Genomic DNA, 1,153,433 nt, shown 5'->3' with positions numbered 1-1,153,433 from the left:
CCTGGAGGTAGCTCAAAGTGAGGGCAAGTTTTCAGAAGCCGCTATGCGAGGCCTATCAGGTCCTCTGGGAACAGATAGGGAAGTAAACATAGGCTTCTGCCTGTCAGGTCAGCTGTTTGGGCTTAAAATAGGAATAAGAGAGCCCAAGGAGGAGCTATTGATAGAGCCAGAAAAGAAATGCTGGGTGGAGAGCCCATGAACTATATAAGGCTACAGCAAATATTGGAAAGCTGGTTGAAAAGAGAAGGAGAAAAGTAGAGGAAGAAAAATAGAGTTGCGGATGTGAGAGACAATTCCCTATGGACAGAAAATGCTAGATGGAAAGGGAAAATCAGAAAACATGGGGACATTTATGTTAGATGTAAATGCCTTATTCTATAATGTGTAAATAATATATGAACGGGGTATCAGGGGTTAACTTATTCTTCACTTCTTAATGTATTCATGATTCACCACTCCCACATCTAGCTCCACCCATTGTATATATAAGGAGCTGTTTGCCCCCATTTACTTGCTTCTACCTAGGAATATTCAGTGAATATAGAATGCCTATTGTAAATAAAAGGAGATATATTTAAACCTTTAACTCTTACTAAATTTATTGAGTCTGATCCTGAAAAATATTGCAACAAGCTGGTAGCAGAGGATGGTTAATTGACTCAATAAAAATTAAAAATGTCTAAGAAAGATAGGCCCAACACCAGGGCATACAGCAAAGAAATAGAAACAGAACAAGAAATAATCAACGAATCCACAAATGCGATTTCGAGAGAATCTGAAGAATACACCACTGAAGACGAAGAAATAATAGATGAAAATGATGATGAGGAGGAAATCGAAATAGAGAATAACGAACTCAGGTCAGAAATATTAAAACTATTGAAAAGCCAGAAGAATGATGAAAGCCTCATCGCGAACCTCCAAGATATGCTGAAGAACAGCGGAGCAGCGAGAGAGAAGCACATCACTAATGAAAAATCAAAAGACACCAAAATAGTGAGTGATATGACTACAGAAAATATTGTTGTGAAGAAGAAAACCGGTGATCCCGCGCGAAATTTTGAATGGCAGCCATCTTGGTTTCAACAGACCTCCAGGGTGAGCGAAGCAGAGCCAATCAGAAAGCTCAATTCAAAATTTCTGGCGCGAAAAACATCAGACAACGAAAATGAAAAAGAAGACTCTAACACCTCTGAAGAATCAGAATCGGAAAGTGAAGAGGATTCAACAAACAATCAAATAAAATCAGCAATGAAAACGCTTTTTGCTGCCTTTGGACCAAAACTAAAAATAACAAAAAAACTAACAAAGAAGCGAGCGGTCAAGCCAATGCCTCAAGACCTGCCCGCTCCCATTCTGACTACGAGAGCGACGACGCCCGAACCCAGAGAGCCCTGCCGATACCGCCCCACGCCACAGACCGAAGCAAGCACCAACGCCGTCAAAGGAAGAAGAAGAGCAGCCGCCATCGTCAAGACTCCCAAAATCGAGCCAGAGACCAATTCGTCTGAGGAGGAGCAGAACGAGCGAGCCGCAACGAGGAGAACCTCTCACGACGACTCCGTGGAAGAAATGAACAACGCGCATGCGCAAGACTACGCAGACGGTCCGGGAAGACATGAACTGGCAAGGAGACCGTGCAGGCTCATTGCGAGCATCCCCACGCCGTTTTGTAACTTTCTGCATTTGCGAGACCACGGACTACCTCAGGTTGTAAGTAATGGACCTAATAATGTCGGAAATTTACCCAGTGACTTCCCAAAGCTAAGGGTAGATGGCATTAATTTGCAAGAATGGTATCAGCAGCTCCAGGTTGTCTTTATGAAGGAAAACTTACTGTTTTTTATCACTAGTCCCCCAAAAAGACCTTGGACTCTAAAAATAGACTGCTTACACCATAGAGCATTTTTCTTATTAATATCTAGCGTGTCTCCTGCAATGTATCATAGCATTAAGCAAAATATGACTGTGTCAGAAATTATTCAATGCATGTTCAATTTGTTTTACAGTGACAGTGTAGCTACCACCACAAGGATGTCTAAAGATTTCTTTTCATCTAGGATAAAACCAGGGGTTTCCATAAGTGAGCATTTAATATCTTTAAACAAAATAAGAGCTGAGCTGCATTTAAGGGGGGAGGTGATTTCAGATCAAACAATGAAAAGTGTTATTATCAACTCACTTGATCCATCATGGGACAATTATATGTCACATTTAGACACAATCAATCTAGGATACTTATCCATAGAAAGTCTATCCAATAAATTAATAGCAGAAGACAATTCAAAAAGGAATCGTTCTAACAATCACATAGAACACAAAACATATAGGAAAGTAGCTTTCCAAGAAAAATATAATGAAACATTTAAATGTCATAACTGTGGATCCAGGGAACACAATAGAAGGGATTGCCCCAAAATTTCAAAAGAAAGACATAGGTCAGAATATAGAAACAAATACAATTATAGACAGTCTTCCATGGATAGACATAGATACAGAAGCCCACCAAATTACAAAGACAATAGAGGGGGCAGAGATAATTCAAAGGATAGAAAATCTGGTTCATTGAATGGATTAAATAAACAAGACAACACTAACACACAGCAGAATGAAAATAGTAATTGGCTTATTGATTCTGGAGCAACTAATCACACCACTAATAACAAAGATATATTGTCTTCATTTGTAGAAGATAAATTTGTAATAAAGGTAGCTAACCAAGAAAAGGTTCAAGTATTAGGCAGAGGGAATGTAATACTGCCAGGTCTAGGAAAAATAGAGGGGGTATTGCTAATACCTGAAATACCTCATAACATACTAAGTGCCATAAAACTAAGTAGAGATTCTGATATTAACATAGTTTTTTCTAAAGGAAAGGCGACTTTAGAGAAAAATAAAATAGATATAGGCACTGTAATAATTAAAGGAGGCCTACCTTATCTGATAACAAAGGAAAAATGGTTACACAACATTGATTCAAATATGGAAGATTGTATTGAAGTAGATGATGAAAACATTAGCAACAGTGACAATGATGAATGTAAAACATCTCATGATCACAAAGATGTACACAATGAAAAAAAACCAAAAATAGGTAAGCCAATTCATGATGAGTGTGCTCACATCTTACATAGGAAGTTAGGACATGCCAGTTTTCCTGTAGTACAAAAAATGACTGAACACGCAGAAGGTGTCAAAATAAAAAATTGTGAAAACTATTTGGAATGCTCAGTATGTAAATCTACAAAACTAAAGACTAGCCCCAGACCAAGAAAATCCACCAGATCAACCAACCAAATTTTTGATTTAGTACACATGGACTTAGTTGGTCCACTAACTCCATCAATCACTTATAGAAAACGTTACTTCTTAACCATAGTAGACGATTATAGCCGTTATGGATTTGTCTATACATTAAAACACAAAGACGAAACCTTCCAAAAATTTAAAGAATTTTATAAACGCATAGAAACACAACACAATATCAGAATAAAACAAATTATGACAGATAGGGGATGTGAATTCATGTCTAAAGAATTCTCCCAATGGTTAAAGGACAGAGGAATGTTACATTACACGTCTAGTCCATTTTCTGCGTTCCAGAACGGGATTGTAGAGAGGAAGAACTCAACATTACAAACCATGATTAGATGCACATTGGAAGATGCTGGCTTAAGCAAACAATTCTGGTCAGAAGCCTTACATTATTCCAATTACACACAGAATAGAACCTGGTCCAGCATTGTAAATAAAACACCATATGAAGTAATGTATAATAGAAAACCAAAATTGGCACACATGCACATATTTGGGGTCACTGCAGACGTACACATACCTAAGCAACTGAGAAGAAAGGGAGAAAACGTGTCCAGAAGACTCAGATTTATGGGATATGAGACAGGTACTAAAGGGTACAGATTCATTGATAGTAATAACAAATTTATAGTCTCCAGAACAGCTGTATTCCATGAACAGGCCAACTGGTCTAAAATACATCTTAATGAAATATTTCCAAGTGACAACAAAGATACAAAATCTCAAAAGAAAGGGACCATAGAAAAGCAAAACATCAACAAATATAAAAACAAAACCAAAACATGGACAAATAGCCAACACAAAATAAAGACAGATACACTAACTAAAAAGGAAGCAAGATATTTGCATGATAACAATAGTAAACCTGAAAAAACAATTAGAAACACCAGAAATCAGATGCCAAATAAATATAAAGACTATATAATGCATATGGATGATGAGCCAAAGACACCTAATACATATGAGGAAGTGTTAAAACTCCCTCGTGAAGAAAAAGAAAAATGGGAATTAGCAATGAAAAAAGAAATGGAAAGCTTACAAGGACTAAATGTATTTACACCTGCAATCGCACCAAAGGATAAAACAATTATTGGTACCAGGTGGATATATAAAATTAAGAACTTAGAGGGAGGCAATACCCTATACAAAGCTAGACTAGTTGCACAAGGTTATGCACAGAAATATCCGGAGGATTACACTGACACGTATTCCCCCACAGTAAGAACCGAGAGTGTCAAAACAGCTCTAGTGGTAGCATCAGCACTTAATCTCGATGTATTCCAATATGACATACAGACAGCGTACCTACACGCAAAACTAGATAAGGAAATATATGTAAGAGCACCCCACAGTCAATACACAAACAGAAATGAGACTTGGTTGTTAAACAAGAGTTTATACGGGTTAAAACAATCTGGTAAACGATGGTATGATTGCTTAGTAAAAGTACTTAAAACCATGGACTTCAATGCCACCACTGCTGATAACTGTTTTTTCGTTAAAAAGGGTGATGATTACATGGAATTTGTATTGATCTATGTGGATGACATTTTATACATAGGAAAACATAAAGAGAGAAGAGAAACCTTTGTAACTAAGCTAAATGAACATTTCTCATTGAAATCTTTAGGCAAAGTAAACAAATATCTTGGTGTTCAAATTAATAAAACAAAAAGAGGATTCAAACTTACTCAGAGAGATAAGATCATAGAGCTTTTAAATAAATGCAATCTAAGTAATGCCAAACCTTGTGATACTCCTATGCAAACTGACTTTCTAAGAAATACTGATGAATCATCCCCTGAATTCAAAGATAACACATTTTATAGATCAGTCATAGGTTCACTTCTTTATATATCTAATTGGACAAGACCAGATATCGCTTTACCCCTCAATTTATTATCCAGACATGTCAGCAAGCCAACAATGTACCACTGGGAAGCTGTTAAAAGAATATTAAGATATCTGAAAAGTACACTAGACTTTTGTTTAATGTTGGAACCTAACGATAATAAAGAACCAAAGCTTACATGTTATGCAGATGCAGACTGGGCTGGAGACACATCATGTAGAAAAAGTACATCTGGTTATATATTCCTCTTAAATGACTGTCCAGTTTACTGGTACACTGGTAAACAAGAATAAGTGGCCACTTCAACGACAGAAGCAGAATATGTTTGTTTATCTAAAGCTGCAAATAACCTTGTATGGTTTAATGATTTGATTTCAGATGTTTGGAAAAAACCTGCTTTACCTTTTATTATGCATGAAGATAATAAAGCAGCTATTGAAATATCCAGATCTGACGCCATTGGACAAAGGTCCAGACACATAGATATAAAATTTAAACATGTGAGACAATTATCTCAGGATGGATTTATTAAAGCTGTGCATTGTGAAACTTCAGAACAATTAGCTGACATATTGACAAAGCCTTTACCTGCCAAGCAGCATAAATACTTAACTTCTAAATTGTATGTTTTGTACTGTCCTGAATCTGAATGTAATTGGTGTTGTGTAACGAATCGGCATTTAGAGGGGGATTTGTCAGATGTAAAAGCCTTATTCTATAATGTGTAAATAATATATGAACGGGGTATCAGGGGTTAACTTATTCTTCACTTCTTAATGTATTCATGATTCACCACTCCCACATCTAGCTCCACCCATTGTATATATAAGGAGCTGTTTGCCCCCATTTACTTGCTTCTACCTAGGAATATTCAGTGAATATAGAATGCCTATTGTAAATAAAAGGAGATATATTTAAACCTTTAACTCTTACTAAATTTATTGAGTCTGATCCTGAAAAATATTGCAACAATTTAGGTTAGAATAATGGGGAAGTTGCAACTTTCTTCTCTGGTACCTTCTGAACAAAAATTCTTCAGCGGTAAGGAATAGTGAGCATCTTGGCAGTATTTCCCAAGTCTCTGGAATTCTGTACTGCATACCTTAAAACAAGGATGATGATGATAATGATGTTGATGATGATAGTTAATCTTCAATTCGATTCACAGTCTGGGACTGGTAAAAACTGAACAGTCCAAGTCCTAACCAAGGACCTAAGAGCTGTTAAAGTAGCGTCTGAGTATATAGGCAGATCTGAGTAGGGTGGAGTTTGGGTTGGGTTGGTTTTTTTTTTTTGGTAAAGTCAGGATATTTAGGTCTAATAAGTTCAAAATTTCCATGTATCTCAGCAGCCCTTTGGGTATTGCTCCAAGGACTCCTATTACTATCAGTACAACCATTGATTTCTTCCTCCATAATTGCTCAACTTCAAATTGCAAATCATGATAGTTTGTTATTTTTTCTAGTTGTTTCGCCTCAATTTTGCATCACCTGATATTGCAATATCAATGAACCAGATTTTTTTTTTCTTTTCCGCAATAGTGATGTCAGGCATGTTGTGGACCAGAGGTCTGCCTGTTTGGATCTGAAAGTCCCAAAGGATCTTGACTTGCTCATTTTCAAGAACTTTCTCAATTTGGTATTCCCATTAATCTTTGCTGCATTCGAACCCAAACTTCTGGCAAAGCTTCCAGTGTATGATTGTGGCAACTCGATCATGATGTTGTAGATAGTCTATGAGATTTTGCTGCAGCCGCTGAGAAGGTGATCCACTTTTTCATCTTTCTCGTTGTATAAGCGACATTTGCTGTTGTTGCTGACATGTTGAATTTTTGCTTTTATTTAATTGGTCTGCAAGACTTGTTCTTGGGCAGCCAAAAACATATGCCATAATATATTGGTATAATATATATGCAGATCCAAGGATTTTGCAATTGACAGGTGGAAATTTTGTCAATGCTCATTTTCTAAATGCCATTCAAGATTTTTGCTATGGCACCTAGCGTGCCAATAGCCACTGGGACTACCACTGATAATTTATGCTATAATCTTTCAATTTTGATTTTAAGATCTTGATACTTTGTAACCTTCTCCAGTTCTTTGTGCTCTATTATCCTCTGGTATTGCTACATCAATTGTTCACAGTTTATTCTTTTCAACCTCAGCTAAATCTGGTGTGTTATGAGCCAAGACTTTATCAGTTTGTATTTGGTATTCCCACAATATTTTAACCTGTTCATTTTTTTTACTAGATTTCTAAATCTGTGTTCCCAGCAATTTCTCAATACTCACCCATGATAACTTTACAGATGTTCCAGGAAATCAGTTTGGTGACTATGTTATATTGAATTACCCCAGTGGTCTGAATCTCTCTCTCTTACATTCTCTCTGTCTGTCTGTCTCTGTCTTTGTCTTTCTCTCTGTCTCTGTCTCATACATGCAGGGACACACACACACACACACCTCCAGACTCTGAGAGAACATCATTTGTGAGAGACTAGTCTCAACTTGTGGTCTGTCCATAGTCTTACTTTTTAAAAAAAAATATGTTTCTTTCCACCAGATTCTCTGTTGTAATATAATGGGATCTAGGCAGTTCTGCACTTACCTTTTTACATTACCAATGGTGTCAGCCTTGCAAACCAGGAAGCTTACCTAGATGACCTACCGCATTTTTCGGAGTATAAGATGCACCTTTTTCTTCCCTAAAAGGGGGTGAAAATTTAGGTGCATCTTATACACTGAATGTAGCCCCACCCACCCACTGGCCCCCACCCTTTGGCCTCTGCCTCGCAGCAGTTACCTCCTTGCAAGCAAACAGCAAGAAAAAACAGCTCCTTTCAGCTTCAGACAGGCTAATTAGCACAAGTTTTTTTTATTTTATTTTATTTATATGCCGCCCTTCTCCGGAGACCCAGGGCGGCTTACAATGCGTTAAGCAATAGCCTTCATACTTTTGTATATTTATACAAAGTCAGCTTATTGCCCCCACAAACTGGGTCCTCATTTTACCTACCTTAGAAAGGATGGAAGGCTGAGTCAATCTTGAGCCTGGTAAGATTCAATTGGATCGAATCTTACCAGGTAAGTAAGACCGAATTGGTAAGTTGATTGGATCGGCCTCCGACTCTCAGCTGATTTGCTCTCAGCTGTTTTGCGCAGGGCTCTGCTGCTTGCTGCAAAGAAGTAAATTGCTGGAGCAGATTTTTTTTTCCCCTTGTGCTAATCAAGCTATGCTGAAAACAAAAATGAAAATAAAGCAGGCTGTTTGCTGTAACATCACAAAATTAGGCAGAGGCAGAGAAAGATTTCTTTTTCTTCTTTTTCCTCACCAAAAAAGGTAGGTGCAAACAATGGGAAATTTAGGGCAAAATAGGAGAGTTCAAGATTTTAAAACACAAAAGAAAAAAAGGAGAAAGAAAAAGGCAAAAATAAAAATGGGAAGGGAGAAAAAGAAAAAAATGAAAGAGAAAGATGTTATACATATTTAAAATTGAAATATGAATAGTAGTAAGAAATAAATGGGAAATCATGATTGTAAAAATGAATGAATAATAACTGGAATATTTGTCTTTGTATTTTTAAAATCTAGACAATGATAAGTTTTCATTTTATTATTTTTTTTAGAAATATGAATAAGTATAAACTGTAACAATTGAAATACCTTTAATGGTATATGGTGGTGAAAGTAAAAAGGATTAAGTTGTAGCTTGGATAACAGCTAGAACATTTTTAAATTTAATTAGGGAAATTGTAACAATTGAAATATTTTTAATTATATATTGTGATGAAAGTAGAAATGATTAAGTTGTGATTTGGAGAATTATATGGGCAAAACTATTTGGGTTATTGGGAGAGTTTAAGATGTGAAAATGAGTCACATAAGGGGAAAGCTCTATTTAACTAGGGAATTGTAATAATTGAGATACTATTGTATATTGTGTTGAAAGCAGAAATTGTTAAATTGTGGTTTGGAGGAATATATGGGGAAAATTATTTAATTTATTATTATTGGTAAATATAATTGATTTGTAAGAAATTGGATTGCATAGAAATAATTGGAATATTCATGTTCATATTGATTAATATACAAAAAAAATAGTTATATAACTAATTGATTTATATTAACATATTGAATTTGTATTAAACAATTGTAATATTACATAATTAACCAATGTGAGGAGGGATATAAAATAGATGACAATGGGAAGGGGTATAATATAGAATAGAAGGGAAAAATGGAATTTGATTAAGATTAGTAATGAGGATGAAGGGTAATATTGGTTTAAAAAAAATAGATGAGGAATAAATATGGCAAAAAGTAAATATAGAAATTGTAAATTTAATTGAAATGACTAAACACTGTTTAAATTTGTGAACTGACCAAATACTCTGTTCAAAGAAAATACATTGTATATTTGTATGTGTGTGTGTTTGTCTAAAAAATAAAAAAAAACACCTTTTTATAAAAAAAAGAAAACAAAAAAGGTAGGTGCGTCTTATACTCTGAAAAATACGGTAATTTTATTTTATTGCAAGGTATTAATAGAATCCTGCAAGTCCGAAAATACATTTTCCCCCCACCTTGTCTTTACAGCTCAAGCAACTAGGGAGGGTCCCTTCTGAGATGTTTGCTGCAATCACATTCCTCTACTGGTAAATTACTGGTAAATTACCACTTATCTGACCATTCCCCCGGCTGTGGTTTTTCCCCTGTCTCCTAAGGTCATTCCCACATACCATTACACCATCACTTTATGGCCTGGCCTGATACTGGGTTGAGTGTGGAGTGGGGGGGGGGCTACCCTCTCTGAAATATGCCACTGGAATTTTGAATGTCACACCAACTAGGACTCCAAGGTAGGGGTGGATGTGTAGCTGTTGTCTTCCACGAGCCTCTGCTGGACATTAGTGGTCCTGCCCCAGACATCATCAAGTACTGTAGGAGATCTTTTTTGTGAGGTTGGTCCATAGGGATCAGTGGGAATTACTATTCACTTATCTTATTCTCTGTAATGTAGTAGCATCCCTGCCCACATTCTTGGATTCTAAATCTGGGCTAGCAATGGAGTTCCCAAGATGTATGGTTCTATGGGACTTCTTGAGGAAGTGGACATGGCCACATGTGAGCTTGGCCACCTACATTCTGGACCCATGCCTCTTCTGGTTGGTTAAGGCCTCCAAAGAGGTGGCATGTGGTTTGATTCAAGCAGTGATTAATGCCTCTTTCCAGAAGAGGGTAGCACCTCCTGCCCTGAAGGACGCAGTGGTGCATCCTCCTTTTCAAGAGGCTCTCCTTCGAACCAATAGTATTAGGCAACGTTCATGTAGTCTTCAGTCTTCCCTTTTTAAGGAAAATTGTTGAGAAAGTGGTTGGTGCCCAGCTGCAAAGAACCCTGGATGAAACCGATTACCTGGACTCTTTTAGGTCTGGATTCAGATCAAAGCACAGCATTGAAATGGCATTGATGACACTTGGAGGGCTTGGGATGGGGTGATGAAACCAGTCTGGCCTTCCTGGTCCTCTCAGAGGGTTTTGATACTATTGACCTTGGTATCCTTTGAGACCGGCTTCAGAGGTTGGGAGTTGGAGGCACTGGGATACGATGGTTCTCCTCCTACTTCTGTAATTGGTTCCAGTTGGTGTTGGTACGAAAAGAGAGGTTGAGCTCTAGGATTCTACAATGTGGGATGCTCCAGGGCTTGAACCTTTCACCTTCCTTTTTTTAAAATCTACATGAAACACTGAGGGAGGTCATCCATCAGTATGGGGTCTAGTATCATCACTATGTGAATAACACCTAATTATATTTAACGTGACATGAAAGAAGGGACATGAAAGAAGACTCCAACTGGGCGTCCTCCTGGGCAATGATGATACTTTTCAATCCTTTAAACCCAGAAGTGCTTCAATGCTCCTGACATGACTGTAGTAGTACCTAATTTCATATCCCTTGCACCTATCCATACAGGTGATACTGTGGCAGTGCTGGTTTTGACTCAACCCTGGCAAGATGGAGTGGCTCTAAGTTTTGCCCACACCCCAGGCCCAAATGATATTTTCTTTTGACTTTAGGTGGGGAGGCAGTCTCCCAGACTGAGTTGGTGCACAAATTCAAGGTCCTCCTAGATTCATGGCTCCTGCTTGAGGAGCAGGTGGTAGCTGTACCTGGGGAGGGGTGGGGTGGGGGGCTTTCCATAGATTCATCTGGTGCACCAATTGCACCATTTCCTGGACTGAGAAGCCTGGCTCATGGTCACTCATGTCTTGGTAGTTCCCATTGGGATTATTGCAATGGGGGTGCCCTTCGAGACCATTCAGAAGCTACAACTGGTAAAGAATGTCGCAGCATGCGCAGTGATGGGTGTCTCTAGATTACGCATTTAATACTTCAGTTACATGAGCTGCACTGGCTTCCGGTTTCTTCTGGGGGCAATTCAAGGTGATGGTTATTACCTTTAAGATCCAACATGGCACAGCACCAGGTTATCTGTGGAACTGCCTTTCTCTAAAAACATCTACTGGTCTACATTAGATAGGTGGGTCTTTTCCTAGGCCAGGGGTTGGCAACCTTAAACACTCAAAGAACCACAAAGGTCCTAACAGGAAGCCCCCCGTTCAATTCTGGAGCCAACCGGAAGTCCGGTTCCTCCACCATAGAGTCTCCTCCTAGTGCGGCATCCTTTTTCCTCTACCTGTCCCAACTGAAAGCCCTATCAATTGTGGAGCTGACCAGAAAACCCACTCCTTGCCATAGAGTCTTTTCCTGGTCTGCTGTGCTTTTCCTCCCCATAACCGGAAGCTCCTTTCAAAATGTGGCGGCGACAGGGAGCCGCAGCAGAGTGACAAAAGAGCCACATGCAGCTCCAGAGCCGTAGGTTGCTGACCGCCGTCCTGGTCCTTCCTTTAAACATTGCCATCTTATTGGAAGGAGCCAGGAAGTATGGCTCTTCCATGGCAGCCCCTGCCCTATAGAAAACATTCTTAGCCCAAAGGTTCAAACCTCCTAGCTTTTAAAAAACACTGAAGATCTGGCTTTTCCAAGCCCTAGCACTGAAATAGGATGTGATGGCTGCATGTTGAACCTTTGACATGGCAACAGGTTTTTATTTTTAATGTTTATGGTTTTAATAGTTTTCATATGGTTTTTAATATTGTTTTAATTCTTGATTGGGAGCCATTCAGAGTTCTGTATAAGATGGACAGCTGAATAATGTTTTAAATAAATAAATAAAATGTTCCTCATTTATAGAAATAATTATTTGAATGTTAGTTTATTTATGTTAGATCCATTTCAAGCATACCAGTTATTCATTTTTTTAACATCATATTTTAACTATCTTGGGACTGGAGACAAAAGCAAATTGGTTAAGTTCGTGTATTGCTTTAATTTATTGGAACATAGTTTATGATGATGTGAGAATTCAGACAATTGTGGCTTATTTAATCAATTATAGTAAACTATGGCTTAACCTAAATGAGAATTCAGGAAATTAGGTCTCACATTGCATCTTACAAAGAAATGCATTCTTGTCCGAGGGTGCAGCTTGTAGTGCTTTAGAAGGCTGTTGAATATATTGTTTTAGAGAAAGTATTTAAATCTTTCAATACTGGCCAGAATCATATGAATACAGTACCAATCAGGGTGGGTTCTATTTACCTTTACTACCGGTTCGTAATGGGACTGCACGCGTGATCTCGCATTGCTCTCGCGCACGCTCTTCTGCACATGCACAGAAACTTCCTGATGACATCTGGGTTGGTGGGTGGAGCCTCCTGACAATTTTACTACCGGTTCTTCCAAACCAGTCCAAACCGGGGGCAACCCACCACTGTTACCGATGACTACAAATGTACAGTAGACTATGATCCAAGTTCACAATGGGTCATATTCCATGGTGTTCTTCCACAATTAGGAAGTCCATTAATGTACTGATGAATCAAATTTATTTCTACATCTACTTTAGATGCCTGGAGACTTTCTGGAGATTTGACATTCAGGGAATTAATCTCCTATTGTACAAAAACTAGGAATCAGTATATTCAGGGAGACAGTTGAGCACACAAGAACATACTGTAAGTAACATATGGAGCTGTCTTGAATTGAATTAACTTTGTCCATGGAACCTTGTATGGTCTATAGGACTCTGACCAGCAGCAGCTTTCCATAATCTCCAACAAAAATCTTTCCACTTGGGTTCTGGAAAATACAATGAGAGAGACTAAACATTGTGCTCAGCCCCACATCTGTCAATTTATTTAGTAGCAAGTGGCAAAGGAACCATGTCTGGAAACAGAATGTGTGAATTTATTTGAGGTCAGATGAAAATAGGGGCAACAGTGTCCTTTCACTTTTGGTAGCCTTTTTCCAACTGTTGCATTATTTTGTTGGTTTAAGATAGTCTTGTTGCCGTTTGTAATTCTTTGTTTCTCCTTTAAAGGTTAATAAAAGCAACTATTCTTTTATTAGGAATTGATATAGTCGGTTTAGCTTCAAAATAATTGCATTTAATTTAGGCTTAATTCTTCCTTTCCTCTCAAACGCAAAGTGCAAGTGAGAATTCTAAAATGATACTATCAATAAGTGCTGATTAAATTCATGCAGTCCTATGTTCAATCACCCATCATGACACTAGGTGTGAAGTGACTGATTATTATAATTTTTGCTGACAAAATAGAACGTCCTTTCTGATGCAAGACTCAGAGGCCTTTTGGTCTTCTCTACTCGGTGAGATGACCAAAAGTTCTCAGAGTCTTGCATGAGGTGCTCTGTTAAATGAACCCTGTCAGATGTAAATGCCTTATTCTCTAATGTGTAAATAGCATATGAACGGGGTATCAGGGGTTAATTTATTCTTCACTTCTTAATGTATTCATAATTCACCACTCCCACATCTAGCTCCACCCATTGTATATATAAGGAGCTGTATGCACCCATTTTCTTGCTTCTATCTGTGAATATTCAGTGAATATAGAATGCCTAATGTAAATAAAAGGAGAAATATTTAAACCTTTAACTCTTACTAAATTTATTGAGTCTGATCCTGAAAATATTGCAACAAGCTGGTAGCAGAGGATGGTTAATTGACTCAATAAAAATTTTTAAAAATGTCTAAGAGAGATAGGCCCAACACCAGGGCATACAGCAAAGAAATGGAAACGGACCAAGAAATAATCGACGAATCCACAAACGCGATTTCGAGAGAATCCGAAGAATACACCACTGAAGACGAAGAAATAATAGATGAAAATGATGATCGGGAGGAAATTGAAATAGAAAACAACGAACTCAGGTCAGAGATATTAAAACTATTAAAGAGCCAGAAGAATGATGAAAGCCTCATCGCGAACCTCCAAGATATGCTGAAGAACAGCGGAGCAGCGAGAGAGAAGCACATCACTAATGAGAAACCAAAAGACCCAAAAATAGTGAGTGATATGACTGCAGAAAAAATTACTGTGAAGAAGAAAAACGGTGATCCCGCGCGAAATTTTGAATGGCAGCCATCTTGGTTTCAACAGACCTCCAGGGTGAGCGAAGCAGAGCCAATCAGAAAACTCGATTCAAAATTTCTGGCGCGAAAAACATTACCAGACAACGAAAACGAAAAAGAAGATTCAAACACCTCAGAAGAATCGGAATCGGAAAGTGAAGATGATTCAACAGATAATCAGATAAAATCAGCAATGAAAACGCTTTTTGCTGCATTTGGGCCAAAACTAAAAATTACTAAAAAGCTAACCAAGAAGCGAGCGAGCAAGCCAATGCCTCAAGACCTACCCGCTCCCATCCTGACTACGAGAGCGCCGATGCCCGAACCCAGAGAGCCCTGCCGATACCGCCCCACGCCACAGACCGAAGCAAGCACCAACGCTCTCAAAAGAAGAGGAAGAGCAGCCACCATCGTCAGGACTCCCAAGATCGAGCCAGAGACCGATTCGTCTGAGGAGGAGCAGAACGAGCAAGCCGCAACGACGAGAACCTCTCACGACGACTCCAGGGACGAAATGGACAACGCGCATGCGCGAGACTACGCAGACGGTCCGGGAAGACATGAATTGCTGAGAAGACCGTGCAGGCTCGTTGCGAGCATCCCCACGCCGTTTTGTGACTTTCAGCACTTACGAGACCACGGACTACCTCAGGTTGTAAGTAATGGACCTAATAATGTCGGAAATTTACCCAGTGACTTCCCAAAGCTGAGGATAGATGGCATTAATTTACAAGAATGGTATCAGCAGCTCCAGGTTGTCTTTATGAAAGAAAACTTACTGTTTTTTATCACTAGTCCCCCAAAAAGACCTTGGACTTTAAAATTAGACTGTTTACACCATAGAGCATTTTTCTTATTAATTTCTAGTGTATCTCCTGCAATGTATCACAGCATTAAGCAAAATCTGACTGTTTCAGAAATTATTCAATGCATGTTCAATTTGTTTCACAGTGACAGTGTAGCTACTACCACAAGGATGTCTAAAGATTTCTTTTCATCTAGGATAAAACCAGGGGTTTCCATAAGTGAGCACTTAATATCTTTAAACAAAATAAGAGCTGAACTGCATTTAAGGGGGGAGGTGATTTCAGACCAAACAATGAAAAGTGTTATCATCAACTCACTTGACCCATCATGGGATAATTATATGTCACACTTAGACACAATCAATCTAGGATACTTATCCATAGAAAGTCTATCCAATAAGTTAATAGCAGAAGACAATTCAAGAAGGAATCGTTCTAACAATCACATAGAACACAAACCATATAGAAAAGTAGCTTTTCAAGAAAAATATAATGAGACATTTAGATGTCACAACTGTGGATCCAGGGAACACAATAGAAGAGATTGCCCCAAAATTTCAAAAGAAAGACATAGATCAGAATACAGAAACAAATACAATTATAGACAGTCTTCTATGGATAGACATAGATATAGAAGCCCACCAAATTACAAAGAGAATAGAGGGGGCAGAGATAATTCAAAGGATAGAAAATCTGGTTCACTGAATGGATTAAATAAACAAGACAACATTAACATACAGCAGAATGAGAACAACAATTGGCTTATTGATTCTGGAGCAACTAATCACACCACTAATAACAAAAATATACTATCTTCATTTGTAGAAGATAAATTTGTGATAAAGGTAGCTAACCAAGAAAAGGTTCAAGTATTAGGTAGAGGGAATGTAACCTTACCTGGCCTAGGAAAAATAGAGGGGGTATTATTAATACCCGAAATACCTCATAACATACTAAGTGCCATAAAACTAAGCAGGGATTCTGATATTAACATTGTTTTTTCTAAAGGAAAAGCGACTTTGGAGAAAAATAAAATAGATATAGGCACTGTGATGATTAAAGGAGGCCTACCTTATCTAATAACAAAGGAAAAATGGTTGCACAACATTGATTCAAATATGGAAGATTGTATTGAAGTAGATGATGAAAACATTAGCAACAGTGACAATGATGAATGTAAAATATCTCATGATCACAAAGATGCACATAATGAAAAAAAAACCAAAAATAGGTAAGCCAATTCATGATGAGTGTGCTCACATCTTACATAGGAAGTTAGGACATGCCAGTTTTCCTGTAGTACAAAAAATGACTGAACACGCAGAAGGTGTTAAAATAAAAAATTGTGAAAACTATTTGGAATGCTCAGTATGTAAATCTACAAAACTAAAAACTAGCCCCAGGCCAAGAAAATCAACTAGGTCAACCAACAAAATTTTTGATTTAGTACACATGGACTTAGTTGGTCCACTAACTCCATCAATCACATATAGAAAACGTTACTTCTTGACCATAGTGGACGATTATAGTCGCTATGGATTTGTTTATACATTAAAACACAAAGATGAAACCTTTCAGAAATTTAAAGAATTTTATAAACGCATAGAAACACAACACAATATCAAAATAAAACAAATCATGACAGATAGGGGATGTGAATTCATGTCTAAAGAATTCTCCCAATGGCTGAAGGACAAAGGAATGTTACATTACACATCTAGTCCATTTTCTGCGTTTCAGAATGGGATTGTAGAGAGGAAGAATTCAACATTACAAACCATGATTAGATGCACATTGGAAGATGCTGGCTTGGGCAGACAATTCTGGTCAGAGGCCCTACATTATTCCAATTACACACAGAATAGAACCTGGTCCAGCATTGTAAATAAGACACCATATGAAGTGATGTATAATAGGAAACCAAAATTGGCACACATGCACATATTTGGAGTCACTGCAGACGTACACATACCTAAGCAATTAAGAAGAAAGGGAGAAAACGTGTCCAGAAGACTCAGATTTATGGGATATGAGACAGGCACAAAAGGGTACAGATTCATTGATAATAATAACAAATTTATAGTTTCCAGAACAGCTGTGTTCCATGAGCAGGCCAACTGGTCTAAAATACATCTTAATGAAATATTTCCAAGTAACAACAAAGATACAAAATCTCAAGAGAAAGGGACTATAGAAAAGCAAAATAACAACAAACATAGAAACAAAACCAAAACATGGACAAATAGCCAACACAAAATAAAGACAGATACACTAACAAAAAAGGAAGCAAGATATTTGCATGATAATAATAGTAAACCTGAAAAAACAATTAGAAACACCAGAAATCAGATGCCAAATAAATACAAGGATTACATAATGCATATGGATGGTGAGTCAACGACACCTAATACATATGAGGAAGTGTTAAAGCTTCCTCGTAAAGAAAAAGAAAAATGGGAATTAGCAATGAAAAAAGAGATGGAAAGTTTACAAGGATTAAACGTATTTACACCTGCAATTGCACCAAAAGACAAAACAATTATTGGTACTAGGTGGATATATAAAATTAAAAACTTAGAGGGAGGCAATACTCTATACAAAGCTAGACTGGTTGCACAAGGTTATGCACAGAAATATCCGGAGGACTATACTGACACATATTCCCCCACAGTAAGAACTGAAAGTGTCAAAACAGCTCTAGTAGTAGCATCAGCACTCAATCTCGATGTATTCCAATATGACATACAGACAGCGTATCTACACGCAAAACTAGATAAGGAAATATATGTAAGAGCACCTCACAGTCAATACACAAACAAGAATGAGACTTGGTTGTTAAACAAGAGTTTATACGGGTTAAAACAATCTGGTAAACGATGGTATGATTGTTTAGTAAAAGTACTTAAAACTATGGACTTCAATGCTACTACTGCTGATAACTGTTTCTTTGTCAAAAAAGGTGATGATTACATAGAGTTTGTATTGATCTATGTGGATGACATTTTATACATAGGTAAACATAAAGAGAGAAGAGAAACATTTGTAACTAAGCTAAATGAACATTTCTCATTGAAATCTTTAGGCAAAGTAAATAAGTATCTTGGTGTTCAAATTAATAAGACTAAAAGAGGATTCAAACTTACTCAGAGAGATAAGATCATAGAGCTCTTAAACAAATGCAATCTAAGTGATGCCAAACCTTGTGATACTCCTATGCAGACTGACTTTCTAAGAAATGCTGATGAATCATCCCCTGAATTCAAAGATAACACGTTTTATAGATCAGTCATAGGTTCACTTCTTTATATCTCTAATTGGACAAGACCTGATATCGCTTTACCCCTCAATTTATTATCCAGACATGTCAGCAAGCCAACTATGTATCACTGGGAAGCTGTTAAAAGGATATTAAGATATCTGAAAAATACATTAGATTTTTGTTTAATGTTAGAACCTAACAATAATAAAGAACCAAACCTCACATGTTACGCAGATGCGGATTGGGCTGGAGACACCTCATGTAGAAAAAGTACATCTGGTTATATATTCCTCTTAAATGACTGTCCAGTTTACTGGTACACTGGTAAACAAGAATTAGTGGCCACTTCAACGACAGAAGCAGAATATGTTTGTTTATCTAAAGCTGCAAATAACCTTGTATGGTTTAATGATTTAATTTCAGATGTTTGGAAAAAACCTGCTCTACCTTTTGTTATGCATGAAGACAATAAAGCAGCTATTGAAATATCTAGATCTGACGCCATTGGACAAAGGTCCAGACACATAGATATAAAATTTAAACATGTGAGACAATTATCTCAGGATGGATTTATTAAAGCAGTGCATTGTGAAACTTCAGAACAATTAGCAGACATACTGACAAAGCCTTTACCTTCTAAGCAGCATAAATATTTGACTTCTAAGTTATATGTTTTGTACTGTCCTGAATCTGAATGTAATTGGTGTAGCATAACGAATCGGCATTTAGAGGGGGATTTGTCAGATGTAAATGCCTTATTCTCTAATGTGTAAATAGCATATGAATGGGGTATCAGGGGTTAATTTATTCTTCACTTCTTAATGTATTCATAATTCACCACTCCCACATCTAGCTCCACCCATTGTATATATAAGGAGCTGTATGCACCCATTTTCTTGCTTCTATCTGTGAATATTCAGTGAATATAGAATGCCTAATGTAAATAAAAGGAGAAATATTTAAACCTTTAACTCTTACTAAATTTATTGAGTCTGATCCTGAAAATATTGCAACAAACCCAATAAATAGTTTTGGAGAAAAATCCAACCTGACAATGGGGTGAGATGATGTGCTTTCAACCTACTTTGTTTGCATACAATTGTAAGGTGTGCTTTTGTGAAAGAGAGACAGAGAAAAATAATTATGACACAGCAGATGTGATACAGAGATCCACACATGCATCAAAAGCCAGTCTTACTGGGCAATTCATTTCCCCATCCTCTCTCTGTCATGTCCAGTAACATCAGAAAAGTAGAATTAAGTTACATTCCCTGCTAAATTAACTCTAATACAAATATAGCAAAAGACTTAAGCCTGTCTCCCTTAGGAACTGAGGCAAGATTAAGACATTGTCAAGGGAGTACAATTATTGCCAGGACATGTTCGTGCTAAGATTATTTATTTTATTTATTTATTATTTCAATTTGTATACCGCCCTACTCCCGAAGGACTCAGGGCGGTGAACAGCCATAGAATAAAACATATAAATACAAAATTTAAAATAAAGTAAAGCGAATTAAATAATTTGGCTGAAAATTTAAAACCCCAATAATTTAAAACCAAATTTAAAATTTCCATTTAAAAAGGGGGAAAAAAAACTTAGGTCAGGCCAGCTTGATGAAATAAGAACGTCTTGAGCACGCGACAGAAGGTACGCAGATCCGGGATCCTCCGTATCTCCGGGGGGAGCTCGTTCCAGATAGTAGGTGCCCCCACAGAGAAGGCTCTCCCCCTGGGGGCCGCCAGTCGACATTGTTTGGCCGACGGCACCCGGAGGAGCCCCTCTCTATGGGAGCGTACTGGTTGGTGGGAGGCTATTGGTGGTAGCAGGCGGTCCCGTAAATAACCAGGTCCTAAGCCATGGAGCGCTCTAAAGGTGATAACCAAGACCTTGAAGCGCACTCGGAAGACCACCGGGAGCCAGTGCAGCTCGCACAGGAGAGGTGTTACATGGGAGCGCCACGTCGCTCCCATTACCACCCGCGCGGCCACACTCTGCGCCAGTTGGAGCCTCCGAGTGCTCCTCAAGGGGAGCCCCATGTAGAGAGTGTTACAGTAGTCCAGACGGGAGGTGACGAGGGCATGAGTGACCGCGCATTGGGAGTCCCAATCTAGAAAGGGACGCAACTGGCGGATCAGGCGAACCTGATGAAAAATCCTCCCGGTCACGGCCGTCAAGTGCTCTTCTAAAGACAGCCATGAATCCAGGAGGACACCCAAGTTGCGAGCCCTTTCCGTGGGGGCCCCCAATAGTCAGCGATGGCACCAGCTGACTATATCGGGACGTCGGAAACCACAGCCACTCGGTCTTAGATGGGTTGAGTCTGAGCCTGTTTCTCCCCATCCAGATCCGTATGGCCTCCAGGCACCGGGACATTACTTCAAGGGCATTGTTAAATGTAAATAAAGACAATAGAGAGAAAATATGAGGTAAAAGAAAGGCAATTATCCAAATATAATTCAAGAATTCTGTCATTCTCTTCAAGTTATCAGGAAACATTCACTTCTTAGAACCTATCAAGATTCCTACTCAATAAAGTGCTGCTTTGGAGAAATCGTTATCTTTCTTTTTCTTTACCATAAATGGAGGTAGGACAGATATTTGATCCCAAATCAAAGTCACTATCATGAACTGCATCATATACATTGTTATAGTGTGAATCTTGGTTAGGTTTTGGTATCTCAAAGGGCTCTATCCTCTGTGGCCTCTCACAGTGGGTGCCAGCCCATTTTGGATAGCATTGACACTGAAAATGATCTTGCATTGACACATTTTGGTCTTGAAAATCTGTTATCCCAAAGTCCCCTTCCTGTAGCTGATGGTCCAGATGGAGAAAGGCTCCTAATTCACTCAGGTCACATCTCACACAACGTCCATTCCCATGACATAGCTGGCGACTACATCTGTTTGCTGCTGTAGTCACATTAGCGATGTAAGGTCCCAGTGTGGTGGTGATATAATGGTGAAGACTCTTGCAGCTCTCCTGGAGAACATTAAGATCAGAATTAGGATTTGGATTTTGAAGAACTCAAAAAGCAGCAGGGTGGATCAGGCCAAGAGAACCATCCATTCCAGCATTCTATTACTAGAGGGAGAAATCAGGGACTTCTACTCATAAGCAGAATATGGATCACATTAGTATTTTCCACGCCTGGTTCTCAGCAATTAGCATGGAAAGGTACACTGCCATCAATACTGGAAGGCAGTACATAGATTAATACTGTTTGATAGTCTTTTCTTCCATGAATTTGATTTAAAAACATCCAGCTTTGCAGTAAACATTATATATTGCAGTAGAAAATTCCATATTTTGATTTATGTGATATATAAAATATTGCCTCAACCTCCTATAATTTTTGTTTGATCATTGTGTGTTCTAATACTGTGACAGAAGAAGGCAATGTTTCCCTTTTTTTTCTCTAAACACAAATTGACTTTATTATTTTATTTATTATTTTTATTTATTTATTAAATTTATATTGCCGCCTATTTGCCCATGGCGACTCAAGGCGGCTTCAGAATATAAAACCACATTTAAAACAATAAAACTAATAAAAAGAATCAAATAAATTAATATAGTATAATAAAATCATAATAAAATCACCCCCCACCCCAGCGACAGCCGGTCACACGAGCCATTTAATGGGCTTCATCCCACTCTGGGTTCCCCAGGCCCGCTGGCAGAACCAGGTCTTCAGCACCTTCCAGAAGAGAATTAGAGTGAGGGCCATTTTAATCTCTGGGAGAATGAGAGGGAGCCACCACGGAGAAGGCCCTTCTTCTGGGTCCCACCAGGTGTATCTCCCTCGGGGATGGGACCCGCAGCATTCCCTGCTTCCCCGCTCTGATGGGTTGGGTAGATGTGACCGGTAAGAGACACTTCCTCAGATAACCTGGTCCCCAGCATGAAGGGCTTTAAAGGTGACAACCAGCACCTTGAATTGCACCCGGAAGCAAATCGGCAACCAATGCAGCTCCCACAGGAGAGGTGATACATGTGCACACCAGGGTCTGCACAAAACCATGTGGGCCGCTGCATTTGCACCAACTGGAACATCCGGATACTCTTCAAGGCAGCCCCATGTAGCACATGTTGCAATAGTCAAGACAGAAGTGACTAAGGCATGAGTGACTGTGAGTAGGAACTGTTGGTCCAGGAAAGGGTATAACTGGCGCACAACTCATTGTTGCACAAAGGCCCTCCTGGCCGCGACCATCACCTGCTCTTCGAGCAGGAGTTGTGAGTCCAGAAGAACCCCCGGATTACGCATAGGGTCTGTTTGGGGTAGTGCCACCCCATCTAAGATGGCAATTCTCCCTGAGCCAACGAACCCCAAACCCAGAGCCACTCAGTCTTGCCAGGGTTTAGTTTCAACCCGTTGCTCCTCATCCAACCCCTAACAGCCTCCAGGCACTGCGAGAGGGAGGACACGGAATCACTTAACTCACCACGGGCTGAGACATACAGCTGAGTATCATCAGCATATTGGTAATACTTCAGTCCATGATAACGGATGATCTCACCCAGCGGCTTCATATAAATGTTGAACAGAAGTGGAGAGAGTACCAAGCCCTGCGGAACCCCGCAAAGCAGTGGGCAAGGGCTGGATCTCTCCCCTCCTATCAACACTGACTGAGAGCAGCCACAGAAGAAGGAAGTGAACTAGGGTAGCACAAGGCCTCCCATCCCCCGAAGAGCTCCAGGAGAATACCATGGTTGATGGTATTGAAATTTACTGAGAGGTCAAGTACAGCAAGGATGGATAAATAAATAAAAATAAAAATAATAAATAATTTTATTTCTATACCGCCCTTCTCCCGAAGGACTCAGGGCGGTGTACAGCCTATTAAAAACACAAAGACAAACATCAGTTAAAAATAATTAAAATTATTACATAATTCAGCTGAAATTTAAAACCCCAAAAATTTAAAACCCAATCTAAAAATCATTAAATTGATAGCCCGGTTTGGCAGAACAGCAGGGTCTTGAGGGCACAGCGAAATACACAGAGGTTGGAGATCTTGCACATTTCTGGGGGCAGTTCATTCCACAGGGCAGGATGCACTACCCCCATTCCGCTCCCACCAGAGATCATCCAAAAGTGCCATTTGTGTCCCAAATCCAGGCCTGAATCATGACTGGTAGGGGTTGAGATAATCCATTTCATCCAGAAACCTCTGGAGCTGCCCTGCAACTATCTTCTCGACAACCTTCTCCAAAAAGGGAAGATTGGAGACAGGTCAGAAATTATCCAACTGGGTGGAATCCAGCAATGGAAGAGGGCAGACCGCAGCCTCCTTAAAGTGCTGGGGCACTGTCCACTCCTGTAGGGAAGCATTAATCACCTCCAGAGTCCACCCGCCTGTCACCTCCTGGGAAACTTTCACAAGCCATGGGTCTAATCCACAGATGCTTGTGCGCATACTCCCTAGGATTTTGTCCATTTCCTCGGGAGCAACAGGGTCAAACTGTTTCCAGATAGCAGGGCAAGAACCTGCTTCAGGGGCTTCCACTGGACCAGCAACCACGCTGGCATCTAACTGGGAATGAAGTTGAGTGATTTTGTCTTCCAGAAAATTTATATATTTTATTAGGTCCGCTCAAGCTGAAAATGTTACAGGTTTTGGCCTATTGGCACAAATAGATGAACAATGTCCTCTAAGAAGAACCAACCATAAAAGAATTATAGAGAATTAGTGAAATCTCACTGTTGGGAAAACATATTACTTCATGAATCTACAGTATCTTGCCTAAACCAGAGTTTAAAGCTGGATAGAATCTCCCCAACAGTTGCTAGGAATGCCATTGGTGCAGAGGAAGTGATATGGACCTGTGCTCAAGTTTCACCTTCACAGTACGGAGCATACAAATGTTTCAGAAATACTCACAAGTGACCGGGAGTAGGAGAGGTCGCCCCAGAGTACAACCCCAGCACTGCCAACTGCTGCACTTTCTCCAATTGTATTTATCAAGTCAGCCTGAATCAAACAAAAGAAAGAAGATAAAATGTAAGGACGTGTCCCAGCTGGTCCCTCAGGAAAGCAAAACTCTTGATTCCATTAAGTTGAATCAAAGGAACTTTTACTGAGAGAAAATGGTTGCAGTAAAGTCAGGCAGAATCTGAAAAACCCCCACAGAGCACAAAGCAATTCTCCTGGTTCCCCAAACCCAACCCCCCTGACCAGTCCACCAGCAGCCAATGTGATGCCGCAAGGTTATTTTGAGAACGCTGAGGTGCTAGGCAGATAACAGTGTAGTCTCAGGGCACGACGGCCTTGGAACCAGGCTGGAATTGGCTGGAAAGCAGTCTGCTCCATCTCCACTCCCACTCCCTAATTCCCAAGACAATTCCACTCCCTAATTCCCAAGCAGTTACAGCAAAAGCAAAAGTATGTGGAAAATGCCAGCAAGCCTTCCTTCCCTGCCCCCCTTTCAACAGACTGGCAGGACACGATAGTGGATAGTGCAGGGGTGAAATGCTCCTGGTTCGGATTGGATCACCCGATCTGGTAGCAATGGAGGAGGGTGGTTCGGAGAACCAATAGCAAAAATCCCCATTGCCCAGCTGAGGCTTTTTTTTTTTTAAACCATTTTTTCTACAACCTCTTTGGCTTTAAAAATGCTTTTAAAAGTAAAAAAAAAAAAGCCTCTGATGATCGCGCGGCTCAGCTGGGATCATCAGAGGCTTTAAAAGCATTTTTTTAACAACCTCTTCAGCCGAAGAGGTTGTAGAAAAAATGGTTTTAAAAGTAAAAAAAAAAAGTTGGCCATGCCCACTTAGTCATATTATGCCCCCACCAAGCCACACCCACAGAACCAGTAGTAATAAATTTTACATTTCACCACTGGGATAGTGAGTAACTCTGTATGAGATGTCTATGGAGATTCTCAGTCATCCAGGTCATGATTGTCCCAAATGTGTTTTTTCAAGAGGCAACTGGACTTTCTGTTTTTTCTTTGAAAACATTTCACTCCTTGGATGAAAAGCAAAACAACTTCAAAGAAAAAACAAAGACCAGTTGCCTCTTGAGAAAGCACCTTTGGGACTCTGATGAGAGGTTCACGTTATAATTTTAGTGATATAAAGTCTCTATTAAGCTGGTTTCAATGGAGCTTAAAGGTCTATTTTCAGAGACCTGGAGGTATAGCGTAATCTTTTTCCTTATAGATACCCCAAATCAGTACTTATGAGTTAGAAGAGTAATGAGATGAACTGGGCTTCAGCTACCATAATTGGGTATTGGAGTCTAAAACAGCTGGAGGATCACCAGCTTGGGATAAGTCATATAGCCAGCCAGAGACTTTATTATTCACGAGAGACACTTATGTTCTATTGAATTCACTGGTCAAACAAATCTTGCATGTGTCCTCATGGCTGAAGAGCCTGACAGATTTGTTTGACCATTGCACCAAAGACCAAGTGAATACCTATAATCCAAGCAATAATCATTTTTTAGTTCTGTATACACATTTTTGGAACACCGAAAGAAATTAAACTACCCGGTAATACTTTACATAACAGTAATGGTATGGAAAAATATTTTCTGTAAAAATTTCCCAACTCCTATTTTCCATTATGCATAGTGTTATTTATATGAGATTTTTTTCAATGCAAACTAAACATTTTCCATAGAATTGTTTTCTTTTAAAAAATTCCAATTCAAAATGTTCAGGAAAATCTACAACACTGAATAGCCCTATAGTCAGAATAAAAATTTAACAAGAGCAAACTCCTTTTGTTTAATTATTCAGTTTGAAAAACATGCAATTTGTCTCTACAGCTGTTGTTAATAAGTAGCTTTTTTCTTTCTATTAAAACAATAATCTGCAAAATTAATGAATGGACCTTACTTACTGCAGTTCCATTTTTAAACATAATATTTTTACTGCAATTGATGACTCAAGACTGAAATACTGTTTACTGAATGGCCATGAAGCAGGAAGTTTCTCCCCCATTTAATCTACTCCAAGAATAATTGGAAGAATGCAGTACAGGGCTGACAGTAGACTGTGTGGATGGGGAAACCATATATGTCATTCAGAACTACTATGGAAAAAAAGTGAGATAAATATAACAAAGGAATCATGTACTGTAGAAGTGAATACAGCTCAAAAAATGTTTTCCAGCCAAATAATAATGTAACTATGATTTGCAAACCCTGGATCTATCAATTCCCCGTACTCTGAGCGCCCCAGAGTGCTTACCTCAGTCAGATACTTTGAAGAACGCCTGTAGGAAACCCTGGAATATGGTAACACAGGAAGGGGATGCTCTGTGCCAAACTGTGCCACACGGAATGCCTCGCCGAGACGGTGATGTACATAATGCTGGCGGTACAAAACTGGTACTTTCAGTGGAAGGTAGATACTGGGATAGAGGGCTGAGGAGATCTTCCACAACCACATGAGCTGATCATTCCACAGGACCTCCTTCGGATTACATTGACCAGTATAGTTCTCCACTTTCCCCCATTTGTCATTGAAGCAATCAGGAAACCTATAGAAGCCCCAGAAACCATGTGGCCTCAGCTTCTTTCCCAGAGCTAGAGTAGTCTCCATCAGCACCCGTGCGGCCTTTTCAAACTCTACCTGAACTAAGTGAGTTTGCTCCTCAGGAGAGAGTCCATGAAATCTTTTCCTCACCCATTGTTTAGAGGCCTCCCTATAAGCCATTTTGGGGCCCCAGTTTCTTCTCCAGAGAGGTCGCCACTCTTCCCAGTCTACCACTGCCAGACCTTGGAAGTTATTGTTCAAGAGTTCTGTGATTTCCTTAGCGGCTTTCTCTAGATGTCTCTTCAGATTAACCTTCTGAGGGATCCCCCCATTATGCCAGTTACCCTGTGGAGATATGTAGGGATATAGTCCAAACTTGTTTTTGTAAAAAATAGTCATATTTTGTCCACGGAACACATTGCCTTTGTTCTCCACAATGCCATAGACTTCCAGAGGTAATCTGATCCCAAAATGCTCTTGACATCTGATTGTGGGTAAATTCCACACCACAACAAATGGTTTATGCTGGATGATGGGACTGGCAGCTGCCTGCTTCCAGCTATTCCCTGCCAGGGGTCTAACAGATGCAGTACAGAAGGTGATGCAGATCCAGATAATTCTCTCCAGGATCATGGTGGATGGAATAAGCTAGTATCTATTCTGGAACTCCTCAAGCTTTGTTCATAAATGTATCCCCTGACAAAGAGAAAGGGAGTGATGGATTAAATAAAATCTGTCTGCCTCTTATTTACTTCTAACTCAATAGCATATAATACACAGAAAATTAAAAAATAAATTGACTTAATTAAAGTTAAACCACTAGCTACAGAGAACCTTGTAATCATAACAGTTAAAATGTCAGATTAGAATTGGGGACACCCAGGTTTGCCTCCTCCCTCAGAATAACCAATGGTACTATGGACAGCGGGACAGCTTTAAAGTCATACTATTCATGAATCACTGTCCTGACTTCAGGATAGTCATTATTTCTCAAATTGTCACCTTCTCACAATGGTGTAGGGATGGGTGGAGAGACCCATAATCTATTCATTGTGGAAAACTAGAATAGAAATATAATCAATCAATTCATTCATTTAATCAAATTATCTGACACATTCATTGTACAAGCTGAATTTTAAACTGAGAATCCGGCTTCATAAGAGAAATGCTTTGTTTATTACAGAGTAGGAAGTATGAAGCTTCTGGCCTCAGGTTCTCTTGTTCAGATTTGTGAGGATTGCTTGCTGTTTTTCTAAAAGCCTGCTAGTGAAGAGGGAAAGAAAGGGTGTCAGGATTAAAACAGATGCCAAAAGAGCAAAAGAAAGCATCACCTCTAGATCAGGGGTGTCAAACTCGATTTCATTGAGGGCGGCATCAGGGTTGTGTTTGACCTTGGGGGGCCCACGGGGGGCGTGGTTGGGATGGGTGTGGCCAGCTCAACATCACTTGTGTCAGGGGCGCCTATGGTGGCCCGAGCGCTCCGCCAGCAAAAATGGGCTCCCAAGCTGTTTTCACTGGCAGAGGGTTGCAGGAGGCTGTTGCAGCCAAAAACTGAGCTCAGGAGCCCGTTTTTGCTGGCAGAGGCATCGCGGGTTGGTCCTTCACTGTTTCCAGGATGGGCCTATGGGCCAGATTTAAACACCCAGCGGGCCAGATCCAGCCCCCGGGCCTTGAGTTTGACACCCCTGCTGTAGATCATCAGGAATCAAGGTGCCTTACAGAATTACTACTATTAGATCAGCTTTATAAACATCTGTGATCTTAAGAGATAGTTCACTTGTTAGGCCCATGCCTTGCAAAATATCATTCTATGACAACTAGGAAACAGTCTTCCTTGTGGTGGGCATGTCCTGTGTGGATCAATCATCTTCCTTTTGCAACAAACCAAGACTTACAGTAGGTATGCGTTAGATAAATTTAAAAATATATCTTTTGCATTGAGCTTTCCCAATCCACTATTCGTCTCAACCAACCAATCAATCTTTATTCAGTCATAGATCATAGCAAATAAAACACAAAAATCACAATTAGAATAAAGAGGGAAATATATTCCTGCCGAACACCTGCCTAGAGGAGATATTACAGAATAATATATTCTACCATTTAAGTGATGCCTCTCCTTTTAGTAATGGCTGTTGGGAGGGCATTGAATCTGGCCAAGAATAAATCGCTTCTAAATTTTGGGATCATTATGCAACTAAGATATCTAGCTGATTGGAAAAAGTGTACCTCAAAAAGGTGCTTCTGGGTACCACAGGAAAGTCTGCTTGCAGCTCTAAATCAATGGCCTGCTGTTTGAGATCAGATAGTGCGTGTTCATAATCCATCTTAGTGATGGTTGGCTATAAAGTTGTACTTTGGCATATATCGTCCTGGTACCAGGAAAACTCAAGTTATCAAATCATAATTAAAGGAGCCAAACTAGCTGGGAAAAAAAGGAGAGCTAAAGCCAACAGGAGAAAATGAAAATCCAGGCAATAGTTTATATTTTAAATAGGCCAGTTTCACAGTGGAGGACCATGTTTGAAATGCATTGAGGTGCACCTGTCTCTAATATTTGTCTTTTTAAGTGATGCTTTTCATGTTTTATAGCTGCTATAAATAACTTAAGGACATTGATTATGATAAGTGGCCTTCAAATCATAAAAAGGATAAAATAAATAGGCTTTGGCATGTGGTTCCTAAGGAAACGCATAGGGGAGGAGGGACGAAGCAAAATTCTCCACAGCTTGACTGAGCACATCCAGACAGGTGAAGGAACTCCTCAGGAGATAAATCCAACGACTAAATTTTTAAGGTGGAAATGGTGAGAATATTTAGTGGGAACTGCCAGGCAAAGGCTGTTGTTAACTAGGTGACCTAAAATTAAATTCTGATGAGTAAAACATGTTTGGATCAACACAGAAAATGCTGGGAGGAATGACTCTATGGTAGTTATGCATCTTCCCAACCAAGATGTGCAAGTTCCTGTCTGGGCAGCTTCCACTTGGTGGTTTGGATTGTTTGCTTTGTTAATACCTAGTTGAAGAAACTGCAGACCAACCTCTTTCTACAATTTTAAAAACCTAGTTTGCATTGATGAGGCTTTTGACTTCTCCCACATTGAAAGAAACCAAGATAAGGTAAAATGCAATTTTCCCATTTTGCTGTCAAATAGATGTCAACTCTCATAAACCTCAGCCAGGAAAATTATGGGAACTGATCCCCCACCCCCCACCTTCACTTGGAAGGCACTATATTAGGGCAGGCTAGACCAGAGCATTTCTTCCAATCTTTCTGATTCAACTAAACTGGTTACAAATAAAAACTACAAACTTCCCATGTAGTTGATAAGTCAACATCAAACTCTTTTCCACACTTGTACCCTGGCAGAAGCGGCAGGCTTGAAATCCAAACTTCATTGCAGACCCAAAAAATTAATTCTCTGTACAATATTTTGCTCACACTTTGGGGTCTACATTAGTAACATGATCATCATGGGAATACTCCAACAGTCACCTCACCATTTTACAATATTTCCTGTTAGCAGTAAGGCAATAAGTCTTTTCTCCTAGCTGCTATTTCACAAGTTGTGCAATGCAACCTCCAAGCCTATAATTCTATAATATTTGTCAATAATATTCCTGCTTCTGTTTGTTGCTTTTGTTTGATCTGTGTTTTTGTATGAGAAATATACTAATGGAGATTATTTTAGTAAAATACAGTATACTCTTATTTAATATCTATCCATGCTTCTGTGTGTGAAAGTGAACAGAAAGAGAGTAGCTTTTATCTTGGGGAAGGTAGAAATAGCTCAAGGAATGTACTTGAAGACCAGAAACAGAATAGCATTGTGCTCTGAATAATAGGACACTTGAAAAGCCCTCTTTGATGTGCCATATTCATAGCTGAAATGAGAGGCATTGAATGTAAATTTGCTTAGGATAAATTATCTTTGAGAACCAGCTTGATAAAGTGGTTAAAAGCACCAGGCATGAAACGGGGAGACTGAGAATTCTAGCCCAGGGCTAACCGGGTGACCTTGGGCCAGCCATTCTCTCTGCCCTAGCAAAGCAAGGACCAACCCTTTCCAAAAACCTAGCCAATAAATCTTAGAGGCTTGTCCAAGAGTCAGGATAAATTCAAAGCCACCAAATACAAAACTTTATATTTTGAAAAGCACTAATTGGAAATAATTTGGGATTCAGTATTCAGTAATGAGGAGGGCAATATTTTGTAAAAGCCTACAAGAATGCTCCTTTCAATCCCTGTGTAGTGGCAATGCAAAAGACCCATCCTAATCCATCCAATGACTTCTGTCCTTTTTTCTCTCCCCCTTCCAATAAATGAATGCAAGCACCACATTTGGAGTTGAATCTCCAAATTAAGCCAATTTATTTATTTATTTTATTTATTTTATTATATTTCTATACCGCCCTTCTCCTGCGGGACTCAGGGCGGTGTACAGCCAGGATAAAACATAGCATATAAAATTTAAAACATTTTAAAAAACAATTAAATAATTTTGGCCCGAATTTAAAACAACCCAATTAAAACCGAATTTCGATTAAAAAACTGAGAGGATGGGATCAAGCCAGCCCAGCTAGATGGAACAAGTGTGTCTTCAGGGCCCGACAAAAAGTCCGGAGGTCTGATATCATGCGTATCTCAGGGGGCAGATCATTCCAGAGGGCAGGTGCTGCCACAGAGTTATGTTGCCACAGGTGGGGCAGTTTAATATTTGCGCCACTAGCCCCCAGACTTATTTGCTGGGCCAACCAGGAATATAATTCTGGCCACTATCACATTGCTTAGGACATTTTCTTCTTCAAAAGGGCAATGTGATTGGATCACACATTAGTCGCCAATTAAAGGTAAAGGTTCCCCTCGCGCATATATGCTAGTTGTTCCCAACTCTAGGGGACGGTGCTCATCTCCGTTTCAAAGCCAAAGAGCCAGTGCTGTCCGAAGACGTCTCCATGGTCATGTGGCCGGCACGACTAAACGCCAAAGGTGCACGGAACGCTGTTACCTTCCAACCAAAGGGGGTCCCTATTTTTCTACTTGCATTTTTTACTTGCTTTTGAACTGCTAGGTTGACAGAAGCTGGGACAAGTAACGGGAGCTCATCCCGTTACGCAGTGCTAGGGATTCGAACTGCTGACCTTTCGATCGACAAGCTAAGCATGTTAGCCATTGAGCCACTACATCCCCATAGTTGCCAATTATGTTTTGCCAAATATCAGGGCAGTGATCAGGTGCCCAGGCAATTGGTGTGTTTTGTTTTGTTTTTTTTGACCCAGAGGCAATGAACAGTAAATAAAAATCCAATAAAGGAAGGAATTTTAAGCTTTATTATTAGCTCAAACAAGCAGTTAAAAGCATAACATAAAAAAACATACCTACCAACAAGATAATACCCAAATATCTTACAAACTGCCAGGAGCTCCTTAATTACAACAGCAGAGATAATCCAAGGATAGCCAGTTTCCACAGTACCAATGCTAGATTCCATGCAGAAGCTCCCAACAAGCAACAATAATCCTGAGGTTTTTATCAAAACCTGGCGCCATGACTTCATAGCCCTGCTATGATGATAAGACTGCAAGACCTGGTCTTGACTGGCTGGCAAATGACACTGGCATGGGAACTGAAAGCCTGGAACTTTCACAGTGAGTAAAGCTTTGAAATTATGTGAAGCTTCACCACCCACCTTCTCCTTTATTCATTAAACAAGAGTACAAATCAAGCAGGTCAGCTCTGAATGAGTTCTAACCTTCTAGACTTTTCTCAATATGAAGGATAAATCAAAATATGTCACTAAATTCCTCAAAGTAACAATGGCCTCCTGCATTGCAACTACAGACTGCTTTTGAAAAGATCTAGTGGTTAAGGCACCAGGCTAAAAACAAGCGGATCATGAGTGCTAGTCCTGCCTTAGGCATAAAAACCTGGACAGTCACTGCCTCTCAGCCCAATCTACCTCACAAGCTTGTTGTGGGGAAAATAGGAGGAAGAAGGGGTATTACGTATGTTCCCCACCTTGAGTTATTTATAAAAGTAATAAAAACAGGACATGAATAAACACAATAATAAATAAAATCATTCAAAAGTACCATTGTAGTGGTGAAATGCTACTGGTTTGCACCGGTTCGAGCAAACCGGTAGTAAAAAAAAAGCTTCCGATTCCTCTGAACCAGTATTTCTGACGATCAGAAATAGAAATCCTGCTTTCTAGTGAATCTAAATTAAGTGGCACAGCTGTTACCCTCCCCTCACTGTTCTACTTACCTTCCCAAGACTTTTTTTGTGCGAAGTGCGAGTTTGGCGCGTACTGTGCATGCGTACATGAAGCGTGCATTTGGTACAGACTATGCATGCACACGCAGCATGCATTTGGCACGTAGTGCGCATGCACGGCCAGTGAACCGGTGGCAAACCGGTTCAGATTTCACCACTGTACCATTAGTCCATGGTATGCCCATGTAACCTCGCTGCAACATGATCCAGCAGGATGGGCATGTTCTGGTTCCTTTTCATGAACTACATTGTTCGGTGATACTGACGAGGCACATCTTATGACCAGTGACAGCTGCCTTTTGGAACAGCCTCCCCCTTGAGTCTTGGGAGGGACTCTTATTAGCTTTCCACAAAATCTGAAGACCTGTTTTTTCCTAGGTGCTGAGGCCAGGATGTCAGATTTGGGCATTTTTAATTATGTGATGCCTTATGGTTTTTACATTGTGTTATTTAAGTAACAGTTTTGTTAGATGGCCAGAGTTATTTGGTTAAGACGGGTGGTCATATAATTCCCCTAAATAAACAATTTGATCTAATCTAAGGAAATAACTTTTGAGCTGTCAAACTCTATTCTGTCTTTTAAACTCAGGGGAAACAGCCATACAGTGAGATAACATAGCAAAAGCTTTGGCTTTATTTACCCAAGTTCTGAAGTTTATGAAGTTACTCTTTAAAGAGTTTCATACTATAAAGAATTACATTGTTTTGTAATCTTCTGGGAAAAAGTTGACCTAAAAAAATTACTTGCTGAATTTTGATTACTTCTCCCACACACACATCCCGCTGTGACTTCTTTGAAGTACACATACCTATCACATAAATCACTTTTTCCATTCCATTCTTTTGCATGCCAAAAGAACCTGTGTTCCACTGAGGGGGACAATTCAGAGTAACATTTGGCTTTCATATGCTAAGCCATTGTTCTTTTCACCTGGCAAATCTAGAATGTCCTTTCTGCTGCCTGAACCATCACAGCACCTGCAGTACCTAATGGAAAAATGCCTGCTACCTCTTTTCACATTTCAGGTCAGGACTGTTTTTAAACGCAAATGCCGATTTCAGCAACCCCACTTTTCATCCGCCCCCTGCCCTTTGGCTTTACCAACTTTACCACAAAAAACAAAACAAAACAAAACTGAGAGCAAATTAAAGACTCTTTTCTTTAGACCAGGGGTCTCCAACCTTGGCAACTTTACGACTTGTGGACTTCGACTCCCAGAATTCCTCAGCCAGCATTGCACTGGCTGAGGGATTGTGGGAGTCGAACTCCACAAGTCGTAAAGTTGTCAAGGTTGGAGACTCCTGCTTTAGACCATTTCTTTTGGCCATTTGCAACTCCCTTCTCTGTTGTTTCAGCACAGATCAAGTACAAAATCCAGTAGGTCACATAATAAATATTATTTAAGCTGAAGAAACTCCTTTCATTTGTGGCTGTCTCCTCCATCTGATGGAAAAGTCTGAAGAACTTTGAAGCACGAATATTATTTTCTAATGTTTCAACTAACGATGAAAATATGTTTTAGGCATTCCTTTACATAAGTCAGTTTTTAAGAACAGGTTATTATTTGCACTGTTCTAAATGTTCTGCAAATTGTAGTACTTACGGTAATTCATTCTGTTGGCTAAATCTGAAAAAGCATTAATTTCACGTAAAATCCAAGTTGCTACTAGAAAAAAAATGAGCACTAACAGCTGGGCAGTATAGCAAATATTTCTTAGAAGCAAATCTATCATGTTTAGTGGAATGACTGGAAGAGTGCTTTTTATATTTCCATCTATAATAACTCAGCTCACAAAATTTTATGGGGCAATAGAAAACAATTTCAAATCAAGGCACACTTTTCACAGCTTCTTCTATTTATTCTCTATTTATCCTCTTTTCTCACCAACCTATATATTCGTAAAGGAGGAAAAGCATGTTGCAATATTCTGATTAGTAATTTGGATAGGAAAAGGACCAGATTGAGAATAGCTATATCAAACCTGAGGTACTGTATGTTGAGGGCAATGCAAATTTTTATAATTTTTTATAATTTTATAATTTTCATAATGCAGTACTAAGTTTTTTTAAATTAACAAGGACTCTCTCTTTTCAACTGCTTAAAAAAACTCAGACAAGCTTACCTTGAAAGCAAGTAAAACACCAGTTCTATATTAATCTGAAAGAAAGCATCATGAATAGAAATAATTCATAAAGCACGCTGCCTGGCTATCCTTTAATAAAACAGTGCAACCATGGGAAATGATGCTGTTATTTCAGAAGTAACCCAGCTATATATTTTTTTTACTTCCTGGAGTAACAGTCTATGTTGTTCTGACTTTCTTTTTCAAATACTATCTATGCTCCAGGGTTCAGTCCATGCTCATATGGAGACAAACATTTATGCTTGGTATAAAGAGGGGGATGTGATGTGATGCAAGATTTGCATTTAAGGAACTTAAAAAAACAAACCTTTTTTGATGAGAACTTCCAATTTGCTGAAAAAGGAAGCAATGCAAGATTCAGATGATCCTCCAAGCCACACTTGTGTCTTATCCCACTTGCAATTAACCACAGCATGTTCCCATAATCTTGCTTCCTCTTGTCTCCAACCCATAGGCATTGTGAAGTATTTAGATGTTTCAATGTCCAGTGTTCTCTCCCTTCAGTAGCCACCAAGCAATAGCAGTTTTTCTGATATGCCTCTGCAACGTTTTGTCAATAGCAGTGCCAGGTGATCTCTTGGGAATGGTACCAGCCTGGCACTTGCTGACCTGATCATGTTATCCAAGTCAATAGTGCAGCCACACCACACCATGCAACACCCTTCCTTTTCTGTCTCGTGGCGCTCTCCTGCAAGACCATTACGCTTAGGTCAGCAAGTCTGATTCTTCCAAAATGGAATTTCACTCAATTTCTGACTCAGAGACCTGGATCAGCCAAATTACAGAAGCCTAACCATGATGGGGAGAATTGGAGATACAGGGTGAAGCAGGAAAGATCCCATTCTCTCTGCCACTTCATAGTGCATTATGTACTGCAGCGGTGAAATCCACTTACCTTTGTTACCAGTTTAGGAACGGGAGTGCGCGGAAGCACAAGCATGCTATGCGCGCACCTGCCTCTTCTGTGCATGCACAGAGGGTCAAAAACGGGATGTAATGACTCCTGGGGGGGACAGAGCCTCCTGCCACCGGCACTACCAGTTTGCGCGAGCCAGATAGATCCAGCGGGATTTCACCGCTGATGTACTGCACATACAGAGAAGAGCAACAAAGATGATAAAGGGCCTGGAGCTAAATCATATGATGAATGGTTGATGGAGCAAGGTTATGTCACGCCTATTGGAGAAGTATTAGGGGGACATGATAACTGTACTTCGAGGGGCTGTCCCATAGGGGAGGGGATTGACCTTTTCCAAAGCACTAGAGGGCAGGACAAGAAATACAGGTAATCCTCAATTATAATACAATACAATCCTCAAATACAATAATCCTGCTGCTACCGACGACCTCCCATCGTCCCGTGTGCTCCCCCAGAGAGGGCCTCCTCAGGGTGCCATCAGCCAATCAATGTAGGCTGGTGACTCCTAGGGGGAGGGCCTTCTCTGTGGGGGCACCTACTCTCTGGAATCAGTTGCCCCCAGAGATAAGGAGAATCCAAGACCTTAGTGCCTTCCGCCGTGCCCTTAAAACCCACTTTTTCCAGCAAGCCGGGCTGGCTTAAGAACAAATTTTAAATGTTTTAATTGGTTTGTATTTTTAATTTTGGGCCAAATTTATATATATTTTAATTGTTTTTTAATATTTGTATTTCATGTTTTTTAATTCTGGCTGTACACCGCCCTGAGTCCTCAGGGAGAAGGGCGGTATATATATATAAAAAAAAATTACAACAATTTGTTTAGTGACCGTTCAAAATTATAACGGCACTGGAAAAAAGTGACTTATGACCGTTTTTCACACTTAGAACCATTGCGGCATCTCCATGGTCACATGATCAAAACTCAGATGCTTGGCAACTGATTCATATTTATGACGGTTGCAGTGTCTCAGGGTCATGTGATCACCATTGGCAAACTTCTGATAAGCAAAGTCAATGGGGAAGCCAGATTCACTTAACCATCACGTTACTAACTTAAGAACTGCAGTGATTCACTTGACAACTGAGATAAGAAAGGGCATAAAATCAGTCGAATTTAACGAATGTCTCACTTAGCACCATAAATTTTGGGCTCAATTGTGGTCGTATCTCAAGGATTACTTTAACAAGTGGAAGCTTGTTAAAGAGAGATCCAACCTAGAAGTGAAGAGAAATTTTCTGACAGAACAATTAATCAGCGGAATAGTTTGCCTCCTGGATTTGTGAATGCTCCATCACTGGAGCTTTTTAAAAATTAAACTGGACAAGCATTTGACCAGGATGTTATAAGGCAGGGGTGAAATGCTACTGGTTCAGCTGAACTGGTAGCGATGGTGGCGGGTGGTTCGGGGAACCGGTAGCAACGGCAGCGTGGGGCTCCGCCCACCCTCCGTTTTTCACCCTCTGCGCATGCGCAGAAGGGTTTGCACGTGATGCACAGCATGTGCACTTCCGAACCAGTAGGGAAGGTAAGTAGATTTCACCCCTGGTATAAGGTCTCACCAGGATGGTATAAGGTTTCCTGCCTTGAGCAGAGGATTGGATTAGAAGAACTCTGAGGTCCGTTTGATTCTGATTCTGTTTTCTGTCAGGGACATAATTGCTAAATTGGTCTTCTTCTAGAAGGTGGGTGCCTAATGATGCAGCGAAGAATCAGTTTATGCAGCCTCTTGTTATCCGTCAACCATTGTTCAAGCTAAAAGCTACCAGAACTAAATCAGATCTCTATGTCAGGGTTGGCTTAAAGACATCATAGATCAAAAGCCCCCCCTCCTATTATCACTATCGGCTATTAGTCACCTGTTATTACTATCACTCAATCAGCCAGCTGATGTAGGTTCCACCAAACTGGGAGAGGCGCCCCTCTGAAAGGGTGTGTGAATTCTGATCAATGGCTGAGCTTGTGGATGTTGTCAGGCATCACCTTGCTGATGAGCAAAAATCATCACAAGTACATGTCTACGGAGAGTCTCAGTCATCCAGTTGTCCCAAAGGTGCTTTTTCAAGAGAAAACTGGACTTTCTGTTTTTTCTTCGAAGACGTTTCACTTCTCATCCAAGATGAGAACTGAAACGTCTTCGAAGAAAAACCAGAAAGTCCAGTTGCTTCTTGAAAAAGCACCTTTGGGACATCACAAGTACAGCAGTACTAAGACTGAAAACTGGTTTCTCCATCAGCTGGGGGGGTTGAGAAGACAGACAGGCTTCCCCCGCATTGAAAATGGGAAGTGCATTCTCCAGCTATTATCTCAAGCCGGAAGAGATAATAATTAGGGCTGTTAAAGACGACAGCAAATGGCTAGTTGGTCTTCTAGCTCAGGCATGGAGGAAAGCACTTTGAGCTGTGAGGAAGAAACCTCTAGTCCAGTGTTTCTCAACCTTGGTAGCTTGAAAATGGGTGGACTTCAACTCCCAGAATCCCCCAGCCAGCGCTGCTGGCTGGAGGATTCTGGGAGTTGAAGTCCACCCATCTTCAAGCTACCAAGGTTGAGAAACACTGGACTAGTCTCTTCCATAGAATAGGGAGCAAGCAACTTTTGCCATCCCAAGCATTATATTGGAAAAATTACTAGTAAAAGTAGTCCTCAACTTACAACAGTTCATTTTGTGGCCGTTCAAAGTTACAATGGCATTATAAAAAGTGACATGACCATTTTTCCTACAACCGTTGCAGCATTCCCGTGGTCACATGATCAAAATTCAGAAGCGTGGCAACTCTTTCAATTTTGAACTCAAAACTTTTGGACTCAGTTGTGGTCATACGTTGAGAACTATGACCTTCCTCCTGTTTAAAATGAAAAACAATATTCTTTAGACCACTGTTTCTCAACCTTGGCAATTTAAAGACGCGTGAATTTGAGCTCTGATTTTCCGAGCCTGGCTGGGGGATTCTGGGAGTTGAAGCCCACACGTTTTAAAATTGGCAAAAATGAGAAATACTGCTTTAGACCAAAATGTTGCACATCTGCCAACACCTGGTATTCTGTATGCCCAACGTCACCTGTGCAGCTTTTAATATGAAAAGGAAATTTTTCATTTCAAGGACTTTAAGTATCAAGAAACATTAATGTACAACATTTAATGAAGAAATAATACCATTTCCTATACATCCCTCAAAAAATTGCATGCACATGCTGTTTTAATAGTTCCTTTACAGCTGTATCAAGGTTGCTGCTTCGTGAACGAATTCTGACGGGGTTTGCCCTCTTCATTTTCAAAAAGCAATTTAAAGAATTTGGAATTGTAAATCAAGTGTTAATTCTAAATACTGTAATAGAAGTATCACATTGCATTACTTCATGTATTTAAATTACTTATATCCATAAACTGTCTGAATATATCCAACACTTGGCTGCACAATATGCAATGCTCTTGCAGGTGGATTCACCAGGGAGCCAATATTAAGCTATCACAGCAACCTATACACAAACTTCTTTGGAAGGCACCAGGTTAGAGCTTCCAAAGCCCATAATTCCAGATTGTGTGGATTAGAAGTCCTGGGAGTCAATATAATTAAAGAGTTGTTTTTTCTTCAAACCAAACTTTAAACACAATCACAAAACTTTAAACACAATAACTTTATAAGTGTATGATGGCTAATGGGAAACTTTTATTACAGATGCCATTCAGGAGGTCCAAGTTAAGAATGGGACAAATTTATGAAGAAGCAAGCTTGCTCCACTATTACCCCACCAAAGCAGCACCATCTCTCAGTTCTATTCAATTCAAGTGAAGGCAATGACTCATCCATCGAAATCAAATATTAGATAAATATCTATGTATTTAGGTTTTGATCTTATGGATTCTTTTTTCTGGTCTTGTATACTCCGAGTTCATCGGAGTGGGACAGCTATAATACATGTAAATAAATATAGCTTGAGTTTGAACTGATGAGTTACAAGAAGCTGACTGCTATGGCTGTAAATCTAGCTTTATCACTTAGCAAGTTTGATAAACCAAATCAACTCAAATTTATTCAATAAAACGTAGTTAAACCCTGTATAAAGTCTAGCAGAAGGGATGGTGCTCTTTATGCATCAGCACCACAGACTTGCAAATTGTACATGTTCGTTTGAATGCTCCCTGCAAAGTCAGAAGGGACACCTTGCAGTTTTGAAGGTGCTCTGTTTATTGGGACATGCAATGCAGGAGAAGCACAGGAATCTATAGGGCAGCTCGGTATAGCCCCAACAGCACAACTTTGCCAATAATTACTGAAACTCAATGAGAATAAAGTGCTGGCCTTCAAAGTGTACCTAACATATATAGTCTTAGCATCTTGAACTTTCAACGAAAAGGAAACTGATAAGGAACAACAACAGAAAACCAAATACATTGTTTTATTCATTTTAAATGGCGATCTTTTGTCTCACAAAGCCAGGCTTTCCTTTTAAAACAAGAAAGGCTTCCCTTTTTCCTCCTTATTCATTTATTTCATCTTTATTTTACAGTCACATGACAGGGGAAAATCAAATATCCTTCTTCATCCAGAATATGGGCTGCCCTTTCAGATCCCGATAAGGTGTTTCTAAAAGCGTTTGTTCTTCAAATGTATTCTCCAAAACCCTGGAAGAGGCAGGTTTTCCGGAGCTTGGTTGGCCTACTAAAAAGGCTCTTGGTGGAGGCACTGGAAGTGGAAGGGGAGGAGGAGGAGGAGGAGAAGGTGGAAGAGCTGGGGCAGCAGAGGCAAATGGGGAAGCTGACAGTGAAGAGTGAACCAGAGCATGACTGGACTGGACAAAGGATGGGTGGGGACCTGGCAACGGAAGACGGGGAGAAATGGTAGCTATCCCTGAATGATAAGAACAAGGAGAAGGCAATGAAGGGGGGGCTACTGAGCAAAAAGGAGAAGAAGAAAGAGGTACAGCACATGGTGAAGGAGGAAAGTTTGCTCCAGATCTGCTTTGGTAAGATGCATTTGTATTATGCTTCCCAGATTGTGCAGGAAGCTCCATCTTATGTTGAGGGGTAGAGAAGTTCTCCAAAAATTCCATAGGTACCAGAGAACTGATGAATCCAGCCCACTGGACAGGCTTGGATAAGCGATAGCCCAGGTGGGCATAAAAATGCTGTTTGTCATGTGTGGTGAGATACAGATGCTGGTAGCTGTGGGCTTTGGCAAAGTTCTCAACAGCTTCCATCAGCTTCCTGCCATAGCCCTTTCCACGGAGGGCCTTGGCAACCACCACGGTCTCCACAAACAAACTGTTAGATTGGCCAACCACACGGGATAACCTGGCATGTCCTAGAAGTTGGCACTGGGTATTGGACGTCTTCCCTTCTGCAGTTTCCTCCGTTAGCCTCAAAGTTCTGATCAGTACCAGGCACATGGGAAAGTTGTCACTAGATTTTTGCAGGGAGTGGATACGGGAGGTCCGGCTCCGTTTCCACTCTTCGTTGATGAGGTCAGCACAGGCCTCCAGGAGATCAGGCCTCTTGTGAAGGGGGACTGCTGTGAGCATCTCTGAAACCGAACCCATTTTTCTCACCGCGATGAAACTTCACAAGCGTGAGAGAGAGTTTGGTGCACTCCTGAAAGCACAAACACAATGAAATGTGCTTGCAATCCATACTTACTTCCCAGAGAGTTAATCATCTCACTGACATTACAGGGAAACTTCAGCAGTTCCTTCTTTCTTTTGCCTAGGTTAAGCCCAAATTAGCGTCCTCTGAAATACACTCAGACCTAATGGACCTAATACAGAAATCCATTTAATAGCACATACTGTACATCGAAATAAACATTATTTTAACCACTACCATTCTATTATCCCAGTAATTTCCCCAACCTGCTCCAGTAGTTTCAAGAAAGATTGGAGTACAGCTTGCATTCGTGGGCCTGATATCTGAAGATGATAGGCATTCAAATAGAAAACAGGCAAATTCCTACAAGCTGCTACTTTGAAACTTTCTTTTCATTTTCTTTACTGTCCAAATATAAATTACCATGTGTTAACCAACAAGCAGAATGTCTGTATGGAATACCACCCTGAATAAGCTACGCAAATGCAATAGATTACATATAGTTGCATGAGATTAGGAGAAAACAGTCTGGTAACTCACTCTCCCCATTGGAAATAATATATAAATTCTATTGCTTTTAAACCTTTAACAAAAAAGAGGAACTGATTGTAGGTTTCCTCTTTATCCCACAAGCATAGAAGACCATTATTTTTCAAAAAATATATTACTCTCTGTAAAACCTTTGCTGAAATAGCTGGATCACCTGCTTATAGGCCACAAAAGACGATCTGTATGTAAAAAAGCAATCTACTTTAAAGGAACATCCAAGTCCAATTTGCTCTTTTATCTTCTCTCAACAGTCAAGGTGACTCTAGTTAAGTTTTATGTAGGAAGCAGCCTTGCATTTAAGATGCTGTAATATGACATCACTGATGGGTAATGTCATAATGACTTCACATCTCTGGTCCTCACCAGGAGATACGAGCTAAATATGGCTCTTATTATGCCTTCTCATTTCTGCCTGCCATAACTGTAAGGCCCAAGTCAACAGATGAGACAATGAAATCCAATCAAGTTAAATCCTTTATTTGCTTGCACCTAATGGACAGAAACCTACTAAACTAAAACTACCATATTACCTTTTCTCCTATCAGATATATCCTGAGAGATTCTAAGGTGAATTTAGTCCAGCTCAGGACTAAGCAGTTTCTTAATCCAGGCTTCTTGGCAAAGGCTCTAAATTAACAAAATACACCCCCTCTGATGCTGTGAGTACACATTCCATCACAATAGCCTAGATCACGTCTAGGTAACTAGGGCACACAGAGTTGCTTGCAGGTCTCATGTTGTCACAATAGTGTGGAATTAGTGGCAATCTCCTACCATTGTTTGGCAAGAACATGTAGTGTTAGTATACTAGAACAATCTTACGTGATCATTTGAGCTCTGGAAGGAACAGCTCAAGCCAATTGTGGGACTGTTCGAATGTTTCTCCAGAGCACAACGCAATACTTCCTCCAATGTCTCCCAGAGGCCATGGATGTGGCAAATTGCAAGAAGGCAGTATGTTGAAACATTCCCATAACCAGTCACAGATGAAGTATTGATGTTTCCAGTTAGACCACAGAGTTGCACATATGTGAACCAAGTATGAATATGGAGCAGTTTTGTTCAAGGGAGGCATTTTGGCGTGAGGATTTGAAAAGAGAGCATCACTCTGTACATTTGGTCCACTTGGGGAGGTATGGGGGACTTCCCCATTATTTATCAGTAACAAAGAAAAAGGGAGCTTATTTAAAAGAACTCAATCCCTCTAACCCATTTATTTTATTTACAACATTTTATATAGCTGTCCATCTCTCAAGCAACTCTGGGCAACTCCCCATTAAAAATCAAAAGACATAAAATTGTTTTCAAAACATTAATATTCAATCAATTAAAACATAAAATATTAAAATAACAATGCAGTTGTTAATAACATGACACAACTCTGTGATCATGTGCCATCATCTAATCTCCCAATTTTGGGGAGAAATGCTAGGTCTTTAAAACCTTACAGAAGGCTAAAAGGGTACAGGCCTGCCAAACTTCAGGGGGAAGAGTGGTCCACAGGGCAGGGGCTGCCATGGAAAAGTTTCCTAGCTCTCATCAGATGACAATTTTATGGAAAGAGACTAGGAATATACTCGTTCTATGTAACCTGGTAGGACAAGTAGATGTCCTTAGGGGAAGATGGTCTTGTATCTCTGTCCCTGTGCTATAAATGTTTAAAGGTGATGACCAGCACCTTGAATTGCACTAGAAAGAAACTGGAAACCAGTGCACCTCGTGCAACAGAGGTGTTACATAGAGGTCTCATTACTGTGTGTGGTGCTGCATTCTAGACCAGGTGAAGTTTCTGGCTGGTATTCAAGGGCAGCACCATGTGGAGCGCATTGTAGTCCAAACGGAAGGTGACCAAGGCGTGAATGACCACAAGCAAGGCCTCCCAGTCCAGGAAAGGACACAATTGGTGCACCAGACAAATCTATGCAAAGTTCCCCCCCCCACTTACCACAACTGCCATCTGCTCCTTCAGCAGGAGCTGTGAGTCCAGGAGGACCCCAGAATTGTGCTCCAGTTCAGTCCAGGAAAGTATCACCCCATCCAGAATCAAAGATGAAGAATCATCTGGTCCTGGGGGATCCTCCCCATCTAGACCCTTATAGCCTCCAGAGACACAGCCAGCACTGCCACTGCATCTGAGATACCATCTAACTCATATGAGATGCTCTGGGGGGATTGTCTCTCCATCTTGCCTAGTCAGGAATGGCCAGAAGGGATATCTACCATTCACATACTTCTAGGTAGAATACTACTTTTGTTCTCTTTCCTAGATGCCCATAAGCTAAGCAGGCATTAATACCAATCAAGCAGAACCCTAATTAAGGAACTACTAAGGAGAAAACCACACTTCCACCAATACTGACAGGAAGCTACTGAATATAACAGGGAGCAAGCTCTACATTCAGTAGCACCGGTGATGTAACCTAGTTGAGTAATGAAATGTCTGGAAGCAAACAATCAAGATCAGAGAATACTAAGAACTCCAAATCTTTATAATACCTCCTTAAAAATGGGTAAAATCTTAAGGCTGAGCCAACAATGTGCTATTTGAGTCTCCAACAGAAACAAAGATTGATATAAAATACTGAATTATTTTGCATGCTGATGTTTATATTTGATATGCATGATTCATGTTCTTTCAATAATACAATGCAATTTGTAAGCCACTTCGGCCATAGAATTTTGTGAGACAATTGCCTACTTAAGTACCTCATTTTCCTAGCTGCACAATATCTTAGTACCTTTAGAAACAGAGATGTCACTATGCCCACAGGCGTGACTTTTCACATTAATATATAAATGGAAGTGGTCATGCTACAAAGCAAAGCACCAGTATTACTTTAATGTCCACATTCTCGCCCCAAATGGCCCATGTGCCAGCTGGGGGTACAGGTCAGAGTTTTATTTGAAAGTATGTTCACCTGATCTGAAAGGACAAAAGTAAGTACAGATGGTAGGAAGCAATTAACAGGTAGCAGTTTAATAGAATTGATAACTGATGGTGTCTCTTTGGCAGACCAAACAGGTACGACCCTCTGTATCAAAACACCACCCAGATATGTCAAAAACTTACTTTTTAAGCATCTTCATTTTAGTAATAATGTATGTTATTATGGGAAGAAATTGAGAATTTGCCAACTGATTTACAGTAAAGTGTCCTGCAAACGACTTTTGAAGAATGTTTATTATCACTTACCCAAAAACAGGCACAAAAATACTAAGCCCATTATTCTATTGAAATTGTGCAATCTTATTATAATTGCACAATGTGTTGTGTTGAGAAACATGTAACTTGCCTTATAAAAATGTTTTAAAAATCACCCTTGGCAAAAAAATAAATAAATAAGAGAAACAAAATATATCATAATGCTAATGATAATGGCAGAACCACAAATGTTTTGGAAAATTATCCTAATACGGATTAGAACACTGAGCAGAAAGCATAATCGCAGGTAAATGTATTGTCCTTTTCACGAAGTGGAATTCTAACTATCACATCAATTCTAATCTACAGTAAATCAGGTATCCCTTCCTTGCTTAAATCCAGAATATTTGGCATACTGCATGGGACTGATTTTTATCAGAATTCTGGAGCTAGATTAGAAAAATACAGATAACACTATGATAATGGTATTGAGAGAAGAGAAAAAGAGAGTAGCTTTGAGATAGGAGAAAATATCAGTCATAGCAATGGCCAATGATCAACATCTCAAATTGCTTTGCTTTAAAATGGCAATAAAGCATTCAATCAGGTTTGAAAGCTCTAGTCAACCATATTTCTCTTCTTGGGTTCCCTGACTGGGTGAAGATTCTCATCCTCTCTGTTTTAACATTACTTAGGGAAAGGTACTTCTTCCTCATGAAACTCAAATACTTTGAGAAGGAAGGACTCGCTGGAGAAGAGCCTAATGCTGGGAAAGACTGAGGGCAAAAGAAGAAGGGGATGGCAGAGAATGAGGTGGCTGGATGGAGTCACTGAAGCAGTAGGCATGAGCTTAAATGGACTCCGGGGGATGGTAGAGGACAGGAAGGCCTGGAGGAATGTTGTCTATGAGGTCGCGATGGGTCAGACACGACTTCGCAACTAACAACAACTTCTTCCTCAGTTATAACTCTCAAAAATCAACCCAACTTATATGACAATGTGACCGTTATAGTTCCTGTTCCTTTACAGTGTAGGCAACAAGAGCATTTAGTTCACAGCCCTTCTTTCCAAGACTTAGACTGCCTAGTACTCTACAATATCTGATCAAGGAAGCCAAGAATATCCTTGTCCAAGTATTATGCATAAGAAAAGTACAAATAGGAAAAAAGCACCAAATACCTTCAATGAATGGGAGTTGCCTCAAGTAGCACCACCTTTCTCCTTAGAAATTTCTGCTTGCCAATTAACAACAGGTAGAAACAGTTTAGTTGCTTTCACAAGAGCACAGCAGGAACTAAACATGCTCTTCTTGTCCATTACTTCTTTTAAAGAAAGAAGAGGCTGCTAATTTGAATACTGGTAAAGGGGGAAGTATCTGAAATGTAAATTAAGTGTTGAACTGCCCAGCCCTTACAATCGAAGGCTGGCACCTTTCCCCAGCTCAACAATCAAAAGCAGCCAGCAAATTCTAAGGGGTTCTCAAGTGAATCTTTTAAAACTATCCTTGCTGGCAAGTCCAAATATAGGCAAAAGCATTCTGACAATCTGTTCTCTAATAAATGACCATCCAGTATACTTTAGCAAGCAACATCCGGTCCTATTATAAAGACAACAATCAGGGTTACCTAGGGTGGAACATTGGACAAAGTAGGGCAGGTTGAACAGGCAAACTAGATTGACAGCTTACCATGCCCTAATTCCTCCCCAACATTTCTGCATTCAGACAGACTATACCATTAAAGTGTGGACACAAACAATGCTGACTGTACAATGGGTACACTGCTTAGCTTAATTTATAGTGCCTTGTCACCTCCATCTCTTTGTTAGTGTGTTTAACCCAGTGTGGCATTGAGGCATGCTCTCAATTTCAGATATTTATTGACCAACTGAATGAACACGCAAGAGAGGCACAAATAACTTCTTTTCTGACAGAAGTCACTGTTTCAATGCTTACCTTCCAAAGCCATCACAGTCCCATCCCATATCTTTTAGCCATTTCTAACCATCTTGAGAGTGAAAGAACACTGGGCTGTGATTATCTTAAATTAAACTCACATGTCAATTTAAGGTCTTATAAATTCAGAGAGTCCTTGTCACACTCAGACATTCCATACATCCATGTATACAAATATAATGTGCCATTCTTTCCTTGTTTATTTTGTATCCTTTTTCTTTAATGTGTTCATGTTATCTCTCTCTCTCTCTCTCTCTCTCTCTCACACACACACACACACACACACACACACAGAGTGAATTACTCTACCTTTCCAACATTAAGAAACTATCATCTTTCTCCCGTAAGAATTCTATCCACTGGTATTAGCAGGAGAACACATAGTGAAGGAGAAGTGACAGATAAGTCACCAAGCATCTATCCAAGGGACACCTGGTTGATTTAACCATTGTGCTCTGAGCTGGGTCCTGGACTTCAGGCTGAAATTTATTGGCACTCTTTTTCTCTTTATAATAACTACTGAAAAAGTAAGGAAGTAATGCCCCCGGAAATGCGCAAGATCTCCGACCTCCGTATATTTCGCTGTGCCCTCAAGACCCTGCTGTTCCGCCAAGCCGGGCTATCAATTTAATAATTTTTAAATTGGATTTTAAATTTTTGGGGTTTTAAATTTCAGCCAAATTATGTAATAATTTTAATTATTTTTAACTGATGTTTGTCTTTGTGTTTTTTAATAGGCTGTACACTTCCCTGATTCCTTCGGGAGAAGGGCGGTATAGAAATAAAATTATTTATTTATTTATTTTTATTTAAGAGAAGATTCCTTGAGGGGATCATAAGCCATTGTGGCCCAAACAACAAATATTCAGGAATGTCCATTATCCAGAGTGGAGGATCTACCCAGAAAATGGAGCTTAGAAGAAACAACAAAAAGGTCTTTCAAGTCTGGCTCATGGTGTTTTCGTGAACACATCCATATAGTTTTCAAAGCATTGCTATTGTTGCCATGAACTTCTCTGGGAATTTTTCTTCACCTTCCTAACTTAAGTCTACAAAATTATATTTCCTGATGGTTCCCATTCAAATACTTAGCTTTCTGAGCTTAATCGAATGCCTAGATCACGGGTGTCAAACTCAAGGCCCGTGGGCTGGATCCGGCCCGCAGGGTGCTTAAATGTGGTCCGCGGGGTCGGCCTGGAAATATCAAAGGACCGGCCTCCAGAAGCACTCTGCCAGCCAAAAACAGGCAGCATGGAGGCCCCCATTTTCAGCTGGCAGAGTGCTGCAGGAGGACTGGATTGAACTGGATTACAATTATGTGGCCTCAAGTAAGTGCCTAAACTGGATAGAAAACAAGCAACATCCTATGTTAATACTACAGTTTAATGCCAGATTTTACATAATTACTCAACTTTGTATTTGCCAACAAAGAATAAACTGCAGAAAAGTCACAATCTGTTTCCTAAGAAATACATAGGAACTTAGAAATAAAAGGCCAGCTTACCCTGAAGGCAGTTTCACCCCAGAAAAAAATAGGAAGTAAGCTTCTTGTCCATAATGTTAGGAAGTGTCTGGTAGCACCTTTTGTGACTAACAAATGTTATTAAAAGGCATACCCTTATTCTTTTTTACTTACATTGTTAATTAGAAATGATGCTACCTGAATTTATTACCACTGTAAGACTAACACTGCTGTCCTCCTACATTGTCCAAACATTATCACACACACCCCAAAAGCAAAATCAGTTCTGTAACTGTAATATGCTGTGAGAATAACACCGAGATAGAAGGAAAAGTCAAACCCTAGGCCAGGGGTCTGCAAACACTGAAAGAGCCATTTGGACCCGTTTCACACAGAAAAGAAAACATCGGGAGCCACAAAACCCTTCCTGTGCCTGACTATTTCTTGAGTGGCTACAAAACTAGCATATGTAGTTGAATTAAATATTGTTTGCTTCTGAAACTTTTCTTTTCTTGGATTTATCCATGGTTGGCCTACGGGGGGTTGAAAAGTTCAATAAATCGCATGCTGGCGGGTGTCACACATTGTCCGTTGTGACGCATATTTTGAGTGACAGGGAGCTGGAGCAGAGGGGTGAAAGAGCCACATGCGGCTCCAGAGCCGCAGGTTGCTGACCCCTGGCCTAGGCAATAAATTCTGATAAATGAAATCTGAGCCCAAACCAGAAATTTGAGAAAGTGTTTCAGAACTGACCCACCCTAATAAAGGCAGGAGAATGGGGAAGCACTACTAAACTCGTTACTGTAATCTATAATAAAACTAGTATTCAGGAGGTTGCTTTTCTAATATGGACTATCTCAAAGGGCCAACAGTACAGTAACACAGTGAGCTCTCCTTCCCTTATATGTGAGGATGCAACTAGAGTATTATTTTTCAATTCCATGAGGAAAACCACCCCTGCAGCACCTTAATCTTCTAGTCCAGGAGCGCTGGCTCTCACTATCCAAGGATAGACCGAGAAATTGCCCTGTGCCACCCATCCCAAATTCGGGGCTTTCTTCCATTGAATCGCCCCCTCGCTTTTGCCAGCAGTCACCCGGGACTCTTTGTGGCGTTTTTCCAGAAGCCGTAAAAAAAAAAAAAAAAAGGCAGCTACGACTTTTCCCATTAAACGACGCGAGGTGTCAGCAAAGACCCGAGACTGCAAACGGTCCTCTCCAAACCGTACAAGGAGAGATAGGAGGAAATGCAGGGGAAGTTCCCTTCGTTGTTCTCCGCATTGCCGTTGCGCTTAACCAGAGGCTTCGTTTTGGAAGGAGCTACTTCTAGGACGTTTCACCTCCCACCCGACACCCCCCACCCCCGCTTCGTCTCCTTCCTGGGTGCAAAAAATAAAGAGGCTTTTAATAGGTTTGGAGAATCCCTCTCTTTGCCTTTAGAGGGATAAGCGTCTAAACCGGGATCCACCATTCACCCCCAGCGCTTCCCACGCTTCAGAGATTCCTATCCTTTTATGGGCACCCAACTCTTCTTCTTCTGGAGCAAGAGAAAGAAGAATCAAGCAGCTGTCAGTCAAACCTATTCGCACCCCACTCCCCACGCCCCCCCCCCTCGATTCCTGCTTTCTCTCCCAAATGAATATTCTCCTTACTCGATGCTTTTCCGATCTCCCGTCGGGCAAATGAGAGAGGATTCCGTTTGAACCTATCCTGCCCCTCTCTCCTTGCAAACCCTCATCCCTGCCCCAACCAACGTTAATGCCGAAAGCGGGTTTAATAATAAATACTAACATCGTGCTAGCAACCGTGGGAAACGCCGTGCGGACGCTCTGCCTTTTCAAGCCACCCGAGCTCGCCCGCGGTCCTGCACGCCGTATAAAGCGGCGAGGGCAGAAAAGTTCCGCACCCTCCTTTTTTTTCCCCCCCACGTCCCGAAAGCTACACTGCCCTCTAGCGGCTTGGAGGTTTTCCTTCTCTGGAGATTGTCCTTTTCTTACTAACTTTTGCGAATCGGTTTGTGTTTACGGTTCTCCTTTCGAGGTTCCGTTGCATCAAATGAAAGAAAACGGAGCCGTTAATTCATTTTGGGAAGGAGGAGAGGGGAAAAAGACAAACGTCTGGGCAGGAACGCAGGGCCGGCAAAGGAAGCGTAAGATGTGCGTGACTGGGTTGCGGAATCGAAGAACGTGGGGCTAGAAAGCGACAGATGGGTGCAGTGAAGGAGAGACGATTCGGTGCCCCGCGCGTGAAGTGTTGGAGTGTGTGTGTGTGTGAGAGAGAGAATCTCCGTAGATGTGTGTGTGTGTAGGGCAGAGGTCTTCAAACTTGGCAGCTTTAAGACTTGTGGACTTCAACTCCCAGAATTATGCTGGGATTAAATTAACGTGGAGAATTCTGGGAGTTGAAGTCCACAAGTTTTAAAGCTGCCAAATTTGGGGACCCTTGGTGTAAGGTGTGGAGTAAATTGAGGGAGGAAAAAGGAACGGATGAAAAGACAAAAAAAGCCTGGTTCCTTGCCTAGGCTCAAAAAATGGAAAACAAAAGCTGTTTTAACATTTTAAAAACACTGTGAGAAAGGAGGTTATCTATTTTTGCTTGGAAAGACTGGTTAAATTCAGGTTAGTACAGCTGGCCTGTACTATTATACAGTACTATGTATTATACTAACTCAGCTTTAAAAGGTTAGGCATTATTTTGTTATTAATATGAAAAAGAATCCTTTTTTTTTTTCTTACAGTAGAGTAAAATATTCAGGGCTCCTCCCTTTGCAGATTTACCAGGAATTAAGCTTCAGTAAACCTACCACACTTATAACAAGGTATTTTCCGGATGTTTTTGAATTATACTGTAATCTTCAGTTCGTTTGCCAAGAGCTTTGCTGCTTGGAGCTATTAATGGTGAAGATTCAAAAACAACTAGGAAGGAACGCTTTTAAGGCTATGTTTCTCAACCTTGAAAACTTTAATGTGTAGACTGCAACTCCCAGAACTCCTCTCTCCAACATGATAGCTGGGAAATTCTGGGAGTTGAAGTCCACCCATTTTGAAGTTACCAAGGTTCAGAAACAAAGTTTTAAGGAATTCCTTTAATTCCCTGGTCCTGCTTGACATCAAGACTTCCAAGTCATTTCAAAGCATACACAGCTATAGGGCATCGTTTTGCCCTTCACAAATTAAGGCATTTTTTTTCTTTCCTAGCATAAGATGTAAGGTAATTTAAGAATATGAAACATATATTTACCCAATGCTTAACAGTACAAAGAACTCGTAAATCCCCTCCTAAGGCTGAGAAGTCACAAGCTCATGACATCTCAAGGTATGGTTTTAAAAAAAAAGTCAAAATGGCAGCCCGTGCAATAGGTTTGTTATTTTTTTCCCACATTGTGTATCTTATGTGCCCAATGCAGAGCTTCAAACATGGCTGTGGCTATCTTGACTTTTTTGACTACACAAAATAAACCTGCCAAGTTCTCATGGCCAGCATTTTCTGTTATATACCCTGCTAGCATAGAGGTTAGAATGCAGTATTGCAGGCAAACTCTGCCCACAGCCTGGAGTTTGATCCTGACTGGGCTCAAGGTTGACTCAGCCTTCCATCTTTCCGAGGTTGGAAAAATCAGGACCCAGATTGTTGGGGGCAATATGCTGACATTGTAAACCATCCAGAGAGTGCTGTGGAGTGGTATATAAGTGCTAAGTGCTATAGATATATACCACTCTTCTGCAACTCTGTCTCAAGGAGTCACATGACGAGAGCTCCTACAGCAATTGTCACATGCCTGTGCCAAACCAGTTGGAGATGACTCACTTGTGTATTCTCTAGCACGCCAAACAAGGCAGGCAGGAGTATCCAGCCCAGGTGCCAGCCTGCTTCTGTGCTCCTAAGAGAACTGGCAAACATCCTCTCTACCTCTTGTCCCATTGAGGTGGAAGAAATCAGAATTTTCCAGGGTTAATTTTTCTAGAAAGAATGACTCTACCTCTCCTCCCCCCCCCCTTAAGTAAAGGAACCATCTCTCCCAGCTAAACTGGGATATTTGGCAAGTGTGGGTTTATATACATTGGGGATATAACACTTATTGGTATTATATGGAGTACTGGATATCATGCAGTTCAATATGTAAAATATGTGTAGTTGGCTCCTGCCTGGTAACAGTGATTTGTTAGCTTTTGGTTTAGCACAAAGTATGCATAAAGTGTCGAGGTGGCGCAGTGGTTAGAATGCAGTACTGCAGGCTACTTCAGCTGTTCAAATCTCACCGACTCATGGTTGACTCAGCCTTCCATCCTTCCAAAGTTGGTAAAATGAGGACCCAGATTGTTGGGGGCAATATGTTGATTCTGTAAAACCACTTAGAAGGGGCTGTAAAAGCACTATGAAGCCTAAGTGCTATTACTATTGCTATAACACTTCAATAAATTAATTGTCCTTTAATTATTAATTTAATAATTTAATAAAATAACAATCTTGTGATTTCAATAAACAATTGCTATATCAGCTCAGTTCCACAGTAACATGCCAGTATTGCCCTGCTTCCCTCTTCTCAAAGTCAGTGTCTAAGCTGTAGCAGAATAATGTAACGCACATAAAATTGAGATGGGATATCTAACTGGAGGTAGCCATAGCAGATATACATGCATGCAGTTCAATTACAGAAATCTGGTAACCGATTAGGCCTTTTACTTGAATCACAAAATCTCTGCATAAAAATAGTCATTCAACAACCTAGAAAAGCACCAGTGCAACAATAATATGCCAAAGTATTTGCACTTATTTTAAAGGCAATTGATGGCTGACAGAGCTGTCTTCCTTCAAAACCCTCATCATACAACTGTAAGAATAAACTCTGGGTATCCCAAAGAAATGAAGTGTGTCTTTTCTCCCGAGCATGCATCCCTTTGTGTGCATCGACATGTCATCACAAAGAACTGATGTTAACTCTTCAGATGGCAATGAAAGCAAATATAATATATTCATAAGAAAAGCACATTTGTTGTCAGTGCAGTATTCATATTATGATCAAGAGAAAAAGCATCCCAGCTTTTTTATGCTGCAAGGCAAAACTGTAATAGAAGCAAAGAGACTGCAGAAAACCATTTCTAGAAGGATTTTTGCTTACGCTCAACAGAGGAGGGAAAGGTTTGCCAATGCCTTTGAGTATCATTGCAAAAGGATGAAGCCCAATTTTCAGCCACTTCTGCCTTTCATAGGCGATGGGACTACAGCTGCCAGAATTCTGAACCAGCTTGGCTGACTGTAATGTAGCCTATAGTCTCTCAAATATTAATCAGATATTGATCAGATATTAATTTTATACAGACTAATTCTGCAGGTTGAGTTTTTCTTGTTGACATGTGTTACATATCATGAAAATGAGGACTGAATACCTCATTGTGGATTGACTCCTTCTCACAATGCAATCCTTTCCAGCCATCGTAGCACTGACATGTGAATTCTTGGGCCATCTTGATTTGATCTTTCACTGACATCTGGCCAATCAGAATAAAGCCAGGGGCGACATGATGCTTCTTAATAGTGAAGCTGGCAGAACTGAGATGCAGGAAGGCTTCTGGGTGATTCTCCTGCCGCACGCAGCGGCCATTCTTTGAGCAGAGTATTTCACTACAAAGCTTAGTACTACTGGTCACATTCATAATGTATGGGCCAAGGACTGTGTCCACATACTCCTTCACTTCAAGGCAAGCTTCCTGTAAGGTACAAAAAAACAGGCCCAGAAAAAAATGAGTTTTAAAAAATTGTCTGCAATGATCATATTACTTCAGAACACATTTCCCACAAGAGTTCCATCCATTATTGACTATTTTCCCTTAACTTGATAATATGTTTCCTTGGTGACGATGACAACACATATCTAATTCTATATAAAAGACAAGGCAGAGTGGAGGGGCGGGGGGCAGAGTTAAACATGTCATTAGCCTAGTCATTGCCACAAACAATTTAAGTCCAGCCCCACTTGAATTCCGTTGACCCTTATCTGGCACCAATTTAATATTGAACTTGTGGACTAGATTTTTGTGTATATATTTGAATAAACCTTCTGTGTTGCCATTTTATGTATGGTCCTGATCCTTTGCATCTGACATTCTAGTCATCATCAGTGTGGTTGACATGGTGATATAAAAGGACAAACATTACACAGGGTTTGTTTATTTAAAGGATTTATATGGCCATTATCTCAGGATAATCCTAGATACAACAATCCATTAAAAGTAGGCTAAAACTACAAGTACCCTTCCTCCCAGGCACCAGACTAAACTTCTTCCCAGTTCAATTCCCATCTTTGCTTAATGCTTAGGGAAAGGATCAGATCTTTACAACCTCTGAGAGGCTAAAACAACAGAACTCTTTAGATCTCAGGTGGGAGATACCTCTGAAGATGACTTAGAGGTGAAATGGGGCAACTGGACTTTTCTCAAGGAATTTTTTATATAATTATGATGATCTTGAGGCTGTTGTATTAACTATCAGTAAGACCCTGGACTCAATTTCAAATGCTATTAGGTTCCCAAAAAACCAAGAAAGACACACTGAGATTCTTCTAAGCAGGTTCCTTCATTGTCCTTCATCTATAGACAGAAATTTTGCCAAACTAAAGCAGACTATTTGCACCATTTAACATATTCTCAGAACTTCTGGGAGGAGCTGCCTTAACTCTTTCCACACAAACTATCTCAGCTGTCTTTTACTCCTCTGGAATACATTCTCTCCTGGGAATCCAGACTACATTCCACCACAAATGCTATTGTGACTTGTCTTAATTTAATTGGTTTACATGAATGGCAAACATGGTTATTATGGAAGTAAGTTGTGCCAACCTGATTCAGGTACATCTGCAAATGGTACATCAGTTGAAGCCAGGAAAAACTACCTGCTCACAGTTCCACTTGTCACTCAATTAGGAGCTGTATGGGTCTAAATTGTGCACCAGCCCATTCAGAGACAGGACAACTTCTTTAGAAGCAATTACAGGGGTCAATATTATCAGACAGCCCTGATGTTTACAGACATAGAATAACTCCATTTTGTTAGGCTTTAATCTCAGCTTCTTTCTGCCCATCCAAACCCTAACAACCTCCAGACAGCAGCTCAAATATAATTTATAGCATCTCCAATACAGCCTGATGTGACAATGTACAGCTGGGTGTCATTATAATTTTGATTATCCTGCTCAAGTAACCACAAATCAGGATACCTTAGTTGATCGTATCAAATGCTGCTGAGAAGTCCAGCAGTACATATTTGTTCATCAAAGTCCTGACAAAGGTCCTCTAGTGAAGCAACCACACCTTTTTTATCCTGTAACTGAATATATTATACATCCATAATGTATGGATTGAAAAAAATGTTGAAAAGGCCTTCGCCCAAATGATATATCTTACTAAAAACTGAACCTCTGAAATTCTCCTACCTAGCATCACATGGCCCTCTGACCAGCTCTGACTTCTTTGCCACACTCACCTGAGATTTACTGAAATTTGTACTACCCCACAAGATAACTCCAGCAGCACCTTGAGAAGCACTCTCACCAATGGTATAAACCAGGTCTTCCTACAAAACAAGGATATTAAGGGGTAATTTCAAACACATCATGTTTAAGATCTGAATTTTAGCACCCCTTCTCTGACACTATAGACACTATATAAAAGGACTGTATTGGCTCTACACTAACAGGACAACTTCTGTGTTATTGATGGAAAATTAAATATTATGGCACTTAGGCTTCAAGTCTACTCCCCACCCCCACCCCAAGAGATGGGAGGAAAGACAAAAATCTTCCATAAAAATTTCTTACCCCAAAACAAAAATAAAAACGCAATAAAAAGCCTCACTGATATGTCACATCTGACCTACATTAATTTTTGATCCTGTCTCATCTAAACGTGAAACGCTGTTAAGTCCAAAATCAAGCATAAAACTGAACTGCCAAAAAGAAAGATGTTAATTTTTCAAATTGATATGTTGGAAGTATTTACCAGGACAAGGGGGGAGGAAAAAGGCTTTTCAGTAAAAATTACAGCAACAGATATTTAATTGTGATGCCATATTGAGTCCAAAAACTTTAAGGATATTTATTGTATTATTATTTATTGGTTCGATTTATATGCCGCCCTTCTCCGGAGACTCAGGGCGGCTTACAATGCATTAAGCAATAGCCTTCATACTTTTGTATATACCTACTTAGTAGGGCTTTCAGCCCCCCCCCCCAAGTGGTGTTCTTTTTTATATTGATAAGGATATTCTATTAAAGTCCATGATTCTTATTTCTATGCAATGTTTTCTGGTGAATTCCCACTGGACAAGGCTTATCAAATCTTGCACTAGGCCAGACACGAAAATTGCTTACCTGTGTGAGGAAGTTATGAGTAAACTCATATACAATGGTAGTATAGGGTAAGACAGGGATGTCATTCTGTGTCCACTTCACAACCCTGAAGGCCTCCTGGATTCGATGACGAGCAAATTCAAGAGTTTTGTGAGTCAGTCTGAGAATTTGGGGGAGGTATATGCTGGGATAGAGAGCCCGGCTTTGGTTCCAGAGCCAGTACAATTTGTTGTTCCTCTGTTTCTCAATCTCTGGACATTCTCCAGTATAATTGGCATCTTGGTACTGATTGTTATAGCAATTGGGGAAACCATAAAATCCCCAGAAGCCCTTCGGTCTCAGGGTTTCACTACGGGCCAATGTCTGCTCCATAAATGCCGAAGCAGATTGCTGAAATTCTAACTGGGCCACTTTGATCACTTTGTCAGCAGGCCAATCAGGATGCTGCTCCTTAACTAACTTTATGGATTTATATTGGTAAATTTTCATAGAAGCCCAGTTCCGAATCCATAAGGGACGCCAGTGTTCCCAGTCCACAACTGCCAGACCTCTGAAGCCAACATCCAAAATGGTATTATTAATGTCTTGTTCAATCTTCTGGAGATGAGCTTTTAGACTAGCATTTTGAGGAAGACCGCCATAGATGGCAACTCCATCCTTAGTGTAATAGGGATAGTATCCAAATTTATTACTATAGAAGAGAGTAATGTCTTTCCCTATAAATGAGTCATGTGGGTTGACGATTAGATCAAAAATTCTCAGGTCAAGGGATATTCTGTATTTTTCTTCACATATTTGAGTTGGTGCATTCCAGACCGAGATGAATGGGTGGCCCAATATTGCTGGGGATCCTTCAGTCATGTTATGGTTCCAAACCATTAGAAATACATTTAGTAAGCAGAACCACAAAGTCAAATATTCCATGCGCATCTCCATTTTGCAACCTATTTTCCAGCTAAATGCTCAAGTCTTTTCTGCTTTTCAATGCCAGTGAATTGTGTAAAAGAATGATTGTAGTTCTTCCTGGTAAATGGAGAAAATAATTTCACCAACAAGAGGAGAAGGTAACTGTCAAAGGAAACAATATAGAATAAACCATAAATTCCTACCTATCCTTTTATTTTCTATCTATCCTTCAAGGTTCATCCAGAGCAAAATCAAATGACAGAGAAAGAGAAGTCCTTCTGGGATCTTTAATGTTGTTGGGATTCAATGTTAATTTTTAATCTTTGTTTTTCCAATGTTCTTGGTTAACAGTTCAAGTACAGGTAGTCCTTGACTTACGACCAAAATTGAGCCCAAAATTTCTGTTGTGAGACATTTATTAAATGAATTTTGCCCCATTTTATGACCTTTCTTGCCACAGTTAATTGAATCTGTTTTCCCCATTGACTTTGCTTGTGAGAAAGTCACAAAAGAGATCACATGACCTTGGGACACAGCAACGGTCATAAATATGAGTCAGTTGCCAACATCTGAATTTTCATCAGACGACCAAGGTCATAATGGCCATAAATTACATTTTTCAGTGCTGTTGTAATTTTGAACAGTCACTAAATGAACTATTGTAAGTCGAGGCCAACCTGTACTGCTTACTATTCCTAAAATAATAAATAATATCCCTCTTTGCTTTTATGTTCTCTCGCAAAGAAAGCTTCATTAATGACTTTCTGGAGGCAGTCACTTCTCATCTTGTGAAAAGTGCACCAATAGGAAAAGGTCATAACAGGGAGGCGTCAGTTGAAAGAAACGGTTAAATCAACTGAATATATATCGAAAGCTATCTCCTATGGAGAAAATAGGAAAGAGCTGAAATAGAAGTGCAGGACAGGGGAAGGATTAGATTATTTCAATTACTGTTTTGTTACAGCATGATTTATAACTGGCTGGGAACTATTAGTGTTGTGGTACAAAATAACTGGAGGGCATCAAATTGGAGAAGATGCAGCAAATGTTCCAAGAATATATCTGGCACACCTTGGCAAATCTTACAATATCTTCTTAAATATATTTCTATTTCCATACTGGGAGAGGAGACTTGGTTCAAATTATCTCCTAAGTTTGTGACCCAACTCAAATTTGAATAAATTACACCCTCTTTCATAATTCAATCTCTTAAAGCCATTTTGCTAAATCAGCAGAACCAATATCCAAAATATTAGATGAGATGGAATATCAAGCTGAATCCAGTTACAAGAATTGCATAAAATAGATCCCAGCTGCTGCCTTTTAATTACCCCAAATTTCCACATCTCCTTACAAACTTCTACCACTAAAATTTTGCCAAACCAAAATCTTTACACAACCCTTAGCTAAGCCTGATGTTCCTAAGTGATCAATTAATCAGACCTACAATTTCTCAATTCCCTATTGTTCCTTAGGCTTAGTAGTCACAATTTAGTTATGCAGTAACTTTAAAAGTGCTATAAATTTGATTCTGCCAGCATATGTAAGTTCAAGAAGGAAGAGATTTGCCCTTAGAAATGCATACATACTAACCTAAAGATAACACTGCTATGAACAAACATAGTACATTAGGCAGTGGCTGGCATTAGGAGATACTGTGATTAATAGAAAAACAGGTAGGCAAATAGTAAATCTGGCTGGATTTGCAAGTGGCCAAAGGCAACACAGCCACCTTGGTTTCAGATATTATCCCTATAATGCAACACTTCTGTCTGAATTGTAAGTAGCTATGAAAGAACAGCATTTCACATTAGGATTCAGAGAACAAATCAGAACAAGGCTATTCTGAAAGACATTTAGCCAATTATTCTTGCAGAATAGCCAATTTTTAAAAAAATCAGTACTGTGATTCTTCTTTAAACTTTGGCACAAATATAGAGAACCAGTTCAGTCTAGTGGTTAAGGCACCAGGCTAGAAACCAGAAAACTGTGAGTTCTAGTCCTACCTAGCCATGAAAACTAGCTGGATGACCTTGGGCTAGTTACTCTTTCTCAGCCAAACTCACCTCTCAGAGTTGCTGTTGCATGGAAAATGGGAAGAGAAAGGTGTGTCTGATATGTTTGCCACTTGAGATGTTTATAAAAATGAAAGTGGGATATGGGGATATCTATTGTATAGCAATTTCCAACTCTGGACATTTCCCTTTCCACCCCTCTATTCAGAAAGTATGTTGCCAAGGGAGAATCTGACACAGGAAAACTAGAGCCATCTGAGAATTAAAATGTCAGAACAAAGAATAGGGAAATGAGTTGCTTCAGTGTTCTCAGCATCTGATCTTTCAGCACAAAAAGATCCAACCATTAAATCCAATCACCATCCATAAAAAAATTAAGAATATGAATTAACGGGCCATTTTGTTTTACACATTTCAGTTTCATTTACATTTAAGGAGCAAAGTCTTTATCCTACAAATGTTGTAGGACTACAGTTTCCATAATTCAAAATGGGCTGATCAGAGTCGGAATTCAACAGCTTCTGTGAGCAACAAACTTTCCTAATTTAATCCACTTTTTCTCCTTTGGCGCTTGCAAGCTGTTCACATATTTAAATAATATTTAAACTCTTTGGCCCACATTAACAATCTTGCAGGATTTCCCAATTTATAGGAAACCATTGGATTATTTTCCTGCGAGCCACATAATGAACAACTGTATTTGCATCTTATTCGAATGGAAGAAGTGCTCATCAGGATATATCCATGGAGGCAAAATGATTCAGGATGTGTTGGTTTTAAATTTTCAATCTCACTAAACATGAAATAAAACACTTTGGAGCACAGCGGCAAAATCACCTAGAACCTCATGTACCTTTAATCAGTCCTTTTCATAAAGACACCTATGGAGACTATTAATTCTTTTGACCTGGATCTCTGCAGACTGATGTAACCATCATTGCTGCGGCTATGTTTATATTATAATATACTGCAGGGATAAAATCCAGCAGGTTCTGACAGGTTCTGGAGAACCAATAGCGGAAATTTTAAGCAGTTCAGAGAACCAGCAAATACCACCTCTGGCTGGTCCCAGAGTAGGGTGGGAATGGAGATTTTGCAATATCCTTCTCAGGACTGGATTTTCCTATAGGCTAACTAGGCTTCAGCCTAGGGCCTCAAGATCAAGAGGGGCCTACATTCAAATTGTTAGCAAAATTAAAATTACACTTTCACTATAGGTGAAAGGGCCTCATAAGTGGAATAGCCTAGGGCCTCTTTTCATCTAAATCCGGCCCTGATCCTTCTCCCAGGAGTGGGGAGGGAATGGGGATTTTGCAGTATCCTTCTGCTGCCAAACCAAGCCACACCACGCCCACCAAGCCATGCCCACAGAACCGGTAGTAAAAAAAGTTAGATTTCACCACTGATATACTGTATATTAACACCCACAATCTGAAAAACCCTAAATTATGTGCCAAGTCTCTTTTTTATATATCTTTAAACTATATACAGCATGACTGAAAAGTACCTGAGGCTTTATACAGCACAAGAGCTCCCTGCCTTACATGGGCTAAGAAATGCTATATTATTTAGATCTTATCTAAAGCTTTAAGTAAGTTACTAGCGAAGCTTAGCTCCTAAAAAGCGTTAATTACATCCTAGGCTCTCAGGTTGGGCTCCTGTAGCCGTGGTTTGGGAACCCAAACATTTGTACCTCGGTTTAAAGGTGGAATAGGGCGCGGGTGGGGTGGGCGCAATAAATTATCCCTCTCTCGAATTGCCTGGTGGAATTCCGAAATTCTTAGTAATCGGTCGGCCCCATCTAGAATAGCCTGCCAATTATTCGCCACTATTGCAAAGCTGTCTTGGCTTTCCCTACCACGGGGCAGGGAGTGGGGGGAGAGAGAGACTCCCAGGCGGAGGGAAGCAGCAGCTCACCTCCAGCCAGCAAATGCCTCGAGCGCACGCGAGCGACTCACCCGCCCCTCCAGCCGAGGAATGACGCGCGACTCTCCCGCTTGCCAAATTTATAAGGGCTAACAAGGGACGTCACTTCCAACACGAGTGGACGAGGCACGTGAATGCACGCTAATCTGGCATCTCCATGAGGCTGGAAAAGGTTCCAGGTTAATCTAATCAGCTCTATATCGCGGTTTGTCGGAGAAGCAGGCCCGCGAGGTCGTTCGTGGCGCTTCAAAATCCCACGCCTGTTTAGGGCAGGGAAGGACGCGAGAGCGGGGGACGTGGATCCGCAGGCGCTGCTGCTGCTGGCGGGTTCAGCCTTCCTGGCCCGCTCGGCGTACCGATTCGCTTTCCCCTCAGTGCGGAATCGATCTCGGCCCAGGCGGGAAGGATCCGCATTCTGCATCAAGGGCAACTTTTCAGAAAGTTTATACAGTAGGGCAGCGAAAATCCGGCGTTGGGGAGGAACAACAAACGGCAAAAACCGGTCCCACGTACGGGATATCTGCACCGCCCGCTTCTGGCTGGGCAAAGGAAAGCGAGCTCGCGTTGATCGGTAGAGGGCAGCACAAAGCTCTCGCCTCCTCCGTTCCCCGCATCCTGAGAAAAACAGCTGGCCAAGCACTTCGGGAGGGGGGGAGGCGGACAGTGGGGCGATGGCGGGGAAGAAATCTCCCTCTCTTTAGAAGTCTGGTTTCTATTACGCTCGACCCCCCCCCCCCCCAACCCTCGCTTTGGCGGAGAGGAGGGGGCAGGAGAGATTCTGTGCAAGGAAACAATTACGTTCCCCGGCTTCTGGAGACAGACTGGTGTGTGTGTGTGGGGGGGGATCAAGTACAGATGGGGAGGCTGAGTTTAACCTTTTCTTCTCTGGAATAGAGGCAGCCTTAGGAAGACGTTTGGCCGATTGAGGGAATGTTCCCGATTGTCCCGCCCCGTGGCTTGATGGGCCTGTCGCTTTTTAAAACTTGATCATAATTTATTAACAGGTTTTTCAGAAAGAAATAGAAAAACTATAAAGAGCGGAAAAGGGGAAAGCCATCATTATTATGTGTCACATTTTAAACAAATGTCAAACAGATGTCTAAATCGATCTTAGGGCATAATAATTGTCTTAACATTACAAAATAGCATAAAATTTGTACCGCAGAACTTTATTTCCTGAATCATTTTTGAATAATAGATAAAATTGCCTCCCTCAAACGGATGCCCATCTCTTGAATCCAGTCTCTATTAGGACTATTATAACTTGCAATTTGTCAAAATAATAAATGGTTCCAATGGTCTTTTGGGAAAACTACCCTTGGTAGTTGGATTTTATAGCACCGAAAGAAGCAGGGGAGGGTGGAAATTCAAAGGCATACAAGTTTCAATATTTTACTTCTTCAAAAACATAGCAATAGACAGAATTGTGACAGTGATTGTGCTGCACTTGAAATTACAAGTTGGTTAGTACAACATGCTATCCCGTATAAAGTGCTTAATTTGGGTTAACTTAGCATGAAATGCTAAACATGGTTGGCCTCATTTGTTGAGGGTTACAACAATCAGCTACTTAAAAATAATTGTGCGGAATGTGGCTCTAACCACCATCTTATCCTCAAGTGACAAGTCCCACTTAGATTTGGCTGCTGTTTTGTTTGGGATGGTGATCCTGTGTTGCTTTTAAGAGCACATTACAAGCCAAAGTTCAAGAGAAATCACAACTTGCACATCACTTTGTGAATCTGCATTGAAAAAGAGACAGATTAGCTCTTCCATTTCTTGTGTGGCTGGGTTAGAAATGGGGGGAAAAAGATAGTTGAAGCGACATGAGGTCAAGATTTGAAAAATGGTTTTTGTTGGCCCTATTTTTTAACAACAGGGTTAAATTTCAATAATGCGGAGGAAATTCAGGTCCTGAATCTCCATCCTAAAGATGGACCTTTCAGGAGAGATGATTTAAGCACAATCCAATCTACTTCCTTTTGAAAAAGAAGCTGGTTGCCTTCAGAATAAAAGTAACTCTACTTCCGCTGGGGTACCTTTTGGGCCTTTTAAGAAGGATGCTTTCCAAGGTTAGATCTACTGCATAATCAATCATCATCTATCTGGCTACCCCTCAAGTTACAAAAGTCATCCAGCCTAGGATTGTAGGAGTTGTAATCCAACACACCTAGAGGGCACCAAGTTGGGGAAGGCTCTTAAGTCTTGCTAATGAGAAACCGAAGCTGAGAAGCAGGCAAAGGGGAACAGCTGATTCAAGCCAGCTAGCTAGCATTCACTTGGATCAACTATACTATGCACAGCTGCCCTTAATTACCACAATTACTGCTGTTACAAATGGGATTCTTTTCTGTCCAGCTCTCCAAAAGCACACCAGATTAAATTTGCAATATGCTACCCTAGCTGGAATGTTAGGTAGCCAAGTACAAGCTGCTCAGTTCAGTATCATGATTCTGGTTCTTAAGATTCCAGTTTTAAAGATTCTAGCATTTCCCCCCAAAAGAGATGCCTGTGAATCTTGCCCCTTAAATCTCCTGAATGGCTTCTTCTCTGCCTTTGTGAGCTGCCAAATAAGAAGAAATCAGTTGAAGGTTTTCCCAGCCGGTATTTGCCTGCAGAAAGAAAGCATCTACCATCTCCAGATCCAACTGTCCTATCATTATTTTTAAATTATTTCTAACCCAGGAATAATATTTTGATCTATGTTCTATATAGAGAGACAAGAGAATTTGCAAAAGCTTTATTAGATTATTTTCTTTGGGAAGAAATATGACTGAAAATTCAATAGAAACTGTTTGTAGTAGAATGCCTGAGACTGTATATGTGGGTTTTTTTTCAGAAATGGCAACTATAAAATGATTTCAACTCCCAGAATTCTCCAAGCAACATACTGTCTACACATTTTAAAGCTTAAAAAAGTTTAAAAAAAACATTGCTATTCTGGGGATGGCACAGTGATTAGAATGCAAGATTTCAGGCAAACTCTGTCCACAGCCATGAGTTTGATCCTGACTGGCTCAAGGTTGACTCAGCCCTTCATCCTTCTGAGGTCGCTAAAATGAGGACCCAGATTGTTGGGGGAGATATGCTGACTCTGTAACCACTCAGAGAGGTCTGTAAAGCACTATGGAATGTTATATAGACCTAAGTGCTATTGCTATTCTAAGACTGAAGTCTCTGTTCTCTTCCAGGAGCCTTTGGGTCTTCATCAGTGGTGGGTTTCAAAATTTTTTACTACCAGTTCTGTGGGTGTGGCTTTGTGGAAGTGGCATGGCTTGGTGGGAGTGGCTTGGTAGGCATGGCAAGGGAAGGATACTGTAAAATCTCCATTCCTACCCCACTCCAGGGGAAGGATACTGTAAAATCATCATTCCCTCCCCAATCCAGGGGAAGGTTACTGCAAAATCCCCATTTCCTCCCGATCAGCTGGGACCTGGGAGGCAGAGAATAGATGGGGGTGGGGCTAGTCAGAATTTTTACTACTGATTCTCCGAACTACTCAAAATTTCCGCTACTGGTTCTCCAGAACTGATCAGAACCCGCTGAAACCCATCACTGATCTTCATACCCTGGCCCTGCCTCCTACTCTAGGGTAACTTCCTGGAGGTGCTCCACTTGGCATCTACCCCAACGTCTCTGTGGGTTCTCCCCCTGCATTGCCTTTTCTGAGGATTCAAAGGGTAAAAATACAAAAAGAGAAATATTCCCAGTGGCAAATATTCTTGGCCACATGGCATGGAGACAAATGACTAGATTATTCTGCTCCTCCTTCTTTGGCAATACACCACTTTTACCAGAGATAAACAAAATCAAACTTTATGTAAATTGATCAAATATAAATGTCATTAACTTTAAAAGTCAGATTGGAAAAGATCAGTTCTCAATGATGCAGTTGGCAACTTAAAAGGAAATTAAAAGGGGAAATACAGTATTCCTGGAAGATTACTGGTCTGCTTACATATGTCATATTTTCCTATAGTTGGAAGATGTTGCAATTTAATATTTGAGACCATAAAAAGATTATAAATAAAAATGTGGATAATCATGGTCAGGCTGAAAGATCTATAAGAACTGAATTGAACGCAACTCACTATTTTATTCAGAGAAATAAAAGACAATTTAGACAGCACCACATAAAAAAATCTGGTACTAATTCCTGGTTTTGACTGGTAAAACTATTTCTATCAAAGTAGCTATTTTTAAAGCAAAAATTCTCCTGGTTAATTTATGCAGACTTCCTCTAGATTTGGGAGAAGATTTCACTTTAACCAGATGCTTCTGAGGAGATGATAAACCCTACTGTTATCCAGCCCCAATTCACGCCCTGCTCCCTTAAAGCTGCCCTATTTTTTAAAAACAACAACAATGGACACTTTTCTACACTACTAGCAGAGGGCTCTGAATATGATCCAGATGGAATGGGGAATATGGATTGAGTGACCCAGCATATCTGGCAAGCATTCAGAATGTTGTGATAGTAGGAACAGAAAGAGGGTTGAATGTTGAGCTAGTACTGGAGAGATTCCCTGGGTGACTTTGGGCCCCTTGTTTCTCTCCCCCAGCCTACTTTGCAGGGTTGTAGTGGGATAAATAGGAAAGAGGAAAAACCATATACAGTGCATCAAGGAAAGCAACCCATACATCCCATATATTATTTTTTAAAATGTGTGTGGTTTTTTTTACACACTAAAGGCAACAGAGCAATACTTGACCTGTTCCAAGAAATAGGCAACAAGGGGATGATAAATTGGCCATGGCTAGGATAAAGTATTTGCATAAGTGAAGTAGTATTTCAGTTAAACAGATTACATTAGATAATTACAATTGCTTCCAATGCAATTTCCCCCCTTTTTTGCATATTAAAAATTGTAATTTGATGGCAGTTTTGGAAGGAATCAAGATTGTTTTGGGAGAATGGGGGAGGACAAAAGAAATCCAAGGCAGCATTATGCACCTTTAATGCCATAATTAAAGCATCCCAACTTGAGCCCATAGATCTGCTCTCCTTCTGGCCATTTTATAATAACCTTTCCATAAATGTGGATGGGAGGAAAGGGCTTAAAGACACTCTCCCAAAAGAATAGCATCTTGGCATTTTTCTGAGTTTTCTGAATTCTCCCTTTAAATGTTGGCAGGTGGGTGTAGCCCACTCCTGGAACTCGAGCGAGTTTGGGCAAACGCTTTAGCTGAATATCTTATTGTGTGCCCTTGCCTCTCCCATTGTTTCTTTTTGCTTGCTATTTAAGAACTAGCTACAGGATATTAAATGACCTCTCCCTTCCCAGTCCACCAAAACAGGCTCCCAGGAGAGTTATGCGTTAGTAACCAAAGGCTCCAAATCCTTCCCAGCAGGGGACTGTAAGTATCAGAGGTGTACTCTTTTATTACTAGGTCAATATTTAAAGTCCTTAGATTTTAGGGTTCCTGCCAGACTGAAGATAAAAAGGGCCCGGTTAGATTTACTCTTTTGTTGGTTGGCTGGGACTTCAAATAATCCAAATCAATGTTATTTTCAAACTTGGCAAATGTAGCATGTGGGGACTTCAAATTCTGAGAGTTGAAATTCACACATCTTAAAGTTGCCATGTTTGAAACACTGATATAAATTATACTGCATCTGTGGTTCATTGGATAAACTACAATTCCTTAATCCATGCATCACCCTAAACTATGACTTTCCAACTCACAGAGGCTCCCCTAACCATGAAGTTTGAACCCAACCTTTGGATGTGTATTCTACACTTGGGATAATCATTTTCTTCCAAAGTAGCTCACACCATTTTGTTTAAGAGAATACTGATCTATTTGCAGCCAATTTATCCAAATTATAGAAGCCTCTAACACACTCCCTTGTAGGATTGCAAATAATGCAACTACAGTTTTATGTTAAGCAGTTGCTACTATCAAGCGAAATAGCTCTTGTCTGGAATCTCTTATTTAACCACTGATGGACCTCCATGGTTTGATTAATTCTCATTACAAACCATCATGTGTCCTGGCATTCCACAATGCTACTGGAGTTGAGCTGTAAAGGCATAGATGTCCACTCGGTAGCAGCAAACAGATTAAAAAAACATTAACTCTACTTGTTTAATTGTTCAGTTGCTTCTGACTCCTTGTGATCCAATGGACATCAGTTTCCTTAGGATTGAATGCTAGGGATGACTTCTTTGAGTTCTGGAAATTTTGCAGTCCAGATTTGGTAGTTCTAGAATTCAATAATGTGTATGTTATTGATTATATACACTGCTCAAAAAAATAAAGGGAACATAAGCAGAAGACATCCGAGATCTGAATGAATGAAATAGCCTTATTAAATACTTTGTTCGTTACATACAGTAGTTTTGTGTTCCCTTTAGTTGTTTGAGCAGTGTATAAACTACTGTATGTAATGAACAAAGTATTTAATAAGGCTATTTCATTCATTCAGATCTCGGATGTCTTCTGCTTGTGTTCCCTTTATTTTTTTGAGCAGTATATATATTTTTGTTGCATCTACTACCCATCACATAGTGACTCTCAGTGGTAATAGCAGGAGAAAAGAAGAAACACTGATTCTGTTATTTTTCAGTAGTGCATATATCATACAGGTAAACCTTGACTTACAACAGTTTGTTTAGTGGCTTCGAAGCTACATCGGCATTGAAAAAAGTGACTTATTACCATTTTCTACAATTATTGTTGCAGCATCCCTGTGGCCATGTGATCAAAGTACAGCCACTTGCCATCGACTCATATTTATGACAGTTGCAGTGTCCTGGGGTTACATGATCATTTTTTGTGACCTTTTGACAAGCAAAGCCAAATGGGCAAGTCCGTTTCGCTTAACAACCGTGTTACTAACTTTAACAGCTGCAGTGATTCACTTAACAACTGTGGCAAGAAAAGTCATAAAGTGAGGCAAAACTCAACAAATGTTTCACTTAGCGTCAAAAATGTTAGGCTCCATTGTGGCTGTAGGCCTACCCGTATTATATTCTCTCTAAGCATGGGCAGGACTAAAATAAAACATAGATGAAATGTAAAACTGCAAATACCATGGAAGAAGAGATCATGTTATTTCTTAACATCTTGTGCCATTTTTTTTCCCCTAGATGGTTTTATAGGGTTGGGGCAGAAGGCCAGTTTCTGGTCCTGGAAAATTGAATTGGCCTTGGACTGTAAGCGTTGGGGATTTGCTTGCAGTTGGACGATGCTATGTAGCTGGATGATTCCTATGAATGATTTAAGTAGCGGGTATTTCAGAAGAGTCGAGAGTCACACAGATTTCAGTCAGTCTCCTGAGATGACACGGCTTATGGTAGTGATATGAAAGAAAGGAAACTTTAGAAGAGAGTTGATGTGGCTTTCTGCCAAGTCAGAGATGCACACAAATGTTATTCCAGGCACTAGACAAATTGAAAGCATTGTTCTCTGTCTGTTGCAAAAGCTCCTGATGTTGAAATAAGAGACACGGTATCCATTAGGCCATGAATGCAGGCACTAATTTCTGGGGTTATTAGGATTAGCCACCCATGGCCCCTTTTTCCATGCTAGAATCACAGCCCTGAGAGACTTAGACAATGGTAGACTGGCAGATATGTGACTGTATTAACATGATAAAAGGAAATGAAAGTAGAGGAGGAATTTCAATCCCTTTCCTTCCCTCTCTCTCCCCGGAAAAAAAAACCTATTAAAGCCCCCCATTCTTCTTTGTGGGGCCTCTGGAAGCATGGGCTTAAAAGCAGACAATGACATTTCTCACCATCTTGAGGTGGGAAACTTGCAAAATGAAATGTGAAGTTCTGAAAGAGGCCTATGATGTACACACAGACACCCAAAGCAATAAAGGCTCTTTCAGATCCATCTCAACCACACATGAGACACTTCTCCATCCCCTTTGCCACTCTCATCTCTTTAAAAAAAGTGAAGTGAGGCTCTTGGCTACAAAAGCTTGTCCACCTTTAAATCTCCCCCTGATTATGAAGTCTATGGCCGAAGAGAAGAGAGAGGGAGGGAGGGAGAGAAAGAGAGAGAGAGAGAGGGATGCAAGCATATCCATTTATTTTTCTGATTGTGCTCACTACATATTATTTTGTTTCCCTTGGTTGGGACAAGGAGAACGAATAAGGCAAAGACATTGTATACCATGCCTTGGTTATCAGCCTAACTTTATTATCAAATCTAACCCAATCTGTCTTCAGGGAAGTTAACAATTAGGTGCCTTTGCAGAATGCAGGAAAAGAGAGCAAATGCAACTCCACTATCTCCAGTACCATGAAATGAAAAGGTAGCAGCGTGAGGCCATCAAGGAAGGACAGAAACAAGAACAAAGCAAGCCTTAGGAAAAGAAACTCTGAAAGGGAACAAAAATCTGCTACAGGGCCTATCTTCCGATTGTCTACTTGTCCTTCAGACATGCCTTTTAGAAGGCAAGGGGAATAGCCTTGGAGGACAGGAGGAAGAGCTGCTACCAAGGTAATGATCAAATAAGAGGGGTTTGATCCTAGACCAAGAAAAGACCGCAGGCAAGCCCATTTCTAGTTCACATGAAGAAGCATATTCAGACTTGCAAACCTCTGTTACTGCTGTTACAATAAAGGTAGTCCTGGCTATATGGTATTTGCTTCTTTGTCTGGAGTGCCACATTGGGCTGACATACCTCAACTGGTTGCCCATTTTTAAAGACCCCTCTACTCAGAGCTATTTCATTTCTGTGGTATACATTTTACACAGTGGTGAAATTCAAATTTTTTTACTACTGGTTTTGGTGGGCGTGGTGTGGCTTGGTGGGCGTGGCTTGGTGGGCATGGCAGAGGAAGGATACTGCAAAATTTCCATTCCCACCCCACTCTGGGACTAGCCAGAGGTGTTATTTGCTGGTTCTCCGAACTACTCAAAATTTCTGATACCGTTTCTCCGAACTACTCAAAATGTCCACTACCGGTTCTCCAGAACCTGCTGGATTTCACCTGTTTTTACAGCAGAAAGGCAAAGACAGTGATAGACTCAGCTTGGAGCCATTGCACATCTCATGCTCTCTCTCTCTCCCTCTCCCCTCTCTCCCCTACAAGGTATTCTCCTACTGTTTCCATCATAGAAGCCACTAATTTCATCCCCTTCCTCCCTCAGTTTCTAACACTCTCCTTCCTTACTGTGTCCTGCACCTTCTGCATACCTGGCCTTCATTCTTCTAGTAGCAGGGAAATAGTCAAGGCTCCCAGAAGGTGACCTTCCCAATTTCTACCCCCAGGCCTGATTTCAGGGTAATGATCACTTGTGAGAGAAGGTTTTGCAACTCACCTTCTTCCTCATGGATTAAGCCAGCGAGTGTACGTCCTTCGACCTACCGCTCTTCCTCACAATTATTTCTTTGGGGCTCTTTCTTGTAGCTACAGAAAATTTGATCTCCCTAACATAAACATCTTGTAGCTCACCCAGCCATCTTTGGCATCTTAGTTGGGAAAGCCCAAAATTGCTTTACACTTTGTTCCCTTCTGTCTGCATACAGGCTGGAGTACTTATCTTGAATATCAGCAAGGACTAGAGTTGGGCAGAAAATAAGGTTTCTGGCCTCTTTCAAATGGAGGGATTTGGAATTATTTATATGACTCAGGGTTTGCTTTCTGCCAGATCCAGCAGGCACTAAGATTAGTGAATTCCTGATTGTTTGCTGAACGATATCAAGGCAATGTACAGCCTTCTGCCCCTTTACTGGCAGTCCACAGAACCCAGTCCATTTTCTTCTGCAGACTGGCTCAGCAAAAGGCAGTCATTTTGCCCTATTCCCTGCAGCTGGAAAATTGGGATCAGGAGCAGAATTCCTGAACAAAGCAAAAATGATGACACCCCCCCCCCCCTTGGCCTTGTGTTCCAGGAACCCATACACTTTGTCTCCCAAAGTGTGCAGCACAAATTGCCTGTCCTTGTAAGTAGTGGAAGTCTTTGTCTCTGTATATATTTAAATGTCACAAAGAAATGACATTTCTTTAATATTTGAAAGCTGGATTGCCTGGAAGCATCATTTAAGATTTTTAAAACATCTTTTTACAGACCTGTTTTTGTCACATTACATTGGCCCATCCCACCTGGTCAAGTAGAGTAGGTATACTGCAGACTCTGTTCCTTAAAGAACTCCAGCTGATGGGATTCAGGAAGAGAGCTTTCCCTGCCAAATATTGCAGAATATTCTCCCCCACCCCCAAGTTGAGACAAGCCCCCCCTCTCCTGGAATTCCCAATACAGTAGGAGTTAAAACATGGCTCTGCGGCCTTGTGAGGGGAGCCAGAGGAGCACACAGCTGTGGGCTGGTTGGTGCCCTGAGATTCTCTCTTCAGCTTTTAAACTAATTTTTAACAGTTTAATCATCCTTCTTCCTCCTTTTAAATATGATGTTTCTATATTTTAATATTTTATTGTACACTACCTCTCTGAGGGAGATGGGTGGTTCATAAATAAACAAATAATAAATAACTTTCAGTGCCAGTGCTATAACTGTTTTATCCGTCAACAGTGCAAAAATAGACACCTAGGATACTCCTTATTGAGAGAGGTTGTCATTGTAAGTGTAATGGGGACTCACTGGAGAAGAGCCTAATGCTGGGAAAGACTGAGGGCAAAAGAAGAATGGGATGATAGAGAATGAGGTGGCTGGATGGAGTCACTGAAGCAGTAGCCGTGAACTTAAATGGACTCAGAGGATGGTAGAGGACAGGAAGGCCTGGAGGAACATTGTCCATGGGGTCGCAATGGGTGGGACATGACTTCGCAACTAACAACAACGAGGATATCAATTTATCCCTTTCCATTGATAGATATTATAAATGCTGCTGAATGGGATGTTCCTTTCTTCCTTCTCTGTCACATTAGAACTGGTGTAAATATGTAGTTTAAACGTACTGCTGCACCAAAAAGAATAAAATAATACAAAGCTAATGTTTTAAAATCTATCGAATATAGGTCCTCTTGACATCGTTGTTATGATTAAGGCTTTATTCCTATCTACCTGTGTGAACTGCCATATTTCACGTGGTGCATAGCTTTCTTCCCAGCAGCTCAAGGTTTACAAGTTGACATTTCCCAACTGTATCATATTACGCAAAGTCACTTATCAAACTTTATGGCTGAGTAAGAATTGAAACCTGGTTCCCTCAAAGTCTTAGTTAGACCATGCTAACCATTACACCTCACCACCTTATATTTTGTCTTTGGTCAGTAGTCCTATCTGATTTTGTGCCCTCTATTCTAATGGATGGCTATACTCTTGGTTTTTCTCCCTCCGACTTTCTGAAACTTATTGGAGGCCTCTATTACAGGCAGTAACAGGGATTAAAAAAAACAACAACATTTTTTTTCCCTATGTTCTCCTACTGAGCAATGATTTCTCAATATTCCCTGTACAAAATTGGTCTGAGGTTGCAGTACATCTGCCTCAGGCAATCTACTATAATGTACTCCAGACACATTGAATTTCAGTACCCTAAGCCCATGCTGGAGAGATCTCTCCTGGAGAAAGCTGTAGATGGAACTGGTTTACACTGAGCCAAGTGGTTTATTTGGTTTTGGCTTTATGTGTTGTATGGATCCCACCAACTGTGAGATGTTCAGAAATCATGATTTGTCTAAAATGATCCGTCAACAATACAACTGCAGAAGACATAATTGTGACATCAATAATAACACTCTCGGAAACCATGTTTTAAGTTTAAATTATCATGGGTTTGCATGAAATACGTTTGTGTTCTGTTAAACTGAGCATCTATTCTATGTTGTAGCTCTGGAATGCTGAATTGCCAAATTTGTGAAATAGATTTTAAGCTATAGTTAATATTCTTTACTCGCTTCATGTCCTTATTCTAACTCATGTTTAATGATTAAATACTAAAATAATTTTTTGCTTAATTTCAAGAATCCAAAGATTAATTGTCTTAAACCAAGGCAAATGGTTGAACTACAGTGACAAAACAGATATAGAATCTGAGGGTATTCGGCATATTCCAGATCTCAAGGGAACCATGCAATCTATGTGATGAGATGGAATGAAATAATAAAAGATAGAAAATATGTTCTGATTTAGGGTCTTTACTACATATGAGTCTATGAGTCTTTTCTCAGGGGAATCATACAGGCCTACTTTGGGGGATAATATGCACTCAGGAGAAAACTGATGTTGATGGGCCTTACCGTAACCTGCCTGCCATCTGATAGGCAATGTTGCAGAATACATCCTAGAGAAATCACTGCCTGAGGCTCATAGATGTTTTTGTTTTAAAGGAAATGAGACATTACTACCCATGTAAACATAACTACAATCTCTATTGGTCTAGGCGGGAGATAATGGATTTGCTAGCTCTTTTGTGGCACCAGGGGGTGCCCTTCTACTAGAATGAGAAATACAAGGTCAACAATTACCAACTGCAATATGTCAATAGCCAATGAGTATCCTTATTAGGAATAGAATAGAATAGAATAGAATAGAATAGAATAGAATAGAATAGAATAGAATAGAATAGAATAGAATAGAATAGAATAGAATAACAGAGTTGGAAGGGACCTTGGAGGTCTTCTAGTCCAGCAGGAAACCCTATACCATTTCAGACAGGTGGTTGTCTGATCTCTTCTTAAAAACTTCAAATGTTGGAGCACTCACAACTTCTGGAGGCAAGTTGTTCCACTTATTGTTCTGTCAGGAAATTTCTTCTTAGTTCTAAATTGCATCTCTCCTTGATTAGTTTCCATCCATTGATTCTTGGTCCTGCCTTTAGGTGTTTTACCCTCCAGTCCCCTAATCATCTTTGTTACTCTTCTCTCCACTCTTTCTAGAGTCTTCAACATCTTTTTTATATCATGAGGACCAAAACAGGATACAGTATTCAAAGTGTGGTCTTACCAAGACATTACAAAGTGGTATTAACACTTCACGTGATCTTGACTCTATTCCTGTTAATGCAGCCTAGAACTCTGTTGGGTTTTTTGGCAGATACAGCACACTACTGATTCATATTTAAGTGATTGTCCACTAGGACTCCAAGATCCCTCTCACAGTTACTACTATTGAGCGAGGTACCACCTATACTGTACCTGTGCATTTGGTTTTCCTTGCCTAAATGTAGAACCTTACTTTTTTCACTACTGAATTTCATTTTGTTAGATACTGCTCAATGTTGAAATTTGTCAAAATCCTTCTGTATCTTAAGCCTATCTTCTGGAGTGTTGGCTATTCCTGCTAGCTTAGTGTCATCTGCAAATTTGATGAGTTCTCCATCTATACCCTCATCCAAATCATTGATGAAGATGTTGAAGAGTACTGGGCCTAAAACAGAGCTTGGGGTACCCCACTGCATACTTCATTCCATGTAGATGCAGTTCCATTGAGTGCAGTTGGTCATCCAGTTACAAATCCATCTGATGGTGATGCTGTCTGAAGGAGAATTAAGGAGAATGGATCTACTACCAGAACTAAAAAGCAGAGAGAAGCATATGGGTGCAAGTGGTTACAACAGCTGAATTTCATCCATTGGTTTACTTGAACAGAATCCTTGCCTGTAGCTACTTGTAGCAGTCTTTTGTTTCCTTCCTTCCAGCAGCTTCTTGCTGATTAGTCCATGTATTCAAACTTTATTTGAGCTTTTAATAAAAGCTGGAATTGTGAGGACAAATAGTAAAATCATGGCATGTTTAAGCAGACTCCAAATGTCAATAGGATTTGAATCTCAAAGGGCAAAAGTAGAGAAGCAAAAAAAAAAAAAAAAGCATTTTTCACCACCTACTAGTGTAGATCCCTTGATTCAGCATCAACCAACACAGTCATTTTTGAACTTCACCAGCAGAGGAATTCCAACAGAACAGCTACAAAAACATTCCTCTTTTTTTTCTGGCTTAGTCTTCTTATGTTCTTCCCACTGCTTTCTTAATTATCCAGCCAACTACGTTGTGCAGTAGCAACTATATTATCTCCAATGGCAGCTGCGTTTTTTTAAACTAGGGGTGGAAAACGTTTTGTGCAGCAGAACGTAAGTAGTGGGAGGCGGGAGAAACCAACCTTTTAGAATTGGAACAAAGGGATACAGACAGACAGACCACGTCACTGAATTCTAGCCATGTTCTCTGCTAAGGTGGTTGAGAGATTTTGCATTTGTGAACAGGTAACGTCATTTATAATTCAGTGGCCTTGATATTTTCACTAGTGCTAAAAGCTAGTGCTTTTAGGAGAACAATTCAGAAATGTGCAATGGGTTAGGCTCACAGTCCCTGAGCAACAATTTAAAATAAGAACTTGGCAATTTAACCACCTTGATCACTGTCATACCAGAGTCATACCTAGAAGATATACTTCCAAGGTTATATAGTAGACAGATTCATTCTGGGGGAGTAGCAAGGATTGGTATAAGCCACATCCCATTTCAAGGTAAAAGTGTAAAAGAATGGCACCTCCCCATCCTGAAAAACAATTGTATTTGTCCTTTGTACACAACTACATGCAATCTAACCTCATGAAACAAATGGCCACATGTGTACAAGGCTTCAAATTCCCAGTTCGATCATTGGAAGGTTAAAAATGGTTCTGATAAAGAAAACAAAACAAGTTACCAGTGCCAAGAATTTGACAAAAGGAGTTCAGTGCTTATTTATTTTGTCCTGCAAAATCAATGGAAGGGGGGGCGGTGTTAATTTTTTATATCTCTGCCTTTTGTTGATCAAGTTAAGCGTTTTAGATTTCTACCACATCTTTCTACTCTGGTAAAATTTCCATTAAGACTGAAGTCCATGAAGTATCAGAATTTCCTCGAGCATGATCCAAGAAGCCCTTTTATAATACTGAGATGTGTTTTACCAGTAAAGTATGCACAAAATTTTAAAAAGTTTTTTCCAAACCCAACTCATGTTTCATTGGAAATATTTTTCAATGGGTTTGTTCCCCCAGACAAAAAAGAATTCAAAATATTTGAAATGCTCACCATAAAGAACTTGAAATATACTCTCACTCCCTAGTAGTTATTATCTTAAAATTACCAAATAGATGTGGAAATAATCCATGTTGTTATTTGATATCTAACCTGCAGAAAGGTTGGCCAGGGAGATTTTAATCTGTAAAAGTCTCTTTGCAAAATGTTATCTATAGTGAAAAATAGAAATAGAATGGAATAAAATGGTCACTTGTTGCTTTAAATGTTTCAAGCTTGGAACATTTACTATACTGAAAAACAAAATATCTTGGCATGTCTTGGTTCATTCCTCCTTATAGGCTGGTTGTGGGAGCTTCTGCATTTTGTCAAATGGGAGGTCTGGCTCTGCTAAACTTTGGAGCCGATTTAAAAGACAGTAACAACAAAATGCCAGCTATTCTTCACAAGGAAGAAATAAGTAGGGCTTAATCTAGGGAATTCCCTCTCCTGTTTTTCTTGCACGAGATCCACAGACCCACGAAAGCAGCCTAGCTTTCGCTAAAGAGAGTGCACTGATTTCATGGCAAGGAACAGGAAGAACTGGGCAAAGGTTTTGTTAGCTAAGTGCTTGCTCCAGAAGAGGGCAAGTGAGCCTCCCCCGTCCTCACTCTGAATGAAAAAGACAACTGTTGCAATTGATCTTTATCCCTTTGGTCACAGCAGAGGCCAGGACCCTCTCTATCAAGCACAGGCTATATGGTATTCTCCCTAGCTTGAAATCGGCACCATCAAGGGACCACCTTCTGTGACAAAGGCAAATTTTGCCCTGGGGAAGTCATGCAAAGAGCAGGCCAAATCCATTATTGCATACTAGAGGTTGCTTTCAGCTGGAATGTCCCTCTTGGCAAAGAGCAAAGGGAAGAAAGAGTGCCAGGGCAAGCAGCAAGATTTCTTCACACAATACAAAACACACATGATTTTCTCTGTGTCTCTTTAATTCTGAGGTAAAACTTTTTGGTTTTCCTGTAAGAGGTGCAGGCTTCCAAGTTGACAGTGGCCACAGACAAACCAGGCATGTTTTTCCCTGTCATTTGCCTTATCTGGGCCATTAAAAACTGTGCTGCCCACCCCACAGTCAGCAAAGAGTGATTTCCAAGTTACTCTCCAAGGTAATCCCCCTGGACTCACCTCTTTCTCTACCACCTATCTAAAGAGATGGGGAACAGCAGCAATTTTCTTCATTACAGCAGCTCCATGAAACCTCCACACCTGTGCTTCAAGGCCTCTCATTGCTTGTGGCACCCTTCCCTAAAACAGAAGAGCCAAGCAGCCCCTTCCTAGTCCTTATCCAAAGCAAGGATGAAGGACTGGATGTAGGCACTGAGGCCCTGTGCTCTGGCCCCAGGTCCCTTGTGTGAGCCTCTCTTTTGGGTAGCTGACCTACAGCGTTGTTATGGGTTCCCGTGATAAAAAGAAGCTACCAGACAAACCAAGGCAAGGGCCACAGAGGTCATGCCCCGTGAAGCATCCTTCCTTTGCCAGTCTCTAAAGCACCCTTTCTTCCACTTGTCCAGTACTCTGAAGAGGCAATCTCAGTGGTTAGAAGGATCCTTTCTCTTTTGCTTCATGAAGGGCTGGGAGTGCTGAGGGGAGAGGTAGAGCCGTCTCTTTAAGAGGTCTGCTACTTTACTGCTAAATAAAGATATAAGGGCTCTGCCCCTACTTTTTCTTGGCCGCCTACCTTCCTTGCCTATTGCACCGCCTCTCCTATTGTTCCAAGCACCATGGATTCCCTTGCACCCTACAGATTCCACTGGAGAGGTGGCCTAGTGCAAACAGACCAGAAGGAAGACAGTCATCAGCAACTGGAGTCCAAGCGTGTAAGAAATAGAGGGGCCACCTCCGGGTGGATTCAGCTGCTTCTCGCACCCTTTTCCATGCCACCCCTGGTAACAATGGCATTGGAAGTTGGTTTGTAGGAAGGAAATGTCTGCCTGAGAGAGCTTCCCTTTGGCTCCCATGAGTGGCTTTGGATGCTTGGATTCATTCCGGTAGATCTGGAAGGTGTTTGGATTGAGATGCAGAAAGATGCTGGCCTCACTTTCTTGGCGGCGGCACCGGCCATGGCCCCTGCAAAGAGTCTGGCTACAGAGCTCAGCTGCGGTTGTCACATTGATGATGTAACGGCCAAGGGGCTCTTCTATGTATGTTTTAATCAGCTGGCAATTTTTCTGCAGAAGAAGAAAATCCGAATGAGTAAAATATGAGAAGGCAGGAAACGGGTCCAACATATAAAGGATTTGTTTCACAAATGCCATCAAAATGTTCGTGGATATAATGAAAATGAGAAGGATCAAGGGAAATTCACAACACCAGCAAAGTAAAACCCTGCCAACAATAGAAGAATTGAGACCAATATTGGAGAATACGCAGCGATGACAAAATATAGAAATTCTGAACAGACGTTGAACTCAATTCAAGCAGGAATAGCTAGCTCCCTTTCCATATGATACATCATATAGCGAGACAGGCATAGGCATTTGGAATATGGTTTTCAAGGAGAGAGCAATCAAAATATCAGATGAAATTATTCAAATAAATTTAAGCAACAACCTTCAATATTCCAAACAAAGTATCAATACTTAAGTAGAGATTAGAGGTTAGGGATATGAAAGGGAAAGGGGGGAAAAACAGTAATTGAAAGTTCATCCTTATGATGTTTTTGTTTTACTTTTTAAACTTTGCTTCAGTATCTCTCTTTTTTTTTGTATCTTTATTCTTTATTAACAACTTGAAGAATGTAAATTAGCTCTATGCTCATAAAAAAGTTACATATTTTAAAGATGTAAAGTATTTTTTTTTACTGTAACTCAAAATACCTATCATAATTCCTTTCTTACGTTTACATCCTTCCAGAAATGTGCAAAGCCCGCCTCTTAATAAGCTCTCTTACAACTTGTCCAAACAGCTCCACCTAACACCAATGAGACTGAGAACAGTCAGGGAGGCATTGTTGGGATAGTAGCCGTTTGATAAAGTGTACAGGACCTGACATGCTCCTAACAGAAGAGAGATCAAAAGGTTTGTTCAAGAGATCCACGGGAAAACTACTGTGTGTGAGGCTTAGCATGAGATCATATAAAGTAGGAATGAGGGAGGAGGGAGGGGAAATAATACATACCTTACTTCCAGTGTTTCCAGCGTCTCCCCAGAAGATAGCACCAGCTGCCCCCAAAGCAGCACTCTCACCTATGGTGGAGATCAGATCTGTCTGGAATGAGATAGCCAAAAAGAGTTACCGGTAGTCCTCCTCATCTTATGATCACAACTGAGCCCATAATTTCCACTGCTAAGCAAGAGAGTTGCTAAGTGAGTTTTGACCCATTTTACGACCGTTCTTGCCACAGTTGTCACTGCAGTTGTTAACTGAATCTGGCTTTCCCATTGACTTTGCTTAAGATTAAAAAAAAGGTGATCACTTGACCCCAGAACACTGCAACTGTCATAAATACATGCCAGTTTCCAAGTGTCTTGAATTTTGATCATGTGACCATGGGGATGCTGCAAGAGTCATGGAGTGAAAAACAGTCATAAATCCCTTTTCTCAGTGCCGTTGTAACTTAGAACAGTCACCAAATGAATGGTTATAAGTTGATGACAAGCTGTACAAGCATATAAGTACTAAAATTGGACATTAGCTGATTAGTAAAATGTTTTCCTGCTTAGAATGGATGCAAATAAGTTACTAATAATTACTATTAGTTATATAAAAACAAATAATATTTTAAACGTGGGTCTAAATCTTTAGCAAAAAGAGCTTTAAAAAGGTCCTTTTATTATTCAAAACCTTTGGGTATTGAAGTAATATATTTCTGGCAGAATCATAGCAGATGAATCATCTCCTGAATAGGAAATAGAAAAAACGTGCCTTTTCCCTTCATAAATTGCCTGGCCAAATTGCTTTACTAGACCGTAGTCCTACTCCATATCTTTGTCTGTCATCCTGTATTTTCAAATAATACAACTTTGGTGTAGTGCTTAAGGTGCTGGCCTAGAAACCAAAAGACTATGCGTTATAGTCCTGCCTTAGGTATAAAAGCCAGCTTGTAACTTTGGGCCAGTCACTATCTCTTGGCCCATCACACAGGGCTGTTGTTGTGAGGAAAATAGGGGGAAGGAGTATTGTGAATGTTTGCCACCTTGAGCTACTTATAAGTAAAGGTGGGGAAAATCAATAGAATGGGAATGGGAATGGGAATGGGGATAGAATAGAATAGAATAGAATAGAATAGAATAGAATAGAATAGAATAGAATAGAATAGAATAGAATAGAATAGAATAGAATAGAATAGAATAGTTCGCCATCACGGCCCTATACCATTTCAAACAAATAGTTATCCAATCTCATCTTAAAAACTTCCTGTGTTAGGAGCATTTACAACTTCTGGAGGCAAGTTGTTCCACTTATTATTATTCCACTTATTATTATTCCACAATAATCTAGCAAGTAGCTTTCTACATTAGCTGTGGCAAGCAAATTTTTTTCTTTTGTATTCTGACACAATTGCCAGGGGCCCTCAATCATTAACATCAACAGAACATTACTAATATAAATATTAAACTCTTAAGAACAGGAATACTTTATAACCCTCAATAGCATCAACCCGTCATCCTTCAGCACACTGGAAGTGTTCAGTTTGCTTCGGCATCCAGAAAAGATGAGCCTTGATTGGCTTCCTTAAAACAGGGGGCATTACTGAGAAATACTGTTTAACTATCCCATGTCTCCCAAATGGGGCACTATTCATCCTTTTTTGCATTACTGGGTGAGCTGATTTGTTGATCTTTCGCCCTGAAGATACTTAGGAATTGCCAAATTTTCAGGCACTTTACTGGCAGCCAACATAGAACTAACAGCCCAGGAGTCACATGGCTCTGGAGAGTCTCATTCACCAAGAAGTGAGCAACTAAATTTGGAACAAACTGTAATTTCTTCTGATCTTCAAAGGTAGCCTCATGTAGAGCACTTTACAGTAATTTAGAGTCACAGTTAGCAAAGCCTCAATTGCAACTGATACATCCAAAAAGGAAAGGCTGGAGACAAACTAACAGTTGTCCAAAATGAACTGCACCAGGGAAAGATTTTTAAAAGAAAGAATACAGTACCACCATCTTTTTCAGGGTAGCTGGCATCAGTCCTTCCCCAAAGACATACTGACTACCACTTGGGCCCATCTTGTTACATTCTTCCCTCATCCCAAAAGGAACCATGAGGAGCATAGATTTAACACTGGTGGAAGAACTCATGTCAAAGAGCATCTATCCACTTCATCATAGCAGAGACTAAAAGGAATTCCAGGAAATATCTCAAGATTGTCACCTCAGTCACCCAATTCTGCCCATGAAGAGTCAAGACTGTGAGAGACTTTATCAGCAAAATATTGTGCAAACACATCACAACAGCAAGGTGATCCTTCCCTAGTAGAGATCAGTTAACCTTAAACAAGGACACAGGAGTGCAACTGATATTTCATAGGCTCGCACACGAGCTTGTATCCATGCTAGGTGAAATTCATGTTTTATCATCCTTCACTAGTATTCCAAGCATCATTTTGTTTGTCTCCTAGAGATAAAGTGACCCCAAGGATTATGATGAGAGAGGAAAGTCATACCAAGTTCCTGGGTTCCTCTGTCTTCCAGATTCTAAGATACAGACCCCTCCACTTTGCAAAGTTTCAAAACTTATATAGAAGAGGTTTGACCACCGCAAAGAACCAAGCACATGTCCTCCATGTTTGGATTACAAACCAACTGCTTGCAAGCAAAGGTAAGATTAAATATATTTCTATAAGTGGGCCAGAGATTATCATAGATAAACCCATGGTTGCTGTAGAGAACACAAAGTCTTCCTCAAGGAATAGTCTCCAAGATGGATGAACCCCAAAATGTGTCTGACTTACTATTCTTATTCAACCCATACTTTCCTCTACAGTATATTCCTTTCTGGAGCACAACTTCTTTGTGGAGCACAACTCTCTCTCCAATGGACTAGTAAATCATCAGTGAACATCATGGTACCTCCACCCAACCAAGAAATCACTGTCAGGGCATTTGATCTAATAGCACCACTCTGGGCCCATTGGGTTTGCCAGGATAGGATGACAAGACTTATAGTGGCTGCAAAATAGGCTCTAGTTTGATTCTGATGCCTGGACTCTGCAAATGCTTACTATTTTAGCCTGACAACTTAAGAGTAGATCAAAGAAGCCCATCAGTAGAGGGGGTCAGAAGCAAAGCCAAGCAAAGAGAACTTCACCCAGATGAAAATAACATTTTTTCAGTCTTATGCCAATGAGTACATTAACCAGACACCCTTTCAACCTTTTGCTTTCATCCTTACTTCCACATCATAATTTACCTTTCTATTAAGCCAGATAATCAAGTAACTCTTCAAGGGGCTGAGCTACCCTGATCCTTTCACTGGTAACAGGAAGCCAGTTTTACTCCCAAGAAGGAAGTGATCATACTAGATTCATCAAATTCACCTTTTTAATATTAGGTGTGCTCATAATTGGTTCAGAAGCCAAAGGATAACTCTAAGGTAAGATTTATCCTTCAGGCTCAACATTCCACTCACTAATAACCGAACTCATCAGCTTTTCAATGGAAGGGCCAGCTACCATTGGAAATTAGAGGACAATGACCAATATATAGATCTGCCCACCTCCATATTTGCAGAGATGTTGATCTGAATGTGAACAGCTAGTAATATCCAGTAACCCAAGACTGGAAAGTAATGTGTGCTACTTTGCCATGACAGTTTATTACCTATGCAGATCAATCCGCAGAAAATGAGGTGGAGCAGGGAGTATGGATGGATCCAATAACTTATAGCAAAAATGTTTCTTTTGCTGTTACAATGGCCGCCCAATGTTCTTGAATGAATGAATGCAGTTTGGAACATAACTTGGGAACTGAGAAGAAGCCACTGCTCAAAAGTAGAAGCAAAATCAATAATTCAAACATTCATTTGAGTTTCAGCACTGGTTACCTGTTGATGCAGGTTTCAAACTGTAGGTATACAACTTGAATGTCCAATATTTTGTAAGAAGTGTAAAAGAAAAGATTCTAGGTTATGGATAGGGATAGTGGATAATAAATCCTTTCGGTACTACCGGTAACCCTTTAGCCACAAAATGCTTAAACTTCCAGTTTTATCACCAGCAACAACCCAGCTAATTAGACCTTGGATCAGACTAATTCAGCCTGACTGCACTCAACATATGAAACTGTACTTGTCAGAATTCAATGGTTCATATTCCTAATGTTGGTTGTTGTTATACTAACTGAAAAGGCAGCAAATTTGGAAAAAATGGCTGAGCTGCTAGTTATCTTTGTCTAGACATGTCTATATTCATTTTGATGCTTCATTGTACAGCTTATCTTCAAAGCACTCCTTAGTACATCTCAATGATTTTCTAGTTGCAGGGATTAAAAGCATCCTCTTACAAGCTTTTACTTCATAGAAGTAGCAGCCCCATAGAATGGTAGTTTGACGGCCTAGACACACTGCAGGCTTCAGTGCAAAATTGTACCATTGCTAAGCATGAGAGAAATATGAATTATAGTAATAAAGAAGTGCATTGAGATTACTATTACATATATCTCTTATTTTAAGATAACCATCAGCACTTTGCAAACACAAGGCATTTACAGAGAAAATCACAGCTCTTTTAAATCTACTAAGCTGCAGCTCCAGTTTGCTTCAGCACCTTCTACCACAAACTTCAAACATACTGAGAAAAAAGCAAAAATGATCCATATTCCAACAGTTGTCAAAAGCATTTTTATGCAACTTCCGAAAGGCTGGAAGGAAAGTGTCCCCAGCACTCAAGTACCCCAGTTGCCATTACTCATAATCGCAAGGAAGAGGGTATCAATTACTGCACTTCTAGATTTCCATCAACCCCTGTTCATGCCTGGGAATAACCATTTCTTCCTTTAGATTTGGAAATCCTAAAACAAGCTTAATGGGGTTCAAGATGAGAAACAAAGAAATTCCCAAACTGTCCCAAACACCCTAAGAGAGAGAGAGAGAAAAGAAAATCCTCTCTACCTCCTCAACATTTTCTGGCCATTAAAAGGCCATGTTTACTTCAATTACACCTGTTTAATGTAGAATCCCAATTAAAAGACCCACCTAGACCACGATGGCTGTTTTTTGCAGTGCTGTTTGAATTAGTTGGGATAGGGATCCAACTCAACGGCTTCCTTCTCTTTCTGGAATTTTAATAGAGTTTACAGTGCTTCAGTTTTGAAGGCAGAAATGTGCTTGAGAGCATGTTCAGCACTCCTAAAGCATCTTTTTGTAACTCCTGATGCATAAATGTTGTATGGCTTTTCCAGGAATTACATGGCAACATAGAGGGCAGTTTGGAGATTTCAGAAAAAGATTCTTTAAAGAAGTTGAAGATAGCAGATATTACATCATATATATCGTACCCACTTCAAATCACCTTTTTATCTTTCAATCTGGAGCGCTGCATAGATTTGTGCTTAACACATGATAGGTGAAATATACAAAGTATGTGTATATATATATTACACACAGAGAACTACATATAAGTATATAAAAATGAGACCTCATTCGTCCAGGCACTAGTAGAAGACAGCATGGGAAAATTCTGTTCAGCTGCTTGCGAACTGGCCAGTTGTCGGGGAAGGGGGCTCTAAGAACCATCAATTTTGATGACCCATATTTTGGGTCACTCTGAGAGATGGGTGGTACCTAAATTTGATAAATAAGTAAATACACAAACCTTCTGGGAAGGATAATGTGGTAACAGCCAGCTACATTTCTTTCCTGCAAACTCACAACTGAAAAGCTCCATGTCTCCAAGCCACAAAGGATTGGGTACAGAACAGATAGAATTTGGACAAGACAGGGTTGTTACCAATTTTAGGTTTGGATTTGACATATGCATACTCTCCACAGAGTTATTGTACCTTGAAGGACCAGATTTGTAGTTTGGTCTTGGATCCAGAATTGATCCAGATTATTTGCAAGACTTCCTAGGTCCATACCTCCCACCGCACAATCTTCAAACTTCTATGGGGGATCTTTTGCAGGTGTGCAACACTCTACTATTAATATCAACAGCCAATTCTGCCTTCTCCTGAAGTGGTATAGACTATGGAACAAATTGCCCTTGCAGTCGGCTCCCCTCAATTTAGGAGGAAATTTAAGCCATCCTTTTAGATGTTCAATTAAACCTCAATTATATCTACTGTGTATGAATATTTGTTAGCCCCTTTGGAGCCACAAATTGGAGTGAATGTTCCCTATCTAGATATTTACACAATTATTCTAAATCAGTGCAGTGCAGGTCCAACTGATAGACCAAAGCAGTTGTTCTCATCACATTGCTCCATAAACTTCTTAGAATTCTATTAGGCCAATATATTTCCAAAACAGTGCTTTTAAGTGCTGATGTGTTCTATTTTCCATAAAGGAGTAAAACATCAGGAGGTATATTAATCATATATCTGGTGGGGAAAGACCTGGATCTTGCTGAACTGTGGTATTATACCTACCAATAAGGTAACTTCCAAAATGTTAACTTTTCAAGAATTGCAAGGTTAAAAAAAACATCTTAGGGCTCCCTAAGGTACTAAAAATGGGTGTTGTAAAAAGCACATGGGTATGAACACATGGGTATTAAAATATCTACATCCTCTAGAAAGCTTAACCCACCTGCTTTGAAAGATTGAAAGATTATTTCCATTATGTATGTTCATGTATATGCATGCACAGCATTTTGATGGTGGTCCCAGACCACATACATAGGGATAATCTTCAAAGCGAATGCTTGGAGTCTAATGCAGAAAGTGGCTGTTTTAATGCTTTGATGCTTTCCTCATATTAACACTTTGCAAATTACTATTTCTAATGTTTTATATGAAACTAGTTTTAAATTAATAGACTAGGTTCTGCACAAAGACTGGGTTTATACATTACACTAAACCCTAATGTGATCTGATTTTTTCTTAACTTAGCATACTCGGGGTTAGCAAATTGTGGTTTATATACAGCAATAGTAATAGCATTTAGATTTATATACCGCTCTATAATGCTTTACAGCACTCACTGAGTGGTTTACAATGTCAGCATATTGCCACCAACGATCTGGGTCCTCATGTTACTAGACCTTGGAAAAATGGGAGGCTGAGTCAACCTTGAGTATGTCATGATCGAACTCCAGGTTGTGGGCAGAGTTAGCCTGCAATACTGCATTCTAACTCCTGCACCATCAGGGTTCCTATAATTTAGCATGATGTAGAAATGCACTTAATTATAATTTATTCAACACACAATAGTTAAGCAAATAATGGATTAATCAACTGAGATTGATACGGCAACCTAGTCACAGTGTAATTTATGAAATCAAAAGCAGACCATTAGTTAGATTTTGTGCCAGGCCAAGTGCTGGACCCAGTCCCCATTTTTGTCTGTGCAGAATGGCAGTAAAAGAGGCAGTACAGGGCACGGGAGTGCATTCTATACCAAGTAGGTAACCTTCCAATTGTATCAGGAGTTGGTTAGCCCTGAATTGGAGACTGTTGCTCAAGATCCCAATTTCTTGAATAATGTTTCTCAGTTCCAAGAAGAAAGTATTCTTACCTCACTCAAGAAAAGATCCTGCTGATTGCTATAAGTGGGCCTGGTGTAGACAAAGACAGGTAGAGCATAGTTATCATGATGTTGTTGAGAAATACGAAGGCCTTCTTTTACTCGAGACCTCACAAATTTGCGGCCATTCATGGTGTTGGCCAATTCACGTTCCAAGTAAATGGAAGGGAAAAGAGCAGTACTCTCCTTCCAGAGCCAGGCCAGGTGATCGTTCCGTGTCTTCTCTACATCAGGACAGTGACCAGTGTAGCTCTCTTGGTTGTTGCGATAGTCATGGTTATAGCAGTCTGGGAAGAGGTAGTAACCCCAGAGCTGTCGTGGACGAAAGCTCTTGGCATTTCGCAGAGTCTCCCTCATAAAATCACAAGCCGATGATTCAAATTCATACTGGGCCTCCTTCTTCAATTGATCTTCTTGCAATTTAGGACGCCGAGCTAGCACGAGTTTACGAGAGGCATTCCGGTAAATGTCTTTGGGCTGCCAGTTTCGGATCCAGATGGGTCTCCACTCTTCCCAGTCAATGACTGCCAATCCTTCCTTTGAATCGGACCGGATGTATTTTTGAATGCTCTCCGTTAACCGGATTAGATGTCTCTCCAAACTACTGTTTTGTGGGACACCCCCATTAATTGGCACTTTGTTCGCATCATAGTAGGGATAAAGGCCCAAGCGTTCTCTATAAAAAATGGTCAGGTTCTGGTCCACAAAGCCCTCATTAGGCGAGGCCTGAACATCAAAAACAGAGAAGTCCAACTGAACCTTGAAGCGAGGCTCACAATCCTGGGTTGGTGCATTCCAAGCCACAATAAAGGGCCTGCGGGTGAAGATGGGGGTGAAAGCAGGCTTGTCATACTGCCCAAGAGCACCAGCCACAGCTAGGAATATGAGCCATGGCACTGCCAGTGCATTGCCCCCCTGCATTCTCTCCAAGTCACTTAAAAACAGAATGATGGCAGATTAAAGCCTGCAGAGAAAAAGAAGAAGCGTTATTACGAGCCTTCCATAACCTGCAGTAAGGGAGTAGCATCCTTAAAACATCTGGAGATCTCGATGTTGGGCAAGATACTGTAGTTCTGGAACAAAGTAGAAACTCCATCCCTCTCAAGCAATGGAATGTCTAGTCTGTGCTATTAACCAGGCAATGTTTATTTTTATTTTTTAAGAATTCCTCAAATTTAACTTGAATCTGTTCTGCCAACAATAACCTTTTATTGTATTCAAAAGTTGGGAAAACCAGACCTTCTTAATTTGGGATGTAAAATGGAGACCTGAAATACCCTTATCAGGATGTACCTAACATTCTGATTTACTCTGATTAACAAAGTTTGTAGCAGAGCTGCGAAACGATTATTTATTCTTAGAATTCCTACTACAAAGTCTAGTGTTGCAAGACTGCGCCTATCCAGCAGCCAATATTCTTTTACTTTTTCAGCAATGCCAACAATTCAAACAGCTGCTAAGGTATAACCCTTATATGACCTGTCAAAATCTATTTGCTCTTCGCCTGAGACTGGAGCAATTCCTCCTACACGCTACAGAAATGAACAAAAGCAAACAATCAACAGTAAATACTACAGTCATATTCATTTTGCTTCCTCGAAGCCTTAAGACTCAAGAGTATATGACATGCATGTAATATATCTCCTGAACAATTCCAGGCTCACGAGTAATGCAACTACACTTCACAGGGAATATTCTTATTTTGCCTCCCAAAGGGACGTTGCCTGACTCAGTATGAACATCTAAATTGTATCAGAAGCACCATGGACTCTTGAGTCCATCAGAAGCACTCTGACACTCAGAGTGCAAAGAAACAAGTTAATCAATTTGACTGTGGAATAGGAAATGCTCCCTTCAGTGTGCTAGGGCTATGAGAAGTCTCCCAAAAGAATTCTATTTCAACAGAATCTGGGGCAGAGGGGTTTAAAGAATTCTATGGAATCTCTCCCCAAATAGGCTTAGTTCTTCTGAAGCAATAGTTTTCAAACTTTTTTAGGACCTGGAGCCTGTTTGGGTTTCAAAAAAAACCCCTAGAAACTCAATCAAGAGGCAAAATTCTGGTGAAAGAAAATTGGCTGAATTTCAGCAAACTCCCCCCTCCCCCACTCTCTCAAGCAACTTTAGGGTTCTGTGAAACAGTTTGAAGAACCCTACACGTCCCCCTCAAATTTCTGTAATGTCTAAAGATGTTTTAACTTCAGTTGAAAGAAAATGAGCTGGCTAGAAACCATCCCCCCCCTCCCAGCTCTTTCCACAACTTGTACTAGTGGAAGCCTTTCCTGTTGCAAGAAGTTCAGCTCCCACCCTCCTACTTGGTTAATGGGACTAAAGCTTTAAAGTTTTCAAGCAAAAGAGCTCTCTGAAAGTTGCTTTCTTTGGCGGAAAAACCCGAAAAGAAACCCCTATCAAATAACAAGGGAGAGAGGAAGGCGCAGGGGGAAAATGTGGATGTCAGCAACTGTTGAACTAACAAAGCCACACAAGAATGCTGGCCTTCAGGAGCGCCTCCTGAAGCAACCAGACGAGAGGCAGAAAAGCCTCAGCAGAGTGTGAAAAATCCGCAGCTGAAAGGAAATAGATCGCGGCGTGTGCAGGACCGGAGAAGCGCATCCCCACGTGCTACCACAACCCCTTAAAAAGGGGGCTACGCTCCGAGTGAGCGAAAGCGATCTAACGCGCCCTTAAATTCAGGAGTTTGAAATTGTTAGTTTAGCCAAGATACAAACCAGATTCCTCACCCCGAGAGATTCATAGGAGGTTTGGGGGGAAGGGGGGGGGGGCGCTGGAGAAAAGTTTACGGAGAAGTTATTTTTCCATTCAACGGCTCCGATCGAGCAGGCATTTCAATCAACTGGGTTAGGAGCTTTGCCAAACCAAGCACAGAAAGGGATCCGCAGCCTCGCAGGAAAACCGAGCCTTCCGCAGACGAGCTGAGGGATTCCCCGAATCAGGATCTCGGCTCTGCAGAAACAAAACACCTTAAAAGCGATCTCGGACAACCCGCATTAAACACCCCCCCCCCTTCCCCACGCGCCTCTTTCTTCCCAGCTTCAGCCATTCTTTGCCGATTCAAATTGTCAGCAAAGCTCTGGATTCTGCTTCCAAGTAGCTCGTCCATAAGTCCCACCCCCCTCATTTCAAACACCCGCAAACCCCCCCCCCCCGGGCTTCTCCTTGTAAGAACTCACCTGGCTACTTAACTCATCGAGCCCCTTGCCAGCTTTTAAGTACAATATCCTCGCGGGCACAGAGCGCTCGGCTCTTAAAGGGACCGTGAGCCCGGTACCACCCACTCTTCTTCCCCGGCGCCTCAACTTTTCCTTTAAAAGATCGGGGGGGGGGGGGGACGGAACGATGCTGAGTTAAAGACAGGGGGTAGTTTCCCCCATCGACGAAAAAGTTCGTTCCAGCAAAATGCTCTGGGAGAAATATTGGAAGCGAGAGAAAAAAAAATGACATAACATCCTCCAGAATCTTGATTTTTCGCCGTCGGCTATAAATACAGTATAATGCATATGTGTCTGCTGGATCTGAATGCTTCCCCCCACCTATGGCGGTCACTTGGTATAATCCAGCTACTTCTTGTGCGCCAAGCGTGGCTCGCCTCTTAAAGAAACAAGAATTAATTTCTTCCTAGACGGAGTAGTTTGTCGGTGAGCCGAGCCTCGCTTGGGGCACAAGAAGTAGCTGGATTCTTTTGTAGTCAGACAGGTACCCTTAAGCAACCCATCAGAAGAGCAACTGTAGGACTTGATGTCTTACTCTTGTTTTTGTTTTTTTTACAGAATCGGAGAATGTATTGTATTATATTGTTGTATTTGCCCTTCTCCGATTCTGTAAGGGGGGAATATCCATAGTAAGACATCAAGTCCTATAGTTGCTCTTCTCATGGGTTGCTTAGGAATATGTGTGACTACAAAATTGCCCAAGGCAGCTGACAAGCGCCTCTTCCACGTGCAAAACAGACTTCCAAATGGAATGAACAGAGTGGTCTTTATTCATATTTTCAACTAAGAAAAGTGGCTTCTAGATCAGGGGATGTCATATAATTTAGGGCTTAATGAATCCCTATCGGCAATTAAGATTTAGAAGGATATAGGATTTTAGCAATCCTATAAAGTTACTTTTCCCAAAAGTTGTTGGGCTGAAGATGCTGTCTTTTCCATTCACAGGTGAAAAAGTAGCTAGAACTGGAAGTTAACAACTTGGTCCCCAATACATTCACTCATCTGACCCAGCTTCTAATCCTACCTTCTGGTACAGTGACTTGTGCAAGCACAACTAGTGAGGTGGTGCTGGTCAGGTTGTGGATTTATGGTAAAGGAGAAATTTGGCTCTTAGACTTGCTGATTCATAATTATATCTGCTTCCAAGTACCTCCTCAACCTATGACCACAATTGAGCCCATTATTTCTGTTGCGAAATGAGACAGTAGTTAAATTGAGTTTTGCCCATTTTAATGACCTTTCTTGCCATGGTTGTTAAGTGAATCACTGCAGCTAAGTTAGTAACGTGGTTGTTAAGTGAATCTGGTTTCCCATTGACTTTGTCAGGAGGTCGCAAAAGGGGATTACATGACCTTGGGACACTGCAACCTTCATAAATGTGAGTCAGTTACCAAACATCCGAATTCTGATCACATGATCATGGGGATGCTGCAACTGTATTAAGTGTGCCATTGTTAACTTTGAACAGTCAATAAATGAATGGTTGTCAATTGAGAACTACCTTTATTATTTTTTCCTAACCTGGCATCCACTAGGTCAGGGGTCTGCAACCTTAAACACTCAAAGAGCCATTTGGACCCGTTTCACACAGAAAAGAAAACACCGGGAGCCACAAAACCCTTCCTGTGTCTGACTATTTCAGAAAACATTCTGTTTTCTTCTGAAACTTTTCTTGGATTTATCCATGGTTGGCCTACCAGGGGTTGAAAAGCTCAATAAATCACGTACCGGCGGGTGTCGCACATTGGCAGTTGTGACGCATATTTTGAGTGACAGCCACAGCAGAGGGGCGAAAGAGCCACATGTGGCTCGAGAGCTGCAGATTGCTGACCCCTGCATTAGGTCTATTGAATTATCCCAATGGTGCTTTTTCAAAAGGTAACTGGATTTTGTTTTTCTTTGAAAAGTTTTGCTTCTCATCGAAGAAGCTTCTTTAGTTCTCTTCTTGGATGAGAAGCAAAATGTCTTCAAAGAAAAACAAGGAAGTCCAGTTGCCTTTGGAAAAAGCATCTTTGGGACAACCGTGACCTGGATGACGGAGATTCTATGGATAGACACTATCATATCCATCATTTCCCCCTCCTTCTCTTTGTTGGAGCTAAAAGTTGTAGGCCAATTCATTGAGAAAGTGCTTGCACCTGGAAGAGAAAACAGATAATAATCTGTTTTGAAAAGCCTTCTGAAGTGGAGGAGTGGGTAGGTCTGGGCTTTGGAAAAGAAGAGAGGCTAACTAAAGTGTTTAGCTGTTTCTGCTTCTACCAGTTTTTCTGAGCCACCTCTAGCAAGAAGAGCTACGACAGCCTTGAAGAAGGTCCACTGGCAGGCCTCCCTCCTTTCTAACCGCATCTCTCGGTAGCAATTGGTATAAGGATGACCTTGGGAGCACTGGCTCTATTATTGAAGCACAAAGCGGTTGCTATGTCCAGAGGCTGAAGTCCCTCAGAGTATTCATTGATTATAGACTGCAGATAAATGGCTGCCACAGGAGCAATGCAGTTTTGACTGAATGGCCATTGTCTGGCAAAGGAGAGCCTTTTTCCCAGCAATGCGCCAGCCGCCTGACTGGGTGGGTTTTGGTTGAGCTCTCCCATGTCCTGGCAACGGGGAGGATTCTACTCTTGAAACAATTGACACATTCTGCCCAACCAGCATGCTGGAGATTTTCCAAAGTGCCACTAGAAATCAGGAAGAAAAATAGCTTCTGACAGCCAGAATGCCCAGTGCTTGAATAGGGTTCAGTACTGTTGTTTGGTTCTCTTTTGCACATGGATCCCGCTGTATAAACATACATCCCTAAAAAGCTTGTCTGGGAGTTGATGGGAACTTGAGAAACCGACATGTCCCTGGCTTTGATAAATGTCAGCTGCATTATAGAGCGTCCTAGACATCCAAAATGCTACTTGCAATTTTTGCCTTTTAATCTGACATGGAAAAACAGGTGGAAACTGTACTTCAATCTCAGGTGTGCCATTATCTTCTTGGCGTGAATAGAGAGGACTAAACGACCAGTAGTTTTGACACCATTTCCAGAACAACTCAGTTCTCTATCCCAACTTTTCCCAACTTGGTGTCTTCCAGCTGGGAACCATGGGAACATGATTATGAGCAGACTAGAGATTATGGGAGTTGATCCAACACAACTGGAGGGCATCAGGTTGGGAAATCCCAAAGGTGCTTTTTTCAAGAGGCAATTGCTCTCTTTATGTGTCCTTGAAGACGTTTCACTTCTCATCAAGAAGCTTCTTCAGTTCTCAATTGAAGAAGCTTTTTGGGTGAGAAGCAAAATGTCTTTTTGAGGAGGAACTTTCTGACAATAAGAACAATCAACCAATGGAACAGCTTGCCTTCGGAAGTTGTGGGAGCTTCATCACTTGAGACTTTCAAGAAAAGATTGGACTGCCATTTGTCAGAAATGGTGTAGGGTCTCCTGCTTGAAGGGGGGTTGGACTAGATGACCTATAAGGTCCCTTCCAACTCTGTTAATCTGTCTTCAAGAAAAAAGAAAGTCCAGTTGCCTCTTAAAAAAAGCAGCTTTGGGACAACCATGAGCTGGATGACTGAGAATCTCCAGACAGGTTGGGATATATTGTCCATACTATTTTGAAAGGTTTTCTTTGAGCTAATTATCTCTTGAGATTTTTTTTTGGCATTTGATTGGCTGAGGCACTGGCCATATTCCATGAGAGGAACATGACTGGCCTCCAGTCAAGTTTATTTCAGTGTTTGTGTGTGCATGGGAGAGAATGTGGGTGGGTGAGGAAGTGTAGCATTTCAGAAAAGTTTTTTCTTTCTCCCCCTTTTGGAATCTTCTGGGCTTCCCACAATTGCAAAGAGTTTAAACATCTTACTTTGAGCAATTAGCAGTGCAAAGGACTTCCCTTTCCTTCCTGTGTAGGAAATTATTCTGCCTAGGCCTCATATTTTAAGGGATCCTCCCAAGATTTCCCTCTGAATGAATCAATTTCATACGTCAAAAGTTCTACCTTTAGTGGAAATCTGCCTCAGCAGTATTGTTGGCAACATTCAGGACAGGAGAATGACATAAAAATCACCAGATGTCACCCAAAAAGGAAAATGTACCTGCCTAAAAGCACAGCATGTTCAGGAATCTGCTACAGCAGCTGCCAGGAGAGTTTCTGGAAGGGCATTCTTGTTGCACCATGATCCAGATTACTATTCTTGTCCCCTGCCTACTCCTGATTGCTTCTTGGGGAGCCACAGTTAGCCAGCTTCAAGTTTCTTACAAGAATCCAGCCTGTGTATTTCAGTGCTTTGCAATTTTCTCTTTCCTAGTGCTGAGAGTGTGTGGCCCAAGGTCATCCAGCTGACTTCATGCCTAAAGAGGGACTAGAACTCATAGTCTCCTGGTTTTCTAGTCTGATTACATCAATTACATCAAATTGGCTCTCTTCAGTATATCAAACCCAGACAGGAAACAGGTTACCTGAATAAACCATAACTAACTTAAGGAAGGATAGATATTTTATATATAGATACTGTGTTTCCCCGAAAATAAGACCTGTGTTATATTTTTTTAAACCCTGAAATAAGCGCTTGGCCTTATTGCCATGCACTCAAAAGCCCAATTGGGCTTATTATCAGGGGATATCTTATTTTGGAGAAAACAGGGTAGCATAAAGCAAGGGTGTCAAACTCACATCACAGCGATGTCACGTGATGTATCGGGACTTTTTTTCCCTTCCCGAAACCAGTCATGGACATGGTCCACGCATGAAGCATCCAGCCCGTGAATCAGGAGTTTGACAGCCCTTAAGATTTCCATTTCTCTTTTAGGGGAAATATAATATTCTGCCTTTTTAAATATTTCTCAAGATATTTCATTCTTCTAGGAGGAGTGACTTCCCTCATGACTGAGTGGGGGCTGCATAGCCCACCAAGTTGAGAAGAGGGTAAATGGATAAGTGGAGCCATAATTAAGGCATCCATCTTGAAAACTTAATCTCAGTTACACTCAGAGCAAGAACTTTACTCCTTTTTCAAATAGCAAAGCTATACTTTGGGAAGAAATAGGCTAGAACCCGTTATAGTTTGGCTGGAAAAGTTTCCAGTTGTGGTTGAAAACCTCTAAACCAAGAACTGCTGCTTCCCATTTGCAAAATTGCAGAGGGTGTTAGAGCAGATGGGTCCTTTAGATGCCCCCAAATGGTTGCAAGGGGCCTGATCAGCAAGATAGCAGAAAAGGGAGAACAAAGGACCCCACTCTCCCCCTCCTCCTTTCTCTGAGAGCAAGCTTTAGCAGAGGCCTCCTCAAAAGCAGGACTCTTTCCACTTAATCAAAGGATCAGCTCCCAGTGGGAGGGGTGGCAGGGAATGAATGCACTTGAGTAAGGCTGCAAATCTCTTGAGATAAAGGCCTTGCCACAGCTGCTCACAATGGGACTCTCAAAGGGGCTGACTAGACTGGGAAGGAGCACAGAGCTTGATCCCACACAAAGGGACTGGGAAGCTTCCAAATCCCAGCAGATAAATCCAAGAAAGGAGGTGGCAGAGATCTCTACAGACCTTAGGTTTAGAAAGGGCATAAAAAGTGATTTCCCATGTCATTATTTGAATGTAAACATTGTCTTTTGCTTTCGTTAAGGATATTCTTCCCTGGTCCATTGTTGCCTCAGATAAGACCAGTATATACGCATTATTCAAGGTTTTTGAAAGAGAGTCTAAAAACGTCCCGTCCAAAGCAAGCTCAGAGTTTCAAATGATCAGGGAATTAGATACTTTTTATTCAATGCAATGCAACTATTATTAAAATATGATCAGAAGTGTTTAAACAGGGACTGGAGAGCCACCGGTCAGCAATAGTTTAGTAAATTCCTGTTCAGGGCAGGGAGTTGGGCTAAACGTTCTTCCAGCCTATTTCCAACCCTCAGATTATTTGATTCTAAGTTATAGCATCCAAACCAGATATCTCAGATGGCACTTTGGCTACCAAAATAAGAGTGGCATGAACTATATTTTTGCAGCTAACATCCAGATTTTTGAAAACATGCACATCACCAGTATAGGGGTGATCATATTCAGAATTCTGCAGCTGGAACAAAGAGTTTAATCCTTTCCTTACTCACCGTGCTCCTGTTGAAAATCCTTTCACTCCATCTAACCCATAGCTGATAAATAGTGCCATTGAACTCAGCTGGGGGTTGCAGACGAGATCAGCCAGGGATTTTCTCCCAAATACAAATAATTCCCTAAAGGAAGGATTTTCCCTGGAGCCGACTGAGGAGAAAATCTCCAATCCACAATTCTCATCTCAATCATTATCAATTCCACCCCTTCCCGTATTTGAATCTGCAAATATGTATTTGGTTTTAAAGTTAGAGTACTGTTAGTCTAAGCCCTGTGCTCAATCTAGAGAATTTGCAATAGTCCCATGGTTAAAGTATGTCCCAGATTTTTATAAAATACAATATTGTGATGACTTCATTAAAGTCAGGTGGAAAAGTAGCATGTTTGCACTCTCAGTGGAAGATGTGGCTGTTACTCATTTCATTTAAAACAGTCTGGACAGATGGCCATACTTCAAGAGGTGAGGAAAGACTGGATAGTCCCTACAGAATGAAAGTAAAAGCCTTCCACAAAAGGATCCTGGAGTAGATAATTAGCATGTGTGTACATGTGTGTAGATGGGGGGGGGGCGGATTGTATAGCTTAGCTTTGCTGACCACATTCTACTCTCAGGCAGCAGCTGTTGAATACACTCGGCCTCCAAAATCTTCAAGCTACAACATAAATGCCCCAGTGGTGTATATTGTGGCATGTAGACACAGCTCACACAACCAGTTGCTAGAATTGTAACTACACAATCTGAGAAAAAAAACTGAATTTCTGTAATACAAACATTGTGATGTAGGTAATGGTTTAATGATACTATAATATTCTTTCAACAGAAATTTAATTTGGAAAAACACTGTGTGTCAGTTTTGCATACAAAGATTCCTTGACATTAAGCTCCATCTCTGGAGACTATATGGACTTTGGGCGTCAGTATGAAAGCAACTGGTTACTACTATTTTACATACTTATTAGAAAACAAAGACAATACTAGCTCTTTAAGTGTTGCTACATTTTGTTATACTATCTGAAAAGTTCACCCTACTATGAATTGCAATTGGTAATGATTACCAGTTGAGCAGTGGTGAAATCTAAATTTTTTTACTACTGGTTCTGTGGGTGTGGCTTGGTGGGCATGGTGTGGCTTAGTGGGTGTGGCTTAGTGGGCGTGGCAGGGGAAGGATACTGCAAAATCTTCATTCCCACCCCACTCCAGGGGAAGAATACTGCACAATCCCCATTCCCTCTCCACTCTGGGGCCAGCCAGAGGTGGTATTTGCCGGTTCTCCGAACTACTCAAAATTTCCGCTACCGGTTCTCCGAACTGCTCAAAATTTCCACTACCGGTTCTCCAGAACCTGTCAGAACTTGCTGGATTTCACCCCTGCAGTTGAGGGGTCCTTGGTGCTCTCTAATCTTGGTTGTTTTCTTGCAGATGTTTCATTCCCAAACTAGGTAACATCATTGGTGCTATTCCAAGGACCCCATCAAGGACTCCTCATTTCAACCCTGAGCTACAAATATTCTCCTTTATTGATTATCAATTGTTATTTATAGTAGGGTGAAGGTTTCAGAGAGCATAACAAAATTTGGTAACACTTAAGGACTAGAATTATCTTTTTCCATTCTTCCTTTTTGCCTTTTTCCTCTTTTCCTTTTGATCGATGACCATAATAAGATTCACCTATCCAAAGAACTCTAATGCAATCATTTAATTGAATTGTGTTGAACTAAATTAAATTAGGCAATATTCTTCCATCTACTCATCCATCCATGGCTAAACCTGAAACCAGAGTCTTTAGGGTTTTCGAACAACCCTTATTCAACAAAGATTGACTCTACATACCTACGGTAGCTCTGTCTTTTGAATGATCAGAAGCAGTAGTACAGTGGTTTAATGCACCCTGTAATTAACACAGCTGCCTGCAATTTCTGCAGGTTTGAATCTTACCAGGTTCAAGGTTGACTCAGCCTTCCATCCTTTCTAAGGTAGGTTAAATGAGGACCCAGTTTGTGGGGGCAATAAGCTGACTTTGTATAAATATACAAAAGTATGAAGGCTATTGCTTAACGCATTGTAAGCCGCCCTGAGTCTCCGGAGAAGGGCGGCATATAAATCAAATTTTTAAAAAAAAATCTATTTTTTTAGGATTAAATTTCAAATATTTTACCTGTGGAATCATAGAGAATTTGAAGTTAGAGGGAATCATCGAAGGCACCCCCTGGTTACCATCTGATTAGCCTCTGCTTGATTACATACAGTGATGGCGATGCTATTATTTCTCTGGAGTAACTGGTTCCACAGTCAAATTGTTCTTTCAGTTTCAGTCATGATCTGCCTTCCTGTAACTTAAATCCATTATTTTTCATCCCTAATCCTGCCCTGGAACAATGAAGAAAAACATCTTTTACACTAGGGATCCCCAACTCCCGGAGTGTGGTCCACTACTGAGCTGTGGCCTATTTGGAACTGGGCCATGCGAGTGGCAGGCTGGCAAGCATGCATGCATGCATGCAGCTCAACTCACACAAGTCGAGCTGCATGTGTGCACATTGGCCCGCTGCTCATTCAAGTCAAGCTGCACATGCACCAGGCCAGTGCTTGCACGGCCCTGTTCCCCTCTCGCCCCCAGCCGGGCCTCCAAGCCGTAAATGTTGAGGAGTCCTGCTGTTTTACAAAGTACATCAATAACACATAAGTACTATATGCAAACCAGGTAATATACAGCCTTCACATGGATTTGGAACTTGGCATCTGCCTCTGTAAAATGTCAATTTACAATTCTATTTCTCAATCCTAGGAAGAAAAAAAGAGAAACAAGATCCAATGGCAAATCAGGTTAACCACAGCTACGTACAATCCAGCAGGATCCCTAGGACCCTAGCCCAAGGACCGAGATCACAGTGGTACCTTTAGGTTTTTCCAGAATGCCAGTAGGGTGGAAGGCACATAGACATCATTTTGAATTTTCTTTTTTACCTCTAAGACAGTGGTCCCCAGCTTTTGCGGCTTGGTGGCCCAGCTTGGGAGGGAGAGGGGAACAGGGCCATGCATGCAGCTCAATGTGCGCATGTGGTGGGCCAACACACGCACACACTCAGTTCAATTTGTGTGAGTTGAGCTGAACATGCATGTGTGCATGCCAGCCTGCTGCTCACACGGCCCAATTTCAAATAAGCCACGGTCTGGTAGTGGGCTGTGGGCCAATGATTGGAGACCCTTCTTCTAGGATATTAGCTCTCACTTCTAATTTTGTATTGTCTGCAAATGTGTTAAGTATTCTCCCACCTCAGGGGAATATAATAAATAATGATGTAATAAATAAATACATGGAAAAGTCCAGGCTCCAGAATGACCTTTGGCAGTTCATTCTAGTTGAGAAACCATAGATGAGTCCTCTTGAACGTGATTTTGAGCCAGTACCTTGTCCACACACCTTGTTCATAAGAAAATGAGATTTTTTTTGGTCAAGTGTCTCACTGTAATCAAGATATATTCCATAGAATTCCACGATATATTAAGGAAGCTATTCAATCAAAGATGAGAGAATGTCAATCTGCATGATTAGTTTTGGACATATCCATGCTGAGTTGTGATCATTCTGAGATTGTTTTAGATCAATTTCATTTTGACCCATTGTGGAATCTTTCCAAGTACTGATGTCAGACCAATTGATCTGAGGTTTCCTAGATCCCCCCTTTTCTTCCCCTTGGCAGGCAGGAACAATACTTGCTCTTCCTCTGTCTGGAATATTACCCATTTTCCAGGATGTCTCACAAAATAACACAAATGTTCAGTTAGGTCACCTGCAAGTTCCTTTTGAATACAATAACTGTAGTATCCTTCAGAATGTGTCTGAAGAAACACATTCTATTTTTGGAGGAGACAGAGCCAAAATAAGAGTTGAATAGCTCATTTTTCCCCCTTTGTTACTTGTTAGAATTTTGCCATCTTCCCTGAGCAGCTGCTAAAATGATTCTGTTCTCTTCCTTTTATTCAGAAGCCCTTGTTATTGTTCACCAACCACAATTTATTCTGAGCTTCAACTTTCCTGACATTATCACTATAGTTCTGTCCAACTCTTTTGTTTCAGGCCTTTACAAAGCTTTTTGTATAGCTATATTGGCTTTTTTCTGATGTCTGCCATTTTCCCCTGGAATTGGATTGTTTACTCAGGTGCTCCTGTCGGAGGAACTTCTACCCATCTTGAGCTGTTATTTCCATTTGCTTTTCCTACCATGAAATCCTGCTTGGCATCATTGTAACATTTTTGATAAAGCAAAGAAATGTTTTTTACTGGTCTCAGTTATAATTTCTTTTTTTAAAAAAATCAACTCAGCACTACCTGATCACTTCCAGTTCAGGTCATTTGTGAGTTAAATTACTGTCAATCCATCCTTGAGATCACCAGAAACGCTAGAAACGCTGCCATAAATTTGCTGTTCCCATTGCCCATCTTATCCTCTTCTGAATCACTGCAAGATGGTCCTCATTGTCCTCATTTGTAAGTGCTCACCTCAGTATAAAAGGTAAAGGACCCCTCACACATAAGTGCTAGTCGTTCCGACTCTAAGGGGCAGTGCTCATCTCCATTTCAAAGCTGAAGAGCCAGCATTGTCTGAAGATGTCTCCATGGTCATGTGGTTGGCATGACTAAAAGCCAAAGGCGCATGGAACGCTGTTACCTTCCCACCAAAGGTGGTCCCTATTTTTCTACTTGCATTTTTTACAGGCTTTTGAACTGCTAGGTTGACAGAAGCTGGGACAAGTAACGGGAGCTCACCCCGTTACACGGCACCTCACTATAGGCAAGGTAATAATTCTTTTCCCTTGATGTTCCTGCTTCAGAAAGTCACTTAACAGCAGAGAAAACATCCACAAATCACAGCATTGCATCAGTCTGACTTTCAAGACTTTGCCATTCTTCTCTAGGTTGATTTATCTGCCTCCTCCAATACTCCAATCTGAGCATTTTCAAGTTTAAAAGAATTTTAAATAATTTTAAATAATTAAATTATTTTAATGAGTCTCAGACTGAGAGAAATTCTGGAATAATGGGGAATATGGATTTATTTATTATTTTATTTTTTAATTTTATATCATGCCTTTATTATTTTTATAAAACTCCAAATGATAAACATACCTAATACTCCCTTCTCCTCCTATTCTTTTTCCATAACAACAACCCTGTGAGGTATGTTGGCTGAGAGAGACACTGGCCCAAGGTTACCTAGTCAGCTTTCATGCCTAAAGTCTAGAACTTGTGGTCTCCCAGTTTCTAGTCTGGTGCCTTAACTATCAAACCAAACTGGTTCAAAATATATAAAGATAAAATATGCCTCAAGAGATATATCTCTGCACTCTATTGGGAAGACGACAGGAGACCAAGTTATATAACAATACTTCAACACCAAGTTAATTTGCTCGAAGAAAACATCTACATGAAGATTGCCTAGGAAATAATAGAAAGTATACTGGTTTGATAAAGGGTAAAATAATAAATATTTTCATAAAAAAATCAAAAACCCTTGATGGACTTTTTGCTGAAAATGGTTTAAAATGAACTGGGTGATTCTGGTTTTTGTTAATTAAAAAGTATTGAATATGGAAAGAGGGGAAATATGTATGAAATTTTAAAGAGTCAGGAAAGAGAGAAAATAGCTTGTTCATAACTGCTGTAAAGAAAATTGGAAGTTGCTTATATTTTCTTTTTTTCTCTCTTTTTTTCTTTTTAGGCACTTTTCCTTTTTTTTGTTCTTTTTTTCTTAAAATGTTTTCATGTTTCTTTCATTTATTTTTATTTTCAATAAAAAATATCCAAAAAACATACAAAATAAAGAAATACATGGAAAGACACCAGGGAACATTTATTCCCAAAGAGAAGGCCATCCTTACCATAATTCTGCAACCCCCTAGATCTTCTTGTTTGAGGGAACTGAAACTAGAAATTGAAACATGATTAGCTGGTGGGCCTGGTGGCTCAGCAGACTGATAGCATTGTGATTAACACCAGCTGTCTGCAATTACTGTAAGTTCGAATCTCACCAGGTTCAAGGTTGACTCAGCCTTCCATCCTTTCTAAGGTAGGTAAAATGAGGACCCAGATTGTGGGGGCAATAAGCTGACTTTGTATAAATATACAAAAGTATGAAGGCTATTGCTTAACGCATTGTAAGCTGCCCTGAGTCTCCGGAGAAGGGCGGCATATAAATCAAATAAAAAAAAAATTAGCTGCTGAGAAGCCACCCGCCCTCCTAATAGAAATTCCAGGAAAATTCTGGAAACTGATAAATACAGGGAAAGTGGCAAAGAGCACACAAATGTTTGGCCCTTCTTCCCCAAAGAGGAGGTTGAGGTCTGATTGTCTCCTCTCTACCTTGTTGGAAGCCTAGAGAGAAGATCATGTCAAAAACAAAGTGGGCAAATTGTACTGAATTATACCCAATTGGATATTATGGTTAAGGCACCAGGCTAGAAACCAGGAGACTGTAAGTTCTAGTTCTGCCTTAGGCACAAAGCCAGCTAGGTGACCTTGTGCCAGTCACTCTCAGCTCTGGGAGGGAGACAATGGCGAATTATTTCCAAAAAAAAAACTTGCCAAGAAAACTGCAGGGAAACTAATCTAAGCAGTTGCCAAGAATACAAAATTAAACTGAATACACAATATATAATAAACACACAATACACAATATAGTAATAAACTCAACATACCACATTGCCAGGCACTCCCAAAACATTCTTCTGATCACACCCACGCCTCTTTATCTGGCAGTCTCCAAGGGTGAAGAACAATAGATTTTACATGGTGTTATAGTAAGAGAGAAAATACTACTTACATAATGGTCCAGTTAATGACTCTGATTCAGTCCCAATGAGGACAGGTGTGTCTATAAATCTTCCTTGCTTATTAATACCAAGTTAAAGATACATAATCATGTTGTACTTCTTTTACCCTCTGAAGGAGAAAATTGTCAGGAATTTTCTGGTAAGACTGCTTGGCACAGATATCAGGATAATAATATCCGATTCATACTTCTTTGAAAGATCTGTAATTTATTTTTGAAGATGTATTTCACTTCTTATCCTTGGTCGGATATTTGACATTAGCCTCCAAAAACAGTGTTACTTTTATGATTCCTGTATTTGTTTTAATCCAGATATTTTTATTTTTATTTATTTTATTTAGTCAAGCATGTATTTTATGACAGATACAAGTGTAAACATAATTATAAATGCATGAAAAGGATAAGAATAAAAGAAAACATTAGGACAGGGATGGTAGGCACGCTGATACGCTTATGCACATCCCTTATGTATGTTGTTTACATATTGCCAAGCTCATTTATTTAAATTTTTCAGCAAATGTGGATATTTTTTATATATACTGCAACTCTTTCTCCCTTTTTCCTCCCATCTAATTTATTACTATACCAGGCACTCCTTTTCAGTGAAAATAAGACATAGCACCAAACTCCCAAATTCTGGAAGTCTTTCTCAACAGCTTCACATATGTGTTAAAGGACACAAGTGACAAAATGCAACTTTTTGAGAAGCACATGCCACAAACTTATCCTGAATTTTGACCTTTAGCATTGCTTCCTGAAGACAAAAGAAATTAAAACCTCTGTAGAACACTACCTCAAATCCCATTTCAGCCAGGAGGAGATTATAGTTGATGACATTGAAATCCATTGAGATGGCTAGAACAACCTGTGACCACATATTCCCTCCTGTTCATTTTCATCTTAGATCTGTGATTACAGACAGCAAAGCATTCCTGGCCTCATAATGAGGCCCGAGAACAGATTGAAATGAATCCTGATAATCAAATGGATCAGAGTGTATTATTAAATAAATGTTTTTCTCAAAATATATTAATCCTTTGATTGCCTGAAAGTAAACTCTGTTTGATGTGCCTCTGCAAAAGCCTTAATGGTAGAGAAGAATGATTTCTTGACCCTTTGAGGCAAGTGCAGTTTCTGGTGACAAACTGACACTTTCATGTAGTTTTCTTACAAACAAAATAAAAATGGTTGGTCATTTTCTTTTTCCAGGGCATTGTAGCAGGAGAGTCATATTAGACTGTAGTAGCTAATCGGTAAAAGCCAAAAATCAAAAGAACTAAATTTTCATCACAGTTTGACAATGTTGTAGACTAACAAACTTGATTAAAAGACATCTAATAAAGTGAGCTGTAGCTTACAAAAGCAAATTTGTTAGCCTGATATAAGTTCCACCAGATTCATTCGGATTCTTCTCTAGAATTTTTTTCCTGGCTTCCCAGCCTAACCTGCTATGATTTTATGGTGACTTCTCATCCAAGCACTAGTCAGATCTCACCCTTCTTAGGTTTTTTTTTTTTTATCAGCTTTCAAATTGGCTTATTTTAGAATCACTCTGAAGTTTCCACCAATGTCACTTTGGGTATCATTCTGGTTATTTAATTGCTATAAATTCCCTCAAAAAGACAAAACAAACCCAGGAAGCTAATTTGGTTCAATCCAGGAGATGAAGTAAGAAGGGAGATGATCTGATCTGAGAGAGTAAAAAGGGAGTGGACATCGTGAAGGGAGGATATGAAGTTAGAAGAAATACCAAGGATGAGGAAAGAAATGAGGGAGAAACAATGCTGGGGAAGAGGAAGGAAGCCTGTGAAGGAGGGATCCTAAAAAAGCATCTTAGCACCATTGCATTTGAAGCTACCTTTAAGCAAACCCCTTTTGCTGCAGCCACCAGTACAGTATATTGGCAAAAACTGCTTCTCAGTCTTTTCAGAAACCCCAATTTCTTATGTGTGGATACCATCCATGTTACTTGAGCACAACACAATTAATTTTCAATTTGAGTTTTCCAATTCCAACCTTCGAGCCTTCATCCAGTGTAAAATAAAGTGGCTGTAAAATATTGCAGCCAAGGACTAGGATCAACTAGCTAAAATATTTCTCCTTGACATCTAGTTTCTATGGCTCCAGACACATGTCTAGCCCAGGACCTTTCAAAGTGGACATCAAGAATTGCAAACAGCCCTGAAATACTTCCACACTTGCTTTCCAGTACAACCTCTTACATCAGACCACAGCAGTTTTTGTAATCAGTTTCCCACTGTGCTGTTGTCTATCTGCAGAGACTTTGTCCCTTTTACACCCAAGAGGTGCTCATCTTATAGGATGTGACCCATGTGTCAGCCCAGTGTGACTATTATAAAAGCCATCATTCCCTTTTCCTGTTAAAAGTGAAAAAAGGCACATCCTGTCAAAGAGATAACACACAGTTCCATCTGACTTCTTGATAGGGCAGGAAACTCATATGCCGCCTGAACTGAAGGAAACCACTGATGAAATATAGGAAGCTGGTCTCATAACAGGAAATCTGAAAACGCTTGCTGACATTCCAGAACAAGGAGTGCTAGGCTGCCTGCCTGATTGCTAGAATTGCTCTTCTCTCTCTCCTTGCCTAGGCTCACTGATAGCTTCCTAGTCATCCACCCAAAATTCCCTGATTGCCTCCCACTGGAAACACCATTCATTTCGGGCAATGGAAAGACCTTACAGATCACTTTTAACATTTCAGTGCATTTTGTAAAAAAAAAAAAAAATCTTGATTACAATATTGGACTGTGGAGAGATGCAAAAGGAATGAAATAGCTTAAATTACAAGTCCAGCCCAGCCTTCTACAACATTGCACCCAGCAGTTGTATTGGAACTAGAATTGGCCACATTGATTGGCACTTTTGGGAAATTTGCTTCCAAGACACTTGGAAAGCTATTGTATATGAGATTAATGTGACTCAGTATAAGGTAGTATTTGTTTGTTTGTTTGTTTACTGTTGCTGCCCACTCCAATAGCATTGACTGAGAAATTAATCATTCTGAATTTGATTGTAGATGGCCTAGTCCACACTCTTTGGACTAATGGCTACATATGGAGTTTGTATCCCAAAAACATTACAGATTTTTTACAGAGCAGCTCTTGGCAAAAAAAAAAAAAAAAAAAAAAATCCAGTGTGTATGTTTTATGGTAAGGTATATTTCTATTTGCATATTGTATAAGAAAATGTTTAAATTAAGATTTTGGATCTGTTTTTTAAGTGTAGATAAATGCAAAAACAGTACAAAATTGATGCATACACCTGGACTGATGACAAAAAGTAGAATGATACACATATGTCTATTGTATGGTAAAATTTAAATTGGAGGCCTGCCTTAGCACAGGTACTTTTTAGTTCTACCCAGCTCATAAACCTGATTTTGGGCTATATTACATCAGATAATAGATAAGGACTGATAATTTTCTTGAAAAAGTTATTTCCCCCCAAAATGCACAAATAATTTGATTGAACTCACACATTGCATTAAGCTATGATTTGTTTAAATACTTCCAAATAGTTTGTTGAATAAGCCACAGTAGCAAAATTAATGAATTGTACCAAAACTTTTAAATTCCAATGACTGACTTCAATGATTTCCTAAACCAAAATCAAACAAGCTATCTTAAAGCTTGGTGTGATATGTGGCTATGCCACAGTGGTTTAAATCTTCCCTTCTCCCTAACATTATAAAAGAGTTCAGGTCCTTAGCTGCTGCTTGTTAGGCTTAGTTCTTCTACTTAGACATCATCAAAGCATTTTGGATCCAGTAGCTTCACAAATTAAAAGTATCTGAAGATATATTAGTAAATCTAAATCACAAGCTGGAAAAGTGGAAGTCTATATTTGGTAGCTATAAGATGTAACATTCAGCAAAATCCTTCCAAGTTTAGAATTATTTTTGTTCTCACAACACTCCACCCTGCTGAAGCTCAGAACAAGAAGTTGCCCGAAGCAGCCAGGATCACAGAAGGTCTGGTTACAGAAAAGGCATACGAGCCCAGGACAAACCTACAAAGGAGCAGCAACTGAGATTTGACTAGTCACAAAGGCACTTTTTAATAGGAGCCATGCTGTCAAAGTGCAGACTGAGTTAAATTCTTGCAAGAGAATTGTTAATTAATTGCTGAAAAACAGCCATGCTGTTGGGATTGAAGCTGATGCTTTCAAGCAGTGACTCTTGAAACATCACGAGTACTAGCCTAAATGCCCTCGGCTACTCTAGCTTGCGTAATTAATTTCCAGTAGCTAATCTTCCTGAAACCGGATATATGTTCCTTCGTTCATATGGAAAGGAGTTCAAGTTGACTGGACTTTAAAACAATGAGCAATTTTGTCTATAAAGTGTATAACTATAGCAAGTTAGTTTAGTTGTTGAGGCAACTAAATGCAAATTCAGAACATAGAGAGAATCAAAGACAATCAGACAGAAAGAATTGGCAGGCTCTGGGTCCCAATAATCTAACAATGACACCTGACAGGAAGCAGGCCTTCCCAGTCACAGCACCAGAGATGAGGTTCTGACCAGTTCTGGAGAACCGGTAGCAGAAATTTTGAGTAGTTGAGAGAACCGGTAGTAAAAATTCTGACTGGCCCCGGCCCATATATTCTCTGCCTCTCAAGTCCCAGCTGATTGGGAGGAAATGGGGATTTAATTAATTAATTAATTAATTAATTAATTAATTAATTAAATTTATATCCCGCCCTTCTCCCTGAAGGGACTCAGGGCAGTGAACAGCCGAGAATTAAAATAACATACAATATAAAAGTTAAAAGAATTAAAAATAAATTAAATTAAACGGCCACCCCAATTTAAAACCCCTAGCAATACAATTAAAAAAAACCCCTAAAACCTATTCAGGCCAGGCCGGCTTGCTGAAATAAAAACGTCTTCAGGGCCTTACGGAAAGTGCGGAGATCCGGAATCAGCCGTATTCCAGGAGGTAGCTCGTTCCAGAGGGCGGGTGCTCCCACAGAGAAGGCTCTCCCCCTGGGGGCCACCAGCCGACATTGCTTGACTGACGGCACCCTGAGGAGGCCCTCTCTGTGAGAGTGTATTGGCCGGTGGGAGGTTATCGGTAGCAGCAGGCGGTCTCATAAATACCCTGGCCCTAAGCCATGGAGCGCTTTAAAGGTGAGAACCAACACCTTGAAGCGCACCCGGAAGACCACCGGGAGCCAGTGCAGCTCGTGCAGGAGAGGTGTTATATGGGAGCACCATGTCGCTCCTGTGATCACCCGCGCGGCCGCATTCTGGACCAGTTGGAGCCTCCGGGTGCTCCTCAAGGGGAGCCCCATGTAGAGAGTGTTAGCGTAGTCCAGGCGAGAAGTGACGAGAGCATGAGTGACTGTGCATAAGGAATCCCGACTCAGAAAGGGGCACAACTGGCGTATCAGGCGAACCTGATAAAAAGCCCCCCTGGCCACGGCCGTCATATGCTCTTCTAAAGACAGCCGTGTGTCCAGGAGGATGCCCAAGTTACGAGCCCCCTCTGTGGGGGTCAATTACTCGCCCCCAATAGCCAGCGATGGCGCCAGCTGGCTATATCGGGATGCCGGCATCCACAGCCACTCGGTCTTGGAAGGGTTGAGTCGAAGCCTGTTCCTCCCCATCCAGACCCTCACAGCCTCCAGACACTGGGACATCACTTCAAGGGCATCGTTGGGGTGGTACAGCTGAGTATCATCAGCGTACTGATGGAATTCCACCCCAAAACCACGGATGATCTCACCCAGTGGCTTCACATAAATGTTGAACAGGAGGGGTGAGAGGACTGACCCTTGTGGCACCCCACAAACAAGGCGCCTTGGGGTCAACCGCTGCCCCCCTGTCAACACAGATTGTGACCAGTCAGAGAGATAGAAGGAGAACCACTGCAAAACGGTGCCCCCCACTCCCAGTCAGGTCTTATTTTCGGGAGATGTCATCCACTGACTAACCTCACTTGTGCGCGTCACCCCCAGCCTCCTTTTCGCTGTCAGAGGCCTTCAGAAACTTCTTTTTCTATGGCTGGCAAGGCTTTCCTGAAGGCTCTGGATTGATCCAGAGCTTTGTTATCAGCTACAGAGGCCTTCAGGAAAGCCTTGCCAGTATTGCCGGCTGCAGAAAAAAATGGGCCGGCAAGGCAGGTGTCGGAGTATGCGAGGCCTGGCTGCAACTGTCCAAAGGTAAGTTGTAGGGCAGCTCCACCCCCCCATCCCCACCCTAGCTTAATATTTACCTGTGCACTCTGGAGTGGGTAGGATCTTAATTAGGGCTTATTTTGGGGGTAGGGCTTATATTGGCCACACATGTAAAAATCAAGCTAGGACTTAATTTCAGGGTAAGTCATATTTTCAGGGAAACAGGGTGGGAAGGAAGAAGGAAACAGAATGGGGACACTGTGGATCAAGCAGTTATTCAGTCTCTGCAATACTTGATAGGTCTTGGATTTCTCCCTTGTCTCCAGGGAGCTGAGGCAGCTATTGTTTTTATCATTCTGATGAGAGACAGAAAAGAAGTTAACAGTGATCACATCTACCAGCAAAGGAACCATCCATCTACAGACTTTCCTCATGAGAGCAAGGGCTTCCAGAAAATTCCAGATTCCACTCAAGCTCCCTGTTCAAGTCATTTGTGCATCACTGTGTATCCCAGATGACAAACTCTGTAAGCTGCTTATAGAAATATTTCCTGGGTATAAAAGAGGTCTGAGCTGAAAGACACAACCTTTCTTTTGCTAGGTGGCAGGGAATCTCTTTCCATTCCCTTCTGCTGCTAATTCACCCTTGGAAATTAAACAAGCCAGCAGATAAAGTGAATCCAGGGACAATTGATTCTGCCCAAAATATTTGCAGCGCAAAATTTTATTCAAGTAAACCAATCTTCACATGCACCTCTTCTCACCTTTCCCTGGTTACATAAATAATAGAGTATGTGTAAAGGAACATGATCTACTGTCCTTGGGACTATCTGGACAGTACTTACTCTTAACTTTGTCATGTCGGTTATTTTAATTTAGGCTTGAGAAGACATTTCAGGACTATGATAACAGGATTTCCTCCATTTGTTAAAGTGCTGATAATTGTGTTAGGACAATTGAGCCAGCATTTATGCCTGTGTTTCTTCCTGTCCTCAGACACCGTGGCTTTTCAGATCACAAGGAGACTCAGAGGAAACGGAAGACTTCCAGATGTTAGGGCTTTGTTTCCTGATCATGGTTATCTCCTGAACTGTAGACTCCCAAGTGTATCACCACAGTGATTCCTCAGTGCAATTAAATAGAAAATGGCAATGGAGAAAGTGCAAAAGAAAAAAACAACAACCGAGGACCAGAGGATAGAAGAGTATTTGGTATATGAGCAGAGGGAATTCTAATGAGAAAGACTTCCAATTGCATTTGTTTGTTTCATATTAGAGAAATTATGAAGAAATAGAACCTTGGGGAAACTGCTGGGAGCTACTTCATTATTATGGTTCTTTCACACAGCATTAATTTAATACAATACTAATGAATACTATTGAATTGTAAATGAAGATTTGCATTCAGCCCTATGTCCTGTTTGTGAATTTGTCTTACGAGCAACTTACTGTATTTGACTTCCTCTAGATCAAGGGTCTCCAACCTTGGTAACTTTAAGACTTGTGGACTTCAACTCCCAGAATTCCTCAGCCAGTATTCTGGGAGTTGAAGTCCAGAAGTCTTAAAGTTGCCAAGGTTGGAGAGCCCTGATCTAGATACCTGGACTTTCATCCATTCTCCAGAATGTTGGGCATGCAATACTTAAATATGCTGTAATTTCCCAGCTTATACTAATAAAATGAACTATGCCTTCTCGTGCTAGCTCCAGTTCTTTTCAATACTCATTAAACTCTTTTGAAAATTCTGAATGACACAGATAAAAAAAAACAATATTTCAGTTTCAGTTTCACGGAGAACAGAAATGAATGTAAGAAAATCTCTTTACTCATTTTGAATTATTCAAACATATATTGAATACAAGAAAGGCTAAATCGAAATGTGAGACATTGCAGTTACATTTCACATTAAGCACCGTTGAACCTTGTTAGCTGGGGTCATACTCCATGCTAAGCTGTTAATCGTGATTTATAAAACCACAATGGTTTTCTTCACACAACAACGTAAATCATAGATAAATAAACCACCCTTTGGCTTTGTGAAGCACAAACCCAGCCAAAAAAAAAATCTTGAAATTGCTCCTTACAACTAGCCATAATGAAGTTCACATAGCTTGATTATATTTTAGGGATGTATATGTTGATATGAGAAAAGTAAAATATTATCAGTGCTCAGAGTGTCAGAAAAAAAAGTAACATGAAGGAGAGCTTCTGGACATATGAGAATCTCCCATCCCTGCCTCATAATTTGAACATTGATATCTTACCTACATAAATATTAAGGGCATCAGGAAGGAAAGCTGGTTGCCCAGTCAGAGCCCTAAGGAGACCGGGCTTCAGGTGGAAAAGGAGGAAGGAGGAAAGAGAAGGAATTGTCTCATGGGGATGTAGAGGAAAAGAGAGGAAGAGGGCAGAAAAGGATACAGAATTAATTTCTAAACCCTTGGGCCGTCTAAACATTAGAGAATCTGAAGACCATATCTATATGGGGATGGAAGGAAAAAAGTGGCCAGTGAGTCCGACCTTCAGCAAATACAAGATGAAATAGAAGAAACAGTTGTGCAAATTTAACCTGGTGTTAAAGAAGTCTATCTGTCATCTGAGCAGCATGTACTAAAATAAGACAGTCAAAGAAGAGAGAAATTGCTGTGCCAGTACAACATCTGGAGGAGGAGCAATCAAATGTTAAAGTAGAGGATACATTCTTTGAGATACAGGGTAGATGGAGACGTTACTACTTTAAAAGGTAAAGATAGGGCAACACCAGGTAGTCCTCAACTTACAACCGTGTTTAATGACCGTTTGAAATTACAATGGCACTGAAAAAAAGTGACTTATGACTGTCTGTCACACTTACTAACTTAACAACTGCAGTGATTCACTTTACAACTGTGGCAAGAAAGGTTGTAAAATGGGGTAAAACTCACTTAACTGTCTCACTTAGCAACAGGCATTTGGGGCTCAATTGGGGTCATAAGTCAGGTTCTATCTGTAAAATATATCTCCCATAGTTATGAATGGATCAGGCAAGAAGAGATCAAACGTGGAGGGGGGTAGACCTGAAAACCTTTCAAAATGAAGCTGATTATTCAGGTCCTCTACTCGCCTTCCTTCTTCCACTTTCCAAATAATGAAAAATAAATTCTAGCACATCATTAGGAAGTTATGGTTTTATCTTCACATTCACACAGAGGACAAAATGAGACAGGATACAGAACTGACAAGGAAACACCCTTCTCCTTGATCAATCCTTCCTCTCCCTCTCTCCCCTCTCTGATATACATCCAATAGGCAATGAACAGCCTGCAAAAAGTTTTCTAGCTCACACAATTTCAGTAATTCTATTCTGTTCTGTTCTGTTCTGTTCTGTTCTGTTCTGTTCTGTTCTGTTCTGTTCTGTTCTAATGGGTTACAGAAAAATGTTGATGTGACCTGAAAAATAATTTGTTTGTTTGTTTGTTTGTTTGTTTATTTATTTATTTATTTATTTATTTATTTATTTATTTATTTATTTATTTATTTATTTATTTATTTATTTATTTATTTTTAAATTTGTATACCGCCCTTCTCCCTGAGGACTCAGGGCGGTGAACAGCCAAGTAAAAGCATAAACTACAAACATTAAAATACAATTAAAAAAGATATATATAAATTTGGCCCCATGATTAAAAACAATAACAAACAATTAAAAACATTTTAAAAAGTGTTAGGCCAGCACGGCTTGCTGGAAAAAGAAGGTTTTAAGGGCACGGCGGAAGGCACCGAGGTCTTGGATTCTCCTTATCTCTGGGGGCAGCTGATTCCAGAAAGTAGGTGCCCCCACAGAGAAGGCCCTCCCCCTTTGCTTTTATCATCATAGGAAATTTTATTATCTGTGTACTGATGATAAAATAGGGATGAGCCACAGTATCTTCTTCAGAACTGCTCTGAGGAATTCTTACTATTTGGCAGACAAAGTTGCTCAAATCCACCTGGAGTTAGATTCTGATTGAGCAAGGTTTTTTTTTTTTTTTAAAGGGAAAGTTATTGAAAAGGTGGTTGGGCTACAATTCCAGAAGGTCCTGGAGGAAAAAGATAATCTGAACATATTTTAGTTGCATTTAGGCCAGAACAAAGCATGGAAGCATCACCGATTGCGCATACTGATGATACTAAGAGAGCCAGAACAGGAATGGTGTGTCATATGTTATGAAGTTTTGGTTCTGGTACTATAAGCGTGCTGATTATGCCCAATTATACATCTTGACTCTGGGTTCCCCACGTAATGCTCTTGATGCCTTGTTCCACTGTCTGGAGGCTATAAGGGCCTGGATGAGGTGGAATAAGCTCAGTCCTAACACGACTGAGTGATTGTGGGTTTTCTCTCACTCCCTGGAAATTTTCCATCTTTAGTTCTGGATGGGGAAGCCCTTCTCCATTTGAAATTGGTGCAAGCTCTGGAGATTTTTCTTGGACACAGGCTCCTTCTCAAACAATATGCCATGAAAACCTTTGCAGAGATTCATCTTCCAATGGTTTGTGCTTTTCGCTTTTCGCTTTTCTCTCTTTCTTCTTTTTTAATGTTGTACATTGCACAGACACTTATGCAGTTGGATGGCCCTCCAAATCTAATGCATATATGTATAGATTATCTTGGCACCAACACAGTATTTTCGAGCACAAAGTATTTGCTGGACCATTTTCACATTCTAGCTTTTTTTGTGTATGTGTGGTTTTTGAAGGAATGTTTTACTGTAATTATATTTTGGCACATTGTTCTGGAATGGAAAGCACTGTTGTAAATGAAGAAACTATAAATTGGATAAGTACATCTTCAAAATGATGCTGATATGTAACTGAGACTAGAATCTATAATCTTTATCAGTACTGTTTGTGCATGTGGAAGCTTGGAACAACATGTGAAATTCCCATGTTGAGACGTCATGGTTTTTGCAAAGCCTTCTACTTCCAATTGTTTTGCCTTCTTTAAAATATAAGTTGTCACATTTCTCCTAGGATTACAATACAAATGTTTAAGCCACTTCCATAATTCAACATTAATATTGCTTTGGACACAGCAGAGATGAGAGGTATGATTTAAAAACTGAAGTAAAAAGAAAGTTCATTATAACATAGCCTTTATTGTCATTGTACATCATATATACAACAAAATTGGTTTAGCTTCTCTGGTGCAATCCATAACAGAAAATACAAAACAACATAAATAGTATAGAGAATAATCCCTATACAAGTAATTGGGGAAAAAAGATTAGTCATACGTTTCCGTATGTGCGTGGAGTGATTGTGATTGTGTTTAAGAGTCTGACAGCCCATGGGTAGAAGCTGTTTTTAAACCTGTTTGTCCGACTGGCTATGCTTTGATGTCTTCTGCCCGATGGTAGAAGCGAAAAGAGACACTGGCCAGGATGTGAATCATCCGTAACAAATTCATTAATTCATTAATTCATGAACACATTGTATTCCTGAAGGATAAACTTGAGAAGATAATTTAATTCCTGCCAAAATTAACCTTCTCCCACCTGTTATCCTCCAGATGTGGAGATATACAACTGCACAGGTCCCATCAGGCCAAGGAAACCTTGTTTAGTCACTACAATTCTTGGTTTTCACAAGGGAAAGAACTTTGTGCTTGCAAACAGCCATTGTATTATGGATGACATCATGGCTTCTCGAGAGAAAAGATAAGGCCTTATAGTCTTTCTGTGGCCCAAAATGAAGTAGCAGGAAGAGCTGAGAAAGAAAGGAAATGAGCTCATATGAGATGAGAAGGGGTGTGTGTGTGTGTGTGTGTGTGTGTATGTGTGTGTGTGTGTGCATATGTGTTGAGGAGCAGACAGTGCAAAGCATATGAGGAGAGGGAGCCCTGCAAGGGGAAATCTCATATGACTTCTACCCTTTCAAGTTCAGTGCAAATGGAATAGAATAACCAGAAAGGGGGAAGTAATATATTGCAAACATTTTGGAGATCAATTACAAAGCAGAACTCCATCAAGTCTGATTCAGTCCTGCTTGTTAGAGAAACAACAAGAACTAACAATCTATGCAAAGAAATTTTGCAAGGGATCAGCCCAGTGGTGAGTTGCTCCCAGTTCGGACCAGTTCGGAAGAACCGGTAGTAAAACTGGCGGGAGGCCCCGCCCACTGCCTCAGATGTTGCACAATCCCGTTGCGAACCAGTAGTAAAGGTAAGTAGAACCCACCCCTGGATCAGCCCAACCAAAAATATTTAGTATGTGAACTAGTTATGGTTGATCTTCCCAAATTGCAATCATTTGATTTCAAATCTTTGTTTTCAAATCTTTGGTTACACAAACAGCCATCCACTGAGATTCCTCTTACCATTTGCCCTATTCAACATTTCCCATTTCTGGTAGCTGAGAACGGCAATAATTGTATGTTATCTTGTATGCTATCTTTTATGATGCAATGGGGAATATGGATCTGACCAAGGTAGTTTGTCAGGGAAATGAAGTGAAAAATTGCAAGTTTCATTTATATGATTAAAAAAAAAACCTAGAGGATGATGATGGTGATGATGATGATGATGACGATGACTTTGGACTGAGATACTTAAAGGACTATCTCTCTTTTCTTCCAGTCCCACAGGAGGCACATGCTCCAGATGCTATTAGCTAAGGAGTGACAGCTGCCACAGCTCAGGAGGAAGGCAGCCATCCTGTGGAACATCATTCTACCTGAGATTAAATTAGCCCTGATCCGGCTGGCCTTTTGCAAGGCCTAAAAACTTGGTTTTGTGTTCAGGTTTGGGGCCCCCATTGTGCAATAAAGCCCTATTTTACTGATAGTTTATTTTATAATGCTAAGCTGCTAGGTTTTTTTTCTTTTATATTATATGTTTTCTTTGTTTTACCCACTTTATTGTGAGCTACCCAGAATTCATATGTGAGACAATTGACTATATCAAGTGACTGGGAATCAATCAAACAGTCAATCCATTATTAAATTCTTATACTGACAAGCTCTCAAAACTCTGGGCATCTCGCAACAATCAAATAAATCACAATAAAGTTAATAAAACATAAAATAGAAAAGATGACAAGCGTGACAGACCAGATGGAATGAAGCAAGGAGTCTCATTCTCCCCCACAAAAGCCGTGAATGAAGAGTCATGTCTTCACAGCTTTTTTAAACAATAGCAGAATAAAGGCCATCCAGAGCTTGGATGTACTTGATTTACTAACAATAGAAAAATAAGGAAATTTTAAGAAGTAGAATGGTAGTGGATAGTTTGCAGTCTTTTACACAGAATGAATGTTATTGAAAGAAGCAAAACAATGACAGTGTGTAAGAGTGCACTTCTGCCCATATTGTTATAAAGAAGTGAGAACTAGGTATGTCAAAAAACAAAACAAAACAAAACAAAACCCCACAAAGTAAGGAAGAAGCTACTTAAGAAGTTTATGGTCAGCAGTTGCAATTTTTAAAATTATCTGGCAGTTAAATTAATAATGGTCATTAAATTAATGACCGTCCCCATCCTGTCAAACCCACCTCCAAACCCATTCAAACCTTAGATTTCCCAATGGGCATCCTTTTAGTTTCTGGCCAAACTGGATGAAACATCCTTCCTTTGATTTCCCAACCCCTGCCCACAGTTCTGCAAAGTTCCTCTCTCAAACGACAATTTTTATATTGCAAGACAAACCCCACTGCAATGAAGCTGCAGAGTTAGGATGAATGCTATTTGGTTCTTCCTTGCTAAATTCCTTGTACTACCTGATCCTGTGGTTTCATCCCCAAACCCCCTTAGACTGTCTACTGTTGACCTCATGTCCTCACCCCATCCCTAAGAGGTCTGTAAGGGATGTGCATAAGCACACCAACGTGCCTACCGTCCCTATCCTAATATTCCTTTTTTACTCTTATTCTTTTCATGTATTCAAATTATGTTTATACTTTTATCTGTTATCTTATATATGCTTGACAAATAAATAAATAAATAAATAAATAAATAAAAATAGATTTCTATGGATCTGCAGTGAAATGAGAGATTGAATAGAGAACCTGTCTCTTTCCTTTAATCGTTACAGCACCAAAGGAACAAAGGTACAATAAAGGAAGGGGGATAGCTTGCATTAGTGTCAGAGAGCCTTGGAAGGCAGAATAAAGGCACGAGGGATCTGCCAACACAGAACTAGAGAGCCTTCCCTGTATGGAGGGGAAGAGAAATGACCAGTCAAGGTCTGTGGTGGTCATAGTCCAGTTGTACCATCAACCTGGCTCCATTGACAACTCACTCCTACCTGGACTGGAATTCCTTAAGCTGGCTCCAGGAACATCCAGAAGAACAAAACACTGTGCATGATCTGGTGTATGGCTGTTGGGAAAACAAGGATGAAGAGATAGAAAGCTAGAGTGAATGCTGTGAGCTTACATTAATTTGTCCTATGTTTCTTTTTTCATACTCCAAACTTTTAATTGGTTTTCTACTTCCTCCTTTTCTGAGTTGTGAATAATGCTGCTTGCACCCAAAGGAAATAAGTACGAGAAGTTACGTGTGTGTAGGTGTAGGTGGTTTTTAGCCAAGCCTAGCTGAAGAATGAATCCATTTGTTGTAAAAGGCAGAATAAACAAAGGAATCTTCAATAAGCAACAGAACACATGGATTTCTTTTTTTTTCTCATGTTTTATTTATTTTATTTATATAACATATAAAAATTCAATTTCCATCAAATAGTGTGCGATCTGGGTACAATTGTTTTTAAGCAGTCATAAACCAAATGTTTGCAATAGTATTCATCACAATAATATTAGTAATAATAATAATAATAATAATAATAATAATAATAATAATAATACTTTAACAACTCTCCATTTCCACATTTCCTCTTTTTATGTCTCCCCATTTCTAACTTCTGTTTCTCTTGTCTAACCATTGATAAAATAAGTCCCATATCAAAAAATATTCAGTTTCTCCTTTATCTTTAATATTAAGTGTTAGTCTATCCATTTCTGCACATTCTAATATTTTCTTAATTACACTCTCATCTGTCAGGATCTCATCATTCTTCCATTGTTGTGCAAATACAATTCTGGCTGCAGTTAATATACGTAAAACCAAATACATAGTTATTTTATCATATTTTTTCAGTAAAATGCCCAATAAAAATATCTCTGGTTTCAAGTCTATGTGCTGTTTTATCATTTTTTCCAATTAAGTATGTATTTTCATCCAGTATTTTTTAAGCTTTTGGGCATGTCCACCACATATGGTAATATGAACCAGGTATTTGATTGCACTTCCAACATTTAGTGGATCTATCTTTATACATTTTTGCCAGTCTTGCCGGTGGGAAATGCCATCTATAAAACATTTTTTACAAATTTTCAGAACACATGGATTTCTGAATCACATCTCCACAGACAATCCCTGAGAGAATGAATGAATTTTCATATCACACCAAGCCAGAACTTGCCTAACTGTGGCTTTTCAGTAAGGTACAATTCTCTGCGTTGGTATACCACACTAAGCCATAAAAACCAGATTCTACAAAACACAATAGCTAAGTTCAAACAATAAACTAAACCAAACCAAAGAAACTACCGTACTTAAAGGCTTAGTGCAATGTTTGAATTCAGGCAGGATGTATGTGGATTACATAAAGAATCCACACAGAGAAAATACTAGAATTAAGGACCCTACTCAGTTTTCAGTCACTTCACATGTTTTTATAAACAAAAGTTGTGGCTCTAAAGGGCTGCCATTCCCCATCCAAAGCACTGGCTCTCCTAGGAACTGGGAGCCAAGAGAATGCCTACAACTGAAGGGCAAGGCAGGCAAGAGATATCACGCTTGTTATGGTATTATCCTGCAGATGACATGCATTGTATAACTTGAGTCAGCTATGGGTGGTGCAATTTATTTTGTTTATGCCAGGGGTGAAATCTACTTACCCTCCCTACCAGTCTGGAATGTGTGCTCCATGCATGCGCGTCACGTGTGATTTTGGACCCTCTGTGCATGCGCAAAGCCTTCTGCGCATGCGCAGAGAGTAAAAAACAAGTTGCTTCCTGGTTTTAACGACATCCGGGTGGGTGGGCAGAGCCTCGTGCTGCCGCTACCAGTTCTCCGAACCACTATCTGCTGCCACTACCAGTTCAGCTTAACCGGTCCAAACTGGTAGCATCTCACCCCTGGTTTATGTCCTTTGAATGATAATATCATGCAATGTATTTGTAAACTGTGACTGACAGCTTAACATGCAGGGAGAAGCAAGGCATTATAGCTTGTTCAACAACATCACTAGCACTGATGATGTTACCCAGTTTCAGTAATGAAACATCTGCAAGAAAACAACCAAGCTCAGAGAGCACCAAGGATCCCTCAAAACAAACCTGGTTAACAGAAAGGGCTCAGGATTATGTGTGCTGACCATACTATGCCTTCATGTGGAGAGCATTTAGAGACATGATTCATTTCCGCAGAATTCTCCACAGCCTACTGACTTTCCTTCTGGTCATCACTCATGATGGATTTTACTGATACAGACAGTGTGTTGGGTCTTGCTGATCCGAAGTTAGTTAAATATTCTTGGCAGTGGCTTTGTTCATGCATTTGACCCCTCTACAGTATTAATAGGCCCTGTTTCATTCCGAAGTACATTTCTACTGTCATATATACCATTAAATCTTTCATTCAGGTTATGCTACTCAAGAGAATACTTGTGAATGGGAATAGGAACCACTCTCGACTTTAGTTTCTCAGAAAAGCCAGTCTTTAATTCTCCGTGAGCAAATAAAAAAGCAGCCAATCTATGAACCAACCCTTATGAAAACTGTAAAGGAGGTCAGTATAAACCAGCCCTTCCCAGATGTGTTGGGACTACGCAGGGGTGAAATCTGAACCGGTTTGCTTTTGGTTCGCTGGCCGCGCATGCGCATGTACACAAAACATGCATTGCGTGTTTTAAAAGCTACTGGTTCGGTCGAACTGGTAGTTTAAAAAAGCTACAATCTGACTATCACCTGTGCCGCACGGTTTAGCTTTGCTGGAAAGCAGGATTTCCTGCTTTCTAGCGAAGCTAAACCACACGGCACAGGTGAAAGTTGGATCATAGCTTTTTTAAACTACCGGTTCACCCAAACTGGTAGATTTTATCGCTACCGGTTCGCCCGAACTGGAGCAAACCGGTAGCATTTCACCCCTGGGACTACAATTCCCAACCAATATCTTGAGGGAAGCAAGAGGATCAGGGTGTTTGCAAAGAAACAATTGTATGAAGTTCTGAAAGAGGCCTGGAAAGGAATTGAAGAGCAATCAACAGTAACAAGTTTGATCATGTAGGAACTATCCACACTCTGGCAACTTATTTGAGCTGCAACTGAGACTGAGCAGAGGTGAGAAAATGAGATCCTGTGCCCAAGTATCATAAGCAGACATTTTGGACAAGCTCCAAGCAGAAGGATTAGCGTGCAGAAAGAGTGACTTAAAAGGCAAAAGGAAAAGGAAAAAACATGCAGAAAATGCCTGAATATTGAGTGCAAGGAGGAATATGAGTGTGAGTGTGTGTGTGTTTAGGAAAGAGGAGGAAGAAACCTGCCACTTTCCAGGCCCTTCTGGGTGTAAACGACAGCTGGGTAGGGTGTATTGGGAGGAACAAAAGGTGCAACTTGGCATAGTGCAGAGAAAGAAAAACAGTAGCTCAGTCTCAGGAAGACTTGCTGGACAATAAAGTGCTGGAGGCAAAGGAACCAAAATCACCCACAGGAAAAAGTAGGGGGGTGAGGGAGAGAAGGAGATTGCCTGATCTAAGGATGTTCACAGCCCTTGTAATGCAACCACTTCAAGATCATAAGACAGTTTTGCAAGGCAAAGAAATCGCCAGCCAAAGAATAAGAGGAAAATCTGTGAAGAGTAAGTGAGATCTGGGCCCACACAAGTCACCATCCCTCTTCTTCATTCAGTCTCTGGGACATCTGAAGAGAAGGGAATCAACCTCTGTTGTAGTGGGCTGGGGTAGGAAGAGGTGATTCCGCCTCAACTTACCCTGGCAAACATCATGCTGAGTCCTTCACTCTCTCCTGGGTGTGGACATCCTTTCTTCTGAGGTTCACCATGTTTTACCCCCACCATTGAGGCTAGAAGTAATAAGGGCCTTATCTCTGAAGAACAGGCCTGCACTTGGCCTTGGTTAATCTGGCAGCTGCTTTGAGAAAGAGTTTGGCCAAAGTGGGTTTTGGCTTTATTTATTTTGGGCTTTGAATGCAGAGTTTTTTATTTCCTCCCTGCTGCTTGCTTATCACTTCTTGGGGCCTGTTTTTTTTTTTTTTATTTCACTGAGCGGAATATCATATTTTCCAAGTATCTACTATGATCTCATTTTCTACCTGGAAAAATGAAATCTTTTTCCATTGAGAAAATGTATTTTCCTCTTGATGACTATGCAGCCCAGATTGCTTGAGAATCACAGTAATAATACATTGAGCATCATCTGCTGCTCCTAACTGTATAAAAATAAAACCTTGTAGAAATAATGTCAAGATAAAGAAGCAACTTCCTAATAATGTGACTGTTGCTTTGATTTTCTTTATAATTGGATTTCTCCGCTACAAAAAACTGGAAAAATCCAAATAGCACTTCTTCATTTTTGTAGAGGGCTACAAAAGTTGTTGTTGTTTTTAATCATAATGATGTACTGTACCAATTATAAACCTTGTGGATGTTTTGCTTCTTCTTATTTATTACATTAGATGTATTTATTGATTAGATTTTAATTCTGCCTTTATTATAGCATTGTCTTATGGGCAACCCGGCAGGTGCGCAAATGGATGGATAGATAATGATGTGCCCCTCATGCAAGTGGAGTTGCATGCGAGTTTGCCCTTGGCTCACATGACTGAATGGGCTGAGGCCTGGTAGTGGGATCAGGTTGGTACACATAATATATTTTCTTCGCTTCTTTTCCCTACAACAGCAACCCTGTGAGATGGGTTGGACCGACAGAGAGTGGCTGCTGATCCAAAGTCATCAAGCTGACTATCACGCCTCAGTTGGGACCAGAATTCACAATCTCCTGGATTCTAGGCCTGCACCTTAATCCAGGGGTGGAATTAAAAAATTTCCCCTACTGGTTCTGTGGGCATGGCTTGTTGGGGGGGAGAAGTCATGTGACTGGGTGGGTGTAGCCAACTTGACATCACTCACATCTAGGGGCTCCTCACCAGCCCTTTCCCTCCCAGCCACTCCTTGTCACGAATGGCAGGAAAATGGGGAGGGGAATATTCCTGCCTACCATCCTTCCCTCAGTCTGTGCTGAGATTGAGGAATGGATGACAGGCAGGAAAATCCCCTTCCCCATTTTCCTGCCTTTCACAAAAATGGCTCCATTCCAGCTGCTCCCCTCCATCCCCCTCCCTCCTGGGGACTACCTTAAAGGGACAGGCTGCAGCAGCTCCATTCCGAATGGAGGGAGAAAAGTTAGCATTCTCTCTGCTGCATTTAACATTGAATTCTGTGGAATATTGAGCGGCTGGAAGAGGTGAGCGGCGACTGGCTGGGCATGGGTGGGGCCAAGGAGGGGTAATTACAACCGGTTCGGTGAACTGATGCCCATAATTCCTAGCGGTTCGCCCGAACCAGTCTGAGCCGGCAGGATTTCACCCCTGCCTTAACCACTACACCAACCTGCCCCACTTCTTTTTACTGATGTTGTAGCTTGTAAAGACCCTTATCTTTTGTCTTGAAAGAATATCCATCAATCTGATTTATATTTATGTGAACTTATCTGATCCCCTCAAAACTACGTGTAATCAGACCCAATTAGCTTTTGGATGAGAGACTACTCCAAAATCTTCAAGCAATGGTAAACCACTTTCATATTTCTGTCAAAAACACCTATAGCAATAGCAATAGCACTTAGACTTATATACCACTTTACAGTGCTTTACAACCCTCTCTAAGCGGTTTACAGTGTCAGCATAATATTGCCCCCAACAATCTGGGTCCTTTTACCCACCTCGGAAGGCCAGAAGGCCAAATCAACCTTGAGCCTGGTGAGATTTGAACTGCCAAATTGCAGGCAGCTAGCAGTCAGCAGAAGTAGCCTGCAGTACTGCACTCTAGTCACTGTGCCACAGTTGGTCTATTTGGGGATCTCAGATAGCCTGAAGAAGGGAAATCAAGGCTTGGAGTAGAATGAGTCAATTCTGCTTGCTGGGGTCATTCTGAAGGCTAAAATCATCTGTACCATCTTATCAGCAATATCTTCCAAAGGATACCTGATACTATTGAAGTTAGAAGGAGTCCGGTAACAACTTTTTTTGAAATACATAACAAATTTTATTAAAAAGACAGACTTTTATGACTGACACTATTCTCCTCCTCCACTACTCCACTTCCTAACAGACAGGAAGCAGCAGGTGAAGCTAAGCAAAATAACATCAGATACCTGTACAATTAGCACCGCCCCCCCCCCAAGGATGTGTGCTTTCTCCATTTCTCTTCTCTCTATATACCAATGACTGCATCTCAAACGATCCATCTGTTAAACTACTGAAGTTTGCAGATGATACAACATTGATTGGTTTCATTCGAGACGATGAATCTGCATACAGATGGGAGGTTGAATAACTAGCCTTGTGGTACAACCGGAAGAATCTGGAACTGAATACACTCAAAACCATAGAAATGGTGTTAGACTTTAGGAGAAACCCTCCCATACTACCACCTCTTACAATACTAGACAACACAGTGTCAACAGTAGACACTGTTTTCAAATTTCTAGGTTCAAATTTCTAGGTTCTTTCATATCTCAAGACCTAACATGGACACCTAACATCAAAAACATCATCAGAAAAACACAACAGAGAATGTTCTTTCTGCGCCAACTCAGGAAGCTCAAATTTTCCAAGCAGCTGCTGATACAGTTCTATAGAGGAACTATTGAGTCTATCATCTGAACCTCTATAACTGTCTGGTTTGGTTCTGCAACCCAACAAGACAGACACAGACTTCAGAGGATAATTAGAACTGCAGAAAAAACAATTGCTACCAACCTGCCTTCCATTGATGATCTTTATACTGCACGAGTCAAAAAGAGGGCTTTGAAAATATTTACAGACCCCTTACATCCTGGACATAAACTGTTTCAACTCCTACCCTCAAAACGATGCTATAGAGCACTGCACACCAGAACAACTAGACACAAGAATTGTTTTTTCCCAAACACCATCATTCTGCTAAACAAATAATTCCCTCAACACTGTCAAAATATTCACATTAGGCTGCATTACTATTGCTATTGGTCTTCTCATAGTTACTGTCGCCCATCTCCTCCCATTTGTGACTGCATGACTGTAACTTTGTTGCTTGTATCCTTGCAATTTATATTGATATTGATTATTTCCTAGTATGATTCGATTGCTTATTGTACCATATGACTGTCACTGGGTGTTGTGCCCTGTGATTCCTGACGAGTGTATCTTGTCTTCTTATGTACACTGAGAGCATATGCACCAAAGACAAATTCCTTGTGTGTCCAATCACACTTGGCCAATAAAGAAGTCTATTCTAGTCTAGTCTACTGACAACAGAGCCTTTGGAGATCTCCTAGTTCAGCCTCTTGCTCAAGCAGAATACCAATCCAAATGGTTGTCTATTCTCTTCTTGAAAACTACAAGTGATGGAGCGCCCACAACTTCATAGTTTATAAGGCAACCTTTCTGTTTCTGATATACTGTCCCTCATTCTCAATCTTGGTTGCAAATGAGCTTGTGATCAAGGCTGTTTTGTAGGACTGGTGCTGATACAACTCCAGGGGCAGTGTGAGATCACCTCCTCCTTCCAGACTGAAAATGGTTTCTTTCTAGGCACAGGCAGCATTCACCAAAGTCCTATCAGCCGCTTCCTGTGATCTCACACACAGCATGTGGTATGAGCTGTGTGGAAGTGAATCACCTTTTGTCACTCGGGCTACAACTGCATAATCACCAAAGCCAGGGAGGCCTCTTTAATGCTTCAGGCAGGAATTGCCAAATTAGTTCAGTCTCTGGAGGCTACAGCTTGGAGGCCAGATGGATTTGGAAATGTATTCAGTAACTCTTGGAAAGTTTTGCTTTTTCACCCCTGCAAGTGTTTTCAGCTTTTGTTGTCTTCAAAGGAAAAGATTTCAGAAATTTAAAGCCAAAAGGTCTTTGCTGAATTATTGGAGAAGGCACATTTGGGAATGGATGCTGAACCTAGCCTCTAGATTTTCTTTCATATATGAGGCAACCCAGTTTGGTTGATAGTAATAGTAGCACAATTGCATCCTTTTCCTCAATTTATGGGGAAATGCTCTTAGATTTTTTTTTTTAAGCAGGAACTGAATTCTAGTGACACCTGGCATGGCTGCCCTGTATTTACTCTATGGGGTCATCCATATCTCGTACAAACCGCACTACCAAAATTTAGTAAAACCTGCGTCATGGCATTATGACACTAATCCTGACCTTAGTGCTTGCATCCTGAATTCAGATACCAGTATGTGAGTCACATAATGTGTGCTGTGATATCACATTACTTGTTTTATTACTTCCTCCCACTATTTCATAGAAACGTATAATTGAGGGAGGGGAGAAACAGACGAAATCTCATCAAGCCAGAATTACTGTTTAGGCAGATGCCTTCAGGGACCAAGGGGGTCCCATCTGTAGCTCTTGATGGGGTTGTACACCTTTTGAAGGTGCAGCTGCACAATCTAGGGATTCACCTGGATTCACAGCTTCTATCACAACAGCAGGTACATATCTTGCCTAGGAAAGCCTTCAACCAGCTTTGGCTACCCCAATGGTTGTGGCCTTTCCTAAGCCAGGAAGTTCTGACAAAGGCATAAGTCATCTTCTGGTTTGACTACTATAATTTGCTTGACATGGGGCTACCCATAAAATGGCCTAGACATTACAGCTGGCAGAAGACAACCTCCTGCCTGAAGGTTGGTTCAGTAGATGAAAAGCTATATTATAGGAAATGCACTGGACAGTGGACACTGTAGGATTCTGGACTTTTTATGTAAGGTGTTTATTTGGTGGCTTAGGTCCTTGTTATATTCCCAACCATCTGCTCTATGTAGGCTCTACCCTAACCAGGAGGTTACAGAGCAGAGCCTCAAAGAAAGGCATTATCATTTGCAGACACTTCATTCTGGAAGAACTTGGCCCTGAGGTTAGGGTGGTCCCCTGTCCTGTTAGATTTAGGAAACAGTGCTTTTGAATAAGAGGTAGACAATATTAGGAAGTGCCTGTCGCTTTCAAGCAGCATTTGTTATATTTTTGTGTTGTTTTTATCTGTCACATTTGCACATTCATAAGCTACATTCAAAATCCATGGAAGAGCCTGCATACAAGTATTTGCTTAAACAGCAAACCAATTGATGGATTATGAAGCTTGATGGTAACCAATATGTCAAATACACTGATGAGTTGGTTCTCTTGAAGCCCTCTGGAATATGATGGAGAAACCAGTTATAGAGCATTGTTTGTCTGGAGCTCCTCTTTACACTACTCTATATGTCTGACAAGGTGCAATTCAGATCAGGTGTATTCTGCTGGTATGTACACACACAGAGAGAAAACTTGTACTCACATAGTTATGTAGAAGTACTGAAAAGATTGCCATCTTTGCTTACTGGTAGGATTTCTTTACAGAACAGTGACTCTTATTTTAAAGTCACTTCATCAATGAAACTTACATATATTATTATAAGAGCATCCTTAGTACTTAATGTAGTTACTATGTCAGTGAAGTTCCCTACTGTATATGGGACAGAATGCCTATGGAGAATGGGATATTTAAAGATTAGTTGGAACTTGATTCCCCAGGCACAGCAGTGGCCATATTGATCCCTGATGGAAGAGCAAAAGTAGGGGAGTAGTTTTGAATTGTGTAACTATGTATGGGATTTGTTAAGCAATGAAGTCAGCTTTTAGTGCAGTGGTTCTCAACCTTCCTAATGCCGTGACCCTTTAATACAGTTCCTCATGTTGTGGTGACCCCCAACCAGGGGTGGGTTCTAAATTTCTTTTACTACCGGTTCTGTGGGCGTGGCTTATTTTGTGGGCGTGGCTTGGAGATCATGTGACCGAGTGGGCGTGGCTAGCTGGTCATGTGACCGGGTGGCCATGGCTATGTGTATAGGGACTACTCAGAGGGCTGAAAAAAAGTCATTTCTGACAGGTCCTCGCACTTTTGACTGGTCCTCACACTTATGACCATCCTCACATTTATGCCTGTGCAGCATTCTTAACAACCATGTCACTCATTTCACAACTGCTTCTCTTCAACATGGTATAAGATAGGTCAAAAACGTAAAATGTGAGGACAGTCGTAAGTTCGAGGACTGGTCAAAAGTGCGAGGACCAGTCAAAAATAACTTTTTCAGCCCTCTGAGTAGTCCATATGCACAAAAGGACTACCCAGAGGGCTGAAAAAAGTGATTTCTGACAGGTCCTCGCACTTTTGACCGGTCTTCGCACTTATGACTAGTCATCATTTATGCCCATTGTAGCATTCTTAACAACCATGTCACTCATTTCACAACTGCTTCTCTTCACCATGGTGACAAGATAGGGCAAAAACGTAAAATGTGAGGACAGTCGTAAATTCGAGGACTAGTCAAAAGTGCGAGGACCAGTCAAAAATAACTTTTTCAGCCCTCTGAGTAGTCCATATGCATAAAAGGATACAGCAATAGAGAGGGATGAAGGAAGGGAAGGGAAATTAGAATAGGAGTGAAGGTAAGAGAGGGAGGAAGAGAGGAGGAGAAGGAGAAAGAGGAAGTAGGGAGAAGAAGAAGAGGGGGGGAAGAGAAAGTAAGTAAGAAAGAAAAGACAAAGGTGGTAGGTTTGAGGAGAAAGATTGCTGTACAATAAAAAAGATGAAAGGGAAGAAAGCCAACCCCAAACAAATATAAAGATATTAAGATAAAGAATGAATTGTTAAACTTTAGAATAAAAGAGAACAAATAGGAATAAATAGCAATAATTAGAAACACACATACAAACATACAACATATTTTCTTTGAACAGAGTATTTGGCCGGTCCACAAATTTAAACAGTTGTAGGAGGTTAGCAGCCACCCCTTTCCTAGAAGAATGAAATATTTTGGGAAATATTAAAAAGGCAGAATATTATATTTCCCTGGATGAGAAATGGAGAAGCATATTTTACAGACAAAGCAGCTCCCACCTTCCTGCCCCCCACCCTTTGTTAATGGGCCAGAGGCAGAAAGTCAATCCTTTGTCAAAGGACATTTGCAACACAATAGCAACAGAAACTAACACAATGGGCCCCATCAAGCCATGTGATCCTGTCCACTATTAAAACATCTTTCCAAACAGTCTCCATGTTTCCAGTGTCTTTTTCCCCACTTGGAGCAGAACCCAGAAGGATATTTCTTCCAACACAGTATTTAGTCATTTCAATTAAATTTACAATTTCTATATTTCCTTTTTACCATATTTATTCCTCAACTATTTTTTTAAAAAAAACAATATTACCCTTCATCCTCATCTCTAATCTTAATCAAATTCAATTTTTCCCTTCTATTCTATATTATACCCCTTTGCATTGTCATCTATTTTTATATCCATCCTCACATTGGTTAATTATGTAATACAGTTGTTTAATACAAATTCAACATTTTAATATAAATCAATTAGTTATATAACTATATTTTTTGTATATTTATCAGTATGAACATGAATATTCCAATTATTTCCATGCAATCCAATTTCTTACAAATCAATTAATTATATTTACCAATAATAATAAACCAAATAATTTCCCCCATATATTCCTCCAAACCACAACTTAACCATTTCTGCTTTCAACACAATATACAATTAATAGTATCTCAATTATTACAATTCCCTAGTTAAATAGAGCTTTTTTTCTTTAGTGTTTTAAAATCTTGAACCTCCTCTTGCCCTAAATTCCCCACTGTTTGCAGTTTTGTACCTACCTTTTTTGGTGAGGAAAAAGAAAAAGAAACCTCTCTGCCTCATTTTGTCACGTTGCAGCTAAGACCCTGCTTTCTCTTTCTCTTTTCAGTATAGCTAGGGGGAAAAAAACTTGCTCCAGGAATTTACCTCTTTGCAGCTAGCTCTTTGAAGCCCCGCGGCAAGAATTTAAAGTTTTTTTCCCTCTAGCAATCAGCTGGGACTCCGGAGCAGCAATAGATTGGGAGTGGGCGGGGTAAGCGAACGGCGACCGGGTGATCCAGCAGAGGCAGAGGGTGAGTGAAGGCGGGGGCGGGGGGGGGGGGCGAGAGAGGGCTTTGGCGACCCCTGGGAAATGGCCGTTCGACCCCCAAAGGGGTCGCGACCCCCAGGTTGAGAACCGCTGTTTTAGTGGAATGTGGCTTTATTTACCTGGCCTTGCTTTTTATGGCTTAATACATAACATATTCTATTTTTTTTTTTTAAACCATCAGGTCTTCTTGGATAACTCATTTGTGACTTGTTTCTTAATGACATTTCAACTTTGTTGCATTTTACACACACTGCAGAAAAAGTTCTGTGATAAACAATTGTCACTTCCACAAAATTGTGACTTCAAGACACTTGTGATGCCAAATAATAGGTGAGCTATAGGGCATTTTCCCCCCATCCCTTAAGCCTTGCTATGTTGCCTCATTGTGGTGTAAAGGGGGGTATTCCTGGAAGTGATAAGCAAACACCAAGACTGTATATTCCCAACAGAGTCACCCAAGGCATGAAGATCATCCCAACTGCCCAGCCTAAAACAACCAGATACCTTCTATTGGACAATAGAGACATATGAAGAATCTGTTGGCTGTATACTCTCTCATTTATTCAGTCTATATGCTGAATCTGTATGGAGGGAGACTACATTGGAAGAACATGAATGTAGTCTTAAATTGGAGAAAGAAACCTAAATAATTTGTGTTATGCTGATGACACTACTCTGGTAGCTGCAAATGATCTGTAAGTTCTAATTATGCAAGTGAATGAGCATATTGTGAAAGTAGCATTAAGATTTAATGTAAAGAAGTGAAAATGAATGACAAAGCAGCCAGCTTTAAAACTGAAAATGAAGATATTGAGGATAGCTTCTACCTTTTAAGATTGATTATCAACAATAATAGCACCAACAGTCCAGAAATACATCACCGATTAGCACTTGGTACAGTAGCTATGAAGATCTTGGAAAATACAATATCTCTATCTACAAATATCAATAATTCTGCAGGAAATGGTTTTCCTTGTCATACTTTATGGAAGTGAACTCTGAAAAAACAGGTTAGAAAGAGTATGGACACTTCTGAACTTTGATATTGCAAAAGATTCTTGAGAATATCATGAAACGCCAAGAAAACAAACAAATGAATCATAAAACTAATCAATTCAAAGTTCTCATTTGAGGCACAAATTTCCAGGCTCAGATTATACTCTGGACTCAAACAGCCAGCTCCCTTGAGAAATCCATAATGCTGGCAAAGATTGAAGAAAAGAGGCAAGAATAACTAGCAGCAAGCTAGATGGTTACAACATTGGGAGACCAGGGTGGGGGCCAGATCATCCAGAAGATGTGGATGCTAAAAACTGACACTCTTATCAATTATGCAGGGCACTTGCCTATTTTAGTCATCAGTACAATTCTTGTGGGGTTTGTAAAGTACATATGCTTTGAAGACTCCCAGCCTAGAAGTCTACTGTCATGAATAAAAACATAAAACATTTTTAAAAAGAGCCAAGACTCTAAAATTCTGCAAAATACAAAATAACATTTCTGACAGATATAAAACTACACATTTTAAATGTTTTTAAAGCTTGATGATGTCATTTGCTTTTGACTTTTTTTGCCTAGCTGCCTTGTTGGAATGACCAATCGATCGATGTGATTTTTTAAATGGGAATTGGATAGAGAAATCAGAAGGATTTGTGACTCCTCCTTGCTCTGGTTCTTTTCAGTGTGCAATCATTTTGCACACACCAAAATCAGAAGAGAAATATAAAAGAGGGAATTCTTTGCCTCGGTGTTATAGTCACAAAACAGAATAATGTGCTTTGATTCAGCTTCCCTTCAGATGCTCTTAAAATGTAGAAGCTTACAATACATTTTAAGTTGCTTTTGGTGGTCTCCATACAGTTGTACTGAGGTCTCTCTCTCTCTTCCAGCCTTGTGCTTGCTGCATGTGAGCCTCTTTCCAGACATTTTCAATTCTCTCTCTCGCTGTAGCCTCATACTCCTCCTCCATTCCCTTCCTCCATGATTCTGTCCCCTCTGCAGGGTGAGTTGTCAGATGGTCAGAGCTTTGCATAGCATTCCTCCAGCCCTTATTGTTCCTCTTTTGAAAGGCAAATGCAGTGTGTTAATAGTATACTCAAATAATGTTCTGCAACTGTTCTCTTGCTTAACGCTTTATAGCACTGTTTCTCAACCTTACCAAATTTAAGATATTTCAACTTCAATTCCACAATGGCTGGGGAATTCTGGGAGTTTAAGTTCATACATCTTAAAATTGCCGAGGTTGCTCTAGAGACTTTTGCATCAAATTGGTATCTTGCAGCTGAAGGCTTTGCCAGAAAAGTATTCTGTCACGACCCCACCACTGGTTGCCTTGCAAGCCCTGTTTTGAGCGAAGATTTGTTAAGACATAATTTGTTTAACCCTGGTTAATTGAATGAACTTCAAGTGGTTACACTTATAAAACATTTACCGGTAAATCCAAATCAAATAAGCCATAATAATGCAACGTGTGAAACTGGCCACAGAATTAAAGCAGTCTCTCAAGTTCATCTGGACATTGCCACCACAGAAAACCCCATGACAGCATCTATGATGGTGGCCATATAGCCACTGCTTAAACAACCAAGAACGTAGAAGAGTTTTCATGACTGTCAATTACCTCATTACAACTAGTTTATAAATATCTTAAATAGTTAATATTTAAACAATAACCACTTACAATTATTTTTTAATAAATCTGTTATATAAACACTGCAGGTCCATAAAGAGACCCTGTTCAATTTAGTTGTATTTTTTATATATTTTTTATTTTTGGATATACATCAATATCATTATATGAACAGTGAGGGATCTGGGTATCATTCATTTAAATACAAATAATAAGAGTAATGTTAATAATATTTGTTATATTAATCATACTTATGTAATTGTGGTATTATTATTTATATTAGAGTGCGTTCCTTCATTGTTTAGTTGTTCAGTATTTTTGTGCGCCATTCTAATAACAATCACAATAGTATTTAAATGTATATAGTGCTACCATCTTTCAACATCTAATCTTTACATCTAACTATTACTTTTAGTATATTATATAAAAATATGTATAATAATATTCCCCCCTTGATCTTGTTTCTACCTCTATTCTAGCTCTCAATAAAGCCAATCTTATATTAAACAGCATTCCCTTTCTAACCATCTCTTGCCTGCTTTAGTATTTCAATTCTTATTCGTTTTTTGACTTGCCTCCCAAACTCCTCCCTTGGGTCTTTGTCTCTGTCTACATCTTTACTAGTTAGCCCAAATATTTCTTCCATCTCTACTATCTCTTGCTGCTGTACCTCTGGAGGTTCTGCCCAAGCCCCTATCTTCTCTTCAAAACTATCTTTCTTTTTATCCAATTCCATTTTTTTATCTCTTAATATATATTGTCCCTTATTTGATTTTTAAGTCTTGTCTTCTCCTTCTCGTTTTATTCATTGATTTATCTGTTTTGTCTTTTCCTCTAGTCTTTCTATTATCTCCTCTATTTCCTGTGATCTTTATTCATTGTCCCTTGTTGAACATTTTCTGATTTCCCCACAATGTCATGCATTAAGTCTTTTATCTCCCTGTGGTTATCAACATATCATCAGTACTTTGAAGCATCAACACCATTTCTTTTTGAAATCCACTCATCTCCCCCTGGTGCAACATCATGTCTTTTTTTGATAGGTCCAAATATTGCTCAATAGCCTGTCAGTAATCTGTCACCGCCCCAAAGTCTCAATTGTCTATGACCTCAGAAAGCCAGTTTAGAAACCATTTGCTCAATCCTAGCATTGCTCCTTGGGGGAATGCAATAGTTATAGTTCTTTGTGTTCCACAGTTAGTCAATTTCCATTTAGGTAATCCAGGAAGATTTCCAAATATCTCCTTAAATCCACTCTGTAAGTTCAGTTATAGATCCTGGCTTTTAAAAGTAGCTTTCTTTAGATGTCTTCCATAATCTCACAGTTAAATCTCCAATAACCATGAAGTAGACAGATATAGAACAGTAGATAGCACAGCAGTCCTCCAGATGTTATTTATTTCCACTTTTTTTTTGTTTTATCAGTACTTTCCAAGATTGTAAGTTTAGTACATATGCCATTAAAAACCAGTAGATGGCGCCTTAATTTTAAATTTCAATATTGCACAAAATCTAGCAAATATTTATTTCAGTTTTTGCAAATAGTCAATATTCAGACAAATATTTTAAAATACCTTACCAAAATATTGCCAATAAAGTTTGAAACGCCAATCTTTCTATATTTTAAAGATTTTGTGCTCTCCCTTTAATTCCTTTTCTTTCGGGTCTGTAATTTTTCTCTCTGTAATTATTCGCCGCTTAAACAAGCATTTCAAAGAGTCTTTTCCAGGGTTAGTTTCTAGGTAAAAAGAGAATCACTGCACCCAGTTCCAATCACTGTTCATCTACACCACTCCAGCACATTCTTTGTTTCTTCAGCTGCCCCAGCTTCACCTCAGCCATAATGGCTGCCTCTCCATTTCATCGTTGGCTGGGAGGGAATCCCTGGGTCCAGATGGAGACCTGCAGGGTGCCCTTCTTTCTTTGTCACCCCTACAGGGTGACTTTAGCCACTTGGGGGGGCCCTCCAACGAGGAGGATTCAATGCAAGTTCACGGAGCCCCGCTACTTGCATCCGATCTCACTGCAATGTCAAACCGGAAGTCCAATTTAGTTGTAATGTATTGAAGGGAGTGCAGAAGGTCAGAATGAAGTGGTGGTTAAGTGTGGGACTAGGAGTGGGGAACTCCAGTTCTAGTCTTTTTCTATGCACTTAACACAGTTGGGTGACCTTGAGCCAGTCATTCCTCTCAGCCCTGATCAGCCTCAGGCTGGCTGTAAAAGAAAATCCCTGGTCACACCTTGCTTTAATAATTTTGCTATGTGAATAGGTAAGTTTGGTGCAAAACAAGCAGACCCTGCAACTCAGTGGGACAAACACTAAGAACAACAACAAAATGTTGAAGGATGTCCATGTAAACTGGAATTGGCATAAATGCTGATATATTGCCTTCTACTTGATAAATGGTCAACATATCAGCTTGGACTCAACAGTTCATACTGTTATGTTCTGTTGGACATAAGGAGCATGTATTGTTCCTGTATTGTTGCTGTAACGTATTGAATTCAACAGCAGCTTTTATTAAGCCAAGGAGCCTTTTTCTGTGTAACTGGAAACTAACTGAATATGGGGCCTCCATCCCGTAAAGGGAATCCATCTGACATTTGACATCATAATGAGAGCTTGCAACTTCCATAAGGAAATACCTCAAAAGGCCTGTTTATTTGATAAAAGTGCTGTCCTGTTCACAACTTTGTTTTGATCACAACTCTCACTTCCAAGAACTATGTCCACAGTGAGATTCTCTAGGCAGCAGCCAGAAGCAGATGGCTTTGAGTCACTTTTTTTGCAATTCCAAATAAACCCTTCAGCAGAGGGTGAAATATCACAGGGCAAAGTTGGAACAAATCACTCATTGTCTAGGCTTGATGAGCCAAACCGCACTCCTTCTCGTAACCCTGAAATGAATCTGAAAAACTAAATGATCCTCTGTGAAATATGGAGGAAGGGCCTATTCAAAAGAAGCTAAACTCTGCCATCTGGTGGACACAGAAAGGACCCTATCTTTTAGCACCATGGAGACTGCACTTCCCCCCTCAGATCTGGATGATTTACATAATTTTCCTTAATGGGTCTACAAATGTAAATATATTGTGAAACAGAATGATGCCACCTTGCAGGGTGGATAAAAATCAATGGTTTTTTTTTTTAAAAAAATAAATAAAAAATCAGATTTTTTTTTATTTAAATCGGATTTTTTTTATTTAAATTGATTTTTTTTATTTTTATCGAATTTATTTTAATAAAAAAAATTGGGGTAAAAATCTATCGTAAGATAGTTTTCTATTTAAGATACATAAATAATTTAATTTATTCAGCATGAAATGGAGCTTAGTTATGTAGCATGAGGCTGTATATTCTGCAACACTGGGACTATCAGTGGGTCAAAGGAGTAGCACAGATGACAGTTGCTTTTTAAAAATTATGATTTAAATCGAGTTGATTTAAATCAAGCCTTTTTACTAGTGATTTAAATGATTTAAATTGTGATTTAAATCAACTCGATTTAAATCAAATCCACCCTGCCACCTTGTAAGGTAAACTTGTGCATAAGTTACTGCCGTTTAAAGGAAGTTCCTGGCCAATAAAGACAAACACAATTATTTAATTCTATTTATGCAACAAGAAAAGTGCCTTTACCACACATGATGAAGCAACTCATAGGGCCCAGTTCCTGTGTCTGCAGAATATTCCCATACTCTATAGGGCAGGGCTGTCAAACTCCCGGGCCGGATGCATCACGCTCTGGCCATGCCCATGCCTGGTTTAGCGAAGGGAATTAAAAGTCCCGATACATCATTCGACTCTGCCGTGACGCGAGTTTGACAACCCTGTTATAGGGGATTATCAATTGATAGTGGTTTTTTACCACATTTTTCCTCAATTTGTAACCACCTCATGGGTTGAAGCATTTAACCCATGTCACGTATGGCCCTATCTCTATTCAACTGTTGAATAGAGTGGAGCATTGAAAGACTTCAATTTGGTTGGTGGCCTGCTGATGACTCCTACAGTATTATGGGTAACTGGTCTCCTATAAGTTTATAGGTCACTTTTTATTGCAATAGGACATTTGGCTTCCTCTTATTTACATAGGAAGTCACAGCACAGAGGTTTAAATCTTATTAAGGAATTTTTAAAATCAGTTTCTAAACACAATAGAGAGCCATTTAGGTGTAGTGGTTCTGACACTGGGCTAGAAACCATACAACCATAAATCCTAGTCCTACCTTAGGTACAAAGCCAGCTAGGTAACTTTGGGCCACTTACTCTCATGCCTCTGAAGGAGGCAATGGCAAACTTGAAATCTTGTCAAGAAAACTGCAGAGATGCATTCAGGCAGTCCCTGAGAATTAACACTTACTCAAAGACACACACACACACACACACACACACACACACACACACACACACACACACACCATCGCACAACACAGACTTGAACTTGAATTTTTCCTTTCTGATCCTTTACTGTCACCATTACAATATTAGTACAATGACTCTAGAACTTTTGTTTTAACCTAACCCAACAACTCAAAGATAATAAATGATCAGTGTGCCAAGATTAGCAAGATCAATAAAAGTGGCAGTGGTGGCATTACTGGTAGAGATGTCCAAGGAAACCACCGTTAACTTTTACTTAGATCTCAAATGGCCAACCAGTAATGAAAAAGGCCATTACCATGGCTAATGGAAGACAGGGGACTAATATACTAGTGCCGATAATGCAAGCTGGAGCTTACCAGACTCAAAGAAGCAGTTACTGTCAGTCTTAATTAAATGATGCCTCGCAGGTCATAAAGAGTCAGAAGTAACTGAATCTCTGAACAAACAGAACCACAAGTATAGGCATATTCTGGGATATACAAACAATTTTATTGAAATTTAACAAAATTCAACAAATGCACTTCAAGGCAGAGGAAAGAGATATTGTACATGTTTGCCTCCAGGATTCCTTTCTGTGTGCTACAAGAACAGAAAGGGCAGTGCCAGTGGGTTCAGTTCTACACAACCACACGCACAGAAGGACCATTAAAATGAAATAGAGCTTTTTGCTTATTCCAAAGATAGTGATATATATCAATATTTTTGTCTATATACCATCATCTGCTTTCACAGTATCAGCATCCTATATAAAGTAGTCTCCACAAGCCCTCTCCCTCATCACAGCTGCCATTTGCACGAGGAGCTGAGGTGCTATAGAAAGCAAGATGAGAGGGATGGCAGAATCCCAGCAGAGCAACTGCACAGCTGGAGACACAGTGGACAGGCAAGGGGATGGCCTTGGAGAGTTGAAGAGATGTCAGCTGCCGATATTCTCCTAGGAATCTACTGCAGCTTAGGAGATGTCAAGCTCGGCAGAAATGAGACCTCCTTTGCACAGAGGCTCCATTTAGATGCCAGTCAAAACAACAGTGGGAGAAACTTGCTGTGCAAGTCACAAGGAAAATGAAATCCAACACAGCACAGTACTTTTCTGATCACAGGGCATTTGCTTGCTCAAAAAATAACCACTGGAAGAACATAAACCAGGTATTTTAGAAATGTAGATACGAGAAAGACTGTAACCAACATGCCTTCCACTGTCTCCCATGAAGAAAATCTCTAGATTGGGGAGTAGAATATTCCATTTTGAAGATAAAATGTGACCCAACACTAAGCAAACTGCTTCTTCCGACCTACTTTTGAGGTAAGCTTCTTAATAAGCAGCCTTCCGCTCAATTACTCAAGAAGTAGCATAGTTCAGCTCCTTGATGACAACCTATGATTCATTATGGACCATCGTGCTGAGATGGGAGCATTTGTTGGTCCAGCACGTTTGCAAACTCATCTCGATCCGCAGGATGCTCTTGTTTCACTGCAATGACATTTCTTTCCCTAATAAAGATCAGAAATGTCAGATTCTGATTATCACTTTACTCACTTTAAAAGTGAATCAAATTTCAGATTTCACAAGGGGGTGTTGGCTGTTTGTACACTTTCTATTGACAGGATCATACAACTGGTAAACTCATAACCTGATTATGCAAAGCAGTGGCAACTGAGGAAACAAATGGGAACTATGGTCCAAGTATCAATCCTAATATGTAACACAGACTTATAGCTAAGAGGAGCAAAGATAAGAAAGTGAATAGGTAGACCTCTGTCAGCATTGCTGTATGCAGTCTGTGGCCCTTTTACTTAGGCTTTTAATGCTTAAAAATGATTTCTTTGCATGAGCGGAGATGAAAGGATGCACATTAATTAATATTGCGATGCAACTGTGTACAAGCTAATTATACTGAACATTGAGGTAGCAATGCCTGAAGTGCTCAGAAAGGCAATGACACACTCTGGGAAAGAAATATGATGTGCAATGAACCCACCCATACTCCAGTTTTAAAGCTTAATACCAAGTCCGATGGGTGGGTAAAAAGGCAGGCAGGCAGGCAAGGATCGTTTGGCTGTACATTGCATATGAAAGCCTCTTTGTAAGAGTGCCTTTAATGGGGTTTGCCTGATCACCTCTCAGCAGCAGATAGCTGTACATCGTGAAAGCAAGAAGCCTGGGATGAAGAGGTAGGCATACTGCTTCAGTACTTGCTCAGCTATCAGTACCATAGCAAAACATTCCACATTCATACATCGGGGAGAAGGGTAAGGCCCTTCAAAATAGAAAAGATGTAACTCTCCTTCCAAGTGTGCTTGCATTCTCCCCCATCAGACACTACTTGGTCCAATCCAAGGAGTCTGCCAAAGGAAGATCACAGGATTTTGTTATTATTTGCCAGCAGAGGGAGATGAAGGGGAAAATGCACAAGCCAAATTAGGTGGCAAACATTTTGACCAAAGTACTATGGTCTTAGTAGAGACAATATAAACTAAGAAAGAGATGGAAACCTTTGGCTCTCCAGCAATCCCAGACAACATGGCCGATGGTGGAGGATGCTTGAATCTGCAATTCAGCAACACATGGAGGACCATAGATGGAGGCTCTCCATGTGCAACATGGGAAACCAATATGGGAACAAGTTATTCTACCACAAGAATGAAGAGAGAAGTCTGTTCTCCTGACATGGGGCTCTCCAGAGAAGATGCTGGATTATGAATCTCATCAGATCCAGTTAGCAAAATCCCTGCCCTACAGTCACTGTGCTCTAGCATTTATTGGAGGGCTCTAGGTGAGGGAAGGATGCCCTCTTGAAAGACAAATGCTTCCTAAGATGTAATCTATTTGGGGCGCTTTAACAGAAAAGCTTCATATCCGGATGCTACTTCACACCTTCTATCTTGCAAAGTTCAAAAAGATGAAACCTGCAAAGGAAATAGTGCAACTCCCAAGGGAAATATAACAAAGAGAGGACAACCTACTTGTCTGTTTCCTACGACCACTTCAAAAATGATTCTGTTTTGAACAGTTTATTAAGTGCAACATTACTCTCCCTGCCTCCACAAAGATATAGTCGAGTATTAAGTCTTTCGGCCTATGCTTATAAGGTAAGCGGGTAAGTGAGTGGACAAAGAAGCGTAAGAAGTTTTCTGCTCACCTTTACTCATCTTGGAATAGGCTGAAATGTCAGTTATCAACTTTTGTAAAAGCTGACTGGGGTAATCACGCGGAATATCTGTTCCCAAAAAAGTGCAAGTTGGCCCTCTAGTGTCAAGACATTTGATATCTGCTGCCCCCTAAGCATCAATGAGCAGCTGTTAGAAACGTTCTAGTTGACTCAGTGAAGGAAATTTTGAGTAGGCTCCTAATCAAGGCCTGACTTCCCATCTGACACAGGTCCCACTAATATACATCCTTAGACAATATTATGCCTGATAGTCAGAAGTGTGCCCAGTGCCGCAGGTGCTGTCACTGCCTCCAAGCAGAGAAGCCCGCTGTCTGTTCGTGCCCCCAATTCATCCTCTGCAGGGACATGTGGCTGCCTAGCATGGTTTACATGAGGTGCAGTAAAACTGGCCGAATAAGATGTACTGACAGCACACAGTAACTTTCTCTTGGCTCAGACCTCACAGATGATTACAGGGAAGTCCACATGAATCCGAGGGTGCTCCAGTTTCACCATGCCCTGGAACAACAAAGAATACAGCGTGAGTGAAATGTCACCAAAATTAACTTTCAAGAAGAGGGTTGCGATGATCTCCCCACCTAAGACAGATTGGTGCTAAAAAAAATGTCTTGCTCATAACCAAAAATCTGAAAACATTAGAAAAGCAAGTAGGCTATAAGACATGCCATACTGTTGGACTAAAGATGACTTAAAAGTGGTCATTTATCTGCAGAAAGAGACTGAGGAATAGGACCAGAAAGTAGTAAGACCCTTGAAATTTTCATCGAACAGCTTACTTCTATCACTAGAGGGACTAAACTGTTGTGATCAGACAAGCACAATTCTTTCTAATGTGACTTGCACTAGTGAAGTTCACCCCTGAGCTATTTGACTAATGAATCAGGTTGCAGAGCAAACAACAAATATTGTGGATTAGGGAAGAGAGTGATTATGTGCCATCAAGTCATTTTTTACTCCTGGCAACCACATAAAAGGAAAAGAGTAGGGCTAAAAAAAATATTAACAAAGAGGATTAATGTCTCTTATCAAGCTAAAGTTTGCTTAGCCCCCGATTCTCTTCAGCTGTGTTTATCATTTTTAACTACTTCAGAGGTTCTAATCACTGTTATCCTCATCATTCTGTAATTCAGCTATTTTCTACCCAAGAAAGACGTCCAGCTTTTTAAAGAAAACAAAAAACCCATTTGAAAAAAAGGAAGGCCAGTGAATAATTGAGGCAATGTCAGCTGGCGACCCCCAGGGGGAGGGCCTTCTCTGTGGCAGCTCCCGCCCTCTGGAACGATTTGCCCCCAGAGATAAGAAGGATATCGGATCTCCGGGTCTTTCGCCGTGCCCTGAAAACTCTTCTTTTCCAGCAAGCAGGGCTGGCGTGAACCCCGCCCCCTTTTTTAGTTTTTAATTGTTTTTAATTGTTTAGTTTTAATCTGTTAATGGGTTTTAATTCGCATTGTTTTAATTCGGGCCAAAGTATATAATTCTTTTAATTAATTTTAAATTTTGTATTGTTATGTATTTTAGTTCTGGCTGTGCACCGCCCTGAGTCCACTAGGAGAAGGGCGGTATATAAATTGAATGAATGAATGAATGAATGAATGAATGAATGAATGAATGAATGAATGAATAAATAAATAAATAAATAGTTGAATGAATGTGAATGAACACAGCTAAATAAAAGTGCATTAGAACCTGTCTGCAAGATTCTCCCATAGGAAACATATTATCTTCCAGCGCTGCCTCAGAAAATAGGCTTGAGAAAGCTTGATACAGTACAGGAAACAAAACTATTTTCTTATGCAAGTTTTATTCTAGAGATATAACAAACCATAGTACAAAACAAAAGAACCAGTTTGGTGTGCAGATAGTCCTTGCATTATAACCATTTGTTTAGCAATTGTTCAAAGTTACAGCAGCACTGAAAAAAGTAACTTACAACTGATCCTTGCACTTAAAACTATTGCAGCTCCCCTAAGACTAAAGGTGACCAAAATGTGGGCACTTGGCAACTGACATGCATTGACATGGTTCAAGCATCATGTGATTATTCTTTGTGACCTTCCCAGCCAGTTCTTGCAAGCAAAGACAAGGGGGGGAAGCTGGATTCCCTCAACAACCACAAGCTTCACTTCCTACTGCAGTGATTCTCTTAACAACCATAGCAAAAACAGTTGTAAAACTGGGCATGACTCACCAACCAGGCCCCAACTGTGTAAATTGAAGAATATCTGAGGTGCTTAAGCTGCTGGCCTAGAAACTAGGAGACTATGAGTTCTAGACTTGCCTTAGGAATTAAAAGGTGGCTGGTTGAGTTTAGATTAGTCACTCTCTCTCAGCTGAATCTACTTAACAGATGGTGGTGGTTGTTATGGGGAAAATAGGAGCAGGAAGAAGTATTATGTATGTTCACCACCTTGAGTTATTTATGGGGAAAAAAAACAACAGAACTAAAAAAAAATCTTTAAAAAAAGTTGTGCCATCATTATTTTAATATTATTTTTAAACTATAAATGGTAAGTTTCTGAAGTCCAAAATATCAAAATGTTATTCAAAGAACAAAACAGTTTTTCAAGATCTTGAGTTTGTATAGAGCATCAAAAGGAAAGCATTCACAGTTTCGGTGATAGAATTACTACACTGACAGGCCTTCAAAGGCTAGGTCTTCAGAGACAGCATTTCCAATTAACTACGCATTCCTCTGGGCATGCTAGCTAGAGACCAGGGAGAAAAATAAATATTTTATATATGCCATAGGTCACTACAAAAAGAAGAGCAATGTTTGGTCAAAGTAAAACCAAATCAAGTTACAAAAAAAAAAAAAAAAAAAAAAGTACTTTCAAGGATGACAAAGGCACTCTATTGTAATAATTGCCTATTCAGTATAGATGTATGTTCTCTGTTTTTAGTCTCTGGGGTTTCATTTGATTGTTTAAAAAACAAATATGGAATATTCTAAAGATCTGTTTATACTTAAGATTATGTGGTTTACCTTCATAAATGAGGCATTTATTCCTTCAAAGCAGGGGTGAAATGCTCCCGGTTCGGACCGGATCACCTGATCCGGTAGCAATAGAGGCGGGTGGTTCGGAGAACCGGTAGCAAAAATCCCCCCCACCATGCCCAGCTGAGCTGCACAATCATCAGAGGCTTTTTTTTTTTTTACTTTTAAAAGCATTTTTTCTACAACTACAGCCGAAAAAAACGCTTTTAAAAGTAAAAAAAAAAAAAAAAAAGGCCTCTGATGATCACGCGGCTCGTCAAAGGCATCTAAAAGAAAAAAATTCCCTTTTTTTTAAATGCTCTGAAGATCCAAGCTGAGTTCCCTGATCGGCAGCCCCTGCCGATCAGGGAACTCAGCTTGGATCGTCAGAGCATTTAAAAGAAAATAAAGGGGTTTTCTTTTAAATGCTATGGCGATCCCAGCTGAGTTTTAAAAAAGCTTCTGCCGATCAGGGAACTCAGCTGGGATCGTCAGAGCCTTTTGAAAACATTTTTTTACAACCTCTTAGCCAAAGAGGTTGTAGAAAAAATGGTTTTAAAAGTAAAATAAATAAATAAATTAATTAATTAATTAATTAATTAATTGGCCATGCCCACCCAGTCACATTACCCCACCACCACCAAGCTACAGAACCAGTAGTAAGAAATTTCTAGATTTCACCCCTGCTTCAAAGGAATAAATCAACATATCAAAGTTACAATATTTCATTTTGTAGAAATATTTTAAGTGTCAAGTATAGCAAAAATCCCTGATGAGGAAGCAGGCTGAAATAGACTCCTAACTGCAGCAGTTTCAAAATCTCTGCTGCAGAATCAAACATCTTTTCTCATATGGCAGAAAGCCATCTCAAAGGCTCTTATTTTCTTACAATAAATCCAATGGTATCAGCAATACAAAAAACAAGCTTTGCAACATACAGAAATTAATCAAGTTCTCCCTAATCTGGTGCATACTGGATCACAATCTGGGAGCTTCTATCAAGTGTGAAGATGACCAGATTGAAAAGTCTGGATCAAACCATCTTGTTTAGTGTTTTTGAGTCTTACCGTATTTTTCGGAGTATAAGACGCACCTTTCCCCCCCTAAAAGCGGGTGAAAATTTAGGTGCATCTTATACACTGAATGTAGCCCCACTCACCCACTGGCCCCCACCCTTTGGACTCTGCCTCCCAGCAGTTACCTCCTTGCAACAAGCAGCAAGAAGAAACAGCGTGTTTTAGCTTCAGCACAACCTAATTAGCAGAAGTTGATTGGATCGGCCTCCCGATCTCAGCTGTTTTGCGCAGGCCTCTGCTGCTTGCTGCAAGGAGGTAAATTGCTGGGAGCAGATTTTTTTTCTTGTGCTAATCAAACTATGCTGAAAACAAAAATGAAAGTAAAGCAGGCTATTTGCTGTTTGCTGCAACAAGGCAAAATTGCTGGGAGGCAGAGGCAGATTTCTTTTTCTTGTTTTCCTCACCAAAAAAGGTAGGTGCGTCTTATAGTCTAGTGCATCGTATACTCTGAAAAATACGGTAGTTTAAATCCAAAACACAATCATAAACATTACCTGAGGTATCAGGTTCTTGTGAATTCTTTTGAGCTTGGCACGCTTCCTCCCATTCTTGGTGATTATTGTCTCCTCATAAAACTCATGTGCAAGGTCACCATCCTCATCATAATACATAGAGCTGAAAGGAAATGAGAAAATTTGAAAAGGAAGTATCAACCAAAGGCAAAATGATGAAGCAGTGTACAGATCATGTTAACTGTCATTAGGAGGTAGAGAGATGGCATTTGCTGCTGCCAACAGGCCTCAGCTGAACCACGGCAAGACCGAATGGCTTTCAGTGCATGGAGCTTCAAGATCTGGGACTCTGACATCTTTTGACTTCTGGATGGGGTGGCACTATCCCAGGCAGACCTGATTCGCACCTTGGAGGTTCTTCCTGGACTCATGGCTCCTGCTTGAAAAAGAAGTGGCAGTCATGGCTAGGACAGCCTTTGTGTAACTTCAGGTTGTGTACAAGTTGCAGCCTTTCCTGGATCAGGAGTCCCTGTGCTCAACCATTCAAGCCCTGGTCATCTCATGTCTAGACTACTGCAATGTGCTCTACATGGGGCTACCCTTGAAGAGCATTTAGAAGCTACAACTGTATGTGGCAGTTTGGGGAGGGTCCTCTACTAAAATGGCCCACGTTATACCGCTGCTCTGAAAGTTGCTGCCAGTTTGCTTCTGGGTGCAATTCAAGGTGTTTGTTATTACCTTTAAAGCCCTTCATGGCATGGGTCCAGGTTACTTGAGGAACTCTCTTATCCCAATGGGATTGATCACCCATTGCTCACCCATGCCGGCAGAGGCATGCTGCGGACACCTGTCAGTCAGGGAGTTCCAGCTGGTGGAGTCCAGAGCAGCCTTCTCTGATGTGGGTCCTGCCCTTTGGAACATCGTGCCCCCTGGGATGAGGTCTGCTCCTACCCTCCTGACTTTTCCTAAGGGCCTGGAGACATGGCTCTGCCAGTTGATGGGGGTCTCAATTAGGGAGTTTCACGCCGGAAGTGCTGATGGACCAATAGCAGATCCCACCTACCTTCCATCCTGCTCCTTTTATCTCCATCTTTTAGTCATAAACTATTTTAATGTGTTATATATATGTATATGTATGTATGTATGTATATGTATATATGTATGTATTGTGTGTGTGTGTGTGTGTGTGTGTGTGTGTGTGTGTGTGTTTGTATGGTTTTATTGCTTTTAATGTTGTAAGCTGCCCAGAATCACTTTGCAGCGAGATGAAGAGCAAACAGATTTAATAATAAATAAATATTTGTATGATCGTTATTTTTTTCTTTTTAAAAAAATCTTGATTTTCTAAGCAGGACTGAAACATACTTTTAAAACAAACTTTATAGAGTGACATTGATTTCAAATCAAAAAGATGAAGTCCCAAATGGATTTTGCTGCACGTTGGAACAAACAACAATAGTTGTGCATCACTTCTGGCCATGTTCTATGATTTTTCATCATGTTCTAGTTCAATAAAACTTATGCAAATAACTGCCATTTTATATGACACTCATTAACAACACCTAAAATGAAAGAGGAGACTCCTCTTGAGGCTCAATCTATCATTTAAAACTTCAAATATATTTACAGAAATGTGAAATACTTCAAAGATACTTAAACTACACATATTTGTATTTGCTTAAAAAAAAGAAAAAGTAGAAAAACTGTTTAAGTGACAAGATATCACAAGTATGCATTAATATACCATAAATATCCAATATAATGGGGATTAATTCCAAATGGTCTCCTTATACAGGTAGTCCTCACAACAGTTTATTTAGTGACCGTAAAGTTACAACAGCACTGGAAAAAGTGACTTGACCATTTTTCAGAGTTATGATCTTTGCAGCATCCTCATAATCATGTGATTAAAATTCAGATGCTTGCAATTGGTTCATATTTATGACCATTGCTGTGTCCCAAGGTCATACGATCAACTTTTGTAATTTTCTAACAAGCAAAGTCAATGGGGAAACCAGATTCACTTAACAACCAGGTTACTAGCATATCAACTGCAGCGATTCACTTAACAAGTGTGACAAGGTCGTAAAATGGGGTAAAATTCACTTAACAAATGTCTCACTTAACAACAGAAATTTTGGACTGTATTGTGATTGTAAGTCGAGGACTACCTGTATTTCAGAGAAAGATTTAGATCATCATTTGCTACATACATGTAAATTACTTTTTCTGGTAACTGACTGCTTCAAACTGTACACTTAAACAGTTGAAAATATTGCCAAATTTAATTGTAGACACTCTTCACTAACAAACCTGGGTTCTGCAGAAAAACGATGTTCAGATAACTGAAGTTGTTTACATTTGTTTTTTCCATACTTGCAACTACAAATGAAACCAACTTGTATTTTGCTTTAATAATTAATGGAAGCAAAATGAATAAGAATTGGAGAAAGAAACTGGAACAGTCAAGCATATACAAATGAGAAGTAAAATGCTGCAGTCAGACTGCAATGACATTTCATTTAGGAACTCTCAGCCATAATTACACATATCTCAAAGTTGTGCATTTTGATAAATTTAATTTAATTTAATCAACAGGAAGACAGGCATGCCATTTTTGCCTATAATCTGACATGAATTGTCAGATTATAGAGTTGGAACGACTAACAAATCCAACAGCTGACTCAATGTACAAATCCTAAAGCATCCCTGATAGATGGCTGTCCAGGAAACACAACCAAGGAAAGGAAATTACTGAATCTCTGTGTTAAGTTTCACTCTTAAGCCCATTTAGTATCAGCAAAATTCAGCTCAGGAACTTGCTTTTCTGTACTATAATTTAAATTCCTTATTCTGATCTTCGGGATGATGAAGCACTGGACTTTTTTGTAATACGCATTCAGATAAGAGTTCTACTATATTTCTCCTCCCTACTTTCAGCTTTTTCTTTTCAGTGCTAAATATTTCTCAATCTTCTTTATTCATTAGATTTGATATATTGTCCTCTGATCGTCTTCATAACCCTTTTGGGCATTTGATCCCAATTTTTCCTAATATTCTTTAAGGAGTGTTGCTATCCGGATAATTTCCCCATCTGCTAACAGTTATAACTGATTTTGCTCCTGACAATTGAGCTAAATCTGGACTACAAAAACTACTGAATTATGAATGATGTGTTCTTCAAAGATTTTGCAAAATGGGCTGCAAAACAGTTCAGATGGTGAATCGATGTCAGAGTAAAAAGCCATTATCACAAGCAATCTGGAACAAGAGAGCTATAAACTGAGGCTTCTCACTCTCAATAAATGCAACTGATAATAGATCATCAAAATTCTCAAGGAGCTGTAATTATCCTGCAACAATATTCTAAATTAAAGTGCCCCTACCTCTTTCTCCTCCACTGAACTTTCATGGGGGATTTTTTTTTTTTTTACCATGCATATGAAGTGCACTATATATTTTGCAGAAAATAAATATCGAGGAAGCAAGGTCATTTGTTTCCTAGCTCCAGAACATTTCTGCCTTCTATCACAGCAAAATGATCGATTTATTATTTCTCCTGAGGCATTTCTAACAACTGAGAGAGACAGATCATATCTTCTGCCAGCACCTCTATGCTATTCTTTCACTGTTGAGTAAGCAAAAATCTCTAAGGTTGGGAAAGAGGGAAGGAAGAGAAGAAGTGGATGATCAGCAGCAGCCAGGTGGATGGATCCAGTCACAGTGGTAATGAATGCCCCCTTGAAAGGCCAAGTTAAGGACAGATGGTCACGGACAAAATCGATGTGGTCGCTAAGAGTCGGAAGCGACTTGGCACATCATCCCCATCATTCATGGAGTTTTATTTTATTTTTTTTATGTCAAACATGTATAAGATAACAGATATAAGTATAAACATGATTATGAATCATAAGTTAGTTACGAATAAAAGGGGACTTTAGGACAGGGATGGTTGGCACGTTGGTGCACTTATGCATGCCCTTTACAGACCTCTTAGGAATGGGGTGAGGTCAACAGTAGACAGTCTAAGGTTAAAGTTATGGGGGTTTGGGGATGTAACCACAGAGTCAGGTAGTGCATTCCCGAGAAACGAGCTGCCCAAGAACTGGTGGGCTCAAGGCCCTGGCCAGGTTTCCCGAAGTAGCATCTCAGGAGCGGCCCTGTCCGAAACGAGAGCCCCGATGATGGTCTCTGGGTCACCCCGAGGTCGTCGGATGAAGGAGGGAGAAGTACGGGGAGATCGGGCAGCTTCAATCTCCTCCCCCCCATCCCCCCCCACTGCGAGCGACCGAAGCAAGGAGGGCATCTGGAGGGAAGCGGCCGCCGCCCTCCTTACTTGAAGTCCGATGCTCGAAGCAGGCAGGGAAAAAGCCGAGCTTGCAAGACCGCCTTAGCCCATCCGCTCCCCCCACACCCGGCTTCCCTCTTACCCGCGGCGGGTGAAGACGAAGGGGGTAGCCGAGCAGAGTCCCCGAGCTCTTGCCAGCGTCTGATCGCCCGTTGACCTCTCGGAGCCGCCTGGCCCACCCGAGCCAAAGAGCCAGAGGCCTCGAGACTTGGAGCCGCTGGCGCCCATGGCTCAGAGCAGCAGGAGGAGCAGCATGACCGCGAAAGGAGGGACGAGGCGCCCGACGATCCCCGGAGGCCAGCAACGGATCCTTCCTCGCGCCGGAAATTCGCCCCTCCCACTGCGCAACTTCCGGCACCGCCCATTCCGAAAGTCCACTCTTGAGGGGGGAGGCGCCGAGTTATACGAAGGGCTCGAGCGCATATACGCCAATCGCCACTTCCGGTTGGCTCTGGAACTGATAACGCTGACCGCAAACCGGCTGCGAGCGGGCCGCATCGGAGGAATCGTGCTGAGGGATTTGTAGATGTCCCGTTACCCGCTCAAGCGAATTGCCTCTTTTGAAAGGCCCGCGGGGAACGGTTTGATACGGAGCGATCAGAATGCCGTATTTGTTTCTTAGCAGATATAGTATACAGTTCGACAGTCTTGGCAGAACACTGTATTTTCTAATGCTGCCCCATGCTATTAAAACACAAGCCATTTATAATTCAAAGTCATCTATTGTATTAGGGTGCTTTTGTTTTATCTTGAATGCTATTTTATTTCATATATTTTGGATAAAGGAATGATCATCCCACGAAGGTCATGCCAGCCATTTGAATCAAGCTGTTATAGGAGATATGGTTTATCAGCAGTCCATAATATAAGTACCAAGATAATTTTCATGTAAACTTCCTCTCTTCTACGGAGCTCCGGCGGGGATAGGCATTCCTTATTTTGTTGTCCTTATATCCTAGTGAGGTGAGTTGAAGTGAGAGTTAGATCCATAATTGAATCTGTGTTGGACTTAAACTAAACGTGGGTTGCCCCAGTCTATTGTTATACATCTACAGTAAACTGTGCTGGCCAGAAGGTAATTTTAGTAATGCCTGTAGTTGATAATTTGTTACTTGGTAATATGCTACATGTGATTTCACCAATATCTGCACATGAAATACTGCATATTGTTTATAATTGGCTTAAATTCCAGTTTGTTTAGTAGCCACACCACCATTTGCCCAAACCTTCAAGAGGGTACATGAAATAATTTTGTATAGTAGAACAATTAAAAATTTTATGCAATAAATTATGGACTTTAGGCCATGTTTGATATAGGCAAAATAGGATGATGGTGGGTATATAAATAAGTCTTAAGTAGCTTTACTCTTTCATAATGGGGAAGTGTGGCAAGGCAAATGATGAATATTGATAACCTTAAGATTGAGGATTTGAGGATTCTTTCACATTGGAAGATGTTCTCAGATCACAATTGCTATTTCTATATCCATGATGCCATGGGGGTTCCAGCTGAGCTGATTAATTCCACAACATAAGTATCTCAGATCCTTTTCCATGGTAAATATGGCAAAGAGGGTTTCCATTGGAAAGCATTTGTTAGCTATGTAGAAGTAGCCTACTGTATGTTTTGTACATGTATTTGCTATACCAAGTATTAATCTATTTAAAAACACTTGAAAGTTACAGGGTTTGGATAAAAGACCAAGATTTAGATCCACCATATAAAAGAAACATAATGCAGCAATGTAGAACAACATAGCACAGTAGTTTTGCTGCAAAATTGTATCTTAATTGGAAAAAGATAAGATGTAGTATTCATTTTATTTATTGTCTCTCAATAGTCCACAAAAGGCAATACTTCTTCAGCCAGAATCTAAACCGAGCTTTTTAAATGGCTTTTTCCGAAAGAAACAAACCTTGGTTAATACTACACAATAAGTCATTGATAAAATTATTCTGGTTTGTGTACCTAATAAAATCTTTGGCTGAACATATTACTTCAATCAAGCCAATTTTTAGGCACATCAATCAATTTTGGGTTTCAAGGATGGCAGAGGATCAGGATTAAAACACACAGTATGAATATGGTTTGTAGGAACTAATAGATGTGACACTACATGCAGATGCCATTTCTAGGCATAAACTTTGAGCAAGAAAGTAATATTACACCAAATATTTTTCATCCCTGAATCATTTATTGATTGGTATATAAGCAGTATCATTCATAACCTAATCAATCCCCCCAAATGTTTTATCCATTCAATTTTCAAAATAATGAACAATCCTAGTTAACCCATTCACTGTTCAAGACAGTTAACAATTTTAAACAGGATTCCTCAGACGTGGCAGAGGCCTAAGTTTTATTTTTTAAATATTTTTCAACATGCTGACAAATATACTCAACTACTAAATCCCAAAGAGACTTACTGTAGCAATACAAATGCTTCCCATACCACAGATGTTTTGAGCAGCAACTTAGGAAATTTCCTGCTAGGTTCTGCCCAAAACTAAGATGTTCCACAGCCATACATTAAGATCTCAGTCATGCATGTGCCCATATAAAAATAAGTACTCAAAGCTATGATTATAGCAGAAGAGAAGCCTGAGTTCTGAGATTTGTTAAGCAGCTAGCTCCAATCTTTCCATTAAGAGAGCAAAATAAAGGAGAGATATTGGCAGAATATTTTTCCCCACTATCAATGTTTCTGTCAACTGCTTTTCTATAGTTCTGAGAAGGCAAACTTTAGTCTCCATTTCTATGCATGATCAATCTTAGCAATGACTTCATCTGAGAGGCAGTGGATTTCACTTAATCAGACTGACCATGAAGTTCCTACTAAAGATGAGCTTAGACAGGGTTGAATGAATTAGACTAGTCCCTTAAAAGGAATCTTAATTACCTTATATAAAAATAAAAATATTTATATTTTAAAGAAAAGTGCCATGGATGCCTCTCTTCCTGGAATACTTCTAGATTCAAAGCTACTCTAGTTGTTTTTAAGTTAACCACAAATCTTGCCCAATTCCAATCCCAGAGAAACATAACTCAGCAAGTCTTTTACTGTAAAAGTGGCACTAGCTTTTTGGCACTTTTTTCAGTAACAGTGCTATAGTATTGCCCTAAAATCCCCATCTTCAGACACATTCTGCAAACACCTTTTTATTTTCTCACCTGATCCAAATGTGCCATGCATGCAACATTTACTATCCACTCACTCCAAGGGAGCACACATATGCACTGATCAAAGGCTCACAAAGAGATCCATACATCCCTGCTGTCCCTTCCCCACCACCTCCAGATACATTCATCCCACAGACAGTCGAAGGATCACTTCATTTGCAGTCTACTTGGCTTCACTGCTTTTGGCATCTGTTCTTTACTGGAGTGCTGGGTGTGGGATATAGCATTTTATCAGCCAGGGGTGCGAGCAGCTAGAGCCTCTTGCATTTTTTGGCGACAACGGGCATATTTCTGCAGAATCTGCCGAGTATGCTCCTCTTCTTCACGCTGCAGGATACGCAGAAAATTCTGCAATTCAGGCATGCTAAAGGCATCCCACTGCAAAAAGCAAGGAAATTGAAGTAATTATCACGTGTTTGTATCATAGTGATGAGCTTACGAGTACGACCACTAATAGAGATATATTTCATCACCTTTTACATTATTTTTCTAGAATCTAAAATAAAGGACTAATCCTAACAAAAGATTCTGGCACAGAAAAAGCAGGGGACCACTATATCTCTTATGCATAACACAAAATATACCCTTTGTCAATGGCTCATGTTTAAAAGAAACACACAAAAATAGTACAAGGGTATGATACGAATCAAAGTAGAAGGCAAATTGGTAATTTCCTGTTCTACAGTTTACAAAACAGCTTTGAGTATGGCTTTAAATAATGTCCAGTTTGGTGTTCGTTCTTAATGCAGAAAGAAGAAATATTTAGTAAATTTAAATACTTATGAATATCTCAGAAAGTGGCAGCACTTGAACAACGTTGTCTGGATTTGGAAACTACCATATTTTTCAAACTATAAGACGCTCCGGACTATAAGACGCACCTAGCTTTTGGGGAGGAAAACAAGAAAAAAAATCTGCCTCTGCCTCCCAGCAATTTGCCTCCTTGCAGCAAACAGCCTGGTCAGTTTCAGCACAGACTGATTTAGCAGAAACAGCTGCGGTTGGATCTGCCTCCCGGAATACCGTCTATCAGCTTTTCCAGGCTGCGGGGATCACCCATCACCACCGTTGCTGCCTATCGCCACCGTGTGCCCCATTTTCGGCATCTGCACATCGTTTTCAGCCTCCATGCGCCCCATTTTCTTTCTCTGCGCGTCCCGTTTTCAGCCTGTTTCAGGGGGCAGGGATAGGTGGCAGCGGCAATGGGCAGCGATGCCGACAATGGACAGTGGCGATCCCTGCAGCCTGGAACAGCTGATAGGCAGTATTCCAGGAGGCAGATCCAACTGCCAATCAGCTGCTTGTGCTAAATCAGGCTGTTTGCCTGCAAGGAAGCAAATTGCTGGGAGGCAGAGGCCAAATGGTGGGGGCCGGCGGGTAGGCGGGGCTTCTGCAACATTTGCTGTATAAGATGCAGAGATATTTCCACCCACTTCTTTTGGGGGGGGGAGTGCATCTTATACACTGAAAAATACGGTAAATAAGATTGGGTCTTGTTAGCATGTAGATGAGATTACTTAGGGGAAGATGAGGGTCATAGAAAGAGGAGAGTAACTTGGAATAGACTTCCTAGAAGAAAGCAATAGCAAAGCAATTCTGTGCTATTGCCAAGAAAACTATATGTCTACACCAGTGATGAAATTCAAAAAATTTTACTACTGGTTCTGTGGGCGTGGCGTGGCTTGATGGGCATGACAGGGCAAGGATACTGCAAAATATCCATTCTCATCCCATTCCAGGGGAAGGATACTGCAAAGTCCCTATTCCCTCCCCACTCTGCGGCCAGCCAGAGGTGGTATTTGCCGGTTCTCCGAACTACTCAAAGTTTCCGCTACCAGTTCTCCAGAACTTGCTGGATTTCACCCCCGTCTACATCCCTGAGTTCACCAGGAAATCAGCCTAACACAAAGGAAGCAGAGGTTGTCCTAATGCCAAGGTGATTAATTGTACTTAGTCACGCAGGTTCAACAATAAGCTTTAGACACATCAATATCTATACTCACATTGACTTCACCAGTCTCATTTTCCTTCAGAACAAAACTGAGTGCTTTTTCGTTAGGACCAGCAAGTAGTCGGAGACGCAGGGGTTGCTCCTCATCAGAAAGCTTACGGATATATACTGACACAAAGAAAGAAGAAGATGATGAATGATTGAGTCTTCCAGGTAGCACAGACTGAAGTAAAATAGACAAATCAATCTCTTCTGGGAAGAGGTTTTTAATACATCAGTTACAAACTTTCTCACAAGGAAATTCTGCAGCAGGAAAAAATTAAAGATTTGACTTCTTTTCCTCCCAGCTGACTTTCGGCCCTGATATATAATTAACAAGAACAAGAACACTCTTAAACGAACACTAAGTTTCATTAAAATTCTTTGTTCATTTTATCTTGAAGATAAATTTGCCCTGGGTCGTTTATGGTCTGTTTTCTCTCAACCTCATATTTTTTAAACTCGTTCAATATGAACTTAGTTCATAAGATAGTTCTCAACTTACATCAGTTCATTTACTGACTGGTCAAAGTAACAATGGCACTGAAAGTGACTTATGACCATTTTTCACACTTAAGACCCTTGCAACATCCCTGTGGTCACCTGATTAACATTCAGATGCTTGGCAACTGACTCATATTTATGATGGTTACAGTATCCCTGAGTCATGTGATCATCTTTTGTGATTTTCCGACAAACAAAACCAACAGGATCAAGTTATAAAACAGAATGAAAATCGACCAGTTGATACACAACTGGCAGGAAGGAAATCAGGATGGAGAGCCAACCCACAAAAAGAAAGGAAAAAAAGAAACAGGTCTCATAAAAATAAAAATTTCTAAACTAAGCAACAGTAAAGCCAGTTACTTTGAAAAAATACATGACTGAATATATGAAAAGATGGATGAGGCGAAGTAGTGGTTGATATCATCCTGAGGAGAGTGACAGACCTCTGCAATGCTGTAATTTTGGGATGTGAAAAGGGCCTATGAATTGTTGGATTGGAATTATCTATTTTTTGGGGTTTTTTTTTTTATTGATTAACGTATTATATTTATGTTGAGCTATAAGGCAAGAGAGTTATGCTGGGGCATGCAGAAGATCTGGATGTTACCCCATTATGAGAATGGGAATTAATAATCCTGGAGAAAGCCACTATTACAGATATGGATTACAATTATAAAGTCACTCGGGTGGTTGTTTTCTTTTTTTTATATATATGTGAAGATATTCATTACTGATGGGGGCAGATGATAACTGAGGATTTTGAATACTCTGTTGCAACTGGGATGTTATGTTACCCTAGTCCGGATGATGGAGTCAGCAATCCAGTGGAAAGACATCAAAGAAGATATTATATGGATTATAAGTTTAAAGTCATTGATTTTGTTTATATAAGGGAATATTTTTTAGTAGGATGGGCAGAAGAATAAAGATATTAAGAATTGTTGTGCATGGTAATCTTGTAGGAAAGTGGGTGGAGACAGGTTAGTGTATTGATTGTATAGATTAAAAAAAGGGATGCTTAAGAGACATATATATGGGAGTGGAGGAAATGGATAGAGTAGAATAAATGTAAAACTAGAATTCATGGGGAAGGCTGCTTTGAAATGTTATATTAATATACGCAGAAGATTAAATGTTAAAGTAGGATTTATTATATAGTTTTAAAGTGGAAGGTTGTTTTGAAATGTTATATTAATATACAGACATAAGTATGGGGAAGGGGGAAAAAAAGGGCAGACTATCGATAAATTGGGAGTTATAATAATATTACTGTGTTAAATCAGAAGTTATCATACAGTGTTATAATGGAATGTTATTTTGAAGTGTTTGGTAAGAGGGGGAAGTAATAATATTAATAATATCACTAGAAGTAAGGGTCAGTATTTGGAGGGGGAAGTAAGGGGATGGTAAAATATTATATAATCTGTTATGTACTAGGTTTTTATTTTGAAGAAGTCACAGGGGGGATGGGGTGGTGAGGGGGGGTTAGGGGGGGGAAAAGGGGGAAAAATTTGTAATTGAAAACTTTCAATAAAAAAAAAAAAAAGAAGAAGAAGAATAAGCTTAACAGTCTTGGGGAAGTCCCATAAGGAGGCTGCTATGTCTACCTTCATGTGGGGAAGCATTCCAGAAGGTGAGGGCTGTAACACAGAAGGATTCGTTTTGGTTCCATGGGCCCTTGACTTCTTATGCATCCTCTCACTGCATTTGTGTACTGACCAAGCAACTTCCCTGGTCAGTATGGTCCTTAAGATATATCCAATTTACAATGAGTTACATGTTAGTTTTTTTCAAGAAATTCAAAAGGAAAGATCGAATACCTTGGTCATCTTTTTCTGTTCTCTCAAAGAGGGCAAATTTGCGGGGATTGTCAACAACCATGAATTTCTTGAGCAGGGCTTCAATGACTTCACTGGCCCGTGTACGAGAAATTATATGCAGATGCTTGATTGTATCCTTTGGTAAGTAGAATGAAGTTCGGCGTTTTACAGACTGGTTGCGCACAGAACTCTTCCTAGTGTCCTGGATTGAGGGTGCTTTCTTATTGGCAGGTACTGACACAGGACGGATCAGCTTTAGTTGTACCTTAATGAAGCCAGTATAGGACCCATCTTTACTCTGCAGGAGTAGAAGAACAGCTGAGTTGCGCAAAGAAGCCAGCAAAAAATTATCTCGAAGAAAGTCATAGGTGCAACATTTGGGAAGAAAAGATTTGAATGGAATTTTTATTTTGTTTGCTAAAAACAGCTAGGAATTATAACTATGAAATAATTTCAATGTTCATATTTTAAATGACTAAGTTAGTGATTAAGGGAAGACACAGGGCTCTCTTGCCGAGATGTAGAAATATAATTGGGGCCTTGAGTTACAGTTGTTCTGAAACTTACCAAACTCATAAAGAGGTTACTATTTATCTGGCTATTATATTCTTTTATCTTTTGTTCAATGTCAGCTTGGGACAGAATGGGTTTCTCCCAGTCAATCTGTTCATCCTGCAGAAGAATCAATAAATTTAGATTAGTCTAGTTAGTCTATCAGTCTCAGAAAAAATAAAATGCAGAGGAGAAAAATAGCAATAGCACTTAGACTTCACAGTGCTTTACAGCCCACTCTAAGCAGTTTACAGAGTCAGCATATTGCCCTAACAAACCGGGTCATTTAATCGACCTCGGAAGGATAGAAGGCTGAGTCAACCTTGAGTTTGGTGAGATTCGAACTGCAAAATTGCAGGCAGCTGGCAGTCTGCAGAATTACTCTGCAGTACTACATTCTAACCACTGCGCCACCACAGCTCTTGAAAAGAAAGATTTCTTGGTAAGACTTTCTCATCCCGCTTTATTTTAGTAATGTAATGAGAATATTTTACTTGAAATTCACCAAAGAACTCCAAAAACTTCTTTGTCTATACAGTATCAATGGGGAACATCCTTTTCCCCCCACAGGTAAAGTATACATACATACATACACACACTTCAACTTTTCTTCCTGTTTCTTATATAACAGAGGCCTTTCCTCCAAGCGGAAGTTCCAATATCATTTTACAATTGTTTTTGTTATCACCTATGCCCAAGGAAACTTCCTTTACAGAGAAGAAAGCAGGTATACTTTCCCTTACACTGAGTTTATGTATTTGGAGGTAAACCACTGCTTTCAACTACTACAGCAATCTGCGTAAAGTCAAAAATCTTGTTATTACCTTTGGAAGGAGGGAGTATGTCTACCAAGGCAAAGCTGAAATACATAAGAGCCTCTCAATATAGGCATGTATATGTACTTTCTAGTGAGCATGCTATAATGTCCTTTATCGGTACCTTCATTTTAAAAAGTTATAAAGCTGCTTTTAATGCTTAGTTTTATACAATCTTATTTCAGGCTTCCTACAGACAGCTTCCCCTGCCTCATTTAACCAGGATAACCATTACAGATGAAATCTAAAGGGGAATTTAAATGATAAACATATGTCTGAATCTCTAAGAAGCTGTTGTTAATACTGAAATTGTTCTTTGAAACTTTCTGGATTCAAAATATAGTTTAGATACATGCTAATAAAGCCGTTTACAATGGAAATAGCATATGAACTAAGGCTCTGCCCTGTTAAAAACGCTTCTGGCAAAATCTAAGCTTCTCTTGGAAATCTAGACATGTAAACAATCGTTTTGTAGTACCAGTATACATTCCTCTCTGGACAATATAGCTGTTAACTACAATAGTATAAATAGTGAGGGATAGTATAATGAAATATGATATTGAGATCCAAACCCCAACCCCAGTTCCCCCAAACTTCAGGTGAAGTCATTATTCTATGTTTTATTCCACCAATTCTTTTATTCACTCAAGGCATGAGTGAGCTCATTGTGCTGAGCTGTAGTTCTTGAAGCAATCTCACATTTCCCAGCATCAGCTGTAAAAAGCAGAGGACAAAATCCTTTGGTATTATCATTGGGCGTAACAAGAGAAACTGAAATAATCACACACCACACCTTTGTTTGATGTTACACCAAACCCAATTATATGAAAGTTAATTAGTCTCATGATTAGTATGCAGCAAGCTGCCAGCCAGAGTTCTATTACCACAAGAAAGCCAGAAGAAATCGTTAAAATTACTCCTGAAATTTAAAGCATCTTGCTACCACCTGAAATTCCCAGCAGCTACAAACTGGCATTTAGTAAAGATAACCATGAACTAAAGAGGCTTATTTATGCAAAATTTGTTGGGACTATACTATTATAAAATAAATTTATGTTTTAATTACTACCTTACCATTATTTTTTTCTTATTTCTCTAATACCGTGCCATAAAAGGGATGGCAAAAGGCATGCTATAGGAACATTGCCTATAACATTAAGTCTTGTTTTGTGTTATTGCTGTATATAGCAAGACATTGGGAAAACAATGTCTCTGAATACATTTGTATATTATTGTTACAAACAGATGCTGTTTTGTTTTAAAGCAAGATAATTAATCTCTTAAGATTTTTTCACAATATTGTAATAATGGGGCAGGGAGTCATCAAAGGAGAGCAAAGTTCCAATATGGAGGCATACAATATTCATAAAAGTTAATCACTCAATTTGTGAAATAATTATATTTCTTTTAGGAGAGGAGGAGGGCAGTTCCCTCTTTGCCCAAGTACAGATGGCCCTTGTTTAACTAGTCATTCAGCAACCGCTCAAACTTACGAATGCTGAATGAGTGTTAGTTACAATGGTCCTCGTACTCACATCAGTCGCAGAGACCCTGTTGTCACATGGTTACTCGGCACCCAACTCACAATTATGACACTGCATAGTCCCATGACCATTGTGATTGTGAAGTTTCCAAAAGATGCCTCTTTCTGGCATCCTGCAAGCAAAGTCAATGAGACCTGTGGCAGGAGGTTGCAAATGGTCACCATATGAAGTCTTTGCTTAATGACGCATGGTGATTCACTTAACGACAATAACCAGGAGTGTCAGATTTTCTGTGGCTAAGCAGCAGTCATGTGACACTGTGCATTATGACTATGTCATTTAATGAAAGAAATTTCCCAGTCCCAACTTTAAGTGAGGACTTGTAGGCAGAAATGATATATATATATATTCCTGGGCAGAGGAACAATCTGCAGAAGGAACCATCTGAATCAGCCCATCCTGCAAGAACACTTAGACAAAGCACTTAAGGCCTGCATTGGCAGAAAATGACAAAAGCATAAACCAGAAAGTAAGATTTATTTTATGGCAGTCCCTACTTATGGAAGAGCTGCACTCAAGATGATAAAGATCTTCCTTTTTTAGACAAGCCTTGGTCCCTAAATCAGGGGGAGGGATTGATCATGTATTTAATTGTTGGGGATTAAATTGTATTTATTGAGATAATGGGATGTCTCATACATAGCTACAGCTACTGACTACAATCTTGTAATAGCAGGATGGATAAATAAATCTGTGTGTTGCAAGGTGCAACTATCTTGAGAAGCTCTTGGTCAGTCACCACTGAATAACTCTACCTTGTTTTGCTAATAATTGAACAATACATAATTTTATTGTTATAAAAAGATATTACTCAGAAAAACAAGATTCAGTAGACAAGCTTTTAAAAGTCTTTTTAAATTAAGAATTTAATACAGGAATTTCTATTCTATAAATTTAACACTTTAGGTTAACAAGAACATTTCAGGTTCCATGTTCACCTTTCACGCTAGAGAACAGCACAAGTAAAACAACTTTTGCCTACAAGTGTAACAAAACCCTACAGTTTCTCTTTCCAGCTTTTCAGTTATTTGCTTCTGATTGCATCAGCCTTCTTTCCTGCTGGCATTCTCTACTGGAGGATGGGAGTTTGTGGGGAATTCCAGATGAGATCATTAAAAACCAATCGGAAATCTCTAAGGATTACTGAAAATCATTTCCTATGTCACCACAATAGTAAGCACATGAGTCAATGATTTATGTGATTGGCTCCCATTTCCTCAGATAGAATCCTTCAGAGGCAAGACATGCATAGTTTTATGCTTAAAATTGTATTGTATACATATGAAAGAGACAACAGAAAAACTTTTTAACGATTTCTATATAATTAAATCAGTTTGATAAAGAGATTCAAATGCAATATTTGCATGTGGTAATCCTAAATTAAAATCCTTGTAGGTGGCTTTAGGCAAACCAGTTTAGTTTACTGCACAGCTGTTGAGATACAAAATTACGTAAAGTTCCTTGGAGGAAAGGTGGGATACAAAATTTTGGAAATAATGAAAAAACAAGCTGAAGTGTATACAGAGGAGCTGAAGAAGAAGAATTTGTTAGCAAGACATATATCTTAAGGATTTACTAGCAAAACATTGACAATCTTAAAATTATATGCCATTTTTCCAACTGAAACAAGAGTTTTACAATGTACGAGAGCAGCATAAAATAATGTAATCGAGACTCCCGAGAGGTCTATCTTTTAGGATTTCCAGTATTTTTAAAGGATTATCATCAATCTGTTTATTGCCAATTCCCTTATATTTGTAAAGTAAACATAGAAGGTGCCAAAACTATAGACTAACAAGGTTTATTTGAGAGAGGTTCTTTTTCTTAGCCTGATCATTATTAAGAAAATCACCAAAAAATTCACCCATATTAAATGGAATGAAGAACCGTGTTAAAAAACATCTAGATTGGTTATGCCTAAAAAGTATTTTTGGTGTCACAGATTTCAGGATAATATTCTGCCATGCAAAGAGTGAAAACAGAAGCACCACTTTTGCAGAGAAACTATCTTTCTCTGGCACTCTCTCAGGTGGCATCTAAGAACAACCATTTTATCAACATATCTGAACAGTTTCCATCCCGAGGATATGTTTTTGTTTTATGTGAATCCTTAAATTAAAATCATGAAAATATTTTAGAAGGTGAACATGAGGATAGTCTTCATATACTGCCCTGGGATATTTTTTTAGATAAGCAAATTAATTAAAAAAAAAAACCCTCTTTCAAGTCAGGAGTTCCAAAATATGTGTACATGTGAGAAGGATGGAGAATAGTTATTCCACCTAGTGGAACCTAATTATCAGTCAGGTAGGAAAATAAATAGCTTAAATGTCTGTCTTCTGCTGCATTTCCCCCCCTAATCAAACCATCTTTGATTTTAGAAAACAAGACTTAATGTCTTTAAGCAGGGAATGTACTAAAGTGGAGCAATCGCTTGCAGTGTTCTTGAGTATCAGATTTTGCAAGCTTCTGCCATCCTCACCTTTCCTGAAGGGGAAAAGTGCAGGAAAAGCCAACTAGAGCATCAGCTCTTGCAAGTGAGAGGGTATGGGATCTGAAATGTGCTTCAGACTGCACCCAGATGGTAGATTGGAGTGTCCCCATTCATATATAAAAGGTTCACTATATATTTAATCAACTTTGTTTTGGCTCATGTCCTTAATGTGACATTCTTATGCTACTAAAGCCAACCACGTGTTTTCTTGCAATTTTGCTCTTTTTTTTAAGCCTATTAATTAAACCAGTCTTGAAAACAGGGAACGGTTAGCTTTTTAATACATTTAATAAACTCAGTACCCTGCAGTGATTTTCATGAAGTATGAGAAGTCCACTAAAGCCTAAATCACAACTAACTTACAGGAAGCTGAGTATATAAGGGTAAAGAGGATTTCTCAAGTACAGTAATCTGATTTAATGAGCAAAATGTTGCATCCTGTGGAAAAGAGCAAGAGGAAATCCATAAGGGTGGGACAATGAAGTAAATTATGACCTGGATAGGATAGAGAATCCCACCCATCCACAAGAACAGCATGTCAGGGACATGGATATCCTGTTTACATGAGACAGAACTGCCTCTAGGACCCAAGATGGATAACTATAATTTTTTATGAAAATACTCATTGACCATGTTAATATGGCATGAATTAACTGCTCCTACTTATAGTACTTAAGTAAATTTTGTATAGCATATACAACCCTTATATCTAGCTTGTTCAAATACAGTAATCAGTGGCAAATCATGCTCCGTGATTACACTAGCATTAACATTCAAATCTTTGAATATAATTCTGAATTTTTTATTGATCAGGAACTTTTACTAATCACCATCCAAGAATCTGAATGTTTTGTGATACAGTAGAAACAAAATGCTATTATTTTAAAGACAAAACATTTACATTTTTACAGGTATTATTTTAAAAGCATTATTATTTACTGTGTTACATCTAAACTACTTTTGTATCTCAATGTAAGTGATATTCATGCCACTGATTGAGAACTACAAACTATAGTACCATTTCTAGTTCAAGAGAACTTGCCAGTTGTATTGTTCCAATTTTAGTATATTTGCTGCCAAAGCGAATACAATTATTATTCTTGAAATAAATACTGAAATATATTTATCACTATTCACTAGGGAGATGGCTCTCTCTGTGTGTGTGTATTCCACAAACATTATTCAGAACATTCTTCATCCTTTTCTATGTATATAATCTGATATAATATGAGCTCGAGACTCATGATTTAATTAGGGCATCCGTTGGAACCGACACTCAGCTTCCATCACATCAATAGCCCACTTCAAACACTGTCTCTTGTTCCATAAATTTCTCTTTCTTTTTGAGGATAGAAATAATTCTCCTGACCTATTCACTCTTCCTTCATATATTTATTTTATACAGGTAGTTCTCATGTTATAATGGCAATTGGGACCAGGATTGCCATCACTAAGTGATGAAATTGTAAAGTATAATATCAAGTGGCTGCATTACTTAGCACTGACAGTCCTAGCATTTCTGGTCACTCATATCTGTATTAAATCTATATTGATTCAACACCATATATTCTTGACCCGTGTGTGTGTGTGTGTGTGTGTGTGTGTGTGTGTGTGTGTGCGCGTGTATGCTAGACACCCCATTGATACCTCAGTTCATTTACTCTAATGTTTTTCCAGACATATATAATTCTCACTTCCATGTAACAAACCACTTACCACTGTATATGCAACTATGGCTTTCAGTCAAATACACTTCCAACAGCACCTTATAATAAAAAACCCACCCATTCTCCAATGTAATTGCTTCTCTTTCCAACTGGGAACTTGTTTACACTCTGCATTAAATATCTGGGTCATTTCTGATAATTTTCAGAGTTAAGCAAAATGGTTCCTTTTTTATAATCCAGGGTGAATTTTTACCATTTCTTCTCCCCATTCATTTCTGTTACCAGAAATCAACATTGGAGCTATTTGTAAAATATCCATTGGACTATATTTAGGACATATCAAATGAAATAATATAGTAGGCCAAGGCCTTCATTTATAATATTAGGAAACTCCTTTCTCATATGAGATAGAAGTGACAATCAGAATATGACATTAAGCAGACATTCACAAAGCAAGTTAGGATCAACTTCAGCCAGTTTTGCAGTACTTCCATATCACACATGAAAAGAGACATATTTTTAAATCTTCCTAAAATATACTAAGGCAGACTTGGCATATATCATCAATAATAGTTAACAAAGGGAGCAATTGGGACTAAGAACAATTTTGACTATTGGTTTTATTGCTTATGGGTTTTAATGTGTATATGAGATTTTCTTCTTGATTGTAAATTACCCAGAGTTTCATTTCAAATGAATTTCACTGGATTTGGGATGCTTGGAAGCATGTTATTAACATATCTACTATTTACTTACAATTATTTGTATGCTGCCTCTTCTTATTTATTTATTTATTGGTTCGATTTATATGCTGTCCTTCTCCGGAGACTCAGGGCAGCTTACAATGCGTTAAACAATAGCCTTCATACTTTTGTATATACCTGCTTAGTAGGGCTTTCGCGCCCCCCCCCAAGCAGTGTTCTTTTTTATACAAAGTCAGCTTATTGCCCCCACAATCCGGGTCCTCATTTTACCTACCTCGGAAGGATGGAAGGCTGAGTCAACCTTGAGCCTGGTGTGATTTGAACTCGCAGTAATTGCAGGCAGCTGGCAGCTAAGTGCTACTTAACAGCACTTTAGTGCGCTGCTCCACCAAGGCTCCTTGAACCTCTAGGCTCTTGAACCTCTAGGCAGCCTACAATAAATACTACAAAAAATAATAAAAGAGCCATACAATATTCAGAAAAATAGTAGACAATAAAACAATTATAACAGAAGTATTCATAAAAACTGCAAGCAAACTTGCTGCCAAAGGACAAGCCCTTTCCCTCCTCCAAAAAGAACTGTCTTTACCATTTTATGGAAAAATATCCTTGGGGGCAAGCTATTCAAGAGAGAGACTTCTACAGAGAATGCTATTCTCTGTATCCCAACACCATTCATCTCTTTCAGGATGGGTAAACAGAATTCATTATTTGATCTTAACAACCATACCCTTAAAAATAGGGATAGGGGCATGAATAAAAATCCCATTCATTCTTGTTCTTTGTCAGCCTACAGTTTTCAGACTCATTAGGGAAACTCTTTGTCAGCCTACAGTTTTTAGGCTTATTACACAGACTTCTCATTTATTACCTCTATCCAGTACAGGTCAAACAAGATAGACATGTTCTTTCTGGAAAGGAACAAGTCATGCTAGTGGAGATTTACAAAATTAAACCTCATATGGCACATTAGATCATGTGAGAACATCACACTGATTACAGATGCTTTATTGGTGGATTCAGAGTTGGTAATTCTACTTCTCAAGCCTGACTTGCTACTAGACCTGAACACTAATAGGTATTATATACTGTGTTACCAACTTCCTCTTTGTTAATTCAGGCAGGCTGTATTGCAACTCTGCTCTATCATATTTCCTTAATTATGATTGTCTTTTATCTTTCAATTAAATGTCTTTCGAATGTGCCTATTACCCATGATTTATGGTCTTGTAACAGATAATTTTGCTGCCTATTATTGATTGCCAATGCAATGAGATCTGCTGAAAGCTAAGCCAGAATTAAATGACTTTTTGCCTCCAGAAATAAGGAGCATTATCTTCCCTTATATGGAAGGCTCCAGTTACTATAATGGAAACAGCTCAGACTTGGTTCACATATTTTAAACCACAAGCCTGATTGAGCTAATGTATCACACATTAAGACATGAAGATGACCTTATCATGGGTTATTACAAATTAAAGATAAGCCATCTTTTTTTAACACTCCTTCAATTCAGATAATTGTAACATAACTGCTTTTGCTGGCTGTTTAGGTAAACTAGATACTATATTTTGTTTTGTGGCACAACAGCATAGCAAAGGAAAATTATTTGAAAGCTATTATTCTACAATATTTTCCTACCAAGTCCAAAAAAACCATTCTCTATTGTGTTGTCTCCCTTAGCCCCAGTTAATGTCCCTAAAGAAAGTGCAGCAAGAATATGTACTGCTTTATAATTATGTGAACATATGGTATCCTATAAAGACATTCCCTAAAACTTCTAAATTAAATAAACCACTACATTATATTTTCAAAGTATTCCCTACAATCTTAAGGACAAAACGAAACAGAACTATGCAAACAGCAACTATAGATTACAAATGGCAGTGTCAATAGCTTTCAAACCATTTTAATATCTGAATACAGAGATTAATCTCTGAAAGCCTACAGAACCTGTGAACTGCTTTCCAATAAGCTAGAAATACTCTAAAGGAATAATTTTTTTAATCTTCATTTGATGGCATCACATTATCAAAAGTACCTTCATTCCAGTCCTCCATCAACCAACAACCCATTAACAGAAAACATTTTACAAATGATCATTACACCACTACATTATAGCATCATGCTATAATTATAATTACATTTAGCCCTTACATAAGTACAGTACTGATTTATTATTGAAGCATAGTTCCTTATCTTCATGACTTTTAGTTTCCTTTTTCCTACTATTGATATCATATGAAAGATCAGAATAACTGTATTAGCATATAGAAAAGCAAAAACATGCAGACCAAACTAAGATACAGAATAAGATTCCCTAAATTTACTGCTGCGCATGTAACTTACAGGATAGGAAACAAATATATGTTTCCATTCAAAGAATAGAAAAAGGTAAGTTCATCCAACTAGCAGATACTAGGCGAAAGCAAATAAACACATACAGGCACTCCATGGCTATTACATATGCATATTATAGCATGGTTAAACAAATAACTGATTGAGTGTAATGCAGATATTCAAGCCATAAAATAAAATACCTTTAAAGAAACATGGTTGGATTCAGCTACTGGTTTTAGAGAGCAACTGTTGTCTAATATTGTGTTGTATGGATATACTGTGTATACACATACAATGACAATAAAGTTATATTATATTATATTTATTATTATATTATATTATATGCTATTATATTGTGCTGTTATAATTATATTATATTATATTATATGCTATTATATTGTGCTGTACAGCACAAAAGTCATTTTGTGGATAAATTAGATTAGGTGGATGGGGGGGGAATCAGGATCGGCAAAGTCCTTTTAACTGAATATGCCACATTACAGGCAAAGAATATAAATAAGCCAGTAAGAAATGTAATACTCTAGAAATTATCCACCCTACAAGCTAAAACAAGATCCAGGTGTTGCTCGATTCTCTTCACCGCAAACTACAGACTGTAACGGATAGCTAGAGCAACACACACTGTAAACCACCAGCTTTCCCGGAGATTCCCGGCTGGGAGAAAAGCCACATTTGGAAATAGAGAGAGGGGGGGGGAGGATGGCAGCGTGCGAGTCTTTCACCTTTTCCTTGTGGGGTTTGCGGATAAACGAGGTGCGGGCCGTGAAGTACTGCTCCAGCTCGGAGTCCGAGTCTTCCTGGCTGCAGTAGCCGCTGCTCGTCGTGCTGCTCCAAGTCATCTCGAAGGACGGAGTGGCCGCCTCCTCACTTTCCCTCATGCCCTATAATTAATCTACTTCGCCGGTGGAGGAAGAGCGGCAACTGGGCACGGCTGGACAGGGAGCTTCTTTTCGCACCGCCGCTGCTCCTCAAGAGGCTCCTATTCGACCCCACTGACTCGCCGCCTCCCTTTGTCCCCTGCCGGAGCTACGATCAACTCACAAAATTCCGCCACGCCACGAACAATTAAAACTCCCGAGAACTCGAGCCCCGGGAAAATTGATTCTCCTCTTCCTCTCGGCACTGGGGGATTAAAAGGAGCCCCTTTGAATCGACCCCGCCAAGGCTTGAGTGAGTCTCTGCGGCTTCCCCCTTTCGACCCCGGCTGGCTCAAACCGACGCTCCCGCTCGCCCTCTGCCACAAGCTTGGGACGGAGGAGGAGGAGGAGCCGGCGGCGAAGGAAGCTCCGCCTCTTTTTTGCACGCCCGCCTGCAGCCGTTGGGATTGAAAAGTAGACAGCGGCCGCGCCCGCCTGCTGATTGGACGAGTAAGAGAGCCCGTCTGCTGCTGCTTCTCAGGCCAGGAGCCCCGCCCGTTTCCTGCTTATGAGGGCGGCTGGGGGGGGTGATTTCATCGTCCAAGTAGCCAGCGCGCGAGTTGGCGTCACGGCTTTTGCTGGCTTTTGTCTTCAGCGCGTTTTTTCCAGCCCTCCCGGAATAGGAGTCATTTTTCCTCCGCGCCCCTCCCACCCCTCTTCCCTTTCCGATGGTCGGCAGCACGCTTGAGGAATAACAAAATTAATCTTGCTTGTTTTCTTTAACCGAATTGATTTTCCTTTCTGCTCGCTAGGAACAAGAATCAGAGCCGTAGGGCAATTTTTTTTTTTGGTCTACCAACTGTAGGATTCAGAAGGAAACTAGAAAGGAAAAGTAGAATTCAGAAGGAAACTCAAAAAGAAAAGTAGAAATTTTTGCAGTACCTCCTAGAGAGCTGTAATAATACACAAATCTTTGGCTGTTTTTCTGTAATAAGAGGAAGATGAACTAGCACTGTTGCTGCAATATATACATATTTAATACTTATTAGACTACCCGTGACCGCTTGGGTTATCCTTTCAAGAGATATTTCCTTACCAGATTCTTCAATGCCTTCAGAGCTGTGCCTGCCTTGAAACTAGCCCATGCTGAACCAGAATCATCGGCATAAGAAATGTTTTAGGATATTTTGTACTATGTCATAAACTTTTATAATCTTATGTCATAAAATGTTTCATAGGTAAAAGTAAAGGTTCTCCTCTCACATTTGTGCTAGTCGTTCCTGACTCTAGGGGGCAGTGCTCATCTCCATTTCAAAGCCGAAGAGCCAGCGCTGTCCGAAGACGTCTCCGTGGTCATGTGGCCAGCATGACTAAATGCCAAGGTGCACGGAACGCTGTTACCTTCCCACCAAAGGTGGTCCCTATTTTTCTACTTGCATTTTTTATGTACTTTCAAACTGCTAGGTTGGCAGAAGCTGGGACAAGTAACGGGAGATCACCCCGTTACGTGGCACTAGGGATTCGAACCGCTGGACTGCCGACTTTTCGATCGACAAGCTCAGCATCTTAGCCACCGAGCCAACGCGTCCCTTTTAAAATGTTTCATACAAGTTACTAAATTTCAATTCAATGGGAGTCCTGGGTCCCAGATTTTGGACTCATTCTGTAAATTAAGCCATTGGAGGTACCTTGGTTGAAAAATTATCCTATCATGTACTATTTTGCCCAGTTAAAAAGTTACATGAACAATAGTTTTAATAGCATATAAATGGATGGATGGTATTGTAATCCTACATCAATTTCATGCTTTCCACTGCATAGTGGAAATTTTGCTATTTTATTACTAGATTTTTTATGCCACTCTTTTTATATATATAACTCAATGTGGCAAACAATATTCCTAATATTCCTGTCTATTTTTCCCCACAACAATCCTGTGAGGTAGGTTGGGCCAAGTGTGACTGGTCCAGAGTTACCCTGCTGACTTTCATGCCTAAGGGAGGCTTGGAATTCATAATCTTTTGGTTTCTAAGCCAGCACCTCAACCACTATGATAATAAGAGCCAAGACAGGAAGAGTTGGTTGGATTACAACTAACAAACCACAAAACTGAATACAGGTAGTCTTTACCGTAAGACTAATTGACACCAGAATTAGGGTTATGAGTTGTGCCAGTTGTTAAGTGGATACCATGTGACCACACCTGATTTTTTAACTTCTTTTTGTGGCAGTTGTTAAACAAATGTGGTCATTAAGCAAATCCATTATCCACAATAGGCATTTTTTAAAATCAAAGAAGTAAATGTTAGTTTCTGGCAATAAGTGTTGTAAATTGCAGTCCTATAACTATAGGATACTACAAATGGCTGTAAATGCGGGCCGGTTGCCAACTGCCCCAATTGCAATCCTGATTGTTAGTAGCCTTGGGGAGGTCCATTGTAACTTTGAATGGTCATAAATCAAGGACTACTTGTCTCAATTTTAAGGCAAGAAAGAAGAGGGATCATTATTTCAGACTGCAGGCATTGATAGCATGTACGAATACTCCTTATGCTATAATTGTATAATAGTAATGCAAGAGCAAAAATCTAACACCTCTTGCCTGCTATGACAGTGTTCTTTAAAAGGAGGAGAATTTTAAAAAAGCAATTTCAAACCTGCATTCTGAAATGGCAGTGTTCCCCAAACAAATCTGAGTAAAGCAGTACTAAAAGGGAAAGAGACCAAGCCAGCTAGACTTTTAAGTAGTACAGTAACTTAAATTATACAGCAGTGCATAACAGAAATAGAAGAGCATTGGATATATATTTTGTAAGGGATGCTAGATAATCTGTTCTCCTCTGGGAACAGAGTATGAGTGATGTTGCTAAGTGGTATGGTTCTATAGCTCCATTAGATGGCAAAGTGTTAATTGCAGTGAACCTTTCCAGCTGATCTGATGGGGTATTGCCTATCTAGGTGCTTGTTTTTTGCAAATCCTGACCCCAGGGTCATTTTGGCAGCATCAAGCTCCAGCTGTAGAGAGCAGAAGCACCATTACAAGATGAAATTCAATCTTCCAAAACCACATTGACACATTTATGATCTTGTTTGCCTTCTGCCAAGTCTCATATTGTATTGAAAATAGAATATTATTGCTTGTGAGTGCAATAAAGCTTTCCCGTCTGTTTTAGGAAAATTCGGAGAGGAAAATTGGATTATTGACAGTCATCTAAAGGATAGTCCCGTCCCCCCACTTTTCTGGAATGATATTACTAAGCTTATTACTGGGAATGTTCATAAATGCTTATAAATCAGGTGTAATTTGTGATGTTGTAAAACTAGCAATCCCAGCAGCCCCAGACACTATGACCAGCAGTACTAGAGACCACCTAGTGCAATATATATTCACTTTATGTTGACTACAGACCCATTTGGTCTAGTGGTGGCTCTTAGTGAACTTTTCTAGTTCACTAGACAATTTTCTAGACAAAGGATTTCTTCTAAATTCACTTGCTGTGTGAAATCCTTTGTCTAGAAAATATTAAGATGGATTCTTGGATCTTTTGCTTCATTTTGGAATTTTCCTTGCCATTCCAATATTACCATGCAACCTCCTCCTTCTGTTGCATTATTATTTAAAACTGTTTCTTACCACATTAGTGTCTTTTTCTATTGTCTGCTCATTGCCTTCATCCTGCTCATTTTTATATCTGGGACCCCTGCAATCAAGTCGGATTAGAGCACGGCATCGGTAGTGACAGATGAACTTGCAGTCTATGGAAAATTTAAAAAAACAAGTTAAAGGGACAAAATAAGGTAGAGAAGAAATGTCACAAACAAGCAATCAGGCAGTTCATGTAACTTCAAAGATACCCTTTGATCATTCACTCATATTTTCACCCCGGAATTTTAATGAACATTTTCTTTTAATAATCTTTAGAATTTTCATTTCAACTTTCATATTTTTGTGTCATGCAGGCCTAATCTCTGGGGCACAGCCATTGACAATTATTGGCAGAAAAATAGCAGGCCAAATAAAGATTGAGATCTCCCATGCTTTAAATGAAAGGCCTGAAAGAGCTTCTGTATCCCAGTGCATCACCTTTCTTTGACAGCTGCTTTGCTGCCTGTAAAGATAAAAGCCTTATTTTTAAAGAAGGAGACTGCTTATTGAACTGTAACTGCTGCATGGGAGATATGCTCATTTGAAAGGAATGTCTAATGCCAATCATATGGTGCTGGGGCACAGTGCCATCCTCAACAGAGAAAATGCCTTCGTTGATTGCTTTTTTCCCTCAATATGTACCTTCCAAGTAGTTTGTGCTTGTATCTTAGACCGGCCAGAATGGACTGCAGTCAAACATCAAAATGTACTTGTTTAATTTTCTTCAGTTTTTCTATGCTCTTTATATGATGGTTTGCAACATCCTTTATAAACTGACTAGTTCAGACTTGTTCACAGTTAATTTTGGGGTGGAGAGACAGGTTATATAATGATAGAAAAATCTATGATCAGACATTGGTATTCAAGAATATAAGGGCAGAATTTACCTCATGATGTCATTTTTACATAGTTTTCTGCCTATGAACTTATGAGATATCTTCTATTATGAGGAAATATCAATACCTTCAGGAAAAAAAATTGACAATACTTGTGAAAACAAGCTGAAAGAAACTCATGCATAGCAGGTGTTTTAAGAAGTCAGTTAGATGAAAAATGTTCACAAATGTGAAAATTAAGTGTTTAAAAAAGGATGTTTCAGAATATCTCATTTTATTTCTAGGGTTATTTCTAGTTTCTTGAGCTTTGTTATCGGGTCCTTTAGTATTCTCTTTATAGACTCTCTGGCTCTCTGGTTTTGTATTCTAAATTTAACCACCACCACATATACGTTGACACTTTCCAGATGTTCTTACTCTGTATGACACAATGTGGCATAGTTTTCTGTTCATACACAGGATTGTATGTGTTAGATTGAACATAGATAAAATAGAGGCTATTCTGTTTCACCCTGGTCATCTTGTCTCATCTCTTCCTGTTTTTCACTTTGAGTTTCAGATCTGTGTGTTACAGATCTGCCCAGCTGTGAGGAGTTTAGGAGTCCAAATCAACAATAGGCTATCTTTAAGACCTTTAATTAATTTTATTTATTTAAATAATTTATAGTGCCAATCACCTCACAAAAGTGCCTATGGATGGCATATGGAAATTAAAAATCACAAATGAAATCCCTGATCCCCAAAATAAAATAATAAAACTCAAAAAAAAACCCACCAGCAGTAGAGTTCACCGAACCTTGTCACCCAAAGGCCTGGAAAAACAGGTACTATATAAAGCTGGTGCTGCCACCAAAAAGGAACAACTCTGGTATCCAACAAAAGGACACTGTTTGATGGAAAGGGCATGGAACATCCTCTCTGTTAGATCTCATGGGGTGAGCAGAAATAATGAAAGAGAAGCAGTCTCCCAAATAATCTGCCCTATGCTATTTAGGGATTTAGAGATGATAATCAGCAACTTGTGTGCAGCATGAAGAGCAATGTTGTTATATGATCATAACAAAAAATAGCAAGAATTGCTGTGCTGCTCTACTGCATCTAAATGCTCTTAAAGGATAGCCCCATGTGCAGTATTGTACATTACATTAATCCAAATGAAAAATGACTGAGATATGACTCTCCATTAGCAAGGCCTCCCAGTCCAAGAATGGGTGCAGTCTGGGCCCAACATGAGCAAAGACCTTCCTAGCTGTAGCTGCCATCTGCTCTTTGAGCAGGAGCAGTGAATCTAGGTGGACTTCCGAATTGCACACCAGTTCTGACTGGGAAATGCACCCACAGTCACAACCAAAGATGAAAAATGTCTGGAACAAGGGGACTTAAAAACCATAGTAACTCATCTTTCTGTGCTTGAGTCGAGGCCTGTTGTCCCCCTTCCAGATTCTCAGCCATTGTTTGGTCAGCCCAAGATGGATAAGTACAATTGGATACTAGCAGCACAGTGATGATAGTGCACCTTACGCTCTTAATCACTTCACTCAATGGCTTCGTGTAGATATTAAATAGGAGCCAGGAGAGTCTAAAGTGCTGAGAGCCCATTCAAAAGGGGCTTGTGCTTGACCTCTCCCCAACCCAACACGAATTGGCATCGACCATGGAGAGAGAAAGAGAATCATCATGATACTGTTCCTTCTCCTTCCATTCTCCAAAGCTGCCCCAGAAATATATTATCCATACTTTTCCATATGGATTCAGAAAAAATGGTGAAAAAATATGAAATTCTGTTATTTTTACAGAATGAATGCAGAATCCGGTGGTTTTTCACTACTAAGAGAGTCAAGGTCTTGGTTTGTACCCTGTTTGCGTCACACTTGAATTATTATAGCAGCCTGTTGGCTGGGTTCCAAGACTTTGTTCCATCCTTTGCTTCACGTCCAGAGTAGTCCTATTCTGTATCTTTCTTACTATGCCCCTACCTTTTAAAATTGCATTTGTTAAATTGGGATTTTAAGAAAGATACCACTACAAATTGATGGTGTTGACTGAGTGCACCCTGGATATATGCACACTGGTTATTGGAAAAACCTTGTGCTGATGATACCTGTGGTTTTGTCCCAGGATTATGCCAGGGTCATTTGAATCTATTACATACTAGAATAGCCACTTTTACACTTAGGAGCTCCATTTCACTGCAATAGATTCCTGCCAGGATTACACTTAAAATTTGATTACAGTGCTTAAAGTTTTTTTAAAAAGTCTTAAATTGCTTCTTTTACATTGGCTCCTGTGAAGTTGCTGTAAAATAAACAAATACTTATTTTTCTTTGAATACTTTGAATGTACAGTGATTAATAATATTATATGTCATGAACACTTTAATTTAGAGGTTTCTTATTTTATTTCTGTTATAATTAATTAATCAAGAACACAGGGCATGACCTCAAACTGACAGGAGGAAAGTTCAAAAATAATGTTAGAAAGAATTACTTCACAGAAAGAATAGTGGAAACTTGGAAACAACTTCCTCTGGAGATTGTGGGTCAATCATCAGTAACTGAGTTTAAACATGCTTGGGGTAAACTTGTTCATCATCCAACAAAAATAAACAAAACAAAATAAAACACAAAATTCAAAGGGCAGACTTGGTGAGCCACCAGGTCTTTTTTTACCGTCAGTTTTCTATGTATCTAATTAATGTATCAATTGTAGTTTTATTCTATACCTTTACTGGATTTATAACTGCATTATGAATAAAATTACTACCATTAAAATGTAGAATTTTATCCAATTACATTCATTTGCTTGTATATGAATGTCTTGTGTACAAAGGCTCCTTTAAAAAAAAATAACCTGGCCTATTAAGACCCACAGGTTATAACAGGGTCAGCTAGGTGCTGCCACCTGCTGTGGTATTTCATATATCTAGATTATACTACATTCTAATCTGAATCTATGTTAAACTGTTGGCTCGGTTGTTCTAAGCCAAAATCTTCTACTTTGCTTTTAATTGGAGTATCCAATATTACAAAATCAATGGGCTTAGATTTTAAAATGTGTATGGTTCTGATAATTTCAAACTAGCTAATCCAACCCCCAAAAAAATCATTTTTTAAAGACCTAGCGGACTCTTCAGTAGGATGTTCAGATGGCTTGGTTGTTAGATTTATATCCCATAGTTTCTTCAACAGCTCAAGGCAATGTATGAAGCACTCTTTCCTCCAATTTTTCACCACAACAAAACCTTATAAATTGGTTATGAGCATGCTGAATCCATTCGCAATTTCCTGCTCGTACACGTTATGGTTTTTCTATAGTTACTGTTATATAGAGTAAAGATGAATAGCTCCTGGAGAGAAAAATTAAGGAATTTCAGGAATTATGCAAAACTAGGGAAGCTAATCATTTCTACAAAAACTTTCTAAATTCAATTGTTTTTATTTCTAATGAAACAATTTTGATAAAATTATAACATCGTACTATTGTTTCATTTGTTTAATATGCAGAATAAATTTTAGTTATAAAAAGAAGTGGCATATATATTCCTTGCCGAGTCCTAACTCAAATTAAATTCATAGGCCTTAGAGCTCCAAGTATAGAGGAAATATTAATACATTAGTCAAGCCACTGCATGCATCTGATAAAGTGAGCAGCAGCTCATAAAAGCTTATACTTCAAATTATAAATATGCTATCACACTCATGATATTTGGCTTGCCACACAATACATATTTTATAAAAATGGCTAATGGGCACAATGCTGTCTAGACAATTACCTGTAGACAAATTAATAAAGGATAAAGCTATCAATATCATGTCATGATACTTATTATATTAGTATCAAAGATAGTTTGACTGTCAATGTTAGTTGCTGAGGAATATGAATGATATGAGAGGGTGATATTGTGACTCTAGGCTAGTTATACATTCTCCAGAAAAATCTGGTTGGATACTGAAGGAATAAAAAGTTGAATTCAATTAACATGGGCCTGATTAGTCACACTGTCTTTTAAAAAACAGATATCCCCTAATGACTTATTTACATCTGTTGATTTTACAACACAAGAAAATAGTCTTGAGTTAATATCTACTTTACTTAATTGGATATATGGAAAAATTACATCACTTCCATATGAGTAACTGTATTTCTCTCTTGCAACAAACATAACAAAGAGTCTGGTGGGTACTGTATGTTCTCTGCCAGTGATATTACATGACTTAATCCCATCATCCACCACATCAGAGGAACTTGCATACACTCTTTTTTCAATGTGGTAAATGTCATAATTGGTATGCTGAGTACATTTTATACTGGACTATGCCCTACTAACTACACAAACGAGCAATGGGATAAAAATCTTATATTAGAGGTGACTATATCATCAAGGCACTTTACTCACAATGTAAACACTGTCTTTGATTCTGCAAAACAATATTACTCTGTATATATATGTGAGATATAAATCTACATAGTAGTGCACCAGAGACAGAAAATGATTTCCCATATGACTAGGGAAGGAAGTCGGGGGGGGGGGTGGAATCAGGATAAAGTTCAGACTACACAAAGCAAACATCCTGAAAAATGACAGGCTCAGAATAAAATTCCTGCTAGTGAATACAGATACATTTTAAAGAACATGTGATTACCTTTTACTTGGCTGCTAGAAAGTTGAGGCCAATAAAGGTAAGTCAGCATCAACCAATACTTACACATGTTGCAAATACAGTTTAGAAAAGTGCATAAACCAGATCATACAATTATATCAGAGTTAATTCCTCCCTCCTTCCCCCACCTATTTTTTTTGCTTTAATTTATATGCCGCCCTTCTCCAGAGACTCAGGGCGGCTTATAATGTGTTAAGCAATAGCCTTCATACTTTTGTATATTTATACAAAGTCAGTTTATTGCCCCCACAATCTGGGTCCTCATTTTACCTACCTTTGAAAGGATGGAAGGCTGAGTCAACCTTGAGCCTGGTGAGATTTGAACTTGCAGTAATTGTAAGCAGCAGATGTTAATAACAGTGCTTTAGTCCACTGTACTATCAGGCTCTTCTTGTTCTATTGACATGTTTGGAGGATATGTTATAGGCGCTGGGACTATCAAGGACCAGATTTGTCAATTTTCACAAAATGGAAGGTATGGGGGCATGGCCAATTATTGTTGGCATGGCCAACAAAAAAAAAAACTAGAGAAAGGAAGAGGTCATAGGCAAATTAGGGACCCAGACAGTATGTCCATATTCATACTTTTTTTAAAATAAATAGAACCAGACAATATGCTATGTTATTCTTAGGAGAGGTTTTATGTATTAATAGTTCTCTATTAATGAAACTCTCCATTCACATATTGAAAAACTGCAACAGAATTGTTACTTATTTCATCATATTGTAACAAGACATGGATCATAACTTCCTTCTATCTTGGCCTGTCAAACAACAACAACTCTGTATGCTGCCTTGCCACCCAGTCCCAATCGGTGTGATTCAGTGATAATTTAAAGTCATTTTTCCTTATACATGCCTGATTCTGATATGGAATTGAGCACCAAAGTATAACACAATTATATTTCATTTCAGATTGGCTAGCAACTAATTTAATTAAACTTAGCTATACCCTGCTTCAGTTAATAGAGGAGGCTAGGCATGATTCAATGAATAGCCTAGTTTCAAGAAGAAATTGTAATCTGACAGAAAATGTGATACTGAAATTATGAAGGAGTTGTTCTCAAAAACTAGGGATGCCAACTATTTTCAAAGACTATCTTATTATAGTGACCACAAGTTTGCTTGCTTAAAAAAATATGAATCCTATTTTTTCAAAACAAATAATTTCTAGCCCATCAATGTGTTTTTGCACTGGCCCACGAGATACTTTTAAAGCCATCATCAATACATCAGTTCAAAAGTACCTTCCAATTCATGTTCCTTAATAGTCAGCAGACCTTTTTAAAGTACCAGTTGTCCACTAGCACAAGGAAACTTAACTTTTAAATTTTATATATCAACATTTATATTTATGATTTATTAATATAAATTGTACTGTACAGTATATATGATTATATATCAGCATTTATGTTTTATATTTAAATTATGCTTGCCACAACGTAAGTGATTATATATGAGAATTCCAAGCATGTGAATATACTGCAGGTATTCTGTCACTAAATGGTGCAGTAATGTAACATCACACTTTATGACATCACTTAGGATGGAAACTCTGGTTCCAATTAACAGTGTTAATTGATAAAAAGAACAAAGGAAAGAGTTTCCGGTTGAATGAATAGAATCAAGAAAACCGATCAAATAGTTTGGGATGAGCTGAGGCGAGGGAAGGAATATAGTAAACATTTATATGAGAATGAGAGAGATAGAATTAAGTTCAAACCAGTCCTATCAATAGTACTAGGCAAGATAGAAGATGCAAGGATAAGCAAATTAACTATGAGTACGCTTTACATATGGAATGGCTGTCAGGTGGCAATTAATCCCATTCTGCTTTTGGGTAATTGCACCTTGATTTAGAGAATGGATCGTGACCTTTCCTTGAAGTATACGTTAAGAAAATAAACCCGAAGATATATTTTCTAAGAAAAACTCATTTATTTGTTATAAAGAAAATAAAACATCTTACTAGCTAATTAATTACATCTTGGCAATGTTCCTGCCGGCCACCTCTCCTGGCCGGAGAACAAAGAAAGGATAGAAGAAAGTGAAAAAATGTGGACATGCGCAGTTAGCTTACTGATAAGAACTTGGCAAGCTATGGTAAGTCTGAAAGTTCAAAAATAAGAGCTCATCTGATAAATACAAAAACGCAGTGACAATGGCTATGCAATTTATGTAAATTATGTGTAAAGATTGCATAAATGCCTGATTGCTTAACCTGGGCAGGGGTTGTGCAGATCAGTTTTTTTGCTCTTCAATAAGTCACTGAGAAATTTATGAATGTTAGAAAGTGTAAAAAAAGAAGGGGCAGAGGGAGAAGGAGCAGGAGGAGGAAGAGGAAGAGGAGAACTTCTTTGGGTATGTACAGAACAAGAGGAAAATCATAAAAATGGTCAATCTGTTGGTTGGAGAGGATAGTGAGGTAGTAATGGGCAACAGGGAAAAAGCTGAATTCCTTAATTCCAAGTTTGTACCTGTCTTTTCACATAAAGAAAGTGGTCTAATCTGTCACACTGTGTGTGTGTGGGGGGGGGAAGAGATTAATGAGGTCAAAATAGATAAGGAACTAATGAGAGAATTCATACAACTTTGAATGAATTCAAATCCCCGAGTCTGGATCGATAATATTCTAGGATGCTAAAGTAACTAATGAATGTGGTCTTAGAACCAATGATGAGAATTCCTGAAGTTTAAGGGAAATGTGGGAAAATTGGAGAAGTCCCACTGCTGCTTTAAATCTTTAGAAAGAAGAGGAGGAGGAAGGAAGAGGACTTGGGAAAATATCAGCTTGACATCTTTATCTGGGAAAATCCTAGAAATGATAATCAAGCATACCGCTTATTTGCATACCGCACATGCCAAATAAATCTTCCTGTGTGTGGATTTTTTTAAACAAAATGACTAGATCCAATCTGGATCAATCACTTGGAGCCCATCTTCAGGGAGCTAGAGAGGAGTTCCCTGAAGATGGGCTCCAGCACGAGTCCAAAAGTTTGGAAGACAAAACCTCTGGTTCCACTGACTGACCCAGATTGGATCCTGCAACATTATCCTAGGACACATATATTTGCCTTCATTCTGGAAAATGACTAGAAAACCAAGGAAATGCTGTGCATGAAGGGTGCTTTAATGTAGCATTTGGTAAAGTTGATTTCAGCCTCCTTCTTTATAAAAGGAAACAATGTGGGATGAATGATCCTATTGCCAGATGCATTCACAGCTGGTTGATTAGTCTTATCCAATGTGTGTGACTTAACGATTCTATGTCATTAAGGATGGAAATATCCAATGGTGTATCCTGGAGTTCTGTCCTGGTTCGGCTCTTTAAAATTTTCATAAATGATTTAGATGCAGTTTCCAAAAAGAGCAATGGGTTGCATCAATAAAGGCAGTATCAAAATGATGGGAAATGATAGTTCAGTTTTATGCCTCATGAACAGACTGCACCTGAAATACTCTCTTCAATTCTGGTTCCCACAATTTAGGAAAGATGCTGAGAAATTTAAAAGAATGCAGAGAATGCTGATAAAAAGATGGTGGGATCGTGGATACTAAATCTTATGAAGAACAGTTTTAAAAATGGACTATATTTAGTTTTAAAAAAGAAAAGATGAAGGGGAGACCTAATAGAAGTTGTCTGATTCTTGAAGGGCTGCCATAGAGAAAGGGGTACAGATTAATTCTCCATAATGCCCAAAGGTAGGGCAAGAACCTTTGGATGGAAGCTTTATAGAGATTCAAATTGAAAACAAGGAGGCATTTCCTGGCCGAGTTAAACAACCTGCCCCTTGGACAGTCCCGGGTATTCCATCCCGGAAAATATTTCCAAGATCTCTGTTCTAGTGAAATGGGTGGATATAACCAAGAAGAGATGGCCCATCAGATAATGTGGTCCCAAGCCAGGAGGGCTTTAAAGGTGACAATCAGCACCTTGAATTGCACCTGGAAGCAAATCAGCAGCCAATGTAGCTCCTGAAGGAGGGGTGAACCATGTGCACACCTGGATCTGCACAAAACCATACAGGACACTGCATTTTGAACCAATTGGAGCTTCTGGATGCCTTTCAAGGGAAGCCCCATGTAGAACGCATTGCAGTTGTCAAGACAAGAGGTGACTAAAGCGACAGGCATGAGTGACTGTGAGCAGAGATTGTTGATCCAGGAAAGGGTATAACTGGCAAACAACCTGCAGTTTTGCAAAGGCCTCCTGGCCACAACTACCACCTGCTCCTTGAGCAGGAGTTGCAAGTCCAGGAGAACCCCCAGATTATGCACTGGGTCTGTTTGGGGCAGTGCCACCCCATTCAAGACCAATGGTGTCAATTCTCCATGGACCAAGGAATCCCATCCAGTCCTTAACAGCCTCCAAGCATTGAGAGAGGGAGCTCACATCATTGCTTAACTCACCATGAGCTGAGACATACAGCTGGGTGTCATCAGCATATCAGTCCATAGTGATGTATGATCTCATCCAGCAGCTTCATGCAGATGTTAAATAGAAGCAGAAAGAGCACCAACATCTGCAGGACTCAACAAAGCAGGGGAGGAAGGCTGGACCTTTCGCTTCCTTTCAACACTGAGAGTGGCCACAGAGGAAGGAAGTGAACCCGGACAACACAGAATCCCCCCACCATTCCCAACCTCTGAAACCACTCCTCAAGAATATTATGGCTGATGGTACTGAAAGTCGCTAAGAGGCAGGGGTGGGTTGTACTTACCTTTACTACCGTTTGCAATGGGGCTGCACTCATGCACACTTCTGCGCATGTGCAAAAGCTTCTGATGATGTCAGGGTTGGTGGGCAGAGCCTCCCACCAGTTTTATTACCGGTTCTTGTGAACCGGTCCGAACCTGGGGCAACCCACCACTGCTAAGAGGTCAAGTAGAGGAAGGATGGTTGCACTATCCCAGTGGTGAAATCTAAAATTTGTTACTACCGGTTCTGTGGGTGTGGCTTGGTTGGGGGGTGTAATGTGACTAGGTGGGCGTGGCCATTTTTTTTTTTACTTTTAAAACCATTTTTTCTACAACCTCTTCAGCGAAGAGGTTGTAAAAAATGCTTTCAAAAGGCTTTGACGATCCCAGCTGAATTGCCTGATTGGCAGAGGCTTTTTTTCTTTTAAATGCCTCTGACGATCAGGCAACTCAGCTTGGATCGTCAGAGGCATTTAAAAGAAAAAAAGCCTTTTTTTCTTTTAAATGCATCTGACGATCCAAGCTGAGTTGCCTGATCAGCAGAGGCTTTTTTTTCTTTTAAATGCCTCTGACGATCCAAACTGAGTTGCCTGATCGTCAGAGGCATTTAAAAGAAAAAAAGCCTCTGCCAATCAGGCAATTCAGCTGGGATCGTCAGAGCCTTTTGAAAGCATTTTTTCTACCACCTCTTCAGGTGTAAAAAAAAAAAGCCTCTGATGATTCTGCGGCTCAGCTGGGCATGGGGGGGGGGAGGGATTTTTGCTACTGGTTCTCCGAACCACCCGCCTCCATCGCTACCAGATCAGGTAATCCGGTCCGAACCAGGAGCATTTCATCCCTGCACTATCCCCATCTTGTTCCCGCCAGAGATAAAAAAAGCATGAACAATGCAGTTTCTGTTTATCTGTGGATCTGATCAAATTATAGTTATAAAACTATTTTGGAAGCAAGTGATTGCAGAATTCAGGAAACTGTTTTTATTTATAGAAAAATACAGAGTTCATTGGACTTTAAAAACTTTTGTTTTGCTGAACTGTACTTGATAGTATATAACAGTTCCAATTCTGTTCAAGTTTACACAAATCAGTTTTCAAATTACAACTTGTCCCAGTTTAAAAATATAGTAAATATATATACTGCCATGTACTCTTAGACTTAAATAGATTCCTATTTTACTAATTCACAGCAATTTCTAAACCCTAATTTGTAGTTGTAGTATAATAATGTCATATTTTTTCATTCATATGCTTTTACAGAGCAAAAGAGATATTTTTATTCTTTCTAATAAAAGAAAATGCTAGAAAGAAATTAGGTAAATAACCTAGAGACTACTTGTCTGTCAACAGGATTATTCTCCCTAATCCAAACAAAACTGGACCAAATTTTGTACAAAAAACCTACAAAAAGAAGACTGAGTTCAAATATGGGCCAGTTGTGGCCAGGAGTTGTGGCAAAACATTTCCAGAAAGGAAACCTCTATAGGAGAAACAGCTGGGCCGCGGCTCTGGAATGTTGCCGATTGCTCCATACTAAGCTCTTCTCTGGCTCTCTCCTAGTGAGTCCTATAGCACATAGCTATAGTCCACAGCACAGGGTATCCTACCCATCCTGGGCTTCCCAGTGCACAAATACACAAAAACACAATGGAAGAGCAGAAACAGCTCCACAGGGAACATGCACCTCAGTCCTCCCATTAGACCCTCACAGACAGACTGTGACACATCTGCCCACACCCTAATTAGCCCCCTTCTTTAGTATTCTCTTACACACAGCACACAGTCAGCTCGTATCACCAATGATGGTAAAGAAATTGAAAAGGAAAAAAAAGACCTAATTGTATTGCATGCCCATGTTCAATAGTTGCTCTGGATACAGAGTCTTTAGGAAATGCAATTTCCCCCAACACACAGCTTTCAAGGAAATCTTGAACCAATGCAAAATACCACTTTCAGAAGATCTGTCACTTTGGTTTTCTTGCACAGCTCTTAAACTGCACTTTCAATACAAGAGACTACTTTAAAAAAAAAAAAAAGAGTTAATCAGTTTTTCCCCTGCTGAATCTGTGCCTGCCTTACTCAGTTGTTATAAAAGTTCAGCCGGAAACAAGGTAACAACCGGAGGCGCTTTTTGCATGGAATAGGAGCAACGGTGCTAACTAAACCTACCCCAAACTGTAAAGCTGCTAACGGTACCCTAATTGGCCACTTTACGCATCCTCCACTAGGCATTACCTCCCGCCCTTCTGTTTCTCCCCGAAATTTACTCACAGATGCAGCGGAGACGCTTTTTGTAGACGCCCCAGATGAACTCCCCACACAGATCGCACCAAGTGGGTTGACTCTGAGTGCAGGATCTGAAGAGGTGTCCTTCGCCGAGCTCCTCGGTTAATTTAGGATCGGTCTGGCCGCCCAGGCGACGGATCTGGCGAACGCGGGTCAAAAGCTCGGGCACTTTCCCGGGCGAGATCCTCAAGGCGTTGGCGCGCTCTAAGCGGACGGGGCGGTCGGCCGCGCCTCGCGGGCCGCGCGTCAGGTCCAGCTGCTCCTCCAGCCCCAGGTTCTGCAGTTCGATCATCTCTTGGTGCGTGGGACGGTTCATGGCCCCTTCTTGCGCCGAGGGCGGAAGGGAAGCAAGAGCTTGGGAACCCGCATGGAGTCTTTCATCGGGGGCCCGGGGGCGTTCCCATCCTCACCCTCAGAGCTCGTCGGAATCCTTGCCCTCTCGTGCGGTTTCTTCGCTCCAGCTCTCCGCTTGCCTTCCCTCCGTTTTGAAGCGGTCCGAACAAAACCACAGGGGATCTTTCTTTGCCAGAGCTCAGTCAGCGGAGCCTTGTCATCCTCCTCCTCCTCTTCTCTCACCCCATTCTTCCCTACAACAAACGGGGTGGCTTTCTGGGCTTTACGGCAACGGCCTTCTTCTCCCGCGCGTAAAAGTCTGGGGAGGAAGGCGGCGACGGTTGTGTTAACTCGGGCTGCGTCTTTAAAAGGGCTGCTCAGAAACTTTGTTTTTTTTTAATGCGCTCAAGCGATCAGCGGAGAAGCCTCAGCTCGCCTCCTCTTTCATTCAGGTCCCCCTTCCCAGCAATGGGATGGAGGGGAGGGGGAGGGAGAGGGAGAGGGAGAGAGAGAGATGCGGGCGGTGCCCAAAGCTTCGGAAGCTTTGGAGCCGACGCTCCCCCTCCTCACTTCCCGCCTTAAGGCACCTCCGGAACAAGAAGTGACTGCACTGCACCCGCATAGGAACCGGCCCCACGCAGGTTCGAGGAGAGCGGTAGTCTCGCAGCGAGGCAACTCCCCCTTGAAGAGGCGGGAGGGTGGGGTAGATGCGCGAAGCAAGAATCCTGTAGAACAGCGCCGCGGTTTTTAGCGGAGGGGCGGCTGGCTTTGAAACAGAGAAAAAGTTTTAGTAGAGAAAGTTGAATAGAGAAAGTTGAAAGCTACAATCTCCCCCCTCCCCCCCTCCCCCCCCCCCCACACACACAATCCCACCCTGCCTGCTCTTTCTCTGCTGCTCACTAAGCTGGATTTTGGCTCGCCCTCTGCGTTCTGCTGCTGAGTGGAAGTTGAGAACCACAGCGTGGCTTGCAACGGGTGGGGCCTGATGTCTGGGTAGAGGGAGCCAGCAGTATGGCCCTGGGAGAAATAGGGATGGCAAAGTGCCCACCTGCTGTCTCCAAGCAGATACTGTTAAAAACAAACTCTACTATTGATTTGGACAAAAACTGACAGGAGCCACCTTTCTCCTAGGACAGCCGCTTAAGACCGCAAGTGGCTAGCCACCATGCTTGCTTTATGTGGAACACCTGAGCAGATTAGATGAAATATTGCTCTTTGTGTGCACACAACTTCTTCCAGGTGCAAAGGCTTTCCGAACCAGTCTTTCCTAAACTAGGGCCTTCCTGATGCTTGGAACTACAGCTTTCAGAATTGTCAGTTGGTACAGTAATTGGCTACATATGTAGCTGGAAACCCTATAAATCATATTTCCAACTTTTACATGTGAAGTAATGGATCTCAGTGGATTATTTGCAATCTGCATTTTAAAACAGATTATCATTCAGAATTACAGTGGTTTAGTTAGCTGCTTGCTTATTGAGGTAAGAAACCACAAGAGCATCTACTTCTAGAGATTAGCATTTCCAGCCTGCAAACAAAGCTTTGTCTTTGCTTAAAACAATTGCTCAAAAGTATTTTCCTTTTGTGCAAGTATTATTTTCCAGCCTCTCTTCAGTCTTCTAGGATCTCTACTGTATACTGTATATAAATAAGGTTTCCTATTAACTTCCTTCCCATTTTCCATTAAAGGTAAACTCTTCTTTGAATCCAGCTCAAATCTTAATGACTTCATAAAAACATCCGTATAGTTTTCTTGGTAACAATGGATTGCCATTGCCTTCTTCAGATATGTTTTCTCAATTTCTTAGTTTAGGCTACAGTCCTGAGATTTCCTCACCAGATTGGATTCCACTGACTTTTTTGAGACATTTTCTGTATGAAATATATTGTTCTTTTTGTACTGAAAATGCAGGAAAGCCTTGCCATCCTTTCCCCTTCATATGGTGATGTATTGGCAATGCACTTATATGACTCCCAACAATTGAGACAGAAGTAATAATTTTAAACTCCCATCCCAAATTGGATCAGAGTAATAAGTGTAGGCACACAGAAGAAGCAAGTTCATGGTCATGAAGAGTGCCTTTGATGGTATTCAGAAGCTGCAAGCAGATCCCCAATATTATATAGTATGTGAGATGCCGTAAGTTCTTCTCCAGACGTCTTGCTTTTCACCAACATTAAAGTCTGGAATGACTAGACAAGTGAGCCCTTCCATTTTAATTCCAAACTTGGGAAAAAGAATGGATTTGCCATTAGTGTAAGTATATAGTTTAGCCCTGCTCACTGGTGTAAATTGTAGTATGAGTTGGTTTGTGTGGCTTCATGATAGAGGAAATCACTCATGCTGATCTTACTAAATACAGCTTTTGTCAGCATTCATAGCAAAAGTCTTTCTGAAAATCTTGGCTAAGTCCTTAAGATTGTTGATGGTGGTTGCCATAGATTCATATTACTGAGCTTACTCTTTTTCTAAAATTATCTCCAAGTCAAAAGGAGGAAAAAGAATGAAGCTAGCATGAGGGTTGCAGGCCCTTCTGTTTGCTCCAGGCACTGCATTTTGAACTCTTATGAGAAACAGAATCCATTTGAACAAATCCAAAAATATCATTGGAAAAAACTGGAAATTGTCCTATTTTTGCTGTTTCCCTGGAATATTAAATTTAGAGAGGTCTCTGAAACAATAAATACTATTGGTATTTATCTTTATCCCGCCTGGAAACTTAAATCTGCAGCTGTTTGTAATCTCAAGATGCAGAGAGGATTTCCATGTCCTCACTCCAATCTTGCATTGTTCCTTATATTTAATACTAAAGCTTTTTAAACAGTTCACCTGATACACTGGTTATGATTATGTGATGTCAAAAAGTGGCTTACTTATAATAATGGTTAACTTTAGACTTTATAAACATAAAGCTATTTTCTTTTTTGAACACTCAACCAAAGAAAAGATTATGGTTTCTCCCAGGGGTGAAATCCAGCAGGTTCTACATGGGAGGAGCTTTTTAGGCATGGATAATAAGGAAGGGTCTATTGTCTAAAGTCAGCCAAGTTAACAATTGTTCAACATAAATTTAACTGCTGGAATATTTTCCCGTCTTGTGGCCAGCAGCTCATCTACCACTGCCAATTAGTTAAAAACCTATTAGCAAGACAATACTTATGGGTTTTTTTGTTTCCAGCTTTCCTGGAATGAGGCATGTAATCAGAATATGTTATGAAAAACTAAAATGGAAATTAATGAAGGAAATATTTGTAACGTGAGTTATGCATATGATTTAAGGATATCCTGATTGAAAACAATAATTGTTACAGAGATTATATCATTTGAAGACCTTGAGTTGATTCATTATTGAACAATTGATATTTCAGCTTCATAGTATAAAAAACATATAGAGACAGCCTGGAATATGTCAAATTGCTTATTTAAAGAATGTACTCGTTGTCTTTAATCAGGGTAGAAGGGAAGAAATAGTATGGCTGTTTTGAGGGAATTCCTGACATCTTTCCTCAAAATCACTGAGATTTCAGATTTTTTTTTCCAAAGGCACTTAAACCTTGGACTATATTATGGAGGCAGGAAAGAGAGAAAGCATACTGAAAATATATGGAACATAGAGCAAAAATGTAATTCCAAAATTCAAATTTAAGAGGATTCTGCATATTAAGAAATGCCTTTCTCAAAATCACAACTTTGGCTAGAAAGAAAGAAAAAGCTAGAGGGCTATAATTTTCAGAAATAAACTAAAGTTTGTAATTTATTAAAGATTTTAGAAATATTAAGAATAGATATTAAACATTTTCCATTTAGAATTGTATTCCATTTCCTGTGATTTTTTTTGCATAAGATTATTAGTTATTCAGCAGCACTAAAACTCATATATAGCAGATTATTAGTGTTCTTTTATTAACAAAATAAGTACTAAATAACAGAGTCAGCTTTCTCACTAGCTGGAAAATGTCATGTGATATACCATCAACTGTGAAACCATACAGCTCAGTAAACTGAAATTCTTAATTTACCACATCCTTTCCTCTTCTCTTCCCTCAAAGCCAGTTCTGACATGGAAAAAAATATAATCAAACACTTGTATAATTCAGAAACTGTGGTGTAGTCAACAATGCAACCTCTTGATCCTTCTCATTTTTCATTATATCTAAATTATTCAGACCAGACTTATGTATCAATGTGATTTCATAGAGCTGAAAGCAGAAGATTGAACTAGTATCTTAAAATTCTTGTCCTAATGAAAAAAATGATACAACAAAATCAGATTTTGAAAGTCTCCAACAGTGCAGAAATAGTTATGCTTAGGAGATCTGTGTCTTTTAACTTAGCAATATCATTAAACCAAAAAGGCCCTTTTAAAATTAAGACACAGATTTTTGTTCTCAAATGGTTGCAAGCTATTTCTGTTTTTAAGAAGGAAGAAGTCTTGCAAGTTACCTATGATGTTACTCACTGCTGCAGAAATACTAGTTAAGCATATATACCATAGGAAAGGTATGTAGCGTTAGGCAAACTACAAAATAGGCCTCAGAAGCTAAAGAAGCTTGAGTGACAAACAAAAAACAACCTCCATTTATAACCTTATAACCAAACTTAACTCTTCCAAATTTCTAAGGAACTCAGAGCTTGACACTAATGCTTGAGCATTCCAGCATATGCTCATCTAAAATCTAGGATACATAAATGATAATGATATTCATAAGGGAGCTAAATGACCCTAGAAATAGTTCTCTACTAAGGCTTATCTCCTAGAATTCAAGAATCATGTTTTTTTCTAAGATATTTGTCTGACATTTATTAAATCAAATGCTTTAAAAAAAGCTTTCTGTGTATTTTACTAATTATTAACCTGGTGGCCTTTTTTACTCTGTCATTCTGAATGTTGTATATTATTAAATGAGATCTTTTTTTTCTGACCATCAGAATTACTTAATGGATGTTGCTTGCATCTGTACATCTTCTTGTATTTTCTTCATCGTATCAGCAATCAAGTTGCAAGCTTTCTTGTGCTTTTGCCAGTGCTGCACTTGACACTCTCTAAAGAGAGTAAAAGATGAAAAAAATAGTAATGATAATGATGATTATGATAACTATAACAACTTTCTGAATTTTTTCTGACTACTGTTAATATCTGCATGAGGGTCAAATTATTTCTTTTATTCATAAAAATGATTTCATAAATGGTACAGTTGGGATATAGAATAGAATAGAATAGAATAGAATAGAATAGAATAGAATAGAATAGAATTAGAATAGAATAGAATAGAATAGAATAGAATAGAATAGAATAGAATAGAATAGAATAGAATAGAATAGAATAATTGGAAGAGACTTTGGAGATCTTCTAGTACAACCCCCTGCTTAGGCAGGAAACCCTATATAATTTCACAGAAATGGTTATCCAATCTCTTCTTTAAAGCTTCCAGTGTTGGAGCGTTCACAACTTCTGGAGGCAAGTTGTTCCACTGGTTAATTGTTCTAACTGTCAGGAGATTCCTCCTTAGTTCTAGGTTGCTTTTTTCCTTGATCTCTCCTCTCATCCATTGCTTCTTGTCCTGCCCTCAGGTGCTTTGGAGAACAGTTTGACTCCCTCTTCTTTGTGGCAGCCCCTGAGATATTGGAACACTACTATCATGTCACCCCTAGTCCTTCTTTTCATCAGACTAGACATATTCAGTATGCCTGCACAGGCACATATATGCTTGCACACAGATGTGTGGACACCTATTAAAGGCAACAGAAAGACATCACTTGGTTGTGTGTTGCTCTCCCAGAAATGCAGCAAAACAAAAATGCCTTGCAATATTGCTAGTTGCTCCAATTCCTTTAAAGCAGACATGAATGGAAGGAAAAATATATATATATATATATTTATGTACTTATATATATAAGTATATATATATATATACTTATATATATATAAGTATATATATATATATATATATATATATATACTTGAATATACATCATAACTTCTGAGGGACATTCAAGCCCCTTAGATGTCATTATTTAGTTAATGTTCTATTGTTACAGAGCAGTCAGATGATAACCAAAGAGAGAAAATAACTTTGGTAATATAGTAAAATAAATCTCAATCATATTACCTATAGAGGCAGCATTGAAACTTGTATAGGTTTCTCCATTGGAAGCTCAATAGAAACTTGAATAAATGCTTAAACTCTATTTTATAGCAACCAGAAAAAATAACCCAATTCTGGATAATCTCTACTCTTAGGAGTGTCCACGTTGTACTGAAGAGAAAATGTTCCATGTATCCTAATTATTAGTGATAATATTAATTACAAAACATACTATGGAGAAAGTGTAAGTCTGAGTTCTACTTTTTTTACAAACAAAACCAATGTAATAAAATATGGTTTTGTTTTAACTGGGAACTAAAATGTTAATGCATTAAAATATTTCTATGCATATATATACATGCATGTTTGTTTATAGAGCTCAAGCTAATGAGATATTTACAGTAAACGAATCATGAAAGTAAAAATCTGTTAAATGAAAATTAACATTTCAACCTTATAGTGTTCGTAATATTTTTAATTTTGGTATTATTTTTGTTTCTAAGTATCTATGTTACCGTAAGATTAGTGGAGGATTTAGGATAACATGAAAACTAGTTGTCTTAAACTTACCTTTTGCAATACCATTCATTCCTACAACGGGAACAGCGTTTTGTGGCCTCAGAGCCACACATTGCACACTTGGCTTTATCTGGAATTAGGGCTTCCATTACATCCAGGTTATATGTCTTTGCCCATCTGATTTAAGAAAGAAAGCAGCCTTCATAAAACATAACAACTGCAACAATTATCCAGTGGTATCAACAATAGAAATGTAACTCTCGTATTAATTTCATATTTGGTAAAACATTATTAAAAGTGAATTGATACCAATGAAATTGACTTTAGTGCCCTTTGAAGGCAAAGATTTTGGAATACAACATTAAGCAAATGATTTTTAAACTTGATTGAATTAGGAAAATGATTTTTTTATTTTTCAAATTGTGGACTATAGGATTAGTAGTTCTATGTATCTTCATAATCGTGATGATTACAATCTTTGACAGAGGAAGAAGCTGAATATGAATGAGTCTTACCCATAAGCCTGGCTTTTCAGCTCCTCTTCTGAAGGATTAAACATATTGTTTACTTGGTACTTGGCTATTGCTTGCCATTTTTCAGAGTTTTTTCTGACTACTTGATCCCAGATTTCAGGAACCTGTTAGGATAATAAAAGAAAAGAACACATTTCTTTCAAATACTATATCAAAAATATTTTGAAATTCTTATGTTCATCACAGCACTAAGATAAGAGATGATAAACATTAACTTGAAGAAAAAATATAATATTATAGTTTTTATATTGGGGAAAATTTATCCTAAAGAAAAAAAAGCAGGGACAAAACTAGATTAAATAGGAATCCCATTTTTATAGACGGGTATTAATATATGGGGGACCTGTTTTGTAAATCCCATTTGTAAAAAGAAGAAACTGTAATGTGGTTTGAATTAAGTCCTATCGTTCATGTTTAATAAGCTCTACAATTAGAATCCTAGCCTGTTTGAGGAATAACTAATATTAGCTTCATTAAAACTAACCAACAGCAACTTAATAAGAAAAAGTTTCACCATATACTTTCAATAAAGAGAAGATAAAAAACTATACATTTTATATCATGAAACTAGGAAAATCGTGAGAACTAGACGTTTTCCTCTGGTTTCATAGATTTTATTGTAGTGGCTGCAAAGTTAGTAAAAATAACATTGGTTATACATCTTCTGTTGATGAGAGAATAAAATACATATTTACAAGTAAAATGGCTACTATATCTAGACTCTATACATTGTTTTCCATTGCAATCCCAAATAGGTAATGCAGTACTTTAGTGTGTCATATAAGTATTCAGAATATAGAGATACATAAATGATATTCTCTGGGATTGTGGAACATAAGAATAGGACAAAAGTAGCAGTAATGCACATTACCTGCTCCAGTATGAGGTCCTTCTTGGGTGGAGCAGGATCTGTTACAGCCATATGGCTCAGGAATTTCTGCATCTCCAAAAGATTGGGAAATTGGTCAACAAGAACATCGGTCAGGAAGGCACGAAGCTAAACAGAGACAAGACGAAACTAAAATATATTGTAAAGCATTTTAAATGAGACATGCATATTTTATATTACAAAATTGGATTGTAAAAATGTTATGGGAACTTTAAGCAATCTCTCCTGTGCCAGACTCATTTCTTTGCCTCAAATCTCCATTTCATTTTTTTCTGTTTTTAGCAAAAAATCCTATAAAGGGTTTTCAAACACTAATAAATGTATCTGTTGTCTTCTCCCTAATAAAAAAGACCATTTTGCCATTTTTGCAAATTATGTCACTTCAATAAATTATATGTGTAAATTAATCATACAAGAACTAGACTGACAATATTGCTGTCAACACTGGGGCAGCGGTGAAATGCACTTACCTTTGCTACCGGTTCAGGAGTGTGAGTGTGCACGCACTCGTGCTCACTATGCTCGTGCGCGCCTCTTCTGCGCATGTGCAGAGGGTCAAAAATGAGACATAATGACATCCCAACGATTGGGCAGAGCCTCCCACTGCCGGCGCTACCGGTTCGCATGAGCTGGATAGATCTGGCTGGATTTCACCACTGCACTGGGGCCTCTAAGAAGTCATGCCCCCCAAAATGCATTTTTCCACCATTCTGACAATGTCCAGGCCACTGATTTGGGCATTAGGCCCCCTCTTTTATTTATTACATTTTAAATCTCATTTATTTTTTTGTACAATTTAAAGACAGCTTGATTCTATAAAACTTTGGGCAGCTAACAGCTTTAAAAGCAAGAAAACAATATTAATAAGAACATAGATAGTAGGCGACTGACAGAATGAGATAGACATTTCAAAAACAGATATTTGTTAAGACTTCAATAAAATTCAACTTATTTTTAAAGCAACTAATAAATATAGAATAGCCATTTTGTGCTTTAAGAGCAGAAATGAAATAAAATCTATACTATACTTTTAAAAAATCTTATAATTCCATTCCATACTTATTTTCTATTTCTGTAGTATAATAAAACAAAATTATGGTACCTAGGGACTCTTTTAAGTTAAAAAGCTTTTAACATTCTATTTCACAGTTAAAATTTGTTTGTTATTGATTATCTAAGAATGAACTATAATTTGACCTATTTATTAAGGCTTTCATCCCCAGATTTATTCTAATTTATTTATGTTGTTCATTGTATGTATGTATATCTGGGTGTGTGTATCTTTCCACATCCAATAGTGAGAAGGAATATTAAACAATCCCTTTCCTGTTCCCTGCTATATTGTTTAAAAATAGAATACAATATTAGGTCTAAACATGCTAAGGAAAACATAAAGTACACATAAAAGATTGGCCAGTTTTGCAATCCTGTACCTTGAGGAGCTGGCCTTTGTTAAAGTTATTGAATTCGTACTTGCGCTGGCATTCTGGGCTAAGGAGTAGGTTATAAAGAGCGAGCCACACTTGCCCATCCAATTTAGTCATCTTCATACGGTCTTCAGGGGCAACTTCATACCATGAACCGTTCTCAAATTTCTTCAATTTTCCTAAGGAAAAATATAAGAAAAAATACTTTTGGTATTGAATATTGTTTTATACATACAGAACATTGGTTTGCAATTGTACTGTTTAGCAACTGTTCAAGCTTATGAGAATAATGAACAAGTACTTTTATGACTGAACTTCAAATTTACAACAGTTGCAGCAATTCCATGATCAAGTGATCTGATTCGTATGCAGCATAAATTTACGAAGGTCATAGTGTCCCACATTCACATTATAGCAATTCAGGCACTTTGCAACCAATGTGCATTTATGACAATCACATCATCTATGGTCATGTGACTATAATTTGCAACTTTCATAGCCAGCCTCCTACAAGCAAAATCAATGGAAAAACCAGCAGTAAGCTGCAAATTGCAGTCACACAATGTCATTGTTAATGACCACATGTGATTCTTTTAATGACTGCAGCAGAATTGAGGTCATAAATCAGCTAGTCACATGATGTGTCACTTAATGAAAGTGTCAATTGTGACTAACAACTCACAATTGCAGTCATTAAATGAGGACTACCTATAACTTTATCATTATTTGAAAGGTGAAGAAGGTACTATAAATATGCCCTCATAGCAGGGGTGAAGTCCAGCAGGTTCTGACAGGTTCTGGAGAACTGGTAGCAGAAATTTTGAGCAGTTCGGAGAACCAGTAGTGGAAATTTTGAGTAGTTTGGAGAACTGGCAAATAACACCTCTGGCTGGCCCCAGAGTGGGGTGGGAATAGAGATTTTGCAATATCCTTCCCCCAGGAGTGGGGAGGGAATGGAGATTTTGCAGTATCCTTCCCCTGCCACGCCCACCAAGCCACACCATGCCCACCAAGCCACGCCCACAGAACCAGTAGTAAAAAAATTTGGATTTCACCACTGCCTCATAGTTTTATGCAAGTCCATATGTGTCATCTTTACACATGTGCAAAAATTCTTTTGCCAGAGCTGCACTGGTTGCTGACTTCACCTGTTTCTAGGTGCAATTTAAGGTGCTGGTTTAAAGCTCTACATGGCTAGGGGCCAGATTATTTGATGGACCACCTCTCCTCAATAACATCTACTAGAGTAGGAAGGCAGAGCATGTTACAAGTCCCAACAATCAAGGAAACACATCTGATGGGACATAGGAAAAGGGTCTTCTCTTTGATGGCTCCCTCCCTTTGGAACATCATTCCCAGAGATAAGATTTTCCGCAAAGCCTTGGAGACATGGGTTTGTCAGTGGACTTGGGGATCCCATTTGGAACTGGTAATATATTTCAATTGCATAAAATAATAAAAACTGCATTGGTCTGAATGCACAAGGCATGTGGTAGAGAGTTAGAGTCTGAATAATAATGGGATTTTCCTAGTAATCTTTTTTTTTAGCTTAGTGTCCTCCAGATGTGCTTGGCTTACAATTCTTAGAATTCCCGATCGGTGAGTCAAAACATATCTAGAGGATATAAATTGGAAAAAGGCTTCTCCACTGAAATGAAATAAAGTTTTCAGATATAACAATACATTGATTTCTTGATGAAACTTTAGAAAACATAAACTTTCATTAAGCTATTATTGGCAATTGTACCTACATAGGTTGCTGTTGGGTTTTTTGGGTGCATGTTTTTTTTTCAAGTCTAGCTAACCCTGAAATTCAGGCAGTCCTCCATCTGCATACAATACTAGGCAGGGCTGACCCTGCTTAATTTCTGAGGTCAGCCACATTTGGGTAGGTCCTATTTTCATCTGCTGAGGCTTTTGAACTGTAGAGTTCAATTAAAATCAATACCTCTTATGTATTTTATTTTGAGATGTCCTTAATATTTCTCTTGGATATATATCTTTCTCAAACAAAAGGAGTTCTCTGCTTGTAACATCAGACTAATGTATCAATTTATAGCAAATCCTTAATTTACAACTGTTTCTTTAAGAACAATTCAAAGTAGTGATGGCCTTGGAAAAAGTGACTTATGACCTGTCCTCGAAGATATGACCATTGTACCACCCCTGCAGTCACATGACTGTAATTCAGGTGCTTCACTACCAGCTCTAATTTATGATAGTTGCAGTGTCTTGTAGTCATGTGATCATGATTTGTGACCTTCCCAGATGGTTTCCAAGAAGCAGATAATTGGGGAATCTGGATTTGCATAAAAACTGAAGTGATTTGCTTAACGGCCATGTAATAATGATTCTAACATTGGGTCTAGTCACACGATGACAACTGCACTGCTTAGATTTTCTGAAATGAACATGAAATGAAATGATGCACAAATTGCATCAACTAAAGTTCAGAAAGTAATGAAAATAGATGTTGGGCAAAGCCTTCCAAAAATGATGAGAAATTATAGGGCAACACATTTTTTTGAAAGAAGCCTTTTGGGACATGTGAGTTACATCAGAAGCCTGTCTTTTTGAATAATTAAAGTAGCCATGTCTTTTTTCAACTATCTGTTTACATTTGTGTGTTATACAAACACCTGTGTACAGTAATAGCCGGGAAGAGTTTCCAAAGAAGACATCTAACCCATAAAAAGACATGACTGCTTTAAAGATTTGAAAAGATGCTTTGTATGTATTCCCACATTTCCAAAACCTCTGCTTTGAATGCGAGGCACAGTTTTAAAAATTAACAAAGGCATTTGTTATAGATACTGAAATATCATATGTGTTGATAGAAACACGGAGGACAAATGGCACTAAAAAGTCTTGGGGTTTGGAAGAATTTCCTAATTTATCTCAAAATCTTAAACTATATTCAGCAACAACCAAAAGCTTAATCAATAGGTGCCATGATAATCTTTTAGCCAATGGAAAAAGAAGTATCAACCAGAAAAAGTCAGATTTTTAAAAAATCTATTCTTTCCTAATAAAAAAAGAAAATAGAAATAAATGTTCACTATATTACTTTGGCACACATAGAGAGAATTTCTAAGACATGATACAGACCTCCTTCACGATTGATCCATGGACAATGCTCTAACAGCTGCACCAGAAGGCATGGAAAATTGTGGGTATTCAACATTCTTGTCACAGCACTTATTGGCAAACTGACAAAGTATATGAGAGAAAAAGGATATAGTGAACATGTGCATTTTATGCAATGAAGCCGTTTTCATTCTTCCTCAGGTTTGACAATGTCTTTATTAATTTGTAATAATGTGACAAAATTATAATCCCAATTACACTCATGTTAGAATACCTCCATAATATTTCAACAATTAAAAGAATTCACATGACAAAATATAAAGCTACGTTTTTATACCACAGAAATAGTACTTTCAACATTGCAGATTTTATATATAAGGTTTACTACTACTACCGGTAGGTAATTGACCCCTGAAAGGTTATCTTTACTTTAATAAGAATACCATTAAAATGTTCAAATTTGCTTTTATACCAATGTAAAGGTATGCATATTCAGACCTTTGTCACATTAAACAATAAAAAACAAGGCAGAAATTATGTCCCAGTTTTGGAAATGTTAAATGTCAAATATTTATTTTTAGGAGCTATTTCAAAACTGTGGGATAATTTGGTTGATCATAGCATATACTTTGTTCTACAAGCTGAAGTATATAGTTACATCCTAATTCTGTAACATTTTGGTCAGTATGAGAATCACTGCCAAAACTTATTATCAAATCCTGACCACCAGACCAGACATTGAGAGCAGTTCCCTTTAATGCAATTTTTAATAAAAAATAAGAAATAAAACACAATAACACCATGCTATGGAAATCAAATTATTTTGCTTTAGTAACAACCCCATCACCCACAAGAGGAACTATGTGAGAACATGATTCAGATGATCACAAATGCACTGCAGAAAACTGGAACACCAGACTGCCTACATAACATCTTCCAACAAAATAAAACTTTAGTAAAAAAAGCATCTGACCTCTCAAACCACTAGAGCACAACCAACACAAGGTATGAAATCACCAACAGATTATTACAAACCCATAGCATCTCTGTAGCATGTAAATCAACTAAAGCCCTGATGATGTTACCTAAATTGGGTAATGAAACATCTTCAAGAAAACAAGCAAGTTCAGAGAGCACCAAGGACTCCTCGTTTCAACCGAGCTACAAATATTATCCTTTATTGGCAATTAAAGCCCCCCAAAACAACTTAAACCATAACACCCAAGAGTCCAAGCACAAAAACTGGAATCATCTACACAGCAGTGGTCCCCTACCTTTTTGGCTCCATGGTCTGGCAGTGGTGGCAGCAGTGGCAGGGGAAAGGAATGGGTTTGTGCATGCAACCTAATCCTGTGCATGCATAAATAAAACTTCATGCACCACTTGCGTGGCTTGGTTCCCAATGGGCCTCAGAGCGGTACTAGTCTGTGTCTGGGAGTTGTGGATTCCTGATCTACAGCATATAGTTTAAAGATTGTAACAGCCAATATGTACGACACTCAGGCAGAAGACTAGCAGAGCATGTCCATGGATGTAAACTAGCAGTCAGAAGACATTATGAAAACTTAATCTCATATGGACAGACTCAACAACAATTTCAGCTGAGAAACTGTAAGCATCCTGAATCAAGCCAAATCCCAAAACACTAGGGAATTCCTAGAAGCTTGGCATTCAGACGAATCAGTTGTCAATAGATTTTATAAAATCTAGAATCAGCTGTCAATAAATTTTATAGAAATAAACCATATTTATATACCTTTCAAAAGATATGACAAAAAGTTAAAATGGGAAAAAAAGACCAGAACACATCCCTTGTAGCAGCCAACACTCAGATAAGCATGGATTAACGCCAGACAAACAATCAACCTACAAAGTTGATTCACACCTTCACCAACATTGGCAGGACAAACAACTGTATGTAAGTAGGGAATAAGCTCCACACTCACGAACAGTGATGATGTTAGCTTGTAGTGTAAAAAAACTCCACAAACAAACGATCAAGCTCAGAGAGTTCCAAGGACTCAATAGTTCAGCCCTGAGCTACAGTACATATAGTCTCTTCTATTGAAAAGATTATCTTTCCCAAGTGCCTTATTTCTTTTATGGAAAGTTAACATACCTCTCTATCACATCAGTAATGAAACGGAACACTGAAAGAGCTCTCAATGAGATCTCAAACTCCATCATTTCAGCTTGCTTCTTTAGTTCCTGAAAAGAGTAAAAGATCCTTAATACAATCCTATTAGATAGGAAAATCTGAGGTTCCTAAAATTTTAAGAAATGGCTGGACATTTGGAGGGCAGCCATGGCAGTGGCCTCTGAATTCTGAAAAGGTTTTCCTAGAAAAACTCTTTTAATGCCAATACTGTTATTCCATATCAATTTGCTCCCAAAATCTAAATGCCCAAGAGGTTGCATGGTAATAGGGTGACTGTTATTTTCATGAGAGTTAAAGAAATATATGATCTGATTTTGAGTTTAGATGGCTCCAAGCATGTTCTTACTTGTGAAAAAAATGTGTTGCTAAGAGTTTAAGAACCAGTCTGAAGTGTGATGACCCTCAACTGTGTTGCTAAAAGCCCTCAGTCCAAGATAATTTCATAAGAAAAATGTAAAGTGCTAGATAAATTGTATGAGGGAACAAATATTACTGCTTTTGATTGGCTATTTGTGGTAAACAAATATACAATACTTAACAATAGAGAAAAAATGAGGAAGAAAATATAATAAATGGAATAGTGACATTGTGTAATGTCTTTATTTGGGGTGTGATCCAAACATAAGATTTCTCTAGAAGAGTTCTCTATCTTGGGAGGGAAGATCAGAGCCAGAAAAATGCCAAGCAGAAACAGTATAATTGTGAGAAAAGCTAACAAAATGTATAAACAATTGGATGTAAATACAATGGATATGTTAGGAAATTGGACCCTAAAAGGTTTGAGGCCAACCAATTTCAATTGGTGGAAGATAAGACACAAGCAGATAATTATACTGTTAAACTGATGGAAGAGAGAGCGCTGTGTTACTCTCTCTTAAGAAGGCTAATTGTGACATTTCTGCGTACTCGCAGGTCACCACAGAATGAAGAAACTTGATTTAAACTTTCTTTCATGGCTAGCCAACATTTTGCAACTGTTTTCAATTATGATATCCTATATTTTTCCTTTACCTAGAGTGGCTGCCTAGGAGTAAGAGATAATTTTACTCACCTGCATTGATGAAAGACTGGCAAGATCCCCAGGTTGAAACTTTTGTTCAAATGGTATTTTCCCATTGGCACTTTGAGCTGCTAGCAGGGTCAATTTTCTATAGGTATAATCTATTAAATCCAGAATGGTATCCTCTGCTGATTCACAGATTTCCTATACAAAGACAACAAGCTATATTTTATGGAAACATCTTCCAAAATGAAGGCAAATACCAAGAACACTTAAATTGTTTTAATTTTGTCTCAGCTGGTAGATTAGTCTACTCATTAGTTGTCTCGAAAAATGTTCTCAGAGATTGTTTCTCAAACAATCTTTGTCAATTATAATTTTGTACCTTATGACTTGGTACAATAAATTCCTTCTCCATCTAAAATAGATTCCTACCTTGACAGGCATGCAAAATTTTGTATTCCCAACGGCCAGCAAAATACCTTATCTGGTTTTGTATTGCTAAGGAATGAATTGTGGATTCGCTCAAAGTAAAGAAAAATGGAATGGTATTGATACTGAAAGAGCAATTATTTGAGAAAGATTTGCAGGGGTGATCACAACAGTACAGAAAACAGCAAGAAACCTGGCCAGGGATGCATCCAGTTTGAGGATGAATCTTGTCCCTTTCTTCTAGATTATCATAGGATTTAGATAATTCAACAAAAAGAAGAGAAGTCAATTATTTTGAAATATTAATATTATCTAAAAGTTTCAACCTTTTTCTCACAGATGAGCTGAACTTTCTCTATCCATTCTTGGGTCAATGTGAAATGAATATTGCTGTCCCCATTACCAATCCTTGCCTCTTCTCTAAGGCTCTGTTTCTAAGCCACTGGAGGCATCTAATTTCCCTTGAAGTAACAGATATATTTTATACATGCTGCCTTTGCTATATCAGAACAATGGGAGAAATACTATTTTAATAGCAATATAGTTAAAAGGTACCTTATGCCTGTCTCATTCTTGTGCTGCAGATGGGATGAAGGCAATGGCAGAAAAAATAATGTCACGGGTATGTTTATGCCATGGTTAGGTGCAAATGAATAAAGCTGTTGAGTTTGAAATATGGTTTCCAAACAAATAAATGCCAGGCAAGTAAGCACCTGAGAGGAATTACCTTGCACATTAAATCAGTTTAGATCAGTTGATTCCAAAGGAGGGAAGTATATACTCATTGTTTCCCTTATTGTTTGGGTAGCACCAGATTAAAAATATAAAAAGTATAATTGGTTCTCCTGTTTATTAGGACTATTTATAGTATATTTGGGTCTCCAGAATGAAATTGTATGAAATATTATATGAATTTGTCCAGCCCAAAATCTCAAGATACAAATAGACATTTCAAAGTCATTCTATTTGAAAAGAAAGTACTAGTAGATGGACCTATTACTATTTAAAATAAGATGGAATCCAAGGTATATACATAACTAAGGCAATAGAAGAAAATATGTTTATACCAGCAGCTGTTTTCTAGATTGAAGTTCTAATTCTTACTGCACTAACAATTTAGTCAGATAATTGTGTTTCTTCTAGAATAGTCTAAATTATGAACTGAAATTTTTATTTTAAACTTTTATTTACATTGTGAAACTGTTGCCTACCTTGTGAAAAAATACTGTCTCCAAGAAATTAATAATTGAAGCTTCCTGTCGCAGCTGAATAAGAGAGACAGCAGAGAGAAATCAAAAATTAATACAAATATTACCATTCTGAGAAAACAAGGTAATACAGAATCAGAAATTAAAAATATTGCATTTGTGTGGCCTCTTGAGATACCAGGAAGCATAGAATTAAAAACAGTAAAAGTATTAGACAACCTAACAAGCTATAGCTGAACACAATGTGAATATAGTTATTTCTCCTTCCTCTTCTTTATCAAAGTGTGAGGAAGAATTCAGAACTGTTCCCTTGTTCTAAGCTTGTGCTATCCAAACAGACTGTACTGAATATTTTCTACTTTGTATAAAACAAGCCAACCTGTATTATATATTGAAATCCAATGTGTAAACTGATTTTCTATTATCTGAAGAGGTGCTCTCCTTCAATTTCTTACAGCTTCTGTTTTGACATTATCTTTTATATAAATTTACTGAAAATAATCTGCAATATAATGCAAAACTGTTTGTTTGTAAGATTCACATTCTTCTTTCTTTGAGAAACTCAACAGGAGTTATATTGCATTCCTTCCTCTATTTTTTCACAGTAAAAATTCTATGATAGGTTGAGAAAAAAAGAGGCAGAAAGTCAATGAACTTCCACAACTAAGAATGCCTTATGCCTTGACCCTCACTAGCTCTTACAAAAAATAAGATATACATTATTACTCTAACAAATAAATATCAGAAGCATTATTTGGTAAGTAGATCTTACAGGAAGCTTTGAAATGTTTTAATAGCAAGTATTATACAAAAGCTGATTCAAAGCATTTTTGAATACATACCACTAAATACAAAGGAAATGTGCTTTTTGGTTTGAAATCCTCCAGTTTGCATAGTATAGGGAAGATTTTTTGCTTCCAAATGGCCACAGTAATTAATTCTTCAATGAGAGTTGGGATCTATACAGAATGGATAAATTAAGTATACTGTTTGCAAGGTTGAGATCTTAAATAATAGGAAACGTATTACATAAACTTGGGAAACTTCTGTCTGATGCCTGAATTCATAGAGACAAATTAAATCCAAGCAGAAGACTTTCTTATTTTACTTCTATTTCGGTACTCAGAAAGACAAGAAATATTATTTGTAACAATAATGGAAACATATTTTGTTTTGTAAGGAATACGTACAGGGCCAGATTTAGATGAAAAGAGGCCCTAGGCTATTCCACTTATGAGGCCCTTTCACCTATAGTGAAAGTGTAATTTTAATTTTGCTAACAATTTGAATGTAGGCCCCTCTTGATCTTGAGGCCCTAGGCTGAAGCCTAGTTAGCCTATAGGAAAATCCGGCCCTGAATACGTATCTGTATCTTGCTCATGCGCTCATTCAATGCATGTCCTTAGTAGGTTTGCTTAGTCATGATGTTTCCTCCAGTAGGGTTATAGTTTATGTATACAGTTAAAACCATTCATTCCAGATGAATTATTTCCTCATAATTTAATCAAAGGGCTGTAGTTAAGTTATGAAATTTACAAAGTGCTAACGAAGCTTATTGTCCCAAAGGTGCTTTTTCAAAAGGCAACTGGACTTTGGTTTTCCTTGAAGATGTTTCGCTTCTCATCAGTTCAGAACTGAGGAAGCTTCTTGGATGAGAAGCAGAGCATCTTCAAAGAAAAACTAAATCCAGATGCCTATTGAAAAAGCACATTTGGGACAACCATGACCTGGTTGACTGAGAATCTCCACAGAGAAACGAAGCATATTGTTTCTATCCTGCCACTTAATTTGTATAACTAGAGCAAAGGTATCCTTCTGAGGTTGGTAAAATGAGGACCCAGATTGTTGGGGACAATATGCTGACACTGTAAACCACTTAGAGAGGGCTGTAAAATACTGTGAAGCGGTATATAAGTCTAAGTGCTATTGCTGTATATGTTTATATGATTACAGTAAGATTAAATTGATCCAGAAAGTAATTGTATAAAGCTATGCATTTCTAAATATAAATATTGCCAAACACATAAATAATAAAAGAGATTTTGATCCAAATCAAGTTCATATTTATTCAGGTTAATGTAGCCTTTGTCATAATATAATGATTTTCTTGTGACTAAGTGGCTAAATTCATTATACCTTGCCATTATTCACCAGAAGCTCAATAAGGATCTGCTCATGGCCAGCAGAAGCACTCAGTATGGCTTGCATGTTCAACTTTTCAATCATTTGCTGTTGCCGTAGCCACCTAGGAATTACAGTAAAATAATAATAATAACAACTTTATTGTCACTGTATGTTAGCTTTCAGTTCATGTCTATGGCTGGTATTCCAATACTTCCCTACAACCACTATTACAATCACAGTCTTACATAATTCACCCTACTGTATTTCCCTGCCAATGTTGTTTTTGATCACCTATACTTTCCAGTGTAATCCAATTTTGAGAAAAATCTCAAAGGTAACTCCTTGGCTTGCTAAAGTCAGACATTGAATTTTCCTAGTGGAAAACTAACAGAATTTGCCCTTCATTCACTTTGGAGGGTATTTTTCCACTAATAAATATACAACCCTTGTTTCAGAGTCATTCAATGATATTTCTCTGTCAAGGGAAAGGGCACTGGTTAGTCTAGTGCCCTCTCTACTCTGTAAATCCTTTTTCTCTAAACCTCTTTCTAAAGCTGATTTGGGAAATAATTACTGTAGAAGAAGACTGAGAAAGAAAGATCTCAGATCAAATAAAATATGGGATTGAAACATACTTTAGATAAATGCTAACAAAATTGTGAATAAGCAACAGTGATTGCAATAATGGGCAAGTAGAAGTTTTAGAGATGTTTCAATGAATACTTTTGTTGGTTGTGATATGTTATATAAGCAGGGAGTTGAACTAGAAGATCTCCAAGGTGCCTTCCAACTCTGTTATTCTATTCTATTGTTCATAATCTTCTTGTGTAATCTATATTTTGGTTTTTTATGCTTCTTTGCATGATCTGCTCTTTTAATGATTTTTCCCTCAATTCTGACCTTGACTACATTAATTCAAATAGCTTGCTTTTACTTAGCCAAAATCAAATCTTCAGTTTCTTTTTTTTAATGTTCCAGTTGTAAACCATTGCTAGGTTTTATCTTTATCCACTTTCCTCTGTATCTTTTGTAGAAACTGACCATGTAATGATTTTTGTTGCCAGCATATTGCTCCAGTTTTTATTACATTATTTTGATATTCACTTTTTGTTTCCTGTACTTTTAATAAGTTCCAAATTTTAACCTGCATCAATGTTCTTCTCCGCTGTCTTTTTCATCATCAGCCAATGCACGCTTTTCTTCTTCGGCAGTTGTTTCACTTGAAATAAACCTCTGCCTCCATTTCTGTGAGGCAGGTATAATTATCAATATCGCTAAGGGAATTAATGCATAGTGAATAGTCATCAGTTTTCTTGTTTTTCTTGTCCAGGCTATCCAGTTTAGCGTGTGTCCAGTAAACAATTCAAGAAATATATCGAACCAAAGGGATGGCCCAGGTATTGATGGCTTTGATGGTATTTCTTACCATTTTCTCTTCCATTAGAACAGGGGTCTCCAAACTTGGCAACTTTAAGACCTGTGGACTTCAACTCCCAGAGTTCCTCAGTCAGCAAAGCTGGCTGTTTGGAGTTTGGAGACCCCTGAATCAGAATATAAACATTGACATCTCTTTCATTGTCCACTCCTATTTCCAATTGCAGCAATGGAACTGATATAAAAGTGGGCTTGTCCCAACGTTTGGATCTTCCCTTTAGATGGAAGGGCAGTTCCAAGCAGAACGTCTTGCCAGCCTCCCTCCTATCTTCCACTTTCAAGGCTCCTAATACTTGTTTTTTCTTTTATCCCAGAAGTCTTCAAACTTGGCAGCTTTAAGACTTGTGGACTTCAACTCCCAGAATTCTCCAGCCAGCTATGCTGGCTGGAGAATTCTGGGAGTTAGAGTCCACAAGTCTTAAAGCTGCCAAGTTGGGAGACCCCTGCTTTATCCCATACGCTTAAATACATGGGAAAAAACGACTTGAGGTCTTTTGAAAATAATAACTGCCGGTCGTAACAAGTTATTTATTTGCAAATGGATTTGTCTTCCATTTCTGTATAAGAATAAGCAGGGGGCTGCTCGAGGAAAGGAAAGCCCGTAGCCCCGACTGACATTCAACCCTCGAGGCAAAGCCGAAACAAAGCCGTAGCGAGTTTCTCCCCTGCGAGGCTTCTGTCTCCCCTTCGCACCCCGCTCCCCATCCCCCTCCCGTACTCATGGCTTCCGATATCCCGCAGCTGGAAACTCCTGAGCGACTCCACCAAGATCTCGGCTTCTCCCGGCAGCAAAACCTCCGGCAACAGATCCTCCATGGCGCCGGCTGACAAAGCTCAAGGCCGACGCCGTTGCCGTGGTGACGAGCTCGCGCTCCCCAGGTGCCTCTCCCTCTAGCGGCGGCCCCCCCGTATGGCGGCTTCTTCCTGCCGGCTGGGATTTCATTGGCTGGTTCGCTCAACGTGCTAGCCCATAAATTAATAACAGAGACATTTGGGAGGAGGGGGTTACTTGGAAATCAACCAATGGACCAGTTATTACAATACTTCGGTTTGCAGAACACAAAGCCCCTCACAAATTTAGGCTCGTCTCGATTTCATGGAACACATCTGTTTCTATCTTTGGACTTCCCTGCTTAGTTTAGGCTGGTGTTTGTCAAACTTGGCAACGATAAGATGTGTGGACTTGCCTTCAACTCTCAGAATTCTCCAGGCTGTATGAAAGAGGCCAGGAAACCCTAGTGGTCCTCATCCATGCCCAGATTTATTTAGGGTTGGCTTTGTTTTAGTTAAATAAAGTAACAAATCTTGCACAACAGCAGTAAACTGCAGACTATTCAATCACATTCTACCCTGGCACATGATACTAATATGATCAGTGCTGACAGCTCACTGGTCGTAAACAAGGAGGAGAACTAATTTTGATCTGGAATCTCAGCAAATAAAAATATTGGCTGGATTTAAAGAGAGCATATGCAAATTCCTCCAGGAAATTACTTTGATCTTTTGGAACTATTTACTTGGGTACCTAACTTGCCTTACAGAATTGTGAACAATAACAACAAAATGCATCAAGAGGCAGACCCTTAAAGAAGAGATGAAAGTATAAATATGAATATAGCTGCAATCAGGACAAAACAGAAATGTGTCAGGTTTGATCTGAACTACCGGTAGAAGTTATACATCTTTAATCCCTGAAGTACACAGTAGCTTGTAATTATAATGCTAAAATATTCTTTTTATTCTCAAATGCAGTTTTTAAAAATCAGAATACTCCCTTGGTAATCTGAGGCTTTTCTCTTCTTGAAATGATGATACATTCAAAAATAATCTTTTATGTGCTCAACAGCTATTTACCCCCAAAACATAAATAATCAAACTGAGTTTTATCAAGCTGGCAGAGAAAAAAGTACAAAAAGGTCAATTTAAGATTCTATTTAAACTCAAATCTCTTTTCCCTCTCAAAAATTATGGAGCACCTCTCTAAAATAAAAATGAGATTCAGAAAATATACTTTTAAAACAATAATTTCCATTAGCTTAGATGCACTCAAGCAGCAAATCTATGTGGCTGCTAAGAGTTGAAATTCATGACACATAATCAATCAACATCAATTTAATAGAATGCAGCAGTAATAGAACGTAAAAAGTTTGTAAAACTGTTACAGGACTTTAGGTCAGCTAAGATGTATATATTTGCCAAATATATATACTTGCTACTGTATTCATAAATAGCATAGCACACGTGGACATTAACATACTTTATTTTTAAAGTAATGAGAAATTAGCATATTTCAAAAAAACATTTGCTCAAGTAACACTTTTATTTCCAGTAATGCCTCTGTATCCTCTATGTATGTTCATGTACATGTGTATATATGTATGTATACAGAATATTCTTAGAAAATGAAAATTACAGGGGAGATATAGTCCAGTGCTGTATTTGGAAATGACACACCACATAAAAAAGACAGTTTAATTAATGTGATTAAGTGTTTCTGGGAGGTCTTGCGAGAGAAATGTCCTCAGTATGGTTTCAAATGAATACAGGTAGTCCTGGCTTATCACTCATTCAGTAACCATTTGAAGTTACAATGGCACCGAAAAAGGAGATTGCAACTGGTCCCCCAAATTGTGGCCACTGCATTACCCTCCTCAGTTGATGTGATTTAAGATTTGGGTGCTTGGCAACCAGTGCACATTTATAACCATTGAAGAGTCCTGCGGTCATGTGACTTTATGATTTTCACAGCCAGTTCCTGACAAGCAAAATCAATGCGGAAGCCAGCAGGAAGTCACACTTGGTCATGTGACATCATGTTTCATAGCTGCAGCCGTAATTGTTGGGATTAGTCATGTGATGTTTCACTTTATAATCACATCGCTTCATGACAGAATTTTTGGTCCTAATTGTGATCGATAAGTGAGGACTTGTATTTGGCACCGTCTGCCTTTACTAAAGTAGTTAGTTTGTGGTAGCACTCACATTTTATCAAAATTCCACACATATACATCAAGTTGTCTTCAGATAGAAAAGCTTTAATCAATTTATAAGAGGAAGATATCAAATAATGAATTAGAGACTCTAAACAATTGTTTTTATTTTTGCTATGTTTAGTTTTCCTTTCAATTGCTGCATTTGCATTAAATTTCCACATAAAAATATTCTAGTTTATATGAACTATATAAAATAGAAGAGGCCCATAATTCTTTCTCACAACCAGTAGTTTTGAAAAGTATACAAGGTAAATAGGTTTAGCCCAATTATATTAAATATAACTATGCTGCAGCTGTATTTCCAGTTTTACTTCCCAAAAAGAGCGTGCATGCTTTTTATTAGCATGATTATCCATTATTTATAATCTGCAGATTTTTTTCAAAACTCAAAGGATTTCAAGTGGGTATGGGACATCCAGTTCCCTTTTGTTAAAGAAGAAGGCATATTATGATAGAGAAGCATATAGTTATTAGTTAGGGTGAAAAATCCAGAATGTAATAAGCAGAATAGATTTTTCTGCTGTTGCTGAGGAGCAGCAGATTAAGCAAGAGAATTTATGGTACAGCATTCCCTGCTAGGCATTTTTCCACTTCAGTTCCTTCCAAACTATTTTCAAACTATTTTATCCCTTGCTCAACACCATAGACTTTTGAAGTTTCTTTATACTGCTGTGTGTCTTTTAACACACCCTCCACAAAAAAAAAAGAAGCATGGTTCTGCATCTCTGCTGATCAAAGAGAGTCAAATCCATTTACCGCATTTTTTTCCAGGGACTACCACAGTTTAAGCCATGCTGTTTTTCATGAGCCAGAAGAGTCCTGGGGCCACCACAATGTCTCATGCAGTCCAATTGAAAGTTAACAGGGCATAATAATCATCCCATGTCTCAAAGAGTCTCATTTCCAACAAACAATTATATTGGGATCATTCTCTAATCTTTCATCCAATTCCCGATAGCTCATTCCTAGAGAGAAGTAAAAAAATAATGATGGAAGAGCATTAGTATAATTCTATTGCTTAGGCAAAATCAATTAGGAAATTGATTTATATTTCCAAATAATCTAAAGATTGTCCTGGCTTTAGAATTGTTTGGTATAATGTTATTCCTATTTATTTTTTAAAATATTTTGTTTCTGTTTTGTTATCTATTAATAAGTTACTGTATGTGTTCTGAGTAGATGAATACAGAGAATATAATTCCTTACCTGTTTTACAACAAATCTCATCATAGCTATGGCAGCCAGTGTATAGTCGAGCTGGATGACTTCTTTCGTCCCTAACTATTTTTACAGGATATTTCTGGAGCCGCCGAATAAGACCCTTCATCAACCCAAACTGGATAAGTTTTCTAAACAAGAGAAAGATGCAGAAATATTTAATAACAATAGCAATAGCACTTAGAATTATTTATCATTTCACAGTGCTTTTACAGCCCTCTCTAAGCGGTTTGCAGAGTCAGCATATTGCCCCCAACAATCTGGGTCCTCATACCACTGACCTCAGAAGGATGGAAGGCTGAGTCAATCCTTGAGCTGCTCAGAATTGAACTACTGAAGTGAGCAGTGAGTTAGCTAATAGCTACTGCATTCTAACCACTGAGCCACCATGGCTCTTAAGACACTGTGCAGTGTTTCTTTTTTTGCTATCTAGATGGATTTTGAGATCCACAGGAATGATATATGTGTATTTCTGGTACAGAAATGTGTTCTTTTGGACTGTTTTTTTTTCTGTACTGTACCAGACTGTTATAGTGCACACATGCATGGAAAATTTTGATATAAATATTGAAAGAGGTGAAAATATAAGAACCTTTTTCATACATTTCATACTCATGTATTTAATGAGTATTTGGAGAGGGAATTGCTCAAAGGACAATTTAAGATCAACCAACAGGCAAACAATTATCAAATTTCTGCCTGCCACAATTGACAAACAGTATATGACGTACATGTTACATGTTTGATGGACACAAACAGATCATGACAATTATTTCTCTTTCCAGACATCCCTAAGTTTCTAAATTTTCTAGAACAAACGAATGCTTTGCCCAGTTGATACTAAAAGACAAGTCTGAACACTTATGCAGCAAGAATGTCATTTTATGAGACTAAGTAATGCTACTGTTACTAATCAAATAACCAGACTCTTCTTACACACAGGTTTACTGAAAAGAATAGGATAGAAAACAAATTAAAATAAGGAACTTCATATTTTGATTTAGCTCATTATTATGTGATCTAGCAGCTGGAAAAAAGAAAAGGATGTATTTGTTCTGAAAATATATATCCATTGTTAAGTAAGCTGAGCTGTGCTGCTTCTACTTGTCTAGATAGAGCCCTAGGAATTGTAGTTTGATGAATACAGCTCTCAAGCAAAGTTCTCAGCCTTATAGATAAGACAACAGTGATTAGATTGAAACCACACATTTAACCTTTAATTGCTCTATGTGGCATATACTGTTGCTGAATTATGGTTTTTTGAAGGGAGGGGAAGCTTTCCTACCTTTCATCCACTCTCTGGAGTTGGAGGGTATAGCGGCAAATAAGGTCTCGAACAGTTGTCCCAGGGCTCAGTCCACAGTAGAGCTGGAAAACATCTCTCAAACTGGCTCGCTTATGTCCTATAGAAAATAGTCACAGAACAAAATTGGGAAAGCTGCTGAAGATGATGTCTACCAACAAAATAGCTAAAAATTAAATAAGAACAGCATTCAATATTACAATGTGGATTGCATTTAGCCTAAATAAGGACTAAAAATATCATTCCAAGGGTGGATGCAAATTAATCTGTACTGCCAAATATAGTTTATGGAACTGTTGCTGTCAGTGGCAATGCCAGCAATTAAATTGTTATAAGATTTTTATTTTGGACTGAAAGTCAGCCAAGAGCAAACTAATTAATTTTATCTGCTATACATTATTCATATGACTACTTCTGTCATGAAATGATTGTTTTATGGAACTATATGGTACAATAGCTTAGTAAATAGCTTATATTAATAATCTTTGATTTTACGCAATCTCTCCCAAATATTTTAACAGGAAGAACATACTTGATAAGTAGGAGGAAAAGAACCAATTTTATACTAGTTCCCCTGAATTAGATGGAAAATACACACTTTCCTGAAATTAAGTTCAACTCAACTCCCAAGGATGTAGTTTGAACAGATACAAACAGGACTGTATTTTCAGCCATCCATGCTTCTTTACCTGGTTTTGTGACATATGAGAGACATTCATCTTGCAAACACTTATCATCCACTAGATCCTGAACTTTAGGAGTTGTGCAGTAAACATTTGAGTACTGTGGGAGGGAAAAAAGAGATTTCAGTCAATAGTGGCAGAATTGCAGCGTTTTAGCTACTCCTGGGATTCCGATTAATTACTCATCAAAAGCGTTCCAACAGGGTTGATAGTGGCATATAATAATTTTAGCATTACATGAAATAATCAAATAGTATCAAGTAGCATTATAGTATAGTATATTACTTTATAGTAATAATTAACAAACTTTTGCCTTTTGGGTTATAGAACTTTCTCACTGAGATCATAGAACTTCTGCCGTACCTGCAGTCTAAAATCTGGAACTCTAGAATACAGTTTTCTGATGAAGGGACAGATCAATCTTAATTGATACAGAATGAGAGCTGGGAAGGTCTGGCTCATAGAAGAAATAAAGTGTCCCTTTGCCCTTTTCTGATGCTCAAAAGGCCTTGATATAGAGGATGAGCACCAAAGTCAATTTTCTCTTCTAACATCAGCAGCATCTCTGTTCCCTGGGCGAGGTGGGTTAGAATAGTGAATTCCTACAGCTTCTAAGACACCTTCCTTGACACCTCAAGATAGTAGCTGAACTCTTAACATTTTTGGCAATTAGCATACATATTCTTTCCATGGTAACCATTCTTTTTTCCCCTAAGACATGTACTTGAGATATATTGTTTTCAAATATCAGGGACTGCTCATTTCATTAATAACTATCAGATTTTTAAGCATCAAAATATCCTGTATGATAACTAGGGCTTCCCTTTTTATTTAAAATGGGACTAGATAATCTCAAATTTTCTGTTTTGGGGTTTCATTAAAGCCTAATTGAAAAAGATACAGGAGCTGTAGAAGACAGAGATCAACACTCTTTCCTGTGATAATGTAACAGATTATAAATGCATGCGTCTACGCATATCCTTTTATTTCTCATCAGTTTATTATGAGCTGAAGCAGGAAGGGATTATTGGAGAAACAATTGCTCTATATGCATAATCATGCCAATATATCAACTTGATATTTTATCATTTATTTATTTATTGGTTTGATTTATATGCCGCCCTTCTCCAGAAACTCAGGGCGGCTTACAATGCGTTAAGCAATAGCCTTCATACTTTGGTATATACCTGCTTAGTAGGGCTTTTGGCCCCCCCTAAGCGGTGTTCTTTTTTATACAAAGTCAGTTTATTGCCCCCATAATCCAGGTCCTCATTTTACCTACCTCAGAAGGATGGAAGGCTGAGTCAACCTTGAGCCTGGTGAGATTTGAACTCACAGTAATTGCAGGCAGCTGGCAGCTAAGAGCTACTTAACAGCACTTTAGACCGCTGCACCACCAAGGCTCATCTCAGTTCATCATACTGTATGCACATTCTACTCACCTGAAGTATTGAAACAAGAGTGACTACATTGTAGTATCTAACAATAAAAAGAAATACATTAGAAAGTAACAAACATAGAAAACTATATGTATATTAAAAGAAAAATCCAGAAAATAAATTATAGAGAAACCAGTATCACAAGTGATTGGATATGTGATATTAATTCAAGGTAACCTTCCACTTCTCCAATTTACAGTATGTGGAGAAAAGGTGTTAGTTAAATCCTATGAAAATATTAGGAAGATGATTAAAGTTGCAGAATTAGGGTAAAGAAAGAGCCTTCATGTATGATTTTTTAAAACTATGGTCAAAACGGTATCAGATGAATACACAATAAAAATTCTGCAGCCATCAAAAAAGAATCCAATGTAAAGAGGATGTTAAAGAGTGGTTGCTGAAATGTTATATGTTACATTACGTCACAATAATGTCATGTAAAGCACTCTCTTTCCTTTCCTGTAATCAATCCCAGTAGCTTTTTCTTTTGTGCACCTAGCACTTACAAAAGGTTTTGGATGGCAATTCGAACCAAATTGAGTTCCACATCTGCTTCAGCTGATATTTTCTGAACATGACGAAATCCATCAATATATGGCAGAATCTAATGTGAGAGAGGAAGCATGCAATGAATGTAAGGTTAACAATACATAAATATAAACATTTTTTTCCTCATAAGCTAAATCAGAAAGACAAAATAAGATGAGATGATGTTCATATAAAAAACCATTTGATTTCAGTGGAAGCGTGTCTTAAGCCCTTTCACTTTGTTTGTTTGCTTATCAAATGTATGTAGCTGCCCATCTCATGAAATATGACTGTTGCATGTGAACTACAGTTAAATGGGTGGCTGAGGCAAGTTAAGGTCTGCTGCCAACACTTTACTAATTGCTTAACTGATCAGAATTGACAGGTGTGAACATTAGTTCTTGGAATGTTTTAAAATTATTTATTTATTTAGTTTCTATAGCCACACATCTCAACCAATGATTCTGAGAGGCTTACAATTAAAAAAATATACTACAATCAAAACAATAAAAGCATTTTAAAACTCTAACTAAAATCCTCTAAAAACATCCCAAATAAAGGCAGCTGCTGCTTCAAGTTTGCTGAGATACATGGGCAGTTGACAATAACAGCCCTTAGCACATTCAGCACTGCAGGTTCAGGAACACAGCCTGATGCTTAGTTTTATGAAAGGCTAACAAGGTTGGAGCCATTCTAATTTCTGAAAGGATATTCCACAGAGCAGGAGCTACTGTAGAAAAGGTCTATCTTCTAGTCCCCACCAGTCAACACTGGCTGATCAGCAGCACGTCCAATCCCCAAGATTGGACTGGTACAGGCTATTGGAAAAAGGTGGTCCCTCAGGTATCACAGACGCAAGCCATGGTGGGCTATAAAAGGTGACAACTAGCACTTTGAATTGCACCCAGAAATATACTGGTAGCCAATGTAGCTCATGCAGTAGTGTCAATATCTGGGTACCATTTGCTACCTGTACAGCCATTTCCTTTTGTGCAGCAGGATTTGCGGACTCTTTAACAGCTGTTATCAGAATGGCAAAACAGCATTTTAGCATTGTGCCACAAGCCTTAGCCCCCTTGAATGTGTAATGTTACGATGCATACAGAAAATGGGCAAAGATAGTGCTGCTTGCGTCACTTTAACATTTCTCCCCCTTTGACCGTATGTAAGCATTGCTGCTTTTGTGCTGAACAAAGATCTTAGCAAATACCTAGTTTTAGAGAAGGAATGTGTGCATATTCATATCTACATCCACATGCTTCACTCGAGATTAACTCTCTTCACGTGCACACAAATAACTGCATAGGTAAATTTCATTTTCAATTAATCTGCCATTGATAACTAAAATACAGGTAGCCTTTGCTTAACATATGGTCAATTAATGACCAATTATGATGGATCTCAAAAAATATACTTACAACCCATCCTTGAAGTTACCTTCCTGCATCCCAATGCTGTCACATGATCCCATTTCAGCTGCTTGGAAATTGATTTGCTTTTAAGACCAGCTGCAGCATCCTGTGGACATGTGACCATGGGTGGGATTCAGCCGGTTTGGACTGGTTCGGGTGAACCGGATGCTAATTTTACATCTGGTTCGCCGAACTGGTAGATGGCCCCGCCCACTCCACCCTGCCCCTCCCTGGAGTCTCCATGAGGCCTGTTTTGGATGCCAGGTAAGTACAGTGCCCACGTGGAGGCTCTGAGAGGACAAAAAATGGGCCTTCCAGAACTCTGGAAACAGGCCTGTTTGCGGCCTACGGAGGGCCTCTGGAGCCCGGGGGAGACCGTTTTCACCCTCCCAGAGGCTTGAGGAAAGCCTCCGGAGCCTGGGGAGGGCGAAAAACAGGCCTACCAGAAATACCAGAAGTCTGGAAATGGGCCCGTTTCCAGCATCTGGAAGATCTCCGGAACCTGGGGAGAAATGGGCCTACTGGAAAAACCTAAACGGGCCTACTGGAAAAACAGGCTTATTGGAAGTCTGGAAACGGGCTCATTTCCGGAGGGTCTCCAGAGCCTGGGGGAGGCTGTTTTTGCCCTCCCGGAGGCTCGAAAAAAGCCTCCGGAGTCTGGGGAGGTGAAAATGCCCCCCCCCGTGGTGCAGGAGGCCGAGTAGGCCATGCCCACCATGGCCATGCCCACCCAGCAACCGGGCAGAGAACCGGTTGCTAAAATTTTTGAATCCCACCCCTGCATGTGACCATGATTTGCAATCTTTTTTGCCATTTATAAAGTTCATGGAATCCTGCTACCCTTCTTAATAAACTCCATTCTGATGAATAATTTTCTCACTGAATATGCAATTAAATAAATACAGAGGTATTAAGAACACAAAGTTGCAGTCTGAATCTCAAAGCAAGGAAACATTTAGCTAGAACCTCTTTCAATAGTGGGGACAGGCTGAATAAATTTGTACATATTCAACCTGCTTGGAGAAAAATTATGTTCAAGTCAATTTTTAATCCCTCAGATTAATTCGTGGTGGGCATGGAGGGGAAAATTGCAGGCAAGTTCTTCCTCCAATGTTGATATTATTGTGAAATCCATGATTGGGACTATTTCAAGCTTTATAATGCCTTGATAAGGCCACACTTGGAGTACTGCATTCAGTTTTGGTCGCCACGATGTAAAAAAGATATGGAGACTCTAGAAAGAGTGCAGAGAAGAGCAACAAAGATGATTAGGGGACTGGAGGCTATAACATATGAAGAATGGTTGCAGGAACTGGGTATGTCTCGTTTAATGAAAAGAAGGACTAGGGGAGACATGATAGCAGTGTTCCAATATCTCAGGGGCTGCCACAAAGAAGAGGGAGTCAAGCTATTTTCCAAAGCACCTGAGGGTGGGACAAGAAGCAATGGGTGGAGACTAATCAAGGAGAGAAGCAATTTAGAACTAAGGAGACAGCTAGAACAATTAATCAGTGGAACAACTTGCCTCCAGAAGTTGCGACTGCTCCAACACTGGAAGTTTTTAAGATGATGTTGGATAACCATTTGTCTGAAGTGGTGTAGGGTTTCCTACCTAAGCAGGGGGTTGGACTAGAAGACCTCTAAGGTCCCTTCCAACTCTGTTATTCTATGTTCATTCTATTCTATGTTCATTATAAGCTAATTTTTTGCACTAACCTGTTGAGTAGTGAGATCCCATTGGGAATTTAAAAAGTCATCTTTATCCTGGGTGAAGACAGGGACGTCATATTCTTGTACAATGGGGGGATCAGGACGTTGCTCAATCACTTTCAGGTGAATGGTGTTTGATTCATCTATGAAAAGGGGCAAAGCTTATCTCAATGCAAGATTATACCATCACAACATGCCTGCTGGAATTGAAATACATCGGACAACAATAACAGACCCTACTTTACAGGGCATAATTGGACTAGGTTGGAAGGTGAGTGCTCACATTACAACCACGATTAAATTTTAATGTTGAATGTACAGCAATTTTCAAACCAGTGAGTAATCGGATAACCCAAGTGAATGACACTCTCCAAACCAATAGGATAGTGTTACAGTATAGCCTATTCACCTTATTGTCTTACAGCATGTTGCACTTAGTACTAGAGGGAATATTCAAATTATGCAAAACCCCAAGGACAATTAGTGTCTTTTCCTTAATTATGTCAATTTAGAAGAGCCAGAGTATATTTGTAAAGAACAGTAAGAGCTTCCTTCAAAGAACCAACATGCAACACTTCTTGGTACTTTGTGGACCCTTGATCTAAACAATGGTTGTAGCTGAGAACTGTGGAGGTACTATGCTAGAGAATACTGCTTTGGAAGATGACACCTCCCTTACCACCCAACAAATAAATAGAAACTACAGTATACTGTATGCTCAAGAACATTGGTACATAATTCTTCCTGCTGTTGCGCAAAATCATATTCTTATCTACTTTTACCTGTTCATATTGAGACATATAGATGTGGAGAAGGCAGCACTAAATAATAAGTGTCCTTCTTTCTAAACGTGCTCCATAGGCTTATCTGCCCAAGAATCACAAGTCTGAATTTTAATATGCTTTGTTCCAAAATATATTTTATAACAATATGCTTGGTGAAAATACCAATAGGCAGAGTGCATTTGCCAGTAGCATTCAGTTCTTCAAGTAGAATGGTCATGATGGGTATCAATTTTTGCTTGCTCTCATCATTGGAAATGAAGCCACTTTCAAGCTAGGAAAGAGCACAGTTGATGATCAATTACAATCAAACTATTACTAGCAGCAGTAGCATGGACTGACTGTGTGCCCCACTAAAAGAAAATACAACTTCATTCAAATAAACCTGAGCATATTTTTCATAGCAATAATAAAATGGAAATTCAAAATTAGAATTAAGCTCTTAGAGTATCATGCATATCATTATTACAGTCACAGAGAGTGATAAAAGGGTAGGCATAAGAGATAGTGATTTGTAGATGAACGGTCTTGAAATAAGCTAAAAACTGTTTGACTTTTACAGCACACAAAGTACCCCAGGAAAGCAGCATAAGTGTTTGAAGAATACTTCTGGAATAGTACAACTTTGCTGCAGGAAATAGAGTAGCAGGTATAGAAAAACAAATGTGGTTATACTTTACAAGTTTTAATAAGACTATATAACCTTCTGCAAAAGTTTCCAGAGTGCAAAGGACTGGAAGTGAAATGCCTGTTGTGATCAGCTAAGAGGTAGCTATGACAGTCCATATTCATCACACAACTTCATCAGGTGTCACTCAAGGACTTAGAGGTCCTAAAAATATATCAAGTTTGCCACTAGCTAAGCATTAGAGAAAACAAAATGAAGAGTGAAGACAAGGGTGCATCTATGTTGCCTTTTCTGTCACACTGCTTCCTGTCTGCTTGGAAGATCATATCCCAAAGGTTAGACTGCCCTAACCCTGCTTGCATTTTATAAAGCACTGAAGACCTGGAATATGCTCCAGACTCTGGAGGTTGGGAGAATAGAAGCTGCACTGAGAGGATTTTGATGATACTTTTGTCTGGGTTTATCACTGGCATTCACTGTTGGTTTTTACCCACATTAATATTGTTTCTTGATGGTTTTAATGTGTTGTTAGATGCCCAGAGAGCAGGAATGAAGGATATCATATTTAGGCTATTTCTAACCTCCAGAGTAGTAAGATAACCTGCCAGTTTCTTCACAATCGGTTCCAGTGCACAGGTCTTAGCTCTAGCATCACAAACGAAGCCAAGGTTGAAGTGCAGGGCATTCCGGGTGTATTTCTTATGTTCAATGCAAACTGGGCATCCAATTAGCTTTTTTTCCATAGCTGTACTGGATTTTTGTGGAGCAGGGGAGAGAAACGAGAGAAAACAATTAACTTTCCAGCACTCAAAATACTGAGCAATTGTATTTCTTCATCAAGTAAGGCTTTTCTTACACTGCTCCTACATAATACTCACACTGTGATAAGCTTATTTTGGAGTTCAGGTTTGGTGATGATATATACTTGCACTGTATCAAACAACTCTCGGGAAATAAAATCCTCTGGTACCTGCAGGAACAAGACAGAGCTGCAAATAATTAATAGACAAACAAATCAATAAATAATTACCTTAACTTTTATGGCAAAGCTATTTTTAAACTATGGCAACATGCTTTTCAAACAAAGATGAAAAAACATTTTATACACCACTGCAAAAATAAAGTACCCAATCAGAAATAAAAATAGACAAGCAGATGCATTACACTTGATGAAAGACATCCTGACAAAAGGAGGGCCCCCCATGAATAGCAAGTGCTATGTTTTCCTAGGTCTCGGCTTCAACTCCAGTCAAGAATAATAAAGAGCAAATGTAAAATCTTGGACAACTGATGCCAACCAGAACATAACATAACATAACAAATGAGATAGGTAGCTTTTGCACAACTGACCTGATAAGTTATTTTAGGCCCCAGTGTTGGGTGGAATTCGCTGAAAAATATACACTCAATTCTGCTGCTGATTTCCATGGTTGTAACTAAAAAAAGATGAAATACACAGAAATTAATGAAGAGCTACATTTGGGAAAAATTAACTCTTATTTTCTTTGAATCCAATTTCAAGGCCTGACACCCCCCCCCCCCCCGATAAAATAACAAATAAAAAAGTAAAAAAGAAATCATGGCCAACTTTAAGGACAAAACACTCAAACGTAACTAAAGAGGACTCCAAAACTACTCTACCCAAGGCCTAAAAGAACAACCTGATTTTAAATAATTTGCTAAACATCATAAGCGTGGGAGTTGCATGAATCTCTGGGGAGATATAGTTCCAAAAGGCGCAGGCACTGCAACAACGTTTGCCTACCTTCTGAATCCTATAAAACGACATAGTTTAATCACACAGGTTCAATAGTCATCTGCGGCAGGCTGTTCAGGTAGTTTGGCACCAGTGAGCCAAAAAAAAAAAAAACATTCAAAAAATGATCTGACTGCAGCAATGGACTAATAATAATGTCCTCCAGAATCAGATGATATTTCATCTGCCCCAAGAGAAAATCCAGATCTAGAGCATGAGTTGTTATGCACGATGTTCATGATGACTTGGGACAGGTCTGCAGTTATCATGGTGGCCATAAACTCCTGAGTTGCCACAGACTCAATATCACCAGCTTGACATCCTCTGAATGGACATATGCTCCAAGCCTACTGACTCACATCTAGGAAAAGCTTTATGGCAAGAACATTCTTGAGGGTACGCAAAAACAAAACCATATGGAAAAATGGAGAAAGGAGACCACTGAAGAAGGCATAACGTTAAAGGAGGATATGGCTGAAGAATCCGATCTCCCTTATACTATTTGGAGGACCCTGCATAGGTTGAGGGCTGGAGTGTCTAGATGTAAGGTCAATATGCTTAAGTGGAGGCTTATGCTGGGTGAATGCGGAGAAGCACAGAGCCCACCCCATTTGCTGTTATGTTGGCTACTACCAGAAGCATATACTGATCATGCCCAATGACAAAACCAAGGTGATTTCATTCTGGCAGTCTAAAGTTTGATCTAGACAAAGAAAAAGAAGAAAATCACCAGCTGGTAAATTGATGTCCCAAGAACTAGTAGCCTCAGAGTCTCAATTACCAGCTTAGTAATGAAATCCAGCAGCTCAGCCAGGAGAGATGCTGTATAACATGGAGGGCAGTGCAACAGCAACAATTACATGTTGCTGTTGTACTGGTTTGGAGTGCAAACCAGTTGGAAGCCAACTTCAAACCAGAGATGGATTCACTTAGTGACCCACAATGCTTGCTTAACGAGGGCTGCAGAATATGCCAGGATTGCCATTGCTAAGCAGTGCAGTCACATATTTCACTTTACAACTGCATCACTTAGTGACAGAAATTCCAGTCTCAATTGCCATGAAAAGAAGAATGGAGCAGACCTAGTCATGGCCAGCATCTGTGATGCTGCAGGCCAGGCAGTAATTGGAAGAACTTGCCCTATTTCTATATGGAACAAATTCCACAAAAGTAGACTGATCACTAAATATTTCTGTAATCTTACCTCCTGCACTCTATACGTAACCTAAGTACTAAGTACTAAGCTTACATTCTGCATAATTTTATCTTATCACTGGAAGACTAGCACAACTATCGCACTGAGTGAATTCACTTACTAGTGTATGTAACTAATAAATCAGGATGTGAGTTGTCTGTGATTGATATACAATCTTGTACAAACCAGAATTCTGCTGAATTATTCTTGTTCATTGAAGACTAAATGAATCACAGATCAAACTGTCAAGATCTGAGTCACCCGTAGTAAAAAGAGCCAGAAGGAGTAATCAGTGCATTTTGTGAAATGCAATTCAAAACTGTTATTTTGAGCAACACAGAAGGCAGCCTCTAGCATTCTCACTCTTTGGTTCCCATTGACAGCATAGAAATACTATAAATACTATACTATAAAGAGTATCTACAAACAGACCTTCTATTTCCAAAGGCCCATATTTTCCAAAGGAAGGCAGGACAATATTCCATGATAGCAATAGTTATATGTCTACCCACTCTATCCATCACGTTGAGAATGGCTTTATACTGTACTTAGCAATCTTCTAAATCGGCTGAAAACAGGTGCCCTATTTTTCATTAGAACTTCTTTGTTAATCTTCCCATTTATGCATGCATACATTTGTAATCTACAGTACTTGGAGATTAATTTACCTACTGTAGTCCATCAATTTATTCAATGTTTTTCAGATTTGGCAACTTTTAAATGTGTGGACTTCAACTCCACAAAATTATGGGAGTTGAAATCCATGCCTCTTAAATTGCCAAATCACTGCTTTAGCTCATAAATTACAAGCCAATCCGCATTTATTTAAATATAACCGATTCCTACAATTCTGGCAGAGAGCGGTTTTTTTTCTTTTTAAGAGCTGACGGAAATGTCTTGGAAGAAACTTACAGATCAAGCGATATTCTTGCCTTTTTAATCAATAATCAAACTGCCTATGAAGTTACAGGGTATTATTGCTCAAGAAAGGCCTATTGAATGCCCGGTCCCCTGAACTAACAGAAAGCTGCCAAAACTTGGGGTTCACATAAACTAAAATCCCCGCCAGATAGTGTGCCTAGGGAGGGAGGGATCGGGAGCCTTCACACGCTCTCTCTCTCTCTCTCTCTCTCTCTCTCTCTCAGGTAGCCAAAGACCAGCCCACAGGCTCTGCACCTACCGGAAGAGCACGGCCAAAGCACGCATGTGCAAGGCTAACTCCAACTGGGCGAGCGAAAGAGCTTGTGGGGGGGGGGGAGCGATCTCACAGCGCCTGCGTCCTGGAGGAAACAGACAACCTTCCTGCAGATCTCCGTTCGCAAACGTGTTCCCCGACCTTGGCCGCCGGTAACCATACAGCACTAAAGATAAGACCCGGAGGGTAGTTACGAACGTGCGATGCTTGTCACGTGTCGCGCAGTTAGCTGTCTTGAAGAGGGTTTCCCTCCCCCCCGATGATGGGCAGCGCGGCTCAGCCTCTCAGACGCAGAGACCGGCCGCCAGGGTAGGAGGAACATATGACAAGCTGGGTGGACTTGCCCAATCAAAAGGCATCAGGTACTTCCTTGGCTTCCACCGGAGTTGATGCTCCTTTGCGATGCTGCTGTTCTCGGCGGAGGTGAGTTCTTTAGAATCTCCCCAAGCCAAGACGGTTGGGTTGGAGCTGGGAGAGGGATGCTTTTCTCAAAGCCTTCCGGGCGGGGGGCGGATTAGGGCAGATCTGGCGAAGGGGATGGGCTCTGCCTGGGGTTTCCAAAAAGCTTGGAATGCTTTTTGTGAAACAGCAGCCCGGGAACTCAACGCTTATCATTCTGGCAAAAAGAAACCCTAGGTGTAGTCCTTGACTGGTGGAGGCATCTCTCCACACCTCTTCTACTACAGACCTTATCGCCTACGCCAGTTGCAATGCAAGATGTAGGGTGGGCAAAGCTGAAGGCTGCTTTATCCGAGGAGAATGTGTGTCCTGGTGCTGACAGATCAGGTGAGGCGGAAGATTCTCGTGCCTCTCCCCGAAATGATTCTCGAAACTGTGCATCATCGTTTTGGACGGAGTCCTGAGAGTTGTGTGTCTCTAGAAAAGCTTAGCTTCTCGTGTTTCCTTCCTTCCTTTCTTCTAGCAGCCACCTCCACTTTCGATTGTGCCCCTAAGATACGCGGTGCAGAATCGAAGTGCAGGCTGCCCTCGTCTTCTTTTTCAAAATGCTCAAGAGGGAGCCTTGCCTTGCCACTGGAAGAAAAGAAAGAAAGACTATGACATCTGTTTCTTTGCCTTAATCCTGTATTACAGAGAACAGCCTAGGGCTAGGCTAAAAGACGGTTGTGTTATTTGTGGTTCAGCATCTTGTAGGAACCTAGCAAAATATGTTTTATTTGTTTAGGCATACCTGAACAAGGTATGATTTGAAAGCCTATTGGTAGGGTCAACCTGCCTTAAGGTCACTCAAATTTCTTCCAGTCTCATTTCTTTTTAATCCCATGGCTTTATTTAATTAAGGTTCTTACAAAGCTTGGAGTTTAATTCTCCACTCAGGTTGTTTTCATTTATTACCGCATCCCCATAGGTAAAGCAAATTTGTGGTAAATTGAATTTGCATATTATAAATTTATGATTCCAAAATAGCTGTTACAGGATATATAGAACTGTAATTCTCAGTTAGCAATGAGTTTCCACTATGAAAATTTGTAAGAAATTCATGCATGTATGATTATATATTTAAGTTGCTTGCCTATTTCTTCAGGTGCAAATAATTTAATGGATGGATTTTAAAATGTCAATAGAGGTCTCAGGATGATGCTCACTTGGTAGCCTTGGGCAAATTACCATTACTTAACAGTAAACATGAACAGGGGAAAATTATTTTCATGTTTATATTTATATAATCCTGACCAATAAAAATTGGGCAAACAGATTGGTAATACAGCTTGCAAGCTGTATAGTGCATAAAAATTAAAAACAATTCACTGGTGTTTTCTATTAGTGCTTGTGACTGAACAATTTTTCAAGAGTTTTATCTTGAAATGTTATTTTTCAAAGTTTCAAATGTTTGCCATCTACTTCTATGTTGCTCAGAGGACTGAAGATGGACAGCATGATAGATGTGAACATGAGCCCTGCTGTGTTCTTTAACTTGACACGTATTCAAACATACTCATAGCTTATGATTGAGATGCATTTCCACAGACACTTATAGTAAAGGTTGCATGTAATTCTGCAGGCTGTTCTTCAAGAAATCATAATTTCCTAGTGAAACAAAACAGTGATGTTTTAATTTTTTAGGGTTTCTATAGTGAAAGCTCTGATGGTGTACTAGCAGTGAAATGTAGTAGAGGATGATTTTTTTTTGGCTAATGATTCATAGAAAAGAGTGCTGCACAATATTTGTTTTGAAAAGGCCCCAGAAAGGAAGATCTTCAGGCCTGCATGACTGCTCAGTTCAATTTGAAGAGGTGGATATTTTGCTCCCCACAGATGCAACAAAAGTGATTCATGGCTATGTTCACATGACCCCTGCTGAACCATAAAGTAGCCATCCATATTTTAACTGTGATTTGTTGACATTGGGTTTCTTAAACTATGGTTAAATTAATCACAAGGAAGCCTACTGGGTTCATGTATCAACCATGGCTGTGTGGTTCCCTTCTTTTGCTTGTTTGCATTGGTTTGTGGTTTATTACCAATCCCTGTCAGGGGAGCTTCCCATACTTCTGAATGTCAGTTGAAGTTGACAGTGGGAGAAAATGATTACAACAGCTTGCTATACTTGCATTTTGCAATATTGACACCATCTCTCTCTGAATCTAAACAATGGAACTAAATCAGCATTAGTGGTGTAGTTAGGCTTTCTTCAGGCATATAGGTTTAGTTTGAGTGCTGTGTGTTTAGTCAATTTGATTCCTGGAGGGAACAAAAGCCTCTTTTAATCTGAAGCCCAAACTATATTAAAGCTTTAGAAAACCTTTTCCTCCACAGCAAAAAAAATCCATCCAACCCTCAAAAGTCAGCATATGCTTAATGCATACAAAATGAGAACAGGAAAAAGAAGAGGGAGAAATGAGATTAAATTGGAATTAAAACATTTTATGATATGACATTACATTAAAAGCCTAAAAATATCTAAAACTTAGTTCCTTGCTGGCAGAATCTCAGGTTTTGATGGCAAATCCTTGTTGGAAATGAAGACACTGCTTTGACAGTTTAGGATTTTCTTTGATTATACTTGAGGACTAAAGACTATTCTTGGGTTTTCCAGATGCTTTTATTTTGCTCCTTCTTTTCTTAATATCTCTTTATACAGGATAATTGACAGAAGCATGAGAAACCTGAAGCAATTTTTTTTTGTTTAAAGACAGTAGTGTTCGAGTTTTCCCTCACTTTGATGTTCTGGAACACTTAATAGGTTTTGCATGTAAACAAAGAAGATCGATAATTAGTGGACAGTGGAAGGCCAACGTCTTATTCATATTCCAGAAGACATGGCTCTGACAGTTGAAACGGAATCTCAGATTTACCACTCTCTCAGGACTGTCTTTGGTGCAGCCGCACACCTGGTTTCTCTTGGATTCACCATTGTCATGGTGGTACTCACCAGACCTGGATCAAGTAAGTAAAGAGCAAAGGGAGGACCATTTGGTGTTATTTGAAACATGGACAGGAATGCTTAAGATATATTGTACAGTACAGATCGTCCTGCTGGATGATGACTTTAGCTAGTAGGTCCAAGCTGGGCATGGGGGCTGGGGAGGAGGAAGGCAGGCTGAAAGTCAGTCCATAACCTCCCTCGTTGAGTTAGACTTAGATCTTGGCAATTCTAGTCACCCATTTTGACCAACACTCCACTCTGGATTTTCCAACCACAACTATACTGTATAATTAAAAGAATTAGTGGAGTGGAGAGGTAAGGTATTGTGCTAGTTAGATTCAAATCCCACTCAGTTATGAAGTTTTCTTGATAAATTTTGTCCAATCATGCCTTCAGTCCCACTTATCTTATAGGATCGTAGCTGTGATACAGTGTTGGGAAAAACCCCCTTCATAAATGCTACCTTGAGTTCTCAGAGGAAAAAAAGTTACGATATTTGTATTGCATGCCTTTGAGTCATTGTTTAATCCTGGTGACTGTCTGGGCAAGTCTGCAGTTTGCTTGGCAAGGTATGCAGAAGTGGCTTGCAATTGTCTTCCTAGGGAAAATAGAGAGAGAGTGACTGGTCCAAGGTCAGCTGGCTTCATACCTAAAGTGGGACTAGTAGTCATGGTTTCCCAATTTCTAGCCGTAAGGATGCTTAATGTATAATAGTCTGTGATTATGATTGGATTGCATCCATACTGCATTGCCTGTGCTGAATTTGGTCAGTGTGTGTAGCCTTTGCTTTTGTTTTATTGACTACAGGCTGAGCTTCTCCCACTAAATTCATCCATTCATTGCAGTGTCTTCTCCAATCTAGTTATAGTTCTGTATCTTCTGCGAAAAAAGGTAATCAATTTCTTTTAGTGAAAGGAAGATGACAGTGAAATAAGAGCCTTCAATGCAAAGGCTTAACATGGATTAAGCTCCATTTTCCATGGTGAATAAAGAATTTTGAGAATGGACATCATTTTGCAGGATCACAGGAAACAATTATGAATCAATATAACAATGTTTATTTTATTTGTACCCTGTCTTTATTATTTTTTATAAGTAACTGAGGAAACTAATAACGTTTCCTTCTCCTATTTTCCCTGCAACAACCATTCTGAAGTGAATTGGGCTGAGAGAATGACTGGCCCAAGGTCACCCAGCTGGCTCTCAATGATAAGGCAGGACTATGGAACTCATGACCTACTGGTTTCTAGCTTTGTATCTTAACCACTAGACCAAACTGACCAACATTTAATTCTGAGAATGTATGTTGTGTTACCTTATTATAAATATTATGTAGTATAAAGTTGCATGAATTAGTACTTAAAAATTTACTTCATAATAATATTTTTTTTTAAATTCTCCATGGACATGTTTTATTTCTTCCTCGACCTCAAGAGATTATTAGATTCATATTTGAAAGAACCTCAGAATTACTTATTTCACAAATAATGGACTTCCAATACTAGCATATTTAATATTGTTCTACTTGTAGTTTTTCAGTCAACATATTAATACTGTACTTCACAATCTGTGGACATGTCAGTTCTTCTGTCCTGGGCTACGCTTTAATTTCTTAGCTGCACAAATCTTATTAGAGATACAAGGATACAAGGGCAATAATTACTTATTGACCCTGTTTTGCTTAATTTGGGAGAATTTAGGAATGTGAATGAAAGCCTTGTGCTTCTATTTCTACCCTTAAAAGTACCCAGTCTGAAACAGGATGAAAATTGTCCCTAATTAGCTTCCAGATTTTGATGGCTCTACCTTTGGTGGCTCCAGGGGCTCCCAAATGCAATATCAGCATAGGCACAGCTATGATAGAAACCTTGGGTCAGATTATCGCACACAAGGATGTTTTAAGACTTCAACAAATGAATGTAAGGAACATACTTTATCTTTTCAGCCATGATTAGCCAGCAGACATTGATTTTGTCCTCATTCCTTTCCAGGTTTGTTCTCCTGGCATCCTTTCTTAATGTCTCTTGCGGTAAGCCAGACAAATGAGATTATGTTTTCTAGATTTTTTATCTTGCATTTATTGTTTTTATAAATAACTCAAAGCAGTAGATACATATATAATACTCCTTCCTCCTACTATTGGTTATTGTTTCTCAAATAACTAACTATGCAGGTAATCCTTGACCTATGACCACAATATAGTGTACCTATTACAGTCAAGAGAGCGCCTCGCTTAATGACCTTGAACCCCCTGCAGTTGTTAAAATGACTATGTGGATTGTTAAGCGGGAAAAAAGAGTGCCCATGGGGGGGGGGGAAGGTCCTGGAAGTCCTGGCTCATGCCCACCTGCCCTAGGCTTCCCAAGGCCTCCTTTACCTCATAAAACACTCTGTGCTCCGCTTTCCACCTTGGGGTCCACACAGCCCTCAGGCCTGTTTCTCCCTCCCTGCACTGGTTTCCCACAGGGCTTTGGCCTCCTGCCCATTCCCCATCACCCACTTGGCTTTTGAAGCTCTCCAGAGCTCTGTACTTCACATTGGGGAAGGAGGGCATGCCACACCATCCCTCAGAGTTCCTGGACTGTGTGGCCGCATCACAGATGCAGCTGCCATTTTAATGCAGCCACAATGTGGATTGCTTTGCTGCTGGGCTGTGTTGTCTAGCAACACAGTTCCTTGTGGCCACACTGAAATGGCAGCTGCGGCCCAGTAACAGAACGATCCATTATGGTTCCTTAACATGAACTGCGCAAAAGCTGTAGAAAGCTCTGGCATTTTCCACAGCACTGCACAGACCATGTTAGGAAACAGAACAAACTGCTTCATTGCTGGGCTGTGTGGCAGTCCCAAAAGCGGCTGCCAGTTTATGAACAACCCCATGTGGGACAATCCTGGAAATGTCTGCCATTTTATGAATGGCAATTCAATATGGCCGCTTGGAAGATATACTCCAACAACAAAACTGTGCTTCCCTAACTCAAGCTCTGGAGTTCTTGGAAAGTTAAGTAAGGAGGAAGATGGGAAGCAGATCCAAGGCCTGTGGGGACCCAGTGTGTGTGGAAAATAGGGAAACAGGCAGGAGTATCACTGTGTTGTTCATAAGGATGAATGACTGAAGGGTCACTGCAGCAGCTGTAACTTCAGGACTGGGTCATAAGTAGTCTTTGGGGGGTGGTCTGCTGTAACTTTGAACAGCTGCTAGGTGACTGATTGTAAGTTGAGGACTACCTGTACAATCTTCTCTTTTATAACAAGTTGTTCAATCTGCTGGCTCTTCATGCAAAAAGGCAGAATACTTTGTTGCACTTAATAGGGGGCAGGTGCGTATTCTTCACTATGGAAGCTGGGAAAAATAGCATAGCACTTCTGCTGCCCCTGTTTCAAGAATGAGTCTCTCTAAATCTGTATTTTCTCTTTTGCAGAACTTCATTTAAAAGTTATGTGCTGTATCTTCTTGAATAGGCCTCCCCCATTGACAAACTAGTGTCTCGCTAAATATCTGACGGTTTCCCAAATTTTTGCATGAAGTATTGCTAAATATTTTTTGCAGCTGACCTTTATGTGGGAAACTCTTATGTCTTTTTCTGTCTTCCCTTCTCCCAGTTTTCCTTCCTGATGACAGAGGCCCTGCTGACTTTCTCTCCAGAGAGCTCCCTCCTCCGGTCCTTCTCCCGCAAGGCCAAGGTCCGCTTCCACTGGGCTTTACAGCTGCTTGCTCTCATCTGTGCATTGCTGGGATTGGCCATTATCAGCTATAACAAGTACCTCAATGGGAAAGAGCATTTTGTCACCTGGCACGGCCAGACTGGCTTGCTGACAGTGGTATATGCTAGCCTGCAATGCATGGGTGGACTCGTCCTGCTCTATCCCAAGCTGATGAAGAACTGGACCCTAAGCAAACTGAAACTATACCATGCCACATCAGGACTGATTGGGTATCTCCTTGGTTGTGCCAGCTTGATGCTGGGCATGTGTTCCCTGTGGTTTTCCACAAGTGTGACTGGAATCTCCTGGTATCTAACTATGCTGTGCCCTATTCTCACCAGTTTGGTTATCATGAACCAAGTGAGCAATGCCTATCTCTACCGTAAAAGAATCCAGCCTTGAAAACAATTGTAAAACAATCTGTGTGGCATCCCAGAAGCATTTCTGCATTATCTGGAAGGAATCCATAGCTATATACAGGAGTACTGGAACTCAAGAATCTCTTTCTACCTGCCTCTAACTTTTTATGGATTTTTTTTAATTGCTTCAATTTTTTCATAGCAGAGATGCCTATGCTGTTGAACCAAGTTTCTTGCAATCCCATTGCTGGAACTATAATAATTATTAGTATTGTATAAGAGCCCAATTTTGCTCTACTGGTACTCCCTCACCCCCTAAATGAAATCAGTGGATATATTCTGGTTTAAATTATTCTTGATTGGCCATGTACATCTATGATTGTAAATCTAACTTGCTGTAACTTCTTTTTCATATTCATGCTCCGTTCTAAGGCATGGGCATTTTTAAACTTCCTCTTTGAAAGGATGGCTTTTATTTAATGTATTCAGTTTTTGTTTGCATTGATGGTCAATTCTTCCTCTTTTTTTAAAGTCACATGCTATGTGAAGGTACAGCATATCCAGCTATATTAGCTAAATCATATGTGCTGATCAAGGGCTAATAATATATTTTACATTTTTTTAAAAAAAGTAGAATTGCTTTGTGCAGATGGAAAATGCAGAAGAAAAAAAACTTCAGAAAATGAATATTCCTTTACCTGTTGTTTTTCTTACTCAAGCCTATCTGTCCTGCTCCCAAATACTGTCATCTCCGAAGGATTTCAAATGCATGTTAGCCTGTAAGATAGAGACAGCTCTTCAGCATAAAAGGTATCATTTAAAACCAATGTCCCTCCATTCTCTAGATACATTGGGATTATTGTAACTCAATTCCCAACCAATATTCTGACTTTCTGCTCTGCAGTTAAATGATGCTGAGCTATAAAAAGGCACTTTAATTTAAAGCAGAAAACAGGAACATACATTCCTGGATCCCTGCCAAAATTTAAATTATAGTCAACCATTTCTGCAGGTTGTATGCCCTGGCTTAATGGCATAATAGGAAGGTTAACAGAGCATATCAGTGAGTTGCTTACTTTGCTAACACTTTAATAAGTTTTCAAAAGATGTGTCCCCTGAAAGCATATGATATCCTTATCCAGGAGCAAGTTACCCATGAGAATCTAGATTATTCTTGATATGGCCATGTATGTCTATAATTGTAAATTGTAGTGCCGCTACAATTTTATAGACAAAAGATGGAATAAAGAAGGAAAGATCTAAGGCAGTGTTTCCAACTTTAATATTTTAAGATGTGTGGACTTCAGCTCCCAGAATACATCAGAATGTTGGCTAGAGCATTCTGAGACCCAAATCCCCACATCTTAAAATGACTAGGGTTGGAAACACCAGTCTAAGGGTAAGGAAGTAAGCACAAACTATTTTTAGAAAGATGAGAAAATGCAGGGTGAAGAATACTATTTTATCCCTATTATTATAAAAGAAATATCAAGGACACCCAGAGTTTTGAATGACTTTCACAATGCACATCTCTCCCTACCAATAGTAATAGGGAGTATCCAATTTCTCTTCTCCTGCTTGGCAGCTTCTGTCTTGTAATCTCTCGTATTTCTTCTCTAGCCTTCTCTCAAGTTATCTTGTTCTTCCTTGCTATGTACTATTATAAACGTTGAACGCTGATTAAAAAATACACATTTTTACTCAGAAGAAAATTCACTTGGTTTATATATGCAGGTGAAGATCTAATAAGGCTTATCCCACATGCAAAGAAGAGATGTGGCAAAAATTCAAGGGGCCATGAATCCAAAGAGATGTGCAAAAGATTGGGAAATAGAACTGTTTCAATCTCTCTCAACACTTTTAGTGCAGCTTCTGGGATGATCTTGTCCCAGAAGATGAGTTGAATCTGTCCCTTGGCAGTATGCATTGAATTTAGAGGTGATTAGCTGACAGCTTTGGTAGCCATGAAGTTTCAAAACATGCTGGCTAAGTTAAAGCTAAATTACAGTGTGATTGGTTTTTGTTTTGACTTAAGTTTGTTAATTAAACCATTATGGCATTTTTATGTACCAGGCCACCATAGTTTATTCTACAAGTCATGGTTAAAACTTAAAAGAAACCAAGGTTTAGCAGGATGGATGAACCCATCCCATAGCACTAACATAATGACTAACAAAGTGTGCTCCTTCAGGTTTCTTTTTAATTTCTTTTTAAACCACAAAAGGCAAGAACGAGTAACTCTCCTCTTGAGTTTCCACAATACTTAACTCCTGAACTTCTTTCTCCTATTGTATTATATAGTTTTCTGTTCTCTAAAGTGGGATCTTACGGCAAATTGATGATGGAGTGATGGGAACTGTAGTCCCAAAACTCAACAGGAACCTAGTTGGAGAATCTGTCACAAGTGACTGCAAACCTCATGTTTTAGATTTGTAAAGAAAAAAAAAAGGCTTATAATCTGCTCAATAAATCAGGCAAAGTATGCTTGATTTTGACTCAAACTTTTCAATATCTGAGTAGTAAGGAATAATAGTACTAGATAGTTTGATCCTGCAATTACAGACATAAATCTATTGGCTTGATTGACAAGGAAATCTCATTTCTCAAGACTTGGAATTGTTTCATATGCACAGTTCTTTCACAAAAATAAGATATATCATGCAAACAGAGCTTGAGAAAAGTTCATATGTGATTAAATATATGTGCATAAAAAGCATTTTCATTCATCTTTAATTCTTACATCAAAGCACTTCTCAAGCATCCTGAGGTTCTTAAAGAACTTAGAAAAAGATTATGCTTTTTCATTTGCTTTTCAAAATGGGGGACAATTCTAATTGCTTTTGTTTTTTTATCTTGGCTATCAGCAACAATTGACCTCCCATAATACGTTTTGTTTGTTAACAAACATTTTGTTAATGCTTGTTAAAACAATTTCGGTAACCATAGTTCCTGCTTATGTTACTTCCAGGAACTCCTTAAATAAGTATATATTTGTATTCTGCTATTGAGAAAGGATAACACCTGCTTTCCAAAGAGGGAGAAAAATAATCACAGAAAAGCTTCTTTAATGGGGAAATAATATTGTGTCACAGAGGAACTATTAATACTGATGTATTTAAAGACACTCATGTTGCAGTCAATGAAACAGACTAACTTAAGCCCTATAGTTTTCAAAGACATGGCCACAGGTAACTTTAGTTACAATGTAGGCTTTGATTGCATTCCCCTCCTGTCCCATTTTTAAAATTTAATTCATTTTCTATTGCAAAGGCAAGAACAAAGATTGATGATCTTGTTAAAATATTATCACATGGCATTGTGTAATGAGTATGAGATATGCTCTTTTCAAGCATCACCTAAATGCCTGTATTTCCAGTGGTACATAGTTTGGGTATCTAGCTGCTACTTGTGTTCCAACATATATTTTACCATACGGTATTATAGTTAAAAAAAACAAACACTAGGCTTAAAAAGTTTGTATTTGCACTGAAAGCAAAGGGGAGGATTAATCGTCTCATAGATAACATCAATGAACAGTTTATAACTGGTTCTAATGCTACTTTTTTGCCCAGTGTCTACTCATTAAACCGTCAAGTAATGATTGCTGCCTTGATAAGAGGGAACAGAGGTAATACTTGTTATCTGAAAACATCAAAAACAAAATATATGCCACCAAACTGTGTAACCAATGAACCTACCACTGAAACTCGGGAGTGGGAAAAAGCTTGTATTTATGAGCGCTGAAATAAATATTTTTTTAAAAATGCAGCAACTGTGACATACTGCCATCATGCTTGTTTTGCTTCCTTCAGATAGATTTTGCATTGTTCAGTCGTACAGAAATTATTGGAATCATAGCTCAAATTTTGTGAAAGCATAACAACTTCAGATATTTCTATTAACCTTATTCCCTTTAAGATTTCTGCCTGAATTTCAGAGGAACATTACTCATTATGGCCGCAATATTTTAAGAATAACTTCAGTTATTTTCAAGTCATTGAGCAATAATTTAATACAGCAGCCAGATTAGCTATGATTAGAATTAGAATCTGTTCATTAGAGCCTGTGTATGAATTCGCATATCATGTTCTGACCCAGCCTTCACAAGCAATGAGAAACTGCTTGCTCACAAGTAACACAAACCTTTTTTTTATTTAAGTCAGGGCAGGAACAGTTTTGTCCACATTGGCTGAGGCAAATTCACTCCCTATTATTTCCCAGCAGGGAGATTCTGTTGGCATCTCAAATACAGAGCAATTAGTCCGACAAACCTGGTTCTGGCAAAGGAATCCAACATGATTGATGTACATTGGAAAACAAATTGGCCACTCCCAAACCCCTACTATTTATTTTCCAGCCAGGTAGGGGCTAGCAAGCATCTATGTCTTATTTTCCCTGAGAGCCGGCTTATTGTTTTCCGTTGCTCACCTCTCCTCCCTATGCATATGTGCATCAGGGATGGGTCCCATCTGTTCCTCCCCCTCACTCAGCTCAGACTATAAAGACAGCTGCCTCTCCACCTGGGGGAGGACAGAAGGCCCTGGCTCTGCCTCTGCCTCTGATCCTGCTTCCTCATCAGAGCCTTCCAAAGGCTTTAAAGTTGGCCCAGGCTCCCCCTCCTCCTCATCTGACTCTGCTGCTAGCTCTGCTGGCAGCCAACAGGCCACAACATCAACTCCTGATGTTCATTTGAATTATAAGCAGAGCTGCCAACTATCAAGAATGTTCTATTTGACTACAACATATAAAAATATTGAACACATTTTATATAGACCTCTTCAATAGCAAAGTCTTCACACCATGGCTGAATATTTTAAAACCAGCAGACCTTATGAGATATCTTTATATGGACTGCTCTCGTTCCTGCTGAAATCTCTAGAATACTGTCTTCTGTCCTGATGTCCAGTTTCATTACCAGTTTAAGTAACTCAGTAAACTAGATGTTGATGAAGTAAAATGGGAAAGCGCAAAGGTAAAATCATTAAAATAATGATTGAAAGTAAGATGAGAATAACAAAATACAGATGTTTAAGGAACACAAACTCCAGTGTCATGGAAACTAATTCCCCAAATGCATTGCTGAAAACATTCATCTTTCAGAATGCAGATCTGGAATGAGGGAATTTATCTGATCTCAGCCAATATAGCAAAATTCACTAATAAAATTAGTACAATACACCTGGGAGGTAATGACATGCTGGAATTCAATCTAAGAAAAGCTAACCATGAACTTTATGTACTCCAAAATTCAGTTAAGTTGATATTAATAAAACCAGGGAGATGTTAATTAATGTTCTATGGCTAGGTATACTAGGAAAAGAAGCTCAAGATACTGTAGCTGGAAATTCCTGAGGAGGTTATAAATTGCACAATCATAATTTCCAATGATATATATGGGAGACATCTAAAAAAATCTATCTGGCTAATTAAAAATGTTAATAATTACTGAAAATAAAACAGAAGGAATGCAGCTAACTATACACATGAAGAAGCCCAGCCCTACAGAAGTGATGTCAGTGTGAACTAGACTGGCAAGTAACAATCGGAAGATGGTGAAATATTAATGGATGACGTTTCTTCCTTTCCCCTTTTTCCATACTGAGAAATATGTGCAAGCTTGTCAGAGAGGTATGACTGATAAACAGCTGTGGCTGCAATTCAAGGCTAAGAATTGGTGACTAGCTTTCTTAACAAATCTACATTTCAAAACCATCTTAAACTATCAAAGAAGTTGCTAATGCTAACAAATAAGGTTCCTATTATTCAAATAAGACCTTGAAAGCTTCATTGAAGATGCAATTATGCAGATAAAGAAATGACCTGAAAATGAATAAAGGCAGTTTAAAGTTACATTCTAGATCAAAAATCTTATTTCTTTTTATAGCAGCGTAACAAATAAGTGACAAAATAGCTATCTATTCATTTTACTGGATTTTCTCAATGGTTGTTACTACCAAAATACTTTACAAAACAGTGAGGGTACTACCAATTCATGTGAGTGTGTGTGCCATCAAATCACTGTTACCTCATGACTGCCTGAACTAGTCCTGGCAAGATTTTGGAAGTTTTTTCCCCCTTGGTAGTGAAAGTGATCTGATTTGGTTTATATCTTCATCGGACTACTGCAAGAATTTTGTATTTCATCAATTTTTAAAAGAACTTTGCTGCTTTATTTTGCTTGTGTATATTTTTGGCCTCTCTTTTTTTCTCTAAATAGAGGGTAATTCTCTTTCATTTCTATTTATTCTCTGGGAATAAACAGAATATTCCCTGTGAGGAATATTATCTTAATTTTTCCTGTGGACATTTTTGTAATGGAACATTTACTTCTTTTATCTTTGAGAGGAATTGCATACATTTTGCTGTGAAATCTGGCAATAAAAGAAATTTGGATTATATTTAAAATGAAAATAACAATAAATCAAGGATTAACATTATATATTATATATTCTTTACAATGCCCACAAAAATATAAAGGAAAGGAGTCAGAATAACTTAATTTCAAAGCCTTCTTGAATGCCTTTGGAAAAAAATGCTTTTAAACTTACAAGTTGTGAATAAAAATTTAGATTAAAAGTTTGATCATGTAACAAATTATAAATCAACTGATGGGCAATACTCAGATACAGATAATTACAGTCAAATCAGACTTGCAATTGGATGGATTGGAAGTCAATTTGTTGCTGACAGAATTGTAAGAGGAGCTTTGTTTGAGAATTGCAGGTTCATTGGAGAAGGCCAAAAGGGCCACAAATTTAAGTTGGCAGTATGAATCAGCAATAAACGGAACTTTTTAAAGAAAATAAATAGGGATTGTGGAATAGACATAGTATATTCCCTCCGAAGACAACTGTTAAAGACATGTTGTAGTCCAACTGGCACAAAATATCTCAGAACAAGTGCTGCAGAGATATTCACAAAAGAGACTATGACTTTGGGGAATGAGATGCAATTATTGAGAAAGATTCGAGTTAGAATTTTAAGAAAAAGCATCATATATTTTCAAGAATCAATCAAATTTGATCCTGGACAGATTAAAGATAATGATAGCAGTGGTCTATGGTAGATTAGAAGCCGTAGAGGACTTTCTGCATGTGAAATACAATAGATTGTTAACAGAGTTTTGAAGTTTAGTTTTGTTGTTGGTTTTACCTGTTAACTGATTTTTTTTTTACAGTAATTAAGAGGGTAGGTCAAATTAGTTGGGCAAATAGAGCTGTAGAAGTTTATAAATTGTAGACTTGTTTTGCAAGCAGAATACTATTATTGTTGAAATATATCAGTGTTCAACTGGGGGGACAATATATGGGTATGTTTTTATACACTTTGTCTCAGTTTTGTTTTGGGGGGTGACATTGGAAATAGAGGAATTATAATATTATTATTGAATTATTAATTATAACAGAGGAATTATTGAGTCTGTTATCTGAGCCTCTATAACTATCTGGTTTGGTTCTGCAACCCAACAAGACAGACACAGACTTCAGAGGATAATTAGAACTGCAGAAAAAACAATTACTACCAACCTGCTTTCCATTGAGGACCTGTATACTGCACGAGTCAAAAAGAGGGCTGTGAAAATATTTACAGACCCCTCACATCCTGGACATAAACTGTTTCAACTCCTACCCTCAAAACGACACTATAGAGCACTGCACACCAGAACAACTAGACACAAGAACAGTTTTTTCCCCAAACGCCATCACTCTGCTAAACAAATAATTTCAACACTGTCATACTATTTACTAAGTCTGCACTACTATTAATCTTGTCATCGTTCCTATCACCCATTTCCTCCCACTTATGACTGTATGACTGTAACCCTGTTGCTGGTATCCTTACGATTTATTGTTTCTTTCCTAATATGATTTGATTGCTTATTTGTACCCTATGACTATCATTAAGTGTTGTACCTTATGATTCTTGACGAATGTATCTTTTATGTACACTGATAGCATATGCACCAAGACAAATTCCTTGTGTGTCCAATAAAGAATTCCATTCCATTCCTTTGGAAACAAAATAATTAAAAACAGCTCATAGAGAGAAACTGGTCCAAGGTCATCCAGGTGCTTTGTGCTTAAGGTAGGACTAGAATTCAGTCTCTTGGTTTCTAGAGGGTTACCTTAACCACTTCACTAAACTGGCTCTCTATTTCTAATTCACAGTAGTCAACCTGTAACCAAAAGTCTTTCATTAAGAACTTATTTTTTATTAATGGTCTAAGACGGGTGTCAAACTTGCGGTGACACGTTGTCACGTGACATATGACAAATTCCCCACCTTCAGGGGTGGGCATGGCCAGCGCATGACACATCCGGCCCATGGGCCGCGAGTTTGATACCCCTGGTCTAAGATTTCATCCAGAACTACAGTGTTGTAAATACCAGGTTGTCTAAACCATCCAAAAAGTGATCCAGATTTTTAAAGTGATTTAGAAAATTAATCCATTTAGGATTTATAAATGGATTTAAAAATCTAAGTTGAAAAAGTCCTTTTATACGTGCACAAATCACTAGTTTTGAATCTTTTCAAATTAAATCCAATATTAATTATTCTAGTCAGAGATTGATACAGCAACTCAAACTGACTTCTTAGACTGCCTATGAACTCAAATTTCTGAATTTAATTTTCAGATGGTCAGTCCTAGCTTTTCACATATTTTTTGACTTTTCTAATATATAAGAAATATATTAGAAACAACTTTCTCACTTAACAACATAAATTTTAGGCTCAATTGTGGTCATACGTTGAGAATTACCTGTATACTTTTGAGAACTGCTTTTCCACCAAGAAGTTGGCAAATTTCTCCCTCATTACTAACCTTAAAGCATGATCAAGTCAACATGATACTATGATTACCCTGTTTTAATCAGCATCATTTCTAATTCAGCTGTTATAGGGATGCATTATACAAGGTGAATTTCTTCCACAGAAATAATTCCATGCAGATTACTTTTTACATTCAGTGGAAGGAAAACACAGCAGTATTTCAAAATATGTAAGGACAATTTAATTCTTTCTTCTCTGTTTTTATTTTTAGAACAAGTACACAATGATGGCAACTCATCAGTGGGGTTTTCTTATTGGTGCACATAAGAAATTCATATTGGGTAAAGAAGCATTAAGACCTAAGAAGTAGACAGGTATTCAATCCTGGAAATTTTAAAGATCAGATAAGCAAAACAATTAGGAGACAGCTACAGTTGGAAACACTGAACTTTAAGATATCATGGTTCAGTTTTTTACTCAAGCTTTCAAGTTCAAAATGGACAGTATTTATTATGCAGGATTTCTGTAGTGAAATGGGATGAGGAAGTGAACAAGGATGTACATCTTGATCAGACAGGGCTTAATTCTACAAAAGAAACAAGACTCTTAACATTCAGGAGTTTGCATGTTAAAGACTTCACAGACAACATTTGTTACTGCATTTTAACATCCCCTCATGTTAACAATACTGATTGCAATGAAAATGATTTTGTGAGCTCTTTTGCAACTAGGAGCTAACATGGTCAAATGATGAATGATGGGAGGTTTAGAAAGCCAATCAAGAGGCACTCTTTGAAAGAACTGTTTATTGATACTGAAATCTGTGTTTTACTTCTTGGTTGACAAAAAAAAATCATGGTCCTTTAAAAAATATCTTAACATTTTCACACATTCTCTTTCCATTCTTTTAAGTGCTACCTAACCCAGTTCTTCACCTTTAGTTGGCTATCAAGGCAAGAAATCTCAGAACTTGTTGCCCCACATAAAAAAATATCTCAGCCCAAAGGAAAGGAGGTTAATGATCTCACCAAACAGAAAAATTAGGCATCAAAGGAATTGTCAGTCTCCTGCACACACACACACACACACACACACAAAAAAAAAAAAAATAGAATAGTAGTAGTAGTATGCAACCTACTGTGGCAAAAATTTACCCGTGGTGTCTTGAATACATTGGTTGCCCATTAAAGACAAAAGCTGCTTTATACTTTGAACAATTGTAAATGGAAGTGAAGAAAAACAAATCAAATTTCCTTTTGGAGTCCTATGGAAAGTCTCAGACAATGCTTTCCTATCCAGTACAGTATTAACTGGCAATCTAGAAGCAAGCTGCAGCCTGCATCCTTTCACTTAAAAAAATCAGCAATGGCATTACTATTATTAAAAGGGTTTAACTGCTGCCTCTACAAGAGGGAACTTAACAGTTTTATTTGGCAGGATTTAAAATTATGAAACCCATGAATATTGGAAAATAAAAGTGAGTAACAAAGATCTTTTTTGCTTATTTAATCAATATTAAATTGCTTATTTCAATCAATAACTAATTCTGAAAGAAAAAAAAGACGACAAATAATCATTGACAACAATCACTGCCACCAAGTAAAACTGCAATCGATGAGAATGCTGTACATTCGAAGGGGTTGTTCTGTGATATTTTCGTTGGGTTTATGTGATAATTTAGCATTCAGAACTCAAAGAAGAGCAGATTCGTCAGATTGGAGAATACAAGACTCCATTCAGATTAACCAGAATTGCCATTAAAGGAACTAAACACAAGCATTGTGTTAATAGCCACAATGGCAGCTGTAGGCTGGGGCAAATTTTATAGGTCTTTTTAAGGAGATGCTCCTTATTGAGCTGTATCCTCCTTCCTCCCCTGCCAGTTCTGAGAAGTTCTTAATTTCAAAACCTTTTTGAAGAGATGAAACAACTTCTCAGGTCAGTTCGACAATTCAGTTTTCACCAAAAGAGTCCTAAGACCTGGCAAAACCACAGGTGGCTCACAAATGCTGGAGGAAGTAGCCGGGAGGCATAGTGTTTTGTTCCTGCAAAACAGGGAACGCTACAAGGGAGGGCAGGTAAAGGATCATTAGCAGCTCTGATATGCAGGAGCAGGCAGGAGATGTAAATGCTTCATGGTCACAATTGAGAAGGGGCATCATCAAAGGTAATGAGGCTGGATTCTTGGCTGGAAGCTTTTCCAACACTGGCAGAGTCCCGGCTTTTTTCAGGTAGCAAGGGAGTATCGGCCTTGGTATTTTCTTCATCTTCATCCTCCATACTGGGCCAGGCTGACTGATCTTCCACACGCTTCAATCGTTCATTCAGTGCCTTTAGAGCCAGTTGTCTACAGAATGAAAAAAATGGTGCAAAGTTTGAACAGTCTATCAGGCATTCCACGGAACAGGAATTTTCTAGTATTAGTTAGTGAAGAGACTAAAACCACTTTAAAACTCTGGGGATATAAACAGCTCAAGACTGAAAACAATTCTTCTTCCCCCCCATCACATCCATCTAATGCAGACGATGAGTGTTTTGTCACGTGCACTATATAGATTCCTCCACATTAATATCTACAGCAATATCCATTTAACATATATTATCTATTAATATCTTTAACTCTTCATTTGCCCACTCACTGATGACAACTATTAGTCAGGTCTCTAGTAATGTATCTGTCTTCATTCTTAACAGTATGAAAATAGATTGTCTTTCAATATAAAATGCTAACATTTAATATAGCCTTATTCAAGTTGACACTGTCCCGATGTGTGACACTTGACGTTTCTTAAGAGCATAACCCCTGGTGGAAAGCATGTTACAATAATGCAGTTACTAGTTCAGGTTGCAGTTTACATACAGTGTTGCTTCAAAGTATTTATAGTTTAAAGAAAATGCACTTATTAAATTATTAAAAAAATAAACAGTTCAATACGATAACTCAAGAACAAGAGTAACAGTGCAGTAGTATAACTCTTATTTTATTGATCTATTAAAGCAATCCCATTCATGGGCTACATGCTTCATTATATACTATATAAAATTTCAATCTATTCAATCTCATATAATTATAACAAAATGACTGATTTGTTTTATACATAAGGGTTCTACAGCTTTGCTAGACAATCAAGCATTCCATACTGATTTTTTTCAAGGAAAAGATGAAGTGAGAGAAAGTTTGCTCTGGTGGCCCTGCCATGCAATCTTGATCTTTCTCTCTTAAGGAAAGGACCAGAGAACATGATAAGTTTACAGTTATTTGGCAGCTTCCCCTCCCCAACCCCCTTTGTTTTGTTCTAAGGCAGGAAAGGTAAAGTTCATCAGTTTGGCTCTGCATTTCTGGGGTGTCTTTCTGTGCAGTTGTCCAAACTCTGCTTTCACAGTGGAATTCAGAAGATAGCAGGGATAATAATGAAGTAGTCCAGGGTGTTGTTACTGACTGAATCTACATGTGCTTTGTTAAGACTCTCACAAACAATCCAAAATAAAAGTTTTAATAGAAAATACAGTGTTAAATATCTACAAATGTTAATTTGATTGGGCTTGAGGTCTACTTGTTTCTACCCCACAGTGCTTAAGGTTTCAGTCAAAGAACATTCTTAGCCAAATTTGTGCTTAGTGCTCTTGTTATCATGTTACAAGTACATAAAATAATTCTGGTAACAAACTTGTCAACGTAGTAATTCACTTAATCATAAAAGGGATGACTAATTTGCTCGTATTTGCAAGTATTAGTTTGTGATTCACAAGTGCAAAGTATTCAGAATATATTGTTTTATAAAATCACAATGGAATAGAGGAGGAGAAAACAATTTTCTTTTAAAAAAATTAAAACCTAAGAAAATAATTCACTGTGCACTGAATATATTTGCTTTTAACTGAAATTTCTCTTAGGGTAATGAAAAGTAGTTTCCCCCTTTTCCCTTATGACACAGGAACAAGTACTCCAACTCTGTATTTATTCTGCATTTGTATTGACTGTTCAGAAACCACAGTAACAGCAGAAAGCATTTATACTACAGGCATAAGAGAATGTGAGTTGAAATATCTAAATTACAACAGATCAAATAGTTATGCAAGGGAGCTCAGAAGTGCCTGCAAAGGCAATTAACCGAAAGCACATCTACAAAATACACATTTTTAAACTTTTAAAAATAGATATAATAGTTTGGCCTTATAAATAAAAACTCTTAAAATTGAGCTTCACTTTACATAATTACATTTCCTATCCAGGTTATGTAATGTTTAATATTGTTAATACAATAAAACTATTAACTACTCCTCAAACTGATTCTGTCCTGTTTTGCTCCACTATATTCATATTAACTTCACAACATAATAATTTAAAGTAATGTTTTCTTTAATACAATTAACCTGCTGAGGTGAAAAACAGTATAATGTATAAGAGTTACTTAAACTTTTGAACAAGATCAAAACTTTCCAGATTTTAAACTCAAAATAATCAGAACTAAACAAAAAGGGCAGAGTTTTTAAATGCTTTAGATCAGGGATGTCAAACTTGCGTCATCACGGCATTGTCACATGATGTATCACAACTTTTCTCCCCTTCGCTAAACTGGGCGTGGCCAGTGCGTGATGCATCCAGCCAATGGGCCGAGAGTTTGACACTCCTGCTTTAGATGTACAGATAGTCCTCAACTCACGACCACAATTGAGCACAAAATTTCTGTTGCTAAGATAGTTAAATGAGTTTTGCTCAATTTTACGACCTTTCTTGTCACAGTTGTTAAGTGAATCATGCAGTTGTAAAGTCAGTAACACAGTTCTAGTTAAGTGAATTTGACTTCCCCATTGACTTTGTCAGGTCACAAAAGGGGTCACATGACCCAGGACACTGCAACCGTCATAAATACATGCCAGTTGCCAAGAACCTTGATCACATGACCAAGGGGATGCTGCAACAGACGTGTGAATAGTTATTTTTTTCAGTGCCATTGTAACTTTGAATGGTTGCTAAATGGATGTTTGTAAGTTGAAGACTACCTGTGTACCAGAAGTCTAACATATGTACTGTGAATTTCCAAGTCTACAATTCCCTTTACCAAGTATAAATTGCAAAGTAATGTCCTTTTGGCTCTTTTTAGACATTTTTTGGTGAATGCCATACTTAGACAAAAAAGGCCAGGTTTAAACTCTAAACAATGCATATATAGTTAGGATGCATTCACTTACTTGTGTGAAGTTCCCAGTTAATTCAATGGATCATTTTTAAGCGTTTAGACATAATTTTTATGGAAAAAGCAAACAATGTAGAGGCAACCTTTTGATTTCATACACACAATCATGTGAAATTTTCTTAGCAGTATTATAGAAGTAGCTTACAAATGCTTTCTCCTGAAATAGTTTATTTTCAAACCTAGTCCTTTGCAAGTTTAAATAATGCAATCAGTACTGTTAATAAACTGCAGAATCCATTGGCAAATTTTAACTACAGTGCTGTAAATAGTAATAATAAACTCACTGCATAGTATTCGATTCTGCTGACTACTGTGAGATTACCTTTATATAAATATGTAACCCCATAAAAGTCTGAAAAAGAATTATTTAAATCTATGTTTAAAAATAAACTTTCTTACAACTCACTTTTCCTAGTGTTGGCAATACTGACAATAGAAAGTCTAAAGAAGTAAGCTGGAGGCCTCATTAAAAGAATTCAGCTGGATTCACAGTTCTCTTGAATCTCAACTATAACTTCTTGTTCTGGTTTAAATATTCTCCCTCTCCTTTGCTGCAAAGAAAAGGAATTGTTTTAAAATGCACAGGAACAGGAGAGATTATCTTTTCACTCTTACTTTTGCTTTGCATGCATCAACTTGGAAGGGGATTGGTATCTTTGATAGAATATTCTGAAGACAGAGCTCTCAGTAGCAGTCGAACAAACAAGAAAGCTCAATAAATCAAAGGTATATTTTTTTTTCTCAAATACATAAGGCACATAAATATAAAACTTCAATTTAAAAAGGGACTATTTTCAATAGTTCTATCTTGGAAAAGTAGCAACAGTTCACTTAGTTCCTCCCTTTTCCTTTCCAACACAGATCACATAAAAGTTTAACCTAGATGTATTTCAAGAAAAATTACCTCCTTCGTTCAGCATCCTGAGGATCTGTTCCCGGCAAGCTGATAGTAATAGAAGAAGGGGCTCCAACATCATAACGTTTCACTGTTTTCCGGCAGACTTTCACTTTGACTAAGATGGTGTGCACAAGATTGGCCAGCAAACCAACCACAGGTTGTAGGATCTCAGGGAAGAATGTGGCAAATGCAAAATGGTCTGACATATCGCCACGCCCTCGGCTATGCCTCTGGTAAAAACGCAGGTATACCCAACTGGAAAGGACCCCAAAACCATACGAAGCCAAAATGTTGCTTTCAATAAGAGTGGTCAGTCTCAAAACTGAAAGAATGAGAAGCAAGAGCATGGGAACAACTTTCATTCGCACCTGAGGTATCTTTAAGACAGTACTGTCACCCATGGTTTGCTTGAGGGCCACCAAGACACCGCCAAGGAAACCCAGCATTCCATAAATGCGAACAGAAAACAAGTAAGGCAGACTGAAGGTCGCCATGTAAGTAAGAAGATAAGCAAAGGCCCCCAGAAGCCCAACTGAAATATTCACCACTGCAAAAAAGATCAAAAGTTCCAGGGCGCCCCAGAGCGGCTCCAGCAACCTCCCTGCCACCACTATAGTGGCCAGGCTTACGCCCACATCCCAAATATGCTTTTCCACCAGGCTGTGGGTTGCCAGCGTCCATATCCAAAAGTTGGGTGGGAAGAGATATCCGGGGGTCACACCAAGTCCAAAGACCGTGTCTACAGCAAAGGAGAGAAGGTAGAGCAAAATGACAATGGCACATATAGATTTGACGACTACACTGGTGCTGGCTAACACAGCCAGGAAATGCTGTCTTGCTACCGGCAGGTATCTGTTCATGTTTCCCCTTCGGAACCGCCGTCCCACCAGTCCAGAGAATTCGAGCCAAGAATCTGGCTTAGGGATGAAGATCCGGTGGCCCGGAAGCCTTTCTCTTTCCTTAGCGCAAACGCCTTCTCCGCTCCGTCATCTTTTGCCACATCGCACCCAAACGGAGTTGGGAGTCGGGTTCGAAATGGACGGCATCCGTTCCCCAGCGCCCAGCTTTCCTTCGCTTCTGGAGCCACGGAGCCGCTTTCCCCGCAGCACCTTTAGGCCACCTCGTCCCACCGAAAGAGCCAAAGCGGCTTCTCGGGAGAGAGGGGCTGGCCTTTTAGCGCCTAACAGACGGCCAAGGCTCCACTGGGCCGTTTTGAAGCAGCAGGAGATGGAAGCGCTCGCAGCCCCATTCAAGCCGACGGCAGGAGCGGAAGGTTGCCAAGGAAGGCCTCGCTTCGGCCTCTCTTCGCCGGAAGGAGAGATCTCCCCCCCCCCACCACCTGCCGAGTCGCTCTCTCGAGGCCGACGCCCGGCGGCCCCGCCCCACGGCGGCACGCTCGCTGCGTTCTTCCTGCCTCCGCCGCCTCTTCCTCCAGGACGGCCTCGCTCTCGCTCTCACCGCCCGCACTCCCAACGCAAACAAACGGTAGGGCTGCGCACGCGTGACTTGGTGGGTGAGCGTCTCCGGGTGCATGACGGGAAGTGGAAGCTCACCTATTGCGCAAGGGTGATTCCGGCATGCACTGGGACCCAAATTCTCGCGCGAGAGGTGGGGGGGGGTGGGGGAGGCTGGGGTGCAGCGCGCGAAAGAAGGGGGTCGATGAGGGTGGAAGGAAGGGAAGGTCCCCCGTAATGAAGCACACCTGGTCGTGCAGTCTTGTAACAAGTGTCCCGTGAAGTCCTATTTAAGTCCAAGTGGAATTGATCTCTATGAAGGGTTTTAGGGAAGGGTGGTTTATGAAGGAATTAGGCAACGCTGCTCTCTGCACGGGCAGATTTGGGCAAATTCAAGCTCTTTTTTCTTTCTTTTTTTTTTTTTGGAAGTGTTTCCAAACTTTGGTCATTTTCAAAAGTGTGAGCTTCAGCTCCCATTGTATTGTACAACCAGTATGGCCATTTCTATGAGTTGAAATCGGTGGTGAAATCCAATTTTTTTTACTACCGGTTCTGTGGGTGTGGCTTGGTGGGCGTGACAGGGGAAGGATACTGCAAAATCCCCTTCCCTCCCACTCCTGGAGGAAGGATATTGCAAAATCTCCATTCCCTCCCCACTCCTGGGGGAAGGATATTGCAAAATCCCCATTCCCTTCCCACTCCTGGGGGAAGGATACTGCAAAATCCCCATTCCCTCCCCATTCTGGGGCCAGCCAGAGGTGGTATTTGTCAGTTCTCCGAACTACTCAAAATTCCCGCTACTAGTTCTCCAACTGCTCAAAATTTCCTCCACCGGTTCTCCAGAACCTGTCAGAACCAGGGATTTCACCCCTGGTTCACACGCCTAGAAGTCGCCAAGCTGGGAAACCCTACTTACATGCAAAGGAACATAAAGAGCAATTTCAAGCAAGAAGTTTCTCTGTTAAAATGATTGTAACCCCCATCAGTATAAGCGGATGTGTGGCATATCCTCTTAGGATACTTGTAGCTCTTAAGCATTGGAACTGCTGGAAATGCCTAATTCAGAGAGTGCCACAGACCTGCTAGATGGATCTGGCTGAGAGAGAATGTCACAAAGTCAGTGTGAAACAGCTTTCATGCCTTATGAAGAACTAAAACTCACAGCCTCCCAGTTTCTGCATGGAGGCATCATGATAAGTGTTTCAGGGAGTGACTGTGTCTGTTGATGATGCCCAAATCGGTTATTTTAGAATCAGTCATCTGATTCTGCACCCAGTATTTTACTGTAAAAAAATTGGAAGGGAACTGGATATCAAGGACATTCTCTTTCATATTTGTAATGAAATGTCATAAGAAACATTGTAAATATTCCAGAAGTACCTACAGTTACTATGATGAAATAATATCCTCTGCTGGTTTGCATAGTGGATATTGAGAAGTTGGCTGAGCACTGCAGAATGGAATACAGAGCTCTTAAATTTCTTAAATTTGCTCACATTCTGTATCTTTGGGATGGCGATAGCATAATTATGGCTTTAAATTATCAAGTTGCTTGTTAGAAAGATTGGTTTTGTATTCATCAAAGAGATTTTAAAAATTCAATTTCTGGATTGTTGCTAGAACATCCAAACCATGAAGCTTGGTATTTATTTTTTTACAAACACAACATTGTCTTACTGGTCCTCTAACTATTGTATTGATATAGCCCAATAACTTTTTTCTACCTGAGATAACAGTTTACAGTTGTCCCTAAGTGTTTTAGTGTTCAGGTAATGTTTTCTCTCTCCTGTTACTTTTTCCCCTTAAGGTAGGGGTCCCCAAAACCTGGGCTGCAGCCCACTTCCGGGCCATGGCCTATTTGGAATTGGGCCACACACGTGGCTGGCTGAAGCATGCGTGCACAGCTCAACTTGCATGATTGATGGCCAGCAGTCAAGTTAGAATCTGCCAAGCTCCTACTGGCCTTTTAAAGTTGTTGTGGGCAAGCTCCTTGCTCCAGGGACTGGGTGCTGTAATGCTTGAAAGGAGCTTTCTGAACAGAAGCCTAATAACATGGGTTTAATGCTCTTTTGAAAGAGTGATAGTCGTGTGCCACACAGAAAGTTTATTTAAACTGGGAAAGAGCCAATTGCAGTTGCATATTGTGTTACCATTGAGTATAGGTTTTTTTTTTTTTTGCTTCTGCTGTTAAGGGTTTTTTCATGGCCATATATTTTACTTCTTATTTTTATTATGAAAAGCATTAGCTTGTGTATGGGTATTGCAATGACGAGTCTCTGCAGTTTCCATAGTTATTTGTGCAATTCTGTATGGTTACTTATGTCGCCTTAGTGGGCAGGAGGAATAGGTCAGTGGTGAAATCTAAAATTTGTTACTACTGGTTCTGTGGGTGTGGCTTGGTGGGGATGGGTAATGTGACTAGGTGGGCGTGGCCAATTTTTTTTTTTTTTACTTTTAAAACCATTTTTTCTACAACCTCTTTGGCGAAGAGGTTGTAAAAAAATGCTTTCAAAAGGCTCTGACGATCCCAGCTGAGTTGCCTGATCGGCAGAGGCTTTTTAAAAAAACCTCTGCCGATCAGTCAACTCAGCTTGGATCGTCAGAGGTATTTAAAAGGAAAAAAGGGTTTTTTTCTTTTAAAAGCTTTTTTTTTTTAAAAGCATTTTTTGGCCGAAGAGGTTGTAGAAAAAATGCTTTTAAAAGTAAAAAAAAAAGCCTCTGATGATTGTGTGGCTCAGCTGGGCATGGGGGGAGGGCAGGGATTTTTGCTACCGGTTCTCCAAACCACCCGGCTCCATCACTACTGGGTCAGGCAATCCGGTTCGAACTGGGGCATTTCACCCCTGGAATAGGTGCCATTTTGCTTCTGAAGTTAGCAATGATGATAGTGGTTATTACAAGTAGTTGAGCACAATTGTTGTCCCTAAATTCAGATTTGAGCCTGGTGCCAAAGCTGATGAAGAAGACCAGACATAGAGTTAATTTCCTTTTATTGAAGTGCTTCAGCAAAAGGGGTCCCAGCTAGCAAAATGGAAGGACCTCAAACAAAGGATTCATCAAGTTTTTATGCATTTTTCAGCACAAGATAAAGAAGTATTGTCTATAGCAACAAGTCACTAGCCAATTCAAGAGCAATTTAGTCCCCTTTATACATTTTTCTCTTGTATCAGCTCCCAAAAGTAAATCATTCACATATTGTAAAGCTGAATATTCCTTGACCATGATGGCTTGTAAAGGTCCTTAGTCAGGCATTGGCCAAAGATGTAGGACTGTTCTTAAATCATTGCAGTAGTCTGGTCCATGTATATTGTATGGGGGACACCTGATATTGGATCTTACTATTCAAAAGCAAAAATTGGTTGGCTCTCTTCTGCCAATAGGATGCAAAAGAAGGCATCCTTCAAATCCAATACTGTGAACCACTTATCTTTTTGGTCAATTTGTGCCCAGAAGGTATATGGGTTGGTACTACCAAATGGAGGGTAAGGGTATTCTTATTCACGCCTCTCAAATCCTGGACAAAATGGATGACCCATCTGGTTTCTTAATGAGTAGCACTGGGGTATTCCAAGGTGAAGATGATTGGGTCATAAGCCCCCATTCTAAGAGGTTCGTGAGGCGGCCTTCCCAACGGGGATCATCATGTTCTTTTTCTAATTTCTGCTCCATTGCGCCCCCCCTCCCCTCATCAGTCTGCATTCTTCCAGTGTTAGAACATCAATCAATGTCTGAATATCTGCCCAGTTGGAGTTATGTGTTCTAAAGATAGAAAGAAACAGAGAATACATTTTCTCTGGGTTTTCCCTGTAACTGGGTGCGGCTGACATATGCAGAAATACACAGTCCTGATCACTGATCGGGAATTTGTTTTAGACTATTAATATACCTTTCAGCCACTCTCACCCATCTGGGGACCCTCTGTTGGCCATTTGTACCCTCCAGTTGAATCCAGGCATGGTAGATCCCAGACGAACTCCCAGATTGTTGTCCCTAAATTTGGGTCTGAGCCTGGCACCAAAGCCAATGAAGATGATGACACAAGGTGCAGAGTTAATTTCCTTTTATTGAAGAGCTTCAGCAAAAGGGGTCCCAGCTAGCCAGGACCTCGAACAAAGGATTCACCAATGTTTTATACATTTTTCAGCGTGAGATAAAGAAATATTGTCTAATAGGCACTCTAGGAGTTATCTAAAAGGCACTCTATTGGCTCAGTTTCAACTCTATACCTTAACTCTATGCCTATTATGATATGCAAGACAGTCAATTCTTGTTATCAGCCTTTAATCAATTGGCATTTAGGCAGGCTTTGCATGTACACACTATCCCTTTTTCCTTTGAGTGCATGCTATAACGTAGCATTGTCACAACAGCTGACTCACCACAATTACATGAATCATCTGCTCTAATGTGCCTGTTCCTCCTAGCCATCTATCAGTTTCACCATCCTCTTGCAGCCCCAGTCAGAGATAAAGCTCATCTGTTATTTATCACTATCTGGTACTATACTTTCCCTCTGCTTTTTACCTCTCAGCCAGCCTATTACTGAACACTGATTTTTGCAGATGAATAGTTCTGTAGTTCTCTTTTAGAAGAGAACTATATCCATATTTAGAAATAGCCTGAAAGACAATTTGAAAGTGAAGAAGAGGGGTTATGCCAAGCACTTGGAGATCTCCTTGCTTCATCTTTTAGCCTTCTGGATTTATAACTTGTCAGCCAGGCTATTTCTGAACCCAGAGTTAGAAGACATTCAGAAGAGCGTTTATTGAGAAATAGCTTCAGTGACTGGCAACAGGTGAAGAGAAGGGGTTTTAAAGAGCATTGGGAAAGCTCCTTCTAATGTAAAGCTTTAGCATTTGCCACCTATTGGTCTGAAAGGTGGCAAACCTCACAATTCTCAGCACCCATTCAAACTTGCACCATCTGCTGGCAAATAGTATTTAGCTCAGCTGTAGCTGCTATAGTAAAAATTATTAATGATATGCTTGTTCAGATTTTGGAAATATAATATTCTAAACACTTTGAGGCCGGGGAATTTGACAGCCCTGCTCTAGAGGGATTCTATTCCAGACTGCAGGCAGCAGAGAAGATGTGCTTAGCTGTCATCAAATGGCATTTTTAATAGATAAAATACAATGTGTGCTCACCCTATCAAATCTTAACTGAATCAGAATCGGAATAGAGCTGGAACTTGGAGATCTTCTAGCCCAGCCTCCTGCTCAAGCAGGAAATCCTATACCATTTCAGACAAGTGACTGTCCAGTCTCTTCTTAAAAACCTCAGGTTCAATGATGAAGCACCCACAGTGTCTGAAGGCAAGCAGGATGGGCAGAAATAACGGGAGCCAGGTAATACTTCATGTAACCAAGCCTTATGCCATGAAAGGTGGTAACCATTTATAGATGGTAACTCAGCATCTGGGCCTTCACCAACCAGGAGTGGCATGGATCTAAAACACAGGATCAGGCTAACAGCCTAAAGACCTGTGATTTTCTTATGTTACAAGATGGGATCATGCTTTGGTCAACTCAGCAGGACATGCCCAATTCAAGCCTAACTCAGAGGAATCTGAGCAACTTTGTCCCCCAGAATAATTTTTATTTATTTATTTATTATTATTAAATTAATTATTTGCCAGAATAATCCTCAGAAGAGCCCGGCAGATACATTTGTGATCTGTCAGTTAAGCAGTTGGCTAGTTAATTATCTTTATTCTATCTTATTCTGACTGGCAATGATTTTGACAAATGCTTAAATACTGAATTTATACATTAGGACATAACTCATACATTGTTTGAATGCCAATTGTACAAGAAAGAGAAAGACTAATCTTTTGGATTATACATTAGACAAACAGCGTATTGGGATCAATTCATTAAAATGCCATATTTTGTGTGTGGCCAGAACCCAAATATTACAAAACGCAGTCCCTTATATGAACAAAACAGTGCAATTGAGAACTACAGTACATACATAGATCTGATTGAGGTAAATTGTAGAGGGACACAGAAATACGATTTATAATTCTTTTTAGTTCTGCCTTTTACTCTGTTTTATAACACATGGTCTCATCATTGTTCTGCATTTTATATTCTGGTATGCCCTAGTTTGCTAATCAAAAAAGTATTATTACAATATTAAAGGATAGGCATTAGGGAGAACAGGAGAGAAAAAAGTCACATACTTTACCATGCAATCTCCTTTCTATTGGTCAGCTGCTGATACTGCTCAGGCTGACCAGATTTCAGAGCTTTTGATATTTTTTAATTCAAGAGTGCTTTTTTAATGGTATCCCTGTGGCCCTTAAATAAGGAAGTCTTTAGATCCTAGTTAATTCCACAGCTATTTGGCACAGAACTATTGGTTCTTCCAACTGTCTGATCATCAGAATCCAATCCTGATTTAAAGTGGTATGCCACAGTATAGGCAATGGAGAGCATAGAGTGGAAATGACGTTCTTTTAGCAAGTGGTATCAAACGTTGCACTTTGACACTAGCCATATGGGTACATTTTGTTTTTAGCTTAGGCTTGACATTTTCTAAGTAATGGTTTGCTTGCAGGAGGATCAACACCCCCCCCCCCCCACACACACACAAATAGTGTTGCATACGTTACTTAAGGAAGTTGGATTTTTGCATGAGTGGAATAAATAGTTGAATTTTTGAAGCTTAGCATCAATACCTGTTTGGGCTATCGGTTACATTTGGCATTTTGATCAGGCCCAATCCATGGCAAAACACTGAAGTAACAAATAACTGTATGCAGCCCACCTTAACCTCCATTCAGCTTGCTCTCATCATTTCTGCCTTTGTCTTTTCCAGGCAGATGGGCTCCCTTCCAAATACTATAGCCAAGCATTCTGTTTGTTTTGTAAGAATGCTAATGGGTCTCAATTGTGGGCCATAGACATTCTGGGAAGCAGACATGAGGCTGACCCTTGAGTCTCCTATTTGAAAAACATTAGCATTTTTTAAAGTCCAGGGATCAAGCACGGGGGGGGGGGTACAATGACAGAGACAATAAAACTGAGTACTATGTTTTGGTTGTTAAGTGCATCTCATGACGTACTAGGGAGAAAAATGGCAGCCATATATAATATAGCTTGTCCTCGACTTACAACAGTTAGTTTATTGACTGTTCAAAGTTAAAATGGCACTGAAAAAAGTTATGACCATTTTTCACACTTCTGACCATTGTGACATTCCCCATGGTCACGTGATGAAAATTCAGATGCTTGGCAACTGATTCGTATTTATGATGTTTGCAGTGTTGTGGGATCATGTGATCACCTTTTGTGACCTTCTGACAAGCAAAGTCAATGGGGAAACTAGATTCACTTAACTGTGTTACTAATACTTATACTGCAGTGATTCACTTAACAAATGTGGCAAGAAAAGTCATAAAATGGGACAAAACTCATTTAAAAAATGTCTCACTTAGCAACAAAAATTCTGGGCTCATTTGTGATTGTAAGTCGGGGACTACCTGCATCAGACTTCCTGATCTTGCAGGAGTAGCATGCAATCACCAGAATGTTATTTACTCTATTATAAAACAGTTCTAAGGTAGAGGGCAGAACTGAAAAATATATAGTATGTAAGGTATTTTTATATAGTACAATATTCTTATGTTTATGCATTACCTGGTTCCTTTACTGGATCAGCTTCCTTATTTTTCTATTAGAGATATGTTTATCTCTCCCAGATCACATATACATGATATATTCTTTTGTTGGGTAAATGGAAGACGGAATAGTTAATGATTTAACAGAAGAGACTGCACAGTATATCTTGAGCCCTATTTGCATAATAACCTGAAGATTTTATACTGAAAGAAATATTCCAACAAGTCTAGATAAGGTTAATGTGTTATCTGTTTTAAGTCCCAAAGTTTTTAGTCTCTTCTTTATGGGAATCACTCTATACTTATTCAAGGCCCAATGACCATCGAGCTTGCCCAATACCAAAGTCAGAGTATCTTATGTTGGGGCTTATATGTAACAAGAGTTCTAGGATGTTTGAAGTCTACAAAAATAGAAGCTTTTAGGAATGCAAGAAGGCTGGTAACACAACCAAATCAAAAGAGCACAAGCAAGCAGGGAGCAAGAGAAGTCATAGGTATCTATGAAGGGGTGGATCAAATGCACTGTCTGATTCAGGTGTTCTGTGTTTCCCATCCATTATTTGTTTAGTTCATTATAATCTGTCAGCAGGAGAATTAATATAGATTTCAGAATTCCCAGAGCTTCTTTTCTTATACTTAGTTTTAAGTATTTTATTTAGATATTTTCTTTTCTCCATTTCTGTCTCTGTGACAACCAGACCAGGAAATTGTAAAATGGATAATAATTGCCATCTCCATCATGCCATCAATGCCTGTTCAGGACACTGGTATGTTAAAAATAACAAACAAGGTTGTTTAGGCATATATATTAGTCAAACATTTCCACATGCTTATCTGCAAAGCTGACGACAGTTTAACTCAAACTTTATAAAATGGCCTTTCTTTTGGGATATGTAAAAAAAAAAAATTAACCCCAGAGGTTCTGTTTTCTGAAAGTGTTTAATCATATGACGTATTTACATTATGAAACCATCCTTCTATATTCACCAGTGATATAATCAGCCATGTTTGGCAAATATATATAAATGGAAATGTACATTAAAAAAAGTTTGCTTATAAACAAAAGGCACAGACTTGCAAATATAACCTTCAGCATATGGCATAGTCTCTGGAAAAGACAGTAGGATGCTCTTATTTTCGAGAGAAATATCAAAGGAAAAAAAATTGAAGTTGCTTAAAGTCAACTCTTTCATTGCTTTTTATTATAGACTGATGGAGAATTGTTAGAAGATCATGTTATAATTCTATTGCCTATTTCTGTTTCTGTCTATGTTATTAGTAAGGGAAAAAAGCTATGGCTGCAAAACTTGCTGATGGTAAGAAAAACAGCTTTACAATTCTTGTTCAGATATGGAACTAACAGGATCATAGATTAAGCCCCATTTCAGAAATATGACAATAAACTTCAAATAGATTGCAAAACTATTGAGTCTTTTTGTTTCATTCAGTAAAATTATATCTTGAGAAACAGGAACACCAACTGTCAAATTATAGGAGAATTTTATCTGTCCATCTGTTTTTAACCATTTAATTAAGAAAAAACCCCACTGCATTTGAAGTGAAAATATGAACATTATTTAATAACTGATCCTCTGTAATAAACAATTTGAAAATATTTTACAAGGAATCACACACACAATATTTTACAAAGATTTTAGTCTTTTTTAAAATTGTTCAACTCTTCTGTACAAAACAAAATTAATGTAACAAAAAATGAATTATTGGAAGAAAGCTTTTTAAGTGAAGAATGATAGGAATAGGATTCAAGCAGCTATAAGAAGAGCAACTTGACGTTTTATTTTATTTTCTTAACTTAAAATATAATATATATTTATAGATATGTATATTTTTCATTTTTTTTCTCAGATGAGCAGCACCCAACTAGACTACAGATTTACATACACTCCTGGTAACACAGCCAGCCATCTGGTCAAAGCACAGTTCCCATATACATAACCAAACACACACTAAAAAGCTACAAGCAAAATGACCTTGTCATTATCAGTAATCGCCTCCTTGTCCCTTGACTTTGGAATCAAATTTTCAAGATCTTGTCAAGATCATGGATCTCCCCCTTCCTTTCCTACCTCTCTACCCTACTGCAAATTTTGTCCAAACTGATTTTAAAAGGAATTAGGCATGTTAGGTGGTTTGAAAAATGACTACATTTCACCTCTGCTAATATGTCTTTATATGAAGAAATCAGCACATAGGGCCAATGGAATTTATTTTTACACAGTCTTTTACTTTTTCTAGAAAAAAAGTTTCTAAATGGGATTGACAAGGTCGAAATAAGAGTCCCTTGCTCTCAAGAGACTGTTCTTTGAAGATTCATTTTCTCCAAAGCATTTTTCCTACTTCTCTGAATTCAGGAAATTGGCTTAATCCAAGTTCATAATTCTTTGCGTGGTTAATAATTACATGAGATTTTCTGTGCTGACGCTATCATGTCAACTGAATATTCATTTTAATTCTTCCAGTCTCATCATATTTTTCTTTTTTTAGAACTATATTTTCTGCTTTAACAGCTTTGGATAATATTCTGTTTCTTGCTTGGTTTTTTCGTACAGCCTGTGAAACGTCTGATTTCTTCAGGTGATTGAAGCAAAATGGTCATGCTCTTGGCTTCCTATTTCCCAACATATCTTCCCCTATCAGTCAATCAGCATCATCCATCATCAGTGGAAAAAAAAAAGACTGGAGGAAGACTTAATGACAATATACAAGTGATTCTGACTGGGACATAGCACCAACCATTCAGACTCTAAGATAAGCTGCAGATAACACAAATTATGTGAAATGGACATTCCAGTTTCTGTTTACACAACCATTTCAAAAGAGTTGGTTGTTGCCTAACTCAGCTTATATTTACATATACATCTGAAGAGCTCATTTTCAGAAGGCAAATTTTGCTACAATAGCAGGGAAAGAGCAAAGTATTTCTGTCCAGACCTGCACATATTGCAATATGATTAGCTCATGCACAAACATCGATCTCACCCACCCCAATACTTTCTCCCAAAATTGGAATCATCAACTTGGGTTGAAAAATGGACCATAGTTCCATCTTCCAAATGCTGATTCTCTAACTCTGGAAAAGTTTGCTCAGAACTTTGCTTCCTTTTTGTACTAGTTGTGAAAAATGTGAGAAAGGATTACTATTGAACATATAGGTAAATAACAGAAAATTCTTTTCTAATCAGTGGTTTTTGCATATATCACAACTGAAGTAATTGGAGACAGGGCAACCTTTCTCTGACATGGTACTCAGTGATTCCCTGACTGATAAATGAATCATGTTTGATATGTAGTAATCAAGGCAATATCTATACTCTGTTAAGTTCAATATGTCTTCTGCTGTGGATCTATTTTTATGTTTCACTTCCAGTATTGTCCATTCTGCTATCTCCCTTCCCTTCTGAACTTGAGTCTAGAATCAACTAATGGTGAGGGGGTTATTCGGCTAAAATTGCACCCAGACATTAAAAAAATGATGAGACTTTTACCAAGACTGAAGGTGAATGCACTCAAACTTAAGCTGAACAAATGCCATAATTATTAGAAAGGATAATACTGTTCCATAAGTGGTCATCCAGTTAGCTCTGTTATCAGCATTGCTCATATTTTTCTCTCCAAGAGCTTTGCATATCCAGAGAAACACTCGTTCTGAAAGTTGAGAGTCATTATCTCTCATGGCAACGGAGGTATATCAATTCAGTGATTTATCCAAACTGGACCAAGCTCAGGAGAAACCAGTTCTATATGTTTGTAACAAAAGCTGCCTGGGCATAGCAGCCATTGGCTAGAACCTATAATGTAACTAAACCATCTTTTCCCTGCTGTCTCCAGATTTCTTGGCATTTCAGACTTAGAACAACAATTATTATTTTAAAGATATGCATGACTGGAGTTTTAAAAATGTGTTTTAAAGCAAGCAATTCTAAATCTAGGATGAAAAAGAAAGAAGCCAGAGGACCCAAGCAGTGCTTTCATTTGCGACATTAATATCCTCTTAAAATAAGGATATCTAGAAACAGACTCACCTCAAGGAAGGAAAAAACAACAACCCATAGAATTACAAGATATACTTGCACCATTGCGAATCACTTAAGGTACGTTTTTTAATCTGTCTTTGGTTATTACATACATAAACACATCTGTATGTATATGTATGTAAACAACAAAATGTGCTTCATTGTGACTATAAAATTTCATTGGGTATGTCAAAACAAAACAAAACAACCCCAACATCTTGGAAGGCACCAGCCAAAAGTCAAGGATGAAAAGAATACCAATTCAACCCCAATAAATTTTAGTTTTGAGCTTGAATAATTGAACTAGAACAAAGAGTCTTGTGGCTGACCAAGAGGTGTGTCATGGCCATTAATAGTGGTGATACGGTAAGGTATTCAAAAGCAGGGAAAGGCCATGTTATCCAATCAGCTTCTTGTATGAATGAGAAGCACTTCAGGTCCAATATCATTTCTGTGTATACTTTTTGTGCTCTAAATATCTTTTCCTTCTCTGAATATCTGTTGCTGATGAATATATACTGGCTCCAGAGCACTAGCCAAACAGTCACAGACAAAGTGGCATAAGGAAGACAAGAGGTTTTACTCAGACTAATGTGGAATGAATTTGGGAGTTTTCAGCAAGCACACTACAGACAGTTGCCCACAACACAAAACAATCACACAATTTGGCACAATTTTGTAGTTTCTGCTCAGAAGAGACCAGGGAGATTCTGAGAGACTAGTCACAATCAGTACAATTGATTATCACTGGTAGTATACCCGAGGAATAATGGTGCTATCTTTACCATACATCAGAGTTAGTTAGATTTATAATAGTGATGTAGTTAGTTATGTCTTTATAATCTCCCAGTTTACTTCTGTAGAAATCTATACAAAGCCAATGAAGCAGAACTACTATCCTTAGCACCAGTGCAATTGTTGTGTATATAAGCAATCTGGAAAAAAAATGTAGACTTGGAAGTCTTTTTAGCTGCTTACTTGAAAACGAGGATTCACTTGGGGGAGAGTTATATGTACACAAAGGAATTTGAATGAAGTTAGCTTTTGAGAGATTAAGAATTTCCTAGTCTCAAGAGCAAAGTTTACTGAAAAGCAAGCAAGTGCACCCTTGGTTCTACTTCCAGATTTGTCAAGTATTTTTTTTTTCCACAATCGGTCCAAGCACCACATGTTTGCACTTTGCAGCCATAATTATTACAGCAATATTATGCTTTCGACTCTTTAGATGATATTATGAGGACCACAGAAATCTTACTTCTAAGAACATCAGTAAATAATTTTGTCTGATATGCCTCCAGTATTGTCTGAGGAATGGGTTGCATTCAGCAATTGTATACCTTCCAAGCTGCACTATTGTTTACAATTAAACAACTGGTGGGGCTACTGTAAATGGCAGAGGCTGAATTAACATGTAAATTGTGAGATCAGGAAGCTTTTCTCCAAAATTCTGGTTTAGTACTAAATCACAACACTAAGACCACAGGAAGTTTGATTCAAACATAATCTGAAATTGTTAATCAAACTGGGTTGTCTTCCTCTTTAGAAATCTTCAGGTTGAAGTAATGACTTACAGTTTGCTTTCCAGATTTTCTTGTAACAAAGCAAATGAAATTCATAGCACTTGAATAATTCATAACTGGTGGCATTTTTGGATTAAATGAAGTTTGGATTAAAGAACTGAGCATATGAAGTTGAAATGAGCGCATCACTGTGTATAATATTTTAGCAGGCTTTTGTAACAGCAATCAGCCTTGTGCCAGAGGGGGGGAAAAACCATGCAGTTCTTGGTGTGGCAATCAACAGTTTCTCCCTGATGAAGTTGCATCATACTGTTCTGCAGTTCCCCATATTGTTCAGAAGATTCTGGCTGTCCTATAACATCAAGCAGGAACAAAACAAACTAAACTAAACTAAACTAAACTAAACTAAACGAAACTAAACAGGATTCTTCTCACTTTGCTGGCTATTTCAAGTGTAGAGGCAGTGCAGTGGGTATATTTGGCTGATGAGAAGGATCTTCTGGAATTGTCAGGGGACTGCAGGCATTTCAGTTCATAATGTGAAGCAAGATGTATTTGTTACCATATGTGCACCAGTTAATAGGCAAAAGACCGGTAACCTGCTCAAGACAAATCCTAAAAACAGCCTCTTTTTAAATGATGCCAGTTGATGAATTATAGCATTATACTTTCTTTTAATTCCTCAATCATTGCAACCACTTAAAATAATTCCAGACATGAAATGTACGCTTGCAGAGTCATCAGAGGTGCTTTGTGGAGTCTGAGCTTAGTGGCAGATATTTTAACAGCCATCATTGTGAAGCAGAACATTTTCACTTCCCCCAGCTCAAGTACATAGACACTAAAGAGTGCAGTTAGGTTTCTGCACAAAGTCTATGAAGAAAAACTTTGGCTACCATCTTCATGGGTTGGTTTGGCACACAGTGCTGCCTCCACTGGGGTGGACAATATTCTTTAAAGTTTAGAAGAAAAGAAACTGAAGAAAAAAAACTTCATCTTTGTCTAAGCCATCTCAATAATTGGCTTACCTTAAAGATTGGATACTGCAGAGCTACCAACTGAAGATTTCATCGTGATTTGGGGAGTAGAACAGCTCTTAAAATAGCTCATATTGTTTTTTTCAATTGGTTCAAATGAGAAATGGGGAAGCAGGAAAATAATCAACGGGGGCTGCTGGATTTAAACCATAATTGCATTCTATCTTGCTATTCATTTTTTAAAGATTGTCTCAGTTGCTGCATCCTCCAACCATACATGGATTACTGGAATGGTATACAAAAGGATCTTCACACTCTTCTTTCTGCCCTGCTTGGTTTTCAAGTCATCTTTACAGAATAAGCAGTTAAAATGAATAATACTGACCTTAACATTCAAGTGATATCCTCTGCATTTGTGTATGTTTCTTTCTTGCTGATAATAAATACTGTAATCTCTCAGGGTAATTGCTTTGAAATCAGATGTTGAAAGATCTGGATTAAACTGTTTAGGATGAAAATAATTCACCATTGATTGGAGATGGGATCCACCTATTGAAAGGCAGAGATAACGGTGGCCTTGGAAAACTCATAGTGAATTGGGTGGAATGATATTGGGGTGATCTTGTAAGATTACTTTGAGTCTGAAAAGCTACTGGAATTGGTTGAAAGGTTTGCTAGGTTACAGAATCAATTTGGCAAGACTACTCCATTTTTTCGGTTATAGTGATCGGTGTTGTTTCTGCAGTTTTCATTATTGGAATGGGAAGGTACATTATTTCAGACAAAATAGTATCATCAGTATTGTTGATTAAATACTTTTAAAACCATAATAAAAGTCCTTCACAAGAAAACTAACAAAGGTCTCCCAGAATTCCACAGATTCAATGGAAAAATAAAATCATGGGGCCATGTTCTTTGTATTTGGCCAACAGCTCAGTGAGTGGAAAGGGGAATAATGAATCAAAGCTCAAGAATGTTCCCTGTGTGGAGAAGATCACGGTGGTCCATGCTTCCCCTTGTCATCTCAAAGCTCTCTTTAGCACAACCTGCTGTGCAGAGACACTGGAAAGGCAAGGATTGATGGAGGAAAAGGATAAAAAAAAAAAAACAAGAACAACTTCTGGATTTCTGAGTAAAGAAAGCAACAATCCTCATGAGTGAATGCCAAGGTGCAGCCAGAATTGATGGGACTAGGCAGAAGTCATCCTCTAGCAAGTCTGGAGGGGATGATGATGTGCATAAAATAAAAAGGATGGATTAAGCTAAATGGGCGTTTCAAAGGCAAAATGCCAAGGGCAGCGAATGGTGACTTGCAGTCAAATAGAGAAGAAGTAACTGCAAGCATAACAAGATATTCAAGGAAGGTCTAAAGGAGGCCCCTCTGCCACAATCCGAGGTGTCTTCCTAGAAAAGCAAGAGAGGAAGAGAGAGAGAAAGAAGTTTCTTTAAGGATACTTGCTTTTGCTGAAACTTATATACAGTGTATATACATACATATATACATATGTATGCATATATATGTATGTGTGTGTGTGTATGAATGTATGTATATATGTATGTGTATGTGTGTGTGTGTGTGTGTGTGTGTGTGTGTGTGTGTGTGTGTATTTCTTTTTCGTAGGCTTTTATGTGCATGTTCTTTCTAGCCAGAAAGGGCTGTAGAACATCTTAGCTTACGTAGGTAAAAGAAAGAATATGCATATATATATATATATATATGTATATATGTATATATATATATATATATATATATATATATATATATATATATATATATTTGTTTTCTTGCTGAAACTTGCTATATATATTTTTAAATTTTGTTTCTTTTAAGCAAAATGTTCATGCAAATAAATTTGTGCATTATCCAAGGCCTTGTCTCCTCTATTCCTTGTTCTATTAGAACAGCTTTGAATATTTAGGATTCTGGAATAAACTTAGTTTTATAGATTCATTAGCGGGAAAAGAATAAATTGTACTGTTTTCAGGATAAAGAACAAAGCACAATGAGGTTAAAAGGACATCCAGACCAATGTATACATACAATAACTCATCGAAATTGCATTGGGTGCAGACATTACTATGCCTCTTGTCATGCACACTTGTTTTCTCTTTTAGTCTATTATTTTCTTTAGAAAAAGAAACAATTCACAAGCAGACAAAAGAGAATAGCTGCATTAATGGTTTTCTAGAGTCCAATAACCTTTGTTCTGTCAGTTAAAAGTGAATATTTTCTAGAGGCAGAGGCACAATCAAATGTATTTAGAACGACTGTCAAGACTGGAAAAAGCTTCTTTACAGCTTTTCCCTTTCATTTCCTCCTTTTCTTCCCTCCTCTTCCTCTTCCTATCCCCTTCCCCTTCCCCTTCCCCTTCCCCCTCCCCTTTCTTTTTCTTTTTTCACTATTTACTATTTCTCTTTATTATTTTTATTTTCTATGGTTTTTGCTTTCTTAAAAAATTCTTAATATATGTGTGTGTGTTTGTGTGTGTATTCGCATTAGTTATCCCTCCTTTTACTTACAGTTATATTATAATCAAAACAGATGTGGGGACCCTTTCGGTAACGTGGCTTCTCTACTAGCTCACATTGATTGCGATCTCCTGGTGGAGCTTTGCGTCGTCAAGCAAATGAAGCAGAAGATAAAGAACATTAGACAGATTAAAACGATGTGAATTACAAGATTAAAAAAAATATGATAAAACAATATTTTTTTAAAAAAAGATTAAAAAATAGAATACAAATACTAACAGTGCCAAGCTTTGAAGTGTATTCAAACTGCTTTGGTTTTCACGGCTTTACAGCTTGCCAGTAGACCAGGGGGAAGGGAGGGAGAGACTGGTAGGTGCATTCCAGATGATAACAAGAAATGGTCTCTTGAGAACCAAGGACATTTCAGCCAGTCTTCACCAGATCTTCCCACAACAACCACCTGGACACCTATTGGATAATGTGACCTACACAAATGGGGTGGGGGTGGGGGAGGCAGGATTCTATACTTTAATTATACTGAGTTGCCTGGGAATTCCCTAGAGCGGGGTTTGCTTCGGTCCGTGCCAAAATGATGGCCTCAATAAAGCTTTGCATTAAGAGATTGGATCGTCTCAACAGTGCCTGCTTGTTTGGGTTCGTCAGTTGGAACCTTGACAAACACATTAAATTATCTCCAAATATTGAACTCTTATTCCAATCTAATTTTTGTTTTACATCTTCAAATTCCAGACAGTCCTACGTCTGTGATTGGTTTCTTTCCTTCCTCACTCTCTTGTTTTTGTTTTCCTCTCTCTAAAGTCTGTAGTTGTCTGTAGTAAAGTCTGTAGTCAATGTAAATGGTAGCTGGTGGAAGAAAAAAAATGTGAAAGTACTATTTTTGTGAAAATTCTCAATGGCCAGTATATTTAAATGGGCTCCTATAGAAATAAAAAAAAAATCTAAACAAGGAGTAAATAGACAGGGCACTAGATGGCCTTTTGTTTGACTCCCTGGCAGCTTGTCTTACACAAAAAAATGTAATGCATAAAAGTATATTGCTCAGCTGATTGTTGGGTTGCCTTATAGCACAGGAACAGGAGAGCACTGGAATGTAGCTCTCTCCAGCAACTCACTGCGTTTTGGGAGAGAAAGAAAAGAGGAATGGAACAAGAAGTGACCTCACTTCCTTTTGAATAATACTGCTTGCTGCTTTTCTCTTTTTACTAGATTCATTTTGTCTCCTAAAAGATGCTTGACAGGGAAGGAGGGGAACTGTTTTCCTTGCAGTTGGGGGAGATGGATGAGGGGAACACATGTGTGTACGTGTATACATGACAACATAGCTCCTGTCTTTCAGTGCAGCTCTCTGGTTCTTCAGCCTGATCTAAACTATATTTATAAATTGCATACAATGGTGATGTTAAAATTCTGCATGAAAATCCTACATGGCACTGAGGTTCTGCAGGGTCCTTCTTCATCTTCTTGGATCTCCAGAGAAGTTCATCATTGACTAGTTGTCAACTAGTCATGACAACTCTGGATTACTTCTACCTGATGTAATGTATCTCTGAGTATCACTGGTTGTGGAAGATGAGTTGGAGAACATGAATGTGTTTATGGCCTTTTATGGATTTTCCATAGACCTGTTTGGCTATTGCAGGTATAAGATATGTATCTTGAGCACCAATGTTACCTAGCTGAGTAATAAAATGTCTGCAAGCAAACAACTAAGCTCAGAGAACACCAAGGACTCCACTATTGCAGGTATATTATTGGACCAGATGCCCTTTGGTCTGATACAATGTAGATTGTCTTAAATTGTTACAAAATTCGCTTTTACCTTTATCTACATAGTCTACAACAGGGGTCCCCAACCTTTTGGACCTCAGGGACCACCAAGTTCATAATTTTAAATTTCGCAGACCACTAATACGAATCCAGCACGCTGCTTGCTGAAGCACCTGGACTCCCAGTGACGGGATGGGGTCCTTCGGGCACTCTCCCTCCCCCCCTCTCTCCCCCACTCTTTCTCTCTCATTCTCTCTCCCCCTCTCTCTCCCCCCTCTCTCTCATTCTCTCTTTCTCCCCCCCTCTTTCTCTCACTCTCTCTCCCCCAATCTCTCTCTCTCATTCTTACTCAAGGGCCGGAAGAAGTGTGGGAGCGAAGCACTACTTGAACTTGCGCGGCATGAGCATTCACCTTGGTATATTTGCGCCAGCCGATGGTGCAAGGCAGCCCTCGTTTCCTGCCGCTTGGGACTTGGAACGGTAAACAGTGTCTGGTTTGGGGAGCAGCCGGATTTTGCTCTCCATTGCGGATGCCAGATCGCCCCCCTGCAAGCTCTCGTCTCTCGAGGAGCGCTTCCTGAAGCGGCGCTGGAAACTTTGGTCGGGCTTCTCGAGAGGCGAGAGCTTGCAGGGGGCCGATCTGGTGTCTGCAATGGAGAGCAAAATCTAGCTTCTTCTCTCTGCTGTAAGTGCGGCATCAGGATTAGACTTTGGTATATTTGCGGCGCAAGGCAGCCCTCGTTTCCTGCCGCTTGGGACTCGGAGCGGTAAACAGCGTCTGGTTCGGGAAGCAGCTGGATTTTGCTCTCCATTGTGGATGCCAGATCGGCCTCCTGCAAGCTCTTGTCTCTCGAGGAGCCCGAGCAAAGTTTCCTGCACCACTTCACGGACCAGATGCCATTTACCGCTCCGAGTCCCAAGCGGCAGGAGATGTGGGCTGCCTTGCGCCACTGGCTGGCACAAATATACCGAAGCGGAATGCTGTTGCTGTGCAAATGAAAGTAGTGCTTCGCTCCCGCAGCTTCCAGCCATCACAAACGCTGTTTCTTCCTGCTTGTGCCACCCCCTCCCCCACTGCCATAACAGCACCATTCATTCCGGACTGCAAGGGCTGCTCTCTTTTTTCCGTATTGCACCACCTGCCAAAATAAGAAAATTTCTCTGCGGACCACCAAAATTTTCTCGCAGATCACCAGTGGTCCATGGACCACCGTTTGGTGACCACTGGTCTACAAAATTATAATGGATTTGAGCTCTGATTATTGTATGTTTAAACTATTTGTGATAATCTGATCATCAAACTACTTATAATGTAAGGAAATGTATCTCAAGTAATGTTTATTAAAAAAAATACAGCAGAAAAAACATCAGTCAATAATAGTCATATCATCTATTATATTGTGACTGATTTGGAACACAATTGATCACCAATACCTTTTATCTCTGCTTGGAGAAGTTTTGTGGATTCACACTGATTGCATATTGGCTTTTCTGCTACAACAAACAGAAGATTAGACCCAGCAAGCCTTTGTGCATGGAACAGCCTGGAGAAAAAGAGAGAGAAGAAGAAGTACTGCTATCCTGTTATCCTATCCTTCATAATTTATAGAATTGTGCTCCGCAAAGAAGAGCTTTGATAATATGTTTTTCTTAGTAAAGAGCTTCAGCTTCTGAAGCAACCATCATAGCTACCACATTCAAATCTCTCTCTCTCCCTCTCCTTCTCTCTCCCTCTCTCCCTCCCTCTCTCCCTCTCTCTCCCTCTCTCTCTCTCTCTCCCTCCCTCTCTCTCCTTCCCGCTCCCTCCCTCCCCATCTCTCTCTCTCTCATCATCTCTCTCCCATATCCATCCATCCATCTCTACATATATTTGACACCTATCTTGTTGAGGATGGAGAAGGTCATTCCCCTCCTGTAGTTATAAAGACTGAGCTGAAGAACCAGAGTCTTACAATGTTTACTAACAAAAGGGGCTCTTTGTACTAACCTAGAGCAATTTCCACAGTCAATGATGGTGTTGTAGGTATAGTTAACCGAACTAAAATAGTATTGGGTTTGCTTCATGATGCAGCTGGTCTCCTTGGATTCCATGTTGTCTGCTGAAACATCCTCTGTTTGCATACATAGTACATATAATGAGTTGCAAATAAAAGCATGAAATTTTTTAAAAAATCTTTCTTACATCAGCTAAAAAGCAGTTCATCTGGCTAGATTGACTTTTATGAAAGCTGTGCTTGTGCCAAATGCTACTGATAATAGGGCAAGTATGTATGGGGGAAAATTCAACGATTTATCTTATATTTCTCTTTTGCCTTACTGTTTGTTTTTTCTCATCTACGTAGACATTTATTTTTTATTTTGTTGCAGAAGTATAACATTTTTATTTTTGCAGATACTTATATTTTATTTTTATTGTAGAAGAATAACATTTTTCTGCTTAGTCTAGAGCAGTATTTCTCAACCTTGGTAACTTGAATATGTGTGGACTTCAACTCCCAGAATTCCTTAGCCAGCATGAGGAAATCTAGAGAGTTTTTTTTCTATCAACCTTGTTATTGCTTTTTGTTCTGCCATCCTCAACTAATTTACATTAAAGCTTGATGTGTTCCCTTGCCCAACTAATCCACCTTGTGAAATTGACTTACATCTGCTATTTTTTTCCACTGCAGAGATCAATTTAGCAACTTATTGATGGCTCCATTCATTTTTTTTTTGTCATGATAGGTCAGATTTATTGGAGTATGTTTTGGTGAAGATTTATGTGTGCAGATTTTATGTTTGGGCCCCTAAAACCCCCTGAAGCTGCACTCAGAATAACTAGGTCACAATCTGCTTCTCAAGATTAAAGACATAAAGATGGGGATGCTTTTTAGAGACCGAACCATTCAGTTGTAGCAAGCAAGCAATTTCAGTAACATATTCAGTCACATGGTAATGAAGGAGCAACTGACAGATAACATTTAATTTTATTTTCTCTTCCTTTATTAATCCAGCTACAGTTAATTTATAAAGCTTCCTCCTGCCATTTCATCTTTTGGGAGCTTAGAAAAATATACAAATAGGGATTTTACCTGTTTGAAACCAGCTGTTATAGGCTAATCCATATAAGAACTGCTGAAATAAAGACCTTGTGGAAAGAAATAACAATTAGGTGACTGTAAGAGAAAACAACTGTATGTCACAACACAAAATAGGTTCCTTGAATGAATTTTCTTTTGACATCTCCAGGTGGAAAACAACCCCCCCTGAAAATACAAAAATATATATTTATAGATTTCTAGGGGATTTAAAAAACAATAAAATGGCTATTTTAAATAATTCCATTTATATTTTGGTAACAGGTTGTGAGATCTATCCTAGAATGGTTCATATTTTGTTACATCATGTTCTGTAGCTTATCTCATCAACTACAAGAGAAGAGAGAAGAGAAGAGAAGAGAAGAGAAGAGAAGAAGAGAAGAGAAGAAGAGAAGAGAAGAGGAGTAGAGAAAAGAGAAGACTCACCATGCAGCTGCTGAGCTCCACCAAGCCAGGTTCAAGAAATCTGCCATGGTTGGCTAAATATAAAGAAATAAAGAAGTATGCTCTTAAACAGAACACAGTTGTTACTAGGAAGTAAATGTAGTACTTGGGAAATCCAAGCCCAGTGAACTGCTGTTTTTCATATATTAATGGTGTAAATATCAATCCCTAATTTTCTTTCTCCATGAGTGCTGGGCTAATCCAAGTTTGAATTCCCTTGGGGGAGCAGAATGGCCACTCTTGGTAAATATAGTAGGTGCCTATTTGAAGGGGACAATTATACAATCCAGATGGTATCCATGAGGCTTGTTACATCAGAGTTGCCCTTTTCTAACCACTATCAGTGCTTCATCATTTACACATTCACATGTGTGGATTCTGGCCCTCAAATAGTGCTAGACGTTTTGCTATATCTCTTCTGCAATACTTCTCTTTGCCACTTTTCCCTTCTAGATTCCTGCAAGGTTATCAAATGCATAATTAGTAAACCTGTAAATGTCTCTGCTGTTTTATAGCTATCAAACATGTAGTGACACTGTAGTGCACTATAGTGAAGCAACATACTCTTTAACAGGGGTGAAATGCTCCTGGATTGGACGGGATCGTCTGGTCTGGTAGCAATCTTGGCCAGTGGTTCAGCGATCCGGTAGTGATGGCAGAGCAAAGCTCTGCCCACCCGCCCAGGTGTCATTACTTCCTGGTTTTAACCAGGAAGTAATGTATTTTTTACCTTCTGCACATGCGCAGAAGGTTTTGCGCATGCGCAGGTCTGAACGTGCGGCGTGTGTGCTTCCGAACCGGTAAGGAAGGTAAGTAGATTTCACCCCTGCTCTTTAAAACAATTGACTAGAAGAATGGAGAAGGAGTAGCAATAAGATCACTTATGTAAGGTCTCATACAATCAGAGACGAACAACAGGAAATTTTACCAGTGCCAAAAAATGGGGACAGATGGAAGTTGGTCCTCCTGCCTAAAAAAATAGAGACATGGCAGTTTGGCTTGGTCTACTAAATTAATCAATCCTTCAAAAGGCTGATAAAGTTAGTCTGGCACAATTTGTTTGTGACAAATATCCTACTTTAACTCAAGAGGGGAAGTAATGTGCATTCCTCCCTGCTGAATTTTTATTTTTGGTCATTCATAGAGATTTTAAAGTTCTATTTGTCTCAACTGATAGTATCCTCCTCAGTCAAATGGACTGGCTTCTGATTTATATTTTTAGAGGGGGAGAAGGTTACCTCCTTCTTCCCCCTTCACTGGCTACTTTGTAAATTTAAATACTTGCCATTCAGTGATGTGAAACATATTTACACCTGTATACGCAATGCTTCAATCAGGTAAGATCTGATAGCATGGAATCCTGACTCACCACATAGACCCCACGTGGTGCACTTCCTGTGTTGCTTGGAGCTTCTGGAGCGCAGACAGATTGAAAGTCATAGGATTCTTTCTGTGTGAAGAATGAATTGTTGTAGAGAGCAGACATCAAATGGGCATCCACTTCACTGAAGAACTTTCCGACCTGAATATGGAACAGGAAAAAAGAACAATCATCAGTAATATCTACATCATGTTGCTGTTTGTAAAAATGTTATCGGTCATACGTTTTTATACATAAATATGAGAAAACAATAATCAGTGAATGAACTGTATTAAGTAAACAGGCAGTTATATTAGACTATTGAAAACTATAAGTTTGGCAATTACATAAATATCACTGTGAAATGAAGCAAGTATACCTAATTTTTTTTTTAAAAAAACAAAAAACAGCTCACCTGATATTTGTAGTCTTCTTGGTTGGAGATCACCAGAAATCCACCATCATCAATAAGCACGCAAAGCAGATCCTGCAACATGGGAAGAGGGAGTGGGCGGCTGCAATGACATGGAGTGTTGCTGCTATATTGTTTTTGCTTAAGGAGGGTACTGGCCTTCTTTTCTCTCCCTTATTTTATTGCACCTTTTTGCTCCACATGCTTTTAAACACCCCTTTCCTTGGAATTTGCACAGCTCTCAGCTTACTTAGCTCTAGCATATTATTAAAAATTGAATTAAGAGAAACACTGGATCTTGAATGCACTATCTATCCATTTCTGTCTTTTGATTTTAGATTTCTTGATGTATTTTGTGATTATAATTTTTTATATAATTGTTTAGTCTTGAGTATTATACCATGCATGTTTTATTGTTAATTCTTACTGATATCCACTGAGAGTAAATTGATGAGGAAGGCTTAAACAAACAAACAAACAAGGACATAAAACATCTTCCTGTAATCCAGACAGCGTAGTGATTTGGCACTGCTGTCTCTTACTTCTTTCAAGTTATGGAAGTTGACCTCTAGACTTGCATGGGAGGACAGCAACTCCTATAGGATCCAAATGCACATCCCTGCCAATCATACACACACATGTGCCCAAACATGTTTCACATACCTTTAAACCTTCATTTAAAATAAAGTGCTCTCAAACCACATTTAAAATCCATTTGACTTCCTGTCCTAATTCAAAAAACAAACAAAAAAACCGGCTCTCCAATCTACTTTTACAGTTGAACAATTTCTCCCTCTTTCCTATAATCCACTTTTAAAATAAACAGTTCTCCCCTCCCTTCTTTCATTTATTTGTATTGGTTAGCTGGCTCGCTGAATGATTTGCCGGGTTCTTCTACTGTGAAACCAAGAGTATTCGTTGTTGAAGGCACAAGATCAGGAGGAAGTATGTTTGAGAGCAAGAAGAAAGAAGATCGTAAGTCATCATCAAAGGAATAAGTTATAAGGAGGAACATTTTTAAAAGGCAGGCAAATGGTGGGAGCATGAAGCCTTTGCAACTTTCACCCAAGCATAGGTAGCATAAGATGTGCACATTCTAGTCTAGTTCATGGCTGGTTTTAAATCGATGAATCAATGGCAAGGTAGGGATGTGTAAATGGGTAAAGACAGCACCATCATTAACCTTTCAATCTTGGACATCAGTCACTACCTGCCCCTTCTCCAGAAGAATATTCTTTTGGTATCAGATGGGTCCTGATCCTGTTAGCTTTCCGTAAAGCCATCAAGACCTGATTGTTCTCAATAGAATTTTGGATTCTGAATTGTTGCTGTTGTCTCTCTGAGTATGCATTAGTGTGTGATTGTGTATACGGGTTCCCTGTGTCCCTTGACACTGGGATTTTTTTTTGGTATAAAGTTTCTGCTTTTAATTATTACAATGATAGAGGTTTGTAACCTTGTTGCTGGTATCCTTAAGATTTATATTGACTGTTTCCCTATGATTATCATTAAGTGTTGTACCTTATGATTCATGACGAATGTATCTTTTCTTTTATGTACTCTGAGAACGTATGTACCAAGACAAATTCCTTGTGTGTCCAATCACACTTGGCCAATAAAGAATTCTATTCTATTCTATTGTAAGCCTTTCAGAGCCAGACATGACTGTAGCAGCATGGGTGCCTAGCAAATAAATATACAAACAAGGAAGCTTATTACAGGTTACAGATGGCCTATTGACTGAGCAAAAGCAACATCCTTGCCTTCAACAGAAGACGGAGTATAAATTTCTGAATGTGCAATCCAAATCGCAAACTCCTACTGTATACTGTCAATTTGAAAAAAGAAGTATCCTAGGTGGCAATGTTTACATTTTTGCATTAGTTGCTCTGGGCAGCAGATATATCAAAAAGCCTGCTTTTAGGGAGGGGTGAAGGCATTGTCCTCTGCATCATAATGTACTGTAACTTTTGCAGTCCTACTCAGTATTTCCAGAAGTCAATTTTAAATTGCTTACTTTCTGAATTTTAAAAATCAAGTGGGTTTTTACATAGTCTCCTGGGCCAGAAGGAGTCATGCAATGATGTTGCAGCTATTTACCTTGTCATTAGTATCACAGTCCATCTCACAGCTTGTGGAGAGGTCACACTGCAAACCAAAAGAAGAAGGCAAGAAAATTAAGGGAATTCTAGACAAATCTTAGCATTGATTTATTTAAATCCACATTATGTCTATAAATCATTCATAATCACTTTCTAACATTTCTATGGATTGTTAAGAATGGTAAGAAAGGAAACTTTCCAAGATAATTTCAGTGGTTACCTGCATTCTATAACAGTAATGCTGTACAGTATGAGGCATATTTCAATACTATTTGGAAATGTAAATTTTTTCTGGTTGTGTTTGCCACCTTTTAAGCTGTGATTTGCTAAGTAAAATACACCTTACTAGTGTTAAAAGATCTTTACTGGTTCCATTTAATGTGTAGCAAAATTCAGTTTTTGACCAATTAAATGACTTTAAATGAAGATATTTGAAAAACTCCATATAAACCTGGGAAGAGAGCATGTATTTATGATGGTTGCAGGATCACAGGATCATGTGATCACCATCTGCGATCTTCCCAGCTGGCTTCCCAAGCAAAGTTCATCTTAATGACCACATGATTCATTTATGTATAAATGGCAAGAAAAAATATAGAGGAAGTAAATTAATTTGGCTGAAAATTAAGATGAGAAAACAGTTAGAGAAATTTATTACTATTAGTGTACAATTTTCTACACCAGTGTTCCTCAACCTTTCTAGGTTGGTGGCCCGGCATGTGGGGGGGGGGCAGGATAAGAGGGGATGGTTTTGTGTGAGGGGCAGGAGTGTGAGTGGGGCTGCCAGCTGCAGACACCCACCGCTTGCCCGAGTGGGGCTGCTTGCTCTGGCGCTCGCCACTCACCTGGTGCGTACGGCACACATATGCTGATTTGCAACTCATGCCACCCAGTTGCGAATAGGTCATGGCCCAGTAGTGGGCCATAGCCCACAGATTGGGGACCCCTATTCTATACTAGAGATTACATGGCTTAGAAAATGTATATCTATATAGGGAATATTAACTATGTTTCTTATGATCATGAGACTAATACAAAAAATACCATTTTCATGTTTATTAAAACCACAAAGTGTTTTATTTTAAAAAGAGTTAATTGTCTTGCTGTTGTGCTGTTTGGTTTGATATTCATCCATTTGTTTACAGTTTTACAAAATTCAATTAGTTTTAAATATGCGAATATACTTTTGATTTAGATACCAGAAACATATCACACTATGAAGAATTATGAATTTATCAACATGGGGACTGGAAAAAATAAACTAAACTATTGGACTGGCACATTAATCCCACATTTGCTATCTTGAATAATCAGTACATATTTGCTTTCTTTTTATGAATTGATTCTGTAGCAATATAATGAAAAGATTAATATGGTACATGATACATGCTTAATGAGGTGTTTAAAATTAAACTGAATGATTTTTGTATGTATTATTATTTATTTTTAATAAGATTTATAAGGCCACCCAACACAAACAGCATGGTTCTGGGTAAATTAGAGCATAAAAAACAAGCAATACTCACCCAACCTACAACTTTAAAACATATACAATATAAAAATAGAAAAGGCAAAATATAAAAGGCAACCAAGCCACATAGAATATTAGGTTGGGACATATAATATAGTACATTTTTGTTGTTTCCTTTTGTCCTTTTATTGTCTTTATATATTTTAATTTTTTCTCTTCTTTTTCTTTTATTGTATATTAATGCAATATTTATTTTTTTATTTATTTTGAAAACAGAAATTCTATAGCTCCAACCATGCTCAAGATCCTAGAATTGTTTCTAGGAACACAACACAACACAACACAACACAACACACACATATACACACACACACAGATTACTTACTCTTCGTGTTTTCTGCTGATCTGTTTGATTGCTAGCAAGGACTTTAAATTTTTGTGTCCAGGCCTCCAAGTCAAGTTTTACTCCAACCACTGGGAAGGAGAAAAATTTTTATTTTTTCATTTGCAGATAGAAAGTTTAATCTAGGAATATGAATGTAAACACATTTGTTTATTGATCTACATAATTTTCATATTTTTCTCAGATCTAGCACACATGTCTATAGAATTTGTGCCAGTTCAGAAGCAATAAATGAGCAACCTAGTGACTTTCAAAACATTGATAATATTGAAGTTTAAAATCTATTTGTACATTTAAATAATTTTATGAATTAGATTAGACTTTGTCTCTAGGTTATCTTGAAAATCTCCTCTGTTGTTCTTATATGGCATAATTCTAGAGTTACACAAACCAACACAAATTCTATATACACATCGGCTATGTCCGAGAAGATAGCTGTCCAACATAATTGCACTGAAACTCACATTTCAGAGGAGGTGGTAGGTGTATATGGAAATATGGAATGGTTGTAGTTGTAGAGCTCCAGAAAGCCTATGCTGAACTAAGGCAGGTTAGATAGAATAGAATAGGATAGAAGATCTTTGGGAGAAATCTCTAGATTACCTTACCTGCTGGCTTCAGATGCCTCTCTGCTATATTGAGTTCTACAGCTGTGCTAACTAGGATCCCAACAGCACTGCTTTCTGGCTCTGATCCTCTGTAGTTGGCTATTTAATGAGAAGAGGGAAAGAAATTAGCATTTTCTGATGGATAATACTGCATGACTGCTACAAGAAACTCTGTGGGCTAGAAAAAACAATATGATAATGGACTATTTTTATGGTTTCATGAATATTTGTCTTCCTGCCAATGCTTACTTTCCAATTCACTTTAACAACAAAATAAAAGGCTGCTTTTTCGATTCTGCTATTTAGTAATTAAGGTCTTAAGCTACATCCATGGCTTCTATGTTATCACAAGTCTATCAAATTCTAACAACAAACATGACAAAAATTAAATAAGAACCATAAAATATAAATAAGGCCAAAGCAATTTATTTCCCATGATTTGATGACTGAATGCTTCCTTCCCCCACTCCTGACACATACCCCTACATATCAGAGATCAAATATGGTAAGAGTTTTCTTATAGAACAGTGTTTCTCAACCTGAGCAACTTTAAGATATGTGGACTTCAGTTCCTGAGATTAAGTCAGCATGCAAACCATCTTGAACAAGAGTTTTGTTGCAATCTCCTGGAGCATCATATTTATAAAGACTATCAAAATTGAAAATACACCAAAACTGCCTAGCGATGTTCTGCAAGTTTTTACTTACGATCTTGGTAAGGAGGCTTAAAGATGTAGCCTTTATTATCTAGGCTCCTTCGATAAAAGCTGGCATTGAAGGGCTCTCGGTCTTCTTCCCAATCTTCAGCAGCTCTTTCATAGAAATCAACCACACCCATAGAACATTATAAATTTCATTTTTCATAAACGTAGGCGGAAAATCAAGTATATGCATAAAAGTTCTAACAAGTTTTTAAAGAGGAAATCTGCTCTTCAGACGTCAAAACCTCAGATATTCATCAAACGTATTTCCTATAATTTTTTCAATATGTAAATAAAACAACTATTTAATCCATGAGATTATAAAATGGCAATAGGGACATGTCTTAATGTCACTTGAATTGCCTTTTAAAAATGAATTGAGTTACCGGTATATCACTTCTTTTAGAAGATTGCAGAAAAATCCCAAAGTAAATTCTATCAACTTTTTTTTTAACTGGGACAATAAAATTATTTTCATTTTGCATAAAGCTGAGTGCTTGACAAATCTATTATTTTTGTTTTTCCAAGCATATAAAATATCAGGATATTTATGAAGTCCCTAAAATGTTGCACTTGGTTTGGGAAGTGTTAAGTAATTTTATTGCCTGGCACTTAGGCATTTAAGGCAAATCAGTAAGAATACTCTTTGAAAATGGTAGTTAACACAGCAAATTTTTGTCTCCTACAGGATACAAGTCACAGTAATCTCATGATTTTGGACAGTTTTTCAATTTCATATCACAATTCAGATGTCCAAAAGTAGTGTTTGTTTGTTTTTTTGTAGGAGATGCACTCTCAAAATTCTTGCAGAAACAAAAGGCTTGTTCACATTTTAAAAAAAAACACAATAGAGGAAATAAAAATTGGTGGCTTCATTAGAGGAAACTTTTTTTCAATGCTGTCTTTCTTCAATGGTGGTCAGGCAGGGGCCCAACAATTTTCTCTCTCCTTTGACCTACTCAGAAGAATCTGGAAAGTGGTTTTGATATCAGGAAGTCACAAAATAGACCATACATGTAATTCTGTGATGATTTCCAGAGGACCAACATGGATTGCAGAGACCAAAAGGAAAAAGTTGAATCTATCTGTACACAGATGTTTATCAATCACAATACCACAACAACAAAAACTTACTTGTTAGGGAAAACACGGGTGATGCCACCATCTGTGGCAACAAACACAGCTAGGAGACTATATCTGCAGTAAGATAGAAATCAAAGTGAAAATTTAGGAATAGGATGGCACACTCAAAATGTCCCGCCTCCCTGACAATCATTGAAATAAGATCACATGATTGTGAATTAGTTTTTTGCTGCAAGAGATCAACAAGAAGCAGTTTATATAGCATCTGTACAAGCCTAGGCAAAGATACAGCTGCTTTAAAAACTAAAAAAGAGATGCTTCATATGAGCTTCTGAATCATCCCTTTCAAAAGATTTGTATAACCCTATCTACCATTAATTTTCAACATGGTCTCCAGGCCATGTAATTTATCTTATATTAACACAGCTGAAAGCTTCACATTGTCATGGAAAACCTCTTTACAAAAAGATGCAATTAATCTGCACTCAATTGAATAATATCACTAGCATGTCTCAGAAGTTTTATTTACGTGCTTAAATCTTGATTCTTCCATACTGTTTCCACCAGCTGTTGTGTAATTCCAGTGTCCAGGATAAGGTTGTGAAGAAGGAAGTTGTCACCTTAACAGAAAGAACAAATATTCCAAAACCAGAAGTTTGCTTACCTGAATAGCCACTAGAATTTCTTCACTCACCGTTTTACTCACAAAAAGGCAATTGAAGGCAATACCAAATCTCTCCATTATTCAGTAATCTGAATTCAGGATGCCCTAATCTAAATTCTTTAGAGGTATTAAACTGCCTTAAAAAAAAAAGGTGTACATTTCTCAATGTTTTTGGAAACTCTTCTCAGTACCGGAAATCAGCCAGCTCAGGTCTCTGGCTTTTCTTGCTGTTCTGAGTTGGAGATGGTAAATAATGTATTTCTGTATCTTATGCACACAGAGGCAGATTCCTAGAGTACTGTCATATTTCTTTTGGGCCATACCAAGTGTAATAAAGCAACATGGTAAAACTACATTTCCATATTTGACAGATATGGAAGGGGATTGACTGAACCACTTCCCTTGGGAAACATACTTTTAACACCTAAAAGATACTTGATCAATACCTGTCCATAAAGGAAGAGAATACCATGAGTTTTGTTTCTTAGTTGCTCAGTTGCACTAATTTACACTGAGAAATCAGGCTGGCTATGTAATGTAGGGTTTGTTTTAATGAAGTATCTTATGACATCTTATAGTCATAAACTCAGAGAGCTCTAACCACTGATGAAATGTGACCTGGTTCCAGCCAGATCATGCCTGAAGAAGTCCATATGCCTATGATCAAACGTAGGATTGGCAAGCAACATTATCCAATGACTGCATACTTTTTAAAAGATAAGTCCCATCGATTCCATTTGGACAAGCTGATTATACATGTACAGGGCTACATTACAACTCTTAACTGTGGTGGCTAATCATTTATAATAGACTTTCACAATCAAATATTCTCCAGAACAGCCCCCAGTGGTTGGGAATTCTGGAAGTTGTAATCCAATGCATCTGGAGGTTGCTACAAAGTTGAATTACATCTTTGTTTTATGAAATCCACCTTACCATAAGATAACAATTCCCAGATACAAAAGAAACACATCTTAACACTTTATTTAAACAAACATGAAACTTTATTTAAATAGCCTATTTTTGGCAACTTTGCCCCACCCCATCTTTAAAAATAGATTTATTTATTTATTAATCCATTGCTGCTTAGTAATGGATTCGCCTGGGTTCTCTCACTCACAAAACCTGAAGGCTTTCTTGGGATGAGACTTTCTGTCCACCACAGGCCTTTGGGGTACTTACATTGTTTGGAGTCAGGCGTCACCTTTTCCATGAGGGCAATAAAGTTTTCCAGGAATTCAGTGTTGTTATCCGACAGGTTGAGGTCTTTGCAATATTCTCTGGGTTACGAGGAAGATTTGTCGATTGGAAGGATGAAAAAGTTGCGGTTAGTTTTCTTTCTCTCAGAATTGGCCTAATCATGTGCTCAGCACAGGTGAAGCAGCTACTCAAACTAGCTGGGTATGGTTAAGACAATGAAGGTGGGAAATATGTGGAGTTATTCAGTGGTGAGATTCAAGTAATTTAACAACCGGTTCTCTGCCCTAATGATTTCTTCCAACCAGTTTGCCAAACTGCTCAGAAAGTTAACAACCGGTTCTCCCGAAGTGGTGCGAACTGGCTGAATCCCACCACTGCAGTTATTTAATGAGTCATATCCTCACCACCACCATCTCTGCTCAGAAATATGATTTTGCGTTCAATGTGCATCTCATTATCAATATTTAGGGCTACTCGACCTTTATTTTTATAGATGTCTTAAATCTTAAGTCTTATATGGGTAGAGAAAGAAATATGCGTAAGAATCTAGTATGTTTCAAATCTAATATAATGTATAATATATTATATTAGATATATAATATAATAAGTGTATAATATGTACTAGTGAGTCTTTGAGAGTTGGGGCGATTGTATGAATGGGTTTTATGCCATGGCTCACAGTCTGCTGAGAAAGACTGTTATTTGGCCTTTTCACACTGGTGTTACAGCACCTCTCAAGAGTAACCAGAAGGCTATAAAATAATACAAAGTCAATTTATGAAAGTGCAGTAGGAAGCCTTTGGTAAATTATTGGCTATATAAAAACCTGTGGCATAACTCTTTTCTGTTATTTACTGATGTCATAAAACACCACCTGAATGGTTTCTTAATGCCACCTAAAGTACAGCACACAGCACTGGGTAGTACTATGCATCACTGCATTTTCAGATTTCTGCAATAATTGTGCCACTCTATTTCTCTAAGAACTTACTGGCTTACTTTAATTCCTCCAGGGTTTGCAACTTAATTAAACTCTTGATCTGCTTTTGTGAATTTCTATAGACATCAGTCTTTACTATGATTTTCAACATGGCACTTATATAGAAGCGTGACCGTGCTAGTTATAAAAAAACCCCTCTATTTTAATCAAGTATTGGAAAATAGCCTCATTTCTTTCCACTCCCACTCTTTCTTCTAGCGTTCACTGTAGCTTTCACAATGAAGTTGAGGGCAGGGGAAGGAAAGCAACACTTTAAAAAGGAGGATCCATATATAAGCCGTGAGATTCCTCAGTGAGATGCTAAGGGTGCAGATTTGATATTATGGTATCTGGTCCTTTTAGAGCAGCAATGGGGAGCTTGTGGATTTCCAGGCGTTGCTGCAACAGAATTCTGAGCTAGGATGGTCAGTTGTAAACGATGTCAGTAATGGAGGTTGATCAATATGTTGACCTAAAAAGCCCACCACTTCTCTAGAGGGAGCAGCAAAACTCAAGCTGTGAATATTATTATTTTTTCATTCTAGTATTGATATTTGATAGCAGGTAATAAGTGAGACTGGTAATCTGGGACAAAGGTAAATTTCTTTACTGTCTCCTAAATAGGACTATCTCTTGCCCACTTTATTTAGATTGTTTCTGAAAATTGTATGCATCCCCAAATAAATCCTATTAAAAGCATGAAGATAAGTAATAGCTATCTCCAAGCTAAAAGGTATATGCAGTGCCACTTACTTGATATAATGGGTCAATTTATACAGCCTTAAATCTATCTCACTAAAACTATTCCAGCTATCTTTCTAGACTCACTTTCAGCATCTTTTTAATGGTTCCTTTCTGACATGATTCTGTTATAGGACTTGACTGCTTTATTTGCAATTCAGAAAGAAATCTCTCCCCATTGCTTCAACAATGGCACTGCTTTTTTCATATCTACGTATAATTTTTTCTAACAGTAAAAGTTAGTCTAAGATGATGTGATAGATATCAACCAGTTTTCTAAAAAAAATCAGATGATATCAGGTTTTGTTTTTTAAACTCTTCCAAACAGATTTTTGATGGTAAATGGATAAAAGGTGAAACTGTAAATTAACATGCGGATCCTATTTCTCCAAATATGAATTGGCTGTATCATGGTAACATCAAACAATATTGCTAATGAAACTACCCCAATCTGGCACCTTCCTGACGTGTTGGGAAGTTCCGTAATTTCCAGCCAGCAGAAGATTCCAAATTTAGGAAGCCAAGGAGAATTGACAGGAAGGGGACAAAAATGTTAATTCTTCCTTTGCCCACTAATTCAGTCCACAACCATTCTCTCCTTTCTACTGTATATATTTGTAGTTTTAGTTTAATAATGAAAATTGGAAGAAGAGTTGTTGAATCAGTATTGTGAAGATGGATTAATTTATCATCTTTCTTTCACTTATCTGATTGCTGCAGCGTTATGAAATGTATCCAGGATGGGAAATGTCTTTCTTATGTATGGTTTTCTTAATAGATTGCTTGAGTTAAGCAGATATAACTTAAATGGAAGACACTCATTCTAATTAGACGGTTGACTTCTTGAATGGCAATAACTGCAGTCCAAATCATATACCAGTGTATTTGTGCCTGTTTATATGCAATATGCATGTAGTACTATCTATCTGTCAAGGGATGCTACCCAATTCAAATGTCTATGGAGGTTCTCAGTCATCCAAGTCATGGTTGCCCCAAATGTATGCTTTTCAAAAGAACTGAAGAAGCTTCTTTGATGAGAAGCAAAACACCTTCAAGGAAAAACAAAATCCAGTTGCCTTTTGAAAAAGCATATTTGGGACTACCAAATTCAAGTGTAGTCAGGAGCATTGGTGAATTAAGCAGGACAAGATCCCAGAGAAAACAATAAGTTAACAAGTTTGGTGATTGGAGCCTGAGTTACTATCTTGAGAGGTGCTGAATCTGGAGGCACAATTGCATTGTTTCTTGCTTTTGCTCTTTGGTCTTGAGTATGGGATTTTAAATGAGGGATAAAAATACTTACCTCTCTCTTAATGGAAAGAGGAGAGATGTAGGTTCAATGATTTGTGAAAAGAGTAGAAAATTGTCTTATCTATAATGTTTTGATTCAGAATTCAGATGGAAAGAATCCATCTTTCCCTTAAAAGATGCTAAGGCCAAAGTTGCAAATTCTAGCAAATTCATATCTATTTCATCACCTATTGCACAACTTACCATATACTCTCATTAGATATGATCTCTTCGTTTATTGTGGTCACAGTCCAACTCAATAATTAAAATCGGTGTCACTATTCTTTCCTTTTTGATTTTTTTTGGGTGGGGTGGGGTGGAGGAGGATAAAAGTCACCTATGTTTAGTTGACTTTATATTAAATATGAAAAATGTTTCTTCTCTGAAACTCCACTTTTTGAGAAAGTGGGGGACAGGATAGGAAAGAGTGGAAGAGGGACATATGAGAGAAAACACTAAAGATCTGGCTTACTTGTGGAACAAAACAAGATTCCACAATGCACAGCGATTGCCAGGACAGTCACAAGTGAATCGCTCTTCACCATAGCAATAGAAAACAGGATGGCCAGCCATGCTTTACTCCAAGATTATGCATCGAAATACTGATACAGACACATATAGAAACTGTAGACATATCTGTACCTTTCATTTAGACAGATAGGTGCTGGCATTTGCTTGCAAGAGTATATGCACATGCAGTACTGAGCTTTATATATTAAACTATTTATCAGCTTGGTCTTTTTAATGGGTTAACTTGTCTGTAAGATTGTACCTTGCTGTGAGTCTATGCATCTGCAGATATAGACCATTGTGAATTGTAAAGATATATAACAAAACTAGGCTTGTTCCCATCACCATTTGCCATTATCTTTTTTATTCAACTGATGCAACCAAGTTTGCATGATTTAGTTTTGCATTGCCAGTTACCAAAGTCTGGGGTTGGAAATAGAATGTGTGTGTGTGTGTGTGTGTGTGTGTGTGTGTGTGTGTGTGTGTGTTCTTGCTTCTTTATACCGTAGCTTTCAGAATTAAATATTAAGAAATAATTTAGAACAGGATAGGGACTGCAATTTAGAGAGTGATTTTTCTGGGTTCATGACAAATGTCACACGGGACATCTCACCAGGTGACCAGATGTAAAATATGATAGTATCTTGTATCTTTTAACAGCCATGTAGCTGAGGGGATAGCGATGGGTGTAATTTGTTTAAGGCATTTGTCACAAAAAGTGGGTTCAATGCAAATGCCTGTCCATGTATAAATGGAACAAGTAAGTAGATAAAACTACTTAGCTACGTTGCACAGGCATCTTTGGCACAAAATCAGTAAGTCCCTTAAAAGGTTGGTTCAAACAGAGAGTTAATGAGTTTGAACCAAGGAGCAGGTCCAGTATGCATCTCATTTGTTAGATCTAACAAAATGAATGTGTATGAAAGCAGAACCAATTAAAATATATTCTGTAGAGTAGCTGGATAAGATTTGACGGTCACCAGTTGTTTGTTAACAACTTTTTCATAGAAATAAAATACAAGTTTATTTAGCTTTAATAACCTTTCGATTTTCCATCACTATATGTTAATGCAACATAAAATCCTGGGCTGCCCAGTTTATTTTGCTTCTTGAAGAGCTCTATATATATATATAAACATATATATAGAAAGTGATACATATACACAATATTTTATCCACCTATGTATCTACACAGATATGTACAGATATATGTGCTTGCACACCCACAAATAGATTATCAGTGATATATGGTTTCTGAAAATTACCATGGACTATTGGCCATATTAGTAATGATGAGACTTCACAGCCTATTGCCAAGCATTATTGGGACTGAAAGGCTAATAAATAGTGTAGCTGGAATTAAAGGAATGTCATAAGTAATCACTAGGAATGAATGCTTGCTAGAACAGAAGCCTGTTTGTTCTGATATAATCATACATCTGCATTTCTTAACCTCTGATAGCTTCCAATGGACTACATGACACCTCGCAAAATTGACAATAAGGCTATATTGGTCTTCTTAGTTGCCACTGGGGGGAGATGTGAACAAACAAATATAAAAGGAATCAGGTTGGGAAAAGCTGCAGGATAATAAAAAGTCTTTCCCCTTTATTTTATGACTCGCTCTGCATTTTATAAAAAAAGGACATATTCTCAAAAAAATCTTAAACCTAAAAATTTGAACATAAACTATAGTTTATATGTCCCACAGAAATCATGTATTTCTATGCTGGACAGTGTTCAGTGCAGAAAAAGATACCCATTAGTAATGATAATAGGATGATCACATCAGGAGTTCAAAAATTCAGATAACCAGTAAATGATGACAGCAAAGAAACATAGAAGACAAAGGCCTATGGTAGCTATCTGGATTTTTGTATCCCAGATTTGGTAGGCCTAAATGATTAAAAACTAGGAATTTTACAGCTCTCCTCGTGTACTATCAACTCCAAATGCAAAGCACTGAATGCAACAAATGTCAGTGAATCCCATTCACTGAAGTTGCTAAACTAGAATCAACAGAATTTAAGAAAATAAGATATACTTCCTCATTCATCCGGTAGAGTTATCTGGAACTTGAATCTAGACTTTTCTTTTTTGGCTTGAAAAGCAGTGACAATTTTCAACCCCCCCCCCAAAAAAAGAAGTCCAGTTGAATGCTAGTTTCTAAGCAACCCTGCTCAATAAGACCAGTACAGAATGGTGCTATTTGGATTGGTTCAGCATTCTATGGAGGGATAGAGTTTTCTTATCCCAATTTTAAAAAAAAATCTTGTATGAGTCTCATGCATTTTTAAGACTGCAATCCTATAAATACTTACCTGGGAATAAAGTCCATGGAATACCTCTAAGTATTTATGTATAGGATTGCTTTTAGCGGCTTTTAGCGGCTATGTATAGGATGTCATAGCGGCTTTAAAAAATGTTGGAATGTCACCTATCCATTGTATTATAATGCCTTATATAAAGCGGAATTTGTGAAAAGGCTATTAAAATGGCATTTCTTCCATTTTCTTACTGCATATACGATGACTGGAGCCTGAGTTACCAGAAGAGGCCCAGTTTACTGCATCTTTAAAAGTCTGGGTAGAAGGTTTTATTTTTCTTTCTGATAGCATGGCATGCTTTCCTGAGACTCTGATTTCCTCTCTTCTAAAGAAGTATTAAAGATGTACAGTAAGAGCTCCATCGTTATTTGTATTTGGCCATCTGTGGTTGGGGGAACCAAATAGGTTTCACCATTGCAAATGATTATCACAAACAGTGGTCATTATAATTTCATCTGGATCAATGGTGAAATCCAAATTTTTGGATTTCGGATCTGTGGGCGTGGCTTGGTGGGTGTGGTGTGGTTTGGTGGGCATGGCAGGGGAAGGATACTGCAAAATCCCCATTGCCTCCCCACTCTTGGGGGAAGGCTATTGCAAAATCTCATTCCCACCCCACTCTGGGGCCAGCCAGAGGTGGTTTTTGCCAGTACTCTGAATTGTTCAAAATTTCCGCTACTGGTTCTCCAGAACCTGTCAGAATCTGTTGGAGTTGACCCCTGATCTGGATGCCAAATATATCACCAGTTTATGAGATGTGGGCTGATGTTGTGCTGCCTTTAAATCTAACAAGAATTATTTATTTATGAAATACGGAATTCTGTCACTTCTTCCCCTCTCCAGTTTTATCCCCAAACTGTTCTGTGAATGTAAACCTCCCCTAGCCTAGTGTAATATTCTGATCACTGGACTTGGCAACAAATGTTCTGTTCTGTAGATTTGAAATAATTAAATTTGAAAGAGTTGAAAGAATAAATTTTGATAGAGTAAGGCTAACAAAATGCAGAGTTTGTGATTTTTATGTATGGTATTACTATAGAATAAGTCAATAGTAACATTGTGTAGAGGGCAAAGGGAATAGCCTTGAAGGACAGGAAGAAATGCCGCTACCAAGTCAACAATCAGATAAGAGGGGCTTGAACCTAGACAAAGAAAATAACATAAGGAAACATCTCAGACAAGCCCCTCCCTAGTTCACACAAAGGTAAAGTGAGGAAGAGGGAGCACATTCAGACTTGCAAAATTTCTACTATCACAGCTGTCGCAATAAAAGTAGTCCTGATCAATATGATTTCTTAGGCTGGGCTAATTTAAAGATGTTTTGGTGGAATTTTTCCTTACATGATATCATGATCTCAATAGGATCGAAACATGGCTGTCTACTGGTTTTTTTTTTTTGAGGATTTTCAGAAACTATACCTATATATGTGTGCTACATATGTATCTCATACGCAGCCATACACACATATATATTCTTCTTATGTAGGTGAGTGAACAGAAGGTGGGACAGCTATGCTGCCGGCCGCCAATGGTAACACAATGTAGTGTAGGTGGCGGCAATCATAGTCCCCGAGACTGGCACACAGGCAGACAACAGACACACAAAAAAAGAAAGAAATGATCAAGACATTGGCACAATGAGGAGGTATATCAGTTCCAAAGGGGTCAGGAGTGATGGAGTAGAATATCTGAAGGTGTGGCAGGGACGGAAAAAGGGTTGGGGAAGGGGAGTTGAACCACTCCCAGGATCGGTGGTTAAATGGACACCTCAGCAAGCTCACACACAAAGCTACCTTGGAGCAATGAATACATGTCCCTCGGACTCAAAGCTGTTTGGCAGCAGGTATTCAAAATCTGCAACAGAAAGGTAACATTATGCGGCGGGGAGTTGAAATGAGGGAAGAAGGCAGCTTCGGTTTCAGAAGATGACAGAGCCAGAGCAAGAGGAAATGGGGCTGGGGGAGAGAGAAAGAGAAAAGAGACAGGAATAAACAGAAGAGGCAAAACCACTGGCTCGTTTTAACAAGAGAGAAAGGAGAGAATACACTTTGGGTGCTCAAGTCATACCAGAAGAAAGTGATAGCCAATAAGTTGCCAACATTGAGTGGATTTGGAGGGTTAATCATATATAATTAAAATTCCATAATCTGTAATTAAATATATTTGGCAGATTGTATATATATGTATATATAAATATTGATTTGGGACTATATATAATTATACCTACACACATATATATCTTCATACTTATATATATATATAAACACATATATATATGTATGTTTAGTAGGTCATGTGGATATCTCTCTCTTATTATGAAATTACAAAGAAAAGAAATCACATGCTCTGCTCATACAAAAAGAGAATTACTAAAACAATATTTTCTAAGAAAAATTATTTTTCAGGCATCAACATGGCCAAACCAGGGTCCTTTATGAAGACAGTCCAACCAAAGACTTACCCATAGCTAGAGGTAAAACACAATGCATTGTAGAGAGTGCAGCCGCTGTCTTTTCTAATAGACAAGAGTTCTCAGAGCATTGCAACAGCCATCCCTCCTTGGTTAGAATGTGCAACAGCCTTCTGAATTCCATAGAAGTAACTTATGTAATCAAGTCAAGTGTGGAGCATTAAACATGGTCAATATTCCAAGAGAATATTGAGCTCTGATAGTTAAGGCACCAGGCTACAAACCAGGAGACTGTGAGTTCTATTCCTGCCTTAGGCATGAAAGCTAGTTGGGTGACTTTGGACCAAACACACACACTCTCTCTCTCTCAGCCCAACTCATCTCACAGGGATGCTATTATGGGGAAAATAAGAGGAGGAAGGAGTATTAATATGCCAAAAAAATAAAATAAAAGTGGGATATAAAGAGATATATTGTACATTTTTATCAGTAAATGGTTATTTATTAAAATGAGGAACAGGTATGTTACTGGGATAAAGTGTTAGATTAGGAGCAGAGAAACCCACACTGAAGTCCACCTTCAAGCATGAAAACTGGATGACTTCGGGGACTTCACAGAGTTTTTTCTTGGGAAAAATGGAAATTGAGAGGCCTATATAAGCTACCGTGAGCTCCCCAAGAAAAGCTGAGATGTGAATTGAATGAATGAGTAAATGACTGAATCAATTAATAAATAACCACTATTGAAGTATAACTCTGGAACAGCAAAATAGGACCAAAGATATATTTAACACACTTAGCACAAGCATATGCAAATGGTACTCACTAGTAGTGGTGCAGGTATTGAACATGATCCATAGTTTTCCAGAAAAGTAATGATGCCTATACTGTAATCTGTACATTACAAATGTTTTTCATTTTGTTATTTGGTTTTCTATGAGCTGATTAATTTCCAGTAAATTTTTGGTATGCTCCTTAAATTCTTGCCAGATGTTATCATATTCTGAAAATTTGCAAGTTTCCTCACATTTAATTCTCACTATCCGAAAAAGAGAAGTTAAGAATTCTTGCGGCATAAAACAGAGATAGAAGAATCCCAATGTCCTGAATTTCTATTGTTATAGGGAAAAGAGAAAAAAGGACAGGAAGTACTGTTATACTTTATTGAAATTCTGTGTTTTATAATATTATCCTATATATCAGATGTGTCAAACTCCAGGCCTGTGGGCTAGATTCAGCTCGCCGGGTACTTAGATCTAGCCCGCAGGGCCGACCTGGAAACAGCGAAGAACCGGCACACGGTGCCTCTGCCAGCAAAAACAGAGTGTGGGAGGATCGTGTGCAACCCTCTTGTGCTCTGTTTTTGTTGACAGAGGGTTACAGGAGGCTGTCCCAGCCAAAAATGGAGCTCGGGAGCCCATTTTCGCTGGCAGAGCACTCGGGCCACAGATGCCCCCAACACAAGTGATGTCAAGCTGGCCACACCCACCCTGGCCATGCCTACCCCAGCCCCCTGAGGTCAAACATAACCCTGGTGCGGCCCTCAATGAAATCTAGTTTGACACCCCTGGTATATATGTTCTACTCACACATATCTCAGGTAAATAGGATTATAAACTCAATTTAAGATATGCTTTAGTGGCCTCTAAAACATAACTAAGCTAAACTAAGCTAAACTAAGCTCAGCTAAGCTAAACATCTTTATCATTGCTTCTGCCAAATGACCTTGCTAAAATGAGTGAGTTCCTCTAAAAATTTATTTTTATGAGAAACAAAGTTTTTTAAACTAGAATTGGCATGCCTTCTACGCATTACGGGACATCTGTCCAATAGCATTGCTATTTTCCATCGAATTATGTATAATCTTCATCCGTTTCATTCCTGACCTCTAGGAATAATTGATGGAAGCCTGTGCCATACATGATGCCATGAGAAAAAAAAGAACTGAGTGCAATCATCACAATCCTGTTACTGTGCTTCAAATCCTTGAATTACCTTGTGCAGCACTTTCATGTACGGTACTGTAATTCTTAACAAGTATGGTAAGCAAAATGAAATCCTATGGAATCTCCTTGGCCAATTTTCACAGAAAATGATTTCCAGGACCATTTCTGAAACCAATTTGTGAGACAGGAAAAAAAAAGCAATGCATAGCAATTTATTTAACTTGTACTCTAGAAAAGTGGTTCGGAACTATACCACTGTTACTGCTGTCAATGGTTATTGATGGAGAATCAACATCCATAACTCACTGATTCTCTCACGCTTTTTTTTTTTAATATTGTATATGTTGTTTGTAATGTTAGTAATTTAAAATATAAAATGAAAAAAAAAATTCTCTCACGCTTCTGTCCAAGATTCAGACTGAAATAAATCCAAAAAATCTGATCCAACCAAAACAGTGCACCCAATTTTCTACTTGATCAGATTTACTGAGAGGTTCAATCTAGACAGTTTTCTACGCTTTTATGGTTCTTTCAGAGAATAATCTTAAAGCAATAGTTCCCTTAGAATCTTGATACAATAAAAAATAATAATTTTAACCCGGGCATAGTTTAGTTGAACTTTTTTCTGGATAGCTCATAACCATCATTTAAGAAGGCATCAAATAGGCATGTATTGGGTTTCAATAATATTTCAAATAATAACAACTGAAAGTTTGCAATTGGATTTTATCTGGCTATTGTGTTTTTTGTTTTCTTTCCTTTTTGACTTGAGAGGAGGGTGAGGAGACTTTTGTTGCTGCAAGACCCGAGAAGTTCAGGACAAGGCAGGGATTTTCACCCATTGTTTTCAATGTTTCAGAAGAAAAGACATAATTTCCAATGTACTTCTAACTGACTGAAAAGTGAAAACAATCGTGGTATGGTTTGCTCTCCTGGTTTATTTTTTTTTAAAAAAATATTAATGCCGCTCTTTAAAAGTAACAAAAAATTAATATTTAGGAAGCATTTTTTATCAAAGAAACAATCATTTTGGATCTTGTTTCTCTTTTCAGTATCCCTACATTGCTCCAGAACGAAGTATTCCACTACAAACTATTTAAATGGAATAGGTTCATTATCTCCTTTATTGAAAATTACAGAATGCATATCAGTTCCATCTATTCACCCCTAATCATATGATGGGTGATACTTTAATCTGGATTATTTTGGTATTAAAAAGTAATAATATTTTTTAAAAAAAGGATCACTGTGAGGCTGATTCATTAAGATCAGGACTAAGAAATTTGTCCATATCTTCAACTCCTAACAAATTCTTCATTATCTTCTCCTCTAGCCAATCCAATCTGCAAACATCAACCTCTGCCAGGCTCATTGGCACTCTAATCACAATCCCTATGGCGCCACAACATTTAGCAATAATTAACACTCTACACTTGGCAGCAAGACTGCAAACATATATAATTGACTGCACAGAAGAATTTATTCTAAATTAATGGCTTAGCTAAAAAAATGAAAACAACCCCCCCTCCCCCAAATTTTCTAGGAATATAAAATCATGCCACGCAATGATTAAAAAAAAATAGGAGGGACTTGCTGGTCTTAATAGGCATAACCACAAAGGAAGAGCAAGATCTTGCTTTGATCAGAATGAAAATAATTGTGATATTTCCAACGTGAAACAGACCAGTTCGCTAAAAAAAGAAAATATATTTGCAATCATTTGTAAATTGCAACCTTTTTGCTTATATTGATCATTGGTATGTCTGCATGTCACTAAGAACAAGGCTCAAATAAATGAGAAGATGAATGCCATCGTACTTTGCGTTGCATACTTACTAGTTCATGTAAGTATGAGAGGAAATACAGCATAATCAGACTTGCTTCCTGTTAAATTGATTCCTGCTTTGGTCTATCTGGAAGGATGGTGGGCTGACAACAATCTTGCAAATCTCATTGTACTGTACCCCTTCTCCTCTTTACACTCATGTGAATTAGGGTGGCGTCCGTCTGAGCCTTTCTCATATTTTCTGCTTGATGTAGACTTAAGATGGTTTTCCTTTGGTTAACAATAATGGATCTTGCCTATCTCCATTAAGATTAACTTCATTACTTTCAACAAGTCTCCTATACCAGACTAAACAATAGCCAATAGTCAACAATAGTCTGTAACGCATGAAAACAACTGAATAATTTTGTACCATTTACATTCAAGGGGAAGAAAAGAACACAGGCTAAGGCTTCTGTTGGAGTTGAAACTTGGAGTTGAGTTTGGCTCTTCTTCAGAGCCACACATGGAATTTCAGCCAATTCCCTGGAGACCCTGCCACAATTCAGGATGGTTCTTTGCAGGTGTAAGCACGGTTACTTACACCCTTCATACTTACACACTACTGTATAGAGCTAGAATGTGTGAACTCAGCAACATTGTCTCCTGTGATGCATATAAAGGCAGCTTACCTTTAATATATTAATAGGTTCTGGGCGAAGAATTCTACCCAAATATAATTGCATATTTTATATCTACCTTCTAGAGAAAAGTATAGTATTTCAAGTCTCCATCAGCTTCTAAATCTCTTTTAGTCTAGAGAAAAACAAAGAAAGAAAGAAAGAAAGAAAGAAAGAAAGAAAGAAAGAAAGAAAGAAAGAAAGAAAGAAAAAGAGTAGGGAGGGATAGCTGTTGCAGGCTTTTCCCTGAAAGATACCCATTCACTTTTCATATTGGATCAATCAAATTCACCAGACTTGTATTTTTCAATTAGTTACAAAATGCGATTCAGAATGCATCAGTATAAACAGATGGACTGTGAAACCCTCAAAACCCCTCTCCTCCCCCCCTTGTCTCCCACAATGCATTGCAAGATGTATGTGGCCCTTTGTGAGGGCAGCACAGCCATAGGTTGGACTGCTGTTTTCGAACAGGACTATAAGGCAGGGTCTGGAAACAAGCCAATGAAAGGAGGAAGAGGAAAGGAATACAAAACACTAAGTAATTATTTTCATCAGCATTGCCAATACAGGGTCAGGAACAGGCAGCTCATTGCTGATAGAACAGGGCTGAGGACTCTTGTGCTTGAGATCCAGTCACTGATAATGTCTTAGTGTGACAGTCTACAGCTGTGTATTTCGACTAGGGTCTCTTCTCAGTGTCTTTTTACATGACATATCTTTGCCTATCTACCTGTACAATTTCCTCTGCCAAGTGCTTAAGCTGGGCTTCCCAATCTGAGCGCTATCCAGCTTTGTTAGGAGCTACAACTCTTAGAATTCCCAGCCAGTGTGGCTGAACTTCCATAGATCTGAGACTTGTTTAACCTCACGAAATTCTGCAAAACTATAAGCATAGAACCCAGGAAATTTCACTCACGATTGTAGGTATGCTTGTATCTAAGGGAAATTTGAGTCAAATGAGAACCATATATTTATTGCAAGGCATTTCAGCTTCGTGTCTTTTTGTATCGAACAGATCACAGTCTAATAATAAGCATCCCTCTGGCGCTTTCCTGCATTTTGTGTTAATTAAATGCCATTCCAAGCCATACATCTCACTTTTATATGGGTACTGACTCTGGAGGTCTTGAATTATGGAAGTAACCAAAAATATGCAGTATTTTATTCCTTTTGCTTCTTTACTTTGATGGAATAAATGTTCCAAATATTGGTTTCATATAAAATAGATTGTTAAATGCTGCTATGTTCCCCACCTCATAGTTTTTAACTACTGAACGAGCTTTAAAAATTCACTCCCCCTTCTTCTCCTGTCACAGCTGGTTCTCTAAATACAACTTCTACAATACACTCTTTTCATAACAGAGGCCTTTAATATGTAAAGTATATTATTTAAATTCGTTCTTTTATACAATATAACCACATCTCTCTTTTTTTTTAAAAAAAAAATCACACTCAGGTACATGTGTATAGGAGCCATGGTGGTGCAGTGATTAGAAAGCAGTATTACAGGCAAACTCTGCCCACAGCCTGGAGTTCGATCTTGACCGGCTCAAGGTTGACGCAGCCTTCCATCTTTCCGAGGTCAGTAAAACAAGGACCCAAATTGTTGGGGGAAATATGCTGATATTTGTAAACCTCTTAGAAAATGCTCCAAAGCTCTATGAAGCGGTCTATGTGCTATTGCTAAGTGCTATATGGAGTACTGTATGCAACTTCTAGTCTGTATTTAAACTAAAGTGCTATTGTAGTGTTTGATGTACAAGAAAAGGAGGAGGCAAGCAAAATCTATAACGATCAACCCTATTTCACTAGTTTAGATTTGTGTAGTTTCAGACTTGCCCTTCCTATTCATTGAGTTTTGAAATCATTGCCTCAAGAATTTTATAAACGAATAGGAGAACTGAGTAGACTGAATGCTCACAACATGATCATTCGACTACACCTCATCTCTGATTGTGATAATAGTTTGAGATAATAAAGTTAAAAAAATAAAGATAATAAGTTTGAGATAATAAATAGCCAGAAATCTCTTTTGAAGATTTCTGCTAATGATGATGATGCCCATTGTGGGGATTATGGTACTTTAGCTTCAAAAATTCTGGCCTGCGAGCAAGCTGGACTCGTCTTGAGATGTTCAGCTTCTCCCCTCTCCCTTTGGAGGAACTTAAATGTTTTCTTGAGAGAGTGATATTGGTCTTTGTTTCCAACCTTTCTGAACCCAGAGGTTTCTGCACAGCCCTGTTCCATTCAGGTTGAGTTGTCTTGAAGAGAAAGGTAAGCATAGGAACAAGGACAGGGTAAGAAAATTTGTAGGAAAGGTGTGAGGCAAGGGAGAGGAAAAAGCAGAAAGGGTGGAAGAGATATTTTTGCAGGGAGGAAGAAGAGCAGGAATTTTAAACTAGCTACAAAAACCTTAATTGAATTCAAACATAACAGTTCCATATGAAATTGGCTCATCTTTAACGATACCGGATTGAATCTCTGAGCAATGCACAGGGTAGGAGTGGGGAGATCAGTAGTGGTGAAGCTATTATGAACATAACAAGACATGTTGCTTCCAAATAAAGAGTGAAAGAGGGTAAGGGAAGGGGAGGGGAAAGGAGAGGGGAAGAGTTTGGTGGTGATTCGCAAGGTTAGGCGTGGCAAACGGGCAAGGAAATGGGCAAGCAGGCCAGGTGGTGGTGGTAAGGGAGAGTGGTGAAGGTCTGGAGTGAGGGTGGGGGTTACTGGACACAGGTGAGGAAAAGGGGGTGGTGGAAGGGGAGTGGTCTAAGACTGAAAATACTTGCCCTTCAATTTGCTTGGTACTGTGTGAATCCATCAGAGAGAGAAAGCAAGAAAAAACAAACAAAAAACAGAAAACAAAAAAGGGGGTTGGGTGGAAAGGGGGAAGGGGGTACAAACAATATTTTATTCAATTGCTGTTTGAATAAAAATATTGTGTATCATAATCATACCAAAAGGAAACCTCTTGCAAAAAACGACATGAAAAAGAAATAAGCCAAAATAATAGTAATAATAATAATAGTAATAAAAGTACCAATCAAAAGACCACAGTAAGAAAATAATAAAAATGTATAGATATAACTCGATCTATAGATATATATTATATAACCAACATAAAAATGGAATTCAGTAGCAACAGTTTGCAACAGTCTTGATTTAGAAATGTTCTTACTGAGTTAGCAGACCATGCAAAATTCAAGATTAACAAAAGACACACACAGAGATTGAGACAGAAGGAGAGGAAACGAAGGGAGAGAAATTCAGGGCAGTGGGCCACGCCTGAGCTCATCTGGCAAATGGGTAAGATGTGGCCATTCTCAGTGAAAGGCAAAAATAGGACAGGAGCTTGGAATCAACCCTATGTGGCAGAAAAGCTCTCTTTTTATTTTTTTTAAAAAAGCAATCCACATTTCCTTTTGCAAAGGAAGCTGGAAGTCTTTTACCATGCCTAACATTATAGTGCATAGGGGAAATCACATAGTTTATGAAACATGACCAATTTTAAAAAACAAAAAACCTGCCAAGACGACACATGTAATTTCCTGATGAGAAAACATAGTCCCAACGGAAATTGTTGAAGAGAAATATCTGTGCATTAAAGTGACATTTAGGAGAAAGCTTGCAGCTTTACAGCAGAAAGCACATACTTATGCATGTGCAAAAGACACTAGGTACAATTTTTAGGCAGGATTGGAAATGGTGTCTGCCTGAAATTTGGCAGAGCTTTTGCCAGGCACTACAGTGACAATATTAAGTTAGATAGACACTAAATAAGGTAGCTACTGTTGGAATTGAGGAGATTGAGGACCAAATCCATGTTGTATTATTTCAGGTTGGTTTTTAATGAAGAGCCAGTGGTTAAAATGCAGTACTACAAGATACTTTTGTGATTTCTAGCTACCAGCAGTTCAGCAGCTCGAGTCTCACCGGCTCAAGGTTGACTCAGCCTTCCACCCTTCCGAGGTCAGTAAAAGGAGGTCCCAGATTGTTGGGGGAAATATTATGCAGACTCTGTAAACCACTTAGAGAGGGCTGTAAAGCACTATAAAGCGGTATATAAGTTGAAGTGCTATTGCTATTGCTAATTGGAAAAGGAACCTGGGAAGCATAAATCCTGCCAACCTAGTCTGGTGAGGGTAATTAGAAAGCTCTTCCTCTAATTTCATGATTGAATTTGAACTATTCATTTGTTGGTTTCAGAAATCTGAAAGCCAGAGCCTGATATGGTACCACTTAGCATGCTAGTGGTAATCTCAACTACAGGTAGTCCTCGACTTACAATCATTTGTTTAGTGACTATTCAAAATTGCAATGACACCGAAATAACTGACCTATGACCATTGTTTCATACTTATGACCATTGCGACATCTCCACGGTCATGTGATCAAAATTCAGCCACAACTGGCTCATGTTTCTGATAGTTGCAGTGTCCCGGGATCATGTGAGCATGTGTGAGCTTCGACAAGCAAAGTCAGTGGGGAAGCCAGATTCACTTAACAGCCATGTTACTAACTTAACAACTGCAGTGATTGATTTAACACTTAACAACTATGGCAAGAAAGGTCATAAAATGGGGCAAAACTCACTTAACAACTGTCTTGCTTAGCAAGGGAAATGTTGGGCTCAACTGCCACGTGGCAGCAGCCCTGCCCGAGCTACTCAACGTCATCGCCGCGGTGGCGGTTGATACCCCCAGGCTTATGGTCATGGGGGATTTCAACCTACCGTCCGTGGGCGAGGCGTCTGAGGTGGCTCGGGAGTTCATGGCTTCCATGACAGCTATGGACCTGACCCAGTTAATTCATGGCCCTACACACACGGGGGGAAACACGCTGGATCTGGTTTTTGTCTCTGGACAGTGGTTGAGTGATCTTGAGATAGGGGATATAGTCACCGAGCCCTTGTCATGGTCGGATCACTCTCTCCTTCGTCTCGACCTTCGAACCTACACCCCGCCGCAGGGAGGCGGAGCCGGTAAGATGGTTCCGCCCCAGGCGCCTGATGGAACCTGACAGGTTCCAGATGGAGCTTGGGCCATTCCCTGAGGCTCTGGCACACGCCCCGACTGGAGACCTAGTGGCCGCCTGGGATAGGGCGGCCGCTGGAGCTCTGGACCGGGTCGTGCCTTTGCGGCCTCTGACCCGGCGCCGATCTCATTTAGCTCCTTGGTTTACCGAGGAGCTGAGGGAGTTGAAGCGCCGGAAAAGACGCCTAGAGAGCAGTTGGAGGGCCAGCCGTTCTGAATCGGACCGGACACTGGTAAGATCTCATATTAGGACTTACCTAGTGGCGATAAAAGCAGCGAAATGTAGCTATTTTGCTGCTCTTATTGCGTCATCAGATAATCGCCCGGCCGCCCTGTTCAGGGTGACCCGCTCCCTGCTCCACCAGGAAGCGCGGGAGGACCCCTTGGAGGGTAGAGCCGAGGATTTTGTTCAATATCTGTATGACAAAATCACTCAGATTCGGGAAGATCTGGACTCCGACTGGGTAGTCTCAGGAGGAGGGACAGGGGCAGGTCTTGAGAATGTTATCTGGGATGAGTTTGATCCTGTGACCCCTGAGGATGTGGACAGGATTCTGGGTAGACTGAACGCGACCACTTGTTTATTGGACCCGTGTCCCTCCTGGTTAGTGCTGGCTTCTCGGGAGGTGACACGAGGCTGGTTCCAGGGGATTATAAATGCTTCGTTGGGTGAGGGTGTCTTTCCTGCCGCCTTGAAAGAGGCGGTGGTGAGGCCTCTCCTCAAGAAGCCATCCCTGGACCCGGCAATGTTGGTAAATTATCGTCCGGTCTCCAACCTTCGTTTTGTGGCGAAGGTTGTTGAGAGTGTGGTCGCGAAACAGTTCCCCCAGCACCTGGATGAAACAACGTATCTGGATCCGTTCCAGTCGGGTTTCAGGCCCGGGTACAGCACGGAAACGGCATTGGTCGCGTTGGTTGATGATCTCTGGAGGGCTCGGGAGAGGGGGTGCTCCTCTGTCCTGGTCCTGTTAGATCTCTCAGCGGCTTTTGATACCATCGACCATGGTATCATGCTGCACCGGTTGGAAGAGTTAGGAGTGGGAGGCACTGTGTTACGGTGGTTCTCCTCCTTTCTCTCTGACCGGTCGCAGTCTGTGTTGACAGGGGGACAGAGGTTGACCCCGAGGCCCCTCATATGTGGGGTGCCGCAAGGGTCGGTCCTCTCGCCTCTCCTGTTCAACATTTATGTGAAGCCGCTGGGCGAGATCATCCGTGGTTTCGGGGTGGAGTACCATCAGTACGCTGACGACACCCAGCTGTACATCTCCACCCCGGATCACCCCAACGATGCCCTTGAAGTGATGTCCCGGTGCCTGGAGGCCGTACGGATCTGGATGGGGAGGAACAGGCTCAGGCTCAACCCATCCAAGACCGAGTGGCTGTGGTTTCCGATGTCCCGGTATAGTCAGTTGACGCCATCTCTGACTATTGGGGGCGAATCACTGGCCCCCACGGAGAGGGCTCGCAACTTGGGCGTCCTCCTGGATTCACGGCTGTCTTTAGAAGAGCACTTGATGGCCGTGACCGGGAGGATTTTTTATCAGGTTCGCCTGATTCGTCAGTTGCGTCCCTTTCTGGATCGGGACTCGTTACGCACAGTCACTCATGCCCTCGTCACCTCCCGCCTGGACTATTGTAATGCTCTCTACATGGGGCTCCCCTTGAGGAGCACCCGGAGGCTCCAACTGGCGCAGAGTGCGGCCGCGCGGGTGGTAATGGGAGCGTCATGGCGCTCCCATGTGACACCTCTCCTGCGCGAGCTGCACTGGCTCCCGGTGGTCTTCCGGGTGCGCTTCAAGGTTTTGGTTACCACCTTTAAAGGGCTCCATGGCTTAGGACCTGGTTATTTACGGGACCGCCTACTACCACCAATAGCCTCCCACCGGCCAGTACGCTCTCATAGAGAGGGACTCCTCCGGGTGCCGTCAGCCAAACAATGTCGGCTGGCGACCCCTAGGGGGAGAGCCTTCTCTGTGGGGGCACCTACCATCTGGAATGAGCTCCCCCCAGAGATACGGAGGATCCCGGATCTGCGCACCTTCCGCCGCGCTGTGAAGACTCTTTTATTCCATCAAGCAGGCTTGGCCTAATCTCCTCCCTCTTTTAATACATAAATTTTAAATCTGTTCTTAAATTATTGGGGTGTTTTAATTTGTCTGGGCTAAAAAATGATTTAATTCGATTTTAACTGGTTGTTTAAATTTTTGTATTTATGTATCTTATTGCTTGGCTGTTCACCGCCCTGAGTCCTTCGGGAGTAGGGCGGTATACAAATCAAATAAATAAATAAATAAATAAATAAATAAATAAATAAATAAACTGTGATCGTAAGTCGTGGACTAGCTATATAATGTGTAGCAACCTAAGGCCTCATTTGAGAGAGAGAGAAAACACATAAAGTCAGAGATGGCCAGCAGAGGTAATTTGGGAATTACCTCTGGCGTATTTGGGAACGATGTTGGGAGATAGGGTGAAGATGGGAACTGTTGGATAAGAGAGGGCATAATCAACAGCTGTGTGATGGAAGAAGAAAGACACTCAGAAGGAATCTCTACCCAAGCTTTCAGGTTGTGAAGGAGATGATGGGAGATTTGTACTTTTAGACTTTCAAGATCTTGTTGATGTAGTCTTACAGTAAAGTACAATTAGCTCATCTGGCCATGTTTCTTGACTGTTCTACTTGAGAACACAGACATCAATCTTGCAGACCTCTTTTACAGCAGTGGTGGGATTCAGCCGGATCGCACGAACCGGTAGCGGCGATTGCGGGAGGGTCCGCCCACCCACCCGGATGTAATGTGCGACTACTATGCATGCGCAGAAGGCTGTGCGCATGCGCAGAGGTGTATTTGAGTGAAGCGCGCTCACTCGAGTGTACGCACGCTCACATTTGCAAACCGGTAGGGAAGGTAAGTGAATCCCACCTCTGCTCTACAGCCCGAGAACTTAGAGGGGGTTCTTTCTGAGCCTCATTCTCCACCTCATTCTCCACCCAATAAGCAGGTATGGGCTATGACTTCTCTTATCTGACCCTTATCTGACCCGGGGGGGGGAGGGGAAATCATCTCTTCTCCCTGTCTCCCAAAGTCATTCCTATATAACATTACACCGGAGCAGGATCCTTTAGGTACACAGACCGACTGTGTCCTAGGTGTTAAGGAGAGATGCTCTTTGGAAAGTATCATCTCTTGGCCTCAGACATACATGAAACCTCATCTGATTCTTATTTATATTTGCTGCTATAATCCTACCAAAAATTCCTATCAGTTTGTACAAGAGAATTATCTATTCAAGAAAAGATTGGACTGCCATTTGTCAGAAATTGTGTAGGGTCTCCTGCTAGAGTGGAGGGGGGGGTTTGGACTAGATGACCTAAAAGGTCCCTTCCAACTCTGTTAATCTATATTTGAAAACCCTTCCCATATGAAAACATATTTGTACAAAGTTTCCATGCTAGGGAAGAGGCTTTACTATAATTCTTTTTTATAACATAACTTTTCATCTGGAAGGAATGGGATGGCAATTTTTTTCAAAGCAACCATTTGTGAATACTGCACCAAATGCTCCTACAAAACATTGGAAGCATAGAACATAGAATAATAATGTTGGAAGAGATCTTTGAGGTCTTCTCGTCCAGCCCCTGCCCAAGGAGGAGAAGCTATACCATTTCAGACAAATGGTTGTCCAGTCTCTTTTTGAAAGCCTCCAGTGATGGAGCACCAACAACTTCTGAAGGCCAGTTATTTCATTGGTTGATTGCTTTCTCCATTTGGAAATTTCTCCTTAGTTCTAGGTTGCTTCTTTCCTTGGTTAGTTTCCAACCATTCTTTTTTGTCCTGCCTTTTGGTGCTTTGGAAAATAGTTTGACCCCACCATCTTTGCAGGAGCCCTTTAAGCAGCTTAGACCCACGTCCCCCAACCTTAAAGTAGATGATCTTTATTTATTTTTTCTTTCCAAAGAGGAGTGGTTGCTTAAATAGCAGGAGAAAGATGGTTCACATTATTTCTTCTTAGTGTCAAAGTTTTTTCTAAAGAGATTCTTATTGAAAGGGTTTTCTATATTCCCAAATAAATTGGAATAGGACTGCAACTGGGGTTAAAACTAATTTAACTAAATGCCTATGGAGATTCTCAGTGATCCAGGTCATGGTTGTCCCAAAGGTGTTTTTTCAAGAGGCAACTGGACTTTCTGGTTTTTCTTTGAAGACCTTTTGCTTCTCATCCATGAAGCTGAAGAAGCTTCTTGAATGAGAAGTGAAATGTCTTCAAAGAAAAACTAGAAAGCCCAGTTGCCTCTTGAAAAAGCACCTTTGGGATATTTAACTAAAAGTCAGCAAGTTGGGGCAGCATCCAGCCTGGAGATATGCAAAATCAGCTATTTTTTTAACTATTTCAAGAAACACATGGTGTAGGCCTGATTAATATTATACTATATCCAGAGCATTGGAATGATCTGTTTCAGGGCTGGATCAGTCCGTTTAGAGGTAAGACCATTCTGTGATTGATGGTTCTATCCAGTCTTGGTCAGAAGAGCAAATATATAGATAGTCCTTAACTTACAACCATTTGTTTAGTGACTGAAGTTACAATGGCATTGAAAAAGTAACTTCCAACTGATCCTCACACTTATAACCGTCATAGCATCTCTACAATCATGTGATCAAAATTTGGATGCTTGGCAATCAGCATGTACTTATGATGGTTGCAACATCCTGGGGTCATGTAATCACCATTTTCTATCTTCATGCTGGCTTCCATCTAGTAAAGTCAACAGGGGAAGCTGGATTTACTTAATCACATGTGATTCACTTCATAACTGCAATGTTTTGCTTAACAATCATGGCCAAAAAGATTGTAAAATTGGACACGATTCACTTACCAAATGCCTTGTTTGGCAAATGGAAATTCTGCTCCCAATTGTGGTTATAAGTCAAGGACTACCTGTATTTTGGAACCTATTTGCATAAGCGAATCTTCAATATGTCGTACTTCAGCACACATTCTAAGGAATAGCATCCCTTTAAACTTCCCTGAAGGTGAAATTTTTTAGCCGCCGTAAGTAACATAGCATGAGTATGGAGTACAAAAGGTGGGAGAAGGGAGAGAGAGAGAGAGATGAGAAAGAAGAGGAATTACAGAGACAGAGGGACAGACACAGATAGAAAAAGGCAGAATCACTCAGAACAGGATGTTAAAAACTCCCTTGGAAGCTCCTCACACCCTTTGATGAGAGAGAGCAGAGCCCAGGATCACACACAAGGGGAAGCAAACACACAAGTACAGAGATTAATTGTAAATTAGTGAGGAAACAAGCAAAGAAATTCAAACTTTAAATAAAAATAAGGATGGCTTAAAACAAATTTAAACAAAACAGAAAGAAACATGCAAAATTTCCCAGTTTTCAAATTAACCAGCTGCTATTATAATCTACCACATAAAAAGCATATAAAGCAACAACTCAACCTCATCTCCCCTGGATGTTTTTAAAAGTTCATTGCAAGGGATCTGGTAAATCGTTTCATCTCTGGGAAGCCTGCATTATTCTTTCATAAATAAAATGAAACTTTCTTTTCTTCTCTGGGTAAGAATTTGTTTTTAATTTGATACATTTTTAAAAAGTGTTTAACATTTAGGCATTTTGCTCTCTCTTGAAAATCATCCTTAGGCTAGCTGGCGGGTTTAGGGTCACAGGGCATGTGAAAGGACAGGAGGGAAAGAAAAACCTATACTTACACTTCACCTGGAGAATCTGGTCACTTAGATTAGCTTGGATGTAAGATCTGCTGTAATTCGGTAAAACCAGACCTAAGCTGGAAAAGGAAAAAAAGGGAAATCACAATGTTACCAAAGCAGCTGCCCTGGTGATGAAAACAGTCTGAATAGAAGACAGTAATGGAAGATTTAAAGCAACAAATTGGCTTGGGAGATCATCAGAATTGAAGACTTATATATCTGGAAGGAACAGGATTGGAGACACCTGCCTTGAATGAAAGTGTTGGATGTTGCAAATTGTCCAAGGAATGTTTAATGAACTGATGTTATACAAGAGTGAATCTCAGAATGGCCTGTCTTTTTCAGGAATGAAATACAGGTAAGAATAAAACCAGTATCTTTTAAGGGTATTTGTTGGAAGCAGAATTAGAAGCGAAGATTTGAGGAAGTTAAGTTTATAATATCTTTCCCAGGAGAGTCGGTTTGCCATTCCATGTCATCCAAATAAACACAAATTCATGGCAGACAAAGTTTTTCTTATCCTATGCCTGGTTCTCAGATAACTGGATTAGAAATAACTGGATATTTGTTGAGCTATCTTGTGATAAACTGGTTTTCCTAGAAAAATTCAGAGGCATATGTATATTTGCAATAAATAACGATACACTAGATGGCAGGCTCACTTAACAGCTTCTGGTTGCAGACTTGAAACATGATATAATCTTGATATTATAATAGGTAGCTCCCTCTTATTAGATTGCAGTGGGAAGATACCGGTATATACATTGGAAAAGTGTTGTGCTTTAAAAAAATCAATGGATGCTTCTTCCCAGATTTTATTTCTACCCTTCAAGACCTAAGGGCATGGATAATAATATACTGTAAAATGAACAGACCCACAAAGAACATCTGGCATTGTATATTTCTGGCACCAGCCATTTGTAGCATCAACTAGAGATGGCTGTGCTGACATAGCATTAAGGAAGAGAGGCTTTTTATTTTCACAGTGATAGCTGGATGATACCATAATCTCTAGAGCAGAAGTGTCAAAAAATGTCAAGGGTCAGCTCTCCTCTCTTCCTAAAGCACTTACTCAATAACTACCAATGACCACATTTGTTACACTGATGCTGACTAGTTGTTGTACCAGAATTGCTCCTAGTGTGCTGTGTTCGACCCACTTTTCAAAGGAATAGTGTCAAAAAAATACTTTGACAGACTTTACTACTGAATTCTAAACCTATAGTTCGGTGAAAAATATAGCATTTCAAAATAACTTAAAAAATCAAGCCATTATGTTATAATCACTTTAGCTAATATTGGCTATCAACCTTAGTAAAGTTACTTTTAAGTTAGACTGACTTCTGATGGCTTATATCAGGGGTGTCAAACTCACGTCATTACGGCAGCATAATGTGACGTATTGGGACTTTTTTCCCCTTTGCTACACCGGGCGTGGGAGTTTGACAGCCCTGGCTTATATGGACAGTTCTGTGTAATTTACTTTAGAAAAATATAGTTTGCACCATTGTTTTCTTCTGGTGATGATGGTCCTGAATGGCATAGCTCATAGCTTCACTGAACTATGCAAGCCCCTTCGCCATGACAAGGCAGTAATCCATGAAGGGGTTTAGCTTAAATACTGGTTTCTTAAGGGGATCTCCTCCCAAGTACTCACCAGAACCAGCCCTTCTAAGTTTCCCAAACTAAGGAAGACTGGCTGAATGCTGCCGCATGCTAAAAGGTTATCTGTTTAAACCAAGACATTATGGCCAATCAGTAAACCTTTGACACATTAGATAAAATTCTGAAGAACACAGGAGAGTGAGTTAGGGAGCGAGAGAGAGAGAGAAATAGAATGAATTTCTGGTGTCTTTTCTCAATCAGTAGAGAATTGCATTATCTTCTAAAGAAGTCTCTTAGGAGTATTTTTTCCTAAGTATTCTTTTAATCATCACTTATGGAGGAGTGTTTTTCCTGGCTATTTCCTTACCTGTAGTTTGTGCTTTTGATAGGTGCCCAAGTGTAGGTTCTATGAACTTTATCAACATACCTCTGTAGAGTCAAAAGGAATGAGTGATTAAATATTGCTCATTACATTTATGAAAAACATTAGCTAATTTCAAAGATTCTTGGCCACATTTCATTCTTCATCAAATAAATGGTAAATAAATCAATGTATATCACGATTAACATTAAAGAACTGGTGAAGCATATATTACAGTTATTCTAACCAATCCAACTACTAACCTAGTTCTTGTATTCTAATATATTGGAAATTTCCATGAAGTCTTTTGAACTGGTCCTGCTTATAATGCATTTTAATATTAAGACTGCCCAATTCCAAAAAGACTCTGGGAAGTTTACAAATGTCTAATACATGTTAAAAAACTGATGATTGTCCAGACTAAAACAGCACTCCCAACATTCATAAAAGACTCAACAGGTTCTCCACAGATACCTTAACACCAGGTGTGGGAACAAAGCAGGTCTTAAGAGATTTGGCCAAATGGAATAATGATTGAATTCCATGGAAGGCTTTTTCATGTAATTTCATGACATATTTTTCATACCCTAGTTCCCTGCTCCTGGTATGTTCCAATAAAGGACTACTATTTTTTTTTTTTTTGCTTTAATTTATATGCCGCCCTTCTCCAGAGACTCAGGGCGGCTTACAATGCATTAAGCAATAGCCTTCATACTTTTGTATATTTATACAAAGTCAGCTTATTGCCCCCACAATCTGGGTCCTCATTTTACCTACCTTAGAAAGGATGGAAGGCTGAGTCAACCTTGAGCCTGGTGAGATTTGAACTTGCAGTAATTGCAAGCAGCAGATGTTAATAACAGTGCTTTAGTCCACTGTAGGTGGACTAAAGAGCCTGTAGGCTCTTCTTTTTGAAATCTGGCAGTTCAGACTCAAAGTTCAACATATTTACCTCATCGAGGGATTTTATCAGAGTCTTAATATATTGTTGATCTTTATTTCCATCTATCATGCTTCGGCGAATCTAAAGACGGGAGAACAGAAAATGCTGTGAAGTTGGGTGGGGATACATATCAGTGGTAGCACTTACAATTACCTTTTTAAACTCTTCTGTTCAAACCCCAAGAAAATCTCTTAAAAGGATAGGATCTGCATTCGTGGATGATTCATACTATGGTATAAATACACATCCACATCCACATGCAATTTACTATACAGAAATATAAGAACTACCGGTAATTATGCAAGTACAGGTAGTCTTTGACTTATAAACACAATTGACCCCAACATTTCTGTTGCTAAGGGAAACATTTCTTAAGTGAATTTTGCCCCATTTTACAACCTTTCTTGCCACTGTTGTTAAGTGAATCACTGTAGTTGTTAAACTAGTAACATAGTTGATAGGTGAATCTGGCTTTCCCATTGTCTTCACTGGTCAAAAAGTTGAATAAGCTGATTGCATGACCCTGGGACACTGAAACCGTCATAAATATGAGTCAGTGGCCAGGTGTCTGAATTTTGATCACATAACCATGGGGATGCTGCAACAGTTGTAAGGGAGAAAAACGGTCATAAGTCACTCTTTTCAGTGCCATTGTAACTTTGAATGTCACTAAATGAACGGTTGTAAATTGAGGATTACCTGTATATATGAAGAAATTATTCCAAGCTGCCATCACCAGCACTACAAAAATCCTGTTATGACAGTGTAGCACTAAATTTGCCAAAGGAAAAAATCTGATGCCCAGATTTGTAAAAGTAAACATTGTAGAATCTTACTATTCTGCATTGAGAAAAGATTGCTACAATGCCATTAGAATCTTTTTTTGTTTTTTTAAAAGTAATTTTATTATAGTTTTTGGAGCACTTGTATTTTTATTTTTTGGGTTGTTGTAGGCTACTTTGATAGAAAGACTATATAAATGTTAATACAAATTATATATATATACTGAGCTGGAGCCGCAGAAAAAACTTGGTTACGTAGGGAAAACCTGGCTAGAAGAAAAACACACATAAACCCTACGAAGAAGTAAGAAAATTGATACACACACACACACACACACACACACACAGACATAGACACAGACAACAGACACACATATATTTATTTATTGTCATTGTACGTGTATACACAGTATACCCATACAACGAAATTTATTTAATACCCAAAGATCAGGTCCAACACACATAACAATCCCCCCCACCCCCCCCCCCCCCACAAATTGCCCACCCCTAAACTACCCAAACATCCACACAACATATATACATATATATATGTAAGGGACACGGTGGCTCAGTGGCTAAGACACTGAGCTTGTCAATCAAAAGGTCAGCTGTTCAGCGGTTCAAATCCTAGTGCCGCATAACGGGGTAAGCTCCCGTTACTTGTCCCAGCTTCTGCCAACCTAGCAGTTCGAAAGCACGTAAAAAATGCAAGTAGAAAAATAGGGACCACCTTTGGTGGGAAGGTAACAGCGTTCCGTGCGCCTTTGGCGTTTAGTCATGCCGGCCACATCACCACGGAGACTTCTTTGGACAGCACTGGCTCTTCGGTTTTGAAACGGAGATGAGCACCGCCCCCTAGAGTCGGGAACGACTAGCACATATGTGTGAGGGGAACCTTTACCTTTATATATATATATATATATACACACACACACACACATACACACATACATACATACACTGTGTGTATGTATTTGCCTCAGATAAAGCAGAGCTGATCTATCATGATTGCTTACCCTTTCTTTGTTCTCATCCTCTAGTTCAGCATCAAGGAAATCCAGGGTTACAGCTTCTTGAAAATTGATGATCTGAAAGAATAACCCCAAAGTAGTGATGGTTGTTGTGAATGAGATGAGAATTCAAGATTATCATCCTGTTCACCTTAAGCATGCCATAACAATCCTTGTTCTATGTCTTATTTATTTATTTATTTATTTATTAAATTTTTATACCGCCCCCTCTCCCGAAGGACTTGGGGCGGTGAACAGCCAAAATTAAAAAACATACAATATAAACATTAAAATACTATAAAAACAGAATTAAATTTATATTGGCTTCCCCCAATTTAAAACCCCTTACCCATAAAATTCAGCAATTAAAAGATTTTTAACCCAGTCTGGCTTGCTGAAATAAAAAAGTCTTCAGAGCCCGGCGGAAGGTCCGGAGGTCCGGGATCAGTCATATCCCTGGGGGTAGCTCATTCCAGAGGGCGGGTGCCCCCACAGAGAAGGCTCTTCCCCGGGGGGTCACCAGCCGATATCGCCTGACTGACGGCACCCTGAGGAGGCCCTCTCTGTAGGAGCGTATTGGCCATTGGAGGTTATCGGTGGCAGAAGGTGGTCTCGTAAATAACCGGGCCCTAAGACATGGAGCGCTTTGAAGATGAGAACCAATACCTTGAAGCGCACCCAGAAGACCACCAGAAGCCAATCCAACTCGCGCAGGAGAGGTGTCACATGGGAGCGCCATGTCGCCCCCATAAGTACCCGCGCGACTGCATTCTGCACCAGTTGGAGCTTCCGAGTGTTCCTCAAGGGGAGCCCCATGTAGAGAGCGTTGCAGTAGTCCAGGTGGGAAGTGACGAGGGCATGAGTGACCGTGCATAAGGAGTCCCGATCCAGAAAGGGGCGCAACTGGCGTATCAAGCGATTCGCCTCTGTCAGTCTTGACAGAGTATTTATTTTTGCCTTCAAGTCAGTTGTTTATTTATTAAATTTATATGCTGCTCATCTCACTATCCAAAGTTGACTCCTAGCAACTGCCAAAAGAAGTCCCTGAAGGTTTTTTTGGCAAGGTTTTTCACAAGTGGATTGCCATTACCTCCCTCCTAGAGCTGAGAGAGTGACTGGCCCAAGATCACCCAGCTAATTTCATGCCTAAGGCAGGGCTAGAGTATATGTAGTATAAATGCTGTTATAAATTATGATGTTCAGTAATGAGACATGTTGACAGTTCATAACTGAAACATTTTCTACAAAATGCAAATGTATTTTGTTGGGAGTAAATAGAACTTTTCCATATACACACAAGAATCTCAGTGTTAGATGTAGGGGGTGCTGTAAGTGGAAAGAATGCTTTAATTGTAAAATTAATTATTTTTCTGTAAGACACTTAGAATTGATTCAGAGACAAGGCAAGCTATCCTTACTTTAAAACAATATATCAACAATATAGGTTAAGATAAAGGAACCAATTTGACTCTTCAGCAGGTCACTAAGAAATGCATGAATTTAAGTGAGACATTATATTGTACGTTTATTGATTTGTAAAAAGCATACAATAAAGTGAATAGATTGATTTATAGAATCTTGTATACAAATTGGAATTGAAAGTTGTGGAGTGTGCTGGAAGTGGTATGTAGTGGAAGTAAAATGCCCTAGAATAAATGAAAATGGTTCATCAGTGAGCAGAGGTATGTAACAAAAAAAAAAAAAAAAAGTCAAAAAGAATTAAAGATATTAACACAGCACTTAATACCAAGATGTCAAAGAAAAAACTGCTTTTATTGCTTTGAAAGTTCCAAACCAAGTTTTGATGTACCAAACATTATGATTTTAATCTGATTTCTAAGTAGGAAATTAAGATAGAGTTCTACCACATTACCGGGACAAAATTTTACTGGTCTCTTCTCAATCTTTACTCCATTAAGTGTAAGTCTGATTGTCATTGGATCAATTAATTAATTAATGAAGAAAATAAGAACCTGTCACTGTTATTTAGGAGCAATCAAAACTAGTTAAATTATCAAGTGTCTGGAAAGATATATTCTACTCATAGGCCAAAATAATGTCTTCTATCTAGAGTTGAAAGAACAAGGTACTATTTAAAACAAGGCATTTCTATTAAAAGTTGTTTGGATTTAAACCAGACACACACACACACAAACACACACACAAAATGTAAGGTATTGGGCTGTTCCTTGGGTGATTTTACCATGCTGAGTAATTTGAACTGTTATTGATCAGAGTCACAGTGAAGTGACTAAATAAATTGTTATGGTTTCTGTCCATCTCTGCCACATCTGCCTATTAATAAGGCTGATGAACTGAGCTGGAAATTTCTGCCAATGAAATGTATCTCATTCTGATCAATGCCATTTTTCAATTCCTTAATTTCTGGCTGCCCTTTCAATGACAGATTTATCTGACTAGTATTTGAGCTAGAAGCCTGTTCTTTTTACTCCATTCTGATGAATGCAGAACTTCTCCTGAGATAAATTAGCCCAAGGCTAATCTACTCCTTTTCTTTTGGTTAATACCCCCGAACAAGTAATGTCTCATAAAGGGGGTCTAGCTAATTCTTCCCTATACTTGCAAAGAAAGAAAGAAAGAAAGAAAGAAAGAAAGAAAGAAAGAAAGAAAGAAAGAAAGAAAGAAAGAAAGAAAGAAAGAGAAATACATATATTATATTGTCAAAATGAGCCAATAGAGAGCTTTGTGACTCTCAGAAACATATTTTCTCTTCTACTTTAAGTACATGAGCATTTTTGCCCACAGTAAATGAATCCCACCCTACAGCCAAAACAATTATTTAAATATTTAAATATCTGAATTTCACACTGCCCAACATCCTTAGTCATCATCAATGCCGCTAAGTTAGAACAACCATGTCTATAAAGACAAAGGGAATGATTAATTGAATGTCCAGTTCAGTAGCTCTTGTCATTTACACATGATGTTCATATTAGAAACTTGAACCGAAGATTCCATAATCAAAGATGGCTTCTATGTTTCCTAATCCAGCTAAACACCATAATTCTGCTATGGTTAACTGATGAGCAGATATTGTGCTGTTTTTGTCTATTTTGTCTATGTTTTGTATATTCTCAAATTGGCTATCTTTTCTCACTTTGTTGCTGAGGAAATTAAGCAGGTCCTCCCTGTGTGTTTACTTGTAACATAGTACAAGGTAGCTTACTCCTTCAAGGATTTCCAGGTTTAGCATACGCTGTGGTGTATTTGATACCCATGAGCAAATGTGTTCATGGGGCAACTAGCTGAGAAGAATATTATCATCATGCAATTTTATGTATATTTTCACATTTAATCCAGCAAAGCCAAATTGAACTCAGACCCTGGGAAATATCCATAAGATTATAGCCTCAAAATCCCACTTTTTTAAAAAAGGATAAATTATATATTTTGATGTTAATGTAATTATTTTTATTTATTTATTTATTAAATTTCTATACCGCCCTTCTCCTGAAGGACTCAGGGCGGTGAACAGCCACAAGATAAAACACATAAATACAAAAATTTAAAATAAGTTAAAAATGAATTAAATAATTTGGCTGAATTTAAAATACCCCATAATTTAAAACAAATTAAAATTTACATTTAAAAAGGGGAGAAGTTTTAGGCCAGGCCAGCTTGATGAAATAAAAAAGTCTTAAGCGTGCGACGGAAGGTGCACAGATCTGGGATCCTCCGTATCTCCGGGGGGAGCTCGTTCCAGATCGTAGGTGCCCCTACAGAGAAGGTTCTCCCCCTAGGGGCCGCCAGCCGACATTGTTTGGCTGATGGCACCCGGAGGAGCCCCTCTCTATGGGAGCGTACTGGCCGGTGGGAGGCTATTGGTGGTAGCAGGCAGTCCCGTAGATAACCAGGTCCTAAGCCATGGAGCGCTTTAAAGGTAATAACCAAAACCTTGAAGCGCACTCGGAAGACCACCAGGAGCCAGTGCAGCTCGCGCAGGAGAGGTGTTACATGGGAGCTCCAAGTTGCTCCCATAACCACCCGCGCGGCCGCACTCTGCGCCAGTTGGAGCCTCCGAGTGCCCCTCAAGGGGAGCCCCATGTAGAGAGCGTTACAATAGTCCAGACGAGAGGTGATGAGGGCATGAGTGACTGTGTGTAGATTAGCTAAACCTTTGGCTGCAAACCTAATTTAAACATTGAAAATTTCTCACCAGTTATAATGCTCATTGACATTATAATGCATTTAATAGTTAAATCTGTTTTTGAGTCAATGACACCATACTTTGTTTTTATGCAGGGGGCTCCATGCCAAATGCTGATTGGGTGAGACTCCCAAGAAGAACACAGCTAAATCAAAAGAGTAAGGTGGGCCAAGGCAAACATTTTAAATACAACTATCTCCCTGTAACCATCCCCCACCTTGAAAGTAGCTAAGCAATAAACCAAGAAAGCTGACAAACTTTAAAGTCTTGAAAATGTTAAGCCTTGTAAAGGATTTAAAGTGTGAAAAGCAAAAGTTCACCATCGTTTCTTTTTTAAATTTTTGCAGCAAACTGTGCTGTCAGATTTGGTGACAATGATGTGTGGATTTCAAGGTTGCATGAAAACTATCCCAAGGGTTGCAAATACAACCTAATAAGAGTGTTTGTTTGGTCGCCTCTGGTTAAAGACAGGCTTTGCAAGTCTGTTCTACTATTGTGGACATAGGGAAAGATGAATTTTCTGGAAGAAAAGCTTCACACACCTGACTAGATTAGAGAAAAAAAGTCCTGCAGGAAGTTGAAACCCAAGGATCTAGAAATGAACATCAAAGAGGCAAAGAATGAAAGAAATAGATAGTTTGGAAGGGGTGAAGGGAGAGTTCACAAAGTCACGGCGAAGGGAAAGAATATGATGCTTAATTCATTAAAAAGTTTCGGGCTATAGAGTTTACGAGTGCTACATTTCACATAACCATTATAAACATCTGTGCCAAGCTTTGATTATTAGTCAATAATAAGTATATGCAACTATACATCCTACAGAACAGGAGTACTGATATTTTCAATTGCCAAGCACTTTCTGGCCAGATGGTGGCATATGGTGATCAATCTGTGACTCAGAGGTGGCTAAAATGTGAGTTGTGCCCTTGTTTGTGACAGCTGTTTGCATACTCTTTCAGTCTAATGGCAAATTGCCACCATTAGCATTTCCACCCAACTCATTAATTCCTATCCAGGCAGTATGAGATACTCACCTTTGGACAGGCATATTCAGTATCCACATAATAACAAGAATATCTTTCCAGGAAAAATTAAAGAGGACAAGTTTATTGCAGTCAGTTTAGGGGGGAAAAAATGGAAGAGCTCATCATAATAAAAAAATAGAGAAAGAGCAAAAATTGTCTTTCTAACACTGTCTATTTTGTGGTTGCTGCTAACACCATGGAGTAAACGACTACATTTTTTTTTGCAATGATTTTGAATATACATTCATATGCACAAACTTGTCCTTACCAGAGGTCGCAGGTTTGGATGTAGCAATACATATCCATTCAAGTCAATAGCAAATACATAGCCATTAGCCCCCAACTGGATGGAAAGACAAAAAAGAAAGGAAAATCCTCCTGAAGAGAAACAGATTACATCTCAAAAGGACAGAATGAAGTTGCATCAAAGCTCCTTTACCATGATACTCTGTGTCACCCACCTCCTGCTTGTCTAATACCCAATCCAAGCAGAGAATAAAGGTCCATCACATTTTCTAAATTAAAGGAGAGGATTTCAGTTTGCCTCAGTGATCATCATCAAAAGGATGAAAGGTGGCTTGGGGGTGAAGTAGAGAATTGAGGGAGGACACTCCTAGGAAAACTAACACCCCTCTTCCTATCCCGCTTGCTTTTTTAAATGACAGAGTTTGAGGAACATAACATCTTCCCTACTCACATTGTATCGTGGTGTCAGCTTCTTGATATCATTTAGAGCCACATCAATCCCCACAACACCCAGAATGAGCTGGTTCTGAAAATACACAAACAACAATGACAGTTTCATTCATTACATCATTCATTATTCTGTTATTTGAAATTGTGCAAGTCGGGATGCAGACTCTATTGATTTCTACTGTTTGTGTCTAAGGCAACCCTCACTATTCTTTGAGCAGTTCCTGACAGGGAATTCCAGCAGTTTTAATTCACTGGAGGTCACTGACTTGGAGAAAGAGGATAGAGTGTGCCATGCCTACTTCCTCCACAGAATTTATTCGTCTAGTTAGTATATTACTATCAGCTCATATACTTTTACATTTTACAATTGAACTGTTCAAATACTAGAGGTAGACAGTACGTAATTATACATGAGAAACTAATAGAAAGATCAACATGTTTTCACAAGATGAATTTTGCTCTATTATTTGGGAGAAGATGTGTGAATTTCCTGAAGGGAATAGATGCAAGGTGAGCTGTGAAATAATAAGTTTCCAAAACCTCTTCTTATAGCAAGAGAAAGTGTAAAATATCACAATAGGAGTGTCTGTCAGTTTTAATGCTGAATAGAGTTAGAGGACACAGAGTACCAAATGAAACCTAGGATATATCAACCATATCTGCACCACCATGAATGAGCTTTGTCACATTTGTTCTAAGGAGTCATGGTGGTGCAGTGGTTAGAATGCAGTATTGCAGGTTAACTCTGCCCACAGCCAGGAGTTCAATCCTGACCAGCTCAAGGTTGACTCAGCCTTCCATCCTTCCAAGGTCGGTAAAATGAGGGCCCAGATTTTGGAGGGCAATATGCTGACTCGGTAAACTACTTAGAGAGGGCTGTAAAGCACTATGAAATGGTATATAAGTCTAACTGCTATTGCTATTGATGCCTGAACTTGTCTGGCTTGGCAGCCCACTTAGAATAAGGGGATATCTTTCTTTAGAGAAGTCCAAGTGCTATGGGTCCTGGTGCACCTCTTCCAAGTTTACACCTATCTGAACTGTATGTTCTTCTCAATTGTAAGAATATTATGTCATGGTATTTTACTGTCTGCATAAGCATTTCTAGGTATATTAATTTAAATATGTCACCTGAATCTAGATCATAACCTTTCTGTATATCAGTTATTAGTGGCATTCCAGAATTCTCTGGAGTCGTATTTTTCTTCTAATATTCCAGCAATTCTGAAAACTGCACATAAACAACATCCAGTGAAAGGAAATCGTAAGAGAAGAATATTAAGGCTAGTCGCAACACTCCCTGCCCCCACACCTCTCCAAAGGGCAAGTGTACTATATTTTGGAGAGCTTCAACTACATACAGAAACAAGGAAATTCATTGCCTTTTGTGCTGCGGTCAAACTGAAGAAGTGGTGTACTTTGGCTCTTGGCAGCAGCTCTGTGGTTTACATCTTTTCCATTCCATTTAGGATAACATAAGGTGGTTGTTATGGCTAAGTTTCCACAACTACTGTTGCTCTAGATGAAATATCTCTTGGACTATGTGTAAATTGGCTTACTTTTCCAACAATACTAATGAAGATCCTGTTCTCAAAGTAATTGATTAAGGAATTATCAGCTGCTGATTGGGACATTTCCTTTGTTATTATATATGTTGGTTATTTCAAATTCTTGATACAATACTAAACTAAAATATTAAAATTAAAAGTTCCATTATGTATATGATGTGAAGAAGGTGATAGATCAGGGGTGAAATCCAGCAGGTTCTGACAGGTTCTGGAGAACCAGTAGTGGAAATTTTAAGCAGTTCGGACAACAGGCAAATATCACCTCTGGCTGGCCCCAGAGTGGGGTGGGAATGGAGATTTTGCAGTATCCTTCCCCTGGAGTGGAGTGGGAATGGAGATTTTGCAGTATCTTTCCCCTGGCATGCCCACCCAGCCACGCCCACAGAAGCGGTAGTAAAAAAAAATTGGATTTCACCACTGCGATAGATCCTTTTAAAAATTAATTTTAGTGAATATTTTTTTGCAGAATAGAAACAACATAAATGTAAAGAAAAAAAAAAGAAAAGTAAAAAAAGCAAAAGAAAAGTGATAAGTAAATAAGGCAGAAATAAAAGAAAAGAGATAGAAAAGAAAGAGATAAGATAAATAAATGGATTCCAATTTTTACAGCAGTTATAAATGCATTTGTATTTTATTCCCTCTCTTTAAGGTTACAAAATGGTTGGAAAAGTGAGAGAGATCCGGAATACTAGTTGCCTGAAAAAGCTGGGGAAGATTGTTGTACCCCCTTCCTATATGAACGTTGATGGAAATATCTAATTGCACCTACCAATATCAATATCCTTCAGTAATATTCTATCAGAGGTTTGCAAGGCAGAGGCAGAGAAAAATGCAGTCTGGAAATGAATTTCTTACTTGCACTGTTCACCCTTTTAGTGGTCCAAGTTAGCCAGGCTTGGCCTGGTTTGTAGCTCAAATTCAAAAGGAATATCCGATTCTCAGCATTGTGCTTCAAAAGGACTGGACATCTTGCGCTTAGATTTTCTGAGTTATGGCAAAAACATGTTAATCCTGGGAGCCATACCATAGTACTGGAGAAACCAGGCCCTTTCCAATGACTGATGTAAATGCATAGTCGGCCTTTATTGGGTTCTTCTAAAGAAAAGTACTTTTTTTTTCTTAAAACAGACACCTGCAAGAAGCCACCGTATCAACGACTAAATGGCGCAGCATGGGATGCTCATTTCAATGGAGCTGCCATGCTGCTTTATGAGGCCATAACCAGGCTCCCTGGAGAATAAATGGCTTGGTCTTTGGCCTTGTCACTTACCTAGTTGGGAAACAGATCATTGCCTGCTTAAAAGCAAGCTGACATAGAATGCCATGGCAGATCTATTGCTGCTAATAAATCTAAACAACTAGGAATGTTGGAGCATACGGCAGATGAGACAGATTGCTATAGACATGCTGTGAATCTACCCACTGGGGAGAAAAAGAAATGTGTGATCTACTTAGTGGCACTTGTTCGCCTTGCAATATAAGGCGATAGAATATCTAGCCACTGCATTTGTTGATGCTGCATTAATAAAATTAGCGATAATATTATTTGTCATTATTACATGCTCCTTTGGGCTCCCCATGAGAGGCCGCAGAACCAGGTTTTGACTCCTTTTGGGAAGACTAGGAGAGGGGGGGCCGTCTCATCTGTGTGTGGGGGGGGGGTGGGGGGGGGACAATATTCCACAGGGTGGAGGCAACAGCAGAGAAAATTCTCTTCCTAGGCCTGCCAATTGGAGTTCTTTAACTGATGGTGTCCACAACATACCTTCCCTGCTTGATTGGATGGGACAATGTAATGGGACAAAAATGGCTCTGTAGGTAGCCTGGCTCCATGCCATGTAGGGTTTTATAGGTCATAGCCAACACCTTGAACTGAAGCCAGAAGCAAACTGGGACTGAATATGTCCTCCTTTAGGTGACTAAAATTGTCCATGGGGCTGCATTTTGTAATAGGTGGATACTTTTCAAGGGTAGCTCATGTACAACATGTTGCAACAGTCCCAACGAGAGATGATCAGGGCATGAAGGACCAAGTAGACAGTCTTCATATTCAGGAAAGAGCCTTATTTGTCTTATGCATGGATAAACAATGACAGGAATTGCAATCTGATAACACAGATGGCCACATGTTGACCATTCCTGATGAGGTTTTAGTTTTACATATCCCATAATTAATTTGGGTCCAAGTGTATTTTTAACACATCATTACTTGCTCTCAATAATGTCATAGTTTTAGAAGATTCTCTTCCATGGGATGCCACAACAGAGGAGAGCCATTAAAATAGGCATAAATAATTCTTCATGAAAAATATCCCAAAAATATATAAATTCATGCCATTCATCATTTCGACAATTAACTCTAAATTTGATAGTAATTGCAATAGATTTAGGCCAGAGGTGGGTTTCAGCAGGTTCTGACCTGTTCTGGAGAACCGGTAGCAGAAATTTTGAGTAGTTCAGAAAAGCAGTAGTAAAAATTCTGACTGGCCCTGCCCGCATCTATTCTCTGCCTCCCAAGTCCCAGCTGATTGGGAGGAAATGGGGATTTTGCAGTTACCTTCCCCCAGAGTGGGGTGGAAATGGAGTTTTTACAGTATCCTTCCCCTGCCATGCCCACCAAGCCACACCCACCAAGCCATGGCATGCCCACGAAGCCACACTCACGGAACCGGTAGTAAAAAACTTTGAAACCCACCACTGATTTAGGCCTATATAGGATCTCTCCTGTTTCAATAATACATGATTTTGGCTTTTCCCTCAATAAGCAAAATGTATCACATGCCAAACATATTCTAAGAAGAATCGCAAAGAGATCCAGTTCAGTGCGTGATTTAATAAATATGATTAAACTTTTTCCATTTAAATAAAAAATTCAACTTATATTAATGATGAAATAAGCATAACTGTGTTCAGTAATTTTGCTTGTATTCCAATCAAATGTATGGAATCATCAAGATATTTGTCAAAATAGGTTTGGTGTGAAAGGATAATTTAGTTTACAAGCAATGTAAATGAATGAAATGGGAGAGTTTTTTCTTATTTGGTTGTAATAATATTCCTTCACATGTTTGCCATTCTGGACAGATTTAACATCATTTATATGCTTACATGCTTTTACATTCCCTCCTCATACCTGCCCCTAAACTGATTATAAATGTTTGGGACTATTTCTTGGTGTAGTATTTTTGCCTGTTGTTTTTTTTTCTTTATTTCCTGTACTGCGGCACCAATTCATGTACCATATGTAAGAGAATGTTCTCCATTACTTGCTGATATATGATATAGCTTCAAAATGATATTATGGGATATTACTGAGTATGTTTTAAAAAAGAAACACTTCTGTTTACAGTTCTGTTATACAAAAATGTTTGGGAATCTAACTGTATTCTTTTTAGTGTATGAATATTGGAAAAGAACATGGTTGGTTGCTGGCTTACTATAAGTACTCTAAGTGGAGTCTTAGGAAAATTGGCAGCATCTCTATCCCAGTCTTCTCCAATCTGGTGCCCTCCATGTATGCTGAACTATGACCCCCAGAATTCTCAAGTTATATCTACCGTGTTTTCCCGAAAATAAGACCCTGTCTTATATTTTTTTGAACCCTGAAATAAGTGCTTGGCGTTATTGCCATGCGCTCAAAAGCCCGATTGGGCTTATTATCAGGGGATGCCTTATTTTGGGGAAAACAGGGTAATAATCACCCCATTGGGAAAGGCTGTTGTATCTGTTTAGCATCTTATTTTTTGTCTGTCCATCCATCCATCTCACAAAATACATCAAGAAGATCTGATAACAATTTAAAACCAATTTCAGGAAAAATGATTTTCAGTTGAGAATGCTACTTGGCTGAAAATCAAGGAATATTGTGGATTCTCTGTGGAGCAGTTGTACAAAGCAAAGGGGATGATGGCATAACAGTAACCACCCAATATGATTTTGGTGGCAGCTTCTTGCAAAATACGAACATACCTTCCATTCACCGCTTCCGCGAGACTGACCATCATCAGTGAGGTTAAATACAGGCAGAGTGCCCGTTACCACTAAACCCAGGCCCTAAAAAAGTAACAACAACAATAACAAAAGTAAAATATGGCATTATCTGTAAGGCATTATCCTAACTGGCCAATTCAGAATTATAATAGCATTTCTAACTCATAATATTGAAGAGTGGAGCAATTAGACTTTGATCGGGGAGAAAATGGGGAGAAGAAAGCATCTCAAGATTAACAGGTCTGGGAATCTGAAGGGATATGGAACACTAAATGTATTTATCTAATCCAGGGGTGGGCAAATGTGGCCCTTTTACGACCTGTGGACTTCAACTCCCAGAATTCCTGAGACAGCCAAGCTGGCTCAGGAATTCTGGGAGTTGAAGTCCACAGGTCATAAAGGGGCCATATTTGCCCACCCCTGATCTAATCTGAACCGTATTACAATGTATGAATCACACAAGCAAATGTAAGTGGGAAAGAAAATCTGGTTGCAATATTTCATAGAGCTGTTTTCCTTACTAAAGCGTCCTGATAGACATTGGTCCATTGAACTTGCTTTGCTTTGTTTCCGGCCAAGACCATAGGCCTTCCTAGGACATTGAGATATTCCTGCAGAAAACAGAAGGAGACTAAAACTAACAACACATAACATGCATTCATCCAGAAACATGAAATATAGTAATATGTGTATATCATAGCATCATTTGTACAGCAAGCTCACAGCAGCGTATCTTTGAGGATTTATTCGTTTGACAATTTTTAGCAGCTTTCAGATTGAGAAACAGCACATTCCTCAAATGCCCAAAGCTATTTTTCTTCCAGCTGAAGCAATCCAGATGTGCTGAACTACAACTTGAATACACTTTTATCAGCTGGAAAATATAATTATTGCAGTCCAGCAGACACTAGAGACACATGTTGAAGAAGACTGCCTAAGCAATCTATTTTGTCAAAATATTTATTCAGTCAATCTAACAGTTCTACTTTTAACTAATGGCTCAATTTAATCTAGTTATCACTAAACTTGGAAGCCAAGCTTATTTCGGCTCATCTCCAGCACATGGCAGCTTCATATGTTTCTACTGTATTAGGTCCAAACCAAGTTGTATCTGCACTGAAATTGCTTGGACTTCATCATAAAACTAGTGCCAATTATATAAGGTCTGCCTTTAAGTTTTATCATTGTGATTTATATGGATTATGCTTTTTGTCTTGGGTTTAAAAAAATGTAGCTACAGGGTTCCATTAAAAGTATTTCAAAACTAATGACTTATAGTATTTACTCACTATATTGCCTTTAAACATAATTTGAAAAATTAATTTTAGAAGCTGAACCTCATTTAAGGTAGTACCAGAGTATTTTTAATTGTGATATGATAAGAGTTTTATTATTGTCCAACTGCTGCAGGCTGGCATTGCTGGGGAGGACATGGGTACAACTTTGAAACCAAACAAAAAGATAGATAAAATATCCCAATCCACATATTAGGAGAATAAGCATTCATATAAAAAAACCTTTCAAGGTGTGCTATCAAAAACTTTTTTCCCCATAAAGGGGAAAAATCAGACCATTGGTTTCTGTGGAGAAAAATATGAGTTTTTCTATTGAATATAAAAGCTGGGGAGAGATATGCAATATAGAATTATAAATATCAGCAAAATTTAAAAAATGCAATATAAATAGTGCTATATATAGATGAGGTTGAACCTTATTAATTCATCTATTTACAATTAAGAGGCTGTGATGAAATATGTCTTTGATAAATATGCTACGATTAGCCCCAGATCTTGGATCAAGATACTTAGAATGATCTCAGATATCTCAGATATAATAATCTCACAGATGTATTGAATTCTATGTTTCTACTAACTACCCATTTTTTTTTCAAAATAATGACCAACGAAAAACATTTTTTTCCAGTTGTAAGCCATTCTTTGGGAAGTAGTTTAATGTCTGGAGGCACATGATAATTTATGATAACATGAATTTGGATGTGTCACTCTATGGGGGAAAAAAATCATGATTTTATTGCGTTAGTTATGGGCAAGAAATAAAATGATCATTTCAATGGTAAAGATGGACTTGCTCACTTTTGCATAATTCCTGATGTATAGAAGGAGGTGGAGGGGAGAGAAAAAGCATTCTCTTGCCTGGCGTCAGATACTCTTCTTAAAATACTGCAGCTTGCAAAACCCCCAGCAGGTTGTAAATGGTTTTTGACTCTGTGTCCGCCAGCACAGTCACAATGAGGTAAAGGTCACAGCCCAACTGTTCTTTCCCTTCAACCCTATAGTTTGTAAATCCCTCGTCCACTCCTGCAACTTCCTTCTCTTACTCCATCACAACCTTCCCCCCTTTCCCTCCATTGTACATTCCTCCTATAGAGGGAAAATCAGAGCTTTGTGCAGAATCTTCACGCTCTCCTGACATAATTACTCCTCTTTTGAATGGCAAACACTGCAGTAGGAACTCAGTAGGAACACAGAACCTGGTGTATCAGCTATGATGATACAGGGCTCCAGAATTGTCACCCTGCTTTGCATTTAGCATGCTTCTGCATCAAATTGGCAAGCCTGTTTGGAAACATTTGTTTGGAAGGAACTCTTGAACAACTGTTAATTAATTGTCTCACAACCAACATTTTGAGAAACGATGACCTATGTATACAGAGGCATGCTGCCATTCACAGTACCATCAACAGCCTTTTTGGAAAAAACCTTAAGAGAGGGAGCTAGAACATGGAGAAAAGATTGTTTTCATTACATTTTAAAACAGTTTTTAAATTTCCAGCAGAGGTCCAGTTGCATACTACCATTTCTGCTGTTTTAATAAATTGACCAGATGAACTGTACTTTAGTGGAGTGGTGCCTTGATGATTTTGCAGCCAACTCTGATTGTGAAAGCTCTAATAATTTAAGCACCAAATAAAACAATAGTGTTGTGGTCCGCCAGCAGCCTGAGAAGCTGGTAGCCGAGTCGCACAGTGAGGAGGCTGGGGAGGAACAAGGGCCAGTCCTAGTGTCTGGGGAAGGCCCAGATGAGGGCTCTGTGTCAGAGGCAGAGATGGGGCCAGGGCCATCTGGGAGTGATGCGCGGACTCAAGAGCCTCCAGAGTCGGACAGCAGAGAGGCAGAGGAACAGGAGGAGTGCGTGCATGTGCAGAGCTACCAGAAGGCACAAACAGTTAAAACAAAAGGGATGACTCGGGAGTAAGGCCTGGAGATGATTGGCCCCTCCCATAAGGTTTAAAAGAGGAGCAAAGGCACGTGGGCACTTTGCAGGAAAGCAACGTTGTTAATTCTGTTCCCAGTCGGCATCTCTGTTTGATTCTGGAATCCATGTGGCTTTGCCAAGCAGATCTTTGGCAGAGTGTCAAGGGAGCTAAAGGTTGGTGATTATCCCAAAGGTCTTCTCCCGAAGGACTTTTTGCAACTAATTGGGACTCAGCTGTGAATGAACGTAATTCACAGCTGTTGCAATAAAAGAGGTTTTTGGGACTACTCATATGTTTTAATGACTCAGGAAGCCTGAACACATGAAACATTGAATATTTCTAACATAACTGAGGCCCTCTTGGCTATGTTAGACCCATCTTAAATAAGACAAGATACAGAGTTTCAGATGGCCAATTAAAACAACTTCCTTTATCTCCATCTATTCGAACTGCCTAAAAAACCTATACTTGTTGCAAAAATGCCATCGTGAAAAGAACATCTGAGCAGAAATCAAGTTGGACTCGTACATGCATGAATTTCATTGTATATTTGCATGCTGGGAAGTACTTAGGACTTCTCACTATATGTGCACATAAACAGCTTTCTGCGCATGCCTTTTCTAATGGTAATCTATATGCAGGCTGTAGCTTCATTCTAGTAGTGGAAATCAGAATTTCCCCCCATAGTCTGCATTTCGGTGTGACACCAACTAAACAAGGGAGGAGGAGTAATGGCACGATTCCTTCAGCTTCCTTTCCTGAGTTCTTGTAGAGAAAGATTGAATCTATTAAATACATTGGAACTGAAAAATCAGAAAGCTACCAGAAGAAGAGCAAACAGAGGCAGAGAGTTGAACCTTTTATGAACATGCATTGGATTCTGTCCTGTATGTAAATTCTGCAGGAGTGATGGTGAGCAACGGGGGAGGAAATGATGGGAAGAAATAGGGGGGAGGACAGTGGAGGGGTGCGAAGAAATGGCACCAGCAATTCCATATGCTAAAAGCCACATTGATTGCCGGTTAGTCTTGGTAAACACAATACTGTAAGGGATAGCATGTTCCAGTCAGTCCTTACTGTCAGTATGAAGGAAACACACACTTTCCCCAAATCAATTAACCTTCCCTGCAGGTTGCCATGGAGAAGTGTGGCAGGCAAGAATTTCAGCCTGAAGCATCAAAAGAATGTATGTATTATTTCCGGATGATGTAGTACAAGGGAGGGAGAAAGGGGTGAAAAGACAAAATGGAGTGGGGGTGATGAAGAAAAGATATAGGCAGAGAGTGAGAGAGAAAGAAGAAGAAAAAAAAAACAGTGGTAGAAATAGAATTACTGAAAAACAGTCTGGAGAAGAGTAGCAATCAATAGAAATTTGAACTACAAATTCACTGAAGGTCATACTCATGTAGCCTTAATTCATTATTATGGCAGGAAAGTTATCCTCCCACCCTCCATGCATTCAATCATGGAAAGATTTATTTACTGCAGTTCTTCAAGGACTGGTCATCATATTTTGCTTTCCATATAATTGTCAACTATAGTTGGCCTCTTGGCAAAGTCCTTCTAAAGCCACTGAGAAGTCTTTCTGCCTAAGTACTGGTAGAATATGCAAACTTCTCAATTCTGATTCCATTTTCTGGGACCAAGCCAACAAGCAGACATACTGTAGGCCCACATTTCAACTATTTCTTAAATTTATTTCTAATCTTATTCCAAGGGATGTGGAATTCAGGTTGGTATTATGATAGATACAGTTATGTTCCCATTTTAGAACGCTTATGACATAAATTAAACTGAAATAGGACCTCCGATTACCCATTAAGTTTGATAACTTCAAATTATCATGATTTCCCTTGAGTGTTGCTGTACTTGTAACACTTCTAAGTGAGTTCTGAATTTCCATCTGAAAGCGGAAAGGAATGTATATATTTCATGGTTCTGGAAACCACAAAAGTGTGTCAGTGTGTGTGTGTGCGTGTGTGTGTGTGTGTGATAGCAAGACTGGGAAGTGAGAATTGCTTAGTCCTGCTTACTCCTAGTTATTTGGAGGCTACCTTCAGGTTCACAAATCTCCAACTGGAATGGTAGAGAACCTGGTATAGAGGCTAGTTCAGATTATGATTAGTCAAATCCAGAATGGTAGCCATTTTGTGAATATGGACCAAATGCTCTCATAATTCCAAATATCTCCCCCCCTCCCAAACAAATTGCCTGATGCTGAATTATTTCACAGTATTAATGTGCAGCTACTATAACAGAGGTAAGCAAGAATGAAGTCCCGTTTCCCTTTCATATCCTAAAAATGCCATTTTAATTTAATTTAATTTAATTAATTCAATTTATATGCTGCTCCTCTCCGAAGACTCAGGACAGCTCACAATACATTTTAAAAAAATCATTATAAAAAAAAAACATTTAAAAATTAAAAACATTAAAAACTCATTCACGTCATTCATGGCCGGATCTCGCCAGATCACAAGAGCGAGATCAACGGCCCCAGGCCTGCCGGAAAAGCCAGGTCTTCACTGCTTTTCGGAAGGCCAATAGGGTGGGGATGGTCCGGACCTCAGGAAGTAACTGGTTCCAGAGAGCCGGGGTAGCCACAGAGAAGGCCCTCCCCTGCGGGCCCACCAGCTGGCATTTTTAAAAGATTTTAAAAGATTACGGGTATAGACGCATACATTAATTCAATTTTTTTGATGAATGAAAAATTGGGAAAAAAACCCTTTTCTCTTCTGTATCATTTATACCAGTTCATTATTAGAGGAGACAAGTGCGCTTCCTTCCTCTCTTGGCTGCTGTAAAACGGCAAGAAGGGAAATGGAATTGAACGATTGATTCAGCCCTATTGATTGACTGTTTGATTTACAGCCTGTCTTTCTGCAAGAGGAGCAAAAGGTGGAGTGCTTAGCGTTAGAAGTGATTCCCCTCTCCTCCCCATCTGGTTTTCCTGAACTTTCATGAGGCAGATGCTCTCCACGGTTGAAAAGCTTGAAAAAAATAAATGGTTTTCAAGGTAAGCGGTGGGGATCTTGCCATCACATCACTAGCCTGAACAACACAAGTGGACTCAGGCTGAGTGCCTGGAAATTCACCAACTCTCTCACGCTTTTGCTTTTATTCAGCAAGTAATTAGGTTCCGGGGTTATGTTGAGCATTTGAAAGCGGCACTTTTGCAAAGTGCATTGCTGTGAGTGAAGTGCCCCTCCTAGAAGCCTTGATGTAGCTACATCACAGCTACTTTGAGGCTTTCTCAGGTTGTCTGTGCTTGAACAGCCCATTTTTTTTTTTTTGCAGAAATGGCCCATACAAATGCTTTGTGCAGCCCATCAAGGGATATCAAAAACCAAATCCTGTGGACAAAACGATTTAAAATTTATAGAAACCAATATTCAAGGATTCTTGAGTAAAACAGTAAAAAAAATAAATTCTTTTTTCCGATAAACACCTAATTGCGTAAAGTGCCTGTGCTTGTGGGTTCTATGGCTGCGGTTTCGTTATTGTGCTGTTGATTATTCTAGATAGACAAATATGTGGCTTTTAAAACATATTTAATAGCAAGCACAATTGAGGCCAATAACTTAACATCTGGCACTGCTACATAGCCGTTTCACTTTAGTACCCTAATTTCTGCACAGTAGCAAATGCTGAAACACTTTAAATCTGGGATATAAATGGCTCTATTACTCTGCTGATCTGCTTCTCTCTGAGATTTCAGGCAGATGAAATCTGACGTTTGTGATGACAGGCAGTTTAATCATAGATTCTCATAATTGGACTCAAAACTTAAGGCAGCTGAGAGTCCAGTTAAGTGTGATTATTTGATAGGCATGCTTGTTGTCTCTTTTGTGCTTCAGTGAAATGAACACAAAGCCTGTTTGCTGATGCAAAGCTCTTTGGGGAGATAGATTAGATGCTGTCAGTGTTTATCCCTGCCATAGGGGTGTATTTGAGCAAGCTCTTTCTGATATGTGTTATGGTGGCAGAAATTAAACAACTAATATTTGTGCAATGAAATGGTTACAAGCGGAATTTTCCCAAGGTGGTGAAAAACTACTCCTTCTGTACTTTTTAAAATGAAATGTGTCTTTGTAGATACATTTGGAATTAAATTTATAACATGATCCTATCTTAGTATATTACTTTAAAAAAAAACTTTCATCATTTGCCTTAAAAAACAGATTAATTTTTGTAGATATGCTGAGAAGTATTTTTTTTAAATTTTTTTGGCATGTCCTAGATGGAAGGGAAACAAGGGCAGTCTTGTGTTCAGTTGCCTGTATAATAATTAAGGAAATTATGATAAGCGCATTACAGAAGAATTCTATCAGTGTGAAACTGTCTTGAACAATAAGGAACTTCTGACCATAACAATATTTGTCCTTCATTATGACATATCCTAAAGTATCTATCCTTTAATTTCATAAAAACCCCTGTTTCCACTTGGAGATCACTTCTAAATTTCATGTTTGAAGTGGAAAAGAATGAAACTTTGATTTTGGGTTTTACCGAGTAGATCTTTATAGAAATGGCTGGTTCATATTATTATGAAAAAGCAAAAAGTTGTGATTTGATGTTAATGCCTTATTTTACTGCAACAGAGAGAGTCGGAAGTTAATGTTTCTTTTTCTTTTTATATCCTTCCTCACTTCTCTTCCCCCTTTTCCTTCCCACTGCTTTTCTATTTACTTTTGTATTTTACAATATTTTATAACTTAATAAAAAATGTTAAAGGTCTAAACGTCAAAACCCTCTGCAAGCAATTCATTCAGAATACTAATAAGAGAGAAATGTTGAGACAACAGGGTTAGAAGTCTCATCTAATGTCACCCATCAGTGATTTCAGTTCTCACAGGTCTCTGGTAGAGAAGTAAGAAAGTGGAGTGGTCACCTTAAACAGCCAATACCAGCAGGGAGCAGCAGAGTTGGAGAGCTGTCCATTGTACTTAGCTTCCACTATAGCTCCTAAACTGGTCTGCTACTCTCAAGCTGGCCACCAGCCGTTCTGAAACAAGATTCAATATGCCCATCCTGGAAGTGACATCATATTGCATTTATTAATCAAATGTCTTGGGACAGGTGTGCTGTGTTCACAGGATGCAGTTGGATGTTCACGTTTAGGAAAAGGCATACAAGTGTTAATGTTTCAACTAGCAGTATTCACTGGCTCTTTCCCCCCCTCCCAACCGTTTCATTCATTTTGTTAAGTATTGGAGACACAGATGCTACACTCCTTCTCAAGTAGTGCTTTGTATGTGTTTATTTTACAAAAAAAGGAGAACAGCTGGATGGAGGAAGGGGAACATTTAAAAGTGAAATGAGAACTTAAGGTTGCACGTTTGACTCCGATCCCTTTTGAAGAATCGCAGATTCCTCTCTACATTTTGTCAGGAAAAGGCTTCATACTGTCTGTTTGGCACTCAAATAATGCTGTTAAATGAAAAAGGGCAACATGCCAGAAAGCACAATAGGGATTCAGCTGATCAATTTGCTGCTAGTTCCACTGGAGCCTCAGAAGGAAGCCAAGGGAGGAGGGGCCTGCTGGTCCAATGCCCTGTCTATTACTGGTCCCTAGCTGATGCTCCCAGTGAAAGGTAGCGGATGTTCTGTGCAGAAGGAAGTATTCATTAGAATAAATTCCATTCTGCAGCTCTCTTTCCTTTTTCCTTCCTAAAAGTGTTCAGCTCTTTAAATGGAGCAATGCACAGATAGCTAGGAAAGACTTGAAGGTGGTGACAGTGTAACGTGTGTGGTGCTGTCAGCAATTTGCAACTTAACTGAAAGAAATATGCATTTATTTGTTGATTTAAAAGAGACTGGAAAGTCTGCACAGATCTGTGGCTGAAATCAATGAAAACTACAAATAGTTGTATTGGCGTATCTATTTATATCAACCTAGTATGGGAATTGGCTTCATAGAAGAAAGCATATGTTGGTGTTTGTTAAAATATTTTAATATGGAAAACAAGTCACTTATACAATGATAAATTTAAATCCATTTAAATATTATATGTAATATGTACTGTTGAGGTCTTCACTAATGATTATAGACATGTACTTGCATAAGCAATTATGGGGTTGCTTACAACTGATACCATGCAGCCACCTATAGCTGACTCCATATCAGCACTGACAGGCATCACCCAAACATACAGATTATTGCACTATATCCGTCAAGATAAAAACAGAACAATTATTTCCTTAATTCATATGGCATATTTTCATGTGCTGCCTACAGGGAATCAAGAACCTGAGATACTAATCTATTGCAAAAGTGAGATAGTTCACTTGCCCTGCTTATCATTTGAAAACTGCAGTATTAAATAATGACTTGCATATATGAAGCAGCCATAAAAGCCAAATGGCAAACAGAACACAAGTGTTATCTGCTAGCATCATTTTTCATATTTATGTTTAGCCAAGCCATCAAAATATTCAACAGCGGGGTCATCTGGCAACAAGTCAATGAGATATCACATGATATATATATGCACCTATAAATCAATCTTAGATTTAAAACAGACTTGTTGACTGCTGAACTAAACTTCTAAAGGGAAGAATATTCAAACAACAGATGAAAAGTCAAGCTACAATGCATCTGAAATTCACAAAATGTAGGAAAAAAATGTTACATAAATTATGTCCTTCCAAACCATCTCATGATCTAAATAAGTGTGCATAATTAGCATCTCCACATATCTGCTAGGTTATGCTTTTCAATAAGCAGTTAGTAGAGCTGAATATCTCGCATGTCATACTAAAAGTGTAAAACAAAAACTAAGATCTAGATTGAAGAGAGTGACCTAGATGTTGATTGATATTAGATTTCTAGTCTAATATAAAATAGAAAGTATGTTCCGACAGATGTCCTAATTAAATCATGAGCCTCAAGCCAAGCTTCAAAAGAAATCCAGTTATTTCTTAGGAGCTTCATGTTGGTACATTCCAAGTGAATCCAACTCTGACTCCACGAAATTTACACCCCAATTATGACTCTGTTTCTCCCCTCCCCCCCCAGGGTGTGTCATCGATCACATTCACCAACAGAGCAATTAAACAGGCGGTAGAGATCACTCCCCTGCTGTGGGTAATCCTGGGAGACAGCCTTGAGAGAGGTATGTCTGCAATGTACTTCTGTCTTTGGCTGCCATGCTGCTTTGTCGGTTTTCCATCCCCCTTGCCTATGGCAACTCGAGAACAGGACAGGGATGCTTTGCGAGTTGACAGTATGTAGTTCTATTTTCTGTATAGTATCTTGTACTCTATAGTATATACAGCAGAGATACTAGATTGATACATCAAATAATTAATGAATAAGTATTGCTATAGAGGTGAAATTGGTCTTGAGACAGATGACAGATGACAGAACTGTCTTGCTTGAGCAGAATGTATGACTTATGTCTCACAATTCTGATGAAACAAGGATATGCTCCAATCTCCTTCATGTGCCGCGTGAAGCATGGGGAGATGAAATGTCTTTCTCCAAAGCAACCAAGTTTAGGAGTGGAGAGAAAGCTTGGCTCAAGAGAAAATATGCCCTTTAGAAGACCGTCCCAAAGACACAAAATATATCTCTATACTCCTTTCTAGCAGATGATTCAGAAATGGAAGAGAATAGCCTCTTCCATTTCTGGAATAAGTGGAGGTGACAGTGGAGAAGATGCAGGGTTGAACTAATTGATTTTGCATTTCCTTAGCATAGTCTTTGAGCCTTCCTCCCTCCCTCCCTCCCTCCCTCCCTTCCTTCCTTCCTTCCTTCCTTCCTTCCTTCCTTCCTCCCTTCCTCTTATTCTAAGAAGGCATTCAATCTTCTATATTCAAGAAAGGGGATTTGCCTTGCTCTAATAACACCATCAAAAAGCAATTCATGAGGAAGTAAATAGGGCAAAAAGAAAATGAAATGAGCAAAAGATGCAGTGCCATTTTCTTTCCCCCCTCCTGCAGCTCTTTGCTAATTTCCACATGTATTTTTATCACCCCAGTTCCCAGACTCAAATGGAGGACCAAAGAATCAAGAGTGGGATTTCAGCTTTAAGCAATTCACCTTTCATTCCCTAAAACAAAGGAAAAAGATATATAATCTGGAAAATATTTGAAAGTCAAAAGCTGATTTCACCCCCCACCCTTTTTTTAGCCCTCTTGGGATTGGGATTGGAGGAAATGATTTATCCATTGAGAAAACTCACTCTCTCCCAGGAGGATAAGACTCAAGCACCATTCTCTGAAGATCACATGTAATTGATGCCCAATTCCCCAACCTGCCAGATACTGTATTCTAGATTACATATCCCATCGTTCTCTGATATTAAAGTTGGTTTTAAAGCAGTGGTGAAATCTTCCCCAGTTTGCCACTAGTTCGCTGCCCGCGCATGCGCAGTGTGTACCACATGCACACTATGCACCAAATGTGTGCTGCGCACCAAATGCGCACTGCACATCCCCATGCGCAGTGGACGCCAAATGCATACTGTGCGTGCATGCACAGTACACACCAAACGCGCACTTCACACAAAAAAAGGAGGCTTGGGAACAGCAGGGGGCGGGGGAGAACAGCTGTGCCGCGCAATTTAGATTCACTAGAAAGCAGCATTTCCTGCTTTCTAGCAATTTTAAATCATGCGGCACAGCTGATCGTCGGAAATACCAGTTTGGACGAGCCGATAGCTTTTTTTTACTACTGGTTTGCCCGAACAGGTAGTTTTGATAGCTAACAGTTTGCCCGAACCGGTGCAATCCAGTAGCATTTCACCACTGGTTTAAAGATGTAATTCAAAATAAAAGCACTAGCTTTTTGGAATGTATTGTAAGGCACACACTACCAATCCAATAAGGCAGCAGCTGGCTGGGTCTAACAGGTATTTGTGATATGTCTTTAATCATAATAATTTAAAAAAAAATTCTTTCTAGTTTTTGGATATCAGACAATATTCATTCAAACTGCCATAGCATCTGATGAAATACACATAAATTATAAGAAGGAAAAAGATTACCAGCTGAAAATCAAAATATAGATTCTGCAGAGGCAACATAGACAAAATATTTTAGGATTGCTTCAGGCATCCATTTTATTAAATAATGTTTTAAACATGCAAATAAAGAAGACAGAAAGAAATAGCACCAGTGTGGGAAGCCATTCAATCAGAATGTTATTAAGATTCTGGTTTCTTGTATGGAGGTAGGAGTGTATTCAGATTAGACTTGCAGAAAAAGAACAATCATTTTTTTTTAAAAAAAGTGAGGACTAAGTTACATGTTATAGGCATGTATCTTTCTTATCACTTTTTTTTTCTATGCTAAGGCTGCATTAGTTCTGAAACAAATTAGAAATGGATCAGAATACACAATTTGACCTATATGTAAGTGAAGGTAGAGCAACAACATGAGTAGAGTTGGCAGGATGACAAAAATGTATAACAAACACTTGTTTTTCAGCGCAGATTGCATGTAGTTAGAATCAGGGCCACATGTCCACTGCTAGACATGTTATAGAGTTCATTTTGCTTGGGTTAGGAGAAGTGGGAGAATTTCCTTACTGCTCCCCCCAATCTTGAATCAGGAGTTAGCAGTGTCAATATAACTGCATCTTTGCTGCATCTTCCCAAACTTTATCCTGCTCTATTGTTTTGGGTTCAAGTCACTGCAATAAATTGACTTACTTGAAACTAATAGGTGATAAATAGATTTGACTCAAATAGATTTGAGGCCACTGTTGGATCATATTGGAATAAGGGAAAAAACATTATTGCAATGCCAGTGTATCTCATTCATGGCATGTCATATGCAAATGATCCCCCTAAAGTAATGTTTCTCAACCTTGGCAATTTTAAGATGCATGGACTTCAACTTGCTGGCTGGGGAATTATGGGAGTTGAAGTCCACAAATCTAAATTTGTCAAGGTTGAGAAATACTGCCTTGCCGATTACCAGTCAGTCAGAAGAGATAGATGATGTTTATTAAAACTGGTAACTAAAGTCTTGAAACCATGAAATAATTATAACAGGTAATTTCAATTACCCAAACATCTTCAAAAGTCTAACTGCCAAACAGAGAGGTCAGATAAATTCTAGAACAATGCTGACGATCATTTTCTCTTTCAGATTGAGATTAGGAGATTTGCTACAATAGATTTGGTCTGCGGAAAAAGAAGGAGTTGATTTTAAGATATTAATGCACGGGAACTTGGAATACAAGTGTTAGAATTCTTGATTTTAACAACAAAAAAGGTAAAATAAAAAACAGTTAAGCAGAAATCATAAACTTTAGAAAGGCAGATTACAACCAATGAAGAGAAATAATATAGCAAGTGTCATGACAAGAAAACCTTAAAGGCAAAGGTGTTGCAGGCAGCTGGGACTTCTTGAAAAGAAAATTAAGGACGACATAGCCTCAAGTTATACACTGAGGAAGAAAGCTAACCATTGTCTAAACCTAATCCAATGTGGTTTAATAGCCAGGTTCTGAAGGGTCTGAGGCTGAAGAAGGATGTGTATTAAAAATGGAAGGAAGAGAGGACAATTAAGGAAATTTACAAAGCCTCCACTCATGAATACAGGCATGAAGTCAGAAGGCAAAGGGAGAAAACAAGTTAAGTTTAGCAAGAAAGGCAAAAATATCCAGGAAAAAAAAATCTTCAAATATGCCACTAAGCAAGAGGAAAACAAAAGACGCTAGGGGAGTTACTGCTTAGTCTAAATAGGGTGGGCAACTATGCCCCCTTTACGCCATGTGGACTTCAACTCCTAGAATTCCTGAGTCAGCCATAAGGGACCATAGTTGCCCATCCCTGGTCTAAAGGGAGAAGTCTACACTGATGTCCAAGAGAAAAAATAATTTTTTTAAAAAAATTTGATTTATATGCCGCCCTTCTCCGGAGACTCAGGGCGGCTTACAATGCGCTAAGCAATAGCCTTCATTCTTTTGTATATTTATACAAAGTCAGCTTATTGCCCCCACAACTGGGTCCTCAATTTACCTACCTTAGAAAGGATGGAAGGCTGAGTCAACCTTGAGCCTTGGCGAGATTCGAACCTGCAGTAATTGTAGGCATCTGGTCTTAATAACCAGCTTAATAACAGGGTGCCTTAGACCACTGGACTACCAAGGCTCTTTAATTTAATTCCTGTCTTGTCTTTCTACTGAAAGGAAATAGTAATTTGAGAGGCACAGTAAAGGAACAAACACAACAGGTCAGTATGAATATAGTAGAGGATCTTCTCTCTTGGCCTCAGGTCCCTGATGAAATATGCCCTAGAATACTGAAGAAGTGGATTGAAGATCTGCCAGGAATGGTGTCAATTTTCTAAAGGAATCCCGGGGATGTGCCAGAGGATAGAAAAGCAAATGTGATCCTTCTTTTTCAGAAAATCAGGTAGAGGAGCCCAGTATATATTGACCAGTGAACCTAACATCAGTAACGGGAAAGATATTAGAGCAAATAATAAAGCAAGGCATTTATAAGAACCTCATAGTTGCTAATAGTCAGCATGGCTTTGTCAAAAAGAGACCACGTAGGAGCTTCTCTCCTGGTCTATGTAAATAGACAAATAGCATAGGCAGGTTCATTATCTTTAGAGGTTAAGAGACTAGATAGCCCACCTCTGAAGGATGATTGAATTCCGGGCTAGGCAATCTTTTTCAGTAAAGGGCCATGGAGGCCCAACAGAGAAAAGATATTGGCAGGCATGTCTATACCATAGTTTAATGCAAGGTAATAAAAAAAATCCCTAAGATAACCAGAGCACATTTGGAAAGATTGTTCTGGAACAATGAATTTAAACTAAGAAGGTGGTGGGGGGGAGGAGGGGAGTTTTAGAATCCGTTTCCACTATCTTTTCTGTCCATGAAGGAACAAAGCATGAGGAGGCCAGAGTATCAAGAGAAGGAGAAAGAATTAAGCAATCCTTCTTCTCACTTCATTATCCCTTTGCTTAATTGGCACCTCTCTTCCCAGTCCCTGGGCAAATGACAAGATTCTCAAGGTGACATTAGGGATTTTTTTCTGAGATAATGGGCTATAATGTTGGGCAACGTCCACCAGATGGCATACTTACACCATTGAATATTGTCTTCTCCGCATGCAGAGAAGTATGAATTGGCAACCCAGAGGGGAAGCTCCTGTCAAAATCTGGACTCGCGTCACCAGAAATAAATATTCAGTAATGAGCTATTAACCTTTATAGTTCCCTAAGGGGGAGTGGACATGCTAAATACTTTGCTGTAAAACTGTACAGGATCCTGCTGAGCTACACAGAAATGCATTTTGCTTCTAATCAGAAGATATTCCAACAAGGAATGCCAGACGCGACCTAGAAAAGAAGTGGTTAGAATCGGACAATATTGATTTTTGTGGGCTTGGTCAGTCAAAATATGGTAAGCCTTGTTCAGTATGGGCGGCCGAATGTTTCTGATGATTTCCATTTAATCTATGTCTTAGCATTCTGGAAGATGTCAAATACAATCCAGAAACAGGGAAAGAATGAAGTCCTTTGAGAAGATATTGATTGTCTAGGAAATGTAGAGAGCCATGGAGAAGGCCTGGAGAAAATATGTAGAAGCCACTATGAAAACAAAAGGGGGAGAAGCATACCCTGAGCCCTGGGAAAGGAGACAGGATGACTCCTCCCTGACTCCCTAGAGCTGTGATGGCGAGCCTATGGCACGCGTGCCACAGGTGGCACCTGGAGCCATATCTGTGGGCACACGAGCGTTGCCCTAGCTCAGCTCCAGCACGCATGCGCACGTCAGCCAACTGATTTTCGGGCCTTCCGGGCCCACCGGAAGTCAGGAAAGGGGCTGTTTCCAGCCTCCGAAGGGCCTCCAAGGGGGTGGGGAAGGCTGTTTTCGCCCTCCCCAGGCTCCTAGAAAGCCTCTGGAGCCTGGGGAGGGCAAAAAAACGGGCCTCCTGAGTCCACCATGCCATCATGTGCCAAAAGCAGGGGGAGCGCAGGGGGTCGCACGCTCATGCGCGGGTGACAGGGCACATTGAATTATGGGTGTGGGCACGCACGTGCGTGACCCCCCCCCAGCCTCCCCCTGCTTTTGGCACGCAACGGCAAAAAGGTTAGTCATCACTGCCCTATAAGAGGGAGGGGAGGGAAAAAATCAGATTGCAAGATTCTGTTAATATAGCTTATCTCAATAAAGCATAGCTTTAGTCCTCTTGTGGAGTCAGAATCCTCATCTCAACATTTTTTGGAACCTTTTGGAAGCTTTTTGACAACCTCTTGTTTATATTCTAGCCACTTCAGGAGATCTGGATTTTGGAAAGCACCCCAGTGACAGCCAATTTAATCTCCCTCCCAAACCTAACAGCAGCACCATCTGCACAGCAGCTGCTTGCCTATCATCCCCCAATCACACACTTCTTTTCACTCTGTGCTAAGAGGAACAATCTAGTGTCACACTTTATTCCACACAAGGCTGGGCTGGGCTTGAAATGTTTGCTTTGAGGGGAAATTATCAAGCATGATCCTGCTTGTTCACAACTGTGTCTGGGAACATGAGAGATGTGCTTTTTGTGGAGTTAAACGGTTTCTGATAAACTGCCCACAATACTATGAATTTTCTTTGCATTTGCTAATATGCAGCAAGGATTCAATATCAGAGAGGCACAGGTCTTGGAAACCAGAATGGCAATCTAAAGTTAGATTTCTTCCTTCAAAGGCAGACTGGAGGAAGAAGATCTCAGCTATTCTCTAGTTTCTAGCCATCAATTGCAGAGATCATAGGATTGCAGTTTCTGGTTCTTCAACGTACTGCTGTATTTCTTCAGTCTGTATTCCATATTTCTTAACAGGAGATTAGCTTTTATTATTCATTGGAATTAGCACAGGTAAGACAGTGTGCTGTGGTTATCCTGTGAGATTCTGAACTAACCAGGGATACATACCTTTCAATATAACTATGACAAGCCAGCATTCAACTTTTCTTTGGTGCTGACCACAGATCCACATCTGTGTGTGAAGTAGGATGGCGATTACTCCACAAATTCTTTTTTAAGCTTTGGATTTTGCTGATCAGGAGCTAGGAATAAGATGGTTTAGCTTCTTATAGGACAAACTGTTCACAAGAGGAGGGAGTTCATATGGACTTGACATCAGTCTTTTCCAGAAGAATATATCAAGGTCTGAGAGAATTCTGGGGAGAAGAAGCTGAACAGTGAAGGAAGTGGCTGGTAGTTAAAATGGACTAAATAGCTTTAATAGCTGTTGAGGTTAGAGTATATACTATTGTTTTCTATCCACAGTAAGGTTGGCTAGTAAATCTAAAATAGGGCTGAGCAGTTGACATTGATTAGGATTTATAGGCACTGAATAAGATTTGAGGAATAGTCACTGAAGTATTCTCAGCAACTTTGGGAAGAAGAGTGGTGAAAGGAAAAACACTGTGAGAAGACATGGCCAAATGACCCCAAAGTTTGACTGGCATTGAAAGTCACCAAAAATAAGAATATCATAGATATACCTGCCAGAAAAATAACCGTCTGTCATCTCTTCCACCTGAGAGCAGATAGTAAAATGTCAGTTAATTAACTAAGCCCTTTCTTTAGACTTAAGAGTGACGAACAGGAGTAGTACAAGGAATTAGGACCTGGGAATTGGGGAATGTATTGTTAGGAAGCAACATATTTTAGGCTCACATTATATAGTGTTAAGACTCAATGCTTTTGAGAACAAATGCAAGTCTAAGAACAAAAACAACAACAACACCTTATTGTGTCAGGCTACAAGTTGGTAGGAAATAAATGGCTAAAGAATGCAAAAAATAGCAATTATGAAACTGGTAAAAAGTAAAATTATGTCAGTATTCTGAGGCAGCTTGGTTTATATCCACCTTGCTTATTTCTGTCTTTGTCTTGAATGAAATAAGAAAAAAAAACGAAAATAAGAGAAAAAAAATGGGGAAAAATGGAAATAAGAGGGGAAAAAATGGAAATGGTCTTGGCCTGTCTCTTTCAGATCTTGAACCCCCATCTGTGCAACCCCAGGCCACTGACCTTCTAATCCAAGGGTGGGGAACTATGGCCCGTTTATGACTTGTTGACTTCAACTCCCAGATCTGCTCCTTTGAAGTAGGCATCTTCGAGACCGCCTGCTGCTACCGACGACCTCCCATCGATCCGTGCGCTCCCACAGAGAGGGCCTCCTCAGGGTGCCATCAGCCAAACAATGTAGGCTGGTGACCCCTGGGGGAGGGCCTTCTCTGTGGGGGCACCTACCCTCTGGAATCAGTTGCCCCCAGAGATAAGGAGAATCCAAGACCTGGCTGTGCACCGCCCTGAGTCCTTAGGGAGAAGGGCGGTATATAAATTGAAAAATATAATATAATATAATATAATATAATATAATATAATATAATATATATATATATATATATATATATATATATATATATATATATATATATATATATATATATATATATATATATATATATATATATATGTTTTTCTTCTAGCCAGGTTTTCCCTACGTAGCCAAGGTTTTTTTTTTGTAGCTCCAGCTCAGTAGAATCTCATCTACTCGGTTCTGGGCTTTTTTCTTTTCTAACATATATATATATATACAGATTCAGTTAGGGCTATTGCAATAGGCAATGTATCTTGACTTCCTAGGCCAGTGATGGCTAACCTTTTCTGGACCAAGTGCCCAAAGCGTGTGCGCATGTGCACAATTGCACGTGCACCTGAACCTCCAAAATGCAATGTGTGTGTGATCCACCCCCACGCATGTACCTGCTTCCATGCATGCCCCCACATAAGCCCCATTCCCACGCATGCATGTCAGAGACCCAAAGACCAGCTGACCGGCGGGAGTCAGAGCGGCAGAGCGGAGCTGGGGTGACGGCTCACGTGCCCACAGAGACGGCGCTGTGTGCCACCTCTGGCATGTGTGCCATAGGTTCGCCATCACTGTCCTAGGCTGACAGGGCTTGGAGCACATTAAGTTCCTAGAAGACGTAATGTATATGCTTCAATTAAGCAATATTAACTCTACAGTTGTTACATTTTTCATGACATTTATTTTTAAATATTATGTATGTGATGCTGAATTCAAAATACTGCACTAATCAATGGAAATTCAGTGCAAAAATATTTTTAAATGTCATATTGAAGTTAGAGTTAGGGTATAATAACCCTAACTAACCCTAACATAATAGTGCAATTATGAAAAAGAGCTAGAATCAATAACTCAAAAATCAAAATAAGATCAAATTGTAATAAGGGAAGAAACTATAAAAATAATTTCCACACACATACAAAACAGAAATATAGTGGTTCTCAGTGGATGTTTGTAAGTTCCAAAATGTGGAGCATTTTTTACTATATAGGATCCAAATCTCATCTACTGTGAGCCCTGGTTGGGCTTCAAAAATTTTAGCAAGGGTTTCTCTGCCCAGTTCCTGAGTGGGCATGGCCATGGTGGGCGTGGCCTAGTTGGCCTCCTGCATAATGGTGGGGGGCGTTTTTGCCCTCCCTGGGCTCCGGAGGCTTTCCTCGAGCCTTTGGGTGGGCGAAAATGGCCTCCCCAGGCTCCGAAGGCCCTCGGGAGGCCAGAAATGAGCCCGTTTTCTGCTTTCCTGAACTTCTGGTAGGCCCGTTTTTCACTCTCCCCGAGCCTCCGCGCGCATCTTGCACTTACCTGCATCTAAAATGGGCCATGTGGGGATTCCTGGGAGGGGCAGGACAGGGTGGGTGGGGCCAGCCAGGAGTAGGATTTGGGGGTTCTCCGAATGGCACAGAATCTTAGCTAGAGGTTCTCCCGAACCCCTGCAAACCTCCAGCAGCCCACCCCTGCTGTGAGCCCAAGGGATTAAATTGTTGGGAGCTTTGGTGTCTAGCTGCTCCTGGAAAATACTATGTCCATCTACAATACAGATGTTTATAATCTAGTGATGGTAAACTGTACAGATTTGGTATGGATCGTTGAGATCTACTTAGGTGGAGGTAGAAAAATAGCACTGCCTGAAATCATTCTGGTTGGGTTTAAGGTCCTGTAATTACTGGTTGGGAGTTGAAATCCACAAGTCATAAAGGGACCCCACCTCTGCTCTAACAATTGAACTGGACTGATTCTTTAAGTATCACATTACAGTATTACAACACTGCAGAATTGTTTGTTATAAATCAGCCAGCCAGGAATTTTTTTTTGGTGTTCCTTTGCATCCCATTTCTGCCTCATATTCTCCACCAACAATCCAGCCAGCATTCTTGCCTTGAACTCTAATGGGAAGATTTGATTTGACATTATTTTATTTTATTTTATTATTTTATTTTATTATTTTATTTTATTGTTTATTTTATTTTAATTTAATTTAATTTTTGGTTTATTGCTTTGCAAACCTCAGGAGGTTTTCTATTTATTTTTTATTTTGTCAATAATCCCCCTCTTATGTATGGATGGCACCATATGGATCCACACTGGGAGCCTGAATTTGCTATTACCACATAGCATGATTATATCCTGTTCTTATAATTGAAACCTCCTGGAAGTATTCTAAGCCTTGGTTTGTACAAAGCAATTCTGACTCAGTATCATGCCTTCAGTTCACTAATACATCAGGTTCATCCCCATTCCCCCCAAATGGGATAGGAAGGAAGGGTGGTTTTCCACTCTTTTTAGCATATATGAACTTGGCTTAACATTAATTCTTCTACCTATCCTTTTCACTGACTTTTATTGAAATGCTGCATGCATCAGTTGGCATATGTAACAGCTGGAAAAAAGCAGACAGGGGCTATCACAAGGGCAGAAATGCTCATTAGTTTTAAGCGTTAAAAGAAATCGTTTTTCAAAGTGCTACTGAAGCTAAACAGTTGGGTTATCCATCTAAATAACATCAAGTTTGTGTATTTTCTTCCTGGGTTTTGAAAATCAGGAGGCTGGGGGAACAATTATTCCAAAAATGGGCTCCTAGAAGAAGTTCAGACAAAAACTACAGATTGTTTCTGTGTTGCAAGAATGACCCAGGTAAGTTTTCCCACAGAATTTATACACGCGTACAGATGCACAAAGCCCTCTGCCTCACTTTCCTCTACTTCCCCCATTTTCCCTGTGCCTTTATGCTTGAAGATTCAGGCATCATTTGAATGGAAAGCTATTAGCTCTGCCTCGTCACCCCATTTCCAGGGCACTAATAACTCATGCCATGCTCTTTTTCTCACATGCTGCCTGTCGGCTTTAATAGCTTGACAGATCTGGCAATTTGGCTTGTTCCTCGGCATGCTGATTCAGGCACAAAGTTTTAATAATTAGCCACATAAATATAAGTCCCTGCACACAAGCACTTCCTTCGTGAGCAAGACTCTCTGCTGGTTTGGATATTAGTGGAGCTTTGTATGAAGATGATCAAATTAGGGAGAATGTGAGGCTGTTGCAAGAGGCGAACTAACACATTCTTGTGAGCCAAGAAAATGGCAGAACAGGAGTACCGAAGAAGTAATTAAGACAACTTGCAAAGTTACATGCACATTACATGAATCTACTGCAGTAGAGCAGATCTCTACTGTGTAGTAGTAATATGGAAATACAGGATGTATGGAAGATATTCCTCTTAAGGAAATGGCTATGGCTTTATTTAAAACAATGGTCCTTTGCACACAGAACAAGGCAATTCATGATATTGCCAGATAAAACAGCTCTGATTGGAAGACTGGAGACATTTGCTGGAACTTCAGATTCCTCTGTCAGGAGACAAAAATGTTTCAGAAAGGCTGAAACTGACTGAGTTTATTAGTATCACCTTATTCATTCAAAGTCAATTCATGTTGCGATGGGGCTGATCCTTTCCTGTGTTATAGCCTGTCAGGAATTCATATTTCAGTTCAGCACGGTTGCCAGATTCAGGACTGAACTTAAATAAAAACCTGAATTCTTTTGAAATGAGAACATTAGAAACATTTTCTCAAAAACTAAATTCTGAACAATGCCTTCTATCACTTTCTCTATGCAGTTCTTCAGTTAGGGTTTGCAATCAACAGTAGTTCCCGCAAGGACTAAGAAAAACAATGGACTTATTTAACTACTACAGTATGCAGGTTTATATAAATTACAGTAAGTTCTTACTGGGCTACAGGTAGTCCTCATTTAAAGACAATTTACAGTTATGATGGACCCCGCCCCCAAATGGTACTTATGACCCAGTTCCAGAGTTGACAGAGGTACCCTATCCCCCCCAAAGTGGCACCCCCATTTTATCTTTTATAGTATCATTGTGATACACATCGCAAATGTGCTTTTTCAAAAGGCAACTGAATTATGTCTTTTCCTTGAGGAAGAAGATGTTTCACTTCCAAGAAGCTTCTTCAGTTGTCAGAACTAAAGAAACTTCTTGGATGAGAAGCGAAACGTCTTCTTCCTCAAGGAAAAGACACAGACCAGTTGCCTTTTAAAAAAGTACATTGAGATGACCATGATCTAGATGACTGAGAATCTCCATAGGCATTGTGATACATGGTTTTCTGTTTAGTTATGAGCCACCCAGAGTCACCTTTAGTGATATGATATGAATTTATATAGTTACATAAATTTAATAGATAGATAGACAGACAGACAGACAGACAGACAGATAGATAGATACCTTCATTTTGTAGTGAATTGATTTAGACTGCTAACAAACGAACAAATGTACCTGGAATTATTCTAGTAAGTGAGATGACTTACAAATGGATCTCTCTTTTACATTCTCAAATATATAGGACTGAATTCAAAATTTGTATTAAACAGACTTCTACTGAAGAAAAAAAAGTGGGTGGCAATTTCTCCTGATTTTCAATGCAAGCCTCAGTGCTGCCTTCCATGCAGTTGTGATAAAAACAAAAACCCCAAATTCTAGCTCTACAGTATTGCCTCCTAATCCTCATCACAGATGAAATATTTTGGACTGAGTTCACATTCTGTCTTTTCTTACCTGAGTGTTGATTCGGATAGCGCCAATGGAAGGAATTTCAAAATAATAACCTTAAAAAAAACACACACACACATAAAATTAATGTTAGAATTTTTTTAGCATCATCTTTTGAACTTTTTAATCCATTATTAGGCACACTTGATGGAGGCTACAATGAGTTAACTAAGCTCAAGTTCACTAAATTTTGATTGCACCATTCCCAAACAGCTTCCTATCCAAGATCCAGAAGTTCTATTAAGATAAGCCAATACAATCATCATGTTTAAGGAGGGCCTTGAGCCATTAGTTTGGTTGGATTCAACTCAGCTGACCTGGTTTGGCACCATCTCCTACTTCTTTAACTTGACAGGTGATGTGTAAGAGCATCTTCTCCTCTTCTGCCTCACCACCAATTGCCAGCAGTCACTGGCTTCTTTCAGACACCTGACTGAGTGGCAACATTCATTGGATGTGATGGACCACCCAAGCAGATGCCTAATCCAGGCCACCCAGAGCAAGCAGATAGAGTGGACCCATCAAAATAGAACCAACTCCATTCCAGCAATCAACTAATTAATACCTCCAGTAAACTTCCAATGTCCAACTTCCCCAAGTTCAAATCCTACACAGGCTACAAATACTGCATAGCATCCATCTCTCCTGCTGATGAAGATTTGCTAGTATGTGGGGTGAATCATCTGCAACTCTCCCCCAATCAATACTTTTTAATATTGATCTCCAAAAGCCTGTAAAACCTGAACATGAATTTACATAGTCTTCATGTGCACACATAGGGGGTACACAGAAAAACACACAGGGAAAGAGATATCGAAGCTGAATTCCCATATCTTCTGACATAAGATTCACTTCCAAATCTAAGCTAAGGCAGGTGGAAGTCCATTTTTAAACATTTCTATTTCAGTTTTAGTTGCTTGAATAAACATATTTTCAGTGATCAAGTACATTCTTCTCATATGCAGAACAAGTCTGATACTTTACATTCTTCTTTTTTCATCCATCCATAAGCACAAGAAAAAATTATCCCTGTTCTTAAGAGTTTTGAATCTAAATTTCAGCAGAAAAGAAACTACAAAGGCGCCTAGACATTGTAGGAGGAGAGCTTGGTGGGAAAAATCAGGAATCCTGCAGCCCATTTCCAACTAACAAATGTTACTGGAAGACATAAGCTGTTTTTGCATTTCAGCTTTCTTCATCAGATTGTATAAACTAGTGTAGGATTTAAATTGGGTTAAGGTGGAAAGAGGGAGGGGAAGACAGTTTGTTTATATGGATGCAGGTAGAACATGGGACAAATTACAAATACCTTATTAACTAACAATTGTATTATAACAAATAATACAACAGTTACAATAAATAGCAGTTAAGACAGGGGTGTTAAACTCAAGGCCCGCATGCCGGATTCGGCCCATGGGATGCTTAGATCCAGCCCACGGAGCAAGCCTGGAAACAGCAAAGGACCACATGCACCCGTTTTCAGCTGCAACGGCCACCTGCAGCCCTCTGCAGCAAAAATGGGCTCTGTTTTTGATGGTAGAGGGCTATCAAAATAAATTAAAAACAAAAGGAGAAATGTTTCCCCTTTTCCATTTGACATGCAAGAAGGGACAGGAAAGGAGAAAGGGAGAGAGGAAAGACAAAGAAAAAGAAGGAAAGATGGGAAGAGAGCAAGGAAGGAAAAATAAGGAAAGAGGGGAAGGAAGAAAAAAGGAGAATGAAGAGGGAAGGAAAAAGAAGAAAAGGATGGATGGATGGAAGGAAGGAAGGAAGATTATAATGAGAGTGAGGGAAGGTCTTAGAGAAGTCCTGCATTAGCACTTGGCCACTACAGGTGTCCCCGGCATGAGTCCCATGTCATGCCCACTACTGGCCACGCCCACCACTGGTCACACCCACCATGGCATGCCTACCCCCCCCGGCCCTCCGAGGTCAAACACAACCCTGATGCAGCCCACAGTGAAATTGAGTTTGACACCCCTGAGTTAAGAGGTAGACAGTTTCCCTCTCTATAAATTCTTGAATTTTTTTTTTACGGCCAAGCAAAAACATTTAAAATTACTTAGTGCATGGAGTGAGAGTACTAGCAATTAATTGGGAGGTGTGAAGAGGAGGTAAGGGAACTTGTGTTATTCCATGAGATATAGTGGTCTGGACACTAGGACATTTTAAGCTGATCTTCAGGGTGAGGAGTATTAAGAGAAGTAGGAACTCTTCAGAGGAAGGAAGGAGCAAGCCATTAAGGAAGGATTTGGAGAAGAGATTACAGGGTTCAGGGATGGAGAGAAACATAAGAAAGAAACACAGAATAATCCTGCCTGATTTTATTACAATACCGGATAAAGAGAAACTAGAGCAAGCTTTGAAGATTCTATTAATATACCCTACAACAGTGATGGCTAACCTTTTTGCCATCGCGTGCCAGGAAGGGGGCGAGCAGGGGAGGTTCGGACATGTGCGTGCCCACACCCCATAATTCTATGCGCCCCACCCCGTGCACGACCCCCTCTCCCCCGCTCCTGGCCCAGTAGGCCCGTTTTTCTTTCTCACCTGGCTCCAGATCCTCTCTATGCATCTGGAGAAGCCCTCAGAAGCCCTCTGGAGGTCAGAAAAGGCCCGCTTCCCAACTTCCAGTTGGACAGGAAGTGACTTTTTTGCTGTCCCCAGCCTCCAAAGACTCCTAGAGAGGGGTGGGGAAGGCTGTTTTTTCCCTCCCCAGGTGCACAGAGAGGATCTGGAGCCAGGTGAGAAAGAAAAACGGGCTTTCCCCCCCAGGCACTCCAGACTTCCCTACTTCTGGTGAGCCCAGAAGGCCTGAAAATCAGCTGGCCGGCGCACACTGCAACTGAGCTGGTGTGCCAGGCGACATGGCTCTGCGTGCCACCTGTGGCACGCGTGGCATAGGTTTGCCATCACGGCCCTACAATAATAAATTAATATTCCTGGAATCCCTGCAGGTCTGAACCTTCGCCTGGCCTATCTCAAAGACCTGATGGGTCCGGATTGAATGAAGGTTTGTTTATGTGGGCTCCAATTCATCAGTTGGAGAGAGTATTGATTGGCTCAATGCCTTTTGATTTTAAGAGCAGCAGAAGTGAAGATGATCAGCAGATCTGCTTTGAACAGTTTTGGAGGGACTTGGGAATGGAAATGGTGTTTTATGGAAATGCTTTGCCTTCTTTTTAAAATAAATTTGAATATTGACAAAAAACAACAATTCTCTCCGTTTTTTTTTTGTACTCCAAAATGCCTTTCCTGGAAAGTTGTTATGATGTATCTGGGAACAATGGAAACAGCAATCATTATAGTATGGAGTAGTGTAAAGTGAATATGATCATGGAGACCCAGCTTTAAGTCTGCTCTGAGCCTTGGTGCTTTACTGGGTGACTTTGGGTCAGTCACTCTGTTAGCCCGCTCTACCCCATAGGATTGTGGTTGTGGAGAAGAATCACTATTGATGCTGCCTTGAGTTGCTAAGGCAAAGATTGGAAATACATACCTAACAAATAACTCTGCACATCTGTGGGTCTGTTTGGTATATAGATGTATTGGGAGTTCTAATCCTGTCTTAGATATTAACCCATCTGGATTACCTTGGGCCAGTCACTCTATCTCAACCCTTGGAAGGAGATAATGACAAACCTCTTCCAAAATCCTGGCAAGAAAACTGCAAGGACTAATCCGAGCAGTTGCCAGGAGTCAAGACTGACTCAAAGGCACACATAATCTAAATCTAAATCTGAATCTGATTGTAACAACAACAACAAAAACAACAACAATCATCATCATCATTGTCATCATCATCATCAAAGCACTATATGGCCAGTACATGAAAAAAGTAGCAGGGAAAGTAGATAATAACAAGACCTGGCAATGGCTAAGAGCAGGAAAGTTAAAGAAAGAGACTGCATGATTAATTCTGGCTGCACAAGACCAAGACTTAGGGACAAATGTATACAAAGCCAGAATTGAGAAGACAGCAACAGACAGTAAGTGCCGCCTATGCAAAGAAGCTGAAGAAACAGTGGACCACCTGGTAAACTGCTGCAAGAAGATTGAACAAACTGACTACAAGCAGCAGCATGACAAAGTAGCAACAATAGTGCATTGGAAGATCTGCAAGAAATATCATTTGCCTGTAAGCAAGAATTGGTTGGACTATAAAATAGAAAACATCATAGAAAATGAAGAAGTTAAATTGCTCTGGGACTTCAGAATCCAGACAGACAGGCACCTGCCACATAACACCCTGGACTTAACAGTTGTCGATAAGAAAGACAAAAAAGTCTGGATAGTGGATGTGGCAGTGCCTGGAGACAGAAGAATAGAAGATAAATAACTGGAGAAGATAACAAAATAGAAAGACCTTCAAATAGAAATAGAATGACTATGGCAAAGGCAAGCAAGAGTAGTACCAATAGTAATAGGCGCCTTGGGTGCAATCCCAAAACAACTGGAGCACCACTAGAACACCATAGGCATTGACAAATTTGCCATCAGTCAATTGCAGAAGGCGGCTTTACATAGAATAGCTTCCATCCTGCAACAATATCTATAACACCGTCATACATCCATAAAAAAATCACAAAGTACCGGGACTTGCAAATTGAAGTTGAGCGACTGTGGAAAAAGAAATTGTGTGTTGTCCCGATTGTAATTGGAGCCCTTGGAGCAATACCCAAAGGGCTACCCTGCTATTTAGAAATTCTAAATTTACCGGACTTGAACATTTTGACTCTACAAAAAACCACCTTACTCGGAACAGTTTACATCCTCCGACGATAACTTAACAGTTCCTAGGTCCTTGATTAGGACTCAAGCTGCTGACCTCTTAAGCAGCCTCAAAGGCTGTGAATCTCACTAAAGATTAAATAATAATAATAATAATAATAATAATAATAATAATAATAATAATAATAATAATATGGGCCTCAAAGCCATGCCTGTTTCTCTAGCATCTGTGCATCCATCAGGCCTATTTGCTCTGATCTCTTCCCAGTCCAACTCTTGGCAGCTGTGACCCTCATTGCCTCCAGCACTTTCCATCTCTCTACAGCATCTGCCTCTGCAGCCACCATGTCTGTTCAGCAGTCTCCCTATGAACTTTAGAGTTTTTTGTTTATTTCCCTCTGACTCTTCATTTACAGAAAATTCATCAGCAATAAATGACTTGATGTCCCATTATATTTCTTCAATTTTGTAAACAGGGAAACCAAGATAGTTACAGTCACCAAGATCTAAACGTCAAAGGGCTGATCTAGAAAGAGGCAATAATTTATCTCCACCATTTCAATTCAGGGGACCGATTTAATTAATAATTCTAGGGGGAAAAAAGCAGAACTCTCCAAGAACCCAAATAGACTTTGTCGCTACAACCTTGAGATCTACTGTGGACTGAAGCTGTATGGTTTGAGCTTTTACTATACTGCTGGGGCTATAGGGAAATTACTTTAAGAGTGGAGTGGTGATTGTTCAAATTTAAAAGTGGTTAGATGATAATGTCATATTATATTGAACCTGAATTGCCTCCCAAAATTCTCCAGATTGTTATATGACTGAATATTAATGGGGTGTAAATCATGCATTCAGCACTGAATAATCTTGTAATCAAAGTAACATGGAGAAATAGAAGAATGAAATCATGTGGAAAAGGTTGATCAGGAGAGTACTAACCATGCCAGCCTCAATTGCTAGATAGAGTGAGGGATTAAGGCAGGGACGGCTAACCTTTTTGCCATCGTGTGCCAAAAGCAGGGGGAGCGCGCATGTGCATGCCCACACCCATAATTCAATGCACCATGCATGCATGTGCAAACCCCCTGCATTCCCCTCGCTTTTGGCATGCAATGGCCCGGTGGGCCCGGTAGGCCCGTTTTTTCGCCATCCACAGGCTCCAGAGGCTTTCTAGGAGCATGGGGAGGGTGAAAACGGCCTTCCCCACCCCCCGGAGGCCCTCCGGAGGCCAGAAACAGCCTGTTTCCCAACATCCGGTGAGGCTGGAAGGCCCGAAAATCAGCTGGCCGGTGTGCACATGCACGTTGAAGCTGAGCTAGGGCAACGCTTGTGTGCCCACAGATATGGGTGCGCATGTCACCTGTGGAATTAAGGTATGGGCTGGGGTGAAACCTCAGATTTAGCACCCAGTTACAAATTTGTGGTGGTACTTTTCTTTAAAAAAAAAATTAATGGTGGCAATGAATGCAGATGGTCTCTGAGTGGCAAATTGTTTCCATTCCCACTCCTAAACCCCAAAACAATGCAAAAATATCCCAAATTGTTCTGAAAATCCACAGCATCATTCTTCCTAAATCAGGAAGCAGGGTGGGAATGGTATACAAATCAACAACAATCCCATATGAAAGGCTTGGAGCTGCCTCAGCTGGAGATGTGGTATTTTAAAGATCAGGAGCCTTTTAGAGTTTGACCCCCCCCCCATGCCTCAACAGTTCTCTATTCTCTATTCTACCTGATTGCAGTTTCTAAACGTTTCTAGAGTGGCTTGAATCTGTCCATGGGACTGCATGCAATTCCAGAGAAATGTTGCAGTGCTTAGGGGGACAGTGACTGTCAAGGTAAGTGTGGTTTCTCCTGAGATCTTGGTGCTCTTTTTACAAACCATCTCTAGTCGCAAAGATTTATATAAATCGTAACAGTCTATCCTTATTTAATCTGCACGTTCCCCTTTTGTTACAGTTTTTTTTACTCCTGTGATTAAAAGCCGGAAGTATTATGACAGTTTTCTCCAACCTGATGCCCTCTAAATCTGCCATCTAACTAATATAATAATGGAACATATATTTTACAGAAAACTTTTCTTACTCAAGATTTCTGTCCCTTGCTCTTTCTTGCCCACTCAATCATCTTGCACTTCATGCAGCTTCTCCTGTGCAAACAATAGAGCCAGGAGCTTTACCTTCGTGGCATTTTGAAATGAGTCGGCTCTTTTTATTCTTGAGAAAGTTCTGGTGGTAGCTTGCTATCAGTAACAATAGGATACTCCTCTTATTCTAACTACCTACATCTTTCTCTCTTTCCTTCAGAAGTTCCTGCTGTTTACAATGGAGCTTTTCCTAAGTATGATGTCATTGTTGCTGTCCAAATAACTTTGATGTCAAAAACCCAGACCTGGGGGATCAGCAGCAGGAGATTACAAACTCTCAAGAAACAAAGAGTCTCCTCCTGTTTCACATGCCCTTCAGAACAAAGGCTGCCAGAACAAAGCACCGCACAGAACCTTCAGTCAGAAACAGGTGGGTTTTTAAAGAGAATATGAAAAAAGGAGGCTGAAGGGGTTCATATATCTACACGTCATTAAAATAAGGAAGTCAAACAAACAAACAAAAAATCCATGGGGCTTAAATAATTGTCAAAGCTCTTGGGGTGGGGGAAGCTAGATGTTACAGTACGTGAGGTTCTTATTAATATTCTTAAAGAGAGACAGTGAATGAGCATCAGGTACTTACATGAATAAACAGTAAGTAAATATCAGGGGTGGGGGGACCTTGAAAGATGGGTGGCAAACAAATTTAATAAATAAAATAAAATAAAAAGTGTTGATAGAATGAAGATTAAGGAACTTTATTCTCAAATTCTCGGCTCAAAACGCATGATTTGTAGGTTCCTGTTCAGTAAAAATCTTCACGTCAGTTGCACACATCTGATGTACTTGAGTCTAATTTAAATCACAGTGATTTAATTTCTGAAATGATTTATAAAATGCAGTAGGTTTTCATCTGTATCTTCCAAGATACCTTATAACTTATTTATTTATTTATTTATTTATTTATTTATTTATTTATTTAGTCAAGCAAGTATGAGAAAACAAGTATAAGTTTAAACATATAAACATATAAGTATAAACCGGTATAAGAATAAACGCAAGAAATGAGTACGAATAAATGGGGACAGTAGGACAGGGACGGTAGGCACGCTAGTGTGCTTATGCACGCCCCCTTACAGACCTCTTAGGAATGGGGTAAGGTCCACGGTAGACAGTTTAAGGTTAAAGTTTTGGGGGTTTGAGGATGTAACAACAGAGTCAGGTAGTGCATTCCAGGCGTTGACCACTCTGTTGCTGAAGTCGTATTTTCTGCAATCGAGTTTGGAGTGGTTTACTTTGAGTTTGTATCTATTGTTTGCCCGTGTATTATTATGGTTGAAGCTGAAGTAGTCATTGACAGGTAGGACGCTGTAGCAGACAATTTTGTGTACTACGCTTAGGTCAGACCGAAGGCGGCGTAGTTCTAGGTTGCCCAGGCCCAAAATTTCAAGCCTGGTGGCATAAGGTATTCTATTGCGAGCAGAGGAGTGGAGTACTTTTCTCATGAAATATCTTTGGACACCCTCAATTGTATTAATGTCCGATAACCTAATGCAACTAATGTCTATTGGGGACAAATGAGTGTGTTTAGTATAGCACAATGGCTGGAGATTCTGAGAAACACTGTCCCAATCCATCTGGAGATTCCTGGGTTGAAGAAGCCTGGTTTAATACGATATTAGTAATCAGTGAAAAGATGCTTCAAAGATCTTATTTCAGTTGGGTAACCTTATTAGTTTTCTGAGATTTCAGTGACATTCTGGAGCACAGCAACAAAAGGACTATTGAATAAATTTTCACTCTCACCTTCAAATAACCTGGAATTGTATTTACATCAGTATTTAGGTTAATTCTGGTAAGCCTTGTTCTATACAAATTAATTAATTCAGTGAAGCAGTTGAGGCAAAAAAAAAATAGCTGTGTTTCTTCAAACTTGATTTTTAAAAAGTTGAAAGCAAATCTTGCCAATCGATTCTGATCCCGCATTACTTGATGATATGAAAAAAAAAAAAGTAGATTGGCCACAAAATGGCAGCAGCTAATATAAATTGAGCAAAACTCTTAGAAGTTTCTTTTTACCAAGCTTCTCTACTTGGATGTGGTGGCAATCAAAACACTTGCAGACACACAATGATGCATGATGATGGCTGGAAGGAGGAAGAAATACTTAAAGCCTAAAAGGGAGAGTAACATTAGAATTACAATGAGAATTAGTTGCTACGTGCACTGCTGATCTGAGATGGAAAAGGACAAGGGAGCAGAGTGAATAAAAGAGAGAAGTGGGCACTTGGCTATTGTGTCTAGAGGTATTTCCACAGGGCAGAACAATGGAAAGATGGATTACTGCCAGCCCAAAGGTTCACAGACTTCCACCACCTGCTGAAAGATACAGACGGTATGAACAGAAAGCCAGCCCTGGGGAACAAAAGGGCACACAAGGCAATTTCAGATAAATGAGAGACAGCAAGAAGGTTTCTGATAGAGAGGAAGGTGAGGAGATTAAAAGACTGTCTGAATGTGACAAGCCTTCAGAGGAGTGGGTGGGGTGGGGAGCAGCTTTAGGGATCTTATAAAGGGGTCTGTGGTCACATTAGTTATCAGGAGCAAGAGAATAAATGAGCCAAGGGATAATATCCACGGACCCTCTAACAGTATAAGGTTTTTGTATCACCCAGACTTTCATTTGTGTAATTCATGTCCCTGTCATTTTTTTCCACACGAAGTGAGAGTTCTATTAATTCTGGTAATAGCATCTTCCACCTATGGCTCTCCTGGAATTCTCCTAGAATTCCTTCTTTCCTCAAAAGGAACACACCAAAGCCGACCCCCCCTCCCTCCAATCCAGTTTAAGGAGTAAAAGATGAAACTGTCTTTGGTGTGGAACTTCTTTTGTCTGGAATTACTTTTCATCTATCTTTTTTCCTATCCCCCTTTCCCCCCAAGAAAAAGATATGCATTTGTCAATTACTGGTATATAGTTGGTTAAGAACTATTTTCCATGGACAAAGAAAATATGACCAGAAATAATGGGTTTAAGTTGCAGCTACCTAGACTTCATATACTATAAATATCAGAAAAAAACCTTAATTTGTACAATTGTGGAAGAGTCTACCTGTGGAAGTTGTGGGTTCAATGGAGGGTTTGAAGGAGAGGCATGCGAACCACCTCTCATGGGTAATTTAATTAATCTTCCTATATATTGAAATGGGTTGGGCACTATAATCTTTCTGATCCCTTTCAACTAAATAATTTTACAATTCTCCTAGGTAAGATTATCTGGAAAATAGATAAGCAGTTAGTGCATTAATCATTTAATCTTTCAACATGGAATATGCCCTTCTTCCAATATAAAGCTATTTTATATCAACTGTTCCCTCCAGATGTTGTCCAGATTTATTAGGAATTCAGCTCCCATCATCAACAGCCCTTCATCAAAATAAAGAAGGATAGCCGTGACCCAAGTGAAAAGGGGCAAGTTGCCCCACTCCAATCTCTGGAAAATAGCAAGATAAGTTTTGACCATCAGAGGGTATGTACCATTCCCCCACTTTATATACTACAGTAAGAGAAGGCAATTTTGCTCCTGAGCAAAACTTAATGTTTTGAAGAAGAGACAGGAGAAGGCAACCTACCTTTGTTAGCACAAGCCATCCACTGCAGGGGAGTGACATCATAGTTATGCTGCCCAACAGAAAAGGTGAATACTCGTACCTAGAAAAAAACAACCAACCAATAAGGAGTATATCTACCAAAGGGAGTAAATGAATTATCGTTCCCTTACTCTATCCCATACTTAAATGCCTTCACTGTAAACTCTTGTAAATGAAATCTACCAATATGCCCATTCAAATACTAGCAAAAACTCCTACAACTTGAATAGGACAATGATGTCACATCTATCTCTATGACTATTCGTCAACTTCTTTCCTAATATATATATAAAGACCTGTCATTCATCCTAAAAATGTGAAAAAGCCTTACTGTATCTTAAAGAGATACTGAAAGAAATACTGAATTTGCCAAGAGACAATTCGCCATAGCCAACTCGCCATGGGGCAACTCGTTGCAGGACAATTCAATGCTGTATAAATAATTTCATTCAGTTATTTTAATTATTGGTGTTAACATTTTTGTTGAAATTATTGTAACTCTTGTATTTCTGGATTGACTTTATTTTATTATTATTGGACATGGTTCCATTGAAATTAATTTAATTTTTGTATTTGTTGAATTGTCCTGTGGTGCGTTGTCCCACAGTGGTTGGCTGTGGTGAGTTGGCTGCAGTGAATCGTTCCATTCCATGCTGAGAGAGCTGGTGGAGGTCAGCAAGGAATGAATCTAACCGAGCATATATTGGAGTCCCCGATAAGGCCTAACTCATGGCAATAAGAATGGTAAAACATTTAGCCTTTTCCAATATCCTGACTATAACATTCATCAAAGCTCATTGTTGTGATGGTACATGAGTTCTCAGAGCCATGAAGTCAGCCTCTCTGGGTTAGAGCCATGCAGGTTAGAAAGGTTTCCCAGGAAAGGACATATGGGTGGCCTCTGGTAGTGAAGAATGTATCTTTAAGGGAGGGGATGATCCTGCTAATATATAAGAAGGCAGAAGTCTGACTTTTCCTCAACCTCAATTGTCCACCTGATCCCTAATCAGGTTGTTGAGAAGATTATTGTGTTGCAGCTTCAAAAAACACTGGAGGAAATGGACCCATTTCAGTAGGCTTTCAAGACTAGACATGGACCAAAACAGCACTGATTGAGCTTGTTAGCAGTACATGTCTCTTTGCTTTTCTTGACCTTTCAGCAGCTTTCAATTTCATCATCATGATTTCCCCTTCTACCAGCTCTGGGTGGTCTAGGGAAAACCATCTTGTATTGTTATTAATTTATTGCTGATGTGTTATTCTCAGTCACTTTTTTTTGTTTTCTTGCATTGTTTTTCCTCTCTATTCTTATATTGATGTTTTTAATTGTATTTGCCTCCCATAGTTCTTTTTGTGAGATGGGCAAACATATAATTGAAATAAATAAAAAAAACAATCTTAGGCACAAGTGTCTCTAACCAGGTATACTGAGGAAGTCAACATAGAGCGATTGTTGGGTCTAGTGGTTAAAACACCAAGCTAGAAAGTGGGAGAGGAGACCGTGAGTCCCACCTTTGCCATGAAAACCAGCTGGGTGACTTTGAGCCAGTCACTCTCTCTCATTCCAACTCACCTCATGGGGTCATTATGGGGAAAAGAGAAGGAGGAAGGTGTGTTGGATATGTTCATCACCTTGAGTTAATTGTAAAAATACTAACTGCAAATATATATGTATGTAAGTATGTATGTATGTATGTATGTGTGTACATACGTATGTATGTATGCAGGAAATTTTAAGGAGACTATTGTGCATTTCATATTGCTTTGCTAAACTTCTTATGAGAGAATAGTACCTGATAATGGTATGGTTTGGGGAATACTCATTGCAGTTTATAATCCTCTGTTTAGGAGCTTGTTTTTTTTTCTGCTGTTAATCTGAATATATATGACAACCTCTGGGATAGATGTAGGGAAAAAGAACCGAAAATGCAAGAGCATATTGATTTGATTCCCCTGCTCACTAATTGATTTTTTTGCCAGTTTTGTGGCAAAAACTAAATCATATGCATGATGGCAATTGGCCATGCATTTTCAAGCAGCTATTACATACCCATATGGATTGATCCAATGAACCAAATATTACTTTATTGACTTTTGATAATATTTATGAAGAAAATAAATGGTTCTAGGCTGTGTTTTTTGTTTGTTTGTTTAGAAGATGTATATGGTCACCCATCTAAAACTGTGTTGCTTACAACAGCAACTGTTCTTGTTGCTGAACGGCTTCTGTAATAGCACTCTTATAGTTCAGTTTCATATCAAGGAAAGAATGAATTTGCTTGGTTGTCTTAATCAGGGATCACATGCTTCCACATTTCCTAAGAGCAAAAACCTAAGAATAATAAATTTGATATATTATGGAAGGACCCCCCCTTTTTATTGAAGGGGGAAAAACCCATAAATCCCTTAATAATACACAAAGTACTCTTGAAATACTGTGCATAAAAAGGAACCTACAGGAATTAGAAGAATTACAATCAAGGAGGAGAAAAAGAAAGGAAATTCTGCTTTCCAACTTCTCTTACTTCAAGTTCATCTTCCTTTTCATAGAGAAGGGGAGACAGAGAAAGTAGTTCCACAGCTATTGGATGTGCCAGCTTCTTGCTTTGATAATATCACTCACGACTCCATCATCCTTAGATCAGACTACTAATTTCAAATAGCCAGCTCATTTTAGTGGGCCCACATCAGTGAGGTGGAAAGGGCAAACTTTGTTTCTCTCTGGTGACCTCCATCTTGTGGAACAGTTTTCCTCTGAGAGATTCAGATGGCACCTCCCCTGGCCTTGCTTCAATATTGCTTCTATAGCAATAGCAATAGCACTTAGAGTTATATACCTCTTCACAGTGCTTTACAGCCCTCTCTAAGCGGTTTACAGAGTCAGCATATTGCCCCCAACAATCTGGGTCCTCATTTTACTCACCTCAGAAGGATGGAAGGCTGAGCCAACCTTGAGCCTGGTAGGATTTGGACTGCCCAAATTGCAGCAGCCGGCAGTCAGCACAAGTAGCCTGCAGTACTCTAACCATTGTGCCACCGAGGCTCTATACAAGCTTACAGTATTAATGTTGCAATAATTAGACTGAGTAGCATCCACAATTGCTCTTATTCTTTTTTACTTTTGTTTTTACTCTATTGTTATGTTTATTATGATTTTATAGTTTATCTGGGAAATATTTTATGCTGATGTTATGTTTGTTTATATTTACCATCCACAATATTTAAGTATACTGTATCAATAAATCTATTTTTTCCTCTTCATCCAGTCATTACACATCTCTTACAGAAATTACAGAGATAAAGAAAAGTTTCCTGTGCTTCCTCTTCTTCACTTACTGGGAATTATGGATACAGTATTGTCTGGAGGGAATCCCTGCAATTCAGACTTTCAAACGAGAGGCCTTTCTAATCACATTGGATTACAACTTCTATTATCTTCACCTTGCAAAATTTGAGTTCTATAAATTGGACCTTTTCCCTGGAGCCATCTCACACTCCCAATCAATTAAGCAAGCTGAACTGGGTTCTACTTTGGACCTATTAAAATACTGGAGTCCTTCTTTTCTTGCCCTCTCTAAAACATTTCAGGGGATGTTAAATTAATCCTTACTTTCACCTTTTCAATCAACAGGTTTTCACTGTCAATTTCCATACTCAGCTGTATACATGTACTGAAATTAAATTTAGATATTGAAAAACTGAGGATGAATTTTGAAGGAATCATGACAACTGTTCTGCTTCTAATGCTCACTAGGTGTTAGTTACATTAATAAGACTTATATAAAATAAGTTAGAAAAGTGAGTTTTTCTCTCTCTCTCTCTCTCTCTCTCTCTCTCTCTCTCTCTCTCTCTCTCTCTCTTTCTGTTTCTTTTCCTTCCTTCCTTCCTTCCTTCCTTCCTTCCTTCCTTCCTTCCTTCCTTCCTCCTGGCACAGAAGTGACTGGGGACTGTTGCTATTTGCAATCAGTAACATTTGCATACTTACAAGTTTTCTATTACTCATGCTAAGTGTATGCTCTCCAAAAAATGCAAAAGAGACATAGTCCTCTCCTTTATTTCTTTGTATGAAGAGGGAGAAAGAATGTGAGCGTAAAAAAAAAAAGTAAAAAAAAAAGTTATGTGACTTTGAGTCTAAGCCATTTAATTTGAATTTCCATTAACAGGTTAACATTTCACATACAGACTTTGATGGGGTATCTCAAATATCCAACATATTAACAAAATGCATTCTTTTTCTTGTAGAAACAGGCTCTACAAACTTTCAAAGGAAGTTCTGTCCACTTTTCCTTCTGGCACTTCAAGGTCAGTGCAAGCAATAAAACCAGTACCGGTATGTTAGACGCCCCATTAAAGGGGCAGTGGCTCAGTACAGGAGCAGACAAGCAGGAAGATCAACTGTCTAAATAGCTGGCATCAAATGAGGCGGATAAAACCTGAGTTAGCTGCTCCTGTCTGTCCCCATGACTGAATCAAAGCAAGTCAGACAGCTGTGTCTTCAATTATTTGGTATTTCTATAGGAATATATCCTATATTCAAGGATCTAATTATATTGGTGTTGTTACTGACTTACACAGAAATCTTCACTGAGAAAGATTATCATTGTATAGGCAGTCAAACAAGACAGGCAATTTATGACTTTATCCATATTTTGTTCAGGAAAAAAAAAATCAAATGTGTATATGAGGCATTTAGAAGAAGAATATTTAACTTAGCCACTGCAGAATCATTTTCTCTGTTGTAAAATAGACCCACCAGAGGCAAAGGATGAACATTCAGAGCAAGACAAATAATGGCAGGGAATGAGGAGAGGAAGGTGTTCACAAGTTGTTGTTGGATTATGGCTGATCGCACGGTCAGCCAGAGGTTTAGATTGGATTTGGCATTTTTATCTGTCTATCAAATCCCTCCCAAATACTTGAGATAGGGAGTTGTTGATGTTAGACAGTGTTAAAGGTAACATCACAGGATGTAAGCTATCCCAGGTAAATCTGTGTTTTGCAATAATTGATGGTGATTTTGTCAATATTGATGCTGTTCAGGCCATGCTCCAGATGTTTTGGGATTGCACCCAAGGTGCTTATTACTACGGATACTATGTTTGCTTTCTATTGTCACATTCTATTTCTGTTTGCAGATCTTTGTATTTTGTGATTGTTTTCCTGTTCTTCTTCTTCTTTACTGCTGCCATGTCCACTTTCCTGACTTTTTTGCCTGTCTTATTGACATTTGTTAAGTCTGGGGTTTTATGAGGCAGGTGCTGTCTGTTTGAATTCTAAAGACCCAAAGCACTTTAGCTTCTTCATTTTGTATTACTTTTTCTATTTCATGGTCCCACCAGTTCAATTCTGGCTTCCAGGCAAATAGCATTTCTTGCAGATCTTCCAATGGACCATTGTTGCTACTTTGTCATGCCGTTGTTTGTAGGCAGTCTGTGTGATCTTCTTGCAGCAGCTAACCAGGTAGTTCACTGTTTTTTCAGCTTCTTTGCAGAGACAGGATTTGCTGCCTGTTGCTGTCTTCTCAATTCTGGCATTGTATGCATTTGTTCTTAAGGCCTGATTTTGTACAGCCAGAATTAGTTCCTGTCTCTCTTTCTTTAACTTTCCTGGTCTTCACCATTGCCAGGTCTCATTATATGCTTTGGCTGAATTTTTTTAATATATTGGCCATATAATATTTTGCTTTGGCACATCTCTTTCTATCCTTCATTTGGTCTTTATTATTATTATTTTTACTTTGCATACCCTTTCATTTGGATAAAATTTTCTGGCAGAAAACAAAAAAATCTATAGACTTTACTGAATTCCTTTTTCTAACCCCAAGCAGAACTGAATTTATGAGCTTAATCGTGTTTGTTGAATATGAAATGTGACTAAATGTGATTGTTATGGTAGAAGAGTAAAACCAGGGGTGAAATGCTACCGGTTCACGTGAACCGATAGTGATAAAAACTACCGGTTTGGGCAAACCAGTAATAAAAAAAAAAGCTTCCGGTTCAGGCGAGCCGGTAATTAAAAAAAGCTATTGGTTCCTCCGAACTGGTATTTCCGATGATCAGCTGTGCCGCAGGGTTTAGCTTTCCTTTAGATTTCCTGCTTTCTAGTGAAGCTAAATCACGCAGCACAGCTGATCCCCCCTCGCTATTCTACTTATTTTCCCAAGTCTCCTTTTGGCCCGTACTGCACATGAGTGTGCGCTTGGCGCGCATGTGCAGCCAGAAAACCGGTTCGGATTTCACCACTGAGTAAAACCAATGCTGATTCATTATGTCCCTTGTGGAGACTTCCCCAATCAGCTCTGTTAAACCACAGGTGAAATCCAGAACTTTTCTAAAAAAAAATTCAGGAGATCAGATAGTTAAGAACTTAAATGTCTATTTTGACTTAGAGGCTATGCGGAAGAGATTCCTTTTTACTGACAGAAAGCTAATAAATGCAGCAATGTGAGGTCTTTTTCTGTCTAATAAGCTGATTTAGCATTTTCTAGTAAATATATAAATAGCATTTTTACATATTTAGAGAAGAAAGAATGCATTTGTGTGTCGATATAAAGTGCTTGGCTTTCTGTTGCATTCTATCTATTATTCATTATTTAGATTCTTGATTTCAAAAGCTCATATATCACAGTGCTGGAGCTGGCAACAATTTGAAGATCCAGTTTACAATTTCTGGCCTCTGAGAATGGAATTAGTAGTGTGGCAATGGCATTACGAGAGAGGATACAGCTGCAACTACACCGTGATTTGGATGTGGATTGTTGAAGGGGAAAGGATTAGATGCTGATATTTTGGTATTCCTGGAGGAATCCCAGTAGGTCTTCCCTTTAGAACCCCTTTGAGAAATAGATCATCTGGATATACTACTCTCCAATCTGATTGTGAACCTGAAGAGACATACAAGTGGCTGTAGTAATATGGATGCCCACCTGGGGATATAATATAGTTAAGGGCAAGTTCAGATGCAGGCTGAACACTCACCGTCTTGTTGGGTCCATTATACTTCTCAAAAACATCTTGCACTCGGTCTTCTCCTCCATCAGTAAACATCATGATCATCTTATTGCAATTGGCTCTTGTGATGTTGGACTATAAATAAGAAGTAGACATTTTAGCAAGTATAGGAGACAGAGCCAAGTACATTTTTTTCCTGGGAGAGATACAACCTAATATAAAGTACATAACTGTATTTGTAAGGGTACTTGATTAAAATAAATTGTTGGTGGGAAACTGGCATTTAACATATACAGTATGGCTTCTTCAAGCAATTTTTTTCTGTAATAATAATTTTGTCCTAATAAAGTTTTCTTTGCATATTTTTCTTAAATACGCATATTTCCATATATACTTTTGAGTTATAAACATTATTTTTTTTAAAATGCAGGTTTCAGTGTAGAATTTGAACTCTGCATTTGTATTTGTATAAATTTCAGAACCCATAAATTTTACTTGAGACTTTGGACTAATACATTTCCTTCTGCTCACTACAGCAATACATACATACATGCATTAGCACATATATTTTTCCTATACAGAACTCAATTCAATTGAGGTGTATTTTTTCAGACTTCTGCATACACCAGTGAAGGGAAATGTATGGTTGCAATCTTATGGGAAGCAGTAAAAGGGTATACTCTCTCTCTCTCTGTGTATGTGTATGTGTATGTGTATGTGTATGTATATGTATATGTGTACTGAGGTGTCCCTAGGATGGCACTTCTTTATAGAGGTCAACAACAGTATATTTGTAATGGGAAAGTGCAGAAGACAATAAATGTCAAGGCTATCAGTTCTACTTCTTTTCCATCCTAGTTGCTGTCCTCTAAGACACTGGCAGAGAGACATCTGTTTTCTTTAGCTATTCTCCAGGGGTGAAGGTGGCACAGATGAGCAAGGGAGAGGGAGTTGTGTCAGGACAGAAATTATGTTGTGGCTATTACCGCTCAGCATTTAATAGAGCTATTCATCTTTATTTTGTCCAATGTCATTATAACCCTTCTGATCCAAGTCTTCTCAGATGAGTCCTGCTAACTTTATAATGAAATGGAAGAGGCAGCTGTTTCCAATGAAATTTAAGTACCAGCTGCTGGAGTTTTCATTTATCCAGGGAAAAGCGCCCAGCACTGAAACTTTATCCTTGGTTTCAGCCCCTCACATGATCAGGAAAAAGAATAATGAAGGTTCCAGCTCTGTTTGTCATGTAGCCTCTTAAGAATCAAATGTTTCAGGGAACAATTGCAATGAAGGCAGTTCCAGAGATGCCAGGCTGTTGGATGGGCAAATATCCTTCAGTTCTAACATGTCAGAAGACAGAGCTAATGTAAGGATACAGGCCTGCATTTTAAAAATTTATTGGAAGGAATAAATGTGCCTTGCTTGCACGCAGGAGATACAATTCAGACGTCTTTTTGGCTAATGAACCACTCTTGCTGGTGGCATGATCGAAACAGCAGTGTTTAAGCAATGGCTGCTTGCATTGTTGCTTGTAGTACAGGTAGTCCTCAATTTACAATTATAATTGAGCTCAGAATTACAGTCATAAGTCATGGTAGTCATTAAGCACGTTATTATGTGACCACACCAGATTTTTATGACCTTTTTTTACAGCAGTTGTTAAGTGAATGTGATGGTTGTGAAATGAATCTGTTATACCGAATGACATTTTTGTCAGAAACTAGAAGTAAACTGTGGAAACTGGCAAAAAATGCTGAAAATTGTGTCACATAACAGTGGAATGCTGCAAATAGCTGTAAATGTGAGCCAGGTGCCAGCACCCAAAAATGACCACAGGCCATCAGAATTCCAGAATTGGGTCACTGGTATCTCTTTTTTTTGGGGGGGGGGGTTCTTAACTTCAATGGTTGTTAATTGAGGGTTACTTGTATTATGGTCAGAATAACCTTTCTCAATCAATAAACAGGTTTAGTGACTCATTATCTGTGTCAGTCATTATCTTGGTCCAACCTGCCTCACAGGGTTGCTAGGTGTAAAAAAAAAACAACAACTACTCCCTCATATGGTAGATAGGTGTGAAAAAGAATCTTGTATTTTATCTTGAGTACTTTGGGAGAGAGATGATCTACATATGGGACAACCAGAGGAATACAAATATATAATGTGTTTACAATGAACTGTGCTTACAAATGGCATTTTTTTATTGCATGCAGAATATTTCAAATACAATAAGTTGTCTTTGTTCCGAAAAGATTCCTATTTTGCAGGCATCCTGGAACTTGCAGTTAAAAGGGGAAATCATTGTGGCTTTAAGTGACAGGTTCCACCAGCCTTCACGGTCCTTTAATATTTTTTTTTAATCAAAGACTGTTGTGCTGGGCTAATGTTTATCTGTATGCTAAGTGAACAGCAGAATATAGCAAAGGGAGACAACATTTGTGGAATGTTGTGCTAGGCTGGGTTCTCGTGGTAATGAAAGTTGTAGTAAATCTCAAGAGCAAAGCTGCAGCTGGCAAACTAGAAGGTTGCATCTACCTAGGGAGGCAAAACAAAGGAAGTGAATTGTGGCTGCCATCAAATATTTTACTGCGTGGAGAGAATGGCCCACAGTGTTATAACTTGCTGAAGTTCCCAAGGCTGAAGGAAGAAATCATGGCAAATTTAAGATTTAAAAAAAATGACAAGAAGCAAATGTCATAAGAGGCATGTGTAAGTAAAAATTTAGTGCCCTGTCCAGAGTTCTGAAAAGTTTCCAGATAAAATGGACAACCTTGTAATTATAAGTAAACACAATGGATTTCTTTCTTTCCTTGTGGCCTCAGAGTATTATTCCATTTCTATTCTCTTGTTCCAAAGCTGCATGCATGATTTCTTTCCTCATTTTATTACAGCAACAAACCAATTCCACCAGTGAGTTTTTTTTGGCTGAGTAAGACTTGGAGTTCAATTTTCTCAGATTGTTGTCCAATATATATTTATTTAGTGCCTCATCAAGGAAAACTGAACCAACAGAGAAGCTTTTTAGGATAATCCCTTCTATTTTCAAACACAGTAATGATACTATGAGAATCTGAGACACAAACATGAAATTCCAGGAATCCTTCTGCTGCTTAGACTTGTCAAGGTCAAGCTAAAATTACAAATATAGAGATTTTTTCATTGTTTGATAGTAGTTGCTGGAGATAAACTGGAAGGATCCTGCACTTTGGTGCTTTCAGCAAATAGAGCATTAAAAATTCTTCATATGACTTTTTATCAAATTTGGCCCTTACTTCTCCAGCTCCATATTTTTTTGCCTCCATCTTATTTGAAATCTGGCATTTTAATGCTTAGCCTTCCACGTTCCACCCTCCCAAATTTAAACCCTGGATTTACATTTTGCAATTGCTCAAAGGCATATTCAAAGCCAGCCTTATAATCAGTGGTTCCTTGGGCCTCCATTCCTTCTACGTCCTCTTTGAAGACCTTCTTGTTGCGGATATTAGCTTGGACTAAATGTTTGAAGCAGGACACAGGCTGCGCCTTTTGGTTAAACTGAAAGACAGAAAATTATAATCCATTAGACTAGTTAAAGACACCATGCAAAAGCTGGGAATCTGATCAGCTTCCACCAACTGGGTTTAGTGAATAATAGAGCCGTAAATGTTTTGAGTAATATGAGCTATGATAACATACTCAAGTCAGCTGAGACAATCAATTGGGGAGTCAAGGAAGGTCAGAAGAAAATTACTACTACTTTCAGAGACCCACTTTCCTTTAAAATATGATTATATCCTAGTTCAAAATATTGGAACCCTTCCAGCTGATAAAGTTTCTGCAGCTGTGCTGATCAAGATTCAGCTATAAAGGATGTGCATATGTAAGAGCAAGAGAAGAAACAGCAAAGGGGCAGCATGGTTCCCCACTACACTTGGAAATGATGATCAGTTGCAATATACCAGTCTCAATTGGTCGTGAGTGTATCTTTGAGAATGATCAAACAGCAGTCAAGATCTATCGCTATTTTTTTTTCATGAGTGGGCATATAAATACTAAGATTTCAGTCAACTGTAAGCTAGGGATAATGGGAATTGTAGTTCTTTTGTATGGGGAAGGAACACAATGACCTCAAACTGATATTTCCAATTACCACTGCAGCCTGCAATTCACAGGGTTCTCTAGGAGAAAGTATGCCAATTAAAATGCATAACAAGTGCACAGGTGATATGCCCACTGGGGAAGATATTTTATGGTCCTCCCACCTTCTTGTGAAAGGAAGAGTTGCAGATTATAACTCCAATCACACAAGGAAAGAAAGTTTGGTTAAGGTTGTGTTAAAGAAGTGCAGAAAGGACTGACTGAAACAAACATGGTTTCCCACCCTCTGCTGGGGGTTACAGCCCTCTTACTGATGGGACCACATTGTATTCAGGTTTCTGTAGGAATAGACTGACATTAAGGAATAACAAAAACCGTCTTTCCTGTTAAGAGTGATTGAGAATTGAATGAATTTGTGGACAGCATAACTGGGATTGCCCAAACATGATTTTTTGCAGGACATTTTAATGCCTTATCACAAGGTCACAGGCTCAGTGAAGTGGGGTGTTCTATGATAAACGGTTGCTGGGATAGAGCAGGCTTCTCTTGCATAGAGTTTGGCCAGCAGATGAACTGAAAAAAACACTCATTTTCGCTTATGGCTTAGTTTGCTGGAAATACAGAACATTAATTTAGAAGGCAGTGATCCAGCAAAAGTAACGAGGCTAGACTTGTTAATTAGGCCAGCCATGTTTTTGCCAGTCAACAGACACATGATAGGGTTACAGAGAATGATAGAGTTTTTACTTTCTTTCATGGTGTGCCTTAATTTATTAAAAGAACAAATTTACTGGACTTTACTGAGGGGGAGAAGAACAAGATTAATCTGAGTCAAATGAAACATTAATTCGGGAAGTTACCCTAAAATACGTAGTACAAAACTGAAAAGTACTTAGAAGGCAATTCCTCAACCTGTCTTTTACTCTCAGGATCAGGTTTTGGAGTAAAAACAGTACATTTGTTCCTGATGTGGCTAGGATTATGACAGTTGGGGATTCAGTAATAAACCAGTAACTCATGGCAGATGGAAAAATTGGCATGCCAACTAATTACAGTTCAGGCTTGCCTCTTGGACGCTCTTATAGAATAGAATAGAATTCTTTATTGGCCAAGTGTGATGGGACACACAAGGAATTTGTCTCCGGTGCATAAGCTCTCAGTGTACATACAAACAACAAGTGATAAATCATGATCATAGTCATCGTAAAAATACATTCATCATAAATTATAAGATACAACTTAGAGATAGTCATAGGATACTAAATAAGCATTAGTTATATTAGTTCAATAGAATATTAGTTCAACAGAAATCTGGATCTGAACTGATTTTAAAATCATGGCACCACTGACAATTTTCAACCTAGTGCCTTCCAGTTAGGTGGATATGTCATAAATTTGCTCTTCTCAAGCCAAGGTCTATTCATTTTTTGCTGAAGTGTCAGGATTTAAGATTATTTGTCTATTTTTATTCCATATTTACTGTTTTTGTAAATAACTTAAAGTGGCAAATACACTTAGTGCTACTTTTTCTCTCTCCTATTTTCCCTACAACAGCAACCCTGTAAAATGAGTTTTGCTGAGAGAGAGCAACTAGGCCAAAGTCACCCAGCCAGCTTTCATGCCTGAAGCAGAACTATAACTCACAGTCTCCAGGCCTCTAATCTAGTGCTGTAACTAAGCACCATTTAATAATTTAAATTTAAAATGAATTTAAAATCTTAGTCTGTCCTCTGAACTTAATAAATGTATAAATTATTGCAATTAGAACTGAAACTGAAGTGTAGAAACATACTGAATAAGTTCATCTTGTCCTAAAAGTCGATCTATCAGAAAATATTATATAGGGGATTTTAAGAATTCTGATATCATCTACCACTATATATATATATAGGATTTCTAGTCACATGGTTAATGGCAAGGACTTCTTGAAATTATAGTCCAAAATATCTGTTCAATTTTCAGTTACCGATTTGATTTATAGGCGATGCCTAATGCTGTCAATAAATATGTTACCTGCTGTCAAGAAGGTACAGATTATACTCCTAAATTGTTTAGAGGTTTTACTTTGTAGTGTTGTTATGGAAACTATTTAAAGAGGAGTAAACTTGATTCAAAGCAATCCACCAGGCCCAGTAGATATAAATAGTAAAGTTTCACTGATATTTTAGATTTTTATTTTGTTTGGGCACAGGAAAGATTGTTCCTAGAGTGCCAAGAACACACTGCCAACTTCACTTCACTTCGCATGTATACAAACTGTATATACTGTACATAGGATCTGTCCCTTTAAGGCTTAAGAGGCAGAAAAATGTTAAAAGGGTGGAACAATAAACTAACAAATATTAGTGTTAGTGCATGTATAGGATGAGTATTATACAAACCATGCTCCTATTTGTTTTCTGATATTCAACAGGCATGAGGCTACAGAACCATTCTTAGAAAGTGGGATTTTCATCACTGAAGATACCCCTCCTCAGCTCTTCTGGCCACTGGGACCAGTTTAGCTTAAGGACAGGTCAAGTACTTGTCAGTCAGCAAGGGCAAAGGGCACTAAGTCATTCATTTCCTTGCGCTGTTCTATAAGCAACATCTGCTTTCTCCATCTCTCAGTCACTTCCCACCCTTTCTACCGAGAGCATTTCTTGAAGCTGTGATGGTACCATTCCTTCCTATCTGCAGAAGAAAGCTAGTATAAGAGTGACCAGTGGTTCTCAGGCTAGTGACATTATGTCAACACATTCCAGCTGTGACCTTGAAAAAAATATCCAAAAGTCCATTAACTTGGAAAGAAGGAGGGTGGGGAGTCTAGAATTTAAACTCTGGAGCAAATATCCATGCATACCTACATATATACTCTGTGATTGTGAGATAACATAGCAGGCAGATTGTTCTGCTGCAGTGGCTTAATTTTTGTCTGCGATGAAGTATCAGAACTTGGTAAATCATGCCTGAAAGTTTACTGATAATTAAGCCCATTCTAGAATAAGGGATGGAGAGTTGGAGAGCCTACAGTTCTCCCAACCCTTATTGAATAGATAAGGAGGGATGGGAAGCAAGACACCTCCCCGCTCCAAAAAAACCCCCTGTCTCAAACAACTATAGGGCCCTTGGAAGTGAGGCAAGGTTTATTCTTTCCTGTGCTGAGTTTTTTTTTTAAAGGAAGGCTTTTCAATTTGAATGGCTCTTCCTCTCCCATAAAACTCCATGTGTTTGCTAGAGAGCTGAATGTCATTCACAGAGATATATAAGTAGATTTAGGTTGTTCCTTACTTCCTTCAAGCCATAACAGAGATGAAAGAACACCTCTCCTGTTCCAGAAGCTTTACGCTCGCCAGAGGATTAGGAGAGCAGGGAATAACAGGTAAAAAGGACCCTCTGTTTTTAGATTAGGGACAAGGATGTAACAGGTAGGAAGAGGCTGTTGAATAAGTGGCTGTGATCCTTAGATGTTCCTTTTCATGTATCCATCCAGTTGGAGGCAGCAGCTTGGGAAGACACTTCTAAAAGGAGCTCAGCTTTGCTGAGGCCTACAATTCCATTCTTGATCCGTAACCCACAATGTGTTCCTGCCTGTAAATTAACCTTAATCCAATCCCGGTCCAGGAAAGAGTCCGGCTTCTTTCATTCGCATCATCCTCTCAGTCAAAGCTTTCCTTATCCTCATCCTTGTCATACCTGCTGGCTTTGCCTTGTCCCCCCCCCTGCAACTTCCACCACAAAGAACCACCTTGTGGAAACAGAACGGCTTGTCAAAGCTGGCACAGAGGAAATGGCAAAAGGAGGATGCAATTTATTTCTTGCAGGTGTGCTTTGTCATTTGCAATCGATCAAAGGCAAGGAACAGCCAGGAGTGTGGGAAAAGGAAAGGTGACAGAAATGGTAAATTGGGCTGCAGGAGCTGCACGAGGCAGAAGCCAAGGCCTCTGACGGGCATCTCCCTCTCCCCCCACCTCCGTGTTATACAAGGAAACAAATCAGGCAAATAAAGAGCATGGTTGTTTTCGTAGGGCTGATGTGGCATTTTGGTTTGAGATGCTTTCAGCGATCCTAGAGTAGCTATAATTTAACTCCTAGAGGCTGCTAAGTGCAAGAGCAGGCAATAAATGCACCACATCAAATCCAGGATAACAGCTTTGATCATTAACTTCTTTTGCTGCTAGAGAAATACTTATCTTGTTCCTGAGTGGTTAGTTCTTTCATCTTCACTTTCCTGTCCCCTGGACTATCACGCCTGCCACTGATATAGTCGAATTTATATGAGTTAAATAGATTGACTCCAGTATGAATTATAAACCATCATCTTCTCCAAAATTGTACTACAGGTAGTCCTCAACTTACAACAATTCACTCAGTGCCCTTTCAAAGATACAACAGCACTGGAAAAAGTGTATGATCATTTTTCACACTTGTGACCGTTGCAGCATCCCCATGGTTACATGATTTACATTTGGATGCTTGGCAACTGATTTATATTGCTGTGTTCAGGAGTTATGTGATCACCTTTTGTGACCGTTTGCAACCTTCTGACAAGCAAAGTCAATGGGGAAACCACATTCACTTAACAAGCCTGTTACTAATTTAACAACTGCAGTGATTCACTTAACAAATGTGGCAAGGAAAGCCATAAAATGGGACAATCTTACTTAACAAATGTTTCACTTAGCAACATAAATTTTGGGCTCAATTGTGGTCGTAACTCGTGGACTATGTGTATTGTACTATTAACTATTAGGATTGAAATTAATTGACAAAAGCAATAATCTACACTGGTAATGGATTCTCAAGTATTTACAGTATGTGTTGTGGTGCAGTTGTTATTCCAATGTAAATGATTATATATCATTGTATATTATTACAATTGCAGTATTTGACACTCTTTCAGTCCAATGTTCTAGATGAGGATGGACTGGATTGTAGGAAAAATGTGCTGCAAAATCCAGAGAAGTGCAAAATCTAACCAAAAAACTTGTCTAACAGTCTGGATTGTGAAAATTGTCAATCTATTTAAATTCAGCTTTCCAACATCCTTAGACAGCAAAGATTTCTTGCAAGTTTTGTTTTTCACTATCTTTAGGCATGTATGAATTGCCACAATTCATCTGATAGTTCCTTATAAACTAGCTTATAAACCTGTAGACTGTGGGCATATCTATTTGTCCTATGTCAGAATAGAGGGATGCTGCTGTGAATTCTAAATATCTACAGTTATAACACATTGGTTACCAATAGGTTGTAGTACAATTTAGTGTCATTCAATCTGCTCTTTCCTAAATTGAGCATGTATTTTTATGTAAGAAAGAATATGTGTGTTTTTTATAGTTATAAGTATATGCATGTACCTATATCTGTAATGTAATTAAGAGAATCTATATATAATAGTGAAATCCATCAATTATTGCCATGGATGACACTACAATGAAGAACATATTAGATTCTGCATCTTACTTCCTTTGTGTGCACAGCACAAATTGTCATATACTCTCTTGGTCTGCATTCCATTTTTTAAAAAATCTGGACTGAGGCATTACTCAGCATTGCATTACCGAAGACATAAAAGCAAATATAGTGAACTTATTGGTTCATAACAAATCTAGTGTTAAAGATGCTATGGGCTACTACAGATTCCACAATGCATATTAGCATTTATTATCGCTTTAATTAGACTTCCCAATCTAGTCGATGCCAATCTAGTGGATGCCATGTTGGTGGACAGCTGCCTCTATCATTGCCCCTTAATTTCCCACCGCAGGCTTGCTACTCACAGAAGCAACATTAACGTAGTCATCATCTGAGAGGGTGTCCAACATATCATAGACTGAGGTCTTCATCAGCTTCAGTGTCAGGCCACTGACGCTACCACTTCTGTAACAGAAAATAAGGTAGAGTTCATTATGCATTTCTTTCATTAAGAGCCTTTCCTTACTTCTAGAAGCATGACATAGCAATATATTTCCTCTACCGTGACCTCATGAGGCAGCCTTCATCTTGCTGCTAACCCATATCTGAGACAGTTTAAGATTGCTCTTAGCTGTTCTAACTTCAAAATGCTTTCCCTCATCAGCAGGCAACAAACTGTAGGAGCTTAACCATGAGTACCTTCTGATCTACTTCAATGCCCATTCTGTCAATCATACTGTCAAGCCACTATGCATTGGGATGAGCTCCCCAGCACTATGGTCCAGTTCAGATTGGTTGGGCATATTCCTCCCCTCAGGTTTCAGACTGTTTCATCAGTGTCCTTGCTTGACAGAAACATTCTTCTGTCTATACCCAGTAGTTTTTAGCAACAGCATTTGATAATTCTTCATTATACTCGAACCCATCCCAGATTCAAAGCTTTTTTTTTTTTTAATCATGTAGGCCGTAGTTTAAAAACTAGTTGATTAGGCAGCACATGCCACTAAATGTACTAGGGACCTGAGTAAATAAGTGTAAAATCAAATGTAGGATCAATAAATGTAGGATCAAATGTTAAGATTCTTCCACTTTTTGTCCCAGGCAGGGCACTTCTGGCATAGTGTGAGAATTAATCCTTTGTTGGAAGAGGTGGAAGGCAAAAGGGGAGATTCCTGGGATCAGCAAATCAATATGGATAGACTTGTGGCTTTAAAAGCTTTCCAGCCTTATTGCTGTTTACTTAGGAATAAGTTATGCCAAATTAAATAGGATTGATTTTCCAGCAAAATGGGTTTTAGCATATGTGCTGATTGCATCTAACCTTCCTTTCATACATATCTGTGCCTTCAAAATCTTGAAGCAATATATCCCAGCTTGACAGCATAGGACTGCAGCCCACTGCTCACTAAATTCCCAAAAGGAATTTAGAGCTGACCTTGAAAGAGCCATTAAGGAGGGACTTAGACAAGGGATTATGCAGTCCAAAGACTGAAGCAAGAACAAAGAAGAAATTTAAAGTAACCCTGTCTTATTTTTGTTTAGTATAAGATGGGAGAGACAAAAACTTGATCAGGCCCAGATTCCTCCCAATGCTCTTTGAACACACCTGGACACTACAAATAGGGTGCAGATTAGTAAGGGAAATAGCAAATTTTAGGCTGTTCCAGCCTTGATGAAAGAATGGCCACTGCTATCTGCTCACTGCTATCTGTGTAGAGCAATATATTTGGGAGAGCATATATTGACTGTGAGGGAAGAAAAGTCACCCACTTGGTCAGCCAGATCAGCCAAATCCACCCTGGTAACTAATGTGAGGAGAGCTGTTGCAGTCAGATTGCCCTCATATCTGAAGCACCAGGTATGTTGCAATTCCTTTCCATGATGATCTTATGCTGTGGAGACAGTCCCTCCTGCCCACTGGGCCTCCAAATTCATTTCAACATTTTTAGCATTTGTTGTTGTTGTTAGTTGTGAAGTCGTGTCCGACCCATCATGACCCCATGGACAATGTTCCTCCAGTCCTTCCTGTCCTCTACCATCCTCTGGAGTCCATTTAAGCTCCTGTCTACTGCTTCAGTGACTCCATCCAGCCACCTCATTCTCTGCCGTCCCTTTCTTATTTTGCCCTCAATCTTTCCCAGCATTAGGCTCTTCTCCACTGAGTCCTGTCTTCTCATTAGGTGGCCAAAGTATTTGAGTTTCATCTTCAGGATCTGACCTTCTAAAGAGCAGTCAAGGTTGATCTCCTCTAGGACTGACCGGTTTGATCGCCTTGCAGTCCAAGGGACTTGCAGGAGTCTTCTCCAGCACCATAGTTCAAAGGCCTCAATTCTTTGATGCTCAGCCTTCCTTATGGTCCAACATAAAATTAGCATTTTACTGGGGCCCAAACAATAAGATATAGTCTGAAAACATGACACGTGGAAAATTGTAGGAAAAAATACTCACACATCCACGATGATCACCATGTCTTTTGGAGAAGAGGCCCCTTGAATGTACCTGCATTAAGCAAAGAGAGAGCTAAAATGAGAATTTGCATTCAATAGACTGTGAGATCTTAGAGAAAGGCTGAAGATATCACTACAGGTCCTGTCTTACTGTTTCCCCCTTACTTTTAAGGGGGAAGTTTTAGGATGAGAGATCTCAACTATTTCATTATTAAGAGAATAAGGTTCTTATTTTAATGTTCTTTTCAAGATTCCACAGCATCTTGGGCTGAGCTGGTTCTGCTAAAAGGATGGACAAAGAATAGCATGGATGTTGGCATAATAATTAGGTGTCAATTCATACAAGCCACATCTATATTTCTGGCCAGTACTGGAAGGCTGAAATGTGACTAGACAGTCTTTTAGTTGGGAAATCCGAACAGCTTAAAAGAACAAATGAAAAAAGACGCTTGTATCCATTTGCTACTTTGATCTACTACTATTTATATGTCTTCTGGGCACACTTCTAGCTATTTTTGTGTGATCAAAATTTTATGAAACAGTTTTTTATAAAAAGGAATACAGGCTAATTTTACATCACTTTTGATTCATTTTTTATTTTATAGTTTTTGGAGTAAAAAGGAAAATCTCTCCTGAGTTGAGCTCCTTCTACATCATTAGCTCACCAATCACCTTTTTTTATTCATTTTGAGATCTTTAGAATCAGTCACTTCCTCTGCTATCTTGTCTTGTGCCCTCCCACCCAATCATGTCATCTAAAACAATCTCTTTCCCTCTGGATAATATTATTTCAGAATGTTGCATTATTCCACCCCCCCCAATTACTTCTGGTTCTTCCATTATTACAATTCAATGATGCATAGCATGCAACTAATAGTAAAGCATGGAATCCTACTTTCAACCAAAGTATGCAATAAGAACTGTATTGCAGTGGTACACCATAAGCACTTCCCCTTCAATACCCCTGGAAAAGGACAGGGTTTGTATCGCAATACCTTTTGCATCACTCTGCCCCTTTTCTATCCTGCAAAAGCTGCTACCCATCCTATAACAGTAAATGAAACGTTCTGATGCATATTTTAGCCCTTTCATTCATAACCAAGGACTAAAAAGTAAAACCAATCTATTCTTTTGTTTGCATTCATTTATCAAATCTACTCTTTTATTTTCATTGCTCCATAGCAATTTATTACATCCTCCTCCTTTCTCTCTTAGCTTCACAGCCTTACAATATAACAGTTTTTCTTTCACTTAATTCATTCGTTAATTCATGCTCTTTACCATGAATTATGTCTAAATGTCTAGGCAAGCTAAGCCAATACAGAGGCTAACTTGAGTTTAGAGACCTTGGTAGGTTAAAGGTTTTGGTTCAGGCGCTGGCATTGGTTTTATTCCTTCACCCTCCATTAGCATACATCATAGCTGAGCAAATTATTCAAACAAGAAACAATGCCATGCCAGTATCTTCATAATTATGATAAAGGGACACATGGTCCTCTTCTTTTTTATGATGTAAGAGCAGCTGAGAGAATCGACTTTCAAAGAGAACAAGGGAAGAGAGAAATAACTTTTCTTCATCATCATAATAGAGACCTTGAAGAAAACAATGCAAACTTGCAATGGTTCCAGAGATACAAATTTACCAAATTGCATAAACCATGGATTGTTGCACTTCATGTTTAAGAACTGTCATACATGAAGATACAATTTTTAATGAATCTTTATATATTCACACACACATGTACACATTCAGGAATGCAAAAATGCAACAGTTGAATTCATTGTCTAGATCAGAGGTGGGGAATGATGGCCCCTTTATGACTTGTGGACTTCAACTCCCAGAATTCAGCATTCTGAGCCAGCATTCTGGGAGTTGAAGTCCACATGTCATAAAAGAGCCATCGTTCCCAACCCCTGATCTAGATCAAACAAGCTCTGGAGAGTAAGCCAGTCAGCAATGCTAGATTGCCTCAAGGATGGGGAATGCACTACAGAGTCATGGTGTTCTGCTGCTGTACCTCCTATTAGAGCTTAAATATTGAATTCTATCATGATTTTTAGTAGTAAAGATTCCACTGACACACATGTATTAAGTTATAATTCTACCTTAAGATTCCTCCTTCCCATATCATTGATTTCAAGGACCAAATGATTTAAAAATGGTAAGAAGACTATTATTATTATTATTATTATTATTATTATTATTATTATTATTATTATTATTATTATTATTATTACTATTATTGTTGTTGTTGTTGTTGTTGTTTAGACTTCTATACTGCTTCATAGTGCTTTACAGCCCTCTCTAAGTGGTTTACAAAGTTTACAAAGTTAGCATATAACATATTGCATATTAGCATATTGCATTAGCATTAGCATATTGCCCCCAACAATCTAGGTCCTCATTTTACCCACCTCAGAAGGATGAAAGGCTGAGTCAACCTTGAGCCGGTGAGATTTGATCTGCTGACCTGCTGAACTAGCAGTCAGCTGAACTAGCTGCAGTACTGCACTCTAACCACTGCGCCACCTCTTTGTAAGCAATAGTGATTATTTTTTAATAATTCCCCTTGTTTTAAAATAATGCATCTTAAACCTAGTTAAATATTATGTTTTTCTCTGTAAATTTCAATAAATAACCTTGGTCTGTCTGTCTGTCTCTCTCGCTTTCTCTCCCCCTCTCTCTCCATAAACTGATTTACCGAGTTAAAGTGTGATAAAATGTAGGGAGGGCAGTAGTGATGGATAGACCCCTGTTTTACAGTATTTCAGACACATGAAATAGTGGGCCAAGCTATTATACAAGTTGTCTTCAATTTACGATCACAATTGAGCCCAAAATTTATGTTGCTAAGTGAGAAATTTGTTAGTTTTGCCCCATTTTATGACTTTTCTTGCCACATTTGTTAAGTGAATCATTGCAGTTCTTAAATTAGTAACAGCTGCTAAGTGAAACTGGTTTCCCGAATCCCTTTGCTTGTCAGAAGGTCACAAAAGAGGATCACATGACCTTGGGGCACTACAACTGTCATAAATGTGAATCAGTTGTCAAGCATCTGAATGTAAATCATGTGACGTTGGGGATTCTGCGATGGTCATAAATGTGAAAAATGGTCATAAGTCACTTTTTTCAGTGCCGTTATAATGTCAAATGGTCACTAAATGAACTGTTGGACTACCTGTACATGCAGTCCAATTTTTTTAAACACAGAGCACTGGCTCTTCATGTTATCAGGAGAAATGGTGATGGCAGGACCTTCTTCAGCACTAATGTATTGAAACACATCTACACCTGCAAGTAGTATATTTCCTCTACAAAGGTCGATTGAAAAGTGTGAGCTCCAGCATCCTGTATCTCATAAGTCTACTTCACTCATGATACTAGGTCATACTGTGGTGAGTTCTTTTGGGCTCAGGATGACACTTGATATCATCCATTACAGCTGAATGTAAAGTCTGAACCATACTGGCATGGCTTGTTCAGCAAAATATGTAGCAGTGTTATGTGTAAATACTGTTATAATAGTCTCTAAGAAAGTCACAAACAGGGAATCAAGATGAAATATTTTCCTGTTGTGACTCCCCATCAATTGTTAATCAAAGTGACACTATTAATAAACGGAAAACTGCTTACAGCCATCATGATAAGAAGTCTTTGACATTGGACTCGCATAGAAGTCATGTTGGTGTCAAAATTTTTGCATCATGATATGATTCACATTATATCACTTGCCCCCATTTGTCCCCCAACTCTGCGAGGACTCTGATTCTCCCAGGAAATTGCTTAACCCCCTTTAAAACTGTCTAAACAAGAGTTATTACCTTAGTATGCCGACTAGGTTTCATATTTGTATGACATGATTAACAACCGTAGTTTACTCTATAAGCCCACTTCTCTTGGTGTGTATGTTATACCGAACAATGGACCCATTATGGATTTGTGCAATGCTCTAGGCTAAAATGTAATTGGCTAATTTGTGGTCAAGGGTTGTTCAAACATAGTCATGATATGAATAGGTACAATGCTTCCCTTTGGAGTTAGACTTTTTTTCTTCTTCACAGAATATTTACAAATGCAATATTGCCCTGTTTCTCGTTCACTATTTTTTTGAAACTGTTCCCGATGCTTCTGATGGTTCAGGATAATGTAACTTCTGCAAACTGGATCTTTTTGCTCCTCTGCTGTGGTACCAGATCATTCATGAACAAGTTAGAAAGCTGCACAGCTAGGATAGACCTATGGGAAATTAACTATTTACATCCTTCAGGGCAAAACCTGTCCATTAGTTCCTAGAGAGCATCTTTTTCTCACCGATTCCTAGGAATACCAGTCCCCTTATCGTAAGACTGCTCGAAATAAGAAAGTAAAAAGGGTGGTTGGGATTGGGAAAATTAATAGGTCCCCTGCTAAACAAAATCCATAAACATAACGATCAATTAGGGCAAGTATCCACAGACTATTAATGATGTAGCCTGACTTCCCTCCGAAGTACATTACTCTACTGAGTCTCATTGAAAAGGCTGCTCCAATTTGCATGTGCGTGCACACACACAGACATATATTCTGCCTGCTTTCAGTAGTTTTCTTTCTGTTCAGTTCTGTATCATCTTCCCCAGTTAAACCCCTCCTCTGGGCAATAAGCAGAGTGTGCGTGTGAATGCAATAGAGTGGGGTGACAATCAGGAACGTTGGCTCTAGGGGACACATTTTTCCTTTTGATGTTTGCAAGAAACTGACAACCCAAGAATGGATTTTGTAGCTCTTTCACACACACTGGTTCATTCAGCTCATTCCTCTTTTTACAGCTTCCTCATTTTTATGTGACAGGAGACACCCTCTGGAAAGTTGCTCATGAACCGATAAGCAGAGTGCTTGCCTGCCAAGCTGAGTTATTCCCCACTAGAGTGCAAAAATGTGCAAAAAGTATTTAAAAAATCAGTTGCTTCCGCAGAAACCAGACACCTAGAAACGTCTGTCTGCTGTCTGCATCTCTCCATCTATCTATCTATATCTATCTATCTATCTATCTATCTATCTATCTATCTATCTATCTATCTATCTATCATCTATCTATCCATCCATCCATCCACCCACCCAACATTTCAAAATGTGTAATATACCCCATAAGCTACTTTCTTTTCCCAGAGCTTCTCCTCCAGTTCCTGATATAATGCATTACAGTTTCTATCATCATACAGTCAATGTGATGCTTATTTGTGGAAAAAAAATATATATCACAGAAGTTGGACTCCACACTTTGAAATGTCAGTGAAATATTTTCAAAAATCCCATATGGCATGGGATTACCCAACTAGTAATCCCTCAGTTTGCAAGAACAATACTTTTTGCTCCTAAGACATTACTTTGGACTACTCTGTACGAAGTATATATCAGAAATATATCATCATAGATGAGCTATAATTCTTCAGATATACGGAATCATAAAAGCTGACCCAAATCTACCTAATATCTTCATATCACTGTTTTGTCAATCATTATTAGTTGAGCCAGAGGGTGTCAAAGGATGATCATCTTTTAACAATTGAGAAAATTAAATATACTTTGATAGTACAGAAGCCTATGAAGGGAACAGTATAGGTCATGAGAGCATCAATAACTTCAGGGGGGCGTCTGTGTCTACCTGTTTTTATGTATTGGACACAAGAAAGGAAAATAATTTAGGAGAAAAGAAGGGCTCCACCCTCACAAAGCTACCTGCATATTATCTACTGTTTGGGAGCTATGTTTAGTTTATGGTTTGATAGATGACTAAGAGCGTGCAAAAAGAAAATTGTGGCGTGGAAAGTGCCACTTAGCTCTGCTAAAAATTCATTGTGATGTTAAACTGTAAATAAAGCTAATGTTTCCTCTTATGTCTACATAAAGTCTGATACTTTCCTCAAAGAAGCTAGAGGGAGATTTGATGGCACGAGCTGGCTCAAACAGGATCAGTCCCAGCATGAATTAATTAGTGCTTAATTACTATCAATTATTCAGCATTACTGGGAATTGCTTGTAAATGGACAGCCTTTGATTGCTAATCCCAATTACTAATGTTATCTAATTGGAAGTGATTATATTTTCTTTGGGGGTGATGCTGAGCTTTATGCCTCATGTGCAGCAAAGAAACACTCTGCCTTCTTCTCATGCATTAGGGTATGTTGTGCAAAGGGAAGGAGATGACTCCACTGCAATATCTCTGCCTTGTCTTCTAGGACCAGAATGTAATCTTGCAGCCACTGGTTTACAGTGAAGTGCCCTTCAAAGTAGACTTGAACTTGGAAGTTCAAGTCTACTTTGAAGGGCAGTTCACTGTAAACCAGTGTTTCTCAACCTTGGAAGCTTGAAGATGGGTGGACTTCAACTCCCAGAATCCCCCAGCCAGTAGCACTGGTTGGGGGATTCTGGGAGTTGAAGTCCACCCATCTTCAAGCTTCCAAGGTTGAGAAACACTGCTGTAAACCATCTGGAGTCTTTAGAATTTGAGTATATAAACACCTCTATAAAGTAACAAATAGCAGCTAAAGTTCAGAACTGAACTCTCTGAAGTTTTTAAGCATTTACTATTAGCTCCGGTGATGTTACTTGGAAGGTCTGCCAGATGGAGAACAGTAACTACCCTCATCTCAGTTACCACATAAAGTACAACCTGAGCCATCCATGCAATGCCCATTGGCTGTCTTTGCATGTTACATGCGTGTTTTATGTTTGTTTTAGCTACACTTTGCTGAGCCTGTCAGAAACAAGCTGAAGTTAGAAACTGCAGAAGAGTATAAGAGCATCCTCTTGTGGAGCAAATTTCAGGTTTGTTTTCTTTCAGTTCTAGCTTTGCTCATCACACAGTTCTATAGATCGGTTAGGGTTTGAGTGAGCCACAAACTGACCAGGAATAGATTAGAAATGAAATTCAATGGCTTACCACTAAGGCTAGTTCAGGACTTCCAGGTTCTAGTCCAACATTTTTAACTATTGCCCTGCACTGGTACGTCGTGTAACAGATAGTAGCAAGGAGAGTTGTTTTTATCTCTTTGTTCCCATCTAGTGATGAGACTAGACTCTCACTTATCTGAAATGGTATAGGTTCTCCTGCTTGAGCAAGGGGCTGGACTAGAAGACCCCCAAGGTCCCTTCCAGCTCCATTTCATTCCATCCCATTCCAGTTGTCATCCAGATGTTTATACCTCAGATATGGTGCCTTGATATTATTGCTTACTACAAACTCAGCCAGAGTTACTTTGTTTGTGATTTCTTTCTCCTTTTCATGGATAGAAACAGCATATATTGGCCTCTACCATACACTATCTCATGGGTGGGCACCACAAGGGTTTCAATGTAATTTAATGCAGGCTTCACACTAGTTTTATAACTACCTTCTGTAGTTTAAATACTGGGAAACAGATCTGTCGCCAGAAGGAAAGGGTGAGAGCAAACACTATCCAAAGGAAGGTAGTTGATTTCTCCATTGCCTCAAATCCTTCCCTACGTGGTTGGAGACCCGATAAGAAATCATAATGACTCGCCAGATGACACTATAGTGAAGCCTTGCTAATTTGAAAATTTAATCTTCCCCTATGTTTTTTTTTTTTTAAAAAAAAAATCTGGAAATAAGCATTACATTCTAATGGGCTTGGTTTCCTTTTTGTGCCTAACAATCTGGGCTTTTACGAGAGGAAAGTTACTGTTTGCCCACTTGTTTGCCTGAGCTAGCTGGGTTAGGCAAGGCAGTCCAAATTTAGTAATCCTTGTAGGCCAGCATCAGTGGTTTTGAAGAAGACGGCAGCATGCCACTATGGCAAGCGGAGGCATAAGTAAAAGGGACACATTTAATTCATTTTACTCCCTGAATAAAATAAACCTGGGATGGAAAGGAAGAATGCAGCAATCACTTACTGGCTGGCATCTGGAAACTCAATTGTCTCCCAGTTCTTTGTGCTTAGCTGTCGCTCCTAAAGAGCTTGTGTTGGTTTTCTGGCAATTTTCTGAAGTTAAAAAAAAAAAAAAAAGCTCTATCCTGTTAGCATTCCAATTTCCCAAAAGATCTAAAATGGTTAGAACAGCCTGGAGCAATACTGAGTAGGCTGTAAATTGAAGTCAAAAGGGTTTAGTGGTAGAAAAGCTGGTTGTCTGAAAGCCCCCTTTACTCGCTCCATATATTTTAACTGGAAGCCATTGCAATGGTCATCTGAACTCTCAGTGTGAGGAATCAACTTTTCTCTGGTGCCTGGGGAAGATAAAAACAGATTTAAAAAAACCAATTTCATCAGAAAGCAGCAAGCTTTATTATGTTTTCTTGTGTGGGTACTATGCTTCAGGGAAAAGAAAGCTATTTCTAAATTATTTATTGCAGAGAAAGCTGTGTTAAACCAAACCGACCTCACAAAACTGATCTGACTGAATTAAGCTTGTTCACATTAGCTCAGCCCTTAAATCAGTTTAATCTACCTGAGTTGTCCCCAGTTCAGTTCAAGCAATCATCTTGCACGACGGCTCTCTTCTCATGACTTTTGTTGCACAGCTTCTCCTTCTGGTTATCTCAACCATGGTAGTGCGAGAACCTTTATAAAGCCCTATGAACCACTGTTGCTTCCAACACCCAACTAGTAAACTTCCTGTAGAATACATTTGGACTGCTATTGCCAAACTGAATCTGTCTTAACCACCTTATAGAGGTAAGCTCCTTCCTTGGAAATATTAAAGTGATTGGAAGGAAAGACAGATCCTGATGAAAGTTCAACAAACCAAATCTGATCCTATGCTAAGAGGGAAGAATGAGATTCAAGCATATGATGGAAGAGAAAGATCAGTGTACTATGCAACAGAGAAATGCTCATTTGCAAGAAAGGGAAAGCAGTGGAAACTATTGGAAGGTGATTTGTCCTTCCATTAAAGTCCTTCTTCCTCATCTAAGCCCCCTCTTTGAACAAAATGTCCCATTTGGGAGACAGCTAGTCCTATAACAGCAGAGGTAGTCTTCAATGACATATTATTTCTATTCTTGAATGAAAAAAAGGCAAAAATCCTATCCATTTCTTTTCTTTTCTTGAAAAAAAAAGTTATTGTAGTGAAGGAGAGAAAGAGGGAGAGACAATGGCCACGAGGGGAAATTTCCAATAGAGAAAATAAAGAGAATAAAGGCTTATTCCACAATGGGAATGGAGCAGGGGTGGGTTCCACTTACCTTTACTACCAGTTCGCAATGGGAGTGCCTGCGCATGTGCAGATTGTCAGTGATGACATCAGGGTAGGTGGGCAGAGCTTTCCGCCGCCATTACTACCGGTTCGCAAGAACCAGACCGAACTGGGAGCAACCCACCACTGGAATGGAGTGGGCAGAGGAATTTCAAGTGCTGACCCAGAGAAATTCAGCTATACGCTACAACATTTGCTTCTTTCAGAAGAGAGAAGGCTCTCTTTTGCTGGCAATCAGCTCCCTCACTTAGCAAGCTCTCTGCAAAAAGACCTAATATTACTTTTCTCTCTAATCCATCCCTCTAATCCACAAGTGAGGAAAGTTAATAATGAATATGCAGCAATTGTCAACAATTAACTGGAATGTTGCGGTCATTAATTTTTTGCCAAAGAAAACCCAATCATTCAGAGTGCACACTGCCACTCAGCCCTATTTGTCAAGAGGTGACACAGCATGGCTGAAAGTATAATTGCCCATCTGTCCAGCTAATATTTGAGGAGGAAAAAAGCCCCCACAAGTGAATGTACAGTAGAGAGAAAACCCATCAACACCTGCCGATTCTACATCTTGTTGGAGTAACTTATCATTGAATACATATTGCCTATGCTCTGCATGGGTCAACATCTAGGTAAAATTAATTAATTAATTAATTAATTAATTAATTATTTCAATCTCTATAGCCACCCATCTTAAATAAGTGACTCCGGGTTGCAAACAATCATAAAAATTAAAAGCATTTACAACATAGCACAAAATGAAATAAAGACCCAGATAGAAAGCCAGGTCTTGAAGGCCTTAAGACCGGCTAACAGGCTCAGGCTCAGGCTCATCCTCAACTCTGAAGGGAGAATGTTCCAGAAGGCTATACCAGAGAAGACATATCTCCTAGGCCCTAAGACAGTGACCAGCTGACATTCCTTACCTGATGGAACCCATAGCCTGTCCAACTTGCCAGACCAAATTGGGCATGTAGAAAGCAGTTGATGAAGACAATCCTCAGGTAATCTGATTCTAAAGCCATGAAAGGTTTTAAAGGTGACAACTAGCATCTTGAATTGCACCCAGAAACACACAAGTAACCAATGCAATTCATGCAGTAGTGGTGTTACATATGTCAAATTTCTAATACCATCCACTACCTGTGCAGTCACATTTTGTACCAGTTGAAACTTCTGAATGTTTTTCAAGGGCAGCCCTATGTAGAGCACATTGCAATAATCCAAACAAGAGATCACGACTGACTGTGAGCCGAGACGCTTGGTCCAGTAATGAGTGCAATTGGTGCACAACCCAAAGTTTACAAAGGCTCTCCTAGCTATGGCTGCCACCTAACCTAGCAGGAGCCATGAGTCCAGAAAGACACCAAGATTATGCAGGAGGCCCAAATATTTAGAGTCACTCACTTTTGTCTGGATTGAGTTGAAGCCCATTGCCCTTTATGCAGGCCCCTATTGCCTCCAGGCACTGGGACAGGATATCAGTGGTATTTCTCAGGCGGCTCAGGATGAAAACATAAAACTTGATATCAACAACACATTGATGATATCTCACACCAACTATCAGATGATCCCACTCAGAAGTTTCAAGTAGATGTTGAACAGGAGAGGAAAGAGAACCAAGGCACCCCACAAGGTAAGGACTGTAGGCTGGATTTTTGCCTCCTATCAACACCAACTGGAACTGATCCCAGAGGAAGGATACAGTACTATCCAAACTGCCGAAGCCACTCCAGACAGATACCATGATTGGTGGCATTGATGGATGCAGAGAGGTGAAGAAGAGCAAGGACCATTCCACTCTCTCCAGTGGTCAATGTGGTTTCAATGCCATAATCCAGCCTGAACCCTGACTGAAAAAATCCAGGATTTTTTGAAGCTGCCATGCAACCACAATCCTTCTTACAAAAGAAAGGTTCAGAATGGATAAAAATTATCCAGCAATGACCCCTTGACAACCAACTATTAACAGTAAAGGAACCAACACTCAAAGCTATATCACAGACTAGCTTCAGGTAGAGTAGCAATGAAAAGATTTGGAAAAGATGTGTAGATACAGGGATATATCCATACCCACAAAGATCAGAATCATGCAGGCAATGTTTTTTTTTTCCTGTAATATTGCGTGGAAATAAAAGCTACACTATGAAGAAGCAGAATAGAAAGAGTATTCAATTGCTTTTGAACTTTGGTATGGGAGAAGACTCCCGAGAATACCACGGACAACTGAGAAAATAAACAAATGAACCATAGAAAACTCAGCCCAGAATTCTTCCACAAGGCACAAATGACCAGATTCAAATTTCATATTCTGACATATTATGCAAATGCCTAGATATTTGGAAAAGGCTGTAATGCTGGCAAAGGTGAAAGGAAAAAGAAGAGGACATCTAGCAGCATGGTGGAAGAACTCTTTTGTTGAAAGACCTGAAGAGCCAGGTTGGGGACAGATCACTGTGGAGAAAATCCATTTGTCTGGTCATTAAGAATCAACACCAAATTGATGGCACATCATCATTAAATAAATATGCTTTAAAATAATTGATCATCAACCCGGCCAGGGAAGAGGTGTCCCTGTATTTACTTTTAAGCAGAACCTAGCATTATGAACTGCTAGAGCACATGAAATCATGGGAGGTGTAGGACAATTAACCCCAGCCAACTCACCATGGCCAACTTGTTGCAGGAAAAAAGTTGCATAATATCCAAGAAATGATGGAATAGAACAATTAAAGGATGCAAAAGGAGGGACAAAATAAAATGTGAATGACAAAAATTAAAATGATTTTAAAATGATTTTAAATAATTAAATAAAATTGTTGATTTGTTGAATTGGCCACGGCAAGTTGGCTGTGGTGAGTTGTTCCATTCTGATCATGGGAACCTACTCTTAACTCAGATTATATGTCTGGACCTTCCAGTGGAATTTATTGACCTAGGAAAAAGCATGCTATATGTAATGCACCCATTATAACTCTTTTTATGTTCTAGAAACTATATCTTAAAATATCTTTATTGTATCATATCAGGAAGGCCTTGAAAATGAAATCTGCATTATGCTATCTTTGCCAAAACTCTTCTACAAAACCTTTAGGGAATTGTTGCTCCATACATTATTATTTGATTTTTTCCCCATTTAAAAATGGATGTATAATTTGAATTATAGACCACAGTGAAAGTATAGGTTTGAAGATATTTATTTATAGCTCTTTAGTGTCAGCCTTTTCAATGCACTGTTTGAAGCATTTTCTTAAAAGTAAGAAGCTTAGGAAAAAGAAATAAACCTAGAGTGAAAATTGAACGGAAGGATGTCAGCCTGTACTCTTTAGCCTACCCTACAGATTCATTTCTTACAATTTCCTTATGTAGCAATTTCCTTATGTCTCCTCTCTAATGGAGACTTTTGCCCATCATGGATAGTTATGGTCAATCTAGTTTTGCAATGCTAAGATAAATGCACGACCGACATGTAACTCTCTCTTGTAAGGGTCAATTTATATTTTGAGTAAAATAGAAAGAATTTGCTTCTTTCATAATACTTTGGACATTTGGTTCTGGATAGCTGAAGGTGTTATGAGCTTAGATGATCGTAGATATAGTTTACTATCTTAATTAAAAATGATGATAAACAGAAGCCTCTTTGTTCATATTTAAGTAATTTCAGGTTGACATCTTTGGAAGTTGGACTGGACATGAACCCATTAAGGACTATTATGAGGTCAAAATGGAAAAAGGCTAAGTTTTTGTGAAAGTCTCCTTCAGTCCACTCTATAAACCGCTTAGAGAGTGCTGTAAAACACTATGAAGCAGTATATAAGTTTAAGTGCTGTTGCTATTGCCATGCATTCCATTACAGTGGTGGAGTTCCCCAGATTTATGGTTTTAGGGGATTTCAATTTACTTTTCATGGGAGTGGATTTGGAGTTAGCTCAGGAGTTCTTGACTGCTGACAGCCATGGCAGAGTTTACCCCTGTTATCTGGGAATAGTTTGAACCTATTGGGCCTGAGGAAGTGCACAGGCTTCTTATGACTATGAGCCTGGCCATCTGCTCTCTAGATCCATGCACTTTCTGGCTAACAAAAACCACCAGGAAGATATTATGTGTTGGGGCTCTAGTAGTGATAAATTCTTCCATGAGTGAGGGAGTTTTTCTCTACCCCTAAAAGAGGTGCTGATCTGTCCCTTCCTCAAGAAATCATTGCTGGATTCCACCATAGTGGAAATTTTTGTCCTGTATATAATCTCCCTTTTTTTGGGGAGAAGGCAATTGAGAAGCTGGTCACACAGCAGCTTCAGATGATTCAGGATGAAGTAGGTTATATGGCTCCCTTTCAGTCAGGCCTGGACATGCAGCAGAAATAGCATTTCTTACACTTTTGAGTGACTTAGTTTAGTTTAGTTTAGTTTAGTTTATTATATTTATATACCGCCCTTCTCCCGAGGGACTCAGGGCGGTGAACAGCCATGGTAAAAACAATGTACAACAAAAATTAAAAGCTTATTAAAATAATTCAATCATTCGGCCAAGTTTAAAACATCCAACTAAAATCATTTTAAAACCCCTATCAAAACCCAGTTTAAAAAACCTTTATCCTGTCAGACCAGCTTGCTGGAATTATAGGGTCTTCAGAGCACGACGGAAGGCACGGAGGTCGGGGATCCTTCGTATGTCCGGGGGCAGTTCATTCCATAGGGCCGGGCCCCCCACAGAGAAGGCTCTCCTCCTAGGGGTCGCCAGCCTACACTGTTTGGCTGACGGCACCCTGAGGAGGCCCTCTCTGTGGGAGCATATTGGTCGGTGGGAGGCAATCGGTGGCAGAATGCAGTCCTGTAGGTAACCAGGTCCTAAACCATGGAGCGCTTTAAAGGTGGGAACCAACACCTTGAAGCGCACCCGGAAGACCACTGGGAGCCAGTGCAGCTCGCGCAAGATGGGTGTTACATGGGAGCGACGAGTCGCCCCCATTATTACTCGCGCAGCTGCATTCTGGACTAGCTGGAGCCTCTGGGTGCTCCTCAAGGGGAGCCCCATGTAGAGAGCATTACAATAATCCAGCCGGGAAGTGACGGGGGCGTGAGTGACTGTGCGCAGGGCGTCCCGATCCAGAAAGGGACGCAACTGGGAGATCAGGCGAACCTGATAAAAAGCCCCCCTGGCCACGGCCGTCTTATGATCCTCCAAGGACAGCCATGAGTCCAGGAAGACGTCCAAGTTGCGAGTTCTCTCTGGGGGGGTAAGATCTCATCCCCAATAGCCAGCGATGGTGTCAGCTGGCTATATCGGGCCGTCAGGAGCCACAGCCATTCAGTCTTGGAGGGGTTGAGTCTGAGCCGGTTCCTCCCCATCCAGATCCGCATGGCCTCCAGGCAATGGGACATCACGTCAAGGGCATCATTGGGGTGGCCTGGGGTTGAAATGTACAACTGCGTGTCATCAGCATACAGTTGACACTTCATCCCAAAGCCACGGATGATCTCACCCAGCGGCTTCATATAAATGTTAAACAGAAGGGGCGAGAGGACTGACCCTTGCAGCACCCCACAAGTGAGGAACCTTGAGGTCGACCTCTGCCCCCCCGTCAACGCAAACTACATACGGTCAGAGAGGAAGGAGGAGAACCACAGTAGCACGGTGCCCCCTACTCCCACCCCCTCTAGCCGATGCAGCATGATACCATGATTGATGGTATCAAAAGCCGCTGAGAGATCTAGGAGGACCAGGACAGAGGAGCAACCCCTGTCCCGGGCCCTCCAGAGATCATCAACCAATGCGATCAATGCCGTTTCTGTGCTGTAACCCGCCCTGAAGCTCGACTGGCACGGATCTAGATAGACTTCTGGTGGGAGTGGGATAGAGGTTGTGCATCCATCCTCACCCTGCTTAACCTCTCAATGGCCTTCAATATATCGACTATGGTATCCTTCTGGACCAGCTCCAGGGATTGGGGGGTGGGTGGCACTATATTATGCTGGCTCTTTTTCTTTCTCTGAGTCCATTTCCAGATGGTGATAATTGGAGAGGAGAGATTTCCACCTTCAGTCCCTTTACTGCAGGATTTTAAGGGGGTTTCCTATTTAACATCTCCATGAAACCACTGATTGACACCATCTGTTCTGTATATTCTGCCCCTGGCAACTTAAGCAGTGTTATTGATGTCCTATCATAGTACCTGGAGACTCTGGGGACTTTTATGTGGACAACAGGCTTCAGTTGAACCTAGTGGTGAAATCCAATTTTTTTTACTACTGGTTCTGTGCATGTGGCTTGGTGGGCATGGTGTGGCTTGGTGGGCGTGGCAGGGGAAGGATACTGCAAAATCTCCCTTCTGTCCCCACTCTGGGGCCAGCCAGAGGTAGTATTTGCCTGTTCTCCAAACTAATCAAAATTTCCGCTACCGGTTCTCCAGAACCTGTCAGAACCTGCTGGATTTCACCCCGGTTGAACCCTGTCAAGAGTGAGTGACCTTGGGTTTTGGGTCCTCCAAATCAGGGGTTATGCCATTCTTGGACTTTGTTGTGACTCCGACCCCATCTTATCGGAGGGAGAAGACTCCGAAAGTGAAGGAGAGGAGTTGGCAAGGCCTCCCTCTCCAGGACCCTCCTCTCTGGCAATGCCTCAGGTGTCTTCCAAAGGAGAAGAGATAGGCCAGGAGCCAGGCATTTCTGAGCAGCCACAGTTAGACAGCGACGGAGATAAGTCTTGGCTTGATCCCTGACAGCGTCGGAAAGACAAGCACGCATAGCAGAGAAGGAGGCGTGTCAGAGATTAAGCTGAGTCACTGGACCACATCCCACAGGGGATAAAAGGGGTTGTGGTGGCCATTCAGGCTTTGTGACGGACAAAACGGAAAGCTAGCAAGTCATTCTGCATTTCTGGAACTTTGTTATATGCTCTGCTTGGATTGATTTTTGGACTGGACTTGACTATTCTTTGGCTTTTGTGGACTTACTTTGATGTTTTCGGTTGGAGGAGATAAACCTTCCTTTGTAAGTAAAAACTTTTGGCAAGCAGCCACTGGGTTGCTGCCAATTCTGTTATCAAAGGAAATTCTTGTCTGCTGGTTTATTTTAACTCTTGGTTGACTGCTGGTGTGCGTGTGTGAGACGGGGACAGAACAGACTAAATGGGATTGAACTGTCCCAAACAGAGCCAATGTGCAACTTGGGGTGGGGGGTGGGGGGTGTTCTCCTACATTCACAACTCCTGCTTGAGCAGCAAGTGGATGTGGGTCGCCAGAAGGACTTTTGCATAGCATTATGTTATGTGCCAGTCTGCCCACTCCTGGACCAAAAGGCTCTGCTCAGTATGCTCAGTCATACATGGCCTAGTTACCTCCTGAATGGACTGCTGCAATATAGTCTGCATAGGGCTTCACTTGAAGAGTTTCCGTCAGCTTCAGCAGCTGGAAAACGCAGTGATGCAGGCAGTGATGTGTGTCGTTAGAATGGTACATGTTACACCTCTGTTCCGTGAACTGTATGGTTGCCAGTTTTCTTTTGGGTCTAATTCAAGTTGCTGATTTTGACCTTTAAAGCCCTTCATGCCCTAGGGATGGATTATTTGAGGGAATACCTCTCCCAATTATATTTGACCATCCCATCAGATCTGGCAGAAGCGGCATGCTGCCAGTCCCATCTGTGAAAAAAATTCAGCTGGTGGCACCCAAAAGGTGGGCATTTTCTTCCATGGAACCCACCTTGTGGAACATCATCTTGCCCCCCCCCCCACTCCCCAAGGTGAGATTGGTTCCATCCTTGACAGCCTTCCAAAGGCCCCTTAAAACACAGCGGTGTCAGCAGGTCTGGAGATCTCAAGGCCAGAATAAGTTGACAAAATGGTTGCATTGTTTTTAACATCAATTCACTACGGTTAATAAAAAAATATTGCTGATGCTTTTTTTTAATGTAGTTTTTAAAATTTGGATATTATTGTTTTTATTGCAAGCTAGCTAGAGTCACTTTATTGTGAAGGAGGTGGCTATATAAATGTCAAAAATGAAGAAACAAATAAATGGAATACTTTACTGTTCTTTCTTTTTGCTATCCAGCTAGGACTTCCTGCTCAAGACTGTCTGCCCCCTTCCTATTTTTGCAGGCTACTGATGCTTGTTTGAACAAGAAATGTAGTCTCTCAGGTGAGAGAAAAAGCAGATAGTACAAGGAGCACTAATCATCTCTTGCTGCTCTTACAAACAGGCCTTTTTAGGCACAGGCAAAATGAAGTGTCGAAAAGGAGGCTGTTTACCTTCCATTTGCAAAGCAAAGGCACTATAATTTCCTTTCTGCGTCTCTGTGTGTGTACTATGTCTGTAGGAGTCCGGTCCTCTTTCCCCAATATACACAAGCTTCAAAATAGATAGAGGAAAATTAAATCCGAAGCACTCTGCACTTGCCCAGGCAATAATTAGCATTGCCAAACCAGCGCCTTTACCTGGGCTAATCCTAACGGATTAAATCACACTTAAACTTGCTGGGTGGCTAAATTGATGATTGCAGCTTTCACTGAAATGCAACCTGTCATCATGCGAGGTATTTCTCTCTCTGTCCTTCTAGCTCCGTCTTTGAGAAGTGTTTGTTTTTCTCTTTTTCTCTCCCTGCCACCGCCTAAGGTGGAAAGCCCCAATCCGAGCTGCCTGCAAAATAAGACAAAATTTACAATTGCAACTTTCTTGCGAAAGGGCGGAGGATTCCTGCCTCTTTTATCTGTATCTGAGGTTATCATCTCTCCATCTCTCCTGCCTTGGCTCCTTCTTTTCTCCCGAGACACAACGGGAGGGAGGGGAAGAAGTCGAAGCAGATGAGAGCTGTAGCTCGGATGCCCCTGTCTGTGTTATTGTATCCATTTTCCAATGGCAACGATGTGTGAAATGAAAATTGGACAGAGCTGGCTGCTCACAGACCTGGAATTTCATACAGACTAGTGGAGGGAAGGAGGGAGGAGAGAGACAGAGAGATGTCAGGAAGGACTAGTGGAGGGAAGGAGGGAGGAGAGAGACAGAGAGATGTCTGGATGGCTGCACGCACCCATGGCCTGAGTAAGCCCTACTTCAGTTTAATAGACCCTTGGAGTGGAAGTACCGGGCTCATTTACATTTCATTACTCCAAATGCTCTGCTAGCTCAAGATATTTGAGAGCATTTACAGAAGCAGAAAAGTTGAAGAGAAACCCAGAAGGGTTGTGGATTCCCTCCCTTCTCTAATTCCTTTTGCTACATTCTAGCAGCCATTTTATAAGCATCTCCTTATAGGAAATGCTGCCCTGCGTGACACAGATTTTCTCTCATGTGTGATCTATTCCCTGCCATTTTTACTGCCACAAAGACTATAAAGACTGGGGTAGAACATGGTGTGTGTGTGTGTGTGTATGTGTGTGTATGTGTTTGTGTGTATATGTCAGTTGCAATGTTATGCAGAAATAGGTTATAATAGAATAACAGAATAACAGAGTTGGAAGTGACTTTGAAGGTTTTCTAGTCCAACCCCCTGCATAAGCAGAAGACCCTGTACCACTCCAGACAGGTGGCTGTCCATTCTCTTCTTAAAAGCCTCCAGTGATGGAGCACCCACAACTTCTGAAGGCAAGCCGTTCCACTGGTTAATTGTTCTAACTGTTAGGAAATTTCTCTTTAGTTCTAGTTCTAGGTTGCTTTAGTTTTAGTTTTAGTTCTAGGTTGCTTCTCTCCTTGATTAGTTTCAATCCGTTGTTTTTTGTCTTGCCTTCTGGTGCTTTGGAAAATAGGTTGACCCGCTCTACTTTGTGGCAGCCTTTCAAATACTGGAGCACTGCTATCATGTCACCCCTAGTCCTTCTTTTCATTAGACTAGACAACTCCAATTCCTGCAAGTCTATGGAGATTCTCAGTCATCCAGGTCATGGCTGTCCCAAAGGTGAAGACGCTTCTTGGAAGAGAAGCAAGAGAAACTGGACCAGAAAGTCCAGTTGCCTCTTGAAGAAACACCTTTGGGCCAATTCCTGCAACCATTTTTCATATGTTTTAACCTCCAGCCCCCTAATCATATTTGTTGCTCTTTTCTGCACTCTTTCCAGAATCTCTACATCTTTTTTATAATATGGTGTCCAAAACTGGATGCAGTATTCTAAGTGTTCTTCCCACTTTTTCCTCTTCTCTCTTACCAAACCCACAAAAGAAATGAAATGGAAAAAAAGGATTCTGACCAGAATCTCTTGGTTGCTCCTGATAACGATCTGCAAAAGTATGACTAAATATTCTTTTAGTAGTCTGTAAAATCAGAAATGGTAATTTAAGAAATTACAATATCCTCATTTCAGTTTTTTCCTTTACATGAGAGAACTATGTAATCAAACCAGGAAAGTTCATGTGATGTCCAATATTGGTAAGTTAAGTAAAGTGAGATAACCTAGGATATACAGTATAGCAACTTTAAAGCTGTCTTACCATCATGGAGTTTTAGACATACTTAAACCTGATTTTGGAGACAATATGGAGGTATGCCTACTTGCTTTGCTCACCTGGTTTTAAAGGAGAGATGGAGCTGGATTTAGTAGCATAGTACTTGATGATATTGTGGCATATTAGGTTAGGATTTCTGATTAAATGTAACATCCAAAGATGGCCAAGGACTCCTAATGATATCACAGGGTTTATTTACAACTATGCTTAGGTACTGTATTAAAAAAACGAGTGGAACTCACAGGAGACCAACTTGAATCAAAATTCTAGTGTATGTCTGATATTCAGAAACACAAACAATGAAATGATGGAGATACTATCTCCACAGTTCAAAGACAAAGTAACAGGAGAAAATGTCCCTGAGATCTTGTTCAATTATTTTCTTTGGAACTTTGGTATTCATAGAAAGGTGTCAAAAGAGGGTAGATGGGATGCAAACTCAAAGAACCTACAAAAGAATTGGGACTTGTATTGCAAAACTGCATCTTCCATCATGCCTTTTTAGAATCTCCCTCTCATGGATATTATTTGACATTGTTTTAAAGATCCATTCAGGCAATTGCTTGTTTGCCCGGCAAATAAATGCATGTGTATTATTCATTTGAGGTAGAGGATCCAGTATATCCACAAGCAGTATTTTATTATGAAGTGAATATTCCATCTTTCTAGTAATCAAACTTCAGTATTGCATATCGTTGCTGGGAAAATGCAACCTAACTTCCTCAATCTATTACTTTTAATTCCAATGCTGTGGTTAAAGGAAATTGCCACAAAGAAGAACTCTACATTATTTCAAATGTATAGAAGAGCTACAGCATATTTTTTTAAAAAAAAATCTGAATTAAGCATGGGGACCTAATATAATTCAAGATCTCAATTTGTGTGGGTAGTTTTATTTTCTTTATGCCTATAATTTAAACTGGCCAAAAGGTGCTTCATTAAAAAAACACAAACATTTGAATCATTTTTGGAAATAAAATCCTCAAGCAGTCCTTCTCCCAATCTAGGTCAAGGCTATAATGAAAAATAATATATTAAACCACCACAGTTCCCTTGCTCCTGGAACCTCTTCTGGTTTATGTCATCTACAGCTTTTGCTACTATCTATTTGATGTAATCTAATTCTTCTGCAATATATGAGCTCCATTTAGAGACTTTCCCTCTTTCTGTCCTCTCCCTTTTAAACCTATCTCCAGTATCTCAGCACACCTCATGATTTGCTGATTGAAGAAGGAAAATAGAATAGCAAATCACACAGACAGTCCATGAGCCCTGAGTATGGATAGGCTTTCAAACTATGTTATATTACTACCATTAGGGGGGCATCTGTTGCTCATCTGATAAAGCCTGAAACTGTATATTAACTGACTTAAGTATTTGGGGAAAAAAATATTAGTGTTAAATCTAGGTAGGTCTCAGCTTCACCTGTACAATGCCAGAGAAAGGTATTTTCTGGAAGACTGAGGTAACAGCCTCTGATTTTTTTCTCCAAGGAAGATTTAAGTATAATGATAATAAATAAACTCATTTAAATTTTGAGCTGGCGCATTGCTCTGAATTTTTTTGCTAAGTTGTTTTATTCTTTCTCAAATATGCAGCATAGTTAACTACCCACTCCACTATGCTCCCCTACTTACCAAGGCCTTCTTCGGACATCATACAGGTCAATCTTATTGGGGGCTCTCCATGGGGAGGCTGCAATGAGAAGAAGCAGTGAAAACTATAATGATTTTTGAGCTACCAAATGTGTGGATATGAGGGAAATTGAGGAGAGAAAGGGAGAGAGTGAGAGAGAGAGAGAGAGCAAAGCTGACATGGAAAGATTTCTCTGCCAGGAGTGGTATTAAGCAACAAAAACACTGGAATATGTGAAACTGGGAGGAAAAGCAGCTGTAACTTTGTGTTATTCAAATATCTACTATTGTCACAATGCACTGGCCCTGAAAGAAATGTGTCTAAGGCCCATATTAATCTGAAATGTTTGAAGGTTGGGGTTGGTTTTTTTTTTTTTTTTTTTTTTGCACACTTCAAACACTGTTCTTTGTTTTGGAACATGTGAATTAGAAGGCAGTTAACATTTCAGCCAAACACATCTCTTTTGCTTCTCCCTCCTTTGAAAATACCCATTTTGCTATTTTGATAAATAATTACAAGATATATACAGTAATGGAGGGTATACGTTTACATCAAACTTGACTTCCCAGTTTAACCAGCAGTTTGGACCTCAGGACATTTGACAGAACTTTTCTATTCCTGCCTCAGTATTCTTTGAAGATTCAAATGTTTATTGTCATTTATATATATATACTAGCTGTACCCGGCCACGCGTTGCTGTGGCCCAGTCTGGTGCTTCCGCTGGGCTAAAAGAGCGAGGCTAAAGTTCCAAACTCTCCACGAACATTTGGTGGGCGTGGCCAACTTGACGTCACTCACTTTCATCAGTCACATGACAGCCCCCGAGCCACCCCTACCCAGCTGGTGATTAGGGCAGAGAACCGGTTGCTAAAAAACAATGGGAACCACAAAATCCTCCCTCTCTGTCTTCCCCTCTCTCTTTGTATCTCTATGTCTCTCTCTCTCCCCTGTCTGTATCTCTCTATGTCTCTTTCTCTCTCCCTCGTATCTCTCTATGTGTCTCTCTCTCCCCCTCTCTGTATCTCTATGTCTCTCTCTCTCCCCCCTGTATATCTCTCTGTGTCTCTCTCTCCCCCCTCTGTATCTCTGTGTCTCTCTCCCCCTCTCTGTATCTCTCTATGTCTCTCTCCCTCCCTCCCCGCTGTATCTCTCTATGTCTCTCTCTCCCCCCCTGTATCTCTCTATGTGTCTCTCTCTCCCCCTCTATCTCTATGTTTCTCTTTCTCCCACCCTCTCTCTGTATCTCTTTCTGCCTCTCTCTCTCCCACCCCCTCTCTCTGTATCTCTGTATGTGTGTCTCTCTCCCCTGTCTCTCTGTATTTCTCTATGTCTCTCTCTCCCTCTCTCTCTGTTAATCTCTGTCTCTGGCCCAGCCTCTTCTGCATCCCCCGCCATCACCCTTACCTTTTCAGGCCAGGTCTTCGCAGCTCTCCGCACCACAGCAGAAACTCGGGGGCCCCCTCCAAACTCCCTACACAGATGTTCTCTGGGGGCTCGACGGGGAGACGCATAGCAGGGAAGGGAAGGAAGGGAGGGAGGGGGTGCGGCGGGGGTTCGAGGCTGGTTTGGGGCTTCCCGCCCGAAGGAAGAAAGCGGCAAAGACAGGAGCCATGCACACCCCACTGGACCCCTGCTGGGAAGTTCTCCTCCCCAGCCTGCCAAGGGCAGGGGAATGATTAAATCCCCCGCTCTTCCAGGCGAAACGAAGGAGGGCCAGCCATCTTCCCTCCTGCCCGTTTCCACCCCCGAAGCCTCCCCGGAGCCCCTTTTCTGCCAGAGGGTGAAATTTTCATGTAGGCTCCATGAACTGCCAGAGCGCCCACCTGGGAATCAAAGGCAGCTCTGGTCAAAGGCGAGGCTCCAGTTGCCTCTATCTCCCGTTCACTGACCGGATTCGCATAGCGCCAGTTACTGGCTAGTCTTTCTGACCTCAGGGCCCGTGGTAGCGCTGGGCCAGGCGTGATTCAGGCCAGGTGAGGGACGGAGGGTTCCCGCTCGGCAGACCCAGGCAGCCTCGTTGCCAGGTGTTTTTTGGAGGGAGCCCCGAGAGCGGCTGGTGAGGGGGATGGGCAGCAGCGGCGGGCGAGGCTAGTTCGTGGGGTGGCCGGGGGAGGGGGAGGTCAGAGCCAGGCTCGGGCAGGCCCCGCCCAGCCCTTGAAGTGCCAGCTGTGAGGGCTTCCTGGTGGGGAGCCGGCTGTCTACCTGCCGAGTCTGGTGGCAGGATATGGCCCTCGGGCATCACTGCCTTCCAAATGCGCAGTTTTTTGGAAGCAATATGGAGATATAAATATAAGGAGCAGAAATCTGTTGAGCGTAATCAGGGCTGGGAGGCTGCCATGTTGGTTTTATGTCCAGCAGATGGTGCTGTTTTTCAATGTTTTTCAATGTTTTTCAATGTTTGTCAATGTTTTTCATGTTTTTACCTGTCACAGGTGTGACATATATATAATATAGGTATATAAAAACACACCCATAGTCAAATGCAACGTTGTGTCAAAATTTGAAAGCAATTGGTGAAGAACTTTAGGAGATGTGCGGTTATGTACAAACGGACATTTATATTTTTATTTATATAGATATGTTATACTTCTCAAGAATTCAGAACTGCATTTTCAGGCAGAGAAAGTATGACTTTATCAAAGCCGGTAGGTCTGGGAAAACAGTCAACAGCCTCAGAACTTCACATAAGTTTGCAATCCAATTTTTTATGGCCAGCAGAATACCCTGTACTACTGAAAACCAGTGGCATGAATACGGAAAACCATTTTAAGGTTGATAGCAAGGTAGGGCAATTCTTACAGAAGGATTAGTATGGTGTTTCAAAAGGCTTCACATTCTCCTTCATAGATTAGAATTGCTGGGAATTGGGCACCATTCAAATTAATTGATTAATTAATTAATTAAACAAATAAATATGAACCTCAATGTCCTAGTTCTCTCTAAATCAAGGCAGGCAAAGTTAGAAAACCAAATCCACTGGGTCTTTTGCAAAGAACTTTATTGCTAGTACAGTAAAACCCAGGCTCTTCCAAGCCCATTACAGGACTTCTCCTGCACCTACTGAAATTAAGGTAGAGTTGCTTTGGGCCTCTTTCTCATGCTACTTCTTCCCCTGGGGTGAAGTAATTCTTGAGTGGTGGGCCAATTTTCTCTTCCTTTTTCCTGGGTGATGCTAGAACTTCAACTTCTCAAATCCATGATATTCCTCATAGACATCACCTCTTTGTCGAGCATGGACCTTGGTCCTGGTCAATAATGCTGAGTGTTTCCAAAAGAACCATGGGCCTGACTGTCAGATTTAAAGTAGGTTCAGCTACTTTATTTGCATAACATCCCTACTGTAGTCCAGGTCATTGTGGAAATTAAAACAGTAGTTGGCCAACGTATAAAAATCCCAGATATTTTGTGAAAAGGCAGGCAAATAAAAGGACACAAGCCATGCTGATTCCCTAAAAGTTGCCCATGGATGTTATAAGTTACCTCAAATGTTTGGTGGTTGACAGAGAAGAAGAGGATCAATCAACCTCCTTCTCTGACATCACAACCATGCGAAGAAAATAAGGAAGATGACCTTGATGGAAATATGCAGGAACTGTTAGCTAGGCAAAAGGGGCTGAAGCATTTTTTTTAATGAGATAACATTAGGAAATCGTTCAGGCAGATGCCTCTCTAATTCACTGAAGTATAAGAAAAAGGAGGAGATGAGTACAATCATACTTGAAAGATTCTGTTACCGTAGCCAGTCTCAATAAAAGTACATTTAACCTTCCTGTGGGGTTGATTTCAAGGTCTGATCTACTTAGTGGGGCTGACATCTGGCCATACCTTGATACCCGGAATCAAAAGAAAGAGCAGAGAAATAAAGAAGGCAGAGACTTCATTATTCTCCAGCAAAGCAGTGGTAAAATCCAATTTTTTTTACTACTGGTTCTGTGGGCGTGGCTTGGTGGGCATGATGTGGCTTGGTGGGTGTGGCAGGGGAAAAATACTGCAAAATCTTCATTCCCACCCCACTCCAGGGGGAAGGCTATTGCAAAATCTCCATTCAGCAGATTCTGACAGGCCCCACTCTGGGGCCAGCCAGAGGTGGTATTTGCTGGTTCTCCGAACTGCTCAAAATTTCCGCTACCGGTTCTCCAGAACCTGTCAGAATCTGCTGGATTTCACCCCTGTAGCAAAGAGGCTCTTATCCCTCCTATTAAGAGGAAAAGTAACAATGATCACTCCCTAACAACGAATGGCCTAGGCCCTAGGATGACTAGGAAAGTAGTGCACTTTATTTCTTCTAATGTGAAAGCCATGACTGTGCTGTTACTCCTACTGTAACATTTCTGAGTTCAAAACTCAACTATTTAAATGCAACCCCACTGTTCATAATTATATTTTCACCCTGTTAGTTGAGAATGATACAAACCTGGATAGAAGCGGGTTACCCCTGTAGCGCTGCCAAAGACCTGCCACAGCAGAGATGGGTCTTCTTTTCGGTTTTCCACAAACACATCCTCTAAGGCTTCTGTCCAATTCAGTTCATTGAGGATTACAGTGGCTGCAAAAGAAGGGACAAGTTTAGTGTGCTTAAGGTCTAGAGATCTCTTTGACAAATGTGATTGTTCTCTGGCAAGGGAAGAATGAGAGTTGCTTTTGTGAAAGGATGTATGCCCTCCATTAGCAGGATATATTCACTCCATTAGGAGAGCTGTGAAAAGTGACATCAGCTGAAGGATTGTTCCTGGCAATGCCCAGCATCTCTTGTGGAGCTGATTATCATCAATTTGTCACAACAACATAGCTGGATGCAGGCTATCTCTCTTCAGTGGGACCATTCCTTCACCTCTTGTTTATATTGCTTATTTACAAACCACCTTTCTATCAGAGATGGAATAAGAAGTGCCTAATAATAGTAAAAAAAGAATGGAAAACAACTAAAAGCCAAATAAGAGCATACCCCCAAAGAGGCCCCTTAAAACTTCATTAAATTAAAACAGAGTTTAAAATTCAGAACAGCGGGGAAAAAAACCCCCAAATCAATTCTGTAAGCTAAACACCTGTATAAAGGTAAACGCTTTTGCCTGCCAACAGAAGGCCAGCCATGAAGGACACTATCAGCGCTATTATCAAGGTAATGATTTCATGAAAATACCATGCATAAATGGGTTTATATAATCAAACATCAACCGGTATGAGAGCAGTGATAATCAATTGACTATATCTGAGATGACGTCCAAAGAGACATGTGTGGTATAAATGTTTTAACGCGTTAGATTTAATAACTATGTAGCCAAACTTTATACACAGAACCATGTGAGATGCTCTTAGGCTAGAATAAGTTGAAACGGAGACCATTTGATAGTGTGTACACTAAAGAATTAGTCCTCTGGTATAGTGTAATTTGTCTCATATAATGTAATATAATATGATTATAACATAATATAATAATATAATATACAGAGAGAGATTAATAAAAGAGATTAACTACAAAGTGCCTATGAATTATCAAAATTTGAATAGAGCCCTACCACCAGATGTAACCATTTTTAGGGTTGCGCAATGTCCATCTGAGACCTGGAAGAGGATGGGGAAATGCTAGCTGGTAACTCAACCCACACCATCTCCATGTACATTGATAGCATCCAATCTGAGAAGGTGATGGCATTGTAGTATGGAAGTCTATGTGCGCCTCCTCCTTCTTGGTGCTCTCACAACCAACATTTGGTAGTGCAACTTTAAGGCTTAGTAAGATAGTTTGCAACACTTTTAAAACATCAACAGGGTAGCTAAGGGAAAGGATATTTTTGTCTGCGTTTTGAAGACTTGGAGCATTGTTTAAAAATGTGGTCTTATCCCTTTTTTAATCCTGATGATCCTGACTATTGCATCCCTCAGCTCAACTCATGGTTCAGAGATAAGTAAGCGAATATTATTCATCATGCTGACGGAGGCTGATGGAAGCTAGAATCCAAAACAAGTGAAGAACTCTAGAAATTTTCCTTTCCCCACTTTCACTAGGGATAAATCTAGAATGTCTTACCCTCTTCAAGTCAAACTGTTTCTAGTTCCCCAGTCCTTGCCCAATACTCCCCATTACATCTGCAGAAGTCTTTGACTGCATGACAATTTTATGGCCATCTTAAAGCCTTCCCAAGAATAAGAATCCATGTACCATGACAGACATTTGTCCCCTTGGTTCCCCATATAGATGGGAAATATTCTGTTGGCAGCCAGGTTTTGCCCTCCCTAAGCCAGTTCAAAAGAGATGCCATATGAAAGAAATAAAGGGACTCTACTGAAGTTATTCCCATTCTGCATTCCTGGTGGCTTTTGTATCTAATGCAAAAGCAATTAAGACGCTGACAAACAGAGGCTTTAAATTATTCAGCTATTAAGGAAAGTGATAAGCTCAAAGCAGCCTGACTGTATGATTAATCAGCTGGGGCTGGGATTTAAGCAATGTGTAGAAGAGAGACATTTGGTACTTGTCGCTGCCAGCCTGCTTTTTTTCTCTTTTAAAGGAATCTTCCACTCCCAAAAAGGTGCCAGTAACAGTACTCGGGGGAGAGAAAATCCTGGAAAGCAGCAGCTGAGAGGGGCTGGCAGCTGGACGATTGGGGAGAGAGATGAATTTTGAGCACAGGCTGGCAAGATGAACAAGAAATACCAACCCCACTGACAATCATTGTTCTACTCAACCTCTCATGTGCATTTTTAAGAGATCACATGTCACTCTTCCCTGACAGAGGACATCAGTATTAAAAAGCAGTCAAGGTAATACACTTGAAATATTTTACAAGAGAGCAGCAACTAAATTTCCATCATTTTATCACCAAGGAAATGGAAGACAGCTTCATCACATTTAGTCACAAGTCCAAGATATTACAAAATATGTTAGCAGGCCCTGGAGTCATGCCCAAAAAGATGGATACAGGAGAGAATAGCATTCCACACCTTTGTTAGCTCACACGAACATCCCTTCACCTCCTGATGCAGTCTCCTGATGCAGCTCCTCTGGGAAATGCTCAAATGTATTATGTATGAATTCTGGGCCAATTTCCTACGTATTCTCTTCAATATATCCATTGTCCCCATTGGCTTCCCCAGCAGCTATACTGTTCATTATACAAATATATTTCGAAGAGTATAAAGGCACCACTCTTCCATGTGTACCCGCAGGAGGTAGAAAAGATCAGATCTTTGGCCTTCACTATTTGGAATGTGGACCGGAAGAAATTTCTCATTCACAACCGTGCCAGAATACTAAAATAAAATGGGAGACTCTACTTTCATTAAGTATTATCATTGAATTATATCCAGTTCTCAAGTTATTCCAGGTTCTTCAAGACAGAATGGTTGTGAATGTGAGCGTTTACACATACAGTATTGAGCTTTGCATCATGTTATGGAGACATTGCCTCTAACTGTCTGGGGATGATGGGCTCAAGTGGTATTCTGAAAACATATGGGCTGAGCTCTCTTGTAAACTGGCTGTTGAAGGAACATTGTGAGCATTTTTCTGTTCACAGCAGAAATTCCTTAGGAAAAAAACAACTTGGATCAAAAGCAATGGGAGCTTGTATGTGTTCTCATCCTTTTGGAGCCCACTGTTTTTTTTTTGGCTCTGGATTAGGCAAGTGCTGGTTGTTGCATAAACAAATGTCATGACATACATTGAGAAACAATATCTAATCTCCTCTGTGCATTTAGTTCTATGTTATCTTTACTACTGTCTGATCTAACCCCAAAGAATCATTACAGATCATTTGCTTGACCACAAAGACAAAAAATCAGTGCTTGTTGTTAATTCTGCTTAAAGAAATCTACTAGCTTTCTTCTAATTGTGACAACAGTTCTGGCAAATACAGTTTCAAGGATCTTTGAAGATTAGGCATTTATGCTGGCTAGATTCCTAGTGGTACTGCTCACAGATAATTATTTAAGGGGTTGGCTTCTTGCTCATTCCAATTCTTTTTGGAGTGAAATAAAAAGAAAGCTGGTAAAAGCGCTGTCAGTTAAATGTTTGGAACACGTATCTCTCAACGTTCCAGTTCAATGGATTGTGGAAGCTCTTCTCTAATGCAGCACAGTGCCTATCATAAACCTGTTACATATTGCTGGACGCAAACTAGAGGGCACATTCTGGTTGAATCAATATGTTTTTTTCTCTTCTAACGGTAAGCAATGATTAAAACTAAATGACCTGCAGGCGTGCTGGAATCCAAGGAATCTAAGGTGGAACCGAATCAAATATAAAGTAGAACATAGGAAACCCCACGGGACAAACAAGCAGCTCTGATCAGAGGGTAATATAGTATATAAAACAATCAGGAACTTGATATAGATACTGCAATTTACCAGAGTATGGAGTGCCCTTCCTCAGCTTGGTGCCAGCTAGAAGTGTTGTAGTCCAGAATTACCAATCAGAATGCCAAACCAGCTGACAGTTTGGAGAATACCTGATGGGGAAAGGCTGGTTTGAGAAATGTAATATTCTATTAATGGTAGAATGAGGAAGATCTAACTGTTCCTTTGACCTTACATCTGGAGTAAAAGTGGCAAATATCTCTGACACAGCTGGAAAACAAGATGCTATAGCCCCACAATCATTTCGAAGTAAAATCCACATATAGTATATCTGAATTTTAAAACAACTTGTTCTGCTGAAATAGGAGTGGATATGCAACTGAATTGCTGGGCTACTGAAGGAAAACATTGGTTATTTGACAGCTTTTTTCCCCAGGGTATATGAGAAACTATCTCATGGGAATTTGTTCCATGAAAGTTTCTTCTAAGCGATCTAAAGTTGCAGCAGAACTCATCGAAATGTTTAGTGCATTTTTTGCCTGAAGGATACAGGATACCCCAAACAGCAATTGACGTCTAAAAGCTTTGCAAGGGTTCAGAATCTTGGCAATGAGCCTTAGTGCTTTCCATTGCTGCATTTTCAAATATTAGACTCTATTTGTGCCTCATTTCCCTTTATAACTGTAATGTTCTACCTGGTAGGCTGGATTTGATGATAAACCTGTTAGTATTAGGCTATCAGTCACTGTACTGTCATGGCTCTTTTATAACGCTTACAGATAAATAAAGGGGGCCCTTAACATTTAAACAACATCAGCACAATTTCTTCCATCTTGGGAGAAGGATTACTGTATTAGTTCTGTGAGGTTTGTTCAGGCAGGGAAAACACAAATACATTCCCTTTTCTCCCTCTTCCTTTTCCATACATCAAGGACCTATGGGGTGAGGTGAAAACACTTCTACCTCTTCAAGCACCTGATGTAATTTGCAACCTCATTTTTTTCGAAGATTCACAACTTGCACAATCTCCATAGGGTTTAGTATGATATGCAAATAGAAACAAATGGGTTTATTTGTGGTTTCTTAATGTGACTTGCTTAAGCTGTGAACCAGTCCAGAGGCTACAGCAGTTAAAAAGGAGGAGAAGGAGGAGGAGTAGAAGGAGCATCAACAGCAAAGCAGAAACATTATGTATAGTTTGCAAATCTGCACAACTGACTCTTATTTCTTGCTTGCTGAACAGATTATGATTAGAACAAACAAGCCTTGGTGCAGGAGTGCAAAGAAAAAAAAAAAAAACCCTCCACAGGTCCAGGCAGCTCTGTGGTTAGTTTGCTTCTCATCTTCTTGTGTTTCTCAATCCCTTCCTGTCGCTCTAGTCTTTTCTTCTTAATATTTTCAGTATCTCATTTTAACACTTAATTGTCTCCCAATCATCATCTTCTGTTTCAGTTTTTCTGAATCCTTCTTAAAATGCGTTGCAAATATGATATGCATTCCATCCATCAAGTCATCAAAATCAATAATAAAAATGTTGGACCAGCACTGGCTTTATCATTTGTAGAGTATGCGGCATATGGTATGGTTATAATTAAGGGTGAATAACAGAGTCTATATTTTATCTTGCTAAAAAGCATTATGTGAAAAACCTGATTGACCAAAGCTCTGATGAGTGATAAAAGTCAGTATCTATGATCCCATCTGGTGACAACCATGGCATGCTGACTATGATTTGTACTGGGACAGGAGTAATTAACAAAGATGATTACTTAATAAAAGTCATGAAATAAAGAAAAATAGATATGCTGATCAATTGGGAAACTGAGGGGAAGGGGAAAGATTTAATAGATCTGAATGAAAGTGGCCTGATTTGTGGTGTAGAGTTGAGGAATAGATGTAAAGAGGCAAAGGGAAGATTTAATTATGAATGAAAAGCCCAAAACGTACGTTCTGGTGTATTGTGTCATATATACTTCGGGGATACATATTTTTACTGCAACATGACTACCGGTAATATTTCAAATTTTGACTCTAGACAACTTGCAATAAATGCAACAATAAAATTTAATAGTAGAAAAGGTACACCTATGGGAAAAGATTACTATTATTATTAAAATGTATCCATAAAATGTTCAATTACAACAATACCATATAACTTGTTAGAAAGAAGTCATAAAAATCAGCTGCTAAAATATTCCCTCCATAAAGTTTCTTTAGAAAAAATTGCCTTTTGACAACCTAAACCAACTTAACCTCAGGGGACAAGCTTTTCTAATGTTGGGGAGCTCCAGATCATCAATTCCCTCTTGCCCTATCTCCCCAACATTTTGGACTCAAAAGAGACCTACTCTATTAGATCTTATTCAATCTGCATCCAGGGTGTGCATATGAAAATAGGAATTCATTGATAAGAGTATATTTGCCTCTGATTGCTCCAATGAATGGTGACAATGAAAGAACAACAGACTGTGAAAAATGTGGGACATTCTGAATGAATGTGATTTAGCATTGAGCAATGTCTAAGCAAGCATGAGTGATACTCTTTGGTTGCTTAAAGTATTTATGTATGCAAGTATGTATATATGGCTTGTAATACTACTGGAGATAATAGTGTTGGGGATGTGAATATTCATGTAGATAATGCCACATTCTTGGCAGAGAACCTAATGATTTACAACAAATGTTAGACTGTATGATGCCACAAATAGTATCGATTTCAAAATTAATCTATCAAAGACTATGGTGGGTGTGTTACATGCAGAAAATGGAATGAATAACTAAAAGTGATACAAATGGCAAAAATCAAGATTTTTTTAAAAATTTGATTTATATGCCGCCCTTCTCCGGAGACTCAGGGCGACTTACAATGCGTTAAGCAATAGCCTTCATACTTTTGTATATTTATACAAAGTCAGCTTATTGCCCCCACAAACTGGGTCCTCAATTTACCTACCTTAGAAAGGATGGAAGGCTGAGTCAACCTTGAGCCTGGGGAGATTCGAACTTGCAGTAATTGCAGGCAGCTGAATGTTAATAACAGGCTATTAGTCTGCTGCGCCACCAGGCTCTTTTCAATTTATATTTGTATAACTTGGTAGAATACTTACTAAATATGGAAAATCAAATGAAGAAATTCTAAGATGTGTACACATGCATAGAAAGGTAGTGTAGCCTGTAATGAAGAATGAAAGTTTGTTGAAAGAAGTGGAAGTTGCTCTGTAGAAGGGAGTGCATGGAAGTAACAAAGTGAGAAGGATAAAATTAAGGGAATGGCAAACTTAAGAACTGTTATGGTAATGCAAGAAGAGAATGGGGACTGAAACAATTTGGCTCAACTAGAAGAGAAGAGATGTGGCCAAATAAAGCACACAGAGATAATTCTCCTATCAAGAGAATTAGTAAAGATCAAACTGCAGGGAACTTAAACTAGGGAAACTAACAGCACACTTATAGAATAAAAGTTTAACTAATTTAAGCAAGAATTATTCCTATATATACAACACATCATGCAGCATGGTAAATATAACCACTTACAGCCTGGCTTCTAAGTGGGCCTGAATGTTGTGAAAGAGCAAATATGTAAAAAGGGGGAGTCAGAAATCATTTTTTTCCTTTTTATTATTGTTTGTTGCACAGTCAGTCCTTCCGAAGGACTTGGGATAGGCAGATCTGGAAGTCTGATGGTGTTACAGATATCATCGCAAGCTGTTCCGAGTAAAGCAGCCTTTTGCAAATGACTGAGGGTGAATTTGTCAATGCCAATGGTGTTCAAGTGGTGCTCCAGTTATTTTGGGATTGCACTCAAGGCACCCATTACTATTGATGCTACCTCTGCTTGCTTTTGCCATAGTCATTCTATTTCTATTTGTAGGTCTTTGTATTTTGTTATCTTCTTCAGTTCTTTCTCTTCTCGTCTGCTGTCTCCAGGTACTGCTATGTCGAATCTCTGGACCTTTTCCTCTTTCTTATCGACAATTGTTAAGTCTGGGGTATTATGTGGCAGTTGCCTGACTGTTTGAATTCTAAAGTCCCAGAGCAATTTAGCTTCTTCATTTTCCATGACTTTCTCTATTTTATGGTCCTATCAGTTGTTGTTATTTTTCTTTTGAGGTACAGTATTTTCTTTGGAGGTATTTTTCATTGTTTCATTTATCTCATTTCATCAATTTTAATTTGCTTTGTCTATCTTCTATTTCACACCCACACACACACCCACACACACACGCACACCCACATGCACATGTATACACACACATACACACACACAAAGAAATATAATGGAAATTTTCATTTTTAAGTAATTAAGATTCAAAATAGTAACATTGCAGTTACATTGAAAATATCTACATTTATTGTTGACTGGAAACTCCATATACTGTAGAATTTGTGTGTGGATTGAAAATGAATTTATTGCTTACAGTTTTGATGATTAAGAAAACCCCCCCAGAAAATAGAAAAGAGAAAACTTGTCTTAGTAACTATAAAGTGAGATATAATTTTGTATTTGTGCTTACAATTGCTATAAAGGAAATAGGAAGATACTTCTTTCTTTCTATTTCTTCCTTTTTGCCGGAGGCTCCAGCTGGTCCAGAATGAGGCCGCGTGGGTGGTTATGGGAGTGACGTGGCGCTCTCATGTGACCCCCCTCCTGCGTGAGCTGCACTGGCTCCTGGTGGTCTTCTGGATGCACTTCAAGGTTTTGGTCACCACCTTTAGCGCACTCCATGGCTTAGGACCGGGGTATCTACGAGATCGCCTTCTGCCACCAGTAGCCTCTCACCGACCAGTACGCTCCCATAGAGAGGGGCTTCTCAGGGTGCCGTTGGTCAAACAGTGTCGACTGGCGGCCCCCAGGGGGAGAGCCTTCTCTGTGGGGGTACCTGCCATCTGGAACGATCTCCCCCTGGAGATACGGAGGATCCCGGATCTTTGCGCTTTCCGCCGTGCCCTCAAAACATTCCTTTTCCAGCAGGCTGGCCTGGCCTAACTTCTCTTTTAAATTGCTTTTAAATTTTAAATTTGTCTTATAAACTGGGGTGTTTTAAATTTGTTTTCTGGGCCAAAGTATTTAATATGTTTTAAATGGTTTTTTAACGTTTGTACTATGTGTATTTTATTTTTTGGCTGTTCACCGCCCTGAGTCCTTCGGGAGTAGGGCGGTATATAAATTTAATTAATTAATTAATTAATAATAATAATAATAATAATAATAATAATAATAATAATAATAATAAGCTTTTTTTTTGCTGCCGTTCTGCTATCTCTTGTCATTTCACTTTATATTAGTTCTTGTTAGTTTTTATCTTCTGTTTAAAATTCTTAATAAAACTTTTTTTCACACTTTTACTTTCCCCTTCTCTATTTCTCCTTCTTTTTGCTTTTGTATTTCTTTTGTATGTTGTATCACAGATTAATAAAATTGTTATAAGGATGAAAAAATATTTTTAATAAAATTATGTTTTAAAAAGGAAGCCTGTATATATTATTAAAGAGGTGTTCCCTAGTGTGAGGATCTAGACATTCCTGCCTCTTCTGTGATATCAAAATAATATTAATAGTGATACAGAGATGTGTCAGTAAGCAGGAATTAAATTCAATTCCCTGCATGTTCCATTTTTATGTGCATCAAAATGGTTATGACAAACCATGTTGTTTTGGTATCTGCTATGTAGCAAAATGTTATGAAATGAGCCATCTTGCCTTACACAGCATAAAACAGAGTAAGACAAGAAATCATACTAAATATATGTGGTAACTCTGGCAAGTGTATGTATTTCACACAGAAACAGATTGTGAGATAGCAGCACAATAAAGTACATATGTCAGCCAAAAGACAGTATACATTTCCCAATTTCAGCATGAACACTGAAAAAGACAACTCTAAGCTAGACTTGGGAAAAAAAAAAAACCCAGAATATACAAAGTCACATCAATATCACTCTAAGATTCATTTTATACCACAGAATAAAAATATGTCGGCTGTTATATAAAAATAGCATACAGCAAAAAACAGCAAGGCAGTCAACACTACCCTCAATCACATTTCTAAAGCTTGTAAGAAAAACTCTATTGTGATATGAAATGCCCTTGACTTAGAGCTGCCTATCAGCTGCCCTGTTCATTGCGTGTGTCTACCCCAATGATAATGCTGATAATTCCTTCATAGAGAGACCTCTTCTTTTATGCAGATAGAACTATAGTACCTCCTCAGCTGGAATAACTACGGAAACTGTATGGGAGAGGTGAGTTTCTATAACAGAGTTTCATCTGAATCAGCAAACCAGGAATGTTCAGGTGTTCTGCAGCTGAAAACCTGACCTACTTATAGAATACTTTGTGCACCAGTTGTGCCTATTCTAGATACCTGGACATCCACACTTTGGTTACACTTTGACTGCTGCAATGATACCACATGAGGCTATGTTTGAATATTACTCAGAAATTATGTCTGGTCAAAAAAGCAAGCAGCTATGGGTGTACTTCAATATGCACTTGTAAAATATTACTATGTGAGCTGCACTGGTTGCCAATGGGCTTACAGGTGCAATTCAAGAAGGCTATGGTCACTTGAACATGATCTGTCTCCAATGATCTCTGCTTCTTCAATGAGATCTGGAAGAATTGGCATGCTCCAGATCCCATCACTTCAAGCAGTATGTCATCTTTTGTGATCCAGGAGTCGTGTCTTTTTTGTTGCAGCACCTGCCCTATGGAATAACATTATCCCCAAATTTGGGGAGCTTTGGTATTAGCAGTCTTTGGAGAAAGACCTGGTTCTTCCTGAAGGCACTGGGCCAGGAAGTAATATGATGCTGTTTTAAATGTGAATTGCTTCTGTTGCCATGTATTTTACTTATTTCTTCTGAATTTTTTAAAAAAATACATTTGAATCCTCTTATAAGCCAACCAGTTGCACAATTCATGGGCAGCTCCTGTATACAGATTGAAATAATAAAATAAAATAAAATAATCTTCCCATAGTTTTCTGTTTTCTACTTTTTTAAAAAATAAAGAATCAAGATTCTATTCTCTGTGTGTATAATAAAAGAACCTTTGAAACTGCACAGACAGTGCTGTTGGAAGCTTAGAAGTCACAGTGAGGAATAATTTGCTAAAAACTGCTGATGGATGAGTCTCCCTGATCATTAAATGCTGTTTGAGAATATGTGTGTTCAGTCTGCAGGAAAAGTAGGAAAGCAGATTTTGTAATCGGATTACGCTGGTGTTTGAGTTATAAGAATACAAAGTTTAAGAGCAACCAGCAATATTAGATAAATGAGATGAAAAGGAATCTGGACTCAACAATCTCTCGGGGCAACATCAGCCAAAATCCATGACTCTATGATCAAAATGACCTTCAGGCATCCTACTAAAATGACACATGAATAATATGTAAATATCCCATCATCTCTGATAGGAGATCATTGGTGTAGTTTTTTGTGGGCCATGTTTTTTTTTTTTTTTAAATTTGATTTATATGCCGCCCTTCTCCGGAGACTCAGGGCGGCTTACAGTGCGTTAAGCAATAGCCTTCATACTTTTGTATATTTTTATACAAAGTCAGTTTTTGCCCCCACAACTGGGTCCTCAATTTACCTACCTTAGAAAGGATGGAAGGCTGAGTCAACCTTGAGCCTGGTTTGATCTTACTTTAATTGCAGACAGCTGGTGTTAAATTACAGTGCTTAGTCTGTTGAGCTATCCAGGCTCCTTGCTCTTGCAGGTTGATACATTGAGATGAATGAGATATTATGTATGGTTGTAACCCGAAGAACTAAAAAAAATGGTGAGATCAGGGATAAATGAACATAGAAAGGGATACATCCCCTGGTCTATCTGTTTGAAAGGACAATAACAAGAGAATGTGGTATTGTGGTTCAAAACATAAAGAAGAGTACCATATTAGTAGTAGATAGTAGTAGATAGTGATAATTTTCTTCATTACAGGCCATTCCCTAAAGGGTTGCTATGTATAACACAGACATTTCTGCATTGGTGAGCTGTTTTTCCAAGGTATGCATTAAGAACACTTAATTTAACCTACAGGAAACAGATTTGAACTTTCTGATGAATGATAGGTCGATAAGCTATAAGCTGCAGAATTTTATTCAAAGTTTAGAACAGAATTTTCCTTTGTAGAAATGGAAAGTAAATGTAAGAGGAATGTTTTATGCATGTCTGTATGCTTCTTCTGGATAAGAAACAGGCATATACCACAACTTCTATAGTTTTACAAGGGCCGTTTCTTAATGACAGATATAAAAACTGCTCTAAATTGTGTTCCAGAATAACCTTTTTCACACGGAAAGCTGCTTGTGGAAGCCTTTAACTATAACCATCTTCTCCATGCAATCACAAAACTTCACACCACAAGGCCTGCCGTAGAACAAATTGCATTGTCTACCTGCTGAGGTGCTTTTTGCATGAAGACAGTTACCATGGTAAGCAGTGAAAGCAGCTTCCCCTTGGTGGCAGGTACATATTCTCTACTCTTGAAGATTACTGCTTACTTCATTTGGCCCACAGTGAAACAATTTTAATGCTTCTGCCAATGTATTTTAATGTTATTTGATAAAGAATATTTCCAAATTGAAAAGTAGAATTTAGTACAGAATTCCTGATAGGTGGCCATATCCTTTTTTAAAAAATAAACACTTTATTAAACTTTTATTACATTAAAAACATAAAAAATTATTTCACTCAACAACAGCTAATTGTGGTGTTTTTCTTGTAACAATAATTTGTGCATTATTTACAAAAATTAAATTGTGCGTATTTACATTCTTATTTTATCTATTACTTGTACTTAATAACTATCTATCTTCAATCTATCTCTGTTCTATCCAGTTATACCACTGTTTCCACACATTATAAAATATCAATGTCTCTTTATCTTTTAAACTCAGCCTTAATTTGTCCATTTCTGCGCAATTCATGATCTATTGTATGACCAGTTTCTCTGCACATGTACATGGCTGTTTCCAACATTGAGTGTAGGCAATCCTGGCAGCAGTTAATATGTGTAGTACTAGATATTTTGTGCCCTTCACATATTTTTTTGTTTTGAAGATCCCCAATAGGAAGAGTTCCGGTTCTAAGTCTAATTGTTCATTAGTAATTTCCTGTAGCCAATCTTTAATTTTTAGCCAATATTTTCGAGCCTCAGGACAGGACTACCACATATGGTAGTATGTTCCCTCTTTCTTTTTACATTTCCAACATATGGGGCTCATTTTAGGGTACATTTTCGCTAATCTTGAAGGGGGTAAGTGCCAAGGTGGCCATATTCCATTTGGCTCACTTGTGACTAAGCTGAAGCAGGCCTTTAATGGAATCGATCAGACACTGGGGATGATATCACGGAGAGTTTGCTGTCCAAATACACCAGGCCTAAGGAGGGTGGGTGGGGAGGAGACAACTAGCATGGCTACAAGATTCTTCCTGCAAGTTCATTAAAATCTACACAAACTCAACGTGAAACTATCAAGTTTGTTGTCCATTCAAAGCAGATGTAAGAAGAGAAAGTACTGGAGAAATTGATATTTTGTTTTCTTTCTTCAGCTGTTACAGAGATTGAACATCACCAGTACATGTAACGTTCTTCTCAGCCTGAATAATGCAAATATAAAGCTATGTTTGATTAATTTTATATTTGATTGCCAGTAAGAAAATCATAAAATAAATAAGAGAAGGCATCCATAATGATATGTCGGAATGACCTTGGAAGATAGGAGGAAGAGCTGTAGTCTAGACAGAGATCTGATAAAGGGAATCTGACTCTGAAAAAGGAGTGGGTGGTGGTGGAGAAATTGCCTTAGAAGGGAGCTCTCCCTTTATACTTTTTTTTTAATCCACTGCTTCTTTCACTTCATCCTTCTACCAAGTTATGAGGATAACACCACACACTTCAGTGGAAATCTGTAACATACTTTTCACTCTATTTCAAGTTGCTTCCATGTGGTCTTACATCAACTTTACATTTGTTTTTTTGAGAGTTTAATGCATTTCTAATACCTTTTTATGCAAGGATTCCTACTTTCTCTCTTGCAGTCATTCTACTTTCGCTTTGGTTACTTTCACTTCTTTCCTTTACTTTCATGTCCATTTCTCATTCTTGACATAACAGGAAAGATCTGACTTGGATTCAGAACTGTTCTTGCAACCTTCACTAATTTTCTCAGTCACATTTTTATTTTCATTCCATTGTCATGTGTATATATGAATAGATTTATACTTAAATAATGTGTTTGAAACAGGGAGATTATTCTAGGCAGGTAGTCATAAAATAGCGACCATTCTCATTTCTTTTTTGAGTCTCTGAAATGCCCAGTCATTTTTTCCTGTATTTTCCTACATGATTTGCACCCATTCATTTGTATTGCCTAGCAGGATAATTTTCTCCCCTGGATTGCATTTATTCATAACATTGCACAATTTTTCACAGAACTCATCTCTGGTTCTTCCATTATCCCCTCTCACTGGAGCATAATGTGCAACTATCGTATGAATCTGTAGTTCTGTACACATTCATTGCAATTGTGACTGTATGTATGTAATCCATTCAATGTTAATTTTGAATTGGCTTTTGTTAAGGACAAACCACAATCTTAGTCTTTGAACAGAATTGCGTTTTCAAAACTCTCACAGCAGTGTTGTTGAAACCCAATTCAAAATCTCCCTAATGTTATCCCTCGATTCGCCATTATGGATGGTAAACAGCAACCACGGATTTTGCAAGAAATACAAGCATAAATTGTAATGTGATTGAAATGAACAAACTATGCCTCTTGATTTATCGAGCCGAAATTTCTGTGCCACCATCCTAGTACTCCACCCTCATCTAAGAATTTCAGCACTGAAGCAATGGAGGGGCACTATCGCTAGCTGGCACGCTAATTAAAACATTTATATAACACTCTCCATAGTCACCCGTCACTACACATGCTAATTGCATTTTAATATATTTTTTAATTTACCATGCTAGTTTTAATTAAATCTGTAATCACTTGCCAAACAGGGGCGGGAAGAAGGTGTGGCCTAGATTTTTGCTCTTCCTGGCTGGGCAAAAAGATTGCTTTGAGCCTTCACATTTAGGCTGATAGTGGATTCCTACATAAAGGAAGGAGCCCCAAGAGGATGGAAGAAGGAGCCTAAGGGCACAAGAAGAAGAACCTGTCCAAGAGGGAGGAAGTCTGAACAGGGAAAAACCTGTGAGAAATCAAGGTTTAATCAAAGCTTTAGAGAGTCCCCTTATCAAGCAGAATGATTTATTAGCTTAGCATTTTAATATGTTTCCATTAAAATCAGGCATGAGGCAAAAGATGATACACAGAGACCAGAAATCTCTTTGAACATGACAATCTATAATATGTTAAACTCTTTTTTTTAAAAGTATGGCTTTCCCTCACAGGGAGATTTAAAAGAATACTTGGCTACCTCTCTGCACCACACTCCTTATCTATTAGATTCTACTTACAATGAATGAAATCCTTTTCACAGCCTTAGCAGTTTTCATGACCGTGTTGCCATGGGGAAATGTAGTGCATGATAGTCTGGGTAATATGTACTTAATAAATACTTTCTTTCTTTAAATCTTTATTTCTGAATTTGTATCCCACTTTTTAAACTTCCTTACCAAACCAGGCAGCTCAAGGCACCTAACAGTAAAAATGAAAATAAGAGATTTGGGCCTAAAAGATATTCAGCAATTAAAAGCATGCATTAAAAAAAAAACCTAAAATATAATTTAAAGAACATGGATACTGAGTATCTATTACTATACTGCATGTAGCTCCAAGTGAATGGGATGGAAGCAACAATATGCTAGCTTGCAAGGTAACCTGTAGAGACCTTAGCTTGTAAAGAAAAGTGTAAATATGCTTGAAGGGAAATTGGTTTTTACTGTGCTTGTGATATACTGTTCAAAATGAGCAGAAACTAACTGAGATTGGCCTTACTATTAAATGGGGAGTAGTGCAAATGGCAGCTGCTTGTAACTAAATATAAATCTCTGTTATTAAAAGTCAAGTCAGCTATATTTATTACAGGTTACAGATCCAGGCAATACAAAAACATATTATATACTCAATTTTAAAAAGTCTGTGATTATGCTTCATCCATTTTACTATTAATGAATCATTGATCATCTACTGGTTACCTTACAAACCCAAACAATATATATATATGATAGCATCTGACAAGAACAATTGTATACAGGAGATTTTGACTTGAAAGCAAGAGGAGTAAATCACATGAAATGAAGAAAAACAGATATATTTGTTCGTAAAAATAACCAGAGGGGTAAATAAATGCAACAAATCTGAATTAAGTTCGTCTGATTTTGTGGAATGGAACTGATGAATCCTGCAGGGAAGTGAAGGTTTAGGCTTAATTATGAAAGAAAGGCTACAGTGTATGTCAGCAAAAAATTAATTACTGTCATTTAGTTTGTTGTGGGTGTATTTGAAAGTGTGAATTCATATCTGTTTATTGTTGTATTTTTTTACACTCCAGTGAATGGTGATGATGGAAAAAACAGGGATGAAGTTTTGGAGAAAAATAGTAACTGAAATGAATGTGATCTGAGGAGGAAAATATGTTGAATATGTGAAAACAAGAAGAAAGGAAGCACATTAAAACTGGCTGGGTGATTTGTGGACCTATAAATGAATAAAATTGTGACCATTTGCTGAGTATCTGCTTTAAAAAGTCCATTTCAAGTATGTGCTTATCTCTCATCTTCTCTTTTGCATTGCAAAATAATGATTGCTGCAAAAAAATGATGAGAGAAAGTTATTGTATAATCTGCAGAGAGATTAAAAAGATGATTGGAAAGAATGTAGTCAAACAGAAAAAGGAATGGTTAAGACTGAAAGAGGCAAAGAAAATTCAGACTGGTTTTGTTATAAATAATAATAATAAATGTTTTAGAAGTGAGTGAAAAGGCCTAAAAAGATCCCAGTATAGAGGAGTTTGGAATGAAATATAAGTGATTAAATATTTTGGGATGGGATTGAAATGGGAGATTTTTTTTGAGAGAGGAAATTTCATCAAGGATAGCAGGTTACACGTAGTTGACCTAAAATCAGAATAATTAGATGAATTAATGTATACTGTACACCTTTGTATACAGTTTACTAACAATGGGGAAATGGAGTAAGAAATGTTAAGCTTTAGAAATGCTGAAAGAAAGATACTGCGTGACATGTGATCTGCAGATAAGGACTGTGTATAACAACATGTCTATTTTGTGTTATGGAAAAGAGCAGGGTTGAGTAAGTCAAGAGAGACATACATGTAAATGGATTGTGGCAGGAGTGGGGTGCAGTAAAGCAGGATGAGATTGGGTCAAGGAATGAATGGATGCAAAGGATTATGTAAAAAAGAGAGTGACTGTTAGGAAAGAAGTATGCTAAAATAATTTGATCATACAGAGAAAATTAATGTGGATCAAAACAAACCTATAAAGAGGAAATATTGAGAAGATGGGGAAAACTGAGAAAATTGTGACTGGTTGTAGTTAATAAAATCCTGGAAGAAAGAGAAGTGAGAAATTTAAACGAGAAACTTGAAACTTGATGCATAGTCCTGGCTGAAGCAAGGATGGCTTGCAAGGACAAAAAAAGTTTGGAAAAATATAGTGAATGATTTTGCTTAAGTTTAACCAATGCTTTCTTTTCCTTTTGTCATCTCAAAAATAACATGATAAAATACTTTAACATTTAAATGATCTATTTATTAAAGTTCAATTCTTAGGTGCAGTCTTACACACCCAATTTTCAATTAAGTGTATGAATTAAAGAAATGATATGAAAAGTGTCCTGTTTTTCTTACTTACCGTGAGCCACAAACTGAGATACAAGCTGCTACTGCACAAAGAAATAATTTCTCTAGTGCTATTCTATAGCACTCCAAGAGGACATTTAATGGATACCGAATAGTAAGACACATGGGCAAGATGTAGGTGAAAAAAAGATCATTCCCAACTTTATTGTACCTATGTGAAAACCAATTCTCCTTCCAGTCAGTAAACCCAGTTGTGTCAAAATGAGCAACAGTGAGTACAAGGTTTTGTTCCAAATCCTCTAGTTCTAATATTATATATTGCAAAGGCGTGATGCCTTATAACATAAAAGATGTGAATGAGAAATCCCAAGGTTATGGTACTGCAATTTTTTTAATGTAGGATATTTCCAAAGTTTGTCTTCAGTGATATGGCTGAAGAAACAGAAAAATAGAAGAACTAAAATGTCTGCTGAATTCACTAGATCAAATGATACCCCCCTCTTGCTAATTGTTGAGAAATAACTCAAGTTTGCAAAGATATGAGAAAAACTGAGTGAAAAGGGGAAACTATCCTTGGTGCTGAAAAAAAGGCCAGCGTAATCCAACCCAGCCCTCAAGGCAATTCCTTCATTCTGGAAAAAGATGAATTTTAATGAGGAGGGGCTCCTCATTTATATAGAGTTTCTTTGCAAACACATGCGACGGTCCATAGAAATGCAATGTTGTCAGGTTAGCAACCCAGTGCTCAAGCAGCTTTCAGGGTATCTGTGGAAGGTAGTAGATTATCTCAGCATGATTGAGAGAAGAGCATAACATGTGTACAGGAGCCTGAACTGGAAGGAGCGTTTTTTACTGGGGGCTCTGTTTTGTGAGGAGTGGTTTAGAAGTTCCCAGACACTGTGCAGAAGATGCTAATGCACCAAAGTCAAGGCTCCCTGCTTTGCTGTGATATTTTGTAAATCTGGGCAATAGATGTCATGCATAACAGCCCAGCATGAAGTATGGATCCAGTTATCTTAACTACGGAGAAAATTTCCCTTCACCACCTCCATGAAAAAGGAAGGTTAAAAAAAAAGTGTGGCTTCATTTTCCCTCAGTGACAATGTCAGGGGCACTAAACTCACCATGCTTTAAGGTCACTGCATTTAGTACAAGCCACTTGGGAAACAAGAATCCCAGGGAGAGGCAAATGGAGAACAAAAGGCAGTAATGGAAAGAATTCTAAATTGCTGCAAGCAGAAGCTAATAGGCTGCAATTCAGCTGGTTGGAAAGGAAAATTTGCTTCCCCGAGGAAATTCAATACTGCCCTAAATACATGTCAATGACCATTCTGAAATATAATAATTTACATATGCACTTCTCCATAATGGGTGTTAATCAAATTCTGTACTTTTCAATTTTAGCCCCCCCCCCCCCCCCCAAAAAAAAGGAAAAGTAAAAAAGGCTGTTTCTATAAGCTCTACCATTCAAAATGCCTTGCCTTCAAAATGTATAAATTTCACATTATTATTCAGGCATGATAGCGCCAGAATAATTAAGGTTGCATCAAGAATATAATAGGGGCTAAAACATTTAATATCTCCAAAAGTACACGATCAATCTTAATGAAACTTTCTAGGGGGTTAGTTCCAAGGACTTTTCAATTTTCTAAACAGTTATGGTTTACAGTGCTTGAATGTTAAGGGGCAAAAACTGGATTTTGAAAGACAAGCAGTGTGTTCCCACTCCTTTTGAAACACATTTTTGGCAAAATACAGAAAATTCATACCAGGCGGTTTGTAGCTTCAGTAGTTTAACATAGAGAATGCTTTTAGAAATATAAGCATTTGTTTTCCTGAATGGAAAAAAAGACTCAGGGATAGACTTTGAATTCTGCACTAAGCCAATATCTTATTTAACCGGGTTTCCCTTAGCCTGCTAAATATATTTAGCCATTATGATTTGTAAATCATGGCTTATGGTGGACATAATCAATTGTGACTTATTCAGTTTTTAAAACATTAGCTTAGTGCAATGTGCCACTAGAATGTGCATTTTTGCTTGTGAGCAAAGCATCTAGATTGGTAGAGATGTCTTTTAAATTTATTTTCAATTTTTCATGTATAATATTCTTACTAAGTCCTGATACATTTCTCACTTGAATGGCAGACTTCCCAAAGTGGTACCCTCCATGTGTATGAGATTACAACTTTTCATGCCTAACTAATGCTAAATGGATAGAGAAGATCCAACACTCCCTCCTACTAACCAATAAAACTAGCTATTATAGAACCTAGAGGGTTTAGGTTTATATTTCCATCCTCTTCTTTCTTGGTTTAGCCTGATAAATAAAGAAAGCTTGGTGGCCATGACAAACTCTTTCAGGAGACCCTCCCTCTGTTCTAACCTGGGTTTACTAGATCTCACTTTGCATTTTATTGAAGACAAGTCCATTTAGCTTCCAAACTAGCTGGGCCTTCAGAGGGAGGTGCCCAGGGCCGGATTTAGATGAAAAGAGGCCCTAGGCTATTCCACTTATGAGGCCCTTTCACCTATAGTGAAAGTGTAATTTTAATTTTGCTAACAATTTGAATGTAGGCCCCTCTTGATCTTGAGGCCCTAGGCTGAAGCCTAGTTAGCCTATAGGAAAATCCGGCCCTGGAGGTGCCACATTATGTGATGCGCAAGTGAAGGGTCCTTTTCATTACATTTCATGGCTAAGAAGAATGGAGTGGTGCAATTGCCTGGAATAGAAGTGTAGCCCTTTGTATATTGAGGGTGGGGGGTGGGGATGGCAATGAGAAACACTAAGCCCGTGATGGTGAACCTATGGCACGCGTGCCACAGGTGGCACGTGGAGCCATATTAGTGGGCACACCAGCTCAGCTCTGGGGCGCATGCGCGCGCCGGCCAGCTGATTTTCGGGCCTTCTGGACCCACCAGAAGTAGGGAAACAGGCTGTTTCCTGCCTCTGGAGGGCCTGGGGGGATGGGGGGTGGGGAAGGCCCGTTTTTTTTACTTACCTGGCTCCAGATCCTCTCTGTGTATCTGGGAACGGCGAAAACAGCCTTTCCCACTTCCTTGGAGGCCCTATGGAGGCTCAAAGGGCCCATTTCCCCACTCCCGGTGGAAGACCCCACTCTGGGTGGGACAGAAAGTGACGTTTTTTCCTGTCCCCAGCCTCCAGAGACTCCTAGAGAGGCTTCTACAGACTCCTAGAGAGGCCCCTAGAGACTCCTAGAGAGGTTCTGGAGGCTGGGGACAGCAAAAAATGTCACTTCCTGTCCCAGTTGGGAAATGGGCCCTTTCAGCCTCCGTAGGGCCTCCAAGGGAGTGGGAAAGGCTGTTTTCCCCGTTCCCAGATACACAGAGAGGATCTGGAACCAGGTAAGAAAGAAAAACGGGCCTACCAGGCCATTGTGTGCCAGGAGCGGGGGGGGGGAGGGGGAGGGGGTTGCACACACATGCGCGTGGGCACGTGCACGCGTGACCCTCCTCCGCCTCCCCTCTCCTGGCACGCGATGGCAAAAAGGTTAGCCATCACTGCACTAATCTCTGGCTACTGGGAGCACATTTCCATGAACAAGAGATCTACTGTTCATTTTCTTGCTTGTGTGCTTGCGATCAGTGGCTGAATCACAGTGCTTTTTTCAGTTCCATCTAGAGTTCAGTGTTTTCTTCAAAATGCCAAGCATTTTAAAATCTAATTTTTCAGAGCTAGATTGAAAGCCCTCTTCTTTAAATGGTTTAGTGATTTTATTGCTCATAGTATTCCTTTTATTGGAGACATTTTGCTCCTAATGTATTAGTTCTATGCCATTATGCTACTATTTTCAACTGCAGGTTTTGTATTTCATATATCTGGTACTGTTGGGTGATTTGAAAGAATTAAGGTTGATTTTCTCAATCTAGAAAGCACACTGGTACTTGTCATAATGTGAATAGGCTTCACACTTATATAAGAAATGGTACACTGACAACCAGTTTGGTGTAGTGATTAAGGTATCAGACTAGAAACTGGGAGGCAGTAAGTTCCAGTTCCATTTTAAGCACAAAGCCAGCTGGGCAACCTTAGGCAATGGTAAACCACATCTGAAAAACCTTGACAAGAAAATTTTAGGGATTAGTTTAGGCAGTCTCAGAGAATTGGACATGACTGAAGAGAACAACAAGAACAAAGTCTTTATAGTAATACTTAATATTTGTTTAGCTTTCATACTAGGGCAGTGATGGCTAACCTTTTTGCCATCGCGTGCCAAAAGTGGGGGGAGCGTGGGGACGTCGCCCATGTACGTGCCCACACCCATAATTCAATGTGCCCCACCCCTGCGCTCCCCTGCTTTTAGCACGTGATGGCACAGTGGGCCCGGTAGGCCTGGTTTTCACCCTCCCCAGGCTCCAGAGGCTTTCTAGAAGCCTGGGGAGGGTGAAAACAGCCTTCCCCACCCCTCTGGAGGCCCTCCAGAGGCCGGAAATGGAAACGGTGGGCTGGAAGGCCCAAAAATCAGCTGGCCGGCATACACATGTGCTCTGGAGCTGAACTACAACAATGCTCGCGTGCCCACTGATATGGCTCTGTGTGCCACCTGTGGCACCCGTGCCATAGGTTCGCCGTCACAGTACTAGGGTAAATGACATAGAATTCTGTGTAGAGTGAGATCAGTTGATTGAAAACTGAAAATATTTTATGATAGATAAATGTCTATTTTTTATTCCTATCTCATACTACATGCAGCAGAGACCTTTTTTCCCCTCTTTTATAAATGCTAGTAGTTCTCAAGTACAACAATCTCAGATTGACACTAGATGGAAGCAAAGATGGAGTTGACAGGTAGAGCTTTCAATGCCTCTCATGGGATTTGGTGAACTTCTGGATTTTTGTCCTCACAACTAGTATTCCTAATCTTAGTAAGAACTAAATATTAGGATTCATTTGGAATTACTCCCAAGTAAGATGCTGATATGGAACTGTAGACTTATTTGCTATGTGCTAATTTAGTTGCAGAAGCTAATATTTATTTCCTCCAGAGCTGATTTGCCCTTGCATGCATATTCCTTGATTAATTGCAACTAAGCATATAAACTACCTTGATTTATCTATTGGCTCTTGATAAAATACTCCACGATGCCTGTTTTGTGATATCTTCTTCACTTTTTAAAGTAGCCATTTGATTATGAAATAAAGAACATCTATGTGTATTTTTATGGTGCTTATCTTTCTTATGTGCATACATAAACATGTAGATGCATGCAGAGTTATTTATTTATTCATCTTTATTTATTAATCATCTTTATTTATTTACTGTATTTTTAGCCAAGGTCACAAAATATGTGCAAGTTAGCTGTATGTGGATGATTATTTTCCTATCACTTCTTATCGTCACTGTAGCATGTTGTAATGCTCTTTTAAAAATACAAAAATACTTTGCCAAGTTTGTTAACTTTTATTTTTTACTTTAGCTCATTCTCTTTTGAAAAATACTCGATCATATAATTTAGTTGCCATGGAATATAGATCATAATAATTGCTTATGCTTTTTACAAGCATTGTAGCTTTTTATTTTTGAAAAAAATAATAGCAAATTACTCATTTTTTCCTCTTCCTGTTAAATGCACTTGTCAGATGTATGAGAAGTGAGAGATGAGCTCCAACAAAATATTTGTCGTTTTTCACTGCTCATTGGCAAATCCTTAGGTAAAGGTAAATGTTCCCCTCGCACACATGTGTTAGTCATTCCCGACTCTAGAGGGTGGTGCTCATCTCTGTTTGAAAGCTGAAGAGCCAGTGCTGTCCGAAGACATCTCAGTGGTCATGTGGCCGGCATGACTAAACACCAAAGGCACACAGAATACTGTTACCTTCCCGCCAAAGGTGGTCCCTATTTTTCTACTTGCATTTTTTACGTGCTTTTGAATTGCTAGGTTGGCAGAAGCTGGGACAAGTAACGGGAGCTCACCCAGTTACACGGCACTAGGGATTTGAACCGCTGAACTGATGACCTTTCAATCGACAAGCTTAGCCACTGAGCCACTATGTCCTCCAGAGCAAATCTTACCTTCTGCTTAAAACTCTTTCCAGAATAAAGCCAAATCATGAGCCCTGTCTAAATTTATTTCTGTATATTTATTCATTAAATTTATATACCATCCGTCTTGCTGTTTGGGACAACCCTAAGAAACAATACTTAACTTACTTAGCAATACAATAACAAAAAACGATACTTAACAAAATACTACAGTTGATAATTCTACAGAATTAGCAGAATCACTTTTCTGGGCAGAAATGGAGAGTCACAAAAACTTGCCAGATAGACAAACCCTGCTTAGGACTGATTTCTCATCTAGTTCAAAACCATAATAAAATGAAATGGGATCTGGCAATAAGTAACTTCGATGCTTATTCAATGAAGATAAAATATATTCCTAGATGTTCTGAGCAGGTTCACTTACACCTATAAACAAGTGGAGGTAATGGTTTGTGGGATTTCATACATATTAGAAATACGTCCATCACATCCTGAAAACAGTATACTTCCTGATTTAAAGGTCTGGTTGGCATACATTTGCATCCATGTCTGTCAAAGCTTTTCTGTGTGAGTGAAAGTTAACTTCCCATCCAGTACAGCCATTGACAGCTATTATCCAAGTTCTGAGAGCTACTCTAATAACCTGATAGCTATGCTAAGTGACTTCTTGTTTCCAGTGCTTCAGAGGTTCTTCAAGCTCTTCCTGTGTTTCTGTCTTCCTTGAAACTCTATCATGGTTTTATCTACATATTTTATTATGCAAACAGCAATCGTCCCCTATGCTGGGGATGGCTGACAAAACAGAATACAAGCTGTATTAAATAGCATGCAAGAAAAATGCTAAAGTATATCTTTAAAGAGGGGCCTGCCTTGCCAGAGCATCCCAGTCCCTCATCCTAATAGTTCTTGGTTTTGCTGAAGAAACAAAGCATGGGAATCTCATTCCTGCAACCCTTGCCTCCCACACAGGAACAAAAATGCTGCAGGCATAGCTTGTTGTTGCTCTTAGGCAAGAAAATCCACAAAGCACACACATAGCTAGTGACCTCCTCAGAGGCTTAGTTGTTCAGATAATTATTTTAAAAAACTGTGAACTTCCCTACTTCAAAACACATTATCTTGTTTGATTTCTTTTTTAAATGAAGCCCACGCACCCTCTTATTACAAGATTATTATTTCTTCTCCCAGAAGGCATTCTTTGACAGTATCCACATATGCCCTAAAAAAACGGTTGTAAGCTGTGATATCCTCCATTTGTCTTATCGCAGGCCATGTTTCCTGTTTGTACCCAAAGCACGCCTTGAAATTATGACAGTGAGTAAATAAAAGTGGGTTCCGGGTTATTATTCAGGGGAATGCACAAAACAGACTCCAATTTTTCTTTGATTTCCTCAATTATATTTTCTAACTTAATTTTCTTGTTCATTTCCTAAGTTTATATTCCAGGATCCCCCAGTGCATTGGCTGTGCGCTTTTCAGAACCAGCATTATTGCTATAAGTATCTTATGAAGCACAATATACTTTTATGCATGAGGAATTGCTATTATTACAACTTTAGTGGTGGGACCTGGAGATTCAGAGCAGAAGAACAGAGCATCAACAACGAATCTTTGTAGATGCTGTATTCCTCTGACAATTCTATATTCTGGCAAAGACTGAGTCATGTGAAGCCCTAGTAATAGTAGCACCCCTCCTTTAGAGTAATGGATCTCAGTCTTTTCTATTCTGCATCCCATCTATCAGTCCATGAAAAGGTTTGAATCTTAGTAGAAACCCAAAAAACATGAAAACAAAGAAACAACTAATGCTAATAGGCAGCTTCATGATTTGCTTAATTAGTAGCTTGATCTAAGCAAGGATGATAATAAAATTAATCACCACATGTAATCCACTGGTGCCAATGCAATGAAATCATTCCACTGATACAGTTTTCCATTTACACCTGTAACAAGCCTCTGTAGGTGTATCTCAGAAAATGTCATTAAAAAGGATAACATTAAGTTGTATTGTGTCAACCAGTCTGACAATTCAGCAGATGGATTCCAAGGATCATGTGTCTATAGGTATATATTTGGATGTGTGTGAATACTGCCTAGCTGAATTATTTGTTTCAGAGAATCAACAAATACCAATGAATTAGTCTACACTGGGTAGTATCATTTTTAAGTGATGCCAAACACCAAAAACAGCCTTTCTTTGATTTGGTATTGGCCAAATGATTGAATATATCCTCCATAATTTCAAATTAGCAAGTTCTTGGTTTTTCTACCCCCAGACACTTAACATGTTAGAAGGGAATTATGGGAGTTCTAATCTAGGATCTGGAGGGCATTGGGTTGAGGGAGAACATCTCTGTATTAGGGGACTCATACTTTTAATGAAGCTAGGCAACTAGGTGAATTAGCTAGGCTAGGTTAGTGCCAGGTCCCTACCAGTTGCCCTTAAAATGGGCAGAATTAGCCTCTCTACACAATGCTATTAAGTTGCGTTTAAAAGAAAATCCGCCTTTCTGTGCTTACAGTCTGGCTCTGAAAGGCAGTAAAAGTTAAGCTTCTGTGTCACTTTTGATTAAACTCCTAAGTGATTTAATAGAGAATTTTAAAAACCATATTAAAGTCTTAAAGCTTGCAGGTGTCAGAGATTTAACAATCTTGATCCTCCAAGCTGCCACTAAAGGGAGGCCAAGAGTTATATTTCCAGCACGTGGTATATTCTCCCCTGAATAGCATGAAAGGAAGGCACAGTGGGCATTGTATATAGAAAATCTTGTATGTCCCACATGGGGAGAAGCCTATACTAGCCTGCTAATACTTTGTGCGTAATGATCCCCTTCTCTCGGTTGCTTCATTTACTTTTACTATGGCTGAATTCAAAGACTGGCAATGCAGATTCATAATCAACAAACTGTCCTTTGACTGATGGGGAAGCTAAGAGCCATGAGAAAGGGCCACAGTCTCTTGACTGTAGGATGCTCAATATAGGTAAACAGCAGCAAAGAATGGGCAGTAAGAGAAAGACATGACTTTTCTAGAAGCTGCAGGACTGCTTTTTTTCCTTACTAATACCACTGGATCTTTGATCGATACCTGGAATTAGGTAACATCTTTGCTTAATCTTTTGTTAATGTCAATAAATGGTAAGGTTGTAGGAGAGATTAAAAAGAGGATTGCACCCTGCTTTTGTGGTTATGTCCTTTTCCAACCATGTTGCGCAGAATAAACATTAAGAAATGTAAGCAATGCATTGGAAAAATATTGCACATTTTGAGACACATTCAAGGAGCATCATTTTCTTGGTAAAAAAGGATAAAACAAGTCTTCATGAACTCCCAGTTACTATCTAGTCTAGGAAAGCTACTGTAAGTTTCAAGAATAGTTGTTCCACCCTACCTTCCTATAGCAAAAGAGAAATAATGTCTTGGGGAAGGGGGTAACAGCAAATTAATTTTCTCAGTAAAAAATCCTCAATTAGGCTAGGGCTAATTGGAAGGAAGGAATAAGTTCTCCACCCACTGACAAGCCAGTGGCAGGACCCAAATCGGGCTGTAAGCAGGCAGCAATGGCAAGAACTTTTGAAACATGAAGAGTTTAATCTCACAAAATTGCAAATCTATTGGAATTGTTTACACCAATAAATTTTCCTGGGGCAAAGAGTCCTTCAGGATTAGCAAAGTTGGATGAAAAGTTCTTTCCTTCTATTGCTGGTACAGAGATTTGAGATCATATCTCTTTTTCATATTTATCCATGGCAGATGAGCCTGGGACATCCACAATTTCCCTGAGATGCTAGAAAGGGTGGGAGGGAGAAATGCATCACTTAAAAGAGGCAGATGCAGATATACCTCGTCCCTATGTATTAATACCGTATACATTAAAAATGCCCCGGATTGAAACTGTGTGCAGGCAAAGTCGCAATCACGGTTGGCTGAATTTGTCATGATTTTCCCCTTTCCTTTGTAGAATTCATCCGGTTCAGGAACTGTGGTTTATTAGTTCTGCTGTGGTAAGCCAATTACTTCACAATTACCCTACACAAATACACTCATGTGTAATAGCAATGGACAGAAATACAATACAAGCAATACACAAACCAATAGTGCGCCAAATAGAAATTAGATAGCCTGTAGTGCAAATTATGCATATAGTCAACTCTTCTGTGACTGAGAATGTACAAACTTCCCGTCTTTCATTTCATGAAAGGAAGCAAAATTTAGAGGGAGTGAGATGCAAGGGCAAAGTTGCCTGAGACGCAGAGTAACAAAGTGATGGAAACACGCATTGCGACAGCCCATCAGATTCAGTTCTCTGACTCTCAGGAGAAGCATTTTCAATACGGTACTCAAAAACATGGTTGTGTCCCTTTTAATTAGCATGGCGATTCCACTTTGAAACAATCAGAAGTCATTATTGGGCAAGCTGCTCAGGTGAAAGCCACTCTTTGCTACATGCAATGAGAAGATTCAGCAAAGGAATGGAACTTTCAAGGCAAAGGAAGAGCAGTACTAATTCTCAAAGAGGATCAAGCAGCAGATCTGGCCAAAATTGCAGGCCATCATAAAAGAGATACCACTGACAGTACCATTAAAGAAAAGATATCAATAGGTGGCTTTGGTGCAGGACAGCTAACCCCACTCTGGGTTTTGAATTTTGAGATGTGGGTCTCAAAAACAGGAAATTGGATGGTTAATAGGCAAGTTCACTGCTCACTTCATAAGCAAAGTTTATTTTCTAATCAACTTAGCTGCTCATGATAAGAGGTGCCTGTGTCTTCTCTGAGGCTGTTTCCAGAACCCTATGACAGCAGTCATAGTTCAAAAGGACAATGGACAAATTGGAGCAAATTCAGAGGAGGCCAGTCAAGATGGTGAAGGATCTGGAAATCAAGCCCTCGGGAGAATGGTTACCAGATTTAAGGATGTTTGGCTTACAACAAGGATGACTGAAAGGGTCTTCAACAGTCTTCAAATAACTGAAATATTTTGATATAAAAGAGGGAATGAAGTTATATTCTATTGCCTCAGAAGTCAGAACCAGAATGATGGATTAAAACTACAAGTGAGCATGTTTAAGCTAGATATCAGAAGAAGTTCTTCACTGACAATGATGTAGTGAACTCACTTTTTATTTTATTGTTATTTATTTATTTATTTATTTATTTATTTATTTATTTATTTATTTATTTATTTATTTAGATTTTTTAAAAATCCTGCCTTTATTATTTTATAAGTAATTCAAGGCAGTGAACATACTAAATACTTCTTCGTTCTCCTATTATCTCCATAACAACAATCCTGTGAGGCAAGTTGGGCTGTGAGAGAGTGACTGCCCAAAGTCACTAAGCCAGCTTTCATGCCTAAGGAGGGACCAGAACTCAGTCTCCTGGTTCTAGGCCAGCGCTTTAAACACTATACCAAACTGCCTCTCATCTTTGTTAGAAGTCTAATTCTTCACTAAATAGAGGATCTATCCAATCCTAAGACTCCATGACATGCACTGAAATCAGTGTAGTCCTTGTAACAGCAAAGAATCAATGTATCATCATCATCATCATCATCATCATCATCATCATCATCATCATCATCAATATCCTTTTTTGTTAGAAGATACATACCAAGGTTGGATGTAATTTGTTTTTATGAGACTACTGATATATACATTCTGAGTGAAATACACAATCAATCTCCAGTCTGCACTGGGCAGGGGATGGAACTAGATGACTTCCATAATTCCTTCCCACCCTCCTTCTATGAGTCTACAATTTTAGTGGCTCTCAGTATGCCTGAAACTGATGCCAAATTGAGGCTTGAGGATGGACTTTTCAATATTTCCCTTTATATTCTATTATTTTTCAGAGATGCCGTAACATTTCTGAATTGTAATAGAAAGTTGTGACTTTGTGACCCTGTACATCCATAAAGTGCTGAAGCTCATGAAGGCTTGACACACAAAGCAATCAAACTGAAGCTTAATCAGCACATGGGGACGAAGATGTTCATCTCCTTCCCTACATATTTAACCACTGGTGCTATAGAAACCTCATTCCATTTTTCCATCAAGTTTTTTAACCTGAGGGCAACTTCACTTTTTAGGTCTTTAGTTCATAAACATTAGGCATAACTCCAAATAGTTTTTATAATCCACAGTGTTCTTGAGATATTATTCATCTCCAGTTTTTCCATATTATTTGAGACCGCAGTCCAGTTCAGCTTTTCCCCAACATTTAGTTACACCTGACTCTATTTCTCATAATCCCAGTGTCAACTTGCAAAGCTTTCAAGTTGCCATGAACAGGAGGGAGGGAGAACTGAAGTGACTTCCATACATTCTTTCTGACCGCAATCAGAAGGAGGCATTAGGGTTCACAGCCAGCCAAAGTGGTTAATTGGAGAATATGATTTATGACATGGCCAGAGAGGAGGGGAGAGACAGGGTCATAGGGGAACATAAATCTACGCAGGATCAGTCCTAACTGCATCCCAGTATTGCCGGAATGGTGCTCCTAATAAATGACTATATTTCCTTTGAAGTTTGGATCATGGCTCATGAATTAATTAGGGCATCTTTTGGAAACTTGACACCCAGACTATTTGGTACGTTAGAATTATCCTTTCATACATCAGAAAAACATCAGCTTAGGAAAGGTTAATATAATATCTTCTTGTAGTAAAGCAACAGTCATTTTCTTGTAGAGCAATTATACATTCAGATAAGGGAGTACCTACATGCAGCCAATTGACATTACAGTGTAGGAAAGAACTGGCTAAGAATCAGTCCCAGAAAACTCAAGCATTGAATAAGTAATTTTTTTGGTTTGTTTTTTTAGTGACTTTTCTATAAGGATCTGTACATGCAAGGGGAAATTAATTCAATTCTTTTGTCTATGTCATAGATTTTTTTTTTAAATGAACATATAGGATATGGTCTTTGGCCTCAATATGAAGAGTTCTGCAAAGAAGAACTTACAGCCTTTGTAGATGTCTGTAGGAATCTGTACAGCTGCATATGAGTAATTAACTTTGGTTTTGAAGTTATCATCGTCTGTGAATTCCAGTTTCAAAGAATTGAATTTTTCTCTTTCAATCTCTTCCCCTTCTGGGTCATCCTAGGAAAAGAAAAGGAGATGTATCATTAAAAAAAATCAAGTCAGGAAAGTAGTAATAATGCACCCAAAATAGTATGGCAATGGGATTTTCCCTTTGAAAAGGCCCCAAGAAAAAAATGTCTATGGAAATTCTCAATCATCCAAGTCATTGTTGTTCCAAAGATTCTTTTTTATCAAAAAGCAACTGAACTTTCTTGGTTTTGTTTCCTTTGAAAAATTTTGCTTTTCATCCAAGAAACGTTTTCAATTCAGAACTGAAGAAGCTTCTTGGATGAGAAGCAAAATGTTTTCAAAGGAAAAAAAAAAACCCAAGAAAATTCAGTTGCCTTTTGGAAAAAGAACCTTGGAACATCCAAGAGAGAGGAACCACAAAGTTCTTACCTTCAAAAGTGATGAATGGGCTTTGGAGGTTCCTAAACAGGAAGCAAGCTGGGTGACACCTCCTCATCTGCTGATAATATGCTATCAGTAGCCAATTTGAGCATTCACTATAAGTACGGTAATTGTGCTGTGCTAATCTAACAACTGTATGCATAGTGTGTACATGTGCATATGTCCATATATACATACAACATACATACATACAAACAAGCACGCTGATATAGAAATTATCTCTTGAATTAACATTTTTTGACATAGTCTTATAAATAGTTTTGTGCATATCTAAATTTGGAGGTTTTCCTAACACAATATTATAACATTTAATCTTTTTATAACTGTTAAACTCATTGCATTTTTTAGATTAAGCAGAAATTATTATATTTTTTATCTTAGTCTCTAACTTCTAATTGAAATCATACTGGTTACAATTCTATTACTGTATATCATTCACTTATAATATTGTTTGGCTGATACTGATAGAAGAGAATAGCTGTAGCTGAGGTTGAACTGTGGGATCCTTGGTTGCTCTCTAGCTTGCAGATGTTTTATTACTAAACTAGGTAACATCATCAGGGCTAGTGTGGAGTGGAGTTTGCTCTCATTTTATATATTAATGGATTACCTTAACAGTGTTGGTGGGAGTAGTCTTGGTGGTTCCTTGATTGGGCTGTTGTTTATTGATAGTTTCTATGTTGCTACAGTCACTATGTAGGACAAACAGGCAAAAGACTAGCAGACCACATCTATAAACATCAGCTAGCAGTCAGAAGACATGATAAAAACTCCTTAATTTCACAATACATGGGAAACTATGAGTATCCTAGATCAGTGATGACAACCCAGAAGAGGAGCTGACCAGGGCGCATGAGCACGCCCAAAAATGAACTTCCGGTTTCAGCTACTGAACGTCGGATTTCAGCCAGCTACTCTTCTGGGTTTCTGGCGTGCATGCACATGCGACAATCAGCTGGCCGGCGCGCAAGCTCAGGCAGGAAAACGGAAGATCAGCTCTTCCAGTTTCCGGTAGTACCGCATGCAAAAAGGACAGCTGATCACTGCACGTATATGAGCACCAGAAACCTGGAAGAGTAATGGGAGATGTTGTGCATGCCAGGTGACATGGCTCCACATGCCACTTCGGGCACGCGTGCCATAGGTTCGCCATCATGGTCCTAGACCAAGCCTTGTTTAAAACTGCTAGAGAATTCCTGGAGGCCCGGCACTGACAAATCAGTCATCAACAGGCACACAGAGATTGTCAGAGTATGAATATTCATGGGCTGGAATAGATCAGTCAATGGGGACTGAATGGAGACACAGTAATAAGGTCAGCCAATGAATAGGCATAGCAACTAAGTCAGCCAATTGGGAGCTGAAACAGACTGGAGCCAGGGCGTGTCTCAGTCTGCAGCTTCTGATTCTGTGCAGAGAGTTGAAACTGAAACTAAGCAGTCTGTGCATGCTTGTCTGCTCTGCTGAAATGAAACTAACTGTTCTCTCCTGCCTTGTGTTGTAACTGCTACTATGTGAAGAAGAACTCTGATATTGGTATTATAAATACTTCATCTATTATTATGTATATAAAGAAGTTAATGCATCAGTCTGCCTGTGTGTGCTTTCTGGATTTGATTTTTGCAAGAAACTCTGACAGAGATAAACAACAATCTACATACCATTCAAAAGAAATGATCAAAAAGCCAAAAAGAGCCTGGTGGCTCAGCAGACTGATAGCATTGTGATTAACACCAGCTGTCTGCAATTACTGTAAGTTCAAATCTCACCAGGCTCAAGGTTGACTCAGCCTTCCATCCTTTCTAAGGTAGGTAAATTGAGGACCCAATTTGTGGGGGCAATAAGCTGATTTTGTATAAATATACAAAAGTATGAAGGCTATTGTTTAACACATTGTAAGCCGCCCTGAGTCTCCGGAGAAGGGCGGCATATAAATCAAATTAAAAAAAAAAAAAGAAAACAAAAAAGATCTCCTCACCAGCAATCAACATCCATATAAACAGAGATTAACACCAATATTAATATTAGATCAACAATCAAGAAGCAAACAATACTCCAATCAAGGAATTGCCACCTCAGATAAACAAGTTAACAGTAAAAACAGCCCAATAAAGGAACCACCAAGACTACTCCAACTGATGCTGACAGGGCAAGTCACCAGTATAGTATATAGAATGAAAGCAAACCTCACTCCCTATTAGCTGTTATGTTGTTATCTAGTTTAGTAGTGAAGTATTTACAACAGCGGTTCTCAACCTGGGGGTCGCGACCCCTTTGGGGGTCGAATGGCCATTTCACAGGAGTCGCCAAAGCCCTCTCTCGCCCCCCCACGCCTTCACTCACCCTCACTCTCTGCTCTGTTGGCTCGCTGGCCGTTCGCTTACCCCGCCCACTCCCAATCTATTGCTGCCTCCTGAGTCCCAGCTGATGGCTAGAGGAAAAAAAAACTGTTTAAATTCTTGCCGCGGGGCTTCAAAGGGCCGCCCTATAGCCAGTGGTGGGATTCTGCCGGTTCTAGGAGCCGAACCGTTTGTTAAATTGCTGGCTTGCCCCGCCCCTCCGCACCACTATTTATTGCCAATAAATAGTGGTGGGCGAGGGGCGGGCGAGCCAGCAATTTAACAAATGGTTTGGTGGTTTTTTGTATTTTTATTGGCCCGCGGAGCTTCAGCATAGGCTAATTAGCCCTTGATTAGATCGGCTCCCGACTCTCAGCTGATTTGCTCTCAGCTGTTTTGCTCAGGGCTCTGCTGCTTGCTTACAAAGAGCGCTGCAGCAGATTTTTTCCCCCCTAGCTATGCTGAAAAACGAAACTGAAAGTAAAGCAGGCTGTTGGCTTTGCTATTGCTGCAATGTTGGAAAATTAGGCAGGCAGATTTCTTTTCTTTTTCCTCACCAAGAAAGGTAGGTGCAAACAATGGGAAATTTAGGGAAAAAGAGGAGAGTTCAAGATTTTAAAACACAAAAGAAAAAAAGCTCTATTTAACTAGGGAATTGTAATAATTGAGATACTATTAATTGTATATTGTGTTGAAAGCAGAAATGGTTAAGTTGTGGTTTGGAGGAATATATGGGGGAAATTATTTGGTTTATTATTATTGGTAAATATGATTAATTGATTTGTAAGAAATTGGATTGCATGGAAATAATTGGAATATTCATGTTCATATTGATTAATATACAAAAAAGGTAGTTATATAACTAATTGATTTATATTAAAATGTTGAATTTATATTAAACAACTGTAATATTACATAATTAACCAATGTGAGGATGGATATAAAAATAGATGACAATGGGAAGGGGTATAATATAGAATAGAAGGGAAAAATTGAATTTGATTAAGATTAGAGATGAGGATGAAGGGTAATATTGGTTTTTTTCAAAAATAGATGAGGAATAAATATGGCAAAAAGGAAATATAGAAACTGTAAATTTAATTGAAATGACTAAACACTGTTTAAATTTGTGAACCGGCCAAATACTCTGTTCAAAGAAAATACATTGTATGTTTGTATGTGTGTTTCTAATTATTGTTATTTATTCATATTTGTTCTCTTTTATTCTTTAAAGTGTAACAATTCATTCTTTATCTTAATATCTTTATATTTGTTTGGGGTTGGCTTTCTTCCCTTTCATCTTTTTTATTGTACAGCAATCTTTCTCCTCAAACCTACCACCTCTCTTTTCTTTCCTTCTTACTTTCTCTTCCTCCCCCTCTTCTTCTCCTCCCTACTTCCTCTTCCTTTCTCCTTCTCCTCCTCTCTTCCTCCCTCTCTTACTCTCACTCCTACTCTAATTTCCCTTCCCTTCCTTCATCCCTCTCTATTGCTGTATCCTTTTATGCATATGGACTACTCAGAGGGCTGAAAAAGTTATTTCTGACTGGTCCTCGCACTTTTGACCAGAACTTACGACTGTCCTCACATTTTATGTTTTTGCCCTATCTTGTCACCATGGTGAAGAGAAGCAGTTGTGAAATGGGTGTCATGGTTGTTAAGAATGCTACAATGGGCATAAATGATGACCAGTCATAAGTGCGAAGACCGGCCAAAAGGACCTGTCAGAAATCACTTTTTTCAGCCCTCTGGGTAGTCCTTTTATGCATATGGACTACTCAGAGGGCTGAAAAAGTTATTTTTGACTGGTCCTCGCACTTTTGACCAGATCTCGAATTTACGACTATCCTCATATTTTACGTTTTTTGCCCTATCTTATCACCATGGTTGAAAAGAAGCAGTTGTGAAATGAATGACATGGTTGTTAAGAATGCTGCACGGGCATAAATGTGAGGATGATCATAAGTGTGAGTACCAGTCAAAAGTGCGAGGACCTGTCAGAAATGACTTTTTTCAGCCCTCTGAGTAGTCCCTATACAGATAGCCATGGCCACCCGGTCACATGACCAGCTAGCCACACCTACCCAGTCACATGACCTCCAAGCCATGCCCACAAAATAAGCCACGCCCACATAACTGGTAGTAAAAAAATTTAGAACCCACCCCTGGTTGGGGGTCACCACAACATGAGGAACTGTATTAAAGGGTCGCGGCATTAGGAAGGTTGAGAACCACTGATCTACAAGAAAATAACCAAACTCACAGAGCACCAAGGACCTCACAATATTGATTGACATCAGGTTAAAATCTGAAGGTGATTTAAACTTTCACACTGCTATACTATGCTATTACTATGCAGATTTATATAACGACAACTTTAAAATTTTGTAGCAAATTGTATGACCCTTGTAGGATTTCTTTAAAATGCATCTTTCTGTTCATCTTTCTGAGGCAGAAAGCCTCTGCCTCTCATTTTATTGTTTTCTTGAAACAATTCAAGAAAATTTAGTTCCAAATTTTAGTTCAGATTGTGATTCAGGGTGGCAAGTAATGAACCCTTGCAGACTTTTCTTTTGAAATGGAGGCATCTACCTCACAGCTCCCATTCTTAACAATTACGGTGCACCACTAGTGACAGAATCTCCTATCCAATGATCTCTCCATTCCATCAGGTGTGTGTATGTGTTGCTAGGAAACTCGGATGTGTATATCCCTCAGCACTCCTGAATCAACACCATGGCAACAGCTGCCTGAGAATGGTGTAGCTGCTAAAATGCTCTATCAGGCTGAGGTAGTTTACTGAAGCAGAGATTTTCTGGGTTCCTAACTCCTGCCCAAGCTCTGTTTTCCTTGCCTTTCAGTTTTCAATTGCCTGGCAGGAGTTAAATCAGGAAAGCCTCACCCCTTGAAAATCAATTTAGCAGCAAAAGGCAACTATCAAAGAACAAATTAAAACACAGTAGAGCTTACTGCTCTGTCAATAAGCACTGCAAACAATATTTAATTCACACACAGAAAGGGAGAGGAAGAGCGAGAGAGATTTGGAGAGCAAGAGAGAGAGAGAGACAGAGAGAGAGAGAGAGAAGAGAGATGTCAACCTTCTCTGCTGTCGAGGCTCGAAGGGGCCATTGTGCTTTCTGCCTCCCTTCCCGAAGAGATCTCTGAAAGAAGTCTTGGTTTACTCTTTAAAAGGAGATTTAGCTTTTTTTTTTCCCTTTGGAGGGAGAAACCCAGAAAATATTTATTTGGAATTTCAGACCTGAGAAAACTTCATCCTGTTGGTTGAAGAATATTGCCACCATCTTTGAAGCAGATTTAATCCATCTGCTTGGACAAAATCTTGCAGGTTAAAAAAAAAAAAGTGGTGTGTGTGAAAAAGTATTAAAAAAAACCCAGGCATAGCAGGACCAAACCTTTCTTTGCTAGCATTTTATTAATAGGAAATACACAGAAACAGCACAATGAAATGAATTAACCCAACCCCTACTTAATTTTCTTTAAGAAAATTGCTTAAAAATTATTAAAATGATTAGAACATTAATAGCCACTACATATGTCAGGCCCTAGACCAGAGATAAGCCTGTGAATTCCAATCGAATCCAAATGTTTTTGCTTATACCCAATAGATAGAATCTTGCCAGTCTAAAGCTATAATCTTTTAACCTAGCAGATACACCCGAGACAATATAGGTATCCTACACCTCTTCCTCCTCCCCCATCCAGTTAAGACTGTGCAGTTTCTTATTTTGGGCTTCTCTCTGGAATATACTGTTTCCTCCCTGGAAATCCAAATTGTGATCCAAATGCTCTTCACAGAAATGATCTGATCTCAGCTATGTTCTTGATCTTCTTTGAGAAAGGGAGATTGTGAAAAACATAAGAGAGCACAAGAAATCGAGACAGCAGCTTTGGAGATGTGCTTGGTTTCTGTCAAGTTTCTGCTTTCTATCAGTCTTTCTTACCATAAGGAACTTTAAAATATATGTTCCTAACATGAGCAACTTTGCTTCACTATAGTTACATTTCTTTCGAGAACCTTTTAGATTGTAGACTTTTTAATAATCTGAAATGCTTCACTATAGTTATATTTCTTTCGAGATCCTTTTAGATTGTAGACTTTTTAATAATCTGAAATGCTTGTTTTGACCTAGGGTTACGTTGTTTGTTGTGAGAATACATTGTTGTATAGATTCAAAATTGTTAATAGTTACAATCTCCTTAGTGAAAGAAATCTTTTTGATAAAAAAAAAATAAGAAAAAGAAAATAGACACTATTGACAGGTGATATGATAGGTAATATAGGTATAATTTTATTTACTTTGTATGTATAACAACAAGGGTTTTGACAAAGTAACTAAAATTATAAGTTCTAGGGCAAATAAAACAATGAGCAGCAGTTGATATGAATTTCTTTTGGGGAAATTCTTAATTCTGCGTAGACATTTCTTAACAAAACAGCTGCAAGATTAAATCTCACCCAGGGGCTCTCATTTCATCTCGCAGTATAACAACTAAGAAATGAAACACCAGTGAACCTTTTTAATCTTGCTGTAAAAGTTTACCTGGATGAAATTGAAATTATTATGACTAGAAATATTAAAACAGGATTATTGGAATTCCAGCTAATGCTCACAACTCCTGGATGATATGAAGCAACTTCTTAGCAATGTAGGGCAGTGCTTATGTGCCAACGTACAGTTCTTCAGTGTTTCAGAGAGGGGAGCTATCCAGTTTGACCTGGAAATGCTAGAGATTCTTCTATAGCAGTGATGGCTAACCTTTTTGCCATCGCGTGCCAGGAGGGGGGGGCGGGGGAGGGTTGCGCGCACACGTGCCCACGTGCATGCGTGCGCAACCCCCTCCCCCCCCGCTCCTGGCACATGATGGCCTGGTAGGCCCGTTTTTCTTTCTTACCTGATTCCAGATCCTCTCTGTGTATCTGGGAACGGCGAAAACAGCCTTTCCCACTCCCTTGGAGGCCCTACGGAGGCTGAAAAGGCCCATTTCCCAACTCCCGGTGGGACAGGAAGTGACATTTTTTGCTGTCCCCAGCCTCCAGAACCTCTCTAGGAGTCTCTCTAGGAGTCTGTAGGAGCCTCTCTAGGAGTATATATATATAACGCACAAACAATATTTTGGCACTTGGCAGATCACACTTTATGGTCCACACACAATGCCCAGCTTAGTAAATAATATAATCTCCAGATTTAGATGAAATGCTGAATGGTGGCAGAAATGATTTGTTTGTTCATTTGTAAGCTGTTCTAATTATTGAAAGTACAGCACTAAAACTACGTGTTACTCAGTTTTGTAAGTATTGGATAATAATTTTTTCTCATGTGGATACTCAAGACTCTTTTTTTTAACTGACAGGGAACAACGTTTGGTGCAGTCATCAGAGCAGACATTCCCAAAATGGACGCCCTCCAGATATCTCCTCAACCTTCAGAATTCTCAGCAAAGGTTGTACCAGTTGGGGAATTTGGGGAGTTGTCAGCCACACATCAGAAGGGCACCCAGATTAGGGGTAGATGAACTACAGGGTGCCATTCTGATGGGAAATCCAGGATCAAATCAACGTTCAACCATAAAACTCAATGGGTGATTTGGACTAATCACAATCTCTCACCCACACCTATAGGCCATGATGGCGAACCTATGGCACGTGTGGGCATGCGAGCTCCGGTGGGACCAGAAGTCGGCAAATGGGCTGTTTCTGGCCTCCGGAGGGCCTCTGGGGGGTGGGTGGGGAAGGCCGTTTTCACCCTCCTCAGGTTCCTAGAAAGGCTCTGGAGCCTGGAGAAGAGCAAAAAACGGGTCTTCCGGTCCCACCGGAAGTTGGAAAACTCTGGAGGGCCTCCGGGGGGGTGGGGAGTGAAGAAAGCCATTTTTGCAGTCCCCAAGCTCCTAGAAAGGCTCTGGAGCCTGGGGAGAGAGAAAAATGGGCCTATTGTGCCATCGCGTGCCAGGAGTGGGCGGGGGCTGTCGGACGCACATGTGCGAGGGCGGGGTGCATATAATTATGAGTGTGGGCAAGCATGTGCACGACCCCTCCCCCCGCTCCTGGCACGCGATGGCAAAAAAGTTAGCCATCACTGCTATAGGGGATACATGGCCTGCAGCACCTAGAACCATGATGGCGAACCTATGGCATAGGCGCCACAAGTGGCATGCAGAGCCATATCTGTGGCCACGTAAGCGGTGCCCTAGCTCAGCTCCAGTGCGTATGTGTGCGTCAGCCAGCTGATTTTTGGGCCTTCCGGGCCCACTGGAAGTCGGGAAACAGGCCTCTGGGGGGGGGGAAAGGCTGTTTTCACCCTCCCCAGGCTCCAAGAAAGCCTCTGGGGCCTGGGGAGGGCGAAAAACGGGCCTACTGGGCCCACCGTTAACCTTTTTGCCATCACGTGCCAAAAGCGGGGGTAGCGCGGGGAGGTCGCGTACACATGCGTGGGGGTGCGGGGTGTGTGTGGGGCATTGATTCATGGATGTGGGCACGCGTGCGCGCAACCCCCCCATGCTCCCCACACTTTTGGCACACGATGGCAAAAAGGTTAGCCATCACTGACCTAGAAGAAGAAAGGTGCTGTTATTGGGCTGTTAGGGGGATACAACTATACATGGCCTCAAGCACCACAAAGAAGAAAGGGTGCTGTGAAAATTGAAGAAATAGATGTGTCCCAAATTTTCTATTGTCACCATTGAAGCATTTATTTATACATACGTGCATGTCTATAGGCATATACACCCATTCCACTTCTCTACTCTAACAAGTAGTCAAGGCAGTTAGGTGTGGATTTTTTTATGTCAAAGGTACTGAAGCAAAATATAGCCCAATGAATTCCAGCTCAGACACAACCCTTTTCTTGACCGACTATATGTCAGAATTTCTTTTCTGTTCCGAGTCAGAATGGAGGGATATCTTAAAAAAGAGAGACTGAGCTAGGACCGGGGTTACGGTTGCAAGGAAATGTTCTTAGCACCTGCCAGACTCTTTGCCCTCCTGATTTTAATTGGCTATAAAACAAAGTCTCAGCTTCTATTTCAATCTTCATTTAAAAAATTCATGTGTGCCCCTAATAGGCCCAATGGGAATTATTAGACAATAAGCACAGCCTTGGGTATTATTTAGAAGCACAACTATTTGCACAGAAAATAGATAAAATCTGTCTGGAAATTAAAATTCCAGGGAACTAGAAAGGATGGCAGGGAGCAAGCTTATCAGTTTTCCTTCTGGAAAATTGCTGTTTTGTGACTCCCCCAAATGTACCCACCATCCCTTCCATAATTTCCTGTGGGATATCCTAGTTTGCAATAACGTTATAATATTATGGGGTAGAATACTCATAGGTTCTTAATATATCTCCCCCAGCCCCCTGAAAAAGGAAGAAAAGCAGCTGGAGAAAATTCAAATGGACATTATTCCTCCCACTAGACTGAAGAAGGTTGAAGATAATTGTTGCAAAAGCTTAAATTGGACAAGTAAATAAGCAAATCTATGGAACGTAATGATTTCCTGCATCCCTGCCATTGCTCAGCAAGAATGGGTTGAAGTTGAGGAAGGAAAAAAGGTGGCTGTTCTTAGTAACAGACAAGGTGGACTCCAGCAGGAGTTACATCAATTTACTATGCAACAGCTGCTGTGGGAGGTGGAGTGGGGTGCAAGTGAACCCTGGTAGACTGAACGGTGAAACCCACTCCTGAATGCTAACTCTCTTCATCCCTGAGGAATGAATGAAATAGTTTCCTGCAGACTATCCAGATATTTTTGTGGACAAATCATTCATACATACTGTGCTTTGGAGACCAAGTCCAAGTGAGTAATTTGGGCAATGTCTTGTTTTATAATCAAGGATTTTTTTAGAGTCTGTGGAATCCAAGAAAGTGGATTGGGTTCTCTATAATACGAGTTGTGGCCTGATCTATCTCACTCATGAATTCTTGTTGGCTAATGCTTCTTCAAGATAGGGTGTTATGCTGCTGTCTTTGAAAACAGTGGTATTGCAGTTTATCTTCTCCCATAGAAGCACAGTTGGCTCACATCGTTTAGGAAGTCTCTAAAAATTCTACTTCCAAACGATTTCAGCCCATTGTATAATTGCTAATTGTGACAATACAGATAGTCCTTGACTTACAACCACAATTGAGCCCAAAATTTCTGTTGCTAAGTGAGATATTTGTTAAGTGAGTTTCACCCCATTTTATGACCTTCCTTGCCACAGTTGTTAAGTGAATCACTGCAGTTGTTAAGTTAGTAATACAGTTGTGAGGTGAATCTGGCCTCCCCATTGACTTTGCTTGTCAGAAGGTGGCAATCACATGACCCCAGGAAACTGCAACCGTCATAAATGTGAATCAGTTGTCAAGCATCCGAATGTAAACCACATGACCATGGGGATGCTGCAACGGTGAAAAATTAAAAGTGTGAAAAATGGTGATGTGTCTTTTTTTCACTGCTATTGTAACTTTGAACAATCACTAAGCAAATTGTTGTAAATCGAGGACTAACTGTATACAGGTAGTCTGCGAATTACAACCATTCATTTAATGACTACTCCAAATTATAAAAGCACCGAAAAAAGCAACTTATAATTGGACCTGCCACTTATGACCACTTCAGCAGTGGTGAAATCCAATTTTTTTTACTACCGGTTCTGGTTTGGTGGGTGTGGTGTGGCTTGGTAGGGCGTAGCTTGGTGGGGGTGGCAGGGGAAGGATACTGCAAAATCCCCATTCCCTCCTCACTCCTGGGGAAAGGTATTGCAAAATCTCCATTCCCACCCCACTCTGGGGCCAGCCAGAGATGGTATTTGCTGGTTCTCCAAACTGCTCAAAATTTCCGCTACCGGTTCTCCAGAACCTGTCAGAGCCTCCTGGATTTCACCCCTGCACTTCAGCATCCCAACAGGTGCAGGTGATTCAGGTGCTTGGTCACCAGTCTGTATTTAAGAGAGCTGTGGTGTCCTGGGGTCATGTGATTGCCATTTGACCTTTCCAGCCAGCTTCTGACAAACAGAGAATTGGGGAAGCTGGATTTGCTTAATGACTGCATGATTTGCTTAACAACTGTGGTAAAAGAGAGTTAGGGTATAACTCCCTTAACAACCTTAACGATGAAAGTTCTGGTTCCAATTGTGGTTGTAAACTGAGGATTACCTGTACAAAACCCACTAAACAAACAAACAAGCAAAGAAACACACCCACAAGCCAAGATTCTTCTTGAGGATTACAAGTTAAGAATCTTTTGGGAGAAGAAATGTGAGGCTATACTCATTTATAAGCTCAAAAATCGGACTGATCAACTAGGGCAATTACTGCATACACTCTTGAACTTCTGGTTTTGGGTTTCAGAGTGATGGAAAATAAAATGCTTCTTATTCCATACGTGCAAAAAAGCTGGAAAACAGTTCTGTTGGAAACACAAGCAGAGAATAATGAGTGGATTAAAACTGAATTCAAAACGACATGGATTGGAGATGACAGATGATGACGTAGTCATGCAGGCATAGTTCACTTTCACCATGTTTATTTCACCCAGTGGCTACTATGCAAATAAAAAGTCTTACTAAATGCAGACTCCAAGATTGGGATACAGCGTTCTCTGTAGGCGCTCCTGTCCTCTGGAATGAGTTACCCACCGAGCTTCGGACAGCGCCTGATCTCCGCTCCTTCCGTCGGGACTTAAAGACTTGGCTGTTTCAACAAATGGGTTGACCCTGATCCTTGGGTTTTATTATTTTATTGTCGTTGTTTTAACTGGGTTTTAATTACGTTACTTTTTATTATTGTATGTTTTAACCTGTGTTCGCCGCCCTGAGTCCTTAGGGAGAAGGGCGGCATATAAATTTTTGGAAATAAAATAAAATAAAATAAATAAATAAATAAATAAATAAATAAATAAATAAAAAATATGAATCTGAGTGCAAGCCTTCTTGGGTGCAGAGCTAATGCATCCACTTTTTGGGAGCTACCTATTTATAACAGATGATATTTGCTTTAATAAAAAGGTTATCATTTACCCAGAGGGAATGAAAGCATTATGCTTCTAAAGTCAGCCCCACCCTCCTTGCAATGCTATGCCTGCCCTTGACAGGTGCCAATTATGGCACCGCAGCACTCTAGACATGCAAAGGAGCACAGCTCCCACTCTGCAGTTCATCTCAGTTGACAAAGTCAAACAATGTGATTGGAGCAACGTTGAGGAGGAAAATAAGAGGTAGCAGTTTAATTGTGCAGGTGTGTGGCCTTGTGCACTTTGTTCATCTCAGACAACAAAGAAATGGGAGGCCTTGATACCCCATAACAGTTCTGAAAGAAGCCCGGCCAGGCAGAACTGCAAAAAGGTAATTTGACCTTCTGTTCTAAGTTAGGTGAAGTTGATCTTCCTTGATATAGTTTCATTCTTCCCAAAGACTGCTCAATTTTTAGAAATCAGACAATTAAGGGAAGTCCAAAATGGTTTGGGAAAGAGTGAAGCTGCAGATCTTTTGGTTCACCGTAAACCTAGCTGGAAAACACAGAGCCAGAAGGCAAAGTGTGATTGTCTGCTGGCACCTGGAGCAATGTGATAGTTGGCATTGTATGAAACTCTTGTTTGTCTCTTTCCCTTTGCTTGAGGGACATTTCCCCTCTCTTTACCAACATCTACTTGCTCTCCATAGCTGCCCAAAGCTATTTTTTTTCTTTTAATTTTCTCTTGAAGCCAAAAACAAGCATGATGTGGGGAAAAAAAATGGAGTGGAGAAACAAAAAGCTGTCATTTGTGGCATCTTCTCATTTAGCTAATTGAAGCTTTTGCTTATCTTGACAGAAGAATTTCCAGAAATCCTTCTCAACAAATCGAATCAAACTCACCAAATTTTGATGCAAATGAAGTATATAGATAGATGGACTACAATTCTTTGAATCAGTAGTGGGTTTCAATTTTGGTTGCTACTGGTTTGCTCGCGGGCGGGCACGCGCTCACACGCACGCATGAGGCTTCTGCACATGTGCAGAGACATCCAGGTGGGTGGACAGAGCCTACCGCCACCACCGCTACCGGTTCGTCCAATCTGGGGTGAATCGGTAGCAACCCATCACTGCTTTGAATATTTGGGGTAAGATACAAGTTATTATGATGAATTAATTCCAAGGTTGATGTTCATTTTCAGAGGACTTCCCAACATTTATTTTTTTAATGGACATTGAACAGAGTCGCCTCACAGGGGAGATGGACAGCATAGAAATTTAATGAATAAGAGTAAGAATTCAAGACCTCACAATAGCTAAGAGTAGGAAAGTTGGAGAAAGAGGGGTCTAATTCTGGCCAACAAAGACAAGCTTTCAGAACAAATGCATATGAAACCAGAACTGAGAACACAGAAACAGACAGCAAGTGCCACCTCTGCCGAGAAGTTGAAGAAACAGTAGATCGCTGTTAACAGTGTTAGCTGTTGCAAGAAGATTACCCAGACTGACTACAAGCAACAGCATGACAAAGAAGCACAACAGCGCATTGGAAGATCTGCAAGAAATACAATTTGCCTGCAAGGAAGAATGGATGGGACTATAAAATAGAGCAGACAAAAGAAAATGTAGAAGCTAAAGTGCTCTGTACTTTAGAATTCAAACTGAGAGGCACTGCCACATAACACCCCAGACTTAATCGTCGATAAGAAAGAAAAAGAAGTCTGGATAGTGGAGATGGCAGTACCTGGTGACAGCAGAATAGAAGAGAAAGAACTGGAAAGGATAACAAAAAACAAAGATGCAAATCTGCAAATAGAAATAAAACAACTGTGGCAAAAAAAAAGCAAAGGTTGTAGTAATTTACACCTGGGTGCACTCCCAAAACAGCTGGAGCACTACTTGAACACCACTGGCATTGACAAAAATCACCATCAGTTGAAAAAGGCAGCTTTGCTCAGAACAGCTTACATCCTGCAACAATACCTTTAAGACCATAAACATTCACATCTGCATATCCCAGGTCTTTGGGAATGCCAAATGCATTCTGAACATCTGGCTGACTGTGCAATGAACCATAATAATGATAACGGATCACTTTGGCAAGGACATCTCATGAAATTTTCATTGTGCAAAATTACAATTACCAATTGAGAAATGTATAGTAAGGAAGTTCAGAATTCACCTCTATTTTAAGTATAACCTGAGAGTTATTACTGGACCTTACTGAAATCTGATAAGTACTGAGATTCCTAGTTGTGCAGAAAATTAAAATATTGATTTTAATATTTGCACTTAAATCTGCAAGATATACTTGGGTCATAGATATAATTTTGGCACATTCACCATAAAAAGTTAATGTGACTTTTAATTTACAATTTAAAAAAGAGCATTATTATTTTGGATCAACTGTTCCCAGCAGCTTCTGCAAAATCAAGCCATTAGCTTTATGGCTGGTCTTTAACAGTAATAAAGATTTGATCTGTTAGTATTAGCGTAATTTATTTCAGGATGCTTTTTGACTTTGTTTGGCATTGCTAATTTAGTATACTTGCTACTTCAGTATATTTACTCTGAGTATAATTGCTACTATTGACATTCTGCAGCGGTTAGAGATTTTGCAAGAATTAAACTAAACCAGTAACCATCTTTATTGGACACTGATGAAACTGATGTCATTTACTTATTCAGTCTCTGGAATGCCAAGTTGATAACCCAGTTGAGGGTCAATTTAAACAATGTGATAGAGCTGTGGTTGTCAACCTTTCCTTCACCATGGACCCCCTTTAAATATCTTTTGTGGCTATGGACCCCCAAGACTTAACTCAAGATTTAAATCATAACATTTCTTCAAGCCTTTGCGGACCCCCTGTGATGTCATTGCAGCCCCCCCCCCCAGTGGTCCGTGGATTACAGGTTGAGAAGCACTGTGATACAGCATGTAGCTCCTTTGTGTTTAACTATAACAAAAACAATTTGTTTTGGACATAATTGGCACTTGAAAGTTGGTTGTAATTGCTTTGCTGTTGGAAAGTAGAAAATTAAATCATATAGTTTGGTCTTGTCCTAGTATCACAATCTTAGTTGACAGTGATTGGGTGACTGATATGAATGTGGTTCAAGTACTACATGTCAAAAATAAATGTATATCCTCAGAACTTCAAATTGTCAAGATATAAACAACTGGAATTTTTTGGGACATGGATGTTGAATAAAAAACTATACACTATTTGAAGGAAAATATTCAATAGGCTGTTGATCTGGTTGCTTGTCAAAAAAATTTTCTTTAAAGGGGCAAGGAAGATGATTTTTAAGCATTATGGTCAAAATTTGGGGGGATCATTCATTGTTTGCCAGGCTCCTGCATTTTCTTTTTTAAATAGTATAATCACTATCAAAATTCATTACCCATTAATTTTGCTTTATGCACAATGTTTTTCTTTTGTTAATTAGGTTAGTTCAATAACATTTATTTTTAAAATGGAACAACAGAGAGATAGCAGTGAAGACACATGTGTATTGACATGAAACTACAGAAAAGATGACATCGGGCAAGTGGCAATGTGGAAGTGCCCTTAAGTGCCAGCTATTTTCAGAGTTATACTGTAATTAGGAATTTACAAACCTTTCACTCACCAATCATAAAATCAGTCTTGCCAGTTGGAAAGACTAATTGAAAGGAACTGAGAAAAGGAGATATTTTTAACCTGACATATATTCTCCAGTATCAGAACATTACCTGCAGTCTTTGGTAATACACCTTTCTTGGAACATGCCACTCTCATGGAATTCGAGCACACTATTTAAATAGATAAAGTCTCTTACTGCAGATACAAGAAACCTTAGTAGAATGATTAGCAGTGTCTAATGGGCTAAGAATCTGGATATTGAGATTATCTGTCTGTCTGTCTGTCTGCCTGCCTGCCTGCCTGCCTACCTACCTACCTACCTACCTACCTACCTACCTACCTACCTATTTTACCTAGCTACAGTTTAAATAATGAACTTTCTTCTTCCACTTTTTGTAATAAATTACTTGTACAGTAGTCTGTTTCTGATATCTGGTCTAAGTTTCATAAATAGCTGTTGTAATTCCAGACTCTTTGGTCCCACCTTGCCAGTTCCATCCCTCACATACAAATATGGAAGTAAATCTAAATTCTGAAATTACTGTTCTTGTATACCTCCATACTTGGGTTTCTACCACTCTAAAATCTACTTAGCATTCAGGTGATTAATGTCATCTGGATTTAGAAACATCTAGATGTGAAGCATCCAGAGTAGCAAAATGGGGACTTTTCAAATAAAAATGGTGTGATCTTGCAGAGCTTGAAAGCAGGCAGTTTTTCCATTGGAAGGAACTCTGGGCTCATCCATTCTCCTGGCTCCAAGCAAATATTTATATTTATAGTGGCAAATCCTGATAGGGGATTTACCACTATATTTTGGAAAACATTTTAAATGCACCTGTGAGATCATCTATTGATGGCTTTGTAGCTCCCCCTTGCTGTAATTGCTCAGATTGTTTGGAAACCAACAGAGAAATCAACAGGAGATAAACTGACAACATGGATAGGGGGTTAAAATGCTGATTGAATGCTGTTCTTTACACTCTCCTCATGATGAACTGATATAAGCAATGTTGATGTTCTCAATGTTTTGAAGTTGCTTTTAGTCAAGATAAGCTTGAAGCAGCATTTGAAGGATTAGGAAGTAGAAATGGTGATAGTATGAAGTGCATGTGCCCTTCCTTAATGCTTTCTTATTTATCAGCTATTCCTTTGAATACATTACAAAAAACACCTGGCAGAATATACTTGGCACAATACTAAGAGTGTTTCAGAAAAACAAAATGGTTTCTTGTGATCAGACTGCCATTTCCCCTCATCAATACTGGCTCTTATTGAAACTGTTAAGTTTTTCTCTTTTTGTTTTCATGGAATTATCTAAATCAGGGGTGTCAAACTCACATCATCACGGCTGTGTCACGTGACGTATCGGGATCTTTTCCCCATTCGCTAAATCGGGCGTGGGTGTGGCCAGCATGTGACACATCTGGCCCATGGGCCGGGAGTTTGACAGCCCTGATCTAAATGGAAGGACCCATTTAGACCATCAAAAGCAACCTCTGCTCAGTACAAAGTGACCATTGCTCTTCTATGGTTGATGAATATTTCCTATTTCTCACATTCCTACACTGTGCATCAATGAAAGTCAGAGAACAGAATTGACACATGCAACATTTGAGATATGCTCGGGATTGATCTCAGTTGCTGGAATAATCACGTTTGTTTTATGAATATGAAGAACTCTTGAAGGAAAAAAAAACATTGCTCTTATTTATACGAAGTTTTTCAGGATTTTTTTTTTTTAAAAAGTACATTAGGATTAAGAAGTAAATTTCCTGAGAAGGCAAAAAAATGCCCCCATATTGATACAGTTAGCTTAATTTAAATGAGAGAAGCCAACCAACCAACCTTCTCTTAAACTACATATATTAAATATTAAAATGTAGTGAATATGAACAAATGTTCTACTGTACTCAGATTATTCATTTGAATGAATGCCTCTTTGGGCTTCTTCCTTACAACAGGAGGCAAAAAAAATCCTTTATAATGTCATTCTTCAATTGGATGGTATGTAACTGCTGACTATTGTAATGGTTAATCTGTTTGATCATTTTGAAAAACAAAGGGCCTCTTTGGTTTAGTGGGTTGAATAGCACAAGTTCTTAAAGTAGAATTTGCAGTAGCCAGTTTGTGAGGTGCTATCAGATCACCGATTCACAAAAGTAACAAAGCTAAGAGGTTAACAATTCAATATTCTCTAAGTCAGTGACTCTCAGATACTGCTTTGTGACCAGTGGTCCATTTATAGCAAAAAAAATTTGGCTTGGCACAGTCCTATTTGCTTCAACAACATTTATTAATTCAAATCAAATAATCCAAACATGGCCTCTTCAAGCTACTCTGTAGGCATTCTTTCACCTAGTATGAATATATCGTCCTGATATAGTCAGTTGGCGCCATCTCTGACTATTGGGGGCGAGTCGTTGGCCCCCATAGATGGGGTTCGCAACTTGGGCATCCTCCTGGACTCACGGCTGTCTTTTGAAGAGCATATGACGGCCGTAGCCAGGAGGACTTTTTATCAGGTTCGCCTGATTCGCCAGTTGCATCCCTTTCTGGATCGGGACTCGTTTCGCACGGTCACTCACGCCCTTGTCACCTCACGCCTGGATTATTGTAATGCTCTCTACATGGGGCTCCCCTTGAGAAGCACCCGAAGGCTCCAACTGGTCCAGAATGCGGCCGCGCGGGTGGTAATGGGAGCAATGTGGCGCTCTCATGTAACCCCCCTCCTGCGCGAGCTGCACTGGCTCCCAGTGGTCTTCCGGGTGCGCTTCAAGGTTTTGGTTACTATCTTTAGAGCGCTCCATGGCTCAGGACCAGGGTACTTACGAGACCGCCTCCTGCCACCAATAGCCTCTCACCGACCAGTTCGCTCCCATAGAGAGGGACTCCTCAGGGTGCCGTCGGCCAAACAATGTTGACTGACGGCCCCCAGGGGGAGAGCCTTTTCTGTGGGGGCACCTACCATCTGGAACGGGCTTCCCCCGGAGTTATGAAACATCCAAGACTTACGCATATTCCGCCGTGCCCTGAAAACATTTCTATTCCAACAAGCTGGTCTGGCCTAACTCTCCCTTTTTAATTGGCTTTTAAACTGGCTTTTAAATTGGGTTTTAAACCTCTTTAGATAAATTTGGATGTTTTTTAATCTTTGAGCCTAAATTACTTAATCTGTTTCTTAATAGTTTTTAACTTCTATATGTATTTGTATTTATTATGGCTGTTCACCGCCCTGAGTCCTTCGGGAGTAGGGCGGTATACAAATATGAAAAATAAATAAATAAATAAATAAATAAATGAAGCCCAGAGATTGCCATAAAATTATCATAAATGGAAGAAGATATCTTGTATTTCACCTGTCTGAAATGTAAGTGAATCTTCTGTTTTCTCTTTATATCACCAACTCCTTGTACTATGAAGTTGTTTTAAAGCTATATAACAGAATTGGAAGGAACCTTGGAAGTCTTCTAGTCCAACCCCCCGTTCAGGCAGGAAAACCTATAACATTTTAGACAAATGGTTGTCCAATCTCTTCTTAAAAACTGCCAGTGTTGGAGCATTCACAACTTCTGGAGGCAAGTTGTTCCACTGATTAATTGTTCTAGCTGTCTTCTTAGTTCTAGGTTGCTCCTCTCCTTGATTAGTTTCCACCCATTGCTTCTTGTCCTGCCCCCAGGTGCTTTGGAGAATAGGTTGAACCCCTCTTCTCTGTGGCAATCCCTGAGATATTGGAACATTATCATGTCACCCCAGTCCTTCTTTTCATTAAACTAGGCATACCCAATTCCAGCAACTAGTATACAGTACATTAGACAATATTTATGTACGTATGCAATTTATTTCCCACCTCAACCCAAAATCGACTCTAAACAGTTCACAGATATTAATAATAAATACAACATTAATAATATATTTATATATGTAGTTATTGTACACGCATAATGAACACAAATACATAATTTCTTGAAGCTGGATAATAAATTAACCAAGGCACCAAACGCTGCACAGAGGTATTCTTTTAAGGCTTCCAGAAAAGCCAGTTTTAACTACCCTAAGGAAGGCTATAAGAATGTGAATAATCATCACTTGCAGGGGCATATTGTTCCATTAATTTATTTATTAAATTTCTATGCCACCTATAGAGAATTCCCATAATCAAGACCCTCCCTCTTCACCTCCTGATGATACAAGGAGATTCTCTGGGGTTCTCTAATCAACAAAAAACTGGGCAGGCAGATCTATCTGGGAAGGCGATCTCTTATTTTGATTCCCAGACCTTGAATAGTCTCAGAACCAATGCAGCTCCCAAAGTAAAGTGGCAAAATCATGACTGGCCAGTAAATATATGGGCCACTGAAACCTGGAGTTTTTCAAAGGCAACCCCACGTAGAGCAAATTATGGTAGTGTAACTGAAAAAAAGGACCAAAGCATGAGTGAAGTTCCTAAGGGTACTTTGACCCAGATAAGGGAGAATATTTTGGGGTTCTAACTCGAGCTGGGATTGCACAAGAAAAAATAAAAATGAGAACCAGACAGCTGTGAGGAAAGAAGAAATATTTATTCCTAAAAGCAAAACAGTTTGCTTTTAGGGACAGGCTGCAGAGAAATGGCAGCATAGGGACACGTATAGGGGGAGTTTGTCCAGGGTGTGGAAGTGTCTACGTGCTGAGGGCCATGTGTGTATGTGTGTGTGTGTGTACTCTTGTGAACATACAGTTCTGCTGGGTGACTTAATGAACTCTATTAGTGTTTGCAAACCTTATCTTTGGATATGTGGATTAGGTCTGGGTAACTTATTTCGGAGTTTGAGGAAGATTGCTAATTTAATTAACTTGGAGACACTATTGTCAGACCATTGTGGATTCTGTTAATACTTTAAGGGAAGATGGTTATTAACATCTGCTGCTTGCAATTACTGCAAGTTCAAATCTCACCAGGCTCAAGGTTGACTCAGCCTTCCATCCTTTCAAAGGTAGGTGCAATGAAGACCCAGATTGTGGGGGCAATAAGCTGACTTTGTATAAATATACAAAAGTATGAAGGCTATTGCTTAATGCATTGTAAGCCGCCCTGAGTCTCTGGAGAAAAGCGGCATATAAATTAAAGCAAAAAAAAATTAATAATATAAAGAATAAAATATATTTGGATATAAAACTTCTCACAGGGTGCAACTGTGACATCCAGTTGGAGCTGGGCATAGGCACTTCTAACTATAACTGCCAGGTATTCTCTGATCAGGATCTATCAATTCAGGAGAACCCCTAGACTAGTGATGGTGAACCTTTTAAGCACAGAGTGCCTAAACTGGAAGGTGTGCGCGCCAGAGCACTGGAAACCCGACAACCATCTGGCTGGCACACTTGCGCGCCTTGGAAACCTGGCCACCAGTGGAAACCCAACGACCAGCTGGCTGAGCTGGGGTGATGGCACGCATGCCCACAAAGAGGGCTCTGCATGCCACCTCTGGCACCTGTGCCATAGGTTTGCCATCATGCTCCTAGATTGCGAGACTGCCAGTTCTAGGTAAGGACAACCTCATTGAGAGTCAAGGTTAATGCAGTCAGCTTCTAAATTAGGAGCTTCAGAGTATACTAGATAGCTTATCCCATCTGATTGTGTAAGAATGCTGAATAGGAAGAGATAACAATCGAAAGCACTAGCAATTTCAATAAATGTTTTGTTTGAAAGAAGTGCTGAAAAACTGTTGAAAAATAGCACGTTAAGGCCATTCCTCTCCCCCATTTCAAAAATAAAACATGACTGATTTTGGTCTAGTCTTGGAGGGAAAAAAAGTTTAGTTTTTTTTTTTTAATTGATCCAAGTTATGGTAACATCCACAAACCTTCATATTTTATTTTTGTTCTAAAGACTTTTGGCTGAGAAGAGCCTTGTGCATGTTGAGTTACAAATACTTCAATCAATAGACGTGATCAAGTGCTGCATGTCCATTTGAGGGCAATGGGGCCACCAAAATGGGGCCACCCAAAATTTTTTTTTCGGGAGGGTCTTGCTTTTAATAATCATATATATAGTTTGGGTCTCCTGGCTTCTTTGAAGGCTGCTTGCCTATTTTATTTCAGATGATACAGATACAGATTAACAGAGTTGGAAGGGAGCTTGTAGGCCATCTCGTCCAACCCCCTACCCAAACAGGAGACCGTACACCATTTCTGACAGATGGCCGTCCAGTCTCTTCGTGAAAGCTTTCAGTGATAAAGTTCCCACAACTCCTGAAGGCAAGCTGTTCCATTGGTTGATTGTTGTCACTGTCAGAAAAATTCTCCTCATTTCCAGGTTATTTCCAATTTGGACTGCCATTTGTCAGAAATTGTGTAGGGTCTCCTGTTTGAACAGGGGGTTGGACTAGATGACCTATAAGGTTCCTTCCAACTTTGTTAATCTGTTAAATCTGTTAAAGTTGAATCTCTCCTTGTTCAGTTTCCATTCATTATTCCTTGTCTGGCCTTCAGGTGCTTTGGAAAATAGCTTCACCCCACTCCTCTCTGTGGCAGCTCCTCAAATATTGAAACATTGCTATCATGTTCCCCTAGTCCTTCTTTTCATTAGACTAGACTTACCCAATTCCTGCAACCATTCTTCATGTTTTAGCCTCCAGTCCCCTAATCATCTTTGTTGATCTTCTCTGCACTCTTTCTAGAGTCTCAACATCTTTTTTATAGTTTGGTGACCAAAACTGGATGCAGTATTCTAGGTGTGGTCTTACTAGGGCTTTATAGAGCGGTATTAGATGAGCTTTTCATGCCTCTCAGAATCATTTCCCCATCATTTCTGTTGCCAATGGAGAAAAGGAGAGCAAGTAGAATCTGTGCCTTACATTACAGCCTGCACAAGGAAAGGGCAGATGATGGTTCTCCCAATATTACAAGCAGAAAACTGTTTCATCCATGGCAAGGGAGAGTAGCAGATTAGATATGCATGTTTGTTTTTTAATTCCAGCAGATGTATTCAGTGTAAATGCATCATATACAAGAGTTTTAATGGAGCAACTCTTGCAAAGATTCAGAGCCCAATTATGTTTTTAGGAGCTTCTACTAGCATACAACACGGGGAAATGGCTGCAGTTCCCCTTAAGGGGCAACTCAGCAAGTCAAATCTAACAATGTAATAACACAGAACTGAATCCTCATCTTTGCTCTATTACTGTACTTTACGTTTAGAGAACAAATTGAGATTTTTATGAGCAAAGGACTCCCCCTAGGTTAACTAATTTGCCTTGTCAATACCAGAGGTTACACTCTTGTACTATGTCATTTCCAACCTGAATTGCTTCATTTTAATAAGATGCCATATAAATCAAAAAGAGGATAGAAAAATCAGTGAGAACCAACTAATATCTGAGGGAAGCATAAACATCGTGCCCACGAAAACCAAGAAATGCTTACAAGCTTTGAACTCTTCAGTGATATTATAAGAAAATCCTTAAAAGAGAACATTATGTACTTCACAATAGAGGTGGAAGAATGGTTGTGGACCATTTATATATTTTTCTTTCTTGAAAAGAACACACTGTCTTATGATAGACATGTTGTTTTGAATTTTAATGACACAGCCATGTAATTATTTATTCAATGACTTGATTAAAAAGGACTGCTTTTCTGTGATTTAATTTATTTCTGTCTTTCTGTACTGTAGATTGTACCTCTGTTGAGAGCAATTTCAGGCAGTATACAATACACTAACCTTTGTTTTAAAGGCTTCAAAATCTGAGAATACAAGTGACCATTCAAGCAATTCTTATTCATATTCTAGAACCAAAATATTCCTCTTTTCCATATTTCTTTGCTAGATTTTCACTTATCACCTGTAATTCATTAAATAACATAGGGGCAAGTTGTGTGCAAATTTAAAATAATAATAGAGTTCACAGATTAGTTGAGGCAAACATTATACCGCACTGCAGGACTACATATATCTTTTACCTGCCTATTAATTTATTTAATCCTGCTTCTCTTTTGTAAGAAGCTGTTCAAGCTTCCTTTCTTTATTATAACAAGATATAAAATTCAGGAGCTTCTTTTGATAGCACTAATATGAGATAAATCTTTCTGACAAGGGAGCAATAAACAGAGAGCATGAGAGAAAATCTCTCTAAAATGATGCCGTATGTGTGTCTCTGTGTGTAATTAGTGCAGGGAAGAGAAATTCTCCTGTATTTTTTTCTACCAGTTTTCATTCAGCTGAATGAAAGAGAAATGGTTTTCACACAGAAGAGAATTTCAAAGAAACTCATAGGGCAAGACTGTGGTACTGTTACATTTACCTAATTATAACTTGGAGAAAGGATGTGCAGTGTGTTGATGGGTAATCACCTCTCCAGTGAGCTACATTGGTTAACCTCCCTGGTTACCTCGCTTCAATTAAATGCCAAAGGAAGATTTCCTAAGCAAAATTCTCCCACTGGGTCTTGGAAGTTACTGTGATGGCAAAGGAGGAGTCTTGCCCATGCATTTGAGGGAGAACGCTGAAAGGTCATTTGTGGCTGTCAATTTAGGTAGCATCCATGGCTTGAATTTTATTTTGCACAAGTGAACTGAGGTAAATTTGTGGCACACTGCAGAAGACATGGACTTTGAGTCTGTGCTACAGCCAGATAAACAGGCCATCCCTAATCTGGTGTTTTCAATGATGTTGGAAATGAGCAAATTTATAGAACTCATTTCTAGAAAGCTCCAGAGCAGTAGGGTTGGAGTAAGGAAAACCACGCCTGTCTAAGAGTCATTGCTGCCATACTGCTTATATCACAACTCCATTTTCCTCCTTGTCAACAACACACTTATGTAAACATTCGTGCCTGTTTTACACTTTAATATGTTCTCTATCACTGTTCTTCATTTTTACCATTAGTATAATTTTTATTTGGTACAGCATTTTCAAAATACCAGAGCTATTGTCCATGTTTTTTTACTATCCTGTTTTGTTCAAAAGATTAATTTGAAGTGTTCAGCTAATTTCACTCCTATGTGTAGATAGATAGATAGATAGATAGATAGATAGATAGATAGATAGATAGATAGATTGATTATTGGAGTTGACATGAAGTTTTGAAAAGCTTGATATTCAGCTGGAATAACTGTGATTTGTGAAAGGGAAGCATCCATTCAGATTCCATTCTCATCTAGATTGCTCCTCCTTTCTGAGACTCACATACCTGCAAGCTGAAATGACACAGTTCAAGGAAGCTAGCCCCTGTCATTTCTCATCCAGCCTAAAGCAATTCTTATTAGTTTTAATGAGGCATTTAGTGACGCTGATATATAAAGCAAGCTGACACACTGCAGTCTGAAATGGGCTCTATCACAGACATCTTGCATCTCAGTCCAAGCACATCTCTCTAAATCTCCCATACTACTTTGAAAAATGCCCTAATTATTCATGGTGATAATAATACAAAAATATGATATGGAATTAGCATTATAGCATACACTTTGAATGGCAAAAAGGTAAAGAAATGCTAGTAAGTCTCTCTGGTTGTTAGAATTTGTGGGGGCATTTTGATCATTGAATCCAACCTTAGTACTGGTAGTCAAATCAAAGGATCTGTTTCAGATGTCTGTCCAGCATCTCTTGAATACATCCAGGGAAGGGTGCTTGATACTCCCCTCTGCTACCAAACTGTTTCTAATCCTATTACTTTACTATTAGGCAAGTTTTTGGAAGTGGTTTGCCACTGCCTTCTTCTGAGGACTGAGAATATTATCATTCTCAACGTCATCCAGCTGGCTTTGAGGGGTCTAGGACAATTCACCATGGCCAACTTGCTGCAGCCAAGTTGCCATGGCCAACTTACTGTAGCCAATTTGCTATGGGACAACTCACGCAGGTCAAGAGTTATACTAATAGCAAAGAAATGTTGGAATAGAATCATTAAAGAAAGGGTGCCAAAGAAGGGACAAAATGAAATATGAAATGACAAAAATTAAAACATTTGAAAAATTATTTTAAATAATTAAATTGAATTGTTGAATTGTCCTGCGGCGAGTTGTCCTGCAATGAGTTGGTCATGGCAAAATGTCCTGTGGTGAGTTGGCTGTGGCAAGTTGTCCCATTCCAGGTTTTGAGCTTCGGGGGGTGTATGTGTCTAGAAGTCATGATTGCCTTTTTTCTAGCCAGATGCCTTAACCACTACACAAGGCTGGCTCTCTTGTTACCTTGTCTCCTATGCTGTGAAGAAATAGAGAACAGATCTTTGCCTTCCCACCAGTATCTAAGATTTATAAAATGATATTTCTTAGTGATGTTTTACCTTCTTTTACTAAAAAATACATAATATTTCATGCAATTGAATGGGTTCATCCCCTTTTCTATCTCTTCTTTCTTGTATGTTCAATTATCAAAATATAAATTTGTGTGGTATAAAGGGGCCTGTGTGTGTGAGCTTATATTGTAGTGTAATATAAACGATGCTCACACATGCTAGCTTACACTTATTTTTTGGGTGCTGTACTGCCTTCCTATAGGCTTATGGGTGTAGTTTCAAGTGCTGGTTTAATTTTACAGTATTTATGCATGGATGCCAAGTTAACTTCAGGACTACATTTCTCTACTGGAATTGGCCTGACCTCTTTGATATGCTGAGGAAGCAGCTGGTTGTTCCAATTTTTGGGAGATCAGGGCATAAAGATTCAGAAGGGTGGTCTTTCTGTCATCAAGCTGGCCCTCTAGAATTGCTTCTTGTAAGAAATGCTTTTGGCCTAATCTAGTCATCTGTTGGAAGTTCTGAAAATTGAGCTTTTCCCAAGGGCCTTTAGGAGCGGATACCAGATGCTATCTGGAACGCATGGGTCTGCATTTTTGACTACAAGTTTTTGTATTTCTGATTTTATTGCTTCCCCCCCACCCATATTGCAAGCCACCAAGAATTTGAACACAATTGTGGTAGAATACAAATGTGATAAATAAATAAAATGAATATGTAAGTATTCTAAATACCAGAATGTAATGCTATGATATAATAATTTTTGCTCCCTAAATGGCAATTGTTTTTAATTGCTAGAGTAATTTGCTATTTATTAATTTTTATCAAGCTCCCCAGAAACATTTGGAATGGGGTGGCCCATACACAATGACTATGTTCAGAATGGGACTTAAAAGAATGGTAAATCAGGATCACATTTTATCTTTCTGAACCTAAGAATCTATTATTCTGGAAAAAAAACATTTAAGAAAACTGCTGGAAGAACATTGTTTCTTAAAACCAGGAGGTTTAAAGTGAAATATCAATACTCATCAGAACTCCTAACCAGATTCTACCTAGCCTAATTAGGCTGCTGGCATTAAGTTAGCTGACAGCAGTGCCATTTAAGAGTTGTATTTCTCTGATCCTATTGCCAGCTAACTGGCCTTTGTCCTATATAGATTTTTTTCCAAATGATGAGAATGCTCTCCCTAATGAATTAAACCAGATCTTAAAAGGATGCTAATCTTCCTTGATGATGCCTTTGATTTTGACATCGTAGCAGGTTTTACAGAAAACAGTAGATGGCAGTTATCTATCACAACTATTTTTTGCCTGATACTTATTTGGGAATATGTTACTGCTCCCCCCCCAATCCTGCTCACAGTACCAGAGAAAACCACTCCCAGAGAGAAATTTGGCCAAGTATCTTTTGTGACCTAGAATTATAAGTCCAGAAATATCAAACAATGGACAATCTACTAATTCCATGAAGGTTGTGAGATTTTAAAAAAGGAGAGGACTATCTCCATTCTACTTTTATCTTTTGTTTCTGTATGAGTAAGACTAGCTAAGTGCTAAATTAAGAAAAAAAATCAATAAATGAAATCTGGGTCAGAGTAGGGAATTATATAGCAATCTAGGGACTAATGAATGCAAGCTGTGGTTTAGAAATTTTATTTTATGGAATATGAGCTGAGCTGCAGTGATTTGTTTTTTGCTTAGGTGTGCGCAACATGAGTTAACTAATAGTAAACTGAATTCAGCCTCTTCAATATTTTGTTCTCCTTTTTGGCTATTGCATAATAATAAAGACTTCAGTTCTTAATAAATCAGTGATTTCATTCTGGTCAGTATCTAGATTTCAAACAAGTCCCATCCACTTAAGGTACTGATGAAAAGACAGGAGGATGGTGACTTCTTTCCTCCTGAATAAATCAGTGCATGAGGGACTTCACTGAAGTAAAATAGCAGTATTACCAAACAGGCTGAGAAAAGTAAGGTTTTATATTTAGGCAAAAACAAAAAACAAAAGGGCACGGGTGTCAAACTCACCGCATCACATTGCCGTCATTTTCCTCATTCACGGAACTGGGGTGGGTGTGGCCTGCCCGTGACACATCTGGTTCATGGGCCGCCAGTTTGACACCCCTGCTTTAGGAGGTGCCTGGCTCAAGAGCAGTAACTGTGAGAGGGGTCTAGGAGTCTTACTTGAGAATCACTTAAATATGAGCCAGCCATCTACAGCTGCCACAAAAAAAGCTGCCACAGTCCTACTCTGCGCTAACAGAGGGATAAAATGTAGATCACATGAGGTGTTAGTATTGCTTTATAATGAATGCCTTGATAACACCACACTTGGAATACAGGTAGTTCATTTAGTGACTGTTCAAAGTTACAATGGCACTGAAAAAAGTGACTTATGACCACTACAGCATCCCTGTGGTCACGTCAGTGGTGGGTTGCCCCCGGTTCGCACCGGTTCTATAGAACCTATAGTAAAACCGTCAGGAGCTCCACCCACCGACCCCAACGTCATCAAAATGCTTCTGCGCTTGCGTGCGGTCCCGCTATAAACTGGTAGTAAAGGTAAGTAGAACCCACCCCTGGGTCACGTGATCAAAATTCAGATGCTTGGCAATTGGTTCATATTTATGACAGTTGTAGCACCCCAGGGTCAGGTGATCCCTTTTTGCAACCTTCTGACCAGCAAAGTCAATGGAGAAGCCAGATTCAATTAACAACCATGTTACTAACAACTGCAGTGATTCACTTAATAACTGTGGCAAGAAAAGTCATATTTAACAAATGTCTCACTTAGCAACAGAAATTTTGGGCTCTATTGTGGTTGTAAGTTGAGGACTACCTGTACTAAAACTAGTTTTCGTCATCATAATATATAAAAAAGATGTTGAGACTCTGGAAAGAGGGCAGAGAAGAACAACAAAGATGATTAGGGGACTAGAGGCTAAAACATATGAAGAACGGCTGAGGGAATTGGGTAAGTCTAGTCTATTGAAAATATAGACTAGGGATGATATAATAGCAGTGTTCCAATATTTGAACACTGCCACAAAGAAGAGGGGGCGGGGTCAACCTATTCTCTGAAGCATCTGAAGGCAGGATGAAAAGCATTGGATGGAAACTAATCAAGGAGAGAACGAACCTAGAAATAAGGAGAAAATTCGTGAGAGTTAGAACAATTAACCAGTGGAATAGCTTGCCTCCAGAAGTTGTGGATGCTCCATCACTGGAGGTTTTTAAGACGATATGGGACAACCATTTGTCTGACATGCTGTAGAGCAGTGATGGGTTAACCTTTTCAGCACTGAGTGTTGAAACTGGAGTATGTGCATGCACTGGAGTGCCAGAACCTGTAAGAAAGCAGCTGTCCAGCACGCATGTGCGCGATGGAACCCACAAGAGCAGCTGGCGACAGCACGCGTGCCCACATAGAGGGCTCTGCATGCCACTTCTGGCACGTGTGCCATAGGTTTGCCATCACGGCTATAGAGTCTCTTGCTTGAGAAAGGAGTTAGACTAGAAGACCTTCAAAATCTCTTCCAACTCTATTATTCTGTTATGGTTGATTCTAGATGGAAGACTAAAGACAATTCTTCATGGGAGCCAGAGAGCCCAATCCACTCCCTCCCTTTTTCTTGTTCTGTCTGCTACACAATGAGATTTGATTCCTTTTTGTTCCCTGCTTGCTTCTCCTTCTCTGTCCTTCTCTGTCCAGAGATTTTCCCTGATGCCATAGCCTGCCCTTGATTCATGCAGCTTCCCATTATCAGCATTCAGATCAGAAAATCATGTATTCTTTGACTAGCTGCAAGGAATTCAAAGGAATTTAGCATGAAATATTCTCTCATACAAAACAGGATGCCGTCATGCTCTTAGCAAAGCACTTTGGGAACTGGCTAACAGCATGGCCATCTTTTTTTGCTGGATTTGAGGAATTAGCTGGAATTGGGGAAATAATTCATGGATGGGGTCTTAGGTTCTCTTGAACAATAGACAACAAATAACCAAGAAAATAATAACCAATTTAATAGTAGCTTAAATTGCAAGATGGACACAGTTTATTTCTCTTGAAGTATGCAGCCGTGAATGGTTTTTTTACAGAAACAGCTGTGTTTTAAAAATTAAAAAAAAAAAAAACTTAAGACCTCCTTCTAAGATTAAGAAATATGCCCCCAATTAAAACCGCAACCCATATTGCCCTGAATGCATTTTGCTTCAGAATAGCACGCTGCAGAGAATCATAACACACTGTGGAAGAGTCTCATCCTTTATTGCCATTCAGGTTATAAATAACAATCAGTCTCTCTTGCTTGTTTGCTTCTTAAAAAAAAAAGTAAGTTGCCAGAGGTAGTATTGAGAGATCTTTCTAGACCATTTATTTTTAAATTACCAGACACAGGAGAGAAGAAAGGGGATGGGCTGGGGGATTGCAGACCAATTGCTTATCAGATGAAATCCAAATGTCACATTAGTTGAGTTTAGGAGATTAAATTTTCCAATGCCCTTCATCTGCTGCTGACATTTTGGGAGCTTTCTTCCCCCTCCCTCTTGCTCCAGCTTCCTGCTCTTTAAAACTTAAAACACAAACATGCACACATGCAATCCAGACAAACACCATGAAAAGGAAGAAGACACCATAGTTTAAACTGCCACATCATTTTATAGGAAAGGAGTTTTGATGGGGCAGGCTTACCTTTGCATGCAAACTTCATTTTAACTAGAGTGTTTACTTTTTTAAAGCCATTATTCTAAGCAGGTCGCCTGTTATTATAATCTAATGAGTTCTTACTAGTTTATGGCCTGCAGGTATTTCCTTTCAACATGTTTTAATCCATCTGTTGAAGACCCACATAGCACAGCTGAACACAATTTCTAAAAAGTGCACCTTCGGCATGTATTTTGTTGGAATGTTTTTAAAAAATCAGGTTGATTTCAAATCATAATCTAGAAAATAAAAGGCAATGTTTGACTCTCCTCTTGCTTTTCTGTTTCTGATGAAATCTTTGCTCTCAGTCAAAAAGGAATTTGCAAAGGAAAGCTGAGCTCCTTTTGCGCTGCCTTGATCAACACCAAACAAAAACCTTCATCCACAACTCATCTTGGTCCCAAACTGGAGTAGCCAATAAAACAAGCAGTTAAAGGGTAAGATCACTTTGTCCTATTTTCTGCCAATTCAGTAGAATAATGCTCAAAATGATTGTTAACACCCTTCATGACAAAATCCGATACCCTTGATTTTAATTACCCTTGTAATTTCCTTACTTTCTTTGGTTCCAGTGCATTGTGCTTCAAATTCAGTTCTAGTTTTTCACAGTGAGCAGGAACATGCAGACAAAACTAAAATAATAATAATAAAAAAATCTCAACTCTTACTAGACAATTTGGACCCCAATGTCCAGTGATACTTTAAGTGCACTTTAAGTGCACTGAGAAAGGTAAGCCATTCTCTTGCATTTCTAAAGCCAGGGCTAGAGAGGCACATGGGTCAGTCTTATTTTTTCACACACACCCCAACTCCAACCTTGCTTTGGCTTGAACGGAGAAAGGGAAGAAGAGAAAATTCATTTCATTAGTCCCAGATTGGCAAAGGTTCCAATGAATGAAAAGTCTTTTTACTAGTGGATAGAAGGGTGCCTCAGTTCCACCATTGCCCCATTTAAGGTGATGCCCGTGGAACTTTATAAATGACAGTTGGTGCCTTAAGACTTTTTTATTTCATCAAGCTGGCCTGGCCTAAATCCTCTCCCCTTTTTAAATGTAAATTTTAATTTGTTTTAAATTATGGGGTATTTTAAATTTGTTCAGCCAAATTATTTAATTCGTTTTTATTTGATTTTAAATTTTTGTATTTATGTGTTTTTATCTTGTGGCTGTTCACCGCCCTGAGTCCTTCGGGAGAAGGGCGGTATAGAAATTTAATAAAATAAAAATAAATAAATAAAATAAATTTAGTAGAATGCCACTTTTTCCTATCCAGCGCTCTCCTCTTCAGATACTGATTTTAAGACACTGAGTTGCACTCCTGAGCGCTTAAAAATTCAAGGTGACTGAAAATAGAAGAGTAAAATTATAAATTGATATGAGGAATTGGCTTGTTTCTATTTTCTGCTAGTTGGTTGCCTTCCTTTCATTACCTTTTGTTTAAAGATTCAGTAAGATATGGTGGTTTCCTGCTCCCATGTTCAAAGTGCCACTGAACCTGCATCTTTTTATAAAACAGCAAAAATGCATTCCTATTAAGAACAGAATTTAAAATAATGTGTTTGCAGATTACATACTTCTGAACGTTTGTACTGGAGCACATCCCTGCAATAAACCACACAAAACTACCTTATCTGGATGACTATCCTACAGGACTGGATTTAGATGAAAAGAGGCCCTAGGCTATTCCACTTATGAGGCCCTTTCACCTATAGTGAAAGTGTAATTTTAATTTTGCTAACAATTTGAATGTAGGGAATGTAGGCCCCTCTTGATCTTGAGGCCTTAGGCTGAAGCCTAGTTAGCCTATAGGAAAATCCGGCCCTGCTATCCTATAAGTAGGTAATGGTATACAGCTTTATAGAGATGACAAGGAAGCCCTTAGCAGATGATGACTGCCTTCATTCAGAATTTGGTGAAATTCAACATTGATCAAGGAGCATCTCCCTGCCCTCCCCCCATACACCTGGAATTGCAGTGAGAGGCAGATGAACAGTTCTGCTTGCTTTCCCCACATGACGAATTATTAATAATGCTGGGAGCGGGACGTTTCCTTCTAAAGAAAGTCTATTTAAAATTTCCTACCAAACATTCTGCTCTACCTTTCCTTCATATTAGAGAACTGTATTGCATTCAGCACCAGTTGGAGAATGTAACAAGAAAAAGGGAAAGCATTATGGGTATGCTGTTGATGGAAGCCAGCCTGTAGGGAATATTTATTTACTTATTGTGCCCTTAAGTTAGTGTTGAATCTTAATGACTCAATGGACAACTCCCTGCAGTTTTCTTGGCAACATTTTCTGTATGGTTTCTACTGTCTTTTTCCTAGAGCTAAGTGAGATTGTTTGGCTAAAATCTCCCAATGGCATTGTGCCTAAGGCAAGACTAGAACTCAGGCTTCCTTGCTCCTAGTCTAGTGTCTTAATTATTAGGTCAGTGTTTCTCAACCTTGGCAACTTTAAGATGTCTGGACTTCAATTCCTAGAATTCCCCAGTCAGAATCTTTTCCACATTCAGAATCTCCTATTACTCCTATATCTATACTAATTCTCTCAAACTTTCATCACAATTGTATGAATCATATTTTTAGCTTATGCTTTTGCTATGGGTATGGGGACCCATAAACCATTTATTTGAAATAAGCAGACCTTTTCCAAGAAAATAATCAACTATCAGTCAATATCTGATTAATTCTTGGATCTACAAGGCTTGATCAGGTGTAAAATCTGCTTACCTTCCCTACCAGTTTGGAAGTGCAAGCATCGCGTCACATGCATGCATGGACCCTCTGCACATGCGCAAATCCTTCTGCGTACATGCAGAGGGTATAAAACAGGTTAAAACCAGGAAGTAATGACGACCGGGTGGGTGGGCGGAGCCTCGTGCTGCCATTGCTACCGGTTCCCCGAACCACCCGCCGCCATCGTTACCGTTTTAGCTGAACCGGTCCGAACCGGTAGCATTTCACCTCTGGGCTTGATCCTCTTTTTACCCTCTGTTTGAGCTTCATCTATCCATTTATGTCCCTGAATAGAATAATTTTTCTCTTGGATCATGTTCATTCAAATGATGGCACAATTTTCCCGAGAAGTCATTTCTATTTCTTTTATTATCACTATTGTCTGAAATGCAACTTGCAGCATCATCATCTTATGAACTCCTATTTTCATATATACCTGTAAGAACCTTGATGATACAAATTCATACTTTCTGAAATACATTTTTGCCCTTTCATTCATAATTAAATCTACACTATCATTTCTGTGCGTGTATTAATTAACTCACTATGCACAACAAGACCTTCTTCATTCAGATTTATTGTATGCTTCCCCTTTCTTTTAATGTCACATAGAAAAATGTGTCTATTTTTCCTTTTATTTGATTGGTTAATTCACACTATTTATCATTTATTCCTCTTGTAGATCAAGCCTCATTCCTCTTCATGCCATATGTCTCACTAGGGGGCCCACAAACATTGATCTTTGATACTCATTATGGGTTTAGTTAATGAAAGATTTCATTCTTTTTAATTAAGATGCAGAAGGTATGGACTAAATAAGCAACCTTAGTCATATTCACATTCCCTATTAATAGTAATGGGCAGTTCTGACATATCTTGGTCTATATGACACAAGGACAACCAAAGCTTCATGCATGCTCACTCTATTCTAAGATTTGTAAGCTAGAGTTTATCTTGCAATAGTCAATAGTCAATAACTATTACCCAGGTCATACCAACACAGTGCACTGGCACTCAAGATAGAGAGGAATATGCAAACACACAAACCAGTTTGAACCAATGAAACATTTAAAAGAAATGAATATTCTGGTGCCTATCTCTGATGCTTAGAACTTTTCTCTCCTCTTCCCACACTCCATCTATTATGAGCCATGCAAGTTATGATTACAGAAATACACTTAACTGTAGCCAACATGGTATCATAATGATCATGCTTTTAAATGTAACATGATGATAGTGGCAAGCTTGTTCGATATTTGGTCATTTCCTCCCCCACCATCAGCACACTATCTCCCGCCTCTACGGCTTTCCATTATATTAATCAATGGGGAATGGCTTTTTTTTTAAAATCTTTTTTTAAAAGAGTGGGAAAGGAAGTATTTTTGTTTTTCCATGACCCCCAGCAGCTCATAAAATAGAATATGAATTAAATGGCATTTCCTAAGCTTTCCTCTTGGATAGTTGGAGGAAGCACTGTTTGACACATGTCAGTCTTGTGTTTCCTGCACTGTGGCAGTGAAGCAGTGTCAAAGTACTTAGGAGGGTTCAGGGAGTGAAAATAGTGGTCATATAAAAATGCCTGTTTCTTTTTTTTCTCGTTGGAGGGCTCTGGCATACTACAAATCAGTAGATAGCATCTTTTTCTCCTTAGCATATTTCCTCTAATGAGGGCAACAGTTTGAACATAAAATCAAGCAATGCGATACCTTCTTACTTCTCAAAAGAAACAAAGGCAAAACAGGGGCCATATTTGTGTAATTAAAGAAGCTATTCCCAAGTGTCAACCAGCACATGACCAGGGAAACAAGATTCATATTTCATTAAACAGGTTTAACGCAGGAAATACAGGATTAAATCACAGGATCTTGGAAAATGAATAAGCACACCTCGCCTCCTCATTTATGAACAAATTCATTAAGGTGAGGTCTCTGTGAGTTGCTTAATCGGCTTTTTCATGGGATGTGAAACCAAAGAACTAACTGACCTTTTCCTAGTTAAGCCTAGGATTGCAAAATCCATCTGCTTTTCATTGGCAATGCCTTTGAACACTTCACTTATCCTTTCTTCATTCCTTCCTTTGCTCCTCCCTTTGTTCTTTGCTTGATGCAGTCTTGATGCCTCCACGCTTGGGAATTTGCTGACTGAGGCAGGCTGCTTCAAGTTACTCTCTAGCAAAGAGGGCCCTTCACGGAACTTCCTTCTAAAATACGCTTTGATCTTCATTAAGAGGCCTGGGGCTGTTTATGTCTCTTCTGTAGCTTACTAGACTGGTTGTAACTCACACAGCCTCCAACACATGAACTATTTATATTCTGCCTAGTGTGTCTGCACATGATATGTCATTAGCAACACAGCCAAATGCTATGATTTATTGGGAAAGTTTTTATGTGTATACATTTGTCAGAAATGGTGTAGGGCACGGGTGGGCAAATGTGGCTCTTTTACAACCTGTGGACTTCAACTCCCAGAATTCCTGAGCCAGCTTGGCTGTCTCAGGAATTCTGGGAGTTGAAGTCCACAGGTTGTAAAAGAGCCACATTTGCCCACCCTTGGTGTAGGGTCTCCTGCTTGGGCGGGGGTGTTGGATTAGATGACCTACAAGGTCTCTTCCAACTCTGTTAATCTATCTATCTATCTATCTATCTATCTATCTATCTATCTATCTATCTATCTATCTATCTATCTATCAAAACATGAATGCAGACACACATAAGAGGAGCCTGGATAGCTCTGCGGACAAGGCACTGTAATTTAACACCAGCTGTCTGCAATTAAAGTAAGTTCGAATCTCGCCAGGCTCAAGGTTGACTCAGCCTTCCATCCTTTCTAAGGTAGATAAATTGAGGACCCAGTTTGTGGGGGCAATAAGCTGACTTTGTATAAAAATATACAAAAGCATGAAGGCTATTGCTTAACGCACTGTAAGCCGCCCTGAGTCTCCGGAGAAGGGCGGCATATAAATCAAATTAAAAAAAAAAATAAGCATACCATGTCTGCACCTGTGCGTGTATGCATGCACACACACACACACAGAGGGTCCAGGCACATCAGGCATGCATGCATGTGTGTGTGTGTGTGTGTGTGTGTGTGTGTGTGTGTGTGTATTTCTCGTTCTCTAAAAAGATGATTACATTTTTATGCCAAATTAATTTGTAATTCTAAGGCGCCTATCTGGGTGTCATAGAGTTGATCTCATTTATGAACACCATCTGCAAAAACAGGCATTGACAGCTCCAATGGCTCCTACCCTCAGCAGTATAGTTTATAAGCTTCCGAAGCTTGCATGGAAACCCATCCATTTGCATTGCTTCGCATATCCCTGGTCTCTAACGCATCAATCACAGTCCATGTGCTATGCATTTTAAACTCCATTATAAGAAATGAAATGGAGGGGAAAAGCCATATAGTAACACCCATTTGCTCAATTTCTTAGCAATTTCTCTTCCTCTTTTTCCTGCACTGCTGCTCTTCATCCACACCCACTGTACTGGAAATACGGAGGTAAAGTTACTTCATTTACATCATATCTTCACTGCCCAGTTATAACAAATTACAGTTTACTGAGATCTTCCAATAAACACGCATAAGCTTGCAGCAGCTTTCTGGATATAACAAAATGGGCAATTATATGATTGTATAAGAGTGCAGTATGGAGGCTGATACTGGATAAAGAGGCTTTTAAATGCTTTCCCCTAGTGCTTTCTTGCTGGATATAAGCCCCCAAAACAATGTCTTTTATTCCTTGAAAGAACATAGCCCTATTTTATTCTTATCCTCCTATCTTTCTTGCAAGGGCAGGGTAGGATCAACAGGAAAGAAATGAAAAAGATTAAGCCCCTTTCTTCTTCTACCAGTTTTCCATTTCAAAGTTCAGTCTCAGAAGTTGCAACGTAAGTAAGACAAAAAACAACACACAAATTATAAAATGACATGCAACATAAAAATGCAGACCGTAAAGAATAGACATCTTGGGGAAGAAACTCAAGATTTACAAAGTTTTTATTTAAATGAAAAGATCAATTTGACTTTCCTTCACCTTTCCTTCCCAAGGTATATCCCAGAAAGATAGCAGTAACTAGGGTTGTTGTTCTTTTGATTGCAGGAAAAAATTGAAAAGTCCCTAAATTATTACTTTCAACTTTTGGAACTGATAGGTAAGGATTAAAGCTTCCAGGTTTTGTCTCTTTGATTCCTTCTAACAGCTGAGCATTTGTACTAACAAGAGAGATCATAAAATGCCATAAAATGAACCAATCACAAACTATTTTATGTTTCATTAGAAAACAGAATTGGAATGCTATGTGGTTTAAAAGGAACAGACTCTTAAAAATAATAAATAATAAATACAAAGGTCTATTCATACCATGCATTAAAATTGCATTTGTTCAACCACAAAAGGTTCTGCTGAGAAATAATGCTCACTACTTTTTAACATTCTAGGAAATTAGTTACTTATTATTGATCATATACAGAAAACAAAGGATACTGTTTATGATGTCCAGGAAAATCAACACAGCTTCAGTTTTATCAATGGAAGGGGGCAGCTTAATTTTGTCCTATGGGATTTTTGCCTTTATTACGACTTATACACCGTCTTACAATTCTACAATTATAATAAGAGTTTTGGGGGAAATAATCTTAATTTTCTCGTCTTCTTTCAGGGGAATCCAGAAGAGAATGTCAGTTAATTTGAACACTATTCTGTGAATAAACATTGAACTCCTCTCTATTGGATGAATGAGTAAAGTGGATTTTCAAAACAAATATAAAATATGTGAGTTCTCTTGTACAAATAATCAGACTCCTTATCACTTTTTAAAAATTAATCTTTTTTAAGAAGTTCATAATCAGAATGGCAGTGGGATGAAAAACTAGTCCAGTGAATAGGAATCTCATTTCTATTTCTCTCCACATTTATATCTCCCATAAGCTTCTAGAATAAAATCACTTTTACTGAATAAACATTGTCTCTCTGAATTAACTTCATTTGAGGGCGATCATGCTCTATTTAAATTGCAAAATGGATGCAAACAAAAATGAAAGGGCTAGGTCATTTATATTTAGTTCCATTCAGTATCTTTCTAATTGCATCATCAATGCCATCCTCATCATCATTTTTCTACATTTGTTGGATTTTGTTGGAATAAGATTCATTGCCATCATAAATAAATTAAAAAAACCCAAATCTTTCCTAGCTGAAACTAATTTGCTCTTCTTTCCCCCTATTTAGAATTTTATTATTCATGGACTGTCAGAACTCTGATTAATTTTAAGGTTTAGGGAGTTTATCCTTAAGCATTCTTAAGAAACATTGTTCTCTGTAGCAAGCAAAGCTTAAGGCCTGCTAATGCAGGCTCCTTGAGGAATGTATGGGGTGATTTCTGGATTATACCTTATTCTGTGCTGTGATTCTGGGGTTTCTCCCATTGCAATACACATCTGCTTTTCAGAGTTTATTGTATTTTATTTACAGAAGTTTTAAATACGACCATGACAAAAGAGGAAAAAAACCCTCACTTTCGAAGGTTAAATTCTTGATCAAGAGTTAAAACTCTAGTGACTGACAATTGGCTGTGTTTGAATGAACTTTTTTTAAAAGGCCTTTGACTCGCATAGAACCCCATTAAGATCTTGAGGAACCCCAGGGGCACAGTTTGAAGAATTCTGAAGTAGAGCATGTTAGGAAACATGACTATTTACTATTTGGTCTCCATCAATGTTATCTTTCAATCTATAGTTTAAAGGAGGGATGGATAAGCTTCCTAGATGAATGTTCGTTTAAGGGAAAATAGTAGGAGATGAACTCTTATCAGCCAAGGACCTAGAAGGCTAGCAGGGAAATGTGCCAACATTGCCTGTGCCAATGTTCAGCAGAAAATAATAATAAGCCCTTATTTAGCACTCATAGAGGAGCTGAAGGGACAGAATTAATTTGTAAATGGAAATACTAACAGAAGTTCAAATGCAGATTGATGCTAGATATAGAGAGTACAGTAGCTACTGTTTTACAGGAAATAAGGCCTAAATTATATCAATAATGTTGGCTGACCTTAGAAATCCATTTATTATTAAACCGATCAACTGCAAGCAGTGTTTCTCTAGGAACTCTTATATTTTTGCCCTTTATAGCTCCATAAATTTTCAACAGCAAGGGAACAGGCACACCAAGAATAGAGATTTATTGCCATGTGTTCCAAACTGCTAATGATTATGCACATCTTTGTGCGAAAACATAGAAGGAGAGAGGGATGGGGGAAGTAAATTAGACTAACAGCAGTAGTAGCAGGAGTAACAGCTCTGGTCTGGCATGCTACAGGTTTTGCATTCAAAGGCAAAGTCATCGGCTGAGGAATTCAAGCAAGGATGAACACAAATGGGGGAGGGGGGGAAATCACAATGAAGAAAGTGGATGAGACTGAACAGAGAAGATGAGATTGTTTTCAGAGGAAAGAGGTTTCTTACTTAGAAGATAGTGTTAGATTCCCTTGCACAGGTGAGTTTTTAATAAAAGGAACGGTAAAAATTGTGGTGGTGGTAGTAGTGGAGAAGAGTCTTGGTCAAATTTTAGGAACTGAATAATGAGTTTAGATAAAAGATTGCCTTGTCTCTTCCCCATCCTCCTTTCACCCTCCTTATATTTATGTTTGTGAAATAAACCTAATAATTAACTTCTGTAGGCATTCCTGTAAATCAGTTTTGAGACAACATCCAACTCCAGTATAAAACTTATCTGACTCCCTTTTTATTACCCTATAATCCCTTAATTTGGGGTAGACCTGGGGTTATTTAGCCCATAACAGTAGCTTTAGCATTAACCTTCTATACTGCTGCAGTTATCAGCTATGACTCTTTTTAGAAGACATCTGAGAACATATGATTCTGTTTTATAGCCCTCTAGCTTCATTGTTCTCCTAAGAAAATGGACTGATCCTTCAAATTTCAGTCTGTGTTTGAGTTGGTGTACAAACCTGTTCCTTGTCTATAATTACCAAATTGGACATGTAGAATATTGGTCTCTTCTCTCTTGCTATAATGTTCCTCTGGTTATAGTGTGACCTCAATTTTTGCAACTATATTTTCTATGAACTTTTCTTTACTGTCTTTCTTTCTTTACTTTTTGGATTCCTACTGTCTAGGATTCCACATTTTTCATTTATAAAAACATAAATGAAACAAATCTTGGAAGGAATCCATTGTACACGAAGAACTGATACCAACTCAATCATGACATATAACTGGATGAATAATGTTACTTCTATAGGCCAGTCTGCAAACTGTAGGAATTCTCTGTTAGTTTTCCACTAACATTGTGAAGCTTAAGGACAGCAGCTTTCTCAATGGAGAGATCAGTGATTTGCATCTTCCCACCAAGCTGGCAATGGACAACCTCTGTTCTTGCTTTTGCATACGAGTTCTTTTTTTCTCTGCCCTGAAGATTTGAACTGTTCCAAAAGCACTCCATAGCCAATCAAATGCAGTCAGTTCTGGAGTGAGTTAAGCCAGGAGTGGATACTTGGGAATAATTTTGAGCAGCATTCTCTCCAAGTGTTCATATTGCACGTAGTAACTAGCAAAGGCCTATTTCCTTGGGGAACTGAAGCTCTCTAGTTTATACTTAACGTTCTGATTGCCAGAATTACAGGATGGCTGTGCCGGGAGGAGGGTAGAGAATTAGATTCTGTCTCTAATTAGATGTTTGCTCTTCATTTGAATTTCAGATGCTAGCTTTAATTTTAGAAATTTACCCAGGAAGCAAAATGACTTTCTCTAGCAAAGTGCACCTGGCTTCTTCAGTCTTTGTTTGATAGCTTGTCGGTATTATGAAGTGAGCATGGAGTGGGGCCAACCATTATCTCAGCACTTAGAACCAAAACTTTTAGAGCCAGCTCTCAATTTTAGGGACATCTTCCTTGAGTACCCTCAAGTAAGTACACAGACTTCAGTTCCTAGGATTCCTCAGTTAGGTTGGCCATTATTGAAAATTCTGATATTTGAAATCTTTCATATCTAAAAATTCCCCAGTCTGGGAATGCTGTTTCAGAATCTCCATGTAAATAAAGGAAATGTAAATAAATAAAGGAAGTATATCTAAACTGCCAAGAACACATAACAACGGGCAGCTCATTATTATGTATTATTACATAAATGTGTAATGGTTAAGGCATCAGGCTGGAAATTGGAGACTCTGAGTTCTAGTCCTGCCTTGGGCACAAAGCAGTTGGGTGACCTTAAACCAGTCATTTGCTCTCAGCTCTAGAAAGCAGGTAATGGCAAATAACTTTCCAAAAACTTGCCAAGAAAATTGCAGGGACTAATCCAGGTGGTGGACAGGAGTCAACACTAACTATAAAGCGCGCGCGCGCGCGCACACACACACACACACACACACACACACACACACAAAAGACTGGATCTAAATAAGATTTCTTTTAAGAAGAGATTGGACAACAATTTGTCTGAAATGGTATAGGATTTATTGTTTGAGCAGGAGGTTGGACTGGAAGACCTCCAAGGTTCCTTCAACACTGTCATTCTGTAACTGTTCGTAATATATCATTGTAGCTTCACTGTATCCCAGGAAATGTAACCTAATGCAAGCTTTGTGAAAAGATCTAATTAATCAACCACTTGTATAAAGATCCATCTAATAAAGGAGAATATCCGTAGCTCACGGTTGAAATAAGAAGTCCTTGCTGCTCTCTGAACTTGGTGGTTTTCTTGCAGATGTTTCATTACCCCAAGCTAGGTAACATCATCAGGATTGATGATGTTGCCCAGCTTGGGTAATGAAACATCTGCAAGAAAACCACCAAGCTCGGAGAGCAGTAAAGACTCCTCGAAGATCCATCTTCTTTTTGATAGATATCACTTTTGGGTAGCTTAATGAGAGAAGAGAGGGTAGATGAGACAATCACATGACAAACATTTGCCGGAGACCAAACATATTGCCACAGTATCTCTTTAGCACTTAAGGAGATAGAAAGCAGATATATCTAGCTTATGGTAATGAATGGACAAGTAGTCACTAGCTTCTGAATTTATATTTTAATTACAAAGAAAGAAGTGGGGTATTTTTTGGTAACTGCAAGTTAGCAGTTTTATATACATGATCTCATATAAATATAAAACTTTTGGAGCTTCATAGTGTAGATTTATACTTTTATTGTTAAAAGCAAGTCTCTTTAGGGGCTGCTGGATTTATTCCCAGATACAGGATTTCAGTGTGAATTCAGTATTTGATGTAAGCAACAATGACAGTATATATTTTCAATCAACTCTCAATGATAGATGATTTTGTTTTAGCATCTAAAACTTGTCTTCTCACTCTGCACCATTTCTTTTCTTAAGGTTTCACTATGTATCCTATGCATAAATTTGTCTTATTTCAGCATTCCTTATCCCGGGAAATAAATTTATTGTTATGATATTTGCTAAGACTACATGGGAAGATTTTAGCACTTCTGAGCTGAAGAATAGAGGGAGAGCAACAAAAAAATCAAAACCAAAACCAACAAAATAAAAAAACTTCAACTAACCAAGCAAGGAAGCAATGAGAATTTAAACCATGAAATAAAACTGTGAATCCATTTCAAAATGTAACAAAACTTACACACATATATATTCTTGTTCCCTTTTCCAACGCACCTACCTGAAATCACCAAGACTGATGAGCAATGTTTTGCCCTACTTCTGTTCTTTGAAATTTCTCCTTGTTGAAATGTAGTTAAACGTTTACAACTTCCTTTCCATTACCAATTGAAGAAGAAGAGCTGCAGGTTTGCAGCTCCACAATTTACTTTTCACCATCTTAAGCCCATTAAATGAACGTAAGGTTTGAACAACTGTAGCAAAGAAAACCCTACAGAAATTAATATAGAATCCATTTACTGTGTAAAACAAAAGAAATGCAACTAGCAGATACTTACATATTCTGTATCAGCCTTGGAGTCATAGTATTCAATATCTTCCTCCTATAGATTAAAAGAAATAGGTGTGATAAATACAGTGCAGAATCCAGGAAGATTTTTCACCATGATAGGATTCCTAAATATTAGTTGACTCCAGTGGTGAAATCCAATTTTTTTTTACTACCGGTTCTGTGGGCGTGGCTTAGTGGGCATGTTGTGGCTTAGTGAGCATGGCTTGGTGGGCGTGGCAGAGGAAGGATACTGCAAAATCTCCATTCCCACCCCATTCCAGGGGAAGGATACTGCAAAATCCCCATTCCCTCCCCACTCCTGGGGAAAGGATATTGCAAAATCCCCATTCCCTCCCCACTCCTGGGGGTAGGATATTGCAAAATCTCCATTCCCACCCCACTCTGGGGCCAGCCAGAGGTGGTATTTGCCGGTTCTCTGAACTACTCAAAATTTCCTCTACCAGTTCTCTGAACTGGTCAAAATTTCCGCTACCGGTTCTCCAGAACCTGTCAGAACCTGCTGGATTTCACCCCTGGTTGGCTCCAAATATCATATAGGACCATGGGTCCCTGGGGAATTATCACAAAACTTTGGGTGATTCTTTTGAGGCAGGCTGATAGTGCTAGGGCTGAGTTTATGATTGGATTTTATTGATAGGGTGAAGGAACAATGCTGGGACGTATGCCTGGCAGGAGATTCCCCAGGGGCAGCTGCAACTCCACCACTTTTCCATCTGGCTTTTTATAGTCTGTTGAATAGCTCATCATACTAAGCCAGGGACACTCCATATTTCTTTTGATCTGTATTATGTATATATGTCATTTGGATATGTATCAGTAGAAACACCAGAGCTTTTGAGAGCCTGCTTGCCATGAAAGATGCCTATTGACTCAGTAGCTGTATGAACAGTATGATCAGTTCCAAAAGAAAAATGCTTGGTAGCAGTGCATTGAGAGAGATGGCTGAACTAAGGTTCCCGTAGACCAGAAAGGCTATTCTAGGTTTAGAAGCTATTTTGTTGTAATCTATTATTTTTAAGTGAAAATCTACTTCTTAAGTGCAAACAAGATTTTAATGATTTATGTTGATTGCTTTTATTTAGTATCCTATGACTATCACTGAGTATTGTACTTTATGATTTATGATTATTATATTTTATGATCATGATTTATCACTTGTTGCTTGCATGTACACTGAGAGCTTATGCACTGGAGACAAATTCCTTGAGTGTCCAATCACACTTGGCCAATAAAAATTATCTTATCCTGTCCTGTCCTGTCCTATCCTGTTCTGGAAAGCCACATAGAAAATGTTTAAATATATAAATGATTTTCAAACCACAATAGCTAGATACACAAAACATGGCATGATAGAAAGAAGCCACATTATGGTGACATATCTATACAGATGAACTCGGATGGCTTAAGAAATCGCATAGAACAGAGGGAAATTACTAAATAAAAGCATAAATAACCAAAAATAATTGGCATGCTGCAGCTAAATTCAAAGACATACCATTGTTAATCCATGTGTACGATCTACATAATTAAAGTAAAAAAATGAATGGGCTGTTTAAAATAAAATGAACAAATTTTGTCTTTACTCCCAGAAGGCCAGCTTTCACTCATCGTTTGCCTTTTTTAAAACTGCAGCAAGAATGCGATGGGACTAGCTTAAAACCAAAACCAATAACTTCTTTTCTGAGCCTGAACAATGGTGATAAAAATGCTATTAATAATTCTTTCCTCTCTTTGGAGAGCTGTCGTATGAACAGATGATTCTACTTCCATTTCATGCCATCTCTTTTTTTTTCATAATTCTGCTCTATGATGTTTCCACATCATTCATATATCTTTTTGAAAAAATCTACTTCAGAATTCATATTGAAATATGTATTTTATATAATGGTATTTAAAAATATTTGTATTTTAATACATACTCTTCCAACATTTAAATTGAGAGAGGACTGTGTTAATGTTCAAAGATTTGCAAAAGCCTTTGACTTGTTTATTTTATTTATTATGTTTGTATATTGATGAATCAGACTGACTCACAGTGATTTATAAGCAGATGCAACTATATCCACTAAATTACAAAGAGAAAACAGTAACATAAACCAATCGCTAAGAAGCCAACATGGGAACCTTGAAGACCTTTTGAAAAAGTTCTGTTTTGATGTCCCACTAGTGAATTCCAACTCCGTCTCTGAGAAGCATTTCCTCAAGGTGAGAGCAGGCAAGAAGAAACACTATTGTAATTTTCCACCTTCACATTTATGAGAAAAAAAATTCTCACTGGGCATGAAAACGATGAATGGATTGGCCCCATAAGGAGGAAGCCTTCCTGGAGAAACCTGGAAGCTCTACCATATATGTTAAAATCAGTATTTTGACTTGTACCTCGAAGCCTGTTGGAACTTTGATACAGTGTCCATCGGTTGTAGTTGTTTTCACCCACTAGTGGAAATTCCAAATAGTGTTACAGGGATGTAGTCTATTTGTGATCAGGGCACTTCACAATCATCAGAGCCTTCTCATCCAGCTCAGATTACAACTGGCAAAGCAGCTGAAGCTGGACAAAATGACCCTTGTGCATGTCCTTTACCAGGAGTTGTAATTCCAGGAAGACTCCTAAATCTTTCCCTATCTCATTACAAATATGCTGAATTCAAGGACTACATTTCCAAAGGTCATATGAGTAGTTTATAATATTCCTCCTCCTAATTATGATTCTTTGAATATACAGTATGAGAAGCATGGAACATATTCTTAGTCCTTAAGGAAGAATGTGTACTAACAGTGGAGATCTTAGACACTGCCCTTCCTTTTACCCAGAACATCTAAACAGGCAATGAAATATTAGGGACTGAATTCATAATTCCAAAGAAGAACTGCATGCCATTAAATATGCAGTATTTAGAAACTATTTGCATAGAAAGCTGTGTTCTAATTTCTCTTCTTTGCTAGGATAGCCAGCAGCTGATAAAATTCATAAAGGGACCAGCAATTCAGAGAGCAGCAATGCTGTCTAAATATAATGCTCTATTCTATCAAAAGGGGTAATTAAAGGGCACTCAGAGTTTGTATTCTACTGACAAGAATAGAGTGAGACTGAAGCTGCAGTGGCAGCGTGCTGTCCTTTGCAGCTCACTCAGTACCATCACGGTTCCAAGGGCATCATCAGTGGCCCTGAAATTTTCACTGTCCTATTAGAAAAAGGATGTTCTTCTGCATTCTTCTGCAAGGATTGTAACCCACTTTGGAGATTCCAGGGTATGCAGGAAATTGTATTTAAATCATGTCAAGAACTGCATTTTCCAGCCTATTTAAATCCTTGGGATTATGGACCACACGTATAAAGTGTGAGAGAAATGAGTTAGATTGAATAGATATGCTTTTCTTCTCCTGGAAACCAAGGAAAGGCAGTGGGCTGCTAAGAACATGTTTTCCAGGCCATTTCTTCCCAGGACTGTCTTTTATCCTGCAAAGAGGTAGGGTCCTTGGGAACTTTAAGGTTACATGGACAGAGAATTAACTTCTTAAAAGACTAATGAATGGGGAATACATTTCAGATGGGCTGCATCTTATTTCATAAAAAACAACACAATCTATGTGTTTCCTCACAGATCATGACCATGTTCAAGGAGCCAGTTGTATTACTAGATAACCAGTGCTGTTTGGTCATCATTTCAGAGATATTTCTTTACCTAAAGAATGACTAGGAGTGCCCCCCCCAAAAAAGCAATGGGACAGGGAACAAATTATGACTTCCTGTTGTCTTCCTATTGAGTTTTCTTATGAGAAACTTGTTAGAGTTTGCAGCAATCCAACCAGCACACAAGTATATAATTCAGCAGGATTCATTTATATAAGAAACTTCTTTATATACAATACCATACAGCAGAAGCCAGAACCAGAACTCAGAATCCAGAAGTACAGAATCAATAATCACAGAAGGTATAGAATCACAGCTCCGAGCCGTCTGGGTCACCAAACAGTCCCTATTGGCTGATTTGTTACCATGTCTATTCCAATTCATGAACCCTTATATACTGACAAAGCTGGCAGAGAATGTCTGAAATCTTCCTTCCTTCCTTCCTTCCTTCCTTCCTTCCTTCCTTCCTTCCTTCCTTCCTTCCTTCCTTCCCCCCTCCCCTCCCCTCCCCTGGGATTGACTGGGAAACTGTCACAGAACAATAAAAATGAGATTCTTGTGGACACAGCAGCAGCCCAGCAGTGCAGTAGCAGCCAGTAGCACTGAAGCAGCACCATTTCCCCAAATTTCATTCCCTCAGGAGTCATGGGTCCCAGATTTTGGAGACATTCTGTAAGATTGCATTTGAGGCAACCTGATTAATAGCAATAGCATTTAGACTTATATACCGCTTCACAGTGCTTTTACAGCCCTCTCTAAGCAGTTTACAGAGTCAGCCTATTTTCCCCAACAATCTGGGTCCTCATTTTACCCATCTCGGAAGGACAGAAGGCTTGGTGAGATTCTATCTGCCAAACTGCTGGCAGCCAGTGATTAGCAGAAGTAGCCTGCAGTACTGCACTCTAACCATTGCGCCACCGCAGCTCAAAAAAATAAAAAAATAATTGCCCTATGAGGTACCATTTTTCCCAGTTAAAGATCAGAACAGTGAGAATTTTAGCAGTAGATACAGATACAGAGATATATAGATAGCTATACAGATATAGATGACAGGAAACTATACCTTCCAACAGTGAGAATTTTAGCAGTAGATACAGATACAGAGATATATAGATAGCTATATAGATATAGATGACAGGAAACAATACCTTCCAACATGTAGAACACAGACAATACGCTTCCTATTTCAACACTAGTTTCTACTCTTTTTCTAGGTTATACCCTCAACATCACACTTGTTATTCGTAATAGTTTGTCTTACATGGCTGCAGAGCCTGCTTGTTTTTGTACCACACTTACTTGGCTCTTACAGTGAAGCTATCAGTGCATGATGCACAAAGGATTTCGTTCATCAGCTGGCTTGTTGCAGAGCCTAAAGATGATTAGAATTGTGAGCAAATGACTGGCCCAAGGTCACCAAGATGACTTCCCTGCCCAAGGGAGGGTTAAAATGATCTCCCTGCTCTTTGTCCAACACTTTAACCACTGTGCTATATACTGGCTCTCTTACCTAGGCATCACTGTGAGACCTAGAATTTGGCTGACAGTGAGACAACTCAATTCACAGCTGTGAAGACAGCTTGAACCAACCAGAAGGAGCTGAGGACATATTTCTGGATGCTCTCTTCCAAGTGGATTGATTTAGCAGCAGATGGGGCATGCCCGCCCCCTATGTCAACTTTAATCACAGAGAGCAACAGACAGTTCCTAATAAGCATGTATTGGTAGTAAATAGATAAAAAGATTTTATTCTCAATGATATTAGTGACATTTGCAAGAGTACCTTAGCAAATCTCATGCAGAATAGCAACACCTGGTGAAAGTAATTGTAATGAAAATAATAATAATAATACAGTAATAGCAACAATAACAATAGTACTAATAGAGCTGTGGGTGACGCAGTGGTTAGTATGCAGTTTTGAAGGTTAATTCTGCTGACTTGCCGACTGCCAGCAGTTTGATCCTGACCAGCTCAAAGTTGACTCAGTCTTCTATCCTTCTGTATCCTGTCTTCAGTAAAATGAGGACCCAAAGTGTTGGGGGCAATATGACTCTGTAAACCACTCCGGACAGGGATCCCCAACCTGTGGCCACCAGGTCGCGTGAGTGGCTGGCCAGTGTACCCTCCACTTGCTGTGAGCGCTGCGCAGGTTTTACCATCACAAGTGCCACATGGGGTCTACCATCACAAGTGCCACAGAGGCGCTACTATTGCCTTAAGCACCATGCATGCTTCCGGCCAAATTTGTCCATGCACATGTGCACATAAAGGCACCTACCCACCCTCCTGGGGCTGCCAACCCAGAAAGGTTGGGGAACCCTGGGTTAGAGCTGCAAAGCACTGTGCAGCAGTATATAAGTCTAAGTGCTACTGCTATTGCTAATACCAATTATTTGTATACAAATACAAATAATTTGTATACAAATAATTTCTACACAATTTGTATTCATATCCTACTTTCAATGATACAGATAATTGACTTCATATGCACTGCTGCAGAAATCAACATAATAGTCCTATAGCATAGGTCAATATTAGTACCTATATAGAAGACGTATAACAGATGGGAGTCAGTATCCTCAAGGAATAGTCTCATGTCATTTGTCTCTTGAAACAAGATTTTAGATGGTAAATCTGGAGTCTACATTATATCAGAATTCATCAAAATATTACAGTTTCTTCGACCATTGTTTTCTCCTTTTTGGTTTTATTTGCAAAATTTTTAAATCAGAAGTTTCCTTTGCACATGCTTATTCATAATCAGAAATTTCAATCATGCGTATTTCCTGATATGGAAGTCAACTCAGTAGATTTTCCCTCTGCAAGTTTCTATTCTTAATACTTAAATATCAAAGGATAAGAGCTATGCAATGTCATCAGCAGTGCAGCAAACAACTTTGCTGCTATTTCTGTAGAAAGAATCCCCAACATGCAAATGAGAGAATTAAATGATTAAAAAAGCAGCCAAATATAAAATTCATTATCTGGATACGGTGTTTTGCTGTACAGTTTCAGTCAGCACTTGGAAGAGATATAATTGTACATTGAAAGGGATATCTTTTCCTGCATACATCCTCAATTTATTACTAATGAGGCCAGTTGGATTATAAAGTAGTTTGACCTCTATAGGTAGCAGAATCCTTATAGTGGTAGACCCAGATCATTCAATAGCTTGGCTTACTTAACTGAAATAAAAATAGGAGAAGACTTGCATTAACTGCCAAAAACATATCAGAAGTAATTATATGTTTTATGACAGAGGTCCCCAATCCCCAGTCCGTGGACCGGCACTGGGCCGCAGCATGCCAGCAACCAGGCCGCGCAAACAAGTGAAGCCCCATCTGTGAGATGCAGGCAGCATACAAAACCACGCCCCCTCTGGTCCGCGGAAAAACCTCTCTTCACAGAACCAGTCCCTGGTGCCCAAAAGGTTGGAGGCCACTGTTTTATGGAACTCTCCTGTTGACATTCATTTTTCTGACAGGGTCATACTCTATGTTTCTTCTTGGCTGTGTTTTTTAAGTTATTTTCACTGCTTTTTAATATTTTTAAATGCTTAATAATTATCTATTCTAGATCTATTTATTATTCTAATACGTTAGATAAATTTAAATATTGATCAAAAATCTAGACTGACTTCTATTAGTAACCAGAAGCTTAATTGCTATGTATTCATACATCCATACCCCACTGCATACGCTCCACCAGAACGTCATGCATTACAAAATTACCAACTTTATGATTGTGAAGATTTTCTATAAACAGCTGAGAGGGACTAATTATTCATAAAAGAGTTCATAATATTTTCAGATAGTTATATTTTGTGGCTCTGTCTCTTTCATGTCAGTTCCTAAATGTACTGCATACATTTAGTGCTTCATTACATCTTGGAAAGCAGATTATTTAGCCTCTAGATCTTACTGCCTCTCCTAAACTAAACTATACAACCAAACTCCAGTATATTATTATTAGTGCTGATTTCTCACGACTGCCTGGACACATCAGTTCTGCAGTTTTCTTACTGAGATTTCAAAAGTGATGGTCCCTTGCCTCCTTCCTAGGGGTGAGCCGGAGTGACTGGCCCAATGTCACCTAAATGGCTTTGTTCCTAAAGTGGGACTAGAACTCACAGTCTCCTGGTTTCTAAACTGGTGCATTAACCACAAGACCACACCAGCTCCCTAAAATAATGTTAGATATATAAGAAACTGAGAGACAGGACTTTCAAATGGGACCTGACATGTGATATTTATGACCATTTTGTACCACACTTTGGAATTAGTATCTGTAAAACGAAAAGCAGATAATATAAACAGATAAATGAACATGTAGTGTAAGGATAGTATGAAATGGTGGTGGGTTTTTTCGTAAAATATATGTTACTTAATGAAATTCATGTACCTTTCCAGTAGGAAAATGTTCTAAATTGCATGTCTTTGCTCTTGGAGATAATGTAATATAGGATTTAAACATGCTTTTTTTCACATTTCTTCTTCCAAAGCAGAAGAAAACCCGTGGTTTATGATTGCAGCATGCCAAGGACCTCTCATAATTCAAGCTCTTCTAATCCTCAGGTGGACTTTAATATTTCTTGGTTGTATGGCACCTGATAAATCTGTTTTGGCTGCTTCTGTGTCATTGTGTTGTACTAATCTCTCTGAGACAGAAAATTGTGCAATGTAGTCTTGCTGTGAGATCAGATGTAAAGGAGCCAAGGAAAAAGAAATGAAAACCTAATACCTGCATTGGATAGAAATGTAAGACTTCAATTCCAAACTGAAGTTCTTCCCCCAGCTTTTGTATCAATGTAAGATGTATAGCCTGGCTCACATATAACCCTTCATGCATCCTATGGGGAAAAAACATCTCTAACATAACTAAACCATTTGCAGTAAGAAAAAGTAAGAAATATTTTCCTAAACAGCACCCACTGGTTTTTTCTAGGTTAGCTAATGTACAAAACCATCAGAAATCTTACTGCATTTCTTTTACTATCTATCACAAGTTTCATGGCATTGTCTATTTTAGTACAGTGTGATATTTCACTTGGGATATGGCTTTTAGGCCATCCAGAGTACAACACTGACCACATAAGTATATATTTCTTTCCTTTTTCTTTACTATATTTTTCTTTTTTCTTACTTTTTCTTTTTCTCTTTTTCCTTTCTTTTCTGAACCTTCTACTTTTTCTCTTTTTTTCCATTTGCATTAATTTTTACTGTAGTAATTATAATCTTTAATACAATTATTATATTACCGGTAAAAGGATACTAGAAAGAAGTTACAAGGTCAATTCTACCATTTGCACATGTGATTATGCTTACTCTAAAATACCAAAATTTGGAAGAATAATGTAAGATTTTGTTGCAGTCGATACACAAACAAACAATAGCAAAACCCCAATAAACTGGTGTTTCCTGTTTGGTGAGGATTTATCCTTTGGGCAGATAAAATCTCTACTGCTTTCCTGACTGCCCTCTGAACCCTGTATTCTGTTTAGCATTCTGTTAAATAAGGTATTGTAGATTGAGTTCAACACAGAAATCAGATTGACTATGTGCTCTGCAGCCAAAGATGGAGAAGCTCTATACAGTCAGTAAAAACAAGACCAGGAGCTGACTGTGGCTCAGATCATGAACTTCTTGTTGCAAAATTTAGGCTTAAATTGAAGAAAGTAGGGAAAGCACTAGGCCACTCAGGTATGAACTAAATCATATCCCTGATGAATATACAGTGGCCACAGGATTGGAAAAGGCCAGTTTACATTTCAATTCCAAAGAAAGGCAACACCAAAGAGTGTTCAAACTATCACACCATTGCATTCATTTCACATGCTAGTAAGGTTATGCTTAAAATCCTACAAGCTAGGCTCCAGCAGTATATGGATTGAGAACTACCAGAAATACAGGCAGGATTTCCTGTATCAAGAGGCAGAGGAACTAGAGATCAAATTGCGAACATACGCTGGATCACAGAGAAAGCTAGGGAGTTCCAGAAGAACATCTACTTCTGCTTCATTGACTATGCTAAAGCCTTTGATTGTGTGGATCACTACAAATTGTGGCAAGTTTTTAAAGAGATGGGAGTACCAGGCCATCTTATTTGTCTCTTGAGAACTGGACACGGAACCACTGATTGATTCAAAATTGGGAAAGGATACTGTATACTGTCGCCCTGGCTATTTAACTTATATGCAGAGCACACATGAGAAAGGCAGGGCTAGATGAATCAAAAGTTGGAATTAAGATTGCTGGGAGAAATATCAACAACCTCAGATATGCAGATGATACTACTCTAATGGCAGAAAGCTAAGAGGAACTAAAGAGCCTCTTGATGCGGGTGAAGAAGGAGAGTGAAAAAGTTGGCTTGAAACTCAACATTAAGAAAACTAAGATCATGGCATCCAGCACTCTCAATTCCTGGCAAATAGATGGGGAATAAATGGAGGTAGTGACAGATTTTATTTTCCTGGGCTCCAAGGTCACCGCAGATGGGGACTGCAGCCAAGAAGTTAAAAGACGCTTGCTTCTGGGGAGGAAAGCTATGGCAAATCTAGACAGCATACTAAAAAGCAGAGACATCACTCTGCCAACAAAAGTGTGTATAGTCAAGGCTATGGTTTTTCCAGTTGCAATGTACGGCTGTGAAAGTTGGACCATAAGAAAGGCTGAGCACCAAAGAATTGTGACCTTTGAACTATGGTGCTGGAGAAGACTCCTGCGAGTCCCTTGGACTGCAAGACGATCAAACTGGTCAGTCCTAGAGGAGATCAACCCTGGCTGCTCTTTAGAAAGCCAGATACTGAAGATGAAACTCAAATACTTTGGTCACCTAATGAGAAGGAAGGACTCACTGGAGAAGAGCCTAATGCTGGGAAAGATTGAGGGCAAAAGAAGGGGACAATAGAGAATGAGGTGGATGAATGGAGTCACTGAAGGAGTAGGTGTGAGCTTAAATGGACTCCAGAGGATAGTATAGGACAGGAAAACCTGGAGGAACATTGTCCATGGGGTTGCAATGAGTCAGACACAACTTCACAACTAACAACAACAACAAGAAGATTGAGTTCTATGTCTTGAAACCATATTCAGCATTACAATACGGAGAATGGATTTAATCTAGCCCATGTTTAAGGCACGCACAATATCTATCAAGCTTCTTACTATATCAAATAATCTCTTGAGCAAATCCCTGCTCAGCATAGGTAACAATGAAAGAAAATAATCTAGGCAGTTCAAAATTTAGCAGCTAGCAGATAGAAGGGAACAACACCAGAAAGGGTTAATTGGTGGATTGCCACAATATTTCTGATATATGAAGAAAACCTCTGGCACTGCACTCAGTTCTAATATAACTCTCCTCTTCCAGATGATGACCTAGTAAGATAGAGGGTTTTATCCAGATAAGGACTAGTAAGCAAAGTTATGAAGGCTTTGCTGCCAGCAGCAACTGCTTTTATGGAATGAAATACTATCACAGCAGTAAATATCTAGACCTTTTGCTCCGGCCAAAATGATTTCACTATTAGCTCCTACATAAAAAGAGCATGGAGTCTCCCACCTCTGTTGTCTTTGGATGTAATAGGTGAGATTTCCCCAAGGAAAAGTAGAAAATTAAGGAAGGGAAGGCTTTATTGGGGGAAGGCAAGTTTTAATAAGAAAAAATATACAGATTTCTCATCTGTCCCCGGGTAAGAAATTTGGGAAGCTAATGTGGAAGGAAAATATGTTTTGGAATAATTACATGAGATACAAAGCAAAATGAATATAAGGAAAGGTTCTGAATGTCATTTGTATAGTGATGGTAACATCTTCCTGCAGCAATTTCAGACAGACATTCAAAAGCAGGAGGGGAAATGATGAAACCCTGCAGCTAAAATGCCACTGAACTGAGCAGTCAACATACTATGCTGTCCATTGGAGATCATCTTGCAGAAAGTAATAACTTACCACCTCATGGTAATTTCCAGCTCCCACCTGGTAGATAGTATCTGTGATGGTATATGGGAATAACTTTAGTAGATAGGACGAATAGCCGCAAGCATGCAAAGAGCCTTGGTGGCGCAGCAGACTAAAGCACTGTTTAATAATACCAGCTGCCTGCAATTACTGCAAGTTCAAATCTCACCAGGCTCAAGGTTGACTCAGCCTTCCATCCTTTCGAGGTAGGTAAAATGAGGACCTGGTTTGTGGGGGCAATAAGCTGATTTTGTATAAAAAAGAACACCGTTTAAGGGGGGCCCAAAAGCCCTACTAAGCAGGTATATACAAAAGTACGAAGGCTATTGCTTAACGCATTGTAAGCCGCCCTGAGTCTCCGGATAAGGGCGGCATATAAATTGAATAAACAAACAAACAAACAAACAAACAAACAAACAAACAAACAAACAAACAAATAATATCTCAGCCCACAGAAGGAAAAGGTGTGTGGGAAACATCTTAGAAAGGACCTTCCCTAGTTTTATGGAAAGTTAAACTAAAGGAGAGGAGAAGGATTTTCAGACTTGCGAGATTCTGTTCCTGTAATCTTACAATACAGGTAGTGTTAGTACTCGTATTTGTGCCTCTTGCCTGGACTACCTCGAAGAATTAACTGTGGCTAGAAGGATACATTGGATAGATCATGGCATCTGAGATCTAGGAGAATCAAAGGAATCTGGGGATATCTGATGTTTTAAATATATTTCTACCTCCCCGTTTCAATAATATAGTGCCTATTTCTGCAAGGTTCCTTGTAGCTACCTTTCATTATATCATATATATATTTTGCCTTTGAGATCATGTCATTTTCTGAAGCTCGGAGATCAACAATTTCCTACCAATTTCAAATGGAGCAGATGGGAATTTTAGAAGTTTGCAGTGTAACTATCAATTTCCCTGTGTGGTTCTTGCTTGTAATGTTGTGACGGAACAAAATGACAACTGAAAACTTTACTGCTAAGTGGGACACCTGCTTCTAATAACATATGGCACAGGTCCAGGGTATCTGAGGAGCCGTCTTGCCCCAAAGGGACTAGCCCACCCCATTTGCTTCACTGGAAGGTATCTGTTGTGGACCCTGTTAGGCAACAGTTGTGGCTGAGGAGGTAAAGGAACAGAGCCTTTTCTGCTGCGGCTCTGTGGAACGTTCTACCACAAGAGGTGATAATTGCTCCCACCCTTCTGCCCTTCCAGAAGGACATTAAAGTCTGGTTTTGCCAGTTGGCCTGGGACCCCAAGGGGGGGGGCGACTCACCAGTGGAGGTGGGGTATGAACAAGAGCTCATCCCCATGCCGTCTACCTCCTTGGTTCTAGTTTTTTATGTAGCACTTGTAATTTTAATTGTTTCTATATAGATCTTTTTACTGTTTGTAAGCCGCTCAGTCAAGAGTCCACCATTTCTGAAATCTTGATAAGAAAACTGAAGAACTGACTTGTCCAGGCAGTCATGAGGGATCAGTGCAAACAAACAAACAAACAAACAAACAAACAAACAAACAAACAAACAAGCCTATCAATCTATCAAATAAATAAATGTGAGACCTAGAAGGAACCATTTTATCATTTTAGAACTGCTGTAAATCAGTCTGGGGTGAACTCTTTTATTACATTAGTCATTTCTTTGAAGCTATGTTTCTGAATTGCCTTTTGCCTTGCAGTTGCCTATAAAAAATAATCATTTCAGTTTTGAAACAAGCTTTTAAACCATTGCACTCATCAAAGAGAAGAAAACATTTTAAGAAGGGAAATTGCAGGTAATACAACCACTTGGAACCCAAGTGAAAGCAAAAGTCATGGCAACCTAATTAAACCTGATTAAAAGAAGAGGGGCCAATTTAAACCCTTTTGCACAGAGTATTCCTCGATCAAAATGGCATGTTTCACCATGTTTCACCCACCGTCTCCCTCTTGTTGGCTGGATACTCAGAGAATTTGCTGAAGCAGATCTTAGCAGAGAAATAAATGACCGGCTGACAGTGTCCATGTGCTTTTCCCTTTGCTCAAATCTAGTAAGTGACTAACTATGCCTGCAGTGCTGATTCCTAATTCCTCTCTTCTCCACTTCTCAGCTTTCATTAATATTGGCAGTGGAGGGCCTGGAATTAGCTGGCACTTGCAGGCATGCCTGCCTGATTTCTAATTCCCCTGGCTTCCTCAGCTAAGAGATTTTACCTTTATTCTCAGGAATTCTAAGTAGGAGGGAGGGCATCCCAGAGAAGGACGAGGATGCCAGGTTTCCAGTTTTGGCCCGGATTAATTTCCCTAAAATCACAGATATTTCTTTCAGAAAATGATAGCCCTTAGAAATGCCCATAGCCAGAGAGAATCTGGAGGGAAAGTAGATTCTATCATTTATTTTCTCAATGCTGGATCTCTCTCTCTACATAAGATGCAATCCTCAGTCATCCATAATGTTGCCTTTTAGGTTATTGATTCACAAGTCTCATCAATCCTAGTAATAGGGCCAATAGTCCATGATAGTCCAGGGATAATTTAAAAAAAGATGGGAAATTTAGAGGGGATTTTGGAACAATGTGGGATTATGTCTTGCCATTATATTCACTTCCCCAGTATATTCTTCATTCCTCCTAACTTGTTTACATCCCACTTTTCCTTAAGGTGGTATACACAGCTATCCCGTTTTTCCTACAATATCACTATGAAGTAGGGTTAGGTTGAGAGAAAATATTGAGTCGAAAGTCACCCTGTGAGCTTCCATGGCTAAGAGTAGATCAGAAGAGCCTGTTTTTTTAGTCCCACCCCTCCCCTATTACACAATGTTGGCTCTTTTTATGGTGATTGCATTACTTGCTGTTGTAGCCCATTTTAGGTCAAGACCCCAGATGAACACAACAAATACAATATTTTGTCATGTGAAGAAAGTTTTCACCCTGCACCCAGCCAAGAACATGACAGCAGTAAACAAGAGGCCTCTGCATAATGAAATATCTAAAAATGCTTGCCACAGGGTGGCAGTAATAAAAAAAACTGTTTGTTTGTATCCCACCTTTATTATTTTTACAGATAACTCAAGTTAGAGAACATATACAACATTCTTCTTCCTTCTCACAACAACCACCACCCTGTAAGTTGGGTTGGTCTGAGAGAGAGAATCTGGCCCAACATCACCTAGCTGGCTTTAATGGCAAAGTCGGGACTTGAACTCACAATCTCTCACTTTCTAGTCTGGTGCCTTAACCTCTAGACCAGGGGTGTCAAACTCACATTGTCAAGGCAGCGTCATGTGATGTATCTGGACTTTTCCCCCCTTCGCTAAACTGGGCGTGGGTATGGCCAGCACATGACGCATCCAGCCTGTGGGCCAGGAGTTTGACAGCCCTGCATTACACCAAACCAGCTGTTTGCTCACACATCATTCTATCCAGCCTTTCCCCACTCTTGTGCTCCCCAAATGTGTGAAGAATAACAATTCCCAAAATTATCAAGCTAGGAATTCTGAGAACTGTACTTCCAGCAAGTTTGGAGAGCACCAGCCTCGAATTAGCCTGGCCAAGAAGAAGGTGTAAGCAAAAAACCCAATATGGCAGTCATGGCACACATTAAAAATGGCCAGGGCTTTGACTACACCATCTTCATCTGGCTGTGAGATCCCCAAAAGGAGCATCTTCACATTTTTTTTCTGCCCCACAGAATCGTGCCAGAGAGCTCCATGGCCTCCAAATGGGATGTTTCCTATATGGATCGGCAGCACGGTGGGGCAACTTTCCTTTTTGTTGTGGGTTCAGTAGGCATCTTAGTAGAGCTGGAAGATGAGAAAGAAAAGTGCTGGCTTCTAGCATCATGCCATAACATGGGTCTGGCTACTCCAGCAGCCAGAGAGAGGCTCAAATTTGCCTGACAATGAAACACTAAAAGGGGAGAGAAAGGGTGGACAGAGAATGAACTGATGCTGCATCTTCCAATTTCTGCAATTTAACAAGCCTAATTATTAAAAGGAGCACACTTATTAATTATCCGTAATTTGTTGTGAAATACTTCAGGGTTTAGAAAAACATTGAAAATAAAGATAAACTTGTTTATATTTCCTCCCCTTTCTTGGTCCACTGTCAGCCATCTCACGCTTCCACCTCCAGCTCTGTCCCCTTTTCCAGAGGTGCAATTTCCCTGGGATCTTGGCAGTCCACATTAATAATTTAAGGCACCTCAGGGGACCTGGCAACACAAACCACTTAATTTCGTGTTTAATGATCTTTAATCAGAAGCAAGCGTGACTAACAACAGTCATCCAGAAGGTGGCTGGTTTCTCATTTTATCTTCCATCATTCCTCCCAAGCCCCTAAATTTGACTTTCACATATGATGGCCCATTTCTTAGCAAGGCACAAACAAAGCCACTACCAATCCAAGCTATGGAAGGGAGAGATGAGCAGTGCCAAGCATGCTGAAAATATCCAGCAGGCTGGGTAGAAATCCAGCTCTTGCTTCTTCTAATGTGTTTTCAGGTCACAGAATTACTTTGCAAGGAACGTCTACACCATCTGAATTTCTATAAAGTTGTCTCATATCGCCAAACTGTTGATTTACCCTGCCTGAGACCTGGAGGGTGGTTGTCAGATGTTTTTTCTCTCCCTGTCACCCTTTGAACAGAGATGTTATGTGCTCTTTGAAAACACCCTGCATTTCCTCTTATATTATAATTCAAAATGGCAAAATAGGAAACTTAATATGCTGCTATGGTTAAAAGTATGCTTCTGGTGCAATTCAAGAATCCAAAGAGGTTTATCACCTATAAAGCCTTACATGTCTTGGATGCTAGTTATGGGAGGGATGGTGTGTCACCTGTGGTGTCTGTCACCTGTGGTGTCAAATCAGTAAGAGCTGACTGAGTGGGTGTGCTCAAAGTCCCTTTGATTAAATAATGTCATTTTTTTCAGGTCCAGGGGCCATTCTTCTATATTGTAGCAGATGGAATAATGCACTGCCCTTGGAATTCTGTATTGTGGCACCTGGAATGAGGTTCCATCGGAGATCTGGACAACTCCCATGCTGTCATTCATTATACGAATCAGGCACGCACAAGTATGAATTACTTGTGCTGTGATTAGCACATGGGCTAGTCAGTGTCAAAGGGTGCCATGCAGATTGAATCAGAAAATACGGACAATAGGTCTTAAACTCTCTGCAATACTGGCTAACCTCACTTGGAGAAGATTGATAGGATTTGCTGTTCAGCAGCCAGAAAGTCAGGAGAAATTGGGGGAAACAGGCTTCCTGTTGGTCTTATTTCAAGACATGTTTAAAAGTAGTTTGACAGTGGATGACGGTGAACAAGCTGAAGCTTAATTTCAACAAGATGGAAGCATTTCTGGTTAAAGCTATTCAACCGTTGCTAGATGGAGCTGCACTCCTCCATGCAATCAAGTTAATAACTGGTCTATGGAAGCTGATTATACTATATCAGGGGTGTCAAACTCATGGCCCGGGGGCCATATCCGGCCTGCAGGATGTTTAGATCTGGTCCGCGGGGTCACCCTAGAAACAGCAAAGGACCAGCCCACAGTGCCTCTACCAGCGAAAATGGAGCTCCATTTTTGGCTGTGATGGCCTCCTGCTGCCCTCTGCCAGTGAAAATGGAGCTCAGGGGGCTACATGCACCCCCTAGTTTTGTTTTCACTGGCAGAGGGTGGCAGAAGGCTGTTGCAGCTGAATATGGAGCTCTGGAGCCCGTTTTCGCTGGCAGAGTGCTTGGGCCGCCACAGACGCTCCTCCTACACAAGAGATGTCAAGCTGACCATGCCTACCCCAGCCATGCCCACCCCGGCCCCCGAGGTCAAACACAATCCTGATGTAGCCCTCAATGAAATTGAGTTTGACACCACTGCACTATATCCATTTTCTTGAACTGGTTACTAATAAAATTATTTACTTGGAGACAGAGACAGACAGACAGACAGATGAAGAAGAATGTTTCATTATCATATACACACAGACATACAGCAAAAGTGTGACTAGAATGTTGATTTATGGACTTGAGATAAGATGTTGAGACTAATTACAAGAACACTTTCTGGGTTTTTTTAAAAATGTATATAAAGATTTTAAAACTAACTTCCCATGTGAAAGTGCTATTGATTAGGGGAAAAACATGATGAGAGGGGACTTGGAGGTTGACTAGAGAGAAGAAATATAAGTTCTAATTAGAGGAGAAAAGACCCATTAATACAGAATAGAGCTATATTATTTGACTATGGAAGCATTCAAGGATATTTGGGAATAATGCACTCAAAAATTACTCCTCTCTGCTATTATAAAAATGGATTCAAAAGAAGTTATGGAAGAGGAGAAAATTTTACTGGGTAAAGCAGAGACTGAGGCCAGCTTGAATGTGGATTTGAAAATGGATTTTAAAATATCAGGCTACAAAGAGTGATATAGAAAACAATGTTACATTGGATTTACAAATGAAACTAGCTGATGTCTAATAATGAAAGGGGACATACAAATAATAAATCAGAAAAGTGACTTGAACTACTTTTTTATCTTGCATTTATGTTGAACTTGTGAAGGTGTTTCTGAGAAGAGACAAGGATTAAATATCAAGATTATTAACATAAATGAAAGGAATATCAAGTGGATTTATTTGATGAAGGTTAAAATATGTATGATGTTGTTTCTGGTTGCTTGTAATGGATTTTTGCATGAAACCAAAGAAACATTCAGCTCCACAAGACTGGTACATAGAGCAACATATTCCACAGGGTGAATACCAACCCCAAACAAGTTCTTTGGGTTCTACTTTAAAATATATTGATCATAATTTTTTTTAAAATAGTATACTGAAGACAGAAGCGCATCCTCTGACAATTTGCAGCCATGATCAGTTTCTGCATGCAGCTTTCTATAGAAAGCACAAGATTGCATTTAACTACCCTAAACTTTTCTCTACCACTGTTTCAATGAAAGCACCTATTGTAATGCATTGAGCTGAAGATAGAAACACAAAGAATACAAAAGACAAGCAGGCTGCTATTGATTCTACTGCAGATTCTTCCCATGCAGAAAGACAAAGAGATTGTTGTGTTCCTCCATCACAGTCTGCTGATCTGTAATGGCATCTGCTTGAATGGTGCTTCTTGCCTGGGGGAACAGAAATGAATCTCAGGATGCCAGAAAGCCAAAGCTATCATCTTAAAACGATGCTATCATCTTGAACCTGTTTCCAACTACAACCATGGATGACTAAAACAAGGAGGGTCACAATTCTGTCTTGCTTCAGCTGGCTGCTAAGTTCACAGTTAAAAAAGAAACTACAATTGTGGTACCACAAAAGAAAGTAGCATGATAGCAGATGCAACACAATTGCTTTATGCCAATTCATGGAGTAAAGCAAAGAGAAGCTGGACAGAATGAAATGTGATCAATAAACTCAACGTCCTAAAATATCCAGGTTTATGGAAGCAACAAAACCATGTTAACTTTCAGGACTTCATGTGGGAATGAGAGTGACTCCATCGACCTTATAGAGCAGTTATGGCGAACCTTTTCAGCACCAAGTGCCCAAAAGGGAGCACTTCACGGACGCACTCATCAGGGCCGCGACCAGGAAGAGGAGCTACCCAAGGGGCATGAGTGCACTGGATAAGGTACTTCTGGTATCCTGTGTGCCCATGTGCGCTGGCAAGCAAGTCTTCTGGTCACTGCCACGCATGCACGCGTGCCGATCAGCTGGCTGGCGTGCATGCTCACACTGGAAAATGGAAGACCAGCTCTTCCGGTTTCCGGCACTGCTGTGTGCACAAAGGCCAGCTGATCATCGCGAGTGCATGCACACCAGAAACCCGGAAGAGGAACGGGCGATGCTGCACATGCCAGGTGACATGGCTCCACGTGCCACTTCGGGCTAGTGTGCCATAGGTTCGCCATCACTGTTATAGACTATCAGTGATAGTTAGTGATCCATTTCACCCTTGCTATAAATGGAACAACAGGAAAGAGAGGGATATGGTAGAGTTTCTTTACTCTTTTTTTCAGGGCTCAGTTTATTGAGAATAAAAGACAAGAAAGAAATAAAGAACTAGAAAATAGGTGTCTTGAGTTACAGGAGACAGCACAATAAAAAGATCAACTTAATATTAAACTGCTGTGACAAATTTCATGTTGGAGAGCATTAGGAAAGAGACTGAAAATAAAATTACTAATGCTAACATCTTGATTCAAATCTATATATGAATATAGACTGCATTTGTACGATCACTTTTGGAATACTGACTATCATCACAAAAGCTGAAAAGAAATTTATTTATTTATTTATTTATTTATTTATTTATTTATTTATTTATTATTTATTTATTTATTGGTTCGGTTTATGTGCCGCCCTTCTCCGGAGACTCAGGGCGGCTTACAGTGCATTAAGCAATAGCCTTCATACTTTTGTATATACCTGCTTAGTAGGGCTTTTGGCCCTCCCTAAGCGGTGTTCTATTTTATACAAAGTCAGCTTATTGCCCCCACAATCCGGGTCCTCATTTTACCTACCTCGAAAGGATGGAAGGCTGAGTCAACCTTGAGCCTGGTGAGAATTGAATTCGCAGTAATTGCAGGCAGCTGGCAGCTAAGTGCTACTTAACAGCACTTTAGTCTGCTGCACCACCAAGGTTCCTATATAAGGCAAACAAACTGAATAAAGAGCTAGAGAAAAGAGAAAAGTTGCAGTCTTTGGTGCTTTTTAGCTTAGAGCAGCGTTTCTTAGCAATTCTCAGATGTGTAGACTTCTACTCCCAGAATCCCCCTGCAAGGCAAGGCAGGGGGATTCTGGGAGTAGAAGTCCACACATTTTACAGATGCCAAGACTGACAAACACTGGCTTAGAGGAAAGTGGGAAGGATTTGTAATGATGTATAATTATGTGCAAAATGAGCAAATTAAAACACCTGTTTTCTTCCCTCCTCCCGCCCCCCATTTTTGTCTTAATATACAGTGGAGCAGTGGTGAAATCCAATTTTTTTTACTACCAGTTCTGTGGGCGTAGCTTGGTGGGCGTGGCAGGGGAAGGATACTGCAAAATCTCCATTTCCTCCCCAGTCCAGGGGAAGGATGCTGCAAAATCCCCATTCCCTCCCCACTCTGGAGCCAGCCAGAGGTGGTATTAGCTGATTCTCCAAATTCTACTATCAGTTCTCCAGAACCTGTCAGAACCTATGGATTTCACCCCTGCAGTGGCGATACAGTCAAAGGAAATCCATCTTCACTCAACACATATTTAAATTGTGGACTTTAACCTGGCCAAGTCCTGGGTGTCAAGTGACATGCTTGGGCTTGAAACAAAGTAATGAGATGTGAGAAAAAAAAGCAGCAATGGTTAGAGCAGTGTTGGTGAACCTTTTCGGTACCGAGTGCCGAAATGGGAGTCCGTGCGGAACCAGAAACCAGAAGAGCAGCTGCCTGGTGTGCATTTGCACACCGGGAAGATGATATTCCAGTTTCCGGCGCACATATGTGCACCGGGCAGCTGGTCTTTGCATGCGCATCAGAAACCGGAATACGAGGTGGCCGGTGCACATGTGCACACCAGAAACTGGCACACATTGGGCGGCTGCTTTTCTGGTTTCTGGCGCTCCCTCGTGTGTGAAGACCAGCTGGCCGGCGCGTTGGAACACGGAACAGCAACGGGCAATGGCTCACATGCCCAGAGAGATGGCTTTGCATGCCACTTCTGGCATGTGTGCCATAGGTTTGCCATCACAGGGTTAGAGAGTTTGCCTCTGCTAAATATCACCATTATCCATTTGCAGCTGGTTATCGAAAGAAGACCTGGCAGGCAGTGACATTCCCTGCCAGTTATCTCCCTAGTAGCAGTGGCTTGTTCTTTGACACATTCTCTGTCTTTCTTTTTTCTGTCTCTCAATGCATCCAAACAAGACAGACCGGGAAGGGAAGCTGAGATGAATAGAAGGGAGTAAAGAAAGACATTCCCTGTACTTCCTTTTAAGGTTTGAGCAAGCAACCGCTGCATATCATCTACTTTTTTGGCTAAATCCTCCATTTAAAAAAAGAAATTGTTCATGCTTTCCTTGAAAAGAGCAAGGAAGGAAACAAAAGAAGGACCCTCTCCTGCTGCACATGTCCTGAAATAATCACTGTTTACTGACACAGCAGGAGATGGAGGATCCAGGAATGACTGCAATTCTCTCTGTGGGAAGCTCTCAAGAGCCCAACCTACCCTTATGCCACACAGGTGTCCCAGCTGACTCCCTTCCATTTTCCTTTTTATCTCATAATCATCCGACTGCCATATTAATATACTGTACTTATAAGAAAAAAATCATGGCATTAACATTCCTAGGTGGGGGGAAAATCATTAAAACGTCAAATATTACATCTAAAAACCTTACCGGCACAATATTTTAACATTGCGAACTGAGAGGCTATATTTTGCTTTTGCTTTTGGAGTCATGATATTTCAACTGGACTAACAGGTTGAAAATACACTTTCTAAAAAATGACAGTTGCAAAGAAAAATGGCTTCTTCTCTTCTTGTTTTAAAAATATTTCTTTAAGAAGATACATTTTGAAACTTCAGTATACACCTAAGTTCCTTAAAAACAATTCGATAACAAACTTTTCTTTCTTTCTTTTTTTTTTTTTTTACAATCAGCCCTACATTGTGTGCTGGTCTGCTGTCTATCTTTATACATTGCATTTGTAAGGCTGCCCAATTAAAAAATAACTCTAGGTGACATAAATATTAAAAATAGATAAAACAAATAAGAAAAGTAACTCCACATAGGAAAGAGAATTCTAAAAGACCTTGCCATCCAAGTTAACCCTGGGCATGGAGAAAAAATACGTTTTAAGAGCTTTTTTAAAACAAAAATAAGACGAAGTGGAGGATGGTACATGATCACTGGAGAAATATTGTTTCAGAGACCAAAAACAGTGACAAAAAAAGGCCCACTTCCTGGTTGCATCAGATGACACTGTTTTGACAATGGGATATGGAGCATACCATTTGGCACAGAATGAGTAGACATTACTCATGGAGAGCCATGGTGGCACAGTGGTTAGAATGCAGTATTGCAGGCTAATTCTGCTGACTGCCAACTTCAAGCAGTTCAAATCTCACCAGCTCAAGGTTGACTCAGCCTTACATCCTTCCAAGGTCAGTAAAATGAGGACCCAGATTGTTGGGGGCAATATGCTGACTCTGTAAACTGCTTAGAGAGGGCTGTAAAGCACTGTGAAGTGGTATATAAATCTAAGTGCTATTGCTTTTATGGGAGATCATTGGTCCTTCAGCTAGCTAAGCCTGATGCCATGAGAGGCTTCAAAGGTGATAACCAGCATCTTCAATTCTATCCAAAACACTATTGGAAGTATCATGACTCTTCCTATCCTGTTTCTTCACATCCAACTTTTGTTTCCATAAAGTATCATGGGGTATAACATAGCTTGCATGATTCTGATCTTTGGCCATTTCATGAATGCATGACACAACGTAGGAGAACAAACCCATCAGGACAAGATTCAGCAGTCCATCTGCATTTAAAAGACAAAGGGCCACTCTTTTGAAGACAGCAAAGTCCACATTTTGGACAGAGAAGAACACTGGTTTGAAAAAGGGGTCAAAGAGGCCATCTATGTCTAAACTGAACAGCCCTCTCTCAGCAGAGGGGAGGGATACAACATCATCTGTTTCCAGTCTACAACACAGCCCTTTCAACAGTTCCAAGAAGACTCCATACCCATTAGCACTACTCAGGTGAACCTGACCACACCGATAAACCTCCAGGTGGCCTCAACGACTCTCTAAAAGAATGCAAATGACCAGCTGTCTGCAAGGAGTATAAATCCATTCCATTCCCCACCATCCAGTCAGAGCCGAGGAGGCTTCTTGGCTGAGAAGCGAAACACGAGAAAAAACAGAAAGTCCAGTTGCATCTTGAAAAGCATCTTTGGGATTCTGATCTTTGTAGGTACAGACACATCACAACATTTGAATATCTTTTCCAAGGCCCTCATAGCTTCATTATCATATTTCTTGAAAGCTTATTCATTAATTGTTGGTAGTTGAAAGGCAGAAGCTGTCTATCATTTCAATGTCTTCATTGTCACTTGTACCTGTTGTCACTTGTACCGTTGTCATTCATCAAGATATATTCGTCAAGAATCGTAAAATACAACACTTAGTGATAGTTAGTATCCTATGACTATCACTAAGTGTTGTATCTTATGATTCTTGACAAATATATTTTATTTTTTCTTTAGGTACACTGAGAGTATATGCACCAAAGACAAATTCCTTGTGTGTCCAATCACACTTGGCCAATAAAGAATTCTATTCTATTCTATTCTATTCTATTCTATTCTATTCTATTCTATTCTATTCTATTCTATTCTATTCTATTCTATTCTATTCTGTCTTTATATTTAATTTTAGTTCCATTTTTTTCACTGTACTCAGTGACATGTTCTGTCCATACTGTGGTTTCTTGACCTAAGTTTTGATAAGTTTTTGATGAGGACAACGAGTTGCCTGCAGTTCTTTTGGCAACATTTTCAGAAGTGGTTTGTGACTATTTTTTCCCCTACAGATGAGAGAAAATGACTGCCCCAAATTTATTTAGCTGGCTTTGTGCTTAAGGCAAGGCTAAAATTCACAGGTTCCCAATTTCTAGCCTGATGCCTTAAACAACATATTAGACTAGAATTCCTTCCTGACTTTAATGGGATAAAAATAAAAAAAAGAGGAAAGTTTTAAGGTGTATAATTCACATATCTTCCATAAATAAAATGAAAAGAATAAAATGTATAGTGAAAAATAGGGATTTATTTATTTATATCCTGCCTTTATTATTTTTACAAATAACTCAAGGCACCAAACATATCCAACATACCTTCCTTTTCTTATTTTCCCCACAACAACAATCTATGAGGTGGATTGAGTTGAGATAAAATGATTGGCCCAAGGTTATCCAGTTGGCTTTCATGGCTAAAGTGGGACTTGAATTCATGGTCTTCTGCTTTCTAGCCTGGTGCCTCAAGCACTAGGCCAAACTAGACCAAATTAAATGTAAAGACCAAAGTAATGACAACAGGCAACCATATTTAGAACTGACAATGAAGATTCTTAAGTGGTGAATAGCTTCTGCCTTTTAGGGTCAACCATCGAAAGAAAAAGAAATCAAGAAATGCTACAGACTAGCACTTGGTAGAACAAGTGCTAGTCTGGTTTTTTTTTTTTTAAACCAACGATTATGGTAGGAAAACTGTTTGAGAAATGTGTAGTTTATTTTAAAACTTTATGGAACCTTGCGCTAATAAACAAGAGTACTGCAGTGCACTCTAAATAATACAGCTTCACAGGTGTTTAAAGACAAATGCTTCAAATCCATCTCCTGTAGTTGGACGGATGCTGAAAACACAGTGTGTTATTGCTCTGTTTTATTTCGTAACATTAAGTGACCAAACATTCTTCATCGGCAGGTATATTCTAAAGTGACTTTCTTAAGAGGAAAAAAAAAAGGCAAACAACAAATTGTGAATTGCTTCTCAGGAAATATGAACAGAATTGTATAAAAGAATAGTTTGGTTCCTGTGCAATACAGAAGGCCAACCAAAAATATGGCACTGAGGGCAGGCTAACAATATAAGGAGAAAATCTCATTAAATGCTGCAAAAATTACTTTCTTTTAAAAAGTCTGAAAAAGACTAATTCTTAACAACATTTAAAAGTTTCATCAGGGCTGGTACAATTAATTTCTAAAGTTAATACTGGAATTAATAATAATACTGGCTTATAACATATTAACTAGATCCAATACATTTTCATCTTCATTTTTCTGTATATTACCTAAAGTATACCTGAAATGCTTATATATGGGTTTTTATTCTGATTTGTCATTTACTGCAAATGCATAAACACATTTACACCACAAATTCTCAACCTGGAAGATAGTATTTACCATAGCCTTCTAAAATAAAACATTTGGCTATGAATATTTATGAATTATTACATTTATATAGCTGTACAGCTCACATATGTGTGATGACACATCTTGGGTGGTGCACACAATTAAAATGACCAAAACCAGAACAATCCAAACAATTAAAAACAATAGGATCCCTACGCCCAATGACCAAATCAGGGGCTTCTGGAAGGTATGTTATCTGAAAATCCATATATGCCACCTGAAGGGGTAAGATCTATTTTAAAGTAATTGAAGGAGGCAAAAATGTTTTGATGTTTAAATCTTCAAAATTACATTTTATGTATGATTAACTATAATATTGGGTTACATGAGCCATGATAAATCTATTTGATGCTTTGAAAGACACATCTGCACATACTACGTGTGCATCTATTCTGTATACATCTAAAGAGAGTAAGGAAGAGATAGTTGTTTGACTAACTAAGGACGACATGAGCACAATCTCTCCATTATTATTTATTCACAATCTTTATTTTCCCCTCCTGATCTTTCTTTAATCCAACTTTCTCTTATTCTCAGTTGCATGCTCAGCTCTTCATAAGCAAAGCAATCCAATTAATGACCATCTGTTGACATGTGTGTGCGCTGTTCCCCCCTCTGAGGAGGAAGGCGAGAGGGCTGTGGTTAAATACACAATGAAGTCTGGTAATCACAGTCACTCTCTCATGCATGGCCTGAGATGCTTGAATGGTAAAAGCTGCAGCCACCCCTGCAGGGACCATTGACTACAGCCAACCAGTCTGACTGCTTAGCCAAGATATCTAGGAAGCAGCAGCTGCCATCAATAGCAGAATTAATAGAAGCAGTTAGATACTGTGACCCTTCCTGATTTCAGGCAAGTATAGATGGTGAGAAATAACAGGCCGGAGATTTCACTTCTTTACAGAAGAAGGAACGGGGAGTAGTAGTGAGTTTTTAAGAAGAAGTCATCCTAAAGGGACTGGGGAAAGGCTTTATAGTTTTAGAGGCATTATTCAAAATGTGGGTCTTATATAGTGTGTGTGTGTGGGTGTGTGTTCAACTTAATTTGTTATCTAGTAACACACCGATATACTCTCTTTATAATCATAGTGTCAACTTGCAAAGCTTTCAAGTTACCATGAGCAGGAGGGAGGGAGAACTGAAGTGAATTCCATACATTTTTCTGACCGCAATCAGGAGGAGGGTGTTAGGTTTCACAGCCAGCCAAAGTGGTTAATTGGAGAATGTGATTTATGACATGGCCAGGGGGGAGGGGAGAGACAGGGTCATAGGGGAACATAAATCTACATGGGATCAGTCCTGACTGCATCCCAGTATTGCCGGAATGTTGCTCCTAATAAATCATTATATTTCCTTTGAAGTTTGGATCATGGCACATGAATTAATTAGGGCATCTTTCAGAAACTTGACACATAGAGGTTTTAGTGAACAGTTAGGCTTACTGGCAAAAGGAAGAGGATAAGGTGCTTCCATATTAATCTAGAATCATGCTCAATACTAACTTCACATCTAGATCAAAAGCAGCCTTACTTACTCCTCCAAATTGCAATGGTGGGATCCCATAAGATCAGGTTGTTCATGGGTAGAACATGATTATCTGCAACAGGAAGCCTTTCCATATATCTGGGGATGAAGGATTCTGACTCATAGAAACCTTCTTGTTTATACAAAGGGTCTCCACTACAATTAAACTATACACATGGATGATCAGGTATTTACTGACAGTCAATCATAATATAACCTACAGGGGAATATGGTGTTTGATCTAAACTTGAAAGTAACATCTGAACTAAGCTGAAATTAAATTTAAATGTGATGCAGCATTTGAGTTTTTGTTTAATAACCAGTAATTAATATGATGTGATTTACAGAAGCATAGTATTATAGACTTGTTTACATTTATAAGTCAAGAGTGTCTGCAGGGGTAGGGCATGTCATGATGACATGTCTATCAAGTTGTCATGATACAAAACTCACAATTTACGGTATGTGCTTGCATTAGAAATAATAATAATATGTGTCATGACATCACTGTGTGCATATCATTATTCTGATGTAATCTTGGTTGCAAATATCACACACTACACATTTCCTTCTCCATTGTTGGAACCCAAATTAAAGCATCCTTCCTCAAAGGAGCCCACCATCTCTCTGGGCAATGTGTTGTACTCTCAAGCTGTTCTTATTGCTAGGATTTCCCACCCAAAAAACGTTTGATTAGAATCTGACTAATTGTTACTTGAGAACCAGTTTGGTGTAGTGGTTAAAGGGATGGGAATGGAAACAGGGAAAACTGTGAGCTCTAATCCTGCTTTAGGCATAAAGCCATCTGGGTAATCTTGGCAGAATGGGCCAACTCACCACAGCCAACTCACGTCAGGACAACTCACTGCAGGACAATTTAACAATTCAACTTATTATTTAAAATATATAAACATATTTTAGTTTTTGTCCCTCCTTCTGCATCTTTTCTTTAATGATTCTATTCCACAATTTCTTTGATATTTGTGTAATTCTTGTCCCACAGTGAGTTGTCCTGCTGCAAGTTGTCCTGCAGCATGTTGGCCATGACAAGTTGGCCATGGAGAGTTGATATCTTGGGTCAATCATTCCCCCTCAGCCCTAGGAAGAAGGCAATAGCAAACCACTTCTGAAAATTTTGTCAAGAAAATTGCAGGGAATAGTCCAGGCAGTTTCTAGGATATAAGACTGAATAAAGACAAAGAGAGTTATTATTTAAACCCTTTACTCTGAATTCTGCGCTCTAGGATAATAGAAAACAGGTGTTTCTATCTTTTCCTGCATGTTATCTTCCAAGCCTTTGAAGCATGACAGTAGATTATTCTTTCCTCCTCCTCCTTCTGACTTTCATCACAACCCTTCATTTCTAGCGCCCTGATCATATTCACTGCCTCCTTTCTCTGAATCAGTTCTAACCTGGCCTTTCTAAAGCCATGAATGGGGCACATCACTTTAGATGGGAAAGTATTATTTCTTTGATTTGGAGATTAAATTTTTATTAATTCAGCCTAAAATTAAAGTTGTTTTTACAGTCACATCCCACTTCTGATGCATATTCAGTTCATAATCAACTCTTATTCCCATATTTTTTTTCCATCAATATCTATATGAACCGAAATATCTTCCATCCAGTACTTGCATATTGGATTTCTGTTTCCTAAATGAAAAATGTGTCTGTTGAATTTCACTCTGTTACTTTCAGTCCATTTCTCTAAATTAGCAAGATGATTTATTTATTTATTTATAAATATAATTTAGTTCTGTCCTAAGAGTTAGGTATCCCATCCAGTTTTGTCCTCCAGTTCTTTATCCAAGTCTTTATCCAAGTGATAAAAAATATTGTTTCAGGTTTCAGTGAGCTGGGCAGCTGTATGCTAAGAAAGTACTGGACTATTTTTAAAATTAAAGTCACTGAAGTGGTCCATGAGCCAACGGGTGCATGCACATTTGCTGAGGAGTTTGAAAGTGAGGGAAAACAACAGTAATAATAACATTAACCAGAAGCCGGAACCATGTTGGCTGCAGTTGGAGCAGGAAGGTGAGACAATGTCTTTCCTATTTACGTACAGCGTCTTTAATATCTGTACTCAAAAAGAGGCTCTTAAGCCACCATCATTCTTTTTCTTCTATTTTTTCAATTTCTGTCCTGTGCTGACCTTCACAACAGATGCTAAAGTGCTAATAGGCAATTAATTTAAAAAGAGAGAGAAATGAGAATGTTTTCTGCAAACTGCCATGCCACCCATCTTTTTCTGTTGCTCAGGTGAGGATCATATTCCAGTCATTTCAATTTTGTAGAAGTGATATTTTGACTGAGCTTGGCAGAAGCTATTAAGACTCTTCTACAAACTGAAACACTTCCAAATGGTTGGCTTGGCCACTTGTTCTTGTGAATGCCTTCACTCTACATTTTACACCAGTGCGTTGCTTTGAAGGGCAAATATAAACCTGCCGTCATACATTGATTGATTGAGTGATTGGTGATGGTATATTTATTTATTTATTTATTTATTTATTTATTTATTTATTTATTTATTTATTTAGTTAGTTAGTTAGTTAGTTAGTTAGTTAGTTAGTTAGTTAGTTAGTTAGTGTATGGCGATGGTATATTAGCCAGGAGACTATAGTGTTAATACAGAATAGTGGTTTGGTTGCCTAAGGCTACTAGTCCATTTTGTTCACACTCATGTGCTATCCAGAAGTGCACCACAGGGGGCAAACTAGCTCTGTGCTCAGATTGTCGTGCAGAATTATGCAAACTGTGGGCGTTTGCATAACATCCTCTGATGTTTCAGTGTTGTGATTGTTCCCCAAAGACGCCATACTTAATTTTGTAGTTGATATACAATTGAACTGTGGCAAAATGTGACAAGAGATCTTTTCTGTTTCGTGTGGGATTAAAGATTGCAAAATATTACACCAAGGATCATTTAAAGAAATCACAGAATTAGAAGGAACTTCAGGGTTCACCTAGTCTGACCCGTAATGAGTTCAGGCTCTAACACAACATTTCAGACAGATGAATATCGAGCCCTTGTTTTTTTTTAAATAAACCTCTAGTGAAGGGAAATGTAGCACTTTATGGGGTAATTTATTCTACTTAGTGTCAGGAATTTTTCCCAATATCTAACTGAATCTCTTTCCTGTAGTTTCAACCCACTGATTCTTCCCCTGAGCTCTCCAGTGATATCTGGACTTCATTGGCTAGAATGGGGCACAGTATTTCAAAAGGGACCTGAACAAGGGAAGCAATTTCTTCCCATGGATTCTGTGCTCCTCAAATTTGTTGTTTTAGTAGTTGGCTCATGTTCAGCTTATGGTCTTCTACAACACCCGGACAGTGGTGAAATCTTCCCCGGCTTGCCACTGGTTTGCTGCCTGCACATGTGTGGTGTGTGCCAAACGCATGCGCATGCACAGTACATTCCAAACGCATGCACAGTGCATAGCAAATGCATGCTGCGCGCATGTGCAGTACGCTCCAAACGCACAATCCGTGTGGAAAAAGGAGGCTTGGGAAGGTAAGGAGAATAGCGGGGTGGGGGGGGGAGAAACATGTCGAAGCGTGAATCAGCCTCATTCCCCTCCTGGGGAAACTGTAATTAATTAGAGGTGAATGGATCTTGTTTTCCATGCTGTATACTTTTAAAGAAAGAAAACCTGAAGTATATATTCTAATAAGGATTTTATTATAAAAACAAACAAAACTAGATAACTACATCTTTACCGGCAGCTCATCTCAGAGACAAACAAAAAATATATAAATCAGGAAGTTAGAAAAGAAAGAATGTAGACATGCGCAGTAGTCCAATGTCTCACAAGACCAGTCTTATCTCTATTGCTATAGAGACGTGATAAAGTTCTATGGCAGGCTACTGTAAATCTTAGGATGGAAGCTCAGCTGGCAAACACATAACGCAGTGCCAAAACAGTTGTACCGTGTGATTTAGATTCACTAGAAAGCAGGATTTCCTGCTTTCTAGAGATTTTAAATCGCGCGGCACAACTGATCATTGGAAATACCGGTTTGAACCAACTGGTAGCTTTTATTTTACTACCAGTTCACCTCAACCAGTGCAAACCAGTAGGATTTCACCACTGCACCCAGACCTTTTTCTATATTATATTGCTAAGCCATTTAATTCATTTTATTTATGACATATAAATCTAATACTCCTTCCTCCCTGTCAGGTGATCTGGGCTGACAGAGAGTGACTGTCCTAAAGACAGCCAGCCAGCTTTCATGCCAAACGCAGGACTAGAACTCACAGTGTCCTGGTTTCTAGCCTAGTGCTTTAACCAATAGACCAGACTGGCTTTCATGTTTCCTCTTCTACCTGTGCTTTTCATTTTTTCTCTCACTACTACTACTACTACTACATCATTCATGTCAGAAGGACCTGCAAAGGTGCTTCCAGGCTGATGTCATTAGCATGACATCAATGGCACCCATTTTTTTCTCCCATGATGCAGGAATTTATATTCCCCTTGTTCATTTTGGCCCATTATTCAACCCCATTTGAATATTTTTCTTGAAATGTTAGCCAACTCTTATAGCTTTGTGTCATCTGCAAATTTGATAGCCACGTCCTCAACCTTTTCATCCAGAGCATTAATAAAAATATTGAGCGGCACATGGCCCAGGACAGAGCTCTGTGGTATCCACTTGATGGTAGTCTCCAAGCTGCTAAGGAGCAATTTATGAGTGTTATCTGCACATCATCTTTCAGCCAGTTATGAATCCATCCAAGAACTGTAACATCTAGCTCATATTTTACTACTATATTTATGACTATATCACGAGATATTGTTTTGCTGAAATCAAGGTACCTTCTGTGGCATTTCCTCAATCTATTAAGCTAGTAACTCTGTCAGAAAGGAAGATAAGCCTAATAAGTTATTAGTTATTGGTTTGTGACAAGTTCACAAACTTGTGATGATTTGTTGGCTTGGCTTGATTTGTTGCATACTTATCTGAGCACTCACATATATCCTGTTAGTTAAACTATCTGCTTGAGGACCATGCTCTGTATCAATAGAAAACTGTCAGCTCTGTAATTTCTCCTTCCTTCCTTCCTTCCTTCCTTCCTTCCTTCCTTCCTTCCTTCCTTCCTTCCTTCCTTCCTTCCTTCCTTCCTTCCCTCCCTCCCTCCCTCCCTCCCTCCCTCCCTCCACAACATTTGCTCTCCTCAAACCCTGCCAATTCTTCAAGAATTCTCAATGATTACAATTCATTTCTTGAAGAGGAAGCATAGAATCACTGTATTGCATACTTATTTGTCCCAGACTACCATAGCAAAGCTTTATAGGGATGACAGTTTATATACATTTGAAAACTACCATCTCTTTTCTGTCTGAGATTCAGAGTCATGGTCCCTTTTATCTGCTCTTCCAAGAGACAAGTCCAACTCAATAATCTTCTTGGTTGAGTCAATATCACTTCTGCAGACCCCTTCTTATACCACACAAGGATCATCCAGCCAAGGAAACGAGTGATATTGATGATTCAGTGTTGTATTGATTTGGGCCTGCCTCAGAATTTCCAGCGGATTCCACTCTCTGAAGTGACACGGCTGTTAGCCTTTTTGAAGATTTAATTAGCTTGCAAAGATAATTTAATTTTCTTTTTTTAAAAACCTGTTTAGAAGGAAAATATAACACTGGTGGCTAAAGCAAAGGTCAAATTCAAAGAGCTAATTCTCCTCATGTTCTCTGCACTTTTATTACAATTTGGAAGAAGTTGTGCAGCTTAATTTTGGTTGAACCAGGAGGTGGGAAGCTGTGGCAATGGGTGGATGGAGGTGAGCTAGATATATAGTTCATTCTATTTATTCTTGCCTTGCTCAACCACTTGACTGAAGGGAAAGCCTCTGATTCAGGCATTTTTGATTGGCTCTTCTTTGGGAATTTAACCTAAATCTCTAATATAACCTCTCTGAGATTATGATTTGCCTGTGTAAGGCTTTGACTTTGAGGCTGATTGCCTTGTCTTGCAGTTAAGAAGGAGAGGAACACGGCTTCTCTTCAGGTGAGACCTTGACTGAAACCTTATGCCTTAAACTACCTAGCTCTCAGCTCTATTATATAATCTTAAGCAAGGATGAGGTTACATGAAGGGTCAGCATTCAACCCCATTTCTGCTCTATCATGCTGTCTAAGCAAAAATTGAGCTTTATACTAGCATTTCATATATCCAGCTAAAAAAGTACCTCAGAGACATTCTTGTGTCATGAAGGTATAGGGAAGGTCTTCAGAAAGAGTAATGTAACAAGCTTTTTGGGGTAGGAGTATAAATTATACTGTTCTAATAAATGTGACATTATGAGAATGCAAGGAATGAGAAAAATAATATGGGAGTCCCATATGCTTTATTCTAGTAGTGTTCCTATTTATATAACTAAACTACCTGGACCAAGTTCAGAGTGATAAAGTCCTTTGCATGCAATGTTAAAATATTTCCCATCAATACTTCTTTCATGTAGAGATTGGCCACAATGGGAGACACAGGTGAACCCATGGTGCAGCTGTGTTTTTGTCTGTAAAAATCTCCATTGTATTTGAAATAGGTGGTGGCCAGGCAGTTTCTTAATTATAAATAATTATTATAATTATAGTTAATGTATATATATAAATATATATATATATATAAAAAATTCAAGGTGAATTTTTAAGTATCATGAGCTGATGCCAATTTTCAATTTTCTAAAAATTCTGCATTTGTGCATATGCAATAACTAGCTGGATACCCGTGCTTCACTATGAAACTATGTGATCGGGCTTGATAAAGCGACACAGCTTGAAAATTAATGAGTAGTTATGATCAGCCTCTCCTCTCCCCTTCTCTCGCTCAGCCTTGCCCCACAGAACCCTATCCTATGCTATCCTCCTTCTCTCAGCCTTGCCTCACAGAAGCCTCCCCTATCCTACCCCTTTCTCTCCCTCAGCCTTGCCCCACAGGCTTGCCCCACAGAAGCCTCACCTATCCTATTCCCTTCTCTCCCTCAGGCTTGCTCCATAGAAACCTCCACTATCCTATCCCCTGGTTGCTGCTGTGAAAGTAAAAATGAAAGTGAAACTCATCTCCTCTGCTTGTGTTTTGCATTTGGAACAGATTTCTTTTCAGGTGGGGAGGAGGAGTAGAACTCATCACAGCATGTTAATCATAATATAGGATATACTAATGCTCTGATGGTCATTTTGAAAAATCCTTTCTTAGTGAGCACCTAGAAGCCAAGAGGAACATATGTGGCAAATTTCAAGTTTGATTTCGTGATTACAGTGTGAGTGGTTTTCGTGTATATATATATATAGATTATTAATGAAACAAAAGGCCATATATAAGCAGGAATAATTTCTGTGATCTACTGTTTCAGAGGCAATATATTTTAATACATTTCATTCAGTGGATGCTACATCACTAATGAGTTAAATAAACAACAGCTTGGTCTGCTGTGGCAAATATATAAAAATCTGCATACCAAAAACCTATGATGGTGCCAGATATGAATGAAGCACTAAATAGTCTGCAAACACAATTTCTGAAAGAGGTACCAAAAGCTACCTATGTTCATTGCTATGACAACTGTTGATATCTATCAAAACAGAGATCTTGCAAATCTCCTTACACTTCTTCTACAACCTTATAGGTTTGTAGCATGTTCCCTTGTGTTTTCACTTTTCATTGAATTGCAAAAAGAAAATGGGAGTGGAATTACTGAATTGAAGAAACTGTCAGAGACTCAATAGGTTATGTCAGATTATATCATGGCTCAACTCTTTCAGTAATTTTATTGCTTTTGAACACAATCAGTAGTGGATTGAATTCTGCAATAAGTATGGAAGCACAGTGGTTTTGTAAACCAGATAGACATTTACTTTGTATTTTGCCTGACACTTTTTAGTGAAGTGTTTCTAGAACTTAAAGCAATATCAGATTATTTGCAGAAGTCAGATTGTGATGTGACTCCAGCTTGTTTCCATATTAACTCTTTAGTAAACTGCAAGATCTGATACCACGAGAGGTCTTCAAACAGGAACTGCATGATAATCTCTCAGAGATATTCTAATATGGCATAGAGTAGTGGATTGGACTAGATGACTTCTGAGATCCCATCTATGATCTTATTATTCTATGAGGACAGTTTCAACATTACAAAATGTAATGATTAATTTAGAAGTAAATTCCACTAAAATGTACAGAGAACAATTTGCTTTATACCCCCTCCCCAATTTCAAAGCTATCAATTCTACCCAGCAGAAAAACACTGCAAAACTTGAAAATAAAGCTTTCCTCATATGTGTTTGTAGGATCAGTAAACTAGGGGATGATTTATAGACATGTTCCAAGTTTTAGATGTGGTCAGCAAATTTAGTCTACAGTGGCATGACTTCTTCTGTTTCAGAGAAATTCAGACCATCTGCAAGATATTATTATAATAAGATAGTATGGATGAAGTTGATGCAGAATAGAGGTTATTTCCAGAAAGCTAGAGAGAGATGTTCTGCCACAATTAACTAAGCACTTAATTTACCTGAAGAATAGCAAATGTCTTTCAATGAACTATATTAGGTGTTCTTGCCATCCCCATACTTTTATCAAAAGCAGGCTCTCATTGAGCATTTTTAACGTATGTCCATGCCATTGTTGATGTTCATGTTGTATGGGCTGCAAAATATTCTGTGTGGCTATTTTTTTATATAGATTGTTTATTGCAAGAGATGCAAGAACAATTTTCATCTGCCATATAAAAGAAGCAGATGGACCAGAAGGCAAGTGGACCAGCCTAATCAGGCAGCTGGACCTGTCAAACTAATCATCAATAAATAGCCGCTAGGAAAAAACAGATTAGAGTATCATCATTAGTGGATGGATGGATTTGAAGCAGACCTAAACTATTTCTAAAGCCTGAGAGATAGGTAGAAAAATATTTTCGCAGTGAACCAAGTGCTTGATCTACTGGAAGAGTAGAAAATATTCAGTGAACTATCGATTGTGTACCACTGTCATCACCTCCATCAAATGCATGATATGGACATTTTCATGTCTGGGTCAAATTAAGACCCATTTGAGGAATGGTGTGAATGAGGAACACCCACGTAGTACTGCCATACTGGCAATACAAAAGAGGTTCTCCAAAGCCTCCAATTTTGAAGCAGTGGTTCGCTGTTTTGCAAAAGTGTGTGATTTAAAATGTACAAATATCTACATGTACATTTGCCTCCATTTTCTCCATTGCCTCTCACTGACTCCCTATGTGATCATATTCATCAATTAATCAACCAACCAGACTTTGGATCACCAAGAGCATCTTCTGGCTTTCATATATGGTCAAAGATTGTCTTGTCTCAGTTTGCTGTGCTTTTGTTCACTGATGTGTATTCCTTGCCTGTACTAATACTAGCTGTGAAATAAGCAAGTATATGCTTGAAATAACTCTGCAACCTCAGTGGTTTTGTTCTCCCTTATTTGTTCCTAACATTTTGTTTAAAACAAACTTACCTGAGAATTGTTTTTCCTTCTGTAAATTGGAATGTGGTTGGTAAAAGCTGACTTGCAAGTGTAATAAGCAAACTATCCAGTTACCTAACTTCGCCCTAATAAACTTCATATGAAATTCAGTCAGCTTTACTTCAGAGAATATCAATTGAGAATAAGTACTTGTCCACCTTGAAATTCACAATTCCATCTTTTACACCTCCTCCTTGCAAAAATGTTGGAAAGCATTGGGAAGAATTTTTCCACAACTAGATAGTCAACTTGCAAAGGAAAAATTCCCTTTCCTTTTGATATTTTTATAAAACATGTACAATGTGTAAGTTTCTTTTGGAATAAACTATTACAAATAAGAGCTTTGTTTTGTTTTATAACATAGTTTATTGTTAGTATGGATTAAACATGATTTTATTAACTTGGTTTCTGTCTTTAGTGGTTTCTTATTAGGAAATTATACTGTTTTTTATTGTAATAAGGTACTCCATTTAAACAGATGTTTTGATGCACACATTGCAAAATTGAGATTCTCTTTGTTTATCAGATTTATAACTCAGCTTTATTTTGAATTACTCTAGGTGCCATTCACAATTTTTCCTATTTTCCCAACAAACTGTGGGATGGATTGGGCTGAAAAACAGAGGAACAGAGTTAACCAAAGTTACTCAGCCAGCTTCTATACCAAATGGAGGTCTAGAGTTCATAGTCTCCCAGATTCTAGTCCAACACCTTACATTGACTATTAATAGGTAGACGTAGAATACTGATGTTTTTATTTATTACACATATTATGAGTTTATGGGTAGTGAACAGGATTTGGCCCAATGGCTGGATTCATCCCCTATTCATCTCATTTTAGGGAAGAGGGTCAACATCCAAGTCCCTCAGTAATGTCATCTGACTCTAAAGAAGGTGCTATTTCAAAGAACCAGGAGCACTTTGAAATGACTCTTCCCTGCCACACCTATATTTTGCAGATACTCCAGTTGTGATGCCTACAAGAACAGCTCTTGTTAATATTTGCCATTCCACAATTTTAGGAAATACAAGACAGGTGAAAAAGAGTTCTACTTGCTGGCATTCAATACGAAGGACTTCTTAGAATTACATGGGCTTCACTTGTGACCACGGAGCCAATAAGCAACTTGGTGGACCTAATCAGATGTCTGGATCAGGGGTGGGTTCTAAATTTGTTTACTATCGGTTATGTGGGCATGGCTTATTTTGTGGGAGTGGCTTGGGGGGGTAATGTGACTGGGTGGGCGTGGCCAACTTTTTTTATTTTTAACTTTTCAAAGCATTTTTTCTACAACCTTAAGAGGTTGCAGAAAAAAAAATGCTTTGAAAAGCCTCTGCTGATCAGGCAACTCACCTGGGATTGTCAGAGGCTTTTCAAAGCATTTTTTTTACCACCTCTTCAGCCAAAGAGGTTGCAGAAAACAGTGCTTTGAAAAGCCTCTGATGATCCCAGCTGAGCTGCGGGATAGTCAGAGGCTTTTCTTTTTTACTTTTAAAAGCATTTTTCGGCCAAAGAGGTTGTAGAAAAAATGCTTTTAAAAGTAAAAAAAAAAAAAAAAGCCTCTGAAGAGGTGGGTGGGGTAAGCGAGCGGCGATCAGGCCAGGGATCGGTTCAGGAACATGGCCAGCTAATGTTATTACCTGTTCTTGGAACTATTACAAATTTTTACTACCGGTTCTTGCGAGCCAGTGCGAACCGGGAGCAACCCACCTGGATTAGAGATTTTTTAACTCGTCCTCAACCATATTATTGGGAAAAAAAATTTTTTGGAATGGGAACTTGCAAATTCCTCTTCGAATTTCATATTAAGTGAAGCTTGGGAATTATTTAGAAATGCACCGTTACAAGGTTTCCTCACAATTCTTCCAATGTCTATATAAAAGAAGTCAAGCAATCTGATAATGAATTAAATTATAGAAGTCACTCAAGCTTTGTTTACAAATCTATGCTTTCAGTATGCATGGATATATTTGAACATATGTGTAAAAATATTTAAAAAGCATCATACTTCAGAAATGACAATCCATTTAAAGGTAAACTTGCTGCATGAAGCTTCACAATCAGCTATTTTATTTACTTACTTCTGCTTTCTTGAGAAGTTTCTATCCTTCTATCAAACATGCTCACCTTCTTTACACTATATCTCTTATCCCTATTGAAAGCCAATGAGCCAGCTGAGATATGTTGCTCTATTGAGGGAACTATAGTAATTTTTTTTGTAATTACAGATTAGAAGAAAAATGCACTGCAAAGCAGAAGACAATAGTACAATATCAATTAGCAAATAAATGTAAGAATTTATTATAAGGCCAACATAGATCTTAACGGCATAAAGCTAGTTTAACCTCCAGTTCCCTGCAAAGGGAAACCATTATTTAATACTCATTCCCCATAAAGAGTAGTGAAAGGATAAATTAAGACTTGCTAAAACATTTCTTTAACATTGATTTTCCCAAATGCTTTGGATTATAACTTTCCTTTGCTTCAGCTAATATGACTCAATCAGAATGATGGCAGTTATTCTAGTACAAATATGTCTGTAGGGCCCAGATTAGAGAAAGTGATTTTTAAAAAAACCCATTACGGGTTCTAAGGAGCGATTAAAAAAACTTGATATATAATGTAAAAATTAGTTAAGTTGTCTAAATTTCAGCATCTCTGAGATAGTACATTTTCTTTTTAAGCAAACCCAGGAGCCATTTATATCTGAAATCTATCATATTTCTACCAGAACACTTCCAATGCTTCTAAGTCTTTATGTGTTTTTGTTTCATCTGTTCTGAGCTTTAGCAAATATTGATTTTTATGTATTTACAACAACCAACTGAGCTAAAGTTACACAAGACTGTCCAAATACACCTAACAGCCAATATATATCTATTCAGCAGTAAACTGTATAGAGTTCACAGTGAGTCCTAATTTCAGGCTCCTATAAGTAAGGCCTGGATAGCAGCTTTGCTCCACTGAAATCAATGGAGGGGGGAAAAAGGTAAGTAATCTAGCCTTTTTCATTGGTTACTCAGTGCAGGACACTGTGAGAGAAACTGAAACCCATCCAGAAGAATTAACAAGTCTTGTCCCACCAGAAATTGAATGGCTTACCGCCAGGGGTGGGTTCTAAAATTTTTTACTACCAGTTCTGTGGGCATGGCTTATTTTGTGGGCATGGCTTGGTGGGGGGGGGTAATGTGACTGGGTGGTGTGGCCAACTTTTTTTTTTTAACTTTTAAAAGCATTTTTTCTACAACCTTAAGAGGTTGCAGAAAAAAATGTTTTTAGAAGCCTCTGATGATCAGGCAACCCAGCTGGGATCGGCTGAAGAGGTTGTAGAAAAAATGCTTTTAAAAGCCTCTGACGATCCCTGCTGAGCCACTTGATCATCAGAGGCTTTTTTTTTTTACTTTTAAAAGCATTTTTCGCCCGAAGAGGTTGTAGAAAAAATGCTTTTAGAAGTTAAAAAAAAAATCCTCTGATGAGGTGGGTGGGGTAAGCGAAAGCGACTGGGTCGAGGACCGGTTTGGGGGCATGGCCAGACAATGTTATCACCGCTTCTCCGAACTACTACAAATTTTTGCTACCGGTTCTTGCGAACCGGTGTGAACCAGATTTGATAGCAAAGGCTGTTAAAATCAGAAATGCACATTTTTAAAATTGCATCACAATTTTGAATGGTTTTCTTGGATAAAGATATAAATATAAAATATAAACATTTTGGCTCAGGGTTGAAATGAGGGATCCTTGGTGTTCGCTGAGCTTGATTGTTTTCTTGCAGTCACTTCATTATCCAAACTAGGTAACATCATCAGGGCTGACGTTATCCAGTTTTTGGGTAATGAAATGCCTGCAGGACCCCTTATTTCTTGACATAGCTTGGCACTAAGGTACTTACTATATTGCCTTCTCTACCTGAACACCTACCCAACTAGCACACACTCTCTAACATACTTTAATGGTTTCCCACTCAGGTGAAGGGGGCTCAGAAGCAAAGCCTTTTGTTGCGTCCCCCATATTATAGAAGAGACTCTCTCAGAAGATTAGACTAGCACCCTCACAGCTGGCCTTTGAGAAGCTATTAAAGACAGGGTTGCTCTGGAAGCCCTCGATCACTGTTACTTGAATTGATCATGAAAAAAAGGTAAATATGGATGTGTTCGCCTAATTGTTATGCTTCCCCGAGGACTAAATAAAGTGCAGGGTACAATTTAGCTTATAGTAGCACATTTTCCTTTGCACAATGCTTTGTAAAATTATATATTGGATAGTGAAATACTGCGTGGGCAAACAGTGCAGCTATTATTTGCACAGCTGTAACTCTCCCATTGCCTCAGGCATTAAAAGCTTTACAAATAAAAAAAAGCAGAATGGGTGGGAGAAAGTGAGAGAGAGAGAGGGAGAAAGGCAACCGGTCCCAAAGCATTGGTTAAAGTGACATGTAGCATTTCCATGAAAAAGTAACGGATTCATCTCAGTAAAGCATAGAAAGCAGTAACCAGAAGGCCTTTGAGCGATGAGGGCTGGTCCATAGTCTTTGCTCAAATGCCAAAAGATGCTTCTGCCTTCTCTCCTACTTCTTCTTCTTGTGCCATATCCGTCATCGGATGTCGGCAATCTTATTGGTAATCCTATTTTTGTCAGCAACTGCATGAAAAAGTGCTGCTGAGTTTTGTCCAAACCAGTCCCTTAGATTTTGAAGCCATGATGTTCTTCTTCTGCCTGGACCTCATTTGCCTTCAATCTTTCCTTGGAGGATTAAGTGAAGTATGCCGTATTTTTCCGGGTGTCGCATCACATGTCCAAAATATTCTAACTTTCACTTTTTAATGGTTTTGATGATTTCCCTTGGCTTTCCCAGGCAGCTTATCACGTCCTCATTTCTGATTTTGTCAGCCCAGTTTATACATAACAGCCGTTTGTAAATCCACATTTCAAATGCTTCTAGTCTCTTCAAGTGGCTTTCTGTTAGAGACCATCTCTCTACTCCGTAGAGCAGGATAAAAAAGATGTAACATCTGACAAGCCTCATTTTCAGTTTTAGGCTTATGTCGTAAGAAGCTTAGGTTTCTCTCCTACACGATATCTTAATTACCTTCTTTCTGATAGTCTTCAGTATTCAGATCTGAGTGTATTTTAATTTAATCAGTTTAATTTAAAACCATCCTGTGGAAAAAAGGAGGTACCTGCTATCCAGTTTCCAAAGGAGGAAAATGGGAACCCAGGCATGTGAGGTCTCAGCTATATAATAGGAATAATATATATTTTAGCCAACATTCTGTTATTCATGCCCAACTGTTCAGGAATTCCAGGAGTCTTAGTTCAAGGCATTTGGAGGACATTAGGTTGGAAAAAGCTAACTTAGACACAGTACAGGTAGTCTTCAAATTACAACCACAATTGAGCCCAAAATTTATGTTATTAAGTGAGACAGTTTTAATGTTTGTAAGCTGCCCAAAGTTATTTCTGACAGGAGGGGCAGCACATAGATTTAATAAATAACTAAATAAATAAATAATATAACATCAGACATGCAAATTCAGCCAAAGCAGGGTAAAACATTGCTGGCTTTCAATTTGCACATTTTTTTTTCTTTTTATGTTCCTAGCTCTGAATAGTCAAGTTTGTTAACTTTTTGAGGCCAAACTAGATTTTACATGTTCTGGATCCCTTGCCTCTTTTCTTTGTGATTTTGAGAGAGATAGCAGAATGTCTTCTGGAGAAACATTTAAAGTCCTTCCATGCATCATTTTCAGAAGCTGCTTATTTTATACTGTTATCATGAAGTTTCACCTAGCTCTGAGAAACCTATGTTCATTTTCAAATGTCCACATTTCACATGGACGGAAAGTTTCAAGTAACGGTGCCCATTTCTACAAGGATCTCACAAGCACGGCTGCTTCTGTAATTATTTGTACTGTGAGACCAAAGCACAGGAGAATATTAAGAAATTGTTGGAAGGAGCTTCTTGCCATGTTAGTAGTTTTGCATTATAGAGGCCCATTGTTCAAATACATTGAAACATTGCCAGTTGAATACCATTTGATGCCCAGTGTCCCTGGTCAGCTAAAGATTCTCCTTTTAGTTCACAAAGTCCTTCATTTCAAAATTGGATGCTTAATGGATTCATCCCCACTCCCCCCTACTGGGTTCAATTTTATATAACCTTATTTTATAACAATTAAATGACTTTGGTTCATTATCTTTTTTAGGAATTTTATGATATGCTGCACGTTTGTCGCTGAGCTCTGAAAACTATAATGCTTTTTCTTCAAATATGTATCATAAATTAATTTATTGTTATCTGTCTTTTCTCGCTATAAATGTATCAGTTCCATCTAATACTCTGTTTCATGTGTAGTTCACAAGATCCATTTGACAGATTTGTTCTGCAAAATTATAAATGGTTGTGTGGACCTTTGATTTCACTTAAAATGGCTTTCTCATGCTAGTCTGTGCTTTCAGACACCAACGGTTATTTTCCTTAGACATTATGTTAATCACTGCGAGCAAACTCTATTTTGCCTTTGACTGCTGTGCAAAAGAGATGTGACATCCACAATTTATTTTAGATTCTTTCTTTTGGAAGATCAGCTGATGATTGGCTTAAAAAGCAAGAAGAGGTATTCTACCATTGGAAAGTTGTAAGGATCAGAATATAAATTTTGATTATCTTGATCCTCTTCACCCTCAACTCATTATGGCGGATCTCTGGTTGAATGCTAAGAATTAAATTATAGTATATAAGGTATGAACATACATCAAATATCCAATAGCATGTAATATGTATTTGTCCCTAGTGGAAGAGAATACACACACACACACACACACACACACACACACACACACACACACATTTCTGTTTCCTGACTGTCACGAGGTTTTGCACTAATGGAGAACTGAGGCTTGAATCAGGCTTTCTATTTCCCTTCTACTCTGCTTAACATGAAATGCAAAATATATTGCTTTGCATAGATGGGAAAAAATCCCCTGTGTCATCTTTTTTTTAAGAAAGCAATTTTCTCTTTTTGCCTCTCTGATGGAGCTGGATAAATATTTAAGTGACCTTTCAGTAGCTTTTTTTCTTCCATTACGTTTTAATTGATCTGACAATTTTTTATTTTGAGTTTCTCTTTTTCTCCTGTCAGCTTAAGATTTCCCAAAATGAAATCTGTACAACTATCTACATTATGGAAAGCATCAAGCTGGTGCTGCCTACTGAGTTTCCTTTACAGTCACTCCTAATTTGCATTACAGAATGAAGCTGGTAATCTCCACTCTACAATGCAAAGGGCCAACTAGCACCTGTTATACCAAGTTTTCTCAAACTTTGGGTTGCCACCAGCTGGTGGTCACAAACAACTCAAAAGAGGGTAGCTGTTTTTCTTTAATAAGTGATAGGTAAGCAAAAACAAAAACAAAAAAATTGCTGACAAAACTTACTTCTGCTTGGAAGGGGCAAGCCTACAGCAAAGTGAGGAGCAAATATTGAGAGTTGGGTAAATCTGTAGATCTATACTTTTCTTGAAACCATCCCTGCATCCTTGGTTGCCTGTTGTCTCCTAATTGGACAACAGGCTCTGACTGAACCATGGTAAGACCAAATAGTTTTGGGCATGTGGGACTCTCGAGATCCAGGACTTTGTCATCTTTGACTCTGGATGGGGTGGCACTGCCCCAGAAAGATCCTGTCTGCAACTTTGGGGTTCTCCTGGACTCACAACTCCTGCTCAAGGAGCAGGTAGCAGTTGCGGCAAGGACAGCTTTTGCACAACTTTGTGTTGTGTGCCAGTTGCGGATCAGGATCAGGATTCCTTTCCTGGATCAGGATTCCCTGCGCTCAGTCATTCAGTCCCTGGTCATCTCACAGTTGGATTATTGTAGTTGTTCCATTCGTGGAACAAGGCAGAAGAAAGGAGGCCAGGCAATAAACAGTTAAACTTGTTTATTAGGCTATCCGTGACTCAGTCTGTTTGCTTATGGCTTGGCTAGAGCGAGAGAGCTTCTGAGGCACTGACAGCTCTTTTATACTCAGCTGCCAGTGTACGGACCAATCGGCAGGTCCTGATTTCTCGCCGGTGAATTGCTGGTGATTGGACCAATCAGCGGCTCTTGCTTCCTTGCGTAAGGAAAGTCCATACGCAACAGTAATGCTTCAAGGTTACCTTTAAAGAGCATTTGTAATTATTTTAATTTTAATTATTGTTGTGTGTTGTGTTTTTAAATTGGCTGTACACCGCCCTGAGTCCTTCGGGAGAAGGGCGGTATAGAAATAAAATTATTTATTTATTTATTTATTTATTTGGAAGCTATAACTGATGAAGAATGCGGCAGTGTGGGCAGTTTGGGGGGCCTCTAGAATGGCCCGAAGAACCACCACTCTGTGAGCTGCATTGTTACTGGTCTCCTTCTGGGTGAATTCAAGGTGTTAGTGATCACCTTTAAAACCTTTCATGGCATAGGTCCATGTTACTTGAGAGACCATCTCACCCTACTGGGATTGGTGTGTCCCACCCCTGCCGGCAAAGGAATCATGCTGTGAGTCCCATTAGTCTGATTAGTCTAGCTGGTGGGTCCAGGAGAAGGGCCTTCTTTGCAGTTGCTCCTGCCCTCTGGAACATCTTGCCCCTCAATGTGAGGTTGGCCTCAACCCTCCTATCATTTCATAAGGGCCTAAAGACATGGCTCTGCCTGGGGCCCCAATCGGGGAACAGCTCCAAGGTAGAGGTGGTTGATCGAGTAAAAACAGATCCCACCTCCCCCCCCCATTCCGCTTTCGCCCTCCCCATGTGCCCTTAGGGTTAGGGTTAGGGTTGATTTTAATTATCTATGTTTTAAATGTTTTATTATTGTAAGCTGCCCAAGTTACCATATGGTAAGATGGATGGCCAATAAATTATATAAATAATAAAATAAAATAAAATTTAAAAAATTAAATAAAATAAAATTAAAAAAATAAAGTAAAGTAAAATCAAATCAAATCAAATCAAATCAAATCCCTGGGTCCTATCCATTCTGAAAATTTATCATTATAAACCAATACTTTTCCAAGAAGTGAAATATCAGTTTTAAGAAGACAAAGAATGTAGTTTATTTGGTAATACACAGGAATTGCAAAGTAGATAAAATAAAGTGACAAGAAGAACGTGTATAGCATGGGCCATTTGAAATGAGGTCTTGTTCTACAAAGCACTTGGCATAAAACTAACCCCAAGGAGCTTCTTTGCTTGCAGACCATACAAAACCTTAGGTAGCTCACGCTTGAGTCAGCTGTACACACTTCTCTTTTCAGAGAAGTTTTACAAATTAGGCAAAATGCCAAACCACAAGAATCTGAAGTGATGCTTGAAAGATGAGTGATAGAGGAAATCTCAAGAAATTCTACTTCGATATACTTCCTGAGGAGATGGCAGAGTTTAGCAGAGGAGCCGTTTGAAGAAAAAGGTTTGAACTTCGCTTGAAGGCAGGAGGGTTGGGCAGAGGTTTGATGGATTGGATTAAGCCTGCAGGTCAGATCTTTCCCATTCCTGGGAAAGGAATGTTAATGTTGGATCTCCCAAATATATAGAATAATCAAAGCATGAGATACAGAAGAAAAACCACATTTTTCAGAAATTTGCAGCATGTTCTGAAAAGGTTCACTTCTCTTGCTGCTGCCCCAAAAGACAGACATAAGACTGGATAAATGAGTGCTGAATCCAAATGCTTCTAACCTTCAAAAGATTCCTCATTTACCATTGGATTGATTGCGTTGAAGATTAGTTAGGATGACTTTCAGCCTAACTTAGTTTGTGCCAATTTGGCAAGCATCCTCCTAATCTGTCTTGAGTCTGAATTCAGTTCTTCCCTGCTTCTCCTCATTTTTTGGCTTTACTTGTGGCATGTATATATTTGCTCTGCTGGCAGGTTTCTTTACTAGTGAATTGCAAAGTAGCACATAAGAAATTTAGCTGAATGTGAGCTGGCAGAAAAGACCTGTGCTTGATCTGAATCCCCTCAGCTTGGCACATTTGTAGTTCTGATTTTATGCTCAGAAAATATATACAAAATGCATATGAGGAAAAAAAAACCTTTCAGAAGTATACATGAATATGCATATGAACATTCATGCATGCTTGTTGCTCTGAGTTTTCAAATAACTGAATTGAATGGTATCTGCATGCACTCAAATTAGAGCACTGACATGGTTTTTTTTTTTAAAAAAGAATTGTCTATCCTCATGCCTTTCCAATCTTATTACCATGCCAGGAACATAAAAAAAACATCTTCTTTATCTCAAATAGAGGGGAAGCCCCCCTTTTCCTTGATGAATTTCATATATATATATATCTGCCAAGGTTTTGTGCATTTTCTCCTGAACAATTTTCTTGTTTTACTTTTACTCAAAATGACTCTACAGCAAGGTTGGTGCTTTAACACAGGCATTTGCTGCATGCCCTTATGGTGTAATGAAAGCTGACATTATATCAAACACAATAAAGGGTCTCAGCTGATGAAGATCATTGCTGAACACACAAACCTATTAAATGGAAGGGAGAAAAAAATATCAATTCTACACACTTGCCAGCCAAAAGAAAATGTGATTTGTTATCTAAAAGGGAGTTATAAACACAGCTTTAGCGCACTTTCTGTGCTGTAATGAAAACTGGGTTTGAAATGAAAAGATGATTGCAAATTAGAGCATTTGGTTTTATTTTCTAGCATTTTTTTTTTTAGGTAAACCTTCCACAAGGGCAAGTAGAAGGTTAAAGAGACGATCTCTCTGTTCTCTGCTGATAAGTGGGCTCTGTAATTAAGGGAGAATAAAAAATGAAATGGGGTGCTAAGCTTCCTTTGCCCTTCTTGACATGCTTGGAACACAAAGCAGACTTCAATAATACAGTGCTGGAAATAAAATGATAGATATCATCTGTATCGGTGTCATTTGTACATATAAATTAGTATATATGTTCTCTGTGCTATGTATAATTTACATGTTTTCTTATATAGTTTACACATTATTCTTATAACAATACTATTAAAATTATAAACCATTATAATTTTAAATTCTTACGGAAACTAAACATTTAACAGATGAGTTGGTACAAACAAAAAAGTATTATCTGAAAATATCAGTTTAATCTGAACTGTACAGTAGCTCTGGTAGCTGAACTAAGATAGCATCATAAAGGTACACACTATAGAGCCAGAGGGAATAAATTCCATACATTAGGAGACAGAGGTTTCTACCTTTAATATCTAGAAAGATGGGCACAGTAGGGTGAGGATCAAAGATTGTTAAATTCAAGCTGCAATCTGATTTAGAGCAGACCGAGAACAGAAATACCATACTCCTTATCATTCTTATGGACATTGCCAGTGATGATATCTTAAAGCAGGAGAATTTTGGTTGAAGATTTTCCATTTAAAACCAATGGTGCATCCATATGTGAAATGTTAAGAACAGTGCTACTGACTGCATTCTTTCTCTACATGTCCACATGAAATAAGCAGATTCCGCCTGGAGTAAATGTCCCCAAGGTACATCAGAACTCAATTATATACAGTTTTTATAAGTCTAAAGCCATTTTTTGCATTGGGTTCAGAAGCCTACTAATGCAGCTCTTGCAGAATCAGTGATATTCTGCTAAATTAGCTACAGTACCACCACTTGGCTGATGAGCTTATTCTGTACATATTCTATGCAGTTGCAACTTCTTAGTCAACCTCATGAGAATGAATTGTAGTAGTCTAAGTAAAAAAATGACAAAGGAACAAGTTAGGTATTCGTCATCTTCTGATCTAGGTATGGGTGCCAAAAGCCACAACTTTTACTTGCTACTCCATGAGACAGCAGTGTAAGAGAACTCCAGTTGTACACTGGCCCTTTTTGGTGAACTGTAATCCCATATAGAGCAATACAGTGGTACTCAACTGCTTTGAAACTCATCAAATTTGGTACTCAACATATTTTGACACAAATATTTTGTCTAGTACTCATCGTTTGGTTTGTGCTGAATGCATAAGCTAGAACTTGTTGATGTTGGCTGCCTTGTGACCAGCAGTGAAATCCATTTTTTTTTACTACCAGTTCTGTGGGCATGGCTTGGTGGGCGTGGTTGGTTGGTGGGCATGGGGTGGCTTGGTGGGTGTGGCAGGGAAGGATACTGCAAAATCCCCAATTCCTCCCCACTCCTGGGGAAAGGATATTGCAAAATCTCCATTCCCACCCCACTCTGGGGCCAGCCAGTGGTAGTACTTGTCACTTCTCTGAACTACTCAAAATTTCCATTACCGGTTCTCCAGAACCTGTCAGAACTGCTGGATTTCACTCCTACTTGTGACTCACTACATTATTCCTCATGGGAAAAAATTATTTGGTACTCATCATTTTTGGTATTCATTGTGCCTTCCGGAACCATTTAACAATGAATACTGAGGTATCACTGTACATGGAAATACCATGGAACCAGAGGGTTCCTGTGCAACAATAATTTCACCCTGCTGGCATTCACCTGAAATCTGTTTACCCTATCTAGTTCCTTACAACCTCCAACTACTGGGTCCAGAGTTCTACCACATTTCCTGTTCAGACTGGGATCAACATCGAAAGCTAGGCATTATCAGCATATTTATGATAGAGGACTTTAAACTGACAGAAGAACCCTCCCACCAGCTTCACATCAATGTTAAATATGATGGGAGAGAAGGCCAATCCTTGGAGCATCCCATACTGTAATGTCCAAGGATTTGTCCTTTCCTTCCCTGATATCATTGACTGGGCTAACTCAGTTAAGAACTGGAATATATCTAAAAGTCCTAGTAAACTCTGTCCCATTTTGAGATGAAACTAGACTAACCCTTATGTTCAGTACCCATCTCTGAATACATCAATCTCTCCTATGCACTATCAACAATCATTCCTGCAACATTATTTAGCATCATTGTTATATTCTGTTACAGTCCTTGGAATAGACTGGCTTCAGGGTCACTCTCTATCCACAGCATGGGAAGCCTCAAGCCCGCTCATTACTTACCACCCCACATCAGGAACTCCCTTCCATTTTGCCTGCCACATATGCATAGGTTCTGTTCCCTCCATCTATTTTGTTTCTATAATGTCTGCCTTGTTCCTGGAGACCAAATTTCTACAAAACAGTATTAATGCAGTAAATAGAACTGCCGTGCTTAAAAAAATTTCAATGAGAATTTACAAGTGAGATTCATCCTTCTACACTACCACTGGTCTAATTTTTGTTGCTGTTGTTAAAGAAAGTTGGGTCCTTAGTATAGCCTGAGTTGTCACCAGTCCTATCCTGCAAGACTCTTGCTTACCGAAGATAAGACTCCTTCTGTAAAACTCATCAACAGTAGGACCCTTAATGTCAGGTTCAATGAACCAAGAATGACACGACACATGGGAGTTACTCCTGAGTAGTTTATTTATTGCTGTTTGTCTATAGACAGAAATCTTGCCAGACTGAAGCAACTATCTGCATGATATACTCTGTGAATTACTGGGGTTGGGGAGAGGGGTAGGCAGGAATGCACTTTCCCCTTCTTCCTGCTTTCCAAGGATACCAAACTCCACAATCTCTTTGCTCTCTGGGAAAGAGCCCCTGCCTCATGCGACTCTGGATTGCATTCTACCACACATATATATGTAGGCTCAGAGAGCTGACCTTGCCTTTCACTTGCCTATCAGGGAGAAAAGCATCACAATAACTTGCAGCGTTTCCTCCTTACTTGTGGGAAGACCTTTTGCAGCTCTACAAGAGCTGGCCAGTTAGACATTTTGGATTACAGAATTCAAAAACTCATATTCAGCATTGAGCTCAGGCTAATGCTTTACTTTAATCATACGCAATCATATAATAATCTTTGGCAACTTCTTTTCCTGTTCTGGTAAAATTCCTGTTTAGCTAATTATTTAATTTGGTTAATTGCTGTTGCTGTTTTTCACCAGGTTCTGGAACATACATCCTGGTGCACCTCTGCATTGAAACCCACTCCAATCTCTGCTGGAGGAGAAGAAGAATCAGAAATGTAGTTTGGACTCCTAGCACATAAGGGGCAACCTGGAATATCTTAGTCACTGGTATGGTTAATCTAGGCTTCCAGTGATCCTTGGAGGCGGCAGAAGCTGTATGTTTCCTTTGCCTCCTTAAATAGTTCCATCTGCAATTTCCTCTCAGTGATATACGGCTGGTGCTGCAAAGTGCAAAACTCGTTTGTATGCAAGTTTATTCTCTACAGTCAATTTACTTATCTCACCTTTTGCATCTCCTTGGGGAGCTGAAATTATTTTTTGCTGTTTAGCTGGGCTTAAGTACCAAATGTACAGGATAAAAATATAAACATATTTTAAATATCAATTTAATTTTTCCTTCCGCATAGAGGCATCTCATATTTTAAGATCCACACAAACAAGCTCTTTTATTCAGGTGGTCATTCTAGATTTACAATAATGCAAGTCACTGAAATTTGACTAATATAAAACCTGCAATTATATAACTCAGCTATGGTAACATTTTAAAAATGTAGATTATGGGTTTTTTACAAATCTATGGAGAAAATTATACACGTTATATCAAAGGCGTTAGGACTATGCATGCTTTAAAAATGATTTGGGAGAAAAGCTTCAGGTCTCATGTGAATGCAGTGCCTCTCTGCCATTTAACGAAAAGGACTGACATTTTTGAGGTTGCTTTGTAAGCTTGAGGAAAAAAAAAAGAGGGTGACATTGAAACCTAAAAAAATATTTGGTCTACCTAAATGAATAGTAGAGATATGCTATGCTCGTTTGATGTCCGGAGTATTCCTTCTGAATCATTTTTAAAAAGTGCACAGTTGTAAAAGACACACATACTATAGAATAATACAGGGTATGGAACACATAGAAACCATAGAGTGTACATAGAATTCGAATCAATAGTACCGGCTCTGTATTTTTCATGAGAATTATACAATCTACAATGATTGCCTTCCATTAGGGTAGTGGTGTCAAACTTGATTTCATTGAGGGCTGCATCAGGGTTGTTTGACCTTGGAGGCCGGATGGGTGTGGCCAGGATGGGTGTGGCCAGCTCAACATCATTCATGTCAGGGCAATCCTGCAGGCTACGTTTTTGGCTGCGACAGCCTTCTGCAGCACTCTGCCAGAGAAAATGGAGCTTGGGGGGCCGCACACTGCCTTCCCAAGCTCCATTTTTGCTGGCAGAGGCATCGTGTGCCAGTCCTTCACTGTTTCCAGGGTGGCCCCATGGCCCAGATCTAAGCATCCCATGGACCAGATCTGGCCCAAGGACCTTGAGTTTGACACCCCTGCATTAGGGCAATGTGTATGTTGCTCTGTCTTGCATTGTTCCATTACATTCCCACCATAAATTTCCTCTAAAGGGTGTCTACAGAAGTGTCAAACTCACAGCCCGCAGGCTGGATGCGTCATGCGTTGGCCACACCTACTGCCATTTTAGCAAAAAAAAAAAAGGGGGGGGGAGTTGCGATATGTCACGTGACAACAACGTGAGGACACAAGTTTTACACCTCCGCTCTAAAGGAACAGTCATGTTAGTAAAAACTTCTCATTGGGATATCAAGGAAGTAAGCTATGTTTCAAAAGCATGTAATTTTGCTCCACATAAAGCGTTTACTCAATACTTTTTCATGGATATGATATAAGAAAAGAAGATTATAAGGAGAAGACAACTGCAATGATGGGAGCTAGAAAATATAGAACAAAAGAAGGGAGAAAACCAGTAATAAACATTTTATGAAGCAGAAAATTGCTTATAAAGAAGCCAACTTTTAAAGGCAGTTGATATAATCCTGCCAAGCACACATAAACAAGGAAATAACTCTCTCTGAAACTACTAAGCACTTCTTTAAATGGGACAGATAGCTGCAGCCAAAAAAAGAAAAAGAAAAAGGTCTCAGATGCCAAAGCAAATTAACAAAAAAAAAAAAAAACAAACAAACAAAGAAAAAGAAAGACTGATAATGATAGAGGAGGAGGAGGCATATATGAAATCTATTTATTTCATCTTCCTGTATTTCCTGTCGGGCAACATAAGATAGAAAGTACTGGCCAGTACATGCAAAGGGGCTGCTCATATGGCTAATGACATTTTATTAAGGTGATAGCTGCATTGCAATTCTAATAATATACCTCAGGGCAGCTTAAAGAAATACTTCTGTCTTAGGACCTTTTTCCTAAGGGTGTTAATCACCCTTCCCGCATCAACCAAAAACAATATTGGCATGTAATTTGCTATGCCCACCACTGAACCTATCATGCCTCAGTTACCTTTGCCTGTCCTAGACTTCCTTTCAGGGTATGAATCAGAGGTGGGTTTCAGCAGGTTCTGACCAGTTCTGGAGAACTGGTAGCGGAAATTTTGAGTATTTCGGACAACCGGTAAATACCACATCTGACTGGCCTCACCCCCATCTATTCTCTGCCTCCTGAGTTGCAGCTGATTGGGGGGAAATGGGGACTTTTCAGTATCCTTCCCCTGCCATGCCCACTAGGCTATGCCACGCCCACCAAGCCACACCCACAGAACTGGTAGTAAAAAAATTTGAAACCCACCACTGGTATGAATGAGAAAGCTGAACAGACTATACATTCCTTGGCTGGTGTCAGGATAGGCAGTAAAATATTACCTTAGCACTAGTGCTGTTAAGGGTAACTTATATCTGTCTCTCTTATGAGCTGGGGACTGGATAAAATGTAAAGAGCCAGAAAACGAAGCCTGGGCATGGCTGCATCATGGCTAAATCCAAATAAAGATATGCCTTGGGTTGAAGGGGTTGAAAGATTCTTGATTATGATTTGCAAAATAGAGCAACACCACACCCTCCACAGCTTTTAGAAATAAATCTGAATAATCTTTTTTTTTTAATGATTTGAGACTTTAAGACCCAAGATTTAGCATTTAACTTGGTGTTTTAAACAATTTGTTTAGCACTTCAAAATGTAAAGATACAAAATATTTCACAGCTTTTATTTAATATTATGTATGTGTGTCTCTGACTGTGTATATGCATTTGAATGAGGAAGCCCAAAGCTGTTTTTGAATATCTATCAGGGCCTCCAGTCACAGGTTTTAAGGGTTTTTATTAAGCCATCCAAATAGGGTTTTATTTTTTCCCCCCCAAAGAAAGAATTGGAGTTCTTCAATTAAAAAGTCAGCACATAGCCTTCAGCAGGGAAGACATATGTTTATCTCCGAGTATAATGAAGTTCCTTACTTTAGCAGAGGGTGAACTAGCTCACTTTGAAGTAAATGAAGTAAACCTTTGATTTTACATTTGAATTTGGTTTCAAAGTTGCCCTCTGTTGATAAAGAATGCACACTGATTTTTATTAAAAAGACTCAACAACAATGCAGTCTAGTAAAGAAAGGCTGCAGAAACATCTGTTTTTGAGTTTTCTTAGATATAGCTGTAGAAAAAAGTTTAACCATAGGATTGTGAGGAGAGGATAAAGTCCTAGGTTTGATACTTGCCATTCCCCTTAAATTATGGGAAGAAACCATTTGAAATATTGGAGAACTATTACTTATCTGTGTAGACCACCTTTAAAGGGCTCCATGGCTTAGGGTCAGAGTACTTACGGGACCGCCTTCTGCCACCAATTGCCTCCCACAGGCGGTTCGCTCCCACAGAGAGGGCCTCCTCAGGGTGCCGTCAGCCAGACAATGTCGGCTGGAGACCCCCAGGGGGAGAGCCTTCTCTGTGGTAGCACCTACCCTCTGGAACGATTTACTCCCAGAGATACAAGTGATCCCAGACCTCCGGACTTTTCGTCGGGCCCTAAAAACTTACTTTTTCCAGTTAGCCGGGCTGGCCTGATTCCATGTTGGTTTTAATGTTTGATACTGATTTTAATTGAAATGTTTTAAATTATGGGCCAAATTTCATTTAATTATTTTTAAAAATTATTTTAACTTTTGTGTACAAATGTTTTTATTTTGGCTGTTCACCGCCTCGAGTCCGAAAGGAGAAGGGCGGTATACAAATCTAATAAAAGATAAAGATAAAGAAAGATCAAGGTTAGGCATTTTTTTCAGCATTCTCACACAACATGTCCCAGGGAAGAGACTTATTTATTTCTCAAATGGTTTCAGTGAAGGGTGTGACCAGTTATGGCTCATGTTCATGCATTGCAGTTTTTATTTAGAAGTATTGTGAATGGATAGAATTACAGCCTCGCTGACCTCTTTAAAATATTAAGGTATTTTTGAATGGAAGCTAAATGGACAAATAGGCTGCATTGGTATATAAAGCAACTTCTTGTTTTCTATGCCCACAGAATACTTTTTTTCAACTGTGGCAACTTTAAACTGTATGGACTTCATTTCCCAGAATTCCCCAATCAGCACGCTGCCATGAAGCTTTAATTACTGAAAATTTAACTAGGTTTATCATACGTAGTCATATAATAACACTCACAGCATTAAAGAAGGGTTCAGTTGAGAAATTCTAGACCCAAAGGCTCAATTCCACTAGTCAGTTCAGAAACTAAATGAAGGCTGTGACATCATGAATCTTTCAACTTTCATAAGGTCCATTTCAACCTATTTTATTTCCCATATATCACTGGTCTCACTTCCCACTACCACCATCACCACTATAGATCATGTTCTGTCTACAAACATACCAGTTTCAGCCTGCTCTGTTACAGTCTAACTAGCCTGTATAGAAGCAATTTACTTCCTACACCTTTTCAAGAAAAAGTGCAACAACTTTCCTGTTGTTGTGGTCTGCCAGCAGTCTGCGGAGCTGGCAACAGAGTCGGACAGTGAGGAGGCTGGGGAGGACCATGGGCCAGTCCTGGAGTCTGGGGAAGGCTCAGACGAGGGCTCTGCATTAGAGACAGAGAAAGGGCCATCTGGGAGGGACGTGCTGCCTCCAGAGCCTCCAGAGTTGGACCTCAGCGAGGCAGAGGAACAGGAGGAGCCTATTCCCAGTGCGCGCATGCGTAGAGCTGCCATAAGGCAAGAACAGCTAAAACAAAAGGGATGACTCGGGAGTAGGGCTGGGAGATGATTGGCCCCTCCCATAAGACTTAAATGAGGAGCAAAGGCATGTGGGCCTTTGCAGGAAGCAACGTTTGTTCATTCAGTTCAGCTTAAAGTCTGAAGCTCTGTTTGATTCTGGACTCCGTGTGGCTTTGCCAATTGGGTCTTTGGCAGCATGTCAAGAGAGATAACGGTGGGTGATTATCCCGAAGGACTTCTCCCGAAGGACTCTTTATAACTAATTGGGACTCATCTGTGAATGAATTTTATGTTGCCATAAAAGAGGTTTTTGGGACTACTTGTGTGTTTTAATGACTGAGGAAGCCTAGGTCAGAACACCTGTCTGGTTTACCTGGCATGCCTGAAACACAACTAGATGAGCTATATCTACTTATTGTAAGGCTACGTTAACCATATCTTGCAAGTCTAAAAGTACAAACTTCTTGCCTGTCACTTTTAACTGTTAGACCTGTTAAGGGCAGGTTCATTCTAAGTTTCTTTTTTTGACTGTTAAACATTTGCAGGCTCCTCCTGCCTCTCTTATCTGATGGTTTCCTAGGCAGCATCTCCTCTCCTCTTTTTTCAAGATTATTCATACATTCCATTACAGCAGGGGTGTCAAACTCAATTTCATTGAGGGCCGCATCAGGGTTATGTTTGACTTTGGGGGGGGGCATGGCCAGGGGGCATGGCCAGCATGACATCACTTGTGTCAGGAGCGCCTGTGGTGGCCCAAGTGCTCTGCCAGTGAATATGGGCTCCCGACCTCCGTTTTCTGCTGCGATGGCTTCCTGCAACCCTCTGCTAGTGAAAATGGAGCTTGGGAGGGCTCCATTTTTGCTGGCAGAGGCACTGTGGGCCAGTCCTTTGCTGTTTCCAGGGTGGCCCCACAGGCCAGATCTAAGCACCCTATGGTCCAGATCCGGCCCCCAGGGCTTGAATTTGACATGTCTGCATTACAGTGACTGACTTGTTTAGCAACTGTTACAGTTACAACGGTGATGAAAAAGTAACTTTGTGACCAATCGTTGCAGGTCTGTAAAGCAAAGGAAATCTGAAATCTGATTTTAAGTACAGTTGCAATTTCGCTTAGTGACTACTTCACTTAATGACCAAATTATCAGTCCCAATTGATAAATTAAAGGATGACCTGTACACTATCTGAATGTGCCTCAGGCATCTGGAAGAAAGGGAAGTCCAGAAAAACATAAGAGGGAACAAGTATGAATCCACACATGCTGGTACATATATGTGGAGAAAAACTATATCCAAGGTGATGGCTTCAGGGGGCAGAATACATCAGAAGGGACAATGATGGGTAATATACAGGAAGGTAATTCCCTTACATTGCCATTATAAGTCCAGTTGTAAAAAAGGAACAAATAAACTTATTACCAGATACTTTTAAACTACAGCTGCTGGTTTGAAATCACCCAAAAGAAATGTAATAACACCTTAGCTCTACTGTATTTTTTCTTTGGCATGGAGCACACAAAGAAAATTATAGAGAAGGAAAGAGAGAAACCAGCCGCCGTTGGTAGTTTTTATAGGTACATTCTGCACCTGTTTCTCCTCTGAAAGATGAAGTACAAACCAGATGATGAAATCTGCTGAGCAACATGGTTTATACTCATTCCAAACCAAAACGCCGAGCCTACCAGCTGTCTAAGCATAACTCAAAGCAGTAGGAAATGTTTGGGTGGCCTCTTATTCTTCCTTGGTGTTACTAGATGAGTCTGCAGAACTAGACTTATCACTGGCTGGGTTTTAAAAAGGGTACGAGTGCTAAGCTGCAATAGAACATAGCAGATCTTCCAAGAGAGGAATTTTCTGCTTCTGAAAAATGTAGTGAACCTATATAAAAAAGCAAAACAATCTCACAACAGGCAAACAGGCAAAGACAACTTTGTAAAATGCCTGAACCTGACTCTTCTTTGGTCATGCCTCCTCCAATTCCAGGTGTCATGGAGCTGGAGTCTTACATATTAGCTGGCAAGAAGAGTGACTGATGGGTGGCCATAGAAGGCTTCTCCCAAGGACAGAAGTACATCTGGTGATTTCCCCATTCAGTTCATCTTCTCCTCCTGCCAAGGTTGGAAGCCCAGCTTTAAATAAATAACACAGTCCACTATCCAGCTGGCCAGAAGAAAAATGGAGAAGAAGAAGAATGATTTTTAGCCAATCAGATGATTACTAGATTGGAGCAATTTGATATGAAAAACATAAAATACATATAATCATAAAGAGAGGCTGCTGGTTTTGGTCATCCCATTTTTCTTTTTCTTTCTTTCTAGAAACGGATCTCTGGATACAGTGCAACATAAATTACTTCTACCACTAACTACTCAAAGTGTAAACACTGCCTTGAAACACAAAATATTTCTGCTACTTCAAAATCTGTCTACTGATTCATGGACTTCGGCTCTCCTAATATGTCTTTCAAAAACAATATCAGATTTGCTACCTGCTCCTTAAAACGTACTCCAGTTGTTGGACCCCAATCAAGTCACGAGGCCCTCATTCCTGGGATGAAACTAATATCCATACATGCTAAAAGAAATCAAGCTAGTGTGTCTGGATGACAAAGGAGCGTACAATGTCCATCATATTTCATATTGAAAGAATTGGCAGGATGGGACCCCCAATTCATTTCAAATGGGGTTTTTATAGCTTGGCAATTCCTCATAGGAAATTCCCTGATTTTTTAAAAAATGATTATTTTTGCATGTGATCAGACAAATGTACACAATGTATGTCTCCATTGAACATGAGTCAATATGGTAATGCAAGCATTTTTCCTCATTTCATGTTGGATGCCATACTTGCCATCTTCAAAAACATCATAGGAACTGGGTGATGAAAAATATGATGGCAAGAAAGTGTCTTCAATCTAGGTTCAAGATGTCATGGCAATAGCAATTAGCTATTTTAAAGATTTTCTTATTTCTTTCCCCTCTCCTTGCTCATGCTAGCATCCTGATTGATGAAGAGATTTGGAAAATTCAGAAAGAACATACTTTGTGTTATTTTAGCTGATCCTGGTAAAGGCATTACCCAGCTTGAAGGATACTGTGACTGCAGGGCTAAAAATAGTAGTGCCAGGATATACTGCATCCTCTATTCACACTGAGAAGATTTAGTAATACAAAATGCAGAATTATAGATTTGCTTATTCCTGAAAACTACTAGAAAAAAAACAAACAAATAAAAACAGAGCTGGGACAAGTCTGAAGCAGAATATCAGTGTTTGATATGGTTGGGTGCTACCTGTCATGGCCCCCTCGGAGCCCAGTTCAGAGGAGGAGGAGGAACCGGGACTGTCCAACAGGGATGGCACGTCTCCCTTGGCATGTTTGGAGAGGCCAGGGTCTGAGAACATTGCTGTCCCAGGCTCCTAAGGCATTGAGGTGGGGGGTTCGACCAGACAGAGAGCTGCCTGCCTTCACAGACACAGGGTGGATCAGCTGCTGACAGGCAGTTCCTTGTGATGAGGGTTGGGCAAGATAGGCAGCCAATCTCCTCTGATGAGGAACAGCTGCCTCTTCCACTTGATCCAAGGGCATGGAGAGTGGAGCGTAGGCAAGCCCAGAGAAGGGCTGCAAGGCTACTCGGGAGAAGGTTGCCCAATCCTCATCACAAGGAACACCTGGAGTGGAGTAACTTAAGGAGCTGCCATAGGGAATTAATCTTTGCCAGGAACAATTGTTTTGTTTTGGATTACATTCCCCCGGCTTTGACTCAGGGTTTTTTGCCCTTGCCATGTGTCTTGCCCTAGCCTTGTGGACTGCTTTTGCCCTTTGCTTTGCTTTACCTTCAGAACTGCCTTTGCTTTGTACCTTATCTTTGCCCTGAAGACTGACATTTTTCTTGTGTCTGGACTTTGCCTTGTGGACTTTCCTGATAATACATGGGCTGTTGTTTGGGGGACTGAATTGGCTGCCTTCAGGGTGGGCTGGTGCCTTACTGGTCATTAGAGGGCTGTTTGTTGAACACTTCTTGAGGTCAATACTGGATCTCTAAAGGCCTGCCTTGCCTTGACCATCTGGGTCACAACATTACCTGGAGTGTTCATACAGAAGGTAAAAGGAAAGTCCATTCCTGCTTTTCCACAAATAGCTACTCTAGATAGCTTTTGCTATATAAAAATATTTCCCAAAATGGTATCCATCAGATATACTGCATTTCAACTCTCATAATCTCCCAGCCAGTACAGCCAGAGGAACTATCAAAGTTGCAGGATAGCATATCTGGAAGACACCAAGCTGGGAAAGGCTGCTATAGATACAACATTTCTTAAGTACTTGATTTTTGGACTGTAATTTTTGGTCCTTTAAGTACAGAAATGTTTGGGGTGAGGGGGAATAGAAACATGTAACTTAATGTTGAGGCTCTGTCTGTATCAATAGAGACTTGAAAGTCACACCTAAAAATGTTACTTTTCATGTATATCTGAAGTAGTGGTGAAATCCCAATTTTTTTACTACTGGTTCTGTGGGCGTGGGTTAGTGGTTGTGGCAAGGGAAGGATACTGCAAAATCTCCATTCCCACCCCATTCCAGGGGAATGATACTGCAAAATCTCCATTTCCACCCCACTTTGGGGCCAGCCAGAGGTGGTATTTGCCGGTTCTCCAAACTACTCAAAAATTCTGCTACTGGTTCTCCAAACTGCTCAAAATTTCTGCTACCAGTTCTCCAGAACCTGTCAGAACCTGCTGGATTTCACCCCTGATCTAAAGGGAGGGGGAAGGAGAAGGGGAGAATCCATGTAGGAATCACACTTCTGACTGTTTGCCCAGCTGATGATTGCTAGAAACAGCCCACAGTCACTTTTATTCTCACTCTTGTTTCATTTCCCCCTGAACTTCCATAGCAACCCATCTGCAGTGAGTGACTCTAATGTTTAATGGTCCTGCCATTAGCACTAATGCATTCCAAACACTCAGCATCTGCTGTTGCGCATTCATATGGAAACACAAAAATAACCACATTCAGTGCAATCTGTCATAAATTCCAGCTTGAGGTTATAAAATGACATACTAAGAGAGTGAAAGAGAGAAATGGCCAAAATTAATGATACACTTGGTTAAAAAAAACAAAAGGAATAATAAAAAATACAGGCAAATAAATACCCAATAAATAAATAAGGAAGATGTACAAGGTATTTAAAAAATACCAGGAAAAAAATGGTATTGCTAATGCTTTCTCAGAACCATCCATATAAGAAACAAAGAAATGTAGGTTTTTGAGAAATTATTTTCACAATAAAGCAGGAGACACAAGGAACATCAATCAATCGCCCCCCCCCATGTTAAATGTGAACAAATAATGTAATACAAATAATAGGCAAAATAATTGGAGAACTAAACAATTGGCAAAGGGATAGGTTATAATGAGTATACCAGTAAATGAATAAACATTCTGACATTGTTGCTTCTAAAATACCTGACCAAGAAGATGGTATCCTAACATCAGAACAAGGCTTGAATGTAGAATTAAGCAATTATCTTTACCAAGTTCATAAATGATTTCCAGTACAAGAACCAGAATATATGATTTTATATTTCAGTAGAAGAAAAACAATGTATATTCCAACATGATTTATGGATTGTAATTTTAGTATAGTTAGACCATGTATAATTGACAGACTGGATTTTATCATAGATTTTAGTTGTTATTTATTCTTTTATACTAGAATTTTTAATTGTACATTTACTGAGTGTTTTTATTTGTTTTGGTCTCTGGTCTATGACTGTAACTAACTAAATTGATTGATTGATAAAGAGGGCACATATGAAAAAAAAAAGGGGGTTCATTCTTGGGCGAGGAATTTTGAGGACCGAAATCAAACAAATAGCCAGCTGTTTTGATCTAAGAGCTGCAATATCCTACATTTAATCTCCCATGTAAAACCATTCTGCCTTTAATTCTTAATTTTTTTTCCAACAGAGCAGGGGTGGATTCTACTTATCTTTACTACCGGTTCGCAGGGGGACCGCTTGCACGCATGCTCTTCTCCATAAGCGCAGAAGCGTTTTGATGACATTGGAGTCGGTGGGCGGAGCCTCCCGCCGGTTTTACTACCGGTTCTATAGAACCGGTGCAAACCGGAGGCAACCCACCACTGCAACAGAGGTTATAACCATAGAATGGAGGGAATAACAGGACTATTTATAATATTTTATTATATGAAGGGGTTCTTCCAGATTACACTGAGGAGGTTTGGAGGCATGCATATGTATTAGATTTACATACTAATGATAAAATGATTAGTACATGCTGGTAAGTCTTAATCAAAACAGAATGAGGGAGAATTATGAGCCCAGAGAACTATTTTTTTTTAGCTTTTAATCAAATATTCCTGGTTAATTGATGGTTGATCCACATGACTCATTTTAAAGATGCTTCCCTATAATGGTATTGCAGTTGTATAATGCTTGTCCCCCTAAAAACATAGCTAGCCATAACAAAAAGCCTCAAATCTGTAATAGCTTACTTTTTTAAAAAAATCAGGAAAATAATTACAAGATTGCTACATCTCTTCATTACGTAAGCTGTTCCATAAAATAATGAGAAGAGACAAAAAAAAAAAAAAAGGACTGAAGTTACAGTGAAGTCACAAGGTTAGTAAGGAGATATAATTTTTGAGAAACCAACATTTAAATTAGGCCATACCAGGTACAGGTATGTTATTTGGTTGTCCCTGTTTGCTCCCTGGAACATTTAAATTAATATATTGTACAGCAGTGGTGAGTTGCCTCCAGTTCAGACCGGTTCTACAGTACTGGTTGTAAAACCGGCGGGAGGTTCCGACCACTGACCCCGACGTCATCAGAACGCTTCTGTGCATGCGCAGAAGAGTGTATGCGTGGCCCCGTTGCGAACCGGTAGTAAAAGTAGGTAGAACCCACCCCTGCTGTACAGGTAGTTCTCAGCGTACAACAGTTCATTTAGTGACTGTTCAAAGTTACAACGGCACTGAAAAAAGTGACTTATGACCATTTTTCACACTTATGACCACTGCACCATCCCCTTGGTCGCGTGATAAAAATTCACACGCTTGGCATCTGACTCATATTTATGGTGGTTGCAGCATCCCAGGGTCATGTGATCCTCTTTTGCAACCTTCTGACAAGCAAAGTCAATGGGGAACTTAACAACCTTGTTACTAATTTAAGAACTGCAGTGATTCACTTAAGAACCATGGCCAGAAAGGTCGTAACATGGGGCAAAAGTCATTTAACAAATGTCTCGCTTAGCAACAGAAATTTTGGGCTGAATTGTGGTCATAAGTCGAGGACTACCTGTATATATCCTTTCATTACTTTAAGGGACAGAATGAAAGTTGTTTATATGATGGGAGAAGAATTTCTTTCCCTTAATTTGCAAGAAATGGATTATGATCCGAATGCATTTCTTTGGATCACTTCTAAACAAGAGTATACTTTTAGGAATTTCACTAATGTTCCAACAGTGCAGTTTCTCACTTCTCTTTATGGCACCCCCACCAATACTGACAGGGAAGGCCACTGGAATGTAAACTGAAAGCAAACCCCACTCCCTACTTGCACTGGTGATGTTACCTAGTTTGGGTAATGAAAGTCTGCAAGAAAACAACCAAGTTTAGGGAGTGCCAAAGACCCTGCAGTTCAACCCTGAGCTACGAATATTTTCCTTTATCAAAACCAAACTGCTCCAGCAGTGTCTGTATCAGGGGTGGGTTCTAAATTTTTTTACTACCGGTTCTGTGGGCGTGGCTTATTCTGTGGGTGTGGCTTGGAGGTCATGTGACTAGGTGGGCGTGGCTAGCTGGTCAGAGTCATTTCTGGAAGGTCCTCGCACTTACGACCAGTCCTCGCACTTATGACCCAACTCATTTATTTGCTTTTAACACTGATCAGCTGTAGGACAGCCCTTTGAAGCCCCGCGGCAAGAGTTTAAACAGTTTTTTTCCCTCTAGTCATCAGCTGGGACTCAGGAGGCAGCAATAGATTGGGGGTGGGACCAAATAAAAGGTATGAATAACGTGGGGGGGGGGGCGGGAGAACCGGTTCGGTGATGTCATATCGTCACCGCTACCAGCTTGGCCGAACCGGACCGAACCGGGAGGAACCCAACACTGGTCTGTATGTGTGTGTGTCTCTATATCTATACGGCACTAATTTCAGATAAAATTAGACAGGTGGATCTAATATTGTCAAGGTAGACATGAACAAGTGAAAGAATTCGCAATTTCAGCACTGAATGGTTTAGCTCCAAAATATTTTTGAAATCTACCTTGCTCCCAACATTTGGCAATAAAGTGCACCATCAATGGTTTTGAATGGCAAATGAGAAGGTAGGTTCATGGGCCACACCAAAATTTCCCAGAAGGAGAGATGTATATAGTATATTTATATGTTCAAGCAAATATATAAATGTGTATATCTATATAGAATTCCGTCTCCCCTTGGATGAGCACAATAAAGAAACCAGCAGCTCTTGCTTTGCTGAGCTGCCAATCACTGCGGAGGAGCAGTGGGAGAGGAGCTGGCTTCTGCATGCTGTGAAGAGTATCCCAGGTAGGCAGGAGAACAGCTCTGGGCTATCCTGATAAAGCAGCCCTGCATTCTGCGGAGAAGTATCAGAGCATATCGGATTTGGGTGACTTGTTCCTAATTACCTGCATCGTGATTAACTGGTACGATTGGTACCATTAAAACATTTTCCTGAGAATTTCTGAACAGTTTGCGGCGTAAAATAAGCTAGCAGCCCACAGGCATGACAAATCATTTTAAAGAAGATAATTAACCTCTTTATGCCCCTCACAGGCACTGAATCAGATGCGGTGGATGCTGGCAATGACCATATACCCCTTTTCATTGCTTAGTGGTCTGTGCGGAATGAGAGTGTGGCTATTGCTGGAGCAAAGAAAAGTTCCTAGCGTATTACAGACCCCTCTTTCTTGCAGGCTGATCCATAGAAAAAGTGCATTGGATAAAAATAAGATTGATCTCTCTTTGGTGTAAGCCATCACGATTTCTGCTCTCCCAAGAATTTCACAGACTTGGCAGTTAATCCACAAAACCAAAAGCCATGCAAATTGTTTCAGAAATGTGAATTGATATTGAAGCAAACACCAGGAATCGGCTGGATTGATATCTAAGGATTCTGAGCAAAATGTAGAGTAACAGAGATTTTCTCTCCACCATTTAAACTGCCCATTCAGGAACGAATCCTCCAGGGCCATCTTATTCTTCTTTTATTCTTTCCAACCCAATAATTCTGAAACCTGAATAGAATGGGACCAAATATGGTGAGGGGAGGAAAATTATCAAAAAGCATTCTCTGTATACTTTCTCTGTTACATAGATAGAGGACAGTCACAAACTGCTAGTAATCCTCTCTACTGCTGACAGAAGAGTCAACTGAGTTGCAGAGGGCAGCTGTGGACTTTGGCAAGACACTCAGAAGCAGGGGTGAAATCTACTTACCTTCCCTATCTATTCAGAAGTTCTCCGAACCACCTGCTGCCATCGTTACCGATTCAGCCAAACCGGTCCGAATCGGTAGCATTTCACCCCTGCTCAAAAGGCTTTCTCTTCTAGTTATACACTGGGAAATAGGGGGTGGGTAGTGAGAGGGGAAAATCTCTTAGATCAGGAGTAAGACACCCCAGCACAGAGAGAAGCCAGTTGGATAAATAAAGTTATATGGTTTCAAAGTCAGAAGATATATTGAAAATAAAAATCTGCTGTGATTGGTCACAGTCTTCCATTAGAATGATCAGTTCACAATCCTTCCATTGCAAGTCAAATGCCACAAACAAACAAACAAAAAAATGTACTACTTCCAGACATATGACATGTTTTTTCCCCTAGAACCCTGTCACTTTTCACAAATCTGGCAGTGCTTATAATGTGCAGCACAATAAACTCATCGGCCAGTTCCTCACATTCAGCGAAGAAGATGACATTTGTGCCTGGATTTGGGTTTGGAGAATACACAGTCTTGGAAATCTCATTGGATTCAAACATGGCCGTGTTTCTTTCCCACCATCACTCTCTGCAGCTTGTCTTTGTGAGACTTCACTGTTAGCGGACCAATTTAAAAGATTACCAGAGAGTCGTGAGGAATCAAAACCAGAAGTACTAAAGTAAAGAATCTGATGAAAATGCTAATATCAGGGGAAGAAAAAGAGAGAAGTAATAACAAGTGAAAAAGCAAGAAATGTGTGTTTTTCAGGTCAGTGTTATATAAATTGATTTTGAGCTCAGACCATAACATTTTCTTCATTGGGAAACTGCTTTAAGAATGTAGAAATAAAAGCAAACCTTTTCTTCCCCCAGGAATATAACAGGTGCCATCAGTCCAGGGGAGAATCCTGAGATCCAGCTAAGCAAAGGTAGTGATGGTGGATGCATTTTCAAAAGCAAACGCAATAGCTCTATGTTAACAGAACATGTCCTATTATCATCAATTTAACTGCATACAGTATGTATTAATGTTGAAGGGAAGTGTGGTTAACTCCAGCCTGTGGAAAACACTTTTTTTCCTGCTTTGTAGTGAACCCTATACACACATCAGGAAAAACCCAATTAGATTCATGGTGTCTGAAATATATATTTGTCACATACTATTCTAAATAAAATGTTAGGCGTTGGCAGTTTCCTCAAACCAGAAGCAAGACACTTACAGAAGGTTTCCCCTCATAAAATGTATTGAGCTGAAAAGGATAGGTAATGGGAATTTTGAGCAACTGAATTATTACTCACGCGGCCTTACTCCACTTATTTTTAAGTGACTTTTCTGCGAAATGGAGAAGAGGTGGACCTCTTGGCAGATAATGAGAAACCTTGTAGCTGCCTGTTTACCAAACCATCTCTCGAATCTTTATTAGTCTGTGAATTAACCATTACATGAAGTCAAGTCTCAACTCTTCACGTTGAGCTTGATAGTTGGTGATTTAATGGATTTTCTAGACAGTTTTGCAGGATAGTTTTCTAGGCAGTAACTCAGCGGTAATATACTGTAGCTTACAGCCCAGAGATTGCCTGGATGTCTCCTGTCCAAATACAAATCAGCCCTAGACAAGATTATCCAATGCTGCCACTTTCTGAAACTTACTCTGGGCATGATCTATGCATGATCTATGCCTTTGTTCATTTAACCTTTTTCTCTTTATATTTATATTCCCAAAACCTGTGAGGTGTTCAGCTACTGCAGCAAATGAAGCTACATTTATTTCTTTCACTGTATATATAATGTCTCCCCACAGACCATTACAGTTAACTTTAGCTGTTTATATAGTCTCATGCATCAGCTCCTTTCTATAACATTACTGTCACTCATACACATATGGTACATACACAAATACTTTCACCCTCAGGATTTTGAGTGCATATAACTAAATCTTTCTAAGTCCCACACAAACATCCTGCAACTGAGAGAGACTATTTTCTTTTCTTTTATCCAATGCATAAAGCAACTTTCTATCCAAAAATTTCACCCATAATACCTATAAGAAAATACACAGATAAACAATAATAAAAAAAAATCTATTAAAATAATACAAAAAATATGCACTTCCATTAAAGTAGCACTAACAGCTAAACTGAAGAGATGCATCTTTTGTTGTCTTTCTAAAAAGTAAAAGGGGAAGGACAAATCACAATTCCAGAAGAAAACTAATACAGCAGGAATTATTTCTTTCTTATTTGACAAATGAGAGTCACAAGAAGAATATGGAACTTATTGTTTGAGGTGGTTCAAGGATAGCAGCACAATCCATCTACAGCAGCCTTCCCCAACCTTGTGCACTACAGATGTGTTGGTCACCCAGCTTAGAGAACGTCCAGCCATTGTTGCCAAAAGATTCTAGGAGCTACAGTCCCCACCAGGGGTGGTATTCACTTACCTTCGCTACCGGTTCGCAAAGGTGACTGTGCCCATGCAGTGCAGGGCCACCTCTGCGCATGCGCAGGACCTTCCGCGCATGCGCAGAACATCAAAAATGGGACGTGATGACGTCTGGGTGGGTGGGCGGAGCCTCCCACCGCCGCTGCTACCTGAACTGGATAGAACTGAATGCCAGCACTGGTCCCAACGGTGGGAAGGGCTATTTTATGTGCATTTAATGAGCCTTGGTGGTGCAGCAGACTAAAGCACCGTGAAGTAAGACCAGCTGCCTGCAATTACTGCAAGTTCAAATCTCACCAGGCTCAAGGTTGACTCAGCCTTCCATCCTTTCGAGGTAGGTAAAATGAGGACCCGGTTTGTGGGGGCAATAAGCTGACTTTGTAAAAAAAAAAAAAAAAAAAAAAAAAGAACATCGCTGGGGGGGGTGGGAAAGCCCTACTAAGTAGGTATATACAAAAGTATGAAGGCTATTGCTTAACGCATTGTAAACCACCCTGAGTCTCCGGAGAAGGGCGGCATATAAATCGAACCAATAAATAAATAAATAAATATTTTTTTAAAAAAAGGGCTCTCAGTGTAAGCAGTGGAAAGCCCAGGATTTAAATTCATTCCAGAGGTTAAGGGGTAAGCTCTGCCAGTTGGGGCCTACTTCTTTTATGAAATGTGGAGACAATTGAAGCCAATGATTGAATCCACAAGCAAAAGCAAACAGTTTTTGTTTCAAGTTGTCAGGTGTTTCTTGGAGCCACCTGTGTTCCTTCTTTCCCAAGTATACAGTGGCCACACCACTTGTGTAATTGCCTGAAACAAAAATATATTTTTAAAAAGGGACAGCAAGCCACCTCAGATATTAGAACTCGTTTCTCTGGCAAATATATTCTGTTCTCAAATTCTTAACCACAATATCTTTGGGGCAAAAGGAGGGAGGTCTTACATGAGGGAAACCATTAGGAGCCCATACAGAGTAATAAAGGGTAGACACAGACTTCTCAGAGGAAAGCTTACCCGTTTCCAATTACTCTTTTTTGCTTGCTTTAATTGTAATTTTTTCTGCAGTTGTCAGGTCTGCACTGGCTTCTGAAACGGCTGTGATAATTAAAGGGTGCTTCCATGTCCTGCTGTCTTTCACCCCCAATGCCTTAGAAAGTAGCCAGAAATTAAATTACTATTGCCTTCATGTCTGCAGACCCCCTATGTATTTATTTAGCCATCTAGCTACGTTTAGATGTTTCTCCAATTGTTACTGACTCTGAGTGCCTTATATAGCCCTCTGCCATAAACAGGGTTAAAACAATAATAATAATAAACAATTACAAAACAGCACTCTAATACTAACACCATTTTCATGCCCCCAAAGGCATGAAATGACAAAACAGAACTCCCATAAAAGAATGGATCCATCTCAAAAAACAAAACAAAAACCACCTGTGGTTATAGTCCTGTTCTCTGGGGAAATCAGGAATAAATCTATATGTGCCAGAATGCTTTAGATACTCAAATCTATTTTTTCTAGAGCTCTCCATAACTGCTGACTGCAATTCCATCCATCACCTTCGCTCAGAAATGCAACTTTAGAAATTGACTGGTAATTGTCCAAAATTGTCATGTTGAGCAATAGGTTTTTGAGGATGGGTCTACCACCCCCTCCTTCAAGATAGTTGATACTAACCCTCTGTGAAGGATGCATTCACTACTACTCTGACGCAGCTTCCTATCACCTCCCAGAAGGCTTTGAGCAACCAGAAAGGAGAAGGATCCAGGCTACAGGCAAGAGAATTGAGAACCTTGTTCAATTTCTCACATAACTTGCCAAGGTGGTATCCGACACAACAGAGTGGTGCTTTGAGGAATTTATTAATTTACTTATAAGTAGGATAAATCAGGGATGCGGTGGCTCAGTGGCTAAGATGCTGAGCTTGTCGATCGAAAGGTCGGCAGTTCAGTGGTTTGAATCCTTAGTGCCGCGTAACGGGGTGAGCTCCCATTACTTGTCCTAGCTTCTGCCATCCTAGCAGTTTGAAAGCACATAAAAAATGCAAGTAGAAAAATAGGGACCACCTTTGGTGGGAAGGTAACAGCGCTCTGTGTGCCTTTGGTGTTTAGTTATGCTGGCCACATGACCATGGAATTATCATCAGACAGTGCTTGCTCTTTGTCTTAGAAACGGAGATGAGCACAGCCCCCTAGAGTCGGGAACGACTAACACATATGTGCGAGGGGAACCTTTACCTTTACGATAAAACTGGGCAGATCTGTTCAGAGTTGGATACCACTTTGAACAGATCTGCCCAGTTTTATCCTACTTATTAGTACATTCCTTAAACCACCACTCTGTTCTATTCTAACTCATCGTAATTGGGTTTAGCAAAAACATGGGTGAGAAGGGAATACATGAAAAAGAGTTGTAGGGTTTTTGCTCTCTTCTCTACCAATCTCCTTCTCTGCTTAAGAAAATCAGGAGACCCTCTCCAAGGTTCTTCACTGTGTTACAGGGAATCTATGAGCATGCTTAGCAATGCCTTCCTTCAACATCCTGTGGTTTTCTCTTGTCACTCCCAATCTAAGCCCTGCAACATATTTCTCCTAACAATCTCCAGTGATATTTAGTCACCGTTGTTCTTTGCATTTTTAACAGATGGTTTTTATTTTTTCAGTGCTGACCCAAGTTCCTTTTTTTGCTGAATTTTTGTGCTTTCTTGTTTATGACTTTTCTTGTCAACCACTTTGACATTTAAAGAACTGAGATGGATTTTTTTTTAAAAAAAATTATAAGCGACAAAACTCACTCTTGCTTAGTGTGATTGCTGATGATTTCGATGAAATACCTGCTTATTGATCTCCATGGTTTAAAAATACCAGAAACTCTTTGCCATAGGCAGGTATGATACGAATCTGCCCTACAATGACAGAAATCTGATCCCTGGGCTAGAGGAAATGTTCTTTTGCTGCTCTTCACCGACTCAGTGCTGTCTCCTGCTAATCGGGACAGACAGCTGCTATGACACACTAACACTTAGCAAGTGAACTACAGGATATGTTAATAGAGAGCAAAGTAGCAGCAGCAGCAACTGCAGTAAGAGGGTTTTAAAATCACTGAGGCTTTTTCTTTGGAGGTGTGTGTGTGGAATGTGTTCAAGGAGAAAGGAGACTTGAAAATTAAAATGACTGGACTTGGAGAAGATAAACAGAGGCTAGAAAATCTCTCTAGCTAGAGTCTCCCTTCTTTTCTGTCCCATGTCCCTTCTGATTTTATTTGTTGAAGGATTGGAATAAATACTACACATTTCAGTTTGTCCTGTGATTATTTTGCTGGTGATAAGATTTGGGCACAATTGCCATACAGATGCCTGGAAAGGCTCAGTTGTCTCTACAGAGACTCAGCTGGGGTACTGCAATAAAAGGAGGAAAGGAACCCAAAGCATTCTTAGGCTGAGAAGGGGAAAAGGCCTTATGACAGAAATAGGGGGAGGATCCCCCTTCCCTGCCCCTGTTTAGATCTTCAACATGTTGAGTCAGGTTGGAGAAACAGCTCTTCTCTCAACTAATTTCCAGAATTAAACCAAAGCTGTTGGTAATCGGTAGGGTGGGAAGGAAAGAATTGGAGGAAAAAAAAATGTTTTCACCCTTGATTCCAGTCTACAAAGGAAAATGGACTCTTTTCATTCCTTTTGCTTTGCCTCATAAGGATCAAAGTTATCTTCCTGGCACCACAGCACTACCCATAATAATCTAAACTCCAAATAATTTGGAGGAAGAATAGGAAAGGAAAAGTTGAAAATGTTTTCAGAAGAGAAACAAAGAAGAATGAGCTAATTGTGCATATCAGAGATGAAGGGGACCAGGAAAGGAATCATTAAGCTCTTCTTTTTTCTGGGGTTGCTGAATGTCTGAGATAACGGAGATGAAAGATGATTTGCTTATATTTACATGATGGCACAGTGGCCCATGGGTCACAAATAACAGACGCATTTCTGGCTGGAGTGAAAAAGGAAGTCACAGAAAGGGCCCTTTGCACTATTGATGGAGGTCACTGCCACCATCCTAGGAGAAGGGTTACAGACCTGCCAGAGGCAGATAACAACATACAACATGGCACCATTCAGTGGGGTACTGTTTTAAAAAAACCTTAACTGTTCCCTTCTTTGAGCCCAAGTCATTTCTATTAGACTGTGCTGGGTACCAGTAAAGAGAGGAAATGGAGTGAGACCTAAATACATTAATCTGCCAGGTGCATAAACTAGCTTCCAAGCCATCAAACATGTTATTATGGGTTGGAGATTTAAAGATTTGTGGAGAAAACCTAGAATCATCTAGCCTAACTTGTTTAATGCCAAGAAATTCATGAAGTGTCTCTTGGTAAGTCATACATTTTAATAGAAATGTTAAATCCTGAATCATTTATTGATTTGCTTTTCTGGGCAGGCTGCTGAAACTCTTAATCACTGTCACTGTTTACAATTCTAAATCATATTTCTATCACAAAACTGTTAAGAGTCAAATTCCATACCTTAAATCTAGCTTTCCTTGTTTAAACAGCCATGCTAAGCTCTTAATTGCTTCTTTGGGAAATGGTGGGTTAAATCTGCTAAATATATGTGCAACTCAAGCAGAACCAGGATGACAATATGTCATTTTTAAAGGAGCTGTTTTTCTAAAAATATATTAAAAAATTATTGTGCCATTTTTGACTGCCTCTGTGTAGCTTTGGATGAAACAATGCAAGCAAATGTTGCCCATTAAGTGACTTGGGAAAGGTGATTTTAAATCCATAATTGAACATAATTCTATACACTTCAACTCAGTGCACACATTAAGTTTTAAAGTCAAAATTGGGCAGTAAATAGTTGTGTGACAATTCTGCTGTAAGATATATTAAGTTTGTTTCAGATTAGCTTAGTTTCCAGGATAATTATACCACTGACATTGTAAAGGTCTTAGCAAAATATTGTCCTATACACCATACTGTTTGTCTTTCTCTCTTTTGAAAGCAGCACATTACTTCACAAGATGATCCCAAGATTTCTGCCAACTGATGCCCAACACATGTTTCTCACTTTTGACCTGTAATGGCAGCCTCTTCTACCTTTTACTTCATGAAAGTATGACAGCCTACTATGAAAATTGATTAAATGATTAAAATGGCCAGAAGCTAGAAGTCTGCAGTACAAACCTGTACATTCTATACCACATTTTCCCAACAAGGCACACTTGAAATAATTTGGGATTGCAACTCCCAGAATCAATCTGTAGGCTGTCTAGAAATCCTGGAAGCTGCAATTCAAATCTGTTTGAAAGACATCCAACTGAGAAACATTTTCTATATAAATCTATATAGAAGATCTGAAGACGCTCTGCTTATCATGTTATGATCCTGATTCTAACTGACCAGTTCCTCCATCTGGATCAATGCCATCCTTCAATTACTGACTTAGACTATTGGTTCTGAGAACCAACATCTGTACAGCGTGACCCACCTCACAGCGCTGTTGTTGTGGGGAAAATAGGAGGAAGAAGGTGTGTTAGATATGTTTGTTGCCTTGAGCTATTTATAAAAACAATAAAGGTGAGAAAGAAAGAAAGAAAGAAAGAAAGAAAGAAAGAAAGAAAGAAAGAAAGAAAGAAAGAAAGAAAGAGAGAAAGAAAGAAAGAAAGAAAGAACATTCTTTGGATTACTATTTCTACAAATTATCCGATAGGTATAGGCCAACAGATAATACCAAGCATAAAAATAGATGGAATAAATATAAAACTTAATTGCTCCTCTATATTGTTACTCAGGTTCAAATATTTTCATCTGAATCGCCTGGTGCCCAGGTTGAAAAGCCAGAGCGTCTTCTCAGATGTACTGATACTATTCAGCTGAGTAACCACAGAGGCGGTCACATCAAGGGACAGGTCAAGATGGAATACAGAAAACCCTGTGCTGTGGGGTTTATGGAGCAACAACATTTGCTGCTCATTTCATGGACTAGATAGGCAGGAAAATAGAGTGGCTGCCCTCTGCCTCCTGCACTTATGCATTCACTATGTTATTAATATCTGGATGGGAGTGGAGCTGCTCCTGTGGGAATCAGGGTTCTGAACTAGAAATTTGGAGTTGTCAGCAGGGCAGCTTTGGAGATGTCACTAATCTTCAAGGAGAAAACAGTTGTCTCCAGGCATTTATTATGTAATATTGAGATAATAAAACTCTACTTGATTCTGGTTTTGGGTTATGGAAATGAAAGGTAGACATATGAAAGTCAAACCTAAGTGGAAGGGATTGTTCTCTATTCTCTCGCCACAGGCAGGAGAAGCTCAATGCCATCATTGTTCCTACACATTGCTATTGATATGCACACCTTAGGAAGAGACAGTATGCAGGCTCTCAGATGTCTGGATTTGTTGGAAGACTAGAGCATACAAGGATATAAATAGATCTGCGTATTAAACATCCCTTCTCAAAAGCTGAGCCCCAGTATAGTTTGGAGAATATGACAGTCCAGTGAAAAACACAGTCTTGCTAAGCTTTAATAATGGAGTGAGAAAGCTATTTCTTCCCAGAGGTCAAACTAGCTCTAAGAAAATGCACCAAAAAGAAATGTCACAAATAAGTTGCCTTGACAGCCAAAGTACTGAAGATCCCAAGATTGTAGTCGCGCAGGCTCTTCGAATCTCCAAGGACCCTCCCATTTCATTTCATGTGCTATGTCTCCACTTAGATCCCACAAGAACAGTAAATGGAAACCCTGTAACATTGCCTGGAAACTATAGTTTATTCTGACTCATAAGGGAACAATAGCAATAGCAATAGCACTTCGACTTATATACAGCTCCATATATGCTTTACAGGCCTCTCTAAGCAGTTTATAGCATCAACATATTGCCCCCAACAATCTGGGTCCTCATTTTACTGACCTCGGAAGAATGGAAGGATGAGTCAACCTTGAGCCAATGAAGATCGAACCCCTGGCTGTCAGCAGAATTAGCCTGCAATACTAATCACTGCGCCCCCATGGCTCAAGACAGCTACACTGACTTAATTAAAACTATCTCATTCACAATTGATGTTGGGAGATATTATTCCATCTCCCTGTCTCTTTCCACAACCCCCAGTATAAAGAAGACTATGGAATGCCAAGGAGGTATGATGGTAGTAAAGAATTCAGCAAGGCTTATGTTTTTGACACAGGAACAACAAGGTTATATGGAGTTAAATAAATTAAACTGACTCCATTCTGAACGGTGTACTGAATCTCTTACCTCAGAGCTGTAACAAATCTTTAATCACCAGAAATAGAATGATACCTCAATGGAAAAGTTAATTTCACACCTGCTCTTCAGAGGAATCCGCATATCTGCATTGTCAACTCTGGCTTTGCTTTTAAAAGCTGTGGTCATAAATTTCACCTAAGATCAGGGGAAAAGAGAATGGCCAGGGAGTTTCTTTGAAGAGCCAAATTTATATATATATTTTAAAAAGCTGGAATGTGAAAGTCAACATTGCTTAGCTTCAGATCTCTTTAGTACAATATATTTATGAAGACCATCTAAATAGCAGTCTTCACCAACCTGGTGCCTTCCAAAAGTACAGTAAGAGCCGTGGTGGCACAGTGGTTAGGATGAGTGGTTAGAATACAGTACTGCAGCTACTTCTGCTGACTGCCGGCTGCCTGCAATTTGGCTCTTGAAGGCTCAAGGTTGACTCAGCCTTCCATCCCTCCAAGGTCGGTAAAATGAGGACCCAGATTGTTGGGGGCAATATACTGAACCCCTTAGAGAGGGCTGTAAAACACCGTAAAGAGGTATATAAGTCTAAGTGCTATTGCTATTATATATCTGGAGGTCAGCAGCCTGGGAAAAGTTTTTTCTAAAGAACAGTCTCATGTCCCCTGGGGATTCTTTGAGTTTCAGTTCTTGTCTTTATTTCTTTTTCTATTCTCTGCTTTTTTCCCCCACTCCTTCACTGCTTCTCCTTTCTTGCTCTACCTCTTTCTGTTGTAGAAATTTCCACTGCAGCATCTGAATCCTCCATGGGGTGGCCATTGCCATTCAGCATGTGTTTCACTCCTTTGTCTTTTCACAAATGATACTCTAGTGGAGTCTTAGGTCTCAGACTCACTCAGGTGTAAAGTTATAACAACAGCCTTTAGCAGCACTCAGTGCTTGCCCTTAGATCCTTGAAAGAAGTAAACGGAATGTCACATTAGCTCATTTTAAAGAAAGAAATGTGTCTTAGTGAAGAAAGTGGACAGGCAGGCAGTGCAGATTGCCTAGTGCAATGGGAGAAGAGTGATGGGGAAATATTTTTCTTCCCATAAGACTTTTTTCACTGACCTTCAGTAGTTGCTCCCTCCAATCATTTATTCCTATCTATATACCTCTCTGTCTCCATCACCCAAGCAACCAAATAAAAAGGCAATAACTTCATTTAATCTTCACCAGAACAGACTTTGATTCTACTTATAAGTGCATCCCACAGTATTAGAAGGATGCTATCTAGGTTAGAAGTGTTTTCACACATAAAATCCATCCTCTTTCCATAAGGGTATCTTATGGTCTATCCAATTTAGGGTTAACCTGAAATATTTCACAGCCTGGTGAAATGGATTTGCAGCCTGATGTGGATTTGCAATTAGCACCTTACCTAAATTTACACTCCAGAGTAAATTATTTTGTTTTCAAACCCTATTCACCTTTTGGAAAATGCTTGTATCTAAGATGTTAATTTTTCTGCTTTTTCTGGAGTGCCAAACCATTTTCTTTTGGAATTGTTACCTCACCTCCCAAACATCTCACATGATCATTGTGGGAACAGTTCTCCAGAATGACTGAATAAACCTATGCAAACAAAGAAACCTTCTAAAGCATATTTGTAAACAAAACTGTTATAAACTCTAAGAGGCATATGGTGCATCCACATGCTTCCTGCGTCAGATATACAGGAGAAATTACAACTTGAATCCAATGGATATTAAAGTCAGTTTATGCTTTATCCATGCAGCAGAATTTAGTGCCAGAAGCTAGTTGCTGTTGTGTTCAATCTGTTGCACTCAAAACAGTCTTTGAGTACCCTTAAAGACCAGCTAATTCATTATAGCACAAGATGTTGTGGACTATGATAATTTCATAATTAGTTGCATAAAATAATAGCCTTGAATTTCAAGTACGTAGAGATCCATGACTGAAGATTATAAACAGAGCAATTCCTAACAGCTCCATGCACCTCTCATGTCCTTTAGTCCTAGAGTGTTTATTCAGGAGCAGAGAACAACCAACTAGGTTTCTAATTCCCACAAGTAAGTGATGAGCCCACCTTTCATTTCTTTGCCTGCAACATCCAAGTGGTTCAGTCTAAAGTAAAATCATAATAAATAATGATTAATGATTTTGAAGTTATAATTAGGAATCCAGTCCAGTGCCAAGGTCTAATTTAGTAAAGTTGTTAAAGTAAAAGGCAGTGAAGAAAAACAGTGAAGTAAAAATATAAACAACAGCATAGAAACAAAATTTATACCAGGAGAGTTGTGTCTCTCCAACAGCGAAGGCAAACAAAAAGAGATTAGAATCCCTCAAGCATTCTATGATGTGTTTGAAACTTGCCAAAAATGGATAAGGTAGGAGCACTAGTGGTTAGACATTTTGCCATATTCATGAAGGGTCAATAATCAATGATCAGGGCTTTACATGTTAAGGGGTAGCCAAGGAAAAGGCCTGGTAACAGCAGGATTCATCTAGGGAAGATAAAAATTAGTAAACTGTGGCTAAACCTTCCCTCTTGGAATTTTATCTTAAGTGTCTTTTTGCGTTTTGTAAAAATTCTGTATTGGGCTATAGATTTAAAAGTTTATTACTTACATGGACAGATTCTAAAATAAAGCTAAGTAAATAAAAACAAAGTAAGGACTTAATAATTACCCACCCCTCAACTCAACACAGGTTTGGATTTCCCAACTGATATATCTCATTGCAAAAACTATCAATTTAAATGCACAATGATTATCTCCCATCAAAACGGTCATTTTGTGTAATGCAGATTCATGCATCATGATTATTAGAAGAGAATTGTAAATGACATTTAATTATGTATCCCACAATAAGCTTTGAGGCACTTCAAAATCAGGCACCCACATGACCAGGAAACATGCAGAAGAATTGAAACAAATGGTAAAGAATATGAAACTTAAGATCTGCATTGCACAATTTTACTTGTCCAGAAGACCATCCTTTATGATAGAGGTTCCTAAATGTTTTGCCTTGAGCGTAGTCTTAATGTACACCCCTTCCCTAAAAACCCATACACAGAAATGAACACAAATGAACAATGAAAACAAAACCTTAGGAAAGGTAGATTTATTGTAACAATGTAATGAAAAAGTTCCTCACATGTCCCCTGAACTCCTGTCTACACCTTTCTCTTACGGTTTGGGAAACCCTGCTTTATGACGTGGCACTGAATCATGTATGTCCTAAGTCTTTTCTTTGGAGCAGTGTGACACAATGTCAATAACACAGAAACCCTTGATAAGAAGACTTGCAGTTTGGATTCTGTTTCAAAATATTTTTTAGTTAAAAAAAAAATACCAAAGACAGAGACAGGAGAAAAAGAGAGACACGTTCAAAATCCTTTGCAGCAAATACCGATATAAGTACAATTGCAAAATTATCTCTTACACTACGATTACTCTTTTTCTTGTCCACTTTCTTCCTAATCATTAAAACCAGCAATCATAAATCCATTTTTTTTCTAGTTCATACAAAAAGTCTATAAGTGAACTATAAATGTAGATATTGTTTTATTTCTAACCAATGAAATTAGTTTAACCCTCTCTGCAAGTCCCATCATCTTCACCAACCATTCCTCCGTTGTAGATTGATATACTATTTTTGAGCATATAATAGTCTCACTGTTGTTTTCATATATAAAAGCAAGCTTCCATGACTTTTTTCCTAATGCTTATCCATGAGTCCCAATAGGGCTTTTCAAAAGTGTTGTCTGTTCTAAGCAACTTCAGGTACCTAGAAGAGTATCACTTCAGGTACCTAGAAGAGTATCACTTCAGGTACCTAGAAGAGTATATAGCCGAGGTGGTGCAGTGGTTAAAGTGCAGTACTTCAGGCTACTTCAGTTGACTGTTAGCTGCAGTTCAGCAGTTCAAATCTCACCGGCTCAAGATTGACTCAGCCTTCCCTCCTTCCGAGGTGGGTAAAATGAGGACCCAGATTGTTGGGGGCAATATGCTGACTCTGTAAACTGCTTAGAGAGGGCTATAAAAGCACTATGAAGCAGTATATAAGTCTAAGTGCTATTGCTATCACTCCTTTACAGAGCAACATGGACAACAAGGCCATTTTCTGAGGTTGCTTTCCAAGTACCCCTGCCAAATGGTGCTACCTGGATTAAGGTATGTCCTTCTCTTCTTGGAAAAGTTCAGATGATGCTTACACTGTGGTCTACAGTGGGTCAAGTGGAGACATTTTTATTCTCCCAGCTGCTTAGCCTTTTAATATTTCGCTTTAAAAGTTATTAGCATCATTTAGATTCTTCCACTCCTATTAGCCTCCCCTAGCTGTTTATTTTGGATTCATTCTGAGACTGCTTTATTTGTTTAATGTTTTACATTAAGTTTTATTATATCTGTATATTTTATGGTCTCCACCATTAATTTCTGAAGTGCCCAGAGAGCTTTGGCTATTGGATGGTGAAGAAATTCAATAAATAAATAAATACATTTGGAGAATACCATGGGGCTACGTTTTATAGTATGAACAAAAACAGCTTGCATCAAGAAATATTCCTTCCCCTTATGCCCCTATAACAGATGATTAGCAAGAGTAGATTGACTGGCTTGAAATTATTTTCCCCAATCCTCTTCCTGAAAGGAAAAGAAGACCTCTTTTCTTGGGTTTCATTTGGCTGAATGTCCAAGTAGAATACCCATTCCCTGGCATAGGTACCATAATTACAAACTCAAATGCAATCATTAAAGCAGCAACATTTGCTTGGCATCCATTTCAGTTGGTTTTTCCTCCTCCAGAACCTACCTCAACTGGAATGAAATTGCATTAAATCCTATGGAAAAGGTGAACGCAAAGAAAAATGCCAAGCTCCTGCTGCCCTCTTTCATTTAAGAATCATCTTTTTGGACACTCCCTGCAGGGCAACTCACACAATTACTCTCAGACTGCTGAGATGGCAAAATGGCAAGCTTTCCAAGGAGTTCTCCATGGCAACCTGAAAACAACTCTTTAACCATTACCTCGACCTTCGCCTTCAGTCTTTTGAATTGTCTTATTTCATGCACGTGTGAGCAGAGGTAATACTAAAAATGAGTTCAAAATGACATTATTCACTTTCATTACAGCTGGGAGGCGCTGAGAACTAAAAGAACTAGGAACCTCTGTCTTAGTTGAGTTTTTATAGTTTTAAATGCTTTTTAAACCATTATTATATAATGGTTTGGATAATGACTTCTGTATATTTCTACTTTTTTATTGGATTATTGTAAGCTACCCAAAATCGCTTTCTGTGAGATGGGTGGCCATATACATTTGATTAAATGACTGAATAAATAAATGACCAGAACAGGGCATCCGCACATGAACTTGATAAGATGGAGCTTGCTTTCAGAATAGAAATCAGAGTGCTAGAACGTGACAGAAGTAGGAGACAGGGAAAAGAAAAGAAAGGTGATGGGAAATAATGTGCAAAGAAACATGAGCTGTGAGAAATCTCTTAGTGCACAGCTATGGTAGTACAATGTTAAAAGTCTGGATCCTGTAAAATATTCTAATTTTTGGTGTATCTTTAGGAGCAATGATAGATCACCCCCATATCTGGAGTCAGGTACAAGTGTAGTTTAGGATCTGCAGTAAGGATAATCTTATGTCACTTCAGTAGCACCTCTTGTGCGTTGATGTAAGAGGAAATGGCCTAAGATGCCTGATTTTTTTTTAAAGAATACATTTGTGAGAAGGATGTTTGATAAATACATATTAGACCAGTTTTTACAAACCAAATACCTTCCTGGTGTATTGGGACTGCAATTGCCAGCATTCTCAGCCAGAATAGAAATTTTAGCTCAATACACGTAGTCCTTGTGTTACGACCACGACTGAGCCCAAAATTTATGTTCCTAAGTGAAATATTTGTTAAGTGAATTTGCCCCATTTTACGACTTGCCACAATTGTTAAGTGAATCACTGCATTTGTTAACTTAGTAAAACCTGGTTGTTAAATGAATATGGCTTCCCCATTGACTTTGCTTGTCATAAAAGGGGATCACATGACCTCAGGACACGGCAATGGTCATAAATATGAACTACTTGCCAAGCATCTGAATTTCGATCATGTGACCATGGGGATGTTGAAATTGTCATAAGTGTGAAAAATGGCCATATGTCTCTTTTTTCAGTGCCGTTGTAACTTTAAACGGTCACTAAATGAACTGTTGTAAGTCAACATCTACTTCTATATGTTAGTTTAGTGAAGATCATGTTAAACCAAAGGAATAGGAAAAAGGAGCCCAAGACAGGAAGATCAGAAGAGGCCACTCAAAGGTTTACAAACTTACCTTAATGTTGTCTTGCCATCGATGGGCCTTCTGAAACTTCTCTGCCGCATCAGCTAGTCTCTGAAATGAAAGAGAAGAAACAGCATGAGTCCATAAAGAGATGGTATGAATTGCAGTAATGACCAAGGACTCATTTTAACTCTGCTCTTTCACACGGGAAACCAGCTATATCGTTCTCCCAGCTTATTAAGTAGCAAAACATTTTCAGCACCCTTACTTGGCAGCTCGGCTGTGAAAAGACATTAATTAAAAATTTATGATTTCCATAAACATCTTCTATATGCAGCTCTGATCTTTCTTAATTAAATGCTCAAGCTATTGGAAAACCTTGCCTTTCGTTACTTTTATGGGATCATTTTACTTCTGTGTCAGTGCAGTGCAGTGCGGTGCTTCTACGTACAAATGAAAGTAAATAAATTACAATCAGTGGCGTACTGAGTGCGATGGAAAAGCCACTCTTCAGAAAGCTCATGTTCAAAGTCCAAACCTTGAGGCCAAATTGATTAATTGATGAGGTTTGAAGCAGGCTAGCATGTTATTTTAATTTTTGAGTTAATACTATTGCCTTGATAGGTTTAATGGCTCGCAGTGTCCTAACAATATAAATATGATTGGAGAAGAAACGTATCAAACAATCCTTTTATCCTCCACAGTCAGCCTGGAGCTGGGCAGCACCAAACAAACAATTGAGCCCTGCATGTTTCCCCTGAAATTGGCTTGTTAAAAATAACTATTTGGTAATAGTTACAAGGCCATAAACTAGTATGATTCTAGCCTAAGTAGGAAACAATAAGCCTTTTGCTGGCTACAGCCTAAGAATTGATTGTGGATGTGGATTGTAGTCAGTTGTGGTTCACTTAAACCATGTCTAAAGGAAAGACCTGTGATTCCTTATGCTGTTGTACAGCTGTATGGAATAATTTTCATGACATGTTTTTCTATTGTCTTATACTGTAGAATTATCCACTCAACCTGCTGAAAGACTCAAAATTAATGTATATTGTAAGAGATTTAAGTTCATTTGCTAGCAAGAAGTTATAGACCATAGAACTAGAATCAAGCCATTATACTGACTTGCCACTAAAAACAAAACTCCTAACCTACAGAAGCTCACTCTCACTTTAATTTAGTGGTTGTGAAATAGAATGAATTTAGTCCAACACCCATTACTTTTTCTTCACTTTGACAGTTCATTTTTACCAAATTCAGTCTCCAAGAAGAACATGTACATATGTTCAACTTCCATCCATAAGAGATGTGGTGGCACAGTGGTTAGAATGCAGTACTGCAGACTACTTCTGCTGACTGCCTGCTGACTGCAATTGAGATTGGCAGTTCAAATCTCACAAGGCTCAAGGTTGACTCATCCTTTCATCCTTCCAAGGTCGGTAAAAGGACCTAGATTGTTGGGGGCAATATGCTGACTCTGTAAACTGCTTAGAGAGGGCTGTAAAGTAGTATATGTCTCAGTGCTAAGTGCTATCCAATTGCAATGTACCAGCCATTCTAGGATGCTGTTCAATGATGGGGATCAAGAACTCAGGTAGCATTCTAAACAAGTTTTTCTTATAATCACAAGCGTCAAGCAAGAGCATTTAAAGACAGCCCGGCCAATTCTATTCAAGCAGGATGTTAATGCAGATGCATGAAATATAAAAGATATAAATTGTTCCCCCCACCCATTCACACAACATATATAAACATGCATACATTTGAGAGTTGTATTGTATAATAGTTAATGTGCTAGACTAGGAGCACAGAGACTGCTATTCCACATTCCTCAAGCAAAGGCTCTGCATAACAAAAGCAGTTTTCTTCTCTTAGGCATGAAGCACTCACTTATAATCAGTGTATGCGTCTCGGGTTCTTTAGAAACACCTTTCAGAATGGCAATTATCCCAAAGGAACACGCAACAGTCATAAACCCAATTTAGAACAATATATCACAAGAGTCCATAAAACAAAACGCAGTAGCTGTAAAGTATACAAGCATTAACCTGAGGCGAGCCAAAACCATGCTTCCCCTAATATTCAGATTAAAAATGAAGCAAAATATTTTTCTTTGATGCTGCAGAGGTTTTTCCTCTCTCAAGGCAATGCAATATTGCAGCTTGGACTTTCCCAATAAACAATCCAAAGACTCCATCTGGGCTGGGAGCATCTAAGCAGGAGCTCACAGCAATCTCTCTTCCAAGCAAAGCTCATAAAAATATTCTTCAAGCTGCTTTTTAAAACCTGCTTGTTGAAAGGTTTCCAAAGTGCAGAGGAGAGAAGCCTTCAGAAGGGGAATGCCAATCTTTTCCAGGAAAGGAGAAGACTGTCCCTTTCAATTTTTCATCTTTTTTTTCCAACCCTTTATAAACTAGTCACATTCTTGTTAGAAAAAGAATTTTTTTTTGCTGTCTTACTTCTTCCATTCCATGTCAGCATATTTTCATTAGCTCTATTGGATACATGAAAAATTATGGATAGAGTACATTAGGGTTTTCTGCATAAAATGTAACAGGTATAGCAGTAAAACATATGTTCCATTATTAGAGTGACTGGGAGTTGGACACTGTACAAATTTAATAAATAAATATGCAGAGAGCCTTTAAATACTGGGAAAACAACGGAATAGGTATCAAACTGAGTGGGGCCCTAATTTAATGCTGAAATAGAAATCAATCATGTCCCTCAACAAGTGAGGATGCTCTTGTGTTTTCCCATTACTCTTTAGAACCAAATGACTAAATGGGACTGAAATGAGGATAAAATCAATATTACTTCTTTTTCTTCTATAATGTTTAAAACCATCCATTCTGCCATTTAGATGGGAAGAAAACCGATTCCAACTGCTTGGCAAATAGCACAGAGTACAATCAACCACAAAGTTATTTTTGAATTTTGATGTAGTTAAGGCTTCATTCTAAGTGTGTAACACTGGCAACAAGAGTGTTACCCATTATTTAATATCACCCTCATTTTATCAACCCCAGAAGGCTGGAAGGCTAAGTGAACCTTGAGCTGGTCAGGCTTGAACTCCTAGATGTGGACAGAGTTAGCCTGCAATACTGCATTCTGACCACTGTACCACCACAGTTCTTAATGTACTGGAAGCAGACTGGCAGCTAGTGCAACTCCCATTGTTCAGATGTTACATGGCTGTCATGGCTGTTATAAGCTGTCCTAGATCCTGCCCCTGTCTGAAATTCCCCAGAACCAGAGATCTTAGGCAAATCAATCTCCAACCCACCTGGGAGATCCAGCATCTCATTCTTCCCCACCTAGAAAGTGCTGATCAGTAATTCTGGGAGTCCAAGTTACCACACATCTGGAAAGTATCAGGAATGTTAATCTTCATATTGGATCGACATTTCCACCCCCCCCAGGAAGTGATGTTGTTAAAGGTATCACAGCAGGTTAACTACTTTATTAAATGAAAATAAACTAGGATGCAGGAAGTTTATTTTCCTTCTCTGCTATTCAACAAAACTTCCTTCTTTCCTCCCCGCTCTCTCTCTTTCCTTCCGTTCCTCCCTCCTTTTCTTCCTTCCTTCTTTACTTTCCTTTTGCATCTGCTAAAGCAGGCATATGAATTTTGGTTCAGATACATTCACTTTAGCACTCATCTGCAGACAACCTGCTCCAGTTCTTTCCAAATATTGCCATTTCACTGTCTCTTTAAGTTTCATAGAAATGTATATGGAAGCATTTCAGAAACATCTCATGGTAGACAGAAGAGTTTCCCATAATCCTACAGACTAAAGAAAAGTAGGAGAGCTGGGAAAGAAAGAAATTAAAAGTGCAGAGAATTGATTTGTGTAACACATTTACTCAGAAATAGCAGTGCTTGTTCTTTATTTTTAATTAAGCTAAAAGGTATGAATATACTGAGGCTGTGGACTTCCAAAGGGATCAATTTTGCCTCAGGAAGTAAATTAAAAACAGAAAACGCAATAAATGACATCCAGCTTGTGGAACCAGTCAGTCTCTACCTTGGTTCTGAGGAATATATTTTCGGATAAGGAGAATAATTTCAGCCAGGCTAGCTGGGCCACTGGCTCTTGGGATCCAACCTTGCCCTCAGTCAGCGAGAGCTGAATGCACTCGTGCCATAAAGATGTAACCACTTGAGACTAAAGTTTAGGCACTTCTGTAAGCAAACACAAACTCACGGTTGTTCATTTCCCCACAGAGCAAGCCCATCCTTGGCTTCTTTCCACAGGGGAAATTGTATTCAGACATAATAATAGAGCCCTACATGGCAAAGTAAAAGAGTAATTAAAACTGCCATGAATTAACAATTACCACTAGAAACTGAGGGTAGAGATAAAATTACAATTGCATTAGTAATGGATAGATTTAATAAGCAAAATATTCTGCATTCAGTTGAAAACATTCATTGGTTTGATTTGTGTTCTTGTGTGTGTGGTGGCAGAATAACAATTTTCTTATTTTGTTTTGCCTTAGCATTTCAGTCTCAGTCTTCAAAATACATTTGAAGATTTTTTTCATAGCAGTTGTTAAGTGAGTTTTGCCTTGTTTTTACAACCTATTTTGTCACTGTTGTTAAATGAATCACTGCAGTTGCTAAGTGACTCATGTGGTCGTTAAATGTGAATCTGGCTTCCCCCCCATTGATTTTGTTTGTCAGAAGCCGGCTGGGAAGGTTACAAATGGTGATCACATGATCCCAGGATGATGCAACTGTCATAAATACAGTACATGCCAGTTGCAAAATACCCAAATTTTGATCACATGACTATGGGGATGCTGCCACGGTCATTAGTTGCAAAATGGTCATAAGTCACTTTTTTCAGTGCCATTATAACTTTGAACAGTCCCTAAAAGAATAGTTGTAAGTTGAGGACTGCCCGTAGTAACCATATGAATCTTAGGACCCAAGACGGTAAGCCTCACAATTCCAAGTGTTATGAAACAAAAACAAGATCCTGTTTTGCTGTTGGCTTCCTGAAGGCCTATGAGTGGCAACAGCCAGAAGAAACTTGGTGGGATTTTGATAATAGCAATAGCACTTAGACTTATATACCGCTTCACAGTTCTTTACAGCCCTCTCTAAGCAGTTTACATAGTCAGCATATTTCCCCCAACAATCTGGGTCTTCATTTTACCGACCTCGGAAGGATGGAAGGCTGAGTCAACCTTGAGCCTTTTGAGATTTGAACTACAAACTGCAGTCAGCTGGCAGTCAGCAGAAGTAGCTGCAGTACTGCATTCTAACCACTGCACCACCATGGCTCATAAGAACATAAGGAGAGCCTTCCATCCTGGAACCATTGCAAGCAGCATCGAGACAGAATCAGTCAAACCCACTGCCTATATACTTGATCCAGACTTTGCAAGTTACCTGGGTAAATATGATCAGTGCAGGATATACAGAGCTTAGAAGGTAGTTATGAAACCTGAGAAACAAAGTTCCACTTCATATCAGAAAAAAATGCTACGTTTCCTTTGGCATTTCTGCAGTCAAAAGGTTTCTTCAGAAGCAAAGCACTCTTTGAACTAGCTGTATTCCACTAACAGTGATACCATCTATAATCAATAGTTCTATAGTTGCTGAATTCATCTATAGCAAAAGATATCCATCGCTTTCAGAGTTCAGAGGTACTCTGCTCCAGGTTTGGTGAGCTTATATAGTAGTTTTTATTTTTCAGGTTTTTTCACATTTGTAGAAATCCTGGGGTCACCCTATTCCCGTTTATTGATCCTTCTCTTAGTGGCCCACTTTTGATTCCACTTAATGCCATCACTTTAATTCATGTTAAAGGGAACTGTGTGCATGCTCAAATTGTGCCATGTACTATAAACAAATAATACACAGACAAACACAGAGTATAAAAATGAACAATGGATGAATAAAAAAACATTATTTCTTTGGATGGGTGTATTTGCATAAATCTTGTAAGGTCTCATAAGTGAAGACAGAGAATTTGCATGCTGTGGCTAGCTTGTAAGAATTAATTTATTTTTTAAAAAAAATGATAGTTAAAAAATTGGAGGTCAGTGGGTGATATCAAGATCAACATTGTGCTGTGGACTATTGCACTAATGTAAACTGATGGCAATAACAAGAGGCGTTTGCTACTATGTATACATAGAAGTTGAATTTGTTCCTACAAGATTTTGAACATGAATTTAAAGACCTCTTTCGATTCTGCCATTTATAATAATTAAACAAGGCAGCTTCCAAATTGTTTTTTCTCAAGAAAGCCCCAGAGCTCTTCAGAAAGCAATTTCTCGTCCTTTTGTGTATGTGTATGTGTGTGTATCACTTCAGAATACACACCCATGTGTTTTTACATTAAAAAGCAAAACAAATTAAATCACAGACATCAGCCCTGTATTAATGGGATAAACCTAGGCAGAGCTGAATATTTGTACAAAGTATGGCAGTAAATATTTGTGATATTTAGCTTAGCTATAAAAGAGAGGTAACAAGTTTTGAATGCTTGAATACAGCATAAGTTGTAACTTCTGTCTGGGAACAAGTTGGGTCTACTAGTAGTACACTATTCATTTTTTTAATTTTTTTAATATTTTATTTTATTTATTTTATTTTATTTATTTAGAAAATTTATATTATCACTTACTCACAAATGGCAACTAAAGGTGGCTTACAAGGATATAAAAACACCATATAAAAGAAATAAGCTGAGGTGGCACAGTGGTTAGAGTGCAGTACTGCAGGGTACTTCAGTTGACTGCTAGCTGCAGTTCAGCAGTTCAAATTTCACCAGTTAACTCAGCCTTCCATCCTTCCGAGGTGGGTAAAATGAAGACCCAGATTGTTGGGGGCAATGTGCTGACTCTGTAAACCACTTAGAGAGGGCTGTAAAAGCACTATGAAGCAGTATATAAGTCTAAGTGCTATTGCTGTTGCTATAAAAATAATAAAAAGAAAAATAATAAAATAATAACCGCCACACACACACACCCGGGAAGAACACACATCTCATACTAGCCATTTAATGGAGTCCATCCTGCTCTGAGAGAACCATGTCTTCAGGGCCTTCCGAAAGAGTATTAGAGTGGGGTCTAATACTCTGAGGGGGGGGGAAATGTTGTTCCAGAGAGAGGGAGTCACCACGGAGACGGCCGTTCTTCTGGGTCCTGCCAGATGTATCTCCTTAGGGGACGGGACCCCCAACATTACTTGCCTCCCTACTCTAGTGGGTCAGGTAGAGGTGACCAGCAAGAGATGGTTCCTCAGATAACCTGGTCCCAAGCCATGAAGGGCTTTAAAAGTGACAAACAGCACCTTAAATTACACCCGGAAGCAAATTGGCAACCAATGCAGTTCTCACCAGAGAAGTGATACATGTGCACACCGAGGTCTGCACAAAACCATGTGGGCAGCTGCATTTTGCATCAATTGGAGCTTCTGGATGCTTTTCAGGGGCAGCCCCATGTAGAGCGTGTTGCAACTGTCAAGATGGGAGGTGACTAGGGCATGAGTGACCGTGAGTAGGGATTGTTGGTCCAGGAAAGGGTATAACTGGAGCACAACCCACAGTTGTGCAAAGGCCTTTTTGGCCATGACTGCCACCTGCTTCTTGCCAAGGAGCAGCTTTTTTCAAGCTTTTGGCTCTCACAGTTGGGCTGGTGATAGAATGTTCCCATTTATTATGCTGGGGGAATTAGTCTCCATACTCTGGGGATGGAATGGCACAGGGGTGAAATGCTACTGGTTCGCTCCGGTTAGGGGAGAAACCGGTAGTGATAAAAACTACCAGTTTGGGTGAACCAATAGTAAAAAAAAGCTACCGGTTCTTACGAACTGGTATTTCTGATGATCAGCTGTGCCGCGGGTTTAGCTTTTAGCTTTGCTAGAAAGCAGGAAATCCTGCTTTCTAGTGAAGCTAAATCATGCGGCACAGCTGATCTCCCCCTCGCTATCCTACTTACCTTCCCAAGCCTCCTTTTGGTGCGCGCTGTGCATGCGCGGTTAGCGAACCGGTACCAAACCGGTTCAGATTTCACCACTGGAATGGCCCCCGTCTGGAATAGTCTTAGGTCAACACATGCAATTTGTCACATGTGGGACCTGATATTTTCCTCAAAGGAGTCAACATGATTTGTAGGGAATGGACACTATCACCAGTTCTTTACTTTGGGTGGAATGCTTTCTGGATCACATGCATATTATTGCTACTCTTGATTGCTGCAGAGGTAGAAAACTAGATGGTTCACTGAAGAGGCCCGAGACATGAACCACTGAAGAAGCACCTAGAGAGACAGTGAGCATGGAAGTACATGATGGTACAAAGAGAAACGAGTGAGCATGGGGGATACATATTTGCACATCCATGTTTGGCTGAATATCTTTTTAAAACTTGATTACAAGATTTAAAATGATTACACAGTTTTTAAATGTGTCAGAACAATTTTAAGAACCTGCAAGATATATTGAAGTCAATCAGATAGAGAGAGAGAGAGGGAAAAAACACAGAAAACACGGCTATCTGGCTTCTTGAACAGCTGATAGCAAAGAATAACAGAATAACAGAGTTGGAAGGGACTTTCCAACTCTGTTATTCCAAAGAAAAAGGAAACAGAAGACTTTTGCTGTACCTGAAGGCAGGACAAGAAGCAATGGGTGGAAACTAATCAAGGAGAGAAGCAACTTAGAACTAAGAAGAAATTTCCTGACAGTTGGAACAATTAATCAGTGGAACAACTTGCCTCCAGAAGTTGTGAATGCTCCAACACTGGATGTTTTAAACAAGAGATTGGATAACTATTTGTCTGAAAAGGTATAATATTTTCTACCTGAGCAAGAGGTTGGACTAGAAGACCTCCAAGGTGAGGTGGGGTGGTGGTGGAGCTACCCCATGCACCCCGCACTGACTTACCTCAGGGCCTCTGCAGCCAAGCCATCCATGCCCGACACCTGCCTCACCTCACAGCCACAGCACCAGCACATTGCTTGGCCTCCTGCTCCATTGCAGCCATGAGCAAGCAGAAGTGGGCTGGTGGCCACATGGGCTCCTTCTGCACATGGTTGCAGCAGGGGCCCTGAGGTAAGCTGATGCGAGATGTGTGGGGCAGCTCCACCCGCCCCACCTTACCTTGTTGCCGTGGCACGGCAAGCAACCAGATGAAATGGGTGAGTGGCCGGCTGTGCAGGCTCTTAAGTAGGGCTTATGGGGGGTAGGGCTTATATTAGGTGCACATATAAAACATGCTAGGTCTTATTTTGGGGATAGGTCTTATTTTTGAGGAAACAGGGCTATTCTATTCTATTCTATTCTATTCTATTCTATTCTATTCTATTCTATTCTATTCTATTCTATTCTATTCTAATTCCTATTCCTATTCCTATTCCTATTCCTATTCCTATTTCTATTCCTATTTTATCCTATTTCTCCTTCAGCACAGCTATTCTAAAGAAAGGAGTTGCAATACAAGATTAAAAGATGTTGAATTCAATAAAAGTGCCTCTGGTACTTTCCTTCTGGAAAGCATATAAGAAGGCTGCTTGAGCAGAACATACAGGAATCTAATGAATTACACTTCTGTCTTACAGTATACGGAAAATTCTAAAACACATAGCAGCTGAATACATTGACCTAATTCATAGAATGGTTCCTCATTATTTGGTATCAGCAATTCACCAGGTGTTTCCTTCATGGAACAGAAAGGGGACAGATGACTCCTTCAGCACAGGTACCCATTTTCAGGAGCAGAACTTATCTCAAATGCATGCATTTTCCATCTCTGTTGCAAGAATAATGTACTCTAAAAGCATGGGAAACCAGAATTTTTTTTCATCCTGAGGAAGTTAACATTTACTTACTTTTGGGCACATCATGAAAAAAATCATCCCTAATAACCATATGGCTCTGAATATAAACAGAGCCAGCATGTGCCAGGAGAAAGCAAACACTTTGACAAAATATTTGTACGCAGATGCCAACACATTTACATGCACACGATAAACACTATTCCAAACTTTGGTATGAATCAACGCAGCACGTGGCATCTACTAAGCAATTAGGAGACTATAGGCCAATGTAAGAAGTATTGTTTTCATCTCTTCGCTTCCTCCATATGAAAAGAGGATTGCCTGGAGAATTAGAAGTATATTCTCTTTAGGAGCTGATACTCCCACTGTAGAGTAAGGCAAAGCCCTCAGTATATGATGCTAATATTTTTGGTGAGGGAGTGAAGTTGGGCTTGCTGTCTTCTCTTTTCAAAGCAGCTACAGTGAGTCAGACAAGCATCCCTAACTTCCCTCAAACATTCCTTGATTCCCTCAGAACTGCATTCTTGAGCAGACCTCGGCATTTTATGCACCCTGGGTCGTATCTGGCCTTTGTCTATCCCTGTCTGGCCAGTATGAGGTCAACTGGAAATTAGAATCAAATGTAAATAAGTGTGCTGCAGGGGATGGGAGAAGAAGCCAAGTTGAGACTGTCTCTGCGCAGTCAACATGTGCTCCTTCAGTTGGCAGGACTTTGGGGTGGGGTGGGGTGAGGAAAGATAGGACTGTGGAGTGAGGTGGGGTTTTTTTTTGTGTCTGCAGAGTGTTCACCTCTAATCTGGAGCAGCCTGAAGAGGTAGTGCACTCGTTGTGTGAGGGGACCCAGGTTCGGCACCCACCACTGTCTCAGTCAAAGTGCAGGTATTGGTTTGGTCCTCCACAACAGTCCCAGTTTCTCATGTGGGCCTTTGGGAAAATTAATTGCCCACTTCTGCTCTTGGGGATCCAAGCCGGTGTCCCTGATGCTTGGTTACACCCTGGGTTTTTCAGAGGTGGGCTCATGTCCAAAGGCAGCCTCACCCATCCAATCTTTGAAGCTTACAAAAGTAAATGCTACAACAGAGTGGGAAGAGAGGAGTGTAGCAAGAAAAGTGAAAGCAAACAGCCTGCAGAAGAGGAAGCGGAGACGATTTGCCATTATTACAAGCATTACACTTTAATTGAATTGCCAGAATCACAAGCTGTGGTGAACAGCATATCCTGGTGGGAATCCTGCTTGTAGCTTTGCTGGGAGCAGAGTAACAAAAAGGAACAACCACACTGAAGCAACTAATGGAAGAATGTTTGGAAACAGGCAAAGATTGTATGTTGTTTTGAGACTTTAGTGTGAACTGAGTATTGAATGCATACAAAGCACTTAGTAGCACAGAGTCAGTTATATGGTAACATTACCTTGCAAAGACTAGAAAGGTGGGGTTGACCCAGAGCAATAAGCCTGTTGTTGGGGAAGGGGTATGTTGTAATAAATTATTTTGCACAGATTTGTTATACTGTGGTGTATCCAGTCCTTGTAGAGCAAAGAACCCTCACAGTGGACTAATGGAGTTGAGGAAAGGGGAAAAAAGTTGATATGGATCTGGTTTAGTTGATTTTTAGACCCTTTACAATTTTGGGAAAGGAATGTGTATGCATAAACATTACAAATAGACATGCACAGACTCAAATTTTCACAACATGAGTTTTGATGAAGTTCATTAGCTGTTTTTGAGATTTAAAAAAATAAAAACTTGGACGACCAGGGAGGTCTCCTGGTATTCATGGACACTGTAGTACCAACCAGCGATGCAGCAAAAGATTAAGGAATCATTTTTCTAGGAGGAAGTAGTAGATATGCCAGTGTAATCAGAACCTAAATGTGTCCCACTCTTAGTGGGAAAAAAATGAGGAAAGAATTAGAGATGTGCTTCATATAGAATGCAAAACCATGCAGAAACATGAAATGGAGTCATAAAGTTGCTTTGTAGCACAACTACTCTGAAAAGTCAGCCATTTTGTCAGCAGAAGTCTGCTTCATGCAAGACAGGCAAACTGACATGTTCATACTTCAGATAGCAAATCTCATTTCAATGCTGAAATGAAAACAAAGGAGCTGCTATTAGACACTTTAAGGAAGGGAAAATATCACAGCAAAGTAGATGGCCAATTCAGCCAAATGAAACACATGGTCTGTAGCATGCTAAACATCCAGTTCCATGACCTCCCTACAAATTTATTGCATCAAGTATATCAATGAGGGATAAGAAGAGATTTAGAGAATAAAAATAATGAATTTATATGATCCAGCAGATCAGAGAAGGCCATTAAAGGTTTATTGAGTGGGGGCACATCCAATGCTCCCAAGCCAGCCGTCAGTTTGTCAGAACTTAATTTTATACTAGATAGGTAGGTGAAAGTTATTATCATACGGCAGCCATGTGGTTTAATATTTTTCTCACACTTTCTCATCTTTATTTTTCATTCTCCACCTAAGAAAATCCACTCTGAGCCTCCTGTTCTAGAGCCCCAAATCTAGGATTAAGGCGGATCAGAGCTAACACCACCCAGAATCAGCTGGAGTTAGACCGCATCAAAATTGAATTAATTAAAAAATGATTCAGAATTCACAGGCAGTAACTTTTAAAAAAAACTTACAAAAACACTCAAATATATAGAATCTAATCTATATGATTGTCTTTCAACTTTTAGGTCATAAAGGAAGGAAAAGGTACCAGTAAGCTATGATGTCGTAACAACTTCATAAAAATAAAGGCATGGTATATTTATCCGAGTAAAACTGCAACATCTGCATTGGAAATAAATCCCTCTAAATTGCCATGGCAACCTAAATCTGCCGCCATCCTTTCTTCTGCTTTCTCTTTCTCGTTCATTAAACAAAGTGCAATATACTTGCCTTTTGTTTGCAGTTATGCCACAGACATTATGATTTGTCAAATTCTAATTATCTTATATGAAATTGGAGCAGTATAGAAGCTGAAGCAATAAATAAATAAATAGATCCAATCTTTTCTTATGTGGGTCAAAAAAAGGAGGTTTCTTTTTTTAAAAAACGACAGCAATAATCTACAAATTTGTTTTTCCCCCCAAAAAAGGATACCATGTTCTAATCCAGTTAGAATGTCATCCATTTGATCAGTTGCTAGAACTGGAGAAAAAGTAAAAGTGCCGCATTTTTATTGTTTTACTGCTTTTTAAAAGATATACTACTCTAATGTACCCAGTGGTGGGATTCAAGTAATTTAACAACCGGTTCTCTGCCCTAATAATTTCTTCCAACAACCAGTTTGCCAAACTTCTCAGAAAGTTAACAACCGGTTCTCCCAAAGTGGTGCGAACTGGCTGAATCCCACCACTGAATGTACCCTATTTAAAATAAAATTATGCACATTTGTAAAAAAGGAGGACTTTCTATTTGTTCTTCTGCTGAGACCAGAGAGGATTCTCCCCTATTAGACCACTCTTCTTTCTCAGTTCAAACCATCATCGATGCCAACAAGTCCACTTTCTGGCTGAAAGTGTGTCTGATGCAAATACAAATTAACCAAATCAATGCAATTCTTGAACAGGAGTAAAAAGGGAGTTTTCAGCAACTGATATAAAACACACCAAAATATTCTTCCCGAGCCGAGCTGGCCAGTGATTCTGCTGAACATGTTAAACATAATAATTTGGAATTGCCTCTCAGGGAAATACAAGAAATGTTTCACAGATCCTCAAAAAAGGCTGGTTTTTCAAGTTAATCCTTTGGTTGCTGCCGACACGCTTTAATTTCCAAAATGAAAAAAAGCTCTTTGGCATGTTTTCCTTTCCTATGATACAGAGACCGAAGCAAACTCATGCTAGAAGGAAGATCCGCATGGGGCAATTTCCGCCATGCCTTTTCTGCCTAAATCACTGGAACAAAGAATAATTATGTACTTTTACAATTCATTCCCTCTCTTGGGCATCTAGGTGCATTTTTCTTTGTCCATTAGACCTTTTCCTTGTTGCATGCTTTTGATAAACATTGCATAAGAGAAAACTGATGCAGAAGATCAATAGTTAATGATATATAAATTACAAGAGAAATTTTTTCTTATATATCAACCAGCAATGACAGAAAACAGTCTTTGTTATATTCTTGTGGAATATTGTATGTCTTCAGTGGATACTGTAAAGAAACCACTGATCTTCTGTAATAATCTCTGCGGCAAGTGATCCCATGGCTCTTGTTAGTCGCGCATCCCTAATCTGAAATCTGCTAGACAGCTGGTTATGCCACAGCTGAGTATTGATCAAGGAAGTAACTTCACAAAGTGTTTTTCAAAGTACTAACATCTTTGTCAATAACTGTCTCATCTGTAAAATAAAGATTTAGTTAGTGAGAAGAATTCTGAGTTTTGATAGGGGAATAGATTTATCTTCAATTCTGTCAAAACTGAATGGCTATTGGGGGCCCCATTGTGAATTTGGGCCCACATTCCTTGGGATATTTCATCATTAGTCGTGGATGGGGTTGCACTTGCTCACACAAGACTGATATACAATGTGGGAGTCATCTTGGATTTGCAGCCCCTGCTTGAAGAGCAAGAAGCAGCTATGTTCAAGACAGCCTTCGCACAAATTAATCGAATGTATCAGTTGCACCTGATCCTAGACTGGAGTCACTCATGCCTTAATTACCCCAAGAATGGGCTACTGCTCGGTTCTCTACATGGGGCTGTCCTTGAAGGCCATTTGGAAGATATCACTGGTCAGAATGGGTAGTGTTTATAGTCATATCCAATTAATATATGCCGGTGGCTCCATGTCAAGCTGAAAGGTATAGTGCAGCACAGGGCTCTGTTGCAGGCTGTGAATTGTACGACACACAAATCAACATAAAACATTGTTCCTCTCTGTTTTGCATTGGTCAGATCATTATTAGAATATTGTGTCCAGTTTAGTGCACTGGAAGGATACAGACAAAATGGGACAGTAATCTAGAAAAGGAGTTTGTTTCAAGCTTCCTACTTTCTTCAATAAATATTATATAGCTATAGCTCCCCAATTACTTTTGAGCTTGGTTGGGTAGTTCATTCCTGACTATATCTGAGAGTTTGGCTATGAGAAATAATTATTATCCTACTGATATTGAGACCTGGATATGTATAGGAGCCTTCACTGTCCTATTGTCCTGTGATGACAGGGAAGAATCTATATTATGGGGATTGCTACCCTTTTGGTTGACCAAGGGGGAACACAGTTAGAGGTTAGTGTTGTTTTAAGTGAGAAAATAGTACAAAGTGGATAAAGCTATGTCAGATACATAGATGGGGCTGGAACCTGAGGTTTTGGAGAATTTAGGAGAATTGTTTGTTTCTTTCTAATTGCATTAAGCTTAATTTTAAGGCTTATATCATATATTTTCACATCCTTCTTCAGAGTGGCAGCACATTGTGACATCAGTTTTCGGCTGTTATGATCAAAGCAGGCTCCTGAGGCCATGTTATCCCTTGTCCACAATGGTATTTTTCTCTTTGAGTACAGTAGAACCTCTGGTCACAACCATTAATTCGTTCCATAACTTTGGTCGCAAACCAATTTAGTCGTGACCCAAACCTAATTTTGGAAATTTGACGCTTACCAAAAAAAAATGGCACGGAAGGGGAAATCGGCCACAAAAAAAAATATTTGGTGAATTTTTTGGTCAGAACCCGATTTGGTCGTGGTCAGAAGCATTCGTTCTACTGTACAACCTTCTATGGGAATATAGACCCTCCATTGCGCTAATAGTTTTGTTCCTACAGTTGTTAAATTTTTGCTTTAATGCCAGAAAGGGGATAGAGTTCTTAAATGTATTGCCAGTATACATAAGAGTGTGGGCCTGCATGTGCATGTGAGCAAGAAAAGGCCTCAAACCTGAAACCTGCTAAAAATAAGTATGCTACTGTGGATTTTAGTTTTAAAGTACTAGATCATTTGGATCATGTGGAGTCCTTAGTGCTCTCTGAGCTTGCTTGTTTGCTTGCTGATATTTCATTGCCCAACTAGATAACATAATCAGTACCAGTAAGAATGACATATTCTCCCTGTTTATTAATACATAAAGATAAATAACAAATAATGCTTACAATCTTTCTTCACTTTTCCTTTGCTTTACCGAGTTGTGAAAGTCATAAATGTGAGGATTGGTTGCAAAGTTGCTTTTTCATCACTGTCACATCACTGTGAATAGTCACTAAACAAGATAGCCATTACACTAGAACAATCTGAACACACCTGTATATGTGCAAATCCAGAAACCAAGACTCTAAACATGCATAACGAATGACATCTTCCCCAAAAAATTCTCTGAATTCTACAAATGTCTCTTTGGGATCATAAGCTAAAACAATGTCTAACAGAATACCTTGATGCAACGAATACACATGAAGTTTCTGAGTCTATTTCTTGCCTTACTGCTTTTCTTAAGCAATTAGGGAATCATTTGTGTTTGCATGATTGTTTCAATCAGCTATTCTTCCATTCAGAAGAACAGAATGCAATTGTGAGAATTTGTAAATAAAATGTAGGGTATGTGAGACAAGAGAGGATCTACTCTGTGGGTCCGAGGACATCTTTTGATCTTCACTGACCCATTCGTGAGAGTTCCCAGGTATTTGAGAGAGATTTCAGAGAATTTTGCTCAGTTATCAATTGTAGAATTATGAAAACGTTCAGGGTAAAAGCTGATTACCAATGGTCACCATCTGCTTTATGGGTCAAAAATCTCATCAAGCTAATGTGCCCTACTTCATTTTCCAGTTAAGCAATTAAGAGAGAGCTCCTTCTCATAATTGCTTGCGCTCTATATAACCCGTGTACAATGAAGGTTGAAGGTGATGGAAGGGGACTAGGATGTCAAGCCTCATTCTACACGCATTCAGTAGATGCTCTCTATAGATGCACAGAACTACAGAGAAGTTCTGAATGCAAAGGGGAAAAAACAAGGCTCCCCCACTGCTCTGGCAGTGTATACATGTGCATATAATTCTCTATATAATTTATTGAGGGACTGGTTAATCAGATCCATTTTATAGCTACAGTCAGTCACTTATACAAATATTTTCCCTATAAATCAATTCTGCCTTGGTTTCTCATTATTCTGCAAATACATGTGTGGGTTTTCATAATCCACACATATATTTGCATTTCAATATCTATTTGCATGAATATTTTTAAAAAGTATTTTCTTGCAGAACACACATTTCTAAATGTATGCTGATACCTTTTATGAGTGAGGAATTGCAACAGAACATATGCAAACATCAGTAAATGTTTATTTCATTTTCCAACACTTGGCATGCTTTTTGAAGCAAATAGATTCTCTCTCTCTCTCAACTGGTATCTCCAAACTTAACTCCATTCTCTGAGCCATTTTCATTCTTCCTCACCCCATGTTCTCTCTCCCTCTCTTCATTGTACTTCTGTAACTTCATGGTGTGTGAGCACTTTCACTGTGAAAGGCAAAATTCAAAAACTTCTGGAAGCTGTGAAAGGCATCTTAAAGCAGTGACTGAAAATGGAGTCACTTTTGTCCACCTTTCTCCATTCCACTGAGAATGGTAACAGAGCAATAGCATGAAAAGACCTCTTAAAAGAGCAGTACAAAGGAAGATCTTCTCTTGTAAACCTCAGATAGTTTGAAACAGCAACTCATAATGGAAGTATCTGAAGCTCCTACCAGATTGAGCAGGGTAGAGTTTTAAAGGAGGGCTCCAGCCAGATTGGACTACGTTGTAGCTTGACATCTTCCCTGCTTCCTATCGAACCTGGCCTATTAGTTGAATTGGTGGTATAGGAAGTAGAAGTTGAAGACTCCAAATGCTAGAGGCCTTGGTGGAAGATATTTCTTGGAATCTTAGATTATCTAATTAAGATACTAGAGTGAATATATACACTAATATATGAAAGTGGGGCATACAATTCCAATTATATGCATAATATACAGATTGTCAAGGAAAATATGTCATCACAAATTGAAACATATCACAACAGAAACACTGGAGGACTTAAAATTCTGTGCTTTCACCCTCCTTCAATATGAAACAGTATATGCTTTGCTATATTTAGCACTGGCTCCAGGAGTAAATCCAAATTCAGACATCGTAACTGAGAACAACATCTGACTATATATTGAATAACTTACGATGGAGCTTCCCACAGCTATGTAAGACCCTTTTTTTCAAAGTTCTGACTGCCACACCAACACCTTCAGTGATCACATGATCATATTTGGGTACTTGGCAATTAGTTCTCATTCATGGTCATTTTCAGCAAGTGACAATCATGTATTTGCAACTTTTAGCATTTTAGGGGGTCAGTTTCCGATGTTTAAATACATTTTTTGGCACAAAAAAATGCCTATTGGTGAAAATGGGTTTACTTGAAGACCCTGTTGTTTGCTTAATCACCATGGTGTTCACTTAACAACTGCCACAAAAGTTGTAAAATTGGGTGCGGTCATGTCATGACCCACTTAATGACTGCAACAACCTGCAACTATAATTCTGGGCCCAATTGCAATCGTTAGTCTAGGCCAGTGATGGCTAACCTTTTTGCCATTGCGTGCCAGGAAGGGGGGTAGGTGTGGGGATTGCACCTGCGTGTGCCCACACCCATAATTCTATGCACCCCACCCCTGCGCATGCTCACATGATCCCCCCTGCCTCTGGCATGCAATGGCCCTGAAGGCCCGTTTCTCTCTCTCTCATCTGGCTCCAGAGCCTCTCTAGGTGGGACTGGAAGTTGGCAAATGAGATGCTTTTGGCCTCTGGGGGACCTCGGGGGGGGGGAAGAGACCATTTTTGCCCTCCCCAGACTCCTAGAAAGGCTCTGGAGCCAGGTGAGAGAGAAAAAATGGGCCTTCCCCACCACCTCCTGAGGCCTTCCGTAGGCAGGAAACAATCTGTTTCCCTACTTCTGGTGGGCCCAGAAGGGCCAAGAACTGGTTGGCATGCGCTGGAGCTGAGCTCACATGCCCACTGATATGGCTATGCGTGCCATAGGTTCACCATCAAGGGTCTAGGCCTACCTGCACAGGTTGTGTAATCAATAATAATTTCTCTTTTACTTTCATTCCTAGATGTACTACATTTTCTTTATGTAGTATTTTATGGACATCCAGCATGAATAGAAAGAAACCATTTTATTTTTTAAAAAATCAATCATGTTAGCTGGGCTGTTGTTTGCCTTGCCCTCTACTATCTCTTCCAAGTGGCTGAAGCTATTCAAGCTATTCCAGCTTTGCTATCCACAAATCTTGTAATTAAGCCATGCAATATATATGTTTTACAGGTGACCATGACCCATCCTTTCCCTTTTTGAAATTTGTGGTATAGCACAGAATAGTAAGCCCTTTTGGTATATCTGGCTTTTCTGAAGATGAATTCCTAATATTAAATAAAGGTATTGATTCAGTTTAAGCATTTCTAAAATACTCTTCATCTCAACAGATTCCCAAGAAGTACACAATAAAAAAATCAATGTAATAAAACAATATAATCATCAAAACCTTAGAAGCAATGAAATGTAACACTGAAAATAGAGGCAATAAAAACAATTTAAAATGTCTGGAACTATGAGACATCTTGATTTGGCATCAAAAGACTCCAGTGTTGGTGCTTCTTGATCTTCCTTATGGAAAGTGTTGCACTACTTGGATCCCAATATCTCCCACCTTTTTTGTTTTTGCAATTTATTCTTAATTCATTATGTCACTATGTAAATGTAGGAAAAGATAAAGGAGCCCAGCGGACTTTATATTCTGCTAGTCCACTGTCAAATTCGATTTCATTAAGGGCCTCATCAGGGTTGTGTTTGACCTCAGGAGACTGAGTGGGCATGACAGGGGTGGGAGTGACCAGCTCGATGTCCCGCAGCCCTCTGCCAGTGAAAACAGAACTCAGGAGGGCTGTGCATGGCCCTCCCAAGCTCCATTTTTGCTGGCAGAAGCACCACCAGCCAGTCCTTCACTGTTTCCAGGGCGGCCCCACAGGCCAGATCTAAGCACGCCATGGGATGGATCCAACCCGCTGGCCTTGAGTTTGACACCTCTGTGCAAGTCGTTGCTGGAGGGGGAGTGGTGCTGATCTCCATTTCAAGGCCATTTCAAGGCCATTGAGCCAGCACTGTCCGAAGAGATTTCCATTGTCATGTCACCAGCATGAGTGTGGTCACCTTCCCACCAAAGTGGTACCTATTTATCTACTTGCATTGTATGCTAGATTGGCAGGAGCTGGGGTGAAAACAGGAGCTCACCCCATCATGTGATACTCTGGGCTGCTTTTTGAAACTGCTACTATTTTTTAAAAATTAGACAAGAGAGCAAAATGCCTCTTCTGACAATGAAATCTAACATCAGTAATGATAGTCAAGAGGAAAGATGGCCAATCTGATGTGATGGTTAATACATCAAGCTAGAAACAGGGAGACCATGAGTTCTAGTGCCACCTTAGGCACAAAGCCAGATGGGTAGGTACTTTGGGCCAGATATTCTCTATCAGCCGTAAGAAGCAGGCAGTAGCAAACCACTCTGAAATCTGAGATAAATCTGCTATTCTGAAGGCATAAAAGGGCTGCTTTTCAAAGAAGGAGAAGCCTGGGGCAAAACAGTATCAAAATATTAGGCATCTTTTTGGAGGTAAACAGCATGATCTGCAAATAATACAGTAAATGTTGTATCATCAGAACCCTTTTGTAATTCACTCAAGCAGAAAGAACCAGCAGTTCCAAATTTAAGCTATTTCACAGTACTTGTTAGTCTTTCCTCCAGCTGAATTTCCAGCAAGTCAGTTGTACAAGATTTGTGAGATGGACAAAAAAGTATAAAAAGGAACAGAATTAAACACCAACATTACCTCACTATTACCATACTTTACAAGGAAAATAATAGAGACAGATAAGGCTAACATTCTCATATTCTAGAATGAATCTGATAAAGGGATAAAGTCGGGGCAGGTGAAAAAGATCTAGACCAAGATGCTGTATCTGCATCTATTCATGGGGCTCCCATTCCTTCCCTCTTCCACCATGGAGGAAGCCAGGCCATAGGAGAGCTTTAATATCACGTTTGGCACCCATAATTTTGCAGCTTACCCAGTTCACAATGAAGCCAAATAGTATAATATCAAATTTGTTATCTCACTTTGTTCCACCTTGTAGATTGCTTCAATATATTCTTTACAGCTGTCTGATTCCTACAAATAATACATACAACTTCATCTGTTGATTGCATAGTATTTATAGTGGGTTTTGTACTAGCCACTCGGCTCTACATATAAACATATATATAGAACGATAAGGAGCAGACTTAGATATATTATACACACACACACATACGCACACACATAGAGAGAGAGCAAGCATGGTAGTATTTCAGAAGCAGTATCTAAATATATATCCATTTAAAAACTGTATTCCAGGTGTGGATTTAGAAAAGAAAACAACTAAGTTTTTAATTTGGACACTTCCAAAGTTATGTTTGAGCACACATCCAGAACGGCACACATGTGTGTGCACGCACACACACGGTTTGACTCATTTTTTAAATCAATAGAATAATTCAGTGGGAATCAATGGGCGTTTCTTGCTTTGTCTAAATCATACACTTTTTTAAAGGAAAAAAATTGCTACCCATTTTTACCTGTGCTATGGGAAGAAGCAAGCTACAATCTATGTTTTGAAGGGATTCATGCCTGCTGGATTTTCTCAGCATGCTATCACAGATAACCCTTTTACTGTTTCTTCAGGATCTAAATGGAAACAATAGAATCAAGTGCATTTCTGTGATAATCAAAACGAGTTGTAAACAAATGAATTGTGAATCTTGGTCACTGGGGGTATTATATTATTGACCTGGCAATATTATTATTACAACATTTAATACATTGCTCTGTGCTAAGTGCCTTGATTCAACAAGGCTAGAATATGAGACCCCCAGAGAAGACTAACAATAACCCATTCCTTTTAGACATTTCCAAAATAGATTTTGTGTCATTCATAATGTTGCCACGTTTAGATACCAAAACTGCCAGGGGTAGAAATAAATATACCAGCCCATCAGGAGAGAGCGATTTGCAACTCAGATGACGCTCAGAATCAATATAAAAATGTTTTTTTAAAAATGGACTGGGGCTAAGGATGCTTTCAGATGCAGGGTATCTAGTGTTCTAGTAATCAAAAGGTATTCTGTAACTATGCCATCATTTCCCCTTTAATGGTATATTTGTTGTATGGAACAGCAGTGTTACACAGCGGAGAGAGACTATGGGTGAGCAACTCTAAAGGGAGGGATATAAATTTTAAAAAAATGTCTGGGATTGGTGCTTGCATCAAAGAAAATCAAGGTTTTAGTTATGAAATCACCTGATGATAAGAAATCGGAGTTATGCAGCCTTTCTGCAGCTAAGAATCTGAAGCTTCTCTTCTCCGAATGAAGGCAAATATACATGTCCCGGGATAATGTTGCAGGATGCGTGAAGAACATTTTGGAGAGAAAGCAGTTAAGTTCACTGAGGATGGGCTCCAGCAAGAGTCTGAATGTTTGGAAGAATTGCTTAACGCACTGTAAGCCGCCCTGAGTCTCCGGAGAAGGGCGGCATATAAATCAAATTAAAAAAAAAAAAAAAGAATAAAGCTCTGGTTCAGATGACTGACTGAGATTGGACCCTTGCTTTTCTCTACTATGGATGAAGAGCCAGCCAAATTGGAATCTGAACCACACTGGTCAGAATCAAAGAGAACTGAATTGAGACAGGGAAAAAGTGATGAAAGCTCTGAGAATATTATACTCAGTAGAATGCTTGTTACACAGAGACATTTAAAGAAAGGCTCTCATACAAGGGAAAGAGGTACAAGACCCTTCAGCCAACTATCCCTACATTTATTCTCCAGTGGTCAATAGATACAAGCAACACTGAATTCTAGCAGCTGGTAAATTAAAAAAAAAAATGGAGGGGGGGAGGAATAAGAACTGGTAAAAAACAAACAAAAAGAACAACAAGGCTTGAGACAGACTGTTTTAAAACTCTGTGAAATAATTATGCCAGGCTGATCGCCTAGGAAAATTCTTACTTGAAAGCAACTCATCCCTGTATCTCATTTGTCATAACAGACAATATTGCTTCACTTCCTTTGGAATGGGATATCAAATAGGAGAATATGGATTCTGTATTAGTTTTCCTTCTTCCCAAGTTATCATAATTGTAGAACAGATGGTGAGAAACACATCTTTTTATCCAAGTCAATAGAAGTATACTTGTGCTCATTCATCTGTCTCTTTCTCAACTGGTTTGTTGAAGAAACACCTTTTAAAAAATGCTGTAGGGTTTTCTCTTCTGGCATCTGCACATATGGGGAAAGATTTAGCACATGTCTATCTGAATAAGAATTACTGCAGAAGTTCATGTGTGCTGTTAGGGATCTCGGGAAGCTGTTATCAATCACAAACAGATAAACTGGACAAACAAACAGGAGAACCAGTTTGGTCTAGTGGTTAAGGCACCGGCTTAGAAAGCAGGAGAAAATGAGTTCAAGTCCCGCCTTGACCATGAAAGCCAGTTGGGTGAAGTTGAGCAATTCACTCTCTCTCAGTCCAGCCCAACTCACAGGGTTGTTGTTGTTGTGGGGAAAATAGGAGGATGTGTTTGTGGCTGTAAGTTATTTGTAAAAATAATAAAGGTGGAATATAAATAAATAAATAACACAATGGGATCAAAAGCACAAATTAGTAAATACTGTTTGCATGTGAATTGGGAATAATATTAACTATGTATATATATTTAAATTAAATGTAATTGCAAGTGCACCAAATTTTGCCTCGCCACCAATTCTTTGAGAACATCCTTCAACAGGCCGCTCAAAAGCCAAATACCTCAGCTTAGACAAAGATACGTAAGCCTGACATATAAAGCCTGTTGAATTTTGAACTAAACCCCTTAGTGATGTTGGAAATGAGGAAATATTCATGAATGTTCATTGCTCATTGATCAAATGTATCTTATCAGAGAGAAACAACTGGAAAATGGGTAGCCTTATTTTTCTTTGAAAGGGGAGCACATTTTCTCTTGCAGCACCTAAATTCTGGCAGACCTTGTTTTATTTTCAGAAGGATGTCAAGCCTGCTGTTTCTTGGTGGTGCCTTTCAAAACAGTGTTTCCTGAGAAGCTGTGGTAATTGTTTCCTGATTTGGTTATTCTCACCAAAAATATTTCTTTATTCCTTTGGGAATAAATTAAAACATCTTAGTCAATACATGGTAATTAGTTCAGAGGAACAATAAGAGGATCTCAAGAAACTGCCTAAACTTTCTAGTCGGTGTGCTTACTCTTGCAGAACCCCTGGCATAAAAGTTTTGAGTTGGCTTGGCAAAGAAGATGCAAGAGAATAATGCTAATAAAATTCTGAGCTTCTATCCTGCATCCTACTCACCATGGCTGGAAGCCCGCCTGCTAATGACAGCCGAAGTAGTGCATTGGATCTGGCTGTGAGCTAAAAGCTTAAGGATGGCCGTTATGCGTAAGCTCTCATTACAAAACCCTTCACAGATGAAGAATGCTCTTTTGTAGTTTAGAACACTGCATCTAACTCTTGGGTCCTGACATCCTACAGTGAAGGAGAATGGGATGTCCAGAGGAGCCCTTTATTCAGGCTAATTTGCTGACTGGCAGCTTCTCATGTTGGCAAGTGCTAATCTTACTCTCCAGTGCTCCCAGCCACAATTGCTCCTTTGTTTATTACAGTTATTATTCTTGTTTAAAGAAGGGAGGGGAGTTAGTATATGCCTGGTGCCATTTATACACCAGCTGCCACACCTTGCTATTTCCTGCTCTCCGTCTCCCTCATATCAGCAATTGTTCTTCATATGTTTCATTTGTTAATGGGTGGGCTGGCACTGCACTAGGATGTGATTATTTCTGGGTTATTTTACACAAATTATTCTACTTTTTGGAAAGGGTTTGCCAGAGAGTTTGGAGAACTTTTGAAATTTAATAAAACAGCCTCCCTCCACTCATCGGTTTCCCCAGAAGTCATCGCTTCTGGAACAAAGGAACTTCTATCAAGCAATTCTACTTCCCTGCCTGTTTATTGCATTCTCCTCTGCTCAGCCTCAATATACAGTATGTAGTCCTCAACTTACAATCACAATTAAGCCCAACATTTCTGCTGGTAAGTGAGACAGTTGTTAAGCGAAATTTGCTCCACTTTACGATCTTTTTTGTCCCAGTTGTTAAGTGAATCATTGCAGTTGTTCACAAAATGACCCTGGATCACTGCAGCCATCATAAATATGAACTAGTTGCCAAGCATCCGAATATTGATCACGTGATCAGGGGGATGTTGTAATGGTCCTAAGTGTGAAAAACAGTCATAAGTAACCATATGTATGTATGTATCAGGGGTGGTATTCACTTACCTACTGGTTCGCAGATGTGAGTGCATGCACAGGACCTTCTGCGCATGCGCAGAGCGTCAAAAATGGACTAGATTACATCCGGACTGGTTGGCAGAGCCTCCCGCCACTGCCACTACCAGTTCTCCCGAACCGGATAGAACTAGCTGAATACCACCCACTGGTATGTATTTATGTATGTATGTATAAAAACTGTTAGGCCCACAGAAATCGAAGTCCAATTCTATATTCACACATTGGCACCCACGGATACTTCAATACAATCAATACTGTAACTGAGATCCAAATAAGTCCTTATGAAATCGGAAGAAGTTATTTGGGCCTCAGTTACAGGTAAGCATCTGTAGGTGCCGATTGTATAAATATAGAAAAGCCTGAATTGCTTAGGGAACCAATTATTGCTAAATGTTGATAAATCTCTGTATTCTCTGCTTTTTCTTTGCAACACTTTTTGATTTGTTTTTTAGACCTGACCTGACCTTTTTCAGTCTGGCTCTGGATTTCACTTAACCCCTTGGTCCTGAAAACAGGTTTTCATCCCATCAAGTGGCTACTCACAAGCAAACTGCGATATAGATTGGATAGCTTTGATTATTATTGTGTAATAATAGAATATTTAGAATTCTTAAGTAGCCTGATGGCTTTTCTTAGCTCTTATCTTATCTTGTGTGTCACATAGAGATGGGAAGAGCAAAATTAGTTTTAAAAGCTTTTCAGTAACAGAACACATTAAGGAAGGGTGACACATTGGAATATAATAGACAGCTATTGCACCTGAATAAAGTTTGTTGATTACTCCCCAAAAATTCAAAATACTATAGAACCAAATTTCTTATTCTACTTAAACCAACTTTATAAACATATATTGTCTGGAAAAATATTTTCAAAAAATAAATTCTTTTAGAAAATTTTTATGAGAATCTTTGATTTTGAGAATAGCTTTACAGAAAATGCAATTATCAGTTAGTGAAGAAGGCTCTGGTTTTCCAAATCTGGAATACATCATAATAGTTACCTATTGTCAATGACTAAATAGTAGAAGCCAACAACTGGTGTTTATTTTTCTGAATTGGGCAACTTTGGAATGTACTTATATAAGCACTTTAGGTCAGGCGGACAATATTAGGATCTGAATACTGAATACTAAAACTCTAGTGACTCTGAAAACAATTACATCAATTAAAAGAATTCTAATCTAATTCTGATTCTAATTCTAATTAGACAATTATGGCATGTAATGAGAAATAAAAATATTTCAGCTTTTTCCCCTATGCTATATTAATTTTACGGGGAAACACAATTTTAAAAATTGGGGAAAAATGAAAAATATGGAAAAACTAGATGAAAGCAGGGATATTTACTTTGGATCAATTGACAGATTTAAAAGATACTAGAACACCTTCTTAAATTGTTTGAAAGTAAAAAATGTACTAATAGTTTTTATAGATATTTGTTATTAATCAATAAATTTAATATTGAGATGCCAAAAGAATTAATGGAATAAAGAATTTGAGGTTCCTATATTGCCTAGAAAATGGGAGGCTATTTAATTTCTATAACAACAGTCAATGGATCTCAAATTATGATTTATACAACGAAAAATAATTAGAATTTTTTGGACTTGTATGTTTATATAGAAAATAACTGTCAAAACCAGTATTTTGTTGGAATAATACTTCCAAGTTTTTGGAAGAAAATATTGGATTATATAAAAATGGGAGAAAAGCTAAAATTTTCAGATGATAATATTCTTTTGAACTACTTACTTAGTACTTGGAATCTGACAACCAAACAATATAAATGGATTCTCTGTGCCCTTGTTATATCCAAAAGATTGATACTGCAGCAATGGAAGATCATGTTTGGGACTTTGGCCCCTTTCATTCAACGGATTGAATCCCATATTACACTTGACAGCTATGAGCAGATTGCCTATAGATACAAATTTTCAATGGATAAAGATAATGAAATATGGGGCTTATTTATATAAAATACAGTAGGTTAAAATTATAGTTACATAATTATATTAGAAGTATTTTGAGAATTTTTCTCAAGAGCATAAGGTTTATCAACATGTTTGTTGCCCTTATTTTAGAATACTTTGTAAAGGAGTTACGGACCCTGCTAATTTATTAAAATAATTGGTTTAAAATTATAATTCCAAAATTCAGATTACCCAGCTGATTGCCTAGCTCTTCATTCCTAGTTTTTCCTTATCACTGTCTAACTAGCAGCTTCTGAAATGCCACAAATCAAGAAGTGAGAAAGAAAAGCTTATTTTACCTGCCAGGAAGGTTAATAGAGTTCGTTTAGAGCAATAAAGGTTTGTGGTATTAGGCTAGCAAAGCACTCATTATCTGTTGGAGGTAAAAGGGAGAAATGGTATGGATGTAGCAGACAGGTATTTTGTCCATTTCTCCAGAGTCAGGGAGAAAAAAACCCTAAATAAATGTGAATCATTCATTCTAGGAACATTTCCTAGGTCACATTAAAATACTATATATTGTTCCCATTGCGACCATCAGGTAGGACTTGCTCAAAATGCACAACGTAATTTTAGTGCAAATATAAGAAATATTGGCACTTAAAAATAATGTGTATTACTGATCATGGAATAGATAATTAAACAATGATGCATATAACTTGCCTTTTTGGCAAGAGGACATAAAATATCACGGGGTGTAAATTAAATAGATTTTGCATTGGGCCATAGCAGTTAGATATCTATTTCCTTCTTAGAGCTTACTCATACATTTCCCCTGAATACTATAGAAGAATTTAAGTCTTTAAGAATTAGTTCACTTAAGAATTAAATGAACTAATAGAAAATATTTTCTAAAAGTTGGTGAACTCTGTATCACAAAAGGAGCTAGAATTCTATTGTGGTTTAATTACTTGTTTCTAAAAATTGATATTTTAATTAAAAATAATGTTTTATTTTTGCTATCAATATTTAAGTAGGAGGGCTTCATATCTAACATTTAAAACAACTGAATAGCATATCTGGTCTTTGATCATTCCAGGTAAATTTTATCATGGAAAACAATAATCACCTCAAGAGAAATACTAACTTCCTAAAATTACACTCTGACTTTCACTAGGAGGCAAAAGAGATTTTTATAGCATGAGAAATAAGACTGCAACATTTAATCAATTACAATTAACTGCTTAACAACGAAGCCAACTAATTAGACAGATCACAGGATGTTATTAATTTATGTGGTTGTAAAAAAAGTAGAAATTATGAGCATTTAAAAAGAGGCATTCATTTTTTTCCATACAAAAGAATGCCTTGTATTGTGCTTTTTATCACACATAGACACACATAAACTTAAAACATATGATTTTGCTATAAATTTCATTTATGAGAAATTTAATCTTAATTTAATCTGTCAATCATTTATCCAGAAATTACTTGAATAATACTTTAATGAGAAATACTAGAAAATGCCAGGATTATAGACTAGGATAGGAAGTACCGTATTTCCCCGAAAATAAGATCCTGTTTTATATTTGTTTGAACCCTGAATTAAGCACTTGGCCTTATTGCCATGCACTCAAAAGCCCGATTGGGCTTATTATCGGGGATGTCTTATTTTGGGGGAAACAGGATAATATTTCTGGGAAGAAAGAAGTAGAAAACCTTTTTTATTGTTTGCAAGATTGCAAGACGAATATATCCATGAAGTCACCAGCAGTTAAGCTCAATGCAAATAAATCATTTTTTCATATTTTTTATAATCAGCCAAATTTAATCTGCTATGTTTTAATAATATATGCTTCTAAATAATGTATACATTTATAACATAATAAATAGTTTATTATAGAAATTTTTGTCAACAGGTCACTAGCTAAATAAATCTTACAATAAAAGTGTAATTATTTATAGGTTTTCAAATATGTACTCTTAAATGATAAGCAGACTCAGAAATCTGAAGAAATCTGGAGATCATGAAAATTGATACAAGGTAATCTCAGCCCATGTGATCCAGTTTTCAGTGGACACAGTGATATCTGCAACATTATTGTCAGGCTAATGTCAGGCATGAAGAATCAGGACCAGAATTAAATTGCAATTAAGATGATTTATTGCTCACACCAGGGTGGATAAAAATCAATGATTTTTTTTTAAAAATCAGATTTTTTTTATTTAAATCGGATTTTTTTTATTTAAATCAGATTTTTTTTAAATAAAATGCTTTTTGAGGAAAATATATTACCATCCAAAGGTTATTTCATCATGAAATAAAGATTAGTTTTTTAATTATGTAGAATAAGGCTGTATATGTTTAATTTTTTTGGTAAATAAATTCCATTAATCCATTCACAATGTCATGCTCTTCCGGAGGTTTTTGTAAGATTATTGGGCAGTTTCTCTGCTTACAAGATATTATCACAGATGCTTGGTTTACTTTTGCAGTTCTCAAAACTGAATTTGACTCAGCAGAGATCACATGCCTCTTCTTCACAGCAAAAATGTTATAGCATGAACAGAGTTGAGAAAAAGACCTTAATCCTATTGTTCTACAAACCTATGAATATAGAATCAACCCCTTCAGTGCTAAATTTCAAGAAGTTCAGTGAATAGAATAGAAACAATATTTTTCTGATTGTTTGGAGTGGAATAGATCCGCACAAGAAGAAAGTGAAACTAAGTGTGAGGAGGAAGGGGCAAGCAGACAAGCAGTACAAAATGAAAGTGAAACTTTCTGAGCACAATACTGCACAGCCACAGACAGACAAGTCTTTGGATCTTTTTGTGTGTATGACCTGAGGTTTATCACATTCTTTCCTTGGAGGAAAAAACCTATAATGGCAGCAGGCCATAAAAGAGACTCAGTTTGGCAATATTTTAATGAAGTTCCTTTACCTATTGGTAAGGCAGGCATGCGTGCAAACTGCAAACACTGCAACAAAGAAATGCAAGGCCTGGTGGCCCGAATGAGGCAACATCATGAGAAGTGCTGTGATGAAGATGACCAAAGAAACACATTTGAACAGGCAGGATCTTCAGGTTGATAAACATTTTTATTGAATCATATTTCTAAAGACTGCCTTGAACTGTCATGTTTGAGCAAAATTATATTTCTTATTATTACTGCATGTTACTGTCATTTGGTACAGTTATGAAGAAAAGCAAATATTCCTTTTGGGGCAGTGCTGTGTACAATAAGCAGAAATTGTATAAACAATAAAATAACAGTATTGACTTTTTTGTTTAGGGGAATTCATGGATTCTGGAAACTATCCACCTTCAAGATCACCATCCTCCTGTTCTACAGTTTCAGAGTTATCCATCCAGGATAGTGCTTCATTAGCATCATCATCATCAGACACCCATAGCCACATATCACTATCACCTAAAAGAAAGAAAAAACCCTTTCCTCCTGGAATCACCATAGGTAAGTTTGTGATAAAAACTAGCAGATTAGAAAAAGAGTTAATTGATGAAAAAATTGCCCAGTTTGTTTATGCAACGAACTCTTCTTTCCGTCTGACTCAAAACCCACATTTCATTAATATGGTTCAGTCACTGAGACCAGGATACAGTCTACCCAGCAGAGCAGATGTTGCAGGGAAACTGCTAGATAAAGTGTATGACAGAGAAATGGAGCAATGTGCAACAGCTCTGGAGGGTAGAATTGTTAACCTAAGTATTGATGGGTGGAGTAATGTCCACAATGATCCTATTGTATGTGCTTGTATAACAACAGAAGAAGAGAAAGTCTTCCTTGCACAAACAATTGATACGTCAGGAAATGCACACACAGCAGAATACTTACAAGAAGTGGCCGTAAAAGCTATAATAACATGTGAACAAAAATTCAAATGTCTAGTACGCAGTTTGGTCACAGACAATGCTGCAAATGTATCCAAGATGAGAAGAAATTTAGGAGAGCAGGAAGGAATACAAAGCTAATAACATATGGTTGCAGTGCTCATTTGCTGCACCTCTTAGCCAAAGACTTAAGTGTTCCAGAAATAAAGACTAATGTTGATGAAATTGCTAAATACTTCCATAACAATCATTTTGCTGCAGCAGCTCTGAAAAGGATGGGTGGAACCAAGCTAACGCTCCCACAAGATCTTAGATGGAACTCTGTGGTGGACTGTTTTGAGCAGTATATCAAGAAGTGGCCTATTCTGATGACAGTTTGTGAAGAAAATCGAGATAAAATAGATGGCACTATTACGGCCAAAATCCTCAACATTGGGCTTAAGAGAAATGTTGAACATATGCTGAGCATCCTGAAACCCATTTCTGAAGCTTTAAACAAAATACAGAAAAATAGCTGTTTTATTGCTGATGCTGTTGAAATTTTGAAGGAACTGAGTGAACACTTAAAAACAGAACCACACATGGACAGAATTAAATTACAAGCATTAAAAAATGAATGGGACAAGTATTGTCTCCAGCTCATTTTTTGGCAAATATTGTCAATATCCTGTATCAGGGTCAAAACTTAAGTGCTGAGGAAGAGGAGTTAGCTATGACATGGGTATCCAGCAATAATCCATGCCAACTATAATAAACTTCAAAGCTAAGAGGGAACCATTCAACAAATATATGTTTGCTGAAGATATTTTAAAGAAAGTCACACCAGTGAACTGGTGGAAGTCACTTAAGCACTTGGATTTAGAGTCTGTTGAAATAATGATTTCACTTTTAACAGCAGTAGCTTCTTCTACAGGCATTGAAAGAATATTCTCTTCCTTTGGACTCATTCATTCTAAATTGAGAAATCGTTTGGGACCCGATAAAGCAGGAAAGCTTGTTTTTCTTTTCCAGATTATGAACAAAGAAGAAGATGAAGATGACGAGTGAGCTACAGAGGACAGTATTTAAGTTTTTCATGTGTAGGCTGGGCTGACAGTCTAAGTTTCTTAAAATATATATATTTTGTTTAGCCAAATTAGTTGACAAACATGGATGTTTGTTTAAGCAAATAACATATGCTGTAATGTTATTGTTTCAGTTGAATAAATCTATTTAAATTGTTATTATTAAGGTAATGATTATTTTTCTCCTTCCTAAGTACAACAGAAAAGTTGTCCAAATATGAATGATTAACCTATTAAACTGGGGATAAAAAAAATATATATGAAAAGTTGTTATTCTAAAAATCTTCATCTACTTGAATATTAAAGTTATACCAGCAATAATTAGTCTTTATGTAGAAAACTATGATTTAAATCAAGCCTTAATGACTAGTGATTTAAATCATGATTTAAATCAGTTTGATTTAAATCAAATCCACCCTGGCTCACACCTATACCCAAGAATCTAGTCAACTAATGGTCAGCATGAAATTGGTGCTAGATAAGAATTTAAGAGGGGGCTGGTGGGAATGTAATTACTTGTGGGAATGTAATGACCCAGAGGCTCCAACTGGCGCAGAGTGCGGCCGCGTGGGTGGTTATGGGAGCAACATGGCGCTCCCGTGTGACACCTCTCCTGTGCGAGCTGCACTGGCTCCTGGTGGTCTTCTGGGTGTGCTTCAAGGTTTTGGTTACCACCTTTAGAGCGCTCCATGGCTTAGGACCTGGCTACTTACGGGACCGCCTACTACCACAAACAGCCTCCCACTGGCTGGTACGCTCTCATAGAGAGGGGCTCCTCCAGGTGCCGTCAGCCAAACAATGTTGACTGGCAGCCCCTAGGGGGAGGGCCTTCTCTGTGGAGGCACCTACTATCTGGAACGAGCTCCCCCCAGAGATACGGAGGATCCCGGATCTGCCCACTTTCCGCCGTGCTTTGAAGACACTCCTATTCCAGCAGGCCGGCCTGGCCTAATTTTTTCCCCTTCTTTTAAATTTTTAAACTCAAATTTTAATTCGTTTTAAATTATTGGGAGTTTTAAATTGTCTCGGGCAAAAATTATTTAATTGGGTTTTAATCATGTCTTAACTTTTGTATTTATGTGTTTTATTTCGTGCCTGTTCACCGCCCTGTGTCCTTCAGGAGTAGGGCGGTATACAAATTTAATAAAATGAAAATGAAAATGAAATGAATGATTCATCTCTTAACTCCATCCCCAGGGGCTGCCTCTTCTTCTCCTACAAACAAGCAACAGCTTGAAGAAATGGTCAAAGAGGTTTCTTTATTGATGAACATACAGGAATGTCACCAGATATCTACCTTCCCTTGGGAAAGGACAGATATACTCCCCTTTATCAGGGTTTCCTCCCCTTCAGTCAGTGGTCCACCACAATTATAGTGTCACACTGCAAGCTCTGCTCCTTTGATGTATGTATGCAATGTTGACATGTACATGGAAAAAAGGCAGGGCTTGTGTTGCCATGGCATTGCTGTCATCACTCTGACTCCTCTCTTGCACTCTCTCTCTCACATACACACACCCACACACACCATGATCACTATTGTGCACAAAATGAAACTGCATTTCTCCCAAGACATATACTCTACGCCTGCTAGATGCCTCAAGGAAGAGGAAGGGCAGCTTGCTTTATTAACCACATGTTAAGGTTTATTAGCATGTGGTTAATAAACCAAGCCAAACTCTGTAAAATCTGGTAGAGTAAGGATCTTTTTATTTTGCTTGCCCTTGCTATAGTATTTTTTTTTACATCAAGCAGATCAATTGAATAATGCATGTATATATTGTCTTGTGAATACTGTTATTCTGCATGCACTGCTCAACGTGAATAGCAACTCTCAAGGCTGATTGCAGGTTTTAGAATGCTCTTTGATAATGTGTCGTCAATGGTTCTACTTCTTGCCACCATCCCTGCCCATATTTATGTTCCTCCTTGGGAATTATTTGCATGACTTACTCATAGTCTTCTTGTTGTTCCCTCTCCTCGTTCCTGGTGCCATTTGTCCCATAGAATATACCCGCAAGAAGATGGAGTGGCAGTAGCAAAGGCAAGAGGGCAAGAAACTTAGTAGGTGACCAATGGTACTTCTGATATCAAGCCTAGTACTTGCAATTCCCCTTTACTTCACTAGCTTATGCCAGAGAATAACTGGGTAAAGTACACGCTGCGTGAATAGGAAATTACATATGATAGTCTCTAAAAAGAGGTTTTTTTTATTGAAATGCTGTTTTCTGAATATATTTCTTTTCAAGGTAACTTTGGAGAACAGAAAAGGAGGAAGGGAAATAAAACAATTGTCTCCCAGAGTGATTTTGTACTAAATCCAGCAGCAAAATTGGCCTCTACTGTATGGAACAATGAGGTTCAGTTCCACAAATCACTCAAAGCAGCCTTCCATAGAGAATTGCTAGTCATGTACTACAAGCTTACATACAGCCACACAGGTCCAATCTAACTGTTTTTATAGACTCAGTTTGAGAGACCCAGCTAGGGTTCTTTATGCATTTCTCACCAGCCATCTTTTGAAGCAGACAACCTGAAAAAGCTCCAGGAGGTGAGGGAAAGGGGTGGCAAAATCATTTTTTAAAAACCAAAACCAGAATGAAGCAGTCAACTATCTGGAAAAAGCACAAAAAGCACAATAATTACAGTCAAAGGTTACATCAACTGTACAGGCTAGCATATTTCAGATGGGAGATTCATGAATACTTTTGAGACTGAAGAAACATATCCTATTCACCAAATGGGAAGAAAAACAGGGAACATGGGCATATTGGAAGGAATGTGGGATCAACTATGCAATGACATGATCCGCATCATGTTATGTATGGGTATGGGTAGATATATACTTTCTTTAGAGTACAGGCAACAGATTTCCCTTTTTAATGTGTCCCAATGTGCTCACAGTAAAAAATGACAATAAAGGTTATCTTAATTAATCATGTTATGGCAAGTCATTATGACTGAGATAATGTATGTATGTATGTATGTATGTATGTATGTATGTATGTATCTATATATGTATCTATATATGTATGTATGTATGTATGTATGTTTAAAGCGCTCCATGGCTTAGGGCCGGGGTATTTACGAGACCGCCTTCTGCCACCAATAGCCTCCCACCGGCCAGTACACTCGCACAGAGTGGGCCTCCTCAGGGTGCCGTCCGCCAGACAGTGTCGGCTGGCGACCCCCAGGGGGAGAACCTTCTCTGTGGCAGCGCCCACCCTCTGGAACAACCTCCCCCCAGAGATATGTACAATATCAGACCTCCGGATTTTTCGTCGGGCCCTGAAAACTTATTTATTTCAACTAGTCGGGCTGGCTTGATCCCACAGTTTTGGGTTAAATTTTAATTGATTTTAAATTGGGTTTGTTTTAAATCGCGGTCAAAAATATTTAATTATTTTAAACTGTTTTTAAATTTTGTATGTTCTGTTTTTATTTCGGCTGTTCACCGCCCTGAGTCCTATTGGAGAAGGGCGGTATATAAATTGAAACAAATAAACAAACAAACAAACAAACAAACAAACAAACAAATAAATGTATGCATGCCATGCAGAAACCTGTACCAGTCAGTTCTGCCCCTCATGATTTCCATCAACAGGTGAACATGACCAAATCAAGTCTAAAAACAATAGAGACTTTCTGGAAGCTTGGCACTCTGACAAATTAGCCATCGATAGACATAAACAATATCTACATGTTGTGCAAAAGAGACAATCAGCAAGCCAAAAGGAGAACAAAAATACCCAAACACCTCTCCACTAGCGATCAATACCCAGATCAGCATAGATTAATTCCAAGATTAACATCAGACCAACAATCAAGAAGTAAACAGTACTCCAATCAAGGAACTGCCAAACAATCTAACAATAAATAGCCCAACCAAGATCACTTTCACCAACAACTGACAGGGCAAGCCTCTAGAACAGCGGTTCTCAACCTGGGGGTCGCGACCCCTTTGGGGGTCGAACGGCCATTTCACAGGGGTCGCCAAAGCCCTCTCTCGCCCCCCCCACGCCTTCACTCCCCCTCTCCCTCTGCCTCTGCTGGATCGCCCGGTTGCCGTTCGCTTACCCCGCCCACTCCCAATCTATTGCTGCCTCCGGAATCCCAGCTGGTGGCTAGAGGGAAAAAAAAACTGTTTAAATTCTTGCCGCGGGGCTTCAAAGAGCTAGCTGCAAAGAGGTAGATTCCTGGAGCAGATTTTTTTCCCCCTAGCTATGCTGAAAAAGCAAAATTGAAAGTAAGCAGGGTCTTGGCTGCAACGTGACAAAATGAGGCAGAGAGATTTCTTTTTCTTTTTCCTCACCAAAAAAGGTAGGTGCAAACTGCAAACAATGGGAAATTTAGGGCAAGAGGAGGTTCAAGATTTTAAAACACAGAAGAAAAAAAGCTCTATTTAACTAGGGAATTGTAATAATTGAGATACTATTAATTGCATATTGTGTTGAAAGCAGAAGCAGAAATGGTTAAGTTGTGGTTTGGAGGAATATATGGGGGAAATTATTTGGTTTATTATTATTGGTAAATATAATTAATTGATTTGTAAGAAATTGGATTGCATGGAAATAATTGGAATATTCATGTTCATATTGATTAATACACAAAAAAGGTAGTTATATAACTAATTGATTTATATTAAAATGTTGAATTTGTATTAAACAACTGTATTACATAATTAACCAATGTGAGGATGGATATAAAAATAGATGACAATGGGAAGGGGTATAATATAGAATAGAAGGGAAAAATTGAATTTGATTAAGATTAGAGATGAGGATGAAGGGTAATATTGGTTTTTTTAAAAAATAGATGAGGAATAAATATGGTAAAAAGGAAATATAAAAATTGTAAATTTAATTGAAATGACTAAATACTGTGTTGGAAGAAATATCCTTCTGGGTTCTGCTCCAAGTGGGGAAAAAGACACTGGAAACATGGAGACTGCTTGGAAAGATGGTTTAATGGTGGACAGGATCACATGGCTTGATGGGGCCCATTGTGTTAGTTTCTGTTGCTATTGTGTTGCAAATGTCCTTTGACAAAGGATTGACTTTCTGCCTCTGGCCCATTAACAAAGGGTGGGGGGCAGGAAGGTGGGAGCTGCTTTGTCTGTAAAATATGCTTCTCCATTTCTCATACAGGAAAATATAATATTCTGCCTTTTTAATATTTCCCAAAATATTTCATTCTTCTAGGAAAGGGGTGGGTGCTAACTTCCTACAACTGTTTAAATTTGTGAACCGGCCAAATACTCTGTTCAAAGAAAATACATTGTATGTTTGTATGTGTGTTTCTAATTATTGCTATTTATTGCTATTTGTTCTCTTTTATTCTTTAAAGTTTAACAATTCATTCTTTATCTTAATATCTTAATATTTGTTTGGGGTTGGCTTTCTTCCCTTTCATCTTTTTTATTGTACAGCAATCTTTCTCCTCAAACCTACCACCTCTGTCTTTTCTTTCTTACTTACTTTCTCTTCCCCCCCTCTTCTTCTTCTCCCTACTTCCTCTTTCTTTCTCCTTCTCCTCCTCTCTTCCTCCCTCTCTTACCTTCACTTCTACTCTAATTTCCCTTCCCTTCCTTCATCCCTCTCTATTGCTGTATCCTTTAATTTATATGGACTACTCAGAGGGCTGAAAAAGTTATTTTTGACTGGTCCTCACACTTTTGACCAGTCCTCGAACTTACGACTGTCCTCACAATTTACGTTTTTGCCCTATCTTGTCACCATGGTGAAGAGAAGCAGTTGTGAAATGAGTGACACGGTTGTTAAGAATGGTACAATGGGCATAAATGATGATAACTGTGAAGACCGGTCAAAAGTGCGAGGACCCATCAGAAATCACATTTTTCAGCCCTCTGGGTAGTCCTTTTGTGCACAGGGACTACTCAGAGGGCTGAAAAAGTTATTTTTGACTGGTCCTCGCACTTTTGACCAGTCCTCGAATTTACGACTGTCCTCACATTTTACGTTTTTTGCCCTATCTTATATCATGTTGAAGAGAAGCAGTTGTGAAATGAGTGACATAGTTGTTAAGAATGCTGCACAGGCATAAATGTGAGGATGGTCATAAGTGTGAGGACCAGTCAAAAGTGCGAGAACCTGTCAGAAATGACTTTTTTCAGCCCTCTGAGTAGTCCCTATACACATAGCCATGGCCACCCGGTCACATGACCAGCTAGCCACGCCCACTCAGTCACATGACCTCCAAGCCACGCCCACAAAATAAGCCACACCCACAGAACCGGTAGTAAAAAAATTTAGAACCCACCCCTGGTTGGGGGTCACCACAACATGAGGAACTGAATTAAAGGGTTGTGGCATTAGGAAGGTTGAGAACCACTGCTCTAGAATTTAAATTGAGAGCAAACCCTACTCCTTACTAGCACTGATGACGTTACCTAGTTTGGGTAATGAAATGTCTGCAAGAAAAGCACCAAGCTCAGAGAGCACCAAGGACCCCTCATTTCAACCTTCAGCCACAAATATCCTCCTTTACAGGGTGCAATCCCTCAAGATTTTATTAAACTCATTGACTAGAAACACCAGTAGAATTTTTGTTGTGCAGGTGTTACATGACAGCAGCGACTTTGAGTTATTAATAGTCACACAGAGAGTTGAGTTTTTCAGGTGGTCTAGCAAATATAGGAAGGCTAACGTTTATAGTATTGATTGAACTTGGAACATTTTGAATGCAAAATATGTGAGTTATTACTGAGTTATGAACCCTCTGTTATGGAATGGGACGATCTGCCGCAGCCAACCCACTGTGAGACAACTCACCAGAGCCAACTCGCCACAGGACAATTTAATAATTCAATTTAATTACAGTATTTAAAATAATTATTTTAATTTTTGTCATTTCATTCTGTCCTTTCTTTTATGATTCTATTCCATTTCTTTGATATTAGTATAACTCTTGTCCCACAGTGAGTTGTCCCACAGCAAGTTGGCCAGGGCAAGTTGTCCTGCAGTGAGTTGGCCATGGCAAGTTGGCTGTGACAAGTTGGCCACAGCAAATTGTCATAGACCCTTCTTTTACATGGTTGAGAGTAAAACCTTTATCCCAAATAAATTTTGCAGATTACTTATATGCAGATAGTCCTTGACTTACATCCACAATTGAGCCCAACATTTCTGATGCTTAGTAAGACATTTCTTAAGTGAGTTTTGCCCCATTTTATGACCGTTCTTGTCATGGTTGTTAAGTGGACCATTGCAGTTGTTAAGTAAATAACACGGTTAAGTGAATCTGGCATTTTGCTTGTCAGAAGCTTGCAAAAGCTGATCACATGACCCCAGGACATTGCAACTGTCCTAATATGAACCAGTTGCCAAGCATCCGAATTTTGATAATGTGACTATGGGGATGCTGCAATGGTTGTAAGTGTGAAAACGGTCATAAGTCACTTTTTTCAGTGCTGTTGTAACTTTGAATGATCACTAAGCCGAGGACTACCTGTACTTAACTACAAAAGTTAAGTTTTTCACGTGTGTGTGTGTGTGTGTGTGTGTGTGTGTGAGTGTGTCGTGGATGAGGTGCTCAGGGAGGGGTAGCACTTCTGGTGTAGGGACATGTCATGTCCTTTTAGGGCAGCTCGTTTTAGGGCAGCTCGTCTATCTTTGGTCACCACCTATTATTCAGTCCTCATCTGTGGCTCCTAGTAACTGTAGCATGAGCAGCAGCCACACCTCAGGCAACAGCTTTGACAGGCTGGCCAAACCATGTTTAGAGTAGCTGTTGGGTCATTGACCTTCGGTGATATAGAGACTTGTCTATCCCGAACATGTGAAGACAGATTCCGGCGGATTGAGCGGATGAAACCTACAAGAATAAGACAACATTCTACATCATGAAGACGTGTATTTTTCTTGTATAAAATACTCATTATAGATATATTTTCCAAAGTCCTTAAAAGAAGACAGCAAATTCCATTTTCTTTTGAAATGGAAATCTGATCTGTCTGACTTCCTTAATTTGGACAGTGACCTGGACAGAGAAAAGCTGCCTCTAGTTAGCCAAGATAATTATTGCAATCTGGTACAAAACTTTTTAGGAGTTGAACTGTTCCAACGTGTAGCTCAACTGTGGAATTAGAGCTGTTGGGCTCGTTTTATTTTCCTCATTCTGGAAAAGCACAAGTCGAAGAAATCTTTTTCTCTTACTGTCTTATAGGTCTTTGCCTTTAAAGGAATTAAAAGCAGTTTCTTGCCAGATCTGGGGATCTTTGATAACATATGAACTTTAAAAGGCCATTTGGGGGCCTGTTAGATTAACCGAGAGGACCTTTGTTTTCTAGTTATATTAATATATACTGCAGTGTATTTAAGTATCCCGTCTCTACCTGAATTTTACCTATAAAATTCAGCAAATGCTGCTTCTAATTCCCCCTTTTTTATTTGCCCTTACAAAAAGAAAGGGAATGGAGCCAGCTGCCTAAAAGAATCAAGTTTCCCAAACCTTATTTTTGCTCACAGTATTGATATTAAAATATGAAAAATCAAGCAGTGATTGATGTGTGCATTTTATTTTAAAAGAAGGGATAAATGAGGGAGTGAAAGTGAATTCCCTCGGGGAAATGCCGCCAAGTGAAACAAGATTTTTACAGTTACACATTCCCTGACCTTTTCCACAGTCATATCTTTAATGTTTCACTGGCAAACTTGATAAAAAGAAAAAAAAAATCGAATTCATTTCATTTTTTTTTAAAAGGTCAGGACACGTGTTTCAGAGGAAAACTCATTTCAGTTTCTACTTTCCACGTGTCAAAGAGAGAAATTTTGTTCCCTTCCTCGCCAGGAGACCTTTTCCCGGCTGTGAACTGAGTCATTGATTTTGGTTTTACTTGTTTCTAGCATACTCAGCACCTAAGCAAGCTTCCCCCCACACACACCATCCAAACAATATTTAAATAATCAGTCTTAATTACTCAGAGAAGGAGTGAATAAATCATGGGGTTCACTTTGTCATTTGCGAAATGTAGCTGATATACCCAGGACACTTAACCACTTTCCATCCCTTGCTTTCTTCAACATTGGTGGCAGCTGTAGAGAAAAACATTAAAAAAGGAGGCACATACTGGAGCCCTGAATATTCTCCCTGATTTCAGCACTGGAAATAATTGATTCAAAGTACTTGTTTAAAAAAAACTTTGGGAGTAATTATAGCTATACACTAAACCTATGTTTAATTGTTCCTTCTATAAAGCAGGTGGCCTATGCAGTATTGCTTAGGGAACCAGACAGCAAGGCTACCTATAATGTTCATTTTAAAAATGACATATAGCACCCTCCATCCATTCACAATTGCAAGGCCTGGTAAGAGACATTACAAAGATCTACTACAGGTAGTCCTCGACTTACAACAATTCATTTAGTGACTGTTCAAAGTTACAATGGCACTGAAAAAAGTGACTTACGACCGTTTTTCACACTTACAACCATTGCAGCATCCTCATGGTCATTGATCAACATTCAGATGCTGGGCAACTGACTCATATTTATGACAGTTGAAGTATTCCGGGGTCATGTGATAACATTTGATGACCTTCTGAAAAGCAAATTCAATGGAAAAGTCAGATTCACTTAAGAACTGTATTACTAACTTAATAATTGTGGCAAGAAAGGTTGTAAAATGAAGCAAAAGTCACTTAATAAATGTCTTGCTTAGCAACAGAAATTTGGGGTTCAATTGTGGTTTTAAGTTGAGGATTGCCAGTATTCTACCCAAACTTTACCTAAATTTGGGTAGAGCTTGTTTAGATAAGTTTGATAAATCTATAGTTCTAGAAGACATCTCTTAACAAGGCCTGTGTGTACTCTTTGATAGAATGAAAAGAGGAATATGAGTTTAATTTTTTTAAAATGAGAAAAGTAGACTTTTACTGAATATTTACATTTCAGTATAACCCTAATGAATACTGTAAGTTATTTTATATGTTCTATAGAGAGATCATTGTATCCATAAAATACAGTAGACCACTTGCTGCACATGGAAAAGGGAAATACATGGTTTCCTGGATGGTTGTGGAATTTTGTACAACTTTGACTGGGTTGGCAAGTGGAGATGTGGGGTGGGCGGCATGTAGGGAGTATGATGGCTAAGATGCCATAAAATTTTACTCCCAGTGATCTATGAGATTTACTCAGATCTAACCTAGCCAAAGAAACATCATTTTATTTCAATGAAAGCAAAGAAGAGGTCTCACCAAGTTCTCCCACATTTTTTGCTCTAGTTACTATAAGATGATTTTGCATATGAAGTGGTGTGTTTAACAGAATGACAGAGTTGGAAAGGACCTTGAAGGTCTTCTAGTCCAACCTCCTGCTCAAGCAGGAAACCCTATAGCTTTTCAGAAAAATGGCTGTCCAGTCTCTTTCTAAAAGCCTCTAATGATGGAGTACCCACAACTTGTGAAGGCAAGTTGTTCCAATGATTTATATCCTCACTGTCAGGAAATTTCTCCTTATCTGCCTTCTAACTAATACCCCACATGTTTTTGAGAAAACAATGTAACTATTAATTGTAGAGAACACATTATTTGCATGTATTCAGGTACAGATTATTTATCCCTAGCCATTTTATTTCAAATTTTCAGTTTGAATAAGTAGAATTTCCTCAGCTGAGGATAATTTCTTGGAGATTTTGAGAGGTTCCTGAAAAGATCAATCACCAATCCAATAGACAGAAAGAATCTTTTGTACTGAAAACTAGTTCTTAAATATTTATTCTGTCAATCTTCAAAGGGATAAGAAGCAGTGAAACGAATTTTATTATTACGTTAAATTTATTTTTCGTCAGCAGGCACGCCAGCAAAACATATGCACTGAAACTGGTTTCATAAAAATTGTAAATATATCAGACAGGTTCATTATAATTTTAGACAAGGACTAGTTTCTCAGATTATTTTTTGAATGCTTCATAAATAATAAAAGATTTAGAATATGTTGTCAAACACACCAATGGGCAAGACTTAACTGATTCTTTTAAAAATCTATATTCTGATTTTTTATTGAATTACAACAAAATGTAATTTATCGATGTTAGTCAAAAATTACCCAGATAACTTCTTGCCATGTTATTAAATAGCAGTGAGAGGGAAAGAGAAATTACAGTACATCATCTATTATACTGTACAGCCATCAAGATGAATCAAAGTGAAAGCACACAATGAATGGAAAGCACATTAATCTGAACATTAGTATAACAGAATACAATACCTGCCATTCAACCAGTGTAATTATTGCTATACTTCACAGAATTGACTAGAGAGATATAAAGCAAGAATTAGAAAAAAAAAAGGGGGGGGAAGGGAGCATTATTGTGCAGTGCCATTAAGAAAGACAAACCTACTGTTATTGTTGCTTCCTATAGTTATTTGCAAGCCCCAAGAATGCAGGATTATCAACCTCCTGAAATTACATTTGAAATTTAATGATATGAGAGCCAATTTGCTTTATGGATAAAGTATCAGGCTAGAAACTCGAGAGTATTAGTTCCAATGTTGCCTTAGTCATGAAGGACCCGGATTGTGGGGGCAATAAGCTGACTTTGTAGAAACACTGCTTATTTTTTTTGGGGGGGTGGGGGCAAAAGCCCTAATAAGCAGGTATATACAAAAGAATGAAGGTTATTGCTATAAGTGCATTGTAAGCCGCCCTGAGTCTTCAGAGAAGGGCAGCATATAAATTGAACTAATAAATAAATAAATAAATAAGGAAACTGAATGACTTTGGCGCAGTCACTCTCTCAGCCCTAGGAAGAAGGCAAAGGCAAACCACTTCTGAAACCCTGTCAAAAAAACTGCAAGGGCCTTGTCCATGCAACTGCCAGGAGTCAACACTGACATTAAGGGACATTTTTTTTAAATGATATAGGGGAAGTTATAAAGGAAGAAGAATATCACCCCATTCCTAAGAGGTCTTTAAGGGGCATTCATAAGCCCACCAGCGTGCCTACAGTCCCTGTCCTAAAGTTCCCTTTTATTCGTATCCATTTCATGTATTCAGAATCATGGTTATACTTATATCTGTTATCTAATACATGCCTGACGAAATAAATATATAAATAGATAGATAGATAGATAGATAGATAGATAGATAGATAGATAGATAGATAAAGTTATTTAAACCCTTGATGTGCGTTCAAGTTATTTTTACTGAGTTGTTGTTCATCAGCGCTGGTATCCAATAACGTTTTCAATTAACAATTATATTATAGCAATTATCTGTGTTATAAGACTCCTAATAAAATAGGAGAATCTGTCCATGTAACTTCCCACCATAGCAGACTTATTCATGCATCAGCTTCACACCTAAACAAGCATGTAGACCATTTTTGTCTCAGAAGGTGGTAACGCCTCTGGAGAATAACAGGACTATAGGCTAAAACCAGGGAGTCAAAAATGGAGCTCTCCTCTACTGCTGCCAAGAAAAGTATGTGGATATGTCCATGAAGTCACCAAGAGTTGAGCTGTACTTGAAGGAGACTACACAGTTAGGTACAGCTTTATACTTCATTAACTGAATGTCTTTCACAAGGGAATGCACAATGCAGATCATACATTGAAATAATACATAAAAGAAAGACCCTAAATTTACAATTGTTGCTGTGAAAATGAAAACTCTCTCTCTCTCTCTCTCTCTCTCTCTCTCTCTCTCTCTCTGTGTGTGTGTGTGTGTGTGTGTAGAGGGGGGGAGAGGGGGAGGGGGAGGGAGAGGGAGAGGAGCAGAGAGAGAGGGAGGGGGAGAGGGCAGAGGGGGTGGGAGCTGAAATCAATCCTAAAAACCAACCCTCCCCATGAATGACTACATGTGACACATTTGGAGTTATACCTACAGGAAACCACATTAAAAAATGAACAAGGTTAGGATACTTGCAGTGTCCTTCTCTATAAAGAATGAATTACTGAAATTCAGTGCCTGTAAAATAAGATATTTCATTTACAAAATTAGTGGAGTCCCTCCTTGGCATATGCCAGCCAATCCCTTTCTCCAACTCAAAAAACTCAAGTAGAAACATACAGACAGTCCCTCTATACCTCTAGCAGAAACAGAAAAAAAGAAGAAGAACATTCTTCCTCAGGATACAGTAGAAACAAGCGGCATAAAGAAAAGTAAAAGAAAAGAGGAACAAAACTGTTTGAAGATGAAGAGGTTTATTTATTTATCAAATTAGATAGTCACCCATCTCATACAACAGAACTCCGAGAACATACAAGTATAAAATATAAAATAAATATATAACTACAAGACAGAAAAGGAAGCAAAAGAAAGAGGCTTCCATTCTTTTCAGCAAATATTAGAATACATTTTCCCGCATCACAAATCCATAGGTAATTATTTGAGGAAAGAAAAAAACGCTCAGCTCACCTTGACAATATGATAAGATGTTCACATTAGCTGCATTGTGATTGTCTCTATATTCAGCATCTCTGGTTACTAGGATGGGGCCAATTATGTATCTAATATAACTTAATGCCTATTGACTCATTTCTACAGTACTGTTAACCTGTTTCATTCTAGAAATTCAGAAACTGAATATGAGATCCAAGATGCAATCTCCTGAATCAGTTAAGGGGATAACCCATTTCCCCCTCCTATTTCCTGACTTTCTCCACCTTCAGATATTTCTTTGAAGAAAAAACTCAAATGCCACATCTACATTTCTCCTGGCATGACAAACAGCATCTTGAGTGAGGCTGGCTTGATTTTTAACTGTAATCCATTGCAGCCCTCAGCCTTTTCCAAGTTGCAGAGGCTGGTTTAATCAACTTCTTAAAACACAAACAAAATGGAGCAGTGTAAATCCTAAATGTCCAACTTGCATATAGGTGCTGAAAATCTCTCTCTCTCTCTCTCTCTCTCTCTCTCTCTCTCTCTCTATCTATCTATCTATCTATCTATCTATCTATCTATCGGGACAGAGGGAGGGATGGAGGGAGGGAGAGACAGATTGGATGCTATATTGTCACAGCTATCTAAACAGCCAAAATAAACCTACTGGAAAACTAGACAACTGAAAAACAACATGCTAGGGAAACTCTTGCAACTGAGGAAGAAGCAGCTAAAGACAGAGAAAGGCCTCATGCAAAAAGGTAATGAAGACTGACCATATTCAGAATGTTACTTATCTATTTCTGAATGTCTCTAGAAGAGATGAAAAGAAAACCTCGTTGGCAAATGAAACAATGAAGGAAAGCAATCTGCACCAAAATGTTGTGTTGAAGACATCATTCCCTTTCTTCCTCCCAAATCCTGCTATGTCACCTCATTGTGGTATATGTCTGTGTATGTGTGCACATGTGTGTGTTCCTAGGAGATGTGAGTCAAGAATACCAGAAGTGTATGCCTACAGTGTATAATCCCAGCAGCATCTCCCAAGGTCTGAAGGTCATTCCAGCTACCTAGCTAAAGCAAGTAGGCAATTTCGTAGGGGCATCAGTCACGTAAGAAAATGCTGAAGATAGAAGGTCAGTTTATGAGAATGGGAAAGGGAATCTCTTCATACAAAGCAGAAGAAGGCAATGTAAACCAGTCCAATATTTTACCAAGAAAATCACAGGGATAGAAAATACAAAATGATTGATATACTGCCAGATAATGGTCACCTCAGGTCAGATAGCACTCAGTGTATGACTGAGGAACAACTATGGATCTTCCAAAATACTAATGGGGTTCACAACATTGCTATCTTAAACCTTTGGGATGTCTAGCTGCTAATGCTGCCATGCAGAAAAATGAAAAGCTGTGGCTGCAAAGACAGAATTACAGTGGGAGCAAGGAACATAATAAGTCTGAATGTGGGAAAGCTCAACACTGTGAAAAATGAATTGACAAAACATTGACATCTTATGCATCATTGAATTGAGATGGGCTGAAATTGGACATTTTCTATCAAAAGATCACTGTTTGCTATTCAGGACATGAGAAACAAAGAAAGAACAACAGTGCCTTCATCGTTAGGAAAGATATGGCAAGATCAGTACCTGGCTGCAATGCAATCAATGACTGAATAATATAAATTAGACTTCATGGACAATCCTTTAATGTGACTATTACCTAAGTTTATTCTCTTACCACTGATGCAGAAGAGAAGGTGATGAGTTTTATTATCAAGTTTAATTTGAAATTGACAGAACATGTAGCAAGAGGTGCGGCTTGGAATGGAGACCAGAATGCCAAAGTAGGAATTATTAGGGAGGAAAATGTTGCTGGGATGCATAGCCTAGGAAATCAAAATAAAGCAGAATAATTTATCAGTTTCTGCCAATCTTCATTGCTAACATGGACTTCAAACAATTGAAATGACATTTTTATACATGGACATCACCAGATAGAGTACACAGAAATAAAACTGACTATATTATTGGTAGGAGATGGAACAGCTACTCAGCTGCAACAGCAAAAACGTGGCCAGGGGTGACTGAATTACAAATTGCTCATATGCTACTTCCAAGTTAAGGTAAAGTGGAAGAAATATACAATCAGTTTCCAGCATACGATCTTGAGCATATACGAACCATTTTCAAGGACAGCATCAGTTTTAAAGTTCCGAATCTCATTGACTGAAAACCAGAGAAAATGTGGAATGAACTTAAATAAATGGTTAAGAATGAATGTAAAAAGTGACTGCCAAAGATCAAGAAACAGAAGAAAGTTAGGAAGATATTAGAAATTGCCAAGATGAGAAGCCAATGACAAAAAAGACAAGGATTTCAGGAACAAACTCAGTAAAGAATTTCAGAAGCAATATTACATCAACTTATATAAAGACCCTGAAGATGGAAACGGGAAAAGAGGAAGGTCTTTCAAAAGATTTCTGAACTGAAAAAGTATGATCAATGCACTTAAAATAACTTATTCAAGCAAGGTCAAACAAAGATGAAAGGTGTATATTGAAAATTACTGTACTACAAAAATGTCAGCATCTAGGAAACCTTAGACAATAGTCCCTCTTTACAAGAACTTTGTGTACAAGAAGATGTTCCGGTAATTAAATTAGCATTCTGATCATTGCTAACTTGAAATGCTATAGAAATGGATGAAATGTCCACATAAATACAGCAAGCAACAGAAGAAATAAAGATTTGAACCAAGCTATGTGAGCAAATCTGGACAATGACATACTGGCCAATAGATCTGAAGAGATCAATGTAGTTTTTTCCAATTCCAATGAAAATAGACTTAACAGAGTATGCAAACTACAGTACAATATTCTTAGTTTTACATGCCAGCAAATTAATGCTTAGGATCATCCAACACAGATTAAAGTCTTACACAGAAAGGAGGATGTCAGATATACATAAGGGTTTTATAAAGGGATGAGGAACACGAGACATTATTGCTGATTCATCCTTGAAAAAGCCTAAAATAAGCCCAAATAAGTCAGTATGTGTTTCACTGCAATAAATCAGGTGAACTATTGGTTGTCAGAAATGCTGTGACATCATGAGTTTGCTTCATGCCCACAGATGTCTTAGAAAAGCTTTGGAGCCTCAAAGCAAGCACGGCAAATGAAAGATAGGAATGCTATAATAAAACAGGAAGTTAAATGGAGAGGGATGAAATTATTTTCAGTGTAACTTGTGTATAATACCATGATCATGTCATGTTCTATATCTCATGAGTAGGCCAGAATATATATAATTGACAAATATCAATGATTAACTATAACTTTTTAATATGAATGAAATAAGCCACTCACACAAAATAGCCTCTCCCAACTCATGCAAAAAACAAGTTAAAATTCCTCAGTATGCTTATAATGAAATAAGGAGCTAAAAAAACTTTCATACTACATTTTGAATTCATTCTACCACACTGCTGCTGCAAGAGATAATGCCAACACATGAACTGATCCACCTGAAATAACATAATTTGGCCAGATTGTTGCATTCAATGGGATGCCAGACTGTCTTCCCATTTCAATGAAGCAGCATTAATTGTGGATCCACAAAGCATTCTGATTTTTTGATCAGGGCGTCAGCCTTGATCTGTTAACAAGACTCCTGGGGAATTATTAAACAGTGCAATACACTTGGTACATATATAAACATTCTCTGTACATATCAGTCCTGAAAATTATCACTTCTATATTTAAATTTTAACTTTGTCCCCACCAATGTAGAAGATTGAAAAATTAGCACAATCAGCTGGTAATCTCAGGCAAACTTCAATGATCAAGAATTTTAACATCAAAGTGTAGTAAAGCTCAACTTCACAGTTCCGTGCATGTGCACATACCACAAATGGTTAGCAGGTTATATAAAATTATTTTTTATGTAACCAAGCAACATAAAAAAGCAAGAGTTCTTAGCTTCTGAAGCCAGCACTTCAGTTTCCCAACCTGAAAGACTCACTGCTAGATCCAAAAGAAACTAATCCTAGGTCCCCCTAGGTTGTATCCGCTACTAATGAGAAGGCTATGATAGATGCTAGTCTAATATTATCTGCTTCTGATAAATGCAGGGGAAGCAAATCTGTAGGGGCAGAACCATGGATAAGAAGTAGAAGCATTTAAACCTTCCACCAATTATAAATTTTCCTAGCAGACTATGTTAGGTCCCCAGCGGCCCCTATCGGGACGCTGCCATTCCGGCAGGAGCGGGGAGCCTCGGAGCCTTTTATGACTTGCCACTTGCTTTGGTCGTTTTTCCACTTTGATGTACTTTCCAGGGAATGGGAAGGGGGTAGGGACTGTTTTGTCTCAGCTCTGAAGAGACGAGAACACGGCGCCTGAGAACAACTTTTTATCCCCTTGTCAGCTTGAAATTCTCACAACAACTTCACACTTGGAGATTGGCTCGCATAGGACTGAGCAGTGGGGCGGTGTTTCTATGAACAACTTTTGACCTAACATTTTTCGTGCAGGAACTTCAGATCCTGCCTATTCTCCTTGCTATCACTATCTCCCAATAAAAGTTCCTTTTGAAATGCTACCCGTTTCAAGAGTTCTGCTTTCTTGAGGGGATAGTTGAGGCAAGACCTTACACCCTTCCACATTTAGTGCACCTGTAGGAATCAGTCCCCAAAAAGAAATACCCTGGGGAGATGAAAAATGATAAAAAAAGAATTATATATCTTTTGGAATTCTACTGGTTTCCCCCCTCCCACCTTTTTGTAATGTCTTTTTAACAAGACATGTATGCCTCTCTCTTTCTCTCTAGATTAATCTATCACCCAGAAATGCCAACTCTTAGTAGGAATTTACATCCTTAGGCAAAACCTGTCTTATCCTGAAGTAGGTTGGAGATACATCCTGAGCAATTTTTCCATAAATAGAGTAATGAATATCTGACTACCATAAAAGCCTGATCTTGCTGCATATAACTAAAGTGAAGGCCTTTACAAATATCTCTATATATCCTGTTTATTTCTTTGGCTTTGAAGTTTTAGGGGACTTTGATGTTTTACTCTCATTAAGGACCACTTTTCTCCATTCTGTTGTTTTGCCCCCAATATACTGTGTAATTTTAGATGTTCCAGACAAATGAGGAGTCTACTGAGAAATTAGAGAAGTGGACTACAAATGGAATGCACTTAAGGTCTCCTATGTTATTGCTGCAATTTTCCTAATCATTTCTGGATCTTAACTATTCACTTTGTAAAAGAAAAAGGTAGGGTTGCTAATTATAGATTTAACAATTACAACATACTAGATTTAACAATTACTATGTCAATTATTTTTTCACACAGTTTCTTCACACCACTTCAAACAAATGGTTATCCAATCTATTCTTTAAAATTTCCAGTGTTGGAACATTTACAACTTTTGGAGACAAGTTGTTCCACTGATTAATTGTTCGGTCAGGAAATTTGAGGGGCTCCTACAAAAATGAGAGGGTCAAACTATTTTCCATGCGCCAAAGGGAGAAGAAGAAATTTCCTAAGGGTGAGACCAACCAACCAATGGAATAGCTTGCCTTCAGAAGTTGTGGGTGCTCCATCACACACAAGCAATAAAGTTACAAGATAATTTGAAATCTTTACAGTCTAATACTCTAAGTTAACCCTTAAATGCTGAAAATTCATAAACATAGAAACAGCATTTCAACCCTATTCCAAATTAATAAAATCAATTCTGCTAATTAGAACATGAATTTAAAAAGACATAAGAACTCTGACAAAAAACTCCTGCTCTGTATTAACATTTTAAAAACTTCTTCCTTGGCCTAATCCTGTCAAGAACAAGGAGAGATTCAACAAAGAAATAAGGAGGAATTTTCTGACAGTGAGAACAATCAACCAATGGAACATTGCCTTCGGAAGTTGTGGGAGCTTCATCACTGGAGGCTTTCACAAAGACATTGGACTACCATTTGTCAGAAATGGTGTAGGGTCTCCTGCGTGGGCAGGGAGTTGGACTAGATGACCTACAAGGTCCCTTCCAACTCTGTTAATCAGTATGATCTGTAAGTTTCTATTGTTTCTGTGCTGACTGCATTCCTGCAGCTTTGTTATCACAACTAAGTATTCGCCTGTTAAAGGGTTCTTGGCTGTCTGCCTGAGCCAGAACTATTAACTGAAGGGAGAAAGAAGGGTGGGGGGGAAACACCTCTCTTGCACTTTAAGCCTGAGTTTTAAAGGGGCTGGAATTTTTCTGCTGAGGAAATGGCTATGTGGTTATTTATTCTTTTTCTTTTCCCTTCCTTTGGTTAACTACAAACAACCAGGAACGTCTGAGGTGTGTGTGACCTACTGGAATCGTTAGGCAGGCAGGCAGGCAGCCTTGACTAGTCAGCTGGTTCACAGAACTCCACAAAGCGTTAACAAGTGGTTCTCCCAAACCGGTGTGAATCGGTTGAATACCACCACTGCTTATACCATTCCAGTCGAATGGTTTCCAGTGTATTTTAGAAAACCTCCAGAGATGGAGCACCCAGAAGTCGAGGAGGCAAGCTATTCCAATAATCAATTATTCTCACTGCCAGAAAGTTTCTTCTTACTTTTAGGATGGATCTCCTCTAACAACCTTCCACCCATTACTTCCAACCTGCCCTCGGGTGCCTTAGAGAATAAGTCAATCCTCTCTTCTGTGTGATAGTCCTTCAAGTACTAGAAGACAGTTATCATGTCTCCCCTAACCCTTTTGATCAATAGACTAGACACACCTAGACCCCTCAACCATTCATCATATGATTTTGCTTCCAGACCCTTTATGATTTTTTCTTGTAGAGTCTCAACATCTTTTTTATATTGTGATGACCAGCAACGGATGCAGAATTCCAAGTGTGGTCTCATCAGTGGGATACTATCACTTCTCATTGTGAAGCATATAACAGTTTTATCTTAACTCATTCAATATGCCTGTAACTACCAACGGTTAACTCCACATTTACTACAATTACTATGAAGAATATCTGATGATAGTCAAATATGCCTGCAATTTCCACTTGTAGTTGAAAAATCAAGTAAATAGCTATTTAAAATAGTCATTTTAAATTCATTGCCATTAAAGCGCTCAGGTTTACATGCTATGGTAACTTTACAAGTCCAACACTGTGTATCTTGCAAGTTTCCTTAGTCTTTCAGGCCAACTTGAAACTGGAGAGGATGTGTTAAGATAGACCATTAAACAGATGATAAATGTATGCCTGATACTTTTCTACAGTCATTTCTGAAATGAGAGGGTTATGAGGCCCTCAGCTGCATTGTGCCTGAGCCCTACATGTGGATCCCAAATGGCCCCTGGTTTTCCTGGGACATCATGGTATAACGAGTGAATCTGACTAGTTGTAGATAATGCCTTTTATTAAGTATTATCACCGTGGTGATAGAACGCTGCTGAAATTATTTTCCCATCCTGTATAAGGTAAACTGATCTTACCCTCTTAGGGAGGAATGAGTCAGAAGACAGTCATGCATATGATGTCACACTGCTATTAAGACAGCTTTTGCTACGCCAGTACCCCTTTTGCTGGGGATTTTTCTGAGACATCCCTCCTCCCCCCACAATGCAAGTATTCACTTTGCAATCAACGGTATGGCAAACGAAGTGAAATGGCACATTCTCACTTTCAGGTTTTACCCATCTCCATCTCCTGATATGCTGTGCCTGTGGCTGAAGGCTCCACCTGCTGGCTCAGCTTGCCCAAATATCTCATTATAACTGAAGCTGCATTCTGGGAATGATGAATGATGGAAACTTTCTGGAAAACAGTCCAAACTTTCTCTTGCAGAGGTTGCAGAAATTTTCTCTGGCACATATATTTTGCATGCATTTCAGCTGAGCATGGCCACTATTCTAATTTTGGAAAGGAGGTCACAGGAGGATCAACTCCCCCATTATTGGCAAAGGTTTGTAATCATTCAGGAAGACACTGGAAGGAGATTTTCTTTGGCTTTCTGACTACTTTCTTAGCTTGGTCTAGTTTTATATGTACTAGATTGCAAATTTCATTATCTAAATCAAGAGAGGTAACAGATCATGGATAATGGACACCACGGTCCAACTTGTATAGAGAATAGTTTTAGATTAACACAACAACACTAGCAATGTCAAGGCAGAAGCAAAAGGGACACAAAAATCAATAACGGGGAAGCCGAAGTGACAAAGTGAAAAGAGTTCAATCGGTTAGCTTTACTATTCATTTTATTTTAAATACAGGTAGTCCTTGACTTACAACAGTTCACTTAGTACTGTGCAAAGTTACAATGGCACTGAAAAAAAGTGACTAATGACCATTTTTCACACTTACAACCATTGCAGCCTCCCCATGGTCACATGAACAAAATTCGGACACTTAGCAACTGAGACATATTTAGGATGGTTGCAGTGTCCAGGGATCATGGGATTACCTTTTGCAACCTTCTGACAAGCAAAGTCAGTGGAGAAGCCAGATTCACTTAACAACCGTGTCACTAACTTAAAAAACTGCAGTGATTTGCTTAACAACTGTGGCAAGAAAAATAGTAAAATGAGGCAAAATTTACTTAACAAATGACTTGCTTAGAAACAGTAATTTGGGGCTCAGTTATGGTTGAAAGTCAAGGATTACCTGAAGTAGTACTGGTAGTTATTGACTTATTGCTGTTCATTTAATGACAGTTGAAGTTAAGATAAACTTGAAAAAAGTTACTTGTGATCCACCCTCAAAATTATGACTGCCGCACCAACCTCACAGTCACATGATTGCATTGTTGGCACCTGCCAACTGGCTCACATTTATGACTGATTGCAGTGTTCCGTAGTGACGTGATTGTATTTTGTGACTTTTTTGCTATTTTCTGCCAAAAAGTGCCCATTGGATAAACTGTATTTGGATTTATAAGATTGTAATTTGCTGAAAGACTGTAATGATGCACTTAATAGCCATTGTAAAAATGTTAATAGAATCAAGTCCGGTCACATGGTGATTTATGACCACAATGAGGACCCAGTTTGTGGGGGCAATAAGCTGACTTTGTATAAATATACAAAAAGGATGAAGGCTATTGCTGAGCACATTGTAAGCCGCCCTGAGTCTTCGGAGAAGGGCGGCATATAAATCAAAATTAAAAAAAAACAAAAAAAAACAACAACAATGTTTTACAACCAAAATTATAATTTCAATTGTGGCCATAAGTTACTACTTATGGCCACAATTTACAAATTACTACCTGTAAATAGGTAGCACCCTGCTTGTGTGGTCAGTACAGTATTAAGGGCCTTAAGAGTGGTATGTTAATATCATCTCATATTAATAAATAATGATTCTGTACATCTATAACTTCAGCAGTTCCTTGATCATTTATCTGGGATCAGTGAGCATTTTAATGTTGCTTTTTTTAATCCAATAGAAAATATATCCTTTATATTAACAAATAATACAAGCTGGTTTTATACCACTGAAGCAATGGAGTTTGAAAAGCAGATTAGGAACATTGCAGAAAATACAGGGAATGGCTTTGAAGGACAGGAGGAAGAACTGCTACCAAAGCAAAGATCAGATAAATAGAACTTGAGCCTGCACCAAGAAAATAACTTTTTTTTTTTTAATTTGATTTATATGCCGCCCTTCTCCGAAGACTCAGGGCGGCTTACAATGTGCTCAGCAACTTGAGAAAATGACTCAGACAAGCCCCACTGGTTACAACAAAACCCTACATGGCATTGGTTTCTAAGTGTGAACTACTTTGTTGGTCTGTCAACAACCAAGAATGGTTGCCAGTTGTAAAACTAGGTGTGGGCTACTTGTAGATATCTCATTGGCCATAACTCATAAGTACATGATTGATTACATGGATCTGCCTAGGAGAAGTATTCTTAGGTTTGATCTACTATATCTGATCAGGAAAAAGCCAGATGACCTCTAAATAGCAGCAAATACAGAAAGTTCAAATTCTTTACTCACACCTTGCAGTTGTCCCAATTTTCACCAAACCCAGATATGGTAGTTCTATTTATATTCTCACATTAATTAGAATTCATACTGTAAAAATATCAGGAAGATAAAGAGGCATGCCTTACAACAAATCCCCAATCTTTTGGACCGGATGGGCTTATTTGGAATGTATAGATGAAGGTATTGAGGCGTGGTGGCACAGTGGTTAGAATGCAGTATTCCAGACTAATTCTGCCGACTGCCAGCAGTTTGATCCTAACTGGCTCAAGGTTGCCTCAGTCTTCCATCCTTCTGAGGTCAGTAAAATAAGGATCCAGATTGTTGGGGAAAATATGCTGACACTGTAAACTGCTTAGAGAGGGCTGTAAAGCACCAGGAAGCGGTATATAAGTGAAGTACTATTGCTATTGCTAGAGATGCTTTTGCAAAACTGCTACCTGTTTGCCTGTTCACCAAAGATATGGTGGGTGTGACCAGTCATTTACCAGGAGGTGGTAAAGGTGAAGAAGTACCCAACCACCCAGGTTCCTCAGGATACTGACAACTTATCTCTATTTTACAGGGCATTGGTTATTCCATTACTGTGCATATGTTTACTATGCAGCATTCATGTCTTAGTAATATTTTTAAAAGAAGAAACTATTCATCACATGTTCCTCATGTCACTCTGCTGTTGCACCACAATTTCAGTGTCATCGCTGTACAGTTTCAATAGTAAGAAATACGCCCCTTATCTTATCTCAGTGCTTATCTCAGAATTACATGCAAAGATCACCCCCTAGATAAGAGAGCTTTGCTACTTTCCTCTGACTCTTTTCTTACAAGGCCACAGGTGTCCTCTTAAGTAGTAGAGTTTTCTTCTTTCACCTTCTGGAAACATTATTTTTACATTCTTGTTAAAATACAACACTAAGAGAGGCTTCTTGACTATATTAACATTAGGAATCTAATCAGCAATCAGGCAGCTCATAATTTTCTGATTAGCTCTGATTATGTTCAATCTCTGAAAAGGGAAAAAAAAAAGAAGAAAGAGAAAAGAAAGACTCACTCCCTACATTTTTCAATATTTTAATCCTATCTCAGGGGGAACAGAGCAGAAACATAAGCACGGATATCTGATATGCAGGCACATGCTATGAGTCTTCATAATGTGCTTGCTCTATAATGAACGATTGATGTAAAAATACTTCGCTCATGTGAAAACCTTAATCTGAGGTACTGCATTTTTTCTGCTCCTCAGTTTGCATTTCTGCTGCAACTTCCTTTGAGAAAAAATATTTATTTTCTTTTATCATGGGGATTCAGGAATCAGCCAGCAGATTCTTCCGCTGCCTACCTAGTCAGATACTATATTTCGTTTCCAGTCAGTTTGTATCATAGCATTGCCTTAGATCAGTCTATACACTGTCTCTAGGTTCAATGACTAATATGGCAGTTGATGTTTCAGAGAAAGGATATGATAATAATCAAGCCGTTTTAAGGACAATGAATTTATTAATCAATAAAGCCATACAAATCAGATTCATTTCCAACTGAAGTAAGGAATGCTTCTGTATTGAAGCATGAGATTTGATTATTCATATCTATACAAAGCCTGCAGAAATACAGGCATTGATAATGGTCCACAAGTTACTGTATATAGCTGACTTTTAAGAACCAGTTTGGATAATACTGACTTTCGTACTGTCCTCTGGCAGTAAAGCTGCAATCTAATAACTGACCAGGTTACATGTGTTCTTAGAAAATATTCCTTAAAAAGCAAGCACTGGACATCTCTTGCTGTGAGTTCCTAAAAATTTAGGGTCTGTTTTCATTGAAAATTATTTGTCAAAGTTTAAGCTTAATCAAAATCATTATCTTGCTATACTTAAGATAAATAGCTCCTACCTTTCAGCTCATAATAAATGGTTCCTCTTCCAATAAAGATGGGGCTCCTAGTTCTATGAAAATTTGGTTGCTATACATGACAATTGATATTTTCCTCAGGTCCAGCTCAACTCCTGGTGAATTCACAGATATAAGATTTTATACTTATGTTTTTCAGATCTTAAAATCCTGATTTTCAAAGAAAAGAAAAAATAATGCATACTTTTATACTAACTGAAAGTCTGAATGCCTTTCTATAATTAAGGACATTTTCTGGAATTAACATTCATTTCAAAATATTACTTTATATATTACCACTGTACTACTTTGTATATTACCACTGTAGCTTTCCAATATCAACTGGAATCCAATTTAACATCCTGATGTAGATGTTCTAAATTCAACAAGGCAAGCTTTCTAAATAGTTTCTGCAAAGATCTTAGTCAAAATGTCTTGCTAAAGTCCACAATCCCGGATTTTTTTAAACAAATACTATAGTGGATCGCCATTAAATTAGATTGTCAAATCTATCTGAAGGCAAATAGTAGTTTCCTACTTGTAAATTGCATGTCTCAATATTTTACATTTCATTTTTCAGTGACACTTTTGACAGCCATCACATACTGCAGAAGGGCTTGGGGCAAATGGAAATAATGGTTTCAAATGCCAGAAGAAAACATTGGAGTGATTAATTGTTGGATGATCCTTTACACATCAGAGTAAAAGAGATTCATTTCAACTTGGCTACTTTAAATTCCAGCATAAAATTGCTCCCAGCTGGAAACTGGAATTTGGCACCAGGTAAAATATATGATTAGTAGATGGACTCTTTTGTTTATTTTCAGCAGGGCCTGAACTCTGTGCTTGTTGCATTCGACATAAGCTCCATGTTTGGAAGCCTGTGTAAACAAAACCACATGCAAGACTCCTATAATTAAACTACCCAAATGTATGCATTAAAAGCTAGCCAAGTTCACATGGCTAGTGGCCTTTCCCCCTCCCTCTTCAGTACTATAAAATCTCCTGGTTGCACTTCAAACCATGTAATCACATCCATGCAGCCTCTTTTGTAAAGCAGCACTGGGAATGTAATTAGTTGGAGGTGACCTCTGAAAGAAAAAAGTTCAAGTTTAAAAAGAAAATATCTCTGGTTAATACTATGCAAATCACCAGAGAGGCAATCAGGCTGACTTTTTAAAAGCTAGCCCCTGCCATAAGCACTTGCAACAGAGTTTATTGTCTCTTTCCCAATTTGCATCTCATTACCCACAATCCTCTGCACTTTGGATGTCACCTTTTGGGTGTGCACACTACAGCAAAATAGCAGCTTGATATAATATGGTTATGAGAGTTGACAAGTATTTAACATAGAGACAGCCCCAAAGGACTTGCTTCCAGAATCTCTAGGTAAAATGGTTGTCCTTTTCAACTTGTTCTACAGATGCCAAAAGCAAATGGTGCTCTTTTCCAACTTAGTTTTGCTACATATGTTAGACCTGTGACACCCTGGTTTTTCAGTCAGCAATATCTTTTTGCAGCTGCAGTCTCAACATTTCTCTGATATGCAGTACTGTGTTAGAGAAGACTTGTGTACAGACAGACATCACCATTGCCAAAGTCTTGAGTTTGCTCCCCAAACCATCCACCATTTCAATCATGATTTAGTCCTTTAATTTTGGCTATTGTGGATTTCCTCAATGTGCATCACTCACCTCTTGAAATTTACATGCCCTTAAACCCTTGCTATAAATTGCAACCAAGGTAAGAGGTATTTATAAACCAGTTGGTCTGAATGAGATGTTTGAACTGCAAGTAGTGAAACAGTAAGTATAGCAAGAATAAAATAAGTAGGACAATTCTCCATTAATTGGATAAAGATCTGTCACATATCTGCATGCAACTCACCCAGCAAACATTCTTCAAATGAGATCCAGATGTGACCATTACTCAGGCCTAGGAGTTACTGGGACAGGCCCATGGTTACTATGGAGCTCCCCCCACACGCACATACACACCATGACCCCTGCCAGACCTCACTCAGAAAGTGTGGAAATTCAAGTTCCCCAGGCAGCCCTAGTAATCGTGGAGAGCCCAATACCAGCACAACAACACTGTCCAGCAGTTCAGGAAGGAATTCTGCAGGAGACAAGGACATCCATCCCCTTGAAATAGATTTATGGGGAAAGATGACCTGAAATGTATCAGTCTAAAAGGTTTGTTGGAGTAAAAACAGTGGCTATGTCCCAAAATCCTCTCCAAACAATAACACTTGCAGAGGTATCCAAGTGCAACTTCAACACTGTCTCCTAATGAAGATCACGCAAAGATGCCCTATATAAGTAGTAGATTTACATTTTTAAAAAATACTGTAAATTTATTCTGTTAGGAAAACATATTATATCATGTTTAAATAAGTCTATAATTAATCAGTCACAGCTGAGTGCACTGGATATTCTTGAAATGACAGATGCCAAGAAACAGAACAGCCCACATCTGTTTTCAGAAGCAGTGAAGATACATGCCAAATTGAGTTTAGACTATGAGTTTCTGTATTCAAAGATTTCTTATACATATTTACCTAGAATTAAGACACTATGAACTCAGTGGGACACAGAACAGAATTTTATTTAATGGTGCATGGGATTTACCCTTCATAATTCTCTCCCATATTTTCTGTCGCGTTCAATATAAAAATACTTTCTGGTTTTCCAAAGTTACAAAAATCAGCTAATAACAGGTGAGTCCCTTTTTTATATACAGATACATTTTTCTATTTTTTCCCCATTTAATTCCTAAACTAGAAACTTTAGGAATTCTAAAGATGTGGTTTTCCCCATGTTTCATTTCTTATAAGAGGCCTATAAGGCACCTTTCTTTAGCTTCTTGCTCAAGCAGCGTAAAACTTCAGCGTTGCTAAGCACTTTCAGTGGCCTGGAGCCAACCCGAAGATGCCATATCAGTCATCCAGGCTAGAAGTGCCAAGACTATGAAGCGATTTTTAATAGGCAAGAAAGTACCATTGTGAGGAAGAAAATGGGATCATTTAAAAACCCTTCTGAGTAATGAGGCCACCTCCCTGCTGCTCAAATCAGCTACTGCATTTGGTTATTATGATAACTAAATATGGTTGATTTTAACAGCTGGAAACACAGCAACAATATTTAAAAGAGGGTTTTTTTAAAATATCAAGATTGCATTCAACAAAAGTAATGGGCTATTTAAAGTACATTGTTTTGGTTCTGCTACTCTTTCCACATTGTGTTAGTAGGAGCTGTGAAGCCACCACTTGCCTGGAGGTGGCAGGCATTTAACGCCTGCTGAAAAGCAAATGTACATTTTGGCAATGACAAACATGCATTTGCTCCTTCTTCGCTCCTTTATTTCCTTGCTTCATTTTGGCTACAGGCTACAGGAAATTAGAAATGACTGCAAAGTATGCCAGATTACACAGCCACTGTAATCTTATCAGGAAGTAAGACTTGACCTAAATCCTTTGGAACTTCAGTGTCAAGCAAATAGACTGTTTCACATCTTTCTTGAAATAGAAACAGTTTTTAATGGAACAGCTATGTTTGCTGATTTTACTGCAAAGTAAGACCCTTGTGAGACCCTAAGGACTAAAAAATGTATTGTGAAATAAGCTTTTAGATTCTACTCCATGTTCTTATTCATGATAAATATCCATTTTCTAAGAATCCTGTAAGTTGGTTGTTAAAATTGTATTACTCTGCTGTACAAGCATCATCATTGTTAGGATAGATAATACTGTTTATGCTGAAACATTGAATTCCAGAGTTAATACCAATTCCAGAACAAAAGGATAATTTGCATCACAGTTAATTCCTACAACTAAAAAAAGACGATTGTGTCTTAGATGTCAGGACTGAGTAACACATATTATTCTTAGGAGAGGGGAGGGGGGAAGATACTTACAAGCAATTCTTAACTGTTGCTTTTTAGATTGTTGCCAAGAAAAATAATTTAAAACGTACAACCGTTGAAAATATTGTCTGTAGTTTAAAACTAAAATGAGTTTTAAACCTTTTTTTTAAAAAAAACAAGACTTGGTTTTTTATTAAACTGTAGAATCTGTAGCACATTGAAAATAATTTTGGAAGGTTTGCGTTTCCTGTGTTTTCTGAATCAAAGGTGCTAAATCAGTGCTTCCCCAAAATTTTTCCTTTATTACCCCAATCTGCTTATGAGAAAGTTCTTTTTATCCAATGTACGTAAAACACTTTAAGACAACTTAAATGTCCCTGTTGTAATTGGGTAATAGGCTCATGGGTAACCCAAAGAAAAACTATTTTCATCCAATTTTGGGTAATTTACCCAGGTTTGGGAAGCACTGTGTTAAATGACGCAACTATTGGGAACTTGACAAGCTTTATGCATAGATAAGATATTTAAGCTGTGTTCAGTTTAAGAAGTGGCAAATGCAAACATGTGTAAGTAGAACTCTACCACAAATATGCAGGTGACTTGTAATATATACTTGTATTTTATTGTTAGCAATATGAATTAATTAGTTGAACAGCCCCATGTATGAGCTCACTAATGGGAAAAATGGACATCAAACTGCAGTCTAAATGCTACTTGTGTTTTCTACCATTCTTCCTTCATGACTCTCAGAAGACTGTACTTAAGAGTTTCCAATTGATTTTTCAGCTAAGTAACAACTAGTTAAGCTTCAGCAACATTACTGTATCATCAGTATCTTCATATAATGGCACTTCAGAAAGTCCCCCCCCCAGAATTCTTAAAAAAAGGGATGAATTCAGATGTTAACCCATGCCTGTTTTCTCAAGCAGCATTTAGAGAAGAAAAGAAAGGTAAGGGATGATATCTCAGGAGCCTGTTTCAGCTGGACTCTCCTCATCCCAGGGGCTTTATCATCATTGCTCTCTGAAAATCCACCCAGTCATTTCCAAGGTTGTTGTTTGTTTAAACATTATTTATTGCATTTGTGTTACTTTTGCCTGTAATCTATTTTAGTTAGATTTGCATTCTGGAAAGTAGAAAATAAATAATAATAATAAATAATAATAATTTTATTTCTATACCGCCCTTCTCCCGAAGGACTCAGGGCGGTGTACAGCCTATTTAAAACAACGATTAAAATTTAAAAACATTAAATAATTAGGCTCCAATTAAAATCCCAAAAATTTTAAATACCCCAATTTAAAATCGTTATGTTTATAGCCCGGCCTGGCGGAACAACAGGGTCTTCAGTGCGCAGCGAAACACCCGGAGGTCGGAGATCTTACATATTTCCGGGGGAAGTTCATTCCACAGGGCTGGGGCTCCCACAGAGAAGGTCCTCCCCCTGGGTGTCACCAGCCGACATAACTTGGCCGATGGCACCCTGAGGAGACCCTCTCTGTGGGAGCGGACTGGTTGGTGGGAGGCTATTGGTGGCAGAAGTCAGTCTCGAAGGTACCCGGGTCCTATGCCATGGAGCGCTTTAAAGGTGGTAACCAACACCTTGAATCGCACCCGGAAGACCACTGGGAGCCAGTGCAGCTCACGCAGGAGGGGTGTCATGTGGGCGCAACGAGTTGCGCCCATAACCACCCGCGCGGCCGCATTCTGGACCAGTTGGAGCCTCCGAGTGCTCTTCAAGGGGAGCCCCATGTAGAGAGCATTACAATAGTCCAACCGGGACTATCTGTAATAAATAAGTAAACGAATTTGTACCAACATAGGTCTCATTATAAAATATAAGGTAGTAACCTCCCTTAAGATTTCTTGGGATGGGCTGTCATGGAAAGGTTTATCTCATTACAAGCTGCTCATAGAAAGCAGTAAATATGGAAATTGTTTAAAATATTATACCATCTAGTGTTTACATTTGTGAATTTTAAACAGGGATACTATTTTATTTTGTTCGTTGACAAACGTTTCCAGGGGTCATTACTTCAATCAATTTTACTATTTTTGCCTATTCCTAGAATTATGATTCTATCATCTTGACCTCTCAAAGCTTCTATATTGCCATCTTTTCATGCTCTGTGAAAGTTTACTATCTGGCAAGAGTTTCATTCAACTTTTGAAAACACACTGAACATATTCATATACTAAGGATTAATAGCATGACACCAGCTAAACCCTAGTGATCACAGAAAAGGAAGTGCAAAACCTATTTCACAGCAAAAGCCAAGAAAAGCTCCAGGCCCAGACAAGATAACTCCTTCTTGCTTAAAAGTCTGTGCTGACCAATTGGCCCCCATCTTCACCCGTGTCTTCAATAAATCGCTAGAGATGTGCTACGTTCCTTCTTGCTTCATGGTCTACTATCATCCCAGTGCCGAAGAAGCCCACCATCAAGGAACTGAATGACTACAGATCAGTTGCTCTAACATCTGTAGTCATGCAAACCAGGCTAGTGCTGTCCCACTTGAAAACCATCACAGATCCACTGTGAGACTGTAGGTGTGTTGCCCCCAGTTCAGACCGGTTTGCAAGAACCGGTAGTAAAACTGTCAGGAGGCCCCGCCCACCACCCCAGATGTCATCATCAGCGATCTGCACATGCACTGAAGCAAGATGATCCCATTGCGAACCATTAGTAAAGGTAAGTAGAACTCACCCCTGGTTAGACCCCTTGCAATTTGCATACTGAGCAAATAGATCAACAGATGATGCTGTTAATATGGCTCTGCACTACATCCTACAACATCTTGAATCTCCAAAGACCTACGCAAGGGTCCTCTTTGTAGACTTTAGTTCAGCATTCAACACCATCATTCCAGACATTCTTCTAATTAAGCTAAACCAGCTACAGGTACCTGAACACACTTGTAAGTGGATCATAAGCTTCCTAACGAACAGGAAGCAGCAGGGGAAGCTAAGCAGAATCACATCAGATACCTGTACAATTAGCACAGCCCCCCCCCCCCAAGGCTGTGTGCTCTCCCCACTTCTCTTCTCTCTGTATACCAATGACTGCATCTCTAACGATCCATCTGTTAAACTACTGAAGTTCGCAGATGACTCAACAGTGATTGGTCTCATTCGAGACAATGATGAATCCGCATACAGATGGGGGTTGAACAATTAGCCTCGTGGTGTGACCAGAACAATCTGGAACTGAACAGACTCAAAACCATAGAAATGGTGGTAGACTTTAGGAGAAACCCTTTCATACTTCCACCTCTCAAAATACTAGACAACATAGTATCAACAGTAGAGACCTTCAAATTTCTAGGTTCTACATATCGCAAGATCTAAAATGGACAGCTAACATCAAAAACATCATCAAAAAAGCACAACAAAGAATGTTCTTTCTGCGCCAACTCAGAAAGCTCAAACTGCCCAAGGAGCTGCTGATCCAGTTCTACAGAGGAATTATTGAGTCTGTCATCTGCACCTCTATAACTGCTTGGTTTAGTTCTGCAACCCAACAAGCCAGACACAGACTTCAGAGGATAATTAGAACTGCAGGAAAAACAATTGCTATCAACCTGCCTTCCATTGAGGACCTGTATACTGCACCAGTCAAAAAGAGGGCTGTAAAAATATTTACAGACCCCTCATATCCTGGACATAAACTGTTTCAACTCCTATCCTCAAAATGACGCTATAGAGCACTGCACACCAGAACAACTAGACAAAAGAACAGTTTTTTCCCGAACACCATCACTCTGCTAAACAAATAATTCCCTCAACGCTGTCAAACTATTTACTAAGTCTGCATTACTATTAATCTTTTCATCATTCCCATCACCCATCTCCTTCCACTTATGACTGTATGACTGTAACTTTATTACTTGTATCCTTACGATTTATATTGATATTGTTTTCTGATTGTTTATTTGTACCCTATGACTATCATCAAGTGTTGTACCTTATGTTTCTTGATGAACGTATCTTCCTTTATGTACACTGAGAGCATATGCACCAAGACAAATTTCTTGTGTGTCCAATCACACTTGGCCAATAAAAAATCCTATTCTATTCTGTTCTGTTCTGTTCTGTTCTGTTCTGTTCTGTTCTGTTCTGTTCTGTTCTGTTCTGTTCTGTTCTATTCTATTCTATTCTATTCTATTCTATTCTACCAGCTAAACTTTGTTAGATCTTTTTAAAAAAACAAAGATATTGAGAAAAACACAACAGTGACAAGAAGTTTATTTATAGGTACATTTAGTGGAAAAATAGCAGGCAACTAAGTAGCTCTAGAATATGTATAATTATCTTTCCTGGTCTTGAAATAATATATGTAAAAAAAATACCATTCTACTATTCATCTGTACAGTTTATTTTTATTTTTTTCAAATAGACAAGCATTCAGAGTTTTGCAAATACCTGTCAGGTGTGAAGAATCAGGACCACAAGTTAAGTTCCATTTAAGAAGATTTATTGCTCATGCCTAGACACAAGAACTTAATCAAGTAACAATCAGCACTAAATTAGTGCTAGATACCAACAGAATTCAAGGGGAACTGGAACCGGAGAGTTTGTGGACCTGTAACAAATTTAGGCTGACTCCATCCATTTGCCTCTTTTTGCTCCTCCATCACCGTGTAATACAGACAGAGATAATGTGTCTTATTATGCGGCTTCTATACTGAGATGACATTATTGACAATTTTGATGTCTCTAGAAAAACAGCTTTGAAATAAATCATTAGCATATAGTTCACTAACTATATTTAAAATACTAATCGAATAGCCATTAGCCAACTTAGCTTTTTTGAAAACAAAAAAACAATTGTTATTGACCAGGATCATCCCTCAGGGATCTATCCAGTGTGCTCAAAATGAATAAATAAAAATGTCAAAACACGGGCCCAGTAATCAAGATTTTTCTTTAGTTTCATCTGAATCAAATTCCCGACTTACTTTATGTGATAGTTAGTTCAAGGTTATGTAAGGTTAATCTGGAAAGTCATTTAAAGACAATTCAAGAAAGAACAAGATTAACTCATGGCTGCATAACACATAGAAATGTTCAGCCCTAACCTCATGTGGAGCTGATCTTCAAAAACCAGATAAGCCTATCAAGTGCTCCCAAAATTAGGAATCCTTATCCTGGATTTATAAAAAAAAATTCAAGCCTAGTGCTGACTTCTACAGAGGTTAATCATTACTTCATTCATGCCACGAGCCCCAGAATCTTTGACTAATTCAGTTTTAGTTATGGCACATACATGATCATACCAGGGTTGGACATTGGACTAAAATCTGGAATTTTCTACTGGTATATTTACTGTTAACATCTCCCAAGGCCTAGCAAATAGTTGTTGAAAGATATGCAATACTTTTGAAGAGTATTTCCCAGAACAGATGGCCTGATACAACTGTGCAGCTATAGAAAGTTGAAAAATTGTGAAACTATTGTTTCCAGCTGTCTAGACTATTCAAGTCCTTAATAGTCCTTAAACATTAGTGTTTTGGACAACAAAACCCAACCATTATCAGCTAATTTCACAAATAACCATAAATAGCCACTATTGAAATGGATATGAATTATAAAAAGAGCAATTGTGCTAATTAAGAAAACTACATAGATGGGATTGGATTCTCATCTACCCCAGGTTGTATAGTCTGCATTACAATCCCTATGCACTCACCTCATCAAAATAAATAAGTCAAGCTTGAAGACTATTTATATTGCCTCTTTTAATTCCTTTGCCTTATAAAAGTCGGTCAAACCATTAAATGGAATGCATTCACTCTCTTAATATACAGTACTAATTTCATTAGTAATATCTGCCCTGGTGATCTTCACTTTCCTGGAAAAAGCTATAGAAATATTTACATTTGGATTGATAATATTTTCTTCGCTGAAATTCATTCAACTATGCATTAAGGATGCTTAAGGTGATTCTTCCGTGGAACAGAGGTTGATAGTATAGCAGTAGCACTTAGACTTATATACCGCTTCACATTGCTTTACAGCCCTCTCCAAATGGTTTACAGAGTCAGCATATTACCTCCAACAATCTGGGTCTCCTTTTTACCCACTTTGGAAGGATGGAAGGCCGAATCGACCTTGACCCTGGTGAGATTTGAACTGCCAAATTGCAGGCAGCCAGCAGAAGTAGACTACAGTACTGCACTCTAACTGCTGTGCCGCCATGGCTCATAAATATTTGAAAGGATAAAATATAAATAAATATTTCCTTTTAATTCTATCATTCTAAATTCTGTGCTTCATATTAATTCCTAATAACCACAAATGGAATACATAACACAGAAGAACCATCTTGGCATGAGACCAGAAACAAGAGCACTGAGTTCTAGTCCCACCTTATGCACAAAACCAACTGGAATTCAAATGGTGGAATTCAATTTTTTTTACTACCAGTTCTGTAGTCGAGACTCAAATCCGGCTACCATGCGTGCAGTGGCAAAATTCTGTGTCGCTGCAATGTCCACAAGAAAAAAATTGGTTACGGGACTTCCGGTGGCTCCACATTCCCCGAATGGACGCTCCTTCAGGAACTCCAGCCCTGTGATTCCGTTTGCCGCTAGAACAGCGAAAATCAGCTGTTCTAGTGGCTCAAAACTCTCCCCCAGGGAAAAAGGGGGAGAGAAGAGCAGAAGGGTCTGGGTAGAGCTCCCCTAGACCCCCAGGCTTTTTTTTTTAAGCCTGGGGTTTGCAGGATGATAGCTCCCTGAAAGCCCTTCAGTGCTCTGGATCCGGGACGATTCTGCTTTAAGCAGAACAAGGGGTCGCGACCACACCAGCAGTGCAATTTTAAGGATTATAAGAAAATTTGAATCTGGATGCTGGCAGAGCAAATCAGGAGAACAGGAAATGCAAGTATTAAACTTTAACTCCGTTTAAAGGAAAAAAGATGGCGCTTAAGGGCGTTTAAAACGAAAGTTACAAGTGAAAGTGATCATTAAAGCTGCAACATTGTAAACGTGGCACGAAAAAGATTTAAAGTGCTAGTGAAATGAAAAAGACTATGGTATTGATCTTAACTACTCTATACGTCTAAATTGTGTGGAAAATTATTGGATTTATTGACCTGATAGCTGAACAAATTTAAAAATATTTGGACTTTGAAAAAAAAGAAAATGGCTGGCACCTTTGAAAGTGCTGAAGGACTATTATTACACACACCAGCAAATACACAAATAAGAGCTATAATACATGAAATTTTTGAGTCACAAACCACTGCTTTACTGGAAAGTCTTAAAGGTTTTTTTGATGAAAGGTCTCAGGAAGAGACTGTTTTGACCCAAAACATGGAGACAAAGGAGAATATAGTATTATTTCAAGGCTTGTTAGACAGTAGTGAGCTGTTGGAACAAGATGGGGCAGAAATTCAGTTTAATGTGACTTTGGACAAAAAGGATGCTTTGCAGACCAAGAGGGGAAAGCAAAGGAATCTGGAAGAGTTTAATCAGGAGGACTTGAGAGAGATTTATGGGGGTTTCAAATTAAATGAAATAACTTTAAGAAGACAAAAACTTTTAAAGAGACATCAACCTCGAATCCAAATTTTAAAATTCTCGAAAATAAAAGCAGGAGGAGGAGCAATGCTGAAGAAGAAAGAATTATCGAAGAAAAAGGACTGGAAAAAATACAGAAAGAAGGGAAGAACTGAAGATTAATCTTTTTGGGGAGGATTTTGGCAATAGGTTGAGAAGCTTAATTAAATTTGTATTTTTAAAGTTTATTTTAAGATAATAATATAAAGGAAGTATGTTATTACAATTGGTTCTGGATATAAAAATGATAGCTTCTTAAGAGTTATCGAGGTAAAAATGATAACTTTTTAAGAGTTATCAAGGTATTAAAATGGCTAATTAAAAATTTGAGGGACACCTTTCTGAAGGGTTTGAAATTTATATTTTGAGAAATGACTTAATGTCCTATTGATGTATTAAGGATTAAAGAGGAAAAATTTCTAATTTAGAACTTTATTAGGGAGCAATGTTGATTGAGGAAGAAGGACTGGAAAAAATATAGAAATGGTTAATTAAAAATTTAAGGGATAGTTTCCTGAAGGTTTTGAAATTTATATTTTGAGGAATGAACTAAGAAGGTTTTATTGATGTATTAAGAGATTTTTTAAAATGTTTAATATAAGATTATATTATTTTAAAAGGTATAGGTGATAAAATGTTTAAAGTTTTAAAATGTTTAATTTAGAATTTTTAATGCTGAATAGTTAGAAATTGATAATTGGTTTATGAAGGAATAAAGAGGATAAATGTTTAATTTAGAATCTTATTAGGGAGCAATGTTGAAAAAGAAAGGTGTTTGAGGGATGAAAATGAAGTTTATCAATGTTTATTAATGCTTGTAATATTGTTAAAGCTATTGGATTACATGCCAAGAAAAAGGCTCTTATATTCAGGAAGAAAGAATTTAATCTAACTGATTTTGAGAATTTACAAAAGGGAGGTTGATGAATTTTCAAAAGAGGAGTTAAAGAGTGTGAGGGAGTTTTAAACTTTGTAGTAGGTTAGTATATTTTAGCTTTTGCTTATTAAATGTTATACCCTGTTTTTGCTCTGGGAAGTCGGGGTGGAGTGGGGAGGGGGGAGGGCTGGGTTGGGATAAAATTGTTGATAAATGTGGGGAAAATGTTACAACAAATGAAATGATAATATCAGGAAAAAAGATGTATTCAGATGATACACTGATTGATTGATTATATATTGTATGTATGCGTGTTTATAAAATAAAAACTTTAAAAAAGAAAAAAAAATTGGTTACCGAATTATAATGTCAACTGGTGCCAATTTTTTCTTGGGGGGGGGGAGAGATATCTATAACAATACATTTACTCACATACTTATCGGCCCTACACGCATGTAAATTGGGTTTAAGATCAGATATTTTCATAACAGAGATGTTATTATTTACGATTAATGTTAGTATTATTTTTAAATTTATTGTATGTCTATTGCTGGTCGATGACCATAATAATAATAAAAAAAATCTATTATTCTATTCTTTTCAAGAAAAGCTAGTAAGATACTTCAAGAATATATTATCCTAGCAACCGAATAAAGCATGGTGAATCTATTGAAAAGCTGAAAAGCCAGTTCTGTGGGCGTGGCTTGGTGGGTGTAGTGTGGCTTGGTGGGCGAGGCAGGGGAAGGATATTGCAAAATTTCCATTCCACCCCACTCTGGGGCCAGACAGAGGTGGTATTTGCCAGGTCTCCAAACTACTCAAAATTTCCGTTACCAGTTCTCCAGAACCTGTCAGAACCTGCTGAATTTCATCCCTGCAACTGGGTGACCTTGGGACTGGGTCTCTGAGCCCTAGGAAGAAGATGATGGCAAACCACTTCTGAAATCTTGCTAAGAAAACTGCAGGATGTAGTCCAAGCAGTTGCCAAGAGTCAATGCTGACTTGAAGGCACACACATACAAACACACAAAACAAAACAAAAAATTAAAAAGAGGAAATCAAAAGTCAAATTACAAAGAAATATGTAATCATGGAAGAAAAACATAAGGAAAACAATAAAGTACAATATTTCCTTATTGGAAATTATTTAAAAATATTTTTCACTCTAACAAAATTCAAACACTGATAAGTAATATCAGATAAATAATACTTATAATTATTCAGCTTACAAATCTGCCATTTTTTGGATACCCACCATGTACAACGAGTCCTTCTATTACAATATTTTTATAAACCCTGCTCATTTCACCTTATTCACATTCCAGTTGGATTATTGCAATGTGTGACTGCCCTAGAAGAATATTTGGAAGCTTCTGCAAAATGTGGCTATATAGGCAGTTATGGCTGCTGGTTATCTGTCACAAACTGTGAGACAGTATCATCTGGTGGGACCCAGGAGGAGGGCCTTTTTCTGCCATAGTGCCTGTTCCTTAGAAGATCACCCCCCCTGCATCAGCCTACTGGTCTTTTGCAAGACATTAAAAACTTGCTTCTGCCATTAAATCTGGGACCCTGATAGTGTGAAAGAGCCTATTTCTTTGGATATATTAATTGTGGGATGCTGTTGAATTTCTCAGTTGCTAATTTTATGTTATTTCTGTTTATAATTATTGACTGTGCTTTTATGTTCTTTTAACTACCCAGAAGTATGTATATGAGATAGGCAGCCATATAAAATAATTAAACAAGCAACAAGTGGTGTCAAATATTGCTCTGAAAAGCAAAAGCAAACAGAAATTTCAATAGAAATTGCTTTGAAAAAGGCCCCTATAAAAGCCCCATGTTTACCATGAAAATAGAATAGAATAGAAGTTTTTGTTGACCAAGTGTGATTGGACACACAAGGAATTTGTCTTGGTGCATATGCTCTCGGTATACATAAAAGAAAAGACACGTTCATCAAGAATCATAAGGTACAAACATTTAATTTTTTCTACAGTAGAATGAATACCTTATTTTTGAGAATGAAAGCATAGTCTGACTGTGGTTATAAAGCAATGCATATCTTATTTTAGAAAGAGCAGGATATCCATCTCTTTTCAGATACCTTAAATTTAAGCCTGACTAAACTCTTCCTGCCCCCCATAGATTTAAATAATCTGAATATGGAAGAACCATGCAGATTACGGGGGGGGGGGAGTCAAGAGTTTAACAGATTTAAGGATATTCCTGTGCATATTTGAAAGAAAGAGGGCAGGAAAGAGAATATCCTCCTTTTTGGGGAAGAAGTGGCAAGGGCAGAGAAGAAAAGAAAAGGAGGGGGACCTTTGTTCAGGCAATGACCCAGGAGAAAAGCGTTATTTCATTGTGCTTATTCATAGCATTGGTGGCCTTCACCTTGATGTTCATTTAATGTTGTCCTATTCAGCAAAGGTTCCTATGATCAGATAATTATCTTTCATTTATAGAAACACATCTCTGTGTTTCAAACACTTTCCTCACCAGTTCTGCTATAGATCAATATTTCCTTAAGACCTTGCACTATTGTTTGGGAGAATGATATTGATTTCTCCAAGGAACAAGGGATGATGTTTGCATGAAGGGGAAGCGGGGAAGTAATGCCACAGATGCCTCTGTACCAAATTCTGGCTGAAAGATGTGTTACAGTCAAGTAATAAATTGTACTCCTTGGCATTTTGAACGATGGTGTCACATATTGTATTTTTATGCTCACAGTTCATTTCCAAGTCACAATGCAAGGGAGCATCCAGTCCCTATCATTTAAAAGGCCAACTTATTTACAAAGCATTATAGGAAGCTTCTATTTCCTAGGGTTTCTGCAGATTAAAGCTAATTAAACATAGATTTAAAATCTAATGTGAAAAAACACTAATTTTTCATCTACCGGTAGTTGCGAAAAATGGTTGATTTGGATGGGATGGGTGCCATTTGCTATTTGCATGATCTTTTAGCAATAAGTAATAATAAAGTCACTATGAAGTTTATCCTTTTCACATTTCCCCCTTTTTATACAAACAAGAGTTTTACAGAGGAAATTCAAAAGTGTCTTTATAAAGCTAATTCCTGAGGAACAACATTCTTCCCAGCATTTTTTTTTTAAAAATCAGTGTACAGGCTGATAACAATCTGCTATTATTTCTAATGATATTGTTTGGCAAGAGTGTTAAGAACAATCAATCAACAAATCAATCAATTCTTTATTTTGGTCAAAGACCAGCATGAAATATTAACATAACATTTTGATCAGTTTAAAATGTTGCTGTTGCAAGCAGCCTAAAAATTAAATAGCTACTGGAAATGCTAGATTACAATCATTAACGTGTACATAATCAAAAATAGTTTTCTTCTTTATGAAAAATGTTTCAAGACTGACCCTGATATATGAGACAAGAAAGAACAAATCAGGGCTTCCTAAAGGCATGCATAAATGAAGATTTTTCAGAAACAAAATTGAATGGACAAATCTGTGCTCTGTTCCTGCACCTTTGGAGGGTTGGGGGATGCCCTTCTAGTCTTACCTTGGATAACAAAACGTTGTGTTTTCTTGGGTTTCTGAACTTTTACCATCATCAAAACTTTCAGGAAAGGCACATGCCTTGGGCAATCAATACTGTGAAAACGAATACATTCCTGGGTGAAACCTTTTAAGTATATCCCAGTGTTTGTGTATTTTTAAAGCACTTGAGGGCAGAATGTGAGGTTGATCTGCGCTTTATTTATTACTCGCCATTCAAAGGTTTTCAACCATCAAGTTTCTCCTGCAGCAACTAGAGATAATTAAAGAGAAGGCAAGAATGCAGACAGCTGTGCTAAACAATATGATTTTTCCTTTCTCTGGTTTTATGTAATGGGTTCTTAGCTGACAATATATTCTCAAAACCAAGGAAGAAGAATGGAACTGTAGCTCTGGGTTTATATTTATTTATTTTGGAAGTGCTTTTAGATGTTCCATAAACTTAATGCATCAGGGATGGCACTTGAAGAAAAGGAAGGTCAAGGTAGGCAGAAGAAATATCTTGATAACTACTTTTTTGCCATTATATTCAGTAATGTTCACTCTTACGGAATATTTAATTAATATTGACTCGCTTGTCAGTTGAAACTGAATAAAGGATCTAAGAAGATAGGTCCTGTTCTACGCTTTTCTAACAAGTGAATAATCTTTGTCTCTTGAGACATCTTTAAGATAAGCCTTTGGTTTACAAATATAGTCCTTCTACTTGATTCTTTGGAGCATATTTATTAATAGGAATAAGAAAAAAATGAAGTTATAAAGAATAAACAAAGATGCCTCATAATGTCAAATCAATTCTGTTGTCTTCTACCCTGTTTCCCTGAAAATAAGACATCCCCTGATAATAAGCCCAATCGGGCTTTTGAGCACATGTGCTAAAATAAGCCCCCCCCCGAAAATAAGCCCTCCCTGAAAATATTTAAACGAAGAGCTGGAAATCAGGTAAGATGGCAAGAGGAGCCCCATCTTGCGCCACGTGCCTCAAAATAATAAAACCTCCCCGAAAATAAGGCCAAGCACTTATTTCGGGTTAAAAAAATATAAGACAGGGTCTTATTTTTGGGGAAACACGATGTTGTCCCATTATATCAAGAAGTGCTTCCTCCTGTAACATCCTGCCTCTTTTAAACCCTCAGTTGAGCCTCTACTTCTCAATTGCAAGAAAGCAGTTGAAAACAAATACTCTTTTTGCCTGTGGCACCTGAGTGTTAGAGAGCCTTCTCCAGGAAGCAGGCTTTGCAGGCAGTATTGGGGGATTTGAATGGGAGGAGACACCGGACAAAACCTGGTTTTAAGCTTTGAAAATATAGGCACTTGTCTGACTCTGCTTAACAGAAGCGTCTATTGTTCCTTTTACTAATGTGATATGCAAATAGTTCTAATAAAACTGGTTGGCAGCAACCTCTTTAGAAGTTAAACTAGGAGTCTGTCCCATGTATTTATGTGCAAAGTTTGCCACAAGGAAGGGAAACTGAAGGATGAAAAGTTAAGCCACCCACGTAGATGTAAAAATTCCCATTTTATTGAGAATCTTTAAAATAAAATATTTGAATATTTTATATCTTGACTGTTATAAATGACAGTGTTGCAAAAGTAATAAGCAAATCAGCAGTGTGCATTAAAGATGAATTAATCAGTTACTCCATAATTGGTTTTTTTTGGTCTTATGTTCATTCCATCATGTTCCCACATTTGTTTAGAATGTTTGAAAATTTGCATAAAAGTAATATTTAATATTACTCCCATTTTCCCTAAAATATATGCTTTGAATGCAAATTTTATCTGGTATACTTCTTTGTACACAATTCCTCCCCCCCATATATAAATTAGTTGATTCAGAAAAGAAAGAGAATACTTGGCCTTCCAGCTACAGCATCAGCAAATAGTGTGGGAAGACCATTAGAGCCCTCTTCATGTTTGAGACATTGTAGTTTATTCACAGCCAGCCATTTTACTCTGGCAAGCTCTCAAGGTGGTAAATCATCTTTAAAAACAACACCCAAAGTGAAAAGCACAGATTAAATCTAACAAATAAAAACAAAACAAAACCAAAATCATTTAACCAGCAAAAAGACTCATTTCTTTACAGCATTTTTAAAAATGGATTTTATGGAGGCCAAATCCTGCTAGTAAGGGAGTGAGAACCACAGAGTTTCCAGAAGGCAAGAGGTAAATGAAAGTCAGGGCAGCAGCATGTTCACAATATTTTTTTTTTCCAATTTATATACCGCCCTTCTCCCTGAGGACTCAGGGCGGTGTACAGCCAAGATAAAAAACATAGAATACAAATATTAAAACATTTAAAAATATATATAAATTTTGGCCCGAAAGTTAAGAATCACAGACTAATTAAAAGAATTTAAAAATTTTAAAAATTTCTTCTTAAACCAACCCGGCTTGCTGAAAAAGATAGGTTTTCAGGGAACGACGGAAGGCATTGAGGTCCTGGATTCTTCTTATCTCCGGGGGCAACTGATTCCAGAGGGTGGGAGCCCCCACAGAGAAGGCCCTCCCCCTGGGGGCCACCAGCCTACATTGTTTGGCTGATGGCACCCTGAGGAGGCCCTCTCTGTGGGAGCGCACGGGTCGATGGGAGGTCATCGGTAGCAGCAGGCGGTCTCGGAGATAGCTAGGCCCTATGCCATGGAGCGCTTTAAAGGTGATAACCAACACCTTGAAGCGCACCCGGAAGACCACCGGGAGCCAGTGCAGCTCGCGCAGGAGCGGTGTTACATGGGAGCGCCATGTTGCTCCCATCACTACCCGCGCTGCTGCATTCTGGATCAGCTGGAGCCTCCGGGTGCTCTTCAAGGGGAGCCCCATGTAGAGAGCGTTGCAGTAGTCAAGGCGAGAGGTGACGAGGGCGTGAGTGACTGTGCACAAGGAATCCCGATCAAGAAAGGGCCGCAACTGGCGAATCAGGCGAACCTGATAAAAGGTCCCCCTGGTAACAGCCGTCACATGTTCCTCCAAAGACAGCTGCCTATCCAGGAGGACTCCCAGATTGCGAGCCCTCTCAGTGGGGGCCAAAGACTCGCCCCCAATAGTCAGTGATGGAGTCAACTGACTATATCGGGATGCCGGGAGCCACAGCCACTCAGTCTTGGAAGGGTTGAGCCTGAGCCTGTTCCTCCCCATCCAGATCCGCACAGCCTCCAGGCACTGGGACAATGCCTGGAGGCCTCATATTTGCCCAGTGCCTCATATTTCCAATATGAGTATAATGAACACAACTTTAACTGCAAAGGTGAATATGTTCATGAAGCTGTCCTTTGACTGGCTCACATTTTTAAAATTAAGATTAGGAAGAATAGAATGGAATACAGAATAATATAGTTGGGAGAGACTTAGATCATGGAAGTCATCAACCGACAAATCAGCAATCAGAAAAAAAATATTTTGCAGGAAAATAAATAGTGATGGAACACATGTTCAGCATTCCCTGAAGAGAAGCCATTACACTGATGGACTATAAAGACTGTGAAGAAATGTGTAAGTGATTGTCTTCCCTATCTATTTGTGATCTTTCAAGAAAGACATTCTACCATTAACTACTGATCAAGCTACACATTATGTAAATTAATTAAATAAATACCAAGGAGCTGGTCATTTATAAATCTAAAGTAAACATCTAGATCCCAAAGGTGATCAGGTCTATTATGCAGAGAGGAGAAGGATTCAAAATTTCTTCTATGAAATCCTCTTCCCATTTCAAATAGTACAGAAATTATTAAAAAGGCAACACAAAAAACCCTCACAGAAACCAAGAGAGGAAATGATAATATTTTAGCCCTGGGTACAATCCAATATTGAGGGAGGGAGGGAGGAAGGGAATAACGGAAATAACATTTCAAGGTTCACAATGTCTTCTTACAGTTATCTCTTGTTTCCCTGTCATTTATGTGGCCATAAAGTTGTAGAATTTGTTAACCAAAGTGGATATTACATTAATTGAACCAATTAATGATTCTGATTCTACAATCCATCTTGGTGCATTTATGTGTATCTGTGGATGGGGAAAAAAGTTAGCCCTTTCCGGTAGTTGTTTGAATGGAGAAATGAATTACAAATGCTCAACAAACTTTCATATCTTCTTTGCTTTCATTTAGTCATATATGTTGGCAACTTTGTCTCCTGTTATTTCTGGACATCAGTCTCCTTATGAAATAGATCTCACTCCATCAACGAACATTCATTCATTAAATATACATTTGAATTGCAATAGGAAAAAGTATGCAGTTACTGTTAAATATGCATGTGCATTTTAACACTATTAGTCAAGAATGAGACAGAATTAGAAACACAAACCATCCATGTAGCAAATATAAATATGAAATTTTGGATCATGTTTTGAAAAGGCACAATGTAGTGCTGCTTTGATGCATACTCATTTTAAACATATTCTCTTCTTGCAGAATATATCATCCATAGCATTTTCTATGCTAATTCCACATTTTTAAAGATTCTGTCTGTACCTCTACTGCTAATAACATCACCATAGCTGTGTATTCACTGTGGCTAGGAAATTAATATTGTTCTTATTGTGGAACCGTGTTGAAAGAAGAAACTGCATCGCCACAAAAGATGAGGTTTTTTGTTTTTACTCTGCAGAACATCTAATTCACACAGTACTGTCTTATGTCTATTTATTCTTGTAATATGGCTATATTACTATTTTCCTTCTCATCTTTTTTACAACTGTATTAGAATCATTATGATTATTATTATTATTGCTCTGTTGTTTTGCATACACTGAGACTTTCTGCAGCAGAGATAAATTCCTTGTGTTTAATCACACCTGGACAAATAAAGTATTCTATTTCTATTTCCATTCCTATTCCAATTTCCATCCTAATTCTCTCCCATCCCATCCCCTCCTATCCCATCCCATTCTATTTTGAATAGCAATTTTTTTTTTGAATTTCCATAACAATTCTTCACCCCATTGAATATTTCTATTCAAATAGTTTGAAGGTCTTCCTATAGTCTTTTTGCAATGAAGTAACTCTAATTCTTTGTGTTATGATACAATATGTGGTGGCATGAATGTAAGGGTAATATATCGCCAACCAGAAACTGTCATTTGGGAATGTCAAAATATTGCTTTTTCTTCTACATAAAGTTTATGTAGCATGACATTGTGGTTAGTTACAGACATTTATATCTGGCTTTAGAAAGGAGACTTTTTGTAATTTTTCTAAGGATTTCCTGGATTTCTATAATTAGGGGGGTGACCCATGATTTAAGTAATTAAGAATTTAAATATAAGTTTAGGGATTTAGGAAAAAACAGTTTTGGAAATAAATAGCAAAATGGTTTTAGAGTGTTGATTTTGGAAAGTTAAAAATGGACTAAATGTACAGATAGATTTGAAATAAGACTTTGAATTAATTATAACAATTATTCTTGTAAGGAATGGCTGTTGTTTGGATTCCTTAGGGGGGGAAAAAAGATAGGATGCAACTTTGAAGGTTGAACGCTAGAGGAAATTAGCTAGAAGAAATTAAAGATTACAATTAAAGGAGAATATTTAAATTTGACTTGCTAGCACAGAATGAAGTAAATATTTTTAACATTGGACGCATTGGATAATGGACTCAGAAGCTAATTTTTAAAATGTTTGCCATTATAGATAAACTGTATTTAAATATTGTTGTGACAGAGAAGCAAGTTCTACCAGACAAGACTGAAATTGATTTGAATGTGGATTTTAAAATGACAAGCTACAAGAATGTTATGGAAAGAGATGTTATATTGGATATACAATGAAACCAGCTGATGTGTTAATAATTAAAAGGAACATACAAACCAAAAGAATGACTTGGATAACTTCTATATTAGATTTACAAAAGAGACCTAATAAAGTTTTGAAGGATTTTCTGAGAAGAGATAATAGAAAAAATGAGGTTAATGTGTTTGTGGGCCCCATTGTGTATTTATTACTATGTTTGTCCTATGGACGGTTACTACTGTATGGTTGCCTGGGCTTAATGTTTTTTTTCAACAATGTATTTGGATTCTGTAAGCTGCCTAGAATTTATGGGAGTGAATAGCCATGATAAATAAAAACTATGTGATAATACTTGTTTTGAATTTAATCTGTGATACCAATGTACAGCTCTAATTGTTCAGAGTTGCTATCTGGATGAAGTATCTTAAATAGTGACAAAAAATAGGTGATATTCCCTTTACCAATGAAGGGAGTATCAAAGATGTTTTTCCAAAAGCAACTGGATTTTCTTGTTTTTTCCATGAAAACATTTTGCTTCTCATCCAAGAAACTTCTTCAGTTCTCTGTTCTTTGATTGAGAATCTCAACAGACAATGAATGGAGTAATTTTTACAATTCATAAAGGAGCATAAACCAGAACACTGCTATTGATTCAAAGGACATTTTGAGAGTTAATCTATTCTTTTCACTTTGTATCTTAGTAACTGACAATTTAGTCCCCCATATTATAAACAAACAAACAAGCAAACAAACAAAGCAACCTCTAAAGAGCCGAGGTGGCGCAGTGGTTAGGGTGCAGTACCGCAGCTACTTTAGCTGACTGCTAGTTCAGCAGATCAGCGGATCAAATCTCACCGGCTCAAGGTTGACTCAGCCTTCCAACCTTCCGAGGTGGGTAAAATGAGGACCCAAATTGTTGGGGGCAATATGCTATTTAGTATACTGTCTTTGGTGTAAACCGCCCAGAGTCCTCGGAGAGTGGGCGGCATAGAAATATTAATAATATTAATATTTTTTTAAAATTTGATTTATATGCCGCCCTTCTCCGGAGACTCAGTGCGTTAAGCAATAGCCTTCATACTTTTGTATAATTTATACAAAGTTAGCTTATTGCCCCCACAAACTGGGTCCTCAATTTATCTACCTTAGAAAGGATGGAAGGCTGAGTCAATCTTGAGCCTGGCGAGATTCGATCTTACTTTAATTGCAGACAGCTGGTGTTAAATTACAGTGCTCTGTCTGTTGAGCTATCCAGGTTATTATTATTATTATTATTATTATTATTATTATTATTATTATTATTATTATTTTACAGAATAATCTTTGATTCAGTTAATGTGTAGTTCTACTTAATCTTATGTGTTTTGTTGAATCAGCACAAAACAATTTTCCTGAGTTGTATTTTAAAATGTCAATAAAGTCACTTCCTGATGCTGATATTTTTAGTTGTAAGATATATAGTAGTAGTAGTAAGATACGAAAGCATAAACTTTATGACTGTTGTGGCATCCCTATAGTCATGTGATTGAGAGATGTACATTTCATAATTGATGGGCATTTACCACTATAGCACTGCAATCACGTAATTGCTATTTGCATGCTTCACAACTGGCGTCCAACAAGAAGAGTTATTGACAAAGTCAGCAGTAAAATCACAAGTTCAATCAGAATAGAGCTGGAAGGGACCTTGGAGGTCTTCTAGTCCAACCCTCTGCTCAAGTGACTGTCCAGTCTCTTAAAAATCTCCAGTGATGAAGCATCTACAACTTCTGATGGCAAGCTGTTCCACTGGTTAATTGTCCGTACTGTTGGGAAGCTTCTCCTTAGTTCCAGGTTGCTTCTCTCATTTATTAATTTCCATCCATTCTTCCTTGTCCTGCCCTCTGGTGCTGTAGAAAATAAGTTGACTCCCTCCTCTTTGTGGCAACCTCACAAATATTGGAATACTGCTATCGTGTCCTCCCTAGTCCTTTTCTCTAGACTAGCCATACCCAAATCCTGCAACCATTCTTCATATGTTTTAGTCTCCAGGCCTTTAATCATCTGAGTTGCTTACTTTAGGTCAGATGATATCATACTTAACAACTGCAGATGATTTATTTAATGACTGCTACAGAAGCTGGTTGTGATGAGATGAAGTCTTGCTTAATGACTGAATTGCTTAGCAACAGAGTTGTCAGTCCCAATTGTGATCATTAAACTGGGACTACCTGTAGAGTATCACTGCCTGCAGACCCAACAAAATAAACTTTCAGCTACTTGTGCAATGTGCAAAAGGGAAATTAAAAACTGTTCTTAGTAGTTCATGTTGCCCTTTTTTCCTCCACCAACCAAAAGCAATCCATCTTGGAAGAAAAAAACTGTTTATTAAATGATCCTTTTACATGTTTTGTGGGGTTTTTTTTTTAGTTCCATGAAGCTGTCACTGTAAAATGAGAGGGTTTTTAGTACTCTTTGAAATAAGGATGTGATATGGGATCAATTTTTTATGGCAGTAAAGTAAAAGGAGGAAATGGAAGCAATTTTCTCTTTTAAACATGCCCTATTTAATGAAATTGATGTCACAGTAAAACTTTATTTAAGGAAGATGCAGGAAGAGCCACAAAATGATACTGCGGTCAAAGACTTCCACTATGAATATTTCCTTGTTCCTCCTTCATTTTTTTTCTTTTTTGGTAGCTACTTTCGTGGATAATAGATAATAGTAGCCACAATTCTATCTCCACAATTTCCCACCATCACCCGTCTTTCTCTCCACTTCACCTAAACAAATAAATAAAACAGACCCTGAGGTTTTTTTGGGTGGTGGGTGGGGTGCTAGACAAAACTTTTTTAAATAACAACTTTGCCTGCATGTTGTGTTTCCTATTCAGTTCTATGTGCATGACCCAAAACTAATACACTAATGTATTAGTGGATACATTAGAGGAATAAAGAGAATGTGGGACATATTTTTTTTTTTTAAAAAGAGCAAAGTAAATAAAGATGAGATGCAATGGACATTGTGATTGTCTGCATTCAACCATGGATTCCTGTTGCCTGTTCATATCCACATAGCCAATCTAAGAAACTCGTTGTTCTAGTGACTATACCATATATAGTCACAGAAAAATTGAAAATTTAGGTGTCAAAATATACCCCCCCCCCAAATTGAATTCAGCTTATCCATGGATGGGCTGCATTGCAAAGCACTCCTGTGAGAAGCATGAAGGCACTTATGGGTTGAAAGGATTAGCTGGTGAGATCACCATTGCCTGGGGGACACCCAATTGGTGGCTCCTTTCATGTCCCCAGGAAGACAGATGGGCTTATCATATATATAAATGATAATACTTGCTTCTAAAATGCATAGGAAAATGCTTCTATAAGAGAAGGAAGGTTGAAGTAGAGCTGGAGTCTTAAGAAATCAGAGATGACTCTACAAAGAAGAACTGGAAGGGAAACTCTGATAAAGAAAATATAATGGCTGATACAATCTAAGTAAGATGTAGACAGCAGTAACTGTTGAAAATGTGTGACTGGTTTCAGTAAAGAGCTATGTTGACTGATAACCCAAAATTGTACTGGCAATGTTACGCTGCTGAAGATTTGTTATTGTTCCTGAGATGCTGAAAGACATCAGAAACAGGGGAGGCATGATTAGGAAAAATGTGCCAAAGTCGAACAGAAGGATGCACCTTGGGATCTTGTCTGCGCTTTACTGAAGATCTCTCAAAGATTTGAGATAGCCGGAAAATAAGAGGTTTTATCTGCCAGAAGGAAGCCTCTTGTCAGTCTGAAAGAAAGAATAACAGCTGTATATGCAGTCCCTCTTTGTCCTTGTAGGAACTTAGCAGAATAATTAGAAACATTCATGTGTTCATTAGTTCAACATTATAGCATGAAATATATGCAGTTAGATCAATGTTAGACTGCAACCTTGAGTACGGAAAAGAAAATGTTATTTGCAATGCATTTTTAATCTATAGACTAAAGAAGTAAGAATAACAGAGATGACCTTGCCTTCTCTGTAGTAAATAATCCTCACTGATTTTTGCTAAAGAATGTAGTAAATTATAAGTAACTTGCTCACTTTGATTTGTTTTCTTAATAAGATTTTTAAAAAGACCTGAAAAAGCTTATTTTGCACTGTGCTTTTCATTGATTCCTACAAACTCACAGAAGCTCCTGTGACAGAGCCAAAAATGTAACTTAACTTGTAAAAAGGAATCATACTATCATGTGTTCTCTATAGTCAAGAAAGGAAGGGTGGATGCTCATTAGAAAGAAATAATTCTTAATAATGGCACACCAGTTGTGTAACAACATTTCAAGAGAGGAGTGGTTAGTGCAGCTTTCATTAATATTAGTGTTGCACATGTTCTCACTTTATACTGTCCTAATTTCTCTGCAAATCAGCAAGAAAAACCTCTAGTTGCTACTCTATAAAAGTTGGAAGAATCTACCTTAATGTATGTTTTTCTATACAACTTAAGTGAATTGTATAGTATACATTTTTCAACTTAGTATCTGGTTCACCTTTCATAGATAAACATTAACTTTGATAGAACTTCCCAAATTCATGCTTTGAAAGATCAATTTTCCTAAATGTCAAATTATTGTATAAATGTTTCTAATTGAAAGTGACATTTGACATCTTAGGGAATGAAAGATGGCTCTTTGGCACATACATAAACTCATAGTCAGGCATATTATCCCAGACCATTCATCTATTGGATATAGAAAAACTTAAAAACAACAACAACAACAGAGTGTTAAATCAGTGAGGAACTGCTGGTAAAGGACTGAACTTGCATAATCCATATTTGTAATCTCCAAGAAGCTGGAGAAATTAGAAAATTAAAGCAGAGGACTTTTTTTTTTTTTGTTTCTGTACAAATCAAGTAAAATATGTACCCAGGAATTTCTGTTACATTTTTATTTCTCTTTTGCTAAGCCTCATTTTCTGTATCCCTTTGTACCAGTTATGGGATTTGGTGTTAAATTTGCTCTTTCATTTGTATTTCAGGCTGTGTTCATGAAATATAGATTTTTAAAAAACTTTTGTAATAATCTGAACTCCATCCTCAGAGTTGTCAAATCTCCTCAGAGATTTTGAGCAGCAAGCTCTTCATTTGCGAACTATACAGAATATTTTTCCTTTAGATTTTTCTTCTTTAACTAATTTGCAAGCTACTGTATTCTGGGCACCACTGTATTTATCTTCTTTCACAATGAATGTCTGCATTTTAACACTTACAGTTAAAAGGTTTTTTTCCTTAAAAAAGACTTTTCTCTTTTAAAAAGATAAAGATTGATTTTGTTTATCTTGAGTTTAAGATTATCTCCCAAGGGGGAAGGAAGGACTGAATCTTCTAATAATCATGCCGTTATACTAAACAGTTAGGAGACAGCAATATCAAAATTACTTCAAGTTTTACATTTTAACCTTTTAATTACCCAAAGGGGAGCATGGGATTATGGAGCCCCATCTCTTTTGAATGCCAGGTTGTGGGGAGGGCATGCCCTTAGAAGATAACTGACAACATCAGGAACTACACACCAAGCACCAAGACCTGGAAGGATTCTGGGAAAGAAAGCTTGGAACTTCAAGCATCCCATCCTGCTGTCTCAGCATCACTATAAAAACTTGTGAAAAAAATAAATCTTAGACAAGAAGTTTATTTCACAGTCTGCTTATGTTCTCTTGGGTTCCAAATGGAGATCTTTAAACTCATCCATAGTGTAAAGACAACCAAAGAACCTCTGCTATGAAATTGTAAAGAAGTGTTATGTGTGAATCAGTCCATAGTGTTTTATTATGTACAAGCTAGCCTGAATCAAATTAGCCCTGGGGAGATTGACAGGCAAATAGATTATGCATTATAATGGGTAAAGACTTAGTTCAAAATACAATTCAAAATAAAGATTGCCCATATATGTAATATCATTTGCATAGAAAAAAAGAGTCAAGTGGCTTAGCTAAGAGTCGACCTGCCAACAGGTCTACCTCCCCTATTGCAGGAGTCAAGTATTATTGTATAAAACTCTCATACATCAAGCATATAAGCAACACTAATATTTTGTAAGAGAATTTCATATTGCATACAGGTATCCTTGATTTAGGACTGCACTGAAGCTTGCTCATTATAGTCACAAGTGGAGATGGTCATTAAGTGAGATCACCTCACTTACTACTATCAACCCCTAATGTGTTCATTAAATGACTATGTTGTTAAGTAGACCATGAGGTGCACCAGGGATGAGGGACACCTGCCCTGGGCCTCCAAAGGCCTCCTGCAACACCTGAGACATCCTGTGTGCCGCTTCCCATCCCATTGGGCCCCACACTCTCTTCTGCACCCTCCTCAACACATTTCTGGAGCTCAGGGTAGGAAAAGAGAACAGGCCACTTCTTTGCTGGACCAACATGGCAAGATACCAGAAGCAGTTGCTATTTTCTGAATGGCTTGTGAATTGTGGTTGCTTGGAAAATGACAGCCACTTCCAGGATCACAATGAATAGCCTAGCAACAAAGGAGTTTGCTTTGCTTCACTAATGTGAACACTCACTTTAACAAAGCAAAGCAAGCCTCTCCAGTGCTGGGCTGAATGGCACAATCTCACAAGCAGCCATCATTCTGTTTTGCTTCACTAACATGAGTTTTGCTTCAATAACATAATTTTTTCAAAGCTTATTACAAAAACGTTTGATTATAATATTTTTGGATAATGCTGTGTGAAAGTATGATGTATAGTCTCATATTCTTTCTGCCAATCATTCATTCTACGCATATTCAACCTGTACATCATGCACGAACATTCAATCAGTATGTCATGCACTCAAGTCATGCATTTCTTTCAGACATACATGTGTTCCCCCTAACTCACATCTGAATTATCCTAAAGGTTGAAGCAGATGAATTTATCAAGAATTTACCAGACTATCTAATTTAATCATACCCTAGTATCATTATCTAGACCAGACCTAGGCATTTTATAGCCCCTGGGCTACATCCAGCCCTTTGGCTGTCCCTGTCCGACCCACATGGATTGCTTCTATTTTGAAGGTTCAAAATAGAACCTATTTTTTCTTCAATTTGCGTATGAGCATGTGTGCATGCCCTTACACTTTCACAGCTGTAATGGTTCAGCCTTCCACAACAGTCCCAGTTTCTCACGTGGCCCCTTAATTTTCCATGCCTGCTCTAGAGGGAAGCAAAAGAAGAAAGATGCCTGGAAGGTGGTACTGATGTAGGAAAATTTTGCAGGACCAAGTCAAAATCCCTAATCCAAATACATCTTCCCAGAGCCTGGGGTCAGCTACATAGTGTCAAATTGGACAACTATCCCATTATTAGAACACTTTCCCTCTAAAAATGGTACCCTATCAACTTAACCATAAAACAATCAGAAGGTCAAAGAAAGCTGGAAAAGCTAGGTAAAGATACTGGAAAAGCAAAAGAAAGTAACTCCTTAGAAAGAAACTATGTTTGTGGAATAACTGCTTCTTTGTTCTTTCAAAACCCAATTATCATTGTAGTCCTGCCCCATTGCCTCATAGTTATATCCTAATGGCTTCACTGACTTTACTAGGCATATGATGTATTATGTGCCATGAAACATCTAGTTGCTCTATCTAATCACATGTATATTGTAATTGTACAATTATAGTATACAGGGACTGTAACCCCTCTCCTCTTTAGGCCTGTTTTTGCCTTCAGCACTAGTAATAAACCAATTTGTGCTTCAAGATAATGTGTCCTAATCTTAGATTCAAGCATAACACTGAAGTATTCTGCCATACTGACATTAGACCAAATCAGATTGGATTCCTGGTACCGAGGGGAGAAAGAGGCATACTGACCTATTTTATCTGAAGAAATGTGGACGGCCCTAAGGTGCTTGAGTACACAGTACAATGAAAGAAACAAAATTCTGCACCAGGAATTTTTAGTAGGCCTTGCAAAAGGCCTTGTTTGTTCAAGCTGAGGAAAGATGTAGGAGGTTTGAGCTGGTGAATTATGCAGCAATCTATTTTAGAATAGGGTTCCCTAATCTATGTGCCTCGGGTTGTCTTCAATGACTTTGTCCCCAATTATTGGCAATGTAGGAGAAGGCTGAGGAGAGTTAGAGTCCCCAAAACATTTTTGAAAAGACTGCTCGAAGATAGTTTATAAATAAGAAAAAAAAATAACCTATGTCATTTTGGAAAAACCCTGTCAAGACAATAGCTATTAACAGCTCTAGAATCTCCCATCAAACAGAAGGAAAGAGTGTTCTGAGCACTCAAGTATGAATTAGCCAAAATATCCTTGTGTATACAAGCAAGCAGAGGCCACATGTGCAGCAAACGCTGGAGAAAAACAAACAAACAGATAAGAAACACTATCTGGCAGCAGACCCATCCCACTCTTCATTCATAGCTCAGCTTTTGATATAATTAGCAATTTTGAACTACAAAACACTGCCCCAGTGGAATAATAAACCCTAACATCTGTCAGAAAAGCAAGTGCCTATCAGATTGCCAAGAGAAACATTTTTCTTCTCATTCAATTCACATCTAAATTGAAAACAACCCCAGAAAGTATCCAGTGGCACCAAAATCACTATATGTTTCTGAGAGGATGCAAGCTGTTCACCATCACAGACAAAGCTCCCCAGCCAGGCAGCAATCACTCACCCAAATTAACAAATCATTTAATTTAGACAGAAAAAGAATTTGTAATTGACCGATGACGTGGCCCCATATGGCACTGTAAATTGAAGAAATTGTAAAAACTAGGCACAACCGTCCCTGTGACAGCAAAAGATATGAAGGGTATCAGTAAGTAAACTCTGGATATATTACAGGAGAACTTGGATGAGCCTAACCTCTCTTCCTTTCTATCAGCATTTACCCCCACTAGAAAACAATTTGATAATTTTGAAATGGACAATTTGTCTCTAACAAAACATAGCATAGGTCAGACATTCAAGAGATACTGAATCTTTGGATATTGATATTTGCCTCTTATTCTCTCTCTCTCTCCTCCTCTCCCTCTCTATCTCAACACAAGGAGAGGAGAGGGAAGGGAAGAGGAGGGGAAGGAGAAGGGGAAGAGGAAAAGAAGAGGAGTAGGAGAGAAGTCACAATTCAGTGGTATATGTAATTGTATCTGGAGTTTCTTAAGAAAAAATAATCAGTTCTTAAATGTTAGTAAGGTGGAAAGTTTGTTTCAAAAACTTTTTTCTCAGATCACAATAACAATATTGGAATTTTTTTTTTATCTTGGAATATTACAAAGTTATTTACATTATTGCAGAAGACTTCAAGGGGCAAAGTCTGCAAACAAATTAACTGGGAGGCATAATCTAGACTTAATATATTTCCATGTTATATATCTTCTTATATGTAATTTTTACATATTTCAGGAAATCTCAATTTTAATGTTATTTTTTTTTCCTGAAGATCTCCCTAATATACACATTTTGAAATACAATTTTGTGGGGGATCAGAAGCATAACTCTATTCAATTGCTTAGCAGTAAGGAAAAGGAGAATGCAAATTAGGTCAATTCACTTAAAAACTTTTTTCTCCCAAACATCTCTAGATAATGCCAATCTATTAATAAACTCTCTCATATTTCCAATTTATCTTTCAGTTGACAATTATCAGCGCAAGTTATAAACATGTCTATAAAGTTCCTTGCTAATGACACAATTTAAACCCTGTTAATATAATCTGTGCCTACGAACGGTTCAAAAATCATTTCAACAGATACTGTAAGTAATATTTATTTAGTGAATGACCAGCAACATAAAACAGACAAAAAGAAATAAAAAATAGCAAGTAGAATCAGAATAGGCACACATTTCAATGGAACAAAAAATGTGGCTGGAAATGAAAATAATTGATTTTAGAGAACAAAGCAAAGAACTAATAAGGGGATGGGAGGAGAGACTATCAATCAGAATAGAGCTGGAAGGGGCCTTGGAGGACTTCTAGTCAAGCCCCTTTCTCAAGCTTTCAGACAAGTGGCTATCCAGTCTCTTCTTAAAAACCTCCAGTGATGAAGCACCCACAACTTCTGAAGGCAAGCTGTTCCACTAAGCTAATTGTCCTCACACAGCATAAGAGATTAACTAGTTTTAAGGAAGAGGGAAGCATGAGAAAGGAATTCAAAATAATCCCACCATGATTTTGTTTAGTACAAGATGTGACCAAGAGAAACTCTGGACAGTCTTTCATGATTCTGCTACACTTCAGTTTACAATTGGGATGCTTTTAAAATTTCTTTCTTTTTCATGGTTGAATGATCTCTTCTGCCAATCCCCCCTTAATGATTTACTCCAGATAGTGGTAGAAGAGATCAGGCAGGGTAATGTTGATGAAAGATTACTGATGCTATACGTATTATTTTGTTTTTATTTTATTGTTTTTAATATGGTTTACATATTAGCTCGTGATGACATTTACCCCATATGCACAAAAATGGACAGATTCTGTTATACTCACAATGAAGGAGCAGTTGATGAAAAGGACGGAACTAGCAGAAGTGATAAAATTAATTTGTTGGCTCAGAGAAAGATCAACTGTTACATTTATTAGTGAATGAAAAAATCTTTAGCAAAATGACATTTGCTAAAAGAAGAAAGAAAATGAACTTGTGATATATGGGTTTGACCATTAGAAAGGGTAGCTAAAAATAGAAGGAAAGTATGATGTAACCTTAGAGAGAGAAGGTAAAATATAAATGCATTTATAACCACTGTCAAAAAGATCAGAAGCCACTTTTTTATAATCTTTTCTTTCTTAATTTCATTTTCTATTTTCTTTCTTACATATTCACAATTCTTCTTTATTTTTATTTATTTTCTTGGTTTCTTTTTTAATATTTGTATTGCTTTTATCTTATTACAATTACTTCAATAAAATTATGCGTGTGTGTATGTGTGTGTGTGTGTGTGTGTTTTCTGAGGTTTTCGCGGGTGTTTGTATGTAGGTCTTTGGTTATTCGGGTTTTCTCCCGCGTAAAATTGGAAGTGTCTTGGCAACGTTTCAATGAAGTCTCATTCGTCATATTCAGGCTGGTGTTTTCGGCTTTGTGCTTCTAGGAGCAATGTGTGATCGCAACTGTTTCTTCCTTTTAACTGCCAGTGGGAGTGTGAACTGATTGGGTGGGAGCTTGGCTGTGTTCTGATTGGGTGGAGGTGTGTTCTGATTGGTTGGGGGCTTGACTGTGCTCTGATTGGATGGGGGCTTGGCTGTGCTCTGATTGGATGGGGGTGTGTTCAGAAATTATATATATATAATTTATTTGTATATATATCTGTATGTACAGTCAGGTCCAGAAATATTGGGACATCGACACAATTCTAACATATTTGGCTCTATACACCACCACAATGGAGTTGGAATGAAACAAACACAATGTGCATTAACTGCAGACTGTCAGCTTTAATTTGAGGGTATGTACATCCAACTCAGGTGAACGGTGTAGGACTTACAGCAGTTTGCATATGTGCCTCCCACTTGTTAAGGGACCAAAAGTAATGGGACAGAATAATAATCATAAATCAAACTTTCCCTTCTTAATACTTGGTTGCAAATCCTTTGCAGTCAATCACAGCCTGAAGTCTGGAACGCATAGACATCACCAGACGCTGGGTTTCATCCCTGGTGATGCTCTGCCAGGCCTCTACTCCAACTGTCTTCAGTTCCTGCTTGTTCTTGGGGCATTTTCCCTTCAGTTTTGTCTTCAGCAAGTGAAATACATGCTCAATGGGATTCGGGTCAGGTGATTGACTTGGCCATTGCATAACATTCCACTTCTGTCCCTTCAAAAACTCTTTGGTTGCTTTTGCAGTATGCTTTGGGTCATTGTCCATCTGCACTGTGGAGTTCCGTCCAATGAGTTCTGCAGCATTTGGCTGAATGTGAGCAGATAATATTGCCCGAAACACTTCAGAATTCATCCTGCTGCTTTTGTCAGCAGTTACATCATCAATAAATACAAGAGAACCAGTTCCATTGGCAGCCATACATGCCCACGCCATGACACTACCACCACCATGCTTCACTGATGAGGTGGTATGCTTAGGATCATGAGCAATTCTTTCTTTCTCCATATTCTTCTCTTCCCATCACTCTGGAACAAGTTGATCTTGGTCTCATCTGTCCATAGGATCTTGTTCCAGAACTGTGAAGGCTTTGTTAGATGTTGTTTGGCAAACTCTAATCTGGCCTTTCTGTTTTTGAGGCTCACCAATGGTTTACATCTTGTGGTGAACCCTCTGTATTCACTCTGGTGAAGTCTTCTCTTGATTGTTGACTTCGACACATATACACCTACCTCCTGGAGAGTGTTCTTGATCTGGCCAACTGTTGTGAAGGGTGTTTTCTTCACCAGGGAAAGAATTCTTCGGTCATCCACCACACTTGTTTTCCGTGGTCTCCCAGGTCTTTTGGTGTTGCTGAGCTCACCGGTGCATTCCTTCTTTTTGAGAATGTTTCAAACAGTTGTTTTGGCCACGCCTAATGTTCTTACTATCTCTCTGATGGGTTTGTTTTGTTTCTTCAGCTTAATGATGGCTTGCTTCACTAATAGTGACAGCTCTTTGGATCTCATCTTGAGAGTTGACAGCAACAGATTCCAAATGCAAATAGCACACTTGAAATGAACTCTGGGCCTTTTATCTGCACATTGTAATTGGGGTAATGAGGGAATATCACACACCTGGCCATGGAACAGCTGAGAAGCCAATTGTCCCATTACTTTTGGTCCCTTAACAAGTGGGAGGCACATATACAAACTGCTGTAAGTCCTACACCGTTCACCTGAGTTGGATGTACATACCCTCAAATTAAAGCTGACAGTCTGCAGTTAACACACATTGTGTTTGTTTCATTCCAACTCCATTGTGGTGGTGTATAGAGCCAAAGATGTTAGAATTGTGTCGATGTCCCAATATTTCTGGACCTGACTGTATGTGTGTGTGTGTGTGTGTGTATACACACACACATGCATACAGTATATACAGATATATACACACATGCATATATATGAAAAGATGAAGATTTGATAAATATGGTAATGTAAATGTAAATCTTCCCAATTTAGTGCTTAAGACAATCTCCAGAATATGACATGTTCCCTTTTGTAAAATCTATTTTTCAGTTAATCTCAGCAATGATTATCAGTTTTGAAGTAGATAAAAAGAAATGTCTCAATCTAGGTTTTATTTTGACTCGTTTAAAATAGAAAATCTCCTTCCTTCCTTTTGATCATTTTAAACAGATTGATGAAATCACAACATGAATATAAATAGTTTTGATTATTGCTGCTGCATTGAATAACTTTTCACAGGTTGGTTAATTTAAAAAATCTACTGCAGTGTTTAATCTCTGATTAATGAACTACTTCTGTATTTCAGATGTAAATGAAAGGGATGGTTAAGACAAAGAGAGTATGGGGCCCATGTGATTTTTGAACAGAGGAAGTGAAGTAGCCTAGTAGCCTTATCCATTCTACTTTTATAATTTTAAGCTTCCAAATCAGCCGTGGCACAGGAATGGGGCAAGAGACCAAGAATACTGTTGGGAATTTCTACTGCCAAAATTTTAAATTTCTAAATATGGTGAATATTCAAAAAACAACAACTTTGTAGATAGAAATGTTTCCAACAGTTACTACTGTTGGTTTTCCGAAGCCTTAAACTACCTGTATTTATCAACTGTTGCAAGATATTTAGTATAGCTCCAGGAATAGAGACTCAATGGAATATTTTATTTCACATTTATAGTATGAGGATTATTGCTGTGAAATGAAAGAAAGTATCTAATTTAAGAACAAGCAAACAAAACGAGCCAAGAAATTAAGGAATATTTTTCACACGCTGACTGCATGCCAGTATTAGAAATAAGTAATGAAGCAATCACTCACCTTCATGTCGTCTGTCAGCTAGTTCTGCCAACCATGGACAATGCTGGACAGCATTTTCTCCTTGACCAAAATGTCAAAACTGTTATGACTGTATGACTGGAAGCCTTTCATTAGTAAAGAAAAACTCTTTTCTACTATCTGTCAGTGGATGAGCCCCAGGGCTCTTGTGAAGAGCACCTCTTGGCCTGACAATATGTCTATCACTTAATAAAGACAATGCAGAATGGAAGGCATATTTGGATCTCTCCCCCTGCGGTGCCCTTCCTTGTGCTGTATCAAAAAAGTATTTAAAATTTGGTTTAACAAAATAAGAAATAAAATAAAATAAAAAACACAGGGAAAGCCTGTGCTGAGATCTAGCTGGGGGCATGGAGAACAAAGCTCTTATTGAAGGAAATAGGCTTGTTAAATTTCTGCAATTGTTTATCCGTATTTTGGACTGACACTCTCCATTCCAAGCAACCAGCCTCTGCCAAATTTTATTGCCTATGAGGGATATTACTCCAAAATGATTTTCTGATGTGACTTAGGAGCTGCCTGATGTCTTCTCAATGGGCAGGAAGATGGGGATGAAAAAGAGAGATGGCGGAAGAGGGAGATTACTTATCTAGTTTACAACTCCAAATTTTTAGTTGCTCTTTGCAAGTTAATCAGTCAGTAACAGAAAAGAGTTTGGCACATATAAAGAGAAATCAGAGAAAGATGATAGAAGTGGTTTCCTCATTCTGTTCTAGCAATGGATTTCAAAAAAAAAGAAAGCAGAAATTGCCTAGATGTGTTGAAAGGGACATTCTCAAAATAAAGGGATGACATCACACTTTTATTTATTTATAAAGAGAATTTATACAGCTGACTCACAGTGACTCCAGGAGGCCTACAAATATAAACACTCAATGTAAAAGTCAATAATTGATATGTTATAATATATGAATTTCTAAGTAGTATAACCTGGAGATAATGAGCAAATTAGTACATTAAATAAGAGAATGACTACGGAAAACAGTTATAGATGGCTGCAATAAAGTTATTGTTGACTGTTAAGCTACTCATAAATCGGTCAGGCTCTAAAAACCAGGAACACTCACTGAATTCAAAGCACTGAAGAATTTATTATTGCTCCCTGTATACAAGAATTTGGTCAACCAGCAGCCGAAGCCAAATTGATGCTGGATGAGGGTCAACAGAATTCATGGGGGGGTTGGACTTTGGACTCTGGTGGCTGCTCAATGATTCCAAATGGATTACATGTAACCTCCATTTTCCAGCTCAGCCTGCATATCTCCTACAAGAACTTACAACACATTTAAATTAAAAGTAGAATATCTACTTGGCACTGAACGCTAACCTAACCTCTTCAGAATGTGGACACTATAAAGGAGTTTTACAAGAAACACTAATTTTGGTAATGTTATGCCCTCCAAACCAAGAAAAGCATGTGATGATTCTTCTAAGTAGATTTGTTTATTGTTCCACGCCTCTAGACAGAATTGTGCCAAACCAAAGCACTCTACTATATAAACCTATATTCAGAGAACTGTTAGAGAGAGGCTGTCTTCACCTTTCTCTCACACAAACTATCTTAACTGAGTTCTATGTTACAACTCTGGAATGGACCCCCTTCCTCTTGGGAATTGATACCAATACAGTCCACCACAGATACACCAAATTATTGCAACAAGGTAGTTTAAGATGAAAAATAAATAAATACTTCCTTTATTAAAAATTAGTGTTTGGCTTTTCCAAAATTCCAGGAGTTGAAGCCAGCTAGAATTGTGAATGCAGTATCTTTAAAAAAACAAACATGTACATTTCTGTCTCCTACTGAAGGCAGTGAAATTGTACTATATGTGAAAAATCACCCATTGTGACATAAACTTGTTCTGAATGTCATCACTAAGAAAGATAGTTTGTTTTTTAGTGGCTGTAGAATATTTTTCTATAGACAAGGTGGATAGTGTTGATTGCACTGAAAAATACATTCATGTGAAATATATTGGGCGATACCTTAAAATAGCATAGGTTTTGCATGCAGAAAGTTCAAGATCAGTCCTCATTATCTGTAGCTGAAAAACCTGTGTCTGAATTCCTCAAGAACTCACTTAGTATAGACAGTACTGAGCTAGACAGACAAATGATTACATTGTACTTCAGACAATGTCCTTTGTTCTTAGTTTTCCCCACCCTCTAAAGCTATACAATATATTCACCTGAATCCTGAAAGATCTTCATGGCTGGGACAACAGGGCAGGGTATGGATCTCAGAACATACATAAAAATTTGGAATATGAGCTGAATAAGCTTGCAGGAATTGATGCAGCAAATTTGCTTTGCCCTTCCCAAGCCAGCCCTCATAATGCACACTTCAGATTGGTACTCAAGTGTGAAGGCTGCATCTTCGGAATAGCTGCTGTCTTCAATCTTAGAGATTAATGACCAAAAGTATGTGTCTGTCTGAGAGATGAAAGAGTTTTGTTAAAAGCATGACAGTAATTATGTTCACATTAGTCTCAAAACACTGAACACTCCAAGAGATTTCAGATGGGTGCTGAGCTAACTCTATTTTTTTTTCTTTTTGCCACACTAATTTGTTCAAACTGCTAATGAAGTTGAGATGAGCACAGCTTTTCTTGTGCTCATGGCTCTGGATTCATCCAAATTCAGCACACCTAGTGAAAAATTCTAACAATGGGACAAAACTGAATATATCATTTATTTCCTATGTATACAGGAAGCTGACACCAAAAACAAAAACAAAATAAAGAGAAAATAACATTGATAAAAACTAATGCATGCATTTCCAAATGTGAAACAGTAGGCTTACACAACACAATTGGATTTTCATAGAAGATAAGATTTTGTCTTATGTTTGGGTATTTAAGCAACATTGGAGGTGTCAGATAGTACACATTATGTTGTAAATCATATGTGTTTTTTTAAAAATACCTATGGTCTCAAATTATCAAATTTACTTCTTTATTTAAAACTTATATATCCATCAATCTCTGGATGGCTCTCAACACATTCTTTATAGAAACATTCCAGTTTTTATTATAAGAACAATCTGTTTTTGGCAGTAACACAGCAATGTGTCTAATAAATAAGAATATAGTATAATGCAAGTTTAAAAGGCAATAATTAAAACACTTGAATTATTTTTAAATTAATCAGTTAACATACAATGAAATAAAAAATAAATAACAGAAATGAAGGTTAAATCTCAATTCAGTACTCAATTCAAATCTCAAGTTAATGAAAATATGAAAAGCCTGTCTGAATAAAAATACTGGCCACAGAAAAACAGCAGAAATGGAGACTGTTTGGTCTTAAATGGTTAGGAATTCAGACTCTTGGAGTTATTGAGCATCGCTGGCTCTCAAATATTTATGTTAATATTTTTTGTTCCAAATATCTACTGACTATTTTAATTTCCCAAAGTATCTAATTATGTTCCAACCTATGCTTAGTTCATAAGATTATTTACCGAAAGGTCCTACCTGTAAATGAGTACTTTAATTTCAACCGTAATAACACAAGGGCTATCAATAGATTCAAACTCAATGTAATTTGCTCTAATCTTGATTGTAGGAAATATGACTTCTGCAGTAGAGTAGTAAATGTCTGGAACACTCTACCTGATCCTGTTGTTAGTCTCACTAATCCCCATACCTTTTACCTAATCCCCATACCTTTTATCTGTGGACCTTTCATATTTCTTAAGAGGTTCCTAAGGGGGTGTGCATAAGTGCCCCAGTGTGCCTACGTCCCTGTCCTACTGTCCCCTTTTATATGTAATCATTCTATGTGTTTATGGCTATGTTTTGCCTATTTATATCCTTTTATTTGTGCCAAGTTTTTTCATGTGTCCATACTGTTACTTGTTTCCTTGTACTTGTTGACAAATTACTTACTTACTTACTTACTTACTTACTTAATTAATTAATTAACAGCTGTATAAAAATAAGATAGTTTGTACTTTGGACAAGTGGTAGCAACCGCCAAAAGTCGCCTGTTGATAATCCAGCAAGAAAATCTGCAGAGCCCAGCCTTGTATCTGAATTAGAGGATTTCAACAGAGGCACTTGAGGAACGTTGCTAACAATATGGCCATCAAAAAGGCAGCTTCCTAAAACCATTAACTATAAGTCTTAACTTCACATAATTATACCACTGATCATGGAGACATACTTTCTAGTTGAGGGAAATCATTGTGTAGGAGAAACAGGAAAGACGTGGTACAAATAAAACTGTTTTTGGCCAAACAAGACTCCTTTTCTCAGCTCATATGTTTATTTAACAGAATCAGCATTAAAGAGGAGCCTCTGTATACCAGAGGGCATATAAGCACAGCAATTAAAAAAAACTGGAATCACTGAAATTTATGTGCCGTGTAGCAAATGGAACCAGTCTGACTCTTAATAGCCTTTAGACCAGCTCAGGGGATTAGGAATAGGGGGGAGGGGGCTCTTCAATGGTTGCCCCTCTTCCTCCAAGGCCAGTTCCAGTTGGTGTTTGGTTTATGGTATGCTGCAGGGATCAACTCTCTCCCTGTTATCAATGTTCCTCAAGTGCCTCTGTTGAAATCCTTCTATTTAACATCTACATGAAGTAACTGGGAGAGGTCATTCATTGGCACAGGATTAAGTATAATTAATGTGCTGAAATTAGTTATACAACTCTGTCCCAGGCATCCAAATGATGCTATTAAATCTCTTTCCCAGTGCCTAGAGTTTATCAGAGTCTGAGTAGCCTCAAATCAACCCTAGCAAGATTAAGGTCTTGCCTAGTCTTTATGGGTTTTAGGGCTATCCAGATCTGGAGAGTTTCCATTATTAACTATGGATGGGATAACATTGTTCTAGACAGAGTGGATGTGCAGTCTTGGAGTCTTCTTGGATATACTGCTGCTGCTTGAGTATCAAGTGGCAACCATTGCCAGGAGGATCTTTGTACAAATTTATCTTGTGAGCGAATTGATCTTATTCTGAGATTGGGAAATACTATTCATGGTCTCTTGCTCCTTAGTTACTTCTTCACTGGACTGCTGAAATGTACTATAAATGGAATTGTCCTTGAGAAGCATTTGAAAGCTTCAGCTGATCCAAGATGTGGTGCATGTACAGTTCTGGGCACATTAGAGCACACTGACACAACACTATTGATATGTGAGCTGCATTGATTCCCAGGAGGCTGATTGTCACCCTTAAAGCTGTAGAATGAGGCCAGATTACTTGCTTGGACACCTGCCTCTAGTTTTCTCAAGATTCCACCACTTTCAGTATCATGGTAGCCAGAAACTTTCCTTCTCCTAATAGCTATCTACTATTTCCCGAGTTCTAGCTTCCCTGTTGTGATTTTCCTTAGTGATTTTCCTCATTTAAAAAGTGTGTCATGGTCAGTGGTACAGCTATGAGACGTCAAGAGATTGGACTTAATGGTTTTATGAAGCCACCTCTTTTTGTACAACTAGAGTGTCCAGAAGGCCACAATGTGGCATGTACTAAGGCTGCAGACAATCTCCAAAAGCCTAGGGGTAGCCCCCAGTGGTCTGTCAAAGATGTAATCAAATTGTTCTTTTTAACAAAGCGATGCTGAATAGAAACTCTTACTTGTGAATGGTCTGGATGGATGAGGATAGGTTGGCCCATTGCATCTTTGTGAAGGTCTTTGCCTCACAGGTGATGCAATATACCTTCACCAGGTAAAGATATCATAGAGGCCGAACAGCCACATACATCCAATTTTCAACAAGGGGAAAATGATTAATCATATGAACTCCATTTATTCTTATTGGAATTGAAACAAAGTCAAATTAAACATTGATTTATCCTGGTCCCTCATCCCACAGTTTGGAGTTGACTGGATCATCCCATTGATGCAATAAGAAAACTTAAAAGGCACACATCGTTCTTCCAAAGATTTCAAAATATCTCTCTCCCAGACATGCAATCTTAGAAAGGACATCTCACTCCCATCTCTCACTCTTATTTTAGCTCTTTCCATATGTATGCTTACTGAAATCTGATTTTTATATGACACTTAACATCTATGCTGCTAGTGTCCTCTCTTTTTCCCCTATGCATCCTTAAAATCATAATAATCTTGATTTCTTTCATTTTTTTCAAGCATTTTTTCTCAACTGTAGTGAAATAAGCTATGACCTGACCTTTCCTATTTGGGGGGGGGGAGGGGAGCCAACATCTTGACCTATCTTCTTTCTGCAAAGAAACCCTCTCAATGTTTATGTTACATGCATATTACTCCTAGTTTCTTAATTTCCTGTCCCTACACTGCCTTTTGCTCTCTTTGGAATCCTTGCATTGCATTCTCCAATTGTCCTCATGGAGATCAGTGCAGTATCCTTACTGCAAAAGTGAAACGCCTCATTCCTCTTGAGGGTTCTTTGCTTTTTATTCGTTTTCTCAGTTTCTTTCTCTTTTCCCCACCCCCACCAGCCCTCCCCATTCTTTTAGTACTGTAATCTTTTCACTTTTTATTCCTAATATCTGTTTTTAATTGACTGTCTTTCCTACCTGTTTAATCAATAGGACAGCAGGAAATGTTTTCTCCTCTTTATCTGTTTAGGTTTCTCATTGCGCTTTTCTCCTCCTTTTATCTGGGTGACCTCATGAAAGCCTGAGGTTTTTACTACCCTCTTACCTTTAGCCAACACTCAGCTTCTCTCTCTGTTCTTGAATTGTGTCTCTCACTCCACTTTCTAACTGCTTTCTGCTTCTCTAATAATCTCTGATTACATTTTTTTCATCCACTCACATCCATACCTTGGTTTTTTCCCCCTCTCAAATCCCAATCTCTTCCCCACTTCCCATCCCATTGTTCTTATCTCTCAACACTATTTCTAAGCTATTCTGTTAAAAAGGAATACTTTTGGGCTTATCTTTAACTTTCTCTCTTGCTTATACCCTATATTCAATTTATACTCATTATATCATACCCCCCCCTTTCAAACCTACCTGACTCCTGGTAAATAAAATAAAATATAGTTGCTGGTTTAAGTCTAAAACCATGAAGCAACCCATAGCAAGTCTTTGCACATTGCACATATAATTTAATCACAGCCTGTTTGAAGCTACAAGAAATCTAGTGTACATACATACACACACACACAGATACATATATAGCTTTCCTTCATAGCCATATACAAAACAGAAAGTAGTAATTGAAAAGGATAAGTTCTTCATTTTTCTTTTGCCCAGAAAAGGGTTGAAATGTTTTTTGTTTCCTCAAGACTGATATCCATGGCAGCTTGGACCAGAGTGATTAAATGAAGTTTTTACATTTTGCCATTAAGTTGACATGGTGAAGTTTAACTGTTTAATTAAACTGCTTCTGAAGGACTGAGCAGTTAAAACTGGCATAGAAATACCGTAACTTTCATCTACTGCAAACTTTTCTCTGGATTTGTTTTCTCATCTTAGTTTCTTAGCATTTATTGAGCATAGTGTTGTTTCAAATTATGTTCTTCTATAGTACTCTGATGATAGAATACACATAATTAATTCCATACAGTACTTTCTTGTCCATTGCTGAACCACTATGAGTTTCTAATCCTTATCCAGATTGCTCTATTACATTTCTCACCCCATATTTGTTTGTTTTATCTATTGCTGTCTTGGATCTTCATTCCATCATTTTTCTGTCTGAAGTCCAGTGCTACTTTATCTGATCACCAGAGGTGGTATTCAGCAGGTTCTGGCCAGTTTTTGAGAACCGGTAGCGGAAATTTTGAGTAGTTCGGAGAACCGGTAGTAAAAATTCTGACTGGCCCCAGCCCCATCTATTCTCTGCCTCCCAAGTCCCAGCCGATAGAGAAGAAATGGGGATTTTGCAGTAACCTTCCCCTGGAGTGGGGAGGGAATGGAGTTTGTACAGTATCCTTCCCCTAGAGTGGGGAGAGAATGGAGATTTTACAATATCCTTCCCTTGCCACGCCCACCAAGCCACATCCACAGAACCGGTGGTAAAAAATTTGAATCCCACCACTGCTTATCACCCTATAAAATGTTATGTTCAGTTATTGTCCTTGGTTTGGTCACTAAAAAATGTGAATATATTAAAAAATGGAATACAATTGATTTAAATTTAAGTGTGACTATAAACAGAAATCTTGTCAAAAGAACCTACCATTGGGGTAGTGGTTGTGGGGAAAATAGGAGGAGGAAGGATGTTTGGTATGTTCACTGCCTGGATTTATTGATCAAAATAATAAAGGGGGATAATTTTTAAAAAATCTAAAACATTCCTGCAAATGGATTTTGCCATTAACAAAACATAACAAAACTTACTACTTTATCTTACTGGCATGTTATAGGAACATAATCAATAATTTCCACATATGATCCCGAGGTCCATAAAATGTCACACACATATCAGCAATATACGTTATATAGGTTCTCTGGAATTAATTTAGATTCCACTGATTATAAAGAGAGCTAGGGTGATTTTTCACTGGATCATGATTATTACTATAATTATATATACAATGGAGTTTCCAACCCCATCTGTGGTTGCTCAATAGTGTACAGAACATGAGGCATTATTTTAATGGTTCCATTTTTCTTGCAGCACTGGCTTAAGTAAAGTACCCTTCCTGAAACATGGAGGCAGCAATCTGTTCTAAAAGCCATACCTTTCTGTATCCTTGACCATGGATGAAAGTTTGTAGAGAAAAAGAAACCACACTTTGGGCCAAACACTGAAGAAAAGTAAACCCGAGGGTTTGGAGTTTTATAAAATTTATAAAGTTCTATAAAATTTCAGAGTGTCTCCATCCTGTGGAGATGTAATGTTAATGTAATGTTGAGGGTATTCAAGTGAGTCATTTCAGTTGGTATATTTATAAATAAGTATAGATTGCAAAATACTAGTCATCCTCCAGAGATTTCCTTTAAAAAAAACACTAAACTAAATTTTTGGAAGAGCTGTGCCTTTATCTGAAGAATTGGGGTGAATGTATTTATATGTATCCAAACCTCAAAATATAACGAAAAGATTGTGGTGCTTTATAATGTTCCAATGAGTAAACGTCAGCTCATTCTCTATTTAGCAAATGCCAAAGGCAAATAACAATCTTTGTAAGTGATTAAAATAGCATCATTTTGTAAACAATATTTGGTAAATGCAATTCAGAAAGGACCGTGCCAAAATATGAATCATCATATTCATTAGTGAAAAGGCAGTTTCCTCTCCCCTAGACTCTCCATTTTGCTTATTTCCCTTTTAAACAACTATCGGGGACAGAAACAGCAGCCCAAATTGATGTTCCTTAGGAGACCTTTTTCACACCACGAGCTTGGAGCAACATAAAGAAATTGGCAATTTACCTGACCCAATTGGCGGCACTGAAGCATAACTTGATATTGCACAAATTGTTCCTTAAGTGCAATTATTGCTCCATCTCCCCTTTTCTTTATCTCATCCTGCCTTGATTTCTCAGAGAAGGGCAAGGGAGGGAAGGGAGATGACAGATGCAATATTTTGCAAAATGAGATAATTATATAGGAGCCACATGGTGAGATTAGATCAGTAAGAAATTTCAACACAAGGACATTTAATAAGAATGAGACACAGGTTCGTGAAAACCCAGACAATGGAAAGGTCATCGTCATCACATAATCTTGAGATTATGAAGCAAAATGCTTATGACCTACATAGCCTTCAGTACTGGCTGCAATAATTCTATTGTTATTGCAAACACAAATAATAGTATTACTTTTATACAGATGTATAGTTTTCCTTTTCTCTCACACGACTTTCCAGCCCCGTCTCCCTGAAGCACAACTATGGTAATTCAGCTGTGTTAAAGCATTCGAAAAACATTTGCTGTTCCATAGTCAATTTTGCTAAAGGACATGAAAGATTCAACAAGGATCTGGTTCACAAAGAGGGGTTTTGTTTTGTTTTGCTTTGTTTTGTTTCTTTTTAATACTGATGGAAACATCAAATAAGAAAAACTTTTATTGCTATGATTGCTTTAAGACAACTTCTTCCAGTTACTTTTTCATATCTCACTCGTAAACCACTGTTATCTATACAAGGCAAAGAGCTTAAAGAAAGGACTGAATGTCATATTCTTAGTATAACAAATGGTTGGATTTTTGGAAAAAAAAAGGTGGGGGGCATATTAGCCCAGAAAAGTTGCTTGGAATAAATCTGAACAGAGAAATTAGAGACAGAGAAAGAAAAGCGCAGACAAATTCTGCGTTCATGGGTATATCTCAAATACATGCAGATGCTAAAAGTCTGTAGGATTCTCAGTCATCCAGGTCATGGTTGTTCCAAAGGTGCTTTTTTTTTCAGGAGGCAACTGGTCTTCCTTGTTTTTTTTCTTTGAAGACTTCTTCAAAGCTATACAATTTGGGATGAACCAGGGGTGAAATGCTCCTAGTTCGGACCAGCTTGGGCGAGTAGGTAGCGATGGCAGCGGGCAGTTCAGAGAACCGGCAGCAAAAATCCCTGCCCCCACCCTCCATGCCCAGCTGAGCCTGCGATCAGAGGCTTTTTTTCTTTTAAATGCCTCTGATGAGCCAAGCTCTGACAATCCAAGCTCTGACGATCCCAGCTGAGTTCCCTGCCGATCAGGCAACTCAGCTTGGATCGTCAGAGCCATTTAAAAGAAAAAAAGTTTTTTCTTTTAAATGGCTCTGATGATCCAAGCTCTGACAATCCCAGCTGAGTTGCCTGATCGGCAGAGGGTTTTTTTAAAAACCCTCTGATGATCAGGCAACTCAGCTGGGATCGCCAGAGCCTTTTGAAAGCATTTTTTTACATGGTTTTACATGTAAAAAATGGTTTTAAAAGTTAAAAAAATATTGGCCACACCCACCCAGTCACATTACCCCCCCCCACTAAGCCACGCCCACAGAACTGATAGTAACAAATTTTAGATTTCACTACTGGGATGAACGTCCTTTGAATGGTGTGGGAGTAGGAATGGATTCCAGAGGGGGGAAAATTGCAGACTACAGGAACCAGGAGCACTACTCAGGGAGCCCTGAGGACACAGGACAGGACAGGACAGGACAGGACAGAACAGAACAGAACAGAACAGAACAGAATAGAATAGAATTCTTTATTGGCCAAGTGTGATTGGACACAAAAGGAATTTATCTTTGGTGTATAAGCTCTCAGTGTACATAAGGAGAATAAAATACATTCATCAACAATAAAAAGATATAACACTTAGTGATAGTCAAAGTTACTAATAAGCTGTCAAATCACACTAGGAAACAAATAAAAACAATATAAAGTGAAAGATACAAGCAACATGGTTATAGTAATAAATGGGAAGAGGTAGATACTAGTAAGGAAATAGCATCTGCATGGAACATGCAGATGCTATTTCTTCAATATCTAAATTTTTGGTAGTCCCATTTTCATATTTTTTGATAACATTACACCCCATGGCTTCTTAAAAGAAGATAATAAACTGGATCTTTGATTTAAGAAATCTGAACAAAGCAATTTGTTCAACGATAATTAAAAAACACTGAAAAATCCTTTGAACTCTAGATATAGCTTTAAAAAAGTCTCACAACTTTTAGAACATTTAGAAATTAAGATTCTAAAAGTTTCAAGTCTTAAAAACTTTCTGAGATATTTATTCAGAAAAAAACTTAAAATATATGCAAGAACTGTATAATTCACCTTAGAAGCAGCAGGGGATGGGAATGTCAAATAGTTCAGTAAGATGAAAGCCATATTGCACTAATGTGATGCAAGTCTTGCCCCTTTTATACATGTTCCGTGACATTATATGCATGCCCAATGGGGAAAGCTTGCGGCATGATGCTGTTCTTTTCATTTTCACAACCCAGCAGGAGCCTATGGATTCTTAGGCTTAGAAATGATCAAAATTCTTCAGGGAAAAAAAAAAAGAATGGCAAAAGAGCTGATCCTTCTGAGCTGAGCTAAACAAAATAACCTCTAAAGCCTGCAGAGATAACAAAGTTTAGTGAAAACCTCACTATCATGAAGGACTTTTTGGTTCTATGGACATAGACCAGCTGCCTGCAATTACTGCAGGGTTCGAATCTCGCCAAGGCTCAAGGTTGACTCAGCCTTCCATCCTTTCTAAGGTAGGTAAATTGAGGACCCAGTTGTGGGGGCAATAAGCTGACTTTGTATAAATATACAAAAAGGATGAAGGCTATTGCTGAGCACATTGTAAGCTGCCCTGAGTCTTTGGAGAAGGGCGGCATATAAATCAAATTAAAAAAAAAATATTAAAGTCTTCTAAAGATCTTCTGTAGTAGGTGAGCTTTCCCCACATCTTCAGTTTATGCGCGTATAGCAGTGGTGGGTTTCAAAAATTTTTACCACCGGTTCTGTGGACATGGCTTGGTGGGCATGGCATGGCTTGGTGGGTGGGTGTGGCATGGGAAGGATACTATAAAATCTCCATTTCCTCCCCAATCCAGGGGAAGGTTACTGCAAAATCCTCATTTCCTTCCTATCAGCTGGGACTTGGGAGGCAGAGAATAGATGGGGGTGGGGCCAGTCAGAATTTTTACTACCGAAGTACTCAAAATTTTCGCTACTGGTTCTCCAGAACTGGTCAGAACCTGTTGAAACCCACCTCTGGCGTATCGTCTCTGATACCCTCTGATTCCATCTAATGAATGGATACAGGCTGTGGATTTAAAACTGGATAAATATCATCCTTTGCAGAACATATCTTGTAATATAGAAGACAAGCTAGTCCTCTCCCTTTTCTTGATTTTTGCCCCTGTAGGGCTGTCAAAGCAGCCGTTCTAGTCTTGGAAATCTCTGAAAGGATGCAATTGTTTATTTGGCATCCAGATATTATATACCCTACTGCCAGTCACTCAGTTGTTTCCCTTCCGTTTCTGGCCAATAAAGGATTTGACAAAGGTTCTGGAAAGCATTTGTCAGCCAGGAAAGCTACACATTTTTTCCCCTCAACCTCACATTATGATCCAACGTGGAAAAGAAGTTTAGGGCTTTGAAAATGTGTTCCTGATTTGTGGGAGGACTTTTTTTTTTTTAAACAAACCAGTGAATTTCATTGTCCACTTCACCTTGGGAGAACTTTAGTAAAGACATGCCATAGTTTGCTTGCTATCTATAATGTTCACTGAACAAATCCTTTGCATTGTCACACAGTTCACGATATATGAATCCAGGAATTAGCTAGCTGGATCCAGAAAGTGATATTATCTCCTCCTAAACAATAGCTTACCTTGAGTTAAATCCATGTAAGATACTCTTTTGATAGCCCAATAAAATAATGGGAAGGACTATGTCAAACAGGCGGCATCCAGTGAATTATTTGTATATTGCCTTCAACTCTGCCTTTGCCTGAGTAGAATCTCTTAAAATAAATCTATTCCCCCCATCAAAGAAATTTTAGAATTCCACAGACTAACGGAGGTATTTTATAAAAAGAATGAGATGTTCCTTATCTATCCAGAGATCTGCCCACTTCTTTAGACGACCAGTGAATGTTATTGGCATTGCTCCAGCAGACAAATAGTCACATAACAAGGTGATAGCAGATTACTTGACTAAGAAAGACTCCTGTTTTAATCAAGGGATGGAAGCAATAGCAATAGCGATAGCACTTAAGACTTATATACCACTTTACAGCCCTCTCTAAGCGGTTTATACAGTTGGCATATTGCCCCCAGCAACCTGGGTCCTTCTTTTACTGACCTTGGAAAGATGGAATGCTGACTCAACCTTGAACTGATCAGAATTGAAATCCTGGCAGTGAGCAGTGAGTTAGCCTGCAGTACTGCATTCTAACCAGTGCATCACCATGGCTCTTGTATGATCTTGTATGAAGTGACACAAAAATTAAAATGGAAAGTGGCATAAATTTACACAAGTTTTGACTGATCCATACTGTGATGCAAGCCATACAGATGTGCAAACATCTATCTATATATCTGTAGGGGTGCAAATCAGGGGTGGAATGCTACCGTTTTGTACCGGTTCAGGCGAACTGGTAGTAAAAAAAATGCTACTGATCTGTCCGAACCGGTATTTCCAACAATCAGCTGTGCCGCACGGTTTATATTTGCTAGAAAGCAGGAAATTCTGCTTTCTAGCAAATCTAAATCGCGTGGCACAGCTGTTCCCCCCTTACTGTTCTACTTACCTTAAGCCTCCTTTTTCCATGCTGCGTGGTAGCGCCTGTGGTGTGCATGCACATGAAGCACGCACTGCACATGCATGCACACACATGCAGCACACGTTTGGCCCACACTGCACATGTGTGTGCAGTGAACCAGTGGCAAACCTTGGAGGATTTATTATTATTATTATTTATTTATCAAATTTTTATACCGCCCTTCTCCCAAAGGGACTCAGGGCAGTGTACAGCCAAGATAAAAAGCAACAATATAAAAGTTAAAAACAATTTAAAATTATTATATAGTTTGGCCAATCATCTAAAACACAAAACCCCATTAAAATAATATTTTAGGCCAGCCCTGCTTGATGGAATAATAGCATTTTAAGGGCACGGTGGAAGGTACAGAGGTCGGAAATCCGATGAATCTCCGAGGGCAGCTCGTTCCAGAGGGCAAGTGCTCCCACAGAGAAGGCTCTCCCCCTGGGGGTCGCCAGTTGACACTTTCTAACCGACGGCACCCTAAGGAGACCCTCTCTGTGGGAGCGTACTGATCGGTGGGAGGCTATTGGAGGCAGAAGGCAGTCTCATAAATATCCAGGATTTCACCACTGGTGCAAATGTACCATATTTTTTGGAGTATAAGGTGCGCCTTTTTCCCCCCTAAAAGGGGGTGAAAATTTAGGTGTATCTTATACACCGAATGTAGCCCCGCCTAGCCACTGGGCCCCACCCTTTGGCCTCTGCCTCCCAGCAGTTTACCACCTTGCAGCAAGCAGCAAGAAGAAACAGCTCGTTTCAGCTTCAGCACAGGCTAATTAGCACAAGTGGATTGGATCAGCCTCCCGACTCTCAGCTGTTTTGCTCTCAGCTGTTTTGCGCGGCCTCTGCTGCTTGCTGCAAGGAGGTAAATTGCTGGGATCATATTTTTTTTCTTTGTGCTAATCAAGCTGTGCTGAAAACGAAAACGAAAGTAAAGCAGGCTATTTGCTGTTTGCTGCAACAAGGCAAAATTGCTGGGAGGAAGAGGCAGATTTCTTTTTCTTGTTTTCCTCACCAAAAAAGGTAGGAGTGTCTGATACTCCAAAAAATACGGTATCTTTTTTTTTTTTTTTGGCCTTTGTTCGAATCATGGTTAATGTTCAAGCCATGCACATTCCAAATAAGTCTAGAGAAACCTGGAAATTCTTATGCGAGGTGTGAAATTAATGGGTGCCTATTCTGTATTAAAATTTTACTACTGGAAAGCCACACAACTATTCGAGATATAATCTTCCTTTAGCATTTTTATTTTGATTCCTATGATCACGGCCTTGCTTCCTAACTAGCAGTAGTTTAAATATCACATAGGGTTTTTTTTAATTATTATTCTTTACAGTTACAAGGATGGTGATGAAATGAGATTTATCAAAGGAATAGTGCATATTTCACTGGCTACCATGGAGTGCATCCTCAGGGATATAAATTTGTTCAGACATATTTGGCACAAGCCCTTGTTTCTGGCCTGCAGTATACATTTCATGTGCACACAGCAGGTTTTTCAAATATGGTTCTCCCTCCAAGGATCTCACAGTGCTTTACAGACATTAATAAACGAAGCCTCAACAAACTGAAAAATATGGAAAATGTAAGGGATAAGAAATCCATTTCAGCAGAGATCATACGATTTGTCATCTGCTCACAAAATTTTATAGCTGATTCAAAATAAAAACTCAGGCACCCAACAAAGTGGCCCTTCATCACAGCGTCAGTATACATTTTACTTGTAAATCATCCAGAATTGCTGGGATTTGGCCGGCATATAAATATAATAAATAATACTTCCAATCTACAGATACTATAGATTATTGTATTATGATTTTTAATCAATGCCACTGTCAGTATTTCACTTACACAAGAACTTATTTGGAGTGGGACACTACAAAAAGCAATATAAGATAAACCATGGAGTACTGGAAAGTATAATGGAAGTAGGCAATCGTGCCTGAAGTAGGAAAATAGTACAATATGTAGTAGCAGAATTTTTGTAATGATTAATATAAATCTACTCGCTACAATTCCGCCATTGAGTTTTGCTCTACCTATTTTTCATTAGGAATCCTGGATTCTGGAATATTAGTAACAAATTATGAATATGGCCACAAAGAAAACAAGCTTTTTCCATAATTGCAGTTCAGGAAATTTAAATAAGTGTATTTATTATGCACTTTCCATTTGAAAATATGCTGGCAAGAAACAAAATACTCCTAAAGTACTGTTAAGCTAAAAAGGGAAAAACATTATGAATTGACCTGCAATATTAATGTGCTGACTTGTTACTCTGTAAAAGTAAAAATAAAAAGGTGTAATGATATGTGGGAAAGACCTAGGGTGATAGAGTGAAGAGATGCTGGCTAAGAAACAGTCAGATAGGACAGTATAATCTACAGATGCATAGTGGATGGAGCAAGAGGCTCATAAGGGACAACCCCTACACCCCATGTTCTTGAGCTGTACATTTGATGGGAAGACAATTTTACTTTCAGACTCTATCTATCTATCTATCTATCTATCTATCTATCTATCTATCTATCTATCATCTATCTAATTTGTATAGCTGACCATCTCACAAGAGATGACTATGAATGGCACAGAAAAATCAAATAAAAACAATTAAAATATAATATTACATACAAATAATTATCATAGAATCATAGCATTAGAATAGACCTTGGAGGTCTTCTAGCCCAACCTTTTCATGAAAACCTCCAATGTTGAAGCACCCCAAATATATGAGGCAATTTGTTCATTGCTTAAGGAAGGAATGTAAGGAAATTCCTCATTTCCAGGTTGGAACTCCCTCCGAGAGGTTCCACCCTTGTCCTACCTTCAGAGAAATAAATTGACACCCTCTTCCTTGTGGTAGCCCTTCAAGTATTGGAAGACTGCTATCATTTCTCCACTCAATCTTCTCTTTGTTAAGCTCAACGTGCCTAGTTCCTTTAGCTGGTCATCATAGGATTTAGCTTCAAGATCCCTTATGGTGACCAGAACTAGACGCAATATTCCAAATGTGGCTCATCAGGGCAGCATAAAGCAATTTTATTGTTCCCTTAATCTGCACTAACTAATCAAGTAGTAAAAAGAGATCGTATTGTACTGAACTGCGGTGGCGCAGTGGTTAGAGTGCAGTACTGCAGGCTACTTCTGCTGACTGCTGGCTGCCTACAATTTGGCAGTTCGAATCTCAACAGGCTCAAGATTGACTCAGCCTTCCATCCTTCTGAAGTGGGTAAAATGAGGACCCAAATTGTTGGGGTCAATGACTCTGTAAACCACTTAAGAGAGAGCTGTAAATCACTGTGAAGTGGTATATAAGTCTAAGTGCTTTTGCTAATGCTATTGCTATCGTGTCAGAAGTACCAAGGCCTTTCCAGGTTGAAAAGATTAGCCAGTAACATCATCATGCCTGGGGGACACTCAATTGGGGGCTCCTCAGGTCTCAAACACAGGCTTGCTGTTTGTAAACTCAACTTCCTAACTACTGTGCTACGAGCCACTGTGCTCTGTAAAGAGATAGTGGAAGATTTTTACTTTCAGACTTACAAGAATCTGTAAATGTAGCCTTATAATAAAGTAGAATTACTTGTGAACTGACAGGGTCTGCCTGGGATAGTGTCAGGGGAAATTCCAAATCATAAGCATAGCTGGTCCAAAATGGAGGTGCGGGTGTACGAAGAGAAGGAGCAGCTGATTGCCTGTAGTCTGACAGTGGAGATGATCAGAGGCTCCGTCCGGACGCCAGGCCCCTTTCAACATGTCCTTTCCAGTCAACACACCAAAACTGTCAGGGGAAATTCCAAATCATGAGCATAGCTGCATTTAATAAAATCGAACAGACAGCACATCACCAAAATCTCACTTTAGGATTCAGAGGTTTATTGGAATTTAAAGCATAGCAAACATAAAGCACTTACATTAATCCCATCGCAATGAGGGTCAATCAGACAAGCAATCGCAAGAGATGGCTTGGGACCAATTGGATCCTCTGAATGCAACCACCTTCTCAAGCACCTTCCCCAAAAAGGTGGTGGGTGGAGGAAAATTGTCCAGTATGGTGCAGTCTAGCAATGGCTTGAGGAAGGGGCAAACTAAGATCTCTTTAAGTGGTAAAGGAACAAGCCTCAAAGAATTAACCACTACTCACGCCCACTTGGATGATAACCCCAAAGCCCCTTTAACAAGCCAGAAGAGGCATGGACCTAAAGAGCAGACAGCAGAGATCAGAGTCTTAAGGATTCTTTCACTTCCTCGGACCCAACAGATTCAAACTGGTTCCAGATAACTTGGTGGGCAAGATTCCTGCCCAGACCTTTTCTCTGGACTGCAACAAAACTGGCATCCAACTATGAGCAAATCCAGGTGACTTTCTAAGGTGTGAGAAAACTCCTCTATATCCCTTCAAGAGATTTCCCAAGTCCTCTTTTCCCAAGAGGGCTCATGTCAATAAAGGTGGAACACTATTAAGATTATGCTGTCTATAGTGACTCTAATACATGTTGTGTTTGTCCTTTGTAGAGTGCCAGCAATGCCCCAGATGCCTCTTCTCTCATTTCATTTCCTCCAGGTTCTCTGTGAACCATGTGGAGCAGTGGGATCTCAGAGGGGACAGGTTGCATGGATATAAACTGATCCAACATCTCTGTCACACCCTTAAAAGGGATGGGGGACAGAAGTACTTTTACACTTGGAAGAATGTAACCTTAACTTATCTGTTCATGTTTCCTGTTTGGTTTTACCTCATAAAGCTGACACCAATCTTGCAAGATTGAAAGTACTTCTCTCTCCCATCCCCTTTAGCCTTGCATTGCCGTATCTCCCAAAGTCATTCCTGCATACCATTACAAAATGTGAAGCTGAATCCCTCTGGTCCTAGTCTAACATGTTCTGAACTACCCTGCATTTTTATCATAATACTATCAGAAATTAATCTACCCTGCCTGATGTTAACATTTTAGGGATTGAACAAAATCAAGTCTGATCTCTTCTGCAAGGAAGACAAATGGATAGAACTTCAGAGGATGGAACTCAAGAAGAAATCCTGTCTTCCCTTTTTAGCAAAATCATTGTTTGATTAGTTTTTGAGATTAAACTCTAAGGTCTACTTTCAGCAAATCTCTTCAAGGTAGCTAGTTTTCCCTTTGGGCACCATTATTCTCTTGACACCTTTTCTTCAAGGTATCTGCAACATTCAGGTTTTGGTTTCAATTTGGTTTTAATTTTAATTTAATTTTAATTGAAATAGGGAAAGAAACAAGTCTAGATCCACAGTTCAATGAAAAACTCCATTAATTAGTTTGTTGCTTTGTAACTCTGTAACAAATAAGTGAAAGTGAACATATCCTAATAGTTTGAATCTTCAAGTTAAAGTCATTATTCATGTAACAAGGCAAAATAATTATAATATTTCAAATACTTTTCTCATTTTAAAAATATTTTGATACTATTACCACATGAATATTAACCAATGAAATGATTAAAAATGCTAAGGCTGGCAAAATATCTAAAGCTTTGAAGAGAATGGATTTTATTATAGTAAAGGTAGCCTTAGGCTTTGCAAATCAATTTCTTCCTACAATTGTGTTGAAGTGCTAGTTTATCTCCCTTGTTAAGTAAGTTGTATCGTAACCATCTGCAGAATATTTTTGAAGTTTCTGCTGACCCAATTCAAAATAATAATGCAAAATTATTTTGCTGGGATATGGATTTAGGGAAAAGTAGATATTCTATCTAGACAGAATTGTGTGTACGCATTTAAATAGACTCTAGTTAAGATGAAGGCCTTGAAATCAGTGAAAACAACTGTGTTGTTGCAGTGTATCATCTTTTTTCTATCCCTATTTCATGTACGAACACAATTTTGCATAGTTCATGTGGTGTCAGTTTTATCAAGCCCTAAATAATAAATATAACTAGGAGAGTACAAGCCGCCTTGATTAGCCAAAGGAATTAAGAAAACTAAAATCATATTGTAAACTACTTAGTCTGGTTACAGAGTATGTAAACTCTGTGGTCAGGGAAAAAAAAACAATATTCCTCGTGTAAAATTATTGATTACTTATACACAGAAATTAAGAACAAAAAAGGTAGGAAATGAGGTACTTATAATAAAGAAGCAAAATGTTAGTAAACAAGTAACCTTAGTAAACAAGAAACTAATGATAAAGCTGTCTAATTCTGTCTAATTCCACCAAGGATGGGAATTTTTCCAGAAATGGGAAGCTTCATTAGTGTCATTCAGCAGACCTGGGGCACACCCTGGAACTGTTCTTTATAGTAACGGTGGTGATCAGTGTTTGATAGAGCCAAAATTGACCCCATTGTGCACCATTTGTTGCAGTATTTGCTCTATCCCTTCCCTACAGGAGATCAGGCCAGTACTGAGGGACTGGAGAAATCTCAGAATCTGCTGATGGGTAACTTATGAACCTCTTGGTCATGCCTTTGATGACTAATTTGAATTTCCAGTTTTCTCAGTGCTCTTGATTGTTTGGCTGCTAGGCAATTTCTGCAAGTCTGCAAATTCCACCAGTGTCCTTGGTTATTAAGAAACAAAATGAGGGATACTCACAGGAACAGTGGATAAATTAATTTTAAAAAACTATAATTTTTTACTTGGCATTGAACTGGAGGAGGAGCAAGTAAAGGAAACAATGATAGCCTGGGCAAAGAATTTTGGATATTCAATAGATCTAGATAAATGGCAACAGTTATGGGAAAGGAATTATAAATTAACAATGTCCACTGCATATAAGGAAAATCAATATAAAATGTTTAATAGATGGCATATGCCCCCTGAGAAACTGGCAAAAATGTAGCTGATAAATCAGCTAAATGTCAGATTCCAGATTCCAGCTAAATCAGTTACCAGATTCTTATTATCATATGTGGTGGACATGTCCAAAAGCTAAAAATTATTGGAATAAAATTAAGATATGGCTGGAAGAAATGATACAACAACATATTGATTTAAAACCAGAACTGTTCCTATTGGGTAGCCTGCCAGAAAAAATTAGCAAAGAAAATATTTATTTGATTATATATGTAATAACAGCTGCAAGGATTATTTATGCACAACATTGGAAAGCAGAGAAAATTCCTTTGGAAGGAGAAGTAATTAAAAAAATTTTAGATTGTGCAGAAATGAATAGATTGACGTTGATGATTAAAGAAAGAGAAGATTCAGAATACTTTAAGATATGGAATCAATTCTACTATTGGTTAAAAAAGAGATATAAATAAGTAAATTAATTGTTATGTATAAAAATGCTATTATAATATTTTGTTAGTGATGAATTGTTGTAATTGATTCGATGAGAATGAAGTCAGAAGAAATAACAAAAAGAAGAACGATTGGAGACAACACCGAGATGTCACATGGAAGAAATGGCTGATGTATTAAATGTTTGTTTGTTTAAAAAATAAAATAAAATTTAAAAAAAGAAACAAAATGAGCTGGTAGATACGTAGAGAGATGGTAGCATAAATCTACAAGCATGGTTGAGAATTTTATTTATTCCTGATCAAATTCACACTGTTATTTTCACTCCATTTCTCTTACTAAGATTACCTGAATTTTATTTCTGTCTGCTAGGTTAGCTATCCCAATACATTTTGTGTCATCTATAAATCTTTATATAAATCATTAATAAAAATAGTGAAGAGTACAAGGCTGAGGACTGTTCATATGGGGAAACATTCTGACTGATTTCCCCAAACAGAACAATGGTAATCTGAACACTCCAGATTATGTGCTCTACCATCTCTTGCAGCCCAGGGTAAAATCTTTAAAATACTGCCCTCTTTGAAGGCCCAAACTGTGCCAGCTGATACTTTTTGAACCTTGAAACCATTTCTGGAGGACTGATGTTCTAGTAGACTATCAAACAATCTCCAGTTCATTGAAGGTGCAAGTTGGTTTAGCCACCATTAGTATGCATGAACGTTGAGCAATTTATGCATTATTAATAATAATAAATAAATTTAGCCCATGCCAGAAATTTATATAACTGAGTATGTGAGGGAGATGACTCTATAGTTTTCAAAACTGGAGCAGCGAAACAGTTGGTAACCAACTCAGCCTAAAATAAGAGCAATCTTATCATCTTGTCTTCTAAAGACTGTCTTCAGCGTGATTGTGGATAGCAAACATCGCATATTATTATTCTCCAAGTAATAGAGTGCTTTGATCTGGAATGATATACATCCTGAGTTTCGAGAGATCACATTTTGGATAATGTTTCTTTTAAAAAGCTGCAATAATGAGCTGAACTACCTCCCTCCGCCCCTCAATCTCATAGAGGTTGCTGCCAGAAATGAACAGTAGTAACAAGTAATGAAAAACATATAACTGCAATAGCCGCAGGCAGAAAAGACAAACCTGTCTTTGTCCTATATTCTGTGAAAGATGAGAGAAAACTAAGCAGCTGTTAAAAATTCAGTGGTGTTAATCATATTCAGCTCTTAGAAGTTTTTCTTCATCTGGCCTTTTCAAAGTGCCTCTATTAAAAAGAAGCAAAGTCCACATCCCTGAACAGAATGGAGGGAATAAGTGTAGTACTGCAGATCGAAAGACCAAGATAAGTCTCAACTTACACTCAGGAAAAAAGCTTGGCATTCCTGGCTCACAGTGAAGAGACCAGAATCTACCCCTTCTCCATACTTCATTGTATCTTGTTTTTGTTTTTATTGCGAAAGGCACCTTTCAATTCAATGATGAACATGCAGCTAGAGGAAGCACTCTTGCATTCTGCTTTGAGAACAGAAAATGTCTCTAAAAATTTGAAGTTCAGTAGCTCAAGTTTTCTTCACAATATTCTTTGCCCAACACAGGGGAAAAATAGTTCCTTTTAAGCAAACATAGGGTTTTTGAAAAGCTGCTATATCTTACTTGCTTATTTCAAACTGAGCCATTTCTAAATACGTTTTATTATAACTACAATATATTGTTGCTGGTAAATTGCAAACGTATATACTGTGTACTAGAGCCATAAATACAAAGAACCTAAGGGACCAAAGAGCCTAAGGGACCAAAAATACTTTTAACAGTTCCCCACCACTGTAGAATTGTGTCTGTAATTAACTAATAAAGTGATTCACTAATATTTTGTAACTAACATATCTCAGCACAGGAACTGTTGTCCTTGCTCAGTACACGTTTTCATTTTAATGTACTTTTCCCTTTTTCTTTTTAAAAGAAACTATCATAGATACTCCTCATTAAAAAAAGAGCAAACTGTTTTATGTTTTCTGGGCTTGAAAAATTTAAGAAACACTGGTTGATGTGCAATGTCAATTATTGTACTGAGTAATGGAGGAAACACGTTTTCTGTAGTCCTCTGATGGGAGAAAAAAAAAGCTAGAAATGACAAATGCAGAAGATATGGCTCTTCAAATGTTCAAAATAAACAACACTAAGCAGATAAATATCAAAATAAGATCTTTTTCTCTATATACTGACAAGCTGCACTATATGCACAGTATACTACAGAATCAAAGTGATATAAAGTATTAGCTAACTATGTGGCAATTCTGTACATGGTTTAAAATGAAACCAAAACAAAACTGTTATCAAAACCATTAATAAAAATACCAAAGCCTTACATTCTGGAATACTTCCTTGTATTTTTACTGGACTAAATCTATTCTTACTGCTAAGAAAATTGGGGATATATATCTTCTGCTTTTCCCACAGCTAGCACTGATTGGAGAAAATGGGAGGGACACTGTAGGACTGAGGGAGGTCAAATAAAATTCTGATTGTAAGAATGAGGAGCCTGCAGCTCTTCTGACCACAATCCCTTCCATCATTTTTTATCATTGCCTATCTTGGCTGACCCTGATAGGAGCAGGAATCCCAACTGCAGAGAGAGACAGATAGGTTCACAGCCTTAAAAGTCCCGCATATAAAGGAACTCTTTCTAAATATATATTGGGTTAAAGAAATGGCTGTTGGCAACAAAATGTAGGAAAATTCAGGAAAACTGCAGCTTCTCTGGAGGGTAACCCATGAAGCACTAATCAACAATACTGTGTAGCAGTGGTGAAATCCAAAATTTTTTACTACCGGTTCTGTGGGCATGGCTTGGTGGGTGTGGCAGGGGAAGGATATTGCAAAATCTCTATTCCCACTCCACTCCAGGGAAAGGATACTGCAAAATCCCCATTTCCTCCCCACTCCTGGGGGAAGGATATTGCAAAATCTCCATTCCCACCCCACTCTGGGGCCAGCCAGAGGTGGTATTTGTCAGTTCTATGAACTACTCAAAATTTCTGCTACCGGTTCTCCAGAACCTGTCAGAACCTGCTGGATTTCACCCCTGCTGTGTAGTCCAGGAGTGTCAATCTCGTGGGCAGCAGGACGGATGTGTCACATGCTGGCCCTGCCCTACCCAATTGAGTGAAGGGGGAAAATGTCCTGATACATCATGTGACGCCGCCGTGACGCCATGAGTTTGACATCCTTGGTGTAGTCTGTATGAGGAAAGGAAAGGAAGAGGGGAAAGGGAAAATGTACACTTGAGTACATGTAAAAGTACACTTTTACAATGACTTCATAGAAGGAAATAAATGAAGACAATTGAGATTCAACAGCTTTCAACCTAAAGGAACTAAAAAAAAAAAGAGTCAGAAATGATATCCCAATCATTACATTTCCTGGATATGTAGCTGAGCCTCAGGGAGTAAGGGTGCACATAAGAGCAATCCTTCACTCCACAGGGAAAAAACTCATTGCTTCCAAGTCATCACATTACCATAGATTTACTCAGCTTGATTTAACAGCAAGTCCTATCCCACATAAAATTGAGAGGCATGGTGTCATGTGCAGAATTTGTGTTTACAGTTACAGATCCAATTTGTTTTGTAAGCTACCCAGAGTTGTAATAGACTGGATTAATTCTTAATACAACATAATCTAGCAATAATATTCACAGCATTTAATTGATTAATACTACTGGAATGGGCCTAAAAGTCATCAAATACAAATACTATTCCAAAAAGTTAAGTTCTTGTGCACAGGGAGTCCTTGCCTTACAACCATTTGTTTAATAAAGGTTCAAAGTTACAATGGCTTTGGAAAAGGTGACTTTAATGTACTTGCATTTACAATAGGCAGAACATGTTTTCCTACACGTGTCAGAAAACATGTTAGGCCCAATATTATCTTCTCAAATTGACAGCAACTCTTTCAGATCTGGGTCAGTGATATTCAAAAATACTGGATTACAGTAACTAAACTATCGGTCATTTTGAATTGAAATAGTACTCCTTAAACTATCTGGATGATTTGGGGCCAGCCACTGTCTTTCAGTCCTAAGAAGAAGGCAATGGTAAACTTCTTCTGGAAAAGTTTCCAAGAAAATTACTTGGATTCATTCAGGCCAGGAGTCAACACTGACTTGAAGGTGCAGATGTGTGCCTATGCATAAAACACACACACACACACACACACACACACACACACACACACACATGTTTTATTACTGAGCTATGATCTCATCTGAAGGGTCTAAGAACACTGGCTAGCAATTTTAATTACAATAATAAAATAAATTGAAATTCTGAAAAGTAAAGGGCTGATCACAATCTTGTTTGTGAAAAGGCACATATACACATCTTCCTCTTCGTTTTTTAGAAACTACAACTATCATTGAATCATTTATTGTGACTTTTCTTAATCAATAATTTTGATACAGATAAGCAGGCTTTCTGAAACTTATTGGGGTAAAATGCAAACAGCAATATGATGGAGAAATAGCAATCTGAGAACAGTTACGATTCTTTAGAAAACTGCCTGTTAAGGGTTTTACCTAGAAGAGAACAAGTATAACAGGTAGTCTGTGACTTACAACCATTCACTTAGTGACTATTAAAAGTTACAATGGTACTGAAAAAAGTAACTTATGACCATTTTTCACACTTATGATTTTGCAGTATCCCCATGATCACATGATCAAAATTTGGCCGCTTGGCAACTGGCATATATTTATGATGATGCCAATGTCCTGGGGTCATGTGATCACCTTCTAAGAACTTCTGACAAGCAAAGTCAATGGAAACACCAGATTCACTTAACAATCATGTTATTAAGTTAACAACTACTGTGTTAACTGTGGTATGAAAGGTTGTAAAATAGGGTGAAGCTCACTTAACTAGTGTTTTGCTTAGCGATGGAAATTTTGGGCTCTATTGTGGTCACAAGTTGAGGACTACCTGTACTTGTGCATAGAACTTCAATACTAAACAGACCTAGGCAAACTAAGAAATCAAATCCCAAAAGACTTCATAAATTGAACCAGGGGTGAAATGCTCCCAGTTCGGATCGGATCGCCTGATCCAGTAGCGATGGCGCCCCCCCCTATGCCCAGCTGAGCCGCACAATCATCAGAGGCTTTTTTTTTTACTTTTAAAAGCATTTTTTCTACAACCTCTTCTGACGAAAAAAATGCTTTTAAAAGTAAAAAAAAAAGCCTCTGATGATCGCGCGGCTCAGCTGGGATTGTCAAAGGCTTTTCAAAGCATTTTCTTCTGCAACCTCTTAGCTGAAGAGGTGGTAAAAAAAATGCTTTGAAAAGTCTCTGATGATCCCAGCTGAGTTGCCTGATCGTCAGGCAGCATTTTTTTAAAAGCCTCTCTGACAATCTCAGCTGAGTTGCCTGATCGACAGAGGCTTTTCAAAGCATTAGAAAAAATGCTTTGAAAAGTTTAAAAAAAAAAGTTGGCCATGCCCACCCAGTCACATTACCCCACCACCACCAAGCCACACCCACAGAACTGGTAGTAACAAATTTTACATTTCACCCCTGAGTTGAACCCCAAAAGACTTGATAAAAAATCCTAAATGGTCAGGTATTGCAGTATAGGAAACAATTAGCAATTAGTTATTCAAGGGAGGATGGTGAAGTTCAATGCACACAATCTTCTTCTTCCATCCCAAATAACTTACCACTCCCTTTTACAGTTTGTGAAACTATAATAGGGATGTAAATATTACTAACCAAAACCATCTTACCTAATATCAAATTATCCTCCTCTTTGAATGAACATCAGCACTTTTAATTGGAAGCATAAGAACTATTTTTCTCCACTGAAAGCCTTGAATGCTGGCATGCCTTGGGTAGATAAGGGACAGTGCATTCCCATCTAGAGATTACTAAACTAAACACAGATTTTGGCCCTTGACATTTGGTGTAAGGCCCTGGAATTCTGGAAATGTTGCCAAGAAAATTACTTGGATTCATTCAGGCCAGGAGTCAACACTGATTTGAAGGTGCAGATGTGTAGATGTGTGGAATACCAACATGCATATTGAGTTGAACTGAGAGGCAGGTTGAAAGATTATTTATACTGTAATTAAGCTCAGAAGTTTCATTTCAAGGAGAAGAGGCCCAGTTTGGTCTAGTGGTTAAGGCACCAGGCTAGAAACCAGGGGCCTATACATTTTGGTCTGCCTCAGGCATGAAAGCCTGCTGGGTGTCTTTGGACAAGTCTCTTTCTCCCTCTTTCTCTGTTTAACCCACCTCGCAGGTTGTTGTGAGGAAAATGGGAGATATTTTCATCAGTCAGCTTGAATTATTTATAACAGGGGTTACCAATCCCTATCCATGGTCTGGCACTGGTCCGTGGCATGCCAGAAACCAGGCCATGCAAACAAGTGAAGCCCCATCTGCGGGGATGCGGGCAGCACATGAAACCACATCCCCTCTGGTCTACAGAAAAAACTCTCTCCATGGAACCCATCCCTGGTACCCAAAAGGTTGGGGGCCACTCATTTATAATAAAGGTTATTTAAGGGATTTGTTTATTTAAATATAAACTCATTTATAATAAAAGTTATTTAAAGGGTTAAAAAAACCTAAATAAGAATAAGAATTATTATTTAATTATTGCTGTAAAATGATATATTTAGTATGTATGATCTGGAAAGAAGGCTGCCACCAAAGAGACTACTGCCCAGCCTTTTATTTTTTAAAGAAGTGAATCAATCCAGGGAAAAGACAATTTGAGTATATTAACAAATAAAAATACTCGCAAGTGTTCTTCTGCATCAAGAGCTTGAATGTTTTAATTCCCATAACAACACAAGAATGGGCCTTGAATTACCTGTTAAGGCAGGTTTTAAAAATTTAGCAGTGGAAAATTAAATTGTTTAAAAGGCCAATTAAAATCCTCAGATTCATTAGAAGAACAATATATACAGTCATTCTGAGAACACTTAGGATTCTTCAGAAAACTGCCTGCCCTAAAAAGCAAACAAACAGACAAATAAGAAACAGGGTGATCAGTAGTGAGCCTAAAGTTGGGTCATGTGGGAAGCCTGATGCTCTGTAGCATTTTCATAATTTTTGACAGGTCTTTGAACAGATCACCTGTTTTTGACAGATCTCCTGTTATCTGTATTGTGGCTACATTGTGTTTGAAATCAATTTTTTCACAACAAGAAAACAAAAAATAGTAACAAGGCAGAGATCTATAATACCTGAGGAGGTCCTTTCATAATAACCAGATGTTTGAAAAACAGAAAAGAAAAACTATCTTTCTCAACCCTTTTACAATTGTCTTATAAGCATTAAAAAGTATCTTTTTGCCATTGCTACTGAAAAAACAAAACAGGCTTGTTAACATTACATACAGAAGGCCTGTCCATTTTGGAGTTTATATTCCCCAGAACGAATCTTTATAATGACCCAGATCTAGCAATCCAGACTTAAGGAATTAAGGGTGAGCACATTTGCTGACCAAACTAAATAATTCATGGTGGTTGAAGCAAAAGAAGATAAAAGTAAAGAAGATTCTGCAAAATGAAAAAAATGAGCAGTAAAATGCCAAATATTTCAGAGTAATCAAATATAAGGCAATATACAGAGTGGCAAAACTTTGAATTTATGTATTCACAGATAGGACCTGACATGGCTGTGACTGATCAAGAAACAAATCTTAATTTTAGATTATTTTTAAGATGTTTTTATCCTGCCTTTATTATTTTTATAAATACCTCAAGGCAGTGAATTTACCTAATACTCCTTCCTTGGCCTATTTTCCCTAGAACAACAACCTCATGAAGTGAGTAGGGTTGACAGAGAGTGACTGGCTCAAAGTTACCCAGCTGGCTTTCATGCCTAAGTGCCTTAACCCCTAGATCAAACTGGCACTTAAAACTGTGATGAACAAATTGATAAACCCTTTGGTGAAGCTGCTGTGAAAACCATGCTGCTGATCATTAAGAATGAAATAAAAAACAACATTGCCAATATTTTTCTAGACTATAAATCTAAGCGAGCACATTTAGAATATCTGTGAATAGATCTGAGCACCATACCTTAAAAATGGAACTAAAAAAGTTGCACAGAGCTAGGCAAAATCAAATAAACAAGTAGCTGGTGCAACTGATTTATAAATCTTACCTTAAAATCATAACAATGGTTTACTCCAATCCAAAATATATGTCAATGGGATTTTCACCTTTTGCAATTCTCCAAAACAATTTTCTCAGTCAGAAGTGGCTATTGTAATTTCGAATTATAAACTACTGAACACATTGTATGGGGATATTTATTTAATTTTCTCTTTTTCAAAAAATGTAGAACTCCAGTCTAAATGTTGAAATGTCCATTTTAAACTCTGAATGACACTGCTACTCTTCTGCTCACAATGTTGTCATTTTAAACTTCACAATAAAAAAATATTTCCCTTCAGTGTATCTGTGATCTAAAATTATACAACCTGTTTGGGAATATTCAGGGTGAAGAATCTGGTAATTTCTCATCTGATAAATCCCTACAATATGTTGAGGAATATAAATTCTAAATGTTATTATATTTCTGCCCGAACAGAGATTAACCACAAAATTAAAAGAAGCTCACTCAGATCTATTTCAAACCACATTTATCATTCTTAATAACAATATCTTGGCAAATCAAAAGCAGAAACATTCCTTGAGGCTAGATAATTCTTGAAAGTCCTAACAAAGATAGGAATGGCAATTGCTGGGCAATCAATAGTTAATGGAAAATAATTTATCCAACTCAATTGCTAAAAGAAAAGCACCTGCTGGTTTAATGATATACATAGTGGCTTATTTTCAGATTAGATATAAATTCTAAACAAGGTTATGAATATCAAGGGCAATTATCTGAAATTACTTCAAGAAGCCTGCAAAGCATGTGACTGATGGACCAATCCACTGGGCAGCAGAAGGAGCAGGCAATGTAATTGGTTTCCTTTTTTGCATTAGAAGATACTCAGCTTTACTGTTGCATTCATGTTATGCTCATAGAGACACTTACAAGACAGTACACTTAGATAATTCACTAGCAGCTAGTGACCATCAGTGGAATGACTCTACCTACCAGTAATGTTAGTAGGAGTATCTTGTGGAGTCCAAAGAGTTTTAAGTGCTATGCTAGTGGGAGACTCACATGACTTCCACAGGTGATTTTGATAAGTCAAAGAAATGTAAACTGGTGCAATAAGTTCAGATCCCAGTTCAGATATGCATCAGTGCTTTCTTTCTCTATTTCTCACCTCTTGGAAGGCAGGGTTCCTACAGATAGAGACAATGTGTTCCCGATGATTGGCGGAAGGGAGTTATTGTTAAACTTCCTAAGAAAGGGAATATGAGCAACTGTAATAACTGGCAAGGTATCACTTTTCTTTCTCAACCTGGCATAGTGTTCTCAATCATTCTTCTTAGGCACCTGCAAGGAGCAATTGATAAAATGCTGTAGGAGGAACAGGCTTGGTTTCATCATGGCTGCTCATGTCCTGAATAAATTCTCACACTACACAACATTATCAAGCAGTGTATTAAGTTCCAGTGACTACTTGTCATAACTTTTATAGATTTCAGGAAGGCTTTTGATAGTATACACCGGGATTTCCTGTGGAACATCTGTAGAAGACAGAAAATCCCTGATCAATTTATTAACATCTTCAAAAACCACTATCATAACAGCAGCTGCTATATAAATATTGATAGTGGAGCCACTAACCTTTTCAACTTCAATACTGGGGTTAGACAGGGCTGTATTTTATCAGCCTTTCGGTTTCTCCTCACCATAGGCTTTGCTATGCGAAAAGCAATGAATAGGACAAAGGCTGAAAATCGTTGGAAAAATCGCACAAGTCTCACAGACCTTGATTTTGCTGATGTTGCATTGTAGTCAGAAACTCATGCCTCCTTGCAAGTCGTGACTACCAACTTAGATATTGAAGCTCGAAAAGTAGGACTACATATTAGTGCAGATAAGACCAAAGTCATGTTGATTGGGAGTCACCCTCCAAACATATTAATTAAAACTGGTCAACAGCCAATAGAACACGTCCAATAGTTTATATACCTACGTAGCATCTTATCACAAGATGGCAGCATAGATGCAGATATCAAACACAGAATTGGTAAAGCTTTAGCAATAGATCATACTCAGCTTATGACCCATTTGGTCAGCTCCAACAATGGAAAAGAGGACCAATATATAATATTATAAGACAATAAGTAACAGAAAAAATGTGTAGAGGTTGCCTTCCCAGTGAGCCGAGGATAGGTAGAGAACAAGGTCAAGAGTTTATGGCTTCAAGGAATGGTTAGTAGCCTAAACTCAAACTGGTCAGACACAGAAAAATTGAGAATCATCCAGTGATACTAAATCCATCATATTTAAGAATTTTCAGATACTGGCAGATCAGATACAAAAGAGAGTTGGAGAGGGAGAGGGAAGAAATGGAAGAAAATTCTTTCTAATTATTAGCAGCAGGCTGCTTGTCACATCTTCCTGAAATGATCTACTCAGAAGAGAGGACAGCGATTAAATGGCTCATAATAATGATAAAATAAAATATTTTAAATAAATCTTAACAATTGATGTGAAACAAGACCTCTTATGCAAGGTAAGCAGCAGCAGCAGCAGTCTGGAGTAGCCTTTGGGGAGGGAGGTGAGGTGGGGGGGGCTCTTTCTGGTCCTCAGAAGTTGGCAAGAACATTCTGGCCCAAGATACTAGGCAGGCAGGTCAGACCTACAGGAGGCACAGGCGTCTTTCCTCCCCTCTGTGCAGTGACTCTCCCGCCAGTGCTAATTATCTGTGCAGTTGTAGACACAAAGAAGGAATCAGATCAGATGAACTTTTCACCATGTAAGCAGCGGGAGAGGAGAGGCAGGAGGAAGAAAGCAGGGAAGAATCTTTATGGATTGGAGCGCCTGCAAATATTGAAAAAAACATAGAGGTGGGGAATCCATTTTAAGAAAAATTACACCCACTCCCTATCTGGCAGAGAAAGGCAATCGAAAGCAATTATAAGGGCCCCTCAAAGTTTCCACAGGAGGTGAGGGATGAATGGTACACCAATCAGAACAGACTGGATTCATCAGGACAACAAGAAGCTTCAAACAATGGTTCCTGCCAAAGAGAAAGGGAGAGTGAGATGAAAAGAATCCAAATGGATACAAACAAGAAAGCCTGCAGAGTCCAGTCAAACAAACAAGTGACATTGTTTGTGCAGTGGGCTGGAATAACAACATTTGATACCAGAGACATACTTGCTGCACTTTAACTATTGTGCCACTGAGAAGCTGCTGTCATACAAGAAAGAACACAGCTATTACAATTTGGGAAGCAGGATGCCATTCAAACCCCATAAAATCCAACAAATTGGGGTGATTTTGTAGTTTTTATTAAGCATTTGCAAACAATTCCATTTGGTATTGCGAAACACATATTGAAAGCCACATGTGAAGGAAGTCATTCATTCAAGAGCTTATTTATTATTAGAGACTCATCTACAAGCAGGGAATCACCAATGTAATCTTCTGAATAGTTCCTTTGAGCGAACACAAGAGATCACTTAAATAATCAGATCATTACTCAATTCATGGATACAATAATTATTAAATTTTATCTAGTATGGACCGAAAGACAACTGCAATCTGGTACCAAAATTAACCGAAATGCCGAGCCACTAATATAAGAATCCATAGGTAATGTTAGAACATTCAGTGGCAGCACAAGTATGACCTAAAATTATTTCTGATAATAAAATTCACAAGAAAGACAATTTTGCAAAATAAACTGAATACATGAAAATGAACCTGCATGTAGAGAGAAACTTATATATGAATGGAAACTCATTATAACAAGAGAAATACTGTATATCACTACCAATTCTGTCCATCTGACTGTTTTCTGCTGTGTGACTGAGTACAATAGGATGACAGAGAGTTTGCTTGACATGGAAAAAACAGATTATTCACACATCCCTTGCAAATATTTAGCCACACAGAAATGAAGATAAAAGGAGAGAGTAAAGAATAAAACCGCTTGGCAAAGTGATCAGAGGAACAGTACTAACTAGAAAAGATGAAAAATGAAAGAATGCCAGTAGGAAAACACTACCAGGAACACTCATCTATAATGCATCAAGAAGCTACCTAACATATCAATTCCATCCCTATAAAAGTGCCACAGAAAACATATCATTTTAGAAAGCTCTGATTTTTTTTAACCCAGGTTCCTTTTTTAGTTGCAACATAGTTCTCCCACTTATGCAGATGAATGAGTACTTTATCCAGTATGGAGCCATATACTTTTTCCTTCTCTACTGTCCCATGGATCTCTGAAAGATCAGAATAATGACAATTATTGTAGTTGTATTATGAAAAATTCATTTAGTTTGCATCTGAAGTAAAAGATACCTATCAGTGTCCACCTGAGACAAAGAACCCATTCAGAAATATCAGTGTTCAGGAGAGAATTATTTACCACTGCACATTTCCCCATGTTGATTATCTAATATTTATATAAGTCAGTTCTCTGCATTTTGCCCCATGCTCTTGTGTCCAAAATGTTAAAGACAAAGAGCATGGGATAGAGTTATGGCTTCCAAGGCTTGTGTCCTGGCACTGAAGCTGTTTTATATCAGAAGATACCACTTGTCCATCTTGCTAAATGAAGCATAGCTCCAGAGTGCCCAACATGGTGTGGCCCACACATATTTCTTGTGGCATCTACCACATTCCCTGCTTAACTGATTGTTTTAGAGATCTAAACTATTTTAATTTTAAAAATAGAAAATTGATATATTTCAAAAGGGCCTTCAAAAAACAACCAAGATACATAAAGGGGATAGATAGTAGGGCAGTAATATTCCAGTAAGTGAGGGTTTTATAACTAGTCATGCATCTCATGGCAGTTATTTTTGGAACAGGCAAAACTCCTCAGTGTGTACCAGTACTGCAGTGAGTGAATGTGTGCATGTGTATGTATGTATGTATGTATGTATGTATGTATGTATGTATGTATGTATGAATTTATTTACTTACTTACTTACTTACTTACTTACTTACTTACTTACTTACTTACTTAACTTATATACTGCCTATCTCACCTAGAGGTGACTCTAAGTGGCTGACAATAAAGGCAACAAAAAATATTATCATTTTGGTTAAATATCATGTTGGTACAGAATCTAAATCTGGAAAAAATGGTACACACTATTTTCTATAGCTAGTGACCAAAATGGTTACTGTGCAGATGAAAGAAGAATGGCCAGATTGGTTTTTGTGAAAATTCTACCATCTTTCTCCATGCCAAAAGTCTCCTTAATTACTTTCATTATTATTTTAGCTGCTCTTTTTTATCCTATTCTCTCCCTTTATTCAATCTTTTTCTTGGCTTTATAATATTTTGTTTCTAAGGACTGAAACTAAAACTGTATAGACGATTCTAAACAATCAAATTAAGAATCTTCTACGGTCTTGTGCAGAATTCTCAAAAATCATTTGTAACTGCTTTAAATAGTTCAAACACTACAATTTAAAACCATTTTCAAAGTTTAAGTATGGATATACCTTGGGTACCTAGATTCATTTCTGTTCTACCATACCCTAAATGTGTGACCTTTCAATTCAATCAAGAAGTAGATATTTTAAAACTACAAAGGGCCCCTGGGCATCCATTTTTCATGAAAATGTGCTGGAACTACGGGACTATACATGCCCTTTTAACCTTCAAAAATATTTCCCTCAATCTTGTGCCCTTTATTTTCCTAGCTAAAACAAAAAACAGAAAGCATGTGGCAGAGGGGGATAGTTTACTTTAGCTCTCCCACCAAAAGGAGCAGGTATTCAAACATATGAAGTTACCAGGATCAGAGAATTTAAAGGAAAACAGAATGGTAGAAGTGGAAGACTTTGCAAAAGCTACCTACTTCAGTTTCTGCATTGGTCTAGAAAGACTAATGGTATTTTACACAAAAAGTTTATTCCATAGCAGGAAAAAGATGTATAGTCAATATCCTCATCCTCATATTTATTTATTTGATTTATTACTAATACTTTTACATCATTCAGTCATCTGATTCTTAGACTTACAACAATATATAATAATATGATGCATTATTCATATAATTTCTGTTCAATAGATAATACATTCAAAATATAATAATACAGTAAATCATAAAACCCATAACTCCTTCAAACATCCAAATAACTAGATTCATCCAAAGCTCAGGTACACCTCCCAGTGTAGGCCCAGTCCCTAAATACAGATTGGAAGACCCATTCTTAACAGATTGTCTTAGTCAATGCAAGTCCACTTGTCTGAGCCTCCTAAGGCTTTGCCTGTTTTCATCTTTTTAATGGTATCTGATATTTCAAAAGTAGTTATAGGATTGTTTGTGAGTTGTTTTGGCATCTGTGAAAGCTTTGGTAGATTTAAATTTTATCTATTTTCTTTTGTAAGTCCACATCCTTTTTCCTGTACCCTGTTTCCCCCAAAATAAGACATCCCCTGATAATAAACTCAATCAGGCTTTTGAGCACATGGCAATAAGGCCAAGTGCTTATTTCAGGGTTCAAAAAAATATAAGACAGGGTCTTATTTTCAAGGAAACACGGTACAAGTTTGAGTAAAGATTATATAATGAATTTAATAGTCATCATTTGTCAATATTGTCTTGCTCTCCTGGATTGTACCAATTATTGTCTTTTCTTTCTTTTCTCAATTTATGTACCAATCATCTTCCTGGTTTATTTGAGAACTTAAAATATCTTTGTTTTGTATAATTCAATTTTATTTCCACTTCTCAAATGGTCAGCATAGATTTGGAGTAATAGTTTAATCTGATGTAAAATTTTGTCTGTTGGTGTCTTCTGTAAGTCAGATTCTTTCTTTTTAAGTTCATGTAATATTTTTTGCATCTTTTCTTGAGTTTTCTTCTTTTCTCAATGATTATATTGGATGAAATAACCCCCCAAACTTCTCATAAATTGCTCCCTTTCCAGTCATTAAATCTGTGCTTTTACTCAAATTGTTGTTAAAATATTCATTCAATTTCTCTTTGCAGTCTTTTAAAATCTTCTTCCGTAAAATAGTCTCATTTAGCCTCCCTCTGATCTGTGAGGTCCTTTTTCTAAGCATCAGAAAAACCTGATAATGATCCGAAAAACTTTTAGGCAAAATGTCCACTTTTTTAAAAAAAAATTTTTATTGGTTTTAAAAGTAAAACAATGGACACTGCTCAACGTCTTTGGTTTCTAACATTTGCGTCAAATTCAAGTTAATAAGTAATATATTCCTTAATCTATATACAAATTTACATATCTCCTTTTTCATTATATATCAAATATACAGTATTTTACTTCCTAAACAGCAATACATATATTTAGTAAATCTACATTACATTCACAAATTCAATATACCTTGATATATTGATATACCTTGATATATACATTTCCAGACATTCATTATCCCTTGTTTTTGGCATTCTTCCTCTTATCTAACCAATTATAAAATTTATTCCAGACTTCATAGTATGTTGATTCACTTTTGTCTTTGAGTTCTAAAGTAAGTCTGTCCATCTCTGCACAGCTGTAAATTTTGTGCATTACTTCTTCTTCTGAGGGTATTTCTTTACACTTCCATTTTTGAGCAAATGCTAGTCTTGCCGCGGTAAGTATATGCAATATTAAATAGGTTACATTTTTGTCGTATTTGCCATCTGTCATGCCCAGTAAGAAAAATTACAAGCAAAACAAGGGTTTTCTTTTACATAGCCTTGTACATATTTCTTTTCAACATGATCAGCATCCTCTGAATGGATGAGGGGGAAAAAAGGAAGGCAAACAGCAAATGGCAGTTCCAAGCAACTTTGTTGGTATCAAAACATCTAAACTGGTCTCAACTGGTTATTCTGAGCTGGGTTAACATTTCCATTTTGTTGCCAAGAAAACAACATGGACACAAATGTGAAATCCTTGGCAGTTAAGCTACATGCATGGGAGACTCCAAACAACAGATTGAATCCAAAAGTAGATATAACAGTTCTCCCGCCCCACAACCCCAAAAGTTAAAGTCTTTGAGGTGGGACTGGGGTCCTATTCCTTATTTCTTCTTTTTGTACACTTTTGTACAAAAAATTGTACATTCTTCTACATCAAAAGTTAAACCTACTTTTCTCTCTGTCCTTTCTTTGAAAATGTATGTGTCATGTCACTAAATCTGGACCACAGTAAAGTCACCTGAAAGCAAATGGAAGCTGTAAAGCAGAAAGTTGTAAACCAGAGAAAGGGGCAGGTAAAGAGGTCATAGTTTGATGACTATTTGACCTTCTTGCTCAGGTTGTGGAGAAGCTAGCTAAAAACCTGTCTGAAGCTGAGAAAACCAGATATCCCAGTGACACAAGTTCCCACATTGCCTTCTGTCCACCTGTAGTCTGGGGACATAAAAGCAGACTACCCTTCTCTAGCAATTGCTGTGATAACTGAAGAGTCAAGCAGTGGGTCAGGATATCAGAGCCCCCAGCTGAAAAGCCTGCTACCTCACCTTGTACCTTAAATAATACAACAATACTATCTAACCTACAAAAACAGCTCCTGGCTGCTGTCAATTCATTTATGTAGAGAGGGATTCAAATGCACAGAGACAGAGAGCAGCATAAATTCTTACATGTGGAGAAAACTTTTTTTTTATCTACTTTTAATTTTCCCTTCCTTTCTTCCAATTTATTTACCTTACAATGCCTTTCCATTCTGCAAATTGAACTATTAAGAGAAACTAGTCTACAATCTGCTTTAAGAACCTAATGGAAATGGAAGTGGCAGGGAGAGAAAAGTAAAATTAAGTTGTTCCCAGTCTGCTGTTAGAAAAGCACGTATGAAAGATGTTTCTGGAAAACTGAAGAAGAAAATATACGTAGGGGCTTTGAAAAATAATGCTTCAAAAAACAAACAAACAACCCACAGCACTTGAAAGAATTTTAAGCATTTATGACATTCATTTTTAGGAATTGCTTAGTATCTTCTGTGCCAGACAAACATAGAAATTCACTCAAATTGAAAATGGTCCTTCATGTTACTTTTTTTTTTTATTCTGGGAATGTAGCAACATAACATTGTTAGTTAGGAATGTCAAAAATATGCAGGAATTTTACAAAAAAACTAGAAAATAAGGGGGGGAAGTTAATTTGATAGTTTTCTTTTTTTTTTTAATTTTATCATTTCATTTATTGTGACATTCCCCCCCAAATTTCTTACTTTTCTATTAATACATTTATCTATCTTTTTCAATCATACAGTGTATCATCTGAGTACATCTTTTATATCTTCTTGTTATTCCACCAGTATTTATCATATCTTAATTTTATCATTTCATTTATTGTGACATTCCCCCCAAATTTCTTACTTTTCTATTAATACATTGATCTATCTTTTTATTTTAGTAAAAAAAAATTTCCAACAACAATTTTATCCTCAAACATCCTTCAACCCACCCCCATCCTTCAATCCCCCTTTAACTCCCAGAGCAAAAACAGGGTATAACATTTAACAAACATAAGCTAAAATAAACTAATTTACTACAAGATTCAAAACTCCCTCATACTCTTTAACTCCCCTTTTAAAGATTATTCATCAACCTTCCTTTTATAAATTCTCTTATCACATTTCACCTTTGTTACTAAGATCCTTTCCATACCTTCTTATCAATAAGACATTCTACAAAATACAAGTTTCAACACTTTTTTTAAAAAAACTATCCATTAAGTTTTAAGTTAACCATTTTAATACTTCAATAAGTTTTAGAAAACTATCCAATTTTAATTAAACCTTTTTACTTCAATGAAACAGTAAACTTTTCAGATTTATTACTAAGATCCTCCTCAAAAGAAATTAATCTTCTCTTATCAGATTTCACAATTGTTGCTAGGATCCTTTCCCTACCTTCTTATCAATAAGATATTCTTCAAAATATAAGTTTCAAAACTTTTTAAAAAAAACTATCCATTAACTTTTAAGTTAACCATTTTAATACTTCAATATGTTTTAAAAAGCTATCCAATTCTAATTAAGCCTTTTTACTTCAATAAAACAATAATTATTACTAAAATCCTCCTCAAAAGAAATTAATCTTCCATTCTTCCTTTCTTTCTATATTTTTTCCAGTCCGTCTTCTTCAGTAATACTTTCTTCTTCAGCATTACTCCTCCCCCTGCTTTTATTTTCGAAAATTTTTGAATTTTGATTTGAGGTTGATGTATCTTGAAAACTGGTTCTCTTCTTGGAATTATTTCCTCTGGTTTGAAACCCCCATTTCAATTCTTCCTGCATATATAATCCATCAGTTCATTCCTTTGTGTGTAAGACCAAGAATTGTCACGATAAAATTTTTCAATTTGCAGTAAAGAGTCTACTTGTTGCTTTTCAATTAGTTGCGTGGAAGCCTCTGCCAAAACCTCTGTTTCCGCTGTGCCAACCTGCATCTCAATCCTGACAGCCACTGTTTTATCCTCCAAAGTAACATTATTCTGGTTAATTTCATCATCTTTTCCAGCCAGCAAATCATTGTTATTCTCCAAATTATGTTTTAGAAAAATTCTATCAATTGATTCCAAGAAAGCAGAAGTAAAAGAGTTTAAAAGTTCTTGAAAAACCTTTACAGTCACAACTTGTGAGTTTGCTGACTCACCAGACAATGATCCTCCAGCCCTAATGTCAGCCATATTTCAATCTTCACTTTATATTTATTCAGCTATCAGGTCAATAAGTCCAGCTATTTTCCGCACAATTTAGAGATGTAAATTAGTTGAAGTCAAAACCATAGTCTTTTCCATTCCGCTTCCACTTTAAATCTTTTTCTTAATGTGTAATCCAGTAGCTTTAACAATGTTGCAAGCATTAACGATCACTTTCACTAGTAAGTTTCGATTTCACGCCCTCAGATGCCATTTTTTCCTTTTTAAACGGAGTTAAAGATCAGTACTTGTGTTTTTTGTTCTCCTGATTTGCTCTGCCAGCATCCAAAGTCCAAATTTCTTATAATCCTTAAAATTGTGTTGCTGGTGTGGTCACGACGCCTCGGTCTGCATAAAGCAGACTCATCCCGGATCCGGAGCAACTGAAGGACTTTCAGGGAGCTCTCACCCTCAAACCCCAGGCTTAAAAAGAAAAACCTGGGGGTCTAGAGGAGCCCTACCCAGACCCTTCTGCTCTTCTCTCCCCCTTTTTCCCTGGGGGGGAGTTTCGAGCCGCTAGACAGCTGATTTTCGCTGTTCTAGCGACTAACGGTATCACGGGGCTGGAGCTCCTGAAGGAGCGTCCATCAGCGTGCGCGGAGCCACCAGAAGTCTCAATTTGATAGTTTTCATGCTACGTTACTTGGATGACTATGACAACAGTACTCATTCTGGTCAATGGCCATCAGAACATAGAAACAAAGTGAGAATCCTTCAGTATCATTAGTTTATAAAACAGGTGAATATGATTGGCAACTTTTCTGTCAGTTTGATAAATTTGCAAATCAGTTGGTTAAGTTGGTCCTCAATATACACATTTATTAAATTAAAGTCTGTAAAATGAAGCTCAACTCTGATATGCTCTTTTCTGAACTGATCGAACCCTTCAATGCAACCAAATGCATGAGATTATTGTACTTGTTTGTCCAACAATATATTCCTAGATTCAGGCAGAGTCACCCTGTTGACCATTTTTTAAAAGTTTCATCCATTTGAGGCATTTGCGAAATATATAGAGAGAGCTTCAACAGTGAAATGGGTAGCATATAAATTTAACACACACACACACACACACACACACACACACACACACACACACACATCAGAAGTGACAATAAGGTGAAACACAAGTGCACCTGAAATGTATTTCCAAAGTATATGCATTTTCAGACTGATGTATTTTTTTCTGCTGTAGATTCCGACTTTAATTGTAAAAAATATATATGGTTGCCCATAGTATGATACTTATATAACAGCAAAAATAAAAAACTGGATCCTATGTATAATTAATTATGAAATAAAGAGATTATAAAAGCCATGCTATAGATAAAGTTAATTATAATTTGCCTTGGTTTTAGTAACATGAAGAATTCAGAAAGTCAAGTCAGAAGGCTGTATTCCACAGTGTCATTTGAATACTAAAATGCATCTTCAGAAGAACAGATAACTCCTCCTCAAAAATCCACTCCAGGGGTACCAGGAACCTTCAGCAGCAACTTAAGATGCTGCATGGTAGGAGGAAAAAATGACATTCTACTGATGTAACAATGAACGTCATCTGGAGATTTTACATTTTTGGCTTGAGCTCTTTATATGAAAATAGATTCCTATAAAAGAAGTTCTACCTATGCTATCTTTACAGTTAAAGCACAATCTCTGCAGTGAGAAAATACTACATTGTGGGAATCCAAACATCATTTTATAGAGTTGCAATACCCACCTACCACACATAGCTCCAAAGTGTTCCTCAAGTTCTGACACTTTAACACTTCTCAAGTCAACACTTTGTTAACACTTAGAGGAAGCTGTGACAATAAGCTGGTTTCTTTTCTTTTTCTTTATTTGTCTTTTCTGTCAAGGGCAGAAAGAAAGGTCTGAAGCATGGCAATGAACACTGCTAACAGTATACTTACCAAACTGGCATAAATAGACATTTCATGGGCTGAAATGGTAAACTGATATTTCATGGACAATTCACAATTTCCTCATCATATAATTTCCCTCTGGCACAGCCAATCAGAAAGGACTATCCATTTCTTTCCCTCCTTTACCCCCATTCACAAAATGTATTGCACTAGGATGTAGATATAGAGCTCCTGTATGTGCCACAGATTTTCCCAGTTACAGCAGTGAAGATAAAAGCTCTATTTATAAAGTTTTACTTTCTATTGAATTTAAGGAATAAACTTCTGTAGTTGGAATCTTCTATTGTATACTGCATCCCCTTTGCCAATAAGACATCTTCATTAATAAATAAATGCATATCCACATTTATAAAAATAGGTCAAGACTGTTGGATATGCCTTGTCTAAGATTTAACAACAATCATTGAGATCTCAGAATCTAGAGTAAAAATCTGAAGAATCACTCGGTGAGTGAGATGGACAATGATTGCTAGCTAGCTAGCTAGAGGGAGGGAGGGAGGGAGGGATATGGATGGATGGATGATTATGATAGACAGATAAAATAGATGATAGATAGATAGATAGATAGATAGATAGATAGATAGATAGATAGATAGACAGATAGATAGATAGATAATTTTCTTCACTAACAAACATTACAGAGAAAGAATTCAAATCAGAATCAGAATATTTAATCAATTTTATTTTAGGGTTTATTTTTTAAGTTTCCAAGCTGTACTTACAGAATCTGTGCCAAATGTTTAACTGAATCACATAAACCCGCATTAAATGAAAAATGTTAAAAGCAACAAAAATTCTATGTTATCACAAAATAAAACATGTTTTATCTCCAAAAATCTTTTGAATAAGGGAAAATGATGTTTCCTATATTAGTAGCTGATGCTAAAATTACACATGAATTTCATTTAATCCAAAACAATTGGAATGCATATGCAGTCCAAACAAAGCATTTAACCTTAAACTATCTGCTTTACAAAACCTATTGCTCAGGCTGAATATATTGCTATCATCATACTGCAGATTGCAGAGGAAGAACGTGGGTTGTCATAATGAATGGAATCAAAACAAACCCACTCATAGGACTGATTTTATGCAGGTTTACATTGCACTTTTATTTCAGAATTTCTGTTATCCCAGTTCTGACATGAGTATTTTTTTCACTTTTTATGAAAATGTGAGCTTTTTTTAAAAAAAAGTATAAATCATGAGGGAAATAAAACTTGTATTAAAATCAGTTTGAAGATAAAAATCACTCACTTCAAAGCAAATGGAATGATGTGAAAAGACATGGATATCACTGAAAGTTACTTTTTTAAAATGTAATTTTATTAAGGAAAAAAACAGCAAAAGAGGAAGACTAGTGGCTAGAATTACAATTCCATTGTATACCTATCTGGCTATTAACCTCAGCAAATGTATAAGGTCTACGGTGAACACTGTAAATATATTACATAGCAAGTCCTCTCAATGCAATAGCACTAACACCCTAAATGTAGATAGAATCATAACTTTATTGAAAAATCTTAATTGTTAAAAGTCCCAATCAAAACCATTTAGATTCCCAGCCATCAAGGTATTGTTGTTGTTGCTGTTTTTGTTTAATTAAATGCAATATAGCTGGCCCACTCCAATGGACTCTGGATGGTTTACAAAATATAACACCAGATCAAAACAATTAAAAATATTTAAAAAGAGACAGAACGACAGCCCTGACTAGAACAGCCCCTCCTAGCATATTATACATGTATATATGTGTATATAACAGGGACACGGTGGCTCAGTGGCTAAGATGCTGAACTTGTCGATTGAAAGGTCGGCAGTTCAGCGGTTCGAATCTCTAGTGCCACGTAATGGGGTGAGCTTCTGCCAACCTAGCTTCTGTCCCAGCTTCTGCCAACTAGCAGTTCTGTCCCAGCTTCTGCCAACCTTGCAGTTTGAAAGCACGTAAAAAATGCAAGTAGAAAAATAGGGACCAACTTTGGTGGGAAGGTAACAGCATTCCGTGCGCTTTTGGTGTTTAGTCATGCCGGCCACATGACCACGGAGACATCTTTGGACAGCGCTGGCTTTTCAGCTTCGAAACGGAGATGAGCACCACCCCCTAGTCGGGAACAACTAGCACATATGTGCGAGGGGAACCTTTACCTTTACCTATATGTGTATATATAATGAATACTGAAGTCTATGTGGATCTCCTTATCCACAAAAAAACCAAAACTCTTTTTGATGTATACACCATTTGAGTGCATCCAATTCATCTTTTATGCTTCTTGGTGGTAAATATTATAATAACTAGAACACTATAATAGATTATCATTTAGTGTTAATAATGAAGTAGATCACAGTCCTCAAAATGTCATGCACTAATGAATGTGCAGGTATAATGATGCTACAAGACTCTGCCTATACTTGCCGTAAACCCTCTGGGTACTTAAATATCGTGTTTTTGGTTTTCTGCATTTGTCATCATAACCTCCTTCAGCAGAATTCACCGGTGAAACATGCTTACAATTAATAAAATAAATTATAATGTTCAGAATGTTAATTATTATAATATGGAGATCTTATGAGATGGGAAAATATCCTGAAAAAGTGTCAGTAATTTCAAGAGGAGGACAGAGCAGCTGGGAGGAAGTAGGTCATTTCTTTTAAACTTTGATTTATTTTTCTTCCATATTATATGCTTGCATTTAAATATAAAGGCTATCCATTAATAGTAATGGAGTACAGTCATTAATTTAAAAAAAATATCCTAAAGGATTAAATAAGTCTTCCACTATCCTATTCTAGCATGCCAGTCAAATCTTAAAAATCTATTGGTATGAGTGAATAGGAGCTCCCTGAGCACACTCTGTTTGCTAATTAAGGCTGATGCCCCTTTAGCTATGGGAAAAGGTTGACTCTTAGCTATTTTGTTACTCCATTCATTGATGGTACAGATGGTGCTTTGTGATTCACTGATCATTTGAATCACTAGAGCAGATTATATTTTGGGCATACGTCTGCAATAGAAACATTGTTTTGTTTTCAAACATTCAGAAGAAAGTGGAAGGGAAAAGTTTGTGAAAGATGGAAAAAATGTTTAAACGGATTCAGCCTGTTGTGAGTCTAGGCAACAATTTGCTATTTAAACAACCTTGCTTAGTTTAAATATGGTGGCTTCATTCCATTCATGCAGTTCAATGGCCCTATAATTCAAATTTTAACAAGGGACACCAAAGTGTGATGAAAACTGTAATTCTGCCAATTCACTACTGTATTCCATTGTGTGGTGTTTCTCCCTGCTCTTTACAAAAACATGTTGTGAGAGGCATTTATTTCTACTTATTAAATTTATATGCCATCTATCTCACAAATATATATATGAAATATGAAAACATCAGTATAACAGTTTAAATTATGTTTAAGTTAAGTAAGGAAGATAGCTGATTCAGGCTAATTATTAATTTATTTTCTTGGGCATACAATAAATAATTGGATGAAATAAAAATCTTTTGTTTAAAAAAAAAATACATAGTGAGAATATAGTGCCTACCTTGAAAAAAGAATATGCTGTGAAAATCTATGTACACTCTGAGAATAGAGGATGGCAGCCCAAACATTTCCTTAAACTGTCTCTCATTTGTCCTTCATTTCTCCAAAGAAAATCATTTCAAGGATAAGGTGGATTTTCTTCCATTTTAAAACATTCATATCACATGAAGGCTAAAAAAGAAATGGTTCCACAATACTATTTTAGTTCTGCCATAATATTTGAACAATTCAAAGATCTGAATACTTTTCATAATACCAAATGAAGAATTTTAACCTTAACTGCTGTAAGTATTGAGGACTCTAGGATTTAATTTCCCTTGAAAATTGGAATGAGGATTTGGCTTTGACTGCAATAATAGATATTGTATAAATGATGTTAAAAGGGAATGCCTTGTGAGGAGTCTCTCTCCCTCTCTCTGTCCTTCTCTCCCTCCATGTGTGTGTGTGTGCGCATGCATGCACACATGCTTTTGGTTGAGGGGTGTTTTTTTGGCGGGGGGTGAGTGGGTGGATAGAGTTCCTGGTGACTGCCTGGACTAGGCTGTGCACTTTTGCAGGCAAGGTTATTTAGAAGCGGTTTGCCATTGTCTGCTTCCTAGGCCTGAGAGAGACAGACTGGCACAAGGTTATCCAGAAGGCTTTATACCTAAGACAGAACTACAATTCACAGTCTCCCAGTTTCTAGCCTGGTGTCTAAATCATTACACCAAACTGGCTCCATTACACCGGTACTTTTGGTATTGCTATTGCTATGGTTATGGTTATACTGGCACCACTGGTTACTATTACTAAAGGAGTAAGATTCAATTTTACATTTCTTTGCTTCTGCCAGCATAGAAGGAAAACTCACAAATTCCACACTTTAAGAACCTTTTATTGGTCTGCTCTAATAAGCCCCTAAAAACAGATGTCTGTATTCAATATAAGCCATTTTCAAACTGTTTTCAGAACATTTTATTCTGTATCTCCATAAAATTGCTATATGTCTTGAAATAAATTTATTCTTCAATTTCCTGCCCCAAAAAATTAGTCGTGGACAAAGTAGTGACTGCAGAAAAAAGTCAGTAAGACATGTGAAAAACAGTCAGTTCAAGTCAAAAGTAGACATCCATCAAACCTATGTTATGTTCTGAGGGAGTGGCAAAAAGATATACAGTTTCTAGTCTTTATGGAGGCAGCAATGAATAAAAATTGCCTCCAGTTTTTAAGAGATTTAGAAGCTGCCTTTTCTGCATGCCAATGCCTGTCTCAGATAAGAAATTACTATACTATGCAGCGTACTCTGTGATGTTTGGCTGATTCAAGCATAATCAGACTTAAATGCAAGCAATCAGAAAGAAAATGTCTTCACAGGCACCTAATTTCCTGTACTAATTGGCACAATGTATTACTTTTTCTTCTAGGGGAAGAAAACAGTTAAGTTAAGATCTTTAAATGCACATTAAAGGACAAAATGCACATTCAGAAAATTTGCTTTAATTTCAAAGATAAAAGATGAAATTTAAAAGTTAGGAAAGGAGGAAATGTCTAAAAATCAAGTAGAGCAACTGTTTAAAAATGCCGTTCTTGGAATGCATTATGCTTTCAGCATTATTCTCCAGAATTCTGCTCCCCAGAAAAATGAAACCGATCTAGATTCTGTAAATTAGGAGTAAAATTCACTGCATGATATGATGCCACATCCTTGTTAAAGATAAGCCACTTGTAATGGGAAGGCACAGGAAGATGTTATACATTCCTTTCTGAGTTTCATGATGTAAGTACCAGACTCAGAGACTTTATTTATTTATTTAAAAATACTTATAGCCCATCCACTCAAAAATGTTTTGCCATCTGTCAAGGCCACAAACACATTGGCTTCTTAATCCAAGCTGGTGTCAGTTTGTCATTTGATTTGAAAACACACACCCACACTCTTATTCTATTTTAACTTTTGCAAATCACCCTGGAAATTGCAGATAAAATGATAATTTAAATTGCTGATGAATAAACACAAATTGCTCCCTTGCAGTGCTATATCCTGGGAAATATATCCTCTTAAAGTAGATTAAGGTACCTGTTATATTTTAATTTTTAATATGAAATTATATCTATGGAGGACAATCTAAGTAACTATATCTAAGTCACCTCTGCCATACCTACAAATGTGAGGCCTATGAATTGATATAATAAATATTTCAAATGAAATCACACTAAATTTCACCTTCTTTGGATTAACCCTACTCAATTTCTGAACTGCAGTTTTCAGTCATGAAATGTTTCAGTAACAGGTCTAATAAAAATACGATAATGTAGATTATGATAAGGATATGGTTAAGCACACAAAGGTAAGGCATGGTTCTAGTTTATTAATTGATTTTCTCTTACTACACTGAGTATTGTGGCATTAGAATAGCAACAGCACTTAGACTTATATACTGCTTTACAGTGCTTTAGAGCCCTCTCTAAGCGGTTACAGACTCAGCATATTACCCCCAACAATTTGGCTCCTCATTTTACCCACCTCGGAAGGATGGAAGGCTGAGTCAACCTTGAACCTAGTGAAGTTTGAACTGCCAAATTGCAGGCAGCCGGCAGTCAGCAGAAGTAGCCTGCAGTACTGCACTCTAACCACTGTGCCACCAAAACTCTAATAATTGTCCCAAAGGTGTTTTCAAGAGGGAACTGGACTTTCTTTTTTTTTTTTTTTTGAAAAAGCTCCTTTGGGACAACTATGACCTGGATGACTGAGAATCTCCATAAACATTGGAATAATTACACTATACCAGCCAAGAAGCTAAAGCGCTCTGTAAGTGAAGTGAGGAAAAGATGGTGTCTGCCATTAACACACATTTTTTATTAGAATAATCATATTATTTTCAAATTGCAAATATCAATAGTGTTAATTGCAAGCTTTAATTTTTTTCACTTTCACTTAGGACTGGACAACACTGTTCAAGTACATCTTCAGCCACAGAGGTTCACTGGTTTATTTTCTACTTGTTGTACTTGTGGTATGAATAAAATGAAGGGAACCCTCTAGCTACTTGGAGAAAAGGTAGGATATAAATCCAATACTGTATATGAATAAATATGAATTTCATGCTGATTTAAGACCGTTTCCTTTCATCAGCTTAAAAAATACTACCTTTTCTAGGATGAAAGCAAAGAGACATAAAGAATTAGCACCATTGCAAATGAAGTTCATAATCTTTTCAATCTGCTTTCTAATAGGGGGGAAAAAAGAGCGGTTGGAGAGAATCAGATAAAGTGAAGGCATTAAAAGGATGGAAATTTTAAAAAGCTAATATGTTTTTTAAATAAAATACAAATGACCAAAATATATGACTGAAAAAGAAATTGCTGCATCTTTTTAAAGAGGCAGTTATAATGGCACTGATAATAAAAGAAAAGTGGTTGAAAATCATAATAAATCTCTGGTAAATTTTTCTCCAGGTTGTTCAGGGATACCGAACACTCTAAATTGAATAATTAGAAAAACTTCATACAGCACTGGGCCACAAAACCTGAATACTCAAAACACAAATGATTCACCCACATTGAGAAGTGGGTGGAACAAGCAGATCATGAAGAGAGGAGCTAACTCATCTTTTCCTAATCGGAGGCCCTATGGATGTATCGTCATGGCCCCATCGGAGCCTGAATCCGAGGAGGAGGACAAACAGAGCGAGGGCCGACAGAGGAAGATGGAGTGACCTGTCTAGCCCTAGACGAACGACCTGAGGAGCAGGATGAGGCAGTTCTAGGTCCCTCGGGCCTTGGAAGGGTTGCCAGCAATGGAGAGAGGGCACAGGACCACCAAATGAGGTGGGAAGGAGAGGGAAGGGAGGAGGGAAAGAGTAAGCAGTGGAGAAGAGGAGCAAAGGAGCAGAGGAGCGACAGAGTTCAGGAGAAGAACAATTGCTTTCCTGCCTGACCCTCTAACATGGAGAATGGAGAGGAGACCGGATCAGTGTAGGATGAACCAACCACTTGGGAGGAGGGTGTCCCACCCGTCACAAGGTTCACCTGGGGAATAAGATTTAAAGAAACACTGTGGGGAGGGGCACTTGTAGGAAACAAGTGTTGCCTTTTTCCAGCAACACTTGTGGTTGCCGATGTCTTGCCACTTTGCCTAGCTTTGTTTTGCCTTGGTTTAACTTGCCTTGCTTTATCTAGCCTGGTCGTGGGCAAGTACTCAGTGACACAACTCTGCTTCGGATTATGCTGCAGCCTCAGTGACCCCTTCATGCGATGAAGACTCCCTGGAACCAAGTTTCCTGAACACTATTTACCCTCAGAACTGGTTGCTCCTCTGGACTCACAGCAGCCAGCAACCAGTAGAGGTGTGTATGTGTTTGGAACACTGCTCTTGGACTTACAGGGCACTGTGGGAACTTTGGGGGGAAAAGTTGGAGCAATAAAAGGGAGTTAAGCCACCACTCCGGCTGTGTTGGTTTCATGCCCAGCCCTGGGTCATCACATGTATTGGATAACAGTCCCTATCAGCCCCAGCCAGCAAGTATATGGAATGATGCAAGGGTCCTTTTTGTAGACTTCAGCTTGGCATTCAACATCATCATTCCAGATATTCTTCTGACTAAACTAAATCAGCTAACCATACCTGATCACACTTGTAAGTGGATCATAAGCTTTCTACAGACAGGAAGCAGCAGGTGAAGCTAGGCAAAATCATATCAGATACCTGTACAATTAACAAAGGATCTCCCCACCAGGCTGTGTGCTCTCTCCACTTCTCTTCTCTCTATATACCAACTGCATCTCAAAGGATCCCTCTGTTAAAGTACTGAAGTTTGCAGATGATACAACAGTGATTGGTTTCATTTGAGACAATAATGAATCTGCATACAGACAGTTGAACAACTAGCCTTGTGGTGCAGCCAGAACAATCTTGAACTGAACACACGCAAAACTGTAGAAATGATAGTAGATTTTAGGAAAAACCAGACAACATAGTATCAACAGTAGAGACCTTCAAGTTTCTAGGTTCTGTAATATCTCAAGACTTAAAATAGACATGTACCATAAACAACGTCATCAAAAAAGCACAACAAAGAATGTTCTTCCTGTGCCAACTCAAAAACCTTAGACTGCCCAAGGAGCTGCTGATACAGTTCTACAAAGGAATTATTGAATTTGTCATCTGCACCTCTATAACTGTCTGGTTTGGCACTGAAACCAAACAAGACAGACACTGACTTCAATGGATAGTTAGAACTGCAGAAAAAAACAATTGCTATCAGCCTGCCTTCCATTGAGGTTCTGTATAGTGCACAAGCCAAAAAGAGAGCTGTGAAAATATCTACAGACTCCTCACATCCTGGACATTAATTGTTTCAACTTCTACCCTCAAGACATAGGCATATAGACATATAGGGCATTGCATGCCAAAACAACTAGACACAAGGACAGTTTTTCCTCCTATCACTCAGAGTGCCATCATTCTGCTAAACAACTAATTCCCACAACATGTCAAACTAGTAAGGCTGTATTACTATTTTTCTCATCTTTCATATTACCCATTTCCTTATCTTCTTATGGCTATAACTTTGTTGCTTGTATCTTACAATTTATATTGTTTATTTAGTAGCCTAGTGTGATTTATTCTGACTTCTTATTTAGAATCCTATGACTATCACTAAGTGTTGTATCTTATGATTTATGATGAATGTACTTTTATGATGACTATGATCATGATTTATCATTTGTTGCTCGTATGTACACTGCAAACTTATTTATTATTTATTTATTAGTTTGATTTATATGCTGCCCTTCTCCGGAGACTCAGAGCGGCTTACAATGCTTTTAAGCAATAGCCTTCATACTTTTGTACATACCTGCTTAGTAGGGCTTTTTGCCCCCCCCCAAACGGTGTTTTATTTTATACAAAGTCAGCTTATTGCCCCCACAAACCGGGTCCTAATTTTACCTACCTCGGAAGGATGGAAGGCTGAGTCAACCTTGAGCCTGGTGAGAATTGAACTCGCAGTAATTGCAGGCAGCTGGCAGCTAAATACTACTTTAACAGTAGTTTAGTCCACTGCGCCACCAGGCTCTTATGCACCAGAGACAAATTCCTTGTGTGTCCAACCATACTTGGCCAATAAAGAATATTCTATTCCATTACATTCTATCCCAACCCAACCCAACCCTAACCTACCCTGGTGTCAGAAACAAGTACATTGACAAAGCAAGGGCTTTAAAGACAAAAGAACATGGGGATGAAGCTCTCTAGTCACAAAGGAAATGGCAGCTAAAGCAGGAGGGAGGAGGGGAGAAGAGTCCATCTTAGGAGACCCCATTTTGACTAGAAAAGAAACTCAGAGCAGAACACAGACATTCTAGCTGGACCTTCTTTATGGGTCAGGAGGCTGAACACAGATCTTTTGAAATGTAAATGGTCAAGGAAGACTGCATTTTAATCTGATTTGTTTTCCAAACAGGAGTGATCATATATAATGTTAGCAAAACTGACTAAATGCTATAATGAATATGAATCTGTAGTGTTTTTTTTAAGAATCAATTTTTTAAAAACATTCATTCATTAACAGAATAGAAAGGTAAAAGATTCGGATTTAAGTGGGAAACTATATTTGAATATGGACACATTTAGAATTTTGATAAGAGTCCTGCAGACATGACCACACAACATAGTTGCCACAGAAAAAGTTTACCCATTTGCAAAATTAGTAAGGTAACTTAGTGAGAGGGCTGGCCATTTCTCTAGGCTTTTAGGAAGTTCCCAGACATCTTGCTTTTCGAAAAGAGATCAGGGGTTCCTTATGTTCAGCACTGAAACATTCCTGAGGGAAAATTAAGATCAGGTTTGGTACTTTGTGCTCTTCAAGTCCCAGAATTTGCCAAGTAGCCCACTGAGAAAGTTGGCATATCTGGAGACTACCAGGGTTGGAAAGCTCGTTTTTTTTAAAAAAAATTCTACAAATTAATAAAATCAGCTAAGATAAAGGGGCTGGCAAAGAGGAAGGGAGAAGTCTATGATAACTCTGTGGTCATCAATACGCAAACCTGGAATGAAAGTCTCTTCTAGGCTTGTCCAAAGTTAATGAGAGCTGTCAGTACTGCAGATTTCAAGAGCAGTCTCCCCTTCAGATAAACTGAAGAGATTGCTTCAAGCAACAGCTCCAGCAACATCCCATCAAAATACTTTCTGAAATTCTGGGTTGTTATATTATCACTCTTATTTATTAAGGTTGTGCACTGAATAACTCCCAGTGACTGTGATTCTTTTATGAAGGAATTGCTTGGTGTAACATATCCCTTAAACTAGCCTCCTCTGTTAGGTGTAGTACTAAATATCCTGTCAGCAATATTAAGTAGGTCTCCAGCAGTTGGTCCTCTTGGCTTCTGTGCGTGGAATAAACACATGTCTTTGGTCAGCTTGGGCAGACTGTAATAGCTTTTATATACAAATAGACCCTGAGTTATGGCCATAACTGATTCCTGCATTTTTGGTCATAGATGACAATCATAAAGCAAGTCACCACATGCCTGGACCTTTGATTGTAGCAGTTGTTAAGCACACCTATTGTATGCTGTTGGGACAGTTTTTCCAGACACAGGAAGTAAACACCAGTTTCCAGCAAAAACATTGTAAATCATAGTTAGGTGACTGTGTCACACACTGCAAATAGTCACAAATATTAGCCAGTTGCCAAATGCTCCAAATATGGTTGTGTGACCATGGGGCAATACAGACTTTGGAATTTTGAAACTGGGTCATTAGTACCATTAGTTCCATTGTCACTTTGAATGGTTGCTAAGTGATTGGTCGTAACATGAGGATTACCTGTAGCTGCCACAAATAGAGAGAATGGAACATAACTAGGGACTATGGGACAGGAATAGATATCTATTAAAATAATGTTATTTAATTGATTAGCTTTCATATTAATTCCTGTTATTTATAGCTAAACTAGGTAAAAATAGTGACTCTTTTCAATCCACTTCTATATAGATCAAACTGAAGAAAGAGTTGTAACTTAGTCTTACTTTAGATCTATACTTAATAGATTGAACATCTTCACTAAACTAAAAAACACATTAAAATAGAAATCATTATTAACTTTTAAAGCAACTATTTCTATGCTAATTATCTTCAAAATTATGGCATTACAACATCCCAAGTATTGTAGTATTGCGTTCATATAACTATTTTTTCCAGTTTCCTCTGGTCATTTTGACCTTCACAATACTTCAAAGTAATTTTTAAGTTGTATTCCACTCTATTTGGTGATAATCAAAGAGCATTTCTAAACCCCCCTTTTTATTCCACATAGTACAACAATGCAAAATCTCTTTCTTCCTGCATAAAATGTTCCCCAGGTTTCTTCGATCCTATCAGAGCATTTCTTGCAATTCTTCTACTAGTTAATGTTTCTTTTAGTGATTCTGGCTTTGTAAAAGTGCACCAGATGCTCAGCTAACAGTCAAATGTGGTTTTTATGCCTTTTCTGCAAACCCAGTTTTTCTACAGAAAATTCAGTGTAGAAAAGTACAATTTCACCAGGTTTTCACTAGCTTTCCCAATAATATTTAAACACATACTGAATAATTTAATGAACTTATCTGAAAAATGTAATTTGATAATTGATTATTCTGTCTAAAAAGGGCAAAAAATATATTTTTAAAGACTTAGTGCTAGATAAACTCTGTAATGTATTGAGGAGGACATGGGCATCTGCTGAAGAATCAAATGAAATATGTGCTGTGATGCAAACTCTCTCCTTTAGGTACTTGGATCTAATACTGTTATGCAAATACAAAAAAACCCAACACTTCTACTGTGGTATCACGATCCTCGTTTAGTAATTTTGGCACTGAATCATTGTATTTTGGTTCACAAACCCAAGTGGAGGTAGTGTTAAAAATGTAAGTTATACTTAATATAAGTGCTATTTACTGTTTCACTTCATTACTCAAGTATCTAATGATCTCCTTTAGATACTTTAGAATTATAACATCCCACTGCAATTCTACTGCTCCATATTATGGTGATTTTATTGTGGTTTTACCTTAATTTATTATCTCCATTATTTTATTTTGTGTATGTATGTATGTGTGTGTGTGTGTATACATACATACATACATACATACATACATACAGATAGATAGATAGATAGATAGATAGAGATAGATAGATAAATAAACATATAAATTTGTTGATGCTTTATTTAAACTAAATTTGTATATCTGTGATTGCATAATCTCTGTAAATGACATACGCTAAATAAAATAAATAAATCAGAAAGGCTCAGAGCATAAACCCCAAACAAGTTGATTCCATACCTGGGACTGTGGAATCTGAATGTAGGTGATTTGCATAAAGACCCTCACAAACATATTAATTCTGCTACCATAATCTCAAAATGGGGGACTTTCAGGACAATCTGGGATTAGAATGCAACTTTCTATATGACCCTTCATAAATTTCTAGTCACAGGAAACTTTTTTTAAAAAAATCCTTGCATCTCCACTCCTGTTACACATGCAACCCAATTCCTCTTCAAACAGAACAGGATTGGATTAGAAGCAAGGGAAAATGTTTTAGAAGGTGCTCGGTCACTGGGGCCAGGATGTTAAATGGAACTAGCATAGTTGTATTTGACCTATGGATGTACAATTTTCATGGGGCCTTGACTTTATCTTTTTTTTCCCTGTGGTAATGGATTTTGATAATTGTATTTGCATTTTTATTCTGCTTCGCTGCCTAAAGTTAACTGTGGTGGATGGGTAGCCTTATCCATTTGCTAAATTAGTAAGGTGGGCAGTTGGGGAGGGCTACAGGATGAATAGAAATCAAGCTATAGGAAAATCAAATCTGTCTCTGCTTCTCATGTGCGCTCACCCACTTGTGCAAGCAATATAAATTGCAGCTGCAGAAAAGCACTCCAGAGTTTCCCCTGTGCTGGGGATTAAGGAAATTAGTGAGCTCCCTTCTGTAATAATGCACTCAATCAATGTTTTTGCTTTAGCCTCATCAGCAGCAGACATCAAGATGTCATATGGTACATGTTGGATCAAACTAAAAGAACTTGGATACCTATTAAACCTGTCTAGAAAAAAAAGCATCCTCAAAGAATCACCAGTTGATTAATGTGAGGACTAAGAAGAATTTCCTTTTATACACTGTATACACTGTATATAGTATTTACTCAACCAGAATCTGTGGCATATAGGCGGATTCCCCATCCTTCTAAGAAGAATTTCCTTTTATACACTGTATATAGTATTTACTCAACCAGAATCTGTGGCATATAGCCGGATTCCCCATCCTTCTGTTTTGGAGATTACTTCTAACCAGAAATAATTTCAAAACAGAAGGATGGGAATCTGCCTATATACCAGAGATTCTAGCTGAGTAATGCTACAAGTAGTATATACAAAGAAATTCTTCTTAGTCTCCACCTCACTGCAGTAAAACCATTAACTGCAACAAATTGCTCGGCATTTCAATACATATTTTTTGTGCATGCATTCTAGTTTGAAAATTTCATATCCTTTCAGATGCTGCCAGATACAATAAATAGCTACAGGACTACACAATGTGAAATCAATAGAATCAGAGGTGTTTCTGTTATTTGCTACCTTGAAAAATGTCAGCAGCCATGAATATGTTTACAAACCTTTGTCAGAGTGCCAGGGAAGTATTATCTATGCACAGATATCCAGACCAAAATTTTTTTTGGGCAGTAGAACACTACAATCACTGAAAACTTGTGCAAATAACATACAGTAATGGAGAAGGCTCCCTCCCTCTCCTAATCAATCTTGCTCCTGCCCTACCTCATTTATTTTAGATTATTTTAATTTTTAGAAATAAAGAAGCTACGTTGATGCAAAGCAGAACATAATTTATATTTCCAATAATGCCTCTATAGTGGTTCCCATATAGATAAATAATTGTTACTAAATACACTGTTTGTTGTTTGCTTTACAGGTGTGTACATCTACCCAGAAAAGAAAGACAAATATAAAGGAGAAATTATTTTTAAAAATCATGGAAGTGAGAGGGTGGGAAAGCAACCTCACCGATTCACATTCTGGTAAATTGGTCACTTGTATTCAGGAAAACCAAGACAACCGTTTTGTAAGAAGGCTCACAGTATGCTCTCCAAATTCCAAAGGTGACCATCATTCAAAGGATTACAAGCAGTACTCTACAATGGCAGTATTATCTATTTCATTAATCATGTCGAAGAAACTAGGCAACCCTAGTATATGCAACAAAGGAATTGGCAATAAGGGAAGGTTTCTTTCAGGAGGTCAGTGCCATGCTTCGTATTTTTTCAATCTACCTTCCCTTTCATTGTTCCCCCTCACAGCAAACCTTTCAGGTAATGCAAAAATTTGTAAAGCTGAAGGCAGCGGAGTTCTTGCAGTTCATTTTTCTTTTTTACCTGAGGGATTAGTGTTACTCTAAACCAGAGTAATAGATCGGGGGTGGGGGCTGGATTGGACAATGGTTGGATGATATCCTTTCCACTCTCCTATCAGTCAGCTGCAAGGAAAAGACAAAAACAAACTACCTCGTGGTATTCTCTGGGTTTCAGGGTTGGGAGAAATGAAGACAAATATAGAACTGGTTTATTAAGAAGGCAGTTTTCCAGCATTTTTTTTTACACCCCCCCCCCAAAAAGAAAAAACCAAACTCCAACCCATTGCTTCGCAAGAACCGGCATAGTTTAATCAAGAACTTTCTTTTTTGACACTGACCAGTTTAGCTGATTGCAAGAATGCAGGAGACGTACAATACTTAGACTATAGCAAAGAATTCAGCAAAATATCTCATGATATTTTAATACATAAAATTATAAAATGGTTTGTTACCATTAGAAGGATACAGAAATGACTGAACAATCATGCCCAGCAAGTGTATGTCAAGGCTTTGTATCAAGCTAGAAAAAAGTGGTTAATGCATATGCCTGGACTCCTTTTTATGCCCTGTTCTATTCATTATCTTTATTAGTTACTTGAATTAACTACGGCTATCAAAAAGACAGGAAGTTTGGCAAACACTTTAGAACAACAGCATCAATTTTGACAGCATCAATTTTAAAAAAGAATTTGAATAAGCTAGAACAATAAAGAGATGAGATAAGCTAAAATAATTGAAAGGTGAATTTCAATAGAAAGAATGTAAAAACCTACGTTTTGATTGGAAACATCTACTGGTAGGATATATATATATATATATATATATATACACACAGGATGGGGAAAATACTGGGCAGTGGTACACATGATAAAGATCTGAGTGACTTGGTACTCCATAAACTGAATATGGACCAAAAGTATGATGAAGCTGAAAAAAAAAATCTGCACGGTTCAGTCTGCATCTGGAATACTGGATGCAGTTCTGCATTTGAAGCACATTGACAAATTGTAGTGTTGCAGGATCCAATCTGGATCGATCGGGATCCAATCTGGAGCAGAGGTTTAGTCTTCCAAGCTTTCAGACTCATGCTGGAGCCCATGCTGGAGCCCAATTTCTCTCTAGCAGAGTGGGCTGTTGTGTGTGGTATTTATATGATGCCTGTTTGTGTGTGCCTTTTTACTTGTTGATTGGGGTGTTCATAGCTGGTTAATAAGTCATTGGCTGTTGTTTCCTTGTGCTGCTAAGCCAGAGATGAAAAGATAGTAAGTGTGAGAGTTTCTGAAGGGTTGCTGTGGAGAAGACTGCTCAGATTTGTTCCAGAATAAGAAAAAAATGGGTTTAAATTACAAGGAAGTAAGTGTTTGGAGGTGTGTGAGGAAAATCTCTTATTCTGTTGAAGTGTTCAGCATTGGAATAGAGTGCTGCAAGAAAAGGTGGATTATCCTTTGCTAGAGGTGTTTAAGTGATGCTAGATGATCATCTGTTAGAGATGCTGTAGAAATGGATTGGATAAGCTACCTTCTAACCCTTACGTTTTATGGTTTCCAAGTGCTTTGAGAGAAATAGTGAGAATGGAGATGGCAGTATAAAAGTATCCTTTTGCCTTGAATGCAGGGTTGGAAAGGAGTAACAGCTTCTGAATAGGGCATTATGACTGTAGAACATTTTTTGTCACTTCTGTGCCTTTCCATCTTTTGGTATTGAGTTCTGTTCCTTCCTGCAAGCTCAGAGGTTGCTCTAAAAACTCTGGGTTGAAATCTAAGGAAAAATGACAAAGAGAGGTTGTGAGGGCTGGCTTTTCCCAGTGTTGGTCCTGGCTCTTTGGATTCAGTAACTTCTAACACTATTCAGGCTTCATTCTCTTCCTGCGAGGAGAAGTTTCTGGGGCAGCCATGACTACAATACTTTTATGGGTTGCTCTACACTTGAAAAATCTCAGCAGTGCTTTTGTCTATGCCGTAGAAGCTACTTCCTCCTCTTATCTAATTTCCAACCCAAAGAGAGAAAGCAGTGGCTGAGATAATTCTTCCTCCTCAACAAATGGTGAGTGTACCATATGTAGAAAGAAGCAGTGCTGCCTCTTGCTGCAAGTTTCGTGCTCCCTACCCAAGATGACATTTTGAGCTGCCCAAAGAAATCAAGCTCTATCATTTTCATCGTCAAGAAGTAAGTGAATAGCCTAACCTTACCTTAAAACTTTTTTGTACAGGGCAATAGTAAATCAGCACTCTTGAACTAATCAAAGGATCCTTGTTGTTGAAGCTTCTTTGGCTGACAATGTAATAAAATTAATTGGTGTTCTAAATATTACTAAAGCAGTGGCTGGCATGTTTAATAAACCTTTTCATTTGAGAAAATTAGCACTCATCTGGACAAGCGCTGAAATGCTGTTACTTGGGAGGGGGAGAATTCAAGGATCTGAGTACAATTTAAATAATTATCAGCATACTTCTGCTCTTAAAATGTTTCTGAAATTACAGGGAGATTCAGTGCAATCTAACCATAAGTGCCTTTTGTCTGCATATAATTTATTGATCTCATTTCAATCAGTCAAGCCCATTCACTTCACCACCTGCACTTTCCACATAGTAACCAAAGTAACCAAAGATGTGGTTTATAACCATGGATAGCAAAATCAATAACATGGATGTTTTTATGGATTTTGATTAGAACTGATGACTGATAAGCTAGCAGCTAACAATATTTGCATTGGTTAAATTTTATGGCAGATACAATCCTTTTTGCTTTATGTTTAGCTAACTGTTTTCCTAAATTTTAGACTCCATGGAATATTATTACTGAACACATTATGTTGCATCAAATCTACAATCAGTCAGTCAAAGGGCAAACTGACGTACCTACAATAAAAAACAATTGGAACTATTTGGCATCCTGGACTCACAAAGTAAAAATTATTACAATATGAGCCAGGAACCAATTAGCTTACCACTATCATCAACCTCTTAAATTTGTCTGCTAAAAATGAATGAACCCGGTGAGAAACACAAACACTTCCGGTCAACACCCTCCCATATGTCTAGCTATGAATGCTTGATAATTAATAGAAAAAATTGAGCAGAATACTCTTATCTATTGCAGACCTTGACCATCTGGAGTAATTATACAAATGAAGGTTGAATATCATAATCAAGTTGAAAACCAAATTGGCTTGCATTTGACAGATGTGCCATCAAAATGTGATGAAAATTAAGTGACCAAGTAGAAGCAATTAAGAAAATAATATCAAGAGGTTGGTAAAACTAAACTGTGGCCTCCATGCATGTCCACATTGCCGTAAGTAATGGAAGATAAACCATAACCACCAGCCATTATTTTGCTTGGATAAGAGTAGTTGAGATAGGAATGGATCCAACCAACAACTTATCATCCTTTTCAGGCAACCAATGTTACTATCCAAGCAACTCCCTCTGCTTCAGTCCAGTTAACTGATTCAGGCACTGAATGCTGTGAGTTCAGCTACAGTTGTCCAACATGTATGGAAATAGTTGGGGCATAAATTTTGTTACAAAATAAAATGTCAAGCTCCAATGTTTTCAAAACGCATTCAAAAAGCGTGACAAACTTGCCACAGATGAAAGAACATGCTTTTCAGTTGTACTTTAAGGTGCAGTTGCTCTGTTTATCAGAGACTCACGTCCTCTGCTTCCAGCTAGGCTTTCCCTTACTTTGAAGTTTCTACCTTCTGCATCAGAATGATGTCAAGAAAATTTGAGAATTGCAAGTTAACTACTGAACTCTCTCATAGGACTGCACCCGCAAATCATCAGGTTCAATGGAAATGGCAAAGGAGATGCTTCATTCTAAATTTCTGAGGATTTTGGTAATGCCTGAGGCTAGTCATAATACTAGAGAATAAATCTGAAGTGGTACAATTAACGTGGATAGTATTATGGCCCAGGTTTGACAGCTGCTGAATGCATAGATAGAATAAAGACTAGTCAGAAACAGTTTAATTTAGTTATTAGGCGTTGAGTGCAAAAAGAAATGGATTTGTGTCTATGTATATATGTATAAATACATTTTGACATCCAAAGGATGGTTCAACTATATCCAAGAGGGGCATTTCTTGCAAATTTTCCAAATCTCAATGTCCATTGTTCTTGGACTGAACCGATACCTCTATCTAGACCAATATAAGGTAATCTTTACAATTAGATTTAAGACTACTTAATACATTCAACGGCTTTTGATGTATTGGATTCAGCCACTCCTGCTCAGTTGAACTGATAAAATTTCTTCTTTTCAAAATGGCGACTTTGAGATCCTTTAAGTAAAGGAGTATCCAACTAATATCGTATCTGGATCCGTTCCAGTTGGTTTTCAGGCCTGGGTACAGCATGGAAACAGCATTGGTCGCGTTGGTTGATGATCTCTGGAGGGTTCGGGACAGGGGTTGCTCCTCTGTCCTGGTCCTGTTAGATCTCTCAGCGGCTTTTGATACCATCGGCCATGGTATCATGCTGCACCGGTTGGAAGAGTTGGGGGTGGGAGGCACTGTACTAAGGTGGTTCTCCTCCTTTCTCTCTGACCGGTCGCAGTCTGTGTTGACAGGGGGGCAGAGGTCGACCCCGAGGCCCCTTATATGTGGGGTGCCGCAGGGATCGGTCCTCTCGCCCCTTTTGTTCAACATTTATGTAAAGCCGCTGAGCGAGATCATCCGTGGTTTCGGGGTGAAGTACCATCAGTACGCTGACGACACCCAGCTGTACATCTCCACCCCGGACCACCCCAACGATGCCCTTGAAGTGATGTCCCAGTGCCTGGAGGCTGTACAGATCTGGATGGGGAGGAACAGGCTCAGGCTCAACCCATCCAAGACCAAGTGGCTGTGGTTTCCGACGTCCTGATATAGTCAGCTGGTGCCATCGCTCACTATTGGGGGCGAATCATTGGCCCCCACGGATAGGGCTCGCAACTTGGGCGTCCTCCTGGATTCACGGCTGTCTTTAGAAGAGCACTTGACGGCCGTGACCAGGAGGATTTTTCATCAGGTCCGCCTGATTTGCCAGTTGTGTCCCTTTCTAGATCGGGACTCCCTAAGCACAGTCACTCATGCCCTCGTTACCTCTCGTCTGGACTATTGCAATGCTCTCTACATGGCTCCCCTTGAGGTGCGCTTGGAGGCTCCAGCTGGTGCAGAGTGCGGCTGCATGGGTGGTTATGGGAGCGACGTGGAGTTCCCATGTAACACCTCTCCTGCGCGAGCTGCACTGGCTCCTGGTGGTCTTCCGGGTGCGCTTCAAGGTTTTGATTATCACCTTTAAAGCGCTCCATGGCTTAGGACTTGGTTATTTACGGGACCGCCTGCTACCGCCAATAGCCTCCCACCGGCCAGTACGCTCCCATAGAGAGGGGCTCCTCCAGGTGCCGTCGGCCAAACAATGTCGGCTGTCGACCCCTAGGGGGAGAGCCTTCTCTGTGGGGGCACCTACGATCTGGAACGAGCTCCCCCCGGAGATATGGAGGATCCCGGATCTGCGCATCTTCCGCCGCGTGCTTAAGACTTTTCTATTTCATCAAGCTGGCCTGGCCTAAATCTTCCCCCTTTTAATGTGGAAATTTTAAATTTGTTTTAATTATAGGGTTATGGGTAAGGCGTTTTAAATTGGGGAGCCATTTTGGATTTAATTTTGTTTTAAATGTATTTTAATGTTTATATTGTATGTTTTATAATCTTGGCTGTTCACCGCCACGAGTCCTTCGGGAGAGGGGGCAGTATAAAAATTTAATAAATAAAATAAATAAATAAATAATATGCATCAAAAGGTTTCAAGCTATTTCAATGAGAAAATTGATTTTAACACATTGTTAATTGATAAGGTATTTGCAAAATGTCTTGCATTACCCTGCACCTGCAAACTATCAAGTCTTTTTTCTCCTTTTCTTGTGCCTCATTTCAATTTAAATCCAGTAACAATTTGATAGTGAGCTTTTGTTTGTTGTTGAGCTGAAAATGTGCTACCAAAGTCTGATTTTTAGCAGAAAGAGTGGGGCTCTGAATGTTTTTAAGATTTAAAACATAGATAATAGGATTGGGGACATTGGAGCATTGGAAAATATAATGAGGACGGAAACTGGTGAAGAGGGAACCAATTATTTTCAAGACAGACAGACTTTTTAAGAAAAGATTTTCTCAGGCAATCAGGGCTGGGAAAAGAGTATCCCAAACTCCATTGTTTCTAAAGGATGGGAGGCCTTGTATTTAAAATCAAAGTCTTGTACGCACAAGCACACCCACCTTTATATTCTACAACGTCAAGTCTGTTGTTTGTGCTGTTACTGGAATGTCAGTATGTATTGCTCTGCCTGGCATGAATCACCTAATGAGAAAAGACCCCTCATTGGAAAAGACTCTGATGTTGGGGGGAAAAATGAAGACAAAAGGAGGAGACGACAGCAGAAGATGAGATGGTTAAATGGTTTCATCAATGCAATGAATCTGAATTTGGGCAAACTCCAGAAGACAGGGGAGGACAGGGGAGGACAGGGGAGTCCGGTGTGCTAGGGTTGAACAGGACTTGGTGACTGAACAACAACTGGTGTGAATTCTGATAGATGGAATGTAGCTCTCTTAAACCATTCCATTCGCTGGAACTGTCCACCCCTGCCCTGTCTTTCACTGGGAAGGAAAGAGAAAGGCTATCGTTTTCTCTAATCAACTGGGCTTCAGGAAGCATTTCATTTCCAAAGGTATAAAACAGCACATCTAACCACCACCTCACAAATATGTTATGCTGCCAGCTCTTCGAGTAGAGCAGATTAGAAACCCAAATCATGTAAATCAATACTATTTTTATGGTAAAATTTTAATAATAAAATCCTGCAAGTTTTAATATAAGTCCCCCCTTCCTACTCTTTACTTTTGTGTGAACTAGGGAGGATTTGTTTGAGATGTTTATTGTACAGTACAGTTCTCGGTTTTCTATTATCAAACCGTTGAGTTGGCAGTGGCTTTCCTCCTGTCTCTCAAGACCATTCCTTCTACTTTCTACATAAGCCAATGAAATGTACACCAACATAGGTAACTATTCCTAACCACATGGCAAGATGACAAAGCCTGCATTATGACCCAACTGTTCTCATTTTATGTTTGCATCTAGACATCACATATAAAAACATAAGGGACTGATCTTATGTTGTAACTTCACAGTGTGCATTTTATCACTGTTGTACCCAGGTGCCTAGGCACACACAGTTATTTTAAATAGCCCGCCTCCCCCAAGAAATAGGATAACTGATCACAACTCTCCAGCTGCACTTGCATTTCAGTCCTACTGATCATGGATCCATGGTAAGGAAAGTAATTTACAGAGCTGGGTTTATGAAACTATTGTGGTCAAAAATGGCTTCCTAAAATGAGCATTCTAAAGACTGAGTTCCTAAGATACTAATCTGTATTGACTATCTGTTTAAAATTGTCTTTTTAATTATATTTTGTTAGGCACACAAAAGACTAGAAGCTCAATCAACCAGGAAATAAAGGGGAAAAATACAGTATGTGATTATGGTAGGCAAACTGGCTTTTCACTAATCCCTCACAAGCAAGGAGTATTTTCAACCAGGAGCTAAGGATTTACATAGGGTTTGTGCAGCAACTTCAAGCAGTTTAAATTAGTTTGTTGGCTAACAAGGATTGCTGTTATAGATCACAGACTTTGCTGCTAAACTTGCATTAAGCTGATACAATCTCTTTAATGTTATCTGCAGCTTTTGATCACACATGCATGTGCAATTTACATATTGTCAGCTCTGGATTTATTTAAGAGATACTCAATTCAGATTTCACGCATTGTTCCAATGTCACTTAAAACTGAGTAAACATCAAGCGCTCAGGAAGGTCAAAAAAACTCTTCTGGGGATAAACAAAGCTCTCTATTCAGGTTCATGTATTGCTTGTCTTAGAAGAAAAAGTGTGTTCATGAGTCGCAAAGTCCTTGTCTCTGTTATATGATAAATGGGTGCTGAAATATTGCATGAGAAAAAGTGAGCAAGTGGCTTCTTAGTTTCCTTAGCAGAAACTCTGATGGAATGGAAGACGCTATAGAGCAGCAGCCAACCTTGGCAACTTTAAGACTTGTGGACTTCTACTCCCAGAATTCCTCAGCCAGCAAAGCTTTCTTTTCCTTAAGGATAAAATTATATTCTCTTCTTTAGTGGTTCAGATGTCAAAGGAAAAGAAAGTATTGTCTTCATTGTTCCTTATGCTATATTTCAATATGCCCACACATACAAAAATAAATAAACCTACCATAAGAGAGGCCAATTCCTGGCTAACCAAAAATATAATTATCAAGTGAACAGATTGCCTTATTTCACACAGAACATTATGTCATAGTATGGCTCAATTTCTCATTTACATTTATATATAATGCTGGCTAGGAAATTCTGGGAAGTCCACACATCTTAATGTTGTCAAGATTGACAAACAATGAGCTATAGGAATATGAATAGGAACAAATATTACTATTTGTTATTGTTTTTGTTTAAAATAAAAAAACACAATTGTTTACAGCTTTACTGTTTCAATTGTAATGTTATTCTGCTTACGTTTTGATATTTTTTAAATATAAACCAGCCATAGTGAGGTCATTTCTAAATTAAATAAGTAAAAAAAAATACTTTTGCTATTTTTTTGAGGATCTTATGTTGGAAGCCTAGCACCACTTTCTTCCTTTGTAGCACAGATCTGATGACATCCTGGGACACTGGGAAAAGTGATTGCCAGTTGTAACACACTTTACATGCACTCAGAAGTGTCAGCTGGTGCAAAATGCAATGGCACAGGCAGTTATGTGTGTCCCCCCCCTCCCCAGAATCACATCTCTTCTCCACAAGCTGCAACAGTTGCGAGCTTGCTTCCAGGTCCAATTTAAGATGTTGGCTTTGACCATTAAAGCTCTTCATAGCGGGGTTGGGTTACTGACAGTTCATCTCTCCCCAATCACATTTGTCTGTCCTTTCATAACCAGCAGAGAAGGCATGCTGCAGATGCTGTCTACTAGGAAATTACATTTGCAGGGTCCAGAAGGTTGGCCTTCTCTGCAACAGCACCTATCTCCTGGAACTTATTCCTCCAGAAGTGAGATTAGCTCCATCTTTCTCAATATCTTGCAAATCCCTAAAGACTTGTTTATATTATGAAGCCTGAGGGGATCAGGGAGATTTTGCAATGGCTCTCTTACTGCAGTTAATATCATCCTCTCTTGTTTTGTGTGCCTTTCTATAATTATTTTTAAATTGTGATCTTTTATGTATTTATTGTTTTTAATTAAGTGTTATATGCTGCCCAGAATCACTTCCATATGAGATGAGCAGCTATATAAATATGCTAAATAAATAAATATGCTAGAGAATATTCCGAGAAATATTTCCAAAATCATTCCCCCCTCCTGAAAAATAAAACAAACAAAATAAGCTAGGGAAAATCTCAGCTGTTTGTTAAATATGATGCTTTCTGGAAAAAAAATCCAACTCTATTTAATTTAGGGCATCAAGGCTACTGCTTAGTTATGAGAAGCCTGACAATTCCAGATTTGATGATCCAACTAATTTGGTATCATGATGCTGGCAGCTCGTGATAATTGGATAGGAATATACATGCTGAGGAAAGCAAAACAAGTTGTTTATCACTGTTTTTAACAGCTACAAATGATTCTACTTGCCACTGCATAAGGAGATGACAGCTATTTCTGTGAAATCTATGTGAGTAATGAAAAAAGATGGACCACACATGAAATCAAGTCCCTACTTTAAACAAAAACTGACTGAGTCTCTTATGCATATTTAAGCTAATAAAAATGTATAGATTACAACATGTCTAGTAACAAACTGTAGCAGATTGTTGATATGCATAGGTTAAAAATATATTTGCAATATGTATCAAGATCGTTCATAAGAAGAGAAAAAAATAAACCAAAAAGATGATTTTGGATAAGTGAAACAGGCAAAGTATGGTTAGTTAGATCAATAGAATGGAATAACTAAACTGGAATACTGAAAGAACACAAACAAACATAGAAATAACAAGTTAGAATGACTGTCTATTCAATTTTGCATACTTGCTAAGAGAGCAATTAACACAACAGGCTGGAGAAAGCATAAACAAGATCTATAATAGCAAGATATAAAAATGCCAGCTATAGGGTTAGTGAAAATGTTTCATTTAAGTAGTTGTGGTATGATGAACAGCCAGCTGGATTGTTTAGGATGGGATGTGTGATTTCTACTAGTTTGGGGGGACAGCCTGCAAAGGAAGGAACAAGTTCAAAATGGGCTCAATTTTAGAGGGGGAGGTTAAGGGATAAAAAATAATGCTTTAAGCTCCTGTAAAACCTAAGTTCTCTCTACCTCCTCCACTTTTGGGGAGGGCTATGCAGGCATCAAACAAGTACTATGCCTTTTGTAAAGAAGTTCAAGATATCCTTCAGTTATTCTAATGTTAGTACCTTGAACCGTTATACAATCAGAAAGTGATGCAGGATCCAGTCTGAATCGGTTACCGGGACCAAAGGTTTATTCTTTTTTTGGGCTCACGTTGGAATTCATCATCAGGGAACTTCTCTCTCTCCAGAATACATGCACTGTGCTGTTCTACATATTGTAAATACTTGGATTGGATCCTGCAACATTATCCTGGGACACATATATTTACCTTCATTCGTGAAACAGAAAATGAGTATAAAAACCCTAAATTTGTGTAACATGACCTAAAAAGTGGACACCCAGAAGCACTCAATCCACTACGTTTTCAAGAGCAGCTTCATAGGAGTCATGAGAAGTGTTCTAACAAAAACTGCAACAGCTAAATAAAAGAAGATGAACAGTGTGCAGTAAGAGACATTTAAAAACACCATTCAGTTGTAAACTTGGCCCATCAGATGGAAGCTGCCTTTGCTCTCCAGTTCAGTTTGCCTACTGATTACTATTACGTTAAGGCTCAAGTTTTTTTTTTTATAGTCTCCATTCATCTTATCAATGCTTTCACATAAAAGTTCATGGTATCCACAGTCTCTTTTATGCCACCCACAAAGAAATGATAAAATTTGATACCATGAGCATATTGATGACATCCAACTCCTAGAATAGACAAGGGAAAGACTTTATTATTAGTCATTTGTTTCATTTTCCTAATAGCTTCTTTTAATCTATTTAGCTCACTGGGAATTTGAATTGATGGTGTTTTAGGGAAGAGTTCTGAAATTAGGCCAAGGTTTCATGAAATTAGCTAATAACCATTATGAACTCTAATATCTTGCCTATAAAAGATAAATTAGGAAAAAAAATCCAGAGAGAGGGTCCCATAAATGCAGGACTTTTCACCACTTATTTAACTATTATAAGAATATATTTAAGCAAACTCGACTAATAGATCCCTTTCTAGCACATTTAACCAGCCACAATAAAGAAGGATCAAACTAGGAAATAGTTACCTCTCAATCCTTCAAGTAGGTAGCCTCTGTACTCCCATGGAACAATCTGATGACTACAACACTCAAATGAAAGCTGCCTATAGTTGTCAGATAAACCATGAAATTGTGAGCAATGACACATGAAATCTAGATGCAAGATACACAATGCCTGCCTCTAGGCCCAGTTACTCTACTCTGGACAAAACTCATACCACTTTTATTCAGGCAAAAAAAAAAATCATAATGCAACAAAATGAATGATATACATAGAAAGAATTCAATAATTTCTTGGCAATGTTAAATTACCACCAGATACACACTTTCAAAACTAAGGGGTGATGATGAAATCGACACAAGGCAAGGCACAGAAAATATGTCTCTTCATTTGTTGATTCTTATTTACTGCTCCTCTTAAAAATCTGGATAGCATTATTTGGTCACTTTCCCCCTCTAGTTAGGCTTCTTTCACACTTGCAGCCAGCACATAACTTTCCCCAGTCCACAAAGTTTTATTCTAACTCCTAAATACTATCCTGAGCCTAAACAAATAGCATTTTAAGATATGCTGATAATGGGCAGCAATTTTAAGACTGCCTGGGGCTTACACTCTAGCATACACTCTAGCTACTCTTCATTTGCTTATTCATTCTTCAACAACATCTCTCTTTATTTGGGAATGCCTTAAGGGCTCGCAGTCAAATGTACAAACATAGAGACAATATGCATCTCCTTAGGTGGTTAATGCCCTGAGGTCTGCTCTTCAAGGCCAAAGCCGAAAAGCATTTTAGGTGACCTATAAAATACTCATCCACAAATGTGTTGACTGCAGGGGTCTCCGCTCAGCAAGTGCTTCAACCCCTTTAAATAGATGCCTATCTACACGTTTTAGTCCATTTAGTCTAAGGTCTATGCATAAAAGAAACAAATCTTTTGGACTATAGAAACTTAAAAGTTATATTCTGAAGACTGCCTCAGTATCAAGAGCCACCCAATAATAACAGGAACAACAAGCTACAGGTTTATGTTGAGTTAAGGCCATTGTTTAGGAGAAAACCTGCAGCTAACGCTCAGGTAATTGATCTTCAACTGCATCTCCTCCAGAAACATTTGTTTTTCAAAGAAAGTGGAAAATAAAGAGGCTATACCTGCACCTAATATTAGGCCAAAATTTGTTTCATCCATGCTTTATTAAACAAACCAGAAACAATCTACAATTAGTGCTGTAAATGTGCAAAGTATGCTGATGATACTGGATTATACATCTTTATAAGCAATGCTGTTCAGGTTAATGGTCAGAGTGTGGAGCCTCTAAGAGTCTGGATGGGAAGTAACTACTCAATCTGGGATGGAGTGGTTGTAGGTGTTTGGTCGCTCAGGTTCAGGAATGTTGACATCTTTAACTCTGAATGGGTTAATACTTCCCTGACAGGTTTGGTCCACCATTTGGGAGTCCTGGTAGAGGCACAGCTCTTATTAGAAGAGCAGGTGGCCGCCATGGGCTAGGAGACATTTGCGCAAATTCATCTGTGTGCCAGTTGCACTCATTCCTGAATCAGGAAGCCTTAAGGCACTTGTGCCTTAACCATCTCCCATTTCAATTATTACAATGCATTCTATGTGTAACTTCCCTTAAAGACTATCCATAATTTGCAATTGCTCCAGACTCACAATTCTGGGAGATGCATGGTTACACAAGTGCTACACTGACTCCTAGTTGCTCTCCAGGTGCAATTCAGTTCAATAATCTGGTTATTACAGATAGTCCTCGATTTACAACCATTTGTTTAGTGACCATTCGAAGTTACAACGGCACTGAAAAAAATGAGTCATGACCGGTTTTCACACTTACAACTGTTGCAGCATCCCCATGGTCATGTGATCAAAATTTGGATATTTGGCAACTGGCATTTATGACATTTGCGGTGTCCCATAGAGTAACGTGATCACTTTTTTACAACCTTCTGACAAGCAGTCAATGGGGAAGCCAAATTCACTTAACAAACTTACTAACTTAACCACAGTGATTCACTTAACAACCATGGCAAGAAAGGGCATAAAACGGGGCAAAATCATTTCACTGTCTTACTTAGCAATAGAATTTTGGGGCACAATTGTGGTCATAAATTGAGGACTACCTGTGCCTTTAAAGCCCTACGTGGCTCATGGCCACATTATTTGTGGGTCTATTTCTTCCCAAAGGTATCTGCCTGTCCCAATGTGTTAGAGTGTGAGTGGACACACTCCAGATCTCTTAAATGCTGTCATCAGATGGGATCTTGGCAGTGTCCCTTTCTCAGTATTTGTCCCAACCATTTTCAACAGCTTCCAATTTGAGATTTGAGAGGTCCCCCAACTGTTTAGCCTTCTAGTGAGGCTGGTTGGAGGCTGATTGGACTTGTGCTTGGTGGGGATGGTTCACAGATTAACCCTGAGACATTTGAGAATGCTGTAGATAGGGAAGCCAGAAATTATCTGTCATACAACTGTATGAAAAGTCAATGCATCATAGCAGTACAGCGGGTAAAAAAAATGATATTAATGATGTAATTAGAATACTTCAGATCAAAGATGATATGTGAGGTAGCATTTCCTTTTCAGCAGTCATCTTTTTTTAGATAATTACTGGGGAGGATGAGTTTCACAGCAACTGCATATCTTCCACCGCTCCCAACAAGACCATCTAGAGCATCCGTGCAGGGAAATTATGTTTTCCCTTCACCCAGCCCTGTAATCATGATTACTGCAATCTCCACCTACCATTTCCAAGTGATCAAATATCCAGTTTTTAAGGTTTCAGCATTTCCAAGGAGGTGGATACCCAATTTCCAAAGTTAATTTCAAGGCAGGTATTTGACTTAGTGCTATGAAACCGATGAAAGCACAGTGTCAGAAACCATAGCACGGTAGGTGGGATAGGGATACAGAACCCATGCCATTTGAAGACTCAGCAGAAATCTAATCCTCTAACATATGGATAATCCTTTGCAGAATATGAAGCTGCTTATGGAGTTTCAAAAAGCAAAATGGGCTATGCTTCTGCCAAGCATGTCCTGCAAAAGAAAGGAAAACATGCAAGCTAATCTGTATGAAAAGACATGAAATCCTAAATCGCTTTAGCGTTATTAGAAGACTGGATACACTGTTTAGCGAAAGGGTCCCACGCAGCTTTGATAGACTTGTTACAGACGTCTGATTCCTCCTGATTAGATTAGACAATAAATTCCTATCTTGGTATTCGCATTGTTCAACTCCCACTGCAATCTGTAAATTAGAATTTCAGACCTCAGAGACTAGATTCAAATTGGATTAGTGGATCTAGTCCAGGAAGAGGTGGGAAGGAAAGAATTGAGGGAAACCCAGAGGGAAGCACACAGCAGTCCACACACACTCATGTGCACATACGCTAACAAAATAACTAAATAAACACAGAGAGACAACAAGCCACAATTTGATTAGGAGTAAATTAAAAATATAATTAAAACAAAAACAACAAAACAGCAATTAAAGAAGTGGAGAAAGGAATGAATTGTCACTATTAATTAACAAAGCAGGGAGATTATACCTTTAAATGTTGTTTTTCTCTAGCTTAGACTGTGTGGGATTTTAATGCAAGGGCTCAGCCGAATAGACCAATTTTCATTTCTATTGTTGGGTGGGCTAATGTGTTGCGGGCTGGGAACTGCATAAATACACACTGAGTAATAGAAGAGCTGTCTCCAAGATTCAAAATACCAAGAAGAAGAATATTGCTTTCTCTCCTATCTGAATGAAGGAAACCTAGTTCATACATAATCTACATTCAGTGCTGGTAGGGTTCTCACCTAAGATGACCTATCACCCTAGCCCCCTGTAATAAAAGAAAGGTCATGCTATATTGAAGTGTCTCTCCTTCCAAAAATCCACATCTATTTAACCCACGTACATGTACTCTACTATCTATGACACTGTAATGTGTAACACTAGTTGGCTTTCAAGAGTAGCTGCAAAAATGAGTCAGTTCACTTAGTACTAAATGTGAACTGATTAAATTACTCAAGCACCTGTAATTCAGAGTGGTACTTATAAGGCACAATCTGCATATGCCACTGTTCTGAAATAAAACCAAATTTCAACAAATTAGATATGATAAACGCAGGACATCAAAGAAGAAGGCAGCTTCTTGTTGGTTATGTGATTGTCATTTAGGCACTTGGCGTTTATGTACAACAGTTGCAGAACCTCTGGTTGTGTGATCACCATTTGCGAACATCCCAGCCAAGCAAAGTCAATGGCTCCCAATAAGCAAAGTCAAAGTGAATTAAGCCAGATTTGCTTAATGACCAAGGCCAAAAAACAAAGGTAAGACAGGCTGTAGCCCAGGGCTGTCAAACTCCCAGCCTGTGGTCCGGATGTGTCACGCACTGGCCACGCCCTCCCCCATTTTAGTGAAGGGGGGAAGTCCCAATACGTCACGTGACACTGTCATGACGATCTTTGACACCCCTGGTGTAGTCATACGATGACTCAGCTAATGATTGCATCACTTAGCAAATGGAAGTTCTGATGCCAATTGCAGATATAAGTCAAGTATTCTCTAAAAAGCCACACAATCAATGTGCATTTTGTGTGTGTGTGTGTGTGTGCATGCAGAGTTAAAAGCAACAAATAGCAATAAAAGCAGTTGCCCCCAAGGCAAGATGGGAGCAAACAATTTTTAATATTAATAAAAACATTAAATCATAAAAACTATTGGGCTAGAGACAAATTTAAACAATGAGGAACAATCCCAAAGGCCAATCAAGATGGGTCTAATGTCTAGAGTTAGTGGTGGTATTAGAGGCCTTTGGGATATTAAGGCAAACCGAATGGTGGCTCCCTGTAGCATAGGAAAGGTAGAATATCAAAGAAAACAGGCCATCCCAGGTCCTACCATATGACACTGCTTAAATGATAGGACCTGGACCATGCCCATCCTGTCTGATCTTATCAAATGACCAGAATTAATTGTAGAAAGACAGTCCCATAAATAACAAAATCTTATACTATGAAAGGCTTCATAGATAACAACCAGCATCTGATTTGCACCTGGAAGCCTACTGGTAATTAGCGTAGCTAGCAAAGCAACAGTGTTACATGAGTATGCCATGGTGTTCCCATATCTACTCACACTACTGCATTTGGATCAGTTATGGCTTCCAAGTGCTCTTCAAGGACAGCCTCATGAAAGCACGTAATACAGGGGTGTCAAACTCATGATGACATGTTGTCATGTGATGTATTGCAACTTTCCCCCTTTCCTAAAATGGGGTGGGCGTGGCCAGCATGTGACACATATGGCCTGTGTGCCGCGAGTTTGACACCCCTGACATAATAGATGTTCTGGGAATTATTCTTGCTGGAGTCTTCCTTCTACATAATTTTAAATGATGCACAAACCTTCTCTTATTTTGCATCGTGATCATTTAAATATCATCACTTGATTCTAACAACCACAAATTCTGGTTTGATTCTTAATGGCTGCAAACGTGGTCCAATGTCAACCACTTGGGTTTGGGGAATTAGAAACAGAGCAAGAACCACTTAACATTCAAGAAAATTTCAGTCTGCCTAAGAGATACTCCCACCCAATCAAAAGCAGAAGTATTGGTGGTTTATATTACTGCTGCTCTCTCCATTCTTTTCAGTCTGATAAGCTAAATTACTATTTCCAACACAATTGTATTATGTTAAGGCACAGCACAATTAAATAAGCAGGCCAGCATCAAAGTCAGTGTAAATATATAATGGGGAAAAACAGTTTCTTTCCCACATAATTCCCCAAATACAGGCTCACACATTTCTGCATTTTAAAACAGAGCAAGTGTACTTTTAGACAACACATTTACCTCTTGGTGAAGTGTGAAATTGCCTCTCAAAGTGCTCCAGTTACAGCATCCATTTTGATGGGATAACAATCCCTGTTCTTTAAAGTAGGTATTTTGCCATAAAATCAGACTAAACTGGACTAAACAGTATTTCCTAAATATTCCACACCTGTGCTCCAGCAGACAGAAACTAGCTGCACACTATACATTTTAGAAGCTTTAAAAATTCATGAAGATTTGGCAGAATAATCACAGGTGTTACTAATTAATTATACGAAATCCAGAAACTGTTTTCCAAGACAGCTCTTCTGTTTTGAAATATTCTTTCCAGCATTCAACAATAACATTTTGTTACTGAAAATGGGGAGGTGGGGGGGATAATATATTCTTCCCTTCAATAAACACAGAAGTTGAAAGAGAAAAGGAGCCAACATATTTTTAAAAAACCACATTTTCATGGCGGTGGTGTTGCACTACCCTTTTAAAATCAGGTTAACCATTACAGCAGTGAAAGTGGAAAGATGCGGAACAACTGGAGTGAACAGGGACTTCAACCAACTTTATCTAATATATCAGATGGGTGGCCTCCTGCAAGGACAATCCTGGCTTTGTTGAGTCATGTCTTGGTAAACTGACAATCAGACTACTGTAGTACATATTTGGTTAGGCAGTCCATTAAAGCAGTCCAAAATCAGCAGCTGGCTCAGGATGCAGCAGCAGGAATGGTAAGTGATGTCTCTTTAAGGTTCTGGATTACCCCTGAAACAATTTCAATGCTTGTGGTTGCCTTCTTACTCCACCCTCAGCATTTAGATCACTGATGCAAGTCCTATCATGAGTCCCATCATATACTTGACGTCAACAATTAAATTTGTTTTCTCTGTGTCTGGATTCGTTTTATGGTACAAATTGCCAACTGGAGTTGAAATTAGCCTCCTTTTTACAGATCAGAAAGGTGTTCTACATTTATTTTCTCTGGCCTTTTAATCTCTTTTAATGTTTTCAATATTTTACATTCTGTTGTTTAGACTGTGTTTTTATTATCATGATCATATCTGTGCTATTTATTTAAGAAGGCTAGATCTGTTGACGGAGCAGGTGGCGTATAAATGTACTAAACACACATAGCTCCTCTACTTTAAGACCAGAAGAGACAGACCAGGCTGACTGTCAGAAGAAGCCAGAAGAACTCAGAAGAGCCAAGAAGAACTCAACTGCCCAGGTAAATTTGGGACAGGGGGAGTCTTGATCAGAGTAATAAGCTCAAAGGCCCTCTAATTTCCAACCACTCACCCTGCATGAACATCAAGTGAGAGCTGTGCTGAAGGCAGTAAATCCCAACAAAGCTGCAGGTCCAGATGGAATGCTGGGGAAAGTGGTAAAAACCTGTGCTGACCAATTAACAGGGGTCCTGACAAGGATTTTTAACATCTCCTTGCAATTGGCTAGAGTTCCATCTTGCTTGAAAGCAGCCACAATCATTCCAGTTCCAAAGAAAGCAGCCATAAACAGCCTGAATGACTATTGCACTGACGTCTATGGTGATGAAGTGCTTTGAGAGACTGATTCTACAACACCTCAGGTTATCGTCCGGTCTCCAACCTTTGTTTTGTGGCGAAGGTTGTTGAGAGTGTGGTTGCGCAACAGCTCCCCCAGCACCTGGATGAAACGACGTATCTGGATCCGTTCCAGTTGGGCTTCAGGCCCGGGTACAGCATGGAAACGGCATTGGTCGCGTTGGTTGATGATCTCTGGAGGGCTCGGGACAGGGGGTGCTCCTCTGTCCTGGTCCTGTTAGATCTCTCAGCGGCTTTTGATACCATCGACCATGGTATCATGCTGCACCGGTTGGAAGAGTTAGGGGTGGGAGGCACTGTGTTGCGGTGGTTCTCCTCCTTTCTCTCTGACCGGTCACAGTCTGTGTTGACAGGGGGACAGAGGTTGACCCCAAGGCCCCGCATATGTGGGGTGCCGCAAGGGTCGGTCCTCTCGCCTCTCCTGTTCAACATTTATGTGAAGCCGCTGGGTGAGATCATCCGTGGTTTCGGGGTGGAGTACCATCAGTATGCTGATGACACCCAGCTGTACATCTCCACCCCGGATCACCCCAACGATGCCCTTGAAGTGATGTCCCGGTGCCTGGAGGCCGTACGGATCTGGATGGGGAGGAACAGGCTCAGGCTCAACCCATCCAAGACCGAGTGGCTGTGGCTTCCGACGTCCCGATATAGTCAGTTGACGCCATCACTGACTATTGGGGGCGAATCATTGGCCCCCACGGAGAGGGCTCGCAACTTGGGCGTCCTCCTGGATTCACGGCTGTCTTTAGAAGAGCACTTGACGGCCATGACCGGGAGGATTTTTTATCAGGTCCGCCTGATTCGCCAGTTGCGTCCCTTTCTGGATCGGGACTCGTTACGCACGGTCACTCATGCCCTCGTCACCTCCCGCTTGGACTATTGTAATGCTCTCTACATGGGGCTCCCCTTGAGGAGCACCAGGAGGCTCCAACTGGCGCAGAGTGCGGCCGCACGGGTGGTAATGGGAGCGACATGGCACTCCCATGTAACACCTCTCCTGCACGAGCTGCACTGGCTCCCGGTGGTATTCCGGGTGCGCTTCAAGGTTTTGGTTACCACCTTTAAAGCGCTCCATGGCTTAGGGCCTGGTTATTTATGGGACCGCCTACTACCACCAATAGCCTCCCACCGGCCAGTATGCTCTCATAGAGAGGGACTCCTCCGGGTGCCGTCAGCCAAACAGTGTCGACTGGCGGTCCCTAGGGGGAGAGCCTTCTCTGTGGGGGCACCTACCATCTGGAATGAGCTCCCCCCGGAGATACGGAGGATCCCGGATCTGCGCTCCTTCCGCCGTGCTGTGAAGACTTTTTTATTCCATCAAGCGGGCTTGGCCTAATCTCTTCTCTTTTTAAATATGTAAATTTTAATCTGTTTTTAAATTATTGGGGTATTTTAATTTGTCTGGGCCAAATAATTTAATTTGATTTTATCGGGTTTTTAAATTTTGTGTATTTATGTATTTTATTGTTGGCTGTTCACCGCCCTGAGTCCTTCGGGAGTAGGGCGGTATACAAATCAAATAAACTAAACTAAACTGTCTTCCACTAAATTTTGATCAACACCAGTTTGCTTATAGAAGCAACAGGTCAACAGAAGACACCATCGCCACTGCTTTACATACTGCATTGAGACACCTCAAGAAATCTGGAAACTATACCAGAATACTTTTTATAGACTATAGCTTGGCCTTTAATACCATCTTACCATACTATTTATGTTGTTTTGTATTTTCTGTTATGGATTGCAACAGAGAGGCTAAACCAATTTCGTTGTATCTATGATGTACAATGACAATAAAGACTCTACTATACTATACTATACTATACTATACTATACTATACTATACTATACTATACTATACTATACTATACTATACTATACTATACTATACTATAAACAATTCTTTTTATTCCCTTTTTTCACAATCCCCCTCTAAGTCCTACTTTGTAGGGGTGTTTTTTTCTGAGACAGTTGAGCAAAGGATGTCAGGAGTATGTCAGCAGAGTCACCAAAGGCAAGAAGGTCATGCCAGCTCCCCAACTAAAGCAAACAGGCACCTACAGTGGGGCAATAGTCACATAAGAAAATACTGGAGATGAAATGTCACTTTAGTTAGAATGGTAGTAGGAACATAAGAAGCATGAACATGGGAAACCTCAAGCAGTAAAGATGAAATGAAGCAACTACATATTGACATCTTAGGCACCATCAACTTCACATGGACTGGGATTAGATACTTTGAGTCAGAAGATCAAACTGTTTTATTATTTAGCATGTGAAAAAAAAGGAAAGGGGTTGCAGTTAAGGGGACAAATTATTCAGTGACTGAATGATATAAATTAGTTTTTATGGACAATCAATTAGTTTTTATGGACGATCCTTTAGTTTTGATTAGATGGGATTAGAAATTATCTAAATCTGTTCCTAACTACTGATGCTGAAGAAGAGGAACTTGATGATTTTGTGTAGATAAATCAAGTCTGAAACAGATGAAGAGTATAAGCAAAATATGATGCTTGTGACTGGAGACTGGAATGTCAACACTAGAAATCGTGTGGAAGAAATTGTACTTTGGACTGTATGACCTAGGAAACAGAAATGAAGCAGGAGAATAATTTGTGAGTTGCTGCCAATTCAATGATTTTTTTTTTGTCATTACTGACACAATCTTCAAATAATCAAAGCACTATCTATATGCATGGACATCAACAGATAAGAGTACACAGAAATCAAATTGACTATATCATGTCATAAAGGGGTAGAAGAGGTTAATTGTAACAACAAAATTGTGGCTGGGGGCTGACTGTGGAACAGACTATGAATTGCTTATGTGGAAGTTCCAAGGCAAGCTAAAACAGAAGAGCAAAGCCAATCCATGTCCAAAACAGGTGGAACATGTTTCCAGCATTTAAGGGGAGAATAACAGGAATCACTCTGAAATCCTGAACTCCACTGATAGAAAACCAGAGGAAAACCAGTAGTGTGAAGTTTAAAAAGTTGTTACAAATGAATGGATTTCCACTGAAGATGGAAATGGATTTGGATACTGAGTATTGTACAATACACATGTCAATAAACAACGTATCTTAAAAATATTTCCTACCTACAAGAACCTCTAATACTAGATAGAAGCTCACTCCAATCATTAAAATGTTAGAAGGCTACAAGAAATACCCACAGAACTATATCAACAGAAAAAGAACCAGTACAGGTACCACCCAAACTATGCAGCAACATGGTGGCCAATTGATTGGAAGAGGTTAATTATATTCCAATACCAAAAACCAGAGATTTATCAGAGTGTGCAAACCATTGTACAATATCTTAAATTTCATATGCTAGCAAAATGTTTAGGAATACAGAGTAGAGCTCTCCCTGGAAAAAGAGATGTCATATTTAGAAAAGGCCAAGGAACATGAGTCATTATTGCTGATACATGCTGGGTAATTGAGAAAGGCAAAGAACATTTTTTAAAAAATCCCTCAATATTTTAATTGATTAAAGAGAGGCTTTAAATTGTATTGATCATGTGAAGGTATCGAATGGGCTTAGAAAAATGGGAATTCCAGAAGATCTTATTTCTCATGCGAAAGCTTTATCCAGGTCAAGAAGCCACAATACAGAAGTGGCAAAACAGGATACCAACAGATAAGCAAAGGAGTGCAAAATCCTGTATACACTCCCCTTATATATATAATCTATATGCTGAATATAAAGGGAAGCTGGTTAGAAGAAGAGTGTGTGGTTTTAATATTAGAGGAAGAAACATTAATAAGTTATGTTGCCCTGAGGACACTACTACTCTTATAGCGGAAAATGCAAAGGATCTGCAGTCTAATACTAAAACTCAAGAATGTAATGGTAAAACTAAATTTAAATATAAAAGAGATCAAACTAATAACAACAGGCACAACAACCTGATTGAGAACTGATAATGAAGATACTGAAATGGTGAATAGTTTCTACCCTTCACGATCAACCATCAGTAATAAAATAGCAAACATCAAGAAATAGACCACATGGCTAGCAGCCATGAAGGCCTTTAAAAAGATTCCTAGATATATCTATACCTAGAAAGATCACTAGAGTTCAAGTACTGTGCCCTGAGATATTCTATGGAAGTGAAAGTTCCTTTGAAGAAGCAGGATAGAAAGTGTGGTGAAATGTAGTCAGGATTCCCAGGAGGGAGAGATTGTATCCCAGAGAAGGAAGAGATAGTTTGTGTGTGAAGCTAAAATAGCTCCTCCCTAGGAGTTTTCAAAGTATATGTTTAATGGTGCAAGTAGTCTGCTTTCGTGTAGTAAGATTTCTGTCTATCAGTGAGGCTTAGAAGAACCTCAGCATGTCTTTCCTGGTTTTGAAGCCTGCAGAAAGAATATTCACACTTTTGAACACTTGTAAACATACCACAGAGAGACACCCCCCCCCCCACACACAGAAAAAATAACTTAAACCCAAACAAAAGGCTCATTGAACAAATCAACCCAGAAGCAAGGGGCAAATGATGAGATTCAAATTATATTACTTTAGATACATTATGCAAAGACCTAGCTCTCTACAGAAGGCTCTAATGCAGAGAAAGGGAAGGAAACAGAAGAGAAAGACAAGCAACGTGGATGGACTCACCTACAGAGGCAAAGGGTGTGACATTGGAAGACCTGAAGGACCAGATTAGGATCAGATCCTCCTGGGGAAAATCTATGTGTTACTAACATCAACACTGACTTGATAGCACACAATCAATCAATCAATCAATCAATCATTCAATTTCATACTGCCCAACTGCTATATTATTGTACAAAAGGAATTGCAAAACACAAATATCAACTTAAGGTAATTATCTTGATTCAGATTTCCATAGACAAATTACATACTTCAACTGAAACTTCAATAGAATGTAGAACATGCAGCATTTATATGACACAGAAAATACTTCTGGGACCCAGAATAACAGGCAAGATTAAAATATTGTAGACAGGTTATATTGACATCAATACATACTTTATCTCAGAATATCAACTTCCCACCCAATTTCTTCTTGTGCAATTTATTTCCAATCCATGGAATACAATCCTACACTTTAGTCAGAAGCCACTGTACACTGAACAAACTAGGACTTCATTCTGGGTGAATGTGTAAGAATTACACAATCACTATAGATTCTTACAAGTTCAGCTAAAACCATTTATGTCCTATCAATGTTGCTCAGTTGATATTTGTTTTGTTTTTTTCAGGAGTGCCAAGAGATAATAAGCATTAACATTTTCATCATGTAGCTCACAGATATTTAATTTATTTATTTTTTAAAATAATTTTTATTAAACAGTTTTTTTAAAACAAAAAACTGATAGGTTCCAGATGGAGCTTGGGCCATTTCCTGAGACTCTAGCTCACGACTCGGCTGATGACCTGGTGGCCGCCTGGGATAGTGCGGCTGCCGGGGCTTTGGACCGGGTCGTGCCTTTGCGGCCTCTGACCCGGCACCGAACTCACTTAGCTCCTTGGTTCTCTGAGGAGCTGAGGGAGATGAAGCGCCGGAAAAGACGCCTAGAGAGCGGTTGGAGGGCCAGTCGTTCCGAGTCTGACTTGACACTGGTAAGGTCTCATATTAAGACCTACCTAGTGGCGATAAAAGCGGCAAAATCTAGTTATTTTGCCGCTCTTATCGCGTCATCAGATAACCGCCCAGCCGCCCTGTTTAGGGTGACCCGCTCCCTCCTCCATCTGGGAGCGCGGGAGGACCCCTTGCAGGGCCGAGCTGAGGATTTTGTACAGTATCTGGATGATAAAATAACTCAGATTCGGGAAGACTTGGCCGCCGACTGGGTTAGTTCAGACGAGATGACTGAGGCAGGCCTTGAGAGTGTTATCTGGGAGGAGTTCGATCCTGTGGCTCCCGAGGACATGGACAGGATCTTGGGGCGGCTGAACGCAACCACATGTTTATTGGACCCGTGTCCCTCCTGGTTGGTGCTGGCTTCCCGGGAGGTTACACGAGGCTGGCTCCAGGGGATTATTAACGCTTCTTTGAGTGAGGGTGTCCTGCCGCCTGCCTTGAAAGAGGCGGTGGTGAGGCCTCTCCTCAAGAAGCCATCCCTGGATCCGGCTGTTCTGGCTAACTATCGTCCAGTCTCCAACCTTCGCTTTATTGCGAAGGTTGTTGAGAGTGTGGTGGCGCGACAGCTTCCCCAGTACCTGGATGAAGCTGTCTATCTGGATCCGCTCCAGTCCGGCTTCAGACCTGGGTACAGCACGGAAACGGCATTGGTCGCATTGGTGGATGATCTCTGGAGGGCCCGGGATAGGGGTTCTTCCTCTATCCTGGTCCTATTAGACCTCTCAGCGGCTTTTGATACCATCGACCATGGTATCATGTTGCGCCGGCTGGAGGGATTGGGAGTGGGGGGCACCGTTTTGCGGTGGTTCTCCTCCTATCTCTCCGACCGGTCGCAATCCGTGTTGACAGGGGGGCAGCGGTCGACCCCAAGGCGCCTTGTTTGTGGGGTGCCGCAAGGGTCGGTCCTCTCGCCCCTCCTGTTCAACATTTATGTGAAGCCGCTGGGTGAGATCATCCGTGGTTTTGGGGTGGAGTTCCATCAGTACGCTGATGATACTCAGCTGTACATTTCCACCCCAGACCATCCCAATGATGCCTTGGAAGTGATGTCCCAGTGCCTGGAGGCCGTGCGGGTCTGGATGGGGAGAAACAGGCTTCGACTCAACCCTTCCAAGACCGAGTGGCTGTGGCTGCCGGCGTCCCGATATAGCCAGCTGACGCCATCGCTGGTTATTGGGGGCGAATCATTGGCCCCCACGGAGAGGGCCCGCAACTTGGGTGTCCTCCTGGATGCGCGGCTGTCTTTAGAAGGGCATATGACAGCCGTGGCCAGGGGGGCTTTTTGTCAGGTTCGCCTGATACGCCAGTTGCGCCCCTTTCTGGACCGGGACTCCCTACGCACGGTCACTCAAGCACTCGTCACTTCTCGTCTGGACTATTGTAACGCTCTCTACATGGGGCTCCCCTTGGGGTACACCCGGAGGCTCCAACTGGTGCAGAATGCGGCTGCGCGGGGGATTATGGGAGCGACGGGGCGCTCCCATGTGACTCCTCTCCTGCGCGAGCTGCATTGGCTTCCGGTGGACTTCCGGGTGCGCTTCAAGGTGTTGGTGATCACCTTTAAAGCGCTCCATGGCTTAGGGCCAGGGTACTTACGGGACCGCCTTCTGCCACCAATAGCCTCCCACCGGCCGGTTCGCTCCCACAGAGAGGGCCTCCTCAGGGTGCCGTCGGCCAGACAATGCCGGCTGACGACCCCCAGGAGGAGAGCCTTCTCTGTGGTGGCACCTACCCTATGGAACAATCTACCCCCAGAGATACGAGTGATCTCCGACCTTCGGATTTTTCGTCGGGCCCTAAAAACTCATTTTTTCCAGTTAGCCGGTCTGTCTTGATTTTAGGGTTAGTTTTTAAAATTTTAATATTGATTTTAATTGATAAGTTTTAAATTATGGGCCAAATTATAAATTATTTTAACTTTATTTTTAAACTGTGATGTTTTGTATAGATGTTTTTATCTTGGCTGTTCACCGCCCTGAGTCCGAAAGGAGAAGGGCGGTATAGAAATTTGAATAAATGAAATGAAATGAAATGAAAAAAAAAAAATTTTTACAATTTTTTTCTTTTCAACATTTTCGCATCAGTAAACATTTCTTACATATCCATTTTTCTCCCTTATTTCAATTTACCATTTATACAATATATATATTCTAATATTGATTTATATACATAAAGATAACAATCTACTCAATTTCAATCATACATTGTGTCCCTTCCATTTCCACTTGTTTGTTACTACATTTCAACTCCTATATCTTCCTCATTTACTCTTTCCTTGCCCTTTATACCTCTTCTTTAACCATTCATACCATTTCTCCCATACCATGTAGTATTCTGTTTCCTCCTTTTCTTGTATTTCTTTGAGCTTGTCCATCTCTGTGCATTCCAAAACTTTTCTAATCAAATTTTCTTCTGTTGATGTATTATTATTTTTCCAATTTTGTGCATATATTATTCTTGCCGCTGTTGTAATATGTATAATTAAATATTGTATTTTTTTGTCATATATCCCTGGAAGTATTCCTAACAAAAATATTTCTGGTTTCATCTCTATACATTGTCTGGTTATCTCTTCTGAATATATTTAATTTATTTTTGTTGGTATTTTGCTCTGAAAAGGTATGAATAAATAAAAGCTCCTGGTTCTAGGATTTCTTTAGTTTTGGATGGGGCTGTACTAGCCCAGACAGACCCGTGTGTAATCTGGTGTTCTCCTGGATTTGTGTCTCCTGCTTGACGAGGTTGCAGTCAATGCTAGGAGAGCCTTCGCACAACTTTGTGGTATGTGCTAGTTGTACCCTTTCTAGATTGGGAATCCCTGCGCTCACTCAAGTCCTGGTCATCTCATGCTTGGACAATGCACTCTGCATAGGGCTACCCTTGAAGGGTATCCAGAAGCTTGAGTTAGTGTAGAATGCAGCTGCGCAGGCAGTTCTTGGGGCCCTTAGGGTAGGCATGTTATAGTGCTGTTCCAAGAGCTGCACTGGCTGCCAAATTGTTCCCAGGTCCAATTCAAGGTGCTGGTTATCACCTTGAAAGCCCTTCATGGCATGGGTTCAGTCTATCTGAGAAACTGGCTCAACCTGATGGATTAGCCCACTCCACCCATGCCAGCTGAAAGGACATGCTGCTGGCCCATCAGTCAAGGAATTTATGACTTTTATTTATTATTTTAATGTTTTAATCTGCCTTTTATATAATATCTGTAAGCTGCCTAGAATCATCTTTGGCAAGATGGGAGGCATACAAGTTTGATAAATAAAATCTTAAATCAGCATGAATGTATCTCCTATTTTAGTCACTGCTGACTCAGTATAAAACTTTCTTCAGTAAATTAATCCTCCAATTCTTACAGGAATATCAGAGAGGAAAGGTAAGGCTGTCTAGAAGAAATGCAGTGAAATGCACTGGGGTCATGAGTATTATGCTCATCACATTCATTTCCATTAACTCATCCTCATTATCCCAATTCATATGTACATGAAAATAGTGTTTTTCAGTATTCAAGGTTGCTTTCTGGTTTGCCTGCTAAGCTTTCTTCAAGCGCTGTGCTCTGAACTGGCAGGGTGCAGAGACAGGAACACCTTCTTATCTGGGTCAGTGGTCATCACTCTGTAGCAGCCTAATCTTGGCTGCAGCTACTATTACCACGGTGTTTAGTAGCATAGTGGTCATAGCACCTGCTTGATATATAGAGGGCTCAAAACCCAGCATAGCTACCTATTTATTTGTTGTGTTTTAATTTTTTTAATAAGTCCACTGATACACCATTTAAGCTGTTAAGAAAGATTTCATTCTAGTTCTCAAATAAGCTGGATGAATAAGTACTGCAGTTATAATTTATTACCATAAGTACATGGAAAACAAATTAAAAGATGCCTCCTCCTCCCCCTCCCCCTCTCCTCCTCCTCCCCCTCTTGCAAGTATCTTAGAAACAAAAAAAATAAATTAAAACAGTTATACTGGATTTCAAAGATGTAATGTTCTGCACATTAAACAAATGCTATAACCACTCTCCCGCTGAGAGGTTCTTTTGTCTGTGGGAGTCTAATTTAACTTTGTATGCATTTATTTTGTTGCGTGAGTATAGATGTAAAAGTGTATGTATGTATGTATGTGTGTATACACACACATGTATGTATGTATGTATGTATGTATGTATGTATGTATGTATTTCTCTTTAGCCAGGTTCTTCCTAAGTAAACCAAGATTTTTATGCAGCCCTAGTTCAGTGAAATCACAATCCACTAGTTTCTAGGCTTTTTTTCTGGCAGCCAGCAAACACTCTGCTGCCCATTGGGAGACTTACTGGATATATATATCCAGTAAGACTTGCCCGCAGAAGAGATTGGCAGTTAGTTTCCCTGTAAGGAAAGTTGGAAAGGTATAGTAACTGGGAAGTTGCCCAGCTAGGGGCATGTTAGCTGACAATCTAGTTTGAACATCTGGCAAATTGCTGCCAAAGCCCTCAAACCAGACAGAATTTTCTTAAAGCAGTTTAGAAGTCAGCTGGCATCAGCATGGAATACGACTGCTTTAAGGATGCAGTACTGTCACAGTGTAAGTCTATGGTTCTTTCTGTTAACACTTGATTCTGCTATATTAGAAATCCTTCTGTTTGACTACACAGCAGATTGCCCACTATAATTGACATTGGCTTTTGTTTTGGTTTCTTTTGTATTTACAATAGGGTATATATGCAGACCTCACATTTATTTTTTCCTCTTTATACTGTAATTGAGTCATCCAGGGACTTTTCCTTTTATTCACAATAAAAGAAAAGTTGTGAGTTGTGATTTCTTTTTCAACATGGAGCAGAAAACTGGATGGGGAACTGGGGGATCGGAAATGCCACATTCGTGGTGGGATAGAGATATGCAGAGTTCAAGTCATGTGCCAAGCCTTGTGAGTCATGCCAAGGGCCACACTCCAAAAGTGGTGGGACCAGGATCCATTTGGAGAGGGACTAAGAGGTGAAATCCATGTTTCAAAATATCCAAGGAAAAGGGGGGAGGGCACTAAACTTTTATTTACCATAGGATAGATGCTGCAGAACAAACATCATGGATGGGATGGAATTGGTTCTGGTGTTGTACAATGTTGTATTTATTATGCAAATTGCATACATATGAGTAAAAGTTTGGCTAGGATTAATAGTAATTTAGTGGACACTGCCTTTCTTTGAAATGTGCTTAAAAAGTTAATGTGGCTACAAAGAAAAATGTGGGTACAATTTATGAGACAAATCTACTGATATGGAGAACATCAACACATCTTTCTTTCCTTGGCCTGAGAATGGTCTAATGTTCTCCAAGTCTGAGCTGAGTTGGTCCAGGGACACTTTAAGGTACTGCAACATGCTCTGAGATAATGTTTTCCTTAATATCCTGCCAGAAGAGACTATGTGCAGCCAATGTATAACATATTAATATGCATTCAGAGAGAGAAACAATATATGCCACATCAGAAATCTTCTCACTCCAAGTGGTTTCCTATGAATCCAGTCTCTTCACTCTGGTCCCTGATTTCTTTACCTACCCATACTCTTCTTTTGGCCTCAAGGGAATCTGGAACTTTGCAGCTCCTTTTCCTTTTTAAATGTATGGATCAGCTGTTGGATCTAGAGAGTATAAAACGTTTGACAATGCCCATCCTATGCATGACTTACTTAACACATGTAGTTGAAATGTAATTGAAAAAGTTTGGCACTTGCTTGTGTTGTTGCCTGTGTAATTAGGAATTCTCTTCCCAGTAGTTGCTGCTCCTAAGGAAGCACAAGTTCCTTGCCTTCTCTCTTCATATTATGTTCTTGCGATAGTTTACAATTCTCATACTAATCCTCACAGTGGACCCTCTTTCTCAAATTCCAGTTTTTCAGTATGTGTTGTGGCCCCGCCCTCTGAGCCTGTCCCATCGGAGGAAGAAAGCTCCGAGCATGAGGAAGAGGAGTCAGCCAGGCCTCCCTCTCCAGGCCCCTCCCCTCTGGCATTGTCTCAAGTGCCGGCCGAGGGAGAGGAGACAGCTGATTCGAGTCAAAGTGATAATGACACATCATTCCTGGACGCACGCCTCCGAAGGCGTGATAAACGTTTGCAGCAGCTTGGGAGGCGTGCTAGGGATTAGAACTGAGTCACTGGACCACACCCCAGAGACCACACCCCAGAGACTATATAATAGAGAGTGGTGGTCAAGGATCTTTTGTGACGAACAAAGCAAAACCTTGGAGTCACTAAAGCCTCGTCCGGAACTGCTGGGAGGAATATTATTTCTGTTTGGACTTTCTTGAACGTTCGTATCTTATCTGTCTGTTTGTGAAAATAAAGTAACTTGGCAGACGGTGTGTCTATCGCTGCCAAGTCGGAGATAAGAACTGAATGCGTTCCAAAGTGTTTCCTTAACCCTCGACTGGCTGTGTGTGTGTGTGTGGGGACGGGGACAGATCAGTATGTGCATCTCAGCAAAAATCTGGATGACCACTAGGTGGCAGCCAGAAGACACAATGCTCTAACCCCGTGATGGTGAACCTATGGCACGCGTGCCACAGGTGGCACATGGAGCCATATTAGTGGGCATGCCAGCTCAGCTCTGGGGCGCATGTGCGTGCCGGGCAGCTGATTTTTGGGCCTTCTGGGCCCACCAAAAGTAGTGAAACAGGCTGTTTCCTGCCTCTGGAGGGCCTGGGGGGGGGGTGGGGAAGGCCCGTTTTTCTTTCTTACCTGGCTCCAGATCCTCTCTGTGTATCTGGGAACGGCGAAAACAGCCTTTCCCACTCCCTTGGAGGCCCTACAGAGGCTGAAAGGGTCCATTTCCCCACTCCCGGTGGGACAGGAAGTGATGTTTTTTCCTGTCCCCAGCCTCCAGAGACTCCTAGAGAGGCTCCTAGAGACTCCTAGAGAGGTTCTGGAGGCTGGGGACAGCAAAAAATGTCACTTCCTGTCCCACTGGGAGTGGGGAAATGGACCCTTTCAGCCTCCGTAGGGCCTCCAAGGGAGTGGGAAAGGCTGTTTTCACCGTTCCCAGATACACAGAAAGGATTTGGAACCATGTAAGAAAGAAAAACGGGCCTACCAGGCCATCATGTGCCAAGAGCGGGGGGGAGGGGGGAGGGGGTTGCACACACATGCGTGTGGGCACGTGCACGCGCAACCCTCCCCCGCCCCCCCCCTCTCCTGGCACGCGATTTCAAAAATGTTAGCCATCACTGCTCTAACCTTTCTGTTTCCACCCAGTGGTCATTAAGTAAAAGAATCAATTCACAGATTCAAAACAATATTAAAAACAAATTTAATTGGTCACTGATGAAGTGGGAAATAAAAAAAAGAAAACATTAAAGTAAGCAGACTGTTTTGTATGCTGGGGCTTTTCATGTGGAAACTTCAGCTAAGACAACCACCAATCAAGGCCCTCAGAATGTTGTGCACTAAAGATGTACAGGAGTAGGGTGCACATTCATTCTGGGTGCCTGATGCAAATCTTGCAGCCTTGGGGTTTGCAAGATTTGAAGCATCACACTTTACTCCTAATTCTGGGATGGGGCAGGATCAGATCGTAGCGCATAATCTCTCCATCTCTCATAATTTAGCATTTGGCCTTGAACACAGATGATGTGTGAAGGTACCAGTAGTAGCCATGTAGTTGCCCCCATGCATGTATATTGAGAAACTGAGTCCAGCTGAGATTTACAGAGCTTATTCTTCAAGGAAATTTGTATATAGTTCTCTCTTTAAATTACTTGGGAAAGAAGGTAGCATGTAGAAAGACTGACCTAGTTAAAAGAGAGGAGGGAGTAATGCGACCTGAACTACTGCTGAGTTTTGAAAATGCCAATTGCCAAGATGACTGAAGCTGATTGCAGTTTTGCATAATTGTACTTTAATCTTTATGCACTTTATTGTATTGTTTTTGCTTATCTTTCTAAAGGATCTGACTGATTTTAATCTACATTCTGAAACTGTCACTACCATGCGCTGTTTTGCTATTCCTTTAGAGTTTCGGTTTTATGGATTGAAAAGTTGACGTGCCTTTGAAATAAATATGGGTTTACCAAAATTGATATTTATTATTATTGCTTTAATATATATTATTATTGCTATTCTATTCTTTGGCATCATGAACTACTATGGCCACAAGGTTTCTTGGAAATCATAAACAGGTCATAATAACAAACAATTTAATATCTGATAATGTTGAGGCAATTAAACTATGTAAAAATATGCACATATAAAAGCGATTTACTAACTGAGAATCTTCAGTGTGATATCTAAGCAGAGAAGATAAAACAGAAAATGTACATATTGAACGTTGTCACATCTAATATTAGAGCTTTAAACATGGTGATCCACTCTGGCACTGGAAGGAAATTATATAAAATGAAAAGTTAGGTTGAAAACCTACTTGAAAGCCCAGATTTAACTGCAGACAATTGCTATTATTCTCAGCTTCATTTCCCCATTATACACTCACATTTTGCAAAATATGCTTCCAAAGGAGCAGAAAAGGCCGCTCATTTGAGGAGCCCAAAGTAGGCTGGAGCCTGAGAGAGTTTAGACTGCTTACAGAAGAAAGGGCTACCAGAAACATTTCACACAATCTTTAATTGTATATGTGAGATGCAAAGGAGAAAATATTTGGAAGAGCTGTGCAAGCACTTTGTTTAACATTATCCATTTCTAAGAAACATTCTGTGAAACCTTGCAATAAAGGATCAATCCATTTCCTGGGGATATCAGAACATCATCATAGGTACCAATTTGATTGCTTGCCTCCTGCCCGTTTCATCAGATACATTGAAACTCAGGAATCATGTTACCTTTAAAGCTTGGACTTTCTTGGCCAGGAGACTCTCAATGTCCCCTGCCACTTTCTCCACAATTTTTTCAGGGATGTTGTCTCTTACTTCAAATAAATTCTTCTTCTCATCATAGATCTGTTGAAAGAGATGAACAAAGAAAGAAATTGGAGCACCCACAAATTCAAACTTCTACAAAATACTTCTGGAAAAGGAAAGGAAACCAGTAAGAATAGAATATAGTAAATGTTCAGAGTAGGAAATATCATGAGCAATCTATAATAAAATTCTTAAACCAAACAATTGCCTATGGACAGTTTTTTAATTTTTTTCCTCATATGTTTAATATCTTAGCATTCCTTGCAGGGGCCTTTCTCTCATTGCAGTGTCTTGTGAAAAAAGCAACCTACATCTCACAGATTTTATATCTAATTTTAATCATTAGGCAAACTTAATTCATTGCAGGATGAAAGACTCTCCTCTGAAATTACCTTCAGTAGCAGATTAATCTATCAATGCAGGTATGAAAGATAGAAGTGGGAGATAGAAGTGGGAGACCTAGACCTCTCAGTCTAGGTCTCCCACTCTCTGGGGCAGAGTGATTGGCCCACCAAGCCAGCTTCTGTGTCTAACGTAAGAAATCACAAGTATAACCTACTCCTCTCCTCTCCTCTCCTCTCCTAATACCTTAATCACTATACTACACTGACTCTACATACTATTTATATTTACCTATAGCTCAATATCTATACATATACAGTACCTGCATATATAGTAGTAAGATATTCATATGATCAAATACCTTGTTCTTGACTATGTTGAATTGGATGTTTTTAATGTTTTTTACTGATTTTACTGTTTTATTGTTTTAATTTTTCTTTTTTTAAAAAAATCATTATATCTTTTCAGAATTATAAGCTACCCAGTCATTGACTGAGACAGGTGGCCATAGATTTGAAGAAATAAACAAATAAATAAAATGTATAACTGCAGTATTATAAAAGAGAAGGCAGTAAAGATGGATTTACAACATCCAGACGGTTAAGGTCAAATGTGCAGAGGATGTAAAAAGAAATACGGTAGATATAGAAACACAAGGTTTTTGAGTGTTTGAGTGCCTGGCCAGTTATTTAATTTCTGTGATTTTTGCTTTTCAGAACATCCTTCCACTTTTACAAGCTGAGCATGCCATGTGGTCGGAAGCCTTTGAAATTGAGATTCTCATTTTCTCAGGATATTTATGGCGTGCCCCCAAGCCTTAATCAGAAAAGTATTCTGCGAAATCCCACATATGCCCAATCCAGTGGTTGAAACCTAGCACACTGCCCTCATCTTTCCCACTGTGCATATAATTCAGTGGATACTGAGACTAGCAGCAGATGGTACATAGCTGAAGGTGGTGGCACAGCCAGTGAAGCTCAAAACAGACACTGAAACAGACTAATATGATTAAAAGTCTGTAGGAAAAAAAGAGGGAAAATATTTAGAGTAAATAAATGGAAATCATGCAACAGCAAGCTGTCTCATTTTTATAATATCTACAGACCACTGCTATCATAGCACTTGAGGTACTAGTGGCAATAGGGCTGTAATTTGCATCAGAAAAACCAATTAGTTCAGCAAGGTAACGGTCTCCACCTACATCCTTATCATGAGCTCTTAGAATTAGTTTCTCTTCACTTATGTCTTTGCATATACAAAAATACACACACAAATTTACAAAAACTACCCTCTCCAACCCGATGCATTCTACATGTTGAACTGTATTCCCTGTAATTTCCAATTAGTATTATCCAGCTATTATCTATCCAATTACCCTAAGAAACTCTTTAAATCAGTGTAGCCATGAATCAAATTATGGAATTTGTGGTCCAACAGACACAGAGAGCAGCAAGTTGGCAAACATTGATATAGAAGATGGTAACCAAGAGGACTCCAAGATTGTAAAACAGCCTGAACTCATACACTGCATTAATCCAAGAAAATTTGTGATTTACATAGTATACCATAGGGAAAAGAAACCATGGCACAGAATGGCCTGCCATTGCTGCAGTAAGCAGCAAGCCTGAATCCATGCTGAGAACAACCTCAACTCTGTTAATTGGCAATAACATGTAACCTTCTATCTATGCCAGACCAAAATGGGTGTGTATGAAAAAAAAAAATTCTGGGCATCTGTCTGAGAAGCTATAGATTATCAACACACATCAAAGACACACTGACGCCATTCAATGTGCAAATAGTAGTCTGGCTATATGATAGGTAAGTGCAGATAAAGTAGACAGGCCTTACTATTTCTGCATTGTATATGTCTTTCCACAGACTTTGAACAATGCACGAATAATATTATTGTTTCAAAATAAAGGCAAGCTTTGCGAAGCTGTTTCAGAAATAGATTTTTGAACACTGCAGCCTAAGTAGTTTATGGAAGGATGCAAATACCCAATACTGAATATTTATCCAATGTTGTTTCTGGCAGTGGGCCTCTTCCATGCTTTTCTAAAAACTGCCTTTGACCTGCTGTGTGAAAAGGCTGTTCCTTCCATGTCTTTCTAAAAAATGCCTTTGACCTGCTGTGTGGAAAGGCTGTTCCTTCGTGATAATATAAGGGCAGCTGGAGGTGAATTGATGTCCCTGAATACCAATCTAAGACTTTCCCCTTGTCAAACAGCAAGCTGTACATGCCAGAGGATGGAAAAATACTATACAAAACCATTTAATATCAGAGAACATGGTATAATGGATTCTTATGGTCTCTCTTCCCTTCTTTTATTTTTCTTTGGGTAACAGCATAACAAAGTAATGTGTTTTGAAGGCACAGCAGCTCCAACTGAGCAGCAGCAATTTGGGAAGCAAAAGAAAAAGGAACAACCTTCAAGGACAAAATCATGGATGCAGAGGGCATCCTGACACCAGCATTTTCCTATTATGAAATGCCAAATCTCTTCCCACCGGCTATTACTGATTTTATCCAGAAAAAAAAAATAAACTATTGTAGACTATGCTGTCTATTTGCCCCATTAGGTCCAGATGCTTTCAGTCTTTGGGAGCAATTCTGTATATACTTCTTTAAAAGTAATAAAGTAAGATGCTGCCTTTTATAGATGAAACATTTACCTATTATAGTTTTTTGTACATGTATCTTTCTGGCTAGGGATTATGGGAGCTAGCTGGGAATGATGACAATCACTATATGAAAATAAGTATGGTTACCATTGCAGAACAGATATATTTTATGAATCAGCCAGCAGTATGGATATAAATCCAGAGAAAATGCTTCTGTTGTCAGTAACTGTTTCAATGAATATGTCACTACTGCTAGTTATTGTGTTGTCTACAAATAAAACTTAAATACAGATCAATGGTGGGTTGCCCCCGGTTCAGAGCTGTTCACAAGAACCAGTAGTAAAACTGGCGGGAGGCCCCGCCCACCGCTCCGGATGTCGTCATCAGCAATCTCGCATGCGCAGAAGCTTCTGCGCATGTGCAGAAGCAAGGTCCGTGCGCAAGCAAAGCGAGGGCGCCCGCGCGATCCCATTGCAAACCGGTAGCAAAGGTAAGAGCCTTGGTACTACAGTGGTTTAAAGCACCCTGTTATTAACACAGCTGCCTGCAATTTACTGCTGGTTCGAATCTCTCCAAGGCTCAAGGTTGACTCAGCCTTCCATCCTTTCTAAGGTAGGTTAAATGAGGACCCAGTTTGTGGGGGCAATAAGCTGACTTTGTATAAATATACAAAAGTATGAAGGCTATTGCTTAACGCACTGTAAGCCGTCCTGAGTCTCTGGAGAAGGGCGGCATATAAACCAAATTAAAAAAAAAAAAAAAAGTAGAACCCACCCCGATACAGATCTATGCAATATTGTACACTGGGCTTTATTTCTTAATAAATATCTATAGATAAATAAACGACATGAAATTAATGAGCAGGAAGTAGAGATAAGAATTTGTCTGAAGTTAGTGTGTTTTTAACAAGTGAAGCAGGAAGGGAGCCTCTTCCCCTCCAGGTGTTGCTCAGCTTTAACTTTCACAATATCTAATGGCAAAACACATGGAAAACTGTAATTCAGCAACATGGTTAGAAACACGGCTTGGCCACCCTTAATCTAAAGTTATTTGTGAGTAGTGAGATGGTCATGTTTGCTGATCAGACCAAATTATGCAAAGTAATAAAAATAAACAGATTGCAAAGTGCTCCAGAAGGGCTTTCTCAAAGCTGGATAAATAGTAACAGCATGAAAATGTTTTAATATAAACACAAAATGGTGCTCATGGAAAAAATAACTATATCAATCCAATGACAGTGTATGAGTTACAGATCTTGGGGCCATGATAGGTAAATTTAATGAAAATGGCAACCTGTGGTAGTCAACTGTGAAAAAAACAAAAAGATGATAAAGATAAAAAAAATAAACTGTCAGTATTATACTTTTTCAGTTATCAATTTTTTTATAAGAAGGTTGTGGACATACTAGAAATACTCTGTGGAACAATTGCTGCATCTCAAAAAGTATATTGTAGAACTGGAAAAAGTAAAGAACTGATAGGGAGTTGGATCAACTCTCCTCCAAGATAAGGTTACAATAACTGAGCCTTTTTAAGTTTAGGGGGAAAAAAGATTAGTCAGCGGAAGTATATGCTCATAAAATTATGAATTGCATGGAGAAAACAGATAAGGTTTTTTTTTCCTTATTCTTTCATATATTAGAGCCTGAAGCTCTACAATAAAGCTGAATATTGGGAAATTCAAGACAGGCAAAAGGACATACTTCTTGTACAATTAAACTATGTAATTTGCTACTTCATGTGGTGGTAAGAGGCCCTAACTTAAAAGCAGATCAAACAAACTAATGCATGATTAAGTCTTCAGTAATAGCTCGCCTTAAACATCTCTAAGACCTCTTAGAGACGAACAAATATTTCATTGTCAATTGTTGGGTGAACGGAGCAGGCTGTTGAACTGGATATGTCATTGGCAAAATCAGTATGAATGATGAGAAACAATAGAGTTTTATGGTCTAAGAAACAGGAAAAGAGAAATCGGTGAAACTTAAAATGTCAAAAATTGAAAAGCCAAAATATATAAGTGACAAGAAGTACCATGTTTCCCTGAAAATAAGACCCTGTCTTATATTTTTTTGAACCCTGAAATAAGCGCTTGGCCTTGGGGCATGTGGAGCAAGATGGGGCTTCTCTTGCCATCTTACCTGATTTCCAGCTCTGTCCCCCTAATCCTAACCAGAGGAAATGGCAGGGACTGGCTGCGCATGCATTTAAATATTTTTGGGGAGGGCTTATTTTGAGGGAGGGCTTATTTTCAGGGGATGGGTTATTTTAGTGCATGCGCTCAAAAGCACGATTGGGCTTATTATCAGGGGATGTCTTATTTTCAGGGAAACGGGGTAATAAAGAAGAAGACTCCCCCAAATCATTTCAAGCAGCTAAAATGAGAATACCATGCAGGGAGTGAAATGCCTACTACTTCCAAATATTTTTACAACTTCTACAAAATTTGAATGTTCTCAGTAGGCTTCTTCTGTTATGCAAAGCTTGTAAAAGCTCAAAGTGCTGTGCATTTCCCAATCATTTCTGAGAAAAGACATTGTTTCACTAACTGTTCTGTGAGAACATTTTCAATTTTTATAACTTAAAAAATGGTACAAGAAAAACAGCCACATTTGCAATACTATTGGCAAGGTTATTTCTGAAGGACTTTAAAAAAAACATACAGCTGATCTTGTTTCCTTACTATGGGAATGAAAAAGATAGTCAGCTCAAATCTACACATACGTATTCAAAAGTGCATTTCACTGGCCTCAATACAATTTACCATTGGACTTTTGACTCTTGGGGTTTTCAGGCAACCTTCATGGGCAATTTATTGTTAATTCTGATTGCTTTAATGTTATTGCAGATTGAATTGTAGCTTACTATTCAGAATCTATATAATAAAGGTAAACCGTCAATCAATTAATCAACGAAGAAGCAAAAAAGCCAGCTCTAGGTTACATTGAGGTTTAATGATCCTGAATGATTAACCATGTATATGTGACCAATCAGAAATAACATTTCCAATGCAGAAAAAATGTCTTCCGTTTTTCTCTATTTTTCCAATTGACTCATAGAGTAACGTAGAGAAATGATATGTGCAAATAAAAATAAAATTGCTTTTAAATAAGTTTTACTGTAAAAATATTATTGATCAATTGCATGCCATAAAGTTGGTGTTGACTTTTAGGGATCATATGGGTTTTCTCCACAATGATCTGTCCTTAAGCTGGTCTTTCAGTTCTTTTAACAATAACCACATTGTAATATCAAAATGCTGCACTTTTTTCAAGGTCTGCCTGCCTTTATTATTCAATGTCATAGGATAATTGATTATATACTATCAAGTCAGTACCAATTCATAGTAACAACATGGAAAGGACTTCTCCATGATGAACTATCTCCAACCCAGACATTCAGGTCTCACAGTCATGTACTCATTGCTATTATAATTGAATCCATTCACTTTGTTGCTGGTTATTATCATCTTCCCCTTCCTTCCTTCCATCTTTCCCAAGAAAGGGGAAAGGGGCTCTGTTTTTGCCTAATATGACAATTTGAACCTCAACTGCAGGGTGCAGTGGCTCTGTGGTTAGAATGGAGGCTTGACAATTGGCTAGTCCGAGTTTGAGACCCAGGTACTATATGGAGGGATGAGCTCCTGCCACTCACTTCAGCTCCTGCCCACCGAGCAGTTCAAAAGCATGTTAAATGCGAGTAAATAGGTACTACTTGATATTTATTCATGATATTTTCAGATGTCTTCTCCAAAAGCATCAATACTATTTCTATCCTGCTTCTTCAGACTCCAGCTTTTATATCCATTGCCTGCACAATTCTATTTTTCTAACTATAGGCCCATCACTGCATCAAAAAATTGCTACTCCAGAGGTACTCCAGTCTGAGATATATTTCTTGATTTGTGGATTTTCTGCTTTTGACAGTCAGTCCAAAAAAGGCATAAACCAGGGGTGAAATGCTCCCGGTTCAGACCGGATCAGGTGATCCGGTAACAATTGTGGCAGGTGGTTCGGAGAACTGGTAACGATGGCGATGTGAGGCTCCGCCCACCCACCCAGGTGTCGTTACTTCCTGCTTTTAAAAGGTAAAAAAAGGCTCTGATGATCATGCGCCACAGCTGTGATCGTAAGCCTTTTTTTACCTTTTAAAAGTATTTTTTTACAACCTATTTGCCCAAATAGGTTGTAAAAAAAAGCTTTAAAAAAGAAAAAAAAGTTGGCCACGCCCACCCAGACACATTACCCCCACCACCGCCAAGCCATATCCACAGAACCGGTAGTAACAAATTTTACATTTCACCACTGGCATAAACTATCCACTATTTCAATAACTAAGCGCCAATTCTAAAGATAGTTATCTTGAATTTCATCACTAGTGCTTGGAGATTATTTTCACTTATTAAAGTTGCATCCAGTACAGCATATATTATGGATATTTCTTCCTCCAATTTAAAGATCCTGCTCGTTTTATTTCAGTCCAGCATTTCTCTATATGTATTCAGCATATAGTTACAGGATGAAATGGATGGATTTTCTTGAGTCTTTACAACTTGTAGCCCTTCTTATAGTTGTTGTAATTATTGTTGTAATTATTATTGTAAGCTTACTATTAGCAATATAATTTGCAAAATCTTTCTGCATAATTGAGTCGGCGTCTGTGGAGATAAGAAAGCAGGTTGAGATCTCCTTGTACATTTCACTTTCTCCTACTTTTTTAAAACCTTGAATAGGGAAATTCTGCAATGTTTACCAATTTCTAATTCTTTCTATCCATCTTTCTGTCTTTCTATCTATCTATCTATCTATCTATCTATCTATCTATCTATCTATCATAACAGAAAATGCCTATTTCCCTCACAGAGATAATCATCATTTCATACTTCTTTCTAAACCTGGGAGGAATGAAATGGAAATCAGCTCCTCTCTACTTCTAGGTCCTTACTTGTTAGTATAGTTGAATATTAAATTTCTGCTTCCAGTCGAGAATCTTGTAGGAGAATCAGCAACAAAATACTGAAACATACACTATATATAACAATACATAAATATAAGGAAAAATGCTCATTTTAAAATTTAAAATATGAACCCTCCTTGTCCACCAAAATAATTTTGGCAATATATGAAAAATAGTTCATAGTTTCAATTAAAGTAATTCAGCAAAACTTCCAATTAGAAAGTTGAAAGTTAAAAAAAGGACTCTCCAAAGAAAAAACAAAACTAGAAGAAATGCAGGTAAATATCTCTCCTACAAATTCTAGATCTCACTTTCAACAAGAAGCCCCAAAGCACTGGTGTCAAACTCACTGCACTGTGTTGCTGTCATGTGATGTATTGTGACATTTTCCTCTTTGCAGAACCGGGGTGGGCATGGCCTGTGCATGACGCATCTGGCCCATGGGGCATCTGTTTGACACTCCTGCCCCAAAGACTGAGTGGAATTGAATTGAATTGAATTTATTATTGGCCAAGTGTGATTGGACACACAAGGAATTTGTCTTCAGTGCATAAGCTCTCAATGTACATAAAAGCAATAAATAATAAATCACTTACAGTATAAATCACTTATGGGGAATACCTTTACCGGGACTTTATGATCAAGGAACTGAGACAGTTTAAATTGTAGAGTAGGTTGAGAATGCCTCGGTTAGGTTCAAAATACTTCTGATAACATATTTCCCACTCTTTAGTATTTAGTAGATTGTGCAAATCTTGTCAAATTTGCATTAACCAATTTGTAGCAGGATATAGTACTGAGCACAATAACCAATATTCTGAATTGCTACTCTACAACTGTATTACATGTGGTCTACGACTGTATTCTCTGTATTACAGAGAAAGTGCTTGTAGAAATAAATTAGGATTAATAAATTAAGAGAGTGGGCACTTGTGTGTATGCTTTGCTCTCTCAAGAATAATCAAACTAAAAGGTCAGAATTCAAAATTATTGGAATACTACTATCTTCAATGTGTTTAGATATTTTAGTCAGGTTACTTTAAAAGGAAGAAATCATTCATTTGAACTTGTTAATTCTTGGAGTAGTCAGTGCATCTGAATAATCCAGACCATAGGTTCTTCTTCCCCATTAAACTGTACTTCATGAATCACTTTTAATACCGGGAATCAATAAAAATGGACATTTAAGTGTCCATATTATTTCCAAAAGGCCACAGGAAAGCCAAAATTGAGTGCTTCTTGAAATCTAGAAGAAACACTGTGCAACATCTATTCCCCAGGCTCACCTGCTTATCTTAAATGTCATTGTCTGGTGCCTGTATTTCATAGTGTTTTTGCAATCATAGTGCTGTCTCTATTACATTAATAAGATGTCAACTTCTTTGCAGCATCAAGGATATTCAAAGCAGGCAGGGACAGGAGGGACGTTTGCTTTCACTATTAGAAGCCCTGAACAATCATCACAGTGGCACTGATTTTGAAAATGGTGTGAAATTTAGTACAAAAAGGAATAGACACAGATCGTGGTGGCAGAACTGATCCATGGCAGAAAGGCAAGAGAAAAGGGGAATAAATAAGGACATGTTTTTTGAAGGAATGCTGAGCAAGGACAAAACAGTAAGATTTTGAGAGCGCTCCAATCCAGCCAGTTTAGTTCGAGGCAGAGATCAGCACAATTTCAGTGTCACCTATGACATCAACCAAACTGCAGCAACATTGCAAAGTCTTCCAGTAGTCACAGTCATGCTGATCCAAGATGCTTGTTGTTCTCAGAGGGAGGTAAATAAGCCAATTTTAAACAGGATGCACATGTTGCTGACTCAGAGCTAAGTACTGGCAGGCAAAGAAAAAAAAAATCTACAGCTGCTCTCCCCATTTCCATTCTCCAGCATCCCCCCAATAAGACCCACTTTCTATGAGAACATAAATTTGTGTGTGGCATAAAAAAAACCCTTTTCTTCTATGTACTTTGCACTCTTAAGCAGTTTTATTCCGATAACTAAATAATAACCAACCAACTATCCTAGCAATTATTTATGAGGAGAAACAAACTGATGTTTGTGTTTATGTAGACAGGTCCTTATAATGAAGCAAACAAATGCAAACACACAAAAAGTTCTGGTTAATTAAATAGTAGTTCCAGGTGCATAAATGGAGCGTTGTAAGTACAGCGTTGGCAGAATTAACCTAACACTGAAATGATAAATAAATAATTCATATATAATCCATGTTCAGCATTTGACTTCTGCAATAGAGTAGTAAACGTCTGGAACACTCTACCTTACCCTGTTGTTAGTCTCTCTAACCCCCATACCTTTTACCTTAAACTGTCTACTGTGGATCTTTCACGTTTCTTAAGAGGTTCTTAAGAGGGCGATGCATAAGCGCACCAGCGTGCCTACCGTCCCTCTCCTACTGTCCCCATTTATATGTACTCATTTTATGTGTTTATGGCTATGTTTTGCTTATTTATTTCCTTTTATATGTGTCCATGTCTATGTCTATGTCTGTACTGTTACTTGTTTCCTTGTACTTGTTGACAAACAAACAAACAAATAAATAAATAAATTTTCCCTCTCTCCAAATCCTTGACCAAAGGACTGCAAATATCAAGTTCATAACTGTCATTTCTCTTACTGGAATGAAGAGGGAAGAGACCCTTCTTTATTTTCCATGGCACCTGAAGGCAGGACAGGAAGCAAAGAGTGGAAGCTCATCAAAGAGAGATCCAATCTGGAATTAAGGAATCCTGCCTTGGGCAGGGGGTTGGACTAGAAGACCTCCAAGGTCCCTTCCAGCCATGTGAAACAAAGTTTATTTGCACATATATACAAATATGCACAAAACAGCCTTTTCTTGATGCCTACCAGAAGGTTGATCTAAAAGCCCTAGCTCCCCCTTTATTTTATGACCTGTAGTCCCTATTCAGGATAGAGTTGGGACAACTGGATGGAGCTGAGCATTTACTGGCTGGACGCCCTTCCTGACGCCTATGCAAAGTTCACAGATTTTTTTCTTTGTGCCCTAGGAGAGAGAAAAATCTGTCGCTATCTAGGATTGAACTCTCAACTTTCTGAGTAGAGGCAAGCATCTTCACTACTAGACCACCACGCCACTCTTACCTAAAAGCCCCAGCTAATAGGCTAATTTCAAATGTCATCAAGTATCCTATGGTAAATGAACAGTACCTCTGCATATGAAAGTGATCATCACTGTTACCTGAACTACTTTGGAAGAATAACAATTACAGAAAATGTATGTTCTGTTCTAATAATGGTTCTAATATCCAAATAGAAATAGCACTGCTGTTGTTCTATGTGACCTTTCAATATAAAAACAAGGAATAAAAAATGCAAGGAGTTATTAGGGTGGAAGAGACTTATACAGAGGAAGAAAATGGAAAACTGGTAGGAAAAATCTGCCCCAACAGCCAAGGAGAGCTGTGTGTTCTCAGGAGTCAATAAATGCCGCCTGGATGGAAAGACAGAAAGAAGGGCACAAGGAACACAAATGAATTATGAAAAAGAGCTCTTCACACTGTATTTATTTAGATAACTGTTTTACGGATAAATGAGCAGCTGCCTAATGTGTTCACCTTTTAATATAGTTTTTTCAATGCAGAAAAACTATAATGTGTATAAGCTGGTGTAAGCCTGCAGTACTGTAGAGATCTTAAAAACAAATTTGTCTTGTGGGAGACTTCACCATTTTTTGCCCTCCAAACAATTTAAAGATATTCATAGAGCACATACACTGTTTCTCCTCATTACTCAAAATAAGTCATACATTAGCCATGAATATCCAAGCTGTTCTCAGGGCCCATCATGGGCAGTCCCTACCTTCATTTCTAGCCAGCTGCTCATTACCCAGAGCCACCATCTTCTAAACATCAGAGATATCCATTAGCTTGTCTACTTGCAAAATTCTAAATGCCAAACTCTAGACCTGCTGCCTCCTAGAATGGGAGTAATTGTTCTGTCTCTGTTTATGTCTGAGCCTACTGTCTAGTTGACAAGCTATTATCTGTTACAGATTTATTAGGCAATTACAAGGATGTGAAAAAAGAAAGACAATGACCTGAAATGTTCTGGTAGCTGTATCAGACTGTCCTGTTAACTTAATGCTGTTTTGTACCAACTACAGATAGTCCCCAACTTACAGCCATTCATTTAGCGACTGTTCGAAGTTACAATAAATTATTATTTATTGTATAAATAAATAAATTATTTTATTTATGAAATAAATAATAATTTATGAAATAAATTATTTATGACATGTTCACACATTTAGGACCGCTGCAGTATCCCCACGATAATATGATCAAAATTTGAATGCTCAGCAACAGGAAAGAATTTAGAATAGTTACAACATCCTGAGGTCATCTGATTGCCATTTGCAACAAGCAAAGTCAATGGGGGAAACCCACTGCGTGATTCACTTAACAACTGTAGTACGTTGCACATCAAGGGGGCAAAAAAAATTCATAAAATGAGACATGAGTCATTTAACAACTGCCTTGCTTAGAATGGAGATTCAACTGGGGATGTAAGTAGAGGATTACATGTGTATATAGAAACACAGGTCTCTTCAGTTTCTGTTTTGTCACTGTCCTAAACTATATCAGAATTTGCACTTTCCTTGTATTACGTAGCAGTAGATTTTTGTTTAGCTTTGACAATACTTTTACCCTTCATATTTTCTATTAGTCTTACTATTGACCAGGAACCTGGATGAGGCTCTAGGGAACAATTTTTGCCAATTCTGAAACTTTCACTGAGAGCCATTCTACTTCTAAGTACAATCGATCATGCCTACTAAATCCCCAATGTCCTTATGCATTTTCTTATGTATTAAAACAATCTTTCTCCCCGACCTCCTGTTGCTATTGAGAAACACAGTCATGATTCTAGCTAATCTAGCATATACTGTATTTCTTAGAAAGGGTCTAAGGAGCTAAGAGGGTGCTGAACTTGGGACTTGATTTTTGTAGAATGTAGAACCCACAAGCTGGTGCACTTTTAAAAGAAGGGAGGGTAAAGGCTGATGCCTCTGCAGTGACCAAATCATCCCCACAGCCAGTCTATAAGGACATTTTTGTTCATTGTTTGGCCTATCTAGAGCCTTAGTGAGAAACATGATCCAATCCAGATGCATCCTGTCTTAAGGTCTCCAACTAAAAGGCACTCTTTCCAATGTCTCCTTTGTCCTACCTCCCTCTTTTAAAAATATGGCTTTCCCAGGCTTGGTACAATTTGACCCAAATTCTGCTTCCCCACTCCCCCACCCCCGCCACCAGACTGAATGTTTCAGAAAATACTGCTGCTGCTTGGTTTCTCCATCATGGCCTTGAGACCAAAAAAATAGAGGACTATTTTGGAATCTGAAGTTATTGAAAAACAAGAACAAATTCTGAACGAACAATCAGAAAACCAGAAGCCTGCTCTCCTGTGATAATTTTTAAACATCTATGACCAACCAGGAAGACGTCGTGTTCTACTTCCTCCAAAAGGAGATAAATATACTTGTTTTGATTAGTGGTTTGGAATCTATTCTTTTTATCAGTGGCACCATCTGTGATCTGGAGAATCTCCTGCTGCATAGAAAAATTTTCAAATTCTGTGTAATGATTTCTTTAGTCCCTCTACCATACCTACTTATTAAACCTCGATCCCCTTTTAGTATTATTCTCTCTCTACTAATGTTTTCTAGAATAGGCTGCTGGTCTAATGTTGTGGGGTAGTGGCCAATTTACCCTTTTTTTCTGGAAATGTTTATGGCAATATGAATTTGCACGTGTAAAGATAAACATTAACATTGTTTTCCAAAGAAAAGACAGTTAAATTTTCCCCAGTGAGGATTTTCTAGAAGCTTATAGAATTTTAGCACGTTGGAACTTTATTTATTCATGACTGCATTTTTTTAAATTTTTTTTTCTAGAAATCTAGAGGGTAAGGAGGCCAATTTCAAACCCAAACCCAAAGCATAAGCCAGAAAACAATGAATTTGACAACAAGAAAGGAAGTGGGAAAAAGGAAGGGGCACTTGGCTATAAAACAGGAGTTGTAGCAAGCAAACAGAAAGCCAGTCATAAAGAAGTCACTTGCCTGTACGCTAATGCTCAAAGTATAGGGAACAAACAGGGAGAACCTGAAGTCCTAATACATGAGAGCAGGTATGATATTGTCAATATTAGTGAAGGATCCAACCCATGACTGGATTATACTATTAGAGCAATATAATATGTTCAAAAGAAACAGATCCAACAAAAGTGGAGGAGGGATTACATTGTATATCAACTATACAGAAATACATTATACCAAGGATGAAGGCCTTCTTGAAGCTGACAGGTACTAAGACAGCTGATCTGCAAGATGAATAGGGTCACTCAGTAAAAAAAGAGAAGTCTGCCTGCTTCACTGCATTGCTCTGCCACAGTGCATACATCAGGAACTGTAGGTGATCTGTGGGATGTTAGACAATGATTTCTTGCTTCACAGGTTGGCAGGGCAAAGTCAACCCAAGCCATGCACATACAGTTGCAAGAAAAGGTATGTGAACCCCTTGGGATTACGTGGAGTTTTGCAGGAATTGGTCATAAAATGTGCTCTGAATTTCATCTAAGTCACAACAATAGAAAAACACAGTCTGCTTAAAATAATACTACACAAACATTAGATGTTGCCATGGTTTAATTGAACATAACATGTAAACATTCACAGTGCAGGGAGGAAAAAGTATGTGAACCTTTGGATTTAATAACTGGTTGACCTTCCTTTGGCAGCAATAACCTCAACCAAACGTTTCCTGTAGTTGCAGATCAGACCTGCACAACGATCTGGAGTAATTTTGGACCACTCCTCTTCACAAAACTGTTTCAGTGTAGCAATATTCTTGGGATGTCTGGTGTGAATCACTCTCTTAAGGTCATGCCATAGCATTTCAGTCGGGTTGAGGTCAGGACTCTGACTGGGCCACTCCAGAAGGCGTATTCTGTGCTGTTGAAGCCATTTTTTTGTTGAATTACTTGTATGCTTTGGGTCATTGTCCTGTTGTATCACCCATCCTCTGCGGAGCTTCAGTTGGCGGGCAGATGGCCGTACGTTTTCCTGCAAAATGTCTTGATAAACTGGAATTCATTTTCCCATCAATGACAACAATCTGTCCAGGCCCTGAGGCAGCAAAGCAGCCCCAAACCATGATGCTCCCTCTGCCATGTTTTACAGTGGGGATGAGGTTTTGATGTTGGTGTGCTGTGCCTTTTTTTCTCCACACATAGTGTTGTGTGTTCTTCCCAAACAACTCAATTTTGGTTTCATCTGTCCACAGTATATTTTGCTAGTAGTGCTGTGGAACATCCAGGTGCTCTTTTGCAAACTTCAAACGTGCTGCAATATTTTTTTGGGACAGCTTACTCCGTGGTGTCCTCCCATGTACTCCATTCTTGTTTAATGTTTTCCTTATTGTAGATGTGTCAACAAAAATGTTAGCATGTGCCAGAGATTTCTGTAGGTCTTTAGCTGACACTCTACGATTCTTCTTTACCTCATGAAGCATTCTGCGCTGTGCTCTTGCAGTCATTTTTACAGGATGATCACGCCTAGGGAGAGTAGCAACAGTGCTAAACTTTCTCCATTTGTAGACAGTCTATCTTACCATGGACACATGAACATCAAGGCTTTTGGAGATACTTTTGTAACCCTTTCCAGCTTCATGCAAGTCAACAATTCTTGATCGTAGGTCTTCTGAGAGCTCTTTTCTGCGAGGCATGGTTCACATCAGACAATGCTTCTTGAAACCAGTAAACCCAAAACAGGTGTGTGTTTTTAAAGGGCAGGACAGCTGTCAGCAACACATCCAATATCATCGCACTGATTGGAGTCAAGGTTGGCTCACTCCTGGCTCCAATTAGCTCTTGGAGAAGTCATTAGGCTAGGGGCTCACATACTTTTTCCTCCCTGCACTGTGAATGTTTACATGTAATGTTCAATTAAACCATGGCAACATCTAATGTTTGTGTAGTATTATTTTAAGCAGACTCTGTTTTTCTATTGTTGTGACTTAGATGAAGTTCAGAGCACATTTTATGACCAATTCATGCAAAACTCCACGTAATCCCAAGGGGTTCACATACTTTTTCTTGCAACTGTAAATATCCCCAAAAACAGAAGGCAGGTGACATAGGGATTGTAGGGTCAGAAGAGATCTTTATCCACCACATCCCACCCATTCACTCCTGTGCTGGTTCACTGTTTTTCAAACTGCTAAATGGGTTCTAGTAGTTTTTGAAAAAAAGTTTATCATATTTTTTTAAAAAATGCTAAATTCATGTTTAAAACATGCCTGGCTGACAAAGAGAAAACAGTTGCTTGGTACAACTGAGATACTTCCCATTTTATCTCTCAATTGGCACACACATAAACCCTCCACACTTGTCAGGTATTTTTCAAGCTTGTTTTGAACTCTGGTTTACTGCTCTTTTTTGGAAGCTCTGTAGACCTGGGCCTGATCTGAAAAGTGAGACAGGCTGCTCAGTCAGCAGAAAATTCTTCCTAGGCAGCCACTAAAATCTACTGATCAAATCTTTTCTGCCACCACCAAAACCAGAATGGTCTTAGAAAATACGATAGTCCCCAGGTTTTAGATGAGAAGGTGCTTGGCCTCAAGTACCCTGAATATATCTGGCCTTGAAATTGTCAGCAGTTACATCACTGAAAAAGTTTCCTTAGATTATATCTACCACAAAATCCATGTCAGGAGAAGAGGGAAAACTCTATTTAGAATTGGTATAGATTTTAGATTGCATCAGCTGTAACTAAAGACAAAACAGACCCGACAGATATAACATCATGAGGACCTGTCATATAAAAATAGGCACTGGAATAGTACCTACTGTTTGTGTCTGTGCTGTTATTAGAGAGAAGTGAAGTAGAGTTCAGATACAAAGGAGGAGAAAGCACACACACACACACACACACACACACACACATCTTATTAAAGCACCAAACAATATGACATCAGCATTCTTGCACCAGAGTGCTTGAAGAAATTATACAATTCCAGGAATAGTTACTAACTGTGACATAAATAGAATGTTACTCCTCCTCCTCACCAAAAGCCCTCACCTACTACATCACGGGAAGTGAATAGACAGAGAGTCTTTAAAGTTTTTCTTGACACATAGGCAGGTTATGTAGGAGAAGATCAGATTGGCATTGTTTGCTCATTTCTGAATCCCAAATAAAATGATGCAGTGTTTTCAAAAAGTGACATTTCAGTTTGAAGAGAATATTCTATGCCAAGGAGGTTACTAAGATCTAATTCCCAAACTCCAGATGATCCAACCTGATGGTTTCATGTTTACTATGGGCACATAATATGTGGTACTTCAGATTTGGCTGAATCAGTTTCCACTGATCTACCAGCCAGGATAGACACACGTGGGAAATGGTTGGAGAAGCCTATGTGTAGTTGCTAAAAAGCATGGGGTTGCAATAAATGGCATAGATTTGAACATAGTTCTCCAGCAGTCCTTTTGGGAATAAACCTTCCAAATAGTATCAAGAATCCATTCAGCCCATTCTGAGCATATTATCTATTATATTAAAAGTGATAAGAGATAACAAATGATTGAAGACCAATTAATTTTCTTGATGATGATTTCTTCTTATGTTTTCTTTCCTCTTCAGTAATTAAAAAAAAAAAGAAGGATATTGCATCAAAGAGGCTTATCACATGCACTGTTAAATGCAAGTCCCAGTCCTCATTTCGGCACCTTGTGTTTTCTGTTGGTCAAAGACAAATTAAATCCACATTGTATGCATCTGTTCCTGCACTGTTTGGACAGATGTTTGGATTTTAACAGTGCAGACATAGGTTTAATGTGCTGGAAACTGTCTGAGAGGGTGCTAATTTCCCAAGGCAATTTACCATGCTTCATAAATTATGGATGGAAAACTCATAAATGGCACATTTATTAATATTATTATTACATCTAAAATTATGTCAGGCACAACAACACTGTCACCAGTGAGCAGTGCTGGTCATTTCCTCATTATTTCCAGTAGATCTTTCTTTCTCTACTCCCTGTGGTTCAAATGATGAGGCATCTATTTCATTTTTCTTTACAGTCATCTGAGTGCTAGATGAGCCTAATAGTGTATCCGACTGAAATGCCATTGGAAACACAAAAGCTGTTACTTAACAGGAAGCATCATCTTGGAAGTTTGGATGAGTAGTTTTTGAGTGCTACATAAAAGGAATTTAGGAGTGCTTAGATCATCCTTTTAAAACAAAGGTAGTGCAAATATTTCTAAGGGTGTGGGAGATGCAAAAAGTATTTTTTCCCGGTATACAGAGATACAACTGTTCCAAGTGATGAAAACCTATTGGTTCAACAAAAATAAAAAAAATCAACTCTTCCCCTTAAAGATGTGTTTATGGTTTCCACTTCTCATTAAGGTCACCAGTAATAATCTAAGTGTTGGTTCCATTTCAAACCTTGCTGAGAAATGCTCCCAAATTATTCAATGAGTCCAAAGTCAGCATTCAACATCTGTGCTGAATTCTATGAATCTAACAGATTTGCAAAGTAATGTCTATCAAAGTGTGGCAATAAATGAGTTTTTGGAGATTACTTTGCATTAAGTACTATTTACGTAATTACTTTGCTTGGTTTGGGATATTTATGACTAGTAATTTAGTATAAAATTTGATAAAATTACCAAGGCACATTACTGTAATTCATGCTGCCAAGTAAAGTATTAGAGCACAGCTAAAATTATGAAGAAAATGAATTTTACACATTGGCCATACAGTGGAAAAGCAATGCATGAATTTAAAAATGCAACTTCATTTCATTTCAGCTACAGATCATACCAATAGTACAGGTCTCCAGAATTTAATAAAGTTGCAACTAATCTCAGTAACACCTGCTAACCAATATGAAACTTTCAGGCTGGGCTAGTAGAAAAGAGAAGCTACTGATTTTATGAAAAAAAAAATCTCTTAAATTTCCAGAGCTGGAATAACATGGAATTAAAATATTTAAATGGACTGCAAATGAAGTGACTGAGGCATCATGTTGTTTCAAGAATAATAGACTCAAAAGTCTCTAGTGTTGCAATTGTCACAGAAACTTCCAAAGCTGCTCTATATGTTTAGAACATTAGTCTAAATTAATGTTAATTCAAATGTTGATTCAAAATGTGTATTCTCAGTCCTTCTCATCCTAGTATCTGCCAGAAATTTTGAAAAAAAATTATAAGATACTAAGAACGTTGTTATGGGGTGGTGAATCTCCAGTTTTTTCTAAGTTATGATTTCCCTATAAAGATGGGGAATTTGAGTTTCCCAAATTTCAGCTCTGTCAGTGAGCTTATATTCTGACCTCTTTTTCCTTGTGAACTTTAGATGATTCCTCTCAAAGATCTTTCCAGGTACAACTAGAAGGTTTTTATTTTGCCCTGTTGATACTTTGGCAGAAATGTTTCTCATATTTGGCTTATTTTAATGCACATACTATGAAAGCAGTTATTCAATGCAGTGTCAATATAGGTGTCACAGCTTCATCTTCTGAAGTACAATGAGCACTGCCTTATTTTTTAAAAAAAGTAGAGTGGAAATCTCCTAACAGAATATGAAAATCCTGCATACCCTTCAGCAGGTACATGTCCCAATGATATTTTCATTACTGCCTAAAATATCCTTTATATGAAAGCAGAGGGGGGGAGAGGGAGAGGGAGAGGGGAGAGAGAGGGGAGAGAGAGAGGAAAGAGAGGGGGAGAGGGAAGAGAGAGAGGGAGGGAGAAAGAGAGAGATCGAGATCGCCCAATACATTTCAGTACATGTTAATGTGAACCTAGGTAATATCAATCCTGAAAGAGTTATTATCTGGGTGCTATATAGTCATTATCACCCATACCAATTCCCAGTATTCAATACACCTAAATCTCCAGATGCAGAATGTAGGGCACCACTCTAACCTAGCCTTTTCTCAAATTGCAAAGCTCAGCACTGCCACCCGCAGAATTTAAGGGAAGGTGAATTGTGTATTGTATAACTTTTTGATACTGTAGATTTTATACATCCCTGCCTCAAACCATTGAGCACCAATACCTGGATAGGTCCTAAAGCTAATGTACTAAATTGCAAAGGTCCATGAGCTCAATTATCAAGTAGGAGGTTTGAACTTCATAAAAGGTATATATTTGGCTACCTATTTCTCATTGTTCCTAATAAGGATGAAGCTGTCATATAGGACTTGCTTCCTATTATTATAAGGAGAAATGAATAGCAGGTGGAAATTGCTAGTCTTATACCGCTATCCGCTTAGCAGATTACCCATATTGATCAAATTCTCCTTACTCCTTCCTTACCTTCTGATTGTTTGGATATTTGCATGGCCAGCACAGGCTAATAAACCTAACCACATTGTTTTGAAGAAATGCAGTTCAACACTGAGCACTATAAAAGACTTCATAAAAATATTCTTTAACGTACACAGTTTGTATTGATTTCTTGATAATTTTCATAGATCTGTTTCCTCCACACACATCTTTGACCATGAAATCATGGTCAACATCTGCAACAAAGAGGGATCTTTTTTCAGAGATGCCTAAATAACCTTACAGCTGGCATCCAATGAAGAAAGGTCACACAATGAATACAAAATTCATCTGCCTCCCAAATACACTCATTGTGAATTCCTCAGCATTTACTTACTATTTATCTGTTCTTTAAAAATACAGAAATCCATTACTTGAAAACAAAACACAGCAATAAATATAACAATAACATGCAGCCCATCCAAAGTCAGCAAACCCCATATTTTTAATGGTTCAAATAAAATAAATTAATTTTCATTTTTATTTGGCAGCATGGATTTTTAGTTTCATGCATCTGGCAATTAGAAGCATATAGTTAGATCTATAATGCTGCCTGCTACCATGTTAACAACTCAGAAGATGGCAGTATTTCAGTGCCCCTTTCTGGGCTTGAAAGCTAAGGAGGCTGAGGCCAAGTTAAATCTTGGATCGGAAACCATATCAGAACACAAGGTCTATGGAATACACTGTGAATTTGAAAAACATCCAAGAAATCAGTAGCAAACCACTTGTGTCTTATTGCCAGGAAACCTATATGGATGAGTCTTGGAATAAAGCTTGACAGGAAGACATTATTATCTTCATCACATTAAGAGGCTCTTGTATGTTAGAACTCTGCCAATTATTTATACATTGGCGTGTGGTAAATTCTACTTAAGATCTGCACCTGAATAAATAAATATAACTATTAAATATATAAAGGTTTTTTTTTTTCAGAAATGGTTTACCATTGCCTTCTTCCTAGGGCTGGAAAAAAGTGACTAGCTCAAGGTCACCCAACTGGCTTTATGCCTAAAGTGGAACTAGAATTCACAGTCTTCTATTTCTAGCCTAATGCCTTAACCAGTACACTGAACTGACTCTCAAATACATACATACACACACACACACACACACACACACACACACACACACACACACACACAAAGTTCCAAATGTCAGTGGCATTGTAATATGTACCAGAGAGCATGGTGTTGTAAATTATTATTTCTGGGCATCCTGCTATTCTTTGCCAAAATAGGATCTTTATGTAGGTCAACTTTCTCATTTTAGAAGTAAGCATAAAATGCTTCCCGGTGTAGTTTTGTCCACTTCATTTTTTAAAAGGAAAAAATGGACATTGATTCCGTAAATCTTTGGTCCCTTAGTTTTTTAGTTCTTTGCACAAGTTCAATTAGAAAACTATTTGACATACTTCTAAATATGGTACATAGGAAGCAATGCTTTACCTCTGGTGAAGGCAGAAAAATTAGCAAATCTGTGCAGCCATTTGTCTGGCATAGTTGAAGATTCTAAAAAACCCTAATATCTGTTACATCAAGTGCTGAATTTAGTGAATGAAAATCTTGGCTTCTCACCTTCTCCTTTCCAGGGAGTTCTAAGGAAAAGCAGTCTTTCATAAAATATATTAGCATATTCATTAAAACAAACCTCCTCTATCCTTCTCTGCTATCAAATCCAGAAAATCATATGAATGAGTTGGCATCCTGTCCATACCAAAGAAATAAACCAGTAACATAAATTGTGCCTCAATTGGAATGCTAGTAGAAGAGTTTAACTGAAGAGGCTCTTCAGTTGAACAAATCTCATAAGCTGTCACATCTTGGCTACTGAAATTTGAAAATAAAGTGACTATTTCTGTTCTATGTTTAAAGTCTTACAAAGAAAACTTAAAAAGAAAATGGAAAAAAGAAGAAAAATCAACTTTGCCATCGGGTAACATGAATAAAGGGAATTCTATATGTTCATAATTTGCAAGTATCTCATATTTAACCCTGGATTTAGTTTAGAAGCTATTTGATACATTATTCTATAATTATCAGTTTCAGTATGGTGCTTTCTGGATGGGTTGACCACAGTGTGAGTATATTCAAATAAAAAGATAATCCTACCCTACATAAAAAGCATCTTAGAATCCATTAACTGGCTACTCAACCATTTGGGGTAACCAGGGCCTTACAAAACATGCTAAGCAAACCCAGAGACCCTGTACCAAAGGAAGACAAATAATGTATCAAATAGCTTCTAAACTAAATCCAGGGTTAAATATGAGATACTTGAAAATTATGAACATATAGAATTCCCTTTATTCATGTTACCCGATGGCAAAGTTGATTTTTCTTCTTTTTTCCATTTTCAAAACAAATGTAAGAACTGTGAATGCCAATAGGCGGTAGACTAGTAGAATGGACCCATGCACACCAACTAACTACCAAAATAATCAACACAAATTCATTAGTCTTTCATCACACAGACTTCCTCTGGCAAAACCGGAAAACAGTGAAAATTTTAGAGATTTAGAGTAAATCAGATTTTTTTAAAAAGTACAAGAAAATTATTAGAAGCATGATATTCTGACCAGGCATCAATCAACAGACAAACAGTCTTAAATCCTAACTACAGATCTATCAAAAGATATAACCAAATACCCAGCCTTAGTACAATGGCTCTATACATAATATTCCCCCTGCAGGCTACTTCTGCTGGCTGCCTACAATTTGGCAGTTCGAATCTCACCAGGCTCAAGGTTGGCTTAGCCTTCCATCTTTCTGAGGTCGTTAAAATGAGGACCCAGACTGTTGGGGGCAATATGCTGACTCTGTAAATCACTTAGAGAGGGCTGTAAAGCACTATGATGTGATATATAAGTCTAAGTGCTATTGCTATTGCTATACAGATAACTGTACTTTAAAGCAGCTGACTAGAAAGAATACTGACACTTTGCACATGGTGTTTCAATCCAGAGTTCTCACTAGACACACATAACCAGACTCAAATCTACATATTTTGAATATATTATGTGAAGATATAATTTTCTGGAGAAGGCTATAAACCTGAGAAAGGCCAGCAGCATGGTGGATGGATTCAGTTACATTTATGTGGGGTACGCAATTGGAAGACCAGGTTAGTGACAGAAATTTAATAAACAAACAAATATGTTTTGGAGAAAATCTATCTATGTAGTTGCCTAGTTTATGGCACTTAATCAATTGTCACATTGTAAGCAACCAACAATCAGATAAACTAGAAGCATCTCTTTATCAACCTAATAATCAAAGGTGAAACAATCCCAGGAAAGAAATGATAGCAATAGCAATAATATTTAGACTGTTTCACAGTGCTTTACAGCCATCTCTAAGAAGTTTACAGAGTCACATATTGTCGCCAATAGTCTGGAACATTATTTTACCGACCTCAGAAGGATAGAAGGCTGAGTCAACCTTGAGCCTGGTGAGATTCGAATTGCCAAATTGCAGTCAGCAGAAGTAGCCTGCAGTACTGCACTCTAACCACTGTGCCACCACGGCTCCAAGCCATCCAATACTGTAACTATCAACACTATAGGAAGAAACCAACATTTATGTAAGACCTACCCATCAAATTTATCAACAATAAGAAATAAATCACTTCCAAAACCACCTATCCTCACAGAACCACCACCACCCCAAGCACATCCAACGAAGCAAGATAGAAGGACATATAACCATGCCAACCACTGAGTTTCATTTCTCTAATCTCTAATAATCAATACATCCTAGGATGGATGACTAAACCAATCAATTCTGGCTGAAGGCACAACGAGGTAAATTATATGTTACCAGTTAGCAAAATGCAGGGAGGGTAAGAGCTTCATGTATTTTTGGGTGACATTGGAGATTAATATGGAGAATTGAGCTACAGGTAAATGTAAACCAGAGAAAAGATAATTAAGAGCAAATACTTCCTCTAAATTGCATTTACTCAGAATGATATAGAAACTGCAGTTCTTTTTATGCTACAAAGCAGAATGGATAACATGGATGCAATTTGAAGAAACGGACAGGAGCTGTGCTGAAAAATGGAAGCCATAATTTATGTAGTTGGACTGAAAATGCATTTTGGTACTTAATATTGTCCAGCAGTTTACCAATGCTAAGATAATGCGGCCAAATTCCAACATTGTAATTTGTCTCCTCTAAAGCTTGATATGCACATATTAGCTGCATTCCAAGCAAGAATTCCATGAGCTTTTTGACTGCTCTCTTTGATTCTGAAAAGAAATTGCAGAAAGGGAGAATTATTTAAATGAAATAATATAGAAGGGTAGTCAGAAATTAAAATATTTAAGAACCACTAGAGGAAATGAAATTTTTCTTTTTCTAGTTTATAATGGCAAATAAATGCATTAATTAATATTCATATTCATGTTGCGATGGATAAATAGAGACACAGACAGACATCCTAGATCAGGGGTTTCAATATTTTCGTCATCACACTTTCTTTTAGTATAATCTTAATGTACCCACCTCTCTCAAAAATTGAAACATCAGAATGAACACAACTGAACAATGAAAACAATGGAATGAAACTCTGGAAAAGGTAGATTTATTGTAGCAATGTAACTATCAGATTCTTCACACTACCGCTGGGCTCTATTGTCCTCTTTTCCAGTACTGTACATTTCACGGTTTGGAAAACATTGTCCTAGATCAACCCACTGGATGGAGTCTTTGTTGCAGGTTAGGGACCATAATTCTATATATTGATCTAGTGCAGGGTGGTAATAGATATTTTTTTAGCCTCCCAATCTCGAGTTGAGAGAGAGCAATACAACCAGCTTTCAGTCTCTGTGCTTGAGGACTAGAACCTGGGTCTCCCTAATCCTAATTTAGGACCTTAATGACTATATCATATCATGTCATATATCATATCACTATCCTAGGCAGCAGGACAGTATATGTACAGTTATATCAACTCAACTTTGGAGTTGAGTTGATATAACTGTACATATACTGTCCTGCTGTCTAGGATAGTGATATGATATATGACATGATTTGATATGATATATGACATGATTTTCAGAATCATTGAATGATTATCTTTCCCACATTTCCTTCCATTTGATTTCTATTGGTGTAAATGGAATTATTGGCCTTTTGGTTATTGCTTGTTTTACTTAGACCAACATTACCTTCCAAAAAGAGATAGTAAGATTGCTTTAAGATAGAAATGAGTTTACAACCAAATCAGCCTTTTTCTTCTCTCAACGACTGTGATTATAACACTGACTCTAGTTTTCACAAATTAAAAATGCTCTCAGCAGAGTTGTCCATTTTTTTTCTCCTATAGTCTTTATAGCTATACTAATGAACCAACACAATATAATGCCAGATAATTCCCAACAGAGACTGATCATAAAACTGATGAGAACTTTACAGTTTAGAATTGGGAAAGAATGATTCTCCTCCAACTGCGATCCAACATACATACTTTTTCAATATGAAAATCTTACTGAAAACATACACAACCACATATTACACAATTCCACCCTTCCCAATTTAAAAACAAACAAAACAAAACAAAACAAACAAGAATAAGCTCTCCAGGCAGGAAATGCCTTTACTAGACGTGTTCATTAATGCCTCTGCATGGTTTCTAGTTATGTGAGCACTGCCAGGAGAAGGAAACTAAAAAATGTCCCAATTCAAATCAGCTTATATGTAACTCTGTGATGCCTCTGAACATTTGGAATTAAATGAGCCAGAAACCATTTAAGTTATTAAGTGTTCATTAACTCATAGAGGAAGTCGCATTAAAAAACATAAATTAAACTAAAAATGTGACTAGGTCACTTAGAAAAAAATAAATTAGAAATTTCTCTACCTACTCGAGAATTTGATGTAAAGGAATCTATTTCTTGCCTTTTTTTTCTCTCACATTTTTCAAGTACTCTGTTTATATTTGTATATACCTTTCATGCCTACTCTAAATAATTCTCTAATACACTCTTTCAACTATTTGCTATTTGTATTTTACATCTTGCAGCCCTTTAACAATCTCTACTAAATAAGGGTCTGATATAAACAGAACAATCCAACACATCCATGGGGGACTAAACTACTTTAGTTTACTGTTCCCATTTCTACCTATAGTTCCTCCTTCCAGGACAAAAATGTTGGCTGTGCCCTGTTGGTGATGTTACTATGGTCCCCAGGAGGCTGACTGGCTAAACTGTATCCCCAATCCATCTGAAATTGCTCACTCATGTTCTACAGAATAACTTTCATAGGGTTAGTAATTCTGAACTAAAACAGTTCAATTCTTCAAATCATAACAGTTCAATGTAATAGATGCTTTTCAAATAAAAAAAAATAAAAGTTTGGTTTAGCAATGATACTACTTCGTAATTGTAGAGGAGTTATCCTGTGATTTTATTCAGCCTTTCAGCCTTGCTAATCTATGAGGTTTATATTCCATCTAAAAGCCAGGGATTTTATGAGGCTGGAAAGTCAACACAATTCCTAAGCATCTGAACAACATATTATGCTGCTCTCATATTTGTTCATTCTATAATGAAAATGGGTGAGAGAGGCAATAATTCCTGTTGGTTTAATTCACTGCATTTTTCTTCTCAAAGAACACACCCCCCCCCCCCCGGAACTAAAAGCCAAACAAGGTACAGTACTACTAGCACAGCAACCTTCAAAAATGTAAAAAGACAGGTGGGAATTACAATGACAAAAAGATAGAAATCTAAAATGCATTTCTAGATATGTTGAAATGCCACCATTTACCATCTATTCCCTTCAGAGTTTCCACAACAAAATGGATAAGTTGTTTTTTTTAATAACTGTGACACTAAATGATGTAATGCACATAGTATAATTATGCTTAAGTGCTTTTCATGTTAAATGTCATTTCAGTTATCACTTTTTAAATGCATTTTATTAAGTGCACAATAATAGTTATGCTGGTATACGAGCAACTTACAAGAAAAGGGAGCAAAGCTGGATTGGGGAGATCTGAGACACTAGCATGAAATGTACTGGATACACAACGATGCTGTCCCTGAAAGCTTTAAATAATAAAAAAGAGAGCCCAAAATTACTAGGCTGCCAATTGTAATAAATTACAGCCTCTACCAAAGCAGATAATGGAAACTGAAAGGATAAAGGAGGGGAAATGGGATAGAAATCTGCATAATTTGCCACTGCTGGCCCATGATGGATGTGCAGCATGGCAAATACTGTGATATTTCAATAGCAAAATCATGACAATGCCCACAAGCCAAGAAAGCCAGGAAGTTCATGTTAATTCTGTTTTCTCGTTCAACTGGAAGTTCTGCTTGGCTTTTGCTCTGGGTTAGATGAAGACCTCTTCAGGCTGAATGAATGAACCAGATTTAAAGAACAAGATGTGGCTTAAGAGGATCATAGACCTCACTTTCCATATGTGGCATTTACATTTTTCTTTTCCAAAGTATTCAGAACAGAAAACATAAAGCAAATTCAAGATATTCTCACAGCACCCACCAAAATTAAGCTGATAAATAATGGCTGTTTACTCTCTGGCTAGACAAGTCTCAGACTATGTTATTGTTGTATCAACCAGAAATCCACTCTTTGTGGATCCATAATAGGCTTACTCAGACCTCCCAATGCTTAGAACATCCTTCATAAGCCTTCTCACTCGTTTTCCGCTCAGTTTGTCCATATATGTGATTATCTTTTTGTCCTTTTTCCAGCATTTTAACCTATGCAAGGGTCTCTTAGCAACTGGTTATGTTCAGGTATTGTCTGTCTATTTCAGTCTCTTGTATCCATTTCTTGCATCTACTATCTGTGATTTACTATTGGCTTCCAGTTTCAGCATCTGGTATGAACTTCAATATCAATATCAAAAACAAGGTATGGGTCACATTAACAGGTCAAGGATCTCTAGGTATTTCTGCAGAATTATATCAAAACAAAGCAAGAATCAGTATTCCTCACATGGATTCTTTTATTATATGTATTAGTGTCCCTATCCTAAATCCAGTCCCTGCCCCACCACAGCATGCTGGCTCTGTGAATTACTTTAATACGTAAACATTACTTTAAAAAATTATATGGAAATGGTAGGGATTCATGAAAACTGAGCTCACCATTACAACAGAATGTTCCATCTTAATATAGGAGCATCATTATAGATAAGAGTGCTATGAAACAAGCACTCTGAGGTGTCCTCACCAAGAAGAAATAAGGACATTCAGAACAAGAGCCAAGCAATGAATGAGCCCTAATGAAAAGGGAAACAGCTTTTTTAGTACTTGGGTAGTGCAGTGTAGCTTACTTAACACATGGAAAGTTGAGAGGAAATATCTATTGTACAGTTCCACCAAACGTCAGCAGCTCTAGCAAACAATCTAAAGAGTAAAAGTTAGTCAGGATAATTGTGACAATCTTGTAGAACTGCCTTTACTCAGATTATCCAGATTACATGTTGTTGTTAGTTGTGAAGTTGTGTCCGACCCATCGCAACCCCATGGACAATGTTCCTCCAGTCCTTCCTGTCCTCTACCATCCTCTGGAGTCCATTTAAGCTCACACCGGCTGCTTCAGTGACTCCATCCAGCCACCTCATTCTCTGTCATCCCCTTCTTCTTTTGTCTTCAATCGTTCCCAGAATTAGTCTCTTCTCCAGTGAGTTCTTCCTTCTCATTAAGTAGCCAAAGTATTTGAGTTTCATCTTCAGGATCTGGCCTTCTAAAAAACAGTCAGGGTTGTTCTCCTCTAGGACTGACCGGTTTGATTCCCTTCCAGTCCAAGGATTGTATACAAATTGTGTAAAACCTGCTTGAGAAAATGTGTTCTTTAGTTGTTGCTTCTGCTTGCTAAGCACACAGTCATAATTTGTAGGTCAAGAAAACTATGATGTGGGAAGTCTATGAAATTAATTATATTAAAGCTGCCTTGCAATTTGGTTTGGCAGATTCCTGAAAACTACTATGCTAGATTTTACTGTCCAACAAAACTAACTGGGTCTGGTTAAGGCTCCTGACCTTTTGTAAATGGCTTCTAAAAATATAGATTTCCAATGGCTTGAAAATTTATTCCTGAAGTCTATCTCTGATAGACAGAGATCCTACCCAATTTGTCATGAGGATATAACAAGTTCCAAGCAAGAGATGACATTAAGAGGTATTGAAGACCAAATGTTAGTTTTTATTTTTAAAAGGCAGGTAGCCTCTTCATGATGAGGTTTGGGTAACAGCAGTGCCTGCTCTCTTTACTCCCTGAAGGTGCTCAGCTCATGTGCCACTGCACAGGTTACAAATCAGGACAGAGAAAGATCAGGGCAGGCAGGAGCCAGTCTCCAGCATTTTGTTCCCAGCAGGAGGGAATGCCTGGATTAGAAAGAAATAGCTTCACTGCTCTACTTGAATTCAGAAGAGAGGCTTCAAAGGTTTCCAAGGAAGGAAGATAAATGAAGTTGTTTCCAAGTAGAAATAATTATTTCAGGTGTCATAATAGACGAGTCCTTGCATTCCATATTCCCTAGGCTATACTCATCTCTTGGGCTCAGATCTGAATTGTACCAGTTCCCAATATTTCCTTCTTTGTCAAATACTCTTAGATAATTCTCCATTTTCTCCTTCAGCACAAAGGAGAATTGTCTTTCTACTTATTGCATCCCAATTTTGATCCGAGTACTGTAAATTCATAACTTCCCCTGACTTACAGTACAATTTTGGCATACTTAATTCTATAGGATCTTAATCCTTCTTTCTACTCTCTTCATAAAATGAATGTTATGCCTTCTCCCACCTCCTCACATGTCATGATTCCAGTTGATATCTGCTAATAAGAGCAGAGTGTGCCCCTTGAGCATTTTAATTTCATTAGCTATGGAATCACTGAACTTTTATGTGTACACCCGAGAAGTGCTGGTGGCATGGCCGGATCACTTCAACAGAAGGACTCTTCAGAATGTGCCACCAGCCATGAGGCCAACTGGCTTAGCCTCCTTAAATGCAGTGGTACCAATTTGTATTTGGGTAACAGGCTGACAGACTCCCTCAAGGCAAACAAGGCATTAAAGCATAGAGAAGATGGTTACTTATAAGCCTGTATATGCTGTCCCCTTCCTCAAACTTTCTTACTCTGTTGCTAACCAAAGCATGTTCAAATCCTCCAACCTCTGCACATTATTTTATACAGTATTAATTCTCTCTGTGCATACCTGAAAAGAAACACATATTTTCTGTACTTAGTCAAATGAAATATAAATTCATTCACTATACCGTATTCCAAAAAGCATTGTGTTATTTCTTCATTAAACGGATAGGAAATAGTTATTTGTTGTAATTTCTAGATTACATCGAATGTAATCACAGCAATTGCCAAAAATAATATCTCTCCTTCTAGATTCCCATTTTCCAAATTAGTACACTTGTAAATATATTGTAGCCTTAACTCACCATCGGAAACTAGGTATTCCTCATTTAGTCCAACAAGCTATAGTTTTAATGCATGTGTTGCAGAGCGTCTCCTGTAATTTTAATGATTATATCTGAACCATGCATGTTATTTTACCTCTACAGTCCAATTGCTGTGGGAAATTTGCAATTCATGGAAAGCAGTATAATGAATTAGAGCCCAAGCACTGAAAGAATAGTGGCTTTCTGCAGTCTTATTTACTTTTCTCCAGATGTACTTGAACTGAAATCTCTGGAGGTCCCATCCAATCAGCTGGCATTTCCATGTTAGTTGGGAATTCTGGAAGTTGCAGTTACCACAGGTCTGAAGAAAAACAAACTGTACAATTCTGAATTCTTCCTAGGAATTCAAGGCAATGTAATAGTACCCATATCATTTTATTTTCCTCAAAATTCTGTGAGACAATTTTATTCAGTGAGCTTCTTGACAAAGTGGAGATTTGAGCCTGAGTCTCTCTATCCTAGCTCAACAGTACAATATTTAATCCAATCTTAATCCTTTACCAAAATCAATACTGGATCTTGTATGATCTCCTCTGCTTGACTGCATCCTTTGCTTGTTTCTGTTATCAGAATCCTTATCTTTCTTTCTTGTGAATGTTATTTTTTTTTAATCTTCCTCTCGGCCAGATTCTCTTTTAGTTATCACAATGGCCAACAAACACAATAACCATTATTAGAGGAAATATTTTCAATTACTGAGAGAAATGCATTACAAAAAGAGTGAGATGAAAAATGGAACATGCGAAATTACCTGTGAACTAATATTTGTTCCTTTATTAGTTCTCTGCCTCCTACCATTAGCAGAGTGATGATATTCATCAGAACTAGCACCCTTTTCCAAGAGAATAAAGTGTAATCAATGAGGTATCATTGGACACCTGAGATAATACAACCCAATCAAACCAGCCTATGAGAAATAATATTTTGGGCCATAAAATAATCTATCTTAATCCCATTCATAACTACTAAAATGTGATTTCTATGGCACCCTAAAGCTCCCTTTTTACACTTCGTTTCTCCCTCTTCTTGTAGTCCTTCCACTTGAATGCTTCAGCACTGATAGCTACTAATCATTCAGAGCCAAAATTGACTTCTTACTCCCTCCTCAGTGTTGTCCTAAACAAAGTTATTCTTTCCAACTCCATCCTGGGTCACTTTCTCAAATAGGAAATGGATGATATTATGGGTAAGCAAACAAGAATATTTTTCTCATATTGAAAAGGAAAGTCTGTCAAGGAAATGGAAAACATTTTTATAATTGCACAGATTAAGGAAAGAGGAAAAAAGAAACAAGAGTGGAGTAATTATAGAAAACTACTTGATTTCAGAATTACTGAAATTTTTCTAATAATGTAGGTAGTCCCTGATTTATAACAGTTCATTTAGTTCAAAGTTATAACAGCATTGAAAAATGTGACTTATGACCGTTTTTGCACTTACAACCATTACAGTATCCCCATGGTCACATGATCAAAATTCAGATGCTTGGCAACTGGTTCATATTTATGATGGCTGCAATGGCCTAGGGTCACATGATCCCCTTTCTGACAAGCAAAGTCAATGGAGAAGCCAGATTCACTTAACAACCATGTTACTAACTTAACAAATGCAATGATTCATTTAACAACTGTGGCAAGAAAAGTTGTAAAATGGGGGAAAACTCACTTAACAAATGTTTCACTTAGCAACATAAATTTTGGGTTCAATTCGTTACAATTGTGGTTGTAACTCAAGGACTACCTGTATACCATCACCAAATTGTCAAAGTAAGAAACATCGGACTTTTCCATTCTTTATATTCACCTTGCCTTCCTTGTCTGTTTCATGGACTCTGAAAACTTCCTATGAAGATTTTAGAGAAGACCAACAGACCATGGATGAAAGGTGGAATCTGCAGCAGCAGAGTGTCTGTTCTCTTGCCAATCTATTCTCATTTATAGCATCACCAACTGAAGAACAATTAGTTCCTTAAAATTATGAAATGATGGTATTTTAAAAAGCTAAAGACATCCAAAAAATCTCATTACTGTGCAACATTATTTACTAGGTTTGATTATTTAAACAGTTGAGACAAATGTAGAGAATGCACAGAGAATGCTTTAGACCAGGGGTGTCAAACTGGATTTCTTCGAGGGCCAGATCAGCATTGTATTTCTCCTCTGCTGGCCAGCCAGGAGGACAGAACTGACAAATCCTGCAGCACCCTGCCAGCCAAAACAGGGTGCGGGGGGGTGTGCGTGGCCCCCTGTGCCCTATTTTTGGCCTGGGCAGCCTCTGTGCGTGCCCCCCTCACCCTGTTTTGGCTGCCATAAGCACCACAGGCTGGCCCCATGGGCCAGATTTAAACACCCCACTGGCCAAATCTGGCCTCCGGGCCTTGAGTTTGACACCCCTGCTTTAGACAATGAATGAATGGATGGATGGATGAATGAATGAATGAAAAATACTTCTATCGTTCCTAGAAACAGAAAATCATGAAATGTCATGTGTGCGCATACCTGAATATAACCCTTCCCAAACAGAAGAATTGGACTTATTTAGGATGTATCTTTTTTCAGGTAACAGGTAACAGGTTTCTTAACTTTAGCAACGTGGCCGAAGGCAGAGTTCTGGCATATGGAAAAAAGGTGTGGACCCTATCCTGAAACTGAAATATAATTGTTCCCCAAATATTTTGGAAATTTATAATTTCTTTATAAATACAGTTTTATTCACAGAGATTAAATATTTAAAAAAAAAACAAAGTGGGGGGGGGGAGTCTTCAGAAGATCTTGGATATACTTACAAACCAAAGAGACCGGTTGAAAATACAAAATAATGTATCAGAGGATGTGGTTAGTTAGTCCTTTCCATCCTTTAGAAAAAGGAAATCCCCAGTAACTTTGAGATAAGGATTAATCTTTGATCACATGATGTGCAAAAGTATTCAATCCTTTGGCATCTAATGGTAGAGCATGGTGTCAAGCCTTATGGGATAATATATTCATTATTCTCTAGCAGGCTTTTTCATTTCATTTTTGCGGTGGGCTAATACAGCTACCTTTTGCAAATTATTTGTAAATCCATGTATGATCTCCACTTGTATCAGTCATGTTTAAATTTAAAATAACCTTGCAGCCTTATTATATGATGTACAACAATTACATAGCAAATCATCCTATTTTCAAAAGTCAAGGTTTTGTAAGCTAAAGTGCGTACTATATTTCAGTTGGTCATTTTTGCAGCCTATTTGAAACCATCAACAGAGCTCATGTAACCTGGTCAATGAAAGGGTTAGTGACCCCATTGAAGTAGATAGTACTTGGGCAGAAGTGTATTGTTTTAGTTAAATTACTATATAAGTGAAATTATCATTCCCCATCTGTTGTGTCGTGCAAATCCAAAAAGCCAGTGAATGTTAGGGAATATCAAAATCTAGTTAGTTCTTTTATGATAAGTAATGGAGCAGTATAAACAAGTGGCTCCAATATAAAGTGCTTTGTTGACACCTGACAATTACGGGCCAATACCATCTGCATATCCACAGCATATCCATTACTGACTGTCTAACCAATGCTATTCCTATAATAAATCAAAATTGATCAAAATTGAGTTAAGCAAGCTCCGAAATACAGCTACTCTTGTGTGGATTCCCCTTAAAGGAGCTGCAGACAGTTTTGTCTCCAAATATTTGGGAGTACAAAAATCTCATAAATCCTAGCCTACATGGTTACCTAAGTTTCTGCAAAACAACTATGTCTTGTGTGAAGAAACACTTCTTTTAATTCATGCTGAATCTCTGCAGGTTTAGTTTGCTTGGTGACTTTCGTTATGTAGAAAGTGCCAAACAGAAATCTATTGTTTCATCATTTGTCCTCTTGCCTGTAAATTATTGTTCTGTACTACTATGTATTGAGTCAAGCATGCAAGCAGTGATGCCCCAATTACTATATCCTCACTGGCACTATATATGGCATTTGACTTCTGATGAATGCACAGACACATCCATTACAGAGATGATTTCCTGGACATTGGGATGGGCTAATTTGCCATATATAATGGCAGGCGCTGTTAACAAGAGCGTCCCTTGTTGAATTTCCATGACAGAAAGACTCTATTTATCTATGTAGTTGCAAGAGAGGATGTTTCTATTTTAAAGGCTCTAATTGTTTTGAACCCTCCTTCAGAAAATGTATCAATTATTCATTAGGTTTACAAACTAGCCAATGGCATATTTAACTGTGCTCTGTTGAATAAACCACCACTGATAGGGCTCATATGCCATAAAATATAAACAGAAAATCCATTCAAGCAAACCTAATAAAATAAAAAAGTCAATCAATATTAATTAATGTCTTCAATTGGTCGTATTCAAAAGAGAAAAAAAGTCTGGAAAAACCCACCAGATTTTAAATAACTACATTGAGCAAATCAAATTATGATTGTAATTAATCTGTGAACCAAGACACACAACGATAGGAGAATCTATTTATGTATGGATATTATTTTAATTCATTCTTTTTCTTTATGATTTATCCTGTTGCCAAAGTACTACAAATTAAAAAATTGATCGATATTTTATTGGGGGCAGGAAAAAATCAGAGCATTGTTTCTTCTCCAGTTCTTTTTTTAAATTGATAACATTTTAATGAATTCAGAGCTTAGTTGTATCAGGAATAACAGAACTTTTATATACCTAATATATACAATTGGAATGTATATTGTTTGGGCTATAATTATAGATTTATATACCAAATTTTACAAGCTATTAAGTACAGCATGCCTTCATTTTTATCTCTTTGAGAAGTAAGCAAACAAAAGTTGAAAACAGAAGAATTTCTAAAATAGTCTAGTCTAATTATGAGGAAAATCTTTTACGATCTCTGTTCATACATGAGGATTCATAAGTTGTTGGGTGATTATCATTATTGCCTTATTTTTCATTTGATTTTTGAATCTTGGCATCCATGAGATAAATGAATTTGATGAAAAGTATCTATTTAAAGGGTGCCTCGATCCTATAGTATATATATATATTAGAATCATCTTGAATTTTTAATAAATTACTGTAATTATAATTGATTTAACCACCCTCCCCAACTTCTAACAGTTCTGTAAAGTGCACAAAGTCAATAGAATAGGATAGGGTAGGATAGGGTAGGATAGGATAGGATAGGATAGGACAGGACAGGACAGGACAGGACAGGACAGAACAGGACTTTATTGTCACTTTGAATATACACTAATCGACTAATTAAAATAAAATTTCTTTGCATATAGCTCTCAAAAGGTCACCACCTCCAATATACACTACATAAATATCACAAAATAATTAAATAAATAAATACAAAATTATGCATCTATCCACATATATTATATGACACAGAGAAACAATACAGTCTAGTCCGGATGTATATATACATCCTAGAGACTCATGCACAAATACTAGAAGAAATGGATAACAAAGCTAGGTTATTCTGCTTGGTTATCATGTATCATCCAACAATAATTTGCTCATTGGGCTTATCAACTTCAGTCATAAGTCTTGTTGTTCTGGTGTACAGTGCTCTATAGCATCTTTTTGAGGGTAGAAGTTGAAACAGTTTATGAGCAGGATGTGAGGGGTCTGTAAATATTTTACAGCCCTCTTTTTGATTCGTGCAGTATACAGATCCTCAATGGAAGGCAGATTGGTAGCAACTGTTTTTTCTGCAGTTCTAACTATCCATTGAAGTCTGTGTCTGTCTTGTTTGGTTGCAGAGCCAAACCAGACAGTTATAGAGGTGCAGATGACAGACTCAATAGTTCCTCTGTAGAACTGAATCAGCAGCTCTTTGGACAGTTTGAGCTTCCTGAGTTGGCGCAGAAAGAACATTCTTTGTTGTGTTTTTTTGATGATGTTTTTGATGTTAGGTGTTCATTTTAGGTCTTGAGATATGATAGAATCTAGAAACTTGAAGGACTCTACTGTTGATACTGTGTTGTATATAGAGAGAAGAGAAGTGGAGAAACCACACAGCCTTGGGGGGCTCCTGTGCTAATTGTACAATTATCAGATGTGATTTTGCCTAGCTTCCCCAACTGCTTACTGTCTGTTAGGAAGCTTATGATCCATTTACAAGTATGGTCAGGTACAGCTAGCTGATTTAGTTTAGTTAGAAGAATATCTGGAATGATGGTATTGAATGCTGAGCTGAAGTCTACAAAGAGGTCCCTTGCATAGGTCTTTGGAGATTCAAGATGTTGTAGGATGTAGGTCAGAGTCATATTAACAGCATCATCTGTCGATCTATTTGCTCAGTAGGCAAATTGTAAGGGGTCTAATAGCGGATCCATGATGGTTTTCAGGTGGGCCAGCACTAGCCTTTCAAAGGTCTTCATAATAACAGGTGTCAGAGCAACTCTCTGAAGTCATTCAGTTCCTTGATGGAGAGTTTCTTCGGCACTGGGATGATAGTAGAGTGTTTGAAGCGAAACGGAACATAGCACATCTCTAGAGATTTATTAAAGATGCAGGTGAAGATGGGGGCCAGTTAGTCAGCACAAGCTTTTAAGCAAGAAGGAGTTATCTTGTCTGGGCCTGGTCCTTTTCCTGGCTTTTGTCTATGAAACAGACCTTGCACCTCATTCTCTGTAATCACCAGAGGTGGTGGGCCCAATGGGATGGAGTAGGTTGTAGGAGGCTTGGCCAATGTTGGTGTGTCTGACATTGTGGAGATGGGTGGCAGTAGTTTTCTCTCAAACCTACAATAAAACACATTCAGGTCATCTGCAAGTTGTTGATTTCCTTCAGCATGTGATGGAGGTTTGCTGTGACCGGTGATATTTTTAAGAGTTTTCCACATGTTTGCTGGTTCATTTGTTGAGAACTGATTCCTTATCTTTTCAGAGTAGCTTCTTTTTGGTACTCTGATCTCTCTTGTTAATGCATTTCTGGCCTGATTGTACAGCATTCTATCACCTTTTCTGTAGGCTTCCTCTTTGGTATGACGTAGCTGCTTAAATTTAGCTGTGAACCAAGGTTTATTGTTACTGTATATTCTCAGGTTTCTGGTCCGAACACATAAGTCTTCACAAAAACTGACATATGATGTTACAGTATTGTGAGCTCATCCAAGTCTGCAGAGGTATCTTCAAACACATTCCAATTAGTGCAGTCAAGGCAAGCCTATAGCTTTAGCTTTGCCTCCTCAGTTCAATTAAAGACTAGGAATTTCTTTCTCTTGACAGTTTACATGTCACTAATTATTAGCACTCCTTGTTCATTGCTAAAATAAAAATATTTTTTACCTTCCAAAAAGTCTACAGGGTAGCTCTTTTTAAAGAAGAAATGTGGGAATCCAGATGTCCAAGGCAACAATTAATCTTGTCCGTCTTTGCAGATGTCCATGCCTGCATTCCCATGGTAGGGATCTTAGCCATATTTAGGAGAAAGGTAGGCAGAAGATTGAAGAAGCAGATGATAACCTCTACTATCAGGAATTAACAAGCAAGATTTAATTTTAATTTTTCTAAATAAGAAGGAACCATAATGTAGAAAGAACCATAATGTAGTTAAATCTGGTCTTTGCAGGCTTGTAATAAAGTTGCAATAAAATAATTGAGCTTTCTCCAATCTGCTGAACTCCTGATATGTTCTGCTTCAGTTTCATAAATCTTAGGCAATAGTACCAATAGCTGAACTAATCAATCAATTAGTCTTCTTGTTAATTGACTATGGTCAAATTCAGCCATTTATACCTTGAATTCCACATGCTAATGATTACTTTGTGAACTGGCTTGTTGCCTACTCAGCACAGTTTTTAAAGAAAAAAAATTATGGCAGCTGCTCATTTCTATTAACTGCATTAAAAAACAGACTGAACCCAGTATTACAAGGTAAATATCAAATAGGATAACTATTTAATGAATGGTTCATTTAACCTTATTTTAAATTGATAGAAGTTCTAATAGTTCATTGCATATTTAAATAGGTTACTTTATAAATTTCCTTCAACTATGGCAATATATCTAATAATTAATTTAGGCAATAATTACATTTATAAAGCTGCCTTTTTTATCTTGCTTCAATAGGAGGAGGAAGGATTATCAAGTATCATCACTGTCTTAAATTGCTTATAAAATAATAAATGTGGGACAAAAATCAAATAAATAAAGAATTTTGTCATAATTATCTCATCTTTCAAGGGGAACCTCTGACAGTTTACCAACATTTTCATGGCCAACCTAAAGCCAGGCGAACTTAAGGTCAGGTTTTCATAGCTTTTATCTTATACTGAAGAAACCTTTTGCCTGCAAGGATACAGACTATGGTGAAGTTCCACCAGGATTTCAATACTTTAGCTAAAAGTTTTAATTTAAATCTAGATGAATCCACATAACAACTTTCTAGTCACTGAAACCACCCAACGGCCACATAAATATCTATTTATAGAAGAAACCACTGACCACTATGCATACAATTTCCAGGTTTTATCATTACAATAGATAGTCCATTACAAAATGGACTATCTATACAATTAATAATGCTCATTAGTTGGACCCCAACAAAGACTCACAATTAAAGATTAAATCAAATATTTCTAAGAATAGCAATAGCACTTAGACTTATATACCGCTTCACAGTGCTTTACAGCTCTCTCTAAGTGGTTTACAGAGTCAGCATATTGCCGCCAACAATTTAGGTCCTCATTTTACCAACCTCAGAAGTATGGAAGGCTTGAGCCAATGAAAATTGAACTTCTGACAATTGGCAATCAGCAGAATTAGCCTGAAATGCTGCATTCTAACCACTCAGTTAGAATGGTTAGAACGACCACTGCTCTTTATTAATAAAACCAACAAAGTGAAGAAGAAAAAACAGCCTTGTGCTTGACTGATAATTAGAATTTATCATGGCCAAGACAGATCTTTGGGAAAAATAGTACAGCTCTTATCATCACTTACAGGATATTATTTGCAGTATTACAGGAAAACTCTGCCCATAGCCTGGAGTCCAATCCTGACAGGGCTCAAAGTTGACTCAGCCTTCCATCTTTTCAAGGTTGATAAAATGAGGACCCAGATTGTTGAGAGCACTACGCTGATATTGTAAACCACCCAGAGTGTTGTAAAGTGGAGCAGTATATAAGTCTAAGTGCTACTGCTGTTGCTATCATCTACCCCTGTTCCAAGCAATGGAACTGGTGATCCTGATGGTTTCTGGAAAAACAACTGCAGCCAGTCCATCCCTTGTTCAATTGCTCTTTCCTATTCAAATAAGATTTTTATAACATTAAGAATCCAAATTTCATCAGAACAGAAATTAGTCAAGGCAGCCTTAGAATTCTATTCTTCTCACAAATGACAAAGTGTAAAGGATAAACCTTTATAGGGGAAATAATCTTTAAGAAGTTTGCTAAGAAATAATCATATTATCAATGAAGAATCCAGATAAGCTAAATTGTCATAGATGCAGAAATGAAGTAAGTTTTTATTCCATCAGTCAGTAGTACCCACTTTCTATACAGAAGACATCTTTGTCAAAGAAAAACTATAGTACATCATCAGAAGGCAAATAATTACATTAAAAATGCTGAGATATTTCAAAGAAGTTAATCAGTAACCTTGAGCCTTACACTCAGGATACATTCAAGTTTCATATATGTAAGATCACTGATCACTGATGAAGTATTTTTCAAATATTTAGACCACTGACAAACTATTAACAATTTTTAATCAATGCATACAAAGCTCATGTTCTCAGCACTAAACATCATTTGCACATTAAGGTTTTAAAGATTCAAACAACTGCATTCTTCTTTAATCTCTTATCATTAGATCTCTCCAGTTTCTCCCTCATGATATCTTATTCGTGCAGCAAAATCATTTTAATATTCCTGTTTTGCTAATACTTTCCTGTCATATCAGAGCACCAGTAGTACCAATATAGCTGTTATGCTAGAAGTGTCCACATTTGGAAAAGGAAATGAGGTTTCAACAAGATTCATCATTCCACAGAGGCGCCATTGTGTATTCCAGCTCAGTCATTACAAGTTAATTAGCAATTCATCCCATAATTCGCTTCTCTATTTCCCATACATGTGTGTGTGTGTGTGTGTGTGTGTGTGTGTGTGTGTGTGTGTGTATCTGTGTGTATGTATATACATGCATGCTCAGGGAATGTGAGAACACAGCAATTCTCTGTATTTCCCCCATCTCTGAGATCTGTAGAAAGAATTTTAATAATCAGTAATAATCCTAAAAGACTCTTTCCTCAACTGTCCCAAATAAACAACCAAGACTAGAAACCATGTTGCAATCAAATAGGTACATTTTAACAAAGATCTGAGAAAGACTGCTGAAAGCACATCTCCGCTAAGCAATCAAGTAATAAATAGTAAAACTAATTACCTGGGCAAGAGTAATTAACTACACAAAGAATCAGTTCACCCACACTTTCCCAAACCCACATAATAGGCTGCCCAGACACCATCTACAAAACAAAGGCAAGGGGAAAACAATTAAGAGTCGCCTTTTGAAAGAGTGACACATTAGAACTAGCAGATATACATACCCACTACTCCTCAAGCACATACTAAGGACCAGTCCGCGTATAAAATACCCTCTCTGTACCTCATTTTCTCTGTAGGTACCCTCACAATGGGACCTCTTTGTTTTCCAAGAGATAAATCTCCTTTTCCCACATCATGTCTGGATTTCATTTTGATTTGTTCTTGCACAGCCCCGGTTCGAATTGGGACCCCAAATCAGTTACAGAGATTAAGAGAGGAGAGGCTAGGGTAGTTTAATAATTCAACATACAACTTACAAGTCTCTTTTCAGTATTTAACACTGAATTATTCCCCTGTTAAGCAATCTATAATTTGCTCTAAAAATGCAGAAGCAGATTTTGCTCATGTGCAAAAGGAGAATTATGTGAAAGCATTTGTAAATAATCTATAAATATTATAACTCCTTTTGAAAGCTCAAGTTTTCTTCAGCTCCATAAAGCCTAAACCAGACTTTCCTAGAATAGTCTCAGTGATGCCTACTGCATACTGTATCCTTCTCCAAACTGATAACCTTCAGAAACAGTACAATTGAAGCCTCAGTATACGGCTGGTTCTTACATTGTACTAAGTCTCACACCACAGTTTAGAAGCAAAATGATTCCATTTACTTGCTAAGAAAATCTTGGATGTGTTTAAAACAGAGGCAGGCCATTATACCTCTCAGCTCATTTTTTGTGCACTATTTCTTTTTACAAAAGAACATATAAAACAATGTGCAGGTAGTCCTCGACTTACAACCACAATCAAGCCCAAAATTTCTGTCATTAAATGAGACATTTGCTAAGTGAGTTTTGCCCCATTTTATGAACTTTCTTGCCACAGTTGTTAAGTGAATCACTGCAATAGGACTGTGTGTGTCACAAAATCACAAAAGATGATGACATGACCTTGGGACACAGCAGTGATGATAAGTATGAGCCAGTTGCCAAGCATCATGGGGATGCTTCGAAGGTCATAACTGTGAAAAACAGTCATAAGTCCCTTTTTTCAGTGGCATTGTAGCTTTGAACGGTCATGAAATGAACTGTTGTAAATCGAGGACTACCTGTATTATTGTAAACTCCCAATGAGCTTCACAAACATTTTACTTAACCCTCCCTAAGTGTGAATTCCAGCCTCATTTCCCTGGTGATGTCATTCTATCAGGATGACTCCTTCAAATCTCCTCTGGATAAAGCAGAGCCCCCAACTCCCAAGCCACAATCCAGTACTGGGCCTTGAGTCATTCAGAACAGGGTTGCAAAAGTGGTGGGCTAGCAGGCGTGTGTGTGCGCATTTTTCCCCACTTGGGAGAGAGTGGGTGAGTGCATGCTCGCCATTTGCACAAGCAGCAAGCATGCATTCTGCTGCTCATGCAAATGGAGCTGCGTGCATACATGCGCTTAATCCCTGCTCACCTGGAAACATCACCTCTCCCCCTGCCAGACCACAAAGGTTGGGGAGCTCTGAGACAGAGCAATAGAATTCTACTTTAGCTCTATTTAACTTTAGCATTAGATATATAAAATACTCCAATTATAAAAAGGTTGATTGCTCCTGGCCTAAATGGACATTTTGGCCCTTTCATTGTCAGTATGATCTCAGGGTGCCAATTGGTGTGTCCTTCACAGAGATTAGAATAGGAAAAAGAAAATCTGCCTTAAGAATTTACCTGAATTTCAAGATTTCAACCATCCTGAAGAGCAAACTTAGACATTGCTATAAGCAGGACTGTGGCCAAAACAGGCTAATGAAGAAGAGGTGAGCATGACAGAAAAAATGTGCCATACTGTGTAGAAAGACGAAGCTGGCAGAATCCAAACTCTAATCAAGAATTATCAGATGAGTACTGAAGAAACTTAATGGCTGAAACATGCTCAGGATATATTGGTTGAAGAATCAGTGCTAAAAAAGGGAGAGGGTTGGAGTATTTTTGAAGACGGTAAAGCTTGCTAGCAAGCACAAAAAACAGAGATACTAAATACTAAAACATTTTGCAGCAGATCCTATTTCCTATGATATTATCATGAAGGTGAGAGCAAGAGCGGGGCAGACAACAGGAAACTTGTTCATAGATAATTTTAATTTCTTTCTATTATTTTGCGTATGTAGGTTTGCCAAACCACATGTATAATCTATGCCATTTCTCCCCTTTTCCCTTTCCCAGAATATTACAGTAAGGTTTTTTTTTTTAATTTGTTGGCATAAAAATACCCTTTGTTGTAACAATCTTCAGCTATTCATTGTTTGCAGCTGACAAAAGTGGAAGCCATGCCATCTGCTCTAGAAGCCTTTAATGCTTCCAGAGAGTGTGCGTTGGGAGGAGGGGTTGATTATGCTTGGAAAAGACCATCTTTGTGAACTTAGCAATATTATTCTACATTATTACTCTATCTATTCCAAGATTCAGCCTCAAACACTAACAGCAGACAATTCAGCCCAGGTGGGAGGGGAAACAAATAATGATAATAAACTCTGCCTGTATTTTCCTTCCTTGGAAGTATTCAAATAGATGTGGGAAGGCAGGGTTAGAGGTCATGGTTGTTTATTTTTATACATTAAAGTAACTCTATGAAAAAAAAAATGGTGGGCAGAACCTAGTAACCTTTGAAATATAAAACCATATCACATAAAAAATATTTTTAATTATATTCTTTGCATTCATTTGGACCAATACAGGTTACTTTCCAGTGACTTTGGCTGATTCATTTTAACATATTTTCTTTTGCTCATTCATAACGTGTTTCAGTCAGACCCCACCTTCTCTTCATTGTTCCACCATACAGCTACATTAATGTAAAAGGGGATTGGCGCATATTAACCCTCCAATAAAACACGTACTCAAGGAAACACTAAAAATGAAGCAATCAAGAAATTCAAAGCGAAAGCTTCTGGTTCCCAGGAGATAATTGGGAAAAGAATTGTATGCCTGCACTTCTTTAATCCCTGGACCTTTTCAATAACTCAGTAAACAGGATTGTCTTGAGGGATGGAGGATGGATTTGTTTATTTATTTATCTGATGTTTTCAGTCCAGCATACTGGTTTAGTTTTCATTCTGTGTCCACGTACAATTTTTCATGTGTGTCTGTGTGTATGTATATATATGGATGCATTTATGCTAAAGCCTCTTACCATTTCACGTTGTTTCACTCACAGCCATACTAGATTATAGAAAAAGGACAGACTTATCTCCTTATACTTCCCTCCTTCTTGCTCCTCTACCCTTGAATTTCCCTCCCTGCTTTTCCTTTATTATTCTGATGTATCTGCATCCTCAACTGTAATGGATATTTCCCCCATTAGTAAAGAAATTACGTTTTTCAGATGGAGCTCAACTAAAATTGATTTTTATCCACCCACAAATATATATTATTTAAAAATCTTCCAATTTGCATTCCTCAAGACTTTTGTTCAATACTATTGGAGTATTGCTTATACTCCAATAAGTACTGTGAAACCTTTCTTCTGGTGCTTTTTGAAATAATTGCTAATAAATCAGTCTCCTGACCCCCAAAGTTCATCAAGATGTCCCTCTGCTATTGTTTCTATACATTTTTTCTTTGTTTACATTGTCCAACTGACGTTATCTATGTACAAGAAATGTATAATTGGTGCTTCTCCCAATTCTGGAATTTAAAATTTATATCCCTCCTTTTTTATATTCCTCCTTTATATCTTTATTTATATCCCTCATTTATTATGTTTACAAATAACTCAAGATGGTGAATATATCCAACACTCCTCCTTCCTCCTCTTATTTTCCCCACAACAACAATCCTGTGAGTTGGGCTGAGAGAGAGAGTAACTGGACCAAGGTCACTCAGCTACAATACCATTGCCTCCCCGTTTGAAAGTGCTGCAAATTTCCTTAAAATTACCCTCCTTCATTCCACAGCAGTTCTTTGTGGCAGATTGGGCTGGGGAGATGCCTGATATCCAACAGAGCATTCGCATTTCCATGATATGGAGATAGCTTTCGGTCCCTGTTGTTGCTGCCCAGCATTCAGTGCCATACAGTGCAACAGGGCAGATGGTTGTCTTGTAAATCTTAGATTTAAGATGGGTTGGCATTTGTCTGTCACATAACACACCAGTGAGTTCTCGCCAATGCATGCAGGCTGCATTCTGCACTTTGAAGTGATCGCACTTCACCATTGATGTCGCCATTGCCTTGGAGATGGGATCCCAGATACCAAAAAATGTCCACCTTCTTTAGGTTTTCTCCATTGATTTGAAGCATTCCAGGGGTGGTAACATTCTCTAAGTACTTAGTTTTCTTGATGTTGAGGTTTTTGAAATATACAACATATAGTAAATCAGTATGTGTTGCTGTGGCTTTCTTATCAACCACTCACTAAGACAGGACAGCAGGGACTTGCTAAAAGGTGCTAAGAAAGAAAAATCAAACAAACCAGATTTTCACAGATGCTCATCTGCAGGCACAACCTCTGCTGAATTAAAATGCACAGACATGGGTTATTAGAAACATACCAATATTCCCAATATTAGTACAAACAAGCTTATGTGTTACAAGAATCACAGATGTGCTAAAGAGAGAATGTGTATAATCTAATACTGTTTAAATGTGGCAGGTGAGAGGTAAACAGAAGCAGCTGCTTGCTAGCCAGTATCTCCCAATGCATGCTTGGAAAAGAGATAAATCTCCCCACTGGAAGGTCAGTTGTTGGCTCTCTCAGAGGGAAGTGTCCCAACATGATGATTCATTGTCACCTTCAGCAGAAGAATCACATTAAGTAGGAAGATAAGATAAGCTCTCCGAGTATTAGGGACTGAACATGGATTCTGATTCAACATATAATGGAAACAAATTTAAGAATTCAGTAGCTCAAGGGAGAGGAGGGATCAGTTCACAACTGCATTCTTTTTTTTGGGGGGGGGGGGGTAATGACTAAAATATTTTTAAACTATCAAAAGAAATACAAACATGAAAACTACAGACTTCCTTAATTAAAAAAATAATGACTAGTCGATGTTAGTACATATTATCCTTTAAGAAATACAGGCCCCCAGTGAATTTTTATTCTGCTTAATTGCATGTTGTTCTGAATGGCAGGCAGGCAGGCAGGCAGAGTGTGTGTTAAGAAGTTTGATTATTTTTATTCATAACTTTCATTGAAGGAAAGTTAAAAAAAATTAAAATGTTTTCAATAAAATTTCCAGTTACTTTTCTATAAGTTCAGTGTTCTGAAATTCTTCCTGCAAAGAGGTTTACAATTACTGATACATAGGCAATTGGTCAAAATATTATTAGCAACTCTTAATTCTGGTGCAGTTAGTAATGATTCATTATCAGACTTTCACCCAAAACATAGCAGTAAATCTCTCTTTAAAACCAGCTTTCAGTAGCTCACAGTTAATAGTCAAGAACAGAGCTTAAACAAATATGTTGCTTTTACTTCAGTTACAGTTTACTTTCTAATAATGCGGATGATCAGCTACTGCAGAATAAAGCAATCAAACCGTCTATTTATAGTAGCCCTAATCTAACATCTCTTCCTCCTCCCCTTACATGGTAACAAACTTCTTGCTGTTCATTTCTTGGCCTGGGATGTGGATGGCATCGCTACAATGTTTTGAGAATTATCCTGTCTGGTCCCCGATTATTTGCTTCTGGCTTCTTAGCTTCATGCCTTATACCTGTAGTTAACTGATTCCATGCAATGCTCCATTGATATACAATGTTCGTGTGAATGTTATGATTCCTAGTCAAATACCAGCAAATATATTTGGTTCCTCATAAACTGCAAGATGCTTCAGGAGATCAGCATCCCAAATGAGCATTGAGATTTCAGAGCTGGAGGATACAGTTAGATTGAATTATCACATTTATGTAAACTGGTGGAGTGGAAAGAATATTGTTTTATTGCCCTTGGTGCTAAATTGAAAAGCAATGTAGACATGTTAATATATGTACAGTATATATGTGTGTAACCTGAATAACATGAAACCAGCATTGGCACCCACCTCAAGCCAGCTTTAAGGTGGTACAGCCATATAAATCCAAACTACAAATATAAACATAAGTAAATAAATGAGCTTGTCTATGGAGATTCTCAGTCATCTAGGTGATGGTTGTCCCAAAGATGCTTTTTCAAGAGGCAACTGGACTTTCTGGTTTTTCTTTGAAGACATTTTGCTTCTTATCCAAGAAGCTTCTTCAGTTCTGGCTGGATGCTGGGAAATGAAAGGATTTATATTCCTTGCAGACAGCTGGTCATTTGCATTATTTTAGAAAGTTGTTGAGCTCACCTGGAGGTTTATCTGTGTCGTCAGGTTCACCTGAGTAGTGCAAATGGGTGTGGCGCCTTTTTGGAACTGTTGAAAGGATTGTGAGAGACTGGAGGTGGATGATGTCATATCCCTTCCCCTTTGTTGAAAGAGGGCTGTTCAATTTTGACATAGAGGCCTCTTTGATCTCTTTCAAACCAGCAGTCCTCTCTGTCTGAAATGTGGACTTTGCTGTCTTCAAAAGAATAGCCTTTTTTCTTTTAAATGCAGATGGACTGCTGAATCTTGTCCTGGTGGGTTTGTTCTCCTATGTTGTGCCATGAGTTTATGAAGTGGTTGTTTTGTTTCCCCAATGTACAGATCTACACATGGCTTGCTGCAAAACAATATATGCAATACAATGCAGTGAGCCATGTGCAGATCTGTGATGCTGAAAATGATGGTTAGGCAATCTAATCTAATCCATTCGGAATATTGATTTTTAGTATAAAATTTTAGAATTAACTGTAAAAAGTAAGTAACTTCTTATGTGAAATACTTATTTTGGGTATCCTTGCTACAGTATAAAATAAAGGTAATTTTATGAATTTAGAAACTGGACTAAAGATTATAAGTAAAAGGGAACAAATACAAGCCTGTTCCTGAGGTTAGTTAATAGTAAGATTTACAAAATTTTAAGTATTTTAAAAATACTTTGAAGAATAGAAGCAGATATTAGTAACCACAATATCAATGCTGACAGTGATAATGTTTCGTGGTATTTATAGTATCAGGAGACCATGTCTAAAAATGTTAAAGAAGGAAATACATATGTGGAACAAGATAAAGTATAGAATGTGGAACTACAAATGACAGAGGATGATTTGGAAAAGCACATTTTAATGGATATGCAAAAAAAACCAAACCCTGGCTTTTTAAAAAAATATAAAGAAAATACAAATGATAAACCAAGAGAATTACCTGGAAAATGTTGTCTTATTGGATCTTTTAAAAACCTTGGCATGGGATTAAGAAAAAATTAAATCAAATTCTATAACAATATTTGATTAGATCAAAGATTAAGACTATTAGAAGTAGAAAGAAGGAATACCAAATTTATTTGATCAAGGTTGAAATTTTTTTTTCAAAGTTCTGGCACATCTTTGTGCAAATTATTTTTATGTCAGGATTGAAAAGTTGATGTTTTATCAATTTGCTTATCAATAAAGAAAGGAATATGGGATGAAGAGATATCTGTAAACTTATAGAGTGTGAAGAATCATTAAATTTGTTCATACTTATGTGATGAAGATTAGAAATAACTTCTTTAGGTATTTCTTTTCTTTTTCTTAATTATATTCTTTTTTTGTTTCTTCTATTTCTTTTTTCCTACACTTTTTATACTTTTTAATTATTTTATCTTTCTGTAAATTTTTACTATTATAATAAAAATTCCTAATAAAAAAATAAGTTAAAAAAATAAAACAAAAATATAGAAATTATGGTTGAATATAGTTTGAATTCCCAGGAGGGAGAGGCTGCATTCCAGAGCGCCAAGAGCAGGGGTGAAATGCTCCCGGTTCGGACCGGCTCAGGCGAGTAGGTAGCGATGGCGGCGGGCAGTTTGGAGAACTGGTAGCAAAAATCCCTGCCCCCACCCCCCATGCCCAGCTGAGCCGCGCGATCATCGGAGCCTTTTTTTTCTTTTAAATGGCTCTGACCAGCCAAGCTCTGACGATCCCAGCTGAGTTGCCTGCTAATCAGAAAGAAAAAAAAACTTTTTTCCTTTTAAATGGCTTGTAGCAAAAATCCCTCCCCCTCCCCCCCTCAGCTTGCTTACCTTAGCTGGTCGCAACGCCTTGCTGTAATCCCATTGCAAATCCATTGCATCAGCAAGCAACTGAATCTCCCTGCCTGCAATCAGGCAGGGAGTTGTGGACTTCAACTCCCAGAATTCCTCACCCAGCAAAGCAAAGCTGGCTGAGGAATTCTGGGAGTTGAAGTCTACAAGTCTTAAAGTTGCCAAGGTTGGAGACCCCTGTTCTATTGGGTGAGTTTTTTTCCCCTTTGGGAGCTTTAAAAAAAGCTGCTTTTTAGCTGCTTTTATATAAAAATAAAAATAAATTAAAATAAAATAATATTTGTGCAGCTTTCTGAGATTTAGTGTGTTTCTGTAGTGTTTCACTCTAACTACACAAACACAAAATCTCACAAAGCTGTATGTGATATTTTGTGTGTGTAAAGTGTGAAAGTTGTTTTTTTGGGCTTTTTGTGGCTGTGTGAGGTTCCTGCTTGTTGCAGGGGCCATTTTGGGTCTAGCACAGCTGCTTTTATATTGTGGGTGAGCCAGTGTTGTGTTGTGTTTTGTAGGTTAAAAAAGGGCAAAGAAGTGACGTTGACTTGGCCACGCCCACCTGACCAACAAGCCACGCCCTCCCAGTCACCTTACCACCAAGCCCCACCCACTAATTAAGCCACGCCCACAGAACCGGTAGCAAAAATATTTAGATTTCACCCCTGGCCAAGAGACAGCAAATCTTAGATAGTTCGGTTGAGAGAAATAGAGTTAAGAAGGCTCCTCATTAGCAATTCTTGGAGTATATTTATAGTGGTACTTTAGTTTGGCAAGTTGTCTGTTCATAGGTGAAGAACAATTTTAAAAATCCTGCTCAGAAGTAATCCCACCTGTCTTTCTTGGCTCTTGGGGCCTGAAAAAAAATGCCACAAAATGTGTTTTTATAACAAGGACAGCACAATAGCCACTAAAGAAGTACCTTTCATTACATTTTGCTAATGTGTAACAGATTATGGGCTTCCTTCTATAAGCACATATAATGCCCAGCAGTAGGAAGAGAAAACCTGATGATGGTTAAAAATATAACAGGAACTAATTTAGCCTATAAAAGGGATGTGGTGGCTCAGTGGCTAAGACACTGAGCTTCGTCGGCAGTTCAGCAGTTCGAATCCCTAGTGCCGCATAACGAAATGAACTCCTGTTACTTGTCCCAGTTTCTGTGAACCTAGCAGTTCGAAAGCACGTAAAAAATGCATGTAGAAAAATAGGGACTACCTTTGATGGGAACATAACAGCGTTCCATGTGCCTTCGGCATTTAGTCATGCCGGCCACATGACCATGGAGACGTCTTCGGACAGCGCTGGCTCTTCAGTTTAGAAACGGAGATGAGCACCGCCCCCTAGAGCTGGAAACGACTAGCACGCATGTGCGGGGGAACCTTTACCTTTACCTTAATGTAGCCTATATAGCTAAATAATCTTATTGATTTCCACCTTCATATCACTTGAAAGAGATGAAGACTCTGCATTTCACCCAGTACCATCATAAACCTTCCTAGCAACTGTCCTGCTTTCATTATAAATTGTTATCTGATCAGAAAATTCACTTGTCATAGAAATGTTTTCTATTTAACAGTGTCAAATATATTTTGAATGTTTTACTTAGCAAGTTAACTTTATTCTCTGAAATTCCGCCATACATTGCACAAATGAGAAGAGGTCAACCAATTCTGTCTTCAGCCCTAATGCAAAACCCACATTATTTGCCAGCTAGTTAATTTTATTGGGTTCAGCAAAAATACACAGAATCAGCTTATTAGCATGCAGCCTCAACCTGTGAGTAAGTCCAGTGGCAATTCACTCAGATGCTTCACTGAGTCAAGTTTCTAGCCTAGATGAGAGAATGGTTTTTTTAAAAATTTACTATGGGTAATTAGAGAAACTAGAAAACGAAAGATTTGAATTCATCCAGAACAAAATGAGCTAATGCATTAATTCTATGAGAAGAAGATAATATTCTTCATATTACTGTGAGTTGGTGCTCCAGTGAACTCAATTAGTCGTACTTCTGAGCAGATATTTATAAAACTGTATTGTATATATTATTAATATCTTATCCACTGAAAATTAAAAAAGTCCCTTTGACTTTAATGGTTCTTTTTTGGATCAAAGAATAATTACATGCTTCATAGAAGGAAAAACTGTCATCTGTGTTTTAAAGAACCATACCTTGGCACCCAGTATGAACCAAATTCATATATATTCATAGGAGAAGAAATCTGGTGCTCTCCAAATGTTTTGGATACCAGTTCTATAATCATAAACTATTAGTCATATTAGTTGGAACTCAGAGCACAAAACATATTTAACACTACAGGGTAAGTTTGTTTAACACTTTTAGAAACTACTTGGGTTCTGTACTGACATCTTGAGACTTGAAGAGTTCTCTCCAAAACCACATTTATCCAAGGAGAAATTGAAAAGTATCACTGGTAAAGGCTAATTGTATCTCTCTCTCTCTCTGACTTCAATGCCTGATATGGATTTCAGGTTTCAACATATTTAGGCTTAAGGTGCCCATTTGTCTCATGCCAGCAAAATTATGTTCTACTGCCTAACAATACCAAGGCAAGATAACTATAATCTGTTTCCTGTGTGTACGTGTGTGTGTGTGTGTGTGTGTGTGTGTGTGTTTCCAGATAGTAGCCCTAAAAGCTTTAGTCTATCAATTAGGACTTCTTCCCAGTGAAATTTGTAATGCTCTGGTCGTTCCAATGCATTATTTGAATACTTACAATATAGATTCCAGCAGCCACTGGTTGCTACAAAGACAATGGATCTTTCCCTTTTTAGCAAACTCACAAAATTAGTTAGAGAACAAGCCAGTTCCTCTCTAATTGGTTTATAAAACAGCAGGTCTTCTTATTTCTAACTGGCTGATTAATTACCAACCTGTACTTTAAATACCTTGCCTCTTGCTAGCTACTTAACCCAGTGGGCTAAGAGCCTTGAGGGTAACTGAGAAGGTCAGAAAAAAATATTTAACCTGAGACTCCCAACTCTTCTACACCAACCTGTGGTTTTTTCATATATTTTCCTATGAGGGAGAGCCAATTAGTTTGTTAATGGCATTTAAAGAAATCAAATACTTCATATAATATCTGATAAAGTAACAGAAAATATATGGTTTAAACAATGTGGTTTTATCATAGAAAAGCCCTGGCTATTAAAATGAATTACTTCCTTCAGTATCTTTCAACATCCCAATCAATAAGGGAAGGAGAACAGGAGGACACACGCACACACACGCAAACAGATTTTTATGTGACTTAATGATAAACACATGGGGCATATATGGTATGGTTATTCATATCACTTTTTAAACGTTTATTTACAATCCTTTTTAGTCTGCTGAATCTTAAACTGTCCTTGAACTCCTGCAATGGTATAGACAATCAATCACTATCTTGATCTATCCGTAATAATAGCCTTGTAGTTTTTCCTGGAAGATTTTTGTTACTTTTTTTTAATATCTTGTCCAACCATTGTCTCCCCCTTCTTTTACTTCCCTTAACCTTGTTCATTTCTCTAGCCCATCATTCATTTATATCACATGCCCAAAATGTCTCAGTTTCTGACATTATCTCAAAAGGAGTAGTAAGCATTCATTTAGTCCATATGTTTTGCAGCCATAGAATGTTATCTTCTTTCTTTTGCTTCTTCAGGATATAGGGTTTGCTACTGCCTTCCTTCCTAATTTTTTTTCATTTTCCAAAATAATGTCCATCCTTATTTATTATTCAGCCCAAGAAAATAAACTCTTCACTTCTTTAGCACCATTTGTATATTCAGCACTGGTTTTACTTCAGTTTTTCCATAATTTGTCACATTTACGTTCACATATGCTTTGTGCATTAACTATGCTCCTCATATTTATCATATTTTTCACACTATAAGATGCACTTTTTTCCCCACAAAAAGTGGGTGGAAATGTCTGTGTCTCTTATAGAGTGAATATTGTGGCAGGGAGGACAGGGGTTGATGCAGCGGCGGCATTTGCCTGTCACTGATGCTGCTGCCTGTCACCGCTGCCACCGTCAGCAGGGAATGCTGGAGGCATCACTGCCGATCAGCTGTTCTAGGCAGTGGGGATCGCCGCCATTCATCATTGCTGCCAATCACCGCCACCAAATGGCAGCGGCAGTGATCAGCGGCAAATAGCAGCAAACGGTGGCTGCAGTGACGAATGGCAGCAGCAGCGATTGGCGGCAAAGGCAAATGGCAGCGATAGGCGGCAGTGATCCCTGCTGCCTAGAACAGCTGATCAATGGTATTCTGGGAGGCCAATCCAACTGCCAATCAGCTGCTTGGCAGTGAAGGCTCCAGTGTTTCCCAGCGATGGCAGCAGCTCAGCTCAGTTGACCGGTGGTGGGTGCAATGAAGCAGAGCCCTGAGGAGCCATGTGCTGGGACTGCGATATCATGCTGAAGCTGACCAGGTTGTTTGCTGTTTGCTGCAAGGACCATAGACAGATGAATACCAGATGGATGCTGGGAGGCAAAGGCAGATTTCCCACCCCACCCCCCTTGTTTTCCTCCTTTAAAGCTAGTGTGCATCTTATGTCTGGTGCATCTGATAGTGCGAGAAATACAGTATCTTATATTCTTGATTGCATATGTTCCAGATTATATGTTGCTGGCATGGCTATTCTCTTTCCATGTTTATCTGTAGATGTAACATGACTATCTCTAGGTTTGCTCCTTATAGATGGAACTTCTCCATATTCTACGTATGGTGACGTGCATATGTAGACTCTGCATTTATGATACTTGAAGCAGGCATTAATAACAAAAAAATGTTTACAAAAGCATTAATTCTTAACCATGCTAAATGTGCCTGTGCCCTTCTAACGTTTGTAAACCAATCACTTAAGCCCTTTTTTGATAATGTATGTAGCTCCTCTTGAATTTGCCAGAGAATGTCTTCCTCCATTGCATTTGTAAAGAGTGGCTGCATATACTGATATTTACTGGATAATTTTGATAGATATAATTCTGTAGTTTATTCAATTACAGCCAAGTACATACCTAGCAATGTCCTTTTAAAGTACCATTGATTGTCTATTCTTTTGTAGACTGCTCTTGATTCAATAATTTCAAGTTTCTACTTGGTTCTCATGTACCATATATGTTTCCTTGTAAAATGAGGAATCCTTTTTTCAGTACTGGTATCATCAGTGATTAAATTTCCTTGTGATTTTGATTCAAAAATGTCTTCATACAGTTTTCTTAGCAATAATATGAAATGATTTGCCATTGCCATTTTCCTGGTTTGGTTTTGTTAGTAGATGTTCTTTTATTGAGTAGCCTGGCTTCCATCGTATCACCTATAGTGGATTGTTCTTTCTTCACTATGCAAATTCATTTCTAGATGGAATAGCTTTGACAGCACCTGTGTTTTGGAAAATAAATTCACCCAAATAGGATAGGATGGAGCAGGATAAGATTGAATTGAATTGTATCACATTGCCATTAAACTTTATTTATAAAAATAAGGACTACTTCCATTGTGCAAATGTTCCCCCTATTTTTATGTTGCAAATGCCCAGCAGGGGGGAGTGGTTAATTTATTCAATTAAAGTAGCAGCGGATGTTCAGCTGAGAAAATCTAAGAAGCAAGAAATTCCAAAAAAATCTAAACTGTGAAAGAAGGCTGCAGCCTTTCTCATTCAGAAAACACAAGACAACTGAACTACAGTACAGGTAATCCTCATCTTACAACCATTTGTTCAACAACTGTTTAAAGTTGCACCCCGGCAGTCATGAGATAAAATTTGGGTGTTTGGCAATCCACCTGAACTTACAACCACAGAGACACTTCAATTTCCTCCACTCTCATCTATCTCCCTGCCCCCATCACTTCCCTTTTGGCCAGCCTGCACCCTGCCTTGGAGAGTGGCAAGCAATTTAGAACTGTGTAGTTCTGGGGATGCAAAAAGCCGCAGTATAGTGTGATGCTGCAGCCACCCCTGGAAACCACAGCCGCACCAGCTGCCTCAGCAGTGTGGCACCAAGCTGCAAAATCCAGGAAGTACCAGCAAGCATTTGTTTACCCAGCTACCTTCTCTCCTATTTCTCCACACTGTCTTTTCACCTTTTGCCTGAAGCTGAAGCAGTAGCATCTTGCTTCTTTGACGGCTTCTTTTTGGACCCAGGGAATAACACTGGGGGTGCCTTAGAGTTGGCTCATGCTGGTGCTGTCCTGTTGGGAGAAAGCACTTCCTGCCTTTCCCATTTGCTGGCATTTTTATTTTCACCACACTGTGAGGCTGAGCTAGGGAACCACATTAAGAACCTTTCACCAGAGAAACTGAAGCCCCTGTAGTAGCTTGGCAGTCTCAGGAGCAAAAAGGAGACAGCAAAGGCAGTGAGGTGCTTCTCTTTGGCCATGGTGGCTAGGTGCAAATGGGGAAAGATCAGTTTGGGGAACTGGCAGAGAAGGAGCTGGGCAAATGAATGCTTGCTGGGACTTCTTGGGTGCTACAGCTTGGAACCACGCTGCTGGAGTGGGCTGGAATGGCTGTAGCTTGCAGGGTCAGCTGCAGCTTCACAATGCACTGCACCTCAAGGAGTTCTTGCATATATTTATGCTACTGTGTAGTGGATGAAATGCATATTTATATGGTGTATGTGTAATGGATGAAAAATATACACTATCAAAATCTCAGAGGAAATACTAGAGAGAAAATTCCAAATATTATTAAGGATCACAAACAGTTTCAAATGAAAAAAATGCACTTTTTATTAATAAACTTGAGACTTTAATATAAGATTTTTACATCCAATTTAAATAGCTTACAGAGAAAGACAGAGAAAATTAAGAATTAACAGCACAGAGAAAACAGAAATCAATTCTCTATTGAAAATCCCTGGCTAGATGTCTTACAGTATAGATACAGGCTAGATGTGTTACAGTAATGGCTGGTTCCTAAAGGAAATGTCCCTCTTGCTATGGTTCCTAGACTTATTTATTATATTTATTTTATTAAATTTCTATACCGCCCTTCTCCCGAAGGACTCAGGGTGGTGTACAGCCAGAAATAATTGTGGACAAATGGAAGTTTAGTCTTTTCTTGAAAGACTCCAGTGATGGAGTGCCCTAAACTCCAAGAGCAGACTTACCAGGAAATTCCTCCTTATTTCAAGTTCAGGTCTCTCCCCCTTAAAGCATCTACTCATTGCTTCTTGTTTTGCCCTTGGGTGCTGTGGAGAATAAATCCACATTCTCTTCCTTGTGACAGGTCTTCAAATATTGAAAGACTGCTATTATGTATCCCCTTGGCCTTCTCTTCTTTAGATTAAACATATTCAGGGTTTTTTTTAACTCTTCCTCATAGGATTTAGCCTCCAAGCTCCTCACTAGCTTTATTGATCTTCTTTCTCTGAAGAAGGAGGGGCTGAGGTACTTGATTGCATATGACAGAGAACATATTCGAAACTGTGTAGTGACAGCTTAGCCTGAGAGACTGCTTTCCCTTGTGGGAATTGACAATCAGACATGAAGGACTAGCAGGCAGACTACATTCATAATACATTCATATGCTTGCAACTGCAGAACCACCAGGGTCATTCCAAAAACCATTTATACAGTGAATAGTATACAGTGAAATAAACACACTCCTCAGTAATGTAACTGAAAGTCCCCAAATGGAAGTATCCATAGTAACCTATACAACAGTCAGTTCTACTCTTGTTCCAATAGGTTGCGAAGACATGGGTTACTGTACTCTAAATTTAAAAATCTTAGGGAATCACAGGGAGTTTTCTACGTATAAACTGGTTAGGCAGTAAGAGTGGCTCCATAGCCTGATTTCTAGAATACTCATAAGTCTGCCACATTCTCAAAATCTGGATATATTCCTGTTAACTGGGCCTAAGAGCAATGTCAAGCAACACATTTGATGCCTTGAAGGTAGGAGAAAATACAATCCTATCCTGAACTATCAAAAGTGAGTTAGACAAGCTATTCATTCTGAAACATTTGCATTAAAGCAGTGATTCTCAGCTTTAAGATGTGTGGATTCTAGAAATAGAAAGTTTCAACACTACCCTTTAAGGAGGTTTGGTTGGTGAAGTTGACAAACTTTGCTGAAATAGACAAATTAAATTCTTTGATTACCAAAAAGACATTATTTGCATTTAAGAACTGATTGGAAAATCAGTACGAAAAAAGTGAACTGGATGATTAGACAGCATAGATTTTAGGAAAAAAAAGAGTAATATGATGTAACTTTAGAGAAAGAGGTCAAGATATAACTGACCTGCTGTGAAGAATATCAGAAGCCATTTCTTTATACTGTGTTCTTTCTTTTCTATTTCTCTTTAATTGTTTCCATTTTCTTGCACTTTTTGTTTATTTTTAAGATTATGATTATTATTCTTTTCTTTTTTTTAACTTTCTATTAGTTTGCATTAGTTTTTATCTTCTGGTTTAAATGTTTTAATAAAAATTACATATGAAAAAGAAAATGTGTGGACACTGATTCCCAGAATTCCCCTTGCCACAATGCTGGGAATTGAAGCCTACACCTCTTAAAATTGCCAATGTTCAGAGACACTGCCTTAAAGTTAGCACGTTTTGTAAGATGGGTCCCCAAAGGGTCTCAAATCTGCGTAAAACTGCATAAAAACCTGCGTAAAAAATGGTACATATACATACAGCATACACACACACTCACACTTTGTATCAACATACATATACACATGTACAAAAGTATACACATGCACACTCACACACGCACACATCTGCATTGTTAAACAAAATGTTATAAAAAGAAGATCTCATAGTGGCAGCAGTATTCGTAGTGGATAGCCCGTAGTGTAACTAACCTGGAGACGTATTTTAGTACTTCTCTGCCAGAAGAAGCTTTTGCCCCACTCTCCTCCCCTCTCTCAGGCTCCCCTCTATCCACTGTTACACAACAGCATCTACATTAAATGTCTCTGAGTCACCCTTTTGCTCATGGTTTAGAGGCCTAGAAAACAGCAGAAATGACAGAATTAGAACTGACAGCTCCACAGCATAAAATCCAGCAGGGCATTTGCCTCCCTATTTTCTCTTTCTTTTCTCTTAATATATACTTCCAAGCCAGAATATGGGGAAATACGGGATACATAGGAATCCATTCCAAGTCTGGACTATACAGTGGGTGGGGTAAAATAGATCCTACTTCCAAACTGCACCTTAGGATAGTTCATGTGTTGGAAGGCTAGTGTTTGTCATACTGTAGCAAAATATTCTTCTTGTGCTTCCAAACTCTGTGTAATCCTTGTTTCAAAATTTGAAGTACTGCAATTTTGCATTCTTAAAGTTTTGGGTTTTCATAGGAGGAAGGGATCCATTAGTGAAGCTTTGTGAGGATATTCCATGAACTGATCTATTTCTAATGATGAGCCTATGTTTTGTTGGCTGTGAAGAAATCCCCTTGCTTCATTCCCATAAAAGTAATTGCTGGCAAATTTCAACTCATCTTTCTCAACAGCAGGGAAGGACCCCATTTTTCACAAATGTTTTAATGTGATATATATATATAACCCTTTACAACTAATTAATGGTATATTAGAAAACTATATCCTCCATGACATTTTTAAATCCCTAATTTATTAATTTCCATGATGTTCTTCTTTCATGTACTTGTTTATGGGTTTTTCTTAAAGTATTTAATTAAAAGAAAAACAAAAAACAAAGTGAAAGAACACGTCAGAGTTACTAATGCATCAGTACTGCCATCTGTTGGAATAGGAGGCACGCTACTTTTTGTTTAACGCTTGTTCAATATATTGTAGAAATCCAAAAAAGACAGATGCTGGTATTTTTAAAAACCAAACTCCTGAATATGAGACATGCTCTTAATCTTATTAATTTCTCCAATAAGCTGAGCTAGTAAATTGATTGCTGTGTTTGTAGTTTCACTGCCAGTAAATTATCTAGATTGTCTTGCACAGTCAACTTCAGTCACTCCAGTTGCCAATAATGCTGGATGAATGAATATAGAGAACATAGGATTTTTAAAAAATCACAATGGTGCTGTCTGTCCCTCCATGGAAATTAATTTCATAGAATTGTGTATTTCAATCATCGTTTATTCAGGTACCACAGTTATATCCAGCATGCAAAATTGCATGCCAGACAAGAGAAATTCATTACACTATTAATGAAATTTAGAATCCAAATGCTAAAGTCCCAATCTAATTTCTTACTGTTGGGAGTTGCAGATACTTGAATTCATCTAAAGAAAAGTTGGTAAGCATAAAAAGTAACTGAAGTGCTTATGTTTTACATTCAAGTCATTGCATTGTTTGGTGATATTTCAACCCTGTTTTCAATTTGCCTGCCATTGCTTTTCAAAGTGTGGGGCTTTTTAACGTTCACAGGGCTGAATTGCATTGGGTTTCAAAACAAACAGGACATATGTTGTTCTGATTCCAAACTAAGAATGATGTTCTAGAATCATTTTACAGCATGGTTATCAACCTACTCAAGCCTAGGGCACCAGTAAAGAATCTTTTGCAATGGTTCTGCCCCACTCAAATTGCTGAAATCTTGTGAGACATTTCCAATTTCATGGAGATGCCAAAATATCAGAAGATTTTTAAAAGATATAAAAATACTAAGCGCTTTGGTGAACTGGTAGGAAGCATAGTACTCCATGCCAATTATTGTACTCCATGTTGAATTTCTATAAAAATACTAAGCGCCTTGGTGAACTGGTAGGAAGCATAGAACTCCATGCCAATTATTGTACTCCATGCTGAATTTCTATAAAAATACTAAGCGCCTTGGTGAACTGGTAGGAAGCATGGTACTCCATGCCAATTCTTACATGGCCTCATTTCGCAAGCATAGATATCTCACTAGGTACTATGCATTTTGTATACCATCCCACTATTCTTCCTACTACCTTCTTCCCATATCTCCTTCTCCCATCACTTCACTGCAGAGATCCTGGGCATTACACATTTGTGAGTTTTTAATGTTTCCTAAAGCATCCCACATACTACTGATTCTCAGTCTTGATGGGACCCATGTTAGGAACGCTCAATATTGATGGTTTGCATAAAATCAAATATGGAGGTAGAAAATTAACAGCAAATTAATAGCAGTGCAGCACAAATTTCTTTTGAAAGATGTTTTAGGTTGCCACAACTTCGCTCTCTACCATAAACATTCTATCAAAGCTGCCTGGAAATGAATCTAAATTCTGGGCAATCTATGTTTTGTTGCTAAATGTTCAAAAAAAAGGATCAAACGTATGAAACTATTGAGTCATACAAGTCTATAATTGGAATGCTATGCTACCTGACCCTTGAAATTAATGGTTTCTTTTCTATAGCTGATTTGAGAGATAGGGAAGACTACTAAAAATAAGAACCAAACTTATATTTTTCCTCTACTGTTATATATGAATAACCATAAGGAGGACTCTGCTTATTTTAAGCAATGACATAACCTGAACCTTCCTCCCTCTGAACATGTTGTCAGAGAAAGACAGCAATTGTAGTTCAAGTTATCCAAAGGACACAGTTTGGAAAATGTTTGCATAACTTCACTGAAACAGCTGCACCATTACCAATTATAGCTTACAGCCTCTATCTTCTTCTCTCCTAGTCTTCTCTTTCTGTGCAGGAACAGCTCTTAAAATGAAAAATAAACTTTGTCAATGGGAAGAGGGTGGGGACCCTCTTCCCATTGGGCACAATGTCCCCAGCTGCCTTATGGCAAGCCAAGAGGTCACACTGAGAATTCTATTCTGAACATCTATATTTATATGTACACCCTTTACATTTTCTAATTAAGCATCCTGTAAGAGATCTGATATCCTGTACTTCTAGTAGCCCCCTCCCACTTTAGAGTTTGTGGCTTTAAAACAAAAATAGAGCAAACAACTGCTTTATGGCTGATTGTGGCATATTGTTCTCTGGTCTTGATAAAAGTGGGCAAATAAGCATGCCGTTCCATGGAAATTTAACTAGAACATAAGAGACAAATACAATAAGTAGTACTTTTCATCTACTTAATCCTTTCCTATTGTTTTGTGCACATGCAGAAGCTGGCAATGGGTGATCCTCTCCCTACCTCCCATTTTCTACCTGGAATGAGGAGCCTTCAGTTCAAGAGAGCTAATGGGTTTATAAATTCAGATATGAAGAATGAAAACTATCCATTAAGATGCCCACCTTAATTTCTACACTAAGCAAGTAATAGATATTTTATCTCTACATGTTGATGTATTATTTTCATTTTTAATTTAAGGCACTTGCATCAGTTTTGGGTTGGTTCTGCACCTCACTGATTACACAATGTCAATTGAATTCAATTTATTTCCCCTGCTAGGCACTTGCAACAAAGCTAGTGTTTATTTTCCTGATGATCCTTTGCCGAGTTTGTGGGTGGCCTGTGTCCCCACTGGTGAGCAATCTAGTCTCACTCTGCCTGCTTGGACCAAGCCAGCCATTTATTCCCCACAAATAAAGTTCAATGTCCAATTGCAGAACTTTTTAGAATTTAGCTAATTTCTCCTCTCCAGCTGGGAAAAAGCACATAATTGCAAAAGTATTAATAAAATTTCATAGGAGTTTTAAATGCAGCAAAGGAATGATGGTTTAGTAGTCAGAAAACCCATATGGGATCTCCAACCTTTTCTTAATAGTTTTACTATTTTACTATAAGAGGCGCAGTGGTTAGAATGCAATACTGCAGGCTATTTCTGCTGACTGCTGGCTGCCTGCAATTTGGCAATTCGAATCACACCAGGCTCAAGGTTGTTTGGGGCAATTTGCTGGCTCTTAAACTGCTTAGAGAGGGTTGTAAAAGCACTGTGAAGAGGTATATAACTCTAAGTGCTATTGCTATTACAGTCATCCAATCTTCTTTGTGCAAGGCAAATATACTAAACTGTGATGGGATATCCAACAGATTCTGAGAACATGGAGGATGAAGAAAAACTGCTACAGGAAGAAAAAGAAGAGAGGGAAGGGAATGGAGAGAAGAAGGAAAGGGGGAAAGGCATGATCCATGTGACCCGATCACCAGTGGGATTATAGACTCAGATATATCTGCAGGATCTGGTCAAAATAGTCAGGATGGCAGTCACTCCATCTGGTTTTTTTTAAAATGTGTGACACTCAAGAAAAATGGGTGAAGCTTGATCATACTTTTGTGGCCAACTTGACATTTTTTGACCATACCCTTAATAGAATTCAAATATCCTGCAGTAGTATTACAGAAAAATACTTTTCATATAGCCTCATCCTTGAGAATGAAATGACTCCTTTCTTGATCAAATACTTTGCCTCTAGTCCATGACATCTAAGAACTAAAAATTAACAGGTTTAGGTTCTTATGGTTTATTTCCAGATCTCACATTGCCATCCAGGAGAGTTTTCAAAATATCAGTTAAAAACAACAAAAAAGCCACAATAGGTCTCAGGACAGCTGAGTTACAGTTCCATGTCAATTACATTTTCTTTCTTTCTCTCTCTACTCTGCTTGGTTTATCTATTTTGTATGTGTTATTATTTCCCCCTTTCACTAATTGTTCTTAAGAACAATGGAAAACTCATTCTCTGCGAAGCTAAATGATGTAAATTACTTTTAAGGAAGGAGGATGGGGAAGAATCACGTCTCATAAAATGCCTGTGTGAGGTTTTCTGTGCCTTGTTACATTTCTCACAGTACTCACAACAACAAACAACAACAGCAATGTGAAAGACCACATCGTGTATATTGGCAGCATCAGGGCAGCATGGCTTGATATTATGACTACCTGCCACTATAATCAAATGAATGAAATGAAAAGGAAAGTCAATTTTCCTTTTCTTCCTTTAAGACTGGCACATTAAATAGCAAGTTTTATTGCCAAGGTATTTTATAAATACTTAAAGAGGAAGGTGGGGGAGGGGATGGAAACTATTGTCAATTTGGATTTAATGATGGATTGGGCATGAGACTGGACCAAGAAGAGCTCAGGGCATTACTGTTGATATTCTTTTGGCTTACATCTGAGATTAAAACTTTCCCTTGCCAACTCCAAAATACAATACTAGCAAAGTGGTGGAACCAATGGCTACCTACTGTCAGCATTTTTAATCACCATTTTCAGACACAGCATAGCTGCCAATTCCCCAATTCTTCAAGGAGAAAAAAAAATAATACAAAAACGTCTCTTGCATGTAAGCTTCTGTGTGAGTGAGAAACTTTGATTGCACAGGGATCTAGCCCAAATACATTTGAGCCAGCAAATGTCCATACTTACCCATGATCCTTTAATTGCAAATAATTACAGACATAACAATGAGTGGGATCAAGAATTCTGAAAAATAGCACCACTTGTCTAAATTTGAGATTGCAGATGTAAAAATTAGCAAAAATATAAAGGATTATTTATCTACTAAATAATGATTGCACAGGGATCTAGCCCAAATACATTTGAGCTAGCAAATGTCCATACTTACCCATGATCCTTTAATTGCAAATAATTACAGACATAACAATGAGTGGGATCAAGAATTCTGCAAAATAGCACCACTTGTCTAAATTTGAGATTGCAGATGTAAAAATTAGCAAAAATATAAAGGATTATTTATCTACTAAATAGTAGTGGGAAATGAATGCCTAGCAAAAATATAACACAGGTAGTCTTCAACTTACAACTTAGTGAGCATTCAAAGTTACAACAACACTGAAAGAAGTGAGTTAAGACCATTTTTCATACTTGCAACCATTGTAGCATCGTCTTGGTCATGTGATCCAAATTCGGCCATTTGGCAACTGACTCATATTTATGACAGTTGTAGTGTCCCGGGATCATGTGATCTCCTCTTGCAACCTTCTGACAAGCAAAGTCAATGGGGAAATCAGTTTCACTTAACAACCATGTTGCTAACCTAACCATTGCAATGATTCACTTAACAACTGTGGGAAGAAAGTTCATAAAATGCAGCAAAACTCACTTAACAAATATCTCATTTAGCAAAGAGAATTTTGTGCTCAATTGTAGTTGTAAGTCGAGTACTACCTGTATATCAGGAATAGGCAGCTACCTTAAACAGGCAAAGACAAAAAACATGTTTTTAAGCAGTTTCTCATATATCATCAGAAAGTCTTAAAAAATGGAATTTGGAGTTCAAGACATCATATTGGATTTAATATTTCACTCTACACAAATCAGCTGCAGAATACTGGGAGCCCACAGAGAAAAGCAACTCTGGCTGATTATGTATTTTGTTACTGTCAGAATTTTTGAAGTAAGGAACATTCTCACTGGAGTTGTTATGGCTATAATGCTCAAACAGCAGAACAAATTAATAAAGTAGCTCTGCTCTATTAAGAAGTCTGTGTCTTTGTCTCTTGGTTGAAAAAATATATAAATTGAAGAGTTTCCTCCTCTGCAAGTAATTCCCATAACAGCTGAAGGTTTAGTCTATCTCAACTGCAATCCCTGAAATGTTATGGAACCTTATCACCCCATGGCTTTCATAATTTTATTTCCATTGTCAATCTGAATTGTGTTTCATTTTCTTTTGAACATACCAAGGTTTAAACATAAATTGTTTGTCAAACCCTGAAGCTGGCCTGCCTGACCGAAGCCGTTTTGAAGCTTCAGTGTTGTCACACTGGAGCTGAGGGACAGGGAGGGGAGAATAGAAATAGCTGGGTTTTGTAGCCAAAACAAAATACTTTCTCCTGGGAACCAAGGACATTCCCACAGGTGGCCGGAGAGAGGAGGAGTGAAGTTATCAGGATGGTACCTTGATTGGACCATGTGACTGATTGTTTGGGAAAGGGAGAAAACTTTTACTTTTAATTAGGTGAAAACAGCAGGAACATTCAGAGTCGGTTTTCACCAGCCTATGCCACTATGATATATCCAATAAAACTATTATTTGAGGAATCTACCTGCCTTGGAGTTCTGTTTGCTATGGGTATATTACTTGGAACATTGACACAGTTAAGTTGGATTTACTTCTGATATCTGCATCTACCATGGACTATTGAAGCCCACAATTCCTTGAATTAACAAAAGATCTATTCTATAAAAGCACTGAAACGAAGAAGAAGAGAATGAGCCTGCTGTTCCCAGACATGAAGTTTCCCCAGGATTAATAAGGATCTTTTACTCATTTCCATCCATCTTAGAATATCACAAGTAATTACAACAGACATGTATACCACAAAAACAAGCACTGAAATATATCCCAGGATATATTTATAGCCTGATTCATAGCCTGATTCGAGCATATGAAATAACAATTATTTAACATAAATCTGATGTATGACTGGGCCTATGGAAGAAATCTGGAGATTTTCTCTGTTAGTCCACTGGGTCTTAGATATCTTGTCCCACTTCCTGTCCTTGTGGTTCTGCTTGGTAGTTTCTGTGATTGCTCTCTACCATCCATGGACATCTCAGATGGCATCCTCCTTATAACTCCTATGTATGAGAGAACTAGGGATCCCACAATCTGTACTACTTTTAGTAAGTTATGGTAAATATATATAAAGAAATGAAAAATTCTATTTAAATTTCTGACGTAGCATAATGATGTATTACTAGTAGCTTAATCCTTTCCATCTTTCAAGAGATTAACAAAATCAAGTTTTATTTTTAAAAATAAGTTTAAAGTTACAATACATGAAGCCTGATATACAAAAATGCATGCAATGCATGCAGCAGATCACAAGGTGAGGCTGGTCTGCTATAATTAGTGATTTTGGGAAAGAGAATATTTTCAAATTATACAGTTATATACATACATACATACATACATACATACATACATACATACATATATACACACGCTTCCAAAAAAAAGTAATATAGAGAAAATTAAATCTTGAACTCAATCCAAAATTATATAGATTGCACTGAGCAAAGAAATAAAAGTAAGAGAGAATACAGCTTCTGACATAAAAACAGGCAAAACAAATTAAAATGTAACATGTCAACTAGAACATTTATCTATTGTTCAGAGATAACCTGAATCCAAAACCAAAATCCTCTGCTATATTGTCTTTGGATTTCCTCCAGCTTTCTGAGGTAATTCCAGTCATTTATTAAAGCTACTGAGATTTTAAAGCTCAGACAAAGAAACATTTTACTCTGCATGTCCAGAGTTCTGCCTTTGTAATATACCTTTTCCTCTATCTAGAAGGGGAGTTGATGAGGCAATCTCTTGAGCATATGTATTAAAGGACATGTCGGAGTGGAGTCAAGTGCGGTCTGGCATTTAGACTGGTCTGGAAGCTGAAGAATTGTGTCTCAGGTTTTATCAACAGTGGAATTATTAAGTAAATAAACCATCATGTTCTAGGTTACAAACACTATTCTTAGTAACGAATTATACTTATAAATTGTAACAGCAAGACTCTAACAGCAATTCCCTAACCCACAAATAAATAGCAGCATTAAGGCTTTAGCACAGTTTTCCCCAGCCTAGTCTTCTCTCAAGATACTAAGATCTTAACTTCCAAAATTCTCCAAGTATTTTGATCATTGGATAAAACCCAGGCTGGGAAAGGCTACCTCAGTGTAATGTGCAAGCTCGGTCATTCTTCACTATGTAATTTCCTTTCTTTACAAACTTTTGCCCTCTAGGCTCCCAAGTGCAACAGATCAACTACTATATTAAAGCCCAAGATGATTGAATTCTCAAAGTATATCATATACCTTAAGTTTGATCTTTTACTGCAATTGTCACTTGCCTTCCCACAATGGAAAAAGAAGAACTGCTAAACAAAAAGTGCCCATCATCTTGTATGGGTCACTAAACATCCATTACTCAGTGCTTAGCATCTCAGAATTGACTAGAACCAGGGTGGATTTGATTTAAATCGAGTTGATTTAAATCACAATTTAAATCATGGTTTAAATCACTAGTAAAAAGGCTTGATTTAAATCAACTCGATTTAAATCATAATTTTTAAAGAGCAACTGTCATCTCTGCTACTCCTCTGACCCACTGTTGACTCACCGATAGTCCCAGTGTTGCAGAATATACAGCTTCATGCTACATAACTAAGCTCCATTTCATGCTGAATAAACTAAATTATTTATGTATCTTAAACAGAAAACTATCTTACGATAGATTTTTACTCCAAAATTTTTTTATTAAAATAAATTCGATTTAAATCAAAAAAATCTGATTTAAATCAAAAAAATCCGATTTAAATCAAAAAAATCTGATTTTTTTGATTTTTTTTAAAAAAATCATTGATTTTTATCCACCCTGACTAGAACCAATTTGCAATGAATAAAACAGAGATGTGAAGAACATATTCACATTCTTTTGTTTCTTTTAAACTATGAGGTTGTCACCTGATCAAAAAACTTTGGTTGATTATCAGTTGTTGCATATTTTATTTTCAAATCACCAACACTCTCATCACATTTAGTACCCAGAAAAAGAATCGCTATTTATATGAATTATTTTTGCTACATCTAGTATTTTGCCGGATCTTCTCTTCTTAGAATTTGTTCAGATATTTTTACTCAGTTAACATAATCAACAATTGGTTATATCTCACCACTCTTCTGTTGTTAAGTGCTTCAAATGCCGCATAATTCTGACATAGCCAGAAAACTAAATATTAATACTAAACTTTGGGTTGCTACTGTTTTCTTTTTCCTTCAGTAGGCATAATCACTCAAATCTACAGAGAAAATAGCCACTGGGAAAATGGCACCTGACCATCGGTATCACAGCTGTGCCATCTATATAGCACTTTATATATATATAGCTTCAAAGACAAAAAAAAAACTTTGTAGCCCCCAGGGGCCTAGGTATATATAAACATGTATAATGCATGTCTGGAACTCTGGAAACTAAACAGTGTTTTCTGGGATGGCATGACAGCAATCTCATGATCCTAGGTTAAAAAAAAAAATACAGGCACTTTTAAACCAAACTCTTGCGTATGATACTGTCACAAATGCAATCTGAATATTGTTAGTTCTGTCCACATTTTAGTTGAATCAAGTTTATCAGGCCTCGTGAAAGCAGCAGCTGTAGTAGGCAGCTAAGGCACAGAGGCATAAAGGTTATGCAGGTCAAAATCAGAATGAAATCACACGCCTCTTTTGGAGAAAAAGATAATACTGAAAAATTGAACACCTGACAGCAGAAAGACCTGGTCCAGGTGTTGGCACAATTCTGCCCCAGTTCCTTTCATGTCACTAATATTACAATGCCAACTTCAATTGAGTCATTTTTAGACTTCATTCCATATGCATCCGGTGTAATAAAATATAAAACATTCATTTTTCTAAGCTGAAGTTCATGTAAGCTTTTCCTGCCACAGTCTCGAATCAAGAAGCACCAATATCTGGAGATTCTAGTCTCTTCCAAATAAACATGTAATTTTTATCAGTCATCTCTCTCAGATAAATGAAATTTTGGGGGAGGGGGATTGAATTAACAGTATTAGCATTGGAAATCTCTTTTTTCTATTTATTTACTTTCTTACAGAAAGCTAAGCTTGATGGAAGAGAAATGCATATGGATGCATAAGACAGGATGCCACTAACATACTGAAAATGTTGGACCATTTAATAGCACTTCAAATACATCTTCTTCTTCATTATAGTTGGCTGCACAATCAGTCAGATGTTTAGACTGGATTTGACATTTTTATTCACCTATCCTCTTTCGCATGGACCTAGGGTAGGCAAATGTTAACTGATGACGTTAAAAGTACAGCCGCAGGATTTAAATTGTTCTAAGTAACAGCTTAGCTTCTTCATATGCATCAAGTTTTATTATTTATTTATTTATTTATTTATTTATTTTGTCAAGCATGTATTAGATAACAGATATAAGTATAGACATAATTATGAATGCATGAGATGGATACAAATAAAAGGGAACATTAGGACAGAGATGGTAGGCATGCTGATACGCTTATGTACACCCCTTAAAGACCTCTTAGGAATGGGGTGAGGTCAACAATAGACACTCTAAGATTAAAGTTTTGGGGGTTTGGGGAAGAAACCACAGAGTCAGGTAGTGCATTCCAGGCATTGACCACTCTGTTGCTGAAGTCATATTTTCTGCAATCAAGTTTGGAGCGGTTTACATTAAGTTTGTATCTATTGTTTGCTCGTGTATTGTTGTGGTTGTGTATTGTTGTGGTTAAGTTCTTCCCAAGAACCTAGTATGCTATAATATATCAGTGAATTGTATGTGTGGATCCAAGCAGTGTGTCCTTTTGTAAATGACAGATGGAAATGTTGCCCATTTTCTAAGTGCATCCAAGATTTTTTTGCATGGCTCCCATTGTGCCTATAGCTACTGGAATCACCACAGGCAGATAATACCATGAACTTTCGATTTCAATTTTCGGATCTTGATACTTTGTCATCTCCCATTCTTTGCCTTCTATTCCACAATCCCTTTGTACTGACACATCAATTATCCATACTTTCTTCTTTTTAAACATAGTTAAAACTGCCAAGATGTTGTCAATCTGTATTTGGAAATCTCACAATATTTTAACTTGCTCATTTTTACTACTTTTTCAGTTATATATTCCCACCAACTGTGTTATGTTGTTGTTTATAATTACCATGTTCCCCCCAAAATAAGACCTGTCTTATATTTTTTTGAACCCTGAAATAAGCACTTGGCCTTATTGCCATGCACTCAAAAGCCCGATTGGACTTATTATCAGGGGATGTCTTATTTTGGGGTAACAGCGTAGTTTATGCGATCTTGCATTAGCAGGGTATTTGCTCTACTGTTTTTTCTGCTGTTTTGCATAATCTGCACTTTGAATCATTTTATGATTTTTCAATTCTAGCCTTGATTTCATTAGTTTGAACAGCATGCTCTTACACAGCCAAATTCAAGACTTCAGTTTCTTTTTTTTAAATGCTCCAGTTGTAAACCATTACCAGGTTTATCCATATTCACTTTCCCCTTGATCTTTTGTAGAAATTGACCATGAATGATTTTCCTTGCCAGCAGTTTGTTCATATTTTGATTACATTATTTCAATATTTACTTTTTGTTTCCTGTACATTTAGCAAGTTTCAATTTTTAGCTTGCATCAATGTTATTCTTGGCTGTCTTTTACATGATGACTCAATGCATGCTTTTCTTCCTCAACAGTTTCTTTGCTTGAAGTAAACCTCTGTTTCCATTTATGTAGGGCAGGCATAATGTATCAGTATCACTACAGGGATATAATGCATAGTGAATAGTCATCAGTTTCCATATTTTTTATTCCAAACTGTCCTGTTCAGCTTCTATCCAGTTAATAATTGAAGCTATGATCCAGCTATTGATGGCTTTTATGGTGTTTACACCATTCAATTCTTTCTTTAGCAATTTCCTCGCTCTTTGGAACTACGTATTTTTCGGAGTATAAGATGCACCTTTTTCCCCCCTAAAAGGGGGTGAAAATTTAGGTGCGTCTTATACACCGAATGTAGCCCTGCCCACCCACTGGCCCCCTTTGGCCTCTGCCTCGCAGCAGTTACCTCCTCGCAAGCAAACAGCAAGAAAAAACAGCTTCTTTCAGCTTCAGCAGAGGCTAATTAGCACAAGTTGATTCCATTGGCCTCCCAACTCTCAGCTGATTTGCTCTCAGCTGTTTTGCGCAGGGATCTGCTGCTTGCTGCAAAGAGGTAAATTGCTGGAGCAGATTTTTTTCCCTTGTGCTAATCAAGCTATGCTGAAAACGAAAATGAAAGTAAAGCAGGCTGCTGTAATGAGGCAAAATTGCTCAGAGGCAGAGGGAGAGGGAGATTTCTTTTTCTTCTTTTCCTCACCAAAAAAGGTAGGTGCGTCTTATACTCCAGTGCATCTTATACTCCGAAAAATACGGTATTCTTTATTAATCAGCATTTTAACTTCTCCATGCTTGATGTTATCCAATTATAAAATATTAGTAGGCTTCATAATTATTATTATTTACCAAGATTTGATATTTTATATAAAAGACATACTCCCTACTCTCAGGATTACAAATTACAAAAACCAAGAAAGGCCAAAAAAAAAAAAAAGGAGAAAATGCAAATTTATAAAGTATTTAAATATACTTATTAGATAAATAATAAGTAACAAGGGAGAATGAAGAAGGTAATCCTGAGATGGTCACCATGCTTCCTGCCTTATCTAATGTCTATTTTTTTAAATAAAGAGAGAAAAATAATATGTTATAAGGCAAATCACTATCCTCCAGCACCATCTTTATTTCTTGTGAATGCATCCAGCCTGGTGCTTTGAAGGATAAAATTAAAGGAATGCAGGGGGGGGGAGCAACTAATAAGAAGCAGAGTGCATCCTTGATTTTCTTTTCTTTTTTTCTTTTTCTTTACTCAAACTTCTATGCAATTTCAACAATAACTCTAAGTGGCTTACACCGGCTTAAAATATTGAAATAGCAGCAGCAACAACAACTTACTGTAATAACTAAGAATTACCAGGCACCTGCATCAGGGTAAACAACAAAACCAATTATAAAATTATGGAAAACATATCAGCAGGATCACAACCCCTCCTACCTTAAAGCTTGATGATTTTCAAGTCTTTGCAGAAACCCAACAGAGACAGCATTGTATGGACATCAGGGAAATGGTGTCTCATAGGATAAGCAAAGCTCCAGAAATATTCCAAAATTGGATCCAACCCTTGTTCTGAGACAAATTTATTATTGTCTGAATGCATCTACTAGACATTTTTCATTATCCAACTAGGCAATATAATCAGTGCTAGAAAGGAGTGAGATTTGCTCTCTTTTTATATGGTGATTACATTATACTACATATATACAGTACATATACAGAAGAAAAGAATATATACATATATACTTTTTATAACTAGTGGTTGCCCTGTCAATGTTGGTGGGAGTGTTCTTGATGTTCAATCATCCCATCCTTCTCTATTCTTGATGTTCATCATCCTGTCTTTCTGTGAAAGGACCTGGGCTACCTTAGAAAGAGTTGCCAGTAGACATTTTATACATATGATAAAAGTGCAAAAATAATTAAGTTTTGTTATCCTATCACCATAGTGTAGAGTCTAACATGGGCTTCTACAGACTCCCTTTTTGTCTTCAGTCCTTTCTTCTGTTGGTTCATCTCTCAGATTCATTAAATGTGTTGCCTTTATAGCAACCACACAGATAGGCTTTTTCCAGAATGATTTGTTCCTAGTTTTCCCAAGAGAGTTGGATCCTTGTGTCTCCAGGGAGAACTCTGGATTGTTGATCCATTTGTTGGTTTTCTTGGCTATCAGTGATATTATCAGGAGTCTTCGCCAATACCAAATAGTAATTTTTATACTGTTTTTTTAAACTTCCAACTTTTGCTCCCACAGGGAGCCTCTATGATTTTGATTTTTGTAGGTTTAGAAGCATGTTATGACATCTCTAAGGGCTTTATTGGTATCTTATCAAGTTCTAGTGTATATTGCTTGCGTGCTGGTTCCTTATTGTTGAGAGTTGATCCTAAAAGGCATGTTACCAATCACTTCACTGTAGGTTCTAAAGCTGATTGCAGTACCTGTTTCATGGGTTTGAACGTCTTTATATTTAATATCAATTTTATTTTTTCACTTTGCTCTTTAACTTTCATTATTGGAGCTTGCAGATCATTTGGATATACAGCTATAAGAGTAACATCAGCTTAGTGCAGCTTGATTTTTTTTTTCCAGTTCTAAAACCATATAAATCTTCTTCCAGTCCAGTTTTCCCAATATATATTCAGCATATAGTCTAAGTAAAAAAGGGATATTTATGTAGTCTTAGTCTCACTCCTTTGCCACCCTGTAGACATATGTCCAAAGTGTGGCTTCAGATCTTGTACATAAGTTTCACATGTGAACAAAAGGAAATTCTGCGATTCCTTTTTTCCTAAGCACGCTCCAAAGATTGATATGCTTGTCTCAGTCAAAGATCTTCCAGTCATCAACAAAACACGTATTGACTTTTTAAAAAAATATACTTTGGCTTTCTCAAATATCTTGTGAAAAAAAATCCCCCCTTTCTCTAATATCTTCACTGGGATGATTTAATATTGTTTCTTGTCTCTTTAAACAGTTCTTTGAAATTCTTTGTTAAGTTCCTTCCGGAAATCTTTGTACATTTTGGCTGTGGGTTTTCCTCTTTTTGTGGCAATTTCCATTGTTTGTTCTGACATCCAATTTACTTTCTTCTGTTTCTTTAGTCTTTGGCAGTTTCTTTTCACATTTACAGTATCCTTAACAGCTTCTTTGATTTCATTTCACAGTTCCTCTGGTTCCTTGTCAAAATGATTCCCAATGTTCTCCTTGAAAATGTGAAGATATGTTCAAGATAATATTTTGGACACTAGTTTGCATAGTTCTTCTGCTTTAATTTAAACTGGAACTTATACTTTAATTGTTTAATATTTTCCACAGTTATCTCTGGCTATGTGTTCCCTGTTAAAATAAGCTCTTCTACTTCCTTCTACCAATAATATAGTCAATTTTATTTCTGTGTACTCTAGCTGATGCCATCCATGTATAAACTCATGGTTGGTTGGTTGAGGACTGTGTTAGCAAAAGAATAAATAATTAGGTTGGAACCCACAAGATACTCTCCTGCTTCATTTCTGTTTCTGAGGCTATACAAGAAGCCCATTTTGTTTGCATGTTCTGACAATTTTAAATTGACTCTAAAACTCATCAATGCTACATTGTTCCTTGCGCCACCCATGATGTATGCCATCATAAAATTATGGTCTTCCTTCTGCAACATCTAACCTGGGCAACCACTGGAAAGCTTGCCAAGTTCCTTGCAATGGCTAAAGCTTGCAGAAGCAAGGCTTGTAGAAGTTAGGTAAGGCCCTCTTCTCATTGTTCCCAGTTTAGAGACTTTTTTCCTTTATTTTAAAATGTATATTGGTGTTTTTGTGTTTTAAACTGTGTTTTTAAAATTAATCAACATCCTCTTGGAATACTGTATCTAGATTTGGTCATCATGATACAAAAAAGATGTTGAGGCCCTAGAAAGAGTCCAGAGAAGAGCAACAAAGATTATAAAGCATCTGGAGGCTAAATCATGTGATGAATGGCTAACTAGATATGTTTACCCTAATGAAGAGAAAGCCTAGGGCTGACATGATTGCCATCTTCCAATGCTAGAAGGTCTGTCACAGGGAAGAGGGGGCTGGTTTATTCTCCATAGCACCTGAGGGCAGGACAAGAAGCAATGGGTGGAAGGTTGTCAGAGGGAGATCCAACCTGGAAATAAAGAGAAATTGCCTCCTTGAGTTGTGTGCTCCATTGCTGAAGGTTATCAAGAAGATTGGACAATCATTTGTCGGGATCGTATGAGGACTCCTGCTTGGTCAGGGGATTGGACTAGAAGACCACTAAGGTCCCTTCCATCTCTATGATTCTATATCAGTGGTTAGGGCATAAACTTGAAAAATCATCATATTAAATTACTGTCTGCATGTTAGTGGCATCAAAACCAGAAGGAAAAAACCTAACATTTTAATAAGGACAATAAAGGATAATAAAGATAAAAGCAACAAAATTTGAGTCTTGACTTAATTGTAAAGGAAATATAACAATATTTTTAGATTTTAATATTAGTGGGGGCAATGGAATCATAGAGAAAAGAGGAAAATAAAGAAGGGGAGAAGCAGAATAAAAATAGAAATCACTCCCAGAAACCAATAATACAATGAAGCAATATATGTAGGTCTTTGGTTATTCGGGTTTTCTCCTGCGTAAATTAGAAGTGTCTTGGCAATGTTTCGACGGGAGAAAACCCGAATAACCAAAGACCTACATACAAACACCTGTGAAAACCTCAGAAAACAGATACATACATACATACATACATACATACATACATACATACATACATACACACACAAATTTTGGGGGGGGAACGCTGGCACTAGGACAGAATAGACAATGGAAGTATATGATGGATGGTGTTAAAAATGGGAAGGAAAAATGGGGGAAGAAAGAAAAATCCATGAGATTTGGAATGAAAATAGCTAGAGAATTTCATTAAAGAGCATTCACATGAATGAATAAATCTAAATTCAAGCTGATAGGAATGAAGAAAGGAATTATCAGAGGAAATATTTAAGAGCTTGATAATGACCTTTAGGAAGTAAAGAAACTGGATGCTGATAAAAACTGAGACAGCTATGGAATATGGGCATATCTTAAGAAAATGAGAAACAAAAACAATAATAATAGGGACAAAAAGGATCAAATGATATTTTCACTAAACAGCTTCAATGTAAGATACCAAGAGTTATTCACCAGATAATATCCCAATAGCATTCCTTGATTCCTATAAGAATACAACTCATAACATCAACCAAAAATTATTTTCCCTTCTACTCTGTGCTTATAATTATACTGCAAGAACAAAGCTTTCAATAAATCTGAAAAATGCAACAGTTGTAACATATTGTTCAGCTTAAGTGGATTACAAAATTATCAAAATAAATAATTACTGGTAGGGTAACAATAGGAAGAAACCAGATCAACAGAACCAATGGTAGAATGAGAAAACAGAAAGAGGAATTACAGGAAAAGAGTTAAAAGGCTAGGGAAATTTTTAGAAATAATGAAATGGAGCAAAATAGGGATAATTTTTTTTAATTAAGGAAACAAATCTGGAATACCTGAAAGAACAGAAAGACTAGAAAATGGGGGGAATCGAAGAACAGAAGGGAGATTAAGAAAAGAGAAGTTATGAAGAAAATGAGGGAATGAGGAGAATAAAATTCTGTAGTGGAGCTAGGAGAAAAATCAGGCTCAAGTACAAGTCTCTCATTAATGCAAGCACTGTATTTATATTTGGATTTAATTCCTCAGTGTAGAAGTCCAAAAGAGATCTGAGAAAAAAACATTTAATTAAAAAGATAATTATTAAAGAGAATTGGTGATTAGAGAAGGCCAGCATTAAATGATAATGTTTTTAAGCATAACACTGAGATGTAGTCTACTGCAAAGAGGATACTTTTCCTCTGCATTCATTCCAATACTGAAGCAGAAAAGGCTGGATTCTGCAAGCAGCAATCTGCAAATTACAGAATGCAGCAGGATCCTGCCTGAAAATCATAAACATGGAAGGTATCTTCGTATCATTGTACCTTTCCCTGCAACATAGCAATTCATTGCTGAGATCAAACCTCTAAAAATGGGTCAGAATTCTTGAACGGCAGATAAAATCAGCAGAACTTAAAAGAGAAAAGATATGCAAGCAAGTACTATCAGTCTAACACAGTGGTTAAAGACACTGGGCTACAAACTGGACAGCCCTGCGTTTTGCTTTAGGTGCAGAACCAGTTGGGTAACTTTGGATCAGTCACTCTCTTTTGGCTTTAGGAAGAAAGCAATGGCCAACCACTTTTGAAAATGCTGCCAAGAAAACTTCAGCAAAGTATTACTGTCTTATGCATGTGTCAAGATTGACATGAAGGCATAAATAAAATGCAAGTCCATACACAAAATGTACAGTACTGTAATGAATATATGCATAAATTTATTAAAACACAAATCTGATCTAGTTTTAGAAGCAAGACTTTCAAATGTAATTATGATAAAATTAAAAGCAGAATGAGTAATAAAGGTACAAGAAAGGAATTTTTGCATTAAGCATGTCCTTAAAAATCTAGTTTCCTTATACTTCATCTTAAACAGTACACACATTTTTCAGACAATATATAAATCTGCAGTAAAACAGGTTCACTTAAAAGAAATCAAACGCAATGGTACTGATTTCATGCAACTTTTGACCAATCATTACAAGATCACAACGATCAATAATCTTATTTCCTACACAGGCAACACAATTAATTAATACAGCATTCTCTATGAATTTTCTATCTATTATAATCAAGGTAGTTTTAGCATCAGGATCAGTGGTGAATTGCTCCCGGTTCGGACCGGTTCTATAGAACCAGTAGTAAAACCGGTGGGAGGCTCTGCTCACTGACCCTGATGTCATGAGAAGCGATCTGCGCATGCGCAGAAGCAAGGTGTGTGTGCAAGCAAAGCAAGCGCGCACGCGATCCCGTTGAGAACCGGTAGTAAAGGTAAGTAGAACCCACCCCTGATCAGGATATATGAAAGTGGACATAAAGGATCAAAATATCTATTTCTCTTCAACAGGATTTGGTTACTAATATTTGCTCCATGTAAAGGAAGAATTTAACTACAATAATTCTAACAAACAGGTTCATAACAAAGAAATGCTTTGAATAGCCTGTTTTGCTGAATGCAGTCTGTTAACTTGTTTGGAGTGTATTTCAAGCCAGGGATGATGAACTGATTGAATAAGGCTTCCATTTGGAGTCAACAAAGAAGAATCGAGAGCTGATATGCCTAACAGAGAATCTGCAGTATAAATGTCATCGTTACTATTATTATTTATCAACCTTACCTCTATTCTGCCATGTAGGGGTAATAATTACGGCATACTTAGGCTTTCCTTTATAGTTTGGCTATGTTCTGAGTGATAAATACAAAATTCTCCAAAATAGGATCACATACCTTTTGCCAAGCTGATACAAATATCTAGTTGACCTTGGAATAGCAAATACCAAATCAAAAACACAAGGCAAAATAATGGGAAAAGATTCCATTTCCATTTAATGAAATGTTAAAACTACAGTATGGTAACCAACTTTGACAGTCCTATTTAGAGCTTCCAGGAGTGTTGTGTAGCCTTTGAATCTCAGATTGTACACTTCTGCCCTAAAAACACTGGATTAATGGTAAGCAGGACCAGAGACACATGTTTCAAAAGAATCTAGCCTAGTTAGAGAGATATGGAATGACTGTAATCATTGCTACCAGTGGTGAAATCCAATTTTTTTTACTACCGGTTCTGTGGGCATGGCTTGGGGGGCATGGCAAAGAAAGGATACTGCAAAATCTCCATTTCCACCCCACTCCAGGGGAAGGATACTGCAAAATCCCCATTCCGTCCCCACTCCTGGGTAAAAGATATTGCAAAATCTCCATTCCCACCCCACTCTGGGGCCAGCCAGAGGTGGTATTTGCCAGTTCTCTGAACTACTCAAAATTTCCACTACCGGTTCTCCAGAACCTGTCAGAACCTGCTGGATTTCACCCATGATTGTTACCTCTCATCATTTATGGCCTGGGACAACGTATTTTCTGTGATTAACTCTGTCTGTGTTCTGTTTCACCACCAAATTCCTCCTACCTATATAAGCCTAGTATGCTATTCTATTGTGAACCACTGTTTCCATCCAGATTTCAAACACTGAAATCCCCCTATCTGCAAGTCCAAAACAGTACAAAATCTGGACTAAATCTCAGAGCGTACAATTCATTCTCTAGTGATTTGTTGCATGATTTCAGAATTATATTATCCTTTAGAAACAGCTAATTATCTGCAGCAAGGTTGCTAGTAAACATCTTTTAACTAAAGAAAATAACTGTAACCAACACATTTGCATAAATACATTGAGAAAAGAACATTGTTCCTTAATATCAAAAGGGACAGCATATGGTTCATCTCTTCTCAGCCATATGTACAACAGTGAATATAATGAAAGAGTATCACAAATGGTATGCAAGTATGAACTTTAAGTGAATGCAAAACAGGACTCTAGAGTGCTCAGCCATAAAAATTAATTCAGATTAGAAATTTTCTGAAATCTGTCCAAATTCTCAGATAATGCAAATTTCTTCAAAGATCCAATCTGATTTCGAAACATGCATCTGGCAAATCCACAAGTCCTAATCCCAATACAGCTCCTTTATTGTTGCTTTGCAAAAGGAACTCCATGCAGAGATTACTTCATGTACTTACAAATTATCTGCACAAGCATTATCAAGAGGGAAGGCATTCAATATCTGGTCTCCAAATAAAATGAGTAGAATATTTTTATAAGCAGTTCTGACAAAGAGCAAAGTCGTCGTCATGGAATCACTCTGCAAATAATAGTAAACCTTTCTCTCCAGCAGAAGTACCAAGCAAATACATCTCCAATCAGCCTAATGAAACAGTGTTTGTCAATCTATAACTGAGAAAACATCATCGAGCAAAAGCTAATTTAACAGATTTCCAGTCTGAAGAGTCTTCTTTGTCCCAGCATTCCTCAACCAGGGAGATTAGAGAAATTATTTTAACATTCAGCATTAAACTCTCAAATTCAGTGAGCTAAAAAAAAGTGGGGGGGATTGGTAGAACATCAATTTATGAGAGGCAAAAAAAAAAAAGGTTCAAATAATCTGTATTAAAGGGAGTACAATTTCCTGGATATTGTTTGATTTTACTCCCTTTTCAAGATCCTTTGGAGTATTATCTGAAAAATATCTGTGAGATGTGCAAATTCTGCTTTGCACTTAATCAATTTTGTACTGTATAATGATTAGTGCATCATACTCCTTAAGAGAATATTTAAAGATTAAAAGACATTTAAGGCTAACAAATGTAGAACAACGTGCCAACATTACATCTACTGTCTTCATATCACTGAACACTTCTTGAACTAGAAAGGGAAAGCCCAAGACAATTCCCTCCTCTTTTACATTTATTTTTATAATTATGTTCCTTGGAGGCTAGAATCAAGGAAGGAGCATCTTCTACCTCTGGAAATTGTTGCTTTAAATAATTATTTCACCATGGTTCATTAAAAAGTTGGCCCTGAAGGAACTAGAAAGACAGTGGAGCATTGGGGACATGGCAAGGGGATATAAGAAAGACTAGTTTCCAAATCAAAGACATCATACACTCTGAGGATATCTCTACTTCCCTATTCAGGATAGAAAGTGCCATGATGATAACTTAGTTAAAGGGTATATAATATATAAAGTGTGCTAAGGTCTTATGTCAGAAAAGCTTGAGCTCCAATATATAATGTATGTGATGATGCAAATAAAACTAATTTAATTGACAGAAAATATAGCAAATGTAACTACATTGTCAGTAAACAAGAGAATCAGAGAAATGGCTTCTATAGGAGTTTATTGTTGTTTATCTTAATGCTATGTATAGCCAGTGGTGGGATTCTACTGGTTTGGACCGGTTCGGGAGAACTGTTTGCTCCGATTTTCAGCTGTGAGTGAACCGGTTCTCTCTTTTTTGAAGTGGGCCCGCTCGCCCATCCCTGTGTTATACTTACATATATTTATGCTTCTGAATGAAGCCCAGCTGATCGGGGCAGCAGAGTGGATTGCCGCTCCTCAGCTGTTTTCCTTTCTCTCAGCAATGTGGAAGTTATATTTTCTTCAAAGTGTGCACGCATGCACAGCACGTGTCTGGCACACGTGCGCTCAGCGAACTGGTTTAAACCAGTAGGATCCCACCACTGTGTATAGCCTATAAATAGCACAATGGCTTTGGTTTTCTTGCATGTCACTGGTCCCTGAAATTCCTAATGAAAAAGAAAGGTATTTACAAGGAGACATCAAACAGTCTGTAACAAGTCAAAATAACATGTTTGTACCTAAAATGTATGCGTTTTATTTCTTTTTTTTTTTTTTTTACTCTGGCCTTAAAGTTGATCACAGTGCACAGAGATAAATATTTTAAATAATGGCACTTTGGAAATGTATGTGTATCCTAGAAAAGGAATAATTAGAAAATAAATTACTTTTTTAAAAAGCACAAATTACTATCAAATGCTGAATGAATCAGCTTACTAACCAATTCCTGTCCCTAACCAGGGATTCTGTCTGTACATGGGGGTTCTTATGCAAATTGGATCTCTGATAAAAAATATATTGGGATAAAAGCTGGAAAACACAAATAATGCAGCTCCAGGAAAGTGTTCAAAATCTGCCCAGCAACTTTCATAAATCTAAAAGATGTAACATTTCTGCTGGCTCCACACCAATAGTTTGATCTAAAAATAGCTTAATCTCTTTGAGAGCAAAAAGAGCAATCAACAAAACAGTCACAGGCTCTTAGCAGCACTCACAAATGCTGGCAGTAACCACACAATCACTCTCTTTCTCTCAAATACATGCTCTTCCATCACTATCATCCTAATGTAAATGCCTTGCCCAAGATCTGCCATTTCAGTGTCCAAGATATGATGATCCAAGTTACCTGCATTACAACAAGTAACAAACATAACCCTTATGACCCTTTGCATGGGATTACATAGCACACTATTGTCATATTAACCCACTGCAAATGCTATGCTTATGAAAGCATAGCAATAAAGAAGCTATATGGTTTTAATTATTAAGTAAATTAATATATGGTGGTTTTAGGTGTGACAGAGAATGCAGAGAAAAAGCTCAGATTTTCGCAACACACTGAACCATTCATTCCATTACAGATGAGTGTGTTGTACAAACCAAGTGACTATGGAGGCAATCCTTTCCCATTTATCTTCCCAGCCTGGAAGGCTAAGGGTGTTGGAACTTGTTCCTATTCGTACTATATCTCCAGGAGACCCAGAAAACTGTGATCTTACATTGCTTCTCTTCAAAGACTCAACCTGAGAATATTTATGAACTTCCGCAAAACCATTTCCCCAAAGCCACCCAACTTTGTTGATATATGAAAGTATTACATTGGCCTTCTATTACTGGAACTCTAATTCCCAGACCTCCCAACTAGCACAGAAGCTACCACGTGATCCCATCTCCTTTTCAAATGATTGCATGCTCCATATCCTAACTAAATATCCCAGAGCGGGTAACATTGTCTGCATAATGCAGGTCAGGCTTTTCTTTGCTCCTCTTGATTTAAAAAAGAAAATCTACAAAATAGATCTATCCAATCAGGGTCCTGCAATAAATGGGCTGACATTACAGAACAACAGAGCTATCAGTTTTGGCTAGGCGGTTATCTCACTGTGAGCAAGAAAAGGTAATTGAGAATGAGGGTGATGAGAATGAATAAGAAAACAGTTTCACAGGGTTGGAAAAATCACCAGAAGAGGAAGTGTTTCAACACTGTGTGTGATAAACTATGGCTTTTCTCTAAACTGAAATAAAATGCAAAAATAGAAGGAAATTGGAAAAATCCATCTCAATGGAGCTACGCTTAGAATGTAACTCAAATATTTTTTAATTGTTGTCTGCAGAAAATGAGGAAATTATGTTCATATAGAAAAGCTTTATTAGATCCAAAGGCAGGGATTCAGAATGGCTATGAAATTCGTCTACCTCCTAGTTATTTCTAATGGGTCAGAATGAGAGATTGTATGTATCCAATTAGGTTCAGTCGAAGGAGAGACAGGATATGAGAAGCAAAGGCTCTTAAAGGGCAGGGGAAAGTCACCAAGGCTAGAATTCTTATATTGTAATGGTGGAATGAATGGAATCAACATGGAGGAATTAGAGAGCAATCCCCACTCCCATTTACACTGTTGATGTTACCTAGTTGGGTAATGAAACGTCTGCAAGAACACAATCAAGTTCAGATAGCACCAAGGACCCCAGATAGAGAGGTTTACTGTGAAAAGATACCTTTGCTAATTTGAACAGAACTCCCTTCAGATCCATCCTTATTTATGAGATTTTTATCCCACTTTTATTACTTTATAAGTAACTCATGGTCTGATTACAGCCACACCTTTTGGGTACAAATAACTATAACAAGGTAAAGGTTTCATCTAGCCATCTTCAGATGATATATATGCTCAGAAGACTTTAACTGGGCTTTAAAATATCCATGCTAGACCTGGATGACTAAGAATCTCCATAGATATCCACGCCATGCTTTCAAGCATCTGCCTTAAATAGAAAATCCAGATAAGCTCATGAAATTATTTGCATAATTTAGTACTCAAAGCTGTATTATTCTTCATCACCATCAAATCACAATTACATAGATGTTATCCATGCACAAAATCTAAAGGAATTATATCACAAATTATTCTGAGGAAAGCAGAAAAAATAGTTGATAGCAAAGGATCTCAGAAGAGATAAGATAACCTTTATTGTCATTTTTTACTGTGAGCACACTGGCCCACATTAAAAATGAAATTCTGTTGCCTGCTCTCAAAAGAAAGTATACATCTACCCATACACATACATAACACACATACTATACACATGCATGCGCGCGCGCACACACACACACACACACACACACAGAGAGAGAGAGAGAGAGAGAGAGAGAGAGAGAGAGAGAGAGAGAGAGAGACATTAACATAGAGATAGATATATTAATCACTGTCCATTTTGAATACATAGCGGAAAGAGAAAAGTGAGAGTTCACAAGGTTAATGCTATATGGAACAAAACTGTGACTGAATCTAGATGTTCTGCTTGGGATACCACAAAGCCTCCTCCCAGAAGGTAACAAGGAAAAGCAGGTTATGAAGAGGGTGTGTAGCATTTCAGATAATCCTGTGGACTGCTCAAACATTGCTTATATGCTATGTCCTGGATAGAAGGAAGAGTGCAATAGAAGCAATAGTTTTGCCAGTTTTGATGGGGAGGGGGGGTTGTCCTTGATAGTTCATTGATTAAAGTATTACTTTCCTCTTGATTGTTTGCGTAGCATTAATCCCTAGGGTGTTTTTGGAGTGTTGGATGCTAGAAAGGATATGTTCTGGTTTTTTTGTTTCCTTTTTAGTTTTTATATTGTCTCTTTTGAATGGAATGTAAATATTGCTTATTTTTATCTGTCTATTGATGGCTTATTTGCCTGCATGCCAAGATTCCAGGAATTCCCAGGCATTTTTGGATTTTAACTTGGGATAAAAAACTCATAGTTTCTCAATTGAAACTATGGTTCTGTCTGTCCATGTGTTGTGAGATTAAGGAGTTTTCACTGTATCCTCTGACTGCTAGTTGGTGTTCGTGGATCTGCTCTGCTAATCTTCTGTCTGACTGTCCTAATATTCTCTTTGTCTTTCAAAGCTAACATTCTTCCAAAACATTCTTTTATTCTGGCAAAGTATTTATATGCTTCATGTTTATCTAAAGTAACACATACTTATTAGAGCTCCAATCTATGCCTACTATGTATCTGTTGTTATCTGTAGGAGTGGATTGAGTAAATAGTACAGAAATAACTAATTTAGAGAAAGATTTGAGATTAACTCTCAAAAGTAATAGTTCATCATAATAACAAGATATCCTATTTACATAGCCAGATAGATAGATAGATAGACTATTTTAAGAATACTGTCATTTACATACTATTCAAGTATTTGTTTAACATTGTTTAATCTTGTAAGAAAACTTGATCCCATAGTCAAGGGGAATATATAGTAATAAAAAAGGAAGTATTAGTAGATGTCATTGAGTGAATACAGATCCCATGTACGGGTCTAGGTTTGAATAAGTTTCATTTGTATGTTTTTCAGACTGATCCTGCAATTCATTGCCCCTGCCTGATGATGTCCTTTAGTGCTCTAAACTGTCCCTTTTGAACCACCATGTAGTAGTGAAATAACATGGAGGTACCACAGGAACCTAACTATGGTGGTATGTAGTCTGGTTTCTCAGGAGGGAGGGGCTGCATACCATAGGACACAAAGACTGTGGTGCTTGGAAATTTTGGTCAGCAGAAAGAGTGTCAAAACGGCTCCTCCTTAGCATTTCCCAGACTGTATCTATAGTTATATACACAGTTGCTTTAGTCTGGCAAGATTTTTTTTTTAATTTGATTTATATGCCGCCCTTCTCCGGAGACTCAGGGCGGCTTACAATGTGCTAAGCAATAGCCTTCATACTTTTGTATATTTATACAAAGTCAGCTTATTGCCCCCATAACTGGGTCCTCAATTTACCTACCTTAGAAAGGATGGAAGGCTGAGTCAACCTTGAGCCTGGCGAGATTCGAACCTGCAGTAATTGCAGGCAGCTGGTCTTAATAACAGGGTGCTTTAGACCACTGTACTACCAAGGCTTCATTTATAATGAAGAACAAATAAACTGCTCAGGAGTAACTTCACGTGTCATTCTTGGTTCTTAGGGCCTGACATTAATAGAGAAAAATGCGTATTGCAAATCAGTTGTGCACACATTATGAGATTATCCTTAATTTACTTGAAAGTATTTAGTAATCCATGACTCAGTTGTTGAAGTGAACCATGTTTCACTTCAAAATCAAAACTTACAAATAGTATCATGGCCACTAAAAAAAAAAAAGCTTGTACTGTATTGAAGTACAAATATAGAGACAGTGCCAGTTTTGAGAATACATTAAAAAAAATATGCTGGCAAAATAATTGCTTTTTGTATAAACGTTTCTTTTTTTTTTATTAAATAGTTTTTCCCAGCATGAAAGTCTCTCTTTTAAAAGGAATAAATTTACTGCATGCCAATTTATTCACAGCTTGTAGATTTAGCATAATAAAATCCTCCTAAGGTAAATATCTGATAAAAAGAGCAAATAGGTAGCATTTGAACCCAGGAGTTGCATTTTCTTGACATGGTGCTCTAATGCAAAACAGCAGGAACTTCAGAGCTTTGGGCACATGGAGTCAGGAAATAAATGATTCTGTGTGGGGGAGAGCTCTGTTTCTAAGAGGCTTAGTGGTAAGAGTTGCAGTAGATGGTATCAGACCAAGAGATCAAAGGAAAGCATAACTGATTTCTTTCTTGGGCTTATAATGGTCCTTACAGTTAAAGTGCTGGACCCCTTGCAGTGGTTAGAATGCAGTAATGCCCACTGCCAGGAGTTCAATCCTGACCAGCTCAAGGCTGACTCAGCCTTCCATCCTTTTGAGGTCAGTAAAAATGAGAACGCTGATTGTTGGGGGCAATATGCTGACTCTGTAAACCTCTTAAGAGACTGCTGTAAAGCACTATGAAGTGGTATATAAGTCTAAGTGCTATTTCTAATTATTATTATTATTATTATTATTATTATTATTATTATTATTATTATTATTATTATTATTATTATTATTATTATTATTTTATTTCTATACCGCCCTTCTCCTGAAGGACTCAGGGCGGTATACAGCCTATTTAAAAACACAAGACAAACATCAATTTAAAATTTAAAATTATTAAATAAATTTGGCTCCATTTAAAACCCCAGAAATTTAAAATACCCCAATTTAAAATTATCATGTCGATAGCCCGGTCTGGCTGAACAACAGGGTCTTCAGTGCACAGCGAAATACCCGGAGGTCGGGGATCTTATGTATTTCCGGGGGCAGTTCATTCCACAGGGCTGGGGCTCCCACAGAGAAGGCCCTCCCCCTGGGTGTCGCCAGCTGACATAACTTAGCCGATGGCACCCTGAGGAGACCCTCTCTGTGGGAGCGAACTGGCCGGTGGGAGCTGGCTATTGGTGGCAGAAGTCGGTCTCGAAGGTACCCGGGTCCTATGCCATGGAGCTTTAACCAGCACCTTGAATCGCACCCGGAAGACCACTGGGAGCCAGTGCAGCTCACGCAGGAGGGGTGTCACATGGGCACAACGAGTTGTGCCCATAACCACCCGCACGGCCGCATTCTGGACCAGTTGGAGCCTCCCAGTGCTCTTCAAGGGGAGCCCCATGTAGAGAGCATCACAATAGTCCAGCCGGGAGGTGACAAGGGCGTGAGTGACCATGTGCAAGGCGTCCCGGTCCAGAAAGGGCTGCAACTGGCGAATCAGGCGAACCTGATAAAAGGCCCCCCTGGCCACGGCCGTCATATGCTCTTCTAAAGACAGCCATGCATCCAGGAGGACACCCAGATTGCGAGCCCTCTCTGTGGGGGGCAAAGATTCACCCCCAAAGGTGTGATGGCACCTGCTGACTATATCGGGACGCCGGAAGCCACAGCCACTCAGTCTTGGAGGGGTTGAGTCTGAGCCTGTTCCTCCCCATCCAGACCCGCACGGCCTCCAGGCAGCGAGACATCACATTAAGGGCATTGTTGGGGTGGTCTGGGGTGGAGATGTACAGCTGAGTATCATCAGCGTACAGATGACACTTCACCCCAAAACCACGGATGATCTCACCCAGCGGCTTCACATAAATGTTGAACAGAAGGGGCGAGAGGACCGACCCTTGCGGCACTACCCATGCGAGGTGCCTCGAGGTAGACCTCTGTCCCCCTGCCAACACAAACTGCGAGCGGTTGGAGAGGAAGGAGGAGAACCACCGCAAAAACAGTGGCCCCTATTCCTAACCCCCTCAACCGCTGCAGCATGATACCATGGTCGATGGTATCAAAAGCCGCTGAGAGATCTAATAGGACTAGGACAGAAGAGCAACCCCTGTCCCGAGCCCTCCAGAGATCATCCACCAACGCGACCAATGCCGTTTCTGTGCTGTACCCCTGCCTGAAGCCTGACTGGTACGGGTCCAGATAGATAGCTTCATCCAGGTGTCGGGGAAGCTGTCGTGCCACCACGCTCTCAACAACCTTTGCCACAAAATGAAGGTTGGAGACCGGACGGTAGTTGGCTAATTCAGCCGGGTCCAAGGAAGGCTTCTTGAGGAGGGGCCTCACCACCGCCTCTTTCAAGACGGCAGGAAAGGCACCCTCACTCAAAGAAGCAGTTATAATCCCCTGGAGCCAGCCTCGTGTAACCTCCCGGGAGGCCAGTACCAACCAGGAGGGACACGGGTCCAATAAACATGTGGCGGCACTAATCTTACCCAGAACCCTGTCCACATCCTCGGGAGCCACAGGATCAAACTCCTCCCAGATAATATTCTCAAGACCTACCCTCGTCTCCTTCCCTGGACTCATCCAATCAGAGTCCAAGCCATCCCAAATCTGAACGACTTTATCATGCAGAAATTGCACAAAATCCTCAGCACGACCCTGCAACGGATCTTCCCGCACTCCCCCCCCCCCCGAAGAAGGGAGTGGGTCACCCTAAACAGGGTGGCTGGGCGCTTCTCTGCAGATGCGATAAGAGCGGAAAAATGGTTAGATTTTGCCGCTTTTATCGCCACTAGGTAGGTCTTGATATAAGACCTCACCTGTGTCTGGTCGGAATCGGATTGACTAGTCCTCCAAATGCTCTCTAGGCGTCTTTTCCGACGCTTCATCTCTTTCAGCTCCTCAGAGAACCAAGGAGCCAATTGAGATCAGCATCGGGTCAGAGGCCGCAAAGGCACGAAGGCATCCAAAGCTCCGGTGGCCGCACTCTGCCAGGCGGCCACCAGCTCTTCAGTCGAGTCGTGTGTCAGAGTCTCAGGAAATGGCCCAAGCTCCGTCAGGAACCTTTCAGGATCCATCAGGCGCCTGGGACAGAACCATCTGGTCGGTTCCGTCTCCCTGCGGCGGGGGGGAAGCGGTAAGTCCAAGTGAAGGAGCGAATGATCTGTCCATGACAAGGGTTTAATGTCTAGGTCCCCTCTACCAAGATCATTCAACCACTGACCAGAGACAAAAATCAAGTCCAGAGTGTGTCCCCCTATGTGAGTGGGGCCTTGAACTAACTGGGTCAGGTCCATGGCCGTCATGGAAGCCATGAACTCCCGAGCCACCTCTGACGCCTCATGACAATAAGTCTGGGGGTATCAACCGCCACCCCGGCAATGACATCGAGTAGCTCGGGCAGGGTCGCTGCCACGTGGCAGGGAGCCAGGTACGTAGTCAGCAAACCCATCTGCACCCCACAGCCCACTTCACAAAAAGGGACTCACATCTGGCTATCTGAGGAACAGTGGTCTCCCTTGGACAAAGACTTTCCCTAATAATCACTGCCACTCCCCCACCCCTCCCCTGGGCCCTTGGCTGATGAAATGCACAGAAACCTGGTGGGCACATTTCGACGAGGGGGACCCCCCCTCTTGGCCCAACCAGGTCTCAGTAATACCTGCCAGGTCCGCACCCCCCTCCAAAATAAGATCACAAATGAGGGGGGCTTTATTAACAACCGACCTGGCATTACACAACATTAGCCGCGGACCCTGGGCCTGTGACTCTGCACAACCCAGGCCACGAGTCGCGCATTGGGGGCCAGGGTGCACAATTGCTCGTAAACAGCGTGTGCGCACCCCCGACACATGATATGGCCCCCCTAATGATACCGTCATTCTACAAAGTAGCACATATTAATCTATTCTCATTCTTTAACTGAATTAGGAACACATTGGTTCAAAATATAGTTGGACGACCAATAGGGAATAAAATATTTGGCTTGTGCTGGCAGAAAAATGTAATTTATCAGCGACCATTAACAAGTGTCTTCTCTGTGAAAACAAAAGAAAGCAGAATGTTCTGCTAGGTATTATCATGTACTTTTACATACATTTCTATACAAGACATTGATTGATGACTCTTAATGGCACCAATCCATGAATCCTTAAAGCTACACATTTCGTTCAGAAGGTGCAGAATTTAGCATCCTCAGTGCTTTAATCACAACTGAGGAAAGAATGTGATTAAAAAGGGAAGGCTTTGAAAACTGATGATGGATTTTTTTTAAAAAAAAAAAATTAATTCTCTTCTTTCAACAAAGGGCAGAATGCATAATCTCCTCAAAACAACCTTGTATGGTAAAGACACAGAGGTTGGCCTAAGTTCATCCACTGAATTTCATGGCTCAGAGGTTTTCAGTCTTAATTCTAGCTCTAAAAAATCTCTACCAAATTTTTAGAAGCAAAAAAAAATTAAGTCTCAAGGCTCCCATCATTAGAAAGAAAGTGAGCAAAAATGAACAACAATAAGCAAGTATTTGTATAAAGGCAAAAGAACTAAATCTTTCTTCATGCAGAGCTTATTTTTCTTGCAGAATTTAAATTAAGTATACAAGAATAAAAACAGATATGCATATGGAATTAATGGCCTATATAGTGGCATCCTTCTTTAATCTCTTATTTATTTCTTTAATCTCTTATTTATTAACTATATTTGTATGCTATCCATTCCCAGGGATTCTAGGTGACTAAGAATTTTTTTAAAAAAATAACCAATACATACAAATGTAAAATCCTTACGAATAAGCTATATGAGTCACACATTCCACCAACTATGTATTAGGCACTTTTCTCCTGAGCCAGCTGAAAGAGAAAAGAGCTCAGGATATAAAGCACAAGATATACAGCATGAAGTTCCACTGGGAAAAAGTTTCAGAGAATGGCAACAGCAACATAAAAAGCTCGCCACCAAGTAACCCATCCAATCAGTCCTGCAGGGATGGGGCCTTAAGACAGTTGACCATATGAGCTCCAGTAAAACAAAAAGTATTTGTTTTACTAGCTACCAAGTATGAAGCAATAGAAGAGCAGGCTTCCCAAACATATTATTGTATTTGATTGACTGACTGATTGATTGATTGATTGATTGATTGTTTGATTGATTGTCCACCTTAAAAAGGTTCACCTTAAAAAGGAAAAATTATAATTCTTCCAAGCAGATTTCTTTATTGCTCTTCACCTAGACACAATCTTGTCAAACTAAAACATGCTACTACCCCACATGGCATTTACTCTGGGGACTATTAGGAAGAAGCTGTCTTCATCCTATTTTTCTCACACAAACTATCTGAACTGCTGTCTCTTCCTCCTCTGGAATTCAGACCCTCCCTCCTGGGAATCCAGCCCACATTTCATCACAACGATCAAATGACAGAATTTTAAAATATAGCACATCATTAACATGTGTATAGGAATACCATTAATACTATAGAAGGGACCAAACCTTTTGGACTTAACTATGTTTAGGTCTACCAAGGTTTTTTTCCTAAGCCTAAAGAAATAGGGCTGGTATTGGCAGTGCATATTGTCTCAGATTTTTTTTTATTTTTTCAGGGTAGATTCAATGAGATGCATTAATGATGTTCCCCATTTCTGCCAGAATCTTAGACAAAGTAAACTTGCCTGGGCCTCAAATGGGGTACAACCTAGTTCTAATCTTGTGATGGCATTGGAAGTTGAGTATGGGATGAGTGCTACCAATTTTAAGCATTTTGTTTATGACTATTCTGCAGTGTCTAAGTTTATGCCTTCCAAATATTGGTCAAATGTCATCAAGTCAGTGTCTACTCTTAAGTCAGCACACAGACAGGTTCTCTTCAGGATGATATGTCCTCAACTTGGCCTTTTAGGTCTGTGGGGGTTTCTTTGCTATTACAATCGAGTTGCTGTTGGCCTCTTCTTCTCTTTCCTTCAACTTTTCCCAATATTTTGGATTTCAAAGAAAGTGATTATAATGCATCCTTTGGAGAATTCATATCCATATATAGGACATCTGCTTAAAAAGCAAAAGCAAGTGTTCTTACATCATACTAATCAGCCTGCATTCCACAAATATAGATTAATATCCTGCCGCTATAAAAAAAAATTAAATCCTATTTTTTCATTTAGAAAACTAGTATTGCTTACAGAAGATGAGTCCCATATATAGATGGCTCATTCTATTTTTGCCAATTATACTTTGAAGTGACACAGCAAATTATCTTTTTCACTTCTCAAGACTGACATTGTATTCCAGTCTTTCTACTCTCTATGCACATTTAGTTTTATTTTCATAGATACATAGAGTTCTATGGCTGTGGAAGTCAAAACAATACAAAGGAATATTCATTTTGGTAAATTAGTAAGCAAATAGTATTTTTATGCTTATATATTCCTGAATACAAAGAAGTATACTCATGTAAACTCATACATGCTACTACATAAACATTGCCACAATCCATAGCATCACAACTCCTGCTTCACCGCTATAAATAATTTGCAAAATTATGATTAAAAAAGAAGGGCATGTCTTACAGGAATCCAATATTAATTTTTCATAGGTTTCAGTGGTAAATGTGGTTGTCAACATTGTTGTCCCTCCTTTAGCAAAACAAGGAAGCAAGCAAGCAAAATGCTATGTTCTTTATTGCTTATAATTTACAATGGCACATTTGTATCAACTTTCATGTACCCCATAAGATAGCAATGACTAGGAAAAAAGATGGAAAATATATTATTTCAGTACTATTTGTTGCTACCTGAGACTATGCTCAGGTAGTCTCCTAGGGAATATTTCAGATAGTAATATTTATTCTGTATTATGTGGGTTGGGATGCCTTTATCATGATTGTTGCCACAAAGATTAAGACTTTGTGATACTTTTAATTCATTACAAGTAGTTTTCTTCGATCTCTGTGATATAGAGATGTCAACATATATTGTTCTTTTCAACTTGGTGCTTCTAATACAGCTTACTCTACCAAAATATCCAGTCCAGGTTAGCTCTTTTCTAAGAACTCTTTTCATATTTCCAGATCTCTTTTAAGATCTGCCAGCCTAATACTATTTAGATCAGGAGGAAATACATTATTTACCTTTGCCATTTTCTCCTTTATCAAGGTTAGTAGAAATATTAATCTGTTTCCAAATGAAAATATGTAGTGACTGAAGGGGAAATAAAATCTCCTCCCTCAAAAACCATTCTTTGTCTCCACACTGACATTCAAGGTCTACTGGGAATAAACTACTCTGCTTTCCTAATTAGTTTGCAAGCCACCTTCCCTAGAATGTAATAAAATAACCTGCCTAATCTTTTTATCAAGGATTGTCTAGATCAACTTTCATTAACCTAGTTCCCTCCAGCTATGGTAGAAGTAAAACACTGGGATCTTGAAGGGTACCAATTTGGGTAAGGATGTCTAGATGTAGACTTGCTTTGTTGATTTTGAAATTGTAATCTATAAATAAAATTAGTTATTCTACATTAGACATCTTAAAGGTATCTTTTGCAAAATAAGGCTAATTATAATTGCAATCCTCTGAAGAAATACTGGAAAATAACTTCCCATGATATCTGGAAGTTCAATTAAAAACAACAAGATCAATCAATTTTATTTTTTTTTTCACTGTGTTCATCATAAAGGTAAATTAACTTGGATAGCACATGTGGGAATTACAGTTTATCACCTACACCCACCACAAACATATTAATATCACAAGGAAATTTCCTATCATTTTAATTTCCTATATTTTTAATTTCCTATATTTTAGTTACCATACAACATGGTCAGAAAAAAAGCCTAATATTATAAGCTATAACCACTCAGCCCATTAATCAAACCCATTCCCTAAACAGGGAATCAAGTAAGATGGAAGGTCATTACTTCTTTCAGAAATTGATCCCCTGCCAAACTAGTTTTAGTGTTAGGATTAGGATTTGTTTGTCTAACATTCAGTTGGAATCTGAACTTCTGTAATTTCAATCCTTAATTTTCTGTTCTAAAATAATAGGGAACAGGTATTGGCCTTCTTTTGTGGAGCAACATTTTAAGTATTTGAAAAGTGCTATCATAGAATTAAAAAACAAACTATGACACAAGTCCAAAGTAATGCCACAAAATTATATCTTCTCCACTCATCCATTACTCCTCAAATGTCTCTAGAAGATCTCAGTTTACATCAATTTCTGAAAGGCCATGAGGCACTAATCTGGATTTGAGAGGAAGATGATTCCATAGTGTAGGAGTCACCTATAAGACCCAAGCATCTTGACCACTCAGTAATAGATGCTGTAGGGAGCATGCATTGGAGGGCTCAATTTCACATGGAGAAAGTAGTACTCCAGGACTCCATAAATTATATAGGACTCTACAAATTAAATCAGCACTTGAAATTACAGCCAATGTAGTCTACTGGCAACCAATGTAGGCCTTACAATACCAATAAATAAGACTGTGGCAAATTTCAGGTGTCAACACATGAACCGCTACATTTTTGATCAACTGTAGATTTGTAGTGATCTTCAAAGAGCCCCACATATACACTATCCAACAAACAAAATTGCCCTTTTAATAATATGAATCACCATTACCCTTCCTATAAACTTATTCTAGTTTCTCTTCATTTCATTACTTCGTAAAGAGTGATTCCCAGTACTGGACACAGCAGCTCAAAGTGGAGTGAGGGTATGTCACCAAAGCAAAATTAAGTAGGGCAATTATTTCCTAGGGTCTAGAATGAACATTGGAGCTTACCTAAATGTTCGATCTATGTGCGCTGCAGAAGAGTCCAAGCAATGGGTTCAAGTTTAGCCTGGTTGGCCGAGACTGAGTTGAATTTGCCTAACCATGCCTCTTTCTCCCATGAGCCTTCAGTGTTTCGATGAAGAGGTCTGTAGAAGACATAGCCATGATGATAGAACAATTTCCTCTATAACTAGATGTTGGATGCTGGACCGCTACATTAGGGCGGGGTTGGACTCTCCTGCAGCGCACATAGATCGAACATTCAGGTAAGCTCCAATGTTCAATCTCCTGTGCGCTGCTTGGAGAGTCCAAGCAATGGGATATACCCAAGCTAAGTATCCCTAGGGCGGGAGTCCAAGCGGTCCAGGTGCCTTTCACCGGGTAGAACCTGCCGCAGGACTCTTCTGCCAAACGATGCCTCGGCCGAGGCAAAGACGTCCAACTTGTAATTCCTGATAAAGGTAGTGGGAGAAGCCCAAGTGGTGGCCCTGCAAATCTCCAATATGGAAGCCTGAGTAGCCCAGGCTGCCGTGGTGGCAGCGCTACGAGTTGAGTGCGCAGTGATGTTTCTAGGAATTGGAGTAGCTTGGTGTTCATAAGCCATTGCGATGCAAGCTTTGAGCCATCTCGCAATTGTAGATGGGGTAACTTTCTTCCCCATGGAAGTAGGTTGGAATAATACAAATAGTGATTCAGACTTTCTGAATGATGCGGTCCTATCAATATATTTGTGAAGTGCCCTATGAACGTCGAGAGTGTGCCAACGTTGTTCTCTAGGATGTGCTGGATCAGGGCAGGTAAGTTAGGTAAAACCACCTCCTGTGCCCTGTGAAACCAAGAATTGACTTTTGGCACGAAGGTCGGGTCCAATCTGAGAACCACCCTGTCGGAGTAAAAGATGCATAGGTCTCTACATACCGACAGAGCCGCCAGTTCGGAGATCCTCCTTGCAGACGTGATTGCTATCAAGAAGGCAACCTTGAAGGTAAGTATCCTGAGGCTGGCGGACCCTCTACGAAGCACCTGGCGGTCATTGTGCGTCGCTGGAGAACACTTCAGGCTGTAGAGTTCAGATTTTGAGGAAAAGGGAGAAAGAGAGCTTCTTCTGTGGCTGGCAGAATATTTTAAAGAATTTTTTCGCAATGGAGAAAATTAGAGCAAATCTCTTTAGGCCAACTGAGTTGAAACACTGAAGGCTCATGGGAGAAAGAGGCGTGGCTAGGCAAATTCAACTCAGTCTCTGGCCAACCAGGCTAAACTTGAACCCATTGCTTGGACTCTCCAAGCAGCGCACAGGAGATACTATATTTCTGTTGATACAGCTTAAAATTGCATTTGACTACCTTGCAGTCGCATCACTGCTGATTTATTCTGTTTATAAACCATTGTTACAATATCTTCTTTATTAAGTACCATTACCAGGTCAAATATCCCTACCCTATACCTATGCACATGGTGTTTCTTAAATGAAGAACTTCACACTTGTCTGTGTTAAATTTCATTATATTGTTTTTAGCCTATTCTTGGTATTGAGATAATATTGAATATTATTTTTATTTTCTAGGATATTGACTATTCCACCTAATGTAATGTCATCTGATAATTTCTTCCATATCTCTATCCAATATTCTATTATTCAGTAATAAAATTATTGAAGAGTAGAGAAGATAGACCACAGTACTCTTACATCATCCCCTGATAATCTCTCTTCAGCTTGATAAGGAACTAAACAGTACTCAATGAGAGTTCATAAATTTTGCAGCTATCTATGCATCTGCTTGATTGTTATGCCATCCTGTTCTCATTTAAGTATCCTGTTAATCAGAATATCATCACATATTTAAATACTATGCTGAAGAAATCAAGATATTACACCCCACAGTTGCCAAGAAAGTTATTTGGTTTTTAAAAAGTGAGATAAGATTAGTTTAGAAGACTTGTTCCTGACAAATTATCCAATGTTGTTGTGAGATATCTAAAGCTATGCTTCTTAATATGGATGGCCATATAAGTCTTTAAATTAATAAATAATTGGGGAAAAACAAGAGTGGAATGTGAATCAAAATATGAGAAGTGTGCATGTACATAACTATGTGTTGTATAGCCTTTATCTTTGCTGCAATCGATAAACTTTCAACAGTTTTCAACCCTCATCAATATAAAATCATAAAATGTTTATTGTATAAATGTAATAGCTGCAATCTTTAAAAACTCATATATCATAAATGCTGATGTTCATTATTGGTTCAATGACCTCTGATTTGTTGTTATTTTTCCTGTCTATTACATTATTCTAGTCTGGTCTGCCTCTTTGACTCAATGTTTCAACTGTTTTTATGTTTTCCCTAGTTTTATACACTGCCCAAAGTCCAGACAGAAAGAGAGAGAGAGAGAGACAGAGAGACAAGACAGAGAGACAGACAGAGAGACAGAGACATACTGTAGAGCCAGTTTGGTCTAGTGGTTAAGGCATCAGGCTGGAAACTAGGAGACCGTGAGTTTTAATCCTACATGAATATTATTGATAGATGATGGATGGATGGATGGATGGATGGATGGATGGATGGATGGATGGATGGATGGATACACATAGACAGAATTCCAGGGGAGATACATACAAAGTGGCAGATGCCCATACCCCAAGACCTGTGACTCTCCATCTCTCTCACTTAACAGAAATGGGAGACCATTCAGGATGTACATGTTGGACAAACTGTCAAGCAAGAACACATTGAATTTTTCTGAATAATAATATTATTATTATTTTGCCTAGAGATAAAAACATAAATGCCCTTCCTTATGGAAAGGAAGAAAAGGGCATACTTACATGTCCTACTGACTTGAAGTAAAATATCTGTAAATCCTGCTCCCGTTGAATAATGATATTCAATATCATATTCCTTTTGAATGCAAAAAATTCTACTTAGCATTTACCACTGATTGTCTGCTTCTCCATGGATTTATGTAATCCTTTTTAAAGCTGTTTAAGGTATCATCATCTCCTTCTTTCAAATAAGATATAATTTGATTATGTACTGTACTATGTGGAAAAACAACTCTGTCCCGATTAGCTATTTCTAATCAATTTCACTGAAAATTCCTGAATATTAGCATTCTGAGAGATGAGGGGGAAAACATCATCTCAGTCCACCTTCTCCAAATTGTATGGAATTTTTGAAGTGCCCTAACACTTTAACTTTTTCTGACCCACAAGCACAAATATTTTAACTCAATTATTATTCTGGTTGCTTTTTCTTATACCAATTCAGCTTTATAAGAGTGATCAACCAAATGGTACAGAATAAAACATGCCTGCTTCAGAAATTATATAAAGAAATTATATAAAGACATTCTCTTAGTGATTTTGGTTCCAATATTTTTCCTATGATCTGGTGCCATAAAACAGTTTTTCAAACAGTTGCTACACAATACAACCACACTGCTCTGTAGAGAGGTTGTACTGTATACTATTCTGTATAGTGTATGCATTCTGAAAAGGAATTAGAAAAAGAGCAAAAAAAAAAAAAGCAGCCAAAATGAACATTCATTTGCTCTTCTTTTATTTACTTCAAAAAAAAAAAAAAAAAAGCCAGAGTTAACATGTTCTATAAATAAATTCTGACATAAATTCTTACTCTGGAGCACATCTCTCAGATTACCAACCATTTCAGAGAGTACAGTGTTACACCATGTCAGGTTCATCTTCATCCATGTAGGATTCTTGGAAATTCAGCAAAAGATAATGGATAAAAATGTTTCATGTTAATACCAGATGTATCTTGAAATGTCTTTTTTCTTTTCTTTCTTTTAACTTTCACATATAGTGCTTTCTCTGCAGTTAGCACCCCAGGTGTCCCAAACTTCTAGACTTGACACATGGTAAATCCTCAATATACTCTCATTAAGGAATACGTAATAAAGTACAAACCAATTGATTTGACTAATGATTTGACTTCCCATGCCAGAAACAGTATAACAGTCTTTTACACTTGAAAAAAATGAACTTTGCCAAGAAAAATAAAGGCCGATTTCTTCCAAATAGCATTCAGGTTTATGGGAGGAAAAGATAAGCCATAATCATGCTAGAGTTTTTAAATTTTATTTATTCTTATTCCTAGCCAATAATAAAGCTACATTTTCATCTCAAGTTACATCTATTCCCATAGTGAATTCAAAGGAAAAGAACCAAAGAAAGTAAAACACAATTAAATATGCATTAAATAATAATATATCTGAGTTGTTAAGAAAGTAAGTTTTACTCATGGCACAGGCTGTTGGCTTTTAAAAAAAACTGGATTAAGTGTAGAATTTCATTCTTTTGAAGAGATGCTTGAGGTCCTGCATTGTGGAGTCAATGTAGCTCCCAATGTGAATCGTGTTGAAGGAGAAAAAAACTGAAGCACTATAAAGCAATGTGGAGCAGCCATTTCTGGCATGTCAATTTCTTCAGTTTCCTTAAATACATTTCTCTGTATTTAAAAATAATGATAGGTGTGTTCCATAGTGAACCATACTTTTCACAAATGGGAACAGTATATGGTAGGGTGGAAGTTACATCAATTGTTCTTACATACTTAAGCAGTTATAGTAGGCAATTGATGTTGTATGAACTTGGAAACAAATTCAGAAAAATAATAGTTTAGGAACACAGTGTTTCTATACTACTTCTGAGAGTGGTGTTGGTGTAAAATTTTAAATAAAATTTTAAACCAGAGCCTGGTGGCGCAGTAGTTAAAGTGCAGTATTGCAGGTAAACTTTATCCACAGCCTGGAGTTTGATCTTGGCAGGGCTCAAAATTGAGTCAGCCTTCCATCGTTCCAAGGTTGGTAAAATGAGGACCCAGATTTTGGGGGGCAATATGCAAATAATGCCGACACTGTAAATCACCCAGAGAGTGCTGTAAACCCACTATTGCTCCTGTATTAAATAATAAATTATCTATTTGTTATTCATCAATGGAGCTCAGACAATTTAGAAATTCTGTCTTCATTCATGAGGATCATTTTTATTTATTTAAATTACTTTTTAATTAATAACAAAAAAGAGAAAGGAAAAAGATCAAAGCACAAAGATGATAAATGATGGAGATACATATATTGTCAAAGAGAAAAGGAAAAAAGAACACATAAAAGTGTTCACTTTAACAAAAAAGTGAAAAAATACAAGAAAAACATATTATGATACACGTATAAGTAAATATAGAATTGTATATATAGATATACTTATCTAATGCAAATATTATTAAATGCATACATTTCCAATACAATTATATGACTATCATTCTGTATTCTGTATAAATGAGTCCCATATTTAATTATATTTGTCTATACAAAATCTACCTCTACAGGCTGTTAACTGGCAAGGTTTTCAGTCCATTGAATAAATGGAGGCATACATTTATCTTTTCAGAGCTCCATTGTCAGTCTTTAGTCATAAGTAAAGACACAAAGCATTCATTGATGTTGTTTGATTATCAAGTATGTTACTAGCACTACTACAGAATTTACTAGGCATATAGCAGGGATGAAATGCTCCCGGTTCGGACCGGATCACCCGATTGGGTAGCGATGGCGGCGGGTGGTTCGGAGCAAAAATCCCTGCGCCCCCCCACCATGCCCAGGCACCATGCACCATGAGCTGCAGGATCATCAGAGGCTTTTTTTTTCTTTTAAAAGCATTTTTTATACAACCTCTTCCGATGAAAAAATGCTTTTAAAAGTAAAAAAAAAAAAAAAGGCCTCTGATGATTGCGCGGCTCAGCTGGGATCGTCAGAGGCTTTTCAAAGCATTTTTTTCTGCAACCTCTTCAGCGAAGAGGTGGTAAAAAAATGCTTTGAAATGTCTCCGACGATCCCAGCTGAGTTGCCTGATCGGCAGAGGCTTTTCAAAGCATTAGAAAAAATGCTTTGAAAAGTTTTTTAAAAAAAGTTGGCCACGCCCACCCAGTCACATTACCCCCCACCAAGCCACGCCCACAGAACCGGTAGTAACAAATTTTATATTTCACCCCTCGCATATAGTTCTAAAGAGTATTATCCTCTGAAAATTTAGTTTTTGTCACACAATCATATTTATATAATCCACCTTTCTCCAAAAAGTTTAAGACACTGTAGAAAAGATGCTGTAAAAAGTGTTATCCTTATTATAATCCAACAAATTATGTTTTTTGAAAGTCCTTTTCCATACAAACATAATGGAGTCCAGTAAGTTCTTAATATTATTTGTTGTATAAGGAGTAATTTGATATTAACATACTTCCTACAGAATTTAAAACACTCTCCTGTCATCTAGACAATATAGGAAACTCTTAATTTTTTATTCCACTCATTTCTTAGAGTATGCATATCAAATTGATTTATTGATAACAAATATCCATAAAAATTAATAATACGGGGTTTTTTTAGTTTTAAAGAGTTTAATAAATTGTTCTAGTACCTCAGGGGTCTGAGAAGTTGAAAATGCTGTTGGTCCAAACAATGTTGTTAACAAATGGTATAACTGTAAACATTGCCTTTGGGAGACATCTGTCAGGTGCAAAGAATCAGGACTACATTTTAAGTTCCAGTTAAGCTAATTTATAGGTCATGTCTATACACATCTAGTCCACTAGTCCAGGGGTAGGCAAACTGTGGACCCTGTGGACTTCAACTCCCAGAATTCCTAAGAAAAGCTTGGCTGACTCAGGAATTCTGGGAGTTGAAGTCCACAAGGTGTAAAAGAGCCAAGTTTGCCTACCCCTGCACTAGTCAACACTACATTGGCATTAGAAAGAGTTAACAAAATTCAAGAGGGGCTGGACTTGGACCGCTTGTGAGAACGTAATGACTCCAGGCCGATTCCTCTCTTAACTCCGCCCCCAGACATGCACACATACACACACATGCATACACAAACTAAACAAGATTCCAAAATCAGAAAATTAACACTGTCTTCCAGTATTTAATATTTGACCATAGATAAGCATGATGATCTAGCTCCAGATTTATAAAATTCAATTCTCTCTTATTAATTAGTAATTGCATTTTCTCAGAATCAAAGAACCCCATACACATTGTCTAAGCAAAAAAAAATTTCTGAAAATATTTTCCAAATATATAAACTGGAATTCCAGTTATACATTAATCTGGGAAGAAGAAGACTCTATTTACGAGGAAACCTATATGTGTAGATTTTATTTATATTGCATGTTATTGTACATATGAGTTATATTCTTTGGTATACAAGTAACTATATATTTAATGAATTCAGTACAAATATGGCATTGATATTCCTTAAATTGATGGGTAACTCAATTTTTCACCAATTGGCATTAATTTTGATTCATTTTGCTAGTGCCTTTATCTGGAAATTGGTTGCTGGAGAACATGTATTCTGATCTTTTTATTTCCTTCTTACCTCAGCCATCAATAGACACACAGAAATAAACCACATTTATATACCATTCAGAAGAGACAATTTTAAAAAAAAAAGCTAAGAAGGAAATAAAAATACCAGAACCAGGACTGTTTATTTATTTCTAATTAAATGTTTTCTTTTCATAAAATGGCAAGATTCAATATTTTATTTTATTTGATATATAGATTAAAATGAAATCATTAAAAGTGATGTGTTTATTTCTTGCCCATCTCTAACCCAATTAAATAATTAGCTGTTGTTCTGTATGGGGAGGTAGACCAAATTCATTTTACGGCTCACAGTTTTTCAGGTCATTTGCTCTAAGAGAAGACAATTCAAAGAGAAACGGACATGTTTCTATATCACTTGTTGTAAGTCACAATAGTACAATTAATAGTCTTGATATATAAAAACAATAATGTGGTGTTAAATGCAAGATATTTGCTGGATTTCCAAATCACAAAGGTTATCATGTGAATGTCATTTAGTATGAAGTTTGAAAATTATGATTTATATTTTAGCATTATGTATGAATCCAAAATGATCTTTTTCAATAAACTAAGGTAAAAATAAACAGTGCAGTGTCTGAACCCAGCTATTTATTCTATCTTTTACTCTTTGTGATAATGGCACAAAATCACTAAAACTGTTATCTCTTGATTCCAGAATAACTCAGCATTTATTGCCCAGAATAAATCTATTAAATGCTACATAAGCTGGCATCTATAAGTCTTCTTTTCTTTGGCAACCGTTACAAAGTACAAGATATGCATTTCTAACTTGTGAGAACTGAAGAAGGAGCACACAGCAAATCTTTCTATGGACATATTTTAATGTATTATGTATATACACTACTTCATTATGCAAACATAATAAACACTGGAGCATATGCTTTCCTGACATTTTTAAGGTAGATGACAGTGACTTAAGTGAAAAGGGGGAAAAACCAAAGATGAAAAAGTGAAAATTTTCCAACAGCTTTTCACAATCTAGTACAATAATAATAACAACAATTAACACCATAAAGCATCAACATCTGCCTATCCAAGGTCCTTGAGAAGGATTCTATAGGTGGATAAAAATGCCAAATCCAGTCTGAACATTTGCCTGGCTCTGTGATGAACCACAATATAAAATCAAAAAACAGAAAGACCTGCAAATAGGAATAGAATGATTGTGGCAAAAGAAAGCAAAGATAGTACCAATAATAATAGGTGCTCTGGGTATATTCCCAAAACAGTGGTAAATGAAATGTCCCTTCTCAATTCCTAACATGTGTTATCTTATTCATAATTGCTATTAAATGTTTTCTTTTTCCCGTTTTACTTGACAGTTGACATGTTATAATTTTACTCATCATTTCTTTGCCTCAAAAAAGTAGAAGAGAAAACCGCTGAGTGGATGACCTTTCCCCTGATATACTAGCTTTCTGCATGCAAACATAGTTACTCCAAGTTTCAATGAATCCTCTTGTCCTTCATTTGTGCTATTATCAAGGAAGACTGTTACTTGCTGACTGTATAAATTGATCACAGCAATAAGAAACAATCCTGGAATTTTTTGGTTTGGTCCAAATCTATCATTGATGGGGCTGATTGGAGAAGATATGGAAGCTGTTTCTGGAAGACATTCCAGGCAAATCAATACAAGAAGTCAGGAGTGTGTGTGATTTGGTACAATAAAAAGAAAGACAAGGACAAATACCATCATCTGTTGTGCATAAATCAGATACTCAGCATCCCCCTCCAGCAACTATCTATTCAATGCATCTTTCTGTAACAGAAATATGATACTTCACTAGCTACATGTCCATGTAACTGAAAGTATATTTTTTTTCAAAAAATGTAAATACTTCCTTAAGAATTTTGCCCAATAATTCCCAATCACAAGAAAAGCAATATCTAACTTTAGATAAAGTTTGCTACAGCAGAAATTTCACAGATTATCCTGATTCACCACTGAAAAACTGTGTGCTAGTTTTTAAAAACTGAGTGCTCAAAAGTAGCGTTATCATATAAAAAAGATATTCCTGTTTTTTTAAACAATATTTTTACAGAGGTTCTAGTGGCACTGGGCTAATGCACTTAATTCTCAGCTGTCTAGAACAAAATTTTAATATTCACTTCAATGACAAAATTTAAACTTTCCAAAATCCATCATCCATTTTATTATTTTCCTATTTAAAGCATCACCTTAAAATATTCAGAAAGTATGAAGAAGAAATTAGCAAAATTATGATGAATCTACATTGGCACATCATTATGTTTGGTAAGAATTTCCCTTGGTATCAGGTACAGGTTGTCCTCGACTTAAGACCACAATTTAGCCCAAAATTCTCATTGCTAAGTGAGACATTTGTTAAGTGAATTTTGCCCCATTTTACAACTTTTCTTGCCACAGTTGTTAAATGAATCACTGCAGTTATTAAGTTAGTAATAGGATTCTTAAGGGAATCTGACTTCCCCATGGACTTTGTTCATCAGAAGGTCGCAAAAGGGATCCCATGACCCTGGAACCGTCATAAATATGAGTCAGTTGCCAAGTGTCTGAATTTTAATCACATGACCATGGAGATGCTGCAACGGTCATAAGTGTGAAAAACAGTCATAAATCACTTTTTTCAATGCTGTTGTGAATTTAAACAGTCACTAAACAAACTATAGTAAATTGAAGGCTACCTGTAATGTCTATCTCATTCTGCGTTTCTGGTTTGAATGGCTTAATTAAAATCAGGGTAGACATTGCTTTGTGAGCTGAATCAATATTACAATTATATCTGCTAAGTGAGACCAGTTAGGGCGGTTAAAGACTAGGAACTGAGTTTACACGACATATTAAACTCAGGTTAATAAACACAATGGCAGTGTTCACCTGATTGGCCATGTTCAAGCAACCAAACTATGTAATGTTTTAGCATCATGGCTTGGGTCGTATCACAAAATACAACAATGACTAGTTTTCTACACCAAATTGCAAACACCCCACTTCATTTTACCTTAGTTTAGCATGTTGCTCAAATACAAACAATGCATCATTCCAATCTCAATAATCCACTCATTCCCTGGTAATGACCATGGTGATCCTACACAAGCCCTTATTCCTATGATACACAAGATTAATGGTAATTACTTTACCTCAGTGTGATTGTTGTGTATCATCCAAATTATGTTATTTACCGAGGAATAGTAACAGATGAATCTAATCTAATTTATAATATCATATCAATATAATATAATCTAGAAGCATCAGAGAACTGCAGGGCCACCAGAAAATGCTTTAACAGGGAAAAAACAAGATACCCCAATTCCAGTTCATGCTCCCACTGATCTAACACAAAACCCAGATCAGGCAAAATAACACTTAGGGCCCTGGATGACCTGGGACAGCCCATGGCTGTCATAGTAGCCTTAGATTCCATAGCCAGGGAAGGCAAGTTAAAGCCCCCAAAGAGCATAAGCCTGGGGAATTCCACTACCAACCCAACCACAGAGTCAAGGAGCTCAGGCAAGGGATATTGTTACACAACAATAGCAACAATCTGAGATGAACACTAGAACCCAACTTAACAAATGGAGTCTTGAACCCAGGAATCTGTGCAGCAGCACCTCTGAAGGTCACCCAACCTCTTGGATGACACTCACTGTACCTCCACGTCTATCCTGGTGTCTTGGCTAATTCTTGGAAATAGGCCTTTCTGCCCAGAAAAAAAAAAAAAGTCAAAAATATTAATGAGCATGACAGGAGGCTGATGGAAGTGGCGGTGAAAATATTACTTATTTGCCCTTCAGTAAATGATAACTTTGTGATGAGCCATCTCCATTTGATGGGAATTCTTATAGCATATGCTAAATATTCCAAATCTGCCCACCAATGTTGGTCAAACCTCTGGTTTATGTCCAATTCTGTTGGATCCAGAATAGAAGACAGACAGCAGATATTCAGAATCAGAAAATCCTTTATTTATTAAGGATTCTGTCTCACTAGACTGTCACTAAGACCTTGACTTGAAATCATGATATAGCATTGGGTTGACTGTGAAAGGCAAGTTGTGACAATAAGGAATAAAAGAACAATTTCTGTTCCGTTTTAATATCTCTAGTTTCAATTATCATTTCAATGAACACTGAAAATCATTTCAGTTACTTTGAAAAAACAGGCAAAGAATAACCTCAGGAATTCAGTATGAGACTAACACTTGGGAGCTAGACTTATCTTGATTACATCACAGATCAACTCTTTTTTTGGCTTTGGGATCACTTATGCCTCAATTCTCTCTTTGTACATGACTTTGTACTTGATTGTAAATCACCATGAGATAATAAAGAACTCTCAGGATGGTAAAGTCTACATGCCCAGTTTTCCAACAAAATGTGTTAATATCACAGAATTTAATTATTTATTCCGAATCCCATGACAGCGTTAGTTGCAACAACTAATTTACGTTACATAATTAGTAACATAGTAATGTGCTCTTAAGTATAGTAACTTACAGAATTACAGAATAAGTAACATAATAATATGTTCTTTGCTGTCCTGGCTTCATGTATTTCATTAGTCCATAATGTATTTGCTTAATTTGGGCAGAGAATGTTGGCAAGGACTTAGCTGCTGCAATCTGCAAACCATAAGTTATAACTTAGTGTGATATAACACTCTGAAAATATGTATTTCTGGTATTTTTTTAAAAAAATCCAGAAAATTTATAATTTGGAATACCTTTTTCTTCAAACCAATTTATAAAACTGAATCAGCATATTGCTTTTCAAATATGTGTCTCTGCAACTGGATATATATTTCAACTACTTCTATCCATAAACTGTGAAACCATTCAGAACATTATGTCCTTATTTCTAAGAACCACATATACAATTTTCTAAAATCAGCCAGTTTAAGTAAAGTTTACTGTCATGTGTCAATGAAATAGCCTTTCACCCTACAAACTCCACAGGTCTTTAACAGATGCTCTTTCTATGGAATTGAATTTAACTAGGCTGGAAATGAGTACATCTGCTCTATTTTTCTTACTGCCATCAAAATTGGAGGCTTTCAAAAATAAGTCAACAAACCATGTTTGGAAGAAAATGTTGGCAAGCATTGTTTATGTTTCTTGGAAACACAAACAATTTCCAAATAATCAGCAACATTTCCTGTTTCTGGAAATGATTCAAGATTAGAAATAAATCCTTTGCACCAGCAGTCATAGAAAGGCACGCCACAACAATACATTTTCTGTAGCCATATTTCTGACAATAAATTTTAGGTCTTCTGTAGCAAAGCAGTTGTGAAATTTTAATGAATAACCAAAGCATAACTTCAGATCCACAGCAGGCACACAATGAGAAAAATTAAGAAACAATCCTTTCCCCAGAAAAAGGGCAGGAAGTATTATTGTTGTCTGGTGCTTCCTCAATGTCTAATTAGACCTGAATTAAATAGAGGCAGCTCACTTTCTCAGAAAAGCTTGTTTGTTTCCTTCTCACACATGTACATGCATACAGACCAATAAAGCATAAGAAACAAACTGAACTCAAAAATTGCAAATGATGCTCTGGAACAGATCTGTGAGTTTCAGACCTTTACCTCCTCTGACATTATGTAGTGCTATTTTTAATCCCAGGATGTAGAAGACTGAATCACAACAAAGAGAAAAAACTGAGTACTGGAGCAGTAGAACAGGTATCATGTCTCTGAGTGGGTTAAATATATTTTTTATTGAAGATTTGCTGGGGACTATTATTAGTCTAAGGTTTCTAATAATGATATTTCTGTTTGAATTTGTCCTTAATGTTATATACATATACATGTACACATACATACATACATACATACATACATACAGACAGACAGACACATAATATAAAGAGTGTGCTGCAGCTGCCAAAAAAGCCAATGCAGCCCTAGGCTGCATGAACAGAGGGATAGAATCAAGATCACTTTAACTATTAGTATCACTTTATTTATTTTTATTTTATTTTATTTTGAATTTGTATACCGCCCTTCTCCCTGAGGACTCAGGGCGGTGAACAGCCAAGTAAAAACATCAAGTACAAATATTAAAATACAGTTAAAATATACATATATAAATTTGGCCCCATTAATTAAAAACAATAAACAAAACACTTAAAAACACTTAAAAAATTAGGCCAGCCCGGCTTGCTGAAAAAGGAAGGTTTTAAGGGCACGGCGGAAGGCACCGAGGTCTTGGATTCTCCTTATCTCTGGAGGCAATTGATTCCAGAGGGTAGGTGCCCCCACAGAGAAGGCCCTCCCCCTGGGGGTCACCAGCCTGCACTGTTTGGCTGATGGCACCCCGAGGAGGCCCTCTCTGTGGGAGCGCACGGGTCGATGGGAGATTGTCGGTGGCAGCAGGCGGTCTCGAAGATAGCTAGGCCCTATGCCATGGAGCGCTTTAAAGGTGATAACCAACACCTTGAAGCGCACCCGGAAGACCACTGGGAGCCAGTGCAGCTCGCGCAGGAGCGGTGTTACATGGGAGCGCCAGGCTGCTCCCGTCACTACCCGCGCTGCTGCATTCTGGACCAGTTGGAGCCTCCGGGTGCTCCTCAAGGGGAGCCCCATGTAGAGAGCGTTGCAGTAGTCAAGGCCTTGGTAAGACCGCACTTGGAATATTGCATCCAGGTTGGTCACCACGATATAAAAAAGATGTTGAGACTCTAGAAAAAGTGCAGACAAGAGCAACAAAGATGATTAGGGGACTGGAGCCTAAAGCATATGAAGAACAGTTGTTGGAATTGTTGTTGGTCTTGTTTAATGAAATGAAAGACAAGGGGTGACATGATAGCAATGTTCCAATATCTAAGGGGCTGCCAAAGAAGAGGGGCTCAACCTATCCTTCAAAGCATATGAAGGCAGAACAAGAAGCAATGAATGGAAACTAATCAAGGAGAGAACCAATAGAAGTAAGGAGAAATTTCCTGACAGTTAGAACAATTAATCAGTTGAATGGCTTGCCGTAAAAAGTTGTGGGCACTCCAATACTGGAGGTTTTAAAGAAGAAATTGGACGACCATTTGCCTGAAATGGTATAGGGATTCCTACCTGAATAGGGAGACTAGAAGACCTCCAAGGTCCCTTCCAACTTTGTCATTCTGTTAAGACTTCAAAAGAGCGGCCACCTTAATTTATTGTCAGTATTGAAGCAACCCTATTGGTTTGTCCTTACAAACCACAATACAAACAAAACACAACTACCTGGGTTCAGATGTCATGAAGAACTCTGGTAAGGTTTTACTGTAGAAGCTCATCTAGTGATATGGACTTGGAGGAGAACAAGGTGATTTTGTGCATGTGAAAGCATTACATCTATTCGCACCTCCTTCAATCAAATATGCCTTTCTCTGGAATCTTAAGATAACTGCACAGCCACTTAATTCAGGGCTATATCTGGGCTCCAAAAATTTAGTCAGCAACAAACTTTACCCTTTTGTTGCTACCTAATGGACATCTGGAGTTTTGCAGCCCTGATACCGTAGCCCTAACTTTATTGTACGTGAAAGTTTTCACTGTCTTTCTTATTGGTTCAAAATGGAAGGTGAGAACAGGGAAAGGAAAGCATATGGATAAAAGTAAATAAATAATGAGCTGAGAATAATCAGTGGCCCACTATTTCTGAAATATACCATTGTAAATAATGGATAAATAATGGATAAAAGTAAATAAATAATGAGCTGAGAATAATCAGTGGCCCACTATTTCTGAAATATACCATTGTAAAATAGTATACTTAAAATGAGGAGAGCTAAAAGATTTCTCTGATGCTACTATGAAAGGCATAATGACAGTGTATTTGTTTTTTGGCTTAGCATCATATACAAACCTAAACTTTAAGGTTTAATATCTGCAAACTACAACACTATGGCTTGTTTAGAAAATCATGAATAACAAAGGTTGTCACAGCTTAATATAGTTTTAACTGAATAAGAAAACATGATGCTGCCAAAACATATGTTATTCAGACTACTTAAAAGAATATAGTTAAAAATAAGCACTATTTTTTTAAAAAAAAATTAGGTAGAAATAGGATACCAAATCAAAATTCACTACAAAAAATATTATTCTGATTACCAAAAGTGTCAAACATTGGTACTAATGAATACCCAATATTCTTCTGAAGGCATAGTTTTATCAAAATGCTGACATAAAGAAAGCAAACATAATGCAAGGAAAAAAAGCACATCTTACCTGTCTGAGCTGCTTAACATCACCAAATATCTTCATCACTCCATCAATCTCACGCTCTAACCTTTGAGCCCAATTCTGCATCCTGCAAAAGAAAGTTTGGAAGGTAGAGTCACAAAAGAATGTGGTTAAAATTCAGCACTTACAGCATAGCTAACATTCTTTGTTCTTATGTTCAGAAGATCCAGCATGTCTGCCTCCCATGCAATACAAGTTTATCAGCTGACCAAAGTCCAGAACTTGATACTCCATAAATATATACAGAGAGACGGAGAACCGAAAATAAAAAAACTAAAATAAAAATGTGTGTGTGTGTGTATGTATGTATAACTAAGATCTGCTCCACTTTCTACCATTATCTAAAAATATAACCACCTCAACTACAGCTCAATAGTGAGCTAGCAAATACCAATTGCTCAAGAAACATACATTCATGCAAAGGAACAATTGCCTGTTAACATTTTTGTGCTTTCCTATAACATTTTATAATACATAATATCTGCTTTGGCTGCCATTTGTAAAATCATATAGAAATATATAAAATGTGCCACAGCTAGTCTTTATGCCTGCTTTATATACCCACACATTTTGGGCTGTTAGGTAAAGAATAAGGTAGAAATGAGTATGAGTTAAAAAAAACAAAAGAACAATCCAGTTTCCCTAAAATGTAGAGAAAAAGACTTCACACTTCCAGGGAAGAAATGGCAGACTGAAGACAGCTCCATGAATAGTGGAGCCACTGATTGTACAGAATAAAGAAGTGGAACCAGATCAGCTCTTTCATAATTCCCCATAGGAAAGAACCTGAGATCACCCACAAGTGCTCCAGACAGCTGCTCCTCATAAGAAGACCTCAAGATAGCAGTCTCTGGTAGGTTTAAAGCTCCAGGAGATGACAGAATAACTATCTTGCTCAAACTGCAGTTAGTGCATTTGAAAGGACACTGTGTTTGCAGACTTCTTTTCTAATCACTTTCAGAAATTGCTTCATAACTGCTTTTTAGCTATCAGGGAACTTTGGGTCAGCTTTGGAAAAATGTTATAACATTTTCTTTCTTTCTTTAATTCAACTTATATACCGCCCTTCTCCCCAGGGGGACTCAGGGCGGTGGGCAGCCAAACTTAAAACACATATAGTACAAAAGTTAAGAAAAAACTAAAATAAATTAAATCATCGGCATTTCCAATTTAAAATCCCAGATCTGCAAAATCGAAAAGTTCCCAATTTAAAACCCAGAATCAATAAAATCAAAAATTTAAAACCCCATTAAAACCATTTAAGCTAGGCCAGCTTGTTGGAATAAATAAGTCTTCAGGGCCTTTCGGAAAGCGTGGAGGTCCGGGATCAGTCATATTCCAGGAGGTAGCTCATTCCACAGGTTGGGTGTCCCCACAGAGAAGGCCAGCCGACATTGCTTGGCCGACGGCACCCTAAGGAGGCCCTCTCTGTGTGAGCGTACTGGCCGGTGGGAGGTTATCGGTAGCAGCAGGCGGTCTCACAGGTATCCCAGCCCTATGCCATGGAACGCTTTAAAGGTGAACCAACACCTTGAAGCGCACCCGGAAGACCACTGTGAGCCAGTGCCACTCGCGCAGGAGAAGTGTTATGTGGGAGCGCCCTGTGGCTCCCATAATCACCCGCGCGGCTGCATTCTGGACCAGTTGGAGCCTCTGGGTGCACCTCAAGGGGAGCCCCATGTAGAGAGCATTACATTAGTAACATAGTACAGTAAATTTTCTTTCAATCCACAGTGAAAGAAGTTTTTAATGTAAGTTTTAGGACTTTAAAAGTTATTTTTGAATAAACCACAAAAGATGATTACAATTTTGATTTTAGAAAGTTACAAGCAGACTAGGCATCCACAAAATTTGAAATAAAGAGTTAGGAATTAATTATAAAGAACCCTTCCCATGGAAACATGCTTTTATTTTGAATTCTAAAAAAAGACTTTAAAGGTTGGACACTAGAGGGAACTTGTCAGCCTCCCAAGTAGTCCAGATAGGAAAAACAATAAGATGAGCTAATTTTACTTTATTGTAGGGCTCCAATAACAGAATCCTGCAAGTCTGAAAGTACAAATCCTGCCATCTCTTTTTACCAGTGATAAATTGGGGCAGATTCTTTCTAAAGTTTTTTCTTTGTCCACTGTTCAGTTGCAGTCTCTTTCCCACTTTTAACTGATTGTTTCCTAGGAAGCATTTCTTCCCCTGATTTGCCAAAGTCACTCCCATATACTATTTCAGAACTAGAAGGAACTAAAGATTATAACCGAATGAGAAGAACACACAAACTCAACTCACAATTACAGAATGTAGCAGAGTATTTTAATACTGGACATAGCGAAGAATATTTGGAAACAATGGACTCAAAAGCTAGTTTTAAAAGAGTGTCCGGTTCTGTGTTTCAAAAGTATTATGGAAGAGGAACAAGTTTTACCTGACCACAATGAAACCAATTTGAAAGTGGATGTTAAAATGACATGGAAAAAATGTTACACAGGACATGCAAAAGAAACTGGCTAATGTCTTAATAATTAAAAATTATATACAAAAACAAATCAAGAGATGAGCTGGATAACTATCTTATACTGGATTTACAAAAGAGGATTTTTAAAGCTTTGAATAATTTTATAAGAGACAAAGAAAAAATAAAAACAAAATTATGGGATATTATTTGAAGGCACTAAAGCTCAAGATCATTAGAAGTAAAAAGATTAAATGTAAATTTGGTTTATTTGATCAAGGCTAAAATAGATATGTTGTTATATCTGGTAATGCATGTCAGACATAAATACAATCGAGAGAGTTCAGAGATATTTTACGAGAAGAGTCCTCCATTCCTCTAACCATAATAACCGTAACCCTGCCACGTGGCAGTGACCCTGCCCGAGCTACTCGACGTCATTGCCGGGATGGCGGTTGACTTATTGTCATGGGGGATTTCAACCTTCCGTCTGCGGGTGAGGCGTCAGAGGTGGCTCGGGAGTTCATGGCTTCCATGACGGCCATGGACCTGACCCAGTTAGTTCAAGGCCCAACTCACATTGGGGGACACACTCTGGACCTGATTTTTGTCTCTAGTCAGTGGTTGAATGATCTTGGTAGAGGGGACCTAGACATCAAACCCTTATCATGGACAGATCATTCGCTCCTTCACTTAGACTTTCCTACCGCTTTCCTCCCCCACAGGGAGACGGAACCGACCAAATGGTTCCATCCCAGGCGCCTGATGGACCCCGAAAGGTTCCTGATGGAGCTTGGACCATTTCCTGAGACTCTGGCACACGACTCGACTGAAGAGCTGGTGGCCGCCTGGGAGAGTGCGGCCGCCGGAGCTTTGGACCGCGTCGTGCCTTTGCGGCCTCTGACCCGATGCCGATCTCAACTGGCTCCTTGGTTCTCTAAGGAGCTGAGAGAGATGAAGCATCAGAAAAGATGCCTAGAGAGCATTTGAAGGACTAGTCAATCCGATTCCGACCGGACACAGGTGAGGTCTTATATCAAGATCTACCTAGTGGCGATAAAAGCGGTGAAATCTAACCATTTTTCCGCTCTTATCACATCTGCAGAGAACCGCCCAGCCGCCCTGTTTAGGGTGACCCACTCCCTTCTTCGGTGGGGGGGGAATGCGGGAAGATCCCTTGCAGGGTCGTGCTGAGGATTTTGTGCAATTCCTGCATGATAAAGTCACTTGGATTCGGGATGGCTTGGACTCTGATTGGATGAGTCCAGGGGAGGAGACGAGGGTAGGTCTTGAGAATATTATCTGGGAGGAGTTTGATCCTGTGGCTCCCGAGGATGTGGACAGGGTGCTGGGTAAGATTAGTGCCGCCACGTGTTTATTGGACCCGTGTCCCTCCTGGTTGGTACTGGTACAGGCTCAGACTCAACCCCTCCAAGACTGAGTGGCTGTGGCTTCCGGCGTCCCGATATAGTCAGCAGGTGCCATCGCTGACTATTGGGGTTGAATCCTTGTCCCCCACGGAGAGGCTTGCAATCTGGGTGTCCTCCTGGATGCACGGCTGTCTTTAGAAGAGCATATGACGGCCGTGGCCAGGAGGGCCTTTTATCAGGTTCGCTTGATTCACCAGTTGCAGCCCTTTCTGGACCGGGACGCTTTGCGCATGGTCACTCACGCCCTTGTCACCTCCCGGCTGGACTATTGTATTGCTCTCTACATGGGGCTCCCCTTGAAAAGCACTCGGAGGCTCCAGCTGGTCCAGAATGCGGCTGCATGGGTGGTTATGGGCGCAACCCGTTGTGCCCACGTGACACCTCTCCTGCACGAGCTGCACTGGCTCCCAGTGGTCTTCCGGGTGCGATTCAAGGTGTTGGTCACCACCTTTAAAGCGCTCCATGGCATATCACCCGGGTACCTTCGAGACCGACTTCTGCCACCAATAGCCTCCCACTGGCCAGTTCGCTCCCACAGAGAGGGTCTCCTTAGGGTGCCATCGGCCAAGTTATGTCAGCTGGCAACACCCAGGAGGAGGGCCTTCTCTGTGGGAGCTCCAGCCCTGTGGAATGAACTGCCCCCGGAAATACGTAAGATCTCCGACCTCCGGGTGTTTCGTTGTGCACTCAAGACCCTGTTGTTCCGCCAGGCTGGTCTATCAACATAACAATTTTAAATTGGGTTTTAAATTTCTGGGGTTTTAAATCGAGCCGAATTTATTTAATAATTTTAAACTATTTTAACTTATGTTGTCTTGTGTTTTTAATAGGCTGTACACCGCCCTGAGTCCTTCGGGAGAAGGGCGATATAGAAATAAAATTATTCTTATTCTTATTCTTATTATTCTTATAAAATACCTTATGCCACTAGACTCCAAATTTTGGGTTTAGACAATTTAGAACTTTGCCAACTTCAGTCTGACCTAAGCATAGTACATAAAATTATCTGCCACAATGTCCTTCCTGTCAATGACTACTTCAACTTCAACCACAACAATACATGAGCAAATAATAGATACAAACCATTCCAAACTCGATTTCAGAAAATATGACTTCAATAACAGAGTGGTCAATGCTTGGAATGCACTACCTGACTCTGTAGTTTCTTCCCCAAACCCCCAAAACTTTAACCTTAGACTGTCTAATGTTGCCCTCACCCCATTCCTAAGAAGTCTGTAAGTGGCATACATACGTACACCAGCATGTCTACCGTCCCTGTCCTAATATTCCTTTTTACTTACTCTTTTCATGTATTCAAATTATATTTATACTTTTACCTGTTATCTTATATGACTTTGGCTGACATCAGGGCAGAAATGATAAGGCTTTATGGATGTATTTATAGAAAAAATCTGGAAAAGAGATCATTTATTGTATTCTAAAGTGATGTTACTAAAATTGTTTATATTTGTTGTGAAGGTAGAAATAACTTCTTTATATATTCTTTCTTTTTTCTTTACTATATTCTTATGTCTATCGTTCTTTTCTACTTTTTCTTTTCTGTACCTTTTATTTTTTTATTTCTATTCTTTTTTAATTTGTAATATTTAATGACATTACTATTAAAAAAGGAGAAGGTCTCACAAACTGCATAACAACAGATTATAGAATGCCTGTATCAGGATGAAACAGTTGGTAGTTTCCACTGAAATCCATCTGCCAAGAAAACTTATGTGCAGACCAACATCTGTCTACCACTTTCTCTTTAAAATCAGCTCATTTATTCTAGTATTCACTTTGTCTTAAAAAACCACTTCTAATATAGAGGATTTCATTGTCTTTTTATTATATGGAAGAGAAGAAAGAGAGACCAAAAAAAGCCTTATTTAAAGATTAAAATTATTACTTTTAATAATAAAGGCCATTAAAATTCTTCAAGATGATTTAAGCATATTATTTTGGAAAACAGGCAATAATTTAGAGAAGAGGTACATATTAATTTCCATATTAAAATATGACAAGCAGCAGGTGGGTCTTTAAAATCCGCCCAAATGACAGCTCCAAGGAACAAGAAGACTAGAAAGTGTGCTATAAATGCTAATAAAAATACCAATTGATTAAGAAAAGGGAGAAAATAAGCATTTTTCATTGTTAACGTTTCCCCTGTTTGGGATTCATTAATTACTGCCCCAGGGGGCATTCTATGCTACCACTGAATTAAATAAACATTATTTTTATCCTGCTTTTCTCATACTGACTATTGTGTAAACATTAAAAAGCAGCAAGATTATATTGTAACAGAACAGTATTCACCATACATTAAAATATTAAAAATGTTAAGTTAAAAATATGGTTCATGCATAGATATCCGCAATGGCATTCTGCTTACATCAAATCATTGGCAGCAATGCCATATCCTTATGCTGCAAGTTTCATCTCTTTTGGATGTGTATGCAACTGTCAATCCTGAAGCGAACCTGGCTGGGGCCATCTTTGAGGGTTGCCACTAGATGGGAAGGGAGGGAAATAGTTGACTGGGATTTTGCAGTCAAAGCAAATGGTTTTCCTGTGGGAACCAAGGTCATTCCAACAGGTGGCTGGGAGAGGAGCAGCAAAGCAACCAAGCAACTGACCAGCACTTCTATTGGGCCATGTCACTGATGACTTGGGGAAAGGGGAAAACTTTCTCTTTTAACTGGGTGAAAACCGTGGAAACTTTCAGAGTCGGTTTTCACCAGTTGCGCCAATACGATGTATCCAATAAATTTGTTCTTAGAGGAATCTACCTCCTCGGACTTCTGCTTTCTATGGGTGCATTACTTGGAACGCTGACAGCAACATCACAGCATATATACAAAAAGTTTGCATTTGCAACACTGCAGGATCTGGGTGACAACGGCAGGACACTGCTTTTCTTATTCTCCTTCCCTTTGCCCTTCTCTTTCTGAAATCAGAAAGAGTGGAACCAATCGGAACACCAAAAATGTGCAGTTTAAGACAGCTTGATGCACTTCGGGTCAGTATTTACAAATCCAATCACTTCCTAGCTGAATGATGTCTTCCCAGAAACAGAACTAGCATTTTATTTATTTATGTATTTATTTTTCACATTTCTGAATTGCCCATCTCCCTCAAAGAGGAAATATTAAACACATACTAGTGAGGCAGACTTTCAAGCTAGAACAGAGGTGTCAAACTCAATTTCATTGAGGGTCAGGGTTGTGTTTGACCTCGGAGGGCCGGGGTGGGCGTGGCCACGGTGGGCATGACACGGGACTGTACCTCCACACACATGGTTTTATTCATTTATAAAAAGAAAGGTGTACATTTCTGTGATTGTTTTTTTAATACTTACTGGATCTACTTGATCACCTTACGAAAGAGAGACCAGATCAAGAAACTGACTCTATAGGAAGACTAGAACTATAAATTATTGACATAGGCTAGCAGAATCCTACAAGCCTGAAAGGTAAAATATTTTACCTTTCTTCCCTTTTATAACCTTCTGAGTCGAGGACGGTGTCCTGCAGCACTCTGGTGACCCAGTTTTGGGTCTGGACAGCCTCCTGCAGCACTCTGGTGGCCAAAATGGGTCACGAGGTGGCGCGTTTTTCCTAGCAGAGACACCTCGCGCAGGTCCTTTGCTATTTCCAGACCAACCCTGCAGGCCAGATCTAAGCACACCTTAGGTGGGATCTGGGCCCCGGGCCTTGAGTTTGACATACCTGAGCTAGAAGGTCCATCTGTATCCTTCTTTAGAATAGCAAAAGAGAATGAAGAAGACATTAGCCAACCTTCTATTCAACACCAGTCATATCATACCTTTCTTTGCAACTACTGTAATTTCCTAACCTGCTGCTCTAAATCACTTTTATTTTCTCCAGGCCATATAAATTAGAATTGCCAATGCCATGACCAAGCATTTGATATGACCACTTTCTTTATCAGTGTCAGCTATGCTAGGATTTATTACTGTTTCTGTCTTTCTTCTGTTCATTTGTATCTGATTTGTCAACGCACTATAGATTTATTGTACTTTACATTTTAGTGAATAAAACAAAAAAAAAAGAGTACAATTGCAGAAGAAACAGATACAAAATTATGTACATGAAGTTTCATTTTGAAATAACCCAGTATGTAAGTAGTAAATTATAAGATATGATTTGGATTGCCTGTGGGGGTACTATGGCACAGTACTATAGGTCGGAAGGCACAATCATTTCTTGAAATTTCTTTACAAACCTCATACATAAATAATACATAAAGAAATAGCCAGGCAAGATCAGGATAAGCCATCCACAGAGACAAAGTTTCAGTTTTCATCTTATTATATTCCATGTTCATAGCTTTGGGCTGCTGAAGATCCAAAAGACAAATGGAATAAAACAAAGAATTATAATAGGAACTGAGAATCCGTCTAAAAGGTTTATTTCTTTCTGCTTTATTAAACAACTACAAATTTAAACAGAACTGTCCTCTGAAATTTAATCAAGATAGTGGCACCTAAGCTCAAATTAAGATATGTCACCTACTTTTAATTTATGTTAACTGGAAAGGAAGGAAAGAAGAAGTATAGCCTGGGAGTTATTATTTTTGGTAATTTATGCTTGTGTTTTTCAGTGCTTCATGGATTTAAAAAAACAAAGTAAATTCTAAGTTATAACGAATGTACTCTTTATGCGTTTAACACCCATGATGATTTCTGCTGATGGTCATGGCATCAGATGAAAATTTCCAAAGACACCAAAAACTTTGCAAGTTTTCCTACTTCTCTATCCCAAATTTAATTTCATTTTACATTTATTATTTATTATTGTTTGTTTGCTTGTTTAGAATTCATTAAGAAAAGAATAGTTCCTGATCCTTTCAAGGAACTTTTGAGCACTCTGATAAACTCCAGAAAAATTAATCCACTATAACTCTTGTTGAAACCTTAACTTGCTAAAATTTTAAGCAAGATTTCTATATTATAAGTGTTCTAAAATTATCGTATTTTTCAGAGTATAAGACGCTCCGGACTATAAGACGCATTTAACTTTTTTGGAGAAGAAAACAAGAAAAAAATCTGCCTCTGCCTCCCAGCAATTTTCCTCCTTGCAGCAAACAGCAAACAGACTGCTTTAGTTTCATTTTCATTTTCAGCAAAAGAATGATTAGCATAAGAAAAAAAAATCTGCCTCCCAGCAATTTGCCTCCTTGCAGTAAACAGCGGAGGCCCCCGCGGCAATAGGCAATGGCAATCCCTGCAGCCTGAAACAGCTGAGGGTCGGGAGGCCGATCCAACCGACAATCAGCTGTTTGTGCTAATCAGGCTGTGCTGAAGCTGAAACAGGCTGTTTCTGTTTTCTGCAAGGAGGTAATTGTTGGGAGACAGAGGCCAAAGGGTGGGGGCTGGTGGGTGGGCGGGGCTATATTCGGTGTATAAGACGCACCCAAATTTTCACCCTCTTTTAGGGTGGAAAAAGTGTGTCTTATACTCTGAAAAATATGGTAAGTCTCAAGAGAAGAGTAAGCATGTTTCTAGTATCACCTAGCCAAATTTGCTAATTTCAAAAAAGTTAATCAGGATTGGGCCTGATTAATTCTTGGATGAGACAGGAACAGGACATACCAGAGTGGTACAATTATTCCGAAAAGTTTTTTTTTTTAATCCAAAACAAGTAAATGACAAATCAGTTTTTTTCAATAGCAAAGAAAATGGCACCTGACTAGAAACCAAGCTCCTCAAGGAGTCTTTACTGTTATTAAAAACACAATCTTGTATACTTCTTTCTTTTGTTACTGTTATTGTTGTGGGTCTATAGAAAGAAAAAAAACGGAGCAACATTACAGGAAATCATAGGACATCAGCCAATAATAAATGTTGTTGTCTGGATTTATACAATAACCTGTGAATAAGGCAGGATAATCATATAATGGCAATACATTCAATTAATTGCACATTAAATCTACTGAAAAATAGGATAAGGCAGTTACAATTAATTTAACTTTGACGGATTTCTGAACTAGCTTTCAGTTTAAAGAATATCCCAGATTTTTATTTATATATTGAAGTAATATCCATTTTTTCCAGTCTCTTTCTTTTGGCACGATTGATTTGATTGACTCTTAGTGGCCACATAAAAATGGATGATCTTCAGGAGGATCTGTCTCAGTCTGATCTTTCAGGACTTCCAATAGTGCACCCATCACCCTATAACTGAATCCATCCATCCATCTTCTCTTGCCACCCTCTTCTCTTCCCTTCCAACTTTTCTAAAATTTCAATCTTCACAGAGCTAGGTATTCATATAATGTGCTCAAAGTAGGATAATTTGAGCCTAGACATTTGTGCTTCAAATGAAAACTCTGGTTGATTTTTTTTTTCAATGATCCATTTGTTTGTTTCCCAGGCTATCCATGGTATTCTCAAGAGTCTTATTATTTTATTATTATTTATTATTAATTAGACTTCAATACCGCCCTTCTCCCGAAGGACTCAGGGCAGTGTACAGCCATATTAAAACATATAGATTTACAAAATTTAAAACCAATTAAAATCAGATATATAAAATTTGGCTCAAAAATTAAGACATACATACACCCCTTATAAAATCCATATTAGGCCAATCCGGCTTGCTGGAACAGAAGGGTCTTCAGGGCGCGGCGAAAGGTATGCAGGTCGGGGCTAAGACGAAGCTCTAAGGGGAGCTCATTCCAGAGGGCTGGTGCCCCCACAGAGAAGGCTCTCCCCCTGGGTGTCCCCAGTCGACATTGTTTGGCCAACGACACCCTGAGGAGCCCCTCTCTGTGGGAGCGTATTAGGCGGTGGGAGGCTGTTGGTGGCAGAAGGCGGTCTCGTATATACCCCGGTCCTAAGTCTTTTCCAACACTAACATTCAAAAGCAACAATATTCTTTCTATTCTGTTTCTTCATATTACAATTTTCATTTCTGTAGTGTTACTTTTGCTTGAATTATTCTGAACTTTATAGGTACAGACACTTTATGGCATCTGAATATCTTTTCCAAGGCCTTCAGAGCTGTTCTACCAAGTGCTAATCTGTCATATATTTCTTTTCTCTTTTTTTGTAAAGTTTTTTTTTTTTTTTTTTAAACACACAAACATACAATGCATCTTTTCTGAACAGAATATTGGCCCGGTTTTAAATTTGTACAGATTTTTGTTCATCTTTAACACAATTTTATATATTCAATTTTTCTCATATCTTTTATTTTCTCTAAATTTAAAAAACCAATATTACCCTTCATCTTATGCTGGTATAATTCTTTTTTTCTTTTCCCTCCTTAAAGTTTGAACCCCTAAATTTAAATTCACAGAACATAATATAATCCCTAATTATTTCCTTAAATTCTCTTATTCTATTCACCAATAATTCTTTTGTCAACTATTCCAAATAATACATTTCAACAGTTAAACATATTCAATAAAGAAAAAAAAATCAATTAGATATCAATCTTGCTTCCATACCCCTATATTTAAATTCATATAACATAATACAATTCCCAATTATTTTCTTAAATTCTTATTCCAATCTCAAATAGTTTTTTCTTTACTAATTATTCCAAATAGTACATTTTGACATTTTTATCAAGACCAATTAAATATATCTAAGTAATTCATAATCCAATATCATTTCAACTTTCTTTTCTTATTTAATTAAATTCCAAATATATAATTAAAAATATTCCATTTGTTGCAGTACCCTTCATTAATTAAAAATATTCCAATTCTTACATTCATCATACATCCATATATTTTATACTCACTTCCTTAAAGATACAGTTCATTTCTTCATATTAACTTAAATGGTTTATAATTTACCATTCTATTACTTCATCAATTATTTATACTTTTGTCTCTTATACTCCAGACATCAGTTTCACTAATTAGTTAAAGAATTAATTTAATATCAATCTTATTCCAATGCCCCTAATTTTAAATTCAAATAACATAATACAATTCCTAACTATTTTCTTAAATTCTCTTATTTCAAAGAGTTTTTTCTTTATCAACTATTCCAAATAATACACTTCAAACATTTTATAACATTTTTATAAGGACCAGTTAAATATATCTAATTAATCCATAATCCAATACCCTAGTAGTCATTTCCTTTACCCCATACTCCTCTTTCATTTCTTTCTCCCTTCCCATCTTTATATTTTATTTTATTTTTCTTTCCCCTTCTTTTTTGTATTTTAAAATCCTGAACTCTCTTTTCTCTTTTTCTTATCTTTTCACTGTTAGTCTCAATGTAATAATTTTGTTTTTTAAAATCATAAACTCTTTTATTTTGCTGTATCTTTCCTGTTATTTTCCATCCCTTTCCCCTTTTTCTTATTTTCTCACTGATAATCCCAGTGTAATCATTTAAGTTTTTTATATTCTTTCTATTCCACCCTCTTTTTTTTGTTTCTTTCCCCTTTTTCTATTTTTTCCATCGTTAAGCCCCATGTAATTTTTATATTATCAGTCTCTTTTTCTTGCTTCTCATTCGTTGTTTCTTTTTCAGTTTGAGTATATCCTAAGTCAATTTTCTGATCATCAAGTTTCAATTTTCCATGCATCATTTTAGTCATTTCCCTTATTTCAGTTTTGAATGATAAATACATCGTTATCATCATTTCCTTCAGTTCCTGCACCATTTTTTCTTTTTAAGTTGATATTGTTCCAATTGAAGTTATATTATAGTCCTTTTTTTTCTTTTCTCCAAACCAAAACACTTGTGAACAAACAAAGCCTCCTTGAACTTTCTCACACGCTGTTATCACTTTCAAAGTCCAAGTTTTTTTCCTTTCTTTTTCCAAAACAAAAATTCAGTGATGTAATAATTTTTTCCTCCTGAAGATGACTCTCTACAATCCACAATTACAAGTAGTTACAAGTAACAAACTTGAAAGGCGTCCATTTTAGTTGCAATTCACTATAACAGTTTTAGCTTGTTTGACTTTTTTTCCCTTTCTTCTTTTTCACCTTTATATGCACCAAAATAATTTAAAATTCAGTCCAAATATACATAGTCCAAATTGTGCATTGCATTCCAATTTAGTTTCAATTTAAAGTCATTAACCAGTCCTTCTATTACAAATTTTTCTTTATTCTTTTAATCTTCCTCTCTTTAAAGTTTCCAAATTAAAAAGAATCTTTTCGGGTTCTTAATTCTTCTGATTTTTTTTTAAAAGTTCTCCAATTACTTAAATCCAAAACAAATTTCTAGTCAGGTTTTATCACTTTATAACTTCCGCCTTAATCTTCTTCTTCCGTCCTATATGCCTATCAGCCGCTATTATAGGTCCAGGACTTTACAGTTATTTTGAAAGTCTTATTCTTTCTTTCTTTCTGCCTATGAGTTAAATATCACTCACCTGGCTTCAATATTCTGTTCAATTCTCCACTCCTGCCCATTGCTTAATCCGGTTGCCCCAGTTTACGGTGGTCGTAATGGCCTCCGCCCCCTGCTGCAAAGTCAAGAGAGAAAAATTTCTGACCTCCGAGGAACTTGCCTGTTCCTCTTGGTCTTCTGAGGTGCCACTCTTTCTTCTCTGTCCCTGCAGGACAGATTTGATCCAAAGACCCCTCTGCAGCGGTTCGTCAGCCCGGGGATTTCGCAGGGCTCATTAGAGCCCACTAATCGTTGACTGTCTCACTGCGACGCTTCCGGTCGAATCAGCCTGTCATATATGTCTTGATTGCTGATTAATTTACTGTTGTTGGTTGATCTTAAAAGACAGAAGCTATTTATCAGTTCAATATCTTCCAAGTCAATTCTGGCATATGGAAGGCTGACATGCTGATCATTATTATGAACAAATTATTAGGACTAATAGCAATAACAAAGCAACTGTTTTGTTTTCTTCTTTTATTCTTCTGACTATATCTAAATTCAGAATTATATTCACTCATTCTCTTATTCTGAGAGTAGAAGTTGCTGAATGTGACTCTCTGCAGCTCCAGATATGAATTATAGTTTGGAGGACAAGTTCTCTCTTACATTAGTTGTGACTGGAGTGAAAATTGTGAGTTTGGCCATATTGTGATCGAATTGTACCTGTTATTCTTAATGTTAGATAGTCACAGGATGTGCAATTGGACTGTAAATATGCATTTTTTGATTATTGTGAACTGGCCAAAGTCACTGAAAGTTGAGAAGCATATAGGTTTAAATTATTATTATTATTATTATTATTATTATTATTATTATTATTATTATTATTAGTCAATCTTTAGTGAGATTCACAGCCTTTGAGGCTGGTTAATAGCTCAGCAGCTCGAGTCCTAACCAAGGACCTAGGAACTGTTAAGGTATCGTCGGAGGATGTAAGCTGTTCTGAGTAAGGTGATTTTTTGTAGAGTCAAAATGTTCAAGTCTGGCAAATTTAGAATTTCTAAATAGCGGGGTAGCCCTTTGGGTATTGCTCCAAGGGCTCCAATTACAATCGGGACAACACACACTTCAATTTGCAAGTCCCAGTACTTTGTGATTTTTTCTTGCTGCTTATCTTCAATCTGTGCATCACCAGGTATTGCAATGTCAATGAACCATACTTTTTTCTTTTCAACTATTGTTATGTCAGGTATGTTGTGGACCAAGTGCCTGTCAATTTCCAGTGAATGATCTTAGCAACACGGTCATGGCGTTGTAGGTAGTCAGTGAAATTTTGCTGCACCCACTGATCAGGTGATGGACTGTCTCATCTTTCTCATTACAGAGGCGGCATTTGCTGTTGGTGTTAACATGTTGAATTATTATTATTATTATTATTATTATTATTATTATTATTATTATTATTATTATTATTATCTCTTTTATTCATTAAACATGGAACTCAGTCAACTGAAATTTAAAAATGTATCACAAATATCATTGACTGGCACTAATGGTTGATAAAGTTTGCTGCCAGCATCGTGGTATCAACCAAGTATTTATTATTATTATTATTATCATCATCATCATACTCATACTCATACTCATGACTTGAGTGATGGGGAGAAATCAAATACTCATCAAGCAAAACAGTATCTGAATTTGGCAATGGGCTTAACAAGAACTAAGCCTAGATGTGACAAGAAGGCAGCAGATGTTCTCTATTCCAGAAATCAGGTTGCAGAAATTTCTGTTATAACTTTGATTCTTTCTTGATCCAGTTTCATCACTACTGTACATTCACAAACAGCTTCTCAGGCTTAGAATTCCTTTACTAGAATGGTTTCCAAATAGGTATCATTTGATCAAAGTAGTTCAACAGCCAAGAGCCTCACTGTAGTAACATCTCAAATATTTGACGTGCACCAAAATGTTGACAGTGACTTAAAATTTTGTTTAGGCAAGCATATCTGCTCTGTTTTACTTACTTTCTTTGTTGGATTATATTTCATAATGTTTTATTGATTTTTGTATAATTTTAATCATACTGTACATACTAAGCTGGTCTTTAGAACAAAACACAATGGCTTGAAAATATTCCAGTAAAGAATGAAAACATAAAACTTGTACCAAAATATCTTTTAACCTCAATTACTTATCTCTTCATTATCAGGGCCTGCATATGACAAGATTGGAGTAGGGTGAAGAATGAATCAAATATTATAGCAAAATGCAACTGAAAAATTGTCACTCCGTGAAATTATCTGCTTGCAAGATGAGAATTGGGCTTTGATTTACCACTGACTTTGTTGGGTGACTCCATGATCTTAAACAACATTTTTACTTTCTATACATGCTGTAAATATTCTATATGATACATTGATATACATGTATAAAACATAAATCTTTGGAAGACACAGCACTTACTGAGTAGTTTGCAATAAATATCTTGCAAAGCAGTAGCGATATAGGCTATGAGCCTCTTCTGACGTTGTTGTTGTTATTGGGGAAACAGTTTCATGGCTCACCAAATCTGGGCAAATACTCTTTCATATTCTGCAATAAAGCCACTTCAGCCATGTTCAACCTCATTTACATTTGTTTATCACAAATATGCTAAACATTTTGACAGATACAATTTTAGGAAAGCAAAGGAGGAAATTCATGGAAAGCATATTTAAATTTTTAAAACTAGTGATTTTGCTCAGATTTGTATGCAGCTAATCAAGGACCAGAAATATCATGCTAAATGGAAGTTTTATATGACTTTTTTGCATGATGCAAAAAAATAAGTACTATATACATAATTTACAACACATAATTGACAAAAGCTTGTCAATATAAGAAAGATCACATCTGGACCCTATCGAAGTCCAGTTCTAATTCGGCTTTCTGTATCCCACAATATCCATAAATAAAGAAGTCTTTGGGGATCCAGAACAGTCCAGAAACACCTGCAGATTCCAGTGGTTTTGTCAGAAGGATGAAATGAGCATTGCAATGTCACAACCCAAGTTCCACCCCCATGTACATGCATGACATAGCATGATACACATACAAAAGAGATGGCCCTGCTATCTTGATGTCATTTTATTATTTCCCTTCCCATCCCAACTAAAAGTTTTCCAGTTAACTCTAATTCTATTAGTATCACACAACCATCCTTTAGACTGTATATGTAATCTATTTTAAAGCTGCCTATATTGATCGAAATTGCTATATTTTGTGATAAAGAATTCTATAATCTAACTGTGCATTGCATAGATAAATACCTTCTTTTTATATCTTGAATGTGCTATTAAAGGTTTTTGGCATTAAATGCTAGCAATTCAGTTCCATTTTGCTGCAACTAACACCTGGCCTTTTACAGAGCTACATCTTATTCCAAAATGTTCCCCAAGGCCTAACAAATCTAAACTCCTCTCAATCCTGCCATGAAATTCATACACTGAGACTCCTGCACCAGAAACTGCACATGCTCACAAATATGGCTCCCTTATTTAACTTGAGCAATTCAATAGACTCAAAAGGTTCTGAATGTGCAGATTATTAGTATATAATTCATATGTGACCCAGGAACTGAGAAAGATCTCCAGAATGGATTAACCTAGTAAGAGGCATACTAAATCTACCCATAGAGAAAAAGGACAAGTGATATGCCTGTTGGAATATCTCAGCTAACTGCAAACATATTCCAGAAATAGGCAACCCTTCAGCACTAGAATAACTAGTCAAAACTTTGCTGATTTCCTGGCTGTGATAAATGAAGCAAAAAATTATATCTGTAATCTGAATATATGTTTATAATATTTTATATTTTGTATTTTGATCTGTTTTTATCAAAATGTGATGTGAATGTGCCATATGATAAATAAATAGTAGTAGTCAAAATCGACTCTTCCTAAAACTAAAATTCATCACACAAAATGTATTTTTTCTAAAGAGTTTTTAAGTTTGTCTGCTCAATATTTTCACACAACAGAATCTCTCCAAATCTGTTATGTTATTATGATCCTATCTTTTTTTTTATGGAAGGGCGTAAGTGCCTTTGATTCCAACCCATTTTTGTCAAAATCTTCTCTAATCGTCATTTAGCTCACATTCATAGTGCCTTCCAAAATGAGACAAAGCCTCCCTTAAAGTCTTTAATTTTTTTCTCCAAATTATCCAAAAGAAAGACCAATCCAGAAAGTGCTGCTACAGATAGAGAAACTATATTTCATAGAAAACGTACTATTCTATCAGAGAGAGCCTTACTATGATAGCTGTCTTTGAGGTCTACATTCTCCACTCTCTTGTTGATTTGGAGAGTATTTTAATACTCTTTTAATATAGGATCTAAAAGCATAAGAACACTTTGTCACAAGTTAATGAAGTCTCCAAACACTCTACATTAGACTGCAAGAAAAGTATTCCTTTCTGCACACGGGTCTTGTATAATCTACAATTTTACCATAATTTTCAGATCTACCACTGCATCATACAATATTTACTGCAAATTATCCAGATTTCAGGCAACGATATGGCATAACTTTCATACTGAAGTAAATGTGCATTCATGTTCTCAGCAAACACACCTCTAATGTCACCTCTAGCATTCCTTATACATTGGTCTATAAACAAACAACCAAGGGAGAATCAGATATCCCTGATTTATGTACTCAATATTGAAACATTTGCTAATTGCTGAGTTTATTCCTAAGTATGATTTATATCTTATACTGCTTTTACTAAATTTAGCAACCAACTTTTAACTTCAAATTTTTGGCAAAAACAATCCATAATTGAAGCCTTTTCAGTTTATCATATGCTTTCACTAAATCAGTATTTCTTTATTTTTTTTTCCTCTCAGGATGCCTTCCCACTTTTAAAAATAGTGGATGACTTCAAAATAGCTTTTGTTTGTATGGTTTTTATTTACCATATTTTATTTATCATATCCAAATTAAAATTGATCCATTTATTACTGCTACTGCTTGATACAATTGTTTGATGGAATTTCAATATTGTATTATTTTTCAAAATGGGCTGCCAAATAGTGCCTGTTGTAAGTGGCTTTTTAGATGTTGATTGGGGTGTTGATGTCTGGCTTTGAAGCCATTAACTGTTGTTTGCTTGCCTTCTAAGTACTTGATAGGCTGGTGGTAAATCAGCACGTCTGTTGACTGACAAGGGGCCTGTTTCCCAGGCTTCAATCACTTCCCTGGCTGTTTTTGTGCCTGCTTGTCCAACAATCTTAGTAGCTGCAAAATTGAATGTGTGTCCTTGTTCATTGCGCAAAACTGAAAATTCACTACTTTCATACTGAAACCATGTATCCTCTACATGTTTATTATCTCTTTGCATTTCAAATGACTGAAAACTCAAAAGCCTAATACCCATGACCTTCTATATTGACAAATCATAGAACAACAGCATTTGCTACCATATTTAAGTCTTTATTAATATTTCTGATTTTCATCTCGAACAGACTTACTAAATTGTTATCATATATTTAGAGACAATATATATATATAAACATGTCAAGCTAATTATTTACCTAGATTTTCAATTTTTAGGATTAGATTCTTTGGGCTCTTATTTAATAGGTTTTTTTTTTTAATTATTACTAAGTCAACATAATAGGATTATCTTTCTTAAGACAGTGAGGCTTTTTATAATCACGTGATTACAAAAATTGTAATTTAAAGAGAAATAGCAATTGATATAACTGCCACACAATAATAACTACAAATTCTATTAAGCACTTAGTAAAGCATTTTATGGTTCTCATGTCACACAAGCTTATAAATAATTAGGGCTTTTCAGCTTTCCTGCCTAGAAGATCTAAGCGTTAATTATGATTAAGTTCTGTTTAATTGACAGGAATAGAAAAAACATATTCTTTCAATTGGGAATAGAAAGTCTTCATTTCCTATCACTCAAAGGATAGGATAGTTCTTTAAACTCCATTAAGATTCTGGCGATAGAGTATATTAAACAGCATTTTTTTTAAAAAAAACCTCACTTTGTTGTTTGTTTGTTTGTTTATTTATTTATTTATTTATTTATTTATTTATTTATTTATTTATTTATTTCATTTAACCACCCATCTTCCTCCCTCCTTCTTTCCTTCCCTTTTTCTTCCGCAATAACTTCACATGCCTATTTTTCTACAGTGAGGAAGATAGATAGAGACTAGAAATTTTAATCTAGTCTTCAACCTTATCTTTTTAGGGAAAAGTTGTAGGAATGCAGCTGCAAAGGGACTTGGAAGAAACACATTATCCAACTCCTTCCCAGTTGGACTTCAGTTATAGTACCAACACGGCATTGATCATGCTGTTTCAATTCAGATCATGGAAAGTAATTATCCCATTTTACTCTGTCCTAACCCTCCCTGAGATTACCATAGATATATATAATCTACATCATTCCGGATCAGTTTGAGGGTTGAGAGTAGGGAGAACAATGTTATGAAGGTACTCCTTTCTCGTTGAAGGCCAGTTCCAATCAGTTTGGGGGGGGCTCTGTTTGGGGAGGTCTTAAGGCTCAAATTTCTCTTCATAGTTGCTATGTAAGATTATACTTAGTTATGTACTAAGGTTGCCTCCCATCCCCCTGGAAAGTCTAACTATTTGGATGTAAAATAAATAATAAAAAATAAACATACTGCAGGACGGAAAGGTTGTAGGTGTTAGGGAGGCCCTGAATGGATACTTTTGACCATTAATTCTGGATAAGGTGGCATTTCCCCAGACTGATTAGGTATCCTCCTTTATTCATGGCTCCTGCTTCAGGAGCAATTGATATTTGTGACCAGGAGTAGCTTTCCACAAACCTACCTTGTGAATCAGATACACCCAGACAATGTTTTAAATACAAAGCAAATATTTTGATTAACCCATCTAAAGTGTCTGCCAAAAGAAAAAAGAAAAGAAAAGAAAAAAAGAAAAAGAAAAAGAAATAATGCATTTCATTTTGTCTTTATTATCCATATTTCTTCCTCATTGTTATCTATTTTATGCAAACTCCAACTTCTTCCTGTCTGCCTCTTCTACACATTTGTATGTCCCCTACCACACTGTTCTGTGTGTATCAGAGCCAAAATTGGATTATTTTTTCCCAGCAGGTCACCAAGGGGAATTCACCTTATTTCTTTATAGGTGCAGTAAAATGGATTTAAGAAAGGATTTTGTAGTGTAGGCTTAAGGTTAAGGTCAATCATGATGCAAAGTGTACTGTACTTGTAAGCTTATTTAACAACTGAAGGGAATTCATGCACTCTAGATTACTATCATTTCCTGAATCTAGGGCATTGAAATGAAGGATATATCAAGTTGGTAGTTCTTGTGGGGGGGTGGGGGGTTTCCACAATCAAATCAAACAATAGGAATGTATTATACATAATAGCATTCCACTATTTTACTATCACTAAACACATGTATGGAATTACAGTATATTGTTCACAAGGAATTAACATGATACAAATTTATAATGTTATTACTTTGTTCCAATGTTGCCAAAAATATTCAGATAAGGAAGTAAAACGTAGCATTCATGTGACAATATTACTTAAAATAGTTTTTTTTAGCTTGTTAGCCTTCTGAGAGTTGGACTTCAACCCCCAGAATTCCCAACCAAGGCAGAGTAATTCACTATGCTGATATCACAGCTCAGATCTAGATGAAAATAATCCTTTACATTTTAGAAGGCATGCATAAGCAGATTTTTTTATTTAATTATACCTACATATATTCACACAATACAATACAATTGCATTCTATTTCAGCAAAGCAAATAAAAATTGTCTTTTCTCAGCATATTTAGGTAGCAAGTTCAAAGATGGTATTTGGTTCTGATTTAGTAACAAAATTGCCATTGTTCCATTTTCTTTTGTTAGTATCTCAAAACATATACATATACACCATAATCAAAATGTATTCTATGGCATAAATAGCATATAGGAACACTCGTACTTGTGATGTTATGCTATGTTTCATATTAATACAATTAATATTTAGTTTATTTCTAAAGCTCCAAGGAGTAATGAGATAATATGCATTTACAAAGGATTATCATCATGTCTATGGAAACTTGAATAGTAAACCAGAATAGAAATTTGTCTTTCCCAATGGTTTAGGAAATTAGTGTAGTGTATACAGATTACAAACAAGGCAGTCCATCCATTAATAAACAGAAAGAATAAATTATTGTTGGGCTAGTGTTATTTTCTATTCAGCTACAATCTGACTGACACTCTGATGCCTCCATTGGGTGCCAATGACAAATGTTCATTTGAAATATTTCTTCTGCTTTTTACTGCCCTTCATACAGCTGTCAAAGGGATAGCTGAATTGAAAAAATGTCATCTCCTCCAAACTCTAAAATGAAACTGAGTTGTCTCAGAAAGCCTATCTAATGGCAGCTTATCCAGAAGCTTGAATTATTAAGGTATATTCTAGTGTAAGAGTAGGCACACCAGCCTGTTTTTTCTGGAGATTAGATGTTTCTCTCTTGAGAGGTACAGGAGGAACAAAGGGGTCATATACCGAGCATGAGAAAACTGAACAGGGCAGCAGAACAATCCTGTTTGCATGAAGACAAAGCATTGGAAACCCTTGTTTCAGGCAAGATGGGACCGTACTAATAGACAAGGGCTAAGAATCATGACAATGCTTGGCTGAATATTCTACTTTCATGATAGTTCTGCTGATTACCAATTCTGCACATTTATAACTATATTGGTAATGATAGAAACAGAAAATTAAATTGTGAAGCAACTAGTCATTAAAGAATGCCATAGTTAGGTCCCTTTCCATTAAGACTTCTATGATGTTTAATACACTATATTATTTTCAGTGGATTTAATTCTAGCAGTACAATAACAGCAAATAGATACATTTATAATTTAGTTTCTCTAGTCAAACACACATACACAAACAAATAGCCTTTAGATAAGAAGAATAGCAAGGACTCAGCAAATTCTTTTCAATGGTCTGATTTACCCCCTAATGCTAATCTGTGGTTTGTTTGCTATTTGTGTGCTTTACATTAGAGTTTAATGCTATCTATGAATCACGTCCCTATGACTTGTCTGAAGAGTCATGTTACAATAATCTTGGTTTAGTGTATCAAATTTATTGAACTCTACCATGGATTTAAGTACCATTAATAAGATGATGTTAATATAATGTAACTAAAGGTCACAAATGATTCAGTTACTGAACTGCTGTTGCTATTAGTTTGAAAATATGAAAATAATCAAGTGGAATATATGTCCCTATAATTAAACTCCATTATTCTTTGCCTGGCCATCTGAGATACCAATGATTTTCTTCTCCTTAATATCTTTTAAGGTACTTGAGGAGGGCTATCATATCCCCCCCCCCCGTTTTCCCTTTTCAAGTCTTAATATTCCCACTAGGCTTGTGGCTGCACAAAAGTCTCTTCCAACTCTTGGGACTTTTGGAAGAGGCTCAGAAGAGATCTTCTGAAGGGATACAGATGCTTCACTTTTAAATATGAGGGGACCATGATGTTTTGTGAAGCAGTTTCTAGTGACTCCTTGACATAACCTTTCATGAACGTAAAAGCTTTTTCAATCTCTTTTTAACAGGAGTTGAAACCAGGGGGAGTCTAATAGCACCTTTTCTGACTAATAAATTTTATCAAACAGCATAAGCATCCAATGAAGTGAGCTACAGATCACAGAAGCATATGCCTTTGAATAACATTGTTAGTCAGAAAAGGCACTACTAACTTCCTCCTGATTTTTTGCCACCCCAGTTTAATAAGACTTTTGTCCTAGAATTTTGTAGGACTTAATATCCAATACTCCTAATCACTCTTGTTGCGCTTTTCTGACTCTGTTATAATTTGTCCGTGTCCTCCTTAAGTGATGCCCAGAACATCCTTGTCCGTGTCCTCCTTAAGTGATGCCCAGGATTCAATATTCAACACAACAGTTTGAACAATACAGGTTAAACAGGTTCTATTTTTACCACAATGAAATAAAATTGTTGGGTTTTTTTTTCTTATAAGAATATTGCTTCTGATTATCAATTATTTGGCCTTCTATGGAATATTCCATAAATTTCCCAAAAGACTCTATGCTGTCCAGAATGTGGTAGAGACGTAGTGGCGCAGTGGCTAGAATACAGTACTGTGGGCTAAGTCTGCCAACTGCCAGCAGTTTGATTCTCACCGGCTCAAGGTTGACTCAGCCTTCCATTCTTCCAAGGTCGCTAAATGAGGACCCAGATTGTTGGGAGCAATATTCTAACTCTGAAAAAAAATTCTCAGAGAAATCTATAAAGCACTATGAAGCAGTATATAAGTCTAAGTGCTATTGCTGTTGGTATTGTTAATTATGTCATCTATTACTAGGTACCTGTATGATATTCCCAAATGTTAGTCACTATTTAAACCATATATAATTCATTTAATCTAAACTGGCAAATGGAACAATGGACTTACTTGAAGGTTCTTTCTCCTTGTGCTGCCTGAGAGTCCATCGAGTGGGTTATTCCTCGTCCGATAGGCCAGAGACTAAGAAATTTGACTAAACACACCTCCTCTTCCAGTTTAGCCCCAGTTCTGCAACGAAGTCCGAATCCGAAGAAACAGATGCCTTGAGCAAAATATATAAGAAAGTAATGCTCATAAAACATACAAGGGAGGGTATGGACTCTTATGAAGCACAAGGAGAAAGAACCTTCAGGTAAGTCCAATGTTCCTTCTCCCTTGCACTGCTCAGAGAGTCCATTGAGTGGGATATACCCAAGCTAAATATTCCCAGGGGGGGAATAAACAGAGGAGGTGGAAATATCCTCCATAGGGGGACATGCTGAAGGACTCTGCACCCAAAGACTGCTTCGGCCAATGCAAATTTGTCCAACTCGTAATGACAAATGAAGGACGTCGGTGAGACCCAGGTAGCCGCCCTGCAGATTTCGAGGAGAGGAGCCTGGGTGGCCCAGGCTGCGGTTGTGGCAGCGCTGCGCATTGAATGGGCCGTAATATGGCCAGGGAGCTGTTTGTTCTTCCGTTCATAAGCCAGGGTGATGCAGGCCTTGAGCCAGTGGACAATGGTGGGAGAAGAAACCCTGGAGCCAAGGGAGGTAGGCTGAAAGGAAACAAATAATTATTCAGATTTACGGAAGGAAGCTGTCCTGGCAATGTATTTCTTGAGAGCCCTATGAACATCCAAGAGATGCCAACGTCTTTCACTGGAATGCGAGGGTCTGGGGCAGAAGTCAGGCAGTATGACCTCTTGGGCCCTGTGAAACCAGGTGTTGATTTTCGGGAGAAAGGTGGGGTCCAATCGCAAGATTACTTGATCTGAATGGAATATGCACAAGTCCTTGCGTACTGAGAGAGCCGCTAGTTCGGACATGCAGCGAGCCGAGGTGATCGCGACCAGGAAGGCCACCTTGAAGGTCAGGCACTTCAGACCCATGGAGGACAGAGGCTCGAAGGGCGAGTCCGTTAGAACCTGCAAGACGAGGCATAGGTCCCAGGATCTGTGGAGGACGCAAGTTGGCAGCTCCTCGTAAGAAACAACGAACACGAGGGTGATGGGACAGCGACCCATGGTCCTTGCAGGAGAGGACTGTCACTAGGGCCACGACTTGACGTCGTAGGGTATTGACAGCCAACCCCGAGTTCTAGAGTCCCATCTGAAGGAACTCTAGAACTTGTGGGATGGTCGCTCTTGTGGGATCAATTTGTGATGAGACACACCAATGACGAAAGGCAGACCAGGTGGCGTCGTAAATACGAGTGGTGGACCTCCTGCACAATGCTAGTAGAGTGGATATTACCTCATCTGAAAAATGGTCCCGGCTTAGGATCTCCCGTTCAAGAGCCAGGCGGCTAACTGAAGCCACTGGGGATCTGGATGTGACACTGTTCTCTGTTGAAGGGAAATCTAGTCCGGTGGAATCCTCCATGGTTGAGAGACCAATAGTTCTCTGAGGTCTGCAAACCAGGCCTGCCGGGGCCAAAACAAAGCGATTAGAATGACCTCTGCATTCTTCTCCAGGATCTTCTGCACGACCCTTGATATTAATGGAATAGGAGGAAAGGCGTAAATTCGGCCCGGAGGCCACTTGCAGCGAAGAGCATTGGTGCCCTCGGCTTCCGGGGTCCAGTACCTGGAGAAGAAACGAGATACTTGAGCATTGGCTGGAGTAGTGAACAGATCTACTAGAGGCTGGCCGAAGCGGAGCACAATCTGATGGAAGAGAGCTGGATGTAGCTGCCACTCCGCTGGATCGATGGCGGTCCGGCTCAACCAGTCTGCCCGGATGTTGGAAGTGCCCGCTATGTGCTCTGCTTGTAGAGAAAGCAGGTGCCTCTCCGCCCAAAGAGCCAGTTGTGCGGCTTCGTCCATAAGAATCTTGGATCGAGTGCCGCCCTGTCGATTCACATGGGCCTTTGTCGTGACATTGTCTGTTCGTAAAAGAACATGATGTCCTGACAGTTGACTCTGGAAGTGATGTAGAGCTAAGTAGGCAGCCCGAAGCTCCAGCCAGTTGATGTCGTTGAGGAGATCCCTGGACGTCCAGCGCCCTTGAGTGATCTGGAAGTTGAAGTGTGCATCTCAACCAAACAGACTGGCATCCGTGGTGACAATGAGACGGTGCGGTTCGTGAAAAGGAGACCCTTTTCTTAGACCTGTGGACGTCCACCATTGAAGGATCTGAGTACCTTCGGGGGAACCCTGATACGTGTATTGGAGTTGCTGGTGCTCGCCTTCTGGCTTGGAAGGAGAAGCCATTGTAGAGGTCGTGAGTGTAATCTCGCCCAGGGAACGATTGACAAGTACGAAATCATTTGACCTAATAACTGGGATAGCAGAAGAAGAGGTGTCCTGTGGAGCGTTGAACCGTGTTTCTGATGTTGTGGAGTCGTTCCTGTGACAGAAAGACTAGTCCTGTCACAGTGTTGATGTGGGCTCTGAGGTGGACCAATTCGGTGGATGGATACAGATGGCTCTTTGCCAGTTCACAGTGAAACCGTGCTGTTGGAGAGCAGAAATGGTCACCTGGAGATCAGTCTGAGCCTGTTGAAATGAGGAAGACTGAATTAGAATGTCATCTAGGTAACATTGTAATCTGACCGGGGAAGCCTGTAAATGAGCCGCCACTACATCGAGAAGCTTAGTAAAGATGGGAGGGGTGGAAGAAAGTCCAAAGGGCATTGCTCTGTATTGATAGTGGGCCTCCCCGTACAAAATCTGAGAAACCTCCTGTAGTATAGTCTGATAGGAACATGGAGGTAAGCCTCCGGGAAATCAATTGAAGACAAATAATCTCTAAATCTAACGCCGCCCAGGATGGAGTGCAGAGAATGCATTTTAAAGCATCTGTACCGGATATGGATGTCTAGACATTTCAAATCCAGAATGGCTCTGCTACCCACCGACTTTTTCTGCACCAAAAACAAAATAGAATAAAACCCAGTGCCCTGGTATTCCAGGAAAACCAGTTCAATGGCCCAAATGGAAAGAAGGTGCTGAATCTCCGCCTCCATTAAAGCTCTCTTGGAAGGATCAGGAGACCTTGAACATTTGATAAACCATTGTGGGGGTGTAAAAATGAATTCCAAGGTGACCCCGAGGGAGATTGTTTGGATGGCCCATGCATCAGTAGTCGTGGAACGCCACATGTTGGAAAGGTATGCGAGATGACCTCCAATGGGGACCTGAAGAGAAGGGGTATTATTTCCTGCAATAGGGACGAAACCCAGAGCCTCGAAAGAGTCATCTGGCCTGAGGCTGGCGTGTCTCTGAAGGGTTGTCTCTCCTGAGATCTGTCAGTCGCATGACTAAACTGTCTTGGAGGAGCCGGGGCCTGAAACCCGGGTTCAGTGGATCGAAAGGATTGCCTGCGATAGGGGAAGGTAGATCATCTATTCAATCCTAATAACAACTGGGTAATCAATAGAAAACAATACCCAGATGAGAAAATACAATGCTGAGTCACTTGTTCCAGGAAAACAAAATGGTGCCCACTAACCATACAGCTTTGAGGCGGTAGAAAATGGTGGCTAATTAATCAGGAGCCGACAACACAGCTCTGCAGTAAAAGTAAAACATAGCAAGGCGGCTAGGAGTCGACAACACAGCTCCGTAGTGCCCCAAAATAGTCAAAAAGATCAATGGCGCAGGACAGGCATCACCGCCCCTTTTGCACCAAAACCAGCCATTTGTAAGTAAACGGGACCGACAACACAGCCCCTAACTAAACAAAATAATCACTTCGCTGGCGATAATGGGAAGAGCTGAGCTCCAGCAACACGGGACTGTCCTCCATTCTCGCAGCGGGAGGCCAACAACACAACTTCCCACATGCCCTCCAGTATTTCACGGTTTAACACTCGATGCGATGGAGGTGATTCCAGCCGCTGCCAGCAAAGCCGCTCCTCAGCTGATCGGCGGATCGCGAGCGATCTTCCACGCTGCCTAATATCCCTCTGCAATTGCTGAAAACCACAAAAGGGAAAAAAAAATCCTGAAGCTGTGAAAAAAAAATTCCTACACTAGAGAGTCCAAAGAGTGGAGCTCAAGAAAAACAAGTCTCAAAGGCTCGGACTGAGTAAGGAACTGGGGCTAAACCGGAAGAGGAGGTGTGTTTAATCTAATTTCTTACTCAGTCTCTCGCCTATCAGACGAGGAATAACCCACTCGATGGACTCTCTGAGCAGCGCAAGGGAGAATTGCCAGATTTCAAACTTTTCTCAAATCAGATCTTTGTTGAGCTTCTGTCAGGGCCTTATCAGAGACAGATTCTCAAGAAAGAAGGCTGTCTGAGATGATCCCCTGAGTCCTCCATGCTAATTCAGCTAAGACAGCCAAAGTCAGTCTCCTGTTTGAATCACTAATGCAACTCTCTAGCTCAAATTAATGAATGGTAACACTGAATAATCAGATCCTCACTTGCAAGAGAGAGAACCTTGGGAAATAATGACTAACCTAGAATGTCTGGGCAACTTTGCAGTGTGAGGTTAGAGTAGAATAATGACAATCTCTAAGTTAAAGCCCTCTGTGTATCTCGCTGTCGAGAGCAACATCTACTATGTATGAAGCTTGTTACCAGTAACCACTTGTAGCTTGAAGTCAGATTATTAAATAAATTCTTCTTTGTCTGGACTGTGACAATTTTCTTGTGTTTTGCCCTTTGGAACTTCAGCTAGAGTTTAGACTGTTTTGGCTTTAGATTTTTGGACAAATTATTCTTATCTGCCTGTACAGTATGCGTGTCTCACTGACAGGGAATAACCCTTCTGGGAATTAGAGCTTTCACTGTGTAAATATTCTTTTGTTGCAAACCTTGGAACAGGGCATCTATGGGGAATACAGTGAATCAGTAGTTTATCATCTTGACTAGATGGTTTCAGCTATGAATGTGTAAAACGGCTTAAGTTTGTTGTATATAGGAAAAAGTGGTCCTTTTATGCCACATAAAGGAATACCTAGTTTTTTTATAATGTTTCTGTACGCTATATCTGGACAAATATTCCAGAGAAGAAAGCATTAGTGCACCACTTCCTTGCCAAAACTATTGGCAAAGTCTGTGAGATGTTTACATCTTGTCTATATTTTATAAGGTATGTAGAAGATTGTGATTTCAATGTGACTTGCTATTTTTATCTACTTAATTCTATTTATATTTATTTTAACAAGATAAATTTGGGGCATGGATCAAATCCATCAATAGTATAATCCAGATTTTTTAAAAAACAATAATTTGTATGCAGAACATATAATAAATACAGCTTAGAAACTTCTTTCTTGAAGCAGATCTGGTTAACACCTACCATGTGAAAATTCCTCACTTCAAGATTCTTATCACTGAAAAGAAATCAGTTACAAGGAATCATGAAAATTTATATAGAGAAATATAGGAACATGGTGGCTCATGTCGTTGGGACACTGGGCTGACAATCAGCAGACTCGTGTTCAAGACCTGGTTGCTGCCGCAGGATGGGGTGAACTCCCATCATATGCTTCAGCTCCTGCCGACCCAGCAGTTCGAAACTGGGTGACTACAAGTAGATAGATGGGTACCACTTCAGTGGGCAACTTAACAGGGACATGAAAGGAGCCCCATCCCCACTGGGCAATGGTAATGTCACTATTCAATCAAGAAGCACTTTGGTGCTCTCAACACAAATGTAGTAGTAGTAATATAGAATATAGAAAAATATATTTATAGCCAACTTTCAGGTTTATGGTTAAATATATGAATATGTACACTGAAATACACAGTTCTATGTACAACTAGGAATACAAAACTATTATTGAAACTTTGAAATCCCTTCCTCCTTTAAAATTTAAAAGATGCTAATGAATCCACATTTTCAAGCCAATGTGACTTGCTCAGGTTCATAATCTGAGCAATTTGTTGGGAAGTGGAATAGATTTTAGAATCTCCCAAGTCCCAACATTATTAGTTTCTGGGCTTGTTTGCTTTTTCACCCCTCTCTATTCTACATATTACACTTTCCTTGAACTCTGAAGACTATCTTGCTCAATATGTCTTTTGTTAATCTACCAATCTTGTTTCCCAGCACTGCTGCCCTGGAAAAAGTCTCTGGCTCCTAAGAGCAGCATCATTAAGAGAGGGTGGCATAATCATAGTTATTATAAAGCACTTAGCAATGTTCAGTTGGTTCTTTCAATAGCCAAACATGCAAGAGCCTGTCATTTTACATGCAGATACTTTGTTCACAGGAGACAACTTAAGTTTAGGCTTATTGTTAAGAAAGAGGTCTGAACAGAGAAAAACTGAAGGGAAAAAAATACAAAATATTTCTCTTTTATTAGCATTACTATTTTTCATGTATATGGTATATTTGTGTCACATAAGATAGCAATTAACAACAGTTTAGAGAAACAAGGTCCTACCCAACATCCTCTAATTTGGTAAATACCTTAAATTCCAGCATTCATCACAAACTCATATTTGTCAAAAAAAAAATTCTTTATGAAGTGAAAGAATGGATAAACATGATTTGTTCCCATGAAGAATTTGAGCAAATAGGACGCTGGGATTAATTTGGTTAGACAATCACTAACTATATCTGAAGTTACAGATTGCAATAGATGTAATAGCTGCACATCTTCAGGATACCAGTAATAGGTTGCTCCCATGCTTTCCTATAAGCATTATTTTTTTTTAAGTGAGTTCTCCTAGGATAATTTTCAAAATTTGAAAAGAAGTATTCAGAATAAGGGATTGAATCAAAGCCAAGGGGTATTTATTTATTTATTTATTTATCATATTTGTATACCACCCTACTCCCGAAGGACTCAGGGCGGTGAACAGCCAAAATAAAATACAGAGACATACAAAAGTTAAAAAACTATTAAAAACAGATTAAATAATTTAGGCTCAAAAAACAAATTAAAAACATCCAATTTATCTAAAAAACATTTAAAACCCAATTTAAAAGCCAATTTAAAAGGGAGAGTTAGGCCAGACCAGCCTGTTGGAATAAAAACGTTTTTAGGGCGCAGCGGAAGATGCATAAGTCTTGGATCCTCCGTATCTCCGGGGAAAGCTCGTTCCAGATGGCAGGTGCCCCTACAGAGAAGGCTCTCCCCCTGGGGGCCACCAGTCGACATTGTTTGGCCGACGGCACCCTGAGGAGCCCCTCTCTATGGGAGCGAACTGGTCGGTGAGAGGCTACTGGTGGCAGAAGGCGGTCCCTTAATTACCCTGGTCCTGAGCCATGGAGCGCTCTAAAGGTGGTAACCAAAACCTTGAAGCGCACCCAGAAGACCACCGGGAGCCAGTGCAGCTCACGCAGGAGGGGGGGTCACATGGGAGCGCCACATCGCTCCCGTCACCACCCGCGCGGCCGCATTCTGGACCAATTGGAGCCTCCGGGTGCTCCTCAAGGGGAGCCCCATGTAGAGAGCATTGCAATAATCCAGGCGTGAGGTGACAAGGGCATGAGTGACCGTGCGTAACGAGTCCCGATCCAGAAAGGGACACAACTGGCGAATCAGGCGAGCCTGATAAAAAGTCCTCCTGGCCGCCATATGCTCTTCTAAAGACAGCCGCGAGTCCAGGAGGACGCCCAAGTTGCGAACCCCATCTGTGGGGGCCAACGACTCGCCCCCAATAGTCAGAGATGACGCCAACTGACTATATCGGGATGTCGGAAACCACAGCCACTCGGTCTTGGATGGGTTGAGCCTGAGTCTGTTCCTCCCCATCCAGTTCCATACGGCCTCCAGGCACCGGGACATCACCTCGAGGGCATCATTGGGGTGGTCTGGGGTGGAGATGTACAGCTGGGTGTCATCAGCGTACTGATGGTACTTCACCCCAAAACCACGGATGATCTCACCCAGCGGCGAGAGGACCGATCCTTGCGGCACCCCACATACAAGGGGCCTTGGGGTCGACCTCTGCCCCCCTGTCAACACAGACTGCGACCGGTCGGAGAGAAAGGAGGAGAACCACAGTAAAACAGTGCCCCCCACCCCCAACCCTTCCAACCGGTGCAGCATGATACCATGGTCGATGGTATCAAAAGCCGCTGAGAGGTCTACTAGGACCAGGACAGAGGAGCAACCCCTGTCCCGAGCCCTCCAGAGATCATCAACCAATGCGACCAATGCCGTCTCTGTGCTGTACCCGGGCCTGAAGCACGACTGGAACGGATCTAGATAAGTCGATTCATCCAGGTACTGAGGCAGCTGTCGTGCAACCACACTCTCAACAACCTTCGCAACAAAGCGAAGGTTGGAGACAGGACGATAATTTGCTAACACAGCCGGGTCCAGGGAGGGCTTCTTGAGGAGGGGCCTCACCACACCCTCACTCAAAGAAGTATTTATAATCCCCTGGAGCCAGCCTCGCATCACCTCCAGGGAGGCCAGTACCAACCAGGAGGGACACGGGTCCAATAAACATGTGGCCGCACTCAGTCTGCTCAGTATCCTGTCCACGCTTTTGGGAGTCACAGGATCGAACTCTTTCCGTATAATATTCTCAGGACTTGCCCCTGTCATCTCCCCTGGATCTACCCAGTCAGAGTCCAGCTGTTCCCGAATCTGAGCGATTTTGTCATACAGATATTGTACAAAATCCTCAGCTCTACCCTCCAAGGGGTCCTCCCGCGCCCCCTGGTGGAGCAGGGAGTGGGTCAACCTAAACTGGGCGGCTGGGCAATTATCTGATGATGCAATAAGAGCAGAAAAGTAGTTACTCTTCTCTACTTTTATTGCCACTAGGTAATTCTTAATATGAGATCTTACCAGTGTCCGGTCAGATTCAGAACGACTAGCCCTCCAACTGCTCTCTAGGCTTCTTTTCCGGCGCTTCATCTCCCTCAGCTCCTCAGTATACCAAGGAGCCAGGTGAGACCGGCGCCGGATCAGAGGCCACAAAGGCACGACTCGGTCCAAAGCCCCAGCAGCCGCCCTATCCCAGGCAGCTACTAAGTCCTCAGCCGAGTCGTGTGCCAGAACCTCAGGAAATGGCCCAAGCTCCATCTGGAACCTATCAGGATCCATCAGGCGCCTGGGGCGGAACCACCTGGTCGGTTCCACCTCCCTGCAGCGGGGTGTGGCGATTCGAAGGTCCAGGTGAAGGAGGGAGTGATCTGACCATGACAAGGGTTCAATCGCTATATCCCCTATCTCGAGATCACTCAACCACTGTCCAGAGACAAAAACCAGGTCCAGTGTGTGTCCCCCCCTGTGAGTAGGGCCATAAATTAACTGGGTCAGGTCCATAGCCGTCATGGAAGCCATGAACTCCCTAGCCATCTCAGACGTCTCGCCGACTGATGGCAGGTTAAAATCCCCCATGACCATAAGCCTGGGGGTGTCAACCGGCACTGCGGCTATAACGTCGAGCAGCTCGGCAGGGCTGCTGCCACATGGCAGGGAGCCAGCTACGTGACTAGCAAGCCCAACTGCACCCTATGACCCCACTTCACAAGGAGGGACTCACATCCAGCCGTCTGAGGAACAGTGGCCTCCCTCGGTCCAAGACCCTCGTTAATGACAACCGCCACCCCTCCGCCCCTCCCCTGTGACCTTGGCTGATGGAATGCATGGAAACCGGGTGGGCACATATCAACAAGGGGGGCTCCCCCCTCCTGGCCCAACCAGGTCTCCGTAATACCCGCCAGGTCTGCACTCCCCTCCTGAATAAGGTCACAAATGAGGGGGGCTTTATTTACCACGGACCTGGCATTGCACAGCATCAGCCGAAGGCCTGGGGCCCGAGGTTCCATACAACCTGGGGAACGAGAAGAGCTTTGGGGGCCGGAGCGTGCCACCACTTGCAACCAGCAAGGACGCACTCCTGCAAGATGATGTGGCCCCCTGGCCCGCCATATCTGCCCCTCCCACCTACAGTATCGATGTCATGGCCATCTGTATCATAAGCTCTAACTCCCTCCTTGACCCCTGAGTCCGCACCTCCCATGCCATGCCCCTCAGCTGGCCCAGATACCCTCCTCCGCAGGTCTTCCCCCAAACCCACGTAACCTACCCCCCTCCCAGAATCCCTTAAAATCCTATTAAAAAATTTCCCTAAAAAACCCCATAACCCTCTTTTTGCTGTATGCCATCTCTCCGGACTCCAAAGTCCGTCATCGAGATAGGCCCTCGATAAAGCAGAGGGCCAGACCTGCGAGAAGGGGGAATCTGGAGTTTGAGGAGTTCTCCCAATGAGTACATTTTGTAGCTGGATAGTCCATAGCTGGTAGGCATGTCCTAGCTATCCAGGGTCCCATGGAGAGAGTATCAATCAGAGGTACAAGTCATTTTAGTCCCACTGACCTCTCACATCAGCGGTAGAAAACTAAGCCATTTTGAACTCAGATGTAAACATTGGTCACCCTCTCACGACAACCAGATATAAGGGAGAAAAACAGCAGCTTTAGTCCGGTTCTTTCAATGTTGTACCTAGGCACAGATGGAATAGCCAATCCTTGAGTTCAGAGACACGGATAGTCTGTGGGAAATATGTAGTAGGCGAATCCAGGGAGACTCATATGACATAAAAGTAGGGAAACTCTCATCCTGACATACAGGAAACAACAAACCTGAATAGCAAATGATCACAAAAGGCCGAATATCTGGCCACAAAAGGGGCACGGGAGATGAAAATACAGGAGGGGGGGTGGAGATGGAATAAGGCAGTCACTTTGCAGAAGCAAAGCCCCCATGGTAGACACTACCATCCCCTTCCCATCTCCTTAGCCACCTTCAGGTCTTCCATGCATAAAGGTTTAACCCCACACACACAGAAAAAGAGGGGGGAGGCCTCTGGAAGGCAGTCCAGGGCTGGCCCGACAATGAATGGGTCAGCATCCCTCCATCGCCCAGGAGTTTCCGCTGAAAATGGTCAGGCAGGTCCCTGCTCTCCCGCTTGTGGCCTCTTTGGTCTCCGCTGCTCCCACTTTCCAACCTTCTCGCTAAGTCTTTCAATAAGATACCATAATCAAGGCTATCTAAAGCTACCCAAAAACCCTGGACTAACAGAGCCAGACTTCCCCATCTCTCTCCTGGATCATCCATCAGAGTGATCAATAACATCTCAGTGCCAAATTTGGATTTAAAAAGCCCAGACTAGAAAGGATTGAGATAAACTATTTCATCTAAGAGCTCCTATAAAAGTGTCATGGCTGTCTCCAACAACTAATTGAGAGTTATTAAAACCATTCAAGTCTAAAAATAGTTTTTTGATTTATAGCCTCAGCAGCATCTTCTTTAAGAAATAGAGAACTGATAGGTTATTCACCAAACAGAATCTTTGAAGGTCCTTCAAAGCCAAGGAAAAACTAACAGGCAAGTAATGGTTCAGAACAGATCCAATAACATTATCCACTTCTTCAGGAGAGAAACAACAATATTAATGTTATTATATGGTGCATTGTTATAGTATTGAAATCAAATCTGACAGGAATTTGTATAGTTTTATCCATGGTTAAACTGCTCAAAATTCATAAATTAAATTTGTTTGAAGGACCATACCAACTGTTCAAGGGATCATTGGCGAATGGCTTGTCCTCTGCAGCTGTAATATTTCTTCTATTCCCTGACTGCTGCAGTTACAAGCATATGCTGCTTCCATCTGGATTTGCCCTAACTTGCATTTAAACTGCATGTCCTCAAGATTTCATCATCCAGAGGTTCTCTGCATATTATGAAGGACAAATAGCAGAAAAACATAAAAACCACCTTATCAAGAACCAGCACACACAATTATTCCAAGTCAGCAAAGATTAAGAAAACATCCCTCATTTATGTCTGGAATCCCACAGGATGCAGCATTCTCTATGGTAGATTGGTTTATTGTAATGTGATCTCCCTCCTGCGGACAGCAACATTTTGCAACTCTTCAGCCTTCCTCACTGGCAAATGCATAATTTCTAAGGCCCACTTCTATGGAGCCCAAGAAGACCCTGTGCCCTCATGAATGTTATAGATGTGCAAGATCAAAGATTTGAATTCTTCAGATCGCTTCCAAGATCACCCTTGATAGTTCAGTCTGGATCATCTGCTAAACAGGTGGCCAGACAGTATATCACTAAAAGAATCCCTCTTTATCGAGAACAAAATGCATCTACTTCAATCTTGTAAAATAAAATACATGTACTCAAAACTTTGCAAATAAGCTACTCTGCAAATAAACAATTGGGAGTTCAGCAGAGACTTATTTTCTCCCCAATGTGCTAGACCAGAAAACTTTCTTTTCCACAAAACATTCTTATAATTAACCTCTCTCATCCATAATTGCTAGCAACTTTCTAAACTGCCATTTATTTATTTATTGGTTTTTGTTTTGCTACAATAAATCTTATACCACATTCATGTTTTTCAAAAGTTCTCTAATGCTCTTGATCATGTTACTGGCTTACATACTCCTTGGCCTTGTTGTAACTGTTGTAGATGTTCCTGCTTTTTGTTCCCATATACATTATTTAATTTGGCAGGAATTGGTAATCAGACGGAAAATGGCTGCAGACTCAAAAAAAGAAAAAGGCTCAATCAATTAAAGGATCTGTCTGTATAAAGTCTGTATAAAGTACTGTCTGTATAAAGTATACGAGTTGACAGTATCATTCAAAAAAACCATGAGCAATGTGCTATTATCTCCAGAACTGCATTGTTTTCTTAACATCATATCATTGTCAAAGTGATAAGTTCTATAATACCTCAGAATTTACAGTCATCTTACATTATTTAAATACTTTGTTCCCTGCACATGCAGTTCCATTTCTCTTCTCTACATAAACTTTTCTCAGATTCTCAATAATACTGTGATTGCTTAAAACTGGAAGCTCATCCGATACCGTCTTTATGAATGTCAGCTCAATCTGGAATCATTAGCTTTTATTGGCATTAGTTGTTCTGGAATTGACTGTAGTATAAATAGGATGACCAATGTTTTATTTTATACGAATTTTGTGGGCGGGAGAATACTTCCATCCTTTCCCTCTTCCTCATTGAAGCGAACAATGACTCAGACTCCTCCCCCTCTAAACTGGTGATTCAGACTCCTCCCTCCTCCAACTTTTTCTATTCTAACCAACTGCAATTAGCTGCAATCAAGGGCTAGGAAAGCGAGACTGAGAAAGGAAAAATAAGCTGTCTTGAATCTCTTCTGTTCACATTCTTTCAAGGCAATCAATAGTAAGATTATCAGGTACATAACACTTGTGACTTGGGGCAAAATTTGAAAACACTAAACTAAATTGTGCAGATATAAAAATCAAATAAAATATAACTTGACAACAACTAACCCTAGATTTCATGACAGAAGGATGTCACGGAAAATGAAAGTGATATCTAAATTAAAATCTATATTTTGTCAATATGGATTCTAAGTTAGGACTACCAGATTTATGTTTTAATGTGACCTGATACTCAAATTTGATAGCTCTAATTAATTTTGCTGCATATTAATTCAGGGCTTTAACAGGTGAAAGACATCTATCTGACCTCATTGGCCTTGAAAATGCTAAACAGGTCAGATCAGATTAGTATTTGGATGTGAGACCTCCAGGATATGAAACTTTGAAGTAAAAATAAAATTTCAAAAGGAGATAAAGATAAGCTGATCTTTCCTCACTAAATAGTATTTTGGATACTAGACTACCAATTCATTTTCATTCTCTTTAAACACAGAAGGCCGATGATCCAGGACCACAAACCCATAATGTAAATATTACCTGAAGAAAAATATATAGCTTTAAAAATATATACGCTATATACTTATACATATTGATTGAGATTGCTTAAGTGCCATCAAGTCGATGTAGACTCTTATCCACAATACAGGTCAATTTTCTCCAGGACAACTTTTAGGTTTTACAAAGAATGGTGCACCTATCTCTACTATGCTTGAGTCCATTTTGTTGCTGATTGTCTTTCCTTCCATCTCTTCCAACATCAGAGCCTTCTCCAGATATCTAGGTCTTCATAAAATTCAAAGTAGGATAATTTCAGCATGACCATTTGTCCATCAAGTGAGAACTCAAGGTTGATTTGTATGATGCAGAGGTAGGATTTGAGAGAACATATGCTGCCCATGGAATGGTCAGATAAGAGGGAGCACAGCCCACAGTGGCATAATAGTTACAGCAAGAGGCTCAGGTAGAAACCCTCCCTAAGTTATTGGGCAATAAAGATGACAGCAGGAGAACTGTACTTTCAGACTTGAAAGATTATTCTAATGTAGCTTTGTAATAAATTATATGGCCATATTTCCTGTCTGGTCTGCCTAGTGAGGCTGACATCAGATGATCCAATTGTTTTCTTGATTATTCTCAGGAGTCTTCAACAACATCAAACTTCAAAAATATCAATATCTGTCCTACTATTTCAAAATCTGACTTTCACTTCTACTGTATAGAGTGACATAGGAAAATTTACACACACACAAACACACACATATTTATAGTCTGCCTGAAGAATATTTAATCCTATATTGAATCAAGTTTAGATAGGATTTTTTCCAGAGAAATTTGCTGTTTGGAAAGTGGGTGGGAACTGACCATATAATGGAATTCCTATTATGGTTTTAACCCATGCATCCCATATAATACAAACCAACTTGATATAGTAGTTAAAATATTGGACTAGAACTAGGGAGGCTAGGTTCAGATCCATCTTAAGAGCCATGGTGGCGCAGTGGTTAAAATGCATTACTGCAGGCTATGTCTGATGACTGCCGGCTACCAGCAATTTGGCAGTTTGATTCTCACTGGCTCAAGGTTGATTCAGCCTTCCATCCTTCCAAGGTCGGTAAAATGAGGACCCAGATTGTTGGGGACAATATATTGACTCTGTAAACTGGGCTGTAAAGCATTATGGAGCGATATTTAAGTCTAAGTGCTATCGCTATCTTCAGCAATGGAATTTCACTGCAAGATTTCAACAGCCAATCTTGCTTAGCACAACCTATCACAAAGGATTGTTAGAGAAACATTTTGTAGGAAACTGCAATCTACAGTGCCTTGATTTCCTGGAGGAAAGATGCAATATAGAGCTAACAAATTATAATCTATGGTATTTTGAAAGAAGTCAGTGACTAATCTGAAGATTCATTTTTGCCAGTTAAGAATGGAAAGCCCATTTTTACAACCCCACTATATCATCAATCATTATACCACAACTGTTACTGGCTATAATGTGCATGATCCTACACACTACCTGCAGCAAATGGGGGGCGGGGGGAAGGAGTTGGGAAAACAAGCATTAAACAAAGGAGCATTCATTCCTAAAGTGATCTTGACAATTCCACTGCTATCCTATCACTATCTTGCAAATCATTTGTAAATCTGCAGCAGGCACAAACACCATAATGGATTTTATTCACAGCTCCAGAATCCTAGATCTGGAGAGCAATACTTTAACCACATAGGCTGTCAAACTCCCCAGCTCAAACTGAGCACAAGCTATTCAGACACTCAAAATATTGTGGCTAAATAAGAATCTTACTTTAACCACATTGTCCTCTGCATTAACAACACAATGCAATCTCCTCTTACATCTATTGCCATTTAAAGTTGGTGTTTCTTTTTCCAATGACTGAACAAATACCTTGTTTTGTATTTTTCAGACTTGGAGCTAAATTTGGAACTATTGGGCTATTTGTTCCTAAAGTAATTGACTGTTGACATTACCAGCGTTCCAGGCCCTAGAAAACTTTTCTTTTTTATATAGATAAAATTTGTAATTTTATTATAACACATATATGACATTCACATAACATACAACAAACTTTTCAGTGGAACTCTTACAGAAGTCAAACCTGTGACCTAGATACAGTTCCAGACAAACCTCTTTTCTCCTCTGCCCAAGCCCTATCCACTGAACCACTCCAGGATCCCAGTCACATGGCTGAATATTGAAGGGATCCTATAGAAATTATTGTACTTTTTCTAAGTATATTTTCACCCCCCTAAAAGAGGGTGAAAATTTGGGTGCATCTTATACACTGAATGTAGCCCCGCCTAACCACCGGCCCCCACCCTTTGGTCATTTTCTGTCTCCGGCTGCGTTTTCAGCCTCCGCACACTGTTTTAGGCCTGTTCCAGGCTGCGAGGATCGCCATAGCATATTGCTGCCTCTGTGCCTTGAGTTTTTAGCCTCCGTGCGTCACATTTTTGGCCTCCACACATTGCATTTATGGCCTCCGAATGCTCCAGTTTAGACCAATTGCCATAGCACATAGCCACCAATTGCCGCCTCCGTACATTGCATTTTCAGCCTCTGTGCATTGCATTTTCGGCCTCCGCACACTCCATTTTTGGCCTCCGCATGTCATGTTTTCAGGCGGTGGGGATAGGCGGCAGCAGTCCCACCAGGAACCACCCAAAAATGCCACGTGCAGAAGCCAAAAATGGGGCGTGTTATGCTGAAAACATAACACATGGAGGCGGCAATCAGTGGCAATGTGCTGTGGCGATTCCTGCAGCCTGGAACAGGTCTAAAACGGAGCATTTGGAGGCCAAAAATGCGAAACACAGAGGCCAAAAATGCAAAACACAGAAGCCAAAAATGCGAGGCACAGAGACAGCAATGGTCTGTGGCAATCCCTGCAGCCTGGAACAGCTGATTGGGGGTATTGTGGGAAGCCGATCCACCCGCCAATCAGCTACTCATGCTGAATCAGGCTGCAATAATGTGCTGAAGCTGACCAGGCTGTTTGCTATTTGCTGCAAGGACACTAGCCAGATGAATACCAATGGATGCTGGTAGGCAGAGGCAGAATTTTTTCTTCTTGTATTCCTCCCCAAAAACTAATGTGCGCCTTATACACTGAAAAATACAGTATACTATAGAAATTATACTAGGTGAGAAAGACTTGTATGTAAATAATCCTGAGTATCCCCTGGCTACTGATTGTCAGCAAAAAGAGCTGTAAAGAATGCACCCACCAAATATGACTCAGAAACAATAGCCTCTCTCAAGTAAATGTGTCATATTTACTGTGTGATGTTTTGCATTCCAGTCTGGATCTCTCCATTGTATTCAAATGACATTACAGATTTCTTTTTCAGCATTAAGATTACATTGGGAGGAGAAGAGGGGCTAGCTCTTTAAGAAGCCACTCAGTGTCATCTCAAATTACAAGATGTGTGGCAAGTAAATTTAATAATCATAATTTTAAAAAGCACCAAGTATAGACAAAACTGAACCATAACAATTTTTTCAGTTTGCAATGACAATAGTCTATAGTCGTAAGAGTTTCTGCAGCAGCAGGTACTAATGAGATATTATTGTTATGGTAATGTTTTGGACCACTGTTCCCGCAAAGGAAATCAACCTTGCTATGGGGAAAGATTGGAGCTGGGTATATATATCTTAAAATAAATGCAAGAGTTATGTGGAAAAGAAAACAACTAATCAGTTTGGTTATCTGAGAACAGTCCCTAAATGTCTATTTATTCTGCAAATTTATTCAGACCTCTGGGTTCAATATATTATATGGTGGTATAGACTGATACTCTCTGAAGATAAATGATTAAAGCTTTTTTTTTTTTTTTTTGGCAATCTTCAATTATCTTAGCAAATTACCCATGCATATTGAGAAGCACCAGGGAATATTTATACTTCTGGTTTTAGCACCAACACTTTCTTTGAACTGAAAAAAAGCCCGTACATTTTAAGCAGCAAAAAATACTTCTTAAGATAATATTCTGGGGTTTTCCCTTCTTTCAACAGCTTTTTAATGTGGTTATTCAGGGTGGTTTTTATGACATCATCTACCCTTTCTATTTAGAATAATGACTTCTACTGTCCGCCAAGAGGTTTGAAATTACCTGTGAAATACATTTCCCTAGGCAGAGGCTGAAGAAGCATGTAAATTATCCAATGTAATGGACTCTGCATTCTCTCTTTTTCAGTCACACATACTCCCACAAGTCACATACCTTTCAAAAAGTTCAGAGGAACTATGCTATAAGAATCCTGAGCATTTGATGAGTGATAACAATGTTGCTGAATTTTCCCAGGATGATCCTAATTCTCATACATAATCACAACCTCTTAAAAAGATAAAGGTAAAACAATACATTAACATGGAAAAAGAGATTACATATTTTAAAAACTATGCTCCTTGGAGAGGTAAGAAATCCAGGCACAATTTTCATAAGAAGCCTGAAGTCAAATATTCAATGACTGATGCTTTGGTTTACCTAGTTAATTTACAAAATCTGAATATTTATTCAATTTATAAGGTTGCCTAGCTCCATCCCAACTCTAGTTGACGTGCAGTATTGAAATAATACAGAAGAACAACAAATACCCTTGATGCCCTTGATGTGATGTCCCGCTGCCTGTAGGCCGTGCGGGTCTGGATGGGGAGGAACAGGCTCAGACTCAACCCCTCCAAGACCGAGTGGCTGTGGCTTCCGGCGCCCCGATATAGTCAGCAGGTGCCATCGCTGACTATTGGGGGTGAATCTTTGCCCCCCACGGAGAGGGCTCGCAATCTGGGTGTCCTCCTGGACGCGCGGCTGTCTTTAGAAGATCATATGACGGCCGTGGCCAGGGGGGCCTTTTATCAGGTTCGCCTGATTCGCCAGTTGCAGCCCTTTCTGGATCGGGACGCCCTGCGCACGGTCACTCATGCCCTTGTTACTTCCCGGTTGGACTATTGTAATGCTCTCTACATGGGGCTCCCCTTGAAGAGCACTCAGAGGCTCCAGCTGGTCCAGAATGCGGCCGCACGGGTGGTTATGGGCGCAACCCGTTATGCCCATGTGACACCCCTCCTGCGCGAGCTGCACTGGCTCCCGGTGGTCTTCCGGGTGCGATTCAAGGTGTTGGTTACCACCTTTAAAGCGCTCCATGGCATAGGACCCGGGTACCTCCGAGACCGTCTTCTGCCACCAATAGCCTCCCACCGACCAGTTCGTTCCCACAGAGAGGGTCTCCTCAGGGTGCCATCTGCCAAGCTATGTCGGCTGGCGACACCCAGGGGGAGGGCCTTCTCTGTGGGAGCCCCAGCCCTGTGGAACGAACTGCCCCCGGAAATTCGTAAGATCTCCGACCTCCGGGTGTTTCGCTGCGCATTGAAGACCCTGTTGTTCCACCAGGCCGGACTATCAACACAATAGTTTTAAATTGGGGTATTTAAATTTATTGGGGTTTTAAATTTGAGCCACTTATTTAATTATTTTAAATTTTATATCATTGTTTTGTCTGTGTTTTTAAATAGGCTGTACACCGCCCTGAGTCCTTCGGGAGAAGGGCGGTATAGAAATAAAATTATTATTATTATTATTATTAAATACAAGCAAACTGCAGTTTTTAATTTAATAAATCACCCAGAATCACTTGTGTATAAAATGGGCAGCCATATAACTTTTTTTACTAAATAAATAATAAATATCTGGAGAAAAATAACGCAATCTCTCATCACCAAAGGGGACTGGCACCTGCTCCAGCTCAAGGCCTAGGGAAAAGCCAGGTTTTAAGAGGTTGTTTAAACAAGATTAAGGAAAAAGTTGCAAAATTATCTAAGATGATGTTACAAAGGATAGATGCAGAATAGAGGTCTGGGTGGTATATGCTTGGAATTTTTTATTTTAATTATCATATCTATATAATGCTTGGAATAGACATTATAGCCACCAGACCTATGTTCTTGTTCATAAGTGTGGTTGTGGAGATAATAACCTTGAGGAAAGTATATAACAGCCATCAGACTAGCCCATAAAGACAGAATGGCAGTAAATAAACTCAAGATTGTTTTGCCTTTGATATAATAAGTAGGGGGAAAGAAATTCTGCCAGGCTTCCAAAATTCTGTTCTTATATATTGTAACAATAGCTTCTTGAGGTGTCTGTTTCCTGACCTATCTTCTCATGGGCCACATTTCAGATTCACAATCAAAGTCCAATTTTGGTAACATTCCTCCACCTGAACCTATGGACTGTCAGCCTCAAGCCATGATTCATCTGAGGAGGCTAATCAACCATAGGAAACTCCTGATCAGCTGAAGTAGTTAAATGATAAGGAACAACCCCCAAGCCCCAGATCTCAATGCATGCAGTAGCAAGCAGAGCAACATTATTCAATGAGACTCCTCAAAAAGCAAAGAATGAGGTCTGAGTACTTGAAGCCAGCTACCTGGAGAGGGAGATTTATGTAACTGTTTTGCCTTCAGCCTTTGTTGGAATTCCATCTCATTCCTAGGTTTTCTTGCACTTGAATCTTTGGTTGTTGGATATGCTAATTACCCGACTGTTCTTTGACTCCTGGAATTAATTTGGCCATTCTATGGCTGCTTGAATTTCAAATAGATTTATTCAGGCAAGCATTGTTTAAAAGATTTTGATTTACAATCTTGTCCACTGTTAACTGCTACATTGTAGTAAATAGTTCAACTCCTTAGCAATTGTGTCTGTGTGTGTGTCTCCAATCTCAGGCAGAGCATGGCTTACCTTACAGGTCTGACAACAATCCTGAAAGCCTCACCATTGCCAATTTGGAGAGGCATCAAACCTTGTCATTGATCATGGAAATGGTATCAGATCCACAAGCCACTTCAATGCCTGTTCAGCATGTTGAACAACATGCTGAACATTGTTACAGAATCAACAGCAAGTGGATATACAAATACAAAACCTGTACAATGCCATAGGACAACTAACACAGTCTTTGGGAGCAGGCTTGCCTGAGCCAGGAGCAGGACAGGAAGTTGCAACCCAACAATTTCTTCTTTGCTGTCATGGGATATTGCCAGAGACGTTTGGTGGACCTCTGGATCAATTTCTGACTTTGACACAATGCAAGATTCAGTCTGAATTGTTTATGGCAGGTTGGCTCAAATTCCTAGAAGATGCAACAAAGTGACTTTTGTTCTGAGTCCACTGAAAAAAGGAGCAACTAAATGAGCTGTGTTCCTCACTGAGTGCAATAATCTGTCATTGGACCATTACAGATAGTCCTCAGTTAACATCCATTCATTCCGAAATCATTCATAGTTATGATGGCACTGAATGGGGAAATTTATGACTGATCCTCAAAGTTGCAGCCACTGCAGCACTTTGCAACTGACTCACAATAATGACAGTTGCAGTGTACCATGGTCACATAAATACCATTTGTGACATTCTTTGGCTGCTCCCAATAAGCAAAGTCAATGGAGAAACCAGCAAAAACTTGCAAATGGCAATCATGTGACATTGTGTTTAACAACTGCAAGGGATTTGCAAATGGAACTGCCATCATAAGTCAGACTTATGATGGCACATTTTATGATTGCATCATTTAGCAATGGAGTACCCATTGCAATTACTATCATTAAACGAGGATTACCTGCACTAGAACTTCACGCAAAGATTTAGAGTTTCATTTGATGATCTGGCTAAAAAAGCAACTTTAGATTTATATTCTGAAACAATGCAGATTCTGGATTATTTGGCTCTGAAACCTGCCTGACCAGTTTTGAGAAAGACTTGCTGATAAACTAAGAGACGAGTTAGTGAGAAAAGGTACCCACCCTCCCCAAAAGTTGAAAAAGCTGCTCCAACATTGTGTGTTAATCAATGGATGTTTGGAAGAATTGAGTCATAAAGGTATATTAACGGAAGATTTCACAGACTCTGTTCACATCTACCCTATCTCCCAATGTGCTGGAGAATCATGCAAATAGAAATAGTAAAAAGATCACCATGCCCAGCAAAGAAATACACTAGAAACATTAACATTAGTTTATTTTAAACCTTAGCCAAGACTGCCACTACTAAAGTGCATCTCCCAAAGTTAACTTCAAAAAGTTAGCTGTAATCTGTGTATGGCACTTAGCAAGCAGGCTAAATGGCAAGCAAATGCCTGAATCATTCCAAAGCTTCACATTTGGGAACCTTTGTAGGCTTTCTTCTCAAGAGCTTGGCCAAGGATGCCTCAGACAATTAAGACCAACTAAGGCAACCAACAATAGGTAAATGCATTTTATTCTGTTTTATTTTGTTCAGACTTGGATTTAGAAATAAAACTTTTGGCTCTTACAGAATCAGAATAAAAGTTTTGTTTTCCCCCCTAAACCTCTGGCATCTACACATATATTTACTATACCCAAGAAAAATAATTATTGAGAGTGGTTCATGATTATGAACTCAATATTGTGGCAATTAGGGATCACTACCCAACCTCTTACCACAAACCTACTGAACAACTTTCAAGAAACACACATTTTCATGGAATTGGGCTTGAAAGGCACACACAACTTGATCAGAATTAAACAGGAGCATGAATATTCTACTGCTTTTGATAACTGCAAATTTAATAACTACAAATTTGAATGTTCTATAGATTATCTAACTTTCTGCAATCTTCCTCATGAATGTAATGATACTCTTTTTTTTCATATTTTTGACTTTTTTTTCAATTGGGGAAATGTGCATTTGACCTTTCCTGGCTAGATTATTTGGGTTATAATATAGAAGGAGTAAAAATCCAAACTCTCATGACAAATGCCTACACAGAGGAAGGATGTCCAGCATTTTCTAGCCGTTGCAAATTTCTGTAGAAAGTTAATCCCTAATTCTACAGTGCCCACAAAGTTGCTATTACAACTCTTTAAAAAGATATTCAAATGATCTACTTAAGTGTCAGCAGAATTTCAAAAATTGAAAATCCTTTTCTCTTTCCAATTGCTAATCAAATATTAGCCCCCATATTCTTTTGTAGAGGTAGCTCTCAGTTAATGACCACTCATTCAGCAACCGTTCAAAATTACAACAGTGCTGAACAAGTGGTGGTTAGGACCAGTCCTCGAAATTCCAGACAGCTCAGCAAACCCATAGTGATGTGATTACAATCTGGGTACTTGGCAACCAACTTGCACTTACAGCAGTTGTGGTATCCTGTGATCATGTCATCCTGATTGGCAACCTTTCCTGCTAGCTTCCCACAAACAAAGCCAATAGGGAAAAAGGGAGGGAAAGTTATAAATTGATTTAATTAGTCTCCCCATCCTGTGCACCTTTATTTACCTTACTGTGCTCCCTGACCACCCATACACCATTGCATACCCTCCCCCACCCAGGACTAGTCATCCCACCTCCCCTTCCACTCACACCTCAGTCCGCCACTCACACATCCCCAGCGCACCTTCTCCCACTTGGCAACCCCAAAGTCCTACTGCACTTAAACTGTGCCTATCCAACCACCCGTGCACCTTCTTGCTCCTCTTCCCATCAGGCAGCAGCTACTCACCTGTTTGCCATCCCCATCCTGTTTGCCATACTCACCTGTCACATGTCTGGGACTTGCAACTTCTTGGCTTCTCCACTGACATGGGTTATTTGAAGCTGGCAGGAAGTTGCAAGGTCACTTAACAATGCCAACAGGGACTGCCAAGATTGCCATCACTAAGCAATGTAGTTATATTACATCAGACTTTACAATCACATCACTTAGAGATGAAAATTCATATGTTATGGATATGTATTCCTGGACAGAAATAGCCTGGCCATGGTCTCTCCTGCATTGCTAGGATTAAAACTGGATTAATATAATGTGTGCTAAATGGTTCTGACTTTAGGAATGATCAAAAAGCGATTACTAGTGTAACTTACAGCAACTTAATTAGTGTCTGGTCTGCTTTACATTCATGTTACACTTGCACTACAAAATGTGTGCCTGCTGTTATGAAGAAGGAGTTAGTATGAAATAATTGTGGACCCATTATTTCTCCAATTTTAGAAACTTCTAGTCACTAACAAGCTTCAGGGGAAAACTTGTTCTCCATTCCAAAGTTTGCAGATAGCTACATAGTATTACTGACATAGATTGGGGCTTCCCTATAGACTTAAACTCTGATATATTGCAAGGATATTTTAAAAATCCATCTTATGTTGGCCTTCTTCAAACATTAACTCATCCTGAGATTTAACTTCTTAGCAAATTGTTTTAGCCTATTTCATGATTACTGCAAACAGCTTTAGGATTCCTATTAATAAGCATTTATAAATCCTATTACTAATGGCAATAATATACAAATAAAATTCTTAAAAACCCCGAGTGTTTGATTTTTGTGGAATGCAAATTAAAGCAATATAAAATCACAAATACAATGAAAAAGCTCTTCACTAGAACATGAGCATCTAAGAGCAATCTATTATTCCTCTGAAGCTAAATCCTGAAACAAATTCCAAAGATACAATGCCATAGTAAATCATTTTGCTACCTGAGGCAAAAATCCAGACAGTGTTTATAAAAAAACCTTCACAAACATCATCTCCAGCTTTACTTCAAGATTCATATTTTGTATTACCAGTTTCTAAAATTACCAGTGACCTCAAAATAGGGTAGTACTGACAATGGAAGTAAATAAATGAATTTCTTCACATGGTTATTTGATTGTAGGCATATCTTTTGTTCATCTGCAATTCTCAGGACTCACTATTCCCACTTCCCTACAAAACGTCTGTATGTCTAATTTTCTCAAAAAGCTGCTAAAAAGAATACTGAAGAATTAGCTCTGTTGAAAAATCGAATTCATCTACAGCCTAAACTGGCAGAGTATTAAGTTAAGGATTCTACTTCCAAGAAAGGAAAGGAGAAAAAAATATCTTCCTTCTCAGTCTGCCTTTACTTCCTAACCCAAGGTAATAACTCTTTTGCATCCTATCCCAGGCTAGATAAAGTCACATCTTTCAAATGAAACACAAATAAGGATGTTATGATGGCATAATACAAAATTCTGCACAGCCAAGTGAGGAATAAGCATTCATCCAAGCAGGAATTGTGATCAGATCCAGATTTTTTGTCAACATAACTTGGCTATTCAATGTACTATTTTGCTTCTTTTTATGACAGAGTTCTCTCTCTCATTAATGCAAAATGATGAAATTATCAAGATGGCTGAAGCCAAGTTAAACTATAAGTGTTAAAGCAGGGGTTTCAAACTCAAGGCCCAAGGGCCAGATCCAGCCCATGGGGTGCTTAGATCTGGCCCTTGGGGCCACCCTGGAAACAGCAAAGGACCAGCCTGCGTTGCCTCTGCCAGCAAAAACGGAGTTTGGGAGGACCACATGCGGACTGCGACAGCCCCCCACTCCCGAGCTCCATTTTCACTGGCTGAGGACTAGCAAAACAAACTAAAAACAAAACAAAAGGAGAAATGTTTCCCCTTTTGCATTTGAGCATGCAAGAAGGGACAGGAAAGGAGAAAGGGAAAGAGGAAAGAGAAAGAAAAATAGGGAAAGAGGGGAAGAAAGAAGAAAGGAGAATGAAGAGGGAAGGAAAAAGAAAAGGAAGGAAGGAAGGAAGGAAGGAAGGAAGGAAGGAAGGAAGGAAGGAAGGAAGGAAGGAAGGAAGGAAGGAAGGAAGGTGTTGCGGTTCACCAGCAGCCTGAAGAGCTGGCAGCGGAGTCGGACAGCAATGAGGCTGAGGAAGAACATGGGCCAGTCCTGGAGGCTGGGGAAGGCTCGGATGAGGGTTCTGCGTCGGAGGCAGAGATGGGGCCAGGGCCATCAGGGAGTGATGTGCAGACTCCAGACCTTGCAGAGGCTGACAGTAGAGAGGCAGAGGAACAGGATGATCCTGTTCCTAGTGCATGCATGAGAAGAGCTGCCAGAAGGCAAGAGCAGCTAAAGCAAAGAGGACGACTCAGGAGTAGGCCAAGAGATGATTGGCCCCTCCCATAAGGCTTAAAAGACCAGCAACGGCTCTTGGGCTCTCTGTCGGAAAACAACGTTGATAGTATTGCTGGACTTATGTCTTGTCGGCGTCTTCTGCTTTTGAACTTTTGCCAAGAGAAGCCTTTGGCAGTTTGCCTAATTATATCAAGGTTGGTGATTAGACTGAAGAATTTGTGTTATGAAGAGTTTGTTTTAATTTAGTTTGGACTACACTGAGAATGAGTTAATTCTCAGCTGTTTTAATAAAGTCTGTTTGTTTTGGAACTGTTTACGTCGATTACTACCTACTTGGGCCTGGGTCACAACAGAAGGAAGGATATAATGAGAGTGGGGGAGGGTCTGAGGGAAATCCTGCCTTAGCACTTGGCCACCATAGATGCACCTGACACAAGTGATGTCAAGCTTCCCCCCAGGCCACGCCCCACGCCCCAAGGTCAAATACAACTCTGATGCAGCCCTCAATGAAATCAAGTTTGACACCCCTGTGTTAAAGGAAGCAAATACCAATTCTGCTATAGGAAATTTCAATTACATCCATTAGACCAGTGATGGTTAACTTTTTTGGTGCTGAGTGCCCAAAGTGCACATGCATTCCCGCAAATGCACATGCACGTGCCTGAATCCCCAAAATGCAATGCGAGCACCCCACACACACATGCACCCTGCTCCCATGCATGCTTGTGTGTCCCCCTGCGCATGCACCCTGGCACCCCTGTGGATGCACCCCGGCACCACTCCCCGTGCCCCGTTTTGGCTTCCAGGTTGGTGCAGGTCAGTGGTGGGTTGCCCCCAGTTCGGACCAGTTTGCAAGAACCGGTAGTAAAACCGGCAGGAGGCTCCGCCCACTGAACCAGATATCATCATAGGTGATCCGCGCATGCACAGAAGAGCACGCGCGCAATGTGAACCAGTAGTAAAGGTTAAGTAGAACCCACCCCTGGTGCAGGCAACCTTCCAGGCCCAAAATGAGGTGCGCCCCCGCATGCACCCCCTCCGAAGACCAGCTGGCCAGTGGGAGGCACGCAAGTATGCGTGGTGGAGTGGGCTGGAGCAATGGTTGGCGTTGCCACAGAGAGAGCTCTGCGTGCCACCTGCGGTACGTGTGCCATAGGTTCACCATCACGGCTCTAGAATCTTCTAAAATGTGCATATCCAATTGCAGCAATGGAAAGCAGGGTGCACTTAGTGAAACTGTAAAACATGCCTACTGTATCTGCCTTTGAGTTCACTGCCCTATGACTCTCACAGCATTATAGGGCTTCAATAATTAAGTATTGTCTCTTCTGTCCTACTATGCATATAAGTGCCGTGTAAGGTTTCCCTCAGTAGGGAAAATAAGTTTCAAAGCAGCAATCCTCATCTTCCCAATGAAAACATAGGGACAGAATTCTATCTTGCCTTGCATGAGGATAAATACAATACTTATACCGAACAACCATTATTGTTTTGTGATTGTGCTGCACTGTATTTTGCAGCAACACAGTTAATTCCAAAAACATAAGCTGTATAGATTGTTGTGCCTTTATGTACACAGATTCACAGATCAGCTTTTTACACACATAGTGGAAATAAGTCATTCAGCATGGCCATGCATTGGTTCACTGACGTTTCTGTTAAGTCCTCGACTTACGACGGGTGTCCCTGATTGGCTTAGATGCACGGACTTGCCAGTGGGAGAATGTTGCCCTCCTATTGGTTGTTTAGTTTGACAGCTACAGTATAAATAGCTGTCAACCCCTTGTTCTGTGTTCTGTTTATTCCAAGCCTCTACAGCTGTTGTTAGAAATAAAGAGTTCCTGTTTGACTTAACCTGGTCTCGCCTCAGTTATTTGGACCCCGGGTCGCCCTACAGAGCACTGGCGACGAAGGTGGGATCCCGGGCGTGAAGAGACAGGTGGTCAACAGCTGAAGTCACTAGCGCTAAGCCAAGGCGCTAGCTAAGTCACTAAATGACGAGACGTCGTTTGAGAAAACAAGTTTCTCACAGAAACAGAACCGTCCTTATCAGGATGGCACCCCCAACATTCGTTCCTTTCAACCCAGCCACAGAAACCTGGAACTCATACGAGGCTAGATTCGAGTGCTTCCTGGAAGCGAACGACTATGCAGGGCTGTCCAGCAGCCGGAAAAGGGCGCACTTTTTAAATGCCTGCGGTCCCGAAATGTTTGCTGTCGCGCTGGCCCTGCTTGCCCCAGTCCCTGTCCAGACAGTGTCGTGGGAAGTCCTGAGGGACAAACTCAAGAGCCACTACGAACCCATGCCATCGCGGATAGCTCGAAGGTTCGCTTTCAGACAGATCCTTCAAGCTGAGGGGGAATCCATCAACCACTACATGGCCTCCCTCAGGACTGCCGCCTTGAACTGCGAATTTGCCCAGCTAGAAGACTCCCTCCTGGAGCAGTTCGTTTGTGGCGTAAGACTTAAGAATACAACGCCACTTGTTAGAGAAGAAAGAAATTACCCTTGCGACTGCCATAGAGGAGGCTCAGGCGTGCGAACTATCTAGCAAATCTACCTTAGAAATCCGTAAATCGCAAGCCGCTGCTCCTGCCACCAAGCCCAACACTGTCCATTCGGAAGAGGCAGACTCTGAGGTGTTCGAGGAGGAGGAGGAGGAGGTTAACCGCCTCAAAACCTCCAAGGGCAAAAGAAATACCTCAGACAAGGACTTCACAGGGTCCCCCTGTCAAGGCTGCGGTGAAATGCATCCCAGAGCGGCTTGTCGTTTTAAAACCACCATCTGCCGCAGATGTGGAAAAAAGGGGCACCTGGCAAGAGTCTGCCGGGCTAATCTGCAAGGCACGCAGCTGAATGCCTCCAGACGACCATTTCAAAAAACACCCAAGCCAAGCGGTGACTGTTTTGCCGTTTCAAAGAGTAACAACGCTCCTGCAGTGTCTGCCCGCCAAGCCAGAGTTAGTTCCAACAAGAAAATCTACATGACGATTACCATAGAAGGAACCCCCTGCCAAATGGAGGTCGACACGGGGTCTTCCAAATCCCTAATCTCTTGGCACACTCTAAAACAAGTGGCACCAAATATTCAAAAACGCGCCCTTCAACCATGCCAAGTACGCCTCCGGGACTATCAGGGGAATGACATTCCTGTCATGGGTGGCGCCAAGCTCCTAGTGGAGCACAAGACCTTCACTGGCAAGCTCCCCTTGATCATCGTACGAGACCCGCTGCCCAGCCTGCTGGGGCTCGACTGGTTTGGTGCCTTGGGACTTGGCATAACTGGCATCCATTCAGTACGCCCTGATAACTTTGAGGATCTCATGGCCGAATTCGCAGATGTTTTCAACGACGACTTAGGTAAATATAAGGGATCTCCCATCTCCCTCAATTTAGACCCCAAAGTAGCCCCCGTTAGATTAAAGCCCAGGAGGGTGCCATTTGCACTCAAACCTCTGGTAGATAAAGAGTTAGACAAACTTATTGCACAGGGCATTCTAGAACCCACCGACCACGCCCCCTGGGAGACCCCCCATAGTCCTACCCATCAAGCCAGATGGGTCTATCCGCATCTGCGCGGACTATAAAAATACAGTAAATAAGGCCCTCCAAGCCTACCCTTATCCTGTACCCATAGTGCAACACTTGTTGCACTCATTGGGCAAGGGCTCCATTTTTGCCAAGCTGGACATGGCGCAAGCCTATCAGCAGCTCCCCGTTGATTCTGCCACGGCTGCAGCCCAGACCATAGTTACACACCGGGGGGCATTCAAATGCCACCACCTCCAGTTTGGCATTAGTGTGGCTCCAGGCATATTCCAGAGCCTTATGGAGCGACTCCTGCAGGGGCTGCCAGGAGTCGTTCCATATTTTGATGACATCATCATCTCTGCCTCCAGCCAGTCAGAACTTAAGGACAAGCTGAGGATAGTCCTACGCCGTTTCAAAACGGCTGACCTTAAGCTCAAGAAGGCTAAGTGTAGACTCGGGGTGCCCCAGGTTGAATTCTTAGGGTATTTGATAGATGCCTCCGGCATACATCCCACCCCTTCAAAGATAGCTGCCATTAAGCGGGCCCCCACCCCTAGCAACAAAACTGACTTACAAGCCTTCCTCGGGCTTTTGAATTTCTACAGCACCTTTTTGCCACACAAGGCCACTGTTGCCGAACCCCTGCACCATCTGTTAGATAAGAAATCCCCCTGGCGCTGGGGCCCTCGGGAGGCATCCTCCTTTGAGGCTGTCAAATCCCTCCTGTCATCTGATGCCGTTTTGGTGCAATATTCTGACAGCCTTCCCTTAGTTCTTGCTGCCGACGCCTCCCCCTTCGGGATTGGGGCTGTTTTAAACCACGCCCTCCCTAATGGCACTGAGGCCCCCATTGCCTTTTATTCCAGGAATTGCGCTCCGTGGCCAGATCGACAAGGAGGCGCTGGCTGCTGTGGCAGCCATCAAGCGTTTCCATGACTACCTTTATGGCCGGCCCTTCACCTTAGTCACAGATCACAAACCCCTCTTAGGGATCCTGGCTGGCAACATTGCGACGCCCCAGGTCTTCTCCCCCCGCATGTCACGCTGGGTTGAATTCCTAGCCGCTTACTCGTATTCTCTCATCTATTGCCCTGGCAAACTTCTGATGCATGCAGATGCCCTCAGCCGCTGCCCTTTGCCCATCTCTGTCTATGATCCCTCTCCTACTTCTCAGGTCCTCCTCCTTGAGTCCCTGCACCTGCCACTCTCTGCTTCCGATATTGCTACCCACTCTGCTAGAGACCCCATCCTCCGCAGGGTTTTAGACTGGGTGAGCAGGAGATGGCCTCCTGGAAATGTAGGTCCTGAGTTCAAGCCATACCACGTCAGACAGCATGAGTTGTCTGTACAGCGAGGGTGTTTGCTGTGGGGAAATAGAGTAGTAGTGCCCGCCAAACTCCAGCAGCGAGTTTTGGAATCTCTGCATGAGGGACACCCGGGGATAGTTAGAATGAAATCTCTAGGGCGCAGTTACGTCTGGTGGCCAAAATTTGATCAAGCGGCCACTCTGTGGGTCGCAGGGTGCCAGCCTTGCCAACTGTCCCGACCAGCAGCCCCCGCCGCTCCAGTCAAAGAGTGGGAGATGCCAAAGTCACCCTGGTCACGAATCCATGTGGACTTTGCAGGACCTTTCCATGGGCAGACCTTCCTAGTGGTGGTCGACGCCTACTCAAAGTGGGTGGAGATATTCGCCATGGCATCAACCACCTCGGCTGCTCTAATCAGGGCCTTGCAAAGACTGTTTGCCACCCACGGGTTGCCCGATGTCATCATTTTGGACAACGGCCCGCAACTTGCATCTGCTGCCTTCCAGGTCTTCCTAGCAGGACATGGGATACGCCACACCAGGGTGGCACCATTTTGCCCTGCCAGCAATGGTTTGGCAGAAAGGGCCGTGAAGTCAGCCAAAGAGACCCTCTCCCGTTTCACCCACGGGGACCGGCAGGAGAAAGTGGCCCGATACCTGTTGGCACAGCACGTAACTCCATGCCCTTCTACCAACAGGAGCCCTGCAGAACTTCTAATGGGCCGACGTCTCCGCACCGACCTCGACCGCTTGCACCCTGCCTACTCTCCAGAGAAGCCCCCTGACTCAACCAGTCGCCACCGCAGCTTCAATGTTGGCGATTCTGTATATGCCCAAAACTTTGGGGGCGAACCCAAATGGCTACCAGGAACCATTGAGCAAAACACCGGCCCCTACTCCTACCAAATCCAGCTACCCGATGGCAGGCTCTGGCACCGCCATCTGAATCAAATCAGAGCCCATCTAACATTCCATCCAGATAACTCAGCCGGCCTGGATGAGCCCGCAACAGTTCCAACCCCTAACTATACACCAACTGTCCCTAGCTCAAACGCGCCCCCAGAGCCCAACTTACTTGAAGAACCTGGCCAGCAATCCGACGACGAGGCCGACTTGGGTGTTCCAGACGAGTCACCGGGAGTTCCGCCGGTGACACAAGCACCGCCTACCACTCAGGCAGCCACCCCTGAACTGCGTAGATCTAGTCGAACGCGCAGGCGCCCTGCGTATCTGGCCGACTAAGCCTGCTCCCTCCAGGAGGGAAGGGGTGTTAAGTCCTCAACTTACGACGGGCGTCGCTGATTGGCTTAGACGCACGGACTTGCCGGCGGGAGAATGTTGCCCTCCTATTGGTTATTTAGTTTGACAGCTACAGTATAAATAGCTGTCAACCCCTTGTTCTGTGTTCTGTTTATTCCAAGCCTCTACAGCTGTTGTTAGAAATAAAGAGTTCCTGTTTGACTTAACCTGGTCTCGCCTCAGTTATTTGGACCCCGGGTCGCCCTACAGAGCAGTTTCCAAAACACCTTGACTTTCAAGCATTCATACAGAAAAATTATACCCAGCAAAATGAAAGATGTCTTTTGTTAGAGTGATACATGCCTACTTCTTCAAGGGATGAAAAATCTGATATTCACCTGACTTTTCACCCAGTTTACAAAGCGGATTCACTTATGTTTGACAAGCAATAAAACTCCATGATTATAGCACAAAAATCAGTGAGAGATATAGTTATGAGTTTTTCAAGTGCTTTATTTAAGGGAGAGTCGGAGAAAGAAGGAAAGAAGTTAGGGAAGGAGGGAGAAGGAAGGAAAGAAGTTAGGGAGGGAGGGAGAAGGAAGAAGGAAGAAGTTAGGAAGGAAGGAAAGAAAAAGAAAGAAAGAGAGAGAGAGAGAGAGAGAGAGAGAAAGAAAGAAAGAAAGAAAGAAAGAAAGAAAGAAAGAAAGAAAGAAAGAAAGAAAGAAAGAAAGAAAGAAAGAAAGAAAGAAAGAAGGAGGGAGGGAGGGCGGGAGGGAGGGAGGGAGGGAGGAAGGAAGGAAGGAAGGAAGGAAGGAAGGAAGGAAGGAAGGAAGGAAGGAAGGAAGGAAGGAAGGAAGGAAGTATTACAGGTAAAAGGGAAGAATTCTATCCCAAACAATCTGATTGAAAGAGTTAATCATACACAAACTTCTCTCTCTCTCCCTCTCCCTCTCTCTCTCTCTCTCTCTCTCTCTCTGTGTGTGTGTGTGTGTGTGTGTGTGTGTGTGTCTTCCAAGTGAATTTGGAAGAAAACTCAATATTGAGAGGAGAAGACATCTTCTCAGTCTGATTCCTAGTAAGTTAAACATGACATGAAATGTGACTTCATTGCTTAAGTGTCAACAATCTCATAAGTGGGAAGTGGTGGGAATCCCAGGTAAGAAGTACAGGGGTGCTGCAGGGGTTTGAGGAAGCTCTGAGAGGCCTGGTGCAAGCCACACACAAGAGGTGGGAATGACTTACTGGAGCGACTTGTCACCTTCCATTGATTTTGCTTGTGGAAAGGCAGCAAGGAAGGTTGCAAATGGTGATCACATGACCACAGCTTTCAGCAATGTCATAACCACAAGCTGAGCACCCAAGTGCCTGGATCATGACCATCTAATTGCAGGGGTGCTGCAATGGCCAGGACTTCAAGGTCTGGGTTACATCCATTTTTTTCTGACACCATTGCAACTTTGAACAGTCGCTGAACAAATGAACATAAGCCAAGGACTACCTACAACTGTAAACACTGGATACATATAATTATATCAAAAAGTGATGTTTTTGGAAAGAAAAGTTTCCCTTCCCTTAAAGTTTTCCTACTCCTACCCCTAAGGAGTCATATGTATGATTCTAATCTAATATACTAGAATTGGAGTAAGTGGAGCAAGTAATATTTCAATGAAAATTCTTGCTGAGTAGTAATATTTAGGAAATACTGATGATATATCAAAATCATAAAATGCTCTTCTTCTGGTTTATATTTACTCTAGATTCTTGAATTCTTTGTACTTCAATAAAACTATTATGAATATCCAAGAGCACATCATGTAATAAAAACAAATTAAAGAACTTCATATAAAGCTTTGAAGAGCCAGTTTGCTGTATGCAGGCTAGAAACTACCAGACTTGAGTTCTAATCTCACTTTAGACATGAAAGTCAACTGGGTGACCTTGGGCCAGTCACTCACTCTCAGCCCTAGGAAGGAGGCAACGACAACCCACTATAAAAATCTTGCCAAGAAACTGCAGGAATGAGTTCAGGCAATTGTCAGGAGTCAACACTGACTTGAAGGCACAAAAAAGTAAATAAATAAATAAATCGACTACAGCTGCCACTTAGTTCCAAAGTATTTATATTTCCAGGGTTGTATTTAACCCAACACACCTACAGATGCAGAATTGTATATTCAAGTAAGAATTTGGCCTTTAGAAAAATCTATAAACTAAAAACAAAATGTCCAGTAGTTTTTTTTTGTTTGTTTTTTGTTTTTTTTGGCTATTTATATAAATGCAAGAACATTCTCGATTAATAAAAAATGCTGGGACAACAAAACTAATATTTTGACACAAAAATGGTTTTGTGTTTTCTAATGATACATCATAACAGAATATGATAATTTATATGTAATTTGTGATGAAGAGCTAAAGGCAGAAATTTGTTATTCAAAAGCCCTGTGCCTAAAAATAAAAAACCATGATACTTTTGAGTTAAAAATGTATATAAAATATAAATTAATCTTCTAATCATACACTGTATTTATTTTATTAAGCGCAGCTTATATGATATTATATATGAAAAATCTAATGATTTCATGACATTTATTGACTTTTTTTAAAAAAATTGCATTTTTTTGCAATGGAAAATATCTTTAAAATAATTTAATCCACTAAATTATCTTTCTTTCATATAACTATACTAGCTGAATACCCGTGCTCCGCTACAAAACTATGTGATCAGGCTTGATAAATCGACACTTACAGCTTGAAAATTAATGAGTAGTTACGATCGGCCTCTCCTCTCCCCTTCTCTCCCTCAGGCTTGCTGCACAGAGGCCTCTCCTATCCTACCCACTTCTCTCCCTCAGGCTTGCCCCACAGAATCCCCCCCATCTTATCCCCTTCTCTCCCTCAGCCTTTCCCCACAGAATCCTCCTCTATCCTGCTTGCTGGTGTGAAAGTAAAACTGAAACTGAAACTCCTTTCCTCTGCTTGTGTTTTGCATTTGGGACAGATTTCTTTTCAAGTGGGGAGGGGGAGTAGAATTTCTTAGCATCAGAGCCAGTGGTGGATCCTACTGGTTTAACAACTGGTTTGCTGAGCGTGCACGCATCAGACGTGTGCTAAGCGTGCGTGCACAATTTGCAGAAAACTGAAGTTCTGCATTGCTGAGACCAAGGAAAACAGCTGAGGAGTGCCAAGCCACTCTGCCTCCCCGATCAGCTGGGCTTTGGAAGCAGAAATATAGGTGAGTATAACGCAGGGGCGGCTGGGCGGACCCATTTCAAAGAAAGAGAGAACCGGTTCACTCATGGCTGAAAGTCGGAGCTAATGGTACACCCGAACCAATCCGAACTGGTAGAATCACATCACTGATCAGAGCATGTTAATCATAATATAGGAAATACTAATGTTCTGATGGTCATTTTGAAAAATCTTTTCTTAGTGAGCACCTAGAAGCCAAGAGGAACATACATGTCAAATTTCAAAGTTCTGGAGATTCTGTGATGATGCGTGAGTGGTATTTCGCTTTTATATATATAGATTTTTAAAATATAGTATCCCTTACTTAAGGGATGAACACATTGTCAGTTCACAAGAAGAAATATGGGGGTTTTGGTGGGGATACTCAAATGTTCTAATAACATTTGACTCAACAAACTATAATATCGCGTTGGTCGATGATCTCTGGAGGGCTCGGGACAGGGGTTATTCCTCTGTTCTGGTCCTATTAGATCTCTCAGCGGCTTTTGATACCATCGACCATGGTATCATGCTGCACCGGCTGGAAGAGTTGGGGTTGGGAGGCACTGTGTTGCGGTGGTTCTCCTCCTTTCTCTCCGACCGGTCGCAGTTTGTGTTGGCAGGGGGGCAGAGGTCGACCTCGAGGCCTCTCATCTGTGGAGTGCCGCAGGGATCGGTCCTCTCGCCCCTTCTGTTCAACATTTATGTGAAGCCGCTGGGCGAGATCATCCGTGGCTTTGGGGTGAGATACCACCAGTACGCTGATGACACCCAGCTGTACATCTCCACCCCAGGCCACCCCAACGATGCCCTTGAAGTGATGTCCCAGTGCCTGGAGGCTGTGCGGATCTGGATGGGGAGGAACAGGCTCAGGCTCAACCCTTCCAAGACTGAGTGGCTGTGGCTCCCGGCATCCCGATATAGTCAGTTGACTCCATCGCTGACTATTGGGGGCAAGTCTTTGGCCCCCACTGAAAGGGCTCGCAATCTGGGAGTGCTCCTGGATAGGCAGCTGTCTTTCGAGGAACATCTAATGGCTGTTACCAGGGGGACCTTTTATCAGGTTCGCCTGATTCGCCAGTTGCGGCCCTTTCTTGATCAGGATTCCTTGTGCACAGTCACTCATGCCCTCGTCACCTCTCGCCTTGACTACTGCAACGCTCTCTACATGGGGCTCCCCTTGAAGAGCACCCGGAGGCTCCAGCTGGTCCAGAATGCAGCAGCGCGGGTAGTGATGGGAGCAACATGGCGCTCCCATGTAACACCGCTCCTGCGCGAGCTGCACTGGCTCCCGGTGGTCTTCCGGGTGCACTTCAAGGTGTTGGTTATCACCTTTAAAGCGCTCCATGGCATAGGGCCTAGCTATCTCCGAGACTGCCTGCTGCTACCGATGACTTCCCATCGACCCGTGCGCTCCCACAGAGAGGGCCTCCTCAGGGTGCCATCAGCCAAACAATGTGGGCTGGTGGCCCCCAGGGGGAGGGCCCTCTCTGTGGGGGCTCCCACCATCTGGAATCAGTTGCCCCCGGAGATAAGAAGAATCCATGACCTCAATGCCTTCCGTCGTTCCCTGAAAACCTATCTTTTTCAGCAAGCCGGGTTGGCTTAGAACAAATTTTTAAATTCTTTTAATTAGTTTGTGATTCTTAACTTCGGGCCAAAATTTATATATATTTTAAATGTTTTAATATTTGTATTCTATGTTTTTTATCTTGGCTGTACACCGCCCTGAGTCCTCAGGGAGAAGGGCGGTATATAAATTGGAAATTAAATTAAAAATTAAATTAAATAATATTCAGTTGATATGGAATGCTACTTAGATGTTTTTAAGCTCTCAAGATCACTGAAGTACTATATTGAATTTGGTTTGTCATTAAAATGTTCAAAAAAATGAGTGGACCATTAAGCAAATAATCAGATGGAGTAAATGGATGATAACTTGTATTCAACCTAGATCACAAAATTATGCAAGTCAACCTTTAAGCCCTCAACATTTTTCCTTCCATAGCAAAGTTTCTTGAGTTGCACATAATGTGATTGCATATCTCATCAGCCAACAACAAACTTTTCTCACCTGTCCAATTATTCCATCACTATCTAATGAATAACAGAAACGGAGAAAAATTACAGTAACAATATCATGTTACTGTAGTTCTATTAACTTAAGTGCAATCATGTTTTCGAATACAAAGAACAGCAAGATCAACAACTAAAAGCAAGCATAACAATATTAGGTAACCAAAACTGTTGAGTATAGATGACCACTTCATAAACTGAAGACTCTCTGGGCAGGGAGGATCATATTATAATGGATAATTAGAGCAGATTGGCACAGCTTTTAATTAGCATCTTAAAGACAATAATTCTGGAAAGGCTCTTTGTGCTTTTCATGTTAGTGCTTTCAGTGTTACGTCTCTTTTTAACATGTCACTTTCTTCTGCATGTTTTTTCCCATCACTACTGCAACTAGAATAAATGGTTGAGTGAGTAGCAAAGAAAAGACATTTGTTCCTTTCAGCAGCTTTGTACGATGGTATTCTAATCATAAATATGTGACTATGAATTCCTGGGTGATGTGAGATGTCTCAAAAAATCTGTTGCATTCTGGTGTACATATTCAAATAATTACCAAACCTATAGGCAGCAGTCCTATAGATCAGTGTTTCTCAACTTGACAACTCTTAAGACGGGCAGACTACAAGTTCTGTGCTGGCTGGGGAATTCTCGGAGTTGATGTTATGAGCTGTATAAATAAAAACTTGAATTATTTTCCTTTTGGTTTTTCTAAACTTGAGATCAAAACCACAGCAAGTTTTTTTTTCTTTACAGAGTGAAGAATGTCACTATGGCTGGAGTAGGGGTCCCAACACCCAGGCGGAGGCCCAATACCAGGTCATGAGCTGTTCAAAACAGGGCCGCAGAAGCGATGGGTGAGTGTGCACACGTGCATGCATTTTCCCTTGTGTGAACGGTGGGCAAGCACACTCCATTTGTATGTGGGACCGTCACAGGTGCCTGCAGCTCGCGCTAATGGAGCTGGACACACGCACAGGTTGCCCGCCGCTCACACGGAACCATCCCCTCTCCCCCCTCCCACCATTCCGCACAGTCAGAAAGGTTGGGGAACTCTGTGTTAGAGTATACGGTACAAGTCATTATTCTATAAAATACTTTCTCATCTGTATCAGTTCTCAAACCAAAAGAAAATTCATTGTGGCCTTAAAATGAAAATACGCACATATAAAATCCACTAATAAGAATCCCATATATGTCTTTTATATCTGTATAGGTATAAGTCTGGATTCCAGATCAAATACATATGCAAGACCAACTAAAAACTAAAAGAAAAATATTTCCATGACAAATTTGCCAATCTTTTTGATAGGTGCTGAAACTAAGGATTTGTCAAGAACTAAGCCCGTGATGGAGAACCTATGGCACATGGAGCCATATCAGTGGGCACACGAGCATTGTCTTAGTTCAGCTCCGGTGTGCATGTGTGCACCGGCCAGCTGATTTTGAGCCTTCCCGGCCTACCGGAAATTGGGAAACAGGCTGTTTCTGGGGGCCTCCAGGGGGGTTAGGAAGGCCTGTTTTTCGCTCTCCACAGGCTCCAGAGCATTTCTAGGAGCCTGGGGAAGGCAAAAATGGCCTTCCCCACCCCCCATCCCCAAGGCCCTCCAGAGGCCGGAAACAGCCCATTTGCCAATTTCCAGTGGGACCAGAAGGCCTGTTTTTTGCTCTCCCAGGCTCCAGAGCATTTCTAGGAACCTGGGGAGGGCAAAAACAGCCTCCCCCCGAAGGGCATCCAGAGGCCCGAAATGGCCCTTTTGCCGACTTCTGGTAGGACCGGAAGCCCGTTTTTTGCTCTCGCCTGGGGAGGGCAAAAACGGCCTCCCCCCGCCCCTGGATGCCGTCTGGAGGTGGGACTGGAAGTCAGCAAACTGGCCATTTCTGGCCTCCGGAAGGCCGTTTTCATCCTCCCCAGGCTTCTAGAAAGGCTCTGGAGCCTGGGGAGGATCAAAAACGAGCCTACTGAGCCCACCGTGCCATCGCATGCCAAAAGCAGGGGGAGTGTGGGGGTGTCATGTGTGCATGTGCAGGGGGCAGGGCACATTGAATTATGGGTGTGGGCACGCACGTGCTCAACACCCCCCCATGCGACCCCTGCTTTTGGCACACAACAGCAAAAAGTTTAGCCATCACTGAACTAAGCTGAGGATTTACAAATAATGAATATGAATAAAATTGGTATCATTAAAATTATTTCCATTTTATCAATACCTTTATTAATCAGTGTAAACAGTGTATATACTGAAATGATAAGAAGTGTTATTTTATCTTAATTTCTGAGGAAAGGACATATCTAAACAAACTCAAAGTGAAAGGAAACATTTGATTTTTTTTTTAAGTGTAAGTGAAATACTGCAACCCAATTTTACTCTCTCTCTTTTTTCAATTTAGATCCCATCACTGCCAAGCTTTTCAACAAACAGATATGATGACAAAGATTACATCTTTTCTGTTTTTCACAAAATTCTCCCTCAGGCAGAGCCAAGGTTCTCATAGATAAAGCTTGCAAAAGTCTCAGAATGTTGCAAGAAGGTCATGCCTTTATTAAATTCAAGGTCCTCCCAAACGTTCTTCAATTATAGGGTAGAAACATATACATAGTACACTGGACATTCCGCTGTGAAAGAGATCATACCAGCTATGAAATACAGGTAGTCCTCGACTTACAACAGTTCATTCAGTGACCGTTCAGTTACAACAGCACTGAAAAGAGCAGCTTATGACCATTTTTCACACTTACGATCATAGTCATGTGATCAAAATTTGGACACTTGGCAACTTATCCCTATTTAAGATGGCTGCAGTGTCCTGGGGTCAATTGATCCCCTTTTGCAACCTTCTGACAAGCAAAGTCAATAGGGGAGCCAGATTCACTTAACAACCATGTTGCTAGCTTAACAATGGCAGTAATCCACTTAACAAATGTGGCAAGAAAGAGCACAAAATGGGCAAAACTCACCTAACAAATGTCTGTTAGCAACAGAACATTTGGGCTCAAATGTGGTTGGAGGTTGAGGACTACCTGCATGGCCCTGAAAATCTAAGCCAGTGATGGCTAACCTTTTTGTCGTTGCGTGCCAAAAGCAGGGGGAGCGCAGGGAGGTCGCCCACGTTCGTTCCCACCCATAATTCAATGCGCCCCGCACATGCGTGCAGGCCCCCCCCACCTGCTTTTAACATGTGATAGCACGGTGGGCCCAGTAGGCCCATTTTTCACCCTCCCCAGGCTCCAGTGGCTTTCTAGGAGCCTGGGGAGGGCAAAAACAGCCTTCCCCACCCCCCCAGAGGTGGGAAACAACCCATTTCCGAACGTCCGGTGGAACCGGAAGCCCCAAAAATCAGCTGGCCGGCGCACACATGCACACTGGAGCTGAGCTACGGCAATGCTCGCATGCCCACTGACATGGCTCCGTGTACTACCTGTGGCACCTGTGCCATAGGTTCGTCATCATGGGTCTAGGCCATCTAAGAAGGTGGTGCTGACCATGGTGCTGCAGCTTCCCAATAGAAATCTCCTTTGAGTCAGTCCTGATTCCTGATAACTTCACGAATACATGTCATTTTCATGAAAACTGTATCATTACTTTGTTGACAATTCAAATGAAATATGGAATGTGATGTGGACAGGACCTAACACTGAGATACAGATAGTCTTCAATTTACAACCATTTGTTTAGTGACCGCTCAAAGTTATAACGGCACTGAAAAAAGTGACATGACCGTTTTTCACGCTTACAACCGTTGCAGCCTCCCCATGGTCAAAACTCAGAGGGCTTGACAACTGACTCATATATATATATGATGATTGCAGTGTCCTGGGATCATGTGATCTCCTTTTGTGATCTTCTGACAAGCAAAGTCAATGAGAAAGCCAGATGCACTTAACCGTGTTACTAACTTAAAAATTGCAGTGATTTACTTAACAACTGTGGCAAGAAAAGTCATAAAATGGGGGCAAAACTCACTTAACTGTCTTGCTTAGCAATGGAAATTTTGGGATCAATTGTGGTGGTAAGTCAAGGGCTACCTGTACCATAAAATGTTATTTCTTATTTAAGTTCTGTTTCTCTTAAAAAGCTTGCACTCTTGCTTCCGCTCTGTCTGCCTTGTTAGAAATCATTAAAACTCACTGTTTGCCGGCAGAATTGGACGCAGACGTCTTGCTCTGAAGACAGAGGCACCAGCGATCCGGAGCGATGGGAGGGGTGAACTGGGGAGCTCTCACCCTCCGAGTCCCTGGAATTAATCCAGTGACTTTCGGGGAGCTCTACCCACCCCCTCTGACTCTCCTCTCCTTCTTTGCCCGAAGGAGAGTTTTTTCAAACCGCCGGACAGCTGTTTAGCGCTGTCAGGGCGGTTTTAACAGATCGGGTGGCTGGCGGTCTATGGAGACCGTCCTCGTCGTCTGCGGAGCCACCGGAAGTTTAAGAAATAGGATTTTATATATGGGGGGTTAAGAAATTTTTTTATAGGGGTGTTAGTTTAATGATTGGTTATGCAATTTAGATTATTGTTAAAGATCAATAGAAATACCTTGTGTTCTGCTCTGGGAAGTCGGGGAGGGGGAGGGGGGTTGGGAGGGGGGGTTGTGAGGAAAATGTGTTTGTTTTAAAACTTTTTCAATAAAAAAAAATGTTATTTCTTCCTCCAACTCTGGTATGTACTCTGTCATGCTTCTTGGTTGTGGGAATCAGCAAAGCCAGACACTCCACTGCACATTTCAAAGAATCATTCCCAGTTCACTTGGTTCTAAATATACATTCCATAGGATTTAACATTCATCTTGTCCAATACTATCCATTCCTTACTTTCTGAACTAAGTTAATAGACTTGATTGTTGGACCTGTTGTCTTGAGGAACTTCATCTCTTGTAAAACATTTTAACTAGTTTCTGTTCTGTGGAACAGCCTAATGACAACGAATTCAATCTAGTTCCTTCTGACAACACCAGCTGCCCATTCTAAATACCCAACAATAATCTTGGGCTAGCTGACCTTAAGGCTAGTGGGCCATAAAGGGGAAGAACCAGCAATGGAAGTGCATCATGCTTATGAGTTGCTGACTGAAAGTGTTATTTGTTTTATAGTTTTATAGTTATGTATTATAGTTACAACCAAATGGCCCTAGCAAAATCAACTTACAGCAATTTATAATACCAATCAGGAAATGGCTACAATATAATGATAACAATAACAAAATCTATTAAAACACCAACTCAGAGTTTTTAATCTGCAGTATAGGTTAAATTAAAGCAGCAGTAATTAATTTAACATATACTGTATACCATGGGTGTCAAACTCGCCGCATCACATTGCCATCATGTGATATATCGTGACGTTTTCCCCCTTCGCAGAACTGGGGTGGGCGCGGCCTGTGCATGACCATCCGGCCCGTGGGCCGCCAGTTTGACACCCCTGCTGTATACCTTCACACAAAAGAAACCAATGTAAGAGTAATAAAAAGAGATCCCTCTAAAAGCAAATTTTTAACATCTACTTAGAACACACAAGGGAGAAAGTAGCTCAAACATGATTGTTGTATGCTGCCCAGAGTCACTTCTAGTGAGATAGGAGGGTATATAAATTTGATAAATAAAGAACAAAGTGTAGGAGATGATCCGGCATTAAGTTCTAGGAAGGGAGAATTTCATAAAGTTGGTCCTATCTCAGAAAAGAACCTAAATCAGAGGTCCCCAACCCCTGGTACATGGACTGGCATCGGGCCGTGGCATGCCAGAAACTGGGCCACAGAAACAAACAAAGCCCAATCAGTGGGATGCAGGCAGCATCCACACTCTCTCTAGTCCGCAGAAAAACTTCTGTCCACAGAACTGGTCCCTGGTACACAAAAGGTTGGGGGCCACTGACTTAAACCATCTCAGTTCCATCCTGACTTCACTGTGGGTTGGCACTTGCAATAGACTTTTCAAAGATGACTGGAGCACCTGGTTTGTAAGATATGGAAGAAACCATTCCTTCAGGTATCTATTGAGGAACTGAGGTAAACAGCCAGTTTACACCGGTAAGAAGCCCATGGGCAACATATAGTCCCATTTCTTTCTTTGTTGCTTAGGAAAGCTGAAATACTATTTTCCTACAATTTTCACTGAGAAAAAAAAGACAGTAGAGTAACAATATAATGCAACCCAACCCCAGCACCCCAATTCAAAAACAAATATGAAGTTTACCCTTCTCTATTCCAACCTACCTCGATCCCAATATCATTTGACTTTAGCTTATGGCATAATGGTAAACGTTTACAAAATCTTAAAACATATTTTATGACATGTTTTACCTGCCCTCTCAGCTCAGTCCCCTGTCTTCTTCTCCTTCCCTTCTTTTCATATTTTCTTCAGAGAAGTCAGAATTTAAGAATCATTTTTACTTCTCCATTCCATATTCTAGTTTTACAAGACTGGATTTGGCTCTGGAGCTCTTCATGACAATTTAGCTAACTAATCTGTCATCCTGTCAACTTCTTTGACCTAAAGACCTAACCAATGTTGAAATATATCCAATGTTGAAACATATAATGTAGTTTTATATACATATATAACATACAGTATATATACACACATTATTTCTGGTGTTTCTGTATAGTTTACCTAGAGAGCTAGAGTAATCATCCAAATGAAATCATGAAAAACCTGCATACCAAAAGACAGCTTGACTACTTTTTTAGTAACTATAACCAACCATGATGACAGTAAATATATCTGTTCTATTTTTTTTTTCTCCTAAACTTGCTCTAGCAAAGCAACCCAATGTTCCTATTTGATGATGCTCCAACCAGAGGTTCCAGAGAATCCAGTGTCCTGACAGGAAGGAAATGAGAGTAAGGAGACATGTACATGTTTGATCATTTCCTTGGATGTGCTTCTCTTGTCTATCTCTGTCCTCTGCTAGTGATAATCAATATGAGTTTGGGGGCACTACAAAGGGCCAGAGGAATTGCCACCATGTCTTTTTTTCAGCCTCCTCAATGCTAGAGTTTCCTGTGATATGAAAAGCTAGCCTTGGATTCCAGCAGTAATTTCAAAACAAGGATTCTAACAATTCAGATTAAAGCCTCTCACTCATCTCAGTGGAAGAATTTTCATGCATCCTATGAATTGCAATGATCTATTTAGCCTAAGAGAAATCCTGAAGAACCTCATCTGTAAATAGTTTCTCAATTTATCACAATTTTCCTTGTTTCATATTGGCTGACTTTTAATTCTTCACTCCTTTTCTTCTCCATCTCTGTTATTTTTAAAAAATAGACAGTTGATGGATTGCTAGCAGACCAGTGCATTAATCTAATAACTTTTCTCTAAATGTTTATGATAAAAACAGTTCTGTATAATCTTTGTCAGTTCATTTCTTTGTTCCAATGGAACAAACTGCACGATCTGTTATGCAGGCAATCTCTGCAAAAAAAAAAAAACCCTATCTTCTTACATCAAGTATGTCCATGCAAGTTAGTACTAAGATATTCAGAAACTGAAGGATTATCTTGGGGACTGCTTGCTCCCATACAGTTTTACTTAGGGATTATAATCAGTTAAAGAGACCTAATTCTTGTTACAATCTCAGGCGATTCAGTGAGCATGAAAATGCTTTTCTTAGGTCAGAGCCCGTGACACCAAATGATAATTGCCATGTTCCCTGTTGATGCCAGATATTATAATGAGATCTTAACAACTAACACTATTGATGCCAGTTTTTATGATTGGCATGTTTTACCTGTGCTATTATGAATTATTTGGTCATGTATTGGTAAGCCTTTGGATTTTTTTTCTTGACCTTGAAATTTTTATTGATTAGAATATATGGTTTTACAACTATATCTTGTACATTGCTTTGGGTACCTTTAGTGAAAGACTGGGATATAAATAATTGATATCAAAATACATAATGTGAATTTAGTAAAATGTATAAAACATCATTCTTATTGATTTATTCACTTATGAGATTTGTCTATCACCCCAAAATAGAAGGACTGAGAAAGAGAGTCAACACTCCAAATTTAGACCAACTCTAGATTTTATTTGCATGGGGGGGGATGACCAATGCCATACAACACATGAGGTGTCATCAAACATCCCAAGAAAGACATCAGATCCAAGTGCCTGATTTTACTATCCATTTCAAATGCAAATACAATATCCAACTAACTCACAGGGTTGTTGTTGTGGGAAGAATAGGGAGAGGAAGGAGTGTTAGATATGTTTGCCACCTTGACTTATTTGTAAAAATATAAAAAAATAACTGAGGAACTGAAGCAAGTAATAACTCACTTAAATTGCCAGCAATAGGATTAGTTTACCAGAATATTCATTTATGAATAATAATGCCAAATATATTCTATTCCATAAATGATTTTTAAAAACCTTATTTTAGACAGTGTTTGATATTTAAAAACTAATCAATTTTTCTTGTAAATTGGATATTTTATCATTTTTTATTTACGAGACGTGATGAAGTCAGCTATAGACAAATTTTACTTCTGATTTATTACACTTTAACAGACTTATTACTTTGAACTAAAAAGAAGTAAAAGCTACAATTATGGATATATTTGGAGTTTATTTTATAGTAGACATATTTTAATTCTTATAAAGTTCTCATAACTATCACATGTAGATACAGGTTGCAGAACAGTTTCACACTGGATCTCTTTTCACTCTACCAGTGTTCATGAAAAGAGACTAAGGTTGCTTGTCATACCTCCCAAAAACTCTGCTTCTATTTAGCATCAGTTGGGCAATGCTGGTAGAAAGTATTTAAAAGAACAGTCTACCTCAAAAAGTAAAGCCTTTAATCCCTATTTCATACACAGGCATACCATTTATCAAAAGCAATATGCCTATCAGGTGGATGACTCAATGCCCTTAGCAAAATAGGCCCGTTCCAATCTTGGATTTTCCTTTTTAAACCTCAGTGAGAAATCCTACACTGAGCAGCAGACTGAGCCAAGCCTTCCTTAGTTCAGCATAAGATGAATAAAAACACAAACACAGCAGCAATGTTCTAGGAAACAGAACTGGGAACTCATATGTACTGCAATTGTTTAAACAGTGTCTGAATTTCACTGCTCAAAGATTAAATACACGAATCATGCTGCATCTGAGACAAAACTACTCTAATAAAAGGCAGTTTCAGGATTACATATGAAGATAAAGTACTTTCTCTGGAAGGTTTAGTGTTGCACATAACAGGGATAAGTAATTTAGTGAAAACAAACTCTTAAGTTGCCAATTTCTGATATCATTCCATTGCTCAGAATCATTCAATTGGTCCAAAAGCCTTCCAATATTCTTTCAAATCTTTTTAAAGGCTTTCAGTTTAATCCTCTAAATTTAAGTAAACATTACTGCATTTTCCTATATCAACCACTTGCCGCTTTTCTCTTCCCCCCACCCCACCCCCAGTATATTGTTTGCTATTTTAGTTTATGAGCTTTGGGGGACATTTCTCTATCAATTCCTATAAAGGGCAATTATTATATAAATAATTATATGGATATTACATAAATAGACTAGTAAGCTCTGAAGTAATGAAATAAATATACTTGGAAAAGAAAAACACAATTTTATTAAAGAAATGAAGAAGAATTACTTAGTAATTCTGCAAAATATGGCTTGCTTTCAGCAGTTGTTATTTTTAATCAGTGGTCACTTAATTAAGACTGTTGAAGGAAAAGAATTCCAAGGGGAGTATGACAGCTTTTTTTGCCTTCCCTTCCGGTAGCATCTGAGCCTTTAAGCATTTGAATGACAGTGATGGGAGCTCTGAAGAGCCGTAGCTAGTATTATAGCCCACATGTTAAAGGGCATTAGCAAGCAGTGATACATCAACATCAACTAATCATTCATGCCCCTCATTTATTTCCCCAATTGGTTTGGGGAAATCAAGGCAAAGAGAGACCAAAAATTGTTTTCACAGAACTCAAGAAATGCACATATGTATAGATTAATCTATACATTATATATAATTGGACCATTGCTGTCTTCCACAAGTGTTCTTGTAAGAGCTTTGGAAATGTAGAATTTGGACTTTTGGTATTAACTAGGAACAGTACTATAGGATAGCTCATAAAAATATATTCTATACAATTCACTTATATGAATGCACGTTTACAAGTACTTTCTAAAGGGATTTATTTCCCAGTAAGTCTATTGAATTAATCTACCAATATTATTTCAAAAATTTAATCTAGCATGATTTACATTTAAACCTGGTCCAATCCATCATATATCAGACTTAAAAGTAATTTATATAAGTATATAAAGCTCACATATTCTGTAAGATGTAGTTCTTGTTTGTGATACCCACAGCCAATTTTTTAAATTAAATTCTCTTTCTAAAAAAAAGTCTAATACAGCACAGTACAATTTAATGATTGGGACTGCTAAATCATCTTTTGTTAGAAAGCAATAAAGTGATGATTTCTAGAGGGACTGCTTGCATGAGTAACAGCCACTCATGCACACAGGGAAACTGCAAGATGAAACCATGAACATTTAGTACCGAACAAGTGTTAGTATTTGGTTTCTTACCCAGGGTAAAAAAAAAAATCCTTTTCAACTTTAAATCCTAGTTGAATTTATAGGTCTGTCTGACAGGCAGATGGAAGTCTAGCAGCCTAGACTCAGATGCCAGTAGCGTATGATGCACTGAAGGACTAAAGCAGTATTACCAGATACTCTTGGGGAGAAAAAATGTACATTCTGTAGCTAAATACATACAGGAAACTTTTATTGGGGTGGGGAAAGGCCAGTAGTGGGAACTGTGCCCAATTAGAATTTATCACAACATTTCTAAAGACCTTAAAAACTGTTGCATTGGAAAAAGAATTCCCATTTCCTCCGTATAAGTTAAAACTATGCATTCAGTAGCTGGCATGCCCTTCAGCAGGTCATAGCATTTAAAATAACTGAACCAGTTACACTATTAAAATATTTTGTCATATTATGAAGACTTCAGTGGGTCTTAAACTAAAACAAACTACCAATGCCAGGAGCTTTATAAGAGCAACCTTTCGGTTATTGATTTGGGTTATCAAACCTATCCTCACTTAAAGAAGTAGATGACAAGTGAGCATGCTGCCTGTCTTCATAACAAATCCTAGGAATAGGACAAATTTGACTCCTGAAGGTACTGTGTGCAATTTTAAAAGTATCAGAATAATTAATTCTGATATATGAATGAGAATGTTCAGAACATCAAACTATCCACTACAGTAGCAAAAAGCATTTAAAATGCTGTAAGATAGTCACCCTTCTATATAGGAGGAATAGGATTGAAGCTTTAAATAGCTGCATTGCCCCTGCCCCCCACTTAATCAATTTATTACTTGCTTTGCACTCTGTCAATAATTCCTGGATTGTGGAGACTGTATGGGTTACATTTGTAAGCCATAAAAAGCAATTCTACTTATACAGATGATGCACATACACATTAATTCCAACAATCTTTTCTACTTCTAAAAGCACTATGGGTTTTTTTAGATAAGGAAGGGAAGGGGAAGAAGAATGCAGAAAGTGACAGGGGAAAGGGGAACTTAAAAACAGAAACTTGCTGCTGCTAACATTTGCAATGAAATCTTGGTTATTTCTAACAAATGAGTCTAGCTGAACAAGGGTGGAAGATATATGGATTCATGACTACTCCACGGCAATATTTTCAAACTTTTGCTTCTCTTAAAGAGTTATGAATCAATGAATTCACAATGCAATGATGATCTTTCTTTTGTTTACTGTATTAGTTTGGTGTAGCTGTTCAGCCTCAACAGTTACAGAAAGGGATGCATCCTTGCTTTTATAAAATTAGGTGAGCCCATCTTGCTCTGCCATCAACACTTTCCCCAAGGCAGCTAAGGAATTAAGGATTTTGATTGTACCCAAGTGGGAAATTGGAACGGAGGACCATCACCAGCCCCCTCTTTCACCCTTCCCCAAAGCCTCGTCTGAACACCCCTGCAAACCAGGTAGGTGTACTTTTTATACGCTCCTCTATTTAAGGCCAGAGGAAAGTGACATCGCCGGTGGTCCTTCGAAGCAGGATAAGCGCAAAGGCGCGCGCCGACCCCCGGCAATCCGGACCAACCTGCGCCGCAAAAGCATCCGACCCGGCAGCCCGAGGCAGCACTTCCCCGTGGCGGCTGGCTGCCCTGGCAGACCTAGGTTGGTTGGGAGAGCAGCTCTTACTTACGTGTACTGTTGGGGAAAGCTGTAGCCATTCGCGGAGGGAGCAGAGACGAGGAAGCCTAGCAGGATTTGGCCGTAGAGAGCCCGGACGAGGCAAGATGTACCGCAGGTCTGAGCCGAGATCGCCATTTTTCCATTAAAAATTCAGTGGCGGCACCAATTTTCTCCCCCCACACACTCCCCTCTCCCGCCCGGTAGCGGTGGCGGTGGCGGCGGTGGCGCTTGGCTGCCGAGACGCGCTGGCTCCTGCTCGGGCTGGCAATCTGCTCGGGTCTTGGAGGCAAGCAAACAGGCGCTCTGAGGACTCCCCCCTCCCACAGCTCCTTCCCGCTTATTCCAGAAAAGCGAACCGGCAGCTCAGCAAAAAACCCCTCCTCCTATTTTTTTTTTTTTTTCCCCTCGCAACGAAATGCCACCGGCGAAGCAGTTCGCAGGGGACGGGGAACAGGCAGCTTCGCGCGGCGAGCTCTCAGCTCCGTTGAGGCAGGCACTGAGCAAATGCAAACTGCTTACTTTCCCTCACATAGGCGACCTGCCCAGCCTCCTCCCCTCACTTCCCTCCTCCCCATCTCTCGGATCCGAACGCTCTCCATCCTCGGAGGCTGCCACCGCCACCACCACCACCACGGCGCATGCTCTCTAGGTAATTGGCTGATAAACGAGCGCTCTCGCTCTCTGGACCTCTTCTTCAGGCCCAGGCGGTCCGTGTTACGCGCGCTCTCCAACGCATGGCGCAGTCAACCTTACTTTCTTGCAGGAGCTGGCCGGCGCGCGCACCTATCTCAACAACCCCCCACGTTCCCCCCCCCAGCACGTGTCGCCGTCGGGCCTATTTCTAAGGCTGCTGGTAATTTTGGGGGGGGGGGGCACGTGACCGGTCCTTCTAAGTTGGGTTTCCTTCGACCCTTGGCAGATGCGTACATCGCTTCGGACCGCTTATGGGTCTCTCCACTTGAAACGATATCTGCACTAGTCTCTCTTTAAATCCTATGGCATACGATCCCAAGACTACCGCCAGAACATCTTCTCCGGGGCTCATTGAGCTACCACCTGCAGAATCAAATTGATCCCTCAGCTGCAAGCTTTTTCCGGGAAGCGAAGCTTTATATATAGCATTTCGGAGAGAATTTTCTACTCCAGCGCTCTGTAGAGCCTTCACCTGTCAGAAACCCCTTGGAATGCTATTATTACCTTGAGTGTTTGCACTCCCTGCAGCTTCTCATGTGCAGACCCTCGATTGATGACATGGGGAGATTAGTGACATCTGGGGCTTTAAGCTTCCAAAATTATTTGAAATTGAATGTTGCACCCAACATATAGGAAGTTCACTGTTGCCCAGTAATGAGAATTATTTGGGCAATGCTATTGCTACTCTCAAAGATGATGCTAAATACAGCAAATGGATTAGTTAATGTACTTTTAATTTGCTGGGCTTTCAAAAAGATTCTTAGAATAGCCATATGTGAACCCTGCCTGCAGATTTACAATTTAAAAAAGACATGACATTGGATACAAAAAAGTAGGGGAGGTGGAAGAGAAAACAAAGGTATGAATTCTCAGTGTGAATTATTGGATCTTAAATAATGATCCATAGTAGTAATTATAATATTTAGAGAAAGTTTGATGAAGCTGCTCTTGACAGTAAAGCCATGAAATGACCTAGCCATTTCCCTCTGATACAGCTGAATGACAGTCTTGTTTTGGGTGACTTGAGAAATGTATGTATGTATGCATGCATGCATGTAGCTAGATTTTTAAGGCTGACGGACTAAACAGATTTGGCTGATCTTGAAAAATTTTGCCGGGCAGGATCAGACCTGATTAATGAGAGACCATCAGAAAATGCCAAGGCTGTGGGAAATCTTTAAAAAATCCCAAAAGACTACAGTGGCAAATTACAGGTAGTCCTCGACCTATGACCACACATTTGTTAAGTGAGTTTTGCCTCATGTTATGAACTTTCTTGCCACAATTGTTAAGTGAATCACTGCAGTCGTTAAATTAGTAACAGGGCTAAGTGAATCTGGCTTCCCCATTGAGTTTCCTTGTCAGAAGGTTGCAAAAGGTGATCACCTGACCCCAGGAAACTGACGGTCATAAATAAGAACCAGTTGCCAAATGTCTGAATTTTGATCACATGACCATGGGATGCTGCAATGGTCATAAGTGTGAAAAATGGTCATAAGTCTATTTTTTCAGTGCTGGTGTAACTGAAAAGTCACTGAATGAACTTCTGTAAATCAAGGACTACCTGTATTTCCACACTGTTTTCAAAATAGTTGAATTTAACAAAGAAGAGAGACTTCATTCTTTTAACCAAAAAGAGCTTAACTCTGAATTTAAAAAGATTGTCTTCCACCAAATTTTAGTAGATATATAAAATTATATTCACATTCCACTTATTAATTTTTTCTTATGGATTTTAGTGCTATTGTCTCATTTTTTTACTTCTTATCTCTTTTCATCAGTTCTCTTATTGTTCTTATCTTAGTTGTTTTCCTGACTTTCTCTTCACAAAGTTCAACCTACTATTTCAATGCAAATAAATAATCTTTGGTTCTGTTTGTGTGTGGAGTTAGAAAGTCAGCATTTCTTAAATACCAATTCACAAATTACTTTTATGTGCATTCATGCCTCCCTTCCATTCTCAGCTGAAATTAAAATGATGCTCCCATTTAAGAAATAAATTTATACTGCCAGGTAAATAAGGTAGTTTATCTGCTTCTATTACCTTGGATGGCATAAATCTCCAAATGTTTAGGCATTTTAACCACAAGGAATATGTTTCATTCCACCTAGCATCTATGTTTGGGAAACATTGTCTGCATTTTTTTTTATTATACAACATTAAAAAGGTCGTTTCAAAAATACAAACTATTATTATGAGAATTATAATAGGCAGGAAGGGTTGTTGTTTTTTTAATTTATAGACTAAGATTTAAAAATGTTCCTTCAAGTTGAGCTTTATTCCTGGTGACATCACCATGCAGAAGGGTGTGACACAGATATGGATGGGATTTGCCATTGCCTTCTTTCAGGTTATTTTTTCCACTACAGGCCATAACTTCTGTAATGGTCTCCCATCCATGTATCATCAAAACTCAACCCTACTTAGCTTCCAGTTTCTAACATCTACTAGAAAATTTTCAAACTTGGTTGCTGAAAAGCCTACAATAGGGAGCAAGTGCAGTTTACTTAGAATTTTAGTGATTCTAGTGATTTCAAGTAGACTTGTCCATTTTTTTTTTTTTTGCAAACTGTTACAACTCTACATTAGCTACATTTATGTAGCTAATAGGGGTTGTGAAGAATGCTTTTTTTCCCCCTTCTAAGTCATAGGTAGTAAGGCTATCAGATAAGGGCTATAGAAATCCAGGAAACCATTAAATGGCCACAAAAAGATATAGAAAACTCTAATTCTTTACTGCCCTCTATTTGTTCTTTTCAATCAAAATCTGTTAACACTAATAAATAGTGACTACATTTAGCACTCACTTAACAATGAACAAATGTAACATCTTCAGGACTTAGTAACATTTAAAGCACTAAAAACAGAAAAGTTTAGCATCAATGAATCACAAAGTAAGGAAGAAAAGGTGCATACCTATCTCCTGAGTAAAGATGTAAAAATGACTTCACCTTAGCCTACTAAACAAATCTATTGCTTCAAGGGATTTTCTTTTAATGGTGCCACCTCAAGAGCTGTCCTATTTATTGCAAGAATCAAGTGTTGCCTCTGGAAATAGAAGCATACTTTTCACTTGTCTTGCTGGAGCCCAGCTATAAGAGCAGAAGGTTGGCATGGTTTTAGCATTCCCTCCACAAATTAATCCTGCCTATGTCAGTTAACAAAGTGAGTGACAAACGAATTAAGTTGAACAGCTATTTAAAAATATCCTCCTCCAAGCTTGCAAGCATCTCTTTGATCTGTTTAGGTTTACTTTTCTCTTGGTGTCACAAAGAAAGAAATGGCAACATGCTCTGAATATTAAGACACTGTAATTAGAAATCTTCCATTAAAAGCACCCATCTACTTGAATAGGAATATATTAAAAATCTTTTACACTTAGACCAATTTGACTTACAAAAGAGGAGGGTTATGTATTTCTATAGTTAATTAGTTATGAAATATATACAGCCACCAACTATACAGTGATTTACTGTTTCACTTTACAATGTACAGTAAATATAATTTGTTTTTTAAAAAATCCCCAAGTGCCAGAAGAAAAAAATATCAGATGTGACTCAAGCATGCAAGGCCCATTACCCACTGGAGGAAGAGAGAGATTTTTAGAGCTCCTTTGAGCTTCTGCAGGGTTGCGACTAGATTATGGGGGGAGGGGGGAGATTAATGTTCCAGAGGTCAAGTGTTGCATCAGAGAAAGCATGGTTCCTAGGTCCCTTCAGATAAACCTGCTTAGTGAATAGATCTTGTGGCATTTACCCCAATTGTACAGGCCAGGCAGTAGTCACAGAGCAATGCGATTTTTAAATAACCTAGCCATGAAAGGTTCTACAAGTAATAATCCATGTCTTGAATTGTATCTAAAAACCTAATGCTAACCAGTGCAGCTCATGAAGCAAATCGGTGGTGGGATTCAAAATTTTTTACTACCAGTTCTGTGGGCATGGCATGGCTTGGTGGGCATAGTACCTCCCCCCTCATTTGTGATCTTGTTCAGGAGGGGGGAGCGGACCTGGCAGGTATTACGGAAACCTGGTTGGGCCAAGAGGGGGGGGTCCCTCTCGTTGAAATGTGCCCACCAGGTTTCTGCGCATTCCATTGGCCGAGGTTGCAGGGTAGGGGCGGGGGGGGGTAGTGGTTATTATTAACGAAGGTCTGAGACCGAGGGAGGCCACTGTTCCTCAGATGGCCGGCTATGAATCCCTCCTTGTGAAATGGGGTCACGGGGTTCAGATGGGTTTGCTGATCACGTACCTGGCTCCCTGCCCGAGCTACTTGGCGTCATCACCACGGTGGCGGTTGAGACCCCTAGGCTTATGGTCATGGGGGATTTCAACTTGCCTTCCGTGGGTGAGGCATCTGAGGTGGCTCGGGAGTTCATGGCTTCCATGACAGCCATGGACCTGACCCAGTTAATTCATGGCCCTACCCACACAGGGGGAAACACGCTGGATCTGGTTTTTGTCTCTGGACAGTGGTTGAGTGATCTTGAGATAGGGGATATAGTTACCGAGCCCTTGTCATGGTCAGATCACCCTCTCCTTCGTCTTGACCTCCGAACTACTGCACCCCGCCGCAGGGAGGCGGAGCCGGTAAGATGGTTCCGCCCCAGGCACCTGATGGAACCTGATAAGTTCCAGATGGAGCTTGGGCCATTTCCTGAGGCTCTGGCACATGCCTCGGCTGGAGACCTAGTGGCCGCCTGGGATAGGGCGGCCGCTGGAGCTCTGGACCGGGTCGTGCCTTTGCGGCCTCTGACCCGGCGCCGATCTCATTTGGCTCCTTGGTTTACTGAGGAGCTAAGGGAGTTGAAGCACCGGAAAAGACGCCTAGAGAGTAGTTGGAGGGCCAGTCTTTCAGAATCAGACCGGACACTGGTAAGATCTCATATTAGGAATTACCTAGTGGCGATAAAAGCAGCGAAATGTAGCTATTTTGCTGCTCTTGTTGCACCATCAGATAACCGCCCGGCCGCCCTGTTTAGGGTGACCCACTCCCTGCTCCACCAGGAAGTGCAGGAGGACCCCTTGGAAAGTAGAGCCGAGGATTTTGTTCAGTATCTGCATGACAAAATCACTCAGATCCGGGAAGATTTGGACTCCGACTGGGTAGTCTCAGGGGGAGGGACTGGGGCAGGTCTTGAGAATGTTATCTGGGATGAGTTTGATCCTGTGACCCCTGAGGATGTGGACAGGATTCTGGGTAGACTGAATGCGACCACTTGTTTATTGGACCCGTGCCCCTCCTGGTTAGTGCTGGCTTCCCGGGAGGTGACGCGAGGCTGGCTCCAGGGGATTATAAATGCTTCGTTGGGTGAGGGTGACTACCCCGCCACCTTGAAAGAGGCAGTGGTGAGGCCTCTCCTCAAGAAGCCTTGCCTGGACCCAGCAGTGTTGGCTAATTATCGTCCGGTCTCCAACCTTCATTTTGTGGTGAAGGTTGTTGAGAGTGTGGTTGCGCGACAGCTCCCCCAGTACCTGAATGAAACGACGTATCTGGATCCATTCCAGTCGGGCTTCAGGCCTGGGTACAACACGGAAATGGCATTGGTCGCGTTGGTTGATGATCTCTGGAGGGCTCGGGACAGGGGCTGCTCCTCTGTCCTGGTTCTATTAGATCTCTCAGCGGCTTTTGATACCATCGACCATGGTATCATGCTGCACCGGCTGGAAGAATTAGGGGTGGAGGGCACTGTTCTACGGTGGTTCTCCTCCTTTCTCTCTGACCGGTTGCAGTCTGGGTTGGCAGGGGGACAGAGGTCGTCCCCAAGGCCCCTTGTATGTGGGGAAACACAAGAGTCGGTCCTCTCACCCCTTTTGTTCAACATTTATGTAAAGCTGCTGGGCGAGATCATCCATGGTTTCGGGGTGAAGTTCCATCAGTACGCTGAAGATACTCAGTTGTACATCTCCACCCCAACGATGCCCTTGAAGTGATGTCCCGGTGTCTGGAGGCCGTGCAGATCTGGATGGGGAGGAACAGGCTCAGGCTCAACCCATCCAAGACCGAGTGGCTGTGGTTTCCGATGTCCCGATATAGTCAGTTGACGCCATCGCTGACTATTGGGGGCGAATCGCTGGCCCCCACAGAGATGGCTCGGAACTTGGGTGTCCTTCTGGATTCACGGCTGTCTTTAGAAGAGCACCTGACGGCCGTGACCGGGAGGATTTTTCATCAGGTTCACCTGATCCGCCAGTTGCGTCCCTTTCTGGATCGGGACTCCCTACGCACAGTCACTCATGCCCTCGTCACCTCCCGGCTGGACTATTGCAATGCTCTCTACATGGGGCTCCCCTTGAGGAGCACGCGGAGGCTCCAACTGGCGCAGAGTGGGGCCGCACGGGTGGTTATGGGAGCAACATGGCGCTCCCGTGTAACACCTCTCCTGCGCGAGCTGCACTGGCTCCTGGTGGTCTTCCGTGTGCGCTTCAAGGTTTTGGTTACCACCTTTAAAGTGCTCCATGGCTCAGGACCTGGTTATTTACGGGACCGCCTACTACCACAAACAGCTTCCCACCGGCCGGTACGCTCTCATAGAGAGGGTCTCCTCCGGGTGCCGTCAGCCAAGCAGTGTCGACTGGCGGCCCCCAGGGGGAGGGCCTTCTCTGTGGGGGCACCCACTATCTGGAACGAGCTCCCCCCAGAGATACGGAGGATCCCGGATCTGCGCACCTTCCGCCGTGCTCTTAAGACCCTCTTATTCCAGCAAGCCGGCCTGGCCTAATTTTCTCCCCTTTTTAAAATTTTAAATTGAAATTTTAATTGGTTTTAAATTTATTGGGATTTTAATTGTCATGGGCCAATATTATTTAATTTGGTTTTAAATTGTTTTAACTTTTGTATTTCTGTATTTTATCTTGTGCCTGTTCACCGCCCTGAGTCCTTCGGGAGTAGGGCGGTATACAAATTTAATAAAACTAAACTAAACTAAATAGTAGGGGAAGGATACTGTAAAATCTCCATTCCCTCCCCATTCCAGGGGAAGGTTACTGCAAAATCCCCATTTCCTCCCAATCAGCTGGGACTCCGGAAGCAGAGAATAGATGGGAGCGGGGCCAGTCAGAGGTTTTCCGAACTACTCAAAATTTCTGCTACCGGTTCTCCAGAACTAGTCAGAACCTGCTGAATATCATCTGAACCAAATGTTACATGGCTATCACGAGATACATTCATAACTGCCCATGGCACTCTGTTCTGGACTAGATGCAGCTTCCAAGTAGTTTTTAAGGGAACCCAACCTAAGATGCATTTCAGTAGTCATGTGCAATGTCTGGTTGATTGAAGGACTTCCTGGCCCAGGAAAGGGTACCCATTGACACACGGTCAATAATTTGTGTGAAGGCTTTTTTAGCCACAGCTGACACCCTGTTTCTTAAGCAGAAACTATGCTTTAAGTCCAATAAGACTGCATATCAGGGGTATTGGGAATTAAACTTTTTTTTTCTCCTGTCATTACCGAGTGGACCCAACCTCAGAGGAAGATTGTGCCTCCTATTCCCAATCTGTGTTTTAAGGTCACAAGGATACCAAAACTGTCACTGCTAATTCATTAGGACTTTATATGACCAACACAGCGGTGGGTTTCAGATATTATCACCGGTTCACCCACACACATGCACCTTCCGTGCATGTGCCTTGGCACATGCCGGCCTTTGGTGCATGTGCTTTGCTCTTGTGCGTGCCTTCTGCGCATGTGCCTGGCATTGAAAACAAGTCTAAATAGGACAGCATAGCACCGGTGGGCAGGTGGGCGGACCCCACCCTCAATCTCTGCTATCGGTTCAGGTGAACTGGTCTGAACCAGCTGAAAACCACCTCTGGACCCGACATTTCCGATGTGATTACTTGCTACAGAAGAGCTGTTGGGGCCAAGTGTGTGAATGAACATCTCATCCTTGAATTTAAAAAAAGGAAATAGCTTGTTGTTTTAAAAAAAGATGCTTATCTTTTACAATATTTAGATGTACACACACTGGAATGAACAGATACATTTCCTAATTAATTCAGCAACTTTGAAATAATTTTTATATATTTGATAATGTAAAATTAATGTATACCTTAAACATTACAATCATGCCTAAGATAAGGTAGCATATGGAAAGGAAAACATTGAAAGCTGCTTACCAATTGTATTATGCAATTATGTAAAGATAATGTCCTGATATATAGTATAGGGTAGTTTCAACTTTTTTAGCTATATACATTGCTCTGTTTGTATGTAATAGTTGAGTAATTCTACTGTGCTATCCTAGAATCGTAACGGGACTTTTCTCATATCTTAGATTTAATTATGTGTTTATCAGTGTTTTAATCAGTCCTGTTTCCATAGACTCAGAAAGAATGATACAGATCAGAAACAAATCACCAACTAAGTGGCATATATAAACATGTATACTTAAAGAGAAAATCACCCACTCAGAAATGTACTTTTCATGCATAACTGTTGCAAAGAATGGCCTTTCCAATATTTGCAGATATACTTGTTGCAATCTCTTGTGCATATCCAGCTATTTAAATGTGTTTAAGCAAAATGTTGCCTGGCATACCACTAAAAATGAGACAAATGAAACTAGAAAGAAATCAAAAGTAAAAAGATGGTAACCATGAGTAAATCCATTGCTGTTGAAGTGTACTTTTTATCTGCAGTGTACTTCAACTTGAATATTTTTGGCTTCTGACGGGTGTGAATGTGCAATGCCATCTGATGAGAAATTGGAAGTGCGCCTTCTTGGTGGTCACTCCAGACCTTTGGAACAGTCTTCCACTTGAGGTCTGAGGGATCCCTACCCTTTTAACCTTCCATAGGGCTATGAAGATCTCTCAAGTACTGGACTAAGGTAATGGTTATGCTGCAAGGATGATTAGTCTGCTGCCGGGGGGGGGGGGCACTTTTGCTTATAGCTATGCTTTTTATGAGGGATGCGGTGGCTCAGTGGCTAAGATGCTGAACTTGTCGATCAAAAGGTCGGCAGTTCAGCGGTACGAATCCCTAGTGCCGCGTAACGGGGTGAGCTCCCATTACTTGTTATTATTAGCATTATTATTAGCATTATTGTTGGTAGCAGTTCGAAAGCACGTAAAAAATGCAAGTAGAAAAATAGGGACCATCTTTGGTGGGAAGGTAACAGCATTCCGTGCACATCTGGCATTTAGTCATGCCGGCCACATGACTCCGGAGACGTCTTTGGACAGCGCTGGCTCTTCAGCCTTGAATTGGATATGAGCACTGTCCCCTAGAGTTGGGAACGACTAGCACATATGTACGAGAGGAACCTTTACCTTTATGCTTTTTTTGGATTGCCGTGATAAATCCAGACAAGCAAGCATAGCAACTCTATCGAAACAACTACTACAAGATATAATGATTGTCACTAAGTTAGACAATTAGATATATTATTCATGCCTTTTGACAGAAAGAGTTATCTGGAGGATATCTTGCCTCCAAGATTAGAATCAGTAAAAATTGATAGATAGCAATAATGAGAGGGGCAGTTTTTTCATAGCCAACATTTTAACTTCCACAAAAGATCTAGCTTACTGTGACAGAAAATATATTATATTAGACTCTTCTTGTGTATTTATGAATTGCCGCATGCCAGGGATTAATGTTTCACAAGAAAGAATGTGGAGAAAGGAGGCACTTTTTAAATTAGAAATATGAAAATTCGTTACTATACCCAGGGACATTTATGCTATATTGAAGATAAAATAGTAGACTTTTGTTCAGAACTCGCCCTCACTCTGGGGTCAGGTTTACAGAGAAAAGAAAGAAAAGAGTGCTGAGAAAGTAAAACATGGAAGAAATGGCAGACTGAAGAGAGCTCCACAAAAAGTAGAGCTGATGGCTGTGGCAGAATAAAGAGCTGGCATGTACACTGGGTCTTTGTAATTCTTCTATGGACAATGAGAAAACTTAAGATCACCCACAACTGCTCCATGCAGCTGATCTTCTAAGAAGAGTGCAGAACAGTGGTCTCTGACAGGCTTAGAACTCTGGGAGACAATGTAATAACTTTCTTGATCAAACCACAGTTAGTTCCTTCCCAAAAAAAATATTGGGTTTGCAGACTTCCTTTCCGTGTGTGTGTGTGTGTGTGTATACAATTATTAAACCAGAAGTTAAAAACTAACAAAAACAAATGGAAAATATGGAAGAAAAAAAGAAATAAATCAAGGAAAAAGCAAAAGGTGCAAGAAAAGAAAAATAGAAAGAAAAAAGTGATTTACATTATTTTTCACAGCAATTAAAAGTAAAAAATTATTTTAACCTCATTCATTAAAGTTATATCATCCTGTTAATCATTAAAAACACAAGTCACAAGTTAATATTTTTCATTTTCATTTTTACATAAACAATCCATAAGAAGCTTCCAGTTGGCAATAAATGTCAAAATCTTTTCCCTAATCAAGGTAATTTATCCATTTCAGCAAAATCTATAAATTTCACCAATCTTTTCTCAATAGTAGGTCACATTTTTCCATATATATGATCATATATTGAAATAATCTTCCATGGCTCTTTTTCTAACTGTTTATTCAGCAATTATAAAAGGAAACGTTTTGGTTTCAAACATTTTGCTGGTCTGCTTTAAGTCTTATGGGAGGGGCCAATCATCTCTTGGCCCTACTCCCGAGTCGTCCTCTTTGCTTGAGCTGCTCCTGCCTTCTGGCAGCTCTTCTCATGCATGCATTAGGAACAGGATCCTCCTGTTCCTCTGCCTCACTCCTATCAGTCTCTGGAGGCTCTGGAGTCTGCACCTCACTCCCCAATGGCCCTCGCCCCATCTCTGCCTCTGACGCAGAGCCCTCATCCGGGCCTTTCCCAGCCTCCAGGACTGTCCCATGTTCTTCCTCAGCCTCATTGCTGTCCGACTCCGCTGCCAGCTCCACAGGCTGCTGGCAGACCACAACAATTTCTCTTTGAGATCATAGCACAATGTATATTTTCCCATTGATTAACCTGAATATTATCATCAAAATTATTAGCATACCGTATCACACATTCTTTAACCTATCGTATTTTTCCTCTATTTCAAATTTCAACAAAAACGTGTGCTTTTTAGTAATTTTATGTCCATCATCACTATACAATTATATTTCAAATTCTGACTTACTTTGCTCAATACCGTAAGTCATTTTAGCCATTTTTAAATCTTTCAGATAACTGTAAATGGGAGAAACATTAATGAACATGTCCTTTTGCATCAACACCTGATCTACAGAATCAGAGGTGGGATTTACATAATTTACCTACCTGTTCGCCCAGCACTGAAAATGTGAGCGTAAGCGATTTCCACTACCGGTTTGGCCAAACTGGTCCAAACCGGCTGAATACCACCTCTGCACAGAATTATGTGTTCCAGAACTAAAGGCTCAATATAACCTAGTGCAATCTGCATATGCATAAAGATACCTGCAAAATCGTTATCCCTATAATAGGGTAGCCACCTATTAGCGGTAGAGCCAGCAAATCAGACCACCTTGTTATATAGACTCAAGGTGGCTTACAGATAAAAACAATATATAAAACCAAGAAGCATTTAATAACTAATACCTATTTACGGGCAGCCTCCACACCATTAGCATCCAAACACTAATGTCTAAGGTGATTTCCTAAAGACAAGCAATGGTGCATGACAGAGAAAGAGTGCTTTTAACTTCCAAGTCTACCTCATCTTCACAGGAGGACCCTCAACGAGTTCTCTCTACAAACAATATACAGAGCAGGCCAAATTTTGTTGGAAAAAATATTTTCACAAGTACCGAGAAACCAGGCCAAGAACATAGTATTTACATGTATTAAATACATGTAACATTAATAACCAGTACCTTAATTAGAATAACAGAAGCAAATTGACACCTTTAACATTAGTATTATACCACTGAATCTGCTACTATCAATTAGCAGACAGGCTGCTGCACTTTGTGCCAAATGAAGCTTCCTTGTTGCATTCAGTTTATATATATTATGCTGTAGCCATCTAAGCATGAGCTCATTTATTTATTAGATTTTAATTCAATTGCAATCCAATTAAGGACTCTCACCATGCCTCCCCTCTCGCCATGGCAATGAATTTTCTGGAATACTTGAAAGCCTAATAGGCACACTTCGGATACAATTATACTCTTGCCTTCACCCAACTACGCTCTGGGTTGCAAACCAACAAGTGGAACCCATCATATTGAGGATTGAGGCCCTATTACACAAGGATCTGGAGGCAGGTCAGCAGCCACATAAGGCCCTGGGAACAATCCTATCACCCAGCCTAAGAAGTAAGGGTAACAGACCAGAAGTGGGGATCTGCCAGGTTCATTGTTCTTTTGAAGTTCATTCCTTTCATATTCTTTTTCTCCACTTAACTTAGTAATAGTATAACATTTGTACCTGCCACAATCAATTCAACTCTTAGTTGCAGAAAACAAAACATTAAAACATCTACAAAAACTTGTAAAAAAGTTTTTTGAGTCCTTCGGGAGTAGGGCAGTATATAAATCCAATTATAAAATAAAATAAAATAAAAAACTTCATAACAGGTAGTAGAGTTATTTCCTTTAATAGGTCAGGCTGATACAAATTTCAGGAGGCAGTCCTAGATGTACCCAGTCAGCAAGGGCTTTATAAGTCAAAAGCAACCCTTTAAATTGCATCTGCAAGCTAATCAATATCAAGCCTGCAGTACAGTGTAATATGTTCTAACAACAGGAAATCAACAGCACAAGGAGCACTGTATTGAACCAACTGTAGCTTCCAAGTGTTCTTTAAAGGCAGCTCCATATAAAGTGTATTGCGGTAGTCCAATAAGGGCATATTTACTATAGCAAAGTCCTCTCCTAAGCTTTCTTCTCCTCTTTACCCAATTGTGACTCATTCATTTCACCCAGATGAGAATAACTATTCCCTCTTGATCCAATAATACTTTTCTATTCTGAGGTGACAACCTTAGGCATAGGCTTCAAACTTAGACTATCTCCATTCACATCTTGCTAGGCTACAAATATTCTTTCACAGTATATTTTTTTTCTCTCATGTGTGGTGAAGTCACCTTCGTTTCAACCCCAGCCCACAAGTCAGTTAGAAATCATTCAGGTTTAACAGTACCAATATTAAAGTTGTATCTTTTTTCTTCCATTACAGTCCAAGAGCATCTTTAATGTGTGAACAATCTGGTAAGTAGCTAGATAGGTAAGTAGACTTTATTACAGTTTTTGACCAGTTTAAAAATCTATTAGACATTGTCACTGTTATCTTCTGGAAAAGGTGACTTACAGAGAGAGAAACAATAGGGCCAGAATAGGAATCACCAATTAGAATGGAAAATGTCATGCTGTCTTAAGTTTCTGTGGATATCAGTAGTAGAGAAAGATTCTTAAATTTTGCTAGGTAGCAGAAAGCCCTTATTGGAGCTCTTTTAAACTGGCTGTGGGAATACATTGGCAGAGAAAACTGGGCTTGGGCCAGTCATCCAATATTGCTAATGGGCTTGCACTCCAGGGACCCAGAATGACAGGTAACTTTCACCCTATTCAGTCATACTTCCTCCTATAATTTGTTGAATCAATGTTATCAAGGATAACATAATTTCCTACATATTGTGTAGAAAAAAGACAGTTAAAAAGCAAAAAGAAAAGTAGAGAGAAACAAATAATAAACACCTTCATATTTGCAGTGTAACTATTTCCAATAGGACCGTTACTATGAAGATAATATATGAAGTTTGCACAAATTTGGTAGAACTGTGATTCCTGTCTCTGAGATTTCATTGTTCTAACTTTACCTACAACCTTTTCTGTCAAGGCCATTGAAGAGGCTTTGTTAATCCATATCTCAATTGTTGGATTATCTAAGGTTTTCCATTCTGAGTGATGTTAGCAAACAATTTTTTTAAAAAAAAGTTCCTTATTTTTAAGTTTAAAATTTGGTTACATAAATAAATATAATAACCATAATTCTGGAGAACATTCCATTCTTTGTTTGATAATGATGCTTATCTAGCAGAAAATTTCACACCAAAATTCAACATCCCCTTTTAAAGCCATCCAGTTTAGTGATCATTACCACATCTTGTGATAATGAACTACACAGTTTAATTATATGATTTGTGAAAAACCCGTTTCTTTTGTTGTTCCAAATTTTCTCTTAGCTTCATTGCAGGCTCCCTGGATCTAGTGTTTTGAGAGGGGGGAAAACTTACCCATATAAGTTACCAAGAAAAATATCTTGAGGTCATGGAATATTAAAAGATGTCAGCTCATCTGTGATAAATTAGCAAATTCTATCCTAATAATCATAAGGAAAAGTACTGAAAATAAAATTGCCACTATTGTAATTCTGTTATGGAACTTTATCATACATTTATATCTGGAATTCTGGTTCCTCCATATGAAAAAGGATAGATCTGGGGAAAAAAGATAGAAAAAGGTAACCAAACAGGTTAGGTGAGCTCAAACTCCTTCCCTACCAAAAGGGAAAGCTAATTTACTCTTGTTATATTGCAAAAAGGCAGGGACTTAATAGAGGTGTATAAAATCATTTATAACGTGAAGAAAGGGGAGAAGGAGAAATATAAGCAGCTATAATAAACTGTGAGGAAGGCAAAATGGCTGTATATACATAATAATATTACCAAGCAAATGTTACAATTATCTACTTCTGCTGGGACACTTATTTGAAAACTCTGTATGACCACCTACATTATATAAAACAACAGGATAGAAAACAAAGAGATAATAAAAACATATAATTAAAACTCTAACATACCAGTGCCATAGACTGGTTTTTCTATCATCATGCCTAGAATCCAGTGGTGAAATCCAATTTTTTTTACTACCGGTTCTGTGGGCCGTCTTGGTGGGCATGTTGTGGCTTGGTGAGCATGGCAGGAGAAGGATACTGCAAAATCTCCATTCCCACCCCACTCCAGTGGAAGGATACTGCAAAATCACCATTCCCTCCCCACTCTGGGGCCAGCTAGAAGCGGTATTTGCCAGTTCTCCGAACTACTCAAAATTTCTGCTACCGGTTCTCCGAACTGCTCAAAATTTCCGCTACTGGTTGTCCAGAACCTGCTGGATTTCACCCCTGCCAGTATCTGAGGAAGAGCAAGAACTTAATAGCTCTTTGCATCTCAGGAAGAAGCTGTCCCTCAAATAATATGACTGCATGCTTAAAGGGCTTTGAATTGGAAGGAAATTGGAAGAAAGTGCAGCAGCAATTTTAAAATGGGAAGCTACAGGTGGCACAAAACTTTGTGTTCCATGGTATTCTTGATTTGCTAAAGTTTCCAGGTAGTTTTTAAGGGCAGCTCCATGTATACTGCATTACAGTAGTTGTGACATTTGCATGATGATGTCATTCTGCATATGATAGTTGCTTCTCCTTTCTCTGATGCTCTATGGCAGGGATGTCAAACTGACGGCCATGAGCCGGATGTGTCACATGCAGGCCACCCCCACCCCAGCTCCACAAAGGAAAAAAATGTGATACGTCATGTGACGCGATCAAGTTTGACACCTGTACTCTATGGCTATCCATGACCATGAGAGCCTAGAGTGGGAGCAAAGGAAGCAAAAGACAAATGTGCATCATGACACAAATTCTGATCCCTATGGATTAGCATGTGAAATACAAAAGAATATGGCTTGCGATGTGTTGTTTCAATGCATGTTTCATTGTTGATTAGATGTAGATATCAATTGCATAGCTCAGAATCCATCAGTATATATGGAAAGTTAGGGTTTATTGCCTAAATGTGCATCCTATTGTTGCTGTTATTATTATCATCATTATTATTATTTCATTAAAAGTCTTATAGCTAGCCACTCAGGTGGACTCTGGGCAGTTCACAAAATATAATGCTAAATTAAAATAATTTAAAACATAAACAAAATGAAACAAGACAATCCAGACTAAAAACAACTAAACACACACACACACACACCCAAAACCCACATTAATCCTAGGGCCTAGGACAAAAGCCAGGTTTTAAGTGCTTTACACTTAAATTGAATTACATTTACCATTTGACTGACTCAATATGAGCAGACTTCCTGGAGTTCTTCATAATCACTTTTGCTTTTTACCATCATGAATAGCCATCTCATTGTTTACCCTTAAGTCAAAATTATTTACAAACAAATTAAAAGAAACTGATTATAGAACAGATCCTTGAGGAATGCCAGATTTTATTTCCCTGCATTAAGAAAATTGTCCATTTACTTATTCCTCCTTATTGTTTTCAGCTTTTAACCCGGCCATCATCAATCCATAAAAATACAGGTTCTCTGCTACATGAACTGATAAGTTTACTCAAGAATCTTTGATGAGAAACTTTGCAGAAGCTTTTTGAGAATTCAAGAACACAATATTGATAGAATCCCACTCCTAAATAACTTTGAAAAGCTGATGAAGCAATATGTACCTTTGCAGAATTCATGCTGATTTATTTTCAGCACAATTTGTTTTTCTATGTACCTAGTTATTTTCTTTAGTTAGAACAGACTTTTTTCATCCAGCCTATATTTTCACTGATCTCCCTGGATTTCTTTTTGAAAAATAGCATTACATTAGCTATTTTCTAAAGATACCTGTTTTATTATTATTGTCATGGTTTGTTGCATAGTCAGCCAGATGTTTAGACTTGGTTTGGCATTTTTATCCACCTACTGAGTCCTTCCCAAGGATCTGGGATATGCAGATGAGGATGTTTGATGGTACTAAAGGTATCCTCAAAGATTGTAAGCTATTCCAAGTGAAGCTGCCTTTTGCAATTGACTGGTGGTGATTTTATCAATTAGTAGACATGGTGGTGGTACTGTTTAGCTTTGGAAGCCACTTGCCTCCAAAAGTATTGCACAGCTTATAATTTAAAAATGGAAATAAACAATAGAGAATCTGAGATAACCAGATAACCATACCCTATATATCTCCACACACCAAAACCCCCACCAATAACAGGACTTCATAAACACTTGGTCTCAAGACTGGGACAACAGCCAAACTTCTGAAAAAACATTGAGGTGGAGCCACACAGATCTCTGGGGGAATATTATTCCAGAGAGCAGACACTGCATCAGAGAAGACATCTTTCTGGGTCCTAATAAATGACATTGGGGAGCTGCAGTTACTCAAAAAGCATCTCTCAAAAAACTTATCCCATAGTCAAGAAGGGTTTTATAGATGATAAACAAACATTGCATTGCACTCAGTGGCAATCAGTACAGATAATGAAACAATGGTATCACATGGGCATACCAAAGCATTCTTATAAGTGCCTGAGCTGCTGCATTCAACAATTACATCTGAGTAACCTTCAAGGGCAGCCCCACGCATTGCAATACTTCAACCTCGGTTGGATTGATAGTAACTTTTGCTATATTTCAAAAGGCTATCACAGATGGGCTTATTCCACAGGGTTTTTGAAAGCTGATGCTGCCTTATACTAGCTGGTGCTATTCAATAGTTAAAAGGAAGGCTGTAGCCAATTTGCATTTTCATTGTATTTTTATCATGTTTTCTATCTGTATTCTTGGAGTATATAAGTCTGATGAATAAACAAATACACTAAAAATGCTAGCAGTTGAGGATCTGCTATAAAATTAGGCTATTTGGACATGATGCTGTCTTTTTAAATCACTGACCCCTTTCACTAAAATTCCCATTATAAGTTCCTCTTTGTATGCTCAATTTGTAACATAAAAATGAAATAACACCCTGCCTCAAGCCGTCTCATCTGAGTAAAGGAATTTACATTCCTAGACGGAAATTTACAATACGTGATTGCATTTGTGCTTTGACTAGCTGTAGAATGAGGCATCTTTTGTCATGTTGTAGAAGTACATGTATGTAGGCAGAATGAGCTGTAGATTTAGGTTCTCCCTTTAACTCATTGTTTTTGTCTCATAAAATTAGGCTGTTTGCATGGCGACAGAATCAAGATTTGAAGGAGCTGGGTATGCTAGTGAAGTCATACCCTTTCTACAACATATTCTTTGCTTTGACCTTTTGGTCCCCAAGGCTACTAGCTGATGCCAACACGGGGACTGCATTAGCAAATGCTTACAGCATCTCTAGAGCAGAAATCAAATGCACTCCTGCTGGTATAATCAGCTCTGAATTATTTACCAGGAAATATATTGGCTAAATAATTATTATAAAGGAATTGATTTCAAATAGCCCGTCAACCATATTTAGACAGAAGGAGAAGAGCCATGTAAATCTAATTTAAAAAGTGATTTGACATTATGATTCCATCTACATAGAAGAATGTTACTGCAATGTAATAAAAGGAATCTATTTGATACCGTCAGTGTTTTCTTTTTATTTTCATTTGAGGACTTTCTGATATTCTCTAGCTATTTACTCCACCACAGAAAAGAAATGGCTAAAGAGGAAAATGATTCAAAGGTCTAGGATTTTACCAGGAAAAAAAGGGGGCATTTTTCTAACTCAGTTCTTCATGAAATCATTGAAGCTAGTTCTGTCCTGAGGGATAACAGAATGGTTCATTAGAGGTCTTGGAATGTTGATACTAGATTTTGAAGCTACCCTTCAAGCTGAAATATCAGGATTTTAAATAAATGTATTTTTTTAAAAACCTAGAAGAACTGCAAGAAAGTGAAGATAGAAAGAATTCCCTAACTAAGAAATTTCATTCTCTCCTTAGAAATACACAACGAAAAAAAATTCAGAAAATTACTGCTCTCTACCTCTGGTGATTTAATCACATATGATAACTGTATAAATCAAATCTTCCATCTCTCTGAAGTATGAAATAGCTCATAATTAGGCCATAGGACAAGTTTCCACCTAAAGTGAAATGTGTCTTATTAATAGGCTGGCGTATCTATTGTGAATATTAAGGTTAAGTCATCTATCCTATGCGAATACATCAGAGACTCCACTTTAATCACATTCTCATTGGGTTGACCCTAGTAACTTCCGTATCATTCTTCTGCTTCCAACAAATACAGCGGCCCAGGCCACCAACCTTCATTTTCTCAGTAGGTCAAAGAATGCTTCTGCAATTCCATCAAATTTCAGTTCTGAGCCTCAGGAGTGTAGCTTAGTATTATAAAACGTTTCTTATAGTAAATAGTGCAGTGACTACTAGATTTTCATCTGCTCATACGATCATCTTGAGACGCTGGGAATGGCCTAATATTTTCTTTTCAGTTACCTAAACAGACATCAATGGAACCCCCGTTCTTCTGGGGGTTCTTTTTTTTTTAATAGAAGTAACTTGTAGAAGCACTCCGAAGAAAATTGTTTTATTAGTCTGCCAATTTCTTGGTTAATAAATCAGCTTAGGCAAGATTCTGGTGGTAAGTGAGTATCTGGGAGCTTGGGTTTGTTTTTTTTTACATTATTTATATAGCTGCCCATCTCAACCCCATGATTCTGGGTGTTGTGCCAGTAACATAGCAGAAAAGTAAAAACATAACTTAAATATCTATAACAATATAATGTAAGTGAGGCTCCTAATAAAATATTTATAACCAACCTTATACACTTGTTCAACTAATATCTTGGCCCAATGCTTAAGGGAAAATCCACATCTTCAAGATTCTATGGAAAGCTAATAGGGTTGGGGCCAACTGAATTATGAAAAGATGCTGTTCTGTAGAATAAGTGCCACAGTGGAGAAAACACATCTCCTAAACCCTACCAGAAGTATTTGGAGCATGACTACCCTGACAGATCTATTGGAACTATTGGAAATAGGCACAAATAGCTTGGACTAGTGCCATATAGGATTTTATGTAGTATGTGATCACCAGAATCTTGAATTGCACCCAAGAGGCTTCTGGAACCCAGTCAGTTCATGAATATCCGATTGGCCATCACATTCATATTTAAAACATGGGTGAGGCAGCCCTATCTAGACCAATCTTGCCTTCTATATCAACATCTGGAAATAAGGACCCAGTCCCTTCTGCCATTTTCCACCAAAAACTTTTCAAACCAAGGATGAAAAAAATCCACATCCTTTGGCAAAAATAGATATCAAGCCTTGGAAACACCACAGGCTGAAGCAAATAAAGCAAATTTGGGTCATAGCTCTAAGTCTCATAGCTGGATCGTAAGGGATGTCAACGTTTCAAGGTGGCCAGGTCAGGAAACAGTCTCTACATGGACTATTGAACTCTATTTTATAGTTGCAGGATATAATAACAGAATCTTGAAAGCTTGAGAGAGTTTCTCTTCCTTCCACTGTTATACTGAGCTCGGACTTTTTAATCTGAAAAAATTCTGGGTTCAGTTAAAGAACAGTAATAGACCCAGTTGTCACTCTTTTATCTAGACAGATATAGATATAAATTTACCCAAAATTAAAAAGAAATAACACAACAGTGATGAGGCAATAACAAGAATAATAATTTGCTTCCCACCCCTGTGGTGGTATATGTCCTCCTCAATCTTGAGTCCTCTACCAGAGCCCAGGGAATTTGAGGGTTCTGTACAATATCTTCCTAACACTGCTTTTCTGGACAGAGAGCTCTGATTTTGCTCCTGGGATCTGTTGGACCCATTTCCTGCCCTCCCCATTTATCACCACAGTGACAAGTTTGGCCTTTACTTCTTCTTTAGTTGGTCCTTCAAGCCCTAGTACTTCTCAAGCTTCTCATACTCCTTCTTCCTGATGTCGCTATCACTTGGCATCACTACATCTATCACCACTGCTATCTTCTAGTCCTTGTCTACAACCACAATGTTTTGTTAATTAGCCAGTATCTGCTTGTTTGTCTGGATCTGGAAGTCCAATAGGATCTTAGCCCTCTTATTCCCTACAGCCTTCTGTGGAATCTCTCATCTGGACTTAGAAGTGTCTAGCCCATACACTATACAGATGTTCCTGTACACAATGCCAGCTACTTGGCTGTGCGATTCAATGTATGCTATTCCTGCCTACGTGTTATACCCTGCCACTGTGTGTTGAACTTCTCTGCACAGTCTGCACCTTGAGTCCTATCTAGTGTGGTAAATTCTTTCTTCTGCAGATCTGGTGCTAAGTGGCTGTTCTTTGGTGCTATGATCAGTGCTACAGTGCTGTCTTTTAGACCCAGCCTTTTCCAGCCATTGGTTGGATTTCCCAATGTCAGCCACCTCAGCTATCTGTCAATGGTACAACCCATTCAGGGTCTTATCTTGACATGAAAAATAAACTCAGATCTTCATAGTATAAATATACAGCTTTTAATGTATTATTATTATTATTATTATTATTATTATTATTATTATTATTATTATTATTATTATTATTATTATTATTATTATAGAGTATATAGACCATATAGAAACATACTGCTCCATCTTTCATTCATGTAATGTAAATATATTTCAAAAATTCACTAGGAATTTGACATTTGCAGTTTTTAAATATTTTTATTTTGTGCTACAGTTTTATTGAATAAAACAAAAGATAAAAGGAAGAAAAGAATTACAAAAAGGAAACAACAAGAAGAAAGCAGTGTATCCACCATTGATATAAGGTATGAATGGATAGCCCAATAGGCAGACAGTTAAGTAGAAGTTTTAAATAACAACAAAGGATTGTTATATTTCATTGTAATTGTTCACACTGTACATAATCTATATCAGTAGACATCTTGTTCCAAAGTCACAAATAACATTAGTTTTTTAATGCCCCATATAAAAGTAATTGGAGTCATACATTTGTCTTTCCAGTGCCAAAAGCTAATCTCTTAGTAATAAGGACCTAGAGCCATGATGGCGAACCTATGGCACACGTGCCATAGGTGGCATGCAGTGTCCTCTCTGATGGCATGCAAGCTGTTGCCCCAGTTCAACTCTGCCACACATGCATGTGGGCCTTCCACAAGCCAGCTGGTCTTCAGGTCTCTACCGTGCATGTGTGGGGGGTGAGGCATATGCAGGGAGGCACATGTGCATGTGTGGGGAGTGGTGTGTGTATGAGGGGGCGTGTGTGCATGCATGGGGGGTGGGGCACATGCAGAGGGGCTGCATGTGTGGGGGTTGGGCGGGGTGCATGCAGGGGGGACGTGTGTGCATGTTGGGGGGCGGGGCATGCTCATGCGCAGGAGGGCACACACATTGCATTTTGGAGGTTTGGGCACTTTGGGCACTCCGTCCGGAAAAGGTTATCCATCACTGACCTAGAGAATACATTTCTGTTGTGCAACTCTCAATATTTATAGGTACCTATAGTACTTGACTTACGACCTTCCATTTAATAATGGTTTGAAGTTAGCATGGCCTCAGAAAAAGTGATTCATGACCCATTCTCGAAATTATGGCTGTTGCACTACTCCTGTGATCTCAATCTGCAATCTTCCCAGCTGACTTCCAACAAACAAATCAATTGGGGAAGCTCGATTTGCTTAACCTTTGTGATTTGCTTAACAACCTGGTTAAAATAGTTGTAATATTGGGTCTGGTCATTTGATGGTTTACTTAATGACTGCATCACATAGCAATCAAAATTCCGGTCCCAATTGTGATCATAGGTCAAAGACTACCTAATACCCTAATACAGTTTATATATAGTGCAAAAGAATGTGAGCTTCCAAAAATACTACATTTTGTCCCAGAGTTAAATTCATATCTATAATTATTTCTTTCCATAGCCTAATTAAGACACTGCTAAAATACTTTTTAATGAAGTACTGCATTTCCAACAGCATGATTATTTACGCATCTGGAGTGTTTTCTTTTTCTTTTTATAGGATGATTCCCCTAACTGAACCTCAGGCTTGGTAGAGCCAGAGTTCTTCATAACATGTCAACTTTCCTTTATTTGGAGTGTAATTCAGCATCACATTTACATCCTTAACAATTATTTTTCCCCAAAGCTGTATTAACACATGTAATCACTTAAAAACCCAAAAGGGCCATAAAGGAACAAAACCAGGAGTCAAGGGGCTCTCAAATTTGTTATAGCACCAATATACATACATACACAAAAAATCTGATCAGTTTTTTAAAAAATATTCTTCATCCCTAAGTCATAAGAAGAAGCAAACAGGAACAGATAGCATCAATACAGTGATTGGGTACAAGCAGTTAGTTAATGCCTCTTTCTGAGTGGGTGGTTCCAACTTCTCTGAAGGAGGTAGTGCTGTGCTCCCTTATCAAACGTCCCTCCTCGGATTCTTGGACCCAACTTCTGCCCAGTCTCTAACATTCATTTTTACGAAGGTTGTTGAGAGGATGGTTGGTTCTTAGATGCAGTAGATGGAGTGGATTATCAGGACCTTTTTCAGTCTGGGTTACAATATGGAGATGGCATTGGTTGCATTTGAGGTTGACCTCAGGAGGGCTCAGGATTTAGGTGATATGACTATCCTGGCCCTCCTGGATCTCTCAGAGGTTTTCAATACTATTGAGCATGGAATCCTTCTGGACCAGCTTCATGGATTGGCAGTAGGAAACACTGTTTTGCACCAGTGCAGGACAGTGGTGGTTGTCATGCCCCTGTCGGAGTCTGAATCTGAAGGGGAAGAGGAACAGCTGACAGAGAGTGGATCCGTTGGCTGTGGAAGAAACTGGAGAAGTGCAAAGTCAGGCTGGGCAGAGCAGGGGAGATGTAGAACAAGGGAGAGGGGGTTCAGATAAAGACCAAGGCCCACCCCCTCCTCATCCTAGGCAGCACAGGGAGGAATGGAGAAGGGAGCAATGTGAGTTGCGTGGCTTACGAGGGAAGAAAAGGACCCGATCCTCTTTACAAGGCACAGCTGCTGATGGAGTTTAAAAGTAGAGGCAAATGAGAGTGCCGGTTGTCGGGAGCAAACACTGAGTTCATCTGGTGCTTATCTGAATTCCTGGCATCCTCCCAACTGGTTTGATTTACTGCCATGCTACTTCACTTCTGGAATTCCATATTTTGCTTGCCCTGCTGGATTAATGACCTTATCTTTCCTTGTTGGATTTTTTGTTGAAAAATTTCTGTTTACAACGTTTGGAACTAAAGTATTGTCAGCCAAAGACTATTACAGGTTGGTGGAAGAGCTCTCTTCAGGCTGGAGAGTTGAAAGGACATTGGGGGCACAGTTGGTGATAATAAAGGGACTCATATCAGTTCTCTGGCTGTGTTGCCTTTGTGTCACACACCCCGGTCATCACAGTGGTATTCATCCAGTTCTTTCCGGATCGGTCAAACTGGTAGGGCTGACGGCAGGATGCCCCACCCACCCACGCGGATGTCATAACGTCCCATTTTTTTCACATTTTTGAGGCTCTGCGCATGCGTGGAAAGCCTTGCGCATGTATGAAGATGGCGCGTGTGAGCATAGCGTGTGCACACACACACACACACACACACACACATGGGGTGAATACCACCCCTGGTGCAGGAGAACATTGTTTCTCTCCCATCCCCCATCTAAAAGTAAGGATAATTCCACAGCATCAATTTCATACATGAATCCAGGTCAAAGATTCAAGTGTCATTCAGTAAATTTTCTGGCTAAGTGTGCTTCAGTTCTCTTTGCCACAATCCCAAATTTTCATAAGAGATGGAAAAAAGTGCTTTTATCCTAATTGAGTTTTAGACTAGGGATAATGTTTCCCTGATAGAGCTGCGTAAACATTTTTGAAAGTTGCTTCTTTTCACTTTCTAGAGTTCTATAAAACAGTACAAATTAATGCATTTAAAAAGTAGCTGCTCAATAAATATGAAGTTTACATAAGAAGGGATTCTGGTAAACAACCAAAAAACATTTCAGATTGTACATCACTCCTCCCTCCCTTTTAAGTGCACAAATATCCTTTAGAAAAAGAATAAACACACCATTATTGTTCTCACAAAATTGACTCAAGAATCTCCAGCTCATTATTAAACAAACTTATTGATGTAGAAGTTCTTACTTATGCAGATCATAATCCAATAATTGTAGGGCTACTTAGAAGGAACCTCTAGACTGAAAAGGTAGAGGTTCTATTATTATCACAAGAATATATTAAATTGAAGTGTCAACATGAATTAAAGAGCTTTTTCCAAACTAATTTAATTTCTGACATTTTTTTTTATGCTTAGAGGTTCTGCAATTGCAATGGAAAGCTTTTTTAAGAAGTATGCACATAGTCCATCAGGTCCAATAGATAGAGATGGTTTTAGATTGTGTAGTGCCTTTTCAGCATTGTCTTCTGTAAAATTGATATGTATAAGCTCACGGTAATCGTTGTAATTGTCTGTATTACGACTGGGAAATATTGGGTATGTGTTGTTGCTAGTTAAGCATTCAGGAAAGGACTGTTTAGCACTGAATGAAAAGTAAACCATACAAAAACAAAAAAACACACCCACATTAATGAATGACTGGAAGCAATTAAAATCATGACATAAAGCAGAACCCTGCTTTGGATTTAGAACAAAAGGTTAAGGTGATTTGTAATCAATTGGACCTAAAGAAAGTGAACAAAACTTTTAAAACTATGAATGTTGTTTAAATAAATGTTGTTTATGAGCCTTGGTGGTGCAGTGGACTAAAGCACTTAGCTGCCAGCTGTCTGCAATTACTGCAAGTTCAAATCTCACCAGGCTCAAGGTTGACTCAGCCTTCCATCCTTCCGAGGTAGGTAAAATGAGGACCCGGATTGTGGGGGCAATAAGGTGACTTTATATAAAATAGAACACCACTTGGGGGGGCCGAAAGCCCTACTAAGCAGGTATATACAAAAGTATGAAGGCTATTGCTTAATGCATTGTAAGCCGCCCTGAGTCTCCGGAGAAGAGCGGCATATAAATCAAACTAATAAATAAATAAATAAATAAATAATTTTATTTAATCTTATACTGTTTTTCTCTTCTCTCTACTTTCTTGTGTCTTGTTTTTCTTCTTGATTTTGTTTTTCTAAATTTTTATTAAAATAAATATAATAACCATTATAGTATTAAGTATTATTATAATCATTCATTTAGTGATTGTTCAATCGCTACAAGTACAATGTTCAATCATCAAGTACAATGACCACTGAAGAAAGTGATTTTTGACCAATCTTTGTACTTATGACTGTCAAAGCATCCCCATGGCCATGTGATCCAAATTCAAGTGCTTGGCAGCCAAGTTGTTTTTATGACCATTGCAACATCCTAAAATTATATTATTGACATTTGCAGCCTTCCTGGCCAGCTTCTGACAAGCATAGTCATGGAGCAAGTCAGATATGCATAACAACCATATGATTCACTCAACAACTGTAGTGATTCATTTAATAACCATGGCAAGAAGGGTCACAAAATCAGGCATGACTCACTTAACAACTGCCTTGCTTAGCAAGGGAAATTCTGGGCATAAATTGAAGACAACCTGTAATACTTTATTTATGTATTTATTTATTAGGTCAATTTATGTAGTCACCCAACCCAAATATATGACTCTGGGTGTTAAGCACGGAAATCAGGAAACCTAGGCAGTTCAAATGAATGTAAGGATTTATTCCAAGCTTAAGATCTCTACAAGAACCTGAACTACTAATGGTCAAAGCAAATTGGCAGTAGATAAAGGTCAATGGAATTCAAGGTGGCTGGACTTAGATCTCTTATGGGCACAAAGGGACTCAAGACTGATGACACATTTGAACCTCTCTCGACCTCATCCTGGTCATCTCCTATACTAGATGGCTTACAGAATTTAAAACTACAAGCAAGAACAATATTAAAACATATAAAATCAATGCAAAGTGAAAACAAAACTCACAGACAAGATCTAAAAAACAATCTGTACTCAACATAATTATAGTATAGGCTCTACTGCACATCCAGGTCCTCATGCCCAGTGACACAATAACATCTTTACAGCCAGTAGAGCTGGAGACAAACCGATCTCCGGGGTGATGATGTTCCATAAGGAAGGTGCTACAGAAAAGGCTCTTCTCCTGAGCTCTGCCAGATGACTGTAGTGGATGGGACCTTCCGGAGCCAATGAAATCAGTAGATGTAACAAGGAACAAGCAGTCTCTTAAATAACATGACCCCATGCCATGAAGGGCTTTATAAATCATTACCAGCACTGAGAATTGAATCTGGCAACCAATGCATCCCACAGAATAGAGATGTAATATGCACCCCACAAGGGGCAAACATAACTGCCCATACAGCTGCATTTGGACCAACTATGAAATTCAAGTGTTTATTTTTTATTACAAGATACATGTGTATTTGTATTTATTTACCACAATTTATATTCTATTTTGATTCAAATGAGGCCAAGTTTGCAATATAATACAAATATTAGAATAGTATCAATGATAAAATAAACAGCAAAGCAAAACAACAGCACCCCAAGAAACAAATGAGATCATCAAAGTCCATAACAAAAAGATCCCCCTCATCACAGAGCTACAGCTTTTAATGGCTTTCTGGAAATCAATAGAGTTTTATGCGCTCCATTTACTGTATCTGTATTGTTCAAAAAGACATTATAGCTGTAATCTATGCACTGATAGCTCCCAATCAGTGCAAACAAAATCCTAACCTAAAATAAACCACAAACAATCAAGCCTGGTTCACATAATAGTATCATAATGAGCATGCTTGCATATTTTAATTCTTATCCATCTGTTCTGCTCCTTTGGGAAACATAGCGTTCCACTCCTTTGTCCTGCACACCCAGAAAAAGGGAGGAGCCTCACAAGGCTACTTCTGCTTTGATCACAGTGCAACCCTTCATCCTGTTGCTACCATCTTTGGTCAGTTGTTGCTTGATATAGTTGTCCATCTAGTTAGAGCCATCTCTTGTCGGTATGTGTATATGTACACGTGTGCTTTTTTTCTCGGTATTTTCAACCTTTGAATTGAGAAAATGAAATATCTTGTCTTCTCTTGCAATAATATGGAAGGACATGTAAATGCCATTTAGAATCTTGATTTGCAATGGATCCCTGTAAGGATATTACTCATGTGGAAGAATAGACATGTGTGCTTTAATCAAACCTCACATTTGTAAGAAGTGTCATTCATGTAAGCATTTTCTAGGTGTGAAAGAGCCCTGACTGAAATTATTAATAACATGACGACTCTCAAATCAAGTTTCTGAATTCTGCTATGAATCTATCTTCAGCTCCAACTAGTTAGAACAACCTGTTCTAAAATGACTCTTTTGTTTTTCTGGGACAATACCTGAAGATGACTCAATCTGTCCTTTTAGTTTACCCAGATCCTCAGGGTTACATAAATCCTCAGTCTTAATAGACTGTTGTCACAATTGTATTAAGTGATTAGACACCAATTGGAAGACTTTCATTTTTCACACATTCAGCCTGAAAACACTGCAGACTAAACAAGGCTTGAAATCTTTGAAGAAGCATAATATCAAAAGAAAAAACAAAGATACAAGCCATGTCTAATGTCATTACTTTTTTAAACCGTCCTCATAGAATATTTTTGCACAATAATAGGCATTTTCCTTTTGAAATATCCTACATCTAACAGTCATAGCGCTTCTAAGAGGAATAACTTCAGAACTGTCAAATGTAATTCAGAAAAACCATTCTATTTAATAAAAAAGGAGACAGGCTCAATTAGTAAGAAATATTCCATATAAATGAGATTATTTTAAAAGTACTTGCAATGTTATAAAACATTTGCAGTAAATGAGCAGCTGTCAAATAGCAGCACTTGTATTTTACTTCCTTTCTATTTTAAAAATTCTGTTTTATTTCTAGTTGCCTATTTTGCATGTGCCATAACCAATTGCAAACACTGTCGGTAATTCGTAATTGTTCATTTAAATAGGAAAATATTTTACTGGCTATGTTCGTGTTTGGATCTCCCCTTATGCCATAATAAATTTTACTTCCAGTTCATTCCTATGAGTTTTCCTTATTTATGGATTAATATTTGCTTGGACTTATTTTAACACAAAGAACCATTTGAAATGTGTAATGGAGATAGGAATCCCAGCACACATAGCATGCATGGTCTTTTTTTGACACATCAATTGCCTTGAGAATTATTGATCTTCCACTTACATCTTACCAACAGAACTTTCCATTGTTATCTCTTATAACATCCTGAGCTGAGAATTTAGAACAGGCCACTTCAACACTGTTCAAACTTAATGTTTAAATACCATTGCAATATATTCCAGATCAAAGGTTTATGTACCTGTTGAAGAAAAAATAAATCTGGAATGTTCTTAATACAATACATTTATTGACAATTCTTTTCCTTTTTATATGATCTGTAATTTTCATATATAATGCTTATTTAGAGATGTACTGAACATAAGATAATGTAAAATAAAGCATACTGGTAAATTTAAAGTCTATGACTATGTGATTTCTTTTTCAGGATATCTGCATATATCTATGTTCATATTATAATTATCAATGCCATTAAGATACCCAAAAGGTCAAATAAGAGTTGAGAAGAGTTGAGAAGAGGGGGAATCCTAAACAACTATCGTAGTAACCACTTCACATGAATTTGGATAGAAATTAAACTCACTATCTACTACTATAATGATTCATATATTTCTTTGATTTATGTCTTACCTTTCTATTCTAAAGAGTCAGTACCAAATGTACAGATTAAAATTTGCCAAATTTTCTCCCTCCACACAAAAGACAAAACTATCTTTGAGTGATGTTGCAAATACTTTAAATTTAGGTTTGTCAAAGTGCCAAACTGTCCATGAGAAAGATCTTTCTTGTGCTGGCTAGGAAAACTTAACTCTTATTAGAAAAGGAGCATCTGGAATACACAATTGCCAAAGCAAATAACCAAAGAAACCCGCACTGCATATCAGACATTAATACAATTGAGCGTGTCAATATTTCACAAGAAGAGTCCTCCGCTCCTCTGCTCGCAACAAATTACCTTATTCCACCAGACTTGGAATTCTGGGCTTAGAAAACTTAGAACTACGCCGCCTTTGATATTACCTGAGCGTAGCTCATAAAATTATCTGATACAATGTCCTACCTGTCAATGCCTACTTCAGCTTCAACCACAACAATACACAAGCACACAATAGATACAAACTTAAAGTGATCCGCTCCAAACTCAATTGCAGAAAATATGACTTCAGCAACAGAATGGTCAATGCCTGGAATGCACTACTTGACTCTGTGGTTTCATCCCAACCCCCCCAAAATTTTAACTTAAGACTGTCTACTGTTGACCTCACCCCATTCCTAAGAGGTCTGTAAGGGGCGTGCATAAGAACACCAGAGTGCCTACCGTCCCTGTCCTAATGTTTCTTCTATTTGTATCTATTTTATGTATCCAATCCATGCTTATACTTATTACCAAATATGTTCTTGACAAAAATAAATATATAAAATAAAATAAAAATAAATAAAATCACCTGATTTCACATTCATTAAACTAAATGCTATATACATTGGTCACATTTTGGCATCCTTGCCATTTTATAAAGTGTTTTGTGGAGCTAGACTATCAGGAAGCCTGCTTCATATACATATTCTGTAAATATTGCATTTCAGAAGTAATGAAGATGATTCCAGAGTTAATATTTTACAACCAGAGACTTGGTATGTAGCAAAGGATAACCTCAGATTCAGATTTCTGTCCAATATTGATGGTCGGTCTAAGAATGAGATTTGTTTTAAGCATATCTTGGCTTGTTGAACCACAATTTGATGGAAAATCCAGGAAACTCATTTATAAACTTTCTCCACACCCAAAGTAATACCAGATATTGTAAACTGCATAGTATGCTAACATCATAGACTACAAGCAGAGTTTACATCATGGGTTCCCATTTGACATGTACAGGAAACAAGTTGGGATATCACCTCAGCATCCAAGGATAGGTGGGGAAGAGATATGCAAGGCATAGAGCTAATTTTCATGGTTATTATTTTGGGACAGTGCATTTTTGCCAAAGAGATTTGTGAGCAATTGGTAGCTGAATCCTGTTTCTCATTTAATGTTACCAATTATTCCACAGAATAGTTCCACATGTAGGGATATTTTGAAAAATAAATATATGAGTGCAGGCAATAATATCCAGGAGCCTGGATAGCTCAACAGACTAAAAGCCTGTTATTAACATTCAGCTGCCTGCAATTATTGCAAGTTCGAATCTCCCCAGGCTCAAGGTTGACTCAGCGTTCCATCCTTTCTAAGGTAGGTAAATTGAGGACCCAGTTTGTGGGGGCAATAAGCTGACTTTGTATAAAATATACAAAAGTATGAAGGCTATTGCTTAACGCATTGTAAGCCACCCTGAGTCTCCCGAGAAGGGCGGCATATAAATCTAATTAAAAAAAAATAAATAAAAAATAAAAGAGCCTTACCAAAATCACAGTGGGCTGCAAAATAACCCCATTTGCCCTTTAGATCTGTCTTTTCCCCATTTTCTTCCCCTGCCTCTATTTTTCACTTTGTTTCAAGAAAGAAAAGACAGATGCCATCAGCATTGTATCCGCAAACCAACTGATCTTCTTTCCATTAAATGCACACGGCACACCTATCATTAAAACCAGCTTTCCTATTATACTATTATTATTATTATTATTTCCTTTATATAACTCAGAAGTCCTATGGGGAGAAAGCTTTTGTTACCAGTGAATACAAGACACAAAGCAACCTGCACTTATCTTATTAATTAATTCAACAACTTCCCAAATCTGATCACTTGGTGTGTTATTAATCAGTTAGTACAGCTGAGGCTGCATGCTGACTGATTCTGTCCACAAAACTACAGCTCTTACAATTGATGAATTTGCATGGCACAAGGCAGCCTCCCACTAGCTTTGAGTCTGGGACATATCAAGGAGGGAGGCCTAAGAGGAAATCGGCGTACAGGAACGTGCTTTGAGGAACATGTTATGTCAGGTTTGTGGGGAGCACATTCTGAAATATGCTACGTGCTAAAGACATCACAACTGACCATCTATCAGGTTAAAACCTTCCTTTCGGACATGCTATATTTCCTTCTTATTTTCAGGGAGCTTCTCACAAAGGGCCATTCAAATCAGAGATCTCCCACTCCCACTCATGATCTTCATGATGCAATTACCCTTTCCAGGTTCAACCCCTTCTTTCTCTGAGTGTGTCAAAACAGATTCAGACAGAGCTAAACACAGGCTTGAAAACTACTGAAATACTACAGTAGATTGTTCAATTTCATACTGACTTTGGAACATGTTTCTCAGTAGCAGTTTGATTACAAATGGAATGAACTTAACAGCCAAATCTTAATATTAAAATGAAAGAAGAAGAAATTAAATGATTTAGGGAAGGGAGGGGGAAAGCCCATGGACAAAATGTCAACTTTATCCCTTCTCCCTAATTTTGCATCATTTTCATTCCTTTAAAAAATCATTTTAGAGATCAACTAGGAAGATGAAGTAACAGTATGTTGCTTTCTATTAGTCAGCACTCTACAAAGCAGAGAAAAAGAGACACAATGGAAGAGAATGTTTGTAGCTCAGGTTTGAACTGTGGGGTCGTTGATGCTCTCTGAGTTTGGTGGTTTTCTTGCAGACATTTCATTACCAAACTAGGTAACCTCATCAGTATGAGCAAGCTCCTAGTTCTAATGAGTTAGTATAATAATAACTTTTATTTGCGGTCACAGACCAAAATACAAATATAATTTCAAAAGAATGTGGGGAAAGTAACATCATAAACAGTTGGCTACAAGAAGCCTTGGCTGAGAGGAATTACAGCGTTCTCCTCTAATAGTTACAGCTCTTTAAAAAAGTTTAGAAACCTGAAAAGTAATATGTGAGGAGCCATCCCCTAAACAATATAAGGTCAGATTACTAGCATTGGATCCAGAGAGATCTGTTTCTAAGAGAGAGAGTAATTTAGTCCTGTCTGCGTTATACATAAAAGAACATGCTCCACAGTTTCAACCTCAGCTCTATCACAGGGGCATAACCGCTCACTTATCAGGAGCCTCTTAAATTGTCCGTCCAGCAATGCTGAGGGCAAGACGTTGAAACGAGCAAGGGAGAAGACTCTTCTATACTTAGGGATGGTTAAAGTGTAAAAATATGAGGCCATCCTCAGTCCGTAATTGTTAAATTGGCTGAAGATCAGAGGGGAGCTGGTTTTATTAGCTCTAGTTCTTAGATATTGCAAGTCTATGTCCACAAGCCATTGGACTACCCTAGATTGGGCGTCCTTAAGGCCATAGTCTCCCAATGCATCCCCCAAAAAACCTAGCAGGTGGAGTTTCTTCGTCAGATCCCTCTCCCATCGAAAAGTATAGTTCTAATGATATTATCTAGTTTGGTAAATGTCTTCAAGAAAACCACCAAGCTCATGGGCATTTTGATTCTCTAAAACCATTCAAGTATTAGTATGACTTTATAATGCCTTGGTAAGACCACACTTGGAATATTATATCCAGTTTTGGTCACCACAACATAAAAAAATGTTGAGACTTTAGAAAGAGTGCAGAGAAGAGCAACAAAGATGATTAGAAGACCAGAGGCTAAAACATATGACAAATGGTTGCAGGAATTCGGTATGTCTAGTTTGATGAAAAGAAAGACTAGGGGTGACATGTTCCAATATCTAAGGGGTTGCCACAAAGAAGAGGGAGTCAAGTCAACCTATTCTCCAAAGCACCTGAAAGCAGGACAAGAAGCAATGGATAGAAACTAGTCAAGGAGAGAACCAACCTAAAATAAGAAGAAACTTCCTGAGAGTTAGAACAATTAATCAGTGATCCCTTTTCAAAAATTATTATTATTATAACCTAGAAGTTTATATATTTCATTTTATTCAGACAGAACTATCATAAATACAAAGGATAGTAGTTGTATTAATTTAAAACTATAAATTATTTTTTAATATACAGTAAAATTTACAAGATAGGCTTTTTTCCCCCTGCTGGAAGAACTGAAACAAGTTTATTTTCTTAGAGTAAAAGTAGAAATTCTTACACTCATGAATTGAGAACCTTTTGAATACAACCAGCTATCTTTTAAAGTAATCCTTTTATATTAAGCTTTCCTTGATATCACTGGAAAAATATCTTTAACAGAAGCACTTTTAAGAATGATCCTAAATCCTGGAGTTATTGTCTACAAATAGTGTATTAGAAATTAATAGCACTACTGAAAATCGACAAACTAATTTATAACGTGCTCTTCAAGAATTGCTATTTTCAGATAGCCTAGATTAGATTAGCTATTCAGTACTCAAGTAAATTTGATACAATTAGAATTTAATGAATTTATGAAATATTTTAATGCTTATTTGAGAAACCTTATTTTGTCTATCCAGTGATATTGAATTTCTTCTCCATTAAATATTCTTCACTGCTTGATACAGCAAAGTGATATTCCCAACTCACCTCCCTCCCCCCAAAATCACCCAGCTGGATAGTAGTAAATATCATTTGCACTGACTTCTTATTTCAGTTTATTTGGCATGGCTGTGCACCGACTGAAACACACAGAGAATTGGAGTGGTGTTAAATAGCTTTGAATCTGGCATAGATTGAGCTGCTGAAGAACAGATTCATATTGGACATGTCACTATGAAAGAATCTCAAAAACTGACGGAGAGAAATAAGTAATACTAATGGAGGTAGGAGGCTATCATGTGAAAGTGATCTCACAGTCATATTTACTTTCCAAGAAAATTGTCCAATTTTTTCTCCTAAAATGTAGATTCCAATTCCACCAAAATAAATCTGTCAGATGTAAATGCCTTATTCTCTAATGTGTAAATAATGTATATATGGAACATCAGGGGTTAACTTATTCTTTGGACTTTAATGTATTCATAATTTACCACTCCCATTCCTGGCTCCACCCCTTGTATATATAAGGAGCCATCCTCCCCATTTTCATTGCTTCTATCTTGAATATTCAGCGAATATAGAATGCCTATTATGATTAAAGAGAAATATATTTAAATCTCTAACTTCTATTATCTTTATTGAGTCTGATCCTGAAAATATTGCAACAAGCTGGTAGCAGAGGATGGTTAATTGACTCAATAAGTAATTAAAAATGTCCAAGAAAGATAGGCCCAACACCAGGGCCTACAGCAAAGAAATAGAAACTGATCAAGAGACAATCAACGAATCCACTAATGCGATTTCGAGAGAATCCGAAGAATACACCACTGAAGAAGAAGAACTGATGAGTGAAAATAACGACCAGGAAGAAATCGAGATAGAAAATAACGAACTCAGGTCAGAGATATTAAAGATACTAAAAAGCCAAAAGAATGATGAAAGCCTCATCGCGGACCTCCAGGAGATGCTGAGAAACAGCGGAGCAGCGAGAGAGAAAAACGTCATTAAAGAAAAACCCAAAGATCAAAAAACTGTGAGTGAAATGACTACTGAGAAAATAGTTGTAAAAAAGAAAAGATGTGACATCGCGCGAAATTTTGAATGGCAGCCATCTTGGTTTCAACGAACTTCAAAAGAGAGTGAAGCAGAGCCAATCAAAACGCTCAGTTCAAAATTTCTGGCGCGAAAAACGCTATCAGACGAAGAAAGTGAAAAAGAAGTCTCAAATTCTTCAGATGAACCAAAATCAGAAAGTGAAGACGATTTAACAAAGTCTCAAGTAAAGTCAGCAATGAAAACGCTTTTTGCTGCTTTTGGGCCAAGATTGAAAATTTCCAAGACATCAACAAAGAAGCAAGAAATCAAACCGACAACTCAAGACCTGCACGCTCCCATCCTGACTTCGAAAACGACGACACCCGAGCCCAGAGAGCCATGCCGATTCCGTCCTACACCGCAGACAGAATCGAGTGCCAGCGCACACAAGAGAAAGAGAAGAACCGTCGCCATCACCAAAGCCCCAAAAACCGAGCCAGAGACCGACTCATCTGAAGAGGAGCGGATCGAGAGAGCTGAAATGGAGAGAACCTTCCACAACGGCGCCAAAGAAGAAATGAGCAACGCGCATGTGCAAAACTACGTAGACGGCCCCGAAAGACTTGAACTGGCCAGAGAACCGCGCAGACTCGTTACAAGCATCCCAATGCCGTTCTGTAATTTCCTGCACTTGAGAGACCACGGACTGCCTCAGGTTGTAAGTAATGGACAGAATAATGTAGGGAATTTACCCAGTGACTTCCCAAAACTTAGAGTTGATGGCATTAATTTACAAGAGTGGTACCAACAGCTTCAGGTTATTTTTATGAAAGAAAATTTACTATTCTTTATAACTAGTCCTCCAAGAAGACCTTGGACTTTAAAAATAGATTGTTTACATCATAGAGCATTTTTCATAATAATTTCTAGCGTGTCTCCTGCAATGTATCATAGCATCAAACCAAACCTAACTGTATCAGAAATAATTCAATGCATGTTTAATCTATTTCACAGCGATAGCGTAGCCACAACCACAAGAATGTCTAAGGATTTCTTTTCTTCTAGAGTGAAACCAGGGGTTTCTATAAGTGAGCATTTGATAAATCTAAACAAAATAAGAGCTGAGCTGCAATTGAGGGGGGAAGTGATTTCAGATCAAACAATGAAAAGTGTTATTATCAATTCACTTGATCCATCATGGGATAGCTTTATGTCACACTTAGATACCATTAATTTGGGATATTTATCAATAGAAAGTCTATCTAACAAATTGATAGCAGAAGACAATTCAAGAAAAAATCGTTTCAGTAACCAAACAGAACACAAATCTTTTAGGAAAGTAGTCTTTCAAGATAAATATAATGAGGCCTTTAGATGCCACAATTGTGGATCCAGGGAACACAGTAGAAGAGATTGTCACAAAGTCCCAAGGGAGAGACATAGGCCAGAATATAGGAGCAAATACAATTACAGACAATCTTCCACAGATAGACACAAATATAGAAGTCCACCAAATTACAGAGAAAGTAGAGGGGGTAGAGAAAATTCAAAAGAGAGAAAATCTGGGTCACTAAATGGGCTAAATAAACAAGACAGCAACAGAACACAACAAGATGAGAACAATAATTGGCTTATTGATTCTGGTGCAACAAATCACACCACTAACAACAAAAGTATATTATCTTCATTTACAGAAGATAAGTTTGTGATAAAGGTAGCTAATCAAGAAAAGGTTCAAGTATTAGGCAGAGGAAATGTGACCTTGCCTGGTTTAGGGAAAATAGAGGGGGTATTATTAATCCCAGAAATACCTCACAACATACTGAGTGCTATAAAACTAAGCAGAGAATCTGACATCAATATAGTTTTCTCAAAGGGGAAAGCAACTATAGAAAAGAACAAAACAAATGTAGGCACTGTGATGATAAAAGGGGGTCTACCCTATCTGATAACCAAAGAAAGATGGTTACATAACATTGATTCAAATATGGAAGATTGTATTGAAGCAGATGATGAAAATGTCAGTAACAGTGACAATGATGAATGTAAAATAACTCATGATAACAAAAATACACACAATGAGAAGAAACCAAAAATAGGTAAACCAATTCATGATGAGTGTGCTCACATCTTACATAGGAAGTTAGGACATGCAAGCTTTCCTGTAGTACAAAAAATGACTGAACACGCAGAAGGTGTCAAAATAAAAAATTGTGAAAATTATTTGGAATGCTCAGTATGTAAATCCACCAAACTAAAAACCAGTCCCAGACCAAAAAAATCTAACAGATCAACCAACAATATTTTTGATTTGGTACATATGGACTTAGTTGGTCCATTAACTCCATCAATTACCTATAGAAAACGTTACTTCCTAACAATAGTGGATGATTACAGTCGCTATGGTTTTGTTTACACATTAAAGCACAAGGATGAAACCTTTCAGAAATTTAAGGAATTCTACAAACGCATAGAAACACAACATAATATTAGAATAAAACAAATTATGACAGATAGGGGATGTGAATTCATGTCTAAAGAATTCTCCCAATGGTTAAAGGATAGAGGGATGCTACATTTCACGTCCAATCCATTTTCTGCATTTCAAAATGGGATTGTAGAGAGAAAGAATTCCACACTACAAACCATGATTAGATGCACATTAGAGGATGCTGGTTTAGGCAAACAATTTTGGTCAGAAGCCTTACATTATTCAAATTACACTCAAAATAGGACATGGTCCAGTATTGTGAATAAGACACCATATGAGGTGATGTACAATAGAAAACCCAAATTAGCACACATGCACATATTTGGAGTTACTGCAGACGTACACATACCTAAACAATTGAGGAGAAAGGGAGAAAACGTATCCAGGAGATTAAGATTCATGGGATACGAAACTGGAACCAAAGGGTACAGATTCATTGATAATAATAACAAATTTATAGTATCCAGAACAGCTGTGTTCCATGAGCAGGCCAATTGGTCTAAATTGCACCTTAATGAAATATTTCCTAATAAAAGCAAAGATAATATATCTTGCGAGGAAGGAACAACAGAAAATCAAAGTATTAACAAAAGTAAGAACAAAACCAAAACTTGGACAAATAGTCAGCATAAAATAAAGACAGACACATTAACAAAAAAGGAAGCTAGATATTTGCATGACAACCATAGCAAACCTGAAAGAAATATTAGAAACAATAGAAACCAAATACCAAATAAATACAAAGATTACATAATGCATATGGATAGAGAACAAATAACACCTAATACATATGGGGAAGTATTGAAACTTCCCCGTGAAGAAAGAGAAAAATGGGAACTAGCTATGGAAAAAGAGATGGAAAGTTTACAAGGATTAAATGTATTCACACCTGCGATCGCACCTAAGGATAAAACAATTATAGGTACCAGGTGGATTTATAAAATTAAGAATTTAGAAGGAGGTAATACCTTATACAAGGCCAGACTAGTTGCACAAGGTTATGCACAAAAATATCCAGAAGACTATACTGACACATATTCACCAACAGTGAGAACAGAGAGTGTCAAAACAGCTCTTGTAGTAGCATCTGCACTCAATCTGGACGTGTTTCAATATGACATACAGACTGCATACTTACACGCAAAATTAGATAAGGAAATATATGTAAGAGCACCACACAGTCAATACACTAATAAGAACGAAATTTGGTTATTAAATAAGAGTCTGTACGGATTGAAGCAATCTGGCAAAAGATGGTACGATTGTTTGGTAAAAGTACTTAAAACCATGGATTTCAACGCCACCACTGCTGATAACTGTTTCTTTGTAAAAAAGAGTAATGATCATATTGAATTTGTATTAATTTATGTGGATGATATTTTATATATTGGAAAGCATAAAGAGAGCAGGGAAATCTTTGTAAATAAGTTAAACGAACACTTCTCATTGAAATCACTAGGTAGAGTGAACAAATACCTTGGTGTACAAATTAACAAAACAAAAAGGGGATTCAAACTTACTCAGAAAGATAAAATCATTGAACTCCTAAACAAATGTAACTTAAATAATGCCAAAACATGTGACACACCTATGCAAACTGATTTTCTCAGAAACATTGATGAATCTTCCCCTGAGTTTAAAGACAACACATTTTACAGATCAGTTATAGGTTCACTCCTTTATATATCTAATTGGACTAGGCCAGATATTGCATTACCTCTCAATTTATTGTCAAGATATGTTAGCAGACCAACCTTGTATCATTGGGAAGCTGTCAAAAGAATTTTAAGATATCTGAAAAGTACATTAGATTTTTGTTTAATATTGGAACCCAATAATGACAAAGAACCAAAAATTACTTGTTATGCTGATGCAGATTGGGCTGGTGATACATCATGCAGAAAGAGTACCTCTGGTTATGTTTTTCTATTGAACGATTGTCCAGTTTACTGGTATACTGGTAAACAAGAACTGGTAGCCACTTCTACCACAGAAGCGGAATATGTTTGCTTGTCTAAAGCTGCAAATAACCTTGTATGGTTCAATGATTTGATCACAGATATTTGGAAGAAACCTACTTTACCATTTATTATGCATGAAGACAATAAAGCGGCCATTGAAATATCTAGATCCGATGCAATTGGACAAAGGTCCAGGCATATTGATATAAAATTTAAGCACGTGAGACAACTATCTCAAGACGGATTCATCAAAGCAATACATTGTGATACTTCTGAACAATTAGCTGACATATTAACAAAACCCTTACCTTCTAAACAACACAAATATTTAACTTCTAAATTATATGTATTATATTGTCCTGAATCTGAATGTAACTGGTGTTGTATAACGAACCGGCATTTAGAGGGGGATTTGTCAGATGTAAATGCCTTATTCTCTAATGTGTAAATAATGTATATATGGAACATCAGGGGTTAACTTATTCTTTGGACTTTAATGTATTCATAATTTACCACTCCCATTCCTGGCTCCACCCCTTGTATATATAAGGAGCCATCCTCCCCATTTTCATTGCTTCTATCTTGAATATTCAGCGAATATAGAATGCCTATTATGATTAAAGAGAAATATATTTAAATCTCTAACTTCTATTATCTTTATTGAGTCTGATCCTGAAAATATTGCAACAAAATCCTTTCACAGACTGTTTGGGTTGGGCGGGGGAACAAGGGGAGGGGGGTTATTGACAAGGGTTAAATCAAGATCATCATAGTTGGACTGGGAACAGTCAGACAAATCAGATTTGTCTGCTTTTTTGTAGCCCAGATGGGATAGTTCTAGTTAAATAGTTCCTTCTGAATGCTACTTCACTCTACTAACCCAATGAGACAAACAAGTGATAAACAAGGACTTTGAAATGATTTACTGCACTGAGTATCATTCCATAGAACTCATTTTCAATTACCTTTTAAGAATTGTACCAAGAGAGAACTCACAAGAAGCAGAAACAAGAGTTGGTATTAAAATAGAGAAGTGACTCTGAGCAGTTTATAAATATTTAAAACAGCAATGTAACCATTTTTTGAGAAGAGGGGCCCGAGATATTTCTGTTGAATATCTCAACAGTGGCTTAAGTTGGCAATATGATATCTGCAGAGACCTTCTGTAGCACTTGTTAAGCTTCCTATCCCACTGGAATATTTCTTTAAATTAAATGAGCAGGAAGCAGATATGATGAAAAACGGAAGGGTAGCTTTCCCTATCTTCCTAGTTTTGAAGCATGCTACTGGGCCTCATATAGGATCCCTAGGCATTCCCAGAAAATAACCTCAGTAGGTGGCTACATCTCAGTGCTTTGTTTGGAAATCTTTCCATCCAACTTGAGGAAAATGAACAATATGCTAGGAGTATAGTGATCTATTGGGAAGCCTAGAAGTGATGAGTAAGTTTGAGTTCCCCTGGTAAATGGGTGCTTTATAACTTTCCCCAACTAGTGTACCAGTCAAACAGTTTGCCTACGCATTTAAAACAATGCTGTGATAGTGTGATTGTCTTGGTGATTTGCTGTTTTTCTGCATTTGGGGAATGGATCTAAGCTCATGCACTGTTACAATAAAAATACATTGATTGAACAATAGAGCAATTAACTTATGTAGCATATTTAAATCTTTGAATATGTTACCAACAATTAAGTACATAGTGGTATTTCTGAAAGGAAGGAATGCAGCAGATTCTTGCCGCAATGCCACACAGATAAATTAATTTTTAACATGCAGTACCATTTACCATTACAAAACCATTGTGAGGATTTTGTCAAGTGACATGTTCTATTCGGTAGCTGCTGTAGTATGGAAGCAAATTGGAGACGGATGACCTTTTGGTCACTTATTTAACATTTAATATTATTAAATGTATTATTAACATTATTTAAGGAGGCCACAGTGGCTGAGATAAGGCTACAAAGAAGGAGCCATGGTGTTCTATTTTTGATAGGAGGAATTGGGATGGTCTTTCTTAAAATTATATTAGCACTCACACTATAATTTTGAGTTTACCACACAAGTGGTGATACACCGTATAATTAACAATCAGCAATTGGAACTGGAATTGCACTGAGAGGTGCCAGAAAAGATTGGGGCAGCATAAAGCTTTAATATCGTAGAATAGCCATCGCTGCAGTTAATTCTGAGTTATTGTGCCATAAGAAGTTTCTTCCACATAATTGTAGTGTCCACTGAAATAAGGTACTGTCTCTTGTGTTCCAAATACTCTCATTTACATGCATGCAAGTGTATTTTATATACACAAATTGGATGTGACTATCCAGAATCTTATGACATTGAATCAGGCATGCTTAAGAAAAATCTGACATTTCAGAAGATCATGGACAAAATTCTGAAAAACAGTGGATTCTGTTCATAAAAAGCTAAAGCAAATTCAAAATAAATAACATATAATGAGAAACATACTTAGATTGAGAATGTTACTAAACTAGGGGACTTAGAATGAGATAAAATGTTATAAACAGGGAAAAGCAGCAGTGCAGTGAGCTAGTATTGATAAAAAGCTGAGTACAAAAAAAATAGAAAAACTAGGAGTGCTTTAAACATAGAATTGGAAACACTCCTAAAGAAACCAGCTGACAAGAAACAGATACAGACCAAGAGTGACGTACTAGGCTAAGTTCACAATGAAGTTTTAAGAAAAATGTAGAAGCTCACTACATGGATGCCAATATTTTTTGCCTGAGTTTTCTTCTCCTATGCCTTTTCCAAGCCAGAATGGAGCCTTTCCTTTCAAATATAGCCTTAACATTTAACAAAATATGAATGGGAATTTTCCGGTATCAGTAAACTTTCCTCCAAAATTTAGAAAGTGTTTGAAGGGTGTGTGTAATCTTGTGTGACAGCCTTCAGGATTATTAAAACCTATCTCCCATCTTCTCTGCTGACAGCCATTATTATTTATTATACATTTATTTACTAAAGTGTTGTACAAGGCAGTCCATCACAAATTCCCAGGACATTTGACATGTAAATGAAACCGTTCCAATATTCATAACAACTAAAGAAATGGAAGCCAGAAAGCTCTTTAAAACCTAGTACCATCAATCATCAGAATTATGAGCACTGTCTCCAACATTCTGGTATTAAAACTGCACAATGATTTAGTATTATTTATGTCCCTGTATGTTTGTGTGTTGATGGTAGCTTAAATTCAATATTATTTTTTGAAATGTTTATTAATTTTTGTATTTTCATGTAAGGGAATATGATTAACAGTTGTCTTTTAAATTTGGATATACCCTAACAAAAAGGACATTCTTTACAATAAAATATTTCAGGGTATTTATTGTTGTTGTTGTTTCCCAGTACTCATTTTCACAATTGCATTTCTACAGGTTGTGGCACACCTGCTGTATTTTTTGAGATTGTAACCAATTTAGTTGAACTAACCATTCAAATGCAATATCAATGCATTGGGGAAGGGATCACACAACTATATTTATCTCTGAACATGTCCACAAGCTCTTCTCAGAGTCAAACTCTTGCCAAGGTCACCTGGGAGACAGTACAGATGGATGAGAAACTACTCAAGAATGAACAAGGAGTCAGTGCAGAACAGACACATGAAAGTAAAAATAATGTGCAGCTTCATCAGCTCTCAACTTATCTTTGATTCCAATTTTTCCTTTTTATATTTTGAAATATACAGTACATCTTCTGAAAACATGGCTTCTAATCAAAATTCAAACTTAGCTTTTGCATACCAAACAAATCATGTATAAGGAGCAAATCATATTCAGATGAGAAAAAGATGAGAGAAGACGACACTAAAGCTATGCATCAACTGTTTTGTCTAAATGTGTGTCTCTAAGGTTTGCAATTTTCAGAAAGATCCATTAAACACACACACACATACACGCCCACATTTTTCTTTTCTTCTGTTTTTAACTTTTAAGAAAGCCAACACATCACTCCAAATCATAATTTGACTGAACCTAGCAGCCCAAGTATTTAAAGCTTAGAATAAATACTCATAGAAGACTTTGGGAATTCATTTGTTGTATCAGATCTTCTATATTGGTAGATCTTGAAAAACTAAGCACAATCAGATCTTCTTCATACTTAAGAGACTACACAAGAAATCCCACAGAAGGAATCCCAGGAAATTCCTAAGATTCCCTGGCCAGATTTTTTAAAAGTATTTATTTTTTTAAAAAAAATAGACCGTCCAGCCATTTGTTCCCTAAAAGTCTACGCTATAAAAACCCTTTGCCCAGCTGAATGGTGGCATTTCTTCCTATTCCTCAGAAGATATTTTATCACCTCCACCTTCAGATATATCAATGTTCCTGACAGCTTGGGATATGGGTGCTAAAAGGAAAACCAATATCCAATGGAGGAGAAAAAGGGCAGTTAAAGTAAGCAGGAAAGTACTAGTAGAAACTTCAGCAAAGAGAGGCTGTTGAATTTTATAATTTTACTCACATCATATTAATTACTCCTTTTTGAATATTAAAAGTGCCCACTTTTTCCAAGCTCAAATGGCTGCTTTGAAAACTGTGTCCTGCTACTTCTGACCACAAATCAAGGTGACTGTTTTCCCACATTGAAGAGGAAGCAACTCAGACCAACCATCAAAGTGAGTTCATGAGTTTGGTGGAAAAATATATAGTCGATTTAACCATTCAAAACGGGATACTTCAGATTCACTCTTCTGCATTCTGAAACACATCTTTCCAAGGATTTGCACAGCATATTGCATCAATAGGTATTTTGCTATAATTTTCCATTCAACCCACATTTCCAATTATTTTCATCACGAAAATGAATCTAGTCCTACCCTATTTTCTAATCAAAATCTAACCAGATAGGGTTAAAACATGAATAACTTGATGAGAATATTTTGCATAGATGCAATTTCCTGAGATTTAAAAGAAATCATGTCAAATGTTATTAATAACTTCATAGACAATTTCTGAGATAAGAAAGTTCTACAGATTAGAGTAATATATAAGAATCTGCTCTACGCATTGCACTTTTAAAAATAATATGTCCTTAAGTAAATATATGCTTATTCATTGTCCTTATACATTATTTCAATCAGTGAAATTGGTGCATTGTACTATCTTAGATGTAATCTTTCACAGTTCCTAATACATGGACATATGTACAGTAATATAATCTACCTTTGCACAGGTTTGCCTGGTGCACCAATTGCGACTCTACTTGGATCAGGAGGCTCTCCTCACAATCACTAATGCCCTCGTCACCTCATGGTTAGACTATTGCAACACGCTCTACATGGGGCTACCCTTGAAGAGTGTTCGGAGACTACAGTTGGTCCAGAATGCAGCTTCACGATCTGCACTGGCTCCCTATTGGTCTCCGGGCACAATTCAAGGTGTTGGTTATTATCTTTAAAGCCCTACATGGCTCAGGGCCAGGCTATCTTCGAGACCACCTTCTACCACATAGCTCCCAGCGACCGGTAAGATCCCACAGAGTTGGTCTCCTCCGGGTCCCATCAGTTAAACAATGCCGGCTGGCGGGCCCATGGGGGAGGGCCTTCTCTGTGGCTGTCCCAGCTCTCTGGAACCAGTTACCTCCTGAGATCTTGACTACCCCCACCCTATTGGCCTTCTGGAAAGCAGTGAAGACTTGGCTTTTCCAGCAGGCCTGGGGCCGTTGATCTCGCTGTTGCAATATTGCGAGATCCGGCCATGAATGGTGTGCATGGGCTTTTAATGTTTTTAAAATGTTTTTATAATGTTTTTTTAATAATTTTTCTATGTTCGCATTATTTTTGCTGTAAGGCACCCAGAGTCCCTTGGGAGTTGGGCGGCATAGAAATGAGATAAATTAATTAAATTAAATTAAATTAAATTAAATTAAATTAAATTAAATTAAATTAAATTAAATTAAATTAAATTAAATTAAATTAAATTAAATTAAATTACCTGAGGTGTCTAGAATCCAAAATATTTCTTCTTTTATCATTTTCCATAAATATTGTGCTAAAAATTTTTTCAGTTACATAAACTGAAATGTTTGTGGTTGAGCTAAGTCCAAGAGTGTGACAGCATGCATTCACCCATGGCTCTCTGCTATCTTACAAGATACACACCCAGACAGACATGTTGTTCTTTCTGACAAAAGGAAGAAGTGAAAGCTGGCAAGAGATAAAATGAATGTAGGAAAATATACGTGTCCCAGGATAACGTTGCAGGATCCTATCTGGGTCAGTCATTGGGTCCAGAGCTTTCAGATTCATGCTGAGCCCATCCTCAGGGAACTTCTTTGTACCAGAGGCAAAATGGCTAACAAATTATTATAATAATATTAATTAAATTAATTAGAATATCGAGTCTAGGTAGTGTTTGCTGTTTTCAGAAGAGCCTGGGGTAAGACTATTAAGTAAGAACAAGTTTTGATTTCAAGTAGTGTTTTAATATGGCAGCTTTGCTAAAGAAGCCAGCCTTCTTTCTCCCTGTTCCTTATTGATAACTAGCTGAGAAGTTACAGTAACTCCATGAAGTACATCACCGACTTCCTTAAGTATCCATTCCATATATGTCTATTAGGGTATCTATGTATATCTGGTAAAGTATTCGTTCCATCTGTTAAAATTTTCTAATGATTCAGCCTTTTTGGGATGCAGTTCTCAACCTCCTGTACAACATCCATTCCATCAGCCCAACACTGATTGTGAACTTGCCAAATTTTATGGGTGCATAACAGCCAGTGAATTATAATTGCAATAGAATTATAATTATGACATAAGTGATATATTTGTGTCCTTTTTTGGAATATGGTGCCTTAAGAGCCACTTAAAGGCCAAGTGGACCTTTTGCCCTAAAACATTTGCACAGTGATGCTCTAGAGACTGAGTTGAAAAGATGAGCCTGGAAAAAAATTGTCTTGAATATACACTAAATTTGGGGCAGGATTTACAAAAGACTTTGGTTTAAGGACTTCGTAAACTAGAGAAATCAAACTTCACCTCCACTAGCAGCTGCTTGTCTGATAAAATAATATTCATAAGTCATGTGTTTGTCAATCATTCCCATCATGGAGGATTTAATTTACCCCTAGAAACAGGGGTAAATTAAAGCTCACACCCTTTCCGATAAGCAAACAAGTAACAATGTCCTGCATTCAGATAAGAAAAATAAGGTGCTGAAAGGTGAATTGATTTGGTCATACTGATAGATTGAATGCCAGGGAAAATAAAGACAATTTTCTGGTGTTAATTCAATCAGAATTAAATACCATCATGTAAACATATTTGAAATGCCATATTATACAGCTTCTTTTTGGTAGGCTGCTGGTGACTAGGTCCAAACTCCTAGCAACAGTCTATATAGCAATAGCACTTGGACTTATATACCACTTCATAATGCTTTACAGCCCTCTCTAAGCAGCTTACAGAGTCAGCATATTGCCCCCAACAATCTGGCTCCTCATTTTACTGGCTTCAGAAGGATGGAAGGCTGAGTCAACCTTGATTTGGTCAAGCTCGAACTCCTGGCAGTGAGTTGAGTTAGTCTGCAATACGACATTCTACTGCCACCATGGCTCCTGTATGTTATATTTTATATATATCTCGGTTGTTCTTTTTTTAATGATAGGTGGGGTTTTTGTTTGTTTGTGTAGTATGTTGCTCAGAATCACAGATGTGCAGCCCTATGAATCCATGAAATAAAATAAATTATTCTTAAGACTGGCTTGATGAGCCCATATCTTCTACCGTTCTTCTGTTTCTGGAATTCTAATTACTAATTATATTTATTAGTAATAAGTTTACCTCAGTCTAAGAGACTTTTTTTTGTCTAGGCCTGTAAAAATCCTCCTATGAACTGACTCAGTGGTGGGTTTCAAAATTTTTTACTACCGGTTCTGTGGGTGTGGCTTGATAGGCATGGCATGGCTTGGTGGGTTTGGCAGGGGAAAGATACTGTAAAATCTTCATTCCCACCCCACTCCAGGGTAAGGGTACTGCAAAATCTCCATTCCCACCCCACTCCAGGGGAAGGATACTGCAAAATCTCCATTTCCTCCCGATCAGCTGGGACTTGGGAGGCAGAGAATAGATGGGGGTGGGACCAGTCAGAATTTTTACTACAGGTTCTGTGGGTGTTGCTTGGTGGGTGTGGCATGGCTTGGTGGGCATGGCTTGGTGGGCATGGCAGGGGAAGGATACTGTAAAATCTCCATTCCCTTCCCACTCCAGGGGAAGATTATTGAAAAATCCCCAGTTCCTCCCAATCAGCTGGGACTCGGGAGGCAGAGAATAGATGGGGGTGGGGCCAGTCAGAATTTTTACTACCGGTTCTCCGAACTACTCAAAATTTCCGCTACTGGTTCTCCAGAACTGGTCAGAACCTGCTGAAACCCACCTCTGAACTGACTATTGGAAGGCAAAGCAGAAGACTTTGTGCAAGGTAGTATCAACATCAGCAATGAGTGTTTCATGGCAATAAGAATAACCTTGATGATAGATATCCCTCAGGCCAGCCTCCCTCACAGAGTTGCTGTCAGTAGGATAAAATAGATGCCTTGAGTTTCTTGGAGATAGGTGAGATATAAATGTAAAAAAGCAATCAATTAATTAGTTTCTGAATCAAAAATATAAGAATCTACAAGAATCTAATTCTTCTGGTCCTTTAAAAGATGTTCCACTTTAATGATGTGAGCTAATTTGTGTTAATTGTGACTGATTCCCCAGAAGATGCAGAAGAAAAATAGCTTCTGAAGCCAACTTTCTCTATTGTTTTGAGGAGGTTTAAACATTTCTGGTTGTCAGTGTGCAAGTCAATCTACCCTTTTCTCAGGCATGCCACCTAGTGCCTGGGAAAGGTCTTTTTTTCCAGAGGCAGAGTTCAGGAAGATTGTATCTCTCATTAATATGTAATATAGACAGGAAGCACAACACATGCTCTTAAAATATACTGCGTTCTTCCACTTGAATAATGGATATATTCATGAGCAGGCTTTTGAACTTTGCAGTGCATTTTGTTTTATTTATGTTCTCTTTCTCTCCTCTTCCCCTCCAATGAAATCATTTTGGCTTTTCTCCCCTGACCACTGAAACTTGAAGCTCTGCCTCTGGTATTTCTGCTCCAGTACTGAGTAGTGACCATTTTCTCTGAAGTACAAGAGATATACAGTATAATTCCAACAGGGATTTTCTGCTTTTCTGATTCAATAAAATAATTTTGGAAAAAAATCATGTGACAGCAGCTGAACACATTCCGGAAGGGATCAGCTGAAAGAGTAGCTATCATCTATTAGAGCACTTGTGAGAAATAAAATTTTCCTGGAAACTATAGAAAAAAGGAAAGCAAAATCTGAATATCTGCTTGGGGAAAAACAGGGAAGAGAAATGTAACAGCCATCACAATTTTCTTGACAATCCTATACTTTTCCTTCAGACATCAAGGTGGAAGCTATGAGCACCAGCTTTGCATCTTGCCCTAGATAGGAAGTGAGACATAGCAAGCACAAGCTGAGTTTTTGATAGCCTATTACTGTCCACTCCATGGTCCTACTGCCCATCTGAATGTCATCCACCCTGCTTGGTGAGTTTCCTGACAGTTTGATAGGTGAATTTTTGAAGGACTAGTTTGCTGTTGGCATCATGAGATGACCTAGGACCTTGATAAAACCATTCAACTGTCTCTGTGTTGGTGAATCCTGGATGGCTCCTTGGTTTACAAAGAACCTGCCAGAAACAACATCTAAAGCTGAGACATGCTCAAAGACTACAGTTGCTTCAGAATACAGCAGCCTGGATAGTCATCAACATTCACTAGTGGAAGTATTTTACATCATGGCTGCGGGCCCTGCCAATAAGCTTTTGGGGGCAAATTAAAACACTGGTACCAACTTCTAAGGTCTTGCATGATTTTGCATCTAGTTATTTGTAGGGCTGCATTCTTTTCCTGGAATTGGCCTGGCAGGTTCAATCTAGCTGGAAAAAAAGTGGTGCTGCATTCTACCCTGTTTTCCCCAAAATAAGACATCCCCTGATAATAAGCCCAATCGGGCTTTTGAGCACATGGCAATAAGGCCAAATGCTTATTTCAGGGTTCAAAAAAATATAAGACAGGGTCTTATTTTCGGGAAAACATGGTAGGGAGATGGTGAAGTTTGACGGCACTGTTTTTCAGTGTCTGGATAGGTTCTTTGGAATGGTCTCCCAAAGAATATCAAGTTGGCCCTGCCTAACTGTTTTACAGAGACTGTTCAACAGAGAGCATTTCCAGGGACATTTTCGTCTTGATCCCCCTTGGTTTGGCTATAATTTAGTTTGGTTTAATTTAACATTGGTTTATGTTTCTCATTTGTATTTATATACTTTGCCATTTACATATCATGTATTGCTTTTTTGTGTGTGTTCTCCACTGCTTCCCTTGAAGTTCACTAGTTCAATACTATTTATACTGATACTATTAATTGATTAGGTCTTGTGATTATAATATCGGGAGGCCTTGGGGGAAGAAGAGGGAAGCCATATTATTTTGGTGGGCATAGGGAGGCAATGGAACAGAATTCTGAAACTAGGCTATGAGACAAAAGGTCTCATTTTGGGACCAAGTATTTCTGCCTCCATTCTCAAGACCAAGTCAGGTTCACATTCATCTTTTTACTAAAGGGATGAGGTGTTGGTTTCCTCCTTTTAAAAAGGGTGTGCAAAATTAAATCCAAAGATTGAGAGGATAATGTAATTGCAATCCAATTGAACATAGTGATAAACATTTCCCCTCTTTTCTGAGTGGAATAATTCAGCTTTCTTGAGGGTAAAAAGAAACAAGGAATTGCATATCAATACTAAGTAGCAAGGCTTTTTGTCAAGGGGAAGCCCTGTCATCTTTCCAATTTTTATAAACATTTCCAACTATCAGTGAGGTGAGGTGAGACTTCCATTGTATTAGATGCTCTCAGCCCATTTGTCTGGATTTGGTTGGGTCATACAGCAGGAGAGGCAATTCCCCAGACAGCATGGTTGAGAGAACTTTTCTGTAACTCACCCTACCCAGATTGTCATGGAGTATGTTTGGAAGGGTTCAACTTCCCAAAATAACAGCAGACCACCCTGCGGTATGGGAGAAACCTAAATTGAAACTGAGCAATGGCTTCAAGACCTTTTTCTGTGGAACTAGGGAGGGGGGGGGGTCTTCATTTCCTGTCTACTGTTCTGAGGAAATTTCATCTTTTCCTATTATTGAAGCATTAAAAAGTTACTCCCTTTTGTGTTTTTCCCATGCTAATCAGGGGAAAGTACAAATTGTGCTCCAGATTGGACTTGCAGCAAAAGGGGAAGCCTTTGATTCAGTCATTTTCTGAAGTGCCAAATCAGACCTGAACTGAATCACATAGTTTGAGCCCGCCTCTCTTTTGTACTTTCATATTCAGAGGCAGCGTGCTCCTGAATACCAGTGGCTAGGGAACAAGCAAGGGAAACGTGCTGTGGTTTTCATGCTCTATTTGGAAGCTGCCTGTTTGGTGAGAATTGGAAAAGAAGATGCTGAATCAAATGGAATTGATTTGGGGGAATGGCACTATTGGAAGCGACGGCGACAGCAACACCAGGAGGCTGCAAGGAAGCCCTCATTGTTAATAGAGGAGAGGGCAATGCTGCAAAGGCTATAAATGTTAGGATCCCTTCAACCTCTAGGGAACTGTTGCACTCCTCTTTCTTGAAACTCTGAGGACTTATTAAACTAATTGAACTAAGTAGCCTGAGCAAGGTGATGGATAGGGACTGAGGATTACAAACTGGAGATGATGACTTACTCTCCCCCTCAACTGTCTCTCTGTCCTTTATCAGATCTAGATCTATTACGACCACTCAGCGTTAACTTGCAATCTTAGATCGATCTGCAGCTTTATTTACCACCTATTCCCCAAGATTACCCTGATTATTTAACCCTAAATACTTTGTCCAGTGGCTCTGCCTTACTTTTTTGATCTAATCCTCGGCCATTGCTGGTATCAGGACTGGAGGAGATACAGACATCAAGAGTCTTGGATTATGGGGAGATAGACCACCTTCTCTTTGTTTGTTTCAAATGGTTTGGTCGCTGTGAGAGGACGACCCTTTGAGACCTCTACCCCCACCTCCTTTGGATGGACTTACTACAACCACAAGACTTCCCATCGTCGTAAGAGGGTGATGATGTTCCGATGTATTGACATTTGTAACATTCTGGTCTCCCTTTTACATCTATTTCCTCCCTTATTTTAAATTACCTGTCTTAACCATGTCTAACACTCTTAGAAGAAAATGATCCTTCATCTCCTTCAACTCACTCCTATCTTTGATGTATTCAACTGCGGAGCTCCTTGCACTGCGAGATTCCCCCCTCTCGCATGTCTGGCCCTCTCAGTTATCAAGGGCTGCCCTTGAGGACGGGTTTTGGAACCCTGAGAGGTCGTTTGCAAAAAACCGACGGCTTTGGGGTTTTTTAGATAAATCTTTAAGTTCTATTTTTAAGGGGTTCTGGGAGGGATTGTGGGAATGGATCTGGGGGGATCCACAAATCCACTGAAAGGGGTAATGGGTCTGATAATCATGGTGGGGAGGATGGGGACAGAAATCTGACAAGGATGCAGGGGGATGAAGCGATGGGCATTAGTATAGTAAGTGGGAGGGGCAGATATGACGGCTGCAGAGGGCCATATTATGTTTCGGGAGTGCGCACTCGATGTTTATGAGCGATTGCCCACTCCGACCCCCAAAGCACTGCTCATTTCCCGGGTTGTTCAGAGTCTCAGACCCTAGGTCTACGGCTGATGTTATGTAATGCCAGGTCAGTGGTAAATAAAGCCCCCCTCATTCATGATCTTATTTCAGAGGGGGGTGCTGACCTGGCAGGGATTACGGAGACCTGGTTAGGCCAGGAGGGAGGAGTTCCCCTTGTGGAAATGTGCCCGCCAGGTTTCCGTGCATTCCATCAGCCAAGGACTCAGGGAAGGGGTGGGGGAGTGGCAGCAATCATTAGAGAAAGTCTTTGCCCGAGGGAGGCCACTGTTCCTCAGATAGCCGGATGCAAGTCTCTCCTTGTGAAGTGGGGTCGGGGGATTCAGATGGGCCTACTGATTGCGTACCTGGCTCCCTGCCACGTAACAGCGGTCCTGCCTGAGCTGCTTGACATTATAGCCGGGGTGGCGGTGGAAACCCCCAGACTTATTGTTATGGGAGATTTTAACCTGCCATCTGCTGGTGAGATGTCGGAGACGGCTCGGGAGTTCATGGCTTCCATGATGGCCATGGACCTGACCCAGGTAGTTCAAGGCCCCACCCACTTGGGGAATCACACTCTGGACTTGATTTTTGTCTCTGATCAGTGGCTGAATGATCTAAGAATAGGGGATATAGACATCAAGCCCTTGTCATGGTCTGATCATTCTCTCCTTCACATGGACTTTCAAGTCACTTCCACCCACTGCAGGGAGACGGAACCAACCAAATGGTTCCATCGCAGGTGCCTGATGGACCCCGAAAGGTTCCTGATGGAGCTTGGGCCATTTCCTGAGACTCTGGCTCACGACTCGACTGAGGACCTGGTGGTCGCCTGGGACAGGGAGGCTACTGGGGCCTTGGACCACGTCGTGCATTTGCGGCCTCTGACCCAATGCCGATCTCATCTAGCTCCTTGGTTTTCCGAGGAGCTGAGAGAGATGAAGCGTCGGAAAAGATGCCTGGAGAGCGATTGGAGGACAAGCCGATCTGAATCTGACCGAACACAGATGAGTTCTTATATTAAGACCTACCTAGTGGTGATAAGAGCGGCGAAGTCTAGCTACTTCTCTGCTCTTATTGCATCTGCAGAGAACCGCCCAGCTGTGCTGTTTAGGGTGACCCGCTCCCTACTTCAGGTGGGGGAACGGGAAGATCCCTTAAAGGGTCGAGCTGAGGATTTTGTACAATTCCTGCATGATAAAGTCGCTCAGAAGGCCTGGACTCTGATTGGGTAGATCCAGGGGAGGAGACGAGGGCAGGTCTTGAGAGCGTTATCTGGGAAGAGTTTGACTCTGTGGCTCCTGAGGATGTGGACAGGATTCTGGGCAAGCTTAATGCTGCCACATGTTTATTGGACCCGTGTCCCTCCTGGTTGGTACTGGCCTCCCGGGAGATTACACGAGGCTGGCTCCAGGGGATTATAAATGCTTCTCTGAGTGAGGGTGTCTTTCCCGCCGCCTTGAAAGAGGCGGTTGTGAAGCCCCTCCTCAAGAAGCCTTCCCTGGACCCGGCTATATTATCAAATTATTGTCCAGTCTCCAATCTTCGCTTTGTTGCGAAGGTTGTTGAGAGTGTGGTGGCGTGACAACTACCCCGATACCTGGATGAAGATGTCTATCTGAATCCATTCCAGTCGGGCTTCAGGTCACGATACAGCACGGAAACGGCATTGGTCGCATTGGTGGATGATCTCTGGAGGGCTTGGGACAGAGGTTGCTCCTCTATCCTGGTCCTATTAGATCTCTCAGCGGCTTTTGATACCATCAACCATGGTATCTTACTGCACCGGCTGGAGGGGTTAGGAATAGGGGGCACCATTCTTCGGTGGTTCTCCTCCTTCCTCTCTGACCGTTCGCAGTTTGTGTTGGCAGGGGGGCAGAGGTCGACCTCGAGGCACCTTATTTGTGGGGTGCCGCAAGGGTCAGTCCTCTCACCCCTTCTGTTCAACATTTATGTAAAACCGCTAGGCGAGATCATCCGTGGTTTTGGGGTGAGTGTTCATCAGTATGCTGATGACACACAGCTATACATCTCCACCCCAGACCACCCCAATGATGCCCTTGCTGTGATGTCCCATTGCCTGGAGGCCGTGTGGCTCTGGATGGGGAGAAACAAGCTCAGACTCAACCCCTCCAAGACCGAGTGGCTGTGGCTTCCGGCGTCCCGGTATAGTCAGCTGGTACCATCACTGACAATAGGGGATGAGATCTTGCTCCCCACAGAGAGGGCCCGCAACTTGGGTGTCCTCCTGGATTCACAGTTATCTTTAGAAGATCATTTGACAGCCGTGGCCAGGGGTGCCTTTTATCAGGTTCACCTGATCCGCCAGTTTCGTCCCTTTCTGGATCAGGACGCCTTGCGCACGGTCACTCATGCCCTAGTTACCTCCCGTATGGACTACTGTAATGCTCTCTACATGGGGCTCCTCTTGAAAAGCACCCGGAGGCTCCAACTGGTCCAGAACGTAGCCGCACAGGTGATTATGGGCGCAGTTCGTTACGCCCATGTAACACCTCTCCTACGTGAGCTGCACTGGCTCCCAGTGGTCTTCCGGGTGCGATTCAATGTGTTAGTTATCACCTTTAAAGTGCTCCATGGCTTAGGACCTGGGTACCTACGAGACTGTCTTTTGCCACCAATAGCCTCCCACCGACCAGTTCGTTCTCACAGGGAGGGACTACTCAGGGTACCATCAGTCAAAGTATGTCAACTGGTGACTCCCAGGGGGAGGGCCTTCTCTGTGGGGGCTCCAACCCTTTGGAATAAACTGCCCCCAGAGATACGGAATATCCCTGATCTCTGTGCTTTCCGCCGTGCCCTCAAGACCCTGATGTTCCAACAGGCAGGGCTAAACATACGAACATGTGAATGATTTTTTAAATGTTATCTAATTCTGGGTTTTATTTAATTGACCAAACTAAGTAATAATTTTAATTAGCAATTTTATGATGTTTGTGTGTCTATATTTTTCTTGATTGTACACCCCCTTGTGTCCTACGGGAGAAAGGCGGTATAGAAATATAATAAATAAATAAATAAATAAATAAATAAACTCAATCTGATATGCCAGAGCTCTTCTTATACTCTATTATTCTCTTGCTGAATATCCCAGAAAGAGGCTGGCTTGGTCAGACACAGCCTTGCCCCAAAAGAATGTTTATTTAACATGAGGTCTGTGGATAGATATGATGTCATTAGGCTTGGAGTGAAGTTGCCAGTTCAGGATGTAAAGCCTATTTTTATCTCCAAACTTTCCCGATAAAGAAGTGGGATAATAGCAATAATGTGTTTAGGTGCATGCCAAACATATCTTTAACAGTGATCTATTATTTGCAGTTCCTAACTGAAATTACTTCAGACATAATTTTAAAGGACAGAGTAGCGGTCTGGTATTGTAACACTGAAGCATAGAAAATGATATAATCACAAGCTTCATGAGTTTCTCTGGCATTATCCAATGCTCCATTCCAGGCCTTGTTCTGCTCAATGTATTTATAAATCTTGAATGATAGACTAGAAAATCTAATTATCAGAGATAGAGGAGATAGCAGACACCTTCAAGAAGAACAATGAGATGCAAAATAACCTCTACAAGCTGGAATAATACTTAGCCTGCGTAAGAGAAGATTGTGCCTTCAAGGTAACTTAATGGCTAGCATGTAAAAGACAGCATAGAATTGTTCAGCGCTGTTGCAGAAAGCAAGAAACAATGGGATTGAATAACAGGAAAGAGGATTGCAGCTGTATGTTATGAAGATTTTCATAAAGGCCATAGCTTTTCAACAAAGGAACAGACTGCTTTGGATGTGTTCTTCACTAGAGGTAGTTAGGCAGAGGCTGCATGGCCATCTGTCAGGATAATGTAGTGGGTTCCTGTGTTGGGAAAAGGATTGGATTAAGTGATCTCCAAGGATCCTTCCAAACCAATTCTATTCTAAGAACTGGAACTTCTTAAAAAGTCCATCTGATTAGGCTGCAATGACATTAGATAGTGCATAAAGCTAAGCATTTCAAAAACAGTAAAATTTATTGGATATAAACAGCAGGTATGTAAAGTATAAGCCAAAGCATTTTGACATTTCTGATAAAAAGATAAAATGCTTGATGTCTTAAATTTCAAAAACCATAAAAGATATCACATCAAGAATCAATTATTACTACAGACACATTACAGTGTCCTTAAGCTACAATAGTTAGGGCAGAGTTTAAGAATAAATGGTGCTGGAATGATATTAATGCTGTAATGCACCATCAGTGGTTTTGGTTTTCATTTTGCTCATATTGATGCAGATGAGCTCAGACTCGAGTGCACTGTTTAATAAGGTTTACACTTCAATTTGCTTCCTTCTCCACAAGGATTTTGCTGCTTAGGCAAATGGCTTCCTTTGGGGCTTGTGCTATTTCCAAATATAACATCTACTGTGGAACTTTGTAAATACCTTGTACCAGGAGAATCTGGGTGCCAAATAGTAGTTTTCTGTCAAGTTCCCACATGGTGGTTACTGGCTAATTGTCATGGTTGTGTGGGTAGAACATCAAATCCAAATTCCATAATGGAGAAGACTGTTGAGCAACCTGCCTCAGATCAGGCAGATACCTGAATATAGAATACATTCATGTCATTTGTGGATTATGCACAATTGTCTATGAGATCTTAATACCAGAGATTTGCTGTCTGAAGGAGAGGTGTGTGTTGAGATGGAAATGATGAAATAAATCACAGTGTCTGAGTCAAAAATGCATGAATGACAACAAGCCTGGGAGCAATATGATAAAAAATTGGATTAAATTAACATTTGGAGATGGAGAGAATGGCACAAGTGGAGCAGACACAGAAAATGAAGGAATTTGTAAGTTTTTGTGGAGTATATATATAATGAGATGGTGACACAGTGAAAAGCAGAAGGGTTTTTCTCTGAAAGTGGGTATTTGTAGGCATTTAACATCTCACACTGACTACTAGATTCATTATATAAAAAAACCAGGATTTTGCATCTGCTCAGCAATATCTTCATTATTACTAATTCAGATGCTCTACAATTGATCTATGACCCTCCATCTAGTCTAATCAATTTAAAAAAACTATTCTTGGCCAGCATTCAGTGTAAACTATTTCATAAAGCAGCACATAATATAACAACAATAATAATATGGTACAGATCTTTCAAAAACAATGGGTTTATATGACCACTACATTTCCATCTTATTTTGAGCATGTTTCAAGTTTATTTGACCTCATCAATCCTAATCCTACTCATCATAAGAAATGTCAATAGTCTCAAGAATGTGACACAATAACCAAGCAAAGGTATCCACCACCAAGAGGTAGAATAGAATAGAATAGAATAACAGAGTTGGAAAGGACCTTGGAGGTCTTCTAGTCCAACCTCCCTGAGACCTTCGGGAGTAGGGAGGTATACAAATTCAATAAATAATAATAATAATAATAATAATAATAATAATAATAATAATAATAATAACCCCCTGCCCAGGCAGGAAACCCTACACCACTTCAGACAAATGGTTATCCAACATCTTCTTAAAAATTTCCAGTGTTGGAGCATTCACAACTTCTGCAGGCAAGTTGTTCCACTTATTAATTGTTCTAACTGTCAGGAAATTTCTCCTTAGTTCTAAGTTGCTTCTCTCCTTGATTAATTTCCGCCCATTGCTTCTTGTTCTACCCTCAGATGCTTTGAAGAATAGCTTGACTCCCTCTTCTTCGTGGCAACCCCTGAGATATTGGAACACTGCTATCATATCTCCCCTAGTCCTTCTTTTCATTAAACTAGACATACCCAATTCCTGCAACCGTTCTTCATATGTTTTAGCTTCCAGTCCCCTAATTATCTTTGTTGCTCTTCTCTGCATTCTTTCTAGAGTCTCAACATCTTTTTTTACATCGTGGAGACCAAAACGGGATACAGTACTCCAAGTGTGGCCTTACCAAGGCATTATAAAGTGGTATTAACACTTCACGTTATCTTGATTCTGTCCCTCTGTCATATTCCTCTGGTGATAGAAATAGTCTTCTTCCACTATTGCTTCTTGATAGCTAAGGCAGATCATCTTTGATACTGGAAATAACATACTGGTATTGAGCTATTTCAGAAGAGAATGAGGGGTCTTTGGGAGAGGAAGGTCCTTGCCTCTGATCTTCATGTGATCATTGGTTCCACTCTCCCTAACCTCTGTTCATTCAGCCAAATGCATGAATGGATTTTATATGTTCATAAACATTATGGAATTTTAATATGGTCAGATTGTGGATCTTAGGGCTGCACAATGATACACTTGGGGTCAGCAGCATATAATTTTAAAGCCTACTAAATCTTCCAATTCTTCAGGTATCTCATGAAAATACTGATTAGAGACATCAAAGTTACACTCTCACATAAGAACCAATCAGGAGACCTATTTCAAAATCCAGAAAAGAGTAAACTTTGCCTATTTGCCCTGCCCAGCTTGGTACTTCATAAAAACCAGTAATGAGGGGTCTTCCCCAAGAGGGGCCATGGTTGTCAACTAAAAATACTACCCCTTCTTGGCATCTTGCAAAGACCAGTGATTAGAGACCACACAATCCATCAATCCATAAGTGCAATTAGAGACTGGTAGCCCGGGAAAGGAAGTGGAAAAATTCATAGCTTGCTTTTTAAATACTTCTTTATGTTTTTAAAGCTGGTTTTAGGACAGTTTTTGCATTGTTAGCATAACTTGAGGTTGTTTCTGCTATCTTTTCCTTATTCTTGCTATCTCTGCTTTAAAAGTGATGGAGGAAGCTTATTTCAAAACATTATCATGGTGAAATCTTTGATGTTATCCAGCTGAACTCCGGCACAGTTGATGTCCTCTACAGGTCTACTACTGGTATCTCTGATATTTTCATTCCATTCTGTCAAAAATTGAAGCTGATTCCTCCAATATAACCTATGAATAAATCTTTTTAAAATTGTATTTCAAAATGGCTTGAGTACATCATTTGCCCTCAAATCTTGGCTCACAAACTCAAATCAAATCATGCTTTCTTTGAATCTCACATCTCAAAGTGAATTAAACCAAGGTTGATTCATACATTCTTGTGTGAAGCCAAATACACAAGCCTACTAGACTGTATGTAGAGAAAAATGAGTAAGCATAATCTAATATTCCCTCCATTCAGACAACTGATGAAAATTAAGTAGAAATAAACTTCAGATTATTGTCTAAAATGCAGTTGTATGTGTATGAGCCTCGGTGGTGCAGCGGACTAAAGTGCTGTTAAGCGCTAGCAATTAGTGCAAGTTCAAATCTCACCAGCTCAAGGTTGACTCAGCCTTCCATCCTTTCAAAGTGGGTAAATTGAGGACCCGGATTGTGGGGGCAATAAGCCAACTTTGTATAGAACAACACCGCTTGGGGGGTCCGAAAGCCCTAATAAGCAGGTATATACAAAAAAGTATGCAGGCTATTGCTATAATGCAATAGTCTACAGAGAAGGGCGGCATATAAATTGAACGTATAAATAAATAAATAAATTATACCATCTTTCCTATCTAATGAATTCCTGATTCATAAGTCCCGAAGGAGCGTGTATAGCTAAACATTTAAGCCAGGTAAACCCAATCAATCTAATTTGTTCAACCAACATTGGGCATGCCTATAAGTGAAAGCTATATTTTGAGTGCAACCATGCATTTCTGCAAAAAGAGATGGGATTTTGAATCATAATGGCATCAAAACCTTCATGGATCTGCCCTGAAGAAATAAATGAAGATGAAATATGTCACCAACTACATGACATTTCTAGTTCCTTTAGTTCCATAGGAGAAGCAAAAGTGTCTATATACCCTGCATGCCTTCTAACTCTCAGGATTAATTTTGTTTCCATAATGAGACTCTTTTGTCCCATCTACGAGCATGCAACTGTTTCCAATGTGGTGACATTTGTTTAACATTGCTTAATGACTCTGGGTATCACAGAGGAATAAACTTAATCATTCAGAAAGGCAAATGGGAAGATTTCACTAGGTAGGTAAAATACCCAGGACAAAACTTCATTGCCAGGCCAAATGCCTTTAAAACCTTTCACTTTACTTTCACTCTTTTATTTATTTCTTCTTCTTCTGAGTACTGCAGCAGTCGATGTGATAAACTTGGTCAAATGCAATAGAGAGTGGGCAGAATCTGCTGGGAAATGTTCCTACAGAGCCCTGCCCTCGTGAAGCTCCAATTCCTTTATAATCAATGGGGCTTATAGAAGGGAACTGCATGATAGAGTGGGTTTGACAGAAAAAGCCAGCAGCCTAGTGCAAATCCTAAAAGGCAGCTTTAAAGCGATTGCTGCCTTGTGAGTATGTTGTGTTGGCTTAAAAACATAAAAATAATAATGCTTAATTGGGTCAAAGGCATCAGCCTCATATAAATGGAATGAATGTGTTATGAACATTATTGATTGGGAGCTGACCAGAGTTTGGCATAAGATGGGAGGTTATATAAATGTTTTAAATAAATACATACATTGAAAAAATACATGTTTTGCACAATTGCCAACCTATGGAGACTCTATGACAGTGATGGCTAACCTTTTTGCCATCGCGTGCCAAAAGCAGGGGAGCACGAGGGGAGGGTCGGGCCCACATCCATACTTATAAGCGCCCTGTCCCCCACGCATGCATGTGTGGCCCTCCTTGCTCCCCCTGCTTCTGGCGCACGATGGCACAGTGGGCCTGGTAGGCCCGTTTTTTGCTCTCCCCAGGCTCCAGAGCCTCTCTAGGAGCCTGGGGAGGGTGAAAACGGCCTTCCCCACCCGCCTGGAAGCCCTCTGGAGGCCGGAAACAGCCGTTTTCCTACTTCTGGTGGGCCCAGAAGGCCCAAAAATCAGCTGGCTGGTGCATGCATGCCCGCTGGAGCTGAGCTCATGTGCCCACTGATATGGTTCTGCGTGCCACCTGTGGCACGCGTGCCATAGGTTCGCCATCACAGCTCTATGATTAGGATATGAGAACAATAGCCCTATTCCACAGATATTCTCCGGCACCTGGTCCTCAGATCTATGATTCTGTTTGGCTTTATAGACATAATTATTGTTGGCCTCTTCCTTCGTCTATTTTCTATAGATATTAGCCATAAAATCCGAAGTAACAAAAATGCCACCTTGCTACCTCCCAAATAAATGCTGATGAAAATAAGCTTTGGTTGCTGGGGAAAGAGCAAGATTTTGAACTGTGATCTGCTTTTTCTTTGTAAGATGCAACTGGAACGGAAAAAAGGTGCACTTTTAGAAATAGATCCATGCATGTCTTATATTTGCATAGAGTCACTCAGAAGCTTAATTCTCTGTATACATGTACACACACAAGTAGACCTTAGTTTATGACCATTTGTTTTACAGTTCAAAGTTACACAGGTGCTGAAAAAAGTGACTTACAACCAGTGGTAGAATTCAATTTTTTTTTACTACCGGTTCTGTGGGCGTGGCTTGGTGGGCATGGCAGGGGAGGGATACTGCAAAATCTTCATATCCACGCCACTCCAGGGGAAGAATACTACAAAATCCCCATTCCCTCCCCACTCCTGGGGGAAGGATATTGCAAAATCTCCATTCCCACCCTACTCTGGGGCCAGCCAGAAGTGATATTTGCCGGTTCTCCAAACTACTCAATATTTCCGCTACCGGTTCTCCAGAACCTGTCAGAACCTGCTGAATTTCACCCCTGCTTGCAATCCATCCTCAAAGTTATGACTGACACACCACCCCCATGGTCATGTGATCACAAATCTGGTGCTTGGCAACTGGTTTGCATTTACAACAGTTACAGTATCTTGTAAGTAACCTGATTGCAATCTGCAACCTTCCTAGCCAGTTTCTGACAAACAGAGGCATGGATGGAACCTGGATTTGCTTAACCACTGCAGTAAAAAAAAGTATGGTTGTAAAATTGGATCTGTTCATGTAATGACTCACTTAATGACCTCATTGCAAAATTCTGATCTCAATTGCAGTTATAGGTTGAGGACTACCTCTACACACATTTTACTAATTTTGCTCTTTTCTAGTAAGCATTCATTATTTTCCCTGTCTTTTAAAGGAAACTGGAGTTAGCTTGGTTATTTTTGTAACGATAAACCCCATGTATAGGCTGCTTTTATCCAAGGGTGGGAAAGAAACAGATTTGTTTTCTCTCTGGCATAACTAATGATGTCAGAAAAGCTCCCAGAAGAGTGGCTGTTGTCATCTAATTGCTGACTGCTTTATAACCAACAAGATTAGTAAATAAAAATAAAAAAAGAAGCCTGGTACAATTTGGAAGCATTTTTAACATACCCTTAAAATAGATTCCATACCTTAAAAATCTTGCCTTATTACAGGATATTATGGTTAGGCCAGGAGAGTTTTACTAGGGCCCCATTGATTTCAATGACTGCTGGGTAGCTAAGGAAATTTTCATTTTCTATTTTCAGTTTTTGTATGAAGGGTGGCGAGATGTATCTCTCATGAAGTATGTTCAGTGTCCTCCACTGAAAATAATATTATTGACTAACCTCAATATGGTATGGACTAACCTCAGTATGGTAACCTGTTTTTGAAGATATCAGCTTCATTTCAGAATAAAACAAATAATTTAGTAACCTGGGCCAGTTGACTAGCACCAACTTTTCATAGCAAAGTTAAGAAGTATTTTAAACTAATCTACATGGATGGCATGTAACAAAGTCAGTTTATGCTCAAAGAGACCACAAGTTCATTGCTTTCTATCAAGGAAATAGATTGTCTAGCAAGAGAGAAACACATAAGATTGGGAACACTATAGCAGATGAAATGGTTCCATAGACCCATCAATAACACATGTAGTTTGTCTGTTAACAGTTCAGTCAACTTCTCAAACCAAAGATAGTCATATCATTATTCATCCAATTATATGCCCCCTGACTCCCAGTGACTCTGGGAAGTTTACAACAATTTCAAACATGGAAAGGAGACAATAAAAACAACAAGAAACAATAAAGTTGATGAGTTGAGATGGCAGAATAAGTGGACAGAAGCAAAAGAAGACAACCTAGGTTAAAAGGCAGTTTCAATCATCCTCATCTAAAATCTGGATGAAGAGCCAGGTCTTGAGGCTTCTTTGAAACACCAGTAAGGTAAGGGTTATTTCAATCTCAGGGAGAACCTAACTACATGGAGCAGAGGATGTGATAGAGAATGCTTCTGTAGATGAGAAGTATTAATTGATGGAATCCAGAGCACACCAGCTTTGTCAGACCGAATCAACTGGGCAGATAATATTGGGTATAGGCAGTTCATCAAATAACCACTTCTTGTGCCATGGAGGGCTTTATAGGTAATAATCACCATCTTGGATTGCACCTGAAATAAAACTAGCCCTCAATGCAGCTCATGAAGCAGAGGTGTTACATGGGCATACTAAAGCATGTCCATAGCTGCTTGCACTGCTGCATTCTGGATCATTGAAGCTTTTTGATGGTCTTCAAAACCAGCCCCATGTTACAGTGCGGTGCCATGAGTTGACCAGGGCACTAATGACTGGCTGAGGGGCTCCCTGATCTAGGAAAGGCTACAAGTGGTGCACCAGATGGAGCTATGCAAAGATCTTCCTGGGCATATGTGCCATCCATTCATTGAGCAGATCTGTGAATCCAGGAAGATCCACACTATTCTTGAATGAGAAAGTAGCATCCCATCCAAGGTCAGAGAGAAAACATCCCCAGATATTTTATGTAGATGTTGAAAAGGAAGGGAGAAAGAAGAGAAGTCTATGGCCACACAGGAAGCGCTTAGGAAGTGATCTCTCTTCCCCAACCAATACCAAAGAAACTGGCCCTGGAGAAAAAAGACAACCATCATAAAACCCAGATCCCAATGCACCGAGTCAGCTGAGAATGATATTGTGATCAACAATATCAAAATCTGCTAAGAGATCAAGGAGCACATGGACAGATGCACCACCACCATCCTAGCTCCACCACAGGTCATCTACAAGCATGACCAAAGTACCAAATCCCAGTGTAATACCCAACTGAAATGGATCTGGAATGCTTCTCAAGACTGTAAACCACATGGTTTGACCTGGAACACCATATCCAAAATTGGCTAGTTTAGAATATCCTTAGATTAGGTGACAAAAAAAGTTCAACGTCTAAAAACATAAGAAAGAAAACTTGTACCTGCATTGATTCAGAGAACTACCTGGTGCCTCTAAAGCATGATTTAGGCTTCTGCATTACTGCACATCAGGGAGGGCATGCATCTGTCATTTGGAGATGGTTGCATAGCTGTTGCATTTATACTTTGTTGGCAAGTCTCTCCTCTAGCTGCTCCATTTTGTCCCTTAAATGTGCCTTGCCTTCTACCCCACACCCAACGGGAAGTCAGCATGAGCCATGTTGGTGCAATGGTTAGAGTGCAGTACTGCAAGCTACTTCTGCTGCCTGCCGGCTGCTTGCAATTTAGCAGTTCAAATCTCACCAGGCTCAAGTTTGACTCAGCCTTCCATCCTTCCGAGGTGGGTAAAATAAGGACCCAGATTGTTGGGGGCAATGTGTTGACTCTGTAAACTGCTTAGAGAGAGCGTAAAGCACTGTGAAGCAGTTTATAAGTCTAAGTGCTATTGCTATGCAGGACATGCATCTCCTTACAAAGCGTAGTTGAGATTTGGAAGGTGTACACATCAGCCCATCTGCAACTATCAGCCCATCTGTAACTATCTGCAACCTACACTTATCCATACTTACCATCAGAGTAAGTATGCATCAACACTTACTCAAGCTTCAGTCTATGATCTTCTAATTTGCCCCAAGGATTGTGATTTGAAGTTTTGCTTCTTAGATCTATTCAACTACTCTCTGGAAGAAGAAACTTACCAGTTAAAAGATCAGTAACAAATTTTCAAGTGGAATCTATTATATGAAATTAGACTTAAGTATTTGATTGCTTATCCAAAGCTGACACTATTTAAAGAATGTAACAGGGCATACAACATAACCTGAATTCTCATATAACAAGAGTTCCATACTCAATAACATCTGAATGGGATTTATGATAAGGACAGTTTGATTTTTAATTCTGTTCTAATGATCCCCAAAATGGACTTTGCCCTTTTATCATCTTATACTGGATTATTGCTTTCATCTAGCTACTTATACTACATCATCTTCAGGTCAGTTATTATGGCTGTGCAAAGCTTTGAAGGACATCCTTCAGTTGATGCTTCAAAATTGCTTCATTAGTCAATGTGGCCTATCATCAGTATCTGCATCAGGGGTCAAAAAATGCTGGTTGCAGCAGTATGATTGAAGCCTGCCCTGTCTACATATGTGTTTATGCCACGAACATCTACAAGTGACCAGGGCTTTGATTACACTGCTTCAGCCTGCAGCCAACCACTTTGTAAAGTGTGACTGTTCCCTTGTTTCAGTTTCTGTTGCTTCAGATGTTACTTCTGGCATTTTGAGGAGTTGGAAAGAGTTCTGTGTGTATAAGAAGAGGAGGTGTCCAAAGCAATCTGAAGCACCCTGATGAGACCAATGGCATATACACTAAGACTCAAATAATGTTGCTTCCATTTGGCAAAATGCTGTGCCAAGATGAAGTGTAGTTGCCCTGGATTTAAGAACAGCTCAGATCACATCAAAATATTAATGAACTTAACTTTTTTTTTTGGCCCAGTGTGCATCATTTTGAATGTCAGCCTTATTTGCGATTTCAATGCCTGTTTTTCCAGTTTGGAGAGATATTTTCATAAACCTCTATATAAATCTGCTTATTTTTAATTTTTTTCTTCTAGTTGCTTCTACACCCTATCCCCATATATTCTTTTATTTTTGAAGTTGAAAGTTAGAATGAGTCAGGGGCAAATATTGTGAATGGGATAATATCACGGTACCATATAACACACAATAAATATTAATGAAGGGAAATGAAGGTAATTGACAGGAAGGATCATAGCCAATCAAATATAATAGACTGATGGGTTTGAGATCATGAGGGCAAACCCAATGATTGATCATAGGTCACTAGAAACAAATAAAATAAAGTGAGAATGGTTAATAAATAAAGGAATAGGTAATGATTTTTCAAGATGTATTTTACATTAGAGGAAAAGGTAATGGTTTTTAACTTTCCTGAAAATGTTTTTAAGAAAGTCTTAATTGCTTTGTCTCAACTTTGTAAAGAACTGCTAATTCTGTTCTAATAGAATAGAATAGAATAGAATAGAATAGAATAGAATAGAATAGAATAGAATAGAATAGAATAGAATAGAATAGAATAGAATAACAGAGTTGGAAGGGACCTTGGAGGTCTTCTAGTCCAATCCCCTGCCCAGGCAGGAAACCCTACACCACTTCAGACAAATAGTTATCCAACATCTTCTTAAAAATTTCCAGTGTTGGAGCATTCACAACTTCTGCAGGCAAGTTGTTCCACTTATTAATTGTTCTAACTGTCAGCAAATTTCTCCTTAGTTCTAAATTGCTTCTCTCCTTGATTAGTTTCCACCCATTGCTTCTTGTTCTACCCTCAGGTGCTTTGAAGAATAGCTTGACTCCCTCTTCTTCGTGGCAACCCCTGAGATATTGGAACACTGCTATCATGTCTCCCTTAGCCCTTCTTTTCATTAAACTAGACATACCCAGTTCCTGCAACAGTTCTTCATATGTTTTAGCCTCCAGTCCCCTAATCATCTTTGCTGCTCTTCTCTGCACTCTTTCTAGAGTCTCAACATCTTTTTTACATTGTGGCGACCAAAACTGAATGCAATATTCCAAGTGTGGCCTTACCAAGGCATTATAAAGTGGTATTTTCTAACTTGTTCTATTGATACAGAGAGAGTTAAACCTTCCTTCAAATGAATAAATAATGTCTCTATTCCTGGATTAGTGAGATACACAGAATAGAAAGGGAGCATATTCTAAAGGCAGGGAAACTAAAATCTCACTAAATCAGAAAGCCTTCCAGGATATTTTTGCTTCTCCAAGTTTGATTGCACCGGCTTCATCATGCATGATGAGAACTGACTACAAATCATAGCTCTGGGGAAACATTGCAGATAGCAGAAGATTAGGAAGAAGTATGTTTCATAATAATGTGCTGGCAGGACCATCACACAGGTCATACGGTGAGCTCTCAGCTGCTCAGGCCTTATTTGAAGCATTTGTCTCTGTAGACAAACAGGGGTATAGAAGCTACTAAACCCTTGCTGCAGGCAGGTGCTGCAAGGGGTTAAGCCCCTTGTGTCTTTGATAGCATCTGCATGCAGGTTTTCAGCAGAGAGAAAGAAGGCAGGTTTTTTTTCCCCCTCCTTTCAGGCTTTCATTATGTTGCAGTTTTCGTGATTTTTTGAAAGCTGCCGGTTCATGAAAATTAATGCAGTTCTGCCAGACTATTTTCTTTGCATCTGATGTGCCCTGATGCATTATGAACACTCTTCAAAGGACTAAAATTTCCCGTCTGCTGAGTGCAGGCCATCAGAGCTTAATTCACATGGTTCCAAGATCTTTATCTCTGACCTGAGCATGATGCTAAGTGGCCCAGTTGAATAAAATGGAAAGGTCTTCTGTAAGCCCCAGCATTTGTGCAAATGCTCGTTCAAGTTGACGGCATCAGCTCATTTGCTCCGTAGCAGTTTGCCGAATCAACAGACAGATTTCAGAAAATATGTCAGTGCTGTAAAAGGTCCAAAGTATTTGCTGTCTTTCCTGGTGTTTGTAGCCAGTGAGAAGCAAACAGAGTCTAGATAGGAAACATTTGCCACATAGAAGATGGGTGAGAGACCATCACCAAAAGTGGTGGTGCAGTAAGCCAACCCAAGAGACATTTTTTCTTCCCCCCCCCTTTTTTTTTTTTAAATAACACAAAGTGTTGGAGAAGGTTCAGCTGGTTAAAGCAGTGTGTGGTTTCTGTTTACATTGCAACAAAATAGCTTGATTTATCCAGTGTAAGAGCTGATTTTCCTAAAAAGCCTTAATCAAACGATAGCCTAATTTATGATAAAAAATAAATTAAATGAGATGTAGTTGAATGTGTTTATTTAACTTTGATAAATTTGGACTGCTGTGACTAACCAGATTCTTCTATGATTCCAATTATAATCCAGAGGAATATGTTAGTGATACTTCATTACAGGTTCTGTAACTCATGCTGATCACAAAAAAAAAAAAACCTTTGACCAGCAGACATGCAAAGCAGATGTTTCAAAGTTAAACTGCACTTGGCAGATATAGTAACATGCAGTGGGCCAAGGGGAGAAATAGGCATACGTTTATTCCATCTAAGAGTGTTCCAATTTTATTCTATATGGACTTCTAACATTTGGGCAAATAGCTTGCCTTGGTAAGTTGGCAGTAAATGATTTAACAAATTAAATTAAATGGAAAAAGAAAATGCACCCTGTCTGAATAGGTTTTGAGAAGCTGCTCCTGCAAGATACAAAACTAGGAGAGTATTCCATACTCTTTTCTTTTTCCATTTAATGTAATTTGTTAAATCATTTACTGCCAACTTACCAAAGCAAGCTATTTGCCCAAATGTTAGAAGTCCATATAAAATAAAATTCTGAAAAAGTATCTGAGGATTTAAGGTTTGCATCTTTAAAATGGCAATTTGCAAGAAGAAAATCCAGAACTAAAAATCAAAAGGCAAATTCGTATTTCTAGAAATGTTGTCTCAGAAAAATTCTGCAGGGGGTTTATTTTGAGCCAGGTTTGGAAAATCCATTCCTCTTGTAATAATCACTTAGTACCAATGAACTAACTGCTTTACTCAATGCATTCCCATATATAAGATTTTTAACTCCAGTGACCAAGATTGAAATACCTATAGCAGAATTCCTCTGAGCAATTCTCCAAAATGCATGTAGGTATATAAAAGCTTTGTCAGAGAAGCCCCATCAGGAGATCATTTACTATTTCTGCTGAGAGATTATGTGTCCAGTGTTTGTCCATTATCTCATTGACTGACAATCATGATTCACTCATAGATGGATATTTGAGGGGCACATGCGGGATTGTATATGTGTCCAAATAATGGGAATTTCAGAAAACTCTTCTCAGAGTTATTTCCAACAAAAGAGAGCTATATATTTTATGTGGCCCTTGAGAAGACAATGGAAACAAAAGAGAAGCAATGGGTGTTAATCCTAATATAAAATCAGTATTGATCCCCACATGTATCAGAGTAGGAAGGTAAACATCACATTTTTTGCTAGACTCCTTTGCTGTGGTCCTCCAAAAATACACATATCATTTTTGTCCTAGAACTTTCCCACTTTGTAGAGTCATCCTGTAAAACAGAAGTGTAAGATCTAATTTTTATCACTCCTGAATTACATTGTTTTGGATAGGCACCAGTTGTTCTGTCCCCGTATCACGCACACACCCAACCAGCCAGCCGAGGGTTAAATAAACTCTTCAAACACACAACGTCAGTGATAAGGAACTTGGCAGCAATTCTGTGGCTGCCTGCCAAGAGCTTTTACTCCGATAACACAGACAAAAATACACACAGTTTGAATAGTCCAGTTTGTAATTAAATCCACGGCAAATAGATGTTGTGTCCGAAGGTGCAAGTGCCTTGCCAGAGATTAGCTTTGTCCGTCACAGAGTCTGAATGGCCACCACACTCCCTTTTATAGCCTGTGGGGTGTGGTCCAGTGACTCAGCTTAATCTCTGGCACGCCTCCTTTTCTGCTGCTCACGCTTGTCTCTCCGACGCTGGCGTGGGTCCAACCACAATGTTTCTTCATCACTATCCGACGGCTCGGAAACACCTGGCTCCTGGCCAATCTCTTCCCCTTCGGGAGACACCTGAGGCATTGCCAGAGAGGAGGGTCCTGGAGAGGGAGGCCTGGCCGTCTCCTCTCCTTCATGTTCGGAGCCTTCTTCCTCCGATAAGATATGCTTGGAGATCGGAGCCACAACACCAGTGTTCACATCTATATTGATCCTTCTGGATCTTTAGCCTATCTTCTGGAATGTCCTGCCAACTTGGTGTCATCTGCAAATTTGATGTTCCCCTTCTATTCCCCTTTAACTTGTGTATGAAGATGTTCAAGAGTACTGGGCCTAAAATGGAACTTTGGAGTATCCCACTGCATACTTCCTTTCATGTAGATATAGTTCCATTGAGGATTACATGCTGAGTGCAGTTTGTCAGCCTGTTACAAATTCATTTAGTGGTGATGCTGTTTATCCCCCATTTTTCTGTTTTATCAACAAGTAGGTCAGGGGTGGGTTCTACTTACCTTTACTACCGGTTCGCAATGGGGCCGCGCACGTGCTTGCTTTGCTCGCGCGCACACACGCTCTTCTGCGCATGCGCATAAGCATTTTGATGACATCGGGGTTGGTGGGCGGAGCCTCATCATAGCTGCATCGTAGACTTGTCCACTGTAACTTACTTTGTTATAATTTAAATAGCTTAGAAAGCAGAAAACTTAGGCGGCTGTTACGTAGAACTGCCTAAATCTGAAAAGGAACTGCAAATTTTTAAAAAGGTAATAGATACGTTTTACATAAGTAGGAAAAGCCAGGGATAGATAAGTGAGAGGAAAGGTAAAATAAAAGCTTGAATCCTGTTTATCTTACAGGTCATCTGCTCCCAGGTAGAATGTGCCCATTCTATATAGCTGAATAGCAAGGTGTGCTGCAGGTTTCCATGTCATGTGAGGCCAGGGAGCAGGAATGTGCCTTATCCTATAGAATAGTCTGAGATAAGGATGGCCTCTCTTTGAAATTTGGAGATGATTTAAAGGAACTCTCTTTTATCAACCACTGGGTAGGCTGTCGCTGCTGCTCATTCACTGTTGGTTGTATTATGATTTTATTTTATTTTTTATTCTTGTAAACTCTCCAGAGTTGTATAATTGGGGCAGCACAACACAGCACAGAAATAGCATCAAATAAATAAATACAAAATAGAAGAAGAACAAAATAGGTTAATGATTCAGAGTACATCAATGTTTAACTTCTTATATTTATTTATTTTTCAACTTTGTTTTAAGCTGCCATAATTAGCCTTCCTCAATTGGAAGTTATTTTCCAACAATATTTAATATTTTCCCAATGCATTAGAATTCGTTTCTTGGAAATCTCTCCCACAATCTCCAAATGTTGACTAGAAATTATGGGAAGAGAAGTGTTATATCTCTGGTAAGTAGCAGGCTGGGAAAGGCTGAGCTATAGAAAAATTCATTACCAGAGAAAAAGAAATTAAGAAAAATTGAGATCATATCCAAGGTTTATTTTAAATCCCAAAGCACAGATAATCAGAACTGCTAATGAGACCCTTCTATTTCAGTGATTATGGTCTTATTGCAGTTCAGAGTACTGATGCATATTAGTTGATACTAAGTTAAATTTATTACCAAAAATGAATTTTAGGGCTAGTTATAATTCAGGTGGTGGGAATACTGTCTTTATTTTGAAAACACCTAATCCCATATTCTAATGAATCAGGCATCCCCATTGTCTTAAAACAATAACATGCTATTGCAACATTAAGACACTGGAACTTTGTTATGAATCAGAATTATAAAATATTTCATTCAACTGGATGAGGATCTAAAGAGATAATAAATCATAACTTCCTCAGCTGGAAATTATTAAAAATGTAGTGACTAAAGCATTTCTGCTGCATGCAGTTATTCTTACACTGCAATTCCATAAATTCCAATTGGAAGTAAGACAAATTTAGTCCATTGACATAAGATTTCAGCAATATGTTTCACCAGGTATCATCTTATTTCTTATGGGCACCTTTTCAATGGCTGCTTGATAATACCTTTTTGTGTTAAATTTTCTTTTGTATATTGAATATAGGATAGTTCTAAACTTGTGTATTGTATTTCTCACTGAATATAGGGAATTATACACCATTTGGTAACAGAGCTATAACTCATGGAAACAGCTTGTGAAACTTACCGACTGATTATGACCCAGAAATCCTAATCTTGGGAGCAATTTCTGCATTCATGTCAAAAGCACCTAACAAGGCACTTCCAGGTTGAAAGGGTTAGCCAGTAATATCACCATTGCGCAGGGGACACCATGGAGAACTCCTCCACGTACTGGTATTTTCTCACCAAAGTGATACCTATTTATCTAATTGCATTTGCATGCTTTTGAGCTGCTAGGTTGTCAGGAGCTGGAACAAACTGATGGGAGTCATTTTGTCACATGGCTTGCACTCTCAGGTTTTGGACTGCCAAGCTGTCGACCCCCAATAGTCTTCTAACTAACCAGTGTCCTAACCACATGAGCCACTATGACCCCTGAGACTAATCTCTCAGGATTAAACAAGAAAATGATATTCATTTATGACTCAACACACAACACTTCCCCCGCCCCCAACTTATAGGAAAACAGTGACAAATGAATCAAATCTCTCCCTCAGTCTATTTTGAATTTATCCAAGAATGATCCAAATTCTTTCCAAAAAGATCAGATCATTCCCCAAAGCGATCCCTCCTAATGTGCTAATGTCATCTTCTTTTATTTACCAATATTTTAATAAATGAAGGGCACGATAATGGGCACAAAGTACACCTACAGTACATCTACTTACACAATGTACACCTACACCTATATCACGGGTGTCAAACACGCTGTGTCACATTGCTGTCACAACAGTTTTTCCCTTTGTGGTGCTGGGGTGGGCATGGCCTGTGCATGACGCATCTGGCCCGTGGACCACTAGTTTGACACCCCTGACCTATATCAACAGTCTTATGGAGGCTCTCTTTTCAGAATGCAAAACAGAAAAGGTAGCCTTGCTGCTTTGGGGAAATTCCTGATTGTGGCCACAAAATTCAGCTCTGAAGACACTATTAAATGGAAGAATGGAGGGCGGAGATCGTAGCCTTTTGCTCTCCTGATATGACCCACTGCATTGCAATTCCTGGAAAGATTTTAATTCTTTTTTCTGAAAGAACCTTGTCAGCAACTTGAACAATTCTGATTTAACTTTGCTAGAATCTCTAACAATAATGACCTAAATTGCCAGATTGCTATGCCGATTACTCCTTGTTTCATTGTTGCAGGTGTGGTCAGGATTACTGCTGTGTTTTAAGTCCAAGCACAATCTTCAAATAATCACCAATCTTTTCTCATTTCTATCTGTTTACTTGTTCTCACTGGGTCTTGCTCAGCAGAATCAATGAGAAACCATTAGGAAACAGCACAAGGTCTTCTTGATGAAACTTTTCCCCCATGTGCCATTAATTGGCTTGTTTGTAGCCAGTAAAGATTAGCTCTGCTCTGCTGCCCCCATCCCTAAGAAAGTAGGAGGAAGAGTAAAAAGGCTGTGGAAATGATAAATCATACAGAGATGCAGACAGAGTTGTAATGATCAATAAAACAAACAATTATCCTGTCATTATCTGGTGCAGCATAGCAATGGCTTGAAGCTCTAGCTCAGGAATATAAATAATAACTATCATAAAGAGAAGGGAATTAAAATTTATGAAATTCTGATCTCCGTGAAGGAGCTTTTGTAATGAAGGAATCTATGTAGTACCAGCAATAAAACTTATCATTCATTTAATACGAATAGCAGAGTTCTTGGGAACTGCAATATACTGGGAAGATACGACGCATGGCTTCTTCTGCTCAACTTACAAGCTGATATCCCCCCTCACTTGAGAAAATACTCTGACAAATGATTCCCCGAGAAAACCCTGAAGCGTACACTTTCATGTAATTCTATAACAAGTAGTGATAATATTCCACCAATGCAATTACTGTTGTCACAATAGTAAATCAAATGTGTGTGTGCCTGTAATCCTGGAGCAAGTTTCTCCCCTCTAGTTGGTATCTCTGAGTCCTGAAACAGATATTACTTACGATTAATAATAACAGTAGCCGCAACAATATTTACAGCCCATCACACCACATATAACTCTTGAGGGTTTACAAGAAATATAGAAAAATAAAATATCCAGGGTTAAACCTAATTAAAATGTCTAAAACCAACAGGAAAGCATGCTCCAGGTCCCATCCATAAGACAAAACGATCTGTTGACACCCGGGAAAACTTTTTTCTTTTTTCTTTTTTTTGCCATAGTGCCTGCCTTGTGGGATGTCATTCCCCCGCCCACCCCACCCCACCCTGAGTTTAGACATGCCCTGTTCCTGCTCACCTTTTGCAAGGCATTAAAACCTTGGCATTGCCATGTAGCCTGGGCCCTGAGTGAGCCCATTTCATGGTTAATTTGGATGTGGACATTATGAATGTTCTTGGCAACTATTTTTTAGCAACAGCAATAACAATTTGACTTATATACTGCTCCATAGTGCTTTACAGTATTATCAGAGTGGTTTACAGAGTCAGCATATTGCACCCAACAATCTGGGTCCTCATTTTACCGACCTAGGAAAGATGGAAGGCTAAGTCAACCTTGAGCCCTGTCAGAATCAAACTCCAGGCTGTGGGCAGAGTTAGCCTGCAATACTGCATTCTAACCATTGCATCTCATGGCTCTTTTTTATTTTTTTTGTTATTGATGTTTTTACATTTTAGCTGTTTTATTCTGTTTTTATTTTATTTTACATGTTAGCTGCCCAGGGGTCATGTATATGAGATGGGTGGCCATATAAATTAAATCAATCGATCAAAAAAGACAATAAAACTTCCAAATAAGCAAACAAAATAGTGAGCCATACTTAGTGATGGGTTTTCTTTTAATTTGCTTTAATATTGAAATTTTTTAAAAAAAGTAGAGAAAGAAAAATATCAAGAAGAGAAAGTATAGAGTAATGCATACAGAAAACAATTTTGTTTTTAAACATTTATTTAAACACATGGAACAATACTTATCTACTGACATATCTGTAATTAATGAAAAAGATTCATTTCACTTTTATTCTCATGGATGCATTTATTAAAATAAAGCATTTCACCTGCATCCACTAGTGAGGAATGAAGTCATGAGATTTGTAAGGGAGAATGAAAAAGAGCTTAATTGAAAGTGAAAACTAACCAATTAGCAACTAGTTAAGAATAAATCAAGGCACAGCTCTATACTTTAGAAAAGAACAATTCCTTCCTGACTTGCGTGGAGGCTGCCTGGCCTTGGTTTTCCTCACTTGCCTCAGTCTTTTTCCGAGTTTAGATTCTTCTCTACCGTCATCAATCTGAAGGCTGACTTGTCAATTAAAGAAGGCATGTCACTCCAGAATCTAACTTGCAAACCTGAAATATGTGCAGATCAAAGAATAGAAAATAGGGCAACTATCGGATTAAGAATTCTGCAGTTTGCTTATCATTCTTGTATGAGATGCTTAATTATATCCCTAATCAAAATTAATTATGATTAATTATATGCTGAATCAGGAAACATAGATTTAGGGATTACATGTTTAAATTAGGATGCGCTCCAATCACAAGACTGAGTTAAGACACAATTCAGTGATTTACAAAGCTTTGTTGCTGTTGCTGGTTTTTATTGGCTTTTAATATAATGCATTGGTAAATTCATCTGAGGAAATTTGGCAATCTTTTGAAAAAATGAGTTTTTTGGAGCAAAGCTCCTTTAATTTTTTTACTATTGTTGTTGTTATTATTATAGATTTAATCTTCAGTTCGATCACAGTCTGGGACTGGTAAAAACTTAATAGTTCAAGTCCTAACCAAGGCCTTAAGAGCTGTAAAAGTAGCGTCTGAGCATATAGGCCAGGGGTGTCAAACTCACGTTGTCACAGCAATGTCACATGATGTATCGGGACTTTTTTCCCCTTCGCTAAACCGGGTGTGGCCATGGCCAGCGCATGACGCATCTGGCCTGCGGGCCGGAAGTTTGACCCTGATATAGAAAGTTCTGAATAGTGTGGGGGTTTTTGCAAAGTCAATTTTTTTCTTTTTTTTTCTTTTAATTTTTTTTACTTTGCATTAGTGTTTATCTTTTTAATTGTCCTGTTGAGTTTGTCCTCAACATACGGATGGAATTGAGCCTAGAATTATTGTCATAGGTCATTGCAGTCATTAACTAATTCACCACATGACTGGACCTGACATTACAACATTTTTGTGGTAGTTGTTAAATGACGTCATTATACTCGATGGCCATTTTTTTGCTGGAAACCAGAGCTAAACTCTGAAAACCAGCAAAAAACATCAAAAAACACAATCATATGACTGCAGGATACTGCAAACAGGTGTAAAGGCCACCCAGGTACCAGGCACCCCAAAATGCAATCACACAATTGCAGGGGAGGGGGTGCAGCTGTCATAAATTCTAAATCAGGTTTTTTAAGTATCTTTTAGGGAGTGTGTTGTAACACTGAATGGTTTCTAAGTGTTAAGACTGATCATAAGTTGAGGACTTACCTGTAGAAAGTCAGCTACATAGATAAGAGAGAGAAATGATTTGTTTCCCTGGAACTCTAGCAATTCCAGCTCTTTAGATTGAACTGCAAACTTGAATGGGATCTTGGCTGGTTCATTCATTCCTAATAGATGGCAGGGGGAGCTGAAGAGAGTGAATAGGCTAGGTTGCATTGTATGCTGGAATCTCAACTGAATAGATTAATATGGAAAAATCAAATACATACATAATATAGTGAACAGAAACAGGTTGGGGTGGGACCAAATGATATTATAGCCCCAAGCAACTTAAACTGAATTGAAATACCAAGAGAATGGCTTTCTTTTGCTTGCTGGCTTGATTCCTTCTTTTCCCCTCATTTCGACTTTTACACCAACATGTCTTTCACAATTAGTGTATTCTGATTTTTCTTTTGTAAGTCTATAAGTCTGTAACTACAACATAGCAATTCCTATTTAAGTATCTCAGTAGAGCTGGCAATTGCTACAGTAATTTATATTCTTATTTAGTTGCTATTGAGCTGTCAAAGGTTTGTTTTATATAGAAAGATTGTATGAATTGATGTGATTTTCAATAGATTGATATTTAATTTAATAATGCCTTTAGCATTATTTAAATCTGTTTGGGGTTTGCGCCATAAGATTATTTTCTAATATACTGATTTTGAGAAACCGAGAGCATGCATAAAGTGATAGCAATATCATCCATAAGTTCAATGTTGGGATAAACCTGGTCAGGCAGTAGAATGTATAATTAAATTTATGTTGTGTGTCAAATGATTATGTCAGCCTGGAGGCTCTTTCATACTTACTATATTTTTATTACTTCAGGGACAGAAGCTGAACAAGCCAGAAATTCAGAAGTAGCAGATGGTATAGTCCTCTTAAGAAGGTACCATTCAAATACGAGTCGAGGGGAGGGAAACTGTTGCATCAATGACCTAAGCTATAACTGGATGCATATGCCAATACTCCTGCCTTGCAATATTTAAAAAGTAGAAGAAAAGAAAAGATTTGGCAAGAAACAATGGTTGAATTAAACTGTACAATTCACTGAGATTTGAATGCAGTGGTGGAATGAAGTTGACATATTTTAGTCTAAAGTACAGAAATAATGTCAAACATGACATTATCCTGAAAGTTTTAGGAAAGTCATAAATTGGGTTGTTAAAATATATAATATAACTTGACTTGCTGAAGCATAGAATATAATTACCTAATACCCAGCTTGGTGTTTCTTCTTGTTTTCGTCTATCCAATAGATCAGCATAACTCAATAAGATGTTAATAATGTTGATTAATAACTAGGAGGTGTATTTTGAGAAAATGCAGAAATATACACACAGTAGCATGAACCTTTTTTCCCCCAGCAAGCTTTTGGAGAACGCTTATGGTAATCTGAAACTAGTCCGTACCTGATAAGATCTAATCTGCATGTCTGAAGTCTCTCCATCATTCCATCTAATCATGCAAACTAGTGGAGATGTGGCTTGCAAATCAGCCACAATTTTTCCCCCCTCAACTTGTCTGATGAAGAGTTCTTGACATTTGAAAGCCTGTAGGAATTCTGAACAACTTCAGCTGGCCATTCTGGTATAGATCAGGGATATAATGTCCTTCTATCAACTGTCATGTGGCTTCTTATTTAAATATTTTTAAAAAATAAAATTATCTACCCAAGGCATTTGACAAATGCTTGGGTTCTATCGGTGACCTTGCTCCAGAAAGAGGCAAGAGAGAGAACAAAAGGTGCAAAAATAAGGTGACCAGAGAGAATTCAATTAGGTGAACTTAAGACTTTCAGTATGAATTGAAAGTGTGTGCATGAGGGGAGAGCAGATTTCACATCTGAGTCTACTTCAGCCATACCCATGTAGAATTAGTTTAGGTCATCCGTTCTGTGCAATGTGTCTCTGACAGGACTTAAAGAAAGATATTTCATCTACCCAGCCAGCATCCTAAGCTCTGGTCTGCTGATCCAACTCTATCTTTATCTTCCTGTCAAAGACCAAAATGTGAACAGATGCTAACTCCTGTCTAAGGAACTTGCTGTTACCTGATAACACCGGGCATACATCTCCCCACAGATCTTCCTGCTGTTCCATCAGAAATACATAAAAAAGTTGTATGTGCTGAAGGGTTGCTGGCTTTTGCAGTTTTAATCACAGATTTCAGGTAGTTCGATGGTTTCTGAAAGCAAAAAAATGATGAGATGTTGGGCATTTCTAACCATTTCCACTCTTAAAAATATCATACTTCTGATATTCCCATTGTGAAGAAAGATTTGAAAATACATCAGCAGGCCAAAGAAGCTGGAAGAAAAGTCTAAAAATAAATGAATCTGGGAATTGTTCTTTCAAATTATTTAGTGATTGGAAAATTCAACTTAGGAAGGGAAATTGTGCTTTAAAAACAGAGGTACTGTTTGGACTTCAGGAATCTAGGCCCCATTCAGGAGAATGAATAAAGGACTTCAAATTGTAGCAGGTGGCTTGCCATATTCCAAAGCATCTGTCGACAAAATAATTCCAGATTGTTTAGATCAGCAGCTTAGATATTATCTAAAGAAATACCGCTAGTTACTAGATCTCTGAATGCTAACTTCTGGAAAATAACTGAAATACAGAGTTAGTCCAGTGACCCATCTAATTTAATTTAATTGACATGGTGTTTACTCCAGGTTTTAGGCAGGAGTTTTTTAAGTGTATCTCTCAATACAGTAAGTGCTACTGATTTATTGATCCAGCAGGGCTCTTCTGTTGTAATGTTTAAATCGTGCATTTGCTGTATTTTCCATTGGGAATATTTAAGGGCCAGAAGTGTGTCTGTACAAGCACCTTCAATCAGTGTTAACAATCCTTTTTTATATGCACAGTTGGGCACAGCCTTCACCAGTTTAATATATTTCTAGCCACTTCTCACAGCACTAAGTTTCATGCCCTGTGTGAAATTTCTGTCCATCAGATGAACCACCACAAAATGGAACATGGTTTATTATTCTGTACCATTATGCCTGTTTCCAGAGAAACTAATTATTCTGCATTGTTGTATTAGATACTTTAAGAAAGATTACATTTTCTTACTTTAGGCTGATAAAAAAATTAAACCCATCAGTTCTCCTAAACACATTAAAGATGGAGTTTCTGCTCCTAATTATTAATAAGTTGGATTTCAGGATGCAGAATATTTGACTTAAGCTCAATATATTCATGAACAATGTCACAATATTACATTTTGTACTGAAATACTTTTTCATTTTATTAAAGTTCATTGTAGATGGACCAAACTTGAGCAGTTCTTGCTCAAGGTCATAAAAGCTTAATGGGCCTTTTCTGAAAAGCACTACCTAAACTTTATCTCCAGCTTTACAGACAGCAGCATTCTTGTCTCATCTGCCAAAGTGTTGGTGTGCCTATCCACACACATTCCCAAATATGTGTTACCAAGACACCCAGCCAAAGAGTGAAACCAAACAATGCCAGTAAAAGTAGATAATATATAAAGGTAAAGATTTCCCTGTCAGTCATGTCTGATCTAGGGCACGATACTCGTCTCCTTGGATAATAAGCCCAATGGGGCTTTTGAGCGCATGGCAATAAGGCCAAGCACTTATTTCAGGGTTCAAAAAAATATAAGACAGGGTCTTATTTTCAGGAAAACACGGTACTCCTTGCAGAGAGCTGGTCATTTGCATTCTTTTAGAGAGTTGTTAAGGCCACTTGGAGGTTTATCTGTGTCGTCAGGGCCACCTGAGTATTGCAAATAGGTGTGGAGCCAATTATATTGTAGACTGGAGATAGATGATGTCGTATCCATCCCTCTCTGTTAAGACAAGGCTGTTCAATTTTGATGTAGATGGCTTCTTTGACCCCTCTTTCAAACCACTCTGTCCAAAATGTGGACTTTGCTGTCTTCAAAAGAGCGGCCTTTGTCTTTTAAATGCAGATGGACTGCTGAATCTTGTCCTGATGGGTTTGTTCTCCTATGTTGTGCCATGCATTTATGATCCTAATAATCCTACATAACACTGGGTTTAACCCAATTCTCTGACTGTCCCAGATATAGTATACCAAACCTTGGGGCCAGAATACCTATGAGAATATAATTTTTCCTCTAATTGTTTTGGCCCATCCAATAAGCTGACATGCTCTAGATCCCATCAGTAAAGCAATGGGATCTTTAGCAATTCTAGAGATTGTCTTCTTTCTAGATGTTCCTGCCATATGGTATAACATTTCCCCTGAAATCTGCACTGACCCAGCTCTCTCCTCCTTACGAGAAACTTTGACTTGACTATTTCAATAGATTGTTGTATAGGCTGATGTGATCCCACTTGATGTACATTGTTTTGGGGTTATTTCATCCAACATAGGTCATTATATTTTTTTTTTTTAATAAAAAAGTTTTTATTTTCTGATCGAACAAGTATACAATATAAACAATCATTCATACTATCATCAAAAAAAAAGAAAAAAAAATCAATTTGGTAAACTCAATCTTCAACCCCTCCTCACCACCCCCCACCCCCGACTTCCCAGAACAAAAACAGGGCATAGATTTCACCAAACATTCGCTAAAATAAACTAGCTAACTGCAAGATTTAATAACTCCCAAGACCCCTTAACTCCCCTTTTACAATTTCATCAACCTCCCTTTATATAAACACAAAGTAACATGTAATCCAATAACTCTAAGAATTTTAAAACCATTAACAAATCTTAAACATTCAAACCTAAAAACATTTTCCCCCTCCTACTTTTCTCAAAGTTCAGATATTTTGAAATCTCATAACAAAAAATAAACCTTAGATATTCACTAATTGAATTTCTACATTTTTATAATTAACCATTAGTACATTAACTAGAAGACCAAAAAAGATTAATCAACCATTAATACATCATATTTAAAAATCAATATTCAACTTTATACTTTTCCCCCTCAGTAGTTATAACACCTAAAACATAATCAATTTAAACCATGAATAGAACAACTGCAAAGCCAAAAAAAAAAAAAAATCTACATTTTTTAAGTTTCTAAATTTCCCCCCTTCATTATTCCTCCCTCCAATTTTTAATTTAAGAGATAATCAACAACATAATTAGCCATTAATACATAAACTAAAAAACCAAAAAGGATTAATCAACCATTAGTACATCATATTTAAAAATCAATATTTAACTTTATACTTTTTCCCCCCTCAGTAGTTATAATACCTACAACATAATCATTTTTAACCATGAGTAGAACAACTACAAAGCCAAAAGAAAAGGTTAATCTTCCATTCTTGCTTTCTTTTTATATTTTTTCCAATCTTTCTGCATCCCTCCTACTTCTATTTTGAGGAGGTTTTTCATTTTAATTTGAGGTTGATATAACTGCAAAAATTGTCCCCTTTTTAAAAAAGTTTCCTCTGATTTAGAGCCCCCAAATCGCCTCTTCATGCTTATATAAATCAGTTCATTCCTTCGTCTGTAAAACCAAAGTTTGTCAAGAGTTTGTGAAGAAAAGTTCAATTGTTTCTTTTCTATTAAATGTATAGATGCCACTGACAAGTCTCCTTCATCTTCTGAAACTTCGAAAGTCTGGTCATTTACTACTTTTTTCCAAACCAAGTCATAATTTTGAAGGATTCTATCAATTTTTCCGAAAAGAGCAGAGAGTAAGCTCGAAAATTCTTGAGAAAATTCTTCCACCCTCTCTGCTGCAATATCTCCTGAGTTGTCATCATGCTCCGTAGTTGTTTTGATTTCCTCAGTCATTTCTGTTGTTATCCCTTTAAGAATTGCTATTTGGTTACTTATAGCTGCAGTATGATTATTCATGGCTTCTTTTATAAATTCTGTAAGTTCTGCATCAAAATCCTTACAACTCTGTAAATCAGACAACTGTTTCGTTTCTGACACCTCCAAATAGCATCCAGCACTTTCAATATCTCCTTTCTTAGAAGCCATTTTATTTTAAAGAAATTTTCTTTCTTCCCACAACCATAAAATCATAAAGTCAGAGCCATCCTTTTGAGCAGCATTCAGCAATTTCTTTATAAACAATCTTTTCCCAAACAGCTCTTCAAAATCTATTCCAGCAACTTAAAGCCAGTCTCTGAGCACGAGTCTATTAGCAAAATTTTTTTTCTAACTTTCCCTTTTAAAATCGCAACAAAGAAACGCCATCTTAACTTCCAGCTCAGAAAATCCAATTAGAAACATTGTATCCCCGGAGTTAAGTGTTATACTTGCAAAAAGCTTGTCCTCCTGCTTCTGTTCCGCCTGCTTTTTTGAAATCATTTAATCTTCTGTTTGACAGCAGAAATTGGACGCAACACCTAGCTCTGTAAAAAAAAACAGAGTCCCCCCGGATCCGGAGCTTCAGTGGGCTGAACGGGGAGCTCTCACCCTCCTAACCCCTGGAATTAATCCAGGGGTTTTCAGGGAGCTCTACCCTCACCCACCTGCTCTCCTCCCCTTCTTTTCCCGAAGGGGAGATTTTCAAGCCGTTTGACAGCTGATTAACGCTGTCAGAACGGCTCAACGGAATCACGGGGGCGGCGGTCTAAAAAGACCGTCAATGGTGCTGCGGAGCCAACCCGGAAGCTCGGTCATTATATTTTTCTTATTGTTGATTGTGTTTGGGTCTAATCTATTATTTCTGATCTTTGTAGACTGCCTAGAGTTGCTTTGGCAATCAAGGTGGCTAATTAGTTGAATGATTATAGCTTCATTTCCTAGAAGAAGGATGCAGCATGTGTAATATTAATGTTGGTATCTGGGAAGAAAAAAATGAAAAAGTGAAAAGGTCTTTACGTTCTGGTAGGCATCCCCCTAGAGCAGGAGTGTCAAATTTACGTTGTCAAGGCGGCATCACATGACGTATCAGAACTTTTTTTTCCTTCGCTAAACCAGGCATGGGCATGGCCATTGCGTGATGCATCCATCCCATGGGCCGGGAGTTTGACAGCCCTGCCCTAGAGCTAAACAGAACTCCGTGTCAAAGTTTTAGTGCAGAGACCAATAAGCTTATCCACTATTTTGTGAATATATTCAGTGTTTTTGAGCTAATCGGTGTTCGAATTTTATGGAAACAGTGAACTTACAAATTGCTCCCAAAAGAGCCACTTTCCCCTTGGAATCATCTGATCATCTGCAGGATTCTGCAAATTGTGTAGAGATTTAATGGTCAAATAAGGATGGACGAGCAAGCCAAAGGTGCTGGAAACAAATAAAACGAAGACTGCAACATTTGAGAAAAGAAACTTTGCTCCGAGACAGTATTTAAATTAGTGAAGTTATACAATCTACTTAAGCCAGAGATTTTGGATTTTACTAGCAGCACTAATTACAAGCCTATAACTACTTGCTTGGTGTAACCTTGTTAATTATTGCTGTTAGCTGGTTATCACTTGTAATGCCTGCTAAAGCTTTTCGTCATCTCTCATTTAGTGCTTTAAAAAAATAGTTTCCCCCCCCCCAGTAGAATTCTTTAATCATAGGGACTATGGTTTAACCATACATGTATAAATTTTCTCTTCTTACCTTGACAGTGGGTTTAGCTAATTGCTGAAGAAAGAAATCCTCCTTTACAGTTTATGAACCAGATTTCTATCAGAGGATATATTTTATCTGGCCTTCCTGTTGACTTTCACAGAGTTTCTTAGCTCTCTGCTTCCACACAATACACATCCCTTTACTCGTCACTCTGCGACAAATGCCATTTGAACCTGATATTGTTGCCAAGTCCTGAAACCAAACTAACTGCACTTACTTGAAAGTAAGACTTTTATCAGGATGTCTGAGCAGATATGCATAGCAATGAATAACAATAACATCCAAGACACAAATGAAACAATAGAATGAATGACCTTCATTTCATTTCATTATTTCATATTAATTTGGAGAAAATAAAAACCTGTTAATTAGAAGGAAGGACAAAAACACACTTGATAGAGTTGATGATGTTCCATGCAAGCAGTACCACAAGCAAAGCAGATGGCTAGTATTCAGGAAATCATCCTCTCTGAAAAACTCACAAACTTAGGTTAGCTATGGGGATTGAGAAGACAGACATATTTGTGGATGTTTAATTTCCATTTATTTGGTATTTGAACAACAGACCATCTGTGTTCAAACCTTCTAATTATCTACTGGCAAGAAGGATTCTGACTGCAGTTGTTCAACCATTAACTTACTTTGACCTCTTGCCAACATAAAAGCAAGTACTTAAACCATAGCATTATTCCGTGATTTTTGCCTTGTTTATGTTCTTGCTTGTTTTTGAAGAGGAGAGGAAGAGGGTTATTATTATTATTATTATTAATAGCCTGTGTAAAACCAAAGTAAGTCATTTAATGCTTCTTTGGCATGGCCGTCCAAAATTGCTCCATCTATATATTTGTGATTTAAATGCCGTTCTTTTTTTTAATTGTAACAGATGAATTTTGGGACTCATTCTTAATCTGCAAGAGCCTATTGGCAAGGTTGCTTACTGTATACATGTAAATGTGTAAGGCTACATCTCTGTTATAAACAGTCCTGGATAACAGTGAAGAATATGAGTTTTCTGCATTTCTTTTCTGCCATCTAGTAGTCATCCAGCTTTTTGCAGCTCACTTCTTACAGCCCTAACAAAGCAACATATTCTGCAGATCAGTGTGTTAGCTACCATGCTACTAGTTCATGCAATACTTATAGGCAAAGAATTGTAGAGGCAGAAAAAAGATAAGGATTGAAACTAGAAGCATCAGTATCAAACTGGCTTCCTGGGACAACCCCAGCTAAGAAAGGTTAGCCAAATTATATGATTTGCCGTTTTATATATATATAATAGAAGTACAGGTATTCCTTGCTTACCAACCATTAGAAGTACAGACATTGATTGATTGATTGAATTTATATTGCCGCCTATTCGTCCATGGTGGCTTACAGAATATAAAACCACATTTAAAACAATAAAACTAATAAAACGAATCAAATAAATTAATATAGTATAATATAATAAAATCACCTCCCACTCCGGTGACAGCAGATCACATGAGCCATTTAATGGGCTCCATCCCCCTCTGGGTTCCCCAGGCCTGCTGGCAGAACCAGGTCTTCAGTGCCTTCCGGAAGAGTATTAGAGTGGGAGCCGTTCTAATCTCTGGGGGAATGATGCTCCAGAGAGAGGGAGCCACCATGGAGAAGGCCCTTCTTCTGGGTCCCACCAGGTATATCTCCCTTGGGGATGGGACCCGCAACATTCCCTGCCTCCCCGCTTCTCTGATGGGTCGGGTAAATTTGACCGGCAAGAGACAGTCCCTCAGATAATCTGGTCCCAAGCCATGAAGGGCTTTAAAGATAACAACCAGCACCTTGAATTGCACCCAGAAGCAAATTGGCAACCAATGTATCTCCCACAGGAGAGGTGAGGTCTGCACAAAACCATGCAGGGCACTGCATTTTGCCCTAACTGGAGCTTCCGGATGCTCTTCAAGGACAACCCCATGTAGAGCGCATTGCAATAGTCAAGACGGGAAGTGACTAGAGCATGAGTGACTGTGAGTAGGGATTGTTGGTCCAGGAAATGGCATAACTGGAGCATAACCCGCAATTGTGCAAAGGCCCTCCTGGCCATGACCGCCACTTGCTCTTTGAGGAGTCGTGAGTCCAGGAGAATCCCCAGATTATGCATAGGGTCTGTTTGGGATAGTGCCACCGCATCCAAGACCAAAGGTGGCAATTCTCCCTGAGCCAATGAACCCCAAACCCAGAGCCACTCGGTCTTGCCAGGGTTTAGTTTCAACCCATTGCTCTCCATCCAGCCCCTAACAGCCTCCAGGCAAAGCGAGAGGGAGGACAAGGCATCACTTAACTCACCACGGGCCGAGACATACAGCTGAAAATCACAATTAGTCTGGACACTGGACACTTGGCAACCAGCATGCATTTATGATGATTGCATCCTCTGGTGGTGAGGTAATCACAACGGGAATCTGGCAGTTGTATCTGGAATTGATGATAGCAGTTCACCAGTTCCAGATGCAACTGTTAAGTGAATTGGTGCAGATCATCAAATATGACATCAAATGACCTTGACTTGCAACTTCCTGCCAGGTTCCCATTGACTTTGCTTCTTGGAATAATAAATATCTCCTTTGAATGCCCATCATCCTTCAGTTCTTTAGATATATTGGCCCTTAGTACATATACCTGTAGGTGCATGCATGCCAACTAAAGGTGCTTAACACAATAGTGAATATTGTATTTGCATGAGATACACAGACATCTATCTCAGAAACTTACATAAACTTCCAGGCATAGGGGTCAGGAAATCATCAAACCTACAATCTTGGTGTATGTTATGTTTAGCAGTCATTTTGTATTTTAGTTGGGAGGGAGGGACAGATTGATAATAGATAATAAGTACTGATTTTTAAAATATTTTTTTAAAAAAACCTATCCAAAGAGAAACATATCAGAATCTCAAGAGAGCAACCATTCAGCCCTCAGATACAGCTCCTAAAGTTTCCCTATCACTGATTCACGTATTTATTTCACACGATTTGAACCATACCTCTCGCTCCCTAAGGATGCTAAATAGCTTTATGTCTCTGTTTGTGTATGGTTTATTATAATTTAGAATTATTTTTAGCTTCCAAAAACTGGCAGCATATAGAGCTAGATTTGGTCAAATTTGCCTGGCATAAAATATATTTGTGTACTCTTAGCTCTTTTAAAGTAAGTTGTTTTTATTTTTTAAAGAAGAAGGTCAAGAGACAGCTCATTTACTTGCTGTTTCCTAAAGATCCCTGTAAATATGAGATTCGGTACATCAAGATTAATGGCAGAATAATGCAGGCCTGTGTCAGTTCCATTTTAATTCTCCTCTGTGTTATCCATGGAAGATGTCACTTTGATGTAAAATATGGGAACTGATGTTTTGTCACTGTTATCAGGTGCAAAGCACTGTGGGAGATGTGACTAGATATTAGTTTAGAAAATATCTTCCCACAGTGAATTAACTTTTATTAGCCTGTCACACACCCTTCTGCATCTGTGCTATGTAATGCTCTGTCTAAGAGATGTTTCGCCTGCCATGGGCTCAACTTACATTTCAGAAACACGTCGTGATGGGAGAGGTAGGCAGCAGTGGTCAATAATTCATCCAGAAGCAGACATATGCAAAACATCCCACATGGTTTTATGACACTTGGCCCAGTGTAGCTGAAAATTGGAACATTATAAGCATCTCAAAATTGCCTTCCCATCTTCACCTCATACTGGACATCGTGGATTTATCACTCAGTCTATTTCTTCGTTCTATGTTTTTTTTTTCTTTTTGATTTTTTTAATGACTGTATGAACATCTTATTTGTGGGCCATTTGGATTTGCACGCGGCCCTCCCGAGCTCCGTTTTCACTGGCAGAGGGTTGCAGGATGCCGTCACAGCCAAAAAGAGAGCTCAGGATGGAGACACAGGCACCCCCGATACAAGCGACATCAAGCTGGCCATGCCCCCTGACCACGCCCCCATGCTTCCCCAAGGTCAAACACAATCCTAATGTGACCCTCAATGAAATCGAGTTAGACACCCCTGCTCTAGTTCATGTGCCTGTGAAAAGAAATCAGAAGCACCTTCACTTGAGAGTAATATATTGACAGTAACTACGGTAATACTCAAATTCCAAACACCAACCATTCTGTGTCCAAAAGAACCTAATTCACTCTTTCTCTGTTTTTTTCTTTTGCCTAAATTACTACAGAAATCTACAAAAACACCAAGCTATTCATTAGAAGCCATCAGTCTTTTCTCAGGGCTGTTTTATTTTGCATTCCTGCATGGAGCAAAGGCCAGATTTCATGGCTTCTACTCTATTATTCACCAGGTCTATGGATGGCTTCTGTGGCATACAAGGACTAAATGATTCCCTCAAGGTAATTCTAATTCTAAAAAAAGAAAGCTGGCATCATGGCCCCTATTGGCCATTTTATTAAGATGCGGTGATACTTTTGAGAGGGCATCGAGGGAGAAAATTTCCTGTGGCTGAATGACTTTTTTTTTTTGAGGGGGTTGGAAAGGGGACGATATGGGAAGAAGTCTGAGCAGTCATCCTGTATTTCCATCAACATAACTAGTCACCTTCAAACTACATCTTAATGTACTTGCTTCTGTTTATTTACCTTTACCTTAGAGTTAATTGTGCTTCCAACCTCTCTGCCTCAATTTCTGCGATTTTTTTAGGAGCATATTCTTCACAGGAAAGGATTAAATGACTTCTTTTGAAGTCTTACAAAAAAACAAACAAACCATAGCTAAAATGTTTGCAGGAGCAGAGGGCTTTTTTCTGCCAAAGCATTCAGACAGCCTCTCATTTCACTTGACAAAGCCAAAAGGGCACTGCCAAAGGCTTCTGAAAACCATTTCCATGTGTCTGCAAGTATCTGTCGATCTGCTCTCTCTTCTCTGTGTCCATCTCAGCCCTGCCTTGTTTTCTAAACATAGATTCAGTACTCACGTGAATTATGTTGTCACTATGTGTCCTCTATTTAAAAAATAATAATAATAAACCTCTGCACATACCTTGGCTTGCTTTTCTTTAAAAAAATGCCAAGATGGAGGAGAATGTGTAAGAGTGCCACCTGATTCGCCATGATTGCCTCTTCCTTTTCTTCTGGTGAGGAGAAGTCATTCAAAATCAGAAATCATTGGAAGGATACATCCTTGGAATTTGTCACTTTGCAGCAGTGGTGAAATCCAATTTTTTTTATTACCAGTTCTGTGGGCGTGGCTTGGTGGGCGTGGTGTGGCTTGGTGGGCATGGCTTGGTGGACATGGTAGGGGAAGGATACTGCAAAATCTTCACTCCCACCCCACTCCTGGGGGAGGATATTGCAAAATCTACATTCCCACCCCACCCTGGGGCCAGCCAGAGGTGGTATTTGTCAGTTCTCCAAACTACTTAAAATTTCCGCTACCAGTTCTCCCGAACCTGTCAGAACCTGCTGGATTTTACCCCTGCTTTGCAGCCCCTCTGCAGAGCAGCCCATAGAGCAGAGGTTTCCAACCCCTGGTCTGTGGATCAGCACAGGTCCAGGGCAGGCCAGAAACCGGGCTTTGCAAACAAGCCCCATCTGTGAGATGCAGACAGCACGTGAAACCACACTGCCTCTGGTCCATGGAAAAACTTCTCTCCATGGAACCGGTCCCTGGTGCCCAAAAGATTGGGGGCCACTGCTATATAGTGCCTTCCAGCAGGACATTTTTTGTGTTTAGTGTTTCTGGAGAAAAACACAAGCATTTTTTGGGGGGGTGAAGGTTACCTGATAGAGATATATTGTAGCTCTACCATTTGTTCAACTACTATCAGAGATTTGAAAAAAGGAGGAAAAGCAAGAGCATATAATCTTTAGTCCAATGTTAGTAAACCAGGGGTGGGTTCTACTTACCTTTACTTCCGGTTTGCAGCGGGGCCATGCAAGCGCACTTGCTTTGCTCGCGCAGAAGCATTTTGATGACGTCGGGGTCGGTGGGCGGAGCCTCCTGCCAGTTTACTACCGGTTCTACAGAACCGGTGCGAACTGGGGGCAACCCACCACTGTAATAAACCCAAAGCTTCCTTAAAACATTTGCATCTTCTTCTCATTGGACTTTTCAGCTTGAGGCTTAAATTTGGATTTAACATTTAAATCAATCATGAGGTAAACATGGAGCTGTCTGTTGACTGTCCAGATTTTTGCATTCATGATCTGGTAATATTCAGGCATGAAATCTTCCTCTTCTCCAAAAATGTGCATAGAAATGCCAGTCTTATAATAAATTGCCACCAAATGTCTGTTCAAGGGTTGTAACCCAGTGACACCATTTATAAAGCAAGTCCTAGATTCAATATTTATCAGGTTGCACAAGACACAGCCACTAACGTTTATATTTCTCCCAAATTGAGCAAGCTGCACCAGGGATTTTATTCACTTTCAAGGCAGCTGCAGAAGTGTATTCAATCTTACAGCCATAGCATTTTCTTACAGTGGATCTCTGGACATTTCTTACAGTGGACACTCTGGAATATAAAGTGGTAATCCTGAGGCATCAGATCTGGAGTTCAGCATTCTGAGAAAATGCAGCATTTCAAGGGATGATTTAAGGATCTTCATTCTGGATCAGTAAAGAAAACAGACTATGGAAAAGTTATTCCCTGATCTGTTTTTTTTGCAAGTTCATTACGTGTTTCTGTACTGTTGTGCTTTCACGTTCAGTATCTATGTCTACCCTGATATGGAATTCTACTCTCTTCCTTTCTCAAGAGAAAAACTCACAATAAGACAATAGAATACAGGAAAGTAAAATATTGAGTTAAGAAATTAACTGAAACAATATTATAAGTAATGGGAAGGAAGAAGGGGAAGGGGAAGGGGAGGGGAGGAAAAGGGGAAGGGGAGGGGAGGGGAAGTTCATTAAAGACTGCTTTTCTGTATTTGCATTTCTGCTCTCTCCATTATTTTGAAGAAGAGGATGCAGGAGAAAATTGTTAAACTTTCCAAAAGATGGGATATTATTACAATTCAAGCAAAGCATATACTTTTATTCCCAAACTCACCTTTTCAGATATTGCATTTATTGGGTTAGTTGGTTGATAGTGACAACAACTGAATTCTAATTCATGTTAACTGAAAATTGTGGCTGTTGTAGTTTGGATGATACACATAGCCATAGAAAAGTAATAAAAGATAGTTAAAGACTCATATGATTAGTTTTCTTCTCTTTTTTTTAATAGTAATTGGCATGCTTGTGTTAACCATCTGGAATGGCTTTCTGTATCATGCAAATATGCCTACAGACCAATTCAATGCTTTCATTACCTACAGCTTGTTGAATATTTATTTATTAAATTTATGTGACCGCTCATCTTATATACATGTTTGGGGATGCTGACCATTAAAACAGGATAAACACACACTAAAAACAAAACCAATAAAATATATCACCATTATCTGGATTCATACATTCTGCTAAGTCAAAATTTATATTTCACAAATCACAATGATTGTATCTTCAAGACACAAATATACTATACTGTGGCAGAGTTTGAAATGTGAACCCAGTTCCAAATGAATGGTTTGAAGCATGAAGTGTCAATCCAGAATCTTCATCTAGGCTTATTTGAGTTTGCTGCACTTCTTCTGTGCTGGCTTTGGTTTGCAGAAGTTTGGAACAGAGCCTGATTCAGCTTCTCCCATCTCATTTCTCCACCTGTCTTTCAGCACATCTCCTGGCATTTTTTTTTTACATAGTAGTGGTCAGCCACCAGACAGTCTTTCCTCCAGGTAATTGCCTGACTGTTCTTGTCTCTTCCAGCCAGTGCATCTTTGACCTAGTCCTGCATGCTAGTTCATTATTTAGAGATGGAGTCAGTTCCACTTAATCAGTATCCAGAGTGGCTCATAGCATACAAATAGCCTCAGTGGTTCATTGCAAAAAACATTGAAGGCATTAACATATTTTGAGAAACAATGAAGTAGAGGAGCAGAGGGAAATGTGCTACAATTTGAAGCCTCTTCCTCCCAAAGCCTCTTGTGTGCTTTTGGTCCGATTCCCAAGCAAGAGGGAGGACAACTTAGTCTCCTAATTAGTGATGTGAATTCATTTTCAGGTGAAGGAAAATGACATAAAATGGGCCCATTCAGTTCAATTTACTTTCCCCCTGCCCCAAAACAAACAGAATGAGTAACACACAAATATGAATAGTTAAGTCTTTTGATGCCCATTCATCATTCTCTGTTCAGGTGCAGGATGCCAATCTTTCTCTAAGGTCAGTCATGGCAGAGAGGTGCTCCTTGTGGCAATCCTTTTATTGTCTTCATTGTCTTTTATTGCCCTGGATCTTGCATCATGTCAAGGCACTCCAGAGAAGAAAACAAGGTATTTTAGCCAATGCCACTATTTCATAGGCAAATGCCCAAAACATCCAAAGCAATCCAAATAAAGTTGTCGAGGCAACTGCTGCTCTCAGCACAGCCATGGCAAAGTATGTACAATGGGAGGGGGATTGATTGAACAAAACTGAAAGTTCGTGAGATTGCAACCTGTCTGTAATTTTTACTCCACGATGAATTTTACTCCATTTACTCCAATTTTACTCCATGATGAAACTAGCGTCAGTGACAGTGAAAATAGAAAGAATGGATTCCACAGGTTCCATTATGTGGATTGGAAAGCAGCAGTCTGTACAGTATCTCTTCATAGAAGAGTGTATTGCTGCTATGTTTTTAGGCTAAGTAGTTTTAGCAGAACAGGAACTATGTTATAAACCAAGACCTTGCAATACCTTAATATTTTTACAATATTCTTGCATAAGCTTTTAGGGAATATAGTTCAGTTCATCCGATGCCCAGAGTACATAGTCCTAAGAGGCAAGTTTTCTTTTCTTTTTTTTATTTGAGTTTTATTGGGTTTTAACAATTAAACAATTCTTATTCAACTCTTGTGCATGACTGTGACCATTTACATATCATCACACTAATATTCTCCTATACTCTTTATAATTTTACAAAATCTAGTATCTGTTCTTTCCCTTTTTTTCTATCTACAATCCAATTATACCATTTCTCCCATATTATGTAAGAGTCCGAATCCAACTGTCCTTTCAATTCCAATGTCCCTTTATCCATCTTGGCGCAATCTAATATCTTTCTAATTATTAGATCTTCGGAGGGTGTGTTCAAACTTCTCCAACATTGCTCAAATGTCAATCTTGCCGCTGTTGTCATATGTAGAATAATATATGTTGTTATTTTTTCATATTTCTTTTTCAAAGGTAAGTTTTCTATATACATGCAACTTGTTGCTTGAGGAAGTGGGGATGACAATGGAGATAGTTAAAAAGATGCCTGAAAAAGAAGTGCCTCTAAATTGTGGCCACTTGAAGAGAACAGTTATTGAGTGTCACGTAGGCATTCTTGCACCAGTGAGCCAGCTGGTATAAGTCCGTTGTTATCTGCTTCCTTAACATGATCAAACTCTTTCAAAGGACTTCATAGAATGCAAACCGAAGTTTCTAACATTTACCTCTTCAATTTTTAAAAGAAATGGGTTTTTTTCCCCTACCGGTGCAAAATACCTATGACTTCCATGTCTTAAATAATCAAATCCTCTCAAACATAATCATTCCAGTGCCTGTAGCAGGAGCACAAAGGGAATTGTTTGATTACTAGAATAAGTCTCCAGCCAGACTTCCAATAGATTTATGTGTGTCTGTGCGTGTGCTTTCACTGGTAAAAATGAGTGCAAATTAGATATGCCTGTCGCTGCTACATTTTTGCTTCTAAAAATAAAATAAAGGAGAGAGTAATAGTTTGAGGGCATTTGTGAAGTTTTCTGGACAGGGTTGAATGCATTTGCATGGTACTTATGGGTGCGCTGACAGCAAGGGCCTTTAGCCAGCTGCTCGTCCTGCATTAAGTACCCTGCTTACTCTTCTGTGTGTCAGAGTTTCCAGGTCTGTATTATTTTCCCTTATTCAGAGAGTTGGCAGCTGGTATGGAGATCATGCACACAGCAGAATATACAAAAGCCAGCACCCAGTTTATATCTCACTTCTTCCTGTCCCCTAATAAAACACATTAGGATCTAAAACATAAGTGGCCAGATGTATCTGGCTCATTTTCCTTTCTCCATAGAGGGTTTTGGCAGACTTCCCCTCACATCCTTCTTTCCTGGGACAGCCAGTGGTTGTACAGCATCTTCCAATTGCCAAGCCAGTGACTTGGAACACAGGAGAGCTTCCTAGGAGTCAAGGTCTATTATGAAAGCAGTGACAATCAGCCAGCCTGAATTAGAAAATGTATGGGAGGGGAGGGGTGGTGCAGAGTGGGCAGCATCATACCATCATACCAGTGATGAAATGTAAAATTTGTTACTACCGGTTCTGTGGCCATGGCTTGGTGGTGGTGGGTAATGTGACTCGGTGGGCATGGCCAACTTTTTTTTTTTTTACTTTTAAAAGCATGTTTCTACTTTGGCCAAAGAGGTTGCAGAAAAAAATGCTTTTAAAAGCTTCTGACGATCCCAGCTGAGCCACGTGATCATCAGAGGCTCTTTTTTTAAAATTTACTTTTAAAAGCATTTTTTCGGCCGAAGAGGTCGCAGAAAAAATGTTTTTAAAAGTAAAAAAAAAACAGCATCTGATGATTGCGTGGCTCAACTGGGCATGGGGGGGGGGGTGCGCAGGGATTTTTGCTACTGGTTCTCCGAACCACCCGCCACCCTTACTACCGGATCGGGTGATCCGGTCCGAACCAGGAGCATTTCACCCCTGTATCATACTGCTTTTATAATATTGACTAAACATATTTGGGAGAAGGAGAATGGGGCATTTCAGACTGGTGTAAAAACATAGCTTTGTGGCCTTGATTGGGGCTGGAGGAAGATGGGGTTGACTAGTGTCCTGAAAGCCTCCCCCTGCCTTTTAACTATTTTTAATATTAAATTTTAATCCATCCTTCCCTTTTAAATTGTAAACTTTATAAACAGCATTTACCTTTCAATTTTTTTTGCTTGTATGTTATCCAGAGTCCCTCATTGAGGCAGGTGTTCAGTTTTTTAAAAAATGATAAAGAAAAAGTAAATAAGGCAGACTCAGGGGAACACTGACTACTGGGAAAGCAACAATTTCCTGCCATCCTGGCCAGTTCTAAATACTGGGGCTTCTTAGAGAAACAAGAAGAGAATGGCTGCCCTGTCAGCTGGCTTCCTGATGGGTGCCATGCTGTTTACTTGGCCTGCCTTCATGATCTGTGGAGCAGATGCACACTGGAACTGATCTTCCACTGAACATCATGAATGGAGAGGCAGTCAGAACAGAAGGTGCAAGCGAAGGGGGGGAGAAGAGGCATGCAGACTCATGCGGAAGAGAAAAATGGTGGTGGAGACAACTGGATGCAAAGGCAAAGTGTGCAGAAGCAGCTTAACTCCCTCTGTGCTGAAGAATGAGGAAGAATTTCCTTTAGCTTACAATCCTACCTATTCTCCTGGGCCATGGCATTTCCTAGGGCTTTACTTCTGGAGAAACCGGTAGAAGTCAGAATGATTGTAATTGGTTCTTGCCTAATTAAAATAATGGAAGATGCACAAATTCTTAGTCAGACAAATTTTCAACAGTAAAATTCTAAATAATCTGCTTAGAATTTAAATTCAGTTTCTAACTTTTTTTTAACCATTTTCTTTAAGGAGATCAAAGGATAGATCAAACCAAAAAGAAAACAAAACAAAACCCTGTCTTGATTACACAGAGGTGCTCCTGGTTCAGGAAAAAATTAGGCTTTGGGGAAAAGGATCAACTTCTTTGAATGGAGTATTCATTCCCCATGAAGGACTCAAACTGCCATCCGATTGAGTCTTGTTAATCAACAGGCAGTTATTAACGGGAGTGTCTTTAGCCGGTTTGAGATCAGTGCTGAAATCAAATGCTCAAAAACTGGTAAGGCCACCCTTGGAATATTGCATCCAGTTTTGGTCGCCACAATGTAAAAAAGATGTTATTTATTTATTTTGTCGCATTTCTATGCCGCCCAACTCCCAAGGGACTCTGGGTGGCTTACAACAGAGAATAAAACAATGCAACAATATCCCATACAAAAGTTAAAAGAAAACATTAAAATGTTGAGATTCTAGAAAGAGTGCAGAGAAGAGCAACAAAGATTATTAGGGGACTAGAGGCTAAAACAAATAAAGAACGGTTGCAGGAACTGGATACATCTAGTCTGATGAAAAGAAAGACTAGGGGTGACATGATAGCAGTGTTCCAATATCTCAGGGGCTGCCACAAAGAAGAGGGAGTCAAGCTATTCTTCAAAGCACCTGGAGTTAGGACAAGAAGCAATGGATGGAAACTAATCAAGGAGAGAAGCAACCTAGAACTCAGGAGAAATTTCCTGACAGTTAGAACAATTAATCAGGGAACAACTTGCCTCCAGAAGTTGTGAATACTCCAACCCTGGAAATTTTTAAGAAGAGATTGGAGAGATTTGTCTGAAGTGGTGTAGGGTTTCCTGCCAAAGCAGGGGGTTGGACTAAAAGACCTCCAAAGTCCCTTCCAACGTCCCTTCCAACTCTGTTATTCTGTTCTATTCTATTCTATTCTATTCTATTCTATTCTATTCTATTCTATTCTATTCTATTCTATTCTATTCTATTCTATTCTATTCTATTCTATTCTATTCTATTCTAAAATAGGAAGCCTGCTTTTGTTGCATGCAGACTATTTTGCTGCAGTCTGCAATACATGGGCATGTTAAGGAGTCTTAAGAATCTTCAAGTGGATATTTTTAGAACATAGTTGACCTCATTGATGGGGCCATCTAAGAGCAAGAGTCACACCGGATTTAGACACAATTCAACATATGGATAATTTCCCTTGAGAAGGTCTGCCAGAGAATGGGGAAGGGGCAGGAATTTATCAAGACACACATACACTTATTTTTTACAAACTAAAGTGTTGCTTGGTGTTACAGTGTCACTCAGGTAAATAATTTGTGCTTACTCCTAATAGGCAGTGGCTCAGTTAACAAATTACTGAATAGCTATATATGTACATATAGTTCTTTTTACAGTTCCTTAACTATTGACTCACAGGTGTTACTCACTGTGGAACAATAATTCTTTCCTGGTTCTCTTGGAAATCTTACACCTTGGCCTTGCTTTCCTACAATGTTTTGTCCTTCCGAAATGCAGCTTCAGTCTTTTCACCAGCCAATCCAACCTTCTGACCTTCTGACTCTTCAGTTGCACATTCCTCCTTTCTCCAGGATTCTTTCTTCAACTCTGTGCCCAATTTCCTCCAATAACTTCAATACTTGCACCTTCATTCACACAGCACCTCCAGCCTACACAGTATAAACACAGCACCAAAAGTCTCCTCTTTTTGCCTAGCAGGATGTGCCTCTTATATATTTTCCTTAAAAGGCAGATTTGCTGCTCACAGATACCTTAATCAATCTAGAAGCATTGACATGAAACTAGCAAACAGGGGGAGGAAAATCAACCTTACAACCAATGTTACAATTCCATCTCAATCTTTTCGTCAGGCCCTTAAAACTCACTTATTTCATCTAGCCGGGCTGGCTTGATCCCATCTTTCGGTTTTAATTTGTAATTGATTTTATTGGGGGGTTTTTAAATTGTGGGCTGAAATTATTTAATATCTTTTTAAATTGTTTTAAATTTTGTATGCTATGTTTTATCTTGGCTGTTCACTGCCCTGAATCCTGCTGGAGAAGGGCGGTATAAAAATCAAATCAAATCAAATCAAATCAATCAATCAATCAATCAATCAATCAATCAATAAATAAATAAATAAATAAATCTAATCAACTTAACTCTGTCACACAATATCTGTCCATATTACATTTTCCATGCTTACTAGTGTTTCTGTATTAAAAACTTCCTGTCTATATAAATAATAAATTGGCTTTTGCACCGGAACAATGAACTATAAGCACAATAAAAACTTGTGACATTTGGAGAATTAAATAGTCAAATTCCTCATGCAATCACAGAATATCCATTGAAGAGTATGCATTGGCTGAATTCAGCCAATCCTGTGTGGCTTTTCAATTCAAACTCCTTTCACCCAATGCCTTCTAAGCCCCTGCAGATAGACTAAAATTATAGGAGCCTCTAGCTCTCCATTTCCTAATAAAGCTTCCCAAAATGGGATTCCCTCAAGTATAAGTTCTCCAACAGCTATTGTTTGTCAATAAAGTTTTCTGGTGCCAATAGGCTTTCTGAACAATAGCAACCTATACGTAAAGACTGTTTCAGTTCCTGCCTTATTTAAAATTTTTATTCACACTGCACGACTGAAGGACACCAAGATTGAGGGTAGAAGTTCAAATAACATTGCACAAGCAGGCCCATAGATTTCATGCCTGTGAAGGTGCACCACCCATCTCATCTTCCTTGTCTCCTGGCTGGTGATTGCACTGTGTCCAAGTCATTAACACTTTAATCTTTTCATCACTTTGAAGTTGGAATGCCTACCTCAATCAACACCATTCCCATTTTTAAAGAGAAGAGGAAAGAAAGGGGGGGGGAAGAATCACTGTTATGTGATCCCTAATGTAAAGTCGCTCAGTTATTACTCTAGATGAAATACAATTTTATTGGATATGATATTTCTATTGGAGAAGTGCATCTCCAAGCTAGCAATGCTACCAGATACTGAAAACATCATATCCATCCTTAATTCTGATGCCTCTTTTATTTTAGCTTCTGCAATATCAACAATGAATCAGTAGCAGAGTATTTTGTTTTTGTGCATCTAACTCTCTAACCACTTCATTATATTATAAATAGGCATCGTGACATCTTTAAGAAGAACCTGAATATGCTGATCATAAATCAGGAGCTCATTTCAGCACTTTCCATTTTTGGAATTTAAATGGAATATTCCAATGTGGGATTAAAAGGTGGTGGTGGGGACACTCTATTGCTCTATGAGGTCTGCATTTTTCTGATTTTGCTTTGTTTTCATTTTACTTCTGTGGGATCTGATAGTCACTTCTGCTTAGTCTGTGTTCTGCCATGGTAATTTTTTCATCACCCATAAACTGAATTGAAAGCCTATGTGTAGCAGTTCAAATATCGGAACAGGTGCCCATAGAAGTGAAAAAATGTGGTTCACAATGTACCAGTGCTAATTTCAACCCTTATGTTAGCAATAGTAATAGCACTTAGACTTATATACCACTTCATAGTGCTTTACACCACTCTCTAATTTGGTGTCAACGTATTGCCCCCAACAATCTGAGTCTTCATTTTACCGACCTTGGAAAGATAGAAGGCTGAGTCAACCTTGAGCTGGTCAGAATCGAACTGCTGGCTGTCAGCAGAATTAACCTGCAATACTGCATTCTAACCACTGTGCCGCCACGGCTCCACTTTGCATGCTACATCACAATGGAAAATCGCAGAGCTGACATCATGATGCACATTTTGGCCTTTTGGTGTCATTGTAATCAGTTGCAGATGTTTATAGATCCAGATCCATCCTTGCCATAGAAACTCATTGGACAATGTTGGCCAGTCACTCTTTCAGCCCAACTTACCTCACAGGGTTCTTATTGGCTGGAGGGAGGGGGGTTAATTGGATGAGGCAGTTTTGTAAATGCCACCTGAACTCTTCAAGGAAAGATGGAATATAATCCTAATAAATGAATGAATTGCTCTGCAATGTGTAACCTACTATTTTAGAGAAGTGACTACCCAGATTTTCCTACTTCCATCGGCCCACCTCATTCCATGTTTGGGACCAGCTGTTCGTATTGTATGGCTGGTTAATCTGCAATATAGAAGGAAAAAAAAAAGATTCGGCAAGCATCCCAAAATATATTTTGCCCAGATGGGAAGCCTCGCTTGCTGGTGAACAGGAGAATGAGAGATCAAGTGACATCAGGTGCCTTTTTGCTCTCAGAAGGCAGTAACTACAGAGCAAGTTAGAAAAGATGAAAAGCAGCTTTCAGTTCTCTCACTTTCTTCCTCGGATCTAAAAAGCAGGTGCAATTGGGCAAATAGCCATGCAATCAACCTCCTTGGGATTTCAGATCAGGCTCCTTGTTTCTCCAAGGCATTGAAAATGCTCTGCAGACAATTCCCTATCAGCATGGGCAATTCTGATTTTTGCTTTTTTTTTTGCCTATGCTGAAAACTGACCACGGACCCAGCAGCAGAGAAACACTGCGGCTGTTGGAATTCGTGTCACTGGCCCACCCCTTCCTTCAAATTACAAGGCTTGCTTGCCCCTCTGTGACTTTCCATTGTTTCTGAATATAACTTGTCAGCCTTCCATCCTTTACAGCGGCCAACTGCAGGCTAAAAAAAGGGGAAGGATAGGCTGCAGCCATTTAAGCTGTCACTGGCATGATCAGCGTTTCTAAACCACTGACATCGAATAACAACACTGTATATTAATGCTCAGAAAAACAGCTTATCACTAAAAATCGTCCACAGGACAGAATAAATGAACAGTCTGGTCCGCCTAATTGTTTCCTGTTTGAGGCCAATGCAACCCCATATAACTAGACAGACAATGACTAGGCTTCCATACATCATGAGCCTATTTTGTACAGATTATGAACACATTATAGTTTATACTTTCATAATGTATCATGCTGCATCACTCCCAGAGTGAGGGAGTATTTCTATATATTTTCTTACCTCACTTTCATTTATGATTGACTGATTATTTGATAGAAAGTATTATCTACATTTCATTATTAAAAGGGATCCCAATGCAGGAGTATTAAATGCAACAAAAAAAAAGGACCATATAACGTTCCAAAAACAAAGCAGGATAACCACAACAGAAGAGGGAATAGCACAGCTTCTTGAAATGGAACTAAGGGAATCTTCAGCTAGTGTATGCAAGAGTCAATGTTAGGCATAATTAAACAAGGAAAATAATAAACAATTGGATGCTACCACCAAGGAAGCCATATCCAAAGCACTACCCACCAGAGAGAAGATAAGTCTTCTCATTATCTTTTAGTTTCTTTTGAACTTCTTACTCCTCACGTTTTTCTTATCTTTTGTGTAGGAAAAAATATAAGTTATAATATTGCTCGAAATGTGGCACATTAAATGTGTTATTTACTGTGTGTATCTCTGCCTCCCTTTCAGCATCTTTTCACTAGCAAAATGTTTCTCTAGTTTTGCTAATGAGAAAGATCTTCAAAATAATTATGTCCTGGGCCACACAAATGGTCTACCTGCTTTTTAACTATATACTGTAAATAATTAATTTGATTTGTGTACATACTTCCTTTGATTTCCACTGAAAGTAGATAACAATGTCTGTATCTAAAAGTAGCAGTTATCCCTATGTTGTGCTAAATTGCATTGTGAATTTTTGTGACTTGTTAGATATATTTTGGATTGTGTGTGAGTCCTGCCAATTACGGCTTACTCAAGAAAACAGTTAAGCAAACCACAGTTCAGTGACATTTTTGGACAAGGTTAGTAAATGAAAGAGGGAGTCTGGACTTATCTGCCTAATTTCAAATGTCCTCTGCCACTAACCAAATAATATATCTTAATGGAATAATGTGTTTTACATTTAGCAGCCTTTTAGATGGACAGGAAGGAAGGAAGCTGAAAAATTACTGATGTTCTTTGTCTTGTCAGCACTGTATTTTCTCTCCTTAAAATTATTTAAGTTCCTCTGAAAGATACAATTGCAATGTCAAATCTCATTTGCTGGGATGACAATGATGATGACGATCATGATGTAACTAGATTTGCCTCTTCACCAATAGCTCATGGGCAATACATGAAGCATTCCTTCCTCCTATTTTTCCCCATGAAAATCTTATGAAATAGGTTGAGTTGAGAGATTGTAAATGGCCCAAAGTCACCCAGTAAGCTTCCATGCCTGAGGCTGCATTTGAACTTTTCCTTAACCACTGCCCCAGAAGTAGCAGCAGAAATGAACAGCAACTTCTGTAAATTATAGAAAAAATAACAGGAAACAAATTGGCAGGAACATTTTCTGTTCCCTAAGAAGATGCTCACCTCTGAAAGTCTGACCCAACTGAATTACGTCTTCCTTATAACACTTCAACTTCCAATGTCTGTAATCTTATATCTCCTAATCTGGGAATAAACCCCTTTTAATTCAGCTGGAATTATTTCTGAGAATGAAAACTGGCACTGTAAAGAGATGCCAGCATTGCATCATCATTGAACTCATTCTTGAAAAGTCTTTTCCTTATCCCTGTACTCACCTGGTGGTATTTTTGTGCTATATGCCATGCAAATAAAGGCTTCTGTAATATGAAAGAGATGCAGTGATGCACATAGAAGAATTTTATCTTATTTTATACTCACACAGAAGATCCCATTAGCAGGGTGGTGGTGGGCTTTCTTCTTTTCTTTCTTTCTTTTCTTTTTTTTTTGACAACTGGTATGTTAATTACCATTCTTTTTTAAAAAAAAAATAAAACGATAGCTTTTTGCCTTGTGGACTTTACCAGTTCTTTCACTGAATTGAAAGGGCCATGATAAAGAGACAGGGTTGATTAACTCACAGGAATTCAGCCTTTGTCTTTGATTGCTTAGTATTAACTGTATAAAATTATACCCTTTTGGAGACCGCATGTAAAAATATTTTTTAAAAAAAATGTCAAAAGAAAGAGAAAATATCGATGCTGGTGATAATAGAAACAATGGCTTGGTTAAATTGGAACCTTTTAAAAACAGCAAAACAAGCCCTCGTGTGAACAAAAGGGAGGGCAGAGAAAGAATTTCCATCTTCTTTCCAGCTTAACAAAATAATGGAAATACAGGGAAGAGATGGACTGCAGGAAATAACAGGCTCTGGCCATGGTGCTGAAACATAGTTTGTTGTGCTGATCCTACAGCGCAAGGCAGAAAAAAGAAACTTAAAGTGGACACCATTCCATCTCACATGAAACAGTGGAGTGCCAGTTTATTTTATTTTAAGCTGTAATCACAGCCAACTAAAATAGCCAAATTGTATCAATCACTCGGGGAAAGGATATTATAGGCCCTGTGTTTACTGAAAGGATAAGTGATTCATGTTACCTTTACCTCACCGAATCTGATAATACAATATAATATACATATTGTGCATAAAGTCACTACAGCACACCTGGAATTGGTCTACAATGATATCAGCCTTGATTGTTATGCTTAGCAGTGAGTTGATTCAGGATGGCAAGCTATGCTGAAAATAGTGGCATTTTGTCAGCACAGCAGTTCTGGTGCCCAATGCAACATACATATTTGTCTGTACAGCAGCTCATACGATTTAACCATAAAGTATCACTGTATTTACAAAAAGAAAGAAGCCGCAACTCAAATGCATAACTATGAGATCTGGTTTATCAAAATGAAGCAAATTTTTTGGAGTCAATTTGATCTCAAGAATTGAGTCGTCAACATACATTGTCCAAGATAGATTAAATCTATCTCCATAGGCACATGCTAGTGAAATGGAGTGGGAAAACTGCTCTAGATCTTATAAATTACTGTTAAACTATAGTCCCTCCCCCCTACCTCAAATATCTTAATGCAGAAGGCAAACAATTCTTTAAATGCCTTGAAAGTAAAAGAAAAGATAGAGATGTTGGCATGAAGATAACATGTTAGACAATAAGATAACAAAGATTTATCTTAGACTTGCTTGCTTTCTATTAGCACTGCTAATAGAAAGAAAACTCTGCCTCATTCAATATTCCATATATAAGAAGACACTGCTTTCTTTATTCTAAATAAGGGATCCATTCTTTAACTCTCTGATTGATAATAGCACCAAGGATCTTTCGAATTTCTCTGTTTTTGCAGTTAAAGAAATTGGCTCTAAAGAATATTATGGTGGATTGAATATAGCATATATATTAAGTAATTTAAAAGGCATTTACTAGGTATGATGACCTAGTTGCATTTGATTTCTATAGTATCCATGAGCACCGTAGATAGATTGAATAAATAAATAAATAAATAAATAATGTGTATTTTAGTATATTTGTATGGCACTGATTCAAATTATTTGTGTGTCACACTGAGGATTGATGTGTGGCATAAACCTCTGTTGGATGGATGACATCAGAAGCATGGACACAGTTGTTGACTTTCTTTTGTGCTGAACAACAACTGTGGGAATGACATCCTATGAAATTAGAATTACCCACAAGGAGTTGTATTATAATATCACTACAAGAATAAACAATATAGTGAGAATAACATATCTTTGTTATTCTCATATCTATAAACATATCTATCTTTATTTATTTTATTAAAGTAATAGTAAAAGTATATGTCCTCTGCAATATACCCTAAAGAATGTTTTAGAATAGTTGAGTAATCCTTCCTTCTTTCTTGCTAGAAGCTATTCATTATTTATGGAATTAAGAGGACTTTATAGCAGTCAAAGCAAGTTTTTTAACTTCTTTGAATTGAAATGAGCAGTCTGCAACCTATCTACCATCGTTCTCTATTATTTTTGTTATGACTACCTACACTAAGATGGATTTGGGGAATGTGGAAGCATAAATATATACATGGCTATACATACATATCTCCCCCATAACCCAGAACCAGGTAAAAATATTACCTCCCTTTAAATTGAAGCTTAGAGTGACAAGTGTCTATAGCTGCCCTCTTAGACTGATGTCAGCTGCTGATCTTCAAGGCCATTCATTTGAATTCAACCTGTGCTACTATCCTAAAGAAAAGCATAAGATAAGTAAAATGCTTTCCTTTTTTTTTTTTCATGCTTAAAGGGAACAGCAGAATAAGCAGCAATTGCAAGGAGCTCAAAAGATTTCACAGGTAGATTATGGCCCCCTTGCAGCGTCTGGGCATCAGTAAAGATATTATTTGCTCCAAATCCAGCATTAGGCCATCCTTTCAGCTTTTTACATTGTATAAATGTTTTGAAGCCTCTCTGCCATAGTCAATAACTTCAAGCGTGTGTCGGTCTGCCTGTCGATGTAGATAGATCATACTGTATCTATCTCCCAGCTGTTTTATTTCCTATATTAAAGAGAAATTATTTTTCACTTTATGGGTTCTAGTCATCATTGTACTACTGAGCTATAAAGATGACACAAAATGCAACAGTGGTAAGAAGGAGTTAATCAGTTCCTAGTTGAACGTGTCACAATTTTCTTGAGTAATAACTTTTTTAAAGAACAATAGCAGGAAATGTAATTTTTAAAAGGAAGACTACTAAATCAATAGTTGCTACATGACTAATCATTTTCTGTTTATTCAGTGGAGAAAGGTAGAACTATGAGCCGAAATCCCAAACACAGATGCTGCTGCAACACTCAGAATAACAGTAACCAGAGAGAGATGATCTTTTAGGCTAGCAAAAAGATGGTAACAATGTATTTTTAATGAATTTAATAAAGCCTCTGAATAGTTAAGACAGGCAGTCTTTTTGTCACTAAGCACAGAAAAATATATATGCAATTAATAATAATAATTTATTAAATTTCTATGCCGCTTGACTCCAGCAACTCAAGAAAATCTGATTCGTCTAAGGTTCTCAATAGCTTCAGATCATATGTATGTAAAGTGCATGTGCACATATACAATATAAGTTCTTTTGTAACCAGAATGGGAAGGTATCTCTGTGCATGTATTTTTTCCTGGTTGTGTTTAAAAGTTTAAATCGATTCAGAAAATCAATACAATTTAATGAACATGTTTGTATCCACTCTGCAGAAAAAGCAAAAGTCCACATTTGTGGAAAATATATCAGAATTAGTCCAAAACAATTAGAATTCAAAAATCATGGCAAGAATTAAACTGGTCAAAATAAAAATAACGCAAAATAACCATGGAGTTGTAAAACCTATATATAGAAAAGTGGGGAAAAAATTGTATTGCTTGCCAACTTTGAAGGCTGGCTCCAAAACTACCTACCCTCCTCCTATTGACTGACTTTCTGGGGGAAAAAAAAAAAACATCATTTAATGCTGGCTAGGTAGACACCAATTTCCTCCAGAGTAATTGGTGCCTTGAAAGAATTACTTTGCTGCTAACATAAAGGTGAGGTAATGTCTATGGAGATTCTCAGTCATCCAGGTCATGGTTGGCCCAAAAGTGCTTTTTTCAAGAGGCAACTGGGTTTTCTGGGTTTTCTTTGAAGACGTTTTGCTTCAAAGCTTCTTGGATGAGAGCTGAAGAAGCTTCTTGGATGAGAGCTGAAGAAGCTTCTTGGATGAGAAGTGAAATGTCTTCAAAGAAAAACCAGAAAGTCCAGTTGCCTCTTGAGAAAAGCATCTTTAGGATAAAGGTGAGAAAAAAACCGAACAATATTTGATAGAAGCTAACCTCCCACAGATACCAGAAGAAGAGAAGGAAATGCTAAACAAAAAAAATTACAATAGAAGAACTTAAATCGGCTCTCACTAAAATTAAAAAAAATAAAACACCTGGCCCAGATGGTCTCCCGGGGGAAATATATACAAAATTTATTTATTTATTTATTTATTTATTTATTGCGATTTATATGCCGCCTTTCTCCCTAGGGACTCAAGGCGGCTTACAAAATGACAACTTCAATACAAATCACAATACAATACCAAATTAAAATCAGTAACCCAATTAAAAATGATTTAAAATTATACCAGTGTACCCCCAAACGGATCAGTTTAATTGGCGGAAGAGCCACGTCTTCAGCTCGCGACGGAAGGAAAGAAGGTCGGGGACTGTCCTGAGCTCAGTGGGCAATCCATTCCAGAGGGTCGGGGCTCCCACAGAGAACGCCCTCCCCCTGGGGGTCGTCAGCCGACATTGTTTGGCCGACGGCACCCTGAGGAGGCCGACTCTGTGAGAGCGCACAGGACGATGGGAGAACGGCTGGAGATGGTCCTGCAAGTACCCCGGGCCTAAGCCATGAAGGGCTTTATAGGTGAGCACCAGCACCTTGAAACGTATCCGGAGTGCCACCGGTAGCCAGTGCAGCTCACGCAGGAGAGATGTTACACGGGAGTATCTAGACGCCCCCGTAACTACCCGCGCGGCTGCATTTTGGACTAGCTGAAGCCTCCGGACACATCCCAAGGGCAGCCCCATGTAGAGGGTGTTACAGTAGTCCAACCTAGAGGTAACAAGGGCATGAGTGACCGTGGCGAGGGCATCCCGGTCTAGGAACGGGCGCAACTGGCGCACAAGACGGACCTGTGCGAAGGCCCCCCTGGTTACGGCCGTCAGATGGTCATCTAAAGACAGCCGAGAATCCAGGAGGACACCCAAGTTGCGGACCCTGTCGGAGGGAGCAAGGATTTCACCTCCGATCATTAAGGATGGAACCTCCAGATCCCGGGATGCCGGCATCCACAGCCACTCAGTCTTGGAAGGGTTGAGTCTAAGCCTGTTCCTCCCCATCCAAACCCGCACCGCTTCCAGGCAGTGGGACATCACGGAAAGGGCATCCCTAGGGTGGTCAGGGGTGGAGATGTAAAGCTGGGTATCATCAGCATATTGATGATACCTCACCCCAAAACCACGGATGATCTCACCCAGCGGTTTCATATAGATATTAAAGAGCAGAGGGGAGAGAACTGATCCCTGAGGCACCCCACAAGTGAGAGGCCTCTGGGAGGATCCCTGACCCCCCGCCCAAACAGACTGCAGACGGCCCGAGAGACAGGAGGAGAACCACTGTAAAACAGTGCCTCCTAACCCTATCCCCCTGAGCCGCTGCAGCAGGATACCATGGTCGATGGTATCGAATGCCGCTGAGAGGTCAAGAAGGACCAGGATGGAGGAGCAACCCCCATCCCTGGCCCGCCAGAGATCATTTACTAGGGCGACCAATGCCGTTTCCGTGCTGTGGCCACGCCTGAAACCAGATTGGTAAGGATCCAGGTAGTCAGTTTCCTCCAGGAATTGAGGGAATTGCTGTGCCACCACGGACTCAACAACCTTCGCTAAAAAGCGAAGGTTGGAGACTGGACGGTAGTTGTTAAGTACGTCAGGATCCAGGTTAGGCTTCTTAAGGAGGGGTCGAACCACCGCCTCTTTAAGCGCAGTGGGAAAGACCCCTTCCTTTAGTGAAGCGTTGACAATAGCCTGGATCCAGTCTCCAGTCACCTCCCTGGCTGCCGAAACAAGCCAGGAGGGACAAGGGTCCAGTAAACATGTGGAAGACCCCAACCTACCCATAATCCTGTCCACGTCATCCAATGAAACAGGCTCAAACTCAACCCAGATGTCTCCACCGAGACTAGGCCCTGTCACCTCAACGGACTCTGTCCAGTCGGAGTCCAACCCGGTCCGAATCTGAGTGATTTTATCTTGCAGAAACTGTGCAAAATCTTCAGCACGGCCCTGTAAGGGGTCCTCCCTCGCTCCCTGATTAAGGAGGGAGCGGGTCACTCTAAACAGGGCTGCTGGGCGATTTTCTGCAGATGCAATGAGAGTGGCGAAATAGTTACGTTTCGCCACTTCCATCGCCACAAGATAAGACCTAATATGGGTTCTTAGTTGTGTTCGGTCGGACTCGGATCGGGAGGATCTCCAACCACCCTCCAGGCGTCTTTTCCAACGCTTCATTTCCCTGAGCTCCACGGTAAACCAAGGAGCCGCCCGGGATCTGCGTCGGATCAGAGGCCGCAAAGGCGCGATTCGATCCAAGGCCCCCACCGCAGCCTGTTCCCAGGCCGCGACAAGGGACTCAGATGAATCGTGAGCTAAGGAGGCGGGAAATGACCCAAGCTCCATCAGGAAACTTTCGGGTTCCATCAGGCGCCTGGGGCGGAACCATCTTACTGGTTCCACACCCCTGCGACGGGGGGTGGCGGAGGAAAAGTCGAGTCTAAGGAGGGAATGATCGGTCCATGACAGAGGGTCAATAGATAGAGTCCCCTCCCCACGATCATTTATCCACTGTCCAGAGAGAAAAATAAGGTCGAGTGTGTGTCCTCCAATATGAGTTGGGCCCTGTACAATCTGAGTCAGGTCCATGGCCGTCATGGAGGTCATGAACTCCCGCACCAACTCAGATGACTCACCGGCCGATGGCAGATTAAAATCTCCCACAACCAAAAGGTTGGGGAGTTCCACCGTCAATTTGGCTAAGACATCTAGTAGTGCGGGCAGGGCTGAGGCCACGCAGCTGGGGGAGAGGTACATGATCAACAGCCCAGACTGAACTCCAGGGTCCCATCTCAAAAGGAGGGATTCACACCTGCCAACCTGAGGAACAGTGACCTCCCTAGGCCTAAGACTTTCCTTAATAACTACCGCCACTCCTCCGCCCCTCCCCTGGAGTCATGGCTGGTGTAGTATCCAGAAACCTGGGGGACACAAATCCATGAGAGGTCACAAAAGTCCCAACAGACAACTGAAGATGAGTAAAACAAACAGGCCGAACCAGGCAGGCAACAGTCCGGGGGGGGGCAAAAAATGGGGGAGGGAGAGACCCCAGGGAAGAGCGAGATGGATGGATAATTATCACTTCCCCTCCGGCCAACTCCCCGCCCCCCAGATCTTCTTCAGGACCACCCGCCCCGCAGTCATAGTCTGTCCTCGATGGGCAGTTACAGCCCAGATCTTCCCGGCCTCTCATCTCCAGTGTAACATTCACCGCCATCAACAAGGCTGCCACAGTACCCGCTGCCTTAATCTCAGCAGATTCATCAGGGGGGGCTAACGATCTTACAGCAGCCTTAGCGCCTGTAGCCTCCCCCAATTAGATGTAAAATCGCCGAATGTCTGCAGTGTTTAATAGCGCCGATCGGGCCGGTAAAACTCTAACGGCCTCAGCGCGATTGCAGGGGCCGACACACGAGACCGCCTACTGCCACCAATAGCCTCCCACCGGCCAGTACGCTCGCACAGAGTGGGCCTCCTCAGGGTGCCGTCCGCCAGACAATGTCGGCTGGCGACCCCCAGGGGGAGAGCCTTCTCTGTGACGGCGCCCACCCTCTGGAATAACCTTCCCCCAGAGTTACGTATAATAACAGACCTCCGGATTTTTCGTCGGGCCCTGAAAACCTATTTATTTCAACTAGCTGGGCTGGCTTGAGCTAAATTTTAAATTGATTTTAAATTGGGTTGTTTTAATTTACGGCCAGAATATTTAATTATTTTAATACTGTTTTTTAAATTTTGTATGCTTTGTTTTTACTTAGGCTGTGCACCGCCCTGAGTCCTATTTGGAGAAGGGTGGTATAGAAATTTAAACAAATAAAATAAACATATGGCCACAATTGAGCCTAAAATTTCTATTGTCAAGTGAGACATTTGTTAAGTGAGTTTTTCTCCATTTTATGACCTTTCTTGCCTCAGTTCTTAAGTGAATCACTGCAGTTGATAAGTTAGTAACCCGGTTATTAAGTGAATCTGGCTTCCCCATTGCCTTTGCTTGTCAGGCAGTTCAAAAGGTGATTACACGACCTTGGGACACAGCAGCTGTCATAAGTATGAAACAGCTTCCAAGCATCTGAATTTTGATCACATGATCATGGGGATGCTGCAAAGGTCATAACTGTGAAAAACGATCATAAGTCACTTTTTTCAGTACTGTTGTAACTTTGAACAGTCACTAAATGACCTGTTGTAAGTTGAGGACTACCTATATTTGTGAAGTAAAATTTGTTCGAGTTTTTTTGTTTGTTGTTGTTTGCTAATAAAATCTTGTTATTCCAGTACAGGCTAGACATTTCCTAATTGATTCTGAAGTCTACCTCTTCTGTCCCAATATGCTTAGGTAACACCAGTGTCTGTAATGTGAATCTCACCTGCATTATTAATGGTTAAAGAGCTCGGTTTGCACAACATGCTTAATGTGATTACTTAATTAACTCTTTTTATGGCCTTGCTACCACCTATGGTTAATGGGGTATATGGAGAACAGATAGTTAGCATATCTAACTATTTGTGAGCACCAAAAAGTCCTTCAAGAAAAGAAACAGAAGAGGAAGATTGACTGAAAAAGTCTAAGGAGATACTCAGTCATCCAGGTCATGGTTCTCCCAAAGATGCTTTTTCAAGAGGCAACTGGACTTCCTGATTTTTCTTCAGCTGAAGAGCTAAAGAAGCTTTTTTAGTCCAGTTGCCTCTTGAAAAAGGACCTTTGGGATTGACTGAAAACACAAATATCTCCATTACAGAACTCATTGCCAAGAACTAACAGCCCAGAAGGCAAATGTTTCGGTTAGAGTCTTCTCTAGTCAGGCCTAATTGGTCAATGGGAGCATAAGCAGAGATAAAATGATTGGGTAGAAAGCAAGTTTGTGTCAGGGCATGTTTGGAAAAACTTGCAGGACTAGAAAGGAGTAGAGAAAAGCAGGGAGGAACAATGACTGCATCTCTATACCTGTGCATTCACCTTTACACCTTCTATGCATAGGATTTGCTGGATGATACATTGGGAGGATCAGAAGACAAATATTTTAGATTTGGTTTGAATGAGGGAAATTTAATTTATTGAGCCCATGGTATAGCCTTTTTCTCTTTGGCTGATGTGACGGTCTGTCTGTCGGTCTGTCCATCCACCCACCCACCCACCCACCCACCCATCCATCCATCCATCCATCCATCCATCCATCCATCCATCTATCTATCTATCTATCTATCTATCTATCTATCTATCTATCTATCTATCTTATGCCTATCTACACCTTTCACCATTGACTCCTAGTGATTACCTGGACAAGTACATGCAGTTTTTGTGACAAGATTTCAGAAGTGGTTTCTTTTGCTTCCTTTATAGGGCTGAGAAAGAGTGACCAGTTCAAGATCACCCAGCTGGCTTTGTGCCTAAAGTAGGACTAGAACTCACAAGTTCCAGCCTGATGCCTTAAATCACTGCACCTAATTGGCTGGACTTTACTCATATGATAAATAATGGTAAAGCACTTAGGAAACAGTAGACATTTATAAATGTGGTTCGTAATGATGAAATCAACATTTCAAAAAACTTGTTTAGCTGTTTGGCATATAAAAACAATAGGGGATTAATAGTGCTCCCTGTTTAAGAATTTCACAGCAACAGATTGTTGGTTTGTTTTAATGATTACTCACACTCTTGGAGTGCTTTCAAGTAAGGAACATAATCTTTTAAAGAATATTAATTAAGATTTATGCACTTTTGTGATCTTGCACGGTTCACCAGAGTAACAACCAGGAAAGTATAGGATTCGGTTCAACAGCAGAAGCAGGAATGTGTAATGTTGTTTACTAAGGTTACATAATATTTCAAAATCTCCTTTTTACCAAAGATAGATTAGGCAGCTAAAAATATATCAACAGGAAGTTAGCTGTAGAGTCCTCCTTGGGGGTTCAGTTTATGCAGTAATGGTGTGAAACAGCGACATCATATGTTACAAATATCGGTTGCAATGATATTCCATCTAGAGCATCTGCTTTAACATTTGACCAGCAGAACATATGGCATCCCATCCTGAGGTCAAAAATTGTTCAACCAGCATCTGCTGCTGTCACTGATCCAAGAACCGCATTAGCAGGATCTTTCTACACCAATGGCTATGAGGTACATTATTTAAAACAAGAGAATATTGGATCTGACCTCTTTGATAAGCACCTTAATTTCAAAAGATAACCATGCTGATATGTGTTTTGTTGAGAAACCCAACTGATTGTGTCTTCCAAATGAATGTTTCCTATAGTTTAGAAAAATAGCCTTTAAAAAGGGGAAGAAAAGCAGCTTGAGGTGGGAATATGCAAGAGTAATGGATAATATGAGGAATAAGGTGCTTATTGCTTTTCCCAGTTGTCAATGTTGATTCCAAATTGTTACCTTTATGCTGCTTTCTACCCTCACTCTGATGTCCATCCAGCAAGTTGTTCTAGAAAAGAACAATTATTCTTGTATTTGTAGTGGAGGTAATGCATTTAGACATACCATAAACTAACTTTTCTGTTTGCACACACCATTAGACTAAGCTAAGTTGGGGTTGCATTGTTTATGGATTAGCCTGTTTTAGGAAACTAGCCATTGTCCTAGAATGCTATGTGTATCAGGACATCACCTCAACCTGTAATATGATTTATTTGGATATGATAACATGTTATTTGAAGAAAGGTATTTTTTTCTTAGTAGGGTGTATCATGCCATTGGAACACAGCCAAGGGATCATGTGAACATATTTCACAGATATTTTTTTCAGATGCCTTTCCTCTCCAGAAAATCAGAGTAAGGTTTTGGGAATGCATATACAGTATTATTCTTTTATTTGAATATATCTGTCCCAAATTGGATTCTGTTATGAAAACAAGATAGATAGATAGAAGATAGATAGATAGATAGATAGATAGATAGATAGATAGATAGATAGATAGATAGATAGAGGTAGGCAGACAGGCAGGCAGGCAGGCAGGCAGGGCAGGCAGGCAGGCAGGCGGACAGACAGATCTAGGTTTAATGAAACATAAATGTCAAATGTTTTAGAAATAAAAGTATAGCTAATGTGTCTATGCCATTTTACTCTCTGTGTCATTTTAATGTGTCACTCACTGGTGATATTCATTCTCAGAATATAAAGACTTATCTGTGTGATACATTTTACAAATTATGTCTAGAAATCTGAAGAACCCGCAAAGGAAGAAAGTACAAAAAGAAGTTTGTAATAAGACACAGCAGTGTTCAGCTGTTCATGAAAAGCAATCATGCAGAAAGTGCAAGCTGACTGCATGATTTGAGTAGGTCTTTGAATCGAAGCGGATGCCAGTATATTTGTATTTATTTTAAAATACCTGCAGTTTATTCCAACAGTAACTTCAGCTGTGAAATACTTGTATCTAGGGCTATGGACTGGTATTATCTGAAAGGATAATGTACAATACATGAAAAGTACTTCATAGAAGATTTTTCTGAAATTGTAGGTATTCCAGAAATGTATCAGGCACAAAAAACAAATTGACACATTAACTGATTTATTGCTAAAAGCCTATGCACAAGAATCGTCTCAACTAACACCTGGTTAGAATTAGATAAGGCTCAATGACAATCAAGGGGAATTTGACTTTGTTTGGGGCTATGCAATAACTCTAAGCTGATCCCTCTTGCTATTCTTTCCCCTAGCTCTGCCAATCTCTCCTACAAATAACAATTATATTGCACCTTTCTAGAGTGAAGAATTCTACTTCAGCACCTTAGATAGCTCCTTTAACATGACTGTTAAGTAATCCTCGATTTACAAGCACTACTGGGGCAAGAATTTCCATTGCTAAGCAAGGCAGCTGTTAAATGAGTCTCATCCCCATTTCTTGACTATTTTTGCCACAGTTGTTAAGTGAATCATACAGTCTTTAAGCAAATCCGGCTTCCCCACATTGACTGTGCTTGTCCGAAGCCAGCTAGGGTGGTCGCAAAAGACAATCACATGACCCTGAGTTGCTGCAACCATTGTAAATACATGCTGGGTGCCAAGCACTTGAATTTTGTTCACATGACTTTGGGAATGCTGCAGTCACTGTAAGTGCAAACCTCTCCAAATAACAACTATATTGCACCTTTCTAGAGTGAATAGATATTTAGGAAAGGAAGTATATCTATATGCTTAAAGGTAAAGATAAAGGTTCCCCTCACACATATGTGCTAGTCGTTCCCGACTCTAGGGGGCGGTGTTCATCTCCATTTCAAAGCCAAAGAGACAGCGCTGTCTGAAGGCGTCTCTGTGGTCATGTGGCCTGCATGACTAAATACCAAAGGCACACAGAACGCTGTTACCTTCCCACCAAAGGTGGTCCCTATTTTTCTACTTGCATTTTTCACATGCTTTCGAACTGCTAGGTTGGCAGAAGCTGGGACAAGTAACGGGAGCTCACCCCATTACACAGCACTAGGGATTCGAACCACTGAACTGCTGACACTTTAATCGACCTCAGCGTCTTAGTCACTGAGCCACCACATCCCTTTTATCTATATGCATAGAAAGAAGGGAAAATATATGGAGTTTCACAATGACTATTTAACCTCAGCCAATGTACCTATTCTGGGTTTCAAGAAGGATTTTTGGCATTTAATTTTGCTCTTCTAATAAGCCGAAAGTTTCTGAATGAGTAAAGCAGTAGGGTTCCTTTTTCCATTCTTGAGCCTCAGGAGTAGTAAACCTAAAGCATCTCCATTTGTCATTTCCATGTTTCGAGATGCTGAAAAATGATGGTATCTCTAGATTATTTTCCTGCACTGGCTTACTTATTGTGATCAGATTCCACTCCTAACTACTGCCAATATTTGATATAGTTTGATTGCTTCTTCACTGTTTTGTTTGTTTACAGTAAATTTCTAGGCTGCCTCAATCTATCGTGATTCTGGGCATCTTACAAAACACAACAGAGAACTACATCAACAAATAGAAAAAGTTTGGAATAAACCCAAATACCATTCAAAAAACAAAATATGTTACAAAGGGTCCATTGCCTTTTCTATTCCTGGGGTATACCAGGTTTTAGGAGCTCATTCTAAGAGGGATAGGGTGCAAAAAAAGAAGTGTTCCAGAGGACAGGTACTATGACAGAGAAGGCCCAGTTCCTGGGTCTCACAAGAAAACATTGTTTAATTGATGGAACTTGGAGGAAGCCCACTGTATCATAACATATAGGATGGGATGAGAAATTGTTGGAGAAGCATAATCCATCAGAGAAGCCCTATTCTATGAAGGAATTTGTGAGTGATAATTGCACTCAAAGCAACCAGTGTAGCTCACAAAGCAGAAATGTTACATGGGCACACTCAGTGCCTGGAGGTTGTAAGGGCCTGGATGGAGAGAAACCGGTTACAGCTCAACCCTACTGAGATGGAATAGTTGTGGGGTTTTGACTCTGGAATCAAGACAATTGGAATCTGGGTGAGGTAAACACTGCCCCACAAATATTTGGTGCACTTCCTCCATTCCCAGTAGAATCCATAATAACAATCGTCAGATCAGGCCATCTTGGCTTTTTAACTTACCCAACCATCACCCAGCACCCCTTAAAAGTTATGAATATAAGTGCAATATAGATAAGCAGGTAAAAAGAAAAAAAAAGTTTAAAAAAGATTTAGCCATCAAGTTCATGTCAGGATAGAGACCTGAATACAAAACTTGAATAATAATTATGGTTATGGATCCTCACGAAACAGCTTTCTTGTTCTTTTGAGTACTGTCCAACACCAAAGAGTCTGGAGAGGATAAATGCTGGGATCGTTTCCTCTATTATTGTTCTATCCTCATATCATCTGATATGCTTATGAGATATATGGATGTACACTAACATTTTATATCCTATCCTTTAAGTCTGGCTCTAAGAACTGCTAACATGCCAAATGAGAGGAGGGGCATGGGATAATTGCTAGCTTCTTTCCAGTTATTGTTTTGCAGTGTCATCATCTGTCCTACCATCTCAAATGAGAAATTTATGGATAAATTGTTTTGTTGATTGAGCAAAATAAGGAAATTATTTCTTACAGTAACCAAGAAGGTGGGGGTGGGGACTTCTGCAGGAAACATACTTCCACAGCAATATAACAACCAGCATTTATTTGTTTATTACCTTGGTATCTTAAGAGAGTTGTCAATCCCCCTGTCTCTTCTGAAGCCTATGAAAAAGTTCCTTTAATCTTCTGCAATTACAGTCAAACTATTGTCATCAGGTCCCTTTCAAATATATCTTCCTCAGAGTCATACACCCCTTTGAGATTATCTCAGTTTGACTATACATCTTTAAGATATATTTGAAGTTTATTTGGAAGGACTACTACAGGTTCCAGAAAGGAGCTATCCAATCTTTTGACAGGTGCAAGATCATAATAAATGATTCATCCTGCATTCCTGACTCTCTTTCTTTCTCATGCATTCCTGGGATTAATGCAAAGTAGTTATCTGGCAATCTCTTGCTATTTCATATAAAGGAAAAAAAGGGTAGGACCGCGATAAGTCAAAGTGGAAACAAACTATATGTAAGTTTCTCCTTCCTAGATTGTATGTATATATCACTGAAACTCTCTCTGGGGGTATCTATTTGTGTGTCCAAACATACTGAAAACAATTTTTGAATCAAGGTACCTAAAATCAGCTAATTTAAAGAATGTATAAAAATCCAGCACCTACCTGTATTACTCCTGTGGAATTGAAATTTTCATCATGTTCAGATCAGTTTTATTCACAAAGTTGTGGCCATTGCAGTGTTCCTGTGGGCATGGGACTATGATTTCCATCACACCCTGTCATCTTCCCACAAGTATAATTAGTGGGGAAGTTGGCAGGAAGTCGGATGTTGATACCCCTTCTACTGTTTTTTTGCCTGTCCAGATAGATAGATAGATAGATAGATAGATAGATAGATAGATAGATAGATAGATAGATAATTGATAGATAGATAGATAGATAGATAGATAGATAGATAGATAGATAGATAGATAGATAGATGATTGATAGATGATAGATGATAGATAGATGATAGATATAGAGATAGATGAGAGATAGATGAGAGAGAGAGAGAGAGAGAGAGAGAGAGAGAGAGAGAGAGAGAGAGATGATTGATAGATGATAGATAGATAGATAGATAGATTGATAGATAGATAGATAGATAGATAGATAGATAGATAGATAGATAGATAATCAAAGTTCACTTGCCACTACAACTCTTCTTAATCACAGGACTGGCTAGCATTTGGGTAAAAAAAAATAGGCCAAAATTTAATGCTCCTTCTGGTCACATCAGACTGTACTACTTTTCTGGCAAAGGTTGACCCAAACTCTTTCAAAGGCTTGTCTACTATACCCTAAAATCATGTGTCAAAGCAATGTTGTTCAGGCCCTCTCTTTGGCATTCTCTTTATTTATGTGTTGTTAAAATCCTTCTTCTGGATTTTAAGCTCAATTCAAGAGTTCAATGACCTAAAGGTAACATAGCCAGGTAGTGAAAGGAAATATCGCAGTGATTAATCACTGTTAGGACTGTGCTGCTGTGGAATTCATAGTGACACATTTACAAGGGACTAGACTGCCAAGGAATCTAGCATTTGACCTCAGGGAGCTACTAGAACAAAATGGGAGCTTTGCCACAGTACAATCATTTACTGAGCCTTCATCCTAAATCAGGTCATTGTTCCACTGTAGTTCAATATCTTAAATAGGGTTTGGCAGCGATTTTCTAGAGTTTAAGGCAGGAATTCCCCATCCCAGTCCTGTATCTCTACCTGGCTTTATTAAATCCCGAATTCTTATATGCAAGGCATATGCCGTTCTCAAAGCTCTGCAACCTGATCAGATTATTCTTTGCTCCCTCAAATTGCTTTCAACATTTTTTTTTTAAATGAGGAAGCCAAATACAAATTGTTTGTCATTTTATCCAGATGCAAAGAATTGGAACAAAGTAACACAGGATGACAGAATAGAGAGGGGTCAGTTAAATAATCAAGTCTAGCCTCCTGTTCCATGCAGGAATCCAAAATTGAAGTATCCAGATAAATGGCTGTCTAGCTTTTGAACACGTTCACTGAAGGGGGAAAAAAAAACTTTCACCACTCTGGGTAATTGTTTCAACAATCAGATAACTCTTACTGTCTTCCTGTAATCCAAATCCATTATTCCATGTGTTGAACTGAGTCTTGATCTTCCAGATCCGGGTCTGGGTTCCAATCATCTTTCTGAGTACACTCCTTCAGGTTATTGGAAAATACTATCCTATCACCTCTGTGTCGTCTTGTCTCAAGGATAAACATATCCATTTCCTAGGATCTTCTTTTGTTAAAACTTACAGCATCTTCCTTCCCATTTTTTAATGTCTCTGAAGTTTGTTTCAAATGGGATGCCCAGAATTGCACATTTTCATAAAGCAGGGGGGGGGTCTGTACTGACTATAATGAAACAATTATTTCAGTGGTGAAATCTAAATTTTTTTACTACCAGTTCTGTGGACATGGCTTGGTGGGTGTGGTTTGGTGAGCATGGCAGGGGAAGGATATTGCAAAATCTCCATTCCCACCCCACTCTGGGGCCAGCCAGAGGTGGTATTTGCTGGTTCTCCTAACTACTCAAAATTTCCACTACCGGTTCTCCAGAAGCTGCCAGAACCTGCTGAATTTCACCCCTGAATTATTTCCCATGATGTAAAAATTATTTTGCTGGGATGACCAGCATCTGAATTTCTTTACTACTGAAGTTAGTCTCTTCCTGCCATTTCTTCCAAGAAAGTCCTACTGCCACTTGGGTTGCCAGGCCCATGAGATAAGCCATCTGTGGGCTCTCCTTTTCAATGCTTATAGCTTTTCCAGTCTTGCTATCAATGTAATTAACCCTTTGCTTTCATATAAGTAGCTTTCTCTTCCTCTGAACATCAATATATCAACTGCATGGAAATACCTCTCGTTGCTACACAGATGCTTTCTTTATGAACGTCAGTCTCATGATCTATCATCATGGCACCATTTTCCGGTGCAACCACTTTCAGACTTGTAAGATTCTGTTAATGTAACCCTACAATAAGATTAGAGCCAATACTTCTGGATGTGCTTCTCATCTGGAAAACCTGGCAAGGCTGAAAGAGGACACAAAGCTTTTGTGCAAAAAAAAAAAAAAAAGAACCTCTCTGATTATATGACCTGATATACTCTGTAGAACAGGGGTGTCAAACTCAAGGCCCACGGGCTGCATCTGGCTTGTGAGGTGCTTAGATGTGGCCCACGGGGCCATCCTGGAAACAGTGACGAAGCAGCCTGCGGTGCCTCTGCCAGCAAAAACAGGCTCCCTGTTGCGGCCCTCCCGAGCTCCGTTTTCACTGGCAGAGCATTGCAGGAGGCCCTCAGGAGCCCATTTTCACTGGCAGAACACTCGGGTTTCCACAGGCACCCCTGACATGAGTGACATCGAGCAGGCTATGCCCACTCTTACCACACACACACACACATACACAAGGTCAAACAGAACCCTGATGCAGCCCTCAATGAAATCGAGTTTGACATCCCTGCTGTAGAAGGAATCAAGGGCCAGGGCTGTCTCAATATGGTTATTCTGGGAAAGAGAAAATTAAATACGTTTAAACCTGCCAGTGTTTAACCTGTAGTAATTTAAGAGCAGTTTTAAAATAACTTGTTTTAAGGTAAGGAGATACTCTTTATTGTTTTGTTTTCTGACACTAATGAATAAAACTGACTATTGTCAAAATGAAACTGAAATCCAGATCTCAGGAATAATGCAAGCAAGCTCATCCTTCCCATGAAATGTATGATTAATTTTTATTGAGAAGGTATTTTATTATGGTTTATCACACTGTCAGCAAACTGCTTAGGTTGGATTTGGTATTTTTGTTCACCTATAGATGTTGTTATTTGATGGTGTTAAACCAGTGGTGAAATGCAGCCGGTTCTATCCAGCTCAGGCGAACTGGTAGCGCCAGCGGTAGGAGGCTCCGCCCACCTGCCCAAACGTCATCACGTCCATTTTTGACCCTCCGCATATGCGCAGAAGGCTCTGTGCATGTGTGGAGGAGGCGTGCGCAAGCGTAGCGTGTGTGCGCGCAAGCGTAGTTTGTGTGTGCGCACGCTCACATTTGCGAACTGGTAGAGAAGTGGATTTCACCCGTGTTAAACAGATATTGTCACAGGATGTAAGCTGTTCCAAGTAAAGCTGCCTTTTGCAATTGACTGGTGATGATTTTCATCAATGATGATGGTATTCAAGCAGTGCTCCAGTTGTTTTGGGATTGCACCCAAAGCACCTATGATTATTGGTGTTGTTATCATTATGGATGTTGTTTGGGGTTTTTTGGTAATGAAACTTTTATTTTATGAACTTATTTGCTATAAAGGTCAACATTTACTTATTCAAAATAAATAGTAAACAATAAATAAATTTCTTGCACAATCCTAGGTTTTATTTATTTGCTATAAAGATCAACATTTACTTATGCAAAATAAATAGTGAAAAATAAATAAATTTCTTGCCCAATCCTAAATCCAATGAAATCATTAGTGGGGGATGGGTGGAATTGCACAGATTCCTTGTAACATTTTAGAGCTTCATCTTTTAATTCTTATCTTTTAATTCTTATCTTAAAATTCGACAAGCTTTCCACCAGATGTTTGTCTAAGTCATTAATTGAGGTATTTAAAAAGTATTAGTGCAATAATACTTATCTTCATATTTCCCAACATTTTGATGAAGGCTTGTTGTAAAACATTCTTTGTGGAGAGTTTTTAAACCAGTCCTATACTTTTTCAATAAACATGTCATCCAGTTAATTGCCTTGCTGATAGAATGTCATGCAAATGTTTTGTTGAAGTTGAGATGTATTATTTCTATAGCATTCATAGAATCTACAAAAGATGTTATTTTATTTTTTTTAAATGAATCAAATGAATAAAGCTACCCTTATAAGAGTTTATTTTGATCTCTTGCAATCACTTATTTATTTTATTGCTTAGAGATCAACTGTCTTATGATTTGGTCTAGAATGATCTCAGATATCAGTCTTGGTCTGACTGGTTTGTAATTCCACAAGTCTGCACTAAACTCAGTCAGAAAAAGCCTATCATTCAGTTGCCCACAATGGACAATCAATAAATCAACCTTGCAATTAACATCTGTTCAGGAAATTATCTTTTCACTCCACACTGAACTCTTAGTTTTTCCCAAAGTAGAAGTCTCTTTCTTCCATGCCTTTTTGTCTTGATTAATACGACTGCTAAAATCTGTTAGCCTTCCCTGTTTGCTAACACTGATGAGAAAATAAGGGCGATAAACAAAAATCACTTAGAATGAAATCCGTTTGACCATACAACAAATAGTGACTGTCATGTTTAGTGAATGGCTTTGATAGTTCTACAGAAAAACATGCTGACTTGTTGAGCTGAAATAATCACAGGAACAAAACATTAATGAATATAAACATGCAAGTATAGATCTCACACCACATGTGATATTGTGTAGGAATTGAAGAAAGGTTGTGACATAGCCCCATTGCATGCCTGGGATTGTCAATTTCATTTATGTGAATCAGCACTTAGAAAACAAAATGGTGTTGGACTTCTGATGAGCACAATGGCAAGCTTGATATCCTGCTGACATAGAATGACATTTACGATGGATATCGCATCTGCGTGCTGGATCTGAACTGGTGAAATTTCTGCAGAGAAAGGAGATATTGTGCAATAACCCATGTACACTCCAGGCAGCTGCTCCTTATGAGTAAATCACAGGAACTATGGTTTTGTGGTTGGCTTATGAGCTGAGTGGCTGGGAGTTGATGGATACCATCTAAAGCTCACATAATGCAGCCTTTTAACGACAAAAAGTTTAACCAAGTTTTTTAAGGACAAAAAACTCAACCAAGCCTTGCTTCTTAATCTCTTTTTCAATTATCTTTTTATTGTTTTGAAAATATTAAAACATCTTTGATTGGCAAGTCTCTACTGTATTCACTGGGTAAATCTCCCCCTTAGTGAAAGAAGATGTTTTTAAAGACAATTTTAAGATTTAGAAAATATGATTTCCTGGAATGCAACCAAAGGATGCTTAGAATTTTGGTTTGGAAAAGTTAAAAATGCAATATATGTTCAATAGAATTTGGAATCAAAATTTGAAATTAATTATAAAATCCTTCCTACAGGAAGCTGAGGATGTTTACATCCTTGGAGGGGGGGGGAAGATAATGTGATAAATTGGGATTTTGATGATTGGACACTAAAAGGCATCAAAAAAATAATGAATGCATTGATATGTGTGAAAAAATAGCAATAGCAATAGCACATATACCACTTTACAGTGATTTTCAGCCCTCTCAAAGAGGTTTACAGAGTGAGCATATTGCCCCCAACAATTTGGGTCCTCATTTTACCCACTTCGGAAGGATGGAAGGCTGAGTCGACCTTGAGCCTGGTGAGATTTGAACTGACAAATTGCAGTCAGCCGGCAGTCAGCAGAAGTAGCCTGCAGTACTGCACTCTAACCACTGCGCTACCATGGCTCAAATGGCTCAAAAAAGATTCAGAAGATACTCTTAAAGATTTCTGTCAATATTGAAATACTAGATGATACTATCCCAAAGATGCTTTTTCAAGAGGCAACTGGACTTTCTGGTTTTTCTTTGTCTTGGATGAGAAGCGAAACGTCTTAAAAGAAAAACTTGAAAAAGCACCTTTGGGACAACCATGACCTGGATGACTGAGAATCTCCATAGACATTTAGATGATACTAAGAAACACAAACATCTTAAGGATGAAATTGACTTAAATGTGGGCTTTGTAATGACAGATTATGAGTAGGAAATGGAACTAAGTGAACTGAAGCTACAAAGGAAGCTGGCTAATGTTTTAATAATTAAAGAGTCATGAATTGTTGTAAATCAAGGATTATCTGTAGAGTGGATTTATATAACCAAGTTTTTTTTAAAAAGAGGTTGTTATTTATGTTATGTCATATTATTTATTTATTAAATTTATATGCTATTTCATCAGTAAGGCAACTCTGGATCTTTTTGTTATTTTTGGCAATTTGGGCAATTTTCTGATTAGGATTTGAAAATGAAATTGTAAGGGTTTTGTTCTATAAGTAAGAATTCTATTATATTTCTGAATATATATATATATATATATATATATATATATATATATATATATATATATATATGCTTTCTTCTTTTTATATAAAATATAAAAATATGTCTGACTAAAGAGAAATACACATAAAACCTACAAAAAAGAAAGAAAACACACACACACACACACACACACACACATCATACATACATACATACATACATACATATATACATACATGATTAGGATTGGAAGGTAATATTTTAAAGTTTTGCTTTTAATGGGAAAACAATTTTTTATATGGGAAAGAGGTTATTTGTTACATTGTAAAATGATTACATTTTGAGAGACACGGTGGCTCAGTGGCTAAGACGCTAAGGTCGGCAGTTCAGCGGTTCGAATCCCTAGTGCCACGTAATGGGGTGAGCTCTTGTTACTTGTCCCAGCTTCTGCCAACCTAGCAGTTCAAAAGTACATAGAAAAATAGGGACCACCTTTGGTGGGAAGGTAACAGCGTTCCATACACCTTTGGTGTTTACTCATGTTGGCCACATGACCACGGAGACATCTTCAGACAGTGCTGGCTCTTCGGCTTCAAAACGGAGATGAGCACTGCCCCCTAGACTTGGGAATGACTAGCACATATGTGCAAGAGGAATCTTTACCTAAAATGATTAAAATAGTTATATTATTATTTCTGGTAACATTTATGGGGGGGGGTTATTGATGGTATTTCATTGATCAGATTTATATGGTTTATTTAAGAATAGAAAAGGAGATATGAATGTAAGAAAAAAAGTGGGTTTATTAAATTCAGTTTACAATACTGTAGATAAGTGATTTTTTTTAAAAAAAAAATTTTTGATTTATATGCCGCCCTTCTCGGGAGACTCAGGGTGGCTTACAATGCGTTAAGCAATAGCCTTCATACTTTTGTATATTTATACAAAGTCAGCTTATTGCCCCCACAATCTGGGTCCTCATTTTACTACCTTAGAAAGGATGGAAGGCTGAGTCAACCTTGAGCCTGGTGAGATTTGAACTTGCAGTAATTGCAGGCAACTGATGTTAATAACAGTGCTTTAGTCTGCTGTGCCACCATGGCTCCTTATTTCTGGTGATCCTTAATGGATTTTTGCTGATTAGCATGGATGATGAGAATGTTTAGTATGTTTATAGAGAGTGAAGTGAGATATGGGGGGAAGAGTTTGTTGCATTTTAAGAGATGGTGATAAGTTGTTAACATTGTATATATTTGCTGGCACAAAGGGGGAAATTACTTCTTTTTCTTTTCTTTTTTCTTTTAAACTTTTTCCCTATTTTTTCCTATTTTTCCCTTTCTCTTTTTATTTTTTAATCTTTTGTAGTTTGTATTAATTTTATTTGTTTATTGTAACCTTTAATAAAACATTTTACGAAAAGAACCAAATGACATTTAGCTAGTTTACCTAATGTAGCTCAGTCATATTTGCAGACCTGTCATAGTTATCCATGATGTGGCTATATATAACAAATTTAAATAGAAAGTACATGGTGTCAGGACTGAAAACAAGAATCTGGGGGGGGAGGGGAATGACACCAAAAACGGAAGTGGGCTGGATTAATTCAGCTCAATATTCTGAATATAGCCAAAGCACCTACCATTTACACATTGATCTAATAGACTAAAGATCACTGTGTATTGACATTCAGTAGGTGTTAAGTAAGAATTTGTGACACTTAATGCCTTTACCTTGCAAGATAAATTCATCTGGTAGATGTTTCCTTGTCATGGCTTATTTATATTAGATAAACCGAAAGAGACCCCAACTCTATTCAAAGACTTAAAGATATTCTTGGAAACAGTTGGTTTATTATATATACAGCCTTAACAAACTGATATTTTGACTGCTATTGAGTATATCATTGGATGGATATACAGTGTGACTTCTGTCAGCCAGTAACTGTTCTTGGGCAGCAGAAAGAGATGGTTCATATAATGGGGTTACTCCAACACGATTGCTTCCCACTACCTCAGAAGGGAGACTTGGGTGGTAACCAGATTCTATATAAAGAGCCGCTAATTTTTGTTTAATTTTCTCCCCTTTATTACTAATCATCTCACTACAAACATAGTTTACAGCAACATAAATAGGCACTGTAGCTGAAGGGAATTGGGCAGCCTTTGTCAGGTTTTTAGCACCCAAATGTGAAACAGAAGCAATTAAACTCCAAGGGGAAAATGTAACAGCGTGGAACATATAAAAAACTGGGTCATGAATTCACACAGATGGGGAAGCCAGGAAACAGTGTGAAAACAGAATTTGATTGACTCACCATCAACAATAAATGAGCCACAAGAGTGTTACTATCTAATTCTTTCATTTAATCCACAAGTTCCATAGGTCAAATTCAGTACGGAGGTGGCAGAAAAGTTGGAAGTAATGAGATGTAGGAAACACAATTAGAACAAAGTCAGGCCAAACTCTTAAGCAACTTGCTTATTAGATGAACTTCTTAGATGGGTCTTAATTCAAAAGGATATACCCAACACTAGTCATTGGTATTCATTCACAGGTGTAGCAGTGTCTTCTTCCTTATGCAGCCAGCCAAAGTCTCTGCCCTAAAGTATATGGAGATGTACTGAAAATAGTTCACTTGCTAAACTTGTCATAGCCCTTATGCCAATCATTCCAATGACTTCTGCTAAAAAAAAAACACTGTGAGAATATATTTTGGGGGGGGCTCCTTTTGCCTAAGGAACCTGTCAAAGACATGAAGAGGACATAGTTCTTGGAGCCACCTTATCCTGAGACATTTAGCTCTCACAGTCTAATAAAGGGTAAGGTTTCCCCCAGACATTCATTTTGAATAGTGCATGTATTGCTGCCAAATGCTTGCTGCCATATGGGTTCAGAGGTGGTATTCAGCTGGTTCAGATTGGTTTGGGCGAACCGGTAGCTCCGATGATCAGTTAGCCCCGCCCACCCACTCCTGCTCTATCCTGTCCTTTATTTCCTGCGCTGTAGCTCATCTCAATCGCGCAGCACAGCTGATTCCCCCCTTTGCTGTTCTTACCGTTGCTGACTTGGAAGGTAAGCAGCTGAGCTTCTAATTGCTCCATTTTCAGCGCTGTGCGCAAGTGCCATTTACCACTGTAAATGAGTTGTTGTACCTTAAACTGGCTGAAGTTTATAGACAGTCTAGGTAGTTATCTTCACAAACAGTTCTATGTACAAGTAGAGCGGCTGGGTCATTTTTCATCGCACATCTTTCAAATTCTAACCAAGAAATGAGAATTCCATTTGATTCTTATGCATCAAATGACTATTTAGCCATCAAGCCTTCCTAAGTAGGGTCTCTCTCGTTGAATTAGACCTCTATAATCCACATTCATGGTCAATGAAAATTGTCCAACATATTAAAAGGCACCAATTTGGGGGAGAGAATTATATATCCTCTTCTAGGTATATAAAGGTACCTGATGACTCTCTGTGAGTATTAAATCAAGGCCACTTTCTGTAGAACTTCAGTGGCTCTACTATATGGCTGTTGACCCTTGGTACCAGTTATGTTCAGACAAGGTGAATAGAAAGATATTTACTGTCTAGAGCAGGCAGGCAAGAAATTTAAGTTGCTTACTCCATTTGTACAAAGTTGGATGTAAGGGATTTCTTATATAAATGTTTACTGTAGTTATTTTCTTTGTGGAAATGTTCATCTAGCCTCAGTAATAGGAAGGAAAAGATTGTATGCAAGTGAATATGAATCTGGCTTAATAATTATACTGCTTTAATATTAATATGATTCCACGGAGCAAGTATTTCATTCAGTTTGAATTCTAAGATAATCATACCATCTCTGTTGCAGAATGTTAATTGTGCCAAGTTCATTGGTGATGAGAATTATCTTTCTTTCTGGGGGAAAAAAAACCCTAATGACTTCTGGGAGAAGTACAATTCAGTGAATATAATATTTAATCAACATGAATGAGTGTGGCTAAAGCCAGGTATTATTTCACTTTTCATATAATGACTTCAATGGACTCCATCTGGCCTATGCAGAATATTAGCTGTGAAACATGCCTCTAAAGTTTATAGGACAAAATTGCATAGTGCTGTTGTGAAATAATATACAGTTGTATAATTAAAGGTACTTATCTGGTGCATACTTTGGTGAATTGAGGTTGTGAGTGTGTAGCTTCTAATATGTCTTTTTCCTCTACACAGGGACATGTAGGGCTGCAATAAGGAAAGTCATGAATGTATTTTGAAAAAGCAAAAATAGAAGAACAGGGTACGTTTTATAGAAGACATCCTTTCATCTTATATTTTTAAAGTTTCCTATTGGAGCCAGGTGTTTGTAACAAAGTTCTTTGGTTCAAACTAAGAATACAAAGTTGATGCAAATGCCTATGTAAACAGAACAGAAGATCAACAGGCTTAAAAATTATAGCCTTCACTTTTAAGGAATTTACATTAAGAGGCACACGGCTATAAACATATGCGGGTGTAGAATATAGAACATAGAATAATAATGTTGGAAGAGATCTTTGAGGTCTTCTCGTCCAGCCCCTGCCCAAGGAGGAGAAGCTATACCATTTCAGACAAATGGTCCAGTCTCTTTTTGAAAGCCTCCAGTGATGAAGCACCCACAACTTCTGAAGGCGAGCTATTCCATTGGTTGAGTTCTACATTTCAAGCAGAAATGTAATCAAATGACATGTCTTTCATGTCAAAGGAGTCGAGTTTTCTTTCAAGAGTTCAGCCTTTAGCTGAATTTTTAGCAAAAGCGTATACCAGATTATCCTCCTCACTCTACTTCCCAGAAGGGGGTGACAATTTAAACATGTTCCTTCCACCATTTCCAATTTGCTGCAAAGTACTTTTCCTGAAATTGTACCTCCCAAAAGTGGGGTGGGGAGACATAGTCTCAAATCTGATAGATGAATAGCATCTTTCTGGAAATGAAATCTTATTTGATGACACTACCATACGAGTACTCAGGATCATCTAGTTAGGTGCCTCTATTTTAAATAATCCTATTAGCAATAATTAGTTATATTATTTTGAGTGTTGGATCAAAACCCAGAAGACCCAACCATAGAAGATACTGGCATTTCAGTGAAATCCACATGGATGGTCCTTGTTAAATGATTGGATTGATTCAAAAGATTAGTTAGTCCGACTAAATAGGCCAGACCAGAAAATAATCCACAGGAAAATTAGAAATATATTTATTGAAATTGGCTACGGTAACAGAATCTTGCAAGTCTTCATATACCCCAGTGAATCAGGGAGGCAACTGATGGCCCACTTTTGAATATTATCTTGTCTGTGGGGTATAAAATATGTTTTAAAGCCCTTTCCTTAGGTAACAATTCCTGCACGTTTCTATCAAGGACATCTTCCTTACTCTCTACACCCTAAGAAGGAGCCTTTGTGGTGCAGCAGACTAAAGTGCTGTTAAAGTAGCACCAGCTGCCTGCAATTACTGCAAGTTCAAATCTCACCAGGCTCAAGGTTGACTCAGCCTTCCATCCTTTCGAGGTAGGTAAAATGAGAACCCGGATTGTGGGGGCAATAAGATGACTTTGTATAAAAAGATCACCGCTTGGGGGGGCCAAAAGCCCTACTAAGCAGGTATATACAAAAGTATGAAGGCTATTGCTTAATGCATTGTAAGCCGCCCTGAGTCTCTGGAGAAGGGCGGCATATAAATTGAACCAATAAATAAATAAATAAATAATTGCAAGCAACTCTGGATAGCTTACATTTTTTAAAAGCAGCAACAATTAAAAATCATAGAGAAAAACTTAAAATAAAAGTAAAAAATATTTCCATCCTACAGGGAATTAGTACCCATTTTACCAGACACTTAAGAGAACAATCAGGTTTTCAAAGATTTTTGCAATACCATAAGGATCTCTTAGGGAATACAAGGGCAGGAGGCAGAGAAGCCCTTACATTTACTAAGTGACAAAGTGCCTATACAATATACAACCATCCTGATGACCTCCTGCACTTGAGTTAAATCCTTTGATGCAGTGGTGGGTTTCAAAATTTTTTACTACTGGTTCTGTGGGTGTGGCTTGGTGAGTGTGGCATGGCTTGGTGGGCATGGCAGGGGAAGGATACTATAAAATCTCCATTCCCTCCCTACCCCAGGGGAAGGTTACTGCAAAATCCCCATTTCCTCCTGATCAGCTGGGACTTGGGAAGCAGAGAATAGATGTCAGAATTTTTTACTACCGGTTCTCCGAACTACTCAAAATTTCCACTACTGGTTCTCCAGAACTGGTCAGAACCTGCTGAAACCCAACTCTGCTTTGATGGGACTTCTGTCCATGCAGTTCAGATTGGGAAACATGGACAAATAGAGAAGCTGGAAAACAATAGGAACACAAGTAACCAAACAATCCATAATGCTCACCACCACCTCCGAACATAGGGAGGTAAAGGCAGGTTAGCCAATTCTGATTTCACAGCCCATCTATATCAGCTTTTTAGTTACAGACTTAAAATTGCTTATCGTTATTGACTGAGCATAGGTACATCCAAGAGATTTTCTGATTTATTGTCTACAGTGGAGAAAAACACAGCCATTGGTCCTACTAGACTTTGGATCCTAATAGTCAATCAATATCAAATCTTAGTATTCTGATTTTTATATATATACTAACAGTTTAATTATGTTGTGGGATCTCATGGGATAAATTTTCCATGTTGTAGAGATCTATGTGCAGAAAATGTCACTAATTGGGGAATATTACACTGAAAAATATGGCCCTGAATGAAACTACAACAGTCCTCATGGACTAAGGTAGTCTATAATTCCATATATATCATGTGAGTTAAAGAATAAGTTGATTGTAACCTACGGTTTCATGGGTGAAAATTAATTAATTAGATGAATGGAGCATTATCGTGGCATAAATATTTGTGTGTATTCATATAAATGCACTCACACATTTTTAGAAAAGAGGTGGAAGAGGAATAGGCTTAATCAGAAATGAAATGTAGGGACACAAACAAGGAAAACTGCTTAGGGATCATGGTCATCGACAAACAGCGGCTGCATGTAAAATCTTTGCATTGATGAGCTAATTAACATGTATTGTAATAGCAAATCTTGGTCTTCTTTAATCTCTGAATAATAACATTCCATCAAATTATTAAAGTTTAGCCATCTTTCAACAAAATCAGTCTTACTCATTTTAATTAAATTTACTAAATTTTACTAATTTAGTAAACCTCAAACATGGAAACTCATTGGGTGCCTTTGGATCAGTCGCTCTTATTTAGAGTATAGTTGTACGTACAGTGTTGCTGCGGGGATAAAATGAAAACGGATCCCCATGTGAGCTTTCATGAGCTTTGTTCTTGAGTTTCCATGTTGAAGGATGAATTCAGGGCAGCACGGTAATCAGAGGGGCTAAAAGATACAGGCAGTGTATCTTATTGTTGAGGCAGTGAGAAGTCTTTGTTGGCCCTGGACTAGTAGATCAGTAATTCCTGCAAATGAAAAATGGGAGAACTGTATATATTTTTATATTTGTTCCCACGAGAACTGCTTTATATGTGGAATGATAAGACCTCACTGGGAAAAATGAAAATACCTTTACATGTAGTGACATTTATATATTTAAGGTTTTCTCTTAATCAGAAGTCATATGCTTTGGGTAAGAATTACCACGTGAACTTTAAAATTAAATCTGGCTAGAATATATACAAATACAAAAAATGAAGTTTGCATAGCTTGCAAACTTTATGCACTTTTCAAGGAAAAATGTATTCAGCACTATACGATCTGAATGTAACCCAATTCTTTGGCTTTATTGTGATTTTCAAAAACAAAAGAAAAAAGAATAGGCAGTAAATATTTAAACAAGTCTATTTGTCTTACATGTCTTTATTACAATATAAAGTGGAAATATTGTTTTATCCCACAGAATTAATATCAATTCTCCTCTGTAAAAAAGGCACAGCAGGATGTGTCCCAAAGATGGCCTAACATGGGAAAAATAAATCAAACTTATTTAAATTGTACCAGGCCATTTTCTACTGTAAGATAATGTTACATAGCAACACGCAGACTGCAACTGGCAAAAATCAGTTGTAAAGCAGTTTTGAACAAATCTTTCACAGCACACTGCTTTTCTTCCTTTGATAATGTACAACAGCTCAATTGGAAATCTTAGCTGTCCTTCCCCCAACCCCAAATGTTCTCTTTGCCTTTTGTTTTGTAGCTCCAATCACTTTAATCTTATAACCTTAATAACTTTAATCTTCAGTAACTACACTTTGATAAAACACCTGGGCTCTTCATCGGGATAACAATGGAAGGATGCATTAAAGATATAGGTTAAAACTGGCCATAGGCTCTGGAAGGAATATCTAATAAACAACAAGCTTCATGCAGATATTGTGATTATTTGTGTCTGAAATGCAGAAATCACAGCATCCCTCACAGATGTGAGGGATATCACTATGTGCATGTTACCATTTCCTCCCTGCCTACCCACAGTAGACAGCCAGGCTAGCCTGCTGTTTTCTTCCCCATTTTTAAAATCATAGGTAGAAAATATGGTGGTTGAAAGAAGGGCTCTGGAAGTGGAAATAGCTTCCTCCCATTCCTTTATATCAGCAAGCATTAGCAGTTCTGACACAATGGGGCAATTTTTCAGATTTCAGGATTAGGTTATATCCCAAATTGATGTTAGAGATAAGTCAAAAGCCATAAATATTTCAAGGCAAATATGTCATTTATGTCATCAGCCACCGCCCAGCTTCAAGGCCATGCAGGAAGCATAAAAGGATAATATATCCTCGTACTACTAGGAGGCAATCAACAATTTAATGTGGTTTTGGTTGTAATAATCATGCTTCCCTATAATAGTTGTGCATTTCACATATCTGAAAGATTTCAGCCAAGAGGGAGTTGAGCAGCCAACTTAAACCATGAACAGTCAAAGATTAAAGATTCATGGTTGAATCCAAGTCTGGGAAGCATAAAAACGTACACAGAGAAAGCATAAAAGCTACTACCCGGTATTTAAATGACTAGATGGACAGTTCCCCTAGTACTGGTTGTCACCTATAAAGTCCCGCATAGCAAAGGTGCTAGTTATTTGTGGGACCACGTTTATCCCATTATTTTTGCTCAACCCATCAGATCTAGCCGAGTGGGCATGTTCCTTCCTTTAGACAATCTCTTTTTGTGGACCTATAAATCATGCCTTCTCAGCATGACCTGTAGGTCCCTACCTTGTAGAAGAGCAAACGCAGCAGCTTCAGATGACCCTGATCTATTGGCTTTTCTTAAGTCTCTGAAGACCTGGCTGTTTCCCCAGGCATTCAGGCTAGGACCGTGATGGCAAACCTATGGCACACGTGCCGGAGGTGGCACACAGCGCCCTCTCTGATGGCATGTGAGCTGTCACCCCAGTTCAGCTCTGCCACACATGCACCCATACCTCCCACCAGCCAGTTGGTGTTCGGGTCTCTGGCGCGCATGCATGCGGGGCGGGGCACATGCAGGGAGGCATGTGTGCCTGCGGGGGGTGCATGCGGGGGGTGCACGCACATGCAAGGGGGCAGGGCATGTGCAGGGGCTGCATGCACATGCACAGGGCGGTCTTCGGGTCTCTGGCACGCATGCATGCATGCATGCGGGGCTGTGCGTGCATGTGAGGGGCAGGCCACGTGCATGCGCGGGGGCACACACACATTGCATTTCGGAGGTTTGGGCGCTTTGGGCACCCTTTTCCGTCAGGAAAAGGTTAGCCATCACTGGGCTAGGAGATTAGGCTAGTTTTATTGCTGATGTGCTTTTTAATGATACTATCATTTTCCCACAGTGCCTTGGGATATTTCTACTGGTTGGGTTTTAATCTTTGTATAACACCCAGAAACACCACTATGAGATAGGTGGCCATATAAATTATTTAAAGAAAAAAAGAAAATAAAGAAAAAGTGTTTGTTCACATGCTTGTCAGTCCCATGGGCCTGACTCTTCCATTGTATATGTGTCAGTCCTACCAACTAAGATTGGCATAATAACAGGATTTTGCAAATCTGATTTTATTGTACCTCTCACATCCCTTGCTCCTTCTTATAATCCAGTGAATCAGGGAAGATTCTACCTGAACTGTTTCTGAATTTTATCTTGTTTCTCAAGTATTTTTTTTTTTAAATTCAGTCCCCTTTGCATGGATAGCAGCTCTTGCATATTTCTGTTAAGAAGTTCCTCCTTACTCTCTAAAATACATTAGATAATATAGAGGACAATAAATAATGAAAATGTCCAACATTTATATGAGGAGCATTAATGTCTTTTGGTAAAATTGAGGTTTGGAAACCAGGGTAATAAATTACTTAAATGTAGGTGTAATCTGACTGAGCTGAGCAAGAGTGTGCTGCAACGTTTTCCAGTTTGGGGAATATTTATTTATTATTAATTATTAGATGTTTCAAGATGAATTACAAAAGTGAGCATTTCTGCTAGAGTTCTAAGACAAGCTTCCAATATGAAATATGACCCAAATGACACCAAGAAAAATGGGCTCTTTTGTTACTTCTGCTCAGAGCGGGATGAATTCTGTGTTTTGAAGATTTGGGAGAGAAATGCTTAAATTGTGAGTCTTTTGTATTTCATATGCAGCACCAGCACAACTTCCAATCAGCTTTACATCCTTGGGACCCCAAGCCTTTGTCTCTGAGCAATGATTTATTTCTAGATCTGATTTATTTCTGTATCAGCCTCAGTGTATGAGACATTGCTGGAAGTCTGGTTTTTCATGTGAAACGATGCATTTCTGCAGAGCTGCTTTTCTATTGGTCGGAAATCAGTCTTCCACATTCTGGACTTTCCTCCCACCTCACATTGAAAAGCCACCATATCTTCACCCCAGCAGTTCATCAGTCTTTTGAGCACAAAGGATTGGGTCTTTTTTTAAAAAAATATCCAAAACTGGGATGCATTTTTGGTGGCATTAGCTTTCTAAGTGTTCCGCTGGGAAGACTAATGCTTGCTTTGTGTGTTGTTCTTAGCAGAGGGGCTCAAGGCAATCATACCTGGCCTCAGTGAGATGTGAAAGTGATATCAGTTGGCTCATCCTAGCCTGGGATGCATCTTGCCTCATGGAAGCACTTTGCAAAAGATACAAGAGAATTTCACACACACAGTCAGCATGTCTAGAAGCCCCATGTCATGCTCTTCGCAGCTGCCTCAATGAGAAACTTAAATATTTCACTTTCTGAAGATGAAGCATTCCTTCAAAGCTTGCACAACCTTGGTTTTCAACATTTCAAGACTCACTGCTGTGAGAACAACATGGGTTGGCTAAAAAAATGTGGCAGTGTAGAAAGGAAGTAAATCTCGAGATATATGGCCCTGGGTCTCAGATAAATTTTCCTAAGCCCCCAATAGTTCTTAAATTTCCCTTCTGTTGACAAAATCTAACCTCTTGAATTTCAGCAATTCCTATCTTTTTGTTTTTTTGCCAAGGTCAAAGCCTTTCTTTCATCCATGCCTTAGATTATTTTGAGGCCTTTCCTGTATACCATCAACTTCTTATTTATTCTACTGCCTGTAGCTTACTTGGAGATAGAAACACAGCCCACAGTTTTCTCCTAATAACCATTTGGGGCAATCCTGACCTTCTTGATAAGGAATTCAGTTTTATACACAGAAAGACGGCATTGAGTTGTGCTGTAAATTGTTACGTCCATCACTTACCCATTTACCAATATCTCTTCATCTGTGTTTCTAAAGCCCCAATCAATGTAGCAGCTAGGCAGTAACAATGAATAGCCTCACTGACAGTACTCAAGGCATTGCATTCCTTTGCATTTTTGCTTCCTTCAGGTGATCTAGTTTGTTTTCCAGTCTTTCTAAAAGCAAAAAGGGAGTTGTTGTTGTTGTTGTTGTTGTTGTTCGACAGCGGTAAGGCGAAGGACAGTAGAGTAGTAAACGATTTACAGCTAGGATGTTCAAAAAGAGAGGATTTTTAGTCCAGTCATAAAATGGATAGGCACGGCATGAAAAAAGCTGATTTGTGTGGAAAGAGACTGTGTCTCTGTGTGGCACAGGTGGCACACAACTTATCACTTTTATTCATGCATGATACATAAAATATGCATTGCAAGTTAAAAAAGAAAAAAAAACCCATCCCCAACACAATATGAAAGCTTAGCACCATCCTCCAGGCAATCCAAGCAAGTAGCTTTAGGCAGTAGCTTGATCTATGCTTGTATGATCATTCCAGGGTGTCAAATTTGAATAGATAGCCTCTGATTAGTTTATTGACACTGTCATTGGTTGGCAAGATTATGCATCACAGGCAAAGCAATCATGAGGTTGAGACACGCCATTGTTTTCCACACAAGTCATCCAAAGCACTAGACCAACACTTCTTTGAGCCACAGCATTACAGCATTTTGTCTCCATTCAATAGCACAAGGCTGTCTTCATAGCCTGAGATAGGGAGAAAACACAAATAGCAAAGTCAATAAACTAACAATATAATTAGATGTGCTGGTTAGGTGAAATTGGGTGATAAATTAAAAAATGGTCCTGCGGGAAGTGTATCCCATGGATATTGACAATCTTCAGGTGATCTAAAAACTATCAGAGGGGAATTTATTAATTAGATGCTGACATTTAATTCCCTTTCTCCATCAACTCTCAGCATTATGGTTCTTGTTTACTTGTGCCTTTGGCAAAGGCAGCAGGTAAATTTCTTTAATCCTTGTTCTCTGTCTGTGTCAAAGGACCATGAAGTGAAAACACAATGCTCATTAGATGCAAAAGGCTAGCCTTTATTCTTGATCTTCACATTGTGGGAACACCCACCCACCCCAATCCTAGAAGAATGAAATATTTTGGGAAATATTAAAAAGGCAGGATAAAATATTTCTCCTAAAGGAGAAATTTTAAAAAATCTTTAGGCAGGCAGAAACCAGCCACAGTTTCCCTGCCCCAAGCAGAAATTGAGGAAGCCAGCTTTTAGAAATGCAGATTTGGTAATCCATTCAGAAAGATTGGGTCAAGACAGAAACTCAGATAAGCAACAAACAAAAGGCTGACAAAATTAACTCAGACAAGCACCTAGGATTTGCATTTCCCCTTTTGCCTATAGAGCCAATCATGAGCCCCTAGGAATCTGACAACAGCCAATAGAATATTAAAGGACAAGTTCTTGCACAAGAGCAGGAAGCTCAAATACAAAGCCAAAAGACGGTATAAAAACCCACCCACTTTCAACTCCATTTTGTCAGCTGCACCAGAGCCACAAACCCTGGTGGTTCCACTTCATCAATAAACCTTTCTTTCCAATCAGCCTCCATGTTGTCTCCAAACATCTTTCTCCTAGTTTGGAATTGAGCCAGATGGATTTTCCTTCCAACAACTTCTTCAACTCCTCTTGCTGATATTTTTATTTCATTGCAAAAGTCTCTGGTATATGTTTGTCTTTCACACAGAAACACCTTCCATAGGGTGAAAAAAATAAATGAACCATAACCTTTTCCTTAATGGGACAGAAACTTGTGTCTGTGCTGTTTAAGTTCAGACTGTAGAAAATAACATTTTCCTCATTCCAGATGTGTTGGATATTTTCTTCTGTCACCTCCTGAGATGATGAGAGATAAAGCCTAACCATCTGGAGGGTATGGGCCTGGGGAATACTGGTTTACGTAACAGGATGCTTTGAAATATAATGGAAAGTTGATGTCGTGGGGTCACATTGTAGTCTATTCTTCCATCAATATACAGCATGTTAATTTTTTTACTTATGTTTTGGTCTGAGGAAACAGTCCTGTGAAGCACAGCCATGCGAATATCGACCATGTACAGATTATTATGATGTTTAAAAGACTAAGCACAATTGTTCTAGGATGAAATTACAAGCAGAAACATAATTTATATAGTATTTTAAATATCCACCAATGCCAAATTCACATTCGCACTGGGCTTATAATGTTATGAGCAGTTAAGCTGCATATTTTCCATTGACTCCAGGGAGAATTAATCAGACTGGCAATTTGTGGTTTTGCATCCCATGATTCTTGACACTAAATTAGAAGAGAGATATAATATTGTCTTCTATTGCTCCTATTAAACATAAAATCAAAGACCACAGAGGCTTTCCTAAGATTTATTTTTCATGTCTAGTTAGCCGTGGGCCTAAGGGTTTCTCCAATCTGATTCATGTGTCTTTTCACTGGCCCTTAAAGTTAATCTGTTCTCATGAGCTGTCGGCAAGAGTAAACAGGGGCAGAAAATATGGACAATTGAAAAGGGCTAAAAGTCTCAAAGCTGTTTTCCAAAATATACAGAGATATGAGAGAGCACCCGAGGCAAAAGCAAATGCACCACAACTGTTACCTTTTGACAATATAAGACTAATGTGACAGCCATTATAGACAACTGGTTCATGTTGGTAATATTTTAGTATTTGTACATTTCATTGTTTAAATTTTGATCAAGTATTTTATCCATAAAACAAGTTCTATCTAATGTTGTACGATGAATGTATTTTTACAATGACTATGCTAATGATCTATCACTATTGTTGTGTTGTATGTACTGAGAGCTTATGCACCTGAGACAAATTCCTTGTGTGTCACACATGGCCAATAAAGAATTCTGTTCGGTTCTGTTCGGTTCGGTTGGGTTCTGTTCTGTTCTGTTCTGTTCGGTTTTGTTCTCTTAGACTGATCTGACAATGCAAGGCCAAATCTGAAGTGTGATTTAGAAATGCTAAGTTTTCTAACTTGTATTGAATATGTGTGGAAAATAACAAATGTCCCTTTTATCCCCTTAATTGACAGAACTGGCTGAAATTTAGAGCACTAACTTTAGGCAATAATCAGTGCAAGTGTTTATGTTAGATGCCCTTAAATTTTGAAAAGTATCTTTTTCTTCTCTACTTTTCACAGAAATAGACGGAGTTTTCAGACACAATGTTCAATCTGTTCAGGTCTTCCAATGGTGCAATCATTCCCATTATAACTGAGTTTATCCATCTTGCTGCTGGTTATCCCTTTCTTCTCTTTTCCTCCAACTTTCCCAATAGCACAACCTTCTTCAGAGAATGGTTCTTCACATAATGTGTCTGAAGTAGGATAATTTGAGCCTGTGTGCTTCAAATGCCCTGGGGGTGGATGGGAGAGAACAGCCCTAGACTGAGCTTGGATCCCAGCCATCTAACCTGCATATTACTCAAACTGAAAGGCCCCCATTTCTGCAAAAGATGAATTTTGGAATCCCAACTCATTGCAAGAGGGAGGAATTATCTTTCCATGAACTTCCTTTTAACTTGCCATATAATCCAAGTCAATTCATGACAGAAGATAGTGAGAAATGCATATTTTGCCATTGAAAATTAAAATGCATTTTGGTATACTAGTATGATGTTGTTTGTAATAGAGAAAACACTTTGCTATTCATCCAATGGCTGAATAAAATAATTTCCTAAAACAAATGAATTATAATTTCTTTCTCATGGAGCAGGCAGTGGGAGATCTTTCTTCAGTTAAATTTTTGCTGCTGGATAGTTTATTTGCTTTCAGCTTCAGTGTAGGGATACTATTATCTTGCCATTTGCAAATCAAATTAGGATCAATAAGTTAACAAATCTATCTGCTATATTAGTTTGCCTGCACCCAATAAATGTGTGGGTTGGAGAATGTTGATTTTTGCCAATACAGTAAAATCTAGCTTGAATTATACTATTATTTAAAAAACACACACATACACAAATACCTGGATAGTACTACCTATCTCAGAAAGGATTAAAAGAAGAAAACAGAAATGAATCTCTCCTACTGTCCTTTCCTGCTTGAGCTCACATCAGAGGAAGAATATTAGACGGACAAGACAATTTATGTGACAGTCACTGAGGAGTGACAGCATTGCAGCTCTCTTGGGCTGCTAAGTGGCAAAGCTAGCCAAAAAAAGAGAGAGAGAGAGAAAAGGGGGAAAGAAAAGAGACTAGATAAGGTTATGATTTTCTTTCTGAACTTGAAAAACTGTGGATGATAAGGACACATCCCTGAAGTCTTTGAACCTGTAAAATATCTTGTGAACAAAGTGTGGCTTTGTGATCAGTGGAAAATACAAGGTACTCTTTCTGGATCCATTATAACTTCTAGAATGGGCCCTGATTATATAGCACATATCAAATTAATCTGCAGACAAAGAAACAAGATAATTACAGTATTTTAACATAATGCACTCAGAGGTGAGCCCTGGTCCAGTTGCAGAATGCTAGCTTCCAAATACAGTGGAGGTAGTCCTCAATTTATGACCACAATTTACACTGGAAGTTCTGTTGTTAAGTGAGTCATGCCTGATTCGCAAATCCAGATTCTCCCATTGACTTTGTTTGACGGAAGCTGACTGGGAAGGTTGCAAGTGCCAATCGCATGATCTCAGGAGGCTGCAACCTTCAAAAATACATGCCAGTTGCCAAGCGTCTGAATTCTGATCATGTGACGACTGTGATGTGCCAATGCTGTGATAGTCATAAGTGTGAGGACCAGTTGTAAGTCACTTTTGTCCAGTGCTATTTTAAGTTCAAATGCTTGCTAAATGAATGGTTGTCAGTCAAGAACTACCTGCACGCCTTTTAAATGTATGGTCCACTTCAGAAGAAGACGAGTTTCCACGCATCGCAAAGAAATATGATCATATTCCTGTAAGAACAAAGTCAAGTTCAGTCTTCTGCTCTTGGTCATTTATATAATGTCCATGCTTAAAGCTTGTATCCTACATTTAAGAGCTGTTTAGAGCAATAATAGACAAGATTAGGGTTTATTTCATGAGTCACTGCAAAGAAAAAATGCCATCCAGTACTGTTTATTGTGACAAAGAGGGGGATTAAAAGCGTGCAGCTACAAACATTTCTCACACAAGATGTAGTTGTCTTTGCTCTCTACAATTACTCTACAATTAGTCTGAAGTCCATTTTTCTTCTGAACTCTATTTCCTCTAACTTTCTTGAAAGGCCTTCCTCTTTTCTTGCTCCAGAAAATGCTCAAAATTCCCCTTGAAGTTCTTTTACCAACTTCATTGTTCTGCATTAGCTGCAAGAATTAAATATTTTTTCTGTTGCCATGAACTAAAATGAACATCCATTTAGAGTACTGGAAATATAACCAGTAACAGAAAAGAAATCATGCATTTTAAATAATATATTTTATTAAATTTAAATGTTTTTTATCAGGGCAACCTGGTCTACCCAAATATGCGATGGAGCATACTGCTTCCATTTTCGCCTTTCAGTCCCAATCCAAGAGCCTTTGCAGGCAGTCGCTTTTGCAACAAACTATTTTTGTGTTAAATTTATATTTACCAACAAAGAAATAAAGGGAGACTAATATAGATCTATTTCAAGCTATTTAGCTCTCATCAGCTAGCCATACCTTTCTGTGATTCAAACCGTTACATTTAAATATAAATTTATCACAGAATGATAGCATAGGGGGAAAAAATTCCACTGTGTCTTCCTTGTGTCTAGTTGTTTTGGTGTGCAGTGCCCGATAAAGTTGTGTTGAGGGTAGAAGTTGAAACAGTTTATGTCCAGGATGTGAAGGCTCGGTAGATACTTTCACAGCCCACTTTCTGGCTTGTGCAGTATACAGGTCCTCAACGGAAGGCATGCCGGTAGCAATTATTTTCTTCTGCAGTTCTAACTATATGTTGAAGTCTGTGTCTGACTTGTTTGGTTGGAGTTCAATAATTCCTTTGTAAGAAATGTTATTTAGGTTTAAATGAATTAATGGAAAAAATGATAAAGAATTATAAAGAGAGAATAGTATTGTTGAAGTTGAAAGATTAGGATTATGCATACTTATTTGTATTATTATTGTTAGCATTGTTTAAAAAGGACATTGACCCAGTCGATAAACTGTCTACAAAATATGTATGGTATGAAAGGAAAACTGCAAATAAAACATGAACTTTTAAAAAATCCTTCGTAGAACTGTATCAGCAGTTCCTTGGGCAGTTTGAGCCTTTTGAGTTGGCACAGGAAGAACATTCTTTGGTGTGCTTTTTTGATGACATTTTTGATGTTAGGTGTCCATTTTAAGTCTTGAGATATTATAGAACCTAGAAACTTGAAGGTCTCTACTGTTGATGCTATGTTATCTATTATTCTAAGAAGTGGTAGAATTGTTGTTGTTGTAGAATAGGAGGGCTTCTCCTAAAATCTCCTATAATTTCTGTAGTTTTGTGTGTGTTCAGTTCTAGATTGTTCCGGTTGCACCACAAGGCTAGTTGTTCAACTTCCTGTCTGTATGCAGATTCGTTGTTGTCTCAAATGAAACCAGTGACTGTTGTATCATCTGCAAACTTCAGTACTGAGGGATCCTTTGAGATGCAGTCATTGGTATATAGAGAGAAGAGAAGTGGAGAGAGCACACAGCCCTGGGATGGAGAGGGCTGTGCTATTTGTACAGGTATCTGATGTGATTTTGCCTAGCTTCACCTGCTGCTTCCTTTCTCTTAGAAAGCTTATGATTCACTTACAGGTGTGGTCAGGCACAGTTAGCTGAATCAGTTTAGTTAGAAGAACATCTGGAATGATGGCATTGAATGCCGAACTGAAGTTTACAAAAAGGACCCTTGCATAGATCCTTGAGGAAAGGAAAGATGCAAAAGGATACAGAAAGGATAACTTCCAACTTTCTTCAATACAGTTACAACTATACAATATATTAACCTTTTGATCTAATATTCAATACTATACAGTAATTTTATAATCAGAAACAATTCTAATTGTCCAAACCCAAAATTAATATATATATATCAAATTTATATTTCGCTGATAAAGAAATAAAGGGAGACTAGTATAGATATATTTCAAGCTATTTAGCTCTCGTCAGCTAGCCATACCCTTACTTGGATTCGAACTTGGGCTGCCTGCATGCTAGGCAGTTGTATTAACCTCTGAGCCACAAGTTCTCCTCAATCCAAAAGTAGTTTCCATGTAGAAACAAAGCTTATCAAAGTCTTTTGTTTAATCAAGATAGTTAATTTCACCATCTCAGCCAGTACCATTAACTTTCTTCCTTTCTTTCATGATGGGAACCTGTAAGTCTTTCCTTCTGTATATATAAAAGTCTCACTGTGACGAAAGAAAGCATGCATCTATTTCACTGGTGGGTTCTAACCGGCTTTACTACCGGTTCTCTTCGTGCACGCGCTTCGCGCGTGATCCCCATCATAGGACCCAACCCTTGCCCTCTCCTCATTCAACTCTCCATGTCCTTTTTCTCACAACGCAACTGAGTCCACGCAGTGCAAACGTAAGCCAGTCAGTTTATGACAGAATCATTCAAACCCGCTTCTTATTTTTGCATCAGGTTATTTTGCTTCTTCTGGCTGGCTGGCAAACTCATGTAAAATCAGAGGATAACTAAAAGTGACAGCATATTTTGTTTTGTAGCATTGCTAGGTAGCAGAATATCTTGATCAAGCTGCAATGCAAGGTCTACTGAGCACAAAAGGTCAGAAATGGAGCAGACTATACCGGCTAAAGAACAGGAGACCTGGATCAGAAAGGGCAGGAAGCCAACCATGGAGGAATCCAATTAACAGAAGCTGAGTAAGTCAATGACAACAGCAAAGAAATTTAACTGAGGGTGTTGTTCCAGCAGTGGTCTGTTCTTCACTAAAGGTTTTAATGCTTCTACTTCCAAAAGCACCATGGTACAGAAACAATTAGTTCATCAGAGGAGCTGTTTCTGCATTCACTTGTTATTTCAGGGAGCCATTCCATGTAACTGAGCATCATTGTTTTCCTTCGTTTCCTGAATCTTTAGTCCTCTGGTTTTGGTTTTGGTTTTCTGAAGGCTGAATGGAGTCTGAGCATGTGACATGTGGAATGAAAAAATAAGTCTAAACTTCTCTCACTTTTTCACTTCTCTTTAGATTTTAAAATGTTTGCTGCAGTAATATATCCTCTCTTCTCCAGATCTGCCATGTGATGGTATCCCTTTTGTTTATCATTTTCACTTTCCCAACGCTGTGAGAAAGATCAAAGGAAATCAACAGAAGTGGGAGGTTGGGGATAACAGAAGGTGATCTCAGCTGGATTCCAATTAAAATGAAGTGCAATTGATTGTACATAGAAAGATACAAAATGTAGCTTCATTTCCTAAGCCATGGGATGAAGGAACAGCAAACAACAAAGCTGCCATGCATTTCACTTTTACCAGATCCATGGCTAACAGGCAGATTACGCAGAAATTAGGAAGATCCAATTTTCTAAGTCATGAAAAATATTTGCCAATAGGCAATACAGTAGGTATTAAGTACAGGTAGTCCTCGACTTACAACCACAATTGAGTCCAAATTTTATGTTGCTCAGTAAGACATTTGTTGAATGAGTTTTGCTCCAAGTTACAACCTTCCTAGCCTATTAAGTGAATCGCCGTAGTTGTTAAATTAGTAACACAGTTGTTAAATGAATCTGGCTTCCCCATTGATTGTCAGAAGGTCGCCAAAAGTTATCACATGACCCCGGGACTTTGCAGCTGTCATAAATGCGAGTCAGTTGCCAAGCATCTGAATCTCCAGTGACCATGGGGATGCTGCAAACAGTCAAACGTGTGAAAAATGAACCTAAATCCCTTTTTTTGGTACCGTTGTAACTTCAAGCAGTCACTAAATGAACTGTTATAAGTCAAGGACTATCTGTATTGTAAAATCAAAGGTGTCGCTTTCTGCAGAAATAGTCAGTTCATGCTCATAAACCAATGGTATTTCTTTTGCTCGCTCCTTGGCCTGCCTTACTCAACTAGGATAGAGCAGAGAGATGCTGCAGTCATTGTCTTCAGATGTTATATGCTGTCACTGCTTTGTTGTCCTCTCCTAAATGAGAGATAGAGAAGCAAGGGCAAAAGATGGAGACTGCTGTTCCTTTTCTGTTAATAGAAAAATACAAGACCAGTTTAAACAGACAAAACATAAAACAACAGCAGCATTGAGTGTTTATTAAAACTCATATCGAAAAGAAACATGGATGGATGTTAGGGTTTAAAGAAAAGGCAGAGGGTTCAAAGAGCAACTGTCAACACACAAATCCAAAATGGAGAATGAGCTTCACAGAAAAATACCTTGGAAATAAGCAAGGCTTAAGTGTTTCTCAGCATGCAATCAAAACTGTAATGCATTTTACTGATTACCTACTGCATCTAGAATCAGGGTAGAACTTCTCTGTACACTGCTAAAACTCTCATTGACATGACCTCTAACTGGGTAAAACAGGGAGGGCATCATAGCGCAACAATTTTTGAAGGTACAGTACCTCAAATAGGCTAATTTACAGAATGTGTCAAAAAATTGGGACTTATGTCTTCCAAGGGAATGAAATTTGGGAAGGTTGTAGCTGTTTCAGTTCTACTTACCTGCTTACTGGGAAGGAATGGATAGGACGGGACGGGACGGGACGGGACGGGACGGAAAGGAAAGGAAAGGAAAGGAAAGGAAAGGAAAGGAAAGGAAAGGAAAGGAAAGGAAAGGAGCCCTGTTTACCCTTCTCAGTCCATGCCACCACTCCTCCACATGTTCCCCCAACTATGCTGCCTCCCCATGTGCCTTGCCTGACCTGTGCTGAACCTGTTGCACAACTCCATGTACCCTCTCCAAACTGTCCCCCTCCTGTGCACCTTCACTGACCCACGCAGCACCTCTTGTGCATCCCCATGCTCCCTTCCCAACTCATGCTACCCTCCCATGCACTGTCCATGACCTGGATGGCACCTCTTGCACATTTCCAAGCACTTCCAGGCACCCTTTCCAAGCCATGTTATCTTTCCCCATGCCATCCCTGACCAGCATTGCAGCTCTTACACACCCCTGAGATCCCTGTGCATTCTTCTTCACCTGCAAACCCTACTTCTTGGGCAGCATCTCTTAGATATCCACATAACCCCCATGCACTCTTCTGTACCACTTTCCGTATACCCTACCTAATCCTCACAGCACACCCTGGCATCCTACCCAACCCAACATAAGGTGACTCAGTTGGCTTTGTGCTGAGGGCAAGATTAGAACTCATAGGTTCCCAGTTTCTGTTTTTTGTCTTACTAGAGATACTTATCACAAATTTACATTACTTTAGATTGTAATTTGGGGACGTCATGAGCTGTATATTGTATTTAGCTATTTTTGTTTATACTTACTTTTATTATCATCCCTTTTCATGATAAAACAAACTCTAGAGTGAGACTTGAAAACAATAAAAATGACAACATAAAATTCTGTTAAGTATATATAGATGCATACATTACCAAACTCAATGATCTGTTCAAAATATTTTTAATTTCTTGGGATGATAAGGAAAAAAATATTGTTTTACATTATTTTATGCAATAATAGAAAGAGTTAATTGTAACACAAATAACTGAAAAAAGAACGAATATCTAGCAAAAGTCCCTACGTTCAATATATACCCAAGTTTCCTTCTTTCCTTCCTTCCTTCCTTCCTCCCTCCCTCCCTCCCTCCTCCCTTCCCTTCCTTTCTTTCTTTCCTAGACCAGAGTGACAATGATTCTGGGAAGCTTTGCAAAATTAAAAGAACTTTACCCAAAAGCAAGAATCATACATGATCAAAGTGTCCAATGTAACAGAACCATCCTTCCATCTCACTGCTAATTTAGGGATATCTGATCGCCCTCCTGATACCAAGCTTTGGGAGAAAGGACAGATCTTTAAAGAACATTTGAAAACAGACAAGGGGGCAGTGACAAGATTCTCCAAGGGGATGCTATTCCCAAAATTGGTGCAGTGACAGAGACGTTGGTAAGGTCTTGGTAAGGCCACACTTGGAATACTGCATCCAGTTTTGGTCGCCACGATGTAAAAAAGATGTGGAGACTCTAGAAAGAGTGCAGAGAAGAGCAACAAAGATGATTAGGGGCAGATGTGGGTTTCAGCAGGTTCTGACCAGTTCTGGAGAACTGGTAGTGGAAATTTTGAGTAGTTCAGAGAACTGGTAGTAAAAATTTTGACTTGCCCCGGCCCCATCTATTCCCTGCCTTCAAAGTCCCAGCTGATCGGGAGAAAATGGAGATTTTGCAGTATCCTTCCCCTGCCACGCCCACCAAGCCATACCCACAGAACCGGTAGTAAAAAAAATTGAAACCCGCCACTGATTAGGGGACTGGAAGCTAAAACATATGAAGAACGGTTGCAGGAACTGGGTATATTTATTTATTGTTTATTTATTGGTTCGATTTATATGCCGCCCTTCTCCGGAGACTCAGGGCGGCTTAAGCAATAGCCTTCATACTTTTTGTATATACCTGCTTAGTAGGGCTTTCGCCCCCCCTAAGCGGTGTTCTTTTTTATACGAAGTCAGTTTATTGCCCCCACAAACCGGTCCTCATTTTACCTACCTCGGAAGGATGGAAGGCTGAGTCAACCTTGAGCCTGGTGAGAATTGAACTCGCAGTAATTGCAGGCAGCTGGCAGCTAAGTGCTACTTAACAGCACTTTAGTCCGCTTCCGCTGCACCACCAAGGCTCTTATATCTAGTTTAAGGAAAAGAAGGACTAGGGGCAGAGTCCTTTCAGTAGGTTCTGACCAGTTCTGAAGAACCGGTAGCAGAAATTTTGAGTAGTTCTGAGAACCGGTAGTAAAAATTCTGACTGGCCCTGTCCCCATCTATTCTCTGCCTCCCAAGTCCCAGCTGATCGGGAGGAAATGGGGATTTTGCAGTAACCTTCACCTGGATTGGAGAGGGAATGGAATTTTACAGTATCCTTCCCCTGGAGTGGGGTGGGAATGGAGATTTTACAGTACCCTTCCCCTGCCACGCCCACCAAGCCACACCCACAGAGCTGGTAGTAAAAAAATTTGAAACCCACCACTGACTAGAGGAGACATGATAGCAGTGTTCCAATATCTCAGGGGCTGCCACAAAGAAGAGAGAGTCAAGCTATTCTCCAAAGCACCTGAGGGCAGGACAAGAAGCAATGGGTGGAAACTAATCAACGAGAGAAGCAACTTAGAACTAAGGAGAAACTTCCTGACAGTTAGAACAATTAATAAGCAGGCAACTTGCCTGCAGAAGTTGCGAATGCTCCAACACTGGAAATTTTTAAGAAGATGTTGGATAACCATTTATCTGTAGTGGTGTAGGGTTTCCTGCCTGGGCAGGGGGTTGGACTAGAAGACCTCCAAGGTTCCTTACAACTCTGTTATTCTGTTCTAAATTGGGCTGGAAAAGAGTCTAGTCTGATAATCTGGAAAGTTGATGAGAGGAATAAAGAGCAAAATGAGTTAATGGTCTGAGTCTACAAGATATCTTCTTGTGTTCGACTTTGTCATCCAGGAATTTCTTATCCTTTCAGAGGAGTATATTTCAATTATTACTCAAAATACTTAATACTGAGATTTGTTTAGGATCTTTTGCTTGAGCAGAGGGTTGGATTAGAAGTCCTTCAAGGTTCTTTCCAACCTATTATTCTATGTTCTAAATTCTAAAACAGTTTTCAATAAATGTACTTTCTTTTCCAACAATTAATTTATTCTGACTAATTTTTATATTATTTTCTTGCATTTATACATTCTTGCCTTTATAACGCCATCACATAATTCATTATCCCATTCAGTCATCAACTGTGCTTTGACATTTCCCAATATTTAGCATAACAAAAGCAGGCAGCTAGTATCATATGCAATATTAATTTTCAGCAATTAGATTAGATTTTAGGATAGATTAAAAGAAAGATTGTTGGGTTACAGAAAAATCACTCTGCGAGAGATATCATTTTATTTTAAAACGTTTTAATGATTTATTTGTATCTTTCATTTTCATTTTTCTATCAATTCCCAAATGATAAATTTTTGTCAGGTTACATGCTTAACACACACACACACACACACACAAATTCCCTTTTTTTCCCCCTTCCATTTTTAGCATTTTTTTTACTTTATGGGAAAATTTATTTATTTATTTATTTGCCGCCCTTCTCCAGAGACTCAGGGTGCCTTACAATGCGTTAAGCAATAGCCTTCATACTTTTGTATATACCTGCTTAGTAGGGTTTTTGGCTCCCTCTAAGCGGTATTCTTTTTATACAAAGTCAGCTTATTGCCCCCACAATCCGGGTCCTCATTTTACCTACCTCGGAAGGATGGAAGGCTGAGTCAACCTTGAGCCTGGTGAGATTTGAACAGGCAGCTGGTGCTACTTTAACAGCACTTTAGTCTGCTGCGCCACCAATAAAGGAGAAAGATGCCACACATGCAATGATTTTAGATTAGAATTCAGAAAGAATTGTTAGTGTCTGGTAAACCAAAGCCTAGACCACCAAAAAACCATAATAATTTTTCACCTTTAATTCAGTTAAAAAAAAACCCAACAATTTCTATAACACCATATCCATGAACTGATGATATCAAGAACATCTATCATTATATAGAATAACATAGAATAACAGGATTGGAAGGGACCTTGGAGGTCTTCTAGCCCCACCCTCTGCTCAAGCAGGAGACCTTATATCTTTCCAAACAAACGATTGCCCAATTTGTTCTTAAAAACCTCCAGTCATGGAGCACTCACAACTTCTGGAGGCAAGTGGTTCCACAAATTAACCATTCTCCATGTGTCTTGAAACTCTACTGGTTCGCACCAGTTCGGATGAATCAGTAGTGATTAAAACTGCCAGTTCGGGCGAACTAGTAATAAAAAAAAAAAATCTACCAGTTCCTCTGAACTGGTATTTCCAACGATCAGCTGGGTTGCGCAATTTAAAATTGCTAGAAAGCAGGAAATGCTGCTTTCTAGTGAATCTAAATCACGCAGCACAGCTGTTCCCTCCCTCACTGTTATATTTACCTTCCAAAGCCTCCTTTTTCTGCGTGTTTGGTGCATACTGTGCATGCACGCATGCGTGCAGCATGTGTTTTGTGTGCGCTGTGCATGCGTGCACAGCGCACATTTGGTGCGCACTTCGCATGCACGTGCACATAGCATGTGCGGCCAGCGAATTGGTGGCAAACCGGTTCAGATTTCACCACTGGTCTTGAGGTTCTAATAAAGAAGCTCAAGAATTTAAGAACTCTAGTGATATTCTCACCTATTATTTCATTTCGCAAAAGAGAAATGTGTAAAGCAAACTGCAAAGAAATAACTAGCTACACATAGTACAAATTATTTTGTGGGGCAATTGTGAGCTACTAAATGTATAACAACAAGGTTCCCTGGCTCTATTGCCATGGTTGAGCCATATGCTGCCAAACAACTGGTTTTCATGCTAGGCATCATGGCTTAGCTCTATTCTCCTGAAAATTTAACCATTGTCTCTCATATGTTGTTAGAGCCAAATAATGCACACTTCAGGAAATAAAGGTGATAAGCCCATACTCTTATAATGCAGAAAGGCAAATCTGATTGATTGGAAATAAGGAAAATCTGGAATGATGATTCCCATCGTTATAATAGATTGATTCGAGTATACGGCTTTGTGCAAAAGGAATGGAGGCAATGGAAAAGCAGGGGAGGCTGCATTTCACATAAAACGATCTACCTCTGCCCTGAAATCCAAATGAATGAACCTGGCAACACTATACAGATTGTTGGAGTTAAAATGAGTAGGGGAATTAGTGAAAACAATACGGTAGCAACATCCACCTCCCAAGGAAAGAGAAGATTCCTTTTCCAAAAGTAAACTGCAATTTAAAGATATCTGAGTTGTGAATTATCCCAACATCTTTTCAGAGATAACACAAGCAAACACAGTCCATCCAGAATAGCCTTGTTCTACTATGAAATCGGCATTTTCATTCAGAAGTGGAGGAAGTCACAGGGACATCTTAACCAAAGGAAACCTTAGCTGAGGAAGTGAAATAGCAGCAATATTGATGAAAACTTATCATATAATGCTGGAATTTTATTTTATTTTATTTTTTATTTTATGGGAAACTAAAGTCGAAGATTTATCCTGGCCTTCCCAAAAAAAATCACATTTTAATATGATCATAGAACTACTAGGTATTATTGGTGATTTTAATGTAACAGGTTAATATATTTTATATCTGTATGTACCTAAGAAAGTGGGAAATTATTTTTTCCCCTTTCTCCCTTTTTTCTTTCTTTTTCTTTCCCTTTGCATTCTTGACTTTGCTTTTTCTTTACCCTCTCCATTCCCTAGCCCTTCCGTTCTTCTTTTTTATCCTTTGCTGAAGCTTTATAAAAACAAAGGAAGCATTTTAATAAACCCAGTGCAGTGATAAGTAGTTTCATGATCAGAAAAGTTAACGGGAATTCAGGTTGATGGAAGTTCTTTAAAAAGGAGATGCTAAGAGTTGTGAAGAATTGACTATAAACTATAAGCCTCTGCACAGAAATAGTCTTGTCTCTGTTGATCTGAATACTCACAGTAGATATGTAGACTTGATATAAATAAATGCCCCTCTTCTCTTCTATATCTGTCATGGAAATAAACTATATTATTTGACTTATAAATGACTTAGACAAGGGAATAGAAGGGGAATGCATCAAATTTGCAGATGACACCAGGCTGACAGGAATAGCCAATGCTCCAGAAGATAGGATCAAGATACAGAAAGATCTTGTCAGACTGGAACACTAGGCCCTATCTTACAACAGGAAATTCAATGTACAGTAACTTTTTCACATTTAGGCAAGAAAAACCAAACGCACCAGTATAGAATAGGTGGTACCTCAACAGTAATAACTGCAAGAGGCATCTTGGAGTCCTAGTGGACAATCACTTAAATATGAGCCAGCAATGGGCTGCAGCTGCCCAAAAAAAGCCAATGCAATCCTAGGCTGCATTAATAGATGGATAGAATCAAGATCAGGTGAAGTGTTAATATCATTTTATAATGCCTTGGTAAGACCACACTTGGAATATTGCATCCGGTTTTTGTTGTCATGATATTAAAAAAAATGTTGAGACTCTAGAAAGAGTGCAGAGAAGAGCAACAAAGATGATTAGGGTACTGGAAGCTAAAGCATACGAAGAATGGTTGCAGGAATTGAGTATGTCTAGTTTAATGAAAAGAAGGACTAGGAGTGACATATTAGCAGCGTTCCAATATCTCAAGGGTTGCCAAAGAAGAGGGAGTCAAACTATTCTCCAAAGCACATGAAGGCAGGACAAGAAGCAATGGATGGAAACCAATCAAGGAGAGAAGCAAATTAGAAATTTCCTGACAGTGAGAACTTGCCTCCAGAAGTTGTGGGTGCTTCTTAAGAAAAGATTGGGCAATCATTTGTCTGGAATGGTATAGGGTTTTCTGCTTGCTCAGGGAGTTGTATTAGAAGACTTCCAAGATCCTTTCCAATTCTGTTATTCTGTTATTTAAGACACAATTTACGCATAACATTAAACCATAATATTTTATAAATCAAGTTCATTAAACAAATCCTGATTTTAAAGACATAACATCTGGGTGACTATTTTTTTCACATTTTAAAACCCTAATGAGCCTTAAATCATCCTCCCAATTCTCTTTTTCTCTTGCTTTCTGAATAAGTTTATAGCAACTAATCATCCCTAGCAAATGGAGAACTAAATGATCAAAAAGAAGAAGAAGCTTGTTCCCGCAAAAGAGGGAAATGATCTACCTGGATATGTGCTAAACTATTTTAAGAGACTAGACAGTTATAATTAATTGTGCTTTTTTATGTCCTCGCCTCTTTCTTTCTCTCTCTCTCTCTTTTTTGTTTTAGTAATAGCCTGTAATTAAGGCATTGATGCATTTACTATGTTGCTTGTTATTTTCCTGCTTGCCATTCTTCTCTGGTACAGAATTATTGTTTGCTGAGGCAGGTGGCAACTGTATCTCATTGATAGCCTTTTGGGGTGACTGGTAATGCTTTTGGGGTGGCCTTTCCATATCCAAAGAGAAGTATGCATCATGTAGCATTAACTCCTATGTGACGGAGCAACTGATTATCATAACACAATGCATCTCCTCTGACCTAGCAAGAAATGGCCAGTCACTTGACTGGTGGCATTTATTATAGACAAAAAAAAAGACCTTTTGTGGTTCTTCAGTCTAGAGCCCAAGAAGCAATATGTACTTTCAAAGTGAACTGCAAATTAAAAGTTAGAGAGGGAAAATCATGCTGCCCTATTATATGTTGTGCTCCAGATTTGCCCTTTGGGTAGCAAAGGTGCAGGCCAACTGAACTTGTACGGTAGCTGGTCAAATCAAGTGTGTCTGTGTCTGCCATGGAAACATTGCAGTGAGTTTGTGTGGTAAACAGGAGGTGGTGGGTTTTTTTTAAAAAAAATCACTCTAATATATTTGCTCAGCATTGTTGCAGAATGTTATGCCTCCTTTTGTAAATGGCATTGTGCTTTAAAATACGAAAATTATAGTAATGCCTGATGGAAACAACATAGATTTAAGGAACAAGAGATTTCAGGTTTTGTCCCCATTTCTTTTTCTGCACTTCAGGTGGCTGGCTTCACGAGAACCACAGCTAAAAAGAACACCAGGGAAGAAGAGGTCCGCACTGATCGTGGAGATTGGACCTTGGCCAAAATGCCTTCTTCAGCAATACTCATATGAGGACATTTAAAATCTGCATCTGTGAGAAGGATGTGAATCTAATATTTACAGCTGGAAAACTTGCAAGCATATTACTCTTTGAAATTAGGGCAGCCTTCCCCAATTGGCTACAACACCCATTGGTATGCTGGCTGAAAAAATTACCGTTTGTAAATCTTTGTCTATTCAGTGTCTGTATAAAGACATTGTGTCTTTATATAAAGTCTGAATAGATTTATAGATTTATATATTCTGTGTCTATATAAAGTCTATATGTCTGGGGGGGCGGCTGTTAAGGAATTCGCAGAGCAACCCTCGAGTAACAAGGATGTGCACATGAAAGCGATTGAGAGTAGTTATGAATAAACACAGCCAACACACAGATACACTGAGTTGTGTTTACTTTCAGGAAATAGTAATAAGGCACAGTCCAGGTCATACACAGATAAAGCAGTAGATAGTAAAACAATAGTCCAGGGATAATCCAATAACAAAGTCTTCTTACCAGTCGTTGTAGTCATACACAATAAACAGTTGCAAACAATAGCAAACACAGCAAAGAGCAGTAACGATTAGCAAAGAGAATCAAAGAGAAACAAATCATGTTTCTAGCTCCCTCTTAAGAACATTGACTACAGAGCTAACCAATCAGGACACAGTGTGATGCAATACAGCAATACAGTCTTAAAGCTATAATGATGGTTTATATACTGCCAACTCAACAAGTTGGGTAAAATCATTTCCTAACAGCAGCATCCCTACAACAGCTGGAATAAGTGGTTAAGGGAGTTGCAAACAACAATCAGTTGCTCCTTCCAACAGTTTTATGAGAATGATTGATAGAATAGATTTATAAGCTGTGGAACTCCACCGTGATTCTGGGCAATGCACAATGTAACTTCATTCTTTCTCAGTTCAACCTACCCCATCGGGTTGTTGTGGTGGGAAGAAACAAGAGGAGAGAGTGAAATACTGTATATGCTGCTTTCCATTCCTTAAAGAAAAAGTGGGTATACATCTAAACATTAAGTATTTTTGAAATTGCTATTTTACTATAAAGGTTTTCAACAGATATACAGTAAGGCATTCAAGGGCAGCATTATAGAAAGATATCCACTTAAAATATCTAATTAGCAAAGAAATAGACAAGGTTATGAAAGCAAAAGGAACAGACATTCATTACTACAAGATTGATGAACTAATTTCTGTAGTGTTTTGAACAAGAGGGATTAGAGGATTTCCAAACTTTTGCACAAGCTTTAGGTATCATTTTTTGACATCAACCCTAACCGTAGAGATAGATATTTATTTATTTATTTATTTATTTATTTATTTATTTATTTATTTATTTATTTATTTATTTTGTCGCATTTCTATGCCGCCCAACTCCCAAGGGACTTTAAATTGGTCTTCAGCATTGTTTTCTGCTTTAAATTGAGTTTTAAATTCCTTCCCATTCTTCCCCCCCCCCAAAACAGTCTCTTCCTTCAACGCTCCATTGGATATCAATCTTCTGATGCAATAAGGAAGAGAAGCATAAGACTGAGTGTTACCTATGCTTCCATCACTATGGCATCACTTCAGTCCAATCAGGTGGAAGTTATTTTTCTCACTCTATTCCTCAGAGGTTCCTTTCCTGTTAGTCATCTTTGGTACCCAGGAACTATTTAATTTTCTGTCTGAAAGGCAGAGAATGCCAAATGTTGGTGGTCAAGGAGAATGTGTTCACTGCTCTTTGAAGTGAATAGCAATCAGGACAACTGTGACAAAAAAGTGAAAGCTTCAAGTTTGTCTAGCTTTAATTTTTCTGATTCAGTTTCATTGTTCTTAATTTGTTCTCAGTGTAAGTTCGTTCAGTCTAGGTTTACAGCCGTTCCTCATCTGTCTCAATTTCACCCTGGGAATGGCAGAGAAATCCATTGGGTTTGCCTTTTTATGCCAATTCATGTTCCTTGAATCTATATAGGAACTCCTTTTAAACTTCTATAATAGTGTAGTTTATAAATCTACAACTCAGATATGCACAAAAATAACAGTACATATATTTGTATGGTGAATTTAAAACAACTTTGTAAATTCACTATGCAAATAAATGCACTTTGTGCATTTTTGTGCACATCTGAATTATAGATTTATAAACTACACCACAGAAGTCTAAAAGGAGTTTATACTGTATATAGATTCAAGGAGAATGAATTGATGTAAAAATGCAAACTTGATGGACTTCTCTGCCATTCCCCAGGGTGAAACTGGGCAAGATAAGGAACTTGAATCGAAACTTTATTGATTATGCCATTCCCCCATATCAAATATATAAAACTGATACAATAATACAAATAGACTAGTTTTATAGTAACAGCTCTAGTAACAGAATCTCACAAGTCTGAAAATGCTTACCCCTCACTCACTTTCCCTGAATGGTTGGGAGAGCTTGTCTGAGATATTTTCTCAAGTTATTTTTCTGACTGTTACCTTGGAAGCAGCTCTTCCTTCTGTCATTCAAGACCATTCCCTTTTCCTTTTTATCATATGAGCTTTTGACTCTAGAGGTGGTCAGCCAGTTGCTAAAAAAGGTCAGTCAAAGTTAAATACTGTATATGTTTAGAATATATATATGTTTCTGTATGTGTATGTATGTATGTGTATCTCTCTCTCTCTCTCTGTCTTTCTGTATCTATCCATCCATCTATCCATCTATCTATCTATCTATCTATCTATCTATCTATCTATCTATCTATCTATCTATCTGAACAGAAATAAAATTGGCAGAATGGTGCATGTTCTCCTTGCCTTTGAGTTTGCCGTATGTTCTGAACAACATACCCCCATCTCCAGTTTCTGTGATCCCAGCTTTGCCACTTTATTCAACATGGCTTCTTATGGGTGGCAACAAAGTACTATCCAATATCTTATCTTCGGCACAAGAAGATTTTCAGTGGAACACACCTGTTGCACTTTTTGGTGGGGGCTATATAAAGGGGCTATATAAAGGTTTGAATCCCTAGTGCCGCATAACAGGGTGAGCTCCCGTTACTTGTCCCAGCTTCTGCCAACCTAGCAGTTCGAAAGGACATAACAAATGCAAGTAGAAAAATAGGGACCACCTTTGGTGGGAAGGTAACAGTGTTCTATGCACCTTTGGCATTTAGTCATGCTGGCCACATGACCACGGAGATGTCTTCGGACAGCGCTGGCTCTTTGGCTTTGAAACGGAGATGAGCACCTCCCCCTAGAGTCGAGAATGACTAGCACATAAAGGTAAAGGAACCTTTACCTTTACCTTATATAAAGGGATAGTGGTGCGGGATGGGAAAATAAAGGAAGACGCCTTCTCTGGAATTCATGCCACCTTCTCTGATGGAACCAAACCAGAAAGTATTCAGATCTTCAGCTGATTTCTGACAGCATGTCCTGTGGGAATTCTTTATTCCATATGATAAAGTAGGTTGTGGACTAAGAACTAAAGCGCCCCTATCTACTGTCTCCTGTTAAATCCCTCAAAAAGTTTGGCAGGATGGACCAATTCTTCAGTAACAATTCAGCAAACCAAATATTGTAGCCATAGCAACACACAGTTCAACTTTAAATTCTCTACCACACAGAAAGGCAATTTCTTTTATGTTGTCGTTCTCCTTTTCTCTGCATTTTTATATATTTATGAGGTTTATAATGGCAATCATGGCTTCAGGTTCCTGCCTCACTCAGTCACTAACTGCCTGGAAAGCTTGACTTAAGGACTCAATCTAGGAAGCAGGCAGGCTCCTTTGAAATCACTATCTTGCCGTCTCAGAGACCATCATTATAGAATACATCTGGGAAGTAGTAGCCGGAAGTAGAGTTCCCACTGATATGCAGGTAGAAATTGCAGGGGGCATTAAGTCACTACCTAACTCCACCTGTCTTGATCTCTCTGCGTCTAATACAACCTCCCCCAATTCTAGGAACTGCAAAGTAGAAGTTCTAAGAGATTCAGCACAATTCATTTTGGAAGCACCATGTGAAGGGAAGGCTATTATTCTGGAATAATAACGTTTCTTGAAGATGAGTTTTCCTAATACTTTACCTGATTGAGTTTACAATACATTCCTTTTTTTAAAAAAAAAACATAGTGAGGAAATCATGGAAGAGTTTGGGCTTTGATTTCTGTAAGAGTGGTTGCTGTTTCTATTTTGTGTTACTACAAAGAAAAAAAAAGCCAATGAGAAATTACATCACTGGGTGGGAAGGGATTTAACAATAGCAATAGCATTTAGACATATATACTGCTTCACAGCGCTTTACAGCCCTCTCTAAGTGGTTTACAGAATCAGTCTATTGCCCCCAACAATCTGGGTCCTCATTTTACCCACTCGGAAGGATGGAAGGCCGAGTCAACCTTGAGCCTGGTGAGATTTGATCTGCCAAACTGCTGGCAGCTGGGCATTTTCTAAAATCTCTGGTTGGAGGCCACAAAAAATGGGTTTGGGGCTGCATACCATTCACGGCCAAACATTGTTCACCTTTGCTTTAAATAAAATTAAATATGGAAATAAGTGGTATTATAGAAGTTGATTTTCAAAAAGTATATGTGTTTGCTTTCAGATCAAGAGGACAGGCTTCGGCAGTGATTATCTTTTTCCTGGCTGTCTCAACAGCACACTTCCTAGTTAACCCTCATGGCTGCCATTAAAAAATAGAAATTTTATTGTGCTTGAATGTACTTATTTTGCAATAAATACTAGGATTCGGCACATTTAAATAAAAAACATCTGGAAGGAATGTTGAGATTTGCATAAGCGCCATACCTTTAATTTATTCATCAGAGCAACTTGAAAGAAGGCACAGTTATATATGAGTCAACCTTGAGCTGGTCAGGATTGAATTTGAAGCTGTGTGTAGAGTTAGCCTGTAATACTGCATTCTAACCACTGTGCTATACCATCGCTCCTCAAAATCCACAAGTCTTAAAGTGATCAAGCTGGGCATCCCTGACTGTAATCCTATAACCCTTAGGATGGACCCAATTCTACTGGCCTTTCATAAGACTCAAGACCTGGTTCTGTGGTCTGGTCTGGGGCCCTGACTGTGTAAAGTGTCCCATCTCTTGGTTTATTTACTGCATCATCATCCTCAGCTGCTGTGTGTTCTAATATTTATATTTATAATGGAAATGTGTTTTTTAAATTTATTTTAAGATTGTTCATAACTCAGAGTCACTTGCAGAGATAGGCAGCCATAGAAACTGAAAAAACAAGTAAACAAATAAAACTATTGGGCTGGCCATAAACCCTACTAAAATCAGTAGAATGATTTCAGAGTTAAGGGATTCCTATACAGCAGCTTATAGGAATCATCCTGGGCTATGTGTGTATAACTTTATTTTTAAGTTTGAATTCAATTTATCAGCTGTTTGGCAGAAGGAAATCTTCTCCCTCTGCAACGGTGAATGTCTAGTTATGTCAAAGAACTATCTCATGCAGGTGGAAAATATCTATTAGTAATGTGGAACTGTAATGTCTGAGAGAGTACTGTGGGAGGCTATGATGTTACATAGGTTTCCTTAGAGTCTCTGAAACAGCTAGAAGGCCATTAAGGTATGTGTAATAGTAGCAGTCCTACATCAGCAGAAAGTAAGAATAGAAAGTTGCTGAAGTTCCATCTATTTTCATGATTCTATAACCACAAGGCTGCGGGGACATCCTAAAATCTTATCTTGATGGAGATATGTCTAGCTCTTCGGCTTTTATTGGCTGCTTCCGTTAAGAAAATTAAGGAAAGGGGGCAATTGGTATAGGGGTTGAACAGTGGTGAAATCTAATTTTTTTTACTACCAGTTCTGTGGGGGTGGCATGGTGGGTATGATGTGGCTTGGTGGGCATGGCAGGAGAAGGATACTGCAAAATCTCCATTCCCACCCCACTCCAGGTGAAGGATACTGCACAATCTCCATTCCCGCCCCACTCCTGGGGGTAGGATATTGCAAAATCTCCAGTCCCACCCACTCTGGGACCAGCCAGAGGTGGTATTTGCCAGTACTCCGAATTGCTCAAAATTCCCGCTACTGGTTCTCCGAATTGCTCAAAATTCCTGCTACTGGTTCTCCAAACTTCTCAAAATGTCCGCTACCAGGTCTCCAGAATCTGTCAGAACCTGCTGGATTTCACCCCGGTAGTCCTTGACTTACAACACCTCATTTAGTGACTGTTCAAAGTTACAATGGCACTGAAAAAAGTGACTTATGACCATTTTTCACAGTTTCGATCTTTCCAGCATCTTCACGATCATGTGATCAAAATTCTGGCAACTGGTTCATATTTATGACCGTCGTTGTGTCCCAAGATCATGTGATCCCACCTTTTTGTGACCCTCTGACAAAGTCATGGGGGGGGGTTACTAACTTAACAATGGGGGGTTACTAATTTATCACCTGCAACGATTCACTTGCGGCAAGAAAGGTCATAAAATGAGGCAAAATTCACTTAACAACAGAAATCTTGGGCTCCATTGTGGTCGTAAGTTGAGGGCTACCTGTAGTGAGAATGGTTGCTTCATATCTCCCTGTTTCCCTATGATTAAAAGTTCAAGAAAGGACGGAAGGAAGAAAAGAAAAGCAGTCCCTGTGCCACTGACTTTCCCAGTATACCAGGTAGGGCTATTGTTAGGTGTGCCAACATTTTACTGGGCTGGCTGCTAGGCTTTTGGCAGGCAGGCATCTAGCAGATTGAGCTGTTTTGGCCAGGGGTTAAGCACTGAGAAAAGCTTCTCCATCTAAATGGGTATATCACAGACAGAGAAGAAAGAGCCAGTTTTAAAAAAAGGTTGCCCTTATAACAGTAACTTTGTCTCCCCAAAACCTTCAGAAAAGCTGGACTTCTGAAATAGAGTGCATTATTCATAAATATAAATTATTTGGGAAGTAGTTACTAATTCTTGCCTGATTAATTTTTGGCCACAGCAATCCGTCATGCGATGGAAACTGATGTATTTCCTCCCCTTTCTTAAGTGCTGCTGCACTTACGTTAAAAGACTGGAGACAGCTGGATAGGGTGGTAGGCTAGATAAGTGGGTTTTTTTTTTTCCATTGCTGGGTATGCATCACTATATTTACGAAGTGGTAAGAGGGCAGATGGGGAAAGTGTGCTGTTTTTGTTCACAGGAGATTACAATAGCTTCTAAAAAAGGTCAGACTGCTTGACTGCTAGAGGCCATAAGCTATTACCACATTCATGACCAGCGTCTTTTGAAGAAGGTCGTAAACAATTACACTGGATGATCCGAGATGGCTAAGTGGGCTTCGAGAAAGAATAGCCCATGTCACCGATTTGAGGGCTCCGCATCCATCAGCCCTTCCTATTCCCCCAGCCCTCAGCCCTTGCAAAATGAAGCCATTTCCCCCCCAAAGATTTCAGCCATCTGGGACCATAATATAGCAAAGATGCTGGGGAGCTAAATTTTTCAGAGAAGGTCTCAGTCACGAATGGCTAAAAACAAAATTATAGAGCAATCTTTGCTGATGGAGAGCAGGAGGAAATGTGATTCATTTTCCTCTGCCAAGCAGAGTCTGCAGCAGAAATGACTAACTTAACCCTTTCCCCTCTGAAAGTGCCAAAGCCTGCCTGTTTTCAGGAGTGGGGAGAAATAATGACAACTGAGTCAGCTATTGCTTGAGACAGCATGTTGTTCCTAATGTGATGGGGGAAAATGGTTAATGGCCGGCTGAGTGATGCTTCAAACTAGAGACAAACCCGATGCTTGTCTGCTCAAGGGGTCTCACAGCTGTCTTCTATTGCTGCCATATGATCCAAGACAAAGGCCAGCCTCCTGAAGGTATTGCAGACAGGGACTATGGTTTCTCATGTCCTCCCCTGAAATAACTTTCTGGAACAGAATTCAAAGCACTGCACAGTCTTTGTCAGTAATACTGCTGCTTTCTTGCTTATACAGCACTTGCAAAGGGCAGGATGTGGAACAGTCTGTTTATCCGATGTGTCCTAGTAACCCCCTTTTGAAAGAGGTCACTTCTATTTTCAACTTTCATCCTAATGGGCATTGTATGACATAGTAGAAAATTGAGTGTTAAGCTACCTTTCTGCTCCACTCTGCAGGTAGTCCTTGACTTACAACCGCAACTGGATTTCCGTTGATAAGCCAGGCAATTGAGTTGCTCCTGATTTTATGACCTTCCCTCCACAGTTGTTATAAGTGGATCATTGCAGTTAAGTGACTCGTGTGGTTTATTCACATTGATTCCCCCATTGACTTTGCTTGTTGGAAGCCAGCTGGAGAGGAGGTAAGTGGTGATCACATGACCCCCAGATGTTGCAACTATCATACATACTTGCCACTTGCTAAATGATTATGGAGATGCTATAATGATTGTAAGTGTGAGAATTGGTCATAATTCAATTTTTTTCAATGCCATTGTGACTTCGAACAGTCACTAAACAAACGTTTGTAAGTTGAGGTTTATCTGTACAATCTGATTTGCGTAACCTGTTTGCAGGGAACAAATCTGGGAGCACCTGAATGTTTCATCAGGGAAGATGAATGGTGCCAAAGTAATTGAGTTTGCTGACATTTCTGACTGTCACTCTAGGCTTCTCTTTCCTTCTCCTCCTCCTCTCTCAAAACTACTTCAAAATATTGGGAAGCACGAAAGTATTCTCAGTGTAATGTATATTCAACAAACAGTATGTCAGTGTCAAGATTGGGAGGGGAAGACTGGAAATTTAAAAATCCATTAAGAAAAGTGCTTTTTGACTTGGCAGATTAGTATAACGTCCTATAAAGCAGCTGAGTGTTATTCCTGGAAATTCTTCAGATTTAAAGGAGGGATTCAAGAAAGTTTATGTTCTGTTGATATATAAGGCAGTTCAGATGAATTTCAGGCATGCATAAATTGTCAGGTGTGGGTGTGAATTATAGCTCTATATTTCTCATGTTACTTGTACTTTCCATAATCATAACAATCCTCTGGTTTAACCCAATGAAGACAGGCCAACAAAGACAGAAGCATGGAGCTTTTTTTCTTTTTCCCTTTTAGCCAATCTTAGCCAACATTTACTTCTAATGAGAGAGGAAATTGGTGCCCCATCTTCAGAGCTGGATTTAACAAAGGGTAGATGATAGTATTATATCATGAACTTCCAACTAACAATTGGAAATCTTCATGAAGAATCACTGGTTCCTTGATCCAATATAAATTCAATTCCATGAAACCTTCTGGATATGAGATAGATGGATCATATTACCAACTCTGTACCCGACATTTAGGATTCATGTCTGTTGTGATTTCATCTAGTCCCAGTTATGGTCATGGGCTGATCCAAACCACATAGTATAAAATTGTATTTTGTGCTGGTTTCTGAGGCATGCACATTACTATTGTAAATGGTATTTGTGTGATAAATAAGCAAGTATCAGAAGATCATTGTTTTGTGCTCTCTATAACATAATTATATTTCATAACAAAATGAATAAAACAGTGTAAAGAGGTGAAAATGTATATAGTCACCTTGAATTGATGTTAATTGTAAGCATATTAGTACTTGGCTTCCGAGACATTATGCAGGTTATGTTGATATGGTAATACAGAATTTCAGCAAATGAAATTTCTGCCTCTGCCCTTTACTTATGCTGAGTTGGAAAAAAACCCTTGTTTCTATATCAGTATATGATGGACTGATTACATCAGTAAAATATACCGAATCATTCCATGGGGAAATAATAGACTTGATTATCCAGTATCAAGTGAGTCAGTCCAGCTCCATTTATGGATGACTTAATTTTGCATGTCCTTTGTGACTTTACTAAAGATACTTTTATTATTTATTATTTATACAAACATTTTCTAACCCATTCTTAAAAGGTTTAGGAAAACACTGGGTTCCAGCTTATATTTTAATGGTTTTGTGAACTGTATATACCACATCCAAAAGAGGCACGATGGTTCAATGGCTTAATTATTCTGGAGATAGTCTTTTCTTTAGTGGCTCGAGTTCTAGCATCACATGGTGGGGTGAGCTTCCATCACTTGCCTCAGCTTCTGCCCACATAGCAGTTCAAAAATATGTTACATGAGAGAAAATAAAATAGGCATCACTTCAGGGAGAAGATGGACTGGTGCTTCATGCAGATGATCAGATCCCTGCCTGCCCTGGACCTTCCCAGAAGCAACCCCCTTTTGTGAAGTGATTTTGGGGGAGGGAGAAAGCCCCAGATGACATTGTTCATGTTTCTTTTTGGTGTGGAGCTAGCTTGCACCCTTGCTACATCATGATAGCATGTGAGCAAGAACTAAACGGGAGGTAAATAACTATATATTAGCATTGTAGTCTCTTGGCTTATGTAATATTGCCATATGATAGATAGATGGATAGATAGATAGATAGATAGATAGATAGATAGATAGATAGATAGATAACCACATCCCAACTCAGTATTTAAAACATTTATTGTTTTTTTTTTATTGCAAAAGTTTTACAATTAGATTTTCACCCCTTTTTTCACCCCCCCACCTCCTTCCCCAAACCCTCCCTAACCCTCCCTAACCCTCCCCCCCCCAGACTTCCCTATTATATACTCATAACTAGTAACACTAGTAAACAAGCTTAAACCGATCCCTCCCCCTGTATAATTTTTCCTCTTTATCTCTTTACATTAAAATATTTCTAATACATTAAAATATTTCTAATACATTATTTTCAAATAAAAGCTATTTGATACTTTCTAGTTTGGTATTTGTTCTGAACATATTCTATCCACCTTTTCCATTCCCATTCATAAGTCTCTTGTGAACAGTCTTTTAAATATGCTGAAATCTTCGCCATCTCAGCAAAACTAGCCATCTTCAAAGTCCATTCCTCGATAGTGGGTAAAGCTTCATTCTTCCAATATTTACCTATCAACAATCTTGCTGCTGTTATCATATACAATATCAGTTTTATCTCACCCCGTGTAAAACCCTTAACTATACCCAATAAAAACAACTGTGGAGAAAATTGAATTTTTTTCCTCAAAACATTCTGCATGACCCACCAAATTTTTATCCAAAAAGCCTTAACTTTCCTACAGGTCCACCAAACATGATAATACGTGGCATCTAAACATTCACATCTCCAACATTTTGGCTGAACATTAGGGTACATACATGACAACTTTTTGGGATCTAAATGCCATCTGTAAAACATTTTATAAAAATTTTCTCTCAGGTTTTGCGACTGTGTAAATTTAACATTCTGAACCCAAATTTTTTCCCATGTTTCCAACATCACTGGTTCTTCAAAATTCTGTGCCCACTTAATCATACAGTCTTTAACTAATTCAGTTTCTGAATCTCTTTCTAGCAAAACATTATAAAGCCTTTTGATATGCATTGGACCTTTCTCTCTTATATGTCTAACCAATTCTTCCTCATGCAACATAATACCAGTTTTTTGGTCCTCTTTCCATCTCAATTGTAATTGATTATATTGTAACCAAGTTAGATTAAGCCCTTCATCCAACAGTGTCTGTAATGTCTTCAGCTGCCATCTGCCCGCATCTGTAAAAAGAACCTCTTTGTATAAAAACCCCCCGAGTGACATTATATTTGTATTCCACAAAGTATGACCAAGATCCAGCCATAGCGGTATTTTGTAATCCCATTTGAGTCGGTGCTTCTTCCAAACTCTCATCAAAGAGTCTCTAAGTATATGACTTTTAAATACTTTATCAACTTTATCATCGTAGAATAAGTAGGCATGCCATCCAAGTTCAAGGTCAAAACTTTCTGCTTTCAATATTCCAGTCTTTTTACTTCCAAACCAATCACTTGTTAAAGTTAAAGCTGCTGCATCATAATATAACTGTAGGTTTGGGAGTTTAAGACCTCCTCTTTCTGGAACATCTTGCATAATTTTCAATTTCACTCTCGGCTTCTTCTCGTTCCAGACAAACTTATTCACACCAGACTGCCAAACTTTCAGTTGTTTATCACTTTTAAGCACCGGAATCATTTGAAACAAAAACAGAAATCTTGGCAAAATGTTCATCTTAACTGCTGCTATTCTTCCAAGTAGAGACAGTTGCAGTTTTTTCCAAGTCTCCATATCCTTCTGAACCTCTCGCCACAACACCTCATAATTATTTTGAAACAATTTCATGTTTGATTCTGCAACCTGAACTCCAAGATATTTTACCTTAGGTACAATTTCAAAACCTGCCCTCCTTTCAAGCTCATGTTTACGATCTTGTGTCATATTTTTAACTATCATTTTAGTCTTTTTTGAATTCAGTCTAAAACCTGAAACTCTACCATAGTCTTGTATAATGTCGTTCATCAGGATTGTTGATTTCATTGGTTGTGATAGGGTAACAACCAGATCATCTGCAAATGCCTTTATTCTATAATCCTCTTGCCTTATCATTATGCCTTTCAAAATTTTAGAGTCCCGTATTGTATTTAGCAAGACTTCCAATGTTAAAATAAATAAAAGTGGGGACAACGGACATCCCTGTCTTGTTCCTTTTTCAATTTTAAACTCTGTCGTCAAACTTCCATTAATAATAATCTGTGCTTTTTGCTCTTGATAAATTGCTGAGATCGCCTGTATAAATTGGTCCCCAAAGCCCATCTTTTTTAAAGTCTTTAGTAGAAAATTCCAATCCACTCTATCAAAGGCCTTCTCTGCATCCAAAAAAACCAGCACTGCAGGAATCTGTTTATTCTTATCAAGATATTCCAATAAGTCTATTACTTGCCTTACATTGTCCTTCATATATCTACCCTCAATAAATCCCGCTTGGTCTCATGAATCACCTTTTGGATTACTGGCATCAACCTGTTGGCTAATACCTTCGCATAAATTTTATAGTCTGTATTCAAAAGAGATATTGGTCTATAATTCTCTGGTTTTTTAGGACCAACTTGTTCTTTTGGTATCAAAGATATATAAGCAGTTGTCCAAGATGGGGGTATTTTACCCCCTTGTTGAATATTGCAAAATAAATCTCTAAGTTGTCCCACCATTTCAGCTTGTAAAGTTTTATAATACACTGCAGTCAAACCATCCGTGCCAGGAGCTTTGGCTGTTTTTAGCTGTTTAATTGCTGCTGTTATCTCCTCCTCTGTTATAGGATAATTCATTCTTTCCTTTTGTTGATCGGTAATTTTTGTAACTCTCTTATCATTTAAATATTTTTCTATAAGTCCATTCTGCACCTCTTCTTTGGCATATAATTTAGTATAATAGTCCACAAAAGCTTCTTTAATTAATTTTTGTTGAAAAATTTCTTTCCCTCCAATATCAATACGATCGATAATCCGTGCACTTTGTTTTTTCCTCAATGTGTAAGCCAACCATCTGCCCGGTTTATTAGCGTTGCAAAATGTGTTATGCTTCGCGTATTGTAGGCTTGTTGCAACTTGTTCCGCCATAAGCATTTGAAATTGATCTTTCAAAAGTTTTATAGCACTTCGTATTCTTTCATCTGATGGATTTTTAATAAGTAACTGTTCTTTATTCTTTATTTCCATTTCCAACTCAGATCTTTTCTTTTGTCGGAGCAGTCTATGTTTAGAATTCATATAGAATTCCCCTCTCATATAAGCTTTACTTGCGTCCCAAACAATTTCAATTGGGGTACCTTTATTCAAATTTATTTCAAAAAATTCTTTCAAATGCTTTTTAAGTTCTATTGTATTTTTTTCATATCTAAACAAGTTCTCATTTAATCTCCAAGAACGTCTCTCAACCTTATCCATCTCAATTTCTATCCATACAGGGCTATGGTCAGTCAAAGTTCTTGGAAAAATCTTTGTTCTTTTTGTCTTAACAAGTAGATCATTTGACAACAGAATAAAATCAATCCTAGAAAAGGATCTATGTCTATCAGAAAAGAAAGTGTAATCCAATTCATTTGGATTATGTATTCTCCAAACATCTTTTAATTCCATATCTTCTTTCATATCAAAAAAAGTCTGTGGTAGTCTAATTCTAGACTTTGCCAAGCTCTTTTTATCTAGTTTAGAATCAATTACTCCATTCCAGTCTCCCATAATTAAAATAGATCTATAGTCCCATTGCAATATTTTAGTATGTAACATCTTATAAAAATAGTCCTGTTGTTGGTTGGGAGCATAAATTCCAATCAAAAGAATTTGTCCATTTGCTGTAAGCAATTCAATTGCTACAAACCTACCATCTTGATCTGCTTCTATAACTTTCGCTGTTAATTTTTTATTTACATAAATAACCACACCATTCTTTTTCTGCGAAGTTGAAGATATATAATGTGCTCCTAGTTTTGGATTTATCAAATATTTTTGATCTTGAGTTGTGATATGCGTTTCTTGTAAACATATTATATCATTATTAAATTGTTTCAAATATGTAAATAATTTCTTCCTTTTCTGTGCTGAATTCAACCCATTAACATTCCAAGATAGACATTTAAAGGTCATCAGCCTCTTTCTGTAGCGCAGAGCAAAATATTTGAAGTTCATCCGAAAGCTTCGATCTCGCTCCTCCCATAGCGCCACTCTCTTGTACGGTACTCTTAACTGCCTTCTTGTCTTGTCTTTCCTGTTGTTGTTGTTGCTTTTGTTTAAGTAGCTTGGATTGAGCTCTAGTTATACGTTGATCTTTAACTTCAGTCAACTGAATCAAATCCAAAATTGGAGAAGAATCCAACAAGGGCTCACTCAGAAAACCTCCTTCTGCACCTTGCACTATTTCTAATTCCTGCTTAGACTGTTCTTTCAATTGCCTCTCTTCACTCTCCTTAATCTCCAAAACTGTAGATGTACGTGGAGATGGTGTTCTTTCCTTAAGAATAGTACTATAAAAGTGTTGTGCCTTCTCCACGGTATTCAACCGATATCCTTCTCCCTTATATCTAAAAATTATCCCAGCTGGTGCGTCCCACCGGAAGGGTATCTGTAAGTTTTTCAATTCCTTAACAAGAAAACCAAATTCTTTTCTAACTTTCAACATTTTAGGAGGTAATTCTTTAAAAATTTCAAGTCGTGAACCCCCCACTTGTACAGAAGTATGAAAAGATTTTTGCAGGATATCATTTCTAATTTCTCTGTCAGTAAAGTATATGACCACATCTCTGGGCAGTTGTCTTTGTCTGGCCACCCAAGAGTTCACTCTGTAAATTTTATCTATTTTATGAAATACCAAATCAGGATTAGCTTGTAAAATCTTAGCCAAGGCTTCAGAGCAAACTTGTCTCAAATCCTGTCTCTCCTCCTCTCGAATTCCCCGAAGCCGTATGGCAAATTCCATCGCCCGGAATTGTATCATAACAATCTCATCTTCAATTCTCTGCATTTTATTATCAACTTCATCAGTTTTATAATCATTGTCTTTCATCTTAACATTAACTTCTGATTTAAGTTCTTCAACTTTAAAATCAACTTTCCCAATAAATTCTGCCAGGCCAGACGCCACTTCTGATATTTTTTTGGTCACCTTATTTTGATTCTGTTTCACCATGTCTTTAACTTCATTAATTTCCTGCATAAATTCCTGATGTGATTTTTGAAGTTTATCATCTATCTCCTGTTGAGATTTTTGAAATTTATCATCCAAAGTTTTAGAAATAAATTCTTTTAAATCTCCCATATCAAAATCTTTTTTCTGAGTCTGTGTCTGTTGTGCAGGGGGAGGTTGCGTTTTATGTGTGGGAGATCCACCTCCTGTTGCCTTCACTTCCTGCTTCTTTGAGGCCATCCTGTCACGTAGGCTAGTTTTACTAAAAAGGGAAGTTCTTCTTCCTCTCCCACCTCCACAAAGACTTCTAAAAAAGTCCCCCAGATTTAATCAAATAAGAACCAAAGTAAAGCAAAGTCCAGTATTGAAAAAGGAGAAATTTCTCTCTTATTTCTCTTGTTGCAAGCGAAGCAACTTCGTATCAGTTTAGAAACTTTGTAACAAAGCAAGATGAGTTCAGCAATCCACACTCGCCCGCTCGTTAAGTCTGAGGCTAAGCGCCATGTTTTTACAGTTCACTTTCACTCATCCGCATTTTTTCACTCAGATTAGAAAGCCAAGAAAACTCTAATACTTGCGATTCCGAGTTTCAGGGTTCAAGTAACAGTATGCTGCTTATTAAGGCTGGTTCCTTTTCTTTCAATTAAAAGTTTCCTGTAGCCGGCTTGTTCTGCAGAGTCCAGGGGCTCAACCTGGACCCTGCGATCTCTCTTCAAAAATCCTAAAGATTTTTGAAGTTTTCGAGCCGCTTCTTCGTCGCGAAGCGGCTCTACAAGCGGCGGGGCTGGCGGAGCTTCAAAAGGCACCGCCGCCGCCAAAGACAAGGAAACCGGAACTAAAACATTTATTGTTATCGTGGTTGGTCTCACAGTCAACCAAACGTTTGGGTTGGATTTGTTTTATTGACCTGTCGAATCCTTCCCAAAGACCTGGGATAGACAGATGGTGTTAAAGGTATAATTGCGAGATGTAAGCTGTTCCAAGTAAAGCTGCCTTTGCAATTGACTGATGGTGATTTTGTCAATGCCAATGCCAATGGCCCAATCAATCAATGAACCAGGCTTTCTTCTTTTCAATAACTATTTTGTCAAGCACCTTATGGAAAAAAAGATGCCTTTTTGTTTGGATCTTAAGGTCCCATAAGATCTTAACCCATTCATTTTCCAAAAACACCTCAGCTTGATGGTCCCATACAGTAGTTCAAATCCAAACCTCTGACAAAGTTTTCAATATATAATTCTGGCAACCCAGTCATGACGTTGCTTGTAATCAGCTTGTGAAATTTTGCTACAGCCACTTATAAAATGGTCAAATGTTTCATCCTATATTATTATTGTTGTTGTTATCTGTTCACAACTTTACCGTGTGAAGTCACAGCTGGCAGTTCTTTAGCCAATGTGGCCTTCGTACACACTGAGTTCTTTCCAAGAACCTAAGCTGTTGTAATATATCAGTGTAGTATATGTGCAGATTGAAGTAGTGTGGCCTTCCACAACTGACAGATGGGAATTTTGCAGATGAGCAGATTTTCTAGGTGCTGTCCAAGATTTTTTGGTATGGCACCTAGTGTGCTGTAAAATCAGTGAGACCACCACAGCCAGTTTATGCCATAATCTTTCAATTTTGATTATTATGATTACTTAAAGATAATAGATGATATATATATTTAAATTTGATACTTTGGTAAAGTTGAAAGCTTTCAGCAGAAGTAAATACCTGAACTGAATATTATTTCAGCAGAATCCACGTCAAATTTAGTTAGCTGTTCAGGCTACTAATTTTATAGATAGATTTTTCAAAAATACTCTAGTACAGTGTTGGTGAACCTTTTCAGTACCGAGTGCCGAAATGGGAGCGCGCACATGCGTGTGCGTGCCAGAAACTGGAAGAGCAGCTGCCCAGTGCACATGCATGTGCCAGGAAGATGATCTTCCAGTTTCCACCACATGCATGCGCACCAGGAACCAGAAGATCAGGTGGCTGGTGCGCATGTGCGTGCCAAAAACCGGAAGATCATCTTCCCAGCATGCACATGCACACCAGGTGGCTGCTCTTCCAGTTTCTGACGCTCCCGCGCACATGAAGACCAGCTGGAACCCAGAAGTGCAATGGCCGATGGCTCACATGCTCGGAGAGATGGCTCTGCGTGCCACTTCCGGCACACGTGCCATAGATTTGCCATCATAGCTCTAGTAATGTAGCCCCTGACTAAAACTTAATCAATAAAACTCTTATGAATTTCAGTGGATATAATCAAAATATCACTGAGCCCTTTTAAAAATCTAATCTGGAGCACTGCACGTGATTATTTTGGAAGACATATCAAAAGACTTGCTTATAATTTGTGTTTACCTGGTGGTGTTTTGATATTCTCTACTAGCTTCAATTTGACTTGGCATTTTGAGATGCATTGTACCAACCCAAAACAGTTAGAAAGGATGTTCATTTCTTCTATAAGCTTGGCTGTTTCACCCTGGAGAGAAAAGAATTGCTTTCACAGAATCTCAAGTGTTCTTGGATTGAACCAAATTAAGCAGGTGATCAAACTAAACCTTTGTGTCCAAATCATAGGTAAAGAGTATATTGGAAGGAAGACAGTGTGCACTTGCAAAATCAGAATGTAAATAGTCCATAGATGTTTACAGCCTAAAGCCAGCAACAGCCCAGATAGTGACAGATGGAGGTTCCCAGTTGGGACTATGGCCAAGGAGGAAAGAAGGAAGTTCTGTCAGCATTTTGCAAATCCAACAAATGCTTATGCAATGGCCTTTGGCAACATGCTCCAATAGTGTGTACAGTCTATGCTTGTCTCTTTCCAGGTTCAACACTGCAGTGCTATCCATACTCTATGAAGGAAACTCTTCCCCTTCACCATGGCAGCAGATATGGCCACTGGATAATGGCATGGAAACCCTTCTTCCCTCTTCAGTGGTTGTTAACAGTGTACACCTGAAACCAAAAACTAATTGTACAAAGATCAGAATGGATGTGACAATCGTTCTCCAGACTACACACATTCAGTGGTATTGTTTTTGAAAAGGACACTTTGGACTCCATCTTATTTGGACTCCATTTAAAATCCCCCCCCATTCCTTTGAAAATGCCTTTACTGTTTCCTGCAGCACCTGCCTTTATTTGTAATTTGCCATCTATACAAGACTGGCTCTGATGCTAATTAACTTATAGGATCTGACACATCCATAACCCTGGGTGTTTTGGCTATGGCTTGCTGTCATGGCTTTTCATCACTGTTTATCGGGATGCAAGCACTTCCTCAGAGCATTGTTCATGGGAATGTTCCAATAGTCCTTCAAATGGCCCTGTGGGCTCATATCTTTTTACCCTGGGCCAGCCTTAGTGTGTAGTGCTCTGGGCAACTGACTCAAAATGCAGTCATTATTTTGTGTCTTCCATCTCTGAGCCCCAGTTTAAAATCTGACTAAGTCTATTCTGATGGCTGGCATGGTCTGGAGGGAGAAATTATTTGATGTTGTGTGGTGTGCAAGAAAGAGGTTTAAGGCTAGCATTGCAGAAACCATGTATTTTTTGACCGACGGCCTTTAGGAGAATAATTTGTGGTTCTCAGGATATTTTAGCTTGAGTTTCTATGTTGCAGCTTAAGGAACGAGAAACAATGTCCTTTTCCCATAGAACTGGTTAATTGGAGACCTGATAGACCATTTCCAAGGACTTATTCCAGTGCTAATCACAATGCTACGAAATCATCTTTCCATGTATTAATAAGGCATTTTCTAAATTTCATAAACAGCGCTATCCTTCCAGTAAACATAAGAGGCATAATATGGAAGCCTTTTCCTCCCTAGAGGTATAGATTCCCAGAGACCTATCATTAAAAAGTGGCCTTGTGCTCCTGGTTTAAGACCGTAATGAACCCCCCACTAACAAGCAGGTCCTTCATAACAGAAGTCTGCAATAGATTAGATAGAGAATGAGGAATCTCCTAGGGCCAAGTGGCAGTCAGGCAGTTTGTCAAGGAAGAGTCATGCAGATAATCATACGGCTAGCCTCAACAAATTTGATGAGGAAGCTATTCTATTTTATATATTAGATGTTTGGGAGCAAGAGTCATGACTAGCCAGCATGGGAAACTCTGGGAGTTGAAGTCCAGCAACATCTTAAAGTTGCTAAGGTTGAGGAACCCTTGTCTACAAGTACAGAGGTCAGCACAGGGGATGGGAGTTGGAAGGCAAGGAAGGGAAGGGGATCAAGGGTTCAGAGGAAGAAAAGGTGCTCAGGGATGCTTTCAGGAGAAATTTCTACCTGTTCAATAAGTTTTGGGAGGGTGGATGTCAGGCCTGAAAGCCATCTTTGCATTGAATCTTCAGGCCTGCCACATTTAGTGCATAGGAAACTGAGAGTGGGGATTGTATGGAGCAGGGGAGATCTTTGCTCTGAGAGTCAAGGACATCTTGCCCTGCACCTGGAGGCATCTCCAGTTGGGACAGTGCATTGATTTGGCCATGTAATAGACATGTGGGTGCTGGGCAGGGACTTGAACTTTTCTATGGGTGGAGAAAACCTGGAAGCTTTCAGATTCTGGTTTTCCCAGATGTGCCAATATGACATCTCTAATAAAATGGAACTTTGAGGAACTTCTAGCCTCGGAGTCTTCTTTCATTGGGGGTGTTATTTGGAACCCTGACAGTGGATATATCCAGGTCCCATCTTTGTATCAGTGTCATTTGATGAGACTCAAGCATGACTTGTGTGTCATAGTCCCTGCCCTTAGAATAGCACCCCATCCCCAGGGGTTCAAGTTGTACCAATCCTGCCATCCTTTAAAAAAGCTTCAAAGACCTGTGACTTTCCTCAGGTGATAAGTTAGGGAAGCATATACCTTCTGAAGAAATTATATGAAGGAGTTGGATGTATTTGTCCCTGGGTTATTGCCTATTTTTGCTTTTATTGTATTATATTGTATTGTATTTATTTTTAACCTGTATGCCGCCCAGAATCATTATGGGTTGAACAGCCATATAAAGCAGATTTATAAATAAATACAAATAATTACATGTTTGTGGAAGTTAGAAGAACTAAAATGCACTGGAATTGTGATAAAAAATATATATAAAAAAGTTTCCAAGGTCTTGTGTTGATGTGAGCCAAACTGAGAAAAGTGAAGAATGTGCCAGCCAATATGGGCTGGTGTGGTTTTGGAAAGTCATATAACATGTTCTGCCTATGTGAAATCTTCAAAGCCAGTCTCTGACAAAATGTTCTGAATCTTTACTCTGTGGTGACCTTTTCTTAAATGCTTCACCCCTGATATTTTCACTTTAGAAAACATAGATAATATATAGAGTCTGCTTTATACAGTATGCTATTATGATCGAAGAGATATTTCAGCGGAGAGAATCGCAGAACAGAAGAATCAAGGTGTTAGTGAACAAGAAGCCATTGAGCTCAATGTTTTCATTTCCTTTTAACTTGTTGGGGCAAAAGGGAGACTCTGTCTGACTTCATTATCCTCCATTCTATAGCCCATCATCTGCTCCATTTAATCTATGTGATGACCCATGTGTTCTACCACATCTGAAATGACTTTGTTCTGTGCCACTATTTATGTTGGGGGCAGATTAGCTTTTTCCTGGGGCTGCCTGAAGCTTCACATTGTCTTTTTGCCATGATCATCCCCAAAATATTTACAGGGTGCAATTTTTTTTTTAAAAAAAAAATCAGGATGGCAGCTACAACAATGCCATAGAAGCTCGGCTCACAGGTCACAAATTTAAAAAATGAATGGAACTTTAATGCACCATCTTCACTTTTTGGACCTCACCCTGTGGTCAAGCATTCCTGATCATCAACGTCTCACAATCTAGTAACCGCAAGTATGTTGCTTTCCAGGGGATTTCAAAAGGCAGTGAACAAAATTATGAATGAATGAATGAATTATATATGCCTTTACACCCCGAGTCTGGGTGTAAAGAAGGTGTGTAACAAAGGAACAAAAATGACAGGTCCTGTTTTTTTAAGTCGAGATCAATTAGAATGTGTTGAAAGGAGGATGGCTTTGAGTGTAATTAAATATTTAAAACAGTACAACAGCAGCCTAAAACAATGAAGGAAGTGGAATGAAAACGATTAGCAAAGAACAAAACAGAAATGGGAGTGATATTAATTGAAGCTATTATAAAGCAATAATGGCAGTCAAAAACCTAATTTCTGCATTGTCAGACCCATTTTGATTAAATGTTAAATGCTGCTCTTACAAACTGGTCTCAGTTTGTGCTGAAATATTAATTCCTGCCTTTATTTGGCTATTATCTTTTGCCCTCCGAAATGGTATTTCTGTGTCAAGTCAAGTAGCACTTTCTCCATAGATAATTCACCTCTCTCTCTCCTGTCTGGGAGGCTGTTCTGGCAACCTGTTTGCCGGCCAGGTGAGGAATACCAGACACACCCTCCCTGCCAAGAAGAATGAGGCTGGGGCTGGTAAAGAGACGTGAGCAGTTAATGCAGACATGACCATGGATGGGGAGAAATGCCCTTGGCAGTATAGAAGCTTTTTCAAATGGGATCAAGGCAAAAACTGAAAGGAAGAAAAATGTCTTTTGATTCATGTTTCAATAGTTAACAGGAAGCTTCATCTTGAAAAAAATGGTGGTTGTTTTTATTTTTAGCTGCATCAGTTGTGCATTTCTTTTACACAATTATTGCCTTAGCACAGAAGGCTAGCTGCCAGGAGCTGCATGGGGAATGACCATAGACTTTACAACTATATAGGTATTATGTGATACAATTATAAGGCATCTCTAATTTAATCTAATTGATTTGGACACCATCTAACTTCAACTGGATAGTATATAATAAAAAATAGAAAAACACAATACAATAAATCTAAGAGAATAAAAGAGTAGTAGATCTGGCAATCACACCCATACACAGTCCATCCACCCTCTCTCAAGACTTGGGGAAATAACCACCAGATCTTTAAGGCTTTCCAAAATGTCTTCAGGGTGGAAGCCACTTGAATATCGTGGGAATCTCATTCCAAAAGGTAGGCACTACAATAAAGAAAACATACTTTTGGAGTCCTGATAGATGATAATGTTTAATTGGAGGGGCTTGAGGTTCACCAATCCTATTGGATTGAACCAGCTGGGCTTATACCATGGGACCTTCAATTGTCCAGGCCCTATGCCTTATGGGGCTTTATAAATATTAACCAGTACCTCAGATTGAACCTGGAAGTGTGAAATACACAAAGAAGAAGTATCCCATAAGCATAACAAAGCATGCTCATCACTGTCTATGCTATTGCATTCTGGACGAAGTGTCTAAGTGATCTTCAAGAGTAATCCCATGTAGAGCCAATTTTAATAGCAATAGCACTCAGACTTTTACAGCCCTCTCTAAGCAGTTTACAGAGTCAATATATTGCTCCCAACAGTCTGGATCCTCATTTTACAGACCTCAGAAAGATGGAAGGCTGAGTCAACCTTGAGCCTGGTGAGATTCGAACTGCCAAATTGCAGACAGCCGGCAATTAGCAGAAATAGTCCACAGTACTGCGTTTTCACCATGGCTTATCCATTCATGAGGTGACTAGGGTGTGAGTGAAGGATTTCCTAATCCAGGATAAGCACTAATGATGCACAAAATGAATCTGAGCAAAGGCCCTCTTGGTCATAGCTGCCACCTGTTCTTTGAGTGAAAATTATGGGTCGAAAAAATATGCTTGTTGTACTGCTCACCAAACTCAAATGGTGAAATGCTACTCCATTCAAGGACAAAGATGGAAAGTCCCAGAGTCAGAAGGCCTAAACATCCACAGCCACTTGGTTTTGTCAGGACTGTAGGGATAAGACCTCAAGAACATAATTTTTAGCTCTGCTTCCCTCTCCCAAAGTCTGGAGGAGGAATTAAGTTGGATTGACTTGCTGTTTAATTAACTGATGTATTCATTGCTCCAGTTGCTGTTTGTAAATAGCTTTGCTTGTCTTTTGGTCTCTGCAGCAGACAGAAAGAGGTTGTGAAGAGCCAACCTCCATGTCACCAGACTCTGCTTCCTCTTAAACAAAACTTCTACTCACAGCACCTGGGCCCAGCCATGTGTGCTGCCTTCCTTGGGCTGGGCCCAGCATTCAGAGGCATGGATGGATCTGTTCCATGGCAGCAAAACAAACTGTCTTGCCAGAAGGCTTTAACAAGGGACATGGGCCACTTCCAATTCATTCCAATTGCTTCTGCCTTGGAAGTCCTCATCATGGGCTTCTGGGCACAAGGCTAGTATGCAAACTTTATGAAGTGGAGTAAAGAAGCTCTCCCTTATGTCACTTCCACTTCATAAAGTGGAAAACATAGGAAAAACAAAGTACAATGCCTTCTGGTAAAATGATTTAAAATAAAGGTAAAGATTTCCCCTGTCCAGTCATGTCCAAATTTAGGTGGTACTCATCTCTGTTGCTTCACTAAGGGAGCCAACGTTGTCCAAAGACAACACCATGGTCATTTGGCCAGCATGGCTATACGCCAAAGGCACACAGAATGCTGTTACCTTCCCACCAAAGTGGTAGCTATTTATCTACTTGCATTTGCCTGCTTTAGAACTGCTAGGTGGGCAGGAGCTGGGGCAAGTGACATGAGCTTGCAGCACCTGGGTCTCGAACCTGGGCTCTCAGCTTTCCAGCTGAGAAGCTCAGCATCTTCAAAGGTGGGTTCTACTTACCTTTACTACCGGTTCGCAACGGTAGTTAACTACTTTTACTACCGGTTCACTTCGCTTGCGCGCACACGCACTCTTCTGCACAAGCGCAGAAACTTCTGTGCACGCACAGAAGCGTTCTGATGACATTGGGGTCGGTGGTGGGTGGAGCCTCCCACCAGTTTTACTACCGGTTCTATAGAACCGGTGTGAACCCACCACTGCATCACACTCCCTAAAAATGTTTTAGATGTGGAAATTCAATGGTATGTGGCCAAACTATGCATTACATTGGGGTCCTGTGATAAAAAATCCACCTACTTCACCAACAAAAGAAGTTTGTTTTACATTGGGACTGTAGGATATGGTACAGGATAGAAGGGGAGATGGAGGAAGTAATGTGGGAGAAAGAGTCAACATGGCTAATCTCCAGCCTATGCATCTGGTGCCTATGGCATAGCCATCACTCTCTGCCTAATGGTAGGGCCGGCCTAAATCCAAACAAACACAAAGAAGTGAGGAAAGGAAAAAGTACTCAATCAAAGTCTTATTAGAGATTGTTTACAGCAGACTCTGGCATTGCCAGCAGGGTTGCCAAGTAACTAGGATAAAAGACAAAATAAAACAGTCTAGCCTGTTCTAGTGCCATTAACTTAATCTGCTGCAATTAGCGGATGGCCACACTTATCTTTTAGCATGAAGAGTGTCATCTGTTAATTCCTGAAAACCAAAAACAGAATTAGGGAGATTCATTTCAGATATTGGCTATTCAACTTTACCACCTGTTTAGAAGTTGGGTCAAGAATTTAGGGGAGTTGCAGATTGTTAGCAGGATAACATCTGTACTTGCCTACAGCTCAAATAAGGCATGGCTGGATTGTGAAGAGAACTGGATTAATTATATACCATGCTACTTCAAAATAGTCAACATTTCCTACATTTCCATACTTCAGAAAGGAAAGAGCTGGCGAAAGGACTGGCCTGCATTTATCATATCACTCAAGAGATCGGAGTGAGAAGAGCTCTGTCCTCCTTGGGACCTCTGGTGAAATGTTTCTCCCAGGCTTTCTGCAGATGGTGGGCTGTTCTCAACTTTGCAATCATTTACTTCTGAGAAGAAGGCTTGTTTTCATAGACATTGCGTCATATTTTCTGCAGTGTATATCTTGGCTTTCCTTATATAGCCATGTGGAAAATAACTCTCTAGGCAAGGGATGTCAAACTCGCGGCCTGCGGCCAGATGCATCATGTGCTGGCCACACCCACACCCGGTTTAGCAAAGGGGGGAAAAGTCATGATACGTCACGTGACGACGCCATGACGACGCCATGATGACGCAAGTTTGACACCCCTGCTCTAGGCTATATTAAAGGTAGCTTGCTTAGAGGAGAAGGCATTTATTTGGTGTAAAATGCCCCTCCACAATCTATTCATTTCTTCTTTTTGCATAGTATTCCATCTCTCTTCCATAGGGTAGTCCAGATTTTTACTGACATAACCCGAAATGACACCCAGGGCATTATTTGAAAAGGGAAGCAAGAAAACCACAATTCTTACTGCACTTCTGTTACCCATTCTTCTTCTTGGCTTCTGATTAAACCAAAGACAAGAGAAAGTCCTAACTAAGAACTACAAACTACTGATGTAAGGAATAGTTAAGATAAGCACATATCTTTTTACACATTTTTAAAGCAAAAATTTAGAATATTTTTTTTTTCTTTGACCCTATGGCTGGCTTAGGTTTGGGTGGAGTTTCGTTTTTATTTTGCTTTTAAGTAAGAGTCCACATCCTCCAGCTTTTATTCAAACAGTAATATTGGATGCCATATCATTTCGTTGTGCAATCACAGCTATGGAGATTACTGAGACTTTGAGGCAGCTTTCATAGCTGTTTTGGGCCACATGAAAAGCGGCGATTGCTTTTCTGCTACAATTTTATTTTTTTCCACCGCAGTGTCCATCCGATGAAATTTGCTACCAGGTAAAATGAATATGGATTCAGGCCTTCCTGATATGCGTGTGCATGCCTGAGAGAGAGGAAGGCAGGGAGGGAGAGAACGTGCGCTGCCATTATGGATTTTTTGCTTCGCTGCGTTTTAAGGATATGCTCTAGTTAATGAAAAAGAGGCTCTGATGCTGACTGGTTTTATGGCTACTTCTAGGGATAGCTTTAAAAAAAAGACTGCTTCTTTGCTTGCTTACACAAATCTCTTCGATGCCTTTGCTTTCATTGTTTTCAACAAAGGTATAATAATGTTATATTCATTCCTTTTCAAATATGTATCTGAAAGAAAAGAAGAAAGAGCCTACCCTCTCTTAGACAAGGAAATCATAAGGCTAGCAGGGAGATGCAGTGGGGAGGGGTGGGGGTGTACAATTCTTTTCAAAGCCTGCTGACTTGCTACAATCAAGGCAAGAAGAAGGCTTGCATTTTTTTCCAATTTCATCCTGTCCTTTCCTCTCTCCTCCCTCCCTACATTATAATAAAATAATCTGTATTAGAGTCAGCGTGGGAAAGACTTTTTTATGAGCGCACTAAAGTTTTCCTCACCATATTTCCTCGCTTCTTGGATGAGAAGCGAAATGTCTTCAAAGAAAAACCAGAAAGTCCAGTTGCCTCTTGAAAAAAGCACCTTTGGGACAACCATGACCTGGATGGCTGAGAATCTCCATAGGTCAGGGGTGTTAAATTCGATTTCATTGAGGGCCGCATGAGGGTTATGTCTGACCTTGGGGGCCGGGGTGAGCATGGCCGGGATGTGCATGGCCAGAGTGGGCATGGCCAGCTTGGTATCACTCATGTCTGGGGCACCTGTGGTGGCCAAGTGCTAAGGCAGGACTTTCCTCAGACCCTCCCTCATTCTTATTATTATCTCCTTCCTTCCTTCCTTCCTTCTTTCCTTCCTTCCTTCCTTCCTTCCTTCCTTCCTTCCTTCCTTCCTTCCTTTTCTTCTTTTCTCTTCTCACTTCATTCTCCTTTCTTCCTCCTTCCACTCCTTCCTTATTTTTCATTCCTTGCTCTCTTCCCATCTTTTTCTTTGTGTTTCCTCTTTCCCTTTCTTCTTTCCTGTCCCTTCTTGTATGCTCAAATGCAAAAGAGGAAACATTTCTCCTTTTGTTTTGTTTTTAGTTTGTTTTGCTAGCCCTCTGCCACCTCTGGGCCCCATTTTCAGCTGTGATGGTCTCTCTGCAGTTCTCTGCCAACAAAAACAGAGTTTGGGGGGGCACAGGGGTCAGGCTGAGCTCCGTTTTTGCTGGCAGAGGGCTGCAGATGGTTGTAACAGCCAAAACGTGTGTGGTCCCCCCCCCAGGTCCATTTTTGCTGGCAGAGTCACTATGGGCTGGTCCTTTGCTGTTTCTAGGGCAGCCCCGCAGGCCAGATCTAAGCATCCCATTGACCGGATCTGGCCCGCAGGCCTTGAGTTTGACATCCCTGCCATAGACATATTAGGTTGAGTTTTATGGAAACTGGCTTTGTAAGTAGCAGTCTCATTGGTAGACCTTATTTTCTGCAAGCAGCATAACTCTCATTCAGTCAGCCTTCGGTTACCTTTATGAATACATTGTTAGTAATCTTCAGTCATTTCTTTTCTAGGTTGGGGGAGGAGTTTAGAGTTTTGATTCTTCCTCTTGAGCACTATTTCTTTTCCCTGGTTGGATATTTAGAATTTAGTTGAAGTTACTCCAGGAATTTAACAAATCAAGCTCACATGCCAACTTATCTCAACAGATAAAATGGGCAAGACATTGCAAAAGAGCTTTTTCATTTGTGACAATGCCACCACAATTATACAGAGTTGAACCCCAAATTGGAACACAGATTACTATGCTCAAGTTTCACAAAGGAAGAAAACAATACCGAGGGTGAAATAGTAAATTGTTTTTGGTGAGTTTTGTATGACTTGCATAGGAAATAGAAATTAGAGCATTGGGATTTAAAAAAGAAGAAGCAGCAGATTGGCCTACGGTATTCCTGGAAAGTGAATTTCAAATTTGAAAGGGTGCTAATTTTCCTATGAATTACTTACTTTATTTTTTTGAGGATAAGAGTATCTAACTAGAGTGTTGAATTAAGTTATTAATAAATGGGCAGACTCATATAAGTAGTGTAACGATGATGATGATGATGATGATGATGATGATGATGATGATGATGATGATGATTAGATCAGATTAACAGAGTTGGAAGGGACTTGTAGGTCATCTAGTCCAACACTCCCCCACCAAGCAGGAGACCCTACACCATTTCTGACAAATGGCAATCCAAACTCTTCTTAAAAGCCTCCAGCGATGAAGCTCCCACAACTTCTGGAGGCAAAGTGTTCCATTGGTTGATTGTTCTCACTGACAGAAAATTTCTCCTTCCTTCCAGGTTGAATCTTTCCTTGTTCAGTTTCCATCCATTATTCCTTGCCTGGCGTTCAGGTGCCTTGACCCCCTCCTTGAAAATCGCTTGACCCCTGTTCTCTGGGGCAGCCCCTCAAATATTGAAACACTGCTATCATGTCTCCCCTGGTCCATCTCTTCACTAGGCTAGCCATACCTAGTTCCTGCAACCATTCTTTACGTTTTAGCCTCCAATCCACTAATCACCTTTGTTGTTCTTCTCTGCACTCTTTCTAGAGTCTCAACATCTTTTTTTATAGTGTGGTGACTAAAACTGGATGCAGTATTCTAGGTGTGATGATGATGATGATGATGATGATGATGATGATGATGATGATAGAAAAGCAGAACTATTGGAACACATCCTTTTGGCTCAGCTGTAACATTAAAAACCAGTTAACAAAATCACCTGGTATTTCCAAAAGGAAAAGTTTGTGTGTCTAGATGGATGACCCTCTGAACACAAATGTTACAGAAAGATTTCGGGGGAAAGAAAACAAAGAGTTATCACAGGATTGGCTAAGCATCTTTTAATTAATTTTTAAGAAAGTTGCCAGATTATTTCACAACTCATCACAGTGGGGAAAATGTGGCTTGGAGCATCCTTGCACCTCATTTTGAATATCATGACCACGTTTGCTAATCATCTGCTTTAGACAGAGATATATTAAATGCTATCGTTTGTTTAAAATAATAATACTAAGGTTCGCCAATTTGCTGCCATCTGTCAAGAATTCTTTTTTCCTTGCATGCTTTACATCTTGTAACCTATTGACTGAACATTTTGTAGCTGTTCCTATTCCCTCATTCTGTTATCTTAACTGCTTGTCTGTAATGATGTATTTATCTGATATCTTGGACCTTATTACAATACATTTGACAGCAGCAGGCCAGGAGTTTTTTATAAGTCCTCATTTTGTTCAGACAAAGCTTTTTTTTTTTTTTTGTAGTCTCTCTGGTGAAATGCTGGCACCAACAGTAACAGGCACTTCCTAAGTAACTAAGAGATGTTTGCTTTGTAGGTCAGAAAGGTCTTATAATTCAATCAAGTAGCACCACTTCTCAAACATAGACAGCCTACTCTAGCTGTTAAAGACACACTGAAAGTGGTCCAAGTATCCAAGGCCAAATGAAACAAGTGTTGAAATTACTTGGCGTGGGACTAAAAATACATCTAAGAGAGCCAGTTTGGTGTGGTGGTTAGGTCACCAAGACCTTGAGTTCTCGACATGGAAGAACAAAAGTTTTCTAGGGCAAAATCTTAAACAAAGACAATATGTTTTTAAAAGCCTTTTAGAAATTAAAGGATCAGCAAAACGTAGAGAGAGAAAAAACTTGATGAAGACAAATAATCTCTATATTATACACTTCCGTCAACAGTAGCAGTGAGTTTTATTATGTTTGTTTAAAAATAAGCTCCATTCAGAAGTAAGGGAGGGAAGACCAAATATTATCCAATTATGATTGAAAACTCCAACTTAATTCTTTTAAAGCAAAAAAAAAAGTTATTATTTGTGATTTCTGGTACTAGTCAATGGCAGAGAAAAGCATGAAGTTTGCTTTGAAATGGATCCCAAGATGATTCTGGCAGCCTGTGTTTCAGTGAAAAGTGGGCTAATTTTCTGAGAAAATCTCAAGCTGAATCTTGTGACTAATTCTCACTCCTACTACATAACTATCTCAAGCAGAATTCTTGGTGGCTTTATGAATATACTGTAGATATGAAGTTTTTCTGAAATACTATAGTATCATGAAGCTATTTCCCATGCCAACCAGCAGAATCTAGAACACATATCTGATGGTATACACAGCAGACCTTCCCAATCTATATCCTAAAACATAGAACATAGAATCATAGGGCTGGATAGGGCAATGGATAGGACATATTATTATACTTCCTACTTCTACTGAAAAAGTAAAGATTGATTCTTTTAAAACTAGAAGCCACACACTAAACACTGTGAATTAAGGCCATGAAAATCAAAAGACTAAGATATTGTATTTTTCGGACTATAAGACACACCAAGATTTTGTAAGCAAGAAAAAAAAGTTTTTGCCCTCCCTGGCCCCCTGGAGCACTCTGGAGGCCTCCCAAACCCTCTGCGCGCCCCGTTTTTGTGAAAAACGGGGCCGTTTTTTTGCCTGTTTTTTGCAAAAATAGGGGCATTTTTGTCCTCCCCAGCCCACAGGAGCACTCTGCAGGCCTCCCAAAGCCCCTGCATTCCCCATTTTTGCGAAAAATCGGCCGTTTTTCGCAAAAACAGGACACGCAGGGGGACTTCAGGAGGCCAAAAATGGCTGTATTCTATGTATAAGATATACCAACATTTCCACCAGTGGTGGATTTCAAAATTTTTTACTACCGGTTCTGTGGGTGTGGCTTGGTGGGCATGGCATGGCATGGCTTGGTGGGCATGGCTTGGTGGGCGTGGCAGGGGAAGGATACTGTAAAATCTCCATTCCCTCCCCACTCCAGGGAAAGGTTACTGCAAAATCCCTATTTCCTCCTTTATCAGCTGGGACTCAGGAGGCAGAGAATAGATGGGGCGGGGCAAGTCAGAGGTGGTATTTACCGGTTTTCCAAACTACTCAAAATTTTCGCTACCGGTTCTCCAGAACTGGTCAGAACCTGCTGAATACCACCTCTGATTTCCACCCTCTTTTGGGGGGGAAGTGCATTTTATACTTCGAAAAGTACAGTAGTTCCTTCTAGTCAGGGATTACATTCTGGGATTTCCAAAAGCCTGGGAACCCTAGATGACTAAAGCAGAAGAATTAATAGAATCAAGATTCTTTTTTAAAATGAAATAAACAACAAATGCAAAATGGGAGCTGCAGAATGCCATCCTATAATCTATATTTCTTGGCATTTCCAAATATTAACCGGTTCTGATCTGTTTAGCATTTTTCAAAAACAGTCAGAGTCAATGCTGCTCCTAATTCTTCTAAATTGATAGATTTTTCAGTAAATTGGTGGTAGTTCTGGGATTGGGTTCCTTTGGGAGTCACTGAAACAAGTATGCAATTATCAGTTTCTCATTGTTCATTTTTACCTGAATGCACAAACTTTTTTTTACTAAATTAGCCTGGTAGGCTTTGAAAGAAATGAGGAGTATGCTAATAAATGGAATTGTGAAACTAGTGAGATATATTTTTATAAGTCATGTACTGGACGCAAGCAACAGCTCTTTATATAGTCTTCAGAGACAAGAGGAGAAGGTGAGAGTATGATAATATTTATTGCTACTCAAAGATAAATGGAAGTATGCAATTCAGGAATTTCCTAATGCAGTGGTAGATCAGATTAGTATTCCGTGTTGCCTGGTGCTTCCTTTCCCCTATGCAACCACTTCCTGAGTAGTTTAGCCCCTATTTTGAGGCAAAAATGTATCCATGAGAAATAATGGTGGGGCTTCAATAATACAGTAAGCATGATCTAGGGAAGGCCTTGGCTGACAAACTCCAATTATGTTAAATCAATGGATCTTATTGACCACAGAATATTTCCTAGTTACCTAAGGAAAGTGAAATTTAATCTATGAAATATGGTTAGTAGTAGCCAGATTGCTGAAATGTAGAGCTCTGGAAATATTTGTACAATGCCTTGCAGTATTCTTGGAGTGGATTGTCATTATGCTCAAATCTGTTTGCACATCAATAAATGCAACAGTTGCAAATGCAAGTCATCACTAACTGTTTAAAGGCAACTAGGAAAATTATTTCCTCATCTGGAGTGTCTGGGATTCAAATTGCTCACAGCATTGGGATGTATTATTATTTTTCCCCTATCTGCCTTTCTTGCACAGTGGTGATTAGGTTCAAATATTGCACTAAGCATTGGAATGTTAACTCAAACATGTTGACCTGATTCTTGTGCAGTATTTGTTTGTTTGTTTACCAGTGTTGACTCCTGGTAACTGCTTGGATTCATTCCTGCAGTTTTCATGGCAAGATTTTTGGAAGTGTTTTGTCACTTAGGGCAGAGAGAGAAGAACTGGACCAGGGTCACCCAGCTGAATTCATGTCTAAAGTGGGATTACAACTCACAGCCTCCCAGGTTCTAGCCTGGTAATCCTACGTCAAACTTAGTCTCTCACAGTACTAAGCCATAAAATCCAATTAAACAACAATAGTGGTTGGATTCATACAACATGGAATGCCAAAACCAAATCACCTCTACCATGAGGCACACATGAACAGCAAAGGAACTTCATATGGATGTATAGCAGAATAATAATATTTGAACATAGAGTATATGCTTACAGAAATATGCAGATTAACACCAGAATTGCACAAAAGAGGAACAGAGGGGAATGAGGGATACTTGCTCATCTATAAAATGAACTTGCCATATTCTTCCAGAATTAACTTCGATGTCTAGAATTATGCCTGAACCTCTGATTGTTAAAAACCTTGTCATTAAGAAAGAATTCTATCACAGACAAAAGCCAAATTCCCAACTAAGCTATAATGGCCATCCTTGTGCTAATATAATTTAAAGAGTGATTCATTCTTGCAAAGGATCTTCTTTCATCTGGTACTGAATGAAATTGCCTAGTTATATTTGTCCTTAGAATCCAGGTCCCCATGTGCACCTTAACAGGGAAATGTTGAAAAGAGGCCACATTGTTTATTGGAGGAACAAAAATCCCAAGTCTGCTATCTGTGGAGGCAGATAATAATTATCTTTGTCGTCCATCTTGTTGGGCATTTAACAAATTCTGACCCTGTGCGCTCCAATTTGGATTTCTGTTGGTACAACACAAGAACTGAATAACTGGGTTTTTTTTTTTTTTTTTTTTTGCCTAATACAGTTAGATAATTTTATATTGTTTCATCAGCTTCTTCTCATATGACTTAAGTATCAAATTTGCGAGTCTGGGAATAAATTTAATGCTTGCCCACCCACATGTTCCTCTTAAATTGTCAGCTAATCTATCATTATATCAGACCTTGCAGCTTGGGATTTCCCACTGAATTGCCATGCACTTGGTATGTCTTTCAGACTGAATTGCCTGCAGCATGCTTGCTTATATATACTGTAAGAGTCTGACAGGGATGGGGGGGAGGGGGGCAGAGTGGGGTTGTTAGGTGTACAAAAATAGACAACTTTAAATGAATGAATTCTCCTGGTGGATGTCTGGTCTATAGGAGAAGCATGTTTCTGTGGAGATGTGTTCCTCTATAATGTTCACCTGATAAAGACAGAATACAGACATGATAAAGGCAAAATACACTTATTAAATCAAATGCAAAGACAGTCCTAAGAAATCAGTATGGTGGATTAAATGACAATATGAGTTCTGGGTCCACCAGAGACTTATTCAAATAATTTCCTTCAGGAATTCTTTTTCAGAATTAATATTGCCTATCCTGCAACATTTCTCTACCCCAAGTATGATACAGGATGCATTTTAAAATGTGTCCTATTCTTACCAACATATATAATATGTATATAATGTGCAATATTATAATATACTAGCTAATTTTTTCTGGGTGTTGCATTTGAAAACTGCTTAACTGATTTGTGCAGTTCACATCTCATCCCTTGTTTTAATAAGTGTTCCATCTTAGCTTTCTCAAGCCTAAACATTGCAACAAAGCATTACTAACTTTGTGAAAAACTTTGTGGCCAGCCATTTCACCAGTAGGGCTTAGATTTCACATAACAAAGTCGCAAGATGGGTGGCAAATAAATTGGATAAATCTGTTTAACCACAGATTGTTGACTAAGCCATAATCCGTGGTTCACCTATAATACTAAATGCAAAATAAACAAAAATTAAATAAACATTACAAGATGGACCCAAACCATATCTGAACTGCAAAAATCTAGATAACCATAGAGGGTAGAAAAGAACCACATTTTTTTAAAAGCTCAAATTTTGTTATTCTTTTCATTTCTGTTCATATTGTGTATATGTATTAACCCTCCTACCAAGACCTCTCACTCCTTTTATAAATTTCAATATTAAAAAGCACATCTGTTCAAGAATATATTCAATCCCATCTGTCTTTTTTAAAAAATTAAGCCACTCCCCACTTTTGTACAAATCAAGAAAAATAGTACATATTTTCTAATATTCACTAGCACCTACAACCAAAAACATCTCTAGAAAAGAAAATAATTCCATCAATGCTTAAGCAATTACATGGGATTTCATAGTTTCATTAAGATTACAATTTGAGATGATGCATCTTCCCCAAAAGTTTGATTTCTGGAAGATAGACATACATTCACATTTTAATAAAAACATACAAATTTATCTTGGATTTCTTTGTTTGTTTGGCAAGATTTCAGAAATAGTTTGCCCTTGTCTGCTTCCTGGGCAGTGGTGGGATTCAAATAATTTAACAACTGGTTCTCTGCCCTAATGATTTCTTCCAACAACCAGTTTGCCAAACTGCTCAGAAAGTTAACAACCGGTTCTCCCAAAGTAGTGCGAACTGGCTGAATCCCACCACTGTTCTTGGGGCTGATCGAGCAGGACTGGCTGTTGGCATTGTACTAAGGTGGAATTAGAACTCAGTGTCCTGATTTCCAGCTTGATGCCTTGACCATTTCACCAAACTGGCTCTTGTATTATATTTTACTTTCTCTTGTCATAGAGAAGATGCATTATATGATATTTGGGGGCAACAAAGTTGGAGTCTTTTATCAAAGCATAACAAGCTGTTCTCTCTCTACCTCAAATCTTCTTGAAGGTTTGTGAGAGCAGTGCGTGCCTCAGTAATGGTTTTTGCAATTACAGAAGTTAAATGTACTTCCTATAGTTCCCAACCAGAGCCACAGTTCTTAGAGAAATATATTTAGAACAGAGAAACAACACCACATACTAAATCCTCATGCTACCTGGGCAGCTAAGTAACCATGCATCTTGCCATAAGTCAGTAGTATAAGAGGAAAATGTCAAATGGTTTTCCTTGAGGTATGTGCCAGGAAAAATGCACTACTGTTCTAAAATGATATTCAGTGAGTCTCCTTGAGGCCCACAGTGAGAATGAAGGAAACTGGCCTTTTCCACATTGTCACACATTTTGTGATGTTTTGGCAGAAGACTATAGAGATATATAGGTGGCAGAATACTATAGACATCCAAGTTCAGGTTCATACTTCATCATAGATCTCACTGGGTGATTTTGAGCTAGTCATTCTCTAGTCAACCTTGGAAGACAGGAGGAAGATACACAGCATTCTAAGGCCAGCTTTCTAAGAAGGGATAGCTCAGCCCACAACAGGAATGGGGATGGAGAAAGCATCTTCGAAGAGACCCTCTCTAGTTCTCTGGAAAGTAAAGGCAAAAGTGGGGGAAATGCTTTCAGACTTGCAAGATTTTGTTACTGTAACCCTAAAATAAAAGTAGCACAATTACTCATGGTTTTGTTTCTCTGCCTGGACTACTCAAAGGACCGACATCTGCACTTATTTCCTATAGGCTCCTGGATGCTATTCCAGATATTGTTTACCTATAGGTTATAAAGCCCTATGCGGCCTAGTGACTGATTATTTGCAAGCCCATCTATCTCCAACTGTTTCTACTCATCCCATGAGATGTGACAGAATGGCTGTGTTTTGCATCTGTTCTATGCAACACTGCCACCTAGTGGGACTTGGGAAGCATGTCTTCTTTGTCACCCTCATGAGATTCAAATGGCCCCAAGCCCATTGGTCTCCTGTAGGCCTTGAAAAACCTATATTTTTGACTCAGGCATGACATTGTAACCGTTTGAGGAACGTAGACATGGTTGCAGTTTGACCTTGATTGTATTATTGTATTATGTTTTGGAGGTTTTATGTTTACTGGTCATGCTTGCTTTTTCAGCCTATGTAGGCTGTTTAGTATCACAAGTCATGAGTTGGGAAGCGTTACAAATAACTTCAATCAATAAGCAGACTAATTACAAACATCTGGCCACACATCTTAATATAAGCTGGGCAATACTTTTCAGAAGGTTGTCCTGTGCAAAGCCAAATCTGGAACTCTTGATTGAGGTTGCACTTTCACATTCTGTCTCCTCTTATGTTAGCATGAATGCACTCTTTCTTCTTTGTTATATGATTTCAGGAGGCTGCTGCTACTGTACAGCAATCAATATCAAGCTCCCTAAGTCAATCCAGACAATGTCTGGCTGTTGCTCAGTCTGGCATCAATTCCTCTGACCTTCATCACTGGCCATTCTTGGTCAGTGAGGTGTAAACGTGGGGAGGGAGTATTTCTCCCATCTGTTCTAACTGAATGGGACCAATATCTAACTCAGTCACTAGAGAAAAGGTATGCTGCAGTATCAGCCTACATAGGTCAAATTAAACTGGGGAATAGATTAACCTCTCAATTTTATTATTGTTCTATTCGCAAAACAACACAAAGCAATTTTGTTTATGAAAGAATGTGTGTGGATGATTTTTTGCTTCAAAAACCAAAGCTGAACAAAATTCTTACCTTTCTGCAGCGACCAATTGCCAACATGACATAGTTGCCTGTTGAATGATGAGGCATCCGTCAGGGGGAAAAAAAGTAGGGAATCCTAAATTAATATCATATATATTGCTTATTTTCAGAAATTCAAACACAGCATAACAGCCAAATATCCTTTACCCATATTCAAATTATGTCCTTTATTAATGAACTTATCCATATTTGATCCATAAAAGCAGTGAAAGTTCTTAAATAATGTTAGTCATTCTTAATTAATTGAAATGAATTCTCATCCATCCAAAATTATAGTAAGGGTAATGAGATCCAGAAAGGAGCAATACAGCAGGATAAGTGAGAGGAGGTATTGGCATTCAGGTTTATTAACATGGAGAGACAGACATAGATGTTTGGTTGAGTGCATCCAGTCTATGCCAGCCTGCCAATGAAATGGATTTCAGTTATTTCTAGATAAATTCCTCCAAAGAGGTTTGTGATGTTTTTTCATCAAAGGGAGGGGAGGAATACAGCACACTCTAATTCTTACCCAGTGAAAAAGTTCTAGAGAAATCCAAAACTTGAGAAATCCAAGCCTAATAAAGAGATAACATACTGTAACTTTGGCTACCATTGCTTTTTTAACTGCTTACGATACATTCTATTTGCAGATGAAAAACATTATAATTAATGTGAAGAAAAAACTGCTCATTTCCGCATCCTATTACTTTCAACAGTTAGGTAATGTTTTGTAGTTTGGCTTAGCTGGTTTTAAAAGTAGTGCACCAATAAACATTACTTTCTAAATTTTTGGATATAAAGATTGCTGTCTTACTTTGCTTCTATTCTCTGCCAGGTCAAATCACCTGTACATATCAATGGACAGGGCAACATCAATTTTCTTTACCCCTAAATTCTAATCAGGAACTTCTATTTTGGGATTAATTTGGGACTTCATTATTGAAACAGCTGCTTTATACATTCATACATACTTTTTTTTTTGTTTCTTCCCATCCCATTGCATCAGGAAGGGTTTTGGAAAACTCAAAAGCTTATAGAATAGGATAGAATTCTTTATTGGCCAAGTGTGATTGGACACACAAGGAATTATTATATCATCCTGTCAGCTCATTTTCACATCCACCTAAATATGGCATGAAGATATCCCAATAAACAGTTTTAGTGCCACCTGCTTAAAATGTTGCCTTTCCTCTCTAACTCTCAGCTGAAGTTGTATTTTGCTATTCCAAGTTTAAAATAGTGCTTTTACTATTCTTGCTAGCGATGCCACCTAGCACACTTCATCAATTATGGGATTGCTGAAGTAGTCAGGAGTGGATTCTGCCTAATTCCTATTGATCATTTTAGACTGCTGGGAGCCTAGCCCCTTCCCTCTGGTCCCTAAGAAGGTCCCTCCGTATCTGTTTTGGCTTGATCTGTATAGGGAAGACTGGACTGTTCAGAAACATCAGCTCTTGGATTGCTTGATGGTGCTTTCCTTATTGTCAAATCAGCTCCTTAAACCCATGGGTTTAGCATTCTTTTGAAAGAGCGATATAGGCCTGTTTTTAAAAAAATAGGAGCAGCAAAGTCTTGAGAGAGTGGGGGGGAGAGAGGGAGAGAGAGAACACAGAAAGTCCATTTAAGTGAGAAACAAAACCAGGCATTGCCAGCTGTGGGTACCTAATTCTGTTACCAGTGATGGTTGGATTTTTATTTTTTTGCTACTTCTGCCAACAAGTTATTTAACATGGCTGTGCTTCTTGCCATTTTTATCCATCGGAGAGGGAGCAGCTTTTTACCATCCCAGTTCCGTAACCATCCACTGCCAGGACTACCATTCCTTTGCAGCCAAAAGTGGAACTGGCTCATTATTGCATCCTCCAGCATGCTTCCTCTGAACCTGTAACCAACCAGTCAGGGTGAAGAAATAGCCCAATGGATGCCTCCATGCCTGCAACCTGACAGATAGGTGTGTGTGTGTGTGTGTGTGTGTGTGTGTGTGTGTGTGTGTGTGTGTGTAAATGCAGTATTGCAAGCTAATTCTGCTCACAGCCAGGAGTTTGATCCTGACCGGCTCAAGGTTGACTCAGCTTTCCCTTCCCTTGTTGGAGGTAATATGCCAGCTCTGTAAACTGCTTAGAGCAGGGGTCTCCAACCTTGGCAACTTTAAGACTTGTGGACTTCAACTCTTCAGCTTTGCTGGCTGAGGAGCTCTGGGAGTTGAAGTCCACAAGTCTTAAAGTTGTCAAGGTTGGAGACCCCCTGGCTTAGAGACCACTGTAAAGCATTATAAAGCAGTATATAAATCTAAGTTCTATTCTATCTCACAATGTGATTCCTATGGCTCTAAACACTGCCCCACCTGAGCCCATCCCCTACCTGAGTCCATTAATGAGAGCAATTGGGGTTTGTTTTTTTCCCCTGCTGGTAGGCAATTCAATGGGAGAGGCAATGAAGCCAAGGAGATCCACCGGTCGCATTCCTCAGATTGCCCTGCAACAACAAGCGCTACCTCATTCCCCAGCATCATTATAGGGAAAGAGATTCACAGTGAGGGCTACATCATCCACATCAATGTAGCCTATTGCTAGCTGAAAAATTAGAGGACAGTGGGGTTTATTTTTTTATTTAAAGCCCACCTATCTGACTCTGCCAGGTGACATTCCTGGTTGGTCCTAATAGAGGTATTTTTTAAAAATCCAGTGAACCAAATGGTGATCAGTTTCTCTGCTAATGGCATCTGACGTCTGTGATATCAGAAAATGAACAAAGGTTGCTGGCTGAAGGTGACCATATCAGTCAGAGGACAGATGCTGAATCTCGTGGCTGGATCTGATGAAGTTATTTCCTTTTCTACAGCAGCAGCTGTCACACTTTTTTTTTTTTTTTAAATCTGCCTAAATAATTTAACCCGGGCAACAGTTTAGTCTCAGGAGACACAAATTTGGAATCCAGTACTGTCTTTCCTGATCAGATTGGTTAGCTGGGGCTGGGATAGTGTGACAGCCAGAGGTGGGTTTCAGCAGGTTCTGACCAGTTCTGGAGAACTGGTAGTGGAAATCTTGAGTAATACAGAGAACCGGTAGTAAAAATTCTGACTGGCCCCGCCCCCATCTATTCTCTGCCTCCCAAGTCCCAGCTGATTGGGAGGAAATGGGAATTTTGCAGTAACCTTCCCCTGGAGTGGGGTGGGGATGGGGATTTTACAGTATATTTCCCCTGTCACGCCCACCAAGCCATGCCACACCACCAAGCTACACCCACAGAGCCGGTAGTAAAAAAAGTTTGAAACCCACCACTGGTGACAGCCTTCCTTGTTCTCCTTCTCCTGATTTTTGTGCTGCTCGCACAAATTCTCCATTCCCTGAAGCCTGCTTTCAGGGCAGCTTCTCTATTTGCTTGCCTGAAAACGAGAGACCAAAGCCAGCCATTTGCTAGGAAGGATAAAACACTGCACCAGGCAGGCACTCCATTTAACCTCTGAGAGCACTCGGCATCTTGTCACCATTCTGGTAAGGACTGTTTCCCCTTTCATACTCACTTGACAGCACAGTGAAAATGTCACTGATCTACTGATTTCTCTTTGGGAGCAGAGGGAATACTGCATTTGTTTCAACAACAGAGAGCAAAATGTGCTCATGCGGCTCCTTTTACCCCATCCACTCACAAAAAGTGGAATGCCATGCATGCCTTCGAGATATTTAGGTGCTCCATCTAAAACAACACAAATCATCTCTGCAACAGCAATACAGAGCTTGACTAGCATGGCCGTGCTACACACTTGCCCTCCTTTCTTAGGCAGATATATGGAGGTTGCACGGCAGACAGAAGGAGATGGGTGAAGCTTTCCCAAGGACAGAGTTGCAATAATTAGGAGAGGTGGGGAGAGAAACCCTTTGAGCAGCTGTTGTAAAGCTCAAATGTTTTATCCAGTAGAAGATAGAACTGTGCAATTATTTAATGACCCAAGGTTCTTCCTCCTAAAATCCATATAATGACACGGTGTTCCCAAACACTTGTTTTAAAAAACAGGAGTTTATTAAAATATATTACATATATAATAAGAAATACATTCAAAGAAATATATGGTAAATGTAAAACAGGAAAAAAAGGAAAGGAAGGGACAAAGAAAAAGGAGATAGAAAAAAGAAAATAAAAGAACCAAACAGAACAGAAAACATGAAAAAATATAAACAAGTGGCTTACGATTTTCTTCTTGGTGGCTATACACACAATTCTAATTAAACCTTTCTAAGATTACATCATAATTCCCTTCTTTCTATAACCTATTCTAATAATCAAAATCATAAATCAGAAAATCATTTTCTATGGAAAAAATCCACAAGGGGTTTCCAGTCATTAATGAATGTCAATAATGACCTTTCTCTAATCAAAGTCTTTCCAAACATTCTCAATCTTCATTTGGACATTAGTTTTCCTGCTGACAAAGATGATGAGTCAATGCCAGAAGTTACTAAGTCAAAAAGACACAATTAGACAAAAATGCATTGAAAGTCTGAAAAAACAAAGAAACAAATCGGCTACCACCAAGGCATGCAGTCACAAAGCTCCATTCTAAATCTGTTTGGAAAGTTTTGCTGAATTCAAAGAGCTTTTATTTTTTTTTAAAGTGGGCACCTTTTCTTTGTTTCATGGATGTTATCACCAGAGGAGACTGGATAAGAAGATTTGGCCTTTTCTCATGGGACATTCAGCACTGTAACCTCTCCTGGGCTAAAAAAATAGGTTGAGTGCATGCAGCCCAGAAGATATCAGTTGCCCCTTGTTGTGTAGTTGCATGTCTTAGCTGAGCACAACTGAATTCTCTATCACATTAAATTTCTCACAAATGTTACCGTCCCCATTAGGCTGCGGGAGCATTGGTACCACAAGTGGGTTTCAGCAGGTTCTGACCAGTTCTGGAGAACTGGTAGCGGAAATTTTGAGTAGTTTGGAGAACGGGTAGTAAAAATTTTGACTGGCCCCGCCCCCATCTATTCTCTGCCTTGGAAGTCCCAGCTGATCGGGAGGAAATGGAGATTTTACAGTAACCTTCCCCTGCCACACCCACCAAGCCATGCCTACAGAACCAGTAGTAAAAAAATTTGAAACCCACCACTGATTAGTACCATAAAGTTCTTGTGCAAATCAATTTAATTCTCTGAAGTAACACACATTTGGTTCTCTTCTTATGAAGATCTCTTGTTCATACCATTCCTTTGTTCAAAGGTGAAAATAAAAATGAGTCATCTTTGGAAATCATCTAAAACTGCTTAGATCTTCTTAGCCTGGTTATTATAGGTTATAGCCATATTTTACTGGGTTTAGTGAGAGCTGTGAGTCTCAAGGGGTTATCTTGACCAGCTTCCTTCTCATAACTGTGCAAGATCACTTAAAGCAGCCTATAAGACAGCTTTAGATATTGGATATATCAAAAACATAAACAAGAAACACTCAAATGTGTGGTTATGAACCATTCAAATGGCCTGGCGTAAGATTATTAAAGGCTCCTGTGCCTCTAATAATGGTGCAGTTATAACTTAGGAGGAGTTCATAAAGATGTATATAATAAAGATGACGAGAACAGCTCCACTTAGCTACTATACCTCTAGCCCCTGTGTTTATGAAGAGAATACACCACTGGAATTTCTTATTTGCTTGGGATTTATTTTTGTTTTGCACAACGATTCCTCTTTTTCCCCCAATCCATCCTGAGTAATCCAGCAAAATGACTGCAAATGCTTGGAAACAAATGTTAAGGCAGCATTTTGTACTTCTGTATAAGTCTCCCTTTACCCTGTTTCTTCTTTTAAAAAAAATGACTATACTGATACAATACAATCCTAGCACTTCTCTTACAAGGTGGTTGGCAATGACGCATGACCTACGTTGTTGTAGGCATTTTTACATGACGTGAGCAGGTGAAGCCTGAGCTGAGAAAGTCTTTGGGTATTATCCCAGATGCCATATGGAGTAACTGCGATGTATTAATTAATGCAGATTTCTCCAACTTGGCCTCTGCAGCTCTGTGAACTAGATACCCAGAGTTGGTTGGAAAGCTTGGGAAGAGTTGCCCACTATAATGGAGGGCATCAGCTCGGGGAAAGCTAAGTTAAAGGGTCAGTTTCTTGGTTTTCTGCTAGGCAAAGTAATTTAAACGGTGCCATGTTGAAGACAAATCCATTTCCTACACAACAGGAGCCTTCAGAAACAAAGGACCTCTCCAATTGTGTGGAAAATTAATATCCCTTGTGGGTGGAAAGAGCAAATATTCTCTGCCTGTCATTTCAGGTTTATTGTTTTGTCGGTTCCTTTTTCACCATATCAGGGGGTGATATTTGATTCTAATCCTGGTTTGGGTGGGGCCAATATTTTGATAATACCCAGAAATCAATTTCCATGCTTCTCACTGCAAAGCCAGGTGAAAGAAGAAGTTCAGCCTTCTTTGAAGGAACTCTTTTAACAGTCTTGAGCCGGAGGCCTGTTGCCACTCGCTTGGAGATAGTGGCCAGATCAGTGGTGAAATCCTCTGAAGTCTGCTACTGGTTATGTGAGTCTGTTACCAAACGCACGCTTTACATGCATGTGCACCTGAGGCGCTCCCGCACAGCACTAAAAAAGGAATATTTTGAAGCCTTCCGAGTCTGCAAAGTAGAACAGCGGGAATCTGCTGTGCCACGTGATTTAGATTAGCTGGAAAGCAGGAAATGCTAATAATTCTAGCTAATATAAATCACACGTCACAGCTGATCATCTCCCAGCTGATCATCGGAAATACCGATTCGCCCGAACCGGTAGCATTTCACCCCTGGGCCAGATAGGTCAAGGACACAGAAATTATAAGAAGATAACTTCAACCAACTTATAACAAAGCAGATTGGAGAAATGCAAAATATCTCTATGTGTTAGCAGATAGATGCCTGTCAACAGAGGAACAAAGCTTTTAAAAAGATAGAGAAGGGCATAAAGAGCAAAGCTAGGGAAAAACAGATCTTTTATTTTTAAAAAAAACCTATCAGATAATTAACTTTTATGGTGTGTTTTGAGGGAAAGTCCAGCTATAACATGCTGACACTTTCACCCCATACCCACATATTTTAGAACATAGTTCTCAGTCAGTGTTATGTGTGTCCTTGGTGAGATGCAGCAGGAATCTAGAGGGGACGGGGGCACAGTTGTCCGCTGTCCCAGAACTGTCAATCCTCAGCAGCAGAAAGAACATCTCCAGCAGCCTTCAGCCATTTGCCTGAATAAATGGAGAGCTCAGAATGGGGCCACATAGAGAGTTTCTACTCTCTAACTCCATGCTTCAGGTGGTATCATTGAAGTGCAGCTAGAGTTGTATTAGCTGCAAGAGAAGCGCAGCTCTCCAAGGGATCAGTGAGCCTACTTTATTTAAGTCCAGCATCACCAAGAGCTGTGCCTGCCCTGCTTTAAACTTGCCTGAATGCATGTGAGCTGTAAAGAAGCAGGGTGTTTTGAAATGTCTTTGAAACCCTAGCTGTCCTCCTTTCTATCATAGTGGAGCTGAGATTATTTGATAGAGTGTGTGGTGAGCTGTAAGGTTGTGACTTGAGCAAAAGTATGCTATTCACATTAACTTCAGAGTTAGCCCAATAGCCTAGTGGGCTTGATTCTGAGTAAACATGACAGGATTTCTCTGTCAATATTACTTTGGACACCCTTAAAAAAGCAAAGCCAGAGTCGCTGTCTTCTTCTTCTTCTTTTGCAAATAATTGTATTGAGTTTCAAAACAATAAAAAAAAAACAAAATAACACAAAAGGAGGGAAAGGGGAAGATTTAAAAGGTGACAAAAATACAAACAAATATAAAAAAGAATAACTTTTGACTTTTTCCAGTACAGATACAAATATACAATAAAGCAACCTCTTATTCTAAATTTAAATAAATACATTTAAAAAATACAATACAATAAAAATAACTTATGTTAAATTTAACATAAATTACTAAGTATAGTGATTTGTCTCTGGAGATTCTCAGCCATCCAGGTCATGGTTGTCCCAAAGGTGCTTTTTTCAAGAGGCAACTGGACTTTCTGGTTTTTCTTTGAGGATGTTTCGCTTCTGATCCAAGAAGTTTCAGAAACAAAAGTCCAGTTGCCTCTTGAAAAAAGCACCTTTGGGACAATATAGTAATTGTTAAATGAAAACAAAATATGGATATTAATATTTCTCTAATCAAATGTGATCTCATTATCCAATCCCAAAATCAATTTTTTATTTATCTTTTTCAAACATAAATTCCAAAAAAATAATTTTTCAATTACATAGATAGATAGATGATAGATAGATAGATAGATAGATAGATAGATAGATAGATAGATAGATAGATAGATAAACAATAATAGAAATTACAATACAAATATCCCCTCATTTTAAATTTAAGCCAATACATTTAAAAAAACTAACTTTTTAACACCACAATATTTATGTAATCAATGCAAATCTAATCATCAATTCCAAAATCAAATTTTCATTTTTATCTTTCTCCAGCAAGAAATCCAACAATGGCTTCTAGGAAGCAAGAAACTTTTACAAGCCCAGAGTCTTCTCAGAGAAATTAGTAAGAAAGAATATACTGTAGAAAGGGGAGTGTTCAAAAAAGCCAGATTGAAAAGCTGGGTCTTATATTCATCCCTAAAGGTGGAAAGAGTGGAAGGGTAAAGGCCAGCCATGGGACTGGAGCAGTGGTGAAATCCAAATTTTTTTACTACCGGTAAAACTATGCCCACCATGGCTTGGTGGGCGTAGTATGGTTGGTGGGCGTGGCAGGGGAAGGATACTGCAAAATCTCCATTCCCACCCCACTTCAGAGGAAGGATACTGCAAAATCCCCATTCCCACCCCACTCTGGGCCAGCCAGAGGTAGTATTTGTCAGTTCTCCAAACTACTCAAAATTTCCACTACCGGTTCTCCGAACTGCTCAAAATTTCTGCTACCGGTTCTCCAGAACCTGTCAAAACCTGCTGGATTTCACCCTTGGACTGGAGGAAGATATTAAATCAATTGCAAGTGACACAAGAGAAAGCCCTCTCCCACCTATCCACTCACTGAAGTACTGAATGTGGGGTGAATATTCTCCTAGAGTCATATTTATTAAAAGGCTGAGGAAAATAAAGGGATGGCCTACCCTACAACATTCACCCACAAATAACATGCATTTCTCATTCTAGGCGTACCCCAAACTTACAATGCTTCGTGACACAAGCTAATTGTAGAAGTGGGAGACGAAGCAATAATTGAAATGTAAGGTCCAGTGCTATGAGTACTTTATCTCCATTTCTTACAAATGGGTTTTGATCACTGATTTCCACCAAAGTTCTCTATAATTGTTGGTGCTCTCTGAGTCTTTGGGACAGAGGCTGCAATAGCAATGCAGTGGTGCCCTCGGAGGGCATTAAAGCATTTCAATGCACACAGGATCCCAGGAGACTCTTTAAACAGTGTTTCTTCTGCAAGATGTTTTCAACAGGGAGGAAGCAAAAGGACAAGGTGGAACAAGTCAGTGGTGGGATTCAAAAAAAATTACTACCGGTTCTGTGGGCGTGGCTTGGTGGGCATGGCAGGGGAAGGATACTGTAAAATCTCCATTCTCTCCCCACTCCAGGGGAAGGTTACTGTAAAATCCCCATTTCCTCCCAATCAGCTGGGACTCGGGAGGCAGAGAACAGATGGGGGCGAGGCCAGTCAGAATTTTTACTACCGGTTCTCCAAACTACTCAAAATTTCTGCTCCTGGTTCTCCAGAACTGGTCAGAACCTGCTGAAACCCACCTCTGGAACAAGTATAATGTCATTGCTGCTGTCACTGTTTAGAAAGAGAAGCTCACAGGGCAATGTGTCTGATGTTGATTGGGTTTGCTAGACATCCTTCCACTGACCTTTTCACTTTTTTAGCCTCTCTCACTCCTTGGGTATACCTGTAACTTGCAACTTTAGATGCTGTGCTTTAGTGCTATTATATTACTATTACTATATTTCCTGAAAAATCAGACCTGAAATGAAAGCATCGTGTGTTAAATACTGAGAATGTTGGCAAAGCACCAAAGGAATGAATATTGCGGAGGATGTTAGTCTTAACATGCAACTCTTTTGTTTTCAGTTATGCTGTTAATGGGAAGAAGAAATAAGTTAATTTGACTCAGGACAGCTAATGAATATATTTTGCAGAACAACAGAGGTGTGTGTGTATATGTGCATGCGTCTGCTTAAAATTGCTTCGAAATAAAGCAACTCTGCATTGCTTATAATATGTTGCTGCCTTCAATCGTTTCATTTTCTCACTGTATTATGACATTAGAGACCTTGAAGCATTGCTGAATTCTTGTTGGAGTTGAAAGCAAATCCCCAGGAGAGGCACGGGATCTGACTTATATCTCTTGTTATTATGTACACTAGCTGGTACAACATGATTTAACTTAGCTCTAACTGGAAAAGCTTTCTGAGGTCAAACTGACAGGCCTTTTACTCCAGTAGCCTGTTACAGCTATATCTGCATCAGATCATTTCCTTCGTTCTTTTCTTCCAGACACTCTTTTACCAACTCTCTTTTTAAAAGGGAAAAAAAAAGTAAGTTCACAGTTGAGTACACTGATGAAAAGGAAAATTCTCCAAAATCCTCCAAGATATGGCAAGCGTATGTGGGTCATTTTCTCTGATAATGGCCAGCACTAAAGACAATTGTGTCTTTCAGCTACCTTTGACCAGCTTAATTCACTCCATTTCGGTCAGGAGGGGAGTCTTCCCCATCACACAGAACAATTTCAGAAAAGTAGCCATTTCATCTATAGTTGTGAGACCGCAGCCCAGAGGCAAATTGTTCCATTATGAGCTGGCCATTTGCATGACTTTTAAGACCTAACTTTGCTACCGTTCTTACTGCCTCTACTGCTCTTCTCTTTACATAATGTGGTTGTGCCACATTTTCACAGTAAAACTTTCTTCATCATTTCTTTTTCATTGTATCTCATTTCATTATAAGCAATATAGGGTAGTTTACTCACAAGTTTTGTCTGTACTACTCTTATGAAAAGACATTTTAGAAATATCAGTTATCAAGATTTAGTAGACTGTAATAACTAACTTCCTTTTCCCTGACCAACAATCACTGCATAACATGAAAAATGCGTTTGCACATTATGTTCAACCATTATTCGTACATCCATGGTTTATCAAATAAATAACAACTCTGGATTCGCATAACTCAATAAGGCATAATAGATGCTACGGTCTGGTTGTGTGAATCTGGTTGAAGAATTTAACAAGAATAGCTTTCCTTTTGATTGCTCTTCCAGAAAGATAGCACCTAGAATCATAGGGATGGGAGGTATCTTGGAAGTCTTCTAGTCCAATCCCTTACCCAAGGCAGGAGCCCTCACGCTATCTTGGACAAGTGGTTGTCCAATTTTTCTTGAAAGCTTCCAGCAATGGAGCACCCACAACTTCGGAAGGCAAGTTGCTCCATTGCTTAATAGCTCCTACTGTCAGGAAATTCCCCCTTATTTTCAGGTTGGATCTACCTCTCATGAGCTTCCACCCATTGTTTCTTGTCCTGCCCTCTGGTGCTACAGAGAAAAAAAAATGTCATTCTTCATTGTGGCAGCCCTTCAAATATTGGAAGACTGCTATCAATCTTCTCTTCATTAAGGTAAACATAACTAGTTCCTTTAGCCTTTCTTTCTTTCTTTCTTTCTTTCTTTCTTTCTTTCTTTCTTTCTTTCTTTCTTTCTTTCTTTCTTTCTTATTTGTCAAGCATGTATAAGACAACAGATATAAGTATAAACATGATTATGAATACAGGAAATGGACACTGCTGTTAACAAGTGCAGGGTTTGATAGGGCGCTCCCTATTTTGACCACTCATTGCCTATTTGACAGGAACGCAGCTATCCACTTATGCAGGGATCCAGAAATGCCATAAGATTTTAGTTTTAGAAGTAGTTTGTTGTGTACCACTGAATCAAAGGCTTTACAGAAGTCTATGTAAATTGCGTCTATTGCTTTACCCTGGTCGAGTTGTGTAGTCCATATGTTTTTGCAGTGTAGAAATTGCAGATTACAGGACAATTTTTTTCTGAAACCAAATTGCTTGTTAGAGAGTAGGTTGTTTATCTCTAAGTGGAGGGTAATGGATTGATTTATGATTGATTCCATGACTTTGCAGGTGGCGGAACATAAAGAGATTGGTCTGTAATTCATATGTATTCATAGGATTTAGCTTCCAGATGCCATATTTCTTGCTCTTGTCTGCACTCTTTCTAGGGCCTCAGCATTTTTTTTGTATTGTGGTTACCAGAATTGGACACAGTATTCCAAATGTGGCTTCGTCAATGTGATACAGACAGATGCTATCACTTTCCTTGATCTTGATATTATACCTTGTTAGTTTTCTGCCTACTACATATGTAGCCATTATAAACGCTATGCCATAGTGTAAGATGGGGGCTAGGTTAAAAAAGAAAATAGAATGTTAAAACCATAAAATAAACTTTCTATATTTTAATTTTATTCTTCCCATCTTTGCAGTTTATACTGTCACAGCATTCTTTATCTATGTAATGGATAACCTTCCCAATTGCCCATGCTGCAACCAGAGTTCTCCTATTTGATTTGAAACATGCTGTATTTTCTGCATATATGCAAAAAAGAGAGAGAGGTCTGGCAAAGCAATATAAGGGGAACAGGCAATATCTTCTCTGTGGACATTAACGCTCATGTACATCTTTGGTCATATCTTTGCCTCATCTGACTGTAATTTTGTCCTCTTTATTTTTAGTAAAAAGTAAATAAATGGGATAGTAGAGAGTAAAGCATGCTGCCTTATCTGCTTCTCTGTTTAGTACAATATCTCCAGCCATTCGTGGAAAACACGCAGCCCAGGGCCTTGTCTAGAAATGCACTCCCTTTTTATCAGATCTGAGTGTAGATGGTTAATATATTTATCTTGGTCTTTCACTCTGGGAACACACTCCTATCAATGCTTGTACTGGCAGGGCCTCATCAAGATACAGAACCTACTGTAAGAAAAATCATCATACCTGAGCCCTGGTGGTTAGAATGCAACATTGCAGGCTAATTCTACCGATTGTCAACAGTTTGATCCTCATTGGCTCTAGGTTGGCTCAGCCTTCCATCCTTCTGAGGTCAGTAAAATGAGGACCCAGATTGTTGGGAGCAATGTGCTGACTCTGTAAACTGCTTAGTCTGTAAAACACTATGAAGCAGTATATAAGTCTACGTGCTATTACTATTGCTATAATATAGGCTAAATCAGCCCTCCATCTCCACGTTGCACTTGGAACATTACCAAAAAGTTGGACAACGTGAAAACCAGTGGTGGGTTTCAAATTTTTTTACTACCAGTTCTGCGGGCGTGGCTTGTGGGCGTGGCACGGCATGGCATGGCATGGCTTGGTGGCGTGGCAGGGGAAGGATATTGTAAAATCTCCATTCCCACCCCGCTCCAGGGGAAGGATACTGTAAAATCTCCATTCCCACCCCACTCCAGGGGAAGGTTACTGCAAAATCCCCATTTCCTCCTGAACAGCTGGGACTTGGGAGGCAGAGAATAGATGGGGGCGGGGCCAGTCAGAATTTTTACTACTGGTTCTCTGAACTACTCAAAATTTCTGCTACCAGTTCTCCAGAACTGGTCAGAATCTGCTGAAACCCACCTCTGGTGAAAACCCAGGTTTCCACCTCATCCCAAAATCTGGGGATATGTAATTCCTCCCCGGTGCAGGAGATAATACTGTACTCATAGATAATCAGCTCATCACTGACATCACAGTATGCCTTAAAATGTAGAAGTCCCACTTGTCCTCCTGTACTGAATTCTTTATGGAATTCTACATAGCATCTAGCCACAGCTTCTTTGTTATACTTTTCTGATAGATAAAGATTCTGGCCACTTGGAAGGGAGGGTGTCCAGCTTTTTGAGCATGGGGATAAGAAAATGTAGGTCTGCATGTATTTTAAGCACTTTTCTATCATCAGATCATCAAATCATGAGATTGGGAACTAACTTAATAAACCCTAAAAGTAAGCATGGAATCTAAAAGACAAGACTTAAATGATTTTTTAAAAAGGGGAGGGGGACACACAGGCATTGATTTAAATCAGACAGATGAAAAATAGATGTGTCGCATGCTAAACTATATTGGAGATTGGCATTTGTATCATCAACAGAGGGGGGGCTTAAGAAACTCAGGATGGAACCTTGTTGCATTGTGTGCTTGTGATGCAGGTAAAAAAGGCACAAAGTTTCTATTGTGCAGTTGTAGCCCCCCTGCACCTTGACTTTTTTATCCCATTTCACAGACACCCCTGGTCATCACAACCTAAACCACGAGTCAAAGGATAAGTGTCTTAATAAGTGTCTACAACCATATAATTTTGTAGGTCAGCTTATCTTAAGTATGGACTGACATACCATCCTAATGTAGGTTAACATTAGTTTAATGGTTAGGCAACCATTAGTTCCCTCAAAGAAGCAAGAGTGCCTATGCAGAATTGATTCTGCTGCAGCTTTTCCTATTTGGGAGTTACAGAAGATACACCTTTGGAGATAAAGAAATATTAGATGAGAGAAGGAGATGATAGATAGATAGATAGATAGATAGATAGATAGATAGATGGATGGATGGATGGATGGATGGATGGATGGATGGATGGATGGATGGATGGATAGATAGATAGATAGATAGATAGATAGATAGATAGATAGATAGATAGATATGGAAGAAAGGAAGGGAGGGAGGGAGGGAGGGAGGGAAAGAGAGAGAGAGAGAGAGAGAGAGAGAGAGAGAGAGAGAGAGAGAGAGAGAGAGAGAGAGAGAGAGAGAGAGAGACCAACTGGGAGAAAAGCTAGTCTCCTAGTGTAGCTACTACATCTGATAAACTCACTACATGCATTTTGAAATTCTTTGCAATAAATAATCAACCAGGAACTTACAGCCTGCTCAAAGATTACTGAGATATGACTATCAAACCATAACTAATTGTTTACTATATCATCTGGAGAATATTCAGTGGGTAAGTAACTTAACCACGATTAATGCTAAGCTCAATAAGTAGATCCTACTTTCCAGTTACTGTCTGTCATACAGAAAATCTACCCCAGAAAAAGTGCTTCCTCTGATGTTAATTTATTTATGTGGTGCCCAATCACATGCCCTTTCAGATGCATCCCAACTTCCAAAGTATAATAGAATAATTAAATACAATAATTTACAGAGGGTCAATGCAAAGTTGTGGTTAAGGTATCAGACTGGGCAGCAGGGAGACCCAGGTATTACTGGAGGATAAGTGAGATATAAATATAAATATATATATATATATATATATATATATATATATATATATATATATATATATATATATATATAATTTATTCCTTCAATTTATGTAGCCAACAACTTATAAAGATTCTGGATAACTTATTTAAAAACCAAGCTAAGAACAGGAACTTCTTATACTGTATATTTTAACATTAAATGCTTTATATTTACATTATATTTTACAGCCTTCTTTAGATGGAAAGGATTTATAAAGGATTTACAATAAGTGCTGGAAGTTGCTTAACTTCTACAAAGAGAGAATTCCATAGCCCAGGCTTGACACCAAGAGGGCCCTGTTTCCTCTTGACACCAAGAGGGCCTCATTAAGAATGTAGTCTTGCTCCTATACAGAAAAAGTGAAGGGCCAATTTCAAGAGTGGGTCTGTTTATTTATGTATGTAGTTTATGTAACACTCATTGATGTTATTTTCATTGGGCAATTTGAAGCAAAGTAAAATTGATTGTTTGACTGATTGGCTGATTGAAGTTAAGCTGGTGTAGTGGAAGAGCTTTTAAATGTATCCAATGATGTTAAGTAAATGTACTGCATTCCCACACTCAATAAATCAGAATGAAAATCCTACATCATTCTTTTCCTCCATGCATGGCAATTGAATGACACAGAAAGTCATTCTTTTTAAAATATTCAGAATTTAGAACTGTTCCCAAGCAAGTTTGAACATTTGTGTACACCATTTCATCTTTAATAGTTGTCAGATTCCAAGGACTAATCAGTTCAAGATATTGATAGCAAATCAATTAACTCAGACAATAGATCCCACGAAAGCACTTTCACTAAATTAATAAGTGACTCCAAGCCTTTAAAGAAAAGTGTCAGATAAGGAAAGTTTAGTCTTCAGGGACAGCAGCCTCCATAATTCAGTATCCAAAGACAATCTGCAGAAAAACTTTAACTTAATACTATTTCCCCTCCATGTAAAACATTCTGATGTTCTTATGGTTTTGAAAATTGCAAAGAAGCAAAGACAGCTAATTGTAACTTAGAAGGATCCATATATTTGCCCTTGGACAGTTCTGAATAGCATGCAACTTCCGGTTGGATCTTTCAACAGCACAACTGGTGAAATAAAACTAAAATGATTTTAATGGCATTTGTGTTTAGTAAATTTAATTCATGTTTGGGATGGATATATCTGTGTTTCTCATCCTTGGCAACTTTAAGATGTATTGATTTTAACTCCCAGAATTGAACTCCCAAGCATGCTGGCTGGGAAATTCTGGGAGTTGAAGTCCACACATTTTAAGGTTGCTAGCATGGAGATACACTGGACCAGTTCACCTCATAACTAACTTTATGCTTCTATGTCTGTGCCCTTAACAGCTGCACGGGGCCTGATGTTAAGTGCAATTTATGTGAGGGTATTCTTAAAAATGTCAAATGGTTCAGTTGGTGCGAATTGCTATAGCTAGCCTTCTGACCAATGCAAGATATAGGAATTATATCATTCCCATATGACAAAGTTTGCACTGCCTTCAGTTGCAGGTGAAATTCAAGGTGCTGTTCCTAACATTTGAACTCCTAAATGACTTAAGGATATGGCTATCAAAACAAAAGGTTCCCCTTAGTAACCTGGCCTATCATTTAAATCAGTAAGAAAGAAAATTTGAAAATACCTCCACCGGCCAAGAGGCTGGTTTAGAATGGTGGTGAATGCATCTTTTGGAGAAAATGCATTCACCACCTTTCCTTGGAGAGAGTTGGTGGTATGTCCATCCTCAGAAAACCATCTCATGACTTGGCAGTATTGTATCAGTATTGTATGGCAGGAGAAGAGAGTATTGACAGAAACAGATTGTCTTGACCCTTTCCAGTCAGATTATGACACTGATGACTCAGGATGATACCAGGATGATACCAGGAGGGGACCTTTCTGGTTGTATGATCTCTCAGCAGAGATCATCAATCATGGTACTTCTATTTCGGAAGTAGGGATTATTGTTTTGCAGTCATCCTTCTTGTTACTGAAGGGTCAGTTGAAATCAGTGGGCAGGAAGATAATGAGCCTCAGAGCCTTTTGTTTTGGGGTGCTACAAAGCTCAATTCTCTCCAATGCCTACTTAAGATCTACATCAGAGGTCTTCAAACTTGGCAACTAAGACTTGTGGACTTCAACTTCCAGAATTCTGGGAGTTGAAGTCCACAAGTCTTAAAGCTGCCAAGTTTGGGGACCCCTGATCTACATGATGGTGCCTGGGGAGGCCAACCATTAATCCAGGGTCAGGTGTCATCAGTATGTTGAAGTCAGTCATCTTGCAGTTGGATGTTTGCTTAATTTTTATTTTATTTTTTTATAGGATATTGGCATGCCAGTGTTATACTACTGACTTTGAATTGTTTTTAACTTTGTTAGTAGAACATGTAAGTCACTCGGAGCTGACAGCAGTATTTAAGCATAATAAAATCAAACAAACAAACAATCAGCCTAATATCTTTTTCCTGCTTGGCTCCCACGGATACCTTGTTTAGCAACTGTGACTTTAATCAAATGTTTCCTGGATCTGTTGATCAATCTTAACAACCCCACCCCTGCCCCCAATCATCTTTGAGATGACAGTTTTGGATTGGAATATGTCTAATAACCAAGCCAATCATTTCCTAAGAGTTTCATGCCTCAATACACCTTGGATTTTTCAAGCCCACCAATGTTATCCATGATTTGGGTGATCTGAGCACCTGAATCTGCTGCAGTATTCTTTGCCTTTTTGAGCTGGGTAGTTCACGAAGGCAACTCTGTAAACCTGTAAACAAACAAATTAACTGCTGGCTTCACTTATATTGGTGGGACAGTTTTATCTATCTATTAACAGCCTGCCCACTGCAAGCCTCGTCCCTCCCAAAGCCCACCAAAAGATTTGCATTGCATTGGCAATAGTTTTATGGTCATGATGGGTGGAGGAGTCCCCCATTCCCATTTTTATCCTCAGCATTAGGTCTGAAAAACCCACCCCTCATCTCTCTTTCTTAACTGCTTCCAACTGATCATTAGGGCTTCCTCTGCCATCAGGCTCCTGCAAGCTTCCTTTGGGAAAATCACTTGGTCAAAAGGAGGGGAAAGAGAATTCTCCTTTGGCCCTCTTCTTTTCATCTCTCTTTTTTCCCTTGGATTAAAAAACAACAACGACAACAACCCTTCCCCCCCCCAATGGTAAGTACCACATCAAAATCGTTTTTGGTATTTGTTCTTCCTTGATAACCAGTCAGCCGATTTCTATCGCTGTGCTGAGGCTTATCGGCTCCCTCCAGCTTCTCTGCTCCAGCAGCAGCCAGTTCTTCCGTGGCCTCAGAGAGAGGCTGTCAGAGCAGGCAGGGGGTCCTTTCCTTCCTCCTCTGTCCATCCCTGGGTTGGGTGCTCACCTCAATATTCCTGGACAAGGGAACAAGATAAGGAAGAAGAAACAGGCCTGAGGGAAGGGTCCCAAAGTCTCTTGAAAAGCTTTGCCAATTGCCTTTATATCTTGCTGGGATGTAATCTATCATACTTGTCATTTACTTTGTGCCTATGCAACTAGTTTTTTTTTAAAAAAAATCATTCTGTCTCAAATAGCTGAACAGAATGGAACTGCATAATAAGGAAAAAGAAAAGCCTTCTCTTGGTCAAGCTCAATTTCTGTGACTACTTAGGTGCAGCCATATAATTTTCTTAGCAATAATACAGAGGTGGCTTGTGGCTACCATCTCTTTTTATCAGCTATGTCTAGTGTAATGGACCTCCCTCTGGCCAAACAGGAAAAGTGTTGGCCATTGCTTCCACTTCCAGTCTAGCCTTCCCTGGTGGTTCTCTCATCAGTCCCTAACCAAAGCCAAGTCCATTTGCTAAGAGTCCCATAAAAACCTAGATGCTATGTTGACTTTGAAATGAATGAAACAAAATCCAAAACCCATGTATACCTTTATTCTGCAGAAAGAGATTTTAGAAACAATGGAAGCTAATGAGACTTTAACAATTCTTCTTCCAGCAAGTCATTTAGACATCAGGAAAAGTAAGGTAAGACCTGGATGACTGTGGCTCATCTTGGAATTTGTCTGAAGTGGTTGTGGGTGGGACCCCTCTGTATCTGGGAGCTTATCATCATTGGTCCTGGATGGTGTTGCACTATTTCAGACAGAACCAGTGCATAATCTGGAGGCCCTCCTGGACTCACAGGTCCTGCTTGAAGTGTAAGTGGCAGACATGCCTAGGAGGGCCTTCGCTCAATTTCATGTTGTGCAGCAGTTATGCTCCTTCCTGGATAAGAAGGCCCTGCTCTTGACCACTCACACACTGTCATCTCCCTTCTGGAGTATTGCAACATGCTGTACATGGAGCTACTCTTGAGAAGTACTTGGAAGCTCCAGCTGGTATAGAATGCCACAAGGTAGCACATATAAGACCTTTGCTGCTCAAGCTGCGATGGGTGCTGGTTTGCTTCGAGATCCAATTCAAGGTGTTTGCTATGATCTTTAAATTTCTACATGGCATAGGGCCAGGCTACTGTGAAACCATCTTCTCCCCATTACATCAGCTCATCTCATTCAGTCAGGGAGGGATGGTATGTCATGGACTCCATCAATTAAGGAATTTCAATTTCCAGGGTCCAAGAAGAGAAATTTTGGAATATTCTCCCCCTGGAGGCAAGGCAGCCCCCACTTTCCTGGCCTTTCAGAAGTATCTGAAGTCCTGGCTCTACAGACTCACTTGGGGCTTGCAACCTCATGCTTGGTTAATGTCTTGAAGGCCGTCCGTCCCACCCACCTTTTTACCTTTAATTATTTTATCCTTGCTTTAACTGCCTCCTAATGAGATGGTTTTTATATTTTTAACTGTACACGACCCAGAGTCACTCTGTGAGTGAGATGGGTGGTATCTAAATTATGCACACACATACGCATGCACAAATAAATAAGCTATCTGTCACTCTTCGATGGATCAAGGAAGAAGAGCCTTCAGAGATAAACTCTGAAGCCTCATACAGTATATGTCTATGAGCTCAATGTCTCCACTTCCAGACAATTCAAGGGACAATTCAGATCCATGTACTTATCTGTTTGTTTACCATGGGAGCACATAGATAGTGCCATCCACTGTTCACTGCAAAATTAAGACTCTTTAAAACAGCCTTTATTTTTTTGGAAAATAAGCCAATTTAACATCATGCCCTCACAATGATTTGTTGCTGGAACATCTCAGAAATAAACCAGCTTATAAACTGAAGAGACATGATTTAAGAAACTAGAAGAGGGCATGATGATCTGGAGAGTTCAAAGATCAGCAGTCCTACTAACTGAGCTAACTGAGTCACAGGAACTTTTATTCCTATGAGAAATCAGCTGTATGCCAGGTCTAAAGGGATTGGGGGAGGGGCTCATCAAGTTGGCAACCTTTATGCGGTTTCTGCAAAGTTACCGCTGTGGAGAATTGCAAAATCCCTTCAGAATAAGCACCAAGAAGGTGGCAAATATGTGTCAGTTGATCAATGCCATCTCGGATCAATGGCAGCTGATAGCTTTCAAATAAATGTGAAATTGTCACTATGAGGCACTCCTTCCTTTCCACTCGCCTGCCCCTGGCCTCCAGTGCATAACTGTTCTGATTATTAACTTTCTGTGCTGTCATTACAGATTCAACAGAAGAGAAATGCTTAGCAATATTTAGAAGCAAGGAAAAGCTATATATAAAATGGTGTCATTGGTTCAGGCTATAAAGGTTGATGATCTGTTTCTGCTTTCCAGTTTACAGTTTTTGTTCAACTGATTATCTAAAGATTGCAAAGTTTGTGCTGCATATATGGTATGCATGTACACAACACACACACACACAGTAATATGGTTAACAAATTTAATTTAAATTGAGCCCTTTGGCAACTGACCTGGAGAAAAATGTCTTCATTGATTAATTGAGGAGACTTAATCACAGTTGTCTCTAAACAAGTCAGTCCAAAAATATTGCCATAGGACTGTGTGGTCTTTGCCTGGAGATGATATACATCAAGCTTGGTTGTTTTCAGGACAATGTAAGTCATTGTACGGTACATCAAGAACCCTATTTTGAATTTTGGTACAGCTACTTTTTAAAAATGCCTTATTTTTTAGGCGTTTATTTTAATATTCTGGACAGCTTAAACTCAAATACATAAATGTTCAAAAATAATGTAAACTACTTTATATCTTTTATACTCCAGCATTATTTTTAAAAATGAAGGAAATAAATAGCTGCAGGCTATTTGCCTTTTAGTAGATGGGGTTGGCAAGAAGAGAAGCCTGGGAATGTAGGGAGGTGTTCTTTTTGTACAGTTCACACCAGTGGTGGGTTGCTACCAATTCGCCCTGGATTGGGCAAACCAGTAGCGGCGGCGGCAGGAGGCTCCACCCACCCACCCGGACGCTTCTGCGCATGCACAGGAGCGTTGCACGAGCAAGTGCGAACGCGCCTACGAGCGAACCGGTAGCAATGGGTTTTGAAATCCGCCCCTGGTTCACACCATCTGAAAAACCTTGGATTGTAACGTGTTTAAAAAATGCCAGAGCTTTGATCATTTGGTCACAACTTCTGTCTTGACTATTTTTCAACCCCCTGAAGATGGCCCCGCCCTTCCTTCTGTACCTTGTCTCTTTATGCCAACTTCCTCCTGTTGCTATGGCCACTAGCAGGCAGGTTTGGGCAAATCTGGATCCCTGTGCTGATGAAACTATCCACCCATCCACCACCGTACAACCTTGTCCGTGATGAAATTCTTCTGCTCCGTCCCTTGGGCTTCTTTAAAAAGCCTGATGATGTGAAATGGAACAATTTTGTTTTTCTTTAATTCTAACACCGTACACGAAATTGTGAAAAGGGTTCTGAGTGGATGAATATAACAAGAGGCCAAAGAGTAGTTAGTTCAGCTTCCTGCTTCTTCTAATACCCAACCAGATGTTTCTAGGAAGTCCAAAAGCAGGACATAACAGCAACAGCCTCATGCTGTTGTTTGCTCCCTAGTTATTGGAGGGTGGAGGGAGGGAGAGAGGAAGGGGGAGAGAGAGAGAGAGAGAGGGAGGGAGGGAGCTGTCACCATATCTTGTGGCAATGAGTTAAACCAATTAATTGCACACCATGTGAAGTAGTAATAGAATGGATTAGAACCATGGCTGGTTGCGTATCACTCCAAGGAACCTGATTGAAGAGAAGGTTTATAGCTACCGGACATTTTATACATTTAACTCAGAAGTGTGACAGAATGTGGGGTGTTTTTTTAATTAGCTCTGAGTTAAATTCTTCTGCAAGCCTGAATGAGATGCAGAGAGCCATGTATGCCAGTAGTAAATTGCTCTCTGTGGTATCTCCAGCATTCTTCCTATTATACTTCTCTGTTTAAATGCTTCCTGAAGTGATCAGAATGGACTGCAGATTCTTGTTTATTTTTAAATGGACAGATTTAAAACTTGGAAATGGTGGTGGCTAAATGCTCTTGATGCCTTTTCAGGAAAATGTAGCAACAGTCAGGCTTTCTATATGGGGAAAGAGGGCATGTCTGAGTTGTGAGTACAGGAAATCCATTAAGAAATAGTTGTCAATGCTGCTCAAAGGTGAGAGCTGCACGGAGTTGCCCTTGTTTGCTCTGCTGGATAAATTAGCATTTCTTTAGAAGCTGGTTGTATAGATTAATATGCTCTGTTGTCAGCCTGACAATGTGTAAAATGCCACATAAGTTTCAGTGGCAGCTTTTTTCAGGGAGATAACACATAAGGGGGGATTGAGAATGACAAGAACCATGCAATCAATTGTTCAACACCAACAAATGGCTAGATACAATTTTTCATGGGGGTGAAATTATGAGATAGGTTTTAGAATAACAGATGGCTGGGTTGGAAAAAGAGCACCAAAGGGCAACATGCAGCCACAGCAGGCCTTTTCCTGCTTATTAGGAGGACCTGCCTGGAATGGTTCTTGAAGATGGACTATCTGCAGCCATTTTGTTATGCAATGGGCCATTAAGTTGGGAAAATAGATGCATAGGCTGTTGGAAGAGAGACGAGGCCTTCCATCTCATAATTGCATTCTTGAAAAAAAAGTCTCCTGTGCTGAAGTTCTATTGTCCCAAAGCTGTTACATCTAATGGTCAAGACAGGTGCCAACAAAGGTGCTCTGAGAAATGGGCAATCAGGGGCCTTTCATCTAAGTAATCATTTAGCGCAAGTGTGATTCCTTTCAACAGAGCTTAACTACTAGTTCCTTAGTGCACTCCACCAGTGCAAGTAAATGTCCATGATTGCAGCCAGAAAGAACATTTATAGAAATGGGTCTTGATCAAGGCCAAAGAATAAAGGCAAATGGAATGATTTATTGCCTCTATTTAACATCAAGATTTTCAGAGGGAAATATAAATTGATTGAGATGAGCTGGTAAGAAATTATTCATTTGGCTAATCATTTATCTTGTGCTTTATAGGAATTTTTACAGTGCTAAAAGTATAGCTTTTTCTTTTTGTTTCATCCAAGGCTGCTTCTTATATTACTGTCAAAGTCCATGAATTGCCCACACTTTAAGTACATCTAATATTGAAACTGTGTGTATGTGTGTGTACATGTGTATATATGTGTGTGTGTGTATGTGTATGTGTGTGTGTATATGTGTGTGTGTGTGTGTGTGTGTGTGTGTGTTTTTCCTCTAGCCAGGTTTTTCCTACGTAACCAAGGTTTTTCTGCAGCCCTAGCTCAGTAGAATCACATCCATATATATATGTATGTATGTATGTATATGTATATGTATATGTAGGTCTTTGGTTATTCGGGTTTTCTCCCGCGTAAAATTGATTTTACGCGGGAGAAAACCTGAATAACCAAAGACCTACATACAAACACCGGCGAAAACCTCAGAAAACGTATATGTATGTATGTATGTATGTATGTATGAATGTATGTATGTATGTATATATATATATAAACGCTTAGCTGACGAACAACACCTAAAAACCGAACTACACACTCTCACTAACGTACTAACATCCAATGGATTCCAAAGAAATAAAATCACCAACCTAATCCAAAAAGAAACCCCCACTAAAATCCAAGACAGAGAACAAGAAAACGGCAAAGCCCTCCTCCCATACATAAAAGGCACCACAGACAGAATAAGCAAAATCCTCCACAAACATAACATCAAGACAGCATTCTGCACAAACCGAAAAATATCCACCATCCTAAGGAACCCCAAAAACAAAACTGAGTTAGAAAATCAAGGAGTATATGAAATCCCATGCACCGCCTGCCCCACCACATACATCGGACAAACCAACAGATGAATAAGTGCACGCATAGAAGAACACAAGAACTCAGTCAGAAAAGAGGAACCAACTTCTTCCCTGGTCCAACACCTTAAAGCCACAGGACATGATATTGACTTTAAAAAGACCAGAACTATCGCCAAAACTGAACACTTTAACAACAGAATAATCAGAGAAGCCATCGAGATAGAAAAATGCCTACACAGCATGAACAAACGAGACGATACCACCCGCCTACCAGCCATTTGGAAACCCGCCCTTATTGACAAACGAGTCCCTAACATGACGAATGACACCAGACCCACACTCACGAGAGCCACACAGGATGTCACCACCACACATCCACGCAGAAAGCAGACTCAAACCCACACTGATAATGAGCCACGACCAAGGACCAGAAGCCAGACCGCAGCTACATCATTAGCCACTTTAAACCCCTCCAATCCATACATGAAGCAGACTGACACCCACCATGAAGAGCTCGCACGGCCACAAACACGAAGCCAAACAACAACAACGCAGCTCACCAGCTCAAATCCCCCTGCAACTCAGACTAAGCTGAGCACAACCAAGCCCCCACCCAAACAGAACACACCCCCAGCCAATCAGAGCACAACCAACCCCCCATCCAATCAGAGCACAGCCAAGTTCCCACCCAATCAGCTCACACCCCCACTAGCAGTTAAAAGGAAGAGACAGCTGCGATCTCACATTGCTCCTGGAAGCACGAAGCCGAGAACACCAGCCTGAAGATGACGAATGAGACTTCGTCGAAACATCGCCAAGACACTTCCAATTTTACGTGGGAGAAGACCCGAATAACCAAAGACCTACATGCAAACACCCGCGAAAACCTGAGAAAATATATATATATATATATATATATATATATATATATATATATATATATATATATATATATATATATATATATATATATTGTAGTGTAGTGTAGTGTAATGTAATGTAGTGTAGTGTGTATATACAGTTAAGATCCTGTGCAGAACCCTCAAACTCTCAGCCCTCTGGTAGAGGACCCAATAGTACTATGGGCTATATGGCAAAATATATTGCTAGATTTTCATAAGATAGGATGCTCATTGTTCAAACATCGAAACAAAATTCTGCCTTCTGGGTTTCATGCAGTAGTTTATTGAAATATAGTTTAATGAAAGAGAACAAATAAATGGATACTGAGGCAAACTATCTCAGTTGCACTGCAGGCTCCTGAGGTCTAAATAAGCAGCAAATCATGGGGGGAGGAGAGGAGAGGAGAGGAGAGGAGAGGAGAGGAGAGGAGAGGAGAGGAGAGGAGAGGAGAGGAGAGGAGAGGAGAGGAGAATGCTAGCTGAGAAACTAAATGATTGGCAGATGGAAGAGGGACAGTTTTCCAGGTGTTTTGTCATGTCTATGGTATAGACAAGTGGTATATGGATAGAGATTTACCGTTGTTTATGATGAGAAATACACCATTGCTATGGCTGTTATGGTGATTACATAGTTGGTCAAAGTGGATGAAGAAGTATTGAGCTAGATAGTACACTGGGGACTGGTGAAAATAATTGGTCCTGTCATTGTTGCTTGAAAGGATAGCATGCCCAATAAGGTCCTGTTCAGTATCATGGCAGTTACAACTATTGCTGTCATTGCTGCTGAGACTGAAGGTTTTAGTTGCATGGACATGGAAGAGATGCCACCTGTCACTGCTACCTGCTATGGCTGTGCTTAAGGATTGATTCAGTAGTTGTTAGTTAGGAAGAATACTACTCTTATGGGTGAAACAGGGAATAGCTATGGAGGGCCTGAGGGTACACTGGGAGAGTGCATCTTCAGCCTAGAGACCTTAGGGTTCAGACATTAAAGAAGTATCTGGTGTAATATTCTTGGAAACTGGTTAGCATTGGTGAAAAGTGGTATTGGGAAGGTATCAGGAAAGCTTTTAAACAGACTGCTGGTTCATTTGCTTAAAGCGATGGGGGATTCTTACTGACTGAAGATAATGTTTCACTTTGTATGGCTGGGTCCAGTGTCTTCAGACTGCTGTCGGTAACTAGATGGAGCATGCAGACCTGACTTTCAGCACTTCAACCCGCATTTACTCTAGTGCTGACATAAGAAGGAGAAGAAGGGGCAGTTGGCAAGAGGACGCTTGACTTCTCACCTACTTATTTTCCCTGAAGATAATATCCCCTAGGAGATGAGATGGGAGGGGGGACATTCCTGGGAGCTGAAGTAATAGATATGGGGAGAGTGATTTGGAAGAGGGCAAATGAGACGCAGAGAATTGGGGAACGGAAAGGGAAGGTTTGGGGTCAGGAAGTCAGTATTGGCTACACCACAATCGGGGACAGGTTGTCGTGCTTAATAAAATGAAAGATTTCTTCAAAGACTATTTGTTTGGAAATGCAATTTATTTTATTTGAGATGACATCAAAACCTGACACTGACATTTATAACTGATTGGGCAAGGAACATTGCCTATCACAGGTATACCCCTCCAAGGTTTCAGGTGCTTTAGCTACCATGATTCCAAGGTTAGGAGTATGATGATCCTGTGTGAAGCTTTGCTCGTAACCAAAGTTGTATTTGAAGTTGGGCTTCAACCTGCATTTGAAGCTGGACTTTGAGTTCAACTGAACAAGTTAGGAATATTGCTCATGTACCACCACTTCCTATTAGCATCCCTCTTTGAATTCTTGGGTCTCATCAATTCAATCTCTATATTCTATTAATCTAGCTGGTTTTCGGCAGTGATTTGTCGGGCAATTCCACCTTGCACTTCATAGAGCTCTGAAAAGATTGAGATTGCTCCTAAGTGGTATATCTCTATACATCAGTCTCAGAGAAATTTTGGTTCACTCCTAGTTGACTCCTCGTTCATGGAGAAGTTGATAGAAGCAATGCTTAGAATAAGGGCAGTAGAAAACAAGGAATATAAACATGGGTGAAGATTTGATTCAAACCTACGGTGACAATGGCTAAACATTTGAACTTTTCCATTTATATTGCTTGTGCAGAATCTTTTCCAATGGCTATTCAAGACGAACCTATCCTGTTAGGGAAAAATGGAAAAAATGATATTCCTGCAGGCATTTTGCAGATAAAAATACTCTCATTTTTCTGGGGATTTTTTTTTTTTTTTTTTGCTTGTGGATAGTGTTCCCTGCAACATATGTTTTTCCACCAGCAGACTAGATTCATACCCCACTTTACTCCTTTAGGAAATTAGGGTGTATTAATGGATGGATCAGAGAAATTATTAATGTTACTCTGGAGGGAGGAAGGTTGTTGTCAGTGAAGGAGGGAGGAGTGCCCTAAATCCTGTAGGAGCCATCTCTTGATCCAATGATATTAAATAACTGTTGAAGAGTTCTAAGTCTTTCCTTTTTAGGATGAAGTCAGACAGTGATCATTTACATTGAGATGTTTTACCTTCAAACCAATCCAGGATAGCAATGTTTCTCAAACCTGGCCACTTTAAGATGTGCAGCCTTCAACTCCCAGAATTCTGAGATTCTAGGATTTAAAGTCCACACCTCTTAAAGTTGCCAAACTTGACAAATATTGGTCTAGAGCAGGGCTGTACGTCTGTACGCATCTGACGCGGACCAGATGCGTCATGTAGTGGCCACGCCTACCCCCGGTTTAGCGAAGGGGGAAAAAGTCCCAATACGTCATGTGATGATGTGAGTTTGACACCCCTGGTCTAGAGCATTATACCCAGGTCACTGCACAACCTTATTACAACCCTATTCCCACTGAGGAATAAGCCATATTGAAGTCATTCAGATTTTCAAATACAGCTGATTACAATTGCTCTGTAATGATGGATTCAGCCATTGCATTGAGCTATAATAGGATATAGTTTGGTATGGTTTAGTACTGAATGTTGTTGGCTTATTCAGTAAGTGGTATTTAAAAGTCGGTTTAGTGGAATGAATAAATTCAGCCTTGGTCCTTTAAAAATGTACATTAATGCAGCTAAAAATCCAGATGGTGAGTATGTTTTAACTAGACTGTATGAGTTGACAGGGTTGCTCTTACTTATAGGTGTATCTGCTTCCTTTCTTCATTATTGTAAAAAGTTATGTCAAGTAAACTGAACCAGAATTGAAGTCCATAACCTAAGATCCACCTAAGAGTATCGTAGTCAATGTCAAATGAGATCAGGCTAATGGCAAATGCAGATAGTAAAATGCTGTTTTCTAAGACATTCACCTGGCATCTAAATTTTCATAGTTTTAATCATGTTTAGATTGTACATTATAATTTATTGTCTTTGGTTTATGATCTAAGTTATTATATATTTCTGAACTGACTCAACAGTTACATGGCATAGCAATATAGTACAAAAGAAATATGGTGTGGAGATGAATTAAATTTTATGGACTTGCATATTCATGCCACCCCTGTCTATGTCTTAAATAACATTGCTAAGGCCCAACAACAATGTATATAATAAATTATTCTACAGGAATGGTCAGCATACAATTTATGGCATTTCAGGAAGGAGGAGGGACAAAGAAAAAGGAAGAAGGAAGGAGAAGGAGAAGTTGTTACACAGTTTGCATCTCTAATCTGTCCAATTGGAAGCTGACTTATATTGCCTGGAGCCCATTTCTGCAGAGTGAAGAAATAGCAACGATCAAAATCTGCTTTCTATATAATTTCCATCTTACCACTGAAATGCTCTGCTGAACTCATGTTTATATAACTGACATGAATTCTGCATGTTTTAGACATGCAAACTCCCTTCTCCAAATTCACAGCTATTTTTCATTGTTTCTGGAAAATGGATTTTAAGAAATCATGCATTATTCTTCTAACAGCAGGCCTGCCTAGGTACACAATCCAGAATAATCACATCTACAACAGCAGCTTGTTTTCCGTTACCTGCCTTGCTGGAGATGATCTATGGAGTATTCAAAATAGTGTGAGGATTTTTTTTTTTTTCTTAAGCTATGTCACTCTGCTTACAACAGCAAAACAACTTATTCTGAAAGACAGCTGAGGTAATATGACTCTGAAGTTAAACATGGGGAAGACAAATCTCTCTATCAGGCTCCTTGGACACCAATCTTTCATTTGTGGGTCCCTTCTAAAGGCACTTGATTAGGAGAAGAAAGAAAAGTCATTCCTTGTGACCTTTTTTTGTGTGTGTGTGTGTGTTTCAGTTTTACTTCAGTTCTTTCAAGGCTAGTAGGAACTTACTGGTCTAAAATGAAATTCTCCAGTGGATAATTCATGAGTCTCAACAGCCCATGAACAGCTTAGACAACTTAGAACTTCGCCATCTTCGGTCTGACCTAAGCATAGTACATAAAATCATCTGCTACAATGTCCTACCAGCCAATGAATACTTCAGCTTCAACCAAAACAATACACAAGCACACAATAAATATAAAACTCATGGTAAACCAATCCAAAGTAGACTGCAGAAAATACGACTTCAGTAACAGAAGTCGTATTTCTTGTCAATGCCTGGAATACACTACTTGACTCTGTGGTTTCTTCCCCAAACCCCCAAAACTTTAACCTTAGACTGTCTACTGTCAACCTCACCCCATTCCTAAGAGGTCTGTAAGGGGCGTGCATAAGCGCACCAGAGTGCCTACTGTCCCTGTCCTAATGTTTTCTTTTATTCGTATCCTTTTCATGTATTTATAATTATGTTTACACTTGTATCTGTCATAAAATACATGCTTGATGAAATAAAATAAATAAAATAAAAATAAACTCATTTAAGGCTGCCATCCAAGAGCCTAATAACCACCACAGTTCCCATCTTTGACTTGTAAAAACTGGGGTGGGGGGGTGATATCAGCATTGAGGGATTTTTAGGGCAGTTCTCCATCACATGGGCTATCAAACCCAAATCACCACTTGGTCACATGCTGCCTTTCCAAATATAGCATGTTTTTAAGAGCCTTGTGTTTTCACAAGAACTGTGAAGTAGGGGGGAGATTTTTCTGTCAGGTTTTCTGTTGAGGTTCATTATCCCATTAAGGGTAATTTACTGGCATCAGAGGAACTTTTGTAATGATCGGTTTCTCAAAGGCCCTTGTAAATATGGATCGGAGCATGTAAATGTTTAAAATATTTCCACATTAGGGAGAGAAACACACTTGCTTAGTTCGTATTTAACAGCTAGATGGAATTTCCCCCTGCAAGCTATCTTAATTCATCTCTCAAGATTCAAGCACACATGATAAATGAGCAAGAAGAACGAGCAATGCATGGGCCATTGAATCAGTATAAACAGCTTAGAGCTCTTAGCAGAGTCTCAGTCAGCTGAGGTGAACAACTGGGTTAAATCACAAACTACAATGACAAACAAGCCTGCAGGTTTTCTTGAATTTCCAGAACTAGTTCAACAAGATGACCAGCTATAAAGCATGCATAACTGGCGAATTATTTTGACCTAAATATTTTGCATACTCTATGTTGATGACACTATGGAAGGGAAGGGGAATGACACTGAAAAATAATCAGATTTAAAATGGCAAAAAAATGTTTTGGAAGGTAGAATGGGCATAGAAGAAAATGTTTGAGAGAATATGTTTCATCAGCTGAGAATTTTTTTTGACCTTTCATCATTTTTGACCTGCAAAGTGAATTGGCAGAATATTTAACACAAGCCCATCTAAGCCCATACAAGATAACTCTTTCCTTTTCAAAGTCAACAAACAAATCGAAGACATATTAGTTATTAATACTGAAATGAATATAAATTATCAGCAAAGTATGCATAGATCTCATGGGAAATTGAAACAAATGGAGAATTTAGAGGGATAAATTAAGGCCAGCAATCTCTAGATAAGGCCCTAATTTAGTATCCACAGCATGCATCTAAACTCCCAAACTCAATTTTTAATTTAAAAAAAAAACTCTGCCAGATATGTGGTTACTTGATAGGATAGTCAATGCTCAAATAGAATGTCCTGTAATATGATGTGGAACATAGGGACATAGGAGTATCCTGTACAAGTTTTATGTGATGAAAGGCTGCCCTTGGTTGTGCCACTAATATATTAAAGGAAATCACATAGGTGAAACACTTCTATTTCTAGTGGTCATCTCATAACCTCATAACTTTTTTATGTTTTTATATTGCACACTTGTTAGAATCACTGGTTGAGATGAGCTTTACAGAAATTAAATAAATAGACCTAGTTATAAAAAAAACCCTAGAAACATGATTATGTCTTTTCTTAAGCAAGAGTATATCCTCAGGGTTACTTGATGTATCTTAGCCTTTTCCATAACAGCTTCTACCCTATGGTAAACCTTAAGAACTGGTAGCCTCCACCCACCCACCCCCACCTTCCTAACCTTCCAGAAAATTATAAATTGGCTGCTCCCCCCACATCACTTCAATAGTCAAGTTGGACCCAGTGATTATGTAAATGAACAGATATAGATGATGGATTGGGGACCTGATTTTTCCTGATTTTTGGTTTTATTGGTTTTATTGCTTCTGTTCTCATCATTGATGTTAGTCCTCCAGAGTTGTGTGGCACAAGATGAGTGGCCATATAAATTAACAAATAAATTAAATCTTTAGCTTTATGCAATCCTAGGTATACATGCTTACTTTCCAAACTTGATGGACCAAAAGAAGTCCTTTATTCATACATTTTAAAAATAATCCATGTAAAAATGAATTGAGCCTAATAATGCAATATATAAGGCAGACTTGTCTAATCCACCATTTTTAAATGTTTGACTACAATTCCCATAACCCCAATATACAGCCTGGGGAAAGGTTATCCAATACTTTTTGAAAGCACCTTCCTTTGTGTTCATTAGTAGCTATGTTGTAGCTGGCCATCAGCAGTTGTGTAAGGACATTGCTTTATTCCTGCATTTCTTATTTACTAACTTCATTTTTTACTATGACAGTGCACTTTTTGGAGATTTTGCTTGTGGCATTGCTGCCAGTAAAGCATATCATGAAGCATGAAAACAGCTACATTCTTAAAGCACTGCATTAAGCCTTCCAGAGGAAGACATCTCTGATTTGCCCAGTCCTTCTATTTACAATCCATCTTCTGGATTGTACATGTACATCCAGATATATAGCACCCTTACTTTAACATTATGTTTTATATACTGAATATATACTGCATATATTGTATATAGATATTCTGGATCTGCACAAACCAGAAAGATGGCTGAGCAAATATCTACAGACCCCTCACATCCTACACACAAACTGTTTCAACTTCTCCCCTCAGGATGAACAACTAGATACAAAAACAGTTTTTCCCCCATGCCATCACCCTGATGAACAGCTAATTCCCATAGCAAGAATCAGTCCTCTCACCCCTTCTGTTTAACATTTATGTGAAGCCGTTGGGTGAGATCATCCGTGGCTTTGGGGTGAAGTGTCAACTGTATGCCGATGACACGCAGTTGTACATTTCAACCCCAGGCCACCCCAATGATTCCCTTGACGTGATGTCCCGCTGCCTGGAGGCCATGTGGATCTGGATGGGGAGGAACAGGCTCAGACTCAACCCCTCCAAGACTGAGTGGCTCTGGCTCCCGACGGCCCGATATAGCCAGCTAACACCATTGCTGGCTTTTGGGGATGAGATCTTACCCCCCTCAGAGAGGGCTCGCAACTTGGGCATCCTTCTGGACACACTGCTGTCTTTGGAAGATCATATGACGGCCGTGGCCAGGGGGGCTTTCTATCAGGTTCGCCTGATCTCCCAGTTGCGGCCCTTTCTGGATCAGGACGCCCTGCGCACAGTCACTCATGCCCTCGTCACTTCCCGGCTGGACTATTGTAATGCTCTCTACATGTGGCTTCCCTTGAGGAGCACCCAGAGGCTCCTCAAGGGGAGGAGATTCTGGACCTGGTCCAGAATGTGGCCGCGCAAGTAATAATGGGGGCGTCTCGTTGCTCCCATGTAACACCCTTCTTGCACGAGCTGCACTGGCTCCTAGGTGCGCTTCAAGGTGTTGGTCACGACATTTAAAGTGCTCCATGGCTTAGGACCTGGTTATCTACAGGACCGCATTCTGCCACCGATTGCCTCCCACCGACCAATACGCTCCCACAGAGAGGGCCTCCTCAGGGTGCCATCGGCCAAACAATGTAGGCTGGCGACTCCCAGGAGAAGAGCCTTCTCTGTGGGGGCCCCAGCCCTATGGAACGAACTGCCCCCGGACATATGAAGGATCCCCGACCTCCGTGTCTTCCGTCGTGCTTTGAAGACCCTATTATTCCAGCAAGCTGGTCTGATGGGATAAAGGATTTTAAATTGGGTTTTGATAGGGGTTTTAAAATGATTTTAGTTGGGTGTTTTAAATTCGGCCAACGATTGAATTATTTTAATTAAGTTTTTAAATTTTTGTTGTATATTGTTTTTACCATGGCTGTTCACCGCCCTGAGTCCTTTGGGAGAAGGGCGGTATATAAATATAATAAACTAACTAACTAACTAACTAACTAACTGTCTTAGGCCTAAATATAATTATCCATATAGTAGGACTTTTATTGCTATTATCCTTCTCATCTTCTCACCTTTCCTATTGCTGTATCTTCTCCTACTGTATTGGTATCTTATGATTTATCACTTGTTGTTTGTATCTGATTAATGATTGTAACTATGATTTATGACCTATCACCTATCACCTTGTTGTTTGTATGTAAACTGAGATCTCATGCACCGGAGACAAATTCCTTGTGTGTCCAATCACACTTGGCCAATAAAGAATTCTATTCTATTCTACATGCTTCAGATATTTATGCCATAGTCTTTTTTCCCCTTTAAGACATCACAAGAATCTATGGAGACAATACCTTTATTCTCTGAAACTGCATGTTGAATCTCATTTAGATTTACTTTGATACTTCTGGCTTACTAGAGCAGCTTACACTATCATCAGATTTACTAATATGATTGCATAGTCCAGTTCTCATTTCTGTTGCATATCAAGGTATATCACAAAGGCTGCAACTTTTTTTCTTTAACTGCTAGATTCTATATTTCAAAAAAATAAGGAACAGTGACACTTTCTTCTATATCTGTATCTGCTACGATCACTAATAGGTATGATTAGAGATTCACCTTTTCTCTTTCTTAAAAAAGGTAAAGGTTCCCCTCACACATTTTTTTTTTAATTTGATTTATATGCTGCCCTTCTCCGGAGACTCAGGGCGGCTTACAATGCGCTAAGCAATAGCCTTCATTCTTTTGTATATTTATACAAAGTTAGCTTATTGCCCCCACAACTGGGTCCTCAATTTACCTACCTTAGAAAGGATGGAAGGTTGAGTCAACCTTGAGCCTTGGCGAGATTCGAACCTGCAGTAATTGCAGGCATCTGGTCTTAATAACCAGCTTAATAACAGGGTGCCTTAGACCACTATACTACCAAGGCTCTACTACATATCTGCTAGTCGTTCCCGACTCTAGGGGGCGGTGCTCACCTCCGTTTCAAAGCCAAAGAGCCAGCGCTGCCCGAAGACATCTCTGTGGTCCTGTGGCCAGCATGATTAAACGCCAAAGGCACACGGAACACTGTTACCTTCCCACCAAAGGTGTTCCCTATTTTTCTACTTGCATTTTTTACGTGCTTTTGAACTGCTAGGTTGGCAAAAGCTGAGACAAGTAACAGGAGCTCACCCCATTATGCAGTACTAGGGATTCGAACCGCTGAACTGCCGACCTTTTGATCAACAAGCTCAGCGTCTTAGCCACTGAGCCACTGCATCCTCTTTCTATAAAAAGTTTTTTTATTTTTTTTAGACAAACACACATATAAACATACAATGTATTTTCTTTGAACAGAGTATTTGGCCAGTTCACAAATTTAAACAATATTTAATCATTTCAATTAAGTTTATAATTTCTATATTTCCTTTTTGCCATAGGTATTCCTTATCTATTTTTTTTAACAAACCAATATTACCCTTCATTCTCATCTCTAATCTTAATCCTAATTAAATTCAATTTTTCCCTTCTATCTATATTATACCCCTTCCCATTGTCATCTATTTTTATATCTATCCTCACATTGGTTGGTTATGTGACATTACAATTGTTTAATATAAATCCAACATTTTAGTATAAATCAGTTAATTATATAATTATCTTGTTTTTGTATATTCAATTATTTTCATACAGTCCAATTTCTTACAAGTCAATTAGTTATATTTACCAATAGTAATAAACCAAATAGTTTCCCCCCTTATGTTACTCATTAAACTCTCCCCTTAAACCAAAAATCACAACTTATTCATTTCTACAGAAATTCAAAAAAAAGAAAAACTTGTCATTTTCTAGATTTCAAAGATACAGAAACAAATATTCCAATTAATCATTTCATTTTTACATTCATATGATTTCCCATCATTCTTACTACTATTCATATTTCAATTTTAAAGATATATAACATTTTTCTCTTTCATTTCTTTTTCTTTTTCTCCCTTCCCATTTTTATTTTACCTTTTTCTTTACCTTTTCTTTTATTTCTCCTTTTTTTCTTTTGCATTTTAAAATCTTGAACTCTCCTCTTTTGCCCTAAATTTCCCTTTGTTTCCCATCTTTTTTCTCCTCTTCTTATCTCCTCACTCTTTATCCCACTGTTTATTCCAGTGTAATCATTCTGTATTTCACAAATCCGGACTCTTCTATTTTGCCCTGCATTTCCTGTTGTTTTCCATCCTTTTCCTCTCTTTTTTTCCTTTTCACTGTTAATCCCAGTGTAATCATTTAAGTTTTTTATATTCTTTCTATGCCACCCTTCATTCCTTCTTTGTCTCTTTCTGCCCTTTCTGTTTTTTCCATTATTAATCCAATGTAATCTCTAAAAACCTCCTTTTTATTATTACTATTTACATATTCAATTATTTTTCCCAAATTAATCTCATTGTCTTTATCTTCTTCTATATATTCAATCTCTGTGTCTTGCTTCTCCGTCTTTTTTTCCTTGTTAGCTTGAGCGTGCTCTATCTCAATTTTTGGGTCCTCGAGTTTCAATTCTCCATGTAACATTGTAATTATTCCTCTTATTTCCGCTTTCCATGATGAGTACATCATTTTCATCATTTCTCTAATTTTCTGCGCCATTTTGTTCTTTCTGTGTTAATATTGTTCCAATTTTAAAAGTTCCGTTGTTTCTTTTTTTTCCAAAGTCAAGCCATTTGCAGACAAAGCAATCCTCCCCAAAAGTTCTCACAACTTTTATCACTGATGCAGTTCCAAATTTTCCAAAACAAAGGTTCCAAATTACAGTGCTCTTTTTCTCCTGAAGATGTCTCTCTACAATCCACAATTCTCTTAATTGTTTAACAAAGTGTCCATTTTGTATCAGTCCTCATTCACAATCTAGTTTCTTTTTTCTTCTTTTTAACTTTGAAAATACCAAATCAATTTTATAGTCCAGTCCAAATTAAACAAATATTTTTTGTTCTCTTTTTTTCCCCTCCTTTATTTTATCTTTAAGTAGACAGCACTTCTGTTGTAGGGCTTAATATCCAATTGTCTTTTATTTTTCTTAGCCTTCAAAAACAAAGGATCTATTTATTTTCTTTCCAATCCTTTAATCAAAATTGGGGTTACTTCTTCTAATTCTTCAAATTTTCCAGATAATTTTATCCAAAAGTCAATTTTCTTTTTGGGGTTTTGTCCCTTTAAATTCCACTTGAATCCTCTTTTTCTCCCCCCATGCCCATTAGCTGCTGTTCTTACGCTGGGGGTTTCAGGTTTAAAAATATTTTTTTGTTGTTGTTACTTCACCTGTGGGTTGGCTATCACTCACCTGGCTTCAAAAACTCCATTACATTCACAGCTCCTGCTCAATACTTGTTGCCCCAGCTTCTTGACAGCCGAAATGGCTGCCACCCCCCGCTGCCGAATTGGAGAGAGAGTCCTCTGACCTTCGAGGAACTTGCCTGTTCCTCTTGGTCTTCCGAGGTGCCTCTTCTTCTTCCCCATCCCTACAGGACAGTTCTGGTCCAAAAACCCCTCGGCAGCGGTTTGTCAGTCCGGGTTTTCATGGAGCTCATCAGAGCCCGCTAATTCCCCAACTGTCTCGCCGTGATGCTTCCGGTCGACTCCTCTTTCTATGGAACCCTATTACATTAGCCACATTTCCCCATCTTTCCTTCTTTTCTTTTTGCCTGATGAAGTGTTCTCAACAACTAAAGCATGTAACTCTTTTGTAAATTTTCTTGCAGTCTGAGAAAACATTGCCTCAATACGGATCTTAGATTTTCGTTTTCTTTCTCAGGGAAAGTGCACGGGGATTTCATCTATAGCTTTTGTGCGCCTTGGTTAGCTCCTCTATCCCAAATCCACTGAATGCTGTCCATGGTCCTGCTCTTTTTGCCGGGCTTTCTTTATGTAATTGTAAAATTTCACAGGGCTTCTCCTACAAGTCTCTTCCAGAACAGAAAAGATGCTGAAATACATCCCAGAGCACATGAGCTACACAAGCCCCTGTGATCTGTCTCAGAGCTTCTAGAGCAGCGTCGGAGTTTGACAATGGGATTGGTATGGTAGCTTTCTCATTGTCAGTTGAAATTGATCTTAAATTATCTGCTTCGTTAACCCTAACATGGGTTTCAACCTAAGGATCTTTCTCTTTAGGCTTCAATATTTTGGCACTCAGTTCTAAATTCCAAATGCTATGTGAATTGTGGAACCTGCCAGGTCCTGGCTATAGCACAATGCAAGCTGGGAGACAGAGAGGAAATTGATGCTCACTTTATTCACCACAAACTGAGAACAAGTGCTGCCCTGCCATGTGCTTGTCTTAAAGCCACAACTACCGATGGAGAAAAAAATTAGCATCGAGTACCATTTCTTGTCAACTGATGTCACCTAGACGCTGATTCACTAGTTCTAAGCTCAGGTTTTCTTCCTTCCAGTCAAACTGCATTTGTTTGCATAATTTTGCTTCAGAAGTGGCCAATTTTAAATTTATATTCATTGAAATAAAGGGAAAGATTAACTACTTCTCTGCTCTGAAAAGTGCTAAGTGTTAAAGAGGAAGCGCTTCACAATGAGAGTTAGATTTACATCCACTGCAAAACAGTTTGAGGAATGGAAGGGGAACTATTTCTAAGACTGAAACAATTGTCATTCTGTTCCTTGAAACTGTGATATGCAAAGTTAGCAATTGCACTAGAAAGCAGATGGCTCCTCCTTCATTTTGCACAAGACTATGGCACACAGTTTGACACAGCCTGGAACCCATTTCTTCCTCCTTCAGTATTAATTCTACTTGTTATTAGGTGGGGGGATAGGGGAGTATAGCAGTACATACACACTGCTGAAAATGCTATTCAGGGTTGAACTTGAAGTCAGAATTTGAACCTAGTTAAGCCACAAATAACAGTATCATTAAATTAATAGTCTTGCTAGAATTCATGGTCCCGGCCTGAATAATCCTTGCCTCACAACAGCTTAAAGAGCAGCTTAAAGAGCTATCTAAATACCTATCATGATAATATGTTCTTCTAAAAACCTTTAATTGTCTCTCCCAAGCATGACATTTCTAGTGCTGAGGCAGTTAGTTTTAATTCAGCCAAATAGCTAGGAATTCAAATAGAGGTCTTTACTAAATCAAGACTGTGACTTCTTTGCTTTCTCTTTCTACCCCCTAATCATCGCCTTTTTGTTATTCCTTATAGTCTATCAGTGACCCTGAATATAAAATGGAGAACATACAGTTTTACCTGTAGGACCAAATGGTTAGAACTCAGCCAGGGTTTATTGTTTATAATTTGTTCCACTTTAGTCTGATTACTTTTTATTCTCTTATTCTGTCCTGTCTCAGGTTTTTCCCAGAGCCAGATTTCATCATTCCTATCCTGAATCATCGCCCTTCCCTCTTTGACCAGATAGATCCACTCACAGATTCACAGGTAGAAAGTGTCCATTTCACTTGCTTTGATACAATTCAGATCTGCCCATGAAACCATTAAAGGTGTCATCCAAAAGTAATTTTGGAAAACGCTGCATCAAAAGAGGAATTAAATAACTAGATTGAACTACCCAGTTATACTGTACATGTAGTGTTAAGTTCCGCTATTGGCATGGAATAACGACTGAGGCAAGCTAACTCAAACACAGGTGTTTATTGATCAACAACAAGTAACCAGAACGCAACAAGAACAACTTGCGACAGAACCGCTATTTATACCATCGGCTGTCAGAGATCTAGCCAATGGTTAACGCTTACGCCTCCCGCCAAAAAAGCTGTCATTTTGCAGCCAATCAGAGACACTTCCTGGTGGCAGGCGGCAACAGGCAGAGAATGCTACATGTACTTTTATGATAGTCATTGCAGAGCACTTTTCTTTCATCCAAGTGTAGCCAGCCTAGACAACCAAAATCTAAGTGTCTTCTCTAATGTGAATTTCTGGAAAAGTGAAAATCTTGCATCCACTGGCTACCAAATGCCACAAGGAGTATTATTAGTTATTATTATTATTAGTTCAATTTATATGCTGCCTTTCTCCGGAGACTCAGGGCGGCTTACAATGCATTTTTTAAAAAAAACATTATAAAAACATTTAAACATTAAAACATTAAAACCCATTCAGACCATTCATGGTTGGATCTCACAAGATTGCAACAGCGAGATCAACGGCCCCAGGCCTGCCAGAAAAGCCAGGTCTTCACTGCTTTTCGGAAGGCCAATAGGGTGGGGGTGGTCCGGACCTCAGGAGGTAATTGGTTCCAGAGAGCCGGGGCAGCCACAAAGAAGGCCCTCCCCTGCAGACAAGCCAGCTGGCATTGTTTAGCTGACGGGACCCAGAGGAGACCAACTCTGTGGGATCTTACCAGTCGCTGGGAGCTATGTGGTAGAAGGCAGTCTTGAAGATAACCTGGCCCTGAGCCATGTAGGGCTTTAAAGGTAATAACCAACACCTTGAATTGTGCCCAGAGACTAATAGGGAGCCAGTGCAGTTTGCAGAGAATTGGTGTAATGTGGGTGTATCTAGGTGTACCCACGATAGCTCGCGTGGCTGCATAGTCTCCGAACACTTTTCAAGGGTAGCCCCATGTAGAGCGTGTTGCAATAATCTAACCGTGAGGTGACAAAGGCATGAGTGACTGTGAGGAGAGCCTCCCGATCCAAGTAGGGTCACAATTGGTGCACCAGGCGAACTTGTGCAAAGGTCCCCCAGCCACAGCTGTCAGATGTTGCTCTAATCTTAGCTGTGAGTCTAGGAGGACACCCAAATTGCAAGCCCATTCTGAGGGGGACAGTGAAAGGATATAAAGGATACAAAGAATGATGGACAGAAAGAGAACAGCAGTAAAGATTCTAAGAAGAAAACAAGACTGTGGGGTTTAGAAAGGCTTGTTATATAGGAAAGAGTTTTAAAGAAAGATCTATGGTGGATTCCTCTACATCACTCTATATATCAAAAAAAGAAAAAAATAATTCAAATATCAGCACAGAATCTATAGCTAAGCCATTGATTCTCTTCTCTCTGTTCTTTTTCTCTCTTTGTCTCTCTCTCTCTCTGTCTCTCTCTCTCTGTGTGTGTGTGTCTCTCTCTCTCCTTCCCTCCCCCCACCTCCCCACCCCCATTTTCATTGGGACTCATGAACTCATGATTTTTTTTTCTTGCAGTCAATCAAGCCTGGAACTTTGGATTCCAAATCGCAGTGTTGGCCATTTGTATGAATCCAATAATCTTGTTCCAGTTGTTGAAACAAAAGCTTGCTGGAACTCTTATGTATGAATTATTCTTAATCCAACATCATATAACTAAAAATTGTTAACTTGCTTTGCTTGATTTTTCTTTCTTTTCTTTTTTTTTCACCCTTCATTTCCTTTGTGTCATATCTGGTTAATTCAGCAAATCAACTCTGTTTTGTTCCTCTTTTGCATCTTATCCAGAAAAATGAAGTCATTTCATAATGATATGAATTATAAGAGTAATAGGTTTTCCCCCAAGTATTACATTAACAACTAGAAAAATAATATTAAGGTTCTACTTAATCTTTTAATTATTCAAATGTCTTACCTGGAGCATATCTTTTACTGAGCATATCTACTCAGAAGTAATCTCACTGAAGTAAACAGTGTTTAGTCCCAGATCAGGTTTCCAGTTTAAAGTACAAAACACGTCTTTTCACACATATGAATGTTTTCAAAGTATTTCACCTTGGGCTCCATACTTTCTGCTACATTAAACAAAACACACTTTTCGTATTTCTGATTAGAATGAAAACATGACAAATGAAAGCAATCAGTGACCATCCTTCATTACTATTCCAAGCCCCCAATTAGAAGCCTGTATTTAAATTAACTCAAGATGGGGAGAAGCTCCGTGAAATATGAATTCAGGTTGATTATATTCATCAAATGCTAAGGAGAAAAGATGTGATCCATTAACATAGTAGCCAAAGTACATCACCCCAAAGTTGTGTTATTCAAGCAGCAGCAGTTTCTTCCAATATATGATTAAATATATTCAGCTATTTTTAGTTTAAGATAGAGAACTTTGAATATATAGCTATAATGTTATTAAACAATTACTACAGCTCCTTCTTAAATAACAGCTCCAGAGGGGCTTTGTCTTTCAGTATAGAAGTCCTTTCTATAGAAAGGAAACCTGACTATTGGATTATCTATCATATGGATCTCCAAAGAAAACCTTCTTCAAATGCTTCTGACAATTCAATCTGTTTTGAAGTCAAGGATGAAATTTGGGGGATGGGGAGAGAAAGAGAAGTAGTCCTAACTACTACTACAGCTACTTCTTCTCTTTCTATGTTGCACAGACATATAGCACTTTGCAATCAATAGACTCCAAGCACATGGGAATTGCTCAACAGAATGGGTAAAACTACTCAGTTTTCAGATTATAGTCATTAAAACATTGGCTTCATTTTGCAGAGCATATCCATTTTGCAAACATGCCCAGTTCATGCAACTCATTTACCTTTCAACAGATTATTGTTTGAATGAAGTCTGTCTTGCATAACTTCATTACTGGATATGTCCCTATACCTGTAGGACATTGAGACAGCATACATAGCTTTTCCTGCTCTGATTTTTCCCTGCAGTAACAACAACCCTGTCAGGAAAGTTGGGCTGAGAAATAATAACTGTCCAAGCTTCCAAGTTAAAAATAAGTCTGAATGGATCTCCCATTTCTATGTTAGTACCTTAAAAACTATAATGCATTGGCTATCAGATAAGCTACAGATTGAAATGATAGAATATAAAATATATAACTGGACTGTGAATGCTATCTGCCCATGGACAAACACAGAAGCATCACCCAGGAAAAATGTAGCTCCCTTCCAGGGGTAAAATCCAGCAGGTTCTGACAGGTTCTGGAGAACCGGTAGCAGAAATTTTGAGCAGTTAGGAAAACTGGCAAATACCACCTCTGGCTGGTCCCAGAGTGGGGTGGGAATGGAGATTTTGCAATATCCTTCCCCCAGAAGTGGGGAGGGAATGGGGATTTTGCAATATCCTTCCCCTGCTATGCCTACCAAGCAGGGGTGAGTTCTACTTACCTTTACTACCGGTTTGCAATGGGGCTGTGCGTGCGCACGTGCTTTGCTCGCACGTGCGCTCCTCTGCACATGCGCAGAAATGTTTTGATGATGTCAGGATCGGTAGGCGGAGCCTCCTGCCAGTTTTACTACCAGTTCTATAGAACCAGTGCAAACCGGGGACAACCCACCACTGCTACCAAGCCATGCCTACCAAGCCACATCACACCCACCAAGCCATGCCCACAGAATCGGTAGTAAAAAAAATTGGATTTCACCACTGCTCCCTTCTATAAAACAAGTAGCTAAGAATTTCTGCATCACAGTAGAAGCAGACCACTCTAGTTAGTATTGCGGTATCCATCCCTAAGTACAAAAAACAAAAACAAATTCTCAAGAATACAGGAAACCACCATCCAACCTTCAGAATAATGTAGTAATTAATTTTTGGTGGGCTGTAATAGACATTTTTTAACCTGTCTATCTTCTATTTTTTATTCCTTCTCCTTAATGAACTAGAACTTGAAGCCATTGTTCTTGAAGTGTTTGCTGTCTTGTCTATTCAGAAATACCACTTTGCTTCTGATTTACCTGTTGCTCAAGCCCTAATGCACTCTTCCCCACCTCAGTGCTCCCAGATGTATCAGTGCTGGTCCTATCACCTCCAACCTACATGGGGAAGACCATCCTGATGTTTTTGCTGAAGTTTAGACTAATAAGCTTCTTCATTGTGCCTGCCACAAACATCAGTCCTGCTGCAGTGGGCAGCTACAATTGTAACATGGAATGTCATGAAGGTTGTGACTGTGTCTGTGGGATTTTCTGAAATGAGCTGTCTTTTAGAAATACCTAAAAATGTTGAAGTTTATTAAGAGTTAACAGCTTCAGTTAAAAAACGAGCTGCAAGCAGTTAAGTCACTGAATTGCTGGCAGCGGGTGTGAAACACTGTTGCATTCCTATTAACTCCAAACAGCATCTTTAAATCCAGAAAATGGTGCCCAGATTTTAAGTCAATATTAATTTTACACTTGGCACCACAGGAGAGTGAGAGCAGCTGAGTTCCAAAGGGTCAGTCTCATAAAGAGACAATGGGGGGAAAACCAAAAAATGCAAGACTGAGTTGTTTATTCAAGCATTGAAGATCTCATAAGTGAATAGGGGTGAATAAAATAATGGGGAATTCAGCTTTGCAATGAGAGGATTAATAGCCAGATGAAATCTTGAATGAGGTGTCAGATCTATACAGGAAGCAGTAATTAAGGCGATATTAGCAGATTTGGCACAGAGTGGAGCAGTTTTCATTACAGGATGGAAGATGTCGGAAAAGGATGTTTAAAGCTGGAAGGATGCATAGACAAGTGGTTCAAATTTATCTCCTCTGAACTTCTTCCCCAAATCAAAATGGTAAAAAAGTACCTTGGCTATACCTCCCTCAAATGAGCCCTTTTGCAGGAACTAAAGACAAACAGTCTCTGTGGCAAATGCAGCAAGCCACAATTAGGTAAAAAGATGGCATGTATGCAGTGATGTAGTGATACATCCTTGACCATTATATATTTACCTCCCAACATCTAACATAAGATTATGTGTCAAGACACAACGACGCACATGTTGCCATTTGCACCCCCTTTCCTCTCATTGATGCTTATGTTTACAGTATTTGCAAGAGCAGATCTCAGAAATAGTAGTGTACTCTGAAGTAGGTTGCTCTTTTGAGTAGCCCAGTTCCTACAGAATGAATGGTGGACATAACTCTGTGACAGAAGTCCCACTATTTTTAAAATGTATGGAGTTTTATTATTCGGTTGCATCCACCATTTTGTCTTTTGGAAGCCCTGTGGATGCCCTGGCCTGTAAGTCTCCTTGACAGCTGCTATAATCTATAATCTTTTCCAACTCCTTTTTGTTCTCTTTAACAAAATATGGTGAGTTTATAAGAAGACCAAAAGCCAAGTTATTTTCAATTTGTCTACTTTTTGGAGGGAGGTGCCTTCCAGTCAGGTTTGACTCATGATGACTGCCTGGATAAATCCCTGCAATTTTCTTGCAAATTTTTAGAACTGATTTGCCATTGACTCCTTTCTAGGGCCGAAAGAGGCTCTGTGTCTAAGATGAAACTAGAACTCAAAATCTCCCAATTTCTAACCTGGTGCCCTAAAAACCACTCTCCTTTTTAATTTAGGATCAACAAACACTTGTATACATTAGTGCAGAGATTTCTTGATTTTCTCTTTAACAGCATATCTACAATCGAGTGGAGAGAAGCTTGCATTTTGTTATTTATATAGCAGTCTCTTAAATCTTTATCAACCTGGGAATTAACTATTACATGGCCCAGTAATGTGCCTTGATACCAAGTATAGGACAACTTTGTGGAG

General features: G+C 39.1%; 12 protein-coding genes and 1 long non-coding RNA gene across 21 annotated transcripts in view; 2 read left to right on the top strand and 11 right to left on the bottom strand.

The window, feature by feature from the left end:
- Positions 1-93, bottom strand: part of LSMEM2 (leucine rich single-pass membrane protein 2) — a 6,815-nt gene extending 6,722 nt beyond the window's left edge. The window contains exon 1 of the mRNA XM_070937087.1: positions 1-93. This exon is cut by the window's left edge and continues 53 nt beyond it. The gene's annotated coding sequence lies outside the window, so the exon portion shown is untranslated.
- A 21,191-nt stretch (positions 94-21,284) lies between these two features.
- HYAL3 (hyaluronidase 3) lies at positions 21,285-27,854 on the bottom strand. Its single transcript, XM_070933735.1, has 3 exons — positions 26,934-27,854; positions 24,617-24,706; positions 21,285-21,710 (listed from the first exon to the last, which is right to left on the bottom strand). Exons 1-3 carry the CDS (start codon positions 27,852-27,854, stop codon positions 21,285-21,287), a joined length of 1,437 nt encoding a protein of 478 aa, XP_070789836.1.
- A 13,128-nt stretch (positions 27,855-40,982) lies between these two features.
- NAA80 (N-alpha-acetyltransferase 80, NatH catalytic subunit) lies at positions 40,983-51,090 on the bottom strand. Its single transcript, XM_070933733.1, has 2 exons — positions 51,041-51,090; positions 40,983-42,152 (listed from the first exon to the last, which is right to left on the bottom strand). The coding sequence occupies exon 2, from the start codon at positions 42,098-42,100 to the stop codon at positions 41,090-41,092; it is 1,011 nt and encodes a 336-aa protein (XP_070789834.1). The 5' UTR covers positions 42,101-42,152; positions 51,041-51,090; the 3' UTR covers positions 40,983-41,089.
- A 3,298-nt stretch (positions 51,091-54,388) lies between these two features.
- HYAL1 (hyaluronidase 1) lies at positions 54,389-58,535 on the bottom strand. 2 transcript variants are annotated; one of them, XM_070933731.1, is made up of 3 exons: positions 57,615-58,535; positions 56,729-56,818; positions 54,389-54,957 (listed from the first exon to the last, which is right to left on the bottom strand). In XM_070933731.1, exons 1-3 carry the CDS (start codon positions 58,527-58,529, stop codon positions 54,607-54,609), a joined length of 1,356 nt encoding a protein of 451 aa, XP_070789832.1. In that variant the 5' UTR covers positions 58,530-58,535; the 3' UTR covers positions 54,389-54,606. The 2 variants fall into 2 exon arrangements, with proteins under 2 accessions (XP_070789832.1, XP_070789833.1); XM_070933732.1 differs by lacking the exon at positions 56,729-56,818.
- Positions 58,536-78,292: 19,757 nt separating this feature from the next.
- On the bottom strand, positions 78,293-91,244 carry HYAL2 (hyaluronidase 2). 2 transcript variants are annotated; one of them, XM_070937083.1, is made up of 5 exons: positions 91,183-91,244; positions 90,721-90,955; positions 87,986-88,958; positions 80,486-80,575; positions 78,293-79,535 (listed from the first exon to the last, which is right to left on the bottom strand). In XM_070937083.1, the coding sequence occupies exons 3-5, from the start codon at positions 88,913-88,915 to the stop codon at positions 79,131-79,133; spliced, it is 1,425 nt and encodes a 474-aa protein (XP_070793184.1). In that variant the 5' UTR covers positions 88,916-88,958; positions 90,721-90,955; positions 91,183-91,244; the 3' UTR covers positions 78,293-79,130. The 2 variants fall into 2 exon arrangements, with proteins under 2 accessions (XP_070793184.1, XP_070793183.1); XM_070937082.1 differs by having other exon boundaries at positions 90,733-90,955.
- A 46,762-nt stretch (positions 91,245-138,006) lies between these two features.
- On the bottom strand, positions 138,007-149,881 carry TUSC2 (tumor suppressor 2, mitochondrial calcium regulator). Of its 3 annotated transcripts, none has more exons than XM_070937079.1 (4): positions 149,642-149,881; positions 145,254-145,374; positions 141,148-141,207; positions 138,007-139,030 (listed from the first exon to the last, which is right to left on the bottom strand). In XM_070937079.1, exons 1-4 carry the CDS (start codon positions 149,785-149,787, stop codon positions 138,980-138,982), a joined length of 378 nt encoding a protein of 125 aa, XP_070793180.1. In that variant the 5' UTR covers positions 149,788-149,881; the 3' UTR covers positions 138,007-138,979. The 3 variants fall into 3 exon arrangements, 2 of the variants coding, with proteins under 2 accessions (XP_070793180.1, XP_070793181.1); XR_011599992.1 differs by having other exon boundaries at positions 138,983-139,030; positions 140,680-141,207; XM_070937080.1 differs by having other exon boundaries at positions 138,007-141,207.
- Positions 149,882-151,732: 1,851 nt separating this feature from the next.
- RASSF1 (Ras association domain family member 1) lies at positions 151,733-184,529 on the bottom strand. Of its 2 annotated transcripts, XM_070933729.1 has the most exons (6): positions 184,160-184,529; positions 171,686-171,807; positions 157,625-157,729; positions 157,058-157,355; positions 154,744-154,859; positions 151,733-153,118 (listed from the first exon to the last, which is right to left on the bottom strand). In XM_070933729.1, the coding sequence occupies exons 1-6, from the start codon at positions 184,488-184,490 to the stop codon at positions 152,972-152,974; spliced, it is 1,119 nt and encodes a 372-aa protein (XP_070789830.1). In that variant the 5' UTR covers positions 184,491-184,529; the 3' UTR covers positions 151,733-152,971. The 2 variants fall into 2 exon arrangements, with proteins under 2 accessions (XP_070789830.1, XP_070789829.1); XM_070933728.1 differs by lacking the exons at positions 171,686-171,807; positions 184,160-184,529 and adding an exon at positions 167,917-168,401.
- Positions 184,530-189,439: 4,910 nt separating this feature from the next.
- ZMYND10 (zinc finger MYND-type containing 10) lies at positions 189,440-210,541 on the bottom strand. The gene is made up of 13 exons (XM_070933727.1): positions 210,521-210,541; positions 206,124-206,351; positions 203,984-204,092; positions 202,690-202,806; positions 201,851-201,904; positions 200,259-200,411; positions 199,169-199,257; positions 197,071-197,171; positions 193,969-194,141; positions 192,518-192,643; positions 191,629-191,750; positions 191,165-191,290; positions 189,440-189,551 (listed from the first exon to the last, which is right to left on the bottom strand). Exons 2-13 carry the CDS (start codon positions 206,219-206,221, stop codon positions 189,440-189,442), a joined length of 1,380 nt encoding a protein of 459 aa, XP_070789828.1. The 5' UTR covers positions 206,222-206,351; positions 210,521-210,541.
- NPRL2 (NPR2 like, GATOR1 complex subunit) lies at positions 207,745-222,402 on the bottom strand. 2 transcript variants are annotated; one of them, XM_070933725.1, is made up of 12 exons: positions 222,233-222,402; positions 219,452-219,537; positions 218,980-219,071; positions 218,683-218,851; positions 217,639-217,747; positions 216,698-216,834; positions 213,548-213,645; positions 213,045-213,081; positions 211,609-211,702; positions 210,902-211,019; positions 209,605-209,747; positions 207,745-209,363 (listed from the first exon to the last, which is right to left on the bottom strand). In XM_070933725.1, exons 2-12 carry the CDS (start codon positions 219,527-219,529, stop codon positions 209,296-209,298), a joined length of 1,143 nt encoding a protein of 380 aa, XP_070789826.1. In that variant the 5' UTR covers positions 219,530-219,537; positions 222,233-222,402; the 3' UTR covers positions 207,745-209,295. The 2 variants fall into 2 exon arrangements, with proteins under 2 accessions (XP_070789826.1, XP_070789827.1); XM_070933726.1 differs by lacking the exon at positions 222,233-222,402 and having other exon boundaries at positions 218,980-219,090; positions 219,452-219,538.
- Positions 222,403-222,595: 193 nt separating this feature from the next.
- Positions 222,596-233,460, top strand: CYB561D2 (cytochrome b561 family member D2). 3 transcript variants are annotated; one of them, XM_070933722.1, is made up of 4 exons: positions 222,596-222,670; positions 225,348-225,652; positions 227,624-227,661; positions 229,236-233,460. In XM_070933722.1, the coding sequence occupies exons 2-4, from the start codon at positions 225,526-225,528 to the stop codon at positions 229,737-229,739; spliced, it is 669 nt and encodes a 222-aa protein (XP_070789823.1). In that variant the 5' UTR covers positions 222,596-222,670; positions 225,348-225,525; the 3' UTR covers positions 229,740-233,460. The 3 variants fall into 3 exon arrangements, with proteins under 3 accessions (XP_070789823.1, XP_070789824.1, XP_070789825.1); XM_070933723.1 differs by lacking the exon at positions 222,596-222,670 and adding an exon at positions 226,440-226,523 and having other exon boundaries at positions 225,600-225,652; XM_070933724.1 differs by lacking the exons at positions 222,596-222,670; positions 227,624-227,661 and having other exon boundaries at positions 225,613-225,652.
- A 5,799-nt stretch (positions 233,461-239,259) lies between these two features.
- TMEM115 (transmembrane protein 115) lies at positions 239,260-245,902 on the bottom strand. The gene is made up of 2 exons (XM_070933720.1): positions 244,571-245,902; positions 239,260-240,815 (listed from the first exon to the last, which is right to left on the bottom strand). Exons 1-2 carry the CDS (start codon positions 245,422-245,424, stop codon positions 240,608-240,610), a joined length of 1,062 nt encoding a protein of 353 aa, XP_070789821.1. The 5' UTR covers positions 245,425-245,902; the 3' UTR covers positions 239,260-240,607.
- Positions 245,903-245,986: 84 nt separating this feature from the next.
- Positions 245,987-260,743, top strand: LOC139309601 (uncharacterized). Its single transcript, XR_011599871.1, has 3 exons — positions 245,987-246,049; positions 257,593-257,754; positions 260,419-260,743. It is a non-coding gene; the product is annotated as an uncharacterized lncRNA (long non-coding RNA).
- Positions 260,744-261,448: 705 nt separating this feature from the next.
- CACNA2D2 (calcium voltage-gated channel auxiliary subunit alpha2delta 2) lies at positions 261,449-917,207 on the bottom strand. The gene is made up of 39 exons (XM_070933719.1): positions 917,060-917,207; positions 844,149-844,230; positions 734,347-734,463; positions 551,357-551,416; positions 470,323-470,367; positions 426,288-426,426; positions 395,653-395,784; positions 391,241-391,298; positions 369,983-370,033; positions 367,900-367,999; positions 361,436-361,594; positions 358,088-358,195; positions 351,093-351,171; positions 340,647-340,696; positions 318,042-318,131; positions 317,500-317,583; positions 311,964-312,038; positions 311,535-311,609; positions 306,080-306,151; positions 304,291-304,362; positions 303,345-303,406; positions 301,373-301,449; positions 293,396-293,413; positions 285,596-285,656; positions 277,938-278,035; positions 276,621-276,711; positions 276,143-276,205; positions 275,016-275,119; positions 274,308-274,406; positions 273,682-273,770; positions 271,824-271,871; positions 269,727-269,798; positions 269,321-269,473; positions 267,934-267,986; positions 267,502-267,557; positions 266,418-266,541; positions 265,865-265,974; positions 262,694-262,782; positions 261,449-261,577 (listed from the first exon to the last, which is right to left on the bottom strand). The coding sequence occupies exons 1-39, from the start codon at positions 917,182-917,184 to the stop codon at positions 261,449-261,451; spliced, it is 3,369 nt and encodes a 1,122-aa protein (XP_070789820.1). The 5' UTR covers positions 917,185-917,207.
- Between the last annotated feature and the right edge of the window lie 236,226 nt (positions 917,208-1,153,433).

The sequence above is a fragment of the Pituophis catenifer genome, unplaced genomic scaffold, assembly GCF_029215685.1.
Source record: "Pituophis catenifer annectens isolate HBS135680 unplaced genomic scaffold, rPitCat1.0.hap2 SCAF_2, whole genome shotgun sequence".
Lineage (NCBI taxonomy): Eukaryota > Metazoa > Chordata > Lepidosauria > Squamata > Colubridae > Pituophis > Pituophis catenifer.
The sequence above is the reverse complement of the archived record's forward strand: the minus strand, read 5'-3'. Positions and strand labels throughout refer to the sequence as shown.

Coding starts and splice junctions, on each gene's coding strand:
- HYAL3 (XM_070933735.1), bottom strand. CDS start 27,854: ATGATCCTGGAGAGAATTATCTGGATCTGCATCACCTTCTGTACTGCA. Junction 24,707..26,933: donor CTTCAAAGTATCTGACTGAG/GTAAGCACTCTG, acceptor TGTTTGATTCAG/GCTGACTTGATAAATACAAT. Junction 21,711..24,616: donor TCTCCTACTCCCGGTCACTT/GTGAGTATTTCT, acceptor AATGTTCTCCAG/GAGAGCTGCAAGAGTCTTCA.
- NAA80 (XM_070933733.1), bottom strand. CDS start 42,100: ATGGGTTCGGTTTCAGAGATGCTCACAGCAGTCCCCCTTCACAAGAGG.
- HYAL1 (XM_070933731.1), bottom strand. CDS start 58,529: ATGGAGATGCGCATGGAATATTTGACTTTGTGGTTCTGCTTACTAAAT. Junction 56,819..57,614: donor CTCATAACTTCCTCACACAG/GTAAGCAATTTT, acceptor CTTGTTTTGTAG/GAAGACCTGGTTTATACCAT. Junction 54,958..56,728: donor CAAATTTCAGTAAATCTCAG/GTGAGTGTGGCA, acceptor TGTACCTTACAG/GAAGCTTGCCTTGAAGTGAA.
- HYAL2 (XM_070937083.1), bottom strand. CDS start 88,915: ATGCAGGGGGGCAATGCACTGGCAGTGCCATGGCTCATATTCCTAGCT. Junction 80,576..87,985: donor AGGATCTTTTCTTGAGTGAG/GTAAGAATACTT, acceptor ATCTCATTCCAG/ACAGATCTGATCTCCACCAT. Junction 79,536..80,485: donor CTGGAAACACTGGAAGTAAG/GTATGTATTATT, acceptor CTTCTTCTGCAG/AAAAATTGCCAGCTGATTAA.
- TUSC2 (XM_070937079.1), bottom strand. CDS start 149,787: ATGGGCGCCAGCGGCTCCAAGTCTCGAGGCCTCTGGCTCTTTGGCTCG. Junction 145,375..149,641: donor TTCGTCTTCACCCGCCGCGG/GTAAGAGGGAAG, acceptor ATTTCCTTTCAG/CTCTATGTATTATGATGAGG. Junction 139,031..141,147: donor TCCCTGTAATCATCTGTGAG/GTCTGAGCCAAG, acceptor GATCTTTATTAG/GGAAAGAAATGTCATTGCAG.
- RASSF1 (XM_070933729.1), bottom strand. CDS start 184,490: ATGAACCGTCCCACGCACCAAGAGATGATCGAACTGCAGAACCTGGGG. Junction 171,808..184,159: donor AAAGCGTCTCCGCTGCATCT/GTGAGTAAATTT, acceptor AATTTTCCATAG/ACTGCAAGTTCATCTGTCAC. Junction 154,860..157,057: donor AACAGAAAAAGATGACCAAG/GTATTCGATCTT, acceptor TCTTTGTGTCAG/TATATATCCGTAAGCTTTCT.
- ZMYND10 (XM_070933727.1), bottom strand. CDS start 206,221: ATGGAGGATCTGTTGCCGGAGGTTTTGCTGCCGGGAGAAGCCGAGATC. Junction 202,807..203,983: donor TTCTGGTGAATAATGGCAAG/GTATAATGAATT, acceptor CATTCTGTATAG/ATCCCAACTCTCATTGAAGA. Junction 191,291..191,628: donor CTGAAAAGCCAGGCTTATGG/GTAAGACTCATT, acceptor TTCTTAAATCAG/ATGGGCAAAGACATATAACC.
- NPRL2 (XM_070933725.1), bottom strand. CDS start 219,529: ATGGAAATCAGCAGCAGAATTGAGTGTATATTTTTCAGCGAATTCCAC. Junction 216,835..217,638: donor CAAATGCACTCTGCCTATTG/GTATTTTCACCA, acceptor CCCTTTTCATAG/ATGAATCAAACACCATTCAC. Junction 211,020..211,608: donor CTCATATGTCACAAAACCAG/GTAAAGAAGCAT, acceptor TATTTTCTATAG/GACATAAGCGAGCCAGTTTG.
- CYB561D2 (XM_070933722.1), top strand. CDS start 225,526: ATGGCTCTGACAGTTGAAACGGAATCTCAGATTTACCACTCTCTCAGG. Junction 225,653..227,623: donor ACTCACCAGACCTGGATCAA/GTAAGTAAAGAG, acceptor ATTCCTTTCCAG/GTTTGTTCTCCTGGCATCCT. Junction 227,662..229,235: donor CTTTCTTAATGTCTCTTGCG/GTAAGCCAGACA, acceptor CCCTTCTCCCAG/TTTTCCTTCCTGATGACAGA.
- TMEM115 (XM_070933720.1), bottom strand. CDS start 245,424: ATGAACAGATACCTGCCGGTAGCAAGACAGCATTTCCTGGCTGTGTTA. Junction 240,816..244,570: donor CAGGATGCTGAACGAAGGAG/GTAATTTTTCTT, acceptor TTCATTCTGTAG/ACAACTGGCTCTAAAGGCAC.
- CACNA2D2 (XM_070933719.1), bottom strand. CDS start 917,184: ATGGCGATCTCGGCTCAGACCTGCGGTACATCTTGCCTCGTCCGGGCT. Junction 470,368..551,356: donor GATGGCAAGACAACATTAAG/GTAAGTTTGTAA, acceptor TTTAATCTATAG/GAGGAAGATATTGAATACTA. Junction 265,975..266,417: donor GACTGTGGAAATTGCTCTAG/GTTAGTACAAAG, acceptor CTTTTTCTCCAG/GCTGTTCCATGCACAAAGGC.